Below are 1,110,986 nucleotides of genomic sequence, written 5' to 3' on the forward strand. Positions count from 1 at the left end.
GTTGCTCCCGGTTCACACCGGTTCACAAGAACTGGTAGTAAAAAATTTTAGTAGTTTGGAGAACTGATAATAACATTGGCTGGCCACACCCCCGAACCGGTCCCCAGCCTGGTTGCCGTTTGCTTACCTCGCCCACCTCATCAGAGTCTTTTTTTTTAACTTTTAAAAGCATTTTTTCTACAACCTCTTCGGCTGAAAAAATGCTTTTAAAAGTTTTTTAAAAAGACTCTGACGATCGCGCGGCTCAGCTGGGATCTTCAGAGGCTTCTGAAAACATTTTTTCTGCAATCTCTTCAGCCGAAGAGGTTGTAGGGAAAAAAAATCCCTTTAAAAGCCTCTGGCAATCCCAGATGACTTGCCTGATCGTCAGAGGCTTCTAAAAGCATTTTTTTCTGCAACCTCTTAAGGTTGTAGAAATAATGCTTTTAAAAGTAAAAAAAAAAAAAAGTTGGCCACGCCCACCGAGTCACATTACCCCAAGCCATGCCCACAAAATAAACCACGCCCACAGAACCAGTAGTAAAAAAATTTAGAACCCACGCCTGCATTTAACCCACATCTCCCTTACACATAAAGTTTCAGGAATGTTTCTAGCTGAAAGGTAAAGACAATTGCTGCCTACCTAGATTAGTATTTGTAATGCAAAGACAAGAATCTATGTAGTAATTATATGCATTTCTGGAGTTGGCACTGATAAATGTTGACGTACCAATGCTTTTGACAAACCATCTCTAGGATCTAAATTGACAAAATGACATTCAATCGCAAGATCACAGCACGGCACAGAAAAAATAATCAGACTAAGCATACCAAAGGGAAACCTTTCCATTATATTACAGTTGTGAAGTTAAGAGCCAAACCACAAATTACATATGAACTCTACAACTAACTCAAAATGTTGTTTCTTTTTGTAAAAGCAGCTATAGGGGACGGGCTGTGTGTACTATGTCATATCAATTACAGCTTAAGGTATAAATCCACTGAGACTTTTAGCAGGACAATAATATTCATTTCCTTCTCTTTCCAAACCAGAACACCAATCCAAATTACACATCAGCTTCTACAAAACAGCTAATATGCAGTTCACCTGAAGTGAATAACTTCAAAGGTTTAGGCACTAGCTTTTCTTATATAAAATATATATTTAGGCAATAACTTTTATATATAATTGGGACTGCCACTGCCACCACTAATTGACAAAGTAATTTGTGAGTTTTATATTGGATTGATATAGACAATGGGGTGTCTTGTAGACTGCAACTTCCATCAGTTTGATCTGTGCCCAATTGCACCAGCATTTTGGCCTGTTTCTACATTTTAAAAGCACTTTTGGCCTGTCTCCAAAAGATAGTATCTTAGGAAAAGAATGTGTATATCTTTGTGACATATACAGGTCTGAAGGGTAGCTTATGGAAAGAAGTAAATTATGATATTACTTGAAGAGAGAGAACAAAGTAAAAATATATAACTGCTGTCAAGACGATTGGAACTATTCATTTTCCTTTTCCTCTTTCTTTTTTCTTCGCTGTTTACAATTCTTTATTACCTTTCGTTTCTCTTACAGTCTTTATTAAAAAATTCTTTAATTTTTTTAGATGACATACAATCATCAAAACTATTTTTATCCCATGTGAATTGCATTCATTTAAACTCATCAAATTTCTTCCCTTTCTATTCTATTGAAATAATTCCAGAAATAGGAATTTTATTTTAAAAAGCACCATACATTTCACCCAGATATATGATATTATCCTACAAATCAAGACTGTGAATTCTAAACTCACGACAAGATGGTACTGTTGCATACACTATATTCCCTTGATCGGCTTTGTTTTGGCTCTCAGCACAAGTTAGCCACCAAAAGGGATTGGCCATCTTATGGTTAATTTTTGCTGGAAAAGAGATACAGTTAGAGAAGGTAAAGAAAATAATGCAGGCTGCTTTTATTTCTCCTCCTTTTATAATATTCTCATGACACTTTGCTGTTCTGGAAGATCTCCAAAGAACTCAAGTAGTGCTGAAGCGAGGAAGAGAGAAGAAAAGTAGGCCAAAATTCTTCCAGCAGGAATCTCTAATGGAAGCTTCAAACCAAGTATTTTACTAGGAACTGAGGAGGTAAATGGCAAGCAAAGAAGGAACATATTATAGAAGTCTCTTCAAAATAACCACTCATTCCATTTCTAGTCCCTTTGAGCCCACTTTAAAACACATCCATAGGGAGCCAGGTTGACTATTTCCAGATTTATTCAGGCTTCTGCTTGTCTCTATATTTGGAGAACCACAAATAAATTGACACATGTCTTTTATGGCTAATAGTTGAATGGAGACATTTTTCAGCCAATAAATGCTTGCTTGCTTGACCCCCTCATCCTGTTTCTCTAAGTCCACCCTTAACCTCCCACACCTCCATTCTTTCACAAAGTAATTTTTCTCTCTATTTCACTTTCAAACTTCCAGTGCTGGCATGCTGGCAGTTCTCCACGTGGGTTCCTTTATCTAAATCATGTTACCATTCTGCTGTGATGGGATCCCATCAGGTAAGAGATAAGGAGTTCCAGGTATCTCCTCAAATGAAAGCACACACTTTAATTTGTCAGGAAGAAGAAGCAACCTTCTATCTTTTTGAAAGAACTTTTCCCATTAGAAACACCACTGGTACTGGGATACATCACAGATGCTTAAAATTGGGTACAACAGCACATACTCAATGAAATCATATAGTTAATGGGACTGCACCTTTACTTACAAAAAATCGCATAGAAAGTACAGGGAACTACGAGGAAATTATGAAGCAAAAGATGGTACAATATAACACTCAGACTTAGAAAGTGTTTTGTTGCTGCGTGGTAGATTTGCCCTTCTCAGCTTTTCCTCAACATCACTGACACTGTAAACTTGGTTCCCCTCACCCCCACCCCCAAGTAATGAATGTTTTGATTTTTTAGGAAAGTATAATAAATTAAAGTCTTGCTAGTTGCATTAATCTCATGAAGTAAATTCACCCATGTGTATATTCCAAAAACTACTGTATAATTTTGGAGCCAAGTTTCAAAATAAAGACAAAATAATTTTCTGCCGTTTTTTTTTTAAAAAAATCTGATGACTTGGAAAGTTCTTTCATCAGATAATTGGCATACAACATTTTTTCCTGCATTGGACACTGCTTATTTTGGCTCAGTTTAGGAAATCACTTTTTATATTTGAATGATACTTTCCAGAAATATCTCCAGGTTTCACATTCTCAGTTCATTTCCCAGTTATTTTTGTTTTTATTTATTTGCTTGTTTGATTGATTTGTATAGCCGCCTATATGAAATATCTGATTACAGCAGTTTACAGCAATTAAAAACAAAACAAAAACAAAACAAAAAGAACAATAAGAGCTATAAAATACATATAACACAATCCACAGCTAAGGTATAAAAAACTTTCAACTACAATCAACAAAACCACTGATAGGCTCTACCAGGTACCCAAATCCCCAAGCCTAGTAATGAAACCATGTTTTATGGCCTTGTTGGTAGGGTTGGAGCCAATGTGATCTCTCTGGAGATGATGCCCAAAGGCTGGGCACCACAACAGAAAAGACTCTCTTCCAGGGCCTTGTCAGATGGCATTCCCTTACAGGACTCAGAGAAGGCCTCTCCTGCTGGACCTAATGGGACAGGTAGATGCAACCAGGGAGAGTCACTTCCTCAAATAGTCTTATCCAGGGGTGAAATCCAGCAGGTTCTGACAGGTTCTGGAGAACCGGTAGTGGAAATTTTGAGTAGTTCGGAGAACTGGCAAATACTACTCTGGCTGGCCCCAGAGTTAGGTGGGAATGGAGGTTTTGCAATATCCTTCCCCCAGGAGTGGGGAGGGAATGGGGATTTTGCAGTATCCTTCCCCTGCCATGCTCACCAAGTCATGCCCACAGAACCAGTAGTAAAAAAAATTGAATTCCACCATTGGTCTTATTCCATATTTTATTAACGGAGATCCACAACTGTTCAGCACACTTAGGTAAAGAGAAATGTGAAGATCTTGAATCTTGAAACAAATATCAATTGTTTCAAGCAACTGAAGCAAGAGAAGAGTACAAAACTTATTTTAAGACTTCCTACTAATCTTTATCTATCACAGGCAATCAGCAACAAATCTATGCACCTTCTCCATAAGATCCATACATGTTACATATATTGTATGGAATATAAATAGATTGTGTTGGTTTAAAAATGATGAGGGGGGAAATCAGTAAGTCATGGTAATATCTTAATCATACTAATTCTAATAACAGGTAATATCTTAATCAGACACCTCATCTGATTAAGTGAAATCTGGTTAACAATGCTTGTGGTGCTAAATTTAATTAATCCCAAAGAATTTCCATATTTGAAAACTACTATACAGTGTCCATTTTTTCCCAATTTAATAAACACGGATTATGAGATATAATCTGATTCCAAGTGATTAAATAAACACCTTAATGAAACATATTGATTCTATTTTTCAGTGTAAGAATAAAGCAATGTACAATTGTTATCTCCTATTCTTTTTGCAATGTCATTCAGCAAGAGTTAAACTCTGCATGGGATTATCTAGTGCTTGTTTTAATGGACCCACATTCCCCCCCCCTCATGTGAATTATGTACAATCATAAAGAAGACAAATAACAGGTTGATGAGTCACAGATGAAAATATCTGTCTGAAATATATAGGATTCTTTTTGCCAGGAACAACAACTGAGAGGGATTCACAGGCAGCATGAAGGTGACCTACGCTGAAATGACTAGTGACAGCGAGAAGTTAAAAATGGTACTCAAGCCAAAAAAGAAAACAAAGAAAACAAAAGTAGCATACAGTACATATGATTCCTTCAAATATTCCTTATCTTAGCAACAGCAAGTTTTGGAGATTTTCTCTTGTATCTTAGCAGTCTTGTTATACATCCTAGGCATATCTGCAACATGCTAAAACCTTCTTTTTCCTACAAACAATTTAAGACAATCTGCTTGGCTTTTTCCTATGAGGGATAGCCGATAATACTGAAATAGGCCCATAGAGTTGGCCATCTTTTCCTGAGACCACACAGCAATTGAAGAAAGTCATAATTCCAAGAAAAGATGCTGTACCTTTAAGAAATTGCCAACAGATTCAGATAGTCAACTAGACTTTGTTTTTTTCTTGAAGACGCTTTGCTACTCATCCAAGAAGCTTCTTCTCGAACTGAAGAAGCTTCTTGGATGAGAAGTGAAACTTCTTCAAGGAAAAACAAAGGAAGTCCAATTGCCTCTGGAAAAAGGCACCTTTGGGACAACTGTGATCTGGATGACTGAGAATCTCCATAGACACAACTCTACCATTAAGTGAACTGGTTGCTAAGTGAAACTACAACTCTTAATGATCTTACATCAGCTTAATGATCTTACATCAGCTTTCTTTTGCTCTATAGACCTGCAAAGGTCATAAATATGAGGATTGGTTGCAAAATTTCTTTTTCATCACGCAACTGTGAATGGTCTCTTAATATGGGCAAACTGTACTTTGTGAGTGCTCAGTGCATGCCAAAACATTTTTCAGTGGTGCAGTGGTTAGAATGCAGTACTGCAGGCTATTTCTGCTGCCTGCCGGCTGCCTGCAGTTCAACTGTTTGATTCTCACTGGCTCAAGGTTGACTCAGCCTTCCATCCTTCCAAGGTTGGTTAAAATGAGGACCCAGATTGTTGAGGGCAATATGCTGGCTCTGTAAACTGCTTAGAGAGGGCTATCAAGCACTGTGAAGCAGTATATAAGTCTATGTGCTAAGTACTATCTTTCTCCATTTAGACCTGAATCAGAATGCTGCATAATTCTGCTATATAATGAGGATTTGAATCTAGTCCAATATTCCAGTACTGAGTAGTGTGTCAGTTTTGGAAGACAGTTTTTTTTTTTGCTTCTTAACTGCTACATATTTTACCTGGGGAAGTTGGGAGGGGGTTGTTGTTGGAGCGGTAGAAAGTTAGTCATAACAACATTCCGTATTCAAGAACTTTTGCCTGCGTTTGATGGAGACTGCCGGAAGATTGTATTCAATTGACTGTGAAGAGTTGATTGGACAATGTGATGAACTTGTGGGTGTGGGGCAGGGCTGTGAACTGTTAGGTGGGTGGAGAAAACCTGGAAGCTTTCGGATTTGGGTTTTCCCAGATGTGCCAATATGACATCTTTAGTAAATTGGAACTTTGAGGAACCTCAGGCCTCAAAGCTTTATTTCACTGGGGGTGTTCCTTGGAACCCTGACATTGTGAGCTTGTCATTAATATCAGCACAATCAGATTAATTTTTTTTTAAAAAATAGTATTTATTGAAATTCCAACATATAAAACACACATTATATAAAAAAAACACAACACAAACACACACACACACACACACACACACACACACACACACACAAAGACATAACAAAAGTTTTTTGGGTTTTTTTTGTTGTGTTGTGTTTTTTTTAAAGATTAATTTTTCTACACAAGTGATATTATTTTTGATTAAACATTTTGACTGCCTATAGAGGTGTGGTTATTGGGTGATTTAGAAATCCATTTAATTAAGGAAAAAAAAATAAGAATGGTATTTTACGTTATTTAAGTGAAAGGCTATAACTCATTGGTAGTACACACATTTTAAATTTAAAAGGTTCCATGGTCCTTGGCTAGAGCTTACTGAGATACAGTCCAATGGACTGATCTGATATTAAGCAGGGGAAGATTGTAGCTTAGTATTTTTGTATTTAAAAAATCCAGATGGCTACTAGATGGCAGCAAAATTAGACTTTTCTTTGTCTTTCATGCCACGTAGAGGGTCTCTAAATTTCTGCAGCCCACAACTGATAGACCTTCTGTAGCTCAATGTTTGAACTCACATTTTATAGGAAAAAGTTTCCAGATTCCATTTTGGATAACTTTAAAAAGACTCCGATGCTGGAGAGTAACTTCCAGTCAGCGATTATATTACGTGGAAGAAATAAATGGCCTGATTTGTTACCTGGCATGTTCCTATGCTACAAATTCTTTTGGATTTTCTTTTATGTTAGCATGATGTCTCTGGATCCACTACAAATAAATCTTAGAGATGATCCAAAGGGGCTGTTGCCAGTTAGTCCTGGTAAAATGAAAATTAGAAAACATTTGACACTTGCCAATGTTATACAAGAAGAGAGTTGTTACCTGCTCGGAATAGACCATTCATGAGACATTCAAACGGATGCAACTTTCAACACCGGGGCATTTGATAAGGCAATTCTAAGCAGAGATAAGAATTAGGAGGGTCCAAAATATTAGGGAAACGAAGCACACAAGGAGCTTAAAACTGGTGCCTTGATTGAGGTCTTCCTTTGAAAGTGTCCTGCAAGCAACCTGATCTTACCAAACATCTGCTTTCAAATTGGGTAGACCAAATGCAAATTAATTTTCCTTGACTTTGCAATGTATGCCCTCTCTTTAGATCACATGACTGGTAAGGCTCTGTGCTCTTTTTAGCACCTATTTTCTCTTCAGGAAGTTGACCTTAGCAGGTCATTTCTGATATATTTTCACTAACTGGAAGCCTATTCCAACTATGGCTTTTTTTCTTTCTTTTCTGTTTTGTAATCTCCACTGAATTTTTCCTCTGCTGTTTTAATCACTAAACTAATAATTTAAAACATTAAAAATTAAAAGCCTCCTGGAAGTGTTATTGCTATTGAATAGCTGCATCAAAATTCTTAAAATAAAATCCAGCCTTGAAAAAAATAACTAATTCTTCTAAAATCAGAGAGGAATTAGTACCAACAGAATTTGCTGGGAAACCTTCAGGAAATGTTTTAACACATTTCAGCCAGCATAGTTTCACCTTCCGGTTTCTAAAATTTTTTGCCAGAGTCATGGACAATGATTTTAATATATTCATAAACTTCTGTTATGCCCTACTTGTATCTTGGATTTTCATGGTTGTCTCTTTTTTTATATATGTAACTTATTTCACTTATTGTCTTCTTGCATTGGAGTGATGTGTCAGCTTTAGTTGGGGTTGCCAAGCCAATTATTAAAAGTAAAACTGTGGTGCACAATTTGAATATAAGCCATTTTATTTTTAAACTCCAAACTTCTTATGAATTTGAAAACTAGGAAAGACCTGACTGTCATATCCCTAAACGGTCCTTGTGATGAATCAACTACTATTAATACGATGCAAGTCTAGGTCTCAGGAAAGATCCTCACATCCTAGCTAATTACTAATCTGACAAATTATCCTTCTTATTCACTATCACTTCTTTTTGACCTACCATGAATCATTAAAAAAAAAAGCGTGATTGTATTTGCGAGACACAGCCAGCTTGTCCTGAATTAACCTAGTGTTCTGGAGAATCCTATGCTGGGTTTCTCAGGGGTTTTGGGTTCAGACCAAGAGCTCAGATGTGCTGCAAGAAGGATGCCACCTCTCTGGCACTGTGGGATAAAGCTGTCCCAGGAATTTCAGCTCCAGCTGATTTTCAGAATGGCTGGGATCCCCAGTTCTCTTGGGCAACAGGCCATTTCAGCATATGGAAGCATTCTTGGGTGGGGCCAAGGCAGTGGTGAAATGCAATTTTTTTTACTATCGGTTCTGTGGGCGTGGCTTGGTGGGTGTGTAGGGGAAGGATACGGCAAAATCTCCATTCCCACCCCACTCCAGGGGGAAGGATATTGCAAAATCCCCCTTCCCACCCCACCCTGGGGCCAGCCAGAGGTGACATTTGCTGGTTCTCCGAACTACTCAAAATTTCCGCTACCGGTTCTCCAGAACCTGCTGGATTTCACCCCTGGGTTATTTCACCCCTGGGTTATGCCAGGGCAGCTCTAGCTTGCTACTTGGGAGGGAGCGGAAGAGGCTGAAGCAGTTCCCCTTCATGCTGAGGACTTGTGTGAGAGCCCCGTGTCTTTAAATTAGCAGTGGGAATGAAACAGCAAGGAAGGCACCGAAGAACCTTACAGGTTAGGGAAAACCAGATGAATGACAGGCGTCTTTCTCTGCTGCTCCTGAGCCTCCTTCCCAGGGTGTAGAGAGTTACCCCCAAAGAGGGATGGCCCGAGAAAAAGGCGTCTTAGCGCTCCACTCTCTTCCCCACCTATCCCCTCCCCACCTCTCTTCCCCCCTTATCACTCAGCCTCCTTATCACTCAAGGCGGAGGGCAGCGACAAGTTGGTCAGATGCTTGGATAACAGCCTCCTTCCCGTTCACTTGCTCGGTTCTTTCCGAGATGCTTTTACCTCCCTCTTTGGGGCGGGAGGGGGGAGGGCGGGGGTGGTTTAGACCGATCCATTAAGATCCAAGAGGGGAGGGGGGGGAAATCCAGCACCCAACCGGCGAGCTCGCGGGGGCCCGCCTTCTCCTCTCCGGCAAGCCGAAGCTACCGAAGGCGGCAGGGGCGTCGACGCGACGGAGCCGAACAAAGATTGAACGTCAAACTGGGCGGGAGCTTGCGAAGCCCCACGGGAAAGGGCCGTCTGAGCCGGGCATCATCCCCACGGAAAGCACGTGGGCTCTTCCAGGGTAGCAGGTTCTGACCGCTGCTAGTGCTTGCACTGCTGTGTCGCCGCTCTCGCTGCTCGCTCTCTCTCTCTCTCTCTCGCTGCTGCTGCTGCTCCGAGCAGCGGCCAAAACAAGCGCTTTAAGTTTGAAGGCTCTGATGCTCGAAAGAGAACTGGAGCCAGGCTTTGCCGTGCGGGGTCTCCACGGAGAATACAGCGCGATCAGCCCCGATGGATGTCATGGTAGGCGTTTGGGTTTGCCTGGCAGCGGCCAGAACAGGTAAGAGCCGGGAAAGGGGGTGGTGTGGGGGTGGAGGAGGACTGGGGGGGGGGATCTCCGCCCCGGCTTCTCGCACGCCACGGAGATGGGGGTGGTGGTTGTGGTGGTGGGTGAGGACCGGAATGGGAGAAAAGCTTTTGCAAAGAGGCGTCTTGGTACCGGCGGGGAGGATGCTCCAGAGGGAAAAAAAACACACACACACACACGCAACAACCCTGGAGTAGGAATCGGGCTCTCTAAATGCAAAGACAATAGGTAGCCGGTACACGGCGGGGAGGATTCCGCTCACCTCCTTTCTTTTCTTTCGCTCTGCCTTCCCCCCCCCACCCCCACTCCCCGCTTTCTCTACAAAGTAGGGTCGTGTGGAACCGCGTTTGCGCTCCCCCGCGAGTTCGCGAGGTAATGTGGGGGATGCGTGTTAGGGATGGTAAGCAAAGGGATGGTGGGGGGGGGAGGGGGAGAAAGGAAGGAAGGAAGGAAGGGGTGGAGCGTTTTTATTTGAAATAAAATAAAATAAAATAACTCCCTTCCCCCCCCTCAAATAAACTGCCGATGGCTTGGAAAAGTGCGGGGTGTGTGTGTGTGTGGGGAACCAAAAAATAAAAATAAAATAAATAAGCGGCGCCACAAGAGCGGCCGAAGGATCGCGTGGAGTGGCTTCAGAGGGGACTTCGGCGCGTCGCCCTGGAGCCCCTCCGGGGTTCTCGTCCTTGCCAGGCGGAACTCGGAAACTTTGCCTCGTAATGGCATTTGTTCTCGGGAGTACCGGGCAAAACCCCACCCTGGCGGAGAGGGGGGTCAGAAAGCCCCGCGCCGGGGACACGCGAGAAAGGGGAGCCACTTGGGGAAAGCGGTGCGTGCTTGGATGCAAAACCTCTCCAATCAGCCACATGGTCCCTGTTCTATTCCCCCCCCCCCCAAATTCCGGGCTTTTATTTCCTTCCTTCCTTCCTTCCTTCCTTCCTTCCTTCCTTCCTTCCTTCCTTCCTTCCTTCCTTCCTTCCTTCCTTCCTTCCTTCCTTCCTTCCTTCTTTCTTTCTTTTAATGACCGAGTCTTTTGCTAAGAGGCACCAGGCCAGCGGCAGCCTGATCTTTCTTCTCCTGCTATCCTAACTGCCCGGTGGGGCCAGCAGGTGAAGATTACCTGTCAGTGGCAAATCAGATCCTCGGGGAGGATTGAAAGCAAGAGAGCGTTCCTCTCCACACCCCCCCCGAACATCAAGGGAAGGTTATGCCGGAGAGAAGAAGCAAAGTGCCAGTTTCTTTGCACGGGGCTGACACTCTTTTATTGTCTCTTCGCTCAGCCGCTTAACAAGCAGCTGCCTCCCTCGTTCTGGGCTGTTCCGGGAGGAGGGGAGATCTGTGGAAGGGAAGGCGGGGATAGGTGGGAGACGGAGGGGGGGTTGGGGTGGTTGAGGGGGAGATCGCGCAGATACAAGACCGGCTGGAGATCTGGGATGCGGGGATGGCACTCCATTCAAATGGCCTTGCGAGTGTTGGGGGCGGAGACTCACGCCCATCCCTCGAGGAAATCTGGTGCTGAAGCTTGAGGGAACGGCGTGGTTTGACAAGCAGACTCCGGTAGCGCAGATCTGACACTTGGCTTTACAATTATTTTCATCCCCTTAGCTTCAGTTGGAGACGTGGGGGTGGGGGGATGGGGAGGAGGGGCGGGGAGGGGAGGGAGTTTAAATCCCCAACCAAGATGACTATCTTCCATTGGCTTTTCTTTTGTGCTCTCGAAAAGAGCCCCATCCATTGTTTCATCCAAGAAGAAAATAAATAATCTAAAGTTTAGGGATGCTTCCCCCCCCCTCCCCAGTTTTCTGCTTGGTGGGGTTTTTATTTTTATTTTTTACAGAAGATGAAAAAGCATTTACCAACTTGGTGGGGAGATGAGACATCTCTCATTCTTCACTTGACAGAGAGCAAAAAGCAAATGAAAGAAGAAACAGAAAAACACTTCCTTTGCTTTTGGCCAAGTGATTTTTAAACCAAGACCAAAGGAAGAAATTTCCCCGAGTCCTTTACGGGAACATGTTGGCCTCTGAAATATTTACTTGGGTAGAGTTCTCTAAGGCATAAAATGACTATATTCTTTCCTCTCTGCTCTCACCCCAACTGTCTTATTATGGATGAACTTCATTTTTTTTTTTTTACCTGATCGTCTTCTAGGGCATAGAAGGTGTGGCTGGGAAAGTAAACAAATACATTACAAAGAAAAAGAGTCTGTGTTGAGTGTAAAGAACTGGCTGCTTTTTGGGGCAACAGGATGCAGATCAAGTGAATGGGCACACAGGAGTTGCTATAGTTGTGCCTTTCCCCAAATATTTGCAGCTTACAGTAATTAAAAGGCTCTCATTTTAGTTTGTATGCTCTGGAGCAATATGCCTTTCCCATGTGCAAATAAATAAGGGGGGGGGATCAGAAAATATTTAACCAAAACAAATAAGCTAAAACCAACAACCTTGCTGCTTAGTGAAAATAATGTATGCTAGTGGTTTGTTTTTAATCTTTAAGTTTGTTTATATTTGGGGTTTTTTCTTAAAAGGGTTCGTAATTTAGCTTTGGGTGATTTTTGAGGGAAGTGTATTTAGAGATTTCCTTCACACATTATATTATTGCTTCTGAATCTACAGTGTAGCTCTATAGGCTATGGTACTTACTAAACTGTGTTAAATATAACTGTTTTTACATCCTAGAATACAGCACTTTTTAAGGAACAGGCTGGTACTCTTACCGAGGTGTACTGCAGAGCACATCTTCTGCGGATAATTTAGCTCTTATATAGTAGAAATGTACCTTACATTTTATACTCCAAACTATAGAACTGGAGGAGCAATTATTTTATATCCCTCTATACTTAAGATTTCTACAGTCAAGTATTTATTATTCATATTTGCACCTGTATTCCAATCACTGCACAGGAAAACTAGCTAGGATCTTGGGTAGCTCTCATTGCTTTTCAAATGAATCAAATGGAGTTGCTGTACTTTTTATACTGAGAAGTGAAAGATTGCAAAACTGATAAATATTAAAAGTATTTAAGAAGCTGGACTGTGTCAGAAAATTTTTTTGGGGGGGTCTAAATTCAGTTGCAACTGCTATTCATTTTGGTTAAGGGACACCAATAGCAGTGTTTCACTGGCAATGAATTGTATGTCCTTTGATGAATAAATCACCCCTTCAACTTGTTCCTGAGTTTTGCAAATTGGACCTAATTAGCAATCAGGTCCTAATTCTGAGGACTGCATGGAAGTGTGGCCTGGCTGGTCTAGTTAGATGAAATATTTCTCATTCATAAAATCACTACCTAAGTTTGAATTGGGGCTTTTGAACCTTGCAAGAGGAACTAAATTTGGAAAGAAGTTTCATCAAACTGCTCAGGAGTGTATAAAGAATAGTGAGTTCTAATGCATTTACACTGAGATCTCTCTTCACAGGTTTTTATATGCTGTATTTGAAATCTGACCTATAGTTTTAAGGTATGAATGCATGTATAAATTGAGCCAAAACACTTTTGTGACAGTCATGTTCTATGTCAGGGAATGGTTAATAAAAGACATTAAGATAATGCATTTCTAAGGCATATGATACCAATAGGTTATTTTCTGGCATTGCATCTTGTCGATATTAGGAATTACCTGGCTCAATCTTATGATAGCTTCTAATACTTTGACCATGAATTAGTCAAAGTCTTTTCTTTTCTTTTTGCAAAATTAGATTAATCAGATTGAACTGAAGAAGAAAGAGAAAGTCAGGATATGGATTCTTAGGATCCTATATCTGCAATTTTTAGAGCAAATCATTTTCCATTTAACTGCTCCTTTTGATTTATAAGAAGAAAAATGAATTTAGTCATCTATTTATTCTACTGGATGCAGATGAAATAGCCATATATGTATCTGTTTAAGATTTGATAGGAGATTTTAAAGCTTCAGGGAAGAAAGCAGACGTGGCTGTGCAAACTGAAGCTGCAGCTTTGGGTTGATTAATTATTAATCAACACAATCATCTAGGGATTGGACTAGATGCTCTCATAGGTCATTTCTAAACCTTATGTTCTATGATTTTATGATTACTTTAACCCCACTGTCCAAATTGCTTATTTGCATGTATATAGACACAAGCACACACATACCACAGTATCAAAAGCCAGCAAAAGAGGACTGAGTAGGCAAAAGTTCTGGAGTACAGTATTCATGGTCAGCCGAAGAGCTTAATCTTGAGTTGACTTAAGGTTGCCCTTTTTAATTGGACAAAATCACAGAGTCTTGATTGCATTCCTATAATTTTATAGACTTGACATAGTTCTTTTAAATGTTGCAATTTCCTTGATGCAGAGGAAACTTTATCTAGGGAGATATATAGGCAATAGTTAAAGCAGTGTTCCCACTTTGGTGAATTTGCATATTGAATGGTAATTACAAAACAGATCTTATAGAAACCTCTTGAGATTTCTTTTTAAATGGTTGGAATTATCTTCCCTAACCATTTCCCAATAATATCCCTTAAAGCTTGATTATTTCCTCAGATTTTGCAAACTGGAAATTGTCCTCTCTTACTGTTAATTCAATGCAAAGGAAGCTTCATTGACTGACGGAAGAAAATGATGTTACCTAGAGATTTTCAGCAGTGGATACCACAATTGGGAGACTGTGACTGGAGTTACATTTAAAGACGTTACCGTGTTGGTATCCTAAACATAGATATAGCACAGTTGTGGTGATTTTGAATGCTGCCGATTCGAGAATTCTCTGTGGGGAGGATGGCTGCAGTTCCATCATGCCGTCATTTACTTTATTAGTAAAGTATTGAGCTAAACATTTCCTGAGACCCTACATTATATTCTAGGTAGTAGACATTTCCTTCTAACCTACACATGAAAATCTACTTGACTCAGAATTGTTCTTGTCTAGACGTGCTTAATTCTGCAGCCAGAGATTTTTCTGGGTAATTCTACTCCATTCATATAATTTAATCTCTTTACAACTTTGAAGGCCTATTTTCCATATTGTTGTCTCTTTTACAACATACATTGTTCTAGAATTCTCTTAACCTGAGGGAAAAGGCAACGGCAATCTGTTTCTGAAAAATATTTCTAAGAAAAGCCGTATGGACTTGTTCATGCAATCAGCAGGAATCAAGATTGACTAAAGTGAAGGGAAGGAAGGAAAGAAGAAAGGAAGGAAGTTCTAAAGTTAGGCATTTTCTCCCTCATCCTGCCACTTTTTTATAGGACTTAATTATAATAATAAAATATGACTGCACTGTCCCCAGCCTTTATTTTAGTGTACATCCAATTATGGATGTACGTAAAAGAGTATAAAATATCTCTCTTGCTTATTTCTTTTTGCTTGGTGCATTTGGGCAGAGTGGGCACATTCCAGTTCCCTTCTATTAGCCTTTAGATTTTGGATGCTCTTAAAGGAGAACAAATTATTAAATATTTTATTATGAAGGCATGGAGAAGAGCAGTTTGGATTTTACACATGGCTTTGGAACAGCTCTTTCTTTGATCTATGAATGAGATCAGCAAGCGAAGACTTTAACGTTTATGGAGAGTCTCAGTAATCCAGGTCATGGTTGTCTCAAAGGTGGTTTTTCAAAAGGCAACTGGATTGTTTTTTGTTTTTTTTTCTATGAGGAGGAAGAAGATATTTCGCTTCTCATCCAAGAAGCTTTTGGATGAGAAGTGAAACCTCTTCTTCTTCCTCAAAGAACTAGTCCAGTTGCCTTTTGAAAAGCCACCTTTGAGAGAAGTATTTAACATTTCCTCATGGACAGATTTTGAGGCACCTGCCTTTTAAAGATGATGATTTTACCGTGTAAGGTCCATAAATTCCATAAACATTTTGAGTGGTTGATAAATATCGGAAAATGTGAATTTTCCAAACTATATTTTATAGCTTTAATCTATTGAATCTTACCTCTTCCTTTCTTTTCTCCAAAACCGTGTAAAGTGTGTGTTCTTCACACATTTTCTTTCTTCGTTGGATGTCAAAACCTTCCAAACCCTGCCCATTTGTATAATGAAATTGTATACATCTGTGTACTATTTTATTGCTATTTATAATTGGTTTTTATTATGTTTATATATAGCTTTTATGTTTTTATGTCTATGTGCACACCACCCTGAATCTATGAAGGAGATGGACGTTTTTAAAAATAAGATTGATAAATACATAAGTGACTAGCTCCTCTCACACTGCAACCTCTCAGCTTCCCAAGGAGTGCTCAGTATGAACCCCAAGTTACCTCCTTCTGACCTAGTTAAACTTATATAGCAATAGCACTTAGACTTATATACTGCTTTATAGTGTTTTACAGCCCTCTCTAAGTGGTTTACAGAGTCAGCATATTTCCCCCAACAATCTGGGTCCTCATTTTACCCACCTCACAAGGATGAAAGGCTGAGTCAAATTTATGACTACTAAGACTTTTATTCGCTAGCAAAGTAATTTTTTGAGACTATCCATTATTTTTCTCTCCCCCTTAAGTACCCAGTCTGTACAACGCTTCATATTTGACTAAAAATAAAACTAAAAGTCCTTCAAAGCATTTAGGAGCTCAAATGGAGCATCTGTAACTGCAGAATGCAGGGATGTAATATTAGGAAAAAGATGTGGCTGTTTTTAAGAGTAACAGAGAGATGCTGCATTGGCACTGCTCTGCATTTTGAAAGACCTTTTCTGAATTATTTCTGAATTTCTGTAGTTGTGTAAACAGATGTAAAACATCTTTCATGCTGCTTCAAGAACATAAACACCCACTGTTTTATTTTAACTTCGGAGGAATATTTTTTCTTCAACACTAAAATAATATTAACCACATATCCTATAATTAGGGCAACTCAGGCAAGCTTCACAGATGATAGAGTGTAGCTCACAAATAGAGGCAGAAATGTGAATTGCATGATCACGGAAAAGCTAAATCACAATTTAGTGTAGCGTGAATGTATAGCAATGAGCCTTCTGAATGGTACTCACTCATGAAAGGAAAAAAGGAGGTTGGTAATTTCTGCTTTTCATTTACAGAAGTTTGTCATGTTGTCTAGACTTGGAATTATAGATAGTCACAACTGATTTTATGTTAATTTATGCTTAAGTACTCCAATCATTCTTATTTTACATCAGGCACAGCCTTCGGTCCCAAACAGCACAAAAATCTGTTACTTAAACAAAAGTGAAAACTTCAGAATTCTTTTAGCTTCCCAGGAGGAGAAGGAAGAGATGCTAATATAGACGTTTGAGGTTCCTTCATGTCAATCTAAATCTATATGGGTAGATTAACTTATTAATCACACTTATAACTTGCCCAGAGCCAGCTCTAGATAATTAGGCATCCTAAGAAAAGTCATATACTGGAACCCCCTAGAGCTGTGATGGCGAACCTATGGCACGTGTGCCACAGGGGGCACGTGGAGCCATATCGGTGGGCACTCAAGCATTGCCCTTGTTCAGCTCCAGCGCGCATAGTGGGACTGGAAGTCGGGAAACAGGCCTCTGGTAGGGTGGAGAAGGCAGTTTTTGCCCTCCCCAGGCTCCTAGAAAGCCACTGTAGCCTGGGTTGGGCGAAAAACGGGCCTACCGGGCCCATGTGCCATCACGTGCCAAAAGAGGGGGAACTGGGGGTGGTGGTGGTGTAACGTGCGCATGCATGAGGGGGCAGGGCACATTGAATTATGGATGTGGATACATGTGTGTGTGATCCCCCCATGCTCCCCCTGCTTTTGGCACACAACGGCAAAAAGATTCGCCATCACTGCCCTAGAGTTTGGCTCATTGTCTGATTTTGTTAGGAATTTCAAAGTGTGCCCTCTTGTTTCTTTCTTTCAAGTTTTTGAGTTTTACACTTATGATTTTCAGCTCCAAATAGTTTTTTTTCCTGTCCTCAGACAGGGTGAGGATACGCGTGAGAGAGAATTGGGATGGGAGAGGGTACCTGCCAAGCACAGTTTCTTGCCCTCATCTTGAAATATTCATCTATTCATTACCAATTTGGGAGAGGGGCATTAATGCCTCCCAAGTCATAGAGCAGGGGTGTTAACCTCAAGGCCTGTGGGCCAGATCCAGACCACAGGATAATTAGGTCAGGCCCGCGGGGCTGCCCTGAAAACAGGGAAGGACTGGCTCACGGTGCCTCTGCCAGTGAAAACAAAACACCCCCAACATGAGTGACATCGAGCTGGCCATGTCCATCTTGGCCATGTCCCCCTCCGAGGTTAAATAGAACCCTGATGCAGTCCTCAATGAAATTGAGTTTCACACCCCTGTCATAGAGCCTTGTCTTGACCTAGCCTAGAACCGATCCTGGACCAGCTAACGTAACCAACCTTTCCCAGGGGTTAAAGTCAGATTTGCATATCACGCTAAGCTATTTCCTACTTAATGGCAATCTCAGTCTCTTTTATGTCCTTAATAAAATTTTAGAAAGAGAGGCAAAGAGAAAATTTGCTTTAAAAAAAAAACATAGAGTAAGTCTGGATGACAGAAAGCAGAGAATATTTTTATTAGAACGTTTTATTTTTAAAAGGATTTGAAAAAGTGCTCTGAACTATACAGTCTGCTGCTTGTTCAAGCAGCCCAACTTTTACCAAGTTATCATCTGAGGCTAATACTTTAAGAAGTTAAATGAATGTGATTCTTGCATCTCGGTTGTTTTTCCATTCAAAATAATAAAACAGGAATAAAGAAAGCTTCCTCCTTAGTTTTGCTGTCTTGTTTCCTACAAATGCGTTCAGTTCAAATTATTTTCAAGCCACAAAGCATGTGAGTGAAGCTTTCTAATGTAGGGGATTGTGGGATGTACATAATTTGCAGGGAAATGATATTTTAAAACATTGAGTACAGCATATAGTAAACCCTCAATTTAAGGGAACGGAGGGAAGGGTAGCTGTTAAGGCTGTCTGTTAAATGGCAAATGGGATTTATTTTTGAGCCCCCAAAACACTTGTACAGCAATCACCCCCTCCTCCTTGTGCAACACTTTCCAGCAGTATTCCTTACATACTGGTACAATGCTTCACTTTTGAGTTCCAAAGACCTACCACTGTTCTCCACTCTTAAAGTGGATGATGAGATGTCTCAGGCAGCTGTTATATTAGAGATGATTTAGACAGATTAATACTGCAAGCCTGATCCATGTGGTAAGCATGGAACTGTGGATCAATCATCAATTCTGAGGTAATGGAGGAGGATCTTGAAGTATAGCAAAGATATATATGAGTAAACCTGCCTTCCTACCTAAGCATTTTGTTTAATTATTGCAAGCAAAGGAGTGTGAAACTTGGAAAATTGGTTTCATTGACTAAACCATGACTTGATCAACGTGTCCTACAAGCGCAATGACTGAAACCCCATTCCTTGTTTAACTGCTATATTTATACCTCCTAAATACCATTCTTTATAGTAGATAAGAAATAGAAATAATATTTTCTGAAAAATTATTACTGAAAAAGGAAGTCCCAATATAATAATGAACATTCGGGCAACGTTTATATACCACAGACTTTGTCCATTAAATCTGAAGTACGCTAAACTGAGGTCGGTTAAATTGAGAGATTAATTTAGGATTGGGATCAATTAATTCAAAATCTTGTGTGATTTTATGTGGATTACTGAGCCAGTGTATGAAGAGTAGTGCTACAGGGGGCTCCACAGAAGAACAGAAGGGGGCACATGATTTAAGCATTTTGGGGCGTGGTTGTTGTTGTTGTTGTTGTTGTTGTTGTTGTTATTATTATTATTATTATTATTATTATTATTATTATTATTATTATTATTATTATTATTTAATCTTTGGTGAGATTCACAGCCTTTGAGGCTGGGTAATAGCTCAGCAGCTTAAATCCTAACCAAGGACCTAGGAACTGTTAAGGTATCGTGGAGGATGTAAGCTGTTCCAAGTAAGGTGGTTTTTTGTAGAGTCAAAATGTTCAAAATGTTGTTGTTGTTGTTATTGTTGTTGTTGTTGTTGTTGTTATTATTATTATTATTATTATTTGCTATTTAACAGACATTTAGCCTTAATAGGTACTCCTCCCCTTATTAGTTCATTAGACTGAGGGTTTCCTTCACTTACTTTGGAATTACATTGTTTATATTAAATGTTTTTAAGAAAGTTATTTAATCAAAAAAAAAAAGGAAAGAAAAGTAACAGTTGGAGACAGTCATCATGTTTTATTTTGCAAGGAATAAAAGTCCAGTTGCAAACCTGATTTTGACAGAAATGACAAAGTAATTGACATGGGTGTTCCTAGGAAAGAGATAAAAATGTGTCAAATGGTGAGCGCAGCCCTGCGATAAAAGCCTGGTTGCCTTTGTACATCCATGCAATATTGAACATATGTATAAAAGGGGCAGGTTTGGACTGTGAAGCTGCCATCTTTCAGATTTTGACATAGCCCCCTCCTGTCATCGTCCCCCCACCCCCTGTGGGTGCTCTGGCTGTTGGCTTGTTTTTGTCTCAGTAAGACAATTGCAGTATTAGAAATTCTAAAATAGATGAACCAGAATTCAGAATCGTATGAACAAAGTAGTGTTCTTGAGGAGATGTCTTCCTTATCTGTGGCAGTGGAGCATGCTGTATGTGCTAGAGCATGTGAGGATCTTGCTGGTGAACACATGAGTGGTGTCAGTTTTGACAATGCCGACTGCCTGCTGGACTGTGAAATGCTTGGAATCCTTGTTGTGGTGCAGATGTTTGCAGCCCTTAGGCAGCTCACAGTTGTTTCTTTAAGCAACTGCAGGCTGACAAGTCTTTTTTGTGCCGAGTCAGTATAAAACCATTGTGCATGCATGCTTTGCACCTGTTTATAAGTCATTTCCATGCAAAGTTGCCTCAAGGTAAATGGGCCCTTGCCTAAAAGGGGGCTTTTTATAACAATATTGGGTTGACAGCCTGAAAACCTGGAACCTACAAACTGCAAATTTGGCTTTGTGTCAGTAGCTTGGTCTCAGCTAGTGGGAATCCAACAGCCTAGCTTTCCAAGTTTCCCAGGGGAACAATTATCCTGACTCTGTGCTCCCAATAATTCCAAATGTAAAACCCTTTTCCTTCTAGTGGAAACTGTAAATGCATCCAAATTACATTCTAAATCGCATTCAAAACCTAGAACAAACCTGTTAAAGAAAAAGTGTGGTTTATAATCTGACACATGCTTACCATGCAACCATTAGGCACACATCGCTTGGCTAAGAAATCACAATTTTTTTTCATCCATTGTTTCTTACTGTTTATCTCTCTGGTTCTTAAAGACTTATTCATTTGTAGGGCTAGAATATCATGTCATGTTGCTGCATTAATAATCATAATTTATTGTGCATTATAGTCCATAACTGTTCTGAACGATGGGTCTCAGTTAAGGCAGTGCAACATTTTGTGGCTCCTGCCCTCTGGAACATCTCAACCCCTGAGATGAGATTGACTCCCACTCTCTTAACATTTCATAAGACTCTTAAGACCTGGCTCTGTCAGAGGGCTTAGCACCCAATGGGGGAGTTTCATACTGGAGCGAGTTGATTAATTCCATTGATAATTCAACCCCCCCTCACTCTCCTGTATGTCAGGCTCCTCTCTGCCATTTAACTGTTGGTTTTTTTAAACCTACTTTTTTTACAATGTTTTTTTTACAACCTGTATTTTTTACAATGGATGATTGTAATGTTTTTCAATGTTTCCCATGTTGTAAGCCGCCCAGAGTTGGTGGATATGAGATGAGTGGCAAATAAATTTTATAAATAAAGGTTAGAATGCAGTATGGCAGGCTAACTCTGCCTACTACCAGGAGTTCAAACCTGATTGGCTCAAGGTTGACTCAGCCTTCCATTCTTTTGAGGTCGGTAAAATGAGGACCCAGATCAGTGGTGGGTTGCCCCCGGTTCGCACCAGTTCTATAGAACCGGTAGTAAAACCGGCGGGAGGCTTCACCCACCAATTCCGATATCATCAGAATGCTTCTGTGCATGCGTGCGGCCCCATTGCAAACGAGTAGTAAAGGTAAGTAGAACCCACCCCTGACCCAGATGGTTGGGGGGGGGGTATGCTGACTCTGTAAACTGCTTAAAGAGTGCTGTAAAGCACTATGAAGTGGTATATAAATCTAGGTACTAAGTGCTATATGAGATGGATGGCAAATAAATCAAATACATTTTTTGTTACTTACAGAACAAGTGCTGATTTAAAATTCATATTTGCATACCTCATTGTACATTATTGTATAGTATCTTTAACTATTGCACTTACACTGAAATCAATCTTTTGTCTCATAGTTGTAGGCCTTGGAATGGACCCTAGCTTACAGATTGATATTATCAAAGAATTGGATCTTGTCAATATGACTATCGGAGTTACACAGGTGTCTGGACTACATAACGCCAGCAAAGCATTTCTCTTTCAAGGTAAGGCAAATACCTGTCTAATGTTTAACAGTGAATAATATGATCTATTTGTTCATATAAAACTTTGCTTTTCTTTCTTCTGTTCCTATTTTTCCATTGGAGATTTTGAGTGTCATGGGTTTCATGAGTCTCGACATGGGAGCAAAGGGCATAGGATGTCATCGAGCAAATGCTGCAATACACCAACGCACACACAGCATTATATAAGCCATCATTTGGATATCTTTGTGATTTCTTTTGGCTCTTGAGAACTTTTTATGAATCAGCTGAGAAAGAGGTTGCTGCAGTCAATAACTTTATTTAAAAATCTTATTTATGCATTTAAGGAATGTATCCCTGTTTCAAGATGGATAGACTCTAGGTGATTTCCATACAGTATATTGAAAACACAATAAAACAACAATAAAAAAGTAAAGGTAAACAATAGAGGCACTGATGGCTCCATAAGTATTTTCTCAGAATTAGGTTTTTACCAGCTTCTGGGATGTCAAAAGAGAAGAGGCCATATTTGTTAGAGGAATGATGGTGGTGTGGGAGGACTGTTCCATAGGAGAGACATACAACAGAGACTATCTGCTATCGCCTACATCCCCACCCCATAATATGATTTCCACCCTAACTGGGAGCTTTAGCAAGTCCTCCCTGCCTATAGGAGTGGACAGACAGAAACCATATAAAAAATGTGATATCTGAAATACCCAGGTCCTGAGCTATTTAGGGCTTAAAGGTAACAACCAACATCTTAACCTATACTTGTAAATTTACCAATAACCAGTGCAGAATCAACAGCAGTGTGTATTGTGGCAGTACCATGATGGATCAATAAATTTGCAGGTCATTGTATTGTGGACTAGATAAGGTTTCTGAATAGTCCTCAATGGTAGAAATCTTGTTAAAGCCAATTGCATTAATTTACCCAAGAGATGATAAGTGACCGTTTGTCCTGTTCTACTTAAGACTACAATAAACGCACTAGCTAAAGTTGGTAAAAGGCCCTCCTGACCATAATTTTATATCTTTTTCAAGCCATGAGTCTAGGAGTCTTCCCCTCCCCAATTATGAACCTGCTATTTCAATTTGGTATTATCTTGGAATCAATAGGCTTCTGAATTAATAGTCATTCTATCTTGTTTGAGTTGTGTTTAACCCTTTTTTCCATCTAGACTGGGACAGCCTTTAGGCAACAAGTCAGTCTTTCTATCATAACTCCCATTGGGTTCAGAATAGAGATGTACAAGTAATTATCATCATGCTATTGATGATACCTCATTCAGAACTGATGGATAACATCTCGTAATGATTCGTATGCAGATGTTATGTAGGTAGAAGAAAAAAAAATCAATAGAATCTATATGCTTGATCTTTTCTGTACCCTGGTTGGGTTGGCCTTTTTAGATAGGAGAAAAACTGCTGTAAATCATTGCTACCAGTTCCTAGTCCTTGTAAATAATCCAGAAAGATTCTGAAATTGTGAGTATTGAGGGCGATTGAAATAAGAAGACAGGTTGGTCAAAGTCAAAGTCCTCCATCCAAGTCTTGCCACAAGGCATATATGTGGTTTCCACCCCATATATGGGCCTGAAACCAAACTATCTGGATGATAACCTATAGCATATGTAACTGGAACCCTATCACTTTCCTCAACAATCTCCCCCTCCCCGTCAAAGGGAAGGGTTGGAGATTGGATGGTAGTTGAGCTTCAGGTTGAGCTTCTTCTTGAATGAGAAGGTTTGGAACTTCTTCCTTCAAAGAAATAGTGATTATTGCCTATATCCAACTCCCAGTTTGCTCCCTGACTGCTTTAATCAGCTAGGTAATGCAGGAATCTAGTTACAAACGGTGAAACTAAAATTATAGAGAACAGCAAGATCATTCCAGTCATTTCAATAGATTCCATCTATCTGGATTCCAAATCAAAGTGAATGATGATCAACTTTGAACACAAAATTCTCAATCAAATAATTCCAGTATACATTGTTTTTTCCCCACCCGTTCTTCCCTAGCAGGATCTAGAACACACTCAATAATGCAACTGCAGTCCATAGAGGCAATAAGAATGGACAAATAGCTATGCCTTGCCACCCTGATTACCACACAGTAGGCTTGAATATGAACTTGTATCTGTGTTTCATCTTCTTTACTTACTCTTTGATGGCTGTATCACCTAGGCATCTCTTAATGTGCTTTATTTCTTAAGGTTCTTGAGAGAACCACGGGGCTGCTGGGATCAGCCAGCAGAAAAAGTCTACTCAGATCAGATCTGATAAAAATGTCTTAATTAATTAAAATGTATCCAATTCAGTAATATTACTATATTATTATAATACAGTATTATTATAGCATTACTGTGATACTGTATTATTTTAGTCTATTTGTTAACAAAGGTCCCTGTTGGAAATATATACCCAATAAGACATTGTTTAAAGAAAAAAGAAATTAAAAAGGCCTTTTGTTTTTATGGCATGAGTTCTTTGACTCCACTATATTCCCTGGACGGTGTTACAGGAAATGAGAGCATATTTTGCTGCACAAACTAACTTCGTTGCAGACATTCAAGCATGAGATTAAATTTGCATTAAGATCCAGGATTTCTTTTTAGTATATTGCTCAACTGACAATTTTTTTTGTAAATAAAGCTTTACAGGAATAGATGACATATTTGACAGCCTGATTTTCTGCAGACTCCTGTGACAATTAGAAATAGTCTTGTATTGTGCATTTGGTGGCTCTTAGCTATTTCCTCTTTTTAATCAGAATCATCATAATTAATGTATTAAAAATAGGATTTTTTAAAATCAGCAAGTGTTATAGAGGACAATATGGAGGTCTGTGTTTGGAAGTTAAAAAAATGAGTGAATGATCTAGATCAGGGGTCTCCAACCTTGGCAACTTTAAGATGTGTGGACTTCAACTCCCAGAATTCCTCAGCCAGCGAAGCTCTGGGAGTTGAAGTCCACAAGTCTTAAAGTTGCCAAGGTTGGAGACCCCTGATCTAGATAGTCACTTACTTGTTTATGAATGATAACAAATGTGCCTTTTGGTATCAGCATTAGGTCAGGGATTCCATTTTTACCTTAAAGGGGGCCACGTTGTATAAAAATATTAATATTGTTCTATCTAAAATGGCTCCATTTGCTTTGGAAAGTATAGATACACAAATGTCTTGGTTTACATAGTTTCTGTGGGTGTACAAGTAAAATATAAATCAATGAGTAATCTTAACCTGCAGTTTAACACAAATATAGTACACTGCAAAAAGGTAAGGAAAGTTGACTGATACAGTGTTTCTGCTTTCAAAATAATATGTGGGTTGGAGAATAAGAGTCACAGACAGCTACTGTTGTTGTTTGGATGAGAAAAAGTATGTGTGGAATAAAAATATTGACTATTTGCATGGTGCCACCTAAACATACAACATATTTCTCATACATTTTTATGACATTTATTGTACCCTGTAATATAGGCCTTTATTATTAAACACTGTTTAAACCTTACAAAAAATATAGATATACTGTAGACCCAGTGGTGAAATCCAAATTTGTTTACTACCGGTTCTGTGAGCATGGCTTGGTGGGCGTGGCTTGTTGGGCATGGCGGAGAAAGGATACTGCAAAATCCCCCTTCCCTCCCCACTCTTGGGGGAAGGATATTGCAAAATATCCATTCCCACCGCACTCTTGGGCCAGCCAGAGGTGATATTTGCCGGTTCTCCGAACTACTCAAAATTTCTGCTACCAGTTCTCTGAACTGCTCAAAATTTCCTCTACCAGTTCTCCAGAACCTGTCAGAAGCTGCTGGATTTCACCCCTGTATAGACCTGAAAACAACGAGTTAACCTAAAATGCTATTTAAATGAAAAACTCCCCTACCCATAGCCATTTATTATCATATCTGGCTAAATGTCATGATGCAAGCTTATTAAGATATGTCTCGGTGAATTCCATCAATAACGACACATAGGAATTCTGCAGAAACAAATAAACAATGCATCAACATGACACATAGAAGAACACACTGAAATAGAGAAATTAGCATATTTTCATATAAAGTCAGTTTGCTCATGTAGGACAAAGCTTAACATGGAAATCAAAAGCACAGAACAAGATAAATCAGAGAGGGCAATTGAGAGCTAAGCATGAGGCCGAGTACGGCACATTGGGGGTTGAGTGGTTATATAAACCCGACAGGAAGCATAATCAGTTTAAGCAAAAGTTGATAAGGAGGTTAATTTTACTCAAATTGAAGTACTAGGGAAATGGGAAGTTTAGGGAAAGTGAAATTCTAACAAAGGGTTATTAAGGGAAAACAGCAATTGAGAAAGTTGTGCACATTTACTTTTATTACGGTTATTATTATAGATGATCAAATCAAAAGCTGAATTTTCACAGGGGAGTAGAAAAGGCAGAGAGAGAGATCTCTGAAGAGGCTTTCAGATTCCTGAATTGATGGGAAAGTGTGGCCTGTGTCAGGTTTTCATGGTTACCATTCTTGCTAGTTCCAGAACCAACACAAAAGCTTTGTGAGAATAAGGGTTGACAAAGACTGCAACCAAATTATAGAGTTGATTTATTAAAGGAATTTATTTAATTCTCTCACGGGGAAGGGCTCTTGGCAATGCATAATATTGAAAATTAATAAAGCATTATATCAATTTATCTGAGAGCCAATTTGGTGTAGTGGTTAAGAGATGAGACTAGAAACCAGGAATTATAGCCCACCTGAGGCATGAAAACCTGCTGGTGACTTTGTGCCAATCACTCTTCCTCAGCCCAGGCTTGGGTGACAAGCCGATTGGTCAATTCCTGTAACAACCAATGGATCAACATTTGGTCGATCTGAAAACAAGCAGACTTTGCACTTGTGATAAAACTGTAGGAAAGGGAAAAAAAAGTGAGAAAGGTATCAATATATAAGATACTGTATGTTATATTAGAAATGCATGCAAATGAATAGTTATAAGACTATCCTGCTGGTGGCTCAGCTCTGATTAATCTTCAAAACCTTTCTAGAAGAGAGTCAAGTTTTTACAAATTTCTGGAAGGCCCTGACAGATCAGAGAAAAAAATCAAAACATAAAATACAAATTAGATGGACATGACCTTGTAGATGACCCTCACTCTGTCAAGGACCTTGGAGTACTCATTTCTAAAGATCTAAGTGCCAAAGCCCACTGTAACAACATTGCCAAAAAGGCATTAAGAGTTGTTAACCTAATCTTGCGTAGCTTCTTCCCTGGTAATATTGTACTACTAACTAGAGCATACAAAACATTTGCTAGACCAATTCTCAAATACAGCTCATCTGTCTGGAACCTGCACTGCATATCAGACATAAATACAATTGAGAGAGTCCAGAGATATTTTACGAGAAGAGTCCTCCATTCCTCTACCCGCAATAAAATACCTTATGCCACCAGACTTCAAATTTTGGGCTTAGATAACTTAGAACTACTCCAACTTCAGTCTGACCTAAGTGTAGTACATAAAATTATCTGCCACAATGTCCTACCTGTCAATGACTACTTCAGCTTCAACCACAACAATACATGAGCAAATAATAGATACAAACTCAAGGTAAACTGCTCCAAACTCGATTGCAGAAAATATGACTTCAGTAACAGCGTGGTCAATGCCTGGAATGCACTACCTGACTCTGTGGTTTCTTCCCCAAACCCCCAAACTTTAACCTTAAACTGTCTACTGTTGACCTCACCCCATTCCACGTGGTCTGTAAGGGGCGTGCATAACTGCACCAACGTGCCTACCGTCCTGTCCTAATATTCCTTATTAGGAATATTATTTACTCTTACTCTTACTTACTTACTTATTCTTATATTTACTCTTACTCTTTTCATGTATTCAAATTATGTTTATACTTTTATCTGTTCTTATATATGCTTGACAAATAAATAAATAAAAATATAGAACTGAATCCAATTTTCAGATTATTTTCACTCCTTGACTTTTATTTAGAAAGTTAGATGGTATAAAGAAGACATGACCTTGATCAAAGGCTTTCTTTGTGATGTTATCAATATCATTTTTGAAGGAGGAAGTTTAAACAGTTCCCTACCTGACAAAAATCTGGGCTTTATACTTGTGAGTAGCTTTCAGTGACCTCAGCTTTGCTACATCCTTCCTCTTTGGAGTAGGCATAGGATAGTTGAGACACAACAATTTTGTAGGCACTAGAGTGAGAATGGCAAAGCTTTGGAGCATGAGCTTCTCTTGAAGTTTGAGAGGCTGCCATCATAAACTAGATGATATTGTGGAAGTTCCAGTTTACCAATTCCATTTAATTTGTTTCTGATAGTATGCGCAAAGAAACCAATACAGCTGGCACCACCAGATAAAAACAGCCACCAATAAAGTTATTAATAATGTCTCATTAGGATTGTGCAGTCTTGTTTTTGAGGTGCTCTGTTTTGAGATGGCTGGGAAAAAATCTGAAGAAGAAGACCATAAATAAATTTGAAGCAACATTATAATACGTGAATGATAACAACACATTATTTTTTTTTATTTACTTATTCAATCTTCTGTACCATTCCAGTTAGAATTATCTGCTGTGTGACCTTGCACCACTCTTTCTCAGCCCAACTCACCTCACATGGTTGCTATGGGAAATATAGGAGGAAGGTGTGCTGGATATTTTCACTGCTGAGTTAGTTGTAAAAATAATAAAGGCAGGATACAAATCAATCAATCACTAGGTCAATCAATCAGTCAATCAATCTCATAGTTGGCTTTCAGCAATAAAGTTATAGTCATGCAAACTGTAAGGAATAGAATAGAATAGAATAGAATAGAATAGAATAGAATAGAATAGAATAGAATAGAATAGAATAGAATAGAATAGAATAGAATTCTTTATTGGCCAAGTGTGATTGGACACACAAGGAATTTGTCTTGGTGCATATGCTCTCAGAGTACATAAAAGAAAAGATACTTTGGTCAAGAATCATAAGGTACAACACTTAATGATAGTCATGGGGAACAAATAAGCAATTAAATCATATTAGGAAACAGTCAACATAAATCGTAAGGATACCAGCAACAAGGTTATAGTCATACAGTCATAAGTGGGAGGAGATGGGTGATAGGAACGATGAGAAATTTAATAGAAATGTAGACTTAGTAATTCATTTGACAGTGTTGAGGGAATTATTTGTTTAGCAGAGTGATGGCGTTCGGGAAAAAACTGTTCTTGTGTCTAGTTGTTCTGGTGTGCAGTGCTCTATAGCATCGTTTTGAGGGTAGGAGTTGAAACAGGATGCGAGGGGGCCTGTAAATATTTTCACAGCCCTCTTTTTGACTCATGCAGTATACAGGTCCTCAATGGAAGGCAGGTTGGTAGTAATTGTTTTTTCTGCAGTTCTAATTATCCTCTGAAGTCTGTGTCTGTCTTGTTGGGTTGCAGAACCAAACCAGACAGTTATAGAGGTGCAGATGACAGACTCAATAATTCCTCTGTAGAAGTGGATCAGAAGCTCCTTGGGCAGTTTGACCTTTCTGAGTTGGCGCAGAAAGAACATTCTTTGTTGTGCCTTTTTGATGAAGGAACAGCAAATATCCACAATATGCTGTGCTGTTTCCAATAAAGCAGAGAGAGAGTTCAGCTTTCTGTTTCTTCTACTGCCCTTGTCAAAAACTTAACAGGGAATGGTTAGTCATTGTATAGACATTATATAGAAGGAATGGCTATCTCACAGAAAGAAGGCCAACACTGAGAATCTTGTTCCTGAAAATTTCCTGGGTGGAAGTCAGAATTACTTGCCAAGGGTAAAGCTTGACATATTATTAACTTTCTGTCATTTTTATCTGCTGATTTCCTTAATAGATTGTGGAATTGCTATAGGTATAGTATAACATTGATTGCAATGTTATAATGTTGAAATAATTTTTGATTCCTGAGGACCACAGACAGAAGACAGATTTTCTCCATGACGATCTATCCATAACTTGGTCTTCACTTACAAAGCATTTGGCAAAGTTCAGAGCACAAGCTTGTTAAAAGTAAATGAAGGATAGATTAGGAAGTCTGGTGAAATGGATAAATAGCTGGTTCAAAAATTATACTCGTTGAATGCTCATTATAGGATTCTCATGAAATTGAAGATAATATTGAGTAGGCTGGCTCAAGGAAAGCCATGAATCCTCTATTCTTTAATATTTTTATTCATGACTTGAATGAAGAAATGGAGAGAATGTTTTATCAGAGTCATAGAGGATACAGAATTGAATGGGATAATTAGTATTCTACAAGACAGAAATAAAAAATTCAAAGCCATCAGGTTAAATAAGTAAAATGGACTAAAATTATAATACAGAATTTAACAGAGGAAAAATGCCAAGTTTTGTTCATTTAAAAAATAAAAATTGCTAAAAGTTTGCATTCAACTACTATTTCAAGATTTCCCCCCCATAAATACAGTTACCAAAGTAGGAATTCCCCATGAAGCGGGGGCTGAGTTCAAGTCTTAACTGTAATATCATCCATCTCCTCCCACTTATGACTGTATGACTGTAACCTTGTTGCTGGTATCCTTATGATTTATATTTACTGTTTCCTAATAAGATTTGATTTCTTATTTGTTCCCTATGACTATCATTAAGAGTTGTACCTTATGATTTTTATGAACGTATCTTTTCTTTTATGTACACTGAGAGTGTATGCACCAAGAAAATTCTTTGTGTGTCCAATCACACTTGGCCAATAAAGAATTCTAGTCTAGTCTAGTCTAATACTATATAAATTTTCTATTGCCTTATGTATAACAGGAGGGGGCAGCACTTCCTAGTCTTTTCTCTAGTGGAAACCTGGAGCTTGAATAGAATTGCCAGTAAAAAGAAATTAATCAAAGCTAAGTCAGTCCTATGGGAGAATATGAAAGGGAAATGGGCTGAAAACAACAGCTACCCAGGATTTTTTTTTTTTGATAGACTTAATTAACAAGTTCTGTTCAGAGGCTCTTATTTCCCTGCCTTTCCTGTCTACTATCAGTTCTTCTGTTTTTCTAATCAGAAGAAAAAGCAACTTGCTATTTTAGAGCTTGCTTCCAAGTTGTGTCTCAGTCCAAGTCATTCACCATGCCTGCATATACTACTTCGTATCGGATATGTACTTCATGTACTTCTTCGGAGCATTTGTGGCTAAGGTATATGATTGTCAAGTCTTATCTTCCTAGATAGAAGGTTAAAAAGCTGTAGATGGTTAAAGCCAGCTTGAATGTGATCATACATGCTACCATACATGCTACCATATAACCTATTATACTATACTTTCCTTCAAACGTCTCAGCCATAGTGTTCCCCTACTATATCAGGATGTATTGCATAGTGACTTAAAATTATAACTACTGTACTTTTATTAGTAGTAATTTATGCGTATACATTAGCACATGCAGATTAATCGTATCTATATCCTTTCTTTCTTTCTTGATGATGTTTAGGTAGCCACTGGTTCTTGAATGAAGTTGGATAAATCAGGAATGTTCTCACTTAACAGCTCAGCTACCATCTCTCAATAGACAGCCCCAATTTAGTACAGCAGTAGTTTCTTGTGTTTCCTCCTACTATTTCTGTGCCTATGTAAATTTAAACTGCATATTTTTAATGTGATGGATGCTCAAGGAAATTCAATAATATGTAGTTCAACAATATGAAGCTGCAAGGTGTCCCGAGTTTGAACTAACAGAATAACAGAGTTGGAAGGGACTTTGGAGGTCTTCTAGTCCAACCCCCTGATTAGGCAGGAAACCTTATACCATTTCAGACAAATGGTTGTCCTATCTCTTCTTAAAAACTTCCAGTGTTAGAGCATTCACAACTTCTGGAGGCAAGTTGTTCTACGGATTAATTGTTCTAACTGTCAGGAAATTTCTTCTTAGTTCTAGGTTGCTTCTCTCCTTGATTAGGTTGCTTCTCTCCTTGATTAGTTTCCACCCATTGCTTCTTGTCCTGCCTTCAGGTGCTTTGGAGAATAAATTGACTCCCTTTGTCGCAACCCCTTAGATATTGGAACATTGCTATCATGTCACCCCCTAGTACTTCTTGTCATTAAACTAGACATAAACAATCCGAGCAACCATTTTAGTACCATCTTTAGTACATCTCATTGTGTTATTCCTGCCCACACAAGAAAAGGCAACTTCTATTTTTACAATTAAGGCAAATTTCATTTAATAGAAACTTCATCTAAGGAGCATCACAAGTTTGTTCTTTGAGTAACCTTTGATAAAATATATTACAGGAAGGCTCTGCTTCATGCTAGGACACGCCAGGCCAGTGGCTTTCAACCAGCTGCCAACTCATGCAGGGAATGTAGGCTGATCTGTGTTAATGGGTTTGTATGTAGACAGGATTTCAACCGAAAACTCTATTTGACAGGGTTCTCTGGACAGCAAATGGGATCAGCTTATAGAAAATTCTGTAAAAAAGTCAGATCTTTTTCTTAGCTACCATAATAGAAAAAGGGAAAGGATAATACTTATAGTAACAGAAACAGATTCGAGCTCTCTGTTAAGAAGTTGGTTTTGTTTGTTTTTTTAGCATTTTTATATATAGCTGGAAAAATGGAAAACAATAGCCCCCCTTCTAACTTCAAAGAATTCCAGTACCCAGATCACATGCCCTTATTAAACTTCTGTTTAAATTAAGGATTGGTGAAGATGTCAGTTCAGCTTTTGTCCATATTCATTTTTTAAAGCTTAAATTCTTTCTGTATCATTTATGAATACATTTGTGTATTTTATTAATGAGCAGAATAAAATTCTCATCCTCCTCTTGTTTTTATCGGTCATAGTCTTTGACCTAGTTACAAAAACTGTCTTCATTGGTTTCTTTGCACAGGACTAATATTTTTTTTTACCTTGCTCTAACAAGATAGATTTTTCAACCCTCTGATTAAGTCTGTTCCATTTTTGCATTTTTTTTTCATCTTGATTATTTCTTTGAGTTTAACCAACTTTTTTTGCAAGTCCAACGAAAAGTCTTTATTCAGGTCAATGTCTTGGCTTGTCTGTTGCATTTCCACTTAGGAGAAATTAAATCCTGCTGCAGCATCTGAATAAATGAAATATTAAGCACAAAGCACAAAGTTGGTTTGTTTGATCAAGGTTAAAATAAAGCACATTTTAATAAACATGGAATTCCATTACAGACTTTTTGCTGAATTAGATCTGATAATAATTTATGGATTTGCATACGGATGAAAAATGAGTTATGGGAAGAATGGATAATTGCATGTAACATTATAGAGGTGACAAATTTTGTAGTGATGAAGATTGGAAGCTACTTCTTAAAATATTCTTTTATTCTCATGTCAATTATGGAAGTGTGTTGCTTTCACATAACATCTACCTGTTTTGGACTTAAGCCATGTTTTTCGCTTTCTTGCTTTGGTAAGGAATTTAGCCTATTTCTGTCAAGTTCATCTTCCTTTGTCTTTACATATTATTTGTATACCTCCTTTTACCCCCAAAATGTCCTTTCTTTCAAGCAACCTTCAGTATGCTAATCAAATATATTAGCTGTTGTGCTATTTCAGCAGAACTGATAACGAAAAGTATAGTAGATAACAGAAACAAAGGATTTTGGTTTTTAAAATGCTGTTGTTGCCCGCAAGTAGGTGCACTTATCCTTGTATAAATTTAATCGACATTAGATTTGCAAGATTCTGTTTTAATAGCCATAATTAATTAATAATATGGCAAGTAAGCAGTTTTAGCCTTCCTGTAAAGTTGATATCTTGTTTAGAAGTGTGTGTCCACATATGTACTCAAATGTTTATATATAAACATACTGTATATATATGTACAGGAAGATCCACCCACAGAAAAGAAAGTAATTGGTAATTGCTTTCCTGAAGGATAAGGATAAGAGGGTAAATAAGAAGGAATTGTCCAATGGGGGATGTGGTTGCCTGCTGTCGAAACCGAATATCTTGCAAACTGAATGAATATCTGTCTGAATATTTTTTTAAGTTGATTTATAGAGCTGGAATAGAATAGATAGAACTAGCTTAAATGGTAAGTATACAGGTGAAACTCGAAAAATTAGAATATCGTGCAAAAGTTCATTTATTTCAGTAATGCAACTTAACAGGTGAAACTAATATATGAGATAGACTCATTACATGCAAAGCGAGATAGTTCAAGCCTTGATTTGTCATAATTTTGATGATTATGGCTTACAGCTCATGAAAACCCCAAATTCACAATCTCAGAAAATTAGAATATTACATGAAATCAATAAAACAAGGATTGTACATAGAACAATATCGGACCTCTGAAAAGTATAAGCATGCATATGTACTCAGTACTTGATTTGGGCCCCTTTTGCATCAATTACTGCCTCAATGCGGCATGGCATGGATGCTATCAGCCTGTGGCACTGCTGAGGTGTTATGGAAGACCAGGATGCTTCAATAGCGGCCTTCAGCTCTTCTACTTTGTTCGGTCTCATGTCTCTCATCTTTCTCTTGGCAATGCCCCATAGATTCTCTATGGGGTTCAGGTCAGGAGAGTTTGCTGGCCAATCAAACACAGTAATCCCATGGTCATTGAACCAGGTTTTGATACTTTTGGCAGTGTGGGCAGGTGCCAAGTCCTGCTGGACAATGAAGTCAGCATCCCCATAAAGCTCGTCTGTGGAAGGAAGCATGAAGTGCTCCAAAATCTCCTGGTAGACGGCTGTGTTGACCCTGGACTTAATGAAGCACAGTGGACCAACACCAGCAGATGACAAGGCTCCCCAAATCAATACAGACTGTGGAAACTTCACACTGGACTTCAAGCTTCTTGCAGTGTGTGCCTCTCCATTCTTCTTCTAGACTCTGGGTCCTTGGTTTCCAAATGAGATGCAAAAGTTGCTCTCTTCAGAAAAGAGGACTTTGGACCATTGAACAACAGACCAGTTCTTTTTTTCTTTAGCCCAGGTAAGACACTTCTGACGTTGTTTGTTGTTCAGGAGCGGCTTCACGAAGAATATGATATTTGAAGCCCATGTCCAGGATCCGTCTGTGTGTAATCGCTCTTGATGCACCGACTCCAGTCTCTGTCCACTCCTTGTGAAAGTCCCCAACACTTTTGAATGGCCTTTTCCTGACAATCCTCTCCAGGCTGTGGTCATCCCTGCTGCTTGTGCACCTTTTTCTTCCACACTTTTCCCTTCCACATAACTTTCTATTAATGTGCTTTGATACAGCACTTTGGGAACATCCAACTTCTTTTGCAATTACCTTTTGAGGCTTTCTCTCCTTATGGAGGGTGTCAATGATGGTTTTCTGCACAACTGTCAGGTCAGCAGTCTTTCCCATGATTGTGATTCCTACTGAACCAGACTGAGAGACCATTTAAAGGCTCAGGAACCCTTTGCAGGTGTTATGGCTTATTTAGCTGATTAGAGTGGGAGACTTTGAGCCTAGAATATTGAACCTTTTCACAATATTCTAATTTTCTGAGATTGTGAATTTGGGGTTTTCATGAGCGGTAAGCCATAATCATCAAAAGTATGACAAATCAAGGCTTGAACTATCTCGCTTTGCATGTAATGAGTCTATCTCATATATTAGTTTCACCTTTTAAGTTGCATTACTGAAATAAATGAACTTTTGCATGGTATTCTATTCTAATTTTTCAAGTTTCACCTGTATGTTGCTTGAAGTCACCAGTTTGGTTTCTTCTTGTGAATAATTCAAACAGACCTGTTAAGCAATTACTTTACAAGCCTTGATACAGAACTGGATTAACTAATCAATCATGTGATGCTAAATTAATGAATTTTAGCTGTTTTAACCAGTTTTATGATAATGTTTGAATTCAAAGTATCTTTTTTCCTCCCTTTTGTCCCTTTTTTACAAAGGAAAGAAATAAATACTGTCCTTCAAGTTTCAATATGGGTAGGTTACTGGGACCAGAGTTTTAGTCTTCTGAGATTTTGGATTCGGGCTAGAGCCCATCCTCAGAGAACTTCTCCCTACTACAAAGAAGTTCCTAAAGATGGTCCAGCATGAGTCCAAAAGTTCAGAAGACTAAACCTTTGGTCCAGATGACCAACCCAGATTCAGATTAGATTTTGCAACATTATCCTGGGACACGTATATTTGCCTTCATTCATGAAATACTATCCTTTGTAAGATCCCAGAGTGACAGGTGTTTTGAGGGAAGTTTGGTAATATCTATATTTATATCATTTATTGATCTCCATCTCTATCGCCATCTCTATCTCTCTTTAAAAAAAATCTTTTAATTATAGCTAGAAATGGTTAAATTAATGGGTTAAACCAGACATACAAGGGGAATTTTGTATCAGAGCATTTGCTTCAGTAGGAGTTTTCCTTTCCAAAATGGTCACATGGAGAAGGGGACCCTATGTTCCACTTTCAAATCTGAATTCTAATAATAAGATTACAGAGTCCACCTTTAGAATTTCCTTTGCCTAGTTCCAGATTTTCCATACAGACTGCAGTAGGTTTGTGGCTTTAGATTTTTCTTTCCTTGAGAATGCGAAGTTCTTTAGAGCCTTTGTAGCAAAGGTCCTTCTGAATCATTTTTAAAGTTTTGCCAGGATTAATATTTGTCCAAATGCACTTTCTTGTATGCTAGTTGCCCTAAACTATAAAGGTTTTTCCTGGAATCATAATCCTGATGAATTTTATTTTGTTTCTCTACCCCATTCAATATAAAGAGAGACAATGAGCAATATGTGACTACCGTTCATCTGATGTACATTACATCAGGCAAAAGTCTTCATGATGCATATGTTCTAATGTGAGTAACCAACCAGAGTCACATGAGTTGTTGCTATAAGATGGCTCAACAGTCTCAGCCAGCCTGGCCAATGGTGAAAAACAATGGCCATTGTGACTCATCAAAACCTGGAATGCCACAGTTTGCCTCTTCCTATTCTCATTGAAGAATTATTAAAATAACATTATAAGCAGTAGTGGGTTCCATTTACCTTCACTACCAGTTCAGAACCGCGAGCGCACGAGTGCTTACTTCGCTCGCTCGCGGTGCTTCTGTGCATGCACAGACCTTCTGTGCATGCTCAGAGCGTCTGTAATGATGTCCGGGTGGGTGCCCGAACCAGGGCAAACCGGTAGAAACCCACCACTGATTATAAGGCAGTGGCACTTAGGTCTTCCTTCGTAGGCTTACAACTGAGAATCCTACATTTTAAAAACATGAAACAACACAAACTCAAATACAATTAACTAGGGAGGGGAAAAGCTTTTTCGAAACATTTCTTGCTTTGATAAGCTCTGGCAGCAGTCTTTCTCATACTTTTTGGGTGCCTCTCCCAACAGCCATGCCCGGAAAGTGAATATAAGCAAAAATGATTTTAGAGATCATGGTCTATTATCAAAGCATATCATTAAGCTACTGCTAAATCTGCCATTTCTTTTCCTTTCACAGAAAGGCAATCCCTTATTTTTGCAGAGCAGTGCTTTGATGACACATGGTTGTGATCATCCCTGTATAAAAGCTGCTTTTCTCAGCTTTGCCTGTTATCTACAGACAACTCTAATGCCTAACATTTCCTATTCAGCCTTCAATAAGATCAACACATACAGTATTCTATAACTAACGGTTGACTGCATTGTCCCAGTCAAACCTTGTTTGTGTATTTGCTACCTTTTTTTCATGGTCAGAGAGCTTACCCTATGTTTATCCTACAGAAAGGATGTATTCCATGAGTAGCATCTATAGATAGATATTCCTACCACTACAATTACTGCCTTTATTCAGTGCAGAGATATAAGCTCTGGCAGAAGAATGCAACATGATTGAGGATAATCACAATTTGTGATCTTTTTGATGGTCAGGACACTATTGTTAGGTAGTTTGCACTCTAAATATAGGGTGCTAGTAAATGTGGGTATATCTAAGCTGAAAGAAAAGGGAATATATGGAATACATGTTCGGTGAATAAATGTTTCCATGAATGAGCTAACAGGAATCGGTCTTCTTAGAGCCAGTAATCTGTAAATAGTGTCTATTAGCCTAATAGAATATGGATACTCCCCCTCATCTAGAGAAAAGAAGGACATGATAGTGGTATCCCAGTATTTGAGGGGCTGACACAAAGAGGAGGGGGTCAACTTATTTTCCAAAGCACCAGAAGGCAAGACAAGAAATAATGGATGAAAACTAATCAAGGAAAGAAGCAACCTGGAATTAAGGAGGAATTTCCTAACATTGAGGACAATGAACCAGTGGAACAGTTTGCCTTCAGAAGTTGTAGGTGCTTCACCACTGGGAGCTTTTAAGAAAAGACTGGACAGTCCAAGCCACCTATCTGAAATGGTATAAGGTCTCCTGCTTGAGCAGGGGGTTGGTCTAGAGACCTCCAAAGTCCCTTCCAGTTGTATTCTGATTGATATGTAAATGGATTTTTCTAACACCTAACTCAATCTAGAATACGTTTGTTTATTAAAGTGTATTTAATTCAGCTGTCATCTTCCATCAGCATTTCTGTTAGGTTATGCCGTCTCATCAGTGCATTGGTCCATCCAATCTTAATTATGCAATAAGGAATCTGGAGGTGACTGGGTTTTTTCCCCCACTCCAGCCATGATTGCATATGATTTATTGTCTTAGCTTAAAAATTCCAAACTTGGTTTTGAAGAGCAGCATACAATTTTAAGAAGCAAAGCAAATAAAAGACATATGGGCACTTTGTCTTCCCTGCTGCCTCTACTTGTTACTTTTTCCATGTTTTTCTACTATCCATAACCCCAGGCTCCTTGCACAGTTTCATCTTGTTACAAATTATATCTGTTCCTGGTCTAGGAGGCCTTTGCTCATGATGACTCACACCATTGTTGTTTCCCAATTGGAGTGTTGCAATGTGCTCTACATGGGGCTGCCCCTGAAGTCTACTTGGAAATTATAATGTGATGATGTGTATAGTGTTGGGCTCCCCTAGACCTATCCATGTTGCACTTCTGTTTCATGGGCTGCAGTTGCTCCCAGTTTTCTTTTTGGTGCAATTTAAGGGCCTGTTATTATCTGTAAAGCCCTACATGGCACAGGGGCAGATTATCTATGGGACTGCTTCTCCTTAAGGCTATCTACCTGTCCCACTGCATCATATAAAGTAGGCATGGCCCAGATTCCTTCTGCTGCCAGTGGGACCCATGAAGCCAGTGGTGGGATTCAAATAATTTAACAACCACTTCCACCCAGGGTCAGGTTGGCTGTTGTGAGAGTCATGGCCCATCTATACAGCTCTGCCATATATGCAGGACAAGCCTCCCGTGACAGCCAACCTGACCCTGGGTGAACCAGTTGTTAAATTCACACACACACCCTCTATCAAAGTGGATCCCAGGCACTGCACTGCAATGAAGAAACGGGCAATGGAGTGGCCAGCACAAGAAAGGGAGGAAGAGCAGGGAGAAGAAAGAGGGAAAACGGCTTTCTCCTTCTCTCATGCCGGCCACTCCATTGCCCATTTCTCCATTGCAGTGCAGTGCCTAGGATCCACTTTGATAGCTGGGTGTAGGTAATTTAACAACCAGTTTGCCTGAACAGGTGTGAACAGGCTGAATCCCACCACTGCATGAAGCATGTATTTTTCCTCGCAGCGTCTGCCCTGTGGAACTCCCTTCCCCTCAAGATCTGGCAGACAACACCCCCCCTCCCTACACACATACTCTTAGTTTCCACAAAGCCATTAAGAGCTGGCATGGCCCTATCCCATGAACTGGGATAGGGTGGAATGGGAGATAGAAGATAGTAATGATGGTTGAATAGGAAGAGATTGTGCAGCCTCCTACACTGAAGGAGTTGGGATCTGAGGTTTTTGCTTTTATTGTATTTTCCTTATGCTTTATTCTACAACTGTTGTGAGGCACCCAGACTCGTGTTTTAAAGATAGTTGGCCATACAATGCATTAATGAAAACAACCCAGACCATATAAACATTTTTAAATACATTCTTGCCTGATTTTTCAGACATAATTGACTGATTTTGAATTGACTGTTATACAAGCTACAAAATAAACCACATTTTCATTAAATGGCCAGTTAGAAGCTGTTCTTTTCAACTGTCCTGCCCAATAGATAAACACTTAATTGCTTCTCTGGGAATACCAACTGGGGCCAATGCTTCATCTTATGCCAGAATGTAGCTATATGATTTTGGCATATTGCCCTGAGGTAATAAACCATTTTTAAGCAAACTGTGGCAAAGTAGCATAGGAATTAGTATACGTCTCAGTGTTTTAAGTGTAATACATCAAGTGTATTATATGTAAATAGTTAATATTGGATTTATTGTCACTTGACAGGTGCAAACAGATCCTCAGTTATAAATTAACTATCATTAATATAAAGTAGTAAATTAATTAATAAAGTTTAAATTAGTAGCAACCTGTTCACCTTTCAGTTTTAATCATTGAAAATTGCAAGGCTAACTATGTAATGTAATTTCTAAAATTGTAATTCTTAAGCAACATTTACAGTAAATAATCAGAATAGAAAGTTTCTACATTCTTTCATTGTATACATCCTGATTAATGTTAGCTTTCTTTGTTTAATACAGATGGAAACATTCAAATTTGAATAAAGTAGTGACATAGAGGGTCTTATTATACCAACTTACATTTTTTTAAAACTTGGCACACCTATTTGGAACAACAATTCCCTTTCCTTTTGGAAAGTTTAGACTGCAGTTTGAACACAGATTAGGATGAGTTCCGTTTACAACAAGCTATGAAATGCTATTTATGCCAAGTGAGTGAAAGTCCTTCATCATTTTATCAATGTTTTGAAATGCTTTTAAAAGCCAAGTGCATTTGAATATCCAATGTTTTCGAAATCACAATAGGATATGGAGATTTATTTACATATTTGACAGACTTTTAGTAGTCTTTGAAAGCCTCTGCAAAATATCTTCTGTGTTCTTTACTTCTTTCTATCCTCCCCATCCTCTGACTTATTAAGAGCATTACAGAAAAATATTTTTTCTGACAAAATTAAGCTTTCTACCTTTTACTGTCATTTCAGAGGCAGTTTTTTTTTTTTTTTTTTGCAGGACTATCTTCCTCCCCAAATAAAAAAAAAAGTTATTCTAAGAAAACTTGCAATAAATTATTATAGTGCATCTAAATAATGGATTTTTTTTTTGTATTGCCTCAGGACTGTTCCTTATTAAAAGCATTTTAATGTGTTTAACCATCTATACTACCAACGATAAAAGTTTCAGCAAGATCCTCAGAAAATGGAAAGGTACTTTTATTGAGTGATATGCCACATCTATTTTACTAGTTTTCTTCAAAGGGAGGAAAATTGTAAGTGTCAATGTCAAAACCGAGAGAGTTGTTATATTTGGCTTTAATTGCCTGCCTGGCCTTTTGTTATATATTTTAGATCAAGTATTTCAGTCTGAAGATAAATCTATTTTAATGTATAAGTAGAAGTTTGTTAGAGTTCAGTATTTGCAGTACATGGAGTTTTACTCTTATATAAAATCCAAGAACAGATTAACAGAGTTGGAAGGGACCTTGAAGGTCATCGAGTCCAACCCCCTGCCCAAGCAGGAGACCCTACCTAGGATTGAACTCCTCCTGATTGTGAGGCAAGAGCTCCACCTCTAGGCCATCGGGTCTTGGTACCATTCCTCTTTATCCTCCAATTATTACTCATATTATATTTGTCCACTCAACAGTTTGATACATTTCGCTATATAGATAGTACTATACTTATATCTTTTGAAAGCTTGCAGAAGCTGGTGGCTTGGGGCAAGGAGGAGACATTATGAATCTCTGCCTGAATTGTAGCTTTTCTGGATCTGTGTGGGTGCACCTTTGAATTAGTTTTTGACTCCTGGTGACTATCTGGATTAGCCCCTGCAATTTTCTTGGCAAGAAATGGTCAACAACCATATCTTCCTTCCTAGGGCTGAGTGAGAGTGAGTGACTAGCCCAACACCTAAATTGGGACTAGAACTCCTGGTCTCCTGGCTTCTAATCCGATGCCTTAACCACTACGCCAAACTGACTCTCTAAATTGTAGCTTATCCCTTGTATAACTAGGTGCAGAGATTTCTTTGCTAATCCTACAATGCTTCCTGGCTTAGTTTGTGACACACTATGTTTTAAGCTTGGTTACACACATAACAGTTACTCTCTAACTCATTTCTTGCATGTGGGTTTATGTTGTGATTTAATTTGTCACTGGACATGTTTCTGGTATTTACTTAAAATACAAGATGACAAGAGGTAAAATTACAGCTTTTTAATTTTATTAACCAATTTTCATTTGGAATTTTAACTTTTGACTGACAATGCAAAAAAAGAAAAAAGAGGTAACCTTGAAAAGTCCTTGTTGTGAGGACAAGAATGACTAAGATCAGAGACAAAGAGTTTGAGAACAAATAGGTACAAAAAGTGATCCATAGATGTCAAGTTTGTTTGCTTCATTCTTGTGGTAATGCTTTGAGTAGTAGGAACAATTTCATGTTCCTATTAATTCAATTATTGTGTTATCTTTTAGGATAGCTCATGTTCTCCTTCATGTGTTCTTGAAGACAAGATTGGTAAAAACATCTTCAGCGGAGCTTCAGTGTATCTGACAATTATATATTTGAGCAATGAGAAAAATAATATACTAAGTACCGTATAGAAGATAACATTATTTAGTTCACAAGCAAATGCAAACTTACCTATGTTTATATTAAATATCTTAAGCCTTATTTTTAATTCAAAATGCACACTTTTATCATTCTTTCTTTTATTTTTACATTCATCTTTATTTTGTACAGCTTCAAACAACATAAATAATGCTTCCATCTCCTCAGAGGTGGGATTCACTTACCTTCCCTACCGGTTCGCAAATGTGAGCGTGCATGCGTGCGCAGTAGTCGCACATTATGTCTGGGCAGGTGGGCGGTCGTTGCTACCGGTTTGCACGATCTGGACAGAACCGGCTGAATCCCACCACTGCATGTCCTCCTATTTTCTCTATAACAAACCTGTGAATGCTTGGGCTGAGAGACAGTGACTGGTCTAAAGTCAGCTTCCATGAATAAGAGAGGTCCATACAACTTATGGTCTCCTCTTTTCTAGTCCAGCACTTTAACCACTATATCAAACTGGCTCTTTCTTTTCCAAATTATATAATGCAGTTTGCAAATAAAAAGTATAAAAAGCTGTCAACATGTTGCTTCAGAAATGAGAAAATAAAAAATAGGTGGCGCAGTGGTTAGAATGCAGTATTGCAGGCTAATTTTGCCAACTGCCAGCAGTTCGATCCTGACTGGCTCAAGGTTGACTCTGCCTTTCATCCTTCCAAGATCCCGGATTGTTGGGGGCAATATGCTGACTCTGTAAACCATTTAGCGAGAGGGCTGTAGAGGACTATGAAGCGGTATATAAGTCTAAGTGCTATTGCCATTATTATCATTAATTAATTTAAATTTATTGGCCGCTCAACTCTAGCACAATGTTGACCAATCGACAGATGTGGCTTCCTCAAGATGACTAGACCATCATCTTCATAACTGGGGCTGCCTTTTGGAAAATTAGATGGGCAAAGAAAGAGCCCAAATTGTATATTCCTTCCTTGGTATATTTGTTCAATATTATTATTTGTTCAAATGCCAGTTTGTAGGCTCTTGGGGGCACCTTAGTTTATTTAGTCATTTAAGCACTGACTGCTGTTTTATTCTGGATCTTGAAACAAAACAAAACAAAAGAATCCTTCCTGCCTTCTGCTGGTATATTCAATTGTTTTTTTTTTTTATGAACTGTCCTAAGGGAATGGCAAACAAGAAATGTAAACACTTTATGCTACACTTGTATTTTTGTTTTTGTTTTATGAAATGCCCAGCAGTTGTTTCATGTTAAATTTCAACAAACTTTAATACCAAAGGTGAAATTGTGGCTGTGGTTTAGACTAATGTATCCCATGTTAATTGATCACTGTGTGATGAATACAGGATATTATGTAGTTACCACCATTGCTTTTGTGATGAATATCTTTTTCCCCCCCTCTCTAGTTCCTAAACGCTATGTGAATGTGTGCATGTGAGATATATAGAGAGACAGAAAGAAACACACACAGGGAGTGTGAATAATAGGACTGGGAATCTATTGAGTGATTCTAATGATGCCATAAATCAAGAGAATGAAGTTTGAATTGCTGAAATCCCAAGACGGAATGCAAGGACTGTTATTTAGTATGTGTTGTTTATGTGTTTAAATAAAATACATGGGTCTGCCTCACAAATAAATCCAATGAATTGGCTTAGAAAGGTTGTTTCTCTCCTCCGTTGAATCAGATTTGGACAGATGATAGTTTCTTGGTTTTTTCCTTGATGACTGAATAGAACGTTATGAGTTAAAATGCATGTCAAACATTAAACAAGCATTTTATGCCTTGATTTTGTCATAACACAAACCCAGTAAGTTTGAGAGAGGTATCTTGCTAAGTCCTGATTTGACTAACTATGATTTATAAAATAAACAACATTGAACTGAATTCACAAATAATTCTAAGCCATAAATCATGTTATAAAAATTATATAAATTACAGTGGCTGAAGTCAGACCACATGCTAAGCCAGGATCAGATCAAACGTGTTAAAAGTGGGTGGAACAAAAATTCATTTTCTCTCTCCCTCCCATCTTCAAGGTTTGGAGAGTTCAGTGAGATGTAAATATATGAAATGGGTAGCTTAAGGCTACTTTGAATTCTGTTCCACTACTTCACTTGACAGGTAGTCCTTGATTTATGATCACAATTGAGCCCAACATTTCTGTTGCTAAATGAGACATTTGTGAGCCCCATTTTATGACCTTTCTTGCTGCATTGTTAAGTGAATCATTGCAGTTGTTAGCTTAGTAAAAAAGGCTGTTAAGTGAATTTGGCTTCTTCATTGCCTTTGTTTGTCAGAAGCAAAGGGGATCACATGATCCCGTAACACCGCAGCTGTGGTAAATAAGAGTCAGTTGGTGGGCGTTTAAATTTTGATCACAATCATAGGCATGCTGCAATGGTTGTAAGAGTGAAAACCTTCATAAGTCACTTTTTTCCAGTATTGTTTCAGTAACTTCAAACGTTCACTAAACAAATTGTTGTAAGTCGAGGACTACCTGTAGTTCAAACTTCTGCATACTGCAGCAATTTTTCAATGACCATTGAACTTGTGAGGTAGCTTAGAGATCCTCAGTGGCTAAGACACTGAGTTTGTTGATAAGAAAGGTCAGCAGTTTGGCGGTTTGAATCCCTAGTACAGGTCTCCTGCGTGAGCAGGGGGTTGGACTAGATGACCTCCAAGGTCCCTTCCAACTCTGTTACATGAAACAGATAACTGTGTATCATTGGAAAGGTTCTTGCAACATAACAAAAGAAGTCTCTTTTCTCATTAGCTTAAGACCATGACATTTGTTAGGTCACTCATTCAACCAGAGGTTCAGCAGGTTCTGACCAGTTCTAGAGAACCGGTAGTGGACATTTTGAGTAGTTGAGAGAACTGGTAGTAAAAATTCTGACTGGCCCCGCCCCCATCTATTCTCTGCCTCCCGAGTCCCAGCTGATTGGGAGGAAATGGGGATTTTGCAGTAACCTTCCCTGGATTGGGGTGGGAATGGAGATTTTACAGTATCCTTCCCTTGCCACGCCCACAAAGCCACGCCCACAAAGCCATGCCATGCCCACCATGCCACACCCACAGAACTGGTAGTAAAAAAATTTGAAACCCACCACTGCATTCAACACACACTTTAGTACTGTCTCCAAAATTTATTAATTGTCTGCAGAACCTGGTAAAGTCCATATGGACATGTTCAGTAATATCACAAGAGCGAGACTCCTAAAATCATAATCGGGTGCATTTATCACAAAACAACAAGAAAATACAAATGTGCGAGTACATAATTGGTTACAAAACATTATCATATAGGGTGATCAACTTCTACAATAGATACAGGTGAAACTCGAAAAATTAGAATATCGTGCAAAAGTTCATTTATTTCAGTAATGCAACTTAAAAGGTGAAACTAATATATGAGATAGACTCATTACATGCAAAGCGAGATAGTTCAAGCCTTGATTTGTCATACTTTTGATGATTATGGCTTACCGCTCATGAAAACCCCAAATTCACAATCTCAGAAAATTAGAATATTGTGAAAAGGTTCAATATTCTAGGCTCAAAGTCTCCCACTCTAATCAGCTAAATAAGCCATAACACCTGCAAAGGGTTCCTGAGCCTTTAAATGGTCTCTCAGTCTGGTTCAGTAGGAATCACAATCATGGGAAAGACTGCTGACCTGACAGTTGTGCAGAAAACCATCATCGACACCCTCCATAAGGAGAGAAAGCCTCAAAAGGTAATTGCAAAAGAAGTTGGATGTTCCCAAAGTGCTGTATCAAAGCACATTAATAGAAAGTTATGTGGAAGGGAAAAGTGTGGAAGAAAAAGGTGCACAAGCAGCAGGGATGACCGCAGCCTGGAGAGGATTGTCAGGAAAAGGCCATTCAAAAGTGTTGGGGACTTTCACAAGGAGTGGACAGAGGCTGGAGTCAGTGCATCAAGAGCGACTACACAGAGATGGATCCTGGACATGGGCTTCAAATATCATATTCTTCGTGAAGCTGCTCCTGAACAACAAACAACGTCAGAAGCGTCTTACCTGCGCTAAAGAAAAAAAAGAACTGGTCTGTTGTTCAATGGTCCAAAGTCCTCTTTTCTGATGAGACCAACTTTTGCATCTCATTTGGAAACCAAGGACCCAGAGTCTAGAGGAAGAATGGAGAGGCACACACTGCAAGATGCTTGAAGTCCAGTGTGAAGTTTCCACAGTCTGTGTTGATTTGGGGAGCCTTGTCATCTGCTGGTGTTTGTCCACTGTGATTCATTAAGTCCAGGGTCAACACAGCCATCTACCAGGAGATTTTGGAGCACTTCATGCTTCCTTCCACAGACGAGCTTTATGGCGATGCTGACTTCATTGTCCAGCAGGACTTGGCACCTGCCCACACTGCCAAAAGTACCAAAACCTGGTTCAATGACCATGGGATTACTGTGTTTGATTGGCCAGCAAACTCGCCTGACCTGAACCCCATAGAGAATCTATGGGGCATTGCCAAGAGAAAGATGAGAGACATGAGACCGAACAAAGTAGAAGAGCTGAAGGCCGCTATTGAAGCATCCTGGTCTTCCATAACACCTCAGCAGTGCCACAGGCTGATAGCATCCATGCCATGCCGCATTGAGGCAGTAATTGATGCAAAAGGGGCCCAAATCAAGTACTGAGTACATATGCATGCTTATACTTTTCAGAGGTCCGATATTGTTCTATGTACAATCCTTGTTTTATTGATTTCATGTAATATTCTAATTTTCTGAGATTGTGAATTTGGGGTTTTCATGAGCTGTAAGCCATAATCATCAAAATTATGACAAATCAAGGCTTGAACTATCTCGCTTTGCATGTAATGAGTCTATCTCATATATTAGTTTCACCTTTTAAGTTGCATTACTGAAATAAATGAACTTTTGCACGATATTCTAATTTTTCGAGTTTCACCTGTACATTCACATTTAATGCATATCCCAGTGTGTGTCAATTAAACTCTCTCCTGATTCCATTCCCAAGCAGACTCATGAAGTACAGATACATAAATTGATTGTAGAGAATTAGGAAGATGTTGCTCCAAGAAGGTCTCTGCCTCGTAAGGTCTGTGTTCTGTAGAAGGTCTGTTCTGACTTTGTGGACTTGCTCATATAGATAGCGGAAAAGTGAGTGATTTATTGCCAAATCTATTACACCGGTATTTTAGCAATACAGTATGTCCCGTAAAATGGAGATGATTCCCTGTCAGTCATCACAAGCCAAGCGCTCCACTCTACAGGGAAAAAAGCTTAACTACTTGATTGAAATCCTGGATAGAGTGGAAGGGACAGTAGCTCCCTCCCCAGATTCATTGAATGAGCTAGAACTGGATTAATACCTTGTGTATCACTTCTTTATCAAGAACAGAAAACAGGCTTTAATTTAAACAATGAAATTGCAATTCATTTTCAAACAGGTGATTACTTAATTTACAGATTTGGAAACTGGCATACCTAAGATCCTTATGGACCTTGAAATCAGGAGTGCCTAATTTCTTAAATTTGATAAAGCATTGCAGAGAAGCATCACTATTTCCCATAAAGTCAGAATTAAGATTAAAAGAACATTCTCGTGATAAAGTATGACAAATCTACAGTTGAAACTTTTTTAAATATCCAGGCATCCCACTCATCCAATATCATTTAAAAACACTCTACCTTTGGATGCTGAGCAGCTTTCTTAAATTACATGGAATATGTTCCAGAAAGCTTTTCATTGCCGGTTGATTTTAAACTCGAGATAATGGGTGCTTACAAGTTAAGAGCAAGAGGCAATCTCCCACAGAAAACTGCCCCTGTAATTGCTAAATTTCTGAAATCCAGTCCAAGAGGCCATCTTTTACAACTTTCAAGGCAATCTAACCAATTGAAATATCATAAGTGCAAAATCATGATTTATCCTGATCTTTCTTTACAAATGCTTCACCTGAGGAAAGATTTCAATTTAACTGTACGCTGGCAAGGAACAAGAAAGTTAAATGCTTTTTGTATCCAGCAATCTTTTGCCTTTTTCTCGGAGATGAGATCAAAAGATTTACAAGCCCATCTGCTGCTGGGGAATTTTATAGGCTCTGTGCTTATCAGATGAGTAACAGATTTGCATATATTCTTTTGGTCTTTGTTCCCTTTTCTCCTTATTAGTTGTTGCTACAAGATGAATTTAGCAGATATTCTCCTATATCTTTATGCACATGGTCACAAGGGGTGAGTGGGGTTAAGCCAAACCAGAAGTTTAAAATGTCAAGCATTTATGACAACAAAGCTTACATTGCAGCTATGATATTCAGAACAATTTGAATATTCCTTGAACTATATTAATCAGCATTACTGAGAGTCAGGGGACAAAGTTGGAAAGTTTACTGGTTTGCAAGCTGAAATAACAAAGACAGAAATTGTATTTCCGAAATTCTGAAGGCTAACAATGGAGAGCTATTTACTAAGACAGAACTTATTAATTATTAGGTTTATTATTTTTATACTCAGTTACATAAATTAAGGACTTCTCTAACTGAAGGACAAATTATTAATCCTGAAATAAAAGATATTTCCCAAGAAGATGAAAGCTAATCGGCAAAACCATTAGTAAACAAACTAGAACCAACAGCCTGACATAGTAGCAACAGTAGTGGATTAGAATGTCTGCAAAAAATACCACTTCCTTCCAACAAGAACTAGTAGGGCTGCAAAATAGCCAAAGTAATTGAAAACAAAGAAGTCAAAATGCTCTGGTTCTTTAGAATTTAAATAGAAAAGCACCTGCACCCCAGATTTAACCATTATTGTTAAGAAACACAAAAAATCCAGGTAGGGGATGTTGCAATACCAGGAGGCAACAGAAGAGAAGATAAAAAAACTGGATAAAATCACAAAATATAAAGACCCGAAAAGAGAAGTAGAATGACTGTGGCAAAAGAAAGCAAAAATAGCTTCAATAATAATGGGCATGTTGGGTGCAATTCCAAAATATCTGGAGAAATACCATGGGCATTGAAAAAATTACCATCAGTCAATTGCAAAATCCAGCTTGTTTATATCCTGCGACAATACATTTACAAAAATAATAACATCTGCCTATCCCAGGGATGGAAAGAACTGAATAGATGGACAAAAAATGCCAGATCTACTCTAAACATTTGGCTGACTGTGTCACCAACTATAATTTATTAAATGGATATTTCATTATACTGTATATTAAAATCTGAGAAAGATCTTACTAGATGTTTAATGGACAATATCTTTCTCAATGCATATGTTAAAATATTAAGTGGAACAATAAGAAGCAAGAGGTTACAGAAAATAATATCCCTTTCAGTCTGGATTTTTGAAAGATCTAAGAATTTCTGCCTGGTAATTGATATTTTGAATATTAGACTGACTTGAACCAGCTTCTCTAGTTTCATTGAACGATGAAAAGCCTCTTACTAGGATCCACATTGCATTTATTAAGTGCATTCTAAGAAGATATGCGTTTCAACTGCCTTTGTTTTAAACAGTTTTTAGTTTGGTATGTTCACCAGTGGCTTGAGTCATTACAAATGGGTTTGTTTTTTTTGTTCAAATTATATTGTGGCACCCTTTAAGGATGATCTTTTTCTCTTTTCTCAAATCTTCAATTTCTTCTATTAGACAAGATATAATGGGTATACAGTAGTGGCACTGGGCACTGAATGACTATTTTAGTTTGCTGATGATATGGTTTTTCTAGATAAGTATTCAATGTAGTGCCAAAACCTATTGAAATTGTACAATTGTATGTTTATATCTTGGTTATACTTTTAACTGGAAAAATATAAAATGCTACTTTTGGGGTCCATTGTATCTTTAGGCTTTGTAAAAATTAGGATTTACCATTTACAGACTCTATAAAATACTTGGTTTTCTTTCCCAAAATATGTTGCAATATGTTGAATTAAATATGTCTAAATGCATAGACGCAATTTCAGTAGACATAACTCAATAGTTAAAACTTCCATTCAGTCTCTGGGGAAAGATTAATGTTATTAAACTGAATATTACATCAAGATTAATGTATATTTTAAGGATTCCAAAGTTAATTCCTATTAGATACTTTACACAGATAGATAAGTTAATGAGAAAATTTTTATAGCAGGCTAAAGCCCTTCAGATATCCTTGGCAAAACTGAGGTTATCTTATGATAATGGCAAAAAGCTTTTTCAATTATATCATTGGACGTTTATTTTAACTTCTATGTCCTTTTTGAATGAGATAATCTGTGAATATCTATCCCTTTGGGGGGACTTTCCTTTCTACTTGGAAAGTAAATGTATAACACCTCTAAAATCTTGTCAGGTTTAGAGTGTATACCTGGATTTTTGTTTTCAGCCTTAAAAACGACCATTAATAGAGTCAATCATTAATAGATAAGTGGTCTAGGTTATAATTTTTAAGAGAAAAAGACCAAAATACTGAAATCAGAAATACAACTAGTCCTTGACTTACAACAATTCGTTTAGTGATCATTCAAAGTTACAATGGCACTGAAAAAAGTGACTTATGACCATTTTTCACATTTATGACTGTTGCAGCGCCCCTATAGTCACATGGCAACTTGGCAACTGACTCATTTTTATGATGTGTGCACTGTTCCGGGGTCATGTGATCACCTTTTGGAACCTTATGACAAGCAAAGTCAATGAAAGAAGCCAGGTTCACTTAACAATCGTGCGACTAACTTAACAACTGCAGGGACTCACTTAACAACTGTGGCAAGAAAGGTTGTAAAATGGGGCAACAGTCACTTAACAAATGAGTCATTTAGAAATGGAATGTTTTTGGCTCAATTGTGGTCATAAGTCAAGGACTATGTGGGGTGGGAATAGAGATTTTGCAATATCCTTCCCCTGGAGGGGGGAGGGAATGGGGATTTTGCAGTATCCTCCCCCTGCCATGCCCACCAAGCTACGCCCACCAAGCCAGTTTCCCACAGTACTAATTGTAGCATGTCTGAAGGCCCAATGCAAAAGATGGCTTCCAGGCCTGACAACTGTACAATCTCCATTGCTTCTGGTTTACTTACTGATACTACAGTATATCTCTGCATTAGACAAAGTTTTAACTGAAATGATTGCAAGGATGAAGGACAGCACAGCAGCCTCCAAATTGTCCATGACAAAATTTATATTTAAGATATAGCAAACAAATGCAGAGAATATCCTACTCCATTTTAAAAATGAAAAAAAACCCCTTTAAAAAGTAAGCTTTTATTGGAGATGTATGATATGAATTAAATTGTTTGTAATATAAGTACGCAATAGTCTATAAGAAGCATATCTTCTCTTCTTAATGAAGAAGATTCATCATATATTGCAAGATGGAGTTACGTAAGTAGCACAAAGAAAAAAAGTTTTTTTGTTTTTCATTTTATTGATTAAAAGAGTGAGGCGAAGAAGAAAGGAATGAAAATGAACTCAAATAATTGTAGAATGCAGACATACTGGACACAGAGTTCAACAGGGACTTTTATTACAATTCCGAGAAATAGCTCCTCATGGTCACATAAAAAGAATTGCTAGTTAGATAACTGGGACAAAACATATGAAGAACCGTTGCAGAAATTGGGTATGTCTCGTTTAATGAAAAGAAGGACTAGGGGTGATATGATCACAGTTGTCCAATATCTAAGGGATTGCCATAAAAGAGGGGGTCAACTTATTCTCCAAAGCACCTGAAGGCAGGACAAGAAGCAATGGATGGAAACTATTCAAGGAAAGAACCAACCTAGAACTAAGGAGAAATTTCTTGAGAACAATTAATTAGTGGAACGACTTGCCTCCAGGAGTTGTGGTTGCTCCAACACTGCAGGTTTTTAAGAAGAAATTGGACAACTATTTGTCTGAAATGGTTTAGGGTTTCCTGCTTGAGCAGGGGGTTGGAGTAGAAGGCCTATAACTCTGTTATTTTGTTCTAACCTTGGCCCGTTTCTCTTTTACTATAATTATCACTTGCATATTTCTATTAATGGGTTATAGTTTGTATACCCGTAATTAGGGAAAAAGTTGAGAGAAGTCTTTCATGATTTCAGGACACTGAGTTTGGCATTAGGAAAATGGATTTTCTGAATGTCAGGGTCTTTTTGAGAGCCGATCATAATGCAAATCAAACTGTAGCAAGTTTTTAATGGACAATGTTCCTTCATCACATGAGACTGTCCTAAATTTTGCAGGGTAAGAATCCCTGCTGGACTTTGGAAAGGAAATAATTGACAATATTCATATATTTGTTTTACCAATTTGTATTTTTTATACATATACATATACATATACATATACATATACATATACATATACATACACACACACACACACACACACACACACATACACACACACACACACACATATACATACATACATACATATATATATATATATATATATATATATATATATATATATATATATATATATATATATATATATATATATATAGTGTTTTACCGAGACACCTGGTCTACTCCAACATGTGGGAGAGAGCATTCTGCTCTCTTTTGCCTTTCAGCTCCAACCCAGGAGCCCTCAAGCAGTTGCATCCACAACAAACCATTTTTATACCAAATATATTTTACTGTAATAAATATATAAAAATGGTTTGTTGTGGATGCAACTGCTTGAGGGCTCCTGGGTTGGAGCTGAAAGGCAAAAGAGAGCAGAATGCTCTCTCCCACATGTTGGAGTAGACCAGGTGTCTCGGTAAAACACTTAATCTTTCCCCTGGCTCAGGCTGATGAAGGCAGGAGAACTTGTGGCTCAGTGGTTAATACAACTGCCTAACATGCAGGCAGCCCAGGTTCGAATCCAAGTAAGGGTAAGGCTGGCTGATGAGAGCTAAGAAGCTTGAAATAGATCTATATCAGTCTCCCTTTATTTCTTTATCAGTAAAATATATTTGGTGTTCCCAGCGAAGCCAGCCTGCAGTGTTAATTGACATTAAGAACATTAGTGAAAACAAACAACCAATAAATAAACAAATAACATACACAACACACAGAAATCCTTGTATCATATTAAAACAGCTATCTGCACTGTATGTACTATAACTGTGGGGAGGAAATGCTAGTTTATAACAAAAACTTTCTGGATTACATTTGATCAGAGAAGATACAGAGAGAATTCTGTACTGTATTGACATCCCCAAGAGAAGGTCCTGGATTGACTTAGTTTTAAGCTCTTTTCTGAAGCATCCTTAGTGAATTCTTAGTTATGTGTGGAATGCCTGGTGAACGATATTATATGGGAGTAATTCCTTTAAATAGGCATAGGTTTACATGTCAAAACAAACACTCTGAATTTGACTCAAAACAAGTGCAAAAGTGAAACTGAGTCAAAACTGGGGTCCCACTCAGTAGTGGTTTTCACTTACCTTCGCTATTGGTTCGGAACTGGGAGTGTGCGTGTGTGCGTGCACATACGCAGAGCATCCATAATGATGTCTGGGCAGTGGGCGGAGCCTCCCACCACCGCTACCAGTTTTCCTGAACCGGGTGAACCAGTAGAAACCCACCACTGGTCCCACCCACTAGAGGTAGCAGATGGTAGACTGGCTGCTGCATCCTGGACCTGGACCTACTGTAGCTACAAGGTTTTCTTCAAAGATGCTAATTAATTTGTTTGTTTGTCTGTTTGTTAACCAGAGCATGGATCAAGTCAGGTTAGTTCTATCTACGAAGGGGCATAGTTAAATTAAGCGGAGATGATATAAGGGAAACCCTTGCCAAGTGAAAGGGTTGGCAAGGGGTTTGAGAAGCTTGGCAAGGAAGCCTCAAATTTGGGGTTTACTTGTCAAAGAAGGTCCAACCCTCAACACTAATTGTGCTGTATTCTAAACCTATGGTAAAGGAAGCCATGGCTTGTTTGATTGCTTATTTTCTTAATAAAAGAACACAAAATGAAAAGGAATAAAATAATGATTGAAAAAGGAAAAAATAAAGCAACATATCACTTGTGCCAAATTATACATATAAAAGATTCTAACAGCAATTTCTCCCTTTCTCTCTTTCTCTTTCTCTCTTGTATATGTGTGTGTGTGTGTGTGTGTGTGTTTGTGTGTATACACACACACATACAGTATATATGTATAATTTGGTGCAATTGATACGTTGCTTTATTTCCCCACTTTTCATCATTATTTTATTTTATTGTTATTATTTTATTTATCATTATTTGTATATATACACACACCAGACACACATGCTCACATACACATTACTTCAAGTTAGTGTTGACACCTAGTAACTGGTTGGACAAATCCCTGCAGTTTTCTTGGCAATATTTTGAATGTGTTTCACCTCCCCACCCCAAGGCTGAGAGAGGTTAATAGGCCCACCTGGCTTTTTGCCTACAGGTGAGACTAGAGCTCAAGGTCTCCCAGTTTTTAGCATTTAATAACTATGTTAAATTGGCTCTCATATATAGAGATAAATCAAAAGATGTATACCATGTTACATAACAATTTCAATCAAGGATGACTATATTTCATTATAATTGTCCATCCATAATCTATGTTTGCAAGCAACTTGTTTATAAATTGTGAGTAGCATCAGGTCTTCATCCACTGAGTAATTGAGGCCATAAATTTCCAATGTTGAAGGATGACATAGCACCATATGTAAACTTTGCAGTGACTAATCCAAGGTAAACATCCTGGCTAAATGTGATGGATGAGCCTGTGTTTCTATGCTTTAAATATAATCTATCTTGTTCTCCTTGTTTCTTGGCTCCCAAATCATCCTCCTGCCATAGTTCTTAAGCTGGACCAATATCAACAAGGTTCTGAAAGATGACAATTGGGCTTTTATCCTGTCAGGCATCTTTATAGCAGAAGGAAGGAAAACATTACTGCTCCCTCTTCCTTTTTCTCGGGAAGTGTTGTCTCCCATTAAGTAAAGTGGCTGCCTTGAGCAGCAGAACTTGATCTGCCATTGATGGTGGCCTAACATATTGAGACGTGGTGGCGCAGTGGTTAGAGTGCAGTACTGCAGCTACTTCAGCTGACTGCTAGTTCAGCAGATTAGCAGATCAAATCTCACCGGCTCAAGGTTGACTCAGCCTTCCATCCTTCTGAGGTGGGTAAAATGAGGACCCAGATTGTTAGGGGGCAATATGCTATTTAGTATACTGTCTTTGGTGTAAGCCGCCCAGAGTCCTCGGAGAGTGGGCGGCATAGAAATATGACTAATAAAATAAAATAAATAAATATTGCACTGTATTATTTTACGAAGTTCTGCCTCAGACGCTAGTCAATCTCTTGGATGGAAAACAGAAAGTAGCATTTGCTACTTTGCCTCAGGTCAAGAGGCCTTGATCTAGGTCCATTGCCTGACACTATCAAACCTTGATATGTTTCTGGGCTGCAGAGTGAAGGAAAGTATTCATCTATAGAAGTGAATACCATGAGTATTAAGGAGCTTCAATAAAGATCAAGTGTCTTGTACTATGGCAGAGAATGCCATCAGTTGCCTGCTTCTCCAAATTGGATGTTCAGTAACTGGGAGCTAGAAAACATTGCAATAGGCATTGAGGCTATGTCACTGAGGGCAGCTTCTTCAGAAGGTGAATAATCCTTCACGTATTGCCATGGTCAACTGGATACCATTCCTTGAATGGTGCCTCGTGGTCATGCAACATTCCATTTCTCCTTCTGGGATACCCAAAGGTGCTTTTTCAAAAGGCAACTGGACAACAAATAAACAAAGGAAGTCCAGGTGCCTTTTGAAAAAGCACCTTTGGGACAAACATGACCTGAATGACTGAGAATCTCCATAAAACATCTTTCTGGGATAGTTAGCCATGCTATCATTCCTTTTCCCATTTTCTAGCCAGTCATAGGGGGATTTGTTTGGGTGATGCCCTTAAGCAGAGAGACCTGGGAAGCAAGTATATGAGCAGTGCCCAGAGCATTGGTTTGATGGTGGAGAGCCAGGTTGTCTCTCTCCTACCGGTAAGGTACAGGTATGAAATGTGTTGCCAACTTCTGGATATTTTGTGATATTTTACATTCCCAACTGGAGAGAACAAGAGAGAAAACACAATTGGGAAAGTTGTAATTTTTTAAATGGATTTCCCCCCCTTTTAATAAGAAAATATTGCCAAGTAGTTACTTACTTTCATTTTACTTATTCACAGTTTCCTATTTATTTTTTTTTTGAAGAAAACGAAGAAACAACCCATAGAAAATAGTCGATTTTCAATACATGAATATATTTGATCTTTTCCTATTCTCTGTTTGTTTTAGTCCTTCAATCAAAGAATTAATATGTTACTCCCCGTAAAAATGTTATTCTTTGCATATTTGTTCTTGGTGTAGGTCTGGTTCATTTCCTTGCTGATTTATAGTCATATAAAATAAAGCTAAATAAACCCGACCAGGGATTTGTGCATATTGACAAGCCTGACATGGCCAGGGGTTGGGATTCAATGAACCACAGATTACTGTCCAGTGCACAGAATTACAAAATGATGCATTGTTGTATAATAGCCTGCTAACTGCAACTGCTGTTGCTGTACAGAATCTTAAGTCCAGCAAATGTTTTTCAAGCTTCATAGTGGTGTGATAAAAAGAAAGAAAGCCCATTACCGATGCTAAATCTATATTTGCCAGTTTTCAAATTTGCAAACATGATAGCGTCTTAACGTTATTTTTAGATTTATTTCGCATTTCTTCGTTATGACTCTTTCCTATTATGACAGTGACTCTTAATAGCAGTATACTTTGAAATACGTCCACGATGACAGCATCCTTTTAAATAATAGGAATAAAAATAGTTAGGAGTCATTATGCAGTATTACAAGTTGCAGACATATATAATCAAAGGATAATGCAGTAACCAAAGCCTGGCAATTTCCTGTGGTGAAAATAAAGGACTGTCTTGATCTTCTCAGGGAGAATAAAAATTAATGTTTCCTGCAATGCTTCGCCCTGCTTCTTATCTGCTAAAAATTCAGATTAATTTGCCACCTCAAGCAGTATTGAAATACAGAAGAAAATGGCCCTTTTTCTATTTTCTGGTTCTCATATATACCTTCTTATTATACTATGCTAGCTAGTCAATTTGTAATGTGGTTTGGTGTGGCTGTTTGAAATGTGATTGTGGCATCTGCTGGATTTTGAATGAGAATGATGAAAATGCCTTATAACTCATCAAATCCTTCATTCATCCAGCCTAGGCATCATTGGCATTGACCACAGAAATGCAAAGAATTTTCCCAGCCGTATCAGGAAATAATGCAGGACCGAATGCTAGAACTTCAAGGCAGATACTTTATCTCTGGATACATGCCAAAGCTGTACCTGCAAAATGGGGTCTCTAATATATAGGCAGAGCCAATAATCCCTTTACACATTGGCTTTGATTATATGTAAATAAACTGCCTTTAAATATTGATCAATCCATTTTGGTCAGCAAAGGGCACAGTAATAAGACTTCCAGCTCCCTTGCCTGAATACGTGGTTACTATTTTTCAGTCCTGCTTGCTTGACAAGATTGTTGTAAAAGCAGAATGGGAACTTCCATGCAAACCCCCTCCCCATCAATCTTTTATTTTCTTTCTTTTTGGGGAGGGGGGGAAAGAGAAAAAGGTTATGAAGGACGTGCCAGTGTCTACAAAAATACAACAATAATAATACAGTGAATAAAAACCCCTCTGTGTTTCCTTCTCTGCCAAATGAAAGCAAGCACATTGGCTTTACATTTCTAAAAGCTCTCTGAATGTTTTCCCTATACAGAACTGCCGTCTGAATTTACCACAAGATTTTAGACAATCCAGTGACAGTGTAATCTTTCATTTGGAGGTTCCCTGGATGGTACAGTTGGTTTTGCTGTTGTTTGTCATGTATTGTCCCAGTAAAGCTTTCTTTTCTCAGCTACTAGATGCATTCTGTTTTTCCTATTTTCATCTCAGTTCTGCTTGGATCTGTGCTAATGTTATTTTCTCAGTTCCTTCGATGAGCCATAGAAATTAATGAATAAATTCTCACTGTACATATAATGCTAGATGTTTCTTTAGTTTTCCTTTCCTCTGGGCTAGAATAGAAATTTATATTTTTAGAAAACACTTTGGAAGGGATGCACTGCCCATATTTTGGAAGCTGATTTTTTTTTTTTTACATACTGTTATTTATATATTCTTTTTAACTTCACAAAGAATATTAAGTAGAATTTGATTTAGGTAAAACTTGGAAATCCAAACCCAATTCTTTCCCAAATTGTCTTTTGATTATTCATTATTTAAACATGGCATGGAAGTTAACAGTTGTTTCCTAATACAAGTTCTATCACAATTGTGTGTGTGCGCGTGTGTGTGTGTGTGTGTATGGATGTGGATGTGGATGTGGATGTAGATGGATGGATGGATGGATAGATAGATGATAGACAGATAGAGACAGATGGAGACAGAGACAGAGACAGGCAGGCAGGCAGGCAGACAGACAGACAGACAGACAATATTGTTTGGTCTTTAATGGCAATCACAATGTTTCTAATGCTTCCTTTTTAGCAAATAGCACTGTCTAACTGTTTGGCCATTGCTGCTATTCTTTATCACTGTTGTTGCTCAGCAATGTCTTTATTGAGGGAAAAAGAAATGTAAACATTATTTCTTCTATAGTAACTCAAGGCAAAGAATGCAAAAAAGGTAGAAGGGCACACGTGTTGGTCCTATTTAAATAAGAACTTGTCTTCAGAAACAAAAGCTGCTACGAAGCAAAGGCAGCAGTTGGCATACAGATCACGTTTATGGCTACGGATGAACCCACAGCAATGGAAGTTATCAAACTTGTCATATTTTATTCATGAGTTTGTGGTGTGCTTGAGTGAAGTAAAAAAAAAACATTGTAAATCATAATTACGGTTTTACAAGAAGGACAAAACCATGGTTATGATGCTTCATAAAACATCTTGGGTTTCTTCAAAATTTATATGAAAATCTGAAGTACCATTGAGTTGCACAAGCTGATTATCTTTTGTAAAACTCTCCAATTGCCCTTGGGAAGAGCAGGAATAATATGTGTTATGGCTATGTGCACGTTCTTTTGTAAAAGCTGCTGGCTGTAATTCAGGAAATATTGTCCCCCATATGATGTACTCTTTGAATAAAGGATTGCATGTCGCCAAATTTTATGTCATGCAATGTTATGTACAACGTTACATTAAACATTGACTATGTAGCATTATTAAGGAATAAAAGCACTGAGTATGCAATGGCAGTAGATTCAAAAGTTTTGACCAAAGTACACTTAGTAGTTAATATGGTAGCCTAGGGTGGGCTTCCAATACAATGTGATTTTTCAAGTGTAAAGAAATAATTGGAAACAACAATATTTATGAGATATGTTATGCGGCAATTGCTAAGCAACCAATTTTTTTTTAAAAAAAAGACAATTCCTTTGATTATAAGTTCTCTATAGTTGCATTAGCCTACCTAATGCATTCATCAGTGAAGTTAAAGTCAAAAATTAGATCAGGGTGTCTTATATTTGCATTAGTTCATGCATCCCTGATGCAGAACGTGAAGACAAGTTAATTTGCTGTAAACTAGGTGTGCAATGCATTTCTGTTTTTTCTTTACATTTGTCTATGGATTTGGGTTCTGAATTGATTTGCAGGTTGCTCTTATGAGCGGATGGGTGGGAAATCTATGTTGCTTGTTTATATCCCAGATCCTGCTGGCTAGGGAATTCTGGGAGTTGAAGTCCACACATTTTTAAATATGCCAAGGTTGAGTCTAAAGAAATGAACATAATTTATATGTTAAGTAAATTCACCAGAATAAAATATGTGTTCAAACAATCAGGACTGAGATAAAAGCCTATGTACAGAGTGGGTCTTTTTAAAAGCTTTCTGAGATCAATCATTTTCTGGATTCAGGTCTTGCTTCTAGGTATATTGACACAATTCTAAAGAAACTTAATGTCCATAACACATTGATATGATAAGATTTTATGCAGTGTGAAGAATGTAACCCCTACTTGTTTAATGAAGACTTTATACATTATATAATGTATATAAATTTCATTAGATTGGTTTTGGATTCTATGAGGATTTGTGATGATTAGAAGGGAAGTAATCATTCAATTATGTATTTTAAAGTATTTTCTCAAATGAACCACTGGGTCAAAGACGGTAGAATATAGAATTAAGCTGTCACTACCATATATATTTTAGAACATTTTCTAGGAAGGTTATGATCTACGTCAATTCCCCTTTAGAAAGAAGGTTCTTTCCTGCCCACCTAGCAATTCAAAAGCATGCTAATGCAAGTAGATAAATAAGTACCACTTCAATGGGAAGGTAACAGTGTTTTGTGCACCTTGGCATAGTGTCATGCCTGCCACATAACCACAGAAGTGTCTTTGGACAAAGCTGGCTCCTTTGGCTAAGAAGTGGAGATGATCACTGGCCCCTAAAGTTGGACATGAATGGACAGGGGAAAAATGTTAGATGAGTAGTCAGATGGAGTCAGAACTTGTAGCAGATTCATTGGCTTGTCCAAATTCAAAGTTGTGAGGTTCATCAGTCAAGGCATATAGAGTGAGAGTTGATGGATCATTGTCATCTGACAACTTGTGCTTGCTGCTCCATTTTAATAGAAGCAACCCTAGTACAGCTTAATTTATGGAGCAGGACTTTTTTGCTCTGCTCTTTGTAGCCCGCTGAACTCTTGTGTTGATGGGGGGCGGGGGGGAGGGGGAGAGGAAGTAATTCTATACCCTCATCAGCAGTTGTGTCTTCTGGTTTGCTTACTTGCCTCACTTCCTCTGCTGGCTCAGATGGCAGTCCATCTGCTGGTGCTAGATCTGGCTGCTCACTGTCTGTTGACACTTCTGGAGCTGGTTCAATGTCGGTTCCCTCCTCTGACTCCAAATCTGAGACCACCATGACAGTTCCTGAAAGGGATGGTGGGTTCAGTGGATGATCATTAGATCATTTGTTTTATTGGCTTGTAGTAATTAATATTACATTGAATGAAAACAATTGGTATATGTAACGAAGAGGCATGCTTGAACTGTAGTGGGTTGGCCCTTTGTCATGAGGGATTTTTTAGGCACTGCCTGGTACATAAATTGGTGCATGTTCTCTTTGTTGGGGTGGGGGGGAGGAGCATCCTGTTCAACAATAATTGCCACCAGCCAGTTTTCCCTAGAGAAATTGTTTCTGGTGCTCAATTATTCAGGAGTAGGCAATGGCCAATCTTTTTCTCTGCTTTCCTTCCTTTTTATAGCTTAATTGAGCAGGAAAAAGCTGCTGCTAAGGTTAAATTCCTTTCAAAATGAGAGTCTCTGAATCAGTAAAAATGGAAGTCTTTATTATGTATATCAAAGTTAAAAGAACTAGAGGGAAGTTGAAAGAACAAAGAAGAATGAGGAAAAAAAGCTCAATGACTTTTGAAGTGGTTATTTTAGTCGTTAGTTCTTCAGCTAGGAATAGGCACGTGCAGACACAAAACAAAGAGAGAACGAAATCTAAAAATAGTACTAGTTCAAATAATTTTCTATAAAATCAAACTTTTATTTTATATCTAGTTTCCACTAATCCCTGGATAGAGCAGGATAGTTTTCTAGTGCCTCTAACTCTGCCTCTGCATCAGGACTATTCTTGAATCAGCTCTGAAACAAAGGTTTCCACTCCTGTCATGAAATAAATAAATAAAAAAGAAAGAAAGAAAGAAAGAAAGAAAGAAAGAAAGGAAGGAAGAACTGCCTTATCTTTTTGAAAAGTTTGTCTGAGAATTTGCCCTCCCCACCCTTGATATGTGACTCAGAGTTTGATTTTCCAGAGTTTTAATTGTTTCTGCCTCCTACCTAGACTGACAAGTCAGATTTTATAGAAAAATCAATTTTAGATTTTCCTTTCTGTCATGTCTTGACCTCTCAGGATACAATTTCTTCTGATTCACTATAATATGAACTGGAGAGCAGCTTAAAGAAAGGAGAAAGTGTTTGGGAAAGGAGAAAGTGTCTTACATTTTTTTTACAAGTATCTGTACTGTGTCAAAGTAATTAGCAAAACAAAAAAAGCAGAAAAATGACTTAGGGAAACAACTTTAACACAATAATATTACATCAAAGTTTACCAGGTTAAAGGACAAAAAGAAAAAAAAAAGGAATGTAAACAACATCCCCAAAATTCCTATGCCTAAAAGCCTTGATGACATTCAAATGTTCATTGCAGATCTTACACATATCTATTATATATTGTTATAAGTCTCCTCCATGCATGAAATATCCACTTTTCCTAATAGCTTTATAGATTTCCAATGCTGAAAATATAGTCAAGCAAAACATAAACATTCTTAATCATAATGGATCAATCTAAAGTTGCATTAATATCTTATGGATTTCAACACAAAATGTAGCAAACACTTTCCTGGTAGGACCATTCCCTCAAGAATTTCACTGTGCTGAGTTGGATTACTTTTTTTTTTAAAATTTGATTTATATGCCGCCCTTCTCCGGAGACTCAGGGCAGCTTACAATCGTTAAGCAATAGCCTTCATACTTTTGTATATTTATACAAAGTCAGCTTATTGCTCCCACAAACTGGGTCCTCAATTTACCTACCTTAGAAAGGATGGAAGGCTGAGTCAACCTTGAGCCTGGTGAGATTCGAACTTACAGTAATTGCAGACAGCTGGTGTTAATCACAGTGCTATCAGTCTGCTGAGCCACCAGGCCCATACTTCTGGAAAAAGTGAATTAAATATTTATACCTTCAGATTATCACCATACATTGATTTTAGTTTTGGTTATTGTTGGAATTAGAGCCTCAAATTTATCATTCCTTTCGGATTCAATTTCAGTATATGATTCCTACCAAAATCCTGGCAAATACTGGATTCCATATTTTTTGGGGGGGAGAGGGTGGAATCAGTTTTAATATTAACACTTAATGCTGGAAAATTGATATGGAGACGTCTGGATTGCAAAATAACTGATTCTTTTATAACTGAAAAGCTTACTGTACAGAATAACTGCAGTTTATAGAATGGCTCTTTCTGGGGATTAGTTCAGCGATTGCAGTATTACTTTGCACCATTTTACTTCTAATGTAGCTATTTGACAACCTGATGTAGAGGTTAAATCAAAGTTTGATTTGGTCAAGAGTAGTTTGTTTCACTTAAGCATCTGTTTCAGCTCTTTGATCCTGATGCCATTGTTGTCTCTGTTAGTAGAGTCTTTCGATAAATCATTAAACTCTTCTAAACCGATATTCTACTCATAGAAGAATGTGGAAGAAGTTTATGAAATTGACATTTACTATATATGCAAAATAAATAACCACAATGCTCTGTTTTTGTGAGCCAGTGGTAATTCACATTAAAGAATGTGAATTCATTGCTTTTGATCTGAAAATGAGATGAATACACTATAACCTTGTTTAATTTACATGGGACATCTCAGAGAGTGATTAATAAGGATTGGATGCAAACAACGTTCTTCTGGAGATGCAATTAATAAGTTGGAACATTAACTCATGATGGATACCAGCAAAAATATTGCTTTTGCTTCACTTAGTTTAAGCTTGATCCTTTCTGCAAGTTTTAGACCCCCCAGTTTTAGATGTCTGTGGAGATTCTCAGTCATCTAGGACAGGGGTCCCCAACATAGTTCAGAACTGGGCTGGGCAACTGGACTGTTTTTTCCTTGAGGAGGAAGAAGAAAATGTTTCACTTCTCATCTAAGAAGCTTCATCAGTTCTGATGGCAGGGGGATGGAAAGAGCACTGGAGGTACTGACAGTTGAGACTGGATGTGTTGTGGCCCGTACGCGGCCTGTGCAGCTAGTAGCTGATTCAGACAGCTAGGAGGCTGGTGTGGTGCTGCGCCAGCAGCCTGTGCAGCTGGCACTCCAGTCGGATAATGAGGAGGCTGGAGAAGATGTGGTGCCAGAGGCGAGGATTCAGCCAGGGCCTTCAGAACCTCCAGAAGTGAAGAGGATGAAGAGGAGGAGCCTCTTCTCGATGCAGAGGTGCGCAGAGCTGCCAAAAGGCAGGAGTGGCTCCTCAGGAAGAGGTCTCCTCCAGAGTAAGGCTTGGGGCTAATTGGCCACTTCTTTAACCTATTTAAAGAGGAACGCCGACTGAAGCAATTTGCAGGGAACAACTTAGTTCACATACCTTCCTGTCTTGTCTTTCTTATCTTATCAGCTTCCTGCAAATTGCTTCTGGGCATTCTGCCAACCATCGTAAGCTTTCAGTTATTATTCTTTGAATTCTTGGTGGCTGTTAATGCAATTAATTAACAGCCGTTGTTGTAAAAGACTAGTTTATTTAGTAATCTAAGGTTTGAACGGACTTTGTGTGTGCTGCATTCTTTGGGGTCCATAGCTGGGGCAGAACAGGATGATGGGGGGATGGAAGAATAGCTTCTATTAGGATGGTGGTGGGGGGAATGGAAGGATTGTATTTCTTTACAGAGATCTGGTCATTAGTACTCTCTGAGAGCTGTTGAGGGCATTTGGGTGTTTATCTGTGCCCTCAGGGTCACCTGAATCAAGTACAGTTAGTTGTGGAAAAGTTAATTGTGCAGTTAGTTCTTGGAAAAGCTGCAAGGGCTGCATTGTAAACTGGAGATAGATAGTGTCATATTTCCACTCTTCTGTTGAGGGAGGGCTGTCCAATTCTAACATAGATGGATTCTTTTACCCCAGTTTTAGATTTTTTCAGATATAGAAAAAACATCTATCTTTCCATTGTTTATGTTCCCTTTGAACAAATTCAGTCCTTCAGTACTATACAGGTAGTCCTCGATTTACAATTCATTTAGTGACTGTTCAAAGTTACAAGGGCACTGAAAAAAGTAACCTGACCGGTTTTTCACACTTATGACTGTTGTAGCAACCCCACGGTCACGTGATCAAAATTCAGACACTTGACAACTGATTCATGTTCATGATGGTTGCGGTGTCCCAGGGTCATGTGATCCTTCTTGCAAACTTCGGACAAGCAAAGTCAATGGGGAAGCCTGATTCACTTAACAACCTTGTTACTAACTTAACAACTGCAGTGATTCACTTGACAACTGTGGCAAAAAAAGGTCAAAAAATGGGGCAAAACTCACTTAACCAATGTCTCACTTAGCAACAGAAATTTTGGGCTCAATTGTGGTCATAAATCGAGGACTACCTGTATTTTATTCAAAGAAGGCATCAACCAGGTATTTGTTACACCTATTAAAATTATATTTCCCTTCTTCTTCTAGGTCCAGACTTCAAGTAAATGATTATTTTCCATATTCGAGCCTTGGTGTACAGAAAAAAAAGCACACATGAAATTTATGCATTTGTGTTCTTTATAATTTTGATACAAATATATCCCCAGGTGGGTTTTTTTTCCCCAGGCAGAAATGCAAATATTGCAGATCATGACTGCAATCTCTTGTCCATTCCTCCTATGTTTCTGAGTGTTATATCAGTAGAAGACTTTCATTTCTTCTTGTTTCCCTTTTACATTGTTAGGTTAACCAAAAATAATTACTTGCTTTTTCTGCGTTGTGCTTTTTTGTTTGTTTGTTCCCCCATGTATCAGGATATTCTATGGTACAAGAAGTTAGGATTAGACAAGAGGACAATGGGGTGGCTGTGGTCTATAGAAATTTTGAATCACTAACCAAATGTTCTACTTTTCATTCCACACATTTGAGTCAATGTTGCTGTATTTGGTAAGGCTATTAGTGCACTGCCCACCTTCTGTCAGCCCTGGAGGTCATCTTTTTCTTTGGATCTTCAGGGCTGCCATACTTAGTGCTTTGGGAAACTGGGATGGGAGATTGCATGGAGTTGCAAGGATATCTAGCCATAATAACATTCCTTTCTCTGAGAGCCAAGGACATTCGGCCTGCACCTGGAGTGGTGTGACTGGGAGGCATCTCCAGTTGGGATGGTGCATTGATTGGGCCATGTGATGGACATGTGGGTGCAGGGGAAGGCTCTTGGACTTTCTTTTGGGTGGGGAAAACCTGGAAGCTTTCAGATTCGGGTTTTCCCAGATGTGCCAATATCGCATCTCTAATAAAATGGAACTTTGAGGAACTTCTAGTCTTGGAGTCTTCTTGTGTTGGGGGTGTTACTTGGGACCCTGATACTTTCTGATACCTACCAGATGCCTGATGGAGTCAGCTTGGTCGCTGTAGTGTGCTTGAGGACATCTCTTTGGTTGATGATACTGTTGAAGAAGAGCTGACTGATTTGTAAAATATGAAGTCAACTGGTTCACATGATCGTTGGGACATGATTGTTCCCAACTGTCCCTTTATAGCCTGTTTTGCAATAACTGCCACACTATATTTAGAAGTTTAGAAGATGCTGTTGGAGAACCGTTGCTCAAAACTTAGACTGTGGGTGAATCTTCTGTCCCATTCTGCCCACCATCTAAATGAAACCACTGGGGAACAACATCTGGAGTTTTGGAGTAGTTTATGATAAGTATGCTGATTTCTCTTTGTTATATTTCTTTTTGCTATCCAACTCCAAGGGAAGCAATTGGTATCATTGAGTCTTGCTTTCGTTTAATTAGTCTGTTAGAAAACAGGAAATTGAACGGTCTTTTATCTTTCCTTATGACTGGGTGTGTAAATTGAAGCCATAATTAGTTTTTTAATGACTGAATTTAGTATTTTATGTTTTTTTTTTAATTTTTAGCATTTCTGCTAAAATTTGTTAGCCGCCTTGAAAACTAGTTGGAATAAAAATGAAAAAAAAAATAATGCAGATAAAGGAGGCTTACCTGTTCTTGGATACCTGAAAGCCTTTTCACTGTGTTGTCATAGTTTGGATAGCTATTTTGGTTATGTTCCTCAGTCCTGAGATAAATAGCATTGGTAAGTATGTTTCAGCATGCATTAAAAACACATGCCTTTGGATCCCCTTTGCCACATCAAAATAGCCCAGTTAACTTTGAAAATAGGTATAAATATATGGTAGGTTGAATGAGAAATGTACTATACAATTTCTAATATAGGTATATTATTAATATGGTTATATGGAGAATATTAAGAAATAATTTGGCAGAATACATGAATAGCATAAAATAAGAAATAAAAGCAATTCAAAGAAAAAGCAGTGTGAAGAACCCTGAAAGTTAGATCAGGCACTGAAAATCTACATTTGGTGCCAATTATAAATGAACAGTGAGAATGTATTTTGAGAACTGTCATGCACTAAATGTGGCACTATCAAACTGTTATCATTTATAAATCTCAATGATGAAGCTTAACAATAGGAGGAAGGTGTCTTCAGCAATCTCTGTGTGTACGTATCTATGCCTTTTAATCAGTTTTTGACTCCTGATGACTGCCTGGACAAGTTCGTATAGTTTTCTTAGCAAGGTTTTTTGCAAGTGACTTGCAGTTGCTGACTTCCTAGGTTTGAAGGAGATCCTCAAATCCAAGGCTTATCCAAGGTTAGCTCAGCAGTCACCAACTGGTGGTCCACGGACCACTGGTGGTCTGCAAGAAAATTTTGGTGGTCCACAGAAAAATTATTTGCATTTTTCATATTGCACTAAATCAAGGGTCCTCAAACTATGGCCCCTGGCCAGATACATGCAACGAACATTTGTGTTGCTGCAGAGAGTCTCCCCCTTCGGGGTCTTCTTGTGTGGGTCGGAGGGGGGCAGAAATTCAAACTTGGGGTCTGCTTCAGCTTCCTGGTGAAGGGCTTTGGGCAAAGGCTGGAGGGAAGTGCCGCTGGTGGCAAAGAGCCGGAGGACCTTGTTCCAGTGGGACTGCCTCATGGCCTGGTACTGATAGACCATTTCAGCCCGCTGAGCTTCCAGGCACCAGTACCTGGCCTTGCACTCCTGCAGGTCTTCCCTCTGCTTGGAAAGTCTATGCTCGTAGTCCTCAGTGAGGTGCTTCTGCTGAGCCTCCTTATCGATCAGATCCAATTTGAACTGAACTGTTTTGCCAACTCTTTCTCATGGTGGCTGTTCCAACAACTGCTTCCTGCTGGGGCCCTAAGGAGCCTGGGCTAGGAGGGGAGGGGCAAGTAGAGGCCAGCGAGGCGCCTCTCGATGTGAGTGACATTGAGTTGGCCATCGAGTTGGCCACACCCACCCAGTCACATGACTACCTAGCCACACCCACCCAGCCGGTCATTAGGCAGATCATATTAGTGGCCTGCGGAATTGAAAATTATGAATTTAGTGGTCCCTAGGTCCGAAAGGTTGGTGACCCCTGATCTAGCTGGCTTATCCCTAATGTGGCACTGAAACTAATGCTCTCCCAGTTTCTAACCTGGTGTCTTAACAATTACACCAAACTGGCTCTCTTATATCTCAGCACAAGTACTCCCAACCTGGGCTGTGGTACACCAGATACCAGAATAGGTCTTTGAGGTAGACTATCTCTTTTCCTTAGTCACTGCATTCTGCAATATTTGAACTTCCAAACCAAATTCCTACGGCAGATTGCAATCACTTAACCCTGAAGTTAATTAAAAATGGATCTCTCTAGCCAGGCAATCTGTGTTCAGGAACCTAGTAGAACAGCTAGAACTGGCAAAAAATATATTTGCACACATCTGTCTAAAGTTTGGTAATGCATTTGCTCTGCTCCACAAGTACTTTTTAATTTAAAAATGCTCAAATCCTTATTTCCTTATCTCAGGCTTTCTCATAAATATATTTCGAAATGCAATATGTTGGGTCACAATCTTTAGGGAGGATAATCTAAAAATCTTTAGTTTTATGGAGCTGTAACTTCAAATTTATCTGCTGTTTAGAGAAGAAAATATCATTTGGGTTGGTCCTGGCAAAAAATGCAGTGTTTCATTATTTAGTGTGACATTAATGTTCAACGTGATCAAAATTAGATCTCCCAAATGGACATAAGCTCTATAGAAAAGATAGTGAATATTTAATGAGTCTTGCAAATAATTTCTTCCTCCACTTTTCTTTGCATATTGCCATTGGCTATATTGTCTTCCTTTTATTTCTGCGACTTATTAAATGTTTTTAAACCATTCTTTCAAGAAGTTGAAGAACTACAGCATTACTTAGGGAGTGATAAAATTACTACACCTTGTGAGCAATAACAGTAAAGTGTTAACTAATTAATTAGTTAACAAGGCATGTAATTTGATTAACTCATGATTTAAGAGCAGATGATGCACTTTTAGTAATACCGTGACTTCTCGAGCGCTTCTGCTGGCAAAGGAGTAAACATCTAATTTAAGAGATCAACAGGTTGTTTCACTTCAAGAGCATCTTAATTTGAAAAACTGTCACTGAGACTATGGAAATATATGGTACAGCCCCTAGATACAAGTGAGAATGCTACTATTTTGGAAAGCATTTGCGTGAATAAAGGTGCTCATATCAGTTAATTCAGCAGTTATACTGTATAAGTAATATGAATATTTCTAGTAATAGCATTTACAATTTACTATGCTTTTTTGCAGCTATAAAAGCATGGTAGGATACTAAAAAAATCATATATAGTTTTTAAAGAATTGAAAAGATCTGAAGATTATCCATCCATCTCCTGCCCATTTCAAGAATCAACCACTACAGCATCACCATCCCATCACCCATCTCCTTCCACTTATGATTGTATGACTGTAACTTTGTTGCTTGTATCCTTACGATTTATATTGATATTGTTTCCTGATAGCTTATTTGTACCCTATGACTATCATTAAGTGTTGTACCTTATAATTCTTGATGAATGTATCTTTTATGTACACTGAGAGCATATGCACCAAGACAAATTCCTTGTGTGTCCAATCACACTTTGCCAATAAAAAAAATTCTATTCTATTCTATTAAAAAAAGCAGTAACCAAATATGATCATTCAGCCTCTGTTTAACAGTTTGTTCCACTATTGAACCGCTGTTACCATTGAGAAATTCTTCCTGAAATATAACACAAATGGGCTCCCTTATAATTTGACTCCCTGGTTTCATGTTCTCTTTTTTGCTCTGCCCATCTTCTATATTAGAGCCTTTCTTATACCTCAAGAGAACAATCATATGTCTCCACAATCATCCCTTCTTCATGCTAATCATATCCAGTATCTAGAATTCATAAGTACTTCCTTCCAGTCATCATCAATTTCTTACTATCCCATGGACGCACCCCAGTTCGTCAGTCTCCTAAAATATGCCTGTGATGGGAAGCAATATTCTAAAATTATGCAGCCATTGCAGAATAGACAGAAACTTCAAGAGAGACTTCTCTTGAACTTGACATTACACTTCGGTTGATGCAAGAAGGAATATATTAGCTATTTTTTTTTGCAGTTGAATCTCATTATTAGCTCATGTTCAGTTTATATCCCTGAAAACACACAGCTGTTTTCAATATTTATTGCTGCCCATAATGCTGTTGCTTTTTTCTATTCAAAAGAATTCAAATTTCAAGTGCATTGAAATTCATTTTGTTGGTTTCTTTGCATTATTCCAGCTTGTAAGGACCCCCCGCTAAACCTCAATACTGCCCTTCTAAGATGTTTTTAATATTCCCTATCTTTGTGTCATTTGTAAATTTGATACTTGTATTTTCCGCCTCTCATTCAAGTAATTTAGAAATATGTTGAACAAGCATAGTAGGGAGATGTGCATCACATCATTTGACGTCTTTCTAGTTTTTCAAAGAACATCTTTTTTTTTTACTCTTTGTGAAGATAAAGGCAACTCTTGTGCTTCTCCAGTCCTTCTGGCACTCTGCCTCCAGGACTCCGCAGAGATCCCAAATGGAGCTGCAAAATTTCTGCTCATCTGTGCATTCCTTCATGCGTAAATTTTGTCCAGCCTTTTGAGTAAGTTGCGCTCTTCAGTTCTTGCATCCTACACATGAATTTCATTCTACCACAAGTCACTAAGGCCCTCTATATCATATATGCCTGGAAGAATTCTCACTCTTATCATGCTCTGTGCATTTCTTAGTAGCTGTTGAAACCTTTGTCATATAACTTAATCATTTTTTTCTATATTTATGTGGTTATTGGCTGCCTCCACTTCTTGTATATTGTTCCCATTCTCATTACTTGGCTTCTGGTCTCCCTCATAGGATTAATTATAAAGCCCTCTGGATCAAGTTCTAGGGGTATCTTCCAAATACATTCTTCTTATCTCTCATGAGAGGCAGCCCATTCATTTGCAGGAGTTTCTCATAGACTATTTTATTTATTGTATTGAATTTGTAAGCATCTCAGTTCCAAATGGACTTCATGTGACTCCTCAAACTAAAACAAGCATTATATGAAATGGGTCCCATTAAATAATTCAAATCTTTCTCATTGGCAACATCTATGTGGCCAATTGTTTGCTCCCAATGTTATTCTTTATTTTCCCAATGTTATTCTTTATTTTCCTGTGCTTAATCAAGTAAAAGAGTAAAAAAGTAAAAAAGTTAATCAAGTAAAAAAGAGCCTTGGTAGTACAGTGGTTTAAAGCACCCTGTTATTAACACAGCTGCCTGCAATTACTGCAGGTTCGAATCTTACCAGGCTCAAGGTTGACTCAGCCTTCCATCCTTTCTAAGGTAGGTTAAATGAGGACCCAGTTTGTGGGGGCAATAAGCTGACTTTGTATAAATATACAAAAAAAGTATGAAGGCTATTGCTTAACGCATTGTAAGCCACCCTGAGTCTCCGGAGAAGGGCGGCATATAAAATCAAATAAAAAAAAAATTAAATACACCCTGAGGCTCCATTCCTTCAAGGTCCTCTTCAGTGTTTCATAATTCCTGTCAGTTCTTTCAGGCTGCGTCATTTGTTCCCAAGTGAACTGGCAGAAAAGGAAAATTGTCAATAATGTTTAAAGAGTTTGAGAGTCTTTTTTCTCAGGATACATTGCCAGCAGAATGCATCTTCAGTCCCAACTCATGGGTGTGTCCAAATTATTACCATTCTACCTTTTCAGGATAAAGCAGAAATCCTTCCCCTTTCACAGCCTGCAAGCGTCTCTTCTTTAGTCTATGCGATTTGAGGCAGTTCTTTTTTCAGGGGCTAGAAACATCGTTAGTAGGGAGGTTCTAGAATCTACTCTGAAGCTCCAAAGAAAATGAGCTTTTTTTGACAAGCTTGGTCTTTTGTGTCACTTGGCTTCATCTCTCCATCCCCTTTGCTTGGCTTTCTTTTAAATTCTGGAGCATGCCTTGGTTCTCTTATTGCTCCTCAAATGTGTCCTATGCACAAATTCATAATCCTCTATGATAAGATGGTGGGTTGACAGATTCATCTTTAGTTCTTCTAGAAGGACAATCAGCCTGCCCTTGCAGGTTATGTAATTCTTGGCTTCAAGGAGAAAAAGGAATGTAACATATGTGATCCTGAGGACATACTGTATATCTGCCTTTGGTGATGCAGAGGGCTTAGTTGCTGGTATGGGGCATAAGTGGAAGAGTTGTTGTTTACAGGTATTGTGAATGAATCAGCCAGTATTGTATGTGGACTTGCTTCATTGTGAGCCATCTTGTCCAGTGGTGAAATCTACTTACCTTCCCAACCGGTTTGGAAGTGCATGCACCACACGCTTGCGTGTATGTGTCAAATGCATACTTGGACCCTCTACGCACTCTTCTGCGCATGCGCAGAGGATAAAAAACAGGTTACTTCCTGGTTTTAATAACAACCGGGTGGGTGGGCGGAGCCTCATGCCGCCATCGCTAAAGGTTCTCCGAACCACCAGCTGCCATTGCTACCGGTTCGGCCGAACCAGTCCAAACAGGAGCATCTCACCCCTGATCTTGTCTCTTTCATATTTCACCAGGACTTGGAGGACTCAGGGAAGCCAGAATCTGGATTGTTTATTCATACCATCTGATAGTGGTTTCAGATCTTTCATTTGTGGCTTCTGAGGAGGTTGAGGATAGGCATGAAGTTATGAATAAAGGAAATTGTTATGGATTTGGGGACACCTGGATTGCTGCTGCTGACTTTTCTACTGGCACTAAATGAGGGATAAGGGCATATTCTAGCTAACATACTGAAAATTGTGATTCTTTTTATCTTGATTGATTTGGTAAGGGCAGGAGTAATGCTGCAGAGAAGTGAGGTGTGTGTGTGAATGGCAGTTGATGTTCTGGGTTTGGAATATTTACATATACAACAAAATGCTGACAAAATATGTAACCAGGATCACTTTTATTAATGTAAGTAATTAATCTTACATTAATAAGATTTGCAAAATCAGAAAATGGATATTCTGGAATGTTGTGAGCTCTAAGATGTAGTTTGTTTAGCTTCAAGCTTAAATTCAGTTCTGCCAGGATCTTTTGATTCTGGATTGTGATTATGATAAAGATTTGGAGTTTCTCTAGGAGTCAGTGCCCTTACTTGAGGATCTGTGACCAGGAGGACCTTTGAATAACTCTATTTTGTGACCCACTTGCATTATTTTCTGTATTGGAAGGTCCTGCTCATGACCACTCATGCCTTAGTTAGATTTTAGATTTAGATTTTTTAAAAATCGTGTCTTTATTATTTTTATAAATAACTCAAGATGGTGAACATACCTAACACTCCTTCCTCCTCCTATTTTCCCCCCATAACAACAGTCCTGTGAAGTGAGTTGGGCTGAGAGAGGGGGACTGGCCCTAAGTCACCCAGCCAGTTTAATTTCTGTAATGCAATGTACATGAGCTGGGTTTAAAGACCTTCTGGAAACTGCAACTAATATATAATGCAGTGACACAGGAATGTCCTTATAATTGGTATGCACAAGTAACATCATAAATCCATGAGTTTCTGTGTTCTAGTGGGAAGGGAAGAGCTCTTTTCTTTCTTCATGTCTCTTGCAGAACTTTTATTTGTTCATTTAGGTTGGGGTTTTTTTTGGAAACTGGAATCTTTATATATCCCTTAAAACAGCTTCAACTAGCTCAGCGGAAAGTTCTACTCCAAGCATACCCAGTGAGCAATCAACAATTTGCAATCAGTCAACATTTTCTTTTCCTCAATTCTCTTTCTTCTGACTCTTCCCTTTTCTTAGTCATGTGCTTGCTGTACAAATCTCCACTTTATTTCCCTGTCAGCCCACCTAGGAAACTGTAGCTCATTCACTTTAGAACTATTAAGGTTAAACACCTTGAAAATCTGATTTCCTAATGTCCCATAACAGAATCTTAGGCATGTAGGAGTTATGATTCTATTTGCTAGTCTGGGACAGATATGGCCTGTAGAAATTTTCTGAACATACTGAAAAAAAGTCCAAATCCTTTAGTAACAGGAGAAAGTCAAACAAATTTAACTTAAAGTCGGGATATTTCATGTCAAGGATCCCAAAGGTATAAATAATCCCGAAGCACAGGCTTTCTAAACAGAATTTCCTGAATCTCTGCTTGAAGAACTGAGCTACTATCTTGAGCAAAAACTGATGCCAGTGATGAAATCTTGCTATAAAGTGAATTATCTTCTTTCAGATGTGATCAGTATCATGATAATCGTTTTCAGAATATCTTTGCCTTTCAACTCTTGGATTCTCAAGGGAGCTAAAAATTAAAATCCCCAAAAGAGAAGAAAATCCATTGATTAAAACTCATGTAAAAAGTATTTCTTCTATTACATTATTTGCCCATTCCTATTGATATTTAGGACTTGGAATTCTGAGGACCCAACATACTAGGGCAGCTTGCTAGGCAGAAATTAACATTAAACTATGAGTCACAAGCCACTTATATGGGCAGGAACTGTGGTATATACTTCCCCTGAGCCAGAAAAGAATTGATTTGGAGCAGATGGCCAATATACTATAAGACCCTGATTTCCTGAATAAGCAAAGAGCAAATGTAGTTGCTTTTTTACTAACAAAAAGAAGGAAAGAACATAAAGGGTGAACTCTGAATAATTTCAGAAGTTTACTTGGAACTAATGGGTTTGACTGACAATGTTTATATTTTACTAAAGTCTTGAAAAAATGCAGAATATATTTTTATGCTGCCTCATTATTTTCAATTATCAGTTGAGATAAAAATACAGAGGGCTGAACTGGTTTTATAAGTTTGCACATTAGGATGGGATCCTTAAATCCCAAAAACATCTGGCTAATTTTGTATACTTTTGCAAAGGAGAAGCATTATTTTGTAATATGCTTTCCTCTTCTGTGTTTCTCTGTTGTTGCAGAGCCACGAGAGCTTACCTTTGAAACATTAGCTGTTCACCCTAGTAATTGCTGTATCCTCTAATTTAATGAAAACCCATTAAACCGAAACAATAATTAAAATGAGACATCATCTCGGTAGGAGGTTTGCATATTAAAATCACAGAGCATTTCAGGACTGGTATATCTTGTATTTGAAAATCAGTGTTTGAAGCAACATCTAAAAACACTGATTTATTACAAATAATAAATTGTAAAGCAGGGCTGTTCAACATGATGCCTTGCGTTTATTATTGAATCTATCTTTGCAGAGATAGCAACACAGAGCCCATAAAGTATCTGAAAAATCTTGAAAAATGGAACAGCCTCATCCAAAGCTGCTGCAATGATAGCTTCTGGCTGCATATGAAACATTTGCACCGGTTTTGTCATTTGAGCAGCAAATATATTTAGTTTGAGATGCTGAGGTCTTTGAAATATGAATAGTCAAAAGCAACTTGTCCCTGTGTATTTCAAGGAGGATTACTGTTCTGTTTGCACAAATGACTTTCTATTCAGATATATCCAGTGTGCATAGTTAAACGTTTGCATTTCTTCTTGCAATCTTATATGTAGATGTGCATGCATGCACGCACAACACGCACATACTATTTTTCTTTCTTTATAATGATAAATGTATTTTGGTTTTTAATTCTGCATTTTGTGGGGATATTTTTTGCAAAAAACAAAGCAAAACAAAACAAAAGAAGGGTAATATATGAAATCTAAGTAATTTTACAGTTCACATCTGAAAGTAATGGTGATTCAAATATTTTGGGATCAAGAATCATACCAATGCATGCATGGAAAGTATTCTTGCACTCTAACTGGAAACTTGCATTCAGTATTTCTGGATTTTGAAGTTTAGAATGCAGAGAAGACCCATTGAGTTTTACTGGGTATTAATTTTCTGTAGGTATGATTTTTGAGGCTGCAGGTTTTCTTCTGTTTATAAACTGGAAGATGCTCCTGTAAAGACTACTTACTGTATATGTTCATTCTTTGATACACATTCTCTGAGACACATTCTTGTTTACTCATTGATTTGTCTAGAGTTGATGGTTTGGAACTGTAGATAAGACAATTTTGGTTTTAAAGCACAACAGTCATGGTCCTAGGTTTGCTTTCCAATAGTTGATGACACTTCCTTAGAACATTTTCCAGGGCAGGAGGACAACCCAGTCCTGCAGCTAAGGGCAGCACAATGCCATAGGAAGCCAAGTATGTGAATAGCTAACACCTTAGGACATTGTAACAATTTACTACATGTATTTTGTTGCTTAGTCGCTAAATCAATATTTGTGACCCCATGGATCGCAGCATGCCAGGTCCCCCTGTCTTCCACTGTCTCCCAGGATCTGTCCAAACTCATTCCTACTGCATCTATGACACTATCTAACCATATCATCCTCTGCCATTCCCTTCTCTTTTTGCCTTCAGTATTTCCCAACATCAGGATGTTTTCCAATGAATACATTGTATTTAGGGAAACTTTAAAAAAATGGCTGTAGAACTCTTCAAACTAGACTGCTTGGCTTCTGAGAAACACTAAGGAACACTGAAATTAAAGATACATTTTGGCTTTGCTAAATTCAGATAAGTGAAAAACAAAGTATTTTTGTTCCTATATTATGAAAGTTCATAAGCAACCCCCCCCCCCAAGTCAAAATAAACAAGTGGGACAGGTTAGATTTCCATCTTCTTGTGATGGAAGAAACAGATCTCTCTTTCTCTAGCTTTCTCTCTCCCTCTTCTGGGCTTCAGTGAATTCTCCAGTCATAATGTGCTTCTCTAGAGCTCAAAAACACTGCAAAAAAATAGGTCTTAGGAAAGCAGATAATACATTTGTTATTTACATATATATGTGAGAGTGAATTGTGTTGTTGATTTAGCAAAAGTGTAGGATAATATGAATCAGTCCAAGTTAGGTTTTGCATGAATATGGAGTTGAAGGTTGGTTGTTGAATGCGATAACAGACATGATGTGCTAAAAAAATATGATGAAAGTATAACATGCCTGAGCACAAATAGAAGGGTTAGGAAATGGATGAATTCTAAGCAGAGAGTAAGAAAAAGAAGCATCTTTGTTGTTTACTGTATTTCTGGCTAAATATATAAAATTGCTTTGGTGATGTTAGAAATACATTGGCTGTGGATTGAATGCAGTTGTATTTTTATATAGATTTCATGTCATGGGCTAAGAATATGAATGATTTGCAACAAATGTTAGATAGATTGGATGATACAATGAGAGATACAGTCTGAGAATAAATGTATCAAAGGCAAAGTAGTTGTGTTTTACAAGAAAATTGGACTGAATTCTTGCAGGTTATACACAGGCAATGCATTTTTTAAAAAAGAATAGCAGAATTTCTCTAATCTAGTATTAAAAAGGAACAAATGTTTATCGAAGAAGCTAAGGTAGCTATGTATAAGAGCATGCTTTATGTACTGATTAAATATGTCAGAAGTAAACTAAGTTGAATACAGTAGAAGCAGATTGTTATGTTCATAAAAAAGAAAAGTGTGAATAGTATGAATGAACATGGATAAAAGTTGTGATCAGTATCAAAGAAATATATCTATAAAGGAAATGGGAACTTTAGAAACATGAAATCAATAAATAAACAAGGAAAGAAAAAATAAAGACGGAAAGAAAGAAAAATCCTTGAGGGCAGGACAAGAAGCAATGGATGGAAACTCATCAGAGGGAGATCCTAGAAATGAGGAGAGTGAGCATGATTAATCAATGAAACAGTTTGCCTTCTGGAATCATGGGTGCTCCATTGCTTGAAGTTTTCAAGAAAACATTGGACAGTGAGTTGTCCAGGATGGTATAAGGATTCCTGCCTTGGGGTTAGATAAGAAGACCTCCAGAGTCCTTTCCAGCCAGTGGTGGGATTCATTTTTTTTACTATCGGTTCTGTGGGCGTGGCTTGGTGGGTGTTGCATGGCTTGGTGGGCATGGCAGGGGAAGGATACTGTAAAATCTCCATTCCCACTCCACTCCAGGGGAAGGATACTGTAAAATCTCCATTCCCACCCCACTCTAGGGGAAGGTTACTGCAAAATCCCCATTTCTTCCTGATCAACTGGGACTTGGGAGGCAGAGAATAGATGGGGGCAGGACCAGTCAGAGGTGGTATTTATCGATTCTCCAAACTACTCAAAATTTCCACTACCGTTTCTCCAGAACTGGTCAGAACCCGCTGAATACCACCTCTGCTTCCAGCCCTAGGATTCTATGAAATATAATGTGGTGCTTTGGTCATATAGAACAGAATTCCTCAACCTCTCTGGTTTTGCGGACCGGTAGAAGGGGGAGAGGGGATGGTTCCATGTGAGGAGCCAACAAGGGTGTGCACATGCGCATAGCTCCATTTGTACCTGCTGCTAACACAAATGAGTATGTGCATATGTGTTCACCTGCTGCTCATACAAGTAAGGATGCGCACACACAGACACACTCGCCCATTGCTTCTGTGGGACATTTCTGAATAGCTCAGGGCCCAGTAGTGAGCCTTGGGCCGGGTGGGGTGGGGTTGGGGACTCCTGATATAGAAGGAATGAGTGAGAATTGCATCACAAAACAAAAATACTAACACAGAATGAATGGACTGAGAAGAAAGGGAAGACTGGGAAAGTTGTGGTTGAATGAAATTACTGAGATCTCAGAAGGAGATGAGAAATTTAAAGAACAAAAGACATTCATTATAGTAATAATTACGTGGACATGATAGATAGAAAGATATGGAAAGATGGTTAATGGAGTTACTATTACATAGGCTTGGCTACTTTTATTTTTCTTATATATTTAATTTCTTTGGCTTTATAGTTCTTGCTCCTTTCGGTGCTTTGTATAATATTGCTTGCAGGTGGCTCAGTGGCTATGATCCTGAGCTTGTTGATCGAAAGGTCTGCAGTTCAGTGGTTCAAATCCCTAGTGCCACATAACTGGGTAAGCTTGTCCCAGCTTCTGCCAACCTAGCAGTTCGAAAGCATGTAAAAAATGCAAATAGAAAAATAGGGACCACCTTTGGTGGGAAGGCAACAGTGTTCCGTGCACCTTTGGCGTTTAGTCATGCTGGCCACATGACCATGGAGACATCTTCGGCCAACGCTGGCTCTTCGGCTTTGAAACGGAGATGAGCACTGCCCCGTAGAGTCGGGAACCACTAGCATAGCAGTTGATTGATTTCAAAGGAAAGTTTATCAAATTAATCCTATATAATTCTGCCTCAGGTTCCTGCTCTCCACTGCATCACATGCAGAAATAGGCATCACCAAAACTTACAAAATACCCACAAAACATCTGCTTGACATTTGGCAGAAAGTATTTTCCAAAGAAGGGGCTGCTATCAAATATATTTCATCATATTCTATCTGAAAGCAACAGACCTACTCTGTTTCTTTCTTTCTTTCTTTCTTTCTTTTTTAAAAAAACCGTGTCATATTAAAGCTTTGGTTTATAAGAGTGTTGCTTAGAAAAACCCTGTTGTGATTTGTATGAAATTTGGCAGACTTCACTCCCTCATAAAGGGTTAGCTTGCCTGAGGATTTCATTCTATTCTGCAGAAAAACAAACATTTACAGCTGTGTGTTTTTCCCATGCTAAATTACAGCAAATGGCATTTTGTTTTTAAATCACACTTTGATCTGGGCATAGAGTTAGATCAGACTTTTTCCTGAATGACACCAATTTGATCTGTTTTAATGCTGTAGTTTGCATGATATTCAGCACAGAGGTTTACAGTGGTCTCTGTATATCTTAGACATTTGTGAAGAATATTGTGCTGGAAGTAAACTGAATATAAATGTATTTCAATGTAATTCCAAGATGATCAATGTTGGAAATGTATGAAGCAGGCATGGGATTTTAAATGAGTTAGCTGATTGGAAAATGATACAATGGCAGAAGAAATACAGGATAAATAACTGAAAACATTTTTTTAAAATAAACAGACTGAGTTATTCCTTGAGGTGCACATATGGCTGAGTAACAAACCTTATTTACTTACTGAGGATGAGGTAGAAAGGATGAAAGAAGTCACAGATTGCCCCAAAGTCACATCCAAATATTCCTTAGTATCTAACCACTAGTGTCCAGGGATTGGATTCAAAAATTTCAGCAACCGGTTCGCTGCCTGGTTGCTGGGTGGGTGTGGCCATGGGGGTATGGCCGACACAGCCTCCTGCACTCCATGGAGGGATGTTTTCACCTTCCCCAGGCTCCAGATGCTTTCCTGGAGCCTCCAGGAGGGCGAAAACAGCCTCCCCCAGACATCCAGTAGGTCCATTTTTTTTCCTCCCAGAGCCTCTGCATGTGCCCTGCACTTTCCTGGCATCCAAAATGGGCCACATGGAGACTCCTGGGAGAGGCGGGGTGGGGTAGGCAGGGTCAGCCAGTCCTTGGAACAACTGGTTCGGCAAACCAGATTAAAATTAACATCCAGTTTGCCCGAACTGGTCCGAACCGGCTGAATCTCACCCCTGCTAGTGTCTAATGAGCATTGTAGTTCAAATCCAGTTTCCCAGCTTGGAAAAGGTCAGGAAGAAAGTGCTTCTGCAAAGGATTTTAAGTTGTGTCACTGTCTTGGGAGTGTGATCCTCCAGAAGTAAGAATTAGTAATTCAATTAGCAGTCCCCAGTGATGTGGTACAGGGGTGTGTTCTACTTACCTTTGCTACCAGTTTGCAATGGGATCGTGCTCGTTTCGTTTGCCTATGATGACATCCACGTGCGCAGATAGCTTATGACAACATCCGGGGCAGTGGGCAGAGCCTCCCACTGGTTTTACTACTGGTTCTTGCGAATCGGTCCGAACCAGGAGCAACCCACCACTGATGTGATAGATATTTCTCTTGCTGGAAATGGTCTGACAAATCAATCATTTTTGATTGTTACAAATTTGGGATATCTGGCAAAGGAACAAGTAAGCACTTGTGAATAACCAACAATTAGCAATTGTAAAGATGGAAAGAAAATATGGGGTTTTGTGTCCTGTTTTACATAAAGAAAACACAAACCTAGGTAAGAAATTAATATTCTGACGATGAACCACCTTTTCTTCATAAAAATAGTAAAATTGTTGTAACGAGGTGTGCTTGCCTATGGAAATAAAACATCTCCTTGACTTTTCTTGCCAGAAACAAGCAAACAAACACACACACACACACACCTTTCTTGCCAAGAATACAATACCAAAATAGTGAAAATTAAATCATATGCTAGCATAGCACAGGCTAGTGAAGACACCTCAATTCACTTCAATTTCCAATAAGCACAAGACTCTGATTTTCATCTAGCTTTTAATAATTCCTAAATGGTTAAATATTTCCTAAATCACAATTCCCAAATGGTATCTCAAAAGAATTTGCTCTTTTTAAAGGTCACCTGAGAGAAAATGTTCATAGTTCAGATTGCCTTCTCAGGATTTGGTTTTTTTTTTTTTTGTTGCTCTGATGACATCTGATGTTGATTGGTAGATTTGGGTTTGATTGATGGATCAGATGTAAATCTTGCTTTAACTTATGCTTAACCCTTGTGATGAAATTTCTCCCATTCTACAATAGCTGTTAACCCATTGGCCTTTCAGGCAGATGGTACCCTGAAGTCCAACAAATAATGATTTCTTGAAGCCGAAATGTGAAGGACTTCTTTATAAATGCAGAGAAACTAAATTAAAGTAAAAGACCCAAAGTGGATCAGATTTTTTAACCCTTTGAGAAAATGTTGAGTAAGGGATTATAAGAAAAACAATACAATAACTTCACTGAACATGAAAAGGTTTCATAACTGCTTAATACATTACAAAGGTCATTAGCAGGTGGAAATTAAAACCTGCCCTTGACTGATCTTGAAAATGCTAAGCAGGATCAAATCTGGGTTGGTATTTGGAGGAGACAATATCAAGAAATCTAGATCAGAATTCTGAATCAGACTGGAAGAAGGCACAGTGGACATATCCATGTACCATGTTTCCCTGAAAATAAGACCCTGTCTTATATTTTTTTGAACCCCAAAATAAGCGCTTGGCCTTATTTTCGGGGAGGTCTTATTATTTTGGGGTGTATGGAGGAAACCAGAGGAAATGGCAGGGACCGGCTGCACATGCATTTAAATATTTTCGTGGAGGACTTATTTTCTGGGGGGGGGGGGAGAGGTTATTTTAGTGCATGCGCTCAAAAGTCCGATTGGGCTTATTATCAGGGGTTGTTTATTTAAGGGGAAACAGGGTAGTCACCAGAAAACGGGCTTCAGTTGAGGAAGGATTTGCTAAATTCTCTATAGAAGAAGAAAATGACACTTTAGAAAGCAAAAAGAGCTGAAATTGCAAAATGACATTTACAGAGAATGAAGCCAGAACAAAGGCAAAGAAAACATGCCACTTTGCTTTCTAAGATCTTTAGAGTCAATGGCTTAGAAGCTATTTGTAAAATTATTGCAAGGTCAGATGTGAGCAATTTGTGTAATGGATTCCCAAGGCCACGAACTATAAAACCTGAAAGTTCAGGTATCAAATTGCTTCCTCTTTCATAGATATTTAATTCGGAGAAATTGGGAACATTCTGTAAATCTTGTATAGATACAGCAGCACTGGAACTTTTGGTTACTTTGATTCAGAAAAGTAATATTGATGATGTCAGATTAATATTTATACGTTTTTAGCCATGATTTTTGTTAGAAAAGGGAATACTGCGAGGACATCAAGCAGCTAAATGAAAGTAGTGTTGGAACTTTGTGATATAACCATGGTGGCGAACCTATGGCACATGTGCCAGAGGTGGCACTCAGCGCCCTCTCTGATGGCACGCAAGCTGTTGCCTCAGTTCATCTCTGCTGTGCATGTGTACGCTCCTCCCGCCAGCCAGCTGGTCTTCGGGTCTCTGCCACACATTCGTAGGGGCGGGGGAGTGGAGTGCATGCGGAGGCCCCACACTTACATGCATGAGGTGGAGTGCATGCGGGGGCCCCGTGCATGTAGGCGCAGAAGGCAGGGCATATGTGGGGGGGCTGCATGTGCATGCGGGGGTGGGCTGCATGCTGGGGGCATACATGCATTGCATTTTGGGGGTTGGGGCACACATGCACACATTCCTACGCATATGTGCCAGGGAATGCATGCATGTGCACACTTTGGGCACTCGGTCCAGAAAAGTTTAGCCATCACTGTGATATAAGCTCCATCCTATTTATACTTGTATTGCAACATTGCACACATGCACAAAAATGGAAAGACAGGTGTGAGTTTGCAGGGCTGCTTTCATCAGTCTGACAAAACCAATAGATTCCTGTAGTTGCCCATGATAACCTTTGCTTCCAAACCTCATCTTGCTGAGGGACTCTCTAATGCTTTTATTTGTTTCTGTTGTTACGTCAGTCTTTGATAATTTTATTTGTGATTTTTTTTTTAAAAAAAGAAGGCTGTGGGCTTTTGTTTTCTGTACAGTGATATCTGCTAAGAAGATTTTGAAAAATGTGAACATTCTCAAGAGGTCCATGCTAGGAAATCAAGTCTAAATAGTCCCTGAAACGTGATATCATCGCAATGGTACCATCTGACAGTATTTTGATGTCACAGTATACATGTCAGGGTTCCAGGTAACACCCCCAACAAAAGAAAACTCTGAGGCTTGAATTTCCTCAAAGTTACTTTTATTAGAGATGTCATATTGGCACATCTGAGAAAACCCGAATCTGAAAGTTTCCAGGTTTTCCCCACCTAAGTAAAAGTTCAAGTCACTGCCCAGCACCCTCATGTCCATCCCATGGTCCAATCATCCACCATCCAAACTGGAACACACCTCCCAGTCATCTGACTCCAGGTGCCAGGGCAATGCATCCTTGACTCTCTGAGAAAGGAATATTATTTTGACTACATACTACATATCACCCATACTCTATGCAATCCCCCTTCCCATTTTTCCATAGAAGAATATGTGGCAGGCCTGAAGACTCAAATATAAAAGATGGCTTCCAGGTCTGACAATACATACATGGTTTACTTATCAGCAAAGTGGAAATGGAGACAACTTCAATAAATTATATAGGAAAAATAATCTATGGAGCTGGGTGTGTTGGTGACTTGAACCTTCAGATCTCCAGGATTTCTTATACTTGGATTAAAGACTCTATGTTTATCACAGAGATAGTTTGGTGAAAGAAATGTCCTGCTTCATTTTTGAGTCTTATGAATTGAAGTCTGACTCATTGTCAAATAAGACTTGTTTATGTTTATGCAAGCTGAGATAAAAGAAAAGAATAACCTGAATTATCTCTGACTAATTGAGAGTATTATCGATAGCACTGTATTATTGATGCTAAGAGAGATCAATCCCACTGAAGCTAAAGCTATGCAATAGCTATTACCATATATTTCATAAGTGTTCTCAATATAGTAGTGACGTTCCTTGAACAGGAATAACAGACCTATATTAAGATGGAAAAATAGTATTAAAATTACATTATAATTGTAATTGAACTTGTATTATATAATACTACAATTAGCGTCTTTGGACAATGCTGGCTCTTCGGCTTTGAAACGGAGATGAACACTGCCCCCTAGAGTTGGGAATGACTAACACGTATGTGTGAGGGGAACCTTTACCTTTACCTATATAATAGGATATATTGTAGACTAAGCCAACCAATTGTCCCGGCCTAAGAAGAAGTTGAGGGTTAAGAATACTATTTAAAATCAACAAGACAATACAAAGTTGCAGAATTCCCTTAGATTAAGGATAAAACATGGTCCCTCTCTATCTGAAGTCATTCTTATTAAGAGAATGGCCAGCCTATTTCAACAAATGTGTTCTAAAAACAATAAGGTGGTATTGATCCTCAAAACTTACCTGCAGATTCTTTATGTACAATTCGGAGGATCAAATGATCCGTTTTCTCCCACGTATTGAAAAAGGAAAAAGAAAACGATTAAAATCTACCTAATCTGATTGGAGAAAGCATGTCTAGATTAAAAAAATATAGCGTTGTCCTCTCAGAGCACTTTCATTGATGCCATTGCTGGTGCTGCTATTGAGCACCTGTGTTTAAAAATCACAGATTTTTCAAAATGCAATTCTGCTCATTTCTTCTGTGGTCTCTGTCTAGGTTGAGATATGGATAGAAAATTCCACCTTTCTTATAGGGTGAAATTTGAGATTAAAAAAACGTACACTGAAATCCTGATAGAACATGTGTGACTATATTTCCCCTCATTTATTGTTGTTTTAATATTAAATACATCTTCACTGTCATAGGGAATGTCCTGTATTCAGTTTTGTGCCTGTTGTAGGAGATCTGAGACTCAGAATCAGGCATGATGATGTAGGTCTTCTGAACTGTCATTATCTTTGAGCCACAGTCTTTATAATATTTATCCATATGTTTGCCTGCTAATGAAAGAGATGGGAGACCTTTTTATGGAATACTTTTGCCTAAATTCTTTAATCCTCAGGAGAATGACTGAGCACTGAAAAACATTAAACCCACAAGAAAAGTTGCTAACACCTCACACAAGAACGATTGTTAATAATTTTGGCAGGAACCAGTGGTGAAATCTAAAATTTGTTACTACCGGTTCTGTGGGCATGGCTTCGTGGTAGTGGGTAATGTGACTGGGTGGGCATGGCCAATTTTTTTTTACTTTTAAAACCATTATTTACGTGTAAAACCATGTTAAAAAAATGCTTTCAAAAGGTACTGACGATCCCAGCTGAGTTGCCTGATCGTCAGAGGGTTTTTAAAAAACCCTCTGCCGATCAGGCAACTCAGCTGGGGTCGTCAGAACTTGGATCGTCAGAGCCATTTAAAAGAAAAAACTTTTTTTCTTTTAAATGGCTCTGACGATCCAAGCTGAGTTGCCTGATTGGCAGACAACTCAGCTGGGATCGTCAGAGCTTGGATCGTCAGCGCCATTTAAAAGAAATGGCTCTGACGATCCCAGCTGAGTTGCCTGATCGGCAGGCAACTCAGCTGGGATCGTCAGAGCTTGGCTCGTCAGAGCCATTTAAAAGAAAAAAAGCCTCTGATGATTGCGTGGCTCAGCTGGGCATGGGGAGCGGGGACAGGGATTTTTGCTACTGGTTCTCCGAACTGCCCGCCACCATTGCTACCTACTCACCCAAGCCGGTCCGAACCGGGAGCATTTTACCCCTGGCAGGAGCGGGAGGACAACATATGGAGTAAAACTTCGAGTATTGAGCTTCTTACTCTCTCAAATATACTGGCGCCAAATGCATTTTCTGAGAGAACCTTCCTTGTGATACCTCAAGAATTATGGTGTGTGTTAGCTTAAGAGTAAAGGGTAAGGAAAATTAAATCACCACTAGGCACTCTATATAGATTAGCTGCAAACTAGTTAGAACTGGAGATTTAAAAGATTTTTGCTGAATGTTGAAAAGTGGGCAGTATATTTGTCACTATAGGAAAGAATGGATTTTACTGAAGTGTCTCAAATTTCATGTCTGGTATCTTTGATGGAGATTCGGTTGACTTGGAGACAACTATAAAGGGTTTAATGATGAAATAGACACAGTAAGTAAGAGGTCTATTATTGATTCAGTTTCATAATAATCCTTTTCCAAAATTAGATGGTCTGTAATACGAGGGTTTATAAACTCAGCCAACTGTTTAAATTGTTCTATTAAGAATGTGCTACATGCTGGATTAACAATAGATATAGTTGTATAGCCATGATATTAAAGGCAATGAGAATATAGTAGCTGTGTCAAAAGATATAGTAATTTAAACATAGATTGCTGTAACGGAGATAAAAGTTGTTGGAATGAAAGAAACAAGTAGGTAATACCTGTATTGCCGGGGTACTAGAGTTTGATCGTAGTCTCTATTATACCTAGCAAATGAATAGTAATGAACCTTGTATGGGGACGAGTAAAAGGAAACCATTAGTGAGCAGGAACAAAAACAATTACCTGCATGTAAGTTTGGCCGTAATGGGTTTGTCAGTGGGATAGTGAAACAGAGTACTGAGAAACTGATGAAATCAATATACTTTCCATTTCTAATCAGCTTTGTGAAATTTTGGTGCACAATTTGCTGGAAACGAATGTCTCCCAGGTGATGACATTTTATTCTTAGGTCTGCCTGTGTTGTACAGCACATTGGCCAATGATTTTGATCCATTACGACAGTTTCAGCTTCTTTCCATGCAATTCCCATGCTGTGCAGGGCATCTCTGTATGTTTTATGCAGAGTATGGTTCCCCCTGTCTTTCTTTCCCTCCAGATGGCACCTAGTACATAGCTATCTGGGGATATCAGTATCAAGGTTGATCTAAGCATGCAAAGAGGAATAAGGTCGAAACACAGAGCCCATAAGAATCAAGCTCTTGAATATGCCAAAAGCATTCTGCAGTAAATCCTGTAGGTATAATGCACACAGATGCCTAAGAATCAAGGCAGCTGCTGTGAGTCATTCCAGGCTATAAATGGGAACCTTGATCTAGAACATGAGGTGGCTGTCCTTGATCTAGTGCTGTTTGGCAGCAGTGTATTTAGAAGGAATTACTGAATTCAGCTATGAATAATTTCAATGAGATCATTTATCATTTTTTCTTAGTTTAGATGCTAGAAGGAACTTAATACAGAGCTGTTCATTTGTACTGTGACTTGTCTTGTATCTTACATGTTTGTGTGATTTCAGGAAATGTCAGGAAACAACTTTGTTTCACGAATATTTATATGAAGAATCCCACAGAGCCTTCCAGATGGCTGCTCCCCCCCCTTTTTTTTTTGATTCAAATCCAAAGACAGGTGCATTCAGTGTTACCCAGATTAGGGTAGCAGCAATCTGAAAAATAGAGCTGATGCTTATTTAATCTAGAATCGTGGCATGGTTACAAAATGCCCTAACAAACTGTCTAAAATTGTGATGCTTTATGAGAGACAGAGAGACACACAGAGAGAAAGAGGGAAGGAGGGAGGGAGGGAGGGAGAGAGGGGGAGAGAGAGAGAGAGAGACAGGGGGGGTGGAGAGAGAGAGACGGGGGGAGAGAGAGAGAGACGGAGACAGAGAGAGACGGGGAGAGGGAGAGAGAGAGAGAGGACTAATTTGTTAATCACTTGCCAACCAGAGCAGCTACAAATCAGGAGCCTCCAATCTGGATTTGGCATTGTACCCAACCATTTCAGTACCAATAAATAGTAATTATAATGATTTGAGTATTTTGCTTTTGTTAAAATAGGAATTAGGCAAAAAAAGGCATGGCTCAGATGGAAGCATTTTGGTTTGACTTTCAGCTGTTCCTATTGACACAGAAATCATGTGAGAAAGATCCGACAGCTTATTTCGGTGGCATTGTAGGAGAAGACTGGTGCTAGTCCATGGTAGCAAAAAAATTAGGAGAATTCTGGTAGCATCTTTTTTTGTCTAACACATTTTATTAAAAGACATGCTTTCATTAACTGCTTGATGCAGGTAGAGAGGCTGCTCTATGCATCTAATGAAGTGAACTGCAGCGGACAAAAACTTATGCCTTTTAATAAAATGTCTAAATTGCAAAAGATTTCTTATTTTGATGGGAAAATTAGCCTGTGGAAAGACTGAGTAATGCACGGTTAGTTATAGGAGAAAGGATAGATGCAATCATTGTTGAGTGGCTAAGGGCAGAATCAAATTACTCACCCTTTGGTGACTGTGCCATTCTGGAATACACTCTGCTACTTGTTCAATCCAGTTGTGTGTTCTTTTTCTAAATGGGGAGCAAAAGGTAAGGTAAAGAGCTAGTGTTGATAAATACATAAGGACATTGTATAATGTTGCAGATAAAATTTCAACAGAAAAAAAATGGGGAAATTAAGTTATTCCTTATCCTAGTTAATCTTGTCAACAATACATTGTGAATAAGATGTCACAAAGTTTGGTTGGAAGCTTCTAAGCAATGAATCTTTCATAAGGTGCTGTTGTTTCCAATGTTCCATTTTGTTTTTAATAGACTCTCCGATTGTACAAAAGGTAGTAGGTGTTTCCTACAGATGATTAAGAACTATACAAAAGCCTGAATTTAACAATCACAGATGAGGGTCCTTAAGACATTGTCCTTATTATTTCATACACTGAGAAACCCATGTCAATGCTCTTGATTGACTAATCAATGTGGAGGACAAATGTTAACTATTCAGAAATATTATTCTGTAAACTTAAGTTTACAGAAACAGCCATCCTTTGTTGAAACAGCCATCCTAAAAGAATAGCAGAAAATTTTGTTGCAAGATATATGTGAAGACAGATAAGTATAAAATTCCATGGCAGCTATCAGTGATCTATAGAGCCAGGGAAGACAAAATTGATGGCAAGATGATATTTTATAGTACTGCTTACCTCATGAATTTTTAATATTTTTCTGCTGATCTAAATATCAACCTCTTTTAAACTGCATGATCCCAACTAGAGCATGGAATGTGAAGAATTAAATAACTCCTTCAAACAACTATCCTATACTTTTGAATATTCACTTGATTTAAATGTCATAAAGAAAATAATTTGACTGACTAAAGGAACTGCTTAAAGAAATAATCTATAAATTCAAAGAAAAAGGAAAAAAACCCAGCTACCTTAGTAGAACTTACTTGAAAAGCATACCTATTTCTTTGTGCCTATTTTGCTGAGTTTGCATTATCACTCAAGTGAAAAAGTAGTATTTTATTGGATATGACTAGATAAAATAATACTTTATATTACCCATAAAAGTGGCATTTTATTATAAGGAGACAATCATGTTCAAGTGATAATAGAAACACTATTTCTCCCTGTATTTTACTATTTTTTATTAATAAAAAACAGTGAACCTTACATATTCTTTGAGCCTACAGCATTACTCAACTGCTACTTTAACTGTTGCATTCCCTCAGTGCAAATAAACTTGCCCCCCAACTGCTATGCAATAACATACTTATCATGGTGATGTATTTGAATTATTTTTTTTCATAGTTTGGGTAGAACATAAGGCTTTAACATTATTAAACATATATTTAATTTATTTGTTAGAATAATATCTTGCCTTTGATCCAAGAGTTTAAGGAGAGTACTCCCGCCTTCAATTTTCTTCCAAAATATCGTATTTCTGTCAGGTAGGCTGGGCAGAAATAGTGTGATGGGTCCAAAGCCACCTTCTGAACTATGAGTAAGAAAAATAGATATTAAAATAATGTTAATTTGTTCTCAATGTTATTTCCAATGACAAACAGTCAGTCAGTCATTTAAACAAATAAGTTTTGAAAAAGCTGGAAAGCCAGAGTACCAAATATTAAGATATACACTAGAGGAAAAAAATGTTAAAGTATTTAACATATTTTATACTTCTAATTACTGTTGTAGCTTGGTCCTGCTGTTCATAGTGTTTGGGAGAAAAATAAAGGGTAAAATAGGGAAATGGAGAAGATAAGCACATAACTCTTAAAAGAACTTGGGTTGAAAATTTTATTTGGAAAATAAATATAAAAAATATAAATATAAATATAAAAAAAGATGTTGAGATGCTAGAAAAAGTGCAGAGGAGAGCAACCAGGATGATTAGGGGACTGGAGACTAAAACATATGAAGAACGGTTACAGGAACTGGACATGGCTAGTCTAGTGAAGAGAAGGACCAGGGGAAACATGATAGCAGTGTTCTAATATTTGAGGGGCAGCCACAGAGAGGAAGGGGTCAAGCTACTTTCCAAGGCACCTGAAAGCCAGATAAGGAATAATGGATGGAAACTGATTAAGGAGTGATTCAACCTAGAAATAAGGAGAAATTTTCTAACAGTGAGAATAATCAACCAATGGAACAGCTTGCCTTCAGAAGTTGTGGGAGCTTCATCACTTGAGACTTTCAAGAAGCGATTGAACTGCCATTTGTCAGAAATGGTGTAGGGTCTCCTGCTTGAGCAGAGGGTTGGACTAGATCAGTGGTGAAATCCAATTTTTTTTACTACCAGTTCTGTGGGTGTGGCTGGGTGGACGTGGTGTGGCTGGTGAGTGTGGCTTGGTGGGCATGGCAGGGGAAAGGATACTGCAAAATCTCCATTCCTATCCACTCCAGGGGAAAGATACTGCAAAATGCCCAATCCCTCCCCACTCCTGGGGGAAGGATATTGCAGAATCTCCATTCCCACTCCACTCTGGGGCCAGCCAGAGGTGGCATTTGCAGGTTCTCTGAATTGCTCAAAATTTCCGCTACCGGTTCTCTGAACTGCTCAAAATTTCCGCTACCGGTTATCCAGAACAAGTCAGAACCTGCTGGATTTCACCCCTGGACTAGATAACCAATACGGTCCCTTCCAACTCTGTTAATCTATTATGCTTCCAATTGGGACCGAAGAAGAGGGCTAAAACACCATTTTTCTAAGGAGTAGCCTCCAGAGTAACTGGGAAGCAGTAAAGAGTTTCTGATTTAGATTACAAAGTCTCTGGAAAGGGCTATAAATAGAAATGGATAGAGTTTTGGAATTCTAGAACATCCACTTAGCAATGTGAGGTTGTCATACCAGAATAGACACACGAATGGCACCTAACGGGTTTGTGAAGATTGCAGTTTTTGGATTTGAATTCTCTTTCTCTGGTTTCTCTGTCCCACTACATTTGTTCCATTCCATTCTGGTTTTAGAAAGCTATCCAGCTGATTGCTTTCTTCCACCATGTCTTTTATCAAGGTGATAGCAGATGTTCCTAAGAAAGATGAATGAAAAACTCAGAGAATGTAAGCCAAGACTGTAAACCAAGACCCAGTTCCATCACGGTCACCCCAGCTAAAGCAAGCAGCCACCTACATTGAACAGCAATAACATGGGAAGATGCTAGAGGCAGGTGACCACGTTAGTGACAGCAGCAAAGACATCATTTCAAATTGTGCAGGAGAAGGAAATGGCAAACTATTGTTTTATTTTATCTATCTTATTTTTATTAAGAAAACCAAATGGATAGACAAGATAAAGTGATGGACAATATAGTAGCAGACATGAGCCTCCGCTCAGATAGCATTTGATTTTATTGGCCTTTTGGAGAGGCCTCAAGATGTGGTTTTTCCAACAGGCTGTGGATCTACTGGGATCAAGGAAATCCTCAGATGGGTCTACTAAGTCTGAATTTTTAAACACTCTCTTGGATTAAACGTATGTTCTGGGTTTTGTGGTTATTTTACGTGGTATGTTTATTCTATTTTTATTGTATGCCACCCCGAGTCCCATTCAGGAGATGAGTGTCTGTATAAATTTGATACATAAACACATTTTTTTTAAAATAAAAAAGATCCTACTGAGGAAGAATTGAGGATTTTTGGAGTGCTAATAGTTTTTAGGCATAGCCAAATTAAAATGAACAATTCAAGGTGGTGAACATATCCAACACACATTCCACCTTCTATTTTCTCTACAACAACCACACCTGTGAGGTGAGTTGGGGTGAAAGAGAATGGCTGGTCTAAGGTAACCCAGCTCAGGTCAAGGCTAAGGCAGGACGTAAACCTACAGTCTCTTGTTTTCTAGACTGGTGCCTTAACCACTGGACCAAACTGACTCTCCATATTATTTATCACTTGGGAAATGAAAATCAAAAAGATAATGGCATGGCTTTCATTGTAATGATATAGTATAGCAAAGATAATCCTTGATATCAATGACCAAATACTAACAATTAAACTTTGTGAGTAACTTTTTAACATTCTGATTATATAAGTTTATTGTCCAACCACTGATGCAAAAGAAGAGGAAGCTGATGTAGTGAAGTTCAACCTGAAATCAACAAAACATACAAGCAAGATGTACTGCTGTAGGTGGAGAATGGAATACTACATCTGGAAGCAGTAAAGAGAAAACAATAATTGGATTGTATGGTTGAAGAAATTGAACTGAAGCAAAAGAACAACTTATCAATTTCTGCCAATCCATTTTTTTAACTGCTAACACAAACAAACAAGTGCTGCTTACGGTATATTCATGGCAATGGTGAAATCCAAATTTTTTTACTACCGGTTCTGTGGGCATGGCTTGGTGGGCATGGTGTGGCTTGGTGGGCATGGTGTAGTGGGGAAGGATACTGCAAAATCTCCATTCTCACCCCACTCCTGGGGGAAGGATATTGCAAAATCTCCATTCCCACCTCACTCTGGGGGCAGCCACAGGTGGTATTCGCCAGTTCTCCAAACTACTTAAAATTTCCGCTACCGGTTCTCTGAACTGCTCAAAATTTCCGCTACCAGTTCTCCAGAACCTGTCAGAACCTGCTGGATTTCACCTCTGGTTCATGGACATCATCAGATAGAGTACACAGAAATCAATAGTTTATATAATTGGTACAAGAAGGTGGAAGAACTCAGTTATAACAGTAATGAGGCCAATGACTGACTATGGAACAGATTACAAATTAGTCATGTCCACTTTCATAGTTAAGCAACAGTGAAAAAACAAAGCTGTTTTTCCCAGTATGATCACCATTTCCAAGAAGAACATCAGGAATTCCTTTGAAGTCCTGAATATCATGGATGAGGAACCACAGGAACTGTGCAGTGAAATAGTTAAAGATGAATGTGAAAAGAGACTAAGAACTAGAAGAAGACAAAGTGGAGAGTAGAAATCATCAAGAAGAGAAACTGAAGCTAAGAAAGAAAAGATCTCAGGAAAATAATTAACAAAGAATTTCAAAGCTCTGATAAAAGACACAGAAGATAGTCTTGTAATATTGTAATATCTTTACAAAAATATTAAAAATGGAAATAGACATTAAAAAAGAAGAAAAGTTTTTTTCAAAAAGGTCTTTGAACACAAAAGGAGAGTCCAACTTCAAATTAATATTCTAAGGAATGCCAATGGACAGATTCAAAAAAGATCAAGCAAAGATGGGGGGGGGGTGTACTGACATTCTATACAAGAGAGAGAGAAATATCCAAAACACCTTAGAAGATATATTAAAAAATGAAGTTAGATTAGCACTTTAGTACTACTAAGTTGGAAAGATATAGGAACTGATGGAATATCTACAGAAATATGTCAACCAACAGAAGAGAAATAAGTGAAATTTAACCAAAATATACCAGCAAATCAGTAGGACAAAAGTGGTCAAAAGATTGGAAGAGGTCAATCAACATAGCAATAGCACTTACATGCTGCTCCATAATGCTGTATAGCACTCTCTGGGCAGTTTACAATGTCAACATATTGCCCCCAACAATCTGGTTCCTGATTTTACCAATTTCAGAAGAATGGAAGACTCAGTTAACCTTCAGCTAATCAGGGTTGAACTCCTGGCTATGGGCAGAGTCAGCCTGCCATACTGCATTCTAATCGCTGTCCCACCAATGTTCTTCAATAGAACAATACCAGAAACAAAGCAGACTTTGGGAATATTTCTCATCTCTCTCTCTCTCCCCCCCCTCTCTCTCTCTCATCTCTCATCTCTCTCCCCCTCTTTCTTTCTCTCTCTCTCCCCCACTCTTTCTCATTCTCTCTCTTTTTCCTTCTCCTTCATTCTCTGTCTCTCTCTCTCTCTCTCTGATTCTCTCTCTGATTCTCTTTCTCTCCCTCATCTCACGGGCCAGCCAGTGTCTTGGGGCTGAGAGGAAGTCAAGCACCTCCCCGAGAGACCGAATGCATAGAGCACCAGCACCCTGGAATATGGAGCGAATCTCCATCCCCCGCCCTTCCCTTCTCAGGCCAGGCGAGGAGTGACCGGGAAGGGAGGGCGAGGGGTGGGGACAGCCACTGGTAGGTTCAGCCATCAGGAAGCTACAGCAGGCGGAAGAAACAGCCCAGGGTTGCTGCCACCCATTGCTTTGGCCCGCCTGCACCGTCACCCCCCTTGCACCATTATCTCATTCCACTTGGCAAGGGCTGCACTGCAAAGTTGCAAGTTGCATGAACCTCCCTCTACAATGGAGATTTACAGCCCCACCATGAGCTGCCTGGCCAGTCCCATATTCCAGAGCTCTGGTCACAGGACTGGCCATTGCTCATCCCGGAGTAGCTCCTCCACCCGGGTGTGCCGCGGACCACCAAAATTTTCTCATGGACCACCAGTGGTCTGCAGACCACAAGTTGGTGATCACTGATATATAGGACAAGGAGCAACGGTCTGGCAGATATATGGAGAAACAGACTGAGTCCAGGTTGGCAAGGCTGAATACTTTTTTTTCCTGTGCGCTGCTCCCACTATCCATGCATGGGTTAATCCTTCAGTGCTTGGCAACAACTGAGTGAAAACAAAAGGCTTTTCCTCCCCTTTCCGGCCCCCAAGCCACGCCTCTGGTCCCATGATCCCCCAGTCTTCACTCAGTTGCTGGCAAACACTGTAGTGATTTTGGGAGCTCCACAGTTTCTGAAAAGGTATTGTACAGCTGTGGGGATTTTCTCCTTTTCATTTTCCCTTTTTTCTTTAAGTTATTCAGGCTTTCCCTTTCCTTAGGGCGTCTAGGTTTTTAGTTTATTTTGATTAGTTTGTTTTTGTTCTGGGCTCCTTTACCTTGCAATCGCGGCTGCAACGCTATCAGAGGAAGTGGGGGGAGCGGAGCTCAGCCACCCACGCTGCTCCATCGGGGGGGGGGGGCGAAATTCAAACAGCCTCTCTCCCGCCGCTGCTGCAGCCGCCCCGACGCTCTTCCAGCTGACCGGCGGGCCTTCCTTCGCAGCCCTCACGCCCGCTCAGCCAACGCGCTGTTTTTTGCCGCCCGGATTCAAACGGTCGCGCGCTCATCAGCTGGGCAGCGGGTCGGATCGCTCAGGCCACGTGGCGCCGACCCGTAAGGCTCCCTCCTCAGCCGCGCTTCACCGGAGCGACCTACAGGAGCGTGAGGCAGAGAGGAGTGCCTAGAGCCTTAGCAGCCCCCCCTGCACTACAGAACTCCTCGCAGCAGGGGGAAAGCACGGCGTTTGGTTGGACCCTCGGGCCGCCATTGTTAGTCCGCTGCTAGAGTCTGGCACAGTGGATCAGCGCACCACGTGGCCAGCGCCATTTTGATGGACCCTCGGGCCGCCATATTTGGCAAAGGGATTAAGCCTGTGCCTCCCCCTACCAACAGGGAGCCGGCTACAGACCACCCCTCCACCACTCCACCGCTGGAGAGGGCAATCAGCTGGGGAAGGGTCAGCGCAGCCCAAGCGCTTTTGGGAAGAACAGGGCAAGGGGCCTGCCCGAACATCCCACAGCCTGCAGCCATGTCTCACTCCCCCCCATCTTCAGATATGGAACTGGAGCTAACCCCCCCACGCAGAAGCTCAAAAGGGGGAAAAAAGAAATCTAAAAAGAGACATGAGAGTGCAACCAGCAGGGCTGCATCAGAAGGCTGCCTACCCATCCGGGATAAAGACGCCTTAAGGAGATACAATGCGCTGGAGCGCCAGTGGGAGAAGGCCCACAAGGCTGCTACCGGACCTTCTCCCAGAGAGCCTGGGCCCTTGGAACCAGCACTGGTCATCCCAAGGGAGACGGAGCTGGGAATTACATCGCTGACCGACATTGCAGCAACTCCAAGAACCCCAGAGGTGCCCAGGCCGGACCGGGTCGGTCCAGAGCCTCCAATGACCCCATCACCTGCACAGCTCCCTCGCACCAGGGAAGCAAGTTCTACGCCCTCAGGGGTGGACCAGCAGACCCAAAGGGGCCCAGGGATGGCATCCCCAATGGATTTTCAGGCTATGTTCTCGGCTGCCCTTTCGTCCTTCTTCACGGCAACCTTTCAGCAGGCCTCTCAGGCACCCGTGCAAGCCGCACCGGTCCAGGTGCGCCAGCATCACCAGCAGTCCCACCCACCCCCGCAGCGAGGGCAGGACTCTTCGTCTGAGGAATCAGACCAAGCAGAGGAGGGACCGGAGGAGATGGAGTTGTCAGAGGATGAGGGGTTGACACCGGACACCCCCGCCTTTACAGGCCTCTTCCGCCCGGCCCTATTCAAGTCCCTGCTCCATAAGGCGCGGCTCACAACCAACCTCGGAGTACCAGGGGACGTCGCTTCCGCCACCCCGCAGGCGGCGGGCCCTCATGACGCGCTTTTCAAATCGTCAAAGCCGCAGAAAGACTATATTCCTTGCCCTCAGCTGTTTACGGAGGTGATCCAGAACCCCTGGGTGCAACCGGCCTCCCTAGCAACACCCAGCAGCCTGGATAAGAAACTCTACTGCTCAGCCCCGGAGCTGGAGGACCTCCTGGTGCTCCCCTCAGTAGACCAGCCGGTGGCAGCATTATCTTCTACCTCCCTGGTCTCCACCGACCCGCTGGACACTCTCAAAGCAGAGGAAAAAAGAATGGAGGGGGCATTCCGTAAGGCACACCAGGCTGCAGGCTGGGCAATCAGATCCGCGACAGCTTCGTCATTCTTCAATAGAGCATTGCTCATTTGGCTCCGGCACCTACAGGACAGACTCCCGCCTGAGGACACTAGGCTGCACCAGGACCTTAACAAGATCATAGCTGCCACTGAATACACGGCCGACAGCTCCCTGAACTCAGCCAAGTTTGCCTCAAGGGCTCTGGCCTCCACCCTTACCGCTAGGAGGTTGTTCTGGCTTCGACCATGGAAAGCCGACTTCAAAGCCAAGTGGAAGCTGGCGTCTTCCCCATACAAAGCGCCAGATTTGTTTGGCGCCACGCTAGAACCCCTTCTGATTGAGGGGAAAGACAAGAGGAAGATCCTTCCCTCAACCTACCGGCGCCAGGAACGCAGGTACACTCCTTACCCGCTCCAACAGCCCTTTCGCGCAGGCGCCGGACCCAGGGGGTCCTCCTCACAGCGCTCCCATTATCAGGGAGGAGACAGATTCCAAGACAGGCAGCAGTTCCGAGACCGAGGACGACACCAGCAGCCTAAGCGCAACTTCTGTGGAGCCGGGCCTAAGCCTGCCAGAAGGGGGAAATGACTCCAGTCCCACGGGGCCCATAGGGGGAAGGCTCATCCTCTTCCATCAACAATGGGCCAGATCGACCTCGGACTCCTGGGTAAGGCATACAATCTCTTCCGGTCTATCCATCGAATTCTCCGGCCAGCCGCCCCACCGGTTTGTCCGTTGCCCAACCCCTCGCTCCTCGGAGCTTCGGGACCTAATGTCACAGGAGATTGCCCACCTCCTGGAGATCGAGGCCATAGAGCCCGTCCCGCAGAGCCAGCGGAGCTCAGGATTCTACTCAACCCTCTTCTTGGTACCCAAGAACTCCGGGGGTTGGAGGGGCATTCTGAATCTAAAGCGCCTGAACCTGTCCGTACGCTACCGCAGGTTCAAGATGCACTCCCTCAAGTCCATCTTAGCGGGAGTGAGACAGGGCGACTTCCTTCAATCGGTCGACCTCAAGGAGGCGTACCTGCACGTGCCGATTCACCCGCATCACCGTCAGTACCTGAGGTTCGAATACGCGGGCCAACATTACCAATATCGCGCGATGCCATTCGGACTTTCATCGGCCCCCCGCACCTTTACCAAGCTGGTAGCGGTGGTGGCGGCCAGGCTCCGAGCCGTCCCGATCCGGGTGCTCTGTTATCTGGATGACATTCTGGTCCTGTCGTCCACGCCAGACCAGGCCTCCAGAGACATGAAGATGGTGATGAAGGCCTTCCAGGATCACGGCTTCACCATAAACTTCGCGAAGAGTCAACTCCTGCCCACCACCAGAATACTTCACCTGGGGGCACTGATAGATTCGTCCAGCGGCCAGGTATTCTTATCACCAGACAGAGTCCAAAGCATCCGAACTCTAACCCTGCAGATCCTAACGAGGAGGAGAGTTGCCCTGATCCATCTCTCAAGCCTCCTCGGGAAGATGGTATCCTGCTTCGGCATCGTACCGTGGGCACGCAGACATTCGAGGCCCCTGCAGTGGTTCCTCCTTCCCTTCCAGCGAAGGGGAAGGGCCAACTCCCAGAAGGAAGTACGGCTCACCCGCCAGGTCCGCTGGTCCCTCAGATGGTGGACATCGTCACCGCTCCTCAAGGGGTCCAGTTTCCTAGAGCCAGACCGGCTGACACTCACCACCGACGCCAGCCTTCGGGGGTGGGGAGCCCATCTCCACAACCTAGTCGCACAAGGACAGTGGTCGCAACAGGAGCAGGAATGCAGCATCAACCTCCTAGAGCTTCGGGCGATCAGACTGGCACTGCGCAACCTCCAGCCGGCGGTGCAGGGGCATCACATCTTAATCCTGACCGACAACATCTCGGCCAAGGCGCACGTCAACAGGGAGGGGGGCACAAGGTCTCGTTCCCTGATGCGAGAGGCCGAGGAACTCTTCAACTGGGCAGAGAGACACCTGCTCTCGATCAGAGCAGACCACATCTCCGGGGTGACCAATGTGAGGGCGGACTGGCTCAGCCGCGAAACAATAGATCAAGCGGAATGGCAGCTCCACCCTCGGCTGTTTCAAGAACTCACGGCACGCTTCGGAAACCCAGTGGTAGACCTCTTCGCAACCCCGGCCAACGCTCAGCTTCCCCGCTTCGTGTCGCGCTATCCAACGCCGCAAGCGGAGGACCACGATGCGCTGCGCTGCAGGTGGCCCGAGGGTCTCCTGTACGCGTTCCCACCAGTCCCGCTGCTCCCGCGCCTCATTCGAAAACTTCTGACAGAAAGAGCCAACCTACTCCTGGTAGCCCTGAACTGGCCCCGGAGACCATGGTTCGCTGACCTAGTGGCACTGTCCGTGGATCAGCCATGGGTGATCCCACCTCAGCAGCTCGTTCTGTGCCAGGGAGCAGTCACACATCCAGAGCCCCAGTGGCTGCAATTAGCCGTGTGGCATTTGAACGGGTCATCCTGAAGAAGGACAACCTACCGGACGAGGTAGTTGCCACCATCCAGGCGGCCAGGCGCCCGTCCACGACTCGCATCTACGAGTCATCGTGGCAGGCGTTCTGTCGCTGGAGCGCCCACCAGCATATCGACCCCACGTCAGCTGCTATTCGGGACATTCTACGTTTTCTACAAGCTGGCCTAGACAGGGGCCTGGCTCCCGCAACCCTTCGGAGGCAGACCGCGGCGTTATCAACAGTCATCGCATGCGCCCCGTACCAATCCCTGGCACACCACCCGCGCATCAAGGGGTTCCTGCATGGGGCCTCCAACCTGCGACCCCCCACGGTACACCGGTACCCCTCATGGGATTTGCCTCTAGTTCTGCGGGCGCTGACCGGGGCACCATTCGAGCCCTTAAACTCGACCTCTCTTAAACACCTATCGTTTAAAGTGACCTTCCTGCTAGCGATCACTCGGCAAGGAGGGTCTCCGAGTTAGTGGCTCTTTCAGTACGCAAGGACTTGTGCATTTTCCACGATTCCAAGGTGACGCTACGCCTGGACCCAGCTTTCATCCCGAAGGTCAACTCGTGGTTCCACCGAGCCCAGGAGCTCATCCTGCCGGACTTCTGCCCCGCACCTCGTGACCCCAGAGAAAAGAGGTGGCACACCCTAGATGCTCGACGCGCCATCCACACTTACATCCAACGGACCGTGCCCTTTCGCCGCACTGAGGGACTCCTGGTCTCCTTCAACCCGAAGTCCATGGGCCAGAAGGTATCAGCAGCTACGGTCAGCAGATGGGTCAAGGCCTGCATCGCCTTGGTGTATGACCTGAACTCCAAACCGACCCCTGGCAGGATCCTACCGCACTCGACCCGCAGCGCGGCCACCACGGCGGCCTGGGCTACCCAAGCCTCGGTCGTGGACATTTGCAGAGCTGCGACGTGGTCGTCCCTCACACCGTTCATCCGCCACTACAAGATCGATGCGTACAGCTCGGCCGAGGCTTCGTTTGGCCGCAGAGTACTGCAGAAAGTTCTGACGGAGGAGGACTCTGGAGGCAGTCAGCTTCCCACCCAGGGAGTTTAAGCTTGGGTATATCCCATGCATGGATAGTGGGAGCAGCGCACAGGAAAATGGACGTTGTCTTACCTGAACGTCCCTTTTCTGGGCGCTGCGTACACTATCCATATCCCGCCCGTCAGGGCTGCCTGCCCCCTGTTTATGACTGACGCTAGTTCCATTTTCACACGTTAAATTAAGTTAATAAAGTTGAGGTTTTAGTCACTCATTGTGTGGATTCTTGTCTGCTGCGCCTTCGTTCAGACTGGGGGATCATGGGACCAGAGGCGTGTCTTGGGGGCCGGAAAGGGGAGGAAAAGCCTTTTGTTTTCACTCAGTTGTTGCCAAGCACTGAAGGATTAACCCATGCATGGATAGTGTACGCAGCGCCCAGAAAAGGGACGTTCAGGTAAGACAACGTCCATTTCATTTATTCAACCAATATGTGGAATACATATCAAAGAGAGCTGGATTGGAAGATCATGAGAGAGAAGTTAAAACTGAAGGAAGAAACATCAGTAACCTATGCTATGCTGATGACACTACATTAATAGCTCAACATGCAAATGATCTGGAAGCACTAATAAGTCAAGGAGTATAGTGAAAAAATGAGACTAATATGAAATATGAGTACAATAAAATAGAGCTAATCAATCTAGAATTCTCATCAGAAGGGGAAAAAATTACTAGGGCCAAATTATCATATTTTGGACATGTTATGTGAAGACTTTGCTCTCTTGAGAAGTCTAGTGCTGAGAAAGGTGAAAATCAAAAAGAGAGAACCAGAAGCAAAGTGGATGAACTTAATTACAGTAGTGACAAATGCGCTGTTGAAAGATCTGAAAGCCAGGGCTGGGTCAAATCATTCTGGAGGTCTGTTAAAGGCACATAATCAGCCCTGTTGATAGACAGACACAGAGATGGTCTGGAGCCACTTCATAACATTTTATTTTTGTATTGGAAGCAGTAACAGAGAGGGAATAGCTTGCCAACCCTAAAAGAAGCGATAGGAGGCAGTTGCATTTTCTTTTGATAATGAAATAATGAATAGTGTTTCTGCTTTTTCTCTTGTTTCTCTGTGTGATTGTTTGGAGAAGTAGGAGCCAGGCTACACAAATTCTGCTTTGTGAAAATAATCAGGAGGCAGAAGGGAGGTTTAGAATGGAACATTTGCTAGCATTCTCAATTATAGTCCTGTAGAAGAAATGCACTTAGGATTTTTCCCCCCTGAGATGTTTTTCTTCACAGTTTCATGCTGGATCTGGCTTGTTTTCATTCTCAAAATTTGTTTTGCTGGTTTCTTCCACCATACCAACTTTGGATCCATTTTATTTTCAGACACTTATTTTGTTGATGGACAGGCATCAACTGGAAAAGTTCTGAGGTTACTACATACTTTATCTCCAGGATTTAATTGAACTGAAAGAATAAAAAGATCAAGCATGTTTTTATTTACGGTTTAGCCTATCTAAGCAAAAAAAGTACCCTGGAAGGATTACATCATTCTAGGGAAGGTTTTTACGCTTATTATTATTTAAAAGGTTTTTTCTCTGAATTTAAATTCATGCACTTGATTGGTGACTGAATCCATACAGTTTTCTTACCAGTGTTACTATTTTGTTTATGACATGTGTATGAATGTTCTAGTTTAAGCAACAGCCAGGAAATTCCTTGGTAATCCTCTATCTAAATACTAACCAATGTCAACCTGATTTAGTTTCTAGGATCAGGCAAGATTACTTAGATGTTGTCATCTTATAAAAATCTTGAGTCATGTTTGTCTGATCTCATCGAGTTAAACAGGACTTGGTTAGGATCTGGATCAGGGGTGGGTAGTACTTACCTTTACTACTGGTTTGCAGCGGGGCCGCGCACACGCTCTTCACTCGCACACATGCACGCTCTTCTGCACATGCGCAGAAGTGTTTTGATGATGTTGGGGTTGGTGGGCAGAGCCTCCCGCCGGTTTTACTACTGGTTCTATAGAACCGGTGCGAACCGGGGGCAACCCACCACTGATCTGGATGAAAAACCCCAGTGAAATACTAGGCTAGACTTGGAAACTAAAGTATCCTGGAAGAAGGCAATAGCACTCTACTTAGATATTATTATGAAGTGTCCAGAAGTTGAGCTTGAGTAGAAAATACTTTACTTGCTTTGCTTAACTTTATCTTGGTTGACCCAATAGCTGTAAAACTTGCTCCTGGCTGGATTAGCATGTGATTAAAAGTATTAATAAAATTTGAGACCAGGTGTTTCTCTCGAGATATGCTGTTCATACCCAGATATCCAGCAGCATACACAGATTCAATTAAGTCTCAAGTTCATTCTTTCTTTTCCCGGAAATATCAGTTTACAATTTCTTAAGTAATCAAAATTATCAGGGTGAGACACTTTACATAAACCATAGCCCTTGATGCCTATGATTGAATCAGACTGATCTTTTTATTTTTTGATTTCCCTTTTCCAGAGTCAGGAAAGAGGAACATTACTTTACAAAATTAAATGTCACATACAACTCTAATATTTTGAATGTATACACAATTTCATCTGTAAAAAAGAGATCGTGTTGGAACAAAGCAGGGCAGAAATTTTGATTAAAACACCCAAAGAAATGTAAAAAGTGTGGAAACAGAGTTGATATATAAAAGGGCTGTAGAAAGATAATATTTACATATAATAAGGAAACTCGGGAGAAGTGAAAAATATTTCATTTTTCCATTTTGGGAAATATTCCAGAGTAAGTGCTGTGACAGAGTATTAGTATTGCTAATTATTTGTTAGCAACTACTTATTTATTTGACGTAGAAGCTGTTTGGATGAACATGAACTACATAAAATGGAAAACAATAAAAAAGAATGTAAGCTAGATAAAACACAAATCAAACAATCAACCAGAGCTGCATAAACAACCTACCCTAAGCTAGGAAAATACTCTGGTTTAACCATAAACCAAGTAGTTGTGACAACAAACAGCAAGAAATTCCCCAATAATTGTAAGGATGGGTCAGATCTATAGACAGGAAGATGATTATATCTGATTTGAAGTCCACAATGTATGTTTACTTTGCTTCACCATTTTTTGCTATATTGAACCATCTCATTATCCATTCCATCGACATCTGTTTTGAATGGAAAGATCTTCATTTGCATTTCTACTGTTCATAAATAGAAGTACCCTCCAGGCTACTTATAGTAGCTATAAACAAAAATCTGTTTTTGGATTTTAAGAAATTCTGGAAAGTGAGCTATGAGTTAAATGGATTCTTTTGGAAACATTAACATCAGTGGTGGGTTGCCCCCTGTTCGCACTGGTTCTATAGAACCGGTAGTAAAACCGGCGGGAGGCCCCGGCCACTGACCCTGACATCATGAAAATGCTTCTGCGCATGTGCAGAAGAGCGTGCACGTGCTTGAGCGAAGCGAGTGCGCGCACAGCCCCATTGCAAACCGGTAGTAAAGATAAGTAGAACCCATCCCTGATTAACATGCATAGAAACCACCAGGAGCCTGAGTAGATTATTGTATGAATACAACTATAAATAAATGAAAATGGTACAGTAGTGAAATAACAGCGGATCTTTACTATAAAGGGATCTAGTTTTGGTGTTTGTAATTAAATCAAATAAAGAACGCCATAATCCAAATTTCTAAAAAATTAAATTTCATTTCTTGCAATTGAAGAATATTAGGCAGGTGCATTGCTGGTTATGGAAGTAATTAAATTCTACAAATTAACCTTGATTGGACTATCCTAAATGAAAAGCCGGCTTCAATCTTAAAGGGACCATCTTTGAAATTTCACTGTTCTGCTGTACAGTACATTTTGCTTTTCAATTAAAAAAAGAGCTCTCATGTTCCTTTTTTGTACCAGCAGAAACGGTTTGTTTTTTTTAAAAAAAGTCTTGGATAGGAAAACATTGAAAATACTGAGTTGTTGTGTTGCTGGTACAGATACTAAAATATGTAGAAATTGCTTTCTCAAAGTAGAATTAACTCACAGTGAAATAGGCCTCTTTTTACCTGCTAGCTAGCTGGAACTCCAGTACATTCTAAAATTACATGAATGTGTTTTATCTATATAACACAAATAACCAGTGATGGGATTCTACCGGTTCAGACTGGTTTGGGTGAACTGTTATCTCCGACTATCAGCCATGACCAAACCGGTTCGTTCCGATTTTGAAGTGGGCCCGCCCACCCACCCCTGCTTTATACTCATATATATTTCCGTTTCCAAAGCCCAGCTGATAGGTGCGGCAGAGTGGATTGCTCCGCCTCAGCTGTTTTCCTTGCTGGCAGCAATGCGGAAGGTGAGTTTTCTCCAAAATGCATACGTGCACACTTAGCGAACCGAATGTTAAACTGGTAGGATCCCACCCCTGCAAATAACAGCGCTAAATTGACACAACTGTGCATTATCAAAATATTCTTTTGGAATACAGTTTATAGGAAAGCTCTTTTTGCACAAATGTTATTTAACCTTAATAGGATCTGCCTAGCAGTTGGAGAACAAAACTTGCATGGAGCGCCATGCTGCTGGATTGTCCCCTTGATAGTTGCAAAACCCTGCAAGCAATGGAACTGAAATACCTAGAAAGAGATTGCTCTAACTAGATAGAAGCAAGATCAGCATATGGAAAGGTAATTAATTACGTAGCCAGTGATATAAAAGCAGCATATGTAAAACTTACTAATGTGCTTTACTTGGGCTGCTTTGTTGAACTTTGTGTGATTATTTGATTGCTTGTTGAAACTTCTTTCACCCAAGTGAAAAAGTGGACAGAGGCCAAAACCTAGAGCCATCAGATTCAACTAGATTTGGAAATCTAGAAAAAGGTAATTCGATCCAATTTAGCCCCTGGATGAAAATGATATTTGAAAAGAAAACAAAAAATTATGTTCTCCCATTATCTAACATAGGGGAATTGGACTCATTTTGTTTCTTTCTAGAACAGGAGAAATTATATAGAAATGATGAATTATGTAGAATAGAATATAATTCTTTATTGGCCAAGTGTGATTGGACACACAAGGAATTTGTCTTGGTGCATATGCTCTCAGTGTACATAAAAGAAAAGATACATTTGTCAAGAATCATAAGGTTCAACACTTAATGATAGTCATAGGGTACAAATAAACAATCAAATCATATTAGGAAACAGTCAATATACATCATAAGGATACAAGCAACAAGGTTACAGTCATATAGTCATAAGTGGGAGGAGATGGGTGATAGGAACGATGAGAAGATTAATAGTAGTGCAGACTTAGTAAATAGTTTGACAGTGTTGAGGGAATTATTTGTTTAGCAGAGTGATGGCGTTCGGGAAAAAACTTTTCTTGTGTCTAGTTGTTCTGGTGTGCAGTGCTCTATAGCGTCATTTTGAGGGTAGGAGTTGAAACAGTTTATGTCCAGGATGCGAGGGGTGTGTAAATATTTTCACAGCCCTCTTTTTGACTCATGCAGTAATCAGGTCCTCAATGGAAGGCAGGTTGGTAGTAACTGTTTTTTTCTGCAGTTCTAATTATCCTCTGAAGTCTGTGTCTGTCTTGTTGGGTTGCAGAACCAAACCAGACAGTTATAGAGGTGCAGATGATGATTTATATTTTATATAAATCAATGCCAAGGTTTTTGAGCTTTGTTCCTTTGTGTAAAGAGATCACAACTTTATTGCATGTCACAGCAAAGGATGAAATTCATAGGGAAAAATTATACAATTATGAAAGGATGAACCAAATTATATTTCTATAAAATATTAACATTTTGAGTTACACTTATTTAAAGTTTACTTTTTAAAGCAAGGAATCAAGCAAATAAACAAAAATATCTCCAGCAAACATTCTTTATGAATTACCTCAACTAATTGCAGAATGAATGCCTGGTCCCAGTTTAGTTTAAACATGCACAGAATGATAGAGAAGACACATTTTATATTATATGCCATTAAGTAAGCCAATAACAGTTTTTGGAGTCATACAGGTAGACCTCAGCTTACAACCATTCATTTAGTGGCCATTTGAAGTTACAAGGGCACTAAAAAAAGCAACTTACGACTATTTTTCACTTAGTGACCATTGCAGCTTCCCCATGGTCACATGATCAAAATTCAGATGATTGGCACCTGGCATTTATTTATGATAGTTGCAGTTCCTGGGCTCATGTGATCGCCGTAGCCGGCAGGCAGCAGAAGCAGCCTGCAGTATTGGACTCAAACCACTGCGCTACCGCAGCTCTTGGAAATTTTGGAGTCAATTGTGGTTGTAAATCGAGGATTATCTGTAACACTTTTTTCTCTGATGAGAATGCAGAGAATGTCTGTGAAAGGTGGGTAATATTTTCTCCTTTCCCTTGAATATGGAAAACTGAGGTAGTGACTCTTACTCTCAATGGAAACTGTGGTTTCTTATGAAAGAAAAATTCTAAATTCTCTGGATTTCAAGGACACTAAAGCATTTTTGTGATATGCATATCAACATTCCATAATGCAATGCTTTGCAGTGAGCTCAGTTGTTTAATGTCAGTTTATAACGCTGATGCTCTCCAAACTGATCTTAGTAACGTGAGAAGTCAAATCTTTGGGACATGAAATGATAATTTACCAAGACCTGATTATCGTTTTGGGAAAAGGATAACTGAATATTTGTATCAGTGAATGTTGGCTATTATTAATATTTTCTTTATATTTCTGTAAGAAAACAAGAATGTAAATCGTTAAGCAGAAGTTACTTGTATGCTGTGAAGAATCTAATATTCTTTTTACCAACTTTCTTTGGCCTGTGCTCAAACATTTGCATTTTGCTACATGCCAGTTTAACCTGTATTCCCAATGAAGAGCTACATGGGTAGAGCTATCAAGCAAACACTGTATAGATAAATATGAGAAACTAAGGTGAGACTGCCTTGATTTGATGGTTTAATGTCACATTCGGAAAAGTATAGGCATGTCTTCCATAAAATAGTTATTGCAGCAATCAGTATGGGGTCAAATAGGAGGCTTGGAGCTCTGATCTTTTTGCTTTCTATTCAGTTAGTGGCCTCAAGCAAAAACATGTCCTGCATACAAAAGGGTCCAGGTAGATGGAGAATACTTATAATCTGTTTCCTGAATTTCTCAAGATACTCATGGTTTCTGCAATATATAATAATCATATATTGTGGAAAACTATGGGTGTCTTCGCTATGGAGATTCTCAGTCATCCAGGTCATGGTTGTCCCAAAGGTGCTTTTTGAAGAGGCAACTGGACTTTCTGGTTTTTCTTTGAAGACATTTCACTTCTCATCAAAGAAGCTTCTTCTCTGAAGAAGCTGAAGAAGCTTTTTGGATGAGAAGTGAAACCTCTTCAAATAAAAACCAGAAAGTCCAGTTGCCTCTTCAAAAAGCACCTATGGGTGTCTTGAGAAATTTAAAACCCTTGGAAGACCTACAGATTGACCCATAGTGTTGGACGGCATATATGAGTTGCAATTGATGATATAAAGATTGAAAGCTAATTCCTGGCTTGTACACAGCTGATTTACCACAATGCATTCTACTTACATGCTTGGTCCGGAAGCACCAGGTGTGTGTATTTGCTGGGGAACTCAAGTGTACAGGATTTTCTCCTTCATTTTTTCCCTACAACTATCACAATTAAGTGAGGCAAGCAGGGCTAAGAGAGACTGACTGTCTGAAAAATCACCAAGTGAGCTTTTATGGTTGAAAGTAGATATCAATTTGGAACTCCCCAGTCCTGGCTCAGTAGCTTAACTCCTATACCTTCCTGGCTTTGCTTTTGATGTATAAAGCTTTAAACAATTTATGGCCAGAATAAATAGAACAGATTGCCTTCTAATCTGCTCCCACTAAAATCTACAAAGTGCTTATTATTACATCTTTATGGTGCCTGTGGAGGAATAATCTCACCATTCAGACTCCCTATATGTGAATATTGTTTCTTTTCCCTTGTTTTCTTTCTTCGTTTTAATGTACTTTTTATATCAATTTAAATATCTTTAATACCTGTCTTTGAATATTTTTATTTATCTCACAAGCTGCCTTGAGATGTAATTGTATAAATGGTGTAGACATATACTAAGTAAAAACCGTTGTATATCTTAGAGTACTTACCATGATCTGGCTGTTTTAGAATATTCTGGTGTTATAAGAAGGCTGTTTAAACACACATATGCAACACACCTGCCCTTTGGAAGTTCCAGGTGCAGTTAATGTTGTTAAGTAGGCTTTTGTTCAGTTTGGGATCTTGCCCTGAGACAAAATCCAACACTACGTGAACAGATTTTCACTGCTGCTCGGGGACTTGTTCATCTGTTCTGTTTTGTTCTTCTTCCAACCTGCTGTTGAGTTTCCCAACTACAAAGAGCAGGTTGGGGTTTTTTTTTTTTTTTTTAAAGCATACATGGGGCTGCAGGAGAAAAAGAGAATTGCCCCCTTTTCTGTTTTGTTGGCATGAGATTTTCCCCAGCAGAAAGATTTACCAAAATGGTAGGTCTGGAATGTTACTCTTTTAACATATGGAATTAGAGTGAACTCTTTGGCCTTGAAGGGAAAAAAAACAAACAAAAGAAAGAAGCTATTAATGGAATTCAGGAGTGGTACAGGTAATCCTCCAGTTATGACCACAATTTAGCCCAACATTTATGTTGCTAAGTGAAACATTGGTTAAGTCAGTTTGCCCCATTTTATGACTTTTATTGCCACCGTTGTTAAGTGAATCTGGTTTCCCTGTTAACTTTGCTTGCCAGAAAGTCAAGCATCTGAATGTTAATCATGTTACCATGGGGATGCTGCAATAGTCGTAAATGTGAAAAATGGTCCTAAGTCACTTTTTTCAGTGACTTAGACTTCGTAGAATAACTTTATTGTCACTTTGAATGTACAGTAATAGACATACATTAAAATGAAATTTCATCTCATGGAGCTCTCAAAGGGTCAATATATACTACCTAAATATGACAAAATAAATAAATAAATACAAAATTATGCATATATCTATATATATTACATGACACAGAGAAACAACACAGTTTGGTTCAGATATATACATGTACATGGCAAGAAAAACGAATCTTGCGAGTTTACCAGACGGAAGGCATAGGGAACATTGTAACTTTGAACAGTCATTAAATTAACTGTTGTTAGTAGTTACTATGTAATTACTAACAATTACTAATTACTATGTAATTAACATAGCTTCCAGAAAAAAAGCTAGGATATGAAAAGCACTAAAACCAATTAATCAATGGAACCGATTGTTTTCCGGAGTTGTGGGTACTCCATCGCTTGAGGTTTTCAAGAAAATATCAGCCATTTGTCTGAGATGATATAAGGCAGGGCTGTCAAACTCATGGCCTGTGAGCCAGATGCATCACGTGCTGGCCCCGCCCCTGCCTGATTTAGCGAAGGGGAAAAAAAAGTCCTGATACGTCACGTGACGCCGCCATGACGACACAAGTTTGACACCCCTGATAGGTCTCCTGCCTTAGGCAGGTGGTTGGACTTAGAAAACCTCCAAGGTCTCTTCCAGCCCTGTGATTGTATGATTTTACAATTCTATGAAATTCTATGAATAAAAAGGTGAGCGAGTGAGGCTATCATTATCTGCTGCTTTCATTTTTGTTGTTTTATTTCTCATCCCAAAAGGGCTAAAGGTAATGTGACCAAAAGTTAAAAGCGATCTGAATGCTGTGCATCTCTAAACTTCACACTGAAGTCTAATAAATACTGCATGAAAGCAATACTTGGCTTGTGTAAACAGAGAAGACCCCAAATAAATTGTCACTCCTGTAGCTATATCATCCATGACAATGTATTAAATCTATGGACAGGATGGTGGGAGTGGGTGGGTGGGTAAGGATGCTGAGAGAGCATTGCTAGCAATAATAGATCTCTGCCAACGCATCCGCATCAGAGCAAATTGTTTGACTTTGATAGGAAAGTAGAAAAACCAAGACAGTACTGAAATTTCAGCTTTGCCAGGGACTCAGGTTTCAGCCAGGCCCTCTAAATTTGGGAGCCTATTATCTTGTTTCCGCACACCCCATGAATCAGCAATGTAATCTTGCTCATGGATGGCTCATCATTTCCTGTCAGAAACTCTGTCAGAAAATCAGTAAGATGCCTGATTGTGAACTTGTCAGGGCGACAAACTGATAAAGAGGATGTTTTCTATTTTCACATTGCACCCAAGTACAGCACTAGCAAAGAAGAGGCAGGTTTCTCAGAACAAAAATTATTACCACGGGGAATGGAAATAGGAGCCAGCCCATTCCTTAATGGTTTCTAATGTGAAAAGTTTAGTGCTATGTCTCTCTTTTTCTCTTACCTCACTATTCTTATCATTCTTTTTAGCTGTAGATAGAGAAATCCATGCAGCATCCCACACAAATGAGAAATTAATTCAGCTCTTCCGGAACAAAAGTGAATTCACATTTTTGACCAACATACAGCAGCAGGCATCAACTTCTGGAGTTATTCTGTCGATACGAGAGTTGGAACACAGGTAAGCAAGAAACCTGTCTAAATACCTGATGGCATCAAAGTGCTTTATGGTGACCTTACATTACCTAATCACAAAACATGAAGTTTCTGTTTAACAGATTCCTGAATCATTGTTTTCTCTTGTTAAACAGAGTTGCAGGAATGTAATGTCTTCAAAATGTGTTTGTTATGTCTGCATGGCACTCTGCCAAACAGAGAAAAACACTAGGACTATAACCCTGCTTTTTGTTTTACTGATCTGCCGTTTTTATTTATTATGTTCATTCTATAATTTATTAGCTGCTTTTCAAAAAAATTTAATGCAAGACAGTTTAGCTCAAGAAAAACCATCATGTGGATAAACCATAAAAATACTAAATCGTAACCATAAAAACAAAACTTCAACATTTAATGCACCATATTAACAATCAGAAGAGAAACAGATCAGATTCACTTACATAATCAGTGCCACAGCCAAGGAAAAAAAGAAGTTAAATTTCTCTTTTAAATTAAGGGATGGGCTAGTATTCAAAGTAGTGTTCTTTCAGAAGTAGATGATAGTCCTTACAATGAACAAAATAGGAGCTGAACAAGTTTATTGGATTGCCAGAGAATGACCAGGGACCTGGTACCTTCTAGAGACCTGTATCAGATAGGTTTCTTGCCTTTAAACTCATTTATGCTGGCAGTACCAAAAATCATAAAAGCAATACTAATGTTCTGACCTAGGCTTCCTTAGAAAGTATACTGCACAATCTTAGTCCCAGCAAACCTCTTTTATTCATATGGCTGTGAATTATTGTCATTCACAGTCTGAAAGACTTCTCAAACAGTCTTTCAAGGGAATGTTTATAAACACCCACCTTATCTCCCTTTGAATGCTGTCAGAGAACTAATTGCCACATGCAGGGCAAGGCCAAACTTAGCACAGAGTCAAACAGAACTTTGCAAAGCTTTAACCGACCAGATGAACTAATTGCTTCCTGCAAAAGCTCATGTCCCGTTCGCTCCTCTTTTATGTCTTATGGAAGGGGCCAATCATCGCCATGCCTTACTCCCAAATCGACCCTGTTTTCTTAATTGTTCTTGTCTTCTGGCAGCTTTGTGCATGCACACACTGGAAACAGGCTCCTGCTGTTCTTCTGCCTCGCTGATGTCAGACTCCAGAGGCTCCGGAGGCAGCAAAGAACTACCAGATGCTTGGCCCCCTCTCTGCCTCCTACTCAGAGTCCTCGTCCGAGCATTCCCCAGACTCCAGGACTGGCCCACGTTCCTCCCCAACCTCCTCACTGTCCGAATCTGCTGCCAGCTCTGCTGGCCGCTGGCGGGCCAAAACAACTAAAAGTTTCTTTTCCTTTGTGATGATATAATAACCTCCCCCATATCAGATCAAATCAAACCTTTTTATTACAGTCTTTGACCAGCCTTTACATTAAAGAGAGCGTTTGACCCAACAATTTGTTGTTGGGAAAGTTAAAACATAGGACAATAAAACAACAAGTCTAATTAAAAATTGTATAGCTTGGTAAAAATATTTCACCATCTGATTTGTGAACATGTGGTTAGCACACCTTAAAAAATAATAAATAGAAAATTTGTGATCAGAACATGTTTTGGGGCATCATGAAAAGGACACCGTATGATTGAGCATTTCTGCCTCTCTGGATCCACAAGGGCAAAGTCTCTGTAAACAAGGAATCCCATGAAATCTTCCCACCAGTAGAGCTGATAGGGGGGCATTAGAGCTGCGGTGGTGCAGTGGTTAGAATACAGTACTGCAGGCTAGTTATGCTGACTGCCGACTGCCTGCAATTTGGCAGATCAAATCTCACAAGCTCAAGATTGACTCAGCTTTCTGAGACCGGTAAAATGAGGACCTAGATTGTTGGGGGTAATATGTTGACTCTGTAAACCACTTACAGAGGGCTATAAAGCACTGTGAAGTGATATATAAGTCTAAGTGCTATTGCTATTGCTATTAAAGTGGGTTCTGGAAAAGGCCCATCTAGACTTGCACAATATTAGATTGTATAGATACCCTGCAGTAGAGGGTCTTTTGTCTGTCCAATATTTAATGAGAGAATTCAGGGGGTCAATCTTACACACAATAAAAGTATTCCCATTTATTTTAACAGCTTGAAGCAGAAGTTACAACCCTTGTATCATCATGCATACTTCGTGGTTGACTTCATGGATATTAAATTTATAAAAATAGAGTAGTCCTCTATTTTTTGCTTCAGTTCATTTTATATCTTGGATTCCTACAATTTAAAAAATAGATAATTATTAAATGTACCTTGTGTGACTTTTATATGACAACTTGCTTAATCTAAATATAATAATATATTTTAGAAGTATTTTTATGCTCTTGGAAAAGAAAATGATACTCCTGTCATTGTTCTATCAATAGGAACAGACTTTAAATGAAATGTAATTAAGAGCAGAATATCAACAGATACTGCTGAGATATCTCAATACGTTTGGAGACCACTGGGGAAAAAAAAGAAACCCATTGTAAAGAAAGCCAAGTATCAGATAGATAAATGAGCTGGAAATAAAGATTTCTTATTTGAGCCCTTGATCCTTGCAATTAGCAGTTTTTATCATCTGAGGATATGGTTTTGTTTCACTGGGTCTGTACAGGATGATTAATTTAAGGTTTTATCAAGCAAGGATCCTAAATACATTTTTAGTAATACATTTCATTGAAACAAAGAGAATTAGGGAAGTTGTTATTGCCCAGCTGCTGAGACAGGAACATTATTTCTGCACTCTCCCCCTCTTAGATTGTGTGAAAATTCACAGGAAAGTGCTTCCTTGAATTAAAATGAATGCTTGGCAAAAAAGAAACACTAAACAATGGGTAAGAAATATATTTATCCCTTCAGATAGCTGTGGATTCCAAATCTATTTTGCTCACATGGATAGTGGTAAAAAGTTGAAAATTAAGGTTCATTACACCTGCATACTTATTCATTCTCCAATTCAATGTAAAGATGTATATGAAAACGTGCTACAAATTTAACCCTTTTCCTAAATTTCCAGAAGGTACGGCTGGTAGATAAGTTAAGCTTTCCCAAGTTGATGGTTGTGAAAAAAAGAAAACATTAAATACAGAAGTTGTTGTGGCCGATCTTAGGAATCATACTCTTCACAGTAATATATTACAGTACATACTGGTGCATCTTTTATATTTAAACCCCCATTGGCAAATAATGTTGAATCTGTCTTTTTGCTTCTATTTTAAAACAATGTGTTGTGCACACTGTCATTGAGACAAAGGATACTATATCTATATATGGTTTTTATGGAAGCTTTTTTTCTGCATTTGTGTTATGTACAGAAAGTCCATGCAATTCTAATATGTATATGAAAATATAAGTGAATATGCATTCCTAAACATATGTGAATGTATATGTAAATATATAGCATTAGACAGCCTTCCAAAAATCATTGTTCAGATGGATTTTGTACAGTGTATCTTACATTGGTTGGTTTATTAACCTAATATGGTTTGACTTGGTTCAGAATGTTGTGTGAAAACCAGCCTTTGTAATTTGTAAAATATAATCTCTGACCTAACATTTTGTATAAAGCCACTTGTGTTTTTTTAACCATTAACCTAACCATGGTTTACCAGATTATGAACCAGGCTAAATTATTACAGCTATAAAATCAGTTTTAATTTTAAATTGTATTGACCCCAAACAAGGGGCAAAATACATAGTAAGCTAAATCTTAAACATTAAAGAAATGTATTAAAATCTAAAGCTGTAAGTAAAATTAACCGTTGTTGCACTATTAAGCATCAAATTGCTTAATTAATTTGGTGACCCTTCTGGAGGCCTCAAATGGCTGGTCTAAGGAGAATGCTCTCATTCTCAAAGCTACCATAACTGTGAGTTAGCAGAAGCTTTATTAGATCAGCTCACCAAGTTCCAGAAAAAACAGAGTGCAAAAACCAAATTATTCTATTCCCCCAGCAGACAGGGCAAATTCCCTTCCAGGAGTAAGCATTGCAAAACTTTAAATTGATTTGAGAGCAAAGACTCTCATGTGAGTTAGCCAAAGAATATTAGGAGAGGAGGAGAACTTTTCAAACAGTTCTCCCTTTTACAGTGGTTCTACTTAGGCCATACTGAATATTGTTGCAAAGACTCTTTTCTTCAACTCTAATCAAGTTCTATCAGAACAAGTGAGGTCAGGTGAGAAAAGTTAATCCAAAGAATTTTAAAATCTAGACCAATGCTTAGCTTCCAGGATAACTGAAAAATTTCCTGTAAGTTTTCCTGTAAAGTCAGGGAGGCTTAGGAGCTTCCAGTGAAAATTAATTTGAACCAAAAATTCAGGTGGCAAAACTGCATATGAATTTTGACAAAGCTTGGTCCTGATTAGTCACAAAAAGAGAATTAAATACACTTTGGGAAACTTGCAACTGTGTTGTAGAAAGACAGCTTGAACAGAACTTAAATCATGATAATCGCAAATCTGTGTTCTGCATACCAGGTGGCTGATTACCCTAATTCTAAATATTTTCTCTTGCAGCTGGCAAGTTATTACCACTGCAGTTAGCATATTATAGGATAATATTTGAGAATTTTTGGGCCTGACTAATGACAGCCCTTCGTTGTCTCTTCTGGAAAACCAATGGATAAAAAAAAAAAAAAAAGCCCAGATATTCAAATACCTTAATTTCGTTGATACTAAAACTGTTGGTTTTCCAGGAGAGATAGCAGATGACAAGCCTTTTGGAGAAAATGAAACATCTTTGGCATTATTATATTTGAGAACCAGTTTTTCCTTTGCAATAGTGGGAAAAGGGCTCCATTTTTCTGTCTCAGGCCAATTTGTCTTGTAGAAAGCATGGCTGCATTGTCCAATGGTCCATTGGCTTGACCCTATTCTGGGACATGGCTCCCAGTGGTCTTCCGGGTGCGCTTCAAGGTGTTGGTTACCACCTGTAAAGCGCTCCATGGCATAGGACCTAGTTATCTTCGAGACCGCCTTCTGCCACCGACGACCTCCCATCGACCTGTGCGCTCCCACAGAGAGGGCCTCCTCGGAGTGCCATCAGCCAAGCAATGCAGGCTGGTGACCCCCAGGGGAAGGGCCTTCTCTGTGGGGGCTCCCACCCTCTGGAATCAACTGCCCGCAGAGATAAGGAGAATCCAAGACCTCCCTGCCTTCCGCCGTTCTCTTAAAACTTTCTTTTTTCAACAAGCTGGGCTGGCCTAACAAATCCTTTTAAATGATTTTAAATGATTTTAAATTTGTTTGTCTTTTTAAATTCTGGGCCAAATTGAGATATTTCCTTTTAATCTGTTCTTAATTTATGTATTATGTATTTATGTGTTTTTACTTGGTTGTACACCGCCCTGAGTCCCTAGGGAGAAGGGCGGTATATAAATTTGAAGTAAAGTAAAAAAAATAAAATAAAAAAAAAAATAATTAATATAAAAGGTAAAAAAAAAAATGAAGAGGAGTCAAATGCATCTTTGTTTTACCCCCTTTTCAACGGGGATGAAGGATGGAAGGACTCCCATCATAATACAGTGAAGCTGCATTTAATTCTTTTTATGCAGTTTTACAATCCGCAGCAATGACATTGGACAACTGAGAAAGCCACTCATTTCTCCCAAAATCGATCTCCAGTCACAATATAAAGGATACCCCCCACCCAGATTAATGGTTTAATAATTAATTAAACCATTAATCTGGGGCATCCTTGTATTCTAGCCACAATGAATAAAACACTGATCAAGGGTAAGTCTCCCACTCTGAATCTGGCTTGCCTTTCTACCTGGATATTGATTTCCACTAGGCAGTCAGTTTTCCGTGGCATGTAGCTATGCTCAGTCAGATGATACAACATTAATATATACAATTCCTGCCCCAAATTATTATAGCTGCAAGGTCTAAAATAGTTAGAATGTATCTGCCATTATATTGTGAAGTCATACCTTGGAGACAGAAAAAGAATTGGATGGCTTAATGTAATAAGTTGCAGGTTCCTGGTTCCTAGGCAAACCAGGCAATAATTATGAAAGAGGTGGATAGGTGAAAAGGGAAACGTCCTGTTTAATGGAAAAAAAAAAACTCAAAATGTTTTTTTTTTTTTACATTCCTGAACTGAATATGTTTTACCATTTTGCAGCTGCATGGTTTTGCAAGTATAAAGCTTTGTCCGATTTTTTAATATTGTTTGGTTATGCTTAGCATCACCGTACAAGCAACTCATACAGTATGCTGTCTTGAATTGTGCTCTAAAGCAGGGGTCCCCAACCTTTCGGACCTCAGGGACCACTAAATTCATAATTTTAAATCCCGTGGACATAATAACTTTATTGTCATTGTACATGTATACACAGTATACCCATACAACGAAATTCACTTAACACCCAAAGACCAGGTCCTCCTCTGCCCCGCACAAAAAGACCCCAAAGGGGGAGACTCTCTGCAGTAACACAGACGTTCATTGCACGTATCTGTCCCAGGGACCATAGTTTGAGGACCTCTGATTTAGTGCAATCCAAAAAAGGCAAATAATTTTTCTGAGGACCACCAAAATTTCCACACGGACCACCAGTGGTCCACGGACCACCAGTTGGTGACCGCTGCTCTAAAGATTATCCCCTTTTCAACTATTGTATCTTTTTCAATATTAATGACGGCTGAATATATCATTGAATGTATTTCTTTCTGTTTCAGCTTTTCCTTTTCCTGCCTTTTTATTTTAATACAGGTCTTCTGTTGTAATCTAGGTCAGTGATAGCGAAACTTTTAGGGACTGAGTGCCCAAACTGCAACCCAAAACCCACTTATTTATCACAAAGTGCCAACATGGCAACTTAACCTGAATAATGAGGTTTTGTGAGGAATTTCAATCACTCTTTCACAATTTGACTTCTCCCTGGTGGCAGTGGATTTCTTTAACAGCACAACTCAGGAATGATGGGAGTGTAGTGCACTAGCTTTTGGAGGGCCATCACATCCTTATTCATTCCTCCCTCCCTCCCTCCTTTTCTTTCTTTCTTTCTTTCTTTCTTTCTTTCTTTCTTTCTTTCTTTCTTTCTTTCTTTCTTTCTTTCTTTCTTTCTTTCTTTCTTTCTCTTTCTTTCTTTCTTTTTCCTTTCTTCCTTCTTTCCTGCCTACCTACCTTCCTACCTACCTATCTCCTCTAATTTCACCCTTCCTTCCTTCCTTCCTTCCTTCCTTCCTTCCTTCCTTCCTTCCTTCCTTCCTTCCTTCCTTCCTTCCTTCCTTCCCCCCTCCTCTGAGTTCACTTTCCTTCCTTTAATCCTGTATATTATGGTTCGTTATTGTTACTATTTATTAAAGAATGCTGTGTAGCTTAGAAGCTCTCAGCAAAAATAACAGCAACTGTTGTTTGTGGCTGAAGCTATCCTGGGCTGTTATTTACACACACACACACACACACACACACACACACACACACACACACACACCTATTTTTATTCCACTTTCCCTGGGTCCTTGGGAAAGGAGTGGCATCTTTTCCCCATCCCCGTCTTTAATAATCAGGACTTTGCACTGGTGCGAGATTTAAGCACATATTTTGAGGAGTGTCTCTCCTCCTTGATGGTGGATGAATGTACAGTTTTCTGATTTGTATAGTGTTTTAGAGGCAGGTGCAGCAAATGAATAATTTTTGTGATCAGCTTGAATGTACAGGTCAGGTCAACATTGACTGCATCAGTAGAGCTTGCAGCAGGATATAATAAAGCAACCATATCATAATTCAGATCACACTGGTAGCCTCCAACTTTTCAGGTAAAGTGACTTGATGCATGGTTCTAGAGCCAAGATATAACACTGACATTCCAAATGATTGTTGGCTTAAAGGGCTCCTTTTTGTTGAACCTATGTCATCATTGTTGTGTTTATGGTTTTGATTGCTATAGATTTTTGTAGTATATTTTACTTGTTTTTCTTTGCTGCTTTTTTTATTTTTGCTTTGCAAAAAAATTTTTTTTAGTAGTTGCGTATTGATGCCGTCGTGAAAAATTTAATTGACTTTCAACAAGAGGGGTTTTCTACATTAGTGAAATAATATTTCAATATTTCTTAGTTTTGAGATTTATTTGTTTTGTCCTAACAATTCAGGGAGAACCTGCTATTGTTGATTTATTGTCATAGCATTTGAAAGAAGTGGTTCCTGTTGATGCAATGTACTAGGCAGTGGTGAAATCCTTTTTTTTTTTTTACTACCAATTCTGTGTGCGTGGTTTGGTGGGCGTGGTGTGGCTTGGTGGACATGGCTTGGTAGGCATAGCAGGGGAAGGATACTGCAAAATCTCCATTCCCACCCCAATCCAGGGGAAGGACATTGCAAAATCTCCATTCCCACCCCACTCTGGGGCCAGGTGATATTTGCCGGTTCTCCAAACTACTCAAAATTTCCACTACTGGTTCTCTGAACTGCTCAAAATTTCCACTTCCGGTTCTCCAGAACCTGTCAGAATCTGCTGGATTTCACCCCGGTATTAGGGATCTACCACACAAGTATGCTGTTCACTTTCACTTACAACAGCTCTATTACAAAAATTATTTCTGCTTGGAACAGCGTGGGTTAATGTAGCAGCTATCCTTCTTTTAACAGAAAACTTAATTCATATGATACGATGTCACAACAGTATTAACAAAGCATAAATAACCAGTGTAAATCAAGTCATAAATTTCAGTTGCTTCATAGGAATAAGGTGTGAGTTGTAGGGAGAAAATGTTCTCAAAGATTAAATAAGTATTTCAAAAGCAGTAGAATATGGCATTTTTGAAGCAATTATTTAAATAGTTTATACCAGTGTTTCCCAACCCTGGTGCTCCTCAAACAGGGTGGATTTCAAACTCATGTCTAGACATCCAATATTCATGTTACCTGGAAGTAGACCATCCACAGGGGGAGGGATAAAAAAGATGGATGGCAGCCGTGTCCACTATCTTAACTCTTTTTAATCCCCCCTACCAAGCCCATGACCAGATGTTGACCCAACAAAACTAGAGTATATCAAATTGAGAAAAGAAGATATGAAGGCTTCATGTAATTGCTAATTAACTGTCATACTCTCTTTACTGCTTTATAAATATTTCAGACAAATGTTAAACAAAAATGGTTAATTTGTGCTGACTTGCTGAATTTTTCTCAAAGAGAGTTAAAACTTAAAACAAGAGAAAACTTAAAATTGGAAGGTTTTACTTGCCATTGGTTTCCTTGTGCTCAGCTAATGGAAAGGTTTAAGTTGGATAAGAAGAATTATGAATTCGAAAAGGGTAAAACCGAGCTTTATGTAGAGCTCTGTTCAAATGATGATCATATTATTGCTAGGATGTATAAACTTTAGTTGAAAATGGAAACAGAGGTTGAAGAAGTTAAAAAGTTTCAAAAATAATGTATAGTTGAACCAGCAGGATAGTATGTGGAAGAAAAGGCTGGAATTTACACTGAATTATAATCTTAAAGCAAATTTTTATAAAATGATGTATCGCTGATGTATGACACCAGGTACACTATCAAAACGGTGTAAGACAATTTCAAATATTTGTTGGGAATGTAAGGTGCATTTTTTTCATCCCTGGTGGACATAAGGGAAAGCTAGAAAATATTGGGATCAAGTATGTATTTTGATCCAGAAGATTTTAAAAGTAAATAGACAATTAAAACCACAGGTTTTTCTTTGGGGTTTAATAGACAAACAAATGGAATCTTTTTATGGAACTTTGCTTTTATACATAACAACAGCTTCAAGACTTTTATATGCTCAGAGCTGGAAGGGTCTACAAATACCTACAATGGAAGAATGGATTGTAAAGTTGATGGAATTGATGGAGATGTTGAAATTATAACTTTGATTAAGGAAAAGATCTTGAATCATTTTTTTTCTATTTGGAAAATACTTTTATATTTTTGGGAAGAAAATGAAAGAAATGAAATTATCAAATCCAATACCAAAAATGGCATGTGGTAATTCTTTGGAACGGAGTTCTTTATTGTTTTGTGCCTATAAACAAAATCTTGCCAGACTGATAATTGCAACTACAATATACTCTGTGCACTCTTAGAAAGAGGCTGTCTTCACCCTCTTTCTCTCACACTTGATATCTGGATTGAACTGCCTCTTACTCCTTTGCACCCCTCCTTCCTCGGGATTCATTTCCTCACTACATTTCCTCACAGAAATATTGTTCTGGGGATTTAGCAATTAGAATTATACAGGATTGTAGAATAATAAAGAAGAATATAAGAGTAAGAGTTTGATCTATTTTTTACTTATATATGTACCAAAGAAAGTTAGAAGTCATTTTTCTTCTATTTTTCTTTCTTGCACTTTCACTTTTTCCTCTCCTGAGCTTTTCCTTTATTCAAATCTTTTAACTTAGTATTTGTTTATCTTTTAACTTAGTATTTTTTAAAATTGATAAAGTTACATATGTATAAAATATTTGCAGGCCAAGTCTTAATGTGAATGACTCTGCCATCATAGTCTGACTATCTTTCCTTTTTTTTTTTTCGTTAAACAAATTATCCCAGAGATTAGATTAACTGAACCAAATGAAATAGTAATATTTGGCCATTCTTGAACAAATAGCTCAGTGAGAGGATACATAGCATTTGTGGGAAGCATAAGGAATGAAGAGAGATGTTATACCAAATGGGCAATTTGGTGTTGTGTGATTCTTTCTGCAGTAGCAGTCAAGGGAAGGCCTAACTAAAATGGGGAGGCTGATAATGGTAAGGGAGGAAACACACCTACATGACCATCCAGAATAATCCTAGGGATAATTGAGATTCAGATGCCAGAGAACAATAATCTCTCTTCTTCCTATGCAATTGAAGTTGCTATTGCTTCCTAATATGATTTGGTAATTCATTTCACCCTCACTAGGATGTTCACTGTGCATCCCTCCCAGGGGTGGGTTCTACTTACCCTTACTTCCGGTTTGCAATGGGATCGCACGCATGCACGAGCAAAGCGATGCATGCGCGCTTTGCTTCTGCACATGTGCAGAAGCTTCTGATGATGTCAGGGTCAGTGGGCGGAGCCTCCCACCAGTTTTACTACTGGTTCTATAGAACTGGTTCGAACCAGGGGCAGCCCACCATTGATCCCTCCCAAAGGATTATGTTTAGTGAAAGAAGATAATAATCCTAGTTAGAAGAAAGATATGATGGTTTGATTAATGGAATACCACAGCTGTACTTTCCTACTATATCCACAAAATAAATTCAAGATCCATTTGGAGGGGTAAGAAATAGAAGACTCCTAGAACTTTATATATCACTGCCTAATAAGAGCTAACAGAGAGGATAGATCAGAATGGGTATTTCAATGTTTCTTAACCCTGGTTAAGGTTCTAGAACTGGTTTATTCTAATCTAAGTCACTTCAGAAGTAATCTGATTTGAATCAATGTTCTCGATGCAGGCTGAGGAATTCTGGGAGTGGAAGTCCACACATTTTATAATTGCTAAGTTGAGAAACACTGGTGTAGTTTAAATGATGGACATAAGGATTAAAGAGTTGGCTGAAGAATTAGGTCATCTTGAGTCGGCAGGTGTTTCTCTGGGGAGAAATGTAAGACAGAACCCTATATATAGACTCATATGTTAGAATGTCCTTCATAATTTTTATTTGAGGGTCAGTTCCAATGTAAAATAATAATTTGTTAATATAATGAAACTTTAAATTCTCCTTAAAATATTTTAAAATGTAGGTGTTTTGGGAGACCACAAATATTCTTACTTAAGGTCAAGAAGAAGGGGACGGCAGAAAATGAGGTGGCTGGATGGAGTCACTGAAGCAGTCAGCGTGAGCTTAAATGGTCTCTGGGGGATGGTAGAGGACAGGAAGGCCTGGAGAAAAGTTGTCCATGGGGTTGTGATGGGTCAGACACGACTTCGCAACTAACAACAACAAAGGTCAAGTTGCATGGAATCTGCACAAGTTGTGTTCTATGAAGCAAGACTATCACCTGGGATCTTTTGCACCCCAAATCTATAATTAGGGCTATTTGTTTTCTTCTTGTACATCATTGTTAGCAGGGACAGGGGCACACCAGTGGAGTTCTTTTCTTTTATCTTAGCAAAAAAGAGAACAAGTATTGAATTTGCTCTCTTACCTACTGTGTAACACATGGAAAGGGAACAAACAGATGCCTTTTTCTGCGTCTGACTGTTTTCCAAATGGATTGGGCACATTCAGTTAGTATGCCTGTCAAGCTTTGTGAAAAATTTGGAAAAATTGTGAAATGAAGATCTGTTTGTTCCCTTCCTACCTACCAGCTGGTTAGCACGCTGGGGGTGGAGAGAGGAAAATATATTTTTAATTTTTCTTTTTAAGAAGTCCATTTGTTCTCTTTGCCTCATCTTTGCTTACAAGATAGAGCAGATTGAATAATCATCATCATTGCAAATTTATCCTTGTTATTTTAAAGTTTTGGGAAGGAATTCCAGATTGTCATGACCGTTATCTTTTTTCCTGAGTGCTAAATCTTAAAAAAAAAAGATAATCTGGGGAATTAAGAGGGTAGGCTTGGTTGTTGGAAGCTTCTCTCCACAGGAAAGAGCTTATTTATCCTTCCCCTCAAAAGGTTGCTTTTTAAAAGGGAAAAAAAGCCCAGATTGCAATGTCTGAGTGAATAAAGATCTGGGATCCCTAGACTATAGAGCATATGTGTGCCTATTAATCCAATCCTAATGATGTCACTGGTTGTCTAGTAAATTCCTTGGAAGAGAAGTTCCAAACGCTGATAATGGTAGTAATACTCCAAGTCCCCTGGACTGCAAGGCGAACAAATCTGTCAGTCCTAGAAGAGATTAACCCTGACTGCTCTTTAGAAGGTTAGATCCTGAAGATGAAACTCAAATATTTCGTCTGCCTATTGAGAAGGAAGGGCTGGAGAAGAGCCTAATGCTGGGAAAGATTGAAGGCAAAAGAAGAAGGGACAACAGAGAACAAGGTGGCTGGATGGAGTCACTGAAGCAGTAGGTGTGAGCTTAAGTGCTCCAGAGGATGGTAGAAGACAGGAAGGCCTGGAGGAACATTGTCCATGGGGTCACGATGGATTGGACCCGGCTTCGCAACTAACAACAACAATTCCAAGGAAGATCTGAATCAGATTGTGTTTAAAACTCAGGTTGGTTAAAAAAAAAAAAGAGAGAGAGAGAGAGAGAGAGAGAGAGAGAGAGAGAGAGAGAGAGAGAGAGAGAGAGAGAGGGAGATGGCTTTAAAATGTCATTTAACTCTTAATTGTATTGCAATGAAAGCATTTTAAGCTATCACAATATTCTAGAACTCTGTCTTACAAAGAGAAGGAAAAACAAACAAACAAACTAGACTATGCTTATCTTAATTTAATTTCTAGTCAGTTAGGAAGTTGGAAGCATCTTATTTATGCCTTAGCATTCCTAGCATTTAAAAAGCCAATGGACAGTGATAATAAGAATAAACCAAAAGGAGGAAGTCTTGAATATTGCTGAATTACAATTCTTAGCAGTTGTTACTATTACCCGTGCTAGTTGGGATGATGGTTTAGTACCACTAGAGCAGGGGTGTAAAACTCGATTTCATTGAGGGCTGCATCAGGGTTGTGTTTGACCTCAGGGGGCTGCGTGGGTGTGGCCAGGGTGGGCATGGCCAGCTCAACATCACTCATATCAGGAGTGTTTGTAGTGGCCCAAGCGCTCTGCCAGCAAAAACGGGCTCCCAAGCTCCGTTTTCGACTGCCATGGGCTCCTGCAACCTTCTGCCAGCAAAAATGGAGCTTGGGAAGGCTGCCCTCCTAAACTCCATTTTCAATGGCAGAAGCACCACGGCCTGGTCCTTTGCTGTTTCCAGGGTGACCCCGCGGGCCAGATCTAAGTACCCCGCAGGCCAGATCCGGCCCCCAGGCCTTGAGTTAGACATCCCTGCACTAGAGGAACTCAGATTCTCCCTCTCCATCTAGCTTAAACTTTCTTAACAATAGATATACTATATGTGTCTACTTTGGATTTTGTAGAGATATATCATCTATATGAAGTATTGCTTGGAGATTCTTAGACAGTCTTTTCATAGAGCAATATATCCCTTGAGACTAACGCCTGGCTTTGAATTTCCTTTGTTTTAAAAATTAATCAAGGATTGATGCTGCCATTATTAGACAGTGATGTAAAAGTTAGAATACATATATCCCTTCCATAAGGATGAATGGTGATGGAGGATTAGTATCACAAAATTTATCTAACCTTATTTCAGTCTATGACCCAGAGATTAAAACTGGTTTGTTCTAATCTAAGTCACTTCAAAAGTAATCTGATTTGAATCAAAGTTTTGTTCCAAACTGGCATTTGGAAGAAAAGAGCTTCGTTCTCACACAATCAAGTATGAGAAATATTTAGTAAAATAGGTAGAAAGTTTTAGATTTCATGGAAATCAGTGCAGGATTTTTGATGCTTCTTTAAAATCTTTTAAAAAAGAAAAATAGTGGCTGAATTTGTTTTGAGAGGGAGAATAAGGTCATTTGCAATAATAGTCCCTTTTTGTGAAAGATGCCTGCACTGATTTTCAGCAGAAGCTGAATTTTTTCATATAAAAGGATGATGTGTTGATAAGTAATAGTGAGGTCCTTTCCTTATGGGCCCCGAATTATGAAGCTGATAATTGGAAACTGAGGAGAGATTAATGATTAATTCACCGGTCTTTTCTAATTTTGAAAAAAAATCACTTGCTGGGTCAGACAAGCTAATTAAAGCAGCTCAAAAAAATGCTACTGCACTACTCTTTAGAATGAGAGTTAGTTAGGTGGCAGAAGACACCTAGAGATTGCCTCAGTTTTCATGTTTTTTTCCCACCAACCATTCTGAGGACCAATGGTGGCAAGTTCGCAAAGATCCCTTGGGTTTGAGGACATGCCTGTCAGGACTGGATCCAGTCTTTTTCCTTTAGGAGTTTTACTCCCTTGAATTTATCATGACTCCAGGGCTTTAAAAATCCAATTTGACCCCAGAGCAGAAAAAGAGCTAGTTCAGATCAATGTCAACTGCGGAGCTGGCAGCTGTTCTGTCCCCAACCACACGCACACACACCAACAGACAAGAGTTAAAGACCAAACCAGCTGGCAAAATCCTTTTCCTTATGATAACGGAACTTGGCAACAACCTAGTGGCTGCATGCCAAGAGTTTATTATTTACGAAGAGGAGAGATAACTTCTCCCCACTCCTGGTACATCAAAAGAAACAGCTCAATAATTACGGAGTCAATCAAGTCCAGAGATAATCCAGCAAAGTCTATAGCAAAAAGTCCGGCAATGCAGAATGGCGTGGAAGCTTTCAGCTTTGTTCGTCACAAGGTTTGACTGGCCACCACGCTCCCTTTTATATCCTGTGGGGTGTGGTCCAGTGACTCAGCCTAATCTCGGGCACGCCTTTTCTTCTGTTGCGCGCACTTATCTCTGCGACGTTGACGTGGATCCAGCCAAGACTCATTACCCTCATCACTGTCCATCTGTGGCTTCATGGATGTGCTTGGCCCCAGCCCTATCTCTTGCCCTTCGGCGGACACTGAAGGCATTGCCAGAGAGGAGGGTCCTGGAGACGGAGGCCTTGCCAACTCCTCTCCTTCACTCTCGGAGTCCTCTCCTGCCGATGACACAGGCTCAGGTAACGGAGCCACAACAGCAGCAGAGTCGGACAGTGAGAAGGCTGAAGAGGAACATGGCCCAGTCCTGGAGTCTGGGGAAGGCTCAGAGAAGGGCTCTGCATCAGAGGAAGAGATGGGGCCAGGGCCATCTGGGAGTTATGTGCGGACTCCGGAGCCTCCAGAGTCGGAGATCAGTGAGGCAAAGGAACTGTTCCTAGTACATGCATGAGCAGAGCTGCCAAAAGGCAAGAACAGTTAAAACAAAAAGGATGACTCGGGAGTAAGGCATGGATATGATTGGCCCCTCCCATAAGACATAAAGGAAAAGCAAAGGCACATGGGCCTTGTGGATGGTGTCGGTTTGAACTTTGAAGCTCCATTTTTGACTCTGTGTTTCCGTGTGGCCTTGCCAAGATAATTACCAATTAGGTCTTTGGTAGCATGTTAAAGAAGATAAAGGTGGGTGTTTACCAGCCTTATCCAAAGGACTATGGCAGACTTCTGTTGGACTGTTTATAAAGTCTTGGTGATTCAGCACGTGCTGAAGAAATTCACAGATGTTAAAATAAAAAAAAGGGGGATTTTGTGACTAATTGTGTGCTTTTTACTATATCAGGAAGCCTAGGTGAGAACAACTATCTGAATGAAATGAATACCTGTTTGGAATAACTTTCCTTCAACTTGAATATTTTGATTTGATTTGATTTTATTATATTTTTATACCACCCTTCTCCCAAAGGACTCAGGGTGGTGAACAGCCATAATAAAACAATATACAAGACAAATTTAAAAACCATATTAAAATAATTCAATTTTTGGCCGAATTTAAAATTTCCATTCTACAACCCTTATAAAATCCATATTTAAAACCCGATTAAAATTATTGTCCCATCAGACCGGCTTGTTGGAATAACAGGGTCTTCAGCGCACGATGGAAGGCACGGAGGTCGGGGATCCTTCATATATCCGGGGGTAATTCGTTCCATAGGGCAGGAGCCCCCACAGAGAAGGCTCTCCCTGGGAGTTGCCAGTCAACATTGTTTGGCCGACGGCACAGGAGGCCCTCTCTGTGGGAGCGTATCGGTCGGTGGGAGGCAGTCAGTGGCAGCAGGCGGTCCTGTAAATATCCAGGCCCTAAGCCATGGAGCACTTTAAAGTTAGTAACCAACACCTTGAAATGCACCTGGAAGACCACCGGGAGCCAGTGCAGCTCGCGCAAGAGAGGTGTTACATGGGAGCAACGAGTCACCCCCATTATCACTCGCGCGGCCATATTCTGGACCAGTTGGAGCCTCCGGGTGCTTCTCAAGGGGAGCCCCATGTAGAGAGCATTGCAATAATCCAGACGGGAAGTGACGAGGGTGTGGATGTCATCTCTCTCTCTCTCTCTCTTAAAAAAACATGTCTGCCTTTGAGTCAGCATTCACTCTTAGCAACTGTTTGGAATTTTGTCTGCAGTTTTCTTGCTAGGATTTCAGAAGTGGTTTGTGATGTCTTTTCTTAGGACTGAAAGAGTGTGAGTGGGCCAAGGTCACCCAGCTGGCTTTGTGCCTAAGACACCACTAGAATTCACAGTCTCCCGGTTTCTAGCCTGGTACTTTTTTGGGGGGGGGATTTGATTTATATGCCGCCCTTCTCCGGAGACTCAGGACGGCTTACAATGCGTTAAGCAATAGCCTTCATACTTTTGTATATTTTTATACAAAGTCAGCTTATTGCCCCCAAAACCGGGTCCTCATTTTACCTACCTTAGAAAGGATGGAAGGCTGAGTCAACCTTGAGCCTGGTGAGATTTGAACTTGCAGTAATTTTAGGCAGCTGATGTTAATAACAGTGCTTTAGTCTGCTGTGCTACCTGGGCTCTTTTATTTAGTACTACACCAAACTGTTTTATTCTATATTCTATTTTGTTATTTATTTTATATATCTGTTGTTTTATTATGAATGTCAGGCATAATGTACATTGTAAAACCACATTCTTCCTGTGCTGAAATGTATATAAATGATTGAATATTTAATGTATACAGATACCTATGTTTTATTTTGTCTAATTCCATTTCTGTTCTCTGTATGATTGCATACATGTATTGCTTTATCCTTTAAATAAATTATATATTTAAATATTATATATTTATATGTTCAAACTAATTATATATTTAGTATATGAATAATAATAAAATAAAATTAGGAGAAAACTATTGTTGTTCAATGTTAAATGCTCTACTTTCTGAAAAAAAAACCTATATCAGCACACTCAACATTTGTTATATAGCGATAACAGCAGCTACCTTGAATAACCATACAGGTTATAAACTCATTGATATAGAACACTGCATTAATAACCATTTTTGTGGTTCTTTGAGCAAATCTATTCTCTGTAAATCAATGCTGTGCTTGGTTCTTCTCTTTGAAAGGGGATTCTGTGTTACTGTGTCATTCTCTGAATGGTTGAGAAATTATTTTGGAACTTTAGATTTTTTGAAAGCTCACTTATTATTGCACTTTATAGAGGGAACTACTATTATTTTTGTTTGTTTGTTATCTTTCCACACTTTTGAAGCCTTACTGGATGTCCATGTGCTTTACATCTGAAGATTTATCAGGAGCTCCTCTAGGAAGCCTTCATTGATTGATTGATTGATTGGTTCAATTTATATGCCGCCCTTCTCCGGACACTCAGGGCGGCTTACAATGCATTAAGCAATAGCCTTCATACTTTTATATATACCTGCTTAGTAGGGGTTTTGGCCCCCCCGAGCGGTGTTCTTTTTTATACAAAGTTTATTGCCCCCGCAATCTGGGATCTCATTTTACCTACCTCGAAAGGATGGAAGGCTGAGTCAACCTTGAGCCTGGTGAGATTTGAACTTGCAGTAATTGCAGGCAGCTGATGCTACTTTAACAGCACTTTAGTCTGCTGCGCCACCAAGGCTCATAATGGTTTCATGGAAGCATGAGAACGTGAGGGTACTTACAACCCAGATTGAAGTTTGCAGATTATTGGAAAGATGATTATGTAGTGAAAGATAGGATAATCGTGCCCCCCACTCTGGGCTGCCTTGCAACAAATTAGATAAGCTAACTAAGCTTATCTAAGATAAACATAAGAATTTGAAAGCAAAATTTTCTTCCATCAGATTCAGTGAGTACGGTTAGAAACAGATGCAGGACACTTGTGCCTGTTGCTAATTTGAATGTGTGGAGAAGGGGGTAGTTCTAAACTACAATAAGAATTTTAATGCTTGTGACCCTTTTTTCTAAATGAAGCATTAGGCACATCCGGTTTCTTCACCATCTTAGTGTTAGAGTGCTTTTAAAATTTACAAAGGATTAGATAAAAAGATAAAAGTAGCAAGACAATTTAAAGCATTTACAAAAACTTTAGAAGAAGAAGCATCTTCTACTCAAACTGTTAATAGGTCTTATTATGAATTCAACATGAAGCTCATCAAAAGGAATGCAGTTCAGCTGTATTCAGTAAACATTTTATCCAGCTTAATTATTATAGTTACAGGCCTGTATTGTCATTTGATGGATGTACTTTATAAGACATAATATAGTAACACAGTTTTATCTGATTAAAAGTTCTTTAATTTTTCCTTGTTCCATGTGGTTTGTGAATTGCAACCATAAAAAATTATACTTCATAGTGAGAGACAAGTTACAACTCAGTGATTTAATTCCCCAAGCATCAGGGCAAAGATCTTTTAATTCACATGCTCAGTTATTCACATTTGACTTGTTTTATTTGTATAAAAATGGTACTAGAAATTGGATATGCTGCCATGTCCTTTACAATCTTGTCTTAATTCTGAATTCTCTTCACTAGCATTGGTAGATTTGATGCAATTAAAGATGGGATCTGCTTCTGTTGTTGTTTTAATTTAATTTAATTTATCACATTTCTATGCCACCCAACTCCGAAGGGACTCTGGGTGGCTTACAGCAAAAATAATGTGAACAATGAACATAGAAAAATTATTAAAAAACATTATAAAAACATTTAAAAAACATTAAAAGCCCATGCACACAATTCATGGCTGGATCTCGCAAGATTGCAACAGCGACATCAACGGCCCCAGGCCTTCCGGAAAAGCCAGGTCTTCACTGCTTTCCGGAAGGCCAATAGGGTGGGGGTCCGGATCTCAGGAGGTAACTGGTTCCAGAGAGCTGGGGCAGCCACAGAGAAGGCCCTCTATTACTTATTACTTACCCAGAGGAGACCAACTCTGTGGGATCTTACTGGTCGCTGGGAGCTATGCGGTAGAAGGCGGTCTCGAAGATAGCCTGGCCCTGAGCCATGTAGGGCTTTAAAGATAATAACCAACACCTTGAATTGTGCCCAGAGACCAATAGGGAGCCAATGCAGTTCATGGAGAATTAGTGTAATGTGGGTGTATCTAGGTGCACCCATGACAGCTCACGCAGCTGCATTCTGGACCAACTGTATCTTCCAACACTCTTCAAGGGTAGCCCCATGTAGAGCGTGTTGCAATAATCTAACCATGAGGTGACAACGGCATGAGTGACTGTGAGGAGAGCCTCCTGATCCAAGTAGGGTTGCAATTGGTGCACCAGGCGAACCTGTGCAAAGGTCCCCCTAGCTACAGCTACCAGATGTTGCTCTAATCTTAGCTGTGAATCTAGGAGGACACCCAAATTGTGAGCCCGTTCTGAGGGGGACAATTTCTCCCCTCCCCAGAACCAAGGATGGACAGTTGACATAGTTTTTAGGAGGCAATACCCACAGCCACTTGGTCTTGTCTGGGTTAAGTCTGAGCCTGTTGACTCCTATCCAGACCGTCACAGCCTCCAGTAAGTTAAAACAAATCTAAAAATGCTCTGGAGACTCCACCGATGGCTTGCGAGGAGCCACATATTGAGGTATCCAAGCAAACAGCGGGTGCCCTCCATCCGTTGAACCTTGGCCCCATCCAATCCTTTCCAAAAGCTGACGGCCACTCCACCATCTTGCCTTGGGGGCCCCGTGGATTTCCGGTTTTTCCTTCAGATGTTACCTGGTTAAAGTCCTGCTTTCCTCTCCACCAGTACAGTCTAGGGAGCCACGACTTGGCTCTGTTTAAGAACATTGCATGTGGAATAAATCCTGGTTCTCTCCAAAGAAGGTCTCTAGCCCAGGATATCTGTTTTACAGCGATGTGGAAAGTGGAGATTAAAGTCAATTAGAGTCAATTTGGCTGAGAATTTTCCCAAAAAAGGACTCACCACTGCAAGAATGCTAATTAACTTAGTGGGTTCCTCTGCATCTACTTTCAGCTTGCTTAGTGATATTTCAGATCCTGAAGTTGCTGACTCATTCTTCAAGTAAACCATGAGCATCTATTGAGGGACAATTGTGTGTGTGTGTGTGTGTGTGTGGGGAATGTTATTTATGTAGATGACAATGGCATCATGCAAATGCTTTGATTTATATACTCTTATCTGGTATCATGAAATAAGTATGTAAATTGTGCGATTTAATTTTGTCCTATATGCTTCGCTATTTTGGAATTCCTCACTTTTTTTTTTTTACATGCTGAACTGCTTTAGAGAGTTTTACTAAATCACTTATCTGAAATTAAATTTCCTAGGTAATCCTGGTATACTGTAGGGGTCAATGTTTGTTGGGATTATCTACCAATCCACTGCACATTCTCTTAGACAATTTGGTGGAACACAATGGCTAGGCTATCTCTGCTCAGTTTACTGTTGATGTTTTCAATTACTGAGGTTTTTAAAGAAGAGACTTGACAGTCACATATCTGAAATTTTGTAGGGACTCTTACTTGAACAGAAAGCTGGACTAGAAGACCTCCAAGGTTCCTTCCACAACTTCTGAAGGCAAGCTGTTTCACTGGTTAATTGTCCTCAATGTTAGGAAGTTTCCCCTTAATTCTAGGTTTCTTGTTTCTTGTCCTGCCCTCTGGTCCTTTGGAAAATAAATTGACCTGCTCCTCTTTCTGCAGCCTCTCAAATTCTGGAATACTGTTATCATGTCCCCCCTAGTCCTTCTTTTTTCTAGACTAGCTAAATCGAAATCCTGCAACCGTTCTTCATAAATTTTAATCTCCAGGCCCTTAATCATCTTAGTTGCTCTTCTTTGCACTTTTCCCAAAGTCTCAACATCTTTGTAATGTGGTGACCAAAACTGGATTCAGTATTCCAGGTGTTGTCATACTAAGGCTTTATAAAGTGGTACTAATACTTCATGTGATTTTGATTCTATGCCTCTGTTTATACAAGCAAGGATTGTATTAACTTTTTTGGCTGCCGCCGCACACTGCTGACTCAGTGTCATCCACTAGGACTCCAAATCCCTCTCACAGTTATTGTTTTTAAGCTAGGATTTGCCTAATCTACTCTTTTTGGTTCCTGAGCTTGTCTTTTAGGGTGTTGGCTCTTTCTGCCAGTTTAGTGTTATCTGCAAATTTGATGAGTTCCCCTTCTAATCCCTCATCTAAGTCATTTATGAAGATATTGAAGAGTACTGGGCCTAAGACGGAACCTTGTGGTACCCCACTACTTACTTCCCTCCATGTAAATGTAATGCCATTAAAGACTACTCATTAAGTATGGTTTGTTAGCCAGTTGCAAATCCATCTGGTGGTGATGCTGTCTATCCCACATTTTTCTAGTTTACCAAGAAGTAGGTTCTGGTCTTCTTTGTCAAATGCCTTACTGAAGTCTAAATATACTATGTCCACAGTATTTCGCTGGTCTACTAATTTAGTCACTTTGTCAAAGAATGAAATAAGATTGGTTTGGCATGATCTATTTTTAACAAACCCATGCTGGCTACTAGTAATAACTTCATTTGTTTTTAAATATTCACATATCTGATTATCTTTTCCAGTATCTTCTAAGGTGTTGATGTTAGGTTGATTGGTTTGTAGTTTCCTGGGTCTGTTGTTTTCCCTTTTTTGAAGATGGGAACTACATCAGCTCTTTTCCAATCCTCAGATAATTCCCCATGATTCCAGGATTTTTGAAAGATATGATACAATGGTTTTGAGATAACATCTGCCAGTTCCTTCAGGACTCTGGATTGTAATCCATCAGATCCTGGTGATTTATATTTTTCAAGAACAGACAGGTGTTCTCCAACCATTTTTTTTGTTTATTTTAATTTTTATTTCTAGTTTGTCTTTTACAGTTAGGTTTTTTTTGGTAAGTTGGGCTATAGTTTCTTTTTGCATGAAGACTGATGTAAAGAATGAGTTAAGCAGTTCTGCTTTCTCTCTGTTGCTTGTTACTTCCTTGCTATCTACAGTTTCCTTGACTTTTTTCTTGTTATTTCTGTGTTCAAAGATTTTTTAAAATTTTCTTTGACTTTTTTTGCAAGTCTTTGTTCATTCTGACCCTTTGATTTCCTGACTTCATCTTTGCAGATTTGGGCTATCTGCTGATACTCTGCTTTAGTTATGTGTCCCTCTTTCCATTTTTTTGGGTAAACTAATGAAAAACTAATTAGGACGAAAAAAAACCATCTTTATAAATTACTTTTGACCTCAACAGGAACCACCTGAAAGATTACTGGTGCTAAGTAGTATGCTTGGCAACTTGTTAAGATTTCGATGTATGCAAATCAGCTTCTAGATATTCAAGAAAATAGAAAATGTACTGATTAACCTTTGAGTTACAGGGCAAAAATCACAACCTTTATTAATATTTATATACAGAATTGCTTAAGCTATGAAGAGTACCATTGGGAAAAATTCAACAGGTTGTCTTTTACTCTGAATAGCTGGAGTATGATTGTACAACACATCTGCCTACTGACATATTACATCTGCCTGCAGCAACAACAACACTAACAAAGTTAGTGCTATCTGTACCAATGTTACCAATTGCATTTCTTTAATAGATTTCCATCTTTTATTGCAGCTTTGCCAATTTCTACATATGTTACATAGTAAAGGCTTCTTTCTTTTGCAGAAGTGACATTCAGTTTGAGTCAAATAAGATAAAATCAGTAGATATGTAGGTTCTTTAAAAAAGAATAAAATGTCGACCCCTTTTATAAACTACAGAAGCATAAAATGGGTTTGTTTGATTTTAGTTCACAAATATGCCAAAATGAAATGAAATTAGTATGCATACAGACATACTGAGAAACGTGTATGTTGATGTACAGTTGTGCCCAATTTTGATGAGCATCTGTTCTGTGTATTCTTGTTTTATATAATGCCATAGCAAAAACAGGGATCTTCTACTGAATTTATAGACTACAAGTTCTATACTTTTTAAGGAAGGATTGGGATTCGGCTGAGGGATATTTTCAAAACATTTTAGCAGTCCTGAATGTAATTCAGGATAGGGAATATTTATATACATGCTGACATATAAAGGAATGGGAAAATAATATATATCATAGTAATTGAAGAATGAAACCATGCCTTGGAAGAATTATTTGAGATTGTAATTTTAAATGTAATATTTTTTTTTTTATTCTCAATGAAAGAAAATAGAATATTGGTTGGGGACAATCAGTGGTAACATGAGAAAGTCAATATGGTCTAAGGGAGCCAGTCTGGTCTAATAATTAAGGTACCAAGCTAGAAATCAGGACACTGTGAGTTCTAGTCACAGCTTACCCATGAAATCAGCTGCTGACCTTGGGCCAGTCACTGTCTCTTAGCCCAACTCACATCACAGGGTTATTCTTGTAGAGAAAATAGGAGGAGGGAGAAGTATTAGGTATGTTTGCTGCCTTGAGTTATAAAAATAATAAAGATGGAATAAAAAAAACTTTAAAAAATAAAAATAAATTTAAAAATCATATGTAACAAGATGGCAATGGGTAAGATATCTTTCCCCACTCATAGATTTCAAGTGCAGGTTGCGCAAAATGACACAGAGCTGGAAACAATTTCTTGGCATTTATCTTTTTGGACTCTGTTGGGTCATCCAGTGCAGGTGTAAGTTCCAGTATATCACAAATAAAATTTCATGATTATTTAAAAAAAAAAAAAATCAAAGCTAAGAGAGACAAAGTATATTTGAAAAACTTTCAGATGACAGGAATGCATAATAAAAAATATTTACCAAAGCGAGGACAGAGCTAATCTAAATTAGGGTGGGGTTATAGAAAAAACCCTGTTATGTTTCTACAGAGTTGCTTTTTGTCTTGATGGGATAAACACAGTTGGAGCTCAACACTGGCTGGACAGACCCTTTGAAAGTAATTGAAGCTTATCTGAGCCTTGTTATCTGTGAGGAATTTGAAATGGTTGATCCTGAGGTCCTTGTGCTGTGAGTTTGGCCACTGCTTTCCCTCTTGGTTGCTCAAGGCTTGCAGGGAGGTGATATGTGCTTGAGTCCAAGTAGTGGCTAATGCCTTATGGGAGGGGGTGGTATTGCACATCCTTCTTAAAAGGTCATTCTTAGACTCAGCAGTTATTAGACAACAGTTGGTTGATTCCTGTTTGGATTACTGCAATGTCTCTACCTAGGGCTACCCTTGAAGACCACCTGGAAGCTACAACTGCTGTAGAATGTAGTGATGATTGCCTCTAGATTTACATGCCTGTGATGTAAGCCGCATCAGTTCCCAATTTCCTTCTGGGTGCAATTAAAGCTGCTGGTAATTTCTTTTAAAGCCCTGCATGGCGTAGGGCCAGTTTATCTGTGGGACTGCCTCCTCCTAAGAATATCTCCTTGTCCTGCCATATAGAATAGGGTAGACATGTTCTTAATACCCTCCTTTAAAAGTTGCCATCTTATGGGACCAAGGAAGTGTGCCTTTTCCATGGCAGCTCCTGCCCAATGAAACATGCTTCCCCTGAAGTTTGACAGGACATTACCCTTTTATCCTTCAAAAAGCACTTAAAAGCACCCCAAGTACAGGATGAGATTTATGACATGAACTTGTTGTGGGATACATGTGAAAGTTTAATTATGGTGCCAGGTTTTGTTTTGGTCTTAATACTTGTGGTTTTAATATTTTTTATGGTACCATAAAAAAATCTTTTGGCTGTAAGCTGCCCATAGTTTAGTACCAGATGTGGAGCTATAAAAATGTTATAAATAAATAAATGAAACAAATCTCAGTCTTAGAATAGTTACAAAGTTTTTATATGCTTTTGTATTTTAGGATTTGAGGTCATATAAAACAATTATACGTTTGACTTACTTGATATTCGGATTTGGATGGACCTATGAATTTATACCAAAGATTAAATGATTAAAGATGGAAAATGGTAGTGAGAGTCAAATCTCTTTATTGATTAGCCGAGTGAGACAATTTCTATCTCATGCAACAATCCAGCCATTAACATTTTTCATTTTGCTGCATTTATCAGGAATTGCTTTTGAGATAACATTTGAAAGATCATTCCCTTATAAAACATAGAAGTTTAAACTGGTGCTGGAAACATATTTTGAAATCCTAGAAATGCCTAACTTCCTTTTTGAGTCAACGTACTAACAGCATGTCTAAAGGACATGAGTGTCAAATTTAGTCATGGGTGCAAATTATTTCAGTAATAGAATGTACGTGTCAGCTTTGGAAGCCATATTAGCAATGGAAGCTTCCACGCTGCCACCTTCTTGTGTGTGGGAAAGTAGGAGGGGGAATTTAGTAGAGGGAATGTAGTTAGACAAAATAGCATTCTTCTTTTCGGTCAAGGTCATGACAGTCCTGCATCTGGATAAGGAGTGGTTGGAGTGATATCTCAAGATGGGACAGATGGTGATTGGACAATGTGATGGACTGATGGGTGCAGGGGATGGATTTGGGGGTTTTAATTTACTGAGGGAAAACCCAGAACTCTCAGATTCAGGTTTTCCCAGATGTGCCAGTATACCAACCCTAATAAATGGAACTTTGAGAAAATGCTTGCCTCGGAGGTTTTAACTGGAGTTGGAGTTTTCTGGAACGCTGACATTATGTTAATATCTTAAAGGTTGGAATGCCACAATTCGCCGTGGCCAACTTGTCGTGATCAACTTGCCATGGAACAATTTGCTTCAGGACAATTCAACAAATAACAAAAGTTAAATTAATTTCAATGGAACCCTGGCCAATAATAGTAAAATAAAGGAAGTCAATCCAGAAATATGAGAGTTATAATAATTTCAGTGAAAACGTGGTCACCAATAATAAAAGTAACTGAATTAAGAAAGCATTGAATTGTCCTGTGGTGAGTTGTCCTGTGGCTAGTTGGCTATGGCAAGTTGTGATGAGTTGGCTGTGGGGAGTTGTCCTAGACACCTTACATGTATTGCACAATTGGCAAATCTTTGTGCTCAGTGAACCTCAGAAGGGATCCTTTACTGTAATTCTGTGGATTTGTGGGTGAGGTTATGTATGTGCGTATGTATGAGAGAAGTAATGGTAATAAAACATTCCAGTAAATCATATACCAATATATTGGCCTTTATGACATATCCCTTAACAGTTTGATCTAAGCATTCAATCATGCATGCCCTATTCTTGTAATCTTGTGCTCACTTAGAGGCAATTTTTAACCTAAACTTGTCCTACTTTTGATTTCATATTTATGTATTTTTATTTTTGAGCCATTCTGTGTGAAGAAAGTAGTTTTCAAATACATTTGGTAATAGTTTGGAAAATCAGGTTATTTAGAATATTCAAAAGGAGTGCTTTTGCAGTGGAAAAAGCATTCCTCCTTGATGCACCGAAGCTCAAATATAGCTATTTTTAAGGGCTTGCTTTGGTCCTCTGAGCATGTATAGGCAGTATTTCTTCTGAGAAGGCTAGCCTAGTAAAGCAGATTTATGCATGTACACACATGAGCTAGGAAGAAGTTGGAAATAATGACACTGAGTTTCCTCTGTGTTTTGAAGATGGAGTTAGCACACTCGGCAAACAAACCCTTCAAAGGCTAGGTGTAGATCAATTAAAATATAAGTAAGCCTGTGTTTGTGTTTGTGTTTAAATTCAAGAATACTTTTACCTCGGAGGTATTATTTAATATTATTCACATTATTCTTAGTCATATAACTTCTGTGCTGAAATCTGTCTTCCAATGTTTTAAAAGTTTCCTTTCCTTGCAGAGAAAATCTTGGCCTTTCTATCTAATTTTCAAGTTTTTCATTTTCTTCGGAACATTGCACAATATTTCTGAGCTTTCTTTATTGTAGTAAACAGGCAAGGGAGATGATTAACTGATTGATTTGTATCCCTGCCTCACATTGCAGTTTCCCTGGTGGTCTCATATTTTGCCAATTAAATAGCGCAATATGAAAATTGCCCAGAACTTAAATGAAACATGGAAACCAAGGAGGCTGCAAAATAAAGAGAAAGTAGCATCATGATCCTAACAATGAAAATTTCACTGAAATTGTCTTCTCCTTTGAAAGCAGAAATTCAAAGGCAATGTATATTCCATTAAATTGAAGGAAAGTGGCTGGTGGGAAAATAGCAGACAAAATGTTTGGCGCCCAGTAGATTAAAAATATTTGAAATTTTTTTTATTTTTTTTTTATTTTTATTTAGATTTATATACTGCCCTTCTCCGGAGACTCAGGGCGGCTTATAATGCGCTAAGCATTATTCTTCCTGGTTACGTTTATTTTGCAATAAAGAAATTCAAATAAAAATTGTATACATCCACCCAGCAATAGAGAACAAATTTAATTCATCTCCTCTACTCCATTAAGTTTTTGGAGGGAGAGGCTAATTAGTTTTTAATGACAATTAATTAGTATATATGATGCAAACAGGAAACAGAGCCTCAGAACTGTGCACTTGAGGGAGAAAGCACGTTTTGACTTGGAGAAAAATAATAGCTGTCCCTGTACCACATGGTGGAATTGGGTTTATCCATAATCAGAGAAGGTGGTATCTGCCTATCTTGTATGTCCTTGGAAGCTTAGAATTGGGTCTGGTTAAAATTTGGGTTGGAAAGCAATAGCAATAGCAGCAAAAGCACTTAGACTTATAAAGCAGCAAAAGCACTTAGACTTATAGATTTACAGTGCTTTACAGCCCTCTCTAAGTGGTTTACAAAGCCAGCATATTGCCTCCAACAATTTGGGTCCTCATTTTACCCACCTCGGAAGGATGGAAGGCTGAGTCAACCTTGAGCTTGGTGAGATTTGAACTGCCAAATTGCAGTCAGCTGACATTCAGCAGAAGTAGCCTGCAGTACTGCATTCTAACCACTACGCCACCATTTTCAAAAATAATATATGGACAGGTGCTTTTTCAAAAGGTAACTGGACTTTCTTTGTTTTTCCTTCAAGATGTTTCACTTCTCATCCTTTCTTCTGGCTGAAGAAACTTCTTAGATGAGAAATAAAATGTCTTTAAGAAAAAACAAAGGAAGTCCAGTTACCTTTTGAAAAAGCACCTTTGGGACAACCATGACCTGGATGACTGAGAACCTCCATTGATAATATATGGATATGTCCATTAAGTGACCAGGAATCAGATTAGATTTTTCAAAGAAGAAAAAGAACTCTTCTAAGCTTAGAAAAAACATTTACAGTACATACATATATTATAGTATACTTGGATTTTTTTAAAAAAATGTTGTATAATACAATGTGTGCATGACTTTGGGGAATGAAGGGGAAGACGTACTGCCTAGAAAACAATCAGACAAGAGTGGCAGGAGTCCCTGGTGGTTTAATGGTCAGAGAAAGAAAGTAAGGATCTGTCCTAATTGATCAGGCAGTTAAAAGTAGTGGTGGGCAATTTGTACCTTCAGACTTGCAAGATTCCATTAATGTGGCCTCATAATAAAGTAGAATTAGTTCACTCGCTTATGTTTCATCTTGCTTGTTAAGTTAAAGTATGTATGTATGTATGTATCAGTGGTGGGCTCCTCCCTGTTCATCCCGGTTCCGCTGAACTGGTAGCAGTGATGATATGACGTCACCGAATCGGTTCTCTTTGTTCGGAAGCTGGGGCCTCCCACCCCGCCCACGTTATTCCTACCTTTTATTTGGCCACGCCCCCAATCTATTTGCTGCCTCCCGAGTCCCAGCTGATGGCTAGAACAATGGTTCCCAAACTTTTTCAGTCCACCGCCCCCTTGGTACTACAAACTCATCCTCAGTGCCCCCCACCCAGGGATGGGTTCTACTTACCTTTACTACCAGTTTCCAGCAGGGCCGTGTGCGCGTTCACTTCTCTCGCGCATGCACATGCTCTTCTGCACATGCGCAGAAGCGTTTTGGTGATGTTGGGATCAGTGGGTGGGGCCTACTGCCGGTTTTACTACCAGTTCTATAGAACCAGTGAGAACTGGGGCAACCTACCACTGCCCCCACCCCCACTCCCTATAAATAGCATTGTTCAGAATAGCGGTTTGCACAACCCACTAAGGAAGATAGTAACAGTAAAATACACAGAATACAGCCATTTTTGGCCTCCTGAAGCCTTGCCCCGCATGTCCCGTTTTTGTGAAAAACTGGTCCGTTTTTCGCAAAAATAGGGTGCGCAGAGCCTTTGGGAGGCCTGCAGGCTGCTCCAATACAGATCTATCCCTGTAACAAAAATAGCTAACACTATTAGTTAACACTAAAGAAATCCCCTGAATCAACCAATCTAGAGCAGTGATTCTCAGCTGGGGGTTCCTTTTGAATTTGCTGACCACCAGCGAGTGGGAGAAAGCAATTTCACAGAGGAGGGGAAGGAGAGGGCTGTGGGATGAATTCACACCCATTCCCAGATCCCCTTGGAATCAACCTGCAGCCCTCCCCTGCCTGTCCAGGCGGTGGAGGATGTGGGGGGGGATGCTTTTCAAGAAGTCACAAGGTTTAGGTTTAGGTTTAGGTTTTATTTGATTTGTATACCGCCCTACTCCCGAAGGACTCAGGGCGGTGAACAGCCAACAATAAAATACATAAATACACAAAATTTAAAAACCCGATAAAATCAAATTAAACTTTTTGGCCCAGACAAATTAAAATACCCCAATAATTTAAAAACAGATTAAAATTTACATATTTTAAAAAGGGAAGAGATCAGGCCAAGCCCGCTTGATGGAATAAAAAGGTCTTCACAGCACGGCGGAAGGAACGCAGATCCGGGATCCTCCGTATCTCCGGGGGGAGCTCATTCCAGATGGTAGGTGCCCCCACAGAGAAGGCTCTCCCCCTAGGGGCCGCCAGTCGACACTGTTTGGCTGACGGCACCCGGAGGAGTCCCTCTCTATGAGAGCGTACTGGCCGGTGGGAGCACACAAGGAGTGCTGAGAGCTGGTTTCTATCCCACAAGTAAGATTTGGTCCAGAACCAACCCCAACATGAAGGTCTTTTATTTGCTCCTTGTACTCCTTGTCTTTGCATTTTTAACAGGTAATAAATTAAATTTCTGATGATGTAAAAATAGCTCATAACTCACCTTTTTAGACAGCTATTATCATGTCTAAAAGCAAGATACTCTTCTCCATCTTTTGTCTGGAGTACCATTTAATCCAGAGCCTTTTAATTCCAGAAGTCTAAGTTTAAAGAATGGACTTCTCGAATTAAAGCTCCATTTTTTTTAGCTAAAACTTAATTCACACCTGTTAGTTTTGCTTGAGCAGTGTGAACAATTGACAGTGTGATCCTCCAAAGGTCTGAAAAATATATCATTGATTTTTCTTTGACATTTAAACTAGATAACCAATGTGAAAAAGTGCATCAAGGAAGGACTGGAAAGCCAATTCATACTGAACTGTATTGGGTTTTCTGTTGTTATTTGAATAAAATGAAAAGAAATCAAATAGTGGTACCTAGTGAGGAAAAAGAGATTAAATAATGGGTCATTCTCAACACTTGAATTCTCTACATTTAAAATATCTAGAAATTATTATGGTTAAGTGAGTTTTGCCCCATTTTATAATTTTCTTGCCATAGTTCAAATCAAAGTTCAAATCAAAGATTTGATAGTTCATATCAAAGTTCAAATCAAAGATTTCTGAGACCAATGTTGAATACTTAAATTTCAGTAGTCACCAATCCCAGTCTTAAAATGAGTTTAGAATCAGTGGGAATCACTGATAACAATGAACTACTAGCTACTGATAATGAGTCCAGTCCTGCCTTTCTTTTCCTTCTGTCCAAGTTTTGCAAGTACTTTTTCCAGGTATATGTTTTATTTCAAAGTATATAAACCATTATCGTTAGGAGAAAAAATGGGTCTTCCAAGCAATTTTAAAAGATATTGTCAGAATGACTCTGCTCTCAGCCCTCCTTGTGGCTCCTTGAAAAGCATCCCCCCACACATATGTAAATGAAAAGAATAAGCTTAAAAATCCTAGCCCTTTAAAATTGAAAATATGGAGAATTGGGAGGATGAATATGAGACACTAAGGGAGATGTTTCAAAAAGTAAGGGAGGCATTTAAGGGAAATAAAGAAGAGGAGAATTGGTTAACTTGCAAAAAAAAAGAGAAAAGATGAATGAGAAGCAAGAGAAACAAGAAGATAATATTGAAAAGGAAATAATTGAAAAAAAAATAAAGATGATTACACTGGGTTCAATAGTGATAGAATAAAAATGGATATGGGAAAATGCATCTCAAATATGAAGAAAAGAGAAATAAATGGGGTAGGATTGAGAATGAAAAGTAATAGAGTTAAAATTAAAGGAAAAAGGCTGAAGGGGAGATATAAGAACAGGAAAAAGAAGAAGGTAAAGAAATGGGAGAAAGGGAGGAAAACATCAAGAAAGGGAACTGTGGAGAGACTAAGAGAAAATGGTTAAGAGTCAGTGAAAACGTTAATTTGTTAATAAAGAGAAGGATGCTAGTTGTAGAAATTATATGTTAAAATGCTGTTAAACGAAAAATAGAACAATGTATTGTGAAAGAAAGAATGATATTGGAAGAAGCACTAAAAGGAGAGAATAAATTATAATATAAGAATTAATTGAATAAGATGGAATATGGAAATTAAATGTAAAACTGAATGAAATTGAAATGCAAAAAATGATTCCAATGATATACTTGTAAGAAGTAAAGTAAAAATATATTGTTAAAAGTAAAAAGTCTAAGGATTGGAAGATTGTTTGAGTAAAGATTTAAAAGAAAAAATGGAATAAGATGAAATATACTGCCAATAATTGAAAAGATGAGGGGAAATTTTGAGAAATATACTTGATAAATGAAAGAAAGACCGGGGTTGCCTGAACTCCATAGTGGAAAATATAAAATTGAAAATGAATACAGCAATAGAGGGGGATGAAGGAAGGAGAAGAGAGATGGAAGAAGGAAGGAGAGAGAGGGAAGGAAGAGAAGGGAGGAAGGAAGGGAAGTGAAATAGAGTGAGGGTAAGAGAGGGAGGAAGAGAGGAGGAGAAGGAGAAAGGAAGGGGAAGTAGGGAGGAGAAGAAGAGGGGGGGAAGAGAAAGTAAGAAGGAAAGAAAAGAGAGAGGTGGTAGGTTTGAGGAGAAAGATTGCTGTACAATAAAAAAGATGAAATGGAAGAAAGGCAACCCCAAACAAATATAAAGATATTAAGATAAAGAATGAATTGAAAAGAATAAAAGAGAACAAATATGAATAAACAGCAATAATTAGAAACACACATACAAACATACAATATATTTTCTTTGAACAGAGTATTTGGCCGGTTCACAAATTTAAACAATGTTTAGTCTTTCAATTAAATTTACAATTTCTGTATTTCCTTTTTGCCATATTTATTCCTCATCTATAATTTTTAAAAAAACGAATATTACCTTTCATCCTCATCTCTAATCTTAATCAAATTCAATTTTTCCCTTCTATTCTATATTATATCCCTTCCCATTGTCATCTATTTTTATATCCATCCTTACATTGCTTAATTATGTAATATTACAGTTGTTTAATACAAATTCAACATTTTAATATAAATCAATTAGTTATATAACTATCTTTTTTGTATATTAATCAATATGAACATGAATATTCCAATTATTTCCATGCAATCCAATTTCTTACAAATCAATTAATTATCTTTACCAATAATAATAAACCAAATAATTTCCCCGATATATTCCTCCAAACCACAACTTAACCATTCCTGCTTTCAACACAATGTACTAGGAGCAAGGTGCTTCTAGGAGCACGAAGCTGAAAACACCAGCCTGAAGTTGACGAATGAGACTTCGTCGAAACGTCGCCAAGACACTTCCAATTTTACGCGGGAGAAAACCCAAATAACCAAAGACCTACATACAAACACCCGCGAAATCCTCAGAAAACACACACACACACACACACACACCACACATATATATATTGGTCTTTGATTATTCGGGTTTTCTCCCGTGTAAAATTGGAGGTGTCTTGGCGATGTTTCGACGAAGTCTCATTTGTCATCTTCAGGCTGGTATTTTTGGCTTCGTGCTTCTAGGAGCAATGTGCGATCGCAGCTGTTTCTTCCTTTTAACTGCCAGTGGGGGTGTGAACTGATTGGCTGTGTTCTGATTGGGTGGAGGTGACCCACCTTTATCTCCCTTGACACGCTGCCAAAGACCTAATTGGCAAAGCCACACGGAGTCCAGAATCAAACAGAGCTTCAGGCTTTAAGCTGAACTGAATGAACAAATGTTGCTTCCTGCAAAGACCCACATGCCTTTGCTCCTCTTTTAAATCTTATGGGAGGAGCCATCATCTCCCAGCCCTACTCCTGAGTCATCCCTTTTGTTTTAGTTGTTCTTGACTTCTGGCAGCTCTGCGCATGCGCACACTGGGAACAGGCTCCCCCTGTTCCTCTGCCTCACTGAGGTCTGACTCTGGATGGCCCTTTCTCTGCCTTTGATGCAGAGCCCTCATCCGAGCCTTCCCCAAACTCCAGGATTGGCCCATGGTCTTCCCCAGCTTCCTCACTGTCCGACTCTGCTGCCAGCTCCCCAGGCTGCTGGTGGACCACAACACTGGGTTCATTTCCAAGCCAGGAATAAAGAACATAGGCCTATGACTAGAGGTGAAGTCTTTTTAAAAGAGCACAACATGCTGTTAGAGGTAGCCATGGCGAGCACTCTTCCACAAGCCCTTTAAATAGGAAAATGTTTCCCTTTGTTTTTTGAAATCATGCAAAAGTGTGTCTGCCTTTTTATGCATTGCAAGAAAGTGCACTTAGCTGGGTTTCCTGGAGGGAGCGCTATAGTGTCAGGCACCTTGCTGTGTTGCAGTTTCCCCTTAGCATTGCAGATTGAAGTGGCAATCTCTTTGGGGAAAATATTTTTTTGTTACTTAATTAAGATCTCTAGCATCCTGGAAGGAATGTTTTATCTGAATAGGCTGCATTTTAATCTTTGTGTTAAGCCCATTATAATATCTCACTCTTTGTCCTGATTATAATTTTTAACCTTTTGCCCCGATGAACAGCGGGAAGATTTTATGGAAATGGGCAGAGGTAGAGTGAATGGCAGGAGGGTTTGGTTCTTTCCCACAAGAGGATAATTGTATAGAAATAAAATTGTATAGAAATAAAAATTTCCCCATCTGAAAAATTATCTGCTTTTCTTTACCATTTATTGCTAGATGTACATTATATGCTAAAAACCTACAATGTTTTTTAGTTGGAGCATTATTATATCACTACTTTTAAAATTTTCCACTGATTACCGTGAGCTGTTAGAATGTTTCATAATTTAGTATCCCTCCTATCTTAAATTACACAAAATTTTAAGTGGTTTGATAAACTGTCAAATATGGGCTTCTTTTCAAAAGGAAGGTGTTAAAATCAAATAAAATAATATTTGTCAAAGCTTTGAATTCTAACCCTAACCCTGCAGTAGAAAAAAAAAATAAGTGTAACAAATAAAATTGTTGCTGTATCTTCCCCATTCCCATCTTGTAGACCTGACATGGATAAAAGTCTGTCTTTCTTTGCCTAATTTTATCAGATCCCAATTGATCACCCCTACCCCAGACAAAGGCCAAGAATCTTGTTTAAGGCAAAGATTAGAAACCTTGTTCATCCATTCAAAATCCAGCCCAAAAGAAGCCCAAATATGAATTGCAACATAGTAATCAGGGGACAAGGCCCAATGTTCTGTCCCTGTATCACTGAAATTTCATTTTAATGTATGCCGATTAGTGTACATTCAAAGTGACAATAAAGTTATTCTATGTTCTAAGCAACTCCTCAATCACCCTGATCATCTTAACATTCGATCACCTTCACAATGGATTTTTCTAGTAATAATCCCAGGTACCTGGACAAGCATCTGCCTAGCTTCCTCAAATTGGTTAGCAAATCAGATATCTAGGATTTTCCACCTTGAAGCCCTTAACTTCTACAAAAAAAAAAAAAAAAAACCTTTGCTTTTCCATTGTTCCTTCTTTCTTGCACAGCAGACACCCAACAATTGTTGCTATAAACATGCTTTTTCTCAGTGTTATAAATCCCCAATTACATTTCCATACTACTGTAGTGGTAAGAAGCTGAGCTTTTCTAAATGTTGTTTGCTTTATCTGTGTTAAGGAGCCAAGGTAGCACAGTACTGCAGGCTAACTCTGGCCACAGTCTGGAGTACAATCTTGACAATTGATTCAGCCTTCTATCCTTCCAAGGTTGATAAAACAATTGTTTCCCCCCCAGATTGCTGGGGGAAATATGCTGACATTGTAAACTACCCAGAGAGTGCTGTAAAGCACTGTGGATGTTGTATAAGTGTAAGTGCTATTGCTATTATGTGTGAAAAACAAAACAAAGCACAAAATGGTGGCAGGAATCATGCTGTTGTAGCCATGCCCTATGGATATCATGTGATCCACTAAAACAAAGGGTAGGTCATCAATCACATGGTTGTTTTAGCCAACCTAACTTTTTTGGTACCCACTAATGCTTCCAGCAGGATCTTCCCTCACTCCGTCCCACCCTCTAGAGAACTTGGAAATGCTTGTGGTTCTTTTGCCAAAAATATCTGCAAATACTTTTAACAAGAAATGAAAGTTAAAAGTAAAGGGTTTTTTTCTTCCCCTTTGAATATTACTAGTTAAATGAACCCTGTTTAGCTGCTTTGTGCCAACTTGTCAATTCCGATACAAAGAGCAACCCCCCCCCCAAAACATTAGAATCCAGATCACTTTCCACTGTCTAAGCCCTAATACTTTCATTTAAAGATATTCATCTTTAAGTACTACAATAAAACAAAGACAGTCACAAAAGACAGCTTGTTACCCTCCTTCTGTTCAGAAGCACAACCACCAAAATAGAGCTGATGCAAGATATTTTGCTGCCTCAAGCAGATAAGATCCTTCCATTTTCTGTATTTCATTTATAAAAGCCAGCCAGGTTGACAATCGCTTTTGACTTCAACCCTTCCACTATATCAGCAACTAGCAAGTGCATGTCAGGATCTGATCATACAGGTTTGACCTTTCCACCAACACGTGCAGAGAAAAAACATGAGGTCAAAACACAGTAACAAAATCAAGAATAGCAAATGAAGTATCTAAAGTGAATCCAAATGATGATGGCGGATCATGAATTCTATAATATAACATGCCCAAATACTTTCTTTCAGTGACAGCCTGACAATCTAAGCCTTGTGTAATTATATACATTTATAATATATAAATACATAAGTCATGATTATTTAAAATTCTCACCTAAGGTTTACTTCTACAATTTCTGTGTATTCCCAACTATATATTTTATATAGAATAGAATAGAATAGAATTCTTTATTGGCCAAGTGTGATTGGACACACAAGAAATTTGTCTTAGGTGTATATGCTCTCAGTGTACATAAGGAGAATAAAATACATTCATCAAGAATAAAAAGATACAACACTTAGTGATAGCCAAGGTTACTAATAAGCTATCAAATTGTACTAGGAAACAAATAAAATCAATATAATTGAAAGATACAAGCAATATGGTTATAGTAATAAGTGGGAAGAGATAGATACTAGTAAGGAAGAGAAGAATAATAGTTCTTAATTAGTTTTAGTAAATTATTTGACAGTGTTGTGGGAATTAATTGTTAAGCAGAATGATGGCATTCGGGAAAAAACTGTCCTTGTGTCTAGTTTTTTGGGTGTGCAGAATGAATAGAAATCCAAACTTGATTTAGATCACAATATACTGTACATCACAAAGCAATTCACAGCAAAAGCCACAAAATATTAAAAAATGTGGTCCTTTTTATTTAGTTCAGGTAAGATTTAAAAAAAAAAGATAAATAAAAGATGATGTAGTTAAGGCATCAGGCTAGAAACTGGGAGACCATGAGGTGGGTCACCTTGGGCCGGTCACTGTGTCTCAGCTCTTGGAAGGAGAAGAAGACCAATTCTGGGAGGGAAAAAAAAAACTTTGCCAAGAACACTTCAGGGACTTGTCCAGGCAGTCACCAAGAATCAAGATTGATTTAAGGATACTTTTGCCTAAAAAGGAAGATAAAAATAGCCTTCTTTCCAGTTCCATCCATTAAAAGCTCAAAAAATGTTGTTTCTTTTTATGGAACATAAGAATATGTGGCTACAATAATGGCATTGACTTGAAAATGTAGACAATTATGCAGATGTCTCAGATGTCTTCCATCCATGATCAAAACTCTTTCCCTGATACTCTGCTTCATTTCTTCTTTATTATTTGTCCCAATTTTCCCCAAATTATTTCCTGATAAGGAGTGTATATCCTATTTTTTTTTAGTTCATGGCTCTTCAAGTTACCCAACCGGTGATGCAAATGCAACATTTAAAATTGAATACAGCTAAGTACAGTAGTTGGACTTAGATCTCTTTAGAGTGTGGCATGCCCATCTGACTGAGGGACTTAAAAGCTGCTTTTCTGCCTAAAAGAATCATGAGGAAAACCATCTGAGTACTTCATGCTGAACATTAAACATTAACTGCAATAAATAATATAATGTATTTATGCGGTTGAATTCGAAGAAGCACACATAGAATGAAACAACTGCTAATTCATGAGGTTCCATGGTAATTCACACAATATTATAAAAGGAGGTTTTCATAGTAATCCGGACCTTTCTGCTAGTATAAGAAGTTTCGCCCTCTCTTTCCTAAACCAAGGAGCATATTTATATTTCATTTTGTTTTTTCTGAATCAGTGCTCTGCACAATATGCAAAATATATTGTGAATAGAAGATAGCTCCTGTCAGATATATGAGGATCTTTTAGATTTAATCAGTTCTTTTATTTTATCTTTCTTGTATTTAAACGTTAGGGTTCACTGAATATTCATGCAAATCATCAATCTACTTTACATTGATGATATTTTCTGTTTGGAGAACTTATGTGTACAGTATTTTATGAATAAGACTGATATGATTACAATCTGGTGCATTTTAATTGTTAATGAAAGTAGTTAGCAAAATGGGTCACAGTGGGAGTTCCTATGTTGTATGAATAGGAAAACCTAATCAATTAACCAAAGCAATTAATCCTAATGGGTCTATGTGGGACTGTTGTAGTTTTCAGTCTCTCCCAAGGCCATTTGAGAATAACAGAATAACAAGAGTTGGAAGGTACCTTGGAGGTCTTCTAGCTAACCCCCTGTTTAATCAGAAAACCCTGTAGCATTTCAAACAAATCATTGTCCAAAGTCTTCTTAAAAATCTCCAGTTTTGGAACATCCACAATCTGTGGAGGCAAGTTGTTCCATTGATTACGTGTTCTGTCAGGAAATTTCTCCTTAATTCTAGGTGGGTTGAATAGTTTCCATTCATTGTTTCTTGTCTTGCCTTCTGTTGCTTTGGATAATAGGTTGACCAAGAGGTATGGCCCTTAAATGTGTTTGGCATCGGTTGCAGTCATTCCACTACCATTTTTGTTCTCTCCAGTGTGCATGTGGGTAGATTAAACATATAGGAACTAATTTCTTTTGTAGCTTCAGAAGAAAATGCAGTTACAAAACATTTAAAATCCTAAATAGAACTTCATTAAAAGTATTTGTCTCCCTGCTTGCTTTGATATTATAGTGCTAGAAGCAGCTTGTCGCTTTTAAAGACTGACAAGTCTTTTTGATTGGTGACAGCACTAGTAAAGTAATTGCCAGTATAACATTCCATTTTTAGGTGCTCTTATTCAAAGTTTCTTATTTTCTTTGACTATCTTTGATTTTTGTTTGAGCAAGAATAGCCATTTTGTTCAGGATATATATTTATGCTTTCTAGAGAAGTTTACTGTGTTTCCATATAATTTTCACTTCACTCCCTCAAATTCTACTTTACTGTAGGTGGGAAAACTTATATAACAAAATTTATTTTTAAGGCTTGAAGACATTTAGTAGATATTCATATTACATGAGTGGATAGTAGAAAAACTGATGTAAGTTCAAATTGCTTATTCTGTTTTTGTTATCAGACAAATACTCATGTACCAATTTCTAGTCAAGAAAGTGTTCCTTTAGTAAGCTGATTACAGTTTTCCATTCAATAGGGCCATTGATTAGTGTTATGTGAGTTGTTTTTTTCCATTTTGGGCCAACTTTTGTTGACCAAGCAAGCAGATTAGAGTTAAACAGTTTTTATTTATTTTATTAGATACAAATCCTGCTGTGAGTGTTGCTTGGACTACTAGACAGGATAAGAATTTAATGGATATACAAATAATTAAGAAGAACACACTTTTCAAGGAAGCATGAATTTAAGAAATTTAAATGCTCTCTCCCATTTTATTCACTAACTATGTTTGAAAGATTTTTTTTTAACCATTCACTGTCTTCGTTTGCTGGCAAGGCAGAGGTTTTCTAGCACAGTCACTGCTGATATGTGTTGGGTTTTGCTTTGCTTTGCTTTGTTTTGTGCCTTCAAGTCAGTTTTTGATACCTGACAAATGCCCGGATAAGTCCCTGCAGTTTTCTTGGCAAGATTTGTGGAAAGTGGTTTGCCATTGACTTCTTTCTAGTACTGAAAGAAAGCTACCCAGCTCGCTTTGTGTCTAAGGCAGGACTAGAACTCACAGTCTCCTGGTTTCTTTCAGTTTCTAGCCTGATGTAGCCTGATGCCTTAACCAATACATCAAACTGGCTCTATGATATGTGCCTTTGATCTACTTTGAATAAATCCCTTGAATACAGTATACACAGTAGATAGCAGCGAGGGGTTTGATTTCTCCAGTACTAAATTCAGTACAGCACCATTCTGAGGGAAATCTAAATTTTGGCTGGCTACTAAAATTCTATCGATTGTAATCCAAGTGTCAGCCATCTGAGACAGGCCGGGTCAAGAAATAAATCCTGTAGGGACTCCTGGAATGTGTCTTTTTTGTTGTATTAACACTACTTCAAAAACTTTAGTTGTACTTTTTTAAGGACATTAAGGTCAAGGCAGAGTTGTTCTGAGTTTCTTTCCCATGTTTTCTGTTTCACCAGAGGTGAGGAACCATTTCACCTTTCCCTGTTTTTAAGCCCAGAGTTATCGAACAGCTATGACACTTTATTGTCACAGAATTAGTTTTGTATCACCAAAGTCCAGATACTATAATCTTGCATTGCCTGTAAATTATTCACTGATGTGGTTTGCAACTACAGAAAAACACAATTGGAAAAAGGAAGGGTTTGGAATTAGCAAATGCTGTCCTATTAAAGAGAAGCATTTTATAATCTGTGTGAATGTCTTATATTTCATAGCACAGCCATCTATCTGGCAATCTGCAACCTCCTTGACTGAATATTGACTTCAAAATTGACTTCAATAAATCTCAGGGGAAGATGTGACTTCACCTATTGAGGTTCCTCATATTGGGAAGTGTGAGCAGCTAAGGAGGTTTCAGTGTGATGGAAAGCACTGGAACAGAAACAAGAGAGCAATATTGCTTTCCTCTACCTCCTACAATAAGAAAGCAGATATTAAAACTAAATGGTCAAAAACTCAAGGAACAAAGCAGAAAAACACGATCTTTTCATATGAGATGGAAAGTTTTAAGGAATTGCTAGACTGAATTTGACACGCATTATCTGAGACGATAATACACAACAGATCACCTTCATTGGCTCTTACTGTGGAGTTTGATTGAAACTGACAACATCGGTATAGTTTTTCAATTATTATTTCAAGTAATTTTTCAATTATGATAGTTTGCATTGAATCTAATAACACATCATGTACAATCTTATAGCATACCATATATAATACAATGTCCTCAGAATGGAATTAATTCTCCTTGTTTTAAATGCAGTTACTTTGAACTGGAAAGCAGCGGCCTGAGAGATGAAATAAGGTATCACTACAGATTTAATGGAAAGACAAGAACAGAAGTATTTCCATATCGGCTAGCAGATGGACAATGGCATAAAATTGCATTGTCACTCAGCGCATCCCACCTTCTGCTTCACGTGGACTGCAATAGGTAAGATATTCTTCATGAGTTTTCCCCTCCTCTTCCTGCCATCTCACATGAGAAATGTCTGCTCCCTCAACAGTACTGCTGGATGAAATTTGAAATGGAATTTTATATGCTCCAAAATGTCAATTGAATATTTGAGTGAAAAGAGAAAATGGCACGATAATTAAATAGCAAGCCTCCAGTTGCTGATTTTGGAGTGGTGGAAAGGTATTAATGTATTGCGTCATTCTCTAGATATCAGTTGAAGTGCAATGCATTGTATAGTCTATTTTTTTTCTGAAGAAGGCTTCTCTCAGCACGCATCTAATATCTGAAGGTGTAATTGTAGCGTCTAATTTCTTTTCATGTAATAAGTGCCTTAAAATATTCTTTAACTTCTTTTTCAAATAAGACATTCTGAAAGAAAAGAAAAGAATAGAAAAGAATGAAGACACACCTTAATTCTTTTTTATACTTTGCAAGAAGCCAAATCTGAATACAGTAGCTCTATTTTTTTTTCTTAGATTAAAAAGCAAGCCATACACTTGACATTCTAATATTTATTTGTAAATAATAAAATGAGGCTGGTGGAGAAGTGGAGAAAGATTATGGCACATAGAACTAAGTAATGTTAACTAAAGACTTTTTTCTCTTAATACCTTTGAACAGGTACTTTTTTTATATGTGAAAACAACATTAATACATTCGGTTTTGTTCTCATTTTAAAAACGTAACAGTTGCTTGCTTAAAAATCTTTAATATTTAAAGTTGTTGCCTGAAGGTTTACTTGAGCTGGTATAATGAAATGAGAAAAAGATCTGCAGGATCTATAAAATATAATCTTTAATAAAAGTATTGGTTAAAAAAAAAAGAAAAAGATCTGCAGGGAGAAATTCCTGATATACACCCTGGGTTATTATTCAAAGGTTATCAATTTTCAACTGTTTTGAATATCCAGGATAACTGATTTAAGAAAGAAACCAGAGAAGTATATCTTGTTTTTTTTTACACATTTTTATTGACAGATATTATAATGGAAGTGACTAACTCTTCAAACCCAGAGTTTATTCATGTGTAAAAGTTATAATTATATGGAGGTTGTTTGTCTAAATAAAAGAATAGCTAAATATTGAACACCCTGAGTGATATTTATTTCTTGAACAATGTAAAAATAGTTTTCACTTGACATGTATTTGACCCATCAGGTGCACTAAGATTTTATTTGCAAAATATTAGAAGTATATTTTCTATATTGGGGTGCTTTAATAGTTTATTATAATAGAAAATTATAATATATGCTTCTTTTGATTATGTTTATCAAAGATCACCAGTTCATATGGAAAAGGATGGTTGGAGTTTAACCATACTACACAACCATATAACTGTACAGTATAAATAACAGAATATCTGTAGTTCATATTCCACAACATATGTAACTAGGTTATTTAGGTTAGTGTACTAAGGGGATACAAAAAAGGGTTTCATTAATGTGGTCATTTAACCCTAAAGAGTTAAATGTAAACAGGCCCAATCATGCATAAGGTTAAATAACCCCATGTAATTAGCTGAGTTGTGGGAATAGCTAAATCCAGTCACTTGATCAGTTTTTGCAGACTAGACTGAGAAAACCAGCTGAAGAGAAGGAAGGTATGAAAGGAAGCCTTTATGTGGCTGATTTTTTTTCTTTTTGAATAACTGTATGTACATTTTGCAATGTTGAGTTTTTCTTTCCATCACAATAGAGAACTCTATCATTACATGACTGCTCCCCCCGCCAGTTCCAATAATTTCTGCTTCCTCAGCTGAATCTTCTCAGCTGTTATTCTTAAATTAAGGTTCCTTTGACGTCTTCTCTGCTCTCAAAAGGACTAAGTTGTCAGCAAAACAACAGTTGTCAAGAATTTCCTGGAAACACCATGGTAGAGAGAGTTTGTCTTCCAACTGGTATTAGCATAATAAAACACCACTGCAACTTCATGCTTCTTTTAAAGATCTGACATTGTGTTTGGAAGCCATCATCTATAACTTCTTGGTGATCTTGGCTAACAGGCTCCAGAAGAAGCATTGCTTTTTATTTGTTTCTTTACTTATTTTAACCCAGGTGCTCTCTATACCAATGTTCATTTACATTTCTGAACAGGAATAAATATTTTAAATAAACAGTTTAACTGATCCCTCTCCTTTCTCTTGCTTCTTTCCTTTATATAAATTCTATCCTTCAGTTGCTATATTTCACTCATGGAAATAATGTCACTGTATTCATTACTCAATCATATCTCTCTTCTTATACTAACAGCTCAACAAGACAAACAAGATGTTTCTTACAACGCTGATATGCTTTGCTTCAGAATAACCAAGCAAACAATATCCAGCATGCAAAGTATATACTAGATTTTGATTGTAGTGTAAGGTAGAGTTACCCTGATCATTTTCTGCTGATAAGACATATATAAGAATGTCATTTTAAAGAACTGTCTGATGTTTCGACCTGAGATCTGATGAAGTAAAAAATGGAGGTATGGTAGAACCATGAGATAATGCAACTCAGAAGGTGGCTGTGGAGATCCAATACATTTGGATCTTTGAAGCCATATTTGAAGCCATATTTTTGAAGTGGAGACTCCTCAGCTCTTTAGTAAAAACTCTTAGCTTTTCATGATTCTGATGCCCCAAGAATTGTGGCAGTAATATTCTTGGCCAAAATTTAGGCCTAACAGTGTATTTCCATTTAGCAAAATATTCCCTTAATCAATTGATTTTAGAGAAAGAATAATGGAAATAATAGTAATAACAACATTTTACCCCAATGATCTTAAACACATTTAAACTGAGAACAAGAGTATTCAACAGAGCTTTTGATGCTAATGACCAATTGAATGGCCATACCCACTTTTAATATAGGAATGACCAATTTCTGTCTTGTTAATTGATCAGTGCATTTTTTGTGTGTGTGTGTATTGTGCTCTAGTGACAAGGTTGCAGGGTAATTGTTGAGGAACCTTTCCATCACCGACTTAACTGTAACCTGCTTCTTGCTCTATTTCTCTACCAGATCAGGAGAGAGAAATTGCTGGCAGATAGGTGAAACTGATTAAAACATGTTTCACTTAACTCTCCACAGTCCTCACCATATTATTCTTCTGACAAGATCTTGTACTTGGTATGTGTGGGAGTAGGGATGAGTAGTGTTTGGGATTCAAAAGCAGGAAGATGTTTTGAAATTCATAGGGGCATGAATTTAGTACCTGTCTGCCACTCATTAAAGCCACTGTACCTTTTTTGAGGAAAAGTCATGTTTTGTTTAAGAAGCTGCACACAAGTGCTGCGATTGTACCTCTGCATATCCTGAACTGCTTCATGAATTGAGAAGAAATTGCTTGCCCTCTAGAATTTCTTTGACACAATTCTTCAGCATTGGTCCTCCCTCCCTGCTAGTTCAATTTCTCTCTCATCTTTCCAATTTTGAATGCCGCAGCGAAAGCCTGTAAGGTAGGTTCATATAATTCCTGAAATCTTATAAACACTGCTGGAAAGGCTGCATGAAAGGAAGATAATGAACTTGATTCTGCTGTCCATAGAGTTTTGACTATAATTAACTTAACTGCTTTTTAAAAAAATAATTAGGGTTGCCAGGTCTGCTTCCAAAAAATAGCGGACAAGCGGGGGGGGGGATGTTAAGTAGTAAAAAATTTTTTAAAAAAATTTACAATTAAATTATATATTTTCTTACAAACATTTTAACACGTATTAAAATAATCACTTCAAAACTTTACTTAAAATTCAAAACATCAAATATATTATAATAATATGTAAAATATTAAATTACATTTTACTTTGCTGTCGTGTGTATTTTTTATTTGACTGCGCAGCTTTGATCAATTCTTTGTGTTTAGGGAATATTTATTTATTTTATTTTTATTTATTTATTTATTTCAATTTGTATACTGCCCTTCTCCAATAGGACTCAGGGCGGTGAACAGCCAAAGTAAAAAAACAAGACATACAAAATTTAAAAACAGTTTAAAATAATTAAATATTTTTGGCCGCAATTTAAAACAAACCCAATTTAAAATCAATTAAAACTTAACCCAAAACTGTGGGATCAAGCCAGTTCTTTGAATAATTCTTTAATTTCAGTATAACGTTGAGAAATATTAAAAAATATACAAAGTTCACTTCGAACTGATGGTACAAGCAGTTGGTTACGTTCGTCAGTCCACAAATTTCCCATGACGCTGAAAATTCGTTCAACGTTTGCATTTGATACCGGAATTGATGCATAATACTGGAACAGTTTCAGTAAACTCGGAGCTGGCTCTTTCTTGAAAAAGTACGTCCACTTATCAAGGGATGAATCGCCCTGCAGATGAACATAAACTTCTTCTAAGGCAGAAATTTCATCGAAGAGAGTGTTGGGTGGAAGTTCTTCTCACCATGGTGATAATAACCAGATGTTTGTCATTTCTTCTAAAGTTGGAGGATTATTGCGATCAATTAAATTGAAAGAACTTAGCGTCTCATATACTGAATCGGTGAAATTATACCATTTTTCTAGGTACGCAATGGCTCTTTGATACACGTTGATGGCTTCTTTCTTGAACTTTTGCATGGCATTCTCAGGCAAATGTTTTTTACATAAGGCAAATAAAACTTTCATTCCAAAAAACTGCTCATTGTATTTTATTTTTTTTGCAAAGAATCACACAGCTTACACATGATAATGTGAAGATCACATGCAAGAATTTTCTTGCTTTCCAGCTTCAGTAGGGTGTCTTGCATTATTGTCATGAAGAAGTCTTGGTAGTACAGTGGTCTAAAGCACCCTGTTATTAAGACCAGCTGCCTGCAATTACTGCAGGTTCGAATCTCGCCAGGCTCAAGGTTGACTCAGCCTTCCATCCTTTCTAAGGTAGGTAAAATGAGGACCCGGTTTGTGGGGGCAATAAGCTGACTTTGTATAAATATACAAAAGGATGAAGGCTATTGCTTAGCGCATTGTAAGCCGCCCTGAGTCTCCGGAGAAGGGCGGCTTATAAATCATTTTTTTTTAAAAAAATTGCGTGAAATATAAATACAGTTCTGAAATTGTCCTTTGCGAGTTCATTTTCCTGATTTGAAATAAGGTTCCAGATAACCTTATGGCACTCATCAGATCCAAGAGACATAAAATACGATTTTAGAGGTATCCAGTTTAAAAGAAGTCTTTCGACCACTTTAAACAAACTTAACCAACATGTTGGAACTTGGCACAAAACTTCATGGAATTCTGCCTTGCAAAACTCAAAAAGTGATTTCAACTCTTCTCGTTTCTTCGCAGAATTCGAAAATTCGGCAAAAACCTTCAGCACTACATTTTCGATATCAAAAGATAACTGCTTTAATGCATTTTTTGCGCTGTTGTGTAAAATGTTATTATTGCAATGAGCATTCGATCTTTGTCTCAGTCTAACTTATGAAAAAAAAAGACAAAATGCGATTCTCCTATCCTTATTCTCTTAGACTTTACAGCTTTAGATTACGTACCATTTCATCATAAAGCTTTAGAATAAAAAAAATGTCCACTATTTTGTGAAAAAAAATAGTGAACATAATGTGAAAAAAGTGGACTGTCCACTCAAATAGTGGACACCTGGCAACCCTATAAATAATTGTGATAGATAGCTCAGATGACTTAGCTCCTCTGACATTCATGTAACTGGTAGAATTTTGCAGTCTATTTTCCCCCCTACAAGATAGGAAAACTTCTGCAATGTCTAATTGATAACATTTCAAAAAGTAGAACTTTCTAACTAGAATAGGTCTCTATTTTTTGGTGTCACTGAGTGCAATATACTAATGGGATATATGAAGTTTTCAGAATTCTTATAAGATCAGTAAGTTGGGTGTCCAGACAATATAATAAGAAAAGGATAAATATAAAGTAAACGGAATGTTTTCTATCTAAAAATTATTCCCTATTATTTAATACTCTGAACATATTAATTCTGAAGGAAATCATGAAATTACTTTTCAAATTTTTTGGACATTACTTGATTTTCATTTAGCCTTTAAGTACTAAACAAAAGATTACCTAAAATGAGAGCAGGAATGGTGGTAGATACGTTGTAGGTAGTAACTGATATTCAGTTAATTAATGCCTTGAAACATGTACAGATGTGTTTCGTATGGCATATACTCTGCTGGCAAGATCTTAAAAGAAGTTCTCCCACAGATTCTACTGAGAATGAATTCGGTAATTTCTCCTCTAGTGGATCCATGTTGGGGCAAATATTAGCATGAATTATACTTGACTAATGTTAATATTTTCCTATAAACACCCACACACACACAGCATTTTCCATAGTATTTAAAGTGGTCTTCCATCTCTCCTTCACCTTTTAAAAAATTAACATGTGAATAGCAATGCTGGATTCTTTGTTTTTCCAGTTATTTATTTTATTTCTATCTCACCTGTATTATTATTTTTACAAATAACTCAAGGAAGTAAACATATTCAACACACTTTCCTCTTCATATTTTCTCTACAACAACAAAAACGCTCAGTGTTGGGCTAAGAGACAATGACTGGCCTAAGGTCACCCAGCTGTCTTTCTCCAACTTTCCCCAGCTAGATATTGACTATTGGACATTGTGAATATGTATCTCAATGGAGGCTGTTGATTGCAAGAATAGAAAACCTGATCATAGTTAAGATTTCCTAATAGATCAATTCCACAAACCATGATCTTGATCCTGATGCAGGATAAAAACAGTTTTCAGAGAAGGTGACTTTTTCAATCACCCAGACAGACAGACAGACCGATAGACTTACCAACCACTATGCTTGCTTAGCCAGGTTTTGGTAACCATGCCAGGTCTGTCTTGCTCATTTGCCACCAAATTAGAAATAGACGTAGTCTAGTACACTTTAGGTGTACTAACAGTTCACTAGGTTGGATTTGTTCAGTTGGGAGGGGAGATTGTCACTAAGATTACCCTTCCTTCCCCATCTTGCCTGACATAACCAGGATATTGTAGTTATATGCTTCACTCCCTATCTTCCAGGCTCCATGTTCTCCCAAGATGGTTATAAATTAATCACATAATATAGTCATACCTCACACTGTTTTGTGATCAGTGAATTATACTCTGGCAAATCCAGTCACACTAACTCCCATCTATTTATATTTATATTACATCAAATCCTTATCCTTGAATCCAATTGGGAATCCAGTTTCTCTCAGTATAGAGTTTAGGATGTAAGAGAGTCTGCCATTTTGAGCCAGCCAAATGACTAAACTCCAACCCCAAAGGAATCAGCTGAGTAGAATTGCTCACACGCCATTAGTTCACTCAACTGTGATTGCAAGAAATACCAGCAGCAATAGCTACCATTCTGCAACACTCCACTCAACTCTCCAGTCAGCAACCCCTAGTAGCCCTGATCATCATATTCCACTGCTTACTGCCAGATCAATCTTGGTACTGTTGAATGGATGTTGAATGGGTTACAACCATTGATGATACTGTCCTGCCAGTCCTTTGAGGTAGACCAGATCAGGAAACAGACTCCACAAGAAGACCAGGACAATGTTTTATTGGGATAAACAATAGCAACATAGTCTTGTAAATCTGATTTTGTTTCTCTTTCCCTCCATTTTGTACATGAGTGAGTCAAGAAGGAGTCTTGACTAGTATTTTCTTAATACTATCTCCCTTCCCAGGATTGAAGGAATGCTTTTGTTCTCTTTGTTTAAATAACAGTTTCTAAGTATTTGCTGCAAGGCCCTCTCTCTGGCTCCCTATGCATGTACAATGGCCAATACTTCTTCTAATAACCCTGGTACCTTCAGTCTCACCACTGTTCCAGATGGTCAGATATCAGCTTTCTAAGGGGTTAAACTGCTTCCAGAGGTCCTATGGCACCTCCCAACCTCAGTCTTCCACTCAAAATCCTTACCAGTCCATTAATTACACACATCAGACATCCTAATCCTCACGACAGCTTGAAATACACTTTAAACCACCCTCCTCCTTTCAAATCTCCCTCAACAGCCTTTACTTTCCACATTCCCCAACTGGACACCTATTCTGACATCACCTTAAAGGAAAAAGAAAAAAAAACCACTCCAATCCTACTTGTGGACATTGGGATGTTTTTTTTTAAACTGGGTACTGTTAGATTTGATTGGCTTTCTGTAAAATCTCTACATGGGATATACATACACAAAAAAGAAGAATGAATAGGCAAGTGGGGTGGTAGCCAGTTTAATCTTATAGTTCAGGTATCAGACTAGAAAACAGGAGGTTATAAATTGTACTCCAAGTTTAGGCGTGAAAGCCAGTTGGGTAACATTGGGTCACTTCTCTCTCTCAACCTATGACATCAAACTTTGTGTGACAAGTTGGTCCCACTCAGTTGACCCAAAAAGGCAGATCCTACACCTGCAGAAAAATGGCAGGAAGAAAAATAGTAGGGAACAAATGAGGGATAGTCATTTTGCTCCCCTCCCCTGTAACATATTTCTGAGTTAATGCTTCTCTGATGTCTCTGGTGGGATTAAACAGAAAAATCTGTAAAGCTATCTCTGTAATAGATTCTTCTTATCATCAAAATTCTGAATTATTTTTCCCTAGAATATTCCTGGAAATGTAATTTAGATTTTTTTTTCAACAAGTTCAAAGAAATAAAATATTTAACCTGATAACAACATTCTCCTTGAGATCATATCTCAAAAGAAAGGATTTAAAAAAACATCTTGACATGAACGAGATATATTTGATTCCATTTCTGCGTTCAGGAGTAGAGAAATCTTTTCTGTGAAGTTTGAAAAGACAGCAGTTCATACGTATGCAGATAGAGGCATCATGTTATTCCTTTCTAGGGCAGGGTTATTCAAGCACAGAAAATATACCAAAGAAATTAAAAGCATGTGATAAGAACAAGAAAAGAAATATATCTAAATCTCATTTGATTTGATTAGTCATCTATCACTCCTAGCGACCACAGAGATAGATGTGTTGGTAGTAAATCTCATTTACTATTTACTATGTTACTCCATACCTTTCTATTCTTGTAAACCATCTTTGCTTCTTCTACAACTACTACATGACAAACTCCCTCAAAACATTTCTTTGGCACTAGCCACTGATTTTTATATTAAATTATATTCATTTATCACTCATCTATTCCTGACCCTATTTGACCTTGCTTCACCAAACATTCACACTACTTTATCTTTCAACCTACTTTATCTGCTCAGCCTACTTGTCTGTCTTTCTATAGACATAGCCAACTCTCATCCCCAAATAAGGAGTATAATTAAAGTTTGCTTTTATATACAACCTTTTTTTCTCCCTTGACAACAAAAAATCATTCCTTACACCAGTGGTGGGTTTTGCTACCAGTTCTGTGGGCGTGGCTAGGTGGGGGGCATGTGACTGAGTGGGCATGGCCAACTTGACATCACTCACACCCATGCCCACTCTGTCACATGACCCACCCCCCACCTAGCCACACCCACAGGAAAAGGTAGGAAAATTTTTGGAATTTCCACCTATTTACCCCCGCCCTTCCTTCGCCAGTCACCCCTGTTTCCCCTCCTTTAGCAGCCCTGGCCCTAACCCCGCTTCCTCCCCCACCACTGCCTCTTTGTTCAGGTTGCTTACCTTCCATGGCGGCTGGTTCAGAGTCTGGAAGGTAAGCTGACCAGAGTTTTTGGTGGCCCCCACCAGCCGCCGCTGCTGGAAAGCAGCTGGCAAAGAAGCCTCCCAGCTGCTGCCTCTTTGAGAGCTGTTTTGCAGCTGAGGCAGCTAACTACAGGCCACCAAAAAGTACCGGAGGTCACGGAAAAAGCTGCTGCCATGTTCTTCACTTGGACTTGTAAGACAATAGGATGTGCATGCGCGAAGAACTTGGCAGCAATGAACATGGTGGGCGGGGCAAGTGACCGGTGACTGGGGGACCAGTTTGGGGGTGTGGCCAGCTGGCCATCACTACCGGTTTGGCGACCTTGGCCAAATTTCCACCAATGGTTTGCATGAACCGGTGTGAACTGGCTGAATAGCACCTCTGCCTTACACCCTCTACCTGAACCCAAGCAATGGTTTTTTTGAGCCTGGGTAAAGATTTTTTTTTTTTAACAAGGTAGTTTTCCCCTGTCCAATTGTGTCTGATTCTAGAGGATGATGCTCATCTCTGTATCTTAGCCAAGGGAGCCAGGGTTTTCTGTAGACACTTTCATGCCATATGGCTAGCATGACTATATGCAGAAGCTCACAGAACAGAGTTACTTTCTCACTGAAGTGATACCTATTTATCTACTTGCATTTGCATGCTTTCAAACTGCTAAATGGGGTGGACAGGAGCTGGGGCAAGACCTGAGCACTGTTGTGCAGTGCTCAGTGAACCCAGGCTGTCAGTTTGTCAGCTGACAAGGTCAGTATCCTTAACCACTGAGGCATTGCACCACCCCCTAAAGGAAGAGTTACATCTCCTTTAACAGCAGAAAAAAACAGGTGTCCTTTAAGGGGTTTCCAGTAGATTCAGGGAAGGTGCCCGTGAAAGAACAGAAGTGCCTTTTCTACTGTGGATCCAAACACTTCATTCCGCTCTAATCCATCTAGTAGTTACTGCAAAGCCGTTGAGTTCTCAATCAATAAAACAGTACTATCTGTAGACAAAATTGCACATATGGTACTTTTGCATTCCCCAACAACACACTTTTAATAGTAATCAAAAGCATTCTTTTCATATTTATCTATAAATAGATTAAATACCCAATGGAATATCACACATCCTTGTTTCAGTTGCTGTTCGGTACTGAGCCATTTGCTCAGTGTTTTATTTATACATGTGTGTATGCTTATATGCTTACCGTATTCGGCAACCAACTTCCAGCTCCATATTCCTGCAGACAATACATAATTTAAGCCTATTCTTTTTATTACATCGATTTTCTGTAAATTAACAATGTAATAAACTTCTCCGCATCCATGCCTTCCTCAATGATGTGCTCTTGTAGAGTAAAAATCTGTCTTGCACACCTGCCGCTTGATATAAAACTGCATTATGTTTTGCTCAGTGTTATCTCTAGTACTCTTTAAATCAGCATTGTGTAAATATCTTCCTAGGGACACTTAACAAACTAATCCTGCTGTAATTTTGGCATTTACTCTCCCTTTTTATTTCATTTCTTTAGCAGAACAATAATGGATTCTTTCAACACACAGCTTATTTCACAATTTAACTTGTCTAAATACCTAAAACTTTATTTTAATACATGTCTCCACGTGTTACCTTTGGTGAATTAAGTTTATGAATGCAATTATAGAGAATGCTGAGAAATCTGAACCTTTTTTAAGTGGGTGGAAGACCGCACTTGAAAATTCATGTGGAATCTAGCATAGATTTTAGACATATTTTCTCCTCTTTCAAAAAAGTATTTTATGGGAGCTTATTAGTGTTTTAGGTTTTGAGGTGAGTTCTCAATACCTAAGAAAAAAGAGAGTTTATTGAGGCCAATTCATTTAGAATAGAATGGAAGATGATTTTAGCATCATTGCTACTGTATATTTTGCTTATTGTCACATTTTAATAATTCCTTTTCAGATGGACTGAGATCAATACAAATGAAAAGGTTATTAATTTTGCAATAGCTATGAAAAGGTATTATACAATTATTCTTGTCTATGTCTTGTTTTCTGCTAGATAGGCGGTTTTCTGACCGGGAGATTCTAGCAGTAGCAATGAAGACATTCTCAACTATTTTGAGCTTTACCACTTGTATGGATTTGCTTTGGTAAGGAATGGTTACATGGAGAGCCAATCATAATGGCAAAAGGATGTTTTTTGAACCCACATTTTTATAAATAAGGCAAGATTAATATACAGTCAATTGGTCACCAGCAAGCACTTTTGTTATGACTATTTTTGACAAGTGGGTGTAATTAATTTAAAAAAATACATAGCATTTTAAACTTATTTTATTTTAGGTTATTTCTCTTGTTATCATGAAACTATTAAGAGATGTTGCTGAGAACATACTGTGACATAGCTTTTTAGATCTTGTCCCCCTAAATTTGAGTCCTTTATGTGTGAGGCATCTTTGGGACTGTCTGAGCTTGGTTGTTTTCCTGCAGATGTTTCATTATCCAAACTAGGTAACACCATCACTGCATTGATGATGTTCAACCTCATTTCAACCCTGAGCTACAAATATTCTCCTTTATCAGTATCATTTATGTGTGCTATCAGACGTTAGATTTGAAATTATAGTAATGCTAGTATAGTATACAGTGTTTCCCCAAAAATAAGATCCTGTCTTATATTTTTTTGAACCCCGAAATAAACGCTTGACCTTATTTTCGGAAAGGTCTATTATTTTGGGGTGAGTGGAGTAAGATGGGGCTCCTCTTGCTGTCTTACCAGCTCTGCATTTAAATATTTTCAGGGAGGGCTTATTTTCGGGGGTAGGCTTGTTTTAGCGCATGCACTCAAAAGCCGGATTGGGTTTATTATCAGGGGATGTCTTATTTTTGGGGAAACAGGGTAGTATAGTATAGTATAGTATAGTATAGTATAGTATAGTATAGTATAGTATAGTATAGTATAGTATAGTATAGTATAGTATAGTAATAATAATTAACATAACAACACAACACAACACAACACAACATAACATAATGAATCTTGTGTGAGGAAAGCATTGCTTCTCTGTCCCCTTAAATGATTTGTAAGGATTGAATCAAACTTACAGAAAAAATATGCATGAAATAATTATTATGAAATTATGAAAAAAATCTGTTACTATTTTATTTTGACCCTGCAGAAGGATCTTACCCAATTAAAAAAAATTTTTTAAAAAAAAACTTAAATGGTTGGCGTCTTGCTACATCTCACAAAATATTGGCATTCTTGTGAGATCTTATGTCATAATATTGAGATCACATGAAGTCTCATGGAAAAGCATCATCTCAATAGGACTTTATAAGATTTAGGATAATTTGGGGGGAAAATAGAGAGGCTGCACTAACATAAAATGCAATGCATGACCTACTTGCATTGCATTACAAATGTCTATTTGTTTTTTTTTGCATGGATGATTGTTACGGACACTGCTGCCCCATTTAAAACAGATGTAAGTCTATTCACATGCTATGAACTTAAAAGAGAATACTGAAGATGAGATGGTTTGTACCTGATCAAATGGCCCTATACATATTTATGCTTCCTAAACTGTTCCATATGCACTGCAATGACTCATTGCATCACTTTGACACCTGAAGCTTGATTAATAATTGACCTTAGATATTCAAATGGGATGTAAATTGTAATTTTAATGCTTGCATAGGCGAAAAGCAGACACTCGAAAGGTTAGTGACATTCTGGGTGAAAAAAAGGAGAGAGATCTTGAATGTGTTCTCATTCAACAGTGCCATAATGAGATGGAGCTAGCAAGAGAGCAAGAAGTCTGACAAAATTGCTTCAAGGAAAAGTGCATATGCCCACAGGTTGATCATTTTAACATCTGCTCATTCCCTTGTCCTAATTGCACTTTCCACTGGCATTTCAGTCCCTGCAGCATTTTTTTTTCAGAATTTCCATTATAACACAAAGAGGTGACATCAGTACTATTTATCATGAATAAACATTTACAACCAAGGTGTTCTATTAACAAAGATTGGTTCATCTATTGAAAAGTGGCTGCGGCAATGGGGAACATTAAACAAACATTCTTTTATTTCTTGAGAAATCTGTGAGAAATTGAGAGAGAGCATAATGTTGAATGGTGAAAAGATTTATAATTTTTTTAGGGTCAGTTCCATGAAGCAAAATCAGGATCTCATGCCAGTAACTTGGAACCCATTGTGAATTTGGATCAGTGATTAGAATTATTATAATTCTAATTAGTTATTAGAACTTTAAAATACTATTTAAAAAGAGAAATGCATTATATTCAAATATTAAAATCTATTAAAAGGCCTTAAGTGTTCATTTCATAATTTACCTCACTTTGGATTCTTGATGTTTTTTTCCCTTAGCATTTTCTGGCAAATGAAATACTACTAACAGTAATTTTTCAACAAAAGCAAGCGTATAAACCAATGTTACACTTCTGTTCAGCAAGCTGCATTGGCTGTTGGTTTGCTTCCAGGTGCAATTTTTTTAAATTAAGTTTTTTATTTTTTCCAATATAAACGTGCATGTTTCGTGGACAGTACATTGATTCGGTCAGCTTGTTAACAATGTTAACAATAATAATACAAATAGTGTGTAGAATTCTAATCTTCCAACTTCAAACAATACTAGTCTCATTTCCTATTCCTTTTACATTTTTTCTTTAATTCATTTAAGCATAAGTAACATTTCTTCGCACCCTGTGTTTATTATCCTTTAGTAAATGTTGTCATTCAATATTTTAAAAATCACTCATTATTCCACTATAACATCAATATTCCAAATATATAGGATTACAAATAACTGCAATTATTAACAATATTCAATCCATCACAGGAGTGTATCTCCAAGTCCCCATCTTCCAGGTGTAATTTAAGGTGCTGGTTATCACCTTTGAAGCCCTTCATGGCATTGGTCCAGGTTATCTGAAGAACCCTATCCAATGGGATTAACCCTCCTCACCTGTGCCGGCAGAGTGGGTTTGCTGCATGCACCATCAGTCAAGAATTTTCAACTGGTGGGGTACAGGAGAAAATTCTTTTCTACCATAGCTCATGTCCTTTGGAACATCATACCTCCCCCAACTTTTTTTTTTTACTTTTTTAAAGCATTTTTTTACAGCCTAGATATTTTAAAAGGTAAAAAAAAAGCTGACGATCACAGCTGTGGCGCGCAATCATCAGAGCCTTTTTTTTACTTTTTAAAAGCTGGAAGTAATGACACCCGGGTGGGTGGGCGGAGTCTTGCACTACCATCACTACTAGTTCTCCGAATCACCTGCCACAATCGCTACTGGATCGGCTGACCCGGTCCGAACCGGGAGCATTTCACCCCTGCAACCCCCCCTTTTAAACCTTCCATGAAGCACCTGAAGACTTGGCTCTATCAGCTGGGACCCAGTGGGGGTGCACCATTCTGGAGGTGTCTTTTTTCTGGATTAGGAAAGACCCCACCTCTTCCTGTGTTCCTTATGTTCCTTTCCTTCCCATCTTTTAACAATATTTATTATTGTTGTTATTTTTTAATTATTTGAATGTTTATCAGTTTTAATCTTTGTAATCTTTAATCAGCCCAGAGTTGTCTCTGACAAGATGGGTGGTACATAAATTTAACAAATAAGTAAGTAAATAAATAAATAAATAAAGACCCAGGCAAAGTGTTTAAATTATATACTTGAGATTCTTCTTTTTTTAAAAAAAAAAAAAATGCTGATGGTGTTTTTGGCTCTCTGGGACAAAAAGACACATATAGCACTAAGGATTATTGGCCATTTTATAACGTTGAATTTGTAGACATACATACGTGCTTCTTTTAGCACAGGGGTGTCAAATTGGCATTACGTGCAGGCCATGTCCACCCCAGCTCCATGAATGGGAAAAACGTCATGAAACATGACGCGGCAAGTTTGACACCCGTGTTTTAGATGATACTGATACTTATGATGGGAGAAGAAAAGAAAACACACTTTATTCCAAGGCAATCCCTTTCTCACAGGAGAGGGAAGATGATATTCTGGCAAAAGAGAAGGGAGATCTGAGAAACTAGGTTTAGGCATTAAAAGAGAAAGATGGTAGCCGATTGGGCTCTAGGTACTGTTTGCTGTGGAAACAGTACCTGTTTTAGTTCCAGTAGAGATCATGTTAAGGCTCTTCTCAGTGCAGAAAAGGTAGAAGAAAAACTAAATTTCCATCTTGCCAATCTGAAATAGATTGCTAAATATAATCCATATTGATTGATTAGATTTTGTCCAAGGTGATCGATCCCTAACCTGATTCTTCAGGCCTTTGAGTCCTTCCACCTTGCTGTTGATTGTCCTACTTTCCCTCTTTCCTATCATTATAGGGTTCTCACATGAGCTAAAACTTTGCTTACGTGCCCGAATATGATAATCTTCCCCTGGTTATTTGTGCTTTGAGTTATTTGTGCTTTAAATTGATTTGTTCTATGATTCATTTGTTTTCTTAGTTTACCGTGCTATTCTTGGGAGACTTCCAAAGTCCAAAGATGACTAAAGCTCAAAAGTGTGACTATTCTTTCTATCCTGATTTAGGCCCTTATTTAAGTGGGGAGCGTTTTCAAAATAGCTACAAATATAATGTGGACCTCACTTAAGCAGAGAAACAGTTAATGTAGGAAGGCCTGAACCAACACATATAAATGAGTGTTTTATGGCTGCTGAAATGGAGGGAGGTGGGAGAGTGGGGGAGAGCCCAGTCAAGACAGTTGTAAATGGCTTAGATAAATGTTGTTTGGCTTAAAGAAATGGGTGCTGCTGAAGGGATCACTTCTCATCACTTTTATGCTCACAGAAAATGGAAAACAAATCATAAGTAGGATTTTTAGTCTGCTGTGTGTTGAATCATTTTCTGTGAACCCACAAAACCCTTGATAGCACCTCAAAGCTATTGCCATCCAGGGACTGAACAGGAGCAACTGTGCTAGGTTAGAATTACTTGTCTTTATTAACCAGTAAGGAATAATATTAGCTAGCATTATCCTAATCACAAGTTCAGTTTTTTAGGTTTTGAGTCTTGTCTGTCCCATTGGAGCCTGTCCTAGCTGATCTTAATTAGCCCTCAAAAGCAGAAATCTTTGTGGTGGGAGTTCAAAAAACATAAGGTGTGGTCACAATTAGCAGCATTAAATTAAAAGGGGTATATGGGTTATGCAGGTCAGCTATTTCCCTAGCCCTTCCTGATTTTTATGTATTAATTTTTCATTTATTTGTATCCCACCTTTATTATTTTTATAAATCACTCAAGGCAGGGAACATATCCAACACCATTTGCTCTTCCTATTTTCCCACAACAACCTTGCGAGATGAATTATGCTGAGAGGAATGACTGGCTCTAAGTCACCTATCTGGTTTTCTTGGCTAAGGCAGTGTTCTGACCCAGGCTTCCTGAGACAATAAAAAGTATACAATTAGTCCCAAAAATCCTCTTTTTATTTCAACGGCTGTGAATTCTGTTCATTCACAGCGTGTAATGAGTCACTACTAAGTGTGTAAAGAGTACGACAGAAGTTTGCCACAGTCCTTCAGGATAAGGCTGATAAGCACCCGCCTATATCTCCCTTGACACGCTGCCAAAGACCTAATTGGCAATTAGCTTTGCAAGGTCACACGGAGCACAGAGTCAAAATGGAGCTTCAGATTTTAAACCGACCAGCATGAACAAAGTTGCTTCCTGCAAAGGCTCACATGCCTTTGCTCCTCCTTTATGTCTTATGGGAGGGGCCAATCATCTCCACATGTTACTCCGGAGTCGCCCTTTTTTTCTTAACTTCTTGCCTTCTGGCAGCTCTGCGCATTCACGCACTGGGAACAGGCTCACCCTGTCCCTCTGCCTCTCTGACATCAGACTCTGGAGGCTTCGGAGTCAGCACATAACTCCCAGATGGCCCTGGTCCAGTGGTGGGTTCCTCCCGGTTCGGCCTGGTTCTGCGAGCCAGTAGCAGTGACGATATGACATCACCAAACCGGTTCTGCCCCCCACCCCCCATGTTATTCTTACTTTTTATTTGCCCCCACCCCCAATCTATTGCTGCTTCCTTAGTCCCAGCTGATGGCTAGAGGGGAAAAAAAACTGTTTAAACTCTTGCTGTGGGGCTTCAAAGGGCCACCCTACAGCTGATCAGTGTTAAAAGAAAACAAAAAAGTAGACCGATGCCTGCAAAAATACATGAATAGATCAGTGCCTGCAAAAATACATGAGTAGATCAGTGCCTGCAAAAATACATGAGTAGATCAGTGCCTGCAAAAATACATGAGTAGATCAGTGCCTGCAAAAATACATGAGTAGATCAGTGCCTGCAAAAATAAATGGGTAGATTGGTACAGCTCTGCAAGCAATTAAAAGCTGGTAGACCAGTAGCTCTGCTAAATCCTAAATAATTGTCACATGACCATCAAGCCATGCCCACAAAATAAGCCACGCCCTCAGAACTGGTAATAAAAATTTTTAGAACCCACCCCTGCCCTGGCCCCATCTCTGCCTCTGACACAAAGCCCTTGTCCAAGCCTTCCCCAGACTTCAGGACTGGCCCATGTTCTTCTCCAGCCTCCTCACTGTCCGACTCTACTGCCAGCTCCGCAGGCTGCCGGGGGAATCACAACAGGCAGGACGTGAACACATGGTCTCATTTTTTTCTTGACCAACAGTGTAAGATCTCCAAAGTGGAACTAAAGACACTTATAAGTTCAGCAATGTGTTGGTATATCAGAGTTGAGTCCAGAACTTGTTCCCACATTTAATTGTGGAGTAATTTTGTCCTTCCCTTTGATACATTACCAAGTTACCAAGATTCAAAAACCCTTATAGTTTATGTTCACATCAACCAAGACTTACAAGAAGACTTTGATATGCTTTTTCTCCATTCCCGTTCTGCATTTACAGAAAGATGAATACTGTTGGTGCTTTCCAAAACATAAAGGTAAAGGAAACTAAATTTTCCTCATGTTTACTTCCCCAAAGAGAAGTAGATTTCTAATTTCTAGACATTAAGGCCCAATTTTATTTCTGTCACTGTTACTATATATGATGATAACTAACTATCTTGATTAAAGAATATCAAATTTGTATTAATTGTGATAGTAGGTCACCATTATTATTACAGGTCATCATTATAGGACAGTATTAATAAGGATGATAACTAGCCATTATTATTTAAGGAAAACATTTCATGAGAAAAAGCTGGCCCAGTCCTTAATTCACTAAAGTCCATGCATCCTAAGAACTGTTAGCCTGAATGTTTATTAAAGAATTCCAAAGTCTCAGTAGATTAAAAAAAGTTTCTTCCAATTTATTTTTTGGGTTCCAATGCAAAAGTGAATTGCATTGCATCATTAATGTTTTTTCTAGAAGACAAAATAAGATAGAAAGTCCTGTTTACATATTTTACAGGAAGTTTCTGGAAGACCACGAATTGGAACATAGACTTTTAAAGGATTTGGTTACTAATAAAATTTTCTTTCCTTTTTTAAAAAATTACCATGGTAGTACTTTAATACTAAAGATTCCAATGCTAGTAAGCTGAAATAAAAGGATGAAAGTGTTTAAGAAAAACATTGGAATATATTGCTGATATCAAAGTAACATTTAATTTAATTAATGTGTATCTTATGTGATATTTTTTGGTGATTCCTAGAAAATCAGTTAACTATGTTTGATCTGAATGGGATAAATTTATTTAGAGGAAAGTAGTCCCAAGTTGTAATTGGTGAACTGTTTATCTATAAAGAAAGAAAGCTTGGTGTTTCTCACCAGCAAGTTATGCTCTGCCCAGCCTTTGATACTTATTACTTTTCTCCATTGAGACACATTGCATTGCAGAATCTGAGGTCAGAAAATATTTAAATCTTATTTTCTGTTAATTATGTGCTTTTATGCGTAGTCTAAAACAAAGGGAAATAAATAGTGATTTGATGAAAACATTGCTCTCTACTACTATACATTGTCTTAATTTTAAAGATTATATGTATGTGTTTGTGCATGTGTGTATTTGTGTGTGCACATACACACACATACACACAAACCCAGACTCAAGCAAAATTTAAGTAAACAGATGCACGTATTCTTCTAGACTCCTATGTTCATCTGGAATTCCTTCATCAAAGTGATGCAGTTAAAACTATTTTTGCTGCCATCTAATGCTAGCCCAGATTTTTGCAGTGCCGATCTGGTAGTTCTAATTTATGCAAATATCTAGTGCACTTCAGCTCATACTTTATAGCTGTGCAAATAATTTTTACTCTCGGTGGTCAGTTTCACGTGTTTTGTGCTGATAAGTGAAGCCTATAGGTTTGTCACAGCAGCTTAATATCAGGAATGTACAGTACTTTACAGCATGAAGCAAAATGTTATTGGCAGGATGAGAACTCAATCAGGAGAGGGTTAATATTCCATAAATGAATTACTTCTGACATTTTGTGTTCATCTTACTTTTATGCTGTTAGTATAACACGGGAGTGTAAAATATGTGTAATGATACAGAGAATGAATTAAAAATAAAATCTTACCTAATCTAGAAGCCTAATTCAGTCATTTAACTAAAGTTGGAAATAGAGTTATTGTTCTAGAGTTCTGTGCTATATATTTGACATTTTCTCCATTGTAGTATAAATATATCATCTACATTCTTAGGATATCAAAGTGATTTATTAATGACTGATGTTCACATTTTTAGAAAACCAATAGTGAAGCATGCACTATCCTTCCCTAGAGATTTCTATTTTGAGACTTGCAAGATTCTGTTAATGTAGCTTTACAATAAAGTAGGATTAGTTCAGCTGGTTGTATTTCCTGTCTGGTTTAACTGAGAGGGATGACATTAATTCTGCAGGTCTCAAAGTTTAAGTCTCTGACCAACACTTTTAACAGCTTCATCAACAGGGTGGGCCCTTCCTAAGTTTCTTTCTCTGACTGTTATGCCTCTGGAGTGTCCTCCCTCTCTTGTCTGATCTTTCCCTCAACAACATCTCTTTTCTCTCATCCCTTAAAGTCATTTTCAGATACCATTTAGGTCAGACAAATCTCCCAATTCCTATACTTGGGAACCATCCCCTTCTAGATTTCTGCCTTGCCAGGATTTTAGATCACTTAATTGGCCATTGGCCATCACTTTTTCCAGGCAGTGGTTCAAAACATTCGTACTTCTTCTGATTATATATATGAAGATAGCTGTCTTCCAATACTTGAGGGGCTGCCACAGAGAGGAGAGGGTCAAGCTCTTTTCCAAAGCACCTGAAGTCCAGACAAGGAATAATGGATGGAAACTGACCAAGGAGAGATTCAACCTAGAAATGAGGAGGAACTTTCTGATAGTGAGAACAATCAACCAATGGAACACCTTGCCTTCAGAAGTTGTGGGAGCTTCATCACTTGAGACTTTCAAGAAAAGACTGGACTGCCATTTGTCAGAAATGGTGTAGGGTCTCCTGCTTGAGCAGGGGGTTGGACTAGATGACCTATAAAGTCCCTTACAACTCTGTTAATCTGTTAATCTGATTCACATGTATATAGAGAAGCAGAGCACGGGTCGTCAATATATTGAGGGCAACCTCCTAACCACAAAACTCTTGAGAACTACCCCCAAATGGTTTTGGTTAGATGTGAAATTAAGTGTGTCTTATAGGATATCACAACATGGCTTTTATGGTGGGGAGATCCACTCACTCTAAGATGATCCCATAAGTGGAACTCTTGGTAACAGGTGCAGAAAGGCAAGTCATGGAGATGGTCCAAGAGGATAACACTGTTGAAGTATCAAAAGTGCTTGAGAGTTGTCAAGCCTCCTGTAAAGGTATGTGAATATGTCCTTAAGAGATAGGAGGAGGAGCATCAGACTAGACAACGGTCAAATAAAGGCAGCTTAACCTGCAGAAGCAATGGGACTGTGGCAAAATTCTCAGAAAGAACCCTCTAATTTCTTGGACTGTAAAGTCAAGGGGAGAGGATAGAGATGGACTTTCAGATTAGCAAGATTCTGTTACTATAACCTTACAGTAAGGAGTGTTAGTAGTCACGTTTGCTGCTGCTTTTCTGGATGACCTCTAAGAGCAGACTACCTCTAAGACTAGATTCTTAGAGAAGATAATATGATATACTTTAGTGCTCCTTTTATTAGCAGATACTTTATGATTGAAGGTATCTTTGATCTCCTTGATCCTGTTCCTATGAATGAAATGTCCATACGTTCCTATTCTGCTATATTTTGCAGACATTCCCTCAGACAATTCCATTATAACTTCATAAAGTGGATTATCACTCAGAAAGGGATGCTTAAATCTGTTGTCAACGTTTCTCCTGAAATGTTAACTTAGATTCTAAGTAGGTTTAATCTTTCTGCAGCTGGATTTTTAAAAAATAAAAATACTATCCTGGGAAAGAAAGTGGTTTGCAGGGGAAAGAGTTTGCAGAGGAGAATTTGCAAGCACGGGAAAGACTAAATATTTTTTTTTTCTCCTATCAATTCCTACTTGGAAGTGTGGCAACTTGATCCTTGTAAATGATTAGTAGTCTTTTGGTGAATGATATAGGCTCATTATAACATATAGTATTGTACTCATTTATTTTTAATCTGATATTTTCATCTGTTATACTTTGTCAGATAATTTAACCCTTTTGGAAGCATGGAAACACGTTTCCCCTGGGGCAATGTCTGAGTATAAAATCACAATCACATGCACCAAGGACAAGTCTCACTGTAGTTTGTGTGCATCTCTCTCTCTCTCTCTCTCTCTCTCTCTCTCTCTCTCTCTCTCTCTCTCTCTCTCTCTCTCTCTCTCTCTCTGTCTCTCCCTCCCTCCCTCCCTCCCTCCCTCCCTCCCTCCCTCCCTCTCCCCCTCTCTCCAGCCTTTTCAAGTCTAGATTTAAGTCCCCAGTTGTTATCTTCTGTTTCAAATAATCTCACAGTGGACATTTCCACTCTGACATCTATCAAAAAACATCAAAACAACTTCTGAATCTCTCTTTCAACTTAATGGAAGAGCTTTTGAGGATCAAAAACACACCCCCAAGTGTGTTTCACTGCTTCTCTAGTGAAAAAGGAAAGACTGTGTTTATCCTCATGACACTGCTAGATTTTGAAGATAAACAAGAGCTCACACAACCTGCAATAAAAATACATTCAATATACCAGTAGCTCTTAGCTAATTTGTTGACATGCTAATTAAACAAAGGATATAGTTAATCAAATGTCAAGTTTCAGGGAGTAACTTGATTATTTTGGGGAATCTCAGTTTCTTTGAGAAGTGCTGCTCAATATGTTAAATACAGTAAGATGTGTTTATCTTTATTATTTATTCATCTATCTTCATTCATCTTTATTATTTATTATTATCTGGTACACTAAGTCTGGGATATTTTAGTCATTGAGTTCACATTGATTTGTTGACTTGGTTCTCATTTTATTCACTGGACTAAAGAAGACATACAAAGGATTGTTCTTCGCCGAACAAATCAAAACTCAAGGACAGAAAAAAGGAATGTGGCTTTAATTTCTACTTGAGTTAACAAAGTATTTCCTCAATGGTTTAATTTGGATTTTTATATTTTTTTAATATAAAGTTTATTGTCATTGTATGTATATACACAGTATATCCATACAACGAAATTCACATAACACCCAGAGACCAGGCCCAACACACATGACACTCCCCAGACACACCCCCACCCATCAAAAATTCCCCACCCCTAAACCACCCAAGCATCCACACAGTAGACCAATTAATGCTATCTAACAGCTCACTGATGGTGGCCCTTTAGTTGAGTGCAATTATAGCTCTGGGATAAAAACTATTCAGAAGATGTGTGGTCCGAGTTTTAATTGTTCTGTATCTTCTGCCAGAAGACAACAGTCCAAAAAGATTGTAAGCTGGATAGGAAGAGTCTCTGAGATTCATGACATATAAGAAAAAAATAACTCTGTATAACTTATTACTAAGGATAACTTCTTCCAGACATGTTGACACATTAGTTTGAGATATTTTGATTATCTTCTTTTTGCAATGAAACTGAATTTATCCTAGAATTTGAATATTTTTAAGTAAATGTCAAAGATGTTTGATATATTTGTGTATTGTGAAGGTTGTTTACAGAAATGGGACAAGATCAGGGGTGGGTTTCACTTACCTTTGCTACTGGTTCGCGCGCGCCACGTTTACACATGCTCAGAAGCTTCTGCCCATGAGCAGACCGTATTTGATGATGTCCAGGTGGGTGAGCAGAGCCTCCCGCTGCTACTGCTACTGGTTTGCCTGAACTGGGGCGAACCGGTAGCAATCCACCACTGGAAAAATGTCCTTGTTTACATTGATGCAAATCTCTTATTTTCCAGTAGAAGAGAATATATGTATAGTTGGGTCTGCTGCAAATATTCAAACTTGGAAAGCATCAAGGACTCTACTGTCTTCTCTTTGTTATAAACTCCAGAATGCATTTAGGTAGAAGTTTGTAGGTAGAAGAAATGAGTGTTTTGAATAATATTCATCACCTAACAAGAACAGAGATTGTAGCTGATCAACCAGAGAAATTAGATGATATGATGAACTCCAATTGACCTGCTATTTTTCTGCAATAAATGTTCTAGGATTCAAGTGATTTGATTCCTAAAGCTATCAAATTCGCTTCCATGCACTGCCACAATATACTCTGGTTTGCTTTTGCTGCCTTCTAGAACCTGAACAATTGTTTGCCTTAAGTTACATCGTATGCTTTGTTATTTGCTGCAGACTTTGACTTGTCTTGGACAACACTGCAGATCACTCTTTGATTCTTTGGAGTTTTCATTACTGCTTTTAAACTTGACCTTTACTATTTTGTAACCCCAATTAGTCATTTCACATAGGCAAAAGCAAATATGCATAACATTGGGGAGCCTTGGGAAGGATATGGGAGGTGAACTAAATAGAAAAAGGGGATTACATGCACAAATGCAATAATTTGTTTATTGCATTGGAGTCTAGCCTTTATATCTTTTATATGAATAGGATTGATGTATTGTTTATTTGTTTTTTTGGGAATCTTTTGAAATACTGCAGCTTATGAAGTTGTATAACTGATTTGTAAAAATTGCTGTAATATAAACCATACTTTTTAAAGTTTTAATTTTTTTCTTTTTTCAATTGTGTCTAATCCTCAGAGAATACCTGGACAAGTCCCTGCAGTTTTCTTGGGAAGATTTTTTTTTCCAAAAGTGATTTACCATTGCTTCCTCCCTAGGGTTGAAAGAAAGTGACAGGGCCAAGGGCATCTAGTTGGTTTTGTGCCTACAGTGGAACTAGAACTCACAGTCCTCCAGTTTCTAGACTGATTGTTGAACTACTACACAACACTGGCTCTCTATCTTTTAACTAGGGACAAACATAAAGTTACCATACCGGCAGGATAAAAAGGATAAATGGTAGCTATAAAAAGAAAAAGAAAAACGCTAGATATATTATGGTGATTAAAATAAACTAAATGTGACAAAAAAGAAAAAAAGGCTAATTAGGAAACAAACACAAAAGAAAAAACGATATATTCTTTGATATTAATACAAAATTGAGTCAATCTTCAACTTTATCATGGAATTTAACCACACAGAAACATATTACTTCATCTTCTCATTTTTAGCACACAGATTTTTCAAAATGCATCATAGATTCATATCCTAATTCCATTCCTTAAAATCAGAAGATAACTTTCTTTCTTTTATGCAAAATTATTCTCTTTGTCAAGGCTTAACAGTGGCAAAATTGTTTATGGGGATACAAATCCTATATAGGATATTCCCCATTAGCAATATAGTTTAACATCACATGAATAATTCTTTCTAAAATTTTATTGATATATGTAATAATTTGAAACCAAAATGAGATCATAAGAGCTAAGAAGATTTCAAATTTCTTATAATGCCAGGACAAAAAATGTCCAACCTTTTTAAAACAGTCTTTGGGGAATCCAATAAAAGAAAAATGCTGAATAAATTTCATTTTTAAATCATAAGAATTATATGCTACATTTCATAATTCCTAGCTATTCCAATTTTCCATTCCATATTTCATATATATATATTAACCTTATGTTTACTTTTTAATTCCTTATAAAATTGGATTCTTATTGGGTTCCTGTTGAAGTACCTATTCTCTTAAGGGTTCTACAATTTCATTATCCTAGAACAGTGGTGGGTTTCAAATATTTTTGCTACAGGTTTGGTGGGTGTGGCTAGGTGGGGGGCATGTGAGTGAGTGACTGTGGCCAACTTGATGTCACTCACGCCCACTCAGTTACATGACCCCCCATCTTGCCATGCCCACAGGAAATGGTAGGAAATTTTTGGGAGTTTCCACCCATCTACGCCCTCCCTTCACCAGTTGCCCACATTTCCCCTCCTTTAGCGGTTCTGGTCCTAGTCCTGCTTCTTCCCCCACCACCGCCTCTTTGTTTGGGCTGCTTACCTTCCGTGGTGGCTGGTCCAGAGTCCAGAAGGCAAGCTGACCGGAGTTTTCTGTGGCCCCCAGCCAGCCATCGCAGCCATAAAGTGGCTCTCAAAGATGTGGCAGCTGGCTGCAGGTCATTAAAAAGTAACAGAGGTCATGGAAAAAGCTGCTGCCTTCACCGCCATGTTCTTCTTGCATGTGCATCCCATTCGACTTGAAAGGCAAAGAACATGGCAACGATGAACATGGCGGATGGGGCAAATGAGCCGCAACTGGGGGATTGGTTTGGGGGCATGGCCAGTCGGCCATCGCTACTTGTTTGGCGATCGTGGCCAAATTTCCGCCAACGGTTCGCACGAATCTGTGCAAACCGGCTGAATACCACCTCTGTCCTAGAGGCTATTAGAGCCAATGATATGTTGTATATTAGCAAGCAAATATTGTGGGTTATCATCAGAAATCAACTGATTCATGTATATATCTATTGTTTGACCAGGTGTTCCAATAAACAACTTCATTGTTATTTTCAAATTTGAGTTATTTTACAACCTCAATTTCTCAAGCAATTGAGGATCAAAAATATCAACTCACCTATTAATGATAAAACCTACCTAGCAGCTTTTAGGCTGAAAACAAGGCTCCCAATTTAATACATTTGGGCCTTAAAACTTGCCACCAATTCAGAGCATTACAGACTGTTCCTCTGTTCCTGTTCCAGATGAGCCCAAAGAGTACTCATAAAAACTCTCCTTCCAAAAGAATATAAATGTTAAAATTAAAACCCAATGATATATTTGGAAATCTGGTAGATTAAAGCTGCTATCATCATAAGCTAACCTCATTTTGGCCAAGGATATCTGAAGGGCTTTAGCTTGCCATAAAATTTTTCTCATTAACCTATCTGTATAAAATATCTAACAAAGATTAACATTAAAATCCCTCTTAAAATATACATTAATGTCGATGTCATATTAATTTTAATAACATTAATCTTGCCCCAGAGGCTTAATTGAAGTTTTAACCGTGTTATGTTTCTGAAATTACATTTATGCATCTAGATATATTTAATTCAATATATTGTGATATATTTCAAGAAAGATGCAAATGCAAACTTTTTATAGGGTCTGTAGAAATTTTAAATCTTAAAATCTTGCAGGAATCTATGATCATAATGGGTCCCCAGGGAAGATTAGAATTTTTCTACTCAACAGTATAACTAGAAAATAAACCATATTGTTAATCCTAGGAGTATTGTCCAAAGTTACAATTATGTGATGATGGTGAGTGGCTGTAGAAAATGATATAATAAATAAAGTAGTATATTGAAATCCAATGAACAAAAGATGGTGGAACTGGTATCTCAGAATTCATTCATAAATTAATTCATTCACTGTGAACCAAACTGAAAATCTTTCCAGATTCCAACAAAATTCCTATTCTTTGCATTATCTAAGGTTTTAATAATCAGGTAGATATTTTTAGATGTTTGCCTATGTTTTTAAAAATTCAGAGTGAAAGGGGTAGATTATAGATGATGTTACTTTTTATCTGGTTAGTGTTGCAATTAATATTTTAGTATCCATGTTGAACAAAGATGATGGCCTATAAATATGCACATCCACTAAAATCTTAGGCTTTAATATTACTTTAATATAAACCTCATAAAACAATAAAAATAAATACAGACAGATTAAATAGCAATAGCATTTAGACTTACATACCGCTTCACAGTGCTTTACAGCCCTCTCTAAGCAGTTTACAGAGTCAGCATATTTCCCTCAACAATTTGGGTCCTCATTTTACCCACCTTGGAAGGATGGAGTCAACCTTGAGCCTGGTGATTTGAATCACCAAATTGCAGGCAGCCAGCAGTCAGCAGAAGTAGCCTGCAGTACTGCACTCTAACCACTATGCCACCATGGCTCAAATGATAGATTATAATTCTAATAACGGTACCGACAGGTGTATGAAAGTTCTGTATCATTCCAACTAGAATCTACTAACACCAGGAACTTTATCCAGCTTCTTAGATTGAATTGTCTCTGTAATTTATCTAAAATTAATAGATAAAAAAGTTTATTTTTTTATCTTTCTGGGAAACCTCTTCCATTTGAATATTAATAATTGGCTATTTAGTCAAAGAATTCCCTAATTTATATAATTGAGTATAAAATCATACCTCTGATCTGATCATCGATTCTGTGAATAACAGTCCATTGTTAGCCTGAATCCCAAATATAAAATTTTATATGCTGTTTTCAGAAAGAGACAATCAGATATGTTTAGAATATCTATCAGGCCCCAAGAATGATACACGGAGTTACTTCTGAGTAGTTTCTTTATTGTTATTTACCTATAGACAGAATCTAGCAGAGTAAAGCTACTATCTGCATAACTATAGATATACTGTGTGAACTGCCAGGGAGGGGCTCTCTTAAGCATCTTCCTACCTACAAGACATTATAAACTCCTCTGCCTCTTTGCCCTCTGGGTAGGAGCCCCTCCCTCCTGGGATTTTATTGAAGTACATACTATATTCAGACTATATTCAGCTACACTTTCTGAAGAGGCATGGAACATGATAACCTTGATGGACTGTATCTAACGCCGAGTGCACTTTTGCTTCTTACTCCCCAGCACAGATGAGTGCATAAGAAAGGATGAGGGAATTGAAGATCAATTCCACAAATGAATTCAGCCAATAGATAATCTTGAACACAGAGAGCATTTTCTTAACTCTAATGATTGAAACATCCTTCCATTTATATTTTCTTTTCCATCAAGCAGGGCTGGCGTGAACCCCCCCCTTTTTAGCCTTTTTTAGCCTTTTAAATTGTCAAATGGGTTTTAGTTTCAATGTTTTAAATTTTGGACCACAGTTATATAATTCTTTTAAGAATCTTAAATTTTGTATTGGTATGTGTTTTAGTTCTGGCTGTGCACCGCCCTGAGTCCACTAGGAGAAGGGCGGGATACAAATTGAATAAAATAAATAAATATTGATTCATTTTTATTTCTTGTGCTTCCAATATCTCCTTTGTATGAAAACATGGACATTATTAAATATTATCAGACTTTGTCTTTTGTATGGTATGTTCACAGTCTTGATGTATTTTAAGTTATTTTTGCATGACAATTGCTGGATGTTTAATGATTAATTCATTTTCTACCTTTGTTCTGTTACCTAATGTTTCAGAGGTACTTCTCTTGACATTTTAGCATCCTCACTATCAGATCCCTGAAAAGCCTTATGCAATGTCAGAGTCTTTGAGTAAAATCAGTAAGAATTATGGCATGGAATGGTTTGATAAGGAGACCATGTCCTGTTTAATCTGTACAATCTTTGTTTTCTAGACTTTAGGGACATGTTGTTTTTCTTTAAACATGTGTTGTAGAACATCATTGTTATGAGTTTTGGTATGCATGCTGGAGGCTGCAGATGCAGAGATGGTTGCTTTTTAATGTTTCTGGTATAAACAACTGAACGACCCAACTGAACAAACTGGGTAGCTTGTGTTTTAACACATGTTTTGCAAATTAGCTGGGAGCTACACAGTTTCAACAATGCTTCCTAATTATAGATTGTTCTTGTGCTTGTATCTGAATCTATGCTCAGAATGTCAAAATGTAGGTAGCAAATCATGTGCAGTGCTATGGAAGAGTGAAGTGAGCAGACATTCCCCCCCTCTCTTCTGGGATCCAGAGCTTTGATACTATTTGGGAAAAAGGGTTAAAACAACCTTACCCCCTCCTTATTTGGAAAATAGTTTAATAAAAAGGGAACTGAAAGAAGAATGTGCATGGGTGTCAAGAAAGGAGGTATATCAGGAAGAAAGCAAGAGGAGGCTCCTGCCCAAAGGCAAAGCAGCTCAGCAGCTTCAGACAGCAAGAGAAAAATGTCAGGTTTTGGAGCTGAGTGGCAGAGCTGAGAGATGGGGGAGAAGAGAACCCGAATAGAGCCTTGAAAACCCAGGAGAGGCTGGAAACCTACAACAAAGTCTGCAGGCCAGGTTCAGAACTCCACAAACCTGGTCCAGGAACAGAGGAATGCGAGTCCCAGGAATGGGGATGTGGGAGAGAAAAGTCCATTTGTAAGTTTAAAAAGGAGTGAAAAGGGTTTTCACATGCAAAATAGGCTGAGGCTACGAGAACAGAAAAACTGGAGGAAAGGGAAAGATTTAGAAAAGAGCTGAGAAAGACTTAGGATAAGAAAAATCACAGCATGACTCATATAAGAATAAGATCATAGAAATAGAATATAACAGATAGAAATTTGTACATTAAGTAGGAATAGAAATAGCTAAATAGAAAATAGATAGAAAAACAAGATAGGAGCTCATTCGTGTACAATAAAGTAGTGTCCTGTGAAAAAGCAGTTTGAGTGTTTGTGTCCTAACACAAACCTCTAACAAATGGTAACAATGGTGGTATATGTCACAGTAACCAAATGTAGAGAATAAACAGTTTATATGAAAAAGAGAAAAGGTGATTCTGCTTCTGAGGTAAAAGAGACACATACAAGAGCTTACATAAGGTGGCTTGAAATGAAGAGGGAGAACTGGAATCTGTGGACAGAGAGTGGGAGAGGGAGGGAGAGAGGGACCCATCTGAAACCTTGATAGGCAGGGATGGGCTTCATAAATTTTAGCAAGGGGTTCTCTGCCTGGTTGCTGGGTTGGTGTGACCATGGTAGGTGTGGCCTAGTCGGCCTCCTGCACCATGGCTGGTGTGTGTGTGTGTTTGCCCTCTCTGGGGTCTCGAGGCTTTCCTGGAGCCTCCGGGAGGGTGAAAAAGGCCTCCCCAGGCTCTGGAAGCCCTTTGGAGGCAGGAAACAGGCCCGTTTCTGGTCTTCTTGAACTTCCGGTAGGCCTGTTTTTCACCCTCCCCGAGCCTCTGTGTATGCCCTGCACTTACCTGCATCCAAAATGGGCTGCGTGGGGACTCTTGGGATGGGAGGGGCAGGGTGGGCGGGGCTAGCCAGGACTGGGATTTGCAGGTTTTCCGAACTGCACAGAATCTTAGTTAGAGGTTCTCCCAAACCCCTCCAAACCCCAGCAGCCCACCCCTGCTGATAGGTATTATGAGGGAGAGGCTGACATAGGAAAGAGAGAGGAAAAAAAAGATAGCCAAAAGAGAGGAAGAAGAGCAAAGGAAGGATCTCAGAAAAGAGGAGGAATATAGTTGGTAGAGAAAAACTGAGCAAAGGGACCACTTTTACAGAAAGAATGGAAAGGGAGATCTGAAAAGTAGACTTCAAGGAGCTTGCAGTTAATTCTTGACTTACAACTGTAATGGAGCCTACTACCCATTACGTGGTTGTAAGTTGTGATGGTTGCCAAATGGGTTGGTCATATGTACACCAAGTATATTTTTTGTGACAGTTATTTATTAACTGCTGTGGTCATTAAGCAAACAAATGATTTGCTATAGGTGTGGTTTTGTTGGAAACCAGAAGCAAGCCAGAAATCAGGAGATTCAGACAATTCAAGTGAGTGATTTATTGAAAGCTTAAGCTCTCTACAAGAATCTGGCCAACTGACCAGTGGTGGGTTTCAATTTTTTTTACTACCGGTTCTGTGGCATGGCTTGGTGGGCGTGGCAGGGGAAGGATGCTGCAAAATCCCCATTTCCTCCCGATCAGCTGGGACTTGGGAGGCAGAGAATAGATGGGGGCGGGGCCAGTCAGAATTTTTACTACCCATTCTCCGAACTACTCAAAATTTCCGCTACCGGTTCTCCAGAACTGGTCAGAACCTGCTGAAACCCACCTCTGCAACTGACTATCAAGAGAAATATGTAAGAGATAAGAGAAGCATTCAAGGTGGGCTGGACTTAGATCTCTTGTGACTTTTGACTTATGAAGTGTTTTACACCCTCCCCCCACCTGGGCTCAGCCTGGTCATCTCCTACAAAGTGCTGGTTTTCAGAAAAACTGTTACATGACCATGTGACCCTGTACATGACCATAAATGTGGCTATGTTGAGTGCCTGAAGTTCAGTCATGTGACTATGAGGAGGGAAGGGAACTCTGGGAACTTTAAATCCAGATTGTAAGTAAGAAAGTAGTCTCAAAGTACAAACTGCCATAGCTTTGAACAGTTGCTAAATGATCAGTTGAGACTACCTGTATAGTGCTTCTTAAATGAAAGCAGTCACATAGTGGAGAAACAACAGTCTCTCCAAATCCAGTTTCTGGAGTGGCAAGGGATGGACCCTATGAAGTATGCATTCTAAAACTCACAGAGGACGAGTGTATAGAATCTTTTTTGTTATGTTTGACAGAATTGTTATAACTTGTAAATGGGTAACAAGTTTAGCATTATGCCTAACTTGAAAAGCACTTATACTTTAGAGTAGTTTACCAGCAATAGACCACAAAAGGGTAAAATAAATTAGTTAGTATCAATGAGAAGTAACACAATATGCATACCCACAAAGGATTCATGGATATCCATACAATTCTCAGACAGTTGTAAAGGAATTGGGAGCCTGCCTGGCTAATTTAGGAAAATGGTTTAGATTTAATGAATGATCAGTTAAGGAATAGGTGGGGCTATTTTAACTCTCCTTTCCAGGTAACACCAAAACTCCAGATCCCAGGAGAGAAAAAGATGCCTGCTCAAATCCAGGTAGTGAGTTTACTTTTCCACAAACATATTTAGTGCTTTATCCAGTACCTGAAGAGCAGAAGTCACAGAAAGTGGAAGCACTTAAGCAACCTTTGCTGGCACTGTAAAAACATTAGCAGCTGACAGGGAAATCATCAGCAAACTCCAGAACTGGAATATACTCTTGGAAATAGGAAAAAAAGAAAATATTCTGGAAAATGGCAGTGGCAAATGATTACCATATTATTCATGCAGTTACTAGGAGTTTAGCTTTAGAGGGAAGCACATACTCAAAAGTGAGGATACCACAATCTGAGTTAAGCTTAAAAAAGGAAGCTACTGTGCATGATATAGCGCTGTTAACAATTTCTCATGTTGAGATCTATTTGAATTACAAAAGCAATATAGTCTGAGTGTTAATTCATCACACTATAGACTTCTCTTTCCATTTTTTATGTGACCGTAGGATTTGTTAAGTACTGTTTCCCAAGCATCAAGTCTTTGTAGGATACATTTCTTTGACAGCACTAGATGTCTACAGAATAATAAAAGCAAAGAAACCACTATGGCTCTTTTAATCATTTGTAAGGATTGCTTGCTTTCTCAGATGCTTCTCTTAAGGGAATATATGGGTCAAATTGAATATTACTTTGAAAAGGGTAATTAGACTGATTTTTCGAAACACAAAGGTCATGTAGGCAGGAGTTGGCAAATTATTTGTATCCCTAGAGTCTTCTGGAATTTTTTTTTTGTTCCCAGCTGATTAACAAATTCAACTAGGAAATGAAAAGAAAAATACATAGAGAGAGCTAACTATAATTTCCTGACTAATCCATTTTGTCCTTATGGAAGACATGAACAACATTTGGCCTCCTTCATTTATTTGGTATTTCATCTAGCTCCTGTTACACATATTAATCCCGGAGGAACTAGAAAATGTTAGTGTTATCCATCTTTATCAGCCTTATTTTTGCTCTTATTCGTCACAAAAATGTGCCCTTCTCCATCAAGAGTCAGGCCATTCCTATGCTAAGAAGTAAATCATAATGGTTAGTATGAAATAAGTTGCCAAGTCCAAATCAAGTACACTATTCTGTGACTTGCAGCAATCTTTAAATTGAGTCTGATTTTTGTTGTTAGACATTTGCTGTCTATCACTTGTGGCTCCTTAGGTGGCTCAGTGGCTAAGATGCTGAGCTTGTCGATCAGAAAGGTCAGTGGTTTGAAACCCTAGTATAGGTCTCCTGCGTGAGCAGGGGGTTGGACTAGATGACCTCCAAGGTCCCTTCCAACTCTGTTACTGTTACTTAATGGAGGGATGTTATAAAACATACAACTAGTATATGTATATGTATGTATATATATATATGTACCCTGTTTTCCTCAAAGTAAGACATCCCCTGATAATAAGCCCAATTGGGCTTTTGAGCACATGGCAATAAGGCCAAGCGCTTATTTCAGAGTTCAAAAAAATATAAGACAGGGTCTTATTTTCAGGGAAACATGGTATATGTGAATATATGTATGTATGTATGTATGTATGCATATGTATACAGTACGTATACACACACTCTGCCTCTGTTTGTTTGTCTGTCTGTCTCTCTCTCTCTCTCTCTTTGTATACACAAACATACACACACAAACATACACGGACACAGTCACAGAGTTAAATAACTTTACTACAAAGATGTGTTTTCAAGATCTTAAAGGGTTGCAGTATTGATCCTGGCAAATTTTAAGTAGTTTCTTCCAGTTTAGGATAGCCAGTTTAGGATAGTACACTCAAACTTCAGCCATCACTTATGAAACCAGCAGCAAGGGTAGGTCTCCTATTTTGATCTTGGTAAATTACTGGGGTAATTTCAAAAGTACAGATTCCCCTAGGGATTTTTGTGTTTTTTTTCCCCCAAGCTCAGGCTGGAAATCATTGGGAGAAAAATGCCTAGCATTAGAATTTAAACATTCTAGCAACAGCAGCTTCTGGCACCTCAAAAACTAATATTTTTTAATCATATTAATTTTTTTTTTTGCATTACAGCCCACTGTCAGAATCACAAAATATAGTTTTGTGAGAGGATTATTATTATAAAAACACAATATTAACATTTTTTTCTCTCCCCCTCTCTCCTACCAGCTGCTGCTGTTATTGCAGTGAGTTAGTAGCTAACATATGTACAAGGATTAGAAACCCTGGCTGTTGTTTAATCTGTAGAAAAGGATTAAATCTCTTGCTTTGAACTATCTCTGGAATTGTTTTGTTCTTAAGAGCTCTTTGCAGTGTAAGAGTGCATTCATGTCAGCCTGCTTATGAACTCTGCTCACAGCTTGCTGAACTGAAGAACCGTAAGTTTGGTAACAACTTACAAAATTTCCATTGCAAGCCCCTCTTATAAGATCTTTTTAAAGCCTCTTTGAAAATATAGTCATGTTAGCATCTTTCTTTCTCTGAATGCATAATCTTTTTTGATTTAAGAGTTGATACTGTAGGTACTGTGCCTTATTAGACATTTAGTAAGAAAATACAGACAGTCCTTGATTTACAACAGTTCACTTAGTGACCAAAATTCAGATGCTTGGCCACTGTTTCCCACTTACGACAGTTGCTGTGTCCCAAGGTCATGGGATTCCCTTTTGCGACCTTCTGACAAGGTCAGAAGCCAGATTCACTTAACAACCAGGTTACTAACTTATGAATTGCAGTGATTTCACTTAACAACTGTGGCAAGAAAGATTGTAAAATGGGGCACTTAACAAATGTCTTACTTAACAACATAAATTTTGGGCTCAATTGTGGTTGTAAGTCGAAGACTAAAGTACTTTCTTCAAAAGCGGGAGTGTTTAAATAAGCAGTCTGTTAGCTGATTAGGAAACCTATAGTAATTAAAGAGGAGGGCATATGTAGAAAACTACTATTAACCAACTAGTTTATTCTTCAGGAATTTAGAAGAATAATTCAAGAAAAATAAAAAGACCAACATTATCTGTAAATACCGTTTAAAAGAAAACAAAGATGAGGCAACACATTTCTCTTTGGAATATTTTTATTTTATTTTTATTTATTTATTTATTTTGTCAAGCATGTAGAAGATAACAGATAGACATAAGAGATAGACCAAATAATGAAGAGTCAAAAGCACAAATAAGAACATACAGTACAGTTGCGATAAACTTGACATATATTTGAATTTTTGTTTATATGTTTACATGTTTTGTATGTTTTGTTGTGATTTCTTTTGTTTAGTTTGTATTTTCAAATTAAAAAAATGGGAAATAAAGGTAACAGATATAAGTATAAACATGATTATGAATACAGGAAATGGATACGAATAAATGGGGACAGTAGGACAGGGATGGTAGGCACGCTGGTGCTCTTATGCACACCTCTTACAGACCTCTTACAAATGGGGTGAGGTCAACAGTAGACAATCTAAGATTAAAGTTACGGGTGTTTGGGAATGTAACCACAGTGTCAGGTAGTGCATTCCAGGCATTGACCACTCTGTTGCTGAAGTCATATTTTCTGCAATTGAGTTTGGAGCAGTTTACCTTAAGTTTGTATCTATTGTGTGCTCGTGTATTATTGTGGTTGAAGCTGAAGTAGTCATTGACAGGTAGGATGTTGTAGCAGATAATTTTGTGTACTACGCTTAGGTCAGACCGAAGGCGGTTTAGTTCTAAGTTGTCCAAGTCCAAAATTCTGTTGTGAGTAAATATAGGTAATATAGGTAAATATATACAAGTAAATAGCTATTACAACTGTATGAAGCCCAGTCCTTCCTAGGTGAATACATACAGACAGCATCAAGGTTAAAATATATATCTGTTATGGTATATACATGATTTTCATAGATAAAATAATCTATGTGATAATCAGTTAATAGTGATTAATGAACAACAATATGTATGAAAACAAAATCAAGTTATAATTGATTACAGAGCAACCCACTATAATCAAAACCGACTGCTTTGCCATACCAAAGGCCTGAAATAATTATGTTTACACCTAGAAGTGGGAAACCCATACAGCAATGGTGGAGTGTATCTTTTCATAAGGCAAGACAAAAGGGAAATATTTCATGCTGGCATTGCGAGTGATAGAGACATATAGGATAGGAACCTGAGACTATTTGTACAAGTGCTAGTTCTAATCTGATGAAGAACATTATTGAAGATCTTTAGATACGAAAATATCTTGAACCAGCAAAAAGAGACAGGTAAGTTATATTGGAGAGAACATTTCATAACGGCCAGTGCTGCAGTTGTCAAAGTTATATTTCTTATGGCCATGGCCTGATCTTCCATTGGGAGGCACAGAAGTCTCAGAAGCTGAATAGATAGATAACGTTTTGCTAAAATTGGATCCAGAAGTTGTCTGCCCAGAGTTCTATCCCTGTCTCACACACGCACACAAACAGTCAGCCAGGAGTTAAATAAAACTTGCAGACAATAAATTCCTTCAATAACAGGATTGGCAGCAACCCAGTAGCTGCTTGCCAAGAACTTTACTCACAGAGAACCAAAACAAATGCCACAGAATTGTCAAGTCCAGTCCGTATTAAATCCAAGGCAGGCAGATAACGTAGTTTCAGAGATACAATGCGACTCGCTAGTTGTTTAGTTTTGTCTGTCACAGAGCCTGAATGGCCACCACACCCCCTTTTATCCCCTATGGGGTGTGGTCCAGTGACTCAGCTTAATCTCCGGCACGCCTCCTTTTCTGCTGTGTGCGCTTGTCTCTCTGACGCTGGCTTGGATCCACCAAGACTTAACTCCATCACTGTCCGACTGCGACTGCTCGGCAATACCTGGCTCCTGGCCAATCTCTTCTCCTTCGGGAGACACCTGAGGCATTGCCAGAGAGGAGGGTCCTGGAGAGGGAGGCCTGGCCAACTCCTCTCCTTCACTTTCGGAGCCTTCTCCCTCCGATAAGGCAGGCTCGGGGGTCGGAGTCACAACACCCAGATATGTGTGCTAAAGGAAAGTGCAGAGAGATACTAGGAGAAGCCAAGGTTCTCTAGTTTTCTGGCTGCGTCCAGAAGCAATCTAGATTACCAATTTTCTTTTTACAATAATTACTGGAATTCTGTACCTTCCTGCAGATTGCTTCAGCAAGCAACAGATTGCAATGAAGACAAATCCTTTTCTGGCAAGCTTCAGAATTGTGGAAATATGTAACCTTGTTTGAGAACAAATGTGAGAATATCCTGTTTTACCCAAAGGGAATGAGTTTGGATAATTCTCCCTTGACACTTTTCATTATGTTCTGAACTGTTCTCCAAAAGAGTCTCAAATTCTCTGATAAGGTGAGAGTTCCCAAGAGATCTACATGGATAGAACAATAGAATTGGGCCATTTGTTTCTTTCTTTCATGTCAGTACATGGGAGCTTTGATCAGCAGATGACACCAGTTTGATAACAGCTCCTCATCTATAATAAAACTTCTTTTGACACATTCATTATTAAACACTAATATATTTAGACCTGTCATTATTTTTGACTTTTGTCATTTTTATTATGTTTTTTAAAAATATTTTTCTTCTTATCCATTTTGGTTCACAGTCTGCATTTCTACTTCTTGAAGAACAACTCTGAATTAATTGGCTTCTTCTTTCAGGTCTGATTAAAAGTGACCAGGGACACAATTAAAGTCTCATTGTTAGTACCGAACAGAAGAAAATAGATGACTGACTAATACTTTCCTAAGAATGTTGATAACATTGACAACTTGTAAATAATATAACTTACTTCAAATCAGATTCAAATCACGCTTGGCATAGAAGCTTGTGTGAAGCAAAGAATGAATGACCTATATCAGGAGTGGGCCAGTCTTCAAGAGGCAGAGGGGCAAGTCATTCTCTTGACCAGCTGGAGATACAACTGAAAGAGTTATGATGTCCCAAAAGGCCTAAGAATGGCCTTTTTGGACAATGGAAAGCCCCAACACACATTTTTGCGGGTTTGTAAGGTTTTAAGTGTGAAAATGTGAGCAAGGTGCCTGTGGGAGGCAAACTTTTCCCATTTTCATTTTTCAGACCCCAAATTCCCCAAACTTTTAAATTAAACCATCAACATTCAGTTGTAAAGAACTTTTCTGTCATACCATTGGGCTATTTGGGAGAAGAGATTAAAGGGTGAAAATGGGAACAGTTCATTTATTTCTTAAATGTACAACACATCTTTCATTGAGGAACCAAAGGCAATGTACACAATGCTTTCTCCTCCTGTGATTTCCCATAACAACGACAAATCTTTGAAGTAGTCTGAGGTCAGAATAAATGATTGGACCAAAGTCACAGGGTGAGCTTTCATGCCTGATGATGAACTGGGTCCTGGGTCTTCATATTCATAATTCAATACTTTAACTATTACATCACATTTGCTCTCTCATATTGCCTTCCCAAACTTCCCTTTCTTATTTTTACCCTCATTTGGGCCAGAACAATGAAACAAGACTGATACTAAAATCTGTACTTCTGGTAAGTCACCAATTTTGTCACTGAATTTCAATGATAGGCTCTCAGGATGTAGCCCATGGCTTGCCCATACTTAATTCGTTTGCTTCTAAACATAAAAGTTGCCATTGTTTTCATTATGATTTCCATGTAATACCATGTAAAATGTAAATCTTTCCCCTTATTTAGGAGAAGGTCTCTTATTTTCATTTTATTATTTGTATGTACTGAGACTTATGAACTGGGGAGAAATTCCTTGTGTGTCCAATCACACTTGACCAATAAAGAATTATTCTGTTCTGTTCTGTTCTGTTCTGTTCTGTTCTGTCCTGTCCTGTCCTGTCCTGTCCTGTCCTGTCCTGTGCTGTGCTGTGCTGTGCTGTGCCGTGCCGTGCCGTGCCGTGCCGTGCCGTGCCATGCTATGCCATGCCATGCCATTCATAAACATTGAAAAAGTCTTGTGATGGAGCAGGTCATTTATTTCCCAGAAACCTCCCGCCATAGACTTTAAATGATAATATTCTGTTGGTTTCCTCCTTCTTAATTAAAAGGTTTTAATCATCTATATAAATATTAGCACTTCCCTTTCAAGATATTTTTAAATTTTATTTCTTTGTTTCTTGTTTCTTGTCTAAACTGAACAAGAGATGTTATTTGGCATTTAGATTCTTTGTACCCCAAACCACTAAATCACAGCTGACTTCTGGAAGATTCAATGAACGAATTGGAGTATGAAATTACAGTGATTGCAGTAGTCATTCACAAAAATCTGGAAGGAATGAGAGAGGGATAGCATTAACTGCTTTAATGGATCTTTTTTATTAGTAACCCCAATATGTTAGTCAACCTTATACAGTTATCAAAATACTTCATAGGAATTATGAAATCTCATGTGTTCCTGTGATATCTTAACCATCCTTTATATGAGAAAACCCCCAACCCCCCAAAAAAGTCCTTCATAACCCAAATGACTGACTGAAGGAGAAAGTAGGTAGATATTTCAGAAAGAGGATTAGAACAATATGTGAAAAAAAATATTGAGTTGCTTGTCAAGCTACATTTATGAATGGGATTTTCTGAAAGACTGTCAGGAAAAGAAGTTATGCCTGTTTTCCATAAATCGTTTGTTAAATTCTCCCAATGTTACTTGCAAGTAACATTCTGTGTCATTTGTCTCCCTTATATCATAGTATTGAACTGTAACATAAAGCATGTTGATTTGTGTGTTTCTATATTAGAAAATTCATATTTCTTATGTCAGTGAAGACAGATCTAATGGAGTGTTTCTAGAGTTGTATTTGGTCAGAAAAATAAAATGCAATACTCTTTGTAAGTTGCAATGCAGACAGCAGTGCATTCTTTTGTTTAAACCCTTGAGGAAAACGTGTTAGTTTTTAAGAGAAGGTGGAGTTTTTCATGGAATATTGATCGTTACTTTGGGAAGACTAGACACACTCTAGAGAAAATACTAAAGTCATAAATAAATAATGCAAAACATTTGCAGTAAGAAGCCAATGAGAGAACTGTAAGGCTGATACACTATTTGATAAGTATGTTGAAATCTGTATATAGACTCTTAAAGCACTTTTGTATGTGAGAAGTTTAATTGTGCTCTTGTTGTTGAAGAAATTGTGCACTTTAAATATTGATAGAGATAATAAATACTTTTGATGATTTAAAAAATATAGACTTGGTGGATGGCAACTTGTTTTACTACTCTAAGAGGTAAATTAGTTCAAGAGGAAATATGTCGTTATTTTGAAGCAAATGAGGGGCACCTCTTCAGTGCACCATTAATGATTACAACTTTGAATATAGCTTTTTTGCCTCAGTATTCTAAGGTATCAGGGTTGATTGTAATTACAACGCAGATAAGCAGTTATATTCATAATTATGTGAATAACACTTGTGAGTTCATTTAGTGTTTCTAAGCCATAGGCTTTAAATGATAATATTCTGTTGGTTTCCTCCTTCTTAATTAAAATATTTTAATCATCTATATAAATATTAGCATTTTGTTAATTAGTCCAAAACAGTCAGAAAATGATACTGCGCATTTTATTTAACTGAGCAGTACTTTTTTGCTAAATGTTCATTAAAACTCAGGTATTTTGGTTCCCTGAAAAAGTTGCATTTCAGAATGGGTTGTCACCTATACCATGTTTTTGCAGAACTTATAAATGATGAAATGAATAAATGAAATTCTCAAACTATTCTTTTGTTTGATCCTCTGCATCCAATAATTAGGATTAGGATGTCAAGGCAAACCATGATTTATAAACTATACCTTTCTTTTTAATGATTAAAAGATGCCAATCTATACTGAACAGATAGAAAATAAACCATTTTATTTTAAGCCTTTAAGAAGCTCTTTCTTTGTTACCTTTGACCATTGCTTCTTCGGCCATCAATTTCCGGAATTGTACTTTAATACAAAAATGGGGAACCTTTTTTTGGATTAGGATACTGATTATTGATACTGATTTGATACTGCTTATTCAAAAGAAAAAATTAGCTCTTATGAGCTAATTTTATTTTAAGTACAGTATCACTATGCACTACTGAATTAAAACCTGTTATATGATCTATGGCACTACCCTAACCATCTTTGAAATCTTGTATTTCATCTGACTCTGGAAAATTGATATTCTTTTGTATTTAATTGTTCAGTTGCGGACTTAGAAATAGAATGTATGGTAGTTTGATTTGCCCTCGGGTTGCATTTTGTTTATCATTTCTACTAATGTTTTTTATATTCAATATTTAAAAAGGTTTTTTTAAAAACAAAAAACCAAAGCTGTTGCTTTTCTCTAACAACACCATTTGCTTTACAGGATTTATGAAAGGGTGATAGATCGTCCAGAAACAAATCTGACTCCAGGAAGCAATTTGTGGCTAGGACAACGCAACAGAAAACATGGTTTTTTTAAGGTAAGGATGCAAAACATAGCCACAGATAAAAAAGCAATAAAGTAAAACTTGAAATACTTATTGTTATTTCAAAATAATAGTTATTTTTCTCTTTGAATGTGTATTTGTGTTACAAAAGATAGAGTGCTTATAGAACTTCAGTCATTTGCACTGATTGTATGCAATATTTCTTTTGGACAGTATTTTTATTACAACATGAGTGAATATGCTGTATTAACATTCTCCAACCTGGCACTCTTCAGATACGCTGGGCTGCAAACAGTATAATTCTTAGCCATCCAAATTCTACAATGCTATATTATTTGGAGATGATGGGAATCATATTTCTAACATAAATCTAGAAGCACCAAATTGTGAAAGTCATACCAAAAAATAAATTACGATTGGTTATCTAGGATAGTAAAAACAATTAATCCTAGCTATTTGGCAGATCCTAGATGACCTTGGGTGATCCCAAATGGTAGAGTTAGATGTGGTTAGTACTTGAAAAAGGGACCACCAGGAATTCCAAGGCTGTAATTTAAACTAGACAAAAAAAAAAAAAAGAAGAAGAAGAAAAGAAAGAAAACATCCACAAGTATGGAGATCCATAGCGGCAAGAAAGCAAATGACAAAATGTGCCTGGATATGTTATCACACAAGGGATGCGGTGGCTCAGTGGCTAAGATGCTGAACTCGTCAATTGAAAAGTTGGCAGTTCAGCGGTTCGAATCCTTAGTGCTGCGTAACAGGGTGAGCTCCCGTTACTTGTCCCAGCTTCTGCCAACCTAGCAGTTCAAAAGCACGTAAAAAATGCAAGTAGAAAAATAGGGACCACCTTTTTAGGGAAAGTAATAGCGTTCCGTGCGCCTTTGACGTTTAGTCATGCCGGCCACATGACCACGGAGATGTCTTTGGACAGTGGTGGCTCTTTGGCTTTGAAACAGAAATGAGCACCGCCCCTTAGAGTCGGGAACAACTAGCACATATGTGCACGGGGAACCTTTACCTTTACTTTTTATGTTAACACACAAATGCCTCAATGTATGTACTGACATCTGACATTGTAGCACAGGTACATAAAGGTGGCAATTATGGCCTGTCTATGCATGTGTATCAATTTGTCATTGCTGTGGTTTGCCCAGAAAAAACAAGAAGGCTGCCCATGAAATCATCAAAGGAACCTTTATAGGAAACACTGTATTCCTGTGCTTCCTTTCTAGCTTCATTCATTCATTGTTTGGTTTCTGTGAGATCTATAGGGAATGTTAGCTAAATCTTACTGATGCTGCTGGAATCTTTTGGTTTAATTTGCACATGTCCAAAATATGTCCATAGTTGCATCAAGGGGATAAGGGGCTTTTCCGGTGGTGGGTTTCAATTACCTTTGCTACCGGCTTGCTCATGCATGCGCCACTTCTGTGCATGTCCGGGTGGGTGGGCAGAGCCTCCCGCCACCGCTACTACCGGTTTGCCCCTTGGCTTTTCCCAACCCACCACTTGGCTTTTCCCAAACTGACTTCAGGTGTATTGGATTTGCAGTCCTAGAACTCCCAACCAACCATCCCAATATACTGTATCTGGAAAGTGTTAGGTTGGGGAGAGTGGAATTAATATTAGAAATGCATTTCTACTGTACAAATCAAGTTGGTATTTATTATATACTTCAGTCAGCTCAGATACTTCCACTGAATGTGGCACCAGAGTTGTTACTGAATATGGCAAAATATTAGAATTGGGTATGCCTAGTTTAATGAAAAGAAGGACTAAGGGCGATGTGTTCCAATATCTCAGGGGCTGCCACAAAGAAGAGGGGTGTCAACCTATTTTCCAAAGCATCTGAAGACAGGACAAGAAGCAATGGGTGGAAATTAATCAAGGAGAGAACCAACCTAGAACTAAGGAGAAAGTTCTTGACAATTAGAACAATTAATCAGTGGAAAGCACCAGGCTGGGGAGAATAGAATTAATATTAGAAGTGCATTTCTACCACTCAAGGTGGTACCTATATATGTCAGCCGGCTCAAATATTTCCAATGAATGTGCACTGGTACAAAAAATGATTTTACTAATCTATCATCAGAGCAAATGTTTGGGATGTGACAGTCCTGAGAAGAAGAAGAAGCTCTGCTCTGTCTATTTTTTCCCCCAAAACTGGCAAAAGCAAAGGATTCCCCCCTCCCCCACAATTTGGAATCCACTACTAAATTATAAAAAGTCATGGAGCCTTCATGTCATTGGTGTTGATAGGAAGGCCAAGATCAAAGATTCCTATTTGCCAGCACAGGGGCTTTACTACTTGTGTGTGTGCGTGTAATTTATATTAATTAATTAGTAGCTGACACCCACTATTTGTATGCAAAAATGAGACTTTTTTTTTCTATTTCCTCCCTGTGTCATCCATAAAAGTATTTAACTGAGTCATTGTAAAAGAAATGAAAAATCATTATGCTTTGTGCTCCGTTGTTAGATACTATTTTACTTTATGAATGAGGGTTTTTTTTTAATTAAAAGTCTGGCATAGTTTGAACTATTGGTTACTTCCTTATTCTAAACATCCAATGCTGGTCCATATATCATATTTACTCTGGAAGAACATTTTCTTCAAACTTCGTTCTCTCTGTTATAGCTTGGAAGCAAAAGAACTGCGACACCATGTAGGACATCACTATATCATGCCTCCCTCCCTTTAAACATAATACTATGTTTAAATAAGTCATATTGATTAGTGGCATTTTACAGTAGAGATAACCTTCAGAGAATATGCTGGAACAAAAGCAAGAATGAATTTTAAAGCAAAATTCACTGAGGATTTTGGCTTACAGTTTTTTTTTATTTGAAGGCACAGGAATTAAAATGATTCTGGCCCATGTTGCTCTTGTCACTTGGAGAATGAAAAATGGAAAAAAAAAAAATCAAGATGCCATGCCTTGAAGCAACACTCTCTTTTAAAAAAAGGCTGGTGTTTTGTATGATTGCCACATTTGTCTTTATTTTCAAACCCTCCCTCCCACATGCCTGGAACCCTCACTGTATTTCAGACATCAATACATTAGCGAGGTCCAGATATATTTTACTAGAAGAGTACTCAAATTCTCTGCTCGAAATAAAATTCCCTATACCACCAGGCCTGAAATTTTAGGACTAGATAGCCTCGAACCATGCTGTCTATGTTCTGACCTAAGCTTAGTACACAAGATTATTTACCATAACGTCCTACCTGTTAATGAGTACTTTAACTTCAACCGTAATAACACAAGGGCTATCAATAGATTCAAACTCAATGTAATTCACTCTAATCTTGATTTTAAGAAATATGACTTCTGCAATAGAGTAGTAAATGTCTGGAATACTCTACCTGATCCTGTTGTTAGTCTCGCTAACCCCCATACCTTTTACCTTAAACTGTCTACCGTGGACTTTTCACGTTTCTTAAAATGTCCCTAAGGGGGCGTGCATAAGCGCACCAGCGTGCCTACTGTCCCTGTCCTACTGTTCCCATTTATATGTACTCATTTTATGTGTTTATGGCTATGTTTTGCTTATTTATATCCTTTTATTTGTGCCAATTTTTTTTTCATATGTCCATGTCTATGTCTATACTGTTACCTTTTTCCTTGTACTTGTTGACAAATAAAATAAAATAAATAAAAATATAAATAAAAATATAAATAAATAAATAAATAAATAAATAAATAAATAAATAAATAAGAAAGATAAAGGTTTCCCCTGTCCAGTCGTGACTGACTCTAGGGGGCAGTGCTAATCTTTGTTTCTTAGCCAAAGAAACCAGCATAGTCTGAAGACACTTCCGTGGTCATATGGCCAGCATGACTATATGCCAAGGTACATGGAACGGTGTTACTTTCTCACTGAGATGGTGCCTTTTTGTCTACTCACATTTGCATGCTTTCAAACTGCTAGAGTGGCAGGAGCAGAGGCAAATAATGGAAGTTTGCCCTGTCACATGACACTCATATCTTGAACCCAGACTGTCAGCTTTTCAGCTGACAAATTCAGCATCTTTAACTGCTGAGGCATTGCACCCCCTTCTTCCCATAACTCCTCTGATTATAGATGAAGGATATTGTGAAACTAGTTGGATGTTTCTGGTTCTTTCCCAGATGAATACTTTTAATAGCTTTTGGAAGACAATTCATAGAGTGTGCAATTACCTGCATTTTCTTGAAACTGTCACACTGGGCTGCCAAAACTTCAGTAGTTACAATGGTTGAAGGAACCATTAGATGCAGACATGAAATAGTCACAGAACTGGCTTTACACAAACAAAAGATTGCTCAATTTGTCCATTCAGTACGAACACTCTAAGAGGTTTTAATATGATAGATAATTTTAATGCATTTTCCCCATTTAAATTTTGATGGAGAAATGCTTCAATGCCTAGTCTTTATTTCTCTGCTTAATGGTTGAGCTGTCACCCTGAAGTGAAATTGATGGCATTATTTTATTTTACAGCTGTTGGGCTGTTTTTGTTGGCTTTTTAAAAAACTTCAGCTGCTTCCTATAATTCTGCAGATGGAAAACATATGTTTATGGACATACAATGTGCCCACACAAAACTGCAGACATATACTATTAGTAACAGTAGTAATATGATTTAGACATCTGCAATTCTTATTTGATAGAAACAGCTGACATTGAAGAACTGATGGATATTATCCAAGTATATGTTAATATTTTTTATACATCAACACTTTGAAACCGCAGGATAGTTGCTAATAGGATAACAAACTGCCAGTTTTTATAGATCATAATGAGAGCAGACAAGTGTTTTTCTTTGGTCTATGAATGTCTGAGTATTTTACTAACTCTGTAGGGCAAAAAACATTTAATTGGTTGTATTTTAAGCTTGCTTGTTATAATGTTACAAGTGTTACATTTTGTTCTTATTAACCAGTGCTAAAACATATCCTTTTGATAGTGTATAAGCAATGTGCAGTCTGTCAGGGTTCCAAGTAACACCCCCAACAAAAGTAGACTCCAAAACTTGAAGTTCCTCAAAGTTCCATTTTATTAGAGATGTCATATTGGCATATCTGTGAAAACCTGAATCTGAAAGCTTCCAGGTTTTCCCCACCCAAAGGAAAGTCCAAGTCCCTGCCGAGTACCCACAAATCCATCACATGGCCCAATCAAAGCACCGTCCCAACTGGAGATGCCTCCCAGTCACACCCCTCCAAGTGCAGGGCAGATGTCCTTGACTCTCTGAGAAAGGAATGTTATTATGACTATATATCACCCCTGCTCCATACAAACCCCCCTCCCAGCTTCCCACAGCAGTAGATGTGGCAGGCCTGAAGGCCCAATTGTAAAAGATGGCTTCCAGGCCTGACACAGTCCTTATTCTTACATTTACATACCCAGCAAAAGAACTTCATTTTCCTCATCGAAATAAGTTGCTTCAGGGTTTTAGTGTACAAAACTTTTTTTGTAAATATTCCCACAAAAAAGAGTATGTTTCAACAAACATTTTTCTTTTGATTCTTGGAAGGAATAATGCCTTCGAAGTTCTACTTTATGAAAATTATCTAATCTTATTTTGATTGCTAAGAGGGAAGCAGTATATATCTTTGGCTCCTCTTTTTAAGATAAGAATAATTCAAAATATTCAGGAATGTGATCTGTTCCTATTCTTCATGTTATCCAGTGCAACATTCAATTATTTTCTGTTATGATAATTAGGTCCTTACTAGATAATATTGAATTCTTGTAGTTCGGAAGATTTTTTTGTTGTTGTTGGGAGAAAGAAAAAAAAATCTAACAGTTTAAAGGAAATCCTCACAGCACCTTTCCAAGTAGTAATTCTCATTGAAATGTTCTATCTGTAAAATCAATATGGTTTTGCACTAGTCAGACTGGAAGCCATTTATTTAGATGCAAAATATCTTCTTAAAAAAGTAGCTAGAAATAAGCTTTTAAAAAAGAGTGAGCATTCTGTTTCTGTCTTCATTACAAAGAGAAACCCCCCTGCAATGTTGAAGCTGTAAAGAAAAACAAAATATTGAAGATGTGTTGAGCATTCATATTATATACCATATATACAATGTAGGTGTGTGTATACACATGTATATATATGTATATATATGTTTTCTGAGGTTTTCGCGGGTGTTTGTATGTAGGTCTTTGGTTATTCAGGTTTTCTCCCGCATAAAATTGGAGGTTTCTTGGCAATGTTTCGACGAAGTCTCATTTGTCATCTTCAGGCTGGTGTTCTCGGCTTCGTGCTTCTAGGCGTTTTTGCCATGGGCTTCCTTCTAGGTATCTAAGTATAAGTTCTTCTTTTTTAGATGGATCTTAAAATTCTTCTTATTCAGGAAGCACTGTCCATCTCCCAAGTCCAGCATTGCTTATTGGCACTTCCAGACTGAGGTTGTGATCCATCCATGCTGTGGATTAATTATCAAGGGAACTCTATGACACATCATCATCATCACTGATGAAAATGTGCAATAACTTCTTCCTGCTGTAGTTTCTTGTTTCAGAAATGTCCTTTTGCTAGAGTTTTTGCAAAAATTGTTGGTTTTCACTTTATACTCTATTGTTATTGGCAATAGTTTAGCACACATGGACTGAAAGGTCTCTGCTTGCCTTTTTGTCAAGATGGTAATCATGGGTGTGTATCTCTGTCTCTATCATCTCTTCTCTCTATCATCTCTTCTCTCTATCACATTTCTCTCTATCATCTTTATCTCTATCATCTCTCTCTCCCCCCCCTTCACTATCACCATCTCCAATTTATTAAATTTCTACAAAGGATTATATAAGAAAGGAAAAACATAAGGGGTGAATAAGAAAAAATAGAAAAGTAACTTCTGACTTTCTTCAGTACAAATGTAAAATACATTAACCTTTTGTTCTAAAATACAATAGTACATAGTATTTTTATAATCTTAGTCAGTTTTAATCATCAAATTCCAACATTAAAATTTCACTTCTTTCAGTTTCAAGCAAAAAGTTCAAAGTGGTCCCCATGTAGAAACAAAGCTAGATAAAGTCTTTTCTTTAATAAAACAATTTCAGCATCTCAGCCAATTCCATTAACTTCACCATTCATTCTTCCATTGCAGGAATCAGTGGTTCCTTCCATCTCTGTGCAGGAAAAACTCTCACTGTTCATAACTTATATAGCAATGATGGTGAACCTTTTTGGCACCGAGTGCCGAAAGGTCGCGTGGAAACACTGCATGTGTGCGCGAACACGCTTATTGGAACCATGCTCCAGAAAAGCGGAACTTCTGGGTTCTAACGCACATGCGTGCTTTATGATCAGCTGGCCGGCGTGCATGCACAGGCTGGTTTTTGGCACTGTCGTGAGCATGAAGGGATCACGCTCCAGAAAAGGCAAACTTCCGGGTTCTGGTGCGCATGTGCACCCGACGATCAGCTGGCTGGTGCATATGCGCACACCAGTTTTTGGCACTGCTGCGTGGGTGAAGGACAGCTGATCATCACACATGCATGCATACCAGAAACCCAAAAGACAAACAGGCAAGGCTGTGTGTGCCGGGCGACATGGCTTCGTGTGCCACTTTGGGCATGCATGCCATAGGCTCGCCATCACGGCTATATAAAAACAAAGTCCCGTTTTTTTCTCTCTCAAGTCAGGATGGTCATATTCTGACTGGCTTTTTGTTAGCACTACAGATATTTACCACAGAAGTGAATAAAGAACAGTTTACTCAACATTCTTCCAGGGTTCTGCAGGATTCTCAGTTTTCCATGATGAATTTCCACATGGAATAATAAAAAAAAAAAATTAATGGGTTTGTAGCTTTTGTGGAACCTCTACTGATACCTGCTCTTCACCATTAGATTATGAGATGGATTTTTTAATACTCATCTTCAGAACTTAATGTCTGCAGCTTATCATTTTGAGTCTTTTTTTTTTTGCAGTGTCATTATGCTTGTTGCTGTGTCCTTTGAAACTGATTCAATTAAAATGATTAATTTATTTAGTTTTATTTTACCCTGATTACTTTATGGCTTGTAACCTATCCCCATTTGGATAGCAGGCAGGCTAAAATTCTTTTCATAAGTCAAAATGAGTGAATTCTTATAATAATGTATGTCATTCCAGACCAAGCAGAATGCTGTGCAATGAAACCATGGACCCAGGTGCTGTAGGATTGCATTAGTGAATGCTAACTTACAGTGCCAATGGACCTGTAACTGAATGTTCTCCTGCAACATTTGCTGTTATGATCCATTCATGTCAGGCTAGAGTTTAGTCTGCAGTTTGACATTCCCTGTCTCAGGAACTCATTAGTGGCTGTTAGACTGGTTTTCTCTGAAAGCTGCTTTTTACAATCACACACCCATTATAGTTGCACCTAAATGAATGAAAATGATCTATCTGCCTGATAAGTAGCTAATTACCTTGCATAATAAAAAAAGCACATCATTTAATGATCCAAAAACAGTGAATAGGATTTTGACATTTAGATAGCATCAGTGGTGGGTTTCAAATTTTTTTACTACCGGTTCTGTGGGTTTGGCTTGGTAGGCGTGACATGGCTTGGTGGGTGTGGCTTAGTGGGCATGGCGGGGCAGAATACTGTAAAATCTCCATTCCCACCCCACTCCAGGGGAAGGATACTATAAAATCTCCATTCCCTCCCCAATCCAGGAAAATGTTACTACAAAATCCCCATTTCCTCCCAATCAGCTGGGACTCAGGAGGCAGAGAATAGATGGGGGCGGGGCCACTCAGAATTTTTACTACTGGTTCTCAGAACTACTCAAAATTTTCACTACCAGTTCTCCAGAACTGGTCAGAACTTGCTGAAACCCACCTCTGGATAGCATGTAACCTGGGCTAAGCTTGGCCCAGGATCTTTTTTGAGCTTAGAGGTAATGCTTTAAAAGTAAATCAAACGGGGAACATTTATTTGATTAGAGTGGACGCATTTTAAAAAAACAAACCAAAACCCGTAAAAATTTATATAGTGACGTTTAAAGCAAGAGAACAAATCATGTTTTATTCTTAATCAGAGGTGATGTGATGTGATATGGTGTGATTAAATAAACTGGGTGCTTATTTGATTTTATTTTAATTTAAAATCCTCAATCCATTTCTAATCATAGAAAGCTACATTTGGCCCTAAGTACAGATATGGATCTTTGGGTATACAGCTGAATGAAAGCAGTTTTTACAAGCACCATAATGTAGATTAATGGGGTTATCCATCTGGATGTTCATTTTATGGGTAAAACTCGGTTCTTTTGGATAGAAAAAAAAATCCTTGGTTTTTATTCCTACCTATTTAATTATTGATTTCAGCTGCGTGAAGCTTGTATGTATTTTGTTTCTACACATTGATTGGGCAACATACATTTTTCTTTTTAAAAATTGCTATTAATGTTCTGTGAGACTTGTGCAGTAATCTGGTTATTTTCATTAAATTTTTCAATTAATATTTGATTTTGAAATAACAAGAGGGAAGTAATACCCACAGATCAACCTTTGCTTTTAGAGCAAGTGAACATATAAATGTTACATGATGCTGCATTTGCAAAGCTTGAAGCACTAAGGCCTATATTTTATTTATAGTACAAGCTTTGTATTCTGGGTAAGATACAGTGTACTCCATCTGCAGCACTCTAGTTGTAACTAATCTTCGTCAAGTCAGTCTATTTCATTGTCAAAGGCAAGCTTTAATGAAACAATTAATTCTTTTTTCACCTCTGTAGAATTTTCAGAATGAATACCTCATTTAAATTCTAGTCTGAGGCTGTATTTAAAAAATGAAAGCAGTACTATCTGCCACAAACATTGCCTTATTTCTTCTCATATCATACTGAAGATAGCAAGATAATCAAGAGAAGATAAAATAAAGACACTTTCTGGGAGGTGAAGGCATGATTGTAGGATCAGTGATGAATTTAGCTTCAGTTCTGAATAGATCTGGAATTTTTTTCAAGGGTTTTTTTTTTTTTTTTTGCTCTCAATTTATTTTTCCTTTCTCTTCTGCACAAAAATCTTGTTCAGTTATAAAGTGATGTGATGAACCTCTTGAGGTAAATATGATTACGCCTAGAAAGGCCACTTAACCAGTCTGGGATTAAATGAAAATATTCAAAATGGGCATGTTTACATTTTTGATGTTATAAATTTTTTATTTATTTTATTATATAAAATACAAAGAAAAAATAAAAATAAAAATAGGAAAGGAAAGGAAGGAAAGGAAAAGGAGCGGGGAAAAGGGGATATGATATAAGAAAAAAAAAAGGCATTGACTTCCAACTCTTCTTAGCACAGTACAAGATAAAAACATTCTAACCTCAACTTTTTGCTTTTACACATTAATATATAACTAGCCATTTCTATAATGACAAAGTCTTTCTGATCAACAAAACCAAAGTCAAAGTTTCATTTTTTTTTATCACAAATACAAAATCCAGAAGTGATATCCAAATGAGAATAAAATAATCAATTTAACCATTCCTGCTTTATCTTCCTTGCTATGGAAATAGTATGATTACATTTTTTAGTGGAATAGCACCTGTTGAAAGGCAAGAGAAAGGAACAAACCACATTATTAATACAGGGACAGTGATGAGAAAGGGAGGGACATGTTGCTAGTCCTCCATATAATAGAAAGACAAAATAGAACATCTGAAAGGTATGATAGGCTGCTAGTTATTTTCCAAGTCCTGCTATGCTGCCTCACTGTGGTAAAATAATGCATGAGGTCTGTTGGGAGTGTACACCAATAATGCATACTCCCAGTAGGGCCAACTCATCATGTGAAGGTCATCTCAGCTGCTAAAAGGAACAGGCACTTATATTGCAGTAGTGATAACATACTTGCAAAGGAAGATAATGGCAAACCACTTCTGTATTTTTCAACAAAGTCACATTGATCAACAAAATAGAGCAATTGTTGATATAGTGCTAGATGATGGGCTTCGGATCAGAGGGCACTCACCACTGAGGAAGAATTGTAGATCTTTAGAAACCTAATGGTATTTGTGATGCAGATGAAAGCCTTCCATATGTCCAGTTGCTAATGTTACAATGCAAGAAAAGAAAGCCCAAAGTTGAAAAAGACAGAATCGCCATAGGAATATGGAGAGAAGTAGCATGGACATTTGAAAATTCAATACAATGAAAGATGAAATGAATCAACTACAGACTAACATTATGGATATCATCCAAATTGAAAAGATTGGAATTGGACACTTTCCATAAGAAGATTATGCTGTTCACTATTCAGGGCATGAAAAACAAAGAAGAGAATTGTACAGCTTTCATAGGAAGACTATAATAATGGAGTACTGTGCTTGGGTACAGTGCAGTCAATGATTCAACAATATCATTAAAATTTCTGGGCATCCATTTACTATTCTTATTCAAGTTGATGCTCCAACTACTGAAGCAAAAGAAGCGGAATTTGAATAGTTTTATGGCTGGTTTGAAACCGACACAATATGCAAGTATGTGCTGTTGAGGATGAAGACCAGAAAGCGAAGATGGAAACAGTAAGGATCAAAATGTAACTATATTACATGGCTAATGAAACAGAATAATGACTTACCAGTATCTTCCAATCCAGTCTTGTTTTTATACTAATATAGTCTTCAAACAACGAAACCAATGTCTAGAAACATGGATGGAACACACAGAAATGAAATAAAATTGATACAAAGAAGAGTTCAGTTATATAGTAATAGAAAAGATGTAACTGAGCTATGTGTAACAAAACACAAACTTCTCAAATCTTTTGGATTCAAATGAAGTTAAAGTGGAAGAATAAAACCAACCAATTTCAAATATATTGGATACAATATATATCCATAATTTTCAAGGACAACGTGAAGAATTGCTTTGAAACTGTGGACCTCATGGATAAGAAACAGAAGAACTGTGAAATGAAATGAAATTATTAAGTATAAAAGTGAAAAGAGATTGCAAAAGATCAAAAAATTGGAGAAAGCAAGCTGTAGTATATGGTGATATAGTCGAACTATGTGCTGTGTTTTGTTCTGACTGCATCTTTCAGAGAATCTTCTGTCCTGTATTATATGGTGTGATAGTTTTGATACTTGTTCAGTTTATGTTATATGATGATGAGGCACTGCATTCACTAGTACCTGAAAAAATGATGAAAATAATGATTTGGGTTAAGTAGGCACTGAGCATAGACATACCACAATAAAAGTTTATGCATATGTTGATATATTATATCAATTTCCTAAAGTTTCAAAGTTATTTCAGTATATTTCGACTCAGATATGGACTCTGTATATAACTGAGTCCATATCATTCTAATATCTATGAATTTTAGCCTGTTGTACCATGAACAATCAGTTATGTATGCAACCTTTATATGTTGCTATTTTGCAAAATGAGATTCAGTATTAATGCATACAAATGTTGCAAATTTGGTACTTTTATAAAAATGTTCATAGTTCTACTATTGCACTAAACCAAAGTGGGCTTCATAACCAATTTCAATGGGGAAAAATTGTAAAAGAGGCACAAATATGAATTATTTTAACAGTGCATTCATGTCTATTGAGAACTCTGCTGAATTTCATAGGATCCATATCCAGGTCAATAGAATTACATGAGAACCGTCCGTATAGGATTCATATTAACTAGGGCAGATGACATGTGGTGGGGTGACTTTTCCTCTCACTTTCAATAGGCATGTCCAGGGAGTGTTAAGGCTATGAAATTGAGCATCCACATCTTCCATTGGTCTGCTTCTGATTATTCCCCCTCCCGCTACCCAGTGGTGGGTTGCTACTGGTTCGCACTGGATCGGGCAAACTGGTAGTGGCAGCGGCGGAAGGCTCCACTCACCTGCCCGGATGCTTCTGTGTATGCGCAGAAGCGCCCCATGCGCACACGAGCAAACTGATAGCAATGGGATTTGGAACCCGCCCCTGCCACTACCATATATATACAGTGATGATAGTAGAATTTTTTTAATCATTGTATTAAGAGGTTTTCCATTGACAAAGCTTTCTCCCTCCCTTCCATTCCAATGGTGCCTCTGGCTCCTGATTTTTATTCTATGAAGTTTAGGATCTTTCTGGTATCATATATTTTCATCTGGTCTCTAAGTTCATTAGTTTACTTTACTTGCAAAGATGCCCGAAAAAGGTTAAATGATTTTTTTTTGTTTTAGAAAAAGAAAATATAGCTCATTATTTTAAATTAATATGAATCTAAAGTATAACTGTCAATTTCTTTAGCCTAAGAATAGATGAGTAGTGAATGATTTTGTGTACTTTAATTGTGTTGCTATATATTATCAGCTTTCTCTTCTGTTACAAAGGGTATCATTCAAGATGCGAAAGTCATCTTTATGCCTAATGGATATATAACTCAGTGTCCTAATCTGAATCGCAGTAAGTAGCAGTTTATATTTAGCATATTAAGTTATATTTATATTGCTTAACGTACTGTGTTTTGCAAACCTTGTTGATTGTTGTTAAAGCATGTGATAATCCCAGGTTATGCGTGAGGAATTAATATGCATTTTTTTTCAGTTCAAGGCAAGAAAGTACATACGATGAAGGCTGCATATATTATATGAAGTGATATAGTCCTTTAGGGCCCACCCCAGCTTCAAAAAAATCATCTGTTTTATTCACCGGGAGGAGGGGGTGTCACATACATTTGTTTATGTTTTTAGGAAATTGCTTTTATCATCGAGTTTGAGAATTCATGTGTATGCCCTTCTGCAAACAGCCTTCACCATACTGCTAAAATAGATTGTAATTCATTCTTAGTCCCTCTTTTCCATCCTTGTTTTTTGCCTTCCTCATTCATTCTTCAGGAAATAGAGTGTTGTTTTTCTTCCAGACTATAGATAACAAGGAGAATATAACTCCTAGACTTAGTACTCCTATATGATAATGTGCATTTTATATAAAACATGGATATTTATTTTCTAAATTGAATTTATCATAAAGCTGAATTATAGCTTCCTAGACAACTGTTTTCTTTCTTTTTCCACATATTGCCACCTTTTTTAATGCCTTTAGGCAGGGAAGTCATCAGCATTCTTAAGAAGCAAAAGAACTAAGATACTCTTACATGGTGATTGTATCATATGCAGTTTACTCATAGTTTAAAGCTAAAGGTTTCCCCTGTCCAGTCATATCCAACTCTGGAGGGCAGTGCTCATGTCTGTTTCTTAGCTGAAGATGCCAGTGTTGTCTGAGAAGGCTTCTGTGGTCATGTGGTCAGTGTGACTATATGTAAAGGCACACAGAACACTGTTACCTTCCCACCAAAGTGGTATCTGTTTATCTACTTGCATTTGCATGCTTTCTTACTAATTGGTGGCCAGGGGGCAAATGATGGGAGTTCACCTGCCATGCAGCACTCGGGTCGAACCCAGATTGTCAGCTGACAAGCTCAGCATTTTTAATCACTGAGCCATCGTGCCCCCATTGTTTACTAACATATAACCAAAGTATTTGGGAACCTTGGAAAGGAATTTAAATAAGTGATAGGTTTCCATGCAGTGGGTATGTTCAACTAGAGGCTGGTAGTCATTTATTAGGAAATGTTTTAATTTGGATTTCTGCACTGAGCAAGTATTGCTATTTTACTTGCTATTCTACTTGCTATTCCCTAATGAGGCCTTCCAATTTTGTAACTCTATGTTTCTAAAATAACAAATATTTTGAGTGTTTTTGTATGATATTGCCAAATCCTTATTTTTATAAAGGGAAATCATTTAATATTAAAATTTCATTTGGAAGTTTTGGAATTTTTAAATTAATCCATTGGTAACCAGTGATTCTTAAGTTTTTATAAGAAGTTAATAATATTGCCTCTTCATTAAATTTGCCCTATGGCTGATTTATAGCATTGGGAATCTTTATGACTGTTACTCTTTTCAACAAAAAACTTCCTATAGTAAGGAATAAATAAAGGGCAAAAGCATCTGTGCCATCATGAAAAGAATAACATAAGCTATTCTGACTTCAGATAAAAGCAGAATGTCTTGCTTTTTGTTAAGAAATATCTGTCTATCATGAATAAAGGTACTCTTTGCCTATCCTTCCTGGTTAGGATCCTTCCTAGTCAGGATCCTTCCTGGTTAGGATTAAATCTTCCTTCTAAGATTTAATTGCAGAAATGTTTTTGGTTAGAATCCTAGTCTATTTGCATGTGGATTTGTGTGTATATCAACAAATCACAATGTTAAAAGTACACATTGAGATTATCTCAAGTAATGTAGACCTAAAGTCCTTTAAGAGATATATGCAGTTTCACATTCTGCTTCATTATTTTGTTAGTCCAAATGTTCTTCTGGTCCTCAGGATTATAACCATTATAATTGCATTTCTTCTGCGAACTGATTTCCGAGCAACAGGACAAAAATAGCAATGGAAAATTAGAATTTGCAATTAAAATTGGTTAACTTTCAATTAACAGTGCAAATAAAATGAATATAGAAACCTATTGTCTAAATTTTGCAATTTAACTGTAGACCTCTGCCCATTCGGTTTACCTTATATAAATTGATAGTTATCCAATAATTACTCTACATTTATTATTCAATTTTGCAGTAGAAGTACATCCATATTTTTCCCCTTCCAAGCTCCTTTTGGAATGACAACAGTGGCTTTTCAGAGCTAAACCAACCTGGAGGCTATGCTTCTTCTTCATATCTGGTTGGTTAGGCATGGAAATGCCAATTATTGCTTGGAGCAGCATCAAAGGCATTTTGCTGGTTTATGTCAGATTGCTTCTCATTCATGATGGTGGTGGGTTCTTCTAGGCAAGTAGTAGGCAATAAGCGTGGAGAATACAAATTGTGAACTGTGAACATTACCTATTCAAATGAGAAAGACAATAGGCTTACATAGCAACAGCTTGTTTCACCATGGTAGTAAGAAAAGGGGAAAGCATTTTGATCAGGCTTTCAAAACCGTAATAGTGCCCAGTGTCATTCATCTATAGATTTCCTAATCTAACAGTTACGATGTTCCAATCAATATCTGTTTGGCTTCTAAACGTTAAACACATTGTGTTTTATATCTTTGTTCAGTCTGGTTTTTAATACTACGATATTTATTCTTTCTTTTTATTGAGCCTGCCCTACCTGCAGTGACTTCTTAAGCCTGGTACAAGGAATTATGGATTTACAAGAACTTCTGGCTAAAATGACAGCAAAAGTAGGTACCTGCCTCTTACTCACAATTTTTAATCCAAGTTGCCATTTCCTCCATCTGTTAAGACCACTATGTATTTCTCCACTGTTTGTCAATGGGTTTCAGAAGTCTTCAAACTTGTCAGCTTTAAGACTTGTGGACTTCTCCAGCCAGCTATGCTGGTTGGAGAATTCTGGGAGTTGAAATCCACAAGTCTTAAAGCTGCCAAGTTTGGGAACCCCTGACTTTATTTGAACTTAATCCATATTATAAGAACTTATTAAATCAGATCGAGAGTCCTGAGAATTGATAAAGGAGAAAAATTGTAGCTCCGGGTTGAAATGAGAGGTTCTTGATACACTCTGAATTTGGTTGTTTTCTTGCAGATGTTTCATTACCCAAACTAGGTAACATCACTAGTGCTCAAAGCATTGATGATATCATCTAGTAAGGAAACATCTGCAGGATCTGAGAGTGTCACAAAACTGTCTGCAAATAAGCATTTCAATACTCTGGCAAGTATGTTCTGTCCATATCCTGGCTGTTGTTTAAGACGAGGGGGAAGAAGATGGAAGCAAAGAGAAAGAATAAAAATGGGGTGGAACCAATAGCTTGCTCTGCCATCAGTTGGTCTGTATACTCTATGTGTGTTTCATAATGCTTTGAATTGACTGTGGGTCTAGAGAAAACAAGGATTTTTTTCTATTGTAATAGAAAATGTTAATTGCATGGAATTGTGCTATATTGTAGACAAACCTGTGGTTCATTATAGACCATTGTTGGATGAGTCGGATGTAGGATGAGTCTACCAGAATAATCAACATTTACGTATGATAAAGCAGAGAAATGACTGCTACGGTTATAAAACATTGTTATGAATCCTGCTGATTTCAGTAAAAGGTATATTATCTGAGACTAACCCATTGAACATACACATAGAATATTTCTGAATAAACATGTGCAGACTTGTAGTATTGTTTCCAACTGAAAACAGTGGAATTAAAATTTAAAAGTTCTTGGCCTTTTTGTTTTAAATAAAAGCTTTGAATGAAAAGTATACCAGGCTGCAGAGTCTGCATGAATTTACAGATATAGATCTTGTTTTAGTGTTCATTTTTTTTCCTTAGATTGTTTATTGAAGCTCCATCTTCATTTAAGTATGCCCTATTTTTACAGCATGGTTTGAAAAGGGTTGTTTGGAAAAAGAAAAATATTAGATTTCACCTCATATTACTGCAAGAAAGTAAGACAATTCTGAGGCATTCTAGTGGATTTAATGTATGCTGAGTCAGTCCTAATTGAGTGACTTGTAATTTTAATTTGGCATATTACCAGGGGTGAAATCCAGCAGGTTCTGACAGGGTCTGGAGAACCGATAGCGGAAATTTTGAGGAGTTCAGAGAACCGGTAATGGAAATTTTGAGTAGTTCGGAGAACCGGCAAATACCACCTCTGGCTGGCCCCAGAGTGGGGTGGGAATGATGTTTTACAGTAACCTTCCCCTGCCACACTCACCAAGCCACACCCATCAAGCCACACTATGCCCACCAAGCCATGCCCACAGAACCAGTAGTAAAAAAAAAAAGGATTTTACTACTGCATATTACATTGTTTCTATTTTTATTAATGAATACAGAATCCATGTGTTACTTTTGTTTCAACAGTCCCTGTGGGACAGGGATGGGTTCTAGTTACCTTTACTACTGGTTCGTATCGTGTCCACGTGCACTCTTCTGCGCGTGCGCAGATCTACTTTGATTACGTCTGGGTCAGTGGGCAGAGCCTCCCGCCGGTTTTACTACCGGTTCTTGTGAACCGGTCCAAACCGGGGGCAACCCACCACTGTGGGATCTATCAAAGTCGGCAACATGAAAGACAGAGAATCACAATGGAAACCCTGTCCATTTTTTTGTATGTTTCAAAGGGCAAGGGCTTCCATTGGATGTTCTACCTTATTGCTGATGTTGATGCTTCCCTGCAAACACTATTAAGTAGTGACTATGAGTCATCTTTTGTATTCTCCCACCCACATTAATTCTGAATAGGGTGGTGCACCAAGAACAGACAAGAAAAATGTGTGTGTGTCTGTCTGTGTGTATGTTGTGTTGTATATATTCCTTAATAGTCTTTTCATAGCCTTTAAATAGACTTAAAAGGCATTTTGCAATGCCTTTTGCAAAAGAAAGAACAATTGATTCTCTTTTGCAAAAGAACAATTGCTTCTCTCATCATTAATTTGGTCTTTAACATCACAGTATAGAATCTAATAAATGCCAATAAATAATGCTAAGTATTCCAACAATGCATTCTGGAAAGATACCCAGATGGGCTTACTAAACTTTTAGAAGCCGTTTAGGGTGCCTAATAATCACTAAAAGTACATTTTATTTTAAATTGGTCCATATTTTCAAGTAAATATTTTGAAGCAACATTGCTTAATTATGAATAAAGATAGTACAACATTTTAATAAATGTAAATGCAGAAATGTTTTGATGGTGAAATGTTTGCATTGGAAGAGGGGTAGTCTTATACGGCGAGTATAGCCCAAACCCTATATTTTAACAGGAAAAGTCGGTGGTCGTCTTATACGCCCAGTCGTCTCATACGCCGGAAAATACAGTATTTGGTTTATCAAAGAATAATGACTTTTGAAGCATAAAATAAAGTTTTGGACTCAGGGGAGCTTTAAAATCCCATCTGATGATGAACTTGAATCACTTACAAATTTAGAAAAATCATATCAGAGTTAAAAAAAAATTAACAACACAGCTAAAAACATACCATCATTTAATAAATGCATATTGCCATTTATCTTCCCAAGTCTAGAATTTGTGCTGATTTTATGGTTCTATATTTTAAAAAGATGTGCCTACATAGAGGGCATCCCAGGTTGACTATCTGTGCTCAGAAGACAAACAGATCCAGGCCTGGTGAATGAATTTCACAACATCGGAAGCTGGACTGAAAAAAGTGAAGGGAAAAAAAAACACCTGAAAGAAGATAATAGGCGACACTCTTATATATTCTGTACACTTATGCAATTTTTATAAAAATATATCCATGAATCTTTTTGAGAGCTACAGAGAAATGTAAAATTCAAGAAGGTAGCACTTCAGTGAAGGATTGCAGATCACTTTTCATATCACTTGATAAGTATTGCAAATCACTTTTGTAAATGATGCATTTTCCTCCATAAATTGTATATGATTAAGGAGTGTATGCATTAGGTTTGATTCAGAATAGATACTGCCCAGCTACAAATAAGGCCTTTCAAGTCAGATATGAAAACTATAATCAGAATATTATTTTCTGTTTTTTTCTGTTCTATTGTGCTTTATATAATTCAGATTTGAAACATACACAACAGCTTTAGAAGATAGTTTTATAAATCTTGTACAAGTGACAATTGAGTGAAAATGGGACATATTATCATAGCATAGGCCTAAAATAGAAAATAATGTGAATTTATACAAAGTGCAATATAATACATCTTAATGGATCTTTCTCTGGCAGTTTCAGTAAATAATTCTGTTAGCCATTTGAGAATTGCATCTGATATAGAATTTACGTCATAAGTATTAAATGCACAATCAATATAGAGTTCTAGATTCTTCACACTGTGCCTATGATCAAAAGGGTCCTAGGCAGAGAAGATTGTTATACAATGTGCAATTTCATATCAATTAGCAGATTGAACCAAATTATTTCTGCCTTCTTTTGAACTTGCAGTGAATTTTTTACAGTGTAAAACTGAGATATATAGCTTGGAGCTTATATTAATACCTGAAATTCTTATTAATGCTGGACATTCTTCTTTTATTTATGTATGTATGGGTTGGTGGATAGGTATGCATACACATACACACACACACATACACACACAGAGTGTCAAACTGGCAGGCCAGATGTGTCACACACAGGCCATGCCCACCCCAGCTCCATGAATAGGAAAAATGTCACGAAACGTTACATGACAGCAACGTGATGCTGTGAGTCTATAGCACACCTATGCTATAGAGCCAGCCATGACCCCTAAATGACTCCACAGGGATCCAAAAGTATAAAATCCACCCACTCTCAACTCCATTTTGGTCAGCTGTCCCAGAACTGCATGCTGTGTATGTGTGTTGTTTCTGTTCACCAATAAACAGAAACTTTCTTTCCAGTCAGCCTCCATTTTATTCCTGGCTTGGAACTGGAACTGGATTTTTCTTTTAACAATACATACTCACAAATACATATATGTGTAATGTTATTTTTAACTTTTTTTTCTTTTAAAAAAAGTTTAATGTCATCACTAACAGTGTTACACCAAAAAATTCAGCTGTTCGCCGGACTAATAGTAGTAGTGATAATATCACTACTTCGGTCCTTCGGGAGTCCTTTGGGAGTCCTTCGGGAGTAGAGTGGTATACAAATTCAATAAAATAAAATAAATAAATAAATCACCACTGTGGCAGTGGTGGGTTGCTCCTGGTTCGGCCTTGTTCAGCCGAGCTGGTAGTGGTGACGATGTGACGTCACCGAACCGGTTCTCTTTGTTTGGGAGCTGGGCCCTCCTGCATGCCCCCATGTTATTCCTACCTTTATTTCTTCTTTTTTAGCCCAGCTGATAGGCACAGCAGTGTGGATTGCTGCATCTCAGCTGGGCAGAAACCTAACGCACGTGCGAGCTTTGTTCGCACGCACGCAATGATTGCGAGCAAAGCGTGTGCACGAAGAGAACTGGTGGTAACGCTGGTTGGAACCCACCACTGGAGTGTGGGTACTACTTTTTGATAATTACAAAACCTGTTTTGAATGGGTCAGTGTCTACATATATTGATAATGCTAAAACAGGTACGTTTGATTTACATTAACGGCAATTCACACAGTTTTGCAAATCCTTCAAATACTTTGGAATTGAGAGCACATTTAAAGCACATTTTTTGATATATATTTTTTTAAACAAAAGTCTTTTTCCAGGGTTTTGTGGCTGCATTGAATCTGCTCCTAATTCCCAAAGAAGTATTTTCTCCTACTGCATGTTAAAGCTTTCCTTTTAGAGAAAATTTGTACAGCTTGTCAGTGAAATTGGCTTTCAGCAATTTGTACTGTATTAACAAGCAGCAAAGGAAGCAACATTTTCTTCTCTTCAAGGCAAGCAAGAGAAGCAAGAGAAATTAGGAGCAATTGATTTCACCATGGCCTGCAATAGCAGGTTTTCTTGAGAATGCTCAGAATAGGGCTTTGTATGAGCTGATCAGATGCTATATATAAGTGTCTACTTCTAGACACCTGTATCTTTGTAATTGCAAACCCACTGTTCCTAACCCCACTGATATTTTGTTTGTGCAATTCTGAAATGACCAGAAATCATACTCCTTTCTTTCTCACCCGATAATTTATTTTGATTATCTGTCAGAAACTTGGCTATGGAGGTGGCAAACTACTTATGTAGTAGGCTATGGACTTATGTGAACTATTCAGGCAGAAGCTTTAGTATTTTCAATTGAAAGAGCTCAAGAAACAGTAGATCTGGATATACAAATAGAATAGAACAGAACAGAATTCTTTATTGGCCAAGTGTGATTGGACACACAAGGAATTTGTCTTGGTGCATATGCTCTCAGTGTACATAAAAGATACATTCATCACATAAGGTACAACACTTAATGATATATAAAACTGTTCAGAACACTCCAGCTTAAGGGGAATCTGGAAGTTGGAGAGCTGAGTAGGGAAAGAGATTCAATTTGTCATTGAGTGCGAGATGCCTTCTTTGACAAACTATGATTTTCAAAAGGTCTTCTCATATTCATTGAATATCTGGAAGCTCTTGCTTTTTATGGCTTTCTTAATGAATAAAAAAGTAACATTTAAAGAAATTAATTGAATAATTATGTTTTGTTTGTATTATATAGTATGATCACCTTATATGAGGCATTTATACGTGTTGTTCTTTTCCAGCCTCGATCATAATTAGTGCTTGGTTTGTATTATTTTGATTGTAAATTTACCTCTTAGCCAGTTGCTATTGTCTGCTTCCTTCTCATAGAATTTCTTACTTCAGCGGTTTACATGAGTTCCTGAAATTAAATCAAGTAACTTTCTTTTATAGCTAAATTATGCAGAAATGAGACTTAGCCAGTTGGAAAACTGTCACTGTGAGAAGACTTGCCAAGTAAATGGAATCATCTACCGAGACAAAGACTCATGGGTAGAAGATGATCACTGCAGAAATTGCACATGTAAAGTAAGACACTTCTAACTTATCTATGAGGATAAAGCAACTTATTACAATTTGATATCGGTTCGTGGGTAGATCATATAAATTCGGTAGTAACCTTCACAAAAAGCAATATGTAGGTCTCGATTAGTGTGGTTAATGAATCTTATGAAATGCTTGCATTATTTGAATTCACACTATTCAAAGTTATATTTCTATGGGAAAGAAGATGATTGGTTCCACTCGATAGAAGTAGGTGAGGAAAAAAATTAAACATAAATTTCTATATGCATAATAATGAAAGATTACAGTAAAGGATAAAAAATACATATAATTTAAATTTACAAGAAGTTATAGAAAGGAAAATTAAAAAAAATGTATTGTAGATTCAGACATTCCAACATCTCATCCTGTTTTAGTGTTGCTATAACCACGTTTTATGTCATTCAGTGATGTCAAATTTTTGCTCTGATGTATTAAGGATCCTCTTCTTACAATAACAGAATTTTGGGTTGCATTAAGTGCAACTTGGTACCAATTTACAATTTTGTACTAAATGGAATATCGTATCACGTTACAGGTAGTCTTCCACTTATGATGCTTAACAACCATTCAAAGTTATAATGGACCTCAGAGCTACTTATAAACCATTTTCAAAGTTAAAACTCCTTCCCCCCAAGAAACACAGTCAAGTGATCTCAGCTTGGGCACTTGCCAACCAGGTCACCTTTATGGCCATTTGCAGCATCTCATAGTCACAGGACAGTGGTTTGTAATTTTTTTTTTTGCCAGTTTCTAGCATTCACTTCTAGGTGCCAGCTATTGAGGAAAATGGATTCGCTTAAATATTGTGCTCAGTGACCGTGGCATTTGCTTAATGACTGCAGTGTTTGCACTGCAAAAAAGTCTAGCCATGATGCCTTGATTTACAAATGAAATTATTTATTATTGTAATTCTGGGTTTAGTTATAGTCATAAATTAAGAACTACCAATATTAATTTGACACTAATTGTGACCTACCTGTGTAACATAAAGAAGAAAACAAAAAGTTTACTACTTAAATTATATTAGAAGGATTTATACATTTCAGAGCTTTCAGTGCACAGTTAAATGGCCTCTTTGTGATCACGGGAAAAAGAAACATTAATATTATGCTTAAGTTGTAATGTACATGACAGAAATATATATATATTATGTTACTAGTATTTATCATTTTGAATACCAGAGGAACTGAATTAGTATGAAAACCTTGCCTGGTTGAAATTATTTGATAAGTATCAGAAAAAAAAAGTCTTGTTTGCTCAAGAAAATAGAAACACTTTCATTAAAATGTTGAAGATGATTGACAGAGAATGTGAAAGGTGTTATTTATGTGTTTGAGAAATAGGATTCTTTTTTTTTTTGGGTTGCCATACTTAGGCAATTGCTGGGGTTGGGGGAGTGGGATAAAATATTTTTCCCCCCAGAAATATAGTAGTGTTTCACATTGGTAGGGGTTAGATAAGATTCTGCACACTGAAGAATGATATCTAATGCTGCCTGGATACTGCTAATTATAACATTTCATACATTCACTATTGCATTTATCTGCTCTTGGTTTAGAATGGAGTAATAGAATGCCGACGAATGGCCTGTCCACTATTGAATTGTTCTTCTGATGGCCTTCCAGTCCATATAACTGGCCAGTGTTGCAAAGTATGCAAATGTAAGTAAAGATCTTTCCTCTTTCTATTCTAGAATTGTATGCATATATGTATATGTATGCTCAGATCATGACCTTCTCGTTGCAAAATTTAGGCTAAAATTGAAGAAAGTAGGGAAAAGCACTAGGCCACTCAGGTATGAACTAAATCATATCCCTGGTGAATATACAGTAGAGATGACAAATAGATTTAAGGAATTAGATCTGATAGACAGAGTGCCTGAAGAACTATGGAAGGAGGTTCCCAACATTGTACAAACGGTAGCAACTAAAACCATCCCAAAGAAAAAGAAATTCAAGAAAGCAAAATGTCTGTTTGAATTAGAGATAAAATTGCCAACATACGCTGAATCATGGAGAAAACTAGGGAGTTCCAGAAAAACATCTATTTCTGCTTCATTGACTATGCTAAAGCCTTTGATTGTGTGGATCACAACAAATTAAAGAGATGGGAGTACCAGACCATCATATTTGTCTCTTGAGAAACCTTTATGCGGGTCAAGAAGCAACAGTGAGAACTGGACATGGAACCACTGATTGGTTCAAAATTGAGAAAGGAGTTCGGCAAGACTGTATATTGTCACCTTGCCTATTTAACTTATATGCAGAGCACATCATGAGAAAGGCGGGGATAGATGAATCACAAGTTGGAATTAAGATCGCGGGAGAAATATCAACAACTTCAGATATGCAGATGATACCACTGTAATAGCAGAAAGTGAAGAGGAACTAGAGCCTCTTGATGCGGGTGAAGGAGGCGAGTGCAAAAGTTGATTTGAAACTCAACATTAAGAAAACTAAGATCATGGCATTCAGCCCTCTCAATTCCTGGCAAATAGATGGGGGAGAAATGGAGCTAGTGATAGACTTCATTTTCTTGGGCTCCAAGATCACTGCAGATGGGGACTACAGCCAAGAAATTAAAAGATGCTTGCTCCTGGGGAGGAAAGCTATGGCAAATCTAGACAGCATACTAAAAAGCAGAGACAATACCTTGTCAACAAAAGTCAAGGCTATGGTTTTCCCAGTTGCAATGTATGGCTGTGAAAGTTGGACCATAAGGAAGGCTGAGCACCAAAGAATTGAGGCCTTTGAACTATGGTGCTGGAGAAGACTCCTGCGAGTCCTTTGGACTACAAGGTGATCAATGCTGGGAATGATTGAGGGCAAAAGAAGGGGATGGCAGAGAATGAGGTGGCTGGATGGAGTCACTGAAGCAGTCGGCATGAGCCTAAATGGACTCCGGGGGATGGTAGAAGATAGGAAGGTGTGGAGGAACATTGTCCATAGGGTCACAATGGATCAGACACAACTTCGTGACTAATAACAACAGCAGTGCACATGTATATATGTGTAAAAATGTTATATATAATGGTACCTTTGTACTCAACTCCTTTGAAACTCATCAAATTTGGTACTTGACCCATTTTGACATGAACATTTTGTCCTGGTACACATTATTGTTTGGTACTCAACACACAAGCTTGTGACTACCAACCACATTTGTTGACCCCAAACCACACTTGTTGACCCCAGCCACACTTGTTGGTGTCAACTGCCTTGTGACTCATTACATTATTCCCTATGGGAAAAATTGTTTGTTACTCATCATTTTTGTACTCATCATGCCTCCTGGAATCAATTAATGATGAATATCAAGGTACCACTGTATACGGAAAACTAAGGTGGGACTAGAACTTACAGTTCTGAATTAGAGATTACAGTTCTAGTCCCCAATTTTTAGCCTGATTAATATAGGCTAGAAATATTAATTAAGACATTTTAGGGAAAATTATTAGGATCTGGTAACACCAACCTGAAAGCAACTTTTATTTTGCTTTTGTAATCATATATTCAGGTATCTTCTATACTGACTTGCCAGATGGTGGCAAGATGGTATCTTTAAAAGGCCATCTATTATAGTTAACTGGTTAAGAGAGACTACCCTGTTTCCCTGAAAATAAGACCCAACCAGAAAATAAGCCCTAGCATGATTTTTCAGGATGCTCATAATATAAGCCCTCCCCCAAAATAAGATTTTCAGGCAGACAGATTCATTTAGTACCGTATTTCCCCCCAAATAAGACCTAACCAGAAAATAAGCCCTAATGCATCTTTTGGAGCAAAAATTAATATAAGACCCGGTCTTATTTTCGGGAAGACATGGTATATTGCATGAGCTTACATGAAAAAGTATTTGTGTAAAAAACAGAATATTCCAGAGAAAGTTTTGCATGTGGAGTGTCCCTGTTTCTTTTCAGAAACTGTAGAAAGTTAAAGACATCAAATTGTAAACAAATACAAAAGATAAAAAAAAAAGAGATGGAGAATAATCTTATATCATATATTTACTATAGATATCCCAAGAATGAAGTAAAAGAGCTTAATCATTCATTTTGCAAAGGTCATTTTCCAAGATAAGCAGCAATGCTTACAGAGAATCAGAATATACCATTACTGTTCATAAACATTTTAAATTCAATTCCAGATATTTCCAGTGGAATCATGTTCTGTCATTCTCCTCTGGAAGTTTGGACTAATGAATCTCAATAAGTCTATATCTCAAGAACCATCATGAGTAGCTAGTTTTAGAAAATACCAGGGTTTGCTGCAGAGGTGGGTTTCAGCAGGTTCTGAAAAATAAGAAAAAGTAGCAGAAATGTTGAGTAGTTCAGAGAACTGGTAGTAAAAATTTGACTGGTCCCACCCCCATCTATTCTCTGCCTCCCAAATCCCAGCTGATCAGGAGGAAATGGGGATTTTGCAGTAACCTTCCCCTGGAGTGGGGTGGGAATGGAGGTTTTACTGCATCCTTCCCCTGCTATGCCCACCAAGCCACACCCACCAAGCCATGCCATGCCCACTAAGCCACACCCACAGAACCGGTAGTAAAAAAATTTGAAACCCACCACTGATTTGCTGTACTACTAATCTACAATTTATAGAATTTTAAATAGCCTGGTAATTTTTTTTAAAGGTTTCTGAGTGCTGTAACCTGAACTTAAGGCATATTTTCTCTCCTGCACAGTTCTCCTATTCAACAATGAAATTACTTTATTTACTCCTTGAGAGAATCTAATAATAGAAGAGTTTGCAAGATAATTTCTACAATCTCAGAAAAGAGGCACCAAAGTACTATCTTCTACATTGATAGATACTATATTTGGATTGTTAATATAGCAGAAAGCATGAAAGGAAAATATGCTTTGTGTCTTATAGTGAGACTTGTAGTGAAATATAAAAATAGAACTCCACTTAATGACTAATATCACACAACAAACTAAAACCATTGCTTGCTTTAGTCATAGTTTATTGAATGAACCAGAACTGAGTGGGTTTACATAATTATAATTGGTTGTGTATTGGTTCATACAACTCTCTAAATCAAAACCAAGTTCTTTCAAGACTAATGTTAATTTGGGCACATAGTGCTAGTCATTAACCTTATCCATCGTGCTAATTCTCTATAGATTGATTTCTCTGCAAAAAAAAAAAAAAAATCTGACTGTTTACAGAGTTTCTTTCTTTCTTTCTGGTTTGTTTTGAATTCTGGAAGATAAACTCTCAAATGAGAAAGTGAAAACACCCACTCCTTCCACACACACATCAAATAACAATCTTGTGTATTTGGGGATGGAGATTTGTGAGACATCTGCAATAAATGCATTACCTTAACATATAGATACAGGTAATCCTCGACTTATGACCACAATTGAGCCCAACATTTTTGTTGCTAAGCGAGACATTTGTTAAGTGAATATAACAACTTGTCACAGTTGTTAAGTGAATCACTGCAGTTGTTAAGTTAGTCACATGGTTGTTATGTGAATCTGGCTTTTCCCATTGACTTTGCTTGTCACATGGTGATCACATGACCCTGGAACTAGGGGTGAAATGCTCCTGGTTTGGACCGGATCGCCCGATCCGGTAGCGATGGTGGCGGGTGGTTCAGAGAACCGGTAGCAAAAATCCCGGCACCACTCCCATGCCCAGCGGAGCTGCGCAATCATCAGAGGCTGTTTTTTTTTTACTTTTAAAAGTAAAATTTTTTCTACAAACTCTCCGGCCAAAAAAATGCTTTTAAAAGTAAAAAAAAAAAAAAAGCCTCTGATGATCGCACGGCTCAGCTAAGATCGTCAGACGCTTCTAAAAGCATTTTTTTCTGCAACCCCTTCATCTGAAGAGATTATAGGAAAAAAAAATGCCTTTAAAAGCCTCTGGCAATCCCAGCTGACTTGCCTGATCATCAGAGGCTTCTAAAAGCATTTTTTTCTGCAACCTCTTAAGATTGTAGAAAAAATGCTTTTAAAAGTAATTAAAAAAAAGTTGGCCACGCCCACCCAGTCACATTACCACCCCCACCACCAAGCCACGCCCACAGAACCGGTAGTAACAAATTTTAGATTTCACCCCTGCCTGGAACACAGCAGCCATCATAAATATGGGTCAGTTGCCAAGTGTCTGAAATTTGATCGTGTGACCATGAGGATTCTGTTATGGTCATAAGTGTGAAAAACAGTCATAAGTCACTTTTTTTTAGTACCGTTGTAACTTTAAAAGGTCACTAAATGAACTGTTGTAAGTCAAGGACTACCTGAATTTATTGCCATCACATTACTTATACTTCGATAGAATATCTGCTGCTGGTTCTATATATCTCCAGTAACTAATTATCCTGCATAGGCACAAGTCAGGCAGATACCCATTGGCTGATGTGATTCTTATTCATCTTGTGTAGTATGGATTTATCATTGTTAAACATCTGGCATTGTATTTCTTCTAGTTCTTATAATTACTTGGAACAATTTGAGTAATTATCAGTTGTATTTCCAAATAGAAGAGAAAATAAAAGAAACAATATTTTGGGCAGTATATTGTGCCCAAATAGTACACAGGACAGTGGTGTATATTTTGTAATGCATTTATAAGAGTTCCAATCATAAACTGAGGTTGTAAAACAGGTGATGATAATAAAAATAGAGATCTTACAGAATATTGTTCTTTGTTGCGAGCATGCTATGAGATAAGCCTTAGCAATTGTAGAGAGTATTTAGGGAGCCTTTAGGAATCTAAGAGAGGTAAATAAGAAGATGAACATTTTCTATAAAATTCCTAGTTCTTTTTTCTCCCCTCCCCCCATCTTCTTTTTGAGTACCACATCAGAATTTATCCCTATCTAGGAGGATGACATTTCATAAATTGTGAAAGGCAATCCTTATACTACTTCCCCTATTGATTGCTTCTCCTCCTTTCTTTATTATATTTTGACCCCTTTTACAACCCTGTATTACCAACTCGTGAAGCATTGTTTAATTACTAGGCTTTTAAAAACATCTTCCCATTCATCTCTTGCTGAAGAAATTTTCCTTGGATTCTTCTTTATGCTCAAATTACACTAGCTTGTGTCTTTGTTTCTTTTATCCCTTGTGACAGAATTGTCCTCTCACTATTGAGTCGCTATTTGTCTTGAAATGGCCTCTTTGATCTACATCAATCATGATTTGGGGCAGACTGGTCAACTGAGAAGTCACTTTCTTTCATTTGTTCTCTAGACATTCTATTGTTTAGGTTATGGTCTTTGGACATCAGAGGCAATGCACTTGATTGGTGTAAATCCATTTATCTTCTCATTCGTTTGTAGTATTGCATGGTGAAATTTAGTTCCAGCAATATCATATCATAAGGATCTATTTTATTTATTCTTTGTATTCTTCCCATAGATGAGTGGTGTGATGGCTTCGTGGTGAAGACTCTTGCCTCCCATTCAGATAGTTGAGAGTTCAATCTTAGGTAGTGGCACATGTTTCTCTCCTAGGGCACAAAGAAAAAATATCTGCTGCGAACTCTTGTGTGGTGTCAGGAAGGGTATCCAGCCTGTAAATGCTCAGCTCCATCCAGTCACTCCATCTCTATTCTGAATTAAAGGATTATAGGGTCATAAAAAGGGGCTTTCTTATTCTTCCCATAGATGTCCTGATTCTTGACGTTGACCAGTTTGAATAATTATCAGTTGTATTTCCAAATAGAGAGGAAAACAAAAGAAACAACATTTTGGGCAGCAACAGTATCACTGTTATTCTAATGATATTGACATCTTTGTTTTTTGTGGCCCTTCATGGCAAGGCATGGTAGTAGAAGGCCAATGGTAGATCATGAAGCTGAATTGTCATTTTTCAGCTTGCATGAATTTCCTATTCTGTGCAGAGTCCTGGAGTGCCCCAGTTTCCTGTTCCAAAAGCCTTGGAGCTGAGGATAGCTGAATCCCTGCCTATTTAATGATTTTAATGATTTGGGTTCCTAATGTTCACATGATGAATATTTCTAGAATCTGGAAAGTACTGATGGAAGAATATGCAACATTGTTGGTTCACACCTTGGTTGTCTCACATTATTTACAGTCTTCTTTTAGGTGTTCTTGGTTGCTCTCTACCCCCTTGATCTGAGTCAAGAAGAGCATTCTTTGAGCTGTTCTGGATTGTCTATGTCCGTGTTTCTCAATCTTGAAAGCTGTAAGTTGGGTGGACTAAGTTGCTAACTAGGGAGTTGAAGTCCACACAGCTTTACAGCTGCTGAGGTTGAGAAACTGTTCTGTTATTTTCAAGTTTTACTATATCGTAGGACTTTTCATTGGCTCCTTTTTCAACCCTATTGGCAGTGTTTAAATTTATAGCCATCCCCAGTATCACTCTGCCCAGTGGTGGGTTGCTTCCAGTTCGCACCGGTTCGCAAGAACCGGTAGTAAAAATTTGTAGTAGTTCGGAGAACCGGTAATAACATTGGCTGGCCACGCCCCCAAACCGATCCCTGGCCTGGTCGCTGCTCGCTTACCCCGCCCATCTCATCAGAGGCTTTTTTTTTTACTTTTAAAAGCATTTTGTCTATTTATTTATTTATTTATTTATTTATTTATTTATTTATTTATTTGTTTATTTATTGGTTCGATTTATATGCCGCCCTTCTCCAGAGACTCAGGGCGGCTTACAATGCGTTAAGCAATAGCCTTCATACTTTTGTATATCCTGCTTAGTAGGGCTTTCAGTCCCCCCTAAGCGGTGTTCATTTTTATACAAAGTCAGCTTATTGCCCCCACAATCCGGGTCCTCATTTTACCTACCTCGGAAGGATGGAAGGCTGAGTCAACCTTGAGCTAGTGAGATTTGATCCGCTGATCTGCTGAACTAGCAGTCAGCTGAAGTAGCTGCAGTACTGCACCCTAATCACTGCGCCACCTCGGTCTACAACTCTTCGGCTGAAAAAATGCTTTTAAAAAAAAAAAAAAAACCCTCTGGTGATCGTGCGGCTCAGCTGGGGTCGCCAGAGGCTTTTTAAAGCATTTTTTCTACAACCTCTTGTAGGTTGTAGGAAGAGGTTGTAGGAAAAAAATGCCTTTAAAAGCCTCTGGCGATCCCAGCTGAGTTGCCTGATCATCAGAGGCTTCTAAAAGCATTTTTTCCTACAACTTCTTAAGGTTGTAGAAAAAAATGCTTTTCAAAGTAAAAAAAAAAAAAGTTGGCCACACCCACCAAGTCACATTACCCCCCACCAAGCCATGCCCACAAAAAAGCCACGCCCACAGAACCAGTAGTAAATAATTTCAGAACCCACCCCTGATTCTGCCCTTGTTTCAATGGACAAGCTGTTCTTTATATTTATCCAAATAGGGCAATGATGGCTAACCTTTTCGAGTCCGAGTGCCCAAAGCATGTGCGTTTGTGCGTGATCACACTCACATGCGCCCGATCCCCCAAAATGCAATGTGTGCGCAAGCCACGTGCATGTGCCCCATCCCTGCACATGAGCATGTGGCCCCCGCATGCTCCCTGCCCCCTGTGCCCCACCCCATGCATGTGCATGTCCCCGCATGCATCTTGCCCCCCACACATGCATGTGTGTGTCCCCTACAATGCCCCCCACAGTGCCCCCCCTCCCCCACATATACACAGCAGAGACCTGAAGACCAGCTGGCCGGTGGGAGGTGCGCATGCATGCATGGCAGATCTGAACTGGGCGACGACTCACATGCCCACAAAAAGGATGCTGCGTGCCACTTCTGGCATGCGTGCCATAGGTTCGCCATCATGGGAATAGGGTCTTCTTTGGTTCTTGGCTCCAGGATCATAATGTCAAGTTCCAGGCCTTTAGAGACTTGGCCTCACTGCTTTAGTATCAGCTGTCTTCCCTTCTTGATTGCTGAGAAAATGTGGTGGCCTTTAAAAAAGTTTTAGGGATGTTTTTATTTGATTAATGGGCTAGTGAAGGATGAGATTGCTATATCCTATTCTTATTTATCCGACAGCTTTAGATTAACACTTGTTTTCAATTATGATCAATGAATATACATTAAGCCCTACCCCAGGATGTTGCTTTAAATCTATAGTTCTTGTACAGGTTGTTTTAGCATTAGCTCATTTGTGCTGTTTGTATATTGTAGTTTTGTCATGTTCGGAGAGTTGCACAAATTAGTATCATGTAGGTGTGTGGGGGTGGTGGTCAGATGGGGATTAAGTAATATACACCTGTTCTTTCTTATAATGGGAGATAAAACAATGGCAGTGTAGGTTTTGTATGTGTCTAGCTTTTCTTTCTTTTTTTTGTTTGCAGTCCCATTACTTATTTCATGAAGTGAATTCTCACATACATTCACACAATTTAAATTATGCAAACAGAGTAAATGCTGAAGCAACCCCTTTCTCTTTTATGTCAGGGAAAGGTGATTTGACTTGAAGGCAAGAATCACACCTTCAAATTGAATCTTTGAATCAATACATGGTGTCTAATTGAATCGGGTACCTTCAAACTGGCTCAAAGAGATTAGAAGACTGGAGAGAGACTGGGACAGTTTTAAAGATGGTTTCCGCATATAACTAATGTGGGGAGCTGATGAGTTGCATATAAGAGTTTCTCATACTGACATGAGTTTTATCACCTCTGAAAACTCTGTTCTTTTTTGCCTGTGCCCTATTCTCCTAGTAGAATAGGTTTAGGCAGGTTCATTTGAAAGGAAGGAAAAAATGAGTGGAACAGAGCCCCTCAGATTAATTCTATCTACTATTTCTTATCTTTTACCTGTTTTTAAGTCTATACCTTCTTATTGTATGCTCTCCTTTTGTTTCTTTCCGCTGCTTACCTGTTTTGAGTGAGTCTTAATTATGAATTGGTCTAATTACATGGAAGCTCAAATACTTTGATCACCAAATGAGAAGAGAGGACTCATTGGAAAAGACTCTGATGCTGGGAAAGACTGAAGGCAAATGGAGAAGGGGACAGGAACGAATGAAATTGTTAGACAGTGTCATCAACACAATGAACATGGACAAACTCCGGGAGACAATGGAAGACAGGGGGCATGGCATGCTATGGTCCATGGGGTTGCAAAGAGTCAGAAAGGACTTAGCGACTGAGCAATAACAACATCAACAATTAAAGTAGTGGACAAAATTATGGAAACCGTTTGGGAAAAGTATATTTTTGAGGTTTGATGGCTAATAACACCATCTTTTTTTGGAGTAGTATCATAAAATTATATATCAATGGAAAGATAATTTTTGATAGACTAATTTGCATAATACAAACTGCTTCTTTATATCATTGTGTTACACACAAACCAGACTTCTTTAAAAAATGCAGAAAAGCACAACGATCCATGGCTCGTTTTACCAGTTCAAAAAAAGCAAGCAATCAGCACATTCCGAGAACCTACCTTTTAAAGAACTTTTGAAAATGTTTATTTTTTTTTCAATGGGTGTCGGATACTTTTTGCATTAGTAAGCACATTTTCTAGTTAGCCAAGTGGGAGGTTGCTGTGTTAGCTTTCTTCACATCTGTCGTAGAAGAAGTGCAAGGGAAATGTTTCAGAATGAATTGTACAGAACCCTTGACAGTATCCATTTGAGCATTTGCTGGGCTAATCTCTTTCTTTCTTTTATTCTGCTCCTAATATTGTGATGTTCGTTGTTACTTTCATCCATTCCTGAAAAAAAGAAAAGAAAAGAAATGTAGCTACAAGCATATTTATGTTTTTTTCCATTAAAGCCTATGGTAAAATCTTTTATCAGCTCAATTTGAATATAATCTTTCTGCTCTGAATTCAGATGTTTGAATCAATTTATATTATGTTTGGGTCTCACATTCAAATCAGATCTTGGTTGATTTACATGATTCTAATAATGCAGAAAAGCATTTGTGTGTGTGTATGTGTATGTATCAGTGGTGGGTTTCAAAATTTTTTACTACCAGTTCTGTGGGCATGGCTTGATGGGTGTGGCTTGGTGGGCATGGCAGGGGAAGGATACTGTAAAATCTCCATTCCCAACCCACTCCAGGGGAAGGATACTGAAAATCTCCATTCCCTCCCCAATCCAGAGAAAGGATACCGCAAAATCCCCATTCCCTCCCAATCATCTGGGACTTGGGAGGTAAAGAATAGATGGGGGTGGGGCTAGTCAGAATTTTTACTACTGGTTCTCTGAACTACTCAAAATTTCCGCTACTGGTTCTCCAGAATTGGTCACAACCTGCTGAAGCCTACCTCTGATATGTATGTATGTATGTATGTATGTATGTATGTATGTATGTATGTATGTATGTATGTATGTATATTACAATAATTTGTTGAAAATATAGCTGAACAAAATCTAATATCAAATCCTTTCTTTTGCACTTGCAATTTATCAAAAGGGAAGGCTGTAAAATTATTTGTATATATTTGTATATATATATATATATATATATCTCAGCCAGGTTTTTCCTACATAAATCAAGATCTTTATACAGCCATAGTTCAGTGAAATCTCATTCACTAGTTTCACTGAACTATGGCTGTATAAAGATCTTGATTTACGTAAGAAAAACCTGGCTGAGAGAAAAATACACATAAAGACCTACAAAAAGAGAATTATATATATATATATATATATATATATATATATATATATATATATATATATATATATATATATATATATATATATATATATATATATATTTATATATATATATATATATATATATATATATATATATATATATATATATATATATATATGTAGCATTTAATGATGGTATGTGAAGAAGCCGTGCAGAGTTGCTTCAACAACAAAATGAGCAGCATATAAATTTAATAAATAAATATAATAATATATAAAGGCTTGAATGGGGACTTGTAACACATTGCTATGAGACATTACTTTGTTTCATATTATTAAATCAGGACAGAGCATATTTTAAGTAAATATGTCTAAAACATTTTTCTTCCTTTGAATTAGTTTTAGAATCATGGAAGGGACCTTGGAGGTCTTTTAGTCCAACTCTCTGCCCACGGCAGGAGTCCTTATACCATCCTAGACAAATGAATGTCCAATCTTTACTTGAAAACCTTCACAACACTTCCATTGGTTAACTGCTCTCACTGTCAGGAAATTTATTCTTATTTCTAGGTATAATACTGAGAATCAAGCAAAAAGAAATCTAGCAATAAAACAGGATGCAGGATTCAGAAAGGTAGTTAAAGAAGTTGCATCTTCTAGAACATGGATATAGATCATGAACTAATTATCATACATATCTATCTCTACAACTGTCTAGTAAGCTGGTTTTGCCCAGAGTCTTCTTTAGAGATTTCAGTTATATTTTGCATAATTGACAAATACAATTTCTTAAAAAATCCCTTAAAACAGGGGTGTCAAATTTATGTCGTCAAGTGACGTATCGGGACTTTTTTCTCCTTTGCTAAACTGGGCGTGGGCGTGGCCAGCTGGCTGGAAGTTTGACAGCCCTGCCTTAAAAGGTCCTCTCATTAACAGATACCTGGAATTAGAGGCCTGCACATAAAGCAGAACTGTATCCTAAATGGTTACAAATAAATCATTATTTTTGCAATCAGCAGCCTATAAAAGTTTAGATAACTTATTTCAACTATTCATTTTCAAAAAATGGCACAGATGCTAAATTTGGCAAGTAATGCTGAACCTATTTATTTGGCAGACAAGTAAATTCCACTTGAAATTGGTGGAATTTTTCCCCTTCCCAGGGAGGAATTCAAAGACTTACTGTTTATATATGGAATATCTCTTTTTAGGATACTCCATACATCCATATAACTTTGTTTTTCTGGTAGTGGCTGATACAGGTCTGATGGCTATGTCTATGGAAGATGCTTCTATTTAACTGCGAATAGTTCTGAAGTTTCTCCTTTAGTATTTAGAGCTAATCAGAATCCATATATTAGGACCCATTGCTCATCATTCTACTTAGTTATTTCTGCATCATCGCCCGTTTTTCACATTCTATTTAATTCTTTCATACAAGTATGTTTTAACACAAATGTAAATCCTGCAGAATGTCACTGCCATGAGTAATTCTATTAATAAATTGAATTCAATACCTGTTCCGGACCTGCTTTTACTTCAGGTCACTAAGTAGCTAGTTTGTCACTGTGAGTGGTAAAATGTTTCAAGATAATAATGTTTGTAATGAATTTACTATTGCAGTCAAAATAAACAAGAACAATTAACGCTGATTGCGACTGAAAGCAAAGTGACGACATCATATTTACTTAAGCAATATTGTTTCTATTAGAGTGCATAATTTATATGCTTTTAGGATTAAATAATGTCTGTGTTTTTTTTAAATTTTAGCAAAATGCATCTATGGGGATAAAGTGTTGGCAGAAGGTCAGAAGATTGTAATCAAGAACTGCAGAGAATGTCGTGTAAGTTTTTTTTTTTTAAAAAAATATTTGGCAGCAATCCTATGCATTACATTTCCCCATTCAAGTTTCTTCAGAATATTCTTCAGAATAAACATGCATGTCATTGTGTAATAAATACTTACAAGTTTTAAGTAATGCACAAACTTTGTAAGTAACAACAGCATGTAAAAATATTCATGAGTCCTTGGGTGGAAAAAGTACACAGGCCCATCATACAGTATGTGTTTTTATGATTTAAGAAGTAGTTTTTATCCTTCCCTACATCAGGAGCATTGACAACAGATTTATTTTTTACACTGCTGTCATCTATATCACTATGTTCATAAACACTCATTCACACATTCCACATCTCTCTTTCCCTTCCTTGAAAAGATTTTTGAGTCTTGTATGCTGGTTTCTGAAAAAATTACTCATCAGTCTATTTTGCCAGGTTTTAATATGTTAGAAACAAAACTGAAGAGGTTTTTAAAAATACGTTGATAGGCTGGTTTCAAAAGGATAAGGTGGGGGCAGTGGTGGGCTGCAACCGGTTTAATAACCAATTCTGTGAGGCCTAATGTGCATGCTTGGAGCGTTCAAAATACAGCAATTTGAAGCTCAGCTGCTTACCTTCTACGGCAGCCCCGGTAAGTAGAACAGCGGAGGCACGCAAATCAGCTGAGCCAGAAAGAAGGAAATATAAGACAGGATAGGATGGGGTCAGGTGGCCAGGGCCAGCTTATCGGCAGAAGTACCGGTTTGCTAGAACTGGTCTGAACCGGCAGCAGCCCACCACTGTTGGGGCCAACAATCAGGAGACACTAGGAAATGAAATAGTGAAAAATGAATTATGGATCCTGAAGATGTTACCTAGCCTGGTAACAAAACGTTTGGAAACCAACCCACAAGCTCGGAGAACAAACCTTCACCCTCACACTAGGAAATAATAGAACTACAGGCTAGACTGGGAAATCGGGAGAAAAAAAGAATGTAAAAGGAAGTTGCAGCCAGCTATTTTGGAGTTACTACTAAGAAAATTAGGTGGAAATCCCTGAAATCTCCAGGAGTTGAGCTTGACTTGAAGAAAACTTTATTATTAAGTAAACTTGAGTTCTTCAACAAGATTCACAAGAGTAGTCATTCTTTAAAAAATTTGCCCACAAATTTGATGAGACAATGTGAAACTCTCAACATGAGATTATATTAGGTTTAGGACTGAAGTATGGGTTGGATTGGTGTATATTCTGTCAATTTCCTTTAGGAAAGGAATTTCTATGGTAGGTGTGCAGGAAGCCCTCAATTTTAAAAAATGGCAGGAAAGGTAGGTTTGTAAATGACCACCTTCTGCTATTCTTTGGCTTCAATGTCTTATTATACAGAAAACATGCTATTTCTTTTAACTTCCATTTATAAAGGTATCTATCATAGTCTTTTTAAAGATCGCAATCTAAAAATAATGGGAGAAAAAGGATTTTAACTGGTGAAAGTAATGGGGAAAACTTTTCATTAGTTGAAAAAAAGGAAGCAAAGCTGCTTAAAATTCATTAAAGCTACCTCCGGTTGCAGAACCGCCAATTTCACTCGGCTATAAAAATTACAGTAACTTAGAAACTAGAGAAAGCTACATTTATCCTCTCTGCTTGATCTCCTTGGATTTGTAATAACGGACACTGCCTTTATCACATATTAGCCCTGAGCAGGTAAGCAATGGAAATGAGCATCCATTTTAATTAAATAACAATTAATGCAACAATTAACCTAAAAATAAGAAAAGAATAAAAAGTCAATTAGAACATTAAGCAGGAAATGAGAGGGAAATAAATGTATTTAGAAACTTTAAATCGAAGAAAGGGTTATGGACCAAATGTGTGCATATGGTTGTGAAAAAAAGTGGCATAGGGCTGAAAAATCAAAGTGGATGTTTAATAAGCAAACAAATTTTAGGAAAGAGTGAAAAACAACAGAAATAAAACAAAAGGAGGTTGTTAAGTAGGAGAAAGATGATAGATAGATTTAGAAGTTTTAAAATTTCACATGAAACAATAGAAGAAATCAGTGAACAATGAAAAAAGAAGCTGAAGGAGAGGAAATGAGAAGAAAAGAGGAACTGAGATCAAAGAACAGAGAATCCTAAAGTCAGAAAGGATAATTAGATCTTTGAGCCCAATGTGTTGCTTAGAGAAAGAATTGAAATTAATGTACTATTCATGGATAGTTTTGTAGCATGTGCTTAATACAGCCAATACGGATGATCTTATCACCTTTCTGTGCAAATAGTCCCACCATAAAACTTTCCTAATTGGAAATGTACTTTGTTGTTGTCCCAAAGATGCTTTTTTCAAGAGGCAACTGGACTTTCTGGTTGCCTCTTGGAAGAAAAAAAAAACACATCTTTGAGACAACCATGACCTGGATGGTTGAGAATCTCCATAGACGTATTGTTGTTCTTATTGTTTTTGTTATCTGCCCCATAACCTGAATTCTATTATTTTGTACTATGATATGATGGGGAACAGACCTTGGCCCTTCTTGTGACATCCTTTCAGATACAGGCAGTCTTTGACTTATGACAGTTCATTTAATGACCTTTCGAAGTTACAACAGCACTGAAAAAGTGACTTATGACCATTTTTTACACTTACGACCGTTGCAGCATTCCCCATGGTCACGGAATTTCTATGCAGATACTTGACAGCTGATTCCTTTTAGGATGGTTGCATTGTCCCGGGGTCATGTGATCACCTTTTGTGACCTTCTGACAAGCAAAGTCCATGGGGAAGATTCACTTAACAACTGTGTTACTAATTTAACAACTACAGTGATTCACTTAACAAATGTGGCAAGAAAAGTCATAAAATGGGGTAAAATTCACTTAACAAATTTCTCACTTAGCAACATAAAATCTGGGCTCAATTGTAGTCATAAATCAAGGACTACCTGTACTTTAAGATTGCTCTTATATCTCTGTAAACATCTCTATTAAAACCCAGCGTCTGCAGTTTCTTCATTCCCCTTATTTTGCTGAAGTTTACACTTTTCTGATCATCCTTGTTTTTCTTTCCTGGATCTTTTCAAATTCATCAGAGTGAATCTTAAAGTATGGTGTCTCGAATTGGACATAAGACTTGAGGTGGAGCGTAGACAGAATCAAATGGAATGGTTGATTCCCACAATTAGGAAAGTACAAATCTATAATGCAGGCCAAAACTGAACCAACCATTTCTATAGATATAGCACACCGCTATACCCAGTTTGTAATCAAATAGTGTCTTAAAATCTTTTTCTTAAGTACTATTACTAGGTATCTCCCCATATTTTATTTTTACTTTCTAAGTGAAAAACTTATTTTCTCAGTTAATCCAATAGGTTTAGAAAAGATTTAACCGGGACAAAGAAAGACTAATATAGTAAGCCAAGCATGACTTTAATCAAAGCGAAATAAATATATTTTTATTTAACTTACATTTAGAAATAAAGAGATAAAACCTAAAAACGAGTAGTGTTAATTAAGGAGTAGAAAAGAAAGCTCTATTTTTCCTTATGTAGAATAGTTAAAAATAGTTAAAATGATTAAGAAACTAACCTTAGAATTAAGAAACTAATGTTTTCGAAAACAGTCAATTCTTTCTATATTTTGTGCTTAGATATTGTTTCAGATCTGATCGTTATTATTTAGATGCAAATAATTCAGTTCAATTTGATTTACAACTTGCTTTAAAAAACAGAATCTAGCATGAAGTAAAAGGATACCACCTTCATGTTCATTTACAAGAATCCATTTAGATCCTATCTAACCCATAAAAGTTTCCTTCAATAATAGTAATAGTAGTAGTAGTAATACCAGGAGTATTAACATGTGAGTGCAGCAAAATCGCACAAACTGATTACAAAGCTAGGCATGACCGAGTTGCTAAATTAATCCACTGGTCATTATGTAAAAAAATATGATTTACCTGTATCCAGAAAGTCATGGGAACATAAAGTGGAAAAAGTTATAGACAATGAGAAGGGGAAGATCTTGTGGGACTTTCGAATACAGACAGATTGTCACTTGGAACACAACACGCCAGATATCACAGTTGTCGAAAACCGAAACATACAATTTATTGACATCGCAGTACCAGGAGATGCCAGAGTCGAAGAAAAAGAACTGGAAAAAATCATGAAATATCGTGACCTGGCCATCGAAACTACACGGCTATAGATGAAACATGCCACAGTGATACCCATTGTCATTGGGGCACTTGGTACCATGTCTAAGAATTTTATAAGATACATCAACAAATTGCAGCTTCCTGCAATAACACCAGCGGAGCTGCAAAAAACTGCCTACTTGGAACATTGTACATCTTAAGAAGGTACTTGGTTGATACCTAGGACACTGGCAGCAACCCATATCAACCAGTAGCACAAGTCAATGTTATTTGTGATGCATTTTTGAATGTTCAGTTGACTGAGTTTCATGTTTAATGAATAAAGTTAATTATTATTATTATTATTATTATTATTATTATTATTATTATTATTATTATTATTTATTTATTTTATTTATTTATTTATTTGATTTGTATACCGCCCTACTCCCGAAGGACTCAGGGCGGTGAACAGCCAACAATAAAATACATAAATACACAAAATTTAAAAACCCGATAAAATCAAATTAAACTTTTTGGCCCAGACAAATTAAAATACCCCAATAATTTAAAAACAGATTAAAATTTACATATTTAAAAAGGGATAATAATAATAATAATAATAATAATAATAATAATAATAATAATAATAATAGTAGTAGTAGTAGTAGTAGTAGTAGTAGTAATAGTAGTAGTAGTAGTAATACCAGGAGATGCCAGAGTCGAAGAAAAAGAACTGGAAAAAATCACAAAATATTGCGACCTGGCCATCGAAACTACACGGCTATAGATGAAACATGTAATAGTGATACCTATTGTCATTGGGGCACTTGGTACCATGTTCAAGAATTTTACAAAATACATCAAGAAATTCAGCTTCCTGCAATAACACCAGTGGAACTGCAAAAAACTGTGCTACTCAGAATATAATATATTTTATATCTAGGACACTGCATTAGTGGCATTAACCCATTAGTACCAGTCACTTGTATTTGTGACACATTTTTAAATGTTCAGTTGACTGAGTTTCATGAAAGAGATAATACTAATAATACTACTACTAATACTAATACTACTACTAATACTAATATTACTACTAATACTAATAATAAATAATAATAATAATGCATACAAAACCATAGGCTAACGTTTTGTTTGCAAAGGTGTCCTCTTGATCAGGAAAATAAAAATAAAAGCAATACTAACATCTTGGAGAGCCAGGTATGGTAGTCAGTTTTAGCCATTTGCCATTTGTTCATGTGGTATTTGATAAATGACCACCTGGACAACTGCTGTGTGATAGTAGTTGCACAAAGCACTCAATATTCCAGATATGTCTACTAGCCCCAAAGGGTTATCTCTTTCTGCACTAACAATGCAGACAGAAATCAATGCCATTTGTAATGACTGTAATAGAATTAATCCATACTATTCTGGATTAGAGCAAATGGTTTTATTGATTTCTAAGTGGAAATGAATAAAGCACCAGAGTGTATTATTTATTTCATTTCATTCTATTTTAAAACACAGCGGAGCTGGATTTTGGACAGCGCATATCCTAGAAAGAGATGCAGTTATAGAGCACTATATCAGGGGTCTGCAACCTTAAACACTCAAAAAGCCATTTGGACCCGTTTCCCACAGAAAAGAAATCACTGGGAGCCACAAAACCTGGGTGGGCATGGCCAACATGATGTCACTCACTCCCACCTAGTCACATGACATCCCCCCCAGCCATGTTTACCCAGGTTTTGTGTCTGCTGGTGTTTTCTGTGGGAAAGAGGTATCTCTCTCTGTCTCTGTCTCTCTCTCTGTCTCTCTCTCTGTCTCTCTCTCTCTCTCCTTGTTTCTCCCTCTTTCATGTCGCTTTCTCTCATCTCTCTCTCCCTCCCTCCCTCCCTCCCTCCCTCCCTCCCTCTCTCTCTCTCTCTCTCTCTCTCTCTCACAGGCAAGAGTTGTTGGTGGTTTTTTTTTGCTGATGTTGTTCTTTTTTCTTCTTTGGTGCTTTTTATTTTATTTAAATCAAGAGTCATTTCAAATGCCCAGATAAATGAGGCTCTTTCATCCCCCTGCTGTGGCTCCTTGTCAGCTGAACCAACCACTGGCTGGCCATGTCCCTTGCCCTTCCCTCCCAGTCACTCCTCGCCTGGCCTGAAAAAGTAAGAGCGACAGAGGGCAATGGAGACTCACTCCATATTCCAGAGCGGGAGCGAAGCACTCAGTAGTGAAATCCAATTTTTTTTACTACCGGTTCTATGGGCATGGCTTGATGGGCATGGTGTGGCTTGGTGGGTGTGGCAGGGGAAGGATATTGCAAAATCTCCATTCCCATCCCACTCCAGGGGAAGAATACTGCAAATTTCCCATTCCTACCACACTCTGGGACCAGCCAGAGGTAGTATTTGCCAGTTCTCCGAACTGCTCAAAATTTCCACTACTGGTTCTCCAGAACCTGTCAGAACCTGCTGGATTTCACCACTGGAAATACCCCTGTACTTTTTCTGGCCCTTGTTGGTGCTGCACACACCTTGGTTGCTTGTGGAGATGTACAACTTGGTCTCTGCCGCGAGACACTTGCTCGGCCTGGCTGCAGCCGACGCCCCTACTGTTGCCACCTCCATAGCCTGCCCGCTGCTCTCACAGCACCTTGCACAGTACAGTTAATTTTAGCATGCTTCACAATGGGGGAGACCGTGTCCCCTTCTCCTGGAGCCCATTACAATGTAGCGCATCATTGTATTTTTCGTATGTTATTTCAGCTATTTTCTTTTTGAAGGAGATTGACAACTATAACTCCACATTGTATTTGCCAGTCTTAAACACGCGTCATAATTTAGGCCAGTCCAATAATACATATTGCTATTCCAAATATCTCTTGATGTCTCGAGGTTCTTTTATTCTAGGAGAGCCCATTGTACTGAGTTGTGCCTGAATGTGTTTGTTTGTTTGTTTAATTTATTTGCTTTTCCCATCTTGCCTATAGTATATAATCACAGAATACCAGAGTTGGAAGGGACCTTGGAGGTCTTCTAGTCCAACCCCCTGGTTGAGCAAGACCATTTCAGACAAATAGCTGTCCAGTTTCTTTTTGGAAGCCTCCAGTGATGGAGCATCCACAACTTCTGAAGGCAAGCCATTCCATTGATTGATTGATTGATCTCACCATTAGGAAATTCCTTCTTAGTTATAGGCTGCTTCTCTCTTTGGATAGTTTCTATCCATTATTTCTTGTCTTGCCTTCTGATGCTTTGCAACATAGGTTGAACCCCTCATCTTTGTAGGAGCCCCTCAAATATTAGAACACTGCTATCATGTCTTGCCTAATCATCTTTTCACTAGGCTAGACATACCCAATTCCTGCAATTGTTCTTTGTATGTTTTAACTTCCAGCCAATCATCCTTGTTGCTTTTCTCTGCATTCTTTCCAGAGTCTCAATGTCTTTTTAAAATGTGGTGACCAGAACTAGATGCAATATTCCAAGTGTGGAACAGTATGGAACTAGAAATGGATGCAATATTCCAAATATATGATCCATATATCTCCATTTTCTTTGTTTAATAGTCTTCTGAGGGTCCTTTTTCCTGTGCCATTACTACAACTTTGAGATTTGATTTTTTTAATGATTCTCAAGATTTGCCTTAAAAGCCGCATTTTGAAGGTTTTCATCCTGTTGTTATCCTTTTTGTATATTGCCTTGTTTCAGAGTTATAAAGGAGACTTAATTAGACATAGAATTTGGCTACTCTTATCCTTAGTTTTTAGTCTGTTTCCTTTGAAGTCAGAATATTCTTCATGTCTAAAAACATTTTCTTGGTAATTTCTATTCACATTTTTATTTCACCATTTTCTCCATGTTCTGTTACTAAGTGTCCAAGATAGACAGAATGCTTGGCTTTGAGAAGGGAGCATCACTGACCACTATTTTTGGAGAGCTCTTTTTCTCCAAGATTATCATCACTTTTTTTTTGATTAAACTATAATCCATACTTTTCACTTGTTTATGTTTTATAAATTAGAAGCTGCAAGTTCTCTGCTTTTTATGCCAGGAGCATTGTATTATAATCCCTATCGTAAATTCGTTATTTTCATAGTACCTATTGACAGAGTTGGTGCAGTGTTTGGTTCATTAAATATTTCATCAGTATACATGTTGAAAAGGAGCTGTGATAGGATACATTCTTGGTGCATTCCTTTTTGGATTGAAAAGTCTTTTGAAAAATCTCTTTCAGTCTTAAAAGAAGAAGTTTACTCCCAGTACAGATTCATTATCATTCTAATGTCTTTGTCATCCATCCCAATTTGCTCCAAAGTTTTGATCAACATTTCATGAATAACAGAATCAAAGGCTTTTCAGTAATCGACAAAGCATAAAGAGATGCCTTTTTGTTTTTTAAAAAACTATCTTGATTCTTGTTTTCTGGTTTAAAATGCCTTCCCTAGTGGTACTATTTCATAAATGTGCTCTGAACTTCACTTATGGCATTGTTGAACTATCCTGCATTTCTTAAGAAATTAACTTTGAATAACATTTTTTGCTGCTTGTCTGATAAGACTAATGGGATTCTGTGTTCAGTTCTTGCTTTCCTAGGAATTGAAATAAAAATTGATTGTTTAGAGTCTTTTAGCAAATAGTTTTTTTTAAAAAAACTTTTTTCCTCTTTTCCATCATTGCTGAAAAAATTTCTATTATCCAAACTTCCTTCGTTTTGCTTCTTACCTTTAGTTAGTTACTTTCTGCACTTTTTAAGTGCATTCACTGCCTGAATAACATTGACTGTTTTTCCACACTAACAGTTTGGTCTGTATTATCTTCTTCAAAATATTGTAAAACCTATTTTCAATGTTTTTCTTTAAAGTGTATTTTTACCCTGTTTCCCCCCAAATAAGACATCCCCTGATAATAAGCCCAATCGGGCTTTTGAGCGCATGATAATAAGACCGCTTATTTCAGGATTCAAAAAAATATAAAACAGGGTCTTATTTTCGGGGAAACACGGTACATATTTCCAAATTTTTCTTGGAAATGTTCTATTTTGTTCTCTGATGTTCTTTGTTTTTAAAATAAAATACAGAATTTAATATAACAAGGTTGTAGTTGGAATAAATGTTTATATCAAGACATGTCTTAATAGAATTCTTAAATCTATCTTTTATCATAACACAGTCGTTTGGTTCCTTGTTGCATCTTTTGAATTTTTTTCAAGTACATAATCTTCTTTCTAGTTGCTGGAACATGGAACTAAGTATGGAACGGTTCAAACCTTTCAAAGAATAGAAAGATTTAGGCTCCTCTAAGTATTATCAAATCAGTAGTGGGTTCCACTTATCTTTGCTACCGGTTCGGAATCAGGAGTGCACACACGTGCGCTCGCTTTGCTCATGTGTGATGCTTCTGCGCATGCACAGAACTTTTTGCGCATGCACAAAGCATCTGTGATGATGTTCGGGTGGGTGGGCAGAGCCTCCCGCCGCCGTCACTACTGGTTCGCCTGAACCGGGGCGAACCAGTAGAAATCCACCACTTATCTAATTCCTTGGCCACTGTCATTTCTTATACCTTAGACCATTTTTACTTTACAGATAGATATTTTCTGAACCTACTTTCACATTTAGATGTCCCATAATAATTACGTTCATAGACTCTGCTTCTTGTATTGTTTCATAAAAACTCTTCTTGATTTGAGTGATTTCCTATTGAGATAATAAACTACAGATTACAAATCTATAATATTACTACAGTGAAAGGTTTGGCATCAATTTTGGTCATGATTATTTTGTCATTTAGTGGCTATAAGCCAATCACTGCTAACACAATGTTTCTTTTCATGGTAGTATCAGTGCTGTTTGTATGGGAAATACAGCTGGAATAGATCATGGTACATTTGTCCTGCTTTTGTATGCTGTACTCTGCAATGTCTACTTTCAAGGCAACAATTTCTTGTAGGACATTATTAGTGTTTCAAGATTGGTGAAGGATTCTGACATTGCAAATGATTGTTTTTAAAAGATTCATTCTGGTTTTCAAAATACCTATCAGAATATATGAAGGAATCCTCTCTTCAACATTTAAGATTCCATTTGCAGCACCTATCTTACAACCACCATTTTCAGACTCTTTTCTGTACCTCTGTAATTCTGTAAATTTCAGGCACTCAACTATGCTCTCTATTCTGTTCCTGCTGTTGTTTCATGATCGATAACAGGGGGAAAAAAGATATAGTGAGGGCCCAACCTTTTAACATTTCATGCCACTGACCAAATCAGGTTCATTCTTCTGTCCTTAGGGAGGCTTTCTCATTCCCAGAGCCAAACAAGGGTTCATCCACATGAGCTGCCATGGAACACATGTTTTGCTGTTTCTTCCAGGTTGTCTGTTGATCTTCATAGATGTCCATGAGAATATTCCAGGGAGCATAGGAAAGTCAGGGGCTTCATTTGTCCCCCAGTGCATGTTTTCTCAGGTTTTCGCGGGTGTTTGTATGTAGGTCTTTGGTTATTCGGGTCTTCTCCCACGTAAAATTGGAAGTGTCTTGGCGACATTTCGACGAAGTCTCATTCGTCATCTTCAGGCTGGTGTTCTCGGCTTCGTGCTTCCAGGAGCAATGTGAGATCGCAGCTGTCTCTTCCTTTTAACTGCTAGTGGGGGTGTGAGCTGATTGGGTGGGAACTTGGCTGTGTTCTGATTGGGTGGAGGTGTGTACTGATTGATTAGGGGCTTGGCTGTGCTCTGATTGGATTGGGGGTTGGTTGTGCTCTGATTGGCTGGGGGTGTGTTCTGTTTGGGTGGGGGCTTGGTTGTGCTCAGCTTAGTCTGAGTTGCAGGGGGATTTGAGCTGGTGAGCTGCGTTGTTGTTGTTTGGCTTCGTGTTTGTGGCCATGCGAGCTCTTCATGGTGGGTGTCAGTCTGCTTCATGTATGGATTGGAGGGGTTTAAAGTGGCTAATGATGCAGCTGCGGTCTGGCTTCTGGTCCTTGGTCGTGGCTCATATATATATATATATACTCACACTAAAAAAAAGTTTAGGATTGCCATTAGCCTTTTCTATTAGAGGTTGCCCTGATCTATCGAACTGTGCAGTTTGGGTTGTATAGCATTGCATAATAAAAAACATAGTTATAGGAATTCTCCTGATTTTCCAAATACAAAATATATGCTCATCTATTGTTAGTTTGTGCTGCATGCATGTTTGTTACCTGCCTTCACTTCTACATGACAGTGTGCATAACATATTGTATGTGTCTTCTTCTTCTTGAACCATATCCATCATTGGATGTTGGCGATCTTATTTTTATCAACAGCCACATGAATAAGTGCTGTTGAGTTTTATCCAAACTAGTCCCTTAGATTTTGAAGCCATGATGTTCTTTTTCTGCCTGGACCTCATTTCCCTTCAATCTTTCCTTGGAGGATTAAGTGAAGTATACTGTATTTTTCTGGGTGTCGCATCACATGTCCAAAATATTCTAACTTCCGCTTTTTTATGGTTTAATGATTTCCCTTGGCTTTCCCATTGTATGCGTACACTATAATATATACCTGATTGTTATGCTAGCAATACTGCTGACTTCAGGAAGTTCATTTATCATCTTTTTGCCCCAGCTGAATTTTTCTCCAGCTTAAGTCAGAATTCATTTAATATTTCTGAGTCCTGTAGGGATGTGAAAGCTCAATGAATTGTTTTTCTTTTGAAAGTCTTATCATCAAGAATGTAATAAGATAATTGAATTTGGAGTTGGAGTGACATAAATTGAGCTACTCACCTGAACTTTGAGGGGAATAGCTTGATTATTCAGCCCAAAATTGAACTGAGCCCAGATGGGTTCATTCTTTATATCTAATCTGCTTCATTGATTTCAGTGTTTACACATTGCGCTGAACACACTAATCCATATTATGTTAGTTATAACAAAGCATCTGAAAAAAAAATCATTTCCAAATTTTGCAAATATAAAATTGGAATAGTCATATCAAATATGTAACAATATTTGAGAAACCTAAAATGGTTGGAGGCTTCAGGCATGTTTAATTTAGTGATGAGAAGATACAGTAGTTGTCTACAAATATCTGAAGAGCTGCATGTAGAGTTCAGGATGGAATTGTTCAGAGTTGTTCCAGGAGAAAAGAGAGTGGGTTTTAATTACAAGAAAGTAGATTTTGATTGGACAACAGGAAAAATGTCCTTATGGCAAAAGCTGTTCAACATTGGAACAGATGGCCTTAGGACTATCATTTGCTGGAGAAGATGGACTCTGCTTGACTGTAAACATTTAAGCAGAGACTATAATAGTGGATTGGAATATATCCTCTGCTTTCCTGGCTGTATATTCCATAATTAAAAGAAATTTAGAACACAGTTGGAGAATATACAGGGAAATATAAATGATTAAGAAACTGTGAACTAATGATGAAATAAATAAAGAACATACATATGCACAAGTCTTCAAGAGGCAGTATCAGGGGTGAAATGCTCCTGGTTCGGACCGGATCACCCGATCCGATAGCGATGGCGGCGGGTGGTTCAGAGAACCGGTAGCAAAAATCCCTGCGGCCCCCCCCCCCACCATGCCCAGCTGAGCCGCACAATCATCAGAGGATTTTTTTTTTAACTTTTAAGAGCATTTTTTCTACAACTTCTTCCGCCGAAAAAATGCTTTTAAAAGTAAAAAAAAAAAAAAAAAGCCTCTGATGATCATGCAGCTCAGCTGGGATTGTCAGAGACTTTTCAAAGTATTTTTTTTCTGCAACCTCTTCCAGGGAAGAAGTGGTTAAAAAAATGCTTTGAAAAGGCTCTGCTGATCAGGCAACACAGCTGGGATCGTCAGAGCTTTTTGAAAGCATTTTTAACCACCTCTACCCCGGAAGAGGTTGCAGAAAAAAATGCTTTAAGTCTCTCTGATGATCTCAGCTGTGTTGCCTGATCAGCAGAGCCTTTTCAAAGCATTTTTTAAACCACCTCTTCCGCTGAAGAGGTTGCAGAAAAAAATGCTTTGTAAGTCTCTCTGACGATCAGGCAACTCAGTTGGGATCATCAGAGAGACTTTTAAAGCATGTTTTTCTGCAACCTCTTCAGCGGAAGAGGTGGTTAAAAAAATGCTTTGAAAAGGCTCTGACGATCCCAGCTGTATTGCCTGATCGGCAGAGCCTTTTCAAAGCATTTTTTTGCATTTGCAGAAAAAATGCTTTGAAACTTTTTTTTTAAAAGTTGGCCACACCCACCCAGTCACATTATCCCCACCACCACCAAGCCACGACCACAGAATCGGTAGTAATAAATTTTACATTTCACCCCTGGGCAGTATGCCAATGATGGTTTGGGGCCAGACACATTTCAACCCAAGTATTGAACTTCTCTTAATTATGGAGCATTGATTAGTCTTTTCAGAAAAATGTAACCATTATGTTTAGCGTTTATTATATTATTTATATATTAGACAATAAATATATCATGAAATAATTATTCATTACATTAATTTATATTTCACCAAATTCCTGTTGGCTGCTTGATGCAAACTTGGTTTGACATAATTTATATCGCATTCTTTAATGTTTTACAGAATTAGATTTTAGGACTTTCTGGTTTATTTTTATTTTTAATATTTTAGACCACATGAGGCCAAAAATATGTAAAATTTTCTCTCTAACTGAATAATTTTCCTTTCGTTATCCTCTTTTTGTTTGCAAAATAAATGGAATCTAATGAATCCTAGTTAGCCTTTCAGTTTGAAGTGTTTTCAGTTTTAAACTTTTAAAAATAAAACTTCGGCTTATTGTCTTTGTGCTAAAATAATTGAAAATACTTAGACATTTGCAAAAATAGATCGTTTGTGCAGAGATATGGATGGAATTCATAGCCATAATGAACAGAATTACATGAATTATACTATTAGTGACACAAATGCTTCATTATGAACAAGCTGATCAAAATGAGAAACAGATTTTGGCTTCCAAGTGTTACTGTTTTTCTAGTTGCCTGGTCATGTCTTAAAGAGATAGCTATATTTCAAAGGATTCTGCAGCACTTCAGATTCGTTTTGTCTTTTTCTGAGATTGTGTATCTGTCCTCTACATCTGCTGCATGTTCCCTGGAAAGACCCATACTTTAAAGGAGATCAGAGTTGCAAAAATGGGTAACATTCATGCTCTGAATTAATTCTTTTTAGAATACAGTCTGAAAGAAATGCTAACATTTAAGATCCCTGAATCAATAGAAAAAGGCTGTCTTTTTTCATTTCAGCTTTTAAAAAGTAGACATTGCATTATGGGCATTGGGGTTTTTTTTTTGCATTTTTTGTAGTGTGTACAGAGTTCCATTGTTGTATTTACTGATATATTTTTTTTTTACATTTATATAGTCCCCCTTCTCACCAAAGCAACTCTAGGTGATAAATAACATTTCAAAGTAAAAACAATATTATAGCTAATTAAACACTCAACACAACATCCAAGAAAAATGACAGCTTGGAATATAGAAAATCACCAAACAATATCAACCATATGGGCTTCACTCATTTCGCATGACTGGGCGAATAGCAGGTCTTCAGCATTTTATGGATGACCAGCAGGGTTAGGACTAATTTGATCTCAGGTGATAAGGTTTTCTGGAGATCAGGTGCCAGGACAAGAAGACAAGCTTCCTAGACCCCACAAACTATCTTCTTTAATTGACAAAACCCAACATACACTTCCTATTGGACTGAACAAGATAGGTAGAAGCCACTAAAGGAAGACTAATGATTGGTTTGTGACTCATATAATAAAATGTATGCATGAACTGTATAGATTGAAGAATGCCAAATTTCTAGATTCTGAATTTTGCAATAGATTAAAATGAAGTCATAGATTGAAGCTCAAATTTAGGACTAAGACCATTTCAGTAATAAATGAAATAAATAATAATAATAAAAGCCATTAGGATCATAATCAACAAATAATAGGAGACTGATTCATGAAAATAGTTAAATGGAATATAGAAAATATAATAAGCTATGCACTCTTTAATTTAAGAATAATGCTGTTTTTAATGGGAATGCTGTGTCAATGCTGTTTTATTTGTGAATACAAATGTCAAAGTAGAATAACTTTTTGGTTATTCTTTGGTTATTTGTGTGAAATGTATTTAACTTATGAAATGTGTCTGACAGTTTGCAATGTTGTTGGTAAATAACATTCATGCTATATAACTATAACTAGCTATAAAATATAAAAAGAAGTATGAGCCGACTCTGTCACTTTCATTTTTATCAATTATAATCATTGTTTATTTCCAGAATGGAATTTTAATAAAAGTAACAGAGACCTGTCCTCCATTGAACTGTTCAGAAAAAGACTATGTACTCCCGGAAAATCAGTGCTGCCGTGTTTGTAAAGGTAAGTAGCATGCTGCCTGGATTTTTGACAATTTAAGTGGTTTTTGAGTAGTTCGTTGAGTTTAGAGTGGAAGAATTTTATAGGTTCTATGATGTTTCTGTGAACAGATTTTATTTGTCTAAATTCTAGACGTAGAATCAGACTGCCCAAGTTAGAAAACAACTTTATTATTCCATTTAGAATAAGAAAACAATATAGGAGAACCACATAGACTTCTCAACCTATAGAGCATATACAACTTCGCAGCATTGTCTAAATCACACCACTGAAATTAAGTTACAATATAGCTGAATTGCAGTGATACAAAACTTTAAGCTAGAAGGTGCATTTTATAATGATGATGGCAATGATTTGCCTCCCAAAAGACCTCCTCTACTATTTCTACCCTAATTCTTTAAAATAAGACATGGATTATGTTTAGATAGATTGAAGAGACTGAAGACAGGCTTCAGACAACAACTCTTTATTCAGCAACTATCTACAATCTGGCAGCCAGCCGCTCTGACAGATAGCCCTTTTATAGGAAGCTTCAGGGAAACCAGGCAATCATGTTTGAGTATTTTTCCCACTCAAACAGCGGACCAGAGGAAAAACTTAGGCTGTCAATATCTAACACCCGTCCCCTTCTAGTTGGAGTAATTCACTCTACATACATAGTAATGCTGATAGGTGGGGCGTTTGCTAGATCTACTTGACCTGCATGGCTCAGTTAGCGTGGCGGTAGCGGGCTGAGAGGTTGTGCCTGCTGCTGCCTCTTGTTCTGCCCATGGAAAGTCCTGGAAACTTTCAAGCGGGGCCTTGGATTCTATGGGAACCAGTTCATGGGAGGTGTGTTGCTGGATTCCTGGTTCTTCAGGTGCGTTCTCCGGTTCCATCGGGCTTGAGTCTGCTGAAGGGATTAGAGTTAAATTCCTGTTGTTCAATTTCTAAGTTTTCTTTAGTTTGACTGAGATGGCTACGTAATTGATCTATGTGCTGCCTCCATTGGCGCCCGTCATTAAGCCTAACTATATTTATTTTTATTTTATTTTATTTTTCAATTTATATACCGCCCTTCTCCCTGAGGACTCAGGGCGGTGCACAGCCAGAATTAAAAACATGAAATACAAATATTAAAAACAATTAAAATCTATATAAATTTGGCCCAAAATTTAAAAAACCACAAACCAATTAAACATTTAAAAATTTTAAAAAATTTCTTCCTAAGCCATCCCGGCTTGCTGGAAAAAATGGGTTTTAAGGGCACGGCGGAAGGCACTGAGGTCTTGGATTCTCCTTATCTCTGGGGGCAGCTGATTCCAGAGGGTAGGTGCCCCCACAGAGAAGGCTCTCCCCCGGGGGTCACCAGCCTACATTGTTTGGCTGATGGCACCCTGAGGAGGCCCTCTCTGTGGGAGCGCACGGGTCGCTGGAAGGTCGTCAGTAGCAGCAGGCGGTCTCGAAGATAGCTAGGCCCTATGCCATATATGACTTGGGCCCTGTTAGCTTTTCTATTTTGCCAGGTAGCCATAGGGGTCCTTTGGCAAAGTTTTGTGAGTGAACCAGGTCCCCAATGCTAAAGGACCTGGTGCGGTTTTGCATTTCTGTTGTTGTTTCAGGGGCATAATTTGGGTGAAGGTGGTCTAAGACCGATCGAAGCCGGCGACCCAGGCTTCTTCCTGTGGCCACACTGGATGTTATGTGTTGGTACAGGAGGAATTTGTCTACCCACTCTTGCCAATCTCCTGGTGCCAACCTGCCCAATGCCTCCTTGGCATACCTTAACATCCTTTCAGCCTGCTCATTACTGGCCAGATGAAAGGGTGCTGTGAGGTCATGGTGTATCCCTAGTTCTGCCTGGAAACCTTTAAATTGGGTGGCAGTAAATTGTGGGCGGTTGTCCGATACGAGGACATCAGGCACACCGTGAGTGGCAAATAGTTTATTGAGCACCTTGATTACTGCGTCAACGGTAGTGGTGCCCATCAGGATGATCTCCAGTCACTTGGAGTAGGCATCCACGACTACTAAGAAGGTTTGGCCATGAAAGGGCCCAGCAAAATCGATGTGAACCCTAGACCAGGGGGCTCTAGGGTGATCCCACTCTTGGATGGGTGTCCTAGAGGGAGAGGGCCGTGACTCTTTACAAGGCTGACACCTGGCTACCATTCTTTTATTTCCTGGTCCATATTTGGGCCACCACACAAACTTCGGGCTAGGGCTTTCACCCAGACAATCCCCGGATGTCCCTCATGCAATGTTTTTAGTATAGAATACCTTAGACTTGGAGGTATGATTACCCGGTCTCCCATAGTAAACAACCCCCTGCACCAATATCTCATGTTGTTGAGCCTCAAATGGCTTAAACTCTGCACCAAATGGGCCTTTTGGCCATCCCCTCCATACCCAGTTCAAAAGCATTTTGAATGTAGCATTCTTAGCTGAGTGCATGGCCACAGCAGCAGAAGTCACGAGGCCAGAGTCCAGGCAGTCAGTGAGGAGGATGGGAATGTCCAGAGTTGGCTCATCCAATAAATCTGGCAGGGGACATCTGCTGAGGGCATTGGCATGTCCCAAAGTCTTGCCGGGCTGGTGAAGCAGCTTATAGCAGGAAGCTGACAAGAAAATGGACCACCTCATAAAACGGGGTGACAAAGCCACTGGTGTGGGATGGTCTCCTGCCAAGAGGCCCAAAAAAGGTTTGTGGTCCATAACCAATTCAAAATCCCTCCCAAACAAGTATTTGTGAAACCACTTGACCCCGGCCACCGCATTCAGCACTTCCCTGTCCAGCTGGCTATAGTTTCTCTCTGCATTGGATAGTGTCCTGGAAAAGTAGGTGACTGGGGCCTCGGTCCCATTAGGGAATCAGTGGCTAAGCACAGCCCCCACACCGAAAGGAGAGGCATCACAAACTAGTACCAATGGTAGGGTGTCATTATACTGGATTAAAAAACTGTCAGCAGAAAGGAGGCATTTTACTGCTGAAAAAGCGGTGGTTTCTTTGCACCCCCAGACCCAAAGGCTCTTCTTAGCCAGCAGCTTGTGGAGCGGTTCAGCAACTGTGGCGTTATTTTTCAGGAAAACGCTGAAGTAATTGAGCAAGCCCAGGAAGGCTTGCAATTCAGTCCGGTTCCGTGGAGTGGGGGCTTCCTGAATTGCTCTGACTTTGCTTTGGGTAGGATGGATGCCTTCCCCATTGATTTTGTAACCCAGGAACTCTACTTCGGGGACTCCGATCTGGCATTTGTTGCCCTTGGCTTGGAGCCCTGCAGACCTAAATTTTGACAGCACCTCCCTCAAATGTGAGTGTAGTTGCTGTTCGTCACCAGCAGTAATTAAAACATCATCAAAGTATGGCGCTAACCCATAAATTTTCTGCAATAGCCTTTCCATTACACTCTGGAAAAGTCCCGGGGCAATGCTAATGCCAAATTGTAAACGGTGACATTAGAACGCCCCCCTGAGCGTTACAGTAGTTTGAGCCTACACAGTAGCGCCATCTACAGGCACTGCTGGTAAACCTGCATAAGGTCTAATTTGGCGAAAATTCTCCCCAGCCCAAGGGAATGCAAGAGGTGCTGGACTATGGATACTGGATATGCACTCTGCTGAAGTGCCTTGTTTAAAGTACACTTGCAGTCAGCTCAAATGCGCACAGAACCATCACTCTTGACTGGGGTAACAATTGGGGTTTCCCACTTGGCGTGGTCAACTGGCTCAAGTATGCTCTGCCAGATAAGTTTATCTAATTCCTTGTCTATCCTGGGTTTGAGGGCAAAAGGAACCCTCCGGGGCTTTAATCAGATGGGCGCTACACTTGGGTCTAAACTAAACAAAATGGGAGTGTCCACATACTTGCCGAATTCTGGGTTAAACATATCTTGGAACTTCCAAATCAGGTCATCGGCCCACAAGCTGTCAATGACTTTGATGCCTGACTCCTAGTTTAAAGGACTTGAACTAGTCCAAACCGAGAAGGTTCAGGAGGTCTCCACCAACAACCATTAAGGACAGGTCTCCCTGGAATTTGTTGAACTGAACATTGAAGGTTCCGCAGCTGATTACAGGGATTCAATTTCCCTGGTAGTTGTACCAGGGAAATCTCAGGTAGCTGAGCCGCAATTGTTGGCGATCTAGTTGCTTTTTCTGGATCCTCGGAACTGCAGCCTTCAATACTTGCCAGGAAATGATTGTTACTGATGACCCAGTGTCAATTTCCATGTCACAGGGCGACTCTTCAATTCGCACAGTGACATGTAATTTCTTCCTGCAGCGGGTGCTCGCCTGCCCTATTCTCATTTGGTAATTTGTTTCAGGCGCTCTTGTATTGACAGTTTTGCACCTTGGCTTCCACGTTTCCTGCTTAGGTGGTTTTGGGGCCTCCAATTTAGGAACGTCTGAGGCGGCTCGGTGATTGGTGGGCAAGTTTGCTTGGCAAACTCTTGCCAAATGCCCTTTTCTATCACATCTGCAGCAGATGGCATCCCTGTAACAGCAGGATGCTCTAGGGTGCTGACAGCAGGATGCCCCCGCAGCTGACACATGGTTGCCTTTTATTCTCCTGGTCTGTGGGTCTCTTTCTATCAGTGCGATAGACCTCGTCCTCACTTCCTTCAGATTCCTCGTCCTGATAGTGGCCTTTATGTATTGTGGCTGTCAGCTTCTGAAGTGATTCAGCTGCTCTGTTGGACGACTTGGTCGCCCTTGCCTCATCCAATGCAGCCTGCAAGGTCAGATTTGTTTTGGCTAAAAGTCACCATTGCAGTTGGAGATCTTTTACACCACAAATGATCTGATCTATCAAAATGTTATTCAAGTTTCTAAATTCGCAGTGGGCAGCGGCTTTTCGAAGTGCAAGGACATATTGGTTGATGGATTCGCCATCCTGCTGCATGCGGTGCCTGAATTCATAATAATTCACTGTTTTAGATGGTGCTGGAGCATAATGGGTCTTTAGTGAATTTTGCAGCACTTGCCACAGTACAGATTGTACTGGCATTGGCTCAGACAAAGATTCAGCTGTGTCGAATACGTCATGCCTGCAGTGGCTCAGGAACAGCACTCTTTTCCGGTTATCCAACAACCCAGATTGTTCGCTTCCATGAAACACTCAAATCTAGTCATCTAAGTGCCCCTCTCCTTCAATGGATCAAACAGTGTAGGTGGGTGGAGCGCAGATATGTTTGCTGCAATTCCTTGTATTTGAATTTGGCGTGCAGGATGGCCGCCATTCGCTTTTGCTGCCTGGCTGGTCTCGTTGTCAGCTCTTTTTGGTCTTCAGTACTCCTTCAAGATCCCACATTCATTGCCAGTGTTAAGAAGGTAGATTGAAGAGACAGGAGATAGGCTTCAGACAACAGCTCTTTATTCAGCAACTATCTACAATCCAGCAGCTAGCCCTTTTATAGGGAGCTGTCAGGGAAACCAGCCAATCACGTTTGAGTATTTGTCCTGCTCAAAAGCGGACCAGAGGGAAAACTTAGGTTGTTGATATCTAACAGGTCAAAAATGATCCCCCTTCACTTCTGATAAAAAACATCATAAAATCCCTGGATTGTCTCCCAGATTGAGAGACAATCTTGCAAATTCCAATCCCAATCCTTCAAATGTTGCAGTGTTGCATGAACAAATCCGGAACTTGTAATTAAAAATTATGCAGCAGCAGCAGCAGATTCTGCAGCAGCAGAATCACAAAATTACGAAATGTGTTAAAACATGAGCCATCAAGGAAACATTATTAAAGTAATGCATCAAGACAATCTGTTTATTTCTAAACAGCTAAATTTATCCAAATGCTAGGATAAATAAAATGCTGACATCTAACCTATCTAATATCAGCAGGAAATATATTTCTATCAGATGGATGCTAACTGCAGGAGGAACTTGGTTATTAGTAATTATTTGTCATGGTTGCATCGCAAAGCAGTGGGATCTGTAGCATATAAAGAAAAGTATATGGAAGAAAGCAGTCCTTAAATACCCTGATCTCAAGTCATTTAGGGATTTTAAAGTAAGCCCAAATCTGAACCCCAAATTCATAAAAAAGCCAATTAGCTCAAATCAAGGAACCATATCTATATTAAAAAAAAAATAGTAGTAATTTTTAATGCTCTGAGGCAATTAATATTTATTTATTTATTTATTTATTTATTTATTTATTTATTTATTTATTTATTTATTTATTTATTTATTTAGTTCAATTTATTGCCGCCTTTCTCCGGAGACTCAGGGCGGCTTACAATGCATTTAAAAAATCATTATAAAAACATTTAAACATTAAAATATTAAAACCCATTCACACCATTCATGGCCGGATCTCACAAGATCGCAACAGTGAGATCACCGGCCCCAGGCCTGCCAGAAAAGCCAGGTCTTCACCACTTTTTGGAAGGCCAATAGGGTGGGGGTGGTCAGGACCTCAGGAGGTAACTGGTTCCAGAGAGCTGGGGCAGCCACAGAGAAGGCCCTCCCCTGCGGGCTCGCCAGCCGGCATTGTTTAGCTGACGGGACCCGGAGGAGACCAACTCTGTGGGATTTTACCAGTCGTTGGGAGCTATGTGGTAGAAGGCGGTCTCAAAGATAACCTGGCCCTGAGCCATGTAGGGCTTTAAAGGTAATAACCAATACCTTGAATTGTACCCAGAGACCAATAGGGAGCCAGTGCAGCTCGCGGAAAATTGGTGTAATGTGGGTATATCTAGATGCACCCATGATAGCTCGTATAGCTGCATTCTGGAATAAGATATGGCAATGAAAAATAAATGTTTATTGCTCCTTAATAACAGCATTTCTTCCGGATCTAAGTATTGCCATATATAGCTATATTTCAATATTATAGCTGTATTTCAAATTCTGTAGATAAAAGTTCAGGACTCTCATGTACAAGGCTGGTGTTTCAGCTTTCCAGAATTTTTGTAAACCTAGTCTGAAAGTAGTACATTCATAATTATCAAATATCTCACTTGTATTTTTTTTTCATTTTTGCACATAAAATTGATGCACAATAATTCTAAGTATTCTAAGTATATAACGGGCCTGGTGGCTCAGCAGACTGATAGCATTGTGATTAACACCAGCTGTCTGCAATTGTGTAAGTTTGAATCTCACCAGGCTCAAGGTTGACTCAGTCTTTCTGAGGTAGGTAAAAATATACAAAAGTATGAAGGCTATTGCTTAACGCATTGTAAACCGCCCTGAGTCTCTGGAGAAGGGCGGCATATAAATCAATTTTTTTTTAAAAAAAGTATTCAAATTGATAGGTAATTATTGTTGCAGTTAATTCCCTTTTGCTATTTTTAAAAACTAAAATAATTGAAAGTATAGTTTATTTTTGTAAGCCACCCGGAGTCAAAGAGAGTGAGTTGGGCATCCGTATAAATTTTCTTTCAAAAAATAAATAAGTAGAATAATGCAATCATTGCTAACCCAAGCAAATTTTGTGATTTTTCACTATTGCCATAATTTGTGATTGGAGTATGTGTTTTTTCCTGGAAGAAAAAGTTTTACCACATCATTCTGTGTCACAGTATTTGGTATTTTCTAATGTAAAAATATATCTATTGATCTTTTACACTCTGCTCAGGAGTAACTTTTATTGTTATGACTGAGATTTGTGGTATAGTGTGGTCCCCTATAGTTGAAATGTCTTTAAAATGGGTCTTATTTTGGAACAGATTTTAATAGGTTTGGGTTACTGTCTAGACATGAATACATGCAATGAAAAGGTAGTAATGTGCCTCTATTAATCCTTATAATTTACTTACATAAAAAAGATTTATAATTTCTTTGAGTGGCTGTTTTAGGAGACATATTAGAGAGCAGTGTTCTCGCCTCTTTGAATTTAGCCCTAAGACTACACCAGGGGTCTGCAACCTTAAACACTCAAAGAGCCATTTGGACCTGTTTCCCACAGAAAAGAAAACGCTGGGGGCCACAAAACCCTTCCCATGCCTGACTATTTCCTGAGCAGCCACAAAACTAGCATATGTAGTTGAATTAAATGTTTTGTTTTCTTCTGAAACTTTTCTTTTCTTGGATTTATCCATGGTTGGTCTACCGGGGGTCAAAAAGCTCAATAAATCACATGCCAGTGGGTATCGCACATTGGCAGTTGTGACACATATTTTGAGTGACAGGGAGCTGCAGCAGAGAGGTGAAAGAGCCACATGCGGCTCCAGAGCCACAGGTTGCTGACCCCTGGACTAGACTGTTTCTAGAGAATAGATATAAAATTCTAGCAAGTTTCTGTGGGAAATATAAATTGTTTCCCACAGCAACTTGCTAGAATTTTGTATCTATAAATATAAACAATAGTCAATTGTTTGTGAAGCTTGAATTATTTCTATAACTTAATTTTGATTAAATATTAGATAGATGTTGGAAAATATGAATTTAATCACTGCTGAAAGAAATGAAGATTTACAAAGAATTATTTCAGACACAATATGTTCTTCTGAGGAACAGCTGTTTGAGTTCACATATTGTGCACGTATTTTATATCTGTCAGGAATTTGACAGAATGACATGCAAATATGTAAACTAAATGTTTATGCTGAAGACGCTAGGAAACATAGGCTTGTGAGATTTGTTTTTTCTGTTTTTGGAAATGGGTAGAGGGACACATTTCTAGTGACCTCATATAGATCCCTTAAATGTACTTGTGTTACACTGCCTTGTCAGAAAGGGTAATATCAGCATGATTTTATTAAATTCTTTGCACATATTATAACTATAGAAGCATTTTCAAAATTTTGATGTTGGAATTCTAAACTTTGAAATTTAGATATTTATTTTTGGAAATTAAGAGCAGCGAGCAGGTTTTATAATGATCACATTCGATTCTGTTGTAAAGTCGTCATTTAAAACGAGGTGTAGGAATTGAGCTTTGCAGCCTTCAGTTTCCCATTTCACAAATATGGATGAATAAGAGTTTAGAAGTCTTTGCTTTCTCTTTTAATCAATCTCAGTTTACCACTGGTTTCATTGAAGCAGCTTCTGAAGCCACATTTATGGCTTTTTGTAACTGACTGTGGTGTTAATCACAGTTTGTTACTGAGATGATACCTCACACAGTAATTAAACAAAAGCAAATCTTCTGGTCTTTTCTTCCCAATTACACGGAGAAAGAAAAAAAAGTATGGTGCCTGAGCTGATTTAGGGTGATATGATGAATGTAGTTAATGACTCAAACTAAGAAATATTCTCTAGGTTTTTAGAGAAGAACCTTTTTTATGGGTGTCAGACCTATGATATTCAGCATTCAAAACACGTGTGGTATTATTACAATCTTTTCCCAATCATTATAAGCATGATTTGACTGAAGAAATTTTAGACTAGTTAATGATGTGAATTTTAATTAGCTTGACAAATTAAGTAATCTACATAATTATAGATATTCTGAATCTTTGTTTTGAAAATATCTCCCAAATTTTGCAATATGACAGACTGAATTGGGGTTTTTAAAGTTCTTTGTTAATTGTTTTGAATATTTGCCAATTTGAAAGTAGGATATTAATAGAATAATAAATTGTAGTGTTAAATAGGGATTTATTAGTTTTGATATGTTCATTTACAGATTTATTGTATTCGTTGATTTTAATTCTGCGCTGCCATGAATCTTTTTATACTGCCATAGATCTTGGGTAGTGTAAGTAAAGTAAAGTAAAATAAATAAATAAATAAAAATTAATGGGGAACCTTTTTTTCTTGCCCTAATTGACAAATAAACTCAATAGAGTTGTCTCACTAACATAGAATAACACCAATTCTGATTAAATCGGCTTTTCATCATATGACCTAGGAAATAAAGTATTTTCAGTGGTTGCCTCTATGCTTTGGAATTTCCTCTTTATGGAGATCTTTCTTCTTGGGTTTCAGGAGAAATTAGTTAAGAGTTGCCTTTTGTAACAACCTCAATAAAGAGATATATTGGACTGTGGGGATGCTCAGGCAGATACATATCTGTATGTGTTTTTTCTGTCCTTTGTTCCTTTTAATGTTGTTGGAACTTACTTATTTGGGGTGGAATATTTATTTTTGTATTGGAAAAGTTCTTTTCATCACATTTCTGTCTAGTTGCCTGGAATTCCATTCCAGATGTTAGAATTATTGTGGGGCAAATAGGAAGCGAGAGCTATCAGCACTGCCTTGACAAAAAAATAATCAGGAAAAATTAAATAAATAAGACTGAAATCAGAATACCTTGAAAGAAGAAGTGAATTGTTAAATTCTTCCAATTTTAGGGATGTTAACCTATATCTAATTTGAGTGACCCCTTTAGGAGACTAAAGGCATAACCAGTTACAATATTCTTCACCAATGTGAAATAAGATTGTCTACCTATTCTCCGAAGCATGGAATTTGATTACCATTATAATTAGCTTAAAATGATAAATGGATCATTGCACAGTCAAATAACTTAAAGGAAAATTTAATCTAGTGGAAGCAATTGTAATAAAGATATAAGGATGCCCTCATCAAAGGAAAGCCAAGTATAGGAAAATTACACTACAACCTTGATTGAGGTGTGAAGGATTCAGCTGTAATATTTGAAGAGGTCAAAGGCCTAGAGTGTAGTGTTTTTCAAAAAGATTCACTGTTTGGAAATGTCTAGGTGTATTTTAGGTTTTAGAAAAATCAGTATGAAATTATTTCATCACCGGTATCCATGGAGTGGGGTAAGGCAGAGAGAAAGAGGGAAAAACATGTTATAAATGTTTTATCTGCTCTTCAGCAATTCCTGTAATGTGAAAACTCATATCAGGCAAAACAGTTTTGCCAATACAAGTATAGTTGTGAGAAACTGAATACACTTTAAAAAGATTTCTAATGAAATGCCAATTATATTTCAGTTTTTGATAGTTTATACACCAAAAGAGAAAATTAAAATCTAGGTAAAATTACTTTTTTTTTTGAAATCAATGAAACAAATTTGTTTTGACTCCTTTGCTTTTCATTTCAGGACCCCAAAATAGATGGGGTAGTAATCACTGCTGCCTACTGATTGCCATTCAAACTAGCATTTACTTAGTCAAGGGAATTATTTTTAGAATTTAAAATGATACTGAGAGTAAATAATAGAAAGAGTAGACTGGGAGGTCTTCTAGTCCAATCCCCTGCTCAGGTAGGAAACCCAATGCCATTTCAGACAAATGGTTGTCCAGTCTCTTCTTAAAAACTCCCAGGGTTGGAGCACCTACAACTTTTGGTGGCAACTTTCATTTGATCCCAAGCTCCTGGTTGGTTAACAGAGGGGAACAGGTACCTGAAAGAAATATTGGCAAGGTGATGGAAACATGATTTTGGATGCTTGAGGCAAGTTTATATAATAGTTCATGCAGTAGTTTTGGCTTTGTTAATGGAGTTGGTATTTGCTAGCCTTCATCCATTGATTTGGGGTCAGATGTTGCCAATATGCTGAAATATTCAGGTGTGTGTGTGTCTAAGTAAGAAGAATAGATTCAAATTTGACTCTAGTAAGATCAAATGGCTTTAGATATTTGGACCACTTGGAACTGGAGCCTTTCAACCTCTAGTTCCAATATTTGAGGAGTTGGCACAAAGCACCTGAAGGCAGGACAAGAAGCAATGGATGGAAACTAATCAAGGAGAGAAGCAATCAAGAATTAATGAGAAATTTCCTGACAGTTAGAACAATTAATCAGTGGAACAAATTGACTCCAAAAGTTGTGGGTGCTCCAACACTGGAGGTTTTTAAGAAGAGATAGGACAACCACTTGCCTGAAATGGTATAGGGTTTCCTGACTGAACAGGGAGTTGGACAGGAAGTTCTACATGGCTCAGGGCCAGGTTGTCTTCGAGACCTCCTTCTGCCGCATAACTCCCAGCGACCGGTAAGATCCCATAGAGTTGGTCTCCTCCGGGTCCCATCAGCTAAACAATGCTGGCTGGCGGGCCCGCGGGGGAGGGCCTTCTCTGTGGCTGCCCCAGCCCTCTGGTTACCTCCTGAGGTCCGGACCATCCCCACCCTATTGGCCTTCTGAAAAGCGGTGAAGACCTGGCTTTTCTGGCAGGCCTGGGGCCGTTGATCTCGCTCTTGTGATCTGGCGAGATCCGGCCATGAATGGCGTGAATGAGTTTTTAATGTTTTTAATTTTTCAATGTTTTTTATAATGATTTTTTAAAATGTATTGTGAGCCGCCCTGAGTCTTCAGAGAGGGGCGGCATATAAATTTAATTAATTTAATTTAATTTAATTAATTAATTAAAGACCTCTAAGGACCCTTCCAACTCTTGTCATTCTGTTAGTTTTGAATGGGGTTACACTTCTGCATTTGGAAATAGTGTACTGTTGGGGTTTTTTTTTTTTGGACTTATAGTTCCTGCTTGAGGAGTACTTGGCAGCTGTGGTGGAAAGGCCTTTGCACAGTTTCATCTTATAGAACTACCCTTTGCTGACCTCATGCATGGACTACTGCAATAGAGTTTTTTTTTGAAGGCCATTCACAAACTGTAGCTGATTCAAAATGCAGTGGCATAGGCAATAATGTAACAGTGCTTATTGGTGGACTTCTGGGACCAACGAAGGTGCTGATTATCTTCTATAAAGTCCTTAATGAATGGAACCCGGCTTTATAAAGGCCCACCTGTTTCATCTAATGTCCATTCATCCTCAATAGATTCTGTTAATGTATATTAATAAATCTGGGCATGACTCAGTAAAGTACATCAGTAATATATACGAGTAACAGCTAATTAGATTTCTCTCAAATAAGCAGCCAGGCTAAGGTTGAGGTAGATTATGATTTTGTTGTTAAAAATGGTTTGACGAATTCCAGAACAAAATGGTAGGAGATCCTTCTATCACTAGGAAGAGCAAGTCATATTAGTTTAGTATATACTGTAAGTAAATGGCAAGCTCAGGGGAAGGAAGTCTATATGCTCTGTTAAATGTGTATATTAATCAGTAGTATCTATTTTTTGATGCCTTAATATGAATATATGAATTGCATAAAGGATAATTTAACAGTTAACTTTTTATTCCTTACAGATTTATTCAAAAGTAAATGCATTTCATTTTTCAGGTCATAATTTCTGTGCACAAGGGCACCGATGTGGTGAAAATTCAGAGTGCAGAAACTGGAACACACGAGCTACTTGCGAATGCAAAAGTGGTTATGTCTCTGTCCAAGGGGACTCTGCCTATTGTGAAGGTAAATAATATGCTCCTGAAAGTAACTTGATTGTAATCTAGTGAGAAATACTTAGCTAAAACAAAGACCATGCAGAGTGTCTCATTATGAAGTTCAGTCTTCGCGGTCGCACTAATATTACCCACACTTGAATTTTTTTTTTTTATTTAGAAAGTGCAGATGATCTAGAGAAAAGTTTATTCTGAAATTCCCAACTGATGGATTTGCTTCTTAACATGCAAAAGTGCCATCTCCTGGCCTGTTTAGCTTTGTCATACAGATGTCAAGTATGCTGCTTATTACACTGATAGGAAAAATAGCACTCTTGAGAAATCAAATCAATGCCTTTTGAAAAATAATATAAGAACCATGTGTCATTTGATACCTTGGGAAATTTAAAGCCTACCAAAAGTTTTTCTGAATAATTTGTTTTTATGTCTGAGATGTCCCTTTATGTACTCTTGGAAAAATGTTGAAATAAATAGTTTTGGCATTATAAATTGCCTATATGCTGGGCTAGTTCTGGGCTGAAAATGCAGAAAGGTGCATATTTATTTATTTGTTAAATTCCACTGATATAGTAACTCTGCATAATTAACACCCATTTCATTCTCTTAATTGGATTCCAAAGACTAATTGGGTTCCCTGTTAGACATGTGATTACTGCTTTGCATCTGGTACAATCATACTCAATTATATGATAGTTGGTTGCACTGAAACAAATTCTGTAGGGTTTTATAGTATATACAGCACATACAGTAGGTATCATCAGTTAAAACCTAGCTTTAGCATATGGTTTAATAGTTTCCCTGGAGTATAGAATAATCTTAATTTCAGTACAGGTAAGTTTCTTCTGATTCTAGGTGGTATTGTTGGGCAAGTCTTCATTTAAAAAAAATGATTTAACATTAAGGCCCATGTGAATTTCATCGGTAATGAAATTTGTGCTATAGAAGTAATGTGATTCTGTATCAAAGCAAAGAGCCACCTAATGTGGTTCCTTGCCCAAACCAGAAAGGTTTCTGTGTAGTTTTTTTTTCTTCTTTTTGTTGCACTGGAACAAAAGTTTTCATTCTTGGCAAGAACAGATTGGACAATAACTTGGAAGAAAAGCTAGCTCAAAAGTAATATAAGATCTCAGTTCGGACATTAACTTCAGATCAGAGATTAATCTTCAGACATTAAATTCAAATCAGCTGAACTGCTTGAGGATATCCAAATTATTATAATTTAAATCATGATATGAGCATCTAAGTGATTCCAATATTCAGCACAATTTAAAGTCTAATAAGAGGCTTGAACTGTTGTGGTTATATAATTATTTATATTTTGCTGTAAATGGATAAAAGCCAAATGCAATTATGGTCTTTGACCAGAATGAAATAAAAATAATTCTGCTGTAAAAAATCTTAAATAAAATTTATAATATGAATAAATGTATAGAGGCTTTAAGTAACTATTTAAAACAATTTAAAATATAATTTATGACTATCAATATTATACTTACCAATTAGAAATAGGACAAGGAGAACATTTTAGGACTGTGATACAAGTAGGATGAAGGTTAATATTTATAATATATACCAACCAAAAAATGATACCTATTAGTGTCCTGTTAGACTGACATGCTGCAGAATAAGATTTTGCAACACTGTGTTATAAAAAATTACTGTGTGTGTGAGAAAAAAAAAAAAGATGTAAAATTGGCTTGAGTGATCAGACATTCCAGTCAAAAGTGGAAAAATAAGGATATTACGAATATCTCTATAAACTGGTTATAAAGTATTTTTTTTTCCTTAGAAACATTGTGCCTTCTACTTTTTATATATTGTCAGAAGAAGCATTCACTTTGCTGTATGCCATTTATTTATAGTATTTATGAATTTCATCTTCATGGATCTCTTCTTTTCATTTCTTATAAATGCTGTGTTTAAAATTGATCCTGAGTTTCTTTCTTTCCGTCTATATCTGAGACGACAAAGAAACACTTAGCTGACAAGAAGTTAAAATGTACTGTGGAATAAGAAAAAAAGAGCTGTTGTTTGGTAGAAAAAGATCGAGGGAAAAAAATTCAGACTAATAGGAACTGCTGTAAAGCTGTTATTTCCCATACTTTTGAGTAGTGAAGATCTGTAAATCTATGGTTTTTCGTATCTTTTTGAAATGAAAATGACCATTACCATGCGACTCATGAGTTACAACTCTCAAATTATACCAGCAGCTCCTGCCATAGGAAAAGTGTATTTCATAGGAATTGTAAGTCAGAAATTGCTCTATCAATGTTGCAAGAATTCATTTCAAATCAATAAAAGACTGTAAACCATTTTGGCAGCAGCTCAATAAAGAGTCAGATGAACTGCATATTTATTTTCTTCAACTACTTGTATTTGTTAAACTTAATTTATTCATGTGTATTTTCTTTGAGGCATGCAAAATAAAGCTAGGGAATCTTTTTTCTTGGATTTTGTGTAACCTGGCAAGAATTTAAAGGCCTTAGCTTAAAGTTTCACTTGGTAGATATTTGCAGTTTTGGTGGAAGGGAAATTTTTAGCACTTTGATTAGTATACTAATTGCAGCTAACCATTATGGCAAGTGGTTTGGGAGAAGGCTGGTTTTTATAACTAGTTTGTGCTTTTCAGAAAGGATTTACATTTAAAATTAATTGGTATAAGGTGAAGGGGAACCCAAGCTCTAGAAATATTAAGACAGATGTCTGATAATTTTAATAGGATATAGTGTGATGGATGCTGGGTTGAAGAAAACATTTTATGGATATGAATGGAATAAGTACCTCATTCCCAAAATATACTAACCAGCAGTGAATTAACCACTATGTAAATTGCCTGTTGTTTGGTTTGGGGCTATGGACAAAAACATCTTTGGTATATAGTCTTCCAGTTCTTTTTCTTTTGTATATGAAAATCAGGCTGAACTTGCTTCTTATGTATTTTATCATTCACACCATTTACCATGATATTTCAGCATCATTTCTAGTGTTGTGCATAAGACTTCTTGGTTACTGGAAGATTTGAGGGATGGAGGGACAGAGTAGATTGAAACAACATTGGGATATTGGACATAAATTCTTGGTTTGGCTAATTGTTGCAATCCAACCTTACTAGGAAATGTGTAGAGGGAATTGTAGTTGTTTTTCACGCTGATTCAAGAGTGCAGACAGCTCTTTTCTTAATATTTGCTGTTTTCTGCTTCTGTACTAAGGCCAGTGGTCTTTGCTCATTTTTCTCACTGGTGACTTATAGCATCTTCTAGAGTCATTCAATCATTGTTGTGCCAAAATAATAGTAATGCAGACAGGCTTTCTGTCATATCAATGGTAGCCAGGTGATGCTATGAAGTTGTTATAAGTCACTATGGAGAAATGACTTTAGTTTGTTGTCCATCTGCTTGTATGCTGCATTTTCTGACAGTGTAATACATATTTTTCATAAAGTTAAAGCATAAATCTCTCCACCAGTAGCTGTAGAAGAAACTACAGCCACAAATTAGCCTATTTTTCTGCCATTTAAATCATTGGAAATTGAAGATTTCCTCATAAGATTAGCCAGTGTCCAATCACGCATGCTAGTTATTTCTTCAAAAACAACAATAAGAAGATACATTATTGCTTGTTCTAAGATTTTAATTGCCTATCAGATCCTCCTCCATAACAGCTTGCTATCTGCAACAGAGAGATATTTTTTGAGCTAAGCTCAACATCTGACATAGATATATCTCTATGTATTTTCCTTGGTAGCAATATAGAAGTAGTTTGTAACTGTCTTCTTCAAAATGTCTTGGCAGTTCCCATCTTATAGTTGGTAGTTCATGAAGATCCCATGTCCAAGAATTAAGCAGCTTTGGATCTGTTTAGATTTTGAGATCACCCAACCTTAATTGTCTATCAAATAATTATCAATTCTAAAAATATTTATGGTTATGAGATGATGATGATGATATGATATAATAGTCTAAAATCAGTTTGTGGTCCAGCATTATTCAGAACCACCTGGAATATTTCAATGTGTTCCTCTCTTCAGGTCTTAAAATCACATTATACTTTCTATCAGATGTAGAAAACGGGTAAATGCATGGTTCCCTTGACTTGACTGAGTCACTGTATTTATTTTTATACAAGCAGTGTGCTTGCTTCTAACTGCCCTCTTCTATAGATCAGCCATTTTTCAGATGATGCCACAAGTACCTTTGAAAGCATCAGGAGCATCAATTAATTACAAATAGCCTCTCCACATTGTAATTTTAGGATGTAGTAGCAATATCTCTGCACCATTTTGTTATACTTTGTCCTAGTTCTCAACTGTATCTCTAAAGGATGCCTCATATAGTCATTTTTTCCCTCACCTTATGTACACAGTAACATATTCTGGACATATTCTGACAGATTGTTCTCAAAAGAAACATACACATAGCCATTCTAACTTATTCTGCAATTTTAACATATTTCAAACTTTTTACTGTCTGCATTCTTAACCCCCCCATGTATTTTATTCCCATTTCTGCAGATTTAAATTAGGCAAATATATGCATATAAAATTAGTTATATTCAGATCATTAGCACAAGTTTTTTTTAAAGCATTATAAATAGCATTCTGGAAAACATTTGATCTTAGCCTGTAATAAAGTATTTTCATTTTAGCAGCATACACGGCACTCCCCTCTATTCTTTTATGGAGAAAAACAACGCTGTGGGAGAGAGAGATAGAGAGTGACAGAGAGAATGAGAAAGAGAGAAAATGAGAACAAGCTGGGAAGGTGCTGAGGATGGATTAGAATCTGAGTTTCCCTCTTGTTTGTCTGACTATACAGGTGCATTTTCCCCAGTATCTTGTTCTATAAAGTAAGTTTGATAGTGGATAGTCTAGACCAGGGGTCTGCAAACACCCAAAGAGCCATTTGGACTCGTTTCCCACAGAAAAGAAAATATTGGGAGCCACAAAACCTTTCCCGTGCCTGACTATTTCTTGAGCAGCTACAAAACTAGCACATGTAGTTGAATTAAACATTCTATTTTCTTCTGAAACTTTTCTTGGATTTATCCATGGTTGGCCTACTGGGGGTTGAAAAGCTCAATAAATGGCATGCCAATTGAGTAACAGGGAGCTGCAGCAGAGGGGTGAAAGAGCCACATGTGGCTCCAGAACCGCAGATTGCTGACCCCTGATCTAGACTCCTTTTAGCTGTCCAGTGGATTTCTAACTGGATTCTAAGTGATTAAATCCATTTTTTTTTTGCTTTTCCAGTCCTTTTTTTTTTTTTTTTAATTATTTTTCCTTTTCTGTGACTGAACGAAGATTAGAGAGAAATATTAGGTAATCTGAAAATAGTTTCTATTTATTGAGCTTGGGCTCCAGGTATCAAAGTTTGGGCTTGGTTTCAACAAGGAGCAATGGTATATTTGGATTTGTTTCTCTTCCTGTTGTTCTTTTGCCCTTGTTTAATAGAAAAGAGATGTGGTATTTACATTAGATCATTAGGTGAAACACTCTTGGGGGCAATTGGTTTCTGATCAGGGATGAGCTTCAAAAATTTTACCAAGGGGTTCGCTGACTGGTTGCTGGGTGGGCGTGGGCATGGTGGGCATGGCCTAGTCAGCCTCCTGCACCACGGCGGGGGGGGGCATTTTTGCCCTCCCCGGGCTTCGGAAGCTTTCTTCGAGCCTCCAGGTGAGCGAAAACAGCCTCCCCAGGCTCCAGAGGCCCTCTGGTGGCCAGAAACAGGCCAGTTTACAACCTCAGGTTCCAGAGGCCCTCTGGAGGCCAGAAACAGACCCGTTTCTGGCCTTCCCGAACTTCCAGTAGGCCTGTTTTTCACCTTCCCGAGCCTCCATGTGTGCCCTACACTTACTTGCATCCAAAACGGGCTGTGTGGGGACTCCTGTGAGGGGTGGGGTGGGTGGGCGGGGCCAGCCAGGAGTGGGATTTGGGGGGTTCTCTGCACCAAATCATAGCTGGAAGTTCTCCTGTGAACCCCCACCAGCCCACCCCGTTTCTGATTGACTACATTGGAATTGTTGTTTTCAAAGGTCAGTTAGTTATTATTTTCCCCTTTAATGTAAAAATAAAAGCAACAGTTCTGCTTATGCACTTAATCTCTGTTCTTTAAATGCCTTGTTGGATTATGTTTATAATGTAATGGATGTGTTCAATGGATCATCTTTTCTTGGAAGATCGTGAACAGAAATATTAAATTCTCATTTAGAATTAAATGTTCTTAGTCAATAATGCAGAATTAATGGGTTCTTTGTACATTTTTATTCCTTAAACTAACGCTCCATTCTGCTTAGTTGCACATTTAATTGGTAATAATTTTAATTATATTCTTACTTGGAAACTGAGTGATTGAGAAAATCGGATCACATTAACATATTTCTTCACTTCTGCATTAATCATTTCAATTGAGAAATACTCTCATTCTGGTTGTAAATCAAATGAAAATATAAGAAGATTCTCTGCTTATAACTCAATTTTTAGTTAATTTGTCTGAGGCATTACACTGAGATTGTTTAATCATATCAGCTTTGAAATGGCCTGTATGGTAGAATTGCTTAATTGTTTTTCCCCCCCACAATAAATAACTTGAAGGAGCAAGTCAGCCAGGACATTTCTATTCCTTTTTATTCCAAGAAAAGGTGACTTTAGATGCCATATGATCACTAGCATATCTAACCCATCATTTGTGTTTGTATTTCAACAACCACATATTTAAATGGGAAACTTTTCCAGGGGCTATCTTTTAAATAGCAATGATAGTAAATAAACCTTCATATAAAATATTTGGTAAGCTACATATTTTTCTCTGGACCAGGGTTTGCCAAACTGTGAGGTGTTCCTTTCTTGGGGAAGTGCAGAGTCCATCAGAAGTGTGAAGAACCTTTTAATTACATTGCTACAATGAATCCGAAAACTTTCCCAAAGTTTCATTGTATTGTTTTCATTATTTAGTTCATTTTGGGTTTTGAACTTTTTAGAGGAGGGGTATAAAAGTTACACTAATGGGAGATGTGATGATAAAAAAAAGTTTAGAATCCCCCACTAAAAACCAAAAACCACTGTTCTACAATTTCTTCATAAAGCAATAAAATCCAAGTTATGCAGGACATGTGAGTATGATTGGTTATTTTCTATTGCCAAGACATACATCTTCTATTTAGTCATAATACAATAGCCAAGAACATCCACATGATTTAATTTAGGTGAAACTGTTGTTGTTGTAGAAGTTGAAAACAACTGTGGAATGGCACTTTCTCCCTCAACTCTTTATTCCAGGAGATGCCTGCAATCAGAAAATTGACATCAGCAATGCAAGATACACTTTGCTTGTCTGTGGATAATTACTCCTCTTTTGTCAGTTCTCTAGCACAAATGCAGTTAGTACTGTCATTTCCTTTCAGTCCTAAAAAGGTAGTTTTAAAAAAAAGTCTTTTAAATCTTCTGATCCAATTTAGTAAATGCTTCTCTTGTTAACACAAAAAGATCTAAATTCTTGAAAAATGAGTCCAGACTGCCATTTTACTGCCTTTTTATTTCACTTTTTTTTTCTTCCTATAAAATATTATTATGTAGATTAAAAATCTAGGTGAAATGTTGCAAGTCCAAAAATTTATTTAGCCGTATGCTAAATAAATGATTATATAGCAAATTAATTGAATTGAATTGAATACTTTATCTGTCACATCGAGTGTGACTATGAACACTCAGTGCAGAAGCAGTTACATTCAAAGCAACGGAATAATGATAATCATCATAATACATACAGAGCAGTGGTGAAATGTAAAATTTGTTACTACCGGTTCTATGGGTGTGGCTTGGTGGGGGGGTTAATATGACTGAGTGGGTGTGGTCAACTTTTTTTTTTACTTTTAAAACCATTTTTTCTACAACCTCTTCGGCTGAAGAGGTTGTAAAAAAAAATGCTTTAAAAGCCTCTGATGATCCCAGCTGACTTGCCTGATCGGCAGAGGCTTTCTTTTTTTTTTAAAGTCTCTGATGATCCCAGCTGACTTGCCTGATTGGCAGAGGCTTTCTTCTTTTTTTTAAAGCCTCTGACGATCCCAGCTGAGCCGCACGATCATCAGAGGCTTTTTTTTTTTACTTTTAAAAGCATTTTTTCAGCGGTTGTAGAAAATATGCTTTTAAAAATTAAAAAAAAAGCCTCTGATGATTGCGTGGCTCAGCTGGGGAATGGTGGGGGCAGGGATTTTTGCTACCAGTTCTCCGAACCACCTGCCTCCATCGCTACCAGATCGGGTGATCTGGTCTGAACCGGGAGCATTTCACACCTGATTATTATATAGATTAAAAATCTAGGTGAAATGTTGCAAGTCCAAAAATTTATTTAGCCGTATGCTAAATAAATGATTATATAGCAAATTAATTGAATTGAATTGAATACTTTATCTGTCACATCGAGTGTGACTGTGAACACCCAGTGCAGAAGCAGTTACATTCAAAGCAATGGAATAATGATAATCATAATAATACATACAGAGCATGATGATGAAGTTTGCGCTACATGTTGCTCAGAGGTATTTAATATAAATCTAATATTACTCAAAAGGTATCTAATGTAAATAACAGTATTGGAAAAATTGACAAGTACTACATCTGTAACATGAACTGTAGACTGATGCAAAGAAGTCTTCTGCTCACTCCTGTTGTGACCCCTGAGCCTGTCTTATCAGAGGGAGAAGACTCCGAAAGTGAAGGAGAGGAGTTGGCAAGGCCTCCCTCTCCAGGACCCTCCTCTCTGGCAATGCCTCAGGTGTCCTCCGAAGGCCAAGAGATAGGCCAGGGCCAGGCACTTCGGAGCAGCCGCAGTTGGACAGCGATGGAGATGAGTCTTGGCTGGACCCCCGACAGCGTCGCAGAGATAAGTGCGCGCAGCAGAGGAAGTGGCATGCCAGAGATTAAGCTGAGTCACTGGACCACACCCCACAGGGGATAAAAGGGGGTGTGGTGGCCAGTCAAGCCTTGTGACGAACAAAACTGAAAACTAGCAAGTCATTCTGCGTTTCTGGAACTTTGTTATATGCTCTGCTTGGATTGATTTTTGGACTGGACTTGACTATTCTTTGGCTTTTGTGGACTTACTTTGATGTTCGGATGGAGGAAAAAAACTACCCTTTGTAAGTAAAAACTTTTGGCAAGCAGCCACTGGGTTGCTGCCAATTGTGTTATCAAAGGAAATTCTTGTCTGCTGGTTCATTTTAACTCTTGGTCGACTGCTGGTGTGCGTGTGTGAGACGGGGACAGAACATCTCCTTAATTCAGCAACTGACCTATTCTAGACACAACTGAAAAAAACCTCCATCCAATTCATGTCTATGGAGATTCTCAAAACTGAGGAAGCTTCCTGGTGAAAAGCAAAACGTCTTCAAGAAGAAAAACAAAGAAAATCTAGTTGCCTTTTGAAAAAGCACCTTTGGGACATCTATCCAATTCAGGTACGGGAACTGATTAGGACTAAATGATTCATCACAGCTTAGCATTAGCATCTGTAACAAGAAAGAAGATTTACATTATTTGAATAACTCAACCATAAAGTACTCATAAATTATTTTTAAGTTTGAAAATAATACAGAATGCACATTAGGGAAAAATACATAAAACCATTAAGCAATTTTATATTAACATTAGACATAATGAAGAAGAATGTAGTAGAGATATTAACAGTTACAGATCATAATTATCCTCCCAGATTTTATATAATAAATGGATAATGATTAATATCGAGATTATGGGTTGTCTTCATAAAATACATGAAAGGAAGTAATGAATTGGAAACAGTTACTTTTTTTAATCTGAATTCTGTTTTCTTGGTTCTTTTTACTATATGACTTACTTTATCTATTACGTTTCTCAGTTAGGGAGACTTGTTCTTCCACCATATTTATAACAGTAGTTGTCTAATGACAATTTACTCTTCTCTTACCACACTCCTTCCACCAAATATATTCTGAACATTATCTTCAGTTCTTTGGAAAAGTTTCTGTGGAGGAACAGAAATCACCCCTTTTCTAGTATTGCTGATGTAGGAAGTTTTATCAACAATAACTAAAAAAAAAAGTCCGTTAGACATCAGTGATTTTTTTTTTTTTACAAATATTAAACATCATGTTTTCTGAACAATTTCTTTTATCCTAATAAAAGGATAAAATAATTATTAGGATAACAGTATAAGAGCCTTCTGATGTGGGTGAAGGAGGAGACTGCAAAGTTGGCTTGAAACTCAACATTAAGAAAACTAAAATCATGGCTCCCCGCCCTCTCAATTCCTAGCAAATAGACGGGGAAGAAATGGAGGTAGTGACAGATTTTATTTTCCCGGGCTCCAAGATCACTGCACATGGGGACTACAGCAGCCAGGAAATTAAAAGACACTTGCTCGTTAGGAGGAAAGCTATGGTTAGACAGCATACTAAAAAGCAGAGACATCACCCTGCCAACAAAAGTGTGGATAGTCAAGGCTACAGTTTTCCCAGTTGCAATGTATGGTTGTGAAAGTTGGACCATAAGGAAGGCTGAGCATCAAAGAATTGAGGCCTTTGAACTATGGTGCTGGAGAAGACCCTTGCGAGTCCCTTGGACTGCAAGGCGATCAAACCGGTCAGTCCTAGAGAAGATCAACCCTGACTGCTCTTAGAAGGTCAGATCCTGAAGATGAAACTCAAATACTTTGGCCACTTAATGAGAGGGTGAGTCCTTACTCACTGGAGAAGATGCTGGGAACAACTGAGGGCTAAAGAAGAAAGGGACGGCAGAGAATGAGGTGGCTGGATGGAGTCACTGAAGCAGTTGGCGTGAGCTTTAATGGTCTCTGGGGGATGATAGAGGACAGAAAGGCCTGGAGGAAAGTTGTCCATGGGGTCGCGATGGGTCGGACATGACTTCACAACTAACAACAACATCCTAATAATAAAAGAATTAAAATGGAAAATAGGTAAGTCAATAATATATTTCTTCCCCTGAATTTATTTTGGAGCAAGATCCTGATGTCAATAATAAACTTTTCCCCCTGAATTTATTTTGGAGCAAGATCATGATGCAATATACCCCCTTTCTGCCCTTACCTTAAATACATATTTAATGAGAGCCAACGTCATTCTTATAGAATGTATTAATATATGTAGGAACCCTGGCTGTTTATTAAAACAAAATATGTGTGTTTTATACTGCAGATTTAAATGTTATGTACCAACTATTATCTTTGAGTTACATTCTGTCCAAGTTTGTATAGGATTTTACCACAGTGAACATGAACCAACAAGTATTTTGTTCTACCAGCAACTGAAGGTGATGCATGGAAATTCTTATGCAGCTTCTTAATTCAGTTTTGGAATGTTAATAAAAAAGTGTAGGCACTGTAAACATATTCATGTATGTATGTATGTACATGTACATATACACATGTGTAGTTACAAAGTAATGTTGCTTATTTTGTGCTTCTATGGATAGGAAAGATGTTTTCCTATTTGAAATACTCTCCAAATTTTAATCAGAAATCAATTTGAAATTTAGTATAGCCAGGTTCCAGCTTTTTTTGAACAGAAGTGTGTGTGTTTTTTTAAAAAAATGGGACAATTAAAAACTGCAATGCCTAAAAATAGAACAAAACAGGATTCTGCTACCAAACATGCCAATCTGCTAGGCAGTCAGATTACCATTTTTTAAAAGCAAGTTCATTGATGTCAATGGAGACATCTGTGTCAACAGACATTTTTGTGCAACTAACACATTCCATGCAGATTTGTATAAGTAATTTGTATTTCTTCCATGTAGAAGAAATACTTTCTTTCATGTAGAAATTCTTTCATGTAGATTTGTGTAACTAATTCACATTTCTTCATTAACAAAAAAACCCCAAAACATAAAATATTCATTTAATTGTTTCAGCCTCCTCCAAGGTTCTGTTTCTTTAAGCTGTATTTCATGTTTAGTGGTTTTAGTGTTACAAATACACACACAGTCCTGTATTTAATATTGGTGATTTGGGGGGAAAAGCCTTGTTCGATATTATGAAGTGTGGCCGATTTGTTCCATTGGATGTTACAAATAAAGGTCAATATTCTTATTATGGGTATAAAAGCATTAATTGGGTTGAACATCCTCATTTGCTTTTTTATCTGAAAGTGGCAAATGGAACCAATTGAATTTTGAGCAGTGAAAAACCTGTGGTAAAAAAACATACTCGGGCCTTGAACATTGATTCTGTCATTCCTCTAGTTATTAGTGTGGATTGAGATGGATCTCAGATTTATAATGGAATAACAGAGTTGGAAGGGACCTAGGAGATCTTCAAGTCCAACCCCCCTGCTTAGACAGGAAACCCTATACTATTTCAGACAAATAGTTGTCCAATCTCAGATATATATATATACATACACTTTCCTGGTGGTTCCTGGTGGTTATCTAATTGAACTGAGGTGATTACATATCTGTTCAGAGAATCTGGCCAGTAGGATCTTTCTAATTTAAAATCTTCAAAGAAAATAAAAAGTCTGTAACACATCCACTTCAACAACCCACCTTCAGAGAAACCAGGATCAGTAACACTGGCTTAATGTCTGTGATTGTTCAAAGTTACAATGGTCTGAAAAAATTGACTTGTGATTGTTCTTTGAACTTACAACTGTTGCATGGTCATGATGATAAATCTTCAGGCCCACCTGCACTTATGATCATCCCTGTCAATTGATCTTCAGCAGCTTCCCCTCACTGGGTTCATGATTCTATCCATGAGCGGGCAGGTGCCATGGAAATGTTCTGTAGGATGACAGGTGAGAACTACAGATGAGCAGGTATATTCCACTGTATTATTGGGAAGGAAAGGGACCAGGGCCCTGCTGGCCAAGGAGATTCTTTCCTGGGGCTTCCCACTTGTGAAGCTGCTGATGGGATGTAAAAACTAGTTTTTCTTGCCATTTGGCAGCTCAGGGGTTACTAGTGACATTGCTGCAGCTTTGGGGCATCTTGCTGCACAGGGCAGGAGGTGGGTGAGTTGAAGAGGAAGCAGTCTGGAGAACTGAAGTTGGGGCTTAGAGATACTGAGGTAACATCAAATGACCACACAAAATTCATCGAACAATGGCAACAAGGATTGCCAAAAGTGGTGGAACTGCCAGAACTTCCATTGCTAAATGGGACAGTCATAAAGTGTTTTGCTTAGTGATTACTTCACTTAGTGACAGACTTGCCAGTCCCAGTCGTGAGGCTTAAACAGGCAGCAAACCCCATACTTACTGGCATTGATGATGTTACCTAAGTTGGGTAACGAAACATCTGAAAGCAAACATCCAATCTCAGCACCAAGAATTCCACATGACTAATGCTGGAAACTGGCTTTGTTTTGGCCAAGCTTACAGCTATTACAACTGGGCCCCAACTGATGTCTCGTAAAGCTGTTAACAGATATTAAAAATGTAATCTCTTTGCAGAGGCACTTCTTACAATATGCCATGGGTCATAACAGGCTTGAGCTATGAATTAAAAATTAGACATTTTTTCTGCACAATCTGGGATGTTTTTTGCACTGTTATGAATTACAAATTTAGGGACTACGTTATCCTTAACCTTCCATTTTTTCCCATTACGAGAATGCTTCAATTTCTATAATTATTTGATCTGATCTAACCAGTTGACGTTTAATGAAAAGCAGTAGGTTACTGAATGTTATTTTCTGGTTAAATATGATAGTGATCTTGAAGTTACAGTGCTCTTGGGGCTGCTGTGGTTTAATGTAGTTCAGAATGGGTTCCTAATTACTAAATAGTTCTGGCTGTTCATGATTATAGTTTGATGCATTTTTTAAAAAAATGTGACATCCTGTTTTTAGTCAGTAAATTATGCAGAGTCATTCCAGCCAATGCAAATATCAGCATTTATTCAGGCTGTAGCATACAAACGTAGACTAAATCTTATGTGTCTAGGCATAGTATATTCATAATAAAAGTAAGCAATTAGGCAAAACTGTCCTTCTTGGCATTAGGTGGACTTCAGCTTTTTCTTTGTAAAAAGAATGAAAGAAAATCAGAATACTTATAGTATTGTAATACAGTATAAAATCTAGGGCATTCAGAGGAAAGTACTGAGCTTGCTCTTCAGATATACTAATGCAGGAAAGTTCACAGACAAAATTTCTGTGGAATTCCACACTGTATAACAAATGGACCAGTTTAGTTGGAAATAAGGATCACAAAAGTAGTGTCTGTACATTTAGCAGAAACCCTTGTAGAAAGAGAGGCAGGAAACTGACTAACACAGTGGTTCTCAACCTGTGGCGCATGGACCTCTGGGTGGCCATGATGCCAACACAGGGGGTCTGCAAAGGCTTGAGGAAATGTTATGATTTAAATATTGAGTTAGGTTGGGAGGGGGGTGTCCGTGGCCATAGTCCATGGCCACCAAAGGTATTCAAAGCATGTCCATGGTGAAGAAAAGGTTGAGAATCACTGGACTAACATATAATTGAAAGAAAACATGGTATTATTCAAAGGTATACAGAACATGTTGAAGTTTATTCTCTCCAGTCCCTGGCAATTTTAGGGAATGGAGTTAAAAGCAAATATTTTAGCGCTTCAGCTGTCCAAATCAAGGGTTGAAAGTAATGTTCATAATTAGATGATTAAATAATTAACCAATGAAGCAGACTGATCTGGTGGCAACAGTTTGAAGCTTGTTCTCCTGCTTTATTACCCACAGACTCAATGAGCCCTCCTTGTGATCTCAGCTATAGATATTTAAGCCGAGCAACTCTGGTTACTTTTCTTCTGACCTTCCAGCATGTGCAACTAATACTATTCTCCACCAGTTCAGTATGTTCGCTCAAGACCAATTGGAAGCCTTTCTAGAACAGATGATGGAAATGATATTTTTCTTTTCTGCTGTTCTCTTGGGCATTATTAAGGCTCTTATTGCTGGGTGATAGTATATTTAATTAAGTGATTGATTGATTTATATGCCATTAATCAGTAAGATAAATTTAAAAAATAAGAAAAAAAAGTTAGAGTATGAATGTCAATGAATGTCACCAATATACACATTAAGATGGAAACAATAATATGTCAATAATATATCAATAATTTCAGTACATCTTAGTATAAGTAATAATTCAACTAGCAGTTATGCAAACACTGAGCTTCTACTTTTTATCATAGAAATTCATTTACGCTATTTATTGATGTATGGATGGATTTCATTTGCTAACATTTCTACCTTGCCAGCTATTTAGAGATTTCCAACAGTTAACATCCAAATAAAAATCAAATTAATCATCATAACACCATAACATAAATAATTATACAAGAAAGGAAAAAAGTAAATATACACATGGGGATTAGACACAATTCGTGTAGCAAATTTTTATTACTTAATGAACTTGTAGAGATCCTAGGCCTTCTTGGATTTGTGGAAAAATGGGAATGCAGGATTTCAGAAGTCAGGAATGGGGCACTCAATGAAAAGTGTTTTTTACAGAGAACGGATGCAGCACCAACTCTACATAATTAAAAGGCCCAATGGTTTTCTCTCTTTCTCTCAAACACATAGAATCATTTAGTTTAAAAAACTGAAAATATATTTTTGCAAAAGAGCATCTCAGTTTTTGAAAGCCCAGATAATGGAATTTTTCTAGACAGTCACACACATACACACACACAAATCAAAATTAGAGATTAGAATTAGAGACTATGAAAGTTAACATATCCATATATAAGTAAGGGACCATGGAAATATCCGAGTGGAGAACTGCACTATTCCTGTAAAAGTAAAGACAGCTTCCAAGAGATTTCTGAATCCTTTACTGATTTAAAAATAGGTGACAGAATTATATAATTCTGTAACACCTCTCCTGCGCGAGCTGCACTGGCTGCTGGTGACTCTTCTGATCCACTTCAAGGTGCTGGTACTTACCTATAAAGCCCTTCATGGCATGGGCCCGGAGTACTTGCAGGATCATCTCCTTCCGGCCTCCCACCGCCCAGTGCGCTCACATAGGACTGCCCTCCTCTGGGTGCCGTCGGCCAGACAATGTTGGCTGTCGGCCCCCAGGATGAGGGCGTTTTCTGTGGCCGCACCGACCCTCTGGAATGGGTTACCCACTGGGCTTTGGACAGCCCCTGACCTCCGCACTTTCCGCGCCGAGCTGAAGACATGGCTTTTTCAGCAAATTCCCTGATCTGCCGGAGGTTTTTTAATTGTCTGGGGTTTTTAATTGACTAATTTTAGCACTTGGATTGCTGTGTTGTTTTATTTTGTGAGCCGCTCCGAGTCCTACGGGAGAAGGGTGGCATATAAATTTGAAAAATAAATAAATAAATAAATAAATAAAAGACATGTAAATATTGTATGCAAAACACACAGGGGGGCTGACAATTTATGTTCAAGTGACTTTTCTTAAAGGTATAAATGCTTTAGGATGTAGAATAGGGTATTTTTTCTGTCATGAATTAATAATTGTAGATTGCTCAATGAACTGATATTATGGACTTCTGGGCTGGGTGGTGTGGGATGACTTTCTTTAATTACTGCTAGAAATACTATCCTCTTTTCCTTTATTTAAATAACATCACAGAAAAGAATCCTGATAAGGTTATTTTCAGAGAAAATCTAAAGTGATTATCTAATGAACAAGTCCATAATCAGAGTCAAGAGATTTTATGATTGGATAGCAGTATCTGAATTATAGACCGAAAGGCCTGATTTCCTGAAGATGCTAAATAGCACATGTGTTTCAATTTGTTAGCCTGTCTATGAACCAGATTACATTGTACTGAGATTTCATTTTCATTATTACTGGGCAAGATGGATTGTTTGCAGTCTCATATTTGAGGGTGAAAAAAAGGTGCTTGCTCTAAAGATGAAAACATCAAACAAAGTAAGGTCAATTTTGTGTGGAATAAGTAAATTATGCAGTCTCCAAATCTTATAGGAAAATAACATTTATGTCTGTACTTGCCTATAGATATATTCGTGTTAGTAAAGTCTGCCTTGACAGGGGAGTTAGACTGCACGTGGAAATTGCCAAGCCTTGGAATAGTTAAACTTGAATTATTTGTTATTCCTTTGAGTCAGTTTAGTTATATTGGTGCAATATCACACTGAGTTTTATTAAAAATGAGTTTCAATTTCTAATAAGATACCCATATGTTTATGAGTTATGCTGCACCAAAATGTCATAAATAATTATTGTTCCAAATAAATTCCACTTTGCAATCTTTTCTTATGTTTAACAGCTCACTAGTGAAACAGATTGTAACTATCATGGTAAGATTTATCTTTGAAAACACTCAATGTTGCAATAATGTCTCTTCATTCAGCAAATGTACCCAAGCTATTTATGTGCTGTCATGAATAGTTGGCTATCCTGAAGTATTACCATTACTTTATCTATGCTAATAATTAGTCAGTGGATGTTTGTCTTTTGTTTGATACTAGCTGAATGACCATATTAATTTAGTCTCCACTGAAGTCAAGCAGAGCCTTGACATTGACTTAAATGCTTTATTGCCTAATTCTAATGTTATCCATAGTAAGAAATAAATGTTAAAAGGTAAGTCATTAAACATTGATGCTTGTGCATCAGATGCTTGTGGTAATTTGTAAGCATTGTGAGCAGAAGTCTAATCCAGTCTGGATACTGGAATGTTATCCAACATTGTTTGTTTGGCTAACAATTTAACTCAAAAAATTTCCCAAAGTTTTCCTGCATAGGTAAAGTTAAGAATGGTGATAAAAATATATCTGAGAGCTTAAACATTTTTGATATGAAGGCATTATTTTTTTTCAGATGCATAATGAAATATACAGTGTGATAATGATAGCATTTTATTTCTATACTGTAGATACTATCACAGAAAGTGTACAGCAGTATTGATTCTCTTTTGGTACATGTTATCATTAATTATTTTGTTCATACATCACTAAAATACATAGGTAGCTTAAATCTTATTGATATCAGCGAAGTATATACAGTCATATAATTGTAGCTAGATTAGGTTGGCTGGCTTACTTCTTTTAATATCAGGTGGATGTTCTAGGAAAAAAAAAACATTTACAAAGGCCTGGGAGAAAAGAATATCTAAAATGCAGGAGTGGTTTCTAAATTTTTTTACTACCAGTTCTGTAGGTGTGGCTTATTTTGTGGGCATGGCTTGATGGTCATGTGACAATTATTTAGGATTTAGCAGAGGTACTGGTCTACCAGGCTTTTAATTGCTTGCAGAGCTGTACCGATCTACCCATTTATTTTTTGCAGGTACTGATCTACTCATGTATTTTTGCAGGCACTGATCTACTCATGTATTTTTGCAGGCACTGGTCTACTCATTTGTTTTCTTTTAACACTGATCAGCTGTAGGGCGGCCCTTTGAAGCCCCACCGCAAGAATTTAAACAGTTTTTTTCCCTCTAGCCATCAGCTGGGACTCAGGAGGCAGCAATAGATTGGGGGTGGGGGCAAATAAAAGGTAAGAATAGCGCGGGGGTGGTGGCGGCGTGGGGGTGGGGGCTGGGGGGTACGGGTGGGGGGACAGAACTGATGTTATATCGTGACTACTACTGGCTCGGGAGAACCAGTCCAAACCGGGAGGAACCCACTGCTAAAATGTGATCAGGTTCTCATATTGCATTGAATCATGGTTTAATTTACCATGGTTTATTGAATAAACCACCATTTACTGACTACATGCAAAACACAAAGCCAAAGTCAAATAATTATGACAGTATGTTATACAACCAATGTAAAAGTACTTCCTAATGAATTTACTATTCTCCTCGCATTTTGAAATTGGTAGTAAATATTTTGACATTTTGTTGAAATGCATTGATATGGATAGGGAATCCATTAGAAAGGCAAGTTTCAAGCAAATTCCATTGCTCCTTAGTTATTTATAGAAATATGCCTGTTTCTATCAAAATATTCAGCTACCATCATTGATTGCAACATTTTCTTCCAGTTGTATTCCAAGTATCAAGAATCAGAAAGTGACTCTTACAGGTTTCTTAAATAAACACATGAAACAACTTTGTCTTGGATCATTACTCTTACTCAATGACAGCACAGCTGCCTTCCCTAATCCTTGTTATCTGATATCCTTTTAACTGATGGCAGCAAGGATTGAATTTTACTGGAAATCGTATCTTATGTTCCTGAGAAATGGTGACTCTCCAAATAAGTAAAACATTGATGCATTAATTCAACTGGTTCCATTTATTAGTGATGACAGTTTCATTGTTGATTTGTGCTTTCTTAACCATGAAATATACATTTTATTCTAGACATATTTTATAGAATATTCACCTAAGTCCCTTTATATTTCTTTTTACTGATTGGTATATTTACTTTTAAATATTCCTCTAGTAATAGCTCAGTTAGCTTTTCTATATACTCTGTGTATTTCTGCACTGAAATTATTTTTGGACTCCAGGAATCAAGCAGGCGTGATCCAGTGTGCAGCTAACATGGAATAATCAATGGTCATGCAGGCTTGCTAGTCTTGTATACAGACTTTTTCAGGGCATTGTTATACAAGTAGTCCTTGACTTGCGATCACAATTAAGAGCAACATTTCTGTGAGACATTTGTTAAGTGAAATTTGCCCCGTTTTATGATCTTTCTTGCCTCAGTTGTTAAGTGAATCACGGCAGTTGATATGTAAGTAACCTGGTTGTTAAATTAATTTGGCTTCCCATTGACTTGTCAAAAGGTCACAAGAGAGGAATCACATGACCTTGGGACACAGCAAGGGTTATTAATGCCGAGCATCTGGATTTTGATCACATGACCATGAGGATGCTGCAAAGGTTGTAACTGTGAAAATGGTTATGTCACTTTTTTCAGTCCTGTTGTAACTTTGAATGGTCACTAAATGAGCTGTTGTAAGTTGAGGACTACCTGTAGTCCACTTGATACTCGATGCTTAAGGCAGATTTAAACTGGGTCTGACTTCAGTGGGCCGGATTGAGGCATTTTCATTTTCATAAATAGAACTTGAATTTAGTCGTCCATTGCTTCTTCGATCATGATGAGATGCATGGATAGATTCTTCTGGCTTTGATTCGGTCAGAAAAACAAACGGCCAGTCTTGTTCTGAAGAGACTAATTCATCAATAAAGGATGTTCTGAGGGGGGAAAGGTGCTTAACTTTTCTACTACTTCTCACTTACTAAAGTTTGTTTTACCTGTCTTTGTTGATGAATGTTTGTCTGATCAGGTATTTTCTTCATAAGTTTAATTCACGAAGTAACTACCTCAGCAATCTCGCATCCTTATTTATACAGTGCATATTTAAAAATTTATCATGTAGAAGGATCTGTGAGATGGTTGAAATATGTGTTAAATTTGTGTCAGGTAGAATTAAATTAAGTCCCTGGGGAATCAATTATTTTAATTTCCTTCCCTAGCCACCCAAAATCTGTTTAGAGTTTGCTAAACAACATTAAGAATACATTTGCATTTCTTTGAATAAAAATCCAGGATTTTGAATTTGAAGATGAAGCTTTATTTAGCTTTCCTTCTGTTCTGTGGTACAGATTAATCTGTAGTTTATTTACTTTGTGCATATGCTGTGTGGTTAAAATTTAGGTTTAACTAAGTTGGTTGTAAGCACCAGGACTGGTTGTAAGCCACTTTTTTGAGTGCTGTGGTTACTTTGAATGGTTGTTAAACAAATAGTTGTTAGTCAAGGACCACTTGCAACTGTTGTTCCCTCCTTAATAAAAAAAGCCAATTTAGTCATTTCTGCAAGTTTTGCCATCATTGCGATCCATTTCTCCATTATAAATGTTTCTACATTCTTCCATCTTTGTACATACAGCAGTAACAATTAGTCCCAAAAACCCTCTTTTTATTTCAATGGCTGTGAATTCTGTTTATTCACAGCCTGTGCTGAATCACCAAGAGTTTGTAAAGAGTCTGACAGAAGTCTGTCTCCTTCAGGATAAGGCTGATAAGCACCCACCTTTATCTCCCTTGACACACTGTCAAAGACGTAATTGGCAATTAGCGTTGCAAGGCCACACAGAGCACAGAGTCAAAACGGAGCTTCAGAATACAAACCAACCAGCATCAACAATGTTGCTTCCTGCAAAGGCTCACGTGCCTTTGCTCCTCCTTTATGTCTTATGGGAGGGGCCAATCATCTCCAAGCCTTACTCCCGAGTCACCCCTTTTTTCTTAACTGTTCTTGCCTCTGGCAGCTCTGCGCATACATGCACTGGGAACAGGCTCGCTCTGTTTCTCTGCCTCTCTGACGTCAGACTCTGGAGGCTCTGGAGTCAGCACATAACTCCCAGATGGCCCTGGCCCCATCTCTGCCTCCGATGCAGAGCCCTCATCTGAGCCTTCCCCAGACTCCAGGACTGGTCCATGTTCCTCCCCAGCCTCTTCACTCTCTGACTCTGCTGCCAGCTCTGCAGGCTGCTGGCGGACCACAACAAGTAGCCTTGCTGCAGTCACCACATATAAAAACCAACCATCCATGAGCCTAACGGACCATCCATAAGTCGTAGGTTATGGTTTCATCTGAATATTAAAGTTTAAAACTTTCTGCATCCACTTTTTATTTGTGTCCAATAGGTTTTTTCCCCCTTTGCTTTTTCACAAGTTTTAATGAAATACCATGAAGGCAGCATAATCTAGCTGCCAGTGAGAAAAGAAAGGTAGAAAATAGAGATCAGAGATTAAGAACTTTTGAGAAAAAGCCAAAAAGAGATAGAAACTTATTGTCAAAAAAATAAAAGGAACATCATTACATTATGAATTAAGTGCTCATTACCTTTTGAGCCTCAGTATTATTTCTCCCTCTAGCTGCAAATTTAAGAGCTTTGGGATTACGTTGTACAATTTAAGGCTGCCAGTTATCTTCCTGCTGCTCCCTTACAGTAGTTTTTAACTGCAGTAGACAATAACTTTCCATAAGTAATTTTTGGAAGCCGGTGGTCTATGAGTGTGAATGCTGGTCTCTGTGGGCCAATTGTATCCAAAGACAGAGCACACAAAAAAATAATAATGTAATTTTTATTCCTAAAAGCTTAGGGAATGAACTGTCCGTCAATAAGAACAATGCGGTGTTGCTTCAAGCTGTCCTTTCCCTCTCACAATAGTATCAAAAGTTTCAGCTGCCAGTTCACCTGTTTTGCAGAGGACACTGTCACTCCAAAGTGCATTGCTAATTACATTGCGGTACTTGAAAGGTCATTTCTTCCAAAATGCTAACATTTTATGGCTGTTTAAATTGACAAGATGATCTATAGCATAAGGGAACACTTTGTAAAGCGAGCACAAACTGCGAGCTGACAGGCATTCTTTCCTTTTGGAATGTCTTTCGTTTGTGAAGGTTATGGGTGGCAAGTTTTCTTAAAAAGGAAAGGCTGCTAAGTAAGAAGTAACATTCAATTCTGCACAACAGTCTTTTATTTATTTTTTTATTTTTATTTTATTTATTTATTTATTTATTTTGTCAAGCATGTATAAGATAACAGATATAAGTATAAACATGATTATGAATACATGAAATGGATATGAATAAATGGGAACAGCAGGACAGGGACAGTAGGCACGCTGGTGCTCTTATGCACGCCCCTTACAGACCACTTAGGAATGGGGTAAGGTCAACAGTAGACAGTCTAAGGTTAAAATTTGGGGGTTTTGGGAATGAAACCACAGAGTCAGGTAGAGCATTCCAGGCATTGACCACTCTTGCTGAAGTCGTATTTTCTGCAATCGAGTTTATTTGTGCTGGACACTTGACTTTTAACCCCAAACTCTTTCAATAGAATTTTTGATTATGTCAATAAATTTATCAATTAACACATTTGAATTTCGGTTGCTGAAGAGCCTAGTGGCGCGGCAGACTAAAGCACTGTTATTAACAGTTATTAACATCAGCTGCCTGCAATTACTGCAAGTTCAAATCTCACCAGGCTCAAGGTTGACTCAGCCTTCCATCCTTTCTAAGGTAGGTAAAATGAGGACCCAGATTGTGGGGGCAATAAGCTGACTTTGTATAAAAGTATACAAAAGTATGAAGGCTATTGCTTCACGCATTGTAAGCCGCCCTGAGTCTCCAGAGAAGGGCGGCATATAAATCAAATTAAAAAAAAAAAAGAAAAAAAAAAGAAAGTATTGGAAAACAATTTTAAAACAACACAAGCTCTTTGCAAACATCTAACAATTTGGGATGTCTGCTTGCAGCATGGAGTCCAACTATGCATTTCTTTATTTGTATGATATGTATCCCGCTTTACAGATTCTGAATGGCTCACCCAAAAATGATGTATCTAAAAAAACAGGTCATTTTCCTGGTTTATTATTTGTATATCACCTGCAATTCAAGCATACCCTCTTCCCCCGCAATATCTCTGATTCTACTATTTCTGCTTCAAGCAAGATTTGTTTCAGATCTTTCATTTCTTCATTAACAACCTTTAGACACAATCTGTTCACAAAAGTAGATATTGTTACTGGTTTTATTGTACTATAATTTCTAGTCCCATTATTTGATTATCTCTTTTAATATTTCAAATGTTATAGTTTGGGTCATTTTGTAAATCCTATCCTAATCAAAACCAAAAACATTTCAATTTGTTTTTGTCTTCTTATTCCATTTGATATTTTTACATGAACAAATTGTTCTCTCTTCAGTAACATCCTTTGTTAGTTTCAGCTTTTTATGTATTTAAATTTTCAATTAATGTTTTAAAGCCTTCCTTATATTTCTACCTGTTTATAGTATCAGCGTATATGTCACAGGTGCTTAACCTTAACTGTATCACTCCGTTACTGTTGACACTTATTAATACTGTTGCTTTATGCAGATATCTAATGAACCCCAAATTTTAGTATTTATTTATTTATTTATTAGTCATATTTATTTATGAGTCGAGGTGGTACAGTGATTAGAGTGCTGTACTGCAGCTACTTCAGCTGACTGCTAGTTCAGCAGATCAGCAGATCAAATCTCAGCGGCTCAAGGTTGACTCAGCCTTCCATCCTTCCGAGGTGGGTAAAATGAGGACCCAGATTGTTGGAGGCAATATGCTATTTAGTATACTGTCGATTATTGTAAGCCACCCAGAGTCGTCGGAGAGTGGGCGGCATAGAAATATGATTAATAAATAATAAATTTCTATGCCGCCCACTCTCCAAGGACTCTGGGTGGCTAATACCAAAGACAGTATACTAAATAGCATATTGCCCCCTAACAATCTGGGTCCTCATTTTACCCACCTCGGAAGGATGGAAGGCTGAGTCAACCTTGAGCCGGTGAGATTTGATCCGCTGATCTGCTGAACTAGCAGTTAGTTGAAGTAGCTGCAGTACTGCACCCTAACCACTGCGCCACCTCGGCACAGTAACAGGCCAGCCAGTCAAATGTAGCAAACATAATCTGTTTTCTTAATCATTTCTCTACTGGACTATGCCTTAACTAGCAATGCTTCTGTTCTATAATTGGGGTATCGTGTGTACTATTTTATTTTCAGAAATATAGAATCCATTTAATTAACGTTTAGTTTATTAATTTATAATTTATTTTATGCATGGATGCACTTGAAGCTGAATTGTTGTAATTTTTTAAAAAAACAATTCTTTTATTGTGTACATAGGAGTGAAGAACCTGTAGCTCTATATGTTTTAATGATTTCTATCCATATTATTAAGCTTACATTTGCATATTTTTCACTTCCATGCCATTTTATCGATATGTTCAGAGAAAAGTGATCCTTTTATATCTTTTATTATGCATTGAGATCATAAATATAGCCCCCAGTTGAGAAATTTTAAAGAATAGATAGAATAGAATAGAATTTTTATTTGCCAAGTGTGATTGAACACACAAGAAATTTGTCTTGGTGCATATGCTCTCCGTGTACATAAAAAAAAGATACGTTCATCAAGAATCATAAGGTACAACACTTAATGATAGTCATAGGGTACAAATAAGCAGTGACATCCACCAGTTTTAGCAGCATACTATTTTAGAAGCCCACTCTTTCACAAGGATCAACGATGTATTACACATGAGTATTGTCCTGGATAAAGAAATATGGGCACATGTTTAAGTAGTATATCAGATTGCAACTTGGAATGAAAGCTGTGCCCTGGGCTACTAGCTTCTACTTTTTTCAGAGCAGAGATGTTTTGTTCCCTGACTTATGTACTACCGTGGATATATAGACTTTCTGCACAGCTAAGCAATTGATAATATATAGTTATAGTACCATGGTAGACCACAAAACACTGTTTCCATAATTTTGGGGCATGGAATTACGCTTATTTTGAGTGTTGCCTCAAGCCTGCAATTGCAGGACAGAATTTGATAAAGTGAAATAGAATAACAAGAGGTAGGGTCCTATTTTTTGTAGCTTTTTAGCCCAGTAACTTTAAATATTCTTACTGAAAAACTGAATGCTTTGAGTGTGCTTCAAGATAAACTCTGCAATTCAAGATAAATTACACCTGTTTTTGCAAAATGGAAGAAGAATCGGTGTTTTCCCCTGCATTTTTCTTATTTTTATAAGCACCTGAACATATCTCAAATTTTGTTTTATTGTTTGTAATACCATTCTGACTTAATTTTATTTTTTAGCAGTAATTTGTTTACTTAGAATAAATGTGGAGAATATAGAGTTGGGGAATAAACAAACATGTCAGAGGACACTAATTCCCATGGACATATTTTTCTATTTACTACCATGCATATATTAACTCTCTTCACTTTCAGTTCTCTCTTTTTTAACTAATGCAGAAAGATAATATCACTAAATAGACAAAGGATTTATCAAAATTGTATAGTTACTGCTCAGTATTCCGTTGATTAGAAGTTAAATGAGTTCAATGAACTTTGATTTATTTTAAAAATACAAGAAAAGATTTGAATCTCTGAGCTGAGTGCCAAATCTCCATATTTTGTTATTTAAAAATATAAAAAAGGAATATGTACTAAAAACATAAATATTTATTTTCTAGCCTCACTTTGTTTTGCTCTGACAGATATACATTATTTATAAACATTAAAAATTTAATCTGGTTCCTATTTCACTTCTTAATTATTTTTCTCTTAAAAATCATATTCTACATGCTTGTATATGCATTACTGCATAGTATATAACATGTATCGAAAATATTTTTGTTAAAATTGGTTAAATATTTGTTATGAAGATATGTAGTTAATTCTCCCATTACTGCATATTCTCCAAAAATCAAGTTTGATAATATTGGTAATGCATGTAAAAAAATCTACAGTATATTGGATCAAACATCTTAGATCAAGTAGCATAATCCCAAAGTATTCAGGTACAATGAGTAATAGTGATGAATGAGCTATAAAATTTAAAGACATATGAAAATGTGTGAATGCAACTTTGAAGTTGTAAATTGAGAAGCCAACAGCCAAATAGACTTCCTAATTAAAAAAAGATGCATTTGCTATATAACATATAATGAATCAGCGCCATTGATATGTTTAGTCTAGCACTATCAACACTGACATGTAAAAGCTGTCCTATCACAATTCAATAGGAATGTGAATAAATTTACATTTATTTAGAGAACAAATTTAGAAGACAGTTCTGGTACTAAGAGAAGGTTTAAAAGGTAAATAATATATGAGAAGGCTATTTATCCCAGTAACAAAATATTAATAAGATAACATTAATAAAATAAAGTTAATAATTTGCAAAAGCTCATTTTTATAAAATAAGATCAGCAATTCAATGGACTGTCTGGATAATCATTAATATTTTAATTTCACAATAATACTCCCTTAAGTCTCATGATAGGAGATATGGCTGAAACATCTCGCTTGCTTGCTAGAGGGTATAAGGAAAAGTATTTTTAGCTGTGTATAAGCACTAAGTAAGAATAAGTTGCTCTGCCAAAGTATCACTATGCCTATGAATACCACAGCTACTAACTTTGCTTGACTGTGTGAGAACTTTTTTGACTTTTCTCCCATGTGTAGGAAGAAAGTTATAAATAACTATCACTTAGCTAATGCGAGAGAATAATTTACCATCTTGATTTCTTGCAAATTATACTTCATTTTACTAGTGATTGTCTGTCTATGTCCTTGTTGATGTCCTATGTTGATAATATTTAGCTTTAGAAAAATTGGATAGATACTTCTGAATTTGAGCATCTCTAAGCAATGAACATCATGTGGTCTGAGAAGCTGATCTATTTTTTTCTATTGTGGTCACATGAGAACATTTGTGATTATGAAAGTTTTAGCTGCCTACATCAATATTTTTGGAATTTAGTATTGTAACTTCTGGGAGCATGTTTTTGTTGTACTTAGCTACAAATGGGGCAGATCATGATTTGAAGAAATGATAAGTATTTACCTGCTTATTTTGAGTGGAGGTGAAGAGCTTACTATATATAATGTTTTATTTGTTTTGAAGTTCAGAACAGTATTCAAGGTTGTTTTGAAGTTCACAACACACACTGCTCAGCTCATAGGAATATTGAGAATTTGAATAAGCTTGAGAGTTATTCCCCTTGGGAATTGGATGCCGACTCTTGGAATATTCATGGACATGTTACTGAATAGCTTATTACAGAATTCCATTTGAAAGCCAATATCCCTGGATTTAGTTTTACAACTCAATGATCTGGTAAGGGAGAAGTTTGTATTTCACTCAAATGAGAAAAGAATGAATTAAAGAGTTTTAAAGATGTCTCATCTTATTCTAATGAGATGAGCAATTGATATAGGCTAAGAAGCCAAAAAAGTAAGAACTCAGCTGGAAACCAAGAGAATTGCAAGGAGCTGCTACATACAATATACATCACTGAAAACGAATCTCAAACAGCTTCTGTAATGTTTTCTGAATGTTAGGTAGAATTCCAAAGAGTAAGCTGCTTAAGAAGATTGAGGAGAGTTGGACTACTCTCCTTCTCACCCATTTGAGCCTTCTTCCCTCCCCAGCATGGCAGAGTTGCCAATAAAGCAGCAATCTTGATAAGATGTGGGAGAAGAGAAGACATGATATGTGTTTTGGGAGCTCTGTAGCCAAGTTGTGCAGTAGCATAAACAAACAAATAAACAAATAAATGAATTCCAGGAGAAAAAAAATACAGAAATTTCTTTTTAACAAAATACAGAGACCAAGCACAATGTGCAAGAGCTTTGTATTGGCCATTAAAAAGCAACAACGGAGAAGAAAAAAGTAGAAATCCTAGAGAAAGAAAGAAAGAGAGAGAGAGATAAGACCTAACAGGCTCTGTAAAAAGCAAACGTTGATGCAAAATAGTAATAATATAGAAATAATAGTAATTAAGTATAGGGGTAATTCTAATATTGATGCTAATAGTATAGAAGTAATAGAGAAGGGCATAGCGATAATTGTAATAGTCATATTAATACTGCAGCAGTAATAGAATAACAGAATAACTGAAATACCATTTCAGACAAATGGTTGTCCAATCTCTTCTTAAAAACTTCCAGTGTTGGAGCATTCACAACTTCGGAAGGCAAGTTGTTCCACTTATTAATTGTTCTAACTGTCAGGAAATTTCTTCTTAGTTCTTCTCTCCTTGATTAGTTTCCACCCATTGCTTCTTATCCTGACTTCAGGTGCTTTGGAGAATAGGTTGAATCCCTCTTCTTTGTGGCAACCCCTTAGATATTGGAACATTGCTATCAGGTCACCCCTAGTCCTTCTTTTCATTAAAGTAGACATACCCATTTCCAGCAACCATTCTTTATATATTTTAGCCTCCAGTCCCCTAATCATCTTTGTTGCTCTTCTCTCCACTCTTTTTAGAGTCTCAACATCTTTTTTACATCGTGGCAACCAAAACTGAATTCAATATTCCAAGTGTGGCCTTACCAAGGCATCATAAAGTGGTATTACCACTTCACATGATCTTCTATCCCTCTGTTTATACAGACTAGAACTGTGTTGTCTTTTTTAGCAGCTGCAGCACACTGCTGGCTCATATTTAAGTGATTGTCCAGTAGGACTTCAAGATCCCTCTCACAGTCACCACTATTGAGCAAGGTACCACCTATACCTGTGCATTTTATTTTTCTTACCTAAATGTAGAACTTTTTTCACCATTGGATTTCATTTTGTTACATAGCACCCAATGTTCAAGTCTGTCAAGATTCTTCTGTATCTTAAGCCTATCTTCTGGAGTGTTGGCTATTCCTGCCAGCTTGATTTCATCTGCAAATTTAATGAATTCCCCTACTATCTCCTCATCCAAATCATTGATGAAGATATTGAAGAGTACTGGGCCTAAAACAAAACCTTGGCGTACTCCGGTGCATACTTCCCTCCATGTAGATGCAGTTCCATTGAGAACTAAACATTGAGTGTGGTTGGTCAGCCAGTTACAAATCCATCTGGTGGTGATGTTGTCTAACCACATTTTTCTATCTTATCAAGTAGGTTGTGGTCTACTTTATCAAATACCTTACTGAGATAAGAATACAAGTAGTCCCCGCTCAGCCACCAGTCACTTAGCTTAGTGACTATTCAAATTATGATGAATCTCCCAAAGCTACTTATGACCTGGTTCCAGAGCTCCCATGGCTGCACACAACCTGTAATCACATGTCCACATTTTGGAGTCTTGGCCATCAGCTCACCTCTATAGTCAATTGCAACATTCTGCAGTCATATGACTGTGATTTATAACATTTTTTGCTGCCTGTAGAAATGCATTGATTCATCTAACAATCACAGCATTCCCTTTACAAGCTTAGCTACAAAAGAAATTATACAATTTAATTCGGTCACATGGCTGCCTCACCTTATGTTCATCATGACTTATTTTGGGGATAGGACATCAGCCCTGGAATTCTTTAAAAACATTTAAAGTGAAATAAAAGTTTATTGAGGATGAATACATTCTACATCTGCTGACAGCATAAATCAGAAAGCTGGCTATACATACAGTATGTAAGATATACTCATTCTATAACCTTAAGAGGTTTCAAATAAAGCTTCATCCTGATACAAGAGCTGAGAAAAGTGTTTTGCCACTGAAAACATTTCATGAGTTACCAAGCAAGAAAACACTGCCCCAGAGTGTAACTTTGGAATATAAGAAATAGCTCAGACACAGACTTTAGGCAGTAATGCTGAATGCAAAGCTTCAGGGAGGACAACAATATTATGGATTTATATAATAGATATATCTTACATACTGTGTGTACATGGTTATGAGTTTATTTCCTTTTGGGGAAAAACATTTTGCACAGTGGAGCAAAAGAAAACAAAAACAGGAAGGAGATAATAGGGGAAAAAAAAGAAATCTAACTATAGTGGTACTTTAAAACATGTAACCTATTTAATAATAAGGCAGGACTGCTCATACTCACACCTGATTACCATCGTTTTCTTCAAATAAATGAATTGGTATAATGTTTTTGAGTCATTTGTTTAATTGGGCTCTTTTAGGACAGGTGTGGAAAACAGATCACATTTTAGATCGTATTTATTCAGAAATATTAAAAATTCAAAAATGTTCACAAATCTTTAGATATCGCTGTACAACTAGATTACAGAAACATCAATCACTACTATTCTCCATTATTGACAACCAGCCTTGCAGTCTCCTTATAATATTTGATACATTGCCTTTTTTCTTTAAAATTTTCAACTTTTTTTTGAAGACATCAACTCCATCCAGCCGTGACTTTCTTTGCCTGTTCCTTCCTCATTCACTCTTTTTTTTTTCTTTGACAATTTAATTTGTTCTGTAATTTGATAAAATGTACTATGTAGCTTGGCTAGAGCAGCATGTAAAGTTTTTGATTTGGCTCATCTGATTAAAATGGTACTGTAATGCAAGAATGATTATTCAATTTAAATTCAGATGTTGATTGTAGTGAATTTGAAAGACTTCGCTAAATACATATAGATTATTGATCCAGCAATAATTATTTTTCATTCATGAGTGTCAAAAGATGATGTTTATAATCCTTGATAGGGTAAAAGATACTTTGGGACAAATTGAAAATGTATTTCTAGTTATAGAACTGGGTGAGCAGTCTAATTATTATAGGAAATAAAAATGGGAAGCAAAGTAAATGTTTGTATCTATTTTAAGATTTAGGAAGACAGCTTTATATAACATCACAAAGCCTGGAGAAGAGTTAGGCCATCTGTCAGGCATGAAAATTGCTACCATTCTGGATAGAAAGATATGTACTGGCAGATGAAATTAGATGAGTTTTCATCAAGTCTGTGTAATTTTATAAACCCCAAGGAAGATATTGTTTTTATTGTTTGCCATTTGGCTTAAGCCCTTCAATGAAAATTTTTAGCAGAAAAAAAACCCGAAGAAACATTTAATCATATAAAAGAGATGTATATGATAATAGATGATACAATAATCACAGCAGAAATTTCAGAACAGCGTGATCAAATTCTTCCTCAAGGTATAGAAACAGCATGTGTTAAAATGTTGAACAAATAACACATACAGTTCAATGTTTCTTCAGTTAAAGAGTCAGAAACTGTTGATAGTATTCAGTCTGATGTTAGGCTCTAAAGAGACATGGCATACCTACAGAACAAACAAAGTTATTGAGATTGTTTGGATGTGTATAATATTTGTCCCAAGACACTCTGAGACAAACAAAGTCAATGGCACATGTTCTGAATTTGCTGAAGAATGATGTAGAATTTCAGAATTTACAGAGTATCATAAAATTGCTGCTGTTGAAATACAGCACTTTTATCAGGTAGTTGTTGCTCAATGTTTTGATGGCGACAAACCAATGTATGTGGGTACATTAAAACATTATCTTGGGTCAGACTTAACCCCAAAGAATAAACCAGAGTGTTATGCTTCCGGAATGCTGCATGTACTGTATCATAACAAATTATGCACAAATAGAGAAGGATATGCCCTCAGCAACATACAATGAGCAACCTCTATAAATCTCAAAAGTGCTTTTTCAAAAAACTGATGAAGCTTCTTGGATGAGAAGCGAAAGGTCTTCCTCAAAGAAAAAAAAACAGTCCAGTTGTCTTTTGAAAAAAGCACCCTTGAGATAACTATGACCTGGATGACTGAGACATTTATTTAGCCTCTGTAAATGTATGCTCAGAATAGTTGTTTTGATTCAGATTGGTCACAAACATCAATTTTTTTTAAAGCCAATCTATGGTACTTGTGCCTATTTTCAGAGTGGGTTTCTAAGCTTCTTAATATAGTGTGTACTCCAAAAAATTGGTGTATCTTGCTGACAATCTGTCACGAGCTACAATAGCCTATTCTCCAACTGATTAAGGCACATCTGAATGGGTTAGAGTATTTCCTACATTGACTAAACTAGCTATTGATCTTAACAGAAAATTGCAGTAGGGAAAACTATGGAACAGGATACTCTTCATTTGGTGCTGACAGTAATAACATATGGATGACCATAGTGTTTGAGAGATTTTTCTCTATTTTACTAATTCTATTGTTATGGTACCATTCTCTATCTGTGGAATAGAATGGTTATCTCTCACCCTGAAAGACAAAGGTACTTGCTCAATTTCATATTCCTCATCAAGGCATTCATAGGACTTGGGCCAAGGCAAAATAAATAATATATTAGGTTACCATGTCTGTTCATATCAAAAAGATAGCTGTCAGATGTCATATATATGCAATACTTTTCTAGTCAGGGTTTTTCCTACATAAATTAAGATGTTTGTATTGCCATAGTTGGGTGATATCTCAAATCACCACTTTCAGGCTTTATCAGACATTTTGTGTTGTCTGCTGACAACACAAAAACTCTGACTAGAAAAGTATTGCACATATAATCCTACGAATAAAAGAACAATATATATATATTATATATTATTATTATATTATATATAATTATATATATTAGTCTTGGCGTATTTGGGTCTTTTCCCGTGTAAGATTGAGACTATCTTGGCGACGTTTTGACGAGATCCCACTCGTCATCTTCAGGTTGGTGCCTTCGGTGCAAAAATTTTTGCACAGGCATGAAGCCGAAGGAAGATGATGAGTGGGACCTCGTTGAAACGTTGCCAAGATACTCTCAATCTTACACGGGAAAGGACCCAAATATGCCAAGAGTTGCATACCTCTACCCGTGAAAATTACGAAAACAAATTATATATATTATCATATATATAATATATTATATAATATATAAGATATAATATAATATATAAATGTTATAATATATATAAAAAAAGGAATATTAGGATATGGACGGTAGGCATATATAAGACATATATATGTCTTATATATGCCTACCTCCGTATCCTAATATTCCTTTTTTTTTTACTTAGCAAATTTCTGAGAATAAAACAATAACAACAACAAGCTTTTAAATTACATCAACATGTTCTTCAATTTCTGTGGAAAATGTTCAGCATAATTATCTTTGAAAGTCATCTGATCTTTTTTCTTGTAACTGATTATTTTTCCAAGTCTTTTGGATAAACAGAAAGGCCTGTAATTGTCAGGCTTAAAGTTGTATTTACCAATCAAGTGATTTCAATAATAATATGCCGTTTGTCAGCTGGGATTTTTCAGAAGTCTGTTCATTACTGGGGATTTGAACAGCATTTTAACAGCCCAGGTGTTTCCAAGCAATTCTTAAGAACAATCAGCATTCTGAAATTGTGTTGGAATATTGGAATATACTGGTTATAGGACTTGGTTACTTAGGAATTGGTTATTGGTTATAGGAATTGGTTACTTAGATATTGATGAAGTTAAGAAGGAAGTTAACTTGTAAACACTTCTTTTCTAGATGCAAAGGTAACTGTCCAATTCCAGCAAAGTTAAGATGCCCATAAATGACTTTTTAAAGATAATGGTAGCTGTTTTATGATTTTCAAGAGAGAGAAGGAGAAAGAGATGTACAGGTGCATGCAATTAAAAGCTGGTTGCCTGCCGTTAACATCCCTCCAAAACAAAAAGAAAGAAATAGAAAGAAAGAAGGAAGGAAGGAAAGAAAGAAAGAAAGAAAGAAAGAAAGAGAAGGAAAAAGAAAAAGATGAATAATCTAAGTTATATGAAATGATAATTTGTGTTGATGGTTGGCGTCATTGTAACAAATATAATTTAAGCAATTACATGGTATAATCAAAGTGATTATACCATGAACAATGCTAAACAATAGCATTGAGCAATGCTATTCTAATTTTGTAGGGTAGAGTTTATAACTCGTTGAGGTTGATGGTCTTTCTGGTGATGGTAGTAAAAGGGATAACACTTCAGTTCAGGAAAATAGTAACTCACTTGCTACAATGAATGTGTCCACATATGTGAGATCTGATGTCTAATTATTTTGTCAGTACAATTAATTCAGAATAATGTACTTTGAGAATGGATTAACTGCAAGGGTGGAGACCTCTGGTGACCTCTGGGTCTTTGTATTACCAATGTTTATGTTTTCTTTCAATAAAAAAGTTTCTATCATTTATGTTGTGTGGATACACAGATTTTATTTCCTATAATTAAGAAGAGAAATATGATATATTTTTATGACAACTATGAATAAATAAAACCCAGGAGATATTATGATATGAATTACATTTTGGTTTCTTGCTATGTTGCTACTTAGCTGTATTTTTCATCTCTGTGCTAGAGACATTTATTTAGAAGATTGGACTACTTTAGGGATACTTTTTAAGGATTATTAAGCCATGGACATCACAACCTGTTTTATGCTAGGTTTTACTTTCCTTTATTACTTCTGCATTTTTTGTTTCTTCCAATTATCTTGGTAAATGTGCTTTTGCTAATAATACACTTTAGAGACTTTTGAGATAGAGATTTATATTATAATTGGATCTACTATTAAGGGTCAGTTAGCAGAAGGCAATACTATTCGTCGACTTCATTTGTAGCAATTTCAAGTCACTTTTCAGTGGGAATGAAAAATTAATATGGGCGATGTATATGGGTATATACTTTAGTCTTTCAAAATTTCTACATGAGTTACAGGTGCATCTGTTCTCATTAGCTGAATGTATATTTTGGGTGATGGGCTGGCTGAAATACAGGTGCTGTCTTTCTCTTTAAAATGCATCATATTCCTATTTGTGCAGGATTTCCTTCCATTTGCCAATTTTCCTTCCTGCCTTCATTATGATTACTATCCGCCTTATTCATCTATCATTTTTCACCTTTAGGCTTTAATGCAGAAATTGCAATTGAATGCCTTCACCGTATTTATTGCTGAAGCTGGAGTAAAAACCATGAATATGCATTGGCATCTGCAGATATAAAAACAATTTCCATATTTGTAAATGTAGACTCTTAAGTCATACATTCATTAATCATATTGCCTTTCAATTTACTTTAAAAAAAACCAACAAAAACAAAACCCAGAATGGATTGACTGGCTGGTTGCAGTCTTTAGACAACAACCTATCAGCACTTTCAATAATATACAGGTATATTGAACTGTCATCAAGGTGAATAAAAATGTCACATTCAGTCTGCCTATCTCAATCCTATCACATCTGCATTTTTTCCTGAAAAATTTCCCCCCCCAAAATTCTTACTACCTGGCATCAAGGATTCTACTTTATCATGCAGTGTGAATGTGCTATGAATTCTGTGTGCTTTCATTATAATCAAAGTAGATTGCTGCTTCAAACAACCAATCTACAAATAGAATCTGCATGGGTAAAGTTTTGTAAGGACTGCAGTGGTGGAGTAGGCATTCACAGGGATTTGGGTGTGGTGCAAGCATACACATCCTCATTCTTACATGACCCATCTCACTTATATTCTGTTCAATATGAATGGCAAGTTTAATGAGATAGGACAAAACGAGTAGGATTGGAGATCAGGTATAGAAATGCTAACCCTTGTTAGCATACCAAATTCCTTATTTTGTACTTGTTTTGAATTATATAAAATGTAGAAAATACGTCTTTAAAAAAGTTACCAACATTTATGATATTTCAGGTTCTGGTTGAGTGTTTTTTTCTATGAGGGCAACTTGGTCTATCCAAATATGGGATGGAGCATACTGCTTCCGCTTTCTTTTTTGGTAAATATAAATTCAGTACAGGTTCTGGTTGCGTGGTACTGTCTATCCTCTTTTGATGCACACAAAGCTCTATATCCCAGATGATATTTTCAAAACATTTAACATGAAAAATTAATTAAGAAATTAATATGCTTCAAAATAAAACTCCAGCTTCAAACCCTGTCTTCATCTTCAAGAATCTATTAGGATCCTACATAAGCCTCATAAAGTTCTTAAGGAAATGAAAGGGAGCTGAAGTCTAGTAATTTACTGGAAATGTATTGGTTGGACTAATAAAAAAAGAAATATAAACTAAGGCTCTAGAGAGATTGAAGTATAATACTACCAATTTTATCTTTGGTAAATAAATGTTTTATGACTGGCCATGCTCTCCTTAACAACCATTTTATGACAGTCCTCTTAACAAGTTCCCAATATTCAACATATGCCAATGGTCCCCAAAAGTCCTTGCCTTAAACCATCAAATAACAAGTTATAGGGTCTTTACAAATAACATTTATATATATATATATGTAGGTCTTTGGTTATTCAGGTTTTCTCCCGCGTAAAATTGGAGGTTTCTTGGTGACGTTTCGACGAAGTCTCATTCGTCATCTTCAGGCTGGTGTTCTCGGCTTCGTGCTTCCAGGAGCAATGTTCTCGGCTGGTGTTCTCGGCACGAAGCCGAGAACACCAGCCTGAAGATGACGAATGAGACTCCGTCGAAACGTCGCCAAGAAACCTCCAATTTTACGCGGGAGAAAACCCGAATAACCAAAGACCTACATACAAACACCCGCGAAAACCTCAGAAAACATATATATATATATATATATATATATATATATATATATATATATATATATATATATATGTATGTATGTATGTATGTATGTATGTATGTATGTATGTATATGTATGTATGTATGTATATGTATATATATATTTATGTATGTATGTATGTATGTATATGTATATGTATATGTATATGTATATATATATATATATTAAGTTGATTTATATGCCACCCTTCTCCGGAGACTCAGGGCAGCTTACAGTGCATTAAGCAATATGGCTTTACAATATACCTTTTAACTTTTTGCTCTCATCCAAGCATATGACCTATTGTACAGCAGCCTCAAGCAAGTGGAATGATAAGGCAAAAAATGTAGAATCGGCTTATTTATTCCTAGTATTTTCTGCCAACAAGATAAATGAAAAGCGTGTTCCTATAGATATTTCTGCTTACCAGTAATGTTAAAGGGAGCAAAGAAACTGTTAATGGGTGCTGGATCTTTTCCATGTATCCTTTGTCAAAAAATCTTTGGAATTGGTCTACAATAATTTGGGTTAAATCCACAGAATATAAATCCACATTATTCTGGCCATGTGTCCTTTCTAGCATTTGGTTTGTAAACACTGATGGTACTCTGGCTTTTGAAGGTCAGCCCTGCTGCACTGTTGTGCAGCTGACTTTATAACCTGTTGCATTTTATGTTGCTTTATTTGCCTCTTGGCTTTCAGCTCAGCTCACTGAATCAATGCCCTTGTGAAAAGGTCAGCTAGTATTTTGAAGAGCCTTCCATTTGTAATGGAATGTAGTTTGCAAGCTTTATTTCACTGAAGAATCAATTTAAAGCCTTCTGCTGACACTGACATTGCAGTCTTCCTGATAACATTAAATATATATAAGCCCACTTTACTTCACCACAGATTCAAATGTACTCTTTAATGTAATACAGCTTGTTTTTTTCAGTTGTTTTGTATGAAAGACGCATAACTAAAGAATCATATGAAAAGGTCCTTGCTAAAGATGGCACGTGTCTTTAGTAACTGCAGAGTTAACTAAACATATATTTTGTGGGGAGTTGATTGGAGACGGTTTTTCTGCTCTACTGAACTCAGCGATAAAACAGCGACATCATTCCATTATTGCAAGGTGGTAAGAGGTTGTATCAGACATGTTATAATGGTTATTAGCAATTACTGGGCATTCATTAATTTAATGGGATAATGACTATGAAGGAAGACTGAATCATCCTCTGATATTAAAAATTATATGGGGATGTAAAACAGGTGGAATTATTATCCCATCTGCCTAGCAACGTAACAATATAGACCTTCTAGCTGATAGAATATAGGCAATGTTGTATTGGCTTGCAAAGTACTCCATAGATTAGAGATCCTGGCTTGCATAGAATAATGTGAGCATTCTTAAATTAAAACTGGATTTTGCTTGTATTTGTGGTTTATGGACTGAAAGGTATCCTGCTTCCCCAAAAATAAGACCTATCCTGAAAATAAGCCCTAGCACGTTTTATGTGTGTGCCTAATATAAGTCCTACCTGCAAAATAAGCCATACTTAAGAGCCTGCACAGCTGTCCACCTGCCCATTTCATCTGGTTGCTCGCAGTGCCATGGCCATGAGGCGAGGCAGGTGTCGGGGTGGATGGCCTGGCTGTGGGGCCCTAAGATAAGCTGGTGCAAGGCATGTAGGGCAGCTCCATCCCCTGCCTTGCCTCGTGGTTGTGGCATTGGCATATTGCTTGTCCTCCTGCTCCATTGCAGCCATGAGCAAGCAGAAGTGGGGTGGCGGCCATGTGGGATCCTGCTGGATTGGACTGCTGGAACCACCACCGCAAGGCAAGGCAGATGTTGGGACATGAGTGGCCTGGCTGCGGGGGCCATGAGGTAAGCCAACGTGCAGTGCATGACAGCTCCACCCTCCCACCTCACGGTGGCAGCACTGACACACCACATGGCCTCCTGCCCTGCTGTGAGCAAGCAAAAGTGGACCTCCTGTATATGGAAAAACAAAATAAGACATCCCCAAAAATAAGCCCTAGTGCTTATTTTCGGGCCCAAAAGAAAATAAGACATGGTCTTATTTTGGGGGAAAGATGGGTATAAAAACCAACCGGTATTGTCCTTAATCATTATGGAACGCTGAATATGGCATGGCTATGACTAATACTGCTAACCTACCCTAAACTTTGTTTGTCTTACTTAAAATATTTTATGAAAGTTTTGATTGATCAAAAACGCGCTATGCAGTAGAGAGCAATCTTTATGATCCTATCTGGTAACAAATGAGGCATAATGAATGGTATTTAAGTAATTTAGTTTTTGCAGGATCCAATAGTTCTTGTTCTATTTCCTTTCTTTTTGCTTAACTCAAAGCAAACTTGTATAATTTTCTATTGTTATTTCTTAGTCCTTTCTGAGCTTTGCACAACATCCTTTTAAGTTTGAAAGTAAGTAGTGTAATAAGTATCTATGTATGGATCAATTGGAAAAGAACTAAATTCTTCAATCTAATTCTAACTGTGAATTAGACTCCATTTCTGCCTTGTTGTTTTTATTGGTTACAATTTCATTTTTTATTCATATTTTTCATTCATTATTTTATCATTATAGTTTTAATACCATCATTCATCTAGTCCAGGGTAGGCAACCAGCAGTATTAGGCTCCCATGCATTCCAATCTGCCATCATCATCATCATCATCATCATCATCATCATCATCATCATCATCATTATTATTATTATTATTATTATTATTATTATTATTATTATTTATTGGACTTATATGCCGCCCTTTCTCCAAAGGACTCAGGGCGGCTCACATCAGCGAAACAATCCCAATAAATACACATTAAAACATACTAAAACAGACTAAAACCAATTTAAAACCAATTTAAAACAGTAGACCCCATCAGTCCGGGCTAGGGCGTTTAAACAGCCATGTCTTAAGCTCGTGACGGAAGGATTATGAGGTTAGAGATATGTAAAAATTGTTGAATCCTCGCGGGTAAAACACGCCCCACGCCGGCTCCGTCATCAGTGGGCTCGGATTGGTGGAGGCGCACAGCAACTGTTTAAGCGGGATGCTGCCTGTTTCAGGATTGGTCAGACCGTCTGACAGCTTGGGTATTTAAGCAGCTGTCAGGCGGGGCGAGTTGATTCTGTTTTACTTGTTGATCCTGTTAATAAAGTTATCTGTTCAGCATCCTGGCCTCAGTGTAGTCTCCTCAGATATAACAACTGGCGACGAGGGTTGGGATCGGTCTAAAGAACCCTCGCCGGAACTGAGGCCAGCTGAGGCGCGTCACGGTGGTTGTTGATACCGCGATGGCTGTCCCTCTCCCCACTTTCACGCTGTTCGAGGCTGCCACAGAGACGTGGGACGAATACATTGAACGGTTTGAATGCTTCTTACATGCAAACGACCTGGCCGATCTTCCTTTGGCCAGGAAGAGAGGGTACTTTTTAAGCTCCTGTGGGCATGAGATCTTTGCCACCACCAGGGCCCTGGCCGCGCCGCAACCTGTATACACCGTACCCTGGGAGACACTATTGGGCAAACTTAAACAGCACTACGCTCCCGCCCCCTCTAAAATAGCCCGGCGGCACGCTTTTTACCAGCGATCTCAAAAGGCAGGGGAGTCTGTTAACGCATATATGGCTTCCCTGCGCACGGCAGCTCTCCACTGTGAATTTAAGGAGCTTGATGATATGCTCCTGGATCAACTGGTCTGCGGGGTGCGTGATTTAAAGCTGCAACGGAGACTTTTGGCTTGCTCCGACTTAACCCTCCCTATCGCAATGGATGAGGCCAGAGCGTCGGAGATGTCCGCCCAGTCTTCTGCCGACATTCAGCGTGCGCAGGCTGGAAGGATGGGGGCTCCGCCTGCTACTTCGCAGTCCGTCCACCATGAGGGCTCTGACATGGACGACGTTTCGGAGCCTGAAGGGGAGGTGTGCCACCTCAAGTCTGGCCGTAAGCAACGAGCGCCTCCCGCGGGCAAATCTCCTCAGAGCGGATGCCTGGGTTGTGGTGGCCAGCATAACCGGGCGGAGTGCCGTTTCAAGTCTGCCGTTTGCCGCCGGTGCGGCAAACGTGGTCACCTTTCCAGGGTCTGCCGGGCTGCTTTTCCCCTCCCTGATGACACGGGGGAGCCTGTTTCCAAGCGCCTTAAGTCCAAGCGATTCGAGCGCCGGGGTAATCATGTGGAAGAGGATCGGGATGCAGAAGTCGATGCTGTGGGGGTCAGCCACGCCTCTTCACAGGGGACGGCCAGCAAAATCCATCTCACAGTCCAGCTGGAAGGCTTTCCATGTCGTATGGAGCTGGACACGGGCTCCTCCCGTTCCATTATTGCATGGCCCACCCTTAAGGCATTGCTCCCTACCTTCTCCCAACGGCGTCTTAAAGCCTGCCCGATTAAACTTAAAGATTACCAAGGGAAGCATATTCCCACGTTAGGTTGTGGCTCGTTCCGTGTTGTTTATGGCTCTTTTTCAGGTCGCCTGCCTCTGATCGTCATACGAGACCGCCTTCCCAGTCTATTGGGGTTAGACTGGTTTGATGCCTTACACCTGAGCGTCTCCGGAGTTCACTCTACCAGCTATGACATCTCCACTGAACTGACTCGCGAGTTCGCAGATGTGTTCGATGGCCAACTCGGTAAATATACAGGGCTTCCCATTTCATTTAATCTGGACCCCCAAGTGGCCCCTAGGCGACTGAAACCTCGAAGGGTACCTCTTGCACTGCGGGCCAGGGTGGACCGGGAACTGGACAAATTGATTGCGCAGGGGATCCTTGTACCGGTGGAACACTCAAAGTGGGAGACACCCATAGTTATCCCATTGAAATCAGACGGATCCCTTAGGATCTGCGCTGATTACAAGGCGACACTTAATAGGGCGTTGCAGGCTAACCATTATCCCGTCCCTGTGGTTCAGCACTTACTCCATTCACTGGGCCAGGGTAAGGTCTTTGCGAAGCTTGATCTGGCCCAAGCTTATCAGCAGCTCCCCGTTGATGAGGACACTGCCCTGGCCCAAACGATAGTGACTCACAGGGGAGCGTTTAAGTGTACCCTCCTACAATTCGGGGTTAGTGTTGCCGGCCAGCTGATTTTTGGGCCTTCTGGGCTCACCAGAAGTAGTGAAACAGGCTGTTTCCTGAGACTCCTAGAGAGGCTCTGGAGGCTGGGGATAGCAAAAAATGTCACTTCCTGTCCCACTGGGAGTTGGGAAATGGGCCATTTCAGGCCTCTGGAGAGCCTCCAAGGGAGTGGGAAAGGCTGTTTTCACACTTCCCAGATGCATAGAGAGGATCTGGAGCCAGGTGAGCTTCCTCACTCACTTGACTTGTCAGAAGCTGACAAGTGATGATGACATATGGCAATTATGTGACTGTGAGACATTATGATAGTCATAACTGTGACCAAATTGCCAAGAGCCCGAATTGCAGTAACATGTTTGCAAGGACTCTACAATGGCCCCAACCATGAGGATCACTTGAAATTCTCCTCATTTAGTTTTGTCATAACTTTGAATGGTCAGTGAACAAGTAGTCATTAAGAGAGGACGACCAGTTTTTTTTAAAAAAATAAATTGCATTAGTAGTTAATTAACTTTTGAATGAAATTCTAAGAACCTGGATCCTATTTATAAAGCTATAAATAATTTGGGTCCAGGATGTATATCAGAGGTGGGTTTCAGTAGGTTCTGACCAGTTCTGAAGAACCGGCAGTGGAAATTTTGAGTAGTTCAGAGAACCGGTAAATACCTCCTCTGACTGGCCCCAGCCCCATCTATTCTCTGCCTTCCGAGTCCCAGCTGATCGGGAGGAAATGGGGATTTTGCAGTAACCTTCCCCTGGAGCAGGGAGGGAATGGAGATTTTACAGTATCCTTCTCCTGCCACGCCCACCAAGCCACACCCACCAAGCCATGCCATGCCACGCCCACCAAGCCACATCCACAGAACCAGTAGTAAAAAATTTTTGAAATCCACCACTGATGTATATTAATAAATTAATAATAAGTTAATAAATAATAAGTTAATAAATATTGGTTGGATTGCTGATGCTCTTCTGTTTCAAGGTTGCTGGCTCATACACATAGACACAACACTCAGAAGCTGCATATTTACTACTGTTTAAGCTGATAGCAGTAGACAGGAACATAATTCAAATACCTAGCAGAGAGTGCTCACCTGAAAAAAATGCCAATACAATCCAGGAAGCAGTAGTGTACTCCAAATACATTCCAAGAGTCACAAGAAGACAATTCATGTAGTCAGCCAACCCTAGAATTAAAGGGTCACAAACTAGAAGCAGGCACAAGAGTTGGAAGGCTGAACAGTTATCTCCAATACAGACTGCAAGCAAAGTAATTACCTAAATTTGCTGACAGCTGGTTGAAATCAATCTTGCCTTGCCCTTTGTCCAGCAAGGAATGTCATTGTGGAGCATTGTCCTGCTCATCTCAATATGGGTCTAGACCTATATGGGTCTAGGGTTTGCAGGTTGTTCCTCATCATCTGTCTGCTCCAGCTGAACAGGAAATGCCCACAGCTGATCAACCTCTACTGAATCCTGGCTTTCTGAATCCTGAGACTCACCTTCCTGAAGCACAACTCAGATGGTGCAACATCGTCAGATTGCAGATCAGAATCAGATTCTTTCTTTAAGATATTATGGACAAACCAACTGAAAAACAGTTTGGGACACTTTTTTCTTTACATGGTGACCACTGCAGGGATTGTAAATGCTAAGCATTGGAAGGAAAAGGGGACGCTGGCTATTGAAGAGTGTATTTTAAAATTGACTGAATCACCAGACAGGGCAAAATGAACATCTTGAGTTAGGAACAATGGATTGGACAAGTTTATAAGAGATGAAAGCCATTTGTGGACTTTCTGCCTGTTAAATACAATGACAGATGGTTAATGGAGAGATTTGAAGATCAGTTTTATCTTTGGGGTAACCTGGTGACTGTTTTTAATTTTTTTCTACATATATATTGTGAGCGGATGTTGAGTAGATTTGATTATTAGACAAATAGATTTCCACATCAGGATATTTGCTTATATAATATAGGACTTTGGTCAAATATAAACTTTGGGAAAGTTTATAAATATTTGTAGATCCATTATGTAAGTGGAGAAGAACATAGTAGTGTTTAGATGCATCTTTCAGCATTCAGCGGGGATGGATTTTTTTTTTTATGTTTAATGTTAAATATATTTGATATTTGTTTTTTTCTTTTTTGTAAACATATTTTTTTTCTTTTTGTTGTTAATGTTGGAAGTTTGATAGTATGCTTTCTTTCTTTGTTTTGTATTTTATCTTTGATGATGAAAAAAATATGCTAAAAAAAGATCAGAGTCAGATTCTGAATTGTGGATGATAACATTTTCAGAAATACCATATAGCTCTGTTTGGGGAAGAGTCCTAAGAGTTTCCATAGACAGCCAAGGAAACAAAGCAAATGGATCATGGAACAAATCAGCTCAGAGTTGTCACGTGAGGCACAAAGGACCTGGTTCAAACTATCCTATTTCAGACACATTATATGAACATCTAGCTTTCTGGAGAAGGCTGCAATGGGGCAGGTGTAAGGATACTGTACTGTTGGATAAACTGAAGCTTAGGGACAGATCATTGCCATAAAGTCTATATGTGGTCACCAAGAATCAACAATGACTTGATGGCACTTCTTCTTCTTCTTCTTCTTCTTCTTCTTCTTCTTCTTCTTCTTCTTCTTCTTCTTCTTCTTCTTCTTCTTCTTCTTCTTCTTCTTCTTCTTCTTCTTCTTCTTCTTCTTCCTCTTCCTCTTCCTCTTCCTCTTCCTCTTCTTCTTCTTCTTCTTCTTCTTCTTCTTCTTCTTCTTCTTCTTCTTCTTCTTCTTCTTCTTCTTCTAGCTGTTTGAAATGCTATCACAATATAATTACTTTTGTTATGCTTTTGATCAGTGGTGAAATGTAAAATTTGTTACTACTTGTTCTGTGGCATGGCTTGGTGGTGGTGGGGTTTAATGTGACTGGATGGGCATGGCCTCTTTTTTAACTTTTAAAAGCATTTTTTCTACAATCTCTTCAGCCGAAGGGGTTGTAAAAAAATGCTTTTAAAAGCCTCTGATGATCAGGCAACTCAGCTGGGATCGTTAGAGGCTTTTAAAAGCATTTTTTTCTCCAACCTTTTTGGCCAAAGAGGTTGCGGAAAAAAATGCTTTTAAAAGCCTCTGACGATCCCAGCTGAGTGGCACGATCATCAGAGGCTTTTTTTTTTACTTTTAAAAATGTTTTTTCAACTGAAGAGGTTGTAGAAAAAAATGCTTTTAAAAATAAAAAAAAACAGCCTCTGATGATGATGCTCAGCTGGGCATGGGGGGTGGGTGGAGCAGGGATTTTTGCTACCGGTTCTCCGAACCACCCGCCACCATCGCAACCGGATTGGGCGATCTGGTCCAAACTGGGAGCATTTCACCCCTGCTTTTGATAAACCTTACATTTTAGACGTTAGAGGAATTTTGCTTTTATTCTGTGTGTATTTTGTATTTATTTTTTTTGACTAGTGAGTTACAATGAATACCATGAAATATTATAGATAGAAAAATTACTTAAATGTATGGTCCAACTTCTGGAATATTTCCATGAATTATTTTTGTGTATGTAGCAGATAGGTCACTTCACCACTTTTTCAATATATAATACTAGTCTTATCTGAATTATAGTATGCCTACATATATATACATATTCACACATACATATTCAGCCTTTTTTGTTCTTTCATACTAACTGGAAGAAAATAGCACTTAAATTTATGATCACCTGAATAATTTGCATGTATAATTATTTTTACAGTATGTGCAAAGCTATTCATAAAAGTATAGTTATCCAAAGTGTACTTCAGATACTAGTCATATTTGTCTTGGCATGAATATGTATATTAAGGTTGTTAATTTTAGTCTTTTTGGTCACATCTGTTGTCTCCTACAAATATTTTATTTTGGAAGCAAGGCTTCCTTCCTAAAAAATTGTATTGTAACTTAATGGTCCCACAAGTGTCAGTTATTTGTTCATATTCTAGAAAATGTATTTAAGGTATGCTAAAGGCAGAATTACTAATGTGTGAGCATATATTTATGACTACGGTAGAACCAAAAAAAGCATTTAAGATGCTCTCTCAGACAATGAGATGTTATAACTATTGGTGAGCACCAGATAAAAATTTATGAGATATTTTGTTCCATCAAATTGATGTAAGCCAATTTATCGGCACATAGCGAAGCAGATGACAAATAAATTTTTCCTGCTTGCTTTGGTTCTTCAAGATTATGCCATATGTATTTTTCAGGTCCAATCTCCTGGCATCAATTGGTCATAGTAAACAAAGAATTCTGGACAGATCCACACAATTTGTATCTACTTATTGGTTTCTGCTTTCTCTTTGTACTTGGCATTAAAGTAAAAGGATTGTTAATCTCAAACTATGATGCCAAATGACTGAATTTAGCTTAGCTTCATTCAAATTGTACAAGCCAGATTTTGAACATTTTCTACCGTTCTATCTTTCTAGAATTTTGGAAGTAACATTTTGGATTAATGAAATAGGAGCTGCATTTATTCAAATTAACTCACTGTCCCCAATTTATTGTTCTTACTTCACCCTGATTACTTCAATAATTCCAAGCCTCTGAAAAATGTCTAAGTCCAGGAGCAAAATATTTAATATTTATTGTTAATAAAAAATAATTACTCAAAGATTAGAACAAAATAACTGAAAAACAAATTTAAATCCATGAGTGATTTAAGAAAGTTCTTTTCATTTTGTAAATAGTGGGATTAGTTTAACTCTGGCTGTGAAGCAAGACAAGTTTAGTCATTCCCTTAGAGGAAAAAATGTTCTTCTTTCTCTAGCATTTTTGCATTATATTTAAGTGAAAAATAGCTTTACCAAGATTTGTATCTATTCTGCTTATTTAAATTTGTAGCCCACAGCAGCTATCAACAGCTAACAGCACAGAAGAGGTAGCTAAATAAGTTTTATTCTGAACTCTCTTACTCTCTGCATTAAAAAAAATAATCTTAATCATTTTGATAAATCAGTATAAAATGAAGCATTCAAGTAGCTGGAAAGAGATGTAGTAAATTGTGCTTGCATTTTCTCATCATTTTACAAGGAGACATTTACTCATTTATCACCATTCATCTTTAATCTACCATACACAATTTTGGGGGCTTTGTTCATGTTTCTAGATGCTTCCTTATTGACATTGGTTTCCATATTTTGGTTTGATACTTATATTGCAGTGGGGGGGGGGAATGAAAACACCCAATACTTTGATACTTGTTCTTATTCTTCCATTCTTATTTAAGACTCTTTCCCATTACAGAACTTTTTTTTTTCACAATATGAGTAATGATAGAATAGAATAGGTAGAATAGAATAGAATTCTTTATTGGCTAAGTGTGATTGAACACACAAAGAATTTGTCTTAGGTGTATATGCTCTAAGTGTACATAAGGAGAATAAAATACATTCATCAAGAATAAAAAGATACAACACTTAGTGATAATCAAGGTTACTAATAAGCTATCAATCGTACTAGGAAACACATTAAAACAATATTATTATTATTTATTTAATTTGTATACTGCCCTTCTCCAACAGGAATCAGGGTGGTGAACAGCCGTGGTAAAACATAACATATAAAATTTAAAAGCAGTTTAAAAACATTAAATAATTTTGGCTATCCATTTAAAACAACCCGGATTAAAACCAATTACAAATTAAAACCGAGGAGATGGGATCAAGCCAGCCTGGCTAGGTGAAAAAGATGTGTTTTCAGGGCCCGATGAAAAGTCCGGAGGTCTGGTATCATGCGTATCTCTGGGGATAGGTTGTTCCAGAGGGCAGATGCCGCCACAGAGAAGGTTCTCCCCCTGGGGGTCGCCAGCCAACATTGTCTGGCCGACGGCACCCTGACGAGTCTCTCTCTGTGGGAGTGTACTGGCCAGTGGGAGGCTATTTGTGGCAGAAGGCGGTCCCGTAAATACCCTGGCCCTAAGCCATGGAATGCTTTAAAGGTGGTCACCAACACCTTGAAGCGCACCCTGAAGACCACAGGAAGCCAGTGCAGCTCGCGCAGGAGAGGTGTCACATGGGAGCGCCCTGTCGCTCCCATAATCCCCTGCGCGGCCACATTCTGGACCAACTGAAGCCTCCGGGTGCACCCCAAGGGGAGCCCCATGTAGAAAGCATTGCAGTAGTCCAGACGGGATGTGACGAGTGCTTGAGTGACCGTGTGTAGGGAGTCCCAATCTAGAAAGGGATGCAACTGGCGTATCAGGCGAACCTGATAAAAAGCCCCCCTGGCCCCCCTAAAGACAGCCGTGTATCCAGGAGGACGCCCAAGTTGCGAGCTCTTTCCGTGGGGGCCAATGATTCACCCCCAATAACCAGTGATGGTACCAGCTGGCTATATCGGGACACTGGAAGCCATAGCCACTCGGTCTTAGAAGGATTGAGTCAGACCCTGTTTCTCCCCATCCAGGCCCGCACGGCCTCCAGGCACCGGGACATCACTTCAAGGGCATCTTTGGGGTGGCCTGGGGTGGAGATGTACAGCTGAGTGTCATCAGGGTACTGATGGAACCCCAACCCAAAGCCACGGATGATCTCACCCAGCGGCTTCACATAAATGTTGAACAGAAGGGGCGAGAGGACCGACCCTTGCAGCACCCCACAAACAAGGCGCCTCGGGGTCAACCGCTGCCCCCCTGCCAACACAGATTGCGACCGGTCAGAGAGGTAGGAGGAGAACCACTGCAAAACGGTGCCCCCCACTCCCAACCCCTCCAACCGGCGCAATATGATACTATGGTCGATGGTATCAAAAGCCGCTGAGAGATCTAACAGGACCAGGATAGAGGAACAACCCCTATCCCGATCCCTCCAGAGATCATCCACCAATGCGACCAATGCTGTTTCTGTGCTGTGCCCAGGCCTGAAGCCGGACTGGAGCGGATCTAGATAGACAGCTTCATCCAGGTACTGTGGAAGCTGCCGCACCACCACACTCTCAACAACCTTCGCAATAAAACGAAGGTTGGAGACTGGACGATAATTAGCCAAAACAGCCGAATCCAGAGAGGGCTTCTTCAGGAGGGGCCTCACCACCGCCTCTTTCAAGGTGGCCGGCAGGACACCCTCACTCAAGGAAGTGTTAATAATCCTCTAGAGCCAGCCTCGTGTAACCTACCGGGAAGCCAGCACCAACCAGGAGGGACACGGGTCCAATAAACATGTGGTCGTGTTCAGCCATCCCAGAATCCTGTCCACGTCCTTAGGAGCCACAGGATCGAACTCCTCCCAGATAACACTCTCAAGACCTGCCTCAGTCATTTCGTCTGGACTTACCCAGTCCGAGGCCAGACCTTCCCGAATCTGAGCGATCTTGTCATGCAGATACTGCACAAAATCCTCAGCTCGACCCTGCAAAGGGTCATTCCGCGCTCCCAGATGGAGGAGGGAGCGGGTCACCCTAAACAGGGCGGCTGGGTAATTATCTGATGATGCAATAAGGGCGGCAAAATAGCTAGATTTTGCCGCTTTTATCGCCACTAGGTAGGTCTTAATATGAGACCTCACCAGCATTCGGTCGGATTCAGAACGGCTGGCCCTCCAACCGCTCTCCAGGCATCTTTTCTGGCACTTCATCTCCCTCAGCTCCTTGGAGAACCAAGAAGCTAGGTGAGTTCGGTGCCGGGTCAGAGGCTGCAAAGGCATGATGTGGTCCAAAGCTCCAGGGGCCGCACTGTCCCAGGCGGCCCCCAGGTCTTCAGCCGAGTCATGAGCCAGAGTCTCAGGAAATGGCCCAAGCTCCATCTGGAACCTATCAGGATCCATCAGGCGCCTGGGGCGGAACCACCTAGTCGGTCCCACCTCCCTGCGGTGGGGTGCAGCGGTTAGAAAGTCAAGTCAAAGGAGCGAGTGGTCAGACCATGACAAGGGTTCAATGGCTATATCCCCTGTATAAAGGCCACTCGACCACTGACCAGAGATAAAAACTAAGTCCAGAATGTGCCCACCCGAGTGAGTAGGGCCATGGATTAACTGAGTCAGGTCCATGGCTGTCATGGAAGCCATGAAGTCCCGAGCCACCTCAGACATTTTACTGATAGATGGCAGGTTGAAATCCCCCATGACCAAAAGTCTGGTCACCTCGGCTATGACGTTAAGCAGCTCAGGTAGGGTCATTGCCACGCGGCAGGGAGCCAGGTATGTGATCAACAAACCCATCTGCACTCCACGGCCACACTTCACAAGAAGGGACTCACATCCAGCTATCTGTGGAATAGTAGTCTCCCTCGGATCAAGACCTTTCTTTATAATAACCGCCACCCCCCCGCCTCTGCCCTGAGCTGTCGTCTGGTGGAATGCGCGGAAGCCTGGTGGGCACATATCTACGAGGGGAATTCCCCCCTCCTGGCCCAACCAGGTCTCCGTAATGCCTGCCAGGTCCGCTCTCCCCTCCTTAATAAGATCACAGATGAGGGGGGCTTTATTTACCACAGACCTGGTATTGCACAAATATAAATTGAATATAAATTGAAAGATAAATTGAAAGATAAATTGAAAGATAAATTGAAAGATAAATTGAAAGATACAAGCAAAATGGTTATAAGTAATAAGTGGGAAGAGATAGATACTAGTAAGGAAGAGAAGAATAATAGTAATACAGTCTTAGTAAATTATTTGACAGTGTTGTGGGAATTAATTGTTAAACAGAGTGATGGCATTCGGGAAAAAATTGTCCTTGTAACTAGTTGTTCTGGTGTGCGTTGTTTTGAGGGTAGAAGTCTTCGACACCCACTTTTCTGGCATACAGTTTTCCATTAATAAGGGAAGAACTATCACCTTACTTCACTTACACCTTTGTAGCTTTTCTGGAGCTTTCTCTAGAATTAATATATATATGCATATTCTTTCTAGCCAGGTTTTACCTACGTAAACTTAGTTGTTCTACAGACCTAGGTTCTGTGAAATCTCATTCACAAGTTTCTGGGCCTTTTTTCTGCTGACAAACTGCAACTCTGTGTTGCTCTCTGGGAGACTCAGATAGCTATTTCTGCCTTTTAAGGCGTCGTCAGTGAGCCACACCCACTTCTCAGATATCCTTCCTGTAAAGGTACAATGTATCTTAGAGTAAAATGAGTTTTACTCTAAGTTGTTTATAGGCAATGTAATATGTATATTTTGATATAGAAGATCCACTTCTTATTGCAATTTGTGACTGTTCTTTTTCTCTACCTAAATTGTTTTCAAAGCAGGATGGTCTTCTTGCTGGATAGCATAATATGTTGTATGCCTTTGGATAGTGAGGGGAGAGAAGACAAGAGAAGCAGATGGATTTTTGTCATGTTCACTTAAACTCAGTGATGCTTGCATTTCATCCAATGCCCCAATTGTAATACAGGAAAGAAAGTAATGCAGGAAAGAAAGATATGTTCTCTTCTTCCTTTATAACTAAATTTGGATAGTCATTGATTATATACTGACATTCCAACCTGGTAGATTAAAGAGGAATTTGCAGAACTTTAGCAAATCGCATCTGTACATATCCATAATTTGTTTTCTCTATTTTCCACTGTGTTGTCTTTCCTGATAACAAAACAAGAGAATTAAGCTTGTATTGCCTAACTCTGCTTAATTACATGTTTCTAAATTAAATATTTCTACAGTAAATGTTCAGTCTCAAGAATACCAATCAGGATTGGACTTGGTTATACTTTAATAAGAGATTTCTAGGACTGTAGTCTAGACAGGGAAAGAATAAAAAATAATTAGATTCTGGAAGAAAGTAATAGCAACCACGTTTATAGTATTGCCAAAAAAAAAAAAAGTATATGAAACTGTCCATCTAGTCAGCAGGAATTCAGATTTTTTTTCCCAGGGAGATATTACCTTGCCATTTTCAATAGTCCTATGGACTGTGGATTTAATATTTCAAATGTGCAAGCCATCTAGCCGATCTATATGTTAGTATATGAACTCAGGAATGAAGACTTTACTGTCTTATTAGCCTGAAAGGTTATAGCAATAATGGGTTCCCTATAAAGCCTTAAAAGATTTCTTGTGCACAGGAATATATCCTCCTCTAGCCTTATTTTAATTAGATCTCTGAGGATTGTGAGTATGAGGATGCTCATATTATAGGTTACTTATCTTTCCAGTATATCTTGCCACTATACTTGAAGTGGCAAAGACCTTTAAGGAACCACTTCAGTTTAAGAACTGGTTCATTGAGCCTAAGTCCAAACAATGAGACGCCCATCTCATTGACTTACAACAAAGTAGACCACAAACTAGTCTCATTCTTAATGCTGGTCTCTGTATAATAGGCTTGGAGTTAAATTCAGGCTGTGGATGTGCTGACCAATGATTTGCAGCCAAATCAATATTAGAAAAACATGTGGAATTTAAAATTAATGGATGTGATGGTCTCTTCTCTCTGTCCACTAAATATGCATTGCAAGAGCAATGGTATTCTGAAGCAACATTTTTGAATCAGAGAACAGGAGGAAAAACAATGAGAAGTACATATACTGTTAGAAATTCTGTTTATATAAAGCACCACACAGAGCAAACAAAGAGTACAGTCACCATGTGCTTTACTACTCAATATAATAGGAAAGAGGAAAATCTACTTAGAACAAAAGAACATAGAATATATACCATAAATCCAAACCTGTAAACACTGCCATCTACTGGCTAAATACTGGCTAAATAAAAATACAGTCCAACAATGAATTTCAACATATACTAAGTATATTAATGTTAATAACCATATAAGGGAAACTTTGGACACATTATGTAAAAATCTAACTCTAGAAGGCTCTAATGCTGAGAAAGATGAAAGGAAAGAGGAGAAGAAGAGGATAACCAATAGCAAGGTGGATGGACTCAGTTATGCTTGGTATGAGTGCACCTTTGGATAACCCAGTTGATCAGGTTAGGGACAGATTGCCATGGAGAAAATCTGTGTGGTTGCTAAGAGCTGACATTAACTTGATGGCAGATTAGCGATCAATATAAAAGGAAATTCATAAAATGTATGAAAGGATTATTAGAACTGTGAAATTGGGAAAACTGTGAAAATATCATCTAAAAGTAGGCTTGTCATACTTTTACACAAAAGCAGAGTGAATTTTAATAGGTACATTTTATTATTCCCATAGTTCTGCATGAAAAACATAAAGCTCTTATTGGATAAGGAAACTCAGAAGGGGCTTTTGTTTAGGCAAGCGTGAATGTAGTCTTGGACATATAGTGTAGGAATATATATTTATTTCTAGCTTTTCTAAAATTCATGGAAACCTTTCATATGTATTTAGGGAAACTATTTTTCCACCATTTTAGAAAAAAATCATGATGTGATTTCTATTCTATATTTACTTTAATAAAGTGATTGTGATTTAAAGATTAATTTGTGGACACAGTAGGCATAGAAATATAAGCTTGTTTGTATGATGGATAAATATTATATTGTGTTTCTTCACAAACAGAGGCGAGCTATAGCAGCATGCAGTTTTATGTATTTGTGATTTCGCATAGCATTAGAACTGAGCTGCAGGAGTATTATCTTCAGGCTATTGTTTTGCCCATTGTGACTTTTTGGAATAATTAGTTCAACAGCAAAACAAGTCCAAGAGATCCACATGGAACAGATTTTAGCCCAATACGTTTGGTGGTATATGATTTATTTATGTAGAAGTGAGAAGAAATAAAATATCTAAATGACTGAAAACTGGAAAACAAATGCTTCAGTTCATTGTAAAAGGATATAGTCCGTTGCGGTGACAACTTACCATTTTAAAATAAATTACTTGTCATTGTTACCAGTGAATAAGTAACTGATTGTTCTATAATATCTCCAAATTGTCAATATAGTTCTAGCCTAAGTTCAAGGCTGAAACAATTTTGGGACTTCAGTGTTTGAAGTACTTCTGATGGAGTGGCTTCCCGTAGAAGCTAAATTATGGTCTAGCTATTCATCGAGACTCTGGAATATTGATGATGGAAGATGTCTCTGCAACTTTTTGTATCCATCTTTTTTTTGTTTTTTGTTTTTAATTGTTTAATGTTTTCCACTGATTGTAGTTTCCAACTACAGGTAAATGCTCAGCAGTTAAAAAGAGAGTTAGCTTTTGGTAAGATAATCATTCAGCAGAAACTGGAAGGAAGAGGTATGAATTATAGGAAACACTTTAATTATAATTTAATTAATTATAATTGGAATACAAATGGAAGCATATCTTCACAAAACTGTTGTATGATAGTGTCAGTCAAAGATGTTTACTATATCATTTTATATTTAACCTGGTTTTGGAATCTCTAGCTTGTTTTATTAGACAAGCCAGTGTGATTCAAACTTCTGAAACGGAACCCATGCTATTATGGTATGAAAATTGTTTGAAGAGGTTTTTTAATGATTGTGAAAATTATTTTCCAAAGCACCAGAGGGCAGAATAAGAAACAATGGTTGGAAACTAATCAAAGAGAGAAGCAATCTGGAATTAAGGAAAAACCTCCTAACAGTGAGGACAATTAACCAGCGGAACAGCTTGCCTCCAGAAATCATAGGCACTCTCATCACAGGATGTTTTTAAGAAGAGTTTAGACCCGTGATGGCAAACCTATGCATGCATGCCACAAGTTGCACACAGCGCCCTCTCTGTGGGCACGGGAGCTGTCGGCCCAGTTCAGCTCCGCCATGCCTGTGTGCATGCCTCCCGCCAGCCAGCTGGTCATTGGGTCTCTGCTGCACATGCACAGGGGTGGGGCACATATGGGGGAACACTCGTGCATGCATGGGGTGGGGTGCGTGCACGGGGGCCACACATGCATTGCATTTTGGGGGTTTAGGTGCGCGCTTGTGCTTTGGGCTCTTGGTCTGGAAAAGTTAAGCCATCACTGGTCTAGACAGTCACGTATCTGAAATGGTATAGGTTCTCCTGCTTGAGCAGGGGGCTGGACTAGAAGACCTCCAAGGTCCCTTCCAGCTCATTTATTCTATTATTTCTATTTGTCCTAGATAGACTACAAATTGAAGCAGGTCTATTATTTTTCCAACTGGTAAGAAAGCTTTTTTGCTGTATTAGAGCATTTAGTATGCGTGGTAGAGTTTTCTCACATAAAACATTTTTTTAAAATAAATATGTAAGAGACGCTTGTCTTAAATTATCAGAGTTTACCATTAGAAAGGAACACAATGAATACAGAAATTGGTTTACTTAACAAGGGTCATGTGAATATATTGCATTGAAAACATTTTAAGGGTAATATACTACACCTAACCTGGGCTATGTCCAAGAAAGCACTTACGCATTTGAGTAGTCTCACTGATTTCAGTGAAACAGTTTACATATTTAATGTTTTGCTGAAGCAAGCTTTAATGATTTATAGTTGTTTCTGTCGTTTCTGTTCTCTCTTTCTCTTTTGCTCACTCCCCATCTCCCTTATTATTATTATTATTATTTTTAAAAAAATATTTGTTCCATTTGGGACCATGCCCCTTCAATTTCGTAACAGGTACCTACCCTTCCTTTGTTGAAGGGTAGAAAAATGTTTACGGCATTTGATGTTCCTGGATAATCTATAATAGGAGTTGTGTATTCAAAGAAACAAAAATGGTTTCTCAGCATCTGCAGTCCATAATATATGGTTACTGTATTACAGAGGACAAAATGCCAGCCATTGCAAATGCTACCTATCGGGTAATAAATCAACATGGAATGTTTATTTTCATTTAGGGAAAAGGTACTAAATTTGAACCAAAAACTTTTAAGGATCTTGAATGAATTATAGAATCCCCTCTCCCCCCCAAAAAAAGGTTCCAGAAACAAGCAATTCTTTATAAAATATTTCACACATTATTTAGGATGGCTTTGCTTATTTTTAGAAAAGCTTTGTAAAAGTATTAGCAAGAGCCTGCCTTTAAAGTACAATTACTCACTAGTCAAGTTTTTGAATACAGTTCTACATTACAGTTCTACAGGTTATTTGAGCTCCGTAGCAAAGAAATTCTTACCTTCATTCTGTGTTTTCCAATTTCTGACTAACTGAACACTGCTAACATCTGGTGGAACTAATCACTATTGACATGCTACTCTTGCTTTGTGCCTCTGGAAAGTTTTTGTCTACCACATGTGGACGTCATCCTCTTGCAGGTTGTAATTTTTTCTCTCCTCCCAAATTGTCTCTTTTGCCATGAACTCAAATGTTCTTTGATTGTCCAGCCTATATTTTTCTTGAATAATGACTTAAAAAAAAAATCATGTTTTCTCCTTACAGGCAGGCTTTTCTAACCCTACCTTTACCGGTTTTAAATGCATCAGCCTCTGCCATTTTCTGTTAATCAAAATTCATTGCCCAAATCAAACAACATTAAATGCATTAAAATCCTTAGAAGAGTCCACATGTAATGTATGTAAGCCACCCAGAGTCACCTCTCAAGAGATGGGTGGCACATAATCCAATAAATAAATAAATAAATAAACCAACCAACCAACAGATAAATGAACTTTAAAATTAACCATATATTATAAGAATGCCCTGAAGAAAATGTTAGCAGTTCAATATTTTAGCAAATATTTATTTATGTATTTATTGATTAGATTTGTCTTCCATGTATCTCATCTAGAAGCAACTCTGGCTGGTTTATAAACTTTAAATATATTGCACAGAAAGAAATTTTAGTTAAATATTAGAAGAATTCAACTAAATAATTGTGACTGTTGAACAGTGCCATAAATTTTCCTTTATTGGCAATAATTCAGAAGAGGTTGATCAACCAGTCTTGGGTGGGAGATTTGTATCTTCTGTTGCAGAGCCCACGTTGGTCAAAAGGTTTGACTAGTTCCCCCCATCCCACTTTTTGACCAACCAGAAGCAATAATTAGTGCAAGATGCAGTGATACTCACAATGATATGCCTCTAGCTTTACCCATATTACATCTCTGTGGCACAAGCTACATTGGCTCCCAATTTCTTTCCGGGTATGGCTAACCTTTTCCAGAGTGAGTGCCAAAAGCATGTATGTGTGCATGCAAATACGTGCATGCTTGCCCAAACTTCCAAAATGTAATGTGTGTGCGCCCCACCCCTGCATGCTTGTAGCCCCTCCACATGCAGCCCGCCTCTGCACATGCACACATGGCCCCCTTGCATGTGCCCCACCCCCTGCACATGTGCACATGCTCCCTGCACACGCTCCACCTCCTGTGCATGCGCAGCAGAGACCTGGCAACCAGCTAGTTGGTGGGAGGCGTGCGCATGTGTGCAGTGGAGCTGAACTACGGCGACGGCTCATGTGCCCATAGAGAGGGCGCTGCATGCCACCTATGGCATGCATGCCATAGGTTTGCCATCCCAGCCCTATGGTAAACAACCTCCCTCCAAATTGTGGCTGAGCTATTATATCGACAAAAGCCCAGAAAAAGAAGATATGGACTAGTTTGCCACCATTATTTTAGTTTAATCTAATACTCCCCAGTAACTACCATTTCTCCTTACGTTGACCCTATTCATTTTTTTTATTGTTAGTCTCAAGCAGTGGTGGGTTCCTCCCGGTTCGGTCCGGTTCAGCCGAGCCGGTAGCGGTGACGATATGACATCACCGAACTGGTTCTCCCCACCCCCCACCCCCCCACGTTATTCTTACCTTTTATTTGGTCCCACCCCCAATCTATTGCTGCCTCCTGAGTCCCAGCTGATGACTAGTGGGAAAAAAACTGTTTAAACTCTTGCCGCGGGGCTTCAAAGGGCCATCCTACAGCTGATCAGTGTTAAAAGCAAACAAATGAGTCGGGTCGTAAGTGCGAGGACTGGTCGTAAGTGCCAGGACCTTCCAGAAATGACTCTGACCAGCTAACCACGCCCACCTAGTCATATGACCTCCAAGCCACACCCACAAAATAAGCCACGCCCACAGAACCGGTAGTAAAAAAATTTAGAACCCACCCTGGTCTCAAGAGATTATGGTGAAAGTGGTCCAAGGCTGTATAAAAGTCTACATTTCAGATAACCAAAAATATGTCACGGTTAATAACACCAAGGGAGAAATGGGAAGAGAATTGATGCACAATTACTGGTCATACAGTAGAAAAATAAAACACATGAAGTTTTTTGACCTGTTTAACTAGGTTTGGCTTGCACTAAAAATAGCAATTAGCTACTTGCAATCATGCTTTTCATCTCTTGAAAAATCTCACAAAAGAATAAGGAACACATTTTCTCCCATAAATAAACAGTAGAATTAAATCTAATTAGTAAGACATTTAAACACTGAATATGATACTGAGTTTTAAAAATATAATTAAAACATTAGGATATCTTCAATGATACAAATCCACACTTCTGAAAAAGGTGACAACCAGTATCATTTAAAGTTAGTTTGTGAAATGAACTTAAGAATTATAAAGCGGAATTGTTTGGTATGATTTGAATAGGATAATATAAGAAAATATGATTCTTTTTGTTTAACGGCAAGCTAAACACTAAAAGCACTAATTTTCTAGCATAAGAAGGCTTTGTACACATTACTAAAACTGCATTTTTATTGTGGCTGTTTATTTGTTTCTATAACATGTAACACAGTCAAACCGAAGCAAGGTTAAAACAGTCCATTTTACCATTTAGAATGAATGTGGAGCATTTATTCAATTACATTTTTTTCCTGCTGTGCCAACTCTTTTTTTATTATTGAGATTTCAATAATCTCACTGTGGACTGATAAGGAAATCTGGCTGTATTTTAATCCCTCTGTAACACATATGACTGGCAAATAGATGGGGAAGAAATGGAGGTAGTGACAGATTTTATTTTCCTGGGCTCCAAGATCACCGCAGATGGGGACTGCAGCCAAGAAATTAAAAGATGCTTGCTCCTGGGGAGGAAAGCTATGGCAAATCTAGACAGTTTACTAAAAAGCAGAGATATCACCCTGCCAACAAAAGTGTGAATAGTCAAGGCTATGGTTTTCCCAGTTGCTGTGAAAGTTAGAACATAAGAAAGGTTGAGCGCCAAAGAATTGAGGATTCTCCAGCAACTATGGTGCTGGAGAAGACTCCTGTGCGTCTCTCGGACTGCAAGTTGATCAAACTGGTCAGTCCCAGAGGAGATCAACCCTGACTGCTCTTTAGAAGGCCAGATCCTGAAGATGAAACTCAGATACTTTGGCCACCTAATGAGAAGGAAGGACTCACTGGAGAAGAGCCTAATGCTGGGAAAGATTGACGGCAAAAGAAGAATGGGGCGACAGAGAATGAGGTGGCTGGATGGAGTCACTGAAGCAGTTGGTGTGAGCCTAAATGGACTCCAGAGGATGATAGAGGACAGGAAGGCCTGGAGGAACATTGTCCATGGAGTTGCGATGGATCGGACATGACTTCGCAACTAACAACAACAAAACACATATGATCTTCAGAGCTATTTGTTTTTCCATTGGGAACTGGTATGAAATGCAAAAGTTCATGGATTTAATAAAAGGTGGGGTGGTGGTGTTCCATGAATATATTTTCAGGATATTAACCTATTGCGTAGAGACAGTCTGGTGTAATGGTTAACACAGCAGGCTAGAAGACCATGTGTTCTAGTCCTGCCTTAGACAATAAAACAAAAACGGCCCTTCAAATTACAGCCAAATATGTCCCACATTTGTCTCTTCACTTTATTTTTATATTACCATATCCTACAAAATAGACATGCCATGCACACTTAAAATCAATCACATACAATAAATTAAATAAATCAATGTAATAAAATCAAAACAAATGCAAGGGTTGAGTTGTTGAAGCTCTTGTTTTTTTGGGGGTGGGGGGGTTGATGCAGTCTTCGGGATGGTTTGTTCTTGGTCTTTAAAATATATCCTGAAGGTTTTACTGAATTTGTTTAGTGCTTATTCAGGAATTGTGCACTTCATTTTAAAAATGATGTGGTGCCAGGACTGATTGGGTCATTGGGCACATAATACAAGTGTCTTTGAGTGGAGAAGTAATGAGATGAAACCAAGATGAAATTTCTTAGTGGTTTTTTTTTTCTTTAAATCAACCTTCAATGTCTGAGATGATCATTTCAAAAGGCCAATTCTTAAACTGTTTCATATTCATATCCTGAGGCTATAACTAAAGTACTGAATCAAACATTTCAGAAAGGGTCAAAACTCATGTAAAATGTGACTTCTTCCTTTAAAATCAATGTAGTCATTACAACAAACACATTTTACTTTCTACCTGTCTCAATGTACAGTACATATTTTTAAAATGTTTGGGCTATTCATAGTTTATATGATGTTAGAAAATTGGTTGCTCTTTATGTATACCTAATTCAAATGACTTGGTGGCCCTTACTGTTACATTTAGTGAAATTAATTGTTATTCAAAGGAAGAGATCTATCCCAAAAGCAAGTAGATTTCCTCAGTAATGTGAATTTATATTTGGTGTATGACTTGCTTTCATTTTGAGAACTGAATTTTAAGCAAGTTTGCTTTAACGGATGCATCAAAGATTGAAACATCCTTATTAAAACTCTAAGAGTAGAATTTGTATTGATACTCTATCACAGAAGCAGAAGTGCTTTGAATGTTCATCAAATTTTACTATCTCTGTTTGTACATTTGCCTTGGAATAATTTGCATAACAGAATAGTAGCTTTTTAATCTGGGTATTTGGAAGATAAATGACACCATATTTTGTATTTGTGAAAAGTTTATATAAATGTTTCTTATCATACCTTTCTGTTAAATGTTAATTCATAATATATTTGGAATACATTAATGAAAAAAATCCCTTATTATGTAGGTATTAGGTGTAAATTATTTTTAATGTCCTTTTTTCTCAATTTAAAGACTATCCACAGCAGCTTGTAATTTGTTAGATTATAGTACAGTTTTAATTGCAGAATATTACATACAACTAAGTTAAAAGAGCTTGTGGAAATCTTTCTCTTGCAGTTTTAAGGGGGGTGAATGTTACTTTTTCATAGAATGAAAATAAACAGAGACTCTGCAGTATATTGACTTATGAGATGGGCCTTGTAGAAGCTATGCAGCCAATCAATGATAACAGAATTGCAATTTATCTGCCTTTTGAGAATTGCAGAAACTGTTTAAAAGTTGTGTTTACAGGACCATAGCCTCTGCCCAGAGTCACCCCTCTATATATTCATCCTGGGAAGGGCTGCTGAAAGCATACACCTTGGGAGCAGTGGTGGGTTGCCCCCAGTTTGGACCGGTTCGCAAGAACCAGTAGTAAAACCGGCAGGAGGCTCCACCCTCTGACCCGGACTGGTAGTAAAGGTAAGTAGAACCCACCCCTGCTTGGGAGGTGGAAAAAATAGGGACCTGAAGGCTTGCCTTCTTGAAAGTAGTCCTCATGCTATGGAATTCCTCATTTTAGCTTCTATAAAGTGATTACACCATGTTGTTCCAACAAGACTGTGTACATGGAGGTCTGCCATTATAACTGGGTAATTTTCTCTCTCCTCCCTCTCTCCCTCCCTCCCTCCCTCCCTCCCTCTTCAACAGAGATATTATTGATATAGATAATAAAGCCAGCAATTCATCATTGTCCTAGGCCTGTTGGCACAACCATGTTTTAAGGGACTTCCTAAAGGATACTTGGGATGGGGCCAATCTCACCTCAGGGAAAATGATGTTCCACAAGGTGAGGGCTATGACAGAAAAGACCTGCCTTATGGATCCTGCCAGAAAAAACTCTTTAGTGGATAGGATCCACAGCATAAGTCTTCTGCCAGACCTAATGGGATGGGCAGATGTAGTTGGGGAGTTATTGGGAGAGAAACAACCCAATCCCATGCCATGGAGAACTTTAAAGGTCAAAACCAATACCTTGAATTGCATCTGGAAGCAAACTGATGCCAAAACCCAAAGCTATTCAGTCTTGCCAGTTCAGTTGAATCCTATTGGTCTCCAGGTCTCTACAGCTTCCAGGAACTAGGAAAGGGCATTAAGAGCATTGGTTAATTCATCAGGGGCAGAAGGATAGCACTGGTTGTCATCAGCATTCTGATGATACCTCATCCTATAGTGACAGATGATTTCACCCAGGGACTTCATATACACATTAAAAAGGAGAAGAGAAAGTACTGAATTCAATAAACAAAAAAAAAAAAAAAAGATCAAGGAACTATGTCAAAAACAGTGCTACTTGTTTGACATTGGACTTATCAGATATTCAGGAGAGAATCTCTGTATGAATCAGAATTAGTTTGAGCTTCCTGAAATGGAACAAATTCAGAAAGATATAGATTAAATTGCTTCAGCCAGATGAAACTGGGTATCCAAAGGGAGCAAATATTTTTTCCACTTGTTAAGTGATTCTGGATACAGTTGTGCTTATAATAATTCAAATCCATGGAATTTAGTCACCCTAAAGCTCAATTTATGCATCTTGTTTCTAGATCACTATGGTGTGGACTGGCTCTTGCAAGGGTTTCTGTTTTGGGTGCCAAAATAGCTGCCAATGCCCGTAATTCTCCTTCTATCTCATGACTTTGTATATTGGTTTCTAATCTTCACATCACAAACGGTTTCCTTTCAATTTTAGTAGTAATGCTTTTGATACAGTTCTTTGATCTTTCTTTGAGTTTACTGAATCCAGTGATTCTAGCCTTTAGACAATAATGTTAGAAACCATACATAGATGGTGGCACTTCCAGTGGATCAGTGGATTACCAACATGACTTAATCTGTGTTTTCCATCTGCACATTTACCCTGGTAAGCAACTGTTAACTTTGCAATTTACCATATTCTGTACAATAATCAGTGTTTAGGAGGATGGTGCCTTCTTAAATACAAAACAGATTCAGACTTTTCTTTAATGAAGAGACCTTTCATTAAGTTAAGTAGATCATAAATTTAGGTGGATCTGTAAAGGAGTTTTTCACTCATACTTCAAATAGATCTGGTGCTAAAGCTTGAGTTTCTTTCACATCTACAGTACGGCACTGGTGAGGGAGTTCAGTCTATAAAAAAAATTCTAACAGTGATTTTGACACAGTGAAATGCTTTGAGGATTTGCTTCTCTGACATTTTGTGTTGCCATTTTGTGTGGTCTATCACATGCAGTTTTTAGAAAGTACCCAGTTGGAAAGTTTTGATGGTCTAAAGTCAGAGGAGTTCATTTGGGAGAGAAATATGTTGCTTTTATACCATCTGTGTCTTTTTTTTTTTTTTTTTTGAATAGTTTCAGGAGCAGGAAAACTGTTTTAATGGGATTACCAAGTGATTCTCAGATTTAGGTCACAGTAAACTTTTAATTCATTGTATGTAATTATTCAGATATAAATTCTGATAGGAAAACTAATACTTACACTAGGTAAATGAGCAAAAGATTGCAGCCTACTTACTTACAACTGAAACTACTTCAAGACATTAAATCTCTTTAAGTTTTCTTTTCTTTTAGGTCTATTTGACAGTCTCTATCTTTCAGATTCACTTTTGGTTTGGTAAATCACAGAGAATGTGGGAATTAATGACCATTCTGCAATTTTGAACTTAAACATAGAAAATGTAAAAAGAAAAACTAAACACTTGTGCACCTTTGTAAATTTTTAACAAAGTTAGAATCCATTACAGATAGTCCTCAAATTACGGCCACAATTGAGTCCAAAATTTATGTTGCTAAGTGAAACATTTTTTAAGTGAGTTTGCCCCATTTTATGATTTTTCTTGCCACAGTTCTTAAGTGAATCATTGCATTTGTTAAAACAATAACATGGTTGTTAAGTGAATCAGGATTCCCCATTGAGTTCGCTGGTCAGAAGGTTGCAAAAGGGGATGATGTGACTCTGGGACACTTCAGCCGTCATAAATATGAACCAATTGCCAAGTGTCTGAATTTTGATCACATGACCCTGGGGATGCTGCAATGGTCGTAAGTGTGAGGATCAGCCATCAGTCACCTTTTTCAGTACTATTGTAACTTTGAACATGAAATATTGTAAATCAAGGACTATCTGTACTGATATTTTTTTCTATCAGTTATTATTTCAGAAATACTGCTTACACTGCAATGTCTAAACATCAGTGGTGGGTTGCTACCGGTTCACCCCTGTTCAGGCGAACCGGTAGCGGCGGGAGGGTCTGCCCACTTGCCCGGACGTCATCAAAAATGCTCTGTGCATGTGCAGAAGCTTCTGCGCATGTGCAGAAGTGGCATGCAGGCGAGCGAACCAGTAGCAAAGGTAAGTGAAACCCACCGCTGCTAAATATGGCATGCATGAATACTTCTAGTACTTCCCTTGGCTGGTGCTAACTTTCAGAGGTAACAATCCTCCATTGTAATGGAAATATAATAATGTTTTCTCATAGGAATTTTCATGAGGATGTAAGATGATTGTAGACAGATTGCTCCTAAAATGTATTTTCAAATCCCACTTTTTTTCAGAGGAACTTAAATTTAAAATCCTTAAATTTATCTTTAAAACTTCTTTTGCTAAGAAACTCATCCTGGGTTATGAAACTCCTCAGTCTGAAGGTTCTTAATACTTGAAAAGCACTTAAGAAGCAATTTCCAGAAGTGATTAACATATGAGGCCGATCAAACTTTGTGCCTTTAACACAATAAGAAAGCCAAAAATTTAAATACTGAATCTGATACTGTTTCAATATTATCAACCATATGGCTCAAATTATTAGGATGGCACATACAAACACAATGTATAATTTGGCATTTAATGAGAGAAGAAAAGATTCCAGGCAATAAATTGAACAGCTTAACAGGTTTGATCAAATTGTTCCAAAGTTTTAAAAATGGCTTCAACAGAGTTGTTCAAAGTGAGAATAGCAGGATAGATCTACATGGACCCCTTCTCAAAACCCTTTAAGGAAGGGTTGTCTGTAATGTAAGGGAGCCAATTTGGTCTAGGAGTTAAGACATCTGGCTAGAAACCAGGAGATTGTGAGTTCTAGCTCTGCCTTAGGTACAAAGCAGGAGCGGGTTTCAAAACCCGTTGCTACCGGTTCACTTGTGGGTCTGCATGTGCATGCGCGATACTTCTGCGCATGTGCAGAAGCATCTGGGTGCGTGGGCGGAGCCTCCTACTGACACCGCTACTGGTTCGCCCGATCTAGGGCGAACTGGTAGCAACCCACCACTGGTACAAAGCCAGTTAGATGACCTTGGACTAGTCACTTTCTCTTAACACTAGGAAGGAGACAATGACAAATCACTTCTGAAATTTTGCCAAGAAGTCTGCAAGGGATTTGTCCAGGCAATTGCCAGGAGTCAACGCTGACTTGAAGGTACACATATGCACAAAACTATTTTTGTACTAGAAGAATTAAACCTATTATTCAAAGTTTACCATACATATCTTGCTTTATTGTACCTAAAAAGAATTATGATATCTGCCCAGATTTTAGTTTACTGTAGTGACTATGTTACAAATGGCATTTGAAAGTGTTGCATTCCCACGTAAAATTGGAAGTGTCTTGGCGACGTTACAAAGAAGTCTCATTCGTCATCTTCAGGCTGGTGTTTTCGGCTTCGTGCTTCTAGGAGCAATGATCGCAGCTGTTTCTTCCTTTTAACTGCCAGTGGGGGTGTGAACTGATTGGGTGGGAGCTTGGCTGTGTTCTGATTGGAAGTGGCATATATATATATATATATGTACAATAGAAACTCAGTAAAAGAACCTGAGACTTCTAGGATCTTTCTACGGAACAGTTGAGAGTAATCACTTTGGGTGGTGGTAGTGTTGCAGGAAAGAGTCCGGCTGGGCAGACTTTCTAGAAAGATTAGTTCCCAAGTTTCTCTTTTATCTCTTCAGGGATACTTTTCCTTTGATATGTTGAAAGTAGTGGTCCTGGAGGGAAGAGGAAAAGTCCCAGACTGAGCAGGCTTCAAGGAAGGATACTCTCTTCCTTCTCTCTCATCACATTTTTAGATGTCATTTCAAAATGTTCTTTGATTTAGTTTATACTGAAAGTCCTCTTTGTGTTCTTTAATGGTCCTATATACTAACAATGAATGTTATGTTTAGTTTTGAACTCTTGTTGACTGTTGCAACTGACATTCCACTTCATATATAAATTCCATTATAGCTTGTCTTATTTGAGCTGTCTTGAATCCCCTTTAGACACAACCAGACCAGAAATAATTTAATAAAGAGCTTTCAAGAGGAGGGATTTTTTATTTGTTTTAATTTCTGGACAGCTCCATGCATGCTTTCAGTCTGTCCCAGGTATTAAAATGTATGATTAAGCTGTTATTTGTTCAGGGATTTGTGTGTCCTTAAAATGGATAATCATGTTCAGGTACAATGCATCTTGTGCAAGGGTTCTCATCGAGTTCAGTAATATAAAGTCATTTTCCTCCTTCTTCTCATTACTTTGACATACATATAAAACATTTAGGGAAATGGGAAATTAGTACGTGCTTTGTATATATATATAGCACTATGTGACTGGGTTCTTTTAAAACTGGAGGTGTATTTAGGTTTGCAAGGCTTGCAAATAGTACAGAAATAGCTAGTGAAAACTTCTATGCTTTATACTTTTATGCTTTACAACTTGGTATTTGATTCTCTGGGGCTTCCCTTCCCTTTCTCCAGAGAAGAAACTGCTGGACTCTTCTCCCTCTCTGACCATGAATTAAGAATTACTCGCCAACTTTTCTCTCCAGCCACTCCATTCTGCCCACAGCTCTCCTCTCCTCTCCTCCCCTCCCCTCCTCTCCTCTCTTTAATAAAGATATTAAATAAATCAGAGTAAATGAGGAAACACTTGTAACAAACTGAAGTAGTGACTTTTAGAACTATTTCTTATGCCAAATGGATTTTAATTTTAAATGTTTAGGTTTTTATTGGTTTTGAGAATAGGAAACTTATTTTCTGGTTAAAGAGTCTGGAGTAAGTTATTGATGTGAATTTTTAGAGGTATCACATTTTATACCAGGCTCCACTGTATTCTTGATAACCTATATTCAGAAGCTAAAAATAGTGATGCATATATAATTTTTATCCTGCAATACTTTTTAAAGCACTGATGCTAAAAAAGATGAACAAGTGTGCGGGGACTTTCTCCAGTGTTCTGTCTGTATTCAAACCGAGAAATTGGAAACATGATTTTTGTCCAAAAGTTTTGTGAGGAGAGGTTGATCAATTGAATTATATACAGAATGTATGAAAGATGAATAATATGAGACTTCATTGTACTTCTATGTTCAATGTATTTGACCCCATTCTGCCTCACAGAAGTATTCTGCAGAAAAATAAAGATATCCCTGTAGTGAGTCTGAAAGAGATCCTTGATAGAGACAGCTGAGATCCCTTACCAAAAAAAACAAACAAACAAAAAAAAACACCAACAAGAAAGGAAACATAGCTTAAGCCCAAACAATGAAAGAAGAATGTGTAAACATCTCTCTAATTCACATTAGTGTAAGTGGGGGAAGAGGTAAACAATAACCAGGCTTGCACATTCTGTTACTCTAGCCAATCTTAATAAAAGTAGCTTTAGTCTTAATGTGGAGTTGATTTCTTCATCTCAGCTATTTCTGGAGGCTGATAATGTTTCTAGAATAAATTACTTTATATTCATTTAAATAGATGAAAATATAGAGATATTTCTCTTTGTTTTATTCTAGGTCATGATTATTGAGGGAGGAAAAAAGGGTAAACAAATAATTTGATCCAGAAATAATAAATGGATCAATGCCACTCTGGCATTCAGTGGAAAGGCATAGATGTGGATTTACATACCTTATATTCCTCCTCCTCCTCCTCCTCCTCCTCCTCCTCCTCCTCCTCCTCCTCCTCCTCCTCCTCCTCCTCCTCCTCCTCTTCCTCCTGGTTTTTGCTTCTGGCATAGAATACAATAGTTCAATATTTTTTGAAAGCTGGAAAAATATTAAGACTATTCCATATCGTCTTTCAGAAGCAAATTTTAAAGCTGTTGTTGAAATTTTAAAAAAAAATTAGTTGTAGGTTCAATTTTATGGTCCAAAGCAAAGTGATCAAAATTTGAAACCAAGGATGAGTAAAATTAGATAAAAGTAAACTTTCTTCAAGATGGCCCAGTGTGTAGCATGATATGACATTAAATTCTAAGAGACAGTACTTCTGTTTGGCTGGATGAATTTAGTACTATAAAAAAAACTTTTATTAACTTTTATTTCCATTAATTATTTCTTAAGCTAGAAACAGAAATTGATCTTCTCTACTTTTGAGTGGCATAATATTAATTTTGCATAAAAACCTGCTATCTAATTTCTGAGGTGATTTCTATCTACTAGGAAAAAAATGAAACAGAGTGCAAGAATCTGATGGTTCAGAGAAGAAAATAGTTGACAGATTTTAGCTTTATAAGAGAATAAGAAGGAGAGATAGAAATTATCCCATAAAATGTTGCTGAGCACATAGGGTCTTGGATCAATTACATAGGTAGCCAACCACAATTTATCATTTGAAGATTATATCTGTGTGAGTTTGAAAGAGTACACTAGTCAATATAGAAGAATGTACATAGAAGAACAAAGGTAGGGTAACAAGTATTAGAGATAAAAATAGAACAGCCAAGTTCTTAAGATAAATGTTGATAGAAGTTAAATATTTTAATATAATTGCTTTGAGTATAGAAGTGATAATATCAAGTAATTCATTTTGAAGACAATAATCCATTGTTAATTCTGATCCATTAGTAAAGAACAGAAGTGTTTTAACTTTTGGATAACACGGGGCAAGTATAATTTTTTTAATGTATATTACTAGCTTTTGTTATTTCAAAGAAGGTTGACATAATCCAGGTTAGACTTGCTGTTTCTTTTAATTTTTGGTAAGCATTCTTATAGATTTGAATGAAAAATGAAGAAAAATACAGCATGGTACAAGCTATCAAGCTGTAAATTTTTAAGTAAATTTTATCTTGTTGTATGTCCAAAATAAATATACTTTGCAGTCCATCGCAAAAGTGTTCAATGTAAACATTTTTAATTAAATTCTTCAACTTCTGAGTCCTTAATATGCTTCTAGTTAGTTAAAAAATCCAATAAAATGAGTGAAATATAAATGCAAACATTTATAGAAATGATTCAGAATATTTTTGTTATGAAAATATCTGAATCTGATATAAACAGCAACTATATTATGTACTCAATATCATGTTAATCAGGAAACATAATTTCCAATAGGTTGTTAATGAGTAAAGTAAAGGCAAATCCCATGCAAGAAAAGACTGGGTTACTGGATTATGGCTAAATATTAATAAATATAAGGGTGAAACATATTTATGTGAATTCTTGCTTTTATACTTTGTTATGGTTATAAGTCTTTTTGAGTATACGTGCTTTGCTTTTTTATTTTTTATTTATCTATCATTTCACAAAAGTTAGAATACTTCAGTGGTAGGATTTGTTAGATACTGACAGCCGAAGGTTCCACTCAGATCCGCTGATTGAGCGGAAAAAATACTCAAATACGATTGGTTGAACTCGCTGACAGCTCTGTATATAAGAGCGAGCCGTCAAAGAGGAAGGCTGCTGGATTGTACATAGTTAATGAATAAAGAGCTGTTGTCTGAAGCCTGTTCCCGTCTCTTCCTTCACCCAACTTAACAGGATTCAAATTATTTAACAACTGGTTCTCTGCCCTAATGACTGTCTGGATGAGCGTGCCCATGGTGGGCACGCTCATCCAGAGGTGGATGGCCAGGAGGTGTGACAGGCAGCACTTGGCCTCCTGCACCCCCCTGGGAGCAAAAACTGACCACGAGGGAACTGCTGCCTCTCAGGCCCCGTTTTGGGCCTAGTAGGCTTCCCTACAGCCTCCTGGGAGCAAAAATGGGCCACGGGGCCCCCACGCCACAACCCGTGCACCATATTATGGGCCTAGTAGGCCTCCCTGCACTTACCTGGGAGCCAAAAGAGGGTACGTGTGGACTCCTGGAAGGGGCAGGGCAGGCAGGTGTGGGGCTAGCCAGCAATTTAACAACCAATTTGCCCAAATCGGCCCGAACCGGCTGAATCCCACCACTGGAATACTTGGTTTCTTAAGGGCTTCAAACATGTGCAATAATTACATGGAAATATTTTCTTCTTAAAGTGTAAGAGAAAAATATGTTACCTTGTGTGTTTCACTGCAAGGTTTATGACTTTGACATTATAGAACTACCATCAGTTCAGAATTAAGTAGTTTAGGGAAGAACACAACACGTTGATAGAAATTTGGGTCTGCAACAAAAATTAAGATTAGAAGTAGCTTAAGTATTTTCTCCATTTAACGTTAAATTATGATTTTATAGTTAGGTCATTGAATTATGGCTTTCTGAAATAGGACTTGTTTATAATTGCTGTGGAATTCTTGGTGTTCTCTGAGTTTGGGTGTTGATTTGCAGGTGTTTTATTACTAAGTAGGCAACATCACCAATGAGAATGAGTGTGGGATTTGCTACCTGGTTGTACATAATAGCTTGCCCTGCCAATGTTGGTAAGGTGTGGTTTTCTCCTTCTTGGTGGCTCCTTATTTAAAGCATTGTTTTCTGCCTGTCTGGTGTTGATCCCTGGCTGAGTATGGACTGCTGTGTTCTGGTGTTTTTTTGCTTCCTTCCTCAGTTTTCATTTTTAATTATGCTGACCATCTTACTGAGATGAAATACAATATTATAACATTATTTATTTATAATGTAAGATACAGTTCCTTGGTAGAATTTAAGAATCTTAGCACTATATGTGGCATGTGCCATTCTGTCTTCAAAATGGTTCTGGAAAATCAGTTAGACTGCATGCAGGGATGAAATTGGGGTTGCTGTGTGTGCATTGGAAAAGCAGCTGCAACTAGGCGGAAACACTTCCAACCCCCACCCCGTGCATTCATACATTCACTTTACACACAAGCATCCAAGCTGTGTTGCAGTTGCCCGTGATAATTGATCCACGCCCCAGGGTTTTTGAGGATGAGCAGATGTCTGGAAGCAACTTCATTCAAAGCAGGCTTTTAGCTTAAAAGAAGCTGACACTAAAACTGAGTGGAAAGGGGTCTCTGTGTAGGAGGAAAGGTGATAAGCAAATGGCATATGGAGCGGAGAAGGTGACATTAGGAGATTGGCAGTTATTAATAGCAGGTAAAGGACTGTCACTCCACTGCCAGGATCACATGCTACAGTGAGTAGCTTAACTTAGTGGGAGCTTGGAACTTTGCTGTAAGCTGGATAGCAATTAGAAAAGGAGCAAACAACAAACATCAAAATAGCACCTGATCCCAACTAATACAAGAACTTTTGGAAAAAAAGCAAAGGTTATATGCTACTTTATAGACTTCGGGTTAAAATATTAAAAGGCTGATTATAAAGGATTGAGTATTAAAGATATATTTATGTGGCCACAACAACTTTCAGGTCCTTGAAGGGTGGAGTTAACTCAGAGCTGCAGCCTTTATTGGGGAAGGTTTGTGCTACAATAAATTCTTGTGTGCAGATTTGCTACCCTAGGGTATGTGCAGTTTTTGGAAAATAAAAAACCTCACAGGCTGAGATATAACAACAGGTTAAAGTCATTTAGTAGCCCATGTGGCTCATCAGAAACTTGAATGTTTATATCTCTAAATAAAGGCCAACTTTATTGTATTTCATTTTGCAAGCGTTTGCATAACCATTGCTGCTGCTATTCTTCCAATTGTTAAAATGGGATCTGTAGGATAGCTGTCAGAATACATATACCAATATTATACTTTCAGTAAAAGATACAAGTAGTATAATCAATCTATAGCATCGCTAGTGTGTGCAGAATATTTTGACCATTGAAAGAAATCCTGTCTGTTTACACACTGATTGCCAAACATTGTTGAACATGTGCATTTTAAATGTATTTTTTTTAAAAAATATTTTAATTATATCTTCCTTGTGAAAGCAAAAGTTAAAAAAACCTTTTAAAATATTTTGTAAGGTTATGAATCTTTCCAATTCCTAATCTTAGAAATAAATGTTTCCAATTACAGTAATTCATTGATCAAACCTTAGCAGCTATTAATGGGGAATAAAGAAAATTCCTTTTTAAAAAGCATCATGTATATTTATTACTTACATACTTCATACATACCAAGTATGAAATCATTCCAACAAATTTTAATTACTTGTTTGCATATATCTTGATGTAAGAACCATTTTATATAAAAAGCATCCATAAAAAAAACATTTAATTGGCTTCCAAAGATTTAACTAAATAGGGTCAGTATATGGCATTCAACTGTCCGCTCTTTCTTATTTCTTCACTGGGACATTGTTTTATCTACAAAGTGTTCATTCCTAGACTTTTTGCCAATAACGATCAGCCTTCCCTATCCATAGCAATGTTCTGAAACTATTTTTTCCAGTCTGTCTTCTTCCTTCTTCCCTCTCCTTTGCACTGAAGTCAATTCTTCTACCACCAAATTGATTCTTACAGCTTGTAACAATTAAATACCCAGCAGAAGAATGAATCTTTGCTGTTTTTCTAAATGCTAAGACAGTGAGGAGCTTAAGTGCAATTCCGAAAGTGTATCTCATGATAATTTGATTATATACTAGCAAGTTGGTGTTGGATTTTAAGAACAACAAAGATGGTTAGTAGTATTATTAACTTTACGATTCCCAGGATCAAACAGTAATACATATGTTACAAGAATATATACCACACAAATGAACCAAACCATGATTTACCTTACATGGGAACAATGATTTTTAAGAGCCATTGCTAATGACAGATATTTTGTCACTGCCTTAGAAATGTTAGCAGGTTGATCGCTATATAGCATAATGAAGACTTCCTGCTCCTGCAACAAGGTAAAGAATGTAATGATATGTGCTATTAGTTCCATATGACATTGAGTATATAGTGGATGGAATTAATGATACCCATCATTACATCCTTTTCTAGAATGATAGACTTCTCAAGAATTTGTCTTCACATAATGTATCCAAAATGGAATAATTTGAACCTGGTCATATCTGCCTCTAAGTGAGAACCCTGTACTGATTTGTTCTGTGATCCAATTTCTTTGGGTTTTTCCCCCTTTTTTCTTTGACTATTCGTGGTATTCTAAGGAGTCTTCTCCAACATCAAATTTCAATACTCAATATCATCTATATCTTATATTCCCAATCATACTTGGCCAATAAAGAATTCTATTCTATTCTATTCTATTCTATTCTATTCTATTCTATTCTATTCTATTCTATTCTATTCTATTCTATTCTATTCTATTCTATTCTATTCTATTCTATTCTATTCTATTCATATATATAATTCTTATAATACCATTTCTTGTCCCTTCTACCGGTAAAACCTTTATGAAATTCTGAATCTGGAAATAGTTCCTTTCTGAAATCTTTGTCTTTCTTAGTTTTGGCTTCCCTTCTGTTCTTGCCATTTTTACCATTGGCTGATATTTTGATAATATATTTTTTTCTTGATCTTTGGTGGTATTTCCCCATCTTCATCAAAACTCAGCAAATAACTAGGCCTTACTCTAAAGACATTCTGTATATGTTCTCTACTTTCCATTGCAAGAGCGGGGTTCTTGGTGTTCTCTGAGCTTGGTTGATTTCTTGCAGGCGTTTCATTACCCAAATTAGGTAACATCATCAGTGCTAGTAGGAAGTGGAGTTTGCTCTCATTTTATATTCTATGGCTTGGTGTGTCACTGTTGGTGGGAATGGACTTGGGTGGTTCTTTAATTGGGCAGTTTACTGCTGGGTTGGTTGGTAGTTCCTTTATTGTATTGTTTGCTTCTAAATTGTTAGTCTAATGTTAATCTTGGTGATAATTTCTGCTCATTTGGGTGTTGACTGCTGGGGAGGAGGTGCTTTGGACTTTTTGTTTTCTGTTTGACTTGTTGATTGTCTCTTTTGAATGGTATGTAAATGTTTATGTCTATGTGCCTGTTGATTTATCAGAGTGCTACACTTTTATACTCTAGTGTTTTTGGACTTGTTTTTTTCTAGAATCTCATTCAGAGGGCAAGCCCCTAAAATATAAAATGAGAGCAAACCCCACTTCCTACTAGTACTGCTGATGTTACCTAGTTTGGGTAATGAAACGTCTCCAAGAAAACAACCAAGCTCAGAGAGCACCAAGAACCCCACATTTCAACCATGAGCTACAAATATTCTCCTCATTGCCTGAGAGTTGAAAGGCTAAAGTCCAAAATACACAGATATATATAGTCATGATTGAGTGATTCTTATTAGTTCTTGTCATCCAATAAAGCAAGATTGAAGACCTTATGTGGAAAGATTTATAAGAAATAGAACCAGTATGAGCTTCAACTATATTTTGGAGATTGCATGAATGCATGCAGACGAATCTACAAAATATTTTCCCTGTTATTCTCCAGGCTAGTATAAATCAAGAAGCATTGATTATAAAGTGATATATATGAAAATTTAGGCTTGTTTCATAATTGAGGCTTGTCTCTGGGCTATTATAGACCATGGAAAACCAATTCATAAATCATTATTTTGTCAAAGTAATTCATGCTGATAACTTGGTTTGTTTTCTTAACAAAAGCCATATGAGCTATTAAGAGAATCATCTTTTTCCCAGGAAAATATATTAGGAATGCTTCCCAAAGCAGCGGTCCCTAAATTTTATATATCACTTGATTTCATACTAGTAATAAATCTAATTGGTGGGCATTATAAAATCAGAAAAAGACCTTTTTGATAGTCTGACTAATTAAACTTTCAATTAAAAAAACCTCTTAGCATGCAGATAAATTCTTGATTTCTATTTTGAGACCCATAGAGAAATATGAATTGTGAAAAGGACAGCTGTGGTCAGAAACTGGGAAAACTACCCAGATTTGGAACCCAATATCAAATGAATGTCATCTATATATAAAAAGGCAGGGAAGAGAAAAGAATTGTGAAATAAAGACCATGGACTACAGAAGTAGAGTCTTGAGTCCTGATGATGCCCAGGCAAGCTGATAAGAAAGTAGACTTTGAAGGGAAGGGTCTACTAGCTCAAGTGCTTAAATACCTGCTGATGGAACTGAAAAGTGCCAATTAAAATGGCATTGCGTGGTAGACACATTTTTCTTTCTGCATCCAAGGTCATCTGCCTGTCTGTGGAATATGTCAGGCATTAAACGTGGACAAGGCAAGGGAGAAAGGGAGTGTGTTAAAACAGTATAGATGTCTCCACAGTAAAAACCATGTTCTTTTAACTCACCATTTTCTTTTTTTTATAAACTGACCTCATTCCCTATTGACTCTTCCCTCCCAAACCCAGTCTGAAAACTACTCAGTTTTTGGCAACAGCTGAAACGATGCTGGGGATTGCACAAAATTCTTACGTAATCACAATCGGTGTACTGTTGGATGATTTCAGCAGCCATTTTAATTTACTTGGAGACAAGGATGCCCTACCCAACTACTGTCAAATGCCATTAGTAGGTTTCATATAAGATCAATATCAATCTATGTATATTGTTATATGTGTACACACACACACACACACACACACACACACACACACACACATCTTCTTCTTCTTGTGCCATATCCGTCATTGGACATTGGTGATCATGTTGGCAATCCTATTTTTGTCAACAGCAGCATGAAAAAGTGCTGCTGAGTTTTGTCCAAATCAGTCCCTTAGGTTTTGAAGCCATGATGTTCTTCTTCTGCCTAGACCTCATTTGCCTTCATTCTTTCCCTGTAGATAGATAGATAGATAGATAGATAGATAGATAGATAGATAGATAGATGCGATAGAGATATACACACATACACAATGTCAGTCACCAGGAAAAACAGGAGATTCAGGCAGTTCAAATGAGTATAAAGATTTATTGCAGGCTTAAGCTCTTTACAAGAATCTGAGGTACTAATGGTCAAAGGAAATTAGTGGGAGTTAAGAAAGGCATTCAAAGGTGGGGTGCACTTAGATCTCTTGTGGGCATGCAGGGACTCATAACTGATGATGCATTTATCCCCTCCCTTGGTCATCTCCTATAGTAAACACACACATATATATACACATCCATACAGAGAGACACTGACACTCACAAAGGTATACACTCCCATACAAATGTTTCTGTGTTTTTTCCTGTAGGAAAATCAAAGTTTGAGTGATTGCTACCAAGTGATAAGCTTATCATTTGGTTAAATACATTTGTATTGATGCATTGATAAAGCTGTCTGTGAAAGAAAAGACCCATTACTCAATTCAGTCATTTTCCAATGGCATGCTTTGTTTTTCCAAAATAGATCCTGTTAAATCTTAAACACATTGGAAATTAACAGTGTTAGGACTGCTGATTCCCAGCACTTATTGTACTAAAAAACACAATGTCTAAAGAGCAAAAATTGCCCAAATGCATATGGGCAAAGTACAAGAAATACTTGAGGTGAGTATTTCTTGTACTTTGCCAGATTAAACTATGCATTATGATACAATGATTTTCATGGAAAAGCTTTAGCAGGAGTGACTCTTTGTCATTATAGCAAACTGGCTTATGCAGAGGGAAGTTAGCGATATGTGAACAATCATTATGCTATGTCAAGTTTCATTTTAAAGACCATAAGTAAACCTTTTTATGAGAAAAGCAAACTACTTTGCAGTCCTACGGAAGGACATAAATCATGTTTTTTTTATCTCCTCTGTGAACCATCAGAAGACAAGTTCTAATATTTCAAATGGGACAAGCAAACTATACAAATGAATCATAATTTGGGTTCCATTATATCCAACCTTATGGATACCACTCAATGGCTTATGCCTAGTACAGTTCTAAAATTAATAATAATGCTTGATTTTGGAGTATCTAATCCTGCACATTTTTTTTTATTCTTGAGAAATGAAGGCAACCAGTCATTTGCACCTTTGTAGCTGAATAGAAATGGATGAAATTATTTTGTTGCTGAGGTATGCTGAAGGATAGGTGTGAGGAATTTATAAAGAAAAACGCCCAGGCTCAAAATAAAGCCATATCAATGCATGTCATGATGCTGCAACTCAAAAAGATTTAGTCAAAAGTTAATTCTATTTCAATTCAGTGGGTTTTATTTCATTTTAGGTGTATTTAGGCTTTTGTAACCAAGATAGAATGTAAGAGGGTCATGTTTTTGTTTTTGTCTTTTTAATTGCTCAGTATTTTTAAGGAGTCTGTGGGTCAAGAGAAAAATTCCTTCTGTGAGTGGAAAATGTTATCACCTGTAAGAAAGAAATAGGGAGGGGGGGAGGGAGGGAGGGAGGGAGGGAGGGAGAGAGAAAGAAAGAAAGAAAGAAAGAAAGAAAGAAAGAAAGAAAGAAAGAAAGAAAGAAAGAACCTCAACTGACAGTTCCTTGGTACTCAATGCAAAGTGATTTTGTTAGTGATATCAATAGACTAAGAATGTTCATCCATTACAGATAAGCCTAAGTATAAGATTGTATTAAGGATTGTTTTAGTAAAACTTGTTTTCATTCTCACGAAACTGTGGTAAAAGTATAAAACTTAATTTCAGCACTACTGTTCTTTTAAATATTCTCTAAAATTGCCTATCAAATTTTCTCAGTTCAAATTTTTAATACTCACACTGGAATAATTAGAATAAGATGCACATACGTGAAAATTCTATTCTACACATATACTTTGTTGTATACACTGGATTTAGTTCAGAATCTTGTTGTAATGGCATCCCTTATTTTAGTGTGGCTTGTGCATATTTTTCTCTTAATATATGCTCTTCTTTTTTTTACAATTTATGTACAAGGAAAATTTAGTGCAGCTGGACAATAAACTCATTTTTGAAGCAGAAGCCATCTGTAGTACTAAAGATTGCCTTAGGTATATTCTAAAGCAGCGGTTCTTAAACTTCATTGCCACCTGTCCAACTCTGCCCCAAATGTAGCTAAAATAAAACAGAGACAGATGGTGCACCTAATGAAGATTACTTTTGTCCCTGACCTAGAAAAGGTGAGCAGATGAAGAGAAAATTGAAGGAGCTAACCTATCTCCAAACATGCTTTAAAGTTCCTGTGGGAAAGAGACTCTAGAGATGGAAAAACTCGAGAAGAATACAAACTTTCTAATCATTTTTGTAGTGGCTTGCCCTTTGCAGAGTTCAGAAAAGTAAAATTATAGAATAAACCCAACCTACTTCAAAGCTTATTTCTCTTACTACATATGTATAATCTCATCTGCCACCACAGCTAGAAATGAATCAGTCAAGTTTGACTTCATCTACTTTCTCAACTTTACATACTAATTTGCATACTTTATTGTAAATATATGAATTTTGGCAGAAGTAGAAGTGGGAATCACATTAGGGAAAAGTGCAAACATTAGACAAGCATATTCCAGTTTGCATTCAGGAAATAAGTACATTTCCCCTCTATTATCAGTAATTGATTCAAATAATGACAATCGTGTTAAACAACCATCACTGAGCAAGTATCATAACTTTTGCATGACCTGACCTGACCCTTTCACTTCAGACTTTTGAAGTTGGTAATGCATTGGCTGATGATATCAAATTAATACATCTCTGAATTAATTCTAAAACCCTTAATTTTGGAACAAGCTTTCATTTGTCTAAACTCAATCCTTTTCTCAGATAACATTTTGAGGAACATCATTTCTTGTTATTTATCTCATTTTTTTTCAACCAGAGCAATAACAGGAAGGAAGGAAGGAAGGAAGGAAGGAATAAATTAATTTAGGGTGGAGATCTGTATTCTTATGATAATAAATTATCATAAATAAATTATGATAATACATACATACATACATACATACATACATACATACATACATACATACATCTACCAAAATGTTAGGACAGTGCTGAATGTATATACCTGGAAAAATGTTAATGTCCTTTTTAAGTGAGTAAAGCAATTTGTCCCTGAGGTGTCTGTTGAATTACAAATGTGACAGAAATTTACTGAAATTTGTATTTTTAAAATGTTAATTTCAGACATAAATAGCAAGCCTTCTCTTCCAGAGCTATTTTAGGAGCTCCTTTTAATAAAATTTTAAAAGGCTGTTGAGAATTCCCCAGATGTCAGCAGATTTTACCATGATCATATTATATTAAAAGTAAGAAGATAATGGAATTTCAGGCATTTTATTAAGCCATTCTGGCTGTTACAGCATTCTGATGTTGTAAACAACCAAAAATCACTAGTTTTCTTTTACACAATTCAAAATGACATTCTTATAGGGAGTGCTGCTTAGTTGAATCAGAGTGAACATAATTCATTTGAACAATGGATATTTGCTTCAGACAAATAGATGAGTATCTGGGATATTAATTTTTAAATGTTAATCCTTAATTTTTTTTCCAGTTCAGATTGAAGATGCTACTTGAAAGTTTTATCTATAGCTAATAACGGTTTAGGTTTTTGGAGCAGTGCTGGTTTCAGGATTAATACATTTTTTTTCCAGAAAAATCATTTGAATATTTCCATTACACCTTATATTGTCCCAAGCAGGTTTTATTTTCAGCTTTTTACAACTTTCAACATGTGACACTCATCTTTGGCACAACTCATTTCATTTGGAAATTGTGGCTAAAAAAATCGAGGAAGCTAGTACGAGGGGCACTTGAATTTCTCATTTAAACACTCTATTGTGATTGACTTAACTAAATGTTAATAGTTAACTTTCCTTTTCCAATTTTAATTACTACATTTTGTCCACTTTTGACTGATGGTAGAGTGATAGAGAAATATTTTTAAAAAGCACTTAAAGCATATGCTTTATATTACCTTTAAAGATGGCCACAAGCAGAAATACATCCAAGGCTGATAGCAGAATTAAATTTCCAAATATTCTGGTTTGGGGAATATATTTTGGATGCTTGTATGTAGTGTGTTTCCTGTTACAATTGTGCATCTATGAAAGTAGGAGTTGTACATCTGATTGCAGTATCATGAGATTTTTTTCCCTTCCCTGCAGATGTTGACGAGTGTGCTGCTAAGATGCATTATTGTCATGCCAATACAGTGTGTGTTAATTTGCCTGGATCATATCGCTGCAACTGTGTCCCAGGATATATCCGGATTGATGATTTTTCATGTACAGGTAAGATTTTAACGTGATAACTATCCTCCATGATAACTTAAAAATAAAAGGCAGTGAAATATTGGAAGGAACTAAAATATTATTTGTACCATAAGTTAAATAAAAATACTTCCTTGGGGAGTGGAGGGGAGTGGAGTGGAGTGGAGTGGAGTGGAGTGGAGTGGAGTGGAGTGGAGTGGAGTGGAATGGAATGGAATGGGATGGGATGGGATGGGATGGGATGGGATGGGATGGGATGGGATAGAATAGAATAGAATAGAATAGAATAGAATAGAATAGAATAGAACAGAACAGAACAGAACAGAACAGAACAGAACAGAATTCTTTATTGGCCAAGTGTGATTGGCACACAAGGGATTTATCGCCAGTGCATAAACTCATAGTGTACATATAAACAGCAAGTAATAGGCCATATATCATAAATCATAGTTATAATCATTAATCATATGAATGTATGAATCATTTTCTGAATGTAGAAAAATAATTTCACTGAGTAACATACAGAAACCCATGTTATTAAAACTGTTATTTGTAAGGATTGTGAAAATTTTATATATAGCATTATTAACAATATTTATTAGCAAGTTGCAGCATTAAGAAGGCACGAATGTGGAAATATAGTGATTTATATAATCTGATCTATCGTAGTGAAATAGAGTTTGCATTCATGGATAATTAAAAATAGAAATCTAAAATTTACTATTGTATTTTGAGGTTCAAATCTAAATTATTGTTTTTACTTGATATTCGTGTTTTATGAATTTTTTAGAATATTGGAATACACAACTAATCACATAAATGTATTTAGTCATTTCTATTGAGAAAATTATTTAGGAAATTACTTTCTATTTAGAAAAATGTTTAGAAATAATTTTCTATTTAGAAAAATTATATTTAAATGTGCCTCAAAATTATGGAAATGAATGAAGAGATCTTAAATGATTGCTACTTTATTTAATGTAATTCAAATCATGCTTCATTAGACTGTATTAACAATGTACAGTCAAAGGAATTGATGAACTATGCATCTATATATTAATGTTGTCAGCATATAGTATCAATTATTGTGGTATAGTTGCAATGGGTCGAATTTATACCATTGCATTTTAAAATACCATAATTCATAGCAATTTGTATGAAAAATGGAGTATAAGATGAAACTCATTCAAAGCAGGCCAAAAGGACAGTAAATTTTTTTCAGAACAGTTTAGTTCAGTGAAGAAGAATTGAGACTTTGAAAAAGCACCAAGTATGGGGGATGCTTCCCATAACAGGATGATTCCCCATAGAACAAATAGTTCCTGTGTGAACTGAATGAAGCAATATCGCTTTGGTGTAAAAGCACAGGGAAGTGTGAGTAAAGTATCAAAATGGATTGGCCAACCTGATGGTTTAAGCTTGTAGGAAAATATTAAAAATGTATTAGATTTGTAGTTCTTTGGAGCCATCACATATTACAAGGCGCTGTGTGCAGTGGGGTGCCTCTTGATTTTTTTTGGAACTTAAGCCTAACTTGGTAAACTAAACTTTTGAGCTGAGTGGGTATACAGAGAGGTGTGACCAAATGTTTCATTTAGGAAGTAAATAATACAAGTTGCAAACTGTGTGTGCTTCTATGAGTGGAAATAACTGGATAAAAATAACAAGTAAATTGGATGTACTTTCTGACCCTCAGTGAGTCATTTTTCCTGGAAAAAAATGAGATTGTTCTCTTAAATGTAAGACTTTGTGAAAGTATATAATGATTTGTTGGCTTGAGGAAGGGTGCGAGCCTTATCTAGAGAAGATACCATTTCTAACTGCATACTTACATACTTGAATAATTGCATATTATTCCTTTCCTTCTCTTTCATACTAATTCAGAATGAGGCCTGAAGGCATAGTATTGTGGGGGTAACTGTCCAGCTTCCTTGATACTACCATTTATTTGACTACCCCACAAAACAATGAGTGACAAAGCTCAAATGTTTGTACCAGTGGTGAAATCCGAACCGGTTTACTGCCGGTTTGCTGGCCGCGCATGCGAGCTGTGTGCCAAGCGTGCTCTGCACGCACACATGCGCAATGCACACCAAATGCATGTGCCAAAAGGAGGCTTGGGAAGGTAAGTAGAACAGCGAGGGGGGGGAATCAGCTGTGGCGTGCGAACCTATTCAACCAAACCGGTAGTAAAAAAATGCTTTAAAAAAGTAAAAAAAAAAGGTTCCACTGATTAGCTGAGCGACTTGCGATCGTCAGAATTTCTTTTTACTTTTTAAAGCATTTTAAACTACCGGTTCTCTGGAACTGGTAGTAAAAAAATGCTTAAAAAGTAAAGAAAAAAGTTCCAAAGATCAGCTGAGTGATGCGTGATCATCGGAACTTTTTTTTTTACATTTTTTTACTACTGGTTCAGCGAACCAGTAGCGAACTGGCCCGAACCATTAGCATTTCACCCCTGCTTTGTACCTATTCCAAAACTCCCTTTGGATGGGACTGAATAAGGAGGAAAACATCCATTCAAGACTATTAAATCGAAGAACATGAAGGACCGCATATCAAAGTGTTCAAGGTTCTGGACCAGGAGAAGGGAGAGCCAAGTTTTAGTTGTTTCTTAAGCAGAAAAGCCAGCTGGGTGACTTTGGGCCACAAGCTTCCTCTCAACTCTAACCAACGCAGGCTCTGTGACAAGTCGGCTGAAAAACAGTGCCTATAGTCACATCATGTGTTGTGTTGATAGTTTTAATTTTTGAGAAACAAGTAGAACCCTGCAATGCCAAGAAAAACAATAACAACTCAGAAAAACTTAAGCCTGTCTTAATGAGGGCCTGACAGCCTTCTAAAGATAATCATGGTTAGATACAAGTAGAGATGGGAGACGTTCCCTGAAAGGAAACAATGAAGGGAAGGGGTGCAAGGTGCATTCACGCTCTTCACATTATGTATAATTAGATAATAAATGTATTAATCTCTGACAGGCTTAACTGTTTATTTCCAGGTGCATTCTGTTTCCGTTTCTGTACACCCTTACATTTTCTTACATTTTTCAATCTAAAACTTAAAAAAAAAGTACTGACTTTGTTTTGGATGAACTGCATCCGTCTTTGGAGATCAATTTCATAGCTCATCATTCAAGTGTGTTTCAGTGTGCTTTTGTGCTACAGTGAATTGCTTCTAACCTTCATTTCCCCACTGCATCTGTTATGTGAATTGGCTAGATTGTCTTTGGTAGGCAATAAAGAATTCTCCAGATTCTCATATCTATAAAAGGATGAATTTCATACAGACACTGGAACAAGTGCAGGCTGACCTGGTGCAATTTTAACAAATGGTCTGTGAAAAAATAAACAGTGATTTGCCAAAGGTCTCACTGGAGTACCAAAGACAATTTGAAAAGTATATATAATTGCACTTTTCAGTATAGATTCAATAGCATTATTAAAAGCCTTTCATGGTTCTGAATACTGGAAAAAGAACAAGAAGCTATTCAATATGTATTCCCAGTTCATTCAATCTGATGCTTCAATAAAACAATGTTAGCTTTGTTAGTTTAAATTATGTCAATTTTCTGTACCTCGAACAGGGAAATGTACATTATCTAAGATCTTTGATTTTTTTTATTGTTATTGATTACATTTCACCTGGGAATGCAGACCAGCTGAAGATGTAAACAAATGCACAGAGCTCAATTGATGAGCTAAACTGGATCTAAACTTTGCTCAGTCAAACTGCTTTATTGCTCTTCTTTGAAACAATAAAGCTATTGAAACAGTTTCTCGATCATCTGTTCCACTTTTTTGTTTAAATTTCCTAGTTCTTTCTTCATAAAATAACTTTCCTCATTTCTGCAAATATACCAGGTGTTGATTATTGAGCCTTGTAAAAATTACAAAGATGTCCTACTGATCCTTTCTGCAGACTTTCACCAGTCAGGAAGGGCTAACATCTAAACTGCAGGAGGCAGAGATGATGTTACCTGTTCACTTTCTTAAAACTAATAGATCCAAACTCATCCCAAATAAGATGGAGCTTCTATTAACCTCCACTAGAGTTGACTAGCCAAGCACATAAACATACATTGATTGTAGACATCTCCAGCATTGGTTTGAACTGGATTTGGAAAGTCTAAATTGACAAGTTGAGCACTCAGTGGATTTTTGTTCATATTATAGGAGAATTGTTAAAAAAATAATTTAAACCAGAGACCAGTACAGAATTCAGCTGAAGCACAAATTGATTTGTTATGGTGCCAGAGATAAGAAATATGGCTGAAGACAGAGGGGACGTAACCCCTCTTTATATAATTTGCACAGTGCATGTGCATGTGCACAGTCACTCATGCCCTCGTCACCTCTCGCCTGGACTACTGCAACGCTCTCTACATGGGGCTCCCCTTGAAGAGCACCTGGAGGCTCCAACTGGTCCAGATTGCGGCCGCGCGGGTAATTACAGGAGCTGCATGGCGCTCCCACATAACACCGCTCCTGCGCGAGCTGCACTGGCTCCCAGTGGTCTTCCGGGTGCACTTCAAGGTGTTGTTTACCACCTTTAAAGCTCTCCATGGCATAGGACCTAGTTATCTTCAAGACCACCTGCTGCTACCGACAACCTCCCATCGACCCGCGTGCTCCCACAGAGAGGGCCTCCTTGGGGTGCCATCAGCCAAACAATGTAGGCTGGTGACCCCCAGGGGGAGAGCCTTCTCTGTGGGGGCACCTACCTTATGGAACCAGCTGCCCCCTGAGATTTATTTATTTATTTATTTTATTTTATTCAATTTATATACCGCCCTTCTCCTAGTGGACTCAGGGCGGTGCACAGCCAAAACTAAAATACATAACAATACAAAATTTAAAATTAATTAAAAGAATTATATACTTTGGCCCGAATTAAAACAATGCGAATTAAAACCCATTAACAAATTAAAACTAAACAATTAATAACCATTAAAAACTAAAAAAGGGGGGCGGGGTTCACGCCAGCCCTGCTTGCTGGAAAAGAAGTGTTTTCAGGGCTCGGCGAAAGACCCGAAGATCCGATATCCTTCTTATCTCCGGGGGCAAATCGTTCCAGAGGGCGGGGGCTGCCACAGAGAAGGCCCTCCCCCTGGGGGTCGCCAGCCGACATTGCCTGGCCGACGGCACCCTGAGGAGTCCCTCTCTGTGGGAGCGTACTGGACGGTGGGAGGCTATCGGCGGCAGAAGGCGGTCCGCAAGTACCCAGGTCCTATGCCATGGAGCACTTTAAAGGTGGTAACCAATACCTTGAAGCGCACCCAGAAGACCACTGGAAGCCAATGCAGCTCACGCAGGAGAGGTGTCACATGGGAGCGACCCCTCGCTCCCATAATCCCCCGCGCGGCCGCATTCTGCACCAGTTGGAGCCTCCGGGTACTCTTCAAGGGGAGCCCCATGTAGAGAGCATTGCAGTAGTCCAGGCGGGAAGTGACAAGTGCCTGAGTGACTGTGCGTAAGGAATCCCGATCCAGAAAGGGACGCAACTGGCGAATCAGGCGGACCTGATAAAAAGCCCCCCTGGCCACGGCCGTCATATGCTCTTCTAAAGACAGCCGTGCATCCAGGAGGACGCCCAAGTTGCGAGCCCTATCCGTGGGGGCCAATAACTCGCCCCCAATAGCCAGCGATGGTACCAGCTGGCTATATCGGGACGCCGGAAGCCACAGCCACTCGGTCTTGGAAGGGTTGAGTCGGAGCCTATTACTCCCCATCCAGATCCGCACGGCCTCCAGGCACTGGGACATCACTTCAAGGGCATCGTTGGGATGGCCCGGGGTGGAGATGTACAGCTGAGTATCATCAGCGTACTGATGGAACTCCACCCCAAAGCCACGGATGATCTCACCCAGCGGCTTCACATAAATGTTGAACAGAAGGGGCGAGAGGACCGACCCCTGAGGCACCCCACAAGCAAGGCGCCTCGGGGTCGACCTCTGCCCCCCTGCCAACACCGACTGCGACCGGTCAGAGAGATAGGAGGAGAACCACCGCAAAACAGTGCCCCCCACTCCCAACCCCTCCAACCGGCGCAGCAGGATACCATGGTCGATGGTATCAAAAGCCGCTGAGAGATCTAACAGGACCAGGACAGAGGAACAACCCCTATCCCGAGCCCTCCAGAGATCATCCACCAACGCGACCAATGCCGTTTCCGTGCTGTGCCCAGGCCTGAAGCCGGACTGGAGCGGATCCAGATAGACAGCTTCATCCAGGTACCCAGGAAGCTGTTGCGCCACCACACTCTCAACAACCTTCGCCAAGAAGGGAAGGTTGGAGACCGGACGATAGTTAGCCAAAACAGCCGGATCCAGAGCAGGCTTCTTGACGAGGGGCCTCACCACCGCCTCTTTCAAGGCAGATGGCAAGACACCCTCGCTCAAAAAAGCGTTGATAATACCCTGGAGCCAGCCTCGCGTAACCTCCCGGGAGGCCAGCACCAACCAGGAGGGACACGGGCCCAATAAACATGTGGTCGCGTTCAGCCGCCCCAGTATCCTGTCCATGTCCTCGGGAGCAACAGGGTCGAACTCCTCCCAAATGGCAGTCTCAAGACTGACACCCATCATCCCGTCTGTACCTACCCAGTCAGAGACCAAGCCTTCCCGAATCTGAGTGATTTTATCGTGCAGATACTGGACAAAATCCTCGGCACGACCCTGCCGAGGAGAATCCAAGACCTTGGTGCCTTCTGCCATGCCCTTAAAACTTTCTTTTTTCATGAAGCTGGGCTGGCTTAACATATTTTTAAATTTTAAATTTTTAATTGGTTTGTCATTTTAAACTGGGCCCAAATTAATATATATTCTTTTAATTGTTCTTAATGTTTGTATTGTATGTTTTTATCTGGCTGTACACCGCCCTGATTCCCTTGGGAGAAGGTGCGGTATATAAATTTGAAATAAAATAAAAATAAAATAATTTTGCAAATGAAGTACACATATAATTTGGCACAGTAGCAGAATTATTTTGATATATATAGATATGGTGTAATATGTTAGAGAAGTAAATGAGACTGGAACTGTGAAAAAGTGAGGCAGGATTCTATAGACAATGGTAGTTTTGAGAGGTAGCATTAATGAACAAATCTTTGAGGAGTTTGTTTTAAAAACATTCTGATTTCTAGAACCTCTCTATATATATCAGCATTCCTTGGCTTCTCTAAATATTTTATGGCTGACCAGATTAATTTTTGAGAAAGTGTTTTTGGGAAGTGAATAATTTATCTGCCTAATTTGATGCCATATTTTCTTCTTCAGTATCCATTTTCTTTTTCTTCTATTTATCCAGAGTAATTTTCTTTCGTAGTTGTATTTGGGAGTTTATTTACCAAGGGAAACACTTTGGTGAAAAGGTTCCTTAAAAGATAACCCATAGTGTATCACAAAGTTAGATTTGTAGCAGGATGTGGATATATTATAGAAGTAAATTTTGTATTTGGGAAAGCAGAGTTCATCCCACAGCAGAGAAAAATCAATGATGTTTGTAAATAATACAGGGGTGGGTTCTACTTACCTTTACTACCAGTTTACAACAGGATTGAGCACGAGCGCTTTCTTCGCTCATGCTCCTTGCTTCTGTGCATGCGCAGATTGCGGATGATGACATCTGGGGCAGTGGGTGGGGCCTCCCACCAGTTTTATCTCCAGTTCTTGCGAACCGATCCAAACCGGGGGCAATCCACCACTGAGGTATAATAAGCCACCACTTGTTTGATATATTGAGAACAAAGCATTGTAAAAACTTTTTTCTATATTGTACATTATTGTTAAAATTGTCTTTTTAGTTATAGAAACTGTTTCTGAGTAAGAGGAAGAGCACTATGTGAACAAAGTGATCTTTTTTTTTTTAATTCAATTTATATGCCGCCCTTCTCCGGAGACTCAGGGTGGGTTACAATGCGTTAAGCAATAGCCTTCATACTTTTGTATATTTTTATCAAGTCAGCTTATTGCTCCCACAAACTGGGTCCTCAATTTACCTACCTTAGAAAGGATGGAAGGCTGAGTCAACCTTGATCTGTTGCTTGTTTAAGCATTTGTATAAGTGCATGAGTTCGTTCGCAATACTGTTATCCATACTGTTTCAGGCTCCACAGGGGATTAAATATCAGGTCTAATGAAACCAGTTCCTTCCAAATATTTTGGCTTTCAGCAGCCATAAACCCTAGTAAGCCGAAGTAATAATACAAGGCTGTGAAAATTATAATTCTAAATATTTGAAAGACATGAAGTTAACTGTACTAAAATATATCATATACTACACTTCTAATATATTCAGTATATTATATATGAGACCACTGATGCATTATGACAGGAGAATGGAAGTCATCTTCCTATAATGCTTTTTGGGAGGAGTTAATGGTGCACAAATACATTTTCTTTTTACAATTCTGTGCAGAAGGTAAAAGTATTGTAAGAAAGAGTTTTATTCCTTTGTTCATCTTTGTAGAACCAACATTTACAGTTTTAGGTTTTTAAAATACTGTTGTACGATACATTCATGGACTAAAGGTTTCTGGACCATATGAATATTCATTTTGTAACATTAGCCTTTGAAATCTGAGCATGTTTACATGTATAAAGGAATGTATTTGAGACCTGGTGCACACACGGGATTTTTTTTTTTTTTAATTTGATTTATATGCCGCCCTTCTCCGAAGACTCAGGGCGGCTTACAATGTGCTCAGCAATAGCCTTCATCCTTTTGTATATTTATACAAAGTCAGCTTATTGCCCCCACAACTGGGTCGTCAATTTACCTACCTTAGAAAGGATGGAAGGCTGAGTCAACCTTGAGCCTTGGCGAGATTCGAACCCTGCAGTAATTGCAGGCAGCTGGTCTTAATAACCAGCTTAATAACAGGGTGCCTTAAACCCCTGTACTACCAAGGCTCTTGTGTTTTATTTGTGTTTTATTTCCTAAAAAGAATGTGTTCAGGAAGGCATTAATATCCCTTTACTCCTTAAAAAGAAGAGGTACCTTAAAGCTCTAAATGCATGGAGCTTCAAGTACAATTCTTTTCAGAACAGTTTCTCTCTATTTGTAGCAGAATTAATGGAAGGACTATGATACATAATTGGACATGTTTGTTCATTACCCAGAGGAAGGAAGGAAGGAAGGAAGGAAGGAAGGAAGGAAGGAAGGAAGGAAGGAAGGAAGGAAGGAAGGAAGGAAGGAAGGAAGGAAGGAAGGAAGGAAGGGTATTTATGGATAGTTGAAAGAAAGAACACATTCCTACACAAACTATAAGTGTGCTTGTTCCTTTACTACTGATGGTTGTTCCATCAGGACAGGACAGACAGGACAGGACAGGAAGGAAGGAGGGAAGGAAGGAAGGAAGGAAGGAAGGAAGGAAGGAAGGAAGGAAGGAAGGAAGGAAGGAAGGAAGGAAGGAAGGAACAACCACATTGATTGTTCTATCTGTTGTGATTAAGATTGGTTTTCTTTATATTTAATTTTGTTCCCATTTTTTCATGGTGCTCTTTGGTTTTTAGTACTTAAAGTATGCAGATCCTTTGCACTTTTGCTATCAGGATAGGGTCACCAATGCAGCAAATCTTTTTAATTTTATTCCTCCAATTTTAAAGTTATGCTCATCTTCCAAACGAGCTTCCCTTAATATGTATTTTGCATATAGATTGAATAAATAAGGGGAGAGTGTGCAAGCTTATCATACTTATTGCCAACCTGGAGCCAGTATGTTTCTCCTGCTTCTGTCTGTACTGTGTCTTCTTGTGTCTTCCTGACCTGTATATAAGTTTCTCCTGAGGACAATGAGATGAAATTAAAATAAAAAAGAGAGATACAAAAAAAAATATGGAAACATAGAAGTTTAAGAACGTATGAGAGAGAAAAAAAGAAATTAAAAAGTGCTTTTTCACAGCAGTTACAAATAGACTTAATATTCATCCTACTTTGAAATTACATTGCATAGATAACTTCTTCCCGTGTTGAATCCTTTTCAATGGGCAAATCCAAAAGTCATTAACTCAGTTTTATTCATTTTCAAGAAAAAAATCCATAAAGAGTTTCCAGTATTTGTAAAAGTACTTATTGTCCTATTGCTGATCAAATAAGTCAATTTTATATTATTTTGTCTTGTCTACGCAATATTCTGACATTATTCATCCTTAACTTGATTCCCATTTTTTTTAGCACATTCCACATCATGACATGATCCCTACAATCAAAAGCTTTTCTGTAGTCTATGTAATAATTTCCTTTTGATATTATTTGGCTTTCTCAATTATCCGGTGGGCAATAGCAGTAATGTCTCATGTTTCTCAGCCTTTACTAAAGCTAGCTTGAACATCTGGCATCCCCTTTTCCATTTACGTCTCTATCTGCATTGGATGGACCTAACCATTATTTTGCTACCATGTGAAATTAAGGAAATTGTATTATGGTTTCCACATTCTAGCAAGTCTCCTTTTTTGACTAATGGAATATTAGTATTAGTAGACCTCTTCCAATCAGTTGAGCATTTTGTCATTTTCCAGCTTTGCTGGCATAGCTTGGTTAGAACCTTGATTTAATATTCTTCTATTGCTAAGCTATTGCTATATTCTTCTATATTTCAGTATGTATTTCATCAGTTCCTCTAGCTTTCTGATTTGATCATAAATTGAGTGTTAATCTAAGCCCCCTTTAATGCTAGAGGCTCTTGAAGAGAGGAACATCTTCCAAGGTATCTTGGATGTTGACAGTTCTCCTGTATAGCATTTTAATACACTCCTTGAATCTTCTTTTGATCTTTTTTGAATTAGTTACTAACTGTTCATTAGCATCCTTAGCATACCAATTCAAAGCTCGAACCTCCTTTGAATTCTGAGATCTTTTGAAAGACTTTTCATGTTTTTTCCCATTAATTCTACCCCTAGATATCCACAACTGCGTGAGATGGCTTCAGGATGGTGACACATATGTGCTGATGTCATGACATAAACCTTTCCTTATGTACTGACACAAGTGCAGAAGGAATGGGTTTACATTCCTATTGACATATGTTTTATCACTTTCCTCCATCTCCTGTGGAGACAGTTGTGGATATACCTCTGTGGAGTTAACATCTGGTTTGATGGTTTGTGCTTATATCATGGTGACAACCTATTGCTAGTGAGTAGTGGCTACAGTATTTTGGATAAAAAGTGGTATTAAATGTAATTGCTAACAGGAAAGTATGACATTAATTTATTTAACTGAATTTAGTATAACTGCCTAGTTCAACAGTCTCCGGGCAGCTTACAAAAACCCAATACTAGATAAAACTATTCAAAACATAATAGCAACAGCCTAGAGCAGCCTGGATTAAAATAGACAATAAAACGGCATAGCAATATCTTCCCCTCACCCAAAACCAAACCAAACCAAAGTGAACCAAAACATATTAAACCACTGCTTGGAACCCCAGGAGAGAGGGTGTCATCCATATCTCTGGAGCAGTGGTGAAATGCAAATTATTTTTACTACTGGTTCTGTGGGCGTGGCTTGGTGGGCGTGGTGTGGCTTGGTGGGCGTGGTGTGGCTTGGTGGGGGTGGCAGGGTAAGGATACTGCAAAATCCCCATTTCCATCCCACTTCAGGGGAAGGATACTGCAAAATCCCCATTCCCTCCCCACTCCTGGGGGAAAAATATTGCAAAATTTCCATTCCCTCCCCACTCTGGGGCCAGTCAGAGGTGGTATTTGCTGGTTCTCCGAACTACTCAAAATTTCTGCTACTAGTTCTCCAGAACCTGTCAGAACCTGCTGAATTTCACCCCCGCTCTGGAGAGATACTCTCCAGAGGGTGGAAGCAGTGAAAGAGAAAGTATATTTCCTAGGTCCCAAAAAGTGACTAGAAGGGACATGGAGCATCCCATTCTGCCCAAACATAATGGGTGGGCAGAATCAATGAGAGAAAGGTAATCTGTCAGGAAACAGTTCCAAGGCCCTGAATGGTTTTAAAGATAACAACCAATACCTTGAATTGCACCCAGAAACCAACTTGCAACCAATCCAGCCAGTAAAGTAACAGTAACACATGAACTCAGTAAGATGTGGCAATTACTGCTACATTTTGAACCATCTGTAACTCTCAGGTGATCTTCAAGGAAAGCTGCATATAACTCCATTTCAGTAGTCCAGTCATGAGGCAACCAAGACATCCAAGAAGTCTCCCAAATTGTTCACAACTCTCAAATGGGAAAGCACAACCTCATCCAAGACCAATAGCGGAAACATCCCTGACTGCAGGGGATACTCAGATACCACAGTACCACAGATACTCAGTCTTGTCAGGACTGAGCCAAAGTCTTTTCCTCCCCATCCAGACTCTCCAAATGCTGGTCCCTATCTCAACAGATTCTCTTGTGCAGCCTGAGGGAGTTATCGCACACCGAAGATACAAAACCCTGAAACTGCCGATGCCTCACCAGAAGTTTTTTGGAATTGTTAAACAGGAGGGGCAAAAGCATTAAACCCTGATCATCAACAAATGTGGGGCTCTGGGCATGATTTCTTCCATCCCAACAACACCTGGAATTAACCACTGAAGAAGAAGGTGAACTACAATAAAATGGTGCCTCCCACTTCCAAGCCCCACCAAAAAAAAAAAAGAATATCATAGTCAACAGTATTGAAAGCTACTGAGAGATCAAAGAGCCTAGGGATAGATGCACTACCCTAAACCAGTGGTGAAATCTAAAACTTGTTACTTTCAGTTCTGTGGGCGTGGCTTGGTGGGGGAGGTAATGTGACTGGGTAGGCATGGCCATTTTTTTTTTTTACTTTTAAAACCATTTTTTCTACAACCTCTTCAGGGAAGAGGTTATAAAAAAAAATGCTTTCAAAAGGCTCTGACGATCCCAGCTGAGTTGCCTGATCAGCAGAGGCTTTTTTTCTTTTAAATGCCTCTGACGATCCAAGCTGAGTTGCCCGATCGGCAGAGGCTTTTTTTTCTTTTAAAAGCCTTTGACGATCCCAGCTAAGCCGTGCAATCATCAGAGGCTTTTTTTTTAACTTTTAAAAGCATTTTTTCGGCCGAAGAGGTTGTAGAAAAAATGCTTTTAAAAGTTTTTTAAAAAGCCTCTGATGACTGTGCAGCTCAGCTGGGCATGGGGGGCGGGCAGGGATTTTTGCTACCCACCTCCATCACTACCGAATTGGGTGATCCGGTCCGAACCGGGAGCATTTGACCCCTGCCCTAAACCCAGCTCTGAGACTGATCTTCAGTGATGCTAGCTACTGCTAGAAGTACTAAATAAGTGGTTTTAACTAGAAGCTGTAAGTAGCAATTAACATTATAACGGGCATACTATTAAGTACATTGCCTGCAATTCTGAACAAAGGAAGCCAACCCTAATAATTACAACCTTTGACAATATTATAAAGTCCAGCTTGTTAATTTGCAGGGAATAAATATTAAACACTATTACATATTTGTCATTAATGATAGCCATTTATTTCTAGTCTACCCAAGCACTATATTATTGATGTGTTATTTCAGCAGCTCTGTTTTGTTTGCCAAAGCTCTATTATATTTATTTAAAAATTTTGGAATCTTTTTTAAAGAAGAAAATTCACAATTTGTCCACAATTTTATTCTCCATCGATATGAATATTCAAATAACTTTATCTCAGCTTCTGTAAAATGCTGTATATAAATTGCACATACTTGAAACAAGGAAATCTCTAGCTCTACTCTTCCGTTTGCCCACCCTGTGAAGTGATGGTTGTTACCATTATCCTTCCTGGAATCAAGGTAATATTTTGAAGTATTCAAGCTGATGATAATAGTTTGCCAGTTCATTTGGAGGCAGGGCACGATCATAATAAAGAACAATTGAGCAAGCATGGATATGGTGAAGTGTTTTATCCAGGTCATAATGAATATGGACGATGGTATCACACTTATTTGGAACAGAACACTAGTTTTCTTTTGATAGACTGCGATGACAGATAGCTTTCTTTAGCTTGAATGTAAGTAGAAAAGACAGATCCAGCTCAAGTTTTCTAGCTGGCTGGCAGGCTCAAATGAACCAGAACACAATATGAAATCAGCCACATTATGCTAAGGACAGCTGTGGGATGTGTTGTCATGCATTTGGAGACATTGTTGTCATGCAGCTCAGTCTTTATCATAGCTGATGGGAAGGCCTTCCAGCTTGGAAAGAAACTGAATGAAGAGAGAGAGAAAAAAAAAAAAAACACTCAACAGCTCATTTTTACGAACTGAGAAAAGATGTTAGTTTATAACAGACATCCAATCTTGGGGGAGAATAGCAAAGAAACACAGGGCTTGGGAATTCATTTTCATTTAGAATTGCAGGTGATCAAAAGAACGTAGCTGGATATTCCTTTTTATGTTTGTTCTTTTTTTTTTCATTTTACTTTTTGGTAAAGAATGTGAAGACTTGACATTTACACTGGAGGAAAGGTGTAATTATTGTGTCTCATAAATTATTTATGTACATTGATGATTGACATATTGGGACTTTATATGTACGGTAATTTTTGTCTCCCACTTTTATATTGTTTTATGATAAAGAAATATGACTTGTGTGAAAAAAGTATTATTTCATAGGATTTTTATTAAAAGTATAATTAAATGATAAAAACTAATGCAAAAGAAAACATGGAAAATATAGAAAAGGAAAGTAATAGTAAAACAATAAAAAATAAGAATATAGTAAATTATATAAAGAAATTTATAAAGAAATCATTTCCCCCTTCATCACAAATATAAACAATTTTAATAACTTGTCACCTTCTCTTAAAATACAATATATGATTCCCTTCTTCCCATATCCTATCTCTTATCTATAAACAAATGCTTAAAGGTTTTTCATTAAGTCCTGATCCGCAATGGTCCATTAAGGGTTACTAAAGACCTCTCCTTTCCTTTCCTTTCCTTTCCTTTCCTTTCCTTTCCTTTCCTTTCCTTTCCTTTCCTTTCCTTTCCTTTCCTTTCCTTTCCTTTCCTCTCCTCTCCTCTCCTCTCCTCTCCTCTCCTCTCCTCTCCTCTCCTCTCCTCTCATCCCCTCCCCTCCCCTCCCCTCCCCTCTTTCTCTCCTCCCCTTTCCTCCCATCCCCTCCTCTCCCCTCCTTCCCCACAACCCTGCCATGCTTGCCTGCCTTCCAATCTGCCTTCCTGGTGCTCTCCCATGCCCGCTTGCCTTCCGAGGTTGACATCCAGCCCGGCCTGGCCAGTGAGTGGGCAGGTGGGCCTTGGTGGAGAAGCTGCCACTGCACTGCCCCAGGACATGTGCAGCAGCCCTGGGGCTGGGATATCCGCCTGCCCACCCGAAGCACCACTGTGGCAACGCCACCCCTCTCAGCCCCAGAACAATGGCTGCATCTCCACCAAGGGCCGCTCACTGTCAGTCTTACCAATGTGCTGGTTCCGTTGGGCATGCTGAATATGCCGGCGGAGGATCTAGAAAGTAAGGCCAATGCTGGTGGCGGGGTAGTGGTGGAGGAGACCCACTGTGCTCAGCTCCTCAGAGGGACATGATGAGGCTCACTCGCCTTTTGGGCCTAGCACACTCAACTTCAGTGGGCCCTTTACCCACCTGCTTGTCTTCCCCTCTGCCTCAGGTCCTGCCTGCCCTTCCAGAGCACCTCTGTGCTGCCGCCATTCGCTTTCTTCCTTCTCCCGCTGCAAAATGAAAGTGAACGGCAGTGGGGTTGCTTTGGGAGGTTCAGGAAGGTGGATGTCTGTGGCCAGGCAGGGTGAGAGGGCAGCAGGCAAGGGAGTGCCAAGATAAAGGGCTACCCACACTGGCCTGCCCGGGTAAGCACTGCACCCAGACTGAAGGGAAAGCGCTGCGGGCTCTGCGGTGGCGTGGCCAGGCCTGGCCCTCTCCCTGCGCAGGGGGCTTCTGCCCCTCTTGCTTTGCATCAACTTCCCAACAGCAGATGGGAGGGTGGCTGCAGCTGACTTGGGATGGAAATGCAGAGAAATGCGTGGCGAAGCAACTGCCTTTTCCTCTCTGACTTCTGTTAGCAGAGAGAAGAAAGAGGCGGCGGCAGCATGGAAGGAAAGGGGCTGATTGTAGCTGGCGTGGTTCCCTGGGCTCCCTTCGCCTGGTTCACCTCAGCCCACCAAACACACACACAAGGAGGTCTCCTTCGAGAGGCTTCAGAGGCCAAGCTTTTTTTTCCTTTTTCCCCTCCTGCGGGCTTTGCAACGTGGAGGATGCTTCCTCCACGGGCCGCAAGCGCCTGCCTCCCGAGTTTTGGGAAGGGAAGTGGAACGCGTTAAAGAAAAGTAAAAGTGGGGTGGGGGGTGGGTGGGGTGGGGTGGGTGGGAGAGAGAGAGATGGCCTGCCTTTAATTTGCTGCACGTGATGCTGGCGCAGAGGGGCAGGGTGGCAATGAGCTGCCGCTTAATGCAGTCCTGGGGAGGGGAAAGAGTAAGCATCCCTAAGCAGACATGGCGTTTCGGCGAGACCTTGCTGGACCTCTGCAGGGTAAGGGCAGCAGCCACCACCAAGACTATGGGTGTCGTTTGTTGTTCCTTGCCACGCTGTAAAAAGCAATCCTTGCCCCAAAGAGGTAGCGGTCTGATGAAAATAAGAGGTGTACCCGGCATCCAGTACTGGAGATGGCTGCTTCAGCATCTGTCAGAGGCTGGAGGCTCTTTTTTTGTTCACTCCGTGTTCCTCCTTCATGCAAAAAAAAAAAAAAAAAGCCCAATCTGATCTGGAGCCAAATGTCATTGGAAGCAATGCTGTCAGCCTGGAACATTTCATTTCAGTCTTTAACTGGGTGATGAATTGAACCTCCTCCCCTAAAACAGATGCGACGTGGATTGTTTTCCGGGGGGGTGGGGGTTAACGACTTGGATTGTTCCCCGAGGCCAGGGTCTCCAACCTTGGCAACTTTAAGACTTGTGGACTTCAACTCCCAGAGTTCCTCAGCCAGCTTTGCTTGTTGCCAAGGTTGGAGACCCCTGCCACTAGACCACTTTAGGAGTAAAGTGGTGGGTTTTGCTGGTATTTTAGGAGGAAGGTAAGGGAGGGAGGGAGGGAGGGAGAGAAAGAAAGAGAGAGAAAGAAAGAAAGAAAAAGAAAGAAAGACAAAGACAAAGACAAAGACAAAGACAAAGAGGAAGGAAGGGAGAGAGAGAGAGAGAGAAAAAAAAAAAAGAAGGGGAAGGAAGGACCACAAACCCTGGCACTAGACATGGCTTCAGAAGACACTTTGAAACAGGGCAGCAATCTAGGGCTGGAAGGGACCTTGGAGGCCATCTTGTCCAACCCCCTGCTCCAGCAGAAACCTTATATGGTCTGGATTATTTTGGTGCCTCTAACAGAGAGGAAAATTGCCAGAAAGGAGAAGTTTACTAGGACAAGGCTGCCATGCAGAGAAAGGCAGAGATAGTCCTTGCCTTATTACCACAATTGAACCCAAAATTTTGGTTACTAAGCAAGTGTTTCAGATATATTTAATTGTCAGTAAAAAGCCCTTAACAAACCATCATTGCAGGTACATATCTACATATGACAGGAACTGGAAATACTTCATAGACACAGCTGGAGGCAGCTCCTCGAGAGTCAAGGAATGGATCTCAAACTAAGACTGCAGACATAACACTTGTAACATCTTCCCTTTGTCATTAATGCAACTATCACGTTTTAAAACATTAAAAACTCCACTAACCCCATAAGCATTACATATATACATTAAAACGATATAAAACCCTATCACTATAAAACACTATAAAAACACTACATTGTGAACCAAACTTTATAAAATATGCAGAGTTCCAATGCGAGCAACTATAACATTACTATAACATCTTCCCTTCAAACAATCACATATTAGACATAACCCATAGGGTTATGCAGACATAACCCTTGTAACAGCAAGAGCCTTGTTAAGTGAGTTTCACCACATTTTCCTCAATCCATGACCTCTCCTAGCTCTAACAGTCATGTGCAAGCTAGGGAAGAACATCTGAAGGTGTGTGTAATGTTCTAAATGTACAGAAGTTATAGTTAAATGTGTAGCAGAAAGTGGACTCTGGGTGTGTTTTTCCAAATGTAGTAAGGGAGGTTGAATATGTATAGTTTTAGAAGAGCTCTGTGTCTGTGTGTGTGTACATACATATACAGTAAATATAGTAGATAATGTATCTTTTTGTGCGCCTATACATATTCTATACTATGTAATATGTATGTACACATATGGCATATAAACATAGGATTAAATAGTATATTTTGGATGTTAAGTAGTAGTAAATAAATAGACAGGGAAATTGTATCTCATTGAAGCCTTTGAGGAGAGGAGAAGCAGGTACTCTAACTCTGAGTGACGTCCAGTTGGCCTCACCCACCCAGTCACATGACCACCAAGCCACGCCCACCCAGTCACATGACCACCCAGTCACATATGCCCACCATCATATGATCACCAAGCCACGCCACCCACTCACATGACCACCAAGCCACACCCACAAAATAAGCCACGCCCACAGAACCGATAGTAAACAAAATTGGAACCTACCACTGGTAAGACTGGATTTGTTTGAAGAGAAAGCTAGAAGTTGATTCCATGTTTTCTACTTTCTCTAAAAATTTCTTTTAAAGATTCATGATATAAATACAAATATACCTTGCATATTTGCTACTAGTTGTGATTTTTATTAATGTTTGTGGATGTAAAGATTTTCAAACTTTTCTGCCCCAATCATTTGTTTTTATTTGGCACATGCTGCGGTTTTTTTTCAGCTACTATGCATATAAGCCAGAAAGTTCATTTATTCATTCACTTGGTTTCCTTGTTTGAAAATACTCATCTATGGACCAAAATTTTTATTTTGTCTGGTTTGACATTCCTAAATTCCTGAAAAAGAGAGCTTCTCCCCCTTTGGCATGGATTGTACCTTTGCTAGTCAGATAGAGCTATTAAATACATGAATGTGTATATTTTATGAGCTGCTTAATAATTATATTATTGTGTGAATATTGCCTTGTCGACTTTTGTTTTTTCCTACTTGCTAGGTCATAGGTCACTCTGGGGTTTTCAATTTTTTCCAAGATGTGGAACCTATTTGTTAAAAACAAAAGAATTTCCAGGGACCCCATATCAAGAGGCAAAGCCATATGTTAGAAACTTGGCTGTGCTCAAGTGAACTCTTTCTTCTTTGGGCCATCAAGTTCCCATGGAACTCTAGAATCCCACAGATCACAGTTTGAAAAACCTGGAATAAGATAGACCAGTGAAGTTGCAAGCCTTGAAATCACATACAGGAATTGGTGCAAGATAAATTTCTCGCCATAGTTACAGAGTGGCTTGATAAACTATGTTTTAATAACCAATTGAACTTTCCAACAGATGTGTCCTGCTAAACCCAAAATCAAGGAGGAATGCTAATAACGAAATATTCCCTTGAGCAGAGGATATTTTTACTAGCACGCATCTCAATTAATGATATTTCTTCCTGGCCCTGTTCATTGTTATGAATTTTTAGAACAATGAATCAATTGATATCAGACACCTCCTGACTTTTTTTTTGTTTACAGTAATTTGTAATCCTCTCTTTCTAAGCGATGTAGTCACTAAGCATTGCAGTCCCTAAGTAGAAAATCACATGACCACAACTGTGCTTACAATTTTACTTTAACTTTACACTGTCAGGAGGATATGACCCCAAACAACTGAGTGAGCCCAAATGGCAGGAAAGCTTTCTGAAACTTGATTCAAGAGGAAGCTGAGTAAATAGGTAAATTTTATAGTCCTTTTTCTTCACTACACTACCCTTTGGAATGCTGATACCAGTGCTGGAATAATTAGCAAGAAGGGAATCAATGTTTACATTTACATTTATTAAAGAGAAAGGGATTACATGAGCCCTGGCGGTGCAGTGTTTTAAAATGCAGTATTGCTGTCTAACTGTGTCCACAGCCTGGAGTTCAATCCTGACAGAGCTCAAAGTTGACCCAGCCTTCTATCCTTATGAGGTCAGTAAAATGAGGACCCAGATTGTTGAGGGCAATATCCAGACATTGGTAAATCACCCAGAGAGTGTTGTAAAACACTATGGACTGGCATATAAGCCTAAATGTTATTGCTGCCGGTATTGCTACAAAAGAATAAGCAGGCACCAATGGGGAATATCCATCAAAATGAATGTACTAGTGTTGCTGTTTGTCTAGCACACTTGCAGGTCCAAACCTTAAATCATTTAGGAGGAAAACTCCCTTTTTTAATGACCCCATGACCCTTTAATTGGGGCTAGAGTTGGGGCAACTGGATGGTGCTAATCATTTACTGACCAGATGCATTTAGAAGGCAGACAAAATTTGTGAAAGTGACTAGATTATCAATTAGCATTAGGGTTTGCCTTATTGTTTAGGCCCACTCAGTAGTTTCAAGAAGAGTGGATGCATTCCAGATCCTTTCTATGGCATCTTGTGGAGCCTGTTTATTTTCTGTTGTGGACCTCCCATCCTCTGAACAACATCCCTCCGGTGACATGGATAGCATCCTCTCTCCTGGGGTTCCAAAAATCCCTTAAAACTTGGTTTTGTTCCCAAGCCTTGGGTTAATGTATTAAGGGAAGAGGCTTTTGCTTGCTTTTAGTCCAGTTTATGTAGTTTTATTTATGTTTTTAATAGTATTTTATAAATTACCAAAAGTCCACTGAAATGAACAGCTATATTAAATTGAAGTACAATACCACTACTAATAATACCAGTAGTAATATGGGCCTTGCATGTAATCCAAAGACATCTTAAGTACCACTTGAATAACACTATCATTGACAAAATCAATTTGCAAAGGGCTGGTTTACTTGGAATGTCTTATATCTTGCAATGATACCTTTAACACCGTGAAATAACATCTGCTTATTCAAGATGCTTGGGAAGCACTCAATAGGTGGATAGAATGCCACATCCAGTCTATGACAACAATAATAGCATTAGACTCCCTGCCACATGATTTGTTGGATAATCAGAAGTTATTTCTAGAGGAGGAATAGGAATATCAGAAATGTTGTTCAAAGATCAATGGCACAATAGAAGACATAGTTGTTGGTCAATGGTGATAGACTAGGGGAGATTTATATCAAGAGAGGACTCTTTCAAGGAGAATCACTATCACTACTACTGTTTGTTATTGCTCTGATTCCTCTGTCAAAAATACTGAACAAATCAGACCATGGCTATCAAAATTCAAAACATCTGCAAATACTAACTCTTTTATATGAACAATCTGAAGCTGTTTGGGAAAACAACATCTGAAATAGAATTTCCACTCATATATACAGCCAAAATATTATAAAGGAGTTTGGTTTGGACAAATGTGCCACCCTTATCATCAACAGGGAAAAGTAAGTAAAATTGAAAGAATCAAGATATCCTACGGAAATAATATAAAGAGTCTGGATGGAAAAGTTCACTACAAATATCTGGGCATTTTTCAAGCTAACAGCATCAAGCACACTGAAGTCAAGGAAAAAAGTTAGAAGTGAGAGTGAAGAAAATCTTAAAGTCCAAACTCAGTGAAGGAAATACCATCAAGGCAATTAACATCTGGGCAATTCTAGTCATTAGATACACAGCTAGAATAATGGATTGGACTCAAGCAGACCTAAAAGCTCTGATTAGGAAGACCCGACAAAAAAAATGACAATAAATCATGCCATTCTTCCAAGCAGTGAAGTTGAGAGACTGTACTTACCAAGGAACATAGGTGGACATGGAAAGTTGCAATACATCAGAAAGCTGAAGAAGAAAAAGGGGCATTGAAAGATTACTCGAAGGACACTGGGGATATACACTATGAAGACTTACTGAATGTCAGAAAGAACAAACTGGTCTACAAGAAAGATCAAATGAAGACTAGAAAAGAGACATAGTATTAGTATTAATGATCAGTACATTTTTAAAAAAACGATCAGACAAAACAGATAACAACAAGATTTTGAAAAGCTAAAAGCAGGCGAGGTAAAGAAAGAGACAGAGAGGATAATTCTGGCTGCACAAGGCCGAACCTTAAGAACAAATGTTTACAACCAGAATTGAGAAAACAGCAGCAGACAACAAATGCTATCTCAGTAAAGAAGCTGAAGAAACAGTGGACCATCTAGTTAGCTGCTGCAAGAACATCGCACAGATCGACTATAAATAAGAGCATGACAAAGCAGCAACAGAGGTGCAGGAAATACCATTTGCCTGCAAGCAAGAACTGGTGAGACCACAAAAGAGACAAAGTAATAGAAAAGGAAGAAGCTAAAGTGTTCTGGGATTTAGAATTAAAACAGATGAGCACCTTTCACATAACACCCCAGATTTAACAATTGACAATGAAGACAAAAATACCTGGATAGTGGATATGGCAGTACTTGAAGATAGCAGAATAGAAGAGAAAGAACTAGAGAAAATAATAAAATAAAAAAGATCTACGAATATATGTAGCCTGTGGAAAAATAAAACAGAGATAATAGCAATAGTTACATCTGCCTTGGGTACAATCCTAAAACATCTGGGGCACCACTTAAATACCATTGGCATTGACAAAATCATCACCAATCAATTGTAAAAACAGTATCTGCTACATAACAGTCCAAACTGTTGATAAGAAAGACAAAAGTCTGGATGATATTGGAGTACATACAGATGACAGACCAGGGGGAACTGGAGAAAATCACAAAATACAAAGACCTGCGCATAGAAGTAGAACAACTATGGCAAAAGAAAGCAAAACAATAGCAATAGCAATATGTACCTTGGGTACAATTCCCAAATAACTACAACACCAATTGAATACCACCAGCATAGACAAAATCACCATTGGTCAATTGGAAAAGGAAGAGCTTTACTTGGAAGAGCTTACTATACAGGTGAAACTCAAAAATTAGAATATCGTGCAAAAGTTCATTTATTTCAGTAATGCAACTTAAAATGTGAAACTAATATATGAGATAGACTCGTTACATGCAAAGCGAGATAGTTCAAGCCTTGATTTGTCATAATTTTGATGATTATGGCTTACAGCTCATGAAAACCCCAAATTCACAATCTCAGAAAATTAGAATATTGTGAAAAGGTTCAATATTCTAGGCTCAAAGTGTCCCACTCTAATCAGCTAATTAAGCCATAATACCTGCAAACGGTTCCTGAGCCTTTAAATGGTCTCTAAGTCTGGTTCAGTAGGAATCACAATCATGGGAAAGAGTGCTGACCTGACAGTTGTGCAGAAAACCATCACGGACACCCTCCATAAGGAGGGAAAGCCTCAAAAGGTAATTGCAAAAGAAGTTGGATGTTCCCAAAGTGCTGTATCAAAACACATTAATAGAAAGTTATGTAAAAGGGAAAAGTGTGGAAGAAAAAGGTGCACAAGCAGCAGGGATGACCGCAGCCTGGAGAGGATTGTCAGGAAAAGGCCATTCAAAAGTGTTGGCAACTTTCACAAGGAGTGGACTGAGGCTAGAGTCAGTGCATCAAGAGCCACCTTTTGATATCCAGACGAATGCTAGACATGGGCTTCAAATGTCGTATTCCTCTTGTCAAGCTGCTCCTGAATAACAAACAATGTCAGAAGTGTCTTACCTGGGCTAAAGAAAAAAAGAACTGGTCTGTTGCTCAGTGGTCCAAAGTCCTCTTTTCTAATGAGAGCAACTTTTGCATCTCATTTGGAAACCAAGGACCCAGAGTCTGGAGGAAGAATGGAGAGGCACACACTGCAAGATGCTTGAAGTCCAGTGTGAAGTTTCCACAGTCTGTGTTGATTTGGGGAGCCATGTCATCTGCTGGTGTTGGTCCACTGTGCTTTATTAAGTCCAGGGTCAACTCAGCCATCTACCAGGAGATTTAGGAGCACTTCATGCTTCCTTCCGCAGACGAGCTTTATGGGGATGCTGACTGCATTTTCCAGCAGGGCTTGGCACCTGCCCACACTGCCAAAAGTACCAAAACCTGGTTCAATGACCATGGGATTACTGTGCTTGATTGGGCAGCAAACTCACCTGTCCTGAACCCCATAGAGCAGTGGTTCTCAACCTTCCTAATGCTGTGACCCTTTAATACAGTTCCTCATGACAATGCAGAAAGCTGAAGGCCGCTATTGAAGTATCCTGGTCTTCCATGACACCTTAGCAGTGCCATAGGCTGATAGCATCCATGCCCCCCGCATTGAGGCAGTAATTGATGCAAAAGGGGCCCAAACCAAGTACTGAGTACATATGCATGCTTATACTTTTCAGAAGTCTGATATTGTTCTATGCACAGTCCTTGTTTTATTGATTTCATGTAATATTCTAATTTTCTCAGATTGTGAATTTGGGGTTTTCCCGAGCTGTAAACCATATTCATCAAAATTATTACAAATCAAGGCTTGAACTATCTCGCTTTGCATGTAATGAGTCTATAACATATATTAGTTTCACCTTTTAAGTTGCATTACTGAAATAAATGAACTTTTGCACAATATTCTAATTTTTCAAGTTTCACCTGTATATTCCGTGATGATACCTTTAACACCATTAACAACAGAAGTACTTGAGAGGTAGCTAAAAATGACAAATGCAGTCTAAACAGCTGGCTGACCATGTGACCAACCATAATATTTAGAAATAACTTAGAGCAAAGGCATAAGGCATTATTTTGTTTTGCTATTCCTTCTCTTCCACCTTGCAGTTCTTATCGGCTAGTCAAGACACATATTGCAATATATGCATCCACTTATGATTGCACCCATCAAAGGGCCATTGTATTTTTTAAAATATATTTATAAAGAAAACTATAGGAAAGAAATAAAGTACTTAATATTACACATAGTCACTGCAGCCAGATTGGCGCTCGCCCAATATTGGAAAACTGATCAACTGCCAACAGACCAATTGATAAACCAAAAGATCTAACTGTGCGGAAATGGACAAACTAACATTTAAAATGAAGGATAAGGTAGACTCAAAAAGTTCTGTTTATTTCTCAAACCACTGGCCAGTATCTTACTATGTATATTTAATATTAAAGATTATTGCCAAAGCCGAGAGTTAAACTGAAAATTATGCAGGATGTCCCAGAAAGGGGAGGCCTTAAACTTCCAAACCTACAACTGTATTATAAAGCAGCGGCCTTGACGCAAGCAAGTGGCTGGTTTGGAAGGATAAAGACTGGAATATTGAATATAGAAAGTCATGATCTTGAATTTGGTTGGCATGCATATTTATTTTATGAGAACAAAGTGGACAAAGTATTCAAAAGCCACATACTTAGGAACTCTTTGATGAGAGTCTGGAAGAAGCATCAACTCAAATGGGATTACAAAATACCGTTATGGCTGGATCTTGGTCATATTATGTGGAATACAAATATAATGTCACTCGTGGGGGGGGTTATACAAAGAAGTTCTTTTTATGGATGGGGGCAGATGGCAACTAAAGACATTAGAAACACTGTTGGAAGAAGGGATTAATTTAACTTGGCTACAGTATAATCAACTCCAATCGAGATGGAAAGAAGATCAAAAACTTGGTATAATGATGCATGAAGAAGAATTGGTTAGACATATAAAAGAGAAAGGTCCAATGCATATTAAGAGGGTTTATAATGTTTTGTTAGAAAGAGACTCGGAAAATGAACTGGTTAAAGATTGTATGATAAAGTGGGCACAAAATTTTGCAGAACCAGTGATGTTGGAAACATGGGAAAAAATATGGGTCCAGAATGTTAAATTTACACAGTCGCAGAACTTGAGGGAAAATTTTTATAAAATGTTTTATAGGTGGCATTTAGATCCTAAGAAACTATCGTGCATGTATCCTAATGTTCAACCAAAATGTTGGAGATGTGATTGTTTAGATGCCACATATTATCATATATGGTGGACCTGCAAGAAAGTGAAGGCTTTTTGGATAAAAATTTGGTGGGTTATGCAAAATGTTTTGAAGAAAAAACTTCAGTTTTCTCCACAACTGTTTTTATTGGGTATAGTTAAGGGTTTTACATTGGGTGAAACAAAGCTGATATTGTATATGGTGACAGCAGCGAGATTATTGATAGGTCAATATTGGAAAAATGATGCTATGCCCACTATTGAAGAATGGACTTTGAAGATGGCCAGTTTTGCAGAGATGGCGAAGATTTCAGCATATTTAAAAGATTGAACTCAAGAGACTTATGTATGGGAGTGGAAAAAGTGGATAGATTATGTGCAGAATAAATATCAAACTAGGAAATATCAGATAGCTTTTAGCTGAATGTATTATGTAGGGATAGATTAACTGAGTTCTATGAAGATATAAATAGTTCACAGGGGGTGGAGGGGTTTAAGTTTCAAAAAATGTAATTTTGATTTGGATTTTATCCTGAGGAAGTCATGGGGGGAGGAGAGGGCTAGGGAGGGCTTGGGGGGGGGAATTTGGGGAGAAAATGTATTTGTAAAACTTTTTAAATAAATAAATAAAAGATTATTGCCAGCATCTGTTTATTTCCTTTTTAAATCTGCCTTATATTTATTTCCTAAAAATCACCTGCCAAATGTCTAAATTTGCCCTACTGTATACTATGTAGTATAAATGGGATCCATTCTTGCTTAAATTTGGTCAGTCTCCTTTTACGGATTTAAATTTTGCCATTGTGTCAATTTTGCCATTGCTGCAAATTTCAGTTTTGGTCTCCCAATCCAACATTGTCAGCAAAGTTCTTCTTTTCCATTATTGTGCCATCTTTGTCTCTGTAGCATTTATTTTAGTGAATTATGTTATGGTTCATACATGCTTTCTGGAATTATATCTAATCAAAATGCTTATAGATTCAATTCAAATGTTATTTTTAGGAATTTCTGAGTATTTTGATGCATTCTTTCTGTTGCTGTTAATGCAATATAATATTCTGCCTGGGTAAATCTGCAAAAAACAAAACAAATTAAATTATTATTACTTTTACTGATGTAGTATTCCATCCCTTTCATTTGCTGTTGTTTTAACCACATATTTAACAATATATAGTTGCTGATAGTGCTATACTAATAGATCCCAGAGCTACATGCCTGTGTCAGATTTTTCTGATTTATTATTTTAATATTAGCGTGGATAGGGTTGGCTTATAAATTAGGCACATAAATTATTATGGCTAGACAGAAATTCCAAATTAAAGTATTTTGAAAACAGAAATTCCCAATGCCTTTTTGAATTCAGAAGGCCCTTAGCAAAAGGCATGCTTTAGGTAAATTTAGATTTTGCAGTTTTGAAACTTCATACTTTTATGCCACTACTACAGCTTGAAGGTTCAGCCTGAACATTGCACCTACAGCTAGAATGGAAGTATTTCTAGAGACATGTTAGTGTTCTAACACTGCATTTTAAAATCTTTTTCTTAAATCCACTTCCTGCTCTAGTAGCCATTTTGTAAGCTAAAACTCTTCCCCCACCCCATACTTTTTAGATTGTGATATAGATAGATGAGAAATTTAGTTCGATTTATCCTTTTCAATAAGAACACCAGCATTCTATATCAGAAAGGTAGTAACCTACCTCTGTATGTTTACCTTTTAAAATCTCCAGAGGGCAAAATATGACATTGACAGATGTCTCTGTTCACATCAAGCATTTGGGCTATAAGTCTGGGTTCGAAACCCTGTGTATTTGGCATGTCTGTAGTTCCATTCTCTCTCTCTTTCTATAAAGATTTTCATTTTTCATAGCTGTATGGCAGCTAAAGAGAACCTGATCTTTGTCTTTCTAAAAAGATCTGTAACTCATACATTTGTTTATAAAGATTAGCAAAAGCCCTATTCAATTAAGGAAAAAAAAGAATGTATGGATGAAATGAGTGAGAAAATAAAAGTACAAAAGTACAAAAGTGAAAAGTCAAGAACACTGGAAACTGAGATACCACCCAAATGGTTTGCATGTACTTAGCACAATTATCTTTTTCATCTGTCCCACCTCCATTGCCATGTAAACATCCCACATTGGATAATAAATTAAAACCTACCACTAGATATACAACTTATTTATCCCCTGTAAGAATATATATGCACTTTAATAGTTATTAAATTTGCTAAATTTTCAACATATAAATAACTGTAAAAATACAGTGTGTGGTTGATATGTATTAACTAAGACTACAAAGATTTTATCTGAAATATGCATCTAGTTCATGAAAGAAGTGCTTTGAAATCTGGGCTCCAGGACCTGTGAAAGAATATGATGTCAATTTTGACTTTTAAATTTCAGGAAATTTATTTAAAATCATATTGTCCAAAGTTATCCATTCTTCTTCTTAATTTAGTCATTGTAATCTTGGGTGTCCTGTGGGCTTTAAGCTGGAGATTTATTAAGTTCCACCACCCTACCACAGTATGAGAATAAAGGTTCATTCTCTGAGCTTGTGGATTGGTTTCCGAAGGTTTCATTACCAGGCTAGGAAACATCTTCAGCAGAGCTAAGGGGATGTCAGTGTTCCTCTGTTTATAAGGGTGTGGGTATAAAGGTGTGGGTATGTCAGGTGAGGGCAGGGGTGGGTTCTACTTACCTTTACTACCAGTTCGCAGGGGAGCCGCATGCACAGATGAGCGAAGCAAGCGCACGCGCACGCTCTTCTGCACAAACACAGAAGCGTTTTGATGATGTTGGGGTTGATAGGTGGAGCCTCCCACTGGTTTTACTACCGGTTCTATAGAACCGGTACAAACCGGGGGCAACCCACCACTGGGTGAGGGTCTTGTGATAGGTCAGCTGTGAGTCATCAGTAAGTCTTGATGGGTCTTGTGATAAGGAGATTACCTCAGGCAGGGTCATTGAGAGGTGAGCTGCTGGTAGTGGTTGTGTGGGTTGGTTGAAGGTCGGTGTGGTTGATTTGGATTCTGAGATACAAGTTCCTCACTTGATACACCCATACCTGAAACCCTTATAAACAGGACACTGACACTGACATCCCCTAAACTCCACTGAAGATGTTACCTAGCCTGGTAATGAAACATTTGGAAACCAACCCACAAGCTCAGAGAACGAACTTTTAACATCATCCTACACCCGAGCTACAGATATTCGTCATTACCACAGAATGTTGTGACTGAATTCCTGCAACACAGTATAAGCCAAATCCAAAGCCAAACAAACAAACAAATAAAGTATAACATGGCTTAATGTGATATATAAACTTACTTTCTGTCAGATAATCACTGCTAGTCAAACATGCAATACTAGGATAAATAATATTATATGCACTGTGGCTCTTGCTCTATGGAAGTCAAGTGGGGAGGGTTAACCTCGACAGTTTACCAAGAGCTTGTGTAGATGAAAGTCTTTTGAAGAGATTTCTAGAATATGAGTGTTAGCAGTTTTGACTGGGTTAGATTGCATAAGAGATTGTTATTGTATGGTTATTATGAGCTATTGTGAGCTAAAACATGTTATTCAATTGCATGTTTTATTATGATTTTATCTTATTAACTACCAGCTGTCTGTTATGCGATTATAGTATGTGGTACAAAGAAATGATAATAATACTGAGATAGGGTGGAAGGACATCTGACAGTGATGGTTGCTTTATGGAATGGGGTGGAAGTTTTCTGCAGAAAAAATGGTTGTAGCATAAGAGTTTTTCCCCCTCTCATATATTTAAGTAATGCCAATAAGCTTAACTGGGATCAGAATAAAGAAATCACATTTACCTCTTAGAGAATAATGTAGATCACACATTCTGTCTTATTTTATTGCCTGTGGAATTGTTTAGAAAAGGAAGTGTAGGTAAGACCTGACTTTTAATGGATAAATGAAGTAGTGAGAAAAATAACCTTTTTAACAGAAATCCTTTAAGACATGAAAAAGCCTTTCAGAGGGCATTTAAGTCATCTCTAGCACATCACAATTAAACATAGGTATATTTTTCAGTAAATACTTGTGATCTGCTGTTTCTTCTGAGCAAAATTAATCATCTTGACTAATTCTCTGTTGGCTACAGATCTGTTGTTCTGAAAACTTAGAAAGATGAAAAGACTTGTTGGAAAAGAATGTGTTTTTAAAATTATAAAAGAGTTCTTTCCAGAACTAAATTCTTTCCTAAATAATGTCTAACCCAACTTCCTAATGAATTACTGCATTTGGCTAATGATATCAGTGTAACTATCATATTACATTTACATTACATAATATATTTACATATATTTACATATTTTATGTAAATATCAGCAAAATGTAACACTTCATGATGGGCACAAAAATATTGAATGATATATGCTATTTATTAGTTCTCCAAGGTCGGTGTGATTTGAAGGGGAAAATAATCAGACAAATTCCTTATACACTTTAAGAATCTTATTCATACTGACAGTTAACCGATGGAATTATTACTAATCAATGTATTTAAATATAGCAGACAGAAATCCATAAATATACATAAAATATAACAGAAGAAGTGAAAGAGTGTATAAAAAAGTAGACTCCAAGCTTTGGGCATAATATATTGATGGAATATATACATTATGAAAACTTAGGAAAATACGTGGATAAAGTTTTACATTATATTATAATTTGAAAGAGAATTTTTATAAAATGATGTGCTGTTGGTATATGACTGCAGAAAAATGATCTAGAGTATGCAAAGGTACTTCAAATCTATGTTAGAAATTGGAAAAATATGAAGAGTTATTTTGTTATGTCTGGTGGACTTGTAAAAGACCTAGAAAATTCTGGGTTCAAATGCAAACAGTAATACAAAAAAATTTAAAGGTCAATGTTCAACTGAAACTAGACCTTTTCTTGCTGGGACTAAGAGATAAATAATTTATGGCTTGCTTTTTTTGCCTGGTAACTGTAGCAACATTATTCTATCCACAAAGATGGAAAGACTTTGAAATGCCTATTATTATTATTGTTGTTGTTGTTGTTGTTTAGACTGCTATACCGCTTCATAGTGCTTTACAGCCCTCTCTAAGTGGTTTACAAAGTTAGCATATAGCATATTGCATATTAGCATACTGCATTAGCATTGGCATATTGCCCCCAACAATCTGGGTCCTCATTTTACCCACCTTGGAAGGAACCTTGAGCCGGTGAGATTTGATCTGCTGATCTGCTGAACTAGCAGTCAGCTGAAGTAGCTGCAATACTGCACTCTAACCACTGCGCCACCTTGGCTCTTGGGTGATAAAATGACAGAACTTGTTTAATTAATTTGTTTAATGAGAGAAAAGACAACAACTACATTTGTTAGTGATTAGAAGCCCTTTATGGATTTTTTTGCTGAAAATTAAAAAAAAAAAGATTTATGGTTTGACAATTAGAAGGGTAGATTATAGAATTGTAATCTCAGAGAAAGAAAATAAAATTCAAATGCATTTATGGCTGCTGTAAAGAAAATTGGAAGTCATTTCTTTATATTTTGTCTTTCTTTTTCTTTTGTCTATTATGTTTATTTTGCTTTCATATCTTTATTCTTTTCTTGCCACTTTTCTTTTACTTTCATTTATTTTATTTTCCTTTAAATATTTTTAATAAGAGGAGGAAGGAATATTAGGTATGTTTACTGCCTTGAGTTATTTATAAAATAATATTAAAGATGTGATACGAATATATTTAGTAGCAAACTTAAGCTAAAGATGCTTATTTCATTTTTTTCAGATCAGCTCCTGTGATTAAGTTCTTTGAAGTTACATTTGATTTTTAATATTTTGCAGTGTATCTTTAATAAATCACCAGATTAAACCGATCAAATGTAATGAGTTGGATAGGGATTTAGGATAATAATTATTATTTTTTATCAAAGTTGTTTTCATAAGGAAGGAAAGATTGCCATTAATTTCCTGACAGAAGTGTTCCATTTCCAATGTTAAACATTTCTATTCTATTCTAGAATTTATAATGGGAAGAATATATTCCCTTCCATAGAACAGAATCAGAATAGAGCTGGAGAGACTTTAGAGGTCTTCTGGTCAAGTCTTTTGCTCAAGCAGGAAATTATATACCATTTCAGACAAGCGACTGTCCAATCTCTTCTTAAAAACTTCATTGATGAAGCACCTACAACATCTGAAGGCAAGCTGTCCCACTAGTTAATTATCCTCACTTTCTCCTTAACTTCAGTTGCTTTTCTCCTTGATTAGTTTCTATCCATTGTTTCTTGTCCTGCTTGGAAAATAAATTGATTCCCTCCTCTTTGTGGCAGCCTCTCAAATATTGGAATACTGCTATGATGTATTTGATGGACTGGCTTGGCTTTCAATTACGTATTACAGTTTCTATCAATTGTTCAGCATTCCTATTTACTTTCATTGTGATTTGGAAACTGCTACTGCTTAGTCAAGTTTATAAACGTGTTCCACCAATATTAAGTCATATTTGATATTTAAAAAAATATATTATTTGATAGACAGCAGTTGAAAAGTACTAATTAATTTGAATGTTATGCCATAATGCACTATCCTCATGCAGTGTGTTTTCTACAATTTATCAGAAACAGACAATAATTGGCCTCTCAAAACAAAGCCAACCAAAACATCACTTTAAAACAGTAAATTATGTTGAATGTTTCATATTCTAATTCTTAACCATTGATACTAATTTGGGGGGAGAGTCTGTATTTTTGTTAGAAGTGCAGCTATTTCATAATCTGGAGTTGATTATTTGTTTTTCCAAGCCATATTAAAAATGGAAAAGGGAGAGGGATTTTAAAAAAGTTGTCTGAGAAAACCTTGTGCACAACTTTATTGGTTATAGCCCAGATTCAAATACCCATCATCATTCTTGTCTGCTTGCTACCACATATCTCCAGTATTACATAATGCTTACATTTCTGAATATCATATATCTCTGTTTTGTGTATGAGTAAAATAATAATTAAATAGCTATTTATGTAGATACAGACATTAAGATATATGTGTATGTGTATATTATTATATTTATTTATGCTCCAAGCTCAGTATTGGAGATATCAAATATAAAATCAACTTGTACAGGAACACCCAAAATAATCGGCATGAAGGAGGTATGTGACTTCTGCAAGCAACAGCCACAATTTGACGAACTTTTTGGAAACAGCTCATGAGAGAAAAGCAATAGACTTCTAACCACCGATGTTATATGTTTTTGCCTTCCTTTACAACATAGTGGACACTCTAACATGAGAAATAGATTTGAACATTGGTTTCATAGGGAATGCTGTTGTATCTGTCAATTGTTGCCCTAATAGGTAGCTGACTAATTTGGGCCAGAGTGAAAAGACTTCTATGTGCCCTGTGCAGGCTATTAAAAGGAAAAAAATATATCTGGGAATGGACCAAGAAAAGATGAGTATTGCGCTAGTGCTGGGAAAGAAAAGACACAGTGAGACACATCAAGAATGATGTGTCTTTTTAAGGAAGACTCAAACCTGTCTAATAAGCTAAGGTGAACCAAAAATGTTCCGATTGGTGGCAGACAGTCTAGAAGGAGAGTAGGACATTGCAACCATTAAGAAGCATCTCAGAATGAAGATACCAATTCTTGCATGAATTAGAAAAGTTGACTTCATTAATGTTTTGAAAATTATTGTCCTTTCTATTTGATTATTAAACATCAATTTCCTTTGCTCATGGACATTCAGTTGATCTCTTATATGTGTAAATCCATCTGTGGTAATCCTGTTGCCTCTAATAATCTGTTGGACTGTTAACTAGCTGTTGCACATAATAAGCATTTTGACTTACGGGCTTTTAATACTACTTAGTATTATAATATTATTCAGTGTATTCTTTTTAATCATAAAAAGGGTCTGTATTAATCAGGCATGTATATAATACAAAAAATGTCAGGAGGGCCTTTTGATTCTGCTCTTTATTTAAGGTACCTTTGTCACATATCTTATTCATCTACTTTTAGAATTCTAAACAATCATAATCTTTTGAATTTTTTTTTTCTTATTTGTTCAAAGGAAACAAATGAGACCATCACAAGCAGCCAGTTAAGCAGACACATGAATATTGCAGTGATGCTTAAGCTGCAATCATTTTTCTGATTTTGGTTCCACTCAGTTGAGAAAATGGATAATTGCTGCTATCTGTATAAATCCTTCCCATTGTGTGTGTTGATGTAATTTCAATAGGATACAATACTGCATTTGAAGCGTTCTTGGTTTTAATCATTTAACATGAAAATGTGATCACTTAACAGATCTTTTTTTAAAAAAAAACTGTATCTGAATTATAGTTAGAACAGTGGGAAAGATTTCATGAAGCTTAACAGAGATAAGTTTATTTTAAATCAATCCTCAAAGGAAAAAAAAAGAACAACCAGAGATAAATTGCCACCAAGCATAATAAATAATTGAGGGAAAAATGTCCTTTCTCTTTGTAGAATATTGATGTTTCTCTTCAGCATCAACATGGCATAGCATTGAGCAAAATGATCCTGTAGCCTTATTAGCAACAAGGGTACAGCCCTAGTAAAGACCATAACTCATGATTGAGTGATTGAGAATATGATTGAGAATATGTTTGAGAATGATTGAGAATATGTTTTGCATATGCAGGGTTCCATGTTCAAATCTTGGGTGGCCTAGTCACAGTGTAGACAACACTAAGTAATCTACCAGAAATGTAACTTGCTATAAGGAAGATCCTCATTTCATTATTAAATAATGCAACGTGCAGCATTTTCATAATGGTTAACCTTCTCTGGATTTTTATTATCCTTTTCTAATAGAATTCTAATTTCCAAAAAAATAAAAACAAACAACAAATAAAACAAATTTTACAGACAATATTACATCAATATGAATTAGATCTACAGAAACAGCCATATAATCAAGAAATTAAGGAGAAAATAAATTTAACAAGGCATAAATTAAATTTGATCACAACAACAGAAATAGCAAGAAAAATAAAAATCGCTAAACAAAACCAATTTGAACATGCAAACAAAACTGGACGGTGGTTAGCATATAAATTGAAAATAGAAAAACAAAGGAATATTATAATACAGTTAAAAGATGTAGATGGTTGTTTATACCAGAATATTGAAGACAAAAAACGAATTGCAAAGGAATTTTTCAAAAACTTATACGCAAAGGAAGAGATTAGAGAAGAAAATATCATAGAATATTTAAATAAAATAAAGATTCAAGAATTAGAAGAAGAACATATAGAATTATTGAACAGACCAATCTCAATGTTAGAATTAATAGAAGCGAGAAAGAAACAAAAAAATAACAAGACACCGGGAACAGACGGTATACCGGCAGAGTTTTATAAGACATTCCAACAACCATTAGATGATATATTAATACAAGTTTTCAATGATGCATTAATGGAAGCTGAAATTCCGAAGTCATGGAATGAAACAATAATCACATTAATACCAAAACAAGATTCGGATCCCACGGAAATTAAAAATTATAGACCAATTTCTCTTCTCAATGTAGATTATAAACTATTCACATCAATTATAACACAGAGATTGAAAAACCTAGTCAAATACTATATACATCCTGATCAAAATGGTTTTATTCCTGGAAGACAAATTCATAACAATACAAGAACAATTATTGACACTCTGGAATTCTATGAGCAAAGATCGGAAAACCAGTTAGCTCTAATTTTCCTAGATGCGCAAAAAGCGTTTGATAATCTCAACTGGACATTTCTATTAGCACAATTAGAAAAAATGAAATTTGGAGAAAGATTTATAAAAATGATTAAAAAGATATACAACACCCAAACAGCAAAAATACAAATTAATGGCGATACAACTGAACAATTTGATATAAAGAAAGGAGTGAGACAAGGATGCCCATTATCTCCTATATTGTTTATATTAACATTGGAAATATTACTAGAAGAAATCAGGAAAGATACAGAAATAACTGGACTAAAAATAAAAAATCAAGAATATAAACTGCAAGCCTTTGCAGATGATATAGTATTCATTTTAGATAAACCCATACAATCTGGACCAAAATTAATGATAAAAGTACAACAATATGGAGAAGTAGCGGGATTGAAAATTAATAAACAAAAAACTAAAATTATAACAAAGAATCTTAACAAGTATCAAAAAGAAGAATTGGAAAATATATTAGGGATACAAATAGCAAAGAAAGTTAAATACTTAGGAATATGGATTACAAACAAAATATCAACTTTGAAGGAAGACAATTATATTAAATTGGCTAAACAAATAGAAAAGGATTTGGAAAAATGGGCAAAACTCCAATTGTCTCTTTTAGGCAAAATTGCTACCATTAAAATGAATATTCTGCCAAGAGTGTTATACTTATTTAGGGTAATACCAGTAAACCCAGGAAGAACATATTTTAAAGATTTAGACAGAATGATATTAAAATTTATTTGGCAGGGGAAAAAAGCAAGAATCAAATTAAAACATCTACAAGACAAAAGAGAGAGAGGGGGAATGGGACTCCCTGATTGGCAGAGTTATTACAAAGCCTCAGCGTTAATATGGATAAAAGATTGGATCGAACTCAAAAACATAAGAACATTAATATTGGAAGGTTTTGACTTAACAAGAGGTTGGCATGCATATCTTTGGGGAGAGAAAATTACAAAACAAGAACAATTTCGCAAACATATTGTAAGAGATAATTTGCTTAAAATATGGAATGAAATCAGAAAATATCACTATGATAGGATTCCTAGGTGGACTTCCATAATGGAAGCACATATTTATCCAAATACAATAGATACAAATAAATTAAAAACATATAAGGACATCTTAAATGAAGAAGGAAAACTGAAAACAAGAGAAGAATTGAGAATGCAAAATGTGGAAATAGAGTGGTGGTCATATTTGCAATTAAAATCCAGATATAAGTCTGATATGGAAAAAACTGGAATTCAAATGGAACCAAATCAGTTGGATAAAATTTTATTAGGCCCCAATGAGAAATTAATAACCAAAATTTATAATTTTCTATTGGAATATAAACTAGCAGAGGAAGTAGTTAAAGAGAATATGATCACATGGGCGACGAATTTTGGGTATGCAATAGAATTAAATAAGTGGGAAAATTTGTGGAAAAATATTAATAAATTAACATTATCTGTACCATACAAAGAAAATGCTTATAAATTGTTCTATAGATGGCATCTACCACCGGCGCGAATTTCTAAAATGTTTCCTGGCACATCTCCACTCTGTTGGAAATGTAAAGCGCATAAAGGGACATATTATCATATATGGTGGTCATGTTCCAAAGCTAAAAAATTCTGGAACAATATAAAAATGCAACTAGAACAAATAATAACTCAAAAGGTGCCATTAAAGCCAGAAACTTATTTATTAGGAATACCTACAAGCAAATATGAAAAAGAAATAATATATTTAATAACACACATTTTGACTGCAGCAAGAATTATATACGCACAAAATTGGAAACAAGAAGAGGTCCCGACTCAAGAGAAATTAATATCCAAAATTATGGAATGCGCTGAGATGGATAAACTTACCAAGGAGATCCAAGGAAAAGAAGAATCTGAATATTATCTAGTCTGGCAAAAATGGTATAAATGGTTAGAGGGAAGTGGAAAAAGAAGAGAAGAAGAAAGAAAGAAAAATTGAATAAAAGAAAAGATATCAATAGAGTAAAATAAAGTTTTAAATCAAATGAAATTTAAGAAAGAGACACGAGATATCAATAAAATAATATCATTATATAAGGTGAGAGAAATATTGTATATTGAAGAATATAGGATATTGATATTGTAACAATTCAGATATTATAGGTAGATGTTATAAAGATGATGTTTGTTGTAAATTGTTTTACTTGCATTTATAAATGTATTATGTGGTTTCTTAAATTAATAAAAATTTAAAAAAAAAAAAAAAAAGAATTCTAATTTCCAATGAAAAAAAATCACTTAGCAAAGATTTCTTCTCCAATCAAGACAACTGGGTAATATTATGACAAAACATCATATTAATACCAGAAATATGGTGTAGGGTTGCTGCTGTCATTGTATGTTTGTTAGAACATAAAGTAGATAGCTATCTTATACTTAGATTAGACCATTTTTAATGTACTTCAGCACAATGGGGAAATCTAAAATTTGTTACTATTGGTTCTGTGGGCATGGCTTGGTGGTAGGGGATAATGTGATTGGGTGGGCATGGCCAATTTTTTTTTTTACTTTTAAAACCATTTTTTACATGTAAAACCATGTAAAAATCCCAGCTGAGTTGCCTGATCGTCAGAGGGTTTTTTAAAAAAACCAGCTGAGTTGCCTGATCATCAGAGCTTGGATCGTCAGAGCCATTTAAAAGAAAAAAAGTTTTTTTTCTTTTCAATGGCTCTGACAATCCCAGCTGAGTTGCCTGATCGGCAGGCAACTCAGCTGGGATCGTTAGAGCTTGGCTCATCAGAGGCATTTAAAAGGAAAAAAAGCCTCTTATGATCACGTGACTCAGCTGGGCATGGGAGGCGGGGACAGGGATTTTTGCTACCAGTTCTCCAAACTGCCCGCCACCATTGCTACCTACTTGCCCAAGCCAGTCCGAACTGGGAGCATTTCACCCCTGCTTCAGCACCTGCTTGTAATATCTGGCACCAATTCTCAAAAATTTTGGCTAAGATAAGAGTATTCTGTATGTAGAATATATGCCACATGAAATGTTTTCTTTCCCTTGCCACTAGATTGAGGGTAAGATTCAAGGGAGGGAGGGAGACTGGGTGAGGAAAGAAGGAAGGAAGGAAGGAAGGAAGGAAGGAAGGAAGGAAGGAAGGAAGGAAGGAGTAGGGGAAAGGAATTCCACAATTATTAAATCAAATCAAAATCAAACAGAAATGCTATCTAACTTTTTGAAATTGCAAATGTCATTAGTAATTTGCACTAGCACTTCCCGTTATGTGTAACAGCAGGACTGTTCTCTAAATCAGAAATGGGCTGAGTTCAGTCTTGTACTATGAACTATAAAAACAAAGTCAAAAGAACCTGCAGACTATGTTTCCTGGAAATCCTTTGCAAGCAGTGGCCTCAGTATACATTTTAAATTTCTCCTGTGTCACAAACTGATATGTAGCATAAGTGTCTACTTTTACTACAGGGACTGATCTTGGTGAATTTATATGTGTTGCTGGTGTATTTCTGTATCTGGTCTTCCTCATGCTGCATCCCCGTGTGTTTGAATCAGTGGTGGGATTCAATTTTTTTTACTACTGGTTCTGTGGGCATGGCTTGGTGTGCGTGGCATGGCATGGCATGACTTGGTGGGTGTGGCAGGGGAAGGATACTGTAAAATCTCCATTCCCTCCCCACTCCAGGGGAAGGTTACTGCAAAATCCACATTTCTTCCCGATCATCTGGGACTCAGGAGATAGAGAATAGATGGGGGTGGGGCCAGTCAGACGTGGTATTTACCAGTTCGCCAAACTACTCAAAATTTCTGCTATCAGTTGTCCATAATTGGCAAAACCTGCTGAATACCACCTTTGGTTTGAATTTAGGTGTGCACTTGATCCCTTCTCTTATTGGGATTTTTTTGATAGCCCATAGGCAGATCTGGAGCATTTTTGAACTCTTTCTTTTTCCACTTTCTCATGCTATACCAAATCTGGTCCTGTTCTGTTTAAATTTTAGAGAGTTATTTAGCAGACAGATGGACAGAAACATAGATCTCTACACAGCAATATTTTGGAGCTGACTCATTGTGGCTTGCAAGAGTCAATTGTCCATTTTTTTTTGTGGTGGTGGGGAATTAAATAAATTGGTTGGAAGCAGAGCAGAACTGCCATACTTAGTGCAGCAATCAGCTGTTTGGCAGATAAGCCACAACAATGGAGCCAACGGAGTTGATTGTTATATTTATTTAGTGTATGGTGATGTTACATTAGCCAGGAGTCTGCAGAGTTAAAGCAAAGTACTGTAGTTGTGTAACTGCTGCTGATTGCTAGTCGATTCAGTTCATGCTCATGCTATCCAGAATGCACCCCAGGGGGTGAACTATCTCCACATTCCTTGGGTTTTTGCCACTACCAATGTCACCTCAGTTTTGGATATCACATTCGGGCAGGTTCAGTACCAGTTAAATTCATACTGCTGCTTGAAGCACTGTTTTCCCCCACCCCTATAGTGGTACCTATTTATCTACTTGTATGTAACATGCTTTTGAACTGTTAGGTTGAAAGAAGCTGAGGCAAGTGATGGGAGCTCATTTTGTCACACAGTGTTAGACTCAAATCGCCGGAGTACAAACTTTGCCAGGGTCATTTAGCCACATGCCTCTTTGATTGTTATAAATTTACCACCAAGACACTGTCTTTACATAATTGAGAAAGAATAAAAACAATTTCTGTTTTCCATGAAAATGTATATTTCATATGAATAAAGCAATTCAACAATTATTAATGGTAAGTGACATATTCATATATGGCAATTTTTAGAGGAATCTGAACCTTAAACACAGGTGTCAAACTCGCCGTATCATGTTGCCATTACATGACGTTTCATGGCGTTTTTCCCATTCTCAGACCTGGGGTGGGCGTGGCCTGCGCCATGATGCATCCAGCCTGCGGACCGCCAGTTTGACACCGCTGTTTTAGTAGATGCTCTACCACAAAGTGATTCAAGTTCTACTCATGTGATATAATTTAGTTTGTATGTCCTTTGTGTAACAACTTATACCAAGCTTTTTGAAGCACTTGACCAGATGTGTGAAGGCTTCATATTGCAGCAAAGAGAAGACTGCTCATTCCATCTTCATTCTCTATGTTCATGTCTTTTACCTGCCTTTATTCTGCCTGCCTTGTCCAAGTAATGAGGTGAGGGTGGTTTTAAAAATTAAAACTTCAGATATCTAGACAGAAATCCTTTAGAGAAATTCTAATGGTTCTAACAACCATTAGAATGGTGGAGGGGGAAGTGCTCATTGCTGGAGATGGTTGATGGTGTAAGAACACCTTATTCCCATGCTGTCTGTATTTTAGTCCTGGTTTTTGTATAGTTTTAAAATTGTAACTTGTATAGTTTTAATTTTTTCTATTTATCTTCTTTATAATCTGTAAGCTGCCCAGAGTTGTCTTATAAGGGAGATAGGTGGCATAAAAAAATAATAAAGAAATAAATAAACAGTTGGCTGCTTGGGTTATAAAAAGGAGAGCATTCACTGAGAGAAATGTAGCCCAATCATGTTATCAGATAAAAAAACTAAGGAGAGAACTACTGAACATACCTCTGGAGAGAATGATTATATTTATAAGCTCAAAAAAGGAAAAAAAAGGCAACATCTTTCAAAGCCAGGGCTGTTTTTCCCGATTTCCCCATTTAGTAGAAATGGGTCAGTGTAAGAAGAGTGAGATTATTTCCAAATATCAGAATTAGCTGAATGGTTCCTATTTACAATTTACATTGATGCAAGCTAATTGCTGTTATTTTGATAAAGTGGTTGTTGTTTTTTTTTTAAAAAAAGATCAGGCTTATATTTAATTTTTTGCACTGGTTTCTAAAAGAATGCTTTCTGCGAAGTGTAATGGCTCTCGCTATGCTACATTAGTGGTTACAAGGCTGTCTGTGTAAATCACATGGGAAGCTTAGAATGCAATTCAATCTTTGTCACCTCAGAAATGTCAGAGACGGTGTCTTCATGTACAGCAAAACACGGCACGAAACATCTTTCTGCCATGTCTACGTTAATTTTAATTTAATTTTATACGTTAGAAGCCGTCTCTTATTCGACCAGATTCTGGTGGCTTACAACTTTGAAAACAAGAAACAATAACATCAGGAAAGGGCTCTCTGAAACAATTAGGTCTTCAAGACTGTTTGAAGATCAACAAAAACAAAACTAGTCTGATCTCCACAGGGAGGCTGTGTCAGCCCCACTATGTAGAACATACCAATTAATCAACTCTGCAAGAAGGCAACTAAAATCACTTTTATTAATATTGGCTATAGCAACAGAATCTTGCAAATTTTACTGTATTTTACTCCCACATCACAGACTCCCCCTTCCACTTTATATTCATGTGTATTAGGGGAGTGTCTGTCTAAGTTGCTTGCTCATGACTTCTTCTTTTGGATTTAAGCCAGGATTTTCCCCTTTGTTGCTTTGGTAACAGATTTAGTCCATCTCTGTCAAGGTTATCTTTCTTACTAGTTGTTGTTGTCCAAAGTTGCTGCTCCAGCAGAAAAACAGCACTATTTCACCTCAGCCCCTGAAAGCTCCCCAAGTAGAGTTGCAGCAGTTTCTCTTGGTAGATCTGATTGGTCTGTCTGAAACTGGTTCTTGCTTATTGCAAATAAAAATGTTGCTGATAAAAGCCATACTCTTCTTATGAATTATTAAAATTTTAATAGGAAGGTGCTTTTACTCAGGTGAATGAATGAAAGCATTTTAGGTTCATAACAGCATACATCTTTAGCTTCTTTTTTGTTCACTAACATTAACTATGATAAAAAGAGAAAAAAATAAAACATTTTTATAGAGGCTTTTAGGAGAATCATTATGACAAAACATAAAGTGTATTTTTAACTATAATGATTATTTGAAAAAAAAAATCAAAATGGCTTTATGGATGAATTAAAAAATGGAAGGAAAGGAACACTACTTAGAGCTGACCAAATTAGATAAGTAATTATAATATTCTGTTGTAAAATTATAATGCCATATTCATCCTATCAATAGGAGATCAATATTAATTATTATATATTCTTCTGAAATGAAATTCCGCCATTAGTATTATGTTGTATGGACTCATTGTATGATCTGTAGTACATGTCTGTTCTATAGACTGGGCTACTGAAAACTAACAAGAAGATATTTCTATATCTGTGATGTCTTAGGTTAAAAATAAACAAATAACTAAACGTAGTTGATACGAATTCAAAAAAGGAAATTCATTTCCAAAATATTCCTATTGTGAATGCATAAAAGAATAGCAAATAGTGGCAAATTACAGTATTTTTCGGAGTATAAGACAGACCGGAGTATAAGACACACCGGAGTAAAGACGCACCTAAGTTTTTGGGGAGGAAAATTAAAAAAAAGCTGATGGGCAGGTGGATCAGCCTCCTGGAATACCCCCAATCAGCTGTTTCCAGAGGTGAATTTTAGTGACAAGTTCCTGGTTGTGAGCTCAGTGCCTTGCTTTCTTTTCTGCCTCTGAAACTTCTGAAACTCTGTTTCAGAAAAAACTTTTTTTCCTGCCTCTGAAAGCCTCCGAAATAGAGCTTCAGAAAAAAAGCCTCTGAAGCTCTGTTTGGGGGCTTCTTTTCTGAAGCTCTGCTTGGGGGCTTTTTTTCTGAAGCTTGGTTTCTGATGCTTTTTCCAGCCTCTGAAACCTCCGTTTGAGAAGCTGGGCGGGGCTACATTCGGAGTATAAGAGGCACTTATATTTTCACCCTCTTTTTTGGGGGAAAAAGGTGCATCTTATACTTCAAAAAATACAGTATGTTTCTCAAGGAAAATAAGAAATGAAGAGCCGAAGTTTCTGAGGAAATAAGAGTTGTAAAATAAATATCTTTTCATCAAAGTGCAGAGATTAAGAGAAATAGAAACAATCACCTAAATATTAAATTGAAGAAGAAAAAAAGATATATTAAACAGAAGGAGGAAAAAAACCCCAACTATACAACTTCATTGAACATTCTAGACGGAACTCTTCAGGTGGCTGGTAGACTTTTGATGAGTGCCTGCATGAACCCCAAATATTAACAGATTTCAAAGCATTGCCTGAAACATCTCAGCTGTAGGCATGGATAAAAAAACCCCTAAGACTTCAGAGTAATTGTTAATTACATAGAGAAATACAGAAGATAATGTGTAGGAGAAATCTGCAATGTGCTCATGAGATAAAGATGTAAGTTTCCTTTAAGGAAGAATGCCTCTAATTTTATTTCAACATTTTAATGAAAGAAATATCTTTACAAAATCCCTGAATGCAAAAAAATAAAAATAAAAAATCAACCATAAAAACATTTCACATACACACACAACTCTGAGAATAGAGTATTAATGGAATTATATTTTGAATGTTTTCCTTTGATGGATGAAGCATTACATAAACAAGGGAGGGAGGGAGGGAGGGAGGGAGGGAGGAAGGAAGGAAGGAAGGAAGGAAGGAAGGAAGGATCTGATGAAAATGATTCATCATACTGTATCTTCAATACTGGAGGATGACCATGAAGTAAAACCTGAAGAAATTAAATGTGCTGACAGAGAATATGCTACACTAATACTCTCTTTAGAAGATGGCACATTTGGTCTGATAATTGCACACAGAGACATGGATGCTTGAAGGATGAGCTAAACATTTAAGTAGAGTGACATGATTCTTCCAATAAAAATGATAGAGAACCAGTCTATTTTATTGATGTACCTTCCAACTAGCAAATGACTCCATAGGTTTTACAAAGTTAAAACAAAAAACCTGAAATAAGCCACAAACCAACAATAAAAACAATACATTACTAAAATGCACCAGTAGTATGTATATTAATAAGGAGAAGATACTTAATCTGCTATCTAAATATATGCTGCAAACATGTCAGAGATTAAAGGCCGTTATACAGAAGCTCTTTTCCATGTAAATATCAGAACAACTCTAAATGATTGCATATTTTGGGGAAAAAAGTTTTATTTTGTTTTGTTATACGATGTAGAAAATAAAATACTAGCACATCCAGTTCATTTAGCAACCAAAATAACATAGTTTATATTTATATACATACTACAAAGTTCATATTTTCAAGTAGTCTGGAATGAACAGCTATTATGTGTTTTTATGATGAGAAGTTGGAATTACATGTAAAGTTATGTATGCAAATGAAAGAAATTCAATGTTTTGTTTGAATTACAGACCTACTCTGTGTTTTTAATATAGCATTACTGTGACTATTGTTCATTTGTAATCTGAATGGGGAAAATACTGAAAAATACTTGTGCATTCTTGATGTTCAATGTTTACATAATGTAGAACATAACTTTAAAAAATAATGAAAATTTATGAAGATTTTAGAATGCAGGAAAGTCATTGAAATTGCTAATTATTTACCTGTGTCTGCTATGGTTGTATATGTGAAGCAACATATTTTGTTTTCTGCAAATTAAGACACACTTGAAAGAATTTTTAAACTGCAAAATGGAGGTAAGAAAATATATTTATACTTTATTTAGTTCGGATAAGTATGCAGTATAAATTCAGAAATACATCACTTTTATTACACATTTTGTGATTTTAAAAGTTTGCTAACTGCTAAAAAGATTATTTACAACCTAATTAAATACATCTTTCATATTAACAGTATAAGCCAGTCAGTTCTATATGGACTATACAGATTAGATTTATAGAGGAACAAGTTCCGATACCGGTAATAGTTTATAAATATTTTCAATTAAAATAATAAATAAAAATACATGGAGAAAAATACATGGGGGTACAGTTGACAACAATGTTCTTAGCTGAGCAAAGAGAATATATATATTATACATGTGTTAAGTAGTTGCAAATTGGAGCACAAATATTAATTTGTTTTCTGTATTCCAGGCCTTCTTGGGTCACCAGATGACCCACCAGAGGTCTGTATGTATTCTTAATTATTGCATAAAATCAGAACAAAAATTGCCTTGGAGTTTTATCACATGGCAAGCCACATTTTATTTAAGGGCAACTTAAGAGTGCTGTCTAATTGTGTTCAGAGGTGAGGTGAGATAATCTAAAGGTCTGCAACCTTCCTCCTCTGCTTTCCACAAATTTAGCAGCTCTGGTAATACATCTGAATTGAAAAAAAGTTCCTCCAATCTTTGTGGTTATTTTGCAGAGACCAGAGAAGCAATTCAAATGCTGCATTCATTCATTCATTCATTCATTCATTCATTCATTCATTCATTCATTCATTGTGTGACCATGATGAAGAAATAGTGATATATTCCCCACCAGATCATGCTGCCATTGCTTCAAGAAGAAACTCATATCTGGAGTGTGTCCGCTGTGTCAGATTGGCAAAAGAATAATACTTATACTGTACATTATTTATATATCAAGAAAAAGAAGACAGCTGACTGTCTTTTGACAGATTCAGAAAGAGCAAATAGGAAATAAGGAAACAAAAAGTGCTGAATAAACACCTCAATCCAAGGCCTGGAGGAACAATTACAGTAGATTTTTAGCAGTTTGTAGAAAGTCAAAAGAATGGAAGCAGTATGAATTTCTGGGGGGTACAAAATAATACAAATCAGGAGCCATCACCAAGAAGGCAAGCTTCCCAAGTCCATAAGATACACTGCTTAATTGAAGGGAGTTGGAGTTTGCCCATTCTGGCTGATCTCACTGGATGGACAGAAACATATGGAGACAGGTGGTCTCTCAAGTAAATAGGTCTATGTGCAGAACTTTATAGATGATATGTAGCACCATAAATTACATCCATAAGTCAACTGGCAACTGGTACAGTTTGTGAAGAATTGGGGATGCCTGCACATATTGCAACATAACCCTTGCTGTTTATTCTGGATTAGCTGAAGTTTCCAAGTGGTCTTCAAAGGCCACCTCATATAGGGCTTATTACAACAATGTAATGAAGAGATGACTAAGGCATGAATGATTGTTTGAAGAGCCTGACAAGTCCAGGAATGGGCATAACTGCTGTGCAAGGTGAACTGCACAAAAACCTTGTCAACACACGTGTCTATGTAGCTATAAGTCCAAGAGGACCTCCAGATATTCTCTCATGGGAAAGTGCAACTCTATCTATATATATAAAAGGAAAACCACTCATGCCATGATCACAAAATCTCCAGAACCGTAAAGCCTACAAACTTGAAATTCGGCACATATGTTCTTCTTGGCTTCTAGGTGCTCGCTAAGAAAGGATTTTTCAAAATGACTATCAGATCATTAGTATTTCTTATATTGTTATTAACATGCTCTGATGCTAATTAGTTAAACATTCTACTCCCCATCCCAACTGAAAATAACTCTGGAGAGAACGGGATAGGATAAGAGAGGCTTCTGTGTGGCAACCCTGAGGGAGAGTAGGGGCTAGGACAGGAGAGGCTTCTGTTGGGCAAGCCTAAGGGAGAGAAGGGGATAGGATAGGGGAGGCTTCTGTGGGGCAAGGCTGAGGGAGAGAAGGGGATAGGATAGGGAGGCTTCTGTGTGGAAGCCTGAGGGAGAAAAGGGGATAGGATAGGGAACGCCTGTGTGGGGCAAACCTGAGGGAGAGAAGGGGATAGGATAGGAGATGTTTCTGTGAGGCAAGCCTGAGGGAGAGAAGGGGATAGGATAGGGTAGGCTTCTGTGGGGCAAGGCTGAGGAGAGAAGGGGAAAGGAGAGGCCAATCATAACTACTCATTAATTTTCAACCTGTAAGTGTCGATTTATCAAGCCTGATCACATAGTTTCGTAGCGGAGCACAGGTATTCAGCTAGTTAAATAATAAAGATGGAAAATCCCTTTGACCTGGGGCTGTGATGGGGAGATAAAACAAACAAAGGCACATAGTTTTGTCAGAATGAAGCCTGAGTCTACTCCTCTCCATCAAGACCCATATAACCTCTCAGCACAGAGTCTGGGCCTCTAACAGTATCATTTAATTGTCTCAGGGCCAAGATGTATAATTAGGTATTATCCACATATTGATTCCAGACTGGTGGATGACCACACAGAAAAGCTGCATGTAGATTTAAGAGGAGAGAGAATCTTTGAGGCACCCCAACAAGTGAGGGCCACAGATATGACCTCTCATTCCTTGTCAACTTTTATTTAATTAATGCATCAAAATGTCTTGAAATTCTTCAGTTATGAAGAACAAAATTAAAGTGTTCATAATAAATACAAGTAAATTAATATGAAACAGTAACAATAGCATCTTATATCATTAACATCTTTAAGCCCTCTGGAATGATTTGACTTGACCTAGCTTCTAGGAGGCTATTACTGGTGGAACTAATCTTGCTCCAGAAGGCATTCCAAAGGATTAAGAGCATAATGGAGAAACAAGAGAAACACTATCTCTAAGCCTCAGCCCTCTTCAGTTCCTGGAAATGACCATTATTAGTAGCTTACCTCAAAATATCTCAGATAAGTTGAATTGGGTTGAAGGAGGTATCTACAGTAGGTACTAAACCATAACAAGGCTTTGTTGATTAAAACCCGTACTTGAATTGTACAGGGGAACCAAATGGCAAATAGTTCTTGGCCACAAAATTATTGTGAAATGGACATAATACTGCAAGCCTGCCAACCACACAAACCTGCCAACAACACAAACCATCACATTCTGAATCAATTTGTCATCTCAACGACCAATAAGCAGACAGATAGACAATGAGATGGATGCATAAATATCTCTGTATTAAATAACAAAGGAACAATATTAGAAACCCTTCACACAAACCTGAATAAGCAACAGGGACGTTTGGTCTCTTCAAAGATGTGGAGGCTATTATACCCCGTTCCATAACAGCTACAACAATACTTGAACCAGTATACAGTAGTAAACTTTGGCTTCTCCTTCACAATGGCTGGCCCGTCACTGCAGACCAAGAGTCACTTACATTATTGTTCCAGCTTCTAACTGTGAGAGTTAGATGTAGGCTGTTGTTACAATGACACCAATCAGAAGGTTGTCATTGGATTAACAGTAATAACAAGTGCTTAGCTGCCATCTTAGTGTGAAGCTATCATCTTGCTGCAAATGTAGTCTAAAAGAATAAATGCAAATAAATACTTGAAAAAGGACTTTGTAGTGTAACATATAACTAGCATTACAAATGGATGAAATGCCGTTTGGAATGAAAATTCAGCTGGAGCCCTGACCTTTACTGATCTTTATAAAATAGTGCACCAGAATAAATCTTGAAGTTCAGAATAATTTAAAAAAATTTCCACGCAGTATGGGGGAAAGAAGGGATACTTGTCTTTCTCTTGCATATTTAAAGGCTAGTTTGGGAAGAGCTGAGTATAAAATAGCTTATGGTCTCTGAGGGAAATGTGTCTTTGTTTTGTTTGTTTTGGTTTGATTTACTCTGGTGAATTTTATCTGTTAGATTCCTTTACTCTAGCAGACTACAAATAGGGAAATAGAATGGCCAGGCTGTATATGCACACACACATTTTATTTCCAATTTAAGATTGATTTGAGGAGGGAATTGCATGGAGGGAATGATAAAAGAAATTGCTTGGATTTTTTTTTTCCTGAGAGGAAAAATGGGGCAGATAATGTACACTGAACCAACTAATAATATATTATAGAAATGTATAAGTGAAACATCTTTATTCTTCTTCTTGTGCCCTCTTTAAAAATTAAAAAATAAATTAGAAAATTATTAGAGCAAACCAAGACACAGAGTCCTCTGGAGAATATTAGAATAAATGTTTTTAGAAAATGTAGATTAAAGTAATCATATTTAAATATTAGTCTTCTTGAGTCATATAGTTTAGATTTGTGCATCTGTCTCTTTCTGCATCTATGTGATGGTAGTTTTGGGTTAAGCAGACTCTTCTTCTTTGCCCTGTGGATTGCACCTTGTGTTTAAAGAAAGTCAGAATACAATCAAGAGTAAATGTTTTCAAGTTGATTCTAAATAAAGAGGTTGTTATGTGGTTTGCATATAGAACTAACTGTTTGTCCGCAAATAGTCTCCGGAGAACAGCAGCATATAAATCAAATAAATATATACAGTCAGGTCCAGAAATATTGGGACATCGACACAATTCTAACATCTTTGGCTCTACACATCACCACAATGGAGTTGGAATGAAACAAACACAATGTGCATTAACTGCAGACTGCCAGCTTTAATTTGAGGGTATGTACATCCAACTCAGGTGAACAGTGTAGGACTTACAGCAATTTGTATATGTGCCTCCCACTTGTTAAGGGACCAAAAGTAATGGGACAATTGGCTTCTCAGCTGTTCCATGGCCAGGTGTGTGATATTCCCTCATTACCCCAATTACAATGTGCAGATAAAAGGCCCAGAGTTCATTTCAAGTATGCTATTTGCATTTGGAATCTGTTGCTGTCAACTCTCAAGATGAGATCCAAAGAGCTGTCACTATCAGTGAAGCAAGCCATCATTAGGCTGAAGAAACAAAACAAACCCATCAGAGAGATAGCAAGAACATTAGGCGTGGCCAAAACAATGAAACATTTTGAAACATTCTCAAAAAGAAGGAATGCACCGGTGAGCTCAGCAACACCAAAAGACCTGGGAGACTCCAGAAAACAAGTGTGGTGGATGACCAAAGAATTCTTTCCCTGGTGAAGAAAACACCCTTCACAACAGTTGGCCAGATCAAGAACACTCTCCAGGAGGTAGGTGTATGTGTGTCGAAGTCAACAATCAAGAGAAGACTTTACCAGAGTGAATACAGAGGGTTCACCACAAGATGTAAACCATTGGTGAGCCTCAAAAACAGGAAGGCCAGATTAGAGTTTGCCAAACAACATCTAACAAAGCCTTCACAGTTCTGGAACAAGATCCTATGGACAGATGAGACCAAGATCAACTTGTACCAGAGTGATGGGAAGAGAAGAGTATGGAGAAGGAAAGGAATTGCTCATGATCCTAAGCATACCACCTCATCAGTGAAGCATGGTGGTGGTAGTGTCATGGTGTGGGCATGTATGGTTGCCAATGGAACTGATTCTCTTGTATTTATTGATGATGTGACTGCTGACAAAAGCAGCAGGATGAATTCTGAAGTGTTTCGGACAATATTATCTGCTCACATTCAGCCAAATGCTGCAGAACTCATTGGATGGCGCTTCACAGTGCAGATGGACAATGACCCAAAGCATACTGCAAAAGCAACCAAAGAGTTTTTGAAGGGACAGAAGTGGAATGTTATGCAATGGCCAAGTCAATCACCTGACCTAAATCCCATTGAGCATGCATTTCACTTGCTGAAGACAAAACTGAAGGGAAAATGCCCCAAGAACAAGCAGGAACTGAAGACAGTTGCAGTAGAGGCCTGGCAGAGCATCACCAGGGATGAAACCCAGCGTCTGGTGATGTCTATGCATTCCAGACTTCAGGCTGTGATTGACTACAAAGGATTTGCAACCAAATATTAAGAAGGGAAAGTTTGATTTATGATTATTATTCTGTCCCATTACTTTTGGTCCCTTAACAAGTGGGAGGCACATATGCAAACTTCTGTAAATCCTACACCGTTCACCTGAGTCAAATTAACTGCAGCTGACATTGTGTTTGTTTCATTCCAACTCCATTGTGGTGGTGTATAGAGCCAAAGATGTTAGAATTGTGTCGATGTCCCAATATTTCTGGACCTGACTGTATATATATGCCTCTTCCCTTTAAAGATTTGGCAAGAAGGGTAAGGTGGGTTGTTACCAGGTGATGTTCTAGCACCCAAATTTTCAGAGTGCTGAGTAAGAAGTAGGTAGAGTTCCATATAGTTCCACCAGCAGAAATTCATGAGATTTTCTCCAATGCATGCTAATATTTTAGGTATTGTATATGAATCATAGTACATATAGTAATGCAACAAGAGTTACAGCCAGTGGTGGGCTTCAAATAATTTAACAACCGGTTCTCTGCTCTAATGACTGACGGGGTAGGCATGACTGGGTGATCATATGCCTGAGTGAGTGTGGCCAACTTGCTGTCACTCACGTTGAGGGATGCTTAGCCTCGCCTGGCCTCTCATGTCCATGGGGATGCTGCAATGGACATAAGTGTGAAAAACAGTCATATTTCACTTTTTTCAGTGCCATTGTAACTTTGAATGGTCACTAAATGAACTGTTGCAAGTCAAGGATTACCTATACAAAAATACAAAAAGCTTCTTTGTTTGCAAAAAGCTGCCCTAAATACCAATCATTAGATTAGAAATGGTGGAATACACACTGAAGATCACAGAATCACAGCCGTCATGGAAAGCTAAACCATTCTGTCTGAATACTTTCCTTTTCCTCAGCAATACCCGGAACCCAGAGTTACAAATCAGGCAGGTAGCAGAGCACAATGAGGAATTAAAATAGTTAAAATATAGCCAACTCTTGTTCAGGAAACTCTTTAGCAGAGAGATCATTTAAGCTCTCCAGAAAGTGGGTGGTCATATTTGGGCTACAAAATGCCAAGCTAAAGAGACAAATTAATAAATTAACATCTAATCCCATTTCTGTCAGATCTTGCTGCAGGAAATTTTTGCCTATGAATATAACTATCTATCTCTTTATCTCTTAAGTGTTGACATCTGCTGTGGGCTATTAAGGAAGGTGGGGGCTGCTTTCTCCCTCTAAGAAAACATGTTTCTTTATTTCTCATCCAGGAAAATATATTCTTCCTTTTTAATATTTCTCAAAACATTTCATTCTTCTAGGAGAGGGGTGGGTGCTAACTTTCTACAATTGGTGCCATGTTACTATGCCATATTATCATGAGAGCAAACTATAACAAATTGGAAGGAGGATCCACTTATTATCAATGAGCAATCATGTAGCTTGGCCACTCTGAAGCAATGCAAGAGACTCCTGTCCCAAAGGCGCTTTTTCAAGAGGCAACTGGACTTTCTGGAAACCAAGAAAGTCCAGTTGCCTCTTGAAAAAAGCACCTTTGGGACAATCATGACCCGGATGACTGAAGAATCCCCATAGACAAGAGATTCCTGCTGTCAGTGAATTGACAAAGCATCCAGGAGAAGCAATCATTAGATCCATTTGCACCTCTTAAAGATACCAGCTGGTCTCACTCACCTCATGTGATATCCTAAGGCCGTGATGGCGAACCTCTGGCATGCGTGCCATGGGTGACATGTGGAGTCATATCTGTGGGCACGCGAGCATTGCCCTAGCTCAGCTCCAGCGTGCATGTGCGTGCCGGCCAGCTGATTTTCAAACCTTCTGGGCCCACCAGAAGTCAGGAAACGGGCCGTATCTGGCCTCCAGAGGGCCTCTGGGGGGTGGAGAAGGTTGTTTTCGCCCTCCCCAGGCTCTAGAGCCTTAGGAGGGCAAAAAACGGGCCTACTGGGCCCACCAGTAACCTTTTTGCCTTCACGTGCCAAAAGCGTGAGGGGGGTGGGGGGCATTGAATTATAAGTGTGAGCATGCATGCACGTGACCCCCCTGAGTGACCCCCACTTTTGGCACGCGTCGGCAAAAAGGTTAGCCATCACTGTCCTAAGGTAATCATCCAGATTTAAAGAAAAATCACATGCCCTCAAAAAGGCAGGGAAAAAAAATCAGACAGAATGCCAAGCTTGCATCCTGCCTCTCAGCCATTTCTTCTATGGCTATGCCAACCCTTCTGTAAATAGCTGTTCAAGTCCCAGGAATAAAAGTACCACAAAAAACTCGGGGTGGGGGGACTCCAGGGAAGCTCAGCTACAGACAGAAAGTTTGGGCAGTTTCTGAAAACATTTAAAGCAGCAGGGAGGGCAATTAAGATAAGGATTAGGCTAGAAATACAGGCACACTAGAATCTTTCCTTCCTGCCTCCCTTGCAGGATTAGCCCTGTAAAGTGAAAAATGATTAAAAAAAGAAAAAAGATTTCTTCCAACAATTTCTCCGAACTGCTCAGAAAATTAACATACGGTTTGGGAGAACCAGTACAAGAACGACAGAAGCCCACCACTCCTGGTGGGCTCCTGCATCTGCTTTCCTAGCTATATTTCTTTCTGGATTAGCTATATATGCAAAGAGGTAAAGTGTGGGGGGAGGTGAAAGAGCTCACAAACAGTTATAAGTGTTAGTCATACATCACTTGCTGGATTGTACTACTTTTTCTTGTACTCAGCAATATAGTTATTTGTAAGTAATTCATTCATATTAATACTGATTGGCTCAGACTCAATCAATTCTCTACTATAAATTGTTCCTGACACTATACATAACTTATGCTTACTTGTTTTAGGGTTTCTTTAAAATTTCCCAGAAAGTTTTGTGAAGTTTTGATTGCTTTGTCATTGTGCTTACATTTAGGATAATCTTTTGAAAGAATACATGACTGATTGTAGATCAAGTTGAATGAGATAACAGAATCACTTGAATCATTTCTTATGCCTTCCCCATTGGCATTCAATATTATTGTCACTGTAGAATACATGGTTCATAAAGATTTGCAGAATATTTAAGATGTTAGCACCAGGGTGGGTTCTACTTACCTTTACTACCAGTTTGCAACGGGATTGCACGCGCGGCTTGCTTCTGTGCATGTGCAGAAGCTTCTGCGCATGTGCAGATTGCTGATGACGACATCCGGGGTGGTGGGCAGGGCCTCCTTCCAGTTTTACTACCAGTTCTTGCGAGCCGGTCCGAACTGGGTGCAACCCACCACTGGTTAGCACTCATGAAGATTTTTCAGTTTGTTGCTGCTTTGCATTTTTTTTACCATCATTAGTCTAATTTCAGTCGAAAATCATAGAGTTCTGTTTTATTTATTATCAAGAGGCTACCTTGAAGGCACTCTTGATTTCTGGCTGCCTGGATAACAACTTCCTGCAGGTTGTTTTGGGCAAGATTTCAAAAGTGGTTTGCCATTGCTTCCTTCCTAGGACTGAGAATGACTGGCCCAAGGTCACCCAGCTTTCCTCATGCCTAAAATAGGACCAGAATTCATAGTTTTCCCATTTCTAGCCTAATGCCTGAACTACTACACCAAATTAGCTCTTTATTACTTGAATATTAATGTTTTAAAATACACACACACAATTTTAAGCAAGATTATGTTTAAAAAAATCATATCTACTTGCTGTGCAGTATTTTCTGAACACTCTCACTGTCACAGTCCCATAAAGCAGCGACTCATACTTCAACTGCAGAAATGTCTCATAAAACTCTAATGTCACATTATGCAGGAATAGTTATTGACAAGTATAATTGCTCACAGAAGTACAGTAGATGTAACAAGCTTTATAACAGACTTCTGAAATAGAATCCTGTAGCCAAGTACTTGCATCATACAAAATATGGGTTAAAAAAAAGCAAGGGGCAATGGACAATTTCCACTGACTTTACCAAAATAGGAAACTTGCCATCACCATCATGCTTTTGTTATCCTGGTACGTTGTTTCTTCCAGGGTAATCTAGACACTCCTGGGATGTTTTTACATAAATTGTTCTTTTTTTAAAATCAGTGACTTTATTCTCATGTCTTCTGAGAAAATGGTTTTTATGCATATCGAATCTTCAGTGTGATTTTGACTTTCAGCCAAAGTGCCTGCTATACTTACAGCTAATTATATGCTTAAGGAAGCCTGTAAATGAGTAGAGTCAGCAGATATAATCCTATTTCAATTAGTATGTGTACAACTGAATGTTCATCCATGATTGTGTCAAACACTAATCACGATGCATGGCTAGAATGTAATGTCTTGAACTTTAAAGAATTGTGGGATCCTCTATGTTAATATTTTACACAGAAATAGGAATTATTGTTATTATGGTGGAGGAGGATTCTTTTCTTGCCATTTTATCAAAATATGTTTTTAAGGAGTCTCAGAAATCATACTGATCAAGCTGAGGTAAAAATCATTCTAGATAGAACAAGTGGCTATGAGGAGATGGCTTCATGAAAATTTTGAAATCAAGGACAAATTACTTATTGAATTCTATGATGCAAAATACTATAAAAGAACAAATTATCTTGGGAAAGTATTCATTGTAAATTAAGAGTTCCAAAAATGTTGCCATTTTTATTTTTAAGGAGCTTGATTGTCAACTGATTGTTACTGAGATACCCTAGAAGGAAACTGTATGAAAACATGGATATATAGGCTGTCTGTGGATCAGTTTTAAAGCATAAAAAATTTAGTACACAGTTGGTGGCATTACTGTCCTGTTGTGCACATGACATCAAATTCTTCCCTCAATTTATAATCATTTTAAATAAAGATCAGAAATATAGGAATAGTTGAAATGAAATTGACTACCTTAAAATTATTTACATTATCTTAAAATATTGAAATAGATTACCTTACAATGATTTATTCATGAAAAAAATACGTACCGTGTTTCCCTGAAAATAAGACCCTGTCTTATATTCTCTTGAATCCTGAAATAAGCGCTTGGCCTTATTGCCATGCACTCAAAAGCCCGACTGGGCTAATTGGGAATAGAATATAAAATAGAGATAATTGAATAGAGGACGGGAATCATATCTTTTACAGCTTGTGGTTAGAATTCTGGCCCTCGAAGCTCAGTGTTAGTTCCAACAGTTGGATGGAAAGAAAGGTAAGGAAATGATCCCTGAATAACAACTTTGGCTGAGTTTGCCCATTGATGTACTGAAATCATGATCTTTTGGAGACAAAAGCTACTAAAGGGATATAAGAAGACTGTGCTTCCAAAGTCTAATAAAGCAACATCCTGGATGGGATTGGTTGAGCTCTTACAAGTTTTAGTAAATCCTAGGGCTGCATTTCAGTGGAAGATCCTTGCTTGAGGACCACATTGTTCATTTTTCTCTGGAATTAGCAAAAAGACTAGTTAGAAAGGTTGTCCCTTTCTGCCTTTCATCTTTGTGACTTTAGTTACGGACAGAGATGAAAAGAAGACAGCATAGCCCAAAAGAGAGAGAGAGGGAGTAAGGAGAAAGGAAGAAATGGAGTTTCCTAGAGAGGAATAATTTCATAAGAGATTTCTGCCTGAAGCAAATGCATTGCTAATTCTATTTTGGGAAAAAAAAAATGGGGGAGGGGAAATATAAGGTGGACAGGTCTAACAAAAGAGAGCATAAACAAGATGAGAAAAGGGAAAAGACTGAGCAAAGTGACTAGATTTTGGTTATCGGCTTTCCTCCTGCCTTGAGCAAAAACGTGGATTCCTTTTTAATTAACCGGTGAGAAGGATGAGCTGATGAGCAGTTTAAAACATATTGCCTGCTGTTCTGATTAACAAAATGAACAACCCAAGACCCAAACAAGTTCATGGTTCTGACAGTAGTAGTAGCTTATTCATATATACTTTTACCAAAGCCCAGCGATCTGTGATACAAGTGGACAGAGACATCTGTACAGTCTTAATTTGGAAGGGCCATCCTTGGATTCTTTAAAATATTTTTTCTTCCCTGTTGCTACTAGAATTGTTGTACCATTGAAGGCCCCCCACTTTTCTTCCAGTGGAGTCCTTTCCTCAACTAGTCCTGTCTACATAAGGGTCTCAGCTTAATCGAAAATATAAATGAGTCTATGCATTCAGCTCTTCTGATTTCCTCGCTTGGCCATAATAGTGAGCAAATAGTGAGCTAAATTGAGGACATTTTTAGAAAATGAGGGAGAAAATCATGTCATACATCAATGATATCACCCATGATTTGTTGCACTGGGTGGTGAAAGCCAGAACTAGATTGTCCGCTTTCCTGCTGTTTGTTTTAAGTTAGCTAGAGATTGCTGGACATTTGCCTTTTCTTCCTCTGATGAAAAGTAATCCAGATAGACCAGGACTGTAGAGTGCCCCAGATGTATAACTGCTGTATTAAACTGGGCATTGAAAGAAATATAAAAGAACTGATTGCAAAGTAAATGAAATTTGCTGCTTAAGTGCCCACAAGTGCCCTCAGGAGGAATGGTGAATTGCATACTTTTTATCTAACTCTTTTGGCACGACAGGTCTGAAAATAATTTTAGTTGCCATCTCATAATGTACCCTTTCAAATTTCCTATGGCAATTGAGTCATAATACACAATTGGATGAGATGCTCTTCCCTCTTCCCTTCAGAGGTTTGCTGTAGCATTTTGTTGCAATATCGTACCTAAAGACAGAGATACCCTAAGCCTTTCTCTAATAATCTCTGTTAATAAAGATTCCATCAGTTTCCACAGCTGCTTGGTCCTTAGTCCATGGGGTACAATTTTGAGGCTTGCTTTCATATATCCGACCTGCCTCTTCTCTAGCTGTTACTCCTCAGTTTGGGTGTGTCATGTTGCTCTTGTAGTGACAAGGGAGAAAAAAAATATATCTTCTTCATGATAGGCATTTGATATATATAGTTTTAAACCTGTTCTAATAGCTCCACTTAATCTTCTTTCCTGAGTTGGAAACTTGAAGCCATTTATTCTCGCCCTTGTATAATGTATATTCTAAAACCTCTGCTACTATCTGCTGAATCCTTACCAAGCTGACAGTATTCACATAATAAATGGATATTCATAATCTGAATGAAAGTCAAAGCAATGTGAGGCACTAGAGGAATCTGTAACTGCCCTCAACAGGAAGTCAGCAATAACAGCAGCTACCTTTGAGATAATAATTGTTCTGCAGATGCATTTTGAAAGGCAATAGGCTTAGCTATAGGAATACTACAGTATTAAGTCCTGATCAGTATGAGATTTGTAATATGTTTTTGCTTGCTGACCACATTTACTTTTCAAAGTGCTGCTAAGTAGTGAGAAATGTGATTCTGACAATTGGCTCACCCCCTCATCACACAATGCCTCATCACCCCCTCATCACACAATGCCTCCTACAACCCTCTGCCAGCAAAAATGGAGCCTGGGAAGGCTGCGTGTGGCCCTCACGAGCTCTGTTTTTAACTGGGCCTCCTGTAACCCTCTGCCAGTGAAAATGGAGGTTGGGAAGGCCACGAGGCACCATGGGCTGGTCCTTCGCTGTTTCCAGGGTGGCCCCATGGGCCAGATCTAAGCACCCCATGGGCTGGATCTGGCCCGTGGACCTTGAGTTTGAGACCCCTGCCCTATATGGCTTGCCTCTTGGTACTAGCCAGACCACCTTTCCCATTAAGATTTGTCTCACCCTATGAATTCTAGCATAGAGGTTTGCTAAGGATCCCAACCCCTTAAAGCATGAATGGGCCTGCAATGCACCCCTTTAGTTGCTGCCCTCATGCTTTGGAACAGTTTATGTTTCAAAGGTATTCCTAACTTCCTGGCCTTTAGGAAATGCTTAAAATCTGGCTGTTCTGTAGACCATTGAGTGCTAATAGTATTATGGCTGTCATAAGTTGTTATTAGTTAGCAAATTATTATCTCCTTTTTCTATTAAGTTCTGTATATTTGGAATGATGTGTTTCTTGAAAACCACCATGAGTCCATGAAATTGGGTGGTATATATAATACTGTATAAATTAAAAAGTGGATATTTAGTTCAACTGTAAATAAAATTGGTAATTGTTGTTTTATTAGAAATGAAGCCATAATGATTTGGGTTTTAGGTTTCAATTAAAACTACTCAACTTTAAAGACATAGAAAATAGTTATACTATTTTTGTGTCCCTTTAGTGAAAAGAAAATAGGTTGCAAGGAGTGTTGGCTTTTTTCATTTGTTTTCCTTGCTACCAGCTGGACCTTCAGCACCAATAAGTATACATCGAAAAACAGGTCATAAAATGAACGGATTCATTTTTGACAATACAACTTGTTGTCAAAGGAGATTCACTGGGGTTTGGAATCACAGTAGAGAAAGCAGCAGAGAAAATTCCCCTTCTGTGGTACCAGTTTACATGTACTACAGTTGCATTTTTATTAGGATGCAAAATAAATAAAGCTGCTAGATACAGTATAACATTACAGTAGCATGCAAGCTGGTATCTCCTATTAAAAAATTATGGTTGATGTAATTAGAAAAGGTAGATATGCTGTATATGCCAGCCAGTTTAAGAAAGTTTATCTTGAGATGGAGCCCCAAAGATGGGATTCTTTTCAAGAGGTAACTGGACTTTCTAATTTTTCTTTGTAGACGTTTCGCTTCTCATCCAAGAAGCTTCTTCAAAACTGAAGAAACTTCTTGGATGAGAAGCGAAACATCTCCAAAGAAAAAACAGAAAGTCCAGTTGCCTCTTGAAAAAGCACCTTTGGGACAACCATGACTTGGATGACTGAGAATATCCATAGACCTTAAAATGGAGTGAGAAGATGTTTCTTTTCCCTAATTCGCCTTTAAACCCCTTTGGCATAATTGGTCCTATCTGAGCTTCAGGAAAAATACTTATTCCGAATTCATTGAATCAAATAAAATATTAATGCTACTTAAAATTGAGGCCACCCTACCAGGTTCTATGTTCCAAAGGAAGGTAAAAGAGATGATATTGTTAATTCTAAACAAGGACCCAAATGCAGTATACAAAAATGTGTCCTAGACACATTGTAAGTTGATCTAATGAGTAACATGTAGCATCATTAACATGATGAATGATGCTTTGGAAATAATTCAGTATTCAACATTTTGTTTTACTCACTTCTACTTTGCTAATACTTTTATCAGGTAGTGTCTTTCCCCATATCTCAAATACATGAGATGACCAGGTATAAATCATAACCTGAAATGGACTTGATGTCAGATTTCTCCACTGAATGTCTCTTTTGTGCTGTTCAGCTGTCTCAGCAATAGAGTCATTAGTTATAAATGACTTTTGAAATGTCAGATCAGCACGCTGAAAATTTATTCTACCTTTCCTCTCCCTTACATTTTCTTGCATTGTTTTTTTTCCTTCTGTAGAGCGTGATGAATGTGACAGTGGACAGCACAACTGTGATGAGAATGCAATCTGTACCAATACAATCAGAGGACACCGCTGCACCTGTAAACCTGGATATGTGGGGAATGGGACCATCTGCCGAGGTGGGTCTGTTGTACTAACAACTTAATAAAAGGACCCGAGGCTATTAATATTTTCTGACAGTTGCCTAAATTCAGGCAGTTTGAGATCTGGGTAGGGCTACAAATTCCCACTCTGATTTATCATCTGGCAACTCCAGCATTTGCAGCCATTATGAGAATTGATTCGTGCATAATTTGCTACTGGGGAAAGATATTCTGAGGCCCTTTCAGTTTACTGCTTGTGCTTATTGCCAGTTAGCATAGTTTATTAACTCATTTCATTGTTGTACAAACTGCATTTTTAAGCACCGTGGTATCATGGATCCCCCTGTTATCTTTTAGGCTAGGTGCACATGGCTTTTAAGCAAGGGTAACTGCCTTTTAAACAAGATCCATGTGGTTTTTTAAAAGATGACTGTATTTTTCGGTGGTAGAATAAGCTTCCAAAAGCTGGTGAATATGAAAAGTGGCAGACAGATAGTGATTATTTCATTCTTTGGCACAGTTTGTTTTACAATGCTCTAATATGTAGTAGTCTGCATTTCAGAGATACCATTGTTTTTGCAAGTAGAATGTGTAATCCTAACATGAAAAGGACACCAGATGAGGGAAGGTTGCATCAAACTATATGTCATTAATGACCAACCATAAGAACATGTATTTTTCTCAGTTAACCCATATCCAGACTGTATTCCAGTGTCTGTTGAGCTATGCCTGTTGATATCAAAGCATGGCATAAAGCCTTAAGCCACACTATACAATGGTGGAAAAAGATACTTGGGTTATATATTAGCATGTTTGAAGCAGTGGTGAAATCCAATTTTTTTTACTACCGGTTCTGTGGGCATAGCTTGGTGGGTGTGGTATGGCTTGGTGGGCATGGCAGGGGAAGGATACTGCAAAATCCCCATTCCCATCCCACTCCAGGGGAAGGATACTGCAAAACCCCCATTCCTTCCCCACTCCTGGGGTAAGGATATTGCAAAATCTCCATTCCCACCCCACTCTGGGGCCAGCCAGAGGTGGTATTTGCCGGTTCTCCAAATTACTCAAAATTTCCGCTACTGGTTCTCCGAACTGCTCAAAATTTCCACTACCGGTTCTCCAGAACCTGTCAGAACCTGCTGGATTTCACCCCTGGTTTGAAGGTAATAATTAGCATGTTTGAAGGCAATAATAAAAGTTAACAATAAATTAAAAAAACCATAATAATCAGTACATGCTGAAAGAAAAACCTATTCTGACCCAAGTTTCCGGGACAAGATTATTCAAAATTGGCATTCATACATACATATCAGAAGATGGTAACATCTGTATATATTATAACTAAACTTTTCCCAGACCCAGATCTATAAATGATTCTATGGTGAGTATCCATAAGAAACAGCTGGAAGAATCATTCCTTTTGGTCCAAAAAATGTTTGTTTTAGAACAAGATGGCATTAATTATTCGCACTGGCAGTCCATAGAGAAATTTATTAAGGAAGCCAGAAACATTTCATTTAAGAAAACAAAATACAGAGCATAGGTCAAATCTCTATTGAATAAATAAAATAGATATGAGGCTACTTACTTTTGTTATTTTGTTTGCTACTTCTCTACTATTGCCTAAAGAAAGTAGTTCCCATATAACACTTCAAGTAATATAACAAACCACCAATAATAACAAACCACCAATAATAACAAAAAACCAAATCACCTAACCAATTGATTGATTATGTGCCATCAAATCATTGCTGATTCTTGGCAACCACATATTAATAATAACAAGTTAAATACTGAACCTGTAGTTCCAATATAAATGTATACAAAAAAGTTTGTATTAGATTCCTTTATCAGACACTTTAGAAATCAGTCAGCTACTAGATGTAGCAAGCTCACTTTGGCAGTTTTTCTCCAGAGTAGGAATGGGCTATAAATTCTGCTTGATTTCTCTACCAGAACTAGCATACAAATTGCTCTGGAGGCTGAAGGTAAATACCAAACAGTCTAGTCACTCCTTGGGTATCCCAGCTATCACCCTTACTTTACTCTTTAGTGTGTTATTTCTGTAGCCCAAAATAAGCTATAGGGCAATGCTATAGCTCAATCCTTCCTTTGGTTTCTGCTGTTCTTTTTGCTTTTTCATCTTCTGTTACTCATTAGTCCATTTTTTGAACAGGTTTAAGTTAATGAGCAACAGGAAATTCTGAAAATGAATAGTGGGACACTAACAACCATGTACCACTCTTGTATATAATACTGCTCTAGTGCTTAATCTATAAAATAGGCAAACAAAATTATTGGGTTTTTTATTATTAGTGATTGTTATGATACTATCATGTACTAGTTACAAATATTAGACTGGTGATTACTCAGTACAGAATATTTTTAACACCCCATGATCATGGAACACTTCCTACAGAAATCAGGCCACCTTCTACTCATAATTATGTTTTACAGAGACAGTTAAGACTGGTTCTTTCAGGCTTTTAATATTATTTTCTGATTTTACTGCAGCAAATGTTCAGCCTGCTGTTTTTAATCATATAGCTGGAATAACCTATATTTCTTGGCTTATTTTTTAAGTTTTTCTTTATTGTTGTTTTTTCTCAACTTTTCATATCTTCTCAAGTGTTGGGTTGGTAGAAGAATAATTTTTAGATGTGTCAAAGAAATGTATCTTCAAATTTTCTATAATCCCTATTTTTTTTTGCAGAAACTAATGTAGATAACTTGATTATGTATGCATAGTCTAACAAAGAATGTTAATTACATGCATGGTGAAATAGTAGCTGAAGGGGACCAGTCCATATAGTTTTCTATTCTTGTTTTTAGTAGATAACAAATGAAAATCAAAGCATTTGGTGATAATGTAGAGACCAGAGAGGGAGATTTTAGATAATACAATCAATTCAGGTATAAATTAAATGCTCACAATGATTCTAGCAATTTTAAAAGTCTATACACAATATATTTTTTAAAAAGTTTCTGCTCAAGAATTACATATTTGCAGTTTATTCTTGCCCATCTTGGCCAGTAACCCAAATTACATTTTTCTTCTAACTGTACAGAAGCTAAATTGATTGAGTTTGCTACTATTATTTCACTAAGTTATTTGTTATCATAATTATATTTGTAGCATAATGATTTTGCCTGCTCTTTTTTGTTCTTTTCTATCCCACAATTGGATAATGCGGAATTAACAACTATGGGTGATATAAAACTTGTATGAATTTCTGTTTTTTATAAACTTGTTTTCAGTTTAGCTTATGTCAGTCAACAAAACATGCAGTAGTTCTTAGGGAATGTATAGCCTCTTTGTTATAGATTCAAAACTATATCTTAAATTTTTTAAGTGTTTCTCATTAAAGCTATTTCTTATTTGGATATGATAATAGATGTCATCTCCTTTCTTAAAAACTCTTTTTTTTTTACACACCCAAAACAGTTCTTCCTCTGAAATTATCTTATGCATCATAATCCTGATCAGCATAATTATTGCCCATCATATTGTATCTAGTAATACAATTATAGGCTTGTATCTCCAGCCTTCAGACATTCATGGATGGATATCAAGTGGAGATTAATAGCTGGAGGCCCATAATCAGAGCTTTACTTGATTTCAGGAATTCTATTTTTACACGCTTGTTCCCCGTTAGTTTGTCTAATACTTGTACTTCAAGAGAGCAAGTGAGTTCTTTCTTATATCTATTTGACTTCAGCATTTATAACTGCTTTTTACATTTCTTTGTAAAATCTCTGGTGATCTAGAGAGGGACACCTCTACTCTCAGCCCACTTCTGAAAAAAAAAATCTTTTGAGCTCTGGAAGAGGTTTTTTTTTATTTGAATGACCTCAACCCTATCTGTCCTTCTCTGGCTTTTCTCTGGTTTTAATTTTAATTCTCATGCTATATAATTTAAGGCAGCAATTTATATATTTCACTTTCTAATAGCTTAAATGTTTTGCTAAACTGAAGATTTTTCATTTGCACGAAAAACACTATGCATGTATTTAGCCAGGCACAATTGTTTGCCAATGGTTAAGATTTTCAGATTTTCCATAAATCAATATGCAAATGTAAAAATAAGTAAATATTAGGCAAAAGCTTGTATGTGTGCGTAAGATTGTGACAGACTTAATGTGGGCACAGTGTCTCTTTGCTATTCATAAACAAACAATCAACCATGAAAAAAAAAAGGATATTGCTGCTTTAAAAGTCTCATTAATTTCTATAAGATGACTCATTAAAATAGGACATTTTTCCAGGCTTGTACAGAACCCTGTTTTTTTTTTAAGATTATTTTAATTAATAACAAGAGTTACTGCACTTGTTTGAGCTTCAAAGAATAATTCAGATAATAAAAAATAATATTTTGAATTTGTTTCAAAGCATGAAGAGCTGTAATACATATGTTAGTGAGTATTTATCCCATCAAATCCTGCTATGTTGTCTATTTATGGGAGAGAGTGTTCTGGAGCACCACTGTATAATTCCATCCTCTGTTACCCAGAGCATGAAGATCATCCCAGATAAAGCAAGAAGGGGCCTCATTGGAGAGTAGTGATAAAGGAAGTCGCTGGATATAGGAAGTGGAGGCAGAAGATCACTTTAATGACAATGGCAAAGGCATCATTTCATATTGTGTGGGAGAAGGTAATGGCAAATCACCTTTGTAGTTTGCTAAGAAAATCATATGAATATCCGTGGACTGTCAGAATCCTGAATGTGGAATAACGTCATAACTGCATAGTACCAGTGGTGGGTTGTCCCATGATCGGGTAGGTTCGCAAAAACAGGTAGTAAAACTGGTGGGAGGCCCCACCCACTGCCCCGGATGTCATCATCAGCGATCTGCACATGCGCAGAAGCAAGGCGTGTGCACAAAGCAAGCGTGCACACGCGATCCCATTGCAAACCGGTGGTAAAGGTAAGTAGAACCCACCCCTGTGTAGTACGATGTACTTGCAAGGCCGGCACAACATGTAACATATTCACACTGGTGCAATAGGACTGGGTGGTTGTTAATATGATTTATTGGGTTAGGGATTTTCTGTCTTCACTGTGAATTGTATTGCGTTGTGGGGGGGGGGTGTGCATTGAGGGAGCTCAACCAATCTCATTGTACATATGTTGTGCACTGACAGTAAAGATTTGAATTGAATGAATAGCTAATATATGGTGATTGATGATGTAGTGCCAGGTGATGGGCCCCTCACTCAAATAGGTACTCAACATGCTATTGAGGAAAAGCTGAAGATCTTTTAGAATACTAATGGTGTTTATGATGTGTCTAGATTAAAGTTTTCAGGATATCTGCTTGTTGATATTGTCACACAGCAAAAGAAAATCCAAAATTGCAAAGGATGAATTACAGTGGCAACATGGAACATAGGAAGTATGAAAATGTGAAACTCTGTGAAAAATGAAATGATTCTACTTACACAGTGACATTTTAGGCATCAGAGAATTGAGATGCAGTCAAATTGGATGCTTTCAGTCAGAATATCACTCAAAATGAAAAACAAAGAAAAAATTGTGTTTGTTTCCTAATTAGGAAATATATAAGAAGCAAAGTACTTGGATACAGTGTACCAAAGGTACTTCTTCCAAAAGGCACCTGGACTTCCTTTTTCTTTGAATATGTTTTGTTTCTCATCCAAGAAGTTTCTAAATGAAGAAATTTTTGGATGAGAAGCGAAACATTCTCAAAGAAAAAACCAAGAAAGTCCAGTTACCTTTTGAAAGAAGCACCTTTGGGACAACCATAACCTGGTTGATTGAGAATCTCCAAAGACACTTGGATACAGTGCAATCAAAAATCGAATATCAGTTACACTTTGTGTTTTTGATGACTGTCTAAGATTATACTCCAATTTGAAATTGGTAGAACATGCAAGCAAGATATGCTATTTGTGTTTTGGAGACAAGTCACAAAGTGGGAAATATCAATGAGAAAATGTAGTTGGATTTTGTGAGATAGGAAACTGAAAAGATGTAGGAAGTTCAAATGAAGTAGGAAAATGACTTAATTTCTACCAGTCAAACAATTTGTTCATTGCTAATGCAATCTTCAAACAATAGATGATGCCTTTCACCAGATGTAGTAAAGACAAATTAAGTTGACTATATTATTGGTAGAAGGAGATATAGCAAAATTGTGATCAGGGATGACTGTGGAACAGATAACAGATTGCCTACATGCAAGTTCTAAGTTAAGTTACAATAGAAAAAGAAAAAGGAAACATTAGGAATCACTTTTAAATGCTGATTAGCAACCAGAGGAACTACAGCATCAAATCAAATAAGAAGATGCATATGGATGGAACACAATCAAATGTGTTCTAAATTATGATTAATAATTTTACATGAAACCTGGAAATGAAACAAAGATACACTTTAAAAACATTAACTAAAATAGTGGGATACTTAGGATAATATTGATTTAACCTTTTACATTGAACCACATTAATAACTCAAATAGGAAAGTTGAAAAGTGACTTACATTTTCTACTTCATCTCTCTCTCTCTCTCTCTCTCTCTCTCTCTCTCTCTCTCTCTCTCTCTCTCTCTCTCTCTCTCCAAATTTAATAATGGTTTAAATTAAAATAATAACCAAGGCATGTTGAAAATCCCTATATAGATATATAAAAAGAAATATCTTTGTTCCATTTAACTGATTTACATTACATTACACTGACATCAGTGGTGTGTAACCTTTTGATGCCATGTATTTCCTTTGAGAGATGGGAGTTTTCTTTGCTCTATTAAATCAATTCTGTTTTAGGATTTACATTACATCTTTTTAATATGGATATTTTTTTTGTAGCTAATCAGGGTGTTATGCAATTGTATGATAGATAAAATTTCGTACATCTCCAAAAAATGAACTCATAAAAATGCTTTAGGACCAAAAGTGTAAATGCATCAAAAAGCAACGCTTTCAAGCCTTTTGTAATTATACCATATGCTATCACTAAATTAAAGTTTAAGAAATCCTAGCTCCCTGTTGTCCCACAAATGATTCCAAGGAAACTGTCCAGCCTTCTTTATATGGACAGTAGAATCTTTTTATTACACGTGCAAATGGGTTTGAGACATCTGCTTTCAGCATTGGGGAATTATCCTAAAATAAGCTTAGTTAATCACCAAGTATTATGGGATCAGAATCTTTTTTTTCCTAGGTAATAGATAAAAAAAATGTATGGAGGATTTATGACTGGATTATAAAACAAGTTATATCATACTGTTTCATAGGGATTTTGTTTTCTGAAACAACAGATGGTATGAAAATTTTTATGCTGTTAGAATGAAAGCAGAAGAGTCAATTAATGTCATATTAATGTTTCAGAGGCAAGATGGTTCAGGTGAATACTCACTGTCTGAAAATCCTTCATAGCAAATTATATTCACAAATCTTTTTGGTGGTAGAAATTCAAGAACATTGGGCGGTATGAAAATAATGCTTTCCTCTGACAGATTGATATCCATAAATAGAATGTATTTCTCCTCCTTCAGCCCCACCCCATCTGTTCCTAAATAATGGGTGATTCTTTTTCAACAGAATGATGGGAAGGGACTGCAGGTGGAAGAGAGGAAGAAAAATTCTCTTATTTGATTGGAAATAATCACTGAAATTGATCATTTCATGGAAATCACTGAAATACCTATCAGAATTCCTATCAGAATACCTATCAGAATTCTATACAACATGTACTGAAGATTACCATGTACTGAATTCCAGGAATAGCCACCTATGTTGCTGTTTAATCTGCTACTGAAATTAGAAACTGGGATAGTGTTTATTACAATGCTTACAGTCATATTTATAGGAAAAACAAAAAAATCTAAGCGTTCAGCTTTCTATAATGCTAATTTCTTTTTTCAAATATAAATATGTTTTCTTGATTTATAAATGCACACATAAAAAATAGAAGATTTCTATGCGCTTTTACGTATATTATTAACTTTTCTTCCAATTTTTTTCCAAGCAATTTGCATATCTTTTAAAGAAATCTGAAATATTAGTGGTAAGGAATTTTCATTGACATGTGTTGAAAAACAAACTCTATTAAGTATGATCTTATCAGGATTTTCATGACTCAGTCCATTTCTAGAACAAATGGGTAGAGGTTTTATAGCAGGAGATTCAAACTTGAAATGAGAAAGGTCCAAACCATGACTGCTATTCAACAGTGGACTAGCCTACCTCCTGGAACCATAAGTGTTCTTTCATTGGAGAATTTCACTGAAGATTGGATAGCTATTTGATTGGGATGGTATGATGTCTTCTTGGACTAAGATTGGATTAGAAAAACCCTGAGATCTTATATAAGTGTTTCTCAATATAGCAACACACATATATGTTCTTCCTTGGTGAGTTCTTCCCACATTTCCTTTATGTGTCTTTTTGTTGATTTTATTAAAGTTTAGTATAAGATAGAATTCAAATAGAAACAAAAGTGAAGAAGAAGAAAGAAGGGAAGTGCAGAGGGAAAGAAAAAAAGAGTAGTGACTTCTAACTTTTTTCAGTGCAGTAGAATATAAAATAAATTATAACCTCAATCTTTTGCTTTACATTTCTAAATAATTTAAGCCATTTTGGTAACAACAAAGTCATCAACATCTAAAATCAACATTTCATGTTTTGCCATCCTTTCTTCCATTTTGGGAATCACTGTCTATTTCTATCTTCATGTAAATATAATTCTCACCCATCAAAATATATAGTAACAAAATTTTAAATTTTATTTCAAGCTCTTTATGCATCAAACCTAGAAGAAAAAAATCTGGATTCAGTTATATAATTACTATATATATCTTATTGTTGTCATATGTTCACCCTTTTTTGTACATTCCTATTGGTAAACATTTTTGTAACATATTCTCTATGAGTAGTTTTGTTACTAAACAAACTTTCAACTGGGAATTTGAACGACAAATCACCTGCAGAAAACAGATGTGATCCTGAACTCCCCTAGCTTCAAAACTTCATTTATAAGAGGCATATTAAACCAACTATTTGCAGTAACTTTGTATCTCCATCAATTTGCAGGATTTGTAATCCTACTACTTTCTTGAAGTTTCTCACTTTATGCAACAATTTTAAGATTTGATATATCTTGCAGCCTTTATCCAGAATTTAACTGAAGAATGTTATCAATAGTTTTGTAAATAGCATATATAAAAGGGTAGTATTGCTTATATTATAATAAGATTGACATTTCAAGGTTTAAATGTGCATCCCTATTATTGTCTTTAATATGCTGTGTGAAAATATAACTTTATATTAAAGTTAAAATGAATATTATCAGAAAGTGGAGAGAGTGGCATTTCACATAATAATATTTAGTGAAGGTAATTTTTTTAAAAAATGGAATGAATAAACTCAATGAATTTCAGATTTTAGAAAATATTTCAGACTAACATTCAATATTTCTTGTATTAATTAGGCATTTGATCTTGCTCCAATCTAGTTTTCAAAGTTTTAACTTTATATTTCACTACAAAATATTAAATTAAAAAAAACCATGCTCCTTTAAAAAGATTGCAGTATTTATGGTTAATTACACCAATGCTGAAATTAGAGGGTTTTTTTTTTTTTGGCCATTTCTTGGGAAACAAAAAAGCCAAACATTTTTCTAAAAAAATTTTTCTCACTAATTGGAGTAAGGTGGGAATGCTATCTCAATTTTAGTTAATATCAGGAGGATATATGTTGTATACTCTTTTTTTTCTTTACAACCCAAGACATTGGTCTCTCCCTGCCTTACATTTTTGCTTTGTTTTTTTTAAAAAATTGATTTTAAACTTTGTCACTCTTCATTGCTTCACAGCCCTTGAAAATGATAAATGTACCTATTTGCTGGGAAGAATTTTAGAAAGGCAATATTGTTCTTATATTGTCCCCTTATAAGTTGCAGACCACTTATTATCCCTGAATTGATTTTCTTTACTACTTTTTAATCATAGAAAAAAGGACATAAATATTATTTATATTTCTCTCTACCAAATAGTTGAAAAATGCTGGAGAGTCTGCTGCAATGTGGAGAGGTAAATTCAGTAAATGTTGATTTTCATTTTTGCTTGTGATCTGAAAAAAGATATCTGAAAATAGCATCTCACTCTTCAGCAAAATGTTCAATTTTCAAGACAATCTGATAACAGTAAGTCTCCAAGAAGAACTGATAAACTATTCTGATTACTAAATCCAAAAGCCTAATTAAATGGAGGAAATTTAAAATCTTTCAATTGTTGGCACATTAAAAACTTTCAACTGTTCCCAATTACCAATGAAAATGGAAAGCAGAATCTATAGTTCAACATGTTTCAAGACATACATTTCTCTCCTATTGAACATTCTATCCGTAGAGATTTCAATAGTAGGGTTTTGATGACTTTCCATATTCTTTTGTAAGAAAAAAATTTAAAAATCATCTTGGAGATTACTTCTAAAGGATATAGTGTGGTTTTCTACTCTTTAAAGTAAGAAGCACAAAAATGAGTAGTGTAAGTCCTAGAACAAAGGACATAAATTAAAACAATGAAACTCCCTGTACAAAAAAATAAGAAATAGCAATTCTAGAAATCCTAGCTTTAATTTTGGAGAAATGTTCTGACCTATATGTCTTCCAGCTCAGGGGTGGGTTCTACTTACCTTTACTACCGGTTCGCAACACATGCACGCTCACTTCACTCAGAAGCTTCTGCACATGCGCAGATCACCTATGATGACATCTGGGGCAGTGGGCGGAGCCTCCCGCCGGTTTTACTACTGGTTCTTGTGAACTGGTCCAAACTGGGAGCAACCCACCACTGTTCCAGCCATTCAAAAATGTTAAAAGCAGTTGCCATTTCCCCAAACGTTTTCTTTCTTTTATAGCTTCTGGTGAACAGTGCTAGTTGGTGGCAAAATTATTTGTCATAGAAAAATTCTGGAACCTTAGTTGACTAAAGAAAATGTCAATGTGTCTTTTCTTTGTGTATGAAGTGCTTATTGCAGATAACATGGGAGAGCAGGGTGCTGCAGGAGCCTTCTTAGAAATGTCCAGATTACCCAATGCTGATTTGTTCCTTGTTGTAGAAGTAAATAATCTTACTTAACATTGGAAAACTTAATAGTATTTGTCATTGGTGGTGTAAGGCTTATAAATTTTACCTACAGCATCCAATGAATGCAGTAACTGATCACTGATCATTTTAGACTCTGCAGGAGTGTGAGCTGCATTTATTCATATTTACTGTTTATGGCAGAAAAATAAAACTAGCACATTAAAATGTAGAAACTTTAGTGTGAATATTTTATGATATATAACAAAATGTTTAGTTGTGTTTTTTAAAAAAAACAAATTGCAGCTAAAAACACAGGATTTCATTCCCAATAAAGTATACTAATAATATAATTACTTAGTTTCTGGAAATATGGCTCGTTGCTATAATTATACCCAAATACTATAGAATGTATGGAACAAGATATGTCTAGTTTATGACATTCAGGTTTTTTTTTAATTTATCATCATGGATGTACACAATATTTAATGATTCAAAAATTGTAACACAATCCGAAAACAATAACCTCAACCACTTATGCTAAATCATCAGCAAATGCTTGTAATTTATACTCTTCCTTTTTAATTTGTGTCTCCTTTATCTCTTTATTTTGTCTTATATTTCTAGTTAACACCTCTAGAGTCAACACAAATAACAATGGGAATAGAGGATATCCTTGTCTTGTTCCTTTCATAATATTAACTTTCTCCGTCATATCTCCATTTATTATTACTTTTGCAAATTGTTTACTGTAAATTGTCTAATCATCTTTATAAATCTTCCCCCAAAATCCATAATCTAAATTTTAAATTGGTTTTTTAATATTATTTAATTTTTATCTATTGTCGGGTTGTTTTATTGTTGTGAGCCCTAAGTCCTACGGGAGAAGAGCGGCATATAAATCTGACAAATAAATAAATAAATAAATAAATAAACTGTAGTTGTTTTATGAATTTCCAATTCTCATTATCAAAAGCTTTTTGCGCACCAAAAAAATCAATGCCATTTGTTTTTCTGGATGTGCTTCATAGTATTCTAAAATATTCAAAATCATTCTCATATTGTCTCTAATTTGTCTCTTTGGTAAAAAGCCATTTTGGTCTACATGTAAAAACTCATTCAACAACCTCTTCAATCTTTTCGCCATTATTGATGCAAATATTTTGTGGTCTGCATTTAGCAAACATATCGGTCTATAGTTTTTAACTTGTTGCAAGTCTGTATCAGGGGTGAAATCTAAATTTTTTTGCTACCGGTTCTATGGGTGTGGCTTAATTAGTGGGCATGGCTTGGTGGTAAAGTGACTGGGAGGGCGCGGCTTGTTGGTCAGGTGGGTGTGGCCAAGTCAATGTCACTTCTTTGCCCTTTTTTAACCTACAAAACACAACACAACACAACTGGCTCACCCACAATATAAAAACAGCTGTGCTAGATTCAAAATGGCCCCTGCAACAAGCAGGAACCTCACACAGCCATAAAAAAACCAAAAAAAAAAAAAAACAACTTTCACACTTTACACACACAAAATTCCACATACAGCTTTGTGAGATTTGTGTGTTTGTGTAGTTAGAGTGAAACACTACAGAAACACACTAAATCTCAGAAAGCTGCATAAATATTATTTTATTTTTATTTATTTTTATTTTTATATAAAAGCAGCTAAATTTAAAACTTCCTAAACTTTAAATGGCTAGGTCTAAAAAAAGAACAACTAAAAAACCCCAATTAACTATTTTTTTAAAGCTCCCAAAGGGGAAAAAAACTTACCCAATAGAACAGGGATCTCCAACCTTGGCAACTTTAAGACTTGTAGACTTCAACTCCCAGAATTCCTCAGCCAGCTTTGCTTTGCTGGCTGAGGAATTCTGGGAGTTGAAGTCCACAACTCCCTGCCTGCTTGATTGCAGGCAGGGAGATTCAGTTGCTTGCTGATGCAATCGATTGCAGGGATTACAGCAAGGTGTTGCGACCAGCAGCTAAGGTAAGCAAGCTGAGGGGGGGGAGGGGGAGGGATCATCAGAGACATTTAAAAGGAAAAAAGTTTTTTTCTTTTACATGGCTCTGGCGATCCAAGCTGAGTTGCCTGATTAGCAGGCAACTCAGCTGGGATCGTCAGAGCTTGGCTGGTCAGAGCCATTTAAAAGAAAAAAAAGGCTCTGATGATCGTGCGGATCAGCTGGGCATGGGGGGGTGGGGCAAGGGATTTTTGCTAACGGTTCTCCGAACTGCCCGCCACCATCGCTACCTACTCGCCCGAGCCAGTCCGAACCGGGAGCATTTCACCCCTGGTCTGTATCCTCCTTCGGTATAAGCGTTATATAGGCCTCCCTCCATGAATCAGGTATTTTTGTGTTCACTAAAAGATCATTAAATACTTCCAGCATCATATTACTATGTACAGCCTGAAATGTTTTATACAGTTCTGCTGGTAATCCATCTGGACCTGGTGTTTTGCCATTTTTTTGTTTTTTGATACCTTCTATCACTTCCATCATCATTATCCTTCCCTCTAAAGCTTCCTTATACTCTTCTGGTATTTTTGATAAATCAGACTTTTCTAAATATTGCATAATCTTCTCTTCAGATATTGTCTCTTGCTCATAGAGTTTCTTATAGTATTTCTGTACCACTTTTTTCTTTTCCTCATTTCAATAACATAGTTGTCCTTCTTCATCTATTAATTGATTAATTAACTTCTTCTCCTTCTCCTTTTTCATTTTATATGCCAGCCATCTACCTGGGTTATTTGCATTTTCAAAAAAGTTTTGTTTAGACATCTTTTTTCTATAGGCCAAATCTTCTTTTTTAATAAATTCATTTCATGTTTTTTCAAATCAATTTTGTTTTTGATCCTCTCACTTTCCGTGTTTTTTTGTAATTCCATCTCCAATTTCTTCTTGTATTCTTCTTCCACTTTTTCCTGTGCTTGTCTTTTCTTTTTATTTCTTTTTCCCACATAATTCATTGCCAATCCTCGAATGTATGCTTTTACTGTATCCCACACGTTTTGTAGTGAAGTATCTTCCTTTCTGTTTTCCTTAAAAAAGAAACCCAATTCTTTCTCTACAGATTGTTGAAACTCTTTTTCATTTAATATTGTCTGATTCAATGTCCATCTTAATCTCTTTCTTTGTCCCTTCCATGTAGTTATAATCGGGTTATGATGCACCCAAATACTTGTTTCAATACTTATGTCCTGTACATTAGCCAATAACTCATTTGTCATCCACATCATGTCTATTCTGGACCATGATTTATGTCTAAATCTTTGATACCCATTTCCTCTACCATTGTGAAGAAGGCCTTTAGCAGCGTTTTTCTGGGTTTCTTGTTACCTTTTGTCGTCTTATAGTCCCAGTCTACTTCCCTTATCGCGTTGAAATCTCCCATTATACAAATATTATCATACTCATATTCTATTATTTTCCTGTGCAATTTTCCATAGAATCCTTCTTGTTTATCATTTGATGCATATATCGCCACAACAGTATTTGTTTATTGTTTATTATTACTTCCACCATTAAAATCGTCCCTTCTTCATCCACATATATTTGTTTGGGATCTAATTTCTTTTTGATGTATAATGCTACACCTCTTTTACTTTGATGTGTCAATGCAGTAAACAAATTGCCCAATTTTTGGTACTCTAATAATTTTTTGTGATGCTTTCTAATAGAAACTTCTTGTAAGCATACTATGTTTCTCCAATTTGTTTAAAGTCCTTTTCCTTTTTATCACCGAATTTAAGCCAATAATATTTATTGATATTGCTTTTATTTCTTCTTCCATTTTTTAGTTATTACTCGTTTTTGTTGATCTTGTCATTTTTATCTCTCTTTGATCCTTAGGCTCTTTTGCCCTTGGCCCCTGTCTTATTGCCTTTTCTTCTTGCTCTTTTGTCATCTCTTTTTTTTATCTTCTTTTTCTTTCACTGTTTCATCTTGGACTTTAGTTTCTTTTTCCTCTCTCAATCTTTGCTCTTCTTGGGGCTCCAAGTATTGATTATAAAATAATTCCGCTTTCTCTATTGTATCCAGTCTATGTCTTTGTGCTTGCCAGTAAACCATTATTCTTTCCGGCATTAACCATCTAAAATTTACTCCTTTTTGTGTTAAAGGTTTTGTCAAAAATTGGTATTCTCTCCTCAAATCTCTCATTCTTCTGGGTATCTGTTTCAACACTACAATCTCTTTATCTTTGTATTTTATTGGTGTATTTCTTGATACCTGTAATATTTCTGATTTTATTGCTTTCCTGGTAAATCTTACATACTCTTGGCAGTTTATTTCTCATTGCATATCGAGTATGAACTCTATATATCTCATCTATCCCATTTAGTATCTTTTCCTTAGTATCCTCCATCACTTCTGCCAGTATCTCCGTCACCACTTAGTGTTTATACTAAAGGAACCATTAGAAGTAGAACCCAAATTAATAGAACAAATAGAGGGATATGGAGAAGTGGCAAAATTGAAAATTAATAAAGATAAAACAAAGATATTGGTGAAAAATATTACAGAGAAACAGAAAAGAGAATTAATGGAGAAACTAAATATTCAGATTACTAAAAAAGTAAGGTATTTGGGAATACAATTAACAGCAAAGTGTGCAACAATTAAAGAAGATAATTATTACAAGTTGAAAAATCAGATTGAAACAGATTTGGGAAAATGGAGTAAATTGCAACCATCATTAATGGGAAGAATAGCAGTAATTAAGATGAATATATTACCTAGGCTGCTGTTCTTATTTCAGACAATACCAATAAAAGTGGAAAAGAAATACTTTGAAAATTTGAATAAAATGATATTGAAATTTATATGGCAGGGGGGAAAAGTGAAAATTAGCATGAAAATGTTACAGGATGCAAGATTAAGAGGGGGTTTTGGATTACCAAATTGGGAACTATATTATCAGGCAGCAACATAATCCTGGATAAAAGAATGGATTGTGTTGAGAAATATAAGACTATTAACTTTGGAGGGACACGGTTTACAACTGGGTTGGCATGCTTTTTTATGGTATGGGAAGAATAAGATGCATAGTTATTTTCAAAGACATTATCTGAGGAATGCATTATTATTAGTATGGGAAAGAATTAGAGAAAAACATTATTTGAAAATACCAATATGGCTTTCAACAATGGAAGCATTTGTATATCCAACTCTTATGAATATGAGAAATATTATAAGATACAAAGATATCTTATCAGCAATAGGGGAATTGAAAACGAAACAAGAATTAGAGGAACAAGAGATTGAAATGGAGTGGTATACCCAGCTGCAAATACAATCAAGATAAGAAAAAGATGCAAAATTATATGGTTTTTATTTGGAAATGACAATATTGGATAGATACTCAAAAGTGGTGAAAACCAGTTATGCTAATGCATATTCTTTTTGGTTGTGTTAAGGTATCTGAAAAACTGTGAACAAAAGCTATTCTGTAACTGAGGTGTTTCCTAGGATTTTGTGTCCCTAAATTCATTACATTTATTCTGTGGACTTCAAAAGGTTCTTCCTATTGCATTATTTGTCTTCACTTAGCTAGGCTATTTAAGCATTTTATTCCATCCATTTATGTGATTTGTGATGACAGTATGATGTTGTGGGGTAGTATCTAATTTAAATGAAATTACATGCACTTCACAAAGGACAGTAGAGCAGCTTCCCTTTGGTTTTGTGTTTTAACCGGGCATTTGAAAATGGCAACCTTGTCTTGTTCAGAAGACATTTGTTCTAGAAAGTGACTGAAATTCTACCTTGCATTTTCAGATGATTCTTCTTCAGCATATATAATGTCCATGGACCTTTCTCCACATTAGAAAATTATATTGGGATGGTAGAAAATAGTCACATCTTCCAGCATGATTTATAAACTAAAACTAGGTCTTATAAATATGCATTGATTTTGTAATATCCCTTTTACTAGCTAGACTGTAATAATTTTTCTTCTGATAGCCAGAATCATCTTTGTGTGTGTGTGCGTGTGTGTGTGTGTGTGTGTGTAATCAGAGTTAGAGGCTATAAATGTTACATAATCAGAGAAGTTATTGAAATCTTACATTACTGTCTTTTCATTGCAATCCATACTTTGCTAATCAGTCTCATTCAGTCATATGGATGCCACTCATTAAACTTTGGTAATTACATGTTTTAGAACGTCTGTCAGTGTTTTTACTGAGAAATCCTTCTACATCAAAGGTAATTATGTTGGATATGTCATTTATTGGCTGCTATGATATAGGAGGGGTGTTCAGGTTTCTTGATTTTTCCTTTTTGCAGCTGCATATAAAGAATTCAAGTAATGAATACCCCATTATTGTTTTTCAATGTTTGATATGATATTCAATTTCTTTAGATCAATCTCATATTTAAATGAATCACAGAAACTTGTAGGTATGACTTGATTCCCATCACTGTACCTTATTGCAGTCATAAAGCTGCTTTGACAACTTGCAAAGATCGGTGTCTCATTCTTAAAGCTAAAATATGGAAAATATCACTGTGTTTTATATTTTCATTTGCCTTATCAACAATGCAAGAATGATGTGATATAATAAAATATTCACAAACTGCTGCCTTTGTTTATAAATTAATTTAAAGGAATGCTGTATGTGCTTATATTTTTAGTGCTTCTGGAAAACTGGTTTCTATCAAATGGGATTGGAGAGTAATGCTAAACCTTTCTAAGGAATTAATCTCTCACAAAATTAAAATGACCTGCTGTGCCATGCCCCTGTATTATCTCTTCCCCAGCCTCCCTGAGTAGACTTAGCTCCTCTGTTCCCAATTGGGATTTTTCAGGTTTTTTTTTTTTTAATTTGATTTATATGCCGCCCTTCTCCGGAGACTCAGGGCGGCTTACAGTGCGTTAAGCAATAAGCAATAGATCAGATGGTTCTAGATCATGTCAACCAGCTTTGAAGAACAGACTCCCCAATTCAATCCTTATCCACCCAATATTTCTTTGGTATGGAAGGAGATCCCTGAACTTGACAATGACTCTGTATAAAATGTAAGAGGGGAAAATGCAGTGCCACTTTTTCCTAAATGTATAGGAGACTGTGACAGGTGCTATTTTGCCAATTGTGAAGTTGCAAATCAAAGAAAAACTTCATGTGCTCTGTTTCTAACTGCTGTGTGCAATTTGACACAATACTGTATTAGTGGGTGCTGTGTGTTCTGCTAGAAACATAATCCACACTGGGATCAAGTTTGGGAACATTCAAGTTTATAGAAGTTTAGGGCTGAGAACCCAGGTCAGGCAGTGAGCAACTGAATGTGATTAATTGCCAAAATCTTGACCTCCAGGAACTATAACAGGCTCTGGAGATTGTACTGAATGGAACAGTGAGGCAGTTCTTGTATGGCACCATTGTTCAAGCACTGCCTGAAGTTTTCTTCAAGAAGAAAGTTTGGGCTGAGATAAATGCTTAGTTATTCACTGGTATGATTCTATTATAAAGTGCTATTGATATAAAGGGAACGCGAGAGCAAAGTATGTGTTATGCTGAATAACCTTTAAAACACTTTTGATAAATGAACAGTTCCAGTTCAAAGCCCAAATACTGTATGTACCAAAAACAGAGTAGTTTTAGGGAGAAGAATAATTTCAGAAATGCTCCTTGTTATATCCAGAACACAAGATCATGTCCTGTAACAAAATACACTTGTATTATATGAGTTAATCTGTACATGAATGGAGTGGCTTTTTTGTCCTAGTCCTTCGGCTATTTGTGCTTTTTGCTGAGTGCCTGGTTGATTGCTGGGGGCACTCTAGGAAGAAAGAAAATTGATTTTAAAAAATACAGAAATCAACTACAGCTGTAGAAATGTGTAGGTAAGTCTTCAGGCTGATTTTTACCTAGTTTGTTCCCTGAATTTATGAGCGTCCTGTCAACCCAATGTTTTTCTCTTATCATTTCCCTCATCTTGTGTATTAATCACATCTATATTTTAGAGTTTTAATGAGATGCTGGGGTGGGACATTACTCTCCAAAAGCTGTCAGAATTGCTTTGGAACATGGAGATGTTCTTTGATTTCTTTTATTATAACTATGTCTAGCATGGTGGTTTCAAGATGAGTCTTATTAGCATATCCTTTAGGTCTAAGGCAACAATATGCAAATCTCATTGAATTTTAATGTGATGCCTTTAGAATTCCAGAATACATAATCCATTTTATTATTATTACTAGCATATTAAAATAAATGGGAATGCTGGGTGGCAATTTCTAATACATTAGAACATGGTTATCAAACTCAATTGCATCACATGATGTCACATGATGTATCACAATGTTTTTTGCCTTTGTGGAGTTGGGGAGGGCGTGGCCTGCGCGTGATGCATCCGGCCCATAAGCCGCCAGTTTGACACTGCTGCATTAGGAGACACGAGGTTGGAAACATTTGAAATAAGTTGAAGAATATGTCTTGCATATGCATTCTCAGGGATGGTCATGGAGTAGTCAATTGCATCAAAATGACAAGCATGATTTGTGCAACACAAAAAGGAGCGTGGCTTTGATCACCCAGCCATACCTGCCATTTTGATGCTCTTGACATGCCTGCTGTTGACACTGTTCACGCTACTTGATTCTAACTCTGTCCTAAAACTGTTTAGATTTCTGTGTTTTGTTTTGTTTTTTTTAAAATAATAATAATGTTATGAATGCTTTAGAAAAAAAAAATCTATGCTGCAGTTGATGTTGCACTATTTCAATGCAGAAGGAATAGTATCAAGCATCCATCATTTTTAGTCAGGCTTACTTTAAAACTAAGGGGCGGGGAAAAGAAAATCTCAGTTCCATCAACAGATACGAATGCCTTCCTCACTTTGCATCAGTTTAAATAGAAACCTCCCAAATGAGCAAATAAATAGCAGTTTTAAGGCTGTGTGTTTATCAGTGGTGGGTTGCCCCTGGTTCAGACCGGTTCTATAGAACTGGTAGTAAAACTGGCGGGAGGATCCACCTACCGACTCTGACATCATCAGAAAGCTTCTGCAAAGAAGCACATGCAAGCAAAGTGAGCATATGCGACCCCATTGCGAATCGGTAATAAAGGTAAGTAGAACCCATCCCTGGTGTATATATGCGTGTGTGTGTCCATGCATGCTTTTGAATCATTGTTGACTCCTGGTAGCTGCCTAGACTAGTCCTTGATGTTTTCTTGGCAAAGTTTTTCTGGAAATGATTTGCCATTGTCTGCTTCCTAGGCCTGAAAGACAGTGACTGGCTCAAGGTCACCCAGTTGGCTTTCTGCCTAAGGCAGGACTAAAAAGTCACACTCACCCAGTTTCAATCCTGATGCTTACTGTCTTTACACCAGACCTGGTCTGTTTAAGGCAGTACCTACCTTAGATTTAGTCTAAATTGATTTAAGAAAAATGGGACTAGAATAGGACGGAAAAAAATGTGTCACTCATTCTTGTCCCAATGAACTGAAAATACAGTAGCCTAGATTGCCTGATGAAATGGCTCCCAGCTGGCATGTGGTATTTTTTTTTCATTTAAGGAAGTAATATTCCTAAAGTTATGTCTATTTTTTGAAAGAATTATCATGTTTAAACAGTACCTGTGTGCGTGCATGTGTTGCAGTTTTGAAGTCCGTGTTCTTTTCACTTGAACCATAATTGGGCTTCCTTTTTCTTCTTCTCTCTCACTTCCATTGCTGCTGTCATGATCCAGGTGCTTCATTGAAAGGACAGGGTTTGGTACCACTTCCCAGGAGTGTTATCAGTCCTGCTTCATAGAGCAGCTAGTTAATTAGATTGGAGACTTAGGATACTGCTTTCAATGTCCCAGAAGAGAAAGCAAATTATCTGTGTGGATGAATTTATTTTCTACAGCTGCAGTTATGAGGGCATGTTAAGGTCACTTCTGTCCCCAGTCTCCAGATGACAATAGATAAACTGCTACTGCTTTATCTCCATGGCAGCTTTCATTGCCCTGTAATGTGATCCTGAAAGTAAAGATACTATTTTCTTCTCTCCCCACCTTGCCAGTTGAGAAACACCTTCAGCTTTTTTAGATTATTGATTTTTTAAATGTGGTGGCTAACCAAATGTTATGTGAACCGTTAAAAGATGTCCCAAAAGATCTTCTCACTTAGCAGTCATCATCAGGGAGGTTTTAACAGTTCACATTTTGCAGCATTCTTGTTGCAACATATTATTCATGAATGTTACCTTATTATGCTAAGTTAGCAGGTGTTAAGTGTACAATAGAATCAATTAAACAAATAGAGTTAGAAGGGAGCTTTTTCTCAAACTGCTTATCGTGCAAACACGGAACACCAGTTTATAGGCCCTCTGGAGAATTGTAGCCAAAACCATTTGAAATTACTCTGCATGGCAATATACTGCTTGGTACTAATTGTGTAGTGCAGCTGCTGCACCCAGAATTAGGCCGCTGTGCCTGTCCCTTACAAGCCCATGTTTAGATGATACGTGGTAAAGTATAATACTTTTTTCCCAATAAAATATCACATCAGATATAAATAGCTTCATCCTATTTATCTCCTGCTGCTTCTACTGCAACAACATGGGACAATGATGTTAGGATCCTCTACTTTTACTATTAAGATAGATATATCAAGCTGGTGTTCTCTAAACTACTAGACTTTAATAAAAACCATCATGGACAAAAGCAGGAGGTTGAGCGAACCGGTGACCAAAACAGCATATTCTGTACCCTGTGCAAGGGAAAGAAATGGTCCAAATTCATGAAGGTGACAGAATGGACATCTGAGATTCAAAATCGACAAAGAATTAATTTGATCCAATTTGAGATTTGGTTCAAGAAAATATTACAAATTAATGGGAAGCATTACAACATTTTCAGTTTCTTCACTTTTGAGAGAATATAATAAACATAGTAGAGGGGTAGACAGTTTAATACAATATGGCTCAATTTTGCATTGTTTCATCCAGAGGGTCTAAAGAATTTGGTTATAACCTTTGAAAGGTTCAAAGACCTTTGAAGCTTCCATATTATCTAGTCAATAGTTCATTAAGATAAAAAGTAGTCTAGTCAATTTAAAAAAGAGACAATTTTTGTTCTCCAGATTTTCTTTTTCATTCTCTACCCACACAAATTCTAGCTGAAAAGTGAGACATAAATAGCAAAACTGCACTCCCAAATAGGCAGAATTTTCAGTTTCTGGATGATAGCATACCATTTGGTTCAACTTTTCCTCAATTTCAATTATTTTCAGAAGGAAAACAACAGTGTTTGAAACACTGTAAATCCAGAGAGCCCGTTGTGGGGTTGAGTTACCTCTTAGTTATCATAATGAGATTTGTTTCAGTTTCAAGAGGATTTGAAGATTTGATTCAAGGGGGCTATTCAGATCGTTCCTATAAAGTTTCACAGTGCCCTATTCCATATGCAATTATTGGAGTTGGCACAGATCACAAGTTCATATGTGAATCAATTCTAATTTGCCCTGGCTGAAGCTTAGTTTCTATTGGCTATAATAAACTACTTTACAACGTGCCTTTTTGTCAAATCTGTGGAGGTTTTTTAAAAAAAAGAGAGAGGAAAGGCAATTTACATTCTACAATTGCTTTTATAATTGAGATCCTCATGACCTTTTGTGAATTTCTCTCCTACTCAGACATCTTCCTGATGACTTCCTGCCATATATGAGTGTTATGTGTCGAACAAATTGAACAGGAAATTAATCTTTAAATGAACACTTTCTCTGACATCTCTAAAATGTCAGCTTTGTACACTGAAAACAAATCTTATTCCTTTTTGATAATTAATGTCATTCGTAACATGAAAAGCTTTGGTGAGTTTAAATACAACGAGATGCATGGTTAGTTTACATTTATGGAAATATTTTATTTCCAATTAAGGAACAGGAATGAGAAGTTTGCAGGGGAACTTACTGGTTACACTTACTGAGTGGGTGATTATTAGCAGCAGGAGGTAATGTGAAGTTAATTATAGCTTCCAATGTGATGCTATATATTACAATTAATTGTATCTGAAAAATGAGTGTTTCCTATTTTATTTTTTAATTTAAATTCTCAGAAGTAATTTTTCAATAAATAAGAATAGTATGAAAATATTACAAAGAAAAACACATTGTTCTGAATTTAAAATTGCCAGCCAAAAAAGAAATAGAAAATGCATTTTGGAGCTAGATGTAAAAGGTTGTAAAATATCCCTGTAACTCCATCTTTATGTAATTTTAAACCCATCTAAATATTTTCAAACTGAGTATTGGGCCGATTTTATTCCTTGCATGAATGATACTTTTATCTTGATGATACTTTTGATTATAATACTTTCTATGATGATATTTTTTTTTTTATCTCTGTTCAGACAGAAACTAAGTAATGTAGCCAGATGAGGCACAGGACAACTAGCAATTGTACTTTGTGCAAGGAAAAGTCTGCTGAAATTTCCTCTTCAAAACAACTTTAAACCTTTCCTCTGCCATGTAGGAATATTAGAGAACCATTCCCCCCACCCCCCCACCCTCCCAAAAATGCCAGGCATTTTAAACATCTTAACATGGTATTACAGTGCTGCTGGGAAGCCTTTCAAATTGAACAAGGACAAATGGATTACTATTATTATGGCTCCAAAGTTCTCTTTTTAATGCCAATATTAGATTCCTTTATGTAAGGCCGATTTATTTCACTTAGCACTGTGCTGCTGCTGGGATGAAAATTTGTAAACTCCCAGATGTAGAATTACATCACTCTGCAACCTTGGCTAGCATTACCTACAGTGAAAAATGCTAGGACATGCAGCACAGCAGCATTTGAAACCTTGTCACTTCTCCATTCTTTTCCAGAGGTTGTTTTTCTTTTCCTCCTTGTTCTTCCTCAAAGTGTTGGAAATTGAATCAGAGGCATAGTTCTTCCACTAACTGGGAATATTTGTGAGTGCATATAAGGAGAACAGTGGACGTAGAAGATGAGACTTTGTCCATCTTTGATAATAGCTTCTACCTTTTGCTCATTGTATAATAAGTTTGAGAAGGAAAGCAGGGGTAGCAGGAATCTACAACAGTGGAGAACCAAGTCATTGGTTAATTCTGAGGCAAGTTGGTTGCGGGTGGGGAGGGGGTGAAGGGATTTTCTGTCATTAACAGAACTTTTTCAGTTCACAAGAAATGTTTGATAGATAGCATTTGCAATTTTTGTTTTATTCCTCATGTTGTGTATCTGAAGATATAGATAAAATAATTTTTGAAAGATTTAAAACAGTAGTATTGCTTTAGTACTAAAATATTTCTTCTGGAACTATTTATTTATAGCCTGTCATCACTTATAATTACATGGCTGAAATTCAAGATGGAGGCCTATCATTGAATTCAACTTTCCAAATTACAAAGGGTTGCTACACCTTTCCTGTTATCACAACACTGAAGATTGATTGATATTGGTGCAATATTGTTGTAATTAATTAATTATACAATTATTGCATGCTATCCAATTAATACACTGAAGAAAAAAGAAACAATTTTTAAGAACTGCACCTAATTAAGATATTATTTAAGAAAAAGAAAATAAATGAAGAAAATGATATAATGAATAATAATAATAATAATAATAATAATAATAATAATAATAATAATAGTCACTTGGAATACAACATGCCAGATATCACAGCTGTCGAAAACCAAAATGTACAATTTATTGACATCGCGGTACCAGGAGATGCCAGAGTCGAAGAAAAAGAACTGGAAAAAGTCATGAAATATTGCGACCTGGCCATCGAAACTACACGCTATGGATGAAACATATAACAGTGATACCCATTGTCATTGGGGCACTTGGTACCATGTCCAAGAATTTTATAAGATACATCAACAAATTGCAGCTTCCTGCAATAACACCAGAGGAACTGCAAAAAACTGCGCTACTTGGAACATCGTACATCTTAAGAAGGTACTTGGTTGATACCTAGGCCACTGGCAGCAACCCTTATCAACCATTAGCACCAGTAAATGGTATTTGTGATACATTTTTGAATGTTCAGTTGACTGAGTTTCATGCTTAATGAATAAAGTAAATATTATTATTATTATTATTATTATTATTATTATTATTATTATTATTATTATTATTATTATTATTATTATTATTATTGACTGTAGAAAAAGAAATTGTGTGTTGTCCTGATTGAAATTGGAGCCCTTGGAGCAATACCCAAAGGGCTACCCTGCTATTTAGAAATTCTAAATTTACTGGACTTGAACATTTTTTTTTTGTAAATATTTTTTTTTTATTTTTTTCAAACATAAACATAAAATATAACTTTCAAGAACAGAGTCTCGATCTGGTCATAGATGGTTACCATGCTTACATTCCTTTAAAAAGCTCCATTCACAATTTCCCATTTCATCTTTTACGGATAAAAATTCAAAACATAAAAGAACAAATTTTAACATAAAGTCTAGCATCTTCATCTAAACAAATCCATTATATCAATACCATTTTAATTTCAAATTAGCTTTTGCTCATTTTTATATCTATATATCAATCCTGATTATATCTTGTTCTTCTTCACCTTGTATCTTTTACCATCAATGTCAAAATAATTTTTAACAATATTCTAACCTCTTATTCTGATTATTTACCTTACAATTTTATCACCATAAATCTTAATTTCAAATTCAATACAACTCCATCTTTATTACACTTTATAAAACAAAATTCTATCTAATTCTTAATCTCTTGACCCTTTTCCTCGGATCTTAATATCTTAAACTTTATCAATTTATCTTTGATTTTATCCCACTTATCATCTATTACACTTTTCATGTTACACAGGTTTATCACAAAAACATGTTTTATTTAAACTAATTTCCAGCATATTTTCTTCCATACCTCCCTCTATTGTTTGGCTGTTTTCCAGCATATTATGTTTGGCTGATTCCCAGCATAGTCTCCTCCAGAGCACCAACTATTTTTGGCTAATTTCCAATATAGTCTCCTCCAAGCCTACCATCATTATTGGCTGATTTCCAGCATAGTCTCCTCCTAAATTCCCTCCATTGGCCGATTTCCAGCATATTATGTTTGGCTGATTTCCAGCATAGTCCCCCCAGGGCTCCCACTCTTGTTTGGCTGATTTCCAGCATGGTCTCCTCCAACTCTCCTGTAAGTGTTTGGCTGATTTCCAGCATTTTAACTAGTTTCCAATGTATTTCCTCCGACTCACAAACTCTTATCTAATTGGTATCCATCCCTCTTATTTTAATTTTCTCTTACAATATAATTATCTATTTTGTGTCAGTTTCCCAGCATGCTCTTTCAAATTAATTCTCAATATATTTCATAGTAATCATCATTCCCAGCATATATTAAATTAAATCACAATTTGTTACTAAAATCTGTGTATCTTATAATTTGTTCAATAAAATCTTAGTCAAGCGTAATCACCAATCTAACATTTGTTTGCAAATGAAAATTAAAACATATTACATCAAGCAGTAAATTTTCTTAAAGTTGTCTCACATTAATATATACTCTTCTTTATTGTTTTTAACTACCTATATATCATCCTCTATTTTAGTTGCCATCTCTTATTTTCTAATTTTGTTACTCCAAAAACCCTCCTGTTTTTATCCAAAAATCATATATATCTTTAGGCTTTTAAACTTTACATTTCAATTTAGTTACATTTAAATTTATCTACTTTATTTCTTCCTTTTCTTCCTTTTTCTATCTGTCCATAAATGTTCCATTTCAAAGTTCATCTGTTCAAATTAAAAAATTCTGTATGTCCCTTTAATGCTTTATAATGTCTGTTCCATGTGTGATGCATCAACTTCCTGTCTTTTGTTCCTATGCCACACCTAATTTTTTTTGCTAAGCTTGTTAGTTCCCACTGTCAAATGTCCAAAATATTCCTTCTTTCTTCTTGAAATCATCCAGGACAGAATAGGGATCTCCAAATTCCATAGATCTAATGTTAATTTCAAAGTAATCCAAGGTAAAAAACCATTTAAAATGTTTCTTTTCCAAACAGAAAGGGAAATCTCTTCAATCCACTCTCCTGCTTTGTCACCACAGACTCCATGGCAATTATGTAGCCATCCTTCTGTCTTTCTTCATTAGCTTCGTTAACTTTCAAAGGTGTAAACTCCTAGAGATACATTTCTCCAATCCACTCTAACTAAAAGAAAAGTCACTTTTCTAAGTTGTTAAAAGCTAATTCTTCCAAGCCAAATTTACTAAAGCAAGATCTGTCTTGGGTTTTTATTTCCATTTTTTTCCCTTTTGATCTTCAAGCCCCACTGATCTGTAGCTGCTATTTAAAGTTTGGGGTCTTATTTTTTTTTAAAAAGTCCAAATAATCATGTTGTTTTGCCTGGGTTGGTGTCACTCACTCAGCTTTGAGATACTCGCTCTTTCTTCTTCTTCTCTCCTGCACGATCTTGTGTCCCGATCTGCTGCGGCTTTGTGGCAGCCACCATGGCTGTCTACCCCCACCGCTGACTTCGAGGATTCCCTCTGGCCTCCGGGGAACTTGCCTGTTCCTCTTGGCACACCGAGGCGCTCCTCTTCACCCCCCATCCCTGCAAGATGGGGCTCGGTCCGAAGACCGATCGGATGGTGGTTTGTCAGTTGGGGTTTTTGCGGGCTCGTTAGAGCCCGCTATTTCCCCGACTGTGGCGCCGCAGCTCCAGACTGGAAGTCCCACACTTGAACATTTTGAGTCTACAAAAACCCACCTTACTCGGAACAGTTTACATCCTCCAACGATACCTTAACAGTTCCTAGGTCCTTGGTTAGGACTTGAGCTGCTGAGCTATTAACCAGCCTCAAAGGCTGTGAATCTCACTAAAGATTAACTAATCATCATCATCATCATCATCATCATCATCATCATCATCACCACCACCACCACCACCACCACCACCATCATCATCTCTTTTAGTTTGTTGGGATTGAGAATGCAGTTTATCCTAGATTGTTTGTGTAATATATCATATTTATCAAAAAATCTCATTTAAAAATAAGTTGACATAACTCTTGAAAAAATGTAAAGTATTGCATTGTGTTCACCCAGTTTACAATAATTTCACTAATTGCCATTTTTACAACTTGTATGATGTGGAAGTTTTAAAGCAAGACATAAGTCAGTCCAGCCCGGAAATAATTACATACTGACAAGAAAAATGTGGGAAATCCACAGTAAATGGGACGAAAAGCCAAATTGATTTGTAGAATAGATAGAATGGAGGCATAGAGTGCAAACTCTGGAAAAAATTGGACAGGTTAGTGTTGCTGATTGAATCTATTTGAACATTATATTTGGAGTAAGGATATGGAAAGGGATTGCAGGGGGCGGGGGAAGAAAAATTGCTTTGAAATGAAAGAAACAGATAATAGCAGCAGGGGCATACGTAGTAACTGAGAGGAAAATAAATGAATTGAAGAGAGAATAAAGAAAGAATTCAAGGGATAATAAAGGTGGGTGACAGTATTATGCAAAAAAGAAGACCAAGAAAACCAAGTGTAGAATATATAATATTGAGGAGACCCAGGTGGAATCAAGATAACTTGGAATGTTGGACTGTAGCTACCCTCGTTCCTATCTATTGAACATATTGGCCCAGCTGAATAGAAGAAGGGAGAATTTGTGATGGTACAGAATTTGGAATACAGACATGGTCTTCGTATGTTTTTTATACCCTTCTCTTTTTTCCCCTGTTGCTTTCCCATCTAATAGTTTGCCAGGAGAACAGCCAGCCAGAAGTCTATATAGATGAGAGGGTGGGAGGAAGAGACACATGCTTTTCCCAGAAGTTTACTATTTTCAGAAAGAGTTCTTAAATATTTAGGGTTTTTTTTTGGTCTGCATGAACTCAAAAAACACACAGCTTTGCTAAAATAATGTATTTCTATTAGATTTAGCTATGCCATATAGATGCCGAGACTTCTTTCAAGAATTAGATTTGCCCTAATGAGAAAAATAATAAAGACTTACTTTAAAGAAATATAACAGGGAATACAAGTAAGGGTTTTGAAAGCATTTCATTAATAGATGATTATTTTTTGTATTTTTTTGTTGAGAATTTTCCTGAGAATTCAGGGGGGAAAAATACAGGAGGGGAAGGAAAAGACAAATCAGCCAATTCTTTCTTATTTTACCTTTACTGGATTTTATTTTTCTTTCTGTGGTGTTTCATTTTCTAATTGTTATTTTATTTTATTTTGTACTTTAAAAGATTACTAAAAGTTCATTTAAGATACTTTTATATTCAGCTTCCTTGAGATAATTTTTAAACCAATGCTAATCAATACAAATATTATTAGTATTGATTTAAAAAATAGTGCCAGGTAAATATTTTGCTTAGAGCAGTGATCAAATTTTTGCATCCATATAAGTAATAATACTTTTGTTAATTTTTAATCATGAAATTATTTAATTTAATTATTAATTTTTAATATTATAAGCCAAAGCTTCCCAACCTTTCCAGATTAGCAGCTTGGAGTGGAGGGAGAGAGAAGAGGGAATTATTTTGTGGGAGGCGCAGGTACATGCTCATGCATGTGAGAGCCCACAACACTTGCATGACTGGGCCCCAAACGGCTGCAATGAGGCTTGCACAAGTGGGACCACAAGTGCCCACAATACACTTGTGCGAGTGGTGCCACAGCTCATGCAAGTGGCACTGTAAGTGTCCACAATGAGGCTTGCATGAGTGGAACCGTGAGTGCCCACGATGACTCTTGCATGAGTGGGGTCATGCACATGCATGGATGCACATGGACTGGCCAACCACTCACATGGCCCATGGAGATTAAACCATGGTCCGATAGCGGGCCATGGCCAACAGGTTGGAAACTCCTGTTATAAGCCACCCAGAATCACCTATATATTAGTTGGGCAGCCATATAAATGGATATATAGATAAATGGATAGAGATAGATAGAAATTGAGATCAAGATCGATAGATAGATAGAGATAATTGAGTAAGGATTGTGGCAGTGGAATATGATACACACCACTACCTATGCTGGTAGAAGTCAACCTAACGAAGTCAACTTATGACTTGAAAAAGCTTTTTGGATAAGAAGTGAAATGTCTTCAAGGAAAAACAAAGTCCAATTGCCTTTTGAAAAAGCACCTTTGCTTTGGATAACCATGACCTGGATGACTGAAAATCTCCATAGACAAGTCAATCTAAAGCGCCTATAGGAGGACAATAAATGTTTTTCTGATCCAATATTTCTGATTGTAGCTAAACTGCAGCTTCCAGAAAGCAAGGCTTAAAGAATTTGTCTTTTTTAATCACTCTCCTGTAGCAAATAGTCTTCACAGACATATTACCAGTAGTGCTAAACAACCTTTATGTACAATAAGCAATGACAATATCTTAGGACTGTAAAAGATTCCTAAATTACTTGCAGCAAATTCTCTTGTATGCTAGGGGAAAACTCACTTATCTCCCTCTTTTTCAACCTATTAAATTGTCAGGCAATTTAACTGGGTGACATCATGTTCTAGAGTCAAGAAAAGAGATATATATTTTTTTCTATTTCCTTCTTACAAGTGTATTATTAAAATTTTCTGTGTCCCCCATTATTTCCTGTTATTTTATAATTTCCTATTTCCTGTTATTTTATGCAAGTCTACCTTCCCCAAAGTGCTTGTCCTGCAAATATGCTGGATGATTCTTCTCACTGTAGATTGGCCATATAATGACTTTTTGTTGTAAAGTTCCTGATGATTTATCTTTTCATTGCAGAGAAAATACTGAAATTTTGTTCAGTTATGTTGTTGTCCTTGATATTTTTTTCAAGCGATATTTTGCCCTTTTTGGAATGATATAAGTTTTACAACTCTGTCTGTGTCATACTTGCATATAACAACTTTTATGATTCTGACAGATTTATTTTCAATGTTTTATTTTTCCTACTATGTCTAGCACAAAGGATATTGTAGTCTCAGCTCATTTTTTTTCATTCATTATATACCATTACCCCTATATTTGTATCTCAGTCATCATAGTCAGATATCTACATTTGCATTACTGTATTATTAAGGAACATGAGACAGACCTCTGTAAGTTGTTATTAGGAATGCAATTTAGTGGTATTGATAGTACACATCAAAGTATGCTATCATATGTTAGATTATGGGTAAGGGAAAAATTTGCTCAAAATTTATTCAAAATTTGCAAAAGCCAAATAAGCAGAGAAAATATTTTCTTAACATATTAACATTCTCTTAGTATGTTAAATATAATCAAATGAATGTTTGAAGAGAATTATTCTTCTGGTGCTAACTACAAATAAAAGCAATAGCTTTGGATTTTGTGAGGGTAGAGGACGGGGATGTAATCCATTAATGAAGAGGGCATGAGATCTTTTCCTAAACTTGACTAGATATTATGGGTTAACACTATAAACATTAAGATGAAGTTAATTATTTTATCCTTACTGAAACAAACAAGCTAACTTTACAGATTTACAAATTAACAGAGTTGGAAGGGACCAACTCTGTAGGTCATTTAGTCCAAGACCCCGCCCAAGCAGGAGACCCTATACCAGTGGGTCTCAACCTTCCTAATGCCGTGACCCTTTAATACAGTTCCTCATGTTGTGGTGACCCCCAACCATAAAATTATTCCTAAAACCATTAAAAAGATGGTCTTAGGCTACCCCTGTGAAAGGGTCGTTCGACCCCCAAAGGGGTCCCGACCCACAGGTTGTGAACCACTGCCCTTTACCATTTCTGACAAATGGCAGTCCAATCTTGTCTTGAAAGCCTCCAGTGATAAAGCTCCCACAACTTCCGAAGGCAAGCTGTTCCATTGGTTGATTATTCTCACTGTTAGAAAATTTCTCCTTATTTCTAGGTTGAATCCCTCCATCCATTATTCCTTGTCTGGCTTTCAGGTACCTTGGAAAGTAACTTGACCTCTTCCACTCTGTGGCTGCCCCTCAAATATTGGAACACTGCTATCATGTCTCATCTGGTCCTTCTCTTCACTAGACTAGCCATGCCCAGTTCCTGTCACCGTTCTTCATATGTTTTAGTCTCCAGTCCCCTAATCATCCTGGTTGCTCTTCTCTGCACTTTTTCTAGAGTCTCAACTTTTTTTATATAGTGTAATGACTAAAAGTGGATACAGTATTCTAGGTGTGGTCTTACTAAGGTTTTATAGAATGGTACCTTGATCTTGACTGTATCCCTCTGTTAATGCAATTTAGGATTGTGTTGGCTTTTTTGGCTGCCACCGCACACTGCTGGCTCATAACTGGTTGTCCACTAAGACTCCAAGATCCCTCTCACAGTTACTGCTATTAAGCCTGGTTTCACCCAGTTTATATGTGTACTTTTGGCTTTTCTTGCCTAAGTGTAAGATTATACTTTTCTATACATTGAATCTCATTTTGTTAGATAGGGCCTAGTGTTCAAGTCCGTCAAGATCCATCTGGATCTTGAGCCTATCTTCTAAGGTGTTAGCTATTCCTGCCAGGTTAGTATCATCTGCAAATTTGATAAGTTCCCCTTCTATTTCCTCATCTAAGTAATTTATGAAGATATTGAAGAATACTGTGCCTAAGACAGAACCTTGTGGTACCCCACTGCTTACTTCCCTCCATGTAGATGTAGACCCATTAAAGACTACTCATTGAGTACGGTTTGTCAGCCAGTCAACTTGAGGGAGGAGAGGTAAGAAATCAAATAAGTTCTATACTGGAGTTCTGCAAAGCATTGGAACATACAAAACTATATTTGGCACATTAAAGCAGCCACATCTTTTGGAAGACCTCAATTTACCTTTATGAAAACAACTGTGCAAATACTAAAAAAGATGAAGCTTCTTTAATGATTCAAAGAGAGCTGCTTTGGAACAAGTGGGGTCATACTTTACATTTTCTTAATTTATTCTATCCAATAGAATGATTAGAGAAGAAATCGATGAGCAAGTGAATATTTCCATTTATTATATCACTAAATTAATATGTTGGCATCATATGTACATGTTTATTTGCAGAACATAAACTATTATGTGGCACTCTATGAAGTTTTATAGAGTTAGATATAGTTTTATTATTAATTCCCAAACATTTTTTTATAAAAGTGTTATTTGATAGGCTTATTAATAAAATTTACACCTATTTTACTACATAAAATATATATTCTTTAGTTTTCTTTTTTATTCTTGAAATCAAGCAATAGCATGCATGTACTGCTCAGTCTGGCTTTTTATGCCACACAATTTCTTCTTCATTCCTTTACAATTAATTTGCTTGAGTATTATGCATTACTCCAATTTAATTTATGATCAGTCGCAGGAGGATTTAAATAAAACAGAGATGTAACAATGATGATTGATCAATCATCTATTCATACATTTAAATAATCTCGGTGGAATTGCTGCTGTACTTCAACCATTTTCAAGTGAAAAAATACACTTAAAGTGTAGTACACAGGGATGTGATATTTATGGAATTTCTTTGATAGTTGAAAATGTGTGCCCTGAACATGCCCTGTTCAGTTACACACTCGAAATTTGTCAAATAATAAAAGGATCCCTCTCCATATATTAATGAAAAGCAGAGCGGGAAATAAGTAAGCTTAATATAAAAATCTGGACATCCCAGTAAGGAAAGTATTACTATAGATCAAGGTGGGCAATTAATTTTCCCAAGGGACCATATGATAAGAAACAGGGACTGTTGTGGAGGGCCGAACCAATAGGGCTGTGATGGTGCATAGGCATGTACATATGTAAATTGAAAACAAAAATAGTAGTTGCTTTCAAAATTAAAGCAATGCAGTTTTATTACATCATGGTGTACACTTATTTATATATGACTTCTAACTTCTCATTGACCTCACATGGGCTGGACAGAGACAGTCAAAGAGTTCATTATGGCCTGCGGGCAATAAAATGCCAGGGTCTGCTATAGATGCTCACCTATTTATTCCATGGTATGCTTAGTTTGAAAGATCAGAAAATGAAATCAGATAATTTACATTTATTTTGGCTGCCACTCCAACACAACTCTTTTGTGTTTTGTTATGTCTACAAGATAATTGCCATGGGGATTAGAGTTAGTGAGTAAACAGGATTGTTTTGTAATTGTTTAATTTATTAAACAGACCAGGTATAATAATTTTCCAGCAAGAAAAACAGTAATCAATTGCAACCAAAGGCAACAGAAAGAAAGACTGAAGTTGCCTGGAAACTATTTTTGACAGAGATTCGCAATTGAAGACAATATCCTAATTAAAGATCTACCAAGGAGAAAACCAAGACTGGCAGGGCAAACTACTGTATTTAAACAGGGAGCAAACCGCACACTCACTTGCACTGATGATGTTACCTAGTTGGGTAATGAAATGCCTGCAAACAAACAACCAAGCTCAGAAAGCACTAAAAACCGCATGCCGCCAGTTTGAGTCATCAATGCTGCACTATATAGACAATCTCATTAGGATCCAAAGTACCAAAAGAAAACTTTTGGTACTTTGGATCAGGCCTCAGTTTGGTAATATAAGCTATATCTGGCCTAACATGAATATGAATTTTAATGGGTGTATGTAAGTTTTTTAATTTGTGGGCCAAATTTTTGTATATTTGATTTTAATGGTTTTTAAATTTTGTAAATTTTATGTGTTTTAATATGGCTGTATACCGCCCTGAGTCCTTCGGGATAAGGGCAATATAGAAGTCAAATAAAAGCAAAGTAAAGTAAAGTATATCTCAGTATAAAGGAAAATCAGAGCTCTCAAACATAGAACAGCTCTTACATCTCAAGGTATCTAAAGTTTTGTATTAGTTTTCTGTAAAATGTTCGTTTTACATATTACTGAATATGATGGAACCAGCAGGTACAAAATCATACCAAAGCTTTTTTATGAGCAGAAAAAGAAAAAGATAATGTGCAGTTGAAATATTAGAGCAATAATAAAACAGAACAAAGAATCTAACTATTCTTGTAGATATATTGGTCCAATTTAGAAGGACTACATCTTCCATCAAAATACTAATTTCTCCCAAACATTGCTACCATGTTCTAATTAAAAGGCTATCCTAATCACATCAGTTAGACTAGGGTAAGTACTGAATGATCATTTTAGGAAATGAAAGTACTAATACAGTGTAAATTATAATAATAGTATAATAGGATACTATTACATAATAGAATAATAGTATAAAGGAAGCACTAGGATTAGGATTGGAATATTTAACTATTTAGTCTCCTACAGTTAATACCAGATAGCAATTTTTCTAAAATAGATATTAAGAAAGGACAGATGCAGACCACTGATGATGTCCATGTCCTTCCTCTACCTGAATGTCATGCTCCTGAATGTCAGGCATGAAAGACCAAGACTACATGTAATGGTCCCATTTAACTTCTAAATTGATCTGCTTTTCATTCTGCCCCCAGTTCTGTCATCCCTTGTCCTACATCCAAAGAAAGATGGCAGTATGGCAGCAGAAATTTGAACTGGCAACTTTTGATGATAGGTGCAGCAGCAGCTGTTAGGTTGATAAAAAACAGAAGAATGGGTAATTATTGAAGTAGTAATGGGAAGTAAAGGCATCAGCTCTGAAATGCCCAGGAAATAGCATAGCTGAGCTATCATAAGGAGCATTGGCACCTAGAACCAGGCCTGGATTCTAGATAAGCAGCTTGCTCCATCTGGAAGTAGTGTTTAGCTGCTGCACTAAGAGAGCATAACCACCAGCTGTGCTCAAGCTATCAGGATCCTTCCTGGAAAGTTGTGCCAATAAAGGATACCGTACAATAGCAATAGCACTTAGACTTATATACTGCTTTACAATGCTTTACAGCCCTCTCTAAGCAATTTACAGAGTCAGCATATTGCTCCCCCCCCAACCAATAATCTGGGTCCTCATTTTGCCCACCTTGGAAGGATGGAAGGCTAAGTCAACCTTGAGCCTGGTGAGATTTGAACTGTGAAATTGCAGGCAGCTGGCAGTCAGCAGAAGTAGGCTGCAGTACTACACTCTAACCACTACATCACCATGGCTCATAGGAAAGATTTCATGGTTAGTGGCAGTCAAGGGCAACTTAGCAGTGAAGAGATCCAGGGCAACCAACGGTGTTAAAGAATTCCAGGTGGAAGGGGTAATGCCAAGTAAAGAGCCAGAAGGGACAACTGAGGCAGTGGGCTGCCAGAAAGCCCAAAAGAAGAAGCCTCATAATGTCCTATGCCTTGGTATGTCAAACCACTTAGTAGGGCTGTGTTACTATTACCCTTCTCAACTTTCCTATTATTTATTTCCTTAGCTTCTAATGACTGTAACTTTGTTCTTTGTATCATATGATTTATGTTGATTGCTTTTATTAGTATTCTATTATGATTTATGTTGATTGCTTATTTAGAACCCTATAACTATCACTGAGTGTTGTATCTTATGATTTATGATGATTGCATTTTAGGATTATAATCATGATTTATCACTTGTTGCTTGTATATACACTGAGAGTTTATGCACCAGAGACAAATTCCTTTTGTGTCCAATCACACTTGGCCAATAAAGAATTTTATTCTATAAAACCTAGAAGATATGACCCTGGAGTTGATTCAAGTGATATCACCAATAGTCCCAGCACCTAGGAGGGGACAAATAGCTAGAAATGTCCTGGACTTCAGTCAGCAGAAAAGAACAAATACAAACATAGACAGATATGGAAATAGAAGAGCTGAGGTTGAGCTGAAAAGCAGTAAGGATAAAAGCTACAGAGGTTCTAGGCTGGACTTTCATCCGATAAGGACCATAGAAATCTTCATTAAGTAAAGAATAAGTAAGATACAGAAGGTAGGATAAAGTGAATACAGGTTTCGGCTTATTACTGGACATTTAATGACAGCTCAAAGTTACAACAGAGCTTTACATGGCCACTTACATCCTAGAAGTTATGGCTGCCATCCCTGCCACACACACACCCATGGTCATGTGGTTGCATTTCGAGTGCTTAGCAACTGTGTTTCATTTACAACCAGTTGCAGTGTCCTGTTGTCACATGACTGCAATTTGCAACATTTTTTTTGCTGGATTCTGGAAGAAAAAAACCCACCCATTTGGAGGCGTAATTTGTTTAATGACTACATGACTCATTTTATAACCATGCTGACTCACTTTATGACTATCATAAAAGCTGTCATAAAAAGCTGATTCCAGTGATGTGGTACCTTGACTTAATGATCGCAATAACTTATGACCAAAATTCCAAGCTCTATTGTAGTCGTAATTCAAGGACTACCTATAAGTATTTTACGAGAAGAGTCCTCCATTCCTCTACCCGCAATAAAATACCTCATGCCACCAGACTCTAAACTTTGGGCTTAGACAATTTAGAACTATGCCGACTTCAGTCTGATATATCCTACCTGTCAATGACTACTTCAGCTTCAACCACAACAATACACAAGCAAATAATAAGATACAAACTCAAGGTAAACTGCTCCAAACTCGATTGCAGAAAATATGACTTCAGCAACAGAGTGGTCAATGCCTGGAATGCACTACCTGACTCTGTAGTTTCTTCCCCAAACCCCCAAAACTTTAACCTTAAACTGTCTACTGTTGACCTCATCCCATTCCTAAGAGGCCTGTAAGGGGCGTGCATAAGTGCACCACCGTGCCTACCGTCCCTATCCTAATGTCCCTTTTTACTTACTCTTTTCATGAATTCGAATTATGTTTATACTTTTACCTGTTGTCTTATATATGCTTGACTAAATAAATAAATAAATAAATAAATAAATAAGTAAGTAAGTAAGTAAGTAAGTAAGTAAGTAAGTAAGTAAGTAAGTAAGTAAGCAGGGCCCTTGAAGTCTAAAATATACAGCAAAAGGAATATTGGGAAACAAAGCTATCAAAATAAGGGGATAAAATAAGATTATTGAAAGAGAAAATTTACACATAAAAATAAGTAGAAAAAGAGTAGAATTGTAAGAATAAGATAAAAGGAAAAATAAGAACAATTTATAAAATATGAAATTATCTATGGAAATAACAGATAAAGAAGGCCTTTGTATTTGTATCCCCTTTTATAGTAAAAGTACTTCTTCCAATAGACATTGACATGTTTCTCCTCTCTACATCTCCAGTATCCTGAAACCTACAAACAGATGAGTTCATATATGAATAATGACTAATACATAATGAATGCAGAAGACATTCTACAGATGCCTTTGGAAGAGAGATTTGTGGAAAATGAGGGGTTTACTATTTTTATTTTGTTTTTGCAAAATTTCAAGAGAATTAAAGCCACAGTACTAAACATACTTTATTGGGAGTAAATCCTTCTGAATTCACCAGGCTTAAACTTCTTCCTAAACTTGTAGAGAATTGCATTGATAATTCCTAGTTAGCCTTCTCCAAAACCCACAATGTTTGTTTACTGTCAAGACAAAATGAAGACAAAAAGCAAAAGTCATCTAAGTAAAAGAATGCAATTGGCCATTGTAAAGAATTATGATATTATATGCACCTGAAATACTGGGGGAAAATTATGAAAAATCAGTATTGGCAAACCACTTCTTAAAAAACTGCAAAGACCAAGAATAACAGGGTATTCTAAAGAGGTTTGAATTATAAAATGTTATACATGTGTGGGAAAAAATAGCATAATTAGGAAATGCAAAAAATAGCAGAATTATAACTGACAAAAAATTTGTTTCTATCTTCTGTTTAGCAGATCCACCTAAGTGCAAATAACCCAGGTTGTTACTCCCCCCACCCCACCATGCCACTCAAGAGAAATGCAAGTTAATTGGAAATATAATCAAAATTGAAGGTGGAGGAAGAGAAGCTACCTGGAGTTCTGGAGTTAGGAAAAAGGATGAGTATTATCTGTGGGGAAACTAGATCTCATTCTTTCAAAACATAAATAAACATACATTCAGAATGCAGACACTTTCTATGATTTAAACTGTATTGCAAATTAGATGGACACAAATGATTTAATCTCTTGATTCTGGAGCTGCAGAATCCTCATATGGAGGATTACTTAATTTCATAATGTCTGAATGATACTTTTTCCTTTCCCAATTTCTCCAAAGAATTCGGGGTTGCCTGGGAATAGGCAGAAAATAATATGATTCCATCGTAATCATCATTCAGTCAACATATAACCACAGACATACAGTACCTTCATTTGTAGAAGACAACAAATCCATTTACCCTTTTTTAAAAATAGGGAAATGTATTACTTTCTTTCTTTCCACTACAGCAGACTTCCCCACCCACCCCCAAAATCTCACAATCAGAGGAAAACTCTCTGCCTATTGAGTCCTCTATCCCATTGAATGCAATGATGGTGGCATGATATTAAAATTTAGCTGCCAGATGTTTTGCAAGCAAGAATTTAGTGAAAGCTATTTAAATAAGCACAGAAAAACAAGTGACAGTTCCTGCAGGGATTGCTAAACTGGGTAGCAACTGTTTGGGTAGATTAAGATCAGGCTGGCTGATATTAACTATGGCAGTGATGGCGAGCCTTTTATACATCGAGTGCCCAAACTGCGTGTGTGCGCATGCCCAAACTGAAAGGTGTGTGTGCACGCGTGCGAACGCCTGCATGCATGGACATGCGCAGACATGCACAGGCATGCATGGGTATGCACGGATATGTGCGCATGCAGAGCAGAGACCCAAAGACCAGCTGGTCAGCGGGAGGCAGGCACCTCAACACCAGCAGCGTGGCAAGAGATAAGATCTTTTTCTTTCGTGAGCTTCTGTTTCATTGTTTGCAGGGAAACAGAAGCTCACGAAAGAAACGCCATGGAGATCTGACCTTGGGCAATGGCACAAGTGCCAGTAGAGAGGGCTCGGTGTGCCACCTCTGGTTCGCCATTATGGAACTAAGGTATGTATAGGGGGGAAACATGTACAGAAATGTGTTCTTCAAGAGAAAATCTCTTGTAAAAAGGCAGATAAAAGTGAATAGAGAATGTGCTTAATAGGAAAATTATATGATAAGTAAATAAAAATTGAAATATTTTTTATTCATTTATCACCTTTATATGGCTGCCCATCTCACAAGAAGTGACTCTGGGTAACGAAATCAATACATATTAGAACAGACATACTTTTTAATTGAAATTAAACAAATGAAATATACTGAATTTAGAAAAGGGCAAACATGTCTCTGTTTCTAAAAGAAGAAACTGTAAAAGAATGCCACTAAGTATGGTTTAATTAACCATCCTTAAAGTAAGAATAGTACACTAACAGTACACTTCACAATAAATAATAAATTTTGTAAACATAGAACAGATGTTTAAGCCGTAAGAGGTACTGTACATCTAAGGTTATGGAAATATCCTTCTGCTCAAGCCACATGAATTCTCTTTGTTCTTTTGAGGTTTCTACCCCAAATCTGCATTGAAGAAACCCTCAATCTTAGATAGCAGCTTTGATGGCCTATTGATGGTTGTAGGGAAAGGAACATTTCATCTGGCACACTATCTACCGCAAGAAGTACATAATTGAATATGCTCTCTATGTATGTAATTATATCTAGATTGAATTTTTTTAAAAATGGTTTTAGCAAACTATTTAATTTTTTTTTAAAAAAAATGGTTTTAGCAAATATCTACATTTCACAGAAATGATCAAATTTTATATTTTAAAAAAGAAAAAAAATGCTATCAAATTTATTAGTCTCACTTGGATACTAATCAAGAATTGAATGAAGGGCATACTTCTTTTCTAATTTGCTACTTTATGATATAATATTTTCTCCTTGCAATGTAATTTATGCTACAAATCTTATTTTAAAAGATGGAACTCTCAAAATTTTACCTAGCACTTCCCATGGTTTTTCAGTTCAGGTGACGTGGTCACCTTCTTTATTTGTTTTTTTTTCCCCCTTCTTCAAAGATACTACATCACCCTTTCAATTTGAAAGTGTCAGTGATTGGAGCAGAAAAAGTGTTATCATTAGATTTTAGCAATGCTGCTTCTTCTATCAATATTTTTGATCTCAAATTTATGTTCTGATAGATTTTTTAGGATTCACTATAAAAGTATATGTTTTGCAAAATCATGCTGTGTTTATTTAGATTTGGCTTAGTAATTTATGTCATCTGTTTGTGGTTATAAACACAAATTTGACTTAGCAGGTTATGTGAATCCAATCAATTTGCTTATTCAAGAAACTATGAGAAAAATAACATGGTTTGGTTCTTTGTATTTATCCAGCCTCTTTATTAGTGTGTATGTTCAATTTATATACTGTGGTAGTATCTAAGTACATTGGTAGATGTCCTGTTGCTTTTAATTCTAGTTTTACCAAAATGACCTAGGAAGGTTACATTTGAAATTCTATCGTATAGGACCAGCAGTCATTTCTGCTTTGTCCTTCTCTTTGCAACTATTTAGAAGATACCTGTTGGGAAGAGATCTATTGAGTAACTTTTACTGTGTTATCTATAGATAACGATTGGCTGTTTTCATTGACAAAAGAGGAAGATACAATCTCTATACTTTTTCAGCCAAGGACTCTCATGTTGCTTTGTGAAGAGAAAACTTTGCAATAAGGATTGATTCTTCAGGCATTCCTTTTGTGTCTAGTAATATACAATCTGGGGACAGTAAATCTTTCATTTCTTTCATGCAGAGGTTTTTAAACAGAATTTGGAACATAGTGCTGATGCATTTTAGGGTTTTAGCATCATTTTTTTTCCACAGTTCCAATTTTGACACGGGCTAACAGCTACTTTTTACAAACCTGCTGAAGTTTAATGATTGCTGTGTAAATAGGGATGGAAAAAATGAATTTAAAACATGTTTTAGACTAAGAAACAATACTGAATTTTAATATGTGATTCCTGAAGAAATGCACAGGGTCCTCAGCATTGTGGCTGTGAGCTCAAATCACCTGTTTGTTAGATACTTTGGTCATGGCCACTCAAGAAGTGATCTCTAACTAAGTCAATGTGGTTACAGGTGTGATGGATTGTGCCTACAAAGTAGGAGGTGGTGTGTGAACTGCAGTGGAGCAGCAGTTTCCCAGAAAAGAGAGAGCATATTCCAAAGAGTGGAACAAGGCAATGCAGCCTGGAGCGGGATTGGAATAGAGGAAGAGAGTTAGGATAGTCACTCACTAGGAACCATGTCACTATTTATTTATTTATTCATTTATTCATTCATTCATTCATTCATTCATTCATTCATTCATTCATTCATTCATTCATTTATTTATTTATTTATTTATTTATTTATTTATTTATTTATTTATTTATTTATTTATTTATTTGATTTGTATACCGCCCTTCTCCAGCACTGCCTCAGGGCAGTGAACAGCCAAGATAAAACAGATAAAACAAGAGCATACAAAATTTAAAAAACAGTTTAAAAGGTAATTAAATAATTTTGGCCCATAATTTAAAACAACCCAATTAAAACCAATTTCAAATTAAAACCGAACGGATGGGATCAAGCCAGCCCGGCTAGGTGAAATAAATGAGTTTTCAGGGCGCGACGAAAAGTCCGGAGGTCTGGTATCGTGCGTATCTCTGGGGGGAGGTCGTTCCAGAGGGCGGGTGCCACCACAGACAAGGCTCTCCCCCTGGGGGTCACCAGCCGACATTGTCTGGAGGACGGCACCCTGAGGAGGCCCTCTCTGTGCGAGCGTACTGGCCGGTGGGAGGCTATTGGTGGCAGAAGGCGGTCTCGTAGATACCCTGGCCCTAAGCCATGGAGCGCTTTAAAGGTGGTCACCAACACCTTGAAGCGCACCCGGAAGACCACTGGGAGCCAGTGCAGCTCGCGCAGGAAAGGTGTCACATGGGAGCACCCCTTCGCTCCCATAATCCCCCGCATGGCCACATTCTAGACCAGCTGGAGCCTCCGGGTGCACCCCAAGGGGAGCCCCATGTAGAGAGCATTGCAGTAGTCCAGGCGGGAAGTGATGAGTGCCTGAGTGACCGTGTGTAGGGAGTCCTGATCCAGAAAGGGACGCAACTGGCGTATCAGGCGGAACTGATAAAAAGCCTCCCTGGCCATGGCCGTCATATGCTGTCTTCTAAAGACAGCCGCACATCCAGGAGGACGCCCAAGTTGCGAGCCCACTCGATGGGGGCCAGTAATTCGCCCCTAATAACCAGCTGGCTATATCAGGATGCCAGAAGCCACAGCCACTCAGTCTTGGAAGGGTTGAGTCGGAGCCTGTTTTTCCCCATCCAGGCCCGCACGGCCTCCAGGCATTGGGACATCACTTCAAAGGCATTGTTGGGGTAGCCTGGGGTGGAGATGTACAGCTGAGTATCATCAGCGTACTGATGGAACTCCACCCCAAAGCCACAGATGATCTCACCCAGCGGATTTACATAAATGTTGAACAGAAGGGGCGAGAGGACCGACCCTTGCGGTACCCCACAAACAAGGTGCTTCAGGGTTGACCGCAGTCCCCCTGTCAACACAGATCACGACCGATCAGAAAGGTAGGAGGAGAACCACCGCAAAACAGTGCCCCCCACCCCCAACCCCTCCAATCTGCTCAACATGATACCATGGTTGATGGTATCAAAAGCCACTGAGAGATCTAAGCGATAGATTAGGACCAGGATAGAGGAGCAACCCCTATCCCGAGCCCTCCAGAGATCATCCACCAACATGACCAATGCCATTTCCGTGCTGTGCCCAGGCCTGAAGCCAGACTGGAGCGGATCTAGATAGACAGCTTCATCCAGGTACTGTGGCAGCTGCCGCGCCACCAACTCTCAACAACCTTCGCAATAAAATGAAGGTTGGAGACTGGACGATAGTTAGCCAAAACAGCCGGATCCAGAAAGGGCTTCTTGAGGAGGGGCCTCACCACTGCTTCTTTCAAGGCAGCCGGCAGGACACCCTCATGTTAGGTAATAGTACAAGATTACTCTGGCATGATTCTATCTATTTGGTGTGAGTGAACTTTAACTGGATTAGTCTATGTTTTTCTTCGGCTGGACCTGACACAACTGCTTATTTGAAGGAGAGGTTTATCTTGAAGGAGACCTTCCCACCCACCCCCCTCCTCAAAAGGCCATCATTAGACCCAACAATTCTTTACAAATTCCATAGAGCTTCCAACTTTGTTTGAGCTTCAGCTCCAGAAGATCCTGGAATAGACGGATTATCTGAACCCATTTAACTGGGTTTTAGGTTGGGTTACATATAGAGAAGTATTAGTCATAAATATTGATGACCTCTGTTGAAGGATTATATATTCTTTGCTATGGCCCTTGATTTCTCAGTGGCTTTCATAGTTGATGATGATTTCCTATCTGGACTATCTGGGAAGGCTGACACTGTCTACAAGCTTTGAACAACAATACAAAACAATTCCAGTCAAGAAAAATAAAAGAATGACAATAGAAAAAGCTGGTACAGCCACATAGAAAGTTTAGAGGTGATTGGAGATGGGAGTGGAGAGGACACACAGAAATAATGGAAAGAGGATGGGAGTTACATAATAGAAAGAGGGTGCAGTCACAAAGGAAAAATAAGACATGTATCTCAAAACTGTAGAACTAATAATTGTTATCAGAAAAGTGAAAAATAAGAATGAACTAAAGTTTCTAAAGTTACTAAAACATTTTTTTACATATGTTTAAAATAAAGGAAAAATAAAATGAGCAGACTACCTGCTTAGTGAAGATGGAAAAATGCTAAAGGTAACAAAAGATAGAGCTATTCAACTATTCTGTTTCAGTTTTCATAACAAAAAAAAAGATTATTTTCAGAATAAAGGAAAAGAACTGATTCTTGAAAGTGACAGAAATATGGCTAAGAAATTAATATAATCTCTAAGAACTCAGTGAATACATAATTACAGTTAAGAAGGATCTAACTGATGATCTGGCAGAACCTTATGTGTTATCTTTGTTAAGGATATTGTTGTGTTACCAACCAGCAGAGTAAGTGCACAGAGAAACGGTACTGAGAGAAATGAATACAATACATACAAACTGGTTTAACAAAGCTTTTACTTTGTAGTGAAAAACAATTGCATAGTCTTTTAGTCAATCCAAGTCTTTAGCCATTCAAATCAATTCGAAGTTACAGATATCTTCTTACCAGACAAACAGCAGTTGGTAATAAACAGCAATTCAACGCTGGTAACAAATCACGATGGTAGCATATCTATCCACGTCTTCACACACGACAGTAACAGTTCCAATCAATAGTTCCAGTCAAGCAGCAAGTCAAGCAATGATGAGAGCAGGTACAACAACTGACTATAGCTTGGCTTCCTTCTTATATACAGTTTACACTAGTAATTATTCACTTAAGATAAGTGAAATCAGCAGTGCAATGACTCTAATAGTACAACAGTACAATTATGATAATTGCAGTCAGCAGTTAGTCAGCAGTCATTAGTCATTACAATGCGAGGACCTGTCAGAAATGACTTTTTTCAGCCCTCTGAGTAGTCCCTATACACATAGCCATGGCCACCCGGTCACATGACCAGCTAGCCACGCCCACCCAGTCACATGACCTCCAAACCACGCCCACAACATAAGCCATGCCCACAGAACCAGTAGTAAAAAAATTTAGAACCCACCCCTGGTTGGGGGTCACCACAACATGAGGAACTGTATTAAAGGATCACGGCATTAGGAAGGTTGAGAACCGCTGATGTAGGAGATGTAGGAGGTTGAGTCTGAGGAGGAGTTAAATACACCATCAGTCTCGAGCACCTTTGTATCCATGAAAGATCTAAATCCAGCCCAACTTGAATTTCTTTGACTCTTTTTTTAACCACCAATTTGCTTTGCCCATTAGTAGTTCAGATTTTTGTAGAGTGTTATCATGCAATAAACCTTCAGTCAGTTGAGCCACCTTGCTTCCTGATTTCTTGTGCCTGACACCTATATCCATTCTACACATACACTTTCAAAGGCAATAACTGGTAAAATTAAAAATTGTCATATATATTTATATGCATTTCAGTATGTCTGTTTTTAGTTTAATCACATGGGTAATGATTCTGCTTCAGAAAATAAAGAATGATATGTGATCTATCACTTTGTGGGATGTATTTCCTTACAAACTGTAAATTAATTTGCATAGTTCAATAACAAAAAGTAAATGCCATAACTTTGTTTGTTACCCATGTAGTGTTTAATGGCTCTAAAGTACTTTATTGATGTTATCAGGGTACTGATACATTTGTTAATAGAAATACATTATCTGTGCCATAAAAGTAAATGTAGCATCTCAAAGCAATATACCAAGTATGTTTTTAGTCAATTTTAGCAAACTAAATGTTGCAAAACTATATTGAAACTGAAAGAGAATGCAAATTTATTTAGGAAACCATCTTGTTTGCCTTGCTTGCATTTAACATAGAATAAATTCAAGGGAATGGTTTTGATTATCATTTGTAACCTAAAATATATTTCTTATTTTTAGCAAACACATTGTGTGTTATATAATATTTAGGTGTTAGTTACCGTGTTTCCCTGAAAATAAGACCGGGTCTTATATTAATTTTTGTTCCAAAAGATGCATTAGGGCTTATTTTCTGGTTAGGTCTTATTTTTTGGGAAATACGGTACTAAATGCACCCATCTGGATGACAATCTTAACTGGGGCTCATTTTGGGGGTAGAGTTTATATTATGAGCATCCTGAAAAATCAGGCTAGGGCGTATTTTCTGGTTAAGTCTTATTTTTGGGGAAAACAGGGTAGTACATTGTAGAGAATAATAGTACCATTCCTACAATCAAGACTGGACCGTAAGATCCTGAGGGAATGCCTTAAAGGATATTAAGAAAATGTGAGTCTCTTTTTTGCAGTGGAAAGAGAGTTCCTGTTCAGGTATTCCCTCGTAGACAACCAGGAAATCTTTGAAGTACTCTGAAGTTTTTTCAGATACGGGAACTCTTGATAGCAGAAGAAGAAAGATCAAATTGTGATGGGGAATCTGCAGAAAGTTTTCAAAAGACTTTCCCTCAAAGTAAAGGAAATCTTATACTATAATAGGAGAGAAGATTTTGAATCTAAGTGTAAGAAACCTTTCCATGGGAAAATGTGGATTTGGAAAAGAAAACAAGATAAGAGGAAACTTTGAAGCCTTACTAGAGGCAACCAGACAGAATTCAACATTATAATTAATGAAGAAAAAGCTACTGATATAAAATAGAGAAAAGTATTTTAACTCTGGGAGAATTCAAGGATATTTGACATCAGCGTACTCCAGTGATGGGCTGCTGCTGGTTCTGACCGGTTCAGTCAAACTGATAGTTGCGACCACAGGTGGGCCTGTCCACCCACCTGGGCATAAACTCGTCCTATATCACCATGTTGTCTGACACTGGACACATGTGTGGACGGTGCGTGTGAGCGAATTCCCATATTTTATGATGCTACACACATGCATGGACTGTGTATGCTCAAGCGAAACAAGAGTGCACTCACATTTCCAGTGCTGGGCGAACCGGTTGTTATGGTATGTGATGCCCACCTCTGATGTACTCACAACTTTCCCTTAAGATTGTCTGTTACTATGAAAATGAATTTCAAAGAGGAAATAGAAGAGGGTACAACTGAGAATCAGGCTGTTCTGGATATGGATTTAAGAATGATAGGCTGCAAGAATGATCTGGACAAAGATATTACACAGGACTTACAAAACTAGCAGATTTTCAATAGCTAAATGGGATACATAAATAATAAATGTGGCCTTGAATGTGTAGATTTCTACTCAGAAGAATGACTTGGACAGCTTTTTTATTTTTAGCTTACCAAAAATATGTGTTATACTTACGAAAGAAAAGATAAAATGAAAATAAAAAGAAATCAGCTTTTGGGACTCTATTTTAAAAGCATGAACATCAAGACTTTTAAAAGCAGAAAGGACTATGAAGTTGGTTTATTCCATCAAGGTTAAAATATATGGCTTTTTTAAAAAAAGGGTTTTAAAGGCTTTTCTTGATCAGGATTGAATGACAAGGCTTTAAAGATTTGTTTATAGATAAGGTCAGAGTTGAAAAGATTTTTTTGTTGTATTTTTAGAGAAAGTGATAAGCTGTGGTGTTAAAATTGAAGAAAAGTGTTAAACTTAAGAGTTTCTAAGAGGAGAGCAATGATAAGAAATTAACTTTAGGACACTAGGGATTAAAGATTAAGATTTTCAATATGTTTTTCTTGTAGCTCGTAATGGAATTTTTCTCGATTAAGTTTGAATGATTAAGTTTAAAGATTTATTTATAAATATGAAATAAAATATGGAAAGATTTTTTTATTGTATTTTAAAGCAAAGGAAGGAATATGAAACTGCTTGATTTGTTTATATAGTTATTTCTGGTAATTTTTAATGGATTTTTACTGAATAAGTTTGAACGAGGGGAATTCATTATTTCTTAATAGATAAAAGATCAGATCGGGTGAAGAAATCTTTAGCTGAAATGTTAGAGAATGTGATAAATTATTGAAGTTATTTGTATTTGCCTTGATGATAGGGGAGTCAAATCTTGTTCTATATATTTTTCCCTTTTCATTTCTCTCTCTGCCCTTTTTGTTTTTTAATATTTTTCTTAATTTGTATTCATTGTTTATCTTTGTATTTTTAAACTTTAATAATAGTCATTTAAAAAAAAAAGCAGCAACAGGAGACTGTGGTTAAGAAAATGATACCAAGAAAGAAAAAAGGAAGAACAGGTGAACACAGGGCTTAGTCTAACAACACATTTTTTTTTATCTAATCACCATTATTAAGTCCACATGAGATGAGGACTAAGCAGAAGAAAAGAACAATCACCACAGACAGCAGACAGAGAAGCCAAATAAAATTTCTGCAATGGAGTTCGACCAAGGAATGAGTCCCAGGAAGAAAGTCTAATAATTCTTCCTCTGAGGGGTCTTCTGCAAGAAAACAACCAAGCTCAGATAGCACCAAAAACCCTTCATTTTAACCCTGAGCTACAAATATTCTCTTTTATTGGTAATTTTTCATCTTTGCTAACAGCGTATGCTACAGCTTGAGAAAAGAATGGCAAGGAATAAAACTCAGGCATTAATATGGTTTTAAAAATTAAAATGAGGATGAATTGAGAGGACTTGGCATGATCTTTGATACTTGTGCCATGTTAGTGTTACTGCCTGAAAACAAGCCAAAATATATTTGCCCACAACTGCAAGCTTCTAACAGTGCTTGAGGAACAAAAGTCAGAGGATTAGAGCAGCAAGTGGCCACACTTCAGCTGAGAAGAGAAAGTGGATTATCAAATCAAACAAAGAAGGTGCCACAATAGGAGCTGGCAGAGGATGTGGCTTTCCATAAGAAAGACAAATAAAGGAAGCAGCCTAGAGGATGAAAGGGAAGTCAAAAGGAAGAGAATCAGAAGACATTGTGCACTGTTAGAATTCAGAATCTGTTCTAAGGGCTGCCAGAAAAAAAAGGCACTGAGTTTTCATTGAAATAAGGATTCACTGCAGAAGAAGAGTACAGAACAAGAATAGGGACCAAGCAGCTGCACTCTGCGTGACAGTAAAGGGAAGAGTCATGGTACTTGGTGACTCCCTGCCATGATGAAGAGCTGGAGCTCTTGTCTCATTAAATGTCCTGTCTGTCCTGAGCAAAAAGTGGCCAAACAACTTTCAAAACTTAACAAGTCCTTAACACTTATATTTCCCTGCTAGTTCATATGGGGAAATTTTGTACTTTGAAGAAAGGCTACATTTACTTGAAGAGTCCTTGGTGCTCTCTGAGCTTGTTTGTTTGCTTGCTGATGTTTCAATACCCAACTAAGTAACATCATCAGGTAAACAGTCAAGCTCAGTGAGCCCCAGGGACTTCACAATTCAACCCTGAATTATATATATTCTCTTCTATTGGTATAATCATTGCATCTAACAATCTCAGGAAGAAAATTCAATAAATTTTCAGGCTGTATTTGTGGTCATCCTTCAAATGGCATGCAAAATTAAAAGAAAAACATTGCAATAACTGACTACAAAAATTGTCTTGATGGAATGTTGGGTTTGTACTTAAATGCTTTAAATGGAATCCAGTAAGAGTGAGAAATGACAGCCCTTTAGCACACGGATGTCAAACTCGATCATGTCACATGATGTATCGTGACGTATTGGGACTTTTTTGCCTTTGCAGAACCAGGGTGGGCCTGCATGTGATGCATCCAGCCCGTGGACCACCAGTTTGACAGGCCTGCTTTAGCAGAACAAAAAAGCAGAGTTGGTAGGGACCTTGGAGGTCTTCTAGTCCAACCCCCTGCTCAAGCAGAAAATCCTATACTATTTTAGACAAATGGTTTTCCAATTTCTTCATGACCCTGGAAGAAAGGGACATGGGTAAAGATTATTTTTTTCTTCTATGGAAGAAGGCATAAAAGATAATCTACTCCTGACTTAATACTAAACATTAGGGAAGAGTTTATTGATAAATACAACTTCAAGGAACATTGGAGGAAAGACTCAATGCAATGTTGGAACTTTACATTGAATCATAGAGTTGGAATGAATCTTAGAAATCATCTCATCCAATTAGCTATTTAGTGCTGGATCTCCAGCAAGTGATCACTCAATCATTGATGAAGGATATCTCACAGTTTCACATGGCAGCCTGCTCCTAACAGCTTGTATATAAGGTAGTTCCCCTGGAAACTCCATCCTCCCACTTTTAATTTTATATCATTGTGGCAATAGAGAATGCATCTATCGCATTTTCTATGTGTCTATTTTATTTGAAGGCTGCTATTAGAGCTTCCCTCCATCATTTCTTCAAAAGGCTAAATGTATCCTTTAACTTATCCTCACATAAATGGCTTTGGTGATTCTCCTTAATGACAAATAACAGTACTGTGATTTATGGTTTGACTAGGGTAGAATAGAGTGGAACAATTGTTCCCTAAGATCTAAACTCTCTGCTCTTGTCAACACCTCCCAAGATAGAATTTGCAGTTTCTCACAGCTGCTGGCTCATGCCTAACTTGGGAACAGTAAGAGTACCAAGATCCTTTTATACATGAACTACTATCAAGCCAGGTCACTTTTCATTTTTCCTCTCCAGATGCAGAACTTTACATTCCTCCCTGATAAATTTCAGCCTTCTATTCAAGCCCATTTAGTTATTTTTGAATCTCCTCTCCTTTCTCTAATGTACGACAATCCTGTCTTGCTTTGTGCCCCTTGCAGCCTTGATAAGCATCACCACAATCCAACTCACTGATAATAAAAATATTGTATACCAAAGGGAATAGAACAGAGACTTGGGGTACTTCTTTCAATATTTCCCTTAATGTAGAGCCATTATGCATCTACTTTACAATAGTATCAACTAGCCTATGTTGTACCATTGTATTAAGAATGTCATGAGAAGTTATGGGAATTTTGATTGATAGTGAAATTAAAGCTGAATTGAATGCTTGTCTGTTTTTTTAAAGGGGATTTTAGGATATTGCAATGGATGTCATTTAATAACAACAGATTACATGGCAAGAGAATCATCCAGAGCTGAAAAGGGGATAGGATAACAGAACAAGCCAATGTGCCTGCACGAATATTTTAATTAAGGTCTGGAGAAAAAAGAGATACAGATTAGAAATGAGATGATGCAGGTCACCAAGAAAGAACACATATAAGTAACCAAGAACTGTAGAGGAAAAACTAAAGCCTAGAATCAGAGTTAAATGCCAAAATATGGTTAGAACAAAAATAATTTCTTTAGAGATATTTAAAATAAGGGGAATATTTTTTAAAAAATAATATATTTTATAGGAAAATAGGTATACTAGTTGTTTCATAAACACAGTGGAACACAACAGGTAACAAACATATCTTTGTTTGTCTGTCTGTCTGTCTGTCTGTCTGTCTGTCTGTCTGTATCTACCTACCTACCTAGTCATGGATTTTTTCAAGAACAAATGTTGTCAGTCTAACATCACATTTTTTGAAGATGGAATAGCTTCAATCTAAAATTTATCGATGCTTGTGTCAGTTCCTTATGTATATGTTTAGATCGTTTGGATTGCTAAATGTAGCCTATGTCATGACAATTGTGCAGATATAAAGCATGTTTGAAAAATCATCAATTTAATTTCATTAAATTGGAATGAGATATTGAGCAAGGTGTAGGAAGATTTACTCCTAGACCTTGTTCTCTTTGATATTTTATTAAAGGCTTGAAGGAAAAATACAGGTAATACTTATTATATTTCAAGAAGATACAAAATTGAGTGGAATAGTTAATATCCTAGAGAAGAGAAATAAAATTCAAAATCCTCTTTAGATTTTAGGGAAAGAAGCTAGAAATAATAGAATGAAATTTCATAGGGACAAGTGCAAAGTTCTTCACTCAATACCTGATGGTATTTGTGAAATAGTTTTGGAATAGTGCTTGATTGCAAACTGAATATGAATAATCAATTTGAATAATCTGAAAAAGGAAAGAAGCAAATGTAATTTAAGGTGCATCTACAAAAATATAGTTTTCCGGTCCTGTTAAGTAATAGCTCTAATTTATTCTGCAGTGATCAGGTTCCATTGTTACATTACAACAGGCAGGGTGAAGTATGACAATCCAGTAAGCCCCCAGCAATTCTTCCTCTGAGAAATAATCTTTATTAAAGAAAAGTTAGGAACTAATAGTGAAAAAAAATCTACTGATTGCTGCATTTTGGGAGCAAGTTCAATATATAGAAACAATATTCAAACTCTTTTATGAATTTCTGTCTTTTCTACTCTTTTCTGTCTCATGTGATGGGTTGACTCACCCTCTTTTGCATAGGAGGAATGATTTCCATCTGTCCCTTTTTCTTGCAGTGACTTTCTCATAGAATAGAATAGAATTTTTATTGGCCAAGTGTGATTGGACACACAAGGAATTTGTCTTGGTGCATACACTTTCAGTGTACATAAAATAAAAGATACGTTCATCAAGAATCATAAAGTACAACACTTAATGATAGTCATATGTTACAAATAAGCAATCAGGAAACAATATCAATATAAATCGTAAGGATACCAGCAACAAGGTTACAGTCATACAGTCATAAGTGGGAGGAGATGGGTGATAGGAACGATGAGAAGATGAATAGTAGGGCAGACTTAGTAAATAGTTTGATGGTGTTGAGGGAATTATTTGTTTAGCAGAGTGATGGCGTTCGGGAAAAAATTGTTCTTGTGTCTAGTTGTTTTGGTGTGCAGTGCTCTATCCTCTATTTTGAGGGTAGGAGTTGAAACAGTTTATGTCCAGGACGCGAGGGGTCTGTAATTATTTTCACAGCCCTCTTTTTGACTCATGCAGTATACAGGTCCTCAATGGAAGGCAGGTTGGTAGCCATTGTTTTTTCTGCAGTTCTAATTATCTTCTGAAGTCTGTGTCTGTCTTGTTGGGTTGCAGAACCAAACCAGGAAGTTATAGAGGTGCAGATGACAGACTCAATTATTATGTCATGATTGCATGATACCCATCTTGAGAAGTGTGTTCAAGTCTGGGCATTGCACTTTAAGAAGGACAAAGACAAAAGGGAGAAAGTTCAGGGAAAAGTGATGTGGATAACTTGACAGCCTTAAGAATAACCAGTCACCTGGGCTTCATTAGGGGAATCAACAGAAGCAGATGCAGGAGGCCTCACTGACAAGGATCCTGATCCTGAGAGAGTATCCAATTTCATGAAGCTTCAGCAGCTTTGGAGATTTCAGAACTGCATTGCTGTGTCCTTGCTTCCTGACCTTGATTCTTTGACATGGATCAGCTGATTAATGTCTGTGGTACTTGACTCTTGAATTGTCATGGATTACATGTGGTTCTCTGAACCCATATACTATCAAACTCTGGACTGAATTTTTAGGCAAGGCATTGTTGTACTGTGTCTTTCCTGAGACAGTCATGCATTTGAATATCCCAGGAAACACTCCTGGGACATTACGGTGGCGCAAGTGATTAGAATGCAGTACTGCAGGCTACTTCTGCTGACTGCCGGCTGCCTGCAATTTGGCAGTTCAAATCTCACCAGGCTCAGGGTTGACTCAGCCTTCCATCCATCCGAGTAAAATGAGGACCCAGTTTGTTGGGGGGCAATATGCTGACTCTGTAAACCGCTTACAGAGGGCTGTAAAGCACTGTGAAGTGGCATATAAATCTAAGTGCTATTGCTATTTGCTCAACTGACTCTCTACATGCTTTATATTTGACTACTTTCTACTCATTCATAAACCCTTTGTAAACCAACCTGACATATTTGTACTAAGTCTAAAATAGGACAATGTCATTTCAGGAGATTTTTAGTTTTCTGGAACTCTTCCAAACTAGAAATGAAAACAGAGCTTTTCATTCCCAAATTGGGGAACATTGCACATCACTATTATTAACCAAACGTAACACCCCCCAAAAAACAAAAACAACAACCCCACAACTCCACAACCCCAAAGCAAAAAACTGTAGAGAAGTTTCCAGAACTGAATCAGCCAGTTATATTTGTATATATAAGAAAAAACAGACTTCACAGGAAGGTTTTAATTGAATTTTGTATGGTTCTGTAACTGTGCTGTATGTTTTAAGGGTTTTTTTATGATGATGGAAAGACGACTGAGATGCTTATAAAGTTTGTATTTTCCTAAGAGGATTAATTTCCTATTTTATGAGGTCAATTTGTTCCCATTCTTTTGCAAGCTTTAGAAATACAGTGTTTTACTGTCCTTGTTATTGGATGATTGGATGAGAAAATAATATAGCTAGAGGCGCAAGTATCTTAATTATGTTCAGTTTATTGCATACAGTCAAAAACTATTCAATTTGGAATTAAAGGAAGAATTATACACTACATTTTAGATGGTACATCTTTCTAAAAGTTTCATCCTAAATGATAAGCTGGTTCTTTAAAAATATCACCAATAGATTTTATGAGATAAAATTATTATGATTCAATAATAAGACTCTGGATGGGTAACAATCTCCTCTCTTACATTTATATTAAAACCTTATATACTTGAGAAAAATGATTTTAAAAGGATCATTTAATGTAGAGTTTTTTTTATAAAGCAATAATTTAAGGGTGTTCTAAATGAACCAATGTGATTTTTTCCATTTTAAACTTGACAAAGCCTGGCTTCATTGTATATGACCAACTTTGACTGCAATCAGAAGAGCTAAAGAGGACTAGAAATAATTAGTATTTGGAAGAAAGAACAGGAAATCCTACAACTGTAAACTTGTTTGGGGAATTAAAAAGAAGTAAGAGAAGGCAATGGAAAACCATATTATTGTTATACAAAGAATAATATAGCTTGTCCAAATATTTACTGGACATCTGTTATATAATTTCTGGAGTATAACCAGAGTGCGCCCATCGCTTCTGTTACAAGATGCAGCTAGATTCGGGGACCAAGATGAAAAGTTTGGGATTTTATGTAGCAGAAAATATGAAACCATGGGCATAAAATGTAAGCAATAAAAATAGGTTTATTTAAACAGGTTCAACAATCAATTCCCATTCACTCTCTCATTCCACTCAGTCTTACATACCTTTATTTAAACTCCTTCTCATTTCTCAGTGTCTGAGAATGATTGAACATCTATTGATGACTTTTCACTGGCACCAACAGTATTTTAGAAGATTTATAACACAGTCAGGCTAATTCCTATATTATGCTTTAAAGTATCAATCTTTTGCTCATATGCAGCCAATAGGTATATTGGTTTTTCCTTGGTGGTATTTATTGCCTTCTTTCCAGAAAACCCTAACTATAGTGGGTGTTTTTTCCCAGTCTCTTCCTTCCTTGATTTAAAGAATGGAGTGTGGTTAGATTGTTCTTAAACCATCACTATAGTACACTTCATGTTATTTTATTATTTTATTTATTTATATCCTGCCTTAATAATTTTAAAACTAACTTGATGAACATATCCAACACACCTTCCTCCTCCTATTTTGCCAACAATAAGAACCCTGTGAGATGAGTTGGACTGGGAGAGAGTGATGGGACAAGATTACCCAGCTAATTTTTGAGGGTTAAAGGGGCAGTAAAATTCAGTCTCTCATTTTCTAACCTGGTGTCTTAACCACTAGATCAAACTGACATTCATTTTAGATGGCATTTTAGACAAACATCTGATGCCTGATTGATTGATTGGTTGGTTGGTTATCTGCCATCTTGACTGTTAGCAACAACACTAAGAGATTTTCTCCATGATGATCTGTTCCTAGCTGGTCTTTCCAATCTTCAAACAATGCACTCATCATCATTGTAACTGAGTCCTTGCTGCTGGTTAGACTCTTCTTCTCTTTCCATTCACCTTTCCCAGCATTAGAGAGCTAGGTCTTTGCATAATGAGTCTGAAGTAGTATAATTTATGTAAGTCGTTTGTGCCTCAAATGAGAACCCTAGATTGATGGTTGATAATCCATTTGGTTGATAATCCATTTGTTTGTTTTCTTGATTGTTCATGATATTCCCAGGAGCCTTCTCTAACACCAGAGTTCAAAATCATCAATATGGTTTCTGTCTTGTTTTTTTTCCAAAGTCCAAGATAAATACCTAGTTAAATAAGACAAAAACATTAAAAGTATTCATGTGCGAATATCATATATGTATGTTGGTAATTATGTAAATGAAATAGTAATTGGCCAAAATGAACAGTTACAGATTTGTTCTGCAAAATTTAAGCCTAAAATAGATTTCCTACATTTAAATCTTGAAGCATTATGAAATTGTTAGTGTGCATTTGTTTGTGTGTGTGATTAGGAAGAAGTGAGGATAGTGATAATCACACTGTGGTGATTTGTTTGTTTGTTTTTAATTTTTCCTTAAGAGAAAACACAAGGCATCATTTGAAATGTGATATTTAGAAAAGAGGAAAATGTGAACAAAGAATGATAAGAAACTTCAGTCGTAAATAAGACTGGGATAAAATCAGAAGCCTTGGGATAAAGCCAGAAGTAAATTTAAGAAGATCTTGATGTTTAAGCAAGACGAAGCTGGAACAGAAAACTAATCAAGATAGAATTAATCCAACTTAAGATAGAATTAAACAATTAAGAACTGTAGGTACTTTTCTGAGAAGCTGCCAGCTCAAGATTATGATTTACCACATGGTGCTTTAGTACTAAGATAAACATGATATGATTTAATATAGTACTAATCAGAAAATCTTGTCCAAGTCTTGAAAAACTTAAACAGAAAACAGAATGTATATATTTGCTTCTGGATCCATGTGGTTTGGTTTACAGAGCTGTCTGAAATTTATCCTTAGAGGTTGACTTGGAGTTACTTCATAAAATGGGATGCTCTTTTCTCTCAATATAATATTGAGAGAGTCGTGGTGCAGTGGTTAGAATGCAGCACTACAGGCTACTTCTGCTGACTGCTGGTCGCCTGCAGTTTGGCAACTTGAGTCTCAGCTGCTCAAGGTTGACTCAGCCTTTCATTCTTCCAAGGTCATTAAAATGAGGGCCCAGATTGTTGGGGGCAGTATGCTGACTCTGTAAACCATTTAGAGAGGGCTGTAAAGCACTGTGAAGCAGTATATAAATCTAAGTACTATTGCTATTACATTGTACACTAACCTTTTCCTGATATAAAACTTCAAATCATGATGAAAGTGCTTGATATCTGATAGCTTGATTGTAGAAAGAATATTGGATTGAGAATGTGAGGATGAGTGGAGCAAGATTCACTTAAAGTGAACCAATCTTATTCAAACTGCCAGGAATGGTACAGTTATTCTTCAGGGCTTTCACATTTGATTTCGCTTATTGTTCATTTTCCAGATTGTACTCTCCAAGGTAGTTGATAAAAGCAAACTACACTTCCTTCTCACGAGTGTCCACTTTTTTATTTTCTAGCAATACACCAGTTAACTTATTGTATACCTTGGATAACTAACTTTAAAAAACAATTTGAGGAAAGCAATAGTTCAAATTTTCATGTTTCTATAAATGATAATTATACCTGTGTTCTTCTGCTATTCTCAAATGTACTTAAGAAAGTCTTTTCTCTTTTTTATTTCTTTAGTGGATCTAATTTTTTCCCTCTAGTTTTAGCTGCAAGTTAAATATTAATAAGAATTTGCAGTGGAAGTATTATATTAGATTAAAGTAGCAACCTCTGACACACATTGAGATGTGGTCAGAATTTGTAAAGTGGAAACCATAGAAATGTTTGCTTCTGCTCTTTGAAGAGAAAGTATTCTGGGTTTGTTTTATATTGTGTTTTTGTGTATGTGTGTAGTATGGGGCATTAGTAAAATGAAATAAGAAAGGAAAGAGGGTCAGAGAGAAAGAATGAAGTTATGAACATACTGTTAAGAAGAGACTTTCAATTTGACCTGCATAATTTATGACACACAGAAATAAATACACCTCACATCTTGTCTTGTTACATCTTTATATTATTCCTAATAATAGAATAACTTTCATTGATTCCTTGCTGAGCTTCTGTATATGACTCAAATTTTAGAGATGTGCAAATTAGCCTCAATGATATTTGAGATTCAAAATTATTATTCTTTGATTGGATTTTGCATTTTAAGTTTCAAGGCAGTACAATTCAATTCAACCCATTTCAAGATCTGACATTTGATAATGAAAAATATTCAGCATTAATTTATAATGGTGAAACTCCTTCGTCAATTGGCAGAATAGCATGACAATAGTGGAAATGATAAATAGAGGCTGTTCACCCTCCAAAGTTTTAGCTGGAGAACTTTTAAGGATTTTTTATGGAGCAAATTGAGATATTCTCTTGCATTGATGTGCAATTATCTGAAAAAGCTGAAATGGGGCGTTGGTCCTACCTGAGACACACCTTCTTGTTGGGTGGAGACAGCAGCCAGGCATGGGAGTAACTCGTCTGTTCAGATTGGAGGACTGAGTCTGTCAAGAAGCTAAATCCCGCCCCTGTTGCTAGCGGCCTTTCAGCTTTTGGCGAAGATGGCAACAGACTCGACGTGTGGGAGAAAGAAGAAATTAGTAAAATGGATCAGACTGATAAAGGGTGGGGCTGGCTGCTGTCTCTACCCAACGAGAAGGTGCGTCTCAGGTTGGACCAACGCCCCTTCTCCAATGTGGTGGAGACAGCAGCCAGGCATGGGACATATCAAAGTTCACTGTCCCTAAGTACGGGTGGGCCCCGTCTGGTCGGAAGAGTCCCCTTCCACATGAACCCTTTGTAACACTCTCCGCCCAAATGCAGCTTCAGATGAGGTGAACGTATCCAACTTGTAGTGTTGAATAAAAGAGAAAGGGGAAGTCCAAGTAGCCGCCCTGCAGATTTCCAGCAAGGAAGCCTGTGTGACCCAGGCCGTTGATGTCGCTGTGCTGCGGGTAGAATGCGCAGTCAAGTTAGAAGGTCTAGGTAAAGAGTGAAGTTCATAAGCCCTGGCAATCGTCTGACGTAGCCACCATCCGATGGTGGAAGAAGTCACTCTGGCACCTAATGAGACAGGAAGGAAAGAAACAAACAAAGATTCTGTCTGACGAATATCAGCAGTTCTTTTGAGGTATATCCGGAGAGCCCTTCGGACATCCAACTTATGCCACCGCCATTCCAGCAGGTGAATCGGGTGAGGACAGAAGTCAGGGAGAATGAGTTCCTGCAAACGGTGAAACGGAGTGTTAATTTTTGGTACAAATGTAGGGTCACGCCTAAGGACCACACGGTCCGCATGGAAAACACATAAATCATTCCTCATTGACAGTGCAGCAATTTCCAAAATCCTCCTTGCGGAGGTTATCACCACCAGGAAGGCAACTTTACATGATAAAAACCGTAGGCTGGCAGATCGCAAAGGCTTATATGGGGCTCCCACAAGGGAGTACAGAACTAGAGAAAGGTCCCAGGTGGGATACCTGTGCACCACGGGGGGGGGGGCATAAGTTAATGGCTCCCCGTAGGAAACACCGTATCAAAGGGTGTTGGGATAAGGACGGGAGGGACCCATAAGTCAGGACCGTCGAGATCGCGGCCACCTGCCTACGAAGAATATTGGGCGAGAGCCCTCTGTCCAGCCCGTCCTGCAAGAACGTCAGAACCTGTATAACAGAGGCCTGAAGGGCAGAAAACCCCTTGAAATCACACCAATTACAAAAGGCCCGCCAAGTGGCCGAATAAATTCAGTCCATGGAAGGCCTGCGAGAGGCCTGGATTGTCCGTATCATGGTGTCAGGAACATTGATTCGCTGCAGAGCACTCCACTCAAATGCCTGGCGGTCAGCTGTAGCCACTGGGGGTCCGGATGTAATACTGCCCCCTGACTGAGACAATCTGCATTGCATGGGATCCTCCAGGGAGGAGACACCGACAAACTCCTGAGGTCTGCGAACCATGACCTCCTTGGCCTTCCGCCAGAAGGATGACCTCCGCCTGTTCCTGTAGAAGTTTTCAAAGAACCCTCGGAATGAGGGGAATTGGTGGAAAGACCTAAAGCAGGCCAGGAGGCCACCGGGAGCGCAGAGCATCCACTGCTTCTGCTTGCTGCATCGGAAACCTCGCATAGAACCACGGAAGTTGAGTGTTCACTGAGGTTGCGAACAAGTCTACCACCTGTGCGCCAAACCGGGCCACCAGGTCCTTGAAGATTCAAGGGTGTAGGCGCCACTCCGAGTGGTCAATCTTTTGTTGACTTAGCCAGTCTGCCTGCACATTTGACACCCCGGATATGTGTTCCACTTGCAAGGAGGAAAGATGACATTCCACCCAGAGTTTCACTCTCTTGGCCTCCAACATCAGGGACTTGGACCTGGTGCCTCCCTGGTGATGTATGTGCGCCTTCATCATAACGTTGCCCATGAGGACCAGGACATGAGCTCCGTACACAAGGCGGTGAAATGCCCGAAGGGCGAGAAGTACTGCCCGTAACTTCAGCCAGTTGATGTTTAGAGATGCTTCACTGGTCGTCCATCTGCCCTGCACCACCTGTGACTCGCAATGCGCTCCACAGCCAAACAGAGACCACCAGCCTCTGGGGTTCGAAGAAGAGGCAGCTTCTGGAAATGGCTGGAGACCGCCACCATCTGAGGGATCGCAGCACCTCCCTGGGAACTGGGACTTTGACCAATGACGTGCCTCTGCCCGCCTTCTGAAATGGCAAAAAAAAACCATTGAAGGTCTCTTGAGTGTAACCGGGCCCAGGGAACTATCAAAATGGCTGAAACCATTTTGCCCAATAATTGGGAAAGAAGCAAAGGGGACGCTTTACTGCTCCCTTCCACTCTAGCCACAAGGGCCCTCAGACTATCCTGGCAGTCCTGTGATAAATAGACCCGTCGCTCAACGGAGTCAATTACTGCCCCCAAATGAAGGATATGAGTTGAGGGAATTAGATGGCTCTTCTCCGAATTAATGGAGAATCCATGAGCAGTCAGGACCTGAATGGTTAATTGGAGGTCCGAATGGGCCTGCTGCGCTGTGCTAGACAATATCAGAATGTTGTCCAGATAACACTGGAGACAAACAGAGCGAACTCTGAGGGAAGCTGCTAAGGCTGCTAAGACTTTGGTAAAACAACGGGGAGCTGAAGAGAGCCCAAAGGGCAAAGCCTGATATTGATAATGGGCTCCCTCATAATAGAACCTGAGAAATTTCCTATGGGAAGGAAGAATAGGCACATGAAGATAAGCTTCAGTGAGATCAATAGAGCAGAGGAGATCGTCCCTCCTAATGCCGTCTAAAATAGAATGCAAGGATTGCATTTTGAACATGCGGTATACCACATAGCGGTTCAAATGCTTAAGGTCCAGAATAGGTCTCCATCCACCCAATGACTTTGGAACCAGAAATACATGTGAATAAACCCCTGTTCTGTTTGATCTTCAGGCACCTGTTGGATAGCCCTAATGGCAAGAAGATGCTTGATAGCCGAATCCATAAGGGCTTGACGTTCAGTATTATGAGAAAGCGGACAGCACACAAAGAACATAGGGGGAGTGGAAAGAAATTCTATCGCCAACCCAGATTTTATGGTAGCTTGGACCCAACAATCAGAAGTAGTTCGCTCCCAAACATTGGCAAAGAGGGCCAATCTGCCACCAATGGGAGCCTCTGAACCACCACTAGCGACGGCATCGGATGGAACAGCCTCCTCCCCCTTGAAAGGGCCACCTATTCATAAAAGGTCTGCCCTGTGAAGCCCTATTTTGGGATCCCCGTTGTCTTGGAGTAAAATTACCCATAGCACGAGACAAACTAGCTCCCCCATCCAGACCTCGAAACTGGGGCCGATGTGTATACGGTGAAAAACGAGGCTCTCCCTTATGGTAAGCTGAAGGTAAGTGTCAAGCCCCAGCTGGGACTTGCCATCACTGGGGGCCTGGGGAAGTCGGAGCGTTGGTAATACCCACCTGGATGCCTGGGATGGTGGGGGAAGCTCTGCGCTGCAACCGGCTGGGTCCAGCACTGAGCGGCATGCCAGGCATCGTTTCCTGGTTCTTTTTGATGGCCACGGACTGGATGAGAGACAGAGCCAAGAGTAAGATCTTTCTTTTATCTTTGGTCTCCACTAGGAAGAGCTCTAGTGGGTCCCCAAACAATTTATTTCCCGTGAAGGGAACTGATGTCAAACACCATTTGTGTCTAGCGTCAGCCTGCCAATGGCAGAGCCAAATTAGATAAGGGGCTGCTATTGAGGAGGCTAGTGATTTAGATGCAAATCGGGCAGCGTTAAGGGTAGCATCAGCAGAAAACTGCACTGCTGCAATGATCTTGTTTAAATCCTGTTTTAGTCTCGTGTCCTCTGGAGAGAGCTAGTCTTGAAGCTGTCACAACCACAAGAGAGTAGAACGGTTGAAGAAAGAAGCGGTAGTAGCTTATCTAATGGCCCACACCGCTCCCTGATGTGCCCGTTGCAGAACCTGGTCAGACCGGCATTCATCCGGACGTAAACCTTCATCCGGGTCCCTGGACACTGAAGCTTTGGGTAGCAATGCAGCAATTGGAGCATTGACCGTCAGCACTTGAAGCAGGGCCACTAAGTCCATTGCCACATTACAGTTATTCCAATCCATCAAGGAAGGGACTGGAGCTGCCCCGGGCGCAACCCACTGTTTCTTGACAACATCGAGAAAAAGGGGTGGCGTGGGAATGGAAGTCACCGGTCTGGAATGCTCAGCAAACAGAGGGTTTAGAGAGCCCAGGGCAGACTGAGGAGCAGGCTCCGGGGGACTGGAACCGAGCTGGGCTGTATTCACCGCTTTAAATAGCAGGGACTTAAAAAGGGCCTGAGGAAAAAGGCCCGTAAAGGCCGGCTGCTCTGGAGGAAGGCCTTCATTCTCTGACAAGTCTGGTCCTTGTGATACAGTCCCCACAATAGTCGAAGCGTGGCTCACATAGGAAGAGGCTGGAGAATCAGACCCCACCAAAGAAATGGTATCGACATTGTAATCTCAATCCGGTGACACCGATGTGCAGGAACGTACTGAAACTGACCGTAAAAATTGAGCTGACATAGATTGGTGCACGGCTACTGCAATCATTTGTTGGATCTCCTCTGGGTGGAGACAGCTGTGAACATGGTCTCGGGCCAGGCCGGCCTCTGTGGACCAGAACAGAAAGTGTTGGAGGCGCTGGTTGTGCGGCATACGTAGGCTGAGCCATATCAGCGATGTTCGCAGGAGGCAGATGAAAAACAGATCCCCATAAGTCAGCTGTCTGGATCATCACAGGGCAGTCCTGCAAAGATACCTGGTCCAGTGTTATCATTGGATCATGGGCCGGCATGTCTGAAGTGACTATATCTGCACTGCCTACAGAAGACAAGTCGTGATGGCCACTGGCCTTGTCACACAGCTTTTGCAACACTTTATCCCAGTGCTTTTCAATCTGCAAAGCAGCGGTGGAATGTTTATGGCTTTTACGGTGATGATGAGAGTCCTTGCTTCCAGGAGCCCTGGTGGAAGGGTCACTCTCTTGAGCGTGTTTGGTGGCAGAATCCCCGGAAACAGGACATAACTGCTCCTGGACAGTGGCCTTTCGGCCATGTTTGGTCTTGGCCAAGGCTTTAGGCATGACAGGCCGGGAGAAGCAAAGCTGTCAACTACTGTAGAGATACGTGGCCTTAAGCCACTGGACAGATAAGCACCACTGTGTGGCAATCAGTAAAGTATGGGACAAAGCATCCTCAAATGTCTGCCTTAATCAAATGTTGCAGCAGAAAGTCAAGTGTAAACGGCCAAATTGACACCTGGGTGCCAAGGATAATATATGCGCCAAATTGCGGGCTGTCAAAGACCAGCCTCTATCTAAATAAACCACCGCCAGAAATTTGCGATATTCAGTCCAGGCGGGTATCGTAGAAGCAGAGTAATTGCCAATGCCTCAGGCTACCGAAAGAGGAAAGCTTCTAAACGAGGCAGAGCCCAAACAGCACAGGCTGAAGCCTGGAGGCCTGGATAAAGTGCCCTCGTGTCACTGCCGATCGGGAGGCTACAAAATGGCGGGCGCGATTTTTGCGCTATGACAGGGAGCGAGAAGCTCCGCTAGCCTCCTCAAGTCACTAGAAATGCCGGCTGGAGCGCAAAGCTTCCAAGCATCCAAATCAATGCACGCACCAGTGCGGGCGAGCTAATTAGTAGCAGGCTGTAACAGCCACAACTGGAAGCGTGCGAACTCCACCAAATGATGAGATGGGTTGTCAGCTAAAGAAAATGGCTGACTGACACTTGGTTGGGAGCACAAAGCTCCACAGGCAATTAGCGGTGAAAGGGAGCGTGAAGCTCCACAGGCAATTAACAGCAAAAGGGAGCACGAGGCTCTACCAACAAAGGAACAACTCCTGCCCCCACCAGGAGCGCGAAGCTCCACGAAATCCCAAATATAGGCCAGCCAAAGCAGTCTGTAGATCTGGGGCAACAAGGAGACAAAGACCCTCAACTAACCAGCAACGCTGGATGCTGAGGTAATCGGAGTTCAAGAAATTATCCAACTCACAAACCGAAGTCAAGGTGAAGTCCAAAGTCCAAACTGAAAAAATCCAATTGAAATTTCACAATTCTAGGAGTAGAAATAGAAATAGAAATCACTAGAGACCAGTCCCACACGACTGTCCAGTCTGACGGACTGAGTCAAAAGCTGGAAGGCCCCTAGCAACGGGATTTAGCTTCTTGACAGACTCAGTCCACCAATCTGAACAGGCGAGTTACTCCCATGCCTGGCTGCTGTCTCTACCCACAATGGAGAAGTCAGGGTTCCAAGGAACACCTCCAACAAAATAAAGCTCTGAATCCTAAGGTTCACAGATTATGGACAAATAGATTCAGATTTAGGATAGTAGACTATGGGTTTGGGAAAAGATTTTAAACATTTATTCACATGAGCTGCAACAGTAGCAAAAACAACAAAATGGTCCTTGTGTCTCCAAGTACATTTTTTGAACAGATTCTACCCAGAAAGTGAAACACAGCAAAAACAACACCACAGGAGCACTTCCTTTTTCCAAGTATTCTTGTGAAAAAAATTCGTTAACCTGACACTCAATGCATTGTCACACACAAGTATTCTCAATTTTGTCAGTTTAGGGAAGGAAAGCTGCAGTAATGTTTTAGGCTCTGTCAAACTAGAATCAATGGAAAAGTCAAAGGTAAAATTGTTTCAAATAACTCTGAAATGACTCAGGGTCATAAAATGTGATTCACCACTCTGAATTAAATCAAGGATCCAATTCAGAAAATCAATTCAGTTAGGAGATACAGTTGAATAGAAGCTTTGTATCAGAGCTTTGCACAACCCTTTTTCATTTGCCTTGGTGATTTATATTTAAATTTTTAAAATAGAATTCTGTCAGACTATAGGCTGTGTGCTAATATTAAGGATTGGTATCAGTTACGCACAGATAAAGTAATTCAGTTTCAGAATTTTCAACAGAATTATTGTGTGAATCAATAGTTATATGTGAAAAATTGTACCAATAAAGGAGAATATTTGTAGCTCAGGGTTGAAATGAGGTTGAAAACTATATAATCTATTTTATACATTTTTAAAATTTAGCATACCCCCTCTTTGCCTTTGTGATGCAATTTTATGTATGTGTATAAAAGCATACATAATATACATACTGGGTAAAAGTGAAAATAGGGAAATTTGAAAAAAATATGTTTAAAACTAGATTATACTAGAAAAATGCTGGGAGAAAAGTATATATAATATTAGAAACTTATATGCAGAGTTTTGTGCATTTTTATTCAACTGTATAACAAGATGAAAATGCTTGATTGAATCAACTTTTTGTTCAGGGATTTAATCTTTGACTTCAGGAAGTTGTGAAGAATTTAAGCTCTCACAACTTTATTGTACCTTTGGGTTTAAGTCACCATGTGAATGATAGATAAGAATATGAAATTGAAACATACAATATGGATTACTTTAGCCCCAAGATAGGAGAACTAGAAAAAGTAATTTTGTTTCAGTTAAAGATCATTACAGAACAAGCTCAAGATGAGCTATTTGCAAAGATTAAATATTCCTGCCAAATTAACAAGTTAAAAGCACAAAAAATATTTTAAATATTTTGGACACACTTCATTACCCCAAGGCGGTAGGTTGATTTGAATAAACTGTGCCAATTGTAGCTTCAAAAAGGATTGTCCATGATAGTTTAGAATGTCACACATTACCTTAAATAATGTATATTTATATAGAGAGATAGCAAGGGAGCAAAATATATTGGTCATTGGATTTGAATGGTGTTTATCTAGGACAGTCAGGCAGAAGAAAAGCAGAATTCATCCAGAAACACTGGCAGACAAGACAAGAAAACTTCTTTATTTTTCAACACCTGGAAAGACTTAAAACCATAGTTTCAACTGGGAAACTATGAGCATCCTAGACAGCTGACTGCAAGAACACTAGAATTTCTGGAAGCTTAGCACTCAGGCAAATCAGTCATCAATAGGTATATAGAGATAAACAATATTTGCACCCTATTCAAAAGAGGCAATAAAAAAAGCTAAGAAGGAACCAAAAAAGAACCAAAAACATCTCTTCACCAGTAATCAGCATCCTGATAAGCACAGATTAACCTCAAGATTAACACCAGATGAACAACTGAGCAGTAAACAATAGCTTAATCAAGGACCTACCAAGGAGAAAATAGCACACCATCAACACTGGCAGAGCAAGCTACTGCATATTAACAGAGAGCAAACCCCACTCCTTTCTAGTACTGAAGATGTTATCTAGTTGGGAAATCGAACATCATCAGCAGATATGATGCTGATGATGATTCACATATTTTTACCACCGGTTCGCCGCATGTGGGCACCTTCCGTTCATGCGCCTGGCCTTGAAAATGTAGCTAAATAGGATGGCATAGCACTGGGGCGGGTGGGCAGGCCCAGCCGCAATCTCCACTACCGGTTTGGCTGAACTGGTCCGAACTGGCTGAATACCACCACTGATCATCAGGAAAGCAACCAAGCTCAGAGAACACCAAGGAGTCCACAGTTCAATTCTAAATTATCAGTGATGAGTTGCCCCCAGTTCAGACCGGTTCGCAAGAACCAGTAGTAAAACCGCAGGAGGCCCCGCCCACCACCCCAGATTGTCATCATCAGCGATCTGCATATGCGATCCCGTTGTTAACGGGTAGTAAAGGTAAGTAGAACCCACCTCTATAATATATATATATATATATATATATATATATATATATATATATATATATATATATATATATATATATATATATATATATATATATATGTTCTTTTCTACTGATATTATGCCTTTATACAGTAAAAGATGTGGATGGCTCTTTTCCAGAAGTTAAAGTATGCAGAACGTCCTAAAAGAAACAAATCAACCCAAATATCTCTTTGCCCCAATTTCCCTGAAGTAGTAGAAACTATTTGTCAGAACTGGCATCAGAACTGTTTCTTGAGCTTGATATTGAATATTTTTTTATATTACCTTATATTTTTTGCTTGCTTTTTCTTATTAAAGAAAAACTGATGTTGCATGTTATTGTAGTACCTGTAAAAACAGAAATACTATAGGAAATTCAAATTGGCACTGAAATATTCAGTACGGCAATAACGCTACTTAGAACTGTTTTCAAAATTAAGAGCTAACTAGCCCCAACTGAGATGTTGCAAAAAAGCTTACAACTCACTATGCTAATACATACCTTCCCTTCATGAATTGTACTATAGTCTCCATGAGCGATTGTTTGCTGTGGATACCCTTTGCAAAAATGTAGGTTTACATGGAAGCTGAAACTCTGTGGGATACTGTGAAGTTCTTTATCTGTGCAGTGGACTTTGTTTGTTTAACAAGCTTGTAAATGCAAATACTAAATATCAATTTGTAAAAATGAGGTTATTTGTGCAGAAGTGTTTTAGAGAATAGAAGGAAGAGGAAACTGCATTTTTTTTATCCTAATTGCTTTCCCCAACAATTACCCCCTACATACAAGCACACAGGCACACAGACACAGACACAGACACACACACACAGACACACACACAAAGAGACATATACATTCATTTGAAGTAGTGCCACTGAAGAATGATATATCCTTCAAAGATTTCAGTGGATTTAAATAGTAATTCCGAGAGGAACCCAAACAGAAATTGAATTCCACCTAATAACTGAAGCTAAAATATAAATGTCCAATGATACATTTAAAAGTACAGGAAGCTAAATCCACCTTTTCCTTTGGGCAGTTTAACTTTTGGTGGGTGACTATAGCAAACAAATTTGAAATAATATGTAGACATAAACATAGGGAGGTATTTTAAAATATGAATAAATTTGGGATTAATTCTTCTTAATTAATTATCTTGCTACAGGTGTTTAAAAGTATGCTAGGACCACTGTTTTAATTCTATTTCATTTCTACTAACCCTGATATAAATTTAGATTTATTACTTGAAGGTTCTTTCTAGGAATTATTGTACAAAATTAATAATAAATAACATGAAACACACTGGAGTTATTAATTTCCTACATCATTGAAGTCGTGGCATCAATTCTTATTTATAATGTCCCAACATTTTGGGTAAAAAGAAATTAAAGAATTAGAGCCTAAGGGATAATACCCAGGATATTGGCCCCTATCAGCATTATTTTGTATGCACTTTGTTTTGTTTTAATAGAATTATTTTCAAAAATAAAAGGTCAAAATACGAAATTACAAGAAAAGGAAAAAGCAAAGAGGAGGGTTAATGGGAAAAGTTTAAAAAGTATCACAACCCATCCTTCAAAAAGAACATTAAAAAAATTACTTCCAACTTTTTAAATACGGATACAATTATATATAAAAACTCTTCTTTTAGTTTGAAAAAAGCAAATACAAATCTAAAATACCAAAGACATACATACCTATAATCAAACAATAACACCAATACATAGTCATCATAGTGCCTTGTTCTAAATAAATTGTTCTGACCTAGGATTCCTTAGAAATTACACAGCACAAACTTAGTCCCAGCAAAGCTCTTAATTCATACGGCTGTAAATTATTTTCATTTACAGTCTGCAAGGTTTGATAAACAGTCTTTCAGAGGAAGGTTATCAACACCCACTTATCTCACATGGAATGCTGCCAAAAAGCTACTTTCCAGACGCAGGGCAAGGCCAAACTTGGCACAGAGTCACAAACAGAATTTTCAAATCTTGAATCGGCCATATGAACGAATTGCTTCCTGCTAAAGCTCACATCCCGTTGGCTTCTCTTTTATGTCTTATGGGAGGGGCCAATTATTTCCAAGCCTTACTCTCAAGTCGACCCTGTTTCCTTAATTGTTCCTGTCTCCAGGCAGCTCTGCGCATGGGCACACTGGGAACAAGCTCATGCTGTTTTTCTGCCTCGCTGATGGAGACTCGGATGCAGCAAAGAACTACCAGATGGCCTTGGCCCCTCTCTGCCTCCTACTCAGACCCCTCGTCCGAGCCTTCCCCAGACTCTAGGACTGGCCCATCTTCCTCCCAAACCTCCTCACTATCCAAATTTGCTGCCAGCTCTGCTGGCCGCTGGCGGGCCACAACATAAACTTATCTCACACATGCATCATAATAAAAATTCTACAAATATACAGAAAAATGCTACATGCTTCTACAATCAAAATATCTACTATAAAACATCCTGTTTTAAATTTAAACAGTTATATAAAAACATAAAATGTATATCCATGAAACACCAACAATTCCATAGTCATAAATCATCTAATAGTCTATTCCCAAAATCTAAACTTCATTTTTATCTTTATCAAGAAAAAGTCCAAAAATGGTCTCCATGTAGAAAGACAAATAGTCAGATTTTTATCTTTAGTGGTCTGTTCTGCCATCTCCATCAGATCCATATGCTTCATAACCCATTCTTTCATTGTGGGAATTCATACATCTTTCCATTTCTGTGCATACAAAAGCCTCATAACAGTTATTATGTATAAAAACAAAGTGTTATATTTTCTGTTTGGTCTCTTACAATATTTTAAATTATTTCTGAATCTGTAATAGCACAACCTGAGAATTCAAAGGAGACAGCATTCTTTGTGTGCATTACAGCACACAAAGGTGTAGAAGCGCCTACAGCTTAATAATCGTGTGTGATTGAAGAACCCAATAAATGGTTCAAAATATTCTTTGCCAAACTTTTTCTGGTAAACCAGCATTTTTCTAGTCAGGTTATCTATTTTGTGGTATCCAGTTTGGATTGCTACTGTAGAGTTGACATAGGGATGCCATAAAATACTCTTTTGAGGTTTAAATTGGAACCCTGCCGTTATTGTAATTACTTGCTATTGGTTGTTTATGATCCTCTTCCAATGTAAATGCATTAAATAAATATTTCTCAGCCTCTACTAAACATATACCATCAATTTAACAAGAGCATGTGTTATACAGAACAAATACTTTTAACTCTGTTAGCAAAATTATAATTTTACCCATTATTAGAAGCTTTTTACTTCTTGTCTGAGGAAATTCTATGCATATGTTCTTTGTCTCCTTGTGAAACTTACAAAAATATTTGTCACAATATATTCCTATCTCTCATACAACAAAGCTGAGCTCACAAACCTGACAACACAAATCTGAGTTCAAGTCAATATTGCAAATTTAAGATATAAACATGACTATATTGTGTATTTTACAACTGCTGTGCTTTTGCTACTGATAAGCCATGTAAAGTATTGTCATGTACAAGAATGAAGGTCAAATGTGTATGAATCTGAAATCATCCAAAGAACAAATTTAAATTTGTCGTTACTAGATACTTTCTGCTTATTTTTTCCCCCTTCCAGACATAGAATTGAGTAGCTTGAAATTCTAGGACAAAGTCAACTATTAGCTCATCAGTGGAAGAAATTTTTAATTTTTCCATCTCTCCTTATTTCAGCTTTGAAATGGTCTGTCACACAAATTCTGAAATAATTTTACTGTCATGCTCTCTTACCTAAATTATGCATGTACCATTCCAGACATTTTACAAATATTGGTTCTCTTCCAAGATACTTTTCGATTTTAAGATAGCAATACTCTAGAGGCATTTAACAATCTTTTGATAACATATCTCTTGAGCTCTTGCTTATTAATAATAATACTGTTTAATAAAATATTATTTGGAGATGCCATGATGCTTTCATGGCAGTAATACCATAAATATTTAGAAAGCATGCATTTTTTTGTGTATGGGCGTTATTTTATGCAGCATTTAATAGAAGATATTTTAGGATTGTAATATTATTCCTTAACATATCTCTTGTCAGGTTCTGATCATTTTAACATAATTATGTTTCTATTAAACTTGGATGAATGTCCCATATTAAATAATATGTACATATGTATAAGTAAAAGGGAATTCCCATTTATTCTTTGAATGATTATAGACAAATGGATATGATATAGAAATTGTAGAAGATGTATAACTGCACAGAGTAAGGCATATAGTAGATATAGATATAATTAATGGTACAATTAAAATGTATCTGTATAGGACAGCTCAGTTGTAACCTTTAAAATATGTGAACAAAGGAGAAAAATTATTTGAATTATACATAAACTCATTATATTATATATTAGTCCAATTCCTAAAATATACTGTGAAGAGTATTACAATAAACTAAATTCAGCATCATTTAAGAAGGCATTTATTGGAATATGTAAAAGAGAAAATGAGCAGAGCATTTTCAAAAAGTGAAATTTATTATATTGTAATTCATGGTTTATTGGACTATTTTAGTCCTTTATTGTTTCAATTAATTTTATTTATGCTTATATACATTTCACCAAGCTGATGTAATATGCCATTCATAAGAAATATAAAACAGCAGAGATGTTAAAAAGCATAATTTCATTTGTATATCTTGTCTAGGAACAAAATCCGGGTGAAATCATGGCTGTTATAAATATTTTATCTGCTTATATAGTTATAAAATGTAAGCAATAAACAATATATAACCTATACATGACTATGATATTTGAAAGAGAGCATTAACTGTGGATTATAACTCAATAATTACTTATTTCATGGATGAACATACAATTGTGCACTTAATAAGTGAAACAGATTATGCCTGACTCATTTACGGGGTACCATATATGCATATACTTATTTGTAAGTATAGCAGGTGCTTTGGTTCAAAGACAAAATCACACTGAAGAGTTGATATATGCATAGAAGTCATTTTGTCAGCAGACTTGAGAATAAAGCCATTGGGTTTTTTTTTAAGGCATTTATATAAACAGGATTTTTCCATCCCAGGAGTGCCATGGTGGGAAAAATTAAATATTAAGATAGTGAAAAGATAGTCTTGTTTTTATAAAATTAATGGAACTTGTCCATTGTTCCCCTTTTCTTATACCCATATTTTGTAAGATACAAATACTTGGCTGTAGGCTTCTATTTCAGAAAGTCGGTTATAAAGATTATTATATTTACTGTATATTTGTGTGCAATTATACTTGTCAATAATTAATTATGCATAATATAGCACTACAGTTTTATTGAGACTTTCTGCACCTGAAGTATGAAATTATACTTTTATGGGACTGTGGCAGTGAAAGTATTTAACATATTGCACAGCAACTGGATAAGACTTTTTTTTTAAAAAAATCTTGCTTCCAATTAATTAGTGAGCTAATTTAGAATCTCTCTCTCTCTCTCTCTCTCTCTCTCTCTCTCTCTCTCTCTCTCTCTCTCTCTCTCTCTCTCTCCTTATTTCAGATTTTATTTATTTAAAAATGTTATCTTAAGCAAATAATTCTTGGTGGCTAACAAACAGACCAATAAAAATAACAAAAATACAATTTCTATTTATTGTACAATAAATATAAAATAGAAAGTCAAGCCATTTCATATATCATGTACTTGTAACAACCCAGCTTTAATGCCTTCAAGAAAAGTCAGATTTTTAAAGCCTTCTAGATCTCCAGGTGAAGACTATTTTGCATGTATTCTGCTTAATTCACACTGGTTCACATAACTTCTCAATGATTAGTTAATCTGCTTGATTAGATCTTTTGGTTCTGCTTATTGACTAAATCTGACTCTTATTGTAACAAAAACATACAGTTTAATCATTTCCTGTATTGTTGAATACCAAGAAATTTATTCCCTGTTATTTCCTTCCGTGAAATCACTGGAAGACCAGATACAAATTTGGATTGTCAGTAGAATCTGATGCTTGTCTATTATTAATGAAGCAATTACCCATATATTGTTAATCAAATTTGGAGTACATAGTAAAAGGGCAAAAAAGAACATTAATGAATTTTCAGTTCCTTGAATTAAAACAAAATCCCTCTTGGACCATCTTCTACTTCAGTGGATTCAACAGGGGAATTAATTCTGATTTGAAATAACCGAACATGTTTGGAATGCGTACTTACTTTTGATGTACTGCTCACATGACAAAATTACTATACTTAAGGGCATTGGTAAAGTAGAAAGGCAACACAAAATAAACAAAAATAACTAGCATGTAAACATATTTATTTATCATATTATACTTTAATTTTTCAACCAAAATTGTCTCTTAGCATGTGTCTGCTGAGATTTTCAGTTATCCAGGTCATAGTTGTCTCAAAGGTGTTTTCTTTCTTCAAAAGGCAATTGAACTATTTTTTCCCTTATTATTATTTATCAAATTTCTTGAGGAAGAAAAAGAAAATATTTCGCTTCTCATCCAAGAACCTTCATATGTTCTGATGGCAGGGCAGGGGTATGAAAGGATAGGTATTGACGTTAAGATTGGATTGTGGGTGGAATGGAAGGATAGGTTCTAATAAGATGGGAGGGGATGGAAGGATGTTATTTCTTTGCAGCCTCTGAGAGTTGTTAAGGCCACTTGGAGATTGATTTGTGCCCTCAGGGTCATCTGAATCAGGGTGTAATTTGTTGTGGAATCTTCTTGGAACCAATGCAAGGGATACATTGTAAACTGGAGATAGGTAGTGTCTTATTCCTGCCCCTCTGTTGGGGAAGAAATGTTCAATTCTAACATATGGATTCTTTTACCCCTCTTTCAAATCAATGATCTTTTCTATCCAAAATATGAACTCTCTCAGCATGTCTAATTCAAATTCAGAGGCAACAAAAATCTACTCCAAATCCCTGAGATTTCTGGGTAGCTCTCATATAACCAAGACTAGCATTACTTAGCTTTTAGAAATTGTATGTGGTGTAAGATGCCTGTAAATGTAGCATCTTTATATACTAAGTATTAGAAATATAGCAGAAAGCAAGAGATGGCTGCAGATAGGGATGGAGCAACAGCTGTGGGATTCATTGTTTATCATCTAGATCAGCGGTTCTCAACCTGGGGGTCGCGACCCCTTTGGGGGTCGAACGGCCATTTCACAGAGGTCACCAAAGCCCTCTCTCGCCCCCCCCCCCACGCCTTCACTCACCCTCACTCTCTGCTCTATTGGATCGCCGGCTGTTCGTTTACCCCACCCACTCCCAATCTATTGCTGCCTCCGATGGCTAGAGGAAAAAAAACTGTTTAAATTCTTGCCGCGGGGCTTCAAAGGGCCGCCCTATAGCCAGTGGTGCAGCCGAACCATTTGTTAAATTGCTGGCTTGCCCCGCCCCTCCGCACCACTATTTATTGCCAATAAATAGTGGTGGGCGAGGGGTGGGGGAGCCAGCAATTTAACAAATAGTTCGGTGGTTTTTTTGTAATTTTATTGGCCCCCGGAGCTTCAGCATAGGCTAATTAGCCCTTGCTTAGATCGGCTCCTGACCCCCAGCTGATTTGCTCTCAGCTGTTTTGCTCAGGGCTCTTTTGCTTGTTTGGAAAGAGTGCAGATTTTTTTCCCCCTAGCTATACTGAAAAACGAAAGAGAAAGTAAAGCAGGCTGTTGGCTTTGCACGTTGAAAAATTAGGCAGGCAGATTTCTTTTCTTTTTCCTCACCAAAAAAGGTAGGTGCAAACAACGGGAAATTTAGGGAAAAAGAGGAGATTTTAAAACACAAAAGAAAAAAAGCTCTATTTAACTAGGGAATTGTAATAATTGAGATACTATTAATTGTATATTGTGTTGAAAGCAGAAATGGTTAAGTTGTGGTTTGGAGGAATATATGGGGGAAATTATTTGGTTTATTATTATTGGTAAATATAATTAATTGATTTGTAAGAAATTGGATTGCATGGAAATAATTGGAATATTCATGTTCATATTGATTAATATACAAAAAAGGTAGTTATATAACTAATTGATTTATATTAAAATGTTGAATTTATATTAAACAACTGTAACATTTCATAATTAACCAATGTGAGGATGGATATAAAAATAGATGACAATGGGAAGGGGTATAATATAGAATAGAAGGGAAAAATTGAATTTGATTAAGATTAGAGATGAGGATGAAGGGTAATATTGGTTTTTTACAAAAATAGATGAGGAATAAATATGGCAAAAAGGAAATATAGAAATTGTAAATTTAATTGAAATGACTAAACACTGTTTAAATTTATGAACTGGCCAAATACTTTGTTCAAAGAAAATACATTGTATGTTTGTATGTGTGTGTTTCTAATTATTGTTATTTATTCATATTTGTTCTCTTTTATTCTTTAAAGTTTAACAATTCATTTTTTATCTTAATATCTTTATATTTGTTTGGGGTTGGCTTTCTTCCCTTTCATCTTTTTTATTGTACAGCAATCTTTCTCCTCAAACCTACCACCTCTCTCTTTTCTTTCCTTCTTACTTCCTCACCCTCTTCTTCTCCTCCCTACTTCCTCTTCCTTTCTCCTTCTCCTCCTCTCTTCCTCCCTCTCTTACCCTCACTCCTACTCTAATTTCCCTTCCCTTCCTTCATCCCTCTCTATTGCTGTATCCTTTTGTGCATATGGACTACTCAGAGGGCTGAAAAAGTTATTTCTGACTTGTCCTCGCACTTTTGACCAGTCTTCGAACTTACGACTGTCATCACATTTTACATTTTTGCCCTATCTTGTCACCATGGTGAAGAGAAGCAGTTGTGAAATGAGTGACATGGTTGTTAAGAATGCTGCACGGGCATAAATGTGAGGATGGTCATAAGTGTGAGGACCAGTCAAAAGTGTCAGAAATGACTTTTTTCAGCCCTCTGAGTAGTCCCTATACACATAGCCATGGCCACCCGGTCACATGACCAGCTAGCCACACCCACCCAGTCACATAACCTCCAAGCCATGCCCACAAAATAAGCCACGCCCACAGAACCGGTAGTAAAAAAATTTAGAACCCACCCCTGGTTGGGGATCACCACAACATGAGGAACTGTATTAAAGGGTCGCGGCATTAGGAAGGTTGAGAACCACTGATCTAGATGCTAAGAGTCCAAACCTCTTGAGCTCAGCTAAGGTCAAATAGCAGACTGGTTTTCCAGCTCTGGTGCAAAATTAACAACAAGAGCAACAAAGCTTTGTTATTGCTTTCTATGTCAGACTTCAGTAGCCTGCTGAAACTGATAGTTGCCTTCTGACAGCTAAGGCTGCTACCCCATTTTCTCTCTCTTGAGGTAAATTCAGCACATTTTGCTCCCACCCTTTTTGCAGCTAACAGGAAACACCCCCTCCCCCATTTCTTATGTTCTATGCTTGGTGACAGTTGATTACTTGTGCATCACATACATATTACTCAAGGTTTTTCTAGGTGCAGTCTTCTCCCCCATTAATTCTCTCTCTCTCTCTTTCTCTCTCCCCTTTAAATATATTTCTCAGACTGTCTGTCTACATCCCTTATTAGTCTTAAAGATATGTGTGATTGCATGTTACAGGAATACCTTTACTTTTTTTCCAGCAGTTAGGTATATTCTTCAGCACAGAATATTTATTTATTTATTTATTTATTTATTTATTTATTTATTTATTTGTTTGTTTGTTTGTTTGTTTGTTTGTTTGTTCAATTTATATGCCGCCCTTCTCCAGAGACTCAGGGCGGCTTACAATGCATTAAGCAATAGCCTTCATACTTTTGTATATACCTGCTTAGTAGGGCTTTTGGCCCCCCCAAGCAGTGTTCTTTTTTTATACAAAGTCAGCTTATTGCCCCCACAATCCGGGTCCTCATTTTACCTACCTTGAAAGGATGGAAGGCTGAGTCAACCTTGAGCCTGGTGAGATTTGAACTTGCAGTAATTGTAGACATCTGGTGCTAGTTAACAGCACATTAGTCTGCTGTGCCACCAAGGCTCTTGGCACTTTTGCCACCACAACAGTCTATAGGGCAATCATTGTGAAAGAAATCAGTAAAAATATTTTGTCCCCTCAACTGCCAATTAATATCCTATTATCTGTTGCCCCATATTGTGGCTTTCTATAGAATTCATTCAACTTAGAGTCAGATCAGTACTAGTACTACCTTGAAAGATAATTCTAGTTTTTACTATACAGGTCAGTGTTATTACAGCAAATTCCTGGATTGGATCATATTGTATTTACATACAGTACACAACAGAGAATTCTTCATTGTCTCTATTTTAATTGATAAAGTCCATATACTAGGATCTGTTCACATTTACAAGGCATAAAAAAACCCTGAAGAATAAATGAAGAATTTTATTTTATTATACTTTCATAATAACAATTTATGTGTAGTTTAATATACTTTGTAGATTTTTATTATGTCACCTTGAAAGCTACTAGAGCATAACTAATAAATTTTAGAAATAAATTTATTGAATACATTTAAATAAAGCCTCATTTGGTGCTGTCGAGTCAATTAAATGAATATGTTAAATTTGAAATAAATTGCTCATCCAAACTGATAGAAAAATCCTCTATATTATTTATAAGTTTCAAAAATCAGGGTTTTTTTTAGAATTACCTGATAAATAACTGGTGTTTCTATATCCCCTTCTTTCATCCTATCAATGAACATGTGAACCATGTGAAAAGATGATAGATAGATGATAGATAGATAGATGATAGGAACGTAGGTAGGTAGGTAAGTAGGTAAGTAGGTAGGTAGGTAGGTAGGTAGGTAGGTAGGTAGGTAGGTAGATAGATAGATAGATAGATAGATAGATAGATAGATAGATGACAGATAAATGTGTGGTGTCTCAGTGGTTCGTCGGCCCAGGTTTGAAACTTGAATGCCACACAATGGGATGAACTCCCATTCTCGCCCCAGCTCCTGCCAACCTAGCAATTCAGAAGTATGCAAATGCAAGTAGTTAAATAGGTAGCACTTTGGTGAGAAGGTAACAGTGCTTCGTGATATCATGCTAGCCACATGACTGCAGAAAAGTCTTCAGATGTGCTGCCTCAGTAGCCTTTGAAACATAGATGAGCACTGCTCTCCATAGTCATCAATAACTAGTGGAGGAAAATCCACAGGGACTCCTTTACATACATACATGTGTGTGTTCCATGCTCTACCAAACAAAGGAGGTCAGTTGTATTGTGTTAGAAGGGGGGAGGGGAGCAAAAGCGGGGTTTGGTAATAAGCAAAAATCCAGGTCAGTTGCTGAGTGCCCAAACCATGTTAATGTACTTGCAAGGATGCTGCAGTGGCTGGATCATTAAGGATTGGTTCTAAGTACTTTCTGGACAAGTGGTTATTAAACAAGGACCACCTTTAATAAGTTTGGTAGAAACACCCTCTGATACACACACATTTTAGTTTCTTTCAAGATTAATTCATTACACCATACTAATTAGTACTTTTCTCCCAGCATTTGAACTAGCCTAGCCTATTTAAATTTTAGCAAAATTAGTAGGCTAGGGAATTTTTCCAGAAGCTAACCAGGGACCACCAGAACATTATTTCAACACCGGCATTGGAGCAGAATCTCCACCTTCCTGACAACAGTAGTTTAGCTTGACTCAAAAACAGATCCCTCTGCTTAGCAGCAGCAAGCAATGACCAAGGGACTGTCTTGGATAGTTCTCCCACACTGCCTGAAATGATCTCCCTCTACTCAACGTTAAGAATGGTAGTGCATTTGTTTGTCAAATTATGCTCAGTTCCTTTGGCAATCAGCAGTGATGGGGGACTTTGTTTTTCTTTTTGTCTTTCCTGAATTGGATGACTTGAAAATTACTCTTAGCATTAGATTCGAATTTGAAAGGTTTGACATCTCTGTGGATTTTATTCAAGTTGCTTTCCTATTTCATTTTTTTTTTCTAATAAGGTATTTTGTTGCAAAATCAGTAAGTGCTCTTCTAATGAGACATGACTTTTTGTAAACATGCATGGGCTACAATACATTAATAGTAGCATATTAGCACTCCTCTAGTGGGATTTGTCAAGTTTATGCTTAGCTTTCTCAGATACTAGGAAGCTGCTAGACAAGGCTGGAAATCCTCTGAGTTGTACTGAATTATTATATTGTTCCCTATCCAAACTTCAATGCTAATGGGTTTGGAACACAGCAGAAATCTTTTGACACAAGTGGCTATGAGACTTATTAAGAACTATAAGCACAAAGACTATTGCACAAGAGATTTACAGCTTCCATTGCTTTGGGCACATTTCCCCAAATTAATTGTGTAGCTGGTATGCATCTTCCACACTTACTACCAGAAGACAATACTTTCAGTTGGAAGAGAGTAGTAAAGTCTGTATGACACACTGCAGTATAATTGAGAACATCATGTATCAAAACATTGCTACTGTCAGAGCTGCTTTTCATTGGGATGGATTAAATTCAGATTTCCTCAAACTAAAAGGCAAAAATACAAAAATGCCATTATGTTGATGACTGTGTCCCAAAATTGTGGTATCACATTTAATAAAAAAACAAAACATTGCATTATTGCATCTTAAAGCAATTATCTTTTAATATCACAGAGAATTATGTTGCACTTAGATAATATTACTTACAGACAATTTATAATCTCAAATTTCAATTAGAATAGAACTGGAAGGGACACTGGAGGTCTTCTAGTCCAACCACCTGCTCAAGCAGGAGACCCTATACCATTTCAGATAAGTGACTGATCAGTCTCTTCTTAAAAACCTCCAGTGATGAAGCACCCACAACTTCTAAAGCAAGCCGAACTGGTTTATTGTCCTCACTGTTAGGAAGTTCTCTTCCTTCACAGAAATCTCTGCTGGATTATAAATGCTGTTTTTAAATAGTTATACAACTTTGAATTCCAGTTTATATTACATCATGCTTTTAATACCATTAACAATAACAGGGACTTTAAAACTTCATTTAAACATCCGCAAATAACTTATTTTTGTTTCTAATAAGAGTTATGATCATACATATGAAGACAGACTTGTGTATGCCTGGCCCCTATAACAATTTCTTCTTTAGCTTAACGAAATAGTATTATGCCTCACCACACTTCAGTTGACTGAGAAATTGAGAAGCCGAGGTCAAGGAGACACCCATTTTTATTAACTGATGTCCTTAACTAATATCCTTAACAAATGATATTTCAGTGCTATATATTTTTGTTTTCTCTTGTTTATATGTTGAATGTAAGATAGCAGTTCACAAATATGAACATTGCAACATCAGTTTTCTAGGGAAAAGATGTTGCCATGGATCTGCTAGAAGAGCAAAGTTAACACCTCTCTCCTTTTCACAACAACCACATCCAACTCTATTTTCTTGAAATTATACAGCATGTACCAGCAGTAGATTTGTTATAAGTTGATAAAAAGATTGCCAAAGCCCTTTCTTTCTGTTGTTGCTTTTACTGTTGTGCTGAGAATACTAATTTTCTCCATATTGCAGTACACTGGAATGTTAATTCAATATCATTTCTACTTAGTGATCTCTCTGAGGTTAATAAAGACTTAGTTGTTTCAACTTGGATTTTTTTCAAGTGCTAAGCAATTTAATTTTACTGAGAAAGGAAGACATTTGAACTGAATTAGCTATGCCATCGAGGGAAGTTTTTGTAGCATAACTCATGTTCCATATAGCACTTATTTCTCTTATTCCAATTACAATGAAACATGTATTCCCATCAGCTAAATGTATCTTTTTGCTTATCAGGCAATTTTTTTTTTCTTTGATGGTAAAGCTGCACTTTCTCTGACTACCTTAGGCTTCAACTTCTGGGACGCTATTCTGAATCAAAGCAAATTTAATCAGCGTGTCGTCTATGATTTCTTTTTAGAGATATAAGATTGACTTTGTAAAAAAGAAAAGTTTCTTAACCAAGCAATCCCCTCCAGCTCCACTTTGTAATAGTTTGACTCTACCATCTTTCCTTATTTTGATTCCCTGTTATGTACAATATATCATTTCCCCAAAATGAGTGAAATTGGCACATGTTAAACCAACTAAGAAGTCAATCAAGAAATATCTGAATCATTAAGAGTTACAGAACAGGTCATATAAATTCCAGAACAGACTAAAGATTAAAAACTGGTCCAAACAGTTACTATTTAGAAATTAACCTGACAACTGCCATGGATTAAATTAAAAGATTCATATTATTGTAAAGTCTTTCTTTACAATATCTAGTAAACTAGACATTTTTTACAAAATCTAGTAAACTAGAATAAAACTAATTCATTCAAAAGGTGAAAAAATATTTTGAGTTAAAAATATACATGATTGCACGAGATTCGTATAAAATGTCAATATTAATTTGTTAAAACCACTTGGTCAGAAATTTGGAACCTTGGTACATTAAAAAAGGGGGGGTTAGGTTAGTCATATACAGTATATTCAAAATCTGCTACGAACTTAGGCAACTAGCTATAAAAAACTTTAAAACGAAGACGGGAGAGTGCAACTATTATGATTTTAGATTGAATATTATTTATTTATTTTATCTCTTAAACATATTTCTATGCCACTGCAATCAAAGAAACCCTTGTCAGCTGACATAGGAAAAAGTAAGCATCAAACATGCTTAATACAAAAAAATTATAATAATGAAAACACAGTGGCACTACAGTCATATAAAGAAGAAAGAATTAAAAAGATGGGAAAATCAAGGCTGTCCACAAAATTTTCAACAGTTTTCAAAATATGACCCAAAAGGGAACTGCTTCTTCTAAAACAGGGTGTCAAGCTGGGCCAGATTCATCATTTGCAGGTCACACCTACCCCACCTCTTCAAAGGCAAAAAAGTCACGACACGTCACGTGACACATTTGAGTTTGACACTCGTGTTCCAAAGCAACTGGATAAAGATAAACGAGATTATTCAAGATTCTTTCCTCAGAATGGTCAGAACCACACTGCTAATTCAACTAACATGTATTTAACATGTGTTTTGAGAAACTATAATAATAAGATAATTTAATATGTAGCAATAATTTTAATTCAACCTTATGTGTAGATCTCATTTTAGTTTCTTGTCTTTTTTCCTACCTTTATTTTCTTTCTTACCTTTCTTGTCTTTTTTTTCCCTATTTTTTAAAGGTTATTATAATTATAATAATATTATAATTATAAAACAAAAATATTAAAGGTTATTATAAAACAAAAAAGGAGGTACCTCATGGTACTATTTTCTCTGCTCACCTATGAGCAATTACAAATTAAGATTGAAGCCCCAAACAATTTGCATTTTTATCCGTTTATGCTGAAGGACTTTTTCTATTTTGTAGCACTTTCATATCCTTTGTAGCTTTTCTTTGGCAGTGCTCCTGTGATTGCAGGATGGGTGGGAGATTATGTTGTCAATTCTGATGCAAAAGCCATTCTTTAAATATTCATTATAGTTTCTCTTATGTAGCCCACAGGATGTCTTATGAAATGTAGCACACAGAATATGATTTACATTGCTTATAAATATGTGGCATTCTAGGTGGTTCTTGACAAGTTATTCACAGCATTTCCAGTGATATCCAGAGAGGAAGATGTTTGATATAAATTCATGGCCTTCTTTCTCTTATAATAAAGACGTCTACACAACAAAACCTAATTTCAAACAAGACGTTCAAAGTAATTGTTATTTTTATCTTGCTTGGATTTCATGCTACCATAGTAATAGTAGAACTATGTGGGTCTCCCTTATTTATTTATATTTTTGTCATGTTATGTAGTGTATATTGGAGGTGGTGACCCTTTGAGCTGCTGTATGCAATGAAATTTCATTTTAATGTATGCCGATTAGTGAACATTTAAAGTGACAATAAAGTTATTCTAAGTCTAAGACTATTGAAATGTTACTAGAGCTGTAAACAATTAAACCATGGCAAAAGAGCATTAAGACAGGAAAGATTTAAATGGGCTTACATTTATTTGTCACAAGTGTGTGTAAATAGCTTTCTTCAGGTATTCATAATTCTAACTCTGCAACTAAAATAAACTTTTCGCTTTTGGCTTTACATCCTCTAACCATCTTCCAATGATGATATGTCAGTTCTGAAAAGGGGATCTAACTACATTTATTCAGAGGTTCTAACCACATTCATTCAAACATAGTTTACTAAACATAGGTCTAGAGGTCCTACTTTGTATAGAAGTCTAAGCAGTTAAATGTAGTTTTATCATGGAGAAAATCTATGTGGGTGGTAGGAGTTCAGAACAACTTGTTGATACATAATCAATCAGACAAATATATTTACAATTCTGTTCAAAATGAAGCTGAGATGATCAGGTACAGAAGAAGAAGAGCAAGTACTTTTACTGTCACATCTTGAAAGATTTAAAATATGTACCATAGTCATTGTGTGTTCAGTCTTTTTAAACACATTCAAAAGCTCACATATGTCTTTTTCCATATTATGTTATTCTCTTTCTGCCTTCACTACTTGTTCCATTAAAACAATTGATTCATAAGATACAGAGGGCTTTATTTTAATCAATACTTTATGTAACTCTCTGAGCCCAACCTATATTACAGAGATCTTACTGTGGAGATAAAACAAAGGGTAATCCTTAATTAGACCAGCTTAGTTCCTAGAAAAAAAGTGGAATATGTCATCATTACAGTACTAATACTACTATTATTCCTCTTGCAAATTTTCTCCATATCTTTAGTAGTTTATTAAAAGCATTCAAATGCATGCTTTATCTTTGTAATGACTGTGACTAGGCTTAGTTCCAAAATGTTTTGTTTTATCCCTTTAATACCCATGCCAAATAATCATTAACTTTTTGCTTTTGTTAATTTTCTGTATGGTTTTCTGTCTTTCTCCCTACGGCTGTTATTTGAACTCCGTTTGTCTTTTAATAAATTGTACTTCACCTCTTTCTGGGTTACAAATATATGTCCCTGTTTTATTGTACAATGCAACAATTAAATGATGCTTTCCTTTTCAGCGTTCTGTGAAGAAGGATGCCGATATGGTGGGACATGTGTTGCCCCCAATACATGCGCCTGTCCTTCTGGATTCACAGGAAGTCATTGTGAAAAAGGTAATATGCTAATTTTCTGCAAATAATTTTCTCTGACTTAAAAATTGCAATTACATATATTTATACTATTTCAGTTTTTCTCTTACTATACTTGCATCAAGGAAATTGATTGCCCAAGTTTAACCTAAACCAGTAATTTCCCACATGTATAATAGAAATTTGTAGGAGCAGACTAGGTTTCCTAACTTAGGAATTGGGGAGGAATACTGTAAGGTAGGAATTGCGACATCAAAATATCTGGTGCTGCAAAATTGGGGAGTTAGATGGATGCATGTTACTGCTCATTTCTTATTGAAAGTAATTCGATGATAATCATCCAAATGCATAATTGTTAAAAAAAGATTGAAAAAAAATGGAGCCAATGTGACACAAAATATTTTGCATCAACTGATCATAAAATTTAATTAGAAGCAGTTGGATAGTATTCTACACAGAGTCATAGGGTACCAGGACAGCAAAGAAGAAAGGAATAATGGCTAGTCAGATCCTGGACAATCGAAGGTTTTTCTGTATGTTGCAGAATACAAAGAAATTCATCATGAAATATGTTTGTATGTTGCCTTTCCATAAGCCCAATGTTCAAAAAATTCTACGTACGTTTGAATGATAATGCACATCAAAGACCAACACTTGTGCAATAATTAAAGAACAATGAACAGGCCTTCAGTAAAAATTAAATATTTCTAATTACCGTATTTTTTGGAGTATAAGATGCACTTCCCCCCCCCATAAAAGAGATTTGGGTGCGTCTTATACATTGAATGTAGCCCCCGCTGTCCCTCCAGAAAATGGGGCACACGGAGGCAGCGATAGGCTATGGCAATCCCTGCAGCCTGAAACAGCTGATCTTCGGAAGGCCAATCAAACCGACAATCAGCTGCTTGTGCTTGTGCTGAAGCTGAAATTGAAACGGGCTTTTTGCTGCAAAGAGGCAAATTGCTGGGAGGCAGAGGCAGATTTTTTTTCTTGTTTTCCTCCCAAAAAAAGGTAGGTGCATCTTATAGTCCAGAGCATCTTACACTCTAAAAAATACGATAGGTTCTAATTAGAGTTAGGCAACAAACTCATTGGAAAAATATATGAAAGAATAAAACTGAAATATATGTCAATAGATGTTGTATAAATTACCAATAACTAAACTGCATTTAATAATTCATAACTAGTGGCTTGACATCAGTACCCACTCCCAATTACTTAGTATTTTAATACTATTATTCTTGATATACCTAATAAATAGTAATTAAAACACCTGATGGTCACACATGAATAATAAAGGTAAATCAAGTTGAAATAGAAAATTAGGTGCACTCATAACAATTCAAATATTGGCTTGCATTTTCCAAAGCCACATAGGGATAAGACTGAGGCATAATTTCTTAGCAATTAAAAACAAAACAAAATAAAAACCAATGATACCAGACAAAGATTTCCTAAGGCATCGCAAGCCATATCTGGCCTCTTATCTCAAGCTCATTCAGAATACCCTGTTTGCCCCAAAATAATACATCCCCTGATAATAAGCCCAATCAGACTTTTGACCACATGGCAATAATGCCAAGCACTTATTTCAGGGTTCAAAAATAAGACAGGGTCTTTCTTATTTTCAGGGAAACATGGTATTATTTTTCCTTAGTATATATTCTAAAATATAAAAATACAAAAGCAAAAAAATAGGAAAAATAAAGGAGAGAAAAGGGAAGGGAAAAGTGTAGAAAATAAAGGGGGGAAAAAAGAAAATGTGTTGACTTCTGACTCCCTTTGGTGCAGTAGAATAAGATAATAATGTCAGCATTCCAATTTATGATCTCTTCCAGCGCTGACATGAATGAGAGAGGGAGAAGCTTTGCTTTAATGCTGAGATGAACTTTTACCTAGTTTCCTGCTCTTTAGTAGATAGCGTTACCTGGGAGATAGAGGGAGGGGGGAATTCCTGTGAATAGAAAGTGCTTGGGACGGAGAGATGGATCTGCATGATGGCCAATGAGACATTGGGGTTGAAGAACGGAAAGGGAGGCGTTTGGAAGGAGGTGCCAGTTTTGGCTGCACAAGAGTTCAGGGATGATGTTATTTCTATTCTTAAATAAAGAAAGATTCATTAGAGACTTTGCGTTTGAGAATGAAGTTTATTTAAGATAGCAACGAAACCTGACAAATAACATCAAACCTCTACTTTTACTTTTGCATAATAGTATAAGCTAGCCCTTTCTATAATAACAAATCTATCTACATGTAATTGGAAAAACCCAAAATCAAACTTTCATTTTTTTCCACTTTTCCCACTTCAAGCACAAAGTCCAGAAGCAGTTTCGAAGTAGAAAAAAAAGCAGTTGTGTTTATTTCTTTAATCAAAGCAAGCAATTTAGCCATCTCTGCTAAAGCCAGCTGGTTCAGAATATTAAAGATAGAATAAACCTTTGATTTGTAGATGAACTGTTTCAGTGGTGGGTTCCTACCGGCTCACTCCGGATTTTGCAAACCAGTAGTAGCAGCACTGGGAGGCTCTGCCCACCTGCCCGGACATCATCACGGATGCTCTGCGCATGCGCAGAAGCGCCCTCCCCCTGTGCGCGTACTTTCATTGTGAACCGGTAGTGAAGGTAAATGGAACCCACCCCTGGACTGTTTCCTGTTGTGTGTGTATGGAGGAGGGACATATTCATATCATCTAAATCTATAATTTTGCAAATCTAATGTTTGCAGCAAAAATATATCAACCAATCAGATACTCCTCTCCACAAATTAACTAACTATAACCTGCTATTTTAAAAAAAATTAAAGTTATTGGACAAAGCAGCCCATTGCCATTGTGAAATAGCAACATGCTTGAATAGAGAAAATATGAAACGGTCCAGTGCTGTTTTTGGTCCAAAATGCAGTATAGTTAGATAACACCTCTGCTTTGCAAATTCCATTGTAGTTATTGTGGTTGTAAGTCAAGCGGGACCTGATTTTACCACAATTTTTACAGCAGTTAAGTGATTCACTATAGTTGGTAAGCAAACCACCTAGTCTTAAACAATGCAAATTGCTTAATGGGCAAATCAGAAATCAGAAAAAAGATTGCAAACTGCAATCATGTGACCCCAGCACATTGCAATCAATGATAAATGCTGCCTGTAGCGATCAGTAGGCCTTCAGGTGCAATTCAATGTGTTGGTTGTCCCCTACAAAATACTATATGGCAGGGGTGTCAAACTTGTGGCCTGCAGGTCGGATGCATCACATGCTGGCCACTCCCACCTACAGTTTAGCGAAGGGGGAAAAAGTCACACGAGTTTAACACCCCTTCTATATGGTGTTGGATGTACCTATATGATGGATTGTCTTTGTGCCATTGTTTCAACCTGTCCTGATGTCAGCGTCTCAGCACTGACATAGAAAAGGAGGGGACACCTGTAAGATTAGACAGAGTTAACATGCTCTGATCCCATCAACTAGGCAATGTCACTTCCACCATCCATTCCTGTTTTGTTGCCAGATGTTTTTCTGTTTCTTTTGTTTTTCCAGTTTGCATACCAGCCAGAGTCTTTGAAACGTTGGGTGGTTTTAGCAGTAAGTTATAAATAGTTTACACATACATACTACAATACTGGAAGCCAATTAAAGCTGCTCTTTCTGCCCTGTTAACTAAGAAATGATTAAATAGCGTATAGTGACTAAACTGAGGGTTTTGAATTAGATGGATTGCAAAAAAAAAAAAAAGTAGCTCTGAGTTTTTTGATGTAAATAACAATTATGGTAATATAGAGAATTTTAAAGGTTAACAAAATGTTTTTCTAATTAGAGGAAAAGATGGAGGAAACATACATTGCATAATGCTAAGGGCTACAGTGCCCTGTAAACTACCGCCACTTGAGGTATTTCATTGACAGATTAATACCATTGTTTGGAAGTGCCCTGAGTGGAAAATTCATTCCTAGTTTTATATTTCAGAAAGGGAGAGATGAGGGGAGGTTCAAAGGAAGATATATATTGAAAAAATGCTTAGTGAATTTCTATGAAGAAAATACATAAATTCAGAAAGGAGCTGTGCAAATAAGAACAATATATTATTTCCATGCAGAAGCAAATGATATTTCTTAAGATCTAAATACAGTGAATCCTGAAATAGTTATGGTAAAAGAGACACTTCTTTCCTCTTCTTCCCCATGTCTTAGTATCATTATTACTACCAAAAGTATATTATTAGTAATGCTATACTCTTAATAACGATTGATTGGTCAGTTCAATACAGTTCAGGTTCTTTTGGAGAAAGAGATTTATTGAGGATAGTGAATTTTATGAAAGACACAGAAGTGATAAAATTAGGCTCAATGGGAACACTCATGTTTTATTTATTTTTTGTTATGAGTGGGATAAAAAGTGAAATATTATTGGACTTAAAAGTCAATTGTGCCATTTTCTTAAGAGAAAAATTTGCCAGAGATGGTGGCCTTTGTAAATTAGTGGAATTACGAGAACACTAAAGTTTAACTTAGGCTTGTGTTTTGGTACTGTGCTGAGGAAAGTTTACTGAATGTAAGGGGATTGTGAAAAAAATTTGTGTCATAAAATAAAGGTATATTTACTTTCTTATGATTTTCTCTAAAATGCGACATCATTGGGTATTTTATATAGACATAGCAAGTTCTACTTTTGTGGTGAATTGGAGGACCTGTAGTCTTGCTTCTTGATAATGAACACAGAAAAACAGAGCCATCCAATTCCAAATTCATGGTTATTTTTAAGGATTCCCCTTTGTTGTTGTCATTCATTTTTCAACAACAAACACATTCCCCATCATCCCTTTTGGCATTTTATATTCTTTAGGTTTTATTATGGCTTCAGTGGCTCAATCTATTTCCAACCAATTAAAGATTAAGTGACAAAACTGAAAATGTCAAGGCATCTAATAGATAACTAGCTTTTACTATGTGACAACATCACTGAAGGCAAAGTATGCTATTAATTTTTTTCCACATTTGTTCTGAATGTATGCGGCAGGGTTGACATTTTGATATATGGTGTAGTTATGGTTTTAGCACGGCAAAAAGAGATGTTGGCCTTTCCCGCTTGTTTGCCATTTCTCTAGCTCACATACAACCCTTCCCACATTCAGGTGCCATTCTGATCCATATTGTTCTCACTTTGAAGAAAAAATGAAGACCTTCCCCGGGAGACATTTGACTTGGACTAGAATAATTGATAGTTCCTTAGTGCACTTCATTTTAGGCCACTCCAATATGAGTCATCGATACAGTGAAAACTGTACTCTTTACTGAATTAATACACAAATAAATATATAAACATCTCCCTCCAATTTTTTAAAGCAGCAAACTCTGAAAAAATTAAGATGCTCTGCTACTTCTTCTTTATTGATTTATTTATTATTATTATTCCAAGGTTGAGACTTTTGTAAAACAAAAAGATTTCAAAAGAAAGAAGGCATATTGGATTTTAAGCACAAAATATTGTAATATTTTACTCGATAATTCTCTTACCTATTATGTCTTTCTTCCACATAGTTTACTGAATATATAAAGAGCTACTATTGTTCACCAGCCAACAATTTGCTGTCTTTAAGAGACACATATACTGTATTAAAGGATAACCAGTTCAAGTGCTAATTATGAAATATTTGAAAAGAAAATGCAACTTGGATATATATATTCAGGATATTTGTGTAGGAGGAAGCATTCAAGATGCAAATTAAATCAAGACTATTTTATTCCTTTAAACTCTGAGTTAGGGACCAAATGGCCTTTTAGATCTGAGGCTGGAAAATTAATTATATGCACCAGAACTCTTCTATAAGACATAATGGAGACAGGTGTGGGTTGACCCTTGCCATAAAAGATTAGTGGGACTATAAAGCTTACATGTGGAAATAAATATAAAACCTTATTTGCGTCTCTGGTTTGAACAAAATTAAGGCCTACTAAAGTCCTTCAGAGGCAAAATGCAACAAATACTCCAAGAAAAAAGAGAATTCAAATATTAATTTGATATTATTCTTATGCAATAAGGAACGTTATTCATGTTGATTCCTTGCCTAGCCAGCTCATTAATACTACAGTTCTCCTTGTATCCATTTAGAATTTAATCCAATAGAGTTCAGTGGTCTTATTCCAGGAAATTCAATGTAGCTTTAATGTTTACTATTACTTAAGTGCAGCAATTATTCCTTTTAATGTAAATTATCTATTAAATAAATTGCAAGTCGCAGAATATAGCATAGACAGAAGAGCTTTCATGTGAAAGAGTGAAAATTTCTTTTTTTTTTTAATTTGGTGTTTCTGAATAGCTCGTCTTTTATCTCCATCAGTCTGGTCTTTAGGAATGATACTCATCTGTCTTTTGAATGAGACATAAAATGAAGGCCTTAAACACTTGTGTTTCAATGGAACTTAGATCCAATTCCAGCTTTGGTAATTACTTTGTCTGACTTTCTTCACAGTTTCAGTGTTCACTTCTTGACTTAAAGTGTTGTATATTGCTACTGGCACACAGAGTGATTGAAACAATTTTACCCCGGGGGTATCTGCATTTTAGCCATTGGTGAAAAAAAATTGGCTCATATCTACTTACGGTAATTTGATAGGAGAGTTATTCTGCTAAACTCTATATGAAATATTGTCTCACCGGCCCTATTTTTTTTTTTTCAAAACAACAAGTGTAATTTATTTTCTGCTATTACTGTTTTCATGTTGCATTTGTTGGTAATACATGTAGCAATATAATCAACTTTATATATGTTTGCCCCTACTTTTCGTATTCAGGTGGATTACAGCATTAAAAAGCAATAATAAAACACTAAAATAATTGGGTTAATATAACATGAACTTACTGGCAATCAGAGAGTGGCAAATTAGAATCAATTTAGAGTGAAAATGTCTACTACAATACAGTGCTTTACCTGGCTGGGAAGGAATCAGATAGGCTTTTCCTGAGAGAGTGTTCTTTAGCTGACTGTTCCATTTTCTGACTTCCACAGGAGATAAAGACTTTTCTTAAGTGTTCAGCAGATAATGGCATGAAGAAGGCTTCAGAAGTAGAAATGTAAAGTCAGGGAAGAAAAAAAAAGGAACTGAAAAGCAATTGAGTGCAGGATGCTTTTGATGTTTATGGCAAGATTTGTTTTTAAAGGGATATTATCCAGCTACTCTAATGTAAAAATTAGATAAAATACTAGACTGAGTAACTGCATTTTATAAACACAAAATGATAGGGTGAAGTTGCTTTTAAAGGAATGTAAGGTAAAGGTAAAGGTTCCCCTTGCACAAATGTGCTAGTGGTTCCTGACTCTAGGGGGGGGGGGCGGTGCTCATCTCCGTTTCAAAGCCGAAGAGTCAGTGCTGTCCGAAGACTTCTCTGTCTTCGGACAGCGCTGTGCGAAGACAGCTCATGCCGGCCACATTTAGTCATGTGGCCGGCATGACTAAATGCCAAAGGTGCATGGAACCCTGTTACCTTCCCACCAAAGGTGGTCCCTATTTTTCTATTTGCATTTTTTATGTACTTTCAAACTGTTAGGTGGCAGAAGATGGGACAAGTAACGGGAGGTCACCCTGTTACGTGGCACTAGGGATTTGAACCACTGAACTGCTGACCTTTTGATCGACAAGCTCAGTGTCTTAGTCATGGATCCACCGTGTCCCTAAAAGAATATATACACATATACACACATATATGTGTGTATGTATATGTATAGATATAGATATACAATATTGTGGCTGTATGAATGGATGTAAATAAAGAAAAAATTAAAGATGTGTTAGGTACTAGGATACAGCTTGCCAGGAAGAATTAGCTGCCAAATGCACATCAAAAAAGACAAGATCTCTGTCCTTCTTCTTTTTTTTTTTCTATTGCTGGTGAATATAATGCCATATTGTAAATAAAAAGCCAACCAAAATTTGTTTTTATATTATATTTGGCACAAGGCTGGAAAAAAAAACACCTCAAAATACAAAAGTAAGGCAAAAATAAAAAGTTAAAAATTGTTCCTGGGTGCCAAATAAATTAAGACTATCTTGAGAATTTTTCATTTTCTGGGTAAGATTTTGTGTGTGTGTGTGTGTGTGTGTGTGTGTGTGTGTGTGTGTGTGTGAGAGAGAGAGAGAGAGAGAGAGAGAGAGAGAGAGAGAGAGAGAGAGAGAGAGAGAGAGAGAGAGAGAGAGAGAGAGAGAATGTCAGCTGACTGTTTCCAATGCTTTCTGACCTTAGCATACCAAACAAAGTTTGTATGCATATTTTCCAGAAATTAATTTCATTATATTCAGTGAGGTACAGTTTTCAGTCAATGTGATCTGGGATTGCAGTCTAATGCTCTGGGGCATGAGGTATTGTTCTGCTCTTGCATAGATATTGTGCTGTTCAGACAGCCTTGTATCAGGGGATTTTTAACAATTAAAAACAATTTCCCATTCAAGGCAAAGCTTTATAGAAAGAGAATTGCATCACTACGCAGTTGAGTTCCACTCTTGTGTATTACAAGCGAAAAGTAAAACTGTGTGAAAAGTCAGAAGTGCCAGAATTGTGCTTGTAAAGAATGGTACTTTTAATTTACTCTGTGATCCCCTTGGAATCAGACAGCTAAATTGGTGGGGTGTGATATTCATATTCATGGAACTAGGGGGTGTTTAGCCCTAAGAATGCTGAGGATGGGTATGATAATATTGGTCAAATACCTGAAAGTCTGTCCCCCTGTTCTCCATCATTTCAGATTATAGGACACCAATCAATGTATTTATATGAAGGCAAACTCTGACTGAATAATAGTGGAACCAGTGTCAGGCTAGATGGTGAACTCCTTGTTCCTGGATACATTCAAATGGAGGCTGGATAGTATCTTTGGGCAATATTTTAATTTGGATACACTAAGCAGATTATTGACCTGATAGTCAATAATCAGGGCTATCAACATAATAATTTTAAATTGGGGTATTTTAAATTTTCGGGGTTTTAAACCGGGCCAAATCTATTTAATTATTTTAATTTTTAATCATTGTTTTGTCTTGTGTTTTTAAATTGGCTGTACACCACCCTGAGTCCTTCGGGAGAAGGGCAGTATAGAAATAAATTTTTTTTTATTATTATTATTATTATTATTATTATTATTATTATTATTATTATTATCATCATCATCTAAAGGACACCTTCTCTTTTCATCAAAGTAAAATATCTTTTTGGTCCTCATAAACAGATAATTTGGTACTTGCCTTTTTTAATGAAGCCATATCATAGTATCCATAGGATTGATTAGCTGTAGCAGAAGTCTTCAAACTTGGCAGCTTTAAGACTTATGGACTTCAACACCCAGAATTCTCCAGCCAGCATAACAGAGCTGGCTGGAGAATTCTGGGTGTTGAAGTCCAAAAGTCTTTTTTTTTTAATCAAGTTTTATTAGTGTCCCCCCCCCCCACATTCACCCACATCTTTTTTGAACAGAGTATTGGCCATATCTTATCTTATACAATTTATCAAATTCGAATACATTTTATTCAATTACAATTTTTGCCACAATTTTCTTTTTTCTCTTTTTTTAATCATATCTCAATATTTCTTTGCTTAATTATATAAACAACATCTTCATTCGCCCTCAAATTCTAATTTTCCTGCTTATTCATATTGATTTTCTTTTATTTTTTAACCATTCATTCTTTATCTTAGTATATTTATATATGTTCGGGTTGCCTTTCTTCCATTTCATCTTTTTTGTTGTACAACAATCTTTCTTCTCAAATCCATAAAATTTAAAATCCCAATTAAAAACCATTTAGGCTAGGCCGGCTTGATGAAATAAAAACGTCTTCAGGGCTTTACGGAAGGTCCGGAGGTCCGGGATCAATCGTATTCCAGGAGGCAGCTCATTCCACAGGGCGGGTGCCCCCACAGAGAAGGCTCGCCCCCTGGGGGCCGCCAGCCGACATTGCCTGACCGACGGCACCCCGAGGAGGCCCTCTCTGTGAGAGCGTATTGGCCGGTGGGAGGTTATCGGTAGCAGCAGGCAGTCTCGCAAAAGTTTTGAGATGTATTCTCTCTTATCCATTTTTATTCTATCACTATTAATCCCAGTGTAATCATCTTTATGTTTATTTTCATTTATTTCTTTTTCAATATTTTCTCCTTGTTTCTCTTGCTTCTCATTCTTTTCTCTTTCTTTTTTCTTGCATTCTAACCAATCCTCTGCTTCCTTATTTCCCTTAAATGCTTCTCTTATTTTTTCAAACATCTCCCTTAATATCTCACATTCATCCTCCCAATTCTCCATATTGTCACTTTGGAAGGCTAGAATTTTCCAATTTGTTACTTTCATTTACTTATACTTCTAGTTTCAAAGTCCATGTGATATCTCCTTTTTCTTTCCAGATAGTGTTCAGTTCAAATGCTCACTTGAGCCATCACAATCTCAGTCCTCGTCCTCTCTGCTTCTCTTAATCTTTTCAGCTGTATACTCCTACGTCTCTTTCCCACGATCTCTCCTCCAGCAGATGTCTCTCTTCAATTCACAACTCTTTCGGCAACAAAGTATCCATTTTATAACTCCACGGGAATGCCCATTTCCTCTCTTCTGAGTTAAATCTTTTTATTGTTTAAAAAAATGTCCTCTGTCTCCTTTTCCCTTGTCTTGTTTTTATTTCTTCCAAAATCCAATTTTAAATCCAGGTGGAAGATTCCTTTTAGGGCTTTCATTTTAACTTTAAAGTTCCTCTTTCTTTTTCCCCCCTCCGCTTAAATTCCCAAGTGCAAATTAGCCGCTAATTGCTTGTTGGGACTTCTTTCAAGCTTTTAAAAGTTTTTTCTTCTTACCTGTGAGTTGGCCAATCACTCATCCAGTAACAATACTCTGTTCAATCACCACTCCTGCACTTCCTCTTTCTGATCGTGGCCACTCCAGCTTTTGACTGCTCCATGGCTGCCTTCCTTCGCTGATGGGTCAAAGACTAATGCCAACATTTCAGGGAACTTGCTCTTTCCAGCCTGCCTGCGTCTTCTTTCTTCACTGTCCCTACAAGACAGCTATGATCCCTAGGGATCCCCCAAAATCGGCTTGGATATTGGTGCTCTTCTGGAGCTCCAGAATCCACACCGTATCTCCCAAAGCCGGCCACACCCCTCTAAGTCCACAAGTCTTAAAGCTGCCTCTGAGCCAGTGGTGGGTTTCTAAATTTTTTACTACTGGTTCTGTGGGTGTGGCTTGGTGGGAGTGGTATGGCTTGGTGGGTGTGGCAGGGGAAGGACACTGTAAAATCTCCATTCCCACCCCACTCCAGGGGAAGAATACTGTAAAATCTCCATTCCTTCCCCAATCCAGTGTAAGGTTACTACAAAATCCCCATTTCCTCCCAATCATCTGGGACTTGGGAGGCAGAGAATAGATGGAGGCCAGTCAGAATTTTTACTACCGAACTACTCAAAATTTCTGCTATCGGTTCTCCAGAACTGGTTAGAACCTGCTGAAACCCACCTCTGCTCTGAGCTATAGGATAGATTGGCAGAGAAGCATAACCTCAGAAATTTAATTTTGAATGTACCTCTTCTGCTCCTCCTTTGAATCTCCAAGTTTTTTTTTTTTTTTATAAAGACACTAATAATGACACACACACAAAGTTATTGTGAATGATTGCCATGGGTGAACATTTAGTTACTAGATTGCTACTGGAAATGGCCTACTTAAATCCTCTCTTATTACAAGTAGTTGTTCAAAGTCATTTAAAAAATGAGGGAACAGTCAGACTTTGGATGAGGAGAATTGTTCTGCTGCCCAGTCTCTACTGCATTAGAGAGATAGTTGGGGGGAAAAAAAATCAGAAGTAACATTTTCCACAATTAGAGCAATACAGTGACTGAATTTATTGCTTTTTATTTTTCATATTCAAAACTTCTTGATAAATATATACCAGTAGTTGATTTTTCTTGTTGATATTTTTTATCATCAAATGAGAGATGAGAGTGCTGTGGTACAAATTACCTATTAATGGTTTGGGCATTTTTCTTCCTGCTTTAACATGGAAGAAAAAAAAAACCCATGTAGATTAGAAGAAGGCAATTGCAAACCACTTCTTTAAGAATACTGCCAAGAAAACTGCATGGATGCACTTATCAAGAGTTGAACTCAGTTTGATGGCAGCTTTATTATCTTTATGGAATTGAGTAGTTCATAGGCATATTTAAAAAGGAATAAATCTCACAGAACTCAGTAGCTAGTACCAAGTTTTAGCAGAATTGTCTGCTAATAAGAGATGGCATTGGGTTCTGCATTCTTTATTCTCTGTACTTATAGGAAAAAGAGAATAGAATGAACGATAGAAAGAATTGTTCTTGGTATGTTCTCAAAGGTGCTTTTTCAAGAGGCAACTGGAGTGGGCTTTTTTTACTGTTTTTTGTTCAAGAAATGTTTCATTTCTCATCCAAGAAGTTGTGGTGGCAGTGTGTGTGTGTGTGTGTGTGGAACGATAGGTACTGACAGTTGAGACTGGATGATGGTGGGGTTCAGAAGGATTATATTTATTTGCAATCATCTGGTCGTTAGCCCTTTCCCTGAGAGCTCTTGAAGCCACTTGGTGGGTTTGTTTTTGGCGTATGATTTGCCCAACTATGATGTGGATTACTGAGAATTTCCACAGAAATTTGAACATTCTATTTTCACTACAACTACAAGGATTAAAGAATGCAGCAATAATGTCATCTTAATAAAGAGTGTCCAGTTTCTCAGTCTGGTGAATTGAAATGATTTGAAAAGTTATATGGAGTAAAAATGTTGAAATGTGAGATAAATGTTTTGCATTTGTATGGGATAATCTCATGTATATTATTTTAGAAAGCCTCTGTAATTGGAATATATGGAACATTTGCACTAAGAGTCTCTACCTGTTTGTTATTTCTTAATTAAAAATAATAACTTTTATTTGATATCCTGGAATTATATAACCAATAAAATTTAGGGTCATTCATATTAATTAAATGAGCCTTTATGAGGCTTCTCTGATTTTATGCTAGGGCTGCATTCCCAGAAAACCTCACATAAAATGAATCCACATAAAATGAGGCATTGAACCAGTAGGGGAAAAAGTAGGATTATGGTGTCAATTAGTATAAACAGTGCTAATACATTTTTAGTGCTTTATTCTTAAACACTGCATGACTCAAACATGTTTTCTATCTTGTCTCTCTTTTGGGTCCAGTAAAAATATTTTATCCTTGTTTCCTACAGTTGGATTTCTTAATGCATCTAATGCATGGCAAAAAAAGAGGTAGAATAAATCATGACACTACAAATTTCATTAGAGTTTTGTTAAGTTTTGCTGAGATCAAACGCTCATCCTAGGGCTGAGGTTCCTTTACTAGTTTTGGTGCAACATTTGTTAGAAATAACCTTTACTTTTCATTTTGTGGAAGATGGTTGGACAAGATTTTGATAGTTATTTTGACCCCATAGTGACAGTAATAGCTACACAATATTAGTGTTCTAAGTACAGAAGTAAGTAGGAGACAGGGTACATAACTACAACTGCACAACATGATGGTAAACACGTAAGAAGTATTTTTAGCAAGAAAATGTTCAAAAGGCAGGAGGATGACTTTTATCATTTCCAGAAGGCTGAAACCGATTATGCCGACAAAAGGAAATAATAATGGTGTGTGTGTGTGTATGTGTGTATGTATGTATGTATGTATGTATATATGTATGTATATATAACAATACATTTGCATAAAGTAAGGGAAATCTGTAGTTTTTATAATAAAACACAATGTAGTTTCTCTGTGGTACTTTGAGGTAACAACACTTATTCAAAGGAAGGAATAGAAGGAACCATTGTAATATTGACAATGGAAATTCATTCTCTGAGCTTATGGAATGGTTTCTGAATATTTTGTTACCAGGCTAGATAACATCTTCAGCAGAATTTAGGGGATGTCAGTGTTCTGTTTATAAGGGCTTTGTGTGCTCAGTAGGTCTTGTGATGATAAAGTCACATCAGGCGAGGGTCACATTAGGTAAGGGTCTTGTGATGGGTCAGGTGGGTCCCATAAAGTGAGGATCTTGCGATGGGGAGGTCATGTCAGGTGAGGTTCATTGGGACATGAAGTGGTGGTTTGGCGGGGGTGCATGGGTTGGTTGAGGGTCGGTGCTTTCACTGGTTGGTTGTGTAGTTGATTTGAACTCTGAGGGGTTTGTAAACTGGTTGTAGGTCAATGTGTCTATTGATGGAATTGCTTGTGGAATAACAGGCTTTGATAAACTCATGAGTGTGGTGGGTGGTAGCGAGGCCAATGATTCTTTTATTGCTCCAATCGAATTGGTGTTGTTCAGTGTCAGGGTAGGTAAAGATTAAGGATTTGGGATCATGGTGTTTGACGGCCAGCCAGTGTTTGTGGATCCTGATTTTTAATTGAAAGGGAATCATTGTGGCAAAGTATTATCCTTTGCTGAAACTGTTTTAAATAGCAAAAGAAAATATCAGCCATTTCCAGTTCCCACCGTTTCATTTCTATATTAATCTACATAGTTAGATTATAAAAAGGGAGTCTCAGTGTTCTTTAAAAGAGAGGAGGGCAATTAAAAGCGAAGGAAACCATTCTTCTAGCTTTCATATAAACAGTGGTATTTTTGTAACTGGGTCAAAATTTTGAATGCAGAGCCATAGTAATGTGATGCAAACTCAAGCCTTTTGATACATGTGTTATGACATCACTGACATATACGAAAGGAGTGAAGGTTGTGTCACAATAGCACAAAACTGCTTTTGTTGTTTTGCTTTGTTTTATTATTTATTTATTTATTTATTTATTTATTTATTTATTTATTTATTTATTTATTTATTTATTTATTTAACAAAAGTGCTGGGTGGATGCCTTGGCATACAAGGCAAAATGTCACAGGAACCAGAGATTTAGATTCATCCAGCACATCTGAACAATAATTATTCTGTACAATTCTATAGAAATGGCTTGAAATGTTATGAAATGTCAAGCAAAAGGTTGAGGGTGCATTATTTTTGCATTCTGCTGCATTGAACAAAGTCAGAAATCATCATTTTTTGTCTGTCTCTTTATACTTTTTCTTTCTCTCATATTTTGAATGTTTATTTCCCTTATTTGTTTCTCTTGTAATGAAACATAATAAAATGTATAGCAAAAATAATAATTGTTCTTTATGTCAGTTATTTCCTGAAGCAGTTTTGTGAATCCCTGCATTCTAGGAGGTGAGGCTGATGCTTCCAGAGAAAAGGAGCTTCTTAGTAAAAACAGTAAAATGCCTAATAAAATGCTCAAGTGGATAACAACCTGTTAGGTGAATGTGGAGAGACACAGAGCCCTGCCCATCTGGTATAATAGTTATTATCAGAAATATGTTAATGGCTTATTTTTGGCTCACAACAGAGCTAAGAAGGTGGCTTCGTTCTAACAGTTTAAAGTTTATCTAGACAGAAGAAGGAGAAGAGGACAAGGATAAAAATAAGTAGTAGTCATAGTAAAAGTAATAGTAGTAGTAGTCGTCATCGTTGTCATCGTCGTCGTCTTTTTTCTGGAAGATTCCTCAAACTAAGCAAACTATGGCAATCAGATTTTCATAAACTTTTATTTTATTCTGTGCTAAAGGTTGTTCAAATTTCAGAGAATTTTATCCTGCAAAAGACACTTCTCTTTTATTACCTCATTCCCGGGATGCTTTAGTGTTTCTTTTGCTGTGGTTTTTAACTGCTTTATTGGTGGTGGGAAATATTACTAGTGCTGTTATTTTCTCCATTATGTTTCTTCATCATTTTGTAGCTTTCCTAGGGGACTGTGTTTGTAGCTCTGAAAAAGCCCAGGAATTATTTTCCAAACTCTTCACTTGGTGTTTAATTGAGGTGTAGGAAACTATACTATACAGTATATTATCCTTATACTTCTATAAGAGATGATTATATAATGACATGAGAGTCAGATAATCTCTTGGTTCCATCGTATTAAAGAACATGAGTTACACAGTCATATTTTTTTTTAGGGAAAAAAAAATCAAATATTTTTTCTCCATCACACTGAATGAAAATTGTACTGTAAAGCAGGCAGACAGATACAAAAATGAAATCTTCAGCAAAATACATTAAATAACATATGACCATATCTCTTTTCCTGCCTTAGTACAGGTCATTTGTAGATCTTATTTAATTTAGACTTAGATTTAGAATAACTTTATTGTCACGTTGAATGTACACTAATCGGCATTCATTAAAATGAAATTTCATTGCACACAGCTCTCAAAAGGTCACCACCTCCATTATACACTAAATAAATTGCAATTGCCCCTATGCATGTTACCTGGAAGGCTGTTTTTAATGGGACACATTTTTGAAACCCTAGATACATGCTACTTCATAAAATTCAGTGCAATTTTTAAGATTGAAGATTTAGGTTATTTTCTAGACCTGTTGTTGGTTTTATGCATGGATAGAGGTGTAGAATCAGTTAAAATATTCATTCCTTACTTGTTAGTCCTTATTTCTGGGTTTGTCTTCTATATGATGTAGTCCTAATTCTATAGCATGGTAGTTAGAAGATCTATCACTGTACTGAAAGGCTGCCCGCAATTTTAAATTTCTAACAATTTGCTGGCTGTGATTTTTCTCAGATATTCACTATTGAAATATCATAGACTTTAGGGTAATAAATCTTGCAAGCTAATGTATTGATTTGCATCATGAAAAATGTAAACATTCTAGTTCATCAAGCTTAATATTAAGTACTAACCTCTTAATGATATTTTACTTAACTGTCTTGCTGGATGATGACATTTTGATCCTAGCACTTTTTCATTCTTATAACCTAGGGTAATTTTGTCACTTGGTCATTGGCCAATATTGATCATATGGAAATGACAGGTTTTTCCAGACCCCAGTTCTTAGATGATCTGTTAATTTTCCTATCTTTTTCTCTTCTCTTTGCTCCCATTTTTTGATTTGGAGTAATGGGTTTACTTTTGAAGCAGTGATTTTTTAAAAAAATAAAGTAGATATCTTCAAACGCTATAGACTTATCCATCAGTGACACAAGGAACATTTTCCCATATAGTGAAATAAATAAACAATACAGTAGGAGTGCTAATATCTGCAAGGCTTTGCATTTCAAAATTGCTTTTGCTGGTGCTGAGATTACAAAATAAGACCTGTTGACTTTCTACTTTATGGCCAGGCCTTTTTATATCATGCATTTGAATCTCTGCAATAAATGAACAGAAAAGCAGTGTCTTCTGTGCTTATCCCAGTGCTCTGAACAAATGCCTTTCGGTTACCTTGACAACATTTAAAAAAAACATTTTTGCATGACGATAAACTATATTTGTAAAATGTAATACCTACACTTTAGGGGTATAAGAGTATGCCTCATCTAAACAATAAGTGGTCTTCCCTCCTCCAAAGGATTATATGTATTATAGGATATAAGACTGACGGAATCATATATGACTCAGACCCTATCACTACTATCATTATAAGTCAATGTGTTAGATCTTCAACACCAGCATACTTGAAGATAGTTTTGTGCACCAACTTGATTTCTGTTGAATGAACTTCAAAGGAATTATTAGGTACTGTTATTGTAAATGTTTCTTTTTTCTCTAGCGGAGCAAATAAAAAGATTTTCCAACCATTTGGTCAAATGTCCTTGAGTCGGTTGACCTATTTCCACCCAATTTCTTTTTTGAAATATCTTATATATGTTTGTTGTTGATATTTTGCTAATTTGGATTGCTTAATTTGATAGTTTTTGCTTTGTTTTGTTTTGTCTAATGAAGCAAAAAGAAAAAATAAGGGGGGGGGAGCAGCTATCCAGAATTGAGCTTTGTTCTGTATAGATAGAGATACACAAAACTGTTTAGCATATGGTGTTATTTTAAATAAGGCACTTGATTTGCCAAATAAATCTTTGTTTATTGTTGCATGTTTACATAAGCAGCCAAGAACACTTAATGAAGGATTTTCAAAAGACAGACATTTTAATACCCATGTCAAGTCTCTCTTATTAATGTTCCAACTGGCATTTTGGCAGTTCCAATGGCCATGTGATAAATTGGTTTATATGGATTTTTATTGCTTAATGAAAACCTCTTATTTAGAAATTGAACCTCTGGTGTGTTTTTCAGCCTAAATAAAGAACTCAATTGTTTGGTTAGATTATTAAACAAAAATGAAAGCCATCATATAATCTCTTGTTTTACCCCATCATTTGTCTTATGAAGATATTACATTAATTTCATATATATATATATATATATATGTGTGTGTGTGTGTGTGTGTGTGTGTGTGTGTGTGTATAGTTAATATTTCGGGTTTCTTCCCGTGTAAAAAAAGAAACCCGAAATATTAACTATACACACATACATACCCGTGAAAACTTACATAAATATATATATGTGTGTGTGTGTGTGTGTGTGTTTGTGTGTGTGTGTGTGTGTGTGTATGTATATATATGTATATGTGTGTGTATGTATATATATGTATATGTGTGCGTATATACATATATATATATATATATATATATATATATATATATATATATATAGTCTTCTTAAGTTTTCGCGGCTGTGCATATGCAAAAAATTAAAATCTCGGGTGTTTTCCCGCGTCATTGTAAATAAGTTGGTTAAAATATTTAAAATCCTGGTTAAAATCCCATCTTAAAATCTTCTAAAAATTCTTATAGAGCACTCTGCAAGGTCCTTTAAAACCTCAGCTAAAATCCTACCAGTGACTTTAAAAGTTTTTCTTATAGCAACGTTTCGACAGGCTCACAACCCTGTCATCTTCAGGCTCTGTTTCATTTAGAAGCTATGGGTTCTCTGTTGCGAGGTCGGAACTGTCGGTTATCTATATTTGCTGCTGCTGACGTATGCTGGCTAGCCTGCAACTCTCTGTCCCGATTGGAGGACAGCAGTTTTTCTTCCTGCTTCCTCATCCTAGCTGCTTGGCTGCGTGTTACAGGCCCAGCTTTCTCAGATTCTCTATTATTATCTGTCTGCTGTAGAGGGGAAAGGATTCTGGTAGGCATCACAGCACCCTTGATTGTTAGTTGAGATCTCAGCCTGATCTCAGAGAGAGAGGATCGAGCCAGAAGACGTGGGTAAAACCTGGCTAGAAAGAATATGCACATAAAAGCCTACGAAAAAGAAAAAGAAACATACACACACACACACACACACACACTTTCTTGTTTGGTTTAGCAATTTTATCCAAAACTAAAAAGTATTTTAAAGATCTGAGCCATTTTCTTTTTTTCCCTTTCCGTTTCCATATGTGATACTCATCTCAGAATCTTCCAAACTCTTCAATCAATAATAGTGGATAATCATTTCTGATTCATAAAATTTATAGATCTTCTAATAATCACAATTTTAACTTACAAAATGTTATAATATACATCTGGAATTAAGTTATTACTGTTTTTCCATTTGGTGGTTCCTCTTTTCTTTTTCTCTCAAGAAAAAGAATACTGGGAAAATCCATTTTGAGTCTATAAAGCAATCAATAATTTGGCAGTAATTCTTTGAATTTTTTAAACTTAAAATTCAGGGTTGTTTCAACTTACTTTTTAAAAAATCAACTTTAATTTAAAATCCTAACTATGTAAAAATCTATGTTGACTATATAAGTAGAATACGAAAGGAAAAAAATAACTATAATTAAAAAGTGTGTAACAGTTACACCATGGATTATATCAGCCTCTCAATTTGTAAGAAACAAAAAGTACAATATTTCTTAAACTGTTATATCTTATTTCTCCAGATATCAAGATCCATATACAGCTGCTAATGTATGTAAATGTGGGTAAATGATTTAAAGTTGTTAACTGCTGTTTTATAACTTTCTATGCATCTTTTATTGATGCATATATTATGGGTATATGATAACTTTAGATAGCTACAGTATATATTCACATTTTTTAAATGTATTTAACATATGGGTATATAGCAATGATGGCAAACTTTTTCAGCACCGAGTGTCGAAAAGGGAGCAAACATGAGCACTGCTGGGCTGCAACCCGGAATAGGAGCTGCCCAGGGCGCATGCACATGTCCAAAAATGAACTTCCTGTTTCAGCTACTGAACTTTCTGTTTTAGCCAGCTACTCTTCCGGGTTTCTGGCATGCATGCTCACACGACGATCAGCTGACTGACGCGCATGCTCACGCAGCAAAACAAAAGAGCTTTTAAAATTAATAAATGATGAATAAATGAAGCAAAAAATGTAAGTTGTAGCAGGGTTCATATTTGAAAGCAGCAGGGAGGCATAGAATTGTCCTATGAAGTTTGGCTACTTATGTAAGAAGGATGAGACTACTACAAATACCTCTGCTGTAGATTCTCTGCAGAAGCATATGCTGTGTGGTTTGTGTGTCACAGGGATATTGAAGATACATTTTGGGGACTTGAAGGGCTTGTTTTTGAAATTTAGATTATATAAATTCTAAAGGTGGGGGGGTCATTAAATACAGTTGGAGATGAGGTTCAGTTGGGACCCATGAAGTAATTCTTCTATTGGCTGAGCTTCAAATAATCCGAATGCTGCCAGTATATAGTGCCCACGCCTTGTTCTAATGAGCTCCTCTGTGCATTTTTAGCCACATAGCCCCTATGAGCTTTCCTACTACCCATAGAATGAACAACTACCCCAAAATGTTTGACACAGGAGACCAGTGCAATGTATATTTTATTCATATATATCTTATTCAACAGATTTTAGGAGATCGCAGTATATTAACAATTCAGCATTTTCAAAAATCATATATCCATGAGCAGAAAATAATGTGCTACTTTAGCTGAAAGCTCACCTTATCATCTGCTTTCAATATACTCAGAATAGTTGATCCAGCTGGTAAAAGAAAAGGCTTGACATATAAATTAAATAATTAAATTTAATTAAATAAGATTAAAGATGGAAATGCTCAAAATAATTAAAGAAAATATGTTCACATAATCACAAATAGCAATAGCACTTAGACTTATATACCACTTCACAGTGCTTTAAAATCCTTTCTAAGCGGTTTAGAGAGTCAGCATATTGCCCCCAACAATCTGGTCCTCATTTTATCGACCTCAGAAGGATGGAAGACTAAGTCAACTTTGAGCCTGGTGAGATTTGAACTGCCAAACTGCAGGCAGCTGACAGTAGCAGAAGTAGCATGCAGTACTGCATTCTAACCACTGCAGCGCCATGGCTCTTACACAAATACACAAACAATTATAACAGAGTAACAAAATAACAGAATTGGAAGGACCTTGGAAGTCTTCTAATACAACTCCCTGCTTAGGCAGGAAACCTATACCATCTCAGACAAATGGTTGTCTAATCTATTCTTAAAAACTTTCACTGTTGGAGCATTCACAACTTCTGGAGGCAAGTTGTTGCACTGATTAATTGTTCCAACTGTCCAGAAATTTCTCCTTGATTAGTTTCCATCCATTGCATCTTGTTCTGCCTTAAGGTGTTTTGGAGAATACATTGACTCCCTCTTCTTTGTGGCAACCCCTTAGATATTAGAACCCTGCTATCATGTCATCCTTAGTCCTTCTTTTCATTAAATAGACATACCCAGTTCCAGTAACTGTATTAGCATAGTGCTGGGAAACTGGGAGGGAGAATGACAGTTGAAGAAGTCCAGGGATGCTTTGCATCAGATTGTGCCAGTTTTCAAGGACACCGAGAAGACAGAAATGCTTGGAAATGGAATGTTGATTACTCCAAACACTGCACATTCCCAAAACACCTAGACATCCACCCATTGGTTGGAGATGGACTGGTCAAGTGGTGGAGGGTCGAACTGGGGAAAAAAATCTGTATGCTTTTGCACAGGAAATTCACTTATAGCCTGACTTTACAGTATCCAGCACCCTGTAACAAAAGAACCTAAGTCCCATGGTGGTGCAGTGGTTAGAATGCTGTACTGCAGGCTAATTCTGCCGACTGCCAGCTGCCAGGAGTTTGGCAGTTCAAGTCTCACTGGTTCAAGGTTAACTCAGCCTTCCATCCTTCTGAAGTCAGTAAAATGACGACCGATGTTTTTGGGGAAAATATGCTGATTAATCAGGAGAAACTGCTTAGAGATGGCTGTGAAGCAGTATATAAGTCTAAGTGCTATTGTTATTGCTATTACAATATCACTTCAAGCCAAATGGAGTCAAGGGTCTTTCTTTCCTAAGGAGACGATCTGGCTGGGGCAAGCCTGACATGGATAGTGATTCTTACTGATTAGGAAATTTTTGAGGCAGTTATCTGGATTACCAGTAGAAAATGGGATGGGTTTTTTGTCACCAAAAGAGTGTCCAGAGAAAGCCTTCCTGTAAATTCTTATTGATAACAAGTAAGTTCTGTATTTAATATTGGATAAGGTCATTTTGTAGAAATTTGGGCTGCAGAAATAAAGCTAATTGAGGAATACAATAATAGGACAAATAACAATAATAAAGTTTGTGCCTCTTGTTACACATCTCTATGGTCCATATATTTGGAAGGCAAAGTTTACTTCCCATGAAAAACTGACTGATCTAGGACCAAATTCTTGCAGGTTGAATTTTGCATCATGTGAAATCAACAGTTATGTAATTACAGTCCCAATAAATATGAGGATTATAGATAGTGTGAGTGTTAAGCCAAATCTCTGAATTCAGAGCCATAAAAAACACCAGCAAAGGATCTGTTGAAAAATGGTGAGAAAAAGCAGCCATGAGTTTAAAGAGCCATGAGTATAGGAAGAAATTTGCATCTTCACATGAGAGAGTACAACCAACTGTTTTATATGACTTCATTCTAATTTTGCAGTAAAGATAATTTTCTAGTTTCCTTTGCCATATATCTGAAAACCTCTATTGAATTTTAGCCTGGCAGTGCCATTAAACTATGGTAAGTCTACTGATTGGCAATTGCTGTGAAGATTTTCAAGGAACCCAAGAACTTTATTGCCTTTTCATTATTTACAATGCCATTACATACAACTCCAGGATCTGAATGATGTCTAGCAACTCTCTGGGAACCCAGCATAAACAATGTCCTCCAATTTCAAAAGTAAGTATCTACAGAGATGGATCTCCTAGGTTAGATTATGAACCAATTAGCAGAACAGGTAAAACTGTTACAGGTGCACTCTCTTCCAGTTTGTGCCAAGGCAAATTGGCTCTGTGGTCACAGCTGTATGTTTGTTTCCTTGCTAGACAATCTGAGCAAATGTACTGCTTGCCTTGTTTGGGGTAAATTGTACATCACCCTGTACAAGGTACAGAGAGAACAACTTTCCTACTGAATGTGCTCATGTAGGATTTATGGTTAACATAATGATTAAAGTTGCTAAACGGGCAGATTAAGACAGCCTGGATTTGGACAAATTTTGTAGTTTAGTTGAGAGAATTCTACTGAGTCCATTGTGACTCACTGTCTACTACAAGGTAAGACCTTGGTACAAGAGTAAGCTACTGTGTTTTAGCTCCTAGATCTAGATATGGGCTGGACCAGAAGCCTCCCAGTTGAGCACACTAAGGACTGAGATCTTCTATATCAGGCATCTCCTAACCTCAGTGTTCTGAAAGTGGTCTTCCAGCATGACAGTGCAATTCCCTCACACGATATCCCAGCTAATATTCCCTCATGATTTCCTCTCATGATTTCTTCACACAGTTCCTAAAGGCAGTTTAGAAAGTCACTTGCTATGAGGCTTAACCTGTAGAGTGCCAGTTTGATGCAGTGATTAAGGTACTAGAATAAAAACTAGAAGACTTTGAGTTCAAATCCCACTTTAGGCATAAAGCTAACTGGGTTCCCTTGGCCAGTCACACTCTATTAGCCCTAGGAAAGAAGCAATGGAAAGCCATGTCCAAAATCTTGCCAAGAAAACTGCAGGGACATGTCTAAGCAGTCATGAAATGTCAACCCTGACTCGAAGGCATACACACACACACACACACACACTATTTAAATTAAATCTGGAATTATAAAGATAGTTGTATCTATATAAGAAGTAGAGCAATATATCAGGAAAATACGTTTTTAGCTGCTCTACACATAAAACATCACAATTCCTGTTCTGAAATATTTACTGTAGGCCTGAAGCATTGTGATGAACCATCCAGGAAACATTCTGGGAATAACATGGAATGTTCTAGGGAACAATAGAATGTTCTGTGTATAGAAAACAGACCTTGCACTTTAGTAAAAGATCAACCTCAAGGTGGGTGGTGGCATTCTGCATTAGCTTTTCCTTTTTTCCTTCAAGAATAGGCTATTATTTTTTTGCTTGTTTATTACTGACAGATGACATTTGCAAAAGAGTAATGCTAAATAAGGTATTTGAATAAAAGACAGCATTTTAATGGAATCTGCTTTGGAAAGGCAATTTCCATTGATCTTCTAGGTTTGATTTCAAAGTACCAAAATTATGAAGAATCAAAAAATTATTTTTACACACATTTCTCTTTTCCAGTACATATAAGTCAACAATTATTTTTAAAGTGGCATCTACATTTGCAAGCATATAATATGAAGTGGGAGAAAGGAAAGAGATAGTGTGAACAGGGGAGTATAAAGAATGGGCAAATGAGCAATAAAACCAGGCAAACGTTTATTGTAGAATATATCTTCCTTACAACATTGTTGGAGGCAGGCTTTTCGTATTGTTCCTACTGCTTTCTTGATCCAATAACTCCCATTGGCATATTAAAGAGGCCCAAGCAACCCCAGTAGCTTACTCATATGTTAAGTCAGCCAAACAATGCCTCCCCAAGGATAAGCTCCCCTCATTCATCTCCAGCTTTTCCAAGCAAATAACCTCGCATAAGCTCTGCCAAATCTTTCTTCATATTTGATGCAGTGCATTAAGATCATTATTGCTGCCAGCACAATGGAAGCCCATCAGCTGACAAGCTCACAACATGGTGACTCCAAAGTGCTCGCCTGAGCCTCCCACATGAACTCGGCCTTTTTACCGTAACAAGCAGAAGGAAAAACAAAGGAAGTGTGAAAATAAAATACCAGCAGTGGCCAGGCAGTAGGCAACCACCTGGACAAAATCAATCAATTAGAGACAACAACTGAGGATAGAACAGACACAGGAAACAAAAGGAAGAGCTTCTTAGACTATAGCCAAGCTTAACTAGGGCACAAAAAGCTACTGAACAAAATCTTTCCCATATGTATCCTTTTCTTCCTGATGGGATGGTGAAGTTAGGGACATCCAAGTTTCTCATTTTATAGCTTGGATAGAAATGATTGCCTGCAATTTGATAGTCTTGATCAGTAACCCAAAACATTTATTTCAAAATCCTGCCTGCTATAGATTAGCATAATAGTGGCTCAATTATTTTTAAGATCTTGTATTCGTGGAGCTTTGACCCATGAAGCAGAGATTCTGAGAAATATAACCAAGAGACAAAATTCTTGGTTCTATATATTTGACTTCTGCAATTATTTAGCAACTCCATTGTGAATAAATAGCTGGGGCCACTTGAGTTGGTGATGAATTCTGAAAAATGATTATTTGCTACATTTTATAATTAGCTTTCAGTCTAAATAAGATATGTCAGAGAGGTAAAAAGGAGTGGTTGGCTTTACTGAAATACATGGCTAACTTTAGGAAGTAATGAAATGACATTGAGAAAAAGATTTTGACTAGTTCCTGATTTTAAAAAATTCTTATCAATTCTGGCCCAGAGCTTAACAATGGAAAACTACTCTATCTGATCAATTGACTAAGGAATCCTTTAATTCAACACAAGCAAATATAACAGCATTTAGTAATTGTATACTTTTACATTGTGTGTTTTATCCAACAGAATTATCATAAAGAGGAACAAGCATCTTTATGTGTTATACTTTGTAAAACTTGCCCAGTCTTGGCCATTAATACCAATACACTGTCTAATATTCAGTAGAATAATTTGATATATCCTTACTTACGAATTCATAACAATTTAGCAATATGCTTAATAAAATCTATTCTAATTTCTCTATATTTTTCTTCTGCCATTAATATTCGTGTCACTGGGTTCTAATACCACCAGTGTTTCTTGTGTATATGTATTTGCCTATTTATTTTTTATTTTTTTATCAAAATAACAAATATTTTCCCCTTGAATTGTCAGGGAGAAAATCTATCTATGTGGCTTTTGGAGTCAAAAACTACTCGATGACATATAATCAATCAAAATCAATATCCCCTTGAAAATGTTGATCCATTGATGAAGGTTGAAGCTTTCTTTCTCTTTTTTTACTACACTATGGGCATAAAGAACATTTATTAGATTGTAACTTTTATAGCTAAACCTTCACCAAGGTCTTTTTTTTTTTTTTGCTAAAGTTTTTTAGTTCTCTGCATAGAGCACTATTTTGAAAACAAGATGTTAGAAGACAAACAATTTCATCTTACAGAACTGTTATATAAACATTACCCTGCACCTAGTTGTTCATTAATTTTTAATTTGACTTTGGGGCCTAGAATTTAATCTCTTACCTCACTATTTTCATGAACTCCCTGACTCTATTTTTTTAATAGTTTAGATATTAATATCTGGCCAATATCTTCTGTAGTGAAGACAAGTGCATAGTTTTCTTGATAATATTACATTTAAATTGTTATAGGAAAGCAAGTATAACAACAGGAGAGCATGATCCCACATAAACTTGTTGAACCTTTCAATCACTGAAGGGAACAGGAACTTGGAATCACCAATATGCAATGATTCTGCTCCATGGATGTTTTTTGATTGCTATTCAACCCTTTGTATAATGTCCAGTCATATAAAAGTCATACAAAAGCCATCATACAAAAGTTGATCTTGTGTCCCATGTTATTTTGTATTTATAGTCTGACCCTGAGATGAGATGTATTTGGAACTGGTTGCTACTGGCATATGTATTTGTATCTTCTCTATCAGGGCTGGATATCATAAGAGTCTCTATGAGTCTCCTGATCCCAAAGAACAGTATGTGGGATTACACACTGAAACTCAGTTCAGACAGGATGGGTTTGAAATTGTTACCAGAAATTGGATTTCAGAATTATATTTCAGGTGATATTCAGAATTCAGTCTATCTTGGATAGGGCTACGCTACCCTCCATGTACAAGTGTACATCTGGGGCCTTCCTAAAACTGGCACACAAGTGTTGGATAGTACATGGTAAAAGAGTGATTTATCTGGTTTTGTAGACAAACCAGTTTCATATATACTTGTGGGAGAGAGACTCAGCATGGAGAGACAGTGATGAAAATAGTGATATCCTCAAGATTGGATTGTTGCAATGAACACTTGAAGATGATCTGACAATTGAAGCTGGCTCACAACATAGCAGCACCTATGTTGAAATATTGCTTGTCACCTGCTTTTAAAACTTAATTAAAGATCACTGTGGTGTACAAAAACTGTGTACACCTAGGCTGAAGGGACAAAATAGGTTCTTCAAATGGAGGAAAAGAAGGAGTCAGAGCCTTCACAAGAAGGCATTGCCTGTTTGCTGAGGCTGGGATGCCCATTGTGTCTGCTGGTGTGAAGCAGGATAAAAAGCTTCAAACTACTGTTGCCTGTTCAATTTTTCTCCTTTGATCTGAATATTTTATTTCCAGGGTTTTTCCCCATCATTTTGCATGCTTGGCTTGGACTGCTGATATTCCAAAGAGACTGTTTTGTTTTCAACTCCTGACCTTGAATGCTTAAGGTTCTGGGAAGAATAAACTGTAGCAGTTTTCTTTTCCTCTTCTTTGTGGTCCAATGTTTGTTTGCTGTTACTTATGAGTCAGCTGCCTACTTCCCTGACTACAAATGACTTTGTCAGAGTCCTATTTCCATTTAGTCTGAGCTACACTATATACTCTCAGTTCTTTGGGAAGGTTTCTTTGCAGATTCTGCTACAAGTATACCTAACATTTAAAGTACATCCTGCTTTTTCTGTGGCCTTTACTGTATTGCCACTGAAGATGAGATACGCTTAGTAAGATGATTGACACTTATGCTATTTGTTTTGGGGCAATATTATTGTCTTCCTTTTCCTTGGCAAAATTCCATCAGTTGGATCAGTGAGGGCTTCTGAATATTCCCTTCTGGAAAGAATTTATTTCAAAAAATACATCTTAGAACAGGGCTCCCTAAGCCCCAGGCCAGGGACTCCTACCAGGCCATAGCTCTTTGGGAACTGGGCCACCAAAGTGGTGGGCGAGTGCATGAAACTTCATTTGTGCATGTGAAGGATTTAGGTTGCATCAGGGGAGAAATGCTACCAGCTCGGGCCGGTTCGCTCAAACCAGTAGTAAAAAAATTGCTATCGGTTCACCGGAACTGGTAGTAAAAAAATGCTTAAAAAAGTAAAAAAAAGTTCCGATGATTAGCTGTGTGACAATCAGCTGTTCCACGCAATTTATATTTTCTAGAAAGTAGGAAATCCTGCTTTCTAGTGAATCTAAATCGCACGGCACAGCTGTTCCCCCCCTTTGCTGTTCTACTTACATTTGCAGACTCAGAGAAGGCTTTTTAGCGCCTGCGGTGAGCATGCGTGGGAAGCGCGTGTTTGGTGTGCATGCACATCAACTGTGCATGCGCGTGCAAAGCAAACTGGTAGCAGACTTCAGAGCATTTCATCCCTGGGTTGCATGTGCAAAACCATTCCACCCACTGCCAATGCTGCCAAAGCCATTGCCACTGCCAGTCTACAGAACCAAAAAGAGTGGGGATCCCTGTCCTAGAAAGTGATGCTTTCTACTTACTGGATAGTAGAAAGATTATATATCAGTGTTCATACCATACTATAAATAGAATATACAACTGTTTACAGAGAATTTTTTAATTTTTTTGCATAATAATAGTATATTACCTCCTTTTCTAAGGAGGTAATATTTATTTTTAATTCTCTTTCTGTTTTGCTTGATGACTGAGATGTGACAAAAACATCAGTTGTATCGCTTTCCAGATATGACATAAATGTCACAGACCTCAAAGCATAAATAGGGGTGGCCCTCAAGTCAGACATAGGCTTTTTAATGCAATCAGTTCAGCTGCCCAGTTGCAAATAAGAGCCTTAAATTATTAAACTGGATTTATGTAGCATATTTATATAGGATTTGGGCTCCCATTTGAATAATTTTGTTAACCTGTGGGGAAAACCTAGCAGTTGAAGCCAATTATTAAGATGTAGCTGATCATTTAATTTGGTTCGTATTATGACCTATATTTGTTTCTTTGTGAGTATTTTTATATTTGTTGGATAAAGAAGGTATTTAAAGGAAAACATCATCATCAATAATTATTATTATATGACAAATCTATTAGGTTATTTTTTTTTTTTAAATCCAGGCATTTCCAGTTACTGTAGTTGGATCTTTTTAAATTGCTTACAAAAAAAAGGATACAGCTGTATTGGTAGTCTAACTTAATCTGAATTAATGATGTCTGAAAAACTAGTCTGGAAAATTGCTTTGTGATCAGAAAGAACCAACATAGAAGAGTTTTAAAATATACCTTAATTTTTAAAAGGGGAAGGAAAGAAAGAATGAGGAATGGCATCAAAACTACAAACTCCTTGGGGAAGAGCAAATTATGAGAGATTCTTTTTTTTCTTCATTGCAAAACGTGTACTGCTTGGTGGCAGAATAAAGAGCACCAACTTTATAACCTGAAGCTGTTCTTAAATTTTGGATGTTTGTCATGCTCCAGCAAAGGAAGATACTATGTTTTTTAATCTGTCAGTGTCGTTCCCAACAAGCATTTCCCTGAATTAATTGTTGATCACTCTAACCAGGTATGCCAGGTAATTATTAGTGTGCAGAAACACTTTTTCCCCCTTCTGTATTAGTGATTAGTTTAAACCAGGGGTCAGCAACCTCCAGCTCCAGGGCCACATGTGGCCCTCTGCTGTGGCTCCCTGCCGGGTGATCCCACCACTGGCTGGCCCCACCCCTCACCCTTCCCTCCCAGTCACTCCTTGCGTGGCCTGAGAAGGAAAGGGTGATGGCAGGGAATGGACAAGTGGCCAGGGCAGAGACAAAGAGATACAGAGAGAGGGGGAGAGAGAGGAGGGAGAAAGAGGAGGGAGGGAGGGTGGAAGGGAGGGAGGGGAGAGAGAGATATGTCAAAAGGGTTTTGTGGTTCCTGGTGTTTTTTAGCAACTGGTTCTCTGCCCTAATAACCGGCTGGGTAGGCATGGCTAGGAGGTCATGTGACTGGTGGAAGTGAGTAACATCGAGTTGGCCATGCCCACCCAGGTTTTGTTGCTCCCGGTGTTTTGTTTTCTGTGGGAAACGGGTCCAAAAGGCTTTTTGAGTGCTAAAGGTTGCAGATTCCTGGTTTAAGCCAACAGTCAGGTTGAAATTTTTAAAATATTCTATCCAATTGTTTAGCATTGATCAAGAGTCGAGGTGGCACAGTGGTTAGAGTGCAGTACTGCAGGCTACTTCAGCTGACTGCTAGCTGCAGTTCAGCAGATCGAATCTCACCAGGCTCAAGGTTGACTCAGTCTTCCATCCTTCCGAGGTGGGTAAAATGAGGACCCAGTTTGTTGGGGGCAATATGCTAACTTTGTAAACCTATTAGAGAGGGCTGTGAAGTACTATGAAGCAGTATATAAGTCTAAGTGCTATTGCTATTAGGGCAAGATGCAATCAATAAAAGCAATATAAAACTATAATCCTTTACCCATCATTGTCACATTATTATATGAAGACAATTATAGTAAACAAATAAAGAAAAACAATTAAGCTAAAATTAACAGCATCCTAAAATCTGAGAATAAAAATAACCACTCCTGGAATCTGAAACAAAGCCAGTATTATAACCAAATGGGGCTACATATAGTCAAGAGCTAGAGTGTGACAAATCCCAAGATATCATTTTTTGGTAATATTGTTTCTTATCGCTAATTTTATTTATGCAAATTAGCAGTTGATGCAGTTTTACAGTGTATAATTGAAATACTTTTCAATTTAGCCGGCTAAGTTTATCTGCTAAGAACCAACTGTTAAAATGTACTATGCTGATCCAGCAATAACCTTTTTTTTTTGCCTGATGCTGTTATTCCATGCCCTTTAAACCATTGTTATTCAATTAATTATTAAAGTGGGTGTAAAAGGGCAATGAATTTGAATTAGTATAATGCAGTCTTGAATATTGTGAAGGATGAAGGTATTGTCTTAGAAAAATCTCTTAACAGATTCAAGTAAATATTTTCCCCATAGAGTTTAAAATAACCTTATTTCATAATCTAATCACATGGTGGCAGAACAACAAAAACCCATGTTTTTTTTTAATAACTTAATTTTGTAAGATAAATTAAATGATTTATCTGCACAGCTGTTGGCAGTTTCTAGCTGACTTTGATCTTTAAAAAGCTAATCAGGTTCAGATGAGCATTTAGCTGGGAAACATCAAGAAATCACAAATGCATAGGGTGATTGGAAAGTTAAACAGACATCCTAGAAGAAAGCAATGGTAAACCAGTTCCATATTATTGCTAAATTATTTAATATTATTGCCAGGCTATCTGAGAAATTGTCTTGTCCTTATTTGATCAACCTGTTTCCCCCAGTCAAGCAGGGAGGGTATTTTATAGACCCCATTGGTTAAAGAATTTCAGCTGGTGGATGCCTAGACAGAAAGCCTTCTCTGCTTTGCTCTTGTCCCTGGGAACATCTTATGCTAGAGGTGAAGTGAGCCTCATTCTCCCAGCCTTCCAGAAAAACATCAAGACCTTATTCTGCCATGTGGCATGGTGGTCTAAGAGTGGCATTTTAAAAACCTTTTTAGCCTTGGAACGTCTTCAATTTTAACTTTTTAACTCTGTCCTTTATTAATAATGCAAAATGCTTTTTAAAAAAAAATAATAATATCCCACTTCTCCATGGATTGGAATAGTTGCCTGGTGCGATTTTCTTAACTCTTATTCTGCTTCTATTCTGTAATGGAGAGGTCAGGGACAGGACAGAAGTTTCATTTTATACTTCCTCTATCTATAATGTGACTTATATACCACTTCATAGTGCTTTTACAGCCCTCTCTAAGCAGTTTACAGAGTCAGCATATTGCCCCCAGCAATCTGGGTCCTCATTTTACCCACCTTGGAAGGATGGAAGGCTGAGTCAACCTTGAGCAGTTGAGATTCGATCTGCTGAACTGCAGCTAGCAGTCAGCTGAAGTAGCCTGCAGTACTGCACTCTAACCACTGCGCCACCTTGGCTCTTTCTTAATTAACCATTTGTACATATTTTTAAAGAATTTTGAGTTAGTGAGAGAACATATCCTCCCAAGTGTTCAAAACAACTTGTAATGTTGGTTGCAGTATCTTAAATTAATTTAAAATTTATTGATTTTTGTTGTTGCTTACAATCTGCATACTAAAATCCCTTTCATTAGCCAAAGTAATTAAACACTAGCAAGAAAATAGTACATTAGGGATTTCTACCATATCTGCCTGCTTAGATGCAGATACTTCTTTTTTATGTCCCAAATGAAATGGAGACTTGGTTGATTGAAACACAAGAAAGGCCTTCACAACTATTGTACTTACATTATGAAATTCATGTGGGTTGAAAAGCTGTTCCCTTTAATAGCTGTTCCTGCTTGGTAAAGAATATCATATTTAGGAAGGCATTGGTTCTTAGGAAATGCAGGCTTTATTTGATGCTGTATTTTAGTTGTTGCATTTCCTTGCTTTTATTATATATTCATTTCCCTGTAATTGTTATTGTTGATAGCTACATTACATTAAATTGTTAGGCTGCTTGAGTAATGTACGAGTGCTAAAAGGTGGAATATGTATACCTGCTTGTCTGGTGCGCTTCCTCTACCACCTTATGCTTAGAAAAAACAGTAGCATTGATATGGCCATATTATCAACTGGGACCTATGGTTGCCCTGTGCCAAATACTTTGCTACCAGAAACAGCATTTGTTCTCTGCTTCTCTAAGCATTGATGGTGATGGCAGGAAACCTTCCCATTGGGAAACCTGTAAAATAAATTGCAATTGTAGTTGGCATCTTTGTTTGCCCAGTAAATCTAAGTCTAGGGGGACCAAGAAGATGGTTTTGAGAGTTGAGATGCTGGTCATGATTACTGCCTTGCTTGGCAGCACTTCCCAATTTTTAATAGGAAGGAACCATGGATGGTTTCAAGAATCATGATGCTGGCCATGATCACTTTCCTTATTTGACAGCACACCCCAATTTTTTAAACAGGAAGGAAGGGAGAGAGAGAGAAAAAAAAAATAAGGTGGTTGATCTGAAAAAAAAGAGAGTTGGTTGGAAAGATGGAACAAAAAGGAAAAAGAGCTGGAAGAAGCAAGCAGTAGGAGAAGAAACTGCAGAGTGGCCTAGAAAGGATCTTATTCAAGTACTTTGATGAAAAAAATACTTGATGTATTTATTTGTATTTATGGAACGGTCTTCATGAGGAACAGTACAAGGATTAAATCGCAAGAAGTTTAAATCTCATGTGAAGCAGAACATTGAACACTAAGGAATTTTGAGAGGAAGTCATTTTTCCCCATATCTTTTAATTAACTGTAAACTGTTCCACTCCTCTGGAGAAATAGACAAATCTGTAGTAATTCTTGGATGCTTCAAATGCTTTTCTGAACAGCATCAGAAAATTTCAAGGCTTGTCCATTTTCTTTTTTACCCACTGTCTACACATTCCTTCAAGATTTGGACGTTTCTGAACTTTAATCTTTACTCCCGGGATGTTGCTTGCAATTAATCACAGTCTTAACACTTATGCCAACCATGTAAATATTAAAATCCATTATTCACTGTATATTCAAAGTTTTGAAATGGAAGAAGGACAGAACCTGGACCAAGAAGGCATCTTCAGTTAATGTTCCCCTCTCTCCTAACCCACAGCCCCCTTGCTGAAGGGTACGATCAAGTTTTCTGTATCCATTTTCTTACTTGCCTTCTTGTTATAGTCATTTTACTTCTAATTCTAATAAACAGACACTGATTAGTAAGCAGGAAAGCAAACACAAAAATTACTGACTAAGAAGCATGATGCTAAAGAGAATATAAGAGCCTTGGTAGTACAGTGGTCTAAGGCACCCTGTTATTAAGCTGGTTATTAAGACCAGCTGCCTGCAATTACTGCAGGTTCGAATCTCGCCAAGGCTCAAGGTTGACTCAGCCTTCCATCCTTTCTAAGGTAGGTGAAATGAGGACCCAGTTTGTGGGGGCAATAAGCTGACTTTGTATAAATATACAAAAGGATGAAGGCTATTGCTGAGCACATTGTAAGCCGCCCTGAGTCTCCGGAGAAGGGCGGCATATAAATCAATTTTTTTAAAAAAAATGGAATTCCTCCTCTCTCACAGATCAGTTATAAATAGTATACAATAAATAAAACATATACATTGCTCTTTGAACACTATTTAACAAGTGCTATATGAAAGTAAAATAGAAGTGAAGTCACACCAGCTTTGTCTCCCTGCAGTGACAGAACATGTGAGACAGTGATCACAGGACCGCAGTCCTGTGCATCACAGTCATATCTCTAGCTGGCTTTACCTACAGTTGAAACATTTCATGTAAGCTACACATTTACTCAAGACAAGTTCTCCATCTGTACTACTGTGCTCACATAGAATTTATACAGAGAGTTTTTTCTTAGAGATTCTAAACAGAGAGATAATAGGGGAAATTTCTTCCCTTGAGAACATAGGACCCTGGACATAGGCAGAGTTAACCATGTGCCCCCCTTAGAGTATCATTTCAATATTTTATTCTCCCTATTCCTATCTTAAGTAAATAATGTGCTACTTATTTCTGTTTCAATTCTGCAGATATCCTGCATCATTTTTATTGTCTTACATTTGAGATAGCAAATAACATATTAATACTGTTCTCTTCTGTGTTAACTCAGCAGTGATATATTGTCTGTTTTTTGGCTTAGCCAGAACAATTGTCATTGCTTGACAATTTTTGTATTGATTTTTTTTTTTTTTTAGCTTTTGTGTAAGTGTTGGAATTCGACATCCAAGATATATTGGCAATCTTTCTGTTTGTCTAACACCTTTTCTTTTTATCATCTAGATGCACATTAAAGTTTTAGCTTTTTAGCTTCAGCTCTTTTGTGAAGCTAGATAAATGTGACAAGCTTGATTCTAGGCAGTGATCTACTTTAAAAGAAATCCACTGTTCTATTTTACTTTCATATAATTTATATAACATTGTTCCACTTGACTTATTCATTCAAAAAAGCAAGAAGGATGCAGAATTCATCACATTTTGAATGCTTTCCCAATCACTTAACATCCATAAATCTACATATATACTGTATTTTCAGTTGTACTGTAGCAAGAAATGCATTACAGTAGATTTCTTTTCTTTTCTTTTTTTGGCTAAGGAAATTGGGTTTAGACAGGTCAAAGATTGATCCAAGAAAATAAACTTCATATTAAAAACCTAGAGAATTATAATAAGGCAAATGGACAAGTATATTTGCATTTAAAGGACATATAGTGGAACATATCCAGATGAGATTGAACTTTTTTTGTGAGCCACGACACATGAAAATATCATGACAATATCAACTTGATGTACTACTGTCTGAAAAAAGGTTAACTTTGCAAGCAACACTAACCATGGATGAGGGATTGTTTTGTGCATCCTTTGACTTTTTCAAGGTCAGTTGGCAATATGAATGGTAGAGAGTAAGGCCGGCATTTAAAGTAGGAACAACATAAATCTACCACCAGGGAAATGATTGCATGATGAGACAATTTGCATATGTGTCTAATCTTCATAAATACAGTAGGCTTAAAATAATTATGATTTGTTATGGCAAAAAATACAGACAAAAATGGAGAATTGGGGAAAATTACAATTATCCTTGTTGGGAAGAATAGCAGCAATAAAAATGAACGTTTTACCCAGGTTTTTATTTTTGTTCCAAATGATACCAATACTCAAGAAAGATGAAAACTTGAGAGAATGGCAGAAGGGTATTAATAATTTTGTTTGGGCAGGGAAAAGACCGAGAATAAAGTTAAAAATAATGCAAGATATACGTGAAAGAGGAGGTCTTAAAATGCCTAATTTAAGATTATACTATGTAGAAAATATAATGTTCTTTATTACTCAGCCTCCAATCTTCTCCAAGCCTTTCTTTTTCCCAGATTCATTAGTCACAGACAGTGCTCTATGATAGTTCTTGCTGCTAGATTGTCTCTGTGCCAGTCCTTCAATTTTGCTCTGTCAGATCTCTGTAATGGCTGCATTTCCTGTTCTCTGGTAAAGTCAAGTAGAGTCAAACCACCAACTTGCTTCGCCCTCCGCTAGATTTACTGCTATAGGCAATGAAATAAAAAGAGTTCTTCTGGATTCTTTTATTCTTCTTTCTTGCTGTGCCCACCGAACCTCTTTTTACGCAGGTAGTCTCACGTCCTCGACCTTTCGTTCTCCGTGCCGGCTTGTCAGGCTCTGTAGTCTTTTCATCTGCTCTCTGCTCTCAATCACCACTCTTTTCCACTCTGAGCCCTTCGCGCCCGACTCCGCTGACCCCTTCTTTTGATGTCCGATTTCGCATAGGCAGGGAAAGCACGTTTCAATCTCGACACTGCAGCCTCCGATCTTCCTTGCTTCCCGTCTTGTTACCGGCTACCACAGCTTCAAGTCTGCCATTGAATGGCTGACTCACACACGTTGGTTTGACAGAGCTGCCCGGTCTTGTGAGAAGCGTTTGTGCTTCGCTTTCTCGCTCACCTGACTCTCTCTATTGTCTGTGGTGCTCTCTAGGTCCCGCACCCCTGAAAGGATCCCCAAAACACGATGACAAGCAGTGTTGAGGAGTAGTGGTTACTCGCTCAGCACCATGTCCCTGCAGATCGCCAACCGGAAAGGGTTGGAAAATGGAAAGGGGTACATTGCAGTTAAAGTCTTTAAATGCATTAAAAGAAGAAAGGATAATTCAAACTTGGTTTCAGTATGGACAGTTGCAAGCTAGATGGAAAGAAGATCAGAGAATTGGTATCATGCAGAATGAGGAAAATTTGGTAAAACAAATTAGAGATCAAGGCCAAATGCATATAAAAAGATTATATAATATATTGATAAAAATAGATTCAGAAACGGAATTAGTTAAGGATTGCATGATAAAATGGGCACAAAATATTCAGGAACCAATAATGATGGAAACTTGGGAAAAAATATGGGTTAGAAATGTGAAATTTACACAAGCACAAAATTTAAGAGAAAATTTTTATAAAATGTTTTATAGATGGCATTTGGATCCTAAAAAGTTAGCTTGCATGTATCTGAATTTGCAATCTAAGTGTTGGAGATGTGATTGTGATGATGCCACTTATTATCATATATGGTGGACTTGTAAAAAAAGTTAAAGCATTTTGGATTAAAATATGGTGGATTATTCAAAATATCCTTAAAAAGAAGATAAAGTTTACTCCACAGTTGTTTTTGTTGTTTACTCCACAGTTGTTTTTGTTGGGTATAATCACAGATTGTACGGTTATAGAGACTAAATTGATCTTAAATTTAATAACTGCAGCTAGACTTTTGGTGGCGCAATATTGGAAGAAGGAAGATTTGTGTACTATTGAAGAATGGACATTAAAAGTAACGAATTTAGCAGAAATGGTGAAAATTTCAGCTTATTTGAAAGATCACTCACAAGAAAGATATATATCGGAATGGAGAAGATGGATTGATTATATTCAAAACAAATATCGGACTAAAAAGTATCAAATAGCTTATGAATGAATAGAAAAATTAAGAGTATTCATATTTAGTTAAGTAAAAGGGGAGTTAAAGTATCAAGGGGGGGATAGGAATCCATAGGTAGTTAGATTAGTTTAGTATATGATTGTCAACTGTTATATCCTGTATTTTGTTCTGGGAAGTTCGGGGGGGGGAGTTAGGGGGAGTAAGGAAGGGAGGGGGAGGGAGAAATATTTGTAAAAAAAAAAATTTGTAAAACTTTTTAATAAAAAAATAAAAAATAAAAATAAATACAGTAGGTTTACTCTAAAATGAATGCTGAATGACCAATTTTACATTGTGTTGCTATAACAAAATTATATTGTAACAAGGAAGTTGAGCTGAAGAAACAAATTGGCCTCTTTTTTCTCAGAACCATAGATATAAATGTAATTTGAATGAAATCAGTGGACTAATATAGAACAGCGTAACATAGAAATAAATCCACAGTAGTCAATACAATCATGGAATGATCAAGAGCCGAGGTGGCACAGTGGTTAGAGTGCAGTATTGCAGGCTACTGCAGATCGAATCTCACCAGGCTCAAGATGGACTTAGCCTTCCATCCTTCCGAGGTGGGTAAAATGAGGATCCAGATTGTTTACCCTATTGTTGGGGCCAATAGGCTGATTCTGTAAACTGCTTAGAGAGGGCTGTAAAAGCACTATGAAGCGGTATATAAGTCTAAGTGCTATTGCTATCAAGGAAAACCTTGATCCAACTGCTGCAAAATAACGAAGTGGGTCTGGAAACAATTGCAAAGACTTCCAATTAAAATACTGATATTTATTGCATGTTCTTCTTAAACTCAGCTAATTAATATTTGCTATCATGATTAAAAACAGTATCACTTTTTTCCCCCAGAAAAAACACTTTTTAAGCTTTATCCCAAAACATTTTCTAATTATTTCATTGCAAAACTCCTATAACATTGTGAAGAGCAATGAACATTTCTTACACCACTATTAAACTTTTGTGACTGTTTCTAGATGGAGATAGAACGATAGGCACTAAGCTGCCATACAATTTAAATTGGGATTTAGAACATAGAATAAAGAATAGCAGAATTGGAATGGACCTTGGATATAATCTAGTCCAAATCCTTGCACAAACAGGAAAGACTATAACATTTCAGACAAGTAGGAGAAGAAGGGTTGTTGTGAAATAAGGAAGATATGGAATGGTAGAAGAGCAACCCCGAGTATACTTTAAATTTTTAGGAGCAAGACTGAACAAATATGAAAATCAAAAGATAATATTTATGATTAATAATGGCTAAGAGATTGTACATTTGTGTATGTTTATGAAAAATGAAAATTAAAAAAAAACTTTTAAAAAAACTATTTCAGACAAATGATTTTCTAGTCTCTCCTTGAAAGTCTCCAGCGATGGGGCACCCACACTTCTGAAGGCAAGGCATTCCAGTGGTTGATTGTTCTCAACTAATTTACAATCAGACAGATTTTACAATGAACATAGATTCCATCTGCTAGCAGTCTATACTTCTATGCAGAGGTGGCATTCAGCCGGTTCAGACCGGTTTGGGCAAACCCGGAGCAGAGATCACGAGTGGCCTGCCCACCCACCCTGGCACTATGCCATCCTATTTAGCCACGTTTTTGAAGCTAGGTGCTGATCTGTCCCCGTCTACACACACACACAAACACAGCCAGCCGAGGGTTAAGAAAGTACTTGGCACGCACACATAACGCACACGTTATCTCAAACTTGGCAACAATATAAGCACCGTCTGCCAAGAGCTTTACTGCAACAGATAACATAAAATTACATACGCATTGCAAATAGTCCAGCAAAACAATATCCCTTCAGCAGTTTCAGACGTTGTTCAAGTGACTAGCCAGAGTTAGTTTTTGTTCGTCACGGAGTTTTACCAGCCACCACCCTCTCTTATATTGTCTCTGGGATGTGGTCCAGTGACTCAGTTCTAATCCCTAGCATGCCTCCTTAACTGCTGCAACCATTTATCACGCCTTCGTTGGCGTGCATCCAGGAACGACAGCTCTCCTTCCTCGCTCTCATCAGAGACACCTGGCTCCTGGCTAATCTCCTCTCCCTCGGCCGGCACCTGAGACAGTGCCAGAGGGGAGGGGCCTGGAGAGGGAGGCCTGGCTGACTCCTCTCCCTCATGTTCAGAGCCTTCTTCCTCCGATGAGATAGGCTCAGAGGGCAGGGCCACAACAGGTGCATGCGAGGAAGGTGCGCACATGAGCAAAGCGCATGCGCAGAAGATCAGGTGCATGCATAGAAGGTGCGCACACATGCAAAGCAAGCATGCATGCGGGCGGCGAACCAATGGTAACAATATGTGAAACCCACCTCTGCTTCTATCTATCTCAGGGGTCTGCAACATTAAACACTCAAAGAGCCATTTGGACCTGTTTCCCACAGAAAAGAAAACACCGGGAGCCACAAAACCATGCCTGACTATTTCTTGAGTGGCCACAAAACTAGCATATGTAGTTAAATTAAACCTTCTGTTTTCTTCTGAAACTTTTCTTTTCTTGGATTTATCCATGGTTGGCCTACCGGGGGTTGAAAAGCTCAATAAATTGTGTGCTGGCAGGTGTTGCAAATTGGCGGTTGTGATGCATATTTTGAGTGACAGGGAGCTACAGCAGAGGGGTGAAAGAGCCACATGCAGCTCCAGAGCCGCAGGTTGCTGACCCCTGATCTATCTCTTACTCCAGATAACAGTTACTTTTTCTTCAGTGGAGTAACAGTGACATCTTAAATATTTTGCTACAACGTCCCTTTTCTACATTTCTAAGCAGCTGTGCCCATTTGCACATTTCCACACAATGAGTTTTCACCTCAGGCATCCTTTCCTGCAATGAGAACTGGAGCTTTTGATGGTGATGCCACAAAAGCAGCACATTTCCCACCCAATGCAATATAGACATACTTCTGGCCCTTGCTAGGATAAAGTAATCCATGAAAAAGAAATTTCATACTACTTCAAATGTAAATTAGATATAAATCCAAAATGTATAAATACAGTCACAGATTGCTTTTATTCTTGCCTTCTTGGCTAGAAATAATTCTCAACGGATGAAAACAGCTCATCCTTCTTATAAAAGAGATTCATTTGTCACTGGTGATATCCCCTTCAGTGATGCTTAAAACTATCCAAGTTATCGTTCTTAATGATTCTATCTAAACAGAAGATTCAACATTTTTTCCATGGCACAGAGTGAAAAAAGATTACAGCCAATTAAATTCTTGAAAAGTATTAATTTCATAATGTTGATCGCAGCCTTCCAAAATATGCAGCCGAAAATATCAAAGGAGAAAACCTTTAAGGTGCGGTAACTGTCATTCAGGCTTATTAGAGATTGCAACATATTATGAAAAGGAAAAAATATTTTAAAAGTCATACTTTATTTGATTTCTCTGGGGAATCCAATTTGTATATTTTGAGCATTACAACATGTAGAATATGCTTTCATTTGCTTCAATCCATCAATTGCTATTGAAATAGGTTTGCCTTTTCTCTCATTTTTTTTTTTTTAAATATTAAGGCACTTGTAAGTTAGGGTTGTTTATAATGCAGTGTGGAAATCTGAATTATTGAGAAAACAGAAAACTGAATTGGGTTATATTTGCAACTGTAACTGGCATTGGCCATTTTAACACTGAAATATACAGGTATCCACTCAGATGTAGACCTTAACTATGCTGCCTCCCTCAGGTGCTTGTTCCCAATGCGTGAATTGGCTAGAAATAAAGTTGATTTAAGAAATCCGTTTTTGGAACTCAACCCCTTCTCCTATTTTGGTTTCAGTCATGATCAGTATTTTTTCTGCCCAACTGGTAACATGTCTCCAATTAATGGATTCCCCTGATGCTTTTTCCCCCCACCTATGCTTGGAAAGGAAGTGTCAGGTGTTTTTCCCTTTGTGGATTTGTCTTTTGTGGACTAATTAAAAAGAAAAAAAGGCAACACTGTGGCGTGTGTGTCTGTGTGCATGTGAAATTAACTGAAATTTTTACCAAGATAAAAACAACACAAGTTTTAGAGTCAACACAAGGAAAACTAACAGGTAAGAAAGAAAAGATGAAAAAGAAAGGAAAAAAAGGAAAAAAAGGAAAAGGTGATAAAGACATGGCTTCCAATCTTAACCACAGTCATAAATGCATTTCTATTTGCCGATTAATCATAACTTCATTTTTCCATTTCTTCAGCAAAAAGTCCATCGGGGTTTCCATTCACTAACAAATAAGGTTATTTTCCTTTCCCTAATCAGACAAATCAATTTTGCCCTCTCTGCTAATTCTATCATCTTCACCAACTATTCGTCTATTGTGGGCATTTCAAAGCTTTTCCATTTTTGTTCATGTAACAGTCTTGCAGCACTCATCATATATAGAAACCATATTCCGTAATTCTTTTCTTGTCACTTATTAGCCCAACAGTTTTACCGTTCTTTCTTTCACTTGAGCAAGAAGGGAAAACTTGTCAGAATTTACCAGTCACCCAAGGTCTTGTAAAAGAGAGCAGCTGAAGAAAATGTAATTATGAACGAACAAACTTTGTCAATTTCACCCAATTAAAAGGAAAACAAAACAAAACAAAGAAATTACCAGTATTTTACAACTGCATTGATGAACCTGTTAAAGGAAAACAACAGCAAACAAATAACAAGCATTTCAACATTCCACTAAAAAACTTGCTTTAAAAAAAAAAAAAGACTCCAACCTTTTATTGCAAGGAACTCAGTATGAAATAACTACTGAAGGCAGAGGACAAAGATGGACGGCAGGGATGTCTGTCAGAGCACACACCTGCCAGTTGGAAAAGAGCAATCTGTATAGAACTGGGTGAAATGCAGAAGGTGAACCAGATTCGCCTGCTTGTGTTTGTCAAGGTGGGGTGGGAGAGCATTACTTTTGAAGCAGAATAAGAAAACTTAGCTAAAGGTCACTTCTCAAACCGGTAGGTACCGTTTGAGCACAATATCATTCATTCCTGTCCTCATGAAATGACATGTGATGTGAAGTACAGATATAATTCCTGTTCATGGATACTTGCCAGCTTTCTGCTTTTACTTTTTCAGATAAAGTCTGAAAAGTTGCTTTGGAACATTTGGAAAATAACAGCAGGCTTTTTCCAGCAGGCATTTTATCAAAAACAAGGGATATTAAACAAGCTTGATTATTTATTTATTTTTGATAGAGCAACCATTTTAGTTGACCAGGAGAATGCAGCAGCCATGTTAGCTTATTTATCTAATTTTTTTCCCCGCTCATCTGCCTTCGAAGAATGTTTGACAAGTGTTTCATCTGCACAATCTATGCTGGAACATAGTGCCATCAAAACAGATTGAATAATAATACCCAATGTCAGTGGCTTTGCATCAAACTGGAAGGAGTGATGAATGGTATGTGGATCTAGCCTTTGTAAGATTCAGTGTATTTATCATGAATTATATAAGAGGTTAGAACATCTGATTGTGAAATATTCTTACAATTCAGCCTTGATAATTTTTTTTTTGAGACATTATTAAGATTGAGGAGGATCTTAACAAATGGAAAGAGTAGTTAGAACAAGATATATGTTAGCAGAGGCAAAAACATTCTACATCTGAGTAAGAAAAATCAAGGCATTAGCATAGGAGATACATGGTGGGCAGCAATACATGTGATAGACACCTGGGGTCTTTGATAGATCAAAAACTGAACATGAACCAGCAATGTAGTACACGTGTAATAAAAAAAAAAAAGCAAATGCAGCTACAGACTTTATGTAAAGGTAAAGGTTCCCCTTGCACATATGTGCTAATTTTTCCCAACTCTAGGGGGCAGTGCTCATCTCCGTTTCAAAGCTGAAGAGCCAGCGCTGTCCGAAGACGTCTCCGTGGTCATGTGGCTGGCATGACTAAATGCCAAAGGTGCATGGAACGCTGTTACCTTCCCACCAAAGGTGGTCCCTATTTTTCTACTTGCATTTTTTATGTGCTTTCGAACTGCTAGGTTGGCAGAAGCTGGGACAAGTGACGGGAGCTCACCCCGTTACGCGGCACTAGGGATTCAAACCGCTGAACTGCCGACCTTTCAATTGACAAGCTCAGCATCTTACCCACTAAACCACCATGTCCCTTTAAGCCACCGTGTCCCTGACTTTATCAACAGCCATATATTTCAAGATCAAGAAAAGTCAGCATTTCTCTCTCAATGCAAACCTGGAATATTTGTCCAGTTCTGGATGCCATATTTTAGGAAGGACGTTGTAAACTGGAATGTATCCAGAGGAGAACAACCAAGATAACAAGGAAAATTTTCTTAATGCTTGGAATTGCTAACAATGTCTCTTCCTCTGTCTCTCCTTCACTAGAAGTTGTGGATTCTTCTGCACTGGAGGTATTTTTAACAATGGTTGGATGGCCATCAGTTAGGGCTGCTTTAATAGTAGGTTCTTGCATTGGGAAAGGAGTAACACTAAATGGCTTCCATTCCAAGGTCTTTTTCAGTCTTTAGTTTTGTGATTCTTATTAAGTTACCTATTTTTTTTAAAATTCTCAAACACATTGACCTTGCATAACTTTTTTTAATTGAGCTTAAATTGATATGGACCATATAACTATGTGTTGACATAACTATGTCTTCAGCAAGTTTATCCCCTGCAAACATAAGATTTGTAGTCCAATATATCTAGAAGGAATGTAGAAAGTTTGACTAACGAATATTGAACTTCTGATTTTTCTGCAAGCTGCTAAGTCATCTAAAGAATAGCCAAATGAGAACTGATTGTCTGATATTGTCCATTCAACATTTTCTGTCCTGAAGGCTGAGAAACTGTAGTGGCTGGATTGGTTTTGAGTAATGCATGATTTATGTGCAATGTTTAAAATTGCTGTGCTAATTTCATGACAGTGTTACCAACAGTATTGTGCTTGTAGATGAATAAATGGAGATCGCTGTCTAATTAACAGAAGGTTTTGGTCCAAAGAATGAATTGCTAAATATTATTTCTTGGATCTTATCAGAAAAAAATAAATTATCATTTTTTTAAAAAAATAGGGATATAAATGCAAGAACAGATTTAAGACTGAATGAAAAAGCTTACAAGAATATCTAATATACAGAATAAATTGTTAAGATTCCAAAGTGGGAAGGCAGAATGTTGTTTGAGATCTCAGCACCACCATTTTGTCTCCCCCTGCCATTCTTACTGTATACAGTCTAATTATTTTTTCAACTTTTTTAGTATACTGAAACCAAGGGCCCAATAAATGAGAGTGCGTGGGAAACTGAAACAACTCATTTGTTGCATTGCCTTGAATGAAAAATAGGAATCAGTCTGATTGTTTCTGTTACAGAATCATGCTTTGAATTGATCTGGTCTCTTGCATGCAGAGCCCAGATCAATTGCACCTCAAAAGGGGGGGGCGGTGAAAAATGGGGGGGGGTTTGTCCTTTCTGGAAGAAGAGGACAAAGCCAGCTCTAAAAACCAAGTTATTATTTGGCTAGCAAATTTAGAAAGATATTTTTTGGTCTGCACAACTGGGCTTTTTATAGCAATTTAGAATCAATTTACCCAAATCATCTATTTGTTAACATGTGCAATAACAGCATGTACTGTCAGAACAATATGGCCCCAGAATCTTTAGCTGTCTTAGAAACTGTCTTTTTTTAGCCTTTTTTAGTCTTTTAAATTGTCAATCGAGTTTTAGTTTGAATGTTTTAAATTTTGAGCCACAGTTATATAATTATTTTAAAATTTTAAATTTTGTATTGGTATGTGTTTTAGTTCTGGCTGTGCACCGCCCTGAATCCACTAGGAGAAGGGCGAGATATAAATCAAATAAAAAAATAAAAAATAAAATAAAATAAAACATCTGAAGTAGTGGAATATTTAAGAGAAGCTGTATTTGAAGTAAAATTGGCATTTCTGTAAGAAATTAAAGAATTTAACAAGGGTTGATATTAGTAATGTTTACATTTTATAGAAACAAGGACTTGAAATATCCAATTTTTGAAAATTAGTGGGCCCACTAATTTAAGAAATATTAAATATTATTTAAAGATGAAGTTAATCCATCAGAAAATTCTAGGTTGTATCTATTGGCCTCTCTATGATAAGAAGTGTGAGGATTCTTTGATTAATATTGTGATGGGAGAATCCCGATACTCCCATGTAACACCCCTTCTGCGCGACCTGCATTGGTTACCGGTTGCCCTCCGGGTGAGATTCAAGATGCTGGTGATGACCTATAAAGCCCTACATGGCTTAGGCCCAGGATATTTGGCGGACCACCTGCAGCCAGCAACAACATCCCATCGCCCAGTTCGCACCCATAGGGAGACCCTGCTCAGGGTGCCTTCAGCGAGACAATGTCGTCTGGCAGCCCCCAGGGGTAGAGCCTTCTCTGTGGGGGCGCCCACCCTCTGGAATCAACTTCCCTTGGGGCTTCGGCTGGCCCCTGACCTTCGCACCTTTCACTGCAAATTAAAAGCTTGGTTATTCGAGTCCCCCGGCCTGGACTCATGGGGTTTTTTACGGGTTTTTAATTGTATCTGATTTAATTAGGCATTTTAAATTGCATTATGGATTGTGGTTTTTATTGTTGTGAGCCGCCCTGAGCCCATTGGAGATAGGGCGGCATATAAGCCTAATAAAATAAATAAATAAATAAAATAAATAATATAATGTTTTCTTTTTCAGGGGAAAACATAGCTGTTGTAGAGGTGAATATAATAACAATATGGAATTTAAGATATTATGGAAAACTTTGGCTTTATTGAGCCTGGGAATTAGTAAGAGAATTAATTTGCATAGATTGAAATAAAATAAGTAAGGCTTCAGTTGTTGAAGTGAGGCTTCAAGAGATGTATTCTCTGTCAATCTTTGAAATGTCAAATAAATCTTACTGCTAAACAGTAAAAATAAGAAGATGGAACATTAAGTTTATATATGGTCTAAATTTAACAACATGTTAAAGGATTGAGCTTGCTATCTATTAATATTCCTCACTAGGATTTGTTTTATGAATCCTTTCCCTCTTTCTCTTTTCAAATTTTCAGTTTATGATCACCATTATTCTTTTTCATTGTATTATCACAGGTCGTTTCTTTTTATATTTTTGCCTGTTAATTTCACTTATAAAACAATTTTAAAAAGTACATTCTTAAAAAGAACAAGAATTTCAACCCTTCTTCCTAAGAGTTGATAGGAAAGCCTCTGAACAGTTTTCACTCAGTGAAAACTCAGTAGTCTATTGTCAGTGTACAGCCCTGGACATTGTATTGTATGACCACATCATAAGAATTGAAAAGTGGGGTTTAAATGTCCGCAGCTTTTGGTTGAGCAGCTATTTAAAACAGTGTTTTAAATGGCTGCTCAAGTTTAAGAATTGAAGTCCATACAGCTTACAGTTGTTGAAATTGAGGAACACTGCTTTAGAGGAAGTGATTTTCTTCCTGAGGGTGATCCAAGGTCTTTCACAGCACAACCTATTTTCTACTTCGTGACAAATGGTTTCCTTCACCTTTCAAATCTGAAAAATATATGACTTAGATCTCACAAATGTTTACATTTATCTTAGGCATTTCCACATTCATCTTTAAAGTTGTCAATATATGTCTAATAAATTAATATAGATAGCACACATCATTCTCTTCCAGGATTCAAGGCAGTATAAATTGTGTTCTGTTCTGCTCCAATTTTAGCCTCACCATAGGTTGGTAAGATTGGTTAAAATGAGGAAAAAAAGTCCCATTTAGTTTGTATAGCTGAGGGGGGATTTTCATTTGAACATCTCCAGATCACAACAACATATTAAGCCTGAATAACTATTTCCTATTCAGAATCAATACTTTCTTCTATTTTTATAATATGCTTTATAAAAAGTCCCATTCGATTCAATTATCAAACATTGATAATTATAACAATAATAATCTCATATGCAGCCTGATTCTCAATGCCTCTAGATGGCTTACAACCATTAAACTACAAAATTACAATTCAATAAATAAAATGTAAAAAATAAAGATTAAAAAATGCCCAGTGTGACCTGGGTGAATTTACATTGTTTGTAGATCAAGGGAATTGAAATTGAGACACCCCCCCACACACCTATTTATAAGAGAGGTGGGGAATTTATCTTTCCCAAATATCATCCAAGAGTTCTTGATAATACCTTAGCCTGGTTTATTCTAAAGAAAGTCCTTCCAAGTTTGTAAACTATAAAGATGGGCCAGTGAGGTACCTTTGTGTGTAGAGCGTAGCCTATTCATTAAAAGGTGCATTCTATTGTATTCCAGAAGGGCTTAGTGTTGTGTTTTTTACTATCTAAAATGTTGGTGTAAAAGAAAATTAATATCCTGGCTGGCTTGTGTTTTTCTCTGAGGCAGATATTGATGAATGTGCTGAGGGGATCATTGAATGTCACAACCATTCACGCTGTGTTAACCTCCCAGGGTGGTACCACTGTGAGTGCAGAAGCGGTTTCCATGACAATGGAACCTATTCACTTTCCGGGGAGTCCTGTGTTGGTAAGCAAAGCTCAGCAGAGAAGTACTGTTATTGTTCTGCCTTGTATCAAGTCCAAGGACCATCTTTGATGTTAATCTTACAATATAACCAACCCTTTATGTAAGTCAGTGCTAACTTGCACAATAGAAGGATTATTATGAGAAAGATGAGCTATCACATCTCTAAACAGTAACATGAAAAATGGTTTTCTGGAAGACATATTGTAGATATGACTCCTGTCCTGAAAGACATTTCAGATAAAACAACATCCTGGAATTGTGAAGTGGATTACTATTTAATTCTTCCAATTCCTAGCTTTAAACTTTAAAGATTTAGCCATGCAAAATAGATTTTTTAAACTCATTGATCAAATTTGACATATTGTTTAACTTGACATTTCTTAATATAAGAGTTGTATTTTTGTCAGCTGCCTTGAGAAATAAGAAGCAGCTTAAAATACAGTATATTGAATAAATATAGTTCTTAAAAATTGTTTTTTTTTTTAAAAAAAAGCAACAGGTAATCTTTATAGGAATCTTTCAGTGCAGAAAAAGACTTGAGTCTTTTGTTGCATGTGTGAGGATTTTTGGGCGGGTGGGGTGTGATAGGTGTACAGAAATTTCAATTAGTTATATGGAGAGTTCAGATCCACTAGAAAAAACTAACTCATAAAAGCCTGCATATGAGCAGACTCATCATGATAGCTCTCTTGCAATTCTTCATACTTCATTACCTGTTGACTTTAGTTTGCTACTGTCTTTTATCTTTCACTTTGAGGAAAAGGAAATACTATAGCAATTTTGTGTATGCAAAATTGGGAGCAACCTCACTTATCTTAATTCTTCACCTTACTTCTCTCAACTGGACAAGCTGTGGCCCTACCATGGACTATAGTGAGATGACACAGGAAGGTGTTTTCTGTTTGAAGAACTGAAAGTGGACTCAGCAATTCAGGCATGGTTTTTTTGGTTTGCACAGCAGAACTTGGAAACCAAAACTCATCTTGGGGGAATTGAAGATAGCTGATGGGCAATGATGACAAGTCATAATAGACAGCCACAATCATGAAAAAGACTGTTCTCAGTTGGGCATTTGAGGAGGGTCACTAGAGTTAGAGGATGCAATTTTGAAATAGAAGTGCAGGTTGAGTTTTGGGCAGAGTGTTTAAGAAGCCCATTATTATGATTTGTATAGCTCTCATTTTTTCTTCAAGAAAGAGTATCTTGGTTATTTACAGTATATCACATGGGGAAGTTTGGTGTATCCTCATGTTGCATATTTTTATTTGCACGCAATCTCTTTTTTTGCCATTTAAATGAGCTGAACTTAAATTCTCAAAATCCCCAGTCTATATAATTTTCTGATGGAATATTGTGAGAGGTTTCAATATATATTAGCATATATTAGATAGAAAGAGCTGTAATAGGGAGATGTGCTTTAAATTATATGGTCATAAATAAAGAGGGGGCTTTTTATGTCTTGTGTATAAGAGGGATATATGTATGCTTTTGTCTCTTTATACCAGTGTGGTGTAATGATGAAGATGTTGGGGTAGGTTCAAGGAAATATTCAACTACTGAAGTCCTCTGGGTGGCCTGAGAACAATTGTTCTTTTTCAACCCAACCTACTTCCCAAAGTTGTTGTGGGAAAGAATTAGAGGAGGAAATGCTATGTATTGTGTCCTGGACTTCTGAAGGAAAGGGGCGGTTATAAATTTAATTAACTAAAGTAGCTTGCTCTTTAGTTCATGGTTTATGTGATGTGCTTTTCCCCTCATTAACTGTCAAGTCTGTAGGCTTTTAGACTCTGGCCCAGCTATATATCAAGCAGGTATATGCAGACTGGGATATGTGCCATTTTTTAATGAACTGGTTTATGAATGAGCAGATTTGACTTTGGGGAAGAAAGGCATCATTTTATTATTAGCTTTTGTTTAGCAGCTGGCTGCCCCCACTGAGGGGTAGCCAAATGGGAAAGAGCCCAATTCTTTACCTGAAGGAACCACAAGATATCAATCATGGAAAAGCTAGGCAGCATGCTTATGTTGTGCTGCAATGCTGCACACTAACAGCCTGCTCTTCCTGGTAAGTATATACGTCCTCCACTCAGTTCATTGCTACTTCAGGTCCATGCCTTGCCAACTGCAAACACAGCTTTCAAAAGAAATTCTTTCTGAGTTGCCATCTGGCAAATCTAGTTTACACGCAGAGGCCAATAAGTGGTAGCTATCACCTTCAACCCTAGGTCAGGCTTCTCAGCCAGGAGTTAATTGTTGTGTACTTATAACCATTGAACTACATCAGTTGAAATTGTCTATTATTCATAAGGAAGGACAATAAGGATCACTCCTTTATAACTGCAACAGATAAGTTTTAGTACCGACTCTGGGTACAATCCTTTAGTATTGCTTAGAGGTGAAACAATGTCACCTGACTATCTTCTATTGTCTGTCCCAAGGTATATGGTTCATTACAGCTTGTTGAAATATTTAACTTCAAAAATTAGAGGTGATGTGGTTTCCTCACTCAGTCTATTTCTTTAACTTCCTACCACCTAGAATGTAGAACTGAGTTTCACAGCTGGTCTTTATATTGTAAAAATCCTGAAGCAGTTTAAATTGAGTCATTGAGATGGATAGCCATGGAAATTGAACGAATGAACGGCAAAACATTTTTAAAACAACAGGATTATTTGTTTTGTTGAATCTGTTACATCTCCAAATATCAAAGTCTCTTGGGCCTTGAAATAAATGGGGAACAAAGTGCAATAAAGCCAGGATTCATTTGAAAGTGGGCCAGTCAAATGTTGAAATTCAAGGTAGAGCTGTCCAAATGGAGCTCAATTATTGCACTTGATAAGGTGAGAAACCTCAGGCAGGAGTTTTTTTTTTTTCTGAAATATAAAGAAGCAGGCAGCCACTAGCATTTTAAATAAGGATTTTAGAAGACTTTATAGCCAATCTGAACTACCTATCTTTGTTCTTGTTCTGAACTGACTGTTGTATAAGGCAATAGAAAGTATACCGGCAGAGGTTTTCAGAGGTGTAATTGTGTCAAAAATGCCACATTTCAAAGCATTTTATGCCTCCAGTAGATAACATTCTACATGAAAACATTAAAATCCCTGTGGAATGAGCTACCTCCTGGAATACGACTGATCCCAGACCTCCGTACTTTCCATAAGGACCTGAAGACTTATTTATTCCAGCAAACCAGCCTAGCCTAAATGGTTTTTTAATGGGAATTTTTAAATTTTATAGACTTAGGGTTTTAAATTGGGAGGCCGATTGATTTAATTTATTTTAGCTATCTTAATTTTTGTATTATATGTATTTTAATTTTGGCTGTCCACTGCCCTGAGTCCCTTTGGGAGAAGGGCGGTATACAAATTCAATAAATAAATAAATAAAATAAAAAAAAAATTTAAGGTCATTATTGGATAGTTAGAATTTTACTGAGTTATCATTTTACTGAAACCAGCAGGATCTAAAGGATTTCAAGGTAGTATACTTTCTTTCTCCAGAATTTTAAAAAAGTGATTAATTCACAAAAGCAATGTTAAAAAATGAAGGGTTTTTTCTGCACTCATTTCCCAAAATGCAAAAGCATCAATCATTTTCAGTGGGAAAACATTTTCAAGAGAAAAAAATAAATAATTTTTTTTGAGTCAAACTCACGTCCCAATGATTCAAGTGTACTTCCTTGCAGCCTTCTTGGCAATATGGAAGTGATTTGATCATATTTTATCAATGTCTAGAACAGATATGGTATTTCCTGGAAATCTGCCCTGATTACTAACCAGCTGGGTTAAAAAAAAATCATCATATGGCTTTCTCCAGTTCCTCTGTTAGATAAACAAATCTAGTCAACTTTTTGACAAAGTCTAGTCATGCTAGCAAGAAGGGATTATTTCTTTCATATTAGAAGGAAGTCTCAAACATAAAAGAAATATGATTCAATCTATTCTAATTTGCTTCATGTATCCAAGAAATAGTTCGTTGAAAATATGTCAACATAATTTGTGATAAAGATTAATAGCTTTTTGGATAAGTAGCATGTACTTCTCTCTCTCTCTCTCTCTCTCTCTCTCTCTCTCTCTCTCTCTCTCTCTCTCTCTCTCTCTCCCTCCCTCCCTCCCTCCCTCCCTCCCTCCCTCCCTCCCCCCCTCACACACACACGTATAGACAATATAATATTGTAAGGGAAAGAAACATGGTAAAAGCAGTATGATACAGGTAGATAACTAAACAATTATGATTAATGAGAAGATTGAAAATATTATACAACTAATATATTCCATATACAATTAAAGTCAGAGTACTATAAATCATTTCATAGCCAATTTCTCAGCAAGAGATGTCTTTAGTAATTTGTAAAAATATATCTGGTAACCCAACTGAGAACAAGAAGAGAAAAAAAAGGAAAACTATCAATAGTAAATCTTAACATTTACTATTAAATAGGTTTTCTTAGATTTTATTATCCTGTCTTTATTATTTTTATAAAGAACTCAAGGCAGTGAACATACTTAAAAGCTGAGGTGGCACAGTGGTTAGAGTGCAGTACTGCAGGCTATTTCAGCTGACTGCTAGCTGCAGTCTCAAGGTTGACTCAGCCTTCCATCCTTCCAAGGTGGGTAAAATGAGGACCCAGATTGCTGGGGGCAATATGCTGACTCTGTAAACCACTTAGAGAGGCTGTAAAAGCACTATGAAGTGGTATATAAGTCTAAGTGCTATTGCTATCTCTTCTTCTTCCTATTTAGCAACAACCTTATGTTGTCTGATTTTTTTCATTATTAGGCATTGCTTGTGTAGGAATTCACCAACTGGCTTGTCATGATGGCATGGGTTGGGGGACAGTGACTGGTCCAAAGTCACCCAGATGGCTTTCATGCCTAAGGTGGAACTAAAACTTACATTCTCCTGGTTTACAGCCTGATACCATAACCTCTAGACCAATCTAGCTCTCAAACTATATGCACAACAGAAATACTGTACGCACCTCAATTTTGCATAAGTACATTTTTCTTTTTAGGAATACTGCATTCAGTTTTGGTCACCACAATGTAAAAAAGATGTTGAGCCTCTAGAAAGAGTGCAGAGAAGAGCAACAAAGATGATTAGGGGACTGGAGGCTAAAACATATGAAGAACGGTTGCGGGAACTGGGTATGTCTAGTTTAATGAAAAGAAGGACCAGGGGAGACATGATAGCAGTGTTCCAACATCTCAGGGGCTGCCACAAAGAGGGAGTCAAGCTATTCTCCAAAGCCCTGAGGGTAGGACAAAAAGCAAACTAATCAAGGTGAGAAGCAACTTAGAACTAAGGAGAAATTTCCTGACAGTTAGAACAATTAATCAGTAGAACAATTTGCCTTCAGAAGTTGTGAATGCTCCAATATTGGAAGATTTTAAGAAGATGTTGAAGAACCATTTGTCTGAAGTAGTGTAGGGTTTCCTGCCTAAACAGGGGGTTGGACTAGAAGACCTCCAAGGTCCCTTCCAACTCTGTTATTCTATTCTATTGTAAAAATACTTCAATGGACCCAGAACATTCTTCATGGTCACCTAATGTTGGAAGATAATGGAATGAGAACTGAAGGTTAATAGAATTGAAAGTGGGTCTCACATTGCTTTTCTTTTCCATATGTATTTTCCTCTTTTTTGATCTGCACAGTGATATGGAGGTTTATAAGATTAGCCACTTTTGTTACCAGGTATAAAGTGTAAATAGAATATTAAATTAATGAGATTATTTTAATTAAATAGCATTGCTAAGCCATCTGCTACTATATCCAAATGCCAAAGAGATTAAACTATGTTTTAGTTTCTTATTTATTCTGGTCTCTTACAGGCATTAATTTTTGTAGCAATTATAGCTATATAATGATAAAGCCAATTGTAACTATTTTAAAAGTATTTCAGAGAATTTCTTTTCAAAGATGACTAAAGGAACAACTCACTGTTTCCGTATTGTAGTTCCATTGGCTTTCCAAAATAGCTGTGAACTAAAGTAAAATATGAATATTGCAAGGACATATCTCTTCTGAAAATGTTTGGCAACATCAACATTGGCCTGAAAAAAAAAATTGAATCAGTTAAGTATGTTTCCTTATGCACACTTAAAAATGGAGAAATCCATAAAATAGACATTCTCAGAGAAAAAATATAATTCCACCACAAAAGGCAGAAGTGCTAGTATTCAGAATGATCGTTGATTACTAGGATTTCTGAGACCTATCACAGCCTTAGAAAATCATCACAAAGGACAAGGTAGTGTTTCATGTGGAGGACTTTACTTCAGTGAAGGATTGATGGCATCAAGTAACAGCTGAGACTTTGGCAAATAAGATCGGATTCATAAAATAACCCCAAGAGAACACGAATCATAAGTAGATGATTCAACATTATCAATCATGCTCGAACATTTTAGTATTAATCTTTTAGCTTGCTACTCTGCATTATCACCTTGCCAGTTACTATTACTGCCTTTAACCCAAATAATGGGCAGTTTTGGCAAGATTTACTCATAGGGGTTATGTTAGATATATCTCAATTTCTTACCATACCAGAATTTTTTTCTGATGTTAGGTGAATTTGGTACTATCCTTATATACAACATGTTGCATAGTATATGTCTAGATATATGTTTTACATGTTCATTGTCAATCTCAGCAGCAAAAGCCACTTAAGAGCTTCCTTGCTAAGCTTCAGCTTCAAACAATTTTTTTCTTTGTTTAACAATTGGAATAATTTCTATGGGAGGTAGTAGGTGGTGGTGGGGAATTTAGTGATGGGCTGATAAATATCTTTCTTTTGAGTTGCAGTTGTTATTATTAGATTTTATCCTGACTTTTTAATATATAAAAGTCAAGGCAGCAAACATATTTAACTCTCCTGCCTCCTATTTTCTCCTGTGAGGTGTATTGGGCTGAGAATGACTGGGCCTAAACCAACCAGCCAGTATTTGTTGTGTTGTGTTGTGTTGTGTTTTGTTTTGGTAAGGTGAGTTTATTACAGCCAAACAAAAGGTAGAAATATGATGGATGTGGTTAGCATAATAATAAGAATCAAGTATATAATATAATGAAGGAAGGGAACATCTATTGCCTGTATGAGTTTAATAACCCCTTATAATTAATTTAACCTTTGTACAGTTATAAATACGTGCACACATGTATAACAACTCATTTGTATTATCTATCTCATAGGGCTGCCCCAAGCCATTTTGTTGTCTGAAGTGGAACAGAAAATGAGATTTTTCCTCTTGAGGTTAACATTTATAGTACTCAAGGCCAGCTATATATACTGTATATAAAAGCCCATCAGCAGTTCTAGGAAGTGCTAGAAATAAAAATATTATGGTGATAATAATTTGTGTCTCATTCAGATCACTAGAATTATCTGTCCCATTCTGCTTAATGGTTGAGTTAATTAATTAAATAATGCCTTGATCAGAGAAAGAGCCTTAATGTAGGAAATGTTTACCATTACAAAGGAAGGGACATTCTTTTGGTAAGCATAATCAGATGAATTCTGAACTGCACTGTGAACTCCTCTTTGACAATGTCAAATGAAGTAAAACCATGCTTACTGCCTTAAAAAGCTGAGTCTTTCTTCAAGAATTTGGATAAGGGAAAGCTGGAGCCCAATGACTGTAACTTTATGTATTGGGGACCATAATTGAGCCTGCTGGGTGTTGTTTTTGTTTAGATGCCCATTCATACTGTTTTCTGCTTGTTTTTGTTTTTGTAAGAGGCCCATATTTACAGCACATAAAATAGACAGTCATGTCCATCTTTTAAATCAGTAAATGAAGATGTAAAACCATAGGCACTCCTATGCTAGGAGAGATAAAAAGGCCATCCTGTTCCAAATATCCTGATGTTTTTGATACCCAGATATCTGTCCCTACTCCAAACCCAGGCAATACTGTATTTTCCTGGGCCTAGTCATCAAAACTCTACTATTTTTTTTGTAACATAAAGACCATTAGTCTCAGACATTTTCCCCAACCATTGCACCTTCTTGACATGTTCGAGAACTTCCAATTATCCCCAGCAGATTAAAGATAGGTAGATAGTACAGAATAGAGATATTCTGCATAAATGTACCTATTTTTAAAGTTACAAATATTTCCTGTCAAGATATCAGAAATATTATATATTAAGCTTTCATTCAAAAACTGTTTGACAAAAAGTGAATAATGTAATTTTTCATTATTCTCTTCACATTGTATCAGTTATTGTAAATTATTTTTATATGATTAATGTTTTTATTCAAATCCAAATAATTTACTGCAATCAAAGTATTCCTAGGATTATAATTTTACCAAGGTTTACTGTCAGAATTGAGACCCACTGAATATATTGTATGTATATAGAATTGCAGTCTTATTTACATTTTCTTGTATTGAATAGTTCTTACAAGGATCTCAGTAATAAGAATTTGGTTTTCCATTTTGTAGGAACTAGAAGGAAGTTCTTATTTTATCATGTATATTCAGGGGTGGGTTTCACTTACCTTTGTTATTGGTTCGCTTGCGCGCGTGCCACATCTGCACATGCACAGAAACTTCTGTGCATGCGGAGAACATATTTGATGACATCCAAGTGGGTGGGCGGAACCTCCCGCCGCCGGCGCTACCAGTTCGCCTGAACCGGGATGAACTGGTAGCAACCCACCACTGTGTATATTATTTTATGTTCAGGTAGTATATCTCACTTGAAAAAATGATTTTTGATTGTCTTTGTTTTTGAAACTATCATGCAGTTTAAGCAATAAACTGCAATTTAAAAGAGATAGAGCATCTAATGTCTATGGATATTTTAAATGCAAAAGCATTAAAGGTTTCCTGACTGACATTTCATTACCCAACTAGATAACATCATCAATGCTAGTGTGAGGGTGGGGAGGAAGTGAGACATCCTTGAAGAAGTGTGACATGCTTTTGAAATGAATGGTATATTAACAACCACTCTTGTAATATGATACAAGCTAAATAAAAATATATAAATAGGACTATGGAATGAAAAGAAATGTTTGGTTTAAACAGGAAATCATTTTCTAATTAGGAATTATAAAATATTATATCCATTTGCTGGCAGTATATTTAGAAGTTCCAATTATATGCCCTATTGGAATTAATTAAATATATCTAAAATGAGTATTAATTCTGTCTAAAACATCCTCAAAATATTAATAAAAGTAAAGAAAGAAATCTGGATGATCATATTACACTCTTAGAAAATAAATGTGTAAGTCATATTTTAACGCTGCTTCCACTGAAGTGCATATAATTGGTATACTTAAAACCTGGCATCTAAAGTAATCAATGTATTCCAAAAAACTGACTAATTAAAGAATGGCCATAAATCTCCCCCTTCCCATGCATAAAACAATACATATTAACTTTCCCCGAACTGGACTCTCTCTGTGTTAGACTGTAGCTCTCCAAATCTCCAGAAATTTTCCTGAACGACTGTTGGATGGAGCTGATCCATCTGTCCTTTATAGTTTAAAAAAAAATCAAAATATATGTAAATTACCATGGGCAGCTAGATCATCTTTGAAGACAGATAATAATAGCAGTAAGAAGCAAGTTCTTTTGTTGTTGTATTTCATCAATAGTTGCTGATACTCATTTCCTATAAGTCCCAGTACTGTGTTCTCCATTCTGGTGTATCCCTAAAGGCTCATGACGTTTGGGTGGATGGGCGGAGCCTTCCACCGCAGCCGCTACCGGTTCACCCGATCTGGGGAGAACCGGTAGCAACCCACCACTGCTATGGACCATCAGTACCCCCAGTACCCCTATCTTGCCAGCAGGCGTTTGAGACAGTCCCTCATTTTTTTTCCTTATCCAACACTGTTGTTAAAAGATTTCAAATTTTGTCTTCAGTTTCAAAGCAGCCATCAATTGATGGAAAAGACCAGACAGAGGAAGGAAAGAGGGTGGGAATCAGTAACAGAGTTGGAAGGGACCTTGGAGGTCATCTAGTCCAACCCCCTGCTCACACAGGAGACCTGTACTAGGTATTCAAACCGCCGACCTTTCTGATCAACTAGTTCAGTGTTTTAGCAACTGAGCCACCTAGTCAGAATCCATCCCTTTCATCTTCCTATGCACCACAAACCCATAGATTTCTGGGAAGTATAGTCAGAAAACATAGTGATACTGAAGTGGGCACAAGTTTGCCAAATTTCAATCTCACAGGAATCGTGGGTCCTGGATTTTGGATGCCTTCTGTAAATTAGCTCACTTGAGGCAGCAATAATTCAAAAATTATTGCTCTGCGATGCACTGTTTCACCCAAATGAAGAGTTGAAAGTATCAATTAACAATTTAAATAGGCACAAGAGCATTAGTAGTATATAGATTCCCCCCCTCCTCCTCCCTCCCTTCCTCCTTCTCATCACAATTTGCACAGATAAATAGATGAATTTTATCAATAATGTTAGTCATTTTGAAAAGCATTCATTTGCATTTTTAATTTTGGAGTGGGGAAAACTAAAAGTTTTTGATGAATGTGTTTTCACATAGTAATTATGCTTTTTGGAATTGTTTCATTAGAAAGAGTTGTTGTTCTCAGTTTCTGGCAGCTTCATCTCCCAAAAGTTCCTTCTTGGCAACCAACAAACGAGGCATAATTAAATCTTTACCAAAGTGAACGATTTAATTCTGTAGTGCAAAGGGATGACAAAATGACATTTTAAGGACAAACTTATTTTCATTGCCTGAACTACTTTCTTTTGATTGTTCAAAAGAACAATCAAAAAGAACAAATTACTACGGTATTTTTAAGAGAATGAATATCAACTTATTCTAATATAGGTGAGATTTCTCCTTATCCTAGGCCATTTATATTTTGGTAGAACTGTAGTATTGTTTGCACAGTCTAGCTTTTTAATTTACCTGCCCTCTGATTCTTTATGCAAATTTCATCAAACAATTTCTAGATAAACAATGAACTCATACTTTTAAATGCCATTTAAAATGTGCCAAAGCAGGCCCTCTCTGGCAAAAATGTAATGTTACAATATAACAAATGTAAGTTTATGCTTTTAATAGTGAAATCTTTACATGGCTCAGATTTCGGCCACATTGTAGTAATTCATTCACGGGATTATAGTCATAAACCTGAAAAAGCAGAGAATAGCACACCATAGCTGTAGTTTGTCTTTTTAATCTTCATATTCAGGAGAAGTTTATTTACCTAGCATCAGTACCTCATGAATTTTGGATCAGCTCTACTAGCAAATGAATAAAAAAACAAACCATGAGGCTTGCCTTTTTTTTCCCAGGGGTAAATTTGCTGTAAGTGGCAAAATATTTTATTTCTTTATTTGATTTTTATAGCTGCCCATCTCAGCAAGTGATTTTGGCCTGTGTATATCATTAAATTAAAAAACAAACAAAAACAAATTTAAAACAATGAAAAATAAATACAATTGCTGAGTAGAACTGCAGTCATGGATGCTATTTTATTTATTACATGCATTAAATATACTTATATAATGCAGTTCAACAATTTCCTGACCTTTACAGTATTGGATACCTCCCTCCCTCCCTCCCTCTCCCTCCCTCCCTCCCTCCCTCCCTCCCTCCCTCTCTCTCTCTCTCTCTCTCTCTCTCTCTCTCTCTCTGCTACAAGTTATGTAAGCATATAGAACTGATCTTGGGGATGCGGAAGGGAGCAATAAACTTTTAAGAGAATTGCTCAGTCCCGAAAAAAAATGGAAAGCAGGAGAAATAAAGTAAATACACTTATGTAGAATACACTAATATGCCTGGATATTATTTGGGAATGAGATAGTACAGAGAGAAATTCTGTCAGGCTTTTAAGTTCCTCGTATTCTATCCTACAACAACATTCCTGATATTGCTGTTCCTTCTGTTGCTTGATCTTGCTTCTCATAATAGGCTGACACAGGAAGCTGTCAAAGGCAAATCTGTTGCAGGTTGGAAGTTTAAAACGTTAAAAAAAAAACCTAGACATGATTGAGCTGGCTAGCTTCAAGTGACTTGAAGCAGAAAAACTGTGGGTTACTGAGCTATGCAAAGGTGAGCCAGATAACAAGCTGCACTAGGGATGAGGTATGTTCATGTGGCACAGCTGCAAGTTATTTGCAGGAGATACTGTATTCATAGCCATGATTCAAAATAATAGCTTAGTAAAATATATTAAGGTTTTGATTAAGTTAGATTTTCTATCATTCTAGAGTCTTTGAATCTTCTCAGTGGAAATCGACTAATGGAAACCTACAGACTGATGAATGTATACATCTTCATCTTCCCCTTGCAGAATATTTCCTTTTTTAAAAAAATGTCTATTTTTAATTAGAGAGACAGTCTGGTCTAGTGGTTAAGTCATAGGATAGAAACAGGGAGATCATGAGTTTTAATCGTGCCTTAGCCATGAAAGCCAGTGGAGTGACTTTGAGCCAATCACACTCGCTCAGACCAACTCACCTCACAGCTTTGTTCCTGTGGGGAAAAACAGAAGGAAGTAAGTGTGGTGAATATGTTCAACACCTTTACTTTTTTGTAAAAATAATATAGGTGAGATACAAATGAACAAAATAAATAACTAAATTGCTGGAATTCCAAGAATTCAATTAGGGTTGCTTGATAGCTCTTGTTATTTAACAACTCTGCAAAAAAATGGGTTTGAAAAGAAGGTGCTTTGTGATAAGAACTTTAAAGAAAAGAAAATGAAACTAACTGTGACACATTGAATTCATTTGGGACAAAGCAAGCAGAAAAGTCAATAGAGTGTCTTACTAAATCAGAAACATGTTATCTAGATGAAGGATTCTTGTCAGTTTGGCCAGAGTTAATGGCTTACAATTACCCATTCACAAGCTAATTGTTTATATTTGAGTGTCTCCAAAGTCACTACTGGTTAATACTTGCATTAGAAGTAATTAAGGTATAATAGACTTTCTAAGTCATCTGAACTTTTCACCAAGATTTATACTGTATTATTTTTTTAAAAATACTGAGTATCAAGAAAAATACTTCTGGTGATCAAACTAGTCTCGAGGTCTCAAGTTCCCCTTAATGATTCAGAAAGAACTAAATCACATTACCTTTCAACAATCACATAGTTTGTATTAGGAATGGAGAAATCAATCTTTATGAACCTTAGATATATTCATTCAGTCATAACTCTATTTTCTCCAGTTTGTGCATTTGTCTGCAAATGGAAAGAGCATGAACATTCATATTTTACATATAATTTTCTCACAGATAACTTTGGTACCCAATTTTCTCTACTATACATATATTATACACCCCATTTCTTTTTCTTTTTGTACTTAAATTGAAAACGGCATTGCAAAATTTGGAAAAATGATCAGTATGAAGAATAGTGGCATTCTCATCTGCGAGATGCATTGGGAAGTTTAAATCAGTTTTGCAATCCAAATAGAATTTTCTCTTATTATTAGAGGGCCCACAAGCCATACTACCAATTGTAATAAGAATGCTAATCTAATGCTAGTCATTTACTTGTATGTATGTTAACTGAACTCGATGGATTATATACCTAAATAGGCATACTAGGATTTGCACTCTGTCATCTAAATTATAGCTGAGCTGAAGTCTTGTGAGCTAGTTTCCTGTGGAAATTTACTTTTTTTTTTTTTTGACAAACAAGAGGAACCTTTGCTAAATAGCGATACAAATTACATGAAAATCAAAAGCATCTTAGTCTCGGACATGAAGTCTGGAACACAATCTTTAATCAAGCTACATCTCAGTAGAAATTAGTCATTGTGATACTGAATACTTCATTTCTTCAGGTGATTTCCCTAGAGCTTTGTTCAGGAATAAGTATATGTAAGGTCCAAATGAGGAAGGAGAGAAAAAATATGTTATTTACTCAAAATCTGTTTATATCATTTTTTCTAATTGCAAGCGCAATTAGCATTGAGCCTGCTCCTTCATCATTTTTTTTTTTACTTCTGAATTTGAAAATTTTCTCAGATTCCATAAGTAAGTTGTTTTCTTTCCCTCAAATGGTTTATAATTTCACGAATACACTTCCATGGAATACACCCAAATTTATAAGACATACAGTGATAAATATTGTACAGAGCATGTACATACTTTATTCCAGATGTTGACTTTCAAGGTCATTATATCTGCTTTCACATTCCTAACAGTTCCTAACCAGCTTGAGCTAGTGAGCATATTTAGAGTTTCAGAAATATTCTAGTTTCCATAATGCAGGGGTGTCAAACTGGCGGCCCGCAGGCCAGATGCGTTACACATGGGTCACATCCACCCAAGCTCCGTGTAGGGAAAAAATGACCGATAAGATCCCACAGAGTTGGTCTCCTCCAGGTCCCTTCAGCTAAACAATGCCGGCTGGCGGACCGCAGGGGAGGGCCTTCTCTGTGGCTGCTCCAGCTCTCTGGAACCAGTTACCTCCTGAGATCCAGACCAGCCCTACTCTATTGGTCTTCCGGAAAGCGGTGAAGACCTGGCTTTTCCGGCAGGCTTGGGGCCGTTGATCTCGCTGTTGCAATCTTGCAAGATCCAGCCATGAATGATGTGCATGGACTTTTAATGTTTTTAAAATGTTATTATAATGTTTTTAATAATTTTTCTATGTTCATTGTTCACATTATTTTTGCTGTAAGCCGCCCAGAGTCCCTTGAGAGTTGGGCAGCATAGAAATGCGATAAATTAAATTAAATTAAATTAAATTTATTGAGCAACAACCACACCTAATGTTTTTCCCCTGTGATTTTCTGCACCACATTAGCCAAAATACAAAATCGACAAAGAAAAGAGAACATGGTTCATTAACAAGACCTACCCACCTAATGTACTGCTTTCTAAATTAAAATCAAGCCTAAATTGTGCCTTTTAGTTGAATAACAATTAGGATGTACAGGTCAGTGGTGGGTTGCTAACAGTTCACCCCGGATCGGGTGAACTGGTAGTGGCGGCAGCAGGAGGCTCCGCCCCCTGCCCAGATGCTTCTGAGCATGAACAGAAGCATTGCGCGCAAGCCCACGCGTGCCCATGAGCGAACCAGTAGCGATGGGTTTTGAAACCCGCCCCTGGTACAGGTGAATGTTAATGTTTCTGCTGTTCAACTTTATTGAATAAAATTTTATTTTATTTTTGTTAATTTTTATTCTAAGGAATATACATAGTACTCCCTCTTCCAATTTCTCCTACCAAAATAGATTAAGACTGAAAGACTGGTACAAAGTGAGTTTCCATGGCTCTTAAACAGGATCTCCTTGGTCTTAGTCATATGTCTTCACCTTGAAAAATAAAATTCTATATTTAATGTGTGTGTGTGTGTGTGTATTCTATATTTAATAAATAATTCTATATATGAAAAAGTCATTTGTCAGTTTCCTTTGTAGCAGTGCCTTAAATCACAGCAGCATGTTACAATCATATATGGTTGCATTAAATATGTTGCAAGCCTAAATAAAATAATGCCAAAATCGGTCATTTTACAAATTTGGCATAATTTAGTGAGAATTGTTTATGTGCTTTCAGTAGGAGGTGATTGGGATTTATGTAAATAGAAAGCTTCTTTTTCTTTGGGTATATCTATAATTAAGTTGGGTTTTGCAGTGCAAACAGGTCTGTTCCATTGAGAATATGAATAATGTTCATTTCCATAATTGCCAACACCTGGTTTAACATAAATTTATTAATATGCATGAAAGCCAAATTAAAATCTGTGTCACAAGTGAAGCACAACTACCTGGAACTTTGTACATTATATGATCCTATAATCTCTTAAATCTTTCTACCCGTGAACTGTGAAATCTGATCTATCTATATTTTAACCCTGCTGCATTCAACATGCACGGCAATAAATAAATAAAAGTATCAGGAAGAATGAAGGTCTATCTGTGATAAAGAGAAGATTACATGGCATTTCTTTTTCTTAGTTTGCATAGTAAACCAAGGACCATTTGAAAACATACATAATAACAATACCTTCATTTGTGTTTGTCTTTTAAAGACATTAATTTTTCTAACTATTTAAACTTGACCTTAATTTCTTCAATGTTTTCTTTGGATTGTGTCCTTGCACCTAAGACATAATACAACATGAAATTAAATTTTAAGCACTTGGACTCCTTAAAAAAGGAAGTTCTTTTTTGTTCAAGATGCATATTTTCTTAGGTCATAAACTGAAATAAAAGTTTTCTTTCATGGAGTTGAAGAAATGCAGACTGACATTGCTTTTAAATATGTCCAAATTGTACCTATTTTTCTTGTCAGAAATAAAATAGTATGACTATTATCAGGAAGGTCTTCCTGGAATATGGAAACATTATTGTAAAGTATATTGCAAACTATATTTTAAACTGTATGAGGGTTTGTGTGTGAGGGTTTGCATCAGCAGTGAAATCCTCTGAAGTCTGCTACCGGTTCTGTGAGTCTGCTACTGAGGCACACCTGCGCAGTGCTAAAAAAGGAGCATGTTTAAGCCTTCCGAGTCTGCAAAGGTAAATAGAACAGTGAGGGGGGAATCACTGTACCACACGATTTAGATTAACTAGAAAGCAGGAAATCCGACGATTCTAGCTAATATAAATTGCACATCACAGCTGATTGTCGCCCAGCTGATCACCAAAAATACCAGTTCGCCCAAACTGGTAGCATTTTTTACTTTGGGAGAACCGGTCTGAACCGGTAGCATTTTATGCCTGGTTTGCCTCCATGTGTACGCAGACTTTATTTACATAGAATAGAGCAGGTTATGTGTGGCAGTTGAATTGACCTGCTCTCATCACTTCAAATGAATCTCCCTAAGTATTTTTTTTCAAGCCACAAATCAAAACAAAGTAAACATAGCCCCTGCTGTAGCAGGTGAAATTGAGAAACCATATAAATATGGGTAGAATAGCATCTACCTCAGAAGAGAAAGGTCAGTCTTATTATATTTATGCATTTGAATCATGCATTTCTGTGCCCTATAGTGCATGGCTCATATTGATTATGCACTCAGATGCCCATCAGATTTGGCCACAGCCTGGATAATGGATAATTTATAACAAATGTTTATTTATTCATAAAATGGTAAAAATGCCAGGTCTGAACTAACTCTGTTTCCAGTCTGTTTCTCTGGCATCCTGGCATATATCGGAGAGAACATGTCATTTATTCAAAACACCATGATAGGGAGACTAAGCAAGTAAGCAAATTTATTGTTGCAACTACAGATCATTATATAGGAATGCTACCGTATAAAACAGAATCATATAACAACAAAACAATGAAATTATACAATAAAATAATAGAAATGTTAGATAAAAAAAGATTACAACAAAATAAAGCTACAACTAAGAATGTATAGCTGAGCAAAAGTAGCAGCTTGATTGCTGATAGTTGGAAACACATCTTGCAAGGAGATAATTCAATTTTTCAAGGTCAGAGCTATTGAGTTCATCTTCCATTAATAATTTGACCCTGATCACAATACAGAGAGGATGAGATGGGAAAGGAAAAATAATATTAAATTCAGTGACTAAAAAGCTTGCTCTCAAGTAGAAAGACCAGTGGAATGCCATCCTATTAACTACCAGCATCTCTGTCTAATCTGGATTTAATTTCACTTTACTTATTCATATCCAATGCCTTCTCAAACTTCAGCAATGGCCAATGTAATTCTTTGCTGAAATGCTTCTTTGACGTTAGATGGCAAGGTGCTGAAAAACAAGGCTTTATTAACATACTGATACCATCTCATTGATACGATTAGCCCCCCCCCTTCCCCATGAGGAAATATTTCAGCTGGTCCAGAATGCAATGACATGGCCAGTGAGAAACATGCTTAGGTGTGTCCAAGTAACTGGATTGCTTGCTGGTTTGCTTCCAAGTGTAATTCAAGTGAAGAGAAGGACTAGGGGAGACATGATAGCAGTCTTCCAATATTTGAGGGGCTGCCACAGAGAGGAAAGGGTCAAGCTATTTTCCAAAGCACCTGAAGGCCAGACAAGGAATAATGGATGGAAACTGACCAAGGAGAGATTCAATCTGGAAATAAGGAGAAATTTTCTGACAGTGAGAACAATCAACCAAATGCAACAGCTTGCCACCAGAAGTTGTGGGAGCTTCATCACTGGAGGCTTTCAAGAAGAGACTGGACTGCCATCTGTCAGAAATGGCATAGGGTCTCCTGCTTGGGTGGAGGGTTGGACTAGATGACCTACAAGGTCCCTTCCAACTCTGTTAATCTGTAATATCTGCTTATTGGTACCTATAAAGCCCTACCTGGCTTAGAGCCTGGTTACTTGAAGGATGATCTGTATTCCAGTCTGGTTCTATCTGGCAGGATTGGTGCACTCTGGGTTCCATTGATTAAACAATGCCATTTTTCAGGCCCCTGAAGTGCACCTTCTGTGTAGCAGTGCCTGCCCTTTGCAATGAGTCCTCTCCCCAGTTCAAATGGCCCCCACCCTACTAGCATTTTCAAGGAAACTAAAAATCTGGCTCTTGACTAACGTCCCTTTCTTCCTTTTTTGTTCCCCTCCAGGATTGATGTTTTACCTTTATTGTTCCTTTGTCTTGTGCTGGTTTTGTATTGTTCTTTATTTTTAAATGTTTTTAATAATTGTAACCTGCCCAGAGTAGCTGAAAGTCGGTAGCATATAAATGTAAGAAATGATAAAATAATTGGCTCTTATGACATATCCTGGGTTAATAGTTTCAAACAGGAGTGCTGTTGCACCACTTTCTTGGGAGATTGTGGACCATAGTTAAACAATGCAAAATACCAGTAGTCCAGAACTACCCTGTTTTCCCCATAATAAGACATCCCCTGATAATAGGCTCAATCGGGCTTTTGAGCACATGGCAATAAGGCCAAGCGCTTATTTCAGGGTTCAAAAAAATATAAGACAGGTTCTTATTTTCAGGGAAACATGGTAGTAGGGCTTCCTTCCTTATTTGTGGCAAAGATGACTCATCAACCTGACCGAAGTTTTCTTGTAAATGTATTCCATCTGAAAACTCAAGTGAATCGATCCAAATAACTGATACCCTCAGATGTACCTAGAATTGCGAAGCTGCTATCTTCATTACTGCTTTAGCCACAAGTAATTAGGACAATAATGTCCTAATTCTTCTAGGTCAAGGAGAGGTTATTTATTATTTGACTTTATTTCTGCATCCTTGCATAGGTGTTGGGGTGCCAGGCAAGCCTTTTCAGAAGGAAGAATTTAGTAACTGCCATAACATGAAGCTGGTCATTGTGTGACTGACTTAAACAGACTGGAATGTTAAGATTTATAATCCTTATTTCTCTAGATATCCTGTTCCCATCTTGGGGATTCACAATAGGAGAAACGATAGGAGAAGCTATTGTCCTACATTTTCAAAATTCTGTCCCATCATTAGAATCAGTGGTGGGTTGCTCCCGGTTCGCACCGGTTCTATAGAACTGGTAGTAAAATTGGCAGGAGGCCTCGCCCACCGACCCCAACATCATCAAAATGCTTCTGCACATGAGTGAAGCAAGTGTGCACGTGTGGCCCCATTGCAAACCGGTAGTAAAGCTAAGTAGAACCCATCCCTGATTAGAATCCAAATAAATGTAGGTCCAATCAATTAGTTCAGTAAGTAGTGATAATTTCTTATATTGCTTCAGTTCCTAGCAATGAACTTTCAAGGATGAATTTCATCATTCCTTAAGAAAAATACTTTTATTTACATGAGGCACCCAAATTTAGTCTGATTATCAATTAAAAGACTATTTTTTTAAAGTGCTTATAATTATAACTATTTTATTAGTTTATTTTTTGAAAAAATACAAAATAACAACAAAAGTATCTGGTTCTTTTCCTAGGCCAGATTATGAAGGAAAATTTTCTATTTTCTCCTGATGTAGGCATAGGTTTTACTGGGTTAATTCCAGAAAAACATGGATGGGATTGAATCATCCTCCAAGCTCTGGAGGAGCTTTCTAAACTGTAACAAATGGTTTAGTCATACTGCTTATATGCCTATAATTGGAACTCTTAATTAGAGTTGCCATCTCTCTTAGAGAAAGAGAAAGGATCGTTTTTATTTGCTTACTTAGTTTAAATTCATAAATTCAGATTTAAAGGTATACGTTGATTATGACAGAGATTAAAGATAAATGAAATTGGGAGTTTTGTAAAGTAGGGATCCCCAACTCCCAGTCTGCAACCCAGTGCTAGGCCACAGCACGTTTGGAATTGAACCGCAGAAATTTGTTGGTAAGCGCATGCATGTGCACGACTCTGCATTTGTGTAAGTGGCATGTGCACACGAAACCATCACCTCCCACCCGCCACTTCCTCCACCTGTCCACCAAGTCAGAAAGGTTGGTGACCGCTGTTTTAAAGCAATCCTGTGAAATCCTATCTTTGGGAGACTTTTTCTTTTACCACTTCCACTTAACATTCTAGATCCGTGATGGCAAATCTATGACGTGTGCCAAAGGTGGCACACAGAGCCCTCTCTGTGGGCGTTTGTGCCATTGCCAACTGTTTTTCCGGGTTCCAGCACACTCATGCATGCTAGCCAGCTGGTTTTCACACATGGACGTGCCAGAACTCGTAAGAGCAGCTGGCCGCCGTGCGCACTGGCACCAGCCAGCTGATCTCTTCTGGGTTCCGGTGCTCCGGTGCGTGCAGTGCTGAAAAGGTTAACCATTACTGTTCTAGATCTCAATTCAGAATCTATCTTCTAGGCACCTGTAAGTAAAATATCTTCCTATGACTTTGCTACTTTTCATGCCACCCTACGTAGAAAGGTAAATGTACTGAGATAGAGTTGTATTGCTTTTGTTGGAAGATTTGTCTGGCCTCTTCTGTGAGAAGAGAACTATATTGGTTCTACTTCATACTTTATAATTTTCTAGAACAATAACATCAGCTCTCAATATTCACAGTCCGAAATTTGTAAATAAGGCTTCTGTTGCAGAATGTTGATAGTGAGTGGCTCTTGTCTGAAGTGTAAGTGCTATTTCAGTAATGTATGATTGGACCTACACCACTTTGCCTGTATCACTTGAATAAGAGTGCTGAGAAGGCATTAGAAATAATCTGAGCTGTGGAATTTTTCAAACTTAGAACATATGCTCCTTTTGCCCTTAAAATAGACATTTTGCCCTTAAATTAGACATTTTTTTATTTTCTGCATGAACAATTCAGTACACATCTCAGCAAACAGAGATACAAGCATCCATTGTTTACCTGAACAGTGTGGTTGTGTGAACAGTAGAGCCATAGAGACATATATAAATTTGCGTTCCCAGAAATAATGAAGGAAGCACCCAAGAGAAGAATGCCTATCAGTGAAAGAATAACATAACCAAAATGCATCACAATTTGTACACTAAAAGGAAGGAATTTATTTAATTCCTTCTCTTTGTGCACTCTATATAATAATAACTTGAGGAAAACTGATTTCATTATTTGTTAAAATCACAAATCATACCTGATTTCTTTATTTCCCCTTCTTTTAACGTGAAAACGTTATGATTATGATTAGGAAAGAGTTAAGACAATGTTTTTTCTGTCCTTCTTCTGCTTGAGAGAATACGATACAGTGAATCAATTAAATAAAATACATTTTCTTCTACTCATCATTTATTTATTTATTTTAGATTTCAAAGAATAGTTACTCCAGTAGTCACATCAATGTTTAAGCATTCATGAATACTGTGTCATTAGATTTTTATTAGTATTATTTCTATTATAGTAATGCAATTTCTCATTCTGTTACAATTTGACTTGAGGAATATCTATTTTCTCTCACATTAATAAGATGGCTTGAGAAAAAGTATACCTTCAAATGATATGAATTTTAATTCTACGATACCTATTTCCAATAACTGTTTGACTTTCCCAGGGAAGGGACATTTTTCAGGTTTGTCTAATAACTTTTCTCTTTTCTGCAGATATTGATGAATGTGCCTTAAACACTCACACTTGTTGGAATGATTCAGCCTGTGTAAACTTGGCAGGGGGATTTGATTGCCTCTGTCCATCTGGACCTTCCTGTACAGGTGATTGCCCTTATGAAGGGGGCCTGAAAAGAAATGGCCAAGTATGGACATTGAAGAAAGACAGATGTTCTGTTTGCTCCTGTAAGGTAAGTGCCTATGAGTTTTCTAAACACTCCTACCGTGATTTGGAAAGCCATAGTTCTTTTAACCATGGGATTTTAAATAGGTTATGATTTTCTGGATTCACATTGCGTCCTTAAGTAACTTTTATGAAATACAGAGACTAAGTTCATACAACATACAAGATACTGATCCAGAATTCAATAAATCATCTGTAGCTTCTTCAATATATTTGCAAAATATTTGCTAGATCTGTATTTATTTATTTATTTATTTATTTATTTATTTATTTATTTATTTATTTATTTATTTATTCAAATGTATTTTTCAAACCACCCAAGTCACAAACCAATTTTTCTCAGTTCATGAAGTCTGTGAATATCTCTCAAAATATTTCTGCAATAATACTATCTTGAATAGGCTACACTGTTTCTGATTCAATGGCAGTTTGTTGGGATTACATGCATGTTTTTCTCAGCATTTGGTGCATTTGAGAATTATGAAGAAACTGCCAAAGTACGCTATTTACAGCACTTTAAATTATGAAGTTATTAATTGAGTCAGAGTATTACATTTTATCAAATAGTTCTAGTAAATTATGTATTTTTTCCTGCTGCAAAAATAATGAAAAGGCAGTCCTCTGCCTTTCACATAAAATTAAATCTAATAAAATGTTCAGGGAACGAGATCCCAGCTTGTGAAAATTTTTGTGAAAAACTTTAAGTGACTATTACAGCTATGTGTATGTAGAAAATGATAGTCAACCCCTTGTTGATGTTATCCAATGGCCTAAAATTGAGATATATGAAAAATAGCTTTTCTTCCTTTTCTAGAAAAGTGAAGAAGAAGAGATTATTGCAGCTATACAATTTTGTAACTATTCAGTTTGAGTTGGCTTGGATTTAATTAATTAATAAATAAAAAGCATTTGTTCCTATTCATGAGGACAAAATGTTTATTAAACATTAAAACTCTAACATCATAATTAATTGCTAATAACATTCACTACCTTTAATAACCTGACACAGATTTATTTTACGCTCTCAAAGAGCATCCTTCCAAACATATGAAATGAAGATGATGACAATGATCATGTTCATGATAATTAGATGTAGCAAGACTTTTCTTTAACACTATTTGTTATAGTTGTTTTCATGGGCTAAATGCAGGTCTAGCTTTTAGCACTAATTTTCTGTATTTAAAAATAATTGATGAGAGACAGATATACAGAATTAGTGATGGGTGCCAAAATGAGTGGATGAAAGTTTTAAATAGGTTAATTCTTCACAACGTGATTCAATCTAGTTCAACATGTTACCATGTATGGACATTTCAGATGCTTTATGTTCTGAATAATGAAATATTAATGTTAAGAAACAGGGACACAACAAAACACACATTTTTTCCAGGCCCACATCTTGCTTCCAAGAGTATGTTATTATTTTTGAAGTATACCTTTCTTTATAGATGTGATGCCCCATTGAACTTTACTTGAAATATTCCCATTTATAGTCTCCTATTTTTATTTTTTTAAAACCAGGTCAGAATCAGAATGCACCAAATCTCAAAAAACCAAAACACAAATTTTAGGCATATTTATACTTGTTAGAAAAAAAATGCATATGTTCCATTAAATTCCTTATTTAGCATAAAACAGAGAACTAGAAAGCCAGGGTATGAAAAGGAAGCATTACCTTATGGACTAGCTTACCTACTTTGCCCCAAATTTCCCATGTTTTTGACTAAGTTTTTGAAAGAAACCAATCATTAATCTTCAGCTAGCTAAGATATTTTACATAACTGGGGAAATCTCCTTATGTGTTTCAATTGCTTCTACATTCTTGGTTACATGAATCAGTATAACAATATACTGGGAAGAACAGTTATTGTACTCCTAATAAACTTCTTCATCATGAAGAGAGACTGCAGTTAAAAGGCTTCAGATCGAAATCTCCCCCCCCCCTGCTCCTGTCCCTCTAAATCATTTATTCGTTGAAATTTCCTATTTTCTACAGTTCAAAGTTATTTTATAGCTGGATCTGCTACATATTAATTTTTAGCTGTCTTTTACATTCAAAGATTTCTCATCTTCATTTTAAAAAAATTTTTTGGGGGGAATGGATAGTTAGATGAACTCCTAATTACCTTTTTCCTTATCTAAACTTCATAAATATGGAATGTGTCATGCTTTTAGGGAAAAATGTGTATTCTGTTTGGACTTTATTCCCCTTGGTGCAATCGAATATGCCTTATTTAACTGCATGCTTCAATTGGATTTATACTAATAGCATAGTGGTTATTCCCTCCTCCTTCTGCTCCTTTCAGTTTATGCACATCTTAGATTATTTAGCAATTGGTAAGGTTATTGTATAAATATATATTTGACACTCAAAGCAACAAATCTCTCTCTCTCTCTCTCTCTCTCAATATACATAATGTAAAATACAATAAAATTAATATGTATACTCAGAGTAACAAGGTGTAAAATATTATTTTAAAAATTGACTTCTAGTCAAGATATATTTATATACTTTTGTTCTCTGGTATGTATCATTCCAAATATAGAAAGTACATTAACTAGTTTGCACAATACATTTAATATGTTTGATTTTTATCACTTTATATCATTAACTTGGTTTTAAATTCCAGTGTTCTTTTCCCCCATTAGTAGTACAGAGATAAATGTTTGTGGAGATTGGAAGAAAAGTATCCATTTCTTTCAAAGACTCAGGAGTTCTTTTCCCAACTTGAATTATTTTATATTTGATAAAATATGACGGTTGATAAAACACCCTAGACCAATTCCAGTCACTGTTACTAAAGGGGGAAAGATCCAGTCCAAGCCCTCTGCTATGGCAGAGATCATTTGTCACCAAAGGGTCACATATCTTCTACATGTCAATAATATGCAGTTCCACATCTTGACTTTTGGCCAGATAGGTGATGAGGTGGAAGTCCTGTCCCAGTACCTGGATGCTGTAAGGCTCTGGATGGGGAGAAACAGGCTTAGGTTTAGCCGTAACAAAAGTGAATGGTTTGGGCAGTGGCAGCTTAAATGACCTGCCAGTCACCTACCATCTTTAATTTTGGATGGGGTGGCACTGCCCCAAATAGAACTGGTATGTAATTTGGGGGGTCTTTCTGGACTCTAGGGTCCTGTTACATCCTATATGCCTTGCATCTTTTTCTGGATCAGAAGGCCTTTCTTTGTTACGCATATCCTAACCAACTTCTATTTGGACTAATGAAATAAGGTCTTCAAGGCCAGCAGCTGTGAATGCAATTATAGGCATCCATCCAATACAATTACAGATAGTTTTTCACCTCAGAGCCACAAGAGTAGATCACATGGCATAGCAGATAATTTGTAAAAGGGTGATTTTTTTTTTTTAAAAAAAGCATTCTTGAAAATTAATCAGTAATACCTAAGATACGATGGGGACAATGCTCATATCTCACCAGTTGAGAATAATTTAGTTTAAAAATCACTTGCTCAGCCAAAACATTAACAAGACAACATCTCATTAATATTCCTTTCAAGTGGAACCTCTTCTAACTTGGAGATGAAAAACCCAGCCAGGCAAGTGCAAATCATGCTTCCTTACATTCCTATAACCCTTTTTCTAATGTTTTTAAATTTCAATCAGTTTTTCTATAGGCACCATCATTCCACCTACATAGCAAGACCAAGCAACACCATACAGTACATTGTTTTTGGTGGGGGGTTGTTATTGATATTTTTGCTTCACATAAGTGCAGCTGCTGGCTAAAAATGCACAGTACATATATAATCCACAGATCTGAGAGTAACCCCAGTTAAAAAGAGCTGGAAGCTGTGATTTCACATTGTTGTATATATAATAAAAATAAATTAGTCTGATAAGTTCCAAAGGTGCTTTTTCAGGAGGCAACTGAACTTTCTTGTTTTTTCTATGAAGGTGTTTCGCTTCTCATTTAAGAAGCTTCTTCAGCTCTGACTGGATGGTGGGAATAGAAGGATTTATGTTCCTTGCAAACAGCTGGTCATTTGCATCCTTTTAGAGCAGGGGTAGTCAAGCTTTTTATACCTACCGCCCACTTTTGTATCTCTGTCAGTAGTAAAATTTTCTAACCGTCCACCGGTTCCACAGTAATGGTGATTTATAAAGTGGGCAGGGCCAACATGACGTCACTCACGTCACTCTTTCTTTCTTCTCTCTCTCTCTCTCTTTCTCACTCCCATCCTTTCTTTCTCTTTCTTTCCTCTCTCTCTCTCTTGTCAGCCCCGCTGCACTGGGGCTGTCATTCCAGCGCGGACGGTAGCCGATGGAGCCAACCGCCCCACATTCCAGCTGCCCAGGAAGCCTCACCCTGACTCCACTTGCTAGTTCTGTGTCCTGTCGCTCGCTGGTGGCTCCCTCTCCTGCTCGCTGCTTCCGGGACCACTGCTGCGACCTCAGATCTCCTAGTCTCTGCTGGTCCGCTACTGCCTCTCAGCTGAAAGGCAGACAGGAAATAGCAGGTGCTCGGGTCAGCACCGGCTGCTTCCATGCCTCCGCAGAGGCCCCAAGCCTGATCGGGAGCAACATCGCCACCCAGACTGCCCAGGATTACTCAGGGCTTGCCCAGGAGTAATCAGGACTCGATAGCCCAGGCAGCACAGGATTAATTAAGGCAGCTAGAGCTGTGCGCCAGTTGCATGACTGAGGGGTGGAGTTGGGGGTGAGTAGCAGGGTGAGGCACGCTGGGCATGTCCCCTGTCATTGGCTGGATGCGGGTGGTGGGACCCGAGGTGGAGGGGAAGGCAAGCGGGCAGCAGTCGCCCAAAGGCCCTGTGGAAACCAAGTGCGCCAGGTCCAAAAGGAGAGCGAGCCTCGCCATGTTTCCCCAAGGCAGCTCTTCTTCAGCCGAGCGCAGCGGGTCCCCCTTCCTGACTGCCAGTGTTGGCCTTACATTTGCCCACCCTCCCAAGTCTGCACACCCCATGCACACCCCAGCAGAGCAGCAGTCTCGTCTCCAGCAGCTGCTGCAGAAGAAGGAAGAAAGTGCTCTGGGAGGGCATGCAGCCTGGGCCGGAAGTGGTGCGTCCTCCATCATGGTCTGGATGCAGGCAGCGGGGAAGGCAAGTGGGCAGCAGTTGGCCAAAGGCCACCCGGAAGCTGAATGCACCAGACCCAAAAGGCGAGCGAGTCTCGCCATATCCCTTCGAGGAGCTGAGCACCGCGGGTCTCCCTCTCCCCTACCACCCACCATGAAAGCTGGAACGCCCACTAGTGGGCGGTAGGGACCAGGTTGACTACCACTGTTTTAGAGGGTCATTGAGGCCACCTGGAGGTTTATCTGTGTCCTCAAGGTTGCCTGAGTAGTGCTAATGATTCATGTAATCTGCAATTTTTCTGGAAATCCGTTCATACTCTCATACCATCCATCCCAAATTGCATAGCTAAAAGTCTGTAGAGATTCTCAGTCATCCAAGTCATAGTTGTCCCAAAGGTGCTTTTTCAGGAGGCAACTGGACTTTCTTGACAACAAGAAACTTCAGTTGCCTCCTAAAAAAGCACCTTTGGAACAACCATGACCTGGATGACTGAGAATCTCTACAGAGACTGACAAGTATTTAGTTTTCTTTTCTTTGGCTATATGTTTAAATGCTTCCTTACCCTTAGCTCTCAACTCTCCACTTCCAGCTTACCAATGTAAGCTAAACCAATAGTTGCAGGTCATGACTAGTCCCTGCTGTTTTACTGGCTGAGCTGAAGAAAAACTAAAGGAAGCAATCCAATCACCAACCACAAAACAACAACATAATTGCAACTTGCAGGATAATCAGAATGGCTACATTTTGTTTCGGTTTGGAAGAAAGCTAGCAACAAGGATGCTTGAAGTCAGCACATCTAGAAAGCGAAATATTTCATCTATTTCTTTTTCATGGTAGACACTGAACTTCAGTTTGATTGTGTTGTGTTATTTCTTGAACTAGGTTCTTCTGCCCTTTCAGATGTCCAAAACAAATATTTCATTAATTGCTGTGTTAATTAAGGGATGCAGTAAGTCACCCATTAAATAAATGGCAATATAAATACAACATCTAAATATGACTCACTAACTCATTGTCAAACTCATCGCAATGAGTATATTAATTTATAACTTTTTATTTAGTGGCATTTGCTTTTATTGCTTCTTTATTTTGTTAACAGGATGGCAAGATCTTCTGTCGAAGGACAGCTTGTGATTGTGAAAATCTCAGTGTTGACTTCTTTTGTTGCCCAGAATGTGATACCAGAGTGACCAGTCAATGTTTAGATCAGAATGGGCATAAACTGTACCGAAGTGGTGACAATTGGACATACAGTTGTCAGCAATGCCGCTGTCTGGTATGGAAGTAAAAGAAAAATAAGTTTAAAGAGCCTTATTGTTTGTAACGATAAACCATATTCTAGAGTTCAGAATGTTCATTATGAACAAGCCTGTTCTTTTTTGACACAACATTGCTATGTATTTTTTCTAACATCTAGCCTATTCAGATAGTTGTTGCCAAGAGACTTAATACGAAAAGGCATATCTCAGTCAAAATTAAATCTATTGCAGTACAATCATACACATACCAACTTAAAGTAATTATTTATTGAGTTCAATGGAGCATGCCCTTAGGCAAATGAATATAAGGACTGCAGATTTAATCATGTCTCTCAACAGAAAAAAAAAAGGTCCTTCAATAATATTCTGAACAATCAGCTTTCCATCTGATATAATGCTAAATCAAGTGGTAACAAACCTCAGCAGAATATTTCTTATTTGAATGTCACACAATTCCTTATCCCAATAAAACTAGGACAATTGCAGCTATTTAATACAACCAGAGTCTTATACCAGTTTCTTTGTTCTTGGCTCTTGATTGATCAAGGCCTTGTTTAAAATAACTACTCAGTATTCCTAAGGGATCTCAAGGAGCAGCAAAAACTTTCCATACTAGGTCGACAGAGTCAGGATAATGCTTTTCCTAAATGATACAGCATTCTGCAAAAGAAATGAAAAATATAATTAATGACTTATTTTGTCTATTATAATAGGAACCAGAATTGCATATATTGGGACTCCAAATGGAACAAAATGGAAATGTACACATTTCCTTATTATGTGAAGACATTTGATGGTGCATTTTTTCAAAATGTTTGGAAAGTTCCAAGTTTCAGTAAAACACTGACTATAAAATAGCTATTAATCTCTACAATGTAATTGCTGCTTCTTTAAAGAAATTATAATATTCCTTATCCTAAAATCTTAGAATGTTACAGTTGGAAAGGACATACACTGAATCCAATTAATTCAACAAATGTGGACTTTCTTGTGTGTGACATCTTTGTCCCTGCACTCACTCAGAATAGGGTTCACCTCCAGAGGCTAAGACACTTTATCGTGCTTCAATTCCATTGTGCTTTTAATTATACAAAGCTATAGTAAATCTCTTGTACTTGCTGGAGAGTGATGCAATAAATTATTTACTAACACATTCTTAGATGACAGTTACAGTATGAATTCATAATACTTTGTAATTATTTCTTGGTGTTTATAAATGATCATGTAGGATTTTGCTTTATTAAAATAAGTAGATGTGATGATGTGATGTACAAGTTTTTTTTCTTTTTTTCATTTCCAAATTAGTATTTTGCATAAACTAGTAAATTTATTACAAACTGTGATGTCTCTAAAGGGAAAGAGATAACTTTCTCTGCAATCTTGGATCTTGAATATCTGAATCAAATCAAGTTTTCCCTTTATACAATGTATAGGATAGGTTGAGGAGAAGGTGACTGAATCTTCAAATTTCTGTGACTCTAAGACTAAAATAGTGAATGTTAGAAGATCATTAGAGAAAGAGATTGATTAAAAACATAAAGGAAAAAACATATTCTGTCATGGTTCTGACTAACGAACCCAAGCAAATCAGAACTCTGAGGCAGAGATCTTTCTCAAAGAACTTCTTTATTGGGTACACTTAATTGTGCCGATATGATGTATCCAATAAAGAAGTTCTTTGAGAAAGATCTCAGTCTCAGAGTTCTGATTTGCTTGGGTTCGTTAGTTGAAACCGTGACATATTCAATGATGAGTTTAAATTCTGTCTTCTCTAACAAGAAGGCATAAATTCTACTAGGCAACTATAAAAGTTTGGATTAAGAGTCAGGATTGAACTCTGAGCCTGATAAAACACAGCCAAAGAATATCTGTTGACTTTGGATTAATTTAAATCAGAATCAGATTAACTTCATCCAAGATTATTGAAAGAATTTGCTGATAATCTGTTGTCCTTTATAAACCGTAATAGGGAAGGGAAATGTTTGTTGTTTACAAATGGGAAAACAGAGTATCCACAAAATTCCAGTTCAAATAATCTAATATCACTTTTAGATATTTGGAAGATTCTACACTATATCATTTGGATTGCCAAATTATATAATAGGATATGTATATGTATATGTTATGTGTGTGTGTGTGTGTGTGTGTGTGTGTGTGTATGTGTATATATATCTATATCTATATCTATCTACCTATCTATCTATCTATCTATCTATCTATCTATCTATCTATCTATCTATATACATACATACATACATACACATGCAGACACATTTCTTATATATAAAATAATCCTGTTAATTATTAGCATTCAGCAGATTTTACACTGAGAGTTTATGCACCAAAGACAAATTCCTTGTGTGTCCAATCACACTTGGCCAATAAAGAATTCTATTCTATTCTATTCTATTCTATTCTATTCTATTCTATTCTATTCTATTCTATTCTATTCTATTCTATTCTATTCTAGAACATTTTTAATATACTATACAGATATAACTGAGTTAGAATTCATTCAGTGATGCAATTCCATTAATTTAATTTATAAAATAGTTTATATATATATATATATATATATATATGTGTGTGTGTGTGTGTGTGTGTGTGTGTGTGTGTATGTATATGTATATGTATATGTATGTATATATATGTTTTCATAGATTTTCACGGGTACAGGTATGCAAGTCTTAGTGTCTTTTCCCTAATCTTATCATATTTAGACAAAATATATTTTGATCAAAGAACCCAGATCTATGAACAAAGTGTCACTTCATTATTGTATAGCTTATGGTATCTATCCAATTCAAAGCTATCCAATTTTGCCCTGGTTTAATACAATTGTTGGATCAAGACTGCAGTCTAAATAATTTTTGGATAATTATTCAATCATAATATTAATATTTTGATTGCAGAAAAAGTTGTTTTTGATGTTTTCTGCCTTTCATGAGTGCCAATTTATGTGTTGATGGATTTCTTTTGCTTTTCATAGGAAGGTGAAGTGGATTGTTGGCCACTTGCATGTCCAGCCCTGAATTGTGATTATACAACAATGTCAGAAGGAGAATGTTGCCCTCATTGTGTCAGTGACCCTTGTTTGGCTGATAATGGTATATATGACATCCAAAAAACCTGTTTAGATGACTATGGAATAACACGGCTAAGTGGCTCAGTATGGACAATGCTTGGATCGCCTTGTACAACCTGCAAATGCAAGGTATTTATATAGTGGCAAAACGTGCTGTAGCATAGAGTGTATATAAGACTGAGTTTTCTTTTTAAAAATAATTTTGCTATTTAATTTCAAACAGCAATAAGGTGGTGCAATACAATATACGATAATAAAATTATGCAAAACTTATTATGTGATTATTATCCTGGGAGGCTGAACCAGAACTATTCAATTGGTCTTTATAACTTTAAATTAGTATTCTTACACCTTGCAGAGTTTTTAGATATGCATACAGGATAGTGACATTTATTACAGATATGCATTTTAGTCATACATACTGTATATCTACATATGCATATACACCCAACTTTTAATGAATCCCAATTGTGAATGCCATATAGTTATGTTAAATTGGCAAATACTAAGTGGAAGAACCCTCTCTTTTTTCTCTACAAGTGGTGAATCATGAAGAACAAAGGTCAGGGAAGATACGGCTCTCAAGTGATATTTCCAAATTAATGAGGAGATGGTTTTGTTGATCCCCCCATTTTAAAATTAATCATTAAAAATAAACAGACATTAAGACATTAATATCAGTAAGTGGACAGAGAAATCGGAAAAATTGTAGTATTAGCACTCAGTATGTCATGGATAAAGGATTAATCATAAAAAGCAGAATGCATTGAGTTAACAAAACAAAAAAGGATTATAAAGATCTTCTTAATTCACTGAGCTGGTTGCCAATATTTCCATTTATTTAAAAATAAATTACCTAATAGGAACAAATAAGCAAAGAAAACAGGGAAAACATTATTGAGTAAATACTCTACGTCTTACTTTTCCTTCACTGTACTCCGTTCTGTTGACATTAAGGGGTTTCAAAATCCTGGCAATAATAGAAATGTCTACCACAACAATCTAGTTTTATTCAGAACTAGCTGATAACCCAGCACTGCTCGGGTATTTAAAGACATCAAAGCGTTTGTCTGACAGGGAGCCATTGAGAGGGGCCTTTCTTCCCTCTATTCCCATGCCCATCATCCCTGCCCTCTCCCTTCCCCTTCCCACCCCCCCTACCTGTGCCACCATCCATTTTACCATTTCCTCAAACTGGGACTGGGCCTGGAACATAAATCCCTGAGCTGGGCCATGCTGCACCTCCTCCACCCCTGTCTCCTCTGTGGCCTCCATCCCTGTTTCATCTCGGTTGGTGTGGTCCTTCACGCGATGAGGAAAGGACGATCCTGGGAAAACAGGCTGAAGCTGTGAGGTGGGGGCAAACGATCTGGTTAGGCTGTGGCAATCAAAGTCCTATGTACTGGCCTAATCAGGCTCCCTTAGCTTCATAGGCCTACTGTGTGAGGGAGGCCTAGGCCTTAAAGGCCCACTGTGTGAGGGAGCATGGTCAATCAAAGACTTTTGTCCTGGCTAATCAGGCTCCCTTCATAGGCCTACTGTGTGATGGAGGCCTAGACCTTAAAGGCCCATTGTGTGAGGGAGCACACTCAATTAAAGGCCTCTGTCCTGGCCTAATCAGGTTCCCTTCCCCCTCCCATGACATCATGAACAAATGTCTCTCTAGGATGCCGCACTCGCTCTCCTTAAAGGCACAGGCTTTCCAGAGTTATGCTGGAACACACACACACACACACACACACACACACACACACACACACACACACACACACACACACGGGTGTCTTACCCCCACAGTGCTTGTCTTCGGAGGGTAAGTTATCTGTGTACCAAGTTTGGTCAAAATTGCTCGAGGCATTCCAGAGTTATGTTTAAACAAACATGTATACATACATAGATCCTTTTTTATATAGATAGATAGATTAGGTGTCAGATGCTGTTCATTCTGTATCCAAAGGACTGTGCCCACAAGATTGGACTCAGTTCTATTTTCTATTTCCACAATGGAGGAAAACCCTGCAAAAACAAAGGCCAAAAATGCCCATACACTTTTTAAATAATATCTTGTATAACTTGTAGTCCTTTAAAAGGTTGTAAGGCTTGGATGTGGCTCCCAACCAAAATTGTCCACCCCAAGTTTAGTGGAATGAATCCAGCAAGCTAAATTAATTTCATAGAAAAATCATAGAAGAAAGAATGTTTCTGAAAAATAGACATGTGTAATTGTTTAAGATAAAGTACATTTTGTCTGACTTCTTGAGCATAAAAATAATGCATCCATCCTGACAGTATGTTAACTGAAATATCACCTTTATTATTGGCAATTTGCCATGGAAATAAGAACACAAGAACTGTACTGAAGTAATCAAAAGCTAACCCTATGGGAAGACATGCAGGAACAGAATAAAATTGCATTTCCTTTTTATAGGATAATGTTTATCCTTCATGTGTCTGATTTCCTTTTAAACCAATCTAAGTGAGTTGCTTTCATTATATCATGGGATAACAAATTCCAGATGTTCATTGAATGTTATATGAAGAAGGACTTCCCTTTATCTGTTCTAAAAATTTTTAATATTTAGCTATATTCTATCATCACTCTATTGAATTTTTTTTAAAAAAGTTCAGGTAACCTCTTGCCTCATACCACTTATACGATTAGAGTATTTTACCAGTTCCACTTATTTCCATTTATATAAATCAGAGTACCAACGCTGTACCATTCCTCATACAGAAGATGAGGTAACACATAGATACTTGGTATCTATACTTGGTATCCATGTGTTACAAAAAGTTCCCCTTTTGTGTATCTTTTCCAGATTGACATCATATTATATGCCCCATTCTTTTTTTTTTCTCTTGCAGATAGTAACTCAGGTAAATATAACCTTAGCAATGTTCTTTGTGTAAGATGATTTGGTCACATGATTTATTATATGTGTAGAGAAAGGACAAATTCACAACATTCTTGCTTTATGAATGAATGAATGAAACAAAAATTTTAACACCCAAGTGAAAACGATTGTTTGATCTCTCTTACAATAGAAATAGGTTTACAAATGCTCATGTTAAAGATTCAGGTTGTTAGCGTCCATATGAGAAGATTTATTTTCTTCACTTGTATTACTAGTATTAATTCCTCCTTTTTATCTTTTCCTTCCCGTTCTACACAGAATGGAAATGTCTGTTGTTCGGTGGATTTAGAATGTCTTCGCAATAACTGAAGTATTAAACTGGGACAATCCTTTTTGTGAGGAAAACTGATGCAATTTTCCACTTTCCAAACAAATGCAGTGCAAGTAAGAGGTGGAAGTTTTGTACAACAGACAATGATCTAAGTCTCTGAGGAAGATATTTGGGAGTTGCCTTTGGGACCTATCACTACACTTGCTAGGCTTCTCTCTACTTTTACAGTAAAATGCATATAAATCAATGGTTGTTAAAAGTTTTGAGTGTTGTAAATTACACCCTTTTTTGTCAAATCATTTGCAAATGCATTAAAATTATTCCATCAGTAAAATGCAGTGTATTGATTTGTTTAATTTTGTAAAAAGATCACAATGGAATTTCCTGTTTTATTTTAGGTTTAGATCAAAGTTCTACAAAATAAGGCTGCCTGTGGTTTTGTCTCATATTATTGGCTATTTAGTTTGGAGGTTCCTGTCGGATGTATTTATGAAAATATGTATGTATGTACAGTCAAATTGCATAGTACTTATATTTCATAGCTGTCAAACATTGTAAAACATTCCAAGGTACATTTGACTTCTACAGGCTGAAAATAATCGAATCCTAGCCTATCTTTATGAAAATAAATAAATAAGAAGGAATAATGTCACAAGTTTAATGAAGTGGCAAAAAGCACTTTCTTTTGCAGACAAATAAACTAGCAGCAAAAATCCCAGAGTGGAAGAAGAAATAGAGAATTATATTGTTTTCATAGCAACGATCCTGAGCTTAGTCAGAACACCAGGCCACGTTAAGTTTAGCAAAATGTTGTCATTTACAAATCAAACAATAAATATTGAATGTAGGTGGAATTCATACAGGGTTGTGTAGCATTCAATAAAGCAATCAAAGGGCTTTACATTTACAAGATTGTATGTGAAAAGTGATTTTTTTTCATATTGTTTATACCAATGTACTTGAGTTTATAATCTCTCTCCTGAATAATTGCTTTGGTGTAATAACATCTACCATTCTCCATCGCAAATGATGTAATGAACAAGTTCTTCATCTATTCCATGTTACAAGTTGTAAGAAAGATGTAAATGTCACTGCAGTTAACTATAATTTCAGTAGATCATATTAGGCAGAGTAGTAGCCTCTTGGTTCCAATTTTCTTTTAGTGTAATACGTTGCCCCTTTGGCTCTATTATCCCTCTTCTGACACTCACCCAAATGTAATGTATTAAGTTAGTTGTCTGTAAAATGCTACTTAAAACCATAAGCTTGGGCCGAAATTGTAATTAAACATTTGAACTGTGCATAAAGGTTAAGCTTGAAGGATAGGTAACTGCTGTGATTTTGCTGAGCTAAGGCTTTGATATTACTAATGCAAGCCCTATCTCAGCCTAGAACTGACAGCTGCTGATATCCAACTGGTTTCCATACACAATTCTCCTCCTTCTGCATAGCATGTACTATACAATGTATGACTGTATGGGAACTGAAAAGTCAAATTTCCTACATTCAGATGCACAGCCACAAGCAATGCTGAACCTGATCTTCAAATCTATAAATGATACAATATGGCACATCTAAAAAAAATAATAATCACTGGATATAAGTGAAAGGAAGACAAAGATTCCACTCTCCACAATGATTACCTTTGAAATGGAAGGCTGCCTTATATTAGCACAGAGATGCAGCCGTGGTTGAAAGTGAGCAGGCAGGCAAGAGGTGGAGGCATTTACTGTAAGTGATGCAAATAAGTGGCTGGAACAGAGCCTGGAAAAGGGTTGAAAGCTTCCTCCTTCTGACTCATTGAGGGAACAGATGCAGTGTCTCCTTTTCCCCTTATTTTTCTAGAACCTCAGGTTCAGGGTGCAACGGCAGAGACTGGCACTCTCTCGCAATACGTGAAGCCCCCTCAGAGAGGATGCTTTTGCCTTGTTTCCCTTGAACAGCAGTTAGCATCTGTAGGATTTCATAAAGACAGAAGAATATTTTAAAGTCTTAATCATTCATATCTGCTAGGAATTAGAGAGAGAGAGAGAGAGAGAGAGAGATCTTTTTCCCTACCCTTTTCAGTTGGACCTACCCCTTCTTCATTCTGTTCATTCTGTTTTTCCTGGTTTCTCCTGGAAAGAGAGAAGATTATGGTGTCTTAACTGTATCTGGTGTCATATCCATGTATAAAAGAGAATAGTTTGTATATGCAAATAGGGGAAGCAATTAATTTTACAAATCAGTGCCTTACTTTTCAGGCAATTAATTTTAATTGATCGCTTCTAATTCAATTCATATGAATTTAATTTTTTGTCCTCATCCTGACCTTTTTGAGGAATGTTGGTCTGGCCTTTCTGACATGCAGACATGTCTTTCTCACATACATCTATGGTTAAGGCTGGAGTAGGCAAATCCTAGGTTTCAGCTGCATATTGGGCAAGGCAAAGAAATCAGGCATAACATCTGTAAGTGTGTTTACAATCTTTCCTTCTAGCTAATTTTCCTTGTTTTTGACACACATATTAAATTCATACCTCTCTTTATTTATTATTCATATTTCTATACCGCCCACTGTCCGAGGACTCTGGGCGGCTTACACCAAAGACAGTATACTAAATAGCATATTGCCCCCAACAATCTGGGTCCTCATTTTACCCACCTCGGAAGGATGGAAGGCTGAGTCAACCTTGAGCCGGTGAGATTTGATCCGCTGATCTGCTGAACTAGCAGTCAGCTGAAGTAGCTTCAGTACTGCACTCTAACCACTGCGCCACCTCAGCTCTTCCTTTTGGGAAAAGTCCGTTGTTGTATCCTGACATTCCTATAAAGCAGAAGGAAGGTGGCTTGTTGGCACTATTGCCCCTGTCTTGAGTCACTGTGTTTTCAAAGCATTTGTGGTCTTTATTCTGCTTAATTACCTTTTACTATCTTTGATAAAACTTGGGGGAACTATTCAGAACGAGATCCTGCACAGAAGTGCATAATGTTTGCAACCAAGAAATAAAAAACTGACTCCTAAAAAACCCTGAAAGAGTGTCAGTGTGACAGGGTGGTCTGCTGGGATCGGAGAGAGGGGAAGAATTTGAAAAATGAAGATGGCAGCCACAGCGGTGCAATTGAAGTCCCACCTGCCTTTTAACATGCGTCATACATATAGGATAAAGATGAGGTGGGAATTTGCACAGTCTTTTTTTGTATAATTTTTATTATGTTTTTAAAAGATAATTTAAAATGAATTCAGACTAAAAGTAAAAGAAAGAAATGAAAGCAAAAGCTAAAAATGCAAAAAAGGGGGAAAAAAAGAAAAATAGATAAGAAAAGATGCAAAGAAATAACTTCCAATTTTCTTTACAGCAGTTATAAATACAATAACTTATACTTAAATTTACTTCATACTCTATGGCTACAACTCTCTTATTTCTATAATTTAATCTGTCTAATAATCAAAACTATATTTTATAGGTCTATTTTTTTCTCTTTCAAGCAAAGGATAGTTTCCAGTCAGTAATAAACTTGATATTGTCTTTTCTTTGATCAAAGAACTCAGTTTGCCCTCTCAGCAAGTTCCATCAAATTCACTCACCATTACTCCATTGTGGTTATGATTAGATTTTCTATATACAACAATCTCACTCCAGCTATTGTGTACAAAATGTTCCATTACTTTTTTTCCAGTTGGAACGTTGTACAATCTTGGGTGCCATCATTACTTTTTTGATCTTCACTGAGGATGCTTTCATTTGGATACCGATAAGGAAGAAAGGATAGGCAGCATCTGGCTCCAAATAGGTTTCAAGAATCACTGTGCTAAAGAGATATTACTTAATATTATGAAAGGTCTAAGATTATGTACACACTGTTTAATCTACACTGGGCATCAACATTTACCCAGATACAAGTGATAACACTGCAATGCAACATAAAATGTCCCTTGATCAAGTAGCTTTGATGCACACAGTAGAATTATTCAGTGCATTGTTTACTTCAATGAATTCAATGAAGTGAATTCCCTTCATGCATAAAATGAATGTAAATGTACAAACAATTCCCCATCACTGGGAAAAAAAAGGAAAAACAAAGGCAGCTCAATGTATGTAGGACTCCATCTTTGCTTTTCATTTTTAAACTTTCTTCCCTCTTGACATACACTATGTATTGATTATATTTGCATTGTTTAACAATGGTATTATAAACTGTGTTTTTTAAAATCCTCAAAGGACATTTGTAAACCATGCCATTAAAGCATTTTGTAAATCATATTGTAAAGCCACTGATAATTCAACTGGAGGAAATGAAACCGTGCTTTGGGATGTAAACGGGAGTGATTTAAAACTTGTGGCATCTAAATAAACTCCTGAGTACAGATCTTCCTGCCTCCATAGTTTTGTTTCAAACTTGGCATGTTCTGAATTATGAAAAATTCCAAATCTGGGAACAATAATTTTAAAAGCTCTTTCTTGGATACCTGGCTTGCTTATATCTCAGAGTAGAGGAAGAATAGACCTGGAAAAAGGTAAGATATGGGTAAGATGTTCTGATCCTCAACCATTCAACTGCATTTCTCGATGGAGCATACTTCAGAGTAAATGTAGCATATGTAAATCATACATTTATTAAAAGTAACCCCAGTGGTATAGTGATTAATGAGATTTGGCTTCATGTCTCTGCTCAACTACAGAGATTCTCAGTGACATTGGGTTCATATTATGGAGTTGCAAGAATAACAGTTGTAGGTCCCTATTTATTACTCTGTGTGACAACTATTTTTCTAAAATACCATTATTAATCATTATTTAAGGAAAATACCACCTCACTCATTTTTTTATTAGAACCAAAATAAATAAAGGTCAGCATTTGCATAATATTGAATATACATTAATGAGTATTTTTTTAGAATTTTCAGTAGTCTAGTATCAACTGAAACATCTTCCAAAATCTTTTCAAAGAGCTTGAGAGACAGTAGAGTGTAGTATTTTAATGTTGGGCCAATCTATACCAGTATGTTTTTTTTCCCACTTTTACTGTAATCTCTGTTTTATTGTTATGCACTGGATAGGCTCCTCAAACCATTTTGAAGTGTTCTATTCAGACAAATAGAATAACAGAGTTGGAAGGGACCTTGGAGGTTTTCTAAGCCAACACTCTGCCTAGGCAGGAAACCCTACACCACTTCAGACAAATGGTTATCCAACATCTTCTTAAAAATTTCCAGTGTTGTACATTCACAACTTCTGGAGGCAAGTTTATTTATTTATTTATTTATTTTTGAATTTGTATACCGCCCTTCTCCCTGAGGACTCAGGGCGGTGAACAGCCAAATAAAAACATCAAATACAAATATTAAAATACAGTTAAAATATATATATATAAATTTGGCCCCATTAATTAAAACAATAAACAAAACAATTAAAAACACTTAAAAAGAATTAGGCCAGCCCGGCTTGTTGGAAAAAAGGTTTTAAGGGCACGGCGGAAGGCACTGAGGTCATGGATTCTCCTTATCTCTGGGGGCAACTGATTCCAGAGGGTGGGAGCCCCCACAGAGAAGGCCCTCCCCCTGGGGGTCACCAGCCTGCATTGTTTGGCTGATGGCACCCCGAGGAGGCCCTCTCTGTGGGAGCGCACGGGTCGATGGGAGGTCGTCGGTGGCAGCAGGCGGTCTCGGAGATAGCTAGGCCCTATGCCATGGAGTGCTTTAAAGGTGATAACCAACACCTTGAAGTTGTTCCACTTATTAATTGTTCTGTCAGGAAATTTCTCCTTAGTTTTAGATTGCTTCTCTCCTTGATTAGTTTTCACCCATTGCTTCTTGTCCTGCCTTCAGGTGCTTTGGAAAATAGTTTGACTCCCTCTTTGTGGCAACCCTGAGATATTGGAACGCCGCTATCATGTCTCCCCTAGTCCTTCCTTTTACAACAGTTGTCCTTATTGAAGTCTACTTTTTTTAAAAAAAATGTTTTGCAAAATAATCTCCATCCTGCAGCAGTGGTATACAAGCATAAAGTCACCATACATATCTGTCTTCATGTGTACACAATACACAGATGCCCATGTGCATGTCCACCCCCATGTACATAAAGGAGTTCTTACTCCTTTCACAATTTCAGTATATTGTTGGCATTTGTTGGAACTGGTCCTCCGACAATTAAAATATTATGTATTATTGTGTGTGGTAATTATAAATACAGTGGATATTATTATGCATTAATTAATATATGTTTCCAGAACAGTACTGTACTTAAAAAGGATTCAACACAATGGTGCCTTAGAAACGAAAAGTTCTAGCATAGATTCTATGATAGATATTCTATAAGAATGCTTAAAATTAATTCAGGCCAGACCTGAATAAGATACAGTAAAATACCATGTCATGATAGTTTGGCAGATACTAGAAACATACCTGCATTTACTCAAATATACAGTTCATGTTTCAGTGGAATGGGACAGTTTGCCACGGCCAACTTGCCCTGGCTAACTCACTGTGACCAACTCACTGAAGAACAACTCACCATGGTCAACTCCATGATAACTCACCCCAGGACAATTCAATAATTCAATTTAATTATTTAAATTAATTTTAAAAATTATTTAAATTTTTGTCATTCACATTTCAGTTGTCCCTCCTTTAGCATTCTGATTCTATTCCACCCTTTCTTCAATATTAGCGTAACTCTTGTCCTGCGGCCACTTGTCCCATGGCCAGTTGGCTATGGTGAGGTGTCTCATGGCAAGTTGGCCATAGCAAGTTGGCAGCAGTGAGTTGGCCATGGTGAGTTGTACTAAATCCAACTAGAGAAGCGACTCTAAATCCAACTAGAGAAGCAGCTCCTTGTATACATCAAAAGATTCAACCAATTAATTTAGTACTTCCAATGATATCTGTTTCTGTAACATCTGTTTCTGTCTTGACTATGCATTCAGCAAACATCCCCTGTACAGACCGCCATTAATGTAGAGATGGGCAGCCTGGCAAAACCCTACAGTTGATCCATGCAAGTACAGCAATAACCCAGCCAATTTTCGGAGGTGCAATTTTGTTCAATTTGGAGGGCTTTTAAGCGAGTGAATGGGCCCTCTTCCCACTCTCCAATCCATCAAATTAAATGAAAAATGGGAACAAAATATTTGGTCCCATTCCTCCTAGTCCATCACCACAGATTCTTTGGCAGCTTGCCAATTAGCTGGGAGACAAAGTACAGCCTCAGGTTTTAAAAAGTTGTCTGTTCCTCCATTATAAATAAATGTGATTATAGTCAAAATCCTGCATAATAAATATCCTGCTCCTCTTCCACCTCCTCCTGCTCCTCGTCCTTACTTCAGTATAGTTATTTTCAAAGTGTCGGACAAGATTCTACTATAGTTGCATATGTTAATCTGTAGATAGGTATTTTTTACAACTATAGATAGGTTTTTGTAAAATGAGGTGAAGAACTTGATATTCAATAATTTTTGAGAGATAGCCCTCCCTTTTGAGAGCTGTAGAGTACATCATAAATACGCACTAACTTGGGGAAATAATTGCTCAAATACTTTTTAAAAACTTTCAACATTTTCAGTATGACTATTCATTTCATGTATTAACTTCATGCATGAAACATGTAGCTGAATATGCATGTTTTTTACCATAAATAAATTGCAACTAATTTTCACATCCCACCATAACTTGTTGATAGTGATGTTTCCTACTTAAATTTGTTAAATGGCATGCATAATTAAAGAAATTGTAAGCTATACTATGCTAGAAATAAATTACAACTTCTATTAGGGTAATGCAAAATATCAGGGCTTGTATGCCATCATTAATTAGAAGATCTGACAAGCACACTCCATACAATTCTATACATTTTGTAGGAATCTGAATGTTTTGAAATATGAGTTGCTATTTGGAATATATATTCATGGTCTATAAATGGAACTGATTTTTTTAAAAGTTGTGTTTACAAAAACATAAAATCACCACAATTTGAATTTGACATGAGCATGAAAATATTAATAGTTATAGTTTGGAAGCTCAATCTAAATCTCAATCTACTTCTGCATCAAAAGCTGCTCAAGGTAGTTTTATTCATTAACTAATCAATATAATGTCTATAGACTTTTCACTTCTAATTGGAATTTTCATACACTATTCTGTTTTGGAGTAGGAATATTATGCAAAATGCAAAAAGACAGTGGATTAAAGAAATTAAAGCTAGAAGATAAGCATAAAGAAATTAAGCTTAAATCTATTTTATTCACCGTACTTTTACATTTTTGCAAATCATCCTTGCATCCACCATGTCCACAGGATACTTCTTACATTGTTATTGAAACTTTTTTTTTTTTTGAGAAATCATCAATTTTATCCAACCAATACTTTTTCAGTTTTCTCTTTTATATGTTTACTTTAAATATCAATTTATTTATTCTCTCTATATGACTAGACCAGTGATGGCTAACCTTTTTGCCATCATGTGCCAAAAGCAGGGGGAGTGCAGGGGGGTCACACGCGTGCGTGCCCACACCCATAATTCTATGCGCCCCACCCTCCCGTGCATGCGTGCATGATCCTCCCGCTCCCCCCGCTTTTGGCATGTGATGGCACGGTGGGCCCATTTTTCGCCCTCCTCAGGTTCCAGAGCCTTTCTAGGAGCCTGAGGAGGGTGAAAATGGCCTTCCCCACCCCCCGGAGGCCCTCCGGAGGCTGGAAACAACCCATTTGCCAACTTCTGGTGGGACCGGAAGGCCTGTTTTTGCTCTCCCCAGGAGCCTGGGGAGGGCGAAAACGGCCTTTCCCACCCCCTGAGGCCCTCTGGAGGCTGGAAACAGCTTGTTTCTCTACTTCTGGTGGGGAAGGCCCGAAAATGGAGCTGAGCTCACGTGCCCACCAATATGGCTCCACGTGCCACCTGTGGCACGTGTGCCATAGGTTCATCATCATGGGACTAGACCATTTCAGTATGCTTTTACACAGATCATTTGCTTTTATATTCAATCTGTATTCATTCAGCATCTGTTTATTCTTGACCCTCTCTCTTCTTGTTTCATCTCACACATTTCTGAAGCAACAAATGGCTACTGCAGTCAACTTAATTTTAAGTTTCTCTTGATATTTATTTATTCATTCATTCATTCATTCATTCATTCATTCATTCATTCATTTATTTATTTATTTATTTATTTATTTATTTATTTATTTATTTATTTATTTATTTATTTATTTATTTATTTATTTATTTATTATTTGTTCGATTTATATGCCACCCTTCTCCGGAGACTCAGGGCGGCTTACAATGCGTTAAGCAATAGCCTTCATACTTTTGTATATACCTGCTTAGGAGGGCTTTCACCCCCCCCCCAGCAATGTTCTTTTTTATACAAAGTCAGCTTATTGCCCCCACAATCTGGGTCCTCATTTTACCTACATAATTTGGACATACTGAGTGTAACTACCCTGTCAAACAAATACAAAAATATAGGCTACTGGTCAGCTAGAGCTTGTAATGACTTTGTTGTTCTTCTATGATAGATACACAATGGCTCAAAGTGGTTAAAGACATCAAGCTTGTCAGTTGGAAAGCTGACAGCCTGGGTTTGAGACCTGAGTGCCATGTGACAGGGTGAGCTCCCATTACTTGCCCCAGTTCCTGCTGACCTAGCAATTTGAAAGTATGCAAATGCAAATAGATAAAGTACATACCACTTTGATGGGAACATAATAGTATTCCATGTGCCTCAGCGTATCTTCATGCTGGCCACATGACCATGGAATTGTCTTCGAACAACGGTGGTTAAGAAACAGAGATAAGCACCACTCCATGAAGTTGGACACAACTGGACAGGGAAACCTTTACTTTTACCTTTATGATAAACAGTTTATTGAGTCAAGGAAGAAAATAAGGCAAAATTATTTCAAGTATATTCAATAAAGAATTGCCAACGTTTACACTTCTTTTTTAAAAATATCCCTTACAGATATGTATTTTTATGATGCCTGATTATAGGAACTTTGCTTCTGCATAAAGATTTGATTGAAATTAATAACGAATGAATTATCTGGATAATTTTATCCTTTTAATAGCAGTAGCATTTGGACTTATATACTGCCCCATAGGGCTTTATAACACTGTCCAGGCAGTTTACAATGTAAGCATTATTTGCATATTGGCCCCAAACAATCTGGGTTCTCATTTTATCAACTTCGGAAGGATGGAAGGCTGAGTCAACCCTGAGCCCCATCAACATTGAACTCCAGGCTGTGGGCAGTGTTTATTTGCAATACTGCATTTTAATCACTGTACCACCAGGGTTTTTGAAACAAATGCCTTGCTCAGGCAAGGATAGCCAATCTGTCTTTGTCTGTGTGTGTGTGTGTGTCAAGAACCTAGGAGTACTTGGCAGGAGGTACAACAAAATAGCCCTCTTCCTTACAAAATGGCAAAATAATGACCTGGATACAAAAACGGAACTGTTCCCCATTGCAATATATTTTATAGATATATTGCAAATTCACTTTTCTCTAGATACCATTAGGTTTTTGGAAACAAATTTGACCACAGACACTTTTGCAATTAGAAGCAATCAAACCTGGTTTAGAGTGTTCTGGTTTCTCGTGATTTTTAATAGAGATTTTTACCTAGGCAATGTTCTCAATTTCAAGAACTGAACTCTAAACTTAAACTCAAATCTGAGAGTGTATTGCTCAAATATAAATATTTTCTCTTGTTCATTCAAATTCAATCGTTGGATTCAAATCCACATACAGTAAGAGACTACGAGGCATCAAGAAAGTGGTACTTGATGTATGAGTTGCCTCAGTTTTAACTTGAAATATTGTGATGTTCCATATGCTTAACAATTCATATGAAAATATGACTTGATTATATGTTGGTAGGACCTCTGGGAACCACAAAACTTTGCTTTGCAAGCCACATCTAATCCGCTGTTAGGCATCTTAGACTAGCATTCTCTGAAAACTGTTGCCTTGATCACCTGAAATCATTACGTGTCACAAACTGAGAGCAGTTGGAGACTCAGGTGCACCATGATGGAATGACTTAAGTTTAATAAGATACATAATTAGCAGATCATTAACAACATCAACAACAAGTGAAGAAAGTCTACTGAGCAAAATGGCAGTACAGCTAGAATAAAAGCGCTATTAGTAAGAGTAATCTAAAATATTGGGTTTTTTTAAAAAATGAGATTATAATTATTTTGTGTTTCTTGGTTATTAAACTGCTAAATTCTGCATGAGCAGAGGAAGCAAATGAATTAAAATATTTTGATTTTTGAATGGAATAATTATTTGTGGAACTTAAGCAAGTTATTTCTAGCAAGAGGCTGATAAAGCCATCTGGAAGACTGATTATGCAGCAGTTCCTGAGAATCAGATATGTCATCAACGGTATACAAATGTTTTTCCAAGAGCAAGAACTTTGATTAAGAAAATACACTCTAGACTAAGGGCAGGCATAAGAGAAGAACTAAAATGAGCAGTGTTGATATTCTGTGGAAAGGCCCTTATTCTTCCATCTAAAAAATGGAAGATATTGTGATATAAAAATAGTGTTATCTTTTGCAGTAAAAACAGAAAGCACCCTGCACTGCTGCTCAGCACTGTCATCTCTTTTCTAAGTGAAGCTATGCAAATGTGGCCTCAGTGGGTAGCCTTGGGATACAGGTGCAACATCCCTTTCATCCAGGTGGCATATGTTTGTGGAAATGAGTTTCTGCATAGATGGGCCTCCGAAGCAATAGCAGCTGACAATCAGTGATAACTTGGTATAATTTAGCTTCTTTGGGATCTAAAGAGCTGCAACTGACTTTCGTTGCCTATTAGGTTATCTTCATTCCCTGACTGATTTAGGGGAAAGCATTTTAAATCACTGATTAAGTTAGTGCACTATAAGGGGAATGTTTTGATTCAATGTGCAGGATTCTGGCTGGTAGCTTCGTTTCTCCATTTTCCTTGATTTGACTATACATAAATTTAAATGGTGCTCCTAACCAATCAGATCACCATTCAAAGAAATCCAAATGAGTGTGATAAAGTCTTGGAAGGCAGTACTTTTCTTCATTAACAGTAGAACTGCAGACCGACCCACAAATGCTTGAGCTTCTACAATTCACAGATTATCCCTTTGCAATGTATTAATAGAGTACCTATAACCACAAAGGAGAAGGGTATTTACAGGCTATCTAGGAGGCAGCAACTGTTTTCCCAACTCTTTACAGACATAACTCTAACATATATAATGCTGGTCTTATTCTTTTGAGCATATCCATCTAGGACCATGATGGCGAACCTATGGCACGTGTGCCTGAAGTTTCTAGGCACATGAGCTGTCATCATATTTCTAGGCACATGAGCTGTCATCAACTCACCTGCAGCTGCACATGCGTGCGTGCCCCAGCTGGTGTTTGGGCCTCTGGTGCATATGTGTGCAATTCAGGGGATCCAGCTGGTCTTTGGAGCTGTCCTGCACATGTGCACGCATTTGTGTATGTAGGTGAAAGTACTTGCGAGCAGCGCATGCATGCATAGAGATTGTTCATGTGTGTGCATTGCACACGTGAAAACTGCGCACATGCACAGATGGTACAATTGTGTGCGCAGGGCACAGGGGAGCCGCACAAAACCTGTGCGCATGCACAGATGGTGGGGTTACATGTGCAGGACAGGGGGAGGAGCCATGCATCAGCACAGATAGCACCTGTGTGCGCAAAGCGCACAACGCGCATACCTGTTCAGCACTCGGTGAGTAAAAGGTTCGCCACCACTGATTTAGGAAGTATTTATGCTATGACAGTCAGCAAAAATTACAGAAGCCACATAAAGAACACTCAGATATTTAAGGTTATCGTTTCTTAATTATTTGTACTAATGTACAAATAAAACATAAAATTCTGCAAGCTGGAGGACTATGGAAGATTCCGTGGCCTCATTCCTCTGGGAAATGTGAAGGTCAAGAATCAACTTCACATCCCTATTTTCCTATGGATATGATTATTTACCATTCTTCTGGAGAAAGGCTGGTTTTGGGAGTCACTCATCCTTCACAATCTCATGTAATGTGCTTGCAATGTGTATTGTTGATGTGGGAAAGATGACAGATACTTCCTCCTCTTCCTCTCCTTCTTCTGTTTTGGAGCTATGTATGCAAATGCCAAGTGGTACACATGCAGATCTTCATATAAATATGTATGCAAACTTTGTGTTATGTGCGGGAAAGCACAACATATTATGGTATTGTCTAGACTACTGAGCTACTGAGCTAATGTATGCATTCTTGCTTACAGAACGCTTGTTTACCCACTTGCAAGAAGAAGATTGAACTGCCAGGCCATCAGACCATTTATATAACGAATTTTTATTATTATTATTATTATTATTATTATTATTATTATTATTATTATTATTATTATTATTATTATTATGTTAACTTTCTGGTTTGTAAGCATCCAGACTTCAAGCTTGCACAGAAATATAAACGTATGCTCATGTCTTTTCAAAACTACAGTTAATCTGAGTGCATCTGAAATTAGGGAGGTGACAAGCTACTTCATGGGATTTGGATTTAGAGTTGATGAATAAGACATCAGTTTTATCACAGACTGATCCTGGCAAATCTCCCACCTTCTGTTCATCTTAGCATCCAAACCCAGCTATAACTATCTCTGATAATATTTTAACATCAACAAATGACTTAGGTCACCAAAGCTGAATGAAATTTCTTCCAAAGTACCATATTTTTCGGAGTATAAGACACACCTTTTTCCCCCAAAAAGGAGGGTGAAAATCTGGATGCATCTTATACTTCGAATGTAGCCCCGCCCAGCTTCTCAAACCAAGATTTCAGAGGCTGAAAAAAGCATCAGAAACAAAACTTCAGATAAGAAGCCCCCAAACAGAGCTTCAGGGGCTTTTTTCCTGAAGCTCTGTTTTGGAGGCTTTCAGAGGCAGGAAAAAGTTTTTTCTGAAACAGAGTTTCAGAAGTTTCAGACGCAGAAAAAAAAAAAAAAGCAAAAAAAAGCAAGGCACAGGGCTCACAACCAAGGAACCTGTTGCTAAACTTCACCTCTGGGAACAGCTGATTAGGGGTATTCCAGGAGGATGATCCAATCAGCTTTTTTCTTATTTTCCTCCCCAAAAACTAAGGTATGTCTTATACTCCGGTGCATCTTATACTCCAAAAAATACGGTAATATTTTCATGAAAGAGTTGTTTATTTATCAACATTTAAAATAAAGTGTTGGAAAAATTTGCACATGACATAGATTTTTCTGAAAAAAAAATATTGCTTCTAAATTGTCAATCTTGATAAAAGTAGATGAAAATTACAGGCACAGCTGACCTTTCTAAAAAGACCAAATGTCAGTGGCAATTTCTCCAGTTTGGACATTTCAAAAAGTTACTCAGGTCCTCTATTTCAAGCACAATTGTTGAGTTAGAAACATGTAGGTAGCCAGGAGCCCAGATTTTGTGGCAGTTGGAAGAGGATTCTTGTAATATTTAGTGGCTATGATTTGCTTTTTTTTCCTTCTTGCATTCCGTGTGTGTGTGTATCAGTCTTGACTCCTAGTGACTACCTGGAAAAGTCTGCAGTTTTCAGAAGTGGTTTGCCATTCCTGAAACTGAGAGAGTATGACTGGCCCAAAGTTACCCAGCTGGCTTTGAACCTAAGGTGAGACTAGAACTCATGGGCTCTCAGTTTCTAGCATAATGCCTTAATTGCAACATCAGATTGGCTCTTTCTTGCCATTTCATGTCATCGATTCTATTTAAGCAGCTATCCCTGTTGAGTGTTTTACACATTTTTTGCATACAGTTCCTTGCATCCTTTGGGATCCCTTCCAAAACCTGGAAAGCACTAAGCAAGAGATCCAGAAAGGCTAAAATTATCTTACCAAGATTGTAAATACTTCTCCTTCTCTTTCTCCTTCAAGTGGAATTAACTGTTTCTATCATTAGTGGAGGCATACTTATTTTAACGGCAGAATTTCATTCCAAAGTGGAATAAACATAGAATTTGAAAGCACACCATTTTTACAATTGGCAATGGAAACATATGAGGTTGTTTTGTTTTGTTTTTTAAAAAAGCATAGATCCCAAGGTATCATTTGCTTATTTGTTTCTCCTATTCTTTATAGAAAACAAAATGGGAAGAGATGAATTCAGAGTAAAGAGAGAAAACCTAGATATTGAAAGCAAGAAATCCAAAAGTCATCTTGATTATATATGTTTTAGGAGTCATAAACGTGAACTGGAAATTGAATTACTCTTGTGGCTATTTTTCATCAACTTTATTTAAGGATTACCGACTGAGCACCCAATGGAGAGATACTATTAATGGGCAGCAATGTTAGAAAAACAGAGCTAAGAGACTGCATGATTGCTGTAGCTGAAAAATTACTGTACAAACTTTTTTTTCAATGTGAAATGCTCACAGATGTGCACAGTAAGAAATCTAGTTATTCAAAACCTCTATTCTCTCTTTTCATTCTTTATTACTGCTGAAGACCCCAAGGCAAATTCTGTTCCCATGCCAAATGTATCCAGTAGAACACCTTTTTGCTTGCTTGAGCAGTTGGTCTGGCAGCAAAGGTTGAGCAGAAAGGGGAAACAAGCATTAAAATGATGGAAGCTGATGGTGCATGAAGTTACCGAATGAGAACAGATTATTGATTTACCATCCTCCTAACAACCTCAGTGTTGAGCGATAATGGAGTGTACCACTTGTTTCAGTGTAAATAGCAATTTTTATATTATTGCGTTTCTTGCAAATTGGCTGCTAGCAGCGAAAGCACACTATATGGCCATCTAGCATCCTCAAGCAATGCACAGATTGCACTCTGAGAATATTGAGAAAGCACTGCAGATTTTTTGGCTGGCATTTAACAATGAAAGTAGCTCCAGAATGAACGTTCAGAAATTAAAATCCTTCTCTTACATGAAACCAACAACAGTCTCTGGTTTTCCAATTTTATTGGAAATAAAATTATTATAAATTGTTTTGATGGAGACTATACTGTACAATTACAATAAAATTCGGGTTTTGGAAATCCTGGCATATTAAGAGTAAAATATGGTGTCTATATAGTAATTTAATAGGGACTCGGTTGCTCAGTGGCTAAGACACTGAGCTTGTTGATCGATAGGTTGGCAGTTCAGCGGTTCGAATTTCTAGTACCGCGAAACAGGGTGAGCTCCTGTTACTTGTCCCAGCTTCTGCCAACCTTGTAGTTTGAAAGCACGTAAAAAATGCAAGTAGAAAAATAGGGAGCACCTTTGGTGGGAAGGTAACAGCGTTCCGTGCACCTCTGGCATTTAGTCATGCCGGCCACATGACCACATCAATTCCATTGATGATACAGGTTCTTATGAACCTGTAATGAAAATACAGACTTTCCATTATGCTACATTCATGGAGAAAATCCATCTATGTGGTTGTTAGGAGTCCAAGATGACTTGAGGACCCATAATCAATCAATTATGCTACAAGCCAGAGATGCAAAGCCTGGAGCCAGGAAGAAAAATGGAGCCTTTCTAGATGAGAAATGTGAGGAATGATATTGAGCAAATTCTGGGCATGATTCAGGAGTAGCTGCCAACATCCCTGGCTTGTTCTGATAATGTTGACTATGCAGACAGAGGGATGGCCGTTGGAGCAAAACCTTGTCTCATTCTTAATTATGAACAGAGAAAGTAGTTTAAACTAAGGAGCCCTGGCTCATAATCAAACCAAGTATTTTGAACAATGACTTCATTCTTATTAGGAGCCTATTATGAGCATAGTTAGCTAAAGTGTTCCAAATGCCACAACCAGCCAAGCCATAGCCACTTCTAGACAAATTAAGCTGTTATACATACTTCCTCTAATTTTCTGTAATGCTTGGGGATTCTTACACTAGAGTGCTCCCTTAGATAATCAGCAGCCAGTAATGAGACAGGTTTATTATTATTACCTGTCATTTAGCAGCTTTTCTTTGCTGCTTCTGTGCATTATCTCCATTGTAACGAAGAACACAGGTTTTCAGGAAGACATTTTTCTAAGATTTATACACAAGATATGTTTCATCATCAGCAATGTTGATATGTTCCTTTGTGACAGAGATTTCACAAAGCATATTGCTCAATCTGTCTTGGATTTCTTTCTTTCTTTATTTGCTTCATCATTAAGGTAGCATACATTTAAACAGGGATGCATTTGAGGGTGAAATAAGTCATGAATGAACATACTGCCAAGATAACAAAATAAACCCAATTTTAAAAAAATCTAGGTATGCAACATTGCTAACAGATCTAACATGCCAACTCCAATCACCTAGGAATACCAATATAATATTTCTAAAGAAATGTGGACATCATGACAGGCCCAGTTTGATCAAAGGTCCAGCCTAATTGTCAGCAATTTTTCTACAATGAAGAAAATATTCATAACTGACTATGTGGTGACTATTTCATGAAATCATAACATTGGAAGAGTAATCACTGAATCCAGCCCCTGTTCAGTGCAGGTTTCACTATTGTAACCCTGACAGAAAGCCATCTAACATCTGTTTGGACATCTGCTGTGAAGAAGAACTTCATGTGGCAACCTGATCCACTGTCTGATAGTTCGTAATCAGGAAGCATAGAGTCATAAGTTTCTAGCCTTAAACTACTTTCTTGTAGTTTTAATACATAGATTCTGATACTACCTTCTGGGACAATAGAGAAGAACTTCATTCCTTCTTTTATGTGACTATCTCTTAGATATTTGAAGACTATTGTATCTCCATTCCATTGTCTCTTCTTTTGACTTAACATACCCAGTTCCTTTCATTGTTTGTCTTACATATGGCTTGATTTCCAGATCATTCACCATTTTATTAGTCTTCTGAACTTGTTCCATTTTCATATTCTTCAAAGTAATAGACACAGAATTTCAAATGGGGCCTGATCAGGGCAAGGTACTTCTAGACTTTATGCTCCTATTAACATAGCTAAGATTTTTTTTAACAGCTCCATGTTAGCTTATATTTACCATATGGTCAACAATGACACTCATATCTTCTTCACGTACAACTGTCAAGCCATAACGCTCTACTCATATAGTTGTTCTTTTCATTTTACCTATTAAGATACAGAACATTTTATTTCTCCTTGTTATTTCCATTTTGCTCTTTTCAATGCCTGCTCAAGGCTATTTAGATTTAAAAAAAACCCCTTCACTGTCTCCTTTAAAGTATTAGTTACAATTCCAGCTTTGCGTCATCTGCAAATTTGCTAACCAGGTAATCAATAAGTTGTTTGAGATTTCCTGTCAGCCTAGAGACCTCATGGCTAGATGGCAGAAAAAAATGCCCTCTCTCTCCCCCTCTCTCTCCCTCCCTCCCTCTCTCTCCCCCTCTCCCCCTCTGTGTGTGTGTTTTAATTGTAAAAATGTAGCTTAATCTATATCATGAATACTGCCTGTGGAATGGGAAATCACAAATCCTTTGATACCATCTATCCCTTTGCTACAAAATCTCCCTCTCCTTGTTAAACAAAATAATCAAAAAAGCTGGTCCTTCTTCTTCTTCTCTTCCAATCTGGGCAAGGAAAATGAAGTTTCTTCTTTTTTAATCTAACAAAAGAGCTGGTAAAAGTGTCCCCACCCTGTGTAAAGTAGTCTTTATCTGGATGGAAGGTAGCTATTATTTTAAAAATGATAAAAGCAGCAAAGTGGTGACTTGTGGCTTTTGTCACTGAATTAGAATCCAAGATCATTTATGGCAATGATTTTAAGTGAATGTTGTTTGTGGAAAGATTTCCTTACATGACATGCTGTTTCACCCCTACAGCTTCTTAATACGATCTGGCATTTTTTGTGTTCAGGAAAGAGAGGTCAACAAGTCATGAGAGCTGACAGATATCAGGAATATGTTTTAGTACATAGTAAACAAAATCTAAGAGTCAATGAACAGTGTTAGCAAAAGCTGTTGACAGGGCTTAGAAGCCTACAAGCGTGCCATAATAAATGTGATCTGGTTAGCTGGTTTCCTTAAGAGAACTAAAGAATTCTCTGGAATATTTGGAATGGAAAAATTCATCGAAGCTGAAGAATATGATTCATTTCTCCCTCTCTCCCTCAAGTCATGAATCTGAATGGGACAGAACAGAACCATTTTAGAAGAGGAGAAAGTGCTTGTGAATAGGGACAGAATAAGAAAAAGACTGAAAGATTAAAGTTCTTAGTGGGTGCAAGTTTTCTTTGCAGACCTAATAGGAAACAGTACATTTGCTGCTTGAAGGTGGCAGCAACAGGCACAGACGGGTTGATATCAAATCCTGGGGGGAAGGGGGGGGAGGAAATCCTTTGGTGAGAACTTTCCACCAGCAGTGCAGTCTTTCATATCACCTAGGGATGAATAGTAATAACTCAATACTTCCAGAAAACTGCCGATCAAAGTAACTACATCTTTAGTTCATCTTTATCCCAGAGCTATAATTGCACTCAACAATGAACAAAAGGGCCACCATCAGTGAGCTGTTGGACAGTATTACTTGGTCTGTTGTGTGGATGTTTGGGTGGTTTAGAGATGGAGAATTGTGGTGGGTGGGAGTGTATTTGGGGATTGTTATGTGTGTTGGGCCTGGTCTTTGGGTGTTAAGTGAATTTCGTTGTATGGGTATACTGTGTACACACGTACAATATACACGTACTGTATGTATTGTACACGTACAATAAAGTTATATTATATTATATTTATCCATTGTCTTTTCTTTGATTTCTATTACCTTTAAAACAGTATGAATTATTATGGATTGTGTTACAACCCAGACAGGTGCATTATAATTCCACCTTATGGGGAGCCATTTCTGTCCAACTGCAAACAGCAGTATTGTCTAGATGGAACACAGTGGGAATACAGCTACTCTAAGGCAGAGTTGGTAGTCCTCTGAGCAAAGCTCCAAATCCTTCTATAACAAGGTACTAAGATGCTTTCCTGAGTGCTTCAGTCTTTACAGAGCCTCCCAAAGGCATCAGTCAACCCTGAGGGCATTGCTTGGGCATTACATATTGCTCTTATCGTTTGAAGCTGCTATCTCTCGCAGCAACACCATTAGTTTTCCCTTGGCCATTGCTGGCAAATAGAAGGTTAACCAAAGTCCCTTGAAATGTAGTACCGCCAGCCTTGGCCTCAAGTTGTTTCACAGCATGTGATCTACACACCACATGCAAATCTTGTTTAATTAAACCATTGACTCACAGAGCTTGGAACACATCATATGCTGCTGATTGCTGTTCATGCTGTGTCTCCTGGTTCCATGAGGTTAATGGTTTGTTCCTAGTACTGCACATTTCAAAGCCTTAGTGCAGCACTGAACACACTCCATGGATCGAAATAAAATTTATATTTGACCAAGCCAAAAAAGAAGGAGGAGGAGGAGGAGGAGGAGGAGGAGGAGGAGGAGGAGGAGGAGGAGGGAAACTCATATTGTCTTTGCCTTGGTTTTGATCTTTTAATTTGATTATTGGGATTGTATAATTTATTCAGTACACTAGTTCAGAATAGCGCATCTTTCAAAACAAATGTTGTCTAGCTTTCTCATATATAGTGTTAAGTCATACAAGGTTTTATAGCAAGGAAGTAACAGAGTTGGAAAAAATAAAGGGTTTTTTTTACAAGAATTTAAATAGCTGGGGACTATAGTATAGAATATTTTTTTAAAAAGATTAAAGATTTCTTTAATCTTTTAAAGGAGCAAATTAAAGAAATCTTTAATCTTTAATTAAAGAAATAATTAAAGATTAAAGATTTCTTTAATTTAAAGAAATTAAAGATTTCATCTATTCATTTCAGAATGATCACCAGAATCTCTGATGGATTTGCTGAGCATTTTGAAAATACATTTTGGGGTGGATGAACTGCTTACTACTTTTTTTTTTTAAGTAATAACAAATCAGTGACAAGACTTTTAGGAATAACATGCTCTTTTTGTGCTTCAAATGGTCTTTGTTGTTTTAAAAGTAGAAAATATGATTTAAATGAAATAAATTGTAGCTGCCATTTCTCATTGGTTACATGATCAAATCTGATTATCCTGGGGAGAAAAACATATGCAACATCATCAGGAAGGTTGATTACCACTAACAAGGCCCATTGTGTTGCTGGTCTCTATGCTTCCACAGACAAGCGAAGGAACAATTGAAAATACTGGTTTATGAATATGTGTAGTAAAATTATATTTCGTATATAGGCGTTTTCTCTCCACTTCTAATAATTTGGAACATCTTCATCTGCAGATCTAAAGGTGTTAATTAGTAGGCCACCAATGAACAAGAGACTTATTTTATGCCGATAGTTCTTTGATAAACCCCTATATGATTATTTCTTTTTTTTTAAATTCCTCTCTTAAAAAGCAGCTTTGCAGTTATGAATGTGAGTTTTTATGACTCCTAAGATGTTATTTTACAAAGTGCACTTTTATAAACACAAGAAACTATTTTCAACTACAATTGCATATACAATTTATTTTTATGAAAATCCTTTATTTTTCCCATTTTAACTGACTTTATTCTAGAAGGAAGAAACAGAAAGGTGGTGTCACATCTGTATCAAATTGAGTCTCATGCTTGCAGGACCGCCAACACCAAAGAACCGAGAGTGTAGTTTTTTTCTGAAGCTATCCCTCTCCTTTGGAATCAGGCTCTACCTGTCCAGCACCAACCTTGTTGGTGTTCTGAAAACCCACCAAGGTCTGCATCTTCTGGAGAACATTTGGAAAACTGATGAATAATGGATTCCTGCAAGAAGGATCTATTCACTCTACAAAGCAACTCTCAAGGCTTCATCTTGAAATACATTTACATAAGAAATGGGTAACTGGAAAAGCATAACCTGTATCAGGTTAGGTTATAAGAGAGGAGTTGCATGTTGAGATCTTACCTGGGCAGACATGCACAAAAATGGTGAGACTTGTTTCTGTCAAGTTCTACTTCCATTCTACAAGCTGAGGATGATTTTATTTATTTATTTATGAGATTTATATGCCGCCCTATCTCCAGCCGGACTCAGGGCGGCTCACAACAGTTAAGAAACATCTAATAAAAAGTTAAAAATTAAATCCAAATCTCATAATTTAACAGTTAAAAGTACAATTAAGACTAACAAGTTAAAATTAAATTAGAATTAAAACCTCATCAGTCCAGGCTGGCCAAAAGAAACAGCCATGTTTTCAGGTCACGGCGGAAAGAGCAGAGGTCATGGGCCACCCGGAGTTCCAGGGGCAGTTGATTCCAAAGGGTAGGTGCACCCACAGAGAAAGCCCTCCCCCTGGGGGTTGCCAGCCGACACTGTCTGGCCAACAGCACCCTGAGGAGGCCCTCTTTGTGGGAACGCACCAGGCGATGGGAAGCTGTTGCTGGCTGCAGATGGTCCCCCAAATATCCCGGGCCTAAGCCATGTAGGGCCTTATAGGTAATCACCAGCAACTTGAATCTCACTCGGAGGGCAACCAGCAACCAATGCAAGTCGCGTAGGAGAGGTATAACATGGGAGTGTTGGGATATTCCCATCACAACCCACGCGGCCGCATTCTGCACCAGCTGAAGTCTCCGAGTGGTCTTCAAGGGCAGCCCCATGTAGAGGGCATTGATAATACATAGCTTACAACTTTGTAGTGATGACTGACCTAATATTTGTAAAATTATGTTTTAGTTCATTTATCTTACATGTTGATCCTTTTATTCAGTTCAGTTTAGTTTAATTCAATTCATTTATTTCAGTCTTTGACCAGCATAAAATATAATAGCAATAGCACTTAGACTTATATACCATTTCACAGTGCTTTACAACTCTCTCTAAGCAATTTACAGAGTCAGCATATTTCCCCCAACAATCTGGATCCTTAAATTACCAACCTCAGAATGATGGAAGGTCGAGTTAACCTTGAGCTGGTGAGATTCGAACTGCTGAACTGCAGCCAGCCAGCAGTCAGCAGTAGTAGCCTGCAGTACTGCACTCTAACCACTGTACCACCATGGCTCAATAAGGTAGACAATATGAAATTAATGCAGTGTTAATTGAAAGTATTAAAAGTGAACAGCCTGAAACACATTAGCCATAAAATAAGTGTAAATCAATCCATAAATGAAAAACTACAAGTTACTATATAAAGGTAAAACAATACATTATTATATTTATATAGTATATTACAGCATAACACAAAAATCCAAAAAAATATTAAGCACTATAGAATAAATCTTTAATTCTAAAATCCATTAATCAAAGTAAAATTTACTGAACTTGCGTTAAGTAACTTAAAATAATCTGGACGTATCTTTAAATTAACCTAGAGATAGTCTAATCAAGGTAAAATAATATTAACAAGGAAGAGGATATGGATTTATTGTTCTTAGTGCCCAAGGGGAAGGACAAGAACCAATGGGTAGAAACTTTGTAGAGTGAGATCCTATTTAAAATATGAAGGAATTGGGAAAGTGGGAGAGCTTTTAAGCAGTGGAAAAGCTTGGAGTTATGGGTAATCCATCCATGGAGGTTTTCAGGGAAATGTTGAATGATCTGATGATTCTATCTTGAACAGAGGATTGGACTCAAACATTTCCAAGGACCCTTCCAACTCCATGATTCTATGATTGTTTGATATTTTAAAATATTTATAGTAAGACAATTAAGTACCAAGTTGCAAGTGTAGAAAGTTTCTGGCATAATTAACTCTTACTATCTATCAATTCCTGATGCATAATCTGCTATAGTTGGCTACATTATAACTAACAAGATTAATTATTAATAAGTAATAAATGGCTGTAGAACTGATTTGTGTTGTCTGGTATCTTCCAAGTAATGAATAAATGAGCAAGCTTTGATTATCTCTATAGTATGTACAATAAAGAAGAATGTAATCCATACATTCTACTTTGACTCTTATTACATGAATGTAAAATAATTTTTAAAATTCCAATATTTTTCATCTAGCAAAGATGAGGGAAGTGCATGAGAATGTGTAAAAGTATATTTGCCCTATATTTGATACTTTAGTTAATAGAAAGATGAATGACTTTTCAAGCTGGACTGATATTGAATGTCCATTTTGTACCGTGTTTCCCTAAAAATAAGATTCTGTCTTATATTTTTTTTTGAACCCTGAAATAAGTGCTTGGCCTTATTTTTGGGGATGTCTTATTACTTTGGGGTGCTTGGAGCAAGCTGGGGCTCCTCTTGCCGTCTTACCTGATTTCCAGCTCGGTCTCCCTAACCCTAACCAAAGGAAATGGTGGGAACTGGCTGCGCATGTGTTTAAATATTTTTGGGGAGGGCTTATTTTAGCGCATGTGGACTTTTCGTCGGGCCCTAAAAACTCATCTCTTTCAGTTAGCCGGTCTCTCTTGATTTTATGATTTTATGGTTGATTTTAAGTTTTGATATGGATTTTAAATTGATAAATTTTAAACTATGGACCAAATTTAATTATTTTAAATCTATTTTTAATCGTACTTTATGTATAAATGTTTTATTTTGGCTGTTCACCGCCCTGAGTCCGAAAGGAGAAGGGCGGTATAGAAATTTGAATAATAAATAAATAATAATAATAAATAAATAAAAGCCCGATTGGGCTTATTATCAGAGGATGTCTTATTTTAGAGAAAACAGGGTATTGTTTTATAAGTGTTGTTGCTTGGTCATGTTCCAATGAGAGCTGTTAGGAAAAGAAGTAATATTAATCAAGACTTAAGTATAGTTCTCCATACTCTAAACTCCACCTTCTCCATGTCTGTCTCCAACTGTATTCCTGTTTTTGAAATGCAGCAAGCTGTCTACAGAAACTTAGAAAATTTGTATGAGTTCCACTAGATGAAATCAGAAGGAAGGCCCTCCAGGTAGTCCTTGCTTAATGATGTTTTGAAGTTACGGCAGCTTTGGAAAGGTGCTTTAGGCCTGTAAAGCACTTCTGATGTGACAAAATGTCACACTACCACCTCATAGTCATGATCACCACCCCATAGTCACGATCATGATGGCAACAAGTTCACAGGCAACTGCAATTTCTTCCTAGCAGGCATCCTTTTCTCTATGTCTAATTAATGACCCAGGAGATTGTTTAACAACCACATCCGGAAATTCCAGAATTGTGGTTGTTGGATTAAATAAAGATATGGGCATTTTGCCTAATGACTGTTCATTCAATGATTAACGTTCTGGTCCCATTTGTGATTGTAAGTTGAGGACTACCTGTATTGTCAAGATGTAGCAGGCGCAAGTAACCAGAACAGCTCTGAGAATGGGTCAGATAGATTTCCTTATTGCTGATCACCAGTTTACAAGAATCTCACCAGACTGTCTGCATTCCCTTGGAAAAGGCAGATATAGACTTAAGGGTTTGGCTTCATATATTTCCTTCCTCAAATAAACTCTAAACTGGAATATCTTTTAACTCCCGGTACTGAGGCCTCCTTTCCTTCAGCTGATGGTTGCTCCACATCAGGCTAGCAATACATCCATTTTGGCTACCAATTGATTCATTAATGGAAGCAGAAGGACTAAAGCCTCATTTTAATAGATTGTGAACCATTGGTGAAGTCTACTAGGTATTGAAGCTCCAATAGTTCTGCTTACATGAATCTTTTCCCCTCAGAATTGCTTACCCAACAATGTGATTCAATGAGGTGGACAACAACGACTGTGATTATATTGGAAAGAGTGATGCTGTTGATTCACATTCATCAAGTGATTCAAGTATTACATTTGTATGCTTGCTGGAAACAGTTTCTCAAAGCTGACAGGATCTTCAATTTTCTATAGTCAGACAGATAGTCAGACATTGATCAGCAAGATAGAACACTTTTTCAGCAATTAAAGGTAGCTTTAATTTAGTTGTATTAAAAAAATCATTTAAAAAAGAATTCTATGATAAGAATTTTAAGAGTGTCTCCATTATCTGCTGCATAGTTATCACATCATTCTGATATTCTGCATCCTAAAACATGATTTAGTTGTGATTACAGTAATTTACACTATCTTAAGCATGCTCAGACGAGACCTCTTCTGAGCTAAACTGAGCTGGCCAGGGGCATTTTCAAAATAGCCAGGGATTACTGGAGCTCTCTGGAGTTTGAAAGAGTGGACCAATTACATGGAAATGGTTGCCTAAGGCTCAGCAGAAGCCTGCTCTGATTTAACATTTTTAGGCAATGCTGGGCAAAATGAAATATTCCAGAAACAAATAGGAGCAGCAGATAATGGAGAAGAGGGGATAAAAGGCAAGTAAGGAAATAGCATTGTCTATGATTGCCTGATTAGGTTTCACCTCTATAGTAATTTGTCATGCATTTAAAATGCATCTCAAATGTGTTTTAAATAAAGGCAGTGGATTGTGGTATGTTTTGTCACAGAGCATATCATACAGGTTGGTAGTGGATATTCATATCAGGAAATGGATTATATGACTGCCAGATCTGGGCTACAAGCAGGATTGGGGCAGGGAGTACCCCTACTCCTACAGTATATGAGATAGAGATATCACACTGGATTGCAAATATCTAGACGACCACTAGAAAGAGTATATAGGGCTTTCTTTTTCTCTTTGCGGCTGTTTATAATCATCTGAGTCAAGTCTTTCTGCAATACCGTGGGCCCTTTCTATTTTCTTCTGCTTTCCTTTATCATGCTATCAAGACTATGATGCTACAATAAGCAGGAATAGGAACAAGTTGTTCATTTGTTCCTGCTTTCCTCAGTAGGTCCATGGAAACCATTTCCATTGAGCTGAACCACACAATATAGCAATTTTTCTAAGTTACAATTTAAAGTTTTTGTTTCTGCTTTTGGGAAGAGAAGCTTTGCAATCCTGTTGGCAGTGGATGGGAAAACAAAGGGACCCAGCTTTTCTCAACTTGGGCAAAACTCTATGGGTATCCAGTGGGGAGATATAAAGCATGTATTTCTAGGGCTGAAAATAGTTCATGATTTTAACAGACATTTGTTGTATCAAGTGCAAACTCTCTCTCTCTCTCTCTCTCTCTCTCTCTCTCTCTCTCTCTCTCTCTCTCTCTCTCTCTCTCTCTGTGTGTGTGTGTGTGTGTGTGTGTGTGTATGTGTGTGTCTCTCTCTCTAACTCTGTCTCTCTGTCTCTGTCTCTAACTCTCTCTCTCTCTCTCTCTAACTCTCTCTCTCTATGTCTCCCCCTCTCTCTAACTCTGTCTCTCTGCCTCTCTGTTTCTCTGTCTCTCTCTGTCTTTCTGTCTCTCTGTTTCTCTTTCTCTTTGTGTGTGTGTGTGTGTGTGTGTGTGTGTGTGCACATGCGCACGTGCTAATCAGTAGAAAATATAGTAAGCCAGCAGCTCAAGATGTATAGTTGCCCAGATCAGCCACTGGAATGGAAGGGAATGCCAGATGCCGCTGCCAATCAGACTTGGGCTGCTATGAAAACAGAACAAAGCACTGAAGACCATCCTTTCTGAAGAGCTTAAAACAGTTTAGCTCAGAAAACAGCAGTTTTGAATCAAAGCTGGAAAGAAACATCTGCAGAACATATTTGCAATGGGCTGGGAGTAAATCATCCATTTCTGCTCTCAGGAGCCAGTGGGTGGTCAGCATTGGTGACTGGAGTAATGCTGGTGGTTGTACCAAAAGATTGATGAAAAGGAATTGTATCTCTTTTCTAGTGGACACATAGAACTCTATATGATTTTATAATTTTATGTATTAAAAATATATTTATGTATAGTTCAGAATTAAACCACCATTTTATTCATGATATGGTCAACCTTGGGTCATACTTTGTGTTTTCCTATCCTTGATGAAACACCTATGCAGAGTACGATGATCTTTTTCATTATCAGTCCAATTAATTGTGAGAAATGGATAATCATTAATTTTTAGATCGCCATCTGTGTAAAAAAAGATGCCTTAGTCTTGGTGGTCTTATTTATAGTAGGATTTCTCTTGAATCTTGATAGTTTCATTCTTGATAGAAGAGCAGACTTGATACAATTGCCTATTAAAATGATGAACTATTTTCAATCCTAGAAATATATGCTTTACATCTCCCCCTGGACATCCTTAGAGTTATACCCAAGATAATATAGAGTTGTGACATCTCTCACAGAAATTAAAAAATGTAATTTTCAAAGCAATTATACTCTTACAAAAATCCCAAAGTGTGTACAAAATATTTCTGTTTTCAAGCTTTCTGCGACTCTAGAGATAAAACAAGAATACAATAAAACAGAATCTGGGTTAATGACAGTAGGAATGGGACATCTATTGTTAAAAAAATCTGTGGCTATAGTAGTTCATCTCAGTTTGTCCAAATGCATTTTGGAGGAATTTGGGGACAAGGATATGCTCCAGGCTATAATCCCTGAGAACAAATATTCACTTTACTATGCTATTGCTTAAGAAAATGTCATGGCAACCATATTTCTGGTAAGTCGGAAGTCACCTTCTATTTTTAAAATACATGAACAGGCATGAAGTTACACTCAAAGCAGCAAAATGTGCAGACTGGGGTTACTCCTCTCTGAAAAGCAACATGACTTTTCTTCTCCATTTTTGTACAATTTGCCATTTTCTTGACTTTAAAAAAAAACCAACAAAAATTTTTCCTGTGTTTTACATACACACCACTCTGGCTGTAACACAGAAGATGGTCCTGAATCTAAGAACTGATTCCTGCAGAGAATACTCCTAATAGGTTTAGGAGTACTCCTAATAGAACCTTTTCAGGTTCTAAAGAGTTTCTTTTAATCAAGCTTGTTGTCCAGTTTTCTCTAGCAGAGGCAATTCCCTTCCTTCCGGGTATCGAATATGAAAAAGATGAGTGGTTTAGAAACATGAAATATAAATAAATAAATAAATAAATAAATAAATAAATAAATAAATAAACAAACAAACAAACAAACAAATAAATAAATAAATAAATAAATAAATAAATAAATAAATAAATAAATAAAACATTAACTCTAGGTTGAACTATTCACATTTATTAGTAACTATTTATATCTTAACAGAATCACGAACTAGCAGAGTTGGAAGGGACCTTGGAGATCTTCTAATCCAAACCTCTGTTCAAACAGGAATCCCTATACCAGAGGTGGTATTCTGCCAGTTCTGACTGGTTCTGGTGAACCGATAGCTGAAATTTGTAGAGTAGTTTGGAGAACCAGCAAATATCATCTCTGGCTCACCCCACCCCTGATCTATTCACTGCCTCCTGACATAACAATAATTGAAAAGAAAAAAGTATGGTTCATTGACATTGCAATACCTGGTGATGCATGGATTGAAGATAAGCAGCAAGAAAAAACCACAAAGTACCGGGACTTGCAAATTGAAGTTGAGCGACTGTGGAAAAAGAAATCATGTGTTGTCCTGATTGTAATTGGAGCCCTTGGAGCAATACCCAAAGGGCTACCCCACTATTTAGAAATTCGAAATTTACCAGACTTGAACATTTTGACTCTATAAAAAACCACCTTACTCGGAACAGTTTACATCCTCTGACGATACCTTAACAGTTCCTAGGTCCTTGGTTAGGACTCGAGCTGCTGAGCTATTAACCAGCCTCAAAGGCTGTGAATCTCACTAAAGATTAAATAATAATAATAATAATAATAATAATAATAATAATAATAATAATAATAATAATACCACCTACCAAGGCAAATAGGTGTGTGTGGAATATTGCAAATATTTAGGAATCTAAAGAAAAAACAGCTTTGGAAGAATATCTGAAGGACAATGATGAAGATGCACTGAAGTTAGTATATCAGGAAGGCTTACTAACTACTGGAGAGGCCAAATTGGCCTACAAGAAAGACCAAATGAAAAGCAGAATGGAGGCATAGGAAGACAAAGCACTACATGGCCAGTACATGGCCACTACATTAAAACAACAACAACAACAACAACAACAACAACAAAAAACAGATAATAACAAGACCTGGCAATGGCTAAGACCAAGAAAGTTGGGGGGGGGGGGAAAGACTGAGGGAATAATTCTGGCTGCACAAGACCAATCCATTAGGACAAATGCATACAAAGCCAGAATTGAGAAGACAGCAACAGACAGTAGGTGCTACTTATACAAAGAGCCTGAAGAAACAGTGGATCACCTGGTAAGCTGCTGCAAGAAGATCGCACAGATTGACTACAAGCAGCATATGACAAAATAGCAATAATGGTGCATTGGAAGATCTGCAAGAAATATAATTTGCCTGCAAGCAAGAACTGGTGGGACCATAAAATGGGGAAAGTCATAGAAAATAAAGGAGTTAAAGTGCTCTGGGACTTTAGAATTCAAACAGATAGGCACCTGCCACATAACATTCCGGACTTAACCATTGTCACTAAGAAAGACAAAAAAGCCTGGATAGTGGAAATGGCAGTGCCTGGAGACAGCAGAAGAGAAGAGAAAGAACTGGAGAAGATAACAAAATACAAAGACCGACAAATAGAAATAGAATGACTGTGGCAAAGGCAAGCAAGGGTAGTACCAATAGTAATAAGTGCCTTGGCTGCAATCCCAAAACAACTGGAGCACCACTTGAACACTACTGGCATTGACAAATTGGCCATCAGTCAATTGAAAAGGCAGCCTTACTGGGAACAGCTTCCATCCTGCAACGATACCTTCACACATCCACATGTGTCTATCCCAGGTCCTTGGTAAACTCTCAATAGGTAGACAAAAATGCCAATCCCAGTCTGAACATCTGGCTGACTGTGCAATGATCAATAATGATAATAATGATAATAATGATAATAATGATAATAATGATAATAATAATAATAATAATAATAATAATAATAACAACAACAACAACAACAACAACAACAACAACAACAACAACAGGTTGTTGAGAGTGTGGCAAAGGTTGTTGAGAGTGTGGTGGCACGACAACTGCCCAGGCACCTGGATGAAGCTATCTATTTAGACCCGTACCAGTCGGGCTTCAGGCAGGGGCACAGCACAGAAACGGCATTGGCCACATTGGTGGATGATCTCTGGAGGGCTCGGGACAGGGGTTGCTCCTCTGTCCTAGTCCTATTAGATCTCTCAGCGGCTTTTGATACCATTGACCATGGTATCATGCTGCAGCGGTTGAGAGGGTTAGGAATAGGGGGCACCGTTCTGCGGTGGTTCTCCTCCTTCCTCTCCGACTGCTCGCAGTTCGTGTTGGCAGGGGGGCAGAGGTCGACCTCGAGGCATCTCGCATGGGGAGTGCCACAGGGGTCAGTACTCTCGCCTCTTCTGTTCAACATTTATGTGAAACCGCTAGGTGAGATCATCCGTGGTTTTGGGGTGAAGTGTCATCTGTACGCTGATGATACTCAGCTGAACATCTCCACCCCAGACCACCCCAACGATGCCCTTGATGTGATGTCTCGCTGCCTGGAGGCCGTGCGGGTCTGGATGGGGAGGAACCGGCTCAGACTCAACCCATCCTAGACCGAGTGGCTGTGGCTGCTGGCATCCCGATATAGTCAGCAGGTGCCATCGCTGACTATTGGGGGTGAATCTTTTCCCCCAACAGAGAGGGCTCGCAATCTGGGTGTCCTCCTGGACGCACATCTGTCTTTAGAAGAGCATATGATGGCCATGGCCAGGGGGGCCTTTTATCAGGTTTGCCTGATCCGCCAGTTGCAGCCCTTTCTGGACCGGGACGCCTTGCACACAGTCACTCATGCCCTTGTCACCTCCCGGCTGGACTATTGTAATGCTCTCTACATGGGGCTCCCCTTGAAGAGCACTTGGAGGCTCCAACTGGTCCAGAATGCGGCCGTGCAGGTGGTTATGGGTGCAACTTGTTGTGCCCGCGTGACACCCCTCCTGCGCGAGCTGCACTGGCTCCCAGTGGTCTTCCGGGTGCAATTCAAGGTGTTGGTTACCATCTTTAAAGCATTCCATGGCATAGGACCTGGGTACCTTCGAGACCGTCTTCTGCCACTAATAGCCTCCCACCGACCAGTCTGTTCCCACAGAGAGGGTCTCCTCAGGGTGCCATCAGCCAAGTTATGTCGGCTGGCGACACCCAGGGGGAGAGCCTTCTTTGTGGGAGCCCCAGCCCTGTGGAATGAACTGCCCCCAGAAATACGTAAGATCTCCGATCTCCGGGTGTTTCGCTGCGCGCTGAAGACCCTGTTGTTCCGCCAGGCAGGGCTATCAACATAATAATTTTAAATTGGGGTATTTTAATTTTTGGGGTCTTAAATTGGCCAAATCTATTTAATTATTTTAATTTTTAATCATTGTTGTGTCCTGTGTTTTTAAATTGGCTGTACACCGCCCTGAGTCCTTCGGGAGAAGGGCGGTATAGAAATAAAATTATTATTATTATTATTATTATTATTATTATTATTATTATTATTATTATTATTATTATTATTATTATTATTATTATTAACAACTCATTCATTCACTGGAAATTGTGCCAGAAGTTTGGATTTGAGTACAGCAAAAACCATTGGGAACATCACGTTGAGAAAGTTTTAGAGAATGAGAAACTCAAGATCTTGTGGGACTTTAGGATTCAGACTGACAGGCACTTGGTCCACAACACACCTGACATAACAATAGTTGAAAAGAAAAAAGTATGGTACATTGACATTGCAATACCTGGTGATGCACGGATTGAAGATAAGCAGCAAGAAAAAATCACAAAGTAGCGGGACTTGCAAATTGAAGTTGAGCGACTGTGAAAAAAGAAATCGTGTGTTGTCCCAATTGTAATTGGAGCCCTTGGAGCAATACCCAAAGGGCTACCCCGCTATTTAGAAATTCAAAATTTACCGGACTTGAGCATTTTGACTCTACAAAAAATCACCCTACTCGGAACAACTTACATCCTCTGACGATACCTTAACAGTTCCTAGGTCCTTGGTTAGGACTTGAGCTGCTGAGCTATTAACCAGCCTCAAAGGCAGTGAATCTCACCAAAGATTAACAACAACAACAACAACAACAACAACAACAACACAATTATAAAAGATGTATCACTTAAATGGAGTTCTCTAAAGTTATTTACCTTGCAACATGTTTATGCCATGGTACAATATTTGATTTTTCTCAACTTTAAAGCAGGCATAAAAGTTATACAAAGAGAAACACTGGACTAGTTACTCAAATTTACAGTCCCTAGAATTGATAAAGACAGATTTGTGCAGCCCATGGCTACCTGGCATTATGCCCTACTTTAGGATCAGGTCAACTATTGGGGAACATCTTGTTTAAACATTAACATTGCTTAGTTGTATAATCAGAACCTGAACTAAAATCTGTGGGTTTTTTTCCCTCTTACTATCCATTTGCATGCCTACCTGCCTGCCTGCTTGACTTCATGTCACCTCATAGAAGAGAATAAGTCAGGAAATTCTTTAGATGTCATTATTATTCTAAGAGTAGCTGGTTATTTATATTCTGTGAAGGCTTCTGTGAAATATTTAACCCAAACCAGAAATATACTGCCTGCCGTGAATTATTCCAGAATTTTTTCTTTTAAATGAAATTGATTTTTCTGCTTCCAGTCATGGTTTTAGAAGAACTGTGCCATTATTTCATTCTTTTTCATGGTTGACACAACATATTGAATGATCAGATAATACTGTGGCTGCCTGTATATAAGCTCTGAAGCTGGGACTGGTTTATAAAAGAAAAAGATACAACAAAGAGTTTGCTACCAATATTTTAAGTGTCTGTCCTTGCTCTTCCCTGCAAGTTCCAGAGGCTATCACAGCTGCTTAGTGCTTCTCTTTCCAGTGCAGTCTATTTCCATTGTCTGCCTTCTATGTCATACTAAATATGTTTTTCAGACAACAACACATTAATATGTGAATGTATAAATAGACTCTTCTTAACTTTTAAAAAGAACAATATGGCTTAAATTGCTTTAAATTGCATTTGGGCTTCCCAGCTAATGCCAATGTACAGCTACTTCTTGCTGAACCTTTTTTTGCTTAATATATGGATTATATATTTGGAGTTGGTTGTCTTCATTCCACCACTTCTCTTCCAGACTGGATTGAGGAAAGTTGTTTTCTGATAGGAGGTCAAGAATTTATATTAAGAGGAGAGAAGATCAAATACGTATTTTGGCTTGCAGGAAGTCTAGGATATGTTGTAACTGTTGGAAAATTACTGTGGATAATTTGCAAAATAATTTTTGGGACCTAGCATATTTCCTATATTCAGATTAGAACAAGCACATACACCAGTCAGTGCACATAGTTAGTTACCTATCAGTGGACATTAAAAACAGTTTAGTGACAAAGCAGGACAAAGGCAGACAAAAGAGACATTAACTATGGGCGACATATAAAAAAGAAAGAGGTAGTAATAAAAACAATTATACATTATCTATATTTCTATTTGTGTCAAAAGACAAAGAACTTTTCAGAGTTAGTGGAAATATTACTAAAGGTAAATTGCTTGGGCAGTCCCCAAAACAATGGCTTTTTAGGTGTTCCAGTTGTAACTAGAGTAGCGATGGAAAGTAGTTACCAGGTGATCAATCCTATAGGAAACAAATTGGGAAGTGAGGATGATTAATTAAGAGTATGATCTATTCAGATACAAAGAGGCAGGAATGCTTCAGCTATAGTGTAAGCACTTTGTCTCTACCTGTTGGTTTCTCCGTAAAAAAACCACACATTTTGGGGGATCCTGGAAAATGCCTCTTTAAGAAGCAGTTAATAGAGAATGCCAGATGCAAAACACTGTTGTCCGCTCTGGCTTTGCATACTGAACACCATTAATCATAATATATTTGTGTTATCTTGTCTCTAGGGTCAATGCTTTAGCTGTAAACAAAGAAATTACTAAATCCATCAGGCTCAAAATACTTGCTTACTGAAAAGTGTGGAGAATTGTTCATAATAAGCCAACAAATATTTAAAATTGCAAGTTCCAGCTACCTACTTTAACCCGAATACAATGCATTGATGCAGATGATTGCAGGATCATTAAGACCTTTTAATCTACAGTTTTATCTAGATCTATATCTGCACTTTAAAGCATGCACTAATACTTTTTGCTAGTAGCTTTCTTTACACAAACCAAAAGAACAGCTCTGTCTGTGGAATGACATTTGCCACCATTAAAATTAAAGGGAAAGCCTACAGATACAAGATGTCCATTTGTATATTTGTTGGTATTGCTAATTCAGTTACTTGCCTGATTGGTTGCTTGGGTGGCAGTAGAAGTATTTCATTTTAAGTAGATTATTGCTTTTCAGAAAAGAGGGCTGAAAAATTATTCTCACTACCCCCCCTTCCATAAGAAGTCCTTGCATCCAACATCTGTTCTGTACATCAGACATTGTTATCAGTTGGTTATATATTTTTTGGCCCACTGTAGAAAATGTGATTGGTAAGAGTTGTATTTATTGGGTTGGCTTCTATCAGTATGTCGATGTATTTGGCCTATCTGTCTTCAATTCTAAGCACTATATAACGTAACAATATCCTTACAGACCTTCTCCAAGCCTAAAGGCAGTGATTCTTTTGTAGCAGATCAAGTGCCCTTTTCTATATGTAAAATGAATTTCTAGATTGAATAGAACAAAGCACAGACTTATAACCCTGATAATGCCTGAACTACAATGACAGGAGACTGAAGAATTTGAAATATTTCCCAACTAAAGGCATATTGCCCTCTGGGATTAAGAAATGAGAAATTGCAACTACAAAGATAAGAGAAGAGAGAAGGAATATCAGCAATGGACTCAGAATATCTATGATCCTGTTTCCCATCAATTATCCAGAAAAGAAAGATCTGCATTAAAATTAATCATATAATTCTGAATAGCTTCTTGACATCAATAATAAAACAAGTGCAATGAATGAAAACAGATGAATAGAATAGGATAAGAAATCACCACTAACACATAAAGGAGCATTTTTCACTATAATGCTAATTATGGATTTGCAGCTGACATTATTTCAGAGTGACCTAGAATGCTTTCTATTTTTAACCAAATTCTGATTTATAATCAAGGGAAGTTTTTCTTTTAAGTATCTGGTGGAACATAAAATCAAAAAGATCTAAATCAGCTAACCTCCTATTCAATCTACTTCAAGTGATAAATTGTTCCACTTTGGATAAGAAAGCTTCCGTTCAAATGCTGAAGTTTACAACAGATTTTGCTCTAATTTTTCCTGCCATACAGCTCAGCTCTGTATTCAGATTCCTTTTCTATGTTTGATGCCTAGTTTTCTTACTCTGGGGTAGGGATTTGTTTTGTTTTATTTTGTTTTGTTTGTTTGTTTTACCAGCATTTTCTTAATGGTGGCTAGTGCTTAATTAAATCCCCTCTGCCAATTTAGAGTGTTGCAGAATACAGAAGTTTTCTGTGTGGGGGACACTGTCACAAGAAACATCCATCCATTTCTTTGCAAGGAACCAGAGAAACAATGAATTGCAGGCAAAATGACTTTTCTGTCCTTTCATTGGCTTTTGATCCACTGGAAAAAGGTTATTAGCTGGAAGAAAAAGAGAGGATTTTTTTCCCTTCCTTCTCCAGATTTTGTATTAGAGTTTCTTGCAAAAATCAAATCCAGAAGCACACACAGATAAATTGATGCAGCAGGATTTATTAACTTCTTTATATTCACAATAATACATGAAGTAAATTTACAATACCAACAGCAGATTCACATTTTCATTTCAGCTGAGCAGATCAGCAGAGTAGGTTCACACACACACCTTCACAGTTGGTGAAGCTTAACATACACTGGTTTCAGTTTCTCTTTGCAGACTCAGAAGCTGTAGACTAAGACATGCCCTGGCTCGATTCTGCCTCAGCTCCCAATTGGCTGACTTAGTTGCTATGCCTATGCATTGGCTGACCTTGTTACCATGTCTTCCCAGTTATGAATATTCTGACATTTTGTTGTTGTTGTTGTTGTTAGTTGCGAAGTCATGTCCGACCCATTGTGACTGCATGGACAATGTTCCTCCAGGCCTTCCTGTCCTCTACCATCCTCTGGAGTCCTTTTAAGCTCATGCCTACTACTTTGGTGACTCCATCCAACTCATCTCCATCCAGCTCCATCTCATCTCTGTTGTCCCCTTCTTCTTTTGCCCTCAATTGTTCCCAGCATTAGTCTCTTCTCCAGTGAGTCCTTCCTTCTCATTAGATGGCCAAAGTATTTGAGTTTCATCTTCAGGATCTGGCCTTCTAAAGAGTAGTCACAGTTGATCTCCTCTAGGACTGAACAATTTGATCGTCTTGCAGTCCAAGGGACTTGCAGAAGTCTCTTCCAGCACCATAGTTCAAAGGCCTCAATTCTTTGGCACTCAGCCTTTCTTATGGTCCAACTTTCACAGCCATACATTGCAACTGGGAAACCATAGCCTTGACTCACTTTTGTTGGAAGGGTGATGTTTCTGCTTTTTAGTATGCTGTTTAGATTTGCCATAGCTTTCCTCTCCAGGAGCAAGTGTCTTTTATAGCTACTTATAAGAAAGCTACTATCAGGAACCATGCAGGAGGTATCTGTAGAGATTCTCAGTCATCCAGGTCTTCTCAAGAAAAAAGCACCTTTGAGACATAGAGGAGGTATAGAACTTCAGAGATAGAACAGACCAGTTCTTTATCACTGAATGTGCACTCTAGGAATGCTCATCTAGGAATGGAGTAGCAGGATAAGACCTTTTATATTCTATGTCAAGGGTGCGAAACTCAAGACCCGGGGACAGGATGCGGCCTGTGGGGTGCTTAGATCTGGCTCGTGGGGTCACCTGGAAACAATGAAGGACCAGCCTACAGTACCTTTGCCAGTGAAAATGGAGCTCAAAAGGGTCATATGCATTTTTGTTGGCAGAGAGTTGCAGGAGGCCATTGCAGCCAAAAACAGGGCTGAGGAGACCATTTTCACTGGCAGAGCGCTCAAGCCACCACAGGAGGCCCTGACACAAGTAACATCGAGCTGGCTACACCTACCCTGAGCACACCCACACTTATTCCCTGAGGTCAAACACAACCCTGATGTGGCCCTCAATGAAATCGAGTTTGACAGCCCTGTTCTATGTTATCAGTGGATCACAACATCATTAATTTGTATGTGGAAGAATGAGGAATAGAAGTCTGGATTGAAATAGGAAGTAAGGGCAAATTTACATTTATAGACATGATAACTATGCAAATTTGAGATATTTGTTGGCTTTCTGAAGACAATAATGTAGATTATATTGCAGATTCATATTCCCTTGTTCCTTCCAACATGTAGATAGGAGAAAAAGTTGCAGTAGGCCTCCCATCTTCCTCTCTTCTCTTCATATGGCCCATTACTGTCTGAAATCCATAATTAGACTGGAATGTCTTCAGGATGAAAATTCTGAAATGTGAAGCTGTTTTGTTAAAGACAGCATTAAAGCCTATGTTCTATTTACAGTAAATTATTTTGTTGCTTCAAACAGTTGACTGCATATAGGTGCTTCATGATTACGGGGTGGATGTATAGTTGAACAGAAAAACAGCAACAAGATCTACTCTCTATGAGAAATCTACAATATCTTTCCAAATGAAACATATTTCTAGAAAGAATAATTGGAACTAATTAGGAAACCTCCAGTCATGCTTATAGTAGCAAGACAGTGAAATCAGATTTAATTATATGAGGTGTCAGGAATGCCACTGGTATAATAAAAAATATCTTTATTAAGGCAGACTGTATATACAGTTGATGCTTACTATTATTAGGAGATTCTACTATATATTTCTTTATATTAAAGGGATTTTAACGGTAGGAATTGTAAGGCTAATTTACAATGAGTGACAGAAGTATAATTCTGAGGCAGTGTAAAAGACCAAAAAAGCATGATTTGCATTTTTTGTGTACTAACCAAATTTTATAAAATAAAATATATGCAATAATCATGCAACTTTTCTGCTTCCCAAGAGTTACAACCCATGCAATATTAATAACATTATTTTAAATAAATTTGATGTGATCCTCAGCACCATCAAGTATTTTGGCTTCCTATCCAGAACCTGACATGAATTTTGATACATAGACAGAGTGTCTAGATTTCTCCCTTCATTAGAAAAAGCAGCTGTATGAAGAATACACCTTTTCTAAAGCAGCTGGGAATTCCCTTGCAATTAAGTGGTATTTTTCTTGTATTAGATGACATCATCTCTGTCTGCACCAGTGGTGGGTTCCCCCGGTTTGGACTGGTTCACAAGAACCAGTAGTAAAACCGGCGGGAGGCCCCATCCACTGCCCTGGATGTCATCATCAGCGATCTGGGTGTGTGATCCTGTTGTGAACCGGTGGTAAAGGTAAGTAGAACCCACCCCTGGTCTGCACTCATGCTAACTAAACCCAAGAGGTAATAGTTCCAAACTAATGAATAGCATAATACTTCAAATTCAGTGCTGCAAGGTCTCACAAATATACTATGTATGTTCATATAAACAGAGATCCAGAGAAGTATTAAAACAATGTCATAGTTGTAGCTTTGGAGAAGTCTTATTTTCAATAGGATGCCAACTAAAGGAGATTGATACAAGAGCATTCAGAAATAGTTAGTCTAACTTAGTGCTTCTCAAACTTGGTAACTTTAAGATGTGTGGACTTTTAATCCTCCAAATTACCCAACCAGCAAGTTGCTATGTTGGACAAACATTGGTCTGCCTATTCTGCTACAAAAGTTGGTAATAATTATGGTCTACTGAAAGTAGTGGGGTTTAACTTAGTTACAGCTCATTTATTCCATTTAATTCAACAGTACTCATTCAGTTCAGATGTACTCATTACATCCGTTTACTACACTGTTTTACAAATTTAGAGAAATATTTTTGCATTACAAGAAAGCCTTTTGCTTCTGTCAATGGATTCATCTTAACACATGGTCATTGACATTTTGTTTCACATTTGTCTCTGCATTCTTTGGGATTATCATTAGACACTTGACTTGAGATTCTTCTGTCAATTGAGTCATAGAGGGAAGTTACAGAGCAACAGTACAGCCTTTTCTTTGTCTATCCCCAACTCTAAAACATAGTTCAAAATAAAAAGAACCATGGAAAAAAATGCAGTACATTATTTTCCCTAAAGAACTCTTATCACTTTATTACCTACTGTCTCTTTTTCTCTCTACCTCTCTGTCTCTGTCTTTCTCTTTCTTTCTCACAGACACACACAAACACAAATGTAAATATGTTCTCAAGTTGATCTCAAGCCTTAGCGATTACATGGACATACCAATCAGTTTTTGGAAGGTTAATCTAATGGAAGTAGTTTGTTACTGCTATTTTCCAAAATATTTTTCAATTTTCCAATCTAGCCAACTTTGGGTGATAAGGCTGATCTGAATTGTGAAAATTGGGTTGATCAACAGATGACAATATATTTGTAATCCCTACCAGGTAGCCCTACAATTTTGTCTCCTATTGAAGTACTAACCAGATCTAACCATGATTAGCTTCTAGCCCAGATTATATAAATCTTAGTATTTGCTTTCCTGCCAGAAACCTGGATGTTTTTATGGTAAAACATACTGTTCACACCACTTCGGGAGAATCAGTTGTTAATTTTCTGAGCAGTTTGACAAACTGGTTGTTGGAAGAAATCATTAGGGCAGAGAACCGGTTGTTAAATTACTTGAATCCCACCACTGGTAATCACGTCCTATTTATCCATGTTTTTTATGCTCTGCACATGCACAGAAGGCCCTGCTCACATTTGCATGCTCACATTTGCAAACCGGTAGCGAAGGTAAGTGAATACCAACCCTGGCCTCAACGTAGACTTCAAGGCTGTAACATCTCTTCCAATGTTGGAACTTTCCCCTTCTTTTCTGCTTTTATAACATCTGCCCTGAAGAATGCAAAAACTTGTATACACTTTATCCAAAGGGTCTAATAAAATTATGAAATTTGGATTTTTCCTCAATTGCACTTCCAATTTTACGTGGGAGATATATATATATATATAGAAATCCAGACATACTTCCACTCCATTAAAGATAGCTGGTTTGCCTGATGGGATATGACAGAATCAGTTCCTCTTCCCTGTCACAACTTCTGATATGTTTTCTAGGGCTATTTTCTAATATTCCCAAGAGGAACAGGAGACAAAATTTCCATCATATGAACAAATGTCTGCTTGAACAATATTAAACTTTATGCTGTATGTAAAAAACATCTATCGATAAACTTAAGCAAAGAAATAAAAGGAATCAGTGAATGCAGATAGTTCTTGACTTATGACCACAATTGAGCCCAAAATTTCTGTGGCTAAGTGAGACATTTGTTAAGTGAGTTTTGCCCCATTTTACAACCTTTCTTGCCTCAGTTGTTAAGTGAATCACTGCCATTGATAAGTTAGTAACTCGGTTGTTAAGTGAATCTGGCTTCCCCATTGACTTTGCTGGTCAGAAGGTCACAAAAGATGATCACATGACTTTGGGACACAACAATGGTCACAAATATGAACCAGTTGCCAAGGATCTGAATTTTGATCACATGTTCATGGGAATACTGCAAAAGTTGTAACTGTGAAAAATGGTCATAAGCCACTTTTTTCAATGCCGTTCAGTGGTGGGATTCAGCTGGTTCTATCTGGTTTGGCCAAACCAGTAGTGGTGGCTGTGGTAGGCTCCGCCCATCCACCCGGACGTAACGTGCGACCAATATGCATGCTTGGAAGGCGTATGCACATTGCACTCACGCTCACATTTGCGAACCGGTAGGAAAGGTAAGCGAATTCCAACTCTGATGCCATTGTAACTTTGAGAGGTCATAAATGAACTGTTGTAAGTCAAGGACTACCTGTACAGAAAACTAGAAAATTGCTTTTCATTTGAGATCACAAAAATGGTCATAAGAAAGAATATGAAATATAACACATATAACAAATAATTTAATTTGTATAACAAATATTACATGATCATTTGTTCTCAAGTGAGCACTCTGGATTGATTTGTTCAATGGTCCGTTATCTTCTTGACTGTCCATGGCATTCTGTGAAATCTCATCCACATTAACATTCAGAAGTATCAGTACTTTTTGTATCTTGCTCTTTTTATGCTCAATTATGTACAGTATTTTTTTTTTATATATATATATGTTTTCTCAGGTTTTCGTGGGTGTTTGTATGTAGGTCTTTGGTTATTCGGGTCTTCTCCCACGTAAAATTGGAAGTGTCTTGGCGACGTTTCGACGAAGTCTCATTCGTCATCTTCAGGCTGGTGTTCTCGGCTTCGTACAAATTGCTCCTGGAAGCACGAAGCCGAGAACACCAGCCTGAAGATGACCAGGTTTTACCTACGTAAACTAAGTTGTTCTACAGCCCTGGTTCTGTGAAATCTCATTCACAAGTTTCTGGGCCTTTTTTCTGCTGACAAACTGCAACTCTGTGTTGCTCTTTGGGAGACTCAGATAGCTATTTCTGCCTATTAAGGCGTTATCAGTGAGCCACACCCATTTCTCAGATATCTTCCCTGTTGATCTGTCCCTGTCCACACACACACACAAACACAGCCAGCCGAGGATTAAGGAAGCACTTGGCACACACCCAGGTCTTTATCTCCAACTTGGCAGCGATATACACACCGTCTGCCAAGTGCTTTTATTTCCACAGAAACAGAAAGATAATATACTCAGCGTACAAGAGTCCAACAGAAAGAATATTCCTCTCAGCAGTTTCAGACGAGGCTTTAGTGACTATCCAAGGTTTATTTTTGTTCGTCACAGGGATCACTGGCCACCACCCTCTATTATATAGTCTCTGGGGTGTGGTCCAGTGACTCAGTTCTAATCCCTAGCACGCCTCCTGAGCTGCTGCAATCGTTTATCATGCCTTCGGAGGCGTGCATCCAGGAATGACGTCTCTCCCTCACTCTCATCCGAGACACCTGTCTCCCGACTAATCTCCTCTCCCTTGGCCGGCTCCTGAGACAGTGCCAAAGGGGAGGGGCCTGGAGAGGGAGGCCTGGCTGACTCCTCTTCCTCATGCTCGGAGCTTTCTTCCTCCGATGGGATAGGCTCAGAGGGCGGGGCCACAACACCTGTAAAGGTACAATGTGTCTTTTTTTTTACACATACATACACACACACACACACACACATATGTGTGTGTGTGTGTGTGTGTGTGTGTGTGTGTATGTATGTATGTATGTTTTTCCTCTAGCCAGGTTTTTCCTATGTAACCAAGGTTTTTCTGCAGCCCTAGCTCAGTGGAATCACATCCACTCGATTCTGGGCTTTTTTCTTTCTGGCAGCCAGCAAGTTCTTGCTGCCAGGTGAGAGACTTAGAGGAAAAACACACATAAATCCTACAAAGAAGTAAGAAAATAGATCTTGTACCTTTACAGGGAGGATACATGAGATGTGGGTGTGGCTTACTGATGATGGCTAATGAGCCAGAAATAGATCTATATAAGTTTCTCACCTGGCAGCAAGAACTTGCTGGCTGCCAGAAAGAAAAAAGCCCACAATCGAGTGGATGTGATTCCACTGAGCTAGGGCTGCAGAAAAACCTTGGTTACATAGGAAAAACCTGGCTAGAGGAAAAACACACATAAATCCTATATATATATATATAGAACTATCCTAAAAATGCAAGTTCCAGGTGTAGCTATATAAGAAGAGACAGACATCGCAATCTCCAGGACTTAAAATATATGACCCACTTAGCTTTCTTTAGCCTCTGCTAACTACCATTGAAGAGATATTCGCCTTTATACATCATTGATCAATGATTGGTTTTAACATATTCACCGATGGAACAATGAATTATGGATTTGTTGTTAGGAAGAGCAATTGATGGTTGTGTTCCATTCTAAAACGTAGGGTGAGAGTTTTCCAATCACTTTCCTTCATTTATCTTCTATTAAATAATAAGAACAGTAGCTCTTGATGTTACCAAGGCAGAATATGGATTAGTAATTATGTTACCAAAATTTATGCTGTTTTATTTTACTACTGGCTCCTTCGCGTCAACATGACCATGTGGTTCTGCCCAGGGTTTGTCCCAATATCCTCAGTGGTGGGATTCAGCCAGTTCGCACCACTTCAGGAGAACCAGTTGTTAACTTTCTGAGCAGTTTGGCAAACTGGTTGTTGGAAGAAATCATTAGGGCAGAAAACTGGTTGTTAAATTACTTGAATCCCAGCACTGAATATCCTTCTGTAAAAATCAAAACTGGACAAAATGGTCGTAGCAAATGTAGTCTTGCAGAATTCAATAACTTTTTAAAAGTGAACTTTAGCTTGGTTTTTCATTCTGTTTGTCTTTTTCTTCTCCTGTCTTGTCTTGCAGTGATTTTAATAATCTCCCTTTTACATTCCCTTTTTCAAATATTAGCTGAGCACAGGATTGTTTCTATAAGGATGAGATATTCACTATCCATTTATTCACACTTATCAGCTCTAGACCCATTTAAAAGTTCATACAATCAGAACTGTAGAGCTGAAAGAGATTAGCTAGTCCAACTTCTGTAATATATGTGAAAAAACAATTCAGCCATATATATTAGGTGGCTATCCTGCGATTTTCACAGCCATCTGTTCAGGACATTACATCAAAAAACTCAGGATATCACAACACTAGAACTCAGGATGTTAACACACAGCCCATTACCCAGGTCATTAAAACATAAAAGTCTAATGGGCACACATCAAGGACCTCACCCACACAGGATGTTATGAAACAGCTGACTAATCTGCAAACATCAACTAATCAAGATGTAACAACACAGGCAACCAACCTGCTCACAGCAACAAAGCCAGCACTCCCCACCTCCCCACCAGTATTTATAGAGAGACGGCAGCTCCAATCACACTTTCCTAACACAAGCACGAAGCCGAAGACACCAGCCTGAAGATGACGAGTGGGACCTCGTCAGACGTCGCCAAGATACTCTCAATCTTACATGGGAAAAGACCCGAATACACCAAACTTGCATGCATATATATATGCATGTGTGTGTGTGTGTGTGTGTATGTATATGCATATGCATATGTATATGTATATGTATATGTATATGTATATGTATATGTATATGTATATGTATATATATATGCAAAAAATTAAAATCTCGGGTGTTTTCCCGTGTCATGTTAAATAAGTTAGTTAAAATGTTTAAAATTCTGGTTAAAATCCTAGCTTAAAATCTTCCAAAAATCCTTACAGAGCACTCTGCAAGGTCCTTTAAAACCTTAGCTAAAATCCTACCAGTACCTTAAAAGTTTTTCTTTCTAGCAACGTTTCGACAGGCTCACAACCCTGTCATCTTCAGGCTCTTGTTTAATTTAGAAGCTATGGGTGTGTTGCGAGGTCGGAGCTGTTGCTTTTCTCTGTTTGCTGCTGCTGACGTATGCTGGTTAGCCTGTAACTCTGTGTCGTGATTGGAGGACAGCAGTTTTTCTTCCTGCTTCCTCATCCTGGCTGTTTGGCTACGTGTTACAGGACTAGCTTTCTCAGGTTCTCTATTATTATCTGTCTGCTGTAGAGGGGAAAGGATTCTGGTAGGCATCCCAGCTCCCTTGATTGTTAGTTGAGATCTCAGCCTGTCTTCTGGCTCAATCCTCTCTCTCTCCCTAATGCTAGCCACCCTCTGCAAAGAGGGAAGAATTCTGGCAGGCCTTACAACACCACTGGTTGCTTGTTGGAATCTCTGCCTCTCTTCTGATGTTAACACTCGAGTTTCTCTCAGTGCAGGTCCCCACATACTTGATAACCTAGAGGCGTTGTCTGTTCATATTCTCTGGCCTCTTTTCAATTTCAATGGCCTCCCTGATTATTATTTTGTTGAGATGTTCCTTTTTTGCCACTGTTCTGGTTTTATTAAAATCAATATTGTGTCCTGTGGCCTTCATGTGTTGTACCAAAGAAGAAGTTTGCTCTTCTTTCCTCACTGCATTTTTATGTTCTTCTAAATGTACACTTATTTGTCTATTTGTCTGTCCAATATAAGATGACTGACAAGAGGCGCATGGCACTTCGTATATCCCCTGGTTTTCCAACTCAATTTTATCCTTAAGGTTTCTCACCATCATCGATATTTTTCTATCTGTACGGAACACTGTTTTTATTTTTTGTTTCCGTAATATCTTACTAATTTTGTCGGTGGTCCCTTTTATATAGGGCAGGATGACAGTTCACATATTCTGTTCTTCTTCTTGGGTTTTGCTCTGTCCTACTGTCCCTTGCTGGATTATAGTTCTAATTCTATTTTCGTGGAACCCATTTTCCATTAATACTTCTGTGAGGGTCTTAAACTCTGTTTGTACATGTGCCTCATCTGCTAGACATTTAGTTCTAGTGATTAAAGTTTTTGCCACTGAACTTATTTGTGAGGGATGATGGTGTGGATGTGCGTTCAGGTAACGATTTGTATGTGTCTTCTTTTGGTAAACACTGTGTCCTAGGGTGCCATCAGTTCTCTTATATATTAGTACATCTAGAAATGGGAGTTGATTTTCCTTCTCCATTTCCATAGTGAACTTTATCTTCGGGTGCATATTATTCAAGTGTGCTAGAAAATTGTCTAGCTTGTCTTTTCCATGCGGCCAGATGACAAACATATCATCTACATATCTGAGCCATAATTTTGGTTTATAGATAGTTTGTTCCAATGCTTTAATTTCAAATCTTTCCATGAACAGATTGGCAATAACTGGGGAGAGCGGTGACCCCATTGGTGCTGTTGTGGCTCCGTTACCTGAGCCTGTGTCATCGGCAGGAGAGGACTCCGAGAATGAAGGAGAGGAGTTGGCAAGGCCTCCCTCTCCAGGACCCTCCTCTCTGGCAATGCCTTCGATGTCCGCCGAAGGGCAAGAGATAGGGCCGGGGCCAAGCACGTCCATGCAGCTACAGATGGACAGTGATGAGGGTAATGAGTCTTGGCTGGATCCACACCAGCGTCGCAGAGATAAGCGCGCACAACAGAAGAAAAGGCATGCCCGCGATTAGGCTGAGTCACTGGACCGCACCCCACAGGATATAAAAGGGAGCGTGGTGGCCAGTCAAACCTTGTGACGAACAAAGCTGAAAGCTTCCACGCCATTCTGCATTGCCAGACTTTTGCTATAGACTTTGCTGGATTATCTCTGGACTTGATTGACTCCGTAATTATTGAGCTGTTTCTTTTGATGTACCAGAAGTGGGGAGACGTTATCTCTCCTCTTCGTAAATAATAAACTCTTGGCAGGCAGCCATTAGGTTGTTGCCAAGTTCCGTTATCATAAGGAAAAGGATTTTGCCGGCTGGTTTGGTCTTTAACTCTTGAACATCTGTTGGTATGTGTGCGTGTGGTTGGGGACAGAACAGGTGCCCCTTGCATTTGTTTATATCTTTGCCCTCCATACATGAAGTAGGTGTTAGATAGGCAATGCTCTGCCAATTCTATGATGTGGTTTGGTGGCTGGTATTTGTTTTTGATCGTTGCTAGAGCTTCTGTAATGGGTACTTGGGTGAACAATGAAACCACATCGAAGCTTACAAGTAGGTCACTCTGCTCTATGCATTGGTTTCTCAGAATTCTCAGAATGAAGATGACAGGGTTGTGAGCCTGTTGAAACGTTGCTAGAAAGAAAAACTTTTAAGGTACTGGTAGGATTTTAGCTAAGGTTTTAAAGGACCTTAGGAGTGCTCTGTAAGGATTTTTGGAAGATTTTAAGCTAGGATTTTAACCAGAATTTTAAACATTTTAACTAATTTATTTAACATGATGTATATATATATATATATATATATATGTAGGTCTTTGGTTATTCGGGTCTTCTCCCACGTAAAATTGGAAGCGTCTTGGTGACGTTTCGACGAAGTCTCATTCGTCATCTTCAGGCTGGTGTTCTCGGCTTCGTGCTTCCAGGAGCAATGTGAGATCGCAGCTGTCTCTTCCTTTTAACTGCTAGTGGGGGTGTGAGCTGATTGGGTGGGAACTTGGCTGTGTTCTGATTGGGTGGAGGTGTGTTCTGATTGGTTAGGGGCTTGGCTGTGCTCTGATTGGATGGGGGGTTGGTTGTGCTCTGATTGGATGGGGTGTGTTCTGTTTGGGTGGGGGCTTGGTTGTGCTCAGCTTAGTCTGAGTTGCAGGGGGATTTGAGCTGGTGAGCTGCGTTGTTGTTGTTTGGCTTTGTGTTTGTGGCCGTGCGAGCTCTTCATGGTGGGTGTCAGTCTACTTCATGTATGGATTGGAGGGGTTTAAAGTGGCTAATGATGCAGCTGCGGTCTGTCAACTGTTACTGGAAGCATAGGTAGATTTTCTTTATGATGATCTGTCCCTAACCTGTTTCCTTCAGGTCTTCCAGGACACTCATCACAGTTGTAATGTAATCTACCCATCTTTCTTCTGGTTGTCCTCTTCTCTTTCCTTTCACTTTTCCCAGCCTTTGAGTCTTCTCCAGAGATCTAGGTCTTTCTGTAATGTGTCCAAAATATAATACTTTGAACATAGTTGGTTGTACCTCCAGTGAGAACTCTGGATTAATTTATTTGATAATCCATTTCTTTTCTTGGCTGTCCACTGTATTCTAAGACGCCTTCTCCAATATCAAATTTCAAAAGCATCAATATGCTTTCTATCCCGCTTCTTCAAAATCCAATGTTTGCTTTCATAGAGCATCACAGGGAATACAATGATTTGCATGATTCAGGTCTTTCTGTGCATAGACACATCATATATAACTATCTTTTTCAAAGCCTTCATGCATGACAGAGTACTAGTCTGCAGCATATTTCTTGACTGCTTATACCTTTACTCTTGATGGTTGTTCCTAAAAGTCAGAGTCTATTGCTTCAATTTCTTCATTGTCAATTCTCACTGTCCTATCTTTTATAAGTTTGATCTTTATATTTAATTTTAGTCCAATTTTTCATAGTGTTCCTTAACTTTTATTGCTAGAGTTCGATATCCTTTGCATTTTCAGCTGTCAAGATAGTGTCATCTGGATAGTGCAGGTTGTTGATATTTTTTTCATCCAATTTTAAAATCACACTCATCTTACAATCCAATTTCCTTAATATATATTCATCATATACTTTGAATAAATAATGAGACTAAACATCCTTTTTCTCACTTCTTTGCTAAAAAGCAGTCTGTTTTGACACGTTAGTTCCATGTATAATAGATAAAATGCTACACACACACACACACACACACACACACACACACAAAATCATATTTTTTTTTAGCTATGTAGGGATCAAACACACTATTTCCTGCTGAAATGTATCCTTTTGGGAATTTTTAAGACAAACCATGAGCATATAACACACATATGAAGTAACAAACATCCACAAATGCATTAATTAATGAAAATAACTGGCAAAAAGTTATATATTAGAAAAATAAATTTAAAAATATTTATATAGAGAGATGTATATGAAAATGCTTCCCCCCCACCCCAGACAATACCTACAAAATGGTAGACTAACAAGATGCAACTAATATCAGAGCAAAAATGCAGAAAACACAATTGAAAAATATTTTCCCCTCCCAGGGGGAGAAAGTTAACTTGGAAGACGCTCTAGATCTTATAGTTATCCTCCTCCCTGGCCCCATTTCCAGAGAGATTTATGGAAAAATTTCTAATTTACTAATAAAAAATATTGCATATGTAAATATGATTAAGAAGCAATATGATTAAAATGGGACTTGGACTTTGAATTATAGCAATGAATGCTTAGAATATGCCACATATTACTTTAAATTTCAGTATAAATTAAAAATTATAACTAGCTGCTCATGAATACTTTTGATTTGCAGCTCAGTCCACTTTAATTAACAGATTGGTGTGCTTTGGCAATTGTTGGACCCCATCACATTCAGCATATTGCGCTTGAAGATGATGTATGTGGTGCACACATTGCTAAGGGACACATTTCTGTTTGCCTTTCCAGAAGAAATGTTTAAATGAAGGGATGGAAAAAGCAGCTTGAAAGTTAAGGGGCGCCTTGCAGCATTTTGAGCTGAAGACAAGATTGCAGTACTACCAGAGGCTATAAAATATCTGAGAGAGAATAATAAGAGTTGTCAGTCTTAGTTGAGGCATCAAGCAAAAGTGAAGGCCACATTTTCCTCAGTTTGGAAACGTTTATCAGCACAACAAGGTCATGGGAATTGAAAGGCATGTTTCCTTCCACCTTCTACTTCTCTTCCCTTCTCAGTGAAGATATGGCCTCTCAGTAGTTTGACTTGGGGCCTTTCATTTTGCGTGACAAGGGATTTTTAAAAATACATGAAAAGTAATCTAGAAGAATCATTGACAGCTTTAACTTGAACATTGATAGTATTGCTTCACTGGAGAGAAAGAGCATGTGTGTGTGCCTGTGGGTCTGTGTGTGTATTTCCAAGTATTTGATAAACTGCATTTATCTGGAAACACATCCTCTTCTGTCCTTCAAAGTTTTCAGGCTTTTCAATGTGAATATCCATGTTCTACAGAATGCTCTGGAATCCCCTCATTCTGACCTCCTACTTTTGCAATAGGAGCAAAGTGCTTTATGATTCTCAGAAAGAAAGAAAACTAACAAGTTTCCCATAGCCGATAGGAAGCTGGTCATCATGTAAATATTGTTTTTCTCTGACACCAGAGAAACATCACATGGAAAATTGTAGCAATGACATTAATTCTGTTACCTCAGGATTAAGACAAAACCTTGCAGGCATCATAATTGCCTTAGGCTTTTCAATGTTTCTACACAGTAAGGTTGCATGATAATTATGAATGGTCAACAAAAACATATTCAGTATTTACACAGAAATGAATTGCTTTCCATCTTGGTTCACAAGGGCAATCCTTGGCCTTAATGGGATCAAACTGACATTTCATTCTGCCTCCTGCTTTCATGAAACATGTCCAAGCTCTACCAGCACATTTGGTAGCAATTAAAAACCAATGTTATAAATGATACATCTTTACCATGTTTACATCCTGAGCTATGCCTCACTTAGTTTTATGTGGAATGAAGGTCATATCTCAGCGGTCTTCAAAATTGATTGGTTCCAAAGTGAGCTGTCTGTAGGATTACCTCTGCTCTTTCCATCTCTCCCTCCCTCTGCTGTCTGAACGAGATGAGTTCACAGTTTGTACCAAACTCCATAGGAAACAGTTATCAAATTCCTTCCTTCCTCTGTGAATGAATTTAGAGTTCATATCCCATTGCTATGTGGTAACCTTGTGAAAAAAGATTCCCTGATAATCCATTTATCCAAGATCAATTGGCTGTCATACCTAATGAAACCGCTTAATTCGCTTATCACTGATCTATCCAAAAGGTTTCTAGGGTTTTTTTCCGAAAAATTATCATATTCTTAGTCAATCAGCATTTTTACTAAAGTGCCCCAAAGTGATCTATTTTCTTTGACTTCAGTCATATAAAATAAAACAAATGTAAATAAAATAAAATCCTTAATATTCATGTATCATCTTAGTATACAACTATTGCAGAAAAGGTAAATCCTGTGGTTGGAAACATCATGGTTTTGAAGATAAACTAGCCAATATGATAACCTATTATAAATCTATATGAGACTGTATTTGGATTCACTTCTGGAAAGCGGTACCTTAGAGCTGGAAAAGGTGCTAAGAAAGACAACAAAAGGACTGGGAACCACAGATTGCAACATATGGGCTTTTTAACTTGGAGCAACAGTGGATACTGGGAGAAATGACAAAAATATATAAAAATTACACATGCCATGGAAAACGTGAATGAGAGGCTTTCTTTCTCAAAAGCAATATTAGAATTGAGGCCAATCCATTAAAAGTAAATGAAGGGAGGCTTGGAACCATAAAAAGAAGTTGTTATTTACACATCCCCATAGTTAAACTGGAGTTTTTACCATCAGATGTAGCGCTAGTTCCTAATTCAGATGGTTTTAAAAAGTAACTTTAATGACTGCTGCCATGCCCCAAAATCACAGGCTGCATATCTTCAATACCAGATGTCAGAGCAGATGTCCTGAAGCAGAGAGTATTTGTTTGTCAATTGTAGTGAGCTTCTAAATTCAGAATGACCACCACATCACCAGAAAGCTTTATAACAAAATCGAGTACTGAAAAGTAATGGGTGATTGGATTAGCTCTTTCCAATCTGCCCTCCATAATGTATATGACTCATACTGGGGTAGGACATGCAGTTAACAATTTGATGGTTTCGGTCTCCTATTTACCATGGACATGTTCCCTGATGCCACTGGATCTCTATATCATTCGACTTCATTTGCTTTTTCAAAGTTATTATTTAACTGGAAAATTAGCATGCTATAAAAACTTGTCCAACAACATAATATTTCTATTTTTCTCAACTGTGTCTCATCGGTCTCATAGGCATGCAGGTGTTTGTGATCTTAGTGTCATAATTATTTTTTTTAAAAAAACATACTTTATTTTAATCTATTTTTAATGTACTGTATTGAAAGGGTCTGTATAGGCACTCAGCTTGCAATAAATAAATAAATAAATAAAATACTCCATGCCAGCTCAGAAAAAAAAATACAAAACAAATAAGAACCAATCTAGACCAGTCATTGAAATCAATGCTATATTTAAATGGAATGATTACAAGCACACTAAGGACTGAAACAATTGTAGAGACTAATCACACCAGTTTGCTTTCTTATGAAGGCGAGCCTTCTGAATGACCATGCCTAGAGTAACAGCCATTTTGTGAACTGGCAGCCTCACCCATGGCTGCCATTTTGAAAAAGCCCATAATATGTTCTCAAAATTTCAAATGTGTCCATTCACAGCCTTTACTTCTCTAAAGAGCCTTATTACTTTAAGAAATAAAGGAACAGAACATGATTCTGATACAGTCATCTTAAATGCTTGCTTTGTGGGACTGAGGGGTTCTCCTGGGTTTTTGAGAAGTTTTGTAAAATGAAATGTGGTAGGAGACAAAATAGAACACAAGTAATGTAAGGCCATTGTATATATGTTAGCACATATAACCATGTTCTATTTTCTGTCCTTTATTTTAGGGTAATCATGATCTCACTGTTATCTGCCCTAGAAAGTGGTTGTAGCACTCCTCAAAATTCTGCTGTGACAAATGTGTGAAACACTTTGTAGATACAATTGCTCATTTTTGTGAAAAATTAAATTGTGATTTTGATATAGCAAGTGCTAGTGTACTGCCCGATCTAATTGTATGAAACAGTGGTGGGTTCCTCCCGGTTCAGTCTGGTTCGGCCGAGCCGGTAGCGATGACGATATGACATCACCGAACCGGTTTCCCCCCCGCCTTCCCACCCCCCACCCACCCACGTTATTCTTCCCTTTTATTTGGTCCCACCCCCAATCTATTGCTGCCTCCTGAATCCCAGCTGATGACTAGAGGGAAAAAAACTGTTTAAACTCTTGCCGCGGGGCTTCAAAGGGCCATCCTACAGCTGATCAGTGTTAAAAGCAAACAAATGCGTCGGGTCATAAGTGCGAGGACTGGTCGTAAGTGCGAGGACCTTCCAGAAATGACATTGACCAGCTAGCCATGCCCACCTAGTCACATGACCTCCAAGCCACACCCACAAAATAAGCCACACCCACAGAACCGGTAGTAAAAAAATTTAGAACCCACCCCTGGTATGAAATGACTTTTAGATGGTGTCAAAACCTGAAGACATTTGTAGCTGTCTGGTCCACCCACAGTCAGCAAACCACTGCTCTTCTTAGCTTATTGAGCTAGCTACATAAAATTGTCTAGTAGGCTCAGGAAATAACTAACACATTGTTCTGTGCTGAAATTGTCTCTTCATTGTTACCACATTTTGATATGTCTATTGAACATAAACATATTTGTATTTTTAAAATTGTTTTTATAAATACATTACGCTTTATGTAGTTTTAACTCATTCAATTATCAATTTTATTGTAAGATAATTTGATATGTACTGTAATTGGACCAGGCATAAAATGCATTATTAGTGTATCATCAACAACAGCAGTAAATAGTGGGAAAAGCTTTGTTTGGCTTCTTCTGTTCAGAATTAAATTAGAGAAGGAAATATATCTTTACCCTCTGTGTGCTTAATCTGTTTAAGCCATTTTATACAGAAAGTTTTAATTATATAATTGATATATGAAATCAATTTAATTCATGCCATGTTATGGAATGTGCTCTGTTGAAAATTGTATCAGCTTCTTTTAGAAAAAGTCAAGATTTTTCTGTTTAGTGAAGCCACTTTGAGTCAGTTGACAGATGATTTATATTTATTCAGTCTTGAATGTTTATGCTTTTTTTCCTGTTATGTCTCTCAAATGCCCTCAAGGCAGGAAGATAAAAATAAACAGATTATGATGATGATGATGATGATGATATGGGGCCTTTTTAAAGAATAGAATTGAACTAGAAATGTGTTTTTTTTAAATCAAATATGGAAACAGTAATAGATTTTATTCAATATCTCCCAGCATTTTGAAACAAAAAGATACATTCAGTTTTCAGCAGGAATTATTTAACGGGTAGTGTCTTATCTATATTGTTTGTCATTTTATTGCCATCCCTCATACAAGAAAATAGAAGTATTTTATTTTGCCTTAGATTTATTTTTCTTGCTTTTCTCCCTTACCTTTCAATATCTATTCCACTACCTCTAAGCATTTATTTCTAGGTATTCTCTCAACCCGCACATTTCATTTTGTATAATTGTATTTCTTTCTCCTTCAGTTTTTTTTTCTTAATGCTATAATGAAAAGTTTGCTCTTATCTCTTGATGGAGGACTTTGAAACTTCCAATTTCTGAAAAAGCTCCTGCTTTCTTGACAACTTCTTGCTGCTGATGGAGAAAGGCTCTGCTTTGTTGAATGTTTCCACAAAAATCGTCAGATTGAAGAGATACAGTCCACTTGTTCCATTAACTAAATTCATGTAAAGGTAAGTTGAACTGGCCATTTAATATTAATATTTTATTTGAGAGGGAAAGAGAGAAGGGGCTATTAAAAATAATCTTTATTTTTAAAGATTAAAATAAAATACAGCCTTCAACAAACTGAAATAGACATCCGAGTTAAATATGTTTTGCATTTTAAAACTTTTCACACGTGTAATACCTGTTTTTAATCTAATGAAAGGCAGTCAGAGAATAAATTACTACACTATAATTACATTTTCCAAGTGCAATTGCTTATGTAATCAAAACAGTACACCTTACACAAGAGGGAAATATCTGCATTTGAGGGGAGCTTGACAACTCACTCTTAGTTGTCTAAATAATATGTTTTTGGCTTCACAGTGAGAAGCTATTTTAATGATCCCAAAGGTGGAAATGAAATTTTGATGCCTACAAAATACGCATACATGCATAATAGTTTCCGATCTTCCCCCCAATTAAATACAGTGCATTGTCCCACAAGGCAAACTAGATCTGTTCTTGTTTTATTTAACTTCCATTTCTATTGTATTTTTGTCTTACAAAGTTTTCTTATATTGGCCTTTTACACATGCCCTCTAGTTATGTCACAATGTCAATACAGAAAATGTTGGGAGGAGTCCTGGACATTTGACTTCATGCTGCTTATAAGTCTTATTTATCTTTAACATCAAAGGACTATTATTATCTTCTGCCTTTCCATACTGAGACATTTGGTTGTTGTTGTTGTTGTTGTTGTTGTTGTTGTTGTTGTTGTTATTATTATTATTATTATTATTATTTTATTAAATTTTTATACCGCCCTTCTCCTGAAGGACTTAGGACAGTGTACAACCAAGATAAAAAAACCAACAATATAAAAGTTAAAAACAATTTAAAATTATTAAATAGTCTGGCCAATAATCTAAAATAAAATAACCCATTAAAATAATATTTTAGGCCAGCCCTGCTTGATGGAATAATAGTGTTTTAAGGGCGTGGCGAAAGGTACGAAGGTCGGGAATCCGACAAATCTCTGGGAGCAGCTTGTTCAAGAGGGCAGGTGTCCCCACAGAGAAGGCTCTCCCCTGGGGGTCACCAGTTGACACTGTCTAACCGACGGCACCCTGAGGAGACCCTCTCTGTGGGAGCGTACTGGTCGATGGGAGGCAATCAGAGGCAGAAGGCGGTCTCGTAAGTACCCAAGTCCTATGCCATGGAGCGCTTTAAAGGTGGCGACCAACACCTTGAATCGCACCCGGAAGACCACCGGGAGCCAGTGCAGCTCGCACAGGAACGGTGTTACATGGGAGCATCGAGTCGTCCCCATAATCACCTGTGCGGCCACATTCTGGACCTGCTGGAGCCTCCGGATGCTCTTCAAGGGGAGCCCCATGTAGAGAGTGTTACAGTACTCCAGACAGATTAAGGGCTTTTGGTCTCTGTTTATGTGCTTAATCAGGACATACTGAAGTTGTTTTGGTGATAGTCACTCCTCAGTTGCTACAAGTAGAGCTATCAAAAGATTAATCAACTGCAGGGTTAAGCAAGTTCTCAAAAGTTAGTATCTTTAATTTGGGTTCCTGTGAGTAATGTAAAAAGAATTAACACACTAGTAGCTACAATAGCGCAACCACTGTTTTACTCACCTGGTCTGCTACTCCCATTTTATTCAATAGGATAATTAGAGTGATATACAACAGAGAAGAGGGAGTACAAATAACATATGCGTCCCTTGTGCTTTCAGTAGGTTGTCTGAAAATTCATTCAAACATTTGTCCATGTAGAAATGCCAACAATCTTGGTGATACACATTTTGGAAAATCATTCCTGCTATACTTTAATACTTTATACATTTCAATGGCCTCCATAGCAAACATTAGCAAACATTACTGGATATTCTTCTTGCCAGCCTCAACAGATAATAAACTCCAGGTAAACCTCAAGATATAACTTGTGTTGTTTACCTCTCTTTTCATGCTTCTGACTCACCGTCAAAAGCCTGGCAATCCATCCCTTGAATAATAGATGCCGTTCCAAAGATAAAAGGAGGAAAAGCTGCTTTTGAGTCAGTTACTGCTCTGTCCATGGGCCAGATTTGCTCCACACTTCATCAACAGAGCAGATGTGAGATACTACACAGCCTTAACCTCAACTACTGCATCATATGGCTTCTACTTTGGAGCTTATTCCCAAATCATACATTTTAAGGTCGGGAGTTCAGAAGAAATTCAGAATTCAGAAATTCCATTTTTCTATTAGATGCTAAAATGGGAAAGTACATTTTAAAAAGAAAAACTATAGTGGGGAAGTATGTTGCCCTGTTGTTTCTACTTGACATCTGAGTTGCTAATGCCACTACCAATGATACATAGCTGCATAGGCTTCATAGATAGGGAGATATGGTGAGGAAGTGGCCCATCCTATCCTATCAGCCTAGTTTTCTACAGCAACAATGGAAATTCTGTCTGATCCAACCATAGTTTTTAGTTATATAAATATGTACTATATGAAGCATGAGGTCATGCTCACTTCTAAAGTGAGAAGTCATCAGTAGCTAGATAACAACCCTGTTTCTTTGTGCTCACTTCTAAAGTGAGAAGTCATCAGTAGCTAGATAACAACCCTGTTTCTTTGTGTTATCTAAAAATGGCAAAACTGTGAAATTGCTCAATTGCTGCCTAGATTTGTTAATGGGCTAAATGAAATATGAAAAGTGAAACTGAATGCTAAATAGAAGTAACCACTATGGGTTGTAATTCTGTAGTTCTATGGCAAGCCATGCTTATTTGGTGTCTGTAAGAGAACTATGCATTTGTATCAAGAACTACATCATCCTGTTTGGCTACCTCTGTGTAGGAAAGTATAAACCACAGTTTGCATAAAAAGCATATTTGCCAAAACAAGTATTGGATACTACTACTTGTCTATAGGGAGAGGAGACAGAGGAACAAGGAATAAGTTACTGTGTGCAACTAGCATGGTGGAAAACTCATCTAAAGAGAGCACCAACATTTGAAGACAATACAAACAAGATTCAGTTCTCAGGCAAAACACAGCAAAACACAGAAACAACCAAGTTCAGCTCTTTGGTAATGCTGGTTTAATGCACGCTGGCTCTAAGGCTGTTACATGAGAGATATAATAAGGGTAATACAGAATGATATCTAGATATACATAATCAGACAAATTAGTAAACCCAAGCAAGATTAAAAATTGATTCTATCTGAGTTCTTATTCTTTTTTTTTTTTAAATTCACCAGATTCTGGAATGCCTAGTTCATTTACATGCGTTTTCATATTGAAATAATACATTGGGAAATACATACTCACCTTTTCAAAATATCATTACAGTAGTTGGGATTCACATGGACCAGTCTCTGTAATGGTTAAGAATACTGTCAGTAGGAATATGTTAAATATATCTGCCACAGTTGTACATTAACATCCATACTGAGCTGAGCAAAAACAGTGCAACTTCCCATCTCAAAACATTGAAATCTGAGGTAAAATAAAAAGATAATGAAAAGATATTGAGTTAGGATTTAAAGATTTAAGTAACGGGTTTTTGGATAATGGGATTATAAAATAGATAGAATTTAGGGAAACAATTGTTTAAAATATTAAGTTGTGTTATTTGGAAATTAAGATTTGAGGTGAAAAAATAGAAAGGTAGTTATTTTTGAGTGAACTGTGAACTGGTTTTTCCTCTGTTTTATTTCTTTTTATTATGATTATTTTTACAAGATCATAATTAGTGGAGAAATATTGTTAAAGATGAATTACGGATTGTATCAATTTATAACTGGATCAATGCCTCATGCTAAAAGATGTATTTTATGTTATGTTTTTAAAAAAATTAAAAAAAATTATCCCCCCCCCCAAAAAAAACACATTGAAATCTGAGGTTATCTTAATATTCTTCTCTGAGAAAAGTTTTCTTAAAGATAAATATCCTATATAACCTGTTCATATCATAATATTTAGTGGTGCTAAAAAGAAAAAAATTGCAAAATTGACCACACTTGAACTGAATTGAATTGAATTGAATTACATCTCGAGGATTACTAAGGATATTGTAGTTCAGATCCACAGGCCCATGCACTGCATAAAAAGGGCAGTTAGACATCCCATCTATGTGAGCCAAACAATGCTAGGAAAGTAATGGCCTGCTGCAGAATTATAATTTCAAACTTCATGGAGTCATACAGGGATAAGGACAGTTCATCCTTTCTTTCCTTCAAGTTCATTATATGGTAGTTTGAGCATTCAATTCTGGCTCCCTATTAGTTAAGAAATCAGCTCTGTCTCAATCAATTGACAAAAAAAAAAAAAAATCCAGGCTAGATTTGGTGGAGTAGGGTTTTTGAGGATTGACAATAGAAAAAAAAATGCTTGCCTTTGCTAGTTGGTTTTGCCTTAATAAACCCGGCTGAGGAAAGCTTGCATAATTATAGATTCGTGAGCCATTAGCTGCAGTAGTCTAAACCTATTTCACTTCAGTAAGCATTTTAGCGACTAGAGAAATAAGAAAGGTATATATTAACAGTGTGGTTATGTTATAGTGATTCTTTATAGGTCCCCCTTTTTACCCACATGCTTACTTATCTACACCCTCCCCCACTCATGTTAGAGCACTCTTCAATCGTGTGCAGCTATGGGACCAATTAACACATACTACTGAAATGCTTTTTGGCAGCTACCCAATGACAACACTACTTTGTCATGGAGATTTCAGTGTGTGATTAGAGCAGCAAACATACTGATTTTATAAAGCTATAACAGAATTCAAACAATTTCCAGAACTGTTTTTTTTAAAGGGTACATCCAGGAAGAACTGCTCAATGCCAATGGGCCCTTATTTCTGATGTCAGCCTCCCTCCTCTTGAACTAATAGTGCTTGTTCTCACATATCTGATATTTTAGACATTATTTGTTATTGTAGGTCAGGGCTCCACACTTATAATAAACACAATGTTTTGAGTAAAAGAAAATGGAGGATGGAATGGGAAGTGGAGTATGAATGACAATTGTAATAGCAAGCAGTTGTGATCAAGATCCCTGTGATGCTGCTAAGGGAAGGAAGAATATATGGAGAAGGTGCGTGCTGGTTGGGCTGACAGAATCTATTAAGGTTCCTTCGGAGTTTATGTCTTCTTGGCAGTTATGCAACCTGAGACATCTGCATATGGAGAGTCAAAAGAAGTCAAGATGAGACCCAAAACTCCACAACAAATGTAAAAAGGGTGCAGGGTTTCAATTGCATGATTCCAGCTGCCATCTTGACTCCCCTTCCCTATGCAATATGTTGCTTTCTGATGCCAGATCTGAATTTTTGATCATTTAGAAAACTCCATTATTGGTTATCCCAACTATTCTCTGTTTCAACAAAGAAAATTTCCTACATTGTTAAGTAGTTGGAAGTAGACAATGTTGTCTATTTGTTATAAGTCATCCAGGAATCTATAGATAAATCAAGAGGTGTCATCTTGAATTCTTCCTTAAATCCTTCACGGAAATGAAACGTGAAGGTATCAGAATCATCATCAATCTTTATCATTTAGATAAAACTAGAATTAATCTTTTGATCATGATCTTTTATAGATCTTTATTTTATTAGTAAACAGAAATGAATTTTCTAAAATGAAACAGTGAAGTGGAATAATAACTTATTTAATTTGTTTCTAAAGCTTTACATTTAATATTATAGCTATGCATTTAATATTATGTTTTAATATGTTTCATTCGCCTTACAGTTTTTCAAATTGTTTTGTTTGTAGTTATATTTATTTAATTTTAGTTGGTACATTGGGATTATCTTTGCAAATAGCAGCGTGTGATGATGGTTAATAGCATACTACTTTATTTTATTTCAATTCTGTTCCACTTAGAAATGTATTATGTGCTCCCTGCTGCCAAAGGCTGTGAAAAGCCCTTGAAGTAGCAATATAGAATGTTATTTCTTTGGTACAGAAGATGCTGAAGAGTAATGATGCCTTTTTAATACAAACAAAGCACAATGGAAGCAAGTGTGTCTTCTTAGCAAGCTCTAAGTCCACTAATCTTCTATCAGATTTTCAGACTGAATCCTTGCACATGAAGCTGTTCAATTACAGTCACTCAATATTTTTTCTCTTTCTGTATATATATAAAAAACATAGTTGTTTGCAGTTTAGAATGAAGTTGTGAATGAGGATGAAGATCTAATCCTTCTCCTTGAACCCCTAAGACTGTCCGTACTCCCCTGCCACATGGAGCAGTTACTTTCTGAGGGAAAAATATGGAGACCAATTCCCTCCATTATATTTATTTATTTATTTATTTATTTATTTATTTATTTATTTATATGCCACTTTTATCTTTATAAATAATCAAAGGCAGTGAACATAGCCAACACACCTTCCTTCTCCTATTTTTCCCACAACAACCCTGTGAGGTGGAATGGGTGGAAAGAGACTGACTGGCCCAAGGTCATCCAGCTAGTTTTCAGTCAGTTTGGAATAGTAAATGATGAAATTGTGATTCAATGAAAAAGGTGTCCCCTATGGCACATTCAATACCTCAATCTGAATGATAAGAAATTTACTTTGAGGAGTTATAGTTGGGAAATGCCAAGTTTGTTGTTGTCTTCCTCTCCTCTCTTTCTCTCTCTCTCATGAAAATGACACAGACTCCAATGAAATAAATCTTAAAAGTCGAATTCCCTTTCCAACCTGCAATATTGTTATTAAACTTCATTAAATCATACATTCCCTCAGCGTATAATGAATTGATTTGTACATGTTATTTTCTAGACGAATTCTCAAATATAGTTCATCTGTCTGGAACCCGCACTGCATATCAGACATTAATATAATTGAACGTCTCCAGAAATATTTCACAAGAAGAGTCCTCCACTCCTCTGCTTGCAACAAAATACGTTATGCCACCAGACTTGAAATTCTGGGTTTAGAAAACTTAGAAGTAGGCCGCCTTCGGTATGAACTAAGCATAGCTCATAAAATTATCTGCTACAATGTCCTACCTGTCAATGACTACTTCAGCTTCAACCACAACAATACATGAGCACACAATAGGTACAAACTTAAAGTGAACCGCTCCAAACTCGATTGCAGAAAATATGACTTCAGCAACAGAGTGGTCAATGCCTGGAATGCACTACCTGACTCTGTGGTTTCATTCCCAAAACCCCCAAAATGTTAACCTTAGACTGGCTACTGTTGACCTTACCCCATTCCTAAGAGATCTGTAAGGGACGTGCATAAGAGCACCAGCATGCCTACTGTACTGTCCCTGTCCTAATGTTTCCTCTATTTGTATCTATTTTATGTATCCAATTCATGCTTATACTTATTACCTAAAACGTTCTTGACAAATAAATAAATAAATAAATAAAAATAAATAAGTAGTTACACTGACAAAAAAAAAATGTTAGCTACCGCAAGGATATTAGAAAGCAAGAGAAGTGTTTAATTCCTTCAACAGAAAGATAGATATTGTGGGAGTACAATCTGATGTTTAGAATAACTTTGCATTTTGAAAGTAAATGTGAAATTTAAGTCAAAATCGGAAATTTATTTATTTATTAAATTTATTGTTTTAATAAATAAACCTCTGGGAGGTTTTACAGTATTAAAAAGATAAAATTTTACAAAGCCTATATACAGTACAAACTAAATAATATAAAAAGATAAATACTCAACCCTAACTAAAAATTGCTCCTAGGCTACAACTTAATACATGGGTATGTACCATATGTAAAAATGTGGATTTTTTCCCCAAACTTAGAATTTGTAATCCAGTTTTCTAACATTTCCTAATCAAAACATATTTTTTAATACTGTGGATAGAATTTAGTGTAGTTCCTTAATGATATATTCTGTTTTGATCATAGTTAGTGGTATTCATATTTTGGTCACTTTTAGTGATTTTTGTTCTTTTAAAATGATATAAAATATTATTCATAATCATTCAATATATATTGGAAAGCTAGAAGCTCCATGATATTTGTAAATCCCTTCTTTATTGATTTATCCCCTTTTCTTACTTTCTTGTAAGTTTATATTTTTTCTTTATAGTGTTCAATTAAAATTGCTTTTAGCTGAAACTCTCACTTCTCTATTAAAGACCAGGGCCATATTTCTATGTTTTGTTTAATGTATAACCTTCATTAGAAACCAATATAATTAAAAGAATAGTAACAAATTCAGTAAAATTAGGGTTGGACAAGTTGCTTTCACCCAATTTCTCATTTTTTTCCATTTTTTCTTTATTGCATTCTGATATTAGTTTGATTTTTTTGGGGGGGTTTGAAAAAAAGTTTGTATGAACATCTGTACTCGTAATTGTTATCAGCCCAAGCCAATCCACTGCCTTCTTTATAGAGGCAATCCATGAAGCCTTCTTTATAGCCGACTGTGATCCATCAACACGAGGCCCGTATGGATTAGCAGAAAGATGTTCCCAATCACAAAACTAATAGAAGGGCACATTTTAAAAATAACACTGTTTCAGTTAACATATTCATCGTATGTGTGAAATTAGATTGTTAATTAAATTTCTCCTCTATCACTAATTTAAAGTGTTCCAATTGATAAGGTGCACTGATTGTATGGGTTTCCTGGATAAGAGCCTGTTCCTTATTCAAAACTGCTTTTGATATATCTCTGCTCTATTTTAACAATTAGCTTAATAGTTTACTGGACACTCAAGATTTCTTTTTAAATATATCATGCAATTTTCCTGATATTATCTCCCTCCCTCCCTCCCTCCCTCTTTCTCTTTCTCTCTCATCTATCCATCCATCTATCTATCTATCTATCTATCTATCTATCTATCTATCTATCTATCTATCCATCCATCCATCTATCTATCTATCCATCCATCCTCTATCTTGCTATCTAACTATCTAGCTATATCTATCATTTCCCTTTGGAGCAGTGATGAAATCTAAAATTTGTTACTACTGGTTCTGTGGCTTGGTGGGAGGGGTAATGTGACTGGGTGGGCATGGCCAATTTTTTTTTTTTACTTTTAAAACCATTTTTTCTACCACCTCTTCGGTGAAGAGTTGTTATAAAAAAAGGCTCTGATGATCCCAGCTGAGTTGCCTGATCGTCAGAGGGTTTTTAAAAAAACCCTCTGACGATCAGGCAACTCAGCTGGGATCGTCAGAGCTTGGATCATCAGAGGCATTTAAAAGAAAAAAAGCCTCTGATGATCACGCGGATCAACTGGGCATGGGGGGGGGGTAGGGGCAGGAATTTTTGCTATCGGTTCTCCGAACCACCCGCCTCCATCGCTACCGGATTGGGTGATCTGTTCCGAACCGAGAGCATTTCACCCCTGCTTTGGAGTCTTGAACACTCTATCTTTGAATCATTCTCTCAGGCGTCTTTCTTCTCACTAAAAGAAAATTATATTACAGGTTAAAACAAGCAAAATGCCTCAAAATATTATAAAGGTAGGTTAGCATGACATAGGTCTCCCACAAATAAGTGCATTTCTACTTCGAGGCTAATAATATATTCGCTAACAGGTTTATCTGAGTCACAGGCTGGTAAAAAGGCTGCCATAATGGGATCTACAGTCTATCTCCCCTTAAGTTGTCACAACAGAAAGATACGAATGTTACATTATGTCATGTTCCAGTTACAGGAATTTACATGCCTTCCACTTCTTCTCTGGGGGGAGGGCGGGGGGAAATTTTTCATTTTTTACACAATGACTATCCTATGTACTCTTTTCAGTTGCAATGACTACCAGGAGGCACCATGTTACCATTTCATCTACATTGGGAATAATCAGCCAGGTAAAAAGGGAATTAGATCTCAAGTTCAAACAGTGGAAATAGCTTCAACAAAAGCATTTCCTTTTTTATTTTTAATCTACTATTCATGAATAATTATGAATTATCATAAATCACGTTTGACTGATGTTTGTGATGATTTAATAACATCAACTTCTCTCCCAAATGTAATTTTTTCTTTCTTTTCTCTTTTTTCTTTTTTTAAGAAAACGTTTATATCAATATATATTTTTATGAGACAGATTTAAAATTATACTTCCAACTTCTGGAATATTTATATAGCATCTTCTTTTTAGCAATTGTTCTGTCTTCTTCTTTTTAAATAACTTCCTATCTAGGACTCAATAAATAAATGCTGCTAAAACGCCTCATTTTTGCTTCTCCCTTGCTCTGAGCTCTAGTAATAGTCTCATAAGACAGGAAGGTCAAACTTAGCATAAGAAATGCAGGATGCGTTTTCCCAATTAGCTTTTTTTCCCCCTTCCTCTGTTCTATGTCAGTAAATGTAAAACAGGAAACTAGGCAATTACAAGTTCGAAATGCTTTATTTCTAGGTTATTATACCCTGATCACAGTCAAAAGTGCATAACTTCCTTTGCAATTTGAAGCATTGGAACTGCAAGAGGAAACATCTGACTAGCCAGAGTTGTCTCTAGCTGAGTGACAAGGAATTTCACAAGCTAGTCTGAATGACAAACTGGAATGTAGGGCATGAAGCAAGAAATCTGGAGTCAGAGAGGACAGTAGTTTCCAGGGGAGGACTAAGGACCTGGAAGTAGCTGTTATGTAGCCCCAAAGCTTAGTATGGCTTGATCAGAAATACTCTCTCAATCAAGGAGATGTGCTGTTCACTTTTACTGAGCCCTTTGAAGCTGTTGACAACTACTTGGGCAAATTCCCAGGCCTTTCATTACCTGAATCAGGTCTCAATTCTTCAGACATATTGTCTCCAGACCAATATCGTGTGTGATTGCCTTCATTTAGTCCCTTATCAGATTAAAACCATTCTCTTCCTCTTCTTGCTTCTTCTTCTTCTTCTCCGCCTCCCCCTTTCATTTTATTGAAACGAGTGTTTTCTTGGAAGTTTTAAAATTTGATTCATGAATAAAATTAAATCATGCAGGTAGTTATTTTTTTTCTATAACCCTTGACTTGCGAAATCTTGTTCACCTGAATATAGTCATGAACTCTTTTTTGGTTTTATGATTTAACAGTGCTGGAGATGGAGGGTCTGGATTTAGCGCATGTCTCACCATGTCCCTTGCTATATGAGTCTTAAATACTAGGCAGCAATTTAAAAAAAACAACACAACTTACAGAATTAAAAATCATTCTGTCTTAAACACAATTTAAAATAATATGTTTCATGAGTAGGGAGCATGTTCAGAGATGGATGTCACATACTGTAACAACCGGTTCGTCCAGAACCAAAAATATGAGTGCATGCGGCATCGCAAAACCGGCGATTATATAGGACATGATAGCGCCAGGGTGGGTGGTCGGGCCCAGCCACTGGTCATTACTACCTGAACCGGCAGCAGCCCACCACTGAGCACGTTAACAACCCTGACACTGTCAAAAACTCTGGGTTGTTTTCACCTTGCTGAGGAATAATACATAAATACAGTATATAAACTGAATTATGAAATTTCATTGTTTTGAATGTTTTTATCATACCTATTGTGTAAGGCTGTTATCTGTGTTAAATATACATTTTATATTTATATAACAACAATTGCAAAATATCGAGTGATGATTTGTTCTCTGTGTGCATGGTTTATTTTCAGGAAGGAAGAATATCTCTGATATTCTTGGAAAATGGGTTCTGTATACATTACCCCAGACTAATATTAACAACACTTTGAGATGGCAAATGTTAAATTTCTGTTTCTTTAGCTGACAGGTGCCTATAATTATATGATACAATTATATGATATTAATAAAATTTACAGCTAAACAAGATGTGGACAGTTAAAATTCATGCTTCAAGGGATGTTTAGCAACCTTTACAAGAGGACTTTCAATCTTCCTTCCCCTAAATAGGTGGGTATTCAAAAGTAAATGGATATTTCAACCCTAATCACACGTGCAATAAATTCAGTAGCAGAAAAAGAAAAAAAGAAGAAGGGAAAGCAAATAGGTAGAAAGAGCAGAAAATACTGTAGAGATTGTACTGGGATAAATTAAATAAGCCTAAACAGGATTTGAAACAGAAGGAGAGCATCATTTAACAATAACAATGTTAGTAATAATAATATCAGAAATTTAGAAAGGAGTTGATTGAGCTAAAAAAGCAAAGGTCATTTAATGAATAAATGTGACTTATTGTCTTTATCTTTAATAAAGGAAAATTCAAAGAAATCATGGGTAGCGTATGAAATAATTACACTGAAAAGAATCATATCACACCTGCATTTCATTGAGTTGGGCATATATGGTTGATAGATACATTCTGAATTGAAAGGAGCTTGCCAATCAGTAAAATAAACTGATTTTCTTTCTGTTTCTTCTCTCTCAATCAGTTATTTGGAAAAGATAGCTTACCTAACTGTGAGTTGCAATCACAGTTATTAAGGCACCAAAGCTACAGAGATAGAGATCAGAACATCTGCAAGAAAATTTTATGAAGATCTATATAAGGATTGGCAAGCCATGGCTTCCATTACCTCAAAGGTAGCATGCATTTTCTTTCTGTATATCTCTCACCCCCACAATAAAGGTAGTAATGGGTGTCTTAAAGCCCACCTTTTAAATCCCACATTTTAGCCCCATTTTAGCACACAGTATTGTCAGAGTATGAATATTCATGGTTGGAATAGATCAGCCAATGGGGACTGAATGGAGACATAGTAACAAGGTCAGCTAATGAATAGGCATGGTAACATGCCCAGCCAATGAAGGCTGTTTAGAAACAGAAACTTAAGCTAGAAGTCTGGGTGTGGCTTAGGCAACTGTGTCTGTGCAGAAGTTTAACTGCCCTGTATAGAGGATGCTCTCTTTGTATTAAGCTCTGTGCTCAGCTCTGAAATGAAACAAGCCTGGGCTTGTCTGCTCTGCTGAAATGAAACTAACTGTTCTCTCCTGCCTTGTGTTCTGCTTGTAACTGCTACTATGTTGAAGAAGAATCTATACTGGTATTGTACATTTATCTTCATGCATTATATGTATATAATGCATGAAGTTAATGAATCCTTCTGAATCAGTTTACCAAATCCAGAAAGCACCTGTGGGTGCTTTCTGGATTTGATTTTTGCAACAAACTGATAAGGATGGCTTCCTGAAGTTCTCCAGAAGGTCAAGAAGCCAAATTGTAGGCAATAATTCTTTAGTAGTTGCTAACCTCACTCTTGATCTGGGTTGGACTGGCCTTGCTTTACCTCATGGGCCTGAAAGGTTTGTCTAAGGTCACTTTCCACCTGCCTTGAGAATCTGTCCAAATTCAATTTCTGTACCAGATATAAAAGCAGAGATAAATCAGTGGATAAAAATATATTTTACAGCTTAGTCAAAACTTAGACTGCAGCAGTTTAGGATGGATGTCATGGATTCTCATTATCTATGTTTGAGGAAAGCTACTGTGGCTGGAAACAGATGCTTCTTACTTATACTCATCCTTTAAACCACATACAATTACTAAGGAAACCCTAAGGGCCATTTTGTGCATACATTTGCCTTGAAATATAAAATATCTCCATAGTAAATATATTTATAAAGTCAGATATTTTCCTTAGGGAAATCTAAATCTTTCTTGATTTAGACTGAGCACCATTTATGCCTGGAGGTATATTCTCCAGGGAATAACCTGCAGATCAATGTTGGGTTGGGATTAAATAATGAGAGGAGCCAGAACCAAATGTATGTGAACAAGGACCCATTCTCTCTTTTTCAAGCATCTTCATTTCTGTCTTTAACTGATTCCCCAGAATAGTACAGATAGTTTTTCCCATACATATGAATTGGTGATTTGTGAATGGCTTTTAGGTTCCAAGTAAAACTTCTCTCCCCACTTTAGTCCCTCCAATGAGTTCAGTTAAAACTGAGCTAAACAGTTTAACTCAATTAAACCTACACCTTAATATCTATAATAATTTGAAAATATGCTATACCTAAAACTTTCTATCTAATAGTAAGTGTGGAATGACCTTTATTCTCTCCAATGACTCTGTTCTCTGCTATGTGCTACTACTGGAAGAAAGTGTGCTTTTAAATGATAAAATGTTTTTTAAAACACATACTTGTAAATTATAATAAAGTTTAGGGGTAAATTGATTTCAATGCGACTGGAGAAAGATGAAATGAATTGGAATAAACTGTGCTGGCAAATGCAAAAATGAACTGGTTTTCAACTAGGAATAGATAACTTTCATGTTTTCTCCATATATAGAAATTTTAAATGTGAGATTAGTTTTGCCCCATTTAGTAAGAAATTGTTGGATTGTTGAGGGAAAATACTTTATAAAAGTATTTTATAAAGGATTTTATAAAAGTATTTTATAAAAGAAAAATGAAAGAAAATTCCAGTCTGCATATAATTGATCAAGGATGTTTCTCCCCTGTTCCTGGCTAGTTCTGGTCCATTTTCAAAGTCAATCTTCTTTTTATTAGGGTTTTGTTTTTGTTTTTTGCCACCTAAAATTTGATCCTATTCTACTCTGATAATTATCTAACTGATGAACAAACAGATGAATGGTCAAAGTTCTGAGCCACTTAATTTCATTTATTACCAACTTTCCATTAGACAGGAGAGAATAAAAAGAGGTGTGTTGTAAGTCAAATTCATAAACATAGTTGAATCTGCTGGGATTCAGCACCATACTTTTAAGAAAGAAATTTAAAAGCCCTGAATAAACTATTCTTTTTTTTCCCTCCAATTTTTATTTATAAGTATAAACTATTCTTGCTGGATAGTATTTTTGCTTTAGGACAACCTTAACTAATATTTGTAAGTATTGTAAATGTTACCTTAAATGTATTGTATTACTTTAATTGTTTTTCTTTAAGAAAGGTAAAACACCATCCCAAGGAGCCTTAGTATTTGCAAGGCATATGCTACATTCATTTAGAGCAATTTGTATACATTTTCTTTCTGCCATTCATCCTGTTACTGTGTCAGTCCTCTGTTTTTGCTATTGAATTGCTATTTGTAATACACAGTTTTTACAAGAGTAACAGAATCAGTCTTTGGAATAAAAACAAAAACAGCGGCTGTAGCACCTTAAAGCACCAGCAGGTTTATTGTGCTATGCTTTTTCTGCAGACAGCTGTCTACATTGAGTGCACAATGTAGTTATTCTACGTGATATTTCAGAATAGAATGGAACATCTGCTCCTAAGGATGTTGTTTTCCCATGAATCAATCACCTTAGATTCTTCTATTATTTTGCTTAGCCGACAAAATTTCAATTAGCTTAATAGAAAAAGTGGAATCAAGTCATGAGAGAATTTGAGGGCTAGATCACATTGATCAAAATAGTTTATCCTTCAGATAGAAGTGCTTGGAAGAGTAACTGGAATAGATTTCCTTCGGTCCCAAAAAGAGCTACTGTTGCAGACTCTTCTGTCTACTTTATAGCATTGATTTATCCCAAACATATATTCTATAACAGCAACAATTCTTAATTGTTGACATATTAAGGCTTCATTTAAAAAAAAAAAAAAGTAAAACTGGAGAAATACCAATCAAAACATGATGCCTGGCAGAGGGATCCCTCTTCATCCTTGACCAAAGATTACCACAAAATATTATGATGTTAATTCCACCAAACTTGTTGTTCCACTTCCATTTATATATGATTTAATCCAGGGGTGAAATCCAAACTTTTTCCCTACCGGTTCTGTGGATGTGGCTTGATGGGCATGGCAGGGGAAGGATATTGCAAAATCTCCATTCCCACCCCATTCCAGGGGAAGGATACTGCAAAATCTCCATTCCCTGCCCTCCTGGGGGAAGGATATTGCAAAATCTCCATTCCCACCCCACTCTGGGGCCAGCCAGAGGTGGTATTTGCCAGTTCTCCGAACTACTCAAAATTTCCGCTACCGGTTCTCCAGAACCTGTTAGAACCTGCTGGATTTCACCCCTGATTTAACCTGGTAGATCTTAATAAAATAATCATGCTTAAGAAAAACAGATAAACACTCTTTAGCTGTTGTGATAAATAGGCAACTTCCAAGTTAGACTAGTCAGAGGTTTTGCTGAATCCAGCTGACCTTACTCAAAGGGAAAAGGTCTGGAATTTCAGCTTTAGGTATTATTTGTTTTAAAGAAATATATTGATTAAAAGAGGGCACATGCTTCTCTTTATTCATGCAATACACAGCATGAATATCACTATTGCTTGTATGAAATAAAATCTTTCTTTTCCCCTTGAAGTCTCTCTTTAGATATTGTGTGTTATCTGCGAGGCTACAGAGGGAGAGTCTTGTGCAAATCTTGCCTTAATTCCTCCTTCCCTCCATTAAAACTTTGGTGATTTCTTCATCCTGCTGCGACTCCATAAGCATAAACAACATGGCCTTTTCTGGCCTTCTTTCTCCCTATACTGGAACTTCTGCAGCAATTCTTCAAGGACTTCCAAAAGAAAAAAAAGTTCTATTGTGCAGATGTGCCTTTTACTTATCCAATACTGAAAATCACACATTACTATAGATGTAAGCATTTAATCTTGAAAAAGGTTTACGGATTTTTTTATATATATAGTCTTATAAGCAAATAACTGTTATCCAAATTCTGTGTTTTGAGCATCATCTGAAAAGATATGCTGGCAATTCTCTACATCTAGTTCAGATATGGAAAAAACATGATGGGAATGAGAAAGAGGATTTTCTTCCTTAAGAAATATGTTAGTGGATAAACCAGATGACAAGAATATAAAAGAAGCCATTACAATATTGCGAGGACAGTTTAATATGTTGATGTCAGATCAAGCTGCAACGAACTTGCAATATGCTAAACATAATACCTTTTGCAATGCAAATAAATCAGGCAGGTGGTTAGCATATATGTTAAGGAAAAAACAAAAATCTCGCACAATAGAAAAAATAGAGTATAAAGGTAAAGAGGTATATCAACAGAATATGATTAAAAAAGCATTTTTAGATTTTTATATGAGGTTATATGCTGGTGATAATATACAAGGTAATGATATAGAGAGATATTTGTAGAAGGAGAATATTCTTGCAATTACTGATGAACAAAGGGAAAGATTGAAAGTATTAATAACCACTGAGGAAATTCTTCTGGCAATTAAACAATTTAAAAGTGGAAAGGCTCCTGGCACAGATGGTTTGACAGCAGTGTATTATAAAAATTTTCAATTAGAAAAGGTAGAACCTCTTAAGGAGTTATTTGCTAAAATAAAACGGGGAGGAGAGGTGCCACCATCCTGGAGAACAGCTTTTATTTCCCTGATTCTGAAAGAAGATCAAGATCATAGTCAACCCAAAAATTACAGACCCATATCATTGCTTAATACAGATTATAAAATCTTTGCAAAAATCTTGGCAAATAGATTAATGTCAGTTATGCAACAAATGATTCATAAAGATCAAACTGGATTTATACAAGGGAGACAAATGAAAAGTAATGTAAGACAAATTGTTAACATACTGGAGTATTTGGGGAAGAACAACCAAGTCCCTGCAGTGCTTATGTTTTTGGATGCAGAAAAAGCATTTGATCGATTGAATTGGCAGTTTTTAGTGAAAGTAGCACAAAAGATGCAGTTGGGAGAGCATTTCATACAATCTATTAAGGCAATATACCAGAAACAAACAGCACAAATAATAGTTAATGGTAGTCTCACAGAAACTTTTAAAATTGAGAAAGGAACAAGACAGTGATGTCCCTTGTCTCCACTATTGTTTATTTTAACTCTGGAAGTATTGCTGAATAAAATACGGGACTCGGATAACATACAGGGTATTAAGATCAGGCAACATGATTATAGATTACGAGCATTTGCAGATGATTTGGTTGTAACTTTAACCCAACCCAATTGATGGATATAATTAGGCAATATGGTCAAGTGTCAGGGTTTAAAATAAATATAGGGAAAACAAGGATGATAGCTAAGAACATGAATACAAATCAAAAAGAAGAAATGGAAAGAGTAACAGGATGCGAGATAGTGAAAAAGGTTAAGTACTTAGGAATCTTTATTACAACGTCAAATGGGAAATTATATAAGTATTGTCAGGGCATTTATTAATCCCATGTTTGGCTCTGGGACTAATTACCCTGGTTTAGAGTAGATGAATCGAGGCTTATTCCAAGTTGCAATATTCTGAAAAGAAACGCGAGGAAGGTTTCTAATAAAACTCATTTATTTGTTATAAAGAAAATAAAACACCTCACTAACTAAGAAAAGTTAATTGTTACATTTTTGAAAGTAATTCTTGCCGGCTATCTGAGCCGGACCTCTGGCAAGAGAACAAAGGAAAAAGTGTGTGAAGGAATGTGGGTGGATACGAAAACACGTAGCTTACTGATAAGAAGTTGGCAAAGCTACGGAGAGTCTGACAGTCCAGAAATAATGAGCTCAGCTGGTAAATAAAATAACGCAGTGACATTCCCCTTCTTTGCCAGTTGAGCGAATATCAGTACATCATCAAATAAGGCACATCTTCTCACGCAGATACTCGTGTTGAGCTGCTGGAAGTGGTTTGTTGAGCATATCAGCAATTTGATCATGTGTAGATACATATTGCATTTTGACAAAACCTTTTTTCACTAAATGCTTTATGTTTTGATAACGAATGTCAATGTGTCTGGACCTAGAACCTGTAAAATGAGATTCAGAAATATAAACCACCGATTCATTGTCTTCCATCACGGTGATCGGTCGGATTGGGTGTGTCCAGATATCTGTGACTAAAGCATCAAACCAAGTTAGGGAATTACATGCATCTGAAACACAAGCATATTCAGCTTCAGTAAATGAACAAGAAACAAAATTCTGTTTACGTACTTGCCAATAAACAGGACATCCATTTAAGAACATCATATAACCTGAAGTACTTTTACGTGATTTCTTATCACTTGCCCAATCAGAATCTGCATAACAACATAATTCTGCATAATCAGTATGTGTTGGGTCTAACAATAACTTCAAATGTTTAGTGTATTTTAGGTATCTCAATAATTTCTTAATACATGTCCAATGAAACTGTTTTGCCTTACCTACGTGTCGTGATAAGAGATTAACACTAAGTGCAATGTCGGGTCTGGTCCAACTACTAATGTATAACAGTGACCCAATGACTGAACGATAAAGTGTTTGATCCTCGAACTCAGGACTTTCTTCTTGTGTCAAGTTATGAAAATCTGTTTGCATGGGTGTCTTTGTTGTGTTAGCATCTTTCATGTTGCAATGATGCAAAACTTGTTCAATTTTATCTTCTTGTGAAAGACTAAACCCCTTCTGTGTTTTTTCAATCTGAACACCTAAATAAGTGCTAATGTGACCTAATGATTTCAATGTGAAGTATCTCTGCAAAGCTTTGGCAAAAATTTCACTCATTTGCTTATTTGGACCAATATAAACAATATCATCAACATAAACAAGAACTATCTCATATGCATTGTTAGATCTTTTTGTGAACACGCACTCATCAGTTTCGGACTTAATAAAGTCCATTGAATTTAGTTTGTCAGTAAGACATAAATACCACATTAAACCAGATTGTTTCAGACCATAGAGACTTTTGTTTAAGAACCAGGTATCCCCTTCTTGCTGTCGGAATCCTGGAGGACTTCTCACGTAGATCTCTTCGTCTAGGTCTGCATGTAGATAAGCCGTGTCAACATCAAACTGGAAAACTTCTAAACCAAGGATAGTTGCAGTTGCTAAAGCAATTTTTACACTCTCAGTTCTGACTGTCGGTGAGTAAGTATTTGTGTAGTCCTCAGGATAACGTTGAGCGAAACCCTGAGCTACAAGTCTGGCTTTGTACAGTGACTCACCATTTGGTTTCTTTTTGATTCTGTAGACCCATCGAGTGCCAATGACCTTTTTGTTTGCTGGAGGTTTTGCAGGTGTAAATACTTTAAGTTTCTTTAGACTGTCCATTTCAACCTGCATTGCCTCATACCATTTGTCTTGCTCTGAATCAGGGAGCTGCTTGATTTGTGTGAAATTATCAGGTGGAAGTGTAACATTGCAAATCAAAGGCAAGGGTGCTTTTGTCAGTTGCCAAGAATATCGTTGTGGAGGGATCCCTTTTGTGGCCCTCTTGGAACGTCTCGGAACAACTGTCCAGTCTTCTTCTGCGTCCTCGTCCTCACTTTCGTTGCTAGCGTCAGCATCCGCGGCTTGCGAAGACGGAACATCGGGTTGAGAAGAATCAATGGAGTCTTGATCATCAATCTGCGTAGCATCAGCAGTATCATCTCTGGGAAAATAAACTCCAGGATCATTGGAATGAATCCTGGACCAGTCAATATCTTCTTCAAAATTAGCAGATTGGGAAATCACAATTACATGTTTAGAGTCAATAAATTTGCTCCACTTTGAGTTATCATCAATACCCATAAATCTCAGTCTCTTTGCTGCTGGACCTCCTTTTCTTCTTTGAGCTAAGGGAATGTTCACCATAGCATATGAACCAAAAATATGGATGTTTTTAAGATCGGGCTTGTAGCCATACAACATAAAGAAAGGAGTCTGATTTGTTACACTGCTCCAAGTACGGTTGACAATGTAATTTGCATATTTGATAGCTTCACCCCAGTATATCATATCAAGGTTGGCGTCTTCTAGGAGACAACGCATCATGGTTTGCAGTACTTCTCCGTTGTGAGCCGATGTGTCAGGGGCTGAAGTCTGATGAAGAATTCCATTCTTACGCATCCAGTCCTGGAAACGCTGAGACATGAACTCGGCACCACGATCACTCTGGATTCTGGCGATGCGAACTTGGTGTTGGGTAGAAACAAGGGTTGCAAAGTCTTTAAAGATCTGAAAAGTCTCTGATTTTTCTTTCATAGGATATACATATCCATATCTAGAGTAATTATCAACAATTGTTAGAAAATATTTTCTACCACCAAATGATGGCGGGAATGGACCAACTATGTCAATGTGAACCAAATCAAAAATGTGTGTTGACAGGCGTGTAGCGCGTTTGGGAATGGCTGCTGCTTTGGATTTGGCCTTCTTGCATACAGCACAATCCAAAAACACCTTACACCCCTTTAGATCCAAACCTTTTGCGAACTCCGGCATCTTCCTAAGAACACGGAAACTGGCATGCCCCAATCTTCTATGCCATTTGTGGATACACCTGGAATGCAAAGGTTTACCAGTTTGTGAATTCTCAACATTAACATTTTTATGCGGAACCTCAGGCTTGCTCTGAGCAACCTGTTTACCAATTCTCTTTTTGTTGGCTTTAGGAGCCTTAGGAATAGCAACAGGATCTCTCTCTGGAGCATCTCTATCTGGGCCTGTGCGTTCCCTTTTTGGAGTTTGCATATTTGCCTGTGTTTGTGTTTTAGGCTTTGGCTTTAAGTAATAAACACCACCAATTAATATGGTTTCAGCAACAATATCTCCATCTTTAACTATGTAACTTGCTTTTTCAAGGTCGTGAACCTGAAGCTTTAATGTTCTAGACAAGTGACTCTGACTAAGCAAATTACTGGTTGCTGTTGGTATGTAATAAACATCAGGAATGAATGCATCGAGCTCTTCAACATAAACAGTTCTTTTTCCTTTGACCTGACAAGGATGATTGGAGAAAGAATAAAGTTCACGTAGTTCTGGTTCAGGCTCGTGCATTTCTGTGAAAAGTTCCTTTCTGTAGGTAACATGCAATGCTGCACCACTGTCCAAAGTCCACAGGAGTCGTCTGTCGTACTCTGGTTGAGGTTGTGGATCATTGGTTAAAGCCAATGTGGCGAGTGGAGTTTGTGGATCACGCCGGGGACCACGATGACCTTGTCTTCTGCCTCTGCCTCTGCCTCTGGAATCTGTTCCTCTGGGCTGGTACGTGACGGGAGCTGGAACTCGTTGGGGACAATCCCGGGTGGCATGTCCCACACGATCACAGGTGTAGCATCTTGGCATCCTTGGAGCGTAGGTCCTTCCTCGGAAGGGGCGCCTAGCTGGAGCTTTTGATGCGGGTGGTCCTCTCAAATGTGGCGTGGCCAACATGAATGCCTCTTCTTCAATTAAAAGTCTACAAACATTGTCCACTGTGCTTTGAGCAATTGGGACTTGGTTAATTTTTGTAACAGCATCTTTCCATTCATAATTCAAAGAGTTAATAATGATGCTGATCATTTGAATATCTTCAATGTTATGGCCTCTTTCTCTCAATTCTGTTCTCAGACCTTTCAGTTTGGTCAAATGTCCTCCAATTTGTTCACCAGGTTTCAATCTCGAACCGTGGAGTTGAGACATGAGTAAACATGAAGATTCAATTGAGATAGGCCTGTAGCAATTTTCCAATTCAGCCCAAATTTGTCGGGCTGTTGTATTTGGTGGAAAAGTGACCTGCAGTTCAGTATCCATGGACATCAATAATGTTGTGCGAGCCCTTATCTCTAAATCTCTTATTGCAAAGTCCCATGGTTGAGCAGGTGGGTTAAATACCATACAGTGACTGCCTTCTCTAAGAAGCAATAGTGTAATCTCACTGACCCAGGCTTTGTAATTATGTCCTGACATTTTTAGTTTTGACTCACCAGTTAGTGGAGAGACATAAAATGCCTGGTGAGGAGCCTGTACTTGGTATGCTGGCTGTGCTGGCAGGAATGCCTGTGGTATTTGCTGTGCCTGTTGTGGACCTAAAAATGGTCTTGGTTGTGCCATTGGAGGTGGGCCAGGAGGTGGCCCTATTTGCACTTGTGGCTCGGGCACATATGCAGGCATTTGTAGCTGCTGTGGCTGATGCACTGGAATCTGCTGTATTCCAGTTGCCATTTGTGCTTGATCTGCAATATTGGCATGACCTGCTGGAGATGCAATCATTTGCCTTTGCTGTGTTCCATCTAAAAGGACACCAACACCGCCAGGGGTGTTTGAGTTTGGGCCTGTGGAAACACTTGTGGCATTTCAGCTTCCTGTAGTAAATTACTTTTGCCAGCAGATGGTGCTGCACCTTTAGCTTCGGGCAGCTTTGCATACGGGGCATTGTATGCTTTTGAGTAGGAGTGGTTATTTAAGACATGTGTAACTTGATCAGGGAGATTTTCATGTGACGTATGCAGTGCCCTCTGTCTTAATTGGCCTGACACAGAATCCACCAGGGGGAGTGTCTTTGGCTCTGAGCAAGAAGACAATATGGCGCTTTTTGAAAAATTTAAGTTATCTCCCATATCTTGCTCAAGCATAGATATAGCCATTTTTGCCTGGGATAGCTGCTGTTCATAGAGTTTTATACGGTCACGATAGGCTTTGATGGCCATCTCACGCTGGGTGAGCTCAGGGCTTTGAGAAGAATAATGAATTACTTCTCTCTCTGCGTGGGGGTGAAAAAGCTTTGCCGTTTGTGGAAACTTTCTTGGCCTGGCACCAAGCACATCGTAATCTGTGGGCTCTGGTAGAATAGATTCATAGCATGCAAATTGAAAAGAAAAAGCTACCGACCTCAGTCGCAGTTCATTATCTTCAAAAGCAGCTGTTCTGATATCTGTCCTTTGATGTGTTTCCGAAAGCATTTTCAGATCTTCTTCACCCATGGCACCTTCTTGTTCCAATTGCGTAGCCGTAGCAAGAGGCTGGAATCTTGAGGGCGTTACTATCTCCTGTTCTTCTTCCAAAGAGGATAAAGCTCTGTGCTTCATTTTTCCTTTTTTCTTCTTCTGTTTCGGCTTCTTAGCAAAATAATTAGCGTACCTCAGTAGCTAAAAACTAATTGCCTATGCGCTCTTATCAGAAGTAACAAAAACAAGGAAAAAGCCATAAATCAAATCATCCTCTGCTACCAGAATGTCAGGGCATTTATTAATCCCATGTTTGGCTCTGGGACTAATTACCCTGGTTTAGAGTAGATGAATCGAGGCTTATTCCAAGTTGCAATATTCTGAAAAGAAACGCGAGGAAGGTTTCTAATAAAACTCATTTATTTGTTATAAAGAAAATAAAACACCTCACTAACTAAGAAAAGTTAATTGTTACATTTTTGAAAGTAATTCTTGCCGGCTATCTGAGCCGGACCTCTGGCAAGAGAACAAAGGAAAAAGTGTGTGAAGGAATGTGGGTGGATACGGAAACACGTAGCTTACTGATAAGAAGTTGGCAAAGCTACGGAGAGTCTGACAGTCCAGAAATAATGAGCTCAGCTGGTAAATAAAATAACGCAGTGACAAGTATAATTATGAATTGTTATGGCATAAAATACAGATAGAGATGGATAAATGTAAAAAATTACAACTGTCTTTGTTGGGAAGAATAGCAGTAGTTAAAATGAATGTTCTGCCCAAGTTTCTATTTCTCTTTCAAATGATACCAATACTTAAAAAGGATGCAAATTTGGAGGAATGGCAGAAAGGCATAATAACTTTGTTTGGGTAGGGAAGAGACCGAGAGTTAAATTAAAAATAATGCAGGATATATGTGAAAGAGGAGGTTTGAAATTGCCCAATCTAAAATTGTACTATGAAGCAGCTGTTTTGTCAGCAATTAGTGACTGGATTAATTTAACAGATGAAAGAATACTGAATATTGAATGGTATGATTTGCTATATGGTTGGCATGCCTACTTAGTTTATGAGAAGAAGGTGGATAGGACTTTTAAAAGTCACATATTAAGGAATGCCCTCTTGCATGTTTGGAAAAAATACCAATATAAATTGAATGGCAAGATACCCATATGGGTAGTACCCAGACATGCGATAGAAAATATAAGTATAGAACAAAGACAGGATGTAATTACTTATAAAGAACTTCTGATTACATAAAGAAATGTACTACAGTTAAAGCCTCTGAATGTATTAAGAGAGGAAAGGGCAATTCAAACCTGGTTTCAGTATGTACAGCTGCAGAATAGATGGAAAAAAGATCAGAAAATTGGTATTACACAAAGTGAAGAAAATTTGATAAAACAGATTAGGGACCAGAGTCAAATGCACATAAAAAGGTTGTATAATATATTGATAGAAATAGACTCGGAGACAGAGTTAGTTAAAGATTGTATGATAAAATGGGCACAAAATTTCGAGGAACCAATAATGATGGAAACATGGGAAAAGATCTGGGTAAGAAATGTAAAATTTACACAAGCTCAAAATCTGAGAGAAAATTTTTATAAAATGTCTTATAGATGGCATTTGGATTCCAAAAAGTTAGCTTGTATGTACCCAAACCTACAACCCAAATGTTGGAGATGTGATTGTGTTGACGCTACCTATTTTCATGTTTGGTGGACTTGTAAAAAAGTTAAAGCATTTTGGATAAAAATATGGTGGATTATTCAAAATATTTTTTAAAAAAGGATAAAGTTTACTCCACAGTTGTTTTTGTTGGGTATAATTACAGATTGTACGGCAATAGAGACTAATTTGATTCAGAACTTAATAACTGCAGCAAGACTCTTGGTGGGGCAGTACTGGAAGAAGGAAGATTTACCTACTATTCAAGAATGAACATTAAAAGTAGTAAATTTAGCAGAAATGGTGAAAATTTCAGCATATCTAAAGAACCATTCAAATGAGAAATATATGTCAGAATGGAGAAGATGGATTGATTATATTCAAGGCAAATATTGGACTAAAAAATTTCAAATAGTTTATGAATGATCAAAGAGATTTTATAAAGTATTTAAATTTAGTTTAGTAAAAGGGGAGTTAAAAGTTCAAGAGGGGATAGGAGGCTATAGATAATTAGCTTATGTTAGCTTATGATTGTCAAATGTTATACCCTGTATTTTGCTCTGGTAAGTGGGGGGGGGGAGGGAGGGGAAGGGGAAATGTCTGTAAAACTTTTTAAAACTTTTCAATAAAAAAAAAGAAATATGTTTTTGTATTTGGATGTCATATGTGAAACTGGAAGGCATTGTAGGTAGTCCTTGACTGACTTATTTATTTATTTATTTATTTATTTATTTATTTATTTATTTATTTATTTATTTATTTATTTATTTATTTATTTATTTATTTATTTATTTATTTATTTATTTATTTGAATTTGTATACCGCCCTTCTCCCTGAGGATTCAGGGCGGTGAACAGCCAAGTAAAAACATCAAGTACAAATATTAAAATACAGTTAAAATATACATATATAAATTTGGCCCCATTAATTAAAAACAATAAACAAAACACTTAAAAACACTTAAAAAATTAGGCCAGCCCGGCTTGCTGGAAAAGGAAGGTTTTAAGGGCACGGCGGAATCACCGACTGATGATCGTCATTGGGACCAGAAAACAATGTGGTCACTAAGTGAGTCATCACATGATCAGATTTGATTTGATTTTACCACTATTGACCATTAAGCGAATCATGTGGTTGTTGAGTAAATCACATAGTCATTAAGTGAATCTGACTTCCCCAACTGATTTTACTCATGGGAAGCTGACTGGGAAGATTTGCCAAATTGTAATCAGGTGACTTCAATATGCTATCACAGTCATAAATGTGAGCCAATTGCTGAATTGTGATCATGCGACTGTATGGGGTCTTGTGTTGGTCATAACTTCTCTGTCTCTCCCTTCCTCCCCTCCCCTCCCCGCTCTCGTTTTCTTTCTTCTTTCCCCCATTAGCTAAAGCCAAAAGCTAAGGAGAGCTATAACATTGCTGAGCTCCATAAAAAGCAGCCCATCTCCCTTGTTTATAGCTATTCATGCCAGGGTAGAGAACCTTTTTTCCCCCTGAATTCATTGCAACAGAGCACATAACCTTCCTTTCTTTAGAATAGCTTGGCAAGACTGTTTTACACCGTTCCCGTCACAATTAGTTGTATTATCACCATCTGTTCCCCCCTTTCAGTTACAAATGAGAGCAAAAGTCCATTCACAAACTGATTGAAAGATCTTGTTCTTTCTTTCTTCCTTCCTTTCTTTCACACAGCCTCATAAGATTGTTTGGTTCTCTTGTGACTCAGGGCTGAGTTTGGAGAACAGGAGAGAGGGCACAAGTTCATTATTCTCCCTGGAAATTCCCTGATAAAACCCTTGTATTTTGCAGGAAGGATGGCATTTGCTCTGCACAGGAATACATTCTTTATGGCCACTTTCAATGACAGCAACAAGCCTGCTTTCCCATCTGTGCTTTAGTCTCCTTTCCGTGCTTGCATCTCCACCAAATCACCAAACTCACTTGTGAGAAATATGTTCCTAATATAAAAATACCCCATAGGGGTATTGTGATATATTTGCCCAACCAGCTCTAATGGTAGGAAATTGCCCTAAAGAATGTAAAATGAGTAATGCTTGATGCACCTTGCTGAGAGGTAAAGATAAATCTCATCTGTTTTTAGGGCTCAGCGTCCCTTGGAGACTTCATTTGAAGATGCAGGTGCAGTAAGAACTCAGCCGACCTGCCAGAAAGTCACTCCGTTTGAGCCAGCATTCCCATGAATCATTAGACAAGCAATTTCAGCCTTTCTCCAAATCTCCAAATTGCTTTCATCATGAAGTCATAGTTTCCCTTTTGTTTTCAGCTTGAAACAATGTGGTATCAACTTCTAACCTATTGCAGCTGTAAAGAGAAGCATGGAAGAAACTAAGGTTAAGGTACACAGCCATTTCACGTACTTAATTATCACTGTTTCCTGACATATTTGTCAACCAACTAATGCTATATGGTCAACACAACAAAATAAATTGGTCTGTTGCAATATTTGGACCTGTTTTGATTTCCTCGGCAGGTCCAAGAAAACATTATTATTTTTAGCCTTATTCGTTAATTCCACATCCTTTTTGATCTTCCTTTGTTTCCTTAAATTCTTTCTAAATTAGATAGGAAATTATAAACAGGAGCACAATATTTTACCACAGCCCAGTATGGCTAATGACCAGTAGCCATATGTTATAAAACTTCAATCTGAAGTAGTAGCCAGCCCAGATTCACAAGTAATGCAGCCAGCTCTGGAAAGGGTGCCAAAGAAGGAGATTTAAGTTTAAGCCAGTAAATCTGAATGGCTTTTCTACCCAAAATGGCAGGTCTATTTGGGCAGTGTTTCAAACATATTGGTGGAACTTGTTTTGTTGTGGCAAGATGTCAGCCATACATTTCTGTGGAGACCACTTGCCATCTTCCTAGCAAGCAAAAGCATATTAGAAAGATGAGTTCAGAAATGCTCTTTTCAATCCCTTCTGCTTGTAAAGTGTATTGCTATTTGTAATGCACTGAGTGACTCACAATATTGCAGAAAAAAAATCCATCGCCACATTGAATTTATGGCATCATTCAAAGTACGGAGGATGGCCACCTGGTGAGTCATGGACTGCATCCAATTGCCAAAGCCATTTTAAGTGTACCCTGGAGACCTGACAAAAAATAACCAATGATTAAACAACAAAAAATCTCCTTCCAAATTTACATGGAAAAAAATCATAGTTCTTTTAAAATGAGAGGTTCCTCTCTTAGGGACATCTGTGTATGGTGGGAAGAACCAGAATGAAGTCCTGCCCTTTTATTAATATTTCATGCATATACAAAAGTGGGACTTCAATGGCATGACCATATCTGTTTCCATAGGCTTCTTGCCCAGTCCCCTATGGCCACCCCTGAACTCTCTAATATTAGCATTTTTGGATAGATTTTGTAGACAACATTTGAATGAAAAGTTAATACCATTATGAAGTCCTGGATATTAAACTGATTAAATTGATAATAAATCAGAATACTTTGTTTTCTGTTTAGATGATTATTAAATCTTATTCATTAGAATGTCAGACTAAGTGGCAATAAAGCCCCTGATATACGGTTCTTGGCCACTATATTGATTAAGCACACCTGTTGTGGAAGACTGTACTATGGGAAAAATTGAAAGGAAAATATTTCTAGTCTTAAATATGATATTCTAAATGGTCCATTCTTAATGGAGCCCCAGTAATTAAAGATGTTCTATGCTGTTAATTTGAATATATTGTGATATAATTGGAGTAAAAAATGTACACATTCAACAAGAAGAGATAAGGCTTACTCTCGGATGTAAATATTCTTGGCTACTGAAAATAAAATAAGAACTGGTTTATAAAACAATAGGGATGTATCAAGAAATATTTCTGTTTATGGGTCTAGATAGATTTATATCCCACCTTTCTATTACTTACATCAGTGGTGAGTTGCCCCTGGTTTAGACCGGTTCGCAAGAACTGGTAGTAAAACCAGCGGGAGGCCCCGCCCACTGCCCCGGATGTCATCATCAGCGATCTGTGCATGCACAGAAGCTTCTGTGCATGCACAGAAGCAAGGCATACATGCGAGCGAACCGAGAGAGCATGCGTGATCCCGTTGTGAACTGATAGTAAAGGTAAGTAGAACCCACCCCTGACTTACATCTACTTTCTTCTGAGTGTTATACAATGTAGCCCAGTTCCTATTGAAAAAAATATTTCTTTTTAATAAAACATGGATAAAAGCTCTATAATAGATTCAAGTGCATCAGTAGATCAACTGAGGCTGCAATCATATGCTTATTTATCTGAGATCTTTATTCTAAATAATTATGCATGACATTGCACCATAAAAGAAAACCCCCAATACTATTCCAGCAACATTTAACATTGAAAGATCATCTCAGGTAGATCAAAAGGTCTGATACATTTCACGAAAAAAAAAAAAAGTCACTACACCATATAGGCGGTATTGCAAAGTACAACTTCTGAAATCAATGCTAATTTTTAGGCAAATTTATATGGAAAATGGAGAATGAGTGATTCCAACACAAGACATTTACATTTTATAAAATTATAAAATGCACAGTTATCACAAGAGCACTTTGCAAGTAGGTTGAAATAAAATGCAAAGATAAAGTAAAATGAGATCTAGAGATCTAGAGCTGGTAGGAATGGTTGTTTGAGAGGGTACATTTTTCTATGCAGTGAAGATGTAGATATGTGTGTATGTGTAGGTACATATGTTTATCCGTATATGCAGATATGTGTGCATGTATACAATCTTTGTTTATATCATCATGATACATTTTCAGGAGACCATTAAACCAAAAATGGCTAGAATTCCCATGAGATTTCCTAAATCCAAGTTGAAAATCCTGTAATAAGTACCTCCAAGACCTTATGAGATCTCATGGAAAAATGTTAAAAACTTCTCTAATATTACACAAACATGTGAACATTTTGCAAAATTTTGAGAGTCTTGAGAAATCGCATATGAGAACATTAGAATCTTTTAAGGTCTGCCAAATTGTATGCAGTACATCTTAAGCGCCCTGATGCTTATTGGTGCCACATTGCCATAGTTTGAGAGATAGCATATATCATGTCTGCTGGACTATTGTAAGGAGAAAATTAAGAAAGAAGTACTTTGTTTTATTTTATATTTTATAAAGCTATATTATATATTATAGCTTTAATATCAGTAACATCATTACAATATTTTTATTGACTTTCATATACAACATATTAAATTTACCACAAAGCAATTATTTCTAGAAAACTAGATTCAATGTGGGAGACAGACCTTATGGGAATCTCTTTCCACAATTGAAAAGGCCTAGCTTCAATTATTAATGCCTCATTTTATTTTATTTTTAATAATTGGGGAAGTGAACAGAAATAAGGCTCCATGTATTTTGGCCCTGAGGTGATCAAGATTTAAAAGGTTTTAGCAAATTATCAAAAAGAAATTAGAAGCTTTGACAGGGGGAAAAGATCGCCTCTTAGATTGATCTAACAACACTTGAGATGATCTTTTTAGCATTCAATAAATGAACATAAAAACAAAACTTCGTAACTGTTTACAGAGAACTGCATTATTAGTCTGGTTTTAAAGATAAGAAACTTCAAATAATAGTTAATGCTTTGGTTATAAAATCCTACAGGAACAAAGAAATGCATGACAATTGAGTAATTGTTTTATTCTGGGGCTTTAGTAGACATTTTAAACATGGCCTACAAATGATCCCTGACTTCCTAGTATTACGAACAGGTAAGGGGAAAAAAAAAACCCTTCGTGCACCAGAAATTAATTTTGCACCTTGTTCTTAAGGTTTTGTCTTGATTCAATGCAGCCATCTATCAATTTGGGCACATGGCAGTTCTTCTGTGACCTTTCTGAAATAATGTTGCCTTTGGTAGGAAAGTCCAATGTTTAGTGACAAATGAGGAAGAAGTGGAGGGAATCTTCCCAGGAAATAGCCTGGTTAAAAAGAGACTTTAAATCAAAGCAATAATATAACAACTCCACAGACATCAAGTTGCAATGTCCATAAAATGTACTGAGGAAACTTTGAAGCACTAGCTGCTTATTAAACACAGTCAGAAAACCTACAGACCTGCCAAAGTTAGGTTGTCAAAATTTAGCAGTTCAATTTGTGACAATGTTTAGAGAATGAAGAAGTAAAGCAAAATAATCCTTGGTGGGTTGAATATAAAATCTGAAAATGCCAGCTGTATTTCTTCTAAATATGCCCTGTGGCCCTTGGGTGTTTATTTATTGATTTATTGATTTGGCTTATTTTAAAAAGGGTAACCTCTGACTGCTGAAGTTGAAACTACAGTATGCAATAATAAAATATACTGTACAGAAAATAGATAGACAGTATGAATAAGCATAACTTTGAATGTCCATGTCTTGTGTGTAGATCATGCAAGAAATTATATTCTTTAATTTTAATTTGGTGGACTAAGATTTGGAGCAAAACCTTTGAAAATTATGCTTTTGAGGTATCAACTTTAATGTCATAGACTCTTCAGCATCTTGAGGAGGCCAGTAGGTGCAGTGGTTAAAGCACAGTATTGCAGGCAAACTCTGCCCACAGCCTGGAGTTTGAATCTGATGGGGTTCAAGGTTGATTCAACCTTCCATCCTTAAATGAGGATGGTACGGATTCTTGGGGAAAACATGCTGACATTGTAAACAGCCCAGAAAGTGCTGTAAAGTGCTATGGTGCATTATATAAGCCTAAATGTTATTGCTGTTGCTATCTCACAATTTATGGCCCTCAAGGGACAGTGTACACAGTTAAGGATTTACCACAGGTTCCCTTGGGTCTGTCACTCTGGCTGCTATTAGTTTGATGATCTCAGGGACTGCAATAATCATGCAACCAGTTCTCTGCATCTCATAGTATTTACCTAGAATAAGCTTTAATGAACTCTATCATGTATTTCCTTAAATAAAACTTTTTTTTCCTGTTAAAGGTGTAAATCTCCATTGCTCCTTGCTCAAGTTAGATTTTTACTTTCATGAATACTATTTCTCCTTCAATAAATTATGCTACTCTCAACACATGTGAGGTAATCTAAAAACTCTATCTGTTATATTTAATCTCTGAGGGTTCATCCACCCATGGAAGCCCCTTTTAGTGTGGCAATGGCCATCCAATAATAGATGCCTCTATTAGTGCAGGCCAGATGCCAATGCATTAAAAATTATTCACTTAATGTTGCAATTTGGTCCATTTTTCACCCTTCCTTGTTTTAAAAGCCTGGAAACATTAGTTTACTGCTAGTGAAAAGTAGACAAAAACCCTGCTTATCTCAGGATCATGGGAATTGCTGTGAGATTGAATCTTTCAGGAAGAGGTTAAATAGCTAAAGCACATAGATTAATGCACTTGAGCTACAAGGTCTTATTCAACTGCCTCTGATGGTCTCCTATTTACTTTTGTTTTAAATCAGCACACTCCATCTATCTGAGAAATTATTATAACATCTTCTCTAACCAGCTATTAAATTTGTAATTTGGAAAAGTTTTTTTTTTAAAAAAAACATGACTCACAACTGTCCTGGTTTAAAACATATTTCTATATACAGCTGATTTTTGTATCCCTAGGATTTATTTCCCAGTTGCAATGTATGGATGTGAAAGTTAGACCATAAGAAAGGCTGAGCGCCAAAGAATTGAGGCCTTTGGTGCTGGAGAAGACTCCTGCAAGTCCCTTGGACTGCAAGGCGATCAAACTGGTCAGTCCTAGAGGAGATCAACCCTGACTGCTCTTTAGAAGGCCAGATCCTGAAGATGAAACTCAAATACTTTGGCCACCTAATGAGAAGGAAGGACAATGGAGAAGAGCCTAATGCTGAGGAAGATTGAGGGCAAAAGAAGAAGGAGACGACAGAGAATGAGGTGGCTGGATGGAGTCAGTGAAGCAGTAGGCATGTGCTCCAGAGGATGGTAGAGGACAGGAAGGTCTGGTGGAATGTTGTCCATGGGGTCGCAATGGGTCGGACACGACTTTGCAACTAACAACAAAGGATTTAGTTCTGGATCTCATGGGAAGCTCCACATATGTAGCTATGCATGCAAAAGCTTTTCGTACCAAATTCACATGCAGTGGAAATTGATCAAGGTCTTTACATGAATGTCATTGGAGTGGAGCTAGGCTTCCATAGTTTATATATTGAAATGAACTGTTCTGAATTTGTGAAAAGGGCATCTGTACATCTTTTTGTACATTGATACATCTTTTTTTCAGGTAAATTCTTCCAGATTCTTAAAAAAAAAAGACTAAACATATGTTCATGAAACATAGCAATATTTCAGCAGTATTTGAAGAATATTTAAAATAATGGATTGGAGTGAATTATAAATACAAGTCAACAAATACCACTGCAAATAGCAGCACAACACATCCGAATCTCCCAAACCTAGACCCCAGCAGTGGAACTGTGCTATTATGGTGAGATTTTGTTATCATGAAAAGAGCTGCCACAAAGTAATTTTGGCCTTTTATTTCCATATCTTGATTGTCACTTAAGTTCTCATTCATTCTCTTGGCTAGACTATAGCTCAACCTTTTCAAACTGCAACCGTTCATATATTTAAAAGAAAAACATACAGTAGCACTTCAGTTTCCTGCTTTTGCCAGCAATCTTTTCTCTCATCTGATTACAGGTGGGTTATATACTAATCATTTTTATATAAATTATGGACAGAGATGGGCGTCACATACTGTAACAATCGGTTTGCCCGGGCTCAAAAATGTGAGTGCATGCACCTTCCACGCATGTGCACTGCATTGAAAAACCAGCAATTATATAGGACGTGATAGTGCCAAGACGGGTGGGCAGTCCCAGCCACTGGTTGGAACTACCAGTTCTCCCAAACCGGTCTGAACTGGCAGCAGCCCATCACTGATTATAGACCATTGGAATGTTCTAAAATGAAAGGCTGTTAGCAACAACTTCATCAACAATCTATTTTCAGACCCTAAAACTAAGTGCATCAAGAAGGCCAGGAAACAAAATGGAGGATGTTTATTTGTTCTATTGGGTATTAATTTGTGGTTCTCCATTATATAATATTGATGTCCTTTGACACATAAATAAAGTTTTTTTTAAAAAAAAACTTCTACTATATTGCTCACTTATATAGTAATAGTACTCCTCATCTATTAAAATAAGAATTCTGATAAATAAGTGGAGATGCCTGCACATATTTACAAAGGATTAGCTAGATGCAGCATATCAGAAGTTCAAAGAAAGCTAAATCAAAGCTGGCAAATTATCAAGAGAAATAAAGATAAAATGTGCAAATAAAGTACTTTTTTTAATCCTTTGAGAAATGTTTTACATCAAAACAATATAGTACTTGTAGAGATTATATCACTGTATTATTATTTGCTGTGAGTCAATTGCATGCAATTCCTAGCATGGACAATCACAGAATTATATAGTGAGAACTAATTGCTTTAGTAATTCCTACATTATCCTAGAATGAAATGGTGTAAATATACAAGTAATCAGATCTTTATCATATGGTTTAACTTAGTTGCAGCCCTTAGGCTCATACAATTGAGTCATGGACAAATGACAGTACTACAGCAAAACAAACTTTGTATACTTAAAAGGAGGGTGGATAGATAAACAGATGTTTTCTACCCAAGTAACTAAGACAAATGAGTGAACATGCAACAACACTGAGTGCTACCCAGTGTCCTGTTTGCAAACTTTGTACTCTGAGGTTGACCAAAGAGCAAGATATTGCTATACCAACAAGCATAATAAAGCTCAAGTAGATGGTAGAAGAGAATTTGCTTCACAGCACAAAATTACCAGACAGATTAATAGCTTTATGTACAGCTATGAAAAATGATTTTTCATTCTTGAGTGGTCCATTATTTTAAGATTGAGAATGATTCATATATATAATTTTTCGACACTGTCAAATCACATCCATATTAATGCCAAGAAAACTGCATGGAAAGGTCCATGAGTCAAACAAAGGTCCATCTAAAATCAAACTCAATTCAAGAGAATTGTTAGTTTCTTATTTTGCCAATTTCATCAAGCATTTTATATTTTAAAAAATAAGAATTATTTATTATTATATGTATACAAAAAGACGAAATCACAGCTGCCAGTTCTTTAGCAGGTATAGGCCTCATATGTATTGAGTTCTTCCCAAGAATCTAGGATGTTGCAATGTTTTGATGTGAATCCAAGCACTATGGCCTTTTGTAGTTGACAGATAAAATTTTTATCAATGCACAGATTTTTTTAAAGTGACTTCCAAGATTTTTGGGTACGGCACCCCAGGTGCTGATAAACCCTGAAATTAATATAGCCAGTTTATTGTTGTGGTCCACCAGCACCCTGCAGACCTGGCAGCGGAGTTAGACAGTGAGGAGGCTGTGGAGGACAATGGGCCAGTCCTGGAGTCAGAGGAAGGCCCAGATGAGGACTCTGCGTCAGAGGCAGAGATGGGGCCAGGGCCATCTGGGAGCAATGGACGGAATATGGAGCCTCTAGAGGCAGATAGCAGAGAGGCAGAGGAACAGGAGGAACCTGTTCCTAGTGCACATATGTGAAGAGCTGCCAGAAAGCAAGAGCAGTTGAAGCAAAAAGGATGACTCAGGAGTAAGGCCAGAAGATGATTGGCCACTCCTATAAGACTTAAAAAAGCAGCAATGAGCCGTTGGGTTCTTTGTAGAAAAGCAATGTTGATTCCAGTGCTTCTTGTCAGTGTCTCTTGAACTTTGTGGGGTTTTTGCCAAGAAAAGCCTTTGGCAGGTTGCCAAAGACATCAAAGGTTGGTGATAAGGCCGAAGAGTTTGTTTTAATAAAATAAGTTTGTTCAGGACTGAATTGTGTTTGGTAATCACTACTTGGGCCTTGGTCACAACATTTATGCCATAATCTTTCAGTTTCAATTTTTAATTCTTGAAAATTATTTTGCAATTTTTTTCCAATTCTTTACTTTCTATTCTACTATCATCTGGTACTGCCACATCATCATTATTCCTAAAATACCCTTTATTCATTAATATAAAGTTAATGATAAAAATTGTCAGCTCAAGCCAACAATTGTTGCTTTTTTCATTTGGACAGAACTTTTTTGATATTTCCATTGACAGAAGGGTTTTGTCTCTGTATCATAGCATCTATCAAACCCACACCATTATCATACCTGGATCAATAAAACATGGATTTAAATAATCACTTGGCAATTAACTTCATTTGGAAACTATGATATATCTTAGCTTGACTGATTTTATAATTTGTGAGCTGTGATTCGTATTCCTCAAGCCCCTTAAAGCAAAGATGGGAGGGGGGAAACTGTTGGTTTTGGGTTTTTTGTTTTTTAAAATTTTTTTAAGACCAAATAGTTTTTAGTACCATGTTGGTAATAAAACTGGAAAAGTAAGCAAAGCCAGGACAAAATGGGCAGAATTAAAAGAATAATGATAGCAACAGCAGGCACAGCCTCCATAAGACATTAATTTATACTTAAACTTAATTTAAATTAAATTGAATTAATATGATTATTGCCCACTTATTTAAAATTAACTCCCTTTGTGTGTAAGAAGATGTCTAGAAGTGACATCCAAGACTTTTGGAAACTACATGGATCATGAGGGTCTCAGGATGTATGGTTCTGTCTTCAAGCAATGGAAGGATACAAAAATGCTAAATTAAGGGAATTGTGTCTCACAAGTTCCACATTTAATATAAAACATAGATGTTTTATATTGTATTATTTCAAGTTAAAATATGACTCTCCATCTGTTGTTTACTAAATGCATCTAGAGCACATATGACTGTAACTGAATTTACATTTCATGCAAAGCAGTCATGTCTTCATTCGTAGAGTTCTTTGAATAAGTCATTATTTATTTTAGATCCATAAACTATGGAACCAGATTCTGTTGGTTTGGTTTATCATTCACTTTTGCTCACTAGACATTTGCCATGTGGAAACCTTCCCTTGAGTTAGTGTTCTGCTGCCATTATTGCTTTGATCCTATGTTATAGCTTGTACATGAGTGAAGCTATATAGGTAAAGTAAACATATTAATTAAGCTTTTGTTTATTTGTTCCCCCTGATTAGGTTTCCCTGATTGAGCTCCCCTTTCTCCTCCTCCTACTCTTCCTCCTCCTCCTCCACCAGGGGATAAAGTGGTTATGATAGCAATAGTAATAGCACTTAGACTTATATACCGCTTTACAATGCTTTACAGCCCTCTCTAAGTGGTTTACAGAGTCAGCATATTGCCGCCAACAATTTGGGTCCTCATTTTACCCACCTCAGAAGGATGGAAAATTGAGTCAGCCTTGAGCCTGGTAAGATTTGAACAGCCAAATTGCAGGCAGCACTACTGTGCCACCATGGCTCAGTGATCCTCTGTAGCAGGAAACATAGAAAACAGACAGCAGAAAAAGACGCAGTGGTCCATTAAGTGCCCTTTGAGGATTTTTTGTTGTTTTTACTTGTAACTATTTGGGTCATGACAGCATGATGGACAGCTTGATATTATCAGGTTTTCTAACAGGTGACTCTGTTTTCTATAACTATCCCATTACCATTACCAAAATAGTAAGAGGTTAAAGATTAGGAGAAAGGAGACTGAAACTTAATACAAGCAAATATTAAAAAGGGCACTTGATGCTAATGATAATATTAAGTATAACTTTAGCTATGTCACTTGCTATAATGAATTAAATCATATTTCTGATCTTTTGAAACCAGGCAGTAAACTTGATGAACTGTTATCCATGGTCTCAGCATTGCTTCCTTGTGTCAACCATTTTCAGAAGACTGAAAACTAAATACTCAAATCAAGTTGTGAAAAAAATATGTACCATATGTTATTGTTAAAGCTCTTGACATAGAAGTGAACTTGACAGATAAAGGAAACTGCAGATGAAGGTATATTTTATTATTTGCAAAGGCTCAATGACATTTTACTTTTTTTTTTTAGTTATACACCAACATCAGGAAATTATATCTGTGGGAAAAGAGTGAATTAGAAGCCATCTTTGCTAGACTGTGAAAAATCTACAAAAGGTCAAGGGCTTTGTTCAAGCTGGCAAAGAGCCTAATGAAAGTCTGGCTGAATAAAACACGGTTTGGTAATTTATAGCAAAAATTAGCTGAACTCAATGAAATTGACATTTTACTTGCTTCAGTCTCTGGCATAGAATAGTAACTCATAAAAACTGATGAGGAATACATAAAGACCAAGGAAGAGTGGTAGTAAAAAGACAATTTCATGGGAGTAGAGGAACCAGTACCACTAAAATAGATTATCAACTTCTTCATAATAATAATAATAATAATAATAATAATAATAATAATAATAATAATAAAAAACCAACAACAACTAGTATTCATGGTTTCACTGTAATTTTGTAAAGTAGATGAATGGCAATCATTCATATTTAAAGAGAGAAGATGGTCATAAAAACCAAAATTGGCTAGAAGTTCACATATTATTGCGTCCGTTTGTCTGCCTGTCTGTCTGTCCCTATCCATCCATCCATCCATCCATCCATCCATCCATCCATCCATCATCTATCTATCTATCTATCTATCTATCTATCTATCTATCTATCTATCTATCTATTATCTATCTATTTATCTATCATTTACTACCTACCTACCATCTATCTATCTATCTATCTATCTATCTATCTATCTATCTATCTATCTATCTATCTATCTATCTATCTATCATCTACCTGAAAGTAGTTCCCACCTCTGTATCTATCTTTCAGATTATTTTTTACAGCTAAACATAAAATTTGCCTCTAGGTGAGCTGCATGGAATTACCATCTCTCTAAGAATAAGTCAGCTGAGTTAATAACAAAGAAAGCAGATTTTGAAAAAATTAAATGTGATCGAAAAGTAGGAGCAATACAAAGCCATTTTATTGTCTAATCCAGCCAGTCTTTGGTGGTGCAGCTGACTAAGTGCTGTTAAAGTAGCACCATCTGCCTGCAATTACTGCAAGTTCAAATCTCACCTGGCTCAAGGTTGACTCAGCCTTCCATCCTTTCGAGGTAGGTAAAATGAGGACCCAGATTGTGGGGGCAATAAGCTGACTTTGTATAAAAAAGAATACTGCTTAGGGGGTGCCGAAAGCCCTACTAAGCAGGTATATACAAAAGTATGAAGGCTATTGCTTAACACATTGTAAACCACCCTGAGTCTCCGGAGAAGGGTGGCATATAAATCGAACCAATAAATAAATACATAAATAAATAAAATAACTGATCCTGTTAATGCTACCTTTCCTGCCTAAATTGATTTAGTATAATCTTTAGTAATTTACAGTTTGATGGGGTTCTAAATGAGACTATGAGTAATGGTCTATTATTGATTTGGGTCTTATAGATATCAGAGTGTAAAATTTATATTGATCTGTATATTAATTATTTCATATGTTAGATACATAATTAAAGGCAAAGTTTTTTTAGAAATGCAAAATTTATATGCAAAGTTTTAGTAAGTATTAATGCAAAGTTTTAGTAAGTATTAATATTTTAGTATTACTTGCATAATTAGATGCTTAATTAAAGCATTAATTAAGCATTAATTAATTAATTAAGCATTAAATCATTAATTAAGATGCTTAATATGCATAATTAGATGCTTAATTAAATGTGAAGTTATTTTTTATTAAATACAAAATAGTAAGTATTAATAGAGGAATAATGAATTACAATGTGTATTGTGAGAGTGGACATGCATACATAACACAAATTGAAGATCAGTATCCCTAAAACAAAATAAATTCATTTTGTTTAAGGTAGTCATCAGTAGTATTTTAGAGAATATTCCATAGAATCTATTGGATTTAAAAATGAAAAAGGTCAAGAGGTCTGAAAGGAGATTATAAAAGGACTCTAAAAAGGCATTAACATTTGTTAATCTAATTTTGCGAAGCTTCTTCTCCAGTAACATTGTATTGCTAACTAAAGCATACAAAACCTTTGTCAGACCAATTCTCAAATACAGCTCGTCTGCCTACACTGTATATCAGACATTAATACAATTGAGCGGGTCCAGAGATATTTCACAAGAAGAGTACTCCATTCCTCTACTCACAATAGAATTCCTTATGCCACCAGGCTTGAAATTTTGGGCTTGGACAATCTGGAACTGCGCCGCCTGCAGTCTGATCTAAGCATAGTACACAAAATTGTCTGCTACAACATCATACCTGTCAATGATTTCTTCAGCTTCAACCTCAATAATACATGGGCAACCAATTGATACAAACTCAAGGTAAACCGTTCCAAACTCGATTGCAGGAAATACGACTTCAGCAACAGAGTGGTCAATGCCTGGAATACTCTACCTGACTCCATTGTTACATCCTCAAACTCTTACAGCTTCCAACCTTAAACTGTCTACCGTGGACCTCACCCCATTCCTAAGAGGTCCATAAAGGGGTATGCATAAGCCCAACAGTATGCCTACCATCCCTGTCCTACTGTCCACATTTATTTGTATTCATTTCCTTCATTCATGTCCATGTTCATATTCATACCTGCTATCTTGTACATGTTTGACAAACAAACAAACAAACAAACAAACAAACCAACAAACAAACCCTGATGAAAAATAGAAATTCTGAATGAATGAGAAGTTGAACGGTAAATGTTGTCCTTGGCTACATGGATCTACATAAGAATGGGTCTTACTCATTTAGCAGTTATAAATTTCTGTTTAAATTCAGACAAGTATTTGAGGAACATGTTCCATATCTACATCTGGCTTTTAGTTGCACCACATGATCCTTCTTTCATCAATCTTCTACTGCAGACCAAACTTCTGAGATAGGACAGGGGGTTATTTATTTCTCTTTTTGTTAATAATATAGGATGAGGTAAATTACAAGACAGATGATAAAATCTTATTCAGAACCACAAAATAAAGTTTAATTAACAGGAAAAGGAGTTCAAAAGCTATGGCAGAAAACAAGGAAGATTAAATCTCTCATAGATTTGTATTATTGTTTGCCTTTGTTCTACAGATATCTCTAAATTACTCCTTGTAACAACTCTTTTCTCCCCTCTGGATTTTGAGCTCAGAATTCCCTCATGTTTCTTCCAAAAGGGAATTGGTTGTTGTAAAATACTTCTTTATTCCAATTTTGCTAGTTTCAAATATGAAGCTCAACACTAGGATACATGTTTTGCACAGCAGCATTCACATTATTTAATTCAAATCTGAATATCTATAATAATCCTTAACATGGAAAAGCAAACAATAAGTCACAATTATATAAATATTGAAACATGTGATGAAGCAATAAACCTTAATACAATTAAACATATGATTTTGTAAGATTTTTATCAATGTTTCAGAATACACATGCACACTCTATAGAGTTCTGCAAAATAATACCTTTTTTGCCATCATATCTATGATCATATTTTAATTGCTGTCTTCAGTGTTTTACCAATATGCAGATGCACAATGACACTGGGAATGGCAATTGGGGAAGGGATAACCAAATGAATAGAAGCAGCTAAAAACTGAAATCAGTTGATCAAGATCCACTATTGGAATTAATTATTCCAAATTTCCTAATTATTGAAAAGTGGGCAAACCTACTGATCAGAAGCCAGAATATCTGTCTATCTGTCTGTCTGTCTGCCTCTCTGTCTCTGTTTCTATTTCATCTATCTATCTATCTATCTATCTATCTATCTATCTATCTATCTATCTATCTATCTATCTATCTATCTTCTTCAATCAAGATGGCCATGCTGATAGGGACAATTAAGTTGAAAAATTTAGATACCATTCTATGATATGATGCTTGCAAGCAGCAGGGGGGTTGACCTGTTATGATTTAATTTGAAAATCTAGGGTCAGATGTGGTTAGTACTTGAATGGGAAACAACTTGGAAATGCTAAGGCTTTGGATGAGATTTAGGAGTAAACATTAAAAAATCCCAGAAAACACCTTAAAGTTGTCAAGACAAGCATGTAGAAATTTCACCTTTGCCTTCACTTAGTCAGAGAAAAATGCCTGGGCTATTTAATACTGTATACTTGGAGCAAGCATAGCTGCTAATTGGCAGATATGTTTCTCTCATGATATACCATCAAAGGATAGCTGCTACATTTCCTTCAGCCAGAAATTCATATCTTTTGGTAATAAATAGAGAATTTCAGGCAGTGAAAAAGTAAATTAACTGCCTATGGCACAATACCATCTCAGTTTGAAGCCTAAAATTTGGATACAAGAATATATGTTCTCTTGCTTCTATCTAAACCAGCTTGATTTAATCACAGGTTGCTTGTTAAAATTTTCAATTCAACTTCAATTTTACTTAAAGCAATTTTAGTTCATGTTTAATTTTCAAAAATATCAAAGTATTTTTCAATAATTATAATACGTATAAATAAAAACACAAGTATATTATATTATATAGATATGGATATGGGTGTGTAATCTGCCAACCATTTAAAAACAAATAACTATTAGAAAAGTGTAACACAATCTAGGAGAAGATCTTAGTGAATGAAAGCAATTTCAGTTTTCAATGAAAAAACACTCCAAATATTGGAAGGGCACTCCTAATTCACAGGTGGGCATCATGCTGAAAATGTTGCCAGCCCTTTGGGTTAGAGCAAGGTTAAGAAAGATATATTATTTTTATAAACAAGTCAAAGTAGTGAAGATATCTAAGAATTACTGTTTGCTGCTTTGAATTCTTTATTATTTTTATAATACAGAGCAGGGGTGTCAAACTTGATTTCATTGAGGGCCGCATCAGGGTTGTGTTTGACCTCAGGGGGCCGGGGTGGGCATGGTCACGGTGGGCATGGCCAGCTCGACATCACTCATCTTGGGGATACCTGTGGTGGCCCAAGTGCTCTGCTAGCAAAATCAGGCTCCTGAGCTCCATTTTTGACTGTGATGGCCTCCTGCAACCCTCTGCCAATGAAAATGGAGCTTGGGAGGGCCGCCCGCAGCCCGCCCAAGCTCCGTTTTCACTGGCAGAGGCACTGTGGGCTGGTCCTTTGCTGTTTCCAGGGTGGCCCTGTGGGCCAGATCTAAGCGCTCTGTGGGCCACATCTAAGCACTCTGTGGGCCAGATCTGGCCCGCGGGCCTTGAGTTTGACACCCCTGATACAGAGGAATAATAAATAAATATAGGAATGCTGCTTTATTGCTATGGGGGGGGGGTGTTTCTCAACCTTTGCAACTTTAAGATGTATGGACTTGAACACTCAAATTCCCCAGCCAGCATATTCTCTACTCTATTTTATACAAAACTGATTCAAGACAGGAATAGTTTGATCTTCTTTCTCAATTCTTATCCTTTCCTAAGACTGAGTTGTCATTGCCTTAACTGGTCTTACATACCTTTTTCAAGGTTATCCAGGCATTTCTTTGCAACTGATCTCCCCCCGCCTCACAACTGACTGATCTTTAGGAAACAATGAAACAAACAAAATGTTAAAAAGTTATGATATTCATGTAGTTACTTACCAACCACATCTAAATTATGTTAACGAAACCAAAATATCTTTACAATCCCCAAAGCATGTCACAACTTTTGAGTAACCCTAATGTTTGGAAATTGAAAGTTCAAAAATGTGATGGTACCCTACGACTTGTGTGTAGGAGAAACAGGATAGACCCATAGGACAGTACGGATTTCATAAATTAATTTAGTCCTGATTTGCCTGGGATATTTTGAATGGCTGCTTCCATTTTGAGGATGATTCAGATAATGAATAATTAGGGAAGGAGAAATAAAATTCTTTACTAAATAATAAAATTGAAGCATTCAAGACTTCTTGATTGCAGAATTTGAATCACTCTCAAGGGTAGACCCACCTGGATTATTTGAGGATAATACAAATATGAGATTACTTATTCATCAGATACTGTGAAAAGTTATCCCTACCTGATAAACTATAATATTCATAGTTTCCACTTCTTGGATTCCTTTCCCAATTATCCCCAATATGGAATTTAGCATAGCAACTCCAGATTGGGTCAATGTTTTCATCAATTTACTTGAACCTTAAGATTCATTTTCTCATCCAGCACAACCACATTTTTTATTCTGGTTGGGAATCCACTTCATCTGGAGTAGATAAATACATTGTGTTATGTTTCAGAGCAGGTCTTCTGTCAGGAAAGATATTTAATTTCAAAAAGCTCACAATTTTATTCATGATCTTTGACAGGCATTGTTCAAACATGCTTGTCAACTCTACTTATTTTCTCTTATGTTCTGGAATAATCTGAATATTTAATAATGTTCTTGGGCTTTGTCTCTGGAAATAAATGCATTCAGAAATAATAAATATCTTTTCAATGAATCGGAAATGTGAAACTTACATTTCTAAGAGAGAACAGAAGTTGGAGAATGCTTATTATGGAGATATAATGCATTCAATTTTATTTACAGCAGTAGATTAAATATAATCAAATGACACAGGCATGAAGCTTAACCTAGAAGGCAAAATATTCTGATTGCTGATGCAGCAGTTTTGCAGAATGGCAATATTATATCCATGCATTGTGCTTTATGCAGCATCCTAGAGCATCTATGGGAATGGATGGATCTCATATTGCAAAACTTAACACTACTCTCATTCAGACGCATTATATGGCTGCCTGGCTTCCTTTCTTTAATTAAATCATATCACTTGGTAAGTTTACGCATGAGTAAAGATCACAGTGGTGGCTTAAGAAACCATGATGTTACAATTGTTGTCTCGTGTTACACAGTGTGCAAACATAATTTCTAGCTATATCTCACAAGGTATCTTAGTCTTGGGGATCATGCCTTTCTCTCCCTTATTCCCTCATACTAGAGTTGTGAAGAAAGAAGCAGTGCAGTGTCAGAAGCAAAGTCTATATACCTCTCTTTTTTGCCTACTAACCAACTATCTAACAAAATGAAATTCAATGTAGAGAAAAGTATAATCTTACACTTAGGCAAGAAAAACCAAAAGTACACATATAGACTGGGTGAAACCAGGCTTAATAGCTGTAACTGTGAGAGGAATCTTGGAGTCTTAGTGGACAACCAATTAAATATGAGACAACAGTGTGTGGCGGCAGCCAAAAAAGCCAATGTAATCCTAAATTGCATTAACAGAGGGATACAATCAAGATCAAGTCCAGTACTAATATCACTCTATAAAAACTTAGTAAGACCATACCTAGAATATTGCATTCAGTTTTGGTCACGACACTATAAAAAAGAAGTTGAGACTCTAGAAATAGAGAAGAGCAACCAAGATGATTAGGGGACTGGAGGCTAAAACATACAATGAACAGTTGCAGGAACTGGGCATGGCTAGTCTAGTGAAGAGAAGGACCAGGGGAGACATGGTAGCGGTGTTTCCAATATTTGAGGGGCTGCCACAGAGAGGAGGGGGTCAAGCTATTTTCCAAAGCACCTGAAGGCCAGACAAGGAATAATGGATGGAAACTGAACAAGGAGAGATTCTATCCAGAAATAAGGATAAATTTTCCGACAGTGAGAGCAGTCAACCAGTGGAATGGCTTGCCTTCAGAAGTTGTGGAAGCTTCATCACTTGAGACTTTCAAGAGGAGGCTGGACTGCCATCTGTCAGAAATGGTGTAGGGTCTCCTGCTTGGGTGGGGGGGGGGGGTTGGACTGGTAGGTCCCTTCCAACTCTGCTAACCTGTAATCTGTATTTAGTGTGGGCAGTAATAGCAGGAGATTATGATGGAATATGGCAAAGAAGTAGATTCTCAGAAAGGAGGGATTGCATTCCAGAGGAGTAATAGGGAACTCAATCTAGATATTATGTGCGAGAGAAAGAGGGTGATGACATTCCCTCCCTAATAATTCACAGAGTATATTGTAGATGCAGTTAGTAGAGTCTTCACTCTGGCAATATTTTGTCTATAGGTGTAAAACAATAATGAATAATAGCCATATGTCATTCTTGTATTTGGGCCTGACATCAGCTCGGTTTTGCTTTCTTTGATTTCTATAGCTGCCCAACTCAACCAAGTGATTCTGGGTAGTTTACAATTCTACAACTATAAAACAATTAAAACATGTACTAGAAATAAGTACAAACAGGAGCTATGATGATTTATCAATTAAATTAAATATTCCACTTGGCTTCTTCTTTGTGAGGAGTCCAAATACAGTCCACTTCATGTTTATCCTGTGTTTAACTGAAGTGTGCTGGGGAACACAAGGAAAGGGAGGTGTTTCAAGACCAGGATTCAAAAACAAGAAGTATATTTTGTATGCTCGGAGGTGCTGCTGAAAGGATTGATCTGTGCAAGTACAGAAAACATTCCAATAAACTTTACATCCAGATTTTTAGATGGTAGGGTAGAGGACAGAACTCTAATAGAAAGTCCCCAACACCAAGGGAATGTCTTTCCTAGTGATGACAATTATAGGAAGCTATGATGATGACATCATAGGAAGCTTTGGCATGATCCAATTTATCCTTGAGACACTGAAAAACTTGCAGTTTCTGGAGATAGGAGATTTCTGACCTGAAAGTATTTGCAGAAGCCATGGCTTAAAACTGTGACATCTGAGTAGAGCCACAAATTGTCTTGTTATAGCAAATTCGGTCACAGATAAAAGATCAGGCCAACAAAGATTGTTTTTTCTGTGTCAACTCAGAAAGCTCAAACTGCCCAAGGAGCTGCTGATACAGTTCTACAGAGGAATTATTGAGTCTGTTATCTGCACCTCTATAACTGTCTGGTTTGGTTCTGCAACCCACCAAGACAGACACAGACTTCAGAGGATAATTAGAACTGCAGAAAAAACAATTATTACCAACCTATCTTCCATTGTGGACCTGTATACTGCATGAGTCAAAAAGAGGGATGTGAAAATATTTACAGACCCCCTCACATCCTGGGCATAAACTGTTTCAACTCCTACTCTCAAAACAACGCTCTAGAGCACTGCACACTAGAACAACTAAACACAAGAACAGTTTTTTTCCTGAACACCTTCACTCTGCTAAACAAATAATTCCCTCAACACTGTCAAACTATTTACTAAGTCTGCACTACTATTAATCTTCTCATCGTTCCTAACACCCATCTCCTTCCACTTATGACTGTATGATGTAACTTTGTTGCTTGTATCCTTACGATTTATATTGACTGCTTCCTAATATGATTTGATTGCTTATTTGTACCCTATGGCTATCATTAAGTGTTGTACCTTATGATTCTTGATGAACATATCTTTTCTTTTATGTACACTGAGAGCATATGCACCAAGACAAATTCCTTCTGTGTCCAATCATACTTGGCCAATACAAAATTCTATTCTATTGTCTTGCTGGGAGGGAAGGAAAATGTATTTACCTTGCAATTTGAATTCAAAAGGTTTTAAGTGTTGCAAATCCTTGTGATGGATAGGGGGATTGGGTACCTATGAGGACTTGGCACAAAATCTTAACTGTGGCCAAAAGTTCCTTGGTTAAAAATCATTTTGTTTGATAATTGACAAGACCTGTTACAAAAAGAATGTGCAAAGGGGTAAATTGTCATCAAGCTCAGGAAGAGATTGTGAAACCAAAGTGAAATCAGATCATCGTCCAGATAACACTCAGTGTTATCAGTGCCAGAGGAATCTATAACAGATCACAGTCATGTTTCTGAGACTGTCTGGGTCTATAATGCAGTAGAAATAATTAACTGATAATGCCTCAAATTGCATTTAGGGGTTCCATTTTGGGTGCCTCAACTTCAGAGGCCTTGGGAACTGGGGCAATCTCACTTCTCAGCAAGTCAGCTTTGAAGTAGTCAGGACATTCGATTTCAAAACATTTCTCTCCATCACACAAGATATTCATGTACAAAGTGGCCAGTTTTTCCACAATTTCCTCCTCCCTCTTTCTCTCTTTCTTCCTTCCCATGTGCATTTGTTTGTTTGCACAACTTTTTTTTAGTTTTATGATCCTATAATCCTTTTCTTTAGGGTGTAGTCAGGGTGACTGAATGGAACTGAGCGTTTACTGGCCAGGTGCCCTTCCTGATGCCAATGTGGAGTTCACAGCAGATATTTTTCTCTTTGTACCCTAATAGAGAAATCTGTCACTGCCTAGGATTGAACTCCAAACTTCTTACTAAGAGGTGAGTGTCTTCACCCCTAGCTCGCCACACCTACATCTTCTAGGTATGTACAATATTAACTGAGCAGAAAATAGAGTTCTACAAGATCTTAGTTGTGTAGTTTACAGCTTCTGAGTCCTCTGAAATAAAAAAAAAGCATGATTAATCACATTGCTTATGATGAAACAATATTGAGAAAATTAGTAAAGGACATAACAGTGATGAGTACATTTTGGGGATTGGGAAAATGAATATGGAAAAAAAATAAAAAATGAAAGAAGCCAAAATGAAAACACAGTGAATTTAGAAAGAGAAAGTATGGGCTTTGTAGGGAGAATTACTACAAGATAGATTTGTCTCTCGTTAGAATGAATGGAATGCAGGTGTAAAGAAAAATGATGTGGAAACCACTTGGACCAGAGTAGGAAGGATTATACTATATTATAGAGTATACAGTTGCATAATGGGAAGCCTGAAAAAGAATATTTGGTGGAATGATGAGGTGAAAAATGTTACATATGTATGAGAACGATAGTTACAAAAAATAGGATGAGAAAGAGATTATATATACAGACAAAAATGCAATGAATGTACTCAAAAGAACATGGAACAAGTAAGATTAAAAGAGGCAGAGAAAATGACTGGAATAAAATGTTGTTTTGAAAGTGGTTGAAAAGAGAAAAAAAAAGAGTAGCCTTCAGCAAAGTGACTGGAAATAAAAATAAAAGTGGTGAAAGGTGAAATGAGTTTGGGTGAAATAGAATTGAGGGAATGTTAGAAGGCATATTCTGGAGACTTATATGTGATAGGTTGGAATGAAAAAGTGAAACAAATGTTACAAAATATTACTGCCCAAGAGGGGAACAAAATCATGAAAAGGAAGTTTTGCAGGTGATAATATTGAAAACTAAAAAGGTTGCAGGGATAAAAGGCATCATTTGAGAAGTGTTAATACATAGGTGTGGTTGATGGACTGGCAACATGGCCTGTTTAATGTGTTGTGTGTGAAGGCTCTGCCTGACTATTGAATTAATGGGGTTATTCCTCCTTTATTCAAAGGGAAAGATAGCAAGAGTGAATTAAAAAATTACAGAGGAGTTAATTTACTGAGTGTGCCTGGGAAATCATTTGGTAAAATTCTAACTGAATTTTACAAAAAAAATTGAGCAAAATTTGAGATGTTCAGTGTGAGTCTAGCGTTTTGCTTTCCAGCAGATCACTGGAAATAAAGCTTGCTGTTCATTTGTTATTTTATGGGAGACATATGAAGTAAATAGGCTTAAATTATGGAATTTTTTTTTTTTTTGCATGAATGTGAAATTAAACTGTAATTGCTGAATGCACTAAAAGGATAAATTGTGGAAGTAAAAATAACAGGATGTTTTATTCAGTTTATGTCAATAAATGAAATGTTTAATAAATGAGTCTGCACTGAACAGGGACTAAAACAAGCCTGTGTGATGGCCCTTTGGTTATTTAATATATTTATGGTTAATTTCATAATGAACACTTTTACTGATGTCAGAAGTGTGTTCACTGGGGCTGCGAGTATGTTTGCATTTCTGTATGCAGACTGTGAATTACTGTTGGCTTTGAACCCCAATAATTTGCTACAAACATTAGATTGTATGATGCAGTGAAGCGTATGAATGTGAAAATCAGTGTATCAAAGAGCAAGGTAGTTTTAACGGGGAAAATGGAATGCATACTTGCAAATTTAATGTTGGAAAATTAGAGCAACTAGATGAATTTGTGCAGAATATCTAAGGATGGAAAAATGGATAGAGGATTAATATAGCGTTCAAATGTCCATGATGGGGGTATTTTACCCCCTTGCTGAATATTGCAAAATAAATCTCTAAGTTGTTCCACCATTTCAGCTTGCAAAGTTTTGTAATACACTGCAGTCAAGCCATCCGTGCCAGGAGCTTTGGCTGTTTTTAACTGTTTAATTGCTACTATTATCTCCTCCTCTGTTATGGGATAATTCATTCTTTCCTTTTGTTGATCAGTAATTTTTGTAACTCTTTTCTCTTCTAGATATTTTTCTATAAGTCCATTCTGCACCTCCTCTTTGGCATATAGTTTGGTATAATAGTCCACAAAAGCTTCTTTAATTAATTTTTGTTGAAAAATTTCTTTCCCTCCAATATCAATACTATCAATAGTCCGTATACTTTGTTTTTTCCTCAATGTGTAAGCCAACCATCTGCCCGGTTTATTAGCGTTACAAAATGTATTATGCTTTGCATATTGTAAGTTTGTTGCAACTTGTTCCGCCATAAGCATTTGAAATTGGTCTTTCAAAAGTTTTATAGCACTACGTATTCTTTCATCTGTTGGATTTTTAATAAGTAACTGTTCTTTTTTCTTTATTTCTATTTCCAATTCAGATCTTTTCTTTTGTCGGAACAGTCTATGTTTAGAGTTCATATAGATAACTACCCCTCTCATATAAGCTTTACTTGCATCCCACACAATTTCAATTGGGGTACCTTTATTCATATTTATTTCAAAAAATTCTTTCAAATGCTTTTTGAGTTCTGTTGTATTTTTTTCATATCTAAACAAATTCTCATTTAATCTCCAAGAACGTCTCTCAACCTTGTCCATCTCAATTTCTATCCATACTGGGCTATGGTCAGTCAAAGTTCTTGGAAAAATCTTTGTTCTTTTTGTCTTAACAAGTAAATCATCTGTCAACAAAATAAAGTCAATCCTAGAGAAGGATCTGTGTCTGTCAGAATAAAAAGTATAGTCCAATTCTTTTGAATTATGTATTCTCCAAACATCTTTTAGTTCCATATCTTCTTTCATGTCAAAAAAGGTCTGTGGTAATCTGATTCTAGACTTTGCCAAACTCTTTTTATCTAATTTAGAATCGATTACTCCATTCCAGTCTCCCATAATTAAAATAGATCTGTAATCCCATTGCAATATTTTAGTATGTAACATCTTATAGAAATAGTCCTGTTGTTGATTGGGAGCATAAATCCCAATCAGAAGAATTTGGCCATTTGCGATAGACAATTCAATTGCTACAAACCTACCATCTTCATCTGTTTCTATAACTTTAGCTGTTAACTTTTTATTTACATAAATTACCACTCCATTCTTTTTTTGCGAAGTTGAAGATATAAAATGTGTTCCTAGTTTGGAGTTTATCAAATATTTTTGATCTTGAGTTGTGATATGCGTTTCTTGTAAACAAATTATATCATTATTAAATTGTTTCAAATATGTAAATAATTTCTTCCTTTTCTGTGCTGAATTCAACCCATTAACATTCCAGGATAAACACCTAAAGGTCATCAGCCTCTTTCTGGAGCAAAGAGCAAAATAATTGAAGATCATCCGAAATCTTCGATCTCGCTCCTCCCATAACTCCAATCTCTTGTGCAGTACTCTTATCTGCCTCCTTGTCTTGTCTTTCCTGTTGTTGTTGTTGCTTTTGTTTAAGTAACTTAGCTTGAGCTCGAGTTATACGTTGATCCTTAACCTCAATCATCTGAACCGGGTCCAAGATTGGAGAAGATTCCAGCAAGGGCTCATCCAGAAAACCTCCTTCTGCACCTTGCACTTCTTCTAATTCCTGCTTAGACTGTTCTTGCAGTTCTCGTTGAGGTTGCTTCTCTTCACTCTCTTTAATCTCCAAAACTGTAGATGTACGTGGAGATGGTGTTCTTTCCTTAAGAATAGTAGTGTAGAAGTGCTGTGCCTTCTCCACGGTATTCAAACGATATCTTTCTCCCTTGTATCTGAAAATTATGCCAACTGGTGCGTCCCACCGGAAAGATATCTGTAAATTTTGCAATTCCTTAACAAGAAAGCCAAATTCTTTTCTAGCTTTCAGCATTTTAGGAGGTAATTCTTTATAAATTCCAATTCGTGAACCCCCCACTTGTACAGAAGTGTAAAAGGATTTTTGCAGGATATCGTTTCTTATTTCTCTATCTGTAAAATATATGACTACGTCTCTAGGTAATTGTCTTTGTCTGGCCACCCAAGAGTTCACTCTGTAAATTTTGTCTATTTTGTGAAAAACCACATCTGGATTAACTTGTAAAATCTTAGCCAGGGCCTCAGAACAAACTTGTCTCAAATCCTGTCTTTCCTCCTCTCGAATTCCTCGAAGCCGTATAGCAAACTCCATTGCCCTGAATTGTATCATGACAATCTCGTCTTCAACTCTCTGCATTTTATTGTCAACATCAGCAATTTTATAATCATTGTCTTTCATCTTAACATTAACTTCTGATTTAAATTCTTCAACTTTAAAATCAACTTTCCCAATAAATTCTGCCAGGCCAGATGCCACTTCTGATATTTTTTTGGTCACCTTGTTTTGATTCTGTTTCACCATATCTTTAACTTCATTAATTTCCTGCATAAATTCCTGGTGTGATTTTTGAAGTTTATCATCTATCCCCTGATGTGATTTTTGAAGTTTATCATCTATCTCCTGTTGAGATTTTTGAAATTTATCATCCAAAGTTTTAGAAATAAATTCTTTTAAATCTCCCACATCAAATTCTTTTTTCTGAGTCTGTAACTGTTGAGCAGGGGGAAGCTGCGTTTCATGTTTGTGTGTGGGGGATCCCCCCCCTGTTGCCTTCCCTTCCTGCTTCTTTGAAGTCATTCTGCCACATAGGCTAGTTTTTCTGAAGAGGGAAGTTCCTTTTCCTTTCCCTCCTGGACAAAGACTTCTAAAAAAGTCCCCCAGATTTAATCAAATAAAACTGAAGTAAAACAAAGTCAAAGTCAAATTTTTTAAAAAAAGAATTTTTCCTTACATATCATACAGCTTACATATCTTTGATACCAAAAGAACAAATCGGTCCTAAAAAACCAGAGAACTATAGACCAATATCTCTTTTGAATACAGATTATAAAATTTTTGCGAAAGTACTAGCCAACAGGTTGATGCCAGTAATTCAGAAGGTGATTCATGATGATCAAGCGGGATTTATCGAGGGCAGATATATGAAGGACAATGTAAGGCAAGTAATAGATTTATTGGAATATCTTGAGAAGAATAAACAGATCCCTGCAGTGCTGGTCTTCTTGGATGCAGAGAAGGCCTTTGACAGAGTGGATTGGAATTTTCTATTAAAGACTTTGAAAAAGATGGACTTTGGGGATCAATTTATACAGGCGATTTCGGCAATTTATCAAGAGCAAAAGGCACAGATTATTATTAATGGAAGTCTGACAACAGAGTTTAAAATTGAAAAAGGAACAAGACAAGGATGTCCGTTGTCCCCACTTTTATTTATTTTAACACTAGAAGTCTTGCTAAATACAATACGGGACTCTAATATCTTGAAAGGTATAAAGATTAGGCAAGAGGATTACAGAATAAAGGCATTTGCAGATGATCTGGTTGTTACCCTATCACAACCAATGGAATCAATAATCTTGATGAAGGACATTATACAAGACTATGGTAAAGTTTCAGGTTTTAGATTGAATCCAAAAAAGACTAAAATGATAGCTAAAAACATGACACAAGATCGTAAACATGAGCTTGAAAGGAGGGCAGGTTTTGAGACTGTACCTAAGGTAAAATATCTAGGAGTTCAGGTTGCAGAATCAAATATGAAATTGTTTCAAAATAACTATGAGGAGTTGTGGCGAGAGGTGCAGAAAGATATGGAGATTTGGAAAAAACTGCAGCTGTCTCTACTTGGAAGAATAGCAGCAGTTAAGATGAATATTTTGCCAAGATTTCTTTTTTTGTTTCAAATGATTCCGGTGCTTAAAAGTGATAAACAATTGAAAGTTTGGCAATCTGGAGTGAATAAGTTTGTCTGGAACGAGAAGAAGCCGAGAGTGAAATTGAAAATTATGCAAGATGTTCCAGAAAGAGGAGGTCTTAAACTTCCAAACCTACAGCTATATTATGATGCAGCAGCTTTAACCTTAACAAGTGATTGGTTTGGAAGGAAAAAGACTGGAATATTGAACGCAGAAAGTTTTGATCTTGAATTTGGATGGCATGCTTACTTATTTTACGATGACAAAGTAGACAAAGTATTTAAAAGTCATATACTTAGAGACTCTTTGATGAGAGTTTGGAAGAAGCACCGATTCAAATGGAATTATAAAATACCGCTATGGCTGGATCTTGGTCATACTTTGTGGAATACAAATATAATGTCACTCGGGGGGTTTTTATATAAAGAGGTTCTTTTTACAGATGCGGGCAGATGGCAGTTGAAGACATTGCAGACACTGTTGGACGAAGGGATTAATTTAACTTGGTTACAGCATAATCAATTACAATTGAGATGGAAAGAGGACCAAAAAACTGGTATTATGTTGCATGAGGAAGAATTGGTTAGACATATAAGAGAGAAAGGTCCAATGCATATCAAAAGGCTTTATAATGTTTTGCTAGAAAGAGATTCAGAAACTGAATTAGTTAAAGACTGTATGATTAAGTGGGCACAGAATTTTGAAGAACCAGTGATGCTGGAAACATGGGGAAAAATTTGGGTTCAGAATGTTAAATTTACACAGTCGCAGAATCTGAGGGAAAATTTCTACAAAATGTTTTATAGATGGCATTTAGATCCCAAAAAGTTGTCATGTATGTACCCTAATGTTCAGCCAAAATGTTGGAGATGTGAATGTTTGGATGCTACGTATTATCATGTTTGGTGGACCTGTAGGAAAGTTAAAGCTTTTTGGATAAAAATTTGGTGGGTCATGCAGAATGTTTTGAAGAAAAAAATTCAATTTTCTCCACAACTGTTTTTATTGGGTATAGTTAAGGGTTTTACATTGGGTGAAACAAAATTGATATTGTATATGATAACAGCAGCAAGATTGTTGATAGGTAAATATTGGAAGAATGAAGCTTTGCCCACTATTGAGGAATGGACTTTGAAGATGGCCAGTTTTGCAGAGATGGCGAAGATTTCAGCATATTTAAAAGACTGTTCACAAGAGACTTATGAATGGGAATGGAAAAGGTGGATAGAATATGTTCAGAACAAATATCAAACTAGAAAGTATCAAATAGCTTTTATTTGAAAATAATGTAATGTAGTGGAAATATTTTAATGTAATGAGGTAAAGAGAAAAATTACACAGGGGAGGGAGGGGTTCAAGTTTACATATAAGTGTTATATTAAGGGTTTTTTATGAGTATGAATATATTATAGGGAAGTCTGGGGGGAGGGGAGGGTTAGGGAGGGTTAGGGAGGTTGGGAAGTTTGGGGGGGAGGCGGGGGGGGAAAAGGGGTGAAAATGTAATTGTAAAACTTTTGCAATAAAAAAAAAATAGCGTTCAAATGGATAGAATGATAATAGGCATATGGGGCATGTGGTGAAGAAAGATTGCTGAAAGATTCGAAAATGGCCATGTATGAGAATGTGCTTCTATCCACTTTGTTATACAGAAATGAATTGTATACATCAGGAGCAGGGGTGGGTTCCACTTACCTTTACTACCAGTTCTGTGCATGCGCAGATTACCCATGATTACATCGTGGCAGGTGGGCGGAGCCTCCTGCCGATATTACTACCGGTTCTATAGAACTGGACCGAACTGGGAGCAACCCATCACTGGTCAGGAGAAAAAGCAAATAGATTGGATGAAGTGCGAATGAGGTACCTAAGAAATGTGTGGAGTAAAACAAGAAGACATTGAGTCAAAAATAAATTGCTGCTGAACAAATGTGGATTAAATATCCTTTCATTCCATCATGGAGTAGCTGAACCAACTTCACAAATTTCCTTGGGCATCCATAATGTCTCGAGATGATCCATAGATTCTCCCTGTTTACAGTGTAAAATGCCTTTATCAGTTCAATGAAGACAGAGTTCAAAAGTCTTGTTCAATTTGATGTACTTCTTCTGGTCCAGCTCATGAGAAATAGGTCTACTGTACACTGTTCTGGTCAAAAGCCACACTTTGCATCCAGCAGTGGGTTTCCAATATTCTTACCATCGGTTTGCCCCGCACACGCACGCTTGCTTTGTGCATGCGCCTTTCACGCATGCGCCCAGCCTTCCATGCATGTACTTTGCTCTCTTGCATGCCTTCTGCGCATGTGCCCTGCCTAGAAAACGTGTCTAAATAGGATGGCATAGAGCTGGGGTGGGTGGGCTGGCTCACCCACAATCTCCGCTACCGGTTCGTCTGAACCGGTATGAATTGGCTGAATACCACCTCTGTTTGCATCTTTCCAAAACTGTTCCTTTCCAAGTCTGTTCAGGAGAAAGTGGGCAAAGATCCTGTCTGTGATAGAAGCAGTGAGATACTTCTGTAGCTTCTACAGGCTGATTTGCTTCCCTTATTTTTATAGCAAACCACAATGAGAGCCTCACAAGTGTTAATGACATCTGTAAGACTGTGTTGATGTACTATGACATAATCAAATAAGTAACAATGTTTGGACCTGGAATGCATCCAGTTTGTTTTGTACTTGTTTGAAAATCTGAACATTGTCTTTGTGTGTTACATGTTGTGCTTGGCACATGGAATGGAATGCATGAATAACCTGGGAAAAGGGGAAAGGAAACCTAGAAAACCTTTGGGCAAGAAGGGCAAAAATCAGCAATTGTTTAAGAGTTAAGAAAGAAACTTAGGAAGAACGTATGCTAATAAGTCTAGCGGTTAAAATGATGGGTAGGAAGTTTGTACTTTCAGACTTTCAATATTCTTTCATTCAGCCTTACAATAAAGTACAGGTAGTCCTTGACTTACAACAGTTTTCTTAGTGACCATTCACTAAGTTACAACAGCACTGAAAAAAGTGATTTATATGACCAATTTTCACACTTATGAACATTACATCACCCCCCTGATCATGTGATCAAAATTGGGATGCTTGGCAACTTCATATTTATGATCATTGCAGTGTCCCAGGGTCATGTGATCCCTTTTTGTGACCTTCTGACCAGGAAAGTCAATGGGAAAACCAGACTCACTTAACAACTGAATTGCTAATTTAACAACTGCAGTGATTCACGTAACAAATGTGGCAAGAAAAGTCATAAAATGGGGCAAAACTCACTTAACAAACTTCACACTTAGCAACATATATTTTGGGCTCAATTGTGGTTGTAAATTGAGGACTGCCTGTAGAATTAGTTTATCTGGTCATATTTCCTGCCTGATTTACTCAGGAAGACATCAAAGTTGCTCAGAAGCAGCAGGATACTGATATTTAGTTTTTTAACCCCATGTCCTCCACAGTCTCTGTTCTAGTTGTTGAAGACTGTCCCCCACCCCCACTCCCAGTATTGAAGTCACCCAGAATGATACATTTGTCACTGATGGCTGTTGTTCCAATAATCTGTCCAGGTCCTTGTAGAAACCTTCCCTGTCTTTGTTTCGACTTGTGAGAATTGGTGCATAGGACAATGGTGATATATCAAGATTTGCTGACAGGGAAGTGGAACTTCCAAAAGCATTCATTTATTCCAGTGGGTAGAGTAGAGATGTCCTTTAACAGAGCAGTTTTGATTGCAAAACCTATTCTGTGAGTCCTGTTGTCAGAATGTGGTTTGGCTGCATTGAATTGCTACCATTCAATTAGCGCACCTGAATATTTTTTCAGAATGGACAGATGTTTTTGCATTTAGTTGGGATGGAATGATTTTAAGAAGCAAAACGGGTGCTTTAAGAATTGCAGATGCTTAAAAAAAGACACATCTCGTTCTTTAAACTTATTCCGTGCCTGAAATTCAATTTTCCATGTGCATCCTCTTTGTGTTCCTATACAAATTATTATTGATGCTTATCATCTGCCAATTTAATCAAGTGTTGCAGTTTTAGTCAATAAAATTCACAGTTCCTGCTTCACGTGGAGCATAGGCAACCAACACCAAATACTAAAACAATTATCATTTCCCCCATCTCTATTTTCTTTAAAAATATTTCCATTGCAAATTTGGGGGAGTGGAGTGGGGGAAGATTGACTGGTTTTCACTTGCAGAGAAAAATAACAAGTCATGCATCAGATTAATGTATATTCATGAGTGGAATTTGTGGTGAACATGAAAGCCATACATTAGTGATTGGCAATCAACTTCCACTTTATTTTCTGAAAGTTAGCATAGATGCTAATCAAAGATAATTACAACACTATCATTTACATTGCTGATCACTTATTCTTCAGTGAAAAGAACAGCTTCATTTATTTTTTAAGGCAAGCATACTCTTAAGGACCTGAAGCAAGAAATAATTATAGTTGCAGTATGTTATATTGCATATTTGTATTGCTGTATACTGCCCAGACTCGCTTTTTGCAAGATGAATGGCCACATGAATATGATTAATAAATTAAAGAAATAAAATACAGTTTAATAAATCAATGAAGATTCTCAGTCATGCAGGTAGGGTTATCTGGAAGTTGAATCATGGCAACTGGGCTTTCCTTTTTGATTTCGACTGAAGAAGCTGCTTGGATAAGTAGCAAAACATTTCAAACCAAAAAGAAAAGGTGTCCTATTGCCATGACTCAACTTCCAGACAGTTTAATAAAATAATACGTTATTTTTTTAAAAAATGTTTTTATTATGCATTTTCCTTTATCCTATCTATATCACATTTACAGTTTTGCAACAACAGTGTACAGGTTGTATCCAGTCTTTTTAAAATATGTATAGTATTATACACCTTGATCATAACCATTATTCTCATAATCATACAGCATAGTCTCTTATCAATACATGATATTGTACGTCATAATTATATCCCTTATTTTCATAATATATAATACTTTTATTTCTACTTCCAGTATAAGAAACATTTTATTTCCAGAAGTGAGCTCTCTTACCACATGTTGCTGTCCTAATTTTATCACATTAGAGATGTGATATAATGCAACGAATAGCCTAAAATCATCTGGAGAAAAGACATGAAGGAAAAATAATCCAGTAATTTTGTGGCAATACAAAGAGGAGAGTCAAAGTGGCAACAGTTTTTAGAACAATACATGAGAATGTTCTGTAAGAATTAAAATCTCCAAAGAACATTTAAAAACTAGTTTCTTCAAAAGCAGTAGTGCTTAATTCTCATATTTTTACATAATATTCCTCTCAGAAACTCAAACATTAATTTCAGTTAAAACAAAACGCAGTTTCAAAATGTACCCCATTCTTTCTCCTTCCTCTGTCAGCCAAAGGAAGACCTTGATAGAAGGATTATATGACTTTTGAGAAACCTTCTCAAGGATTGTTATTATTTTAATAATAACCATTTTACTAGAGTTTCTCCCTGGCCCTTCCAGCTAAAGTCAATTACCCAGCAATTTAAAATTTAAATCTGGCAAGGGAGATTGTAAAATGAAGTTGCAGTTGTAAAGTCCAAATGCAAGTCAGCATTCTCACAAGTCATCCAGGTCTGTAGGAATAAGCAGATAGTGCCATTAAGTCAAAATGTATGAGAAGACTATACAACTACAAACTAGACATAAGGTATACAAGACTCCTTAAAGAACGCATTGTCTCATCCCAATTAATTATGGTTTTAGATTCTATAGAACCCTGAACCCCTAAAATGAAAAATGAATTTGAGTCCATCACTACAAAAAAAAAGAAAAAAAGAAAAAAAAGTAGGAGGGCATTTTGACAGACCTCCTGCTTTTCCTGCTACTTGAGGAAAAGGATGACTCCATATTGTTCATGATGCCCTAATGAGTTATCCTTGAGACCCAATGCCATAAGGCTGCCAAGCAACTCTCTAAGTCAGGGCTGTTAAACTCGCGGCCCGTGGGCTAGATGTGTCACGCGCTGGCCATGCCCATGCCCAGTTTAGCGAAGAGGGAAAAAGTCCCGATAAATCACGTGAATCTCCTGTGACCACGTGAGTTTGACACCCCTGCTCTAAGTGTAGTAACATGGGGTCTCCACAGGGATTATCCAAGAGGTGGGACCCGTGACATTGTGCACATTTTGACATTACTGTATAATTTGCACCAGTTACTTCATGATGGGCTTGATCCAAATTAAGATCATTTGCATCATTTGTGAGATGTTACAATATACATGACATAATCACAGTTTGTACTAGATGCCTCTGAGGCCAACTAACAATGATCTGACATTATTCCTGGGATGTCCACAGGGAGAGGGATTTTTTTTAAAAAAAATCAAGATGATGGCCATAACTATGTAATCAAAGCATCATCCTATGTAACATATCTTTTAATGCACCTAAAAAAGAGGAGTGAAGTTTTCATTGCATGTTTGTGGCTGCCATCTCGACTTTCTTTACTTCCCCACTGCAGACATCATGCCTTTCCGATGTCAGACTACTCCTTAGTAGATCAGTCTAAGTCAAATGCTCAGTAGCATATGTGGGAGAAGAGTATCTATGGGGATTCTCACTCATCCAGGTCATGGTTGTCCCAAAGGTGCCTTTTCAAGAGTCAATTGGACTTTCTTGGTTTTCAGAGCTGAAGAAGCTTCTTGGATGAGAAGCAAAACATCTTTAAAGAAAAACCAGAAAGTCCAATTGCCTCTTGAAAAAGCACCTTTGGGACATGTGGGAGAAGAGGAGAAAGTCAAAACCTGCCAGATGGCAATCATAATACCATTGTCATTTCATGGTTGCTTCCCAATTTATCATAATGCAGGCACCTAAATAAACAAATCAGTTTTCAAAGTTTGTTGGGTTTGATTCATCTTAAATCCTCCTCTCCCTCCAAAAAGCAGAATGAAAGTTGTAGGTCATGCAGAAGTAGAGTGGGAAAAAAAACATAGATTAAGGAGATAGAAAAAGCAGGATTAAAGTAACAGATAATTTTAAAAAGTTTTAACCATTATCACTTTTCAAGTCTTATGTATGTGATAGCTTTTTTACCGGAATCCACGTGCTTTAAAGCTTCCACCAGTTTAATTTATAAGTGAAGAAGGGAACATTATGAATTGTAAGTCACTTTAATGTGCCAAGAATTAATGACATACTAAATGTATGCTATAAAATCTTTAAATGGACATCTATGTGGCATTCATTCTGCATATATTTAGATGAGCCTGAAAAATAAATGATGTGATTATCCATTGTCATCTGCAGCAATTCTCATTCTAAAATATTTTTGATATTTTAGCTTATGTTAATTAATCTCCAAAACGAGCTGTACTGTATGGTGCTGATGTCCCCAAATACCAAACAGCCATAACTCCAGTTATCATTAATCAGAATAAGGAGCAGTGCATCCCAATGATATGTTTTCCCTATATAGAGAAATCAGATGAGCTTCCATCAATCCAATACCAAAAGAAGAACTCGTTTCTATGCTCTTCTTATTTCATGTAAGTCTTTCTAAAACAGAAGCATAGTTTTGTAGCAAACACATTTCCTTTGCTATCTGTGAATTCAGAACCATACATAAGGTAAAAAAAAGTCAAGATTAAAACCCCTCCCTTTTTATTTTCATCCCTTAGCCTGACTAAGTGGCTCAGTGGCTAAGACACTGAGCTTGTCGATCAGAAAGATTGGCGGTTCGAATCCCTAGTACAGGCGTAAGCAGGGGGTTGGACTAGATGACCTCCAAGGTCCCTTCCAACTCTGTTACTGTTAAATGCTAAATATGTGCATTGATGCAGGAAAATGAAGGGGAAAGCTTTATCACATAGCGATGGCTGCTGTGTTAACTTTTTTTTTTGACACCCTACCCCCATGGGTGTCAAACTTGCACTGTCATGTTACTGTCACGTGATGTTTCACGACATTTTTCCCATTCATGGAGCTGCGGTGGGCATGGCCTGCACATGATGCATCCAGCCTGCGGGCTGCCAATTTGGCATCCCAAATTGGCAGCCCTTACCCCCTTCAGTATGTGAAGAATATAATTGATATTCACTATGTAAGTGTATAGGGTGGCATGCTGGCTCAGTGGTTAAGATACTGGCCTTGGGTGAAAAGCCAGCAATCCAGATTTGAGACTTGAGTGCTACGTGATGGGCTGAGCTTCTGTCCTCGCCCCAGCTCCTGCCAACCTAGCAGTTTGAAAACATGCAAATACAAGTAGATAAATAGGTACCACTTCGGTGGGATGGTAACAGCACTCTTTGATGTCATACTGGCCACATGACCATGAAAATGTCTTCAGCAAGTGCTGGTTCAATGGCCTTGAAATGGAAATGACCTCCACCCCCTTATAGTCAGCCATGATTAGCGGAGTAAAATCTTGAGAGACTCTTTTACCTTATTTTTTATATGTGTATGACTAATTCTATGACAGAATGCTTCTTAGGGATTTCCATTTACAAAATTGTTTGGCAGAGGAGCTTTCAGATAATTAAAAATGATTTTAATCATTAAAAAAAAAAGATATGTCCTAGTGCAGTGTTGGCGAACCTTTTCGGCACCGAAACGTGCCGAAGTGCTGAAACGGGAGAGCATGCGTGTGCATGCATCCCAGAAACCGGAAGCGCAGCCGCCCGATGCACATGCAGGGAAGATGATCTTCCGGTTGCTGCCACGCACATGCGCACCATCTGGTCTTCCGGTTTCTGGAATGCATGCGCACATGAAGACCAGCTGGCATGTATGCGGGCACAAAGATCAGCTGGCTAGTGAGCATGCACATGCCAGAAACCAGAAGATCATCTTCCTTGTGCACGTATGCGCACCGGGTGGCTGCTCTTCCAGTTTCCAGCGCTCCTATATGAGTGAAGACCAGCTGGCTGGCATTCCGGAACCCAGAAGAGCAATGGGCGATGGCTTGTTTGCCTGGTTCTGCGTGCCACTTCTGGCATGCGTGCCATAGGTTCACCATCATGTTCCTAGTGCTTTAGCATAAGGGTTCCCCTTTATCCTTCAAAAATATTTTGCTTCTCACAGCCTACTTACAGTAAGAAGAATGGTAGCTGTACTAATATACAATAAGAATTCTCACTTATTAAGAATATTACATTGTACAATGTGCATGCTAATCCATGGATTCCATAAGCTTTATTTTGTGTCCTTCCACTACTGAGTTTCCCTGAAAATAAGACCCTGTCTTATATTTTTTGAACCCCAAAATAAGTGCTTGGCCTTATTTTTGGAAAGGTCTTATTATTTTGGGGCACATGGAGCAAGACGGGGTTCCTCTTGCCATCTTACCTGATTTCCAGCTCTGTCTCCCTAACCCTAACCAGAGGAAATGGCAGGGACCAGCTGTGCAATGCGTTTAAATATTTTTGGGGAGGCTTATTTTTTGGGGGGGGCTATTTGACCGCATGCACTCAAAAGCCTGATTGGGCTTATTATCAGAATATCTTATTTTCAGGGAAAGAGGGTAGTACAAGAAATGAAATATTGCATTTGCTTATCTTGCTGCTTAACTAGGGACTTGGTTTGTTCTTTCCAAATATACCAGGGTCTCCAGCTCAGATAACACACTAAATAAATGATTTCCATTTATAATAATGGAAGGAATCAAGCAAAAGTAACCAAGTGACCCACATTAACCCACTACTTTACAACATTTTTCTCATTGTGGGAGAACATAGCTATATAACATACCCCCTGTTATAACTTTAATATATAATCAAATGACCATTGACAACCATATCTTAAAATACCAAAAAGTCTGAATCTCATTAAATATGAAACAAAGGACCATGAAACAAAGGAACACGTCCATTCTGGTGAACTAGTTTAATGAAGCAAATACTGGGAAGATTGATTTTTGAGCCATTCTGGGATTTGCCAATAAAACATAAACTAAACTCATTTGCAAAATGCTAATGCAGCTGCTTGCAGGTGCCAAAAAGGCAGCAATGACATACACCTGGGATTTGATTCCTCTGTCTGGAACTGCTCTGAGTGAGCTGGCTGACAAGTTGCTGTGCAGTGGTATTTAGTTACAGAGAACAGTTACGTGTCAGCCTGCCTCTGACACTTTTCCCCTCTTAATGAATAAGGAAGCAATAGCAAAGCATGTTTGTGGGAATGGTGATGAAGAGAAACTGTATAATTTAACAGCAAGAGGTGAGAAGTGGGAGCTATGTCATACTGTTTATACAGAATGAGCCCAATCTTCTGGCATTTCTATTGCCTCACCTGGAAAATAGATTTCAATAGCCTCATTTGGACTTTTCCTGAATGAAAAGAAGTAGCAATGGAACGACATGAAAAGAACAGTCCCAATTTGACCACAGATTGCACGCTAACAGTTCCAAATATTTGAAATGCTTTACTGTTAAATTTCTATCCACCTCGGGCATATGAAATGTTCCAATCTGAAATGCATTGAGCTTAAAACTTCTCAAATTTGAAACAAAATAGTGTTTTGTTTCTGGGCATGAAAGAACCATTGGCTCATTTGAATGCCATTGTTTTCAGGGTTCTAGGTTGCTCCAGCTGCTAAAACTGTACTTTTATTTCTGATATTGTGATTGAATTTTTTTCTAATTCCCCCATCTACTCAGTATTGCAGGTGGGAATCAGTGATGTCTCAGATGCCCTTGGTTTAGGCTGGATGGGAAAGATGAGGGGTAAAGCAATAGAGCAAACCACTTCCATTCTGAACTGTGCTGAAGAGAGAAGATCAAGATTGCTGTGACCAATGGACCAAGTGACTGTGACGAGTGCGCTGCTAGTGCAGTTCAGGTTTGCTGGTGAAGATTGATGGTTCTCTCAGGCATTTCCCATTGCTGTTCCACTAGTGAGTTTGAGTTTCAAATTATTACAGGGAGAGGGAGATTAGAAGGGGGACAGTGATCCTGCTTTTCTTTTCCTATTTTTTTTATTCTTCCTCCTCTAAAGTTAAAAGCACTTCTCTTACCTTATCTACAAAAAGCTAGTTGTTTATTTGAGGGGAAATTAATGTGCCAGTACTGCTATTTGCTAGATGGCACACACACCATTAGCAGAACTCCTTTCCTTTCCTTTCCTTTCCTTTCCTTTCCTTTCCTTTCCTTTCCTTTCCTTTCCTTTCCTTCCTCTCCTCTCCTCTCCTCTCCTCCTGATGCTACAATGGCTGATAGTGTTCATTCAGAGGAACCAACAGATAAACCTTCACTGAATTGTTTGAAATTTTCTTTTAATTATTTTCATTTAAAGATGTATAAAGCTGTACGGTATAGAAAATGCACAAGTAATACATAATGGGTTCATCGCTCATCCCATCCCAATGAATGGAAAAAGAACCAAGTTTATAACTCTACAGAAGACTAATAGGGTGTGATCCATATGAACCTGGGTGGGAAAGAACTGATCATTCTAAAGAGTAGGTACAACAACAGAGCAGGCACACCTGCTAGGTGCATTGTTTCAAAGAGGAAATCTGAAACATTTGTGATCTTGAGAAACAGCCAAAGATATCCATATAGTAGTTTAAAGATTCATGCTATGTTGTCTGCTCTCCCTACAAGGAGAAATTAGCAGAGGCAAGGACATTAAAGGAACAAGGAACACATAATAGTAAAAGTCTTACAGCTTAAAGCAATTGTGTGTCTTCTTGATAGATAAGTAATGGAGATTTATTTATTTTATTTATTTATTTTATTAAATTTGTATACTGCCCTACTCCCGAAGGACTCAGGGCGGTGAACAGCCATAGAATAAAACATATAAATACAAAATTTAAAATAGAGTAAAACGAATTAAATAATTTGGCTGAAAATTTAAAACCCCAATAATTTAAAACCATATTTAAAATTTCCATTTAAAAAGGGGAAAAACTTAGGTCAGGCCAGCTTGATGAAATAAGAACGTCTTGAGCACATGACGGAAGGTACGCAGATCCGGAATCCTCCGTATCTCCGGGGAGAGATGCAGAATGGACCCAAGGCAAAATAACAATTGTTCAGAAAATGGCTTTCTATAGACAGTTCTTTAATTATGATAGACATAATTGTCTTCTGGTACATCTTTCCAACTCTTGTTTCCTTATATTTCATCTTCACAATGTGAGCAACATTCAGATAATGATCTTTCTGTATTAGCTATGCAGGGAAGATGTGTTGGAACTGTTGACAGAAGGTAGTCCAGACCCATGTATGCATTGGTCCTTGAATATTAAATTGAAATTTTCATGTCATGTTTCACGTTGTTTCAATAATGGGAATGGGACAAGATTGTGTGGGTATGAGTGTCTTCTGCTGCTGGTTCCAGGAATTCCCATAATTCATGGCCCAGGGACAGGAAAGTACTGGTTCAGGCAGACGTATTGGTCTTGGTTTAGAAATTGTTTCATGACTTCCATGCTTCAAGCGTGGTTTCATAATCACTTCTGAATAATAAAATGATATTCTGAGGCATAATTCATCAGCATCTGCTGTACTAACCACAAACTGTATGTAATCAGGATGACAGGGCTAGCAGCAAACTTATCCAGCTGGTACCATGACTGCCAAAGACAAGTAATATAAGATTGCTGGATATTTCTACTGGAATGCAAAGAAAAATAGGTGCTTGTTCATCTCCAGATTTAGCTCGGCCTACTCCATTAGTAATCCCTCAGGTTATGTCCACCAGATGGAGCTGCATTCACCTGCTGCTCAAAAATAGCAGGTCGCCAGGCAAGACATGGTAAAGAACAGATAGTAGAAGAAGACTAACAGCTTAAAGCCATTGTCTGCCTACCTGTAGATAAATTGCTCCCGTTTTAAATGTTTTTTCTCCATTGAGCTTTCTTTTCCTATTAAAAAAAAGCAACTGCAGGAAGCTAAATAAATACAAATTGTTACTATCTATTATGCTACATACATAAATGTTGCTAAAGTCATTGAAGTAATGTCAGTTATAAATACAAAAAGCATTAATACGGCATCATTTATGCTGAAATAGTCTTTTTGATATGTATTTCATATAATATATGAGGGAGGGAGAGGGGGAGGGGGAGAGGGAGGGGGAGAGAGAGATTTAGTAGTTTCATAAACTTTGTGTTTGTGTACACTTAATTCTGATGTGATTGGTACAAGTGAGAGCAATTTACTAAGACCCTAACTAGCCCAGCTGATTTTGACTGATATTGAAAAAACTAAGCAGTAGTTAGCACTTACAGTAAATGGGAGATTATCAGGAAATGTCAGAACTATATGCTACACTAGAATTTGTGAGAAGTTAATGACACTTCTGTATAGTTGCCAAGAAAATATCATAGGAATCTCCATAAAATCATGAGAAATTAAGTTAGACTTGAAGTAGACTTGATCTTTAAATTTTTAGGAAATAAATCTTAATATATCTAGTTAAATGATAACATTGGATCAACATTGTCACTCATCACCAAAATTCTTCATTGGGTTAATTTTTAATTACCCAATATCTTACATACCAGCAGCACAAAGTGGTGTCTGCTATTCCCAAAATGGCACCTGCCTCTGGAATGGTGCCCCATGGAGTCCATAACTGAAGGCATCCAGAGGATCTGCCCCATGGCCTTCATTACAAGGCCATGTGCTATTGAAGCCAATTGAGTGTTCTCAGTTCTCATGATCTTTATAGGAAGGAGGTAGCAGATTAATCAGTTTTCTTTCTCAAAGAGGATCTCTAAGATTGGCTGCTTCTCCTTCCTGAAGGTGATCTTCAGAAAAGACAAGTGGACTAATAGGGGAGAGGAGGTCCAAAGAAGTAGGGCCCAGCAGAATAGGAAGAAGAACATGGGGAGCCTCAGGGGGTAGGGGAGACCCTAGGAGGCTTGGGGCAGGCCATGCATGAACTAGGAAAATACTGAATCAGGAGCCTTCACCTGATCAAGGTTCAAGGTTCAGGGCCTCCCCAACCCCTGAGGTATCCATGCTCCACTTAACGAATAACATAGTCACTGAACAACTGTAATGGTGAAAACAGGGATTGTGGTCTTTGAGGTGATCATTGGACACTTCACTTAAAGACCACGACAACTTACAACCATTATTCTGGGATAGTCATGTCAAGGACTTCCTGCATTTGCTGCTTTAAGTAGAGCTGTCTTCAGATCTCCATTTATTCCCATGTTTATTCTTTTTTAAAGCTTGTATATGTTTTTAATCTTTTTAATTGTCTTGCTTTTTATTTTTTAACTATTTTTTTAAATAACCTTACTTCTTATTTCAGAAATCATTGTGATTATGCATAGATATATAAACCACTCTATTGATACATCTTCTTATCAAATTGCACATTTCAAAGTGCAGCAGTGGTGCTTTTAAAATAATGTCAGGCTGGAAACAGTTCTATGAGTTGCCTTAAAAAATAGTATTTTAGTTCATAAATATATAGCAGCTAAAATACCCAGTAAAGGAAATGGGATTTTGAAAAAGGGCAAAAGAAATATATCTGTACAATATCTCTTATTTAGTGTACATGCCATGCCAAATAAGATTGCGATCAATAATTATTCACTCATAATGATGCTTTATACTTCCAGACTAGATTAACCATATTTCTAAATATTTAACTGTGTAAGAGTCTATTTACAATAAGATTGCTATTGTAGAGTTATAAGGATTACAAAATACTGAACTGGCTACCTGTCTTACGTCCTGCAATGTATCAATTACCGATGTCAATAGAATACTATGAGAACAAAAAATATCAAGTTCTCTTTACGAGGCAGTGAAAAAAGGATGTCACTTAGTTCACATTTAGACACAAAACCAGTATATTAGCATTGTGTGAATTGAAAGCAGTTTTGCTTTGATACTCACAATTTAAAGACTGGTTTTTTAGTAGAGGTCTTGTCAAATCCATCATACACTCAGAAATGTTTATACTAGGAAATACAAATCTCTCTCTCTCTCTCTCTCTCTCTCTCTCTCTCTCTCTCTCTCTCTCTCTCTCTCTGTCCCTCTCCATCTCTCTCTCTCTCTCTGTTTCTCTGTGTATCTCTCTGTTTCTCTGTTTCTCTGTCTCTGTCTCTGTCTCTCTCTCTCCGTCTTTCTTTGTGTGTCTCTCTTTGTCTGTCTTTCTCTCTCTCTCTCTGTCTCTGTCTTTCTCTGTCTCTGTCTCTGTCTTTCTCTCTGTGTGTCTCTGTCTCTGTCTCTCTACACACACATCTATCTACCTATCATCTCTCTCTCTCTCTCTGTATATATATATATATATATATATATATATATATATAGAGAGAGAGAGAGAGAGAGAGAGAGAGAGAGAGAGAGAGAGAGAGAGAGAGAGAGAGAGTGTGTGTGTGTGTGTGTGTGTGTGTGTGTTATTTTCAGGAGTGTTTACCGAGACAGAAATAGATCTATACTAGTCTCCATTTATTTCTTTATCAGCAAAATATAATATTTTGCTGATAAAGAAATAAAGGGAGACTAGTATAGATCTATTTCTGTCTCGGTAAACACTCCTGAAAATAAGACTCTCTTATATTTTTTTGAACCCTGAAATAAGCACTTGGCCTTATTGCCATATGCTCAAAAACCCGATTGGTCTTATTATCAGGGGATGTCTTATTTTGGGATAAACAGGATATCTATCTATTATCTATCTATATAACAAATAGACAGACAGACACAGGACGCTCTTGAGACATACAAGTTCTAATGTTCTAACATTCTTATTTATGTACAAATTGTAGCTAGATAATAGTTTTGTGGGTTTGTTTGTTTTTTAAATACATTTGTATTTGGTAGAAATACCTGGTTACAAATATTTCATATCTGAGAAGGCCTATCTATATTTTGTACTCAAGTATGAGTACTTAAGTATTAAAAGAGAGAAATAGTCTTGGATTGATAGCATCTACAGTACTGTTCTTCTTACTGATGGGAAGATCTTTTACCTTTATACTCTCAATAGACACTGGTATTCATTAAGGCAGCTATTGCCTAAATTATCATCTTCACTGTTGACTTTCAAATTAAAATCCTGTTTAAAAGATATTTTCTTCTTTCCAAAAATAGCTCTACACACCTGGCCTTCCTAAGTCAACTTGAGATGAGGTGTGAATAATCATTAAAGCAGTATGAATAATGTAAAGAGATTTCTTAGAGACATCAGTGTTTGAAAGCTATGCATTATGAAAATGAACAACTCTAAATGCTAAATGATGTATTTGAAAAGATGTAGATGTTATGAAATATTATCTGCATTATATGAACCAGATCTCAAAAATGCCTGATTATCCAAATCTATCTTCTGTCTTCCATATAATTACAATGCTGTGTAAATAGCATAGCTGTATAATCTTCTACTTATTAAGTTATTTCCTGTACCAGAGCCTTACAGATAAATTAGCCTGTTTTCTAAAACCAACACACAGCTAATCTAAAGTTTTTTGAAGGTTCCAGCAGATTCAGTCTCTGGGGCAAAATACATTTCAACTTCTACTAATGGAAAACTCTTGTTTTTGAAAAGCAGCTAGTAAAAACTCAATAGCATACATGATAAATAAGAATAAAATTGTTCCACAATGTAACCTCTCTTTATTTTCCTCCTTCCCCTTCTCCTCTTTCTTGGAAACTTTTTTCCCAAGCAAGAATCAGATGTATTAGGATGCATTGTTTGTGTGTCTGAACTGGGGCGGAAGGGCAGGCAAGGAAATTCAGACTGTGGCCTAGTAGAAGGTACATTTTCTTAGAATGCCACTGATATTTCATTATTATTGAGAGTATCAAGGCACTATACCAATACTTCAGAGAGCCATAGCTGGTCTGCATTCTCTGAATTCTCTATTCATGTTCTAATGAATATAGTAAATATTTATTAGACTATTTAGCATATCATATAACGTATTTATTTTATATGAAGGAATGCTGCCTTGCATTTGGCATAAATCTCCCAATAGCGTGCACATTGTAGCGTTTCATGCCCGTATTCATTGTTAACTATCCTAAAAATATGAGTTCCAGGTGTAGCTATAAAGGAAGAGACAGACATTGCGATCTCCGGAACTTAAAATATATTACCCACTTAGCTTTTGTTAGCCTCTGCTAAAATCGTCAAGAGTGTAAAAACTACCATTGAAGAGATATTTGCCTTTATACATCATTGATCAATTTGGCCATTGTGCACGTGATAGATCCATCCACCTGCCTCCCACTTATAATTAGCTCTGTCATTTTTACTTCAGACATGTTAATTGATGGAGGCTTAGCTCCTGTTGCTTCCTCCCCTATCGTGCACCACGTGGGCTGCCCATCCCCAGGGAATAAAGCTGAGCTGTCAGCTATTGCTTTAACAGCATTCTCTCCAACCCCCTCCCACACACCACTGCTCCTCCACCTCACAGGTGTGTGTGTGTGTGTGTGTGTGTGTGTATGTATATATTTGTTTTCTGAGGTTTTCGCGGGTGTTTGTATGTAGGTCTTTGGTTATTCAGGTTTTCTCCCGCATAAAATTGGAGGTTTCTTGGCAACGTTTCGACGAAGTCTCATTCGTCATCTTCAGGCTGGTGTTTTCGGCTTCATGCTTCTGGGAGCAATGTGTGATCGCAGCTGTTTCTTCCTTTTAACTGCCAGTGGAGGTGTGAACTGATTGGGTGGGAGCTTGGCTGTGTTCTGATTGGCTGGGAGTGTGTTCTGTTTGTGTGGGGGCTTGGTTGTGCTCGGGTTAGTCTGAGTTGCAGGGAGATTTGAGCTGGTGAAATGTGTTGCTGTTGTTTGGCTTCGCGTTCGTGGTCGTGCCACATCTTCATGGTGGGTGTCAGTTTGCTTCATGTATGGATTGGAGGGGTTTAAAGTGGCTAATGATGCAGCTGTGGTCTGGCTTCTGGTTTGTGGTCGTGCCTCATCATCAGTGTGGGAAAACAAATATATATATTTGTTTTCATAGATTTTCATGGGTACAGGTATGCAAGTCTTGGTGTATTCAGGTCTTCTCCCATGTAAGATTGAGAGCACTTTAGCAACGTTTTGACAGAATCTCATCTGCCATCATCAGGCTTATGAAAGGGGTCTTCTGCAGCAACTGCTGTTACTATTTCAAACCTGGTGCTGGTAGTCTGCTTTGCTGGGATGGCCCCACCTCTTTGTTCTGATTGGTTGGGAGTCCCAGTCTGTGTCTATTGGCTTGGCTTCGGGTGTATGGTAAGTTTTTCTCCACCAGGTGGTAGGCTTCATCTTTGTGGCTGGCTGGAATGTGATTTGGTTGGAGGTCCCGGGGGGGGTCTGGCTTCTGGGGTGTAGATTTTTTTGTCTGTGGGTGCTGGGACTTGTTTGTTACAAGGGCTAGTTTCCAGATGTCTGGTAGGCGGGAGGTATCATCACATTTATTCATGTTATGGGGGCGTTTTTCTATTTCAATGGAAATTTGAAATAGTAACGGCAGTTGCTGAAGAAGACCCCTTGCATAAGGGGTTGATGATGGCAGATGAGATTCTGTTGAAACGTATATATATATATATATATATATATATATATATATATATATATATATATATATATATATATATATATATATATATATTTATTTATTTTGATTCATAGGTATAAATGTGTGATATTTTTGCAATCAGGGTTTTTTCCTATGTTGAAAGATGTTAAAATGGCCATGGTGGGATGAAATCTCTATTCATCACTTTCAGACCTGTCAGACATTTTATGTTGTTTCTTCTGTGACTTATGGGAGACTGGGATAGCACTATTTCGGCCTTTTTAGACCTCTTCAGCCAGACACACCCATATTTTGTGACTCCTCCCTGTAGAGGTCAAATATTTATTTCTTTTGATTCATAGGTATAAATGTGCGATATTTTTGCAATCAGGGTTTTTTCTATGTTGAAAGATGTTAAAATGGCCATGGTGGGATGAAATCTCTATTCATCACTTTCAGACCTGTCAGACATTTTATGTTGTTTCTTCTGTGACTTATGGGAGACTGGGATAGCACTATTTCGGCCTTTTTAGGCCTCTTCAGCCAGACACACCCATATTTTGTGACTCCTCCCTGTAGAGGTCAAATATTTATTTCTTTTGATTCATAGGTATAAATGTGCGATATTTTTGCAATCAGGGTTTTTTCCTATGTTGAAAGATGTTAAAATGGCCATGGTGGGATGAAATCTCTATTCATCACTTTCAGACCTGTCAGACATTTTATGTTGTTTCTTCTGTGACTTATGGGAGACTGGGATAGCACTATTTCGGCCTTTTTAGACCTCTTCAGCCAGACACACCCATATTTTGTGACTCCTCCCTGTAGAGGTCAAATATTTATTTCTTTTGATTCATAGGTATAAATGTGCGATATTTTTGCAAAAATATTTAGTGCTATCCCAGTCTCCCATAAGTCACAGAAGAAACAACATAAAATGTCTGACAGGTCTGAAAGTGATGAATAGAGATTTCATCCCACCATGGCCATTTTAACATCTTTCAACATAGGAAAAAACCCTGATTGCAAAAATATCGCACATTTATACCTATGAATCAAAAGAAATAAATATTTGACCTCTACAGGGAGGAGTCACAAAATATGGGTGTGTCTGGCTGAAGAGGCCTAAAAAGGCCGAAATAGTGCTATCCCAGTCTCCCATAAGTCACAGAAGAAACAACATAAAATGTCTGACAGGTCTGAAAGTGATGAATAGAGATTTCATCCCACCATGGCCATTTTAACATCTTTCAACATAGGAAAAAACCCTGATTGCAAAAATATCGCATATATATATATATATATATATATATATATAAGCAATATATATATGTGTGTGTGTGTGTGTATACCTGTATGTATGTATGTATGTATGTATGTATGTATGTATGTATGTATATGTATATGTATATGATTTAGTATAAAACACATGAAGAATGGTTGATATAATTGAGTACAGCTAGTCTAGAGAAAAGAAAGACTAGGGATGACATGATAGCAGTATTCCAATATTTGAGCAGCTGCCACAAAGAAGAAGGGATCAACTTATTTTCCAAAGCACCAGAAGGCAAGACAAGAAACAATGGATGGAAATTAATTAAGGAGAGAAGCAACCTGGAATTAAGGAGAAACTTCTTGACAGTGAGAACAATTAACCCGTGAAATGTTTAGCCTTCAGAAGTTCTAGGTACAAATAAAGTTGTAGGTGCTTCATCACTGGAGGTTTTTAAGAAAAGGGGGCTGGACTAGAAGACCTCAAAGATCCCTTTAGTAAAGTCCAGAGAAGATTATTTTTCTCTCATCCACACCTCTTTTGACTGCAGGTTCAATATCCACAAGTTCACATTGGAGGCAAAGCATACCTTTACTCTTGATAAATGTGATTTACATGGATATATCCATGAAGTGTCATTATAGGAGTGGTTTTGCCTTTAATTTCTGAGATGTATGTTCTACTTTGTGAAATCAGCAACATTCTTGAATCCCTTATATGAATCTTTACCCTGATTCTAACCAGGGCTATGCTTTACTTAGCATTTTAGATCAATCAAAGCTGGTAGGTACTACCATGTGCTAAGGCCCTAGCTCAACCAGCACATTTTAGCCATATCCAAACAGACATGTTTACTATGATTCCAGTACAGTAACAATTTAACGGGAGGCCTATGTAGAAACAGCACAAAGGTCATCCTCCAATCACGTTTCATTATAAGTTTGTGTCTCAGTAACAAATTTATGTTTGGTTCTTAAGAACTTTTTAAACACCTTGAAGTTCTTACTTTTACAGCCATCCGATTTTGTTCCTAAGGAACCATAATAAGATTAGGGAAGAGCCAGAATAGGAAAGGATTGAGAGCAGAAAGATATTATTCCTTCCCGGCATTCTTCGTCCTTATCTACCAGCTGATCTAATACATTCTTTCCATCCAGATGAGGAAGATTTTAAAAGGAGAGACTGAGAAGCAGATAGTTGTAAGCCTCTTTCAAAGTTCATTGCAGCTAGGAAGAGTTTGGATCCCAATACCAATAGGGACACAGTGGCTCAGTGGCTAAGACGCTGAGCTTGTCGGTTGAAAGGTCGGAAGTTCAGCGGTTTGAATCCCTAGTGTCGCATAATGGGGTGAGCTCCTGTTACTTGTCCCAGCTTCTGCCAACCTAGCAGTTCGAAAGCACATAAAAAATGAAAGTAGAAAAATAGGGACCACCTTTGGTGGGAAGGTAACAGTGTTCCATGTGCCTTTGGCCACATGACCACGGAGACATGTTCAGACAGGGATGGCTCTTTGGCTTTGAAACGGAGATGAGCACCGCCTCCTAGAGTCGGGAACAACTAGCGCATATGTGCGAGGGGAAACTTTACCTTTAACCAATAAACTACTAGCTGTATCTCACACTGAATAGTTCTCCCTTAAATAAAAGCACAAGGGCTAGGCTACTTTAACTCTTTAATTATAGTTAAGATAAATTTTCAAACCAGAAAACAACAGTTTTATTTATTGAATGGCCCAGAAGCCCCAAAGAAAAATGAACCGAATGGTATATTCCATCACAGGAATGTGTCTCCATAAGCAGATGCCAGGCTAATCGGTTCTCTGGCACTGACCTTTTTGGATTGGCCTTCTTGTGCTACTGCATTTATCACTGGGCCAAAATGTCAGCAAAGAGCAGAGCAACAGCACTTACAGCAGTTTGCATATATTTTCAGAAAGATTGTTGTCTGCTGATGCCACTATAAAGACTTTTTAGGACAGCAGCAAATACAAATCGTTTAGAAGCTGGTTTCACTGCTGTTGTTTCTCCTGAAAAACAAGGAGACAACCTGATTAGAAAATGTCAAGAAAAACAGATTGCAAAATATGGTGTCTGAAGAAACAAAAAGAGAACTGTAGAAACAACAAAAGTGAGTTCTCAATTCAGCAACACAAGAATCTGCAAATAGGGCTGAAGGTTTGTGTGTGTGTGTGTGTATACCCTGTGTCCTCATCTACCAACGAACAGAGTTAGTTGAACAATTATACACTTGAATAACTATGTAATTGTGCTCCTCTAAAATAGCACCTCTGGTATTCAGGGCACTTTCCACAGATAAATGTTCAATTTTAAAGATTTTTACTTAAAAGGACATGCTCCATGAAGTCTACATCAAGATACAGATGAGGAAGAAAGAAATGCAAACAGGCAACTTGTAGAGAGTTGTATCATCCTTATACCACATGCCATTCTCTGCCAAAGAAAATATAGCCACAATCAGACCATTGGGACTAATTCAAAACAACAATTTGTCAAGACAATCCCAAAGGTTTGTCTGTGTGCCTAGAAGGGCCACATTCTTTTTAAAGCTTTCACTCCTGTCTTTTACATCAGCATGATATAGAGAAATCCAGTTGATTAATATAAGTGATGGGTTTCCTGCTGTTATAATAAAGGAACTGAAAATGTTTGCATGTGCAATTAACGGCAAGGATAACAAAGAGATGAAAATGGTAGAAAGTGCACTTAAAAAACACCCAAGGATCTTCAAAGAGATAATCTATGAGCTGTGGTGGCACAGTGGTTAGAATGCAGTACTGCAGGCTACTTCTGCTGACTGCCAGCTTCCGGCTGCTTGCAATTTGGCAGTCTGAATCTCACCAGGCTCAAGGTTGACTTGATCTTCCATCCTTCCGAGGTCGATAAAATGAGAACCCAGATTGTTGCGGGCAATAGGCTCTGTAAACTGCTTACAGAGGGCTGGAAAGCAGTGTGAAGTGGTATATAAATCTAAGTTATATTGATTAATAATAATAATAATAATAATAATAATAATAATAATAATGATGATGATGACACATGTATACAAAGCCAGAATTGAGAAGACAGCAACTGACAGTAAGTGCTGCCTATGCAAAGAAGCTGACGAAAGAAGAAACAAATAGAAATAGAATGACTGTGGCAAAGGCAAGCAAAGGGTAGTACCAATAGTAATAATAAGCCTTGGGTGCAATCCTAAAACAACTGGAGCACTATTGCATTGACAAATTCACCATCAGTCAATTGCAAAATGCAGCTTAACTGGGAACAGCTTCCATCCTGCAATGATATCTGATATCTGTAATACCTTCAAACATCCACATCTGTCTATCTCAGGTCCTTGGTAAGGACTCAATAGGTAGACAAAAATGCCAAACCCAGTCTGAACATCTGGCTGACTGTGCGATGATATTATTATCTCTTTTCAATAACATGAAACTCAGTCAACTGGACTTTTAAAAATGTGTCACAAATACCATTGACTGGTGCTAATGGTTGATACTGGTTGCTGCCAATGTCCTAGGTATCAACCAGGTACCTTCTTAAAATATATGATGTTCCGAGTAGTGCAATTTTTTGCAGTTCCACTGGTGTTATTGCAGGAAGCTGCAATTTCTTGAAGAGTTTTATAAAATTCTTGGACATGGTACCAAGTGCCCCGATGACAATGGGTATCACTGTTACATGTTTCATCCATAGCGTGTAGTTTCGATGGCCAGGTTGAGATATTTCATAATTTTTTCCAGTTCTTTTTCTTTGACTCCGGCATCTCCTGGTACAGTGATATAAGATGATGATGATGATGATGATGATGATGATGATGATGATGATGATTACAGTAGCAGCATGAGACACCATCTTTAGTTTTGTAACAAGAAGAATCATAAACAATAGAAATAAGTGGGCATGAAATACAAAATGCAAAAAAAAAATAATAATAATCAATTTCTAAAAGTATTTTGAAAAGTTTGAAGTAATCAAAATAGATATTCATAATTGGAGACAGAATAAATACATGTATTGTATTAGCCCTTTAAGATAAGCCAAGTCAAGAAAAAATGTTACAAATTACAGTTATATTTTTATTTTAATAAAGTAGAATAATAAAATATAGAAAGGATCTCTTGTTTAATTTATAGTACACAAAATCCAGGCAAACTTAATTGGAATTTCTTTGTCATGTTTTTCTCTTTCTTAGGACCATAGCAATAGTAATATCACCTAGACTTATATACTGCTCCATAATGTTTTACAGCACTCTCTGGGTGGTTTACAATGTCAGCATATTGCCCCCAACCAACTGGGTCCTCATTTTAGTGACTTTGGATGGATGGAAGTCTGAATCAACTTCAAGCCCCATCAGGATTGAACTCCAGGCTGTGGGCAGAGTTACACTGCAATACTGCATTTTAACCACTGTACCATTATGTAGTTAGATTTTTTTAATGTATCCTCCTTTTCCCCAAACACTAATGGTTCAGTTTATTTATTCCCAAGGTCAAGTCTACATCCCTTTACACTACCTCCCCCATCAAAATCACTCCACATCCAGCAAGAAAGTCAGGCCAGGCAATTTAACAAGGTAAGTCGGCACACAAGCACTCTATCTTTCCTTGCTTACAGCTGGGCTTGGCATTGTGACAGAATCACAGAAACAGGAGACAGAGTTCGGATGTAGCTTGAAAATGCCTCCTCCCCTTCAATGGCAACTGTCATTGGAAAGGAAAGAAGCAAAGAGGACCCATCATCCTGAGGGTCATTATCTATATAGTGAGCGTAAGTGATAGAGTGGGGATTCTGCAGGAATTTTAGATGGAATTGGTAGACACATTATATGCATGAACATATTCTAAGGTTGTCATTTTGTATCCTGCATCCAAAATAGACTGTACAGTGTTTTCCTCTTCCCAGAGATAAGTTCTGGGATGGGGATTGGAGAAATTGTATTGAATGCAAAGGATTCAAGGAAACAAGGAATGATTGGTCAAATACTGAATGAATTGTCATTGAAGCCGACAACTATAGATAGAAATCATTGAGTTAACAAGATTTCTAACTAAAAAGGAGTTAATAAACTTTGAACCCATCTATTTTAAAAGTTGGGAGGAATAAAAATATTTAGTGGAAAGCCACATCAAATTGCCCAACTCAGTCTTGGCAATATTTTGTTTATTCCTTTCTGCAGCATGCTTGTGTGCAACCTTGGCCAAATATAACTATTCCTCTAAGAGCAACTGAACAACCTTTGCCTTTTTGAACGTTTGAAGCTCAGCAAATAATGGAAGCAGAAGATCTGGAGGGCAAGAGCAGCAAGAATCATAGTTAATAAAGGAAGACATGCAGATGGAGGGATGCACTGTAAATATATTGCACAGATACTGCATATACACTACACACACACACACACACACACACATATAGTTTATATATGTAGGTAAAAAATCTAGCAGTGTTAAGTAACGCTCAAGTAATGTATTTGTCTTCTCTGATTTTCTTTACAATGCTGGATGTTGAGGAGCTGACAAATTAAAATGAATGTCCAGGAAATTAAAAAAGACTTCTCAAAACCTGGATTTAAATTGAAACCTGCTGTCTGAGAGCACATGATTGACTAAGTTCCTGTTCTGAAAAATATGATCTGGAAGAATATGATCTGGAAGAATATGATCTGACCCTTGGCAAAAACAATAAAAGGAGCATTTTGATAAACAATTCATTTTTACCAACAGTCATGCAAACCAGTACAGCTGGGAAGATTAGTAATGAAATCCAGGAAACTGTGCCCATGTTCTAGGAGGGAAGCAGACTGATTGAAGTAAATTGGATGGTTTAGCAGTGACTACCTTCACCTGGCAACAGATGTGAAAGGATGGCACATAGTCCTTAACATCTGGTCCCAACCTTTACCACCAGAACTCTGAACATCAGTTGCCAGGCCACCATGTCCTGCAGTCTTACTGTCATGCCAAGGTTGCAAAATGTTTTGTTTTGTTTTGTTTTGTTTTTTGAGTGGAAGGGAAACATATAAACACACTCTGTGAAATAATTGTCCTTCAGTCATAGAGAAAGTGGAGAATCTTTGTGCAGGTCTGTCTGATGGTATCTATCTGAAGCCTGACAAAAGCAGATATATTTGTTTGCACAATAGAAGAGTGGCAGAGTTGAGACTGGGAGGAAAAACAAATTTGAGGTCCTGAAATTTGAATCTATTTGCTCTTGAGTAGACTATCTGAATTTAGGCCTTTCTTTTTCCCCCCCAGAAGCTGAGTAAATAGTTTATGCATTCTGCAAAATTAGGGGAAAATTTGCTATAAAGCTTGGTAAATGCCCAGAAACCTTTGGCCATTCTTCCCATTTTTAGAAGCCTGCCATATGAGAATGAATTGCACTTTTGCAAGATTCATTTGTATTCGGTCCATAGATAGCCAATAGCTTTAATAGTTCAATTGGGAAAGAGCAAATGCATGTTTCTCAGCTTGGCAAAAGCATGTGATTACAAGGTCACTCTAAAATATTTCTCATGTGAATTTTGTGCAAAGATGCATCTCCTAAAAAAAGAAAACCCAGAGATTATCTAATATACCATACACATTTGCTCATAATATCAGATTAAAAAAATATGAATCTGAAGAAGATTGCAGGGCAGTGAAGGGTTCTGTAGGTCATTACTGTGTATTCAAATTAGTCATACCTAGTGTCAAAAGCTGTTAAATATTCATTGCCCTCTTTCATTTGGATCAAATTGTAATTTTCTCTCAAGTCCAATTTACTGTAAATGTGTACTTTTTCAGGGAGATTCAGTAGATGTGAAATAAGGAGCAGTAGATTACAGTAGCTGTAATCCCTAGTGATTACAGATTTAAGAAATGTATAATCATGCATAGATCTCAAGAAATATTTTGTTGATTAAAAAAAAACCAGTTTGCTGCAGATGTTGGAGATGTAGAAGAGTGAATAAGTGAATAAAACATTTCTTCAGAATGTTGCCAAAAACACTTTTAGAGATAACCAACTCTTGAGTAGGTATGAGATATTGCTTCTTGGCTGGGATCTTCACTCCAGATTTCAAACTGATGGTCTCAAATAAGGCAAGAGATCTATCTGATCCTGGAATGCAGGTAGTCCTGGATTTATGATCGCAAATGGGATTGAAACGTCTGTCGCTAAAACTGTGGTTATTAAGTGAGTTGTGGCCAATTTCATGATCTTTTTGCCATGGTTATTAAGTGAATCATGCAGTCACTAAATAAATCTGACTTCCCTCATTGACTTGGCTTGTTGTAACCCCCTGGGAAGGTCACAAATGACAATAACATGACTCCAGGATACTGCAACCGTTGTAAATACATTTGTCTGACTAGAACCCAAATTTTGATCATGTCACCATGACGATGTTGTGAAGGTCATAAGTGTGAGGAATGTGACAAACAAGAGGAGGTTAACTTATTTTCCAAAGCACCAGAAGGCAAGACAAGAAACAATGGATAGAAACTAATCAAGGAAAGAAGCAACCTGTAATTAAGGAGAATCTTGCTAAAGTGAGGACAATTAACCAGTGGAACAGCTTGCCTTCAGAAGTTGTGGGTGTTCCATCACTGGAAGTTTTTAAGAATAGACTGGACAGCCACTTGTCTGAAATGGTATAGGGCCATGATGGCATGCCACAGGTGGCACGTGTAGCCATATCAGAGGGCACACTGGCCAGCTGGTTTTCAGGCCTTCTGGGCCCACTGGAAGTAGGGAAACAGGCTATTTCCTGCCTCCGGAAGGCCTGGGGGTGGTGGTGGGGAAGGCCCGTTTTTTGCTCTTCCCCAGCCTCCAGAGCCTTTCTAGGAGCCTGGGGAGGGTGAAAAGGCCTCCCCCCCCCGGAGGCCCTCCGGAGGCAGGAAATGGCCCATTTGCCAACTTTGCCATATCAGAGGGCATGCTGGCCACTGAATTTCAGGCCTTCTGGGCCCACTGGAAGTTGGCAAATGGGCCATTTCCTGCCTCCGAAGGGCCTCCGGGGGGGGGAGGCCTTTTCACCCTTTTCCCCAGGCTCCTAGAAAGACTCTAGAGCTTGGGGAGAGAAAAAAACAAGCCATTGTGTGCCAGGAGCGTGTGTGTGTGTGTCACACACACATGTGAGTCCCTTCCAGTTCTATTCAGGCTGAAACTGATTGTAAGTCACTTTTTTCAGCACATCGTAACTTTGAATAGTGATTAAACAAATGGTTGAAGTTGAGAAGTACCTGTATTCCTGCCTCTCAATTTTTCTGGAAGACTTCTAGGAGAACAGAGCAATATACTCAATGGTTCTCTGATATGAGAATAATGAGCTTTCAAGATTGATGCCAGCCCTTCTGGTTAGGAGACCAGACATGCCAAAGATGCTCTTTATTGTTGTAAAGTAGACCATAGAATCTTTAAAGCATAATTTTCTGCTTTTATAGTATCAAAATCAAGGCAGGGTTATTTTGAATTTCTTTCTAGCACTCTTCACTTTCTCAAGATGATTTAATCTTTTCTGCAAGTCTTCCCATTAATGGTTTACTCATTCTGGCACTATTTTCAAGATTTTATATTCCTTCACACATTGCTAGAAATATTTAGAGTTGAATAAGAAACTGTTAGTACGACTGAAGCTTAAAAATTATTTCTAATTCTCAGTTTTATGCTAATTCTATAAACTAGCAGGGGTGTCCAGAGAGGTTTAAATAATCTCTCATTAGTTTCTCCTTTGTTTAATGTTTGATATCAGATATGGGTCTATTTGCTTAGGGAGTTTCCTGGTGATAGTGATATTGCAAGATCACACATTCCTTTAGCTTTGATTTTGATAGGCACTCCCATCTGCATAACAAAAAGGAGATAAAAAGGTTCTTATAGATACACCGTAAGTACAATTTCACTTTGGAAGATTTTTGCAAACATATTCATGCTTTACATAATATGTTCATAATAATAATTGTATAAGCCAGCCAGAATTATCTTGTCAGGGACATGGCTGCAAAAATTAATAAATAAAATAGAACAAATAAATGTTTTACAATATGGTGGCAGAGAAAGACAAATCCATTTCTTATGCTCTGGAAGCTTATGCAGGCAGAATGGAAGGTGGAATGTTTCTTCCACTCTGGCTACTATCTTTTATACCTCTACATATTTGCTAAGTGGCATAAGATTGCACCATACAGAATCAATGAATAAAAAGCAATTTAAAAAGTATTCCTTGATACTGAATTAGAACTTCTTCAATCAGTACAACCTGTTGCTATCACTCTTATAAGGAATGCCCGAATAAAAAGATGGGTCTTGACAAGGTACCAGAACAATCATGCTTAAAAACCAATTGAGGTGGTTAAAACAGGCAATGGAAAATAAATTGATGTGGGAAGAAAGGTGGATTCAGGTTAAAAAAAAATAGATGTTCTGTAGGCATCTAAATAGATGGAGAGCATTTCAGACAATCAGTGCCAGTGGGAAGGAAGGCCTTGGATAAGTGACTGCTTTCTGCATAGAATGAGTGGCAATATCTGACCCCAAATGTAAATTAGATTTAAGCGTATAGCATTACTCATACTATCAAACTACTGATGATTATATTGAAATGATATTGAATATGTCAATATATTAATATTAATATATTAATATTATATATGCATTTTTTTTAATTAAAGGGAGATTTCAATTATCCTAACAGACTGGGAAATCCATACTCAGGCCACAACAAAGAAAAAGAGCCTTGATAGTACAGTGGTCTACGCACCCTGTTATTAACACAGCTGCCTGCAATTTCTGCTGGTTCGAATCTCTCCAAGGCTCAAGGTTGACTCAGCCTTCCATCCTTTCTAAGGTAGGTAAATTGAGGACCCAGTTTATGGGGGCAATAAGCTGACTTTGTATAAAATATACAAAAGTATGAAGGCTATTGCTTAACGCATTGTAAGCCGCCCTGAGTCTCCGGAGACAGCCGGCATATAAATCAAATAATAATAAAAAAAACAACTAAATTTTAGTTGATTCACCATAAAATGAAACAATTCTTAACTATTAGTTTTTCTTTCCTGCCAGCTGTTTTTCTGCTCAGCATTACTATGCTCTGTTTTGTAAACACAGGAGGCTCTGTATATGCTAACAGCTGCTAGGATATTCTGTGCTTCTGGAAATTAAATGTAATTCCTTCTTTAGATGAATGACAAACTAAGCTATGCACCAATGTAAAAACAAACTCTGTATTTAAAAAAAATCTGATATGGAATTTAACTCAACCTGGAAATAATATGTGGACTATAATTCTCAAACATTAATTTTTATCATGTCCTCATGTTTTTCAACATGAGACTGTAAAATACTACCCTGTTTTCCTGAAAATAAGACATCCCCTGATAATAAACCCAATCAGGCTTTTGAGCACATGGCAATAAGGCCAAGCGCTTATTTCAGGGTTCAAAAAAATATAAGACAGGCTCTTATTTTGGGGGGAACATGGTAGCAGGGAGGCAGTGACAAACCACTTCCAAAAAAAAAGAAGTCAAGAAAAGTGCACAGACTTGTCCACACAGTCATCAGGAGACAATACTAATTCAAAGGAACTTTTTTATGGAGTTACAAGTTGCTGAATTCTAAGGAATATAATGTGTTTACATTTTCTTCTTTTTAGGAAAGTTTGTTAAAAAGCGAAAAGAAACAGACTTCTGAAAAAACTGGAATAATAAATATAAGTGAAGTGAATGGAGTATGCATGTGTATGGTGTGCTGTGCACATTTGTATTTCCTGGAATTTCTTCTTCAATACATGAAAGATGCAAAGTTTTTCTATTTTATGGATAAAATAATGAGCAGTCATGTGAGCAGTCATGCTCATTGTTTAGCTATTACTATTTCTCATGGTTTTATTGTTTTTTTTTTATTTTATTAATCTTTAAAACCTAAGTTTTGCTTGTTTTAAGTAAGTTTTCCAATTGTTTCAAATATTAATTTATTTCTTGAACTGGTATATTTCCAAATATAGCCCATTTATTGATATACTTACTAGTTGCATTTTAACAGTGCAATTCAGCCTAATTCAAAAGAAATTGTTATTAGGAAATATTCCATGTTTTGTTTTCCCAGTTTCTTTTCTTTTCTCATTTTCTAGGCCTTTGTATCGCTAGTGCAGAGATGGAAAACATCATCAGTATGCCTAACTAAAAATATTGGCAAAATGTTCCCTCTGTGCACATGTGTAACCACACACGTCTTCATATGTATATTGGATTTTTTTTGGAAGTTCAATGTGCAAATTTATGCACTGTTACTTCACTCATTTGGTGAAATAGATACTTCTAGTTTCTAAGTAACAAATAATTAGCTCAAACAAGCACTCAAATTCTCAAGTGATACAAAATAATTAACTTAGATACTCATCTTAGTTCAAAAGGTACACATAGATTTATTTTGCATATACATGCAGAGAAAAGCAATAATTCATGCAATAAAGCACGTCTCGCAGCATATGCATTAGTAAACCAACATTCTTATCTTTAAAACAGAGTCTGGGAAATAGTGTTTGCCAAAGATGATGTGAAATGAGGAAATGGCAGACTTTGACTGGTATAAGACCCAACATCAGTCTGTCTTCTTCAGAAGAAGATCTAAACATTTTTAGGTTTGCTAACTCATTCTGAAAAGGAAGATAAGCTCCTGCCAGACCATGCAAGTAACACCTTCAAGGATGCAGGGTATATTCGGATTTAAAGGTGCTCCAATTCTGTGTTCACGTCAGCTTGGTTTTAAGATGGTTTAAGAAAATCCAATCTGGACTGAGACACTTTGGCAATACCACACAAATTCAAACTGGCCAGCACTCTACCATATTCTTCTATTGGACAATCCTGCAGCTGTGCCTTTCTTTTTCTCTGTTCCAAGCAAGCAATGGCCAATTATTTTCCTTTCTCTGAACTGGTCTTCCTGGATATATATGGATGCCTAAAAATGTGTGTGCATAGAAACACACAAACACACACACACACACATTTTTCTCTCTGCCTCTCCACAAACCCACAAACATAGTGAATTTAACTTGAAACACCATCATTAGATTGCTTTTTTAAAAAAGAACTTTGTTACTAACTTTTTATTTTCTAATGTTTTTAAAACTCATTTTAGTATGAATGTTTTAGTACAATGACGATCATGACAGAAAATAGCTGGTTTGAAACTGGCCTAATGGTTAATATTAGGCCTAATGGCCTAATATTATTTTTCTTTCTCTGAGCTTTCCCTTTTTTCATGTGCTTGTTTTCAACATAAGTCCAGTAGTACATCATTTCATAATTTTTTATCCTCTTCTCCAAAACAGTCCAAATACCTCATAGCTCCAAATAGTCCAAATAGTTTTGGGAACTGAGGATAAAATTCTTCTAACTCAGGTAACTGGAAAAATCATGAAATTGTGCACTGCTAGATTTTTAAGTGGAAAAAACAAAACAAAAGTAAACTAAAGATTCAGGGAAGTAAAAATGAATATTTGGAAGCCCAGATTTCTGCCCGGTTTCAAAATAGCAATCTTCTATTTAAAGATCAAGTGTTATAACAATTGGGTTATTATAGCATTCATACCAAAGCAAGATTTAAAAGGCATTAGAAAGCATGATAAGCATTGACTCAGTTGAAGGGAATTCCTGCCTCTTTGAAGTAGCCTGTGAGTTGCTGGAATTAGCATGCAACAAATTAAAGCACACTATCCCAAATGGACAAGGGCACTCAATACAACATGAGAGAAAATTATACCTAACAGCACATATGGAGGCCACTTTGAGAGTGAGGGCAAGATTCATAGCTGGTAGTGTCTTCCATGTTTTTTCTTCCAGAAAAGGTTGCTAATGTGTTTTGATGAGTGGGCAATTCAAGCCATGAAAATTGGCTGTGGCCCAGCTACTATACATAGGAGGAGTCCTGAAGTTTTTACTCTTCTAGTTGTTGCCAACTAGAGGGGATGGTGCTCATCCCCATTTCAAGCCCATTGAACCAACACTGTCCAAAAACATTTCTATGGTCATATGGCCATCACAATGTCACAGAGCACTTTCAAACTGCTAGGTGGGTGGGAACTGGGGCAAGTAACAGGAGCTCACCTCTTTCCAGCCAACAAGCCCAGCGTTTTAATCACTGAGCCACTGCACTACCCATCACAGATGGATCTGTTTATTTAAGGAATCTAAACAAGAACTTGTTGGGAACAAAGTTCAAGTCATGAATAAGGATTTATTCATTATAGGATCTAATGAAAGAGCTTATTGATGGCTTGCAGTAGCTTGGGATTGGATTCTGAGAGCTCAGGCTTAAAAGTTTTGGATTAAAAAAAATGGATTATCAAAATATTGTTTAGCCTTGCATTTTTTGTCTTTCATTTTGATTTTTTTTATTAAACCGTTATTTTTAAAATGGTTCATTATGCTGAGCATTTATTAATCTTATTTGCAAAACAAGTTGTGTGAGAAACTGATTTAAGAACCTGCAAACTCTTCGGTATCTCTGTACTTGGCATTACTTCAACATGGATTCCCAGATGCAGCCTGTACATCTTATTATTTCTGATACTAAAGTTCATTTGGTGATTAAAGATGTCGCTATCTTGCTTCAGGATATGCAGTTGATAATCCAAATCTGTAAATCTAAGGTTGTACAGTTTTTCAAAGCATTGAAGTACACCACTCTTGCTATGCACCATATTTGGTAAATCCATAATTCTTGGGATATGATTTAGACACCAGGCTAGAAAGCAAGAGACCATGAATTCAAGTTCCATTATAACCATGAAAGCCAACCATGAAAGCCAGCCCAACTCACCTCACAGGGTTGTTGTGGGGAAAATAGGAAGAGGAAAATATTTTGGATATGTTTGCCACTGAATTATGTGAAAATAATAAAGGTGGGAAATAAATAAATAAACATTTAATATTAAATAAACATATTGATCTTTGTAAAACTAACCACTTTATGGCTATCAAAACAACATAGGACGATAATGGGACAAGCCATAAAATCTGAGTAATTGTGCCCTAATCCTCTTTTTACTTCCAACATGTACAGTTTCATCTTAATAAATTTAACATGTATTTTGAGCACATATACAAACCACGAATGTGCTCTTGAGTTGTGTAGGATCAATATGTAATAAAGTTATTATGAAAGTATATCTATATTCATAATAATTTTATATATACATTCTGAAAAGTATAATAGAAGGGGTCTAAAGGCTCAAGAAATCATAAGCAAATGTATTTATAAAATAGAAATGTACTGCATTACTTCTCATATATGTTTATGAAACAGAAACTAATCAATAATTTAAAAATAATCAAAATTTATTCTTTGGCTTCTAATATGAACATGCGAAATTCATATGTTTTCAGTTATACCTTAATTAAATTATTGCAGGTTCAGTTGGGAATTCTAATTTCATATTTCCATGATACTTGCATAAATTGTATAAATTATACATAAATATTTTTAATTCTAAATGACAACTCTTTCCAGGAGCTATTAATCAAGATTTTTTTATTAAGTTTATCCATGTTGTGTATAGTACAAGTATATCATTTTCTTATTATGGGTTTCTTCATAGGGGTGACATAACCCCATCTTGTAAATTGCAGATAAATAAATATTAAGAACATTATTGTAACATATTCATATCATTATTCATCTTATTAATACATAACAAATTAATATTAGTGTAGTGAAGGTTCTTTTACATAAATGTGAAATAGTTCAAGGAAAACCATTTCAGGTATTGCATATTGTGTCCAATTATACACAGTGAATTTATCTTGAGTTGTTTAAGATAGGGATATTTAGAAATGTTGTGAAATTAATAATTTGTCTGAAAGTTTGGTTTGTTCAAAAAGTGAAGAGAGAATAAGGTTGTGCTCTTCACTCCATCTTATCCCTCTTTAGGTTTCCTGCATTTGGGTGGCAGATGTGAGGAAAGCTGAACTATCATTCACTTAAACATGGCTATACCTGCTTATTTGATTTGGGACACCCCACTCCCTCACCCCCAAAAAAACCCAACATCCAGGATTGCACTGGCAGCCCCACTCATTTAAGTAGATGTGTGTCACAGTTGTTCTTCAGATCTCTTACAGAAATGAAAAATTGAGTTCTTCTGAGGTGAAGTGAAATGAAATTTCACACAGAATTGTGTTTTTATACAAGGACAATTGTCTTGGCAAGTGCCAGAAGCATTCTATAATGTTGCTTCAGATTGTTTCATTTTCTGTTTTCTGTTTTCCAACACAAAAAATTTGGAGAGGTGCACTCTTCTGCTACAGTTTTTTTCCCACATCTTGAAACTTGCTAGCTTTTTCCCTGTAACACAAATACTTATTATAAGACCTCAATCAAACTATTCCTTGGAGTTTTCCTGAAGTTAAGTTTTGCCTCAGGCCTCCCCAGGTTCCTTGAAAATTGTGTTTTCCATGTTTATACACAAGGCAATTATATAATAAACATTAAATTATAAAAAATATTGGAATACTTTTTAATTATATAATATCATAAATAGCAATCAAATGGTATCTATGAAGTTGTTTTGTCTTTACCTTCAATGAAATTACTCCTAAGAGTCCTCTTGAAGTGAATCTTTTGCCTCAGGCACTTCTGAATTCATAGACAATTGTGGATCCTTCCTTCTTTTCTTATGATACTATAATGCATACTTTATTTCATGGCCAATTAGTGGACAAGTTCAGAAATTCCTTAGATTCTAATTCTCAGAAGAAGAGTTTATTTCAAATAGATGGGTAAAAAATATCAGACTGAAATGAGGACTTCAGAAGAAAAGCTATTTTAATTAATTGAAAGGAAAATTCGGAATTTGGCTATCACACACTTCTTTGTGATGCTTGAAATAGTACAGAAAGTGGTTTCTGTCTTTATAAACTATGCCAATTTTTATTATTCCCTATAGGTAGCACAGACTGGAGAAAAAGTTGGCCTGCAAATGTTGGGCTCTGTCTCATGTGTGCCATGCTTTCCATAAATTGTCTGCAGAGAGGGTCTGCTGAATGTGTAAACCTTGTACATGGGAAGAAAACCTAAAAATATGTACATCATAATGCTATGAAAACAGAATTCCTTTTTATAGACTCAATCAATATGTATTCAGTATGTTTTCCTGCATAGCTAGGTCAATATAATGAAGAGAAAGCCAATGTAACATTCAAAAGATGGATTTGAAGAAATGAAAAAGGCGAGCTGTAAGTAATATCTGTCCTGGATTCAAAAGTTAGGTGCTGCTTACTTCTTCCTAAATTGCCTCAAGATATTCTAGTTTTGTAGTATCAGCTCATATTTAGGCTAAAGCAGAGACTTGCAGTTATGTGAATCACCATAAAAGAAAAATGAAAATGTTCAAATTGCATGGTCATGGTTTTTTACTTAGCCTAACAAATAACAGCAATTTCCTCACATTAATTGATGGGATGGCTATAATCATATAATTTGCTTTTGACTGTGGATTATATTTGTAGCTAGAGCAGCCCGTTTATGAAATTGAAACTTGGCTTTACCTAATCAGATTGCATGCTGTTTTATTGCCACACATAAACTAGCATATTATGCTGAAAAAGTTCCAAGCAGTTTGTTCCTCTGAGTAGGCTCTCCCTCCTTTGCTCCCTCCCATGCTCAATAACGGCTTTATATGATGTGTTTTTAAATGTCACAAAGATTTAACAAGAGGACAGTTCTGAAGAGCAGGAAATGAAGATCAGTTGCAAAAGTTAATGTTTCCAATCATGCATGGTAATGACTCTTAGTAAATTGATACGTTGTTGTTGCTTAATTTGAGTAAACATTCTTTCTGAAAAGTATTCTCTCCATCAAAGCCTATCTAAAATAAGCTCATTTGTGTTAATATCTTTCTCCTTGACATTCGGTAAATTCTGTCTAATGCATTAATTATGACTCCAGATAGACCAATGATTATTTCATATATGCTAATTAGGAATCATTTCATTCAGTCTGCCACACACATCAGTAAACAAGTGGAATCAATTCCCCACAGAGAGGATAAAAAGACAATGATTTCCCTTCTCCAGAAGCTAAAAGAATTTACCCCACAATCAAGAAGTAATTAGAGAAGAAAACGAAGAGTCAGGTAGGAGAACCAGTACATGCATAGTTTTTCTTTCACCCCCCAACTAAAAGAATAAAGTGTCAGCTAATGAATTTTACCACAAATAATTACAAGCCATCATCTCTTTTCAAAAGTAAATAAAATTAGCAATCAAATTATATTCATTTCAGAACAGACTGATGTGAAAGAGCTCCTCTGTTTTTCATCTCTGGCCTTGAAAAAGATATGATATTTAAAATGGCCAAAGAAAAGAAAAATAACCACTTTCCTGTTGTTTGAACTCTAGATGAAGTGAAGCATAACATTTAAATTATAACTAATTGAATCTTTTTTTACTCATGCTTTCAAAACCCGTCTTGAAAGTTGACATCATAGAAAAGTTGAAAAACTCAACTAAGAATTTGAATTTCCTCCCCAAATTTAATGGATGAATCATTGATAATATTAGTGGATCATAAAATATCTGTATGCACATTTCCTAAATTATGTTAATGTCTCCATATGCATGAGAGGCTGGGATGCAGACGGAGTTGTTTGTGTGAGAAGAAAGGAAATATTGCAGAGACTCTGCATCAACCGATTTATTTTAAGTCTGTTTAGAAAGTTAGTCTTATTATGTTTTTAGTAACAATAATAAGTAACACTAAAAGTAATATTACTATTATTTTAATAATAATAAAAGTAAGAATAAAGATGCCATTCTAAAATTGGTATGGTTTTGCTTCTTAGGTTTGCCGTGTATATGGGGTTTGACAATATGCAAATATGCATAACCTCTATTCTCTCAAGTATTGCATATTCATGGAAATCGTTTTTCTTTTTAATACTAATGAATGGAGAGGATTTCAAGACTAAACTGGTTTGGGCGAGGAAGTTTAAGGTCCCAAACTCCATGTACTAACTTGAATTGGGATCCCGTACTTAAAATTAAAACAAAATTAGTAGAGTCAACTCCATGTTACACAATTAATGTTATTGTGCTTTGACTGTTAGTTTGGCTTAATGAAGATATATATGTTTTGAATGCCAAACTAATCACATCAGTCTAGTTGCACAATATGAGGCATCTTTATTTCAGTTAAGAAAAACCAACTCTGAAAATTAAATTTTCCTATTTGTCGTCATTACTCTGTACTCAAGAAAATGAGTTGAAAGGGACAATGTGCCCAAGGCCTAAAAGTTGAATGAAAGGGTTTCAATCTACATGTTTCAAAAGTAAAGAAAATGCATTTGGTTGATACAAATCTTCAAGAAATATGTAATCTGAAGCAAATTCATTGTAGCCATCTCTCCTGGGCTGATAGCCATCTTTCAATAAGAAATTCCTAAAAAACCAAACAAACTGATAATAAGAACTACCAAGACTATTTTCTGCCTGAGATGAAATACATGGTAATGTTCCCCTTCCATTCCATAGACAGAAGTCAATAGGATTGATGGTTACTTGAACACTGGCCACAGAATAGTGTAGTATTCTCTACTTCAAATAATGGCAACTGCATAATATGGAGGTGCAGAAAAGCCTTTGTGGTATACAAAGAGCACTATCATTTAAGTAAATGGAAAGCCCATGTGGCTTAAAAGGAAGTTATGACACTAATCATTGCTGCCCTAAATAAAGTAGTTGTTTTATAGTGCCTAATACTGCAGATTTCTCTAAATAATTGCTGGTCTATAAGGCTAGAATTTCTTCAAATTATATATAAAGTAAAGGGAAATTATTTAGAATTATAAATGAATTGAAGGTACATGAAACTGTAATACTTGGAATGTTTTTAATTGTAATTATGGAATTCAGCTAAAGCATTTGAAATTATATTGTATTGTGAAGATTAATTTTGATTATTGTTTAACAAGAAAGAATTAAGATACTATTAGCAATAATTGAAATTAACTTTTAATATTATGATTATGGTTTATTATGAAGAGGTATATATATTTGAAAAAGCAATGGAAAAGTGGGTTTGTTTTTTTAAAAAAACAATGGTAATTGAGAAATAGAAATGAATGACTTTAATGTTATAGACTTAAGTGAATTGTAGTAAGATATTTGGTTGTAGTATTTGAATAAGTTGATAAAGGAAAAAATGGAAAAGAGGGAAAGAAATTATGAACATTAATACCTGTGATTGGAACAATGGAATTTAGGGAAAACGTTTGAAATTATATTATGTTGTGAAAAAGGAGTAATGGGAAAATATTTGAATAGGATGATTAGAGTTAGGGTTAAGTATTAGAAAAATGATTGATTTAAAATCAAAGGGTTTTAACATGGAAAGCAATTAGAGGAGGGGAAAAATTGGCTAAGATTAGAGATTAGGACAAATGGTAATATTGGCTATATATCAGAAGAAACAAGGAAAATAAAATAAAAATTAGAGCGAAAGAATATTATGGCAAAAAGTGAAATACATAAATTGTGTTGGGAGATAACTAAAAACTGTACAAATTTGTGACTTGGCCAATAATCTGTTCAGAAAAAATGCATTGTGTGTTTGTTTGATAAAATAATTTAAAACACACACACACACACACACACGTGTGTGTGTGGCTAGAATTTCCAACAGAACTTATGAGTGGGCCCAGGCCCCTTGACTATATACTATCATCCACAGCCCTTCAAATATTGTCAGTGCATTATAATCCTGCATGTGATAAGAGCAAAAAAGTGCCCAATAACATACTATTATTTGTATGATTTAATTAAATGTCACAAAATTAAAAATGGGTCATCACTTCAACCCCTTTTGAGAGTGTGATGTGCTCTATACATAAACTTCTAATAGTCCACAGTCCCCAAATTTTTATTATTATTATTTTTATTTATTTTTTATTTGTCAAGAATGTATTTGGTAATAAATATAAGCATGGATTGGATACATAAAATACGTACAAATAGAAGAAACATTAGGACAGGGATGGTAGGCACTCTGGTGCTCTTATGCACGTCCCTTACAGACCTCTTAGGAATGGGGTGAGGTCAACAGTAGCCAGTCTTAGGTTAAAATTTTTGGGGGTTTTGGATGAAACCACAGAGTTAGTGTATTCCAGGCATTGACCACTCTGTTGCTGAAGTCATATTTTCTACAATCGAGTTTGGTGCGGTTTACCTTAAGTTTGTATCTATTGTGTGCTCATGTATTGTTGTGGTTGAAGCTGAAGTAGTCATTGACAGGTAGGACATTGTAGCAGATAATTTTATGAGCTATGCTTAGATCATACCGAAGGCGGCGTAGTTCTAAATTTTCTAATCCCAGAATTTCAAGTCTGGTGGCATAAGGTATTTTGTTGTGAACAGAGGAGTGGAGGACTCTTCTTGTGAAATATTTCTGGACGCAAGATTAGATTTACAACTCTTAATGCCTTTTTTGCAATGTTGTTACAGTGGGCTTTGGCACTTAGATCATTAGATATGAGTACTCTAAGATCCTTGACAGAGTGAGGGTTATCTACAAGGTCGTGTCCACTCAGCACGTATTTTGTGGTTCTGGTTTTTCAAATGTTGCCATGCTTGGTTTGTAGCTGTTTCTGAACATGTTGCAAATTGCCCTTAAAAGCATAAATATATGGTTCAGCCATTGTTTTCCATCAGAAGAAAAAAAAATAACATGTCCACATCCCATTACTTCCAGAACTATGAGTTATCTGAGTTACACGTAGATTATATACAAGGGATAACTTTTAGTGATTAATATATTTGATTTATTTTTTTTAAAATAAAGATTATCCAAAGCATCTGAAATGGGAACTCTATATTGCTTCACCTCAATGCTCTGCCTGCTGGTTGATGGCCCATATGTGATTGGACAAATTAAAAATTATATTGGTTTTCCTATTCAAAGTGGCAGCAACCTTGTCACAGGCTATAATGTCAAGTGCTAACCAGATGGATTGTGCTGATATCCTTAGCATATGTATCAATGAGCACTAAAAATATGGAGAATTTTTAATGGGAGCCCAAATTTGTTCAGCTTGTTCTATCACTAAGCCATTTACAAACATTTAGGTCTATCACGTGGAAGCAGTTTAATGAAAGATTAGTGAGAAGATTTTCTAATACCAGTTCTCAATTTAAATAGCTTTCTTCCAACTGGTATCCTCCAGATGTGGACCAATTCAATCATCCTTGACTAATTAAGATGGGGAAGGCTGTTTTAGAGCAGGAATATGATTAAATTGAGTTTTTAACAGGTCCTTATGACATAGGTAAAGCAATCTGTTTATTACCAGGAAGATGTCAGCAAGAAATGAAACTTTAGTGTATATTCCTTATAGCGATTTTTGTACAGATTTTGAGAGCTAAAGACGCATACATAATAACTCACAAGATAACCTGGGTTTCTCTAAAATTCAGTGGTAGCCCAAGGAAACAAAGAAAAAATTGGTTTCTATAAAAGGATTCAAAATAAGTGGTATGTTCACAGATATTAAAATCAAATGATATTTACAATATTTTATACTTCCTCCTGGTTTTTTTACATACTGTTTTTTCCATTAAAAATAATAGTTCTGTGTTTTGTCTAATATCCTTATCATGTTGAGCAGGTGCATACTGCTATTCCCGTAGGGAGAATATCAAGATGAATCTTCTAACTATTCTGTGAAATCAGACATTAAGTCAATAACTGTCCGCTTATATTGTGCAGTCATCCAGCTTGCCAAAGAATAAATCCAAACCCATCTGTGCCATATCTGTAATAGTTAAAAGTGGGAAATTCTACAAATGCCTTGAGAAGTGAATACAAAAGTCAAGAGCTTTGTTAATTCATTTTTTTAAAAAAACTTCAGAGAACAGTAAACAGCAGAACTGAAAAAGCTTTTGGATGAGAAGTAAAAATCTTCAAGGGAAAACGAAGTCCCAAAGCACCTTTGGGACAACGATGACCTGGATGATTGAGACTCTCCATAGACACTCTCTGTGACCAGGTACTCGTCAAAGTAAGCAGGAAGATGTTGTTTAAGAGTATTAACACAGTGATAATAATTGCTTCATTACAAATAAAAGAATAAGGTTGATGCTAGAACTCGAGACTGATTCCATTAATTGTTAAGAAAAAACTCTTTGCTTAAATGTCACTATCTGGAATTTAAAAACAGGATTCAAACATTTTGTAGTCTCTTTCTCTAACTATCAGAGCTAAAGGCAAAGTCTTTTCCAAATCAAGTTCAGTTTGTGCTGAAATTATGGAACTGATCATGTGGCTTTTTTGGCAACAGAATGGAAGTGGTGAGTGGATTGCCATTTTCTTTTCAGAAATTTGTTTTCTAACTAGGTAGTAAGTCCTGTTTAATACTTCATAGCTTTCTGAGATCAGCCAAAGAAACTTAGTTGCTACCCCCTCTTATTTTTGACATGTTTCCAAACACATTTCTATTATTTGTATACTATTTTTATTTTTGAAATGCTCTCCTTTTTCTCTTCAATCTCAATACTATTTCATATCATTTATTCATATGACTACTCTAGTGACATGTGAAGTTGCTTTTGTTGTTGATGTCTGTTGTTGATGTCATAACAATGCAACAATTGTGATGGTCTTGCAAATGCTCAGAAGCAAAATTATATAGGTTGTCACAAAAAAAATTGGACTACTGTAAATGGCAGTGCCGGCAAATTAAGGGAAGAATAAACATTGAATAGAAGAATGTATGTAGCTCTGATTAGAGAAACAAAAAAGGTATTGTGAAAATATCATGAGATTTCTTGCTTTTGATTTAAAAATTGCAATAAGAAATTGTTAGCATTCAGCACAGATGATCCCAAGACTAGTTTACAATGGACAGATATGCATCATCTTATTATAATTCAATTTTCGTGAGACTGGGGCAACTAAAGGCTCTTGCTATTATTGATCATAATTTACTTTTTCTGCAGGCTTAGGAGATCTTCAGAGGACTTAATAGAACTTTTAATTCTAATGCCTCTCTTCTGCAAGACTTCTCTCCCCCCCCCACCTTGCATTCAGTTGTGTCTGATTCTCTGAGACTGCCTGGATATGTACCTGCATTTTTCTTGATAAGGTTTTCAGAAGTGGTTTGCCATTGCCTTCTTCTTAGGGGTGAGAGAAAGTAATTGACTCAAGGTCACTCAGCTGGATTTGTGTCTAACACAGGACAGGAACTCATAGACTCTCACTTTCTAGCATGGTGCCTTAACCACTAGTCCATATATTCAACGTATATGGAGAATATGGTGATAGATGTAGTGGTACCAAGTGACAGGAAGAAGAAGTAAGAGAAGCTAGAGAAGTATCAGCACATAAAGAAGGAATTGTAAAGGGCCAAAGTGGTACCAGTGGAGGTACTTGGGACTGGGGCTTCTAACCTGGGAGAGTGGCTCCAACAGATCCCAGGAAAAACATCAGAGGTTTCTGTCCAAAAAAGTGATGTGTTAGGAACAGCTAAGTTCCTGCACAGAACCCTCAACCTCCCAGGCCTCTGGTAGACGACCTGAAATTGACAAAGACACATACCATCCATAGGGGTAAGAAAGGATTTTTTTTACATATATTCATATTCAACAGCTATTTTTAGTTAGCGAAATAGCAAAAAGAATAATCTAATAAAACTTTCCTTACAATTCTTTTTAAGTGGCAAAAAGTAAAATGTTGTCCTTGCTTTTCAGCAATGCATATTTTTAAATATGCATTTTTTTTAAAAAAAGTGTAATGAAAACCATGTGGAATTTGAAAACGCCTGATAATTTGCATCTTTTATTGACATTAAAAGATGCATGAATACAACATCATTTTAAATTATTTAGGTACTTTTACACATAAGTCCAGAATCAGCATTATTCACTGTTATTTTGAATGAGAAATCTCAGTTGAATTGAAGAAAAATAGTATTAACAAGAGAGACAATGATTTATCGCATATATCAACCCAGGGGATTTTATATGAAAATATTAATTCTGTGTACCCCAAGATAAAACTTTAGATAAGGATAAAATGTTATACTGTTCAAGGTTATTATTAATATTCAAGATTGTTATTGCTTCATAATATTTTGCACAATATTATCTGGAGCCCCTGATTTACTAATCTCCAACTCCAATGGTGTTCTTCAGTAGATGGATCCTTGCATACTAGAGTCTGCTGACTGAAAACATTGCTTCACATTTGAGATTTGCCATGATCTTCTGAACAAACAAAATTACTTATCTATCCTTAGACTTATCTGTCCAGTCCAATCAAATACAGACTAGTAATTTTCATAGGTGCAACAAACAAGAACAACCTGTTACCTCTATAAAGTTAGGCATAAATTGAAGATGCACAATTCAAAACTTTTAATTTTATTTCTGTTATTTCTGTTCTGATACCATTTCAAAAATTCTGGGTCCTAAAACCAAAATTCATAAACCATCAATGGTATCCAGCTACATATCTGATTTATAAACTCTCAATTATATTTTAATTCAGTTGCATTAAAGTATTGAATAGATGTGACAAATGCTAAATACTTTTGCGCTGATGCAGTATTATGAGGGAAAGATAGCCAAGAAAAAAATAATTTCTAAACATTTATATTTATCATATTTTTATTTATGTTTGATGCTCAAACTAGAACCTTGGATTATCTGTGTTTCAATTCTTCATTGCCTTTCTATTCTTAAAAGTTTGTGTTATGCATTTCAATGGCTATCTGTCATATACTACTCTGGAAATAATTTGGGAATGGTGTTACCAGATTGGTAGCCAAACTACTGCATAATAAATCCCATAATTCACAGACATGTATGTGTGTATATGCATATATGAGTCTGTACACATAGATACACACATTAAAAAACTATGGATAACCCAGTGGTGACTTTTAAAAGCATTATTTATATATTTTTATTCCATATTTTCCATAATACAAATCATATCATGTTAGGAAGACAATTCAGTAAAAAATACAGTACAATGTATAATTAAAAAAAAAATATGCACAATGATCTTTTTAAATTCCTTTTTTGTTAAAAAAAAAACTATCAATGCACCATATCTTTAAAATAAAACAACTTACTACCTTTGTAACACAGGTTATCTATAACAAAATGAATTAGAAATGACATCAATAAAGATTGGGCCAAAAGCCTGGGTGGGTAAACAGATCAGCTTTATCTGACTTTCCAAATATACAAGCCTTGTTTGCCCCTTGTGTAAAGATACAGGGAGGGATATCACAACTACTAGGATATCACTTCCCTTTGATGGAAATGTCCTCTTTCAGAACACTGTAGAGCAAATAATGTAGTTATTACTTAGCACTTAGGAAAACATTCCCATGAGGTCTTAAGTGAGGTGCAGGGTAAATAAAGAAGAGAAATGACTCTGCCAAATCTGGGCTGCAAAAATCCAGCTAACCCCTAAAGACAGCAAAATGATATTTGCTGCCATCTAGATTTGAGGGTCTTTGTTTTCTGTTAATTAAGAATGGGGGAGTGAAATCAAGTATTTTGGAAACTATTAATGAATCTTTCAAAAAATATCCCCACCTGCCCACACATCAGGGATGAAATTCAACCAGATCAGACCAGATCGGATGAACCGGTAGGGACGATTTGAATCAGTTCACCGAACCAATAAAAATCACCCCTGGTTGGCCTTGCCCACGCCCTCCCGCTCGCCCAGGTCGCCGCTCACCTCTTGCGGCTGCTGCAGCCTGTCCCTTTAAGGTAATCCCCAGGAGGGGAGGGGGTCACGGGGGACCATAAAGGGAGCAGCACCTTCGCTGTGAATGGAGGGAGAAAAGTTCAGATTCTCTCTGCCACAGCATTCACTATGAGCCCTTCTCGTGCTCATACACACATTTTGTCCTACCGGGTTCTGTGGGCATGGCTTGGTGGGGGGGGTCATGTGATTGACTCGGCATGGCTATGAGTGACATGAGAGACATTGAGGTGGCTCCCTAGGTGGCTCAGTGGCTAAGACACTGAGCTTGTCAATCAGAAAGGTTGGCAGTTTGAATCCCTTGAATAGGTCTCCTGCGTGAGCAGGGGGTTGGAGTAGATGACCTCCAAAGTCCCTTCCAACTCTGTTACTGTTACTCAGTCACAGGACCCCCACACACCAAGCCACGCCCACAGAACTGGTAAGGAAAAAAATTGAATATCACCACTGCCACACATAATATTTTTCCAGGAAGGCAACATTGCTTAACCATAGCAAGTCACAGTGGAAAAAAAATTAGGAGAGATCTTCTGATGTAAAGGAACCTTTGATGTAGATAGTGAACCTGAGCTGTCTTGGCAGGTTGATATTTGGTTATATTATGATTTTATTTTATTCTGTATTTTCCTTGTTTGCTTCCCTGAATTAATGCAAGTGGTTAGTATGCAAGTCATTCCAGAAATAAATAAATACTTTTTTGTTTCAAAAGTTATTGCTATTTTCCATGGCATTCCATTCTTCCCAAGAAAAAAAGCCACAATTGTCAAAGTTGAGAAATGCTTCATATATACAATTGGTTCTCTGATCAGAAGAATTCAGTTTGGGAGATCGTAAAACTATGTGTCTCACTATAGCAAATTAAAAGAATGGGAAATAGATTGAGGTTAAAGTTCCTTTATTGTTCCAGTAAATGCTGGACTCAAGAAGTTGTGCTCTTCAGAACATAAACAGATAAATTTTATTATTAACCCCTTTCAGTAAGTGTGCATCTAGCTAACACAGGCACAGAGATTTTTTTCTACAAAGTCAGAACTCCCTGATCCTAAAATTGTACATTAAAGGTTTAAAACTAAACACAAGCCACCATATTTTATAGATCAATAAGGAAGTAAAAGTTAATGAAGTGCTGCAAAGGTAGAATACATGTTATGCGGGCATTAAAAGCAGGAAGCTAATACACTGGGTAACATTCTGGTCTCCAGTCAAGCTTCACTTGATACAATTAGGTAAAGAAATGAGAGTAATGGGCTGACTGTAAGTAACTCTCCTTGAGAGGGTGGCTTCCAATAATAGAAGATCACATTTATGGCCGGGTTTTGTGATCAGATGACATCCTTCTTTGAATGTCACCTCAACAATCTACCCTACAAACCTTTATGTTTCTTAGTCACTTCATCAGCTCTTGGCATCTCCATCCTACATATAACTGAGTTTTGCAACACTTTAGCAAAAAAAAAAAAAAAAAAAAAAAAGTTAAAACTTGAAGGTTAAAGGGTCCCTTGATTCTGATATATAAATAGATGCTTAGGTCACCCTTCAACGAAGAATGCCAATTCCATTAAAAATGCAATTTAAAAGATAAACATACATAATTCTACAAAACAATTGTCTCAGCACAATCTATAATAGAAACAGATAAATCCAAATGCTCAAGGGACCAGAAAAATTAACCCCAAATTAAAGGGATTTGACTTTTTGCTTCATGTGAAAGAATAAAAATATCCTGCTATGTGCTTCAGCTTTGCACTCATTATTGTGCACAAGTTCATATGCACTCACATCAACATAATTTTAATACAATCCTATCATGTCCCACATATTAATTTTGTGCATGGAATCTTATCAAAATAAAATGGGTATCTTGTTGAAAAAATTAACTAAGGGACAGATTACAAATATTACAGACTGTCCACCATAATTTTTTTTTTCCCTGAGCACTACTTAGCCATGGGAATATAGTATAAAATTGGTTCATGTATTTATGGAGATAGATGTGATGATTATGAACCATTAGGTCAGTGTTGAAGTCCACACATCTTCAAGCTTCCAAGGTTGAGAAACACTGCATTAGGTCAATGTCGAGTAACCATATAAATAGGTTTTCTCTACAATAATCTCCTCCCAACTTGCTTCTTCAGATTTTCCAATGAAGGTTGCTAGAACATCTGAGTCATGTTTAATTAATGCATATGTCAGTTGAATATATTGCAAAATAAATATTTTAAGTTAGATCATATTCAAAACATCATCTCGCAAAGTATTTAAAAAATAGATTCAAAACTAGCTGGCTAACCACTCTCAGAGAATAGGCGTTAATGTATTTAAATTAGAGAACAGTTACCAGTTGAGTTCTGCAGAAATTTTTGAGAACCAATATCATTCTACATATGAATACATGAAATGGGTATGAATAAAAGGGAACATTAGGACAAGGATGGTAGGCACGCTGGTGCGCTTATGAACGCCCCTTAAAGACCTCTTAGGAATGGTCAACAGTAGACAGTCTAATGGTAACGTTTTGGAGGTTTGCGGAAGAAACCACAGTCAGGTAGTGCATTCCAGGCATTAACAATTCTGTTACTGAAGTCATATTTTCTGCAATCAAGTTTGGCGCGGTTTACCATAAATTTGTATCTATTATATGCTTTTGTATTGTTGTGGTTGAAGCTGAAGTATTCATTGACAGGTAGGACATGGTAGCAGATAATTTTATGTACTATGCTTAGGTCGGACCGAAGACGGTGAAGTTCTAAGTTGTCTAAGCCCAAAATTTCAAGTTTGGTGGCATAAGGTATACAAGTAGAGGAGTGGAGGACTTTTCTTGTGAAATATCTCTGGACTTGTTTGATTGTATTAATGTCCAATATGCAGTGTGGGTTCCAGACAAATGAGCTGTATTCAAGAATTGGTCTAGCAAAAATTTTGTATGCCCTAGTTTGCAGTTCAATATTACCAGAGAAGAAGCTATGCAAGATTAGGTTAACAACTTTTAATGCTTTTTGGGCAATGCTGTTACAGTGAGCTCTGGCACTTAGATCATTTGAGATGAGTACTCCAAAGTCCTTGACAGAGTGAGGGTCATCTACAAGGTCGTATCCACTCAGCTTGTATTTTGTGTTTTGATTTATTTATTTATTTATTTTTGCCAATGTGTAAGACAGAGCATTTGTTAGTTGAGATTTCGAGTTGCCAATTATTTGACCATTCTGACAGATAAATGGTTAGAAACTATTTTTAATTGTCCTAGAAGATAGCACTAGAAATAAAAACATACAAGTGGCACCTACCTAGATCTCATTTAAGCATAAGAAAAATGTTGATAATAAGATCTATACAACAGTGGGACAATTTACTGTTGTAGATTCTCCATTTCTGGAGGTTTTTAATAAAAATCTTAAATCTCAATTTCTTAATTATATTTTAATTGGGGTTCCCACACACTGATGAAGATTAGAGTGGAATATTCTTGCAGTCCATTCCAACTCTAATTCTATTATTGCAATTGAATTCATATTCTTTATCCAGCTATAAAGTCCACAAGAGGAAGGAAGGAAGGAAGGAAGGAAGAAAGAAAGAAAGAAAGAAAGAAAGAAAGAAAGAAAGACCACACAATAAAAGATATGCTATTCTGAGATGCCATCAATAACATTTTATTAACTTTGCCCACATCTCCTTGCATGGCCAAAGATTATTCTCATTGCAAACATTGGTTTTAGTAGGAATTATAGATCTGGAATAAAACATCTGATTTGACTCATATGGTGATTAGCCAATAATTACTTTTAATTCATTGCTAATGATATTAAAATATAAGTGATGGTGGACCTTTAATCTTTTGAAGTGTGACTTTTAGAAAGCCGGATCGTTTATGAAGACACAGCCGATATTTCTGGTTACATTATACTCTATTCAGAGAACATAAATCTTTCATGGGTAGTCTAGTATATTTCTAATGAAAGTCTTAAACTTTAGAATAAGCACTCAGCTGAGGTGCTTCAGAAACAGTATCTCATTCCAACTGTGTCAGCGGCTTGCTAAGTACCTCACTATCCAAATGACTGAGGGAAATTAATGGACCAAATTAAAGTGAAAATCTTTTTTTTACTGCAATATCAGGACAAGTAAAATGTAGAAAATTATCAGAGAGATTATATAAGCAATCAACTGCTAAAAATTCAAAACTGCTTAAATGAGCTAATGTATCAACTTTATATATAATTTTATTGAAATCACAATTAAGTCAGCTAAAATTGAAAAGAGTTTATATACTTTCAGGTGTCAAGAGCTTTGATTTTCTTATATTGTACCATCATCTAAGAATCACTGCCATAATGTAAGTGAATTTTGTAATGGGAAATACTATCACTTTGCAGACACACATAAATTAACTCAGATACCTTTTCGTTCTGCACTGCTGCAATTTATGGTAATGTACTTGGTTGTTAATGTCCAAAATTTAATTCTGATCAGGAAGAAGGTAAATAATTTAAGAACATAATAAATTAAGTACCACAGTTATCTAAAAGAAAGACAACTCAGAATTTAAGATCAACCTCCCCAAAAAATTTAGGCAGAAAACCTCACTTCCCTGCCACCTTATATGCATTTTTACTGTATTCTCAGCAAATCTAAGATGACCTTCCCACGTTATAGATAAATTATTTGTTGGTGGGGTGGAACTAGCATTATTTTCAGATAAATGCAGTATCCATTACTTATTTATAAACTACATATGGCTCATATATAATCCACTCAGACACAGAGAATTGATTTCATGCCACAGAGGCTACATGGCAAGTGTACCTCACTTTTTGTTATATACTTTTCATACACGCACATGTATATGACACAACTGCATTGATCTATACACATTCATACAAGCTGCCGTCTTGCAAACCATCTGGGAATGACAGTGAGAGACAAGGAAAATACTAACTAGTATGCCTAGTATGGCTACCTTTTCCGGACCGAGTGCCCAAAGCGTGCATGCCCAAACGTGCGCGTACATGAACTCCTGAACTCCCAAAATGCAATGTGTGTGTGGCGCCCCTGCATGCATCTCAGCCCCCGTGCATGAGGGGGCTGGGGTGCATGCATGCCATATAGTTTTTATATATAAAAACTATATATAGGAATCTTTAGGATTTACGTACATAATATACATAAAATAGGTACATACGGTCCATATATAGTATAGAATCATATAGCATAGGTGTAATTATCATGGTTAATTAAGAACTTAAGTGAGAACCATTAAATTTGTTAATGGTTTACATTTTGTGTAAACCATTAACCAAAACTTTTTGTGTAAACCATTAACCAAAATGTAATAAATTAAAGGACTCAAGACTACTCTCTATTATTCTCCTTGACAGAGGTTGGTACCATTTACCAAAAGAATCCCTACAGACTTCCTGTTGCAGCTGAGACTATTTAAAGAACAGTCTTTCTTACATTTGTGATGTTCCCATGTCCTTTGGGCCTAGTACATGCCTTGTTTTCTGACATTTTTTTCTCAGCTGTACATGTCTCTCAGTTCACCTCAGGCTCTTTCTTATTACCCATCCTTGACTAGACATGTCAATGAAATTTTGTCACAAATTGAAATGGATGTATCTTTGCAAAATCCAAATTAATGCACTCCAGAACTGCACACAAATAACCATCTCTATGGGTATCCCATAATGGCAAGCTTTCCCCAACAAAATTATTCTCTCCCCCTTTTCAAAAAAAGGTACAATTAGTGATAGATGCATCTTAAAAAAGATTATTTGTCAAAGATGAATAAAGTAATTGCTTGAAAAAAAGCTCAAATCTTTTTGAAAATGCATGTAACAAAGAAAATGACATCAGGGACTGTTGCATAAAAACATTTTTCATGGAATGTAAGTTCAACTACTGTAGTTAAAAACCTTAATTTGTTAGGGGACATGCTAACTGACAGGTAAATACTACTCTTGGAAAAGCAGATACACAGTCTAAGCAAAGTCTTAAAGCCACAACCGCTATTGCCAAATGCCCAAATAGTCACACTGCCAAAGAGCACCCTTTTCTAACTGTGGTTATTATGCCAGCCATGATCATTCTGGACAGTTATTATTTAACTATAATGATTCATCCACTGATCATGTCACATTTTAATTACTTTAAAATGGTCTCCCTGGGGCAATCATGTATGATCCAGAAGCTGCATTTTGTAGAAAATAGAGTGACAAACTCACTGTATTATATTTGAAGCCCTTCTCATGCAATGCTATTGTCAATTGAACTTCTTGTCTGAAACTTAAATTTAAAGATTAGGATTAATGAATTTACAAGACCCTAAATAACTTGAGTGAAAGATATTTGAACAATTCAATATGTCTTTGCTCATATACATAGATTGCCTGTATGTCAGGTTTTCTGAGTGACATTCTATAAAATACTCTGTTAGCATCAACCAAAAAGAAGCTTCTTTTTGTTGTGGTACTAGCTTCCTGGACTTTGCTCTTAAATGCCAACAAAATTCATATACATCAGGGGTGGGTTCCACTTACCTTTACTACCAGTTCGCAGCGGAATCGCGTGCATGCGATCGCTTTGCTCACACACACGCTCTTCTGCGCAGAAGCTTCTGCGCATGCGCAGATCACCAATGATGCTGTCGTGCTGGGTGGGCGTAGCCTCCTGCCAGTTTTACTACCGGTTCTATAGAACCGGACAGAACTGGGAGCAACCCACCACTGATATACATTCTGGAAACATTCCTATACATATTGACCTATGATATGTTATGATACTTGCAGAAATTACTGCAAACAACTATATTTTATTATTCTGAAAATTGTGTGTATGTGTGCTTGTGTGTGATATTACTGTATATATATTGCCTATAGTGGAATGCTAGATTAGTTGCGTCCTAAAACCATATGATTAAAAAAAATTAGTTGGACTTTATTTTACCAATTGCTTGGTCCCTTAACTACTTTAATATATCAAGATTATTTTTTATAACTGACAAGGTTTACAAACAAGAAAAGAATAGAATTAAAATGCATAAAAAGCAGGTCCACTTTTAAAAAGGCAGGGATTTTTTTTGTGGGGGGGAGGGGAAGGTTTTGGAAAATTTACTGAAAACTTGAGTAATCAGGCATAAGTAAATCAACCACCATCAGTAAAATGGTGGCTCTGGAATCAATCAATAAAAGCTGTCTTGTACCAAACAATTTGCGAGTTAATCCAGGCAGCTGTATAGAAATCTGTCAAAGGAGATATTACCAACCATGAATCCCTTGATAACCATTCAAAGCAATTAAGCTTTATTGGGAATTTAAACCTGCCAGTTGCAAGATTTCACTGCTATAAGGGGCCTAAGGAACCAATTCAAATGACAAGGCATGATTATTGGAAAGAAAGTTTTAAAAAAGTTAATTCATTCTGTCTGTTTTGGGTTATATATATCTCTGTGTATACACGTAACACAGAAAAGGAACAGGTTATTATGACTAACCTGTTCCTTTTCCTATTAGTCATATCCACACTACATACAGCAGTCTCTTGCAAATAATACGGACAAAAACCAGGCAGCTTTGGCTCAACTTGACCAGCATTCACAAGCACAAAAAAAACATGTTCAACACTATTCTGTGCAAGCTAAGTAGAAGCTACAAAGTTCCTTTCTGAAATTTTGTGCAAAGTTTATCAAAATACACTTCTGAGATATTCCTTCTCTTTATTCGTGGAGATACTTAGCCAGCTGCTGAGCAATGGATTCAGGTGTAAATGTTTTGTGCTGATCCTGCTTTCATAACACATGATGAATATTGTATCCCATTGCTAAACAGATGAAACTTGCTTACCCCTTTACTTCCTGGCACTTCTGCTATCATTATTTTCAAGTTGTCTCCCCCCACTTTTTTTTTTTCCTGAGAAAAAGTTGTGGATCCAGTTTATATGGAGTTAGGCATAAGAAAATTGTGATGACTATAGATAGGACTGAGAAGCTAATTTAATGGCTTGGGGAAGAAATCTTGGTGGCTGAAGGAAAGAATCAGGCAATACTTTTTTACCCATTGCTCTTCCAACTGAAAATGCTTTATAGCAGTGGTGAAATGCTAAAAACTATTGGTTCTGATGAACTGGTAGTAAAAAAAAAAAAGCTACCAGTTCCTCTGAACCGGTATTTCTGACGATCAGCTGTGCTGCGCAATTTAAAATTGCTAGAAAGCAGGAAATCCGCTGTTCTACTTACCTTCCCAAGCCTCCTTTTTCCATGTGAAGTGCATGTTTGGCATGTATTGCGCATGTGCATACACGCAGCATGCATTTGGCATGCACTGCGCACTTGGTGCACACCACACATGCACGGCCAGCAAACCGGTGGCAAACCAGTTCAGATTTCACCACTGCTTTATAGCCATCATGTTGAATTGAAAGCAATATCTATTCTCATACATTTATATAATCCTATAGGAAAGGGATGAGCAAGGCATGTGGACTGGTTGCTGTCTCCAACATCTCACTGGTTGAACTCCAAGCATTTTTGTCTGAAGATTGCCGTTTGTTTGGGAAATTTGCTCTCATTCTCATCTTTAATGGTCTCCAAATCTGCAAATCAAAATTTAAAAAGTGACAGTCTATTTTCAGTACTGTATTTTCAGTTACATATATTTCCCTTCTAGTGATATGCATAATATTTTCATTCTTTAATCTTCATTCTTTTTCACTCTCTATATGGACCTTTTTATTATATCCTCTCTGAATTCTATAATGCTCTATATGTATCCTTATATTACTAGCTTACCCTAACGTTTACTATAAGTAGAAAAAGGAAAAAGAGAGCTGAAGAATATATGTTAAATCATCAGCTGGCATTTGGAGCGGATGCAGAAAAATAAATTAAAGGAAATTTCTGTCTATCATAGCTGCATGGTATTACCGGTATATCCTTTGGAAAAGAATTGACACATCAAAGCAAGTGGGAAAGGTATGAGACAAGAACAAAGTCAGAAAACTTGTGAAGATCAGCATAATCTTGATTTGATTTGATTTATAAAGCCATCCAATTCTATAGCAACTCTGGGTGGTGCATTATACTTCAGAAACAACTGGAAATTTCCTCTGGAATTCAACTGGATTCATCAAGGACATGGGGGATACTGATCAAATAAGTCCTATCTCTGCAGCAAAGAAAAGCAGCAGAAAGCACATCAAGGCAATTAGAAAATGATCTGTCCATGGAAAAGACATGGTGGTAGTTCTCTTAAAACCAAATGATGTCATTACTGCCCCAAGACGAAACCCAGATCCACTGCGAGACCACTGTTGTGTTTTGGGCTATTGATGAAATATGTCAGATCCATGGTGGCCATGGTAGTAGTGAACTCCTGAATCATATCAGAATCCATACCCAAAGAAGCCAGAAGGAATTTCCCAGGACCATAAGCCTGTGAAATTCCACAGTCATCCTGGTCATAGAACCAAGGCATTCAGGCAAGGATTTGCTATACAGAAGGGAAACGCAACAATTCCATATGGCACCTGTAGCCCAATTTTCTAAATTCCAAGTTTCACATCTGGTAACCTGTGGGGCCGCACCTTTAAAACCTATCTCAACTAATTGTAGCTATGTCACTACTACAGTAGCTCAGTGACTTAGCTATTGATATGCTTGATATTCAGAGGAGGAACCCAACCAAGAGAGACTAGAAACTCAGTTATACATGCCAAGCTAGCTGTCTGATCCACAATTAAGTCATGGATAAGGGATGGGGAAGATTTATTACAGGCTGACTTGTTGTTCGGTAGCAGCAGCCAAAAACCTGGGCCTCTAAAATCCAATGACCAGCCATTAGAAAAGAAAATGGGGGACTAAACAGTGAAACCAATATTAGAGACACAAGGCCACATTCCACAAGTACAACTCACTCCATCTCCCACTGCCGACAGCCAAATGATATTCTAGCCAACAACCATCCTTGTTTTGAAACTATTTCTTTCTGTGAACCCTTATTTTGTATTTTAAGCATAATATGCACCTAAAAAAACTTAAGCAAACTTTCAGAAAGTTTCTATTTTTCTCTTTAATAGCAGAATTTATACTAATGGTATCTTGGAAGCTTTTAAAATTGTGTTATATTGAACAAAGGCTGCATTTATTGATGTGCTCTACTTGCTCTTTTTACTGAATATATCCTTCACAGTCCCTTCCAGTTTCACATTATTTCTTGAAAATAACTACTGCTAAAATGACTTTTTTAAAAAAAAAAAAATTAAAGCTTTCATAACGTGTGGTCTACAGTTATATTTTGTGTACAACCGAGACATGGCTGGTTGTTTATCTACATAATGAGGTAGATTTCTTCATTCTCAAGTGTGGAAAACTCAGCAAAATTCTTTTTTTTTTTTAGTTAACAAGGAAGATATTTTATTCTTCAATTGTAATTCTTGAATTGCTATTGCTTAATCAGGACCATTCTGTGGCAGTACCAACCCACTCAGTAGCCTGAGCTGTGGGAGCTGCAGACCAATTTTCAGTGGCAGTCTGTGAACTCCAGTCCTCAGTGGGGTAAGGCTGAATTGGGACAGAAGGCACTTGCACCCCTTCAGACCAATCAGACACCTCCGGTTGTGGAGGTGCAGTGAATTCAGGGGCAGGTGCTGCCATTCACCCTGGAACTCCTCCTTGGTAACTGCCTTATCAGCTGCAACCTATTCTTCTTTTTCAATCTCTTCAGGATCTCGGTAAAAATAGAGATCAGGCATAATTTCCCATGGATGCTCATGGGAAATAGTGCCACACATTCACAGGACTTCCCGAGCCAACATCCACCACATCAGACCAACTGAGTGAGCTCCCTTGTTGTTGCAGGAATAGCAATATCTACATAATGTAGGGGAGAATCTGTATTGCACAAAGCAATGGTGGGAATGTTTACATAAGATGCTTCAGTCAGCGGCTGATGATCAGCCCTTGGATCAGTGACCACCAAAAGGTGGGATTCACAAAAATAACCGGCCAGTAATTGGAGTTGCAGCAGTAGCTGCAGCAAATTTCAAAACAGCACACTACCCAGTATTCCTGGAGGAGATAACACTGACAGCAAAATTCTTAAGAAGCTATTTCATGACACGCTACATGAAGAATATTCCAAAGAGAGAAGGATGTTCATACTGGTAGGCACTGAACTTTTGATAATGGACAGGAAGAATTTTGGTTGGGGTTGTAGATCAGTGAGTAGATATTAGCTAGTGTGGTGCCATTTGGTTTTCCCTGGGTAAGAGCCGGTGATAACTAGGATGTAATTGCAAAGAGGCATGACCTGCTTTGTGCATTGTCTAGAGTTACTGTTGTGAGATAGACGATGAGATAGATATTGTTTAAATAATTGAACAAATTAGATATCCAATTTGTCTTGAAAATTTTTCATCCACATTCTATCAAAGACTCAAAGAGCTTTTCTCTCACAGGACATGAGAGAAATGTCACTATTGATTTTAGATTTTAAAAGGTTGCAAAATTTCTGGTGGGATCCTTTTCACATTCTGAACATGCAAAGTTTTTTTGAATGTTTCTTCTCAATTATCTGTTTCCAGAGAGGCAGAAAGAGACTATGCCTGAAAACAAAACAAAACAAAAAAAAAGCTTCAAAGGAAGAAAAATGAAGAATGTTGCCTACCATGAAAACATTTGGGGACTACAGATTCTTCAGCTGTTAGCATCCTATCAGCTGAAGAATGCAGCTGGTATAATGCTCTTGTAGCCATAGAGACAGTGAGGGGTGGGACTAGCTGATAGGAGAAACCAGTCTCTTTTAAACAAGTGGCACATATCTCAATTCAGCTTACAGCCATTTGAGCAGTAGTAGCTATGTATCTGTAACCTTGCTCTAAATGATCATTCCTTCCCAGCAATGAACATTTAATAATGTTGCTTTTCCTTTTAAAATTTACTATCTGGAATAACAGGAAGATTTTGTGTGCAGTGCACAGCAAAGGTTTCTCTTAGCCTAAGTATAAATTATTTCTCAAGTTCATTGTGAAATACAATTAGAAGGAAACGATGCGAGTCTGTCAAATAATTTGAAGGGAGTTCAATAAAAGAATCGAGATGGGACAATGGTAATGATTCAGGCAGTATGTAATATTCTTGTAATAATCCCTTTCAGAACTGGATGCAAACAAAACAAACAATACGCCAAACCTTCATTGCCTTTATTATCGATACCTTGATTCTGTCCTTGAACAAACTAAATATTCAGTTTCCATAAGTTTTTCTGAAAATTTGCCAGGGCATGCAGTACATCGTTTACAATAGAATCTACTCGCTACTTTTATTATTATTATTATTCAGTATTTTACTATATTCACTAGGGAAGTAAGCTTGTGAAAAGTTCACATTAGATTGGTAGTTGTTTTGCAAATAACTGAAAATTCTCCCACATGTTCTTTCCCACTAAATAATGCATCAGAAAAATATGCTTTCAGCACCTGCCTCTTCCTACTTTCTGATCACCCATCAGGGATCTATATAGTTGTGGGGTTTTTTTACAGATTAGAAGAATTTAATAAAATGTATGTAGCAACCCCCCCCAAATCTTCATACTTTCTTATAATTCAAAATTGATATTATTATATATAATCAAATTAATTAGTGTAGTGTTCTACTCACTCATTATATAACATTGATACATATAGTCATGAATCTATATGTAAAAGCCTGAGAAAGTGACGAATGCAAATTATTTCTAGCCTTTTGATTTAAAAAAAACATGGGGATTTATTTTATCCCTGATTTTCCCCACCCATAACATTCCCATAAAATTCCCTTCCAGATAATATTTCCTGACTACCAGAAATGAATAGACATTTCTAGATTGTGTTGGAGGCACCACCAGTCTAAAGTGTGCCTGAAACCATGGAACAAGCCAGTAGTTAAAACCAAAGAGGGATTAGAACTAAAATGAAGCGACAAAATGGTAGCTCTCTATCAAAGAGCAACCAGGAATACAGAAACACACTGGCATTCATGCAAACATTATTGCAATTGGAAAACAACTTGTAATAATTCTGGCCCAACAGGTTCCAATGACCAGCTTGAATGGGTGCTCTCAAGATAAGACTTAAGAACTATTTTATATAGCTATAAAATAACTATTTTATATAGTTCTTATAGGTTTGTAACTGACCACTGAAAGAAGTTGCCTGGTGATTCCTGGCAATCCATTCAGTTTATGGATACAGTATCTAATGTCCCATGGAGAATATCTATATCTATCTATCTATCTATCTATCTATCTATCTATCATAATAATACTAACTTTATTGTCATTGTACATGTATACACAGTATACCCATACAATGAAATTCACTTAATACCCAAAGACCTAGTCCAACACACATAACAATTCCCAAACACACTCCCACCCACCACAGTTCTCCACCCCTAAACCACCCAAACATCCACACAACAGACCAAGTAATACTGTCCAACAGCTCACTGATGGGGGCCCTTTAGTTCATTGTTGAGTGCAATTATAGCTCTGGGATAAAAACTATTCAGAAATGTGTGATCCGAGTTTTAATTGTTCTGTATCTTCTGCCAGAAGGCAACAGTCCAAACAGTTTGTAAGCAGGATGGGAAGAGTCTCTGAGAATGTTATGCAACTTTCTCAAACAGCAAGATTCAAAGATGTCATCCAAGGTTGGTAACTGGAGTCCGATGATATTCTGGGCAGTTTTAATGATTCTCTGTAGAGCTTTTTTGTCCGCTACAGAACTGCTCCTATATCATGCAAGAATGCTGTATGTCAGGGCACTCTCAATGGTGCTGCCATAGTAGGACAGAAGCAAATGCTGAGAATCTATCTGTCTGTCTGTCTGTCTGTCTATCTATTTATCTATCTGTCTATCTATCTATCTATCTATCTATCTATCTATCTATCTATCTATCTATCTATCTATCATCTATCTATCTATCGCTATCTCTGTCTCTGTCTCTGTCTCTGTCTCTGTCTCTGTCTCTGTCTCTGTCTCTCTCTCTCTCTCTCTCTGTCTATCTATCTATCTATCTATCTATCTATCTATCTATCTATCTATCTATCTATCTATCTTATATATTGATAGCACCTAATCAATCAATCAATCAATCAGTACACGCACACCCATGTTGGTATGGTATAATGGTTAAGGATTAAAACCGAGATACTGTGAGTTTTAATCATTCCTAACTGGCTGTTGTGACTTTGGACCAGTTGCATTCTCACAGGGTTGTTGGAGGGAAAATAGGGGATGGTTGCATTATGTATTCCACTTTGAATAATAATAAAAAAATAATGTAGCACTATAAGATATTATCAAAAGATGTATTGCAATATGTAACTAAATGCCTCATTTGAATGTTACATTTATATGTTGTGAAAACACATTCCCCTGGAAATTCAGTGCAGATACAAAAGATAACAACAGATAGACTTACTCAGTTATTTATCAGACATTCTTGGTTAGCTTGACAGTGCATTACATGTAACGGTATTTTATTGAAGTAAGTGTTGCTAGAATTTCACCATTTAATGTAAGCTAATATTAGTGGCTTCAGTGGAAATATTTAATAGTGCATGGCAAAAACACAGCATTCCATTTCTTCTTATTGATTAAATGATCTCAAGTCCAGACAAAACATAGGCATAATTCAGTCTAAGACAAACACTTTTAGTTCTATTGGTTTTAATGGAAAAGTTATATTTTAACTCTTTATACTTTTTCCACTAATTCTAATACAGTTTTTCAAAGTTTAATTTTGGCTACTCAGTTCACTTTCCTAAAGGATGCATACTTGACTATCTTAAAAGATTTTTTTTATCTTTATTAGTTACTAGACATCAGCAAATTATGTGCCTTTATTTGATCAACTTTATGTTAGGTGAGAATACTGAGCAAGTGTATCTATTAATAGTGAGAAAGGTCACTCGTTTTATTGAGAAACTGAAATAGCAATATTTTTTAGCAGTAACCAATCTTGCATACCTCTAAAGAAAAATATGCCAGTGAAAGGAAGACCTTGATTCTACATTTTCCAAAACAAAAAGTGGGAAGTGTGTGTGTGTGTGTAAACATACTGTGTATATAAATGTACTGTGGCTCAGAGATTAGATTATGTGAGTGGAAAACAGGGGATTCTATAAAAATGATAACATTTTGAGGGGTCCATGGTACTCTCCTGGGTCTTGCTCCTGGGGAGAAAAGTTATGGCAAATCTAGATAGCTTATTAAAAAGAAGAGATATCACCCTGCCAGCAAAAGTGCTTATAGTCAAGGCTATGGTTTTCCCAGTTGCAATGTATGGCTGTGAAAGTTGGACCGTAAGAAAGGCTGAGCACCAAAGAATTGAGGCCTTCGAACTATGGTGCTGGAGAAGATTCCTGCGAGTCTCTTGGACTGCAAGGTGATCAAACCGGTCAGTCCTACAGGACTGCTGACTGCTCTTTAGAAGGCCAGATCCTGAAGATCAAACTCAAATACTTCGGCCACCTAATGAGAAGGAAGGACTCACTGGAGAAGTGCCTAATGCTGGGAAAGATTGAGGGCAAAAGAAGAAGGGGATAACAGAGAACGAAGTGGCTGGATGGAGTCACTGAAGCAGTCGGCATGAGCTTAAATGGACTCCAGAGGATGGTAGAGGACAGGAAGGCCTGGAGGAACATTGTCCATGGGGTCACGATGGGTTGAACACGACTTCACAACTAACAACAACAACAATGGTACCCTCTGAGCTTGATTGTTTTCTTGCAGATGTTTCATTACCGAACTGCAAGAAAACAACCAAGCTCAGAGAACAGCAGGGATCCCTCATTTCAATCCTCAGCTACAAATATTGTCCTTTATCAATAATGACATTTGGTTGCACTGACTTAGGGGATCAAAAGGGGAACATTATGACTATCTATTGCAAGGTCTAAATAGAACCCCCAGTTTTCCATTCACATAATCTAATCTATGAGCCACAGTATGTTTATACACACAGTATGTTTATATTCAGGCTGTTATAAAGCATTCATTCTAACACCTGTGAATGTACAAGGACAGGTCAAGATGATATGACAGGTTCTCTTCCCAATCTCTAATTCCTGACTTTAAGAATCCTGTGAGTAGCATTATTCAAGCAGCTATCATGAGGTAATATCTCATTCTGATAGTAAGCAATGGATTACCAGTAAAGTTTTAGAATAGAATAGAATAACTGTCAACTTGCAAAATATCCCTGGCCTGCTCTCAAGTTGCCATAGACAACTTGAGGGGGAATGGGAAAACGAACTTTGCAGCTGCAGCAAGGGAATCGCATTTCAGTCAAAACAAAAGCACATTCCAGCCATTTCTCTGTCAAGGCCATCTCCACAGTTACCCACAGTGGCCAGAGGGGAGTGATCTCTACAACCCGCAAAATTGCTTTGTTGGAGAATGCGACTGATGACACACCTCAGGGGGAGGGGGAAACAGGGTCAGAGCCGGGATGTAAATTAAATGAGGTCAGAGTTGGCTTCACTTGGAACGTGCTGACATGAAGCTCCTAATAAATAACTGGATTTATTTTGAAGCTTGGCTCGAGGCTCATGATTTAATTAGGGCATCCATCTGCCCTAATTTGGCTCTCGGCTTTGGAACCCCGAGAGATGGCATGTAGCGAAGAGGGGGTTGAGGGGTTTTTTAGGAAAATTTTAAGGGGACCCGGGAGGGAGGGGGGGGGTTTGTAAAAGCGGACCTGGGGGGGTCCAGATAGCAACTGAGCGGGATGATGGGTCGATTAGTTGCAGCAGGAAGGTCGCGAAAGGAAATTTAACCGGGAAGCAGGGGGATGACAGGAAGGGCTGTGAAATTGAAATAATGAGTGGGAGGGGCAGGTATGATGGACGCAGGGGGCCATATCAAGTGTCGGGGGTGCGCATACGCTGTCTACGAGCGATTGCGCACTCCGGCCCCCGATGCGTGACTCGTGTCCTGGGTTGTGTAGAGTCTCAGGCCCTGGGTCCGCGGCTGATGTTGTGTAATGCCAGGTCAGTGGTTAATAAAGCCCCCCTCATTTGTGACCTTATTTCGGAGGGGGGTGCGGACCTGGCAGGTATTACGGAGACCTGGTTGGGCCAGGAGGGGGGGGTCCCCCTCGTTGAGATGTGCCCGCCAGGTTTCCGTGCATTTCATCAGCCAAGGGCCCAGGGGAGGGGTGGGGGAGTGGCGGTGATTGTTAGGGAAAGTCTTTGTCCGAGGGAGACCACTGTTCCTCAGATAGCTGGATGTGAGTCCCTCTGTGTAAAGTGGGGCCGTGGGGTGCAGATGGGTTTGCTGACTGCGTACCTGGCTCCCTGCCACGTGGCAGCGACCCTGCCCGAGCTACTCGACGTGATTGCCGGGGTGGCGGTTGATACCCCCAGACTTATCGTCATGGGGGATTTCAACCTTCCATCCGCGGGTGAGGCGTCAGAGGCGGCTCGGGAGTTCATGGCTTCCATGACGGCCATGGACCTGACCCAGTTAGTTCAAGGCCCCACTCACATAGGGGGACACACTCTGGACCTGATTTTTGTCTCTGGTCAGTGGTTGAATGATCTTGGTAGAGGGGACCTAGACATTAAACCCTTGTCATGGACAGATCATTCGCTCCTCCAACTAGACTTTCCTACCGCCGCCCCCCGCCGCAGGGAGACGGAGCCAATTAGATGGTTCCGTCCCAGGCGCCTGATGGAACCCGAAAGGTTCCTGACAGAGCTTGGGCCGTGCCCTGAGACCCTAACACACGACTCGACTGAAGAGCTGGTGGCCGCCTGGGAAAGGGCGGCCGCTGGAGCTTTGGACCGCGTCGTGCCTTTGCGGCCTCTGACCCGATGCCGATCTCAACTGGCTCCTTGGTTTTCTGAGGAGCTGAGAGAGATGAAGCGTCGGAAAAGACGCCTAGAGAGCATTTGGAGGACTAGCCAATCCGACTCCGACCGGACACAGGTGAGGTCTTATATCAAGACCTACCTAGTGGCGATAAAAGCAGCAAAGTCTAACCACTCTTCCGCTCTTATCGCATCTGCAGAGAACCGCCCAGCCGCCTTGTTTAGGGTGACCCACTCCCTCCTCCGGGGGGGAGTGCGGGAAGATCCCTTGCAGGGTCGCGCTGAGGATTTTGTGCAATTCCTGCACGATAAAGTCGCTCGGATTCGGGATGGCTTGGACTCCGACTGGATGAGTCCACGGGAGGAGACGAGGGCAAGTCTTGAGAATGTTACCTGGGAGGAGTTTGATCCTGTGACTCCCGAGGATGTGGACAGGGTTCTGGGTAAGATTAGTGCCGCCACGTGTTTATTGGACCCGTGTCCCTCCTGGTTGGTGCTGGCCTCCCGGGAGGTTACACGAGGCTGGCTCCAGGGGATTATAAGTGCTTCTCTGAGTGAGGGTGCCTTTCCTGCCACCTTGAAAGAGGCGGTAGTGAGGCCCCTCCTCAAGAAGCCTTCCCTGGACCCGGCTGAATTAGCCAACTATCGTCCAGTCTCCAACCTTCGTTTTGTGGCGAAGGTTGTTGAGAGCGTGGTGGCACGACAACTTCCCCGGCACCTGGATGAAGCTATCTATCTAGACCCGTACCAGTCGGGCTTCAGGCAGGGGTACAGCACTGAAACGGCATTGGTCGCGTTGGTGGATGATCTCTGGAGGGCTCGGGACAGGGGTTGCTCCTCTGTCCTAGTCCTATTAGACCTCTCGGCGGCTTTTGATACCATCGACCATGGTATCATGCTGCAGCGGTTGAGGGGGTTAGGAATAGGGGGCACCGTTTTGCGGTGGTTCTCCTCCTTCCTCTCCGACCGCTCGCAGTTTGTGTTGGCAGGGGGACAGAGGTCGACCTCGAGGCATCTCGCATGGGGAGTGCCGCAAGGGTCGGTCCTCTCGCCTCTCCTGTTCAACATTTATGTGAAGCCGCTGGGTGAGATCATCCATGGTTTTGGGGTGAAGTGTCATCTGTACGCTGATGATACTCAGCTGTACATCTCCACCCCAGACCACCCCAACGATGCCCTTGATGTGATGTCCCGCTGCCTGGAGGCCGTGCGGGCCTGGATGGGGAGGAACAGGCTCAGACTCAACCCCTCCAAGACCGAGTGGCTGTGGCTTCCGGCGCCCCGATATAGTCAGCAGGTGCCATCGCTGACTATTGGGGGTGAATCTTTGCCCCCCACAGAGAGGGCTCGCAATCTGGGTGTCCTCCTGGACGCACGGCTGTCTTTAGAAGAGCACATGACGGCCGTGGCCAGGGGGGCCTTTTATCAGGTTCGCCTGATTCGCCAGTTGCAGCCCTTTCTGGATCGGGACGCCTTGCGCACGGTCACTCACGCCCTTGTCACCTCCCGGTTGGACTATTGTAATGCTCTCTACATGGGGCTCCCCTTGAAGAGCACTCGGAGGCTCCAACTGGTCCAGAATGCGGCCACGCGGGTGGTTATGGGTGCAACCCGTTGCGCCCACGTGACACCCCTCCTGCGCGAGCTGCACTGGCTCCCAGTGGTCTTCCGGGTGCGATTCAAGGTGTTGGTTACCTCCTTTAAAGCGCTCCATGGCATAGGACCCGGGTACCTTCGGGACCGACTTCTGCCACCAATAGCCTCCCACCGACCAGTCCGCTCCCACAGAGAGGGTCTCCTCCGGGTGCCATCAGCCAAGTTATGTCGGCTGGCGACACCCAGGGGGAGGGCCTTCTCTGTGGGAGCTCCAGCCCTGTGGAATGAACTGCCCCCCGAAATACGAAAGATTTCCGACCTCCGGGTGTTTCGCTGCGCTCTGAAGACCCTGTTGTTCCGCCAGGCAGGGTTACTAACATAACGTTTTAAATTGGGGTATTTTAAATTTCTGGGATTTTAATTGGAGCCTAATTATTTAATGATTTTAAATTTTAAATTGTTGTCGTGTTTTTTGTGTTTTTAAATAGGCTGTACACCGCCCTGAGTCCTTCGGGAGAAGGGCGGTATAGAAATAAAATTATTATTATTATTATTATTATTATTATTATTATTATTATTATTATTATTATTATTATTATTATTATTATTATTATTATTATTATTATTATTATCTGACAATAACAGAGTTGGAAGGGACCTTGGAGTTCTTCTAGTCCAACCCTCTGCTTAGGCAGGATACCCTACATCACTTCAGACTTCAGTTTGACTAAATTATTCACTGAAGAGAGCACAGAGGATGGGCAGAAATCACTCATTTTTCTTCTCCCCTCTTCACAAGAATATGCATAGATGAGTGAAGCTTATATGGTCCCATCCTCCTCCTGAAGCCCATTATGATGCCCATTGCGTTGCCACAATACAACCCTGTGTCGTCTCAGCAAAATAGCAGTTTCTTTTTGTGCAGAGCTGCCTGTGTTGGGATGCCCCACCTCCCCGCCAGCCAGCTGAGCATGGGTGCACTGCTCCTGGGCTTATTGGCCTTCGGATGTCATTCCCACCACCAAGCACCAGTTCAGGAGTTCCTTCCCCTACACAGAAGGGGAAGAGAGAGAGGAAAAGAGAAAGGGAGAGGGAGAGGGAGGGAAGGAGAAATGATATTACAAAAGTTTTTCTTTTTTATTGTTGCTAAACGTAATATTTCAAAAGCAGAAAAAAATGAAGGGGCATAAAAGTGCATTTATCACATTTTTCTTAGAACAATTAGCCGAAGTCTGCATTGTTTATCATTATTTTAGATAGTAAAACGTCATTATTCAGGTTAAATTGCCCTATTGGCACTTTGTGATAAATAAGTGTGTTTTGGGTTGCAGTTTGGGCACTCGGTCCCTAAAAGGTTCACCATCACTGGTATAGGGTTTCCTGCCTGAGCAGGGGGTTGGACTACAAGACCTCCAAGGTCCCTTCCTATCCTATCCTATCCTATCCTATCCTATCCTATCCTATCCTATCCTATCCTATCCTATCCTATCCTATTGCCAGGTGCAAAGAATCAGGACCAATCATTAGCTTGCAGCATAAAAGATTTATTCAAGCCTATACACAAGAATCTAGTCAACTACAGTTCAACCCTAAATTGGTGCTAGATAAGAACCAATGGAATTCAGATGGGGTTGCACTTGGATATTTGTGGGAATGTATAATGACTCTAAGCTGATGGCATGCTTAACTCCACCACCACCACCACCACCACCACCTCCTCTGTCTGCTCTTCTCCTACAGGAACATTTGATTTCCTATACACTTGAAAGGGGAGGGCACGTCTATCCAAAGTTTTCTTAACCTGGATAAATGGTATGGTCTTGAAACTCTTTGATAATAAAATGAACTGGCAAACTTTAAAAATCCAAAGTCTATGCTAAACATGAATATATTTTTTAGAAAAAAAAGTCTTATTTTCCAACTTGAAGAATTTGATCAAAACAAAATTCAATTAATATTTATATAAACCTGTGTTTACATAGGTAGACACTTTCAGGTTGTTTAATATAGCAGTGCTTTACAGATTCTTGCCATTCTTATTACTTTCAAGTTAATATCAACGTCAGAAATTTTATTGAGAAAAATTCCATAGATACAGACTGCTGAGCTCTCGGTGGAAATTAATGGGAGTTTTGCCTTGGTGTTACAAATTACTGTTTTCATTCATTTGCTGCTTTTTAAAGCCACAAAAACTAATCCATGATCACATATTTATTGATTCACATTTTAATTACACCAACATAAGAGAATATTAATATCTAGATTATTATCCATTTAGTAAATATCTATGGCATTTAGAAGATGTGATTCATTTAGATAGATGCTAAAGAAACCAATTTGTAATTTAAAGATGGTGTCATTTTAAGAACACTTTGATTTAAAATTAGTTACAACCTCCTAGATGGTTTTTGCCATAAAGTTTTTTTTTTAGAAAAAAAAATCTTTTTTTTTAATCAAGTTTTATTGATTTTTTTTCTTTCACACACACACACACATACACATACAGGTAAAACTCGAAAAATTAGAATATCATGCAAACGTTCATTTATTTCAGTAGTGCAACTTAAAAGGTGAAACTAATATATGAGATAGACTCATTACATGCAAAGCGAGATAGTTCAAGCCTTGATTTGTCATACTTTTGATGATTATGGCTTACAGCTCATGAAAACCCCAAATTCATAATCTCAGAAAATTAGAATATTGTGAAAAGGTTCAATATTCTAGGCTCAAAGTGTCCCACTCTAATCAGCTAATTAAGCCATAACACCTGCAAAGGGTTCCTGAGCCTTTAAATGGTCTCTCAGTCTGGTTCAGTAGGAATCACAATCATGGGAAAGACTGCTGAGCTGACAGTTGTGCAGAAAACCATCATTGACACCCTCCATAAGAAAGGAAAGCCTCAAAAGGTAATTGCAAAAGAAGTTGGATGTTCCCAAAGTGCTGTATCAAAGCACATTAATAGAAAGTTATGTGGAAGGGGAAAGTGTGGAAGAAAAAGGTGCACAAGCAGCAGGGATGACCGCAGCCTGGAAAGGATTGTCAGGAAAAGGCCATTCAAAAGTGTTGGGGACTGTCACAAGGAGTGGACTGAGGCTGGAGTCAGTGCATCAAGAGCCACCACACACAGACAGATCCTGGACATGGGCTTCAAATGTCGTATTCCTCTTGTCAAGCCACTCCTGAATAACAAACAACGTCAGAAGCATCTTACCTGGGCTAAAGAAAAAAAGAACTGGTCTGTTGCTCAGTGGTCCAAACTTTTGTGATGAGAGCAACTTTTGCATCTCATTTGGAAACCAAGGACCCAGAGTCTGGAGGAAGAATGGAGAGGCACACACTGCAAGATGCTTGAAGTCCAGTGTGAAGTTTCCACAGTCTGTGTTGATTTGGGGAGCCATCTCATCTGCTGGTGTTGGTCCACTGTGCTTCATTAAATCCAGGGTCAATGCAGCCATCTACCAGGAGATTTTGGAGCACTTCATGCTTCCTTCCACAGATGAGCTTTATGGGGATGCTGACTTCATTTTCCAGCAGGACTTGGCACCTGCCCACACTGCCAAAAGTACCAAAACCTGGTTCAATGATCATGGGATTACTGTGCTTGACTGGCCAGCAAACACGCCTGACCTGAACCCCATAGAGAATCTATGGGCCATGGCCAAGAGAAAGATGAGAGACACGAGACTGAACAATGCAGAAAAGCTGAAGGCCGCTATTGAAGCATCCTGGTCTTCCATAACACCTCAGCAGTGCCACAGGCTGATAGCATCCATGCCATGCTGCATTGAGGCAGTAATTGATGCAAAAGGGGCCCAAACCAAGTACTGAGTACATATGCATGCTTATACTTTTCAGAGGTCCGATATTGTTCTATGTACAATCCTTGTTTTATTGATTTCATGTAATATTCTAATTTTCTCAGATTGTGAATTTGGGGTTTTCATGAGCTGTAAACCATAATCATCAAAATTATAACAAATCAAGGCTTGAACTATCTTGCTTTGCATGTAATGAGTCTATCTCATATATTAGTTTCACCTTTTAAGTTGCATTACTGAAATAAATGAACTTTTGCACGATATTCTAATTTTTCGAGTTTCACCTGTATTTTATGAACAGAGTATTGACCATATCATATCTTATACAACTTATCATATCCAATTTCATTTTACATAGTTACCATTTTTGCCAAAATATTCTTTTTCCATACTTTTTAATCTTATCTTAATACTTCTATACTTATTATATAAACAGCATCACCATCTGCCCTCAAATCCTAGTTTCTTAACATTATTTCAATTAGTTATCTTATCTTATCTATTGTTAATCATATATATTCCCTTTTAACTTTCATATTAATTCATTCTTCATCCTAATGAATTTGCACATTCTTGGGGTTTCCTGTCTACCATTTCATCTCCCTTGTTTTACAACAATTCTTCTCCTCCCTTCTCTTTCTCTTCCCTCCCTTCTTCTATCCTTTTCTACTTTCCTCTTTCCTCCTCTCCTACTCCTTCTCTACTTCCCATTCTATGCTTCTGTAGGAATATTACTAATTTAGCTTGGGAAGCATTACCTCAGTTGGCCAGAGCCATTTGCTGAGATGGGCAGCTATAGAAATCAAGCAAGCAAACAAATAAACAGGGTTGAAGCTAAGAATTCCAGTCTCCGTGGAATACAAATATTCCATTATCATTATTGTCTATTTTTTATGCAAACAATGAGGGTAGCAATTTCAAAAGGGGAAAAGATGCTACAGCTCCATCCACTTCTCTACTGTCACCCACACTTAGTTTGAAGTGGCAGAGAGCTCTGTATGGTTTGTAACTTCCATTCCCATTGGTTCCAATTACTTGAGTTTAACAGAGTGGAAGAAAGGCAGAGCTGATGGAAATGCAAAGAAAGCATGGGGACCACAAACCTGATTATAAACCATACAAGGACCATATCTATGCAAGTACAGTAGACTGTGCTGTATGTGTTAGGTATTTTTTTAAAAAAAAAATGAACAAGAGAGAGATAACAAGAGAGAGAAAGAAATAAGATATAGTTTCTTTCTTTTGATACTTATCAGGAAAATGTGGCTTTTCCAACGTGGTTGACAAAATCCAACTTGGGAGAGGAGGAAAAGCATGTGTTAGAATTATCTTAGTTTCTTTGAATTCATTAATCCTAAACAGAATTGATATAGCTTAAAATTGATATAGCCTTGGTGGCACAGTGGTTTGAGTGCAGTATTGCAGACTACTTCTGCTGATTGCCAGATGACTGCAGTTTGGCAGTTCAAATCCCACCAGGCTCAAGGTTGACTCAGCCTTCCATCAGGGGTGGGCTTCAAAAATTTTAGCAAGGGGTTCTGTGCCTGGTTGCTGGGTAGGCATGGCCATGGTGGGCATGGCCTAGTCGGCCTCCTGCAACACGCCAGGCAGTGGTGTTTTTGCCCTACCCGGGCTCTAGAGGCTTTCCTTGAGCCTCCAGGAGGGTGAAAATGGCCTCCCCAGGCTCAAGAGGCCCTCTGGAAGCCGGAAACAGGCCTTCCCGAACTTCCGGTAGGCCCGTTTTTTGTCCTCCCCGAGTCTCTATGCGCACCCTGCACTTACCTGCATCCAAAATGGGCCATATGGGGACTCCTGGGAGGGGCAGAGCAGGGTGGGTGGGGCCAGCCAGGAGTGTGATTTGGTGGTTCTCCAAACTGCACAGAATCTTAGCTAGAGGTTTCCCGAACCCCTGAAAGCCACCAGCAGCCTACCCCTGCCTTCCATCCTTCCAAGATGGGTAAAATGAGGACCCAAATTTTGGGTGGCAATATGATGACTCTGTAAACTGCTTAGAGAGGGCTGTAAAGCATTGTCAAGTGGTATATAAGTCTAAGTACTATAGCTATTAAAAGAGAAAAAAAGGAAATTGTGGTGGCGTCCATGTGGATTTTAGATCTAAAGATTATTGGGAAATTGCTATCATTAGGTGCAATACTATATAAAAGTGGGGTTTCATAGTTTCCTTACCTGCCTAAAGAGATATTGATCAATTGGCCCATCTTCTTTCTTTTCAGCTGCTGGTTGTTGCCTGTTAGTCACTCAACTTCCTGAACTTCTCGTCCTCTGTGTAATCATTTACTAAATCCATACACAAAAATACTCATGTTTGTATTTTTGTATGCAACCTTCTACAACATAACAGCAATAGCAATAGCACTAAGACTTATATACCAGCTCATAGTGTTTTACAGCCCTCTCTAAGCAGTTTATAGAGTCAGCATACTGCCCCCAACAATCTGGGTCCTCATTTTACCAGCCTTGGAAGGCTAGAAGACTGAGTCAATCTTGAGCCAGTCAGAATCGAACTGCTGGCAGTCTGCAGAATTAGCTTGCAGTACTGCATTCTAACCACCATGCCACCATGGCTCCTAAGATATTTTAATAATATTTGATTTGTATATGCAACAGTCTATACAAGAGAACCCTGGAATATAGAATCAGGGAATTGGGAGCGAGACTTTGTGAAGGAATGGCAAAAGAACCAAAACTTGATCGTCCAGAATTTAGCTTGTTTCCTCTTAATATCATTTTTGACTCGTTTTCTCTTTTTGTCAACATACAGCTTGATCCAGCTAGTAGCAAACATTTTTCTGTAAATGACCAACAAATCTCTTAAGGACCAGCAAGCTAGGTAGCTGTTTAATAAAAACATGGTCTGCTTGATTTGTCCTTCCTTTCCCCAGCTCCTACAATTCTGGGAATGAGAACAGGGATGTACAAAGATAAGCAATATGGAAAAACTATAGGGGAGATAATTGATAGGATTTCTAATACTAGATTATGACTCTAAATCAGTGGTGGGTTGCTACCAGTTCTACCCGGATTGGAAAACCGTTAGCGGTGGTGGTGGGAGGCTCTGCCCACCCACGCCAGATGCTTCTGCGCATGTGCAGAAGTGTTGCGCGCACACACAAGTGAACAGTAGTGACAGGTTTTGCAACCCACTACTGCTCTAAATGTAGCTGTGATATATAGTTTATCCATCTTGCTTAGTATGATCAGCCTACTCTCTATGTGAAAGACTTAACAAAAATAGTTTTGTTGATGTTGTTGATTCAAATGTATAATGCCTGTGCAGAAGGCTTAATATAGATCAGGACTGTGTTGAAAGTAGGGAAGGATCATAGCAAAATATAACAAACTTTTAATAAGAAAAAAACCAGTAACCTTCCGTTTCTTAATTTGGTATAAATATATTGAATTTAGAATAGAATAGAATAGAATAGAATAGAATAGAATAGAATAGAATAGAATAGAATGGAATGGAATGGAGTGGAGTGGAGTGGAGTGGAGTGGAGTAGAGTAGAGTAGAGTAGAGTAGAGTAGAATAGAATAGAATAGAATAGAATAGAATTTTTTATTGGCCAAGTGTGATTGGGCACACAAGGAATTTGTCTTGATACGTATGCTCTCAGTATACATAAAAGAAAAGATACGTTCATCAAGAATCATAAGGTACAACACTTAATGATAGTCATAGGATACAAATAAGCAATCAGGAAATAATATCAATAAAAATTGTAAGGATACAAGAAACAAAATTACAGTCAAAAGTGGAAGGAGATGGGTGGTGGGAACGATGAGAAGATTAATGGTAATGCATTAAATATATTTAATTTAATGTGGTGAATTAAATATATTTAATTCACCACATCTTCAGAAACCACTTTGTAATAAAATCAACATCTCTAAATAGAGCCCAGCAAATTATTCTTATTTTTTTATTTTATCAAGTGTAAAATATTTCCAGTTTTCTTCTGAGATGAATTGAATGCATACATCTTTTAAAAAGCAAGTCACAAAATAATCACTGTTTTTCTTTTATGCTTTTCTCAAAACGTTTCAGAAAAATACAAATTCTTTAACATAATCCCATTCAAGTTCATTCACACTTTAATTTCTTTAACTAAAATCAATTATGTGATACATTTTATAAAACCAATTATGTGCCGATGTTGGAAAGCTTTTCCCCCTTTGCTTCTAAAACAATTTTAAGTTTGTTTAATCACTCCTATGATTTCTGAAACAAATTACCAAGTTTAATTAATTTTTCTTCTTCCTTTTTCTCCCTATCTCTCATTCAGCAGATTTAATAAAAGGGACAAATGCTAAGATACAAACCTATATAAAACATTCTAGGAAATATTTCGTTTTATAGGACAAGATCAATAAGAACTGAAAGAATATGATTGGTTCAAACATACTAGAAATCCAATTAAAGTTGGTGAGATTATCTACATTTAAAGTTCTTAAGAATGCAATTAAACAGAATTTCTCTTTCAAGTATAGGTTAATTTAAGTGTGTATGCGTGAGGGGGATTTATTTATGTAGCATAGGCACTCAGTGACAAGATGCAAATAAGATTCAAAATGTATTCACGTCTTCTCTTCGAATTTAGTGCAATGTTTCCACATATTTTTCCTCCTTTTGATACCAAAGAAAACTAAACAATGATAATCAATAGCCATATTTTGGAATGACGACTTATATAATCACAGACATAGAAGGGATCTTTGAGAGATTACCATAAATTTGGGGAAAATATCATAGGTAACTATATAATAAAATAAATTATAAACTCATCTAGCGAGGACCCGGTTTGTGGGGGCAATAAGCTGACTTTGTATAAAAAAGAACACCACTTGGGGGGAGGGGGCAAAGCCCTACTAAGCAGGTATATACAAAAGTATGAAGGCTATTGCTTAATGCATTGTAAGCCGCCCTGAGTCTGCGGAGAAGGGCTGCATATAAATCGAACGAATAAATAAATAAACAACAAATAGTCCCACATCCTGAACAATACCTTGTTATAAATGACCAACCAAACTGTTTGAGGGCCTCCAGTGATGGTGATCTCACTACTTCTTTGTTGTTGTTAGTTGTGAAGTTGTGTCCCCATGGACAACATGGGGCTTTCAGGCCTTCCTGTCCTCTACCATCCTCTGGAGTCCATTTATGCTCACGCCTACTGCTTCAGTGACTCCATCCAGCCACCTCATTCTCTGTCATCTCCTTCTTTTTTTGCCCTCAATCTTTTTCAGCATTAGGCTCTTCTCCAGTGAGTCCTTCCTTCTCATTAGGTGGCCAAAGTATTTGAGTTTTATCTTCAAGATCTAGCCTTCTAAAGAGCAGTCAGGGTTGATCTCCTCTAGGACTGACCGGTTTGATCACCTTGCAGTCTAAGGGACTCACAGGAGTCTTCTCCAGCACCATAGTTCAAAGGCCTCAATTCTTTGGCACTCACTACTTCTTGGGACAACCTGTTTTACTGGCTGACCACTTACAGTCAATGACAGCTGGTCCATTAGGTTATTTGTTTTATACATCCGCCTTGTGTAAAGGAATTTAGAGATGACCTTGGGGAAGATATGAAAGAGCTATTAAGAAATGATTTACTGTAAAGATTTCACAGTCCAAAGATTGAAGTAAGCATTAGAAAGAAACTCAAAATAACCCCACCTTGATAGGATAAGATGAGAAGAAAGAGAGACTTTTGGACAGACTTTGGTTATTATTTCTTTCAACAATAAATTAACATTCCTGAAATCCTTCCTTGACTTGACCTGCTACAAAAGGCTGCCATTTTCTTAGAAATACTTTATTATGATACAAACTTGGAAAACTATATGCTCTCATAAGTGCCAGAAATGAATAATGAAGAGGTAAATGTTTCAGAGAATTGCATTTGACCATGGTTTCTATATCCAGTGAGCCAAAAGTGCATATTTGCATGAAGACAGTGTTTCTCAAAATATGGAACCACTTTTCACAAATGGAACCACTAGCACATCAAGACAGAACTTTAGGGCAGGAGTCTAGAAAAAGGAGCCCTACATGCATAAAAGGGACTGAGCAGATGAAGAAATGATATACAGATGCACTCATTAAAAAGAAAAAAAAAGACCAATAGAAAAAGTAGACAGTTCAGAGAAAGAAAGAAAGAAAGAAAAAAACCAGTAATTGTTACCTCATTTGTGGGGCATTCTCCTCATCAGGCAAACATTATCATTATTATGCAAGTGAAAAAGATTTAGGATGTGATAGCCTCAAGTTTGGGCTAATTCAGTTGCAAGCTCCCGCCAAGGCAACTCAATGCAGGATTGAAATTTTTTAAAAAGTTGGTTTAAGATAAAGCCAGAGTGAGCTCTGGAACAGATTAAGGGTGGAGTATAAATATGTTCTAAGTCTATTAGCATATTTGGGATAGTTTAAAATATTTAGATCTGGTGCACTTTATCTTTGTTGGATATATTGGACTCTTTGGATTTTCACCCACTTCTTTTATGTTGTATATATTTATATTTTCTACATATGAGAAATATGCTTTAGTTATTGTTCATATTTCTAATATCTAATGTAACTTTTTCACTCTAAAGAGACCATGTTCAATTATATTATTGAATTATACAGTCACCAGACCTGGCACTCATTGCTTGTGATACCTCAAGTCCCTCTTTTTCTGCTGTCAATCAGACCCTGAGTATCTATGCATGGGCAATGCCAAGAGGTGGAACATAGGTGCTTTGGTAGCCCAGGGATCTGCAACCCTCGGCTCTGGAGCTGCATGTGGCTCTTTCATCCCTCTGCTGCAGCTCCCTCTCGCTCAAAATATGTGTCACAACCACCAATGTGCGACACCCGCCGGCACGTGATTTATTGAGCTTTTTGGCCCATCTATTTTTTGGAGTTCAAAATGTTTTTGTTGCATGCAGAAATAAAAATGTGTTTTCTCTGTAGCAGGTCATTGATTTCATAAATGCAACACATTATAGTTGTTTTCATACATAGCAGAAAGGTAAAAAACGATATATGCAGTATTATCTTCATTTTAGATGTCAAAAGGTTTTTGTGGCTCCTGGTGTTTTCTTTTTGTCAGAAATGGGTCCAAATGGCTCTTTGAGTGTTTAAGGTTGCCGAACCCCACAGAAGCGTCTCCTCTCTATCCCCTTCTCTCCCTCAGGCTTACCCAATTGATCCTCTCCTCTCCCCTTTTCTTCCTCAGGCTGGCCCCACAGAAGCCTCTCCTGTCCTCTCCTCTCCCCTTCTCTCCCTCAGGGTTGTCCCATAGATCCTCTCCTAGCCCCTTCTCTCCCTCAGGCTGGCCCTGTAGATCCTCTCCTATCCCCTTCTCTCCCTCAGGTTGGCCCCATAGATCCTCTCCTATTCCCTTCTCTCCCTCAGACTGGTCCACAGATCCTCTCCTATCCCCTTCTCTCCCTCAGGCTGGCCCATAGATCCTCTCCTATTCCCTTCTCTCCCTCAGGCTGGCCCATAGATCCTCTCCTATCCCCTTCTCTCCCTGAAGCTTGCCCATAGAAGCATCTCCCTTTCTCTTTCTCTCCGTCAGCCTTGTCCCACAGAAATGTCTCCTATGCTATCCCATTCTCTCCAGAGTTATTTTCAAGTTGGGAGGGGGAGTAGAACATCTAACTAATTAGCATCAGAGTGTGTTATAATAATATAGGAAATACTAATGCTCTGATGGTCATTTCAAAAAATCCTTTTTTAGTGAGCACCTAGAAGCCAAGAGGAACATATGTGGTAAATTTCATGTTTGTAGGCTTTATGCTTCTGGAGATTTCGTGATTAATGTGTGAATGGTTTTCACTTTTATATATATAGATACATGTTACACACACACACACATACACACGAATATATATATACACACATACATTCATTATATTATAATCTTGTCAGCAGTTGCACATTAAATTCCTATGGAAAATGTAATAGAATCACAGAATTACAGAATACACGTATTAGAAAGGAAATTATAACTCATTTATTCCAATCTCTTGGAACAGAAACCTACTACTTCCTATGTATGTTCCCTGCATAACGGATCAGCTGCCTAATTTATTTTTCTTTTATGTTAGACCTATGCCCCAAATCACATATTATATTTTTTAATTACTTGCCAAACCCATCTTATCCTTACTTTTAGCCTTTCATGTCACCTTAATAGTAATAATTCTTAACAGCTCCACCTAGTTGTTTGTATTCCTTCCTTGTATTCTTTTATATTTGTATTTGCTTCTATATCATATACATATCCTTTCATGTACATCTCATAGTTCATATACATCCCTTTTTTCTTTATTCATACAATATATAGTACATAAAAATGATCGTTACATAAATGTATTAGAAGTAAACACAAACATGAATAATAATTGCATTGGGTAACTATATATGGAATATTTTTTTGCTGTGAAAGCATTTTGTGTGTGTGTGTTGTATCTACATCAACATTCTGCATATTGTGATTTTCCTCCTGCTGTTTTTTGCTCCTTTTGGTAACTGATCCATGATGCTGAATTTTTACCTTTCATCTTCCAATTTGTTCTCGGCATTGGTTGCAGGAAGGTCAAATCTAACATCTTTATTCTAAATTTTCCTCCATATGATCAGGTGACTCAGTTCAAAAGAAAACTGGAACAATAGCTTCATGCAAATTCTGGAAGAATTTTCAGGGGGAAAAAGTAGTCTTGCTACATAGCCTCTCCTAGAAAATTCACATTGTACCACATCCAAAGGTTAATGGAAATTAGGATTGCAATGACTCAAATGTACTTAATCATCCTGTTCCATCTTTCCAACTCCATAATGAAGCTAATTGTATGAAACCCATGCTTCAGTTTAGAGTAATATTACAATAAATAACAACAAATTTAGTTTAGTTTGTTGTTAATCATATTACAGATTTGGATTAGAGCTACAATACTGCCCCATATTTTAGGTGAACAATATTGATCAATAGCAACTTACAGGAATGTAATCAAGGTTTAAGAATAACATCCTATTTTTCTTTACTTATAAAGTGTTGCTTTTAAATCTAGAGATCTGTAAATCATAAGTGCACAAAATGTATCTATGGGAAGTAGGATCATCCACAGAACATCAGTGAGAATCTAGTTCCTCTATAACTGTCATGCAATTCCAAGAGACCACAATAAGAGTATCTACAAACCAGTGCTGGGAGTCATGAGCTTGTCTGTCTGTCTATTTTGGCAACTGAGTACTAAATTGCAACAAGAAGAAATTTTATTGATTAGTTGTCTGACCACATACCTCTCCTCCTAAAAAAATACTAATACAAAGAAAACAGTAAGACATCCATAATAAATCATCAACCCTACAACTAATCTCAATCTGTTGTAGGTAGTCTTTGAAATGGCCTCCCATATCTCAGCATATAATCTAGTTTTTCAAAATGTGCTCTAAAGAAACCTCTTCTAAAATGTTGAGGCATATAAAATGTTAAAAACTTTTATTTCTGGGAGATTGATTTATGCTGAGCCAACCACTTCAAAGACTTAACATATTTAAGAGATGCAATATCACTTTTGGCAGCCATGTCCAAGATCCTTTGTTGGTCTTCAGATCTGATTGGACCCAGAACTGAATGGAGAATCTATATAGGGAAGATGGCATTTGAATGTTGGGCAGCCCTAATGTGCATATTAAGCATCTGCTCTTCAAAGCACAGCTTGGGTAATCTGTCATGGCCCCGTCAAAACTGGAATCTGTGTAGGAGGACAAGCCAGAACTGGAGCCGAGGGGGCAGCTTCGTTGGCTTTGGAGGAATGTGGGGAGCAGCAGGACAAGGAAGCCCAGGGCCCCTCAGGATTGGGACATCTTGCTAGCAGGAAGAAACGGGGACAGGATGACAGAGAGAGGGCAAGCAGTGGAAATGACGAATGACAGAGCTCAGTTGATGAGCAAGGACTGCCCCCTTTTGATCCCCAGGCACAGAGAGCGGAGAGAACAGCACAGAACTGACCCAACAACTCAGGACGAGAGCATCCCACCCCTCTTCACAAGACACACCTGGGGACTGAGATTTAAGAAGACACTGTGGGAAGGGGCGTTTGTCAGGAACAAATGCTAAATTTGCTGACTTTTGTGTGCCATTGCAAATGTCTGGTGTTTGCAGGACTGCTTGCCTTCTTCCTTGCTTCATGGACCCATTGCTTCTTCCTTGCTTTGTCAGTGCCTTGTTCCTTGCTTTGTGGATTCATTTCTCTGTTCCTTTGCTTTGCTTGACTGCTCACAGCCAGAGGCTGCTCTCTCTCTCTCTCTTTCTCTCTCTCTCTCTCTCTCTCTCTCTCACTCTCTCTCTCTCTCTCTCTCTCTCTCTCTCTCTCTCTGTGTGTGTGTGTGTGTGTGTGTGTGTGTGTGTGTGTGTGTGAGCACTTTGCTCTGGGATTTGCCATGAACATGGGAGCTTTTGGGGGAAAGTTGGAACATTAAAGGGGAGTTTGACTCTCAGCTGGCTGTGTGGCCTTCATGCCTTGTCCCGGGTCATCACATAATCTATCTATTATGAATTTCATTTTACCCTGATCAATATGGCCAGGCTTCCTATTGCCCAGCCGTTTTCTTGTAATTTGCATGCCCGTGTGACCCAGGAATTAAAACCAGATATCAAAATCTGTTCGTCTCCAGCTGTTAACCAGGTTTCTTGTGCTACAATCAGACCTATTAATCTTGTTAATACCATTTCACTAAATTAATCCAAATACAACATTTAAAAGTGGCTAGAGACTGCAAAAATGGGTTAGCCTCTATGGGAGCATCCTAGAAATGATTAATGACCATTTTGGAGGCTTCTCAACTGCCCAAAGACCTTTCTTTGGAAATATGTGGAAAAGAAAACCGTCAAGAACTAATTTTACAAGGAGGATTCAAAAGACCACCTGATAATCAAATTACGGTCTGAAATACGAAACTAGAAGGACTACATAAATATGTGGCAATGCCCTTTCTGTGACATTGGAGCTGTTGTGATGGGATATCTATCAAACGAAGAATTCAGAGGTAAAAAAGGGACATTGTAAAGCATATAAATTGAGGGGAGGGGAATGAAGGAAAGAATTACTCAAACAGACTTTCAAGAATATGTTACATTACCATACTAGCAATAAAGATCTTTCCAGAAATACAAGTGAGTCTTGTCTCCTGAGTTTGCCAACCTCATAGACCTTGACATTAATCTTGAAAGCCTGTCAAAGCAATTCTCTACTCAGCTTATATCTAGTGTAATTAACGCAGAGTTGCTCTGATTCTCTTTCTCATGCTTTCCGCCCTCCCTGCAGCTGAGGTGTCTTTTTTACAATGGTCTTTCTCCTCCTCTGCTTTTCCAGGCTCTGTTAGTTATTCCATCTCAACTATGTATACTATGAGAGCTAATAATGGAATCAAGATTAAATATAAAATATAAAAATAGATGGGGTCTTTTATTGTATCATTTTACAAAGTATCAAAAATAGGCGCTTTGCTTTCTTATTCTCTTATAGGAGAATAAGAGCCAAATTATCATTGGCAATTTCAATAGCCAGAATGATAAATGGGGGTAATTATTGTCAAAGGGATAAATGAAGATACCATATTTGGTGAGTTGGTGGAAATAAGGGAAACCAAATAAATTCTGAGCTACATGATCCCAAGTCCCCAGATTTTGTCACTCTTGGTATCTGCCCAAACGAAAAGTATTTTCTAAGCATGTTTGTTACCAAATTTCTTTAGCAAGATTTGTTGAAAAGACGGGGATGGGATTACAAGAATTCCAGTAATTGAATTGTTTTCCACTTAAAATTAACATTGCAATCACACTACGCAATGCCTTCTCTATCATCTTCCTAACTGCTTTGCTGTGAATCAGCAAAATGAATGAATGGGACAGTTTCTTAACTAATTATACAGTATAGGAACCTATCACCGGATGGTTTAAAAAAGCCATCACCTAAAACATATTTTAGTCTTAGAACTAATAATTAATTTCTTAAACATTAATTGATGACAACAAGACTACAGTCTGGATTTTTCATCACAAAGCAGCAACATGGCCTTAACCCTAGTTTTACACTTTCACATGTTCAGGTATTCCTGATAATTACACAAAATTACAAAAAAAGAAACTTTTTTGATAGCAAGTCAGTTTTAAAAAGATCAACCTAACAAGCAGTATCCCATTCATTTGAGTAGCAGCAGAGATATAAAACTTTAGGATAATTTTGTCAAAACCCTGAAATGTGCTAGCAAGGTGTGTATAATAAGCAGTTGTGATGTTATACTTCACTTTTCTACCATGTAGAATAATTACATTTACATCTATAATAAATATTATGTATGATTATCTTTGTAGGAAAGGTGTCTGCAAAAGAAGAATTTGCACCTGTGCTGTTTAAATATAAAGTAGGACAGAAATGTATTGAGAGGACAGATGTAATCTACAAAAGCAAGAAATCTTGTGCCATGATTAGGACATTGAATAATGACCCAAAGGAGATAGAACAGCAAGCTGGATTTGGAGCAGGAAAGTCCCATACAAGCAAAATAATGATCCTCATCTTTGTTTTGAAATATTGAAAGTTTCTTGGACTGCATGGAGATCAAATCTGTCAATCCTAAAGGAAATCAAGCCTGACTGTTCTTTGGAAGGATAGATACTGAAGCTGAAGCTCAAATACTTTGGCCACCACATGAGAAGGGAGGACTTATTGGAAAAGACCCTGATGTTGGGAAAGAGTGAAGGCAAAAGGAAAAGGGCATGGCAGAGGTTCGATAGTATCATTGACACAATGAACATGAATTTTGGCAAACTCTGAGAGATGGCGGAGGACAGCAGGATCTGGTTTACTGTGGTCCACGAGGTCGCAAGGGGTCAGACACAATTTAGCAACTGAACAACAACAACCATAAATAGACACAACATTCATGCTGGACTAGAAGACCTCCAAGGTCCCTTCCAACTGTATTCTGATTGATTGATTGAATGTCTCAGTGTATGTGATACGGTTAATAATCATATGTATTTCTGGGAGGATATATTCTGACATAGGTTTTCAAACCAAAATGCAGGTACTTAAAGAAAAATCAAAGAATTCTAAATCAGGCTTGAAAACAAATGTGGATGGTAACATATCCAGTACCATAGCTTACCTAAAGAAAGAGGGGGTGACACAACCTTAAAACGATTATCCAAAAACAAGCACAAAGGTCTCTGCTTATGATTTAGCCATAGCAACTCAGACAAAACAATTTACCCCAATTTTTTTTAAAAAAGCAGCAGCCTTAGGGGGGAAAAAGGCTGCTACTAAGTTAATCAAACTATAAAAATCAGGTCAGTCTCTACCATTTGCACAAACAAGATGCGCGGCCATGAATATTAATAAATCAGAATAAAAATCCAGCATGTTTTTGAGTGACCCTTGATCATGCATTTTGATTTTAAAAATTTATAGTAGAAATGAGAAAAAAGACCAGTTCTTAGAACACATCTTCACTGTCATGAGACAAAATTGAGCAACATCTGCCAAATTATTGCAAGTTATTTGAAGACCACTAAGATAAAATAATATATTCCCATAAGAATGTCTTCTCCAGACATGCAGAGAATTTCAACGAATCAGAATGAGGAAAAACTGAAGTAGGGAGTGGTAGACATTCTCTAGAAAACTGTGTAGCAGGATGGAGGAATTTGAGTTCACACAAATTTTTTCATGAATGAAGGCAAATATACATGTCCCAGGATAGTGTTTCAGGATCCAATCTGGATTGGTCACTGGGATCAGAGGCTTTGTCTTCTGAGCTTTGAGACTCATGCTGGAGTCCATCCTCAGGGAACTCAAAGAAGTTCCCTTCGGATGGGCTCCAGAATAAGTCTGAAAGCTCAGAAGGCAAAACTTCTGATCCAGGGGTGAAATCTACTTACCTTCCCTATCAGTTCGGAAGTGTGCGCTTGGACCCTCTCCGCATGCACAAAGCCTTCCGTGCGTGTGCAGAGAGTCAAAAACAGGTTACTTCCTGGTTAAAACCAGGAAATAATGACGACCGGGCAGGTGGGCGGAACCTCGCACTGCCACCGCTACTGGTTCACCCAAACTGGTCCAAACTGGTAGCATTTCACCCCGCTTTGATCCCAGTGACCAACCTAGATTGGATCTTGCAACAAATATGTTCTTACAGTAATGGAAGCATTGAATATCAGATTGGCTTCCACCAGAGAGAAACTAGTAAATATGACCATGAAATCTTGCAGAGGATGACATGGGTATTAATGTAAAATAGTATCTCCTTGATGAAGCGGGGGTGGGGGGGAAGGTTATTTGAAAGGCCCCATGTTATCTTTTACTCAAGTTGACAGGTTGAGAGCAATCAGGACTATTCTACTGAATCAGAGATCTGCAATTGTGACAGGAGGCAGACTATGTTATCTGTTTTGCTGTAGCTGGACTTTTCCATGCTACAAAACTGCAAATAGCACAATAGTAGAAAGAAAGATGAGTTGGTGAATGAATCTGAAAGCTACCATCTATGAAAGCTGATTCCCTAATATTGACTTCGTTTTTGAGGTCCTACCTTTGTTTATTAAAAGTAACATAAAATAGCAGACTGGGATTTCTCAGAGAGCCAGTATAGAATAGAATAGAATTCTTTATTGGCCAAGTATGATTGGACACACAAGGAATTTGTCGTGGTGCATACGCTGTCAGTGTACATAAAAGAAAAGATACATTTGTCAAGAATCATAAGGTACAACACTTAATAATGGTCAATATAAATCTTAAGGATACCAGCAACAAGGTTACAGTCATACAGTCATAAGTGGGAGAATATGGGTGATAGGAACGATGAGAAGATTAATAGTAATGCAGACTTAGTAACTAGTTTGACAATGTTGAGGGAATTATTTGTTTAGCAGAGTGATGGCGTTTGGGAAAAAAACTGTTCTTGTGTCTAGTTGTTCTGGTGTGCAGTGCTCTATAGCATCATTTTGAAGGTAGGAGTTGAAACAGTTTATGACCAGGATGTGACGGATCTGTAAGTATTATCACAGCCCTCTTTTTGACTCGTGCAGTATACAGGTTGGTAGTAATTGTTTTTTCTGCAGTTCCAATTATCCTCTGAAATCTGTGTCTGTCTTGTTGGGTTGTAGAACCAAACCAGACAGTTATAGAGGTGCGGATGACAGATTCAATAATTCCCCTGTAGAACTGTATCAGCAGCTCCTTGGGCAGTTTGAGCTTTCTGATTTGGTGCAGAAAGAACATTCTTTGTTGCGCTTTTTTGATGACCCTTTTGATCTTAGGTGTCCATTTTAGGTCTTGAGATATGGTAGAACCTAGAAATTTGAAGGTCTCTACTGTTGATACTGTGTTGTCTAATATTGTAAGAGGTGGTAGTATGGGAGGATTTCTCCTAAAGTCCACAACATTTCTACGGTTTTGAAGTTCCAGATTGTTCTGGTCACACCACGAGGCTAGTTGTTCAACCTCCCATCTTATGCAGATTCATCATTGTCTCGAATGAGACCGATCACTGTTGTGTCATCTGCGAACTTCTGTAGTTTAACAGATGGATTGTTTGAGATGCAGTCATTGGTATAGAGAGAGAAGAGAAGTGGAGAGAGCACATAGCCTTGTGGGGCCCCTATGCTAATTGTACAGGTAAAGGCACCAGGCTGTAAATTGGGAGGCCATGACTTTTAATTCTCTCTAGTGATGAAACCAGTTAGATGGGCCAATTACTCTCTCTCAGCCCTAGCAAACCACCTTTAAAATTGCTGCCCAAAAATGGCAGGCATATGCTTGCTTGGGTAATTGATAATGCTGAGAGAGGGAGGGTGGGAGGGAGGGAGAGAGAGAGAAAGAGGGAGTGAGACAGAAGAGAGAGAGAGAGAGCATGAGAGAGAGTGAAAATACAACATAAACAGGATTATCTTGCATGACTTGAAACATTTAAAGAAAAAAATCAAGATAATAACACATCATTACCACAATAAAATTATGGAATAAAATTGCATGTATATATCCAACGAGTACCAGCTAAATTTGAGGGTGTCTTTACCTATTTTTATATTCCACAACATTTTGAGATGCAACATGAATTAGAACAAAATACAGAGGGTATGTTAATAGCTGGCAGCTGATACCATTCGTCTCTGGAATAAAAATTGCCTAGAGAATGCTCAGTATGAGAAGAAAATACATCTGAAATAAATATTTTTCGGCAACATCTAAGTTGCTTATTTGCACATCCTCCATGCTCGAATAAATGTCTTTGTAAATTCCCTCTAGAGGTATAAAGAAAGATGGATTTTGTTTGCTTTGAAATACCACCATCTCTAATGGATTCCAATGGATAACATGGATAACAGTAGTGGAAAAGCTACATTGATGCTTATCCATCTGCAGTAGAATTCATACATAGTTTTTGTCTGCAAAACATTCATCAAAATTGGCATTTGCAGGACAAAAAGGAGTAAAACAAAAGTACATTTGACTCTGTTGCATTAATTAAGCTTATATTAAAGAAAGTTGCACTCAAAAATTGATAAAATATGTCAGTTGCAGAGATTGTGTGTGTGTGTGTATGTGTATTACTGTGGATTTTCAAAGGATTTTTAAAAAATCGTTGATAAATTAAGTGAAATTGAATAATAAATGAGAATAGTCAACCCTGAAAGAGAATGAATTTTATTTTTGTACTGACTTGGTCCAATAGGAGGAATCCTGGTAGAAAACTTATAACCTGTGGGGTTCTTTTAAATATATTGGGTGTATTACAATTATTTAGAAAGAATGAAGTAATCTTGTCATTAATGAATTATTTCACTTTCACACAGAGAACTGTTAAAAAAGGCATAACAATTTGAATATTTTCTAGTTCATTCTAAATCAGGAATGATTTAATAAGTGGTGTGGTTGCTATATCTACTGATAGACTTTGAGCTGTTGTTGTACAAAAGTGACGAACTAACAGGCTGATGTAACTAAATTGCCTTTGATTGGTATTATACGCAGGTATAATGGTGATATGCTGAATATAAATTAAGGGAAGCTGAACTGGAAGAAGAGAGAACAAGATTTTAAACCTGGAGGTAGAAACATCAATAACTTGCCTTATGCTGACATCTAAAAATGCAAAGAATGTGTAGTTATAAAAGTTATGGAGCAATGTGGAAAAAAACCACATCGGAATTAACATTAAATATAAAAAAGACCAAACTAATGACAACAGGTAAAAACAACCAGTCTTAGAATTGCCGATGAAAATATTAAAGTGGTGGATAGCTTCCACCTCACAGGCATTGTTCTCCGACTCCAGGCAAAATGGGAGGAGGAAGGAGTATTAAGTATGTTTGCTGCCTTGAGTTCTTTATAAAAATAATAAAAATGGGATAAAAAATGTAAAAGGAAAGAAACAAGCAGTCAACAAAAACATGCCATAGACTAGCATTTGTTAGAGCAGCCTTGAAGGTTTTGGAAAATATATTCAAATGTCTCTGTACCCATAAAGCACAAGTTATGGTATTCCATGATACTTTAGGGAAGCAAAAGTTAGACTGTGGACAACAGGATATTTATGCTTTTGAATTTTGGTGTTGGAGAGGACTGCTGAGAATACTGTGGACAGCCAAGAAACAAACAAATCAAACAAATCAGCCCAGATAACTCATAAATGACTAGGTTCAGTTTATCCTTCTTTGAACACATTACCGTATTTTTCAGAGTATAAGATGCTCCAGAGTATAAGTTGCATCTTAGTTTTTGGGGAGGAAAATAAGGGGGAAAAAATCTGCTTCTGCCTACCAACATCCATCAGTATTCATCTGGCTAGCGTCCTGTCAGTGTGTGAGAGAGTTGAGGGCTGTTTGGAAACTGAAACAGTATTTGCTGTGTGAGCAACAAGGAGACAGCAAGGAGTCTGGGCATGGCTTAGCTCAACTGTTCTGTACTAAAGCTGCATGCTGCTCTGAAACTAAAACTGAAACTGAAACTCCTCTGCTCTGCATGTGTTTTGCTTGTATTTACTACCACATTGGAAAATCTGCTTTTGGTATTGTATATTTACTTCATGTGTTATTTTATATATAAAGAGAAGTTATTGAATCCTGCTGAATCAGTTACTTGTGTATGCTTTCTGAATGTGATTGCTGTTATAAACTCTGATACATCCTTGCAGCAAATAGTGAACAGCCAGGTCAACTTCACCACATTATTACAGCCTGAATCAGCATGAGCAGCTGATTGGCGGGTGGATCAGCCTCCCAGAATACCCCCAATCAGTTGTTCCAATCTGCAGGGATTGCCACAGACCATCGCCACCTCCGTGCCTCGAGTTTTTGGCCTCGTGGGCAGGGCTACATTCTGCATATAAGACGCACCCAAATTTTCACCCTGTTTTTTTTTGGGGGGGGAGTGTGTCTTATACTCTGAAAAATATGGTATGTGAAGACTCAGCTGTCTCTAAAGTTGGGAAAGCAGAAAGAAAGAGAGAAGAGGAGAACCAGCAGCAAAGATGGATTCAGTTAGAGTGAGGAAGACTGCACCATTGAAAGACCAGGTTAGGGATGGAGAAAATCTATATAACTGGTTGCTAAGAGTCAGAAATGACTTGATGACACACAATGAATCAAATAATACATATAAAGTAATTAATAAGTATCAGGTAAAAAGTGAGCATTTTTCATAGCGTCAGATTTAAGTACAACTGGGAACGTTTGATTATCTGTTTTGTTTCACAGTTTTAAAATAAGTTCAAGTTGCAAATTATATGCATACTTATTAGAGAATAGTATGTATGTAAGAAGAGAATATGAAGTATATATGTAAACAACCTTAGGACAGTATTAATGAATTTGTAATCAGCACACACACATACACATATAGGATATGGTGGGTTGGATGTTCTGCCTTCCACAAGGAGACTTTAAAACTCTCCACCCACAACTGTATTGCACCTATTGTATTGAGCCGCGGTGGTGCAGTGGTTAGAGTGCAGTACTGCAGGCTACTTCTGCTGATCACTGGCTGCCAGCAGTTTGGCAGATCGAATCTCACCAGCTCAAGGTTGACTCAGTCTTCCATCCTTCCGAGGTCGGTAAAATGAGGACCCAGATTGTTGGGGGCAATATGCTGACTCTGTAACCGCTTAGAGAGGGCTGTAAAAACCCTGTGAAGTGGTATATAACTCTAAGTGCTATTGCTAGATGTCATGGAGAACCTATTTGGCATTGCTGCAATCAGCTACTTTAATCGAGTAAATCTTTCTCATGGTTTACTCAAAAAGAGGCAAGTATCAATCTTCTTGTTTTTAATTCAGTAGTTTCACCAGATGAGGAGAAGAAAGGTTGGTTCTTTTTCCTTGAATGAGAGTCACTGAGTCATTCAAAGTTTAAGTCTTATAATGCATATCCAAGTTAAAGAACTAGAAATAGACAGAAGGAGGGAAGGAAAGAAGGAAAGACAGAAAGAAGGAAAGACAGAAAGAAGGAAGGAAGGAATGGCTGTTATTGAAAATAGCAATACTATTTAGACTTATATACTGCCTTACAGCACTCTCTAAACAGTTTACAAAGTCAGCATATTGTTCTCAACAATCGGGATCCTCATTTTACTGACCTCAAAAGATTAGAACACTGAGTTAACCTTGACCCTCTCTAGTTTTTTGAACTGTAAAGGGGAGGTGGTTTAGATGTACTTTTTAAGACTTGCCCTTTGAGGTAGTCCAGACAAGAAACACTAATATGAGCAATAACACTACTTTTGTTGTAAGGTTGCATAACAGAATAATGTAAGTCTGAAAGTACATCTATCTATTCTCTACTTCTATTTTAAAATGTTAAAAACTGGCTTTCCCCAGCAAGCTGAGTTTATTTAAAATGTTTATTGATCATGCACATTTGTGCTGCCTCAGGTGTGGTGTGTCATAGTTTTCTCAATGTTTTTCTTGTTGCTTTAATTTTCGTTGACCTCCTTCTGTTGCATGGTGAATGGGTAGTCATACAAAGTGAATGAATGAATGACTAAACAAGACAGAAGAATAGAAAATGTATGCAAATGTGCACAGTGGTTAGGATTTAAATTACATTATGGGTAGTTTAAACAGCAAAATGTAATCTGTTTGAGTATCATTTTGTAACCATCCACAGTCTGTTTGCAAATGGAGAACTCCCAGACAAGAGTGACTTATTGACTGTATTTATTAAGCCCTGACAACAGGATTTAGATAACTTCATACTGATATGCTTCACTACTAGATGAATGCTAAATTATATTTCTTAAATTCTTGTGTAAATGAAAATACTGTTCTGCCAACCTTCAACTTGTGGACACTTTACATTCTGTTGCTATGAGCACATTTCACCGCCTTCAGCACCACAAACTGCTCCAGCTATTGGAAATAGCAAGCTATGCCAACCTCATTTTGCTACTTGTTATGTTCTAAATAATTATCTGTCCTTAGAAAGTACATTATTTGAAAATAAAGTATTTTTTAGCTATTGATAAGCTTGAGAAATAAAAAAAATGCTGCCACCAATATGAAAACTGGAGGAATTTTTGCATGTTGTGCTTTTATTGTCATTTCTTTATATCCCATTTTTATCTCTAAGATCTCAAAGTGACATATCCAGATATGTGGGTTCTTCAGGTTTCATGAAAAAAAGAAGTCATATTAAACTGAATAAATTATATATAAATTGGGTAAGGATGAGCATGCTAAATTCACTATAATCCTTATTTTTCATCCCATTCTAGGCATCGTAAGTTATGAAGAACTTTCTCCATCCACAGAAGTTTTTTGGGAAATGTAGAACTATTGCTGGCCATCAGTGGTTTTCAAAATTCTCCAATCAGTTTCTAGGTAAAGTAAGATGAATTCCTCAATTGTTTCCCTAAATTAGGTAACACATTTATCACCACAACTTTAACACCAATGAGAAGATTTCTGCCATAGAATTCTCTCCCCCCCATCACCACCCCCTTAAATTTAAGAGCAGCATAGATCTTTGCACAATATCAGTTGGCATGATCAGACACTTTGGCTGCCTCATCACACTGAATGAAAACTGGTGGAAAAGGGCAGAGGAAATTTCAGGACGGAGATGGCATAATATATCCAACTGCCAACCATGACAATACAAAAGTAATGAAACATGTATTGTAATATCACAAGAAAAATCCCACCCGTTTGCACTTGATTCCTAATATTGGCTGCTGGGTTTGGTAAATTTCAGGATTACCAGTTTCATTCAATGCTCCCCCCACATAGACAATTGTGGTGGATAGAACTTTGGAAAAATAGAATTCTTAATAGTCCGTGAACCTATGCAAATAGAGTAGCTTGTCATATTCCCTACATCTCTTACAGAGAAAAAAAAAAGATGAGGATAATAGTAGAAAGGGAGAAACTAGTACACAATTCCCACATGTGTTGTATAAATAGTGCTAAACACATTCACTTAATTCAGAGATGCAAAATCTCAAATTATTAAACATATTAACATGAGCCTTAACAGCTATCCAGGACCATATAATCCAATCTAAAATGCTAATAAAATCTTTCTTCCCCTTGATATGTATATTTCCTCTGGTTTCTTAAGTAGAATTCCTTAATTTGATTTACATGGCCTGCTCTTTCTGAAATATTGCATGCAGAGGACTTCTGGGAAAATAAAACTCCCTGAATGATTCCATTGCCATTTCTCAATGTTTCTTTCTATGCAACCGGTTTATTTGTGGAACTGAGTGAAAGAAATGAACTCGGAGTCTGACTAATGCAGGAAGGCAGACTATTTCACTGAATATGAAATCCTTTAACTGTGTTTTCCCCCAGTTTTGGGCTTAATGGTTTTGTAATGCCAGCTCTGAACAACCCAAGTGTCTGGGCTCAAAAGAGTTGCTTTCTTAAGTAGTGGAGGCAAAACAACTAGAATTAGATTTTCAATTATCCAAACAGTCAAATTTGCAACCTATTTGAGTTCTTATAATTTTATTTTATTTTATTTAATAGAAAACAAAGGAAAAAAATCCTATTGAAAAGGTGGAAGTGACCTCTCGGTTTGTTTTCTCCTTGTTTTATTGAATCTCTATCAAACCTCCTCAAAGACTGACCTAAGTTTCCATATATCTCTTTCAATTTATCTCTTTGAATAATGTCAGTTGAAAGGCAGACACCTAATTTGGATCTCTAATCTGTTCTCAAAGTTTGTTTGTTTTTTTCTTTCTAGTGATTTGAGCTGTTTGATGGAATGTCTTTACTTCAGACTTCTATAGTTCTAGTCTAGTGGAAGTTCTCAAATCAAGGGTGGTTTAATCTAGTAAACACAGCATTTCATTAAATTGTATTGAAATTGTCATGCTAACCCTCACATACCAAAATTGAAATTATGGGGCACACTATACTACCATGAGTGGGAATGCTATTTTGGATGTTATTTTTTTTTAAAAAAATTGTTCTTATATTTGCTGATACAAATCAGAAAGGAACCTTCTGTATACTTCCTCTATCCCTTTTTAGTAGACATTATTATTGGTTTAGACACTTCAGATTAAATATAATAGTTTTAAACAATTTTGACCAGTGGTGGGTTTCCCCCAGTTTGGACTGGTTCTATAGAACCGGTAGTAAAACCAGCAGGAGGCTCCGTCCACCGACCCGATGTCATCAGGAAGCTTCTGCGCATGCACAGAAGTGCGTGTGCGCGAGTGAAGTGAGTGTGCATGCATGGCCCCATTGTGAACCAGTAGTAAAGGTAAGTAGAACCCACCCCTGATTTTGACAATGAAATGATTGTTTTGATCATTCTTAGTTTTAGCCTTGATTTATGGGAGGGTGGGATAAAAATCTAAATAGTAGAAATACAATAGTAATTGAGAAAAGAAGACAAGATACAGTATCCTAGGGAAAGGGTTAATTCTGGGAGAAAGAAGAAGCAATTAAGCTTTAAATAATTACCTTTCTGTGAAAAAGAAAGTTTCCCTATATTACTGAGTTAGACTAATTTGTAAAATGTTGTACACAGAACAATGGATTAGCTGCACATCAAATTGTCAGGAGACAAGATGAGTAATTAATTTGTCCTACAACTATACCAATAGTTTATGTTAGATAAGACATAGCAAATTTCTCTGAGCAGAACTCAGCTAGTTCCAAAATCCTCACATATCAGTATCTCTAAAAAAAAATAAACCTAGCACACTGAATGACAATCTCATTCTCAATAACAGGATTTTCTCAAGTAAAAAAAAAAGAGAGAGAGAATTTATCAGTTAAAATTCTGGATAAACCATTATTACTTCATTGGTTGTATTATACTATTTTTTCCCAAAAGAGAATTAAGTTGTGTCCTCTCCTTTTCTTTCATCATTAAACAACAGCTAGGATCCTACAAGAATCAAACCTGAAAGAACTTCATTCTGAAAATGAAAAAAAAACCTGTTATTAAATATGAAAAGTCTTAATGAGATAACCGAGAAAAATAGGGGAAGAAGATCAAAATTAAGGAAGTGGGTAAAATATAAAATGCATATTATTAATAATAATAATAATTGTTTCTGATTGTGGTGTGGTGGCTTTACAAAACAATTGGTGAGGATGAATTAGTTAGTGGCGTGTACCTATTCCCTTAAGTATATGATAGCTATATTTTCATGTAACAATTGAATATAGAAGATAGAATTAAGCAAGTAAGCAACACGCTCTACATGGGGCTGCCCTTGAAAAGCATCTGGTACTTCCAGTTGATTCAAAATACAACGGCCCGCATGGTTTTGTGCAGACTTTGGTGTGCATGTGTCACTTCTCCTGTGGGAGCTGCATTGGTTGTCAATTTGCTTCCAGGTGCAATTCAAGGTGCTGGTTGTCACTTTTAAAACCTTTCATGGCTTGGAGAAAATTTATCTAATGGACTTTCTCTTGCCGGTCACATTCACCCGATCTAGTAGAGTGGAGAGGCAAGGAATGTTGCAGGTCCTGTCCCCTAAGGAAGTACATCTGACAAGACCCAGAAGAAGACTCCCTCCCTCCCTTAAGAAATTAGATGGGCCCCCACTTTAACACTTTTTCATAAGGCCCTGAAGACTTGGTTTTGCCAACGGGCCTGGGGAATGGGATGGAGCCCATTAAATCATTTTATTTGACTGTGTGTTATCACACAGAGAGTGGGTGGGTGGGGTTATTTTTTTCCTATATATTATGTTTTATTGCTTGTAAGAGTCACTGTAAGTAGATGTTATATAAATTTTCTAAGTAAAATAAATAAGCACTTACTTTTGTTATTAAAGGGCTATACTTGGGTTTTCAACAAGACCATCAAAACCAGATATAATGATACCATAGTAGGTCAGAGCCAGTGGTGGGCTGCTGCTGGTTCAGACCAGTTTGGGCGAACCGGTAGTTCCAACAATCAGCTGGCCCTGCCCCCCGCCCACCCCACCTATCCTAGCACTAGCAATATCCTGTCCTATATTTCCTTCTTTCTGGCTCAGCTGATTCACGCGGCACAGCTGATTTCCGTGCCTCCGCTGTTCTACTTACCGGGGTTACCTTAAAAGGTAAGCAGCTGAACTTCAAATTGCTGTATTTTGAATGCTGCACACAAGAGCTCACAGAACCCGTTGTTAAACCAGTTGCAGCCCATCACCTAATTAATCTAGTCAAAAACTAAAAACTGTCATGGAATAGAGTTTCAATGCACACTTAACTGGCAGGGTGCTGCATGCTTGCTGGCTTTGTAAGGTGTAATCACTTTGGGGATTCCCTGACTGGGAACTTATGCAGAAGGAGCATAGGTTCTTTCTTTCTTTGGCTTATTGGCTTATTGTATTTTTTACTATTCTTTGATTGCTGCCTTGTGTTATATTTTCCAGTATTTTTGAATATTTCTTGCTTGTTTCATATTATGTAATTATATAACTTTCTTACCCTGTTTTGGGATAAAGTCTTAGGTACTTCCAAATCCAAAAGAACCTGTAACCCAAATTTGCTGGGCTGCAACAGAGCATTAGAGTGATTATGGCTAGCAAACAATCCCACTTTACCAGTGATTCCTCTGCAGTTTTATACATAAGGTTCTCATTGAATACAATAAATGCCAGTAACCTAAACTTACAGACTATACAACCAGAAACTAAAGTCTGTACTTAAACTCCACAGATATAATTTTCACCACTTATTCAAACCACAGCAATTACATCAAGAGAGCTATTCTAATCACAATGAGGATGTAATATAATATACAGCATGGTTTCACAATATAAGTGATAACAGAACACATATGCAACAATGGCTCAACCAAAATTCCATGGAGTCCCACCCTGTTCAGGAGTTTTTCAGAATATGGGAGTGTTGAAAATGTGAGGATGGGGTGGGAGAAACACCTTCATATACCCAGACCTTTTTTTTTTTTTTTTGATACTCAAGACACACACAACCTGTTCAAATTGCTCTACCTTGGACACATTATGTAAAGCCCTAGCTGGCTCTCTGTAAAAGTTTTGATTCTGAGAAAGGAGGATGGAAAGAGAAGAGAATGATCAACTCAGTTGGTGGATACACTCAGTGATATTGGCTGCCTTGTTGGAAAGCCTGAAGGGTCAAGGTAGGGACTAATTGTCATGTAAAAATCTATCTATGTGTTTGCTAAGAATTGACACAACTTGATGGCAAATAATAAAAAATCAATTTGCTATTAGATTACACAATTATGAGAATTCTGGCCTTATCCTGCCTCTGTTTTGAGCTGGCCTAATGTGAAGAAAGTAAAATGAAAAGCTGTAGTCTGATTAACAAGCAATGGCAGAATGCTTAAGAACATTCTTATTACAATTTCATTTAACTTTATGAAATATCTATGTTATGTTAATTTTTCATGGGTATTCTGTTAAGCAGTGGCAACTGATTTTTGTGGACAGAGACAATTTCCAACACTAACTCAATTTCTTACAGAATTAATTGCTGCAAGTCACCGAATGCTTTAATCTCTTCAAAATTCACTACTGTCATATTTTTTGTCAGCTCTCATTTACAAGATTTTAAATACTTTTTAAAAATGTAGCCAAACACACAAGTGGAGGATTGCATTCAGTTTAGTGCTACATTGTTTAAGCACATTGAGTAATCACATGGCAAAGTACATTACAACTAATCATACGATGGATTATTAAAACTTTCAAATAAAGCATGATAACAAATTGCATTAACTGTATAACCTAGTAATAATATACAGCAATATTACAATGTCTTTATAGCTCCTCAAACACTTATAATAAAATATGAATGCCATGAAATATAAGGACATTGGATGTGGGCATGTTTGCAAAAATTTAGAAAACTGTACTAGAAATAAAGTGGTCCAACTTCCCAAAACGTCGGTCACGGTGAGAAACTCCATATTTTCAATGAGTTTCAAAATTCTATTTTTTAAAATCAGACAGGCACCAGATTCTGTACTTTTGAGGAAAAGGTGGGAAGACATAGTCCACACCAGGGGTGAAATGATCCTGGTTCGCTCCGGTTCAGGCAAACCGGTAGTGATAAAAACTACAAAAAAATGCTTTAAAAAGTAAAAAAAAAAAAAAAAGGTGGCCATGCTCACCCAGTCACATGACCACCACCACCACTAAGCCATGCCCATAGAGCTGGTAGCAAAACATTTTGCATTTCACTACTGGTCCACACCCAGGATGCGGAGAAGGCATTTAAAAAATAAATTAAACAGACTGCTTATAGAAGAACTTACTCTAGTAATCCAATTCAGGTGTATAAAACTTATTTAAGGAAAATTGAATAGAAATCTCTTACTTTTCTTTTATAGTTTATTTATTTTATTTTAGCAAATTCTTATGGCTACCTATCTCACACAAGGTGTTCACACAAATTGAAAGCAAAAACAAGTAAAAACAATTAAATATTACCAAGTTTGTGTGAGAGTTGAATTAAGACATTATATATGGAGCAATCAATATTTGGACCTTCTGTTGTAGGAGATCCCAGGCCCCATGGGGGAAAAAAGAACATTTTGAATGCTTACGAAAGGGACACAAGTGTTGGGGCTAAACTCATCTCAGTGGGAAAGATGTCCCAGAGGGTGGATACCACAGCAGAAAAAGCTTGTCTATGGTGTCCTATTTGGTGGAATGCCTTAGCAGACAGGATTCAAAATATACTCCTGCTGTGGGGGGAAAAAACCTAAGCCTTAGGTAATAAAAGTTCATTGCCAGTCACTCCTTTAAAAGTTTGAGTAATTCGCCCAAAATATAATAATAAATGCATCTGAGTTCTAGCGGTTTTAAGAATATATGGTAAATGTGGATAGAAAGCTAGGTACTAGGACTAAGAGGACAAAATAAGCCAAAATATTATCAATCATGTGACCACTTTCAAGAGGATTCCTCTTAAAGGACAAGTTGTAAAGGACAAGTCGAAACAGAATGTACCGGATAAAGAAGCAATAACTTATGAAGGGGATGAATGTAATCAGGAAACTCCTCATCAGGTAATAATTTGGGGATCCAGCTCCTTAGCTTCATTTTGTTTAACTTAAAAATTGTCAAGGTTTAGTTACCATGAAGGAATAATTTTCTGGAAAGAATTCAGAAGGTTGCGTAACAGTTTGTTCACTGGCCAACTCAGTGGTGGAATGGATTCATCCTATTAATGTTCCCTTGCGTATATTTGGTCACCCTGCAAATTTATTCATGTGACCTTGGATTTAGTCTGTAGAACACAGGTGTCAAAGTTGATTGCATCACGTGACGTATTGCAATGTATCACAATATTTTTTGCCTTTACGGAACTGGGGTGAGGGTGGCCTGCGCTTGATACATCCAGCCTGTGGGCCACCAGTTTCACACCCTTGCTGTAGAACATGAAAGTTAGAAAGGAAAGAGGAATGTTAGAGGAAAGAAGAATGCAAATTAGTCATGTGACTTATGTAGAGCCTTGGCGGTGCAGTGGACTAAAGCAGGGGTGGGTTCTAATTTTTTTTACTACCGGTTCTGTGGGCGTGGCTTATTTTGTGGGTGTGGCTTGGAGTCATGTGACTAGGTGGGCGTGGCTAGCTGGTCAGAGTCATTTCTGGAAGGTCCTCGCACTTATGACCAGTCCTCGCACTTACGACCCGACTCATTTGTTTGCTTTTAACACTGATCAACTGTAGGACGGCCCTTTGAAGCCCCGCGGCAAGAGTTTAAACAGTTTTTTTCCCTCTAGTCATCAGCTGGAACTCAGGAGGCAGCAATAGATTGGGGGTGGGACCAAATAAAAGGTAAGAATAACATGGGCGGGGGGTGGGAAGGCGGGGGGGAGAACCGGTTCGGTGACATCATATCGTCACCGCTACTGGCTCGGCCTAACCGGACTGAACTGGGAGGAACCCACCACTGGACTAAAGTACTGTTAAGTAGCACTTAGCTGCTGGCTGCCTGCAATTACTGTGAGTTCAAATCTCACCAGGCTCAAGATTGACTCAGCCTTCCATCCTTCCGAGGTAGATAAAATGAAGACCCGGATTGTGGGGGCAATAAACTGACTTTGTATGAAGAAGAACACCACTTGGGGGGGGGAAGCCCTACTAAGCAAGTATATACAAAAGTATGAAGGCTATTGCTTAACGCATTGTAAGCCGCCCTGAGTCTCCAGAGAAGGGCGGCATATAAATCGAACCAATAAATGTGAGACCAGTATGACAGAGGAATCCTTGGTGCTCTGTGAGCTTTCTTGCTTTCTTGCAGATATTTCATTACCCTAACTAGGTAACGTCATCAGTGCTAATAAGGAGTGCTGATTGCTGTCAGTTTATATTCTGGTGACTTGCTTGTCTGTGTGGATGATTGTTACTTGATTGTTGGTCTGAAGTTAACCTTGGAGTTAATCTATGCTGATCTGGGTGCTGATTACTGCTGGAGAGATGCTGGAGTCTTTTTGTTCTTTTTTGGGCTGGTTGATTGTCCCTTTTGCATAATCTATAGATGTTGATAATGTCTACGTGTCTATTGATAGCTGATTTATCAGAACACCAGGCTTGACTCCGGGGGTGGGATTTAAAAATTTTAGCAACTGGTTCTCTGCCTGTTTGCTGAGTGGGTGTGGGTGTGGCCATGGTGGGCATGGCCTACTCAGCCTCCTGCACCACAGTGGTGGGGGGAGCATTTTTGCCCTCCCCAGGCTCCTCCAGAGGCTTTTCTCGAGCCTCCGGGAGGGCGAAAACAGGCTCCCCCGGGCTCTGGAGGCCCTACAGAGGCTGGAAATATGCCCATTTCCAGACTTTTGGAACTTCCAGGAGGCCCATTTTTCATACTCCCAGAGCCTCCGTGCAGGCCCTGCATTTACCTGGCATCCAAAATGAGCCACATGGAGGGGCGGGGTGGGGTGGGTGGGGCCAGCCAGTCATTGCAACTACTGGTTCAGCAAACCAGATGTAAAATTAGCATCCAGTTCACTAGAACCGGTCCAAACCGGCTGAATCCCACCCCTGCTTGACTCCCCACCTATCTTTTCAAATATTGGCAAAGTCAGAAAAATTAGTCTATTCCTATTCTATTTTTCATATTGACAGCCTCTAAAAATCTTCCATTATCTACACTTTTCTTCTTCACCACTCAATGATTATCCTGCATGTTTTTTTTTTTTCCTTAATGGCACTTATGTAGCTTTTCTAAGTTGACACTGCAGTACAGGGACAAGAAGCAATGCAAAACAGCTGGGGGAAGAAGGGAAACGTCCCTCTCTTGTTATAAAGGCAGCCAAATTAAAGGATTGAAAAGAGTAGTTAATGATCTCTTTTCCTTGGGCTGAGAATGGAATCTTGGGTCCAAGGAGGAAAAACATTGGTAAACACAAGTCTCTTGATTCCAATTGCACTCAGTACATGCTGCTGAATCTTCTGTCAGTTAAGACACAGTACCAAACTGTTGCATTTACTGACTTCTAGCTAGAACTCCCCAAAATATAGAGGATGATGATGATGATGATGGTGATGATGAAGATGATTCTGTCAAGAAATCTCCTAAAATGGTTGCTATTAATTTTGACCTGCAATCATTCAAAATCTTACCTTGACTTTGTTAGCTCCTTAAAAGACATAAAGTTCATATAATTATGTCCCTATATTGAAGGATTAGGTTAGTTTAGCCAACACTAAATTATCAATTTTATCTAGCATTTTAAAAGTTACATTTAGGTAATTAAGGCTACCAAAATTGTTAATCCCATCACTATTATTTGGTACCAAAATTAATGATATCCAGATGCCACACTGTTCGTGTATGTAATACTTATACATATTTAAAAATAATAAATATATATATATATAAAAAATTACATTTAGGATTCAGACTTCAGACCAGGCGTGGGTTCTAAAATTTTTTACTACTGGTTCTGTGGGCGTGGCTTATTTTATGGGCATGGTTTGATGGTCATGTGACAATTCTTTAGGATTTAGCAGAGGTACTGGTCTACCAGGCTTTTAACTGCTTGCAGAGCTGTACCAGTCTACCTATTTGTTCTTGGAGCGTTCCGGTCTTCCCATTTGTTTTTGGAGGCACCGGTCTACACATTTGTTTTTGGAGGCACCAGTCTACCCATTTGTTTTTCGAGCGCACTGGTCTACCACCACATTGCCTTTTAACACTGATCAGCTGTAGGGCGGCCCTTTGAAGCCCCGCGGCAAGAATTTAAACAGTTTTTTTTCCTTCTAGCCAATCAGCTGGGACTTGGGGGCAGCAAATAGATTGGGGGAGGGGCCAAATTAAAGGTAAGAATAACGCGGGGGGTGGGTGGGAGGGCCCAGCTCCCAAACAAAGAGAACCGGTTTGGTGACGTCATATTGTCACCGCTACCAGCTCGGCTGAACCAGGCCGAACCGGGAGGAACCCACCACTGCTTCAGACTGCTTAATTAGTAAGTTTCTAGTACACTAGTCCTTGATTATGAGTGCAATTGAACCTGGTATTATGGCCATAAGTCATGGTGGTTGTAAACTGATCGCACCTAATTTAATTATCTTCTTTTTTTTTTTTTTTGGCAGTTGTTAAGTGAATTCTGCAGTTTTAAACGAAAACTGCTTTATACCCAATATGATTTTTTTTTATTTTTATTTTTTGCTAGAAATAAGCACAGGAAGCTAGTAAAAAAAATGTCAAAAATCATGGTCATGTGACCCCTGGACACTGCAAATGGCTGCAAATGTGAGCCACTTGCCAAGCAGCCAAAATGTGATTATGTAACCATAGAGTATGTGTGAGTGTAGTTCTGGGAAGTTCAAATCTCTATTCTCTATTCTATGCGCTTCAGTTGGTTAGTTTGCTCTGAAGTAACTTCTACATGTTTTTTCATCTTTCCACTTTTCATTCCCCCTGTTCAGAGATTAATCTGGTTGTTAATGTTTCACATACAGGACTTGTACATAGTTTTCCTGCAGTTGTTCATTTATTTATTTATTTATTTATTTATTTATTTATTTTTTAAACAAAACATAAAACATCCATCTTCCATTACAATTGCAAACAGTGTGTCGGTCAGTTACAAATCTTTTTGTGCTTCACCTCATATTCAGAATTTACTGATTTTCTAATTTCTCATATTATCAATCTAATGTATATCTTTATATTATTATTCTCATTTATCATTCATTTAACAATGGCATTTTCATCCCATAAAAATCATTTCCATATATTTATATCATAACATTCATTTCATATTTCATATTTCATTTCCATATTTTATTATCTAGCCATTGATAAAATAAATCCAATATCTTATGATATTGTTTGTCTTCCTGTTCTCTAATTTCAAATGTCAATTTGCTCATTTCAGCACATTCCATGATTTTCTTAATAACTTCATCTTGCTTGGGTATTTCCTCATTTTTCCAATTTTTAGCAAACACAATTCTAGCTGCTGTTAAAACATTCACAATCAAATATCTCAATTCTCTATTGTATGTTTCTGGCACAATCCCTAATAAAAAAATATCTGGTTTAAAGTCTATATGTTTTTTTGTCATTTTTTCCAACCACGTGTGGATTTTAGTCCAGTATCTTTTAACTTCTATTCATGTCCACCATATATGGTAACATGAACCCGGTGTCTGATGACATTTCCAACACTTTTCAGATTTATTCTTGAACATTCTGGCTATTCTCTTTGGGGGTAGATGCCACCTGTAAAACATCTTATACAAATTTTCCTTATATACTGTTGACATTGTCATTTTATAATTTTCCAACGACAATTTTTGCCATTTCTCTAAATCAATTCCGTAACCAATTTTTTTCCCCCATGAGTCATTGTTCCTGCAGTTGTTCTACTTTTACTCTAGACACTACCCCCAAAATAATTTGTTCTACATTCAGAATCTCTTATCACCTTTCTATCCTTTCTTCATTCTTTAAATATTTCATCAAAGACAATCAACTCAATCATAGTTTTTAAATTTGTATTTATTATTGTCATTACTCCATATTAACTTAGTCCACTTTTTGAAACAGCTACATTTTTCAAATATGCATTTGAAATCAAGAAATCAAGAAATAATCATTTCAATTCATTATTGGGTCTTTTAATGGCCAATAACGTATTCCACATACTTTTGTGTAATCATCAATTCATGTAGTTTAAAAATGAGCTTTCTACCTGAGAAAAGGAAAAGATGCCAAAGTCTGCAATCTTCCTTTAGACTGATGTCAGTTAAGTTTAGTTGAGTCACTAAACTTACTACGGTATGAAGCATTCTTATCGTATCTTTGAAAAATGAAGGTTTTTATCCAGAAAGCTTGCTGATCCTCAGCAAGTTCACAAAAGTTCCTCAGTTCGTCAGTTCTGACTGAATTTAAAAAATCTACTATATCTTCCTCATACTTTCAAAGCTATCATAATATTTGAGATATTTAATCTAAACAATCTTTCAGTAAGGTTCTCTATGTACTTGCTTCATAGATATCAAATGGAAATGTTATGCTTATAGACAATGTTGGTCTATGAAGTTACTGATTGAATTTGCAAGTGGAACAAATAACAGAAGCAGGGCTCCTTACAAGGATTGACCTGTAGTAACCCTGTAGTAACTTCCTTCAATATCTATCAAGCTATAAAAACATTTCTTTCTGTATAAGCCAGGGGTCGGCAACCTTAAACACTCAGAGAGCCATTTGGACCATTTGGACCCATTTCCCACAGAAAATAAAACATTGGAAGCCACAAAACTTTTCCCATGTCTGACTATTTCCTGAGCGGCCACAAAACTAGCATATATAGTTGAATTAAAGATTCTGTTTTCTTCTGAAACTTTTCTTTTCTTGGATTTATCCATGGTTGGCCTACCAGCGGTCAAAAAGTTTAATAAATTGCAGGTTGGTGGGTGTCGCACATTGGCAGTTGTGATGCATATTTTGAGTGACAGGGAGCCGCAGTATTGGGATGAAAGAGCCACATGTGGCTCCAGAGCCACAGGTTGTTGATCCCTGGTATAAGCCTAAAAGGATTGAATATTGGGATTTTTACAAGTGAATATATAACGGAGTACTTCAAGCTGAAAGGGAGGATATTTGGGGGCTTCATTATCCTTTGGCTGTCTCATACAGTTTGTAATGTGAAATAACTCCCATCTTTCTTTTATTATGGGATTTTGGGAGAACTGATGGAAACTAATTTCCCTGAGTTCTTGCTGCCACTTTATCTGATAGCATTTGAAATGGCCTTAAAGATCTGACTCTAATTGTAGGCATTGGACTTGGGTGGTTGGAGCCAGGGGTGGGTTTCACTTACCTTTGCTACTGGTTTGCTCGCACACGTGCCACTTCTGCGCATGCTCAGATGATATTTGATGACATCCGGGTGGGTGGGCAGAGCCTCCTGCCACCACTACTACCAGTTCGCCCAAATCGGGGCGAACCGGTAGCAACCCACCACTGGTTAGAGCCCCTTGTAGGTAAATGGCAGGATTGTCTATCTGACCCTTTCTGCCATCTTGTTACTCTTATATGCTTTTGTGCATGCAGGCATGCATACATGCATGTCTATGGGTGTGCATGCATGTATGCATGAATGTCTGTGGTCTCATGCCTTTAAACACTGGGCCAGAGACAGAGATTCTTATCCATTTTTAGTTTTAAAAAGTGTTGTGTTTGAAGAATAATAGAAATGAAAAACATAAGTTAGCATTTGCAACTATTTGTGTCTTTATGTCCATCGACAAAACAATTGCATCAGATGAAGAAAGCATAGCATGGCAGTCCTGATACCATTAAGAAAATGTGTAATTCCAAATCAAGACAACTGGCTCTTCAGCATCTTATATTTGCATATGTAGCGATCCATTTCAGATTGAACCATCAAACACTAGGAGGCTAATTTGGTTTGCAAAATGTTATAATCAACTATATCAAATGCACTGCAAGATTCTTAAGGACTGCAGGAGGCACCCAATGCTTCCCCCCGCCCCATAAAAAACATGTTAATACTTTTTAAATGGATTTTTTTTTTACATTGTTGCAGAGAAACCTCTAAAAGTCTGCTTGTGCAAAACATACAGAGGGTGTAAGACCTCAGCTAGGTGTGGGTTTTACATAGCCTGGCATCTCACTTTTTGTTTTAAATTAAATTGCCTTAAGGTTCAGCCTCATATCTCCACTAATCAGGGCACAAAAATGACTTGTCCTCACGATGCAAATTTAATTTCCTCCTGTCAACTCCACTAGGTAGACTAAATTAGAAAACCAACTCCACAAAAGATTAGAACTGCATTTTATTGAGATTGTCTACAAAAGCAGAATCCTGCAAGTCAGATTGTGTTACATCTCCCCTCCTTATACCTCTGTGAATCAAGGAGACATCTGCCTGAGCTGCTTCTGAATGTTATTTTGCTTCCCAGGATTTAGATAATCCTTTTGCCTTCTTTTCTAGGCAACAGATCTTATATATCTCTGTCAAAATTCCCCTTCCGCTTAGTCTCTCACCTACTGAGCCCATAGCAGAGCTGTTATAATCATCTTAAAACTTTTTTTGTTTTATTCTATGCTTTCCTTTTCTCCCAAGAGTGTCCTTGCCATGCAAACATTCTATAACACCTCACTGATTACACTGTCAGCGATCAGGTCAGGGACTGGGACTTCCCCAGCTCCTATGGGTCATTTTAGGATGCTGCAGGTACATCTCTATCCTGTCACTGGACACAAAGATATTCTGTCTGGGACTGCAGGAGAAATCAAGATCTATCTAGCTTTCCCAGGCATCCATCCATCCACCCACCCACCCACCCACCCACCTATCTATCTATCTATCTATCTATCTATCTATCTATCTATCTATCTATCATCTATACATACATACATACATACATACATACATACATACATACATACATATCTAATGGTCCTCTGAAAGACTTACAAATGCTAAGAGCCAAAGTACAATAGTCACATTTCTCCCAAAGGGTTGGTTGTAGATACCTACATATATTGTTGTTTAATGACATTGCTTTATTATTCTAAAGTTGTATGCAGATGTCCGTGATAGAAGAAATTAATACATGTCTTATAATTATAATACTTAATGTTTTAATATAGAATATAGTATATAATATTATAGCCCAAATAGCATAAGGTTTAGGATTACTTAAATTTAAATGTTAAATATATACTTTTTAATATATTCTGGAACCTAATATAACAAAAGAAATTTATTTTATTGTTTGAGAGACTTAATTTATTTGAATTATTTTAATTGAATTATTTTAATAATATTTTAAATACTTTTAAGTACTTTTATCTATTTATTTGTTTATTTATGTAATACTTAATGTTTTAATATAGAATATAGTATATAATATTATAGCCCAAATAGCATAAGGTTTAGGATTACTTAAGCTTAAATGTTAAATATATACTTTCTAATATAAGTAAGAAAAGTTGGAATATATAAGTTTTGAATAGATATAATAATATAACACATAGCATATCTGTTTTTTCTTATTTCTGTTTTATCTTGTTTTTCTATTCTAATAGTTTTTTATGTGACACAATTTAATATTAATTTAAAAATTGATATGGTGTTAAAAGAATGAATTGAAAATTGATTATTAATATTGATATATATTGATTTAATAAGAATAAATTTATTAAAATTGATAAAATTTATTAGAGATATAACTAAAGATTTAATAGAACTTATTAGAATTAATAATATATTTAAATAGAATATTTAGTTTAGAAACTGAAATATGACTTGCTGAGATATCATATTTTATCCCTACTCCTTATTTAAATTTAATTAATCCCTCATATAATGATATTATAGTTTGAAATTTGACTGTATTTGAAAACTAAACAAGTGATATTGGCTTCTGTAATTATCAGAAGGAAAATCTTACTATATACTATAGACAGTGCGTGAAAATTTGGGAACTATTAAATTAGAAAATTAAGACGACAACTACTGGCTTATTAATAATGACAAAACCAGGTAAAAAGGCAATAGCCAACCAAGCAATGTCTATTACATCATCAACACAACAGAAAACAATAGACACAATGTTACTTTCAGAAAAAGAGAAATCTCCTCAATCAATTAACATCAAAAACATTCACTCAGTATTATCAATGATACAAGAGAGTATGAACAAAACACAGGAATCAATTGCTGATAACCATCAAGAAAGTAGGAAAAACCATGAGGATTTGAAAATGGACATAGGTGAAATTAAAGATAATCTTAAAAAAATGGATAATAAGATGGAGAAAATTCAACAAAATATTGCTAAAAATGAACAAAGGATCCAAAATATTGAAGATAAGATGGGCAAAGTAGAAAAAAAGATAGAAGAGTCAGAATGTGCTCAAACAATAATAAACAAAGAACTGGAAGATTCAATTTCATTTTTAGAAATGGAAAAGGCGTTATTTTACCTAAGATTTCAAAATATAGTGGAAAACAGAGAGGAAGATTTGAGAGATGTAATGGTGGGAATTCTGGCTGAAGCAACGTTAAAGAATAAAGAAGAAATTAATAAGGAAATTGATGAAATTTATATTCACAAATTACGCCCAAAGAAACAGGTTACTAAAAGAGGTTCATATTAGATTTGTAAGGAAGTTGGTGAAAGAGGAAATATACAAAAAAATGAGAGAAAAACCAATTATATATAAGGGAAAAGAAATAATTACATTAAAACAAATACCAAGAAGAATAAGAGAAACAAGGAAAAATTATAACTTTCTGACAACAGAATTACACAAACATAAAATAATGTTCCGGTGGTTAATGCCAGAGGGACTGCTTGTTTCATGGCAAGATAAAAAATATAAACTTGATACACTAGAGAAAGCACAGCAATTTTTTGATAGTAACTTTTTTCCTGAGGAAGAACAAGAATCTGAACCACAGCAAGAAATTGCAAATCAGGAGAACAAACCGAGAAAAATACAGCAAGAAGAAAGAAAAAGAGGGGAGAAAGAAAGAATGGAAAGAGAAGGAGCAAGGGATAAAATACAAATTACAGGAAAAAAAAGACACTAGGAAAATAAGAACATCAAGAAAATAGAAATTTGAAATGGAGAAAGATTTAAAATTGATATCGATTAACATAAATGGACTAAACATTCCCTCAAAGAGATCATGTACTTTTAGAAATTTACAAAAATTGAAGATAGATATTATAACATTACAAGAAGTTCATATTAAAAAACAACAACGCAGTTTATTAGAGAACAAAAGATTAGGAAAACTTTATACGGCACTAACAGAACAAAAAAAGAGAGGTATAGCAATGTACATCCGGAATCATATACAATCAAAGCAATTATTTGCAGATGAGGAGGGTAGGATGCTGATGGTTGAAATTGAAACAGAAAAGAAGAAGATATTACTAGTATCACTTTATGCACCAAATGGAACCCAAATTGATTATTTTAAAAAGATGCACAACAAAATTAAGGAATTGGAATACCAAAACATATGCATAATTGGAGATTTTAATGCAATTGTAAACATAGAGAAGGACTATAGGAGTTGTAAACATAATAAATCCAGGAAAAAAACACTTCCAGAAACATTTTATGATATAGTAGAAGAATTTCAATTACAAGATGCTTGGAGGGAACTCAATTATGATAAACAACAATACACATTCTATTCAAATCCACATCAATCGTGGTCCAGAATTGACATGGCTTGGATGACAGCAGAGCTTATAGCAGACATTAAACAAATAGAAATTACAACAAACACATGGGCTGATCATAGCCCCATTGAAATAACATGGAAGGGACACCAAAAGCGTAAAAGATGGATGATGGATAGAGATACTATAAATGACAAACAATATGTGGATATGATCCAAAAAGAATTGAAAATATTTCTACAAATTAATGTGAAAGAGCACACCAGTCTACAAAATCTATGGGACACAACCAAGGCATATATCAGAGGCTTAACAATTGCCTATACTGCACAAAAAAAATAAAAACAAACAACAAATAAAACAAAATTTACAGACAATATTACATCAATATGAATTAGATCTACAGAAACAGCCATATAATCAAGAAATTAAGGAGAAAATAAATTTAACAAGGCATAAATTAAATTTGATCACAACAACAGAAATAGCAAGAAAAATAAAAATCGCTAAACAAAACCAATTTGAACATGCAAACAAAACTGGACGGTAGTTAGCATATAAATTGAAAATAGAAAAACAGAGGAATATTATAATACAGTTAAAAGATGTAGATGGTTGTTTATACCAGAATATTGAAGACAAAAAACGAATTGCAAAGGAATTTTTCAAAAACTTATATGCAAAGGAAGAGATTAGAGAAGAAAATATCATAGAATATTTAAATAAAATAAAGATTCAAGAATTAGAAGAAGAACATATAGAATTATTGAACAGACCAATCTCAATGTTAGAATTAATAGAAGCGAGAAAGAAACAAAAAAATAACAAGACACCGGGAACAGACGGTATACCGGCAGAGTTTTATAAGACATTCCAACAACCATTAGATGATATATTAATACAAGTTTTCAATGATGCATTAATGGAAGCTGAAATTCCGAAGTCATGGAATGAAACAATAATCACATTAATACCAAAACAAGATTCGGATCCCACGGAAATTAAAAATTATAGACCAATTTCTCTTCTCAATGTAGATTATAAACTATTCACATCAATTATAACACAGAGATTGAAAAACCTAGTCAAATACTATATACATCCTGATCAAAATGGTTTTATTCCTGGAAGACAAATTCATAACAATACAAGAATAATTATTGACACTCTGGAATTCTATGAGCAAAGATCGGAAAACCAGTTAGCTCTAATTTTCCTAGATGCGCAAAAAGCGTTTGATAATCTCAACTGGACATTTCTATTAGCACAATTAGAAAAAATGAAATTTGGAGAAAGATTTATAAAAATGATTAAAAAGATATACAACACCCAAACAGCAAAAATACAAATTAATGGAGATACAACTGAACAATTTGATATAAAGAAAGGAGTGAGACAAGGATGCCCATTATCTCCTATATTGTTTATATTAACATTGGAAATATTACTAGAAGAAATCAGGAAAGATACAGAAATAACCCGACTAAAAATAAAAAATCAAGAATATAAACTGCAAGCCTTTGCAGATGATATAGTATTCATTTTAGATAAACCCATACAATCTGGACCAAAATTAATGATAAAAGTACAACAATATGGAGAAGTAGTGGGATTGAAAATTAATAAACAAAAAACTAAAATTATAACAAAGAATCTTAACAAGTATCAAAAAGAAGAATTGGAAAATATATTAGGGATACAAATAGCAAAGAAAGTTAAATACTTAGGAATATGGATTACAAACAAAATATCAACTTTGAAGGAAGACAATTATATTAAATTGGCTAAACAAATAGAAAAGGATTTGGAAAAATGGGCAAAACTCCAATTGTCTCTTTTAGGCAAAATTGCTACCATTAAAATGAATATTCTGCCAAGAGTGTTATACTTATTTAGGGTAATACCAGTAAACCCAGGAAGAACATATTTTAAAGATTTAGACAGAATGATATTAAAATTTATTTGGCAGGGAAAAAAAGCAAGAATCAAATTAAAACATCTACAAGACAAAAGAGAGAGAGGGGGAATGGGACTCCCTGATTGGCAGAGTTATTACAAAGCCTCAGCGTTAATATGGATAAAAGATTGGATCGAACTCAAAAACATAAGAACATTAATATTGGAAGGTTTTGACTTAACAAGAGGTTGGCATGCATATCTTTGGGGAGAGAAAATTACAAAACAAGAACAATTCCGCAAACATATTGTAAGAGATAATTTGCTTAAAATATGGAATGAAATCAGAAAATATCACTATGATAGGATTCCTAGGTGGACTTCCATAATGGAAGCACATATTTATCCAAATACAATAGATACAAATAAATTAAAAACATATAAGGACATCTTAAATGAAGAAGGAAAACTAAAAACAAGAGAAGAATTGAGAATGCAAAATGTGGAAATAGAGTGGTGGTCATATTTGCAATTAAAATCCAGATATAAATCTGATATGGAAAAAACTGGAATTCAAATGGAACCAAATCAGTTGGATAAAATTTTATTAGGCCCCAATGAGAAATTAATAACCAAAATTTATAATTTTCTATTGGAATATAAACTAGCAGAGGAAGTAGTTAAAGAGAATATGATCACATGGGCGACGAATTTTGGGTATGCAATAGAATTAAATAAGTGGGAAAATTTGTGGAAAAATATTAATAAATTAACATTATCTGTACCATACAAAGAAAATGCTTATAAATTGTTCTATAGGTGGCATCTGCCACCGGCGCGAATTTCTAAAATGTTTCCCGGCACATCTCCACTCTGTTGGAAATGTAAAGCGCATAAAGGGACATATTATCATATATGGTGGTCATGTTCCAAAGCTAAAAAATTCTGGAACAATATAAAAATGCAACTGGAACAAATAATAACTCAAAAGGTGCCATTAAAGCCAGAAACTTATTTATTAGGAATACCTACAAGCAAATATGAAAAAGAAATAATATATTTAATAACACACATTTTGACTGCAGCAAGAATTATATACGCACAAAATTGGAAACAAGAAGAGGTCCCGACTCAAGAGAAATTAATATCCAAAATTATGGAATGCGCTGAGATGGATAAACTTACCAAGGAGATCCAAGGAAAAGAAGAATCTGAATATTATCTGGTCTGGCAAAAATGGTATAATTGGTTAGAGGGAAGTGAAAAAAGAAGAGAAGAAGAAAGAAAGAAAAATTGAATAAAAGAAAAGATATCAATAGAGTAAAATAAAGTTTTAAATCAAATGAAATTTAAGAAAGAGACACGAGATATCAATAAAATAATATCATTATATAAGGTGAGAGAAATATTGTATATTGAAGAATATAGGATATTGATATTGTAACAATTCAGACATTATAGGTAGATGTTATAAAGATGATGTTTGTTGTAAATTGTTTTACTTGCATTTATAAATGTATTATGTGGTTTCTTAAATTAATAAAAATTAAAAAAAAAACATGTCTTATAATTATTGATCCATTTTACAGTTCCTAAGAAAAAAAATAGCAGCCAACAGTATTATATGGAGCAACTCCGTAGTGCCACTGAAATGGACATTAGCTTCTTCACTTAATAAAACAAAACTACAGTTACTGATACTGCCAATAACTCTACAAATTAGGTTCTGGTAAACAAATGAAAGTTGTCACCGTAAAGTAAAAATGCTTCATTTGCAGCATCATTGAGCAAATTGCAGAGGGGCTCTTTTCCCCTCCCTGTCCACTAGTGAGCTCATTTATATTGTTGCTATTTAAACAACATTGTATCTCCTGGCACATCTGCCTGCTGTCTGGTAATAAAGGTTCATGTAAATGTGTATATGAGGGCATAACATGATCTTTAAAAGCAGAAGGAACAAGCTTATTGAAATGTTATCTAGGCATTAAGTGAATGTGATCTAAAGGCCTTTACTGTAATCCTTCTTCAGTAGCCTCTTTAGTTCCTCCAGAACAAATTTAAAGCTTACAACTGTAAAGCTATGATTTTATAATAGTTTGGCATTTTGTGTGTGTGTGTGTGTGTGTGTGTGTGTGTGTGTGTGTGTGTGTGTATTTATTTCCAAGATACTTCCAATTTTACACGGGAGAAAAGTAGTAGGAAATCTGCTGTACACCTCTACTTTTTGAAAGATAAAACATGGTGGGTGATCTGTTTGTGTAATTCAAGGAAATCTTTAGCCTTCAAAAATAACTCAGTCACATAATTTGAAGTAAAAAGGACTCATAGGTGTCACACTGAGATTTGATTCCAGGGGAATGAGGTATGCTTTTAACAAAGCTTTTACACTGAAGTAATGCAGAGAATGCCTTCCTTTTAAATGCTAAAACTATAACAGAGCAGAACTTTATGATTCTCTGGTGACTATGTCTTTGTCATTGTTTTAAAGAGGACTAAGACATTCATGTAATGCAAGTTGAGGAATATTTACTATTTCTCAGGGACAAAACTTTTCCAGGTTGAGTGCAAGGAAAGCTTGAAAAATTTACAACAAGCTTGCTAGTTGAATCTATATCTGATTCTATTCATTCAATTTAAAGAATTCCACCTCTGGATGCAGACACCTTGGCCAAGATCCTCCCTGACCAAAAGTACTAGAAAGTTTTCTTTTTAAAAAAAAAAAATGGAATGAAACATTCATGGATCGATCTCAATATATTTACATATTAAATATTGCAAAATGGAATATTTATGTAGTCACATTTTGTATGAGAACAAGGGGAGATGTAATGAACATGAAGGCATTGAGCAACCTAAACCAACCTAAAGAAATGCCATGTCCTTCTTTGCAAATAATGATTCAGAATTCAGTTTCCATGCAGCTTTGCTACTGAAGGAAAGCATCTGATATATTTGCAGTCTCTACTACACACACACACACACACACACACACACACACAGAGAGAGAGAGAGAGAGAGAGAGAGAGAGAGAGAGAGAGAGAGAGAGAGATTCACAGATATACACACACATATATAAAATCTATTAACACATCCCTGTGTTCAATGTTCAGACTAATCAACATTTCCTCTCAAATCCTCTCAAAGTAAGGTTTCATATTCGGCACCTATTGAAATATACATTTTTGAAGCCTTTTCCCCAAGACTATATTATAAATGAACAAGTGGATATATTGAAAGTCTGCAAAACTGCATCATTTGGGGGGAAATAGAAAATTTGGTATGTATTGAAAGACAGAACCGTTTACTAAACACATTGTTCTTGTCAGCTATTTATTAGGTATATTCCACTAAGGATAATCTCTACTAAGTATTCAGACTGAGCAAAGATTCTGAGTATGTAGTATATTGCACCTTTTTAAATATATATATATAATTTGTGGTTATGGGTAATGATTCAATGAATTTGACCTTTCATTCTTCTAAATGGCAGATATTTGCCATTAATTTCCAGTCATAGTATTTTTTCTAAAAAGTATATAAACTGCTTTTCAGTTTTAAAATATTTCCAAAGTGGCAAGCAGCCATAGGATGCGACATAGCTGAGCATGAGGAAAAGCCAAACAGGAACAATTTAATTGCATTGCTGCAGAGCTAGACTAAGTAAGCAAATGGCTTCTTAATGGACCTGAGTCAATGAAATGATCACAGTTTTAACTGCCAGCTTCAGTGCTTAACTCTCCATGTCTTGGTCCTGAGGCTGTTAAGGCCATAATACAGCATACATTTACCCCAGGAAATATAACAATAAAGATGAATAAGAATGCTCTGCAAAGTCAGAGCCTCAAGGTTTCTCAAGTGTGTGTGTGTGTGTGTGTGTGTGTGTATACACTATGGAGAAGAGAGAAAATAAGCTTAGAAAATATATTGTCAGCCCTGGAGGCCGTATTTTCTTTTGGATCTTCAGGGCTGCCACACTTAGTCTGTGGGAAACTGGGAGAGAGGTTTGTATGGAATTGATAGAAGTATTTAGCCATAACAACATTCTTTTCTCTGAGAGTCAGGGACATTCAGCCTGCACCTGGAGTGACGTGACTGGGAGATATCCCCAGTTGGGATGGTGGATTGATTGGACCCTGTGATGGACATGTGGGTGCAGGGGAAGGGACTTTGACTTTGGGTGGGGGAAATCCGAAAGCTTTCAGATTCGGGTTTTCCCAGATGTGCCAGTATGATATCTGTAATAAAATGGATACTGATCAAAAGGTCAGCAGTTCAGCGGTTTGAATCCCTAGTGCTGCGTAACGGGGTGAGCTACTGTTACTTGTCCCAGCTTCTGCCAACCTAGCAGTTCGAAAGCACATAAAAAATGCAAGTAGAGTATGTATCCGAACCAACAACCTAAGTATTGGAGATGTGATTGTGATGATGCAACTTATTATCATATATGGTGGATGTGTAAAAAAGTTAAAGCTTTCTGGATAAAAATATGGTGGATTATTCAGAAGATTTTTAAGAAAAAAGATAAGTTTCACCCCACAGTTATTTTTGCTGGGTATTATCTCAGACTGTACTGTTATTGAAACTAACTTGATGTTAAATTTAATAAAGGCAGCAAGACTGTTAGTGGCACAATATTGGAAGAAAGAAGATTTACCTACTATAGAAGAATGGACATTAAAAGTATCGAATTTAGCAGAAATGGCAAAAATCTCAGCATATTTGAAAGACCAATCACAAGAAAGATATATTGTGGACTAGAGAAGATGGATTGATTATATTCAAAATAAATATGGGACTAAAAAGTTTCAAATAGTATATGAATGAATATTTGGATTTAAGAAGATATGTTATTACTTAGCTACATAAATAGGGAGTTAAAGTGAAAAAGGGATGAAAAGAGTTTACAGATAGCTAGCATATGTTAGATTAAGATTGCTAAATGAAATACCCTGTATTTCGCTCTGGGAAGTCGGGGGGGGGGGGAGAAGGGGGAGGGGAGGGAGGGGTAATGGGGAGGGAGGTGGGGCTCAAAACTTGGTTAAAATGTTTATAAAAACTTTTCAATTAAAAAAAAATGCAAGTAGAAAAATAGGGACCATCTTTGGTGGGAAGGTAGCAGCGTTCCGTGTGCCTTTGGCGTTTAGTCATGCCAGCCACATGACCATGCAGACGTCTTTGGACAGCGCTGGCTCTTCGGCTTTGAAACGGAGATGAGCCAGGAACAACTAGCACATATGTGCGAGGGGAACCTTTACCACTACCTAATAAAATAGAACTTTGAGGAACTGTCGGCCTTGGAGTCTTCATTGGTTGGGGGTGTTACTTGGAACCCTGACATATATATTCTCATTCAACTGGCAGTGTATGGGAGAGACCCAATCCAGCTTAGTGGTTAAGGTTCTAAACCAAGTGCAGGAAACTCAGAATCCACTGTTTCCTTAACCACGGAAACCAACTAAGAATGTCTGCTTTAAGCTTATCTATTCTTCATGGCCCTTTTAGCATGAATCTTTTCACTTCTTATTTAACTTTTTTGTTGTGGAAGGCAAACTGAGTTCTTCTAAGATTTGTATTGCTTGTTATAAATAATCATTCCAGCAATGATGATGACATCAACAATCTTTTAAAATCTATTTTATTGTTGTTGGCACTAAAAGTAGCCATGTATAAAGGTAAAGGTAAAGGTTCCCCTAGCAGATATGTGCTAGCCGTTCCCGACTCTAGGGGGTGGTGCTCATCTCTGTTTCAAAGCCGAAGAGCCAGCGCTGTCTGAAGACGTCTCCATGGTCATGTGGCCGGCATGACTAAATGCCAAAGGCGCACGGAACCCTGTTACCTTCCCACGAAAGGTGGTCCCTATTTTCCTACTTGCATTTTTTACGTACTTTCGAACTGCTAGGTTGGCAGAACAGCCATGTATATATAGATTCATTTAAGAACAATAATACTACTAGTATTCTGAAGGACCTTGAAGACTTGGTTATTTTTCTCAGACCTTGGGCTAGGATATCTGGAGCCCCTAGTGAGTTTGGATGATATATGTACCTTGTATTGTTGGATGGATTGGTCATCTTGTTCTCTATCTTGTTCTTATCCTATCTGTTTTTGTTAGCTCTTTTTAAAATTGTATTATGTTGTATTCTCTTTCACACATTGTGAGCTGCCCAGAGTCATTCTGGATTTAAATGTAGCCTAAATCAAAAATTAAATTAAACTAAAAAATTAAATTAAATTAAAGTACAGTAAATTAATAAATTAAATTAAATTAAATTAAATTAAATTGCACTAATCACAACATTATAATTCCATGCACTTAATACATAGTAAAATTCTTGAATTCATTTTTTAAAATTTGATTTTATATGCCGCTCTTCTCCGGAGACTCAGGGCGGCTTACAGTGCGTTAAGCAATAGCCTTCATACTTTTGTATATTTTTATACAAAGTCAGCTTATTGCCCCCACAAACTGGGTCCTCAATTTACCTACCTTAGAAAGGATGGAAGGCTGAGTCAACCTTGAGCCTGGCGAGATTTGATCTTACTTTAATTGCAGACAGCTGGTGTTAAATTACAGTGCTTAATCTGTTGAGCTATCCAGGCTCCTTTGAAGGTACCTCTAAGTCAGGGCTGTCAAACTTGCAACCCGTGGGCCAGATGTATCACATGTTGGCCACGCCCATGCCCAGTTTAGTGAAGGAGGGAAAAGTCCTCATACGTCACCTGATGCCACCATAACAATGTGAGTTTGACACCCCTGTTCTAAGTGAACATGAGCCTATGGTTTATGATGACAATTTGAAAAGCAAAGCCTTGTGATAGTTTCTTTAAGTTAATATGCACGGGAGCACTTAGAATTGATTTGGGATTATGTGCCAAAATCAGAAATACCCTCTCCCTTTAAGTGCAAAATCTAAATAAAACATGTGAGAGGGAAGTGAAAGTTATTCTTTCTGGAGTATTTATTAATTAAAATATTTTGGCTATGCTTATTGCTCCCTGGAGAACCTTTAATGTATATTTTCTGAACATAATCTAAATTATAATAATTTTAAAAAAGTATTCTATCAAAATAGAGATTTACTGACACAGTCTTCATAAAATTTGTATCTTTTAGATTTTTCCCCCCCTTCTGTTACTTGTTATTTTGCAACTCAATAGCTAGTGGCAGCAGGATTTAAAGAGCAATTGGTTGAAGCTTTATATCAATCTATCTTTCTAAAGGAGACCATACCACTGGCAGCTTCATTTTTAAGCACTGGTGCTTGGCTGGCATCTTTAATTAACACAGTTAAGCACCTTCTACACAAGTTTGTGCCTGCAGGATAAAATTAAGAGGAATGAAAAACAAGACTGACAGATACATTAAGACTTGCTTCCAAGATGTTGCATTAGAGGAAGGGCAGTGATTATATCCGTTGTGACAATTTGTTAGATTTTTTTCAGATTGTTGGTTTTAAAAAAAGAAACATTGGCGCTAAGTTTTCCAGAAGAAACTGATTCTTCAAAAGCCATCTCCTACACACTTTGCACTACTGCTCCTACTCTGGATTCTTCTTCTACAGCACCAAGAATCATGAGATTTTGATGGGATTATAAATTTAGTAAATCAAGCGGCATGTTGGCCTAGCGGTAAAGATACTCACTTTGCACTTGGAAGATTGAGAGTTCAATCCTAGGCAGCAATAGATGTTTCTGTATCAGGGCACAAAGGAAATATCTGCAAAGAACTCTGCACAGGTGTCAGGAAGGGCATTGAGCCAGTAACATCTCAGTTCCGTTCAGTCACCCTGAGTCCACCCCGATAAAAGGGATTACAGGCTTTAAAAGAAAATAAATTTAGTCAATCAATTAATCAATATGTAGAAAACATGTGTTATATAAACAACCATTGTTTAAGCCCGAAAGCGCACATGCAATCCTACCATACACTTACAAAATTGTTTTTCTTGAATATTTTTCACAACCCTCTTTGTCTATCCATAGAGAGAGAAAACTGCCTTTCGTCAGAACTTTCATCAAACTGGGAAATTAATTTCATAGCAATAAAATGGGGGTAGGGGAACCTGACTACCTCCTATTTAGATTAGTTTTGGGTTATTGCTGGTATTGCTTGTGTTCAGTCAGGATCACAAAGCTTATTTTCTTTCCCCTTTTCACGGGCAGGATGACATTTGGAGACTCAGCTTTTATTTTCTTCATAAAAAAGGAAACTGAGACACAGGAGAAATTGTGTTTTTCCCCTCTCAAAAATAAGCAATTTCTATGAATAATGTCATAAAGGAAAATATATATACTCCAATTGCGCAACTAACCTAAATTGGATGCTAATAAGGTATTGCCAGGATAAAACACAGCAATCTACTGAAGAACTAAAATATGTGAATGTTAGGAATGAGGTGAACTGAACAGATACAAACTATTAAGAAAAAACTGTGATAATCCTTCCAGTATTTCCACTGAGCTAACTTGGCTTACAAGCTAGTTTATAAGCTAGCAAGACAAGAATTGAGGGACAAAGAATTGGAAAAAGTCTTTGAGGGGGTGGTGGAGAAAGCTGGAAAGACCATGTAACTGATCGTAGCCATGCAGATTAGAGTTGTCTATGTGTAGTAAACAGAAAATAGTAATTCATAATAATTTGAAGGGGGGGATGAAAAGCAGAATATTTTTCACTGATAGTGGAATAGCTATATAAATCTAAATTTGTATGCTATTATAAAATTATAATAAAGTTGTTGCTTCTTAATTAGAGTGATGCTTGGAAAAATGATTCTTTGAGACTTTTTAAAGTATCTTAGAAAGTTTATTCTGAATGATAGTTTAGGAATCAAGAAAGAAATGACAAGATAATCCAAGTTTCTATGGAGATTCTGAATCATCCAGCTCATGATTGTCCCAAAGATGCTTTTTACAAAATGCAATTGGCTTTCTTGGTGTTTTCTTTGAAAACATTTTGCTTCTCATCCAAAAAGGTTCTTCAATTCTAACTGATTGTTTTTATATAAATAAACTAACTTTATTTATATATAAATAAAATATAATACCCATGATAGAAGAATGGATAGTGAAGTTGGTGGAATTGGTGGAGATGGTGAATTTGACAGCTTTGACGAAAGAAAAGAGTTTGGCAAATTTTATTTCTACTTGGAAACCATTACTGGACCTTTTGAGAGAAACTGAAAGAAATGAAAATCTGATTTGGGGATTTAATGATTAGTTTTCAGTGGGATTATCCAAATAACATAGATAAATATTAATCTTAGAGTAAGAGTTTGATGTATTCTTATACCTATAAATATGCCAAAGAAAGTCAGAAATCATTCTTTTTCTATTTTTCATATTTTTTTTCTTCTCTACACTTTTATTTTTATTCTCTTCTGAACTTTTTTCTTTTTCTAATTTTATAGTCTGATATTTATCTTTTAACTTTGGATTTTTTGAAAAACAATAAAGTTATATAATTTTTTGATAAAGGAATATAATGGAAGTATGTTGGTCTGCTGTGAGGAATGATTGATTTTGAGACTGTTTTTGTCCACTTCATTATATGAAAATGAGAGTTCGGTATTTCAGGAAAAAAATATAGGAATAAATCAAATGAAAGTTGAGTGCAATTGAATACTTAACAACTAAGCACAGTTTAAAGAAGAAATTGGTTAAAAAAATGAATGGGTGCTGAAAGAATGTGATTCAATACAAAATTGAAAGTTGAAAGTCATATGGAGAGAATAAATGAGGATGAGCTTCAAAACAATTATAAACAGGAAAATTGATAGGGACAATAGCAACAGCACTTAGACTTATATAACGCTTCACAGTGCTTTACAGCTCTCTCTAAGCAGTTTAGAGTCAGCATACGTCTCCCAACAATCTGGGTCCTCATTTTACCAACCTCAGAAGGATGGAAGGTTAAGTCAATCTTGAGCTAGTGAGACTCGAACTGCCAAACTGCTGGCAGCCAGCAGTCAGCAGAAGTAGCCTGCAGTACCGCATTCTAACCACTGCGCCACCACGACAACCCAGAAAGTCATGTTTAGATCAGATTGATACCGGTAAGATACAGGTAGTCCTTGAGTTACAACCATTCATTTAGCGACTGTTAAACAGCAGTAAAAAAATGACTTACATTCTCACAAGCAGTGGAAAGAATATAAAGTCAGTATAGGTGTTGCTGGTACCAAATTACACCCTTCAGTTACAAAGGAAGTAGCAGCTTCCCAGTTTGAAAATAAGAGAAAGTATGCAGCTGCAGACGAATGAATGGCTATAAAAAGATTAAAATATGCAATCACCTAAAGTATATTAAAAAATAAAAAAAGAAACTATTGCTACTACAAAAAAATAAAATAAAATAAAAAAATAAAATAAAATATGCAATCACCGTATCTATCCAAAATTGGCAGTGGAGGGTGGACAGACAAGTATTATTTTCCTGCTGATACCACAAGCCACAAACTCAGATCTGAGGGGAGAAGCAATCTTGAAACTGAACTCGGAGCCATATTTTGCTTAAAAAACCACTTTTTGTAGTCAAGGCTCCTGGGTATCTGACAGAGGTTTTTTTTTTTTCTTTTAGCTCTATTTGTCATTGGTTTAGTAAGAACACAAGGACAAGCATCCACTCTAACAATCAAGTTAATAACATTTTGCCTGTGACAGCTCCATCATGTGCAGAATCTATTTCATTCACATTTCACTGGTGATTAAACTTTTCATTCTGTTGAATTTCCCTTGTAATCTGCCAAAGCTTTTCTCAAAGTACGTGAGCCTTGCACAGGTGCTGTAATTAAGGGCATTTTGGCTAAATTGGTACAGTTGCATTACTTGGGAAGTCAGAGTAAGAAAAGCAATTTATTCTTCTGACGGTTCACGCATATAATGAACACACTGCCTTTCTGCATAACATTATAGAAACATGGTTTATTGTTAGTGGTAATTTTCCGCATTTTGTTATATTAACATACAGTGCAATTAATTTTCCTGTTTCAAAGTATGCCTGTGAATGTGTGATTCTGAATATACAGGCCTTTGCCACTGGGGCTCCAGCAACACATCCAGAGTAAATCAATGTTGGATGATATTTGGTAGTTATTCATTAGCAATCAACAAAAAGTGTAATGTAGTTGCAGACAAATAGCCTCACTGCACATCTTAAAGAAGAATTCCTATTTGCTTAATGGGAATGTTGGTATAGCATTTTTGAGCCCCTAATTCTAATACACAATTATCATCACCATCATTATCAATACCATCATCATCATCATCATCATCATCATCATCATCATCATCGGAAGGGACCTTGGAGGTCTTCTAGTCCAATCCCCTGTTCAAGCAGGAGCCCCTATACTATTTCAGACAAATGGGTGTCCAGTCCCTTTTTAAAAGTCTCCAGTGATGGAGCACCCACAACTTCTGAAGGCAAGCTGTTCCACTGGATGAACTGGATGATTGTGACATGGCCTATTATAACCTACTGAAAGTTTCCCAAATTAACATTTTCATTTGAAGGCATTTTTCCCTCTAAAAGCTAGTCATTTACATGTAACATATGCACATCATCTCAGAAACAAATCTCATTATGGGTAGAGTAGTCTGTCAGTAATTATATGCATTTTGTTTATTCTTGTTTCCAACCTTGCATCGTCAGCAGAAGTAGCGTATGCACCAAAAGGCAATGTTGTATTTTTCATTATGATATGTCTCCATTCAGCCTATTAGAATATTCATCAGGCAGAATTATATGACAGAAATTTGCTTACTGAATCAAGTATTGCTTTTCTCTCTTGGTCAAAATGTAATAAAAATTGTAGAAAAAAAATCAATCATGAAACAAGTTTGGGAGAAAATCAGTACAAAGTTCATATTTATGGATGATTAAGGAGGATCGCCATCTTGTAACTTATGTGTTAGGGAAGGTTAAACAATGTATATTAGGAATGAAACCTAAAATGCAATCCACACACCACATTGAGAGGTATCGCAACCACAGTTGGAAAGAAACAAGGGCTTGGTCTCCTGTTTGTCAATCCTATTATCTCAGTCTGGTCCCTTGGAAATGTGTGGGGACTACAAATCCTACAATTCTTAGCAAGACCTATTGTAATGCCAATGTGTCTAGAGCAGGGATGTCAAACTCAAGGCCCGTGGGCCAGAACTGACCCATGGGGTGCTTAGATCTGGCTCAGAAGGCTGCCCTGGAATTAGTGAAGGACTAGCCCACAGTGCCTCTGCCAGTGAAAATGGAGCTGGGGGGGGGGGGGGCGTGTGGCCCTCCTAGGCTCGGTTTTCGCTGGCAGAGGACAAGTCCACCTTGGCCACACCCACCTGGCTCCCAGAGGTGAAACACAACCCTGATGCAGCCTTCAATGCAATTGAGTTTGACACCCCTGGTCTAGAGGGCATAACGTTGGGCGAGAAAGCATTTACTAAGTAATTGTTTAGTAATCTACTTTGAATGGATCAGAATTCTTGCATTATTTATCTGATTAATATATCCAAACTCCAGGAGTTTAAAGCAATTTTCCATCAATGTTTCTCTCAAGAATAACATTGGGAAGTAAGTTGGCTTGAGAAAAAGAGGTAGACTAGCTTGAAGAAATTTGCTAGATTAACTTCCAGGGACTTGAAACTGGGTCTCCTCTGCCATGCTTCAGCACCTTAACTGTTATTCTTTAAATATGTTTGGTTCCTATAAAAACCCAACTCCCTGCACAATATAGAAATCCAGCACTGCACTTGACATAAGGAATGGTCATCTAAACTCTATTCAAACATCTCTAACAAAGGAGAGTCCCCAAAAAACCCAGATACATTCTTCCCAATTTTCTTGTGGTTAGAATCATTTCTCTCCAGGTCTTTCTCATTTGAAAATTAACCCCTTTGACAAAGTACCTAATTATTATCATCGGCAGCCTCTTATACCTTTCACTTTCAGGATTCTTTCTTTTATTGACCTCTATCTTTTGACAGAAAACACACCTCTGTGCCTCCTTCCACAGCTCTTCCATTCTGTTGCCCGGTGCTTATAGACCCTTGCATTGTCTTCAAGGCTATGTCTAGCTTTATAATGTTTTTCCCTGGGAATTACTGCCAAGCAATATTTGTCAATGTGCTTAAAATGCCTTGAAAGTCTGTGAGAGGCCAATGGCTGATTCTTACAAAGGTCATTAACCAGTTGTGATCATCCATCATCAGAGAAGTATGACCAGCCGGACATAGATAACCACATTTCTAGTGTAGAAGGTTGATAGTATTATTTGAGTTGGGTTATTTGTAAAAAAAATAATAATAATAAAGATGGAATATGCATGAATAATGTCAGAGTTTGTTGCAAAAAAATCACATCCAGAAAACACACACAGGTAACTGATTCAGCAGGATTCATTAACTTCTCTTTATATATAATATAACACATGAAGATAAATATACTATACCAATGGCTGATTCTTCCAATGTGATAGAGAGGAGAAATTGTAAGTACAAACACACACAGACTACAACAGAGATGAGTTTCAATTCTGCAGACTAGTTTCAGTTTCCAAACAGTCCCCATTGGCTGACCCAGTTGCTATGCCTATTCATTGGCTGACCTTGTTACCATGTCTCCATTCCAGTTTATGAATATTCTGACAAATAATACATACATGACCTAGAAATAGAAAAAAGACTGAGCAAATCACCTGATGACCAGGAGAGGATGGGGGCAAGTAACACAACCTAGTCTATTTCTCTTCTATGGGCACAATAGAAAATTATTGCTGTGATACATGAGTGTGGAATGGAACTGTAATGGAATGCCTGAATAACCTTGAGGAAAGGGGAGAGGGGATTCTGTCTAGGAAACCATCAGAGAAGGAAGACAGGAGTCAGCAATTGTTTAAAGGTCAAAGAAAGAAACTTAGGAAGGACCCACCCTAATCGGTATGGCAGATTAAATTGCAGGCAGAAAGTTTGTACTTTCAAGGCTTGCAAGATTCTGTTAATGTAGTCTTACAATAAAGTAGATTTAGCTCATCTAGTCCTATTTCCTGTCTGGTTTACCCAGGAAGGCGGACAGGAATTCAGAAGTGCTTGAGCAGCTCACTGTGTTATCAGATGCTTCCTTCCGGCTGTATAATTTACATTGCTTCCTTTATGGCTCCTCTGTGGCATTTCTGAGGATTTATAACCTATAATCTTCCTTTCCTCTTTTGGTTGGGAGCCCCATCGATCATGGTAGTTGTTGTGCATGCCAATAACAGATACAATGTTGCAGCGATCTCCAAATGCTTTGGATTCTTATTTATGTGGGCATTTTCAACGCAATACTAGAAATTAAGAGATGAAACTTGTAGGGTTTTTTTTTAATTTTAAAAAGGAGATATGGTATGGTTAGAAGGGACTGCTTGTGAGAAATATAAGACCACCTTGCTGGTGGGTTAAAGACTCCGACAACCATGCAGGATTGAGGCTTCTATGAATGAAGAATACCAGACTTAGAATGACTAATAGATATCTACCATCTCTGCATGAGAAAGGAGAGGTGATAAGTGGGAAGGGAGTCAGAGGAGTTGTTTTGAGTATAAAGGTGACAGCAAGAATGGTAAGAATGATGGACATGAACTCAAAGAGAAAAATAGTTCTGTCTGGAAGATGTGTGCATGCAGGCATGCTGAAAACTGAAAATCCAAGATCAGCACTTTGGCAAGTTTCACACTGCAGTGTCTTGGCATATTCACCTGGAGAGAAGAAAGTTAGACATGAAAGGATTTTTTCCTTTCTTCCACCCTCCCTCCCTACTTCTTTGTTAAATGAAGGCAAAAGTTAGCAGAGAGAGAGAGAGAGAGAGAGAGAGAGAGAGAGAGAGAGAGAGAGAGAGAGAGAGAGAGAGAGAGAGAGAGAGAGAGAGAGAGAATCAGAGCAATGGGCCAGGAAAAGAAAAGGACATTACAGAACATTACAGAATCCCATGCTTTACCACCTAAGTATGATGAAAGTGCTGACAAATAGCAGACACCTGAAATGGAGAATTCTCCATTTCTCACAAAGCTTTTCAAGAGACTTGTGAAGACTAAGGTCACAATTACACAGCTGTTTGGATATGCTCTTCTTTCATCCAGGAGCTGGAAAGAAATCGTACTACCTCAAATCTTTCTTCCCCCATAGCAAATCATTACTGCATACATGAAATGGGTCACTCCAATGCTGTCCATACAGCTCTTATGCACAGCATTCTAAGGACTGCAATTGGTGGTTTACTTGTTGAAATCCCAGTCCAGCCCAAATATCATCGATGGCACAAAAGGCCTCCAGCTGGTATGCACAGCACTCTAGCTTCCATGAAACTGGGTCAGCTGTCTGGTTTTTGATATATCAGCCACTAAATGAAGCAAAGGGAGGATTCAAAAAAACCCCAAAAACCTCAGCTATCATCTAGTAGTCATCTGGATTTATGTAAAAAAAAAAATTGGATAAAAGCTGATGAAAAGTGTGCTTAATGCACATTTCCTGTTCTGTGCATTAAGTCAAGAACATGATAGTTAATTGCAGGATTTTGCGCTCTTGGTTGATTAGTCAACCACTTTTTTAAAAAAAGTGGTCGTGGGAGCTTTGTTGTATCCTACATAGCTAAAAGAGGATTAGAAGACTTCAGAGAAAAGGTCAGCAACTGAATGAAATGGAGCAATTTTGTAAAATACTGTAATGGACTGTGTAGATGACCCTGAGGAATGAGAGAAGAGGTGCAGCCTATGAACTATCAAGAGAGGCAGGAGTCCCCAGTAGCTTAGCAATCAGAGAAAAAAAGCTTAGGAAGGAGAATGTTCTATCTCCCCTCATACTGTGGGGTAGGGCATGGGTGTCAAACTTGTGATGTCACGTTGTTGTCATGTGAGGTATTGTGACTTCCCCCCCTTCATTAAACCAGAGGTGGGTGTGGTCAGCACATGATCCATCCGGCTTGCAGGCTGCAAGTTTGACACCCCTGGGGTAGGGGACAGTAGATAGTTTTACTTCAGGCCCCTTTACATTCACTTACAGGAGGACAACACCCTGTCATTGAGGTTTGTCTTCACAGAGGAAAACAAGCATGGCAGCTTCTCTGTACATTTTGAGGGAAGTTCCCTCCATCTCCACATTCCTCTGGTAAAAACAATTAAAGAATGAGCATGAGAATCATGTCCAAAGCTAAATAATATGAATATATTACATATAATACTATTTACTATTATTTGCAAAACAGTTAAGACACGGTGTATATTGTTAGAAAAATGTAACAAATGATATAGAGAAGGGTCACAGAAAAACAAGTGTGTTTCAATAAGAAAAGTACGTTAAAGGAAAAGCAGTATATCAGACGCTGTTACCATGATTAAACTTGAGATTCATAAGATCTTCTCCTTTACAGTAATGAGTACCAGGAAGCGATTCACTCACTGAATGGGAACCACTCAAACTGGAAAGATTGTGAATTAATCAAAGCTATGAGTTTCTGATCAAGCAGGATATAGGGTAGGTACTTCAGATCTCCCAAAAGGAAAGTCAGATTTAGGAAAGTGGGTGGACAAAATGGCCATGAGGCAATGGAGAAACTTTACTGTAACAATTGATAGAAAATCTTGACGTGGTCCATGTATTTCCACAGCTCAAGGGCGGCAAAGGAAAGAACAGCGACAAGAGAAAGACTAACAATAGCCAAGGGAATAAATGTGTTTGGAGAAAACAATCAACTTGGCAATTGGTGAGCTGGGACTGAATGAGTCTCAATGGGAAACTAGTTTCATTTTCTCTTGAGGCTATAAGACAACTTTGGTATGGGATATCATTGGGAGAAAGCCAAACAGAAATGGTAGACAGATCACAAACGAACAAGAGTTAGGAATCAAACTGAACAACTCTGGTTTCCCAAGTGACTGCATCACTGGAATATATTAACCAGGGCAACAAAATGCTTGCTTGTACTCTTTGTCCTAAAGGCCCTGTGCTTGCACCATTGAGCTGTCCATGGAGACAAGGGGCTTTCTGCAGGCTCTGGCTTCCCGGAACTCAGATGACCTGGATGACTCTTTTGGAGATGCCATTGTTTGTATTTTGTTTTGTGTCTGTGTGTCTTTTCAATTTGTATTGAGTTATACATAACAAGATAACATATACATGTCAGAGCTAGCTTCTAGCTCTGGTGAATTTATAATAATACATAATTGTAAGATGCTAATTTGCCAATCCTAGTACCGAATACTAATATCCACAGACAGCTTTTATGCACAAAAGCATAAATGCTAAAATAAAAAAAAATAATGGATTCCACATCTTACATACATTTACAAGATTCAGAACATTTTTACACTGCTTTGAGCCTTGGCTAAAATCACAAATCCAGTATATCTTAGCCAAGTGTGATGGCTTTGTTTTAATTCTAGAAATTGTGTTCCTTCCTCTATATTCTAAGCATACAATGTTTTGGTTTTAAATCCATATCATCCACTGCCCTTTCATGGTCCAAAATAACTGAAAGCTTTAAGTTACTTACTCATTTCACAAGTAAAATTCTTGCAGGTAGATCCACAACAAGGATTATGAAAAGGTGCCTCAGAACTCATGCCAGCACAGCAATTGTCTGTTGTTCATTAAAACAGCCTAACTATATTCAATTCTCATGAACCTGGAGAGAGAGATGTTGCTGTTTTAACAGTTCTATGACTTGACTCTTTACAGCAGCACTGTCACACAAGTTCCAAAGCTTTAATGAATAACAGAGAAGCACTTTGCTTGTAAGAGTTTTAAAGCAGTTCTCCATTTTTGAAACATACCCAGTCCTTGTAGGCACACATATCGAAACTGTCATGGTTTAAAGGCAAAGTGCCTCGTAGGCAGGAGCTTACTCAGACAATGAAGCTAAACTTGAAAAATTGTATGTTTTGAAAAGTTCTCTGGAGATTAAATATTACATATGAAAATAATGAAGGAAGAACTTAATATAAAGTTCCAAGGAGCATGTCAAGGCTCTGTCAGGGCCAAGTACTGATATCTTTTGCTCTGACTTGAACTCCCAAAGCAAGTGACAGCTCATCTGTCTATCATGATGCTCTTGACAGTCCTTGATTTAACACTGTTCACTAAATTCTTCTGGCTTTCTAGCACTTTTTCCACAGGCTAGGATTGAATGAGGAAGGAGCAAGGAGAATAAAATAAAGAAGACAGTTGGGCCATCTCAGTTGTAGAATACTTGTCAGCCTTGTGAACACTTATATTCCCCACAGGTGGGAACAAAATGGAAATAAAATATCTTAGCTGCCAGAATATATTGCTGTAACAATAGAACAAATGATCTACTGCTGCTAAAATTTGGAAAACTATCAACAATCTTATTTTCTGAAGAAAGAAGTAGAATATAAGGGAAAATATTTAAAATGAAAGGAATTAATTCCCAATAGCTATGGACTATGGTACTGAACTTAATGTGATATCAGGGGTTAAGTTTCATAAATTTTATAGAAAAGGACAGAAAATATGTTGAGCGTTTACTCAAAAACATGTATTCCCCTGGTTAAGATGTCTCCTTTTTTTATTTAGTCTGACCACACCTTTATTTTTTATTCTTTACTAATAACTGTATACCCTTTTCTCAAAAGGAATGCTATATATTATTATGCACTGTTTTATTTAGTGACCATTTGCAATTACAACAGTGATAAAAAAAAATACCTTTGCAATCAGTCCTCCCATTCATAGCCTTTACAACAGTGGTGGGTTGCTCCCAGTTCAGTCCGGTTCTTCCAAATCGGTAGTAAAAGAAGCAGGAGGCTCCGCCCACCTGTCCAGACATCATAATGGATGATCTGCACACAAGTGAAGCAAGCTCCAGTTGCGAACCAATAGTAAAGGTAAGTAGAACCCACCCCTGCTTTGCAAATCTGTAAAGCAAAGGAAAGCTGAAGTAAGGCCATTAGCATAACTGCAGATTTATTTAGCAACCACTTTACTTAAGGACCAGGTTGCAGGTGCCAGTTGTGATTGCCAAATGAGGACTACATGGATATCATTACCTGTATGCTATTAGTTTAATTAAACATAATTAGTAACTTGCAATAACTTCATCGATTACAGATGACAGATTACAGATATCCATCTTTCCAAGGGGCTCAACATAGTGAATACTGCTTTTCTGCTCTCTAATTCTCATAGTATCCAGAGAAAAAAGCTTGATTTAGTAATAATCACAAAGCCTAGTAGATGGCAGAGTAGGAGTTTGATTTCCTAGTTCACCAAGCTTACCACTTCCCTTTGTTGATGTATTCCTGATGCTGTTGGAAATTCATGTGCTCCATGTGTTCCCTAAACTAATAAGCTTCAGAGTATAAACTTCATGCAGAGGGGAAGAAAAGATAATCTTTTCATTTTTGTCATTTTATTTGATTTATATACCGCCCTACTCCCGAAGGACTCAGGGCGGTGAACAGCCAAGATAAAACACATAAATACAAAATTTAAAAGCAAAGTAAAACCGAATTAAACAATTTGGCCCAAGACAGATTTAAAACACCCCAATAATTTAAAATAGATTAAAATTTACATTTTAAAAAGGGAAAAAAGGGAAAAGATTAGGCCAGGCCAGCCTGATGGAATAAAAAGGTCTTAAGAGCGTGGCGGAAGGTGCGCAGATCTGGGATCCTCCGTATCTCCGGGGGGAGCTCATTCCAGATAGTAGGTGCCCCCACAGAGAAGGCTCTTCCCCTGGGGGCCGCCAGTCGACATTGTTTGGCCGACGGCACCCGGAGGAGCCCCTCTCTATGAGAGCGTACCGGTCGGTGGGAGGCTAATGGTGGCAACAGGTGGTCCCGTAGGTAACCAGGTCCTAAGCCATGGAGCGCTCTAAAGGTGGTAACCAAAACCTTGAAGCGCACCTGGAAGACCACCGGGAGCCAGTGCAGCTCGCGCAGGAGAGGTGTTACATGGGAACGCCATGTTGCTCCCATAATCACCTGCGCGGCCCCACTCTGCACCAGTTGGAGCCTCCGGGTGCTCCTCAAGGGGAGCCCCATGTAGAGAGTGTTGCAATAGTCCAGGCGGGAAGTGATGAGGGCATGAGTGACCGTGAGTAAGGAGTCCCCGATACAGAAAGGGACGCAACTGGCGAATCAGGCAAACCTGATGAAAAATCCTCCCGGTCACGGCCGTCAAATGCTCTTCTAAAGACAGCCGTAAATCCAGGAGGACGCCCAAGTTGCGAGCCCTCTCCGTGGGGGCCAGCGATTCGCCCCCAATAGTCAGTGATGGCGCCAACTGACTATATCAGGACATCGGAAACCATAGCCACTCGGTCTTGGATGGGTTGAGTCTGAGCCTGTTTCTCCCCATCCAGATCTGCACGGCCTCCAGGCACCGGGACATCACTTTAAGGGCATCACTGGAGTGGTCAGGGGTGGAGATGTACAGCTGAGTGTCATCAGCGTACTGGTGGTACTTCACCCCGAAACCACGCATGATCTCACCCAGCGGCTTTACATAAATGTTGAACAAAAGGGGTGAGATGACCGATCCTTGTGGCACCCCACATATGAGGGGCCTCGGGGTCGACCTCTGCTCCCCTGCCAACACAGACTGCAACCGGTCAGAGAGAAAGGAGGAGAATCACCGCAACACAGTGCCCCCCACCTCTAATTCTTCCAACCAGTGCAGCATGATACCATGGTCGATGGTATCAAAAGCCACTGAGAGATCTAATAGGACCAGGACAGAAGAGCAACCCCTGTCCCGAGCCCTCCAGAGATTATCAACCAACGCGACCAATGCCATTTCCGTGCTGTACCCAGGCCTGAAGCCCAACTGGAATGGATCCAGATACGTTGTTTCATCCAGGTGCTGGGGGAGCTGTCGCGCAACCACACTCACAACAACCTTCACCACAAAGCGAAGGTTGGAGACTGGATGATAATTTGCCAACACTGCCGGGTCCAGGGAAGGCTTCTTGAGGAGAGGCCTCACCACTGCCTCTTTCAAGGCAGCGGGGAAGTCACCCTCGCCCAATGAAGCATTTATAATCCCCTGGAGCCAGCCTCACGTCACCTCCCAGGAAGCCAGCACTAACCAGGAGGAACACGGGTCCAACAAACATGTGATCGCGTTAAGTCACCAGAGCCTTATAATTTTATCTGCTCTGTCCCAAAGTATATGATCTTACCTTCTAGTTCAGGGCTGTCAAACTCCCAGCCCAAGGGCCGGATGCGTCACATGCTGGCCACGCCCATGCCCAGTTTAGCAAAGGAGGAAAAACTCACAATACGTCATGTGACGCCACCATGATAATGTGAGTTTGACACCCTGTTCTAGTTCCTAATTTCAGGCAAGCATGACAACCATAATGTAACTAATTGACAGTAAGATATCATACAAGTTGTTGGTATACTTAAATCATGAAGTGAGATGTGTGTATGTTTTTATGCACCCATACACACATATGTATAGGCATTCATATAGGCAAATCCACATACCGCTAATGTCAGTGTTCCAGAAAACCCACAACTCCAAGTAAAAACTCTGAAGCAAGCATTTTTCAAAGTTCTATTTACTAGAATAGGTAAACTGACACATCTGGGAAACCTGAATCTGAGAAGTCCAGGTTTTCCCTCAGTAAATCAAAACCCCCCCAAACCATCCCCTTATTCCTCAGTCAATCACATGTTCCAATCACCATCTGTCCCATCTCAAAACAGCACTCCGACCACTCCTTCTCCAGATGCAGGATTGGCCTGACCTTGACCGACAGGAAGAATCCTATTATGTCTAAAGACAACCCCTCTACTAAATCCCCCCTCATACTTTCCCACACCTGAGAAGGTGGCAGCATGAAGCTTCCGGCCTAATATGGCTTCCAAAGCTGACAGCTGTTTCAATAAATGAGAAAATAATACTTTCTAAAATGAGACTTCTAAAAAGAATTCATGTAATAAGTCAACACTGAATCTTTGAGATGGTGTCAGAGGACCAGAAGGAAATGTCTAAAAGAAAGAACAAAAGATGAGACAAACAAAAATTATCCACCTTACAAGAAGTTGTCTGCTACCTCATATCCTATGGCATAGGACCTAGTTACCTTCGAGACTGCCTGCTGCTACCGATGGCCTCCCATCGACCTGTGCGCTCCCACAGAGAGAGCCTCCTCGGGGTGCCATCAGCCAAACAATGTAGGCTGGTGACCCCCAGGGGGAGGGCCTTCTCTGTGGGGGCACCTACCCTCTGGAATCAGCTGCCCCCAGAGATAAGGAATATCCAAGACCTCGGTGCCTTCTGCTGTGCCCTTAAAACCTTTTTCCAGCAAGCCGGGCTGGCCTAACACTTTTTAAAATGTTTTTAATTGTTTGTTATTGTTTTTAATCATGGGGCCAAATTTATATATATCTTTTTAATTGTATTTTAATGTTTGTAGTTTATGCTTTTACTGTTCACCACCCTGAGTCCTCAGGGAGAAGGGCGGTATACAAATTTAAAAATAAATAAATAAATAAATATTAAGAAATTTAACAATTTCTCAGGCAAAACAAGCTGCAAGTACATTCAAGGAGAGAAATCTAATGCTGGGCTGTATTTGGAAATATGATCCCCATACAATTCCTCCCTCTGCAATAAACTCCAAACCAGCTAATACTGAATGATCAGCATGCTCAGTGGGCACCGAAACGTGAATTGAAAGAGGTTGAATAGAATGGAGTGGAATTGATGGTTGTCTAAAGAGAATCAAAGAGAATCAAAGATATCTTTTCATTACCAAGCCCCTCTTCTCCTGTAGCTTGACATCTTACAAAGTAGAATACATGTTACTGATTTATTTGGCGGAGTGAGGGTGAACACACAAGGAAGTTGTCTGCAGTACAGAAGCACCTACAAAGTACTTGGAAACCAACAGACTAATAATAATCTTCATAATAATAAAAACACCAATAAAAATGGGAGAGTAAGGAAGATAATAAGAAGGATAAATAATACTACAGCAACACTACAACAGTAAATACAAATTATTATTATTATTATTATTATTATTATTATTATTATTAGTTTATTATTATTATTATTAAATTATTATTATTAAATTATTATTATTAAATTATTAAATTATTAAATTATTATTATTATTATTATTATTATTATTATTATTATTATTATTATTATTTCAATTTATATTCAATTTATATTTATATAACCCATTCACAACATTCATGGCCGGATCTCACAAGATCGCAACAGCGAGATCAACGGCCCCAGACCTGCTGGAAAAGCAAGGTCTTCACCGCTTTTCGGAAGGCCAATAGGGTGGGGGTGGTCCAGACCTCAGGAGGTAACTGGTTCCAGAGAGCTGGGGCAGCCACAGAGAAGGCCCTCCCCCGCAGGCCCACCAGCCAGCATTGTTTAGCTGATGGGACCCAGAGGAGACCAACTCTATGGGATCTTACCAGTCACTGGGAGCTATGTGGTAGAAGGCGGTCTCGAAGATAACCTTGAAGAAATAGATGTTAAACAGCAGTTGTGAGAATTAGGTGTTCAGCACAGTGATGGGATTCAAAAAAATTTATTACCGGTTCTGTGGGCGTGGCTTGGTGGGCATGGCATGGCTTGGTGGGCGTGGCTTGGTGGGCGTGGCAGGGAAGGATACTGCAAAATCTCCATTCCCACCCCACTCCAGGGGAAGGTTACTGTAAAATCCCCATTTCCTCCCAATCAGCTGGGACTCGGAGGCAGAGAATAGATGGGGGCGGAGCCAGTCAGACGAGGTATTTACCGGTTCTCAGAACTACTCAAAATTTCCACTACCGGTTATCTATAACTGGTCAGAACCTGCTGAATACCACCTCTGCTTCCAGCAGAATGATGGCACACGGGGGAGGGGGAGGACTATCCCTAGGTCTAATAGTTTTGGCAGGCAATGTCCTATAGTGCTGTCCCAAGGGGAGGATTTGAAACAGTTGAAACATATATATATATATGTTATATATATGTGTATGTGTATATATATATATATATATATATATATATATATATATATATATATATATATATATATATATATAAAATTATTACTTTGTGAATAATAATTTAAATGAAATTAAATAATTAATTTTAACTTTAATTAATTATTAAATTAATTTATTTTTTTAAATACAATTATTTAGATTATAATTACTTTATTTAAATTAAACAAAGTATAAAATACAACAGCAACAACTACATGAGTTAAAATGTCTCATCTATGATATTGGCCATTATCCTTTCACTCTAGGATAGTCCCATATGGAATCCTTGCACTATTTTAGAATTAGCTTTAAAGCCAATTTATCTTTGGCTCTGGTATGCTGTATTTGAAATTAGACTGGACTGGACTGGACTGGACTGGACTGACTGGACTGGACTGGACTGGACTGGACTGGACTGGACTAGACTAGACTAGACTAGACTAGACTAGACTAGACTAGACTAGACTAGACTAGACTAGACTAGACTAGAATAGAATAGAATAGAATAGAATAGAATAGAATAGAATTCTTTATTGGCCAAGTATGATTGGACACACAAGGAATTTGTCTTCGGTGCATAAGCTCTCAGTGTACATAAAAGCTATAAGTGATAAATCATTATCATAGAACTAAATTAATAGAAGTAAATAAACTAAATTTAATAGAACTAAAGGCCGAACTATGTGAAGAAGTTATTTTTCACTTTACCTTCTGGTTTAGGATATTCAGCTTCCTAGCCAGTCTTTCAAACTGAAAAGCAGGGGTAAGAGTTATGACTTTTTCCCCTTGAATTTACACAGATTGTTCTTTATCTATTTTACATTCAGCTATTTTGTGTGGAGTAGAGATGGCAGGATTTATATTTCTCTAGAATGTCTGCCACATCAAGGTAGAGCAACGAATCAATGACATAGTTTCTCTTTATTCTTAATGTTTAGAGAGCAAAAAAAGAAGGCAGCAGTTATGGATAGGCTTCAGACTGTGTTGTAGGGAATTTGAAAGTGTTCTTAATTACACTACTATCCTCTTTATTTATTCATTTATTTACCTGCCCCCCATCCCCACCCCGAGCCAGCTTTACTGATTTTTAGACAGCAAGCTGACTTGGCTATTGATTTTATCTTTTTTGCCATCTGTTTAGACTTTGCTGTAGATCTTGCAGATAAGCTGCTTATGTCTTTGTATGCATTAGTTGTAATAAGTTAAGTTATTGCAATATTGATGGTTTAGGGGTTTTTTGCATTAGCACAACTGTAGCAGGTGACCATGCTAGAGGTTTAAGGTTTTCTTTTCCCACCCCACCCCCCACAAGATTATTTCACTGCAGAATCAAAGGAGCCAGCTGTGATATTTTCTCCCCTCCAAGTTACTCTTGAATTCTCTAATGATTGACATAGAACTTGTATTTATAAGAAAGAATTGACATGTGTTGTCCTGAGACCACTCCACGAGGAATTGATGTTTTAATGCCAGCAAATGGAATTATGGATAGCAGTGTTCATCTAGGATTTGGAAAGTAGGGAGATGTTGATCCAGTTAATCTTACCTGAGGCTAATAAGATCCAGCACTGCTTTGTGTCTTTTCATCCTCAGAAATATATCTCCGAGTCTGTACACAGAGCAGCAAACAACAGGGTGTGGACTTCTGGGTAAATCTAAAGACTTTGTTTTGTGTGGTAAGTAGAAGATTAAACATTATTTCAATCCCTTTGCCATTCCGAGCATTGTATCAAAGCTTTAGAGACAGAAATTAGTTTGGAACACAAGCTGTTACTCTCAATTTTGTAAGCCCCTACCTTTATGAAGAGGATAATTTTAAAGTTCATAAAGAAGGGGTATTTTTTGGAGGAGGGGATGTGTATATGTGTGTTTTAAAGAACAAACAGAAAATAGACTAGGGACCACGACTTGTAACGTCAACCATGAGAAGAAATACTAAAAATTAATAAAATGAAGCATTGCATGGATCTTCCCCTGAGCAGTGAATTTCACATTAGAAGATAGCATTCCTAGGAAATAAATTATTTGTGGTTTTTATTTGCTGCTTAAAGTGTAAGTATTGGACTGCCAGGTATAAAAACAGCTGAAGGATTCAGCCCTACTTTGGGAAGAGGTAGATCCTGGCCTTAGTTTACCTATTGGAAAAATTTTCTTCTCAAATGCCCACTAAAGGTATTAATGGTTTTATCAGTATATAATTCACATAATTCATTTAACTTCCAAAGCTGGAAATGAAATGGTGGAGAAAATAGTGTTTGATAGATAATACAACCAAGTATTATGAGCTGGAAAACTTCAGTTACTAAATGAGGTAATTATAGATTTCATTGTTATCACTAATTACACCCCATAAAGCTATATAATAAAAGACATCCTTTATCATGAAGCACCTCGGGATTTTTACTGAAAGCACAGCAGTGGAATGAAAATAGAAGGAAGGAAATCGGGATGATATTGTTGCAATACTGGTACCCATATATAGTAGCTGTAAAGTAAATTATGTGCTACATTGAACTGAGGTGGCACAGTGGTTAGAATGCAGTACTACAGGCTACTTCTGCTGACTGCCGGCTGACTGCAATTTGGCAGTTCGAATCTCACCAAGCTCAAGGTTGACTCAGCCTTCCATTCTTCCAAGGTCGGTAAAACGTGGAACCAGATTGTTGGGGGGGGGGCAATATGCTGACTCTGTAAACCGCTTAGAGAGGGGTGTAAAGCACTGTGAAGTGGTATATAACTTTAAGTGCTATTGTTACATAGTGAAGATAAATAAGCCTATATTTTGCCATTTCCCAAGCTTTCCACCTATCTTTCCCTATAAATGCCCAAGCATGCACTTTTGAGGCTGGCAAGGACTGCCTAGTCTCAGTGAAAATGAAAATGTGTCCATCCTTTCCTGCTTTGGAGTATCTCTCTGCATGCAAGGAAGGGAGGGAGGGATTGTATCTTATGCTGTAGCTCCATCAAGGACAAGGACAAAACGACTAAGTGTTTTTTTCTGGTGAGACCGGTCTACCAGGGTAACCTGGTCTACCCAAATATGGGACAGAGCATACTGCGTCTGCTTTCTCTTTTCAGCCGCAATCCAGGAGACTTCGCAGGCAGTCGCTTTTGAATGACTACTTTTCTTGGTTGTTGTTGCCTGAATGACTGATAGATTTCATGCCTATTCTGCCTGCCAAAAGATTGGCTGGCCCATGGGCACTCCTGTTCAAAGCCCTAAAAGGAAAAGATAAACTGGCCACTGAAGGAAGGGAGAGAGGGAAGGAGAAAGAAAGATAACATCTGAACTCCATAACATGCAGTAGCAGCTCAGTTTGTTTTTCTATACCTACATTTTCTGAAATATAAATTTCACTCAAGGAACTTGAAATATAGAATCTCAGATAAGATATGCAGGTAAATGGGTGGATGGATGAGAAGCTATAAACACACCTTCCAAATTGCAAATATTTACACACAGAAATGCCGAAACATCTGAGTTGGGTATTTAATCAAACAAGGTTTGAGCAGTTGGACATAATAATTAAATATGGAAATGTTGACCAACTTCCTTATAATGAATAAATTTGTACTTGTGGAGCTTCAGAGAAAGAGATAGTGCATGTGTTATTTGAATGTTAACTGTGTGAGAAAGAAAGAGTTTGATATCTTAGATTGCACATTGGACAAATGGCCTTACATTAAAACAACATATTTCACGTGTAGTTAGAATAACACAGTCCTGTTGTTAACACCTAGCTAACAACTGCATATGTGGAGCTGATGAATAAATTGTAGGGGTGATACAAAAGTATGATTTACATTTCTTTTTAGTTCTGCCTTTAACTCTATTTTGTAACAGATAGTATTGTTGTTCTGTATTTTGTCTTCTGATATAATCTCATGGTTAATCAATGCATTATATACACAAAATGTGAAATCAAAGCTGCCAGTTCTTTAGCTGGTATTGACCTTCATTTGCATCAAGTTCTTCCCAAGAACTAGGTTGATGTGCATGAAGAAAATAGGATATTGTTGTTGTGGGCCGCCAGCAGCCTGCAGAACTGGCAGTGGAGTCAGACAGTGAGGAGGCTGGGGAGGACAATGGACCAGTCCTGGAGTCAGGGGAAGACCCGGACAAGGGCTCTGCGTCGGAGGCAGAGATGGGGCCAGGGCCATCTGGGAGCAATGTGCGGACTCCAGAGCCTCCAGAGGTGGATAGCAGAGAGGCAGAGGAACAGGAGGAGCCTGTTCCTAGTGCATACATGTGAAGATCTGCCAGAAGGCAAGAGCAGCTAAAGCAAAAAGGACGACTCGGGAGTAAGGCCAGGAGATGATTGGCCCCTCCCAGAAGGTTTAAAAGAGCAGCAATGGCTCTTGGGGTCTTTATAGGAAAGCAAAGTTGCTACATTTGTTTCTTGTTGACGTCTCTTGCTTCTAAACTTCATGGGGTTTTGCCAAGAAAAGCCTTTGGCAGGGTTTCAAAGAAGACAAAGGTTTGTGATAAGGCCAAAGGACTGTTTATGAAGGATTTGTTTTGGAATTAATTTGGACTAATGAAGTAATTCTCAGCTGTTCTAATAAAATATGTTTGTTTAGGACTGATTGTGTCTGGTAATAACTACTTGGGTCCAGGTCACAACAATTGTAATATATCAGCATGGTATAGGTAGTTTGTTCTTTTGCATTAAGAGATGGAAATTTTGTCAAGACGCAGATTTTCTAAGTACTATCCAAAAATTGTTGGTATGGCATCCAGGGCACCAATCACCACTAGGACTACCATGGATAATTTATTTCATAAACTTTCAGTTTTGATTTTCAGATCTTGATGCTTGTGGTTTTCTCCAATTCCTTTTCCTTCTTTTTACTATTGTCTGGTATTGCCACATCAAGTATCCATACTTTCTCCTTTTCAGTTACAGTTAAGTCTGGTGTTATTGTGTTCCAAGACTTTATCAATGTACATTCAGAAATCCCACAATATTTTAATGTGCTCATTTTCAACTACCTTTTCAACACTATGATCTCATCAATTTTTATCACTGGCACATGATAATTTTTTACAGATGTTCTAATGAATCATTTTGGCTACTGTTTTGTCATTGTTTATAATCACTTTGTGAATCTTTTTGCATGAGCTGAGTATATGAGTTATTGTTTCTTCTGGCTCTTTCCACAATCTGCACTTTGAATCATGTGATGCCTTTTCCCTTCTGGGCTTGATTACATTAATTCAAATAGTTTGCTCTTGAGCAGTCAAAATCAAGCCTTCAGTTTCTTTTTAAAATATACTAGTTATAAGTCATTGCCAGCTTTTATGTTTATCCACAGTTGTTCTACTTCTCTATGCAGGTATTTGTATATTGTTATTTTTTTCCTTTCTATTTTGCTATCTCCAGGTACTGCCATGAACACTATCCCATACTTTTTTGTCTTGCTTTTTGATAATTGTCAATGTGAGATGTTACGTGACAGGTGCTTGTAAAAGAGGAAAGGAATTGTCTAACTACTGCTGGGTTCCAGAGGTAGCCTTTCCACCACCACCTTATCTTACCATGTTTTCCCAAAAATAAGACCCTGTCTTATATTTTTTGAACCCTGAAATAAGCGCTTGGCCTTATTTTCAGGGAGGTCTTATTATTTTGGGGCACATCGAGCAAGATGGGGCTCCTTTTGCCATCTTACCTGATTTCCAGCTCTGTCTCCCTAACCCTAACCAGAGGAAATGGCAGGGATCGGCTACATATCCATTTAAATATTTTCAGGGAGGGCTTATTTTCAGGGAGGGCTTATTTTGGCGTGGGGCTTATTTTAGTGCATGCGCTCAAAAGCCCAATTGGGTTTATTACCAGGGGATGTCTTATTTTCGGGAAAACAGGGTAGTATACACATGATAAGCAGACTCTAACCTCTATTCATTTCTTTCTTGTACACATGGCTTGCTTAGTTCATGAACACCTTTCTCCTCTCTGACACACATTGCATTTTTTTTTTAAAAAAAGATCTATCATTGTTTACAACTTGTTCAGTTTGATTTAAAGAAGGTTAGATTGATTTTTTTATATATAGCAGAAGGAACAGAAGAGGAAAGTTGAATATTGCAACCATTAGGGAATAAGGATGAAGTATAACTCAGAGATACAAGACCTCTAGGTCACTGAGGGTAAAAAACTTACAAGAATCCATTCACTGATGTCATTGGTACAGAAATAAGTTTATTTGTTTCAAACAGAAAACAGAAAATACAGTTAAATAAAAAGTCAAAAACAAAAAAAAACAGGAGAAACTATTAATCAAAGATGTATTATTTATTCACAAGACAAATCATTAACAGGCTAGATGTCTAAGTTACATAGGGTAATAGCCTATGTAATATTTAATATTTAATATTGCTAATACATTAAATAAATGAATAGTTCCACAATGCTTTAGAAGGTTTGAGAAGTTTCGGATATGCGTATTTCAAATTATTACAAGAAAAATTCTTACTGAATCAGTATCTTTCCTAACATGAGAATGAGTGGGTGAGAATGATATTAATCTTTGGTGGATGCCATACTTGGCAATATAAAAGGCTACCCAAGATTGCCTATGGAGTTGAAAGAGAACCTATATGCCGTTATATATTGCTGAACTACATCCCCCAGCATCCTTCATCACTGCCCAAACTGACAAAGATAGCTGGGAATTATAGTTCTGGAGGGCCATTGTTTCACTACCCTGAAGTTGTCTAAACTAGTTATATGGTTTAATGTTTAATTAATGTATTTCTAGTTTTAGTTCCTTTTCTGTGCAGCAGCTTTAACCCTTTCTTTCCCAATCAGACAATAATGTTGTCTGGATTGCTTCTCTCATCAATTACCTTTTCCAACTTTCAGCCCACTGCAGATGAATGTTCTTGCCCAACAAGCAAATAAGTGATGGTGCAAAAGAGAAACAATGATTTCTGTTGCTACACAATGCTCATTTTGGCAGGTTTCAATGAATGGTACATTCCCATTGGGATATTGATATCAGACCTTGTTAATCAATGATACTCATTAGTTTTATCTGCTTATCTGTTCCATGAGCTGTACTAGAAACATGAATTCTCTAAACAATGAGATCAAATAATCTGCTTTACTTAGAATGGTACTTGTAATGCAATAATTAAAATTCAAACTGTCACCCATCATCCATATTAGTCTGTATTAGACTGAGTCCTTCAACGTATACTACCAGTAAATCCTAATTCTGGAAACTGAAATCTGGTAGTTATTGAAGAAACCAGAAAGGAGAAAGCTTGCCTATATTGGAGGCAATATGGGGGGGGGGGTTCCAATTTTTTTTACTACCGGTTCTGTGTGGGTGTGGCTTATTTTGTGGGCATAATTTGATGGTCATGTGACAAACAATTCTTTAGGATTTAGCAGAGGTACTGGTCTACCAGGCTTTTAACTGCTTGTAGAGCCATACCAATCTACCTATTTGTTTTTGGAGCGCACTGGTCTGCCACCACACTGCCTTTTACCTCTGATCAGCTGTAGGGCAGCCCTTTGAAGTGTCGCGGCAAGAGTTTAAACAGTTTTTTGCCGCTCTGCCACCACCGAGAGCATCGGAAACTGCTTTCAGGCAGCTTGGCCTCAATTGCCAATCTACAACCACTGAGTGGTTTACAAGGAGCAGATCGGTTCTAGCCAATCAGTTGGGAGGCTTCTTGGCTTCTCGGCTTCTCAATTTGAAGCTAAGATGTCTTGTTTTTTTCTCTCTCTCTTCTTTGTCACGTGAGCCCTGATTTTTTTCCTTCTAGCCAATCAGCTGGGACTTGGGAGGCAGTGAATAGATTGGGGGGCGAGGCCAGGCAGAGGTGGTATTTACTGATTCTCCGAACTACTCAAAATTTCCACTACTGGTTCGCAAGAACTGGGGAGAACCGGTAGCAACCCACCACTGAGGCAGCCATATTAGTTGATAGGCACCAAGCAAATGCTAATCCTTGCAGCCTTGATTAATGCTGTCACGTTTCCTAACCTCATGGTTGCACGTTCAATTATTGCAATTATCTTAGAATGAAATTGTTTGGACAATTAGAGTATAGCTTTAAGAATTCAAATAATTTTACACATTACTCAGAACTAATACAGTTAATTAAAAAGAATAGCTTGCATAGTATTGTCCAAGAATATTAAGAAGAATAAAACTGACAAAGGACACATCCTTTTTTTTTTTTTTTTGAAATTTTCTTCTGTGGAATGATACAGCCTTATGTAACTTATTAAAATGAGTATGAAAAGGACCAACATTTTGTGTCTATGATCAGTGATTTAACCTGCTCTCTCCCCACCCTGCCCTGAGGAATAAAGAAGCCAGAATATAAAATAGGAGAAAGAAATATAAAGTAGAAGATTTCCACTGTAGCTTATTATGTTTATAGCATTGACCAGGTGTCAGAATATTTGCTGATGCATGTGGTTTGCTTGACACTGCAAGAGGAAAGAGAGAGTGCTGGATGAAGCTGATTTAAATCATACATTAACTAGCACACTGATGGATTGGCACAAAAACTAGTGACAAAAAGTTCGTGTGTATCTAACACATGATTGAATGGCTGAGAAGAAAGTGTTTGAAAGAGGATTAGAGCCTAGGCAACTGATATGGCATGGCTTTCTCTTCTTTCCAGGCGGGTGAATTCTATCTAATCTATTTTTAGTTTTGTTCCAGCCTTCTTTGATCATATATTATGAATGATACAAAACCCCAATTCTTAAAAAAAAAATAAGGTGTGCTGTATTGCATTAAATTTTCAACCATCCTAAGCACACAAAGTGTGTCCATAGGTACAACTGCATCGGGGTGGGTTCTACTTACTTTTACTACCGGTTCGCAATAGGGGCCCATGAGCACGCTCTTCTACGCATGCGCAGAAGCTTCTGCAAGCATTCTGATGACATCGGGGTCGGTGGGCAGAGCCTCCCTCCGGTTTTACTACCGGTTCTATAGAACTGGTCCGACCCGGGGCAACCCACCAGTGAACTGCATTTTGAAGTTTTTCCTAAAGCTTGGAATTCCCTTCCCCATTTCTAAATCCATGCTTTCTAGTACCTTATAGCATTTTCATTGTTATAAGAGAAATTAACACAGCTGATTCGTATGACTCTTCAATCTCTTTGAGACACCGCCCCAGTAGGAGTAAGATTCTTCTTGCAATTAGTAATTCTAATAACTAAGATTCAAGCACCTTTCAACACATATTTTCTTGTAGATAAGTATCTGGATAGATTCATAATGGAAGAGATGTTCCCTTAGATAATTGTGACCTAAGTCAGATGCACATGTGCACGACACACTATTTATCACTTCCTCCCTCCAGTGCTGCTACAGCCTGATTGCAATTTACCTGATGCTGAAGGCAACAAGATATCATTGATCATAAACAGAATTGTTGGAAGGAATCAGAAATCCAATGGTTTGCTGAGCTGTAGATATATGTTAACTTTAACTATATGTTAACTATGTTAACTTTAACCTAAGACTGTCTATTGTTGTTGTTTTTTTTAAATTAGATTTATATGCTGCCCTTCTCCGGAGACTCAGAGCGGCTTACAATGCATTAAGCAATAGCCTTCATACTTTAGTGTATTTATACAAAGTCAGCTTATTGCCCCCACAAACTGGGTCCTCAATTTACCTACCTTAGAAAGGATGGAAGGCTGAGTCAACCTTGAGCCTGGTGAGATTCGAACTTGCAGTAATTGCAGGCAGCTGGTGTTAATCACAATGCTATCAGTCTGCTGAGCCACCAGGCCCTACTGTTGACCTCACCCCATTCCTAAGAGGTCTGTAAGGGGCGTGCATAAGCGCACCAATGTGCCTACCATCCCTGTCCTACTGTCCCCATTTATTCGGATCCTTATCTGGTATTCCTAATCATGTTTATACTTATATCTCTTATCTTATACGTGTTTGACAAATAAAATAAAATAAAATAAAATAAAATAAAATAAAATAATAAAATAAAATAAAATAAAATAAAATAAAATAAAATAAAATAAAATAAAATAAAATAAAATAAAATAAAATAAAATAAAATAAAATAAAATAAAATAAAAAACGAATGCATGAATGCATGCATGAATGAATGAATATTATCTGGCAACAACGTATTCCTGAAATCATTGGCATAGCCATGAATGTAGGTTTGGCTCCAGGTTGTGTCAATATATTAAATTTTATTAAGAATTTTAATTACACTCATAAAACCTAGTATAGTAGTAGTAAAAATTAATGCAAACTAAAGAAAAAAAAAGAGAAGAAAATAAAAAACAAGAAAAAGTGCAGGAAAAAAGAATTATATAAAGAATTGATTTCCAACTTTTGTTTCAATGAGTATAAACACATGTAATAACTCTTCTCACCCCTTATAGGATCGCAAAAGATAACTCTTCTTCCCATATCTCATCCTTTATCTATAAGCAAATCCATAAACTTTTCAAATATGGTGTCAACAAAATGTCCATAAAGGATTACTAGAGCTTCTGAAAGAGAGAGGGAAGGAGGGAGGGAGGGAGGGAGGGAAGGAGAGGGAGAGGGAGGGAGAGAGAGAGAGAAAGAGAGAGAGAGAGATATCAAATAAAGCAGATTATATTTTTCACTTTTATGTCTAATTCTTAATCTTTAATTCAATCCAATCAAGTATTGCCATAGGATTTCTTTATCCCATCACACAGATTTCTTCCAGGCTTTAACAAGCTTCTTTTGTAGAACAATAAGAAGACATTTTCCAGGTCATTCTCTTGTTTTGTATTTCCTTTTTAATTTTATAAACTTCACCCAGTTTCTTTTGTAAATCCAGTAAAGTGTCCTTTTCCAAATCATTCTCTTGGCCTGTCATTTGTAGTTCAGCCTTCAATATTTTTTTCTATCTCATCAAATATTTGTTCCACATCTGTCTTTCCTTCATTAACATATTTTTGACATAGTCTATCCATAGAAGCAGATTTCATTAATGACAGAGTTGATATTGCAGCTACTAATTTTGGCTTCATTTTTAAGTTCACCATTGCTGTCCTGGAACGCCTATAGTGTGCCAGTATCTTCAAGGCTGATCTAGAACAACATTTTCTCAATTCTTATTCTCTGAAATTCCACCTTTAGTTATTGTAAGATTCATCGATGACACTGTCATCATCTGGACCCATTGAAAATAAACAAACTGGCTCAAAATAAGACAAAGTAAGAGCAAAGCATTTTAACTTCCTGAGTACCACATTACAGCTCTCAACAAAGGAACTTTACCAAGTTGATTGAGCAACTGACTGTTGAACTCACATACATGGAAAAATTTCAGATTTCAACAAACATAATGGGTTGATGTATCATATATTTGCTTGATAAAATATTTTCAATCTGTCTCATCTGCATAATCACCCTGTTTTCCCCACTCCACCACCCTTCTGAGTTGTAGTTCACAAAGGTTTATGACTTTTGATAAAATTGGTTAAGCTCAAATGATATTACCAGATTCCTGATTTTTTACTACAATAGACTAACAAAGCTTGTATACTACATTTGGGGGAAAAAAGCATGAAATAGCAGTACTTTCTTTTTTTCCCAATAACCCTGTTAATTTTTGGTATTTTCCTCTTTATTTTGGCCACCAGGTTAATTGACAGACAGTAGAGGGAAATGCATAAGGTTCTCCAAGATTTACAGTAAGTCCAATACTGTGTAGATTCTCCTATATTAACAATGATCTAGTGACACCTGAATATGGCAAAATCACAGTATACATGATATTAGTCTATTTTAATATGCAGTTCTAATTGTACCTGTTCCAGAAGCAGGAAGCATTATGCATTCTAGTTAGGAAGTTTAAGAGCATATTCTAATAAACCACAAATAACTTGACTTTATCCAAGTTAATTTCCAAACTTTCTGACAGTTAAGCCCCAGGATAACATTAACTTTGCAGTATTCATTTGGTATTGTTACTCTTTTAATTAATATGCAGATTTTTTTTTGCCCTAGTGGAACAAAGACATTTGTCTCACAGACAACTCCAGCACTGGAATTAAAGTCCCCATCAATTTATCCATATGTGCATTGAAATCTCTTGTACCTGGAGAAATATAGTAGGTATTTATATATGTATGCCAAAATGAACCCTGACTGGAGAAGAATGTCTCCACATACTGCTGTTCTGTATGAATAACTGAAGCCATTGTGAATGAATTTGGCATATATTAAAACCGGAAGCTTGCACAGAATGGAAAACTAAAGATTTTCTAATTTAGTTAGCATACATAATTTATGAAGTAATTGACCAACAAGTGTTATGCACAACCCTGCCTAACATAGTTCTTGAAGTCATTTATAATGTGCGAAGATACTCCTGGCAGTAGAATTATAAATAGTAATTAAGAGCAACTAAAAGTTTGTCTACTTTCCTGTCACCCATGGCTCTTTCAGTTCTTATAAACTGAGTGGGTTTGGATTAGATTGGCATCAGAGTCTTGAAATCAAAGTCATTTCAAAGTCCACGGCATCATTTGGAAGATATAGAGCATCACAATGTAGTCTTCCACTCTTATTAGGTTGTGCAAGTTCTAAGTAAGACCATTTCTTCTTGGGTCAGACAAAGCAGCCAGAAAGCCTAGGACAGTGTTTCTCAACCTTAGCAATTCTATGACATGTGGACTTCAACTCTCAGAATTCCCCAGCCAGCAAGTCTGGTAGGGAATTCTGGGAGTTGAAGTCTGCACATCTTAGATTTGGCAAGGTTGAGAAACACTGGCCTAGGAGCTTCAAAGATAGAAAATAACTGAGAGAATGAAGTCTTCAGTGAATAAGGAACAGGAAGAAATTTGAATCAGGGAGGTGCATGGAAAAGCCAAATAAAAGGGAATTGGGGGAAAAAAGAGGATCAGATCTAATTGGCTATTTATTTGTATCCAGAACATCCAACAATTGCAAAACCAAATTATGGAAATTTTAGGAAAAATGAAAATATATGGGTTTCATAATTCAATTGCACTAACTAACCTAGGAGAAATTTACAGTGTAATGTTCATCACATTCATATGATTTCTTATTAGTTTGGAGTACCATGTATCCTTGATAAGCAGAAGGTTTCAGATACATTTCTAGGCATCTCCTAATAAAGGAAAACTTTGCTTAGCAGGGCTGAAAACCTTGGCCGTAGTGTTGAAATTGGAGTATCTGGCACTACTTAAATAGATTGGTAGTCCAATTTAGGGCTATGATGGAAAAAATGGACCAATGGACCAATGGCATGAGTCTTCATTGTAAAAGTGAACATAACAAATTACTCTCATCAATAGGATTAGTGGATTATTATATTGATGTTCTTAGCTAAATGAATAAATTAAGAATTTGCTACAGTTATTCATGGTCCAGTTGTTCTGAGATAATTTTTTACCCTCACTTCCATCTTTTTTACCATTACCTACATAGTGGTAATCTAGATTTTTCCAGAATTTCCAATCATTCTGACTATTGCAATCCAACTCATCTGGGGAGAAATGACTGTTCTGACTTTATCCTTCCAATGAGAGTCCCAACAGGATTAAACTGCTTCAGTTCTATACAGTTCCACTTAAGTATGCTTTACTAAAATATATTGGTTATGACACCTCTTGTATTGCAATCACCTATTCAGAGACAGAAAAAAAAGCTTACAATCATGATGATAAATTATGATGATTCATTTGCTCCTTATCTTCCCTCTTCTGTGACTGTGATTTTCTCTAGTTTTTTAAATAATGATTCCTGCCACAATTATGTCAAATCTTCATCTTGTTGTTCCAATTGACTCAAATGAAAATGAGCCAAGTTATAAGGAAAGATGTATTTACTTTTACTCAGGTTTTCAGTTAGGAATCATAGTCTGCAAAGCAAGATCTATCTAAAGGTAAAAGTAAAGGTTCCCCTCGCATATATGTGCTCATCATTCCCAACTCTAAGGGGAGGTGCTCATTTCTTTTTCAAAGCTGAAGAGCCAGCGCTGTCCGAAGACATCTCCGTGGTCATGTGGCCGGCATGACTAAATGCCAAAGGTGCACGGAACCCTGTTACCTTCCCACCAAAGGTGGTCCCTATTTTCCTACTTGCATTTTTTACGTGCTTTCGAACTGCTAGGTTGGCAGAAGCTGGGACAAGTAACAGGACCTCACCCTGTTATGTGGCACTAGGGACTTGAACCTCTGAACTGCTGACCTTTCGATCAACAAGCTGAGCATCTTAGTCATTGAGCCACTGCATCCCTTAAGAACTATCTACCCATCTGTATCTCTCTTATCAGCAAGGTAGCTGGGATCTAGATATCTTTATGAAAAGCCTGCACAGAAAATGGAATTAGAAAATCAGGACCAAGTCTCCCTTTACTTTATATTGGACCAGCTATTTCTTTCATTCATTCATTCATTCATTCATTCATTCGTTTGTTCGTTCGTTCATTCATTCATTCATTCATTCATTCATTCATTCATTTCTATCACCATAAACCCCCAAAGACTCACAGTAGTATAGTTAAAATCAAGCTCTATTAAAGTTAAGTGATTCTTAGTTAAAATCAACAAAATAAATGTTAAAAGCACACTAAAATCACCTTACAACATTAGATGTACAATTATTTATTTATAATAGGCTTTACTCTTTATGAATTTATAATGGGATTATTTATGTATTAGAATAAACAATGATAACTTTGCACAATAAATGCCTGGAGCAAGAAAAGAAGGGTGGGTATTTTCATTTTTAAGCCCAGAGCTTCCTCAAGCTTTGCTGTCCAGTATTTTTATTAACTTATAAGCAGCCAGAGCCATATACATGTGTAATCCCTGAAGCAGATTGCTGTATGACAAGAATGCAATCTGGGATAAATCATCTGAATGTTATTTACAGGAAATGTGTCAGCTTGGTAAATAAGTGCCACTTTCAGCATATTTGCAGGAACCATCATTGGCTGAGAAAAAAATAATGCATCCTTTAACCTGTTATATTTTCTCTCACCAGCACAGTTTCTAATGTCCGTAGGGGTGGAGATCTAGACAAGATTTCAGCGAGCACAGGTTGCCTATAACTATGACTTCCAAAATACATCTGACAACTGGGTATACAATTATTATCTTGGCTGATGTGGAAGTGAGCTTTAGATTTCTTTTTTTATTCTCTCTATCCTTACAAAGCTTAAAAGTCACCCGGAGGATTTTTTTGGAGCAGAATGGCTGTAAGAAATCTGCATTATAACAAGAACAAGAAAAACAAAAATAACAACAGAGTGTTGGAAAGAAATTATATACAGGAGCTAAGGTCTCTGTCCCTCTCATAGTCAGCAGAATAACTCTGAAAAGTGACTAGATGAGAACTATGTTTGGTGAAAGATGCAGAAAAAGCAAGTTTAGAGTGGGTTGGATCAGGCTTAGGACTGTGAAGAAACGCATTCTGGAAAAACAGTTCTCTAGTTCTTCCTAAGTGACTGATCCAAGGTCATGATCCAAGCTGGCTTTGTGCCTAAGTCAGGACTAAAATCCAAGGCTCCCACTTTCTATTCAAATGTCTCTACACCTATCTATCTATCTATCTATCTATCTATCTATCTATCTATCTATCTATCTATCTATCTACCATCTATCTATCATTATCTATCTATTTATGAAAATTATTTGCTTCCCATCTCATAGCCAACAACTATGGGCAGCCCAATGTCTCTCTATGTTACTTCATTACACAGGAAGAAAAAAAAACAGATGCCCTTTATGTCCACAGCTTGTAAATGAGTTGGAAAGAATTTCAAAACCTGTGTTTTGTATGCTCAATAGGTTTGGCTAGTTTTATGTCTTTTATGCTCTTATTTCATCCTTTTGGAAATTGCTGCCACACTACTCCATGTATCTGGAATTGGCTTCTTTTGTTAACTTACATTTCTTGGAACATCCAAATGATAAAGGATTTTTTAGTACTTTAGTGCCATGTGTTATTTTTCCATAATTTGTTTTCCTAACCCTGATATTTTACTTGTAGTAAATTGTGATAGCAATAAACCCTTCAGATTGCAGGTTGAACAGTTGCAGATTCACCCATTAATGCTTCCTATTGATTTTGCCTGAGGGATATAAGATGGATCATCTGTCATTATTCGTTACATAGCCAGTTTGAGTTATACCAATGTTACTTTCTTTTCCAATAAGTTTACACAGCAGAAAGTCCAGCTGAATTCAGCATGAGTGTCCCAAATAAGTGGATATGCAATTGCAAAAAATACATAGGAGAGAGGGGGAAAAATAAAAGCTTTACAATTTCATATAAATAATTACACTTTGTGAAAATTGTGGGGCAGTTTTCCATCTGGAAATATGTATGAAAAATATTCACATGTGTGTGTATATTCAGGAGCATTATCACAATAAATATTTGCTTTTACAGAACAGTGCATTGAAAAACTAATATAATAGAGGAACATATATACAAATGTGAATACTAAGAGAAATCTACATAAAGCACAAGAATTTGTGTGCTGACATTTAAAAAGAAATCACATTTTAGTTTGGAAATGGAAGTTGTTTGAAACCCAACTTGACAGACTTGAAAATAGCCTTGAAAATTTGTAGGGTTTAACCCATATAATTTAGGTTACACATTTTTCTTTCTCCTTGAGCACATTTTCCAGTGACAAGAAAGAGAAGTTGGTAACTATGATTACTGCTGAAATTCATCCCCTCCCCCACTTAAAAAAAAGTCCAGAGCAGTACGGAGGAAACAAAATGAAACTGGGACCAAAATAATTTCCACATTAGTACCACAAAAAAATAGTACTAATTGTTATCATCCTTTTCTTGAAATTCCATGGAACAAAGCAGCCTGATAGGAAAATCAAACTATTGGTTGCCTAGAATGGTTTCCAAGCTGTTAGCTAATTTAGCTAAACAATCACAATAGATGATCTTTGTCACTGTTGCTGTAGTTGCTTAAAGGAGGGAGGAAAGAGAAGCCAACAATACCACTTGGTCCTGGTGGAGAAGGTAGACAGTTCCCATTGAAAAGTCTTCTATTTATAGGCACTCATACCACTTCCACCATTTATTTGGGGAAAACCAGAAGTTACGCCAGATAAAAGGCATTTACTTTGGTTCTCTATTTTTCTCAAAAGTCACATATATCTCTGTCATAGATGATATATTTCAACAATACGGTGTATTCACAAAATTTTAGAAGCCCCAGAGGAAATTTTTGAAAATTTTCAACTCTGGTTCAGATTCTCTGGCAAAATCAGCAGCTTTTTTTTCAATTCAACCTTCCTTTGTTAATGGTCCTCTAAGATTAATGGGAGTTGAGGTCCAATAGCTGGAATATTGTACATTATCCGGTCTTGTAGGTAGTAAATAAATAATGGTTTACTGTGCTGAACATGAACATGTCTCTGAAGACTCCCAAGTTTAACTGTTCATAGCTCTCTGACAGCTTGAGGTGCTTAGATGAAAAGCTGCTTCTTTCTCTCTGTCAGATCCTGCGATTTTAGCTGGCATTTGTGAAGGTTAGGGATGTCCTATTTGATGTGACTTTCTCTGTAGCAATAAACGAGGAGGCCTTTCTGCAGAGCCGAAGCTCTGCTTATTGGAGCCCTTGCATGCTCCTTTATTAGTAGACATTGTCAATGGACAGAGTGCTCCTTAGGGAGCCGTGTTGATATAGTTACTTCCTGCAGAAGGGAAGCATTTGTGTAGCCATAACCTGCAGCGCCAATTCATCTTTCTGTCTTTTCAAGTGTTATTATGAGACATGCCTCTGGAACATGAACATAATTATAATTTGGTTCAGATTTAGGATTGTGTATTTATTTAGATCACATGCTATGAGCAAAATGGGCTTCCAGCTCTCTGTTTTGCTTAGAAAAAGAATCACACCGAGAAAACCCCGAAGAAATATCTTAATGGGATAATATCTGACTTTCTCCTATTGATTCATACTTGATCCTATTTTGCACAAGGTGATTTCATTAGAAACCAGCCAGGGTATGGTGACAATGTGGAAGGCCATTTTTATTTCCAGGAGTCTAGCAACGTGTTTTGATTCCTCCTTCGCATTAAAACAAGTCTAAACATTTGTAGCTCATTCTGAGCTAACCTGCTTGTTTTTCACTTTTGTTTTCTGGATAAAGGAGAAGGGGTGGAGGGGATGTTCACACAGCTGCAAAGCTTTTCTGATCTGAGAATGTCTCAGATATCTGAAACATGTACCACCCAGCCAAGGTCAGGTCTTGCATATTGGACCATAGATATAGGGCCATGAAGTCATGGTGCCAGATTTTAATATTAATAAAAACAACCCTAGTATTCACCTTTAAGTTGGGAGCTACTGCACAAAGCCTAGAAGTGGATACTGTGGAAATTGGCCATTTTGGGTGCATCTTTGCTGTTGTAAAGAGGTCCTGCAAAGCTTGTAAGAGATTTGGAGTTTGTCTTGGTTGGTATATGTATGCTTTTTATGTTGTGCTTTTAAATCTGTTTGCTTGAGTTAATAATAAAACTTAAAAATCTATTTATTGTAATTTATTTATAGCAATAGCAATAGCACTAAGACTTATATACCGCTTCATAATGCTTTTACAGTTTATTTTATTTTAAAATAAACAAATTTTATTTGCCCCCCATCTTGTATCCAAACATCTTTGGGTAGCTTACAATAGAAAACATTAAAATCATTGTTATTAAAACACAGAAATAAAAACATTAACAGATAGAATCAAAGAGACAAGATGGCAAAGAAGGGAGCCGGACACACTGGGGTGGAGGGGTGACATTGAATTTTAACTGGTTAAATTCCTCCAATTTGAAGCTTTCCCATTGGGTCCCCAAGCTTGTTCTCTTTGGATCTAAAAGAACCAAAGCTGCCTAGGCATCTGATCACTGCCCTGAACATGGGAAAGCATAAGTAACTGGAGAAAAAGCAATGATATACAGTATGTAGAAAGGAAAAACATGTTTTTATAGTTAATATTTGCTTGTGTATTTTCTCATCAACATCACCCAACCTTGATTTTCCTGCGGTTCCTTTTATCTCGGTACATTCATTTTTGTTTCCTATATCTATTTTAGAATTTGTTTAGTCATTTTCACTACATAACCAAACCAGCTCAGTGTATTTATTTTGTACTGGTCACTTATTTTTGTATTCAATCCACATTCATTCCTGGCATCTTTTCCCTCAGGACTCAATTTCTTCTTGTTTTCCTGTTCAGTACTCACTTCTTAAGTACACTATTCTCAGTGCAGTCAACATACTTTTATGTTTCTCCTCATGTACTTAATTCTCCATTCTCCATGACAAAAGGGGCAAAACCTACTCTTATTCAAAGCCATTTCTGTTCTTTTGACATTCATTCCTTGCTACCGACCAGATCTACCAATATATTTTCTTTTCAGGATTTGTACGTTTTAAACCTTTTCCATACATTTTACTTTCTTCATAATTTATTTTAACATCTTATCATCCTTTTTTCCTGTGAAACAAGCTTGGTGTGAATCTGAAAAATGTCCATATGGTGGGGTGCTGTTTTTGTTGCTTCTGATTGCTGGATGCTGGCAAAGTTGGTAAAGCTGGTTATGAAGCTTGGCCCCTTCTGGGCAGAACTACCATATTTTTTGGACTATATATACCAATCTGGTTTTAGGCATCACAGCACAGAAACGGCATTGGTCACCCTAGTAAATGATCTCTGGCGGGCCAGGGATGGAGGTTTTTCCTCCATCCTGGTCTTCTTGACTATGGTATCCTGCTGCAGCGCTCAGGGGAATAGGGATAGGAGGCACTGTTTTACCTCTCTGGTAACTTGCAGGCTATTTGGGCGGGGGGTCAGGGATCCTCCCAGAGGCCCCTCACTTGTGGGGTGCCTCAGGGATCGGTTCTCTCCCCTCTGCTCTTTAACATCTACATGAAACCGCTGGGTGAGATCATTCATGGTTTTGGGGTGAGGTATCATCAATATGCTGATGATACCCAGCTTTACATCTCCACCCCTGACCATCCTAGGGATGCCCTTTCCATGATGTCCCACTGCCTGGAAGCGGTGCGGGTTTGGATGGGAAGGAACAAACTCAGACTCAACCCTTCCAAGACTGAGTGGCTGTGGATGCTGGCATCCCGGGATCTGGAGGTTCCATCTTTAGTGATCGGGGGAGAGACCCTTACTCCCTCCGATAGAGTGCACAACTTGGGGGTCCTCCTGGATTCTAGGCTGTCCTTGGATGATCATCTGACGGCCGTAACCAGGGGGCCCTTTGTACAGGTGCATCTTGTGCACCAGTTGCGCCCTTTTCTAGACCGGGATGCCCTCGCCACGGTCACTCACGCCCTCGTTACCTCTAGGTTGGAGTACTGTAACACCCTCTACATGGGCTGCCCTTGGGATGTGTCCGGAGGCTCCAGCTAGTCCAGAATGCAGCAGCGTGGGTAATTACGGGGGCTTCTCGATACTCCCATGTAACACCTCTCCTGCGTGAGCTGCACTGGCTGCCGATGGCGTTCCGGATTCGTTTCAAGGTGCTGGTGCTTAACTATAAAGCCCTTCCTGGCTTAGGCCCGGGTTACTTGCAGGACCATCTCCTGCCACCCTCCCATCGTCCCGTGCACTCTCACAGAGTGGGCCTCCTCAGGGTGCCGTCGGCCAAACAATGTCGGCTGACGGCCCCCAGGAGGAGAGCATTCTCTGTGGGAGCCCCAACCCTCTGGAATGGATTGCCCACCGAGCTCAGGACAGCCCCTGACCTCCTTTCCTTCTGTCGCAAGCTGAAGATGTGGCTCTTCCGTCAACTCAACTGATCCGTTTGAGTGTACACTGTTATAATGTTATAATTTTAAACTGTTTTAATTGGGGTGTTGATTTTAATTTTATTTTGTTGTGATTTGTATTGGAAATTGTCATTTGTAAGCCGCCTTGAGTCCCTCAGGAGAAAGGCGGCATATAAATCACAATAATAAATAAATAAATAAATATAAGACGCACCTAGATTTAGAGGAAGAAAACAAGAAAAAAATTGTTTTTGGCCTCTGTGTGTCCCATTTTCGCCCTCCCTAGCCCCCAGAAGCATTTTGCAGGCCAAAAACAGGCCCATTTTTGACCTCTTGAACTTTCCGCATTCCCATTATCACCAAAAAACGCACCCATTTTTGGCTTGCAGAGTGCTTCTGGAGGCTGGGGAGGGCAAAAATGAGACACGAGGAGGGTTGGAAGGCAAAAAACAGGCCCATATTTGGTCTTTAAGATGCAATCAAATTTTCACCCATTTTTCACCCAAGTGTGTCTTATACTCCGAAAAATACTGTACTTTCAAATTAATAATTTTGTCAAGATTGTGGCTTGCTGACACTATCTGATTAATAAAGGTATCAGAAGCCATCTGATAGGGATTATATATACAAAGAGTACAGAGAGGGAAGCTGGCATTCATAACTTGATGTCCTCTATTCTTAAAGCAATAACAATTAATGTTGAACCAGTGTTTGTCAGTGTTAACATAGCATCCATTTACTCATGCCTGAGGGACTAAAACCTGCTTCATTCATATATTAGGTCTGACTCAAGATGCCTACTTGAATGGTCCACCTTGAGCTGATATAGAGAATGCTCAAAACTACACTGAACTCCTAGTTGTATTGACAGAATCATCAGAGGAGCACAACATTTCATTAGCACAGTAAGGAACAAAGTTACAGCTTGTGTCTAGACACAGTAAAAAGAAATGAGAGCTGAGAAAATGAATAAACCCAAAACAACGTTAGACTCGCCATCCCAAGGGCGGAAGGGTACAACTTGCCACAGCCAAGTTGCTGCGACGAACTCGCCACAACCACCTTGTTGAGGGACAACTTGCCATTGCCAACTCACCATGGGACAACTCACCACAGGATAATTGAACAATTCGATTTAATTATTCAAAATAAATTTAAAAATATTTTCATTTTTGTCATTCACATTTCATTCATTCTGTCCTTTTGCATCCTTTCTTTAATGATTCTATCCTACCATTTCTTTGAAATTAGTATAACTCTTGTCCCACAGCAAATTGTCTCACAGCGAGTTGGCCGCGGCAAGTGGGCCGTGCAAGTTGGCTATGGTGTATTGGCCATGGCGAATTGTCATAGACCTCTCCAAAGGAATCAGCTAATGTAATGAGGTGTTAAACCTCATTCATCGACTACTTCAAAATCAGAAAGCCCATCCATCACATCATTTGACTTTCTCAGCATTCTCCAGATATGGAAAATATGGTGTAATATTGCATACTGCTTGTATTAACACCATAAACTAAAAAAAAAGGTCATTGCATCTGTGAAGTGCTTAGAAAAGCTATGAAGCATTTAAAAGCATCGTCATTTGATTTGCTGCTCCGAAGCAGATTTTTACTTTGATGTGATTTAATGGGTGATTTGATCAAAACCTCCTCAAGTCAAAGGAGTCATTTTCAACTTTCCACAGGCTTAAAGAGCCTTAACTTATCTGCATTCATGCAAGGCCTGGAGACTAAAACATATGAAGAATGGTCGCAGGAATTGAGTATGGGTAGTCTAGAGAAAAGAAGGACTGGGGGACAGGGACATGATAGCAGTGTTCCAGTATTTGAGAGGCTGTCACAAAGAGGAGGGGGTCAAGTTATTTTTCAAAGCACCAGAGGGCAGGACAAGAAACAATGGATGGAAACTAATCAAGGAGAGAATCAAACTGGAGTTAAGGAGAAATTTCCTAACAGTGAGAACAATTAACCAGTGGAACAGGTTGCCTTCAGAAGTTGTGGGTACTTCATCACTGGAGGTTTTTAAGAAGAGACTGGACAGTCATTGTCTGAAATGCTATAGGGTCTTCTGATTGAGCAGGAGGCTGGACTAGAAGACTTCCAAGGTCCCTTCCAGCTCTATTCTGCTTGATTGCATTTCTTTTTCTTGCTCTCCTGTTAAATTGAATCCAGTTTGTAATTTCTCCTTCCCCTACACCAGTGGTGAAATCCAAATTTTTTTACTACCAGTTCTGTGCGCGTGGCTTGGTGGGTGTGGTGTGGCTTGGTGGACATGGCAGGGGAAGGATACTGCAAAATCTCCGTTCCCACCCCACTCCAGGGGAAGGATACTGCAAAATCTCCATTCCTACCCCACTCCAGGGGAAGGATATTATAAAATCTCCATTCCCACCCCAATCTGGGGCCAGCCAGAGGTGGTATTTGCCGGTTCTCCAAACTGCTCAAAATTTCCGCTACCGGTTCTCCAGAACCTGTCAAAACCTGCTGAATTTCACCACTGCCCTACACGTAGTGCTGCTATGAGCTTTTAAAATTATTATTAGCCTCTGTGAACTGGGCTTGAACCAAACACAGCCTCAATACAAGGCCAGGCATCTAAGATAAACGAACAGTTTGTTTCTATTACAAGGTTAAACAAAGTAATTCCATTTGAAGAATTACTTTGTACCCAGCGTGGCAGCGTGCGCTAACTTGGTTCTAAAAATGTTATTTATCTTTGCTTTGTTCAAGAAATGTGAACAGCAACCGGGCATTGCTTTTGTTTGGCAGGACATATTCCTCAAAGAGCCATATTTTTTAGTGAAATGTGACTATCAATTCTGTTGCAAAGGGAGGAGAAACTACAACTCATAACTAGTTCTTGGGATGATAAAGGTGCCTGGAATAATTTATAGGTTGTCCTTTTCTCAATCATAAACCCATTACATCAAATCACCACATGTTGCACTTTTAAATACACTTCTTTATATATGCATTTTTATAAGAGGTTTGATTACTGAATTCATACTATTTCTGCCTAGAAGCTGCCAAAATGTATGCTGCAGAACAGGCTACTTTACCTTCTGAAGATGCCAGTCACGATTGGTGGCAAAATGTCAGGATACCAAATACGTAGACCATAGCCTATAAGCCTGGAAGCTCAACACCATTGGATTGATGTTGGCTATGAAAAACCTGCATCAATCTTCCAAGAATCCTTTCCGTGAGAAGATTAGCCTTCTCACTGCTGGAAGGGATTCTTTGATTTTTAGATCCAGGCTAAAGACATTAGAATCAGGTTGCTATTTTCAATTAGACTAATTCTCAACCCTGATTGAATTTTGTACACGGATTGGTTACCTGCATGGCCTTGCATTCCAGATTTAGTCTTTCAATGCTTGTTTATCTCTAGGTGTTGGCTGAACCTCAGGAGCTCTCTATTGATCATTTCAATAGCTGTGGCAGAATCTGGCCAACTCTGTCTGATCTTAAAAAGCTAAGCAGACCTAGGTAGTATTTGGGTGGCATATTATCAGAAAATCCCAGAGCTAAAGGCTGAACTGAGAAGTTAAAAAATAAATCCTCTGGGAAAAGGCAACGGTAAATCACCTTCATGTTGCTAAGAAAGCTATATGGGCATTTCCATAAAGTTGTCTGAGTCAAGCTTATGTCAAAGGAAATTTTACTATACATGCTCTCTAGGTTTTATAGTTGAGTACAATCAGCATGGATTGTCTGCAAATTGAAATACAAATGTTTACTCTCAGTTAAACTGACAAGGGAGCTGTTCTCTTTTTCTTCAAACTGCAATACAAGTATTGTGCCTTTTTTTTTTTTTTTGCTTAAAATGTAAAAATGGGCAAGTAAAAAGAATCACCAAGCTGAAACATTTAATTGACAAGAATGATTTAAGCACGCAAATAGCATTTATCTTAATATATGTCACATCTATAGAAACAGGAGAGGAAGAAATAGAAATATATGTGCAGTTATACCCACTTATCCACCCACGCACACCAAGTATCAAAACAGCTTGCTCATTAGAAAGTGACAGCTGAATCTTCTTGGCTTAACATGGTGGTTTGCTCAGAGAAAACTGCATTGCCCTTGACACTGAATAGTGGTGGAGGCTGAGCTTTTGACTATCCAGCGACGGTTTAGAAAGTGCAAATTACAGAGCTTTTGCCATGAATATTCATGTGAAGCCATGTTCGATTTGAGCAAAAATGATAAGGATGTGCTTTGATGGCATGGTTTTAATAGTATTTCTCATGAAACCAATTTCAACATGCTCATTAAAAATGAAAATCACTCAGGAAAGTGAAAGAAGTTGCCATTTATCTAAGCTTGAAAACTGATATATCTTCATTTATTTTCTAGGACAGTGATGGCTAACCTTTTTGCCATCGCATGCCAAAAGCGGGGGGAGTGCAGGGTGGTCGTGCACATGCGTGCCCATACCCATAATTCTATGCACCTTTCCCCCCCCCACGCAAGCATGCGTGATCCCCTCATGGTCCCCCCGCTTTTGGCATGAGATGGCACAGTGGGCCCAGTAGGCCCATTTTTTGCCCTCCCTAGGCTCCAGAGGCTTTCTAGGAGCCTGGGGAGGGCGAAAACAGCCTTCCCCACCCCCCAAGAGGCCATCCAGTGGCCAGAAACAGCCTATTTGCTGACTTCCGGTGGGCCCAGAAGGCCCGAAAATCAGCTAGCCAGCATGCACATGCATGCTGGAGCTGAGCTAGGGCAACACTTGCATGCCCACCAATATGGCTCTGTGTGCCACCTGTGGCACGGGTGCCATAGGTTCGCTATCATGGTTCTAGGATATCCTATTCATGTAAGGATCAGTACTTATGGGATCTCCTTTTCATTCTGTTTTCACCCTTTGGTTCTAGGGGAAAACATTCTCTATGGTTTTATCTATAACATATTTAGGTGGTAAACTAGGGAGGTATTTTAAGAGTCATCCCATGGTTTCAAAGCTCTCTTCCATTTAATAAAACTATGAAGGGAATTAATGGTATCCAAAGTTCAACAAATATACTGTGGGTTAACTGTGGTGCCCATATGTGAGATGTATGAAGTCACTGATTAAATTAATAGATAATTTCTAGACAGGAAAGCACATAAGTGTTTTGCTTTTTGCAAAGAGTAGATAAATCAACATGATGTTGCAATTATGTCGCAGTAGCGCAAATTCTTATTAATCCTTTAAATATGTGTGCTTTTTCTCTCTACCGTCTGCCCTCAACTTTCTCGACTGATGGAAAATACTGCATTGAATTTGTGATTGCATTTGGCTGAATGGAATTTACAATGCTTGAGTGAGCATTGAACTCCGAGTTCTTGTTATTATGCTTGACACACGTACACTATTTCAATCTGGCTTCAGAGTGGCCAGCAGCATTGAGGTTGCCTTGGTCATCTTGAGTCAGGCTTTGATTGAGGGTCAGAGAAAGGCACATTACATAGGAGGACTTCTTGATCTCTGAGCTATCACTGATTTTTGTTTCTTCTCCATTTCTTGAGAGATAGTAAAGTAGAAGAACTGTTATACAGAGAATCTTCACAGATAGATTTCAGACGATGTCTTTGATAAGCAATATTCAACCTGGAAAATGCTTTTCAATGTCAAAATGAATCCACTGTGAAAACCTATGAGGATAATTGCAGTTGGGTTCTATATATTTCTCTGTTTCTCATTTGGGGAATAGTAATATTCTTTTGAAGCTCTGCCTATTATTCCATAATAAATGGAATGAAGGAAATTTAATCCAGGCATTATTTTCATGGTGAAAATAATGGGTGGTTTAAACTCCACAAGAAAGAACAGATAGCCTCTGATATTGTAGACTGAGGCAATAGCCAGAACACTTCTCCTAATTATGTCTGTATTAAGAGTATTTCACTGATTGCCAGTGACATTGTTCAACTGATGGCAATTTAAAGAAATTTTCTCACTAGCCACTCCTGACCCTTAGTCTGTCTTCCTGTTGAACTGAAGAAACTGTCCTTGATCTCGTAGAATTTAAATCATTATTTAAACAAAACAAAGCCGCAGGAATTTAATTATTTATGCTTTTAACTATTTTATGAATATTTCACTGTAATTATTATATCAATGCTATCTTTACCACTGTGAAGTGTAACACAGCTATGGCAGTTGGCCTTATACAACTGAAATAACTAATAACAAAAGAGTAAAGAATGATTTACAAATACAACAGTTGGACTGAGGCATCATCCTAAGGCAAAACTAAATCAGTTACAGCTCAATATGTAAACCCAGCCAAATACATGGCATGATATACAGTAATGTACAACACTCAACTGGTGTGTATATATCACTGTATCATTTGGATATATAAACATATTTGTGCATATGAACAAATTGCATCAGGAAATCCCAAAGGTGCTTTTTCAAGAGACAACTGGATTTCCTTATTTTTCTTTGAAGATGTTTCACTTCTCATCCAACAAGCTTCTTCAGCTCTGACTGGATGGTGGGGAATGAACAAGAGCCGAGGTGGCGCAGTGGTTAGAGTGCAGTACTGCAGCTACTTCAGCTGACTGCTAGTTCAGCAGATCAGCGGCTCAAATCTCATCGGCTCAAGGTTGGCTCAGCTTTCCATCCTTCCAAGGTGGGTAAAATGAGAACCCAGATTGTTGGGGGCAATATGCTATTTAGTAAACTGTCTTTGGTGTAAGCCGCCCAGAGTCCTCGGAGAGTGGGCAGCATAGAAATATGACTAATAAATAATAAATAAATAAATAAATAAATAAATAATGGAAGAATTTATATTCCTTGCAGACAGCTGGTCATCTGCGTTCTTTAGAGAGTAGTTGAGGCCACTTGGAGGTTTGTCTGTGTGAAAAACAGAAAGCATCCTGCAAAAAGCACAGGAACTGTTCACTGTGGAATATAGACACAGGCTGTTGGAGAGGAGTCTGTGTTGTTTATCTCAGACAAACCTCTCACACAGATAGACACATAGACATGAATCAAGGAATGCTTCACTGTGTATATCAAGAAAATCACAAGACATTCCCACATCTGATCTTAAATGTAGATAATTCTAGAATATAATATAGTAACAAGTCTCAAATAAGGTATAAACCTTTAAATGAGTATGAAACTCTAACATATATTTGATACTTTTACCAATCTTTTATTTCAGTTTTATAATGTGATTTTCCAAATTTAGTGACCTGATCTCAATCCAAGTCTCAACAAGGATCAAGTCAATTGACCATAAGACATGAGTTGGATTAAGCCATTTCAGGCATGTGAATTTATTGCTTCTATTGGCAAATCATAAATATTTCAGGGCACCATATCATTCCATTACTAGACAAATGCCTTTTACTTTGGTATTTTCTATGCGTAAGCAACGTTCAAGGATGTTCCTTAACATTCAATTTTTTATGAGAAAACAAATAGAACTGGAACATCAGGATTCCTGAGGCCAATTTTCAAAATCTCTTATTTAAAAAGCATTTATTCCTGACAGCAGCACTTTAATCAAAGTAGGAGGAACAAAAAATGGGAAAGTTTCTTTAAAAAAAAAAAGTTGTTATTAAAAGATTTTATATGCATAAAAAAGACATTAAAAAAAGATATAGTAAATGTGAAAGAGGAAAAAAGAAAGGAAAAGAGACAAAGAAAAAAAAGGACAGAAAAAAGAAAGATAAAACAAAAGAACCAAAAACATGAAAAGAAATACAAAGAAATGGATTCTGATCATTGTCTCAGCAGTTATACATAAAATTCTAATCAAATATCTCTAATGTTACATTATAATGCCTTTCTATATATAACATATTCTTTCTAATTATCAAAACAATAAGTCACAAAATCAATTTCTTTTTTACTGAAGAAATCCATAAGGGATTTCCAGTCATTGATGAACGTCAATAATGATCTTTCACTAATGAAAAAAAACATATCTAATATTCCTTCCTTCTCCTATTTTCCCCATAACAACAAATGTGTGAGGTGAGTTGGGCTGAGAAGCAACATATCTGCAAACAAAAATTCTATGACAGCTTTGGTTTAAGTCTTTATAAGGCTTTATAAGGCTCCCCATCAGGATTCAGTTGACTGAGAGTGACTGGCCCAAGGGTACCCAGACAACTTTCATACCTAAAACAGCACTAGAATTCATGTCTCCTGGTGTCTAGCCTGGTGTTTTTATCTCTAGACCAAACTGATTTATCTTAGTTGCTCTCTTCATTTAATTTTATATTTACCCTTGGTGATTCTTCAATAATTCCTGGTGTGTTAACCATTTGTCTTTTCCTATTTTCTCTTCTGTTTTCTATAAATTTCTTTTCTATAAAAATGCTTCTTTTGCAGAGATCTGTAAAGGTGTTTTCAGGTAAAGTACGGGTTTATATTTATTCCATATTCTCAATATGGTACATCTAATAAAGTATTTTTAAGAGCCATGTTAACTTTAATTTTATTATACTATAGATACCTATGCCATCCAAACGTCAGGTCATTTTCTCCTAACTCTAAAAATCTCCTGCCTCTCAACAACTCCCATTCATCTAAGCAAAACAACAAGCAGCAAACTTAATTTCAAATCTGGTAAACTCAATCCTCATTTTTTCCTTGCAATTTATAACATCTTTGTAACGTTCTTTGTATTTAATTCATATTTTTCTCTTGCCATTAAAATTTAGATATAGCTTTTTGTTATTGCATGAATGATGCATCCATTGTCAAAATAGGTATTATCTGAAACAAAACCATCATTCTAAGCAAAGCATTCACTTTTATTACAGAACTTCTCCCTAACAGTGACAATTTTAATTTAGCCCATTTTGACATGAGCTTCTTAATTTTGTTCCAGGTCTTAACACAATTATTTTGAAATAACATACAATTAATGTTTACCATAGTAATAGTTAATTATTTTATTAAAAATAATACATCTTAATTTATTTTTTAAAAAAACATCTTAAGCCAGCTTTCTTCATCAGTTCTGTTTGGAAAATGGGAAAGTTTCTAAACAGAGGATAAAAAGACATTTGCTGGTAGATTTTACTCTAAGTTGAATGAACAATACTTGTATTCTTGCTCGGTATGGAAATTTGTTTTCTTTATTAAAGTCTAATGTAAAATCCAGGCTTCTTGTTCCAGTGCCTTCATAGGCTATGATCTTTATTTGAAGAAACATTATGTGTACAGATCATTTGCACCATACTATTGCAAAAACAACCAATAAGAAGAAAATAAAAAGGTTTGAGAATTAAAAAAAAACATGGCAAAATAAAATGTCTATCTGGTTTGACTTGTTTCTGTCTCCTAAGTATTTGTTGTGTAAAGGAATCCAAGACTCTGAAATATTTGAGGTGTCCAAGCCCTAGGTCTACTAGTGATGGGTTTCAAATTTTTTTACTACCGGTTCTGTGGGTGTGGCTTGGTGGGCGTGGCAGGGGAAGGATACTGTAAAATCTCCATTCCCAACCCACTCCAGGGGAAGGTTACTGCAAAATCCCCATTTCCTCCCGATCAGCTGGGACTTGGGAGGCAGAGAATAGATGGGGGAGGCACCAGTCAGAATTTTTACTACCAGTTCTCCAAACTACTCAAAATTTCTGCTACCGGTTCTTCAGAACTGGTCAGAACCTGCTGAAACCCACCTCTGGGTCTACTGCTTAAGAGTAATATGCTTAATGCAGCATTAATATGAGTCAAATAATTCTTTCTGCTTCTCACAGAAAACACATGAAGCCCTCTAAATGTTCCAGATAAATGCTCAGTCGTTTTTAGATGAGCAGTAGAAACACACAAAAGCAATTCAATTCTTGTCTTGTTTTCCTGTAGTTCCTTCCTTGTGGAGGCCAGAATTTTATTTCCAAATATCAAAGGTCACAAAAGTCTTCTCCATTGTAAATCTCAGGGATGAAGTTTTCTTTTATGCTTTGGGCAAGACCATCGCTCCCAGCCTCATTCCTAATTGTCAGCATGAAATGAAACACTGGTTGACATATTTACAGCTAAGGAGAAATGATTGTCCGGGAGTGATCGCTCCATCTTTCCCAAGGTACATTTTATTTATGGATTTATTCTGACTATTTATTTATGTTCTTACTTTTAGCTTAGAGAGGGTTAGGGGAAAGAGCACTGATGTCCTAGGAATGATAGAAGAGGCAAGGAGCAAGAGTACCCTGAAGTCATGTCCAAGTTGAAATAAGTGGATTTGAAATAAGTGAATTTATTTTCAGCAGTGAAGTCACCTTACCAAATTTAAAATCTGGTGTAATCTCTAATCATGAACAATGAATATAGCAAATTGGTTTGCAGCTGCAGGTACACATGTTGGCATCCTATTGCTAGACATTTTATTGGCTGTCATTTTTCTTTGGGTGCTTTTATATATTTGTGACTTATTATGCCAGCGTTGTGTTGCTGTTTTAAGTAGCTCTGAGGAACTGGTTGAGAAAAAGATGGAACCGTGGGTGTTTGTAAGAGAAGCAAGGGGACAATGCTACAACTTGCATGATGATGTCATTGTGTAAAAGCCATGACATATTATAACGACATGTGAGAATGACCTTGGGAGATAAGAAGAGCCACTGATAAGATAACTGTTGCACAAAAGGTAACTCAGCCCTCAGGGGGGGAAATAGGGGGGGAAGAGTCTCAGAGGGGATCCAACCTAGTTTTGTGGAAAGTAAACATAAAGAAAGAATAAATGCTTTCAGACTTGCAAGATTCCAATACTTTAAACTTACAATAAATGCTGTGCTTTATTTATTTCTTTTTATTTATCAAACTTATGTAGCCTCCCAGATCAGAAACGTGATTATGGGTGATGTAAGTAATTAAAACAACCGTTAAAAACAGTTAAGTATGAGCTTTGGTAGCGCAGTGGTTAGAATGCAGTACTACAGGCTAATTCACTGCTCACTCCAGGAGTTCAATTCTGAACGGCTCAAAGTTGACTCAGCTTTCCATCCTTCCAGAGTCAGTAAAATGAGGATCCAGTTTGTTGGGGGCAATATGTTGTCACTGTAAACTGCTTAGAGAGAGCTGTAAAGCACTGTGAAGTGGTATATAAGTCTAAGTGCTATTGTTATTCTATGTTAAGTGTTAGATAACCAGTGTTAATACTCATGGTTTCTTTGGACAGTCTCAAAAGTTTGACATATTTTTGCATCAGACATTGGAATGTAAATGCATAAATTCAGCACTGACCTGAGGATCTAATCATATGTATAGTATTATTTGACATCACTACAGTGTTTTCCAAAGGTTTCTGGAAAGAAAAACTGCACTGGGAGATGATTAGTTTCAAAATTCTCTTCTGAAATATAAATTCCATTGTGCCTTGGGATCTGGATATATCATGAATCAGTTTCTCTTTTACATACTTTCTCTTTTGACAAGGCCAGAAATTTGCTATATGGCAACCTGAGACAGGACCTTCTTATGGTAGTGACTTCTCAGATTAAGTCAAGTATGTTATGGAGAAGCTTTCAACCTCATTGAAGATCTTCCTGGTCACCTAGGCATTTGGTTGAATTTAAGTTGCTCTGTCATTTGGTACATTACTGCCCCATAAGATGGATTCGTGATTTTAATTTTAGTAATTTTTTATAAAGCTATCTATATTTTATTGCCATTTTCTTGCAAAGCTGCTGAACAATTTTGTAAATGGAAATCAATAAGGAAAGAAATATTCTTTTTCAAGGGGCAAAAAAGGTTTCAGTCAGAGTAATGATAGTGATGAAGATATTAGTAGACTATGTATTATATGATGTGACCTTTGGTATCTCAAGAAGGAACACACATCCGCTTGCCAATAGCTTTTGGACACTGATTTAGATATAGATGTTAACCTTTGAAGGCTGGGAGCCTGGGACCTCTTAGGACTATGACAAATAAATAAATAAAATGACCCTAATTGGGCATTTAGAGCTACAGGAGACCTTCATTTGAAGAAAGTCTAACTTTTAGAAATCCATTAGTCAGGCACATTAGAAAGGACTATCCCAATGGACACTCCTAGGAAAGCTTTCATTTTTACTTGCTTGTTAGAAATAGAGAGGAATTAACATGGAGATATCTCCAACAACCATAACCTCCTCCTGTCCTAGCTTGTTTGCATGCATGGAGAGATATTTGAAACAGAGATGATTATTTTGTCAGCTTCAAAACGCTTGATTAAAAAAAACCAAATAATGGAATATGTTATGTTATTTCGTCATTTGCTGACACCGGCAAATCACAGAAAGCCTTAATTTTAAAAAGTTACATTTATGAGTTGTGCAGTTTGAAGAGCTTGTAAGAGAGTTCAGACAATTTTTTTTAAAAAAACAAATCAATATTTTTTTTAAATAAATTTAAACTTTCGAGAAAACTATGAAAACAGGTATGTGAATATTTTGTTCTTAAGCTTACTTATAAAGAGGTAATACACCCGTTTTTCCATGTATTTATTTTCTGTTGCAACAGGCTATGTTTTCGCTGTCAATGCTGTAAGCAAGATACCCACTTGTCTATCATTGCTTTTGGAATAGTTTTCATTTTTCACTTTTATAATTGGTGTCTGTGTATTCCCTTCTTATTTTATTCACAAGACCAGAAGGCATATCAGTCCAGTGTTAGCATGACTATGCATAACAGCCTTTTCCAACATGGCTCCCTGCAGATAATCATACAATCCAGGGGAAAAAAGGGGTTTGTGGATTGACTAGAGTTGGTGAAAACTGGTACAGGGTTTCCATGAGAAGTTAAGAAATGGTTTGGATGCCTTGGATTTAAAGTTTGTAAAGAAGGCAGAACAGAGAAAGAGGACATTAAGGTAATACAGCTAAAAAAACAACAACATGAAGCTGTAAAAAGATCTCACCAGAGTGTAGTCTGTAAGGGAAGCACATTTGGGAATATTCTGAATGGAGGGAAGAGGTCACTCTAAAGAACTGAAAATTTAAGAACTGAACAAACTATAAAAGATGTGGTGTCAACTTGTAAAGCTTTCAAGGTTGACTCAGCCTTCCATCCTTCCGAGGTAGGTAAAATGAGGACCCGGATTTGGGGGCAATAAGCTGACTTTGTATAAAAAAGAACACTACTTGGGGGGGCCGAAAGCCCTACTAAGCAGGTATATACAAAAGTATGAAGGCTATTGCTTAATGCATTGTAAGCCGCCCTGAGTCTCTGGAGAAGGGCGGCATATAAATCGAACCAATAAATAAATAAATAAATGAGCAGGAGGGAGGGAGAACTGATAGAACTGATTGATTTCCCTAACAGAAGCTACATTCCATACATGCTTTCTTTCCGCAATCAGAAGAAGAGTGTTGGATTTCACAGCCAGCCAAAGTGGGTAATTCGAGAATGTGATTTATGACATGGCCAGGAAGGAGGGGAGAGACAGGATCATAGGGGAACGTAAATCTACGTGGGATTAGTTCTAACTGCATTCGAATATTGCCGAAATGGTGCTCCTAATAAATGATTGCATTTCTTTTGAAGTTTGGCTCATGGCTCATGAATTAATTAGGGCATCTTTCGGAAACTTCACATGTGGATCTCTAGGGTGACAGACTTGCGACAATGACAGACTTGGGTCAAGAGCAATCCTGGGACTTCACTTGATTGAGATAGTTTGACCTAGGTCAGGGGTCTCAAACTCGCAGCCCATGGGCCAGATGTGTCACGTGCTGGCCATGCCCATCCCTATTTTATCAAAGGGGAAAAAAGTCATGATATATCACGTGATGACAACATGATACTGTGAGTTTGACACCCCTGACCTAGGTGAAAACAGGGGACGACTTAGTGAAGCAAGCTGAGGAGTTAACAAGAATTCAGAGACAGAGAGATTATTCAAGAGTAATGGAGAAAAGAACCAAAGTGTTAAAAGTAAAAAAAAAAACAAAAAACATCCCTTAGTCAGAAACAGGATAAGAAAACAAAAGGAAAATCAAAGGCACAGAATTCCAGTTCCTCAGAGTTTTCTCCTGAGTCAAGTGTTAAAGGAGAGCATGCAGGACTTTTCTTCCAGTGGCATGCTGTTATTCTAATTCACATACCTGCAATTTGGGTACAAAGGAAGGTAGCTCCGCAAACTCCACCTGATGAGTCAGCTGGGGAAAGAGGGAATCCAAGGGAGAGAGGAGCACTGGTGAGGGCCAACTGAAAACAGATCAGGGTGAGACAGCGAATGAGCAGCCAACTTGGGTTGGATCCAAATCATCAAGGAGGAGATGCAAAAAAAGAACCAGGTGAAGAGTGGAAACTGCTCTGTGAGACTAACTAGGGAACTAGGGAACTAACTCTGAGGAATTGTGTAAAAAAAAATTTAGGGTTTAAAATATACAACTTCCTAGCTATTGGCTGATACAGAGAGGGAGAAAACCAGCCACATTGTCTGAACAAGCCTCTTAGGAGCTGGGCTAAAGAATGTATTTATTGCCCTTGAGTTCAATTGCTATAAAGTTCTTTTTGTGCTAATGTACCTGTATAAATATTTCTGTAGGCCTGTACATTTACTGCCCGATGTAAAAATGTTCTTTGGTTTGAATAGATAGATGATAGATAGATAGATAGATAGATAGATAGATAGATAGATAGATAGATAGATAGATGATAGATAGATAGATAGATAGATAGATAGATAGATAGATAGATAGATAGATAGATAGATAGATAGATAATAAATAGATGTGTCTGTTCATGACTGAAAGCATGTTTTGACTTTACTGGATCTGGGGAAGTGAAAGGAAAGGCTCCTTACAAGCCTCTGCTGGTTAAAAAACCGGCACCCAAATTGTTAAAATGTTAGGAAGGAATTAGGAAACTTAGCTAATAGGAATAGTATACTTGACAGTTTCCCTCAAAGGACAGTTTCTCAAATTCAGAACCAGTTCTGGTGGAAAACAAAAGGCTCCCATAAAGAGCTCCTTATTGAAATGCAAGAGGGATCAGACCGAGCAGAGAATGATTGAAACGCAACTCCCCCCAGATGAGATTTTCACACAGAACGCAGACTTTGTCCTACATTCCATTTTGTCACAATATCCTCAGCAGCTTTAATCTTATTCCCAAAAGTCAACTCTGCCATCGGTGGCTAAAGGAAACTACTGCATCTTCTTCTTTTATTTATCCCCTGCTTTTAGTAGGGAGCAAAGTAAAAAATAATAATATTTTTCCAAAGAAAACACACAAAAAAAAGTTGAATATACAGTAAGTGAACTTCGGCAAACCAGCAACTGCCTGCTTCTTTATGGCAAAGCATCGGCCATGAACTAGGAGGGTAACCTACTGAACTTAAAATATATTTAGAATCACACCGTGCATTATTATTCCTGACTTGGTTGCAGGTTGTTGAAATGTGCTGATGGCTTCAGGGAAGGCCAGACCTCAAATAGTATGCAAATACAGTTACTTTGCCTCCTCTTTGTTTATGTTTATTTATGTATATTTAATTATTCATTCAACAATACTGCCAGGATGATTTGAGAAGAAGAAAAAAACCAAGTTGCTAGAAAGAAATATAGATAAGTGTGCCAGAGGATCAAAAGAGCAAAGCTAGTAACCAAGAAAGGTGAAGCGACTTTACAACAAATGTTTTTCTGCTTCCTTCTCAACTACATCTCTTGGGTGTCCTCTAAGCCTCTGAGGTTGCTCAAAGAGATGTTAAGGGAAGGAAGTTTAGTTCTGCCAGAAATGTCAATTTCTGGCAAAAGGGCATACTGAAGTTGCATTCAAATAAGACTTAGTAAAGGGCTTTTGGGGGGGGGGAAGGACAACGCACTTAGTAAATGCCTTTTTGAAAGTTTGTGTGCAAACTCTCCATTGAGCATTTTTTTGACTTAACCATCACAAAGACACTATTGATAACAGTAGTGGGATGCTGCCAGTTTAACAACTGGTTCAGTGAGTGGGCGCTTTGCACGTGCACGCACGTTTGCACACAGCGCTGAAAATGGAGCATTTAGAAGCTTAGCTGCTTACCTTCCAAGTCAGCAATGGTAAGTAGAACTGTGGGGGGGGGGGATCAGCTGTGCTGCATGATTGAGATGAGCTACAAAGCAGGAAATTGTTCTGCCCCAGCTATGGACCCCAAAGAACGCAGCACACACAAACTCTATACCAAGCTTATTTTACTCAAATAACTCAGTCTTTATCAACCAAAAGCTGTTAATAAACTGTCTTAACAGCCTACAAGAATTCTAAGATAAGGTAATCACAGTCTTACTAGAGTTGGCAGAAAGCCCAGAAGCAATCCAGACACGAAGGAGAGTGAACTAAAGTTGTTCCCTACAGCTTGCTGCAAGCGGCGTTCCTTCTTAAATAGGCTAAGGGAGTGGCAAATTAGCCCCAAGCCTTACTCTTGAGGAGACCTCCTCCTGAGGAGCCACTCCTGCCTTTTGGCAGCACTACACACCCGTGCATTGAGAAGAGGCTCCCCCTCTTTGTTCTCTTCACTTAAAGGAGCTTCTGGAGGTTCTGAAGGCCCTGGCTGAATCCCTGCCTCTGGCACCATATCTTATCCAGCCTCCTCATGTCCGAGTCGAGCGCAAGTTGCACAGGCTGCTGGTGCAGCACCACACCAGCTTCCTCGTTGTTGGAATCAGCTACAATCTGCACAGGCCGCTGACAGGCCACAACAGAAATAAAGGATAGGATAGAGCGGGGGCAGGCGGGTGGGGCCAACTTATCGTCGGTGCTACGGGTTTACCTGAATCGGTCAGAACTGGCTGAATATCACCTCTGATTGCTAAGTGTTATGATGAAATGCAATCATTGATGTTTTTTCTAACAGTTACCCATCTGCAGAACTTAGGCAAGAAAAACCAAAAGTACACATACATATTAGGTGAAACGTAGCTTAATAGCAGTAACTGTGAGGAGGATCTTGAAGTCCTAGTGGACAATCAACTAAATATGAGCCAGCAATGCAATCCTAAATTGCATTAACAGAGGGATTGAATCAAGATCACATGAGGTACTAGTTCCACACTATAAAGCCTTAGTAAGGCCAGATCTAGAATACTGTATCCAATTTTGGTCACTGTTGAGACTATAGAAAGAGAGCAGAAAAGAACAGCAAAGATGATTAGGGGTTAGAGGCTAAAACATATGAAGAACAGTTGCAAGAACTGGGCATGGATAGTCTAGTGAAGAGACGGACCACAGTGACATAGCAGTGTTCCAATATTTGAGAAGCTGTCACAGAGAGGAGTGGGGCAATCTATTTTCTAAAGCACCCGAAAGCCAAACAAGGAACAATGAATGGAAACTGATCAAGGAGAGATTCAAGCTAGAAATAAGGAGACATTTTCTGACAGTGAGAACAATCAACCAATAGAATAGTTTGCCTTCAGATGTTGTGGGAGCTTCATCACTGGAGGTTTTCAAGAAAAGACTGGATATCCACTTGTCACAAATGGTATAGGGCAGTGATGGCTAACCTTTCTGCCATCGCATGTCAAAAGCGGGGGGAGCGCGGGGGAGGTCACACACATGTGTGCCCACATCATAATTTTATGTGCCCCCCCCCCATGTTCCCCCTGCTTTTGACACGCAATGGCACGGTGGGCCTGGTAGGCCCATTTTTCACTCTCCCCAGGCTCCAGAGCCTTTCTAGGAGCCTGGGGAGGGCAAAAATGGCCTTCCCCACCCCCTCAGAGGCCCTCCAGAGGCCAGAAACAGACTGTTTCCTGACTTCTGGTGGGCCCAGAAGGCTTGAAAATCAACTGGCCAGTGCACACATGCGTGCTGGAGCTGAGCTCGCGTGCCCACCAATATGGCTCCACATGCCACCTGTGGCACTCGTGCCATAGGTTCGCCATCATGGGTATAGGGTCTCCTGCTTGGATGGGGGGGAGGGGTTGGACTAGATGACCTACAAGATCCCTTCCAACTCTGTTATTCTGTAATAAAACTTTAGCAATGTATGCCTATGCAAGCAGGTGAATTTCTGAATGCACAGCAAAGTTTGTTTAAAAGAAAATCTGAGTTTCTGGTTCATTTTGAAAATGTATCAAAATCTTTGTGGTAAATAACTAAGTTTGGGTAAATAAATCAGTTTCAAGACCGAATCGCATTTTAATATTTGATATACGTTTGATATCCAACATAATTTTTGGAAAATGGATGCTTTGATTTGGGAGACAACAATTCAAAGCAGGGGTGAAATCTACTTACCTTCCCTACCGGTTCAGAAGTGCTCGCCCTGTTCATGTGTGCACATGCATCAATGCATGCATGGACCCTCTGCGCATGCACAAACCCTTTTTGCGCATGCGCAGAGGGTAAAAAACAGGTTACCAGGAAGTAACCACGACTGAGAGGGTGGACGGAGCCTTATGCTGCCATCGCTACCGGTTCTCCGAACCACCCACCGCCATTGTTACCTGTTTGGCTGAACCAGTAGCATTTTACCCCGTTCCAAAGTTAGTAATTTATTAATTTCCATTCACTCCTAAAAATCTGGGGAGTTGCTTTTTCCCTTCAGTCTTGTTCAGTTTTTGGAAACTGCCTGGACATGTCCCTGCGATTTTCTTAGCAAGGTTCTTCAGAAGTTATTTGCCATTGCTTTTTTCTTAGAGTTGAGAAAAAGTGACTGGCCCAAGATCACCTAACTGGTTTTGAGCTTAAGGTGGGGCTACAATTCATGGTCTCTCAGTTTCTAGCCCAGTGCCTTAGCCATATTATACTAAACTGGCTCCTAAAATAATCCTAAACCATATAATGTGTTTAAACTATTTCCAGTATTAAAAAGCTGTGTTAGGAAGATTATTCTGAGTAAATATTCTTAGGAATACTTAAGTGTTATTTCCTAAGTAGTCTTAAGGTCAAATTGTCTATTATTTGATTCTACAGGTAGGCATATCTCCAAAATAAAAGTTGTAAATTAAGATTTTACATTATTTACAGAATATAAAAAAATAGAGGTTTCCTGCAAAGAATCCTCAACCCTATTCATATCATATCACACTAGTGGTTAGAATGCAGTATTGCAGGCTAACTTTGCCCACAATATAGCGTTCGAGATTGACTCAGGCTTCCATTCTTCTGAAGTTGATAAAATGAGGACCCAGATTGTTAGGGGCAAAATACTGACTGTGTAAATTGTTTAGAGAGGGTTGTAAAGCACTATAAAGTGGTATATAAGTCTAAGTGCTCTTACTATTGCTATCTTACATTCAGTAAGAAGAATAGGACATTTTTCCTCTTAATTCAGTTTCATCTAAGGTCCATAATGGAATGCACAATGAGTCTATCTGTTTCTCCATACATGAGGCAATTTATGAGTATTTTGTAATAGAACAGTTGGGAATCAAATTTTGAAATGAGCACTTTATTTTTCAGGCAATTATTGTAATAATGATATAATTATATATTATTGTAATACTACAGTTTTAATTTATAATAACAATGTTACTATATTATTAATAATAACAATATTGTGATTTTATAATGTAATAATTGCATTACTAATAATTCAAGCTCTCTCTCTCTCTCTCTTTCTCTCTCTCTCTCTCTCTCACACACACACACACACACACACACACACGAGCATAGGAAATTCAAGAAGTCAGGATAGTGGGTATGAATAAACAGTTGAAAATCACTTTTAACATTAGCATGATGTGTGATATGCACATTTGAAAGGATGGGAGCTGTCATTACATAGTTGCACCTGCCATTTTGACTTTTGAAACCTGTCTCTCCTCCCTTCAGATAAGAGAAAGAGAGAGAGAGACGAGAGAGAGAGAGAGAGAGAGAGAGAGAGAGAGAGAGAGAGAGAGAGAGAGAGAGAGAGAGAGAGAGAGAGCGCGCTGAAGAAGCTTCTTGGATGAGAAGCAAAACATCTTCAAAGAAAAACCAGAAAGTCCAGTTGCCTCTTGAGGAAGCACCTTTGGGACAACTATGACCTGGATGACCGAGAATCTCCATAGACAATGTTTGTTCATGTTCATGTTCATGTGTACACCTAGAGTATGTCTCCATCTATAGTAAAGTATAAGGGCACACTGTTATTACAGTATATAGTTTGACTGAAAAGCTCTTTGTCACAATTTGTGGTGCTAATCCAAAATACAGTTTATCTGGTAAAGAACAATTATATGTGATCTAAAAAAAATGCAGTTATTTCTGTTACAGACTTTTTAGTACAGTAAGGCCATGCTGTGGTTCAGATTCAGTTCCTAAAAGTGTTGCATTTTACTAGGTAAGAAAACAGAACTGCTGCCAACTTTTTAAAGCAGCCAGGATATTTTCCTGGTTTATGCAGCAGCACAAGAGTTATGCTGTTCAGTCATAGTCAGAAAACATTGTCCAATTCTTGCTTTTTCCTCCCCATTTTCACTTCATAGAGAATGAGGTGAAATATACAGTAGTTAGTGGGTTGTATTATAACAATTTACATAATTGTGCAACTCAAAGCTGGGCACCATTTCAGTGGTACTAGGAGCAAAATTTCTCCCAGAGTTCAATTTGTCCAGTTATGACCCTTAAAAGCACCTTAACACTTGGAAAATAGAACATTATTGTACCATCAATACAGTTATTTTATTGCCAAGTCTCAATAACACAATCTCGGAATGCCAGGGTGGGTCTCTGGGTTGCAAATAGTATATTGATGGCTGACTCCTAGTACTACAATTCATTCTGGGATTTGTGCATTGTAAAAAAAATTGAATTTCATGTTGCCAATGTAGTGTGAAAATAAAGAACAAGTGGATTTTTTAAAAAAAAACTGAGAAAGGAATAGTAAATAAAAGGAGGCAGAGTCCCTGTATAAGAAGCAAAAAGGCAGGATGACGGAGGAGGAGGAGGAGGAGGAGGAGGAGGAGGAGGAGGAGGAGGAGGAAGAAGAAGAAGAAGAAGAAGAAGAAGAAGAAGAAGAAGAAGAAGAAGAAGAAGAAGAAGAAGAAGAAGCTCAAGTTAAAGCTAAAATGCTATGTTCACTGAAACAAACATTAGTTGTTGAAAGTGAGTTGATCAGTATGTGAACAAGCAAAGGGAACAACTTAAAGTAAGAAGAATTACCTGAAGATAAATAGCAATAGCAGTAACACTTAGACTTACAGGTATATACCACTTTACAGTCCTCTCTAAGTGTTTCACAGAGTCAACATATTGCCCCCAACAATTTTGGGTCCCCATTTATTTATTCATTTATTTTTATTTTGCTTTAATTTATATGCCACCCTTCTCTGGAGACTCAGGGTGGCTTACAATGCATTAAGCAATAGCCTTCATACTTTTGTATATTTATACAAAATCAGCTTATTGCCCCCACAATCTGGGTCTTCATTTCACCCACCTCGGAAGGATGGAATGCTGAGTCAACCTTGATCCTGGTGAGATTTGAACTGCCAAATTCAAGGCAGCCGGCAGACAGCAGAAGGAGCCTGCAGTACTGCACTCTACCCACTGTGCCACTGTGGCTCATACTTGAATAGGGTGAAGAATCTGTAAAACATTTAGTCTTATTCAGAATACAACATATAATACAAAATAACAGAGTTAGAAGGGAGGTCTTGGAGGTCTTTTGTTCCAGCCCCCTGCTCAAGGAAGTGACTCCATACCATTCTGACAAATAACTATCCAATTTCTTCTTAAAAACCGCTGATGGGGCATCCACAACTTCTGAAGACAAACCGTTCCAATGATTAATTGTTCTCATTGTCAGGAAATTGCTCCTTAATTCTAGGTTGGATCTCTCTTTGTTAAGCTTCCATACTTCTTGCCTTGCCCTTTAGAGAATAGGCTGACCCACTCTTCTCTGTGACAACCTCTCAAATATTACAAGACTGATATCATCTCAGCTCTAGCCTTTCTGTTCATTAAAGTAGACATTCCCTTTCTCTGCAACTGCTCATCGTAAAGTTTAGTTGCCACCCCCTAATTATCTCTTTTGGTCTTCTCTACAATCTTTCTAGAGCTTCAACATTCTTTTTTATCCAAAAGAGAATGTTTTGTATGCATGTATTATTACTAACCTTTTGTGTTAGTAATAATACATGTATATACATGTTGAAGAACCATAGTTTCATAATATTTGGATTCCTCAATATCTCTTCCAATCATTATTGCAATGCTGATTTGGTCCCTCTGTCAGGCTTGGAAGTAGAAGAAAGTTAAATTACAAGTATATGTAAAAAAAAATTGTGATTAGTTGATCAAAATAATATTGTTATTTGAAAGTGTAACTTTCCTGAATATAGCAAGAAATAACCATTTGTCATTTGCTTTCTCTAATTCATGGAAAAATTGAAGTAATCAAATACTCTGGATGTGGCTGCTACACATTTATTTTGCTTCTTTCAAATGTAACAACCACATTAAAATAAAAAATGGGTATACAACTGTTATATGTTCTTACAGGTAAAAGCCTATTGTCTTCCAGTCGCTCTTGATTTACCTTCTTGTGTATTTCCCGTCTTGTCTTTGTCAGAACTTCCTCCCACAGTAATGCTTTGCATTTCATTCATTTGACCTGAAGACAGTTTCTTAGCTGGATTGATCTAGCCTATTCATTCCACTTTGATGATTCACAGCAGAACACCTTGCTGCCTGGACAAGGTGCTTCAAGGAGGATGTTTTGTCAGTGAGGCATTCGCTGAAACCTGTGCACAGTCCTCATAAAAAGCTGTGACATGACAGCGATAGTGATGGTGGGTAACCTTATTTATTTCCAGGGTTTCCAGTTATATATCTAGTAACTCAGTCGTAATAACTTTGGCTGAACAAGAGTGACAGGCCTAAAGTCACCTAGTGGGATCAGTGCTTAAGGGTGTGCTTCAACATGGAAGTCCATAACTCTATAGTAACCATGGGTTACTATATGTAGCAGCAGCCATCACTGCTGCTACATAAAAATAAGCAAGGAATGTGCTTATTGATTTGTGATGTCCTGTATCATGCTGAGACAGTTAATAAGCAAAATCAAGGAGTCATCAATGCCTTTTGTTCTTTTTGAATCTTTACAATTTCTCTGTCTGTCTGTTTGTCTTTCTCTCTCTCTCACACACACACACACAAACACACACACGCACGCACACAGAGATTGGTGTTGTTGTTGTTTTTTTAGTCTAGGTAAAGATACCAGTGTGAAACAGAATTACTTATTGACAGGACTGCTTCAGAAACCTGTCTTAGTGGAAATTCTTTTTTTCTTCTACTTGTGTATATTTCAAAACCTTTCACCACTAACGTGTTTTTAAACTTGCCTTGTGGGATGTTTTTGTAAAAATTGCTAGCCCTTGCATAACTCTCAGGATGTAGCCCTAGGTCCATGATGGCGAACCTATGGCACGCGTGCCACAGGTGGCACGCGTAGCCATATCAGTGGGCATGCCAGCTCAGCTCTGGCGCACATGCGCGCACTGGCCAGCTGATTTTTGTGCCTTCTGGGCCCACCAGAAGTAGGGAAACAGGCTGTTTCCTGCCTCCGGAGGGCCTAGGGGGGGTGGGGAAGGCCTGTTTTTCTTTCTCACCTGGCTGCAGATCCTCCCTATGCATCTAGGAAGGGCGAAAACATCCTTTCCCATTCCCTCTCCCTCCAGAGAGGCTCTGGAGGCTGGGGACATAGGGTTGCCAGGTGTCCACTATTTGAGCGGACAGTCCACTTTTTTCACATTATGTTCACTATTTTTTTTCACAAAATAGTGGACATTTTTTTTTATTCAAAAGCTTTATGATGAAATGGTACGTAATCTAAAGCTGTACGGTCTAAGAGAATAAGGATAGGAGAATCGCGTTTTGTCTTTTTTTTCATAAGTTAGAATGAGACAAAGATCGAATATCCATTGAACTCGATTCTCCGAAAAAATTAATGATGAGATTAAAATAAAAATATATTATAAAATTATGTACAGTTCACATTTTTAAAATGTATTGTAGCTTGTGTCGACTGACCTAAAATGGCGTCTAGTGATGAGAGTGACAGCAGCAAGATTTCTAATTCTTTAAAACGAAAGAGAGGAGTGTGCAAATACACCAAAGACTGGGAAGCTACTTTTGCATGGATTACCAACTACGAAACCGACAGAACAAATATGACGGCCTACTGTAAATTGTGTCAGAAATCGTTCACAATTGAATATAATGGTATAAAAGCTGTCACACAGCATGCAAGCACAGAAAATCATTTAGATAAGGAGAAAATAGCTTCCAGCAACAAGCGAATCAATTCGTTTTTCATTGTTAAAGACTCCTCTTTCAGTGAGAAAGTGACTGTAGCTGAAATGGCTGAAACCTACCATGGGATCAAACACCATATTTCTTTCCTGGCTCAAGATTGCGGTATTAAGTTAATGAAGCAAATTTTTGATGAGTCAGAAATTGTAAAAAAGATGTCTTGTGGAAGAACCAAATCATCAGCTATTGTCAATGAGGTTTTGTATCCTTTTTCTATTGAGTTGGTTCTCAATGATCTTAAAACTGGAATTCCATTTTCTCTCTCCACTGACGCATCAAACAAGGGAAATCGCAAAATATATCCCGTTGTTGCACAATATTTTACTTGTGAAGAAGGACTGTGTGTGAAATTTTTAGACTTTTATGAGGATTCTTTCGAAGATTCTACATCAATAAAAAATCAGCTGTGTCGAGTTCTTAGTGATAACGAATTGGAAATAAATAATGTTTCAGCTTACTCAGCAGATAATGCATCGGTCAATTATGGAGTGAACAAATCTGTTTACCAAAAATTATTGCTGGAAAACGACAATATTGTAGCTGCTCATTGCAATAATCACATTTTACACAACAGCGCAAAAAAATGCATTAAAGCAGTTATCTTTTGATATCGAAAATGTAGTGCTGAAGGTTTTTGCCGAATTTTCGAATTCTGCGAAGAAACAAGAAGAGTTGAAATCATTTTTTGAGTTTTGCGAGTCAGAATTCCATGAAGTTTTGCGCCATGTTCCAACACGTTGGTTAAGTTTGTTTAAAGCGGTTGAAAGACTTCTTTTAAACTGGATACCTCTAAAATCATATTTTATTTCTCTTGGATCTGATGAGTGCCATAAGGTTATCTGGAACCTTATTTCAGATCAGGAAAATGAACTCGCAAAGGACGATGAACCAACAATTTCAGAATTGTATTTATATTTCACGCACTTCTTCATGTCAATAATGCAAGACACCCTACTGAAGCTGGAAAGCAAGAAAATTCTTGCATGTGATCTTCACATTATCATGTGTAAGCTGCGTGATTCTTTGCAAAAAAAATACGATGAGCAGTTTTTTGGAATGAAAGTTTTATTTGCCTTACGTAAAAAACATTTGCCTGAGAATGCCGTGCAAAAGTTCAAGAAAGAAGCCATCAATGTGTATCAAAGAGCCATTGCGTACCTAGAAAAGTGGTATAATTTCACCGATTCAGTATATGAGACACTAAGTTGTTTCAATCTAATTGATCGCAATAATCCTCCAACTTTAGAAGAAATGATGAACATCTGGTTATTATCACCATGGCGAGAAGAACTTCCACCCAACACTCTCTTCGATGAAATTTCTGCCTTAGAAGAAGTTTATGTTCATCTGCAGGGCGATTCATCCCTTGATAAGTGGACGTACTTTTTCAAGAAAGACCCAGCTCCAAGTTTACTGAAACTGTTCCAGTATTGTGCATCAATTCCGGTATCAAATGCAAACGTTGAACGAATTTTCAGTGTCATGGGAAATTTGTGGACTGACAAATGTAACCGACTGCTTGTACCATCAGTTTGAAGTGAACTTTGTATATTTTTTAATATTTCTCAACGTTGTACTGAAATTAAAGAATTATTCCTTAAACACAAAGAATTGAGCAAAGTTGCGCAGTCAAATAAAAAATACACATGACAGCAAAGTAAAATGTAATTTAATATTTTACATATTATTATAATATATTTGATGTTTTGAATTTTAAGTAAAGTTTTGAAGTGATTATTTTAATACGTGTTAAAATGTTTGTAAGAAAATATATAATTTAATTGTAATTTTTTTTACTGCTTAACCCCCCCCCCCCCCCGCTTTTCCGCTATTTTTTGGAAGCAGACCTGGCAACCCTAGCCAAAAATATCACTTCCTGTCCCACCGGGAGTTGGGAAATGGGCCGTTTCAGGCCTCCAGAGGGCCTCCGAGGGAATGGGAAAGGCTGTTTTCGCCCTTCCCAGATGCACAGAGAGGATCTGGAGCCAGGTGAGGAAGAAAAATGGGCCTACCGGGCCATCACATGCTAAGAGCAGGGGGGAGGGGGGGTTACACACGTATACACAGGGCAGGGCACATAGAATTATGGGTATGGGCACACGTGCATGCACACCTCCCCCACCCCCCATCTCTCCTGGCACATGGATGGCAAAAAGTTAGCCATCACTGCCCTTGGTCATGACCCAATCTTTATCTTAACCCCAAACCATTAGTATGGTTGCTTTTGATTTACACATCATACCCAAAGAGAAACAGAGACATTGTTTATGACTGCAAAAAAAGGGAAAGATTTATCTCTCAGAGGCAAGTATATCTTTTTATGATGAAAATAGAGTTAGCATTTATTTCAAAGATCACTTCTTAAAGAAGCTAGTAAAAATATTTGGAGCACTACAGATCTGCTTCTTACGATATTTGTGATTTGTTTTGGAGTGCTGTTCTGAACAGCGGGTGATGGCAGATGCAGATTTCCCTATCAAATTTTTTTTTGAGTGTCTCATTCAGATCATTCAGATTAGATAAGCTTGCCCAAGAGAAGGAGATAGCAAATATAAAATCATCCATTTTACGTTATCACTGAAACCAACAGTGATGTGCAAGGTTTTTAAAACATTCAGTAGCTTTACTCTGGCAAGTATTTTAATGAACAGTTTAATGGGATTAGGCTTCTTTAATCAAATACTTAACACTTCTGAATATTCTCACTTTGATCAGAAGGCTAGATCTGACAAATGATTCTAGTCTGGATAAAATGAATTGCCCTATCCAAATTTAGTTGGATGTAATTCCCATTAAATCTATTACTTCCATGTATGCAAGATGGTTCGCTATACTTTACAAAAAGTGAATGATCACTCTGAAAGGATCTAAAAGGTAGGTATATTTATTATTTATATTTATTTATTAATTTAATTTGTATACCGCCCTTCTCCCAGAAGGGACTCAGGGCGGTGAACAGCCAAAAATTAAAAAACATACAAATGCAAAAGTTAAGACAATTAAAAAGAATTAAATCACTGGCTACCCAATTTAAAACCCCAAATCCATAAAATTTAAAATCCCAATTAAAAACCATTTAGGCTAGGCCGGCTTGATGAAATAAAAACGTCTTCAGGGCTTTACAGAAGGTCCGGAGGTCCGGGATCAATCGTATTCCAGGAGGCAGCTCATTCCACAGGGTGGGTGCCCCCACAGAGAAGGCTCGCCCCCTGGGGGCCGCCAGCCGACTTTGCCTGACCGACGGCACCCCGAGGAGGTCCTCTCTGTGAGAGCGTATTGGCCGGTGGGAGGTTATCAGTAGCAGCAGGCGGTCTTGCAAATACCCTGGCCCTAAGCCATGGAGCACTTTAAAGATGAGAACCAACACCTTAAAGCGCACCCGGAAGACCACCGGGAGCCAATGCAGCTCGCGCAGGAGAGGTGTTACGTGGGAGCGCCACATCGCTCCCATAATCACCCACGCGGCCGCATTCTGCACCAGCTGGAGCCTCCGGGTGCTCCTCAGGGGGAGCCCCATGTAGAGAGCGTTGCAGTATATATGCATATATGTGTTTATTTATAGCAAAGATCCACCCTTTAGAGACCACCCACTCTAAAAAATGTTGCTAATAAAGCCAATAGGTAAATGAGGGGGAAAAAAACCTATGGATAGTTGACTGACTGTCACAACATTGTTGGCCCTTTACATCAAATGCAAATGCAAACAAATTTCACTTAGTGCATAAAAAGTGGACTGTCACATTAGAGACTCATAGTAAGGCACAAGCGACATTTTTTTGTGGATGAGAAGCTATTACATGCATAATCTTATGTACAGATGTGGAGATATTGTAGCAAGAGAAATAATGGCATCAGTGCAAAGAGAACCAGTAGCCATGTGGTATTTCTGAGAAGAGTCCAAATTCCTGCAAGATAAGAATAGAGAGATCCAGTCATTAGTGATTGCACTATCTAGTTGTGTTTTATTGACCCCCAGAAGGGCAATTACCTTCCATAATAGAGAATGATAGCATAAATTCTTTTTAAAAAATTTAGAGAAAGTAGCATTTGAGACAAGAATGTGTAACTAGCTTGTCATGCCAACAGTGTTGTGCCCTATGGCAGTTTTAACAACCTGACATTCTCCAGATTGGTGAGATACGCTAGAGGGGACTTCCAACACACAAGGGCAGAATCGAATTGGGGAAAGCTGCTCTACTTATATCATGCTATCTATAAGCACACACCCTGTGTTTTCTTGGTTGTTAATATTAGTTCTTTCAGAAGGAACAATGAGAGGATGACATGGCAAAGAAGAAAATTATAACTGAACACTGACTTCGTTGATGAGGATATCAACTTTTTATCTACTGCTTTAAGTCTATATTGCAGTAGGTTTTCAATTTTTTTTTTAACCCATGGTTTTAAAAAAAACTATTTCATGTGGAATGGGAAATAGATAAAATAATAATTCAAGCAAATATGTATAAATCAAGGGTGAAATCCAGCAGGTTCTGACAGGTTCTGGAGAACCGGTAGTGGAAATTTTGAGTAGTTCAGAGAACCAGCAAATACCACTTCTGGCTGGCTCCAGAGTGGGGTGGGAATGGAGATTTTGCAATATCCTTCCCCCAGGAGTGGAGAGGGAATGGGGATTTTGCAGTATCCTTCCCCTGCCATGTCCCAAGCCACACCCACAGGTAGTAAAAAAATTGGATTTCACCACTGGTATAAATGCTATGGCTATTATCGTATGTTAAAAGCTGTATTTGGTTTTTATTTTTTAAAAAACTGATCTAGGAAAAATAACCTTATATTTCCAATATATATTGGTATGTCTTCTCATAATTCTACATACATTGGGTATTACAGAAAGTAAGTTACACTAAAGTGTAAGTTAAACTTTAAATTAACACTAAATTCAGCAGGGCTGCCTCTATGTTTAGAATCTGACTGTAAAACGTTCAATTTGTATCTTATTATTTTAATATATTTAGGTTCAGTTGTTCCAGTTACCCACTTCTCTTTTTTTTGCTGTTGTGTGTACATTGGTTTCCTATTCATAGAGTTTGGGTTATCTAGATGTTTTGCCTTCCTCTGTTATTTTACGTTCCATCTGCATGCTGATATAAATCTACATTTGTGTGGTAGAAGCCTTATTCCAGGAATAAATTAAGATGATCTCTTCTAAAAGGTCTGGTCAATTCCATGTCAAGTTTCAGGTTAACTCAGTTGAGTTCTATTACTATGTTGCTGAGGAAAAAAAAACATCCTATGAAATACTTCTCTGGTTTAAAGAGCAATTAGATACTACCAAGAAAGAGAGAAACGGGTAAATTAGAAATGTTCTAAAAAATCAATATCACTAACTACAGGCACTGTGAAATCTCTCAATTGCAAATATGCTGAAATCAGGAGCAAGACACAGAGTATGGTCTTTTAACATCTAAATGGTATTAAGATTGATATCTGAATCAGAGTTACTGGAGAATAAGCTTCCTTAACTTCTAAATAAATTGCAGAATTTCCACATTGTATTCACCAAAGGGCTAATATGGCCTAAGGCAATGTGAGGGTATTATAATTTAAAATGAGCCGGAAACCAAACCAACCATTTGGCAAGTTTTCCTCCTTGCTGTCTGCCCTGGAAAAAGTTAATTGAAAGAATGCATTGCGGTAGAGATGGCTAATGTAATACCCAATTTATTGACCTCTATCTCCCTAAGACCGTATCAAAGTGATTAGATGTCAGCATGACAAAATTCTAGCAGCACACATCTTTGCATAAAACTAAAGTGGTGATGGGGAATGTAAGCAGGAGCTTCCCTGACTATCAATCCTAAAAGATAGGTTAGATGAAAAAAACAATGCCGTGTAAGTCAGAAGCACTTTTATTCTAACAGCTAGACTAACAGTATCTTTTAAGTCTGAATTTATCTTTGTAAAAACAAGGGATGGTCTTGTCTGCAATAGTATGGTAGACCTTGGGAGAGTAAGCCAAGAAAGTCTGCCAATGGAAGGTCAGATGAGAGAAAAAATAGCCTGCAGCTGGATAGTGGGTAGGGCAAGAGACTAAGAAGAGGACCTTCTTTGTTTCTAAGGCTATAAAGGAGACAGCAGCAGGGACTGTACCAGTCGTGGGATTCAGCCAGCTCTTTCTGGATCGCATGAACCGGTAGCGGCGACTGCAGGAGGCTCCGCCCACCCACCCGGATGTAATGCGCTCACATTTGCGAACCGGTAGGGAAGGTAAGTGAATCCCATCTCTGGGCTATACTTTCAGACCTTGCAAGGTTCTGTTAATGTAGCTTTACAATTAAATAGAATTAGCCCATCTATTTTTTCTTTCCTGCCTGGTCAAGAGTCTTTTCAGAGCCTTTTGCTTCCTTCACTATCCAGATGCACGCTATGCTATCTGTTATCTAATCATTCCTTTGCCAGCATCTCTTGGCCCAGCTTTCTAAGGTCTTTCCAACATACTTTACACTGTCGGTGCCTTTTTCTCACATTATTTTCTAGCCTTCGGCTCAAGTCCCATTTATCAGAATGTTGCCTTGGAAGCAGCTCTTCTTCCTGTCCTTCAATGCCATTGAAGGCCTTTGATATACCAGGAGATCTCAAACTCTTCAATTTATTAACCCCTACATAAAGTTTCAAATTGTTTATCAACCCATAAAATTATATGAAAATAATCTAATAAATACTGTTTAAACTAACAACATCAATAATTGATAGGCTCCCTCAACCACTTGGAGAACCCTGTTTTACACCAAATTTCAAAATGATATTTTTTTTCCCCTACCTAATTTCTACCCATTCTCTGGAATTTTTAAGAGTGAACATAAGAGGAGAAAACTATGTATAGTTTGAGGCAAATCCCCTTCAGTGTTAGTGGGGAAACAGGATTTGGCTAATATTTAGTAGTACCATTGCACCATGTTGACTTTGCAGCTTTGTCCTTAAGGACAGGCATGCTATAGCAATAACATATTTCTCTCCTTCAGCCTTAAAAGCAATATATTAAATTCAGACTTGCATTTAGAATCAATGAGAGTTAATATCTTTCAAATACTATTTATCATGCTTCCGACTTTTATGTATAAGCAATATATGTAATTAATGTAAGTAGTTGCATGATTTTTCCCCCCTTTAGGTACTTTTAGTTCTTTTTTCTTATCCTAAATTATGCTTCATTTCCTCCTGCTCATGAACCTACATATTACAGTCTATTTTCTTTATAGTGTAAAGTTTTATGTCAGAAGAGACAATGCAGTAAATCACCACTGTCTTGCTCAATACATCTCCTATGCAATTACTCATTTACATTTGAAGCTTGTTAGATTTCACACTGATCTTTACTGTTCTGCAATTATTTCTAAGAATTGAAGGAATAACACTTTTTTAAAAAGAGTTGATAAAATAAAATGGCAGATTTCAATCATTTACAATTTTGCCATCAGTCTGAATTCTGCAGGAATGCAAGATAATAAAATCTGATAATTACAGGCTGAAAAATAGTGAAGAATTGGATTGTATTATCAAAGGAAAATGAAATAAAAATAGACTATATAATTGCACCAATCTATATGCAGTCAGGTAGAACTGGGTGTATTTTTCTTCCAACCAGGATGGTATTCATAGAATTTCTATCTTCTGATATGTCTTCTGATATGTCCAAGCAGACTTATGCAGATGAATGCTATTTTCTGGTGATGTCTCCAACATGGTGTCCATTAGTGGTGGGTTGCCCCCGGTTTAGACCGGTTCGCAAGAACCGGTAGTAAAACCGGCATGAGGCTCTGCCCACTGACCCAGACATCATCATAGGTGATCTGCGCATGCTTGGAAGCTTCTGCGCATGCACAGAAGAGAGCGCGCAGGGGCAATGCGAACCAGTAGTAAAGGTAAGTAGAACCCAGCCCTGGTGTCCATAGTTGTTGGATTAGTCTAGAAAAAGTAGAATTTCATGAGCTACAATTGTTACCCCTAGGCAACAAATGGAAAATGGAAGATAGTTCATAGGTCTCTTGATCCAGCAAGTATTGCATCTTTTCACCTTATTTTTTTCTCCATCGTGTAGATTTCCATATATACAAGGATAAAATGCCTTCCTCACAAACTTTGACAGGATGTCCTCCCTTAAAATAAATGTCTAGCTGTAGAACCTGGGTTTCATTCCCCCCCCCCCCCCAAAGTGCACATTTGCAATTTCCCACTTTGTTTTGCGTTTTTGTCTCAGGCATAATTTACGATAAGCCAGGAATAGTGACATCACAATTTGTTTTAGATAGAGAATATTGTCTCTATCTAGCAGTTGTAGTAACACACAATTTTTATCCCAAAACCTCTTAGTTGATCTGTTTTTTTTTATATAATACTTTATTGATTTTTAAAAAGTTGTTTTTTAAAAAGAAAACATCAAATCTCAGTTAACATCTGAGGTGTCGTGCGGTTACATATTTACATTATGTACATATCAAGTATCTTCAAATCTATCATTATTAGAAATAGACATATCCTTATAGTCTTGTTCTATTATTCCACCATTTGTACCACCTTTCCCATACTGCCTTAAATTTTGAATTTCCCACTTTGTTTTGCGTTTTTGTCTCAGGCATAATTTACGATAATCCAGGAATAGTGACATCACAATTTGTTTTAGATAGAGAACATTGTCTCTATCTAGCAGTTGTAGTAACACACAATTTTTATCCCAAAACCTCTTAGTTGATCTGTTTTAATGGGGGAATGATAGGATTAAAAATTAATTGGAAATATGTTTTAATGTTATATTAAACAGCCACCTGGACATTGAGAATACATTAATGCCAGTATATAGTGTCAATGGTTACTCCATCTCATGTTAGGATGGATATTGGACTGTCAGTCTTCCATTGCCAACGCAGCAAATCAACATATTATTCAAGGTCATTTATTTAATATCTCTATTGCTTTTTTTTCTTTTAGTTGACAATGTAGAGAAAGGTATGTATGAACGTATTCGTTCATTCAAGAACTTAAATAAATTTGCAAAAAGTATAAAGCATGCAATAGCCTAGAAGAGAATTTGGCCCAAATATTTTATTTTTTTAAAAAAAAAAACAGATTTGGTCGAATAACTGCAACATTCCCAGCTGCCAATTTAACAGAGTAATGATTATACTTAATGAAGCATGTCCCTAACAAGCAAACAATATCTTTATTCCTCTGAGGGATCCTTTCTTTGGGGACAGCTGAATTAAAATGATGCTCTGAATAAATTTAATTGCCTTATTAACCTGTTGCACATTCCTATTAAGCCCCAAAGCTTGCATTTAAGTCAATTTAGACTCATTTGCTCCAATCCAGAGATCTGTAATTATGTTCTATGGATTTTTTTTTTCACTTAAGAAGAATTGCCGAACTAAAGCGGCAACTTTTACTGTAGACAACTTTGGTTGATTTTAAGGAAACAAAATAGACACAAGAGAGGCCTTACCCTTAAAACTGATGAACATTTAAGAATTAAATCATATGTGGATGGATGCACTAGTAATGTGTCAACCCTGAAGCTGGCCTGGACGAAGCCATCTTGGAGCTTCAGTGCTGCTACACTGAAGGAAGGGGGGATTAGAGATAGCTGGGGTTGTGTAGTCAAAATAAAATACTTTTTCTTGGGAACCAAGGACATTCTCACACCTGGCCGGGAGCAGGAGGAGTCACCAGACTGGCAGACAGTGCCTTGATTGGACCATGTGACTGATTGTTTGGGGTTGAGGGAAAAACTTCCACTTTTAATTACCATATTTTTCAGAGTATTATATGCACTCCCCCCCACAAAAAAAGTGGGTGAAAATTGTGGTATGTCTTATACACTGAATGTTGTATCAGCCATACTGGGGGGAGGGGAGAGGGAATTGGTGCGGTGGGAGCAACCGAAACAGGCAGCTGATTTGCGGTATTCTGGGAGGCTGATCCAACTGCCAATCGGAGAGGTGGGATTCAACCAGTTCGGCAAAATAGTTTGTTAAAGTGTGGAGAATTGGCTGATCCCACCACTGCCTGCCCTGTTCGTTGAGCAGTTCACTGAGGATGCCCTGCCGCTGCCTGACACATTGCCACCTGCTGCCCTGACGCCTGATGTCCAGCCAGGCCTGCCGCCCCACTGCCACCTGCCGCCCCATTGCCCCCTCACACCGCCAAGCCTGTTGCACCGCTGCCGGACCTGCCCCACTGCCACCACCTGCAGCCCCATTGCACCACCGCCACCTGCCGCACTGCCAGGCCTGCCGCCTTGCTGCCGCCTATGGTACCTCCTGATGCTACATGCTGGTACAAGGATGTCAAAGCAGAAAAGGCAAGCATATAAATTTTATTTTAAACTGGCTACCTGCCTTGGAGTTTTGCTTGATGCAGAACTATTACTTGGAACCCTGACATAATGTTAATTACCAGAGTATCTTTTAGACTACAAGCTAAGTCTGTTCAAGAGCTAGGACCATATAATATCCAGTCCAGGGGTAGATTCTACTTACCTTTACTACCGGTTCACAACGGGGCCGTGCACGCTTGCTCTCTTCTGCGCATGTGCAGAAGCATTTTGATGACATTGGGGTCGGTGGGCGGAGCCTCCCACCAGTTTTACTACCGGTTCTATAGAACTGGTGCGAACTGGGGGCAACCTACCACTGACCCAGTCCTTCCTGGTCTGTTTTTAGTCTCTATAGTCTCTAAAGCAGCAGCTTTACAAAACAGCCACAACACCATCTTTTGACAAGTGATAGAACTTTGGTAGATCCTACCAAATCTACTTTCCCAAAGTACTGGTAGTCCTTGATTTATGACAACTGAGCCCATAATTTCTGTTGTTAAGTGAGACATTTGTTAAGTGAGTTTTGCCCCATTTTATGACCTTTCTTGACACAGTGAATTTGGTTTTCTCATTGATTTTGCTTGTCAAAAGGTTGCAAAAGATGATCATGTGACCTTGGGACACAGCAAGGGTCATGAATATGAGTCAGTTGCCAAGCATCTGAATTTTGGTCACATGACTATAGGGAGGCTACAAAGGCTGTAATTGTGAAAAACAACCATAAGTCACTTTTTTCAGTAACTTTGAACGGTTTCTAAATGAACTGTTGAGGACTTCCTGTAAACTGGCCCCACTTTACAATTTCTCAGTTATTGGCCCTTTTTGCAAATTTGCTTTTCCATTTTAATTTCCTACAGTGAAGATATGATGTTATGATTAAATTGTTTAGACTGCTACTCTTACTGCCTGACTGCTGGCCTCTGTAAGAGCAGATCAGCTTGGAAAGCTGTTGCTACTGGTACCCAGAGAACACCATCAGATGTGGTTCAAGGTTGTATAATGTGGAAAGATAGAAACAGACATAGGTTTGCTTAGAAGGATTGAGGTTAATAATTTTGAAAACCTTTCTAATTAAAAACCCCTTGTTTAATCTGAGACCTCACGAATCTGAAGTGAGTACATATCATTTTATGTAATATGTACATCAAAAGGGTGCCACATGTGGAGACTCTAAGAATGTGTCAAGTAGTAGTGGGTTTCAATTTTGGTTGCTACTGGTTTGCTCGTGGGCGCGCGTGCTCACATGCACGTGCGATGCTTCTGAGCATGCACAGAAGCTTCTGAGCATGTGTAGAGATATCCAGGCAGGTGGCCAGAGCCTCCCACCACCACCGCTACCAGTTTGCCGGAGCGAACAAGTACCAACCCACCACTGGTGTCAAGTATGGTTTGAAGGAAGGAAATACAGAATCAGACCTATATGAACCAAATAGTCTTATAAATGGATGAAATGGACCACAACTGTATTCCAAGAAAGTAACTTTGTCAATGGGTCTTCAGAAAGAGTGTTGATTATGAGTTCATGTTCTGGGCAACCTGCTATTCCGCACCCCACTGCCTTATTTCATACTTTGTCCCCGGTTCCCATTTGCCAGCCTTTTTCTAAGTATTGTTACCTAAAACTACATCTATATCAGTGTTGCCTATTGGGTTATTATTCTAGTAGTATAAATGGTAATGAATTTCAAGAGACGCAGCAATATTTCCATTATTTGTTTTTTAAAAAATAAATCATTTTATAAGAGTATTTAAATGTGGGGACAATTGTTTACAGAAATTGCTTATTATTCATTTTAAATCTGTATTTGTCTCATGGTCACCCAAAGTAAATATAGAATCCACACAATGTATGAAATATATCGTCCAACATAAATATATTATTTATATTTAATCATATGCGGTGATATTAAGTTATTAAGTATGAGCATGTTTATGATGAATAAGCAATCATTCGCTATTAGAAATATGCAGTACAATTCAATGAATAAATTATTCAGCTGATATTGTTCAGCTATAAAGGAATATTATTCATAAAATGAAATTGTTTTGCTTTAAACCTCAGTGAAAGAAATTTGTGGAAGGATTTACATGATGAAATAATGCTTATTGTATTTGCTTGGAGCAAGAGCAGAAATAATTTGGATTTTTTTTAAAAAAACCTGAATCATATTTGCACTATTGGTACCATTGTCAAATTGATTTGTATTCCAATAGAATGTGTGGATCTGTCATTGAACCATTATTTCATGTTGCCTTTATTTCTTTCTAATAAATTAAATAAAAGTGTTATAGGATCATGATGTAAAGAAAGCAATAAAAATTGCTATACCATCAGCAGAATTAATATGTGATGAAAAGCACACTATGGATAAAAACCAAAGTAGAGTTTCTCTAAGCTGTTGATATATCTATTTCTGAACTTCCCTGGAATGATTGGATAATATAGAATTTCTGCCAACATCTAGTTAAGTCCGTAAGATATCTGAACTAAACATGGAAACTCTAAAAATGCCTCAAATATTGTTTGAATATAGAAGTGAATATAGAATCAATCACGAAAAACAAGGAATGTTTTGAACTAAGGTTTCAAAGTATTTTGAACAAGACCAACAAACCAGGGGCGGGTTCTACTTACCTTTACTACCGGTTCGCAATGGGGCTGCGCGCGCTCGCTCGCTTTGCACATGCGCGTGGGCGGGCATGCTTCTGAAGACATCGTGGTCAGTGGGTGGAGCCTCCCACCAGTTTTACTACTCATTCAAACCGGGGGCAACCCACCACTGCAACAAACCAATATTTATTTATTTATTTATTTATTTATTTATTTATTTATTTATTTATTTATTTAATTGGACTTATATGCTGCCCTATCTCCACAGGACTCAGGGCGGCTCACAACAATAAACAAAACAGTGTTAAAAACAAAGCCCATGATAATAGTTGTAACTATTTGGGAGGATTAGACAAAAATAGTGTAGGAAGACAAGATGGTCAAGCATCCTTTTAAGAATAGAGCAGTAACCCAGATAGATAGATAATAATCATAATCATAATCATAATCATAATTTTATTTATATACCGCCCTTCTCCCGAAGGACTTGAGGTGGTGTACAGCCAAGATTAAAAACATAAATATACAATATCATAGTTAAAATTAATTAAACTCATTAAATAGTTTTGGCAAAATTTTAAAACCCAATATTAAAACCCAATTTAAAATCATTCAGTTAGACAGCCCCGCCTGTCGGTACAGTAGGGTCTTGAGGGCACAGCGAAAGACCCGGAGGTCAGAGATGTTACGAATATCCGGGGGCAATTCATTCCAAAGGGCAGGAGCTCTGACAGAGAAGGCTCTCCTCCTGGGTATCGTTAGCTGACATAACTTGGCCGACGATACCCTGAGGAGTCCCTCTCTGTGGGAGCGGACTGGTCGGTGGGAGGCTATTGGTGGCAGAAGGCGGTCCCATAAATATCCTGATCCTATGCCATGGAGCGCTTTAAAGGTGGTGACCAACACCTTGAATTGTACCCGGAAGACCACTGGGAGCCAGTGCAGCTCATGCAGGAGAGGTATTACATGGGCGTAATGAGGTGTACCCATAACCATCCGCGCAGCCGCATTCTGGACCACTTGGAGCTTCCGAGTGCTCTTCAAGGGGAGCCTCATGTAGAAAGCATTACAATAGTCCAGATGGGAGGTGATGAGGACATGAGTGACCGTGCTCTAGATAGATAGATAGATAGATAGATAGATAGATAGATAGATAGATAGATAGATGATAGATAGATAGATAGATAGATAGATAGATAGATAGATAGATAGATAGATAGATATAGTCAGTCTTATTCTAGTTAGTTTTACTAACTTTTGGTATGTAAATTTCCAGTTGCAAACCTTACCTTAATTTCTAATTCATCTGTAATTTGCATTAATTAATCAATTAATTTACAAGGGCTGGTCTTTCAAATGTCAGAAAAGAAATTTGGGGATGAAATTAGCGCTTTGGTGCGCCAGCTATTTTTTACTTAGCAATGTAACATTTCCTGTATTCATAGTTCTGTATTAATATATCCTGTTAATATATCCATAATATATTGTTTGGGGTAGTATATATACTATTTATGAAAAGTTAGAAATTAGGTTACTTTCATAGAATTCCACATAAATATATGCCTTTTGTAATCCTAAAAATGGTAAATTCTAATAACGATCTAGATGTTGGTAAAAATGGAAGGCAAAAGGAGAAGAGGACAGCAGAAGATGAGATGGTTAGACAGTGTGATTGACACAATGAATGTGAATTTGGGCAAACTCCAGGAGTTAGTGGAGGACCTCTGACATACTATGGCCTATGGAGTTGCAAAGAGTCAGACACGAGTTAGTGACTGAACAAGAACAATAAGGATTTAGCACAGCCATTCATACTAGGAGAAACCCCAGGGACCTGACCTGAGACAATATTTGGAACAGATCAGTGGTGGGATTCAAAAATTTTTACTATCGGTTCTGTGAATGTGGCTTGGTGGGCGTTACTTGGTGGGTGTGGCTTGGTGGGTATAGCAGGGGAAGGATACTGTAAAATCTCCATTCCCTCCCTACTCCAGGGGAAGCTTACTGCAAAATCCCCATTTCCTCCTGATCATCTGGGACTTGGGAGGCAGAGAATAAATGGGGGCGCGGCCAGTCAGAGGTGGTATTTACTGGTTCTCCGAACTACTCAAAATTTCCACTACCGGTTCTCCAGAACTGGTCAGAACCTGCTGAATACCACCTCTGGAACAGATACAATTTATTTGTGTATAAAACACATTAAAATCTTATTATTTATCATCTGAAAATTACAAACAGTTACAAAAATCCAAACAACAACTCAACTTATAGCAAAGTACAAATGCTTTGCTATCATTTATTGTCCATCTGGAGTCCATCTGAAGCCCATATTCTACAAAAGTTTTCCAACTTTTCAATATCCACTGCTAGAAAGTAACAAAGGAGAGAGAAAAATTCATAATATTCTTAGATGAATTTGCATGTACTTTATTAACATGGAGACTTGTTCCACAAAGAAACATCATCTTTGTATCATTGCAGTTGAGTTCAATTATATATCTTTCTATGTTCGTGATATTGGGAAGTGCATACTAAACTATCATGAAACACTTTTATCAACCATCTACAGAAATGATAGCAAGAAGTTGTGGATCATAGCCTTAAAATACAAATTGTTTTCTTGCAAAGCGTTTTGATGACAATTGTGTCAAACTACTTTTCATGGAACTGAAGCTGAGAAATGTAGCAATCAAATGCTGGCAGAATTTCTGCCTCTTTTTTCCTCCCATTAAACTTGGATTGTGTTCAGGAATCTTGAATGTAATGGAAATCAAAATTTAACAAGTTAGGCTCGGAGCCTATTTAAGGAAAAGCTTTTCATTATTGGGATTTTAACAAATCGACAATATTGGTGTGTGGTTAGTGGCAAAAGATACCATAGAAACATTAGTGGTAGTAATGCCTGGGGGGTCTGGCAATGATGGGGAGCTCTTAAAATGGAAACATTGAGCTGATGTAGAATGAATTCTTCTGCGGATCATGATTTTAGGCTGGTTTTCTTAAATTGATAATGGAAACACTGTATATGTTTGTACACTGGCTTTTAAACTTGCTCACTTAGATCAGATGGGCAGCCGCACAAATTGAAATTGATTGTGAAAATTGGAATTTTTGTATGTTATAAAATAAAATAAAAACTTATTACAGAAAAAGAAAGAAAGAAAATTCACTACACTTGTGAATGTATGCAGCTCTAGTTTAGTAGAAGCATAACTATGTAGCTGAGATATTTGATTGAGAAGCCCTGCTGGGCAGGTATGTAGCATACCTGCCATCTTAAACCTGTTCAAGTTAAAACAAGGTTAGGCAGCTGAGTTTCCTCTAGAAATTTAGTCCATGGAGATTCTCAATCATCCAGGTTATGGTTGAGGCAACTGGACTTTCTTGGTTTGTTTGTTTGTTTCCTTTGAAAACATTTCGCTATTCATCCAAGAAGCTTCTTCAGTTCTCTGAAGAAGCTTATTGTTTTCAAAGGAAAAAAACCAAGAAAGTCCAGTCGCCTTTTGGAAAAAGCATCTCTGGAATTCTAGACATTTTTAACTTCAGACTACAAGGCTAAGAGCAAAAGATGGACTTTACAGAATTTACCTTGTGTTAAAAGTTTAAGTGTTTGTAAGGCTGTAGTTTTCTAAAATGACATTGAAAAAGCCAAACATCCATTAGAAATTGCAGACAACCTCCAACTTTCCCTGCCTTGCTGTTTTTTAATGTGCAATTTCCTTCAAGCCAGGAGTGGAAAAGTCTAGTAAGGGTCAGTAGAGCAGCTTTTTAATGCTTTCTCCCTTTGGGGACTATTTTACTGTTTCATATTAGAAGTAATAGAATTCTTTGAATTTAAAAAGAAATTTGTCTCTAGAATATTGAATTTTGATTAATGATTAATTTTGATTTTAAAAGCTAATGCTCATGCATAACCTGATCTTATTTGACTGCTCAGATCTGACAATGATCTATTGGCAGCAACAGAGAAGATTAAGACGAACAGGTTGCTTCAGTAATAGGTTGATTGGCTACACTTAACTGAGCCAGAAGCAGCAACAAAAAGGAACTACAAGAAAACTCCTCTTTACACTATGTATTCAAAATGGACAGTGGTGTGTGTGTGTGTGTGTGTGTGGTATATAAATACATACATACATACATACATACATACATACATACATACATACATACATATATATACAGGGGTTGGATTCAGCCGATTCAGACCAGTTTGGGCAAACCGGATGTTAATTGTAATTTGGTTCATGGAACCGGTAGTTGCAAGGACTGGCTGACCTGGTCCTCCCAGGAGTCTCCATGCAGCCCATTTTGGATGCCAGGTAAGTGCAGGGCCCGTACAGAGGCTCTGGGAGGGCAAAAAATGGGCCTACTGGAAGTACCAGAAGTCCAAAAAAGGGCCTGGAGGACCTCCGGAGCTGGGGAGGGTGAAAAGCCCCCCCCATGGTGCAGGAGGCCAAGTAGGCCACGCTCACCATGGCCACGCCCACCCAGCAACCAGGAAGAGAAACATTTGTTAAAATTTCTGAATCCCATCCCTGTACATATACATGTGTGTGTGTGTGTCTGTGTATATACATACATAGATGTGCAAGTCTGGGTGTATTTGGGTCTTCTCCCGTGTAGGATTGAGAGTATCTTGGCGACGTTTCGACGAAGTCCCACTTGTCATCTTCAGGCTGGTGTCTTCGGCTTCGTGCTTTTTGCTTGCACATCCTTTTAGGGATGCAATTTGGGGGTGGCAGGTGGGGCGGGCAAGAAGCGGGATGCAGGTCTTACCTTTCAAGCGCCATCGCTTTCTTTGCCATTGTGTCCAGAGAAACACGCTGTAAAAGAAAACCTTATCGCGAGTTCGAGAAGTTTGATTGAACTCGCAAGAAGTTCAATTCTTTTGAACTTTCTTTTACAGCGTGTTTCCCTGGACACAGATGGAGCTGGAAAGGTAAGACGTGTGTCCCACTTCTCACCCACCCTACCTGCCACCCCCAAATTGCATCCCTAACGGGGGCGGGTGGCTAACCAAGGGGCAGGAGCCCTGTCATCATGGTTCCCCTTGCTGTCTTGCTCCACGTGTCTCACTTCTCCCCTGCCCCACCTGCCACCCCTCTCGATAAAGAGACGGCGGGGAAGGGAAGCAGCTATTGCCATTGGAGTGGGATATGTGTTGGGCCACTCGGCCGGTGCAAAGAACAGGGAGGGGAGGCAATGGCAGTGACGGAACATCCAGTCCCATGCTCGCCGCCTCCTGCACCCTCAAAATACGGGCCAAGCCCTTATTTGGAGGGTCAAAAGAAAATAAGACCCTGTATTATTTTGGGGGAAACATGGTATCTCCAACCTTATTCCTGAGCGTTTGACTGACAAGGCAGCAGCAAATGTTAAGGTTGGTATATTTTCTTATGAGTTCAAGGTCTATGGATTGCACTTAAATATGATCATCTGGCAGAACTTTTTTGCCTGCTTTTTCCAACTATGGAATTTCCTGACATTGGAAAAACTCCACAAGTTGGGCAAAGGGAAAGCTTGGAATGGTTGAGTATCTTAAACGTCCTACAATGAGCTAGGGAGAGGGTGTCAGAGAAAAAATACAAAGAGGATCAATAAATACTTCTCAGAATGGCTGCCTATCTCCAGCAGTGATTTCAATTTACTAGAGTGCTCCAAAGGACCAATATAATTCCGCTGTTATTGTCTTTCATTTTAATGTTATTTCAGCAAAGTAATCTTGCTCATAATTGATGTTTAAAGGAGGACTCAAAGAGGGGCTTTTGAACCCTAGACTTTAGGATGGAAATAGAATTGCAAAATACACTCTACCTATCATTATACACATTAATTACTTCTCTTTTCAAGGTCACAAGAATTAGTGTAATTGGCAGATTACTAGTACAGTATAGGAGGGAAGAGATATTTCTATTTAAAAAAAAAACAATTTCAAAAGTCCTAAAAGGGACAATAATTTTATTGATATAAAGTGAAATGTAAAATCAACTTTTGTTTGCAATAGAATTCTTCTTCAGACAGATATTAAACTGGGGGTGGCAGGGGAACTGAGTTATGACAGAGGAGTAAAAAAAATTAGCATTTCCTAAATCTTAAGTCATGTGCAAAGTTTTATATCCAAATTTATTTTATTCTTTACACTGTTTCCATCTTCCCTTAAAATACTAAGAGAATCCACAATGGTCTGAGAATCAATGTCTCCACTAGATAATTGACAGTTAAGCTGAAACTAAGTTAATCAACTAAAATTAGCAGCCCCCAAATAAATTACCCAGACCTAATCCACATATCAAAGGGTTAAGGTCTGCATAGAGTTAATTAAATTAAATTAAATTAAATTAAATCTCCCAGAGGAACTGCATATTCACAGGAATAAACACACAGAGAGAGGGGGGGAGGGAGGGAGGAGGGGAGGGGGACAGAGAGAGAAAGAGATAGAGAGAGGGGGGGAGGAGAGAGATACACATCCAGTGGTGGGATTCAGCCAGTTTGCACCACTTCGGGAGAACTGGTTGTTGGAAGAAATCATTAGGGCAGAGAACTGGTTGTTAAATTACTTGAATCCCACCACTGTACGCACCCCTCAAGTGTCATCCTAGAATCAGCATATAGACACTTCATCCCAGACAAGCTCCCACTATAAAAATCTTGTTGCTATGCCCCATTTTCTCTGCAACCTGTCCCTCAAGGTAGATTGTTTTACTTTTAGGAATAAATAGTTTGTCTTTCCTCACAGCTCTCTGGATATCATTTTTATTTATTCTTGCGCATTCCTGGCTGGAGTTGGAACCCCAACTTATTCTTCTGACAGTCAGGTTTAAGAAGCGTGATTAACTGAGAACATTTCAAGTATGAAATAGACTTCAAGTTGTATTACCACAAGCATCAACAATGGATTTTTCTCTATACCTTTGAAAATGGACTAATAGTTACCCAATTCTAACTGCAGCACAGAAACAGAGAGAGGGGGGGGAATGAAACACAATGGACTGTATTAGCAATCCTGTCCATTAATGTTAAGCATTGCTTGAAGCAGAGAGTCAGTAAGATCCAAAATTGATACTAATTATTATCTAGTGCTTGGAAAAGATGTTGTCTCTTGCCATCCTAAGATCCACTTTCAGATGAAAAAAGATTCTTTCTCCCATGTTTGGGAACTATACACTCTATGTGTATAGAGCAGCTTTACTGAAAACAATTAACCAAACACAAAAATTGTAGGAAGAAAATACATAGATTGGGCACCCCTTCTTTTTAGATAAAAGTGAATTTATAAAGGAACAGAAGAGTGAGTTATGAATGGGTTAAAACACAAATATGTGCAATGAGGAGTTTACTAAATACTAAATATGTCTCATGGTTCATCCACTTTTCTATCCCATGTAATTATCATTTAAAGTTAATTGCTCAGCCTCGAGGAAGTATAAGTCTGTAAAGAAAGGTTATGTGATGATTGACTGTTATGAGCAGGAGAAAAAAAATGTTAATTTGCTTTTGGACAAATAATATTTTAGGTAAATTTTATATCTTTTGCTTCTTAGGTGCAACTTGGGATAACTGTTTCTCCCAGGAATGCAAAGATATTATTTTCTGTTCTTGCAATCAACACCTATATCCAGAGTAACCCCTGCTGCTATTCTAATAGGCAAGTAATTTGGTGTTAAGGGAGGAAGGCCTATTATCATTAGTCATCTGTCCAAACAATTTCCATCGCTTTGCACAAATCCTTTACATTAAAGAGAAAAGCATCATTTAAAATACTCAAAATGAGCTCGTAGGTTATTAGTCGTTGTATGTGTGCCATGATTATTCTGCCAGCTTCATTAAGTAATGTAGACATGAACTTGATTTACTTTGATTGCTCAAACACTGTGAATGAAGTAGAAATTTGCTGATGGAAAACAGTTAGAAAGGCAGGTCTTCTATCCAGCCTTGGTGAATTCTATGCATGCGAATATCACATGCAGTTTCCCATAATCAACTTTGGAAGTTTAGGGGCGCCATTTAACAAGGTTGATTTTGCACTGGAGATTTCAAATGCCTGTTTTAATTTCTCTTTATTTACAAATATAACTATGGTGCAGATGGCGAGCAGACCAGCATTTACAGCTTATATTCAGTCTACTTCTAGATGTTACTGAGCAATAAGCTTCAGATATTAAGGGTACTCACCAACAAATTTCACACATCCCAAACACAGTACTAAACTTGGTGCATTCATTACGATTTGGGAGCTATTCCAAAACAAGAAGGAATGGAATGGACATTTTGAAAGACTTACCAGATGTTGTAAGTCATTGTTTCCCCTATATTTTATAAATGCCTGGTTATAGCTGTATGGCGGCAAACAGAAATTACAGCAGTTCCAGTTTCCAGGAATGGTTTGCCTAACTGAGATATGTCTTTACCCATCATCTGTACTAACTGCTTCCTTTTCAATCAAAGGCAACTACTGATTTAGTGTCTCCAGGTAAGGGATGCAGTGCTGCAAAAAATTCCCCCAACTTTAATCAAGTTATTCCAACTACTTTACTCTGGTGAGATTTTAGGAAATATTGGACACCACCTTCCGAAGAAGAAGAAGAAGAAGAAGAAGAAGAAGAAGAAGAAGAAGAAGAAGAAGAAGAAGAAGAAGAAGAAGAAGAAGAAGAAGAAGAAGAAGAAGAAGAAGAAGAAGAAGAAGAAGAAGAAGAAGAAGAAGAAGAAGAAGAAGAAGAAGAAAGCAATACAACCAGAGTGGGATGGGGACTACTCTTACCATTGTTGCTTTCTGCCCCATTTCTTCCTCTACAGCTTAATGATGTGAGTAGCTGTTTCATCAGAGAATAAAAAAGGTTAGAAAAAATGCTTTTGTCAGACCTGGAAGCCATTTTTTACCTTTGAGGCCTGCCACAAATTCTACTGTGGGAAAATGGGAGGGGGGATTGTATGGAGTGAAGATGATATGTAGTCAAAATAACATTCTCTCCAGAAAGTCAAGGCCGTTGTGCCCTGCAGCTGTGCTGAGAAGGATGAGGAGGTATCTTCTGTTCCGGAGGGTATCTGATTGGTTTGTGTGATGGACATGTGGGTGAACGGCAAGGACTTGAACTTTCTTTTGGGTGAGGAAAACCCAGAAGCTCTCAGATTCAAGTTTTCCCAGAAGTGCCAATATGACATCTCTAATAAAAATTAGCTTTGAGGAAACTCAAGCTTCGGAGTTTGATTTTGCTGGGGATGTTACTTGGAACCCTGACAACTTTCCTTTCTAAAAGGCAAGATTCCTTTTGTGCTCTTGCATAAAAACCAATGCATCTATCTGTCTGAATTGTGTCATCCTTCATCCTTTCTGAATACTTGACAGCAATTTTTGGACTTTAAAAAAAATAGCAAAAAGTAAAGTCACACATGTGTGCAAGGTTTCATCTCCCTGGCATGCTAAGTGGCCCTTGCAGTTCAATCCAGTTCTATCTCCCCTCCTCCCTACAATCAAACTACACCATCCCTCCAACTAAGACATAGATCTGTTGCTTGATCACAGGGACAATCATAATGAAAGAAAGCTCTGGCCTTCCAAATCCAAATTTATTCTTTGAATTGCAGAGCAAGTTCCATCAGTGTAGATCCCTAAATAGAAGAAGCCTATCATGGCGAAGGGGAAATACATCTGGATGTATGCATCTATCAAGGTAATGAAAGCATGATGTAATGGAACTTCACAGACGGATATAAGTGATAAAGGCAGGTTGTAAACTCAATTAAGCTTGAGGAAGAACTCGGATTCTTTAATTAATTGAAGCAATCTATATAGGAACCTTTTCAAAACAAGTCATCATGATGTACAATTCAAACAAAGACATAACAATAATAAACCATAAAAACATAAATAAACCATTGAAGAGTTTATTATTATTGAAATTCTTAGAAAAAAGATTAAAAATGAGTACAAATAATACAAAAGAATGTACAGATAGTCCTCGACTTACAAGGACTTACGAGTTCATTTAGTGACCGTTTGAAGTTACAACAGCACTGAAAAAAGTGACTTATGATCATTTTTCACACTTATGACCGTTGTAGCATCCCCATGGATACGTGATCAAAATTCAGATGCTTGGCAACTGACTCATATTTATGACGATTGCAGTGTCCCGGGGTCATATCATCTCCTTTTGCGATCTTCTGACAAAGCAAAGACAATGGGGAAGCCACATTCACTTAACAACCATGTTACTAACTTAGCAGCTTCAGTGATTCACTTAACAACTGTGGCAAGAAAGGTCGTAAAATGAGACAAAACTCACTTAACAAGTGTCTCGCTTAGCAACAGAAATTTGGGGCTCAATTGTGGTTGTAACTCGAAGACTTTCTTTACAATAAGGGGAAAAAGAGAAAGAAAGAAAGAAGGCAAAGGGAAAGCACTGCAAGTAAAAAAAAATAGAAGAAAAAGAAGAAAAAAGATATAAAGAAGTGGCTTCCAGTATTCTTTACAGAAGTTAAAAGTACAATTGTATTTTAACTTCTCTCTCTGTAATATTGCAACTAACACTTTTCTTTCTATAATCTGTTCTGTCTAATCATCAAAGCCATAAATCAAAAGTTCTTTTTTTCCCCCTACCACCCTCTCTTTCAAGAAGAAAACTAAGACTTTGGTTGAACCACTTAGTTGAATCCTGCTTGGTAGTTGGACTAGAAGACCTCCAAGGTCCCTTCCAACTCTGTTATTCTGATTTATTTATTTTGTTTTGTTTTGTTTGTTAGTCAAAAATATACAAGGTAGTAAATATAAGTATGAACATAAGCATGAAAAAAAGGAAATAAATACAGACAAATGGGGAGAATAGGACAGAGACGGTAGGCACACTGGAGCACTTATGCATGCCCCCTTTACAGACCTCTTAGGAATGGGGTGAGGTCTACGGTAGACAGTTTAAGGTTGAAGCTGTGGGTGTTTGAGGATGTAACAACGGAGTTGGGTAGAGCATTCCAGGCCTTCACCACTCTGTTGCTGAAGTCTTATTTTCTGCAATCGAGTTTGGAGCAGTTTACCTTGAGTTTGTATTTATGCATCAGATCCTCTGAAACATATGCAAGCATTCTCTGAAACATAATACACAAAGCCAATGTGGAAAGCTCCAAAACAACCAAAGAACAAGAAGAGACTGTTCAATCTCCTCAGAGATTGGTGCTTGGTGCTCTCTGAGCTTGCTTGTTTTCTTGCAGACATTTCATTACCAAAACTAGGTAGCAACATCAATACACTGATTTTGTTACCTAGTTGGATAGTAAAATGTCTACAAGAAAATATCTAAGCTCAGAGAGTCCCAAGGACTCCTAGTTTCAAACCTCAGCTACAAATGTTCTCCTTTAACTTTCATTTAAAATACTCAAAATGAGCCTTTCCAGTCTGAAGGGCTTATATGTAGACATTCAAAGATATGGCTTTTTATCCAATGTATGCTAATGACTGCATTAGTGACACATTAGCACAAAAGTGAATGAATGAGGACTGACTCTTAATAATCAAAGGTAGAGGGGGTGGATTAAGAGGAAGGATAAAACCAAGAAGATTCTTACTAAATAGAATATAGGAGACTCTGAAATAGAGAAAAGTGAAAAATTTAAAGAAATAAAGTTGCTCTTAACTTCACTAGTTAATACTTTTTTCCCAAAAAAAGTCTTTTTCCAAAAAAAGTCACTAGTTCAATAATAATGTGCAGAGATAGTTCAAAGCTTTGGTCTACATAAAGAAGACTAATGATAAAGAGATTATGCTCCCCTTCTCGAATTCTCAACTCTTTGAAACACAGAAATACCTTTGAGTCTTCTAATTTTTGGTTCTTTTCTGGTTTATCTTAATTTACTAAAGCTGCACTGTTTGACATTTATGCATGATTGGTTGTACATTCATGAGTTGGTTCATCTTACTCATTGCCAACTTAATGTTGGCGTCAGATCATTCCCACTGATGTGAATACACTTCAGGAAATGCCATTCTTACATTAGTTTATTTGATTTGTATACCGCCCTACTCCCGAAGGACTCAGGGTGGTGAACAGCCAACAATAAAATACATAAATACACAAAATTTAAAAACCCGATACAATCAAATTAAATTATTTGGCCCAGACAAATTAAAATACCCCAATAATTTAAAAACAGATTAAAATTTAGTTTATATATATATAATATCCAGTTCTAACTTTCATGCAATGTGTTCAACTCACTGGTAGTGAATTGGTGCAGAACTATAGTAAATTGCCAGTAAGAGATGTAATGCACAAAACCAAACCTACCTCAGAGAAATGTCAATTATATTGGTAGCACCCTTCATTTAAGCTTCACTGCTTGGATTCAAACTCTAATCAATGGGAGAAGAAATCTTGGAGTATCTTAACTCTTTCTTGGATCGGTCTGTGAGTATTGTATAAAATGACAGAAAGTGCATCAAGGTCAAACTGTGCCCAGCATGAGTTCATTCACAGCCTTAGTCACTTCCATTTTCATTTACCAAGTTTCTGTCACGGAAGTCTCACAGAAAAATGAGACTGTTAAAGGCTCAGTGGGAATCACTAGAGCTATCTCCTTCCATATCAATCTACACATTTGATAGTAAATTGTTCAGTGCAGCCTGCACAGCACACAGTAATGACCTATGTCACATATATTTCATGATATAAAATCTATTAAAATTGTTCAGTGTGATTCCATTCAATACATGTCCTGCAGGTTGTTAAAGCTCTAGTGGTTAACAAAAAAAAGAGAGAGAGACAGAGACAGAAGAACACTCTCTTTTGGGGTGGAGTTGCTCAAGCTGTAAATACAAAACAAAGCAGTTGTTTGAATGATTACACACATACACACACACACACACAGAGAGAGAGAGAGAGCAATGATTCCACCACATTTTAAATAATTAGGTATTTTTCCCTAATGAAAAAAAAAAGGATATTTTTATCAGTATGTACAGTCTCTACAAATTTTGGGAAATTATCGACCTCTGAGATAAAATGTGTTAATTTTACATATTTTGATTAGATGAATTAGAAAACAGGTGATAAAAATGCTGGTTGGCTAAAGTTTTCAAGATATTTCACAATAAAGATTTATACACAGGCGAGTATATTTGCCTACAAGGGAGGGAGGTGTCTAATGATCACGATGCCTCGTAACTTCTCGACAAAGTACAGTAGAACAATGAAAATGGTACCACGTGGAAGTATATAAATTTATCTTCACTTTGAGAACAGCAAGGCAGATGACTATAAAAACAGCGTGGAAAATTTGCTTAGGTCCTATAAATCACTTGGTGCAAACGTGTCACTGAAAATTCATTTCTTTTTTTATATATTTTTTATTTTTTATTTTAGAAAGTCATGTTTATTATGGTTTTGCATTTCCAAATGATAATACCATTTGACACATGCCTGGGTTGAAACTCCAGATACAACTTTAAAAGGGCAAGGTTTTAAGAATCAATTATATGTATACTTAGAAAGAAAAGTCCAGTTGGTATTTGTTAAATCTACATTTTGTGATAACTTTTTAAAAATAATGAGTTCAAATGTGGAGAGTTTTTAAAGCCAAAAGTTGGAGTAGGGATGTGGACATTTCTATTGCTGCATTTCTTTTCTTCCTTTCATGATACACTATGTCCTATAATTGAGACATCTAAATATCTTACTCAATTCTTCATTGGACTATATTTATTAAGGATTTAATAGGAATCACTATTCTTATGATAGTTCTTTATTTCCTAGATGCTGTAATCTGAATTTCATAGTTTAGTGTTTCAGGAAAATTCATTTCTTACACTCGCATTTAGACTATTTCCCTTTGAACTGTGGGGCAGTGAGTGATATGCATGGGGAGAGATTCCACCAGGATATTGCAGGCATGGAGAAAAGATACCAAGGGAAATGAAATCTGTCCATGCTTGCTGATTATTGCTGGAATCTCCCCAGGGATGATCCTACTGCAGTTCACAAGAGAAAAGCCAAATAGCACAGTTTAGATACCAAATAAAGATGGAATCTTGTCATTTAATCTGATGTTAGCGCATGTCAGTTTTTCATGCAAAAAGCATGAAAATGTTACATGAAAAACTAATAAATGAATGGAAAGTTTTGTTATTGGTATCACTAAAAAAATAAATTTATAATGATTGGTGTGGCACCATTCTCATTGCTATATCATATTTTGCAGAAAAGTTATGGAGCATAATTGCATGTGCCGCTCGTAATTTTGAATTATTTTGATGCAGTTTTGACCTGAAGCTGTATTTTGGAAACTGGAGCCAATTAATACTTGGGACTTAATTTTCCTTTTATTAGTGACCCAACTCTGGTAAAATTAAGCTATTTTCATTTCTATAAATTAACATTTTTATTGAGTTATAATGTAAAATACAAAATACAAAGTAAATAGGAAAGCAGTGGGGATGGGAAGGGGAAGTAGAGGTGAGGAAAGATTAAAAGAAAAAGAAGCATTGACTTCTGACTCTCTCTGCTATAGTAAAATAAGGCATTAACATCAAATCACAACTTTTTGCTTTCTCATAATAATATGAACAAGCCATTTCTATAAAGATCTATTAGTCTAATCAGTAAAACCCAAAGTCAGAGTTTCATTCTTCTCCACATCAAGCACGAAGTTCAGAAGTGGCCTCCACATGAAAACAAAAGTACTTATGTTCTTTTCTTTAATCAAAGTGGTCAATTTTGCCATTTCAGCCAACTCCATCAACTGCTGCAACCATTCATCCAGGGGTGAAATGTAAAATTTGTCATTACCGGTTCTGTGGGCGTGGCTTGGTGGTGGTGGGGTAATGGGGTAATGTGACTGGGTGGGCGTAGCCAACTTTTTTTTTTAACTTTTCAAAGCATTTTTTCTAAAAAGCCTCTCTGATGATCCCAGCTGAGTTGCCTGATCGTCAGAGAGGCTTTTTAAAAAATGCTTTGAAAAGCCTCTCTGACGATCAGGCAACTCAGCTGGGATCATCAGAGACTTTTCGAAGCATTTTTTTTACCACCTCTTCGGCCAAGAGGTTGCAGAGAAAAATGCTTTGAAAAGCCTCTGACGATCCCAGCTGAGCCGCACGATCATCAGAGGCTTTTTTTTTTTTACTTTTAAAAGCATTTTTTCATTGGAAGAGGTTGTAGAAAAAATGCTTTTAAAAGTTAAAAAAAAAGCCTCTGATGATTGTGCGGCTCAGCTGGGCATGGGGGCGGGGGCACAGGGATTTTTGCTACCGGTTCTCCGAACCACCTGCTGCCATCACTACCGGATTGGGCAATCCGGTCCGAACTGGGAGCATTTCACCCCTGCATTCATCCATAGTGAGAATTGAAGTGTCCTTCCATTTTTGTGCATACAATAGTCTTGCTGCTTCAACATATATAATAACAAAGTTCCAATTTTTTTCTCTAGTTCTTTTTCCATTAAATGCAAAAGGTTTGTGGTTTCATTTTTATCTCCGTTCCTAACAGACAGGAAGCAGCAGGTGAAGCTAAGCAGAATCACATCAGATACCTGTACAATTAGCATAGGGGCCCCACAAGGCTGTGTTCTATCTCCACAGCTCTTCTCTCTCTATACCAATGACTGCATCTCAAATGATCCATCTGTTAAACTACAGAAGTTTGCAGATGACACAACAGTGATCGGTCTCATTCGAGACAATGATGAATCCACATACAGACAGGAGGTTGAACAACTAGCCTCGTAGTGTGACCAAAACAATCTGGAACTGAACACACTCAAAATGTAGAAATTGTGGTGGACTTTAGGAGAAACCCTCCCATACTTCCACCTCTTACAATACTAGACAACACAGTATCAATATTAGAGACCTTCAAATTTCTAGGTTCTACCATATCGCAAGACCTAAAATGGACACCTAACATCAAAAACATCATCAAAAAAGCACAACAAAGAATGTTCTTTCTGCGCCAACTCGGAAAGCTCAAACTGCCAAAGGAGTTGCTGTTACAGTTCTACAGAGGAATTATTGAGTCTGTCATCTGCACCTCTATAACTGACTGGTTTGGTTCTGCAACCCAACAAGACAGACACAGACTTCAGAGGATAATTAGAACTGCAGAAAAAAACAATTACTACCAACCTGCCTTCCACTGAGGACTTGTATACTGCACAAGTCAAAAAGACGGCTGTGAAAATATTTACAGATCCCTCACATCCTGGACATAAACTGTTTCAACTCCTATCCTCAAAACGACACTCTAGAGCACTGTACACCAGAACAACTAGACACAAGAACAGTTTTTCCCCGAATGCCATCACTCTGCTAAACAAATAATTCCCTCAACACTGTCAAACTAGCTATTAAGTATGCATTACTATTAATTTTTTCATCGTTCCTATCACCCATCTCCTCCCACTTATGACTATAACCTTGCTGCTGGTATTCTTACGATTTATATTGACTGTTTCCTAATATGATTTGATTGCTTATTTATTCCCTATGGCTATCATTAAGTGTTGTACCTTATGATTCTTGATGAATGTATCTTTTCTTTTATGTACACTGAGAGCATATGCACCAAGACAAATTCCTTGTGTGTTCAATCACACTTGGCCAATAAAGAATTCTTTTCTATTCTATTCTATTTTTTTTAAAAAAAATGTATTAAAATATGAATCATACTCCAATTTATTTTATTTTATTTTGCTTTATCACATATCCACCTTAGATGATAAAGGTCCTGTCTTTACTTTTACACTTCCATCATTCATTTGACATACCTTTATATATCTACTTTCATTTCTGAGGCTTTCTCCTTGCGGACCAGTGATATTGGATTGTCAGTCTCTGGTTTTCTCTGGTTTGTCAATTTCTACTTTTTTTTCCTGTAGTTTTTCTTAATTTACTAAAGGTAACATTTTTCCTTTATTTGAAATGGAACTTGTAAGCAACAAGGATCATATGATCATGATTGGTCATATGTAAATGATCTCTGGCGGGCCAGGGATGGGGGTTGTTCCTCCATCCTGGTCCTTCTTGACCTCTCAGCGGCTTTTGATACCATCGACCATGGTATCCTGCTGCAGCGGCTCAGGGGGATAGGGATAGGAGGCACTGTTTTACAGTGGTTCTCCTCCTATCTCTCTGGTCATCTGCAGTCTATTTGGGCAGGGGGTCAGGGATCCTCCCAGAGGCCTCTCACTTGTGGGGTGCCTCAGGGATCAGTTCTCTCCCCTCTGCTCTTTAACATCTACATGAAACCGCTGGGTGAGATCATTCATGGTTTGGGGGTGAAATATCATCAATATGCTGATGATACCCAGCTTTACATCTCCACCCCAACCACCCTAGGGATGCCCTTTCTGTGATGTCCCACTGCCTGGAAGCAGTGCGGGTTTGGATGGGGAGGAACAGACTTAGACTCAACCCTTCCAAGACTGAGTGGCTGTGAATGCCGGCATCCCGGGATTTGGAGGTTCCATCTTTAGTGATCGGGGGAGAGACTCTTACTCCCTCTGATAGGGTCTGCAACTTGGGTGTCCTCCTGGATTCTTGGCTGTCCTTGGATGACCATCTGACGGCCGTAACCAGGGGGGCCTTCGCACAGGTACATCTTGTGCACCAGTTGCGCCCTTTTCTAGACCGGGATGCCCTCGCCATGGTCACTCACGCACTCGTTAACTCTAGGTTGGACTACTGTAATATCTCTACATGGGGCTGCCCTTGGGATGCATCTGGAGGCTCCAGCTAGTCCAGAATGCAGCCGTGCAGGTAGTTACAGGGGCGTCTAGATACTCCCGTGTAACACCTCTCCTGCGTGAGCTGCACTGGCTGCTGGTGGCGTTCCAGACTCATTTCAAGGTGCTGGTGCTTACCTATAAAACCCTTCATAGCTTAGGCCTGGATGGTGCTTGCAGGACCATCTCCAGCCGTTCTCCCATCGTCCTGTGCGCTCTCACAGAGTGGGCCTCCTCAGGGTACCATCGGCCAAGCAATGTCGGATGACAGCCCCCAGGAGGAGAGCGTTCTCTGTGGGAGCCCCGACCCTCTGGAATGGATTGCCCACCAAGCTCAGGACAGCCCTCGACCTTCTTTCCTTCCGTCGCGAGCTGAAGACATGGCTCTTCCGTTAACTTAACTGATCCGTTTGGGGGTACACTGTTATAATTTTAAATTGTTTTAATAGGGTTGCTGATTTTAATTTTTATTTCATTGTGATTTGTATTGGAAGTTGTCATTTTGTAAGCCGCCTTGAGTCCCCAGGGAGAAAGGAGGCATATAAATCGCAATAATAAATAAATAAATCTTTTTGCTGCCATACATTGACCAAGTATCCACAATAATTCTAAACCCATTAAGGAGAGTTACTATATATTGCTCCATTAGTAGGAATTGACCCCTACTAAATTCACCTCACTTGAAACCAGGAGACAATGGGACAGCACACATTATAATATTATTTTGACAATGTGTCAGGAAAATTTCATAACCAGCTTGCCTACAGTGCTTAAATTCAGCTGGCTACAAGGGAAATGTTGGTTTGTATTAACAAAATGAAAGTATCTTCTATAACTCTGATGTTCTACAATATATGGAAACAATACAATTGAGGTATACATCAACAACAGCTTTGGAAAAAACACAGAATATGGGTCAAAGAGCTGAATGAGCTCTGAACCATATATCTTTATATCCCTGCAATCCACCAATGCCAGGCAGCATTCTGACATTGTGTCTGAAGCTAATATGAATCCATAACATTTGATTTCAATAGTTTGATAGGTTGCACCTCATCCCTTGGAAAATAAGAAAAAGAAAGCTTTATATACCAGATGGGCAACAATATCTTTAAGTAGCTCTTCAAGGCTATAATACATTTGAATGAAAAGTAGGAGAAATTATATTAGGATTCCCCCAGAAAGGTATGGCCATTACCAAAATATTTTTCACATAAGCTGAGAATTCCCATTGCTGATCCATGCTTAAATTTTAATCTGGTTATTTAAAAACCCAAGTGATTTTTTTTTTATCAATTGCACAACATAGATTGAAAAGGATATGTGGGAAGGCCAATTTGTATGAATGCTCCAGAACATGGACCTTTATTTTCAATATAATTTTATAGTAATTTTAATTACAATAGTAAAAACTTATACAAGTTACACTTACAGAAAGAAAACAGAATTAAAAAGGGATAAGAGTACTGGAAAGAAAGAAAGAAAGAAAGTGAAAGAAAGAAGAAAAAGAAAAGAAAGAATATAACAAAGAAAAAGAAAAGAAAAGTGTAACAGTTTATTCCAACCTAAAAGCGAATTAAGTAACTCATTACTCACCCTCATGAAGCTATGACTTCATCCCATCCCTTATTTATAAGCAAATCTATAAAACACCCATTTTTGAATCCTGGTGTTAGCAAAAAAAATCCATAAATGTTACCAGAACATTGCTAAATGTATGATTCAATCTTAATCTTTAATTCAGTCAAATATTTTTTGAAGGATTGGATTTCTCTTTAATTCTCCTTTATGACATAGCACAGATTCTTTAAGGCTTTAATAAGACTCATCTATAGAACCAAAAAGAACCTTCTCCAGATGCATCTTGAAGAAAGCACCTTTGGATATCTTTATCTAAATCATTTTCTTGGGCTGTCATATGTAGTTCCTCTTTTTGCAGTTTCTATGCCTTGTCTTTGTTCCACATTTGTCATCCTTCAATTTACAGTGTCACATTGCCGTCACGTGACATTTTGTGATGTTTTTTCCTTTTGTGGAAAAAGTTGGGGTGGGCGTGGCCTGTGCATGACTCATCCAGCTCCCTGGCCGCCAGTTTGACACCCCTGGTCTATACATAGAAGCAGACATTATTACTGATAGTGTTGATATCGTAGTTACAAATTTATGGCTCCATTCTTCAAAGATCGCTTTTTATATTTCTGATGTTATAATGTTTTATGTCATTTTGTAGGATCCAGTATTAATTGGCATCAAGACCAGGCTTGTATTTTTTTTTCTTATGTTTAAAATCTTTAATCATCTCTAGTGCTCAGTTTGCAAGCAAGATGGCTGTTTGCATCATTTCCTGATGCTCAGACTACTGTCCTGTTGTCTCCTCATGAGGAGCAGCTATCTGAACCACATGTGGGCAATTTCTTTTCACTGTGGAGATTTTTAGTCATCCAAGTGATGGTTGTCCCAAAGGTTGTCCCAAAGCTGCTTTTTCAAAGTCCAGTTGCCTTTTAAAAAACCATCTTTGAGTTCCCTTCTTTTCCTTATCTGGAGAAGTTCCAATAGCAACCAGTCTCCCTCACCAGTTCCTTGGACTTTTCCACAGCCATCTCTTCCAGTTTCATGAGCCATCTACAGTTCACCAAACCTCTCCCAGAAGTCCAGATTCTGTAATTTTCAGCTGAAAAAAATACATGCTATCTTCACAACATACTGAATTATTTTTGGAAGTATGTCAAATTGAAAAATATCAAGGCAGATTTTTCAATTTATAAAAGCATCATAATGCTTTATGAGCATTGAATTATGACCTGAATTGCTAATAGTAATAAAAATAGAAAACTGATCATTCTGTAGGATTAATGGGAATTGTACCTCAGAGTAAACTACTTTGAAATAGAATTAGGTTTTTACATCATTGAGAAAGCTGTGGTTTTCTTTGATGACCTACTGAACATTCATTAATAAATGTGAGCTTTAAAAAAAAGAACTGCTGACAATGGGAATGTCTATATTATTAAATTCTAGAAAATAAAAGTATTAGCTGTTCAATTCTTAATTGCAGAAGATGTCTTCTTAGTAGCTTCTATTAACTGAGTGCTGCATCTGATGAATAGATGCAATCTTTTAAAGAAGATTGCTGACAAAGTTTTATTTAAGGCCCATGTAATCTTAGTTAGAGCTAAGGAATTTTTTTCTTAAAGAATGCAGAATTCAAAGGAAATGCAGAAAAGATAACAAAATAGATGGTGTCCATTGTTCTTTCTGATATCGTAACTGGTAGGATTGGGATCATCCACCAAAGACTTGAGTGTGGAATGGAGGCATGGGAAGGTGCTCTGATATGGGACTGCTTGGGAATTATTAGTCTGCATCTCTTAGATCTTTCCAGTATCATAAATGTCCTGAATTAAGGATTCTTGTTCTCTGGATTTTTTACTTGGGCTCTACCTATTGGTTTCTGTCTTTTTCATCCACCCAGACTGCTTCTAAGATCCGTTCATTCCCTGAGACAATTTTACCTGAAAAGAACAGACAATGATGTGGTGATAATGTTTAGATGGGAAGAAATGGTTCAAAGCCTCTTATTTTCAGGCCACTGAATTCTTGTACCTCACTCTCAAGTGAGCATTTAATTATAGTTCATTCTTAACAACAACATCTAAACATTTTGTTCTAATCATTAGCCAGAACAAGACAAGTCAGATAATAATCAGCTCCAGATTAGTTTCTATTCCTAGAAACTTCAACTAAGAAGTTTCTACTTCAGAGACTGAATTCACAAACTCAATTCGCACACATTCTCTCTCATAAATAAAACAAGGCTTTTGAAATTTCAAAGTAACTAGTATGGATCGGTGAGACATTAATAAGAAAGGAGTACAATATGTACATTGGTAGAACATATGCTTGGCATGCATAAAATGTTCTGTTTCATCCCTAGGAGTGATCTCATCTGATATGAAGTGAGATGATGTGATGTGAAGAACATCTGACCACACTGCTGAAATTATCTTGGAGAAAATAGACTCTCGACTACGACTGAGGAGACACTGATATGATAAGGAGAAGGAATGGAAATTGCACAGAATGATGCATGCATAACAAATTAGCACAGTGCAACTAGCATGCTATGAAATTAAACTATATTCATCTCGTCAGCCTGAGAAGATTAATACCAGTAGAAAGGCAGGACAAAATGCTCGTAAATTTAGCTGTCCATAAGGATGGCAGCCACTGGTATCATTGCACTTGTGCACTGGCTGTGTGAACCTTTTGAATATCTAATGACTTTGAAAAAAGAACTACCAAATGGATAAAACTGTGCTTAATTATAAATCACTTTAGCATTATAAGGTATGAAGGAAGCAATCTGCTGAAATGAAGCAGTAGCACTGTGAGGTGAAGTATCATCCTTAAATTGATTGCAAATGGCAACAATGTCATTGACTACCCAGAATATCCACTTTTATCCATTCAATTTTGAGAAGAAAGAAAATGAGAAAAAAATATGTTGTTCTAATCTTTTATCCTTTTCAAAAGGTAACAGTGATCCATTTATGCCTTTGTGCATAATTAGGATCTGAATCAGGACAGTGTCAGAGAAAGAGCATAAGGTGGCTGAGCCAATCAGACCCAAATAATTACATATATGTTATACATTCCCATTATTATTTTATTAAGGGAATATATGCTTCCCTGTGTAATACTCAAGTTAAATTCTTGGACTAGGACTAGACAATCAGATTCAAGTCAGCCTGACTAGGTGGCTCAGTGGCTAAGACATTTAGCTTATCAATTAGAAAGGTCGGCAGTTTGGCGGTTCGAATCACTAGTACAGGTCTCCTGCGTGAGCAGGGGGCTGGACTAGATGACCTCCAAGGTCCCTTCCAACTCTATTACTATTAAGTCCATCTTCAACTATAAAAGCTAATGGAATAACTTTATATTCCACCCCCAAGAAAACATAATTGGAACACTCTCCTGCATTTTGCTCCACAAATTAATAATTAGAGAAATAAAACTGCTATAATCCAAAGAAAATAGTCTAGATCCAAAGAAAATTGAAACAGTAAAGGATGCATTAACTACTATGGAAAAAAAATAACAAATTTCAGCTCTCATCTAGGATAGCTAAAGATTTTTGCTAGATTTTAAGATTTTTGGCTAGTTGTCCATCCCTGACAATTTTAGCTAAGATCCTTTCAAAGAGACAGTGGCAATTGTAAGCCCCAGTTTGTAGACAAAACCAAGAAATCAACCCCACAAGAAAGATAAAACTACTTTTATTAGTAATGAATAGTAGCAGAATTTTGCATGCCTCACTGTGTTTTACTTCCCCTTTCTCACACACCCCTTAATACTCATGTGAATTAAGATGGTGCCTGCCTGAGTTGCAGGCACATACCTTCTTGTGTTGGACTTAACCCATGCGTTTCCCCTTGTCGCTTTGGTAACAGGTCTTTATCGAGGCCATCTTCCTTAAGCTCTACAAATATTTATGATATTTTCTAGTTTATCTTCCTGGTACTATCTGAAATGGAAAAGTTGATCTAGGGTTGCCCACTAAGCATAGAGGTGTTTAAATGTTAGAGGAAAGATGAATACAAATTAGTTATGTGAGACCAGCATGGCTGAGGGATCCTTGGTGCTCTCTGAGCTTGCGTCTGTTCTTGCAGATATTTCATTACCCAAACTAGTGAGGGAAGTCACCCCCTCCTAGAAGAATGAAATATTTTGAGAAATATTTAAAAAGGCAGAATATTATATTTTCCTAAAGGAGAAACGTGTTTCTAAAGATAGAAACTCAGAGCCCCCAGCAGATATTTGATGCCCATTGAGAAGGACTGGGCCAGCCTATTTATAAAACAAAAGACCTTCAGCTCCAAGGTGATGGGATTAAGACATGATCTTCGAGGACATAATAGGATGGGCTCACTGCATTACAAAATCACCTGGGGACATTGCATCACCCTCCAAGCTTCAACTAAGCTTGATTCAGACAAACATGACCCCACATGGCCCCATAGGACTCTGACTACAGCCAATAGAATATATTTCTTGCACAGGAACAGGAAGCTCAAGGCAAGGCCAAAGAGAGGGTATAAATAACCCTCACTGTCTTCACCCCATGTGGTCAATTGCACCAACACCATATGCTTGGTGGTTCTGTTCACCATTAAACCCTCTTTCCAAACCGCTTCCATGTTTCCAGTGTCCTTCTCCCTACTTGGAACTGAACCAGATAGATATTTCTTCCAACACTAGGTAACATCATCATCAATGCTAATATGATACCGATAAATATTCTCTTTTATTAGATCATGAAATAATCCTTCATTGTACAAAGCCAACATATAACATTATTTCTCATAATAATGGCAAGTGAGAATTTGGATAGTCTAGCCTTTGAAATGGTTTAAAAGGAAAACTCTGATACCCTCTACATTTATTAGAGGAAATATATTATCATATTGACCTGTAACATCTAACATGTTTGGCATTCAGTCTGGAGAATATTGATTAAAAACAATGAATTTTGTAAGTATAAAACATTTATTGACATTATTCCCCACTACAATGCAGATGTTAAACACTGAATCTGTTGGAAGAGATAAACCAGAATCACCATAACCCTATCTAAAGCATGTTTTATGAACTGAGTACTTTGTGATGCCTAGCTTAAAAGTAATCTTGAGAGACAACATCATCTGCTTCTCCCCCCCCCCTTTTTTTTTTTTTTTTTGATATGCTGCTGCAGACTGGCAATTTGATATGCAGCCAACTTCATAAAATATATATATATATAGTACAGCACTCTCCACAACGGGAGCCAAAACTAAAAGTAGGACATCTCCCAAGCCCCAGCCCAAAAATGAGTGTTAGCAATGGCTTTTAGATAAACTCTGAAGAAGAAGTGGAACATTATATGGAGGAATTAAATAATGAAGGAAAGAATATCCATGCACAGTACAATTAGTCTTGGTGGGAGATACAGAAATGAAAATCTCGAAGCTGCATAATGTCTTTATATATACTTCATACTTTTAGGGAAAATGTAACAATTCAATAACATTTCAGTTTCATACATCAGCTCTTGGTCTACCATAAGACTGGAGACTCTGTGACCCTGCAGACTGTAGAATCACAGAATTGAAAGGGGTTATTTAGGTCACTGGGTCCAATCCTCTGTTCAATGTAGGAAGTAGATGAAAAATCCATGACAGACGTTTCTCCAGCCTCTGCTTGCATGCATCCAGTGAAGTGGAACTTTCCCTTTTCCTTAGTAATTGATTTCACTGGCAAACTGTTTTGATCGTCAGGAGTTTGTTCCCTAACATTCAGCAGGAATCTGTCTTCCATGACCTGCACTCTAGAATGATAGAGACAGGATGTTTTCCATGCAACATCTTTTCAGGGATATTACCTGACCAACCCATCCAAGGTTAAACATTCTCAGTTTCTTCAGCCTGTCTTCATTGGGCTTAGTTCCTAGTCTCCAATCATCTCTGTTGCCTTTCCTCGTTCCAGTCTATCTTAATGCTTAAAATATGATGTCCATAACATGCTATAAAATTTGAGATGGAGTCTGAATAATGCAGAATAAAATGATACAGTTACATGCTGCTTGGAAACTTTATTTCCATTACTGAAGCATACAACTTTATTTGTCTCTTTTGAGCACATATCACACTGTTGATCCATATAGAATAGAATAGAATAGAATAGAATAGAATAGAATAGAATAGAATAGAATAGAATAGAATAGAATAGAATAGAATAGAATAGAATAGAATACTTTATTGGCCAAGTGTGATTGGACACACAAGGAATTTGTCTTTGGTGCCTATGCTTTCAGTGTACATAAAGAAAATATAAAATATATTCATCAAGAATCATAAGATACAACACTTAGTGATAGTCATAGGATACTAATAAGCTATCAAATCATATTAGGAAACAATAAGAACAATATAAATTGTAAAGATACAAGCAACATGGATATAGCCATAAGTGGGAAGAGAAAGGTACTAGTAAGGACGAGAAGAAGAATAGTAATAAAGTCTTAGTAGTTAATTTGACAGTGTTATGGGAATTAATTGATTAGCGGAGTGATGGCATTCAAGGAAAAACTGTCCTTGTGTCTTATTGTTCTGGTGTTCAGAGCTATATAGCGTTGTTTTGAGAGTAGAAGTTGAAAAAAAAAATGTCCAGGATGTGAGGGGTCTCAGTTTTAATTACAACCCATGTAATTTTAATCAACTATTATATCACAGGTTTTTCCATAGGTGTAATTATCAAATAAGAAATTCTCCATTGTATTTTTGTGTATCCAATTATTATTTCTTAAATGAAGAACTTTTACATCCTTTGACTCTGTTAAACTGTATTCTTAGTCACTTTCACTAATCCGGGATTTGTAAACTTTTGGCTGGGGTTCCTAGAAGGACGTGACAGCATAGAAGGCTACATTATTCTTTAATCTTGATCCAGCTTGGATGGTCAAGATAGGTGAACAATCAAAACTCAATCTGGCCTTTCAATCTGGCCTGTCGGTGTGGCAGTTACCACACTGCAAAACCCGAAGACTGCAGTTTCGTGCTCAGAATATAATGATTAAAAGAACATTTTTTTGTTTAACACTAACAGCCTAAAATTAATTACTTTTCTTTACAAGGGGATACATTTTACTACATTTTACTTTATCATTTTAAACTGTTACAGTACTCTGAACTATTGCTCTATTTATTTATTTAGTATATGGCAGATCATACACGGATTAGCAATATATTAACATTTCATCTAGATTAATAAAACACAATAAAATATAAATGTTAAAAAGATCTATGTTGAAATAACAATTTCTAGGCTATCTATGTAAGCATTGAAGTGCAGCATCATTTATATTGTTGTAATATAATATTTTATTATATTATTATTATTATTATTATTATTATTATTATTATTATTATTATTTTTAATAGACTTTATTGAGATTTTTTACAGAACAAAAAGGAAAAAAAATGAGAAAAACAAACAAACAAACAAACAAACAAAACAATCATTCAAACAATAACATAAAACACATAAATATAGTAAACATTTTTCAATTTGTATCGGATATGCAGTGTTTTAACTATTTACATAAATAATACTTGTTGATATTTTGACTCACTTTTAACCAATATTTAACACACCTTTGATCTTTCTTCCATTTTATCATGCAACCACTTGTACCACCTTTCCCACACCATATAGTATACTGACTTTTCATCATTTAATTCATAAGTTAATTTAGTCATCTCTGCGCACTCGAGTATTTTCTTAATTGTAAGCTCTTCTGGTGGTTGAATTTTCTCTTTCCAAAACTGTGCATATGCCAATCTAGCGGCTGTAATTATATGGATCATTAAATGTGTCATTTCCTTTCTATATGGCTTCTTTATTATTCCCAGGAGGAAAATCTCTGGTGTTAGTTCAATATCTTCCCCAATTATTTCGTGTAACCATCTCCTGATCTTACTCCAATATCCTTTCGCTTCCGGGCATGTCCACCACATGTGAAAGAAGGTGCCTTGGCCATGGCCGCATTTCCAACAATTGGGATGTATATTGGGATATATCTTCGCTAGTCTGGCCGGGGCTAGGTACCACCTATGAAGCATTTTGTAATGATTTTCCTTATATGCCACCGCTCTAGTCAATTTAAGATTTCTATTCCATGCCTCCTCCCATTCCCCGAAATTTATATTGCACCCTATATTTTTCTCCCATGCAATTATTTGATTCTTTGTAACCTCTTCAAACTTCTCATCGCTTAGCAGATAATTGTATAATTTTGCCAGAATCTTTTTATTTGTTCCCATCAGAACTTTGTCCAATCCATTTGGTCCCGGTTCTATACCATATTGTTCTTTGTCCCTCTGATATCTGGATTTTACTTGTGAGTAGGTCCACCAATCTAAGGTTATTCCTTGCTCTCGTAAGGTATCATTTGGTTTAAGCCTCCCTCCTTCATCTAGAATATCTTTATATCTGGCCATTTTCTCCCTCTCCCACCTATTTGGGTGGGTCAGGGCCTCCATCGTTGAGAGCCAATTTGGGATTTTCTTGTAATGTTTTTGTCTGATCTGGGTCCATGTTTGTATCAAGGAATCTCTAATTTTATGTCTATGGAAATGTGTCTTCTTTTTCCTCTCCATTTCCCAGATGTGGGCGTGCCAGCCTTTTTGCAAGTCATGGCCTTCTAGAGTAAGAATTCTCGCATTTTCCAGGGTGATCCAATCTCTTATCCAAACTAGCTTGGCTGACCTATAGTATGTTTCCCAATCCGGGAGTCCAAATCCACCTATATCTCTTTTACCTCTTAAAATTTTTATGGAAAATCTCGGTTTTTTCCCCTCCCATATAAATTCTCTAATGATTTTGTCTAATTCTAGAAAGAATTTTTTATCTAAATTTATTGGTATATTTTGGAATAGAAATAATATTCTGGGGAGGATGTTCATCTTAATTGTGGCTATCTTGCCCAAAAGTGATAATCTTATTTTTTTCCAGTTATCTAGGTCTTGTTTTATTTTTCTAATTAGGGGAATATAATTATCATCTTTCAGAGTCGAACATCTTGATGTAATCCAAATTCCTAAGTATTTAATTTTTTTGGCAACCTGTAGTCCTAATACTTCTTCTATCTCGTTTTGCTGACTCTCAGTTGTGTTCTTAATCAATACTTTAGTTTTAGTTTTGTTCAATATGAAGCCTGCCACCTCTCCATAATTACTTAATTCCTCCAGTACTTTAGGTTTATTATTATTATTATTATTATTATATTCCCCAGCCCTGTGGAATGAACTGGCCCCAGAAATACGTAAGATCTCCGACCTCCGGGTGTTTCGTTGCACATTGAAGACCCTGTTGTTCCGCCAGGCTGGGCTATCAACATAATAATTTTAAATTGGGGTATTAAAAATTTTTGGAGTTTTAAATCAGCCAAATCTATTTAATTATTTTAATTTTTAATCATTGTTGTGTCTTGTGTTTTTAAATTGGCTGTACACCGCCCTGAGTCCTTCGGGAGAAGGGCGGTATAGAAATAAAATTATTATTATTATTAAATTATTATACAATAGTATATTACATTATACTACCCTGTTTCTCCCAAAATAAGACATCCCCTGATAATAAGCCCAATCGGGCTTTTGAGCGCATGGCAATAAGGCCAAGCGCTTATTTCAGGGTTCAAAAAAATATAAGACAGGGTCTTATTTTCAGGGAAACACAGTATTATTCTATTCTGCCAAGATGAGTTTGAATTTTTATTTAGGATATTATTTACTTATCCCACAGATATTTCATATAATTATAGGGTTGGAAGGGTCCTTGAAGGTCTTCTGTTACAAACCCCTGCCTATAACAGGAAACCTTATATCATTCAAATGGTTGTCCAATCTTTTCTTGAAAACCTCCAGCAAAGGTACAAGTTCAGGAGACAACTGTTCCATTAGTTAATTGTTCTCTGCCAGGAAATTTCTCCTTAGTTCTAGTTTGGATCTCTCGTTAATGAGCTTGCACCCATTGCTTCTTGTCCTATCCTCAAGAACTTTACACACTAAGTTGACCCCCACATGTCTGTGGCAGCCCCTTATCTATCAGAAGACATATATCATGTCACCCCTAATTTTTCTCTTCCTTAGGCTAGACATACCTTAACCATTCCTCATACAATTCATTCTGCAGACCCCTCATCAGCTTCTCTGCTCTCCTTCTAGGTTCTCAGCAACTTTTTTGTATCATTGTAACCAGAATTTTTTGGTTCTGCGGATGCGGTGGCTCAGTGGCTAAGATGCTGAGCTTATTGATCAGAAAGGTCAGCAGTTTGGCAGTTTGAATCCCTAGCATAATGGAGTGAGCTCCCGTTACTTGTCCCAGCTTCTGCCAACCTAGCAGTTCGAAAGCACTTAAAAATGCAAGTAGAAAAATAGGGACCACTTTGGTGGGAAGGTAACAGTGCTCCATGCACCTTCGGCGTTTAGTCATGCCGGCACATGACCATGGAATCATCATCAGACAGCACTGGCTCTCTGGCTTAGAAACAGAGATAAGCACCGCCCCCTAGAGTCAGGAACGATTAGCACATATGTGCGAGGGGAACCTTTACCTTTACGTTTAACCAGAATTGGATGCAGTATTTTAGAAGAACTATCAAATTTGCAGATGATGACACCAAAGTAGGGGGGATTGCTAACACTTTGGAGGATAGACTCAAGATTCAGGAGGATCCTGACATACCTGAGCATTGGGCCTTAATTAACAAGATGTAGTTCAGTGGTGAGAAAAGTAGACCGGAAAAATCAAATGCATGTGTATAGAATAGGCAGTACATGATTCAATAGCAGTAACTGTAAGAGGGATCTAGATATCCTAGTGGACTGCTACTTAAATATGAGCCAGCTGTGTGCTGCAGCCACCCAAAAAGCCAGTACAGACCTATGCTGCATCAACAGAGGGGTAGCATCAAAATCACAAATCGTGATAGTACTGCTTTATACTGCTCTAGTGAAGGCACACTTGGAAAACTGGGTCCAATTCTGGTCATTAGATTACTAACTAGATTTAATTTTAGTGTCCACCTGCAAATATGAAAGTAACTCACTCAAGTTCTTCATCTAAGAGGCCATTAATTATTGGAAACTACACTGGGACTCATCCTTGTGGTTCATCACTTAATACCTATCACCAGTTTGATGAGGAATCATTGATGAGTATATTTTAGTTGCGATTTTCATACCAATAACATATCTACTTAATTATCAAGTCATCCAGCCCATATTTAAGAAGCTTGATAATTAGAATGCCACATGGTACTTGTCAATATTTTTTTTAAAAAATCAAGATATAACAGATTTCAAAATCTATTAAGAAAGTTAATATAGAAAATTAGATAAAGTTAGAATGGTAAAATATTTGTAATAAATTGATTTGTTGATCTGTTGATTTCTAGAAAAAACTACATTGTTTTGAAATGTTCATAAATTACAATTTATGTTCATAAATTACAATGTATGAACTGCTCTAGAATTTTCCCCGATATCAATATCAGATTCACAGGCCTGTAATTCTCTCCCTCTCTCCCTCTCTCTCTCCCTCTCTCCCTCCCTCCCTCCCTCTTTCCCTATCCCTATCCCTATCCCTATCCCTATCCCTTTCTCCCGCCCTCCCTCTCTCTAGTTGCAATTGCCCTCCTCTAATCATATAGTATTTCACCCTTTTTCTGAATTTCTCAAAGATAATATATAAAATTTGGGTCTTAATATAGCATATTCATTCAATGTACGTGGATGAAATTTATCCTTGTTGCTTTAAATTCATTTTCCACTAAGTTTCTTTCACAGTCTATCTTGTATTTCTGACTTAAAGGGTACAAATGCAAAGAAGCTAAATATAATCTTTTTTATAACTTTAAATATTAAAAATTCAACCATTCAAAGTCGAAGAAGATACATTACAAGTCCACATTGTGATAAAATAGCTGTTTAAAAGACAAGTATAAAAGAAAATACAGTCCTCCAGACAACGATATATTTAGACATAGTAAACATAGACAATTTTTTTTATGTCTACTGTATATGTTGACCATCTTAAAATTAATTTAGAATCTCACACGGATGTTAACCCACCAAATCACAAGTAGACTTAAAAATACCCATCAGCTATGGAGTTGTGGAGATAGCAAAATTGATAGCTTTAATGAAAGAAGTGATTTTGTCTAATTTCACATCTACATGGAAACCATTTTGTGCTTCTTGCTTGAAACTGAAAAGAAATTTTAACCTTGGGATTTAATGAGTACAACTGTTTATTAGTCCAGAAGTAATGTGTGCTATGGTTTATTCTAGTTCAAAGGATTTTTTGATTTCTTGCTTTTATCTGTACCAAAGAAAGTCTGAAGTTACTATTTTCCATACCTTCTCCCTTTAAATCTTTTTCCATGTTCTTTGTATTTTATACTTTTCTGAAATCCAATAAAGTTACTGTATGCATGGGTGTGTATGTATATCCATCAACTATAAGCTATAACTTAAGTTGAAGTATTACACATGATGTGTTTGCATAAATAAATTAAATAAGTATAATAACTACTACTTTGGGGAGGAGTTGATACGTTTCTAGTATATAATTTTATCAAATAGATGTCTGGGAATTTATGGACTATTCATTCACATTTATGGAACAAATAGCTGCCACATAGACTCTAAAGAAAATATTGTTCCTCACTGCTGCAGAAAGAGAAGAGAAGAAAAGAAAAAAAAAAGAAAAGAAAAGAAAAGAAAAGAAAAGAAAGGGAGGGAAGGAGGAAAAGAAAGAAAGAAAGAAAGAAAGGAAAGAAAGAAAGAAAGAAAGGAAAGAAAGAAAGAAAGAAAGAAAGAAAGAAAGAAAGAAAGAAAGAAAGAAAGAAAGAAAGAAAGAAAGTCTTTGTTCTACTTTATAGATCTACCATACCTTTGGAGAATTTAGGTGATCTTCCATGTTTTGTCTCTGTGATAATAACTTATCTCTGAAATCCATTATAAGTTAGATGATAATCAAGAGCATTAGTCTTTCATCAACAATTCTCTATAAGGTATATGAACACACGGTAAATGCAAGAAGCTGATCTAGGTAATTTTCAGGTCTCTTGAAGTCCACAGTTCCATGAAGAACCAATTTCATGCCTCATTCTGTGAAAAGTAGCCAATCATATAATATTCTGAGTCAGAACAAAATTATCTGAGAGATTGCTTCTTCCAAATTCCTTTCCCTTGGATTTCCAAAAATCAATGATTTTATTGGTCCAACATTTTGCTTTCCACTGACATTTACATTACAGTTTCCCCATATTTGGCTGGGAATTTTGGTACTTATAATCCCAATGTATCTGGCAGTAGAGCACTAGAAGTATAAAGAAATATACCGGTATCTCTCTCTTTAGCATGCCTTGGGATCATAACTGTTCACAGCTGATGTTCCAATTGACTCTGCTTGCAACTTCAGATTCTATGCATCTGAAAATCAGTTTAAATGATTATATCACATTGTATTAATTAAATGCTAGATTTTATATTATTTCATCTCAGTGTGTCCCAAGAATTGATCATCTCCTAGGAGAGCAGCTGCTTGAAATTCAAACAGGACAACCCTGTTCTTCCTTCCCTGTGTTTCTTACTACAATCTCTAGGGTTCCAAGAATGTAGTTTCTTGGGTAATTGAACATATTATATACTACTAAGTATTGCACTAAGGCATGACCTTGTTGGATCTTGTCTTAGTGCCTTAATGTGTGTGTGTGTGTGTGTGTGTGTGTGTGTGTCACTGTCCATATTGAATTGTCTGAAACCAGCCAATTGTGATTTTTTGATAAACCATGGTTAATTAATACACAATTACACAATACACAAACTGGATAATCAGTTACAGAAATCATGCTGACATAAGTTCAGCAGAAATTTAAAAAGGTCAATTTTATGTTAGGACAATGTGCAACCTAATTTCTTAACGCAAAAGTCCTTGAATTATTTCAGACTCTTCACATCACAGTGATCCACTGATTCCATCACTTTCTCTTTCATTCATGCTCTGTTTCTAGCAAGGTCAAACGCTTGTGTGCTTGCTAGTCATGGAAATGCTGAACCGGAAAGCAATATGCCATAAAACTTCATCATGTACATTGAAAACCTGTTAGAAGTTCAGACCAAAAGTGGGACAGATAAAAAGTTAAAGAATTAAAAACATAAAGAAGAAATTCAAATTACTAAGCTATTGTTGTGTAGCTATGCATAATATTCTACAGAATAGTTCATCACTCGTCATCTATTAATAGATAAAAGTTGCACTCTGACACCCATTCATAAAGGATAAATAAATGTCAAAAAATAGTAATTGCTGTAAAGTATTATTAATATAACTTTGAGGAATGAAGACAGTCCAATGATGCTGATTTTTTTGGGGGGGGATGTTAAGATTAAGGGTGCTGCTGATGTCCTGATAAAGGTTGGATTAAAATCCCAAGCAACAGAAAAGAAGGTAAATGTTTCCAGCCTTTACTGAGTAATACAGTTGCATTTTCTTTAAGACTACAGAATTCCAGAGATGTTTAAAATAATTTACAATTTGGAAAAATGCCTACTTAGTCATAGAATAATGACTAGTGTAATCAAGCAGTTAATTAAGTTGTAATGAGTGTAATTTGAGTAGATGTAGCTGGACAAAGAATTGGGAATGTTGCATTTAGCTAGAATGGTTGCTGAGGCCCAGGGCATCTACAGTATATTAGTAACAATCTACTCATACTGTAAATCGGATGGAAACCAAGAAAAGTATGGCTTCCATTCTGATCAGTGCCAATCACAGTACAGGATTGTTTGATATAAAAATGGATTGATTTTATATTTATAAATTTATATATATAAACTACATATACATATATAAAACTATATATATACATATATACATGTAGCAATAGCAATGGCATTTAGACTTATATACTGCTTCACAGTACTTTACAGCCCTTTCTAAGTAGTTTACAGAGTCACATATTGCCCCCAACAATCTGGGTCCTCATTTTATCACCTCAGAAGGATGGGAGGCTGAGTCAACCTTGAGCCGGTCAAGACCAAACTGCTGGCAATTGGCAGAATTAGCCTGCAATACTGTATTCTAACCTTTGCTCCACCCTGTTTCTTTTCTGTATTTGTGGGCATATTTATGTATGTATGTATGTATACATACTTTATATATGAGAGAGTTTAACATTTCTCTCTGTGTGTGTGTATTTCTCCATTCTCTGTCAATAGAGTGTTTTTCATTAAATGATTGTTCAGTACATAAATACCAAGGATATTTATTTATGGTTATACTAAAATTTTGCCTCCTTTCCTAGTTGCAGTTCCAAGCATTATAATGTTCAGTCTATAATGTTCATTAGATAGCCAAATGCTATCCATGATATGGACTTTATGATATGATTTCACCCGTATGACTTTGTTCTCCTCACAGGGATAAATATCTTAGAAACATGAGAGCAGCAATGTGGAGGAATTTACTATTTCAATTAACTTCCTCTCGTGCTATTCTGAGGCAGCATGTTGACATGCCTCTAACACTGAGGGAAAAAATGTAGATTCATATATAGGCTCCTTTTCTACGAGGTATCCAGCTTTCAAGGACAGCGAGTAATAATTCTTAAAGCTGACAGTTATCTGTTACTTTGAAATAATCACAACATTTCAGCCTAAATAATTAGTCTTTATCTAAGTAATTAATAGTGGACTGTTTATTTAGTTCTCTCTGGTAATGGAGAATTGATTCAGTAATATGAATTCATCTTAAGGATGTTTATGCTATGCCATTATGTTTTATATGCAAATGTTATGGCCTGTCCCATTATTCCAAGTGGCTGCAGAAGACCTTGCAATACTCATTATGATGTGGTGGATTTTTAAATGAGAGCTCTTACTAGTTGCTTCTTTGAATTGCACTGCTCTTAAAAACTGGAAGTCAATTATTAAATGCTTGATGTGATATAGTATGTAGGTTAGTGGGTTCTTTTGTAATGATTTTCCTGCAAAAGAAACAAATGATTTGGATTCCATTTTGAAGCAATCTCTTTATGAAGAAAATAAGACAATGAGAAGATGCAACACAACCTAATAACAAAGCTTGTGCTGATGACAGTTGGATGAAATTAGTGACAGGTGTGTTCCCATAAATTGTAAAAACCACAGAACTAAAGAAAGCTTATTTAAATGTATATAAATGCGCATTGTTTTACACGCTCGTCATGCAGTAGCAGAACATGCATCCCCTCACTATTGTATTTCTCATACACATGCAACAATACTGTATAGCTTCCAAAATATCCAGTTTTAATGGATGCCTGATATGGATAATTGATCCTCTTTGTAAAAAAAAAATGTAGTTGGAAATGAAGGAAACCACATGACTTTGATGCAAATATAAAATGCTCTCTTATCTTGACCAGATTCATATTAGGCCATGTGATTGCTTTTTCATCAATCACATCTGGAATTTTTTGCTCAACAAACAAGCTTTGGCTTATGAAGAACAGCTGGCTTTATATGACACTTAGTAAATACCAAACAAACCACACTGTATAGGTAGTCCTTGACTTACAACCACACCGGAGCCCCAAATTTCCATTGCTAAGTAAGATACTCCTTAAGTGATTCACACTCCATGGTTTGCCATGGTTGTTGAGTGAATCACTGGAGTTGTTCAGTGAACCATATAGTCATTAAGCAAATCTGCCTTCCCCCATTGACTTTGCTTGCCAGTGGCACCCTAAGAAGGTTGCAAATGACAAACATAGGTGCCGAGGATGCTGCAACCATCATAAATACATTTTGGTTGCCAAGCACCCAGAGTTAGATCATGTAACTGTGGGAATGCTGCAATGTTCATAAGTGTGAAATTGGTCATAAGTCACTTTTTTCAGTGCTGTTATAACTTTGAAAGGCCAATAAACAAATAGATATAAACCAAGGACTACCTATAGTTTATGAAGTACATCCTTATATTTTCAGCCAGTCCTCCAACAAACCTACTTGGTAGGTTTATTAATTGCATACTCAATAGAGACATTTCCCTACAACATATAAGTGATGCAAGGAATGAAATATGATCAAACCATGAAATGCTACAAAAATTAGATTGCTAGATTAGTGATGATTCTAAATATCCCATGTTTATTTTTAGAATATGAGCATTCATTTTTTTAGCCAGGCTGCTTATATAATTTTAAGCTCAATAAGGAAGTAAAAAAGCCTAAATGGTGTAGACAGTGGTTTCTACTTAGTGGAAAAGCTCATGCTGGACCAAGTCTAATCAATATCTCTAATCTATTTGTTTGGAACATGGTGAAATGAATGTCTGTTCTGAGCCTCTCAGAAGAAGGATAAGGTGAAATATGGTAGCTGATCTGAAAACTATCTGCATTTTCTTTCTCTCTAGCCACAGCTTCCTCTATAGTGGAGTTCTAATTTGACTAAATCTTGCTTGATTTCCTCAAGCATCCTTGTTTAGCCTTAAATCCTCAGCTATCACTTTTTTTACTTTTTCAGTACTTGTATTTCCCCCCTTTCCCTTGCTAGATAAGAAAGTCAAATCTTATTTGCCCAGAGTCATGAAGGTAACAGATGTGAAGTGGTTGACTACATAAAATGAATGAATGAATGAATGAATGAATGAATGAATGAATGAATGAATGATGGATGGATGGATGGATGGAAAACTGGAATGACAAAACATAGAACCACACATAGACCTTCACACACAACTAAACTTATGCATATGTGTTGGCAGGTATAAGAAAAAGTATTCTGATTATTTTTCTTGAAAAGCTTTTGCGTTTTCCAAAAAGTACTCAATCCTTTAATTTTTTTTATTTTGCATATACTTGCCACTGACGTTTAGCAGTTTCACATGTGTCCTAGTGGTATGAGTGAAGAAATAGCACCAAAAATTGGGGTTTCTTTCATTTATTTCATAAATAAAGTTATCCAATATGAATTATGCCCGTGTGAAAAATTAATCACAGATTCATTGACTGATTGCACCATCTTTAGCTGTTAGATCTGTAACCAAATGTTCCTGCATTTGGTGATCATCTGTCCTATGAATCTTGACCCATTGTTTATATTATGAATTGCTTCAGCTCAATAACACTGGATGGTTTTCTAAAATGAACTGCTTGTTTGAGGTCTTGCGACAATTTTTCCATGGAATATAGTTCTAGTCCTTGGTCATCCCCAAACATTGCCTTTATATTTATCCATTTACCTGTAAATTGCCTTGTATGGTATGTTTGGCATTATTGTATCACTACATGACTAATATGTGCTTCACTTTAAAAATCACAGATTTTTTAATGATGGCAAACCCTGGAATCCTGAGACAGCAAACCATGATGTTATTATCTCTATTATTCATGACTATATATTTTTTCTTCCTAACATTTTTCCATAAGTGCAGAGTCTTCTTTTTTTCAAGATCAACAAAATGTTGATCTACTGGTTGAGATAGCAATTGAACAACCAGCTTGCTGCCTGAACCGGACAACATGGACTGAGAGAAAGTGGCTGGCACAAAATCACCAGAAGGATTTTTATGCCTCACAGACTCCTGATGTCTAGCCTGGTGCCTTATCCATTAGACCAAACTGACTCTCAAATGATATGAAATTCTTTGCATGGAGTAGAGTGGTTGTTTTCTATCAGTGGTAATTACAGTCACGTTATTTGAAATTTTTCCCTCTTGATTTGTCTGTCCAAAGAACATTCCTCTATCCATGGAAGGGATAACTGAACAGAGAATAGAGTTGAGGCCAGAACTGTTTCTCCTGGGTATTTTTGATGGGACAATGGGGAAAGAATTACAATATTTAACATTACATATTTTAACCACAAGTAGAATCATTCTAGCACAGAATTGGAAACAAGCAGATACACCTCCAGACCAAATTATAATAAGGAAAATTTATGAATGTGCAGAGATGGATAGACTGTCCATGGAAATGAAGGAGAGGGAAGAAACCAAATACTATCAAATTTGGAATAGATGGTATTCCTGCCTTGAGAGTAAATGTAAAACTTAAGGTTTAAGATGTAAATGTATAATATATAAATGGTAAAATTTATAAGAAATATATGATATCAATTTGTGAGAAGATGTAATTATAACTTAAATAAGGTTATAACTCAGGATAGTGATATATAGAAATTTATATATATATAAATATGACTGTTACAAAAACTGTAGATACCAACATGGAAAATCTGTTATAAGTATAAATTTGTGTCTTGTGTTTTGTGCATTAAATGTTGGAAAATTCAATAAATATAATAATAATAAAAAGTCTAAATTTGATTTAAAACAGATGTCTTAATTCTGTCTTTTAACTTTCTCTTTTTATTTTTATATGGATTTTTAAAGTATTTTTTATCCTTTAACAGATTAAAAGAATTGTAAAGGACCTTGTAGGCCATCTAATCCAATCCCCTGTCCAAGCAGGAGACCCTACACCTTAAATGAAGGAGAATCACTTCAATAGTAAGATGGTGGTGGTGTATAAATTTTATTAATAATAAATAAAATAAATGTAATGCTTTGTGACAAATTTGACATGATTGGCTTGTTCTTACTGAGCAATGGCTTGAATCTTGCTAATCTCCCACAAATCCCAATTTTACTCTGTACTTTTCTGATGGTGGAATCATGAACATGAACTTTAGCCAATAAGGTAAGACAATACTGCAGATGCCTAGAAATCATCGTGGCATTCTTTGTGGTAAGAATTTCATCGTAATGAAGGAAATGAACTTTTCTTTATATGTATGTTGGACAGAGCTGGCACAAATCTGAAGAAAACAAAAATAGAAAAATTGCAGGGAAAATTATTTCCCAACTGAATTCCTACAGTTATAACTCTATCACTTCAATCTCTCTTTAAGATGGTAATTGTAATATTATCTTTGGTTTCATGAAAAGGATGGCAATGAAACAACCCTGATAAGGAATCTTTTCAAAGCATTAACTATCTGTCTCCATGCTAGTCTTGATAAATGTTGCCAGGCTAGCAACTGAAGTCAGACCTTTATGTAAACATAAGACATTGCTTTATATCAGATCAAACATAAGATACTGCCTAATATCAAATTAAACATTCCTTTTATCAGATTTTTTTTTAAATAAAGCAAATACAATCCTTTACGGCATCAGCAGAATTATCAAGTACAGTCCATTTTCTCTGTATTCTGCATTGGTCAGATTGAGTTTAGAATATAGCATTAAATTCTGCATGTAACATTGGCGTGGGTCCAAAGAACAGTCAAACTGATAATGGGCTTCAAAGGGAAAAATGATGAAGAACAATTGGAGAAGAGCAGACAGTGGGAAAACATTGTATCTGAAAGGATATAGATATTATGGAGAGCTGTTTCAATATTTATTTCCCTTCTCTGTGTCTTTTTGTTCAAGAAGAACATTAAACAATATGATAGATACTATGCTAATTTGAGGATTTGTTAAGGGATGGAGTTTTGGATATTGAGATACATGATGAAAAGGTCACACTGAGGTCTGAATAGCTTCCCCTGGTGTTCTTCTACTGCAGTCATTTTCTTGTAAAGGAAGTTTATATGGCAGTTTCGCTTTTCAGGAGGACCCAGCTTGTTGGCGGCAATATGCTGACTCCAGTGGTGGGATTCAAAATTTTTTACTACCTGTTCTGTGGGCGTGGCTTGGTGGGTGTGGCATGGCATGGCTTGGTGGCATGGCAGGGGAAGAATATTGTAAAATCTCCATTCCCACCCCATTCCAGGGGAAGGTTACTGCAAAATCCCCATTTCCTCCTGATCAGCTGGGACTCACGAGGCAGAGAATAGATGAGGCAGGGCCAGTCAGAGGTGGCCCTGACTCGCGAGGCAGAGTAGTTCTCCAAACTACTCAAAATTTCCGCTACCTGTTCTCCAGAACTGGTCAGAACCAGCTGAATACCACCTCTAACTTAGAGAGGGCTGTAAAGCACTGTGAAGTGGTATATAAGTCTAAGTGCTATTGCTATTGCTACTTCAGGAAAATTGCAGCTGGGAAACAGACTTTCATGAGAGCTGCAGAGAAGTGGAAGTACAAGCATTTCTTCTCTGAGCATTGCAGATAGTCCTTGACTTAAGACCACAATTAGGACCAGAATTTCCAGTTGCCAAGTAAACAAATTTTGATCACATGACCAGGTGGATGCTGTGATAGTTGTAAGTGCAAGGGCTGGTTGTAACTCACCTTTTTTTGCTGCCATAGTAACTTCAAAGGCTATTTGAAAGGAGACTGGGTTCATATTTTTCCTGTTCTAATCATGAATCGACACACTTACACCAACAGGTGAGTTCCTTCAATCCTTAGTAAACTTTGAAACTTACTACACTCTTAAATATAAATTTAAGAATTTCAATTTTTATCTGAAATAAACTAAAAAGGGATAATTAAAATTTTGATTTTACAAAGGTACAATTCTAGATAAATTAGAAATGAGATTTTGGAATTAATTTAAAAGAATCATTCTGATGAGGAAATACTTATGTTTTTAATTATTTTTTTAAAAAATAGGTAGGTATTGAATGAAGGACTTAGAAATTAATCAACAGATCAACTATGTTTAAAGGATGCTACAGATTGAAGTATTACCTGATATGATTGAGACTAAATGAAAGTGGATTTATAAATGACAGGCAACAAGAATGACATGGAAAAAGATGTTACACTAGACTAGACATACAAAAGAAACCAGCTGATGTCTTCATAAGTAAAAGAGCCTTGGTAGTACAAGGGTTTAAGGCACCCTGTTATTAAGCTTATTAAGACCAGCTGCCTGCAATTACTGCAGGGTTCGAATCTCGCCAAGGCTCAAGGTTGACTCAGCCTTCCATCCTTTCTAAGGTAGGTGAAATGAGGACCCAGTTTGTGGGGGCAATAAGCTGACTTTGTATAAATATACAAAAGGATGAAGGCTATTGCTGAGCACATTGTAAGCTGCCCTGAGTCTTCGGAGAAGGGCGGCATATAAATCAAATTTAAAAAAAGGGGGGGGGTATAGAAATAAGAAACCAAGAAAATGACCTGGATAAATTTCCTATATTGGATTCACAGAAGATGCTTCTTAAAGCTTTGAAGAATTTTATGAGAAGGGACAAATAAAAAAAAAGAAAAGAAATCAAATTCTATAACATTAGTTGAAGGGACTAAAGATCAAGATTGTTAGAAGAAAAGGGAAGAAAAAAAGGTTGGTTTATTCTATAACATTAGTTGAAGGAACTAAAGATCAAGATTGTTAGAAGAAAAGGGAAGAAAAAAAGGTTGGTTTATTTATCACAGTTAAAGTAGATATTGTAGATCACTTAAGAGCCTTGGTAGTACAGTGGTCTAAGGCACCCTGTTATTAAGCTGGTTATTAAGACCAGCTGCCTGCAATTACTGCAGGTTCGAATCTCGCCAAGGCTCAAGGTTGACTCAGCCTTCCATCCTTTCTAAGGTAGGTAAATTGAGGACCCAGTTGTGGGGGCAATAAGCTGACTTTGTATAAATATACAAAAGGATGAAGGCTATTGCTGAGCACATTGTAAGCCACCCTGAGTCTCCGGAGAAGGGCGGCATATCAATCAAATTAAAAAAAAAAACTTCCCGCCTGGACTACTGCAATGCTCTCTACATGGGGCTCCCCTTGGGGTGCACCCGGAGGCTGCAGTTGGTCCAGAATGCGGCCGCTTGGGGGATTATGGGAGCGACAGGGCGCTCCCACGTGACACCTCTCCTGCGCGAGCTGCACTGGCTTCCTGTGGTCTTCCGGGTGCGCTTTAAAGCGCTCCATGGCTTAGGGCCAGAGTATTTGTGAGACCGCCTTCTGCCACCAATAGCCTCCCACTGGCCAGTTCGCTTGCACAGAGAGGGCCTCCTCAGGGTGCTGTCGGCCAGACAGTGCCGGCTGGCGACCCCCAGGGGGAGAGCCTTCTCTGTGGCGGCACCAGCCCTCTGGAACGACCTACCCCCTGAGATACGCACAATACCGGACCTCCTGATTTTTTGTCGGGCCCTAAAAACACACTTATTCCATCCAGCTGGGCTGGCTTGATCCCGTTCTCTCAGTTTTAATTGATTCGGTTTTAATTTGGGTTGTTTAAAATTATTTGGACTAAAATTATTTAATTGTTTTTAAATTGTTTTTTAAATTTTGTATACGATGTTTTATTTTGGCTGTGCACCATCCTGAGTCCTGCGGGAGAAGGGCGGTATAGAAATAAAAATAAATAAAATAAATAAATTACCTTTGGTACATGTAACTCTTAATGAACTTTTGCTGGCATCAGGTCTAAAATGCAAGGGTTTATGAATTTATTTGTAGATAAGAGATAGGATATGGGAAGAAGAGAAGGTAATAAGTTAGTAAAATTTTTACTTTTTGTGATGAAGGGAGAATAGCTTCTTTATATATTTCTTTTCTTTTTCCTTTCTATATTCTTTTTTTTTGTTTTTCTATTTTTCTATTTCTTTCTTTTCTGAACTTTCTAGTTTTTCATTTATTTTTCATTCTTTTTACTTTGCATTAGTTTTTATTGTTGAAAATTGTAACCTTTAGCACAATTACGTTAGAGAAAAAAAATGAAAGTATCATTTTTCAGATGCACCAAACTGAGTTTGACCTTCTTATCACCCCCTTTCAAATGTTTAGTCAGAAGTGATTACTTGGAGCTTTCTGCAATGTGCTGTAAGAGGATACTAGTTGACTGGCAATATTTAGCAAGCTCAAATCCATAGAAGTTGTTTCATAGAACTGAATAGGAGAACACGGAGAATCTGAATTAAAAGAGAAAAAGCCAATGCCAAGTTATCAAATGCCAGCAACAAAAACCCACCATATGCTAAAGCAACAAGGGAAGAGCTAAAGATCCATACTGTAATGGAAATTGTCAGGTAACAGGTGGAATCTCAGGGAGGGATGAAAAGACCAGAATCCAGGTGTCACTAATTAAAGTTCAGCCAAATTTATAATTCTAGTCATTCATTCCAATCCTACAGAAGCATTCCAAATTCCAGCATCATTCAGGAGATGGTTATTTTCTCCCTGGCCTTGCTGAAACTCAATGCTAGGCTTCTGTTGTTAACTTATTTTAAAAGATAGAAGCCTCAGTCCAAAATTCTGTTAGATTTGGCAGGCAGGTTAGAAATTAATGGGGAAATAATATCTGCATTTTGGGGTTCCCTTTCTTTTTTTAAAATAATATTTCTGCTTATTGAAATTAAAGAAATAAACAACCCTTTAATGTTTTCTGATATTAATTATACTGTTTACTACTTCCTGAATCAGACAGCATACCACATTGATTGGTGAGAAGCATCGGGGGGGCGGGGGTATTCCAGGGGTGAAATCGAGGTTCTGACAGGTTCTGGAGAACCAGTAGTGGAAATTTTGAGCAGTTCAGAAAACCGGTAGTGGAAATTTTGAGTAGTTCAGAGAACTGGCAAATGCCACCTCTGGCTGGCCCCAGAGTGGGGTGGGAATGGAGATTTTGCAATATCCTTTCCCTGCCACGCCCACCAAGCCATGCCCACAGAACCGGTAGTAAAAAAATTTGGATTTCACCACTGGGTTATTCACTTCAATTGATCAATGTCCTAAAGCTTCCACTTGTCCACTATTCAATATAGAATGAACTAGATGGGTTGATCCAGCAGGGCTCATCTTATGACCCTATCTATACAACTTTTGTCTATTAATATCACAGTATGCCTGAGATAAGAAGAACTTAAATATTGTGAGTTCGTGACTTTTCTAGTATACCCACAGAATGTTCTTTTCACGTCTCACAGCATTTTAGTTCTCAGGAGAAGAAGACCTAGTATAGCTACCGTGACGAGTGGACATGGTTTTTAAGGTTGCATTGCCACTGTGAATTTTATTTTATTTATTATTCCTACAGGAACGATAGGAATAGATATAAGAGATTATGTAGAAAGCACATTCGTAAAAACACCATGATGATTAAAGAAGATCCATTTGAAGATGCCATTTATCAGGCATACAGGCAAAGATGTTATCCTGCATTGCTCCCAAATGATGGAATATATTTGCTTTGAAGCTGAGTTGCTTGCTCATCCTTCTCTACTTTTTATAACAACATTTAAGATATATCTCTTGTTCCAGGTATTTCAATATAAAATATTCAGAATAACAGAATAACAAGAGTTGTAAGGGACCTTGAAGGTCTTCTAGTCCAACCCCCTGCCTAGGCAGGAAACCCTACACTACTTCAGACAAATTGTTATCCAATATCTTCTGAAAACATATCAAACTGCATTCAGTATAAAATATTTCATTATAAGTGTATTATTCACAATTTATACTTTATATATTTTCAAGGAAACCTGGTGTTTTCAACTGAATTAAAAGCTTTTATTTAGGGGTGGTGGGGAGAAAGGATCTTTCAGTGGAAAAGAAGTGATTTCTTCTTGTTACTTTAAAATGTCAAAACTAAAATTAGGGAATGGGCTTATTTGCCAAATGTACTACATGAGTCTTAGTTTAAAATATGCCGTATTTAATGTTTAAGTGGACTATTAAGGGTTCATGCTGGTATCTCAAATTGGCCAAATAGCAGTCATTTACCTTTTCTATCATTTGTATCCAACAAACTTTCAAAACTATCAGCTATATTATGGCAAGCTAACATGCTGTCAGATGATAGAAGTGAAATGTGAATGTCAATAATTTCTTCAAATTAAATAAAAATAGCTTTTGACACATTCTACCTACATAGTGTTATGATTATTACTACTTCTTGTCCTACAGCTGCTGCAAACTGATCAGCAATGTCAGTTGGTAGATGCCAGCAAGAAACTGGCTGTTTGGAGAAAGCTCTTAAACAGAGAAACATGTTGCTGTCGCTGCATTTTTTGGAATAGTATATTTGTTCTTTACACTCTTCTCTTTTTAAATTTTTTTTTTATTAAGGTAAACATAAAACAAAAATACATACAAACATGGGTACATTAAAACAATACAAAAGAAAAAACAGACCAACACTAACTCAGTCCACTGACTGACTTCTGAAAGCTGTTGCTTCTGTGGTTGTTTTCTATTTCGTCTATTCTTTTCTATACATATCTATTTTAAATGTTTCCTTATTTAGACATTTATACATATCCAAGTTTCCTTTTTATGAAAATATCAACTGCATCTTATAACTTTCTAGAAATCCTTCTAAGTTTTTCTCTACATGATCATTCTATTTACCTCTTACATAATTGTCTATGTTTCTTGGTTAGATTGACAGAAAGTGTTGTCTATTGGTCTTATCTTTCCTTCTAACCAGGAGTACCACCTTTGCCAGACTAAATAGTAATCGGTATCATCCTTCTCTTGCAATTCTTTTGTAAGTCTGTCCATTTCTGCACATTCTGTTATCTTCAAAATTATTTTTTCTTCTGTTGGTAGTAATTCGGATTTCCAGTTTTGAGCGTACACTATACGTGCCGCTGTTAAGATGTGAATAATAAGATACTTCATCTCTTTGTTATATTGTGGTGTAATCATTGCAAATAAGAAAAACTCCGGTTTCATTTCAACCTTCTGTTTAGTTATTTCTTCAATCATTTTCCTGATTTCCTGCCAATACTGTTGCGCCCTTCTGCAAGACCACCAGATATGATAATATGACCCCTTTTGTGACTTGTGTTCTTTACACTCTTCTCATAGAACAATCCCATCATGTTAATTTGAAATATATCTTCCCCCATTTCATTGGTAGAAATTGAAAAGAGATCCAGAATGCTGTGAATGTGTTTACATTTTTTTGGTCTTCCATGTGCTGCTATAGGGTACTACTTGCTTGTTGTGATGCATGCTGTCTATGACAAATGTGGATGTGTCTGATGGAGAAAAGATTCTTATAGGTAGGTTCCCATATTCTAAATGGGAATTCTAAATATTCCCAAATTTGGAGCTTTCTATATGCCTCCAAAGTTCATAGTTCTAAGTTAGTATTAGATCTTTCCTTCCTTCCTTCCTTCCTTCCTTCCTTCCTTCCTTCCTTCCTTCCTTCCTTCCTTCCTTCTTTCTTTCTTCATTCATTTCCAAAGTTTATAGCTCCTATCAATCCAAGAATCTTTGGGTAGTGAACCAGAAAAAAAATCCAATTCTATTAAACCAAATAAACAAATTTGTATTGAGACTCAAATGGGACGTGGTGGCTCAGTGGCTAAGATGCTGAGCTTGTCGATCGAAAGGTCAGCAGTTCAACGGTTCGAATCCCTAGTGCTGCATAATGAGGTGAGCTCCCGTTACTTGTCCCAGCTTCTGCCAACCTAGCAGTTTGAAAGCACGTAAAAAATGCAAGTAGAAAAAGAGGGACCACCTTTAGTGAGAAAGTAACAGCATTCCATGTGCCTTTGGTGTTTAGGCATGCCAGCCACATAACCATGGAGACGTCTTCGGACAGCGCTGGCTCTTCGGCTTTGAAATGGAGATGAGCACCGCCCCCTAGAGTCGGGAACAACTAACACATATGTGCGAGGGGACCTTTACCTTATTGAGACTCAGTAAAAGGACAAAACCACTAATAACATATAGTCCATTCCAGAGCCCCCATATTAGTAACTTGATTCCAATACATTCTTACTCTCAAAGCAGAGAGGTTTCTCAGTTTTATAAGCAGTGAGGACAAGATTTATTGTATACTTTGCTTTGATACTGTTGATCAGTTCCCAGATTTTTTTTCTTCTCAGTAGGAGAGGGAAAGGAAAGGAAAGGAAAGGAAAGGAAAGGAAAGGAAAGGAAAGGAAAGGAAAGGAAAGGAAAGGAAAGGAAAGGAAAGGAAAGGAAAGGAAAGGAAAGGAAAGGAAAGGAAAGTGTAGGAAGGTTTTAATCTTTTTCCAAAGCCTAACATCTAGTAACTATTTGCCAGCCACTAGCATAATTTCAATCCATTAAAAAAAATCCCATCTCATCTACTTTGGGTAATGCTGTCCTTCACATGCCACTCAAAAAGTAGAATCTTTGGTCTAAAAAAAAAGTTGCTCAGAAGACATTGCAACCTTAATCAATGTTATGCAAGATGGCTTAAGCTCTAGAAAAGTAATCTTTACTGAACATTAGAAGCCAAGGATATCACTTTGACAATAGAATCAATTACTTAGTAAAGGAATTATGGATGCTGCTTCACTGAAACTATTCTGGCATGATTGGACACTTATGTAATCATCATGGATACTTAGCCAGATGAATTTTGGAGCCTCCTGTCACTGGATATTACAACAATTAAAGATACATGATTGTGCATTCTCTACAAAGCATTGTCCTTGATGCTTTATTTTCTTCTTATCTGAAATAAACAAACAAAATAGGAGTTGGGGGTGTGGAAAGAAGCCATTTTTGTTTCATCATATTGAGTGAGAATGGCAGGAAAAGGTCCAGAAGACATTTCTGGCACTACATTAAAATAAGCAATTCATCACAAATAGTTATAAGTGTCCAATGAATGGATCCTTAAATATCAGACACCTGGAAATTCACTAGACTGGGGTATGAGTTCATACCAGCATAATATTGGGCTACTCTAGGTAAAGGATGAGAACTTGTAAATTTGTGAACTATTGAATCTTGTAAAATACTATAAAAATGATAGAAAGCATCATTCCTGAATGTCATTAACAGAATACCTGATGTCCAATTTTTCAAAAATTTAAAAGAAATCAGTGATAACTGATTAATGGATCAACTGCAGGTAATAGAATGGCACCATAACAGATTTTGTAATAGATCATATCAGAGAAAAAATGGATGCACTGAGTCTTCACATATTATTCTTGAAAAAGAATCAAATTAATACTTTAAAAAAATTCAAGGATGCCCTGAGGCGATCATTTTAAGAATGCAGAATGTGATAGGATTCTTGGGGGTTGATGGGGGGTTATTTATTTATTTAGTCTTTGAGTTGTTATTGTTTTATTCCTTTTGACTGCCTGGACTAGTTGCTGTGGTTTATTTGGGAAAGTGTTTTTTTTTTTTAGAAGTGGTTTTCCATTGCCTACTTCCCAGAGTTGTGATAGAGTATCTCTCCTAAATTCACCCAGCTGGCTTTGTGCCCAATATAGCACTAGAATTCCCAATCTCCCAGTTTCCACTCTTAACTACTATCCCAAACTGCCTCATTAACTACTTAAAGACAAATATACTTTAATTAAGAATAAAACTGCATGGGGCGAATAATAAGGCTTTGCTGAGCATAGCATAGCAAGACGTATTAGCTCTAAACTTTGGGATGAAGGAGGTAGAGTTAGTGTAGCACATAGATTTACAACACACGAAGAAGAAAATAACTAAATATGAGTTAACAAACAGCATAAAATAAAACTACCTAAAAGCAGAAGATCTAAATAGTTCTTGGAATAAAAGAAAGTGGCCAGAGTTTGTGCTGAAATTGTTGGCTTTACATATGAGAGAAAGGAGATTAAATTGGCTGCTGAGCCTATGATAAGAACAGTCAATACGAAGCAGGAAGACAATCAAATTTGGAATGACTTGAATTGACTTGGAGTACGGGCAGATGAATTAACTCAGAACAGAGAAGTGCAAGGTAATGAGCCTCAGGATTAAAGCAAGATTAGGAAATGTATCTTTAATGGCCATATGCTTCAAGACATTGAGCAGAAGTGGGAGCTGGCAGAAGACTTGGAGGCAATACTAAATACTCTCGCTGCAGTACCCAAGAGAAGTAAAAATGCAAATAGAAGCAAAACAGTAGGAGGCATAAAAAGATATGGGACCAAATAAAACTTATCATAAACAGAAATAGCTCTGTCACAAAACTGATTGGCTGCAACACAATGAAACTCAGTTCAACGGGAATATGTTTTCTCTGGACTGCACTGCAGTTACACTAACTGGAAACAAACAAATCCCATAAATGTTGGGATTTACCCTTTTGATAGAAAACTTGTTTCTGTTTTTGCATTTCGAAAGATAGTTTGTTCATTAAGACTTACTTTTGTAAACTGATAGGATCTACAGTATTTCTAGAATTATATTTTCATTAATAATATTCAGGTAATATCCCTTCAGCTAGAAGAGGGATATCTATAGTCCACCATAGAGGTGCTATGAATTTGGCACAAATTAGTCTGTTTTCTTTTTTCCCTAACAATTCATTTCAGGGTGAGAACAAAAGAGTAGCACTCATGCAAAGTTGCCAATGAAAACAAGAGTCCAAATGTCACGTTCTTCTCTTTCCTGTAGTACAGTTCAGTGACATCTCCACATCACTGCTTGGTATGATTGAGAAAAAGCACAGTACAGTTAGGGAGCAGAGCAAATTGTACCAAAGAGTACAGAGAGGGAGCTGCAAATATAATTCAGGCCTGCCTGTTTTGGCAATAGCTCATATTTCTTAGGATGCTTAGTTTCATTCTAAGAATATTTAATATTCTGAATTTTTAGATTTAATGGAGAATTTACATTTTTATCAGGATTTGTTACTGACTAGGTTCCAGGGGTGGGGGGGAATAAGAGAGAATTCAATAGCACCAATCCCTACTTCTGTTTGCTGTTTTGAAGTGCTATTGCCAGAAACAAATGTTGCTGCATTGTTACTACTTATACAGAGAGAATCTTATTTAAGATTTTGTCCAACACAAATACCTCTTGATGCCGGGGGAAAAATAATTTCTTTCTCCTCGAGTTCTTTGAGTGACTAAGCTCGAGGCAGAGGTATGCAATCTGGTGCCCTCCTATTATTTTGGATAATAATTCTAAGAAATCCTTGCCATTGGCTATGCTACTGAAAGTGAATAGGTGTTTGAAGTTCAAAGCATATGGAAAGCATCAGGGTGTCTACCTCTGACATAGACGACAGTAAGGATGTTTTCCTATTTGTGCTGAGGTAAACAGGGGACTCTGACATTGCTAAATGTATTTTTGTATTTATTTCTATGTCATTTTTGTATATCACCACACACTCTAAAATCTGACTTCTGGCAGTTAAAAAAGTAACAAAACATTACAGTAAGCATACAAACTAATGAAATAATAACTACCTGACCAGTAATATCAAAAGGAAACTCCAACAACCTTGAATAGCTCTCTGAGAGAGATTAGTTTTAACCAGCTTTCAGAGTATCACAAGGTCAGTGCCAATCTGGCATCTCAGGGAATACTATTTCATAAGGAAAATGACATCAGCAAAAAATATTAGTTGAGGAACTTGCCTCTCTCATCTTCCCAAATTGAGAAACAACCATTGGCTTTTAATATGAGGAACATAATGGATGGATCAATTAGACCTGGAGAAATCCTCCATCTGCCCAATCATGTACTATATTACAATAGTCTTATAATGGCTTTTATAATACTTTAAGATTTAGGAAAAATTTACTACAAAAAGGTTAATCCAGATAATAAAAATAGAAAGTATAGGGTTAGGTACTGAAAAATCACGAAAGCAATAAGCTTCCATTTCATCAAGCCATACAAACAGTATCCAAAAATAGACCAAACTGTCAAACCAGAAAAATCCCAAACATTAAAAAATGAGATTTCAAACCAACATAGGACTCAAGGAGCTGAACCAAAACATTGGTTGTCTGCAACACCTGAGAACTGTAAGCTGAGCTCTTTGTATGATGAGACTGGGCCAGCACTACATCAGCAAAAATTTGTTAGGGAGATTTCTATTTTGTAAGAGGTCTGATTAAGGTGATTTTTGTATCTCATTAAGGTCAGTGACGGCTAACCTTTTCTGGACCGAGTGTCCAAAGTGCACTTGTGCACATGCAAATGTGCATGTGTGTGCCCAAACCCCCCAAAACCAATGCACACATGGCCCCTGCCCCCACACATGCACACATGGGCCCCCGCACATGCACATGCCCCCTGCATGCCCCCTGCCCATGCATGCACATGTGGCCCCCTCCCTGCCCATGCATGTGCATCCCCCGCATGCGCCCCGCGCCCGTGCATGTGAGGCAGAGACCCGAAGACCTGCTGGCTGACAGGAGTCATGTGCGCATGCATGATGGAACTGAACTAGGACGACTGCTTGCATGCCCACAGAGAGGGTGCTGCATGCCACCTCTGGCACACGTGCCATAGGTTCACCATCATGGTCATAGTCCTTTTAGTCTATGTAAATCAGTTGGTCATTCTTCATAGCATTGTTTGACCTAGCTTCCTTTTTCTATGGAAAATAAGTTATATGATTACTCACATTTCCCACTCCTGAAATCTTGTTGTCCTTCAATACTTTGAGAAGTATGACACTTAGTGGAGGAAGAGTAGAATCTTCTCATGGTACTAAGGGATCATTCAATGTATTCTGCTTGTTGTGATATAAAGATGTGTCCCATTCATCATTTCTTAAAGACCTGTCCTTGCAACCTAATCTCTATCTCATCACCATCTTTCTGCTGAGGTATACTGAAGCCAGTCTAAGGTGTCCCAGCAAGGAAGTAATATTTTTCCTCATATCACAAAAATAAATCAATGAATGAAAAAAATGGAAAGTCTTCTCTTTCATCTGGCAACTGGATCTGTAGCCTCACAAGCATTTCAGCTGTAGCTGCCAAATAGACTGAATCCCTCACTTGCTCAAACTTTCTTTTGGAGACGATTTTAAATCCCAACCATGTATTACTGAAGATAGGTCTATCAGAAATCATCAGTAAGCAAGATTTTGCCCAGTAACTTTTTTTCTTGCTGGCAGATGGGTGATAAAGTGAACGGAGAATAAACCTTTTTTAAAAAAATAGGATTATTCATAATATAAAATACAAACAAAAATAAAGATAGTAGGCAAATAGGAAAGGAAAAGAAAAAGGAAAGAGAAGTATAGGGGAAAGAAGGAAGAAAACAAAAGGCACTGACCCAGCTTTTTCAGCGCAACACAATAGAAGGTAGAATTGCAGTCTCAACTTTTTACTTTACCTACTTAACAAATACTAGCCATTTCTGCAATAATAAACTAACTTAATCAGCAAAATCCAAGGTCAAAATTCCCTTTTCCCCCCCTTTCTTGAGCACAAAGTCCGTAAGCGGTTTCCAGATAGAAACAAAGCTGGATATGTTCTTTTCTCTAACTAAAACAGTCAATTTTAACATCTCTGCTAACTCTGATCACTTTTTCCATCCATACTTCTGTTGTGGGGATAATGGAGAGCAATATCTATATAACTCATCTTCTAAGGTACTAGACAACATATGACATGGCTTGAAAGAACCATAGAAGAATCAAGTTATAAGAATATTGACCTCTCCAGCAATAATTCATGATTATTACACTGCATAAGAAGAGAAGCTTGTGGGCTGCATGTGATCCTGGACAGCTAGTTATATAATTTGTTATAATCTATCTATCTATCTATCTATCTATCTATCTATCTATCTATCTGTCATCTATCTATCTATCTATCTATCTATCTATCTATCTATAATATATCCCTCTCTAAATGGTTTACAGTGTCAGCATATTGTCCCAAACAATCTGGGTCCTCATTTTACCAACCTCGGAAGGATGGAAGGCTGAGTCAACCTTGAGCCTCAAACTGCCAAACTGCTGGCAACCAGCAGTCAGCAGAACTAACCTGTAGTACTGCATTCTAACCATTGCAACACCATGGCTCTTATATGTTTTAATTATTATATATCTTATATGCAGCTCCAGACAATCTATTTCCACTCAATGCAGCCCAAGCAAGCCAATAGTTTGGACATCCATGGTCTCCCTTTTTGACATAATAAGCATGCAAGTAAAGCAGAAATGCGTAAAGAAAAATGAAAACTCTGAACATTGTCCTTCCATATAGCAGTTAGTTCTTGGTTTTCCTGCTGGGTAGGAAGGAAAAAGATAGACAAACTCAGCAGTTGTTGCCCTGAATGTTATCCACATGTTCTGTGAAGGTAGCAGCATACCAGCCTCACTGCTGAGAGGAATTAAAGGTCGGCTGTAGAGTAACCTTTTTATAGTGATACACTTTCCTCTTGTCACAAGCTTGAGAGGATTGCACATTTACCATTGCTGTGTTGATGAGTTCTACCACAGGAAGAATGTGTGAAATGGGGTATTCTTCCAAACAGCAGTGCTATATTTGATCTCCTTCCAGGCTCAATACAGAGAAGATTAGACTACTTACCAAGTTCACTTTCACTTTATTTTATTTTAAGGCTTTTTTTCTCATGGGCTATTGTAAGGGATAGTGATGGACAGATTCTTTGCAAATGCCATCTTTATGATTTTGTCACTTCCCACTCCATGGGTCCTATCTTACTTAAAATCCTAGATGAAAAATGAATATACACTATGTGGGGGAAATGATCAACAGGATTATGTGCATGAGGACTTAGATTGTCATTTTTAAGATTGCAGTTCAATTATACATTTAATTTAATATGTATTAACTTGTGTTTCCACTTTAAATGTCTGAGTTTTTTCCTCTGTGTTTTAATTATTTTTTCTCATTTATGTGCTCTTAGTTTTTGTAATGCCATTTATTGTTGTACCAGTTATCCTTTTATTGTTGCCCTGTGATAAGCTAGCACGCAGTGAATGGCTTGAAAAATAACAACTAGCAATTGGTTTTTATGTATTTTCATACCCAACTTCATTTTTGATATTGCAAATTTTAAGAATAGAGTTAGATACAAAAATACGTTAAAAGCTTCTGAACTGGCATTAGTGTTTTGATAACATGGATCAAAGAAACAGTTCTTAGCTAATATTATAAGCTTTCCTGCATTTAAGTTATAACAAATATGGCATTTTAGCACAATACATCATACTCCGGGCACTTTAAATGTCTCCTGGCAACAAATGTTGTTATCAAGAAATATCTTGATAAGTTTTACTGAACTTATCAATAAATACATGCTTTCAGGCCAAAGATTTTCCTTAGATGTACTGGATAGTATGAAATGAGCTATTTTACTGAAATCACTCTGAGTTCAAAGCAGCATCAGGCTTTGTCTATTTTCAGCGAAATCACTGCCATTCTAAGACTGAGCTTGCAATGTTTTCAAAATGTAAATGTGCTTGACTGGTGAGGTCAGAAACAATGAAGAAATGCACTTTGGAAATTTCCAAACCAAGAACCATATTTTTGAACAAACATAATCAATTCTATCAAATCTTTATTTTTCTTTGAGGCATGGCATAACAGAATGTTTTTAGCTTGGCAGACTGTGTACTGAAAGCCTCCCACAGAAAACTATTATTTTCCAGCTGGTTATTTTGCTATCTTTACAGTATGCGGAGAAATGCATTGATGCATTCTCATGAATGTACAGTTGGTAAATAAACAGGAGACTATTAGAGGACACAGCAGGTTGCACTTTTGCACACACACAAAAAAAAAATATATCTGCAAACTGGTGCCCTCCAGAGTTTTCAGACTAACATTTATAGAATTCCCTGACTTTTAGTTGGAGCAACATGGACTTCTGGGAATAGTAACCCAAAGCATCTGGAAGTATGATATTGTCATGGTGTATGGTTTTAAAGGCCCAGAATGGATTCTGTTGTGATGGCATGTTAGCAAATGGAGAGAGAGAAAAGGGGAGAAGAAGTTCAGATATGGTCCTGAAGTGCAGGGGTACTGTCACTAGAGCTCAGGAGCTCCCCTGGCTGCTAGGGCTGTTGTGGGGAAAGATAGACAACATTCCCATTAGTCCAGTCTTGTTTATGGGTGCTGGGAATCACAGATCTGGGGTGGGAGGGAACACCTGCCTCCTCATTTGCTGGGGGACATGCTGGTGGTCTAACCCAAAATTGGAGACAGAGAGGGAGAAGAAGAGGAGAGAAAACTATGAAGACTTTTATAGCAGCGAGTAGCTGGAAAGAAAAGTTGGAGATTAAAGTTGGGGTGAGTATGCAGAGCAGTTGTCAGTCCCCAGGTTGGAAAGGAGAAGTTCATGTGTAGCTTCCTTGGAGGAAGAGAAGCAAAATCCCAGAAATATTGTTATCTTCAGCCAGGATTCCAGACAGCAGGAGGGAGGCGCTGAAGGAGGGAGACGAGACAGCTGGATAAAGACTGGATAAAGAGAGTCAGTGTCTTTGCTGAAGCCCTAGTCTATGGGGAAGGATGGGCAGAAAGCTCTTGAGATAGGTTTTTTCTCCAAGGAAGTTTGATGAGCAGCACTGAGCACCCTCATTTATAAATCTGGCACACTCCTTCCTTTCATCCTCTCTTGATAAGCACAGAAATAGGGGAAGGAGGCAGAATGAAATGGAAAGAAGTTACGGTAAGCATTAGGAGGAGAATTAGAGGAAAATAGTTTTGGGGGGGGACAGTTTCTAAGAAGAAGTCAAACATTGGGATCATCTTGTAAATGCCTACTTTAAATACCTACTGTAAATAGTTGTGCTGTACAGTAAAGAAATATAAAAGCCTTTACTGTCTTGATTTCTCTGAGTCAATTGCTATCCTTGTAACCCCGAATATATATCCAGTTCTAAAAAGAAATCCATCACACTGTGAGATATAAATGGTGCCCTAATAGTGGCTGACAGTTTTATTAAGGTGGCAGTAATTGAACAGTAAAAGGAAGAAGATGCTTACCAAGCTACTGAATCCAAACAGGCCAGTTACTAGAACTTTGGTAAGGCATTTTGTAATCTCTGGGGGGAGATGGAAGATCAAATGCAAAGCCTGCAGAAACACCATGCATGATAGCTTAGCATCTCAAAGGAAAAATATATAACTCTGGGAAAAAATGTTGATGTGTTGCAGGAAGAGATCCATATTTTTAGTATAGATCCTGGTTACATGATTGGCCTCTTAGGTGGTTCTTCATGTTCCTAAAAAAGTCAAACAAAACATTTGTGCTTTTACAAATGACAGGAAGAGAAGTGATTCCACTCGTCTACTATAAGAAAACATTTGCTGCCCAAATATGTGTTTGAGCCAGAGGAATGTAATTTTAGCTGTATATAAAAAGCTATTCATGCTGAAGAACTATTTTAGAAAGAAAGGTCAAAAATCCCAAGTGTGATTTTCCAAAATAGACTACCAAGTAATCCCTATGATGTGGTGCCTTTCCTTTTATATTCTTCTTTCTCCAATGATTATGAATTTGAGGGTATTGCAACATGGTCCAGGGAACTACATTATCTACTGTATCTCTCACCATAATCAGCTTCATAAGGTTGTTGTAAGAAAATACAAGAAAACATTATACATGGCTCTGATTTGGCCTCTGATTTCCTGTATAATAAATGAAGATTAGGTACGCACCTATTTCCTATGAGCTGCTTATATACTAAGCTTATTCCAATTGTTTAAAATCAGTCAATGATTTGATTCTCACAATCCTTATTAGTAGGGGAAATGTCCACATTTATATTAACACATTACCTACAATTTAAAGGTCACACATCTGAATCGTATAAAACTGGACACAGCACTAGAAGTTAAAATCATAAGACTATATCTGATTTACTTTGGCTATGTCATGCATGAAAATTCATTGGAGAAGTCAATGAGGCTAACAAGAAGAAGGGGCAAACAAAGAACATGCTGGCTTGATAACATCAAAACTGATACAAAGATGAACATCCAACAACTGAAAGAAGCTGTGCTTGACAGGGTAGCATGGAGAGCACTTGCCTATAAAGTTCCTAAGAGTCGGACATAACTGAATGATTAAAACCACAACAACAAAGGTCATGCATATGATGCAAGAGTTCAGTATCTCCAAATCTGTTCATCAACCAAGCTCTTCTGCAAAGTGGGGAAAGCAGCAGAGGCAGCTAAAGTGTCCTCTGCTGCTTCCCCCACCCCTCTTGGTTAGGGGCCAAACCTGCATGGTCAACATTTAAAAATAGAACATACATTAGATTGACTCTGCTAGGTACTAAGAGAGTTTTAAATCACTCTACAGCTCCTTTAAACCTGGGTTACATTACACTTAGCCATAATAAGCCTTGTTTAGCTTTGATTTAATGTGTTATATGGATCAAACCATTGTGGTTTATATACCATAATTTATAGATTAATGTACTGTGTGAGCCCAGCCAACAATGGTTTATTCCATAATTAAGTAAATAATGATTTAGCACAATATGTGACTTAGTCTTATGCCTGCTGGCCTGAAATTTGAAACAGCTTCAACTGAATGTTCTCCAATCACATTTCCTCTTTAAAAATTGGCTGTGTAAGCCTCAATTTCTGTTGTCTTCTAGCCTTTCTCTTTGTTTTGACTATTGAGAAATTCTGGAGCTTTCGCAAACTGGATTTTTTTTTTTAAAAAAAAAACCCTTTTCAAAACAACCAACCTTTTCAATTAAAATACAGCTTTAATATCGACTTTGTAAATTTTCTTATGGGGAAAAATACTTCTTTTTGAAAAATAGTATGAAACTTCATGAACTAAAAATTAAAAGGTTCTGATGTCCTAATGCAACAAGGATAATTACATGTAGTTATTGTGCCTCTGTAATAACAGTAAAGCCAATTTTGGTTTTGAATTCGCATAAGAAACACCATTTCTTTTAAGCAATTGATTATGTATATTCTTTGTTGCTTTTTATAATTAGTGGGAACATCAATGGAATGTTAAGGACATTTCAGATTTTCAATGAAAATCTGAAATATCTCCAGGGTTATACAACTGTAACTGTGTAATTGCTGTCATGACATGATGTTTTTCTGTAAAACTCTTTTGATCTAATTTTATTAAAGGTGAGGATTGCAGTTAATAGTAAATTATTTTTCAGTTAACAAATGAATGCACTTCAGGACTGATAATGAATCAGAGGATTACAGAATATATTAGGTTCCATTATATTAATGAATTTATTGTCATATGGAGAATGGAAAGAAAAATGTCTCACATGATCAACTAAGAGACTTCTGAATAGGAAAATAAGAGATCTCATATAAGCACTGTGTCAGGTTCTTCTTCAGTTTTGGAGAAGCTTCTTGGATAAGAAGCGAAAGAAAAATGAAGTCCAGTTGCCTTTTGAAAAAACACCTTTGGGATTTGCAAGAATGAATTTCAAGGTAGCCATTCTATTCTCTGGAAATCAGTTGATATGCAGGTTTATTAAATTATGGTTTATCACACAGTCAACCAGATGTTTAGTAGTAATAGTAGTACTGAAGTACTCAGAAGTACTCAGAAGTAGATTTTGCTCTGACTCAAAATCAGGACAGTGCTATTGCATTTCTGATTTCATCTACAATTGTGTAGTTCAGGTTACTAAGGTGAGAAATAATGTTGAAGACAAGGTTACAGAATCCCAATGTTTCATACAAGAAGTGCCATAGTGAAATTGACTGCAAAATAAAGCAATACGACCTTCATTATTCCTTGTTCAGATTTAGTTCTCAGCATTTAAGCTCTTTCTTGTGTTAATTCTTACTGGCTTTGTCTATGTAAACTAATCTCTCATTATAGTCTGTTTCTTTCAAAGGCTTGACGAAGATGATAGAATTTGAAGAAATGTTATCCTTTATCAAGTGCCCCCTTTTAGTACAGAAGGAGTTCTTGAGAATTCATGATTTCTCTAGTTTGTCCAGCTCCTTGATGAAGATTAATCTCATTCAATTTTCTTCTCTTATGTTTTTACATATGAGACCCTAGAAAATATGAAAATGTTTCATTCTCTATGTATGAATGCAGGTCTTGCTTCAAGAAACGATTAACTTCACTTTCTTCTCATTAGTATGCAGCTCCAATAGAAGACTGGAGTTCCTAATATGGGTTCTTGTATTTTTTTTCAAATCTATACATTTTAAATTTTTCAGTAACTTGAACAAAGTTTATGAGAGCTTGGTAAGATATAGGAAGATGCTATTAAGAAATGGCTTGATGTGATGTTCGTCCTTCATGTTCGAAGAGGACCTTGACATCTAACAGGTTGTAGGCTGTCCACGATGTGTCTGCAAGTAGCTGGTAAGACCTATATGGGCACGAAAGGTTCTGCCACATGTCGGGAAAACATGTGTGGGCACCATTGTTACAGCATTTGCAGCTCTGGCTTTGCAGAGTGCTCGCTTCTCTTGTGCTATGGTTGTTCTTCTGTCCTCAGATGTCTGGCAACCTTAGTGGATCAGCATGCACCATGTCGATATCCAGGGATTGAAGGAGGCTTTCAACATGTCTTTGTATCACTTCTTTTGTCCCCCATGTGATTGCTTTCCTTGAGACAGCTCACCATAGAGGAGCTGTTTAGGGATGCGATGGTCTGGCATCCTTGCAACACAGCCTGCCCAGCATGTCAGGGATTTCATCAGCAGGGTGTGAACTGTTGGCAGGCTTGCTCTGGAGAAGACTTGAAACTGATTATGTAGCTAATAAAAAGCATAGTCTAATATGATCTTCTGGGATAAAGATTACTCACATAAAGGTTATCATTTTGAAATCTGTATTTTTATCTTTTTATCATTGCTAGCTCACTTTTTATTCCTGAAAACAAATCCACAATTAAAAACAAATACATTGATTTCATTTGTCTTAAAGTTGCAACTTTATCTAGAAAGATTGTTCACTACTAGTGATCTAAAAAAGCTGTTCCACTTCCAAGTTATTTTTTGTTCGATGTGCTTAAACACTATAGATGTTCTTTCATGCATGCATTTTTTACTCATGTCAAAGCAATTCCAGAATTCCATTATGGAGTGTCTGAAATCAGCACAGATGCTTTTAGGCAATAGTATTTAAGCCTCCTACTTTATTTACAATATTTGTTAACTGTGCCAGTCGCAATGCTCTGGACATTGTATAAATAAAAGTTTTTTAAAAAATCAAAGACAAACGATCATCATTTTTTTCACATGCAAAATACAGACAAACAAATAATGCAAATGGAGTCCCACAAGCAAATGGAGCTAAAAGTCTAATGGAAGGTTTAAGGATTATCTGGAATATAAGAAGCTTTCTTAAGATGCAGGGATGCAGGTTCAACATTCCAGGGGCCACCACAAAAGAGACCTCTTTATGAGTAACCAAGCCATGATATATGAACTACTCTATTCCTTTCCACATCTGCTTGGATGTGTAATTGAGCAGTGGCAGCTTAAATCATTTGATTACAGAGAAGAGTTTCCAACATTAAAGAAAAAGGCTGGAGGCCATGGCAAGAGATTGGTGATAAAAGATATGTTTGATTTTGGCCCATATTAAGCTTTCAAATGTTCTGGATCAAAGCTGAGCTTTTCACAATATTCTTGCGAGTTTGTACATATCTAACTTGGACCATTTCTTCCCAACATTATTTAAGCATCTACTCTAACGTGATAATTAAACAAAGTGACTGCCTATAAACTTTGTATAGTTTAAAATAAAAGTGATGGATAGCTTCAGAAGCAGGAGTGAGATGCAGTCATCAAAATACTAAAATCCTTACTCACAAGATCTCTTTCTCTGAACCCTACAAAGTCTGAATAGCAAACTATTATATCTCACTACATTTTGGTTCAATACTCTGCAGAACCTTTAATCAAACAGGAGATCAAGCATGAAATCTGAATGAAATACAATCAGGTTACTCAAGTTCATATTCTGCTATATAGTGTGCTTGTTTGTTTGTTTTACAAGTACTGTATCAATGGAAACAGTGTTAAACAAGCCTGTTTACTCATTGTCTTTTTATTTATCACATTAATGACAGCATGATGGCCGTGGAATTACACTTTTTTAAAAAAATTCAACAAACATACGCAAAATCTCAATTCTAATGTATGCTATTGACATGGCTCTTATCTCCAAAATCATTGGCCTGAGAAGAATGCTGGCCAGATTGACTGACTATTGTAAAGAGGAAAAACTTAAGATAGATTGTAGCAAAACAGAAGTAGTGATCTTTAGCATAAGTAACATTAAACACAGGTAATTCAATTAATGCCTCCCAAAAAGAGCAATGTTCCTTCTTCATTTTTTTTCAAGTCTCTGGCTGAGTTGATGCTTTTACCGACTATTTGAATAACTGTCCAATGTACATTGGGGACTATCCTGGAGGGAATTTTTATTCAAAAGGAGGGCAGTTAGTAGTCCTGGACTTAAAATATTTCAAGGCAAGGTGATAGGCCAGAAGTTGAATGGGGCTGTGATTTGAAGATGGAATGTGAAGCCTAACAGGTAGTCCTCAATGAACTACTACTCATTCAGTCACCATTTGAAGATGACACTGCTGATGAGAGGGACTTATGACAGATCCACATAGTTGCAGCTGTTGCGGTGTGACATGATCATTACTCAGGTGGTTGGTAACCAGCTCACAATTATGATGTTACAGTAAGCTTGGTCACTTGAACGCCATTTGCTTGCCCGCTTCTGTCAAGCAAAATCATTGGGATAACCAGCAGGAGGTTTCAACACATGATGTTGAAACTTTGTGACTGTCATTTAGCAGCAGAACTGCCACTTAAGCATCATGGTTAAACAAGGATTACTAGCATTTCACAAGTGGCAATAGTCCAGAACAATTTTCTAAGGAAGATTTTGGGTCAAAGGAGGGAGGGTTCTTCTTAGTCTCTGTTAGAAGACATTTTCCATTGCTATAAGAAATAAAAAAAGCTTTCCAGAACCCTACGTACTTAAGTTTCCTTATTTGCATTTTGCCGGTGAGAATCAACTGACCAAACATTTACCTCATACAATTTATTGATTTATTGATTTATTGGTTCAATTTATATGCCGCCCTTCTCCGGAGACGCAGGGCAGCTTACAATGTGTTAAGCAATAGCCTTCATACTTTTGTATGAAGTATGCCTAGTAGGGCTTTCAGGGGGGCCCTGAGCAGTGTTCTTTTTATACAAAGTCAGCTTATTGCCCCCACAATCCGGATCCTCATTTTACCTACCTCGGAAGGATGGAAGGCTGAGTCAACCTTGAGCCTGGTGAGATTTGAACTTGCAGTAATTGCAGGCAGCTGGCAGCTAAGTGCTATTTAACAGCGCTTTAGTCCGCTGCTCCACTATTGACACTATTGAGGAGGCTCCTTGTCTCCTCAACTACCATATGGGGGACTTAGTGTTGCTAAGAAAATATTAGACAATGGCTCCACAAATGGGATGCCATTATAGAGATATCATTGTGACAGTCATCTACATTTTCATTCTGCAACCTCCGTTAACAGAAACATACAATCTTATCCCATTCTCTCGAAAATATTACCAGTGGTCTAATAAGAAAGAATTTTACATCCCTCTGTTTACAGACTTTAGCAGATTACAAAGGGAAATTTTGCAAATGCATACTGGGGGCATCTTTGCCTTTGTCACGCTGGCCAAATTGAGGACATAATTCATTAGGTCTTCTATTGCCCTATCCATCATGTCATTAGGGAAAAAAGGTTCTGGTAACAGACATGCTTCAGGGATTGCAGGCAGGACAATTGAATTACCTTTTCATGGGCATGACTCCATTTATTAATTGCTACTTTTCCTAGGCTCTCCTTGAAATTCAGAAATAAAATGTTAAGCTCCAAATTATAGTACTGCTTTTAGTTCAAATTAATTTCACATGTTACACTTGTTTTTATGTATGTCACACTAATTTTTATTACTATTATTTTGATTTTTTTAGTGTCATGCTATCACGTATTCAAATCAACTTATTATAATATTAGATTTTTAAAAAACAAATATTTATCTTTCTCCCAATACCTCATATTCTCTTTTTGTGGAAAAATTCTTACTTCTCTTCATTTGTCAGGTATCTGGTCATTTCAATTTTTTTAAAAATAGGATTTTTTAAAAAAATCACATAAAACCTCTATTGCAATAAGGATTTGGGGAGTGATTACAGTATAATAATCTTAAAACCCACCGTAGTAAAAAATCAATTTGATTTGCAAAAGGTTTGAAAAGATATCATAAATACTTTAATTCTCTACAATGCTTGAAGCAACTATTTTCCTTGCTAAAATTAACTCACTTAATCCTCCAATAAACAAAGATTCAAAAATGTCAGCCCCACTTATCTTGAAGAGAGATTACAGACACTAGTAAAATCCAATGGCCAAGATTCAAGGAAGAACCAGCTCCCACAAGCTTGTGATCTCATGCTTCAGGTTAAATTCTCCTCCATAATTACTGAAGCCATGAAAGCAGCAGCACTTTTGAACCAAAGTCCCAAATGAAAAAGTACAGGAGTGCCAAATTGCAAGGAAGAACTCCATGGTTATAATGATCATTCAGAAGCTACTATTACTCTTGCACAATCTTAGGTTCTGAGCAAGTCAAAACACATGTCTGCTGGATTTAGGTGGACAGAGTGTTAATCAGGGATGAAATCCAGCAGGTTCTGACAGGTTCTGGAGAACCGGTAGCTGAAATTTTAAGCAGTTCAGAGAACCAGCAAATACCACCTCTGGCTGGCCCCAAAGTGGGGTAGGAATGGAGATTTTGCAGTAGCCTTCCCCTGCCACACCTACCAAGCCACACCCACAGAACCGGTAGTAAAAAAAAATTGGATTTCACCACTGGTGTTAATATATATATTTTTTAAAAAAACCTCTTTAATGAAATGTTTACTTTTTGAAGAGAACTTTTGCAGCCTTGTCTTATAGCTGAATGCTTAAAACTTTTTCCTAACTTGCTCCTCTAAGGTTAAGTGTAATGCTATTGCCTCTGTTATTGTGAACTTTGGACCGAAAGTAGATTATACTGTTATTAGAATGCAATGATCTCCTTTGTTGTAATTGCCTATTCCGGCCCAGATTTTGGTCCATGTTTTGCTTAATTTCCTTAGAGTATTGAGGTGTGTGGGGGGGGGCAGCAAATGGACTGCTAGAGTATCCAAGCAGATCAATGGGCTTTTTCTCTCTAGGCTGGAACAATCACCATGAATTTCTATGTGACATTAAACACAGCGCCAGTAAAAAGGTGCCTGTTTTAACCTGCCTACTGAATGGTAACATCATTAGGTTCATGGTCTACAGGTAGAACATTGCTAGTCACCCCTCTGTTGCTGCTCCTTGATTGCGTTCAAGGCAGTAAATAGCATAACTGCTAACCTGCTAATTATCTGAGGCTTGGAACTGTAGCTTATTCAGCACATAGCACTGCATTAATGGATAATGGATTGAACACAAAGTATATTTTATATGAGGTACAGGATATTTCCAATAAAACATGTACCTGAGATTTGTTTTTCCTATTAATAAGGAGGGGGGATTGCTCCATCCATTCCAGCTTTATGCACAAATGGATTTTCAGTATTGGCTGAACAGTTTACAAAGAAGGGATGGGAAGAAATGAAAATGGAGAAGCTCTCTTTTTCCCATGCCTTTCTGATTTGTACTATCAAGGGAGGTATGTACATCTGTTTCTCCCTCCTGAAGATTTGGTTTGTTGGGTTTTACTGGTAGTTTTTTTGCCTTTCCTTGAAAAATATCCCTCTCTTTCCTTTTTGCCTTGTATCTTTCTCCTTCAATAACTTTCTGAAAATCTGCTAAAAACCTCCAATCTTGCTGTTTTGATTAACTTGCTATTTCAATAATTTCCATACTTTTATTCCTGCTGTTAATGTTTCTTAACATAACTGCTGATTTGTTGTTTCATGCTCGCAGGTTTTCACTATGGTTATAGAACACTGGATGAAATATCAATATTTTAAGTAAGGAAATAATAAATATCTAAAGAACACCAGCTCCTGTACAGACAATTTTTCATTCTGGTGTAGGTCTGAGGAATATTAGTAGGAAAAAAATAAAGCAATCAGTAGTCAGGACTGTTCCAACCAATTTCAGTGAATTGAAAAAGTACAAAACAAATCAGTGCTAAGGGAAGGTTTGAATGAACAGTGGCTCTCGGAGTTTCTCAGAGTCAAAAGTTAAGCATTTTGTAATACAGTTCAGAAAGCTAACAGGCAAGGTCTCATCCCTTGTTTAGAACAAAAATCTCAAAGAGCAGAGAGAAGACAGTATAAAGTCCAAAAGTGGGAGGAATTAAGTATAATATATATCATAGGCATGTGAAGATGCCAAGTAGCACTTGTACTTAATTAAGCGCCTCCACAAATCAGGTTCCTGAAACCATTTTGCAAAACCCATAAACAATCCTTGGGTGGCAATTATGACTGTCTTGTACTTACAGAACCAATTATCAATAAAAGTGATTGAAACCACTCTAGGTGCAATATGGCATGGAACAAAGCCCAGTGTTACAGTAGACACATCAGCTATCCCATGTGAAAAACAGATAAATTGAAAGGTTCACCAAGGGCTCACAGGACAGAGATATATTAAGTAGGACTGACCTTGTTGCTACTCCAGAGAAGCAGAGAGGGCAAATTGGCTTACCTCCTAATCTTCATGGATATTACTGCCAGCTGTGAACAAGAACAAGCCAATTATGTGCACAAGAATGAGGTAATTATAAGTTTGCAAAACGTATCCAAAACTTTTAGACTAAGACCTTGAGCAATATGACATCTTATGTCAGTATCTGGGCTGTAGAGAAGCTTCCTCCTTGTCAAAATTGGAATATCAAGAACTGTAGAATACACTAGGATTAAAAGAGGTAAAACAAATGAAATACTTATCATAGATGACCATTTAAAGATCTAGAACCCAGATCTTTACCTAACAATGACCAATCTCAGAGAAGAAAATGATCAGCAACTGGGTAGTTGTAAAATATAGCAGAACAGACATTACATCATAGCTATTGAGCTACTTTTCAGGGGAAAAAATGAAACATATACTCAAGACTGCCTGGGATTACCTATGGGTTCTACCTATATAGTTTAACTCTTGCTTCAATTTTTTGTAACTTTCATTTGAATGGAATTGGAAGGTATGAGACAACGGTTATTGAACCAAGGTAATTCACATGGGCAAACTTACAAAATGCTGGGACATCCATGAGAATGAAATTTGGAGAGGTTGTGGCCAGTTCACCACCACTGGACTTTCTGACTATACTTCCTAGAAACCTGTAGATTGCTTAGTGCAAGGGAAGATGGAAGTGGCATATCCCACCGTCTTTCCTATCTTTTTTTTTTTTGTCCCTGTGCCCAATTGTCTAATGGCAAGACAAGATAGGCAAGCCATCATTGGCTGGTTTTCAGCTAAGGCCAAAATTTTAAATCTCTTAGTGGTGGTGGCTAGTGAGAGAAAAACAAGGGGATGACATGGATGCCGACTGATGAGGTATGGCTGGCTAGGGGGCACCAGTGATGGGTCGAACCCTCTTCCTCCATTGAGGGAAGAGTTCCTTGGGGAAAATATTGGAACAGGGAGGAGGGATATATTTTCCTCATAGCCCACCAGTCCCTTTGTTAACCCCTTCCCCCAGCAAATTGGCAGGCAGATATGTGGGGAGAAGAAGAAGGGGAGGCTTTATTGCCATCTTCTGAAGAGAAATAGCATAAATCTATATTATATGTAGCGAGGAAGGATGGTGGAACAAGTGGGATGCCTGCTAGCAAGGTAGGGATGGCAGAATGGTGCCAGCAATCAATGGGTGAGTCCTCTTCCTCTTTGGGAGGCTCTTTAGGAACATATCAGAATGATGACTGGGATTCAGTTTTCCTCATGATCTGCAGCTCTCATGGTTCCTCCTTCTGCCAGAAAAGTGCCAGGCCATTCCACGAGTCAGCCAAGGAGGAGAAGGCATCACCGGAGCTTTTATATGGGTTGCAAGGGGAAGGGAAACAGCACCAGCCTATATATTGTAGAAGGAAAACTGACCCAATGGATAATGGAAAGTGTAGTGGGAAATTAAAGTTACTGTTGGCTTTACACTTCAGCTCAGAGTTAGCTGGGTAGGCATGTTCCAACCATAACACCATCAGTGATTCTAGAATAGAATCTTTTGGGATGATCCTATTGCAGAAAACAAACAATTATTGAACTTTCATCCACCGAGGCACAACGTGTGGCAGCAGCCATTCATGCCTAGAAATTGGTTACTTTTCATCCACTGCATCTAAACCAGAATTTCTAGAAATGGTTGGATCTTAAGAAATTAAATTCTTGCAATAAACACATTGATGCGAAACACCATCAATGATTGATCTACAAAAGAAAGTAAACATTGGTCTGTATAATTGTTCAAAGGAAGAAATTCTTCTGGATACATTTTCCAAGATACAAGTATTGCCACACTTTTATTTTAAGAACATGACTCTTATGAAGTGAGCCACTTGCTATTAAGAAAGTGTCTTGAGATAGCAGAACATACATTCACAATCACATCTGTGCAAAGCTCAAACAGACTTTCTCTTTCCCCCCTCTGTTATCTGAAGTCCAAGGCCACATAGCACAGCATGCAGGACTTTTCATAACCTTGGGAAGGCAACTTGTATAGATGGATATTCCTTGCCAAGAATAAAAAAGGGAGATCCCGACAGTCATGTAGCCTCTAGGACATCCTCCTTAGTATCACAGCAGAGCACCTCCAGCTATTTTGCCTGTGATCCTTTTGTATCAATCTAAGGCAATGACGATTCCAGAGAATTTTTTCTGCCACTTGTGTCTTCTTCTTTTCCCCAAATGGCCAACAGATGCTCCTAGGAGGGCCTCTGTGATACATAAAACCAAACAGAATGTACAAAAGGAGGTAGAAGTGGAGCTGCTTTTTAAAATTAGCAGCTAGAAAATAAAGAAAACTATTTCAAAGGAGAAAATATGTTTTCATTCTTCTATACAATCTGATGCAGAGATTGTTACCATGTAAAGGTAAAGGTTTCCCTCGCACATATGTGCTAATCGTTCCCAACTCTAGGGGGCAGTGCCCATCTCCATTTCAAAGCCCAAGAGCCAGCACTGTCCAAAGACGTCTCCATGGTCATGTGGCTGGCATGACTAAATGCCGAAGGCACACGGAATGCTGTTACCTTCCCACCAAAGGTGGTCCCTATTTTTCTACTTGCATTTTTTACGTGCTTTCGAACAGCTAGGTTGGCAGAAACTGGGACAAGTAACAGGAGCTCACCCTGTTACGCGGCACTAGGGATTCGAACCGCTGAACTGCCAATCTTTCGACTGACAAGCTCAGCGTCTTAGTCACTGAGCCACCACGTCCCCTGTTACCATGGTACCAAGGGAATATCTTTTTGCTTGCAGATACAGAAGCACATGTAAGCACTTCCTTATAAAACAAACAAGCAAACAAACTTCTTATATTTTCAGGAAATTATTTTGTAGTTACATATTTTTTTGCCTTGTCACTTAACTGTGTTTGTTTTAGGACACTTTTCAGTGTTGATGTTTTTTTGGAACTGCACTATACTGTTAATGTGTGGAAGAATGAAGATGTATTGATAGAAGAGAATATTTGTAGTTCAGAGTTGAACTGTGATAAATTGTTAAACGATGGTACCTAGTTTGGTAATGAAATGTCTGAAGAAAGCTGAGAGCACCAAGGACCCCAAAGAAGTACTTGTTTAAGATTTCATTTTAGTAGATGAAATAAAGCCACGTATACCATAGTGGGTTGGAATGAGACTTCAGGTTGGATCAATTTTGTAACCTCTCTTCACTTATATTAATGTCGTGTTTTTATGTATGTTTCTTCTTCATATATTCCTTGCTATATCACTCTTGTCACACCTTTAAGAATATGTTTTGTTATTGTACCAATCTGTGCCTAATAACAGATGATTAGAGTTATGCCTGGAATAAAGGATTCAAGACACTTCCTTATCTCCTTTCTGCAGCAAAATATAGGGAATGCTTATTAGAATAACAATTAGAGCCTTGTGTAAATTGTATATCAAAGATGTTATGTTGCATTTCAAGGAATAATCTATAAGGTTCTTACACTATGAAATACAATATTTGATTGACAAGATCTATGTAACCTTGTGACTTGTTTGGGTCCAAGAGACTTGAGTAAACAGCTAGCTTTGAGGTAACAGACAATAATTGGGCTGCTTCCATTTTGCAGATCTCCTTTATGAATTATTTTGCCATGACCACAAATACAGTATAGATTAAGATTAGGGGGATTGGTTCATCATGTGTGATTACAGCAAACATGATGGATGAAGAGATACTAAGGTAAATTCTTTCTCTACCTTTTACTTTTTCTGTATCTTGGATTTACCAGATTAGCAAAATCACACAAATATTTTCACTAGATTAGCAAACCATAAGGACAGGGGTGAAATCCAGCAGGTTCTGACAGGTTCTAGAAAACCGGTAGCAGAAATTTTGAGTAGTTCGGAGAACTGGCAAATACCACCTCTGGCTGGCCACAGAGTGGGGTGGGAATGGAGATTTTGAAGTATCCTTCCCCTGCCACGCCCACCAAGCCATGCCCATAGAACCGGTAGTAATTTTTTTTGGATTTCACCACTACATAAGGACAACAATTATATTCCTGGAACAGCCAAAATATTTAAACCAATGGTTTTAAATTTCCCAAACCTGTGAATATTTTCCTTTAAACTCATTAAAACTAAATTTATGAGACTTATAGCAATAGCACTTAGACTTATATACCACTTATTTATTTATTTTATTTATTTATTGGTTCGATTTATATGCCGCCCTTTCTCCGGAGACTCAGGGCGGCTTACAATGCATTAAGCAATAGCCTTCATACTTTTGTATATACCTGCTTAGTAGGGCTTCCACCCCCCCCCCCAAGCGGTGTTCTTTTTTATACAAAGTCAGCTTATTGCCCCCACAATCCGGGTCCTCATTTTACCCACCTCGAAAGGAAGGCTGAGTCAACCTTGAGCCTTGAACTGCTGAACTGCTGGCAACCAGCAGTCAGCAGAAGTAGCCTGCAGTACTGCACTCTAACCACTGCGCCACTGCAGTTCATTATCTTACATGTCCTTCAATAAACACTAAATGAATTTCTGCAATTGGTGCTTGAACGTGTCTGTATTGATGCCAATCCAAGACTCTGACAATTTAAACATTGGTTGAAATAAACATCTAGGAGAATAAATATTTGGTCACTTTCACTTTCTCTGGCAACCCTTTCATTGAAAAAGCAATTGGACCCTTGGCCTGATCCACTATGTGCTGTCTTCCTCACTTGAACTGGATCCAGGAAAACTACAATAGACTTTAAATGAAGATTTCCGTATCTAGATGTCTAAGATTACAAATTTGAAGCTTCCTACCTCTGTTATGGAATTCTCATGAGTGTCTGCATCATCTTAACTAGATATTTTTATGATAGCTTCCACATTTCTCACAGAAGGACATTTTCATTAATGCAAATCAATGTTTCTGATAGTGATAATAGGAAGATAGGGTAATATTGCAGGATACAATCTGGGTTGGTTACCAAGACCAGAGGTTTAGTCTTCTGAGCTTTCGGACTCGTGCTGGAGACCATCCTCAGGGAATTAGCAGAATGTGTGCTTTGGGCTATTCTGTCTGTGGTGTTTATATGATGCTTGTTGTGTGTGGCTTTTTAGTTGTTGTTTGAGGTATTGATAGGGTTATAGGGTAATTTTGCTTACTAATACTAGTTGTCTATTCAGAAAGTTTTACAAAGTACACAATATTTATTTCCATTATAAACTGTTGGGTACATCAACAATGAATTTCATTTGGACACTGTTTTGTAATTACTTTTAGAAATCTAACTCTTTTTTCCTTTTTTAAAATTTTATTTAATTAAATTATGTATTTATTGCTTGTTTTGCGGTGGCAATCCTCACTAGAAGATCTGGATTGAACCATTTTTATATATATAAATAGGTTAGTCATCTTTCTGGTGTTATCATTAGTAATAAATACATACATCTATAGCCACAATATTGGATAATATGGCATTGTACTTTTCTACGGTGCATTAAAAATAATTATTAATAAATAAGTTCGAACCTCACCAGGCTCAAGGCTGACTCAGCCTTCCATCCTTTCTAAGGTAGGTAAACTGAGGACCCAGTTTGTGGGGGCAATAAGCTGACTTTGTATAAATATACAAAAGGATGAAGGCTATTGCTTAATGCATTGTAAGCCGCCCTGAGTCTCCGGAGAAGGGCGGCATATAAATCAATTTATTTAAAAAAATTATTAATAAATAGCAGTGTTAATTAAAGAAGCATAATTATAGCCTCAAGTGTTGAACTGATACTGAAGAGTCAAACAGAAGTCGTGTGCTTTAAGATCATAAAAAGGGTAATGTACTCTACATGTCCACTCAACTTTCATTGTTCAAAAGGCTTAATCATAGAAAAATAGACATTTTTTCTATGGGAAATGCTGAAAAACAAATTGTTATGTGCCTCTGAATCTCCTTTGGGATTGTTCTGAGATCATTTTAGTACAATATTTAAAACTAGGCTACTATACACAATTATTCCAGATTTGGGGGTATTATAAAAACTGATAGGTACAGAAATATTGCAAGTTAAACCACAGGAGTTATATTTATTTTATTTATTTATTTATTTATTTATTGTGATTTATATGCCGCCTTTCTCCCTAGGGACTCAAGGCGGCTTACAAAAAGACAACTTCAATACAAATCACAATACAATACCAAATTAAAATCAGTAACCCAATTAAAACGATTTAAAATTATATCAGTGTATCCCCAAACGGATCAGTTTAATTGGCGGAAGAGCCACGTCTTCAGCTCGCGACGGAAGGAAAGAAGGTCGGGGGCTGTCCTGAGCTCAGTGGGCAATATAAATAGGATTCAATTAAACATAACTGAATATATCATCATGTATGTAAGAGTAATCACTTGGGTGTTGCTTAAATTTATCATCTCAGAATCACTAAGGAAGTTAACTAATAGCATTCTTACAATAGAACAGAATTTAGACTTATATACCACTTCACAGTGCTTTACAATCCTCTCTAAGCAGTTTACAGAGTCAGCATATTGCCCCCAACAATCTGGGTCCTCATTTTACCAACTTCGGAATGATGGAAGGCTGAGTCAACCTTGAGCTTGGTGAGATTCGAACTGCCAAATTGCAGGCAGACAGCAGGCAGCAGAAGTAGCCTGCAGTACAGTGGTGGGTTGCCCCCAGTTTGCACCAGTTCTATGGAACTGGTAGTAAAACAGGCAGGAGGCTCCACCCACTGACCCCAACATCATCAGAATGCTTCTGCTTCTGCTCATGCGTGTGAGTGAAGTGAGCGCCCGCGACCCTGTTGCAAACCGGTAGTAAAGGTAAGTAGAACCCACCTCTGCTGCAGTACTACATTCTAACCACTGTGCCACTGTGGCTCTTATAAGCAACAAATATGGATGCATAAAGGCCAATATACACAAACATGATGCAAGTATTACATGAAGTAAATGTGCCAGACAGATGTGCTGCAAAGGCAACTGATTCATTTCACCGATGCACACAGATGACAGGATTTCTCTTGTCAAAATATTTTGAACGTTTGAAGGATCATCCAATAGTTTCAATGACTGGGCTTCTGAAATCCACAACACATGAATAGAAAGCTCTTCCAGTCAAAGGAACTATAGGGAAAATTTCAGAATGAGGCAAAGAAACCTAATGTGGTAGCTTTCTTTCTTTTTTAAAAAAGACAAGGGACTTGCTTTCTGTAGCAGTTTAAAAGGAGCTTTGAATAAATACAACTCTCCAAAGATTTGCACAGTCCTACCCATATAATAAAACAAAATGAACTAGCAGAAACAATTTTGATCTTTTCAATAAACAACGAATGCCTTGCAAGGAACTATTGTATCTCAGCAACAGTGTGTTGTATCTTGCATACATTTGTTGTGAGCATTCTGAGCAACACAATTGCAGTTTCTGAACAGATTCGCCAACCCCAGCTGATTATTCAATTGTAGAAAATCTGACAAAGTTCCTAGAATCACCTGGTGGGAATGAAACTTAGTTGGGTGAAACCCATGAATGAAATATACAGTACAGCCAGAGGGATTTAAATTGTTGAAAACCATCTGGAATGCATTTGGGTCACTGTAAAAGGAAAAAAGAATGATATTGCCATAGCTGTATACTACAGGCCACCCAACTAAACAGAGGAAATAGATGAACTTTTTACTAGTCAGTTAACTAAGGTATGTAGGAAGCACAGCACAATAGTAATGGGGGACTTTAACTACACTGACATCAACTGGGAGACAAACTCTACACTTAGTAGAAGATCAAACAGATTCCTGACAAATCTAGCAGACAACTTTGTCTGCCAATGGTAGAGAAGGGAACTTGAGCAATGGATGGAAACTAATCAAGGAGAGAATCTTGAAATAAGAGAAATTTCCTGACAGTTAAAACAATTAATAAATGGAATGGCTTGCCCCCAGAGGTTGTAGGTACTCTAACACTGAAGGTTTTTAAGAAGAGATTGGACAACAATTTGTCTGAAATGGTATACAGCTTCCTGCTTGAATAGGGTGTTGGATTAAAAGATCTCCAAAGTCCGTTCCAACTCTGTTATTCTGTTACAGTTAGAACAAGGTTGGTCACATATAAGGGATGAATAATGTACCCATCTGATTCAACGTTAGATGAGCACAATGATTGTTGAAGATGTTATGCAGAGAAAGTCATCTTCATTCAATCTTCCATGTTTTATCTCACATTTCATGAGGTCAGAAATTCTTCTTGTAGTACTTGGGTAGAACAAATAAATCATTATAAAAGAATCCATGAGATTTGAAGTGGTCCAGAACAAAAAGCAATCACATCTCCAGAAGGCTGCAGAACCTGTCAGTAGAATTGAACATTGTTGCAGATAGCCATTCTTGTAATTTCTGGTCATTTTAGTCCAGTATAAATAAAACTATTATTTTTGTTCAGGATTAGGTTTGAAGGCCACAGTCAATCATAATTATTGTCAACACAAGACTGGGAGGCCATGGTTATGTCATCAAGCTTATAATGATATGACTTTGTTCCCCATCTTATTAAAGGCAAACATGGTAATCCTCATCTTTACTGAAAATAAAAGAATGAACAAAAAGAAGGAGGAGGAGGAGGAGGAGGAGGAGGAGGAGGAGGAGGAGGAGGAGGAGAAGAAGAAGAAGAAGAAGAAGAAGAAGAAGAAGAAGAAGAAGAAGAAGAAGAAGAAGAAGAAGAAGAAGAAGAAGAAGAAGAAGAGGAGGAGGAGGAGGAGGAGGAGGAGGAGGAGGAGGAGGAGGAGGAGGAGGAGGAGGAAGAAGAAGAAGAAGAAGAAGAAGAAGAAGAAGAAGAAGAAGAAGAAGAAGAAGAAGAAGAAGAAGAAGAAGAAGAAGAAGAAGAAGAAGAAGAAGAAGAAGAAGAAGAAGAAGAAGAAGAAGGTTTTGAGTTTGCCAAAAGGATTTTCTAGTTCCAGGAGCTATGGGAAAAACAGTTCTGTTGGGCAGAACAGATCAAAACAAGCCTGAAAAAAAATTGTCAAGAAAAGACTGATGCCAAGGACATGAAGAGAGGAGGTGCACAAAAGTGGGTTCAGTCAGTAATTGCTGAGAAATAGAAGGAAGTGGATGAGGTGACAGCTGAAAAAAAGAAGAAGGCAGAGCTAAGAGGATATTTTAAGGATGGTGTGGAGGGATGGAAGGAGAATAAAGCTATTAATGAGAAAAGACTGAGGGAAGAGAAGCACGGACAAGAGGGGAAGGTAAAACTCAATAGTACAAAACATCAGAATGTTCCAAGTTCACTCTTCAGCATCAGTTGCTAAAATGCTTGAAGGCAAAAGAGCTAGGTCAGGTCTCCCCTGCCTCACACGTAAATAGCTATTGTCAGTCAAAATGAATAGTATTGGGTTAAGCAGAATGATGGGTCCGCCTGATTTGTGCTGAGGCAACTTTATCTTCATAAAGTCATATAGTGCTATTGGCAGCGGAACCCTAGACATTGCTAGAGCTCACGGAAGTGCACAGTGTTAAGCTAAAAAAGGAAAACAAAAGAAGAAACTATGTTGGCTGATTGATAAAAGCCAGGGGTGAAATCCAGCAGATTCTGACAGGTTCTGGAGAACTGGTAGTGGAAATTTTGAGCAGTTCAGAGAACCGGTAACGGAAATTTTGAGTAGTTCAGAGAACCAGCAAATACCACCTCTGGCTGGCCGCAGAGTGGAGTGGAGATTTTGCAATATCCTTCCTCCAGGAGTGGGGAGGGAGTGGCGATTTTGCAGTATCCTTCCCCTGGAGTGGGGTGGGAATGGAGATTTTGCAGTATCCTTCCCCTGGAGTAGGGAGGGAATGGGGATTTTGCAGTATCCTTCTCCTGCCACATCCATCAAGCCACGCCCACCAAGCCACACCATGACCACCAAGCCACACCCACAGAACCGGTAGTAAAAAAAATTGGATTTCACCACTGATGAAAGAAAGCCCATATTATTTATTTATTTATTTATTTATTTATTTATTTATTTATTTATATTTCTATACCACCCTACTCCCGAAGGACTTAAATGACATCTATTTTCTTCCTGAGGAAAATGTGGGGAAGATGAAAACTTGACATTTAGGAAGGGATGAGTGAGATCTCAGTTTGTCTCAGTTTTATTCTTCTGTTCTATCAAAGCCCATAGATGTATACAATTCCACTCTGGAAAACATAAAGAAGAAAACTTAATTCACTAGTAATCTCTGGCCCATTCAACCAGAACTACAAACATACTGCAAAAGTGTAATGAGACAAGCAGACATTACAACAACTACAGATTTTTTAACTTGATCAATACACATATACATTCTCGCTAGCAAATATCGCTAACACATTGTAAGACCGTTCCACTTTCGTGTTACAAACATTATCCCCTTGGGATTACTGAACTATGTTACAACTCAGTCAGACACTTTTATTTTCAGACTGAAGTGTGCTGATACTGTCTCCCTTACATATCTTTGTTTGCCCTCTTGGTTCTCATTATCTGAAGATTGCTGCAAGCAAAGCAAAACCAATATATATATATATATGTGTGTGTGTGTGCCCAACGATGTCTGCTGCTTACTTTATATCCAGGATGTATATTATAGGCTGGGAAGATTAAAAGTGGAGCAGAGCACCTTTCTCATTAAAATGATGGTAATGAAAATGATGAATGGATTCCAATAAACCCAATTCAGGCTACAAAGTGATAAGATAGCTATCGCTTTGAATGCTTTATCTAACCTGGTTGTGTGGATTACATGATGTCATTATCTTTTGTAGACTGTAATGAAATTCATGGTGGTTGTTTTTTGTTTTGTTTTGTTTTGTTTTAAAAAAAAAGCACATCCAATTCAGATTCCTGTGATGGTGTGATATTCTTAACCCAACCGCATCTGAAATTCAAGAGCTCAGAATTTACTAGTAGATTTACTGGTCTGTCTTTGAGTATTCCTGACTCAGACTGTGGTACACAGAGAACTGCAAGCAGCAGAGCGCCCAATAAGTGCATATATTCACTAGTTTAAAATTATGGCACATAAATAAATGTGAATAAGCAGATTGTGCAAATATGTGGATGTTCAAATAATAGTTTGACCAGAAAATGTCAGAATGGTCAACTTGTTAGAGGGATCACCTCCCTCCCCTCCCCCCCACATTCTTTCTACTCATCCCATCAGGTCAGCCAGAATGGGCATGTTATGGATCTCCTCCAGTCAGTTCGGGCCAGTTCAGGTGAATCGGTAGTTAAACTGCTGGCTGACCTCACTCCTGCCCTCCCCTTCCCTTTCAGGAGTCCCCACACATCCCATTTTGGCTCCCAGATAAGTGCAGGGAGGCCTCCTAGGCCCAAAATGGGGCATGGGGGGGGCAACGCATCCCTCCCACAGCCCGTTTTTGCTCCCAGGGGTGTGCAGGAGGCCAAGTGCTGCCTCCTGCATACCCCTGGCCATGCACACCATGGCCACGCCCACCCAGCTGGCTATTAGGGCAGAAAACCAGTTGTTAAATTATTTTAATCCCACCACTGATCCCATCTGCTAAGGAGTTCCATCTGATGGGGCTCAGAAGATCAGCCTTTTTTGTTGAGGCACCTGCCCTATGAAACATCATCCCTCTCCTGAAGTAAAATTAGACTCAACCATATTGAAATCTCTTAAAATGTGGTTTTTTCACCAGGCTAGGTAGAAACGGTGAGCCTATGAGATAGCTGTTTTATGTGTGGTGTGTGTCTGTTTGAAACACTTTCCCATGGTCTTATTAATAGTTATTTAAGATACGTTTTTATTGATTTGTTTTACTGTACAAGTAAGATGGGCAGCTCTATAAATTTGATAAACAAATAAAATAAATAAAAAATTGCAGTCTTCACCTCACCTCTACTGATATATGGTGCATGTTACTGTAGTCTAAGTGTGCTTAAAATGGAACAGCAAAGGAAGAGATTTTCCTTTTAGGTCAGGCGTGGGACTCCTTCTTTCCACATTTGCCCCATCAAGTTCCATAAGAGTTATTTTGGTTTTGCATTTTGCTTGTATGGGCAGGTAGAATCCTTCTGAGGTAGAATCCTTCTGTATGAGATCCTGTACATTATGACAACTCTACCATGCAGAAATTTTTTTTCTGGCAGTTCACTAGTTAAATCACACAATTTATTTATTTATTTAAACTTATATAGTCCGCTGGATCACAGCCACAACCTTGGGTGGCTCCTAAAGCAGCAAACCCCCTCTCCCCCTCAGACTAAAAATTCAATAAACACATAGGGGCTCCAGGGGAAACACTCTGCCACGTTAAACACACTGTAATATATAATGCCTTAATACTAAACATTTATTTATTTGTTTAATATATTTATTATATTTAGGAACTATCCATCTTCTTCATAAAGTGACTCTGGAAAGCCATGCAAGCATGAAAACCATATATAAATAAATATTATAATAAAGTGTTATAAACAAGCATAAAATAATTAAATTTTAACTAAATGTTCTCAGTTTGCAGCTTGAGAGGCCTCTGTATTTCATTCCTGTACATTAATACTTGAGGTCGGCTTCTACCAGATTTGAGCTGAAATTTAAATTTGTCTCACTCACTTAACTTTCTCCAACATGTTGGTCGTATTGGCCAGCAGGAGGCAATACATAAATTGGTTTCATCCTCATTAAGAATTATTACACATACATAGCCAGATCTGATCCTAGAGGATTTGAATTCTTTATCCAAAACTGAATTCACAGATATTTATTTACAAAAGAAAAAAAACCTCTCTCTCCCTCCGTTCGCATCACTTCCAAGAGAGATGGTAAAAGCCATGTAAAACCTTGTATACAGGGGCATGACAAAATGCAACTTCTGTAAATCTCTCTGGAGAGCTTAAAGGAAGAGGGACCATTATACTGCTACAGTAGATTGATTTTAGTGCTGGAAGCCATTTCTCCCCCTCCTACACACAATTATAGTTTGGAGCAATTCTAGGATCCAAGCATTGCTAAAATGGCAAATGATGACTAAGCTCTCAATGCAGCTGTGTTGTTGACTTGGAAATACTAAGTCACGCTCCCAAGATCCTGTTGGAAAATGACTCAGTATTACTGATGGAAGAGAATCTTGCAATGGATTATTTACCCAAAAAAATTACCTTATCTCCAACCAGCACAATTCCTGCCCTTTGATAACTGGCATATGTTTGTGGTTGATATTGCTGCAAGGATAAGAGATACTGTATATTTGGGTTTCAAGTAGATCTGTATGAATAAACTAGTATGGCTGTACTTTAACATTTGTGTAATAAGATGCTAACCATTTCCTCCACCAGTGGGCTATAAGCATTCCATATTCAGTCTGCATCTTTCACAGAGGTTTGGGATTCTGCTGATGTAGAGGATGATTTCCTGAACTTTGTTTTGTAAATATGCAAATTTGGAATGTGCATGGATTTTCTTATTTAAATTTCTAAGGAATACCTAGGGTAAACAGAGAAGGAATTTACTGTTGGTCAATATGCAAATGGATCTGCAACAGAATGAGAGTGCAGAGTGCAGATCTGCACTCTGTTCAAGAGTGCAGGCATTTCGCCTTTCCTAAATAAATCTATTTTCACTACTGATGATCATGTATCAATAAGCTTTTTCAAAATTCTTTTGTTCATGTTTACATTAAAATTGTTTATATGTGTGCTTGTGTGTATTTATGTTTATATATGCATATTGGTATATAGGAAGACATATCCTTCTGGGTTCAGCTCCAAGTGAGGAAAAAGACACTGGAAACATGGAGACTGCTTGGAAAGATGGTTTAATGGTGGACATCATCACATGGTTTAACTTCCTGAACAGAAAAAAGGGTCTGAGATGCTGCAAGTCCCCAGGTTTTATGCCCTCTCTGGCTTTGAACTTCCTGGGGCCCAGAAAGAGTATCCTGATTGGTTGTCAGACTCCCAGGGGGTGGGGGTCTTAGCTAGCCTTGCTGGCTGATGTAATCTTCCCAGGTGCTATGTGGTGAGTTTCTGTTGCTAGATGGGTTCTATTGTGTTGCAGATGATGGTCCATTGACAAAGATGGGAGGGAATTGAGTTTCTGCCTCTGGCCCATTGACAAAGGGTGGGGGGGGCAAGAAGGTGGGAGCTGCTTTGTCTTTAAAACATGCTTTTCCATTTCTCATCCAAGGAAACATAATATTCTGCCTTTTTAATATTTCCTAAAATACTTCATTCTTCTAGGAAAGGGGTGGGTGCTAACTTCCTACAGGTATGTAGCTAGGTAGCTAGGTAGCTAGGTAGCTAGGTAGATAGGTAGATAGGTAGGTAGATAGGTAGATAGGTAGGTAGGTAGGAGGACTGCATAGGTACTGTTTGAAGTTCACCTTCAGCCATAACTCTCCAGGTGACTTTGGACCTTTATATCTCTCTGAATCTCATAGAATTACTGTGGGGAGAATTATCTCCTCACCCTCTAAGACACAAACACAAAGAGCTGCAAATCTTGAGTTTCCCTAGGCATATTGATGTATTCTGTTTTGTATTGGAGTGGTGTTTTAAGATCTGATGAAATGAGATAACTGTTCTATCCACCCAGGCAAGTATGGACAGTAGAGTATTGGCTTACTTTTAAGAAGAAAAAAGAAAAGTACTTAATTCCTGGAACGTTCTGCTTTATTCACAGAATTTTTTGGAAGGTGGTTTTTAAATTTTTTATTTCCTTAATACGGGTAGAGAACAGGGAGAAAGAAAGAAAGGATTTAGGAAAAACAATTTAACACAAAGTGTTTTGACTGGTAGTGCTTTGATATCTCTATCTTCTATCTCTTTCTCTCTGATACAATCAGAAATCGCTTTCACAAATAAGGTCATCTAGCTTACTCTGTTCGCCCAATTGAAGATGATGGAGCAAATGGATTGATGTTAAGTAATGATGTGTGACATTAAAGTGTTTCTGTGTTTGAGGAAATCAAAGCAATGAAGCCAATATCATACAACAGAGGAGATGAAATGATGCTATTCATAAAAGTCAAGATGTCCCTAAAAGATAATGTCATTCAAAAACATTATGTAAAGGGGAGTTTAAGTGACAAGTGGAAAGATACATCAGGCAGCAGAAGAGTTTAATATTGAATTGTTGTAGTTCTTTAAAGTTTATTTAAAGAAATGATCTGATTTTTCTGTACTGAAAATCATAGTCATGAGAGAGCTGTAGTCCAATGAAACTATAAAGATTCCAAGTTGGAAGATAAATGGTTTTTTATTAATCCAAGAAAGTGGAAAGAAAGACACAATCCTAAGTAGTGTTATAGTTGAATAGCAGTGTACTTCTACTAGAAAAATGTCTGTGGGTTCACAGAGTCCAAAGTTAAACTCAATCAGTTTCCATTTCTAAGGAACATAGGAATGAAGGCAATCTAGTTTACAGAGTAAACTTTCAAAATTAAATCTCCAACCAATTGAATTATGAAGGGCTTTATAGGTAGAAATCTATCTCTCCAAAATAGGGCATGAAAAACATATTTCCTGCTTCATTTGTCCTGATTCTACCAGTTCAGCCTAGTATGCATTGGAACCAAATCCCCTTTTCTGTCTTATACTTAGATATTTGGGGGGAAACACAGTTTCATACTGTGACAGTTTGAACAATGAAAAAACAGCACTAAATTGATACAGCAAACTCTTTGTTTTTATTTCTCTATAGGTTGTTTGAATTTTTGCAATCCAGATATGATTTATTAAATTTGCTTTCTGGAAAAAAAGAGCTTGATGGATTTAGAAAAGAAAGGTGCAATATATATATGAGAATTATTACTAATAATGACTTAATGGCTGGAAGAATAAGTAGAAAGGTGATTTCCAATGATGGGCTAACACTGAGGCAGCATATCTGCATATTCTAAACAGCTCTGTCATCCAAGACTTACACAGAAATCCAAATATTATGTAGCACCTGCATGTTTTCTTCACTGACATGGAAGCAGTGAATTGGTAGTAAATAATAATCCTTGAAGTGTCTGGGATATAGATATATGTCACAGCCCAAAGGAAGTGAGAAAGGAGAGAATGTTTCAAAACCCACTGTAATAAAAACATATAGTGTGATTGAAGGCTAGGGGACAGGTATCAAGGGGAGAAATTTAAAAATGCATGAGAAAATTGACTGGAAGGGATGGTGCTACTGTCAGGGCAATATGTTTTCCTTGCTTCTTGTAACATATATTCAATGGAATGGATGTTTACACCTGCAAGTTCAGTCCCGTCTTAGTGACTGTAGCCACAGAGTCAGGGGTGAAATTCAGTAGGTTCTGACAGGTTCTGGAGAACCGGTAGCGGAAATTTTGAGTAGTTTGGAGAACTGGCAAATGCCACCTCTAGCTGGCCTCAGAGTGAGGTGGGAATGGAGATTTTGCAATATCCTTCCCCCAGGAGTGGGGAGGGAATGGAGATTTTGCAGTAAACTTCCCCTGGACTGGGGTGGGAATGGAGATTTTGCAGTAACCTTCTCCTGTCACGCCCACCAAGCCACACCCACCAAGCCACACCTACCAAGCCACACCCACAGAACCAGTAGTAAAAAAATTTGGATTTCACCACTGCACAGAGCCCCATGTGTGTATGCAATATACAATATGAGTCTTTTCTCCCCCTTTCGATCCACCCATCTCCAATATCATAAAGCTTAATCCATTTTAGTTGCATGTATGAAACGGGGAAGGGTGCTGTGGGAAGTCACATTTATGATTATTCTCACAATACAAAGTATCCATAATTCCATAACGTATGATAAAACAGAAGACACGTGATTGGTTTTCATTGGCTTTTGTAGTGAAATGACGCTGGCTATGTAGGATGACATGTTGGGGTAAACCACCTCTTCTCTCAGAAGTCCTTTGGAACTGTCCAACTTTTAGGACCACTCTCCTTACAGGTTGCAGCAGTTTGTTAGCTATTTCAGACACTACATCCCATGTCGGTGAGGGACAGATAGCTTTCCCATTACCGAGGAACATAGGGATCCCATTATCTGAGGGCCTTATTGGTGTGTAATAGGGAAATTGTTAAAATAAAATTTTAGAGGCGCCACCTCCTGGCCTGGCAGGAGACATTCGAGTACGGAAATTAACTCCCTCTTCTTCTTTTGGGTTATGATTAGCTACTCAAAGGAAAATGAAAATTTTGATTTTGAAGGGGAAAGAAGAGAATATTTGCCTTCCCTTGGAACTGTAAAGATTCACGTGGAAAACATTCAATTGTAAAGATATATATGCTGCTAAATATGGATGGCATCTCTAGAAATCAGAAGACCCTGAGCAAAGCACAAGGTGGCACTGATTTGTTAATAATCCTGCTTTCATCAGATGACAGAACTATCTTTATATTTTACTTTATTTTGATTTCTCATCTAAAAGGATAGCTGATTCAGATAGGATCAAAACTGAAAGCCTACTGACAAATTAGCCGAATCTTCCTGAACCTTAGCTGAATTATGTTCAGAAATGGCAAGTGTGGTGTAGCAAGCATTAATTCTGGATGTTCATCTGAAATATATGGATGCCCATCAACAGATTGAAAACAACGTCTTTTACTGTCTGTTTTGGGATAAAGGTTGCCATGGTTACTTAAATAGCAATAGGAGGCAATCGATCAAACACACAAACCAGGTTTGGACTTATTACTGGAACTTCATATTCAAAATAAGATTAACTTCTGAATCAATTAATGGTGTGACTATCATGGAGTAGCATCAACACCTGCACATTCCGTAACTATAGCAACCCTGGCCAGGTTGATCTCAAATCTATAAGGAACTTATTTTTAAAGAATAAGCATTTATTTTCAGTCTTTAGTACAGTGAAAGAATGATGGGCTTATTAGTGAAGGTTTTGTTTGACAGCAGTCTTTATAGTTAGCAGTTATATCTTGTCCATTTAATCAGAAATCCTTTTTCCATTGTCAATTTAAAACGTATTCGCAAAACTTTGATACTATTGGTATTCTGTATGAATTTGTAATTTATTCATTCATATTTTAAATCCTGTACATAATCTGACCATTCAGAACCGTGAAATATTTGTAACTTCTCATTTGATCTGGATTCCTCTTTAGGATTAAAGAATACCAAATCATTGGCACAAAGGTGCATTTCATATGATTCTGGTGTATCTCAACAAACCTAGTAAAATGGCCAATTTTCTCTATAATCATGTCTCTACTAAGATTAATGAAAGATGTATTCCAGTACATTGTGAAGTTGGTGAAAGGTTGGCTTGCAGGATCTTGATTTTAAAGGGGAAAGAAGAGAATATTTACCTTCTTTACTCTGCATAAGCTTGGACCTCAGGATGATGCCTATTTGGTCTCTTCCCCTCAAATTTAACTTTTTTTAGGCCAAATCAAGGCTTTTGGTTTTTGCAGGAGGCATTCCTTCCCATAAAATGATTTTTTTTTCTTCCTGCTTTATGAGGAACAAACAAATTCTGATTCAAATTCAGGAGCATCTTGGATGGGGAAATGAATCAATCCTGACCTATGGCTTTGTTTAAAGAAAATACTTCTTACACTTACCAGGTTTGTGGCACTGCCTCTTCCTTCCTACTTTCTTTGACAAATGCTGGAAGAGGGTCCTGAACAGGTACAGTTACTTCTTCAGATTCCTGCAAATGTTGGAGGAGGCTGGAAAGAGGCCACAGGAAGCAGTGGGGGAAAAAAAACAAAATACAGATACCAAGCAAGGCCCCTGCATTATTTCATTCTTAGAAGAGAGATGGTGATTGGGTCATATTGCTTCACTATGCTAATGAAGCTTTGCCCATAGGTTTCAATTAGTCAAATGTCTCTACATAATCAGGTTATTCAACTTCCTGAAGACACATATTTTGACTCAACAATCCCACAACACACTTGTCTCGGTAATACATGCAATCAGAAGTCTGTGTTTAAAGGAAATCACAGGCTTTGTTAGTAAAATCTCTCTTTTCATATAATTGCTGCGAATTGTACTGTACAAAATAAATTTTTGTGAATAATTGCAAGTGGATATTGCAATTAATATCAGGTGAGTTATGATAATATTCATTGCTTGCCGCATCATTTTGCAAAGAAAATCAAATCCTTTTCATGTTCTGCTTTTATTTATATAATATTAATCAGTCGGTTTAGCAGGACACTCACAAGTCACTACAGGAGTTGCAGTAGGAATTTTCATGGAGGACTTGGTTGTGGGAAGGGGCATATATTTTGAATTTAGCCACATTTTTAATGTTTGCATACATTTTCAGCATACTGGTATGCTGAATTTCTTTCTCTCCCTCCCTCTCCCTCTCTCTCTCTCTCTCTCTCTCGCTCTCCCTCTCCCTCTCCCGCCCCCCACCTCTCCACCATATTAAAAAGAGAGGCAGGAAGTGAAGCAGCCAAAGCAGCAGCCAATGGAAAGAAACTTGGCACAACTTAGTGAGTCTCTTCTGTCACAAATTTGAGTTTGCAAACCAGCTGCAACAGGCAACAAACCAGTCCAGTGACTCAATCTGGATGACAAACTGCAGACTATAGCTACTGAATGAAGTTTGCAATTCAAAACAAATATTATTCTGTGGTCTTGCTACATGTCAGTATTTGTCACATGCAGGAGGTCCGTGATGACAAACGTGTGCCATAGGTGGCACACGTAGCCATATTAGTGGGCATGCCAGCTCAGCTCTGGCGCGCATGTGCGCACCAGCCAGCTGATTTTTGGGCCTTCTGGGTACATCAGAAGTAGGGAAACAGGCTGTTTCCTGCCTCTGGCGGGTCTGGGGGGTGGGGAAGGCCTGTTTTTCTTTTTCACCTGGCTCCAAATCCTCTCTATGCATCTGGGGAGGGCAAAACCCCCTCCCACCCCCTCAGAGGCCCTCTGGAGGCCTGAAACAGCCCATTTCCCAACTCCCGGTTGGACAGGAAGTAACATTTTTTGCTGTCCCCAGCCTCCAGAGACTCCTAGAGAGGCCATCGCATGCCAGGAGTGGGGGGAGGAGGGCGCATGTGTGGGGCGGGGCTCATAGAATTATGGATGTGGGCACACACATGCACGAACCTCCCCCGCTTCCCCCTCCTGGCACACGATGGCAAAAAGGTTAGCCATCACTGAAGTAGGTCATCCTCTAATAGAGAACTGCTATGCATTTATTCTTCAGCTTCAAATTCAACAGAGTAGCCATAAAATGTATTTGAACATTAATTCTTTGTCCTGGCTGCTTTTAATTTTTATGTTTAAGTGATTACGAACATACTTCCTGAGATCAGTTTCCTGTAACTTTTGTCATCAGCTTGGATTCCTGTATCAGTGTGACATGAACCCAAGGCCCTTTTTCCAAATAAATCATGAGTCTTCAACTTTCTGTTGTTTTTATTTTAACAGAATATTGCTGGGGAGTAACAACTAAATATCAATGTATCCGAGAAACTAATGTTCCGTAGTCAATTAAACTGAAGCTGGGAAAAGGTTCATTATTTTAAGAAGACAATGATGCAAAACATGCTTCCAAATTAATCATGAAATACTTAACAAGAAAGAAAGATAAAGGTTCTGGAATGATCTTCACAATTCTCAGACTTGAATGTTATTGAAAACTGTGAGGCGAGCTGAAACTTTCAGGGCAAAGACAATGAGCTATAAGATTTTGATAAGGAAGAATGGAGAAAAAAAATACCCATAACAGGAGCAGAAATGCTCCAGTCTACTCCAATAGGAAATGTTGGCAAGTTGGCCAATTCCTATGTTACAAAGTACTAACTGGAAGGCTCTGCAATCATATCCATGTTCTTAAAATTCCTGTATCCTGTATTCTTTTGAATCTGTAAACAACTGTACATACTGTAACTATTAAGTCTGCATTCACATTTTCAAAAAACTGCCACATTATAACTTTGCACCATCAAAGATTATAGCAGTTTCCACTCAAGCAGCCTACAATTAAAACCTACAATTAGAGGAAAGATGCCTAAAATTCTGCAACCATACCAGTAGATAGAGAAATTACTAAAAATGTGTGCTAATCTTGTTCTCTAAAGTTTCTTTCTGGTAGTGTGCTTTTGAACATTACAGTTGGAGAATGCAAACAAGAAGATGATATTCTTCCCCTGGCTTTTGTGTAGGTTTTTCATATAGAAATCTGGTTGGCCATTAAGAGCAGCAAAATATTAAAGGGCAGGCTTTGGGCTGGGCTGATGTTATGTTCTTTCTGTAGTAGCTCCCCATTCAGAGGCATCATGTTCAGTGCACAGCCTTGACTCTCAGCTTGCCTGATGAGGATGAAAGTTAGAGTGAAAACAAGGTATAATATTGCCTCTAAGAATAGAATAGAATAGAATAGAGTAGAGTAGAGTAGAGTAGAGTAGAGTAGAGTAGAGTAGAGTAGAGTAGAGTAGAGTAGAATAGAATAGAATAGAATAGAATAGAATAGAATAGAATAGAATAGAATAGAATAGAATAGAATAGAATAGAATAGAATAGAATAGAATTCTTTATTGGTCAAGTGTGATTGGACACACAAGGAATTTGTCTTGGTGCATACGCTCTGGAGTACATAAAAGAAAAGATACATTTGTCAAGAATCATAAGGTACAACACTTAATGATAGTCATAGGGAACAAATAATCAAATCATATTAGGAAACAGTCAATATAAATCGTAAGGACACCAGCAACAACGTTACAGTCATACTGTCATAAGTGGGAGAAGATGGGTGAGAGGAACGATGAGAAGATTAATAGTAGTGCAGACTTAGTAACTAGTTTGACAGTGTTGAGGGAATTACTTCTTTAGCAGAGTGATGGCGCTCAGGAAAAAATGTTCTGGTGTGCAGTGCTCTATAGCGTCGTTTTGAGGGTAGGAGTTGAAACAGTTTATGTCCAGGATGTGAGGGGTCTGTAAATATTTTCACAGCCCTCTTTTTGACTCGTGCAGTATACACGAGTCCTCAATGGATGGCAGGTTGGTAGTAATTGTTTTTTCTGCAGTCCTAATTATCCTCTTAAGTTCATATTGAGAAATTGTGTGGTGATCCTACCCCTTAAACAAGGCCTATGACGCAAAAGAGATTAACATATGAAAGCATTAAATCAAGAGCAGTCAGAAGTGAACTGTCACTACATATACATAAGGCATGTAGATATTCAGTTGCATGCAGTCATTTTTGGGGAGATAGAGAAAAATAGCACAAAGTAACCTGCCCTCGTGCTTGATTCAGTATTTTAATAAAGAATTGCTGGAGAGGTGGCTGATCTCAGAAAGCAAGATCTGACCCAGTTAATAATCAGATAGGAACTGGCTAGAAAATACCAAGGCTGTAGACTGGAGGGGTGTGTTTGACAACAATGTCTGCTGTAAGATTGAAATGTTAAATTATTTTCATACCACTGCCAAGAACTCTCTCTGGATGTCTATAAAGTCATCAGGAATTAAGCTTGACGTGAAAGACTCTCTACTTAATATCAAAGACCTTTCAGTGCATGGTTATACCAATGAAACAAGTATGTCTTCTTGTGCAAATTTCCCTCGGCAATTCAATATGTAGATAAATGAGGAAGAAGCCAGAATTATTTCAGTGTTTACTGCTCTTGCGCTCATTGGCTAGATATCCACAAGTTCCAAAAGAAATTGAAACATTACTTTCTATCTGTAAATAAATTATTAGTGTCAAATTAAAGAGGCTTAGTATTTCAACAGATAAGTAATTTCACAATCAAACACCAGGGCCAAACTTTTAATGATATTCTTTTAATGGGTAAAATAATAATCAGTCTATCCAGAGCTGTTTTTGTTTCTGTTCTGAGCACCATTGCCCTCTAGTGAACTAAAATCAGAAATGCAAGTAACTACCTTCAAAGTTCACTTTGAAATTCACCGGCAACTTTGACAGATAGTGATTAGGTTAGTTGCCCTTGTTTTGACATATATATATATATTGGCAAACATGCACTTGTAATGTACACTTTCTCTAAAGTACGCAATGCCTGCAATATTTTGATACAACTTTTGAAGAACAAGAAGGGTTGCAAAACTGAAGAATAACGGTGTGTTTTTGTATTTTTACCCAGGAAATGCAAGTCAGATTGATTCTCTTGTAAAGGACGTTTAGACTGAACTAAATCACCAGAAATCCTGTTGTGCCGTGATGTTTATTTGGGAATTGTCAGCTGATTATGCATCCTCAGCATAAATACTAATCTCTAAAATGACTGTTTGTTTCCTTTTTTTTTTTTTTTTTTTTGTACTTTGAGTCAGTTTTGGGATTCCATGTTCCCTGTAGTTTTCCTAGCAAGGTTTCAGAAGTGGTTTGCCACTGCCTTCTTCTCTCTAGGACTGAGAGAGTGACTGGCCCCAAGTCACCCAGCTGCCTTTAAACCTAAGGCAGGACTAGAACTCACAGTCTCCTGATTTCTAGCCTAATATCTTAACCACTACACCAAACTGACTCTCTTGCCATATGTTCAGTAGTGGGCTGCTGCCAGTTCGGACTGGTTCAGGCAAAACGGTAGTTCTGACAATCATCTGGCCCGGGGTGATTTCTACTTACCTTTACTACTGGTTTGCAACGGGGCCACATGCACGCGCTTCCTTCGCTCATGCGCATGCGCAGAAGTGTTTTGATGACATCAGGGTTGGTGGGCGGAGCCTCCCGCCAGTTTTACTAGTGGAGGGCAACCCACCACTGATCTGCCCCCACCCCTGCCCTATATTTCCTTCTTTCTGGTTCAGCTGATTCACGCGGCACAGCTGATTTCTGCACCTCCGGTGTTCTACTTACCGGGGCTGCATTAGAGGATTAGCAGCTGAGCTTCAAATTGCTGTATTTTGAAGGGCGTTAGGCATGTGTGTGTGCAAAGCCCACACATCCGTGCAAAGCACACGCTCACAGAACCGGTTGTTAAACTGGTTGCAGCCCACCATTGCGTATATTCCTTTAAAACCATCCTTTAGCTTCACCAGCATGCATCAAGCAACGTGGAGAACCAAAGTGAACAGGTGAGAAGTATTGCCATTTGTATAGTCCTCTTGTCTTTTTATTCGTCTTTTCTTTTCTTTCTTTTTCTTTTTTCTTTTTCTTTTTCTTTTCTTTCTTTTCTTTTCTTTTCTTTTCTTTTTTTTTTTGCACATCATCACTGCTTCCATGGTTTCCTTCTTGAGTCGCAAAACACTGGGCCCAGTGCTTATGCGTGAAAGGGCGGCTGGTGTTATTGTTGTTCTTCTTATTAATGTTACCATCACACCATCTTTTTCCAGCTCAGGCATTCGTCTGTCATTAGTGCTTATGAAATTCCCATGGTTTTTTGTTGTTGTTGTTGTTGTTGTTTTTTAGATATAAAGTTTAAAGATACATGAAAGGTTTGCATCATATGCAGAATATACACTGCTGGATATACAATACAGAAAATGTGGAGAGAGAAATACCTATGTTAGGAGTATTACTTTTATTGGGGGTGGAAAACAATTTTTAAAGCTTTAAGAATTTTTTTAAATTTCTCCTTATTTAGGAAATAACATGGTAATAGAAAAGTTACTTAAGTTAAGTAACTTATTTAAGTTAAGATAAAGGTTCCCCTTGCACATATGTGCTAGTTGTTCCCAACTCTAGGGGCCGGTGCTCATCTCCGTTTCAAAGCCAAAGAGCCAGCGCTGTCCGAAGATGTCTCCGTGGCCATGTGGCCAGCATGACTAAATGCCAAAGGAGCACAGAGCATTGTTACCTTCCCACTAACAATGGGACTATTTTTCTACTTCCATTTTTTATGTGCTTTCGAACTGCTAGGTTGGCAGAAGCTGGGACAAATAACGGGAGCTCACCCCATTACGCGGCACTAGGGATTCAAACCGCTGAACTGCCGACCATTCGATCAACAAGCTCAGCATCTTAGCCACTGAGCCACCACATCCCTTTAAGTCAACCTAAGAGCCTGTAATATGCTTCCCCATTACAGAGAAAGTGAGTGAGGTAAGTCACACAATTGAAGAAGTCAGACTCAGAAGAAATAGAAGAGATTGAGAGAGAAAGTGATGGAAGACCTGCAACAGAATCATACAAGATATGTTACGCAGCCATCTCCAAAGTATGTAAATATTTTAGAAAAGGAAAGGATATAAAGATGGAGGATTTATTTTTTGCTGTTTCTATACCTATTGCTTTTAATGGTCTATACACTGATAGGTGCAAACAGAGAAAATGTGAGTTTCAAGGAAAGCAAACTAAGCCTCTTTGCAGCCCTCCTAGCCATTAAAACCTGCCTTTTATGAAGTTCTTTCTTACACTCCTCCCTGAGGCACATTAATAACATGAAGAAATGACAGCCTATGCAATTGAGTCCTAATTCAATTCACAGTTGAAAGAGATTCATGATTTGATCTGTGACCCAATATCTGAGGACAATGCAGTTCGATTTGAGTTACTTTGTTTCTATGTTTATGAGTTAAGTATGTCCATAAGCTATAATGGGGAAACTTCAATATGTCTGACCTTGGTTGATTGTTTGGCAAATGGAAGAAAAATAACAGAGATGGTATTAAACTAGACAAGTTTCTTTTGGATACCTTAAAGGGTTTTATACAATATTGTTTTGCAATATCTCCCCATACTTCTTTTAGATAGCCTGGAGGAGGAAAGGATGATACCATTGCCTTCAAATTGTCTACCAAACAGCCTCAGCCAAGAATCGTTTAAATGAGATGGGCACTCATATAATTCAAGTGAATAAATTGGTTAAGCCAATGCAGAAAATGCATTTCGTTTTCAAAATACTTTCAAAAGTCTTTTTTTTAAAAAAACTTTTCCATTTCTTTTTCTGGGCTTCCAGATATGTCATGATGCTCTAGTGACGCTGACTTCTTCTTCTTCTTCTTCTTCTTCTTTTTTTTTGGTGCAACAACTTCACTGCTGATAATAACTGGTACCTCCAATATTTGAGTGGTTGTCACAAACAATCGACATATTCTCCAAAGCACCTGAGAGCAAGACTTAATTGCTTAATGCATTGTAAGCTGCCCTGAGTCTCCGGAGAAGGGCGGCATATAAATCAAATTAAAAAAAAAAAAAAGACAAGAAGTAATGGACAAAAGAATATCAAAGAGAGATCCAACCTAGAATTAAGGATAAATTTCCTGTCGATTAATCAGTGGAATGGCTTGCCTCCAGAAGTTGTGGGTGCTCCATCACTGGAGGTTTTTAAGAAAAGATTGGACCAGCCAGGTGTCTGGAAATATATAGGGTTGGATTCAGTGGTGGGATTCAAGAAATTTAACAATCAGTTCTCTGCCCCTAATGATTTCTTCCAACAACCACTTTGCCAAACTGCTCAGAAAGTTAACAACGGCTCTCCCGAAATGGTGCGAACTGGCTGAATCCCATCACTGGTTGGATTAGAAGACCTCCAATGTCCCTTCCAACTGTGTTATTCTGATATACCTTGTCAAAATTGCCAATTTCTGGAAATAGCCACTGGCTTTCTATCAGTCTTTTGTACTAATTAATTAGCAGAGGAAAGAGAACCATGCTAGCACTATAAGAAACAATGCCTCAGAGAAAAGGATGGGCATATAAAATGTGGCATTTGCAATCTTTCCATCTCACACCTATTTTTAAAGCAGGAAATGTTAGGCCCAGTGCCTGTAACCTGTTAATTTCCATTAACACATTGTCAAGAGACTTAAACCTGCACCAATGTGCAGAATTAAAAGTAATGGTAGCCTTAAGCTCATCTTTAGAGAGGTTGAGAGCTGAGTTGAGTTTCTAGATGATAAGACCAGCACAGAAGCATAATAGCCCATTAGCACGAGAGACACAAAAGTTAGCATTTTATAGCTGGTCACATTCAAGAAGCAGGGAGCTGAGAAAGTGAATGAAGCCCAAAGCCATGTTAGCCTCAAAACAGCTCTATGAGGCACAAAATTTAAGGAAGTCTTAAACCGGCTATTCGTGTCCAATGAAGGAAGGCCCACTTTCAACTCCTTTCAAATTTAGGACTGAAAGGGCATTGTTGCATATTGTACATAAGAACTCCGAAACAGACGAAAAGCCATGGACTCTGCATAACAGTTTAAAAAGCCAAGAAAGCACTTTGAAGCCATCTGCTTTGATTCAATGCTTCAAAGCAGGTCCTCACTTCAATTTGCAAGACTGTTTCACCAGAGTGATTTTGTGGAAGCGTCATTGAATGGAAGCAATGCTTTGAAGTTTTGTATGGTCCTTGTTTTCTTTTATCAGCCTTCTTAGCAACTCACTATTACTATATATTTGTATTTTATTTACTGTCATTTGTTATGATTTTTGAGCAGTGGTGGGATTCAAAATTTTTTACTACCAGTTCTGTGGGCGTGGCTTGGCTTGGCGGGTGTGGCAGGGGAAGGATACTGTAAAATCTCCATTCCCACCTCACTCCAGGGGAAGGATACTGTAAAATTGAGGCGGTGCCAATCAGAGGTGTTATTTGCCGGTTCTCCAAACTACTCAAAATTTCTGCTACCGGTTCTCCAGAACTGGTCAGAACTTGCTGACTACCACCTCTGTTTTTGAGTTACAACTTTAGTTGTAAAACAATGTATTATACAGGTCAGTGACTACTATAAAAGCTACTGTTTCTTAAATAGATTTAACTTTAAGGGTTATTAATGGAGGAATTAAAATCAACACTCTTGATGAGGCCAGTGCTTATGATTATATTTATAGCCTGTATGATGGAAAGGAATATGGAATATGGAAGTGCATATAATTTTCTTCAGCAGGGTATCTGCAGAAGCGGAACTTACAAAATGCTTACCCACTAAAGAATTGCCATAGCAAACACCAAAGCAAAATCTGATCATTCAATTTCCCAAAAAGACTGGCAAGGATGAAATTATTAAACAACATCTGGCAGAAAGCTCACAACACTGTACTCATTTTAGTTCCTCATTAAAGGGATATACAATTCAAGGAGAATTGCAAAAAAAGGCAAAGGCAATCTAGCCATGGGCAAATTAAAAGATGAGGTTTCAGTATGATTGAATGATCTCTTTGTTGCTACTGCGGTTACGACAGCAGCCCAGAGCCATAGATTCATGGAAACAGTCAAAACTTCAATGTTGAAGGGTTGAGCAGCTGGGGAAAGTAATGAGAAGGGGAAAAAAGGAAGAAGCAGATCAGAGGACAGAAATACAATGGGGAAGGATTAGATGAAGCCCTTAGAGAAAGATAGCAGAAGGAAAAAAGAGATAAGGGATCAAGTAGTTGGAAGAGAGAAGAAGCAAAAGTAATAGAAGGAAGGTAGAAAATAGATGGAAAGTCCAGGACTGCATGGACTTCCAAGGCCAAACCCTGTAGGGGGAAAAATTGTGGGCCATGCCTAACATTTATTCTCTGATGCAACATTTATTTCCCCTGGAGAATTTAGGTATTCATCCAGAACTGCTTTCATCTGCTTCCCCTTGCCTTTTTTTTTCTTTTCTTTTTACATATGGCCTGCTTTATATGCATTACCCAGAAAGAGGAATATTAACCTAAGCATTCAGCAACTTCGTACAATTTGTTATCAAATAATTACCAGGGCTTAGTAAGGTCATCCATGTTTGCTTGTTTTTCAGATTTTTTAAAAAGAGCATTGAAGCTACCGTGTTTTCCCGAAAATAAGACCCTATTTTATAGTTTTTTTTAAACCCTGAAATAAGCGCTTGGCCTTATTGCTATGCGCTCAAAAGCCCAATTGGGTTTATTATCAGGGTATGTCTTATCTTGGGGAAAACAGGGTAGAAGCTTGCCATGCTTGTGTCAAATCTTATTTTAGCCCCATGTTTTACACAATAGCTGGTCCTGAATATGAGTAGATGATCTTTTTTTCCTGTCATAAGCTGATATTTAGAAAGCATTTTGCGATGGCAAAATGGTGCCATGAAATGCACTTAGATGGTGGGCTTCAAATAATAGACTTTCTACTTGTCACTGACTATAAGGCACTTCTCTTGACATGTTTCAAGGAAAGTGAACAATAAAATAAAATAATCCCTTTGAGAAAGTCTCTAAGAAGAACTAAGTTGTCCATGAGTTTACATGTTGAAAGACAGCTAACTTTTCTTATACTTCTTCTTCTTCTTCAATCATTAGACCCTTCTGTTATACTCAAGTTTTGTTGTGTGTATCAACTTTGAGAAATCAGTATCCAGGGACCTTTATTTCTTCAACATTAAGCATTAAAAGCTGAAGTGATAATTAGTGGAAAAGAAATAAATAGTACAAACTGTGCAAAGCACAAATTTGGCATTGTGCTTTTTTTTAAACGCATGAATAGGCTTTGATACTTTAGATACAGGTTATGATTAGTCTCAGAAAAAAAATGGCAACTATTCAAAACAAGGCTGGAAAATTGGCATATTGTGTAATGTTAAATAGAATGAAAATGTGAGTTTTTGAAACTTATGCCATTATACAGTATTTCCTTAAATGGAGTCAAAATATCTGTTCATCATACTGGTTGGAAACAGTTCTTCAGAATTTGAGACTTTTTTTTCTTCTTTTATCTGGATGATATAACCACTGAATTATAACCTGTTCCTTTAAATACACTTTGAAATAACATGTGACCTTCACTTCTTAATGTTTATCTTTGGAAATGCAAATAACAGTAATTTACTGCTGAAACTATATTTCATAGGATGCTGTTTCTCCATGATTATCAGTTGTTATCATGGGAATCTTCCAGACAGAGATGACATCTCAGTGAGGGAATGATATGACATGAGTTCTCTATTGATCAAACAATACTGTGATTGTCCATTGGAGTTGGAGTGCTAATGCGTACCAATAAATGAATAAATAATAAAACAATTTAATACAGCAATAGCAAGTGTGATTGTGTGTCTCTGTGTGTGTACATGTCTGTGCAAGTATAGAGATTGTCTTTGATGAACAATCATTTGTTTAGTCACTGAAGTTACAACAGAACAGAAAAAAGTGATTTATGATTGTTTTGAGCCATGGTGGCACAGTGGTTAGAATGCAATATTGGAAGGTGACTCTGCCTACTGCCAGGAATTCGATCCTGAAGGGCTCAAGCTTGACTCAGACTTCCATCCTTTTGAGGTTGGTAAAATGAGGACCCAGATTGTTGGGAGCAATAATGAGACTCTGTAAACCACTTAGAGAGGGCTATAAAGCACTGTAAAGGAGTATGTAAGTCTAAGTGCTATTGCTATTTTCACACTTAAGACAGTTACAACATCTCCATTGTCATGGGGTCAAAATTTAGATGCTTGGCAACCGACTCATATTTACAATGGCTGAAGTATCCCAGGTTCATGTGATCACTTTTTGCAACCTTCTGACAAACAAAGTCAATGAGAAGCCAGATTCACTTAGCAATCTAAGTGTAAGAATGTAGTGATTCACTTACCAACTGTGGCAAGCAAAGTTGTATAATGGGATAATAGCTATCTCACTGAGCAACAGAAATGTTGGGCTCAATTGTGGTCATAAGTTGAGGACTGCCTGTACCTTCCTACATACATACTGTATGTACATACAGTACATGGATGTCACTTCAAGGCTGCAAAAGCACTTCAAAAATAATAATAATAAAATATTGGTACTTTACAGTTGAAAATTCTTGTCTTACTCCAGCAGCTAGGAACCTCCAAAGCATTATGTTGGCAGAAGGAGATGAAATGCAGAACTGTTGTCATATTGTCTTTAAAAAGCAGCCCAGTTGAGAACACAAGACTACACTCAGAAATACAGAGCAACAATAACCCAATGTCCAAATCTCAAAATTATTTTTTTAAAAAAACAACAACAATGTAAATATTGAGCAGTGCATTTTAAACTGAATTCAGAAGGTTTGGGGTGTATTCTAAAACAATGAATTTCATTGCTTCTTTTATTCCTAGCTTGCAGAAAAAGCTAACTGAATCTTTATCATCTGAGACAGGATATTTTTTTCAACATGCAACTGTAATCTCTGATTTCCATTCTACATACAAAACCTACTCACCCCTCTCTTTTGATTCTTGGCCTGCCCTGCGTGATTCTGGGTTCCATTTCAGGGACAGTCTAGGCCTATGGGATAGTAGGAGTGATTGAATATTGATGTGTAGACTGCCCTTAATTTCTTTTTGTCATAACTTCTGAACTTCTGTTATTTTGCTCCATGTCAGTTCTGAAGTGTATAGGTCATCTCCTTGCAAAATATCCAACAAGTACTGCCATTTGTTGATTGTTTCCAAAGAGAAAAACTTTGCAAACTTTGCACTCATGTGCCAAGTAGCCACATTGTCCCCAATATAAATACAAGCTATGTGTGCATCAGGACAACTTCTGTCAAGTATGTAATGGAGATCCACTAGCTTCCAGTGTTTTTTATTTGTGGTCATAGGGAAAAAGAAGGGAAATGAAAAGAATACTGGCATCTTCCATTGTTATGCTCTGCCGATAGTTCCTTAAGTCTTCTATTGATAACCAAGGACACATGAGGCAACTTGATAAATTAGCCTGTGTCTCTGGATAATTCCTTTCTGAACTAACTGTGTTAAATTTCAGCCTGTATCCTGAGCTAGCATTTAAAAACCAGAAGCATATTTCTGCACAAAGTTGTCCAGCACTTACCTCATCATAAGCGGTATATTTTCTGGGTGACAGTCACTTGTTTGACATGATCCCCAATGTAGCTTTAGGGAACTCCACAAAACTCATATATTTATATAAATGTGGGTTATTCCAAATCAGACAGAAAACTATCAATTTCATAGGTGTCTCTGTTATTAGGCTCATTACAAATCCTATATGAATTGGTTTGGTGGCAATATAATTTAATGTATATTTTACACTGAGTGAGGAACTCAGTAAATTTGTTTAGATTCCCATCATATTAACCAGGCAAGATAATATTGGAAGTCTGCAAATACCACAGGTGCTCTAGAAACAGCTTCAGGGTCTTGGGTCAGGCACACTGTAATAAGTTCTGTCTTGTTTACTGGTCTAGGTGATTCATCATTTAGTTTTGAGGTTTAACCAATCTCTCTCAGTAGCCATTTGTTTTTTATACCAGAGCAAGACATTTTCTCAATGATTATCAGAGTTGCTAGTGAATCTATTGCCATTATGCTAATACTTGGTTCCCAGATGATAGTTTACCTTCTATAATTATATATTCACAGTAGGAATAAGCAATTATGTTCTCATGCTTCGCATCTGCATTCAACAGTAAATCACTGATCTTCAGATGTTTAAACCTTAACTCACTCTTTGATAGGTTGGGTGGAAGATTCCTATATGTGACTAGATAAAATTTGGCTTATCTATCTATCAAATTTAGCTACCACACATCTCACCCTCAGATTAAATTAGAAACTTTAGTAAAACAAGAATGTAGCCAGACTCTACTATAATAATTGATTAAAAAACACTATCTAAGATATATGTATACCGTATTTTTCAGTGTATAAGACGCACCTTAGTTTTTGGGGAGGAAAATCGGGGGGGAAGGAAATCTACCTCTGCCTACCAGGTATTCATCTGACTAGCGTCCTTAGCCTGGTCAGCTTCAGCACATTATTTCACTGGTTGTGAACTAATGCACGTGTTGGGGCTGATAAGCAACTTCAAAAGCACAGCTGATTATCGGAGGGAGCTCCAGTGAGTAAAGCAGGTGAAGCGCAGAAGCGGTAAGACAAAACAGCAGCTGTTCCAGGTTGCCATTGTGGGCTCTGCGCGTCACATTTTCAGCTTCCAAATGCTCCATTCAAGGCTGCGGGGATCACCAAAGCACATCGCCACCGATTGCCGCCCAAAAACACGACGTGCAGAGGCCAAAAATGGGACATGCAGAGTCCTAAAATGTGATGCACAGACGCGGCGATCGGCAGCAATATGCTTTGGTGATCCTCGCAGCCTTGAACAGCTCTCAAACGGAGCATTTGGAGGCTGAAAACGTGAGGCACGGAGCCCAAAAATGCAAGCCATTATTTCTAGCAATCTCTGCAGCCAGGAAGAAGACACACAGAGGCCAAAGGGTGTGAGGCAGCAGGTGGGCATGGCTACATTTGGAGTATAAGATGCACCCAAATTTTCAGCCTCTTTTACGGGGGGAAAAGTATGTTTTATACCCCAAAAAATACAGTAATTCTCTGTTCTAGAATTTAAACTCCAAATTCCTTTCTTTAACCCTTCTGAATTAATAGATATTTGGTGGTCACATCCCTATCATTTTGTTATATCCCATTTTACTCAAACTTTACCGTACCGTACCTCCTGCTTTACTGTAGTCCTCTGAATGACCTTTAAGGAGCTATTAGCTGGAATAAAAGCACATATGTTGTCTGGTAGGCATATTCCCCACTTAGAAAATATGAATATAGATTTGGACGTGCTAGTTTTCTATTCTGCTTTAGGGAAATAGTAATGGAGGAAGGGGGGTCAGGAATAATGAGGAGGAATATAGTATTCTGCCCTACTGCCACTACTTTATCAACCTCTGAATATTGAAAGGGAACCTCTGCAATGAAACCTCTTTTTCACTAAAACAAAGTGCTTGGATACAGAGGAGATGGAGATCAGTTGTGATATATTATCATTGGTATGAAACTAATTTTCATTAAATACTCAAGGGCGGGGGAAATGGAGGACATATAATTTAAAGGAAGCTGAATATGGTATTCAAGAGGCAAAATGCACAAATCTTTTTCTTTTTAGTTCATTTATTAAAAAAATGAGCAAGAGAAATTCCCTAAGTAAGATGTTTTCTAGAAATGTGGCCATGGATTTGAATTTCAATGGATTCCAGTTGATTTTTACTCCTTTGATATTTTATTAATAATTTGCTTCCATTTAAAATTCAGGATTTATTGCAGATATCAGCTTTTCTTGTGTTTCAGGTCTTTAGCAGGGACCTCTCAGCACTAGTTCAGAAGATTTGCTGTTATTTTAGAAAAAGCTAAAAGTTAAAATAGCAGCGATAACATAATCAACATAATCTTTGAGGGGGAGCCGAACCTCTTCAAACTATGATTATTAATAAGTGCCATTACAACTTCCTGATCTTTTGTAAAAATAGTGTAGTCCATACCCGATATAATTTTACAGTAGTCTGTGCTTTCAAAAAAATGGTGCAATTTGGAAAACAAATAAAAATTTGTACTGTAATTTGGGGACACGGGACAGTCCCACCCAGTTTCCATTGTAGCCTTTATCCATTTCAAATAAGCTAAAAGCTGCTTCAAGCCACCAAAATGTTGCCTATTCCTGATTTAGGATAAGAAGTTAAAATACTACAAGAATCCAGATTCTACTCCCCCCTGCCAAAAGAAAAGTAATTTGCATTGATGAAATCACAATAACAAGTGTTATTTGCAGGACAAACATTCTACAGCTTTGCCAAAAGCATGAGATACTTTTGTATGACTGTTAAGAATTTTCAAGGGATTTTGGAATTGGCAAATTTATTTGTGAAAGTACAGAGAGATGGGGTATGTGTTTTCTAATTCAAGTCTGATTGTATTAGAACCAGTTTTCAAGTCTCCGTTATTCCTTTCTTTGGCTGTACTGCATATTTCCTTGCCCCTGACATATGCTTGTATGCAGACTTGAGCAAACTTACATTAGTAAGATATTGCCCCTGGGTGACAATCACAGTCAGAAGCACAAAGACATTCTGTTTTGACAATTGCTGCTTTCAATTTGCTTTGGAAAGATCCGCAGTTTTGAAAACTGCTTCAATATGACTTAAATGAGGCCATGCAAAATTATTAGTATATTATACATTACAAGTACCTCCCCTTTTCCCAAGGTCTTGCTGCACTTAGAGTAGCTGGATAGAGGAGTACACTATCTCAAGAGACTAACAGGCGATTAAGTAGCTGGCAGACTTCTTGAAGTTCAACTCTTCAGGTGTAAGAATTGTTTTGATGTAATTCATAGACACACATGAATTAAGACACATTTCTTATTTTTTTTAAGCCCAAGAAATCCAAAGGCATCTAAATAGTGTTTATGATTATTATTTACTCTTTGCAATGTCACGAAATTTTGAGGAAGGAAAGATTAGATATAAAAATTGATGCTTTCGTATGTCATACACTTCAACTAGCATTTTGGAATAGAAATGAACTGTGATGCCCTTGGGGCTAAAAAAAAAACAAAACAAGTTGAAATTGATTAATGGATGGAGTGGACCTCTAGTGGATCAGCTTGCGTACACTAGATACCTTTAAAAACATTTTGTATAATTGCAATTACTGTACAACTTGTAATGATATGATATAAAGATATCCCAAATATCCATATATGACATTTTGTAAAGTAGGTCCCCAATCTTTTGGGCACTAAGGACCTGTTCCACAGAGAGAGGTTTATCCGCGGACTGGAAGGAGCATGTTTTCCTGTGCTGCTTACATCCTATAGTTGGGGCTTCACTTGTTTGTCAGGCCAGGTTGCTGGCATGCTGTGGATCAGTGCTGGTCCATGGACCAGGGGTTGGGGACTCCTGTACTAGACAGTGAATGTAAGCTAAGTCACAACTCAGAAACCATTGTCTTTGTTTCTCATGTGGCTTGATAGGGATGAGTAGCTTGTTATGTGATATGAAAAAGATTGAATATGTGTTCAGGCATTCTTTCAGTTGGGCATTCACAACTGAGAACTAGAGATATCTGCATTGTATCCTTAAGTGCTTCTCTCAGGTGCTGATGACAGCTGGACATCATAATCCATCATAAGACAATTCTAACTGTAAATTGGCTCATTTTGGCAGTGCCTTTCCTGATATGCTATCTGGGTTGCCAGCTTTTGCAGTCCTCACTGAACAACTTCCTTTTCTATGATTAATGATTTCCTTTCTGTCTCTGGGTCTTACTTGAGTCTTGAATGATTATGTGCAAAATTATATTTATATGCAAAACCTAAACATCAAAATGCCTACAGGCATTTAAAATTATAGAAAACGTATTTGCGTTTTTTTTTCAAATGTGGATCAATACTCTCTGCTGCCCCTGTTGTTATGGGAAATTTTCAGTAGTTTAATCATTAAAAGAGTTACCTGATATCAGTGTTGCGTTTCAAAAATTTTTACCACCGGTTCTGTGGGTGTGGCTTGGTGGGCATGGCATGGCTTGGTGGGCATGGTTTGATGGGTGTGGCAGGGGAAGGATACTGTAAAATCTCCATCCCCTCCCCAATCCAAGGGAAGGTTATTGCAAAATCCCCATTTCTTCCCGATCAGCTGGGACTTGGGAGGCAGAGAATAGATGGGGGCGGGGCCAGTCAGAATTTTTAGTACCGGTTCTCTGAACTACTCAAAATTTCCACTACCGGTTCTCCAGAACTGGTCAGAACCTGCTGCAACCCACCTCTGCCTGATATGTAGAATATCACCTGGTCAAACCTCCTAAAACTTCTTCTATCATTATTTCTCTTTCCACAAACTACTCTTCTCCTCCTCCTTTTCTTTCTCTTCTGTCTCCCATTTTGTCTCTCTCTTTCATAAGCAAATACCCTCACCCAAGAGCCAAAACAGGAGAAAAACCGTTAAGCCACAATAGGAATTACAATAGGAATTTCAGAACACAAGCCCCTTCACTGCAGCACACTCAGAGCAGTCCAAACCTCAACCAAACTTAGCTCAGACACCTAGGATTCATACTTTGCCTATAGAGCCAGATCTGACCCCTACATAACCTCTACATGGCCCCATGGGAGTCTGACAACAGCCAATAGAATACATGTTCTTGCACAAGAACAGGAAGCTCAAGTGCAAAGCCCAAGAGAAGGTATAAAAATCCCATTCCCAACTCCATTTTGTCAGCTACCCAGATCCACAAACCTATGTGGTTCTGCTTCATCAATAAACCATCTTTCCAATCAGCCTCCATGTTTCAGATGTCATTCTCTCAGCTTGGAACTGAACCAGATGGATGTTTCTTCCAACAAAATGCAATTGTTCATTTCTACTCTCCAGTATTGGTTGGTGTCCACAGTCATGACAGGACAACCTGGCAGTGTAGATATATCTCTAATATTGGAAAGAGGTTTTCTAATTGTAAGTGCCATCTCCAGGTTGGTATCTGATGCCATTCATTCAACAAGACATCTATAATGGAGGAAAAAGCAAACACTGAGTTATTTCATGAATTGATTTAGATGTCATGCTCTTGGAATCCATTGTACTTTTCTCTATTTCTGTTTTAAAACTTCATCTAATCATTAGATAACTTTCAAATGTTCACTCTTCCAAATAAAACTTCTGGGACTGAAAATTGTATAAGTGTTATGATTGAGTGCTTATCATTTTACAAAAAATCAGGGAAACTGGGGCTGGGAAAGGTGAAGAAGAAGTTTCCATTCAGCAACTATGTGAGCCTAACAAATGGTATAGTTACTTTAACAAGTCATAGACAGATATTTCACTAATTCTCCTGTGCAATCTGAAATATATCTTTCAAGCTGCATTCTAACCGCTGCTCCGTCCTAACAATCAGACATTTTGTCAAGCTGCTATTGTAAAAAATATCAGAAACTAACATTAAAAGCAAAGTGACTTTTCTGGATACTGGGCACAGTGGGAAGAATGATTCAGAGGAGGCAATTAGATCGAATATAACAGACTGATGATGTTAAAAGCTCTGGTGGCATAGTGGTTAGAATGCAGTATTGCTGGCTAATTCAGCCGACTGCCAACAGTTCAATTCTCACCAGCTCAAGTTTGATTCAGCCTTCCATCTTTCCAAAGTCAATAAAATGAGGGCCCAGATTGTTGGGGGCAATATGCTGACTTAGAAAGGACTGTAAAGCACTGTGAAGCAATATATAAATCTAAGTACTATTGCTATTGCTAATAGTATCACTTCCATAATAGAGATCACTTCATAAGCTTCCAAATTAATATGGCTACCCAATATTACCCAACATGGAATGCGGTGGCTCAATGGCTAAGATGCAGAGCTTGTTGATCAGAAGGTCAACAATTCAGCAGTTCAAATCCCTAGCATCACATAATGGAGTGAGCTCCCGTTACTTGTCCCAGCTTCTGCCAACCTAGCAATTCAAAAGCACATAAAAAATGCAAGTAGATAAATAGGGACCACTTTGATGGGAAGGTAACAGCACTCCATGTGCCTTTGGCATTTAGTCATGCTAGCCACATGACCATAGAGATGTCTTCAGACAGCGCTGGCTCCTCGGCTTAGAAATGGATACCTTTTTATCCAACATTGAATTTATGCTTCTTGAAGTACCTCTAGACCATGTTGCCAAAAAATGAAGTACAATAGGGCTTTTTAGGGGTCAGTATAGAAATGCAAGGCTTCTGGGGAAAAAAGTTCCCTCTTAAAACCCTCAAACCATCAACTCCATAAAAAATTCACCATTTGACAATAGGATGTGTGGGGGGGTAAATTATGGCTCCAAACCTACAGTATAATAATTTGCCTACCCTGCCCTATTTTAAGATTGTTACAGCAATAAGAAATAAAACATATCCCCAAGGATATAATTCAAATTCTTACTGGAAAGAGTTTCATGAAGACAATCATCTGAACTACTCTGAGGGATCTTAAGTGTTCTGGACTTGTTACAGAGGCTGCCGCATAAAATTTTAAAATGTTTTCTCTTAAAAGAAGAACTAGCTCAGCTTTAATTAAGAATGATGTACCATTTAAGTGGAAGCTTGCTAAGCAAAAACAAAACCCTGATACCTTCTCCTTGTTCTTGGCCAGGAATCATGATCTCATAGCTTGCACCTAATGCATGAACATTGTTCCTTGGCAAATATCCATTTGCTCAAATGGCAAAGTGCTTTCATGGAAGTCTCTTTGATTCTTGCCTTCAGGACAGAAAAATGGAGATGAACTGACAGCTGGTATTACAATGCCCAGATTATATCTTCTACGGGAATATCTTTTGTGAGTCACTGCTACCAATCTGTTACGGCAACCTTTTTGAGGCCTTTTAACAGCTGTTAGGAATTGTGAATTCAGAGGGGAAGATGGATGCCCCACCCAGGAGGGCAATTCTTATCCACCAACAAGACAGGTTACACTGCTATCAGTGCAGATCGAGGCATCTATACCCTTTTATTTTATAAATTAGAATAAAATGAAATTATACCACTGACCAAGCCCCAGTTCTTTTTTTTAAATATATGTTTTTATTTTATTCAAAACAAAGTTAAAATACAAAACAGAAAACTCAAAAAACAAGGAGACAATAAAAGAAAAAAACACAAAACAATCAAAGTATTTAAAAATGTATAAAACACATTATATACATATTATATTCTCTAGTTGAATGCTGATTAATATATTACTACACTATTCATTTCCACGCCTTGCACAAACCCCACTTCTTACCATGTTTAAAAAAAAAAGCAAGACAATGGCATAGAGAAGGGAAGATATATATGATATATATGGTTCCTATAGAATTACCATTTTTGGTCATGGATACTGCCTCAGTTGCACTGCCTCAGATCAAGTGAATAATCTCAGGGTTTTTATAGACTCAGAAGTCCTGCTTGAGGACCAAGTGGCAGTTTTGGCCAAGAGAGCCTTTGTACAATTTAGAATTGTGCCCCAGTTACACCCATTCTCGAAAACATTGTGCTACTAGTCACCCATACCCTAATCACCTTCCATTTGGACTATTGTAATGCACTCTATATGGGGGCTGTCCTTGAACAGTATCTGGAAACTTCAGTTGGTTCAAAATGCAGTAGCCCACATAGTTCTGTGCAAATTGAGACTTGTGTGTGTCACCTCTTTTGTGGGAGCTGCACTGGTTACTGATTTGCTCCCAGATGTAATTCAAGGTACTGCTTATCACTTTTAAAGCCCTATATACCATTCCATGAGATAATACTGCCCACCATCTGTATACTTCCCCTCTCACCACTCCATGGGTGAGAGGAGTAGGATTTTACCAGTTCGGACCGGTTTGGGTGAATCGGTAGCTCCAATGATCAGCTGGGCCCACCCACCCACCACTGCATTTTACTGACCTATATCTTCTCAGCTGATTCACGTGGCAGAGCAGATTGCTGCGCTTCAGCTGTGTTACTTCTCAGCAGTAACATGGAAGGTAAGTTTTCGTAAAATTGTACACACTCGCAGTGAACTCACGCAGCGCGCAATCACCAAACTGGTTGTTCAACTGGCAGGATCCCACCAGTGTGTGTGTCCCTCCCAAAGCTCAGTGCTTGGTGGAAGAAGATGACTATCCCAGATAGAAGAAGGGCACCGATCCTCAATCAAGGGTTATATTTATATTTTACATTTACATTTATATTCTGAACTTCCCCCAGGATCTTAAAGTCATGTAGATAGAGACTTGCTGTTTTAAGGTACCCTCCCAAGCAAATCACATTTCTAGATAGACAAACTGAGTCTTAACCCTACATCCACATGGTAAAACCTGGATTTTGGCATCAAAGCATATAGAGCCATTCCCCCAATTCCTCTTGGAAAGAAAAAGATTATTTTAAAACTAGAAGCAAAAAGTGCTGAAACAAGTGAGAAACAAGTGGGATTGAACATCTACCCACAGCCTTAGCATTAACTGACCAAAATTTCCAGAAAAACCAGAACTTTTGGAAAGGGGTTTTAAAAAGGGAACAGGTCTTTGAAGAAATGGAATGCTTCAATGAGCAGTAAAACATCTCAAACCAACAAAAAAATAAGTCCAATTGCTGTGATTCAATTTTTCAGACAACTCTACTTGGATGACTGAGAATCTTCCTTGACATGCGTTTTTCAAGACACTTGTTTCTGCCTGTTTCTGCAGAAATAAGTAATTCTTTTAGCCAGGAATTTACTTTGACCTTTCATATGTTTTTGCTATAAGAATGCTAGAAGCCTTATTCTTCCTTTGTTGTATTTGTCTGCACATCTAAGATATTATGTATAATGGAATGTCAGATCGGGTTCTTTATTTATTTTTTTTATTAGTTTCTTGGGAGCTGATATATGTATAACTTGAAAGCTTTCTCTCTCCTGAGATCATTAAGATAACTCAGGCAAACTGACAGACAAAATACCCAGATGAAGAGAGGGGAAGAGGGAAACAGGTAAAATACTTGCAATTCCAGCCATTGTTTTACTGTATTGGGGCCAGAGGCATTTTGACAAATAAAAACGAAGTTTGATTATAACATTTTTAACTTGTTACATCTATAAAAACAATAGCAGTATTTTAAAAGTTAAAGAATCAGGAATGGAAGGAATAAACCCAGTTGGACAATCGACTCTAAATTGCATAAGAAGAAACCTGGGATTCTTGCAATTTTAAATTTCTAGCCAATAACGGAGAATAAATATTCTATTTATAATAACATAATTTGACAATATAAACATAAAAATCCTATAAAATTTAAAACTAACCAAAAAGAATTGTTGTAATGAAAATCAGCAATGGGACAACTATTGTTGGGACTATTGTTTAAACCCTGGAGTTAATTGTTTCTTGGGGGAGGGGCTCTTTGCATAGCCATGTGTATGATTTCAATTCTAGAATTGCAAGTATCTTATCTCTTTCCCTCCATTTTTCATTCCTCTCTGTCTTTCTGTTTCTCTCTCCCTTTCTCTCTCTCTCCCTCCCTCCCTTTCCTTCTCCCTCTCTCCCTGTCTCCTTATTTATTAGGAGCTTGAGTTGGCTTCACTTGCAATGTGCCGACATGAAGCTCCTAATAAATAACTGGATTTCTTTTGAAGCTTGGATTGAGGCTCATGATTTAATTAGGGCATTGGTCAGAACACTGACAGCAAGCCAACTCTGACCTCACTTAATTCACTCCTTGGATCTGACCCTGTTCCCCCCTCCCCCAAGGTGTGTCATCAGTTGCATTCCCCAACAAAGCCATTTCACAGATTGTAGAAGTCCTTCCCTCCAGCCACTGTGGGTCACTGTGGAGATGGCCTTGATATAGAGATGGCTGGAATGTGCTTTTGTTTTGACTGAAGTGCAATTCCCTCGCTGCAGCTGTGAGGCTCAGTTCCCCATCTCCCTGCCAATGGCAATTCGAGAGCAGGTCAGGAATGCTTCACGAGTTGACATATAGCTTATGTTGACTAAATCAGGTCAATAAATTTATTGAAATAAGAGTATAAATTCAAATGTCTATGGAGATTCTCAGTCGTCCAGGTCATGATTGTCCCAAAGGTGCTTTCCAAAAGGCAACTGGACTTTGTTTTGTTTTTTTCCTTGAAGTTGTTTCACATCTCATCCAAAAACTGAAGAAACTTCTTGGATGAGAAGCAAAACGTCTTCAAGGGAAAAACAAAGTCCAGTTGTATTTTGGAAATCACCTTTGGGAGTATAAACTCAATTGGTTTAAGATTTCGACATATAAACTTTTTCATAAAAGTTATTTATACCTTTCAAGGAAAGGATCAATAGACATACATTTATTCCCCCCCCCATGGCTTCAATAGATATTCAATGTATAGCAGTGATATTTTTACTATGCATATCTTTTGAAGAAATAGCAAAGAACAGTCCTCATTACTTGCACGAAGATTTAATTTTTATCACATTTTTTCTTAAGATTCCAGAGGCATACAAAGCTTGCTACCAGATAATGATAATGATTATATAGAATACAAGAATTAACAACAACAGACGACTCTACACCTTTCTAAAAATAACTACAAATTCAGGTCAATGATTTATCCACCAGAGCCTGAAGAATTTAAAGGCAACAATTAAGAAACATAAGCAAAGGCTGACAATCCAACTGAAATGTTTTTTGGGCTGACCTCTGCTGCCATTACTTAGTCTCATAAGACAGTTTCATTAGATTGATTCTGCAGTGCTAAAATGCCTTTTAATTTATATCTCATACACCAGAGAGCCCCAAACTGTTTTTCGTTTGATGGACATGTTTGAAATTTTCAGAATATGCTGGAGGTGCTCTTCTAGGGCAACTTGCCCATTCACAAAATGGTAGCTACATGGAACAACCATCGATGAAGTAGCTAGTCAACAGAATGAATCAGTCATAACATCTAGTCATGCACTGGCGATGCCCAAGTTCAATTTAGCAAAAGGAAAAAGGTCCTGATACGTCACGTGATGCTGCCATGAAAACATGAGTTTGACACTCTTGATCTAGACCATTCAGCCCACAAGAGTCTCCTTCCTACTTCTGCTTATCTTTGTTCTTTTACTGGCTAGATCAGATGTGGAGAACTGTGGCCCCTTTATGACTTGTGGACTTCAACCCCCAGAATTCCTGAACCAGCAACTGGCTGAAATTACCATCATTTTTATTTTCTAAAAGAATTTCTGAAATGCACAGTGTATTCTGGGCAATGAAGGTAACATTAGAGATTACAACTTCCATGTGCCAGAGAAGGGAGCTAGAACAATATGAAACAGGCAAAGCAATTATACAGTTGTATTTCACTTCAGTTTTCAGAGCAGATTCATGTAGACGCTTTCTTCGAGACTTAAAACCTCTCTACAAATTATATATTTTCTCATTTGGGATGTGTTTTTTTTTACACTCATGCAAACATTCACTATTCTTGACAAGTGTATCTTGTCTTTTTATGTACACTGACAGCATATGCACCAAAGACAAATTCCTTGTGTGTCCAATCACACTTGGCCAATAAAGAATTCTATTATGTTCTGTTCTGTTTTGTTCTATTCTAGACTAATCTCAACATCTGGAATTAATGTCTCCAGATTTCTAAGTGGGTTTGTATGTGCCTTGTGACCTGACTTGAATTATTTTGAGTCATAATTTGACTCAAATTATTTTAAGTGAAATCTAGGAGATAGTTTATATTACATTTGGCCCAACATAGATGGCTCAGCATGGATGGCCCTATTATTATTTTTTTAAATGGCTAACTAATCAATTAATACTTTGAGGCTACTGTTAGCTTGTCTCCATTTAGACTACTGCAGATCTGAAACCAAACTAATTGAGGATTATATATAAACTTCTGGACAAGTATGATAGGGATTAATCTTATAACTTGATGAACATTTCATGGGAACTTAATAAGATCTTTTCAGCAGCTTCATTTGGATTCCCTGCTGAGAGAAATTTATCAGGCTTATTTGTTGATGGCTTGCTGGCAAGCAACAAAAACTTCTATTTAAAAAGGCATTTCATATGCCAGGTTTCTTGTTTGCTGCTTGGAATCTGTAATTTAATTATGTTTTGATCTAGCTTGCATAATTTCTTTTAAAAATTCCCTTCTATTTGATTATATTTTATAGTGAACGTAGCTTGTTTTTCCCTACAACACCACCATCCATGGAGTTTTTTTATTATGAAACTGTCATAAGGATGAAAAAAAGAAACATTAGGTTTTGTGGAAACATTTGTAAAACTGGCTTATCATATATAGTATTGGGACCAGTATAAACAAAAGTATTTTTTAAAAATTTTTGATACCAGAAAAGTTACTCAAACTTATACACCCTGGATGTCAAACTCAATCATGTCATGTGACATCACGTGACGGATCGCAACTGTTTTGCCTTTGCTAAGACAGGGTGGGCGTGGCCTGCGCATGATGCATCGTGCCAGTGGGCTCCCAGTTTGATACCCCTGAGATACACAATGCAATTGTTATCATTTCTATATATAAGCATTTTGATGACATATTAATAAATAAGCAAAGCTTATACCTCTAACCAAATTGATAACAGTATGTTTGATAATACTGGGAAAATTTTAAATGATCAGTTTTAGACTTGCATTGATAGCTACCCTGCGAAGTACTTGGCAGTGGAAGATTTGCCACTTGTAAATCTTGGAAGAAATATTATGACTTATTGGATCAAATCTTAGCAGAGTCAATAAAAGCCATCCATTAATTTCAGGATTGTATTGCAATTACCTTTGGCGTTCAGACAATCATTCTATGCCCCAACCATTGAAGTAGAGCCAAATCATTCTGCTTGTGCTTTTTAAACTCTCTGTTATCAAATTCAGAAAAGAAACTGTAGCCAACACAAAATGTTATGCTGAAAATCAAAGGTAAAAAGACTTGATTCTCCTATAATACATGGTAATCAGAAAGTGAAACAGAAAATAGGCACGACTGAAAATCCCTGACCCTCATATGAGTGTGTGTACGTGTGGGTGCATATGTGTAAATACTGTATACACATACAAACTTTCCCTTCACCCATTAATAATACCATTTGACTTTTGTCTTGGGATTTTACCTGGCCAAAAAAGAGTTAAAGTATAAACAATATTTATAGAAAGATAATATGACTGGCCTAATGATGGGCTACAAGTCAGTACTTGTACTGTTCATAGTACTGCTTTCTAGCTAGATCATGATAAGTCATAACAAAGAAAAGTCTTTGATCTTTCTTGATGTTCCTATCCCTTTGCCAGAATCTTCTTAAGTACAGAAAATGGAGGGAAAAAAGTGGATACTCCTTTAAAAAAAACAAGGAAAAGAAATACTATAAGACTTTTGCATTCTTATACATTTACAATCCCACAGATACTGCTAGAAGAAAGACACTTAAAAAGATACTGCATTGATCACAGAACTGGCTATGAATTATTTAGTTTAAAGACTTAAAATTCAGCCTAGTCAAAATCAATATTTCTTCACTTTCTGTTCCTGAACTGGAGCTGTTAGAGGCCCAGAGTTCTTCAACAAGTTCAGGTATAAACTTTGGGAACTCTGTATAAACCCCCAACTCAAAAAGAGATTTGTTCCCAGAGAAGAGTCCAAGAAGAATTGCTGATTTCTCTGACTGACAAATGCATTCCAGTTCCAAAGGAGATCTGTCTCCTGGCTGAAGAAAGCCTGGTCAGATAGGGATCATGGAGGCCTTGACAGCACACTGACAGCTCCATTAGAGCATGTAATCTCTAGTTACTGAAGCAACAGCTGCAGTCACAAGAATGTAAGAGCAGTGCTGAAGGACCAAAGTATTTTGTTCCTATAGTGACCAGAAAATGCTTATAGAAAGCCCATAGGAGAAATATGATGGCAACAATGCCCTCTCAGTCATATTTCCAAACCACTGTAATTGATAAGCATGCATCAAGAAATAAATATAATTTTAGCTTTACATAAATATTTCTATCCAACCCTTCTGTTATATACGGAGTATTCAGAGTTATTATATACCCTTAATTAGGATTTCCTGTTTCAAACCATTCAGGTTACTCCCCACATCTTGATAGTAAAAATTATACATGGTTTGACAAAATAGATGGAAACAATTTTTTGTCACATTCCAGTAATTCTACCACTCACAGGCTTCACTACAGAGAATGTTGGAAGATTCAGGACACAATAATGGAAGAACCTTTTCATATGGCACATAGCTAAACTTTAGGATTTATTAGCATAAAATGTACAACTTTGACAGCTTTTAAAGGATATTAGATGGCCTGATACAAGATCTTTGTTATTTCATGATGTGTTTCTTACATATCCTCTGTATGGCTCCTTAAATTACACCTTTTTCTTCTCTGCTTTTTGAAAAGATAACCAGCTTATGAACTACTTTCAGTCATACTGATTTTGCTTCTGCTCATTAATATGAGAAGGAAATAGGCCAGTTAATTCCATGCAAAAATGGAGTCCACTCTTTTTTGCATCAAAGAAGCAGACACACATCAAAGTTGCTCCTTCTCTTCTCTATATGTTCATAAATTATTTATAATTTACATTTTTTTAAAAAAATCATTAGCTGTAAAAGAAATGATAATTGTTGGAAAGTAAACTATACCAGTGTGATCTTCTACCAATGTAAGGGATGAAGCTGCAACAGACTCCCCTCTCTCCTGTTTAACATCTATATGAGGTCATTGGTAGAGGTCATCCGATGGCATGGATGAGGCATCATCAATATGCTGTATGATTTAATTTAATTTAATTTAATTAATTAAATTTATATGCTGCCCCTCTCCAAAGACTCAGAGCGGCTCACAATACATTTTAAAAAATCATTATAAAAAACATTAAAAATTAAAAACATTAAAAACATTAAAAACTCATTCACGCCATTCATGGCCGGATCTCGACAGATCACAAGAGTGAGATCAACGGCCCCAGGCCTGCCGGAAAAGCCAGGTCTTCACCGCTTTTCGGAAGGCCAATAGGGTGGGGATGGTCCGGACCTCAGGAGGTAACTGGTTCCAGAGAGCTGGGGCTGCCACAGAGAAGGCCCTCCCCCGCAGGCCCGCCAGCCAGCATTGTTTAGTTGATAGGACCCAGAGGAGACCAATTCTGTGGGATCTTACCAGTCGCTGGGAGCTATGTGCCAGAAGGCGGTCTCGAAGATAATCTGGCCCTGAGCCATGTAGGGATTTAAAGGTAATAACCAACACCTTGAATTGTGACCGGAGACCAATAAGGAGCCAGTGCAGCTCGCGGAGAATTGATCCTACATGACTAACTGAGGCTTTCAAAGTCTTGTCCCCATGTGTGGAGGTTGTGAAGATCTGGATGTGGAGAAACAAACTCAGATTCTAGTCTGGCAAGACTGAGTAGCTGGGCTACCTGATCACAGTGATTTTTCCATCTTGCCCTGGTTGGAGTAGCTCTTCCCATATTTGGAACTAGTGTGCACTTTGGTTTTCCTGGACTTGCAGCTCTGATGAAAGAGCAAGTGGCAGCTACAGCCAAGAGAGCCTCCTCATCTTGCAGGCCAATTGTGAGGAGGAGCAGAATTAGACTTGCAAGATTCTGTTATTATAGTCTATCTCAGGGGTGTCAAACTTGATTTCATTGAGGGCTGCCTCAGGGTTGTGTTTGACCTCAGGGCGTGGGCACGGCTAGAGTGGGCATGACCAGTCACTCCTATCAGGGGCACCTGTGGTGGGTCTGCCAGCAAAAACAGGTTCTAGAGCTCCATTTTCGGCTGCCAGGGCCTCCTGCAACCCTCTGTGAAAATGGAGCTCAGGAAGACTCCTCACAAGGGGTCTCCCCTCACAACAGACCTCTCCGTTTTCACAGAGGGCAGAGGGTTGCAGGAGGCCCTTACAGCTGAAAACAGAGTTCGATAATTCATTTTCACTGGCAGAAGCACTGCAGGTTGGTCCTTCGCTGTTTCCAGGTGGGCCCCGTGGGCCGGATCTAAGTACCCCATGGGCCAGATCCAGCCGCCCAGGCCTTGAGTTTGATACCCCTGGTCTATCTCAATAAATTATGGTTCTGGTCTTCCTGTAGAATATATTTCCTGATCTGACCTGCCTCAATCTTTCAAATAGGACTTATCTCTCCTCCACTGTCTCATACATCCAGGGATTTAGGAGAGAATCAGTCCGAGTCTCTTCTAAATGTTATCTACTTTCTCAAGATTTTAAGAATGCTTCTGCCGTTTTTGCAATGTTTTTTGAATATTTGCTTTGAGGTTGCCTTCCTGATTCTCTATACCAGCTAAAGATATTGGTTACATGCATAGAGCCCTGAGAAAACTTTGGAGAAATAGTGCAGTAACAGTTATCGAAAAACACAATTTAAGCCCAAGAAAAAAAGGAAAGTGTTAAAAAGAAGCTCAAACTAGCTTCCATCTTAACTCCCTGGGGTATAAGAGAAAAGAAGAGGAAATACAGTCTAGCTTTTAAGATTCTGTTACTATCAATAAAGCATAGTTTCTTGTGGAGTCTGTTGCTATGGAGTCAGGCAGCCTTATGTAAATTTGATAGATTAAATAAATAAATAGATAACCACCATGAATAACAAACTCAGGTCAATGGCACTGATATTATCAGCTTAATTAATGAATATTTTGGATGAATCATATCCATAAATCTGTAGTAAATGAACCAAGATACTATTCTAACTTCCGACAAATATTTAAGGTATGTTATTGCTACTGAGATGGCCTGACTAATTATGAAAATATTAATCAAAAAGAAATCTCCCAATATAGATATCTACAATTGAGTAAACAGCTAGCTAAAAAGCTAATGCTTTTATCCTCTGTTTTGTTGTTTCAATGTCTTCAACCTGTTATAGACATGGCAAGAATTGGTTCCAGAAATATTGTCCATACCAAATTGGGAAAGGACCTAGAAACCAACTGGTGACAAATGATATTAGATCAGAATCCGATGCATCAGGGTAAATCCATGGTAGTGCTGAATGGATCTCAAGTGAAACCAAAGTACTGTTTGCTCTATGATAGATGAATTGAGATGAATTATTTATACATTTGGCGTTTATTGACTACTGATTCTATTTTACAGAAATTTGGACATTGTAAAACAATGTGGACCAACAAATATGCAGAGGAGGGTTATTTTAATATCTTCCCGTCTTATTTCCTCTAGCTTTCAACTTGGCCCATGAACTGATCTGTTTTTCTTTATAGTGCTATTTTATCAGACTGCTGACTTTTTTCTCTTCCTAGGCTACTTTCTTCACTTTTGGCTGATGCTTCTTCCAAAAGCTTCATAAGTTGTATTTATTTCAAATTTCTTTTCTTATCTTTGTTTCATCTGCCCTGACCTGCTTAGCTTCCCTCTTTCCCTCCATCTTACTGTGACGTAGCTCATTTCTTGATGTTTTCAATTATGCAAGGAATTGTGGAAAGGGAGAACAAGATGACTGAAAAACTGCTGCATTTATAAAGGAATCCACATCTTCATTTTCATATTACTATTTTCTTCATCACAGTTGCAGAATGGATAGATTTGAAGTTTTTTAATTTGTCCAAACAGAAGGTATCTTACTTTTAGTCAAGAAATCCAAAGGTATTTCTTCAGCCCAAAGAGCCAGCTCTGGGACAGAAGATAGGCTGACAAAAATAAAATAATAACAAGGAACAGCCTAATTATTAAGATATTGTTCCTCATTATTATTCCTCAAAGTTTGAGAACCAAACTAACTAAACCAAGACAAAGTACCATATTTTTCAGAGTATAAGATGCACATTAGTTTTTGGGGAGGAAAACAAGAAAAAAAAATTCTGCTTCTGCCTACCAGCATCCATCGGTATTCATCTGGCTAGCGTCCTTGCAGCAAACAGCAGACAGCCTGGTCAGCTTCAGCAGGTTATCGCCGCCTGATTCAACACGAGCAGCTGATCAGCAGTTGGATCAGTCTCCTGGAATACTGCCAATCAGCTGTTCCAGGCTGCAGATTGCCACAGCCTCCACGTGTCACGTTTTCAGGCTCCACACACTGCAATTTAGACCCATTCCAGGCTGCAGAGATCGCCACAGCACATCGCTGCCAATCTCCGCCTCCACGTGTCATGTTTTTGGCCTCCACATATCTCATTCTGGCCCCCGCACACCCTGTTTTTGGCCTCTGCATGTTGCATTTTCGGCCAGTTTTAGGTGGCGGGAATTGCCACTGCTGCCGAACCCCACCACCTGGAACCAGCTGTAAATGTGATGCACAGAGACCAAAAATGGGGCATGCAGAGGCCAAAAATGCAACATGCAAAGGCCGAAAATGTGACACGCAGAGGCAGTGATCGGCAGCGATGTGCTGTGCCAATTCCCATAGCCTGGAATGGGTCTAAAATGGAATGTGCAGAGGCCAAAAATGCAACATGTGGAGGCCGAAAATGGCCAAAGGGTGGGGGCTGGCAGGTGGGCAGGGCTTCGGCAACATTTGGTGTATAAGACGCACCACAATTTTCACCCACTTTTAGGGGGGGAGTGCATCTTATACTCCAAAAAGTACGGTAACTAATATTCCTTGAGACTGACTGACCATCAGAAGACAAGACCAATCTGGGAAAAAAAAATCTAATAAGAGTAATTCCAATAGCCAATAACCAATAGCTCTGGTGGACATGCCCCTATTTCCTTCAGAATGAGACATCTTTATAGATCAACTTTCTGACCACAAAAAAGGATTATATGTTTATGTTTTCTGAAAAGTGTATCTGTGTTAGGAGACTGATCCACTTCTGAGTGTAGCACATCTATTACTGTTGACAGGAAGAAATTGAATTACAAAGCAGGTCTCTATTTTGTACTGGAAACAAATAGCAGGAAGTATTCTTGGAGATTCAGGGAACATGTCTCAGTTACAGAATTCATTCAGGAGTTGTGTGGGGTAAAGGGGAAGTTTTTTGTTGGTTAATTCATGGATTTTTTCTAATTCACTTCCCTCAGAAGTCCTTCAGAGGAAAACAAAAGGTAACATAGAGATAGTAATGAATAGAAGAGAGAGGGGGGGGGAGAGACTGAAGACAATACCTCCTGATAATCTTCTGAATGCTTGGTCCAGTTCCTCAGGGTTTTTAATCAAAAGATTGTATTTCAGGGCAGGAAGCAGGCAAACGGTTTTGTCACTATGCAACTGCTTCTTCACCTGAAGGTCATATTACATCGTAACAGAACTAAATTGGCAGGTGCCTATCTCTCTGAAAGTATCCGTCATTTGAAATAAGCAAATAAAAAGCATCAGAACTTGGCATCCTGAAGAATTTCTTTCATAAGATATAAAAGAAAAAAAAATCCCAATTTTTTTTTTAATCAAGACAGCACCTGGTGATTGATAGGAAAGCAGAAATCAGACTGATGAAACATGAATGACATGGGTTGAGAAGCAGGATAAAAGATGCAAGTCATATAATAATAACTTAATCCAATGAATTTTGTATAGGCTTTAAATTCTCTCTCTCTCTCTTTCCTTGTCCCCCACAGCCCCATTTCAGGTTTTTAAAAAAATGAGGATAAAAGCAGCCTAGTATTGTGACGTATAGTCCAAGTGATTGAAATTCTATTCCATGCTCCTCTTGAGTTTCCCTTGTCAAACTAGGCATAGGCTTTTAAAGGGCAAATCCCCCATCTAGTTCTTAGTATTTTTGCTTCAGTTCTTCAGCTGCAAATACAGGTTTCTTTCACTCCAACGAGAGGTGAATGTTAAAGGCTGCTTTCAGATATGGTGAGAAGTAAATATAGGAGTTCATTAAGCAGTCGATATTTAACACTGCAGCAGACAACTTGGGAATGAGAGAAGTTCAAATCAGTTTAAGTGATCCAAAGGAGCTAGAAGTGATAGATTAAAGCCATTTTGTATTTTACCATGCTATTGTTCACTTTAGCTAATGATTATTTATTAGGGTATTAAACTTATACCCCACTGCAAACTGATTACTGTTAGTGGCTTACAAAGTACACAGTATAATGAGACTTTAAACCAGTGGTGAAATCTAAAATTTGTTACTACCGGTTCTGTGGGCATGGGTTGGTGGGAGGGGATAATGTGACTGGGTGGGCGTGGCCCTTTTTTTTTTTTTTACTTTTAAAACCATTTTTTTCTACAACCTCTTCAGCGAAGAGGTTGTTAAAAAATGCTTTCAAAAGGCTCTGACGATCCCAGCTGAGTTGCCTGATCTGCAGAGGCTTTTTTTTCTTTTAAATGCCTCTGCCGATCAGGCAACTCAGCTTGGATCGTCAGAGGCATTTAAAAGAAAAAAAGGGGTTTTTTTTCTTTTAAATGCCTCTGACGATCCAAGCTGAGTTGCCTGATCAGCAGAGGCTTTTTTTTCTTTTAAATGCCTTTGACAATCCCAGCTGAGCTGCACGATCATCGGAGGCTTTTTTTTTTATTTTTAAAAGTATTTTTTCGGCCAAAGAACAATTAAAACAAACAAGCAAATAAAAAATATGACAAGGCTTAAGTTAAATGAATGTCCCTCGTTTTCTACAGTTTCCTGAAGGTCACAAAAAAAAAAAATGCAAGTAAAATCTCCATAGCAAAGCACAGAAAAAGCAGTTGTTTCTAGTTTTGTCCTCTATCAGTCCCCACCCTCTCCAGATATAAAAGGATGCAAGCTACAAGATCTATTTTTTTTTAACTTTTTAATTTTTAAATTTTAAAACGAGTGTTTTATTTGAATAGCTGGCCCAAATTATTTAATATGCTTTTAAATCATTTTTAAATTTTATATTTGTGTGCTTTTACTTTTGGCTGTACACCGCCCTGAGTCCTTCAGGAGAAGGGCGGTATATAAATTTGAATAATAAATAATTAAATAAATAAATAAATAAATAAATAAATAAATAAATAAATAAATAAATAAATAAATATAAGGTTAGGGCCACTTCTAATTGGAGCAGATGAAATTTAGGTAGTAAGCCATGAAGGGATTGATAGGTCAAAGCATGCACTGTAAATGAAACCAAGGAACCAATCAGCAAGTAGTGCAGAGCCTGCAGAATGAGTGCATGGATCTTGGTGCCAGAAGCTGGTAAGCATATGGGCCATTGCATTGCTGTTGGCATTGCCAGATAAAGGGCATTGCAGTGGTCCAATAAGGTGGTTTCCCAGGGCATGAGTGATTGTAATTCAGTCTTCCTACAGATTGCTATAGGCACAGCAAGCAAAGTTGGGTGAAGTCACCTCAACCCAAGGTTCTACCTGGTATTCCAGCAAGAGCCATGAGTCCAAAAAGACAGATGCTTTTTCGTGGGTAGTGCCTAATCATTTGAAGACATCACTGGCATTAACATAAAACATAATATACAAACAGAAACTCATCCCAGTGTTTGATTAATCATCCTTTAAGAAAAGGTAGTTGGCGGAATTGCATTATATTCAGAGCCAGAGACATATTTTATTTATTGTGTGCTCCCACCCGACTCAAACAATAGTTGATTCATGACAGGAGCTCATGCACTAATGTATAATTGCTATCTTATCAGTATAACTGGGGTCATAATAACAAGCATCTCATTACCTTTAAAAAAAACGGATTCTGCATTTATCTCCCACAGTTCGTCATAACTCCTAATGATTGCTTTACAGGGACTGTTCTGCAATTGCCACAGTTGATGGAATCAATAAATAGCTAGTTTACTACTATTTACAACTGATTTCATTTTATTTACTATTAGAAGGGGGCCTTTCACTCTGTTTCAGCTGAGACGGCATCAAATGCCATTCAGAAATATTGGAAGAAATGGTATAATTTGGAAAATGACACTTCCATTTCTTGAATCTTGAGATGTACATACACCCAGATTTAATTATAGACAATTATTCCAGCTTAAAAACAGCTGCTTTATTGATATAGCCATACTAAAACTAAAAATATCATTCAAACATAGAGAGCTCGAGTGACTGCTTGTTTTTGAATGAAATACAATATAAATTAACTTGTGCCAATAATGTCTTGCATTCGACAAACAGATCAGTCCCTACTCAAAAGGAGTAATCTGATATAAAAAATGAATGGAGAGAGAATGTTTCAGCTTCTAGGAATTCTCTCTTGCTAGTATTTTTGAACAAAAGAAATTCATAGAAAGGTTTTGATAGAAGAGGATATTTGTAGCTCATTATCAAACTAGGTAACATCATCAGTGCTTTGAGAATGGACTTGATATTAATAAAGTAAACACTAAGCAGACATTATGTTTCATATTTCATTTAATGTGTATAACTACCCATTTTAACCATGTATAACTAACATTTTTTTATTATTTTGTTTGTTTCTTTTTGTGTTGTGGCCCGTCAGTGGCCTGCGCGGATTGTTGCTGATCCCGATGAGGAGGAGGCTGGTGTGGTGTCGCGCCAGCAGCCTGTGCAGTCGGCGCTCGAGTCAGACAGCAAGGAGGCTGAAGAAGATGTGGTGCTAGAGGCAGGGATTCATCCAGGGCCTTCAGAACCTCCAGAGGCTCCTTTAAGTGAAGAGGATGAAGTGGAGGAGCCTCTTCTCAATGCACGAGCACGCAGAGCTGCCAAAAGGCAGGAGTGGTTACTCAGGAGAAGGTCTCCTCAAGAGTAAGGCTTGGGGCTAATTGGCCACTCTCTTAGCCTATTTAAATTTGCACACAGCTTGTAAAAAGCTGCAGGAAACAATGTGTGTTCGTTCATTCGCTGATCATTGAGTTTGAATTTTCTCTGCAAACCTGGCTTCTGAACTTTCTGCCAACTCTAGTAAGACTCTATCTTATCTGTGGAATTTCTGGCAGGTTATTAAGAATGTTTTATTAACAGCCTGCATTTGCAAAATACTGTGTTTTGAAGTAAACTGAGTTTTGTTCGGAGTTTGTGTGTGCTGCGTTCTTTGGGATCCGTAGCTGGGGCAGAACATTTTGTAATTACTGTATCTTTTTTTTGTTTCTGCATATTAAAGCAAAACTAAAAAGGGGGGATATAAGGTGGATACACATAGATATAATTCAACAAATGTGAGATGAGATCCAGTCTACAAAAGCTTATGCAGTATAAATTTTATTATCTTTGTTGGAACAGAATAACATTAAAACTTCAAGAAATATTTCTGAATATAATGTTATGGTTTAAATTCAGTAAACATAATAAAACAAATGCATTGAAAGTTCATTTTTTCTAAAAGTTCACTAAATAATCTTACATTGGCAATTGTCCACCTGATCCTGCTGTCCTGGTGCTGACAACACAATATATAACAGAATAACAGAATAACAATACCAGAGTAACAGAGTTGGAAGGGACCTAGAGGTCTTCTAGTCCAACCTTCTTTGTGACAGCCCTTTAGGTATTGGAATACTGCTATCATATCATCCCTAGTCCTTCTAGACTAGACAAACCCAGTTTCTGCAACTGTTCTTCACGTTTTAGCCTCCAGGCCCCTACTTTTAATTAATACTCTTATTAATCCGATGTAGAATACTGGTGAAATTTCATAATACACATAACAGAGGGATTTGCTCTCTGCTAATTAGTATATAATAAGAATGTAGTAGTATGAAAGTACGATTGTGTGCTGGGAAAAAAGAATAGTCTCCTTTTTTATGTTTCTCCTTAGCTAAAACTGAGTTACCTTAATTACACAATTGGCTCGTCCAGTTTAAGTGCTATATTATATCACATATTAAATAGATACTATAATGGTTATTGAAATTATGCAATAAAATAATTCCTAAAAGCAAGTAACCAAGTTAGGGAGGATGGGTCTGCCTCCAGTCCAAGGCTCTTTTTACAAGTGTCCCAAAGGTGCTTTTTCAAGAGGTAACTGAACTTTCTGGTATCACCTGGTATCACCAGAAAATCCAGTTGCCTCTTGAAAAAGCACCTTTGGAACAACCATGACCTAGATGACTGAGAATTTCCATAGACACTTTTTACAAGTGAATCATCAAGACAGTCTCCAAAATATGTCTTCTATATCCTAAGACTGTGATAGCAAACCTATATCGGTGGACACATGAGCTCAGCTCTGGTGCGCATGCATGCGCTGGACAGCTGATTTTCAGGCCTTCTGGGGCCCCTGGAAGCTGGACTCCAGAGGGCCTCCAGGGGGGTGGGGAAGGTCCTCCCCAGGCTCCTAGAAAGGCTCTGGAGCCTGAGGAGGGTGAAAAACGGATTTATTGGGCCCACCATGCCATCGCGTGCCAAAAGCGGGGGAAGTGCGGGGGGGTCGCATAGACATGTGTGGGGGCAGGGCACATAGAATTATGGGTGTGGACACGTGCACGCACAACTCCCTGCGCTCCCACCACTTTTGGCACACTATGGCAAAAAAGTTAGCCATCACTGTACTAAGGTATTCATTACTTCATAACGTTCCATGGATTATTGTCTAGTTCATCAGATGGAAATATCTAATAAAGTGGACGTACTCACCCCAGTACCATACCCTCTAATAAGCTACTTTAGGGTTTATTGGGTCATAAGACTCTTGACTGATTTTATTGCAGCAGATTAAAATGACTATCCTTTTGAAAAATGGAAATAACAATGGCTTGTTCTGGCCTCTAGGGGCTTACTCTGACTTGTTATCCCATCTGGCCATGGTACTGATGAACTATGATCACAGCGTATTCTGTACCTTCTGCCAGATGGGAAGCAGGCTGTGGAAATCTATTCTAGAGACTGCCTCTGGGGCAGCATGTTGTTCACACCAACTATACGTGATTTCTATTTCCTCTGAGAAATGGCTAATGAAGGCTAGCTAAGTAGGCAGGGGGTTGTTCTGTAGATAAGAGCACAAAAGGATAATGGATTTCTATAATATTATACAGAGAATTTGATGGTAGCAAGCATAGGTTTCTAGTGTCTCAACTATGGACAGACAATAATTAACTAAAATCAAAAGAAATGATGGCAACAAGTGGAAATAGCAAATGGAAATGTGGGGGAAAAAACATTGCGGCTGACCAATAGCTGTTATGCAGATTATTTTCTATCAATATTTGCTGAAGAGTGACCTTAGAAATGCTGGAGTTGGTCTCTTACAATATCAGTCGTGAATAATGCAACATAGGGAAAAACTCAGAAATTCTATTGTATAAACTAGCCCTCCCTCCAAATAATTTTCATTGAATTTAATATATATACCCATGTACTCATATACTCATAGATTTGCAGACTCAGTGTCAGGCCCCATAGACAATTAATTATTTAAATTACATTACATGTTTGGTTTGGTTTGATTTGATTTGGTTGCCATTTTCTTTTAAATACTTTTTTCTCATTTGACACTTTTGAACATTCATAGGTACTATACCATTCTGAAAAATTATTAATAAAAACATTGTGTTTGGTCTATGGTCTCCACCAGTCCCTCTCTCTCTCCCTCCCTCCCTCCCTCCCTCCCTCCCTCTCTCTCTCTCTCTCTCTCTCTCTCTCTCACACACACACACACACACAGAGAGAGAGATCCAATGAATTGGATATTATTTGATTAATCCCAATCGATCTCTACAAGTATCTCATTAAATAAATGTATTCTAGGCCAGCAAAGCAGCTGTTTTGTCCATTCCCCTCCTTTACTGGACTATACTAAACAAATTCTTGCTTAAATTCTGCAGATGAGAAGAAATATTAGCCATTTACTGAATGAGGCATCTTTTAGGTAAATTTTATTACAAACGAAAGTTCTATTGATTACTGTAACTGTCCAAGGGCAATATTCAAAATTTCATATTTTCAATCCCTAAATCAAAGGGAGACTTGTAATGGCTTTAAAAATAATTTCCTGCTACTTTATATTATAGCAAGTGTGTGCATGCACATGTATGCAAACACTTGTATGAATGTGTGCATAATACACAGAACCATAAATTGTGAACAATGCATGATTGAATATGAAGTTTCCCATTATTCTTATGATTTTCTATGATTTTTTCTCAATTGGGAATAGTAAAACAATAGGCAGAGCCCCGTAATTCAAAATGAAATGACCATTATTAAACGGGAGCCTGAAACACATTCAGCTGTTTCTACGGCTTTAAAATCACAGCTTTTGTTAACACAGACTTCCGCATTGCAGAGAACTCAGGCAATTCTGTGACTGATAAATCTAATAGAATAAAACAGCAGACTGCCTTGGTAGCTGTCCAATTGATGGCAACCAGTATTAGCATTATTATTACTTATCATATATTAGGGAAGAAAGTAGCATAACAATCTCCCCATAGAAAGGAAGCTATTTCAAGAACATCTAGCACTGGATCATTTCTCTCTATTCTAAAGTAAGGTGTCAAGGTCTCCAACACTTGGCAAGGGAATATAAATATATGCTGTTGTTTTGAGTCTACTGGGAAGGAAGCTATGGATGTCAAACATCAAAATCACATGTTGCTCATATAAAATTCTCTGCAAGAGGCCACTCTCGGGTACCAGGAAAAAGTGTGATTTTTTCAAAAGAAGGGATGAAATGGTTGACTCTATGGATATATGAGTTAATTACATGCATCTTTAGAATGCAAGATGTAGCTTCATTTATGCGTTTGTTTGTTTATCTCTACTTTATAAGTAACTTAAAGCAAGGGATGTATATTATACTGCTTCCTCCTCCCATTTTCCCCACAACAATAGCCCTGTGAGGTGAATAGAGCTGACAGAAAGAGTGTCACCCAACTGGCTTTTATGACTAAATAGCAATAGCACTAGGACTTATATACTGCTTAACAGTGCTTTACAGCCCACTCTAAGCAGAGTCAGCATATTGCCTCCAATAATCTGGGACCTCATTTTACCTGTCTTGGAAGTATGGAAGACTCAGTCTACCTTGAGCCAATGAGGATCAAATCCCTGGCAGTCAGCAGAATTAGCCTGCAATGCTGCATTTTAACCACTGTGCCACCATGGCTCCTAAAGTAGGAGTACAACTCACAATCCCCTGATTTCTAGGCCAGCACCTTAACCACTACCAAACTGGCTCTCATTTATTTGCAGAATACATTGATATACAATAACTTATGGCATCTCTAAAGGTCAATTAAAACCCAACATAAAATTTATTTATAATTTACTACGTCTAAAAATACTATTTCAGAAACGAATTTTATAAAATACTTCTGTCAGGGTTCCAAGTAACACCCCCAATGAACGAAGACTCTGAGGCTAGAAGTTCCTCAAAATTCCATTTCTTTAGAGATGTCATATTGGCCCATCTGGGAAAACCCAAATCTGACAGCTTCCAGGACTTCCCCACCCAAAGGAAAGTCCAAGTCCCTGCCCCAGCACCCACATGCCCATCACATGGTCCAATCAATGCAGTGTCCCAACTAGAGATGCCTCCCAGTCACACCACTCCAGGTTCAGGGCAGGATGTCCTTGACTCTCAGAGAAAAGAATGTTATTATGGCTAGATATCTCTCCAACTCCATACAATTCCCCCTTTCCAGTTTCCCACAGCACGAAATGTGGCAGCCCTGAATATCCAAAGTAAAAGATTGCTTCCAGGACTGACAACTTCTTTTCATTTAGATGATGAACTTTATGAACAGATGAAGCTGAAAAGGCATTAGAAAACAGAACCATATAGACATAAAAACAGTTTACAAAACTAGGAGAAATTTAATGGAAAATATACCCTCAAGTTTCTCCTAAAATATTTTGCATGGTGGTGCAATTTTTTTCAGCACTGATTCAAATTAGATTTCAACCTGCCATCTGTCGGCGAAACGTCTGAGGTGGCTTGAGAGTTCATGGCTTCCATGACGGCCATGGACCTTACTCAGTTAATTCATGACCCTACTCACACGGGTGGACACACTCTGGACTTAGTTTTTGTCTCTGGTCAGTGGTCGAGTGGCCTTGATACAGGGGATATAGTCATCGAACCCTTGTCATGGTCTGACCACTCGCTCCTTCAACTGGACTTTCTAACCACTACATCCCGCTGCAGGGAGGCGGAGCCGACCAGGTGGTTCCACCCCAGGCACCTGATGGATCCTGATAGGTTCCAGATGGAGCTTGGGCCATTTCCTGAGACTCTGGCTCACGACTCGGCTGATGACCTGGTGGCCGCCTGGGATAGTGCGGCCGCCAGGGCTTTGGACCGCGTCGTGCCTTTGCGGCCTCTGACCCGGCACCGAACTCACCTAGCTCCTTGGTTCTCCGAGGAGCTGAGGGAGTTGAAGCGCCGGAAAAGACGCCTGGAGAAAAGTTGGAGGACCAGCTGCTCCGAATCTGACCGAACACTGGTGAGGTCTCATATTAAGACCTACCTAGTGGCAATAAAAGCGGCGAAATCTAGTTATTTTGCTGCTCTTATTGTGTCATCAGATAATCGCCCAGCCGCCCTGTTTAGGGTGACCCGCTCCCTCCTCCATCTGGAAGCGCGGGATGATCCCTTGCAGGGTCGAGCTGAGGATTTTGTGCAGTATCTGTATGACAAGATCACTCAGATTCGGGAAGGCCTGGCCTCTGACTGGGTAAGTCCGGACGGGATGACTGAGGCAGGTCTTGAGAGTGTTATCTGGGAGGAGTTCGATCCTGTGGCTCCCAAGGACGTGGACAGGATCCTGGGACGGCTGAACGCGACCACACGTTTATTGGACCCGTGTCCCTCCTGGTTGGTACTGGCTTCCCGGGAGGTTACACGAGGCTGGCTCCAGAGGATTGTTAACGCTTCTTTGAGTGAGGGGGTCCTGCCGGCTGCTTTGAAAGAAGTGGTGGTGAGCCCCTCCTCAAGAAGCCTTCTCTGGATCCGGCTGTATTGACTAACTATCGTCCAGTCTCCAACCTTCGCTTTGTTGCAAAGGTTGTTGAGAGTGTGGTGGTGTGGCAGCTTCCCCGGTACCTGGATGAAGCTGTCTATCTAGACCCGCTCCAGTCCGGCTTCCGACCTGGGTACAGCATGGAAACAGCATTGGTCGCGTTGGTGGATGATCTCTGGAGGGCTCGGGATAAGGGTTGCTCCTCTATCCTGGTCCTGTTAGATCTCTCAGTGGCTTTTAATACCATCGACCATGGTATCATGTTGCACCGGTTGAAGGGGTTGGGGGTGGGGGGCACCATTCTGCGGTGGTTCTCCTCCTACCTCTCTGACCGGTCGCAATCTGTGTTGACAGGGGGGCAGCGGTCGACCCCAAGGCACCTTGCGTGTGGGGTGCCACAAGGGTCGGTCCTCTCACCCCTTCTGTTCAACATTTATGTAAAGCCGCTGGGTTGAGATCATCCGTGGCTTTGGGGTGGAGTTCCATCAGTACGCTGACGATACTCAGCTGTACATCTCCACCCCAGGCCACCCCAATGATGCCCTTTAAGTGATGTCCCAGTGTCTGGAGGCCGTGCGGGCCTGGATGGGGAGAAACAGGCTCCGACTCAACCCTTCCAAGACCGAGTGGCTGTGGCTTCCGGCGTCCCGATATAGCCAGCTGGTGCCATCACTGGCTATTGGGGGTGAATCACTGGCCCCCACGGAGAGGGCTTGCAACTTAGGCATCCTCCTGGATCCACGGCTGTCTTTAGAATAGCACACGACGGGCGTGGCCAGGGGGGCTTTTTATCAGGTTGATACGCCAGTTGCGCCCCTTTCTGGATCGGGACTCCCTACGCACGGTCACTCAAGCACTCGTCACTTCCCGCCTGGACTACTGCAATGCTCTCTACATGGGGCTCCCCTTGGGGTGCACCCGGAGGCTACAGTTAGTCCAGAATGCGGCCGCGCGGGGGATTATGGGAGCGACGGGGCGCTCACATATGACACCTCTCCTGCACGAGTTGCACTGGCTTCCTGTGGTCTTCCGGGTGCGCTTAAGGTGTTGGTGACCACCTTTAAAGCCGTCCATGGCTTAGGGCCGGGTTATCTGCGAGACCGCCTTCTGCCGCCAATAGCCTCCCACCGACCGGTTCGCTCGCACAGAGAGGGCGTCCTCAGGGTGCCGTTGGCCAAACAGTGTCGGCTGGCGACCCCCAGGGGGAGAGCCTTCTCTGTGGCAGCACCTCTGGAATGACCTACCCCCTGAGATACGCACGATATCAGACCTCCGGACTTTTCATCGGGCCCTGAAAACACACCTATTCCATCTAGCTGGGCTGGCTTGATCCCATTCTCTCACTTTTAATTGAATTTGGTTTTAATTGGGTTATTTTTAATATCTTGGGCCGAAATTATTTAATTGTTTTTTAAATTGTTTTTAAATTTTGTACGCAATGTTTTATCCTGGCTGTACACCGCCCTGAGTCCCGCAGGAGAAGGGCGATATAGAAATAAAATTATAATAATATAATAATAATAATAATTAGAAAGACTTAATAATAGAGCCCCTTTCTGAGGGAGATGGACAGTTAAGAAGTATGAAAAATATAGATATAGATATAAATAAATAAATGATTTGTATCAATGCATTGAACTGAATTAAACAGGGCAATAAAACAGATTCTGTGCTTTCAAAAACTTTTTCCCCATCTGAACTGGACCTTTGAATTGGTCCATTCAAATGTTCAATTGACCTTCCAATCAATTCAATCTACCAAATTCCATCTACATCCCTCAGATTGAAACATATAAAACCCTTCACAGCTTTCCCCAAGGATTATCACCCTTTTATCCATGCATTTCTTGCCACGTGTCACCAAACAGGGAACATTCACCACTAAACAATTATTACTCAGCAATCAAAATCTGAGCACCTAACCAAAGGTATTCTTCTTTAGAATCTCCTTGCTTTCCAAACTCTTTTATGGTATCAGTCTAGTCTACTTTACAGCAGTTATAAGTAAACAAATCCTCACATTTCCCTCTTTAATATTGCATCATATTTTCCTTTTTTTAAAAAAAATATATGTTGATTTGTTGGTTTAGCTGCTAAAAAACTTTTCAAAACAGTAGGGCTATTGAACCAGCCCAGACATGTACTCCAAACAAGAACTGTGAAAGGTTTAATCATTTATGTCAGAGCTGTTCTGAAAATGTTATCTTCAGCTTACTTCTCCAATTTATGATGATCAATTTTAAAATTTCTTTCTAGGATATCAGCTATTCCCCCCAATTCTGTATTCACTTAAGAGTCCTCCACTTCTTCATCCATTCATTAATAAAACTGTTAAAAACTACAGTTTCTGAGACTGAAGTTTTTACGATTCCATTCAATGCCGTCACATCAATTTACTCAACCTCCATTAAATAAACCTATAAATCTTAAAATTGAGGAAAATATGCTTTTTATAGTATAAAGGAAGTTCTGCTGGCAAAGGGAAGTTAATCTTTATTTTCTCAGAGTGTTCTATGATCCATTTTTAATTAATTTAATTAATTTAATTTATTAAATTTATATGCTGCCAGATTCCTAGTGATGGTGGGTGGTTTACAAATTGAACATTTTAAAACAAGTAACAATTCCACCACAAAAAAATAGCTCCCCCCCCAAAAAAAAATAAGTGATAGAGATGGCAGAGAAAACAAACCCAGAATTGAACAAAGAAAAAGAAGAAAAGAGGTGTCAATTATCCTCACCAAAGAAATGGGTGAAGAGTTGTGTCCACAGGGCCCTTTGAAATATCAGTAGGATGGGGGCCATTTGAATCTCAGGAGGAACCTCATTCATGTAGGGAGGTGCTGCTACAGAAGGAGGCACTGTACAGGCATGCTTCTGAGGTCCTGATAAGGGACATTGTTAAACTGAAGGAACCTAGAGCAACCAACCCTGCCAGGTTAAACTGGCCAGGTAGATACTGTGGGACATAAGCAGTCACTCAATAACCAGGCCCTATGCCATGTAGAGCTTTATAGGTTGTTGAGCAGCACTTTAAATTCAATCTGGAAGCAAACTGGAAATCAGTACAGCTTCTGAATCAGACGCGTTACATGGGCATACTAAGACAGGCCCATCACCACTTATTCTGGAACAGCTAAAGCTTCTCAGTGATTTTAGGAAAGTCCCATGTAGAGCACTTAATAGCTATAATATTATTTTGTTGTGAGTTATTACTTTAAATAAAATATTTACAGACCCCTCGCATCCTGGATATAAATTGTTTCAACTCCTACCCTCAAAACAACGTTATAGAGCATTGCACACCAGAACAACTAGACACAAGAACAGTGTTTTCCCAAACGCCATCACTCTGCTAAACAAATAATTCCCTCGACACTGTCAAACTATTTACTAAGTCTGCACTACTATTAATCTTGTCATCGTTCCTATCACCCATCTCCTTCCACTTATGACAGTATGACTGTAACGTTGTTGCTGGTCCTTACGATTTATATTGACTGTTTCCTAATATGATTTGATTGTTTGTTCCCTATGACTATCATTAAGTGTTGTACCTTATGATTCTTGACAAATGTATCTTTTCTTTTATGTACTCCAGAGCGTATGCACCAAAGACAAATTCCTTGTGTGTCCAATCACACTTGGCCAATAAAGAATTCTATTCTATTCTATTCTATTCTATTCTATTCTATTCTATTCTATTCTATTCTATTCTATTCTATTCTATTCTATTCTTAGAGGCAATATTATACCTTGTTTTCACTCTAACTTTCATCCTCATCAGGCAAGCTGAGAGTCAAGGCTGTGCACTGAACATGATGCCTCTGAATGGGGAGCTACTACAGAAAGAACATAACATCAGCCCAGCCCAAAGCCTGCCCTTTAATATTTTGCTGCTCTTAATGGCCAACCAGATTTCTATATGAAAAACCTACACAAAAGCCAGGGGAAGAATATCATCTTCTTGTTTGCATTCTCCAACTGTAATGTTCAAAAGCACACTACCAGAAAGAAACTTTAGAGAGCAAGATTAGCAATTTCTCTATCTACTGGTATGGTTGCAGAATTTTAGGCATCTTTCCTCTAATTGTAGGTTTTAATGAATGGCTGCTTGAGTGGAAACTGCTATAATCTTCGATGGTGCAAAGATTATAACCTTGTTGCTGGTATCTTTATGATTTATATTGACTGTTTCCTAATATGATTTTATTGATTATTTGTACCCTATGACTATCATTAAATGTTGTACCTTATGATTCTTGATGAATGTATCTTTTCTTTTATATACACTGAGCGCATATGCATCAAAAAAAAATTCCTTGTTTTGATTCCTTGTGTGTCCAATCACACTTGGCTAATAAAAAATTCTATTCTATTCTATTCTATTCTATTCTATTCTATTCTATTCTATTCTATTCTATTCTATTCTATTCTATTCTTTACAAAGTTGCAGGATGTGTTCTTTAATTCATAATAAATGACCAAATACAACAATGAAATATAATTGTTGTAATATAACATAATTTCTTCTATCTTAATAACATTGCACCAAGGTTTCATGTTGTAAAATCTGAAAAAGGAAAAAGAGAGACACATACACACACAAATGACTGAGCAACATCAACATTTTCCTTTGAAGTAACGTTTTTATCTAATATAATTATTTTGTTCAGTCAGTTTCCCCAGAAAGGTAAGTGAGAACATTCATTTATACTGATGCCAAAAAACAAAAACAATTAAAGCATTCATATTTGTATATAATTGGCATGTTTCTTCAAATCTCTGGATCTTATTACTTGAGGTTCATGAAGTGATTAGGATAGGAGTCTTCCAGGAATCCTATATATGTCAAGATGTGTCAGGAAGCTGTAGTTATTATTTTTTAAAAAAATTCTGTTAGCTAGAGGACTGGAGCAGTGCAAAAACAATCCTATGAACAATCCTATCAGGTATATATTTGTCATGTTGCTCATATGATGTAATCAGTAATATTAAACTGCCATACAATTGAATAATAACCATATGACCAGCAATCAAGGCCACATATCCGATCTCTATATATACTGTAGGATGCAGTCTTGCAGGTGTGCATTCAATAAGCACTTCTTTTTTTAAAAAAAAAAAAAGTCATTTATATTGCTGATCCTTTCCTCTGAGTGCCACATTTTACAGCATCAAAAGAATAGAAAACCCTTGTTTGACATTGCCTAATCGAGTCTTCCAGATGCTTCTATTGTCTTCAAAATCAATCATTATAATTTGCTATTTTGTGAAGCCTGTGCTTTTAACAGTATCATCTGCCATTTAAAGAACCTTCTGTTTCTTCTAACTTGAAAAAGGTTAAACAATCAAAACCTCAGCTTCTTGTACATCAAAATTATTTCTGCATTAACTTCCTCCTGAATGCGTTATCTGAATATTGCTAAGAGCGCTATACCCCATTAAAGAGTGCAGACTCCATTAGACTCAATAGGATTTATTTCTGAATAGATATTTACTGTATTTACACATAGGTAAGAGATCATATGGGGATATGACCTCGTATAGATCATAATGTTTGGTTTATTATAAATTAATCACACATATAACCTCATACAAATGGCTAGCTAGTGTGAACAATGCAACATCTAAAGCAAGGACTCACAAACAAGGTAATGGCTAGTTCTAAGATTTTTTAACAAATCAATCCCCATCCCATAACTACAATTTGGTTTTGGTGAAACATGATTGCTTACATTAATTCTCTCAATCCCACCAATGTAAAGACAGAATCAATTATTAAGATACCCAATACTTCAGATTATATTATATGTATCTAGATAGATGTACAGACCAACAAACAAAATTTAGTAATTTTAAGATCTGTAGATTTCAATTTCTAGAATTCTAGAAGTTGAAGTCCATATATCTTGGTTACTGAGGCTGTGAAACACTGAGATAGATAGATAGATAGATAGATAGATAGATAGATAGATAGATAGATAGATAGATAGATGATAGATATACAGACAGATAGATGTTGCTAAAGATAATAAAAGAAATTTGACAAATTTTAGCATACAACATCTCTACCTATTCATCTTATATGTAATTTGTTTAAATTTCTAAATCTGCATTAATGTTCAAAACAGGTGTTTCCGAGTGGCAGTCCCAGAGCAGGAGGCTACCATGGGAAATTAAAATTACTTCTGGGAAGAAAGGGTTGGCCAATCACTCTTAAGAAACATTTAGATGCAGTTAGTGGGAGTTGCAAAACTTGGGTGGGGGTCTTGATATTTTAGGTTCACTAATGAAACAATGCAATGATGAAATGTAAAATTTGTTGCTACCAGTTCTGTAGGCGTGGCTTGGTGGGGGGGGGTAATATGATTGAGTGGGCGTGGCCAACTTTTTTTTAACTTTTAAAACCATTTTTTCTACAACCTTTTCACTTGAAAAGGTTGTAAAAAAATGCTTTTAAATGCCTCTGATGATCCCAGCTGAGTTGCCTGATCGACAGAGGCTTTTTTTTTAAGCCTCTGACAATCCCAGCTGACTTGCCTGATCAACAGAGGCTTTTTTTCCTTTTAAAAACATTTTTTCTATAACCTCTTTGGCCGAAGAGGTTGTAGAAAAAATGCTTTTAAAAGCCTCTGATGATCTCAGCTGAGCCGCACGATCATCAGAGGCTTTTTTTTTTACTTTTAAAAGCATTTTTTTTTGCCAAAGAATTTGTAGAAAAAATGCTTTTAAAAATAAAAAAAAGCCTCTGATGATTGTGCGGCTCAGCTGGGCAATGGGGGGAGGGCAGGGATTTTTGCTACCGGTTTTCTGAACCACCTGCCTCCATCACTACTGGATTGGGCAATCTAGTCCGAAACGGGAGCATTTCACCCCTGAAACAATGTAATCTTTCCTAGGCTATGCTTCCCAATTAAAACATTCACAGCTCTTTTTTTAAGTATCAGGATCTTTGTTAGTGAGAAAACCCTTGTCTGGAATCCCGCTTCCTTTTTTTCATTTTATAACTAAGACAAAATTTCACCCATTTCTTCTATTAAATCCAGAATGGAGGAAAAATATTGTGCTCCTTAGATAAGAACCATAGAACAAAAGCTACAATGTAAGTAATTTCTGCACTGCATTTTATGCAGCATGCATAGATTGTTCAGTATAATAATTTCCATTTTTCTGGGATCACAGGAAATCAGTGGCCTTGATTAGGTATTTTGTCAAACAGCTTGTGATAAGGTGACTGGCTTGGAAGGGAATTTGACTAGTTCTGCATCTGTGCTTTCTGAGAGAAACAGCTAATCAGCTCAGCAGATAAATTTTTGCAGGCCACCCAGGAAGAAATGTCACGCTGGCATGCAGCATTTGCTTAGATGACTTGGAACATTTCCTAACTTTAATTCACTTTAATCTTTTCTTCTATTTGATTTGGAAGAGCATTCAACCTCAACCCATGTAATTTCTGACTTTATTACTGCATGGGGAAAAAAATTGATAAACTTAATCATTGCTTACAAAAGAGGCTTGTATTCAGTCGAATCTTAAATGTCAGATGACCTTTTATTAGCAGTGTGTCGGTGCTGGTTGTAGAAATCCCATCTTCTCTTCTTCTCCCCTTTATGATAAAATTCTACCTCAAGTTAGCTCTTGGCATTGTGTTATTTAAATGAGACATTAATATAATGGAAAGTATTTGCTTGTATCAGCAGGACTATGACCATAAACTTTATAGAGTAATCTGTTGCCATTAATAACTCTTCATGGACTTCATAGCCAGCAGCATAGGCAGAGACCAGAAATCCTCTAGACTATTAACCTATTGTGAACTATCTGCACAAGTGTTTTTGCCAAGTGTCAGGGCACTGGTCAGGTGCCAGACAATTGGTTCTTTTGGATCTGGACACAATGGGCACTTCAGTGAATAAAGGAATTTTAAACTTTATTATCAAGTCAACAGATTTAAAAGCATAACATAAAAAGCATAAATGCCAAGCAAGATAATACCCAGATCTCTCTCAAACTGTTAGGAGCTCCATAAAAATGGTAGCAGAGACACCCCAAGGACAGCCAACAAAACCCAGTGCTAATTTCTGTACAGAAGTTGTCAACAAAGAACCAGAACTGAGGGGTCCTTGGTGCTCTCTGAGCTTGGTTGTTTCTTGTAGATGTTTCATTACCCAGACTAGGTAATATCATCAGTGCCACAATTACCTAATTGGGTAATGAAACATTTAGAATGGAATGGAATGGAATGGAATGGAATGGAATGGAATGGAATAGAATAGAATAGAATAGAATAGAATAGAATAGAATAGAATAGAATAGAATAGAATAGAATAGAATAGAATAGAATAGAATAGAATTTTTTATTGGCCAAGTGTGATTGGACACAAGGAATTTGTCTTGGTGCATACAGTATGCTCTCAGAGTACATAAAGGAAAAGATTCATTCATCAAGAATCATAAGGTACAACACTTAATGATAGTCATAGGGTACAAATAAGCAATCAGGAAACAATATCAATATAAATCATAAGGATACAAGCAACAAAGTTACAGTCATACAGTCATAAGTGGGAGGAGTTGGGTGATGGGAACAATGAGATTAATAGTAGTACAGACTTAGTAAATAGTTTGACAGTGTTGAGGGAATTATTTGTTTAGCAGAGTGATGGTGTTCAGGAAAAAACTGTTCTTGTGTCTAGTTGTTCTGGTGGGCAGTGCTCTATAGTGTCGTTTTGAGGGTAGGAGTTGAAACAGTTTATGTCCAGGATGTGAGGGGTCTGTAAATATTTTCACAGCCCTCTTTTTGACTTGTGCAGTATACAGGTCCTCAATGGAAGGCAGGTTGGTAGCAATTGTTTTTTCTGCAGTTCTAATTATCCTCTGAAGTCTGTGTCTGTCTAGCTGGGTTGCAGAACATTTGCAAGAAAACAACCAAGAATTCCTCATTTCAACCCTGAGCTACAAATATTCTCCTTTATTAGAACAAGAACTCCCAGGTGGTTTTTTTCCTCCAAAACCTGGCACCATGACTTCATGGCCCTGCTATAGTCAGGAGACTGCAAGATCTGACCTTGACTAAGTAGGCCATGATTCTGGGATGGGAACCCAAAGCCTGAGACTTTCACAGATTTACACTGATGTGAAGACCTACCCCCACCCCCATCCCTGCTTCTTCTTTATTCAATAAACAGAAGTAAAATCAAGCAGATTAGCTCAGAATGAGCTCTAAACTTCTAGAGTTTTCTTAGTACGATGGGCAAACCAAAAGGTGTTATCGAACTCCTTGAAATAACAATGGTCCTCTACATTGGCAGGTGAATAGATTTTAAAAAGGATGCAGAAGGGAGGAAGAACTTTGTTTGGAACAAGTAGTTACATGCCCCCTCCTCAATCTCAAAACATGGGCATTTAGTTAGTATTTTCTGAAGAAACCTAACTGCTTCTTAAACATTCACCATATGTTGATTGAGCTTTTTTTACTCAAAGCTCACCTCTAATGGAAATATATGATTTCCTTTCTTTCTATCATGGGTATGTAATTCATCAAGAATGCCTCCACAGACATTGCAGTATTGATACACTGATTAAACGGATGAAAGACATTGTTCTTCTTTTTTCTGTTTCTAACAAGAAACGTAAGGGAAACAGAGATACAGAATGCAGTATTACATTGCAGTATTACATTACAATTTGTATCTTACCTCCATTACTTGGGAACTCTCACTAGCTATACCATAATATTAAAACATCAGATAAAAAAACCAAATTAAATAAAATCAGAGGAGTGCCCGGCACACATCAAGAAGGAAACAATACAAATTCCTCCCTAAACTACTTTAAACATACCACAGGACCTGACAAAATTGTCAGGCTTTTATGACTTTATGAAAGCTCAAGAGAGTTGAAACCACACCAGTCTCAGGGGACACATTATTCACAGGTCTCAGGGGACACATTGTTCACAGGTCTGGAGCAGCTATCAAGAAAACACATCTAAATCCCATAAGATGACAGTGTTTTACAGCTGCACCCAGGAGTTTTATCATTCTTTCATATCTTATGGGTCAGGCCAAAACAACAATATGTCCAGGGGTGAGTTCTACTTACCTTTACTACCGGTTCACAACAGGATTCTTCTGTGCATGTGCAGATTGCTTCTGATGACATCAGGGTCAGTGGGCAGAGCCTCCCAGCGGTTTTACTACCGGTTCTATAGAACCTGTCCTAACAACCGGGGCAACCGACCACTGAATATGTCCAATAGGTTACCAGATATGAAGGCTTTATGGGTAGCAACCAACAGCTCAGGAAGTTCATCAGTAGCCAATAGAACATACAGTGCAATGGTATTACATAGATAAGATACAATGGAACCATAACTATTGTGTAGCTACATATTGGACCAATTGTACCTTCTGACTGGCCTTCAAGTATCATACAAACATCTAAACAGGAGATAAACAAACTGTAAAGGGCTTGACTCTTTACAGTTATATATAACTGTAGAAAATATATAATTGGTGCACAAGATAGATGGTCAGCCAAGACCCTCCTGGCTATGACTGCCTTCTGCTTCTTGAACAGCAGCCAAAGTCCAAGAGAGCCCATGAATTATATACCAGTTCTACCTGGAGCAGTGGTATCCCACTGAGAAATAAAGTAGGTCAATCACTGTGAGTACAGGTCCTTGAAACTACAGCCAATTGCTCTTGCCAAAGTTAAATTAAGCATCTTCTTCTTAATCCAGACCATTATAACCTCCAGCCACTGGGACAAGCCCTCTACAGTACATCATCACTTGTTGGGCTTGAGATCAAGATGTAAAGCTAAGTATCATCTGCATATATTTATGCTTGCTTTCATGCTGGTGAAATAATCTTACCTGGTGGCCTCAGAGGAGGAGGAGGAGGAGGAGGAGGAGGAGGAGGAGGAGGAGGAGGAGGAGGAGGAGGAGGAGGAGGAGGAGGAGGAGGAGGAGAAGGAGAAGACGAAGGAGAAGGAGAAGGAGAAGGAGAAGGAGAAGGAGAAGGAGAAGGAGAAGAAGAAGAAGAAGAAGAAGAAGAAGAAGAAGAAGAAGAAGAAGAAGAAGAAGAAGAAGAAGAAGAAGAAGAAGAAGAAGAAGAAGAAGAAGATGATGATTTAAATATATGTGGTACATGAGTCTCAATGACTCAGGACATTTCCAAAGGGCAGGTGTTGCAACCATGAAGTGATATAATGTGTTGCATGTCAGGCCACTCTTAAAGGAAACCAAAAGGTAGTATAGCAAAACTTAATCATGATACATCCATTCTTGGAGAAGCCACACAGGATCTAAGTCCAGCTTGAAGTTTTGGTATTTAACTTTAAAGTCTTAAAGTGGCTTGAAAGCCAAAATCCTGCAGAAGCCTGGACCTGCCTATCTGTGATTTCATACTGTCACTGTATTTTCTGCTTTTTTAATGCCAGCTTTTATGATGATTAAATGTGTTTAGAACTGAATTGTCCCATATTTGTACATTTCTATAATATTAAATGGTTAAATAATATAAATATCGTTCTGACTCTGCAAGTTTGGGTACAGAGTTCTTCAGTACTTAGTATTGTAATATACCGATAAAGCTAAAACAGCATATTTTGGGTTTTTTTTAAAAAAAAAAACATGTATCCATCCCTGAAATAAGGATTAAACATTTTAAATTCTAAATGAGGAGATTTTTAGAAAGAAGTCAAAAACCATCTGCTGTTATACACTGGGAGAACCTGTAAAATACTCCCCACAATGACTTAAACTCTGTCAAGAAAGGATAAAATCCCTATAGAGGAAAAAACATCCCCTCTGTTTTAGGAAAGAATGAACAACTATTTGCCATAATCAAGAGCGGATGAAGGGGTATAGCAGGAGTAATAGTTTATGCAGACACCTACATCTAAACCACATTTAAGTGACCATACAATTATTGTCAAATATATTATTCACAATCTTGAATATTAAACATAAATTTATATTAAACATAAATTTTGAATAAAATTTATGTTTAATATCATAGCACAAAAACAGATAGGAGTGAATACAACTTTTTTTTATCGGCTGAACCACACTGCTCAAAAAAATAAAGGGAACACAAGCAGAAGACATCCGAGATCTGAATGAATGAAATAGCCTTATTAAATACTTTGTTCATTACATACAGTAGTTTTGTGTTCCCTTTAGTTGTTTGAGCAGTGTATAAACTACTGTATGTAAAGAACAAAGTATTTAATAAGGCTATTTCATTCATTCAGATCTCGGATGTCTTCTGCTTGTATTCCCTTTATTTTTTTGAGCAGTATATTTTAAAGATTCACACAATGCACTCCACAATTTGTCTATGGGATGCTGAATTTATCCCCCGTGCTTTTACCAAGCGTTCAAAACAATCTGTGAGTGCCCCCTGCTGGCCTTGCTATAGTATTTTCCCAAACAGAGTGTTATCTAAGGAAGTAGTCAGACTTTGCTTTTAAAACTTGTCCATTGTAAGAAATATTAAACACTATCAAATGAATATGAGTTTGTTGTAGTAAAATCTTTATATGATTACATTGGAATAAATGTGATTGTATAACTGATATCAGCGCATGGGTCGCACAATGTTAATACTGAGTGAACATGAACTTTACTACATGTTCAGTTCATGAGTCTGAACTTGAAAACCCAAAAAGGCTCAGAATCAAATTACCAGAACTTTGAGCCTTATAATTTTGTTGAGCATTGAGCTCTGTGATAGATCATTCTCCCAATAATTGACAGAAAGGCTGCTTCAGCAGTAGTGCTTCCAATATTCTCCCCTGTTAATATAAATTCACCCCAGTTTGGTAAGAATCCTTGGGGAGCAAAGTGCTACTTTTTGTGATAATTTATTACTGAATTTAGATCCTGTCTGATAATTCTAATACCCAAACTGTCTGACAACCATTTTTTAACAAATTACAAAATATAAAAAGTAACATGTGTAACCCAACTAAAAAGAAATACTGAAGTCATTAGAACAACTAATAATCAAAAGCCCTGGAAAAGAAAAGGGATTTTTTTCCATCTCCCTAAATAGTTGAGAAGTGCAAATCTATGGATTTCCTTAGGGAGAAGAGAAATGCAGAGATGCAGTTGAAAGTTCTTTTCCATATATCCAATAACCAGTTTCTGGCACCAATTATGTTCTTTAGAGGGCCTTCTCCAGTTAGCTGAAGTAACTGGCCAGGTTTGTAGTGGTAGAGACCATCTCATGATAATCAGGCCCAAAGACATGTATGACTTTAACTGTGTCAGGTAGGCACCCTTTAGTTAATATAGACATTTTATATAGGCATCATATTATCCCCATACTTTGGTTTAGCAGAGGTCTGAAGCTAAGTAGATTTTAGTATGGCTAACCATTGGATGGCAACTATCAAGAATTCCTTTGCTTTGGCTAATATGGAAAGATCACTAGATGATTGATAGACCCTTTGTAATGTTGTTTGTGATGGTCATACTTTACATTATTTTATTTATTAAGCTAATGTATATTGCTGCTCATCTTCCAAAAGGATATCTGGGTGGCAAACAAAATAAAAACACAATACAATAAATAACCACTTAAAGCAATAAACTATGATGATGCCCTGATAAAAGCTTATATTCATCCACCAATCACCCCATGCCAACTCTATCAAGATCTTGATATCATCTTTTTGTCTTTTAATTGCTTTCCTGCAGGACAACAGGGTTGGGGCCATCCATAGACTATAGACATAATATACTGTATTTTATACAGAATATTGCCTATATTTCAATTCATATTCTTATTGACTCTTGACATTAGAAGGTTGTCACAGCCATATTGAGTGTTGGATTCATCCACTCTTTTCTTAAGCTCTTAGAAAACAACATTTTATCTTGATTTGAATAGCCTCTTGAGAACTCCATTTGAGTCCAAAAATGAAAGAAGAGATTGTGGAGAAAATTCAATCAAAGAAGAGCAGCAGAAAGCCTTACTAATCATGGTTTAAAGGAAAAAAACAAAATGGATTTGTTTTCTTTGGCATAAATTCAAACCCTAATGAATTAATGTTAAGTCCTCAGATCTTTATATTACTATCATATCTCACTTAGAAAATAAGAACAGGTAGTCTTTGCTTTTGCATCCCAGGGTCATATGATCAACTTTTGTGACCTTCTGACAAGCAAAGTCAATGGGGAAGCCAGATTCACTTAACAACCACATTACTATCTTAACAACTGCAATGATTCATTTAACAACTGTGGCAAGAAAAGTTGTAAAATGGGACAAAATGTGTCACTTAGCAACCTAAATTTTGGGCTCAGTTACGATTGTAAATTGAGGACTACCTATAAAAATGTACTGTATATATTGCCTGCCATGGCCCTTTACTTTCCTATGGTGATAAAAGGACATCAGCCATAAAATATATTATGAATACAACACCTCTCCATCATATTTTCTTCTAAAGAAGTGAGCTATCAGTACTATGATACCTTAATAAAATTCAGGACTTGTGACTCTGGACCATCTCAGATTATTTTCATCTAGAAAAATAAAAGGGCAAAAAAGAACTAGTGTATAATGTTTTGGGTATTCTACATGCATGTATTAGCCAAGACTTAAACAACAGAAAAACAAGCAGTTGGAATAGGCATAACAAAAAAGTACATAAAAGCAGATAATTTATTCTAGACCCATCGTTTGTGGGCACACATACGCATCAGCACAGTGATTCTTCCTAATGCTATTGTGGATCAGAATAACTTGTATGAATTATTGAGCTGCAACTGTTTATGTAAATCTATTCTGTTCATTCATATGGGTTGGTACAAGGGCAGCGGAATAGTATTGCTTCATCTTTAATACAGTGCTGTATTACAGGATGATTATTATTATTATATCATTCTTGAAAAGCTAAGACTGATAAAAAATGGTAAAGGGTATGTATTACAAACTGTTGCTGTAGGCATATTTAATAGACTAGCATAAACCTCCCTCTCTCCCTCTCTCCCTCTGTCTCTCTCTCCCCCCTGTATGTATGTATGTATGTACGTATGTATGTATAAACTGTTCCTATTTTCTCCCGAAAGCTATCCAGCACTAGCCACAAAAGTTAAACATTTCATTATAGGGAAAACATTAGCATGCGTCCTCCTCCTCCTCCTCCTCCTCCTCCTCCTCCTCCTCCTCCTCCTCCTCCTCCTCCTCCTCCTCCTCCTCCTCCTCCTCCTCCTCCTCCTCCACATTCCCTTGGTTATTTTATTCATTATCCTTTACTTAAGCTGAACCATTATTCAAACGTAGCTTCATTGGCATTAAAATAACAATAGGAAGTTTTCAGACATTTACAAATAATGTTAATTTAATTTTTAGACTTAATTCTTGGATTTCGTGTTTCTATTGGATTTTTCAATATCTGGTAGAGCATAGAAAACTTACATGATAAAAGGATACTGCAATAGCAAAGGGAGGTATCCGACTATGAGTTGATACTCTGTGTCTCTGTCCTAAAAGCCCAACAATAAAAATATGATTATTATTATGGATGAAATAATGCTGCCTGGCTCATAGATTACTGGGAGGAAATTGCTGGTTCTTGCAGTTGAGTGATAAAGCAGAGAAAAGTCTTCCTGAAGTTCTCTTAGGTGCAAAGAGATTGCAGGAACCAGCACCAATGAAATAATTCCATGTTTTGGGTCCACCACTAGGAAGCACCAAGCAAAGAAAGAAGGTAAAGAAAATATTTATGTAATATTATAAAAGTAGCACTACATATAATAGGCTGTATCAAAAGACAGTTCAGAGGTCAATAACAAAGACAAGGTAGAAATAACACTTGGAAAGAATATATGCTAGAGCTCTGAATGTCTAGGCAAAAAAAGCACAGCATTGTATTTTTGGATGTAGGGTATATCGCAAGTATATAGAGGTGTGGGTGTGTGTGTGTGTGGGCATACACATATGATTCTTACACAGGATTGGCTTTAGCTCTTTCCCTTCCTTCCTTTCATAATTTAAATTTCTCAGAATCACAGAATCTGAGATATACTTTGTATATCATGCAATCTAAGAAAAAAGTTTGTTAACCACACTTGATGTTAGTGTGGGCTTAATCATCTTTTCTGGCCCACAAATGTTGCATCACACACTGTTGCATGATGATGCAAAAAAATAAAATAAATAAATAAAACCCAAAATTTTGACATAAAACAGTGTATTTTATTTGCTAGGAACAAGTTGTTTCTTCGAAATTAAAGGGGTATCACATTGTTGGTTTCCATGCTAATATAAAAGACCCATTTTGGCATAGCGGATAAGGTTGTTGGAGTAGAAACAAGAAGACTGTAAGTTCTAGTCCTTCCTTAGTCATACAAGAGTTGGATAATTTGTGACAATCATTCTGTCTCAGACCAACTCACCTCATTAAGGTGAGTTGTTGCTTGGGGACAAATACGAAGAGGGAACATTACGTGCATTATGTTCTACAAAATAAAGACAGAATATAAATCTTTTAAAGAATAATATTTGTGGTTGCTGATACAGGACATGTTTTGTCTAATAGTTTGCCAAGCTGCCTATAAATGGAATATATTGTCCATGTTCACTTCCAATTTATTTTTAGTGTATGTTCTCATTTTCTAAAAATTAAAAAAATCCAGTTATCGCCATTTTCTTTTATAACTATGCCATCTTTTGTTTTTGTCAAATTTGCACTCTTAGCATACCTTTCTTCCAGAAAAGTGAAGTACTATGGGTTTCTATAAATGTCAGAGCACAGGATGAGTACATTGAGTTCTTACATTGAAAATGATTGTCTTTGAGGGATATGACTCAGGTGCCTACTGCAAGCTTAGTGAATGGCGACAAATTGAAGGAAAACAACTTTCACAGCAGATTAGATTCATTAACCTATAATACTTTTTCAGACTCTTTCTTTCCTTATCACTTCCAAAACTTTATACCATTTAGACATCACTGAGGTGACATACGGTACACTCATACCCATTTTGTAACCCCAGAGCATTCTGTCACAAAAGCCACATTGTTTCTGTCACTCATATTCACAGTCAGTAGGAAATGTCTTATGCCGTTTATTTCCACACTAGGAACTGAACAACGGTTGCACACCTATTGCTACTATTAATACATTTGAATTTGGAATGCTACTTTTCAGCTTAAAAGATTTGTAGAAGACAATTATGAAAGTGAACTACTGGTATCTTAACCATGGGAAAATACAAAATCCTTCCTAGGAGAGACAATTTCAGTTTGTTTCTTTATTTATTTATTGGTTCGATTTATATGCCGCCCTTCTCCGGAGACTCAGGGCAGCTTACAATGTGTTAAGCAATAGCCTTCATACTTTTGTATATACCTGCTTAGTAGGGCTTTTGCCCCCACCCCCCAGCGGTGTTCTTTTTTATACAACGTCAGCTTATTGCCCCCACAATCCGGGTCCTCATTTTACCTACCTCGAAAGGATGGAAGGCTGAGTCAACCTTGAGCCTGGTGAGATTTGAACTTGCAGTAATTGCAGGCAGCTGGTGCTACTTAATAGCACTTTAGTCTGCTGGGCCACCAAGGCTCTTACTATGAACTCTTAAAGTTCATTTTAAATATTCCACTTTAGAGGAAAATTCTCAAGCATTGATATGTTGAAACATCTGAAAGGCACCAAGCAGGGTTGGCTTATTTGGTTTACCTCAATTTATCCATTTATATTGAAACTAGATTTCTTGATAACATTTAGTACCAGTTTTCTAAGACTGTCTGGCCAGAGTGGTCATTGGACTGCTGCGCTATTGGCTGTCTTCTGAAAGGAACTAGAAACTAAGAAACAAAATGTGTAGACAATAGTACAGGTTGAATTAGGAGACAGGTCCAAAGACAGGATTATAACAAACTAGGAAATGAACCAAAAAGATGGCAAGTTAAATAGTAAATCAATGTTCCACAATTCAAGTGTAAAAGCTGCATTTGTGTAGCCCTTCATCCTAGACCATTCTAGCAAACTGATCTCTTACAGCCAACTCTAATGTTAACAGACTTTGAGTGAGGTACAGCAAAGTCAGAAACCAAAGTATAAAACCCAAGCAAATTAAAACTAATATCATTAATGGACAGTATCCATTTAATTAAGACTGCATTAAAAAGAATCAATTTAGTCATGGAAAATAGTGGACGCACGCTATAAAATGATCATGTCATTAAAAGCAGAATAAACGAAGAAAATGAAGAAAACGTAACATCAGGAGCCAATGAAGGCATAATCCATGGGGGAAAGTATATTAATCCAGAATGTGGAATGGGGGGGAATATGTTAAATTCAAATTCTTGCTAATCTCATTTATGATATAAGCATATTTAGCTTTATAAATCGTTTAGCAGCAAGTAAAATATCATAAATATCATTTTATGGTGGCTTCACATTCTTAGATAGTTTTTAGATTGCAGAAAAAAATGGGGAAACAATTAAAAAAAAGTTTGGTATAATGGTTAAGGCACAAGGTTAGAAACTGGGAGACAGTGAGTTCTAGCCCCACCTAAACCATGAAAGCCAGCTGGGTGATCTTGGGCCAGAAACTATCAGCCCAACTCACATCACAGGGATGTTGTTGTGGAGAAAATCGGAGGAGGAAGGTATGTTGGATATATTCACTACCTTGAATTAGGCAGGTAGGAAATAAATAAATGAATAAATTTTCTAAGTAGTCCAGCCATAGTATATAGTAATGCAAATGATATTTGCATTCCTGTTGCAAAGAAATTAACAAGTAGCATTCAGCATCTGAACATTTATGGTACAGATAGCATGCTGTCAGCGTCCCAGCACTGACATATATTAGCAGAGGAGAAGCTTGAACTTTTGCCTACTTAATCCCTTTGAAGATTCTGTTTCCTTGGAGATGGGAGGAGTGGAACATTCCTGTGATCTGACGGAGGAGGGATGAGGAAAGTGACTTGGAAGATAGCCAATGAAACACAGAGAATTGGGGATCAGAAAGGGAGGGATTGGGGGGCAAAGGTCAGTACTGACCACGCAAGAGCCAGGGTCAGATCACTATGCCCAATAAAGAGAAAATTTCCTTAAAGATCGGCAGTTTGGAAATTCCTTTATTTTGAGATAGCATCTAAACCTGACACATGCTTTATAAAATTATTGTGATCGGGACATTTGAAGCTCTTATTACAGGTAATCCTCAATATATGACAACATTTGGAACCAGAATTGTCATTGCTAAGCAAGACACTTAGCAGAGTCACACCCAATTTTACATCCTTTTTTGCCACGGATATTAAGCAAATCACTGCAATTATTAAATGAATCATGCAGGTGTTAAGTGAATCTCCTTTGACTTTGCTCCCCTGGGAAAGTTGTAAATGGTAATCATGTGACCCTGGGATGCTGCAACCATTGCAAATATATGCCACAAATCTTTCTCTGGAACTATTTCCACCTGAACATGGATCTTATATTCAGGTTGTCTCGGAGCTCATTCTTAGAGCAAAAGCACTTCACAGTGCTTTAGCACACTCTCTAAGCGGTTTACAGAGTCAGCATATTGCCCCAAACAATCTGGATCCCCATTTTATTGACCTCAGAAGGTCAGTAAAATGGAAGGTGGAGCCAACCTTGAGCCAGTCAGAATCCAACTGCTGGCAGTTGGCACAATACTGCATTCCAACCACTGTGCCACCATAGCTCTTATCAAGGGTAAAGATTAACATACTAAGATTTTATCTTTTTACTGAAACTCAAATTACATGAATCTACTAAATTATACATACCAGTAGTTTATGAAAGTAATAATAATACATCTCTCAGGGGTCAATCTTAATTAGCCACAGTAAAAGATCAAAATTCTTTAGAAAATTCTGCATTGCTCTAAGTCAAAGTAGAGGAAGTTTATATGATATAAGGGGGTGGTTCTTATTTATTTATTTCCTTTGACTAGCATTTCACACAATCCTTTAGCAGGGAATAAAAGCACAAGGAAAAGAGCTGTTTGCAGAAAGACTTGTACCGTGTAATTTCTTGCTGCTCTGGATGCAATAAATCATTCTTTCAATAAACTTGAATACAGGTGCTACTTCTTGATTTTAGAAAGTTGTGTGATACTTATATAAATGAGTAAAAAACTTCTTCAGTACAGCTGGCCAATTGAAAAGGCACAGGTTGCTGAAGATAGATTTATGAACACATAGGTCTGATTCTATATATATGGAAGAAGTGGACTTTTTTCCTGGTTGTTCATCAAATATATTTCAAGGCTTCTGTCTCTTGCATTGCCCAAAGCATTATCTCATATACTGAAGAGAAATGATACTGGTAGTTTCCAATTTGCTTGTTGCCTATTCAGTGATCTCAACCTGAGTTATCATGGGAAGAAAGTGTAACATAACTCAAGCCAGGTAAAATAAATGTTCTACCACATTTATTTTTTTATCCTGTGCCAAAGAAACTGTGTCAAAACTCATCCATTGAAATAAAACATATCCATATGAATCTCTATGAAAAAATGATGTCATGTCACTGAAAACTCTCAAAAGAAATTTTTCTCTTGCAAAAAAAGACAGTTTATTTTGCTAATATCACCATAAATGTATTGATTGCTGTACAGTTCCCAGCATTTTCTAGAGTAGCAACAAGAAATCACTAAGAAAGAGCCTTGAGTTTCATGATTTGATTTGTTTCAGTGAATTCAGACTGCTACAAGGCCCATTGGGGACCTATGACATTGCTTATCATTCTTATCATCCCTGCTAGCCTTTTGCATGCTTCCTGGTGAAGTTTGGTAGAAGATGCTGCAAATTCACCACTCAAAAATATTTTATAAAGCCACTATGCCTTAAAAGGTAAGTTTTTTTTAAAAAAAAAAAAAAACCATAGGCCCATGATGGCAAACCTATGGCACGTGTGCCACAGGTGGCATGCATAGCCATATCAGTGGGCACTCCAGCTCAGCTCTGGTGTCCATGTGCATGCTGGCCAGCTGATTTTCGGGCCTCCTGGGCCCACCAGAAGTAGGGAAACAGGCTGTTTCCTGCCTCTGGGAGGTTTGGGGGTGGGACAGGAAGTGACTTTTTTTCTGTCCCCAGCCTCCAGAGACTCCTAGAGAGGCTGGGGACAGCAAAAAATGTCACTTCCTGTCCCACCAGGAGTCGGAAAATGGGCCCTTTCAGGCCTCCGGAGAGCTTCCGAGGAAGTGGGAAAGGCTGTTTTCACCCTCCACAGATACAGAGAGGATCTGTAGCCAGGTAAGAAAGAAAAACGGGCCTACTGGGCCATCACATGGCAGAAGCGGAGGGGGGAGGGGGGGTTACGTGCACATGCACAGGGCAGGGCGCATAGAATTATGGGTGTGGGCACTTGCATGCACAAACCTCCCCCGCCCTCTGGTCTCCTGGTACGCGATGGCAAAAAGGTTAGCCATCACTGCCATAGGCCTTATCTTTTCTGTTTACCCATTATTTTATTTAATCTCTTGCAGAACAAAAACCTTATGATAAAAGCTGTAGAAGATGACTGAAGGCCTATGGAGCTCAAAACATCAATTCCCAGATGAGAAGAAAGAAAGAAAGAAAGAAAGAAAGAAAGAAAGAAAGAAAGAAAGAAAGAAAGAAAGAAAGAAAGAAAGAAAGAAAGAGGGAGGGAGGGAGGGAGGGAGGGAGGGAGGGAGGGAGGGAGGGAGGGGAAGGGGAGGAATGCAACTCTGTAGTTCTACCTAATCCTCTTTTAAACCATTGTAAATTAGTGGCTGGTGGTACCACATCATGATGTACCAAACTTTATGCTGTTCATATGTTTTCTTCCATATGAATTTGAAATTTTAAAACTCTGAATTTAGGAACATAATTAGCAAACATAGAAAACTATTAATTTAAATATTTAACATGCATAATTAGCAAGATTGTGATGGAACAACTCTACTTGTTCACTAGGAAGTGACACCAATTTGATAATAATCAATCAATCAATATGACTGAAACAACTACATCTCAAAGAGCAAAATGCTCCACAGAGCAGGGCCCATGGCAGAAAAGGCTCTCCTCCAAAATCAACCAGTTGAAATTCTTTAGTGAACAGCATCCATAATATGTCCTTCTTGCCTGACTGGATGAATGAATTGATGTAACTGAGACAAGAAGGTTCTTCTGGTAACCTGAGCCCATGCCATGGAGGACTTTAAAAGTCATAACCAACACGTTGAATAGGAGACAGAAGCACAATGTCCCTGGATGCAGCTCACACAGCAGATATGTTACATGCACAGCTCTAAGGGTGTCCAGAACTGTATTCTATTGTATTCTGTATATACCAATGACTGCATCTCAAACGATACATCTGTTAAACTACTGAAGTTCGCAGATGACACAACAGTGATCGGTCTCATTCAAGACAATGATAAATCTGCATATAGACAGGAGGTTGAACAACTAGCCTCGTGATGCAACCAGAACAATTTGGAACTGAACACACTCAAAACTGTAGAAATATTGGTGGACTTTAGGAGAAACCCTCCCATACTTCCACCTCTTACAATACTAGACAGCATAGTATCAACAGTAGAGACCTTCACATTTCTAGGTTTCTACCATATCGCAAGACCTAAAATGGACATCTAACATCAAAAACGTCATCAAAAAAGCACAACAAAGAATGTTCTTTCTGTGCCAACTCAGAAAGCTCAAACTGCCCAAGGAGTTGCTGATCCAGTTCTACAGAGGAATTATTGAGTCTGTCATCTCCACCTCTGCACCTCTATAACTGACTGGTTTGGTTCTGCAACCCAACAAGACAGACACAGACTTCAGAGGATAATTAGAACTGCAGAAAAAACAATGGCTACCATACCTGCCTTCCATTGAGGACCTGTATACTGCACGAGTCAAAAAGAGGGCTGTGAACATATTTACAGACCCCTCACATCCTGGACATAAACTGTTTCAACTCCTACCTTCAAAATGACATTATAGAGCAGTGCACACCAGAACAATTAGACACAAGAACAGTTTTTTCCCGAACATCATCACTCCGCTAAACAAATAATTTCCTCAACATTGTCAAACTATTTACTAAGTCTGCACTACTATTAATCTTCTCATCGTTCCCACCACCCATCTCCTCCCACTTATGACTGTATGACTGTAACCTTGTTGCTTGCGTCAAACTGAGCAACAGCCACCTAACTATGGCTGTTACTTGAACCACAGTTAGGAGTTGAGAGTCCAGGAGGTCTGGACTGTAGTATTGTTTTTAAAAGCAAGAACTAAAACAATAAAAAAAATAGTCACCTTGTGGTGAGATGGGAGGCTAATAAATTTCAACAACAACAACAACAACAACAACAACAAAATGTCCAGTTGGCTAGTTGTGGGATTCTTCAAATGCTCTCTTCTGACTCTTTACATTAAGTTTTTGCCGACTGTAACTTTGTTGAATAATAGATTAAAACTGCAATCAAGTATACAATACAGAACTCAACAGAATAATTAAACTCAGCAGAACTTCCTTTGAAGTAAATGATTACAAGCAGCCCTCAGGCTCCCCTTTTAAAAATCACTTTATCTTGTTGAAACAAGTGTTAATTAAAAGGACTTTTGCTTCTCTATATGGTGCAGCTGATTATAAAATCAATAGTTTATGCTTTGTAGTAGTAGATATAAAATGTGTACCATTTAAAATATCTTTTTCAATGAAGGACTATCTACCGTCAACAGAAGTTGTCAGAATCCTAATCTGGAATCTTTTGGTAGGTTGGGGGGGGGAACCAAATTAGTACCTTTGGCTAGCAAAAGACAAGTCAGTTGACACTCTAAAAAGGCTAAAAGCTAGGAAACTAAATCCCATTCGTAGCTGTATATCAGCTTAGTCTTTTTCCTTTCTTTTTTTTTTTTCTTTGCTTTAAGGCAATTGCTATTTAATTCCAATCCTTTATATGAAAACCAGAATCCTGACCCATATAGTTGCACACTATGAGTTACAAAGATTGGGAAATGCATGTCTTACTAATGAATTCCATAATCAATTCTGATCTGTCACGCCATATGCTATATACACTAAACCAGAATAGTGAACAATAATAAAATATAATTGCACTCTAGCCAGAAGAGGGCACTATGCAATTTAAAGCAAAATTCTATTCTTAGAAAATACTTAACGTTGAAATGTTTGCAGTAAAAATGATTACAGATCCTTGTTTTATGTGATCTGTTAGTATAGTATTTTTCATGCATTCATCCTGCAGTTTCTAGCATAGAATTGCAGTTTGTGCAAAGCACAACACAAAACCTCAGAGGAATACCCAGTAAAAATGTAGCATTTTTGTATTTGTTATTTTGGTTTACTAAAATAGCTACTTAGTTACTGCCCTTATTGTTAGTAGCAAATTCTTTTAGCAATTGTATCTTGGCTCTATGTAACTATACCTTCTGTAGTACAATATCATTTGCTTGAATACAATTAAAAAGCAGTCACTGAACATAATGTTAGTTATTATGTTACACATAAAATTACGTATTATATTTCATTGGTCTACTCTAGAGGCTTACTGAAACTATTTACCCAGGAAATTTCTTTTGAATGCATAGATTTTAAAAATGAACAACAAAATAGTAATATTACAAATAATAAATTACGCACTGGTTAACTGTGAACGTATTAAAAACTAGGAATACTAATGTGGTTGTTTTCCAAAAGTAGAGAAACAAAAGGAAAGGAAGTCCTTTTGCACAGTGTTAAAAATATCTCACTGTTGTGTTATACCGATGGTATGTATGCATGACAACTCTTTCCTGGCATTTATGAAAGCATAGTGGAATATGCTTGACTGCACTTACCTCTATTTGGAAGAACAAACTTCTAATCTGTTTTGCATAATATATATTATGATTTATTATAAAAAAAGATATTCCTATTAGTAACAATAGAACGGGTCAAAGTATTTGGGATTCAGAGTGCACTTTTATTTTTATTCCCAGCTCCATGTAATAAAGAGGAATAACCCATGATATAATGACATCATAAGATTAAATGAGTTGGGAGGATTTGGGTCATTTTGAAAAGCAAAATGCACATGTTTAAGACAGATAGATTGTAAGAAAAGTAAAAATAAGCTGTGCAGCTCAAAATCAGATTTTGCCACTAAATGTCATCTGTGTGATTTAGAAATGTTCTAGGGTTATTAAAAAAATGGGGAGGGGGTTTCCATTTCCTCACTGAGAGGAACCTTATACTTATTTCCTCTCTCTTAAAAACCACTTAGTAGCAAATTTAAAAAAAATTAATAAAAAAAATTTGTCCCAGTGGTCCTGATTCAGTTTTCTCTGCACATCATTATAGCATGCATTTTTTAATTCAATTATATTTTTAATGGGTACCTTTTAAAATTAGTTATTTTCCCTTAACTTTTAATTGTATAGGTTTTTTTAAAAAAAATATTCATTAGTTATATCTATTATGTTAATTGCCTTGGGACTTCTAATATATTTTATTACTGCTATCAAAGTCATTTTTTGCTGATGGGCATTGATTTTTCCTAACTAGGAGGACATGGGATTAGGACAAACATCTTACAGAACACTCTTTGGGGCGGCAGCTTCAAGTCAGTGTTGAGATTGCTTGAACAAGTCCCTGCAGTGGTTCCCTGTCACCTCCATCCTTGAAAGAATGACTAGCCCACGGATGGTTAACCTTTTTGGTGCCGAGTTCCCAAGATGCATGTGAGCGAATGCACGGGCCCAAGCCCCCAAAATGCAATGCGACTACCCCCCCACACATGCGTCCCACCCCAGTGCATGTGCCCCACCCCCGTGCATGCGTGCATCCCCATGCACATACCCCCATGCCCCATTTTGGCTTCCAGGTTGGTGCAGGAGGCTTTCCAGGCCCAAACCGGGGCACCGGGGGTGGGGGGGTAGCTTGCGTGGCACCCCCACACCCCATTTTGGCTTCCAGGTTGTTGCAGGAGACTTTCCAGGCCCAAAATGTGTGTGAACCCCCAAAATGCAATTTGAGCACACCCCATGAATGCACCCCTGCCCGTGTCGTCCCCCCCGCATATGCACGTGTGCATCCCTGCATGCGCCCCACTCTCGTGCATGTGTGGCAGAGACCCAAAGACTAGCTGGCTGTTGGGAGGTGTGTGTGGATGTGCAGTGCAGCTGAGCTGGGGCAACGGCTGGCGTGCCCACAGAGGGGGCTCTGTGTGCCACCTGTGGCATGCGTACCATAGGCTCACCTAGCTGTCTTGATCTTTCAGGCAGGTCTAGACAATGGTGGGATTCAAGTAATTTAACAATCGGTTCTCTGCCCTAATGATTTCTTCCAACAACCACTTTGCCAAACTGCTCAGAAAGTTAACAACTGGTTCTCCTGAAGTGGTGCGAACTGGCTGAATCCCACCACTGGGTCTAGAACTCACAGTCTCTTGGTTTCTAACCTGGTATTTTAGCCAAAGTACACCAAACTGTGTCTCTAATGCTTAATACTATATAGCATGTATCATTTTTAAAGGATCTGCTTGCCAAAATGCTTATGTGTTATTTATTTATTTTTAACATTCCTTATTGTGTTACTTAATATTGAGAACTTTTGATGAAGGGCTTGACCAGTGGTGGGATTCAGCCAGTTCGCACCACTTTGGGAGAACCGGTTGTTAACTTTCTGAGCAGTTTGACAAACTGGTTTTTGGAAAAAAATAATTAGGGCAGAGAACCGGTTGTTAAATTGCTTGAATCCCACCACTGGGCTTGACCCTTGTCGAAGCAGTGCAAACTATTTTAAAACTTTGGACATTTTCTTCAAACCAACATGTAAAAATAATAGCTCTCTCTCATTGTCTTTTGACAACCAAATATTGCTGATTTTTAGCTTGCCTTATCTCAAGCAATATTTGATTACACTTGAGATCTATGAATCTGAAAAGTGATGGGTAATCAAAATATAACTTGTTTATTCTAAATCAATGGGGTGGATTGTATGCAATGGTGAAATCCAATTTTATTTGCTACCGATTCTGTGGGTGTGGCTTGATGGGCGTGGCTTGGTGGGTGTAGCAGGGGAAGGATATTGAAAAATCTCCATTCCCACCCCACTCCAGGGGAAGGATACTGCAAAATCCCCATTCCCTCCCCACTCCTGGGGGAAGGATATTGCAAAATCTCCATTCCCTCCCCACTCCAGGGGAAGGATACTGTAAAATCTCCATTTCCTCCCTACTCCAGGGGAAGGATACTGCAAAATCTCCATTCCCTCCCCACTCCAGGGGAAGGATACTGCAAAATCTCCATTCCCACCCCTCTCTGGGGCCAGCCAGAGAGGGGTGGGAATTTGCCGGTTCTTCGAACTACTCAAAATTTCTGCTACCAATTCTCCAGAACCTGTCAGAACCTGCTGGATTTCACCCCTGGTTGTATGCAAAATGAAGCTAATAAAACACCAACATTTATTCTATTTTATAACAACCTTTAAACTATTTTTGCTTGTTCATGTCCTAGTTCCTGTGTCCAAAATATGCTATGAAAAAGCAAAAATGTTTGAAGAAAGAGAAGTACTGAAAAATAGAGATTATTTAGCTTCATAGTCCATCAAGCCACTTCAAAATAATAATCATCTTCCATTCCTCACTGTCTATATAATTTGGCTGGATATGTGAAAAGACATTTGCAATATTCACATCAAATATGATCTAATTGGGTGTGGCAAAAGGACATAGTGTAAGAAATTGCACACACACTAAACAAATTAATTACTTTAGTACAGTTGAATAGTTCGAATAGTTCATTTTACAGCTGTGTAGATAAGTAGGGGCAGAAAGCCAACCTGAACCACTTAAATCTGATAATATAACTGGCCAAACCTCAAGCAACAGCCTACATCTTTGTATAAATATACAAAACAATCTTAAACAGTTAGATCAGGGGTCAGCAACCTTAAACACTCAAAGAGCCACAAAGGTCCTAACTGGAAGCCCCCATTCAATTCTGGAGCTGACCAGAAATCCGGTTCCCCCATCATAGTCTCCTCCTAGTGCGGCGTCCTTTTTCCTCTGCTAACCAGAAGTCCAGTTCCCCCACCATAGAATCTCCTCCTAGCGCAGCATCCTTTTTCCTCTAACTGTCCTAACCAAAAGCCCTATCAATTGTGGAGCCAACCAGCAACAGGGAGCCGCAGCAGAGGGATGAAAGAGCCACATGCAGCTCCAGAGCTGCAAGTTGCTGACCCCTGGGTTAGATAAATTATACACAGAGTAACTGTGAAGGTTCCTTCCAGAATTTACTGGGTAAAGGCATGAGTAGGTAACCTATAATTCATAGGCCAACAGGACAATGCGTTTACTGGCATTCTTGGCCCACATTTTGGGGGCGGGGTGTCTTGTCATTCTTTTTTGCTGTATAAACAAAAGGTTCAATACATTTAAGGCATGAATAGATTTTTTAAAATAGCTTATAAAATATAACTTAGAGCAGGGGTGTCAAACTCACGGCCCTTGGGCTGGATGCATCATGTGCTGGCTACGCCCATGCCTGATTTTGTGAAGGGGAAAAAAGTAGTGATACGATACCATGACGATGCCATGACCACGTGAGTCTGACACCCCTGACTTAGAGAATTGCAAACAAGTGTAGTCTTTTTCCTGTGTCTAACTTTTGCTATGTAACATTTAATTTTTTGGTTCTTAGCTTTGCTTAACCCTATAATTACTGTAGATATAGTGCCAGTTTTTAGATATGAACAGTGCAACAGTTTTTACTAAACTTAAGTATAAATTGTATTTCATCTTCACCAAGAAGTTCAAAATTATGATCTGGGGCAAAGACAGAAATAAAATAGTAGTTAAAGTATATCTTATCAATTATTTTATTCAATAAACTATACAATGGATGATCGCCATAATTTAATCATACATGAGCCATTATTATCAATTTTTCACTCACAACTGGCCATTGTTGTGTACATTTATTTGTCAGTAAGAAACTGAAAGAGATTTGGAAAAAAATACACCTAAATTCTTTTCATGCATATGATCTCCTATTGTTAAAGTTCCTGGTGTCAGAAATTGTGTTGCTCTATTACAAATTAACTGAAATATATCAAGACATAAATCCATCTTCAGCTTTATAGAATAGTTAAATAGAAGGATATATACATGGAAATAACAGATTATAAGTGAATTGCAGTTGAGGGATGTGGGGAGAAAATATATAAAAGGCCATTGGGAAATAATTGGGTATCAAATGTATCTAAAAATATACATTTTATAGCATCCTCAAGCAGCCTATGATTGTTGCATGCATCACCCAAGCCACAAATGAGCAGACTTCAGTTTTGTAGAATCTACTATCTTTTGTTATTGTTAGCAGAAGTTAGGTGCACTGTTCATTTTCACTAGATTTAAATTCATTATTAAAAATCATAGGTCTACTGTATATAATGCATCAAATACATCACTTTATTGAACCAATGCTGTGCAATTAAATTGAGGAAATTGTTTTCACTCTCCAATATGCAGTTCACAAAACTTCCATAAAAAAACAACACGTTGTCTTCATTTCAGCTGTATCATTTAGAGCAAATTGAGAGTTGTATTGTCAAAAAACTGTATACTAGTTTGAGGATTTGGTAGACATTAGCCACAGATTTACAAACAGCCGTAGAAAACTTTAAATTTAGAACTAATCTAAACTACAGAGGAGCTATATATTGCACCATATTCCTCTTATGAGCTTCCAAGATGCAGCTGATATTCTGTTGTTGGCCACATAATGATAGTCTAGAGAAGAATCTTGATTTGATCCAAGGAACCACTTACCACATTCTTATATATATTTAAAATAATCTACAACCAAAGTTCATGAACACTTTGGGGGTTAGGTATACTTTTAAGAGATTTGAGCCAATCACTCCACATATTCTTCTATGAAATAAACAGTATAGGATTTTTTTTTTCCTTTTGAAGATCATCAAAATCTTTATCTTTCCACTTTGTTTGTACTTGTGATATGTTTTGACAATTCAAATTATGCACTCCTTTGGAACTGCATCTTAGGTAAATGTTACACAATTCTTTTAAAACAATCAAAGTTATAGTGCTTTAAATTATCTGTTTGGCTCGTAGGACATTTATAAAGCCTCATTCTGTTTTATTGCTTCATTTAATAATTAACATTTTATAATACCAGCCATATTTCATCATGCTGTGAACTGAAGTTGTCGAACGAATTTGTTTACCTTTTTTGTATCCATTTTCTCCTTTGTTTCAAATAATAATTACAAATGATATTGATCTGGAAAATATAAATAGGGCCAATCTGTACGTCTAATCTATTTGCTCATTGCTCATGCTGAGTTTCATGTTGTATCTTTCACAATTAGTCATATGAACCATCTGGTACTGAATATAGTTGCACAGTAGCAGAATGTTTATACTGTCTTATGTTATTTGTAACATTTTATACAGTTAAAACCATTGCCAGCTCTTCAAGGTAACAAGCCAGTAAATAGAGTTCTCAAGAATAAGTGGAATACTATTAATATAGACTATAGCAGGGGTGAAATGCTACCAGTTCAGACTGGTCCGGGCGAATTTGTAGTGGATATTGGGGCTGGTTTGCTGAACCAGTAGTAACTGCTGACTGGCCATGCCCGCAAACAGGTCCGCGGCCCACAGTCCTGCCATGCATCCCTGCCTTCCACGTGGTCTTTCCAGAATCACTGTGGCCAGCTTGTAAAGGCAGGCAAGTGGAAGGCCACATGGAAGACAGGCAAGCATGGCAGGGCTGCAGGGAAGGAAGCTAGCAGCCTATTCCTTTCACCGCAGCCCTGCCATGCTTGCCTGCCTTCCATGTGGCTTTCCCGGCAGTCCCCCATGCCTGCTTGCCTTCCAAGGTCGGCGTCCAGCCCAGGCCAGGCCAGCCAGTGGATGGATGGGTGGCCCTTGGTGGAGATGCTGCCACTGTGCTGCCCCAGGACATGTGCAGCAGCCCCTCCACCATGGCACCACCGCCCCTCTCAGCCCCAGAGCAATGGCTGCATCTCCACCAAGGGCCACCCGCCATCAGCCTAACCAACGCGCTTGCTCCGTTGGGCATGCTGAATATTCCGGCGGAAAATCTCTAGAACAGTGGTTCTCAACCTTCCTAATGCTGTGACCCTTTAATACAGTTCCTCATGTTGTGATGACCCCCCCCAATGATAAAGTTATTCGGAAAACCATCGAAAATATGTGTTTTCCGATGGTCTTAGGCCAGGAGTCCCCAACCTTTTGGACCTCAGGGACCACCAAGTTCATAATTTTAAATTTCGCGGACCACTAATACATATCCAGTGGGCCACTTGCTGAAGCACCTGGACTCCCAGTGACGGGATGGGGTCCTTCAGGCACTCTCTCCCCTCTCTCTCTCCCCTCTCTTTCTCTTTCTCTCTCCCCCTTTCTCTCTCTCTCTCTCTCCCCCACTCTCTCTCATTCTCTCTCTCTCTCTCTCTCCCACTCTTTCTCTCATTCTCTTTCTCCCCCCTTTCTCTCTCTTTCCCCCTCTCTCTCATTCTCTCTCTCCCTCTTTCTCTCCCCCCCACTCTCTCTCTCTCATTCTTTCTCTCTCTCCCCTTCTCTCTCCCCTTCTTTCTCTCTCTTTCTCTCTCCCTCCTTTCTCTTTCTCTCCCACTCTTTCTCTCTCATTCTCTCTCTCCCCCTCTTTCTCTCTCTCTCCCACACTCTCTCTCTCTTATTCTGATTTTCTCATTCTGATTCTCTTTCATTTTGTCTCTGATTCTCTGATTCTCTTTCATTCTGTCTCTTTCTCTCTCTCATTCTCTCTCTCTCACTGTCTCTCTGATTCTCTCTGTCTCTTTCTCTCATGCTCTCTCTTTCATTCTGTCTTTCTCTTTCATTCTTTGTCTCTTTCTCTCTCTATCTCATTCTGATTCTCTCTCTCTCTCTCATTCTCTCTTTCATTCTTTGTCTCTTTCTTTCTCTGTCTCATTCTGATTCTCTCTCTTTCTCTCTCTCTCTCATTCTCTCTCTCTCTCTCATCTCATGGGCCAGCCAGTGTCTTGGGGCTGAGAGGAAGTCAAACATCTCCCTGAGAGACTGAGGGCCGGAAGAAGTGTGGGAGCGAAGCACTACTTGAACTTGTGTGGCATGAGCATTCGCCTTGGTATATTTGTACCAGCCGATGGCCAAGGCAGCCCTCATCTCTCCGCTGAAAGTGCAGCATCAGGATTCTGCCTTGGTATATTTGCGGTGCAAGGCAGCCCTCATCTCCTGCCGCTTGGGACTCAGAGCGGTCAATGGTGACTGATCCAGGGAGCAGCTGGATTTTGCTCTCATCTTTCAAGGAGCGCTCCCTGAAGCGGCACTGGAAACTTTGGTCGGGCTCCTCGAGAGGTGAGAGCTTGCAGGTGGGGCGATCTGGTGTCTGCAATGGAAAGCAAAATCCAGCTTCTTCTCTCTGCTGTAAGTGCGGCATCAGGATTCTGCCTTGGTATATTTGCGGTGCAAGGCAGCTTCATTTTCTGCCACTTGGGACTTGGAGTGGTAAACAGCATCTGGTTCGGGGAGCAGCCAGATTTTGCTCTCCATTGCAGATGCTAGATCAGCCCCCTGCAAGCTCTTGTCTCTCGAGGAGCCCAACCAAAGTTTCCCGCACCACTTCAGGGAGCGCTCCTTGAGAAACAAGAGCTTGCAGGGGGCCGATCTGGCATCGGCAATGCTCCCCGGACCAGTCACCATTTACCGCTCCGAGTCCCAAGCATCAGGAGATGAGGGCTGCCTTGTGCCGCAAATATATTCCTGCTTCTGCCGCCCCCTCCCCCACCGCCACAACAGCACGATTCCTTCTGGATGGCGAGGGCTGCGCTTCTTTTTCCGTATTACACCACCTGCAAAAATGCAAAAATACGAAAATTTATCTGTGGACCACCAAAGGACCACCGGTTGGTGACCACTGTCTTAGGCGACCCCTGTGAAAGGGTTGTTCGACCCCCAAAGGGGTCACGACCCACAGGTTGAGAACCACTGCTCTAGAAGGTAAGGCCGACGCTGGCAGCAGGCAGGAGGGAGACCCACTGCACTCGGCTCCTTGGAGGGACATGGCGAGGCTTACTCGCCTTTTGGGCCTGGTGCGCTCGGCTTCTGCGGAGCTTTTGGCTGACTGCCACCAGCTTGCCTTCCCCTCTGCCTTGGGTCCCGCCTGCCCTCCTGGAGCACAGTCATGCTGCCACCATTCGCTTCTTTCTTCTCCCGCCGCGAAACAAAAGCAAACAGCAGCAGGGTTGCTTCAGGAGGTTGCTTTGGGCAGGCGGATGTCTCCAGCCAGGCAGGGAGGGAGGGCAGCGAGAATGGTGGTGACAGGCAAGGGAGTGCCAAGGTGAAGGGCTACCTGCACTGGACCACTGAGTAACCGCTGCCACTCAGGCCAAAAGGAAAGTGCTGCAGGCTCTGTGGTTGGGCCTAGTCCTCTCCCCGCACAGGAGGCTTCCATCAGTGGTGGGTTGCCCCCGGTTCAGACCAGTTCACAAGAACTGGTAGTAAAACCGGTGGGAGACTCCGCCCACTGACCCGGACATCATCATAGGTGATCTGAGCATGCAAACTGTAAGTATAACCCACCCCTGGCTTCCACCCCTCTTATTCTGTTTCTTTGTCACTGGGAAACAGTGGTGCGAAGGAGGAAGGAGGCTCTGGGGGAAGGAGATGGAAGGTGAGTCTCCTTCCCCCAGAGCACCTGACTCCATGGGCTGAGTTTCTGGAGTGGCGCCGATGGTCAAAGAAAACAGGCAGGTGGCTGAGTGGGTGGGAATCCAGTGGGCTTCTTCAGAGCCTTAAGCCCCGCGGAGTTGGCACAGGAGGCAGGGGTGAAAGGTGGCCTTTTCTGCAGCATCCCCCTCCCCTCTTTGGATCGCCCTGTAGTGGGGGGCTCTGCCTTTGCAGAAACGGGGTGGGCAGTTTGTATGGAGGATTGGCGTGGGGGATGCGTGGCCTTCCAGGATGGAGAACGGGGCAAGAGAAGGCTCTGAGGTTCACTTGGGCAGTCAAGCCAGATGGTGGAGGGAAACTCAAAGTATTGGGGGCTTCAGAAGGGCAGAATGTGCTTCAGAATATGAAGCTCCTGGCTCTAACAGTGAGTGATGTATGTGATGTAAAGTTGGCCACACCCACCTGCTCACATGACCACCAAGCCATGACCACCAAGCCATGCCCACTGAACCGGTAGCGACAATTTTTAGATTTCACCACTGGACTATAGGTACACCAGCTAGAAACCATGAGACTGTCACCTCTACAGTAGTCCCACCTTAGCCATGAAAGCCAACCGAGCAACCTTGGGACAGTCAATCCCAACATACCTCATAGTAATGTTGTTGTTTTGGGAAAAAAGGAGGAGGAAAAAGTATTAGGTATGTTTATCACCTTGAGTTATTTATGAAAACAATAAATACAATAAAAAGTAAATATAATAAACAAACAAACAAACAAAAACAGACACTTGGAAGCCTGAGTTTTCCCCCTTCCTTTTTATGACTAGGAGCTTTAAGGCTATGTCAGTGTAAGTGTAAGTGTAAGTTTCTTTCTAATGTTTTCTTCCTGTACTTTGTTACTCTAACTGTGTTAGTTATTTGAAGGTCACATCTGTAGCAATCAATTTGAAATATGTTACATTTGCATATTCTTGTTTCTAAGGGGACAAAAATACCAAGTACTTTCATCATAGATATATACCACAGCATAGATAACAAAATAGCAGTAAAAAAATCAAACTATGTTTAATTAGATAGAGCATGGCTGAAAAGCTATGGGGACCTTTCTTCCTATTCGTTGGCCAATCTCTCATTCCAACTTTGAAGAGGGAAAAGCAATTAATCCAATGATACCTACTAAAGTATGGTATGGGTAATTACTTTTATCTTAAATCAAGTTTACTAAGTTCATGACTCATAACAAAGCCAAAGTAATAGGATAGCATTCTAGCTTCCCAGGACACTCAATACACATTTCAAGGTTGGTATTTTAGAATAAGAAAAACACACCGGTTTTATTGAGTGCAAACCTCCTAGACTCACATATTGAAAAAAAAAGGTTCTGGTTATCTTAGGCGGCTTTAACACAAACGTTTTTAGCCTATTACAGTCTGTAATTGAAGAGATCTCCTATGCAATCTACTTCTAGTTGCCACTCTTTTTCCTCTGAGCTTGCTCATTTTCTGCCAGATGTTTCATTACCCTAACGCTAGCACTGATGATGTTACATAGTTAGGGTAATGAAACATCTGTCAGAAAACAAGCTAGCTCAGAGAGCACCAAGGAGCCCCTCATTTCAACCCTGAGCTACAAATATTTTCCTTTATTGATAGTCTTTCTCCTGAGAAGTGCGCTAATCAAGAAAAATAGTGAATAACCCAAGGTAACTTTTTATACCATCTTCTAGTCCTTTGAAAGGTCAGTCCTAGGGGAGATCAACCCTGACTGCTCTTTAGAAGGCCAGGTCCTGAAGATGAAAGTCAAATACTTTGGCCACCTAATGAGAAGGAAGGACTCACTGGAAAAGAGCCTAATGCTGGGAAAGATTGAGGGCAAAAGAAGAAGGGGATGACAGAGAACGAGGTGGCTGGATGGAGTCACTGAAGCAGTAGGCGTGAGCTTAAATGGACTCCAGAGGATGGTAGAGGACAGGAAAGCCTGGAGAAACGTTGTCCAGTCCGATGGGTCAGACACAACTTCACAACTAATTTTGAAAAAGTCAAAGCCTTTGAGTTGTTCTTGCAGATAATTAAGAATGAACTCATCGCAATAACATTTCAAAAGAGTCACGTGACAAAAAACAAATTCCTTTTCCACTTTGAGAAGCAGGAAGAATTGAAGGAAGGAAGAACTGGAAAACCAGCTCAACTCTTTCGATTACTTCACTTGGTCAATGCAAATGTGGGAATGAACCGGCTCAATTAGAGAGAGAGAGAGTTCCACCCACAAAGTAGCATCAGCATTCAAAGACTCAACGGGAAGAGAGAGAGAGACAGACACACAGAGAGAGAGAGAGAGAGAGAGAGAGAGAGAAAGACAGAGACAAACACACACATAGAGGCAGAGAGAGTGTGGTGGGGGGGAAGAGAAAGAGGCGAGCAAAACAGCGTGAAGCAATGGCGCCTCTTTCTTCTCGCCCTCCCCTCTTTCGCGCCGTGACGCAAGCTCTCGGGTAACCCGAGACTGCACATTGGCAGGGCGCGCGCGCGCGCGCAGACCCTGACTCAACCAAATCTTCGCTTCTTCCTCGACTTCTCTCCCCCCCCCCGCCTCCGCTTTCATTCTTTAAGCCCTCCCTTTTTCACAACTCTGAGCCATCCTCCCCTCCTCCCCCTCCACCTTCGGCATCTCCTTCCCAGTCCCTGGAGTTGGTATGACAGAAACTCATTAATGCAGCTTTCCCGACTTTCCCGGGAAGACAGATAAGGTGGAGGCGGAGGGCTTGACAAGGGAAAAAAAGAGGGTGGCGCCTTAGCGCCTCGCCGAAGCCCGGCCCGCCCTCCATTTCTTCTCAGTCTGACTTTGCCCGCTGGATTTCGGGCTGGTATTTTTTTTTTCCCCCCTAATCTTTCCCGCCAGCCTGCTTTCCCAGCAGCCATGAACCGCGTGGGGAAGAAAAACGAGGAGACTCTCATCGAGATGGGGCAGACCCACGACGGTGAGTAGTAGGCCAAGAGGAGGGGCGGGAGATTTCGTGGTTCCTTCATTTGCAAGAAGGCTTTGCCCAAGAAGAAACTCTTCATCTCGCCGAGGCGGCGGTTTTGCCAGATCTCGGGAATCTTCGGGCTGCTTCAATCCCACGGTTTCCACGGCTTCTCCCTATTGCGATGCTGAAGGTTTTGGGGGGCCTTCTGCTTTCGGATCCGTATAACGGTGCTAAGCCAACCGGCCGGATCCGGGCTGGGCAGGGCGGTGGCGTAGCCCGGTCCCGGCCTGATCGTCGGGTTCGACTGGTAGCAGTGAACGTCCGATTTTTTTTTTTTTAAATAAAAAAACAAATGCTTTGCTTTAGGCGTGATTTTTCCAGCTGTCCGCGCGTGGTGGGGAGAGAAGATCGGTGAAGTTGAGGTTAACTGGAGTCAAATCAGAAGAAAAGCGTGGCTTCCCAGGCGGCCATAGCAGGAGGGCGGCACCCTCTTAAAAAAATGTTGACATTTCACCCCCCCCCCCAAAAAAACCCTCTTCAGATGATCACTCCTGCATTCATTGTTCCACAAGATTGCACGCTAATACACGTGCAAACGGAGCCTTGAAGGACAGGCAGCGCTGCATACCTGCCTTCTGTTAAGTAGAAGTAACGGTAGGGAAGTAGGTCTAGACTAGAGAGAGAATATAGGACGGGCGCTCGGTGATTTTAGAGTAGTAACAAAACAGGGGAATAAGCATATTTAGGCACAATTCTCCAAGAAAGAGAAGAAAAAAAAAGATTTGCCCAAGGGGGGAAAAAAGTCCCAAAGGTGCTTTTTCAGGAGGCAACTGAACTTTCTTGTTTGTTTGTTTGTTTTCTTTGAAGACCTTTTGCTTCTCATCCGAGAAGCTTCTTCAGCTCTGACTGGATGAAGAAATTTCTTGGATGGGAAGCAAAATGTCTTCAAAGAAAAAAACAAGGAAGTCCAGTTGCCTCCTGAAAAAAGCACCTTTGGGACAACCATGACCTGGATGACTGAGAATCTCTACAGACTTTAAGAGAAGAAAAAAAGGCTTCCGGGTTTTTAAAATTGTTTTTGAGAAATATATATCTCCTGTGTGGACTTTATTTGAGCCTAGAGTTTGTTCAGCCCCTTTTAAATGAAAAGCATTAAAATGCATGAGAGAGATGCTATTGTAAGAGAGGAAGTAACAAAATGATGGGGGTGGGGGGAGAGAGAAACCACCTCTTAATAGAATTGGGAAGCAAGTTTTGACTTTCTTCCCAGGACTGCTTAAAGTGCCATTTCACCTGATGGCATCAGAAGTTACTTTAGACCTTCAACTTGATGGCCCTATGCTCCTCTTCCTCTTTCGATGTTAACGTTTTATTTTTGTTGTGATCTTTCTGCTCATTTCCTCCTACTTGCCTTCTATGATGTTCTCATTGGAGAAAGATAAAGCAAGATGGAGTGATTATTTGGTTAGGCTAGGATTACAGTGTCAGCTATATCGTACTTCTTTTCCTAGAAAATGTTAATTGCAGATACACAAATTATTGAACTTTTTGAAAGTGTCAAAGAAGCACATGAATGTTTCAATCATACGTCCAAGAACTTCAGTTGGACGGTTCTCAGAATTTCTCAGAATTCTAAACTTTCTCAGAATTTAATCCACATACTATAGTATCTTTTTGCAGCAGTTCAGCAGTTAGGTTGTACATTTTACAGGCAATGAAGTAGCTATTAAGATAGATTGTATTTTAGGTACTACAGAAGTTTATTTATTTAGAACATTTATTTGCCACCCATCTCAGGTGGGGGAGGTGGGGTTGAAGTTTAATTAGTCAACCACCTTCAGTATGAAACTCTCCCATTCGGTCCCCAAACCATTTTGCAGAGTCAGGTCCTAAGAGTCTTTCAAAATATCAGGAGGGTGGGAGCTAATCTCAGCTCAGGGGGTAAGATGTTCCAGAGGGCAGAAGTCACCGCAGAGAAGGCTCTTCTCTTGGAACCCACCAGCCAAAATTCCTTGACTGACAGGATCTGCAGTTGCCCCCTCTGCCAGCACAGATTGGATGGGCCAGTTGCATCAGGCTGATATCGTTCTTCAAATAGTCTGGTCCCATGCCATGCAGGGCTTTAAAGGTGATAGCCAACACCTGGAACACCTGGAAGCAAACCAATGTGGCTCCTGAAGCAGTGGTATAACATGGGCCACTCTAGGGGCCCTAAGAACTGCCCGCACCACTGCACTCTGTCAATGCTTTCAAGGGTAGCTCTATATACAGTGCATTGCAATAGTCCAAACATGAGATGGTTAGGGTTTGAGTGCCTGAGTGCAGGGACTCCTGATCCAGGAAAGGCCGCAACTGGCACACAAAAGTGTCACCTAGCTGTGACTGCCACCTATTCTTTGAATTGCGGACTGGATATGTCTTGGAAAGTGCCACCCCATCCAAAACTGTCATAAGTCCCGAATCTTGAAGCTCCATGTACCCAAAGCCATGCTGTCTTGCCAGGGTTCAGATGAAGCCTATTGTCCCACATCCAGGTCCCCACAGCCTATAGGCAACACCAGAGTGCAGCCACAGCATCACTTGGGTTACCAGGGGTGAAGATATAGAGCAGAGTATCATCAGCATACTGATGATACGTCAACCCATAGTGACAGATGATTTCACTCAGTGGCTTTATGTAGATGTTAAAGAGTGGAGAAAGTATTGAGCCCCATGGCACACCACAAAATAGGAGCCAACAGCTAGATCTCTCACTCCCTTTTAACACCAATTGGGACCAGCCTTTGAGAAAGAAGCAGAACCAGCATAAGATTCTGCTGGTACAGGTGTGGATGATGGAGTAAGGTAAAAACAGAGTAAAAGACAAGGACAAGTTACCTAATTCTGGTAGACAGGAAAACCAAACAAACACTGTACAAATGACATAACATACTGGAAATGGCTAGCTTGGATTAGTGACTTCAGCAACCACCTCCTAGAATGGCTGTACTGTATAAAACGTAACCTGTTTTCACATATTCAGCAGATACTTGGGTGTACGTGAGCTCTGAAGCTGAGCGTATGGATTGGAAGCAAACAATGCTGGAGCTGTAGTCTAAGTGCAAAGTTATAAAAGTATACTGGAACAAAGCAGTGTAAAACCACTTTCATTCAGTTGCCAAGAAAATTATTCGGACATGACCATGAAGTTAGCTTGATGTAGAAGTTAAATTAGGGTTCTTAGTCCATCGTCAGTGCACTGAGTGGTTTAAGTTTACCACTTTTGGTGCAACCTACCTCACAGATGTGGCAGGGAAAAAGTTGGAGAAGGAAGAGTTACACATTGCTAGCTTGAGCTCTTAAAGGAAAGGCAGGATATAAATTGAACAAGTAAAGTATAAAATGGTTTCCAGATTTTGAGTTTGACTCAAAGGAGACTTTACCTCCAGCATCTTATTTTAATCATTTGGATTTCAGTGGCTCCCTAGTGCTCTTTCTAAGGTAAAAATGATTTAAAATTTAAACTCATGATGTGCACAATTTATTTCTAATGTCATTGTCAAATTCCATGTTTTATATTGAAGATGAAACATCAAAGTAAATAATTCTGAAGTTGCAAACCAGTGGGCTTTATGTGAAATAGATGTAGTCTGAATACTACATAATGTGTAGATACTACTTTAAGGTATTAGCAATAGCATTTAGATTTTACAAGTGCTTTACAGCCCTCTCTAAGAGGTCTACTGAGTCAGCATATTTCCTCCAACAATCTGAGTCCTCATTTTACCAACCTCAGAAGGATGGAAGGCTGAGTCAACCTTGAGCCTGGTGAGATTTGAACTGCCAAATTGCTGGCAGCTGGCAGTCAGCAGAAGTAGCCTGCAGTACTACACTCTAACCACTGCGCCACCACGGCTCATAGGTTTATTTTCCAAGATAATCAGTACAACCTCAACTTTTATCTATGTAAGAAATTAAGTGTCATCAAATTTGTCTTGGCTCTTAGTGACTATATAGGTGGATCTTTCTCCCTGATACTTTCCTTATGGTTCAGGTCTTCCAGTGGCCTACCCATTGCTGCTATGATCAAGTCCATCCTCTTTGCATCTAGGCATTCTTTTCTTTCTTTTAGCTTTCACCTTTGCTAGCATTATGGATTTCTCAACAAAGATAGATCTTTTCATAATGTGACAAGTACGATGACTTAAGCATGTTCATTTGTGCCTTGAATTGATTTGTTTGATAATTGGTTTGTTTGTTTTCTGGGCTGTCCATGATAATCTCTGGCATCTTCTCCAACACCAAAGTTCAAAAGCATTAATAGTCTTCTTTCCTGCTTCTTCTTCAAAGTTCAACTTTCACTTCAAAGATCAACAGTTCATTTCATGCTGTTATCATACCAAAATGATACCCATGTGTTTTGGATTAGTGTAACATGATCTTTGGATCCAGAGGCGTGCTATTCTATTGCATTAAATTAGTCATATTCTACTGAATTTAGGCATCTCAAATTACCTACTACATTATAATAATGTGAGTGTAATACCGGCTATTACTGTTAATGTATTTGTCATGTATTTAGTACACTACTCTTCACAGGAATTAGGACCAGAATTTCTAGTGGTAAGTGGTGCAGTTGTAAAGCATGATATAACACACAGGTGTCAAACTTGCAGTGTCATGTTGTAAATGCAAGCTGGGTATAAATACCATTCATTAAGCATCTTCTTAATTTGAAGGGTCACTGAATGAATAGTTCTTAAGCAAGGACCATGTGTGCACAAAAAATACTGCAGCAATTGTGGAAATTGCTGCTTCAGTAATTGTTAACAGCTCACTTCACACCAATAATTACCTGGCCCAGCTACTTTATTCCACATACACTACTTAAAGGGTATACTTATTTGGGTATGTAGAAAAAAGTGCCATTGGGAAAACTATATGGAAATGTGAAATTAATGCAGTTAGTTTGTTGAGGACACCTATCTAGTAAAGAGTCTCTGTACTGTCAGATTCCAGAGAAGCTTGGGAAATTCCAATATCATTACATGATATTATCGATGACTAGGATGATGGTTAATAAGTGAAGATATAATGTATGCGAAGTAGCTGTGCATCTGAATCCTAGTAGTAAAATATGGCTTTCACTCATGCTAGAATAGATTGGACTCCTTTAAAAAGAAAGCTACATTTTTGGGAGATTTCTTCTGATCCTGACTTCAGTACTACCGTAGATATCCAAGTTTATAGCAACTCAGCATGTTGACTTTTTAGCTCTATATTATTTATAAACAGGATATCATAGTTCATCCTCAATCAGCCTGCTCACTATTAGGTTCATATGTGGTGGCTTTCTTGTCACTTCTAAAGTACATTTGCTTGGACAAGAGACAGAATCTTCTTTGTAGCTTTGCCTGGATATTGGAACTTCCTACTTAGGGATATTTGCCTAGTATTTCCCTGTTTGGCCTCCCACTTCAGTATTAAAACATTCCTATTTAATTCTTTGTTTTTTAAAAGCCAACTTTGTTGATTTCCTCCCATAATTATTTGCAATCTTCCTGGCATTTACTCCCCCCTCCCATTTTTCCTGACTTTTTATTTTGTTCTGTTTCATTAAGGTTTTGTAAATATATTGTTATGTTAATTTATATTACTGGTTTTTTACTTTGTCTTAGTTTTCTAGGTTGTCTTGGACTACATGATAAAAAGTATGATACGAATAGTTGTTAGTATCCTTATAATTATGAGATGAGATATACCAGCATAACTTGAAAGTAAAAGTATGTTACTATCATTGCACTGGAAAATATGTTTTCTGAGCTAATTATAGGATGATTTGAGAAACATTTCACTTTTCAAAAACATTGTCTAAATTATTTATAGCATTTCTAAGTCATTTTCCTGAAGCAGACTGTAATGGAATTATTTCTCTATGACTAAGGGAAAGGTTAATATTTACAAAGTACATAGCTGATGGTATTCTAAAAGCTTTTACTGAGCATGTTCTGTGAGGAGAAAAGTCATTACATTTAATTTTGCCCTGCATTTTCTGTCTTTTCTTCCTTGAGGAGAACTATGGTGGTAGTTTTCTTGACATTTTCACATCAACAATAAAGAGGTCATGTTTTGTCTTCAAGCTCTTTATTCAAAAGATGAAGCATGTTATATTTGAACTTGATTTTTCCCCCTAGAACTTTTGGCCTTCTGGTTTGCAATTTTTATTTTATATCTTGAAGATGTATTAAATTATTCTGATGATGTTGGATCCAGGTAATATCAAACAAAACTTTTCTTTCTATCATGCCAGTAAATACCAAGGGCATGCAAGTCAATATTGCAAGTCAATATTTTGTTAAAATGCAAAACAAGTATTATGACTTAATCTCTGACCCTTATTTGTCAAAGCATGCCAGTACAACAAAAAAGAGTAGAGTTCACAGCACAGCACATATTTTATAATGTGTCATTTTTTTGTTTCATTGCTATCCCCACACATATCCATAGGATTTGTATATGCAAATACATGGAACTATAATCTCCCAGTCATATAACTGGATGCAAATATACATTCTCTCAGCTTGGGAGCAGTAGAATGTCTAGAGGAAAATTTTCTCTCTATGTCTGTCTGAAAACTGGAAAATACGTTATTTTCTGATAATCTTTCCAATCCAGTCCCCAGCTGTCATGCTTTTAAAGTGCCAATTTTTAATGACAATGTCAATGAACATGCTACTGAAAACAAATTTAAAAAATTAGTAAAGCTTTTGGGAAGCTATTGAGATAAGCATTCAAAAGTTCTATTTTTCTTTTGGTTGGTTAAAAACACAGACTCTTCCTTTTCTTATTAATAACTGCCTGTTTCCAAGAGAAACTTTGCAATAGTGTTACATTTGCTTTGCATATTTCTTTAAATTTAGGAAAGGCGACTCAGTGTAGATCTCTATAAAACCAGGAAACAGCCACTCACTTCGTCTCTTCTGCCCTTTGACTGAAAAATGAAGCTGCGTTTATTCACCATAAGTCACATCCCAGGTCAGATACCATTGAAGGACCAAGATAAGCTCATTTAAAGAACGATGATAGTTCTTTTGCTTTTTAGAGTGGCATAGTAGTCTCTTAAAGGGCTAGTAAAAGTATTGTAGGCAATTGTGCTATAGCACCACACAAATCTTCATCTAAACTATTTCCTTCAGCTCTGCACAAAGATGGAATTTCTCCTTGCCTCAGGTGAGCAAAAGGATAGAAATTTTGAAATTTAGGTGCTTCAAATGTGTTACTTATTGTTGTTGAAGTGTTAGAATGAGGTAAGATACCAGTGTACACCAGCAATAAATAATTTTACATAGATTATGGCTGTATTTGCATTTGTTGTCATGATTAATTTAATCATAGTTTATTTAGCTCAGTTTGGGGGAGGGTTCATGATACATTGTGCCATAAACTAATATACTTTATATGTTATACATAGAATTCTATTCTTAGAATTAAAATATAAACTCTAAAACCCAAATTTTGGATGTGGCATGTTTTCTATATAAGGTTAGAGCCTAAGAATGGTTTCTAGTTAGAATTAATTTCTTCACTTTTACTTTAAAAGTAATTTTATAGTTATTCTATACATTGAGACACATTCCCACTTTTTTATTCTGTAATTGTTATTAAATACTTTTTAAAAGGATAAAAACTAATACAAGCTAATACTAAATTAGAGAAATAAAAGAAAAAAATTGAAGGGAAAGCTACAATTTCAAAGAAAAAGTAAAAGAAATAGAAAAGAATGAAGAAAGATACAAAGGGGTAGCTTCTAATCTTTACAGAAGTTGTAAGTGTAATTTTAAGTTTGCATTTTAATCTATGGTAACAATATAACTTCTTTTTTTATATCTTGCCTAATCATCAAAACCATAGATCACAAGTTCATTTTTTTCTTATTTCATGGAAAATCAATAAGGTTTCAGTCAGCATGCATAACCACTTCCATAGTATTACCGAAAATTATGCTAATGAAACTGGTATAATAAACCTGTTTAAAGCTGGCAATTGTTACAGGTGTTAACAGTGTTACATGTGTTGCCATGCAACATGTAATTTATTTCTTCCACACTCTTCCGGTAAACATGAGATAAATTAGGTATTTGGGCCTTGTGTGTGTCAGAAATTTTTCAGAAGTGCTTCCCAAAACTACACAATCTCATAAGAACCTCAGGCTTCTTTTCTAGGCTTCTTTAGAGTCTGAAAATGTTGTTTTAAGGAGTCTTCTCATTAGCTAAGTTTTAGTTTTTAAATCAATGGCACTTTTAATTTTATGAATAGATGGCAGGTCTTGCACTTGTGCCTGGTTCAAAATGATTTTTTTCCCCGGAATCATGTTTTGAAGCAGGAACAGCTCTAATGACTATTCTCAAGGTAGTACTTAACCAAATGTATTTTTGGTTTGTTGAACATCTCTTACAGAATAATTAACCTACCCTTGGGATGATTCATACATTATGTTTGCATGTTTATCAAGCAATCTCTATGTATACCTAGTGAAAATATGAAATAAGAAATACATTATTATTTTAACCAAGTGACTGAAGTGATACAATTAGGTACAATACATGCTTGTCAGTAATTTGGTTAGAAATTGTTCATTTCCCCTTATTTACTCCATGCTATTACATGAAGGGAATAGAGTAATATTCTATCACTATAGTTACAGAAAGATTCAGATTTACATGATTTACGAACATAAAATATATCAATGTTGAAATGTTGAATATTATTTGTATGGAATTTATTAAAGGGTCACTGGGATAGGGAATTTAAAGGATTTAAGGCTGTGGCTTTTTTTATTTAATTTTGTAGCATGCATTATCAAGCAGATAATTGCTATTCATTCTCTTACTGATATTAATGAGCAGAAACTTCTGAAAAGGGCACTCAGGGAAGTGTGAGATGGGAGAAGGCAATTTTGAATTCAGCAGTTTGAGTCATTCCATTGCTCCAAATGATTCCAATGTTGTTTTCATTTCTTGATGATATGCTAGATCAGGGGTGTTAAACTCAAGGCCCGGGGGCCAGATCTGGCCCACGGAGTCCTTAGATCTGGCCCGTGGGGCTGCCCTAGAAACAGCAAAGGACCGGCCCACAGTGCCTCTGCCAAATGGACGTTGGGAGGGCCTCTCTCTTTTTGATTGTGATGGCCTCCTGCTGCCCTCTGCCAGTGAAAATGGAGCTTGGGGAGGGCGTCCCCTGAGCTCCATTTTCACTGGCAGAGGGCAGCAGGAAGCTGTCATGGCTGAAAATTGAGCTCGGGAGCTGGCAGAGCGCTCAGGCCACCACAGAAGCCCCCGACACAAGTGACATCAAGCTGCCATGCCCATCCTGGCCCACAGGGTCAAACACAATCCTGATGCAGCCCTCAATGAAAAGTTTGACACCCCTGTGCTAGAACCATTTTGACTCCCGTGACAGATAAACACTAGTAATCTCTTTGTTACTGTTATTCAGAATTTTATGATTTGTGCAGGACATTTCCTAACTTTCTTATATGAAGATACTCTGTAAGATATATTGGTGATTGATCAGTGCTAGATTACAGTATTATACTGCTGGCCTTGGCATGTAAAATTGTATGATTATCTCAAATTGGAATTGTTGTATCAACTAGTCTAAACAGAAATATAATGAACATACGTACTTGTCTGTATGCAAGGTAGATGGATTCAGTTACAGTGGCAATAAGTGCACAATTAAAAGGCTTGACAGATCATCATGGAGAAAATTGATATAGTCATTAAGCATTGATACTGACTGGATAGTACATAATGAATCTATGCATGCATGTATAAAAATACTAGGAAATAAGATAAAACATTCCTTAAAATTTTAAAGACTAGCTGCCATTGAAAGATCAAATAAATAATTTTCTTTTGATGTTGACTTTGGAAAAACATTTCCCCCAAGTAGCGTAGGCTTCTGCATTCCTGGCTCAAAATATACAGTATATTGTTGAAGACACTTTTCCTAAACTCATGTTGAATTTAATGATTTTGGGGACTAATTTCACAAGGAGACAATTGAAAATAAAATATTTGTGAGATACCTGGAAGTTAAATACTGAAATCTGTTACACAGCTTATCATGTTTATCTAGAATTTCTTAATTCAGTCAGTGTTTTATTTATTCATTCAATTTTTCAACCTTTCTGATAAGAATATATTCTTTGGGACTCTCCAGGAACCCTAATATTTACAGGTACAGTGCTATTTTATAATTTGGCATTCTAAGTTGTGATCCTTTTTTTTTTTTTCAGCAGAACTGTTTTAATATCAGGAACATTTCAAAAATATCAAGAATATGGCAACCACATATGGTAATATGAACCAGATATTTTATTACACTTCCAACATTTATCTGATCTGTCTTTAAACATTTGGTTCATATTACCATACTGTATGTAGTGGACATGGTCAAAAGCAAGAAAATATTGGATGAAAATACACACATGGCTGGAAGAAATGATAAAACAACATATAGACTTGAAACCAGAGATATTTTTGCTGGGCATGCTTCCAGAAAAATATGATAAAAAGACTGCATATTTGATTCTGCAGCTAGAATTGTATTTGCGCAACAATGGAAAAATGATAAGATTCCCCCATCTGAGATTAGATTGTATTAGATTGTACAGAAATGGATAGATTAACACTTGCTATTAAGGATAAAGAAGAAATTGAATATTTTTTTTATATGAGACGTATTCTATCAATGACTAGATAACAGAAATAGAGGTTTGAAAGGAGGAGATATAAATGGAGGAAATGGGATAGAGTTGTTAAAGATGAGGTTAAAGGTTAAGTATTAATGTTATTATATTATTAATATGGTGATGACTTATGACAACAAAGATGTATAAATGTGACTATTTAAACATAATTGTACCCAGAACACACACTGTTTGATAAAAATTGAATGTTATATAAATAAAACAAAACTTGGGGGAAAAAAAGAATATGGCAAGATGTTAGAACTCCCTGTGTCAGTGACTGCCCATAAATTTAACGTTGGTCATTATTTTTTTTTTCTTAGTTTGATTTTGAAAATTATACAGTGATCTCTGGGTTGTTATTCAAAGAGGTTTTCTAAACTACAAGTTAGGAGATCCAAGAAGCTATAGTTAGCAAATGTTGAGCAAGCCTGACAACTAAATACAGAAAATGGATACTTAAAAAACAAACAAAACACACACACACACACACACACACACACACACACACACAAAGCTATGATAAAGCTAACAGCCATTTCTTAATTTGTCATGAGTGTATCCCAAAGTTAAATGGTAAAGGGGATTTCACAATTATTTCAAGGAGAGAAAGATTATATTTCTAAGTTTAAAACTAATCTCGGAAATAAAATATGTTGGCTTCAAACACCCCCAATTCTGGAAGATTATACTGGCTAACGGTAGTAGAAATTGTAATCAAATACATCTGAAGCACTTCATTTTGGGGGAGTTTTTTGCTTGATTTTTCCCCCCCTGAGATTATCTAGAATAAAAATTGAAAGCTAGTTTTGTTTGCTTTAAAGTATCTTGAATTTTTTTAAAAAAATTGGAAATACAAAGGTGATTTCCACATTGTTATTTGTTATTCTGCTTGTATAATACTAATTCCTAAAAATCATTTGGTAATTTATAGAGAAAATAAATCTAAAATTAAACATTAGAAACACTTAAAATAGCAATTGAAACCAAAACTGGGCAAGTGAGCTTATTAATAAGCTAATCAACACTAAAAATCCGGTTCAGAAAAAGTCTTTCAAGGGTCTTTTAAAAAGCTAATAGGGAATGCATTCCAAAAAATTAGTTCAACGACAGAGAAGTCCTAATTCCAAATCCCTGCTTTATAACTTGGGCCTACTGTAGGCTAGTCTCCTCAAATAATTTCAGTAAATGTGAAGATTCGTCATAGAGAAAGAAGCATGTTTTCTCAAATAGAATGGTGCAATCCAAAGTTTTTCAAACTTTCCGATGAGTAGACTTCAACTCTAAGAATTCTGGCTTGGCAATTCAGAGAATTGAAGTCTACACATCTGAAAGTTTCCAAAACACTGGTCTAATGACCAGCACTTTGTATTGCTCCATATGTGAATTGGCAACCAGCTTTAAACACCAGTGTGATTTTTTTTTCACTTTTTCCACAAATCAACCGGTCAGACTTTACACAACTGAAGTTTCCAGAACAGGCACAAAGGCAGCCCCTATAGAATCTATAATAACAGTCAAAAATAGAGTTATCATCACATATCTTTTGATGGATATGTTCCTGAAAGAGATTCCTTTGGCCTATCACATGAATTGATAAAATATGTTCCTGGATTTGCCTCCGTTGGAGAACAATGATGAGATTTGGGTTCAGAAGCAACCTCAACTACATCTATTCTGATAGAATAGATTTCCATTCATAATAAGTCAATTTATGATGTCTCTGGAATTAGAACTTTTCATGATAAACAAATCTGCTAATGGTTCATATCCATTAGCTAGGAGTGAAGATCATAAACGATTATGGCTGGTTTTACTCATGCATTTTTAAACAAGCCATTTAAATGGCTTAACATCAAACACTGGTATAATTTTAAGCACAAATTGCAGTAAACCAGTGTTTAAGAGGATGTCACCATAGCTACACTGAGCTAGGCAAGGCAGTTGAGAGATTTGTTGTGAATAAGGGAACTGAGAACCAAACAAGCAATAGGAAGAAAGATTTAAGCAGAGGAACATTTAACCAAAAGTTGAGCAATACCGCAAAGCTACAGCCCATCTAAACCACATCTAAAAGCTACTGTTTCTGCTAGAACAGTGTAACTTGAAAATCTATTGTGACATTAGCCTGACTGCAGTTCCTAGAAGAGGGAAACCAAAAATGCTTCCTTTTTATTCTTGTTGTGATTTAACAAAGTTTGTAAAGAACAGTGTAAACCACTGGTGTCAAACTCACGATGTCACATCACAACTTCTCCCCCTTCACTAAACTGGGCATGGGAGTGGCCAGTGCGTGATGCATCCAGCTCACGGGCCATGAGTTTGACACCCTGGTGTAAACCATACTTCATTGTAGAAATAATACATGCAATTATCACCTTGCCTTTTACTGAATTTCCTCTTTACTGTATATGTAATTTAAACATTTGGTGGTCAAAATTTCTTACAACTTTTCAGAGACAGAATTCTGAATACCTTATAGCTATTATCCCTACTGTTCATTTTGTCATTTTGGGAGACCCTCAAAACCTGGTAATGTGAACAGACCTGACATTCCCAGGGAACTGGAGTTTTGCTTAGATGGCTCCATTACTGAGGTGTCCATTTTTATCCTCTGTTCATGTTGGGCTTTGCATATTTGTTTTTCATACTACTTTTTTCTTAATGTAAAAAATAGTCACAATAAAAAGTATTTTTTTAAAAGCGTAAAATCTACTTTTTGGTGACTATTTTTTTATGAACTATTCACAGAGTTAGGCAATATCGGGAGCTGGAGCTTGGCCTCTCAACCATCTGGATAGCATCAGGAGACTATCTGGTGATGTGATTACATCATAGGAAAGACTGATGTGTGTTTATGAAGGTGGTTTTGGAATTTTATGGTATAATGGAAGTAGGAAGCAAATTATTTATATACCCCCTCTTTCCACCCTTTAAAATGGTCCTGAAATTGTGCCATTAACATTTGAAAGTAAAACCTGGCATGGTTTGAATATAAATTTAGGTATGAATATTTAAAACTATTGTTTGTTCAACAGTATGAAATAACAAACTACAATAACTAGAGTTTGACATAGTAATTTTTATTTATCAATTCTGCTAAAATTAATTATCTGGCTGAGTCTGGCTGACACAGCAAACTGAGATTAATCTAAAATGAAAATAAATGCTATTCAACTCTTTCATAACGCCACGCTGGTGACAAAGGGAAAAACTCACTGCAGAAGTTATACTGGACTCCTTTTCAGAGTTATGGTATATTTTTATACCAAACCAGCTCCTTCTTTGATACATTTCAAGATACAGGAATAGTTCAAGGACAACATAGTGTCCATATCTAATGAAGCAATAATAATTCCTGGGAGAAATTGATTTGAATTACTTTTGTAATGTATACAGTATATTACAATTCTGGTTCTTTCTTTTTGTGTATGTTCTGATTCAGTTTTAACACCTAAACACTATGGTCTTCTTGTTACTATTTTTAGAAGTGGTTTGTCATTGCCCACTTCCTTGAGCTAACAGAAAGTAATAGTTACCCAGATAGATTTATGCTTAAAGCAGGACTAGAGTTCACGGTTTTCTAGTTTTTAGCACAATAAGCTAACTCTCCGTTCTAGGTTAGAGCTCATTATTTGGTTTGTTAATGACTACTCCTGCAACATGTTAAATATAATGAATCATGTAAATATAAACCATTGATATTTGTTTGAGTAAGTGAAACTGTGTTAGCAAATATCTTTTTAGTTACTCACATATCTTTGCAGACTCTTAAAATACTTGTTGCTTAGGTAATATGAGTTCTGGCTGTGCCAGCACCCCTGCAGTGATGTGATAATGATTTGGCAGCCCATTGTCAATGCATTCATACTTACAACCAATTGCCAAGCACCTCACAATTTCATGATTGCCATTTGCAACTTTCCCTGTGCTTTCCCTAGTAAGTCAGTGGGGAAGTCAGTGAGGAAGGTAGCTTCTACTCCTGCATATCTTCTTCCCTCAGCGGCACTCCAGCCTCATACATTCTATCCTCCCTCTTTGCACAATATCCCCACACATCCTTCCTGACCCACACTAGGCCACTCACCCCCATCTTATTTGCCCCCTCTATCCATGCCACACCCTTGCACATGATGTGAACTGCACCTCTTGTCTGCCCCCCCCACATACCTTCTCTGGCCCATTTCACAGCCTCACACGCCTGATCTATGCCATACTTCTCATGTAACCTTTCACACCTTCCTACCCCCTTCCTGCACCATACCGTTGTGCATTTTACCTCACCTGTGCTGCATCTCTCATGCACACTTTCACAACCTCCCTGATTCACACAGTGCCTCTTGCACACCTTCATGTATCCTAACCTGAATGATATCTCCCAGACCCTTCCTGCACCTTTTGCATGCCTCCTGACCCTCATCGCACCCTCTCTTAACTTGTGTGGCATCTCTTGCACACACCCCACACACTCCCCAACCCTCCCTTGCACTGTTATGCATCCTCCCTGATCCAACTGCATCTCTCAGGCATTCTCACTTATAGCCCCCCACTATCTCCCTCACCTGGCAACATCCACTTGTCTACCTATGGGCCTGTCTACCTTACAACTTTGTACCATCTTCCCCACTGACTTTGCTTGTGGGAAGGTGCCAGAAAGTTGCCTCACTGTGGAATATACACTTAACAATGGTAACTGGGACTGCAGGGACCACATCTCTTAGTCATGGAAATTCTGGTCCCAATTTTTGTTGTAAATTGAGGATTGTTGACATGCGTATACATGTATCAATGTGCACAATTTTGAACTAACTGAACTGTATTGATCACTCTGATCCACCAGCTACAGCTAGTCCTCACTTAACAAAGGTAATTGGAACTGTCACTAAGTAATGTGGCTATAAAGCATGACATCACATGGTTGTGTCACTGTGCAATGGAGATTCTGGAACTTCTGGTTACCAGCAGTTAAGCAAATCCTATGTCATTGTTAAGTGAGAACATCACAAGGTCACCATTTGTGACCTCCTGCTGCTTTCCCCATTGACTTTTTTTGTAGGAAGCTGGCAAAGGAGGTCACAAATGGCAATCACATGATTATGGGATGTTGCAATGTCATAATTGTGAGCCAGCATCCAACTGCTCAGATCACATTCACATGACCAAGGTGATGCTGAGACCAATGTAGATATGTGGACCAGTCACAAGTACCATTCTTTCAATGCTATCATGAGTTGATTCACTAAATGAGTAGTTCTTGAGCAAACACTACTTTGTACCCTTTCCCCCCCAAATAAGACATCCCCTGATAATAAGCCCAATCGGGCTTTTGAGCGCATGGCAATAAGGCCAAGTGCTTATTTCAGGGTTCAAAAAAATATAAGACAGGGTCTTATTTTCGGGGAAGCATGGTATATTGCTCTGGCTTAGTATGTAACAATGTACAAGGTGAAGAATTTCATTTTTCCTTTTGTTCTATATTGACACTTGTATGCTGCTGCTTCTGGGTTATAAAGGAGTCAGTATAGTTGCTAAAATCTGGGACTAATTATCAGAAATGAAAGCAGAATTATTTCTTCAGTGATTTTTTTTATATATATAATTGAACAAGTGTAGATGATACCTGTTTCAGTCCTAAAGGTGAAGTTGTTATTGGTTGTTTAGGAGAATGGCTTCTCAGTATTGGCACTCTGCAATATTGCAGAATATTTTTACCAGGGACATTAATGTACTACTTTTGTTACAGTCATTTTGACATTAATAATAACTCTAATTTATGATCTAGGTGGCTCACAACAAATAAATTATAATAAAATAAGTAAAAAGATGGCAAGTGTGTAGACCTTTTCATTTGAAAATTGTAAAGTTTAAATTCAATCCCTTTTACTCTTGCATTATTTGAATAATGTTGCAAAACTTGATCTTTGCTTGCTTAATATTTTAATACATTTAAAATCAAGGGGTTTTGTGTGTGTCTATATGTCTTATATAAGCAAGTGACAATATTTAATATTAAACAATATTTAAAATAGAAAACATGAGAAGTAAACATACTTTTTTCTATATTGTTCAGGAGAAGAAAGTAATGGACCTTTGTTTGAAAGTACATCAAATACAGATTCAGAATTTCCTGGCAATTCTGAGGTAAGCTTTTATTGTGAATATAAATGGTTTTATAAAATGAGATTGGCTATTGATGGAAGTTACTTGATAATATCTATAAACATTGCCAAACTTACCCCTTCAAACCATATTTGTATGTTTTTTAAATTAGTATTTATTTTAAAAATACTATTTAAACATATATTTATAATAATAAGATTGTGCATTCTTGTTGGTTGTGGCCCTGCAGAATTTTATGTTTGTTGACTTTCCAGCAGTGTAATTAGCACTTTGCAATCTACCACTGATGAGGAGCCATTCATAATATTCTGCTTTTCAAAAAAGATAAGTTAATTGTCAGTAAGTGTCCATAGTTCAATAAGGGATCTAAATTTTATCCTAGAATGAGTTCTGAAGAACTAAGTTGTATTTTAAAAACATCATTAATGAGAGTAGATGACCTGTAACACTGTTCAGCTTTTTCATTGCTAATCATTTGCAATATTGCATTTATTTTCTACATTTGATTGCTAAGAAAAAAAATTTTCAGTTGAGAATGTGTGTATCTCATGTTCATTTTTCCATTCTTTCCATTAATTTGAGTTAATATATTTTCCCTGCAGGTTAAGTCATTCATATAAGTGTCCACTAAACACAACATTTTTAACTAGTTAAAATAATACCCTTTACATCAATTCTCATGTGTTCCTGTTACTTTTAGGCCATCCTTAGATTAGTTCCCTGGGGAATTTAAAAACAGCACTAACACCTTCACCAAAGCTGTGCCAACTTTCGTTATCCTGAGTAGAAAATGACAGTGGGTGCATTTCAATTACTTTTCCCCATCATATATATTAAAAACAGTCTGGTAACCTCACATCCCATTAATACGAAAGATTTTTTTTTCTTTTTTCTCCTCCAGGCTGATTTGGAATGGGACCATTTAGCCTGGACTGGGTCTTTTTTAAGAGGAACAGAGAAACTAGTTCTTGTGTGTTCAATTCCTGTTCATACCTGTCTATGGAACCTTCCATTTCAGACAATTCCACTTGTAAGAGCTACTGAGATAATAATGATAATAATGATGATGATGATGATGATGATAATAATAATAATATTAATAATAATAATAATAGCCTTCTTCCCATGCAAATATCATTAGAAACGGCCTCAATTCTTCTCCCTCAACAAAAACGAACCTCTAGGTTATCTCAACTTTCACCAACTTTCAAAAATAGGACTGCTTTTTAAAGCAACCTAAATCTATTCGAATTTCTAATTATGGAAATGGAACTATACAGTTTCCTAACTTGCTTTGGATACAGTCTGAGAAGAAACTAGAATTGATCTTGAAGGCAAAGAGAAAAATAGTAGTAGCCAATATTGCCTTCTGCAAATAGCATAGTTTTGTCTTGTGCCTTGATCTGATTCTTTTTACAAATTTAATTCCATATCTCAATGCATTAATTTGATTTATATGCCTCCCTTCTCCGGAGACTCAGGGCGGCTTACAATGCGTTAAGCAATAGCCTTCATATTTTTGTATATTTATACAAAGTCAGCTTATTACCCCCACAAACTGGGTCCTCAATTTACCTACCTTAGAAAGGATGGAAGGCTGAGTCAATCTTGAGCCTGGGGAGATTCGAACTTATAGTAATTGCAGGCAGCTGAATGATAATAACAGGTTATTAGTCTGCTGTGCTACCAGGCGCAGACAATTATTAGCCAGACAATCTCTTTCCCATGGTATACACTTGTCAACATGCCCCAGATTAATATTTACTGTTTCATTTCGGAACCACATAATAGAAATTTCTTTGATTTGCACACTTGCTTATGCACCCTCTTTTCATTCAGGGTTGTGGGAAATGGTATGAATAGAAGGGTTTATTGACTAGAATATGATAATATAAATTACATAATTCTAAAACAATTAAATATAAAACAATCAAAATATAAAAGAATGACATTTATATAAATGTGAATAAAAAAGGAAGGGGGAAACTTTAGACACCTCAAATTCTACATGTATTTGTATATAAATAATTAACATAACAAATGAATTCTGGTTATATATCTAATTTGTTTTCTTAATTCACAACTTTTCAGACTCAGAAGTCACAGTGCAATTTGTTAAAGTTTTGAACAATCAGAAATACCGTAAATACTTTTGTTAATATTTTTAACTATTGATTTTTAGAATGTCTTATCAGACTTCAGACTTACTGTTTTGAAATTTCCTAAGAGAACAGTCAAGGTTTGAATTAATTTTCAAATATGATATTCTAGATACTAAGAACAACAGGGGAAAAAAAAACTATCCTGAAGTTTCAGTCAGGGTAATTTACAGAAGTTAGCAAAGGGATACAAATCAGTGCTCACAGTAAGATGTGGGAAAAAGGAATGAAAGATAAATAGAGATGCGAGGCAAGAAAAGGATCAAGATAGAAAAAAGCAAGGAATAAAATCAGTGAAGATTGTGCTAGATGGAAATTGGGCTGATGGATAGTAAGAGAAGATGGCAAAAAGTAGGGAGCAGGCTTGACATGTTTTAATTTGGGATAGACAATGGAGGAGGAGTTTGAAGCAGATGGAGGAAATGTGATTGGCTTTAGTTTAAGGTGGATAAGTTAAGCATCAGGATAAGGCAATGGGAACTGGAGAGCAAGATTAGATAGCTTTTGGCTACAAAGGCTGGATACATATTTATAACAATGTTAAAAGATGAGAAATTTTTAGCTCTTTAATTTTAGTTTATGGGCAGCAGGCTATATTTCCTACAAGATATTGCCTACAAGATAAATCAAAATATAAAAGAATAACATTTATATGAATGGAAATTTATGTAATATTTATATTGTATAAATATTTATATTATAGAAATAATATAAATATAATATTTATATTATATTTATATATAAATAATATAAAATATATTTATACAAAATATTTATATTATGGAAATATCATTAGGAGAATGCATTTTATTCATAATATTTAATGGGGTTGCTCAAATTGATTCTGATAGATCACCAAATATGTAAACCGTCCACTTTGCCTTTTACAACAAATTCTCTTATGCTTTTATTTTACGAAATTTGTGCAAGTACAGAGATGATCATTTATTTAAGTTTTTCAAACTAATTACAAACTAATAACCTAAGTCTAGTTTAATTTTTTTACTAAAGAACACTAAAACAAAATGCATGTTTAACAAAATTTTAGCCATTCCCCAATACATATTCATGAAGTTACTATATCTAGGCAATTGTTTCAGTTCCCCTATTTATATTTAAAACTAATACCTCAAGCATTTGTTCCCTTTTTTAATGTGTCACCATCACATATCAATGCAATTCACTTCATGTTTAACTGCTGTAAATGTAGCATGTTTAACTTCTGTAGCAGCACAGGCACTAAATTATGAAAAATAACTTTATTGTATTGAATTCAATATCATCTTGAAACCTTAGGTTGCATTAGGTTTCTGTTTTATATGGTAGTATGGATTGTATTCCAAAGACTGCTAGACTTGAAAATTGAATATCTTAAGTGAAACAAATTTGTGTAAGAATATTTAAAGAGCTTAAAAATACCATGTCAAAAAATTTTTATCGATTCCAAAATATATTATTGAGCCATTCTTTTATGTAGCAAACTTTAACAATTATAATCTTAAATGTTTGACAAAGTAGAGAAAATTAATGTGAAGCATAATTTATTAGTAGACTCCTATCTTGTTTAAATAAGTAAAAGATGACAAATGGCCTAAGTGATCCATTGTTGTTTTAAGAATTAAACTGGGAATCATTCATCACAGCATGAAACAAACAGCCACACTATCCCCCCCTCCCCGCCGCCGCCATACTCGTGAGTTCATCAAAACTGGACACTCCACAAGCAGTTCCGTCAACAGACACATTGACATACAAATCCCTCAGAATCCAAATCAACAGCCCAGCCAACCAGCAACCGACCCTCACGCAACTCCCCCCATGAGCAGTTCACCTCCCAATGACCCTGACCTGATGTAACCTCCTTATCACAAAACTCATCACAAGACTCACTAATGACTCACACCTGACTTATCACAAGAACCATCAGAAAACCCTCATTTGACACACCCACATCGGAAGCCCTTATAAACAGAAGAACACTGACACTGATATCCCCCAAACTTCAACTGAAGATGTTACCTAGCCTGGTAACGAAATGTTCAGAAACCATCCCACGAGCTTGGAGAAGGAACCTTCACCCTCATCCTATACCCGAGCTATAGATATTCACCAGTATTGCAAACAGACCCCCCCCCCAAAAAAAAAAAAAAAAACCTGCCACAGAGTTTTATGGTTGCTGCATTTTTATAAGCATCCTGCTGCTTTTGCACCACACTAACAGCATTATATTTTTCCATGATGCCACTGGCAGGGCCTAAGTACCACTGAGACCACATTGCTCATCTCTGACCTTCAAGGGGTAAGCAGCTACAGGGGAAGTGGTTATATATTCCTGCATGGATGGTATTGTGTTGCACTGTTTGCCAAAATGCGACAAAAGAAAAGAGAGACAGAGGGGAAAAAAGAGATTTTTCCAGTTTTCCTAAGATCTTTCAAAGAACCAAATTTATGTTTCAAAAGTCAGCAGATTGTAAGTAGCAGATTTCTTCAATGTGGCTGAAAAAGATTTGAACTTCAATTACAAGAATTCCCAGTTATATGAGAAGATATAGTTCTGATATGAATGAAAGATTAGAGGTTAAGTAAACCAGTTCTGTAGGGTTCTATATTTCTGAAATAATACCTTCATAAGGGGTGATTGCTTAAATACTACTGATTGCCTCACCAAAAACATAATCCTCTAATATTTTCTACTGGAAGAGTTTTGAAGAAAATTACTAAATGTATACTTGTATACAGAAAATAAATTTCTGTATTTATTTTCAAATAAATATTTGAAAAATCTGTCTAACACTGAAAACTGGAAAGGTTTTTATTTTTCTTTTCTCTTTTTTTTCTTTTTAGTGTTTGGTTTTGCTTTGGAATGAGTTTACCTTAAGGGTCTGGGGTCTTTTTTTAACAGAACTTTGGCTTGTTTATTAACACAAGATTCATTTCTACAGCAACAAAAAATTGCATGCACTCTCTAAGTCAACTACTTGTATATCACTTCCCTATAAGTTGCAGTGAAGGATCAAGTTGATATTTTTGGGTGGGGAGATTCTGAGGGGAATAGTTTAAAAGCTGAAGTCCAAGCAAGTATAATATAGCTTAGTCTTATAAAGTAAACAATTTCTAATTAGTAAAAGCAGAATAAAATTGTATCAGTTTTCATTACCTTGATGTATTCTGAAAATAAACCTAAAATGTACATTTTTTCCTTTACAAGTAATTTAAATGTAAATAATTCTGACATAGTAAGCATTTCAGCTCCCTCCTTGGATTGGATAGTGTTTTACTAACATATGTTTTCTATTACTAATATGCTTTTCTTTTGCCATGGGCCTTTTGGTGCATTTATATAGCTCATAGTTTTGATGTGGGAGCAGAGTTTTTCTATTACTGCCTTAAAATATTATATGGCGAAAAGTATAATAATATTGAAAGAAAATGAAAGTAAATTCTGAAAGCAGCTTACTCCAGGTTTGTGTTCTCTTTATGAATCTATATTTGAAATGCTGGTGAAAATTTTTTATTAAGGTTTGTATAACTTTTTATGTAGCAAAATAATTAAACTATGCAGTGCTTTTTTTTCAAAAGTGTAATAGGAACATTTATATTCTTCTGGTCTATGCTGTAATATCTTGAAAAATGTGGAGAGCACAAACCGCACAAAAATGCTCCATTGTTGTGTATATGTAATATAAAAGGATATTAATGTACGATGTGTGTTCACAGCTTTTCTTTAATATAAGATCTTAATCTAGGAAGGCATGTTGTGTTATGATAGTGGGAGTCTCTTGTATTGCAGAAATAATATAATGGCATTTTCTCCTATGGGAGAGGCACAAAGGACAGTACAATATTAAAAAGTCCAGTTTCACTGAGCATTGTCCATGCAGATTTTGCTTAAAAGAGAATCTAAAATCTTCAAGATGATCCGTGTCACCTTCTGTGATTGTACTAAATGCTGGATTTTCATAATTCTGATCATAACTATATACTAATTTCATAGCAATGCAATAATGTGCATGTTTGCTGAGAATAAAATTCCTTGGAGTACAGTAGAACTTATTTTTAGATAAGTATATCTGAGATACAGCTGAAAAAACTTGATGAACCTACCACCCTTCTAGCAATATACTGGCAACATACACTTGGCGAAACAAAGAGCATTTGCTCTTTTTTTCCTGCTATTTTTTTCCCCTTGCAAAACAAATAAATGAATCATATTTCTTCTCAGCAGAGATCTTGAGCATGTGGCTCCTTCAGTCTCTCTAGACTTCTACATTCAAACCCAGCCACATTTTTCAGAGTTTTCTCATTCTAAAGAGGGTGTGTGTGTGGACAGCTATGGAAGTTAATTGAGAGATAAATGGAGATTTATCCAAGATCAGGTTTCCCCTCCTAAATCAAAATTCTTTCTTCTGCCTCAGAAGTTAAAGCCACTTTGTACTAAATATTGATAAATGTAGCAAGAGACATGTTACATCTTATTTTGGATTTATTGCTAAAGAAAGGCCAACTATTTAATAGTATCACATTTTGATGAAAATTAAGGTCAGGAATAAAATAAGGCTTATAGTTGTTCCTAACCCTATAAGACAAAGGACACAATACGTGACTAATCTTGCATTGTAGCATAACTCTAAAAACATGGAAACTGGCTTGGAAGAATATAACTTCTCCATGTTGGTCCCATGAATATTATTGTATAGCTCTAAATGAATATTGTTTTGTTATATGGATTAATTACCAAATATTTAACCTGGATAGGATAGGGAAATGAATCTTTTATATCTGTTAAGAATCCAACTTCTTATATAACTTCTTTCTTTAACTTTATATAAAGATAAAATAAATAATTCAGGAAGTCTATAAATACAAATATGAGCCCTCAAAAGACCATGTCCATTCTTGTGACAGAACATCATTCATTCTTGTTGTAACCCCACCCATCATGGATCCAAGCTGTAACTTTCATCCATGAATAATAAATATGACAGGGTTATGGAAACAATGAGTCTACATCTCCTAAGAAGGTTATGGGTGGCTATTCTGGATACTACAGCATCCTTCATGAATCTGGCTTCCTATAGATGTGTTGAAGCATTCCAAAATAGCAGGACTGCAAATTCTGGCAGCTTCATTTCTAACATAGCCACCTTGAGTCGCCATGTGCGAATAGGTGGCAATATAAATTTCCTAAAATAAAATAAAATAAAATAAATAAATAAATAAATAAATAAATAAATAAATATCTGAAGGACAGCAGATGGTAGAAGGTTTTCTTGAAGACCTAAACAGACATTTCTTGTCCATTTTTTTCCTTCAGCTTGTGAAGTTACTCAATAGCCTGGTCATACAAAGTTGTAGAGTTAGGGTTTTTAGAGAGAGTTTGCTCATATATTAACACACTGTTGATTATTCCAGAAGTCTGGAAGGAGATTCAATCTGTTCCTGAAGCGACGTCTCAGGGTAAACCATTGACAAATTGTACCACTAACACCTGGATGGCTGCAGTGATAACAAGCTTCATTATGTGATGTCTTTCTTTAATAGGGAACAAGATGAAGTAATGAATTTTAGCCTATATCTCAAACAAAATAAATATAAATCACACACACTTAGAAAGAATTCAATACCTGTCAAAGGATATGATCCTAAAGCTGCCTGTATAGCTCCTGTTTTATTGAATGATATGAAGCAGCCTTATTTTATAACTCATTAATTGCTAAATATATTTTGTCACAATTGAAAAAAATATGTTTATTTGGAATAATTCTTGACATAAGATGCTATTTAGTAAGGTAGCATTTTAAAAATAGATATAAACCATTTAGGTACCAAATATGAGGTTGTAAATTCAAAATTCCTCTGTAGGCTATACTCGGCATCATAGTAGAGTTACCTTATGTGTAGGGTGTTATATTTAGTCAAACATGATCAAAGAGTAGAAGGGCTGAAAGGACTCTTAAAGATTATTTTATTTTACCCCAAGCCTACTATAAGAAACCACTAACATGATGCTTTTAGATCAGAGGTCTTCAAACTTGGCAGCTTTAATACTTGTGGACTTCAATTCCCAGAATTCTCCCGCCAGCTGGCTGGAGAATTCTGGGAGTTGAAGTCCACAAGTCTTAAAGCTGCAAAGTTTGAAGACCTCTGTTTTGGATAAATCATGCCATTGATATCCATACAGATGCCTTAAGTGTGAAATCTGCATACTGTTTTTATCAACGTCCAAAGAAGTAATATAGAATTTGGGAGATACCACAGCCACAATCACACACAAATACATACAGCATTAAATAAGTAGGCAGCATTTCATTACAATTTATTTGTCAGGCCTAAGCCCATAGACGACACAGTAAGTTCTTTATTTGCTTACACCTGATAGAATCTTGTCAAATGAAAGCTATAACCTTCAAACCTAATAGATACATTCTGGGAGATTCTAGGGAAGGGTACCTTGCATCTCTTCCCCCCTCTTCATTCCAGTGTGGGACTGTGCAGTTGCTTATGTTGGGCCTCTCTTTGTGCTGTCTCCCAGCTGCTGTCCCCACTCCTCCAACTGCACATTCCATCCCAACATTCAACCCTTTGGAATAAATGGGTCATTACTGTCTGAAACAGTTGGATTTTGCAGATTTAATTCTCAAGGAATTCAAAATGGCAGCCTCCAAAGTTTGCTACCTGCTGGACTGAGAGAGAGTGACTAACCCAGCTAATTTCTAGCCAGCACCTTGAGATCACTACATTGAATAGAATCTCAACAAAAAGTCTTGACCCAATCTTTCCTCTTCCCTATTTATTCTTTCAATCAAATACCTTTAGAAGACCTTGGACCTGCCTAGGTTTCTCAATGATCCACTTGCTCCGGAAATCCTGATGACACTCATGCCTCCCCCCTCCCCCCTCTTCTTTTCTTTTTCTAAACATCTAAACCATCCCCAGAAAAAGTATATGCAGGAAGTGCCATCTGAGAATATTGAAGTTTAGATGGTAGGAAAGACCTGACAAAGAACTGTTCTAGACTTTTCCCTCTAAAGTTTCCTTAGGGCTTTATCTTTTTTTATCTTTTTTTATTTATTTATTTTGAGGCAGAAGGACCCAGGAATCTCTTTTTGAAGCTCAGAAATAGCAAGTAAATTACAAAATTTGTGACAGTATGATGGTTACTAATCTCCTTTTGAAAGTAAGAAATATACAAACACTTAAACAATAATATTCCCAAAACCTGTGCAATCGTAAATATTTTTCATTCCCATAAAATCTGCAGTAGATTCCATTTCTACACATCTTGTTTACCTAAACTATAATATTATAGCACTTACTCTTTATTTTCAGAGCTCCTTCTGTGCTTTCTGCTTTTACTTGTTGTCACTTTATACAGTGAAATGTATAAAATTGCACTGGGACTAAAATACTTCTGCAACATAAAAGATTAAAACATTTCAAAGTAGCAATGCTGTGTCTTCGTTCAAATGTATGTTGACTAGCTTCTTTATTCTATGGCGAATGTGTGAATCGTAGCGTAGGCTTCAGATGTTACTGTTTAATAAATATCTTTATAACAGGGTGACTTCATTGTGGCAAATGTGTCTACGTTTGTGCTTGCTTATTTATGAAGAAAGTCAGTCGTGTCAGTGTTTGGCTGTGCAAATATAAGAAAAATATATTTCGTAACTGTGTTGCAAATATCTGTCTGAAAATAAATGTTATTTAAATCTTATTTGACCTTAGTCTTTTCCTAGAATCGAAAGCTTGAAAAAACTTAAATACATGTGGACATTTAAAAGATGTACAATGGATGTTGATACATTGATGCTTTCTGTTCTCTCTAGATTGATAAGAGACACCAAAGCAAGGATTCTGTTTTCTTCAGAGATGGTATACGGAGAGTAGACTTTGTACTTACTTATGTGGATGATCCAAAAATGGATGGAGAAAAAAAAGTGGTAAGCATCTTTTATGACTTCTGAATTTAGGACGTAATTTTGCTTTTTCTTTGGCAACAACCTGGTATAAAGTCTATGCAGTTTTGCTTTTATTTTGCTTTTGAATTCCATTCCTGCTGTGTCGTAACACAATTCTAATGGGTGCTCTTTGCAATTAAAATAATCCCCTTTCATCTTTACAAACCAGAATCAGTTTTTTCTAAAGTAATTGTTGATGTAATGTTAAAATAAATGACGTTTGATGATGCCAGTTGTGATGCATGCAAAAAAAGAAAACTAGATTGTTTTTTTCCTACCAAAGTTTGCTTCACTGCTTGTAGGTTTGAGCTTTCTCCTATATTCTATGCAAGGCAAAGCCATTCATCTAGATCATGGGTGTCAAATTCAATCACGTGACAAATGTATCGTGACATATTTTGGCCTTTGCGGAGCCGGGGTGGGTGGGTGGCTTGCGTGTGACGCATCCGGCGTGCAGCCGCTAGTTTGACAGGCCTGATCTAGAAAAGATGCTTCATGTTACAGTGCTTCATCATGATGTACTGTATTTTGTGATGCTTTGGGCCTCTTAAGGTTTTCTGTGGCTGGAAGATGCTTTTGCAGACATATAAAGTTTATGGTGATGCCTTGAAGACTTCCTGTGGCTGAAAGATGCTTCTGCAGTTTGTAATAGCATTCTCTTACCTGGTATCCTCCAAATATGTTGGCCTTGAAAGTCCATAGTTACCCTGGCTAATGATTATTGAAGTCCAGAACACTGGGCAACATCAGAATAAGGAAAAAAAGTAACCACCAGTCCTATGGGGGGGGGAATTCCCTGGGTGTGTATGAATGCCGTTTGTATGATTGAAAAAATCATTCAAATACCAGACACATAACTCATAGTTCCTTCATGCCCTCATGAGCTTTTCAGATGTCTGACCAAGTGCTTCTCAAAGGCATCTGAGTGTGCTCATAATATAGAAAGTCAAATAGATCTATTTGATTTCAGTTTGATCTAACAGGACTATTTTTTTCATTTTAAGCATCCTGTCCCCCTCTCTTTTTAACTTCTATATTAACCCCCCCTGATTGATCTCTTACAGAACCCTGATCTACATCCTTCTAACATAGCACAACTCAAAATCCCGATTCTCCTATATGCCGACGATGCTGCTATTATTTCACAAACTCCCATAGGACTGAAGAGAGCAATTAGGGCAACACTTGGCTTCTGTAGACAGAACAAGTTGGTCCTTAACTTTGATAAATCAAAAATTTTAGTTTTTGCCAAAAGACCCAAACAATACTCCTGGAAAATTGAAGACATAGATTGGAACAAGTTAGGACATTTAGATACCTTGGGGTAGTCTTCCACTCAAAAGGGACATGGAAGGCACACCTGGAGCAGACACTGCAAGCAGCTAATAGGTCCTCAAATGCAATTAAACACTTCTTTTACACAGGCGGAGGTCAATTAGTACCTGCTGCCTTAAAACTTTTTGAGGCCAAAACATTGGCACAAATTCTTTATGGGGCACAAACAGGAATCCTTGCAAAGAAAAACTTGCTAGAAACTATACAAACCAAATTCCTGCGAGCCATCTTAGCTGCACCCAAAGGAACTCCAAATGCACAGCTAAGAATTGAGACAGGTATGCCTCAAATTCAGATAAGAGCCTGGAAGATGATGATCATTTGTTGGCTAAAAATTCATTTCTTTCCAGAGGGACTGTCCCCAGTAGTGCTGATTGACAACTTCCCCTCCCCCTGGAAAGAGGCGATAGATCATAAGCTGGGCTCTTATGGGCTCTCATCGGTATTCTTAATGTCTCTCAGCTTTGACAAAGCAAAGCAAGTGGTAATTGATAGAATGAAGGACATGGAGTTCCAAGAAGAACCAAATAGGTTCCTCTCCACAGTAGGGACAGATTCAAGCAGGGTGGGTGGGAATCAGCAAGATATCTAAATGATCTGATCTTCCCAAAACAAAGAATAGTTTTCTTCAGAGCCAGATTTAATATTCTCACCTCAGCACTTCTCCAGGGTAGGTACAAGAGAACACAATAGCAGAACGGGTATGCATATGTGGAAAAGGAGAAGTCGAAGATAGCTCACATGTTTTATTGTACTGTGAGTTATACAGAGTATGTAGGTCAATATATATTCTCCCCTTACTAGAGAGATTGCCAGGGAGGACAGATGACTTTTATATAAGCTTTCTCCTCAATACTCAAATCCAGCTACCACACGGGCAGTGGCAAAATTCTGTGTCGCTGCAATGTCCACAAGAAAAAAACTGGTTAGAAAATTATAGATGTCAACTGGTGCCAGTTTTTTGGAGATATCTATAACAATTATTGGAAAAATACATTTACTCACATACTTATCAGCTCTCCACTCATGTAAATTAGGGAATGACCCTAACGGTTTGAGATCATGTATTTTCGTAACAGTGATGTTACTATTCATGATTAATGTCAGTATTATTTTTAATTTATTGTATGTCTATTGCTGGTCAAGGACCGTAATAAAGTTTTATTCATTCATTCATTTATTAATTCATTTTAAGAAAAAGTTTTTTAAAAATCCTCACTATTCCCCCCCCCTATTTTTCTTTATCTGTTGTTTCCTGTGGGGATAGTGACATTTTGTACATTACATAAGAGTATAGAGTAGTACATTTAATTATATGTTAGTGGAGTAAGTTTCTTGTTATAGTTATGCTGCTGTTTTAAGAAAAATATCATCTTATTTAGTTTCATAACTGATGTATCCTATAAACCTTCTACAATATGGAAGCATCTTATACATACAATCATGTGAAAAAGTAAATATACCCAATGTAAAGGTTTTTTTGGTTTTTCCTGTATATATTTATATTTTATCATTATTCAAACCATATATAAAGAATAGGATGATATAATTAAATAACAAAAGAAAAAGCCTTATACAACAATTTCTGGTCTTTGCCTCAGTCAGGATTTCCCAAACTTGGGAATTTCTAGGAGTTTGGACTTCAGCTCCCAGAACTCCATAGCCAACATGACTAATAATGAGAATTCTGAGTGTTTGTTGAGGTCCATACTCCCAAAAATATCTAAGACTGAGAAATGCTGGCCTACTTGTTTGTGAGGAAATGTTGTTGTTTTTTTTAAAAAAATAAAGTTAAAAATAATTCCTCCTAAATCAAATATCCATGTTTGTTTCTCAAAGCCATTTTTTAAATCAGTTTTCTATTTCTTTAATTGCTAGTTTTTCTATGTTTTATAGTTGGGTTGTCTATTTTTATTTTTGCAAGCTATCTAAGGGGAAGAAATGGTTATTTATCAAATTTATATAGCCATCCATCTCACCAAAGGCAGCTCTGGGTGGCAGACATCAGATTAAAAAACAAAAATATAAAATCAATATTAAAATGTCATTAAAGCTAAAATTATAAATTTTGAGAGAGGGGGGATACTCATCAGTTCCACCATAGTAAAATTTTAAGGGCTTTTCAGAATCCCAAAAGAGAGCTTTTGGAATTCTGAGGAACGAACGTTCCATAAGATTTAGAATTTATCTAAATAATTACATAATTAGTGAGAAAACATTTATATAGTGTATTTCTTTTCCATAAAATTTCTTCCAATATATTTTTGTTCTGTACTGTACTATATTTCTACAGCACAGGACTTGGCAATGTTATGTTGATTAACAATAGAAGCATTCTTGAGGAAATCTATGCTGGTGGCATGTTTTAGAAGTTTATGTGCTTTATTTTACATTCATATTATGCTAATGGAGCACTTAAATTCTTCTGAAAAGTTTCTGGAAAAATGTTTTGCGCTGAGTAACCAAATTTGGGGAAAATTTTGATATTTCCCCAAAAGCTTTTCTGAGCCTTGTTGGATTAAGAAAAACAAGATTATGTACTTTAGTAATTTGATATCTGAAGAATATCAAATTCTTGTTGGCCACTTTTTACAGTTTTCTAGTTGTTTTTCTGTGCAAACTTTTTTAAAAGTTAAAAAATGTATGTATTCAATGTGACATGACCATTTTTAACAAGGACTAGACTTCAAAACAACTGCTAGACAGTGCACCTTTTTACTTTAATGAAGGCACCTTTTTATTTTAATATGCTTAGCCATTTTTTTCTCCATGGGAGAAAAACATGGGATGAAAAAACTAGTTTTGAAAACTAGAAATAAATTTTGCAACCTTCAACAAATGGATCCCCTTCAGAGTTATAAAGTGCTATTTTCCATTGGCAATGTATTTAAATAGGGTCAATGGTACAATTTTTGAAGCACCTTTGAATCCACCTAACTACAACTGCAGTAAGTGGCCACTAATTTTAGGGAATTATTCAGCTTGAAGGGCTTCACTGAATCATTCCATCAAAACAGGTCTAAAAACAGAATGGGACCTTTTCATTAGTGATTCAGTGTACCTGTACTATTTCAGGTTAGAAGTTTCTTAGTTCCACAGTGATTTTCTAGTATCATAGGGTAGCATATGGATTGAAAACCGATCCCGTCTCAGTGCTTCATGAGGCAGATTGCTTTGTTTCAAGTGCAAAAGAAGGTTGCCTTTGAAAGCTGCACCTGAAACACAGTGGAACCATTTTGCATATGCCTAATGGCTATACCAGGCCTTCCTGACTTTGCAATCTAATTTAACATCTGCCCTGGAAGGAAACATTCTACTCCCAATGGTATAAGGCTAATCTACATTTTATTAGAAATTGTCATCTATTTAACACTTTGTACATGTGTTGAATTGGAATTGGGGATGAATTAGAACCACAGCATACAGTACCCATGCCAAACTGTTGATTCCCCAGTTACTATTTTTATAGAAGAGAAGCTGTCTTGTCATGACTCATGATTGTGATCTCTCTATATACAGTACATAAACACATCATGTTGCTCCAGCTGCTGCTACAAGCAGGTGGCATCTGAACTCTTCAGTTGTGTTTCCCCAAACTTAAAATTTGTTTTATCTTCCCCACCCCCTCTAGTGTTTACTGAATTATGACCTCCATAACTTATCAAGCAGTAAAAGAGACAATAGGCTGGTGTTCAGCCTGGAGAGGCTCCTGCAGCACTTTGCTGGCCAAAATGGGACCCCCCCCCATACTCCATTTTGGCAAGATTCTGTTAATAGAGCCTTAGAATAAAGTAGAATTAAATAATCTGGTCATGTTTCTTATCTGGTCCACTGGAAAGGTTGACATCAATCTTCATTTTTACAGCCTGATAAGTTAGGGAGGTTCCTTTCTCTGCCTGATATGCAGCTGAGGGCTTTGCCCTCTCTTATCTGATCATTCCCTAGGCAGCATCTCTTTCTTCCACCCTATCACCCAAGGTCATTCCCACACACCATTACAGAAATAAATGACAAAAAGATTATTAAAACTTTGATTTTACAAAGTTACAAACAGACTGAAGATCCATATAAATTTGAAATATTATTTGGGATTAATTATAAGAAACCTTCCTGTTGAAAATGCTTTTGTTTTGAATTAAAAAAAAAAACACCAAGGTAAGCCTTTAAAATCAGGCACTAGAGGATATTAGAAGGAACTAAATATTACTGTTAAAGGAGAAGAACACTCAAAGAAAACTTACTAAAACAGAATGAAGCAAAACATCTTAACTTTGGATATTTTGAACAAGGGACTCAGAAGTTAATTTTAAGAATATCTGCCTCTGTAGGTAAAAGTTGTTTAAAAGATGTTATGGAAGAAGAAGAAGTATGGCATGATTGAGACTGGTTTCAAAGTGGATTTAAAAATGATAGGCTACAAGAATCAAATAGAAAAAGATGTTATATTAGACCAGGGGTGTCAAACTCAAGGCAGGTATCTGGCCCGTGGGGTGCTTAAATCTGGTCCATGAGGCCGGCCTGGAAATAGCAAAGGACCGGCCCATGGGGCCTCTGGCAACCAAACAGAATGCAGTGGGGCCATGTGTGGCCCCCACGTGGCCCATTTTCAGTCTGGACAGCCTCCTGAAGCACTTTGCTGGCCAAAATGGGGCATGGGAGGCCATGTGCTGCACCCACACAGCCCATTTTTGGCCTGCACGGCCTCCTGAAGCACTTTGCTGGCCATCCCAAAATGGGGGGGGCATACCCCATTTTGGCCAGCAAAGTGCTGCAGGAGCTTGTTCAGGCTGAAAACTGACCTGTGGAAATGGAGAGAGAAAATGCTTGGAATGGTTGGAAAAACCAAAATCAATTGAAAAAAGGACTGGCAAATCCCTAACATTGTTAGATACTATCACTGATTTCACAAGCAGGATTTTACAAGAATTCAAGGAAGCCATTATTGGCAGTCTTGATTTATTCCATCCCAAATATAAGCAACTAAACCACAAAAAATTCTGACTCACAGATCATGTATTGTTCTACTCATGAAGTAATAGCTATCTGAAAACCTGACAGTGCCACTGAATAAGAAAATAGAATACCTTTAATTTATCAATGGAAAGTATTTTTTTTTTTTAATGGGTGTTTAAATAATCAAGGGCTGGAAGATTTTTGAGGCTTATCCAAAGAAAATCAGTGTATAAGAAACCTTGAAATTAAAATGATGTTATCATTTTGAGGATGGGCATACCTATAAAAGATGATATCTTTAATTTGCTGATAAGCACCAATAAATAGTTATTCCATATCACAATACGACGCCTGTTTGTCTATGGACTAGGAATGAGCAGGTACTTTGTTCTTTCTCCATGGAGAATCAGTGCAACTGAGGTTTGCTTTGTTGTTAGCACTGTAGGAGGTAGAAAGAACTAAATAGTCCAGCTGCCACTGTTGGTTTATAAGCAGTGTGTGATCACATCTATTTAAACAAATCTTAACTACTTCCATTAGAACTCTCTCTGCTTATTAGGTAGCAGCTGTAAGCTCCTTGAAAGGTCCCAGGAATGTCCTCTCCTACAATGAAAAGTTTATTACTGCCTGGACCCACCTTCTAGACAGCGTCCTGGAGGCTTTTACCGACCAGAAGGGATGCGGATCTAATTGGCAGATGGTTCCACTAACTTCTTCCTTAGAGATTTGGATTCACTGATTTTTGTTGCTTTTATCCATTTATCCAGGTGTATAGGTGCATATATGCCCTGTTTCCCCCAAAATAAGACATTCCCTGATAATAAGCCCAATTGGGCTTTTGAACGCATGGCAATAAGGCCAAGCACTTATTTCAGGGTTAAAAAAAAATATAAGACAGGGTCTTATTTTCGGGAAAACACAGTATTTGCTCCACACATGCACCATTTCTGTCTCAAAGCAATAAACACATAAAAATATAAAGTGGGACTATGTCAGAGAAGGGCAAAACAAGATTGTGTTGTTTTCTCTCGAGTGCAATACAAGTGAAGGTCCCCTTCCCCTAATCCCAATCCAGTGTGTAACAAACAGAATACTCATGAGACTGTGATGTCAAGTACAACTTTATAGTCATCTATTCAGAATGATTGGAAGTTTGGGGATGGTTGGGGATGATAATAACTCACAGATGGGGTGACACTAGCCAAGATAGACCAGTCCGCAACATAGGGGTGAACTCATAGCTCCTGCATGAAGAGCAGGTGGCAGACGTGGCTAGGAGAGCCTTTACACAACCTCAGGTTGTGTGCCAGTTGCAGCTTTCCTGGATCAGGAGTCTCTGCACTCAGTCATACATACCATGGTCATCTCATGCTTGGACTTCTGCAATGCTCTCTACATGGGGTTATCCTGGAAGAGCATTTGGAAGCTTCAACTGGTGCAGAATTTGGCAGCACAGGCAGTCTTAGAGTAGCCCATGTTACATCACTGTTCCAGAGCTGCAGTGGTTATTGGTTTGCTTCTGGGTACAATACAAAATGTTGGTTATTACCTATAAAGCCCTGTATAACATGGGGTCCAGGTTACTTGAGGAACTGTCTCACACTTAAGGGAAAGGCCTGCCACACCCATGCCAACAGATGAGGCAAACTGCAGATCCATCAGTCAACTTCAGAATTCCAGCTGAAGTTCAGAAGAAGACCAGGGGTGAAATCCAATTTTTTTTCCCCACTGGTTCTGTGGGCGTGGCTTGGTGGGCGTGGCAGGGGAATGATATTGCAAAATCTCCATTCCCACCCCACTCCAGGGGAAGGATACTGCAAAATCTCCATTCCCTCTTCTCCTGGGGGAAGGATATTGCAAAAATCTCCATTCCCACCCCACTCTGGGGCCAGCCAGAGGCGGTATTTGCTGGTTCTCCGAACCAGTTGACTTGGGCCCCAATGGGGGTATTTCATACTGGAAATGGTCTATCAAATCATAGTAGTTCTCGCCTTCCCTCCCATATATTCTCCTTCCATCCTTCCTCCCCATCTTTAATTATATCTTGTAATTTATTGCAGTTTTAGTGTGACTGTATATATTTATTCATATATTTAGGGATTCATGTTAATGATGTAAGTCTCCCAGAGTTGCCTTGTGGTGACATGGGTGACAAACAATTTTAGTAAACAAATATTTTTTTTAAAAAAGAAAATGAGTGAACTTGGTGATAATCAAAAAACACTGAACTTTATGTTGCTAGTGAATATTTGATTGTATCTAAAACATAAATTATGGAGGCACAATGTTTGCATTTTAGAATCTAATTTATCAGATTTCCTTTACAAATGTTTAAACATATATAGAAAGAAAAAAAAACCTGGGGGAATATAACATTTAGACTTTTCAACCAGAAATTCATTAGCTTTCCAAACAGATTTGTAGAGAAATGCTACATTTAGAATTCTTGCTGGAAACAAAGAGATTCTAGAGAAACCATCCCCAAACTGTTATCCATCATAGTTTCTGGAATAAAATTCTCCATCATTATCAGTTTTCTTGGCCATGTTGGATGGTTAGGGAAGAAGCATGTCTGCAGAAACTTCCTTGGGAGAATGAAGAGAAGACAATTACAATATATTTAGAACTGTTTGCTTTGGATTGAAAATGTATACAGAATGGCAGATCATTACCTTTCTTACAAATTATTATGGAGAAAGCAATCCACACAAGGGAAGGTCCAATGAACAGCACCAAACAAAATAAGGCCAAAGTAAATTGAAGATGATTTGAAAAATCTGACTCAGTTTAAACCAGAGAACCTGTTGGTTAAACCACCAGGCTAAAACCAAGAGACTGGGACCCTTCACCTTCACCACAAAACCAACCACTTTCTCTCAGACCTAGGAAACCACTTCAAAAAAATCTTGCCAAAAAAACCTGCAGGGGCTAGTCCAGGAAATTGCTAAGAGTCAAAACTGACTTGAAGGCATGCATGCATGCACACAAACAATGTATACAATGTAAATCCAGCAGTTGGAAAACATAATGTGACCATTGTAAAATATATCTATAGTCCAACAGCACCCACCGCAATGTACTGGGTCAAGTTCAGCCACACCCAGGCTCTCATTAAGGGAACAAAGAAGAAAGAAAAATATTGTTCCTGATGCAAATCCATTCATAAGAATTCCCATTCCTATTGCAGTAATTTATTGTTAGCAAAATAAAAATGTCAGCAATGCGTTTAATATTTTACTTACTTTTATACTTTGGGGGTCATATTTTGTATGAGCTTCCTTCTGATTTGATCCAGAAAAAAGTAACCTAATTCATAAAGATGATGCGAAAGAATTATGTTTAGAAGTTGATGTACATTAAAACCTCATGTGGGTTGAATAAAAAGTAAACAGCTGTCTGTTTTGTTTTGTTTTTCAGGATCGAAGGCGAATGTTTGAGAACAATCTAGTAAAAAAAGGTCTGGAACTAGAAACTGAAGATAAGAAGGTAGGAATTACTGTGGGTTGTTAATAATTAAAATAAATGATTAGAAGTAGTGGGGCAATCAAAATCGCTAGAAATAGCTGGCAGTGGGATCTTTGCTTCATGAACATCATGTTTAATTTGTTTGTTTATACTAACCAACATTGTAGATAAAAGATGGTAATCAGAAAATAATACAAGTTTCTTCCTGAAGCAACTATAGTACATAAGGGTACTCCACAATTGGTCTGTATTTTTTACAGTTTTGTGAGCTATTGCATTAATATTCTGTCTTTTTCTTGTTAATGGGAGATTGCACAATTTTATATCATACTTTTATGTCTATCCTGGATTACCGATTACCGATAATTCCATGCAGGATGGAACTGATTATAAGTATTTTTTTTACTGGATGAAATTCTGCCCATTTACCATTAGGTGATATTACTAAAATCTCAAAGAAATAGGAATAACTAAAAACATAACCAGCAACTGCAAGGACAAAAAAGAGTTGAACATAAAGAGAAGGTTTCATGAAAGAAGTGGAATGTTGAACTGCTCAAAATTTCCATTACCAGTTCTCCAGAACCTGCTGGATTTTATCCCTGCCTACTAGTCCCCAAATAACTGACTCTGAATTTACGTTCAGATTGCAGGTGCAATCAAAAGGGATTAATTTCAAATCTTATTCATATGAATGGATGGATGGATGGATGGATGGATGGATGAATGAATGAATGAGTGTGTGTGTGTGTGTGTGTGTGTGTGTGTGTGATACACACACACACACACACACACACACACACACACACACATACTAATTTAAATCCTAGTGATTTAAGCATGACTAACTTTTTCTGCCTTGGATTTTAAAAAGGATACTACTAAAGTACAATGAAGTAAATGGCAAACCTAGAGGTGATTCTTACAAATGTTTTAGAAGCCACTTTTACCCCATTAGGATTGAGGTGTCCTTGTTTCTCATTTGTGTATTTTATGTGCATACACTTAAAAGCCACAGGAGGACTTTAGCACTAATTGTCTGCAAATTTTTATTTTTAGTCCCAGAATGTTTTAATTGCTTTTCCCACCCCCACCCCCACCTCCCCCCAAAAAAGATTTCATCCTAGCTGTTCCAGGGATTGTTCATTTTGGACTCTTTCTGAAATGCTGCAAACCTCATACAAGTACGGATAAATAAACTGTAGAAGAATAGCAAGATCAGTGCATCCTGGGAGAAAAATAAGAGCCTTGTGAACACTGGAAATATTCAGAGGATGTTGTCCTTCCTGATTTTACATGGGGATGAAAAGGGTAGTTGTCCAACTTCTTAGACTTTGTAGACTGGAGGACAAATTGCTTAGTTTACAATCAAGCCTTTATTGTTTCATTTGCAGGAGTCTGAAAATGACAAAACGTATTTTGTGAAGATTCACGCCCCGTGGGAAATTCTGATCACTTATGCAGAAGTGCTCAATATCAAAATGCCCATCAAGGAGAATGATATTCCCTGCCCGGTGGAAAACCCCTTGGACTGCATATTCTGGCCATTTAGGCTACCTGAGATTGTGATGCACCCTGAACCTGACTACTTTACAGCACCATTTAGCAAAGAAAGACAGGAATTGTACCTCATTGATGATGAGAATACGTTTTTCTCGCCGTCTGTCAGAAACAGAATAGTGAGTACTTCATTTACCAATTCAGTGATCATGTAATGCAACAAATCAGCTTGTGGCTTAGATGGCAACATGCTGCCTAGCACAACATATGCCTGTGGAGACTGCTGTCAAATTGTCCCTAATGCTGTAGTGTTCACTTGTGGTTGGTTGGTTTTGAGAAAAAGCACCCTGAGCATAAAACGGCATATGCTTTACTTTCCTTGGTTATTCTAGCCAGAAAAGGCCTTTTCTTTGTATTTAAATGATATGACTCACCCTGAATTACAGCACAAAGGATGACTCAGCAATTGCAGGAGGCCCAAATATGGGAGAATTCAAGCAGGGTCAAGCAAAGGCTTCTCAGTTAAAATGCCTTTCTTATGGTGTTGCCAAAACACTGCCATAGCTTCTAGACTTGCTGTTGTAGCCAGAACTTTAGGCAATATTTTTTTTCCCAAAGATGGTGCTCTTTGCCAGTTTATTTCATTGAGGTGTTTTCTTGCCTTTTCTCATTATTGGAATAGAAGGGTTGCAAGTCGCTGGGCCCTTCAGAAGTGTGGAGGAGCATTGCTTCTCCAAGCAGCTTCAAAGGAGGAAGCATCATCAAACAAGTCAGCTCCTTGAAAGTTTGTAACAGGCACACAATTTTATGTGGTCAAATGAGTACAGATAGTCCTTAACTTACAACGGTCCATTGAGTGGCCATTCAAAGTTACAAAGGCACTGAAAAAAGTGACCTATGACCATTTTTTACACTCATGACCATTTGAGCTTTTCCATGGTCACGTGATCAACCCCAGTATATGGCAACTGACTTGTACTCATGACAGTTGCAATATACTGGGGGTCATGTGATCACCTTTTGCGACCTTCTGACCTTTTTTCAATGGGGAAGCCAGGTTCACTTAACAACCATGTTACTAACTTAACAACTGCAATGATTCACTTAACAACCATGGCAAGAAAGTTTATAAAATGGGACAAAATTCACATAACGGTATACAAATCAAATAAACTAAACTAAAAATAAACTATAACAGATGTCTCGCTTAGCAACAGAAATGTTGAGTTCAGTTGTAAATCGAGGACTATCTGTATATCCCTAATAGAGTCATACTGTTTTTCTACTTCTTCACAAAGATATTGAAAAACATAAGGTGGTGCTATTCAGTTGTTTAGATTCCTAACTGGAAGACTAAAACAGCAAAAGCAATAACATTCCTGCAAATCAACATTTATTTTAGGAAAAATTTGCTTCCTCTTTTAAAAGGGCAAGAAGTATTTAGAAAGGGCCTCAAAGTTTAATGACATAATTAGTATGAGTAACTAATCAAAATTAACATGTGAAATTTCACCAGAGGATGAAGAAAAGTTTGATATACTCATAGTTTAAACCATATGGCAATAATTTTAAATATGGAATTCTTTCCCCTTCTCTTCTAGGTTTTTTATATTTTAACAAGATGCCCATATGGAACAGAAGAAGGGAAGAGGAAGTTTGGAATAAAAAGACTTCTAAATAATGGCACCTACTCTGCTGCTTACCCTCTTCATGATGTAGGCATTTCAGTCATTCATTTATTTTCTAGTATTTGCCTATTTTCTGAAGGAAATCTGTCTTTCTCTGTAAATTGTATTTGGATACATTTGTCTTTAGTTTCTAGTAAGCCAGTATCTATGGGTTTTGTTTTGTTTTTTTGTTTTTTTGTAATTGTGAATATTGTTATGGAATTGCTTATATTAAAGATATGTGAATGCATGTATGTATGCTAAAACAAATCTATAAATATATCACAAAAATGAAATTGGAAGGAGAGAAAGAACAATATCTATTTATAGTTGTAGAATGAAATAATGACAAGAGCATTAGAGGATTAGAGATTAGTGTTATATTGCCCTCTGGTGGCAAGCAATGAACACTTGCTGGAGGAATTTGTATTTTCTCTTTAAATACACATACACACACACACCACACATATAATTAGCTTGGAGAACAGTCTTATTCTGATATTCTCCCAGAAAAGTTGAAAAAGAATTATTACCTTATATTATAAGGTAATAATTATAAGTGCTTGCCGTCAGAAATTGTGGGTGCTTCATCACTGGAGGTTTTTAAGACTGAACGGTCACTTGTCTGAAATGGTATAGGATCTTCTGCTTAAGCAGGGAGGTTGGACTAGAAGACCTCCAAGGCCCCTTCCAGCTCTATTTTGATTGATTCAGAATCACATAACTCTATGTTTAAGATGAAGAAAGTCTCTAAATTTCTTACGAAATAACAAAATATGTAAACATTTCTCCTGCTATGTGAGTAACTGAATGTTGCTTCTCATCCCAGCTTTATATTCAGATAGAAGTATGTCGCTTGCTTCCTTTGTTGTATGCTCTCTTTTCTTATCTATTTTTATTTCCATTTGTTTTTCTTTCTTTCTGAATCATGTGGTCTGAGTTGAGCAGCCATATATATACAGTACATCTATAAATAATTAAATACATTCTGTTTCTGTATGGGTGTGAAAATGTCTTTCTATTAAACATAGAATCACCCATAGGTTTATTTTGTATATTGCAATAGTATTGTTGGAGAAATTGTGTTGCTATTTATTGATGTATTTTGTTTCTTCTTTATTTTTTTCACGCTGATTCAGTGTCAGTACTGGAAGAAGTCAAATGATCCAAAGTGTGAAAATGAAAGATATACATTACATAGGGAATGGGCCCGTTTTCCTAGGTTTTACAAGGAACAGCCCTTGGATCTTATCAGGTAAATGATTGTCCCTGATATATTAATGGCCATTGGACCCTTTCAGAAATATAGCAATAGCTTTATAGCACTCTCTGAGCAGTTTACAAGATTAGCATATTGCTCCCAAATATTTTACCTGCCTTGGAAAGATGGAAAGATGGGTCAAACTTGAGCTGGTCAGGATCGAACTCTTGACTGTGGTCAGAATCAGCCTGCACTACTACATTCTGACTACTGCGCCACCATGGCTCTAATATATGCTATATTACCTGCCTGTATTTCTTTTTCTAAACAATATATGTAGAATACAATATAAAAATCAAGCAGTGTACACTTGAAAAATAATTTGGAAGACATGCTTGACCATATATGTGCTCCTCTGTCCTGGTCCTGTTAGATCTCTCAGCGGCTTTTGATACCATCGACCATGGTATCATGCTGCACCGGTTGGAAGAGTTGGGGGTGGGAGGCACTGTGTTGCGGTGGTTCTCCTCCTTTCTCTCTGACCGGTCGCAGTCTGTGTTGACAGGGGGACAGAGGTCGACCCCGAGGCCCCTCATATGTGGGGTGCCGCAAGGGTCGGTCCTCTCGCCTCTCCTGTTCAACATTTATGTGAAGCCGCTGGGCGAGATCATCCGTGGTTTCGGGGTGGAGTACCATCAGTACGCTGACGACACCCAGCTGTACATCTCCACCCCGGATCACCCCAACGATGCCCTTGAAGTGATGTCCCGGTGCCTGGAGGCCGTACGGATCTGGATGGGGAGGAACAGGCTCAGGCTCAACCCATCCAAGACCGAGTGGCTGTGGTTTCCGACGTCCCGATATAGGCAGTTGACGCCATCACTGACTATTGGGGACGAATCATTGGCCCCCACGGAGAGGGCTCGCAACTTGGGCGTCCTCCTGGATTCACGGCTGTCTTTAGAAGAGCACTTGACGGCCGTGACCGGGAGGATTTTTCATCAGGTTCTCCTGATTCGCCAGTTGCGTCCCTTTCTGGATTGGGACTCGTTACGCATGGTCACTCATGCCCTCGTCACCTCCCGCCTGGACTATTGTAATGCTCTCTACATGGGGCTCCCCTTGAGGAGCACCCGGAGGCTCCAACTGGCGCAGAGTGCGGCCGCGCGGGTGGTAATGGGAGCGACGTGGCGCTCCCATGTGACACCTCTCCTGCGCGAGCTGCACTGGCTCCCGGTGGTCTTCCGGGTGCGCTTCAAGGTTTTGGTTACCACCTTTAAAGCGCTCCATGGCTTAGGACCTGGTTATCTACGGGACCGCCTACTACCACCAATAGCCTCCCACCGGCCAGTACGCTCTCATAGAGAGGGACTCCTCCGGGTGCCGTCAGCCAAACAATGTCGGCTGGCGACCCCTAGGGGGAGAGCCTTCTCTGTGGGGGCACCTACCGTCTGGAATGAGCTCCCCCTGGAGATACGGAGGATCCCGGATCTGCGCACCTTCCGCCGCGCTGTGAAGACCTTTTTATTCCAGCAGGCGGGCTTGGCCTAATCTCTTCCCTTTTAAATATGTACATTTTAATCTGTTTTTAAATTATTGGGGTGTTTTAATCTGTCTGGGCCAAAATAATTTAATTTGATTTTATCTGGTTTTTAAATTTTTTATGTCTATGTTATTTTATTGTTTGGCTGTTCACCGCCCTGAGTCCTTCGGGAGTAGGGCGGTATACAAATCGAATAAATAAATAAATAAAAAAATAAATAAATATATGAGCACAGCACTTTTCTGCCATCTCTTTCCCAGCTTCCACACAAGTCTGGAAAAACTGCAGTTGCTTTAAGAGTAATATAGAACAGTATCATTGCTGGTTGGAGAATTTTGGGTTTTGAAGTCTACATGTCTTAAATTCGCCAAGGTTGAGAAACAAATAGAGAGTTAACAATTTCAATTCCATATTTTTTCATTCTCATATAGAAGTCTGAAAAAAATAGCTACTTTAATAGATAGCAAAGAGTTTCTGTGTTGCCACCTTTTCAAAACACTTTGAAGCATGCAGAATGCTAATATAAAAGACAAAGAAAATACATAATAAAGTAGATAGGAGAATTGGGTTGACAATAATTCAATATATTTTAGACATATGTAGATAGATGTTCAGTATTAGAACATTCAGGGGTGAATAAGCTGAGAATTATTTTACAGTAAATTCCTTTGGGATATGTCTTAGAATATTATATCCACATTTTTCTCTTTATTGTTATTTTGAGCTTTGCCTTTGTTTTTCTTGGATTATTTTCTTGCAGGAAGTATTATGGAGAGAAGATTGGAATTTATTTTGCCTGGTTGGGTTTTTATACTGAGATGCTGTTCTTTGCAGCTGTTGTTGGTTTCATTTGCTTTCTGTATGGTTTGTTCACAATGAATGAAAATATGAGCAGGTAAGTATAATTGACATAGCAACATTAGTTATGTTGATCAGTTAATGATAAAGTCCGTCCTCCCTCCCTCCCTCCCTCTTTCTTTCTTTCTTTCTTTCTTTCTTTCTTTCTTTCTTTCTTTCTTTCTTTCTTTCTTTCTTTCTTTCTTTCTTTCTTTCTTTCTTGATGTATGATTTTATATAAGGATTTTGGCCTAACCTGATGAGCTGATTTGCATATATTTCAGCACAGATCTATAATCCAGTGGCAGAGCTGTAACCTATGCCATAATAATGGCTCAGATATAGTTTCTTAGTATGTACTGAAAGACAAAGGTTAATTCTGATTGTAAACAAGCACTATTATTCCTTTAATCCATTTTATTAAATATACCACATCTTTGTCCATCCTCTTCAGCAAAGAAATATGTGACTCCAGTATTGGTGGAGAAATTATCATGTGTCCATTATGTGATCGAAAATGTGATTACTGGAGGCTGAATTCCACTTGTGAGTCTTCACAGGTTTGTAACAATTACAGCATTTTCATTTTCAAAAATACATACTGTTTCATGTATTACTCAATGGATAATGCCTGTTTTTCAATTCTAGTATTCCCATTTATTTGACAATGTGGCAACCCTCTTTTTTGCAATATTTATGGGCATCTGGGGTAAGTATACTTGTTTCATTATTAATGTTTTCAGAATTAATTTTAAGGAGTTGGGAGTTATTTATTCAGAGATGATTTTGTGTTTTGATTTGTACACTTCTCACATTTAAATGGGTGTTACAAAAATTCCACAAAACAAAGAAGAGATAAATAAATATTCTGTGCTTAATCAGAATCCATTTATATTATACAACCATTTAAAAGCTGTTCAAGGTACAAAGCTTTGTTGAACTATTATGACAAATTGTAAACATTATTGATCTGAAAGAAAACTGGATAGTTGAATTGAACCACTGTTTTCAGTTGATTGATAGGGGCAAAGTTTCAGGCATGATATTCGTCCCTTCATGCTGAACATCTTCTATAATATTGCAATATGTTTATTAACTGAAATTCAGTGATCTAGATAAATAAGATTTTAGTTGTGCTTTAATGCAACTGGTTACCGTATTTTTCGGAGTATAAGATTCTCCGACTATAAGATGCACCTACCTTTTTTGGTGAGGAAAACAAGAAAAAGAAATCTGCCTCTGCCTCTGTCTCCCAGCAATTTTGCCTCATTGCAGCAAACAGCAAATAGCCTGCTTTACTTTCATTTTCATTTTCAGCATAGCTTGATTAGCACAAGAAAAAAAAATCTGCTCCCAGCAATTTACCTCCTTGCAGCAAGCAGCAGAAGGCCCACGCAAAACAACTGAGAGCAAAACAGCGGGAGGCCGATCCAATCAACTTGTGCTAATTAGGCTGTGCTGAAGCTGAAACGAGCTGTTTCTTCTTGCTGCTTGCTGCAAGGAAGTAAACTGCTGGGATGCAGAGGCCAAAGGGTGGGGGCCAGTGGGTGGGCAGGACTACATTCGGTGTATAAGACGCACCTAAATTTTCACCCCCTTTTAGGGGGGGAAAAAGGTGCGTCTTATACTCCGAAAAATACGGTAATTCTGACTAGCTGAGATCCTGTTGACATAATAATATCCACATTTATAATAAAAATAATCATTTCTATAGCATAATTAGCACACTTTTTGTAAATAAATATTTGTATAAATAACTATTACTTCTAGCTTGCATCCCAGAGTTGGGGGTGCTCTATCACTGGAGTTTATTAAGAAGAGCCAGACAAACATTTGTCTGGAATGCTTTAAAGTGTCCTGCTTGAGCAGGGGATTGGATTAGAAGACCTCCAAGGTCCCTTCAACCCTGTTATTCTGTTACTAAAACAGTAGAAACTATTTAAGATTATGGTCTCGTGCTGTCTCAGAATATTTTTAGGCTAATTCTATGTTGCTTAACCTTCTCTAATTGTAGTTACACTTTTCTTGGAATTTTGGAAGCGACGGCAAGCTCGACTTGAATATGAGTGGGATTTAGTTGATTTTGAGGAAGAACAGCAACAACTCCAACTTAGACCAGAGTATGAAGCAAAATGTACACAAAAGAGGAAGAATCCAGTAACTCAGGTGATTTATTTAGAAGATAAAAATAATTTGCAGGTTGTGGAATTAGTAAGATTTAGGTAGCTTTTTTTAGAGCACTACTATGCTAGTTCAGTTTAACATGCCGGCTAAGAATACACATTTGTTCCAGAATATGATAGATGTGTATTGCTTTAATATGTTTTACAATTATACACTTGTTAAAATGCAAGTTCATTTTAAACATCAGCACTTAGGTTATTACCTGAGAGTCTGATAACAGGGGCACCAAGATTTATCAGGCTTTCCCTATAGGTCAGTGATGGCTAACCTTTTTGCCATCGTGTGCCAAAAGCGGGGGGAGCACAGGGGTGTCGCGCGTGCATGTGCCCACACCCATAATTCAGTGCACCCCACCCCACCGTGCATGTGCGTACGACCCCCTGTGCTCTCCCTGCTATTGGCATGCGATGGCACAGTGGGACCGGAAGACCCGTTTTTCACCCTCCCCAGGCTCCAGAGCTTTCTAGGAGCCTGGGGAGAGCAAAAACAGCCTTCCCCCAACCCCCTCCCCCCACCGGAGGCCAGAAATAGCCCATTTCCCGACTTCCAGTGGGCCTGGAAGGCCCAAAAATCAGCTGGTCTGCATGCACATGTGCGCTGGAGCTGAGCTAGGGCAACACTCGCGTGCCCATAGATATGGCTCCGCGTGTCACAGGTGGCACGCATGCCAGAGGTTCGCCATCACGGCTATAAGTGATCATATAGCATTTTACTAGGAATATGCATTAACATGTTTACCCAATTTACTGTAATCTTGAAATCGGTTCAGCTATTCAGAAAGAAATATGCTGATTTACTATTTTGGTGCTAGTTTGCTGCTATAAAGTAAAGTCTTAATTAGGATAAATATAGTATTAGGGAGAAAGTTTCTATGGTTGCCCTAACTTGCTAGCCTTCTAAATCTAAATAAATTCCGCTATAGGGGTATCATTGGCACCAACTAAATTGAGATATTTGGAGCACTGCTTTTTCCACTTTTGCGAGATGTGTATTATCGATGCAGTCCAAGAATGTGGGTATATTTTTGCCAGCTAAGAAGCTGAATATTCATTTTCAATCTCTGTAGATCATGGTTAAGTGGATGCAGTTGGCTTGTGGGGTCCGGGTCGGGCTGAAATAAATGCATTATTACATTAACTATCTAGTTCTGTTTCTCAGTTCTTCTGTTTCTCTGAAGATACCCAATAAGAAAATGCTCATCATTGAAAATGCTCATTTGAGGCTTGTTCCACAGTTAGGAAATCCTCTTTACATCTATTCTGAATCTACTTTCTTATAAAGTTAACCCATTGTTCTGGTTCTGTTCTCAAGGGCAATAAAGAACTCCCCTTCCTTTTCTGCGAGACAATGTTTTTTAAACTGTTTTTGATAGATCTTGTTTTCCAAAATGATTGCCATCTTGGAAGCTCTGTCTTGAACTCTATTCAGCTCATCAATGTCCTTGTTAAAGTGCAATATCCAGGAATGGGTCCAGTATTGCAATCAGGGCACAGAAGAGTGGAGCAATAACTTCCCTCTTCAAGATAATGCCCACCACAACACAGCATTTACCATTTTTAGTAGTTGCATAACATTGCTTGCTCATGTTTAATTCGGTGTAAGCAACAATATAGATCCTTGTCACAAATATTCCTGCCAAGTTAGGTCCCCCCCGCCCTACTTCTGTTCTCCTGCCTTTCATTTTTTTTTCTACTCAGTCAAGAAATTAAAACAATCCTGGTAAATTTGAAGTTTTGTGGTTGCATCCTGATCCATTATTTATAAAATCCCATTCTCACCCCTATGGATGGTATGTATCTTCCTCAATCTAAGGTCCTCTACTAGAGGCCTGGGAGTTTTAGAGTTCTGCACAGTATTTTAGCCTTTTCTAACACTGTGCTTTTCTAGATAGAGAGCATTTACACTCCTAGTCATAGCCCCAACAGCTGCTTCTACCACTGGGATCGCTTTGGTCTTTACTTTCCATATTTTCTCTAATTCTTCCTTCAGGCCAGGTACTTCTCCCGCTTCTCATACTCTTTTCTTCCTGAGATTGCTGTCACTTGGCACTGCTAAATCTATCCCACCACTTTCTCCTGGTCCTTGTCCATATCATAATGTTTGCTTGATTGGCCAGTACCTGCCTGTCTCTAAGGCAGTCCCACAGAATCTTATCCCTTCACTCTGTCTCTGTCTCTGTCTCTCTCCCTCCCTCTCCCTCTCTCTCTCTCTCCCACACACACACACATACACACACACTCATTCTCTCTGTGTGCATCTCTCTCTCTCTTCATAGAATTGTCATTGTCTCTGAAAGCCTAAGTGGCTGAAGGGACAAATAGCACTGTATCTGCCTGATAAAGCAGTTAAGATATTTTTACAGTATGTATTTATAGTCTGCTAATTAAAAAGTGTTTATAATTTGCCCATGATGAAGACCTATTTGGGAAGTGAAATTTCTGTTGATTTGTGTATATGTACACATTGGATCTATGTGAGCAAACATGACAAGGGCATAGAGAACTGACCTTTTCATCCACCCTTTGGAATCATTCTCTTCCAGAAATAAAACTTGTGAAGGATTGTATATACAGGCAAGAGGTTTGTGCATTTCTTTGCAAACCAGGCTACGATTACTTGAACCAGCCCAAAATCCCGTTAAAATCAATGGATGTTCAGCCAAACCCTTTTCATTCTTTAATTATTCCTTTTTCAACTGATGTTTTAGGAGTTAGAACTGATTAAGAGGAAGAGCATTCATGACTATGGAAAACTGAGCTTGTTATACTTTGGAGTATTGTTTTGGGTAAGAGAGGGCTGCACCAATTGCTGCAGCTTAAGAGTGGCTAAACTAATAAAAGAAGCCATTTCTTCAAGTGGGGCAAAAGGAAAGCATCAGAATATGGAGTGATGAATGGGAGCAGCTACTGAACAATTTGCTGAACAATTAATATTGACAACCGAAAAAAGAAATCTGCTCTCCACTTTCAAAGAGCAACATTTTGTTTGTAAAGCCATTGTAAAGCCTAAAATAAATACATAAATAAATAATAGGATGACCTGGTAAATGGGCAACCTCTCATTCAGTCTGCCACTCCAGCTTTCCTCCCAAAAGAGGAAATGTGCCATATTACGCCTTTGTGAGGGAGAGGGGTTACGGGATTGGCTTTCTCATAATGTTTGAGGTTGCTTTCTGCAGTGGTCTATGTACAACTATGACTGTGGGTGGTGAAAAGTGCTGTGCTTGCTTGACTGTTTCAGGAGCTGGAGCCTTATTTACCTCTAACTAGCCAGGCTGTACGGTTCTGCATCTCAGGAACTACAGTGTTGTTCTGGGTGAGCTCTTTTTGATTCATCACACTAACATGCCACTGATCACTTTCTAAGCTTGGATTTTTAGTATGCAAGAATGTCCCTCTTTGCTTTGGATCTCTTTCACTCATGCTTGTTGCTTCAAGGATTTCTGACTAACGCTTTCCAGTTTTATTTTCCTGCTGCCATGCAAAGTACACAATGAATACATAATATATGCCTAAGCACCTCTTCCTCACCCCTTTTTAAATAAGAGTTTCCTATTGTGTAATTATTGATGACACTTCCTTCAGGATTTACCTGAGATGTGTTCAAATAGCAATATGCAGTTGCTACTACGCCTACGTAATGTTTTTCCAACTCTTGTTGGTGGATTACATGATAGAATTGCACTGGTATGCTTTACATGAACATGCATGGCACATTTAAAATGAATAAAAAAATAAATGTTATAGCTACAATGGGGCTGTAGCTCCTATGAAACACTGCATGCTTAATTCTTCTTTGAATAAAAAGGAGAAGATAACAGAAAGAATTATTTTTTTATTTAAAAAAATAAAAGGAAAAACAAGCGATCTACTTCCATTATGGAAGCAGACATTTGCACTGGAAAAGTATTCAGATAAAGTTTTCTTCCATTTATATTCTGCAATCTTGATAGAACTTTCTAAACATTTGTTCACAATGTGCAGTTTGCATGAGACACTAATTTCTCTGGTTTCAAATCCTAAGTAGTCTTAATTTATGTGGTTATCTCAGATCTCTTTAATCATAGCGAGCATGATAGCTGTGATAGTTTACCGCCTTGCAGTCTATGCTGCTTTTGCCAGCATCATGGAGAACACAGAAACCCTTCAACCCATTCGGGGTTTGTTGACACCACAACTGGCAACGTCAGTCACTGCATCATTCCTCAATTTTGTCATCATTATGATACTGAATTTCCTATATGAGAGGATAGCCATCTGGATCACAGATATGGGTAGGTATGTCGCATGATGGCTAAGCTTACGCCAGTACGTTTTCTGCCCCTTCTGCTGCATAGGCTGAAATCATCAGCACATGAAAACAGAACATGCATAACCTTTTCTGTCAGCCTAAAATTCTTCGGGGTTCTTGCTTTATGTCAGGTATCCCCAGCCTTGGGTCCTATTAGCCTTGCTTTCAGGGAATGATGGAATTTATAATCCGAGTTATTTGGAGAACGGCAGTTTGAAGAAGGATATTTTATCCCTTATGGCTTTGCTCTTAGATTATCTGACTTGCTTTCCAGCTGTGTGATCACTAATTTTTAGCTTGTACCTTCTTAAGAGCTGTGGGGTCAATGGTGTTAATCATAATTTTATCTGACTGCAAGTGGAGCTCTCAGGAAGTTACTTGAGCAAAATGGCTTCTGTTTTCTCATGATTACAATGTCTGCCTCTGACAAAAGGCAAGGGAGTTCTTAATGAGATGTGCCTCAAATATTATTTTGCTTGAATAAATGAGAACTCTATTTATATTTATATTGTGTATAAAAGAAACATAATAACAAGTATTTATTTCCAAAAATGGATTCTGTGTTAGTTAAATTACTTAGGAATGACAGCAACTTTGCTTCCTTGTTCTGTACATACACTGTGGGCAAAAGATAATTTATTTTATTCATTAAGAAAATTTATACATAGTGACTAAGCAGATTCATAGCTCTACCAATGCTCTCTTAGAGAAGTAAACTGTGTAATATTGAAGCCTATTGTCATATTCATGAGGCTTCATAACCTTTGATATCAGTGGTGGGTTGCTCCTGGTTCTGTCCGGTTCTATAGACCCGGTAGTAAAAGTGGCGGAAGGCTCCGCCTGGAAGTCATAATTGACGATCTGCGCATGCGCGCGCCCCTGTTGCAAACTGGTAGTAAAGGTAAGTAGAACCCACCTCTGTTTGATACCCTACATGATATAAAGAGAATTAAATCCTTGTTTATTTTATCTTGCAGAAATACCAAGAACCCATTATGAGTATGAAAACAGACTTACTATGAAAATGTTCCTCTTTCAGTTTGTCAACTACTACTCTTCATGCTTCTATGTAGCTTTTTTCAAAGGGAAATTTGTAGGATACCCTGGTTCTTATACATACATGTTCAGTCGCTGGAGAAATGAAGAGGTATGTAATAACTTTTGAAATGAATTTTGAGGAAAAAATTGCCCACCATGCTAAATACCTTGCTTTGAAGTATAGAACAGAGTTTCCCAACCTTTCCGGGTTGGTGACCCAGAGGGGGGGGGGAAAGAGCAGATGGTTTTCTGGGAGGGGCAGGCATGTGAATGAGCACCCATTGGTCGTGCAAGTTGGCCCGAGAGCACCTGCAATACTCATACAAGTGGGGCCAAGATGATGGTCACGTCAGTGGGGCCATGACCGCCTGCAATGCTCACATGAGAGGGCCCAAGGTCCCGTGACACTCACATGAGTGAGGCCCCAAGCAGCTGCAACACTTGAATTTCTCTAAATTCAACATGATCCAGAAATGTTTAAAAGCAACATCTGGAAGGCTGACAAAATGTTTTGGGAACAAGTTCATTTCCTGAATTAGAAATCTGCATTAATCAGGACAAGAATAGAAGTTCAGGAGATTTGCATGGGGAAGAAAATTAAAAGATAAAATAGGAAAAATACAGTGAAGGCAGAAATGGAAAATTATACAGACAACCAAATAGCCAAGGAAATATAACACATATTTGTGTATGTGTTATTGGTGTAGCATGCATACCCTTTGATCTGGCTCTATCGTATTTATACATCCTCATGTTTTTTTTAAGAAGAATTGTCAAAATATTTATTTTTTGATGCATTTTGTTTTATTTCTTTACCAGTGTGATCCTGCAGGATGCTTGATAGAACTGACAACCCAGCTCACCATCGTCATGGCTGGCAAACAGATCTGGGGTAATATTCAAGAAGCTATAGTCCCGTAAGTAATATCTTGTCAGAGTTTGTTGCAGAAATCACATCCAGAAAGCACACACAGATAACTGATGCATCAGGATTCATTAAATAAGAAACTTCTTTATATACATAATAACACATGAGACATATATACAATACCAAGAGTAGTTGTCAGAATCAGAAGCATAATCACAGAAGCACAGTTAACAGAAGGAAGGGCAATAATAAGAACACACAACTTAAATTTATACATATCAGTTAACCTAAGTCCCTCTTGGTTGGTGCTGGCCTCCCGGGCGGTTACGCGAGGCTGGCTCCAGGGGATTATTAATGCTTCTTTGAGTGAGGGTTTCTTCCCCCTCTCTCTGAAAGAGGTGGTGGTGAAGCCTCTCCTCAAGAAGCCTTCCCTGGACCCGGCTGTATTAGCGAGCTATCGTCCAGTCTCCAACCTTCGCTTTGTGGTGACAACTTCCCCAGTACCTGGATGAAACTGATTATCTAGATCCGTTCCAGTCAGGCTTCAGGCTGGGGTACAGCACGAAAACAGCATTGGTCGCATTGGTTGATGATCTCTGGAGGGCTCAGGACACGGGTTGGTTCTCTGTCCTGGTCCTATTAGACCTCTGAGTGGCTTTTGATACCGACCATGGTATCATGCTGCGACGATTGGAGGGGTTGGGAGTGGGGGGCACCGTGCTGCGGTGGTTCTCCTCCTTCCTCTCTGACCGTACGCAGTTTGTGTTGGCAGGAGGGCAGAGGCCGACCTCGAGGCGCCTTGTTTGTGGGGTGCTGCAAGGGTCAGTCCTCTCGCCCCTTCTGTTCAACATTTATGTGAAGCTGCTGGGTGAGATCATCCATGGTTTCAGGGTGAAGTTCCACCAGTACGCTGACGACACTCAGCTGTACATCTCTACCCCGGACCACCCCAATGATGCGTGACGTGATGACCCAGTGCCTGGAGGCCGTGCGGATCTGGATGGGGAGGAACAAGCTTAACCCTTCCAAGACCGAGTGGCTGTGGTTTCCGGTGTCCCGGTATAGTCAGCTGGTTCCATCGCTGACTATTGGGGGCAAGATCTTGGCCCCCTCAGAGAAGATTCACAATTTGGGTGTTATCCTGGATGCATGGCTGTCCTTGGAAGATCATATGATGGCCGTGGTCAGGGGAGCGTTTCGCCTGATATGCCAGTTGCATCCCTTTCTGGACCAGGATGCCCTGCGCATGGTCACTCATGCCCTCGTCACGTCCTGTCTGGATTACTGCAATGCTCTCTACATGGGGCTCCCCTTAAAGAGCGCTCGGAGGCTCCAACTGGTCCAGAATGCATCCGCATGGGTGATTATGGGGGCGACTCGGCACACCCACGTAACACCTCTCCTGCGCGAGCTGCACTGGCTCCCGGTGGTCTTCCGGGTGCATTTCAAGGTGTTGGTTACCACCTTTAAAGCGCTCCATGGCTTAGGACCGGGGTACATACAAGACCGCCTTCTGCCACTGATAGCCTCCCACCGGCCAATACACTCCCACAGAGGGGCTCCTCAGGGTGCCATCGGCCAAACAATGGCGACTGGCGACACCCAGGGTGAGAGCCTTCTCTGTGGGGGCACCAGCCCTCTGGAATGAGTTCCCCCTAGAGGTTCATATGATCCCCGACCTACGTACCTTTCGCCTGAAGACCCTTCTGTTCCAACAAGCTGGACTGGCCTAATAAGAATTTTATAATATGTGTATGTTAGTTTTTAATTTGTGGGCCAAATTTTTTGTATATTCGATTTTAAATTGTTTTTAAATTTTGTAAATTTATATGTGTTTTAATATGGCTGTACACCGCCCTGAGTCCTTCGGGCGGTATAGAAGTCCAATAAACATAAACATAAACATAAACAAACATAAGCCACGCTCAGGCTCCAAGCTGTTTCAGCTCCCAAACAGCCCTCATTGGCTGACTTAGTTGTTATGCCTATACATTGGCTGGCCTTGTTACCATGTCCTATTCCAGCCAGTCCACAATGGCTGACATGTTGCCATGTCTATCAAACAGTCCCCATTGGCTGATCTATTCCAGTCTATGAATATTCATATTCTGACATATCTTAATACTGAGTTATTTGTATGTTTAAAAGATGGTCAGTTCATTAATTGAATATTTGGTGAATTCTGCCATGTCCTTTAGCTTAAGTTTAATGAATAAATATCAATGTAATCTTTACAGGTAACTTGACATTACTATATTATCAAGATTTCAGATAACAACCTTGCTGGTGTGCAGTACCGTCTCTCCCCCCCGCCCCCCAGATATTAAGAATAGGTCTGGCAAATACTTGAGGACAGGGAATGGATCAACTGACACAGCTCTGCTGTTCAGTTCTACTTAGATGTAATCATTGGATTTAGACTGTAACTCTTCTAACCCACATGAGAAATTGATAGTAATTTTTATAGCAGATATATTGGAAAATACTTCACAGGAAGGGTGCCAAGAATCGGACACAATTGAATGGGAAAAATAACCCCTGACAATATATGTGGTGTCAATTCATAAAATTATATGATTTTGCTTTAAAAAAACAAACTACTGCAACAGTGATTTCTGTTTTTCCACTAATTAGCTGGATCTATAATTGGTGGGGTCGTCGGAAGGCGAGAAGCAACCCAGAGAATTTATACAGTCGATGGGAGCAGGATCATGACTTGCAGAGCTTTGGAGCATTGGGTCTCTTCTATGAATACCTAGAAATGGGTAAGCAGAAAAGACAATGACAAGTAGCATTGTGTAGTGCAGCGGTCCCCAACCTGTAGTCCATAGGCCACTACTGGGCCACGGGTTAATCACCACTGGGCCGCTGGTGCACACATGTCCCCACTCATGCAAGCATCATTGCAGTCACTCATAGCAGTGGTGGGTTGCTCCCGGTTCGGTCCAGTTCTTGCGCACCGGTAGTAACAGCGGCGGGAGGCTCCACCCACCCACCCGGACGTCATCATGAATGATCTGCGCATGCACACACGCTCCCATTGTGAACCGGTAGTGGAGGTAAGCAGAACCCACCCCTGATTCATAGCTCCTCTTGTATGAGCCGTATTGTGGGCACCCGCAGCTCCACTTACACAAGCGTTACCGCAAACATGGGTGCTCATGCATCTACATCCACATGCACTTGCCCCTCCCACAAAATCATCCCCTCTTTCCCTCTTCCCTCTGCTCCAGGTTGCCAACCCGAAATGTTTGGGGAACTCTAGTGTAGTGGATAAGGATGACATGTGAGCTCACTTCTCTTGGCTGAAATGCTATATGCATTAAGAGCATTTTACATACACCTTTGGCAGCTTTGACTTATTCTTTGAGTAAAGAGGGGAATAAATTATTCTTTAGAAAGTTTTTATTTATGCAATTATTTATTTAAATTTAGGTGCTGCCCAATTCAAAATATCTGCAGTGTGGCCCTGTATATAGAGATGTACAGGTGATCTTTGTTTAGCAACTGTCTCCTTCAACTTATAGTTTATAGTTAGGAAAGTGATGAAAAACTAAATTGTGAACAATCCTCACATTTACAGGCCTTCACAGGTCTGTAAAGCAAAGGAAAGCTCAAGTGAGATCTTAAGCACAGTCATGGTTTAACTTAGTGAGCACTTTGCTTAATAACCAAGTTGTCAGTCCTAACTGTGGCCTCTAAATGAGGACTACCTCCTTTGTATATGAAATGCTTGTGAGATCCCATGGACCTCTTAGGGTTCTAATAATGTTGTCTGCTTTTTCCTTCAGAAAATGTTCAGAATTCCTGTATTGTTATAGTACTGGCATAGCAGTTTCATACTGAATACTCATTCTAGGGAGTGGGAAAATTATACTTAACAATTTTGATTCTCAAATTGAAAGACACTCATCTTCATATTTTAAAGAGTCAAAGATTCTAAAGGAAATTAATACAAAGAGTATTAGATTTCAAAAAAAAAAATTTTTTTTAGGGGAAAATGGTGAAAAAAACATATACACTAAGAAATAGCATTGGAGAAACACTATTTTGCTGTATGCCACCCAGAGTCACTTGCAAGATGGGCGGCTATATAACTTTGACATAAGATAGATAGAATGAAAGACAGATAGACAGACTTAAGACTCATAAAGCCAATTAGAAAGTACTGACATCTACTCACTCACAAGGGGACAAAAGACTGTGAAGTTCTAGGAAGAAAGCTGAAGAACGTAGGACAGGGGCAGCTCCGGAGCAGCATGTGGCTCTTTTAACCTTCTGCTGCGGCTCCCTCCTTTCATCCCTCTGCTGCAGAGAGAAGCGGCCAAAACCACTGCTGTTGCCACCTCCATGGCCTGCCCGCTGCTCTCACAGTGCACAGCACAGTGAGAGCAGCACAGCACAGTGAAATTTAGCACACTTCACAATGGGAGAAACAGTGTCCCCTCCTCCTCCTAGAGCCCATTGCACCCCTGCCTCACTCGCCCATGGCAATAGCAGCATTGGCCATGGCACGGGGTGGGCCAGTGTCTGGATGCAGTCCAACTGCCCGCCATTTCCTGCTGCAGTTGGGCAGCGAGAGAGAGACACACAGAGAGAGAGACCCTGTTTTGCAAGGATTCAGTGGATGCTGCCTTGGTGATGGGGTGGGGGATCATCCCATACTTTGCCTGCCAAGCGTCTTCCAGGAACTATATTTTCCAGCCACTTTGGACCGAGTTGCAGGATGCGTAGGTGTTCCTGTGTGAGTGTGCTGCTGCTTGGGATGATGCTTCTCTGAAGTATGTGTGGCAATCTAAGGCGGCAACTTGCGGTGCTGTGATGTAATAGCCTGACAGTCACTCCTTTTGCAATGCAAGATTTATTTTTGTAACTTTCCAGAGACAGAGAGAACATGGCCAAGGTTCCTGTAGGCTTATTCCCTGGATGTGTGGGTTGGGAAGTGGGGGTGGGGAGTGGGGAGAGGTAGAGAGGGAGGGAGAGAGAGAGATGAGACAGAGAGAGACAGAGAGATGGGGGAGAGAGAGGTGGACAACACCTGAGGTCAGGTGTGGCAAGTGGTGGCTGGGAGGGTAGGGGTGAGGAGGGGCCGGGCTGGGCATGGCAAATAATTTAACAATCGTTTCTCTGCCCTAATGACCGGCTCAGTAGGCATGGCTGGGGGGGGGGGTGTCATGTGACTGGGTGGGAGTGAGTGACGTCAAGTTGGCCATGCTCATCCAGTCACAATGGTTGGTAAATTATTAGCTCCTGGTGTTTTCTTTTCTGTGGGAAACGGATCAAAATGGCTCTTTGAGTGTTTAAGGTTGCCGACCCCTGACTTCAGGAATGAAATGGGGTTCAGAGACCCTGGAAAGGGAATTAATATTCCAAATGAATGTCTAGTTAACTGAGTGTTGTTCATGGAAGAGATTTGGTTTCTGGGAGCGTAGTCTGTATAACATGGATGGTGAACTGCTGGTACATTAACACAGATTAATAAAATAATACCATCTAATAAAAACCTGTGCACTGCAAGAGTGAGTGGGAGAATAACTAAACTAGGTCTTATTTAAATTGGTCAATGAACCATCAGGACACCGACTCCTACATTTCCCGGGTCTTTCATTAAAGCTGCCACTGTGAAAATAAATAGGTTGAGTTTGAATTCTAATTACAGGGAGGCAAATGCAATTTTATAGGTATAAATGAAATCTGCTGAGATGATTCCTCATGCTTTGAAATACAGCAGTTCAAGGATGCAGTTTGTTCAAAAGGAAGAGGAGTGTTAAAAAGGAAAGAGAATTTGCATTATATTTTTGCCTGAACAGGTGTTAAAAAAATGTTGAACCTTTCATGATAAAGAAAAATGTCCTTGATAATGGAATGTTATTTCTAAAATGCCAGGATTGGCCACATAGAGGCACTCAGAGTTAAGAAAACAGAATCCTATACAATATATGTTTTTAGTGAGGATGCACAAAGGGCAACTACAATGACATAAACTCAGGGCATCTTCAACATTTATAGTTGTTTGTACAGCAGGGTGAATGGCTTCTAAGAGTACAAAATACCCTTCCTTAATCTGGCGCTCTCCAAATGCATGGACTTCAACAAGAAAAGCTCAGCAGTAGTCATGCTGGCTAGGGAATGGGATCTAGACAGCTCGACGATACCCACGGGAAACCAAAGTGTGAATATGCATATATGACGGGAGGAACTGAACACATTCTCCTCATGTAATGGGGTTTGGCTTAGTGGAAGCAGATGTCCTGGGTAACTGCTAATGATGATGCTTTTCATCAAAAAGTTTTTTTCATAGAACAAATTTTAAGCTGTGCATTGAAATCAAGTATAGTATACCTATCTGAAGACGCTTTAGATAGAGAGTTGGATGACACATAAACAGGAAATAGAACCCACAATTTATGAAGACAAGCTATTCCGTTGGTTGAGTGCTGTAACCATTAGGAATTTTCTCTATTTCTAGGTTGCTTCTCTCCTTGGTTAGTTTCCATCCATTTTTCTTATCTTGCCTTTTTGGTGTTTGGAAAACAATTTGACCCCCTTCGTCTTTATAGGAGCCCCATAAATATTGGAATACTAATGGATTAAATAAATAAATAAATAGATATTTGTGTTTTGTTTTTTTAATACAAGTTTTATTAAATTTTTTCTTTCATCATACATATTTTATGAACAGTGTTGACCGAGTCACATCTTATACATAATCATAATTATAATGTATTTTAATCTTCCCATTTTTTTCAATATTCATCTCTTTTGTATAATCCTTTATCACAAATTAGTCATTTTTCATCATATCTTATTATTTCAACTTCTGCTATGTTGTTCTTGTTCCATAATTCTTTTTCATTTTCAATTTTACTTACAGATAAGATCATCTTACGCCTTATATTTCTGATGTAATATGTATGATGAAAGAAAAAATTTAATAAAACTTGATTTTAAAAAAATCAATGTGTAGTATATAAATTTATGTTCCAATCAGTGTACATTTTATTCATAAATAAGTGTTGCTAACTTAACTTCCATCTATTTTAATAAGAACACATATTTTCTGGAGCTTTGAGAAGTGATTCAACTTTAAATACTTTGATGAGGTCAGAATAATGAGTTCTGGTTTGAGATCAAAACATTTTACACATCTCAAATAATTACTTTTCACGTAGGAATATTTCTTGCACTTATATATATTGATTATTCATGAATGTTTCTAATAGCATTAAGTATATGAATCTCAAATATAACTTTTCATAGGTTTCATTCAATTGTTTATCTGCTATTTTCTATCCATGCAGTTATTCAGTTCGGATTTATTACTCTGTTTGTGGCCTCTTTTCCTTTGGCACCTCTACTTGCTCTGATGAACAACATCTTGGAGATTAGAGTTGATTCTTGGAAACTTACAACTCAGTTTCGAAGGCCTGTGGCAGCCAAAGCTCATAGCATAGGAATTTGGCAAGAAATCTTAAATGGGATGGCTATCTTGTCTGTTGTCACAAACGTAAGTAAACAAAGGCAAATAATAGCCAAAACTATTAATAAGAGCACTTTGAACAACTAGATCAATGATGGCTAACCTTTTTGCCATCACGTGCCAAAAGCTGGGGGAGTGTGGGGTAGTCACGCGCACGTGTGCCCACACCCATAATTCTAGGAACCTTGCCCCCCCCATGCATGCACATGTGATCCCATGCTTTCCCCCCCCCCATTTTTGGCATGTGACAGCATGGTGGGCATGGTAGGCCCATTTTTTGCCCTCCCCAGGCTCCAGAGGCTTTCTAGGAGCCTGGGGAGGACAAAAACAGCCTTCCCCACCCCACCAGAGGCCTTCCAGAGGCCGGAAACAGCCCATTGCCAACTTCCAGTGGGCCCAGAAGGCCCAAAAATCAACTGGCCAGTGCGCACATGCATGCTGGAGCTGAGCTTGGGCAATGCTCGCGTGCCCAACAATATGGCATGCATGCCATAGGCTCACCATCACGGAACTAGATCTTAAAAATTGTGTGCTTCCTTATTAATTTCTTATTTTAATAATTCCTCATTATACTTCTAAAAAGTGATTAACCCTGAGATAAACAATCTGTGGTTCTTCTGAGGCTACTGTCCCTGAAAAAAGACAAAATAGGAATTGATGTGTGATATCCAGAAGATCACAGGCTGCAATTCTTTGACTAATAAGCATATTCCAACAAAATCAGGTTTCCTTACAGAAACAAATGTAAATCACAAGGTTTCCATCTAGATAAATTTAACTTCAACTACACTTCATTTATTCATTAATAAATCATATCTCATTATTTTTTTTTAGAACAGAAGTTCCAATCCCTTGCTTCTGATTTTAATGACTCAGAATTATGATTGCAGATTAATTAATTCAGTTTGTATCTACTTTTATGTTCAGCTAGATGCTAAGGGAAATTACAGAAGTAAAATACAACTTTCCAAATACCAAGACACATAGTTGAAATTAATACCAACACTGTTAGCAAACAAGTGTTATCTCTCCAACCTATGCGGTAAAAATCACTTGATGAAGGAACTCATCAATCTCCTTCTCTAATATCCTTGAAGCTGGAAGCAAGCTTTTGTGTTTTGTTAGGTTTTAAAATTAAATTGGATTTATTTCATGTTTCTGAAGTTATTGTTTTTCTTCTGTTCTTGGTGTAATTACTTTAGGTCACTAATGGTAAGCATAGGTACATGTGAAAAAAAGCCTGTTAAATCATCAAAGCCACTAGTTTTGGCTGATTTGAGAGATTAACATAGATATGACATGCAGCATATCTTAATTGTAAATCAATTTATCCTTTGTCACCCAGTAGTTAATCAGGTAACATGCATAGAACATGCAAAGATATATCTTAATTAACATAAATAAACAATTGTTTCCTGCAGGCTTTTATTGTAGCCTTCACGTCTGATATGATTCCTCGATTGGTATACTATTATGCCTATTTTGCGGATTCTGACTTACCCATGTCTGGATATATTAATAATAGCCTTTCAGTATTCCAAATCTCAGATTTTCCTGAAAAAAACAAACCTGAACAGAATCCAGGCAAATTTACCAGTTGCAGGTTAGTTGCAATTCTTCCATTTTATGCTTTATATTGATATAAATATAATAATAATTATAAATGTTATAATATCAGTTGTGATTTTCTGATCTTTATACATGTACTTTGTTGACACCTTTATGAACTGTCTAGCCATCAGTTCAATGACAGTGGAGCTGATTGCAGACAAGATGCATTTATAGTAATTAATATGAGAAATATCAATTATGGAAATAGGACAATGTAATTATTTGAATCTTTAATTAGTTTAATTCAGTTGTAATGCTAAGACGTTGTAATGCTATGGCTTGTGCCACTTAATTATCTGAATTCATCTCAGATAATAAATATTCATTTGATGATCACAGAGTTTAAACTTAGTTTACAAACCATGATTTATGTTAAGCAATTTTGAACCAAGTACCGGTTTATTCTAACTTTATTTTCAGACTCCACAGCCAGAGGACAAATATAGCTAAAAAGGTTGCATCTCCTCAAGCTAATCTCTAGAGTTTGTTGTTCTTCTTCCTTCAGAAGTCAAAACAACACATTTGCTCTCATAAACTACAACAAAATACATAAAGTTGGTGTATACTCAATTAAGAAAATTACTGTATTTTAAAGGTACCCTACCTTTAAAAATTACAGCATCTTTTAAAAATCTCTCACAAAGGAATAACAACCCCCCTTCTCAAATCTAAAAATTGCCCACTGCAGGTCTCTTCTGCAGGCACCCCACCCATCAGTTAAAAAAAAAAAAGCACACAACTATGTAAATCAATCAAATACAAATCAATTCTTTATTATTGTGCTCTCCCCCACCCCTCCCCTTCCCTCCCTCCCTTCCTCTGCAAACACGTTTACTGAACTGCTAGACTGATTCTCTCTTATATCATTAAGCAGTAGAACAGAACAGAACAGAACAGAACAGAATAGAATTCTTTATTGGCCAAGTGTGATTGGACACACAAGGAATTTGTCTTTGGTGTATATGCTCTCAGTGTACATAAGGAGAATAAAATACATTCTTCAAGAATAAAAAGATACAACACTTAGTGATAGTCAAGGTTACTTATTAAGCTATCAAATCGTACTAGGAAACAAATAAAACAATATAAATTGAAAGATAGAAGCAATATGGTTATAGTAATAAGTGGGAAGAGATAGATACTAGTAAAGAAGAAAAGAATAGTAATACAGTCTTAGTAAATTATTTGACAGTGTTGTGGGAATTAATTGTTAAACAGAGTGATGGCATTCGAGAAAAACTGTCCTTGTGTCTAGTTGTTCTGGTGTGCAGCTTCTTTTTTTGTATTAAAATACAGAAAATGTAAGAAATTACATTGTGGAATGACATTCCCTATGCATTTTGATATGGACTTGCACTTTTTAGTGGGAATAACTTGTTTATTCTTCTATCATTTCAAGCTGCTTCCAAGTAGAAATACACATGAGATGGATGATTGTTGCACAGTGCATTTTTCCAGAGCCTAAGCAAAGATAATTTATATGTGTAGTATTTTTAAGGTTAGATATTCCCTTGTGGTCTCGGTTTCCTTTCTCTCCAGCATTCTTGTCCAACAGATGTCTCATTATGTGTGGTAGAATAGCCTTTCAGTAATTACATGATTTTCCATGGTTTTCCCATGGAATTTAGTGTAACATGAAAGGGTTGCCATATTTGTGGTATAGCTTTCTACTATCCACCATCTCTGGTTTTTTGCTGGTCATACATTTGTCCTACACAAAACATTTGATTGTCTTTTAGCAATTTTTTTTGTCTTTTCAGTTTGTACTGTAGGGCCTACTACTACTCATCTTGTATTCTATTGTTCATTTGTGCCACCCCATACTGTGAAATCCAGTCCACTTTATGCTCTCTTTTAATATGTGTAGTTTTTTCCCCCTGTAAATATATTCTCACATTTGGCTTTTGCTATGCTTGAACAAATGAGAAACATGAGTCAGATTTTGTACTGAAAAAAGCAAAACAATAAAACCGGGATCAAAAGTCCTCCTAACTGACAGCTTTATGTGAATATAAATGCCACAGCAATTGTAATCTTCTGTGTTTCAGGGTAGCTGCTCACCTTTAGATGTTTATATTCAACAGGTACAGGGATTATCGATATCCACCACACCATGAGAAGCAGTACATGCACACAATGCAATTTTGGCACATCCTGGCTGCAAAAATGGCTTTTATAATTATTATGGAGGTAAAATGATTTTTATAATTATTGTTATTATTTTATAATTATTGCTCCTCCTAAAATTTTATAATTATTGCTCCTCCTAAAATTAATATGCTAGAGTATCAATATTGACTTATAGTGAAAGGTATACCTTATACTATATATAAACTATATGTATATAGTTTATATATAGTGCATTCAGAAAGTATTCAGACCCCTTCACTTTTGTCAACTTTGTTATGCTGCAACCTGATTCTACAGTTGTTGCTTTTTGCTTTTGCTTTGCTTTTTGCTTTTTTAATTTATATGCCACCCTTCTCCGGAGACTCAGGGCGGCTTACAATGCGTTAAGCAATAGCCTTCATACTTTTGTATATTTATACAAAGTCAGCTTATTGCCCCCACAATCTGGGTCCTCATTTCACCTACCTTTGAAAGGATGGAAGGCTGAGTCAACCTTGAGCCTGGTGAGATTTGAACTTGCAGTAATTGCAAGCAGCAGATGTTAATAACAGTGCTTTAGTCCACTGTACTACAGGCTCTGTTGAAATTCATTTTTTCTCTCATTACTCTACATTCAGTACTCCATAATGACAAAGTGAAAACAGAATTTTAGAAATGTCTGTAAATCTATTAAAAAGAAAAAAACTGAAATATCACATTGACATAAGTATTCAGATCCTTTGAAACAACACGTGAAAATTAGCTCAGGTACATCCCATGTCTTTTGATCATTGCTGACATGTTTCTACACCTTGAATGGAGTCAACCTGTGGTAAATTAAATTGATTGGACATGATTTGGAAAGGCCCACATCTCTCTATAGAAGATGTCACAGCTGGGAATGCATACTGTAGCAGAGCAAAAACCATGAGGTCAAAGGAATTGCCTGCAGAGCTCAGAGACAGGATTATTGCAAGGCCCAGATCTGGGGAAGGCTGCAATAAAATTGCTGCTGCCCTGAAGGTTCCTAAGAGCACAGTGGCCTCTATAATTCTCAAATGAAAGACGTTTGATATAACCAGGACTTTTCCAAGAGCTGGTCAATTGAGCAATTGGGAAAGAGTAGCCTTAGTAAGAGTAGTGACCAAGAACCCAATGATCACTCTGACTGAGGTCCAGAGATCCTGTGCAGAGATGGGACAGAGTTCCAGAAGGACAATTATCACTGCAGCTCTCCACCATCTGGGCTTTATTATGGCAGAGTGGCTAAATGGAGGCCTCTCCTCAGTGAAAAACACATGAAAGCCCACTTGGAGTTTATAAAAAAGCACCTGAAGGACTCTCAGACTGTGAGGAACAAACTCTAAGCATCTGTTTTGCATTGAGGAGAGGCTTTCATCTAGTTACTCTGCCATAAAGTCCAGATCAGTGGAGAGCTGCATTTTGATAATACGGGAATTGAAATCCTGGTACAACTTGATCCTTAATTATGAAGTAATTAGTTACTTAAACTTCCCAGAGTTATGAATGGGTGATTGTAAATCTTGGAAATTATAAGTCAATAAATTACAAAAGTAAAATCTCATTGTACTTCTTGTTCATTAGTATTTACCACTGACTAATTATTGCTAAATTATATACTATTATTTTCTAAACATCTACAAAAGCTAGGACTATACTGGATTTTGCAGCCGCACAACTCCAAAAACACTCTGGATGGCTTAAAATATTTAAAATACTTAATTTAAGAAATAAGACATCCGGACAAAACATCTTAAATAATATATACCATGTTTCCCTGAAAATAAGACCCTGTCTTATATTTTTTTGAACCCTGAAATAAGCGCTTGGCCTTTTGGGTTTATTATCAGGGGATGTCTTATTTTGGGGAAAACATATATATAAAAACTCAATAGGGCATCACAAAACCTCTAATCCCAGGCCTGAGAACAGAGCTAGATTTTAAGAGACTTCCAGTATGTTTGCAGAGTGGTACCCATATATACCTTGGGGGTGAGATTTGGGTGTTGTTCCAGAGTGTGGAGCTACAACAGAGAAGGCACATTTCTTGGTCCCACAAGATGATCATGTTTAACGGAAAAAGCCTGGAGTGCACTCATGCTGCCCAAATATACCAGACAGAAAGAAATAACTGGAGTTAGGTGGTCCCTCAAATTACATGGCATTATTCCATGAAGGGCTTTATAGGTGATTTCTAGCACCCAGAATTACAGCCAGAAGGTAACTGGTAATTAGTGCAACTTGTACAGCAGCAATGATGCATATAGCAAACAAGAACCTGCGTATGTATATGTATGAATAGTAGGAGAGTAGGTAAATAAATAGTGGATGAGGACTAATAATGAGGAAGCTGGAGTTCTAGTCCTGCCTTAAGCATGGAAGTCAACTGGAAGACTCTGCGCCAGTCATTATATCTCAGCCTTAGGAAGCAGCATGGTAAACCATTTCCAAAAAATGTTGTATGCACACAAACACACTAATATGTATATACAGACATGCACACTACAAAACATTTCAGGCACTCGGTAAATAATAGTGTACTTGAAATGTGACTTGTGACAAAAACTTGCATTTGGAGTATTTTTGCACAAGCTGCTAACTGTCTAACCATGCAACTTCTGGACTATCAGGCCGCATTCATTAGTGCAGGCAGTAAGGGAAAAGGACAAAGGAAACAAAATATACATGTTTATGTTTGAATGCAAATACATAAAGGCAGAATTTGCATGATGACACCACTGTTCCAATTCACTGTAACATTAAAATTGGTGCACTAAAATTGGCAACAGCAAAAGAATGGATATTTGTTTAATGTTGCAGAAGTGCTAAGCTTCACTTATCCAAGTGCACATTGCAAACATTTAAAACAATGATGGCAAAGTGACGCCATGTTTCTGTTACCTCTTTTTATGCATTCTTCTCTTTTGTCTTCTCTTCCAGCATGTTGTCTTCATTGTAAAATTCTTTGTGGCCTGGATGATTCCAGATGTCCCATCTGAGGTGAAGGCTAAAATAAAACGTGAGAAGTACTTAACACAAAAAATCTTACACGAGTATGAACTCAATAAATTGAAACAGAAGTTGTTTGAAGGTAGGACCTGTGCCAGCATGGAAAAGGAAGTCATAGCTAGTGAAGGAATAGTGGAGTTATCAGAAGCCATGTAACTCGAGGAATGACTCTTTGCCTGGAATTCCAGCTGTGAAAGTTTGTTGTCCAGAATCTCCAGTGAGCTCTCTATCCATAGTATGCCTTGAAAGCTTTCTGGTATTTTTAACCAACCTACTTCCTAAAAATATTTAGGAAGGAAACAATATGGTTTGACTGTTGGGCAGTCAACAGACTTTTTTTCCTCCCTTTGTTTGGGTTCTTTAACTTTGAAGGCTTCAGCTTATGGCACGGCATTCTCTCTTCCACTGCCTTGTCTTTGTAAGATTATGCTTTCTTGGAAATACTATTATCTTAAGTGCTTTTGTAATGAATAGTTCCCAGATTATTGTGATGTAAGCAGGAGTTCAAAGTCATAAACTGCCAAGACTGAAAAGGACTCCCCCCTCGTTAGGTTCGGAGAGTTGCCAAGAAAGATACAAAATTCTCCCAACCCAGATTTTTTATGAATGCATGTATAAATCAAATGATAAGGCCAAGAGTCTGATGTGAAGTCTTCCACTCATTGCACGGTCAACTCATGGTGCTACAGATGGAAAGGAAATTGTGTTACTGTATCATTGTCTTGGGATTTTAAAGAACACCACGGATTATGGTGGCCCTTACTCATTTTAATATGCCTATTCCTAAATTTAAAGTCATACTCAGCCTATTAATAATTGTTAGCTTTGGTGCAATTGAGAGGATTTAGCAAAGCAAGAACATATATATTAGAGAATCTTCATTGGAAAATTTCTTCCAAGAGGTAAATTAAACATGATGTTAGAAAACCAGTTGCCTTGCTCAGTATTAAAGAAGTACTATTCTGTAATTCTCTGCTTGCCCATTGGAGCTATTGTGTTCTTTTTAGGCTTTGGTCTTCATAAGGTATTCAAGCATTTAATACTTGGAAAATCTTACACATATCATGAATACATTTCTGTTGCACAAATATGCACCTTTAAATGCCTTTTTGAGGTGGACAATCTATTTGCCTGCTTTTAAAGGCTCAAATAATTGAACTATATATTATTTTTCAATAGGGTACAATTAGAATTTGATTACCTTATAAATCAAAACTCAAAAATCACAATTAATGTGAAATTTAATTAGAAATTTATTTTATAAAAACCCAAACCACTGAATTGATATGAATTTTTGTCCACTAATGCTATTTTAATATACTTAAATATTAAAATAGCATATTTTCAAATACCTAAAGAAGGGCTACGAGCAAAGCCATTTCTTGTGACTCTGCCTTAATGTTAATCTTTTTCTTTGTAAAGAGTATGTATCCTTAGTAATTAATGAATGAAATATTATGCACATCATTGTAGTCAAAATCCCAATGTTAAGAAATCGTGATTGTTTAAATATTGTCAAGGAATGTATCCTTAGAAGGGGTATGTTAAAACAATTTTGCAGATTTATTGTCTTATTTATCTATTTTGTGTGTCTTATGTATGTGAAATTAATTATAAGCCTTTTACATTTGGTTTCTTTGTTTTGTTATATAATTTTAAAGAAGTGCAACTATTTTTGAAAATTCACTACAATTTTATAGCCAAATCTATTTTGCCATTGCTTAGTGCCTTGTGTATATTCACTTAAGAAACAAAGAATGGATGTGAAAATGTTAGTTCTCTTAATCATATAGCATAATGTGATATACAAATCAGTTCACAGGTGTCACGAGGTTAGCAGCTTTTATACTCAATCATGTCTATCAATAACTTATCCAGACAGAAGCAAGTTTTACAAATTTCCAGTTGAGTTAATTCTTTATAACCCAATTGAATTGTAATCAAGAAATATAAATATTACTGAACTTATCATTCAAAATGAAGCATGTTGGACATCATATTTCACAATGATGAAGTATTTGTACCAACCAGCTGTTAAATATTGGAAATGCCAGTCAGCATGTGAATCAGATTTTTTGTTTCTGATAGTAAAAGAGATAAAATTATACCCTCAAAATACTACTGTGTTTCCCCGAAAATAAGACCCTGTCTTATATTTTTTTGAACCCTGAAATAAGCGCTTGGCCTTATTGCCATGCGCTCAAAAGCCGGATTGGGCTTATTATCAGGGGATGTCTTATTTTGGGGAAAACAGGGTATGGAAAATATTTAATCAATGAAAATGTTCTTTTTGATTGATAACCACAGCATTATTCCCAGATTTATGCATGTGTGTTGCCTAAACTATACAAAATCTAACAATAACTATTTACAATGATACTGTCTGTCATTTAATTTTCTTCGCTCAGGTTTTCCTGAATTGAATCATTTTATAGGTTTTGAATAGCAAAGTAGTATTTGGATTTCAAAACAGATTTCAAAATTGGTATCAAATATTTTGCAGAATCTTCCATCTTTTTTCATAAGCAAATACAAAATTTTTTTGCATTATGCTATAACTTGTTTGTTTAGAATTCTGATTAGGATAAACAGCTGCCTAATCCTTACAAAGATTGGATTTCAGTAACCATCATCCTCTGATCCACTATCTTATTTATGCAAAGGTCATAGAATTAATGCATAATTTATAGTGTTGGGTGTATATTTGGGAAAATAGTATGACAATAATTATTGTCTTTTGAATTGTACTGAGAACTAACCTTACCCTCTTTCACAGATTTTGAATCAAATTTTTATCATCCTTAAACAGCCTTGTTTTTGTTTTTTACTATTTATGATTTAGTTTAATGTGCTAAAGAATACCATTTTAATGCAAAAAAAAATGTATGCATGCCTAAGATAAAAATATGTAATGTGAATTTCAGTTTGCCAAAGAATGCATTGCAATCACCAAATGTCTATATATGTAGCCATGGACTCACCCACTTCATAACTGAACATCACTGCTTCTTTCTTTACGAATGTTCTTATAAAACAAAATGAACAATATGCAGCATTTGTATCAATGCCATATCTAAATCCTTGTCATAACACTTTATGGAGCAAACAGTACATTTAACACTATTCTTGTTTCATGAATTATCATTAAAAGCTCTCTTTGTATTTCAGGTGTGAAATATTTGTAGGGTTTGTTTAACTTTTTAATGTGCCTTTCTAAATATTTTGTATTGCATTCAGATTTTTTTAAGGAATGAGATGCAAAGAGGAAAAATGAAATAGTATATGGTTGTGTCCAGTGGTGAAATGTAAAATTTGTTACTACCAGTTCTGTGGGCGTGACTTGGTGGGGAGGGTAATGTGACTGGGTGGGTGTGGCCAACATTTTTTTTTTACTTTCAGCCGAAGAGGTTGCAGAAAAAAATGCTTTTAAAAGCCTCAGACCATCTCAGCTGAGCTGCGCGATCATCAGAGGCTTTTTTTTTTTTTACTTTTAAAAGCATTTTTTCACCCGAATGCTTGTAAAAGTTAAAAAAAAAAGCCTCTGATGATTGCGTGGCTCAGCTGGGCAGGGGGGGTGGGACAGGGATTTTTGCTACCGGTTTTCCGAACCACTTGCCGCCATCACTACCGGATCGGGCGATCCAATCCGAACCAGGAGCATTTCACCCCTGGTTGTGTCATATTCTACCACATGTTGTTATTTCACAAGTTCAGATCATTTTCACAAAAGCAGATGCTTATTGTTGCTCTATCCTCTGTCCAGGGTCACTGAAAGCAGGGGAATGGGTAAACAATATTTAAAATAAATTTATTCTTACAGTGTTTATTGCATGTTGTTTGAGTCATAAATGTGTCCCAAAGCCAGAGCAGTATCTATATAGTGTACCATATTTTTTAACAATTATTTCCCTTGGCTCATTTGAAAAAAAAGTAATTGGTTTTTAATTTGTACATAAATGCTGGCACTTTATTCCTTGAATCTATGTTTTTATCTATAATGAGTCCCATTATGTTCACTGACAATTGCTTTCTTGTATGTATGGAATTGCAAATAGAGTTCCAGAATTTGTAGCTACAGAAGTTGGCTATATACTGATTCAATGATTGGCATGAATTTTCCATACAAGCTGCTTTTAAGAAAAAAAAAATGGGAAGGAGGAGGAAGTAGAACTCACCACATCTTAAAAGAATGAAAAGAGTAAGGTGCCAATTTTAGGGCTACCAGAGCTGGGTTGCAAAAATCCAGTTCATTGGATTCTCTTAGCACCAGAATACAACTTGCTTGTATCTGTCTGCTTCCTTCTGGTGTCATCCATATTTATGTAGCATTAAACATGCATACATTTATTTATTTTATTTGGCTTATATGCCGCCCTATCTCCCAATGGACTCAGGTCGGCTCACAATACTAAAAACACAAGCCACAATACAAAATAAAATCTAAAATCTAAAAAAATTAAAATTTAACCCTTAAAACCCCCCGTCAGACCAGGTCAAGCGATTTAAAAAGCCAAGTTTTTAATTCACGATGGAAGGTGCGAAGGTCAGAGGCTAATCGGAGCTCCAAGGGAAGTTGATTCCAGAGGGTGGGCACACCCACCAAGAAGGGTGGGCACCCCTGGGGGCCGCCAGCCGGCACTGTCTAGCTGACGGCACCCTGAGCAGGCCCTCTCTATGGGCGCGAACTGGGCGATGGGATATCGTTGCTGGCTGTAGGTGGTCCGCCAAATATCCTGGACCTAAGCCATGTAGGGCTTTATAGGTCATCACCAGCACCTTGAATCTCACCCGGAGGGCAACCGGTAACCAATGCAAGCCGCACAGGAAGGGTGTAACATGAGAGTATCGGGATTCTCCCATCACAACCCGCATGGCTGCATTTTGCACCAGCTGAAGCCTCCGAGTGGTCCTTAAGGGCAGCCCCATGTAGAGAGCGTTGCAGTAGTCAATCCGTGAGGTGACCAGCGCATGAGTAACTGTGCGTAGGGCATCTCGGTCCAAGTAGGGATGCAACTGGCACACCAGACGTATCTGAGCGAATGCCCCCCTGGTCACGGTCGTTATATGATCTTCTAAGCTCAACCATGAATCCAGGAGGACGCCCAAGTTGTGCACCCTGTCTACAGGGGCAAAACTTCACCCCTATAAGTCAGCGATGGCACCTCTCTCCTGAACCGAGATGCCGGTACCCACAGCCACTCGGTCTTGGCTGGGTTGAGTTGCAGTCTGTTTCTACCCATCCAGACCCATACCGCTTCCAGGCACTGGGCCATCACATCAAGGGCATCACTGCGTTGGTTCGGGGTGGAAATAAAGAGCTGAGTATCATCAGCATACTGATGATACCTCACCCTAAAACCACAGATGATCTCCCCTAGCGGCTTCATATAGATGTTGAACAGGAGGGGCAAGAGGACTGACCCCTGGGGCACCCCACAAGTGAGGGCCCTCGAGGTCGATCTCTGCCCCCCTGTCAACACTGCTTGCCTTCGACCTGAGAGGTAGGAGGAGAACCACCATAAAACAGTGCCCCCCACTCCCAACCCATCGAGGCGACGCAGCGGGATACTGGGTCGACGGTATCAAATGCCACCGAAAGATCCAATAGGACCAGAACAGAGGAATAATCTCTGTCCTGGGCCCTCCAGAGATCATCCACCAGCGCGACCAATGCCGTCTCCATGCTGTACCCGGGCCTGAAACCCGATTGGTATGGGTCAAGGTAATCCGCTTCATCCAGGACCAGCAGGAGCTGACATGCCACCACATTCTTGACAACCTTCGCTAAAAAGCGGGGGTTGGAGACTGGACAAAAATGACTTAAAACAGCTGGATCCAAGGCTGGCTTCTTGTGGATGGGCCTCACCACTGCCTCCTTCAAGGCAGTCGGGAAGTTACCCTCCCTCAAAGAAGCCGCTATCACCACCTGGATCCAGCCTCGTGTCACCTCCCGGGCTGAATAAACCAGCCAGGAGGGACATGGGTCCAACACACATGTGGCCGCACTCAGCTTCCCCATGTCCAAGTGGGGGACAGCATGTCCCAGCTGTCCAAGTGGACAGAGGATCCTGTCCACTTCCTCTGGGGTAACAAAGTCAAACTCTTCCCAAGCACAAGACCCGCTGTCTCACCCCTATCTGACTCTGTCCAGTCAGAGTCCAGGCCGTCCCGAATCTGAGCGATTTTGTCCGACAGGTGCTGAACAAACTCCTCAGCTCGTCCCTGTAAAGGGTCTTCCCTCAACTTCTGATTTAGTACACGTCTGTCAGTGTCTTTTTACCAGTTAAATACTTTTTCTCATCTACTTGCACAATGTTAGTATGGATTGCGATAGACAAATTTCCTACCTCCCATCTTGTGTTTAATTGTTAATGCATACTGTGCATTAACATACATCATACTGTACAAATACCATCTTATAATAGGTTGAAAATATGTGTATTTTGTTCTGCAAAGTTAGCTGTCAAATACTGCTTTGGTGTCCCCTAACGGTCACTCAGGTTTTTTTGTGGCTCAGATTTGATACCCTATCCAAACCACCCAAACTGCACTGAGCTCATGTACTACATGCCACAATTAAGCAGAATACATATGGATATCCTTTAGTGCATGTTGGACCTAATCTTGACCCAGTCATACATAATACACATACATCTTTTATAAATGCATGTATCTCTATTAAATCAATGGCTATTTCTCAGTGAGAAAAATGCTACATTTCACAATTCTTAGGTGTGGGTAAAATTCAGGTAAAATCTAAATAAAGTTAAGTATTTCATATTAATGTGGAATGTTCCTTTCCTTGAATAAATAGTATACAGGACATGGTGTATAGATTCCAAATATATTTGCTATTTAGCTGAAGAGATCTGTGTCCTTGCTTTCATATAAAACTTCTAATATATGCATAGGCTGTTGTCGTGATGAGATCTGCAATACAGCCAGTGGGATTTCTTGCTAACAATGGGATTCAAAATGTATGTAATTCAGTTAAGTTTTTCTGAGGGTAGGGAGGACATTATCAATGGCAAATAAATTCAGCTTATTCTATGACACAGAGAAATCAAATCTATAGGTTTTTTTTTTGCTATTATAGCTCTGGGGCAACTTTAGAAAGGGCTTTAGCACTGTACCCAGAGCTGAGTGTTTGCATTGCAGTCATCTTCTAAATAGGTAGGTGTATTTTAAATGTTAATCTCTCCAAAAGTGTCCTTACGATGATCCTTCTAGGTCAGGGGTGTCAAACTCAATTTCATAGAGGGCCACATCAGGGTTGTGTTTGACTTCAAGGGGCTGGGATAGGCATGGCCAGGGTGGGCATGGCCAGTCAACCTCACTTGTGTCAGGGGCACCTGTGGTGGCCCTAGTGCTTTGCCAGCTGCGACAGTCTCCTGAAACACTCTGCCAGCAAAAACAGAGCTCGGGAGGACTGCACGTGGCCACTGCGAGCTCTGTTTTTGCTGGCAGAAGCACCGCAGGCCAGTCCTTTGCTGTTTCCAGGGCAGCCCCGCGGGCTACATCTAAGCATCCCAAGGACCAGATCCGGTCTGCTGACCTTGAGTTTGACCCCCGTGTTCTAGGTAATGAAGAAGTAGATATAACTATGATCAGGGCCTTGCAGGGGAGGTACAGTAAATATCAAAATGGCAGCTGCCATTGTCCAGGGCCCTGCCCTCCTCAATGTGTGTTATACATGTGATTGCAGCTATCATCCTGACTTGATGGACTCCTGCCTATGGTTCAGTAATCCTTCCTCCTATTCCTATTCCTTTGCAAGGCATTTCTGCCCATTCTTGCAAAAGCAGTGAGCCTTCATGATTGCTGGAATTCAAGGAAGAATGATCTAAAATATCTCGACTAGTGATATCACCAGACTATTAGTCTGATAGCTGTTGGTCAGGGAAATAAGTACTCAAGACAATACTAATCTACACTGGCATTACTCTGAATGCTGTTATCCTGGTTCTTTCATTATAGAACAGATAAAATCAATCCATGCCCAAGAGAATAATGAAGGAAAATAGCTAAAACAGAATTTCCTTTGTTTCTCTGCCAATTACAGCGGGGGGGGGGGATTTATTTTATTAATTTATTTGACTGATAACACTTTTCTGTTTATAGTATTTCTAATAGAAAGCATAATTTTAACATAATTAGAAGGGCAGTTGCTAGGCATAGTTAAGGAATACCTTAGGAAACATCAATAATATTTTAATCTGCTAGAATATATATGGATGAAAGTTGTGCAAATCCTTCAAAAGAACTTTTAGAACATAAAAGAGCACGAACAAAGCATCTCTTGAAAGATTGTTCAGTGCTAATCTGTTTCAGTAAAGCAACTATAATTGTTTATGTCCAAATAACTACATGGAGAATGATATCGGATTCCTATGAATACTGACTTAACATAGTAAGACATATTAAGATTCCATGATTCTAAAAATACCAGGGGAAAAATGCAAAATACATAAGAGGGGTTTTATAATACTGCACAGTAATGTATGTTAATGAAATTCTCCAAAGAAATATGTGAGACATGTAGGTGAAGTTGATACACTTTAGGAGTTAATGAATTAGTATTAGACAAATTAACCTAATGTTCCCACAATTAGGGAAAGAAATTAGATATATTGTGGTTAATAAGAACTACAAGTCTAACTTGCAGCAAAGCAGTGAAATTTTACATGGTGCAAAAGTGGATTCTGTTCACATTGTGGAAGAAGCTATTTCTGGACTGTGTTTTTATTGTCTACTTATAACAGTAATAGAATTCTTACAATATATAGTTTTAAGGCTGTATTATTTCTTGGTTCCATTTCTGTCTTAAATGCCAAATTCTGGATCTATGACAATGGAAGAAGCAACACCACAGAATTACAATCCTATTTAATTCTTACCCATTCCCTCATAAATTGTTCTTGATCCTCAGACCCATCCATTGATTCTATCAAATCTACCTGTTGCTTTCTAGTTTCTCATCCTACTTCATCTACAATGAATGATGACAATAGTGGAAATCTTTGCTGGAACGGACATGTTCAAAAGAGAAGGAAGAGACATCTACCTCTGCGTTTAGCAATATCAACCAAAGAGAGATGGGGGGGTTTTCTGCAGTGTTATTGTGGATTTGTCTTTTTCAGGTGACGTGGCTTCTTTAACTGCAAGCAGCTCTGAGTAAGCTAAGCAACTTCCCTCCACCTCTGCATGTATCCGCTGGGTGTTTAGAAATTCTGTGCGTTGTGTATCTGCAGTACATAGTTGCAGTAGACGTAACAGCTGCATAAAATGTGAATCTGCTCTCCACGTACGGATGTCATTTCAGTTTGTGGGAACAAGACAAATGGAAGTCTGACAAACGAAGCCTGAAAGAGTTCTCAAAGATAGTAATCTTGGTGTCCAAAGTAAAATATAAGAGCAGTGTTATTTTTTTTTTTCAGAGATGCATATTCTGCTGGGTTTTTTAATTGTTAAATAATCTCAATATGTACATTAAGTGCAGTTCAGAAATGACACGTGTTTGCTTATCTTACAACATGTCATCTTCCTAGAAGTGCCTAGGAAGACAATGTTTTGAATAAATGCTGAATAAAACCACCTGGGAGAAGATGTAGAAAAAATTCCTTTTAGTATAAGATGCTTTTTTGCTAGTCTAATTCAAGCTAGTGTAACGTTAACAGTTATATATTTTTATTCTCTTTTCCCCTCAATTCTTTTTCATTCTGGTCATTCTGCAAACCACTCACTGACATTGTAAACTAGTCCAAAGACTTTGAAAACAAAATGTTTTTAATGAAAGTGTTTAATGAAATGTTTTATCAAAAGTATTTACAGATCTGGAAGCTTAATTAGGAGCCTGGAATACGTAACTCAACATGACAGACAGAGAACTGGGAACTTTGTTCTAGAGTGCAACAGCCAATGTGTTGTAATGAAGAAAGTGGAGGCTTCATCAACGAAATTCCTTTTTAAAGTTGAGCATTGTCATTCAATTATTTTGGCTAATCAGTGCTATTCTGTCCAATTGTTGGAACCTCGGCATGCAAAATTCATCCTTAGTCTACTGATTCAAAGATTCCAATATGAGAAGTTGGTTTGCTGAATTTCATGTCTTTCTGTTTTTGAACCTGGCTTTGATTTGACGCCACCATGAGAGTGCTTGGCAGGATATTAGTTGGGGTGAGGTAATGTGACTGGACATGTGCACCATGGCCTGAGAAGAGCAAGTGAATTGTAAGAGCAGAGTGGGGTTTAAGTGAGAGGATAGGTAGGAACATCACAAAGGTGATGGATAGCAGAAGATATGGCAGATTTTTTTTTTTTTTGCTATATTAGACTGTTTTAATCTGTAGTAACTGTTTGTTTTGTACAAAGAATGAAAAGTGCATTTAGCCCTAGATAAAGATTTAAAGATAATTATATATACGAGTCCAAGAATGTCTCAAGGGAAGCTTGGCACCATACTTCGTAGGCAATAAAATGGTGGTGAAATGTTTTAGCTAAAGATTTCTGAATATACAATAATTACAGAAGATTGCACAATGGCCTATAATCTATAGTTGCTTACAACTGAGAGATCCAATAAAGGCATCTTTAAGCAAGGAGATGTTTGTATCATCTCCCCAAGAGAGATTAATGATGATAATTGAGGTATCTCTAATAATCTCCTGGCCAGAAGCTACAAGTCAAATAGGGTAAGAATCCACAAGATTGCATGTATTTATGTAAGTGGTGTGTGTGTGTGTGTGTGTGTTTGAGGGGGGGGGAGGTTTCAAGGAATTTGTCCACAGCTTGGGTGTCACAAATTAAAATTCATCCACTCTTAACTATACAAGCGTCTTGAAAAGTCTATAATGCTTGAAAAGGTGGAAATAAAACAGACATTAGCAAGTTGAATGGATGCAAGTATAGTAATTATGAGTGCCTGACTGGAAGACTGGAAGGACCAGATGGGAAAGATCATCCTGAGAACTAACTATGTAGCTTCTAAGAATAGACACCAACTTAATAGCAGGCAATCATCCGTATTAATCAATTGTCAAACCTGGAGGCCATCTTTTTCTTTGGATCTTCAAGGCTGCGGTACTGTGGTAAACAGGGAGCGGGGATTGCCTGGAGTGGTGGAGATATCTAGCCATAATAACATTCCTTTCTCTGAAAGTCAAGGACATTCTGCCTACACCTGGAGTGGCTTGACTGAGAGACATCTCCAGTTGGAATGGTGCATTGAATGGACCATGTGATGGACATGTGGGTGCTGTTGTGACCTAGGCCCAAGTAGTTATTACCAGACACAATCAGCCCTAAACAAACATATTTTATTAGAACAGCTGAGAGTTACTTCATTCTCAGCTTAGTCCAAATTAAGCCCAAAACAAATTCTTCATAAACAGTTGTTCAGCCTTATCACTAACCTTTGTCTTGTTTGGCACCCTGCCAAAGGCTTTTCTTGGCAAAAGTTCAGAAGCAAGAGATGCTGACAAGGGACAAATATAGTGATGTTGCTTTCCTACAAAGATCCCAAAAGCCATTGCTGCTCTTTTAAGCCTTCTGGGAGGGGCCAATAATCTCCTGGCCTTACTCCTGAGTCGTCCTTTTTGCTTTAGCTGCTCTTGCCTTCCGGCAGCTCTTCGCATGCATGCACTAGGAACAGGTTCCTCTTGTTCCTCTGCCTCTCTGCTATCTGCCTCTGGAGGCTCTGGAGTCCGTGCATCGCTCCCAGATGGCCCTGGCCCCATCTCTGCCTCCAATGCAGAGCCCTCATCCAGGCCTTTCCCTGACTCCAGGACTGGCCCATTGTCCTTCCCAGCCTCCTCACTGTCCGACTCCACTGCCAGCTCCGCAGGCTGCTGGCAGACCACAACAGGTGCAGGGGAAGGGACTTGGACTTTCTTTTGGGTGGGAAAAACCTGGAAGCTTTCAGATTCGGGTTTTCCCAGATGTGTCAATATGACATCTCTAATAAAATGGAACTTTGAGGAATTTCTGGCCTCAAAGTCTTCTTTCGTTGGGGGTATTACTTGGAACCCTGACATCAACTATACAAGCAAGGTCATTAGACACCCACATAACTGACTATGCATTGGTTGTGTCTCCCAGAGTGCCCAAATTATGATATATTCTATACACAAAAACCTATTTAAAGCAAGCAAGCCTCTAAGAATTCTCTAATGGAACTCTGGAAGAAAAGCGAGAGAAAAAACAGCTGTATTGCAACCTCCAAAAGTCAAGATGACAATGACTTTATACATGTAATACATGCAAGAAAGAAACTGGATGGGGTATTGTCACATTGTCACATATTGCATTTGGCCTTGAAACATCCTTTACACTGTATCTAGTTGGCTGCAAGTCTGTCTCTACCTCTATTGTAGCCAATAAATTTGCTGTTACCATGGAGCTAAGTGATGAGGAGGAATATTTGATTCTTGGAACATAATTGCTAGGAGCTGATATGACAATAATGGTTTATTACTTATAGTAGACCTAATGCAATCAAAAAAGTGCAAATGGCAGTCATAATTAGCAAATAAGCATAAAGTAGGTATATTGCTATGCCATGTCTTATGCAATCTGAGCAAATTGATCTGTTGATTGATGATATCAGGCAAAAGATCAGTTGCCTTCTTTCAAACACCTGGATTCTCAATATGGAGACAGTTCAAAAGAATAAAAAAATTCACTTGTTTCTTTCTTCCCCAATTCTCCTTCCTATGAAGCCCCTTGACAAAATCTGAATAATTATCATTTCATGATTCAGATGATATATTTGCTTTGTGCATTGTCTTAAGCTCTCACACACAGTTCAAAATCCCCCATTTCAGATAGAACAAGTTAATAGGCAATAATCTGATCAGTGATTGAGCCATTTGAATAAGCAATTGGTGCTTCAGCTCTTCTTGCCATTCAATTTGTTCTGCCCTATGTATCTAGAAACGGGCAAATCTCTGGCACTCTGGTATTTTGTAAAGTAAAGGTAAAAGTTCCCCTCGCATATGTGCTAGTTGTTCCCGATTCTAGGGGGCGGTGCTCATCTCCATTTCAAAGCTGAAGAGCCAGCGCTGTCCAAAGATGTCTCAGTGGTCATGTGGCCAGCATGACTAAACGTCAAAGGCACACAGAACGCTGTTACCTTCCCACCAAAGGTGGTCCCTATTTTTCTACTTGCCTTTTTTACGTGTTTTTGAACTGCTAGGTTGGCAGAAGCTGGGACAAGTAACGGGAGCTCACCCTGTTACACGGCACTAGGGATTCAAACCGCTGAACTGCCGACCTTTCAATCGACAAGCTCAGCATCTTAGCCAATGAGCCACCACGTCCCTCTGAGCAGTGGTCTTAGCCGCTGAGCCACCGCGTGGTATTTTGTACTATTATACAAA

The 1,110,986-nt window shown here is 37.7% G+C and overlaps 2 protein-coding genes, 1 long non-coding RNA gene and 1 pseudogene across 11 annotated transcripts; 3 read left to right on the plus strand and 1 right to left on the minus strand.

Moving 5' to 3' along the window:
• Nucleotides 1-9,339: 9,339 nt before the first annotated feature.
• On the plus strand, nucleotides 9,340-573,550 carry NELL1 (neural EGFL like 1). Of its 2 annotated transcripts, XM_034417254.3 has the most exons (20): nucleotides 9,340-9,789; nucleotides 22,062-22,190; nucleotides 112,028-112,178; nucleotides 153,829-153,999; nucleotides 195,948-196,044; nucleotides 209,331-209,403; nucleotides 212,108-212,190; nucleotides 218,268-218,402; nucleotides 219,979-220,081; nucleotides 232,714-232,787; nucleotides 248,169-248,268; nucleotides 261,294-261,422; nucleotides 341,141-341,266; nucleotides 401,548-401,670; nucleotides 486,232-486,327; nucleotides 534,386-534,526; nucleotides 556,425-556,618; nucleotides 562,769-562,945; nucleotides 565,918-566,142; nucleotides 569,187-573,550. In XM_034417254.3, the coding sequence occupies exons 1-20, from the start codon at nucleotides 9,741-9,743 to the stop codon at nucleotides 569,235-569,237; spliced, it is 2,427 nt and encodes an 808-aa protein (XP_034273145.2). In that variant the 5' UTR covers nucleotides 9,340-9,740; the 3' UTR covers nucleotides 569,238-573,550. The 2 variants fall into 2 exon arrangements, with proteins under 2 accessions (XP_034273145.2, XP_034273146.2); XM_034417255.3 differs by lacking the exon at nucleotides 534,386-534,526 and having other exon boundaries at nucleotides 9,426-9,789.
• Nucleotides 573,551-733,797: 160,247 nt separating this feature from the next.
• Nucleotides 733,798-735,923, minus strand: LOC117666161 (small ribosomal subunit protein uS2 pseudogene; annotated as a pseudogene).
• A 76,366-nt stretch (nucleotides 735,924-812,289) lies between these two features.
• Nucleotides 812,290-822,747, plus strand: LOC148116478 (uncharacterized). Its single transcript, XR_015733613.1, has 3 exons — nucleotides 812,290-812,374; nucleotides 822,323-822,373; nucleotides 822,690-822,747. It is a non-coding gene; the product is annotated as an uncharacterized LOC148116478 (long non-coding RNA).
• A 208,307-nt stretch (nucleotides 822,748-1,031,054) lies between these two features.
• Nucleotides 1,031,055-1,100,772, plus strand: ANO5 (anoctamin 5). Of its 8 annotated transcripts, none has more exons than XM_034417248.3 (22): nucleotides 1,031,106-1,031,542; nucleotides 1,048,333-1,048,403; nucleotides 1,052,793-1,052,840; nucleotides 1,055,954-1,055,998; nucleotides 1,058,368-1,058,481; nucleotides 1,068,205-1,068,273; nucleotides 1,069,647-1,069,931; nucleotides 1,071,354-1,071,467; nucleotides 1,072,559-1,072,674; nucleotides 1,074,924-1,075,058; nucleotides 1,075,455-1,075,560; nucleotides 1,075,649-1,075,709; nucleotides 1,077,015-1,077,166; nucleotides 1,079,892-1,079,969; nucleotides 1,081,235-1,081,457; nucleotides 1,082,452-1,082,621; nucleotides 1,083,332-1,083,429; nucleotides 1,086,015-1,086,145; nucleotides 1,090,682-1,090,887; nucleotides 1,092,282-1,092,463; nucleotides 1,094,556-1,094,661; nucleotides 1,097,542-1,100,772. In XM_034417248.3, the coding sequence occupies exons 1-22, from the start codon at nucleotides 1,031,482-1,031,484 to the stop codon at nucleotides 1,097,764-1,097,766; spliced, it is 2,796 nt and encodes a 931-aa protein (XP_034273139.1). In that variant the 5' UTR covers nucleotides 1,031,106-1,031,481; the 3' UTR covers nucleotides 1,097,767-1,100,772. The 8 variants fall into 8 exon arrangements, with proteins under 8 accessions (XP_034273141.1, XP_087733822.1, XP_034273144.1 ...); XM_034417249.3 differs by lacking the exon at nucleotides 1,079,892-1,079,969 and adding an exon at nucleotides 1,080,425-1,080,499; XM_034417250.3 differs by lacking the exon at nucleotides 1,055,954-1,055,998 and having other exon boundaries at nucleotides 1,031,055-1,031,542.
• Nucleotides 1,100,773-1,110,986: the final 10,214 nt, after the last annotated feature.

The sequence above is a fragment of the Pantherophis guttatus genome, chromosome 1 (genome assembly GCF_059756535.1).
Source record: "Pantherophis guttatus breed Tessera chromosome 1, ASM5975653v1, whole genome shotgun sequence".
NCBI lineage: Eukaryota > Metazoa > Chordata > Lepidosauria > Squamata > Colubridae > Pantherophis > Pantherophis guttatus.

What these genes read in the sequence shown, in the direction of transcription:
- NELL1 (XM_034417254.3), top strand. Translation starts at nt 9,741, where the DNA reads ATGGATGTCATGGTAGGCGTTTGGGTTTGCCTGGCAGCGGCCAGAACA. An exon ending in GAAAACATGGTTTTTTTAAG is followed by an intron (nt 196,045 to 209,330) that starts GTAAGGATGCAA and finishes TCTGTTACAAAG; the next exon opens with GGTATCATTCAAGATGCGAA. An exon ending in GTGTTGCAAAGTATGCAAAT is followed by an intron (nt 220,082 to 232,713) that starts GTAAGTAAAGAT and finishes TTTAAATTTTAG; the next exon opens with CAAAATGCATCTATGGGGAT.
- ANO5 (XM_034417248.3), top strand. Translation starts at nt 1,031,482, where the DNA reads ATGAACCGCGTGGGGAAGAAAAACGAGGAGACTCTCATCGAGATGGGG. An exon ending in TCCTGAAGCGACGTCTCAGG is followed by an intron (nt 1,055,999 to 1,058,367) that starts GTAAACCATTGA and finishes TGTTCTCTCTAG; the next exon opens with ATTGATAAGAGACACCAAAG. An exon ending in CTGCTTACCCTCTTCATGAT is followed by an intron (nt 1,071,468 to 1,072,558) that starts GTAGGCATTTCA and finishes ACGCTGATTCAG; the next exon opens with TGTCAGTACTGGAAGAAGTC.